The 1,153,433-nt window shown below is 41.0% G+C and overlaps 1 protein-coding gene across 1 annotated transcript; it reads left to right on the top strand.

Annotated features, from left to right (window-relative positions):
• The first annotated feature begins 386,298 nt into the window (after positions 1–386,298).
• ADGRL3 (adhesion G protein-coupled receptor L3) lies at positions 386,299–866,462 on the top strand. The gene is made up of 23 exons (XM_066317961.1): positions 386,299–386,531; positions 474,392–474,459; positions 561,105–561,354; positions 614,233–614,446; positions 667,290–667,399; positions 703,107–703,907; positions 733,689–733,769; positions 770,905–771,210; positions 772,878–772,981; positions 782,245–782,430; positions 785,152–785,190; positions 797,666–797,849; positions 798,669–798,791; positions 800,963–801,171; positions 801,852–802,028; positions 811,255–811,464; positions 811,973–812,193; positions 818,977–819,043; positions 820,462–820,553; positions 836,707–836,875; positions 839,610–839,735; positions 842,339–842,435; positions 863,559–866,462. Exons 3-23 carry the CDS (start codon positions 561,300–561,302, stop codon positions 864,362–864,364), a joined length of 4,377 nt encoding a protein of 1,458 aa, XP_066174058.1. The 5' UTR covers positions 386,299–386,531; positions 474,392–474,459; positions 561,105–561,299; the 3' UTR covers positions 864,365–866,462.
• Positions 866,463–1,153,433: the final 286,971 nt, after the last annotated feature.

The raw sequence follows: 1,153,433 nt of genomic DNA, 5'->3' as shown, positions 1-1,153,433 counted from the left end.
TTAGAATACTTTCAAATTAATTTACAACCTTTATATTGCATTTACCTTCAATATGTTCTTCTCAGCTAAGATGATTTGAATTTAACATTTTCTTGCATCATATGTACTTGTATCCACTTGCTCCAGTAATTATTAAAAGCGGCAGAAGGAAAAATCTGAAATTTTAATCTACTTGTTTGGTGTCATGAGGATAATTTCTAAAATCATGACACTGAGGAGGATGTGTTTCCAAAGGCCTGCTATGCTTGTTAAGGTTCAAGACAAAGGCAATTATTATTCTGAGGGCCATCTGATCTGAGCTGCTGGCTACAAACAAACCTCATCATTGCCATTGATTACAACATGGAAGGTGTTCCTCTACTGAGGAAAAGGCAGCAGGACAAATGCTAAAACCGACAGCAAAAACATGACACGTGTCTCTCCTTCCTTGAGTATTTTACATCCAACTCCCTCTGTTGTACAAAAGCTGGACTATTTTAAAAAGTGAACAACAAGAGCAGAGTGTTAACAGTGTGGTACTTCTGAAATGTCCATTTCACATGGACTAATTGATGGATCTGCAGGTAGTCAGTGTTGATCAATCCCAACCTGCTGTTATCAGTTAATAAAAGACCTCTCATGACTCTAATACAAATTAATAAATAAATCCTTGCCTAAAGAACTTACTTAAATTTCCTTGTTTTAATGCTATTGTGGCACCAGCAGCCTTGTCAGGATATAGAAATCTGGGAAGGAGCAAAACCTGTTATTAAAAGCTAGTAGAGCTTTTAATACTGATCATGGACATTCCAACTTGAATAAACAGTGTTTGGAGCAAGCATTGTATCTTATTCTGCATGAGGAAAAGTACTTTCAACACGTGGAATAATTTAGTGATATGCTTCGGGGTTTTTTTGAGGAACTATGTAAATTTTTCTCTTGAGTGATATTAGCATCAGAGGGAAAAAGGAGGCATGGAGTTACATTGTTGGTGTTGAACTGTGCTGCCCCTTGCATGCTTGACACTTGCAAACTTCTTCAAACCCCTCTATAAAAGCCCTGGTGAGAGGCACAAAGTTGCCTGCACAATGTTCAGATTTTAGTGAGTCTTTATCCAAGGATCTGCTCTATCATGATCTGACCACTCTTTGACTTCTGATTTAAGCAAAAAGAGTTGCAGACATTTTGGTAATTTATTTTATTTGCTGGGGAGAAATGCACAGCATATGAATTAACTGCACAGAAAAAGCACATATCAAGGGTTTGTTTCAATTATAGTGCTCATTTACCCCTTTTTTTCTGTCTTCTGAATGTAGATTAGCACTTGATCTCAAGTTGAGTTTCATCTATTTATATTTTTATTTATTTATTTTGGCAATTGTGCAGAACTGTGGCTTGGTGATACTGTACCAAAACATAAATACTGGCATAACTCTGTCACTTGATCCAGTGCCCAGTATTCTATGAATAAAATTAATTACTTTTGCTTTTTAATTTTTCTAATGTAAGCAGGATGCTAATACAAGAATTATTATTTTTAAGAGAGTGTTTTGAACGTAGAATGGTCATGCTCTCAAAAGTTGTGTTACTTTACAGATTCTCCAAGGGGCAGTGTGGGAATATTTTAAGTGAATTTAGAAGGTCTTTGTTGTTTCCAGCTACTTTTGCTTATTTGAGTCAGGATTAGATATCAGGTCAAGATTTCATAGTTCCCATTGGCCACAAGTTTGGTTTAAAGTCAACAATACACCCAGCTGCGTCAAAAAGTCCTACTTCCAGTGCTCTGACTCTACTCTGATTCTGGGCAGCCTATTATCTTGTCACTTCTTCTTTGAAGAAATTCTTACTAATATTAAAGGTCAGTAACACCAAAAAAATTGGAGAAAAATTCTAAACATAATAGAAAAGAACAAGCTAATATTTTTCCTGGATATGTGAGGGTGTAGAATATCACCAATAGAAAAACTCTGGTACTTCTGCCGGAGTTGTCTTCCACATCCTGGCTGAAAGTACCTGGGAATTACAGGAAAGAGAGATAAACTGAGATTTTTTTAAAAAAATCAAATATTAAAGCATTAAAACTTAGAAGAGGCTCAAATGAGGTCCAAAACTGAAGCAAGTCAGCACTATTCCTAATAGTAATGGAAGTGCTTAGTGCTACGTTACTGTTTCAGGAACATTATCTCCTTTCTGAGGACAAAACCCACATCTTTTTGGCCCTGAACGTCTCTGCTCGGGTTTTGTAATTGTACAAGGACTTTCAGGCCAAACAGTTCAGGCCTCTGTATGCAGCACACTAATAATTTCTTGAATTAAAAACCTTAAGCTCAAGAGCTTTTCTAGTACCAAATTTATTTTTCTTGTTCTTTGCTATTATTAGGCCCTTTATATAAGAGATGAATCATGCAAAAATTTGTTGCATATGAGAACATGCAAATCTGTTTGTCTTACTGCAGTATCTGAGGTGGAAATGTCCAGGTATGATGCAGTTGGGTTTATTTGATAGTCACATCAGTCACATCATGTGCACATCCAGCTTTGGAATAATCAGGAAGCAGCTCTGCTCAGTCACATTATGATAGGGACCTGCAGTACAGGGCTGTGTGGGAAGTATCACTGAAAAGCTGCTGCATTTATTACCTAGAAAAAAAAATCAATTATCTGTTCTGAGGTAACAACAGTCTCCTGGAAAGATGAGAGGGAAATAGCAGCAAAAGAGGATTAATGGAGCAGTTAGTGTGGTATTGATCAGGCCTCTGGCTTGTGGGGCTTGTTCTGGATTTGGCTAAAAGTCAGCTTTACCCAAATAATGACTGGAAAGATTTTTTGCTGTGATAAGAGGAGCAAATTCTGCATGCAAAAATAGTAGACAAGCAAGTGGGCTGGTCATAATGTTTTATGTAGCTGACAGTCTCCCAGAATATTAATTTCATGCAGAATAATAAGTCATGCAACTGCATAAAATTCTCATGCTATTTTCCTCACCTCTTTCCACGATTAACACAACACACACTGGAGATAAAACCCTTGTTTTTTACACAAATCCTAATAGTGGAAACTGCCAGAAAAAAATAATTCTGAATAAAAGGTATGTGACATTTTCACAGACAGAGAGAACACCTGACTATCTGGTATTCTGCTTTAAAAAAAGGCTTCAGATTTTTTGTGGTTTTGCAGAGCAGAAAGGAAATACCCATTCTAGAACTAGATTCTACATTTGTTTACAAACTCTACAAATATAGATGATTTCCAATGGAGTGGGTATTCATGAAGATAAAACTCAGCTGTGGCAGTGGACTTTTCTCAAAAGAGCAAGGCTTTTCTCTGTTTTGCACTGGGAATGTTGCCATGTTAATAATATTAATGATGTCTGATGTTAGTTAATATAGTAATTTAAGACTCGGAAACGGCATAAGAACACTAATGCAAAACTAAGGAAACTAGCTTAAAGTAATTAAAACAAGGAAGAATGTTATGAGGCTGAACATGCCACCTGAGATGACAGGCAAAAGTAAGAGTTAATAATTTTTTAAAATATATTTACTATATATTTGATGCCTAAAATATGGGGCTTGAAATTTTTTTTTCACTCTTCCTTTCCTTATCATTAGAAGAAAAATCATTAAAAGTGATATAACAGCAAAAACAGAGGTAGTGGCAAAATTCAAAAGTAGACACTTGATTTCTGTCCTATTCAAATAGTGACCATGGAGTGAAAAATCAAGAAGAAATCTGTACCAAGAGGAGAAAAACCGTAAAAGAGGGATATAATCATAAATCAGTAAGCTACAGTAGCATATTCTAGCTCTAGTGTAGAATAGACTGTTTGCATGAAAAATATGTAGATTTAAAATGCAATAAAAAAGATCAACAAAAAGGAATCAATAATGATACATTTTATTTCAAGCAGTCATAACAGCAGTGCCACATCCATCAGTCATATTTTCCTAGGCCCTGTATATAATAATCCCCCTGATCCCTATATAATTGCCAGCTTCACCTTTTGAATTATCAACAGCTCTCAGAGCTTATTGCTCCGTACTTTCTTAATAAGAGCCCGCAATCAATAATCTTCCTACTGAGTAAGCAGCAACCAGCCAGCCAAACACGGGGTGTAAATGTTTCAGAAGTGATCATTACAGGGATTTGAATGACAAGGTGACTGTGCTAATGCAATAGGCATGAAGTAAAGACATAATTTGGAAAATCTGCTTGCTGGAACGTGTAGGTGTCTTGCCATGGCAAAATGCTCGTTCTGCAGAGGAGAATACTTACCCTTGCAAATGAAACTTCAAATCCCCCTGGAGGGCATTTTTTTTCCCTGAGATGGCAGGCACCATTACCAGACTTTGATACCTCACCATCGAAACAAACCATCCAGCATGTCTGCAGCCAACTTCTTCTATTTGGAAATGCAACTGCTCACTGTTTCACACAAACCCTGCAATGATTGATAACAGGGATTTGCATGCAAATTTGAGAATAGTGTCACTTTGATTACAGTGGTTTAAATAATAATGTGTATAACAAGGGCCCTCACAATTTTTTTCTGCTACAACTCACTCTCTAAACACCAACACAGAAAACATCCACCTATCTTTGAGAATTATTTCTTAAATTTGAGAAACAGAACAAATAAACATTGATCCATAACTCACATAAATTAAATAGAACTTTGAACAGAGGCAGTTTTTCTAGAGCGCTCAGTAGTCACATTGAACACATTTCCAAGGGAGCCCAACTCCATACTACTAAAGTTGACTTATAGTCAACAAAACAAATTATAAAAGTTTTCACAATCTCCTGGTGAAAAAAGTGGTAATTTTCTTGCATTCTTCATGTGGCTATGGGCACTGGGCTCTTAAAACCCCATCTATTTAGGCACATGGATGAGTTCCATACAAAATACTCAGAACTTGTGAAAACATAACTGTTTATTTAAATGTCTAAATGATTATTTGTTTTGTTATCCAGCCTGAAGAATCCTTGGGATAGCGGCTTAATTGTGGTGACTTAGAGTGGTAAAATGTTTTCCTTTGGAAGTAATATCAAGAGTTCATTAAACTTAGTCATTCTTACCATATACTTACATCCGCTGCTCTTCAGAGATGATAATGCATAGGAAGATGAAAATCCTGGCAGATAATTAAAATTTGCAAGACACAACAAGAAAAAAATATATTCCTATTTCAATACTATTTTTGAATTCACAAAAGACTTGTGGTAAATCCAGAGTTTGATCAACAGCATAACAGAAACTGATATGGAAAATACTATCAAAATAGAAAGAGAGTTTTACCTTTATTATATTAACTGTGAGTTAGCATTTGTCTTTGTTGACAGGTGGTTTATTTAAACATTTTTTCTTGATCAATTTTTTTTAATGTGTTATTGATTTTTCAAACTGGCTTGTAAGATATTTGAAATAAAAACATAAGGCATATTCATTTTACAATGAAAGTTAAACTGAACTGTAGGCTAGAAGAAAATGAAAAAAATATTAAAATCCGCAGTGGCCTGTTCTTCAATAAACCATCAGTAGCAAGACTCCAAACAATTGCTTATTTCCTGACACTTCTGTTTGCAGATAGATCAGGGTTCAGTAACTGTTTACTTTATTTTGCTTCTTTTTATTTTATTTTATCTTTTTATCTGAGGTTTCATTCTGCAAAGGCCTCATAGTATTTACTGATATTTGTTTTTCTTTAAGCAGTGAACAACTACTGAGCTTTCCCTATGAAGGACATGCTGAAACAGAATTTCTAAAAGTCCTGCAAAGTACCCAGCCTCCTAAATTAGCAACAAAAATTCATTGCTGATATTCTGACATGCACATTCCCACAAAACCCAGTATAAAGACCTTTAGGCAAGACTGCTGGTGAGCCATCAGATGAGATGATGATGATAGGAAGCTGATCATTAGACAGCATACTCTTAAGGGACCATTTCTGCCACACTAATTATCCTTAGATATCCTTAGACTTGGAGCTTTACATATTGCCCAGAACAGCAGCACCATCTAAGTGCTGCAGTCTGTCAGTAAACCCAGCAAGGTCTGCAGTGCATTACCCAGCCTATCTATTTTTTAAGGGAGAAAAGTGCATTAGAGATATATAACACATTGTTTCCCACTGGTTTGCAGCTGTTGGTAGGACAATGATGTACAGGAGAGTTAGATGCTTATTAATTTCATGTACCTCAGTGAATTGGTTGGGGATTGAAGTATCACACACTATGTGAATGTTGACACGAGGGTATGGCCTGCAAATGGATTCTGTTAGTATTATAAAAGAATAGGATTATGCCTGTAGTCTCCACTGTTTTTCAGGCATATCTTCAGGTTCATCTCCCCTTTTTGACCTAAATTGCACTAAAAAGCCTTTGCTTTTGTGAAAAGAAAAAAAAAAAAAAGAAAAAAAAAGAGAAAAAAAAACCATGAACACCATCTGTTGACCTAAAGAACTATAAGCTTTCCAGTCCTCCCTCTTGCTTTTCACCATAAAGCAGCAATTAACAGAGAAACTTCTAAATTACTCTTGCTTTTTCATTCCCTCCTCCTAAGTGATGCTAACAAACCTCTTAATGTTCTTCACTCCCTCATTGGTTTCTCTGCTTCAGAAAGATGGGAACATCCTGCAATTTCCCAAGACTTCAAAACTGTGCTCCTGGAAGGGATTATCAAGGGTCCTGTCAAGAAAGGTAAAAGACATGGCTCAGTTCTGGAGATTCTCAGGCTCTGATCCAAAGCTCACAATTATTGCACAGGGTCTTTTAACATCCTTTGAGAAAGTTTAGATATGTCTCATGCTGTTCATGAGTGGGAAAGCTTCTGCTGGTGACAAGAGGCTCCAACAGAACCACCAGCCATGGACTCCCTGAATATTAATCTCAGTACATTTAAACCAAGAGCTCTGCCTTCCTGTCCTTATAAGCATAGCCTTGGACACCTGGATCCAAGACTGGATCCTCTAAGACTTGTGCTACAAACTGTAAGCAATTCTGCTGTATAATCCATCAGAAGTGGATGGATCAAGAGCACAAAAGTGCCTCATGTCAGCAGCAATATCCAGTGCGACAGGATGTCACTGCTCAGGTATGCTCATGTGGCCAGTTAACAGCTGGCCTTTTTCAGGTAGGCATGCAAACAGGCAACACAGGCATTCCAGAGCTTGCAATAAAGTTTAAATAAATTCAAACAGCAAGGTTGGAAATGAACAATAAAAAAGCTGTTTGGTTAGCAATCCATAGTCGCCAATTCATCAATTAATAAAAACAAAATTAATTGCTAACTTTGAAATTACCTCATCTATTTTCGAAAGAAGCTGACAGCTTGATGTATTAAAATAAGAATGATCACTTATTGTAAACAAATTTCAGTTTACCTCCCCCCACAGCTCTTTAATTTCAAGAAGGATGGTGCACCTTATTTTTGTGTCTGCTGGACAACCTTCAGCTCTGCATTAGCTAATTAATTCAAAGGAGGAAGAATGTCTTTTCCACAGAATCATCAGTATAGCTAATATTATTTATATCTAAGCATAAATAATACAGGGGAAAATATCTTTGAGTTGCTGGGGATGCTGCTCTCACTTTAACCCTGTATCAATCCTTAGGGGATTAAGAAAGCAATGATAATATGTGCTATCATTGGTAACAAGAGCACCTCTGTAGCGTGGAGATGAGGGTAATAAAGCCTGGTTTCAGAAACAGGAGCAGAGAAAGCACATGCATACAAAATAAGGGAAGGAAATGCTGTGCAAATCCGTAAGGACAGGGTGCATTGCTTTAATTTAAAATGAGTGAGATGGTGTGTTGTCAAGAAATAGAAAAAGTATTGAATGAAAGTTTGAAAAAAGAAAAGAGGAGGAAGGGATATAGATAAATAAATCCACTGAAAAGACAACACTTGTTGATAGATGAAACGACAGGCTTTCTTCAGTCTGTGGTGACAACTTCATGAAGAACTTTTCATAAACTTGAAAAGATGACTTCAACAGGTCTTTTCTGAAAGGATGCCACAGAGCTTCACAGGAAAGCACAGAAACCCAAGGCAGAAATGTTGAAGAGTGAGGAGAAAGCAGTCCAGAGCTGAAAGCTCCCCTCTGTTTGCACAGGGTTGTTAACTCTGAATTGTGAGAATATTTTAGGTAGCAGACAATGTGATCCCTGAGGAAGTCAGGATGCTGCACTGGAAAGCGCAGTGCACTGATTCATGAAAAAGCAGGATTGATGTTAAACTTAAGTTAATGTTTCTACCATTAAAAGGCTTTAAGTGCCTACCTTTAATCTTCTAAACGTGCACACCCACAGGTTACTGAACTATCTGTCTGGAATACTGTCATGTGAATCACACTATTTCCCAACAAATGGACATGACTGAGTTTTATTTGGATAAAATGGCAGTGTATACCAGGGCTGGTAACCATTTTCATAGCTGTAAATGCAGGTTTGTTTATTGGGACTTTTAAAAATTTGTTTGTTGTTTTAATTGTTTCTTTCATTCTCTTTCATTTCCTTCATTATTTTTTTATTTCCCTTAAGATTTTTTTCTGAAATTCTGAAATCATCTGTACTATTTGTGTATTTCATTTTAAGTACTGAATTTTATTTCTAATCCATTATTCCAGGAAATCCCCTATGCCTTCATATTTCAGGAAGTTTAATGTTTTCTGTGTATGTGATAACTGCTTATTTAAGTATTTGAATACTTATCTAAGGATTTGAATACTTAAATGCATTATGAGTAAATTGGAATATTCCATGATAAAGTCTTCATCTACTAATTCATGTGTGGACTTCTACCATAGAGTAAATAAAATGTTTTTCTGTATGAAAGTCATGCTTGAAAACAAACACATGAAAAATCTACCCGAAAAATCTTCTAACACTATAAAACCTCAAAATAAGTGTCATCAAGCTGCAGTACTGTTGATAGGTTCTCTTGTCCTTCAGCATGGCACTGCAGTAATTATGGTTTCAGTAAAAAAAAAAAAAAAAAAAAAAAGTGTATATATATATATATATATATATATATAAATCCCTGAACAAGAAAACAAGCAAGCAACCAAAAAAACTTTAAATGTAAGCTGTTCCAGTTCTGAGTCAGCTCACATATTCATGGATGTCATGGATGACTGAAAGCAGCATTTAAATCAACTTTTTAATATAAAATAGAATTTCTTTTTGGCCCATTCCTTTATTTATCTCATGTGTTATTCCAACCACACCAGCACCAGCCTATGCCACTGAAGTCAGCCCAAACAGACAGGAACAGTGTCCATGTCAGGTCACAATTAGAGCTCTTTCTCCCACTCTACTTTTTCCAATCCTGCTGAACAGTAGTGCTGTGGTTACTCCATTCCACACTGTTACAGTGTCAACTCCAATGTCTCACAATTGATTGAGCAGCAATTCTAGCAATTTCTGCTACTTTTCCCTCAAATCTTCAGCATCTGTAGTCCTGAAAAAGAAGTTGCAACAGGTTGTGGTATGGAGCTTTAGGACAGGAGCAACTCCAAGAAAGGCATGGACTCTTTGAACAGAATACGCAAAGATGATTAGATTATCTCTCCTGTGAGGAAAGGCTGAAATAGGACTGCTCTTTGTGGAGAAAGGAACTTTTGGGGGGATTATTGTTAATGATTGATCTAATTAATCTTATTAAATCTCATTAAATATTATTGACCTTATTAACTAATTAATCTGACTAAATCCAGATAGTACCTGAAGGCAAAGCGTAAGGATGACATAGCCAGGCTCTTTTCAGTGGTTTTCAGAGACAGGATCAGAAGTGATGGACACAAACAGAGCCGCAGGAGGTTACTCCCAAATATCAAGAAACACTTTTTCGCTCTGAAGGTGGTGACCAAGCAAACAGTGTATTACAGTGTATCACAACCTCTTTTCAGTGCTCTTTCTGTGGAAAGAGCAGCACTCTAAAATCCTGAGATACTTGAATCATAAATCAAGCTAGAGGTTACTCGGAAATTCCAACCCCCAACCCCGTCCCCAAATCTCAGTTCCCAAGTAAATAAGCATTCAACTATGGCTTGTGATATTTGACAGATTGATGTGAATCCTGACAGTTATATCAAAGATGGAAGAAAGGAAGGCAATTAGTTACCAAGCATTGGCAATTGACACAAATGTGGCATAAACTGGCAAAAGTTAGTCCTGAAGAGAAAGCGGCAGCATCCCTGGTTTTCTGATTCTCTCTTCACCAGATTTTATTGTTGGCCAAGAAAACAGGATGAAAGGAAGGACACAGACAGGCCATTGGAAGTTGGGAAATGAAGAGAGAAGAGATAAAGCTGAAGTGCAGAAATCACAAGCCTCACTGTCACCATCTCAAATTCAGACACTTTCCACTACAGCACAACAGTTCACAGATTTACCTTTTTCAGTGAACCCTTACATTGGCTTGTGTAACAAAAGTGATAACAGTGCAAAAGCCTTGTATTGTGATCCTAACTTGAACTGCAGTCAGCTTGTGGCAACCTCTTTACCTGTGACGAAAAATGCAAAGTTCTGACCCTTGTTCTTACTGTCATTCAGATTTAAAATGTACTGTGTCACTGGCATGCTCTAAGGATAAGCATAGATATGAAAGGTCATTAAATACTCAGATTCTACCATAACAAAGATAAAAATAGATTTGCGGGCATCATAATCTGTCTTCTGTTCTATTTTTTTTAGTAGGGATAGGGTTAATCTTTTTCAGACTAGCTTTTAAAGGGCCATGTGTCGGATTTTTTTCTTTGCTTGTGTGTACAACTTTTGCTTTACCTATTAAACTGCACCTCAAACCATTTTTTTCACTTTTATCATTCTGATCCTCTCCTCTATCTCCCTGTGGAGAGAGCTGAAACTAGTGTCTGTGTGAGGCCAAACTGCCTGCTGGGGTTAAATCACAACCAAAAGTGATTATGTAATATTTTTCAATTAGGTATTGATGTACTGCCAATAAATAAAAAACTGCTCTTGACCATGGACTGTAATTTTTTCTGATTTCATATGGCTTGCTTAATTAAATTAGCAACATAATTTGCATTTGTTGGATACAGTCGGTTCCAAAGTCCTGCCAGGAGGAAAAATAGAAGCAAGTTGTACCTCTCACAGTAGGGACAGCAAAGATTTCTTATTTTTATTTCACCTTGACCCAGTGTGAGCAGCATTCCCCAGCAAGCCTACCATTACAGCAAGGTTTAGAGGTGAGAAAACATTAACAGTTGCAAATTTTATCCAAAAGGCACTTAGCACTTTCTGCACCAATCTGGCTATGTTCTTCCTTCACTTGCATCCTGCAATAAAATTCCCTGAAATCAATGGAAAGATTTATTCCTGTATCCCGAAATGTATCCTTCCAGTTGGCTGAAATCTATTAATAGATGATATATTCCATTTTGTGAGCTTCCCTAAAAGTCCCAGCAACTCTGGAGACCTTTTTGTCCTAGAATTTTAAAATTGTCTGCTGCATCTTAAGAAAACCAAATCCATGAATGCTTCCATATCATGGCAGTATGTCAATATCCATTCATCATCCGGCTTTTTGTCCTGGAAAAAAAGACTTCAAGGAACCAACACTGTGTCCCCCAGCTAGGCCAACACAGCCAAGGACGGTCTACAACCCCACAAAGCACAAGATTCCTTTATGCCTTGTAGCCTTTTTGCAGTTTCAGGGCACTGATAGGGAATAGTGTGTGTTAGCAGGGTCCAGGGTCCAGTAATATCAGGAGCAGCCAAAACAAAGCCAATTCAGAAGCAGCACACCCAGATTTTGCACCAAGTTTGCCTTACTGTAAACTGTAGTCTCAATCTGAGTGTGGGGTGAGAAGTGAATTTCAAAGCCTCTGCCCAGCACGTTCCTGTCTCTGCTTCAGACTTGCCTATTTGTTGTGCAAATTGTTCTCTTTCCCAATATTTTTAGAGTTCTCTCAGCCAATGCATCTGAGCACTCTGTAACCTGTAATGTGTTTACCCTCACAGCACCCCTGAGGGCAGTAGAGTGCAATTATCCCCGTTTTACTGATGGAAAACTGCAGTATAAAACAGATTAAGCCATTCACACAAGGATCAAGAGCTCTTTGCTCTACTTATTGTGGGCAGGTCATCTTGCTGCTCGTTTTCCATTTGGCCTGAATCCCAGTCAGCAGCTGAGCACCATATCCAGCCGACAAAACTCTGCTCCAAGAAATCACCATGAAACACCAAACCCTAATAAAACAATGAAGGTATAAGTAAAAGCAATTTCCCTTGGGAATACTTTGAGCACATGGATACCACAGAAGGCAGTACCATTTGCAACTCAGTCTCTCAACCACAGTAAAGACACTGTGATGTGTCCTAGGACATGCAGCTGCTGTCCTCCCGTCCTTTCCCAGCTCACATTGCTGGCCCCCGGTTCCAAGAGGGCACAGTTCTGCTGCTGGTTATGGGATTGGCCTGCTCCAAGCAGACAACACTCATTACTGAGAGCAAACAGCAGGGACGTGGTCATCACACACAGACCTGGATGGAGTGGGAAACACCATAGAGCTGCTCTCTGGTCTGTCTGGCAGAGCTATGAATTTTATATATGGGGGATTTAAATTAAATCTTGTGTTGGAAGGATAAAGTCCATCACACATGAACAACCAGTGTGATATGGGTACACATTCTGCTCTAGTATTTCCCTCTAAAGCATCTGCTATGGGTGTTTGGAAAAGTTTGCTTTTCTAGAAGGTTTAGTGCTGAGCCATTTTAACAATTTCAGAATTTGTTCTGCTTGCTTTGAACATTTTGATTTGAACTCTCTGTAAGATCACCAAGAACCTCATGCATCAGGAAAAAAGGAAAAACAGATTTTCTTCTGAGGAGTGGCTAAACAGTAAATTGTCCAGAAGCAGGGTGTATTTATTAGCTCTATTTATCAGTACCATGTACAGAAGAACATTCATGTAAAAAAAAAATCATGTAAAGCAAAGACAATCCTATTCTTCATTGGGTTTTGATATTTTTTTATTTTCTCTTCTCTTTTAACTTAGTGCTGCTTAGCAAAAGAAATGAACCTATAAATGATTTTTGTTGCTGGTCTAAATCAGCAAAGAAAAGACAGCTTAGATGTGTTAGTAAAATCTTCATCTCAGTCTGCCTCAGTGCATAATTATAATAGGAGTTGTGACACTGTTTATATCATAGAGATTAAATTTTACTTTCACATCCCAGACATTTCACATTGTAAATCTTTGCACACTGTAAATCTCTTCACAGCTTGCTTCGTGTCCTGATCTCAGTCACTCAAGATCTGCCATTCTGGGTTAGACCATGGTATCACTGTGTGACAAACACTGGTAATGGGGCTTGTTGTTAGCACTCCCTCTACAGAAAAAAAAAGGGAGGCGTGGGGGGGGGCGGGGGGGGGGGGGGGGGGAGTGGGCTGGGATAGGCAAGTTTTTACCCTTCCAAACCATATATCACAATCTCGCATAAAGGACAAAAATTATTTTTATGAAAGAAATCATCTGTGGCCCACGACCTTATTCTCATTCCCCTTCTTCCCTCTGTTCACTTTTATCACTTCTCCTCTTTCTTGACCACAACTTCACATCTAGAAATAGTAAACTATGTTACAAAGCCTTGAACAATTATGAGGTATGTATGGTCTTGCTGGGGTAGGATTGCCTTAGTAGTCATAAAATATTTCCCACCCTTTCCCAAAAGGAGAATTTGTAATCAAGTGTAAAGACTAAGTTTGTGCTTAAGTGCTTTCCTTCATAAGGTAGATTTATGAAGTACCCAATTGCTTCCCTGGTTCAAGGTACTGAATGACAATAGCACCTCCATATCCACTCTAAAAAATACTCAGAAAAGAGTTTTCCTGTGAAATTCACCTCATTCTTTTGATTAGCATCAATCAAAGGGCTGATTCCTTTTCCTTTGGGAATTGCACAGATCAATCTTTGCTGTATGAGTTTCTTAGCATCAAGTTGGGAGCAAGTGTTCTACTTAACTGTACCTAAGCACAATTAGATTTCAGACACATTCTAATGCCATTCTTTCCTTCAGGTCAGTGATCAAATGTGGTAAAAGGCAGCACATCCAAGTCTTATTTTCTAACTCAAGATTGGCAACTATTCCGTTGCTCTGTTGTGAACTTATGTACAGCAATATTTTTTTGGTGGTCATTAACACAGTTACAATTGCTTCTTCAATAACCATAGGAATGACCTTTCCTTCATTCTCCTATTCAAATAATAAATTTTTTTTCTGCAAAGGTTCTCCTTCATATCTTCATGTGTGAGAGTGTCAACTCTTGATGATCTTTCTGTTCTACTCACCATGAGGAGTGATAATAATGCCTGTACTCCACTGCCAGCATGACAAACACCCTGATTTGCTTAATAAGAGGCATTTCTATGATTATTTAGGACCTTGCCCAAGGATTTTGTGTTTTGCATCACTGAGAAAAAGGGGAAAATATATGTGTGAGTTCATACATGTCTTCAAGTGGAGAGCTGTCCCCCTCTTTTTTAACTTTCAGTACCACAGAACTATTTAATATGAAACTAATTTCTGACCTTTGGTACATCTCTACTTAAACACATGAACACCTACTGCTGTTTTGTGACAACAGCTGCTCATCCCCTCTTAACTGTGTATGTACTGCAAAATTAGAACTGCATTTGTAATCATTAGACTTGATGCTAATTTAAATCTCAGTTTCTCTCACAGTCCAAGGAGAGGCAGAAGGAACAGATTAATGAGCAAAGTCACAAGAAAATGTGCAAAACCAGAAAATCTGAAATAAAACATGACACTGAAAATGAATGTACACACTGTCAGGGGTTAAGCCATAAACTGAACAAGGAAGTAGCACTGTAAACCACAGTGTTCTAAAAGTGACATTTTTCATACTCTTAGATATGCACTGCAATTCCTTCACATTTCAGACTTATAAAACAGAGCAGGTTTGTCCAGTGGGCTTTGAGCTGTGTTTCAGTAATTTATGAGCACAAAATTAAAAAAATTTGTTTTAACAGTTTTAGCAAAACTCATGTATTAGCAGTAGCTCATTCTTGAAAAGGGGTCTTGCACAAAGATAATCAATTTGATATTTTGAAAGAAATATTCAAGACAGACACTTAAGAGTGGAATATACATTTTAATCCCAGTAAATATACCAGCTGAAAAGTCACTTAAAAGGCCTTCTCACACTTTTGAAAGTCCAGTGAGTCCAGTCACTTCTGAGCTTAGATTGAATTCTAGAGCTTGTGCTTGAATTTTTTTGATTCTGCCTGAGATGCAAATAAAGAGGGCAAACAAACCCAAACAGACCAAACAAAACACTTTGCTTTAATTTTAATTTAATATTTTATTTATTGTATTTTATTTTTATAACATGCAATTTTTTATTTATTCAAATTTATTTAATTTTCTTTCAACTTTAACTTAATTCTATTTTTATTTTATTTTTATTTAGTTTTGTTTAGTTTCATTTGTTTTTCATTTTAAGTTAATTTATTTACCTCAAATTATTTTATTTTATTTAATTTTCATTTTACTTTTTTATAAAATATCATAAAACAAATATAATTTTAAATTAATGGAAATAAACTAGAAAGAAAAGAAAAGCAAAAAGAAAAGAGATAAAACTAAAAATTAAAATTAAAAGAAAAAGTAAATTAAATTAATATATCTTAATAGAAAAACTTAAACAATAGAAAATAAATAACAAATAAAATAAAGAAATGGCTCTGGGATGCAATTGCTATCATCTTCTCAGTCTGTTCCTTAGTTACAAAACACATCTCTCATTTCAAGTTTTCTAGTCTATTATTCTTCCCTCAATGAACATCAAATATTGCTTTCTCTCATCCATTTTCAGTCAGTCTTCTCTTTCAACACCCCACTCCTCAGAATTCAGATCTGTGTAAGAGCCATTTGCTCAGTTTCATGCCAGTATTAGCAGGTCTTTACAAGACATGGAAATCAAAAATACTTTGTTTCCTCTTTTCTCTTCATACTGCAATAAGTGGGACTGAAAGCTTGGGTTTTCTCAATCACTAATTCCCAAAATCCAAATCCCCCTGATCTGACAAAAGTCAAACCACTTTGCCACAGACTTATTAGCAATATTGCCATGATGAGTGAAAAGATGATGATTTATCTAGGAGGTCAGAACATGGCATGCCAGGACACTGGAATATAGTTTACATCTTGGCTGATAATAAAAAATGTAGATGAAATGGACATATCAAGCTTACAAATCACCTCAGCCTGACGAGATTTTAAAGGCTGATCTGCAAAAAACTACTCAATTAGCTCTAGTAACAAGTCCAGAGTGAGAAGATGCCTAAATGGCCTGATGGAGTTCAGAAGAAACTGAAATGTATTTAAAAATAAGTAGATCAGCACCGTTTCAGTGCAGGCTACAAAACTCATGGTAGAAGAGAAAAATCATTTCCCATTACGTGGGTTATCTGAAGACATTTCTGGAAGAGCGCAATAGTCAAAAGCTCAGTTGAAATAAAAAGGAACTTGGCTTAAACTGTGGCTCCTTTATTATACTCAAGCAATATTGAAATGCACTTAACTTAAAAGAAGACTTAAAAAATTTGAAGGCTTCACTGCACAGAGAGTGAGGGAGAATAGGAATGAAAGGAACTCCAGCAAAAAGTGGGTTTTGTTCCATCAGATTGGAAAGGCCAACACAGTGCTCCGCCTGTGGAACTCTGAGGTTCTCACAGACATGGATCCATGCTGACTGGGAACTGCGTGAACAAAACCAAGGACACAGGAGCTGTGGCAATCTCATGAAGTTAAGGACTGTTTTTTAGAAGAAACGGCATGTGAGGGAGAGGATATGGGGGGGGGTGGTGGTGTAGCACAGAGGAGACAGTTCAGTCTGCACTCTGACAGTTCAGACATTTGCACTCTGTCAGGTGTCATCACTTAAGCCAGATAAAAAATATTAAATTTGTGCTTTTTTTTGGTTGTGTTTTTGTTGGGTTGTTTTTTTTTTTTTTTCCTGAAAGACTACATCATATATGCCTGGCAGTGGCCTTGGTTTTGACACAACCTTTTTATCCCAGTACAACAAGATGAAAAATACATGTCCAGGGCCCTCCTGATGTTTCAGTGATGATGAAGACTGAAAAATTCATCACATCTCTCGTACACTGTGATTGTCAGCTTCTGTAAGTGAATAAATTAATTATTTCATTAAATTCATAATTTAGTCCAACCCTTTATGTCTTCTTTTGAATCCTTCCTGAGCTAGGATTTTGTTTTGCTGTAGTACACTTCAGTTGGTTTGAAGAGGACGCTGAAGCCACAAGCAACACTAAAAGCTCCAACTACAGTAGGGTTGTCCTTTTCTTGTAGGCTGCAACATGTTTTATATTTAAATGCCATTTGGGATTTACTGTCTCAAATCAAATGAAACTGCTTCAGAACCACTGACTGTTCTGCAAGGTAATATTATATTTTGCATGTAAATCCCTTTCTTTTTCTTTTCCCCAGGATTTTTCTATAAATCACAAAGAAAACATTTGACTTGCCTCAAAGTAGTTAAAACCTATAAAGGTTCCCTTTAAATTATTTATCTACCACACTGCCATCTTAAAAACTTCCTCTGTCTAAAGGGTTCTGTGAGGTCTTAAGGGATGATATATAAATTACCCAACAGCAAGAATTTCAAAAACTCTGATTTAAAAGCTGGGGAAAGTATGGTTTCTGTTCTATCCAGTTGCTATGTGGCAAAATAGAATAAAACACAAACCAGCTGGAAATCCTCCAAAGGGATTCTAGAGCTATAAGTGGTGGTTCTGGATTGGAATTCTAAAGCTGATTGCCATCAATAGAAGCATCCTCATCTGCAACCTTTGCATATCCACTGATTTTAATTGTCATAACAAGATCTTGTAAGAAGTAAATATCTGCAGATGAGAGCAGAGCCTTGGGAAGTTGATCACTATGGATCAAATTGCAGATTTATCTGCTAAAACAAATTCCAAGTGACGTGTGAAGGTTTTTTTGCCTGGACAATCAGGCTTTTTACTCCTATGCCTGTACAGCAACAAACACAGAGTGGCATCTACCCACATCAGAGGTTTCCCACTATCTGTGACATTGTTCATGATTAACAGCACGAGTTCCAGGAGCTGTTCAGACAAATCTCCCTTTCACATGAGCATACATTGTATATGCGCTCATGTAGCACAGAAAAAACTAAGTTCTAAGGTTTGAGAGGAGGAGAGGGATTATTCTCTACATTTCAGTGACATTTTCCCAGTGATGAGGGTCAAAACAAAAACCAGAGAAAATAATGAAGATTTTTAGAATAACAGTGGGTTTCGTGCACTTCAAAACTCTCATCATCTTTATGTTTGTTATTGCCAGCTCAAAGCAGTTTCAAAACCAAAGGAAACTGGTTTGGGCGAAATGGCAGCTAAAACACAGTTTCATGCTTCTTATCATATGCTGCTCCTTCTACCATAAGTCCCTGCCCCTGTGCTGACCCACAGTAAGCTATTCCTTCCCTCTACCTTGCCCTTTTGGTATGAGAAGGAATAGATAGCTGTGGATGGCAGGCACTTAAAAACTTCAGTCCAAGACTGAAGCCATACCACTGCGGCATGATAAATAAAGCGTGCCATAACAACAGGAAAGCAAAATCAGCACAATACCTTGCACCTAAATCCCAAGCTTAGGTACTCTGCAGCCAATCAAAATCTTTAATAATACTGTAGAATTAGAGCCCCACACGTTTACCTGTACAGCACTACATAATTGTATACATGAGATTGCCTTATAGAATCTGCTCATCTTCTTTGGTCGTGACACTGCATTATTTGTAGGGATAAGAAATGTTATGGAGATTTTCCTGAATGATTAAGTAGAACTGAAACTAAATGTAATCATACATTTATAGGAATAAATTTCCTGTTTTGTTCACACTGGGAGTTTTCATCTGAATATTCACACTTAGTTTTAAGTGTGCACTGCATATTATGTACTGCACAAGTCATAGATGAGGAAGACCTGGATAATATTGATTTCAACAGACATAAACTTTTAAATCCTTTCCAGGCACATAGAGAAAGCAAGCACCTAAGGTCATAGAAAACATAACAATAGCTTCCTTATTACATGGAGTTGCTCCTGTGTCACCTGCATCAGGTGACCCTGCCTTGACAAGGGGTTGGATGAGATGATTTCCAGAGGTCTCTTCCAACCCTAATGATTCTATGATTCTGTAAACAACAAACTTAAAATATCAGAAGATAGCTTTAAAAATAGTCTAATTTGGATAAATTAAAGCTGTATATATTAATAAATAATTATCTTCTACACCATACTTCACTTTGAGAAAATTTTGTTGCCTAGAAAACTGATCATAAAATATTGAAAATACTTCATATTATGCTATAGATTTAAATAGCATAGGCAAAACTCTAATGTAATTATCTTGTGTTAGGCCAGCTGATACAGCAACCAAAACCAGACAAAATTTTGCAATTAGTGTTCTGTCATAAATTCATAGAAAGGATAGGACAATCCAGCCTCACTGCAGGTTAATGATTATAGCTCTTAATGTGATCTAATTACATAAATCAATTGGGCCACAAGAGAGGGAGAGGTAGTTAACCTCTGTCAGTAGAGAGGAGGGGAAGCTGTTAGCATCTGTGCAAAAGAAGGGAGACAGCATAAAAATTTCTGTGAGCAATAAAACCAATATCTCTGTTTTGTTCACAGTTTAAGTATCTTTGCTACAGATTCATATTCTAAAATTGGCTTTTCAAAGTATCTTTTGCAGTTAAAAACTCTCCCCAGTTATAAACTCTCCTCAGTTTTCCTGGTTTATATCCTTAGACTATTGGGGAGTTAGAGAAATGATAGCACTGCTATTTTAAACTCACAATTCTGGAATAAGACACCCAACACTTAGCTTTAGCCCAGACAGACTATTGGAAGACAAAAATCCTCATGGACAAAAGAATGGATGCTACCAAATGCTACGGTTAAAACAAGAGAAAAAAATCCCAGGTCATTTGGTTACCCCAAAAGGGAGAAAAACCTAAACACTTACCAAGTAAGGGCCAGGAAAAACTGAACAGTAAAATCAGAGCCATGGTTCCCATCATAATTTGCTTGAACTTTTGCTTTTCTCTTCCTTGTCTAAAAGAATTTGTGTGTTCAAAAGCTTGTCTGTTTTCCCTGTGATAATATCTGACTCTTCCAACAGAGCTTCATCTTGCTTGTGTTCCCACATCACAAGTGCAACAACCTTACTATCCTGAATTTGATTTTTTCCTGAACCATCAAGATTATAAAATAAATTATAGATTATATATTATAAATATAAAATCTATGTCTATTATAAAGATAAAATTTATAAAATAAATTATAAAATGTAAATCAAAAATTATAAATAAAAAGTATTTTACAAACATGAAGTAACATAGCTGCAAATGACAGCGTGTGGGAAGAGTACCACTCCACTTCTGAAAATATTTTCTTTCCTCTGTCCTCTTGCAGGCCAGCTGTCGGCACTAAAACCCCGGCATGTTACACATGCTCCAGGCTCAGAAATTATGACACATTTGATACTTAAGGAAGTTTTCCAAGGAATCTGACTGTGAACTTGAGACCAGCTCCTAAAAATCACTTCCTATGCAAAGACTGTGAAAGAATGGTACCAAAAGTATAAAAAAAAGTCCAAACAACTTTGAGGTACCCAGGGTTTATACATCACAGAGCAGTGTATCATCATACCTTTGCTAGTCCTCACTAAACATTCTGTTGGTTTTCACAGCAGCAATAAAGAGGACTAAATAAAGATTTTGAACACCAGTAAAAAGTACGCAGAGCTTTCCTTATGTTAGCCAAGACCACTTTATCCCCCTGAGTAAGAATAACCATGCTTGTAGCACATTTATAACCTGGTTTTAGGCATTTGCAAACTGAATAAATATTGAAATATTAGATATGGCTATGTGACACTACTGGGGTCTGATTCAATTTCTCAAGGTATCCTTAAGGAGGTGTATACTTAATAAGAACAGTGACAGAAAAGCTGCCCAAAGGAACAGAGTACACCTATCACAGAAGTACAAATTGAGTAGACACAGTGCAAGCATATGAGCATTACATAAATTAGGGACCAAGAGAAACTTTATTCTGAAATGGCACTGTCAGCACCTTGTCACCACTTTTTAATTCTCTACTTCAAGGTAAATTTAAAAATCTTTAACATAAATAACCACTAGGAAATTTATTTCTTAATTGATATACTCTTAAACTAAGGCACTGATTATAAGAGGAGTTATAAGCTTGTCTACTAGAACGAGTTTTCACTTGAAACATCATTTAAGTAGGCTTGATGGAACATGCTAGTGTTAATAACAAATGCTTTGCAAGTCATCTATCCAGAGTGTCCAATATCCACAAGAGCACATCTGACTGTCAAAGTTCACTAATTGACATATCTTCAAGACTCTTCAGCTAAGTCAAAATGAATATAAAACAGAAATTCAGAAATTGCACTCTACGGATCTGCATCAGAGATAACAATTCTTGCACTTGATATGAATTCTCCATAGAAAAACATTATTTCATTTCAAAATAAAAACTGAATGCTTTTTACAGAATAGAATGTCAATTCTACATGTAAAACAGAATATTAACTAGCCAAATTTAGCTTGTTTTGGAAAGCAGATGAATTTTTCAGTTTCATTCTCTAATCTTTTCATAAGGTAGTTTTCAAAATCCAAAAACATGCAAAAGTAGATGAAATAGAACAGAAACAGGTTGTATTTTTTACAAAAATATTTCACCCATCCAAAAGCTACTTTTGTACCTAAGCATCCACCTGAGTATGAAAATAAAGGTAATACAGGAATTAACATTTCATGGTGTCATACTCAGGGCTATCTAGGTCTCCCAGGGTAGTGCAATACCCTATCTAGCAGCAGGGAATATTTCCTCCTTTACTTTGCCTTCCTCTTCTATGCCAGCCACATCCAGCCATAAAAATTTTCAGTTTAACCCAGACAAAAGTGAACTCACAACTTTTGTATCATGTTAGGTCAATTTATTCCAACAGACTTTTTCTGACCAGCTCCATTTTGGAAGTCGACCTATACCTGTGCTGAGGAAAACGTGTGCTCCTAAGTGTCATTTTTGGATATATTTTTCTCTTCACACATCAGTGTGAAGTACATAAATTGAAACAAACATCCTTCATTCCTCTGTCTTGTCAACTAAGATTCTAATTTCCTGAGTGCAGTGACTTATGTGCATTTCCAAGTCTCCCTGAAGAGAGCTTTGAATTCAGCTGGGGCTCCTGGATGCTGCTGGGGCTCCGTGGTAGGTGTCAGGCACATAAAAGCACAGCACAGGATCCAAAGCAGAAGTGATTCATACTGAATTAGAGCTCAAAGACCTCCTCATTAAAAAATTCCACAGTGGCTCTACTTACCATGCATGTCATTCCCTAAAGTACTTGTGTAGCATCTGCCACCCACAAATAATTAACTGCCTAAGAGTGAGGAAAGGTGCGTGCAGCAAGTCAGATCGGCTGTTCCCCCACGTTCTGCCGTGTAAAGAGATGTGAAAAGGCTAAAAACACCAAGGCAGAGCAGCAATTACTTCACCACACAAAAGCACAAGGCAGCAAAGAGTGTTTACACTTCAGCACTGACAGAGCAGATGAACACAACTACCATAGAGCAGCACCATAAGCTTGGAAAATATTTGCATTTAAGCGTGTATTAAACTCCCTCAGAGCTTTCCTGCCAGCACAAATTGTGCTGGCTTGACTACAGTGGAACCGTTGGAATTCTGCAGCCCAGTCCACATGTATGTGTGGCTACAGGAGCACGAAGATGCTCACACAAGCTGACACAAAGTCACAGAAGGATAAGGGATCATTACAGCAGTGTAAAAGCCTAGAAAAACCGTGCTGCTGTAACAGAAAGATCACCACGAGGAGCAGCATATCTTCACACAAGCAACCTGCCTTTCAGAGAACAGATTTGCCCAGACAATGCAATGTAAGAGTTCAAAGAAACAAGAAGCAAGGGGATTCTGAAATAGGAGCAGCAGCTCCCAGAAGATAGAAAAGGGGAGGCACTGAGTGCAGCCAGTATAACAAAGTCACTATATTATTGACCAATTACTGCAATAAAGCTACAGGGTATCACATAGACCATTTTCAGCTTGTTAGCTGCCAAAAATATAGAAGGAAAGGATAAAAATTATGCAGACCAGATCCTCACAGAGAGAAAGAATATGAAACATTCCCATTACAGTGGCAAATACCTTGTTTACATATTGGGAGAAACAAAACTGGAAAACTAGGATACAGTGTGGGGGAACAGTTCCTGTGTGTAATATATTGATAGCACCAGGACCTTGCACTTCAGTAAACACGATCAAAGCAGCACAGCTGGAATTTGTAGCCCACTGTGTTATCAGTTTATGAAAAGCTGCTTAATAGAGACAGTGCCATCTGGGCCAATTACAGACAGCACATCTTAGGCACGATGGAAAGTGATTCCAAGTCACTGTGTTAAAATTCAACATAGTCTTCTTTTGTCTTGCTTTCCCTTTGATTTTGCCTATAAAACAAGGACCAGTAGCAACGACATTGGTTTAGACTAAACATACTAAAATCCTACTGTAATTTCCTGTCTACTTAATTGAAGGGATTTGGTTGCAAAGATCTATAAGGGAAGAAATCAGCATAATTTTCTGAAAGATCAATATAAAAGAATAAATCTCAGTTTTGGACTTGTCTACTCTCTCACACATTATATACAAAGTACTCATCTGGGAATAAGCAGGTCAGTTGTCACTTCTTTACTATATTCAGATCACACGGAAGAGATAAAAAGAAAAGTCATGCCAACAGCTCACCATTCCAGTAAAGTCTATGCAATAAACCAGAATAAAATAGAACTATAAGGATATGAATATTATTACACTCCTGATGCCCAAGCTGCCAACACTTTGTGTCAGTGCAGCTGACACATATTTTATGCCTTTTGGTTTGCTTTTCTTCTAACAAATTCTGCTTAGGCAAAACTAAATCATACATGGGACCTGTCACTCCCAGCAGGACTGTAATATGCAGTTTGTCCAGCATAAAACCAATCTCTGTTTAAGAAAAGCATTAATGGATATAACTACCAGGTGACATTTAAAGGAATTTATTCTGGAAAAAATCCTATGTTTGAAGTGTCCCATTGGTTGTAAATAACTTGCTAAATATTCAGCAGTAAAAGTTTCACTGGGCTACATAAAGCTACTTAATATCCAAAGTGGGAATTATCCTCTCTGCAGAGAATAGTGAGATTTTGTTGATTCCTGTGAGGAACACTGCAAGAAGAACAATTAAGCCACACAAGTTGGCCCTTTAACCCTACCCTGTAGCTGTTCTTGAAGGCTGCTCCTTTTTTAACTTTAGCAGTAGATGCAGAAATATCATATGTGGTAGATATGTTCAGTACATGCGCAAACAGGTACCAAAAATCACAGTGGGTAGCTCTGAGCCTTCCTGTTATAAAATTGCTTCAGAAAAATGATGCATTCTGGTAGTTCAGTTGAAATTTGTAGGAACTCACCTGGCAAATGTAAAAACAGAACTGCTCAGTAGGGAGCTGTTCCATCTACCTTCAGTGATTGGCTTCATAAAATAATTGCTTCTTTCATTACTCTCCAGGAAAAGAAAAAAAAAGTCTAAAAAATTATGAACCCTCCTGTCTTGCAGTAACTTATATGACAACAAATAAAATCTATTTTTATTATACTGAGTAAGGTTTGTGTTGTTTAAATCTATAAGCAAACAGGCACCAGGAGAGTGTGGAAAAATGACGGGCGAAATTAGACTAAACTGGAAGTTATATTCACATTCCAACAGAAGTTTTAATAGTAAGGGAATTCTAGGGTGAAATTCAGAGGCTAAATGCAATGCCCTAAACCTCTGTGACACTCCCCATACAAAACATGCTAAGAGAGGTGAAACAAAGGGTGGAACAGAATGAAGGCACCGTGGCTAGGTTCTGTTTCAATCCTTGGAGGAATGGGAACTTGATGTTCCCAGGTAGGTGATAAACCCCATGGCAGCTGCTAACCAAGGGAGACAGGAGATGTCCTGCTGCTGAACCAGTAACTGTGGCAAAATCACTCTCTTCAGGTGAACTTTGTTCATTACATTGTCATTGTCATAACTAACTCACACCTGCATCCCAAAGTTACCCTCACTGGGCATGTGAGTCATATTTTATTGACTCTACATCTGAGAGCTGAGTGAGAGAATTTTGCACCTCTGGGCTGCTCTGTGCAGAGTCCCCATGATGGGACACTGACAAACTGGTCAGGCACAGAAGTATCAGCTTTCAAGGGGTGCTGATAAACCATCAGATACAGAGGGTTTGAGGAAATCCTCCCTTTCTCAGGACACAGGGCTCCTGTTAAAAAGCAAAATTTCATTCAAAATAACTTGGTGAAGAATTAGGATGCACTCGTCGTTGACTGGGTAACAGGACAACAGAGAACAAAAATCACACAACACACTGATGGAAGCATTTCTGGAAGTAGACATGTATACAGAAAGGCTCTGCTTTATGGTAGCAAGATATTTTTATAATCAGAACCATTAAATTTAATCTTTCATTCTGAGGTGGATATTCTAGATGGATGTTGGTATAAAGGTGAACCCAATGAAGCATGAAATTACAGGAAGGTATTCTTATACTATTTGCTGCTTAAGTGCATCTGCATTTTTTCACTGATAGTACTCAAATTACTTTATAAATACCAATATTCTATTTTACAGATGGAGAGACTGAGATTCTGAATGGTGATGTTTGCTGCATAGGAATAACAAGCAGTTTAGCAATAGAGGTTTCACACCTTGTGGGGTTTAATTCAAACAGTGTTACCTCATGAGCCATGCTCCCAAGGCATGACTTTGCAAATAACTTCTGTATGTTTTTGTTTCTCTGGCAAATCCTCTCTCCAGTCAAGAGACTTCTAGGTTGTCAGACAAAGAGTAGTAAATTCCCTTTGTCACAATAAGCAAGATAAATGTTTTTTTCAGAGTTCAAGCAAATCAAAAGGAAGGGATTTGGGGTGAGTTTTTTTTTTTTTTTTTTGCTTTTATGGCAAGGTCATCAAAGCAACTTAAGCACAGAAAGAAATGAAAAAAGATTTAAGAAATTATTTTATTGGAGACCAAATTGCAACAGTACCCCAAACCATGAATTTGGTATCTAGACACCCAGTTAGCTGGGGAAAATGGAGAGAGTCACATTCAGAGCCCTTGCTCAGGGACTCTTTTCACTGATCAATCATTTACTGTAAAACACAGAAATAGCCCTGGGAACACAGAGCAGAATAAAACATTGGTTCTAAGTTTCTGAATGTTTTTTGCTTTTAAGCTTTTTTAATGCTTTTTGAGATCTGTAAAGATAGATATGGATAACAGCAAAAGACAAAAACAAATTATCTTTTATATCCTAAGACAGAAAAAAACCCTACCAAGAATTTTCTCAGCCTAAATCAGTACTTTTCAGGGCTGTATCATTGCAATTTATTTTATTATAAAATTAAAAGTTGAAGTATCCAAGGGCATAGCATAAAAAAGAAGATACCTTCTTTGCTGGTTGTTAATTTGCAGAATAATTCATAATGGTGGAAGAAACTTTGTTTCCTAAGAAAATTTCATGTCAAAAACATGTTAAATAAGAAAAATGTCTGGAGACGTGGAACTGCAGTGCCTGCATACTGAGTGAGAAGACTTTGGGATTAATTAAAAAAATTACTAGCTACTTCTACCAGCATGCATACTCAGACCTTGCAAAAATTCACCAGATATTATAAAGTGGCAGTAGTAACCAAGAACAAACAAAGCAAGAAATGAAAAAAAGACTAAAACACAAACACACACACAAAAAACCCAACTCCCCAAAGCAAACATTTGCATCTAAAAGAAGTGTAAAAGCTCAAAGTACGAGAAAGAATAGATTTAAAAGAAATAGAATTTCTATGCAATGAAATCTACTGAATATCAAAAAAAATTTTGACCAAAAATAATGATCAGTTATGTTTGCAATTGTCATTTTAGTGGAAAAAGTTAATTTCAAAAAATGTGAGTTTAGGACAGTAATTTCTCTTTATTTGCAGTATTATTGGTGCTTCACACTGTGAAAAAATTTCTACTACTATTTTTTTTAACCTACATCTTCATCAACTAGAAAATGAATGAATCTCCAGTGCCATTGAAAAATCTTCAATCCATTCTATTTCAATCTGCAGGTATACTAATTCCAGCACATTTCCCTCAGTTCTTCATATGAAGTTCCTCCTTCAGCACTTTTACATATTATTTCTAGCTGATCCACCATCTTTAGTAGAGTAGCAGTAAAACATCACAACAGGCAAAGAAATCTACAAAACCTTCAATCCAGTACTTTAAAATTTGGGCCATCCAACTAAAGAGACACTCGGCAACTTCAAGAAGTGTTGGAGCCTGTGTGATCAAAAGACTGAAAAAATTCCCTCAGTAAATGCTTATATCTTCCTGAATTACTATAATCAGGATTTTTGGATCAAAAGGATGGCTGAAACTAAAATTTTTAAGATCCATGAGTCTTGTCCCTCCACCTCTGCACACTTTCAGCTACATTTCTGTGCATTGCCAGTTCCAAAATATCAAATTTATTAATGCTTCCTTGTGAATACAGTGTAAAATTCCAAAGGTAAGAGAAGCATTTACCGAGAAAATTGTTACTCTTTTTTTAACTTAGAAAGCAATAATTAACCTCTTATGAATCAGAATACTCACTTTTCAAAATACGATGATGCTTTAGAAAGTAGGTTCAATATGTTACTTTTTTTTTTTTTTTTTTTTTTTTTTTTTTTTTTTTTTTTTTCTTGTTTAAGTAGCAGGAGTAGGCAAATAAAGACATATAGATTTGTTTACACTCTTTAGCACGGATATACAGCAGAGGAGGGAGAACTGAGAGATGAGATAAAATGCCACATTTTATATACAAATAGCAACCAGTCAATAACATATATTTTGTTCTAAACAAAGTCAAAACAATGTAGGAACAATAGGAAATAGGAAAGTAATGTATCTGTGGAGCACAGGGTCAACTTATGAGCTCCTGTGACCAGGCTGAGAAGATAAAGGAGCTTCAAAGACAGTCTGGCACTGTTTTCTCAGCTAGTCCTTTCACAGAAGGTCTTTCAGTAGAAAGCAGCCCAGGAAAAACAATTTTTACCTGGGATACCACTCAAAGATTCTTACTGGTCAGTTCCAAATTGAGATATTCTATGATTTATAAAATTATTGCGTTTTCAGTATCGGTTTCAGCAAGCTACCCTGGAGATTCATGATGCCAGTATCTCTCAACATTTTACTTTCATTTAGACAATGGCAAACCCATAGCCATGCAAAGGAAGAAAATCGTAGATTTTATTTTCGGAGGAAGTTGTTAAAAGAAAACAACACTGAGCAGACTTCAAGGAGAAATAAATGAAATTACTTCTTTTAATTATTTTTTAAAGTTCTTTGATTAAGCAGGACAACTGTTTCATATGAAGTAATCATTCCTTGATGAGTACTGCTCAGCACCAGCATGTCTGTGTCCAGCCTGGAGCAGCAGAACACTGGAGCACTGGCAAGAACAAATTCATTGCTGTTGTCCCCCCACACATCCTGAGATGTCCCTTTGAGGGAAGATGCTGCAGCACAGGGCATTGCATTGTCCTTGCCTTACTGGTGCCTTTTAGAGGCTGGAGACACAGGCTGAAAAAAAAAAGGTTATTTTGCATATTTGTCTGATGGAGCAGGCAGGTTTTTGATCTCTAACCAGAATGTATTTGGTAAAAGGAACACACCACAGATGCCCCCTCGAGGCAGCCCAGAATTCCTATCTGCCAATGGCACATAAGGTTTAATCAGCATATGAGAAAGAAGGAGGGAAAGCATCTGCTGACCTGCTCTAGCCAAAACACAGACAATTTCATTCTTCTTAAGATGAAGTAACTCAGCAAGCAATCCGCTATTTTTATTATGGGGGAAATGCAAGGCAGCCAACCATCCCTATTAAATCAAACTACCCCGAGCTGCCCTCTGAAGCTGCAATCCTCAGGATTGGAGTCTAGGATCTGCCAAATTAAAACATTAAAACATTACTTAAGTAGTCACCATTTTACAAATAGGAGAACAATTTCTCCTGCAGCCAAATCTCCATATGTGAGACAATGAGCAAACGTTTCTACATTTTAAATATTAACTCTTCTATAGACACACCTCATTTAAGATAGCATCTTGTTAACCTGCCAAGTCTCAAGTAGCTGTACTATAAGAATACTGGGTTATATCCTCAGCTCTGTAAATAATTGACTTTACTTCAACAGAAATAATGCACATCAGCTACAGATTCTGCACATTTTTTATTACTGAACTTGCATAGAAAGGAGTGCTTTGAAATATATAATGTCTCTGTCATTAATTTCAGAAATTCATTTTCATGATGACCGGTCAAATCTGGCTTTTCTCTTGTATTTTCCCTGCTTTTCTGGCAGCTATTATGAGCAATTTTATTTCAAAATATTTGTCTTCATCTTTCTTATAGGCTCCCTTTGAGCATGGAAAGGTCACAACAAGGTGTCCCCAGAGACCTCTCCAAGTCTCTCGAGGTTAAACATGCAACAACCCAATGTACAGCTGGTAATCAAATATGACTATAAGTGAATCATCTTACTCCATAAATAAGGGAGAGCCTGGTGAACTCTCCAGCATAGAAGTGTGCTGCACACCAGGATCTCCCCTTGACTGGGGAAGCCTCTCAAAATTACTCCTTGAGGCAGAGCAATTCCTTGCAAAAGGTTTGCAGTTTGAATAACTGCATGTAAAACTTTGAAATCTTAGGTAAGTAATATAAAGGATGAATTGTAGACATATAATCCTTTAGACACAAACTTTTGACCTAGTCTCAGACTAACTCTGGTCCAGCTGCACCCAAATTCCCCTCAGAAGGAAGTTTCAAAAGCAAGGGACTCCTTTCTGAAACTCTTGACTCAGTGGGAGGGTGTCCCTTGCAGTTTTATCTGACCCTCTCCTCTATGCAGGAAATCAAGTTTACCTTGCCATTGGAGCTTGTTAACCCCCTGCCACATTAACTACCAATCTTTGTTAAATCACTGTTTTATATCAATAAATATATTGCTGCTTCTCTGTTACAAGAGAAGGCACAGCTTCATCCATGACATCTGGGTGTAAGATTTCAATCACAATGCCTATTTTCAGCAGATTACCACCTGAGCAATTAATTTGCCAAAGCTTTCTTGACCAGCCAGATGGATATCTTTAGAAAAATTTCTTTCAAGCTTCTGCAATGAAAACATGGTCATGAGAAAGTGTAAATCAGGAATAGGTGTAAAAAAATACCACAAAAAAAAAAAAAAAAAAAAAAAAGAAAGGAGAGGCATTGAATAGAACTTCCATCTAAAAGCTATGGATAGGCATACTTAAATTCTGGCATCTAACTTGGTTTCTTTTCTGAAGCTCTCATGGGGACCTTTCAGCTGGAGCAGATGTTCAGACCAATGGTTTCTGACAGTAATTGGTTGCAACAAATAAATATTGAACCTGAGTTTGGCTAATATAGAGATATCAGAAACTTTGCCTGAGAAAGAGGATCTGGGAAAGTTTATGAAGGTGTTTATGTATAAAAATAATATAAAAAAATGACATGGGAAGTTTTACATCAAAGACTAATATAAAAAATGAGCAGCCAGAGTACAACAGAAAGTTATTGTGTGGCTTCTTTGGTTTTCTTTGGGTTTTTTTAAAGTAAAATTAATCTAGGTACAGGGAACAAAATGAAGCATAAGTAATAAGTTCAACACAAAGGTGTTATTCTAAATAAAAGGGCAAGTCTCACAGTAAACAACCTTTTATTATTTAGACTGTGTAAAATTACAAATAGCACTGATTTCCATCCAAGAAGCTGCAAAAAAAAATAAACCAATGGACCTTTATAAGGCAAGCATTGTTACCTTATTCTGATGGAGGACAAAACACTGCACAGCATGATAAAGGGACTATTTATATGCATCCAGTATTTACATAATATCTGACAATGATGAGCTTTATCAGATTTCAATGTGTGCCCAATTTACATAGTCATAAAAATATCTGAGGATACAGCCCCAATTTATGGACTGTTCATGGGCACCCTATTTCCTTGTCACACACAAACAAGGCCTGACTGGAGTGCACACAACATGCACCAAAAGTGGATGGAGAAACAAACCACACTTGATACTCCAGGCTTTTCTGTATGCAAGTGATAATATCTTTTAAATCATAATCCAAAACATAGGAAAACACTCCCGGTGTGCAGACACAAAGCTGATTACAGAGTCAGGTTGTCAGTGAAGCAGCTTACTGGCAATTAGTTACCTGAATAAAAAGAACGTGGTCACAACAGAGCAGCGTCCTGTGAGTTACAATCACCTTTGTAATTGGACTAAATTTGCCAAAAGCAAAGAAATATTTCATAGTTTGTAAGAAGAACTTGCAAGAGTTCAGGGACTTTACATTTAAAGAGAGGAAAATTATGAATTCACCAAGTGTGGCCACTTAAAAGCTTAAAGGCAAAGAACACAGAAGGCAATAGAACCTCAGAAACTTTGTGGGGAAAAAAGTAATACAGAGATATAGATCATATAGATACGTTTTCTCAAATAATAGCCCCGAAGTTTAAGAAACAATTCACTGAAGCATGCCATTTGCTATTAGCTCTATAGAGTTTGTGAAAAAAAGAGCCAGTGGAGTAACATTGCACATTTTGTACTGACAGCAAAAAATTCTAAGAAATAGAACAGAATACGACTATTTTGATAGAGAAAACAGAAATATACAAGAAGAACAACCATTCAATTCCCCAAAAGATCATATATTCATTACTGGTGAAGTAAAAGTCCACTTACTTTCAGTTTCCTTAAGCTGCTTAATATAATTCATGGAGATACTAAATCTGAGCCATCACAGCCTGACTGCAGAACTGCCATGAGGTGATGGGAATGACAGATTCTGATTACATGATATCACATCTGAGAAGAAAAGGGAAAAAAAGAGTTTGAAACTTAGGCCAAAATGTTCCCACTTGTGTCCCTTAGGTTGTCACCAAGAGAAATCTGTACTTTGGCACCTAAGCCCAGGTGCCTTTATTTTATCACTCACAGCTACTGAATAAAGCCTTCGATGTGAGACCAATGGAAGATTCACCACCTCTATAAATCTCAACATTTTTATTTGCACACTTATTTTCAGTATAAAACCTTAATGAAAAAAGCACTCCTGAAAAAATGAAAGTGCAATTGTCCTCACTCACATCCAAATATATTATGCAGTTTTTAAATATATGATTTGATATGATATGATATTTAAAAATACAAAAAAAACCCATGCATGAGGGTATTTTGTAGTACTTATGAAATTAGTTCAGAGACGAATATGGCAGTCAAGTCAGGCCTCTAGGTGAAAAATCACAGTGAATTAATTAAATTTCAAATGTTAATATGTCAGCATGTAGCATATATAAGCTATTAAGTATTAAAATAGTCCAAATATTTTGAGACAAATCTTGCATGAGATATAAAATAATCTCTTAGTTATCTGTTGCACAGATGGAGTTTTCTTGCTGGAAGAGCTGAAAGTATGGTAAGAATCAATCAAAATATATAAATCTAGATAAAATCTATTTTCCAATAATAATAATAATAAAAAAGTGTAGTTAAATAGGGATTCATCTAGATGTACACTGATATTTTCTTAATATCAAATAAAATGCTAGATGACTCCATATGAGAGAGATTATACATTTCATTTCAGAGTGTTTTGTGTATGCACAGATCCGTGTTGATCATAGTAGGCAAGTTTCCAGCTTCCACCCATGCTTCCTTTCTGCCTTGGAGAAATCACAAACACAGTCAACTTTTGCAGGATTATTTCCCTATGCATTGTGTACCTTTAGAAGCAGAGGCAATGACATCTCTTCTCTCAGGGTACTTTTGGCTGCACAGGAAAGAGGAAAGAAGAGAAGACTTTTTTAATCTGGTTTTGCATTCCAAAGAGGTTTACACACCTGTCTATTCAAATAGGCAGGTGCTGAGCCAGCCTCACCCTAAGAAAGGCTGGTACATATCCCTGCAGTAATCAGAACGCAGAGTTTGGCACTCATTTGCAAGAATCATAATTAATACAGTAGAAATCTTTGTTTAAACGTTACCTTGGCTAAGCATGTTCAAAATTAATGTCACATTGAATTCTTGCACTTGATGCTTTCATTTACATTTGACACGTGTCCTGGTTTAGGGCAGATTTGGGAGGAAACCTCCGAATGGGGTTCCTCTGGGGAGCAAACCCAAACGGCCCCACCCTCAGCCGGCCCGGGGAAAAAGAATTTCCTCAGAGAAAAGTGGAAAAAACTATTTAGTTAACAAACAAAACGCCCACGAGCATGAGGAATGGAAAAAATTAAACAACACAACCTCTCGCTGCTCCGAGGAGGGATGGCGAATTGAGGAGGTTCTCGCCAGAAGTTAGTTTCAGTGTTTCTGGCGCTGGAAAATGCCGAGGCCCCTGGATTCCGGATCCCAGAGACTTCTCTGAGTTTTCACTCCAGAGCAGACCGAAACAGTCCCAAGAAAGAGAGAAAAACAGTCCAGGAAGCTTCTTTGCCTCAGCTAGCTAAACTAACTAAAAAGGGAAAAAAAACCTCTCCCGAGTATCCGATGAATAAACCTCCCGAGGACAAAAAAAAAAAAAAAAAAAAAAAAAAAAAAGGCATACGGAGGAGTGAACGCTTTTCAAAAACCGCGCGTCTCCTTTCCCTGCTCGCCCTCAGAACACGCTTAAAGGTACAGAGCACAATTTACAGCACACACAGAGCAGACGGCTGCAGAAACAGAGGCATCATTGTCACCCCAGGACAATATGGAACTCACATCCCTGTAAGAACTTTAGAAAACTCTGTATGCATCTTTATTTTTTAAGAAAGCTCTTAGTGTTCAAGGGGTGTTTTCCCCCGAGGGTGTTTTCCCCCAAGTTTCAAACCTGGCAAGTAGTTGCAGGCCTCTCAGTGATTTCCATTTCAACATTTGATTTATTAAAAAATACCCTGGAGATAGTTTAATTTACTTGCAAATATTTTTTACCTGTCCTTAAATGGAAAACTTGTGCACTTGAAAATTGTTTATTTCCACAGCAGCATCTGCAAATATCTATGTGAAGTCTGTTGAAATTCTGTTCTGTAATTTATTGCAGCAGTATTTCTTCAGGCACCGTAGTTGATATGCTTGTAACTTCTTTAGTAGCTGCTTTAAAGGAAAAAATTTTATTTGCCTCTCCCAGCTCTGGATAAAAAAAAAAGCCCCAATGTCACTAAGTTTTCCTAGACTGGTTTCATTGTGTATTTACTGATAAAGAAAGTGAGGAGAGAACTATTGTAAAAAAATGTTCTTTTTATGGTGTAGCAATATGCTACACATGTTGCTTGTGTCACGGAGGCAGGTATTATTACAAAACATTCCTTAATTTACAGTGTTTGAGATTCTCTGGTGTATTTAATCCAAAATCAAGAGAACCTTGAAATCAGTAACCAGTTAAGTCAGTCTAACAGGAGTTCAGTTTATGGATGATAAAGGTCTCACGAGATCAAAACCTTTCTAGTTTTGCTCATAATACTGGCTTCTCCTGTCTCAGAACAAAACCTGAACCCAAAACTCTGCGGCATGCTCAGATCCATGTAATTTAGTAGCTTCCTAAAAGGAAGGGTTTGTGAGTAACTTTGAAGAGTGATTCCTTCCTGCAATGCACAATCAAAATACTTCAGTAACTGCTGCAAATGTAACTTTCAGATTGTTTTCCCGTGGTCCCTTGGGTAATCAAAATTTAGAGTTAAATGCTCATTCTTCAAGCTGTGTCTTTTTAATGATAAGTGCTATAACTGGATGGAAAACATCTCAACCTGAGTCTTGTAAAGTTCACAATATTTGGTGTCTATTAGCCTCCAAATAAACTTATTTTCTGTCTGCATTTGTACATGCATGCAAATTAGGGATATGACAAAAAAGATGAATTCTATCTGATGAAAAGTAGTGTGGACTGAAAGTTATGCTGTGGGTATTTTCCATATGAAAATACTCATCAAGAAATCTTTCATTAAATTTACCTTAGATTAAATCCAAAATATAACATAAGAAATTGCTCTGATAACCTCAGCTGAGAAATACCTTCTTAATGATTCTTCCTATGTAACATCAGAAGGTATTATAAAATACATTTTATATATATGTTACTGATTTGCCACAGTTTTTATTAAATTGTAGATTAAAAAATTTAAAAATTCTAATTTACTAAGTTGCAGGTTAGTAGTACTTCGTGTTTAAAACACATTTTGAGGTGAATTAATTCTGATTAATAAATTTCTATCAAATAAATAATATCTTGATTATTTTAATTGGAATTTGCCAAATGTACATTATTTCTACTGCTAGAGGAGGCAATAAATTATATATGCACTTAATTTTATATGGCTCACAGGCTTGACAAATTGCTTATTCAGAATTACTAACTAATCTATCACTTTTTTTTGCAAAGAGTACAAAGTGAAAAAAGAATCCGAATAAATTTACTAAGCATCGTCTATGTACAGAACAAAATTAAACAAATTAAATTAAAATTTAATTTGTACACACAGTTAAGCAGGAGACTGTTCTGAGGTATTACAAGTTAACAACTAAATGCAATGAAAATAATAACTAATTGTTTCCACGTTCTAGAAATTTCTGCATTTTAAAGTCATTACCAACACAAGCTCATTTTGCTTTTCTGGGACACTTGTTCAATAAAAGCAGCACAATGGACCGAGGTTACTCCACCCTAAGCCTACAGTGCAGGACTGTTTTAGGGTTTCTGGAGAAAAATGAACTTATAATTCCCTGAAAATGAAGCACAAATGGTGTAAATTTAACCCATTCATACACAGTGGCTGCACTGGGGGGGCAGCAGCATCCTGCCAGAACCTGACCTTTGTGGCAGCCTTTAAGCCACTGAGCAAGCCAGGCTTAGTGGGCTCTGAACTCGCCCTACACCAGGTGCAGTTCCAAACACCAGCTCAGTGTCTGCCAGCAGTCACTGATACCACATCTTCTAAGAAACTTCCAGAGTTTTTCATCTCCGTATTTCCTTTTCCAGTGCACAGCCCAAATTTAGCTGAGCTCTTCTTTCCAGGGGTCTGACTGTGTAGCCATGAGAAAAGAAGGGTTTGGATATGTTCTATCTCATAACTAAACCTGGTTTTTTTACAGCTTGTGGCTCTCCTAATGGCTTTCTTAGCAACTTGGTGAGAAGTATTATACAGATAATTCACCTGTACAGCAGGGGAAGCAGATGACTTCTGCAGTATAAAATTCTCAGCCAGAAGCCTGGGTTCACATTTCCTGTAGGTCCATGCATGAATACCCACATACGTAAACTGATGCTGCATGGGAAACATAAAAAATATCCCTCCATCACAGTTGTTTTTTTTTTCTTTTGTGGCATCACTGTATGGGAATTATCCCTCCAAATATCCCATATTGTAACTATATGGTTACAAAAAGGGTTCTTAAACAAAGATCCTTGCTGGTGCAAGAATGTGTGCCCACAGAGCTGTGGTCAGGTAGGGGAAATGTTTTCAAATACTTCTCTTTTGCAGCTTACCCCAGCCTGGCTTTAAACAAGCCTATTTTATATTACAATGCCTTGGTTAGTTTCAAACAGTTCTAGAAGGCTGAAACAAGAAGGGAATGACTGCTCTTCTGTTCAAGGCGGCCCAGGCAATTCAGTGCTGGCAAAAATACACAATCAGTGGTTCTTGCAAAAAAACCCAAACAACGAGAAATCATTCAAACATTGATCATAACTTGGTGCCTGTTAATTGTTCTAGATTAAAATGTGTCAAGATTTTTATTCAGCTATCAACTTCCCAATGAAACTAAACCAATGTTGAGACCTTTTATTATACAGATTCTTTAAAATGAGAGGTGAGGGTGAGGACATCTCCACATTTCATCACCCATGTTGGCCTTTCCTTTGTTGTTCAGCCTCTACAGTTTAAGTCTCTGAGGAAGGCACAGTTCAATCCCTGCAAAGCATGTAAGCTGTGAGCCCCAGATTTCAGGCTAAAGAATAAAGAACCATGACACAGCTCTCATCACTGGAGTCTACAGGATTTTTAATCTTCTAAGAGTCTGCCTAATAACTGTTGTCTGCCTCATTGTCTCAGAGCTATGATTTGGCCAAGCATGAGTGCAATTTTGACATCCACCCCTTAAAATCCATTATCTATCTGCAACAGTGTACAAAACACTGAAACGTTCAAAGCAGGAGGAAAAATCAATAACAGCCCTTTAATGATGTTATTTCAAGCGTCTATATTAAGTCTGCATATACCCTTTTCCATCCTGAATTTGCTATCAGCTGTTATCAACAGCCTGCTGAATACCACAGGAAGTGGGAGAGTAAAGATGATAAATGCATACAGCTTTCTCTATAAGCAGGCAATATTGTGAGCATACTGATGGAATAACACTGAGATCAGCAGGCTTCTCTATTGCTGAAGATTTTCTTGCATGTTTACAACACAAGAACTGATGCCAGTGAGTGTTTTCCACACTTTGTAACAGCAGTCCAGCACAGTATGTATTTATGTAACTAGAAAAATGCTTGTATTTATGTAACTAGAAAAAAACCCGCTGAATGTGTTTATCAGTTTTGAAACTTGCTTGCAGCTTCGTGGGAAATAGGTTGATGAAATAGTTCAGGACTGAAATAAATGAGCTTTGTATGGAAAAAAAAATGAAAGTGTAATTGCAGAATTTTAAGGGATTGTCCAGACATCTGCCTTTTACAGAAACAATTTACTTTCCTTCTATTTGCATACCTCAACACAGTGTCAGATATTGAAGCCTCTCTATTTAGACGTCGTGGTCTTTTAGACCAAAGCTTTGCTCCTCACAACTAATGAGGGAGCCATTTCTTAAGCATTACCTGTGTACTCCTGCCAGTTTTCAACTTACAGCACGATCTCAGTACTCACCTCCCCACAGTGCCTTTCCCCAGTGTTTTCCTCTAAAGCTTGGTGATAGAAGGAACAGCTTTCTTTATAGCAGCTCAGTCATCAATAGCCAGAGTACAACTCACTTCTTTCTTCTTCTTTTCTTTCCTAGGTGCAAGCTTCTGCAGCACCTGGATGCCTCCTTACAGCTTAGGCTCCCCTGCTCATCATTAGTGTGGCTTCCATTTTCAGAGAGCTCTCTTTAATCTTTGCTGTGCCAAAGCACCGCAATTATCCTTTCCATTGCATTTCTCTTCTCAGCCTTTGGCTTCCCTCTGCCACTTCTTTTCTCTTTTTTTTATCTTACTTCCCTTGTCCATTGATGTTCAGCATTTCTTGACACATTTCTGATGCACAGAAAACACATATTCCCTCTTAGGATCCCTGTTTTGTGAATAAATTAATAGACATAGGGTTGGATGTCTTTGAAGGTAATAAAGAGATAATAAAGGCATTTAAACAAGGGGTAGAAGGGTAAAAAGAAACTGCTTGCTAGTGTCAATTTTTTGACTGCTGTCTCCACGGAAAGGAGGAAAGGTTCCAACACAGTGATTTTATCGTCCAAAATTATTTTATGCTTTACCATCCTTAGAAGACGGATTTAAGATCCATTCTGTTGCACATTGTAATGTGTTGTCAGTGTGTACCCCTTTTACTAGGGAGAGTGATATTCTATTACACTCTACTGGTGAATAGGCACTAAAATTTTCCTTTCACAGCATGTAAGTTTGTTAGGGCCATGATATTGAGACCTTAATTCTTTTGTTCATGCAGTTAAATAGCATTTATTCTGTCTGGAAATTCCTTCAGTCTTTGTTGTTCTGGTCATCTTTTCACTCACACCATTCATCCAATCTGTGCATGATTCCGTTATAAAGGAGGCAAGGTTTGGAAGGAGCTGTGGTACTATTTGTTAGTTAATTGATTTGTTAATTAATTATTTGTTAATTGATGCATCCACAAAACACAGATCATCTTTCAGGGAAAGTCTTTAAATTTTGTCTTAAACTTTCTTTTCCGCAATTTATCTCAAGTAGGATATCCTTTCAGATGTTGTCTTAGTTATATCTTTAGAACATCTTGTCTACCCTACTTGTACCACACCAAGCACAAACCTTCATGCCCAGAGGAACATGGACAGGATAAAAACCCCTACTGTTTAAATTGAAAGTGCATTTTATTCATGCTTGTGTTCAAAGAAGGAGAAAGCACCAGCTGGAAAACAAAATTCTCCTAAGCCGGCTTGAAACATTTATACTCTGTTCTTTGAAAGTGTGCTGTCTTGGGAACTCTGACTTAAGAGATACAGGAAGGGAAGGACAGAGCATTGGAAACTAGACAAGAGGGAAGATGTACACATCAGTAGTTTATAGATATGTGTTTAGTTTAGTCAGCTAGTTGGGATCCAAAATTTCTGCATGACAGTTATTCCATGGAGGGCCTATGATTCTATGATCTGAATGTGGAGAGGAGACAATTCACTGCTTCATAAAATTGCTATTTCCTGGGTATCCCTTGATATGGCATAAGAAGAGCAGGCAGGAGGGTTCAGTTTCTGGAGGCATAAACCAGTTCTGAGTCTGAGCAGGTTTGTGTCTGGTCCCCTACTGCCCTACTTTTGAATATTGGTATCCAGAGGTTATCAGTCAGCCATTCGACTGGTTTGACATTGATACTCTTGTGACATCTCCGTATCTCCCAGAGTTTCACATTCAGCCCTGTGATTCATATTCAGTGGAGTCACAGCTCCTGGCAGTGCAGGTAGATTCAAGTGACTTCTCAAAGTTCAAGCAGCTTTGTGGAAGAATAGGGAGAGTTACAACTGGAGCTTTCCAGAAGAGATAGGTACAAGCAGGAAACAGGGATCACTCTTTGTAGCATTTTGAGGGACTTCCATGTAGCCTATGGTAATTGCTTCAGGAATCCTGACACCACAGAACCCCATGAAGACTTGCTAATCAATTGGTATTAAATGGTCCCTCTTCAAAATTCAGCACCAGGTGCCAGTACATACTCTCTGAAACATAAAATGATTTGAAAATATTGGGATTTTTTTTCACAGATGAAACAGGATCTGCCTAATAAAAATCCTCAGGGTACAAGTGAGGGGAGACTAGACCATGAGATCCTTCCACAAAAGGCTCCTTATCCTTCTGAAAAACAAATTGAAATAATACCAGTTCTTCCAGAAATGCTTAGTATCAAGCCATGTTTGTCTTTGAGTCTATATGACAGGGAACTCATCATTGCAGAGAAGTTGCTGATCATCCAGGGAAACAGAACTCTGAAAATTTATTTAAATATTTGCTGTGTTGTTTGTTTGTTTTAATAAAAAAGTCCAGTATAATTATTGGTTTTTAATAACTTTGCAAATGATATAACTCACTTGAGATTCTTTTTTAATTTAACACATATATGATTCCCTTGCTCACTGTGCCCTTCCTCAAAAACTTCTTGTCCCGAGGGAAAAGCTGTGCTGCAGTGTTAAAAGAGGTGTGAAAAATAGACTATCTCTAATGAAACATTTGATTTTGAAGTATATTTAAAAATGCAAAATTAATTTTAAAAAATCCATTTCCTTCTTGAAATGGAATTATGACCCCTTTGAAGCTGTGCTGGATTGGGCAGATTCAGCTGAAAATTAAATTACCCACCCTAAGACCAACCTTTCTCCTGAATGCACTGCTTAAAGCAGCTCTGACAGAGCACAACAAAGAAATAAACACATCTCTTGCTTTAGAAGGAGGTGATTTAAATCGTGTTTCATTCCTTCAAAGCTCAGCTCCATGTAGAGTTGAATGGTTCTGTGATGTGTGGAGGGAGCATTCTTGACATCTACCGAGTCTTAAAAAGAGCGAGGGAGATCACTGGCATTTTAGAAATAAGCACACCCTTTCTAAGCAGAGACTTCAAAGAGGACAAGACAAAATGCTTTTCTTTCTTGAAATATTCACCTGTTGAAAAAACACTGCATTTCTTATCGATTTTCATCAACTCTACTCAGCTTACAGCTCAAACCTTGAACATAAGGGCTATTTTGGAAGCCATAATTAAAAATAATATTCCCCTAGAGTGTAAGAGTGAATTTTAATTTATTGCAGTTATTTCTTTTTTACTGTGTCTGATTTTCCTTTCTGTGAGGTCTTTCAAAATTTTATCAGCTCTTGCCTTCTGTAGATTTTGTGCTTTTTCCAAAGTTTGGATGAATGTTTGTTGGACTGTTTAAACGTTTGTTGAATGTTTGAATCTTTCCAAGTCCTGTTCCCTGCATTTAGTGGCACTTTCCGTTTCATCCAAACACTGAAAACAATGTTCTGTTGTGCATGTCTGTGACTGGTGGAAGAGGGTTCAGGAGAGATGGCCAAGGGACACTCAGAATGTGACTGCTCTGACATAGCCAGGCCACAAGCACTGCGTCATTTTGTGCTTCCACACAACACAACACAGAGTGTAAAATCACACTAAAAAATTTTGGAAGAGAGCAATGGCTTCAACTCACATATCCACAGCATCATAAAGATGGAGAAGGGGAATCACAATGATACTGTGATTAAACCCTACATTGTGATTACCATGTATTTTTCTAAGTGTAACTTACAATAATATTGTGTTATGCAATTTGTATTCTATCTTTAAATAAGGTAATTTGGTATTGAACTTTACACCCTCCGCATGTGAAATGCCTAAAAGAAACTGGTCAGTAGTTATTGAATTCTGAGGATGAATCTGAATAAACAGCTGAGGAAAACCCCAAAAGGTTTAAAAACTGTTCAAATGAGTTAAAGGCTAGAAGGAACAAATGTTCAAATCCTTTGTTTAAGATTTTATGGTAATTAAGTTAATAATTGACAAAATTAGTAAGTTAATAATAACGTAACTTTTTGAGGTATGAGTGATAGTCCTGAGGAAATAATCTTGTACCTGGTAGACGCTGACTTATGGACATGTCATTTCTCCACCACCATCAGAAGCAAGCAGAAGAACAGTACATATCACTTTTAAAATTGATTCTAAATTATAATATATTTTTGGAGGCAGTCATTACCCTCTTTATGCTCCCTAAATTTTGTATATTGTATTATTAATAATTATTACGTCTATGTTGTATTATTAATATATAATATGCTATTATATATTAATAAATTATATTTTTGTATTATCAGAGTATTATTGCTTAACTAACAAATGACACTGTAACTTCGGGTGTTAATATATTACCTAGCTATTTAAGCTGCTTCTTTTATTCCTTGGACAGCTAGATTCATCTGGACAGATCAAGGCAGAATGTTTGTGTGCAGGGTCTGAAGCAAGTCCTTAGGCAAATTCCACCGCATTTCAAAAAAGGTAATTTATGGGCAAAATGTCTCTGCATGGCCTAGAGTTATTGTTTATTCATTTGATTTCTTGCCAAGTAATGGGGCATAATTAAAGTAAGTTCTAGCTTGTTGTATGGAAAGGGGAGGGTTTGTGAACTTTGGACTTGATTTATTTATCACAAGCCTGACAATTAATTCAATATCTAATGTAGGTCTTCTTAAAATATTCTTAAAAAATAGTTTAAAAGAAAGCTCAAAGTCTTTTAGACTGTTGAACAAGGTCCTCAGCATTATTCCATTGAAGTCAATGCAGAAGAGCATCAAAATGGATTTGCTATCTGTGACTTGGTTTTAATGTAAATTCCCGCCTCTGTAACTAGCAGCATACACTGCTCAGGGCTTTTTGATCATTTGATTACTTATAAAAATTAAATAGAATGGAACTAGGGTACTTTTACATTGTTTTGAGAGTGGAACATGGCTTCATTCTGTCGAGACCTTTGACTTAGCGTTGGTTCAAATTAATTTCATGGTGTGACTAAAATTGATTTCTAGAAAAGAACATGAAAGAGGTGAAGAAAAGTGACTCCAACTCCTCAAAATTCTAGGTTTTGAGACCACATCCCAGACATTTGGACAGTGTTCATTGGCTATTCCTGTACTACAGCTACTGCTGTCAACTTCTTACAAATATATTCTGACGCAGAGAGACTGTGATAAGGGAGAACAATGCACACATCTCTTGTCAATATGGTAGCCCCAGGGAGTTAGGCTGCCTAAACATTTGTGGAAGCAGGACTTTATGTTGCTGACCATTTGTGAATGGTCATGCCTTAGAAGAAAATGAAAGGAAACCAAAGGTTGTCATTATAAGCTACTTTGTGCCTTGTCTATTTATCTATAACATGAAACAAACAACATTAAACCTGAGAACTTGTCTAGTTTCATTTAAGGAAAACAAATACTCAGCACTGCTTTTAGTAAGTAGGTCAGAAAAGTCTCCAGGGCATCCAACACACATTTTGTGTAAACATGAGTTGTTAGGCAAATGAACTTAAAATGGACCCAGAAAATTTTAGCATTTACATCATGATCTCTTCTTGGGATTATAAGGAAACAAAAGAAGCTGTAAGAGTCTTACACGATCTATATTCCTCTTCCATGATGTAAAAGGGTGTCACAGAAACATTTATTAAAGCTTTATTAATAATTAATTGTACATTTATTAAAGCTTTAACTCCGTCACACCTCACCCGGACCGACACAGACTTTGGATATTTGCAGACCATTTGAAAAGGGACTGAGCTCAGCTTTCACAAGGACAGTTTTTGTTCCTCCAGATACTCCTGGGATGTTAGTTCAGGAGACAGGGCATCAATCCTCAGGCTTTTATATCCCAAGTTAGGACTCATCAGTCAAACCTCTCAGCCTCTCACACAGTGTGGGGTTGCCACTGGTTGGTGGATGCAGAGAGTTGGATACCTTTTCCAACAGCTGGGTATTGTGTGGTTAAAATTATCTCCCTTCTTACTCCAGAAGAGGTTAATGGAAAATGTTTAGTGAGGTGAATTTCAAACTATGACCCTCCCATCAAAATGTTCCTCCTGATTTCCCTGGTCATTGAGGTGATCCAGCTCTCTTTGGATTTGGGTATTGTCAGAAGCTGTGAATTCTTGATGGACAGTCCATCCTGACCTAGCTGGACTGAGAATGATGACTTAATTATTGGAATGACTGAAGCAATTAATCATCACCAAAAATCCAACTTTTTTCTCTTAAGTGTATTGCCAACAGTCAAGCTGCAGTTCTCTTAGCTGTATTTGATATTGAGCAAGCAGTGAGCAGTTTTTATGGATAATTCTGGCTTTATTGTAGGTGATTCCCAAGCACTTCCTAGTGAATATTCAATAGTCAGAAGCAAAGATATTTTGTAGTGGGTGCTCAGAAAATATGTTTTTCTGAGCAGATGAGTTCAGTGCTCAAAGCTGATTTTCAGTGTGACTACTCCATTTCACTTTATTTTCTTGTGGATGCACAAGACTTAAATGTCATAGCATTTTCCAAGCAACATGACATCAATATTTAGTGATGTCAGCCATTTACTAGACTTGTTCTACCAGCATTCTTACTTTGTGGCCATCTAGAATGATGCATTTAAGCGCAATTTAAAGTTCTCTAGGATTTTCAGGCATCCATAGTTCCTTCCGCACCATTGCATAGGTCAGCAACAGAATAGGATGCCAATAATTACCCCACCATATTGCCAGTAGCAAACCATCTGTGTGATGGATTGGAAACTCATTACATGGTTCCTTAAAATTAAGTAAAGCTTCTTCTAATGGAACTTAATCCCATCAAACCTGCAGAGAACTATTGCCCTAATAAACCAGATCAATTGAAGTTCTGCTCTCTAGCATGGAACTCCCTCCTCAGTGTTATAATAGGTAGATTTGCACTGTCATTCATTAGCTCTATTGTCATTGACCTGCTAATTGAACCCTTTGCCAAGTGGGAATAATCTGGTAGCTAACCCATAAAATACTAAATGTTCAGAAAGACAATAGCATAAAATACATTTTGTCTCAGTAATGAAGCTGTAATTAGGCACATTACTGTTCCATATCTGTTCATAATAAGAGCATATAACTACAAGCAAGCTGGGAAATATACCAACTTTGGATTCCGGGCACGTGTTATCTGTCAGACATTTTTAAGGATATACACTGAAAACAGAAAGACATTTTGTAAGTATACAACTTGGGTCATTACTATGCCCTTCCACGTCTTTCATGTTTACTTCTAGAATTTGTTCTTTAGAGGAAGGAAAAGGTACCCTTTTCTGTTTTAGGGTAGACATTTAATCCTAGATACTCTGTAATATGCTTTTGAGACACCTGGAGGAAAGCCAGTTTATGAATGCCAGTTTATTTGTTTTCTTTGTTATTGTAATATTTTCCCATCACTTTAGAAAAACAGCCACCTTTCCCCTCAGAAACAAAAGCTTCCATATTAAATGTATCTATTCTACGCTTAAAAAGCATCTAACATTAGGGGAAGAAAAGAATAGAAATGTCACAGCACAAAATACAATCTCTTCTTTGTGGAAATTTCTGTCATATTTTATCTGCATCCTGCATCTACATATGAATGGACAAGTATTCATCGTGAAACCATTAGGCCTTCACAGGATGAAAAGAAATATAAATAGTTTGAAAAATGAATAGAAATACACATGCAATATGTGTGCTTTTTCCAGCATGATGTACGGTATTTTTCTGCTCTGCATTAGACCAAAATGTGAGCACATTAACGGCTTAAAGAATTGCAAGTGTTCAAAAATATTCTGATTGGAACCAGAACTAGATCAGAAATATGAGCAGCCTTTGAGCTACTGTACCTTAACTCCAGCCAAACTCAATGAGCCCTTTGTGAGATCATTCAAAGTGCACATGTAAATCCCTGCTTGCCCAAGGCAGTCCTAAGTAGCTGGAATTATAGATCCCCTATCTGCTTATCATCTCACCCAGACCAATTCTTTAACCCTCTCTAAAAGAAAAAAAAATATTTTTCTTATCCCAGATCTTCAGAGCATGATTAACAAGTCTCTTCTCCTTTAAGCTGTATTGTCATAGTCATACCATAGTTGCTATGCAGAAATAATTCTGTCAAAATATCAGCACCTCATCTTATCTAAAAATCATCATCCTTATCTTGTCCTGAACTCTAAATAAAATGTGCCAAACCTGCCAAAAAATTCAGGTCAGTTCTTCTGTTAGAAAGACCTTTTAAAATCATTTATGTTGGAGAATAGCTGTAGGGAATTCAGGTGGATAAGAATCCCACCCTTTAATTGCTGTTGTATTTGTGTCCATTGCTCTGGTCAAATGTTTGCAGTCCTACTGATCTGGAACGGATAAGCAACAGTTTATTTTACCTCAGTGATTTTATTCCCCATATTTGATTATGGAACACATAGGAAGCAATCTACCACCTAGTAGGAAAAAATAATTCTGAGACAGTCATCCACAACATCTGCAATATGTAAGAAATGTGAAGATTATCCTCTAAAATATACTGCCAGGTGTATGAAACTGAGATTCACTGTGGCTTTTTACAGCTCAAAGTTTGAACTACCTGCAGTAATGTGTCATCTGATCTTGCAAAGGAATACATGGCAATGATAATTACTGGTGCTTGTGTAAAGATTTTTTAATTATTACTTCATAGTATTAAAAAAATAGTTTCCTTAAGGTACATTTGAAATCTGGCCCAGGAACTAACATGATTTCCAGTGTAAATAAGCTGAATTTTCTGGCTGCAAAGGGCTTGTCTGCTCTTGACACACACTTTATTGTCCCCTCTGAGAGATTAGACATGTACATGCTCTTCCTACACTTACTTTTTTTTCTGGGAAGCAATACATCTATGAGATAATTATCAAGATATCAAAGCTCCTTGGATTTGGTTTCCTGAAGTCTGCAGAACTGAAAATCTTAGCTGAAACCCCTTGTTAGGGTGATGCTGGGTGTCCAGCATTAGAGATTTCCAAGATTCTTATTTTGCGGGCAATGTGAGGTCAGAACTTAAAACACCTGAAGCCTGGTCTGCAAAAACATAGACATCAGACAACTTATCACCTAATGAACTGCAGGTGTCAAATACAGCAAGCTCTTACTTCACCCAGATCATGAGACAAAGTTTGGCTCTTCACATCTTTATTTGTTAGCAGCAGAAAACAAGTTGTGTTTCAAATGTAGTATTATGCTTCTGTTTCCTTGTGGATGGAAGAAGTCAAGTCCTGGAAGATAATTCCTTTGTCCACAACCTTAAGCTTCTTATTAGGCATCATCATGAAATTTGTTCATGCCTTGTCTCGTTGCTGCTCCTTCTCCCAGAGGTATTTCTCAAAGACATGCAATTCCCTCCTCAGCATCTGGAGTTTGGGTAGAGCCTTCTCCCACTCTGAGCAACTGATTACATAGCTCAGAGATCCCGAATAGAGCAGCTTTATGTTATTCCTTGGTGGAAAAGACATCTTAGACTTCCCAGACCACAACTCTGCCTCATCCCTTGCACACAAAGAATAAAGAACAAGTGTCAAGGGTAACCAAGTGTTGGAGCTGGTCTTCCACAGAGGTTGTGGAGTCTCCTTTGAAGATATCCAAAACCTGCCTGTATGTGATCTAGTGCAACCTTCTCTAGGTGAACTGGCTTTAGCAGGGGGTTGTGCCAGACGATGTCCAGAGATGCCTTCCAGCTCCAACTGTTTTTTGGTGACTCTCATTCTGCAGATGTCTTAAAAAGATCTTTGCCTATTGCCCCTGAGATGAAGTTGTTCAGCCCAATAGAAGAAGTTCCTTTTACCTGCACCTCTAAACAAACAGGAATTCTTATGTGTGTTTATAACCAACTCAAGGAGAAAGTTCCTGTCTGCAGTTAAAGCTGAAATATTGATTTAAAACAGAGTTCATCATTGTCTGGCATAAAGACACTTGGTTTATCCTGGAACTTTGATGCTGTAAGCCAGGCAGCTCTGCAACCTACTTATTGGTAGTTTCATTCTTTTCGAGGATTTTGGAAGATATGTGGGGAGGGGGATGAGAGTGCTGCAGTTTTTTCTGCTTTTCTGAGAATATCAAAAGCAAATAAGGTCAGCCCTCCTTGCCATAGTAAATGGAGATAATGGATGGAAAGTGCATGTGTGTGAGAAAAGAAAATTTTTTAAAAACCTACACTAAGGTAGTTATGGGAAAAATTTCAGGAAAATTATCTCCTCTCATACTATGTGTATTCTGATAAAATATAAAGCATTCTATTATGTGGGGTTTTCTGCTTGTTAACAAGAATGCTCAGACTACCCTACACATTCAAGTTATAGATGAAATATCAACTGTAAGAAAGAAATGAAAATATTCCCTCCACAGAAAGTCACCAATCTCACATTCTGACTGTCTCAATTGAGAAACTAGTCTCAATTTTTTGTCAATTAATACTTCTTGGTGAAAGTATGCAGTGTCAGTTCTGCACTTTCAAATGAGGTAAGCAGTAACACTAGTATACTTCCATATTTCTCCAATATGCTTCCATAGCATACTTCTACCTAGCAGATTTATGTTCCTCTACCTTTTATATTTCCATATCAGCTTTGGGTTTTTTAGGCAAGTGTTAAGGTCCATTTTCCCCACTGTGATTGTTTTCTATATGTGATGCCCTTTTTTGCCTCAAAGGTTTTGGAGGTAGAGAGTCCTCAGTCTACTGGGGGAGGCCTGGAACCAGCTTCACAGCAGGCACAAAAACCGGGGGAGGGAGAGGGATGGTTCTGGATGGTGAAGTGCCTTGGGCTCCCATGCTGAATGCCCTTGGGTGCAATGTTGAATTTTGCCATTCTTTTGCTCTGTTTGTCTGCCTTCCACCCAGATGTCTCAAGGGTCACGAGGAATCACAAGGAATAGGCATTTTGTGCCCAACGGTGTTCAAGGGGATAAGAATCAAGCATGATCCTTGTTCATTTAGAAGCGTGGTCTTACCCCTTAGGGGAGTAATCTTGCTGAACTACTAAACCTAGGAGTGAGTGTCACTTTTGTCTTCTGAAGTTTGTTTCAGAGTATTATTTCTCTCTTTGCTTTCAGCTAGCTTGCTGTTCAAAAGCTAAAGCAGTACATCAGTGTGAGACCTCCAATTCCCAATAAACAGGAATTCTCTCCTCCCCTGAGACCAAATTTATCCAAAGGCACTGTAGCCTTCAAAGAGCCTGAATTCTGAATCCGTATTGAGATAATTCCATCCTGCCTGCCTCCTCTTCCTGGGATAAGTGTAGCCACATGGGAGGAATGATGGTAGCAAAGACATGCATCTTACTATGGCACATATGCTTGAAGAATATTCTTGGTTGCCTGTGGGGATGAATCTGAAATTAGACTGTTTAGACATATTTAATGCACTAGACTCTTTTCTGAAATGCTGGAAGAAACTTAGGCAAGTCATTTCACCTCTTTATGCCTCTAAGGCACCTCATGCTGTCAGACTTTTTTAGACAAATGGGATGCATTTCAGGCCAGGGCTAGACTTGACTTTCCTGTTACAGCTAACCTGCAAGAACCCCTTTCTTTCTGATGGATTACAGGAGCAGGAAAACATTAAACTATTCATAGATTAAAAAGAAGGCATTGGAAAATCACACAGAAGGTACTGTTGTCTGTTCTATCAGCTGGTTCACTGCTGAAATCATTCCTAGTGCTACCTGGTCACCTCTGCATCCTGAGCTGCTCCATAATGCTCCAATGTGTCTCTACCCAAAGCAGTGAGTTGATAGCATTTGAGGTCTCAAGACACTGACAACTTGTCTTTGGAAAGCTGTAAGTGTCTAAACTTATTCATCTTTCAGGTAATCTGATCTGGCTAGCGCAATTTTGTTCCCTTGGTCTTTTTGTCCATATGTCTCTGTATTCAGCCCCCTGGCTGGGTTTCCTGTCTCACTGTCATTTTGAATTAAATGGATCCCCTCCCATTAAATCAGTCATGTTTGTGCTGTCATTCTCCTGCATGTCTGATGATCCTAGTCTTCACTTAACTTGATTTGCCATCCACTCTGGCTTTTATAGATGAACTTTCCTGTCTTCATCTGCAATAATGCTCATACAGGTGAGAGCCCATGGAACTGCTTAATGGCACTTTTCCATTAATGTAAAGCCTGGAGGCTCATGTAAATCCACAAGATTCCCTGTTTTCACCACATTTCCATCAGCTTATGTCAAATGAAGGGCTAGTCGAGAGTTTTCTTCCCACCTCTTTCCTAAAAGCCTCTGGAAAATCTCTTGTGTGCAAGTCATGAAGAAACACCTCACATGGTTACTCTTGAAATTGCTGCTTAGCATAGACAGGTGACACAAAATGGGAATGTCTAATTCCCACTCCTAAAATGATGCAAGAGAAATACTGCTTCCATATGTGAGCTGACTCAGAAAGAAATTTAAAGGTAGAATTTCATTTAATCTTGAGCCAGAAACTCCAAAACCTAGAATCCAAGCCTTGCTGAAAGTCTGTAGGACTGTGGGTCTCAACACTGGAATTTGTGAGTATTAAGTAAGTGAGAAATAAGCCTGAATTCTGCTTTGTTTCCATATTGTCTGAGCTTCTCTTCTACAGAGATGATGTCTGTTACTGAAGTAGAAAATCCTCTTAAAAACAAACAAAATTATTCAACAAAATGTTTACTTTAGTCAGAATCCTAAAATTTGGATGCTGCAAATTAAATCACTTTCAAGCTCTAAGAGTATTATTTATGTGCCTCTGAAAATCCATGTGTCAGTACCCATTGAACAGATTTTTGTCTGACTTTAAAATCATGTTAAGTACAATCATGGAGTGTAGCTCTGTGTATTTACATCTCCATGTCCCAAGCCCACTTTCAAACCATAATGATTTAATCAAAATTGACAAAATAGATTATGTAAAAATGTTTTATTTGGATCCATGAAATTATGGGCTTAGGCGCTCGAGAAAGAGCCTCCTAAAACTTGCAGGATGGAAACACAGCCGTATCTTTTCTATTCTTTTCTGAGGTACTTAGAGAATATTCTAGAGAGTAGGGGAGACACGAGACTTCACTAGAAACTGGACTTTACTTTTCCTGCAGCCAGAAATCCTGTAGTAAAATTAGGCATTTAAAAATTCAGGCACAGACCTCTTGAAACATTTCATTTGCGTTATTCCTGAGCTCTGCTGAATACCTTGGGGAAAGAGTTGCTAGACCTTTCTGGAAAAAGAAAAGTGCTTCTGCAAGCACTTAAATATTTACCCACTGAAAAGTGATTAATTAACTTTCTGGGATGCTTTCTCTTTGGTGTAATTTACTGTAATGCATCCATCAGGACAGTTAATTTGGTGACACAAGCACAACATGAAGAAATGCCATGTCAGCCAAAGCTAATGTCTTTCCCTACCTTGTGCTGGAGATCACTACTGTTTACAAGACTAATACTATTTGCCAGATGATGTAGTGTCAGGACAAGGGGAAATGGCTTCGAACCAAAAGAGAATAAGTTCAGACTAGATATTAGGGAGATTTTTATTTTTTTTACTGTGAGCATGATGAGGTGGGGGAATGTGTTGCCCTTAAAAGTTCTGGCTGACCCATCCATGGGAGCATTCAAGGCCAAGTTGGATGAGGTTTGGGACAGCCTGGGAGGTGGGAGGTGTCCCTGCCTAGGGAAGGGAGTTTGGAACTAGATAATCTTTCAGGTCCCTTACAACCCAATTCCATCTAACCTAATTCCATAATCCATTCTATGACTACTATTTGTTGTGGCACCCAGAGGCATCATAGTTCATCAAGGGACCAGAGGTGCTCACCGACCAATGCTTGTGTGCTGCTTGACTCAGATCCCTTGGCTTAACTCTGCGTTGCATCTGTGCTTCCATTTGTGCATCTAGGCGTTATTTAGCACTCATACAGTTTTATTGTTCTCAGTAATTCAGTTTCTATTTTACTTTAGTTTCATCTTCTTTATAATAGCAAACTATGTTTCTTTCCTCCTTCAACACCCTATTAATATAATTTTTCCAGAAAAGAATTTTGCCTTCTGCAATTTTTTTTTCAGTTGCTGAGAGGAAATAAAATTTGTCTCCAAAGCCATCATCTTACCCTCCTCTTAATTAATGAAATTGTGGTTATGAACTGCCTTCTTGAACAGCGCATTTTAGTCTTCAGTTCTTATATTTTCAGAGGAATTTTGTAGAATGATGAATGTGAAATCAAAAATAGAACAAAAGTTGGACTGTTATCATATTGCTTTGCTTATTAATAAAAATTGGCAAGGCAGTAGCCACTAGACATTTTAAACCAATTTGCATTTTGGAAGTGTTTTATAGTTGGAAAATTCTCTTTCCCATTGTTTAGTTCAGGTGCAACATTTTCAGAGAGCTGAGTAGGGACTAAAATGCTCTGTGTAGCCACTCTGATGGGAGACAGCTAACACTGAAGCCCTTCAGAAGTTTTCCATTGCCTCTCTCTTCTGAGGAGTGATTCCAGTGTCTCAGTTCTCCAGGATTCTTGCCTTGTGCATGCCATGACAAGACCTCCTTCCTCTCCCAGCAACATCTTTTAAACAGACTGAAAATCACCCACAGCGACAGCTCCTTTATTGCTTCTAGAATGTATGAAAATACATACCCTTAAAAAACTGTTCTCCTGTGGTGGTTTGAATAATGTGCTTCTACTTTACAAATGGTTTCCAGATAATGTACCACAGGGGAAACCCTTTATGCCCTTGAAGGCATATCCCTAGCATGCTGTATATCAGCCCTGAGAAACATAAAATTTTTAACAGTATCCCTTGTGTTTAAACTTTCTTCCATTCACACAGCATTTCCTTATTATTTACTTTTATGGGCAGTGAATCTTTGATGTCCATTACATAGATCAGTGTTTACTATCCCTCTTAATGTGTTTCATTTCGACTACAGCTTTATAGTGCATCTCCTTTTTTCTCTCCACTGTCTTACTGTTAAATACTAGTGTTTGGCCTTCGGTCATGTATGCACCTCTTTTTTTTTTTTTTTTTTTTTTTTTTTGAGAAGCTTTCTTCCTGTTGTAATCCCCTGGGTTTTTTTAATACATGTTTTCCTACACCGTAAGACAGTTTTCATAAGAATTTACAGAAAGGATAGGTGAAAAAACAACAAAATGCAAGCTGTGATCAAATGGTGAAATATCAGACCCATTGTACTACGCAAGAAATAGTTTTCAGGACTTGAGAGCAAAATTACTTAAAATCCTAATGTAAAAAAGCTGAAAAAGTGAATTGCAGCAGAAAAATCTCCCTGTGTTTGGGATGATGTTCCCTCTCCACGTGTGAAATTTCTGTATTCCTAATCCACTAACCTGGTTGTCTGAGAGAGAGATATAAGTGTTAATATTTACCTAAAGAAAGAATGATTTGTTCATATTTTCATCATTTTCAGCAAAGAATGACACAAACCAGAGATAGTAGTATAGATGCATCTGGCCACCCAATCATCATGGGCTTGGAATTCCATGAAATAGCTGCCTGTGTGGAAACTTTGAGGTATGAATGCTTCTGTCTGGTTTGAAGCAATATGCCCAGAACAGGTAGATTCTTCCAGAAATGGGAACTCCCTCTTTTCACACAGCTGTGGTGTTTTTCTGTTCCATCATGCTGTCTTACCCTGGAGTAGAACATCTTGTTCTTCTGCTAAATCTCTCCTGAATGGCTCAAAACTAAGTCTGTTCTTTGACACAAGATACCTCAGGATATTGTTATATTTTGGCTGCAACTGTGAAAATTCAAAGTGAAAGCATTTTCTACAGAGAAACAACTTTTCTCCCAGTTGCTAGTGTGGACACTAAAAAAAATCATATTACAGATTAAAAAAAAACCAACCAAACAAAAAACCCCCACAAACAAACAAAAAAACCCCATAACCTGTAGACAGAATACTTATGCGAGAACTGGAAAACATAAAAACAGTCTAGACTAATGTATCTGGCAGAGTGAATTCATCTCTGAAAGTCATATCACCCATATTTCCTAGTAGCAAAGAACAGAGTGGGTTAAGAACTGCCAATTTTGCTATTTGTAAAAAAAAAAAAAAAAAAAAAAAATTATTTTAAGGAGCTATTTAATCTCTCACTTTGTCTGGAGGATGAGAAAGTGCAGGGTTAACATTCTAGTATAGGAGAATCCTGAGAAGATGACATCTGTTGCTCCATGTGAGTCTTACTCCAAGGTGTAAGAACTTAGGTGACTTAAGGAGAAAAGCCATCTTGTGTCAAATATTACGCTCACTAAAGGGCTGTGTGTCAGCCTGATCTATGTCCTATTATATAGTTGTTAGCAGAAAAAAAAAAAAATTCTGGTGCCCTTGCTGCTTCCAAAGCCTTTCCAGAGGCTGTAGTGGCAGCAATGGAATCCATCTAAACTTAATTTTTTATTGCTTTCCGTGACAGAACAAGGAGCAATATTAACACCTTTAAATACTTCCTTTAGGTTTTGGAGTATCCTCATCTTTTCATTGGAAAGTTTTCCATTGGAAAGTTTCATGACCAGCTCCACTGCCCATCAGCACTAATGCTTTTAGCACCATTATAAATGAGATTGAGTTTCTTCTAAATGGAAAGACATAAAAAACTTGTCAGTCTAAGCAGCCTTAATTTTGGGTTTACCAGATTCTCAGCAGCTCATCAGCTGGCAAACTTTTTCAAATAATCTCTGAGATCAAGATCAAAAGATCTGAAACTGTAATGTAGACTCTAATTAGGCTGTCAAAAGTTATGCAGCAGGGAAGATAATTTGGCAATTAATCAGCCCATATCTAATACTAAGAAAAATATATTTATTCAAACTCAGATCTTAGTACATTTCCATTGAAGTTTTCTTCACATTGTCACTTTCAGTAAAATGTTCAAAGCAAAATCAAGTAATTTTATAGTTAATAGTTCTCATTCCTTAACTGGGACTTAAAGTGTTCTTTAATGATGCAATTTTTCAGTTTTGTAGAACTGTATGTTTCAATTTTGTTTCAAAAGAGAAAATCAGGGTAAAAACTATGTATATGAAATGAAATTTTAAAGATGAGAACAGAGAATTTTATATAAAAAAAACTGATATCCCACTCTAAAACAACTCTTTTGGGATATCTATACAAAGCAGAGTTTGATGTTTCAGTTCTCTTTAAAAGACAATGAGTTGTCAGATTTCTACATAATTATTAATGTAAAAAGCCCCACTTTAACTGCCCAAAAATTGCAGCTAGTATTAGGGCTGAATTCATCCACTGGGTTATGCACCAAGTTGAGATACTGAAAGCAGAGGATCAGTCATTTGAGGCTGGTTCCATAAGTGCAAAGAGATGGACACACGCAGACAATTCACATATTCATTTTCCCTCTGTAGATGCCAGACTCTCAACTCAGTTTGTAGGGAGCTGAGGACAGGCATTCTTCATGAGCTGCCTAAGCCTATATCAGATACATCTAGCACTTGGTCTTGGACTAGATTTTTCAAGAGACCCTTCACATCAATACTCAATTCCTTTTTACTTTTACTTGCTTCTGTAATCAGCTTCTGGTTTTTGCTGGGGCAGAGTTTCAGTAAACAAGCTGGTGGGTGAATTAATGCCCTTTCTGTTTCGGGTGAGGTGAAGATGCTCCTGTCAACAGCTCCCAGGCAGAGTACAATCCATTTGCTAGGCTGGAGAGTGTTGAGAAAGGTTTAAAACAGACCACTCCTTATGTCAGCGTTGTCATTAAATTTGGCTTGCACATATTTGTTTTAAGACTGTCCAAGCAGCTTTAAAGCATAACTTAAGAGCGTGGAGAAAAGGGAAGAAGCTCTCCTGGCTGAGGAAGCAGGGTCACATCCCTTGGTGTGTAGATATGTTTTCATGCCCCCCTGCCTTTGGGAGAAAACAGTAAGGATAACAACAGCCTGACTACCAACTTCACTGCACATTTCTTTTCCTTGTTTAGTGGTATTAAGGTTCAGCTGGCACCTGCTGTGTGAGCAACCAAGGTTTCTAATGTCCATCTGCTGTTCAGTTATTTCATTTGATAACAGCTGACGCCAAACTCTGGGGCACCTCTCTGGTATACTCAACCTGTGAGCACAGAGAGTTTCCTACAAAGGGAAAAACTGAAACTGGGACTGGCTGATGAAAGCAGATAGAGTGAAGCAACAGCATCCTGAGCAACAGAACGACAGAGTGAGCAAAAGGCAAACCACAACTTGCTGCAGATTGCAGGCAAGCCAGAATCCAGTGATCTGTGCCAAATGATAACAACAGAGATTTGGAGCAATCTTGTAATTTTTTATTCCTTTTAAGATGTGCTGAATGCTTCATAGAGTCTGAAAAATATTCCATGAGAAGGCAATTCAGCTAACATACCACTTTGTAATTAATGGTTCTCACTTGCTCTTTTTTTCCCTCTTAAATGGACACATTTGCATGCAGACAGCATCTCTCTTTATGCAAACCCTTCTGTTCCTACCAATCACTCAGCTGAAGTCATAGCCCTTTTTTTGTGACACCAACATCGGTTTCTGTGTTGTTATGATGTTAAGGAGAGTACATTATGGCTCCAGGTGAGGAACGAACAGCAGGGGCAGACAAAATTGCAGCTCAAAAATATACTGCTTGCATGTACATACTGATATTGTCATATTACCCATCTCACAGTGTAAGATTTGCAGAATATGGAACATGCAAATAATTGTAAGCAGAGTGGCTCTCCAGGCTCTCCAAAGTTCTCTAGAAACCACTCCTTAAAAAAAAAAAAAAAAAAAAAAAAAGAAGGTGAATGTGCACAATTTCTTTGTGAGCATGAATTCTTAGGGCTTACTGGCTTGCTTTTCTCTTCTGTGAGGAAATATCTCTTCAGCTCAACTTTTTAAATTTCCCGTGTGTTCCCACTTTTACAGTTTCCAGTTCTTATCTCTGTGCCTCAGTCAGCAGGCATTTGGGTTTGAACACAGCCTGGCTGCTCAGAGTCTTTGCTACCAGTAAGAGTTCTTTCTCAGAAATCAAACTTCAGAAACTAAATCACACTTCAAACAGTACACCAGTGTGTTGGGCATTTGGGCTTTCTTGCACATGGAGAGTGCAGGAAAACTGTCAAAATTATTTCAAATGTGTGCTTTTTAAGATGTAAGACAGGGATTTTTTTTTGCAACTGTGATGCTCTGATTAACAAACATACACCATCTTGAAAATTAGGCAACACAAAAGGACCTCCAATGATCATTTTTGTAGCTGTCATACACTTTTGGTTGTTTTCAAGATATTTTCTTGCTATTAGTAGTAACAATTAGTAGAAATAATTATGACTAGAAAGAACAAGCCCTCACTTCATTAGATACAGAGAAAAGAATAAATTGTTACCTTAAATAATTTAGGAGTCTAAGGATACCAGAATAGCAAGAATTTACTACAAAATTATCCCCACTGAGGCTGAGGTTTCCATTAAGTCATTCCTACTGTCTCAAATTGGAAATATATTAAAAACCCTATTAAAAATCAGAAACTACTTTGTTCATCAAGGAAGAAGGTAAATAAAACTTCTTCAACACATGTACCATATCTGGATTTGTATTGCAGCAAGCTGATGACTGTATTTAGTACTTGTATTGATTTCTTGCTATTTTTCCCCCAGTGTTGACTAGGAGACATTTCTGATTTTCTTACAATAAAACAGTGCTCAAAGGGAAAAGAAAGATGAAAGGCTTCAGAATCATGTTTTTCAGCCCTGATTAGAGATGTGTGGAATTCAAATATGTTCTATTCCTCGATCTTGAATTAAGGCAAGTCTTAAATCTACATAGCTGGAAAATATAGCTAGTAAGAAAATCAAAATAAATAGGGTCTGTTTTCTGTCCACTAGTGAAACTGCAAAGAGTTTTCCCCCCTGGTATTATTCGGAAAGCTTAAAAAATTCTTGCAAACAAACTAAAAAAAAAAGCCAAACATGAAAAAGTCATTATTTTTTTCATGTATACGTGTTATCCCAGAAGTTGACTGGGGTAAAGTACTTCTACCTTCAACTTTCCCCCTACTTCAGGTAAACTGCAAGTGTTCTCTAGATTTATGCATTGTGAAGTGACTCTCTTTCTGCAGCAATACTCCTTACTGAGTTGAGAAGCTCAACATGAGCCAGGGCTGCATTCTTACAGTCCAGAAATCCAACTGTATCCTGGTGTTGTAGTTTAAGCCCAGAAGAAAATTAAGCAGCACACAAGCCCTTGGCCTCTAGACCCCAGTGGATAGGGGAGGAGAATCAAAGTAAAACTAGTAAGTTTAGGTAAGAACAATACAAGAGTTGAAAACAAGATAAAATAGAATAATAATGGTAAATAATCATAATGATAATAAAAAGGGTAAAACAAGTGATGCACAATGCAATTGGTCACCACCCACTGACCAGTTCCAGACCCCCCCTCCTAAACCCAGATCAGCCCCTCCTTCTGGGTAACTCCTCCAGTTTATATACTGGGCATGACATTCCATGATGTGGAATATCCCTTTGGTCAGTTTGGGTCACCTGTCCCAGCTGTGCTCAATCCCAGTTTCATTTGCAAACCTTCTCACTGACAGAGCATGAGACAAGGGGGAATAAATGTCCTTGATTTATGATCAACACCACTTAACAAAACCCCCAAATTTCAGTGTGTTATCAACTCCATTCTCAGTCCAAATCTGAAACAGCACTGCTACGGCTCCTGAGAAGAAATTAACTCTACTGTGGCTGAAACCAGGCACCTGGTCTGCATCAAAAGACATATGATCAAGAGGTTGAGGGAGGTGGTTAAATCCCTCTATTCTGCTCTCATAACACCCCACCTGGAGTTCAGTTCCGGGGCCCCCAACAGAAGGAGGTGATGGGCTTGGCGGAATGGGTTCAAAGGAAGGCTACAAAGATGATCAGAGGGATGGAGCATCTGCTAGGAAGAAAGGCTGAGAGAGTTGAGGTTGTTTTTCCTGGGGAAGGGAAACCTCTGGGAATACTTTCTAGCAGAATTTTAGTACCTAAACGGCACCTACAAGAAAGCTGGGATCTTTGTACCAGGGCATGTAACGATACAACACAGAGTAACGGCTTTAAACTTAAAGGGTGTAGGTTTAATTTAGATATTTTTCACATTAGGGTTGTGTAGCACTAAAACAGATCACCCAGAGAAGTTATGATGTCCTGTCCCTGGATGTACTTTTAGGTCATATTGGACAGGCTTGAGCAACCTGGTCTAGTAGAAGGTGTTCCTGTCCATATCCAGGGGGTTGGTTTAGATGGTCTTTAAGGTCCCTTCCAACCCAAACCATTCTGTAATCCAATGGCTCTTGGTTTGCTTAAACCAGAAATGTCCCCCTGATTCCTAGAGAAATCAGGAGAAAGACCAAGATTCAGTGGTGTGCTAGAATGTCTTTAGCCTCCTAGAGTCTATTTTCATAAATTTAGACCTTTTATCTAAGTCAAAAGTAGCTTCCTCTTTGGAAGAAAATGCATAATACCTTGGGTGCCTTTACCCATAAAGTCTCCAGTAACTGGACCTGTGATACAAAATATGCTATTGCTTCCTCCTGCTGGTAGGACATCTTTAATCTCTTTATCCTGATGTTAGACACCCACCATATATCCCAGCAAAGACCTGGGAAGTAGGACCTTATGGGAAATACAGTTCAGGCATCATCATGTGGTTGAACTATGGCAGGCAGGAGGTACCACAACAGCATTTCAGAGTCAGCTCAGGTATGGTTACACAGCAGAATATATATTTATATACAGATGTATTCATGAATATATAGAGAATATTCATTACCCAGGGTCAGTGGCTTCCTATAATCTAGCAAAAAACCCCCTATCACTAAAACCTGATTTGCAAATGACCTACCAGCAGGACTAGACATAGGGCAAAACTATTTGCATTTCAAATATATTCAGAGGTGGTTAGCTCATTCTTTCCTTAGCTATGTAGTATTTTCTTCTTGTACAAATATTTGCTAGCCGCAGATGATGGGGATTAATATGTGTGGATGTGTTGCACCATTGGACTAAATGTTACACAGACCTCTTCATGGGTGTGTTCAAACTAGTTTCAGAACTGAGCAGAATCTACATTTTTCATTTTATTTGGTGAGGGTGTTGGGGGGCCCAGTGTGGAGATGAGAAGGATGGTTATGGCAATGTTAGTTATCTTTCAGTAGGAAGGAAAGGAAAGCAAAGGAAGATCATTGTTGAGACTGAAAGGAAAACTTCTCCCAGCTTGACTGAGCTGTATAATGCTCAGATCACAAAGGAGACAGGACTTAATTAATGAATAGCAATATTCTTTCTTATTATTCCCCAGCATTTCTAGCCTTAAATAACTCCACTATTTCTGATGCCCCTTGAATTGTATAATAGAGAAAAGAAAGAAAAGAATGAGCAACTTTCAACTTAAACAAAGCAAAACTCCCATTCAGCTATACTTTGACTAAGTCACAGCAAAGGAGGTGAAAACCTTTTTAAAGACATCTTGTTCTCCAGTGGAGACAAAATATTTTTCATCTGAAAGAAGTGAAGATGAAATATTCATAAATGAAAAAGAGTGAAATAAGCTAAATCTAAATTTAAATGTTCCATAAAAGGCCTCCCTAGAAATAAAATAAAATAAAATAAAAAAAAAAAAAAAAGCTTGCCCCAAGATCTGCTGGAGGATTAATGTTTTGGGTTTTTGTTTTTTTCCAAATTGGACCAGTTATTTCAGTGTCTAAGCACAGACTGTTGAAACATAACTCTTGGTATATCCCTTGGCTTCCATTGGACAGAAAAGCAAGCCTAACCAAGCAGAGCTTTGGGATGGTTGGGCAGCTTTATCAACTTGCCTTGAAATTTCTGGATAAAACCTAATCAATGGGCCAATGCAGAACATTGAAAATCTTCTGGTATGCTTTAAAAAACTATGAAATTAATTTTCTTTTGTTGTTACTTGGTATTTTTTCCAAGACTTTATATTCTGATTTTAGTTGGAGTCAGTAAGTTCTATAAATCTGGACAACTAGGCAAAAATTGGAAGATGAGGCAATGTTGGCTAAACATTTCAAAACTAGATTTTGATCCACTGGGTTTACATCCTAACTTCCTGTCTACCAGCAGTCCTAGTTATCTGGAAGTTAGCAAATGTAATGCCCACCTACAAGAAGATTGGAAGAAGGAATTGAGGCCTGCCAGCCTGACCTTGGTGCCAGGGAAGGTTATAGAGCAGATCATCTTGTGTCTCATCATTTGGAAGGGATAACCAGGGAAACAGGGACAGCCATCATGGGTTAAGAAAAGGCAGATCCTGAATTTTTTTTCCCCCCTGTTTATGATTTTATTTGTTTATTTTATTTTCTGTAAAATGCTGACAGGCCTTTTGCCCCTGATTGCTGGGAAAGCTGACACAAAGCATCTCTGTTTGACTTTCCTCCTTTTCTGCCTCTTGCCTGAAAGACTCAATTTGTTTGCCTGTCTGAAGGTGCCTTTAGGACCTGGTGGTGCAATTCTCCTTAGTTTTCATAGAATCATAGGATCATTAAGGTTGGAACATACCTCTAAGGTCACTGAATTAAGCTAGCTCCACCTTGTTCACCACTGAATCATTTCCCAAGCCACGCTAGGTTTTTGAACATTTCCAGGGTTAGTGGTTCCACTGCTTCCATGGGCAGCTTGTTCTGAGATCTGACTACATTTTCAGTGAAGATATTCACTGAAAATATCTGATCTAAACCTGCCCTAGAGATCATTGCTGTACTGACTGGTTTTCGTCACCTGGGAGGAACATGTTCACCACATGGCTTGAAAAATCAAGTTGTCAGTGTACTCTGCCATATTTTTTATAGTTGTAAATCATCCTTTTTTCTTTTTCCTAGTGCTGATATATTTGGATAAGCAAAAGGTGGGAGAAATGGTTATAGTGGAAGCAAAGTACATGTTTTCTCGTAACTCAAGCCTGCTCTGTGATCATGACAGTTGGTTTTGCGGTCAATTAACAGCAAAAGAGTTTGGATCTGCTTAGAGGGAAAATTAATCTTTCAAAAGAGAGTAAGAAGAAATGCAAATTCAGGATCAACTTTTAAAAGACTTATAATAGATCAGTATAATTAAAATTACTGCTATGCCCTAGACTTCCTCAGTCCTGAAAAACAAAGAATTTCTCTAAAAAATAGCCACTGCTTATTCTTCCTTCACCTCACCTGTTTAGACTGATAATTTAGTTTCGAAATAAGACAATAAATACTTTACACTAGATCATTAATTTAATACTTACTAGATCTCAGTAACTAGCAAATTCCTACAGAAAACATGATATACTCAGTGCCCAGCAAATAAAAGGGAGTTGTGGAGCAGCCAATCTAATTACTTAAATCTCTTTACCCAGGGAAGAGCCTTCCCGTCCTTCATTAGGATTCTGAGCCACGTCTGTAGCCTGAGGAAAGCAAAGACATGAGATGAAGGGGCAGTGAAAGGAAAGTAAGGAAGCATAGACAGTTCCTTATTTTGGTGCAGGAAAAGAGGATAAATTACATAGCCAGGAGCCACAGAGGGTCAGGTGAAAGTTGTGTTCTGTCCTTTCTGTGCCGGTGCCACCATGTGCTGCTTGCTGTTCAGCACTTTGCTGTCCTTTACTAATGACACCTGCTCTGCAGCCTGGTTGTCACACTGGAATATTGCCTCTTGTGCAGTGAGAGCCTTTGGCCAAAGAGTCCTACATCTGCACAGGTAGTGGGACTGTGACAAGACTTGTGTTTTCCTCCCAACTTTTGTATCATCCTCTCACGACCCCTTTTTGCGTACCTACCCTGCTGTTCATCAGATCCTATTGACAAAGGGGAGGTGCATGCCCTCTGTTCAGCCAGAACCCACACACAGCCTCTTGCTGCACCTGATGGTCAGGTTTCTGGTAGCATAAAATTACTGTCCTTTTTTGAATGCACCTGTACAAAGGAAGACCTACAACTTGATAGCAAGGCCTTGAGTTGAGAGAGGACAGACATATGTCCACCATACTGATTTCACTCCTACTAATAAATGAGATACCGGGGGGCTGCTTAGATGTGGAAGAAAACAGGTGTCCAATCTTCCTTGCCAAGGAGGAGAATGGCTAAGTGAGATTTAGAAAACTGGAAATTTAAGAAGTTAAAACAAAGGGGGACATGACCCAAGATATGGAAAGCAGATGCCATCTGTCCTGGGACCCAGAACTGGCTGGATTACATGCACCTATTCCATATAGCGAGTGCATGGAAAGGACTTGAAATTCCTAAAATTGTCTTATTGGATAAGAAATAAAGGAAATTCAGATGTCTGGTGTGAGATAAAGAAACGAGTCAAAAGTTCCTTACAGAAACACAGTTCAAGCCAGCATAGCAGCTTCCTGAGCAGAGCAAACTCCATCAACTCCACTCAGGCAGATCTGAGGCAAATAGGCAAACATTTTAGTTTCAATCACAAATTTCTTTGGGACTATGAAATTTTTTCATAAGCCTATCTCTAAGCACAGGTTCTTGTCATTCAAGCAGTTTTCACTGGAATAAATAATTGTACAAATACAGAGGATAATCCTGAGGGTCATTTTCTGAATGGGGAATCTACCTTGACATGCAGGAGACTAAACCTATATCTCTTTAAATGTGTAATTTAGTGATTGATCTTGAATGATTGATCCACACTCACATATTTTTGGTGTGACTTGTTTGGCTTATGATGTTTCATGGGGATGGCTTTCCAGGAAACCTGGACACTGAGCCAGAATGATTGTACTTTACCATCAGCGCCGAAACAGAGAAAACTTGACCCCAAAGCGTAGCACAAGCACCAAGAGTACAGAATGTCAGATAAGAGGTTCTGGGGCATCCTCAAGTGTGAGAAATGGAAAGTAGAAAACTCAAGAAACATTGAGGTAGAATTTAGCTGTTTCTTCAAGAGGGTTATGATTTAGTGATTCCATTCAGATGGATTCTGAATGACTTTAGGGAGTCTGTGCCCCATGGACTGTAAGAATTCTCCCTCCTTGACACTGTCCATGAGTCTTCTCTGATATTTGAAAAAAGAGTAGTAGCTCTATGGCATGTGACTCTTGAAAGGATTTAAACAAGTAAATAACTTCCTGTAGATAAACCAGTGTTCTTCAATCTGTGAGAGCTAGAATTTTCTTTTCCTAGTCAAGTCTTTCACAAAGGGAACATGGAACTGCAGGAAATCTGGCTTCCCTCCAAGAGCAAGGCTGTATAAAGTTCAATGTATTTGCAACTTTGTTGCTATTCTTGAATGACAGCAGTTTTTCATATCTACTGTTTTCATTTAAATAAATAGCCTTTGCTTTACATCCTATTTAATTCTGTGTATAAAGGTCTGAATAATATATTATGCCAAATATTTATTAATATGAAAGTTAATTTTAATAACTAGATGAAAAGACTGCTTGGCTCGCTTTTTTAATGCTTTGCCAGTGGCAAGGTTTTTTAAAAATATTTTTGTTTATAGAAAGACTTAACATTGAATATAACTGCTTGAAATTTATTGCTCATAGGTTCTGAAATCTTTACAATTTTATTGGCAATTGTGTATCATGCAGAACACACCTGTGCTGAAGGGTTAACAAATCATTATGGATAAAATGACTGAAATAGCTACTTATCGTGATTGTAAGGATGCATGGGATTGCTCCATCATCCTTGAAGGATCCATTTCATGTATCTAGTGACTGCTGGGAGCTCAGAAAGTGCCAAACCTGCTCTGCCCCTCTGCCTGGAGTGCTTGGTAGCAGTGGATTCAGAGCACGGTTCCCATAACCTCACAGTAGGGAATTGTGTCATATCAGGTAGTTAACTGATGGCCTCTGAGACTTGTGCTGTTCAGGACTTGGAAAAATCCTACTGTAAAGCCACAAGGTGATTATCCACATGCACGTGCCTGCACTATTTTATAGGAATCATGGAAAAGATAATAAACATATTTTTAATATATTACTCGTCTCTAAATAGCATTCTTCATACCTAGTTCCTCATTTAAATTGTCTTTTTGACAGCAATGGTGAGCCAAATGATGAGCAATGATGCTGTCTTTGCTGTATTTAATGGGATCTGTTGCATTGAAGTACATTCAGATGATTAAAATCTCATACTAATACCATGGAAATATCTCAAGGATGTCACTTTCTCTGCTTGAAAGTCTAAAATATGTGTTCATTTCAGTTTGGTTACTCAGTCTGTTTGGTCTCTTCAGGGTTTGGCAGTGTGGTTGAATTGCTCCTTGCAGCCTGTAACCAAGGCTCGGAGAGCCACTCGCGAGATGCTTTTGTGGCAAAGGCTGAAAGAAACCTACCCAACCTCAAAGTCTTCCTGGTAAAGCATTGGATGGTGTCAGAACCCATCTTCTTAAGACTAATGGAAGCACCTGGTGATGTTGTCTGTCTGCTTCCTTTTGGCTTCCCATGTGGGAGTTGTGCCCTTTCCGGAATCTGGTCCCTGCTGTGCAGAAAGGCAGGTATAAGAATTGCAAGTCTGTGTTTTAATGTGAGCCAGGCCATACAGCTGGACAGGATAACAGTGTTTATGCTGGCAGCAATCAGTTCCACTTAAAACATTTTTTAATCTTGTAGCGGAGATACAAAAACACTGATGAGTTTCTGAAGAGATTGGTGGTTTGTACAGCTGCAACATCTTTTACTCATTTTGACTGTTGATTGGGCTGATTTTTTTCTCCAAATATTCCCATATTATTTCACTCATTTCCTTTTCTCCTTTTCCTTGACTAGTCATCTTAACAAATTCCTTGAATAATGTAACAAAGATTTTTATCTGGTCTGTTCCAGAGAGGATGTTTTTCTCTGCTGTATTTCTTAATACTGTTCTTGGGTGCTGTAATGTTTGAATTTATCCTCCTTCCAACAGTGGTTCATCTCACAAGAATGTAAAGAGCAAAACCTCGCCATAATTTTTAGACTCCTACATAGATAGATGGATTCTTGATGCTTCTTCACTATGCTACTTTAAATGTCACAATCTCATTGCCATCTCTCATTTCTAAAAATCAGAACCAAATCTGATAAGCTAGTGATCTCCTATCTCTTTTAGCTTTCTTCTTTCTGCTTTAGCTGCTTGTCTGTCTTGGGTTTAGCTTTGAAGACTTTACCTGTATGTGTTCTCCTCTCCCAAAAGACTCCTAAATTAAGTGAGAGATATTTTGTCCATTGAACCTCAGTTTATTGCTTTCACTCAAAAGTCATATTTCTCACACTTCTGATTCTGACATGTTTCTCCCTGTGTATCTTCTGCATGGACTGGAAAAATAAAAAAGGAAATTCAGCCACTTTTCAAGACATTTATACCAGCAGTGAGGCAGAACCTGTCTTGAATGGAACAGCAGCTTGGGGTCATGAATGTCTGACATTGATATTCTGTGGAATCTGTGTGTGTTTGTATTCTGAATTTCCCTTCCTCAGGTTAGGGGTTAGTGGTAGGGGTTAGGGCTAGGGTTAGTTAGTGTTAGGATAAATATTAGGATTAGGGATCAGGTTTAAAGTTAGGATTGAGTTAGTGTTAGGGAGTTAGGGTTAGGGATTAGGTTTAAGATTAGGGTTAGGTTAAAATTCAGGATCGGTGTTAGAGTCAGAATCTGGGTTAGAGTCTGGGTTTGAGTTATGGTTCTGGTCAGGTTTACTGTTGAGTTAGGATTTAGAGTTAAGATTTTAACTTCCTTTCATTTAGCACAGAAAATTGTCATTTCCTTTAAATTCAGGTTGCTAAATAATGGTCTTTATCTCTTCATAATTCATTTTTGGGGTCAGCTCCTGTAGGCAGTAGGCTGTAAAAGTGTTTTTCTTCTGGGTAGGAAGGGCTGTGGAATTACTGTGTGATAGCATATCCTGTGAGCAAGTCACCAGTACCATAAGTAAGTTTGCTTATAAATCCTTGTCCACCTCAGACCAAGAATGTTTGAGCATAGAAGTTGACTAAAAGGTGCCCATCAAGTAAGTGCAGACAGTATGGAGGTCATGGTTTACTAGTCAGTGCTCATTTGCACTTATTAATACAAGATATTAAGAAAGTTACAAGAAAAAAAAATCTACTTTTGTGAATATACTTCTTGAAAAAAAGAAGGGACACCCCAGTAGTTCTGTTTGGCATGTCTGCCTTCTTTGTTCATTCTTGCCCCTTGGATTTTATCACTCCATTTATGCTGATGCTGCAGAAAGTAGCGGTGTATATATATGTGATCAAAATATCACTGAGGGATAATCTAAATTCCTTAAAACAGGTGGCAAATTACCTGCACTTCATTTGGTATTGATTGCAAAAACATTAATTGTGTTGAATTCTTTTGCTATTATGCTTTTGGATGTAAGAGATACTTCCATCTTAAGCACTGGATAATTCTAAGGGTAAATAATCTAAATATCATCCTGATTGGGCCTCAGAGCTCTATATTCAAAACACAAGTGCACAGCAAATGAGGAAGAATGAACTTTCATTCATTGGTTTTTAGCAGAATTGCTGAAATTGTTTTTGCTGTCAGGCTAAGCTGTTCATCTGCTCTGCTGATACACAGGCTGAGCACTATTTTCCTTTCCTGGAGTCTGTTTTTCTTGTAATGGGATGCACTTTCATGTAGATGACAGGAGAGAGGTGTTAAGATGTTATACATGACCGCGCAGCAGGCTCGTATTTCCTCCTGTTAGCCAAGAACAACTAATTGGCAAAGCTATTTTGGCAGAAGTTTCTTACTCAGAAGAAATTTCAAACAAAAGGAATGGAGTAACACAGCCCACTTATGTCTCAGGGCCCTTCTAGTGAACCAAGAACATCCCTTTATGCTCAGAATAATCACCCCTCTCCTGAAAAGCTTGGGATTCTGAGGATGGTACACAAGCTGCAATGTGTATTCAATGAACATGCTTGCCCACTGGGGAGCAAATCCCTGAATGGCTCATTCCTAAACCTCATGCTGGTTTATGTCCTAGTGCAATGAGGTTTGGTCCTGCTGAACATACCAATCTCCAATTCTCAGTGGGCAAGTGCATGAAAGCACAGGCCTGTGCAGCAGTTTTCCAATGTCCTGTTGCTAGGTCTCTGAAACAGTTAAAAATGTTATTTTTTAAACATCAAGAAACAGAAGCAGTGCTGTTTTTAAGAGCAAAAATTCTTCAGAGCTGTAGAAATACAACCTTAAACCTGTGCTTTGACTGGCTAGCATACACCAGGTAGCACCCTGGGCCTGTGTGGACCGACAGGATATCAGATCTATGTCTTTTCCATCCTGTCACACCTCTGTTACTGCTGCCTCTCTCTGCAACACATTGTAGCAGCACAGATCATCAGGTGACAGCAGGTATAAGCCATGGCTTGACATTCTCAAAAAACTGATGTGGGGTATCCCAAGGGAAGGTATTTCTGTCAGCAGTTGAGGCACTTCCAGCAGCAAACCACTATTAGAAGTGCGTGGGCCAAGTGTAGCTTTAGCTTTATTGCTTCGTCCATAATCCCAAGGACAAAGTGCACTGAGCTCTCTCATGTGATTTCTGACTTGTCATTCTGTTTTTCTTCTCAAGTTTTAAATAAAGCAGTTCCCAGACTTATCACCAACACCGTTAAGCACATTTAATTTACAAATATTGTCCAGACAACCTGTTTATTAGCAGTCAGACTCCAGTAAACTCAGCAACTAATTAATTTAATGCTTAACTCCAACAATAGCAATTTAAGCTCTTGGTTTATGTGGGTGATACAGTTCAGGCAGGATGCAGGTCAATTAACTGGGACATGCCAATGGCCATAAATGCTCTGACATAGCTAATTTAGAGAATTTTGGCAGTTGCACTGCTTTAGGCATATCTAAGTAATTATTATATCTTCTTTTGGCTCATATACTTGCCAGTGTGAAGTGTCATTTAAACTAGCAATGCTGAAACAGACTTGGGTTATTGAGTTTTTTACATAAACTTTTTGACTCTTGACCCAAATTTGCTATGAATTTGCTACTGAGGCATATATGTACATAGTTCAAGCACTGGGAAGTGGTGTCATGAATCTCGTAGCTGTTTACTGCGTTAGCCTTTTCTTAGCCACTTAGCCGGAGAAAAAAGACAAACTTTGTATTTTGTGGCTACAATTGAAAAAAAATCCTTGATGAGCTGAAAAAAACCCAGAATTTTCCTATTCTTCTGATGTGTCTGGAGGTGCTTCCCCACTTCATAGCTCACTGGGGTTTCTGGTGGGTTGCTTGCTCTTTCCCAGATTCTGAGAGAGCAAGTGAGGCAAAGCACAGGTGTGCTGAGTCTGTGTGCTGTGAAGATGTTTCTCATTTTCTTTTAAGAGCATGTGTCCATGGATTTGGTTTGGGGTTTTTTTTTTGGGTAGTAACGGGAACTAGCAGGCATAAAAGTAGCTGTCTACAGAACTGCTCTCTGTCACCTCACAGGCTTCAGGTATTGTCACCTCATCTCCTGGGACTTGAGTACAAGGGAGGGATCTGACCTCTTCATCAAGCTTTTGTAGATTTGCCTTTCCAAATAACAAAAGAGAGATGTTAGCTCAGAGTCTCTCACTTAGGAAATTGAGATTAAAAGGCATGTTTGAACTCTGCATTCCCAGATATATTGATCCTGTGGGATGTTCAGGGTGAACTCTCTGACACGTGGTACTGAAAGAAACTGCAGGGAAGACCTTATACAGGGTTTCTTAGTGCACTGGAGGAAAATACGTGGCACAAAGAACTATTTAGAGAAATTAATTTAATTTACTATCAATCAATAACAAAGCAGTAGAACAGTGAGTAGTAAAGTCAAAACTAAACATGCAGTTCCACCACTCCCTCTTTTTGCCAGGCTCAGCTTCACTCCTGACCCAGCAGGCAGCACAGCAGGATGAGGAATGGATGTTGTGGTCTTCTCACAATATTTTGCCTTTGTTATTCCTTTCTCTCCATGCTGTTCCTCTGCTTCAGAGTGAGGTCCCTCACAGTCCCTCATGGCTGAAGACCATTGAGGGAACCTGAAGGTGCTAAAGTGCACAGATGTATCCTGAGATACATCTGTGAGTCCTGAGAGAGCTGGTCAAGGAAGTGGCTAAGCCACTATCCATCATATTTGAGAAGACATGTCAGTCTGATGAAGGTCCCATTGATTGGAAAAGGGGAAGTATCATGTTAGTGCTGTGAGGAGACACTGCAGAATGCACTCATTTTTTACAGATGCCATCAGGTTTAAGTCAGGCGGAGATGCAATGAATATTTAAAATACAGGAAAAGCTTACCAGAAAATTCAGTCATGAGATGCAGGGCCAAAAGAACCAGATTGAGATGATTCAGTTCTCATAGCAATATGTTTATTTTTGGAGATAAGTAAGCTGTCGCTTAAGTTTTGGTTAGAAACATTCACTTTATTTGATAAACAAGTTGTCATCCATAGCCAAAAAAGCTCAAAAATATCTCTCTATGAAAACTAGAGTTTTCCGTGGAAAACTGAGACACTTCATGAAAAGCAATTTATTGTTGGTAAGACATATATTTTGACTGAATTTTTATTTAAAAAAATAGGATTAAGTCTCTTGTTGCCTTTGAGTTTGAATGCAAAAGGTGAAAAACCTGAACATTAGGAAAGCCAGGAAAAGGGGGAAAGGATGCAGAGGATGATGAAAGAAACTGAATGGAGATAGGAAGGGCATGTCAGGTTGAGAAAGAAAGAACTTTCCTTTCTTCTCTATTTCACCTCATTCTGAGATATATTTCAGTTTTAGAATAGAAGATCTGAGCCTTATCTTCCTCATGATATGTATGATATGAAGTAAAAATTCAGCTCACTTCAGAAGAGATTAAGTCAAATTTGCAATGGGATTGTTTTTCCTGTTTAAGTCTCCTGTTCGTTACCTGCACTTATGGAAGAAACTTCAAGCACCTAAGTTGATTACACATTGTGACTGCAAGCAAATTGCAAACACCCTGTGCAATCCATGTGGAGAGTACATGGTAAAAAAAGTCTTTGGACATAGATAATGGATGCAAACTTGCTCTCCTGAGCAATTATCCTGCTGATCAATTTCCTCTAGACACAGAAGCCTCATTTGGGAATTGTATTCATGTCCTGGTTGTTTGGTTGTTTGGGTTGTTTGTTTTGTCAGAAAAAGTTTGTCTGTTTTAGGTAGTGTAAGGCAACAGATTTTTTCAGCCCACACTGCTTCCCTGGGTGAAGAGAGAAATCGTAATTTTTATGGTCGCTTGTGTCTTCCTATTTGATGTCTATGTTAGGTTGTTCAGGTTTCAAAGGCAAATTGTCTTTGCAGTATTTTCTGTTTTCCATGGGAGTTGCCACCTGCTAATGAATCTTGCCTAAGGACTCATAATCAGTCAGAACTTGGTCTAACCATGACACTTCAAGGTGTGCAGTTTCCAAAAGCACAGAAAAAGGTCTGTGGTCTGTCCCATACATATGTGTGTGTATACATATATATATACACATAATGTTTTTAATTTTTTTTTAATCTAGTAACCTCTGTTGAGTGAACTTGTGGTTAGAGAGGCTTGCTGAAATGAAAACTCACATACCAAACAAAGCATACATCCAGCAACTTGCTCATGCTGGATACTGGTCTTGTCTTGACTGAGCAGTGAAAACAGCTCAAGAAGCACATTGAACTCTTCACTTCCCTATTAGTTTTCCAAACTTGTAGAAGTTCTCTGAGATCACTACATTTTACGTGATTGCCAGTGTAGTGCACAAGCTAAACATACACTGCTGGGCTATTTGATATATTTAGTGCAAAGATGTGATCAGAAGAGTGGACCTTGGACCCAGGTCTGAACAGGGCTTTTAAATGAATTGAGAAATGAAGAATTGTAACTGGCATCTGTCATTTGGGTTATTTTTGTTTTTCCTAGGTTGCTAATGAGATGAAAGACAGACTGCAGAATGGCAACAGACATCTCTGAACTCAGTATCTTGGAGGTAATACTAGTTCTTTTCCCCAGAAGAAGACATTTCTATAATCTAGACCACCAAAAGATGACAGTTCTTTTGGAGACCTTCCTCCCCAGCAGAACTGCCAAGCAGTATTTAAAACTAAAAGCACAGATGTATCTGTTGGTAACAAATACTCTTTTCTCTCTCAGTCTGTAATGTTTTATTAATTATTGAGAAGTAGTTTTATTCATCCATTTTCACACAAGAAACACAATAAGTAGATGAATTCTTTGAGAACTATATAACATTGAAGATTAGATGAGGTTTTTATATACTTTCCAGGTTATGAGAAACAATCACATTTGAACTGAGGAGCCAACCTCAGACACACTAAAGGCTGGAGATATTAAAGAACTTCAAGTTGGTTTATTGTAGAAGAGGAAATCCCATCAAAGTGGGATTTGGTTTATTTTTTATTGATGAGTCAGCAAAAGAAACTCCAGCCAAGAACTACAGTGTGAAATGGAAAGGTATATGATTAATGAAGTTTCCTGACTTTGATGAAGGAGAGGGAACTGTCTCACAGCAGAGGCACTATCTCACTCTCCATTTCGGACACTACAGCAATATTGCTGTACTTCTTGAACTTCCCAGGGGCTGGGGGTTGATTTCAAAGCACATCACATTAACACTTAAAACCTGAAATTCAGAAGGCCAGAGTGCTGGGACTGGAATAAGCCACTTTCCTCTCCTGCTACTGCATTCTGGGAGGAGAAATGTCCCAAGCTGCCTATATACCTGTGACAGTGACCTTCCAATGACTCATGTACTGAAACATCTCTAAGGCTGATGCTTTCTTGTAGTGAGAGGGCAAGCAGCTAGAAAATACCTTCACATTTTCATGAAAAATCTTCTTCTGGCTTTCTTCAGTTGTCTCTTCTTGCCTTTAATTTACTGTTGAGGGTGAAGGACATAGCAGTGTAATTTATTTATTTATTTGTTTGTCTGATTGTTTATTTATTCATTTATGTATCATTCTGGCTAGCAGGCTGTGGTTATCTGGAATACATTTCCCCCTATGACAGCCACTTTTAATTTATCTGAGTGAGCGATCTCTCCTTTCTGACACTTTTGCTGTTTGAAAAATATGATGCTGTGTGATTGAGGAGGCAATGTAATTAGCCATGGTACAGCCAGGATTACCAGATTTTTTTAGCTTTACACAAATGCAACTCTTCCATTTTTGGACCCATGTATTTCTATACTCAAGTGTTAAGTCAAAGTTTTGCCTTGGTTTGTTGGTTTGTTTTTTTAAAGCTCAGGATTGCTGAATACTGGAATGTCACAAAAGTATTTTTTTCTATATATTTCTGTAGTACAACGGGCTACTTTGTGTTACAGGACAAAATCCTGATTTTCAATCATTCATTTTGAATCAGAAAGTTTGATTGATAAAGTTTGAAAGAAAAGAGATGTTATTTTATTCAGTGTTTTACAGTTGGAAGAGTAAATATACAGAATTCCAATAGCACAGACTTGTGCTGCCAACACAAGTTTGTAAGTAGATAGAAATAAGGGTGTAATCACCTTTACCCTCATAACCTCCTGACTGGATGTCTCACGCTTGAGGCCACAATACTGTTCTTGTCCTGAGAGAAAAGTACCTGCAGATACTGCTCAGAAACTTGCCTCTGCTGTGGGGATGGACAAGGGCACTTTGTGATGAACATATAATAAAAGCAAGAAACTTATTAGGACAAAAACATTTTAGGGTCTGATTAATCTAGGTAAGGATTGAAGTAAGGGAAGGATGTTGAAGGGGACTAATCCATTCCAGTGAATATGCAAGACAATATTGCTGAAGTTGATGAAGACGGTTTTATATTTAAAGAGATCAGCATTCAGAACACCTTTTGTGACTTAATAGGCAGAGAAAATTATTACTTCCCATTAAAAAATTACATTTCACACAAAATGGAAAACCTGACTAGTGCACCTCAGAGTGGCTAGCTTCTAAAATGATAAAATTAATGAATATATGAAATATTTAATTTCATACATAAATATCTGTTAATATAAATTAATTACTGCATGCAATAAAATTCATTTATTGCACATAGAGGACCAAATGTTAAATATGGAATGAAATAAAAATGTGAGCATTTTCATTGCTTATGTGTAAGTAATTTGGTTAACTGTTGAAGATTTTTGTTACTGTATAAACAACACTCATCAAACTGAGGGATAAGATCTCTCTATATTTTCAATGTCTCTCAAATGGTAATAAAAGAAGCCCTTGTTCATGGAGAGGATCACCTGTAGGTGCAATTGATCTCAGATATTTTTGGGAGTGCAAGAAGTTAATGACATAAAATATATTCTTGAGAGTTTACAGAACTGTAACCTGTGCTTCCATCATAATGAATTTTCAGACTATTGGACTATGAGAATAAGGACAACATCTTCAGCTTTTTGCAACTGTCCCAGATAAACAGCACTCTCATATGTTGATTTTTGAAGCACTGATCCTCTGATCTGGCAAACACATATTTGATATGCCATGATTTAAATTGAGATTATCTTTCAGCCAGCTCCTGTCACTTGCACTGGATTTATTGGCTTCATTATTGTGCATCACCTCATCTCCCAGTCTTACTGTGCTGTGTGAAAACTTTCTCTGTGTCCATGCTGGCAGGTCATTCACTGTCCTAACCTTGTTCAAGCTGCAGCTTCTCCTGACAGTTGTGTTCTCCTCCCAATTTGAGCTTCTGGTGCACCTGCTTGACAGCAGAGCATGGCAAACTAGAAACGCCCAAGACTCAGAATAAACGTTACTTAACAACAACACAAGCATCAGTGTGTTATCAGTATTCTTCTCATAGCAAAGACAAAACATGGTACTGTAGCAACTACTGGAGAAAATACTACTAAAACCAACTCCATCCTGGCTGAAAGGTGTCTGGGTGAAAGTGTGAAAGTTCCCATCTTGCAGCCTGAGGCTTCAGCAAGTCCAGCTAGTTGTGCTAATCAATTAAAGTAAAGCAAACGGCATACTAAATCACATGGTATTAAAACTCTGTGCAAAAAAAAAACCTCATTCTATTTAAAAAATACTTATTTCCGCTGAACAACTGATATCTGTCAACATAGACAGAAATGTTCTGGAATAAGGTAGTGTTCTTTTAAAAAGTTTCAACCAGGTAGTGCCAGTTAATGTGTCCTGTGAAATGCTGAGAGGCATCGGTAGGAAAGGCATGTCCAGCTGTATTTAATTAGCCATGTTATTTGGAATTCATCTGTGCAAGTGTCATTCTTTTATTGTGTTTAACAAAACTACTGAAGGTGAAACCAGATACAGTGGTCTAACAAAACCAGAATTGCTGCCTGAAGCTACTCGGCATGCAAGGAAATAGCTCATTTTTGGGAGAAATAGGATTACAAAATGTCTGACTGCTCAGGGAAAATGGACTTACTGAGGGGGTCCATCCACTTCTGAAGTAGACAATAAAGAAAGGCTTTGAATGCTGTTAGTCATTAATAACATAAGTGATAAGAAAGGGTGATTGGGATGGGTGGCAAAAATTGGTAATTTAACAGCTTATTTTAAGCTTAAGGGTAAAAATTACTTGAGTTGTAGAGAGCACTTTTCCAATGCTCAGCTACCCAAAGCCTTGGAGGTCCCCTTTATAGTGAAACCCAGAAAAAGAAACAGCTTCTGAGTGTCTTTTCTTAACAAAGCTAAAAACACACTGCAAATTTGGATGATATTTGTGTAATTTTGCAGGTTCATCATTAGCCTCTGCAATCTAGAATAGATAAATTATTTGTCTTATAGGCTGGTGGCAATCATATCCTGAAACTTACTTAATTAAAGTCTCTTTGAAAGTGTCATGACATACTTCCAGTCACTGTCTTCAGAGGACAGCTTTGACTGTACTTATGAGCTATCCTTCAAGCTGTTGCATGAACAATACTGTATAATTGAAAGCTAGCAGCAAAAACATCCTGCGAAGACCCAGAAAGTTATTTACAAGTTCTAGGCAAAAAGTAAATGAGACCAAATCATCATTTTTTCTGAGGTTTGGTTGTGTTCTGTGGTAATGCCATGTTCAAAGGCAACTTGAACAAGTCATTTAAGGAAATTTTTGATACGATCTAAATATAAAACCTCAGCTGTGAGGCTTTTTTTTTTTTCCTGCGAATCATTAGTTTTTGTCCTGATGTATAACGTAAGAGCGTTGCATCCCATAAAACAAGCTGTCATGGCAGACAGTTGTTCTGTGTCCATGGTCTGCTTTGTTGAGGCTAAAACACTGAGAATCCTTGGATGGTGGATTTTCCCTTAGGAAGTAGCTTGCAGTGATTCTCATACATGCTTAAAGCAATAAATGCTTGAAATGTATGGTCATAGTGAAAGTCCTATAAATATTGCTATCCAAACTTCTTGCCTTCTCTGACCACCTCTGAGCTTCAAACCACAGACAAGATTTGAGGGTAGTTTTCAAGGAAAAGTTTTCCCGCTGTCTCTGAGTACAGTTTATGAATTGCTAGTCTGAATCCTTAATGCAGATAACATATATTGATTATTGCCTCCTGGCAGGGATGGGGAGATTTGGGTATTCATCTGGGGATAGTAGCAAATTTGGATGCCAGGTAACAAGAAAATCTGGTGGGAGGTGCCCTTGTGGGACTGGAGACAGAGACAGCTGATATATTTTTCTTGAAGGTGATTAGGGACTGATTAACCCACAGATACTGTGTTCATTGAGGCTGGCAGCAAATGTCACATGTATTTAAAGATACTCCATTGTTTTTCTGGAATGGCCAGGTACTGTGTGGCAGAGAGTGTTAAACTGACTCCTTTGAAGCATTTAAACAATGTACGGTTTAATTGCAGGAAATGTCCATTCTAGACACCCTCTAAAGAAGTATCACTGTTTCCTGAAAGAAATGCTATCAAAATTTTCAATTGAATGTCACATTACTACAAATGGTGGAAAGGTATATTGAGGCAATCAAGAAATTTACACTGTATTACTGGGAAAAATAGCCTACATTATAATGCAAACTTCTTGTTAGTCTATGTAAATTTATTGTGAGCAGTAATTTTACAGCATATTATTTCAGGCTCTAAAGTAAATGTTACACTGAAACTTAAGGGGTTCATTATAAAGAATGTGAGGAAGAGGATTTGATTAACCCCAAAGTGAGATAAAAAAAGGCTCTCCTACCTGGAATAAGTGCCTGCAGGAGGGAACCAGCAACTGCCAAAACACTGTGAAAGATCTCTCCCTGGAGTGCCAGAAGCTCAAGGATCAGCATGGTTACCCTCTTGCCTTGTAGGAGACCGGATTTCAAACCAGGTTTTGACAGGCCTGTCAGGTGGAAAAAGGCTTATCAGAGGCAGCAGAATCCAGCTTTCAAACCTCAGTTTTCCCGTTTTTTGCTCTTCTTTTGTTTGTTTATTTGTTTTATTTTTTCAAGGGGTGAAACTCCAAGCAAATTTATCTCCTCTTATCCTCGTTTTGAATCCATTCAGAGTTCTGACCTGTTTAAGTGAACTAATAGCTTTAGGGAGGGGAGTTATTTTAAACTATATTTACTAAAGAACTCACATCAGTAACAAGTGTATAAACCTGCTTGGTAAAACATGATGTTGAGTGAATCAAGAACCCACTGACAGGGTCAATGGATTTGGCCATGCTGATCTTCCTGATGATATAATGCAACCATGACCACTATGCAGAGAGGATGATTGATGTCTGGCCTCAGATTAAAATCTGAGGGATTTTAATAACAAAGTTGATCTTAGAGGATTAAATAATTGAGAAAAGAATGATAGAGCTTCTGTTATCAAAGGACTTAACATAGATCTGCCTGTTTTACTGATTTAGGAAATGTGCAGACATAGAAAACTAGAAATCAGTTTGGTTTAATGTTGTTCAATTCAATGGATAATGGTTTGGGACTTCGAATTTGAATGTCAGAGACACAGAGAGGACTCAAAAGTGCTGGCAAAAGCAGCAAGGATCCCCAGTACAGTAAGTGGCACTGGGATGATGCAAGCTTTTGAAAAGAGCTTGTTTTATAAGACATACTCCTGCTGACACGTAAAAATAACTGCAAAAGGCACAGAAGAAGAAGAAACGAGATTCTGACTACTCATACTGACCATGGAAATGCAAACCCACTGACCTTCTGGATATAGATTTCAGCCCTTTCTTCGCCCTTAGGTTTGTCTACTTTCATCTGAGATGACTTTCAGAGCAGGACATCTAAAAGGACTGTCCCAGCTGTATTGGAAAGGTTTATTCTTGCTCAGTGGTTTGTATTACAGGGATAAAGCTATGCATACCATTAGGGTTTCATGTCAGCTAAAAGTCCTCTGATCTAATGCCATTCTTTTCTCTGAATCTGGAAATTATGATCTTTGTCATGTCTTGTTAGAGAGCATGAAATTGTATTTGCAGATACTTATGCACAGTATAATAGCACTCTGTTAGTAAAATGTAATGCAATACAGATTCCCTCTCACTCCCTCCCTTTACTGTGAAATGGACTCAGCAAAGGTTCAAGAGCAAAAAGAATCTCAGGCCATTTCACTTTCAGTTGTCTGCTTCTTAAACTTGGAAAACGACAGCCATGTATGATTTTATTAACTCCCCATAGATACCATCTATGAGAGGCATTTCCTATATTCATGCCTAATCAGATCCAACATGTAAAATAAAGCTCAGTGAGGGGTGATTAAAATCACCTCTTTCTTGCAACCAGCTGCCCTGCAGCTCCCAAATGTGAGAATGTCAACTAACACAAAAGAAAAGTACTGTGTAAATGGCATGAAGCTGAGTCAGGGGAGGTTTAGGTTGGATATCAGGAAAAAGGTTTTCCAACTAAAGAGCTAAAAGACAAGCATTATGTATTGATGGGTTTAGACCATACTTTTTTGTGTCTACAGTGAGAGTGAAGAGAAATCCAAATTTCATTTCACTGTTATTTTTTGGGCCTGTTTAAAGTTATTTACTAATTCTTCCTTTTTTAAAATTTCAAACCATAGCACGAGTGTGGTGGCATTCACTTACTTTCACTTCCTTGTTTCAAGACTTCCTTCACTGCAGGCTTTGGAGGCATGCTGGCAATGCAGGCTGTGTGTACTGACACAGTTGCACTGCAGATAAATAGCACCATGCATTTCTAGATGTACATAGTAGCCATAATGACCTCACGTCTGAGTTTGTCCTACAATTTGCATGTGAGATTCAACTAAAATTTAGAGATGGCTTTTGCTCTCTCCCTTCCTACTTCAAAGAGATGCGCCTCCACAAAGAATGAACAATTCTTTGAAGTAGCTTTTTGAATTCTCAAGTACGTTACACTTCTGAAGAAGAAGAAAGGACATTGAAAATGATTGCAGCAAAATAATACAATCTATCACAGAATCATCAACCTTATCAGAAACTTGCAAATCTTACTCTGGTAGTTAAACATTTACTCCAAAATTAGCAAATAATGCTTCGAGATTGAACCCTTCAACATTCAGTCCATGTCTGAATTGTTCTGCAATTCATTGTTCAATATTTAGGTCCCTCGCTTTGTAGTTCGTTGTTTTTCTTTTCTCCAAGAGGAAGATCTAAAGCATCTTTCTTTTTCAAAGGTAAGAATCTTCACACAATACACAGAAGGAATGGAAACTGAAGTCCTTTGCTCAATTGTTAAATGTGTAGAATTAATAAAAGATGAAGTGTTTGCTTGTCTTAGCCTCACATAATTACTGCCTATGTTCTTTCCCTTATGGCAGCTGCTTAGAGGATTAAAATTTGGTTTTATTAGACATTGTGGCGTTAATTATCAATTATGTCAGGTGTCAGGGGTTCAGGTTGGAGTTCATGCTTTGGGTGGAGTTGCAATGAGATTTTAATTCATTTTTCATGTCTGAGTTTCTGTTCGATGGTCACATAGCAGAAGTGTCATATTAAGCACTGGAAGCAATATGGGCATTAGAGCTTCTCCTGAGTCTGGGTTGCCATGCCCACCTCCAATCTCTTGCAGACCAAGGCACATTTTTTCTCTTACAGATGACATGTGATAATTTGCACAAGAAATAAGGACATTTGTTTTAGGACTGTGTCAACTCCACATTCCCAAAATAACCTTGAAAAACAACCCGTATCTTTCTCATTTATGTTGGTGTAAATCAAGGAATGTGATATTAAAACAGCTGAAATCAGAATCTGGCCCTTGGCATGAGGAAAAATGTTATGGCTTTCTCATGAGTTTTGCAACTTGTTACAGAGACTGTCCTTCAGAGCATAGCCTGACCTTTTTCCTTGAGAAATGTTTATGCAGCATATGACTTATATACAAAATTATAGCTACAGTGAAATTGTGCACAGAGCTATTAATTTGGTTGAATGTCTAGTAGAAAACAATAAATCTAGCTGACATTATGAGACCCTGATAATAGCCCTTGTTGATGGGTTGCAACAAAAAGGTTTACAGGCTTCTTCATTAGTAAAAAGTCAGTTAACAAATAAAGCTAAGTAAACCTGATGCTCAATTCTCTTCGACTTGGGTAGTTGTTTGTGCTGTGCACTTGCCCACTGTGTCTATTCATTAAAAAGGGAAAAAAACAGGGTTCAAAGCCCATTTTACAAGCCAGTGCTTACTGCTGTGGGAGTCTCCATGTATCTGTGAGCAAAACAACTTTCTCTGAAAGGGTTTGTTGACTCATTTCTTTCATCAGTGAGAACGGCAACTGTTCACTTCATTTGCACAAGAAGTTTCACATTTTAAGGCTCTTTGCTGAAAACACCTCATTATACTGCTCTGTAGAATGGCTCTGGATGTTGATTGTGTCTGTTGTCTTGAGGAATGAAGTCATTTTCCAGGATGGGGATAAACTTGGTGTACAGGTTTGCTCAGGACCTACACAATATGGAGGAGTATTTGTGTAATAATTTCCACAGCTGGAACCTTTTATATTTGCTTCACTTTTTTTTTGCAGTTCTCTGTTTTGTTCAGCCAATGCTGTGAAGTAGCTGAGGCATTAGAGATGTTACAGGAATTAATTTTTTTCATTTTTTCCTTTTTTAACTTTTCTCCAGTCCTCCCCCCTTCATCCCCCACTTTATATCAATGCTTGTGCAATGATTTCAGTTAGTGCATATCCTGCAGAGAGGCAACTGCTGCTTTCATCAAGTCAAACTCCTTAGTACTTTGGTTTGTGAAAGCATCTGAATGCCATCACTTGATATCAGAACTTAACTCTTTCTGTTACGGAGCTGTGAGGAAGCAAACCTTCTTGTGCCTAGGAGTGCAAAAAGAAGTAGAATTGCCACAGTAAATGGCTGTGGAGTCTGCATCCTTGGGTAGAGTCCAAAGCCACCTGGACACAGAGCTGAGGAAGTGGCTTTATATGGTCCTGCTTGAGCAGGGGAGTAGGACCAGAGGACCACCAGAGGTCTGTTCCAACCTTAATCACTAAGGTTTTGTGATAACCTACCTTTGGGTCAGAGTAGAGACATTTGGGGATCACTGCTAGAGCTACAGTTAGGAGAGAGAGCAAGAAAATATTGGACATATTTATAAAAATATATACATTCATATACACAGGCTCAGCTAAATCTATATCTATATCTGTAATCTTCTTTTTCTTCTTTTTTTATTCATAGCATCATAAAATCAACAATATCCCACACTGAGATAAATGAGTAAAATAGTTTAGCAAGACATCTTAGCATGTTCCTGGGTTTAAATATCTGTGGGGTTATTTTGTCAGTGATCACAGTGATATTAGATGACCAAGTGCAACTTTGGAAGTCTGACACCAGAAGAGTTTTGGATTTACTTTTGAAGGCATATGTTTTGAAATGTTGCTTCTTCAAATAAATGGCCTTCCTTCAACTGACAATAAATTTTTAACCTAGTAATTACTACAGAGACAGCTAAAAGCATTGCAGGAAAAAAATCCCCAATATTCTTTTCTGTTCTTTGTGGACTACTATGATAATAAGGGACCATACACTCATTCCAGAATCTCTTTTGTTGTTGGCAATGCTGTATACACCACTGGCTGGAAAATGAATTCTGCAGGAGTCAAAAATGGATGATGTCACTGCAAAATGTTTGGTGGTTTGAAGTTTGGTTTTATTCCTCCAGAAAGGAAATGGACAGGTGGTCACAAAAGTAGTTTGATCTGCTGTCTGAATTTGTGTGGAATAAAAGTTGTGTCAGCTTTTAGTTTTCAGTCATGTTTTACACATGTAAAAATAGTCACTGCTGTGGGGAAAGGAACATAGCTAGTTGGTCCTCATTGCAGTTTTTCACATTTCTGTGCAGCTAAGACCACTTAATCACAGTAAATCAGGGATTGCAATGTTACTTTGGTAGCTTTGAGTCTTCTTTGGGAGCAGTCACAGGGTCAAATGCCAAGCCTAGCCTTGACTGACACAATATGCTGACTGGCAATGTCATAGAGTCTCATTGCATTTGTTGGATTTACTCTGATGGAAGTGAAGATACCTGAGACTAAAAATAAAGACATGGCTCTGCCGTAGCCTCCAGCCTTCTCAGTTCACTTCAGTGAGGCACAGCATGTGAAGTTTTTAGTTGCAGAAGGTCAGACCAGGTCTCCCCCGTTACTCTTTCAGTTTGCATGATAACATGGAATGGCATGCTGCCACAACACAAAGTGAGATGTCTGCCTTTTTCTGTCACAAGCTTTATAAAAGCCTTATGAAGAGAATTTTCTCCATCTATAGCTCTCCATCTTTCATTCTTTGGAAACATTGCTTCCTTCAGCAAAGCAATGGCGTTTAGATGAAAACATCTGATAAGACTGTGGATGTATGATAATATACCTTATATACGTGTGTATGAATGTATGAGTACATACATGTGAATTCATGTACTGTCACTTAAAGTAGCTTAATGTTTCCTGGTCTGCATTTTTCTCTGGTTTATCAGTGCTACAGACTATGGTGTGGTAAAGGCTGTAGCGTGATGCATATGTAAAGGTGACCAAACTTCTCTTTTCTTCTTTTTACATCTTAGTGTGAATTACTTAGATGAGCTGTAAAATCAAAGCAGATGTCTTGTCAATGGATTATTCTGTACTTAGTTGAGATAGCTCCTTTAACAAGTTAGGGGAAGTGTTATGAAAATAAGCCAAGGAAAAGAAAGCTACACTAAAGTGGCTTGGTTGGTTGAGTTTTTAAAGAGATCTGGAGCTACTGGGAATTACTTAGGTAGTGCTAGTAATGGGTGTAAGGGCACAGCATCTGTTCCACCCTCACAGCCCCAGCATGCACACCTCCTCTGTGCCTTGTGCCTGCTGGGTTTTGTAATGCTCAAACCTGTCAAGGTGATCCGCTGCTTCTGCCCTCCGAGGAAGCTGAATATTTAACTCAACACTTCCACTGAACCTGACTACCAGCTCTGTGTCAGTGCAGGACACCTTTTTAATCAATCTGTTCTTCTCAGTGAGAAGCATTCCCTATTAAGTTTACAGGATGACAAGAAAAACAGATTTATTACCAAAGTTAATGTCGTAATTTCTTCGCAGTAGAAGCACTATGGCTAATGCTATGATGAGGTATCACTAATAGCATTACTAATTTTAACTGCTACAAATTTATAAATAGCAAAGAATATCATTAAGTATGTGAATCATGAAGAGTGTCTTGTCTTGTTATCAGACAAAGACAGCTCTTTGACTAATACTTAAAACTCTTTATCCATGAAAACCATCAGGATTTCATTATTTAATTCAAATATTTCAGTACTGATGCAGTATAGATGCTGTGGTTCCTTCCTCTCCTTCCTCTGTTCTACCAATGTGAGCCTCCTCTTTAAACATTAATATACAGATTAGCTTCTGTTTTACCCAGACTCTCTGAAATCTTTCATGCCTCAACTCCCAGCAGTATCCTTTGCCTAATTTTGTTTCATTCACATGAGAGGCTGGGAATGTGGCAAACACCCTTCAAATGTGTGTCTTGATCTCAGTAGGATTTCAAAAAGAGGCATAGATGCAAATGTGATACCAAGGTTGTAATTTGCCTGACTACTGTTAGAGGTTACTTTAAAATTTGCCCATGGGCTTTGGGATTTATTCAGTGTATACTCTGCATTGTACATAAGCTCCTCGGAGCCAGCAAGGAAGTAGATTGCATGATCATTTACACTGCAGCTACAGAAGGAAATTTTAGATCTTTTCTGTGTACAGCAGGAGGTATTTGGTGATAAGCAGGGTCCAGTAACGAGTTTAGTTTAAGGTTGTATGTTAAAAGCTGAATTTTTTATGATTTTTTCCCTTTTTCCTTCCTTTTTTTTTTTTTTTTTTTTTTAATTTTAAAATCTTTATTATGTTTAAACACACTTTCCAATGGCTTCTAGTCTTTCAATATCTACTCTGAGATTAGGATATATCCTTATTATGATTATTCTCCATTAAAGAACCCAAAAAGGTATGTGGAGGACAGGCTGGGGCTGCAGTTACACACTCTGAAGTTACCGTGCTTGCTCTTTCACAGTTACAGTGTATTTCTTGAAATGCACTTGAAATAACTCTGAAAGTTAATGTCACTGAGGCATTACCCCCCAGGATTGCAATTAAATCCAGTCACCATCCAAAATCTTGGTCAATACACTTTAGAATTATGAAACAAAAGCTGCTCTGCTGTCTTGGGGCTGCTGGCATGGAGGCTGAGCAGTCCTTTTCGATGGGACCCTTCTTTGAAACAACTTCTACCACCTAACCCTGAGCAACTCAGTGTGAAGATTCATGGTGATTTAAACAGGAGGCATGAAAGGTCTCTCCTACAAATCAGCTTTACAGCTACCTGTTTATGAACTTCCAACCATGTACTGCCCTTGTGGTAAACAGACTCCTAAAAGAATCTGATGTTGGCAAATAAATTACAGAAAGACAGTATCTGATGGAATTTTACAGTCTGTTCTTTGAGCCAGGAAACACCACACTTTAGGTAGCTTATTTGAAAACTTCAGAATGTTTTAAGGTTCTGCACCTTCTCTAGCCAAGTAATGATGCTTATGATTCTGAATCTTCATTGGTGGTGACACCTTCTGTGATGTCACTGTCAGGAATTGAAGATGGGAAAAAAGAAGAAAACTGGACAAGTTTCCTGTGCAGACATTGTATTACAGACACTGAGAGCTTTGAATAAAATGTCTCCTGTGGTCTGGGAAGAAAGGCTTCACACAACTAAATATTTTAGTGTATTTTCACTAATGCCTGTATTTTGATTTTTTTCATAAAGCATGAAGAAATGGAACCAAAAGTTTCAAAATGCTTGTGCTAAATGATCACTTAGCATCTTTTTTTAAAGACTTAGTTTTTAAATGCAACCATTGTTTCAAAGAAATGAGAATGATTATGTAATGCATAGATTAAATTCACAGTAACTTACTTGGTAAATATCTTTCATACACATTGTGCCTAGTAAGAAATGCTGACAGATTTTTTTGCTTTGCTTGCTACAATATAATTGTAATTTTGCATTTTTTTAATATTTAAATTTTGATTTTTTAAAGCAACCATAATCAGTATTTTTAAAATAATTTCTATGGAAAAAAGACAAAACATTTGGAGCAAGCCTGGCATTTGGTATCAGTATGCAATCTGGACAAAGATTTTGTCGGTAACTTGAAAATTTTGGTCTTCTTCTTAAAAAAGCTTTTAGAGCTGCTGACTTTAGTAGCACAACTTCCTCTCCCCCTTCTCTTCCCCCAAGCCTGATGGTTTTTCGTGCAACCACAGCAAAAGAAGCTCTGAGAAACTCCAAGCCCAATCAAAGCAATACACTTGAGCATGCCACACCCGCAGCCTCTCTGGAAGGAAAGGATTTCATGGGCTTGGCAGTCATATGAATGTCCAATCTTTGTGCCTTTTTTGAGAGACTATCTGTGCTTCCCAGACAGCTGTTTGGATTTTGCTACAGATGCTCTTTAAAAGTAAAAAATGGGTGAAGCAAATTTTAAAAAGCCCCAAGTATCCTATCAAAGCATTTACAAGAGTTTGAAACTTGAAGGTCTGAAAGTATTGCATGCATAGTAAAAAGAAATGTAACTGGCTAACTCTAAGCATTATTTTTTAGATATTGATATAGCAGAGTAAGCAGGTATGATGCTTAAGCACATAAAAAGTTAGGTTTTTAAGATGAAAACTTCGAGAATTAATTTGCACACTATAAGTCTTTAACTTTTCAATTTAAAAATTATTACATTCATACACACTGCTTGTAATCTGATCCAGAATATAGAATTTAAGCCTCAAAGACTGCTGTATCTTCAAAGAGCCTTAGAACCCCAAATTTGCACATCCTACCTCTAAGATCCAAGCTATTGTTATTCTCAAAATTGCCAAGTCTGAAACAACTCTATCCTTTCTTCTTCCTCATATGTATTCTCATTGATGGCACAGAAGAATTGAAAGACCTCTGAAAAAATTGCACCTGTGCGTTGCTGCACTCCTTTTCCAGGCTGATGAATTTCATTCTTAAGCTGTTCCTGCTGCTAAAGCCTTTGCTCATCTTGTCACCATCTTGTCCCTTCTTTGCGTTGCTTGTGTCTTTTCAGAAAAGATTAGAACTCTGTGCGGTGCTGCAGATGCAGATGCTGCAGACATTTAATGCCATAATCTGCTCTTTGCTCTCTTCCTAAGAATTCTGAACTTCTTTTTTGCTTACTGACTATAGCTGAACGTTGAACTTAAATTTTCATGCAGTTAACTGTTTTTACCTTATGACTCCTTCCTAAGTGGTACGAGCCAGTTCAGAAGCTGCCTTTACACACTTATATCAGGATTGTTTTTTCTTATTTCACTTCAAGCTGAATGCCATCTGCAATTTCAGTCCCCTGACACTCAGTGTCATTCCCCCACTTATTCATTCCTCAATATATAATTAGATTTGCAGGTTACTGGCTGTACTTATCAGAAATGGATGTTGATTGCAGCCTGCATTCCTTAAGTACAAGCTGTGTACCTCTAGATGGAGTCGGGAGCTTTCATCTGCTTCAGGCTTACAAGTGCAGCTGAGTTGTTTTGCTTCTCATAGTTTTGGAAATTATGCTCTCAAGGAGCACCTGGATACTGAGCAGATCTTTTCTTGCCTTTAATTTTTTCTACTCCTTTTTTGTGACCTTTCATAAGCATTGGGTTTGTGGAGAGAATGTGAGTTAAGTCTGGAAAAGGCAGGGTAGATGTCCCAACACATTTCTCTGGAACTCAGATTTGGATGTAACTCAAAGAGGATTAGAGCTCTGAATTAGAGCTGCCCTTAGGGGTTTGCCACAAAGTCATCCATTTCCAGCTATTTTGTGTTCTCATGTTTCTTTGATTCTTCTTATCTCACATTGCAAATGGCAGTAGATGGGCCAAAACTTCCATAGCGGGTGTGTCTGCAGTGCATTTTGTGTCACACTGATAACCTTCCTTACCAAACTGTTTTTACAACCAACTTTCAAATTACATTTTTACTTAAAACATATCTAGTTGGAGGCCTGTTAGTAGTGGCATTCCCCCACAGCTCAATACTGGGCACAGTGTTGTTTAATTATTAATCAAACAGTTGGATAAAGGGGAAGATTCCTTCTCAGCAAGTTTACTGATGACACAAAACTGGGAGAAGGGGATGATTCCCCAGAGAGATGTGTAGCCCTTCAGCAGGATCTCGACAGGATGGAGAGATGGGTGGGGAGAACTGTCTGAAATTCAGCAAAAGTAAGTGCAGGATCCTGTTCCTGGGGAAGAATAACCCCAGGCACCAGCACAAGCTGGAACTGACCTACTGGAAAGCAACTCTGTGGAGAAGGATTGGGGATCCTGGTGGACAACAAGCTATTGTCATTGTCTGCCTTTGGTTGGCTGAAAAATGATGGAAACTTTTGCATGAATTTTCATAATTTGTTAAATTTCCACAAGGAATATTCCCTCTGCTGATTCAAGCAACAATGTCTGGATATAATGATGATAACTTCCTCTGGGATTACAGGCATCCTCAGAAGATGTGGATTTAACACATTTATTTAAAGATGTCAATAAAATAATTCCTGTCAGTGGAAAATAGTTGACATCCATCTTTGTCTTCCTCATTTCTGTCAGTGTATTCCTTTCTCAGTCCTGCTTCTTTACAAAGAAAGTTTCGTTAGATGAACACACTTTCTTTTCATAACCAAGACCTGTAGCAACACGAAGACATCCACAACTAAATTAAAGATTCATATTTTAGGAAAAAGACCTAATGAATACTAATTTAGGGAATGAATCTAAAAGTACTAATGAAGCTGCCTATCTAAGGATCACTCTAATTGGAAGACTAGTGGCTTCTAACCTGTGTGCAATAAAGGTAGAGTAGCATCTTGGAAAACTTACATTGTCACATGAATATGTTTGCTGTTTTATACTGGGCCAAAGGCAGAAGCCAGATGCTCTGCTTGAGCAAGACATCTAATCAACACACCTTGGTGTGTTGGTTTGCAGACAGGAAATGGAACCCAGGAAGTCTTTCTTCTTCAGACAATTGCTTCTAAGAGGCTTTTTGTGTCTTGGTTTTACCACTATAAATTGTCCACACACTGTTTTTTAATGTTATTCATCTACAATTCATTAAAATCTTGGTCATTACATATGTAAGTGTGTATAAAGGCAGAAGGCAAAGAGAAGGTCTGGTGATATTTTTCTCTTTATTGCTCTGCTTTTGAGCCTGCTCACCAGCTTTTCAGTCCTCTGGATTCTTTCAGGAACTTTCACACCCTTCTTAAACTGTGGGGCCCAGAAATGCATTCAGGGTGAGGCTATCTCAACACTGAGTGTAGTGGGGTAATCACTCTTTTGATGTGATTGTGCTGTGTTTGATGCACCCCAGGATGGGGTTTGCCTTTTTGGCTGCAGGTGCACACACTGCTGGCTCACTCTGAGCTGCTGCCAACCAACATTCCCAAATCCCTTTCTGCAGGGCTGCTCTCCAGCCACTCCTCTCCCCATTTACACTTCTGCCTGGTCTTGTTTTGTCCTGGATGCAGAACCTGGCACCTGGACTTGCTCGATTTCATCCCAATAATCATGCCACTACAAGAAGGCTCAATTTCACTTTACTTTGGGTGGTCTGTAGCTCCAATGAGTCTTCAGATTTGAGGTTTTGGTATTGTGGGGGATTTTTGGAATTTTTAATATTTTTTTTTTTCTAAACAGTACATTGTTTCAGGTTCCTGTACCAGCCCATATATTTCCACAGATGTGTCAGGTAAAAAACTGGCAACTAGCATACAGGCAGCACACAGTACTCACCAGTTTTATACCAGCCACTGCAAACAGCTTGACATTGGTTATTTCAAGCCAGCCACACTACAGAGATGGCAAGAGAGAGGAGCAGAAAGCAGCCAGACATCTTTTGGCAACTGGACCTCAGCACTGGCCACACTGGAGACATGAGCAAGGCTGGTTTTTAGCATGTCCTTACTGCCTGTCTCCAGCCAAGGACAGATATCTGCCAAGCCACTGAGAACAAGAGCAGCCAGGAGCTCATCCCATTTCCCATTTCCCTGTGGGTATGACACAGGCAGGCTCTGTGATGGGGTGACTCTTGTAGCACTGCAGATATCAGAGATCCTGAGTATCTCACTGGGGTCCTACCTAAGTCCGGAAGTCTAAGTAGTCTGGAAGTCTACGACATGGAGAGCATCAGTATAAGTTCTTCTGTGACATTCTAGGAAAGGGCAGAATGGAATTTTCTAATCCAAAAACAATCCCTGGAAAACCAGACAAAGCATCCATCAGTAAACAAATGAGCACAATAACTATTTATAGGCTAATAAGCAAAGGCTTCCTGTATCATGTGTACATTACAAAAATAAATATAGGTTCCTTAAGTGTGTTTATAAAGAAAATAAAAAATAATTGTTGTATTAACAAAGAGACAAAAACAATACACCAAACTTACTGAAGTGTTATTAATGACCTAGAAGAAAAGCCTGGCAGAATTTAGTGAAGTTAACGAAGTTTGAGAATGATGCAGAATTACTTTACAACTTTCTTACTTCCATAGATACCAGAAGCCCAGGAGGCTGGCTGTTTGGTCTCTATGCTTATATCTCCACAGATCCCTAGGCTTTAGTTACTGAGCTGCTCAGCTACTGAATCAACACTTTTGATGCCTTGTGTGTGAGAGGAATAGTGAGGGAACCACAAGACCTTGTTCACACATCCTCACTTAGTGACAGTGAACTGGAAAAGATCAGTGCTCTATTTGCAGGAGCACAGTCTATGAAATTCATTAAGATCTGGTGTTGCTGTTGCTCCTGCAATGTTTTGGCATAAAGCAGTGTTTACACTCTAAAATAGTAGTAGTAATCTTGACTAGCCAGTTGTTTTTTTACTGGAATGGACTGGGGAGCTCTTGTCCTGCTGCATTGGATGCTTTGAGCCTTCAGCTGGTCAAGCTGTGAGGAGTGTTTAGCTCTGGGAAGCCCAAAAAGGCACCAAGCTGCAAGGTCTGTCTCATTTCTGAGCTGTTAAATTTAAGTTTTTGCAACCATTAGTCAGCTTGTATTTGGACTGTGTTATCAAAGTTATTGCTATAAAGAGAGAAGCATGTGGGAGGGTTTGTTATTACTGTTTTGTGAGTGTGTGTTGGATTTTGTTTTCCTTAAACAAAAGTTAAAATTTATAGTGCTCCTACACTATGGTCATTGTAGAAAGGCCTCTCTCCTCACTCATGCCTGCACCTTGCTCCATACATGTGATGTCTGAGATATATAATGGCCCTTACACACATTTCCCTTCTTTGATTTTAGCATTAATTCTTCTAACCTTTAATCACCTGTGTCAATCCTTATATTGACAATGGTGAAAATTGTATTTTTTCCTACTGATAGATGTATTTAGTCAGATTTTTCTTCCTGCAATGTACTTTTTTTAAAAAAAATTAAAATTTCATCAAAAGTAAAGGGTTTTCTTAAATTGTTTCCTGAAATGAAAATTGAAAAAACTGTTCAGATAGATAACAACATTCTATTTTGATCTTTGTGGAACAAAACTTCCTAATCTAATTTTGAAATAACTAATTTCTTTAAGTAAAACTTCTTCAAGTAGTTTCTTGATTTTGTATTTATAAAACAATACAAGGAAAAGCCTAAAAATGAAATCAAATCTATTGACTTTTCAACACTAAGTACTAGTTGATAGGCTTTTCAGTTAACAGAATATTTACATTGAAATCTTTTGTTCGACTACTGAAGAAAAGGCATTTCAAAATTAGGAAACTTAGTTGAAGACATGGACACAACATGGTTTTAATGGATAGACAAAAAACATGTTGTAGCATCAGGGGATTTCACCAAGTGCTTTATCATTCTAAAGCTAAAACCTGATGGCTATTTAATAATGAATTTACCAGTGCAAAATGGTTCATTTTGTGCCTCACAATTAGTTGTCCATCTTCTATAAGCATGTCAGTTTTAGGAACCAGAAAGTTTTAAGCACTTTGATTGCTTCTGTGAACTTATAGTCTATGCCCATGAAATCACAGTGGCTGACACAGAGCAATGAAATCAAAGTTCCTTCAGCTGTTAATGAAATAGGAAAAAATCCAAAATTTTTTACATATTTAGGTATTATTTTTCTTTTTTTGAAAATGTTCATCTTCCTCTAACTTTTGTGAAACAGTTGTTCCTCCTGTCTCATAAAATCTATGAAGAGAAATGCACATGGGAAAGCTTCTCTTGGATCTGTGAATAAGACACCACCTCTGCCAAAATCTGACACACAAGTTGACAGACTCGAAAAACTTACACAGCAGGGAGAATATCAGCTTGCTTCTCTAGCTAGAAACAATACTTAGAAAATTAAGCATCCTGTTTTTGAAAAGACATCACTGGCAAAAATCACAAAACCTCAGCATATGCATAATCCTGTGACACAAATGACATGCAATATTCTCTGTCTTCATCTTGAATGGAAATATATATTTGTGTGTAATTTCCATTTTTAGAACACTGTGCTATGAGGGTGGCAAACCTGAAGACCAAAGAGTTATGTCACAGCAACAACAACAAAACCAACAACAAATACTAGTATCTTGGTCTATTCAAAGGTGTCTTGTGTTTAGAGCTGTAGTAAACAAGTATTGAGTAAAAGCAACCTCCTTTACAGCATGAGAATTCAGAAATCACTGTCTTCAAAATTGGGTGTTTTTTTCAGAACTGGCATGAAAATCTGCTCATATTTCAAATCACAACATGAAGCTTTAAAAAGGAGAAAGAAAAATTATTAAATAAATGTAAGGAGAAATGAAGGGTCATGGTCTGCTGGGCTACAAAATGCAAGCAAAAACTGCCTATATTCAAGATATTGGTCTGTGCCATGCTTTCTATAGCCATGTCATTGGTCCTTCACAATGTGTTCACTACAATGGAATAGACATTTTATTTTTTAATCAAGTTGAAAACACAAAAAACCTAGCAAAAAAAAAAAAAATAGGAGCAGAAAGCTGTTTTACATTGTCATAGTAACAGAAATTTAACAGTAACCTTATTTGCCAGAAATTTGTGAAACATTGCTCCAGGCAAATTTACATTAAACAAATTTCTAATTTTTTGTATAATTATTAAATAATGCCATTCAAATATAATGAATAATTCAATTCTCATTTATATTCACCAAGGACTTTACTTTTAATAACTCTCATCAGTCTGGACAGTTTGCTTTTTGGGGCAGACAAGTAGGAATTTATCTGGGATTTTTTGAAGTGTTTTACCTTCTGGAATTCAGAGAAAGGGAAAATAATGAGTCTATGTTATCACGGAAGTGACTAGCAGAAGCTTAGACAATAGACTACATAATTCATAACCACAGTCTATTATTTAGGATGAAATGTTCCTCTCTAAAGCAAAGATAACAACAAATGCATTTAGCCATGAAAAAGTCAGACAGCTTGCATAAAGAGCCTTCTTGGTCCTATTTTTCCACTGCAAAGAGAATCAGAATAAAATTCTGCTCCAAACAAATCCAGTGACTGTTTTGCTAAATAGGATTAAGATTGGGATTAATGCCGTAACCTCAATTTCTGTCCGTAACAAAGAAAGGCAGTTCTGACCAAGTCGGGGATATCTAATCCTGCTGTTTGCTGTCATGCTATCAATCTCTCATCAGATCAGCTTTTCCACCTTTAAGGACCTCTTCCTGTAGTAAGAACGTTTCATTTCCTCCTGCTAGCTGAATTCTAATTTCCAGATAGCAATTTGTGTGGGACAGACAAAGATGTAAGATAGGATTCTGCCAAACAGAGGACATCAAGAGTTTTTGTGCACATTTTCTGGGTACATTGGATGGATATAAGAAAATTCAAACACTTTCTTCCTCACAGATAAGAGTGCTGAGCTTTTCTGGGTAAAAGAAAAGGAGAAAGGAAAGTAAATGAGCATTGGATTTAGCTAGTGCACGATCTGTCATCAAAGCATTTTGCAAAGAAATCTCTGGATCTACTTAAAGATTTTTAAAAATATTTTTCTTTCTTATCTTCAACTTATATTAATTTCCCTTGTCTACATTTCTTGTATAGAAAATCAATGGGCCTCAACACATTAGAAACATTGTAGCAGTTTCCCTTTAAGTTTGCAATATGTTTCTTAATCATCCTTTTTATTAATAATCCTTGTACACACACAGTTATTCAATATTTAAAACTAAAACTATAAATGCAATATAGTGCCTTACTTCAGCTTACAACTTGTACAAAACCAAATTTAAAAAAAATTTATCCAGTTCTTTCAGGATCCACTTAGAAGTGCAATTTATAGAAGGCAATCATTTTAAGCTTTATAATGGCTTAAATATTATCTTTCTTCACACTAAACTTTGGAAAAGCAAACCTGTAAAATAAAATTCCCTTTTGTTTTCTTCTTCTGTACTTTAGATTTTATAAGTTGAAGTGGGATACCCCCTTTATGGTAATAAAAAAAAACCCCAAAACTTAAGACATGAAAACAAAATTTTATCAGCATTTTTGTTAGCTAAACACATCTACTCCACATGTTTCAAGTGTATGATCTGGAGAAGGATGATTTCTCATCTTTAGGAACTAGAGAGAAGGAAAAGCTCGTTAGCTCTTCCCTAATTTTCAAGAGGTTATCTTTATATGACTGCTATCTGGGTTTTGCCCTAGAAACCAGATGCTTGAGAATCTGTACATCAAAACTCCCTCCAAAAGATTTCTGCTTTAGATATGGATAATTTTAGACTCTGACCTTTGAAGCTTTTGAAACCAATCATCACCTAGTGTCTAAGAGGGGCACTTTAAGAGAAGAGCTCTTTCTCCAGAAGGGTACATCTTTTTCTCTTTATCCTAGCAAGTCACTATATGTCCTCATCCCTGACATTTAATTGCAGCTAAAGCAGTTGGAGAAGGGGTGTGTGTGGGGAGGCAGGAGGTGTTTCCTTTGCAATAAATGGCTATGCTTCTTTTTCTACACTTAGTACTTTGAAAAACAAGGAAGCCTAATTGCCTTTGAAAGTGCTTAAAGTTATTTTTAAGCTAAATTTAAATATATTTGTTGAGATGTGTCACTCTGATGATCTGATTCCCTCTTTAGATTTCACACAGGTAGGGAATTTTTTTTCATGCTGTTACAATTTTAAAGGGAAAGAAAGCAGTTTTAAGCATTTTGCTCCTTCTGCCATATTTGAAGAATATATTTTTGTGGCAGGTAGATGCAACCTATGTCCCAGCCCCGACTGAACCTAGCTTTCCAAAATCCAGAACTGGCTATAATTACATTAGATCTTCTCACATGTGTGAATCACAGCCCAAATGGTTAAATTTAAATAGGCTGACTTCCCTTAGATATAGCATGTGTCACTGGCCTTGTGACATTTGTGACAATTAGTAGCCAGAAACTGACTTATTTTTCTGTCTTAGTCCTCATCTAATAGTATTGGATTGTTACTGCTTTAAGAGAAGGAATTGACAAATGGTGAAACATGAAGGGTGGCAAAAACTTAACCATATTATCACAGAATGTTCCAGGATGGAAAGAACATCTGGTCCGACATCTCTGCTCAGGTAGGGGCAGTTGGGCAGGATTGTGTCCAGACAGCTTGTGAATATCATGGAGGATAGAAATTTCACAGCCTCTCTGGTCAATCTGTGCCAGTTCTTGGTCACCCTCACAGTAAAAAGGTGTTTCCTGGCACTCAGGAGAAACCTCCTGTGTTTCACTTTGTGCCATTGCTTCTGGCCATCATTCCTGAAAAAAGCCCAGCTTCACAGTCTTTACACCCTCCTGTCATTTATTTTCACACGCTGATAAAATCTCCCCCAAACCATTCCCTTCTCCAAGCTGAGTTTTTCCAGGTCTCTCAGCTTTCCTCATGTAAGAGATGCTTCAGTCCCTTCATCATCTTTGCACAGCTTCACTGGACTCCAGAATATCCCTGTCTCTGTCATACTGGGCATCCCAGAACTGCACACAGTTCTTCTGGTGTGGCCTTAAGACTGGGGAAAGTAAAAATCATACTGTACAGGGGAAGGAAAACCTAATTTCTGAGCCTTTTAATGCCTAAATTGAATTAAAAGGAGGGGCTCTCTTCACTTTTCAAGTTTCTTTATAAAACAAAAGAACTATTTTTTAAAATTTATTTGCCTTTTAACAGTTGCAAGAGAGCTGTCGCTTTTTTTCTCAGTGAAAAGAATTCTTTTGATCACACTCCTTCCTAAAATCCATGCTGAAAGAAAAGAAATCTTGTTCCTTAAAAAGAGCTGTTTTGAGAAGCTGAAGCACACCTTTTTTCCAAGATATTAACTTGAGGTGCCAGCAACTTCTGCAAGCCAACCTCTACGCTCATGTAAATCTGTCTTGTGCTTTTGATGTTAGGAGAACAAAACCGGCCCATGCCAAATTTTTATTGCTGGCATCTGCATGACTGATGCCCAAATTCACTTGAAAAAAAAAAAAAAGAGACAAGGAGCACAGCAGAGAGTGAGGGTATTCACTCTGCTGGCTTCATGTGTCCATGCCCACAACCTCAGGTGCCAGAGGAGTGTAAACTGTGCTGACAGAGGGTAAATTGTGCTTCCAATGGATGTCTCAAACTCATTGGCATTTCTAACCTTTTCTAGTTAGACAGGCACAGTTGAAAGAAACAGTGCTTTTGGTACTGATAACTTCTCAAAACCAAATGGTTTAGCCACTGAATTTCTGAATGGTGAAGGGATTTGTGGCACCTTATGGCTTTATTAGTAGCAGTGCTACAAAATATATTATTTGCATATCGATATTCCCAGTCATCATCTTTCTTCTTTCTTTCCAGATATTTGATTCTGACCCCAAATTTCCACTTGTCAGTGGATCATGTAACACCTGAAAGTAAGTTTCATTCCTCGAAGAATACAACCAAGTAGGGAATAAATTGGAATTCCTGTTTTCCAGCTTAACCTGACCCATGGCAGCAAACTGCAGAAGCAAACATTTCTGAGAGGGTTACTTTTGTTCGGTTTACAGCTAAGCCACAGAGAAAGTAAAACATTTCCATAAGATATCACATGCTTGTGAGTATCAGTGTGTTGGAGTATTTTCCCTTGTCTACTCTTCTTCTGAGTTAATGTCACTTGTTGAAGATGGATATAAGATATAGCATGTTCCATGAGAAATAAGATGAAAATATTTTCCAGCAGAGAAACTTTACTTCAGGATAAGTTTCTCTGGGAGTTTTTATTAAGTCCCAGTGTTCACAGTGACATTAAGGCAGAACTAGCCTGACTTTACTAATCATCACTTCACAGTGGATTGCAGTGCTTCAGTTTTGTGATTGACCTGGCAGTTAAAAAGAACATCAGAATTATGTTATGGATAAACATTCCCAAGGGTAATTCCATATAATTCCCATCAATTTACGCCTCCTCTAATAAACATCCAGAACACAAAAAAGCTCTTATATTCTCCACCTCTTGACTTTCCAGCATCCATACACTCTACAAAATAAGATGTTTGCAAATCACCTATTTGCCTTCACATTAACAAAAACCCCCCAACCTTTTCTTTATATTTTCTTTCAGAATTTTTTGAATTCAGAGTGCATTTAGACTAAGCTTTAAAAGCTTTTTATTTTTTCCACAGCATAATTAAAATAATGCTTGATTTAAAAAAACCAAATAAAAAGAAATGCCATTTGCAAGAAACCACCTGATACCCAGGTTCAGGACTTTAAGGTGTTGTAGCAGAGAGAAATAACCTTTCTGCTTGAAACACGTCCAAATTGCCAAAACTTCTTAGATGCATCACTAGGTCAGGAAAGGGAGATATTTTCTCATTTGCAAGAGACTATCCACAAACACAGAAGTTTAAATGGCAAAGCACAATTTGCTTCTTTGGGTTTTTTTGGGTTTTTTTTTTTTTTTTGGGGGGGGGGGTGGTTTGGGGGGGGTTTTTGGTTTTTAATTTGACCACCTAACAAGAAAGAAAATGAAGAAGGGAAAAATCCACTGTTCACTGAGCTTATGTCTGCATTTTGAACTTCCAGCTTCCCTTCATGGCCCCAGTACATTTAGCACAGCATCCTGTCTCCTGCATGGGCTGTGGGTCAGCTGCAGTGTGTGAATGGTATATGTGTTTGTCTTTTTCCCCAAGGTCAAGAATAAGAGTAGTTTCAAAAGCAGGTTTACGATGCTGTTGTCCTTTGTGAAAAACAGAGCTATTTAATCTCCCTAATAGTGACTCTAATTAAGGATGCAAATATTCAATTAATTTGGAAAACACAATGGGCTTTACAATTGAGTGAAATAATATGAATGAAGTAATTGGCCTGGGACCACAATTTATCTTTATACTCTCTCTATTTCACAAAGGCATTACTTTGCTAAGAGTTATGTTTTATTCGCACACTTGAGTACCAACGCCCTGGGGATCTGGGATATTTAATTACATCACAGCAGCACACACAATGGTTACAACTCACAGGATACATTTTCTATATTCCCAACCCTGTTAGCACACAACCCCCTGCTTTGCTGTCCTGGGAAAGAGGTATGTGGAGGGAAATGGCTTGGAGAAATATGTATTTCTGAAGTGCTTAGAAGTTTGTATCTCAAAACAATCTTTTTGCCTGAGCATGTCTGGTAAATTATCATTATTCTAAAAATCCTGTGCAGTAAAGAAATTATATAATGTACCAGGATGAAGAGAAACAAACCAAGGAGGAATATTTTAATGGTGGGAAGATGCATAGCACCATGCAACAGGGCCAGACCTATTGACTGGGAGTGAGAGGATCTTAATTTGTGCTCTATTATGCTGTATGAGATTTTGGATGAATCTCCTATATATCTTGCAAATCTGCAATCCCTTGGTGATTGTTGGAACAATTCCCTTTCCCTCTCTAGCTCATTGATGCTTTCTACTCATCATCTGGATGTTGCTCAGGGGTCACAGTGGAGACAACTCGTTCTGGGTGTAACACAAAAAACCTCCTGGCAACAATAACAACTCCTTCAACTCACCCCTACTCTAGCCACTACCACAGAAAAAGGCCTTGCAAAATATTATTTTTCAAGGGAAAATATTTTTATATGGGACTAGTATTTTAGGAAGTTTTTTTTCCTAAAAATATATAGGCATCTTCAACTGGAATACCAGGATAAACTCTCAGAGTACCCCATCTCACTGCTTACTGATGCGAGTTAAATGGAATGTCTTGTCTCACAGCAGCTGCTCAGGTGAGCTGGTATCTCTTTCTAAACAAATAAAGGAAATATCTTGGGAGTTCTCAGTCAGAAATATGTTCGGTCTGTCTGGAGAATAAAGCCAAAAATCTGGTATAATGCCCAGGAACAGGCACATTCAGATGACTGGTAATTGCTAAATATCAGGTTCCAGGGCATCTATCACTACCTTAATGTCCTTTCACCTCCAGTGAACTGTGAAGTCTTTATAAATGATAATGTTGTGTGAACTCTGTCGAGTGATCCATCCCCTCATTTTCTCTTTACAAGGCACAGATTCAGTATTCCAGACTCAGCATCAGAAATCAGAGGCTGGACATGAGTCATCAATGTATGCTCACAGCTCAGACACCAAACTTGTCCTGAGCTGCGTCCAAAGCCCCATGGGCAGCAGGGGAGGGAGGGGATCCTGCCCCTCTGCTCTGGTCTGCCAAGAGCCCCCTTGCAGTGCTGCATCAGCTCTGGGAGCCCAGCACAGGAGAGACATGGAGCTGTCTTGCTGAATCCAGAGGAGGCCACCAAGGTGATCAGAGGGCTGGAGCACCTCTCCTGTGAGGAAAGGCTGAGAGAATTGGGGTTGTTCAGCCTGGAAAAGAGACCTGATCTGATTGCAGCCTTCCAGTATCTGAAGGGAGCTGACAAGAAAGACAGATTTTCTGTGCAGATATTTACTTTGTTAGTTTTTCGCAAAATAGTCTTGGCTGCAGAATTAAATTCAACTTTGATAAAACCCCTCATAGAATTAGAGTTCCGCTCTGTAACCTTGTCAGAGTAGCACCCTCTTATTTTATGTCTTAAGGCTCACCTAGGCATTGAAATACTTATGCTGTGTTTCCTCATATTTTTTCCAACATGTTTTTCATAACTTCCTTTGCCCCTGAAAATCCCTAGCCGAATTGTAGCCAGATGCTTGGCACTCGAAGAAGTACTGCAACAGCAAGAAAATGTGTGCTTAAAAGAAGCTGAGGCGAAATCGATTTCAATAATAAAACATATTTCATTTTCAAGTTCCTGAGATATTATTAAAAGAAAGAGCAGAACAAATAGGCAAGGAAACATGAAAGATATGTTGACAGAGTTCTAGCAAGCATTCAGCAGGAAATTTGAAGTTAAACTGATGCTCACATTATGCCTTTTGTAATGGCATCCATTAAGGATTCCCTGGGCAGGATTTCACTTCCTCCTGAAAGCTAAAGATTACTATAATCTTAATTTAATATGTGCTCTCTCTGGCTGTAATGTCTACTTAGAATGCAAAAAATCTTATATATTTAGAGTCCTTTTTATTTAGCATTGCATCAAATGTTTGAACAAATAACAAAAAAAAAATTGTTCTTAAACAACATTAGGCTTGCACTATCAGGCTGTTACAAGGCAAAAACATCAGAACTTATTTTACCCTCATTATGTACTGGAGGATAATGACAATGCCCTGGTTCATCTGACTGGTTCCCTCAGAAAGGCCCCCCAGTTCCTGCAGAGACAGAATCATCCCAGGAAATGGCAGGACTGAGGAAATTTTTTGTTTTGGATCAACTGGAATTGCATTTCAGGTAACACTTCTCTCTTCACTTACTGGAGAGGCAGCCTAAGACAACTGCCCAGCTACCTTAGCCGCTGAGGTAATTCCTTGACATAAGGCCACATGAATACTCTCCATATGTGAAGCAGTGGAATACAGCTGCAAAGGACATTTCTCTGACAAAAAATGTCAAAAGTTCTGTTTCTCTCTTTGCTCTGGCACTGAATTTGTACAATAAACCCCAACGTTCTGTTCGAGGCTCTGGTTAATCATTCCTCACTATCTTCCAGTTGTAGGACAAAAGAAGGTCAGTGGACACAAGTTTTTATTTCAAATATTCTAAACTGGGTTGGAAAGGCAACTCCAGTTATTTGATAATTTCTGTCTCTGAACATGTCTTTTCTCCTCTGTAATTTCTTGCTTATTTTTAGTATCAATAATTCTATAGCAACAAGCAGTCTGTACTCCATATACAAATCAGGAATACTTTAAAATGCAAACATCAGCACTTTAACAAGCTAAACAAGGGACAGCATGCTAATTCTGTATAGGATTTTCAAGTGAGCTATCCTCAAAGGACCATATAATCATTAAAACAAAGAGGTTTGAAAATTGAAATTAATATTGCACTTCAGCATGTCAGAGAAAATTCTATCATGGCTTAATATATTTTTCCTAGTTCAAATAATCTTGCTCACTTTCCTACAAGTTTAAAAACTTGGCTTTAACTTGTTATTTGTTGTGGCTATTAGGTACTTTGATAATCACTTGATTTTGCTTTTATGCTTTGGAGGAAAGCAGAGCTCCAGGTAAAGTATAAGGGTCAGAAAGCTCAAAGTAGAAAAAAGGAGACAAGAATAGCGACACTAGGAAATCTTTAAGTATAATCTCTGGTGCCAAAAGCAACACATTTTAACTAAGAGATTTTGTAGTGGATTTTATATTGGTGGATTTCATAGTAGATAGTGGATTTTGCAATTTCATTTATCGTAAATAACAGACATATTTGGGCGTGACAATGAAAAACACCTGGGGGAATCAGAAGCTGAAATCATATTTTAAAAAATCAGTTGGGTTTGTTTTTTTTTTGTTTGTTTGTTGTTTTGTTTTGTTTTGTTTTTAACCCTGTCTCTCAAGCTTAAAAAATGTTTTGATTTGGCTTTCCTCCTACTAGGTCCTGCAAAATATTTTGTATAGGACATCATAACTAAATCATACAAAGGAAAAAAAAATGAATAGAAGATCATTTATATCTTCTGGAAAGGCCTAAAGGGGGCAGTTCTCTATCTCCAGTTTGCAGTGAACTGCAGTCACCAAAATGCAGCTGGAATTTCTACCTTTTGTGTTCCAGAATTTCTGGATTTTCCTGCAGCTCCTTCAAGCTAGAAAGTCCCAAGTAGTTCAGCCTCCATATATTTAATGGTAACAGAGTATAGATGTTTCACTTGGAAAACAAAGGTGTTGTTAGTGTTATTTCAATAGATGTTGCCTGAGAAATAGATTTAAAAGCTTGATTTTCTCAAAATTACTGTGCCTGAGAAATTAGTTCATGCAGAGATAATTAATTTTTGGAAAGACACCCTCAAAAATTTATTTGCCTTCTTGTCTGGTTGGCAACATTTTCCAGACCTGTGTGGAGAAATTCCTGTGACCAGACATTCAGCAAAGGAGGATAGCTGTTGGACAGCTCCTTAGGTGGTATATTCAGTAATCTTCTGTGAACTTTTCATGTGCCATCACCATTCTGAAATCAAAGAAGATGTCTGGAGCTATTTGCAGAATACCAAGTGTTCAGCTCCAAATCTGACAGTTGCATTTGGAAAGAATCCAAGCGATGACTATGCAGGCAAAGAAGGTTGAGATCTGAGTACTTGAGTTCCTGAGCCATCACTTGAGAAAAGTCCACTGATATTTTAAAATTTTTAGCAAGAACAACATTCAGCACAACCATGGGCCATTTACCAAAGGGGAGAATATTAAAAATGTCATATTATGCATCATTCTTCCAGCAGAGTTTCATTTAAAAAAAAGATATCCTTTGAAAAGGGATTCTGAAAAGAGCAGTCATAGCTCCAAACTTTTAACTTAATACGACTGTTTACTACCAACCTCTTTGGCAATGGGGGACATGAGGTTATTTCTTATTAAATACTTCAAAATTTTCTGCCATGTCTCAGAGAAGCTACAGATCTTATAGACTTGCTGCATGTTTAAAAAGAACCCTCAAATCCCCTTGTCTTCCTTAATACATATATCTTTTGGGGCTACATGTAAAGGTAACAAACCTGAAAATTTTCTTTACACGTTCAAGTTTTGACCATCCCTGTCCAGTTACCATTTGCTTTGCCATCTAAATTTATTATTCTCTGGAACTTCAGTATTGGTCCTGCTTTACTATTTCCTACGCCTTGTATTCCATGCTTTGTATTCCTCTCTTTTTACCTCACATATTGTATCTATCTCCCTGCTGCATCCCTTTTCTGCTAGTTTTTCCTGAGTGTTCTTAATACAGCCTTAGAGGTCTCATTTTCAATGAGGGCAAGTTTTAAGCTGGTTAGAGCCAACAGGAGAGAGAAGCTATCTTTACCTAGGGACACACTGCAAACAACAGCAATCTGACCACGTGGTGTTGTGGGAACCATGAGCACAGTGACAGATTTGGGGTGAAGTGGAAGAAAACCAGTTCAGAAGAGAGAGGACAGAGGCTTGTCTGCCATTTATTTGCAGCCCTGTCTTCTGCTTGCACACCTCCAGATGAACTTGGAGTTTGCTTCCTCAGCTGAAAGCACATCTATTTCTATACACTTTTATTAGAGCTGGCAGCTTGTCATGCCACTACATCCTTCTGCTGCAGTGTATTACATGGCACAATACAGCAGTGTGATGGAATGAAGTGTCAGAGCCACATCAGATATATTTAGAGTTATATGTGCCTGTGCCCAGTGGGGAAAACCACTATTAGATCACAGTGCCATTTCACCAGGTGGCACATATGGTTAAGAGTCACTTTTTTGCCTAGCTCAGCTGCTCTTATCATAATGAGAAGCTCATCTTTGTTATTTACCTCTTCCATGTCACAAAACAGGAAACAATTAGACAATTTTAAATCTGTCCATCGTTTTGTCACCTGTAGCATGGAAGTTGCATGATGAATGCATGGATTGATCCAGGCAGCAAATAAGATGGAATCTCAGTGTTCACAGCATTTTTATTAGGGATGTGCAAGAAGCTGAAGTGACACTTTTATTAATAAATTGTGCCATTGACATCTTCTGGGTAGATTTCAATCACAGGAACACCAGAATGAGTGAGGGTTGGACAGTCTAGCATCTAAGTCTGGTCTCAAGGAACTTATTCTTTGTTTCTCATTCAGGTGGTGACCTGCCCTGAGCTCTAGAGGAGGCCACGCAATTTTCTGAGAGGGAGATTCAGTTGTAATTAAAATTTTATCAGTATTTTTAAAAGATATTTTTAGTCCATTTGAGAAAACAAGCCCATTTCTTGATGAGGATTTTTCTTATACATTTTCTAATCTTAACAAAGTGATATTTTCATGGGATTTCAACATACATAGCATATGTTATGCTATGTAACTCATAACTCTGTATTAGTTACATAGAATATTAATGGTTATAAAAGTGGAAAAACAAATTGCATCGCTTATCCACTGTAGAGCTTCATTTAAGACACACCTGTGTGGCCTGGTTTACAAAGTTTATACTTGCTTAGTTTTCATTTTCCAGGAGATAGCAGGAAAAGACATGTGCTCCATCCTCTCCTTAAACTGCGGGGTTTATTTCACCTCCTAGGTTATACATCATCTAAAGATACCAGACTGTGTAAGACGAAAAACATTAGTATTGTAACATAATTCACTAATACTAGCACATTCTTCAGAGCTGACATTACAGGGGGGCTCAAGTTACAGACAAACCCAAAGAAAAGGGAATGGAAATGGTCTCACTGGGCCCCAAAGATATTTTTGTACTTGCTCGTGCTATCCTGAGAAACATGGATGTTTCACCTCTAACAAACACTTTCTTTTCTTCAGAGGGAGTGCTTGAAAGGTCTTTTTTCTGCAGATATTCATCTTGACTTCGTAAAGTGAAATGATAGTTATTATAGAATAGCCAAAACCCATATAAAAAGGATTAGACAGAAGTGTGTCTAAAAGTAAGCATGTTCAGAAAAATGAAGCTACAGGATAGCAGAATTCCAGCACCTTAGAGTGCCTTAAATTCTAACATTTATTAGCTTTTCAACTTTGCAACCATTTTGGTGATAGATAAATAGATTGCTCCATTCTCCCCTTCTCTTCCAATTTTAGGTAAAAATAGCCAGATTGCTCCTTCTAACCTTAGGATAAGAAGATTTTGTATTTTAATCTCTTTTCCATAGAATGTCTCTGATCGTCACATAAATGCTCCAAGGCATCTTGTGCAAGTGTATTTATATATGGGCCTTATTCTGAACTGAATTGAGTGCTTTGAAGACAGAAGACTTGGGAAACTGACCTGGGACATAATTGCATAAATGTCTGTATAAAAAGTGTTATGAAACAAAACAACTTCATTTATAAAACAGAAAAAAAAAATGACTCACCTGATTCTCTTTCTTACACATGTACACTGCTTGCCTTTCCATTATTTTCTCTTCAAGAGAAAGCCTATGACAACATTCAATTTTCTGTCATTTCTGCAGTCCTTATAAATGAGAAGCATGCTAGGATGTAATTTAATAGGGGGTGCATTTGTTCTCAAATTCTTAATTATATCAATAATGAAAGGTTTCTTTTTGATCACATTCTGTAAATATGCAGATGTGAAATTTTACTGACTTAAATACAGTATCAGTATATATCAAATAACTGATGTTGCTATGCTTAAATGTTCACCAAAAAAAGGATTTTGGAAGAGTTTGTGGAATTTTCATTTATACCATGCTCATTACTCACATAAGCCACATAATTAAGGAATTTCATATGAAACCCCGTAACAGAAGTGATTAATCAACTGACTATTTGGAAGTGATTAAACACCTGAATGAATTAAAAAACTGGTTGAAAATCCAAACTCCAAAGATATTTAAACATTTTGACTATTATGATGATAATTAATAGATAGAGTAATAGAAAAAAAATTTGTCCAAAGCCATATTTATCAGTAACTTATGGTTTCCTCAGCTCACAGTATGTAAATGTAATTTATTACCTGCTCTGAAATCAGAGTAGAAAGGTAATAAATACATGTTTATTTGCCTTCATTAAACTCCCTTATTCTTTTCAGTAAAATGATTCCCTCTTAATACTTTCAAAGCAATGTAAGGAAGTTAGTTGCAATTCCATTAGGTCCTTTTAAGTCATAGCATATCAAATAAATAGATATTAAATTCTCAGGTCTTGGTAGATTATGTCAGTTCTGTTACTTCCCATTAAAAAGAAACAGAAATTGTTTTTAAAGGAGCATGTCACCCTGAGTGCCACTGCACAGCTCATAAATCCAGTCCTTGTTTTAATTTAGTGTGTCAGAAAATGACTCATTTGTTCATTACGCCATTAATTCATTCAGAACAGTACTTTGTCATGGAAGTGCAGCTACTATAAAACTAATCATCTCAGACTATCTACTCCCTGGAAAGACAACGATGCCTCCTTCTTAGGATGGGTGGAAGCATACCTGGGCTCAAAAAAGGCTTTAAATTGTATTTGGCTTAGTAAAAAATATTCTTAGAAACCCATCAACAAATATCAGTGACAAGTATTCTTAGAATTACCCCTATTCCTTAGGGTAGACTAGTTTAAAGCAGCCCTATCATAGTATTCACAGAATCACAGAATGTGCAAGGTTGGAGCATTCATATCACTTCCAAATATTTCTAAATATAGAGAATGAGGAAACAAATTTTGTGAATATTGTCACTTATTTGCCTTTGGTGAGGCAGAGGGTGCATCACTCACTGGGGCAGCTGGCTGCATTCTGCTAAAAAGCTCTGCTTCATGAGGACTGCAGCTCCAGTAAGTATCCCTGTGCAGTGCAGTCAGCTGTGGAAACCAGAGCGCAGGACATGGTAGTGCTGAAAATATTTAGTTCCCTTGGATCCTCCTGCTCACTAAACATTCAGTTTTAGGGATCCCTTACTCTTCATCCTATGTGATTGAATTGCCTGGTATGGGAACTTCACTGTTGAGGGAATCAGACCTGAATGGAAGTGAGTGACAGGAAAGTCCCAGCTGTCAGAGTGAAGGATGGACAAGGTGCAGAAATTAGTAATTTCCTAGGTTAGAGATTCAATTTTGGATTTGCAGCTGCCTTTGATATTGCTGACATTGGCTGTTTATTTATCTTAGAAGAGCATCAGCTGGGATTAGAGCTTGTTGGTGATACATGGAGGGCAGGAGATGTATTGTTGGAGTTGGTGATCAGCTGGCTCTGCTATACCAGATCCACATCATTATCTCCACAGCCACATTCTTCTGCTGCTACCTGGACCGAATGAGAAACATACCAATAACTTCTATTCTACCAGGACCCCTGAACAAAATTCAGCATTTTCTATGGAGAACTCTGTAAACGGCCTCCTGAGTGTCTGTCAGCCCTTCTAACTTTCAGGAGTAATTTTTTTCTGGTAGATGAGGAGAGGTCATCTTACTCTGCTCAAGGGTTGTGGGTTAGAAAGGCTTATTGTTATTCTTGTAATATGTTTGTATTTCCAATTTGCTTAATTTGCATGGAGAGTTGTGAAAGGCACTCTGCAAATCAGGCAAGGAAATCATGTGCTTAGATTTTTCTATGAATTAGTCAAAGATTGTGCCAAAGATTGTTTTCTTCTTCCTCTCCCATGTTGTTTCTCTCTGCTCACAGTACTACTCTTGTTCCAGACATATCTGAAAAACGAAAAGCTGCATGGCTTGAAACAAAGAATAGGAACCTGCAACAGTTGGGGCGATGAAAGAAATGGATTTTGTCACTAAACAGGATTAAGCCACTCTGAAGTAAAGGGATACATAGCTCAGACTCTGGCAGAGTTTCATTAGGTGTGTTCCTGTTAGAGATGAATGCTAGCTGAGCTTTTATAGTAACAATCCTGAGGCTACTTTTCTACCTCGTTATAAATGCAGTCATAATGCAGATTGTAGTTTATGGTGACAAAAGCTGAAATTAGGAGCAGTCACAGTAGTGTATCTTTCATTCTAGGGATTTTCAGGGTTTTCTTTCCAGAACAATAAGGTAACGTGCAGAGACAGAAAAGAGAGATGAAACTAAATTTTTTAAGCTAAGTGTTTCTAAGACTCTTCTGTATCCATTTAAAAAGTGATTTGGTTTTTATTATTATTCTTGATTGACTTTGATTGGCTTGTTTGTCAGTTCAGTTGATTTAGGGGAGATTATCTTTTCTGCATCATTAATTTCTGTCCTTGTACTCTTTGAAATGTATTATCCAAGACTGCTTGCTTTTACTGGAGGCCAGTTATTTTCCTACTATTTCAGAGCAATGGCTTTCTAACCAGAAACAGACCCTAAAAGCTAAATCACAGATCCAGCCACTTCCTCTCTACTGTGGATATTTAGTATCTGAATATACCTCTAGTAGATGAGCCTTCCATTTTTCAGTGTATACATCAATCCTGAAGGTTATTTTGAATGAAAAAACATATAAATATGCCATTAAATCGAAGTCTGTCCTTCGGAGAATTAACACCTAGACTCAAGTGTTAAATGACCTGATACAATTTGTAGGCATGATGTTTATTCTGCAGTAGTACCGATTGTAGTGAAATCACAGCAGAAGTGAATTTGCAAATAAGGGCTTTGTTTAATTCTCTGAGTTGATGGGATGCCAGATTTCAGTGGCATTAAATGGGCTGTAATGGAAAACATGTTTTCCTATTAGGAGAACTATATTCTGTAGCTGTAGGAGACAGCAAAAAGGTGGTCCCTCATTGCCCCTTGCTACAGATAAATCCATGGTGTGTATTCACTGGAGTTTATTCACATTGATTTTTCATTTTATAAATCACTTTACCATTGCAGCACCTTGACAAGCTTACATGTTAAAGCACAATACATTAATATTTACTTGCTGCCTAAAAGCCACACACAGGCTTTCCTTGCTTTCTAATTATATTCGAGTATGAATGAAAAGAGGCTTAGAAAAGCAATCTGTACAATGGGAATGCATCTGATTTATACCCTAAAATGGGAAATTATTATAGTTGTAATAATATACTTTCACATAAGCTGTCACAAGTGGAGTGAAACTTGGCCAATAAATACCCATTTTCTGAAATGGAAGAAGTCAAATGATCGTTTCTTCAATGTCCAGCCAAAAGGCAGTTAGCAAAACTTGGAAAAATTTCCTCAAGACATCAGTAAGGGGGAAAGGAAGCTGCTTAAAGAGCACAATGTTTCTTTTGCAGCCATGGGGAGGGAATAGGGAAGGATCTTATTCCCCAATATTTGCATTAGATATGAGCTGTGTCTAAAAATAACAGATGGGAGATTACCCTGGAGCTTGCACTTCTTGCACATCTGCAGATGGCACAGATGCAGTGGGTTTTGGGGCACTTAGGGAAGCCAGCCTCAAGGAATGAGGCTGGAAATGTTCTCCCATCGTCTTCTGGAGGACTGTCTGTCCCTCTCTTTTGTCAGGGGCTGCTGGACGTTGCTGTGGTTCATCTTGCTCCTTGGTAGGAAGGATTACACGTTCCTTTCACCAGGTGATTATGGCCTGGTGAAAGGGGGGTTGTGGTCTGTTCCTTCCTCCCAAGGAGAGAAAGTTTGGCTAAAAAGCTGCCTTTTGCATTGGGGCATAAGGTAAAGATGTCTGCTGGGCTCAGAGGTGGTAGGAAATCTGTAGAGATTTCCAAGAGTTTTCTTGAACATGTACCCAAACTATTCTTCAGCATCTTTGTGTTTTAAAATTTCTTGTGGATGTGAAGGGTTTATTTTGAAGTCTGTGTTAATATTTCTGTGAAGTGAGTGCTTTGCTCCAGAATAATGTGTATGCTCTGGGGACATTTACAAGTTTCTCTTTTTCATGTATGTAAGGGTTGCAAATTAAGCTTTAGGATTGAGACACTGCTTTTATTTGGTGACTTCAAGATATTTAAAAATTTGCCAAGATTTGTGCTTCTTTGTTGTTGAGGGCTTTTTTATCAGTACTTTTGTCTCTCGGCTTCCTGTGTATAAATGAATGAAAATGTAGTTTTAGTGAGATGGTGTGAAAGGTACTATGGTTGAGATGACTGCAAAAGGCTCTGGTTGGACTGATAACAGCGGGGTCAGGTCTTTGTAAGCCCATGGAGTACAGTTAAAAAGGGTATGAAGTGGCTGTCCAGAGTGTAAGCTAAATCAGAGACAGAGATGGGACTCTTTTACCCCCTTAGCTGAGATTAACCCTACGTGAAGTTTGGCTGCCTTAGGCTCCCTCTGCAGCTGACGAATTAGAACAAGTTCTGTCCAGGGTGCAATTCCTTACAACCATGCCAAGAAGTTTGCTTTCTAGTACATGAAGGAAGTCTAAAAGCAGAAGTTCAGGGACAGGAGGCTTATGCCACGGACTTGGAGAGCACTATCGTGAAGCAGGAGAGTGGGTGAATAATTTGCTTAAGAGCATGCTTTTCACTTTAAAGATCCTTTCTTATCTATAAAGATAAAAGCACTTTTAGAAATCTCTGCTCTGTAGGTTTGGTGTTTTTTGTTTTTTTTTTTTTTTTTTCTCTACATATGCAGAGAGCTGCGAAGCAATTTGTACAAAAGCTGTGTTACAGTGAATAAAATCTTTTTATTAAATTGACAATCAAGCTCTTATTACCAGTTCCATCACAAATTTTTGGCATCTTCTTTGATGGGGTGTTTGGGGCCACGCTCTCTGGAAAGTATACTTCCCACCAAAGCACTTGAATGAAGTGATTGCTGCTCATTCTCTACACCCAGCAAGGATTTCTTTAGAAATATTCTCATCTTATTCTGCTTCCTAAGAAGTAATAAAGTACTTGCTGACCTGCAGCTTTTCTGTCTCTTCTGTCTCACTGGGAAAAAAAAAAAATCTCCTCAATGCGGCAGAGAATTTTCAGGCTCTTATTCATCATTAATAGGTTGGGCCACAGGGCTCTTTTATGGAATAAATACTTTTTTATATATACTTTGTTTGTTTGTTTTTTAATTGCTGCGATTGCAAGACTTTTATTGTGGGTGCTGTCAACACTTTTCATCCTTCCTAGATGTTAAAAATGCTCAGGTTTTTTGTCACAAGTGTGATCCTGGTATTTTTCACCCTGATAAAGAGGTCTTGCACTCTGGAAACAAAGAAAAGTTCCTGCTGCCTGTATTATCTGTAGTTACCTCTTTGATCACTAGAGGTTGTTGTGTACATGCAGGCTTAAAAACTGCCTGCTCCTCAGAGATGGTGTGGAAGGGCTGAGGAATTCAGGGGATGAGGGAGGAGAGAAAAGGCATTTTGTTCATACAGACTGGCAATCCTGGCCTTGGGATCCATGGTCAGTAATAAACACTGAATTTTGTGTACTTATCCTGTAAGATTGAAAATTCAAGCTCTTCTCTTCTTTGTTAATGCATAACTCTACCAGAGCATAAACACACAAGTTACAAACTCCAGATTAGCATTCTTTGCTCTAAAAGCCCCTAGATTTATAATTACTTTAGGCATTTAAAGATTATTTTCCCTAGAATGGACCCTGAAGTGTGATGTTTCATTTCACAAGACTGAAAATATTCTTCATTAGTCACAATTTCTTGTTCTTGTACCGGCCTCTTGTGGACTCTCCTGGATCAAGGGGAGAGATTAGATGGAATCATGTCATTTCAGACAAAAAGGATAATTTTTTTCCTTAATGACCAATATATTGAACAATAAACTCCCACTAGAGCACAAAAAATAAAATAAAATCCCCCTCAAACCTGCATTCTCATCTCTCCACACACACCCCTAGACACATTCCTAGGCAGAATATAGACACATTATGTGCCAACATGTCATGTAAACCCAAAGGTCAAGCCTTGACAGGGGAGAGGCTTTCACCCTTAAATGGAGAAAAGACAGATTTTGTTGTCATGAACTGGCATAAGAGCAAGCCATTTGCAGTGATGTGACAGGTTAAATCTATCCAGCAGTCAGAGAGATCTACCTTCAATGTTGCTGGCCTTTAGCCTTGTCCATCCTTATCTGTTTTTTCCCACCGTATGTTGGTGTTCCTTACTTAGGAAGAGCTAAGGAACTCCTGAAGAAGCCTGAGTTAGAATGAGTGAAGTCTGAGCTCCTGGCCAGAGCTGGAAGGTGGATGCACCTGATAGTCCATGTGGTGGCAGAGTTATCACCCTGGCTCAGTAGGAAACTCCCATTATAGCTACCAAAATGGGTGACTCTTATCTAGTATTGAGAATGGTTTCACTGAGAGCTCAGCTGCAGCCCCTCTGAAAGATTTTTATTAGATAATGGTTCTGATTTATGGTTTAATTTAACTAAGCTGGATCAACATCTAACATTCCTCTGATTTTTCCCTGCAAGTACAGCTGGGAGAGTGTTTGTCCTCTCTCTTCTGAGGAGTCCACTTTACAGTGCCAGGAAGTGAGTGCAATGCCAGAAAACCCAAACCAAACAAAACAAACCAAACAAAACACAAAAACAAACAAGCAAACAAACTTAAAAAAAAATTTAAGTAACAAGTAGTTCTTGCTTCCAAAGTCAATGACACTTCAGGAAAAGAGCTATATTTCAGAAGAGCTGCACCTCATTTCTGAAGAAGCACTTCTGTCTTGCTCAGGAAATAGACTAAATTTTAACCACTTTTATGACTGTCTGGGTTTCTAATTTTTACAAATGTTTATTGAAAGACTAAAGTCTTACCAACAGTCTGCTACTTCAAAGTGCTGTCAAAATTGAAGGTCCTTCTTTTCCCTACTAAAAGTACAGGTGTTGGGTAACAGAAAGAAATGTGGAGTAAACCTGAAGTGAATGGTGACTGAAGAATGCCCACAAAAATAAAATAAATGTGGGAGTGAAACAGGGACATAACTCATGTGGTCCTCCCTCTGCTTGCCCTTGCTGAAGCCAAGAGGAAAAAAGAGGCCAGATTGGAGCATTTGTTCAGCAAGGGAACATGTGCTGTGATGTTACTTTGACCTTGCTCTGGCCAATTGAAAAGAAACACTGTCTGTATTTTAAAGCAGTTTGCACACTTTTGCATCACTTTGGCATTCCTTACAAAACCCTGCTCATAGAGAAGAGTATATAAACTGTGACGTAACTTACATGAAAGAGCATAATAGTATATGTGGAGAAGTGCTCTGTCTCTCAATCTGAATGGTAAATCATCCTTCTAAATCAACAGAACTTACAGTGGACCTAACTTGATGTAAAGGATTTTACATTCTGTTTTGTGTCCATTTTTATTAATGTTCTGCATAGTAAATGCCTCTTTTAAATCTTTATCCAGTTAGCTTATACCTGTTTAACATTTTAAACTTCACAGGGTTTTTTGTGAGTTTTGCTCCTTTAACTGTGAAGTAGTTAGGGGTTTATGTAATTATGAAGCTCTGTGTTTCCTGAGAAAACTAGGACACAAGTTTCCCAGGAGGAATTAGCAAATGATTAAAATACTGAGGAAAAGAAAACAACAGTGAAGCATCAGCCAACAGGGTTACTGATCTCTGATATTTGACAGCATTTTTATTTGTTTTGTCTTTAAGTATTTCAGCTAATGGATGTCCTGTGCTTGATTCTTGTGCTGCTGTGTTGGGGTGAAGGAAAGTAAATGCGAGAATTGGACTCACTGAGTTCTGCCCTGCATCTACCAAGGTTAATGTACATACCTCTGCTTCATAGTTTGTCATCTCTCTCCTATTCCATGTTGTTCTTTTGTCCTCTTTTTCCTTTGTCTCCTCCCTTTGTCCTCCCTTTTCCCTCACTTTAGACAATCAGTATTCCTACCATTGTTTGATACCTCCCATGCCTCTGCCAGAGGCAGAATGACAAATCCGTGCCCGCTTTGGCTTTCCTTGTGCTCTTCTGCGTCTGTAATTCCACAAAACAAAGTTTAAGGTGACCTTTCTTCCTCCAGAGTCTGAGGTCTGAGATCAGCCTCATGTCTCAGGGTACATATATCTCCCACAAAGTTGGGCTTCCTTTTTGGAATTACTCCCAAGGGAGAAGAGTGAGCAAAGACTGGAGTCATAAGACCTCTGAAATACAGTTTCCATATGCATAGAAACAAACTGATACCTTAAAGTTTCAAGTCTTGTAAAAAACTTGTTGCCATTGTATATTTGTGAAGATTTTTTTTATTTTTTTAACCAAAGCTCATTGATTTAATCTTTTTAGGCTTATCATATTATGCTTGGTAGTGCTTAATTTGTGTAGAAGCAGAGGCAGTGGAGATCAATATTACAACACTTAGACTTTGCTGAAGAGTACTTACTGACTGCCTTTTCACCTAATTACATGTGACCATCCAGTCTTTATCCTTTAAAAAAAGAAGAAGGGACTTCTTAATCCCATTTGGAGAGGGTGAGAAAATATCTTGCCATGCTTTGCAATGGGCTTCATGTTACCTGTTAAACCACAGCACATCTGTGATGAGAAGCCATTTGAAAGGCAATTAAAGCTAAGAGGTCTGTATATGTATTATGTATAAATCTCTGAAGTTGGCTTTTGTGCCAGGAGTACCTTTCTCCTCAAAGGAATTGTCATTTCCTTGATCACAGCCTAAGAAGCAATAAACTCTTGAAGAGCAAGCTCAATTAACGACCTTAATTTCTAAACTGAAGTGTCTGTTTAGAAGCATGAGTGAATTATGCTCAGATTTAATTCTGAACTCAATGTACTGTATTAACTTTTGGAAGCCAACCTGTCAAACACCAGCTGTGTGTTGTAGTGACAGGTTTTGATAGCAGCCAGCAGCCTTTTTATTTTAACAGATGAATTTATTGTTCACATCATGGAAAAAAGGGGAGTGTCCATAGCGGCAGCATTCATATGAAAATGCTGCTGGTCTTCTAATTTGGCTGTGAAAATTTGTACCTGAAGGTGTCTTATGTCTTTTGGTTGTCATTGTTTCTTGTACACTATTGAAAGTTCCTTGTTTCAATGGTTTTTATAATACCCCAAGTAACCATTGCTAGGAAGTTGAATTAAATTTTTTCCAATATCCTAATAATATTTGAAATTCCCTCCACACTAAAGAAAATCCAATTCATTTTTATTCCTCTCTGGATTATTAATCAAGCTGGTGAAAGACAAAATGGCTCCAGCTTTCATGGAAAGCTGTAGGGATTCTGACATGCTGTAAGCAGAGTAGAGAGAAATCTGCTTCAGGGGCCTGATGAAATGAATGCTGATTCACTGTTAGCTTTGATCTCTGGCTGGTAAGGTTGGCTTATTCCTTACAAATATTCTTTTTCATCTCCTTTACAACTTCCTTCCTGAAAGTATGACTGTGAGTTCTCAACTGAACATAATTGAGTTATGGTGACTTTAAAAGTGCTGTCTTTCACTAAACCTTGGTAACCAGCTGTGTAATTATTCCGACTTAGCTCCAATTCCAGGGAAAAATAGTGTTAGCCCTAATGACATCACTGTTTTCTGAGATAAATGCAGACTGAATGCAGACCATTACATCCTTCCTTTTGTGAGTATGGATACCTACATGTATCCTGAGGATGTGCTTTATGTGACGGTAATTGTGCAGCCCAGGATGGAAAGAAAGGTCTGCTGAATTGCAGTGAACTATAAGAACACCACTGAGGATGCTTATGGGATGATAAATCACACCCTGCATGAACATCCACTTGATTGCACAAAACTTAAAATATTCTTTCCTTGACACCTGCTTTTCCCACAGGTTTGAGCAGTGAGATATGTGCCACCCTGAGTTTGTTTTTGCATGTCCTCCCTAATCAAATGCCACAAACTACCATTCAGTTATGGGTGATCTCTGTATATGAACCTCCTCCTGGTATGCTAGCCAAGTCCTGTCAGAAGTGGTAAGAGGGTTTGGTCAATGTAGGGCTGACCTTTTCTTTTTGTGTTGTCTCCTCTGATCTACTACTATGAGTTTGTCCCATGCTTCATGAAAAATACATGGTCTTGGAATAACTCTAGAAGTTGTGTGCAATTAAGGGCTAGCAGAATACCTGAACAACTAAAAGAATACCACCAGCACCTAGGCCTCCAAAGCAAATATCAGAAAAGGCAAAATATCTAATGTTCTTGCAACAAAACATCCAATTCAGGTTATTTGCTCGTGGGGTTGGAGGCTTCTGGAGGAAGGGTTTTGTCAGAAAACTTGGAGCTATTGCCAGCAAATATGACAGCACCTGGTAGATGCTGATGGGATATTGCACAGCTGTGGCTCCAGTACACTTTTTGGAGTCATCTACACTGAAAGATTTCCACATAATTAGGAGAGTGAAAGCCATTCAATAGAGTGTGCTACTTGTGAGGTCCTGAGTAAGAACCTGAATGCCAGCAAGAGATGGAAAAAGCTTTCTTTATTAAATAGCTGGTGAGTAATGGGATAGGGTATTTCAGGGTAGTTATTGTTTCCAAAGGCAGCAGTAGGGCTTCTATTTGTCTGTCCTTGATGAAGATACTTTTTAGACAATAGAATTCAGTTTTTTGTTAGGGAATCTATTAGTAGAGACAACAAGGCCTCAAATGAGAAAGTCTTCCATCTGCAGGGAATGAACTTGTTTAGGTATTGTGCAGAGGAGAGTTATTTTTGAGGTCATTGCAATTCATAAGTTGGTAGTGAGACATGCCATGCACCTGGTCTGTGATACTCAAAAGAGATGGCAAATGAGAAAAAGTTGTAGCAATTTCTTTTTCTACTTCTTCATCAGAAGACAGCATGATAAACCTCATCTCGCCAATCCTCTCACTCTCCAGAAGTTAGGCTAGTGTTTCCTTGGCTTTGGTGCTGTCTGGTGTAAAAAGTAGACACTTTAAGAGAGTAGACCTGAGGAAAATACCCCTATAGTCTCAGCAGAGCTTTTGAAAAAAAAAATTGATTGAAAATAAAAAATCCAGGTTTTTTTTTAGAAACAGCTGATATTTGCTTTAATGCCCAGTGGGTTTTTTCCCTGTTCTTCCCTCATCCTGTGGCGAAGACCTCTCAGTGTGTCTAATACAATAGTACTTCAGGATGGAAGCAGAAAGGGCAAAAAAAAATATGAAGGACAAGTCATCAAATTGTATTAAACTTTCTTAAATGTGTTAGGAACGGGGTCAGGAGATTTTTATGTTACTTCAGAGGCATCTGGATGAACAGTTGCAGAAGAGGAGGGGGTGGTTGCTCTCAGCACCCATTGAACTGAAGATCCAGTGGCTTGCCTTGAAGACAGGAAAGTTTCAAGTTTTGCTGTATTGTTTTCAATTCTCTTTTTGAAGGAACTTTAATTTAACTGCTTTAATTTCAGTAATACGGATTAAGGGTCTAATTACCAACACTAATGACCTGTTTAAGAAAATGTGTGGTTAAGCTCCGGGCATTGGAAAATGTATCACAGTCTTTCTGTTGGAACCATGCTGAGTTTCAGAAAGGTGGCATTTTGGAAATTTTAGTTTCAAAGTCAGTCTTTCCATGTCATCTGAAAAAGAATTTCTGAGGGAATTCTTCAAGATGTCAGATCTGGACAGTTTTAGATCTATCTGCTCTGACTGGAACTTTTTTCTTCAGGAGACTGACTGGATGACCTCCTGAAGTCTCTTTCAAACGATGTGAACACAAACTGTATGTTCATGTGCAGTGTCTCCATTTATTTGTATTTTGGGAGGAGAGGTAAAGCCTCTGCTCATAGCACCAAGGGATGAGATAAGTGGGAGTAACAGCACAAATGAGATATGGTCTCCACAGACCTTGGCTGTTAGGAGCCAAGACTTCCAGGAAACCCTGCAAATCTCTGCTCCTGCCTTACTAATTCTGCAGGTAGGAAAGCTGAAATTCTCCTCTTGGGAGCCAGTTTTGACGGTGATTAGTGCACGGTTAACACTGTCTCTAACACTGCTCTCAAGTGCAATATGGTTTCAGATAATGTCTTTTTTTGGGGTCCAAGATTAAACAGTTTTGCACTACATCACATTGTTCTCTAAGAAAGTTTGTTTCTGAACTGAAGTACTCTTCACAAAGTGACAGACAACCAGGCAAGGGATGCTATTCCTACTATGAACACAAGTGTTTGTTGATTTTTGAGATTTATGGTCTTAAAAGGTCTTTAATTCTTGTGCTTAATCTTGATTGTACCCGTTGTTGTGGCAGGCCAGACACTTCATACTACCCTAAAAGAAAGGAATCCTCCTTTAGATCTCCCTTTATTTTTTTTCTGAAAGGAGATTAAACCACTCCAGAGCACTCAATGCCAATCCTGCAGATTTCTAGATCAAGTGTTAGAAACCAGTGTTTGATATGAAACCTTGAATTTGTCTTTTCCCTTCTTCCCTTAAGCACATAAATGACTAGATGGCGAAATCGCAAAGAAAACCAATTTCCTTATTTCTGTCACAGGACTAGGAAGGCAGGAGAAACTGGCTTCTCATGTTTCAAATCCTTTGTGCACCTGGGCTATTACTGGCCTTGCTGCCCAGTGGGTATCTTTCCAACAGATTAAAATTTACACTTGTTTAGAGTTTAAAATATACAATTTGGAGTTCATAAACCATCAAGTCATCTACAGTCAGCTGCCACATCCCTCACATTCTCAGACTGTCTTCTGCTCCTGTGACTTCCCCATTCTCCTCCCATCCTCCAGTTATGTTACATTTTGACCTTATGTGTTTTTTCTCAAAAATTAATATATACAGCTGTCTGCCCAACCTTGTACTAAACTCCTGCTTTACCTTGAGGCAGACACTAATATGCATGTGTAATGCATTCCAAGGCTGAAGCTCCTACATGGTTTATACTCACAGCCCAACAGTGTTATGGAGCTCTATTTTACAGGGTGCCGACAACTTTATGAGTTTGCTTTAGTTTGTATTCCAAAGCAGTTGCTTAAACTGTGAATTTGCCTTGTTTGCTTACAAATAAGCAATTTATTTTATAAATGAACTCTTTTTGGCACTTTACTGCTACTCCCCAGTATGGTGTGTTTAACGTCTGTCATGGTTTCATCTTGCTATCAGAAAATATCATAGGAGAGAGACCACTTCCTTAAAATAACAGATACCAAGATGGCCATTTGCAGCCCCAGGTTTTCAGCACGCTTCTACTTACATAAGTAATTTGATTTCAAGGGGGCTATGCATTAAAAAAAAAATAAAAATTATAGTGCCCATATGAATATTTACATGGCTCAGAATATGATTAGGTAACCCTGCAAGCAGTGTTATTTTTCCAGCTCCAGTTGCTAAAGCCATTAATTGCCCAATGCAATAGACAGTTGTAGAGCAGACTTCCATCAAATATGTCCTCCGTGAAAATATTCAAGTATTACATGTCTGAAAATCTATAATAAAGAGAAAAAAATAGATTTTTGGCCCTCTCCTGAAATGTAACCCACACTTTGAGGCATCCAGTCTTCCTGGCAATACAGAATAAAATCTTAAAATGCACGGATGTGTTTTCTTTCAATAACATCCTAAATGGGATTATCAGAATTGGAAACTTTTGGAAAAGTTTTTCTCCTGTGTTAGGAACACTGTGCTTGGCATAAGAGCTATGCTGATACAGTGATTGTTTTTCTCTCTATTTCTTTCCTTATCAGTACTAAAGATTGAGGTGGAGGCAGGGGAATAACCCTTAACAAAATCACTATTCTGGGTAAAACTGGGGTCATGCTGAATCTGAGTTAAGACTCCCAGAACTTTGACAAAAATGCCCATCACTGACCTTTGATAAACTTACTGCTCTGAAAATAGTAAAAGGTTAATTTGCTGTTGCTGTATTAAGTCAAATACAATATTGCCTTTCCACACAACCTTACTTATCCTGAATTGGATTCTGTCTTATCTTTCAGCTAGAATAAACTTTACATAAACTTTGGATTACTAGTTTGGCTGGCTAATGTCACCCTTGTGTTGTACATATCAGATCTAAATCAAATGCATATTGGAAAGGCACCTGTCAGAGGGTCACAATTACAAAGGGACAGCCTGGGAATGGAAAGGATAAAATTGTTCATTGGCAATATCAATCCTTTGTGAAAGCAAATAAGCAGGTGATGAAATGACTCAGAGATGTCTGACGATGGGTTTGTGCCAGGCCCTAGGGGAGTTACTAAATGCACAACTTAGAAGTCCTTGAATTAGTCCCATTCTGTCAAGGGACTGCCTCAGGCTGGGTGAAGTAGTTTTGTTTCATAACATTTCCGGAGTGCTGAGCTCCAGAACTTGCTGATCTGCAAGTTGGTGAAGGAAATTAGAATAAGCACACACAATTTCCTACATACTCCTGAATTACTGTGTGCTGCACTGAAGCCAGGAGATCTCCTTCTGCTCCTTCCCAGCCCCTTCACTGTTTAACACTTTATCCTGTGTTTTCTTGATTATACCAGCACAGCTGTTTGTGCACCTGTATGAAAAACTAGACTCAGGAAATTGATCTCAGTGAAGGGGTGTGAGGAAAGCATCTGAGTGGGTGTGGGGTGTGCTGTTTGTGGGGTTGGTTTGTTTGTTTATTTTTAATGGCCCTGCTTTGACTAAATTCAGCAGAGTCTACAAAATGCACAAATGACTGAGAGCAGTTTTGCCAGCTGAGAGAACTAAAACCTAGAAGTCTTAAATGTTGATTGCTCAACTGGAAGTTGAAGATGTAGTATTCTCTCAGCTATAAACAGTTTTAAAATGCATTTTCCCTCTAAAGCATTGAGGATTATTATTATTATTATTATTAGCTTGAAACCAGACAAGTGACCAGATATATTTCAATGCCAGTGAAGGTGATGTGCAAAAATGCAGCCATTTCCACTAAGTGTATAGAGGGTTATTTTAGCTTGCATCTGTCCCTCACTATCAGGAGGTAATGGCAGCTTCTAGAAATTGAAAGGAGCATTTAAAAGAAACCTAAGTAACCTGCAGCTGCCATGTATATTAAAAGAAAGCACTTTTTACTTTCTCATCACTTTTAAAAGCTCAGTCTTTACTGAGGTGATTTTTGAATTCTGGAAGCCTGTTTAGTTTGATTTATTTGTGGCTTGAGAGTTCAGATGCAAAGGCATATTTGTCATTTAATTCTTGCTGCAAGGCTTGCCAAATACCCTGTGACTCTAATGAACCTGGAGGGAGGCTTCTTTACTTATGAACATGCTTTAAATTAAAAGCACCAACTGGCAGCTGAATTTTGAAGGTTGAGTGCACAACAGGGGGAAAGAGCAAACGGTAGAGCACTCCTCATATCCACAATTGAGGACATTTTTTCCCCTGGAAAGGTGTGCCCTTATGGAGATTTTGAACAGAGTTTTCTCCACCATGCTGCTCCTTGCCCTTTTTCCTGAATGCCTGAGTTAAAACCCAGCTTTACTGTTTCTCCATTTTGCTGTATGCTGAGCACCTTAGGCAGTATATGTTTGGTTGCCAATGCAATGGGAAGCAGAAGGAGCTTTGGAAAAAGCTGAAAGATTAAAAAAAAAATGAGCTCTGGAAATCATCTTCCTTATATGATGGTGTATTGAAAACCTGAGCAAAAGAGTGTCTAATCCTAAAAAATCTAGAGGCAAGGTCCTCTTGGTGGGAAAATCTGGTAAGGCCAGATTTCCTTAGGCAATATTCTATAAGAATAGAAACTAATTCTCTGCTAAGGCTCACATAATAATATTTCCCCTCTGCAGAGGGAAGACTGAATTCTTCTTCCCTTCCCCTAACTGGAGCTCCACCTTGATGCTTTAAAGCATCTGCTTGGTGCCTCTTGCCTTGCTTTAGCCTTTGCCAGGGAATTGCCACAGCATCAGCAGCAGTCAGGAGAATTTGCAGGAAGTGAGCCCCATGCCCCAGGTGCTGCAGTGGGGCTTTCTCCCTTTTGGATTCTGGCTGGTCCTTCAGTTTGCTGTGAATCCCAGTGTATGTGCAAAGCTTTGTGAATGTACTTCAACCTCTTCTGCCTCCCAAGAAGGTGCATCAGGTTTCTCTCAGCACAGCATCTTGCACATCCTCCCCACTCTCACAGAGTTCAAATGGTCTTTGTGAGAAAGGAAATAGGAAAACATTGATTTTTCTGCTGTTGTAGCTCAACAGCATAGTTAATATAGTAAATCTCTGCTGAGGAGAAAAAAAAAAAAAAAAAAAAAAAGGATGGTGAAGAAAAAATATCAAAAAATTGTTTGGACAATTCATAAAGCAGGGCTATCTTGACATTTGTATCAATTTACCCCCATGGTTTCAAGGCGGGGTTTTGGGAGTGTTTCTGTGTCAGTGTGTGTTTGCTTATTTGTTTTATTCCTTTACTGTAATGACGTTTGTAGGCTTAAATCACAATTTAGGCTGAAGTTTCTTCTTTCACTTTAGTATAAGGAGCTATGAATGAAGATTAAGTGGCTGGTGAGCTGGTACACAAATGAGGTTAGAAATCTCAAATGCTCTGTGCTTCCCAGCTTCGACTGGAAGGAAGTGAAATGACATGGGAAGCTCTGATATAGTTTTCATGACTGGAGAAAATTCAGCACGACAAAAAGCTGAGCTCTTGGAACAGAGGAAAATGGGCTTAAGGTGCAGATGCTTTGCCAGACCTGCATGCTTGTAGTTTAAATCAGGCTTTCAGTCACAAAGCGATACAATTATGTATTTATTTATGCATTTTTCAGAAAAATATTTTGGCTTCAAATTGAACAAATCACATAAATTTGAAAGGGACAGTGGATTATGTAGAATATATTTTGATATAAACTGGCATAAAACAAATCCCAGGATCTCTAGATGTTATCATGTTGAGACAGATAAAAAATATTATTGAGTGCGATAGTGTCAATCCTTTATTAAACCTCTCAAAATTTTTAATTCGAGGCATGAGTGAACAAGTGAAGAGATTAGGCAGAAATCTTATTTTTCTGCTGGATGTTGTTTCTCAGTAACAGTTAGGGTAGGATTAACCCGTACTATGCTTGAAGTCAGGCATTCTAATGACCTTTTAATTTAGGGACATTCACCTTCATCCTGCTAACCAGATTCATATTGCACTTGGATTATGGGCTGAGCAAGCAGTGGGATGTGGCAAAGCAGTAAGGATGAAGAGATGAGTTTTGCTGCACTTGTGTGAAGCATTTCCCTCTCCGTGCAGGTTCCCACATACTCCCAAGCAGCCAAGACCTGGCCAACAGGTGATCTGCAGAGTGAAGGTGTCAGTTTTATAAGGCTAAAGAACAGTGGTGAGGATGTGCCCATTTTGCAGCTTTCAGATAAACATTTAGACAACAAACTGAATTGTTAGTAGCCCCTCGGCACTTTCTGTTGTACAAGAGGCTGTCCTGTAAAAACAGACTTGGTTGCTACCTTGTTTTCTCAAAGCTGGTTTTCTCAGAGCTCATTTTTGCCTTGATTTTTAATAGAACATCTAAAGGGTTGCATCAGTTCTCTCTCTGTGTGTTTTGTTGACTGCACACAGTTGACTAATCCCACTTTTAGGGACAACAGGATCATCTGCAGACATTACTTTTCTGCCAAATTTCATCTGTTTTATTTCACTGTAGTTTCATTCATCCTCATGAAAAACAGTAATTCTGGGTTTTTACCATCAAATATCCCAGCATCCAAGCATCCAGATCAGATTGAAAGGCATAACTGAAATCTCCAGTAAGCATTCTGTGGAAAAAAATACAGACCCATTTAAGTAGCTCTAGGAAAACTGCCTTGTGTATAAATCTTTACCAGATGCAAAACTTCCCATTAAAGATACTTAAGGCTACAGTAGTTGCAGCTTCAAAGACAGGGAAACATGAGGGCTGAATTATCCATTTCCACGTGCTTCATCTGCAGTCTGCTTCCCTTTAACATGCTATATTACCATCTGGGCCTGCTAATTGTGCTTCATGAATGCACATTGTAACTGACTTGCCAAAAGCCAAGGTATTAATCTCTCTAATCTTCCACCGAGGTTTATGTTCCCACAGTTGCACTGAATTGCAAATTGGCTGTTGTGTGGCCACAGTAAATGGTGGGGCAGAGACTGTCTGTGAACTTTCACAGAGATTAGTAAATATGGAAGCATATCTGTTGTCTGTGAAAACAACGACTAAATCAATTACTGCTTTACAACCTTTCTGAGCTTGGTCGTGCCTCGTACAGTGGATCTTGGCTCATCAATCTTACTTGTCTAGTTCCCTCTGCAGAGCCTTCCTACCCTCCATCAGACCAACACAGCAACCCAGCTTGGTGTCATCTGCAAAATCACTGAGGGTGCACTCAATTCCCTCATCCAGATTATTGATACAAATATAAAACAAAACTGGTCCCATTACTCAGCCCTTTCAATGGAAGGGAACTGGCCATTCTAAAATCTATTTATAGAATCACCACAATATATAATTTTGTACCACTGACAACTTTTCCTCAAGATGTGAATTAAGGAGTTTTGAAAACCAAGGTACTTCCTGTTATAAGCTGGACTCCATTTCTTTTTAATGGGGCTTTAAATATGGAGATCTGACTCTGCTTGTGTAGAGGATGAGCAGAGCTGCAGCATCCCCCACACTGTGGAGAAGCTCTTCCCCATCAAATTCCATGAGGCCTGTGGTTTCATGGCTGCCACTGATGCCCTCTTCATAAATTCTTTCTTGCCTTGCAATATATTGCTGGAGTTCAGCACAGAATTTTTTTGCTTGCCAGTTTTAATCTGGTGCTAACCTTGCTCTTTGACCCTACAGGATCCATTTATGAGAGGTCTCTCAATCAGATATGAACTTCCTCAGGACTGCCTTTTACCCTAATAATGTAGAAATCTGCATTACTTACAGGCAGGCAAAGAAGCTTATGCTGTTATGAGCTCATCTGGTCAGTAAGAATTTAATTTCACTGCTGAATCTCACTTTAATCTGCGCTGAATTATTTATACATGAGAGCTCATGATAAAGATCTCCAACAAATCACAGACAGTAAGTATTGAGGACTGTTATGCCTATTTGTCATGCACCTCCATTTTATCAATTTATTTCCTCTGAACAGTGATATTTTACATCTCTATTTAGTTCAGGTTGTCAGTTCTCTGCCTCCTTCATGCACTCTCTATTATATCCTATTTATTTTCTTCCCTACCCTAGAATCTGCTCTATATAAGTAAATACACAGCATCCACGTCTCTAGTTGTAAGTTTCTTCAGCATGAAAGAAGGATTAAGATATGTGGGAACTATTTAGTCTCTTCTTTTTTGTGCATGGATAACGCATCTTATATTTTTCCTTTCTGAACTTTATTCAGTTCTCATGGGCTCACTACTCAAGTTTGTCCAGGTCCCTCTGGATGGCATCCCATCCCTCTGTTGTGTCAACAGCACTGCTCAGTCTCGTGTCATCAGCAAACCTGCTGAGGGTGCAGTGCATCTCTCTATGCGGGTGACAAAGACATTAAAGAGCACTGGTGACACAACAGAGCCCCGAGGGACACCACTCATCACTGACCTCCAGCTGGACATTGAACCATTGAGCACATCCCTCCTTCCTTATTGTCCGAACTGCCCACCCTTCTGTTCCATGTCTCTCCAATCAGATAAGAATGTAGAGTGAGACCATGTTGAAGGCCTCACAGAAGTCTAAATGGGTGACAGGTGTTGCTCTTCCCTTGTCAGCAGTTACCATCACTCCATCATAGAAGGCCACCAGATTGGTCAGGCAGGATTTGCCCTTAGTGAAGGTGAGCTGGCTGTCTTGGAAAAATGGGAGAACTTCTGGGGAAAATGGCCTAGTTAGTGCTCCTGGTGGGGTAACTACAGTGAAGAATTGAGGAAGAGGTTTTGCTTGCCCTGGAAATGTTCCACTATGGTCCAACATCAGTCATGGCATTATACACATATTTCTGATTAATTTAGAACTGATTTTATCAGTTTATTTGATCACCAATCAGCAGGAACTGCTTCATATAAAGAGACACAAACATCTGTGTTGCTAATCCCCGTTCTCTGCTTTACACATTCTCAGCCAACGTGGGTCAGTTGTGCCAAGGGTTTGGTGCTAGTACTATCATAAAATCCCATGGGAGACAACGAATCACTTTGAAATATCTGCCAAAAGTAGAGTGAAAACAATCTATTTAATGTATCTGGCTGTTTTATTTCCTTCTAGTCACTTCAGAAATCCAAGATGAATAAAGGCATCCAGAAGGCTTCAAAACCTGTGTTTAGAAAAAGAGAATGAATAAGAACTAGCTGATTTTTGTAATCCAGGCTGGATTATCAGTTGGGTTTAAACCATCAAAGCAGACATAAGACATACCCTGTAACAGACTTCTGCACAGTGGAAGAGGGAAAAATGATTTTGAAAACACACTAAGGATTTAGACAAGAGAAGCTAATGTTAGAAATAGGATAATGGACAGCTAAAAGACTTTTTTGACAGTCAAAGGAATTAGTTCATTTTTTTGAAAGCCTGTATTTAGGCTGTATATGTTCAAGAAATCATCTATAGATGACATTAAAGCAAGTAATTTTTGCTGTGAATCTAAAGAATGGGAGGGAAATTGTGGAGGGGAGAAATGAATGGATAAAAGACGTGAGGAATACAGATTAAGATTCATTTACTTCTGAGGTTTTCCTGTGCTTCATACTTTCTCTTTACTGCTGCAAAATAAGTGGCTGAGGTAGGAGTCAGCTGGGGAGACACAGGCAAAGGCTGAAGGACATTCACATATTTCTATTTTTAATGTAAGTAATGGCTATTCCATATCAAGGTCTGGCTACATGTTTCATGCAGCCTCATGTGTTCTGATATGCACCCCACTTAAGGAAATAACCACAACAGTAATCTGTGTGAGTTTTGAATGGTGTGTGTTGCTTGATGCCTAACTCATCCTGCACCACTCTGGCTGAGTAACTGGCTGAGATCCTTGCCCAGAAAGAGTTGGATATAGCAGGGTTAGAAGGAACACTGGGTGTGCAGCAGCATGCTGTGCACTGTAGCCAGCTCCTTTCCTTGCAGCTGATGACAGCCAACTGAAAACAACTCTAGGAAAAGTGGTGTGCATGGGATCCAAAAACAGAGGGCAACAGGCAATAACCTGCATGGTGCTGTCACTGTGAAAATGCAGATGGAAACCACATCATCTCTGTATGTTTCACCTTTTTGGTGAGGGTGGGGAGCTAATAATTCCCTTATGTGCACAAGTCTGAGGATTATTAGAGGTCTTATTTGCCCTTTTTGGATGCAAGTAAATTGGATTACATTCGTTCATTAGCATAAGACCTGGAAGTGCAGAAATGAAGTGGATCTTTCTGTACATCTGACAAATTGTCATAGTTAAAAGCAGAGCAGTTTGGAAGAGATGTCAAGCCTGGAGTTTGAGTTTCTGTTTATTAGCTATTTATTAGGGACAGATGTATGTGGCACCTAAATCCTTTCACAGAATAACCTAAATCTCTCTCCAGGAGGAAACAATACACACAAAAAAAGGAAGGAGGGAAAAAAAAAAAAGCCTAGGCTAGGTATGTGCTTAAAGTTCAGTGACTCCAGCTCAGTGGATTAACCTGTCTGGGAGGAAATCCCTGACATTACTGAAAACTGAGGAATAGTGAATGTTTCTGTCCCTACTCACCTGGTTGTTGAAGTCCTTTCTTATGGAGATTGGTTTGTTTCTTAACTTCACCTGCATTGTGCTGTGTCTTTTGAAAGAGGAAAGTTCTTTGGGCACACAGATCAACATCAGTGGTGATTGCTGATTGCTGATTTCTAATAACAGACACCTTCTTATGATTACTTTTTCCAAATTCAACTAAAGTACTGATAAAAATGTGAAACTTCTGTGTTTTTGAGGAGGGTGATGCTACTTTTGATCTAAAACTGCACACCAGTTAAACACTTTTGAACTTCACAGCATGAAACAAGTCCCTTATGTAACTCGGTTTTTTGTTTTGTTTTGTTTTTCCTTGCAGAAAATAATATTACCAAGGAATTATTGAATAATCTTGTACTTGAATATCACTGTATGCATTATGAAAATACAGATAACCCTGTAATTCTAAAGCACTCATCTAATGTTTTCCTGCAATTTTTCATTAATTCGCAACTTGGAAAATTTATGTAATGAACTTCATGTAAATTCTTCAATAGTATCTATTGAGGAAGAATAGAAAGTTGATAAATGGTTTTCTCCTTGAAGTGTTGGAGTTTTTTAATAAAAAGTAGATAAATTAGTTTAGTCTTTCTGTACAAAGCCCCTCACAAACACCAGAATATACTAAGCTGTTTTATCCCTCAGTAATCTGGAGCACATTTAACATCGCTCTTAATTCAAATGCACACTTTAAGAATACTGTATTGTACATGTTCCTCAGCACATTTCTTCTCACTGAATGGGCCAGAATTCAGCTAACTTTCATACAGCTTTGCTAGTATGAATAATTTCTCCTTTCATAGTGGCAGATTTTTGTGCATGTCTTTCCCCATGGAAGGCACAGCTTTATGTCCTGGAGTGCACCTTGGGCACAGGTCAATGTGGACTTTGCTTGAAGGCTGTTTTACTGTGCTCTTCAGGTTTATACAGCCACTGCAGAATGGGTGAGAGATGCCAGTGTGAAGGACAGTCAGCTATCTCCTTTCCACTTGGTACTCTCTTCCATGCAATAATGTAGAATTTATGGTTTTAATTAACTCACAGCAAATTCATTTCTTGTCCATCCTGTAAAAGCACAGTAAAAGGGTGCAGATGCAGACAAGGCCTTGGGTTTTTACAGAAGGCAGAGGAGTGTACATTGCAAATTTTGTTAGAGCTGTGCATCTACCTGGCTGGCTTTCAGGAAAGTTTATTGCAATTTTAAGTCTTGCTTAGTGTTTTTTCCTATAAAACCTGAGGGTTCTATGATGTGCAAACGGCAAGATGTCAAGTCTATAGCCATGCCTGATGCCTTAGTGTGGACAGCAGCTCCTTATTCATGCATCAGATTTTTTAAAACTTCATACCTCTTTGCATGTCTGTCCATTATAAGTCATCTGATTAACTATTTTAATTAACTCTGATTTCTATGCAAAGCCAGTACAAGTGCATGGATTGTGGACTGGATGAGAGACCCACGAGGAATCAGCAGTTCTGGTGGGTGAGGATGAGGTGGCATGGGAATTGCCAGGGGTAATTTTTGTGTAGATTGTGCTATGAAACTCAGATTCATAGGTGAGGTAAGTCTTTTTTTGCAGCATATAACCTGGAAGACAGGAAATGTTGCATGTCTGTGTGCATGTGGATGTATATTTGTAGAAACATCTCCATAGATACGTACACACAGAAAATTAATGGAAGAATCCAGGCTACAGGCATTTATCTGTCCTGCAGTGTGTTAACACTTTGAAGATGTTATACAATAAATATAATATAATATAGCATAACATAATATAATGTAACATAACATAAAACATAACATATAGTATCTGTACAAAAAGAGTTCAAATGAAGATTTCAGAGTGTTCAATAGGAATATTTAGATGATTGTTACATCCAAGAAAATATGGATATGACAGATCATGAATGGCCTGTGAAAGGCCTGATAACATTGTGCATGTGTATATCCCTGGGAAACATTTGTCTCTTGGGCTATCAGAATCTATTCTGCCCCCTGTCCTCTCTTCAAACCAAAATAAGTAAGTGCATCAGGGATAGTATATATGACACTGTAATACAAAGAATAAAACTGAATCTGTGGCTTTGTGCTCCTTTGCTAAAGTATGGGCTTCAAAAAGAAATTAGAATTGATTTCTTTAAATGTCTTTGTCAAGAGACATGCAAATCTTGCATACATGGGTTTTGGATCTTTTTCTTGTGGCTCTTTCTATCATCACAAACCAACACTGAAGTTTCTCCCAAATAACTTCAATAACTATGTTAAAGGCAATTCAGTAGGATCTATATTGCTAAGGTATAATTTTTCCCAGCAGTATAATTTTAACATCATCTAAGGCACAGGACTGCTCCCTTGGGCCTGCTAAAAGCAAATATTGCTATAGTTTTCACTGTTAAAAGAAGAAAAAAAAAAAAAAAGAAGGAAAAGGAGAAGAAAAAAGAAAAAAATCACAGTAAGAAACTTTAACCCCTGCTTGTAGAGCTTTTGCCTAGGCAAATAGGGTGAATAAGTTTTATTGGGAGTAGCTGCAAAATGATTGTCAGAAGTTCATGGGAAGGTAGAAAGACAAATTGAGGGAATGTGTGAGGAAGATGGTAAAGTAATATTCTATTTCCTCATGTAAGTGTTGTTACTTCTGCATGGTGTTTGAGAGAGGAAGGAGAAGTCTTATGGAAGGGTGGGAGGCTGGGAAATGACTGCCTGGATTAAAATACTGAGGAGAGCAATTTTTGGGAGGCTTATGTGCAATGGCTGCATAGAGTAAAGAAGGAAGGATGCCCTGTGCTCCAGCCCTGCAGGAAAGGGCCACTAGTGAATGAAGCAATCACCTCTGCTACACTTGTGTTGATGTGCAGGTGAAGATTTCATTAAGCTTTACATTCTGATTTGGGTGATTTTTTTTTCCCCAGTGATAATGTCATTTCTATAGGGATTTTAACAATGCGCATGTTTGGATTTTATTATGGTGAGGGTAGGCATTTGTACTAACCATTGAAAAAGCTGAGACAGGTATAAAATGCCTTTGGAACACACATAGCAACATATCACTTATGTAAATGCTATGGGTTGTCCCAGTCATTAAAGGGTCCTACTCCTATCAATGAAATGAGAACTTCTTGCAGTCCGTGATTTAACCACGATCTGTCACATACAATGGCTAGCAAAGGTGCTTTAGCACATGTTACTATTTAGAGGTTAAAATATAAGCCAGCTGACAACTGGAGCAGCAAATATACTTCCATTATATGGTAGTAGCAGCAAAATTATCGTCTTGAAAGAGCCCCACAAGCAGGGATACTCATGCTAGAACTTGTAGAGTCATGCATTCCAGCACTGGTTCTTACTCCCTCGCCCTTTTCAGACAAACTCCAGAATAAATAAGACACTAACTTTTAAACCCATTCTGAGGTCAGGTCTGAAGGATATTTTCTTTAGGAGAGCAGCAAGATCCCTGTCTCCTTGAAGTCTCTCTCAGTCAGGCCTTGCTCTTGTGAGCCTGAGGGCTGTTAGCTTTAAATGCATCAGCAGCTGCTAATTGCTGCAGTACAGCAGGAGAGGAGTCAGTCTCCAGAGCACTGCTGTAAGATAAATACTAGTGCTGACTGTGGTGTGTGAAATAGCTAGATGCCAAAACAACACTAGGATTTACCTGCCTTGCGAGTGTTAAGAGGATGGAGCTTTAAAATAATTTGGTTTTGTTTTTTTTGTTTGGCTATGATTGTGCCATTAACTATGAAAGGAAAATGTTCACTGTGTTTAACCATCACTATGTCAGCATAAGTAGATTTATGTAGATTTACTTGGAAAGTGATACTTGCAAAAAACACTTATTCTGGAATTTAAGGTTTTATTTCCCCTAGGAAATGCCTGCACTTGTTGATTTTTGGGTCATGGTAAGAGCTCACCTCTACTGTTATTATTCATTCATTAAGCAAATAAGGATAAGTCATTCAAGTGACTGCAAGTCCTAAATGAGCCTGGACTGATTTTTGTGCAAAATTCTGCTATTCCCCAACAGCAGAAGGACGTGAACCTATTAGAATGAGTCCAGAGAAGGACCACGGAGATGATCAGAAGGCTGGAGCACTTCTCCTCTGAAGACAGGCTGAGAGATTTGGGGCTGTTGAGGCTGGAGATGAGAAGGCTCTGGGGACGCCCTATAGCAGTGTTCTGGTACCTAAAGGAGACCTACAAGAAAGCAGGACAGGGATTTTGTACAAGGGCATGCAGTGATAGGACAAAGGGTGATGGCTTTAAACTAAAAATAGAGATTTAATTTAAATATCAGCAAGAAATTATTTACTGTGTGTGATGAGACACTGCAACAGCTGGCCCAGATGCCCATTCCTGGAAGTGTTCAAGGCTAGGTTGGATGTGCTTTATTTTTGACAGAAAACTTTTGAAGTTACTCTACTGCATACAGATTTAAAAGCTTAAGTTCATTGTTGTGTTTTACAGTCTTGACTTATGTTGTTTCTGAACTGCCTGGAGACAACATGATAAATATTTTTCATTACTATATCCAAGTATAGTCCTGAAGGATTTCTTTTGTCATTGAGTTGTTTGTAGGAATATTGCTGACTGAATTGTATAATGTTAGGTTGATACCATGGCTTTCTGCAATCAAATACTGTCTTGCTGAATAACTTGGGGTTAAAGTTAACTTTGAGAGTAAAAACATCCAATAAGCTGTAGATTTGGTTGGGTTTCTGCTTTGTCCCTATATTGTGTTTGAATGAGTCCTGAAGCTTAGGCTGTGCTGTTTGGCAGATTGCTTCTGAAACAACTTGAATAAAATCCACCTGGGCTTCTTGAGTCAAAATGAGCCCTGGCCACTGGGGAAAGCTCTTCTCAGCAGCCTGGATAGAGTCATCTCACATTCTTCCTGAGAGGAATTAGGGAAGGAATTTAGATACCTTCCTATATCAAACAGTTTTCAAATGGGTATTAAAAATTGCTTTATTCCTTATTGTTATCTCTTTAGAAAATACTTCCTGATATTTGCAACTTTGTCACTGAATGCTCCAAATTTTTAAGGGCTGGATTCTCCGCTCTGCCTACCTGCACTGCTAAATGAGCCATATAGACAGTCTGGGAACACTCTTGTGTTTGGGGTTAAATCCCATGCTTGCTCCATTCATTGCTGCTCTAAGGGATCAATTAAAGGTTTTACTTTAATCTACAGCTGACTCCAGCCCTTAGGAATGCATGCATTTGGGTATTCTTGGGCACATACAGACTGCACCTAACCTAGCATACAGAGATCTGAGTATGAAGTAAAATGAATTTGCATTTCCAAATTTGTCGTCTTTGCTAATTAGCATAGCTGCAGGCAAACTCAGATAGGTCTTTAAGGAAACCTAGAGAAAAATCTCAGAAGGCATAACCATTAGAGAGGCTGTGTCATTCCAGCTAATCAGGGTTTAATTTCCCTCCCCTCCACTTCCTAACCTATTAACTGAACTGTGCTTGTAGATAATGGTTTTAGAAGTCTGCCTGTGGTCAACTTTATCTTGCCAAAAGAAATCCCACTCAGTGTACAAGAAATTCTGCTTGGGAGATCACATTTCTGGATATGCAGTCTTTGAAAGTGCAGTTATTTCATATTCAACAACCAGTTACTATTACCTGGCTGCAATGCCATAATACAATCACTCTGATTCTGTCTCTTTACATTGCCTGCCTACTTCAAAGTCTGTTGTTTTTAAGGCAGCATGGAACACCAATTGATGTGAGAGTGATTTGGAGTCTTTATTGTTCAACTGGCACACAGGAAATGACCTGTGTCATTCAAATGGGAAGTTTTTGCATATTCTTTTCCAGAAAACTAAGCAGTATGTAAGTGATTAATTAGCTTTGATGCACAATTTTTTAAATGGAACAGCTGTCCATCACCACTAGTGTTAGTCAAAGCAGTTTTCTAAAGATGAAGCAATAGCATTTGCAGGATTCTCTGATGCTAAGTGACCTGTAAACCAGCTGCACCTAACACATGGACCATTAAACAGGAATGGAGATGGTGCTTTTCTTTGGTAAGATGTGAGCTGCTTTGTGAGCTGTCAGCCTACAGAAGAGAGCCAAACAAAAGGTGCATAAAAACAGCTGCTGAACAATGCTACAGGGAAAAAAGTTATCTGCATGTGCAACAAAACGTGGGCACAAAACCTGTTTCCAGATCCCTCTTTCCTGTTCGTCACCATATGACATTTTCATGTTTAAGTGTCTCCATGACGTCAGCTGAGCCCCTGGGCTCAACTTCACAGCACCTGCTCCAAGGGTCCATCTCCCACAGCACCCATCTCCAAGGTCTGAGATATGGGGAATGGGCTGCATCCTCCTGCTCTTGGTGTAGAAGAGGCAGGGCACTGAGACAACCATGTCACCACCCTGATGTAGGTGTTTCCTGCACTCTTACTGCAGGAACAGCCAATGGACCCATGAGGGGAAGATTCCAAACACACTGATACTCGTGGCTGTGCCTCAGATGCAGAGCAGCTCTGCAGTACTAATGACCAGGTGTGTTTCTGTGTTGATTGTTTCAATTAACTCCTGCAAACTGCATCCAATGGCTCCAGCACTGAGGGAGGAGCCTGGGAAAGCAGTCTAACTTTCTAGGTTTGCCCCAAACTTCCTCTGTGGCCTCAGTGCTGTCTTTGAGATTCAGATATTCCAAAGTGTTTGAGAACTTAACGGGCTTGGGATAATATGAGCTCAGTCTTCATTCACTCTTCATCCAAATGGCCCAGGATCAAAATTAGCTATTGTTTCCTATTACCTTTCTTGGCACAGATGTTGTAATGCTTGCTATTTCCAGTGCAAACTGGAAACTTTTCACTGAGGAGGACTCACAGCATTTGCCATTCTCTTCTGTTTGCCAAGAGACTGTAACCAATGGTTCTGGAGACAGTGATTTTTCCTGTTCCCTTTGATATCTACCCTGCCTGCACTCCTGCAGTCTCCCCAAGGAGGACAAAACACAAATTTGGGTTTAACTCTGACTGTTATATGACAGGTTCAAGCAAATGTTCAGACTGCTTGAGTAGTTCCAGATGCAGGGACTGCATCCTGTTAAAACATATAATCTGCAAATGATCAGTGGGTTATGGAATTGACTGGGCCACAATTAGAAAATAAAACATTATCTGCAGAAAGAGAAAAAAAAAAAAAAAAGCACAGTTGTTTTGTGATTCTCTACTGTTGTTCTTGTTGTGATCTCCTCTTCCACACACTCCACTCATCTGTCCTGAGCTGACTGCACAAACTATGCCCTTCTGTTTCTCTAAGCAGATTTCAAGACAACTGCATGAAAAGGCAGTGTGGGAGGTGCATGGCATCCCTTTCTCAGTGTTGACTCCAAGAATTAAAAACACCCAGACCCTTTCCAATACATCTTCACCTGATGGAAATTGGAAGAAAAATGCCCCAGTTAGCTATGTCTGGCTATCTGGAATGGAATATGAACACTATTTCATTCCAGATACCCTGCTTATTCACTCCATGCTGAAAAGTAGAATGGGCTCTCTTCTTTCACTGGAATGACTGCATGGAATTCCAAGTTCTGGCAAACGCAGTGAACAGTTCTTTAAATGTCTGTAAGTGTGTTTGATGATGGTGAGAACAAACTCGTTCTCCACAATTTACTTGTCAGCCATGTTCCTGTTGGGAGCAAAGGACAGGAAAACTGTTTTGTGCTTCTCCCAAGCATATATTTTTGTGCTAAAGCAGTATCTGTGCACTGATGTCACTTTCACTGCTCTCTTTCTCTGTAATCATCAGACCAGGCTGTATCTGGCCTTTTAATGTTGTAATATCAAATGATATTGGTTCATAAGACTGCTTAAGCGACCTCACTTGTTTGCCTGAAAAAAGATGTTTGATTTCTATGGTCACCTTCTCCAAGCCATGACCTATAGCTCAGCACCTTCCTTATTACTCCCTACTACTTCCTTCCCTACTACTCAGAGACAGGGAATGTTTTGCTTACCATGTCAACAGCCCTGCTAAATAGTTTCCAGCACAGCTGGAGCAACCTTGGTGGTTGGTGCTCACTCCTGGCAGCTCTTGATAAGCAAGAAGATTTGCAATTTAGAAACCCTACATAAGGTAGATGTGCATAAGTGTTATGACTGTCTCAGTGCTCATGTAGAGTGGTTGGACAAAATGTATAAAACGTATAAAGGGTACAAACATAATTTTATTCTAACCTAATCCTTTCCCTAAAGATAGCTTTGGATCTTGTACTATAGGCACCAGCATAATATGCAAAGGTGTTTGGATTTAAAATAACTTAATTGTGACTGTATTTCCAAAAAATACCCCTCAGCTTTGTGGATTAAAAAACCACAACATACACATGCACAAAAATAAACCAAACCAAAAAACGCAACAATTTTTTCTTAATGACTCCTTCTAAATGACTTGAGGAGGAAGTTGTAGGCAGTCAGCTAGATTGTTAGCATTATGGGAATACACTTGTGTTCACATTGCTCTGCAAGTGACAGGACAGGCAAAGTCTTCCCAGTGGATTACTGTGAGGCCTGGTAATATGTTTTTATTAGATTTCCTAGATCTGAGCTGACATTTCATTCACCTTGGCTGAAGAGTGACACAGCAACACTAATTTAATATAAGATACATAGCTGTAAAATGTGAACAAAACCATGATGATTCAGAGCTCTTACTCTAGCTAATGAAAGTTGGTCATTAGAGTGAGCTTTTGGGGGTTTTGGTGTTTTGGAGGGTTTTTTTCTCAAATAAACACAAGAAATGAGGTCTTCCAGTTAGTCAAGGAACAAATAGAAAAGTTGCATCAGACTTTCCTGTGTAACTGGTCTGGAAAGAGTAAATGGTCATAGATTTTTACTCAGTAAATACAGATTGTATTAGTTTTATTAGGTTAGAAAAAGATGTCATTGAGGTGAAGCAACTCTGCTGTGTAAATGGTCTAAAATCAGTTTTGAATGTTATCTTGTGATTTTTGGTTTTGAAAAAATGAGTGTTTCCAAGCTTAATCCCAGTGTAACAGTAGTCAGACCCTTCAAAGGGAACTAACTGTCCATAATTTCTGTAGCATTGCAGGGGGCAGTCAGTGGCTGTTAGATCAATTAATCCATTTTGAAAATTTGCTCCTCTTGTGTGTCCCACAGGGAAGCATGGCCTAGAGTCAAATCCATACCCTGGCACATGTGGGAAGGGAGCAAGCAGCTCTGTGAGGCTTCTGGGGTGGCTGAACCATGACAAGCAGGTTTTAAGATATGGAATGCTTCAGCAAGGTCTCACCTGCCTTTTGTTTCTCCCGCTGTCAGGAGTTACTCCTTGTACCAGCACTGATGCTGATGTGAGTCAGAGCATCCACAGATCTGCACCCCACTCTTCAGGCTGGTCTGCCCCAGGGGTGAGACACCTTTTCAGCATTTGGGAGGTTTTTTGTGTAAATCTCTTTTCAGGAATGGATGCACTGTCCACCCTTGTCTTGTGTGGGATGAACTGTCTGCATAGAAGTGGACGAAGAGATTGGGGATGGGATCCTTCAGCTGTGCTGAGTTGTCTGTCTATACAATGCAGCTAGGTCAGCAGGGCCTGGTTCACTTTTTAAATCTTCCCATCACTAATAACCGTATCTGATTTTCAACATCCAAAAATGAAAGTCTTCATAGTGTATTACAGTTCACAGGTCTATCCAGTCCACACAACTGATTTTGCTTTAGTGTTCATACTTACAGCCAAAATATCTGACACTTGAGTCTTTTTCAGTGTAAATTTATTGTGTATTGAAAAAATGTGGTCCAACATAAAAATGCTGAAACTATGCTTGAATTGGGAGTCCTTTTGTAGTGCTGCAGGAAATTCTCCCTGGCTGTGCCGCCATTTGACTGGGGTTTTAAGTAGGTTCCCATAAGGCAATATCTGCTGGAGTCCTGTGAACTGGATTAGACTTTGTGTCTGAGATACGGTTCAGTAAGCTTCACACTGCATGGTACAGTTTAAACACTGTTCCATGTGCTACCATGTTGCCTTGCATATTCATAGGTTTTAACACCTTTTGGGAGAGGAAGGTTTTTTTATGGAATTGGTGGCATCAAAGCTGTCCCAGGACTTGAAGTACTTGCTGATTTGAGGTGGTTCTGCAGTATTACCAGTACTGGTAACAAATTAAAACACTTTCCTGTGTATGTAAGAGGACTTCATTTACTTTCTTTCAATGACTTCCAACTGTGTTTCTCTCAGCATGCATTATCCATGTGCAACCTTGTAAATAGCTTCTAGTTCTTACAGCACTGATATAAATCAGAGGGCCATTTTCTCTAGGGGACTTCAGCCTTAAGCTCTACAGCTTGTTTTGAAATGAAAACCGTGTTCAATTAAGGTGATTTGTTTGCTGCACAAAGATTTAAGTATCTCATACTGCCATTTATAGAGAGGCAGAGCTGGGAGGATATAAACACAGCATGAGTATTTCTTGTGTGTTCTGCTTTCCACTTCCACCTATCTCTTTTCCAGATATCTCCAGCTGAGACAGAGTTTGCTGGAAGTGGGGTGTGATGAGAGTGCCACCAACAGTGTAGGCTTTGAGATTATCTATTCATAGATGATTCTGTTCACAGAGGTGAAGAAAAGACTAGGGTGTATCTCACACACACTGGCTTGAAGTTAAATTCCTAAATAAATAACCTTCTTTTCAAGACAGCTTGATAGATACAAACCAATGGAAAAGTGGAACAGAAAAAAAAAATGCTTCTGAACCAATATTCTAGGCCTTGAGGGTTGCCAAAATATGTAAAATTGTTTTGAACCAAGATATTGTCTTGGGAGTCTTTGTGTGTCATTCACAGAAGGAGTTAAAAGGATATTTGGCAAAACAAAGTTCAGAGTGCTCTGTGCTTTTGTATTCTCCAGGTCCCATATGGGTCCACCCACAAGGTTTCTGTGGGGACTGTCAGTGCCTTAGCTCACTGCCCTGCTTTGTGCAGCTCAGCCCCCTGCCCTGGCCTTGCTCTATATCCACGTAAATGCTGGCCCTCATTCCTGTAAAACTGTGACTGTCACTACTTCACTTCCAGAAATGGCCCCAATAGCAAAGCTTATTTTGCTGAAAAAAGTAGAATTTCTCTTTCTGTGAAGAGGCCAAGAGGAAAGAAATGCCACTCTTGCCAGAGGGTATATCAGGCCTGTGACGTGCTGTGGGATGGGGAGACAGATCTGGCGTATCCCCGACATTTTTCTTTGCTACATGGGCGAATTTTCAGACAATACCATGAAGATTACCAGAATGGAATCCCACATAGTTTCACTCAGACCTTTTGACTTTCAGCAACCCTGAAAGTCAAAATCTTGGCTCTCTGTGTTCAAGCTTTTTGCTTCTCCTACTGCGGCTGAGCTTGCTTCTCTGTTGTCCTTGCCTCTGATCCATTTGTGCCATAGTGAATGACTGCTCTGGGGTAGGGAACAGTGAGTAGGACCACAGTATCTTCCTGCACTAACCTGTCACAAGTGTGATCTCAGGCCAGACCCTCAGGAACTGAAGCAACAAATCCTGAAGGCTTTCATATCCCCATTACACCTGTCCTGCTGGATTTAATTCCGGTTACATTTTGTTTGGTCCCAAACATGTTTTTTTGAGCTTTCTCAAGGAAAACCATCCCATGAGACTTGACTTGCTCTATCACAGGACACAGTTTGAGATGTTCTCTGAAGTGCCACTTGAAGATACCCTGAGGTGGATGAGGGTATCACTGGAGTGCACACATCCATATCCCTGCTGACAGTCCCCACACTGAATTTGGACAGCGTCTGTCTTGAAGGGGAAAGTGAAAGACTTAATCCCAAAATTGCATCAGTTCATCCAGAATAGGCAAGGGATGATAAGGAAAAAAGAGCTGAGAGGGCACAGAGAGAGCCTAGTAAAGTAAAAGGGAGAGAAAATCAGATCAGGACCCTGCCATGGAAAGGTGATGGGGCCTGAAGACCCAATTGCAAGGAGGGAATTATGCATGAGCAGGCTGTGAAATGTCTGCATAGCAAATGACTCTTTCAGCAACTGGTGTAGAGAGGTCATGGTGGAAGAGAAATGAAGGGTGAACAGATATGGGGTGAGGGGAAGAGGGAAAGGCAAGGAAATCTCTTGTCTGCAAATTTCTCAGAGTGGGTGGTGTACCTTGAGAAAGTATTCCTACAGACTTTTCTTGTTCTTAAGCTTTTCCAGTCATTTACTGTTGGGCCCTGCAAAGAGGTTTTCCCTTCTCTTGGGGATGTGGTTATAACATGGCATATACAGAGGTATATACATATACATTTAAATATACACTCATGAGACGAAAACAGGGATGACTGGATTACGTATCAGCAGAGAAATGAGGACTATTAAGATGTGAAGATGGTGTAGCTGGAGGTGGAAAGTACAGAAGTGGATGGTAGGATGCAAAAGAGAAGCATGCATGATGGCTAAATGTATGGACAAGTTCCTGCATGCTGGGAGCAGTGTAGCTGTAATATTCAGGTCACTGTTGCAGCCCTGTTTTCACTCCTCCCACTGTCTCCATTTGCTTTATGTCTTTGCATTTTTTCTTTTACAAAAGCAGCCAGCCTGCATCTAGGGGAAAAGGAAAATGCAACAAACTGACCTTTAGAGTCAGGGATGCTCTTGGGTGCTTCTTGTACTTTTATCCAATTGTGAAGCACTCTTTAGCTAACAACAAAACAGAATCATAACAAAATTAATCGCTGATAGAATGCAAGGGAACACATCACTTACACATGCAATTTAAACACTGAAGGTTTTGCAGAGGGAGGAGAAAAGCAGTGGTGTGCACAGCTCTGTGTCTGTAGAGCTGTTCCAATACTGTTGCAGCCTGAGTTGCTCCAAATCCTTTGGGTACATTTTCAGCTTTTTCACAGTCGTGTGCACACTTGATTACAGTGTTCGTGCAAATCTCCAGTTGAGAGAGAGTCAGTAATTCTGGCAAAGCAGGACAAAACTGGCAAACTGTGGAAGTCTTGACAAGGCCATTTGTTGTCATAGTCTCAGGAGGATGCTTGTGGTCTAAGACTAAAAGGGTTCAGGGGAGGGAGTTGGGTAGAGAGGGAAAATGTGAAGAGTTTACTGGGGAAATGCACAGATGGATAAGAAGTTGGCTTATAACTGATCTGTGGAAATACTATAGAATTGCTAGCTATGGTGTGTTAAAAGGAAGATAATTAGAATCCTGTAATTAAATCCGTGTTACACATATGGAACTGGTATTTTATCTTTCTGTAGATGTGATAGATATGAGTTTAATTAATATGTTTCTGTAAAATTTCGCTGTCTATATGAGTCATGATGTTTATGTATATATACATGTATATTATCTATGTCTGTGTTGATAATTTCTTTGCATTTACATGACCAAAACTTCCAAACTCCAGTCAGGGACCAGAGGAAAATCTGTAGGGTACTAGAGGGAGTTTTGTAGAGAGCTGAAGGGAGTTTCCATACAGTGTTAAACTGTACAGGGGAGGTACCTGGGCATTCCTACCTGAACCTGAGAATATATTAACCCATTGAACTCAGTGTTTCGTGGGCTTCCCTTATCCCTGAGGGATCAAGACTGTGACCATCATTTTAACCAATAGACATCAGAATTGCAACAATCAGGTCTTGGCAGGGGATACACAGGTGGTCACTTCATACCTTTCTACTCTTATCCTTTGTTTCTCTTTCTTTTTTTTTTTCATTATACTTTTTCTTAGGTGTTATTTTAGTGCTTTTATGCTGTTGCATTCCTAACCAAAATGGCTACATTTTCAAATTTGCCAAGTGCCTTATTCGACCTTAATGGTCTAAAGTGTGCAAGCAAAACTTTATCAAAGCTCCTGAGAATTTTGTTGGTTCTTCTGCACGCTGCCCAGAGTGAATCAAGCAGCCTTCCCCTAACCCAACAAGAGGACCTGGGCACAGCAATAGTAATACCTCTATATTGATGCATATTCTCCCTTAAAAAAGTTCTGATGCCTTCAGCTTTTGACAATTGCCTCTAAAACCTGAAATGTTTGAGAAGGAATTTCTAAGGGAAGGAAAATCCACTGTCCATCTTTAAGTTTGCTACACAGTTGTGCTTATTTTCAAGATTTGGAGAAAGGAAAATGACAGAAAAAAGATTTTCATTACATATTGGTGCCCAGAATCAAAATATGGTCTGTACTGTACTTCTCTTGCTGGTTTTACTGGAATGTCAGCTGTAACTGCACAGCAGAATTTGGTTTACCTCTCTGAAGAGTAACTGACTTAAAAACCAGAGGTCTGTAGCATGCCTTTGCATTAATACACAGGACATCTTCACATATATGTCTATGAATACACATACTCCTAGATCCACGCATTCTGCTTGGTTTTAATAATGTAGTTTTAGAATAATCTCACTCATTCACCAAGATAATTGCCACAACACCCAAGGGCTGGTTCAGCTTTTTCTGCAGCAATGCTTGCTTTGAGCAGCTTGACCTTTAGGTGCAGAGTATAACAGGGTAAATAAAAATAAATTATACAGAAGCACTGTTGGCTTTCAGCACAAACCATATAAGTTCTAACATTTCAAGCACATAACTGAAGCACCTCTGTCCAAAGAGAAAACAATTTGGTCATGTCTTGCATTTCATGTCACATTCATAACTTAGAAGGCAGCTGCTTCCTAACGCTGATGATAGCACAGCCAAGTTTTGTACAACCCTGTGCAGTAGCAGCTCTTGTCAGCTGCTCTGTAGCAGGTGTCAAAACATTTGGTGACATCTTTTGCAAAGGGTAAGTGGAGTCTGAACAAGAGTCCCTACTCTGAATCTGGCCAAAGCAAGCCAAGGAGTGGATGAGAAGTCCAGCCCAGGGCAGTGCAGGTAGCTGGCATCCCTGTGCTGACAGCCTGAAGTAGCTAATGAGAACAGCTTTGGAAGAATTTGGTGTGGTCCAAAGGAGGCATAAACATCCCTGCACAGGAATGTTTCTGGAATGTTTAATAACATTATTCTACACAATCCTTCTAAGACAAAACAAACCAGTCTAGGTGGGCTGCCAGAAAATTAACATAACATTTCTGATTCCTTTATACAACAGTGACCAAGGGAATACCAGAGGGGTCTATAAGGCTATGGTGCCATCTGATGTCAAGTCCCACAGTCAGGAGTTTTTGCTGTAGCTTATCACTCACTCTGATCCCAAGGCTGCCATAATTTGAGGGGGATCTCTACACCACAGATGGCTTAATGTCCCGTCAGCTATTTTGTCATTGATTCGTGGTTTGTTTTCTTTGTGAGAGATGATGGATGGCAGGATGGGGACTGGGTAACAAGGTGATTCCTACAATAAGCAAAGATCAGGTTTGTGACCACCTGAGAACCTGAATGTACATGAGTCAAGCCAGAGTGCTGAGGGAATTGGCTGATGTAGCTGCCGAGCCACTCTCCATGATATTTGAAAATCCACAACAGTCAGGTGAAGTCTCAAGTGACAGGAAAAAGGGAAACTTTGCACCCATTTTTAAAAAGAAGGACCCTGGGGACTACTGAGCAGTCAGCCTCACCTGTGTACCTGGGAAAGTCATGGAACAGATCCTCCTATGGCACATGGAGGAGAAGGAGTTGATACAAGTCCTGCCCGGCCAACCCAGTGGCCTTCTGGAATGAAGTGATTCCATCAGTGGAAAAAGAAGGGGCTACAGATGTATTTTATTTGGATTTCTGTAGAATCTTTGACAGGGTCTCCAACAACATTCTTTTATTTAAGTGTTGTTCTTCTACTCGTAGACTTCACTTTATACTGGAAGTTTATGCCAAAATTAAGAAAACCAAAAATCTTCCTTTTATTAAATTATAAAACAAACTGTACTGAACAAATGTTTCTTTTAAAATAAAAGGTACCATCTTCATTGCATTTTCTTAGTAAAACTGACTTCATTAGTTTTATTGCACCATTTTTGCTCATTAAAATTTAATAACATTTGTTGATGAAACAAAGGAAGCTAAGTACATTTTTAAAAAATTCAGTACTAACTTACTCCCACTAATATATAAAGATGCTACATAGCTTCCTGGAATATTTTGAGCTTAATTCCTAAAGGCATTTCAAGATTTTTAGTGGGTTCCCTTGAATTCATTTAAGTAGGAGCTTTTATCCTTAATTTAGTCCTCACTTTGTAGCTGGAAGGGTCTTCTGCGGGAAAGGAAAATGGAAAACCTTATTGTTCTCTTCCTGTCATCACCTAGACTACAAATGAGGTTGGGGATCTTTCCGTATTGGTTAAGTGGGGAAAAAGAGTCATATTCCATTTTTATGTACTCATTAAGGGGATGTTTATCTTTTTGTGGTCAACAAAAATATTTAATACTAAAATACTTACTGTAGAATTGTTAGAGGAGGATACCAGGATATCCTGAATAAAACAAAATGGTCTAATATCACCAAAATCCTCCTCCTTTCCTGCAGCACGTAGAAAGAAAATAAGGTTTTGGAAAAGAGCAACGTTCTTTTCCAGTCAGACTCTCTGAAACTACTTTTGGCCTCCTTGATTTTCAGAGTTAGTTCTTAAATAAGGTCTTTACTGACAGTCAGGATACCATGTAGGTTAGGAAACAGGTACATGTTCTTGTGTGTTAAGGGAAACTAGGATTTTACAGATATCTGGGCTTACAGATGTGTAGCAGGTGCTTCCATTTCAACTCAATTCACTTTGCAGAAGAAAAACAGAGTCTATACTAAAAATGTTGTTTCCTTGAACCAGTTTTCTCGACTGAACCAATGTTTTCACTAAGAAAACTTGTCATACATGCTTTTGCTTGTAACAAACTTATATTCATAGTTTCAAGAAGGTTAATAACATTGTGACTTCTGGAGAATAAATAATAACACAGTTCATTTTCTCTCCTAGCTGTCAGATGATGCAAATATAGCTTGGCATTGTGCACTGATCTTACAATAAATAGTTTCTCTGTATATCAGCTTTTTAGACAATTACAGGATCAGTCTAAATTTGCACTATCCTTCAGTGTAGTTGGCTATTTCAGGTGATGCCTGTATTTTACTATATAAAGTATTCTTTTAAATTAAACAAAGAGCTGCTTTAGAATTTGTATTTATCTTCTAATTCTTTAAAGGGTTTCATTAAAATATGTAGTTTCTCTAATAAACACCTTCAAACAAGAGACTGTGCACAAATATGCCATGTTGGTTTAAAAAAGGGCAATATAAAATGTTTTCAAAAAGACCTACTTATTAATTAACTCCCCTGTGCTATTAATCATCAGTTATGTTGCTTGTTTACAGAACCTGGGTTCCAGTATGTCAGGATTTGCAGAGTTAGCAGTGTACATTTTCACTTTATGTGTAGCAAATAGAGATGAAAATTGAGGTAAGAACACGAGGTTGTAATGTTAACTGGCAAAACTGAGTCTATTTGCTGGGCCTGAATTTAGCTCCTTGGAGTCTGAAAAACACTTCTGAATTAAAGAAAATGTCATGTAAATTATAAGAATTTAGAGGAACTCAAAGGCATTCTGCTTATATTGTTTAAAGCCAGTGGCAAATTAACAATTGTCCTTCTGGCATGTGGGACAAGTGCTGCATTAGTTCTAAGTGTTGTATTCTAGAATATAAATAATTTGGTAATTTTAACAAGTTACCTAATTTCCATGCAGGCAGTGTTAGGCATCCATCAGTGCTTTGAAACATACTCTTTGTTTTCTATTTGTTTAGACAAATCCAAAGCCTTGTGCACTAAAGATCTGGGTATCTTCTGAGTGTGTTGAAGTGACATTTCCACTTCTGTCAATGCAAGATGTGGCAAGGAGTCTATAGGTGGCAGCCATTTGCAGCCTAGAAGAGTCCTCCACAATAATTCTTCAATGAAATATAAAACATTAACAGAGTTGTGATGTTGACATGGCTGTGACACCATAAAAACTGAAAAATTAAGTCATAAAATCTATGGCTCTCACCTCAGGCTTTTCATTTTCATTATGAGGAGACCTCTTGAATTAAAATAGTTTGAAATGAACCTCTGCTGTGTCCAGAAGAGTAGATCATCTGGAACTAATGACTACTAGCCTACTGGATATTGCTACTGCCAAACCTTTCAGGCTGAGCTCTGGGTCTCTTCAGAATGTATTTTACAGATGACTGCTACTATAGTCACTGCTCTGTCAAGGGCCCAGATCCAGGGCTTTCCATGGAAATGTCCAAACACCCTCATAAAGGGCCTGCAAATGCATTCAAAGATGATTTTTCTGAACATAGCGGCAACTTTATTTATATTGTAGGAAGGTTTTGTTTGGCATTACTAAAGAAAACTGGCATTTAATCTGATTTTCCTCTGTTTTCCCTTTGGTTAAGAAAGAAAATTCTCATACTTTTGAATCAGGAATTAAAAATCTCATCTAGAAAGACCCGTACCTCTCCCAAGTGGCTGTAACCTGGCACAACTAAATCAAAGCCTAAAACTAATTTTTTTTCTTAGCATACCATGATAAATAACTGTAACACAATTTGAAGGAAAACCTTCCACAAAGTGATGTTGTCTTACTAATGCTAATCCAATATATAATTATACAGGCCCCTGCTTCAGAGAAAGTGATAAATTGCAGTTTATGTGTCTGAAAACTTTGACAATTAATCTAACATTTGATTAAAGCTGAATATTAATATTTTTAAGCCAGATGTTTAAGTGCATAGTGATAAAATAACTGGGTGCCTGGGCACAAAGCAGATAAAAAATAGGTTTCTTTTTCATGGATCTTAACAGGTATTGAGTGCTGTTGGAAATGTGGCTCCATTGGGGATAGTAAAAGGCATTTACCATCTGGCCCAAGAAGATATACAGAGTGCCCTGGGAGGCTGGGAAGATCAGGTTTTTCTTTCTGTGTTAGGCTTTGGGTAAGTACCTGCATTGCTTGCTAATGTCCTTCCCACCTGCAGAGGCAGGGCAGGGAGAGGGAAATGGCCATTCATCCTCCTGGTGGTGCTGGGGAGGGGACAATGGTCCTGATCTTCTGCTGTTGTGGTGCTAAGCACAAACTGACCTAGGATGAAAGGCTGCTTCTTTCATCTGAAGTAGGGGATGTGTGTTTTCTCTGGAGAGGTGATGTCCTGCAGGGACGGATTTAAACACGTTTGAGGTGTGCTGAATGATGACTTTACATGTTCTGTACACTCAACTCAAGTTTTACTGAGCCTACTGGTTGCACTAGAGATGGACAACAAAGCAGCTATGGCATTTAGACTCATCTGAGATGGGAATTTATAAAAAAGTCAAAAACAGTGGGACAAGGTAGCAGGTACAGCTCATCTGTTAGAAAGGAGCTCTGTTAAAAGATGAGTGTGTCTGTCAGTGCTCCAAATCATACAATAATGAAGAAGATATAAGTGGTGAACATTGGACATTGCTGTGCCATAACAAACTGTGTCCGTTTTGATCTGGAAAGGCATAAGCAGTGCTGCACAGGTTGATTTGAAAGGTAATTCAGTAAAGCAAGGCCGCTATTGGCAGACATGTCCTGCAGTGATTTACACCGCCATTGGAGACATCCTGTGATCTGAAAATGGTTGAAGACCACGGCTGCAGTAGACACAAGTCAGTTTAGGATGAGTCTCTGCTGGGGTTTGACAGGTGACTGACTTTGTGTCTTCACTTCAGGTTTCCTACCCGAGAGCTACACAGGATATAGCACCCACGTTTTGAAAACCTGGCTCTATGCTCCTTGCCACCTCACAATGTCTTCCTGTTCAGAGCATTCCTGGGATTAGTATTCCCACACTGTGCTGCTCAACAGCCCCTCCACAAGATTCACTTTGTTGTCAACTCGCTCACTGCCCGTCTGTGGTGAAAAGTTCCTTGGATGACAACAAGGAATGCCATCAAAAACACACTGAAAGCACTGCAAATGGCTCAAGATATAACAGTTTTCTCATGGATTATTTATGCCATTTTCCACAGCTCAGGCTGCAGTTAGATACCTTTACTTTTATTTTCTAGTATTCATTTAGACTTTTGTCAGGTGAACATTCCTATGACATCCAGCTGCCCTTTCATCACAGAACCCTTGGAAGATCCAATACACAGGAAGGGTAATGCAGCTTGGTGAGAAATATTTTATATGACATAAGACATATGAAAGAAGAGGACAAACAGCTGATACCAAATATGTGTCCTTTAGTTGGTCAAGGCACTGGGTCACATTTGTCTGAGAACTTTCCACATTTTGCAAAACAGCTTTCACTTGAAATACTGAATGGGCAGTGAGATTGGCGGGGGGCAGGGGGTGTTGTAAGCTATTGCAAAATTTTTTGCACTTTTACAAATTATTTCTGACATGAATTGTTATTTGGGGAGGTTTTGTGTATGTTTTACAATATGCTTACATTAGCTGTACAAGAAATAAGTATTTTACCCAAATGAAGTATGTTTCCTGGGAGCTATGGTTCTATGTTCTCCACCTTTTTTCCCTGATTCTGAGTTTTCAAGAGATCATTTTTCCTGTGCCTGTCTTCGATGCAAATGTCCTGTTGCCATGACTGGAATTCTGCCTGCAAAAGTCAACAGCAAATGACACTCAAGCCATCTTGGCTCATCAGATGCCATGCAGCAGCTTTCTGAAATGACTGCTTCAATTTTCAAACTAATTGGGGGTTCAAACTGTCACTGGAAAGAAGAGATTTCTGTTCTGTATATGGAGAAGCAATTATTATTTTTTCCAAATGGTTTTAGTGGCATGAAAGCTGTGCAAGTCATTTGGATTGTGACAGCTATAATTCTTATGGAACCCATTAGCTCTTATTTTGAGACACCCCTCCTCTTTTTTTTTTTGTTTTGTTTTGGTTTTTTCTCCTTTTAGAGGATGTCCATAACAGTTTGTGGCAGTCTGGCAGAACCAGACTTATCTCTAAGTGAGAGTGTTAGCAGGCATTTTTCAAAGGATTTTTTTTCCTGAGAATGTGACCTTTAACACAGGCTCCTCATTAACTGCAGTCATTTAACACGAAATGGCAGTAGCAGGATATTTTTTTTCTAGTTACCATAGCAATATCATAGGATATCAGATGGTGTCAATAAAAAAAACTCCACTAAAACATTATCATTTTTGAGCCACCTCTATTAAGACAGTTTAGTTTTTCTAGGATCAGGTGGTAATGAGTTCAGCTTGTATTTCTGTACCTTCATGTGACATTTGGTTGCTTTGTGCATGTGTAGCCCTTATATTGCTTGCCTACATATCCTCCTACTCCCCTCAAGGCCTGCTGTGCTAAAGTGGGTTTGTAAAAATTCATCACTCCCCCTGTCTTTTGGCCACCTGCAATCTCTGCAGTTCTCCTGCCTGATGGCAGGGAGTGCCGTGGGGAGAGGATAGATTTTATATGCCTCTTATTTCCCTCTGCCACTTAGCATTTTATAAGTTCTTTCAGCCTGATGAGGAAGGAGCTCTCAGTGCATTCCTCCAGCCCTCATATCTCACCAGGCCTCCAGGATTCTTTATCCTTATCATGACTATCGTGATTACTTCCCTGTGTTGGTGTTTATTTTGGTGCAAGACCACAGACCAGTTTTCCTTCTGCATACAGGAGAACATAGATAAAAAAAAATCTGTCTGGTTCTCCACATGGTTTTCCCCTTTCAGCCCCGGTGAACTACCATCTAGAAAAAGTGGATGGAAGAGAGTTATACATTTTTCTTGAAAGGGTTTAGGCCAAAGCATCTTCAGCATAGGCCATCTGACAGTGTCAGTTCCTATACTGGAAAAGCTGTGCAAACATTTACAGAAGTGACCTCGCTTGTTTCATGAATATTTTCCTTGCCCATTGACTGCATCTCACAATACTTAGGGTCTCACAGAAACAGAACTAATTAAAGCAACACTCACAAAACCCAGTGTAAATCTGACATTTCAATGCAAGCATGCAGTACGTGGATGCAAAACCACAAACAGAATTTAGACTACTACAAAGAAACAGGGGCATTTAATTTTAATTTGCTCATGTGCATGATGCTTGAGAAAAAAAAAAAGTCACTGAATAACTAAAACTGATACATAGGCTCTTTATAAACACTAGATGTTCTTTAGGGAAAACTGTTTTCCTCCCACTGTCATAAGGCAATACCATGCTCAGAAATCCTAATTAGTGATGGGCCATGAGGCAGTCTCTGTATAATTTTGTGTCCACCTACTCCCAGATAACAACTAGTTCACTTGCAGAATCGTGATGCTGAGATCATTTCTTAACAGTAGTCCAAAACATTAGAATTGTGTACAGCTGCACCTTATTACCCATGTTTCTACCATTTCTCTACCTGATCCACTTCATTTTCTGTATTCTAGATGCCACTTTTTCAGCTCATAGGAAAGGTATAACTGCTTTTTTCGTCTACCTTTTTATGTGCCTCTTGAATATATGGGACAGTAGCACCTCTGAGACAGGCTGTATTTACCAGCTTTTTTTTCCTTACAATCAAAAATTTCAGTTTAAGGTTTTTTGTCTATTGAAGTGCTACCTGAATGGGAAAGTTTTGTCCATTCACAAAAAAACAAACCTTGAGTTCTGTATTCTACTATAGAATTTTGTCTCATTTTGCACGAATATAAACAAGGAAGAACTTAAAGTGTGTTTGTTTAGAAGTGTGCAAGACTGTTATACAATGGGGCACATCACACAGGTATTTGAATTAAATCCTCACACCACAACTGGAAAGAAATCCTAAAAGTTATTGTTATTAGGACTGGGGGCTAGAAATAAAAAAAAAAAAAAAAAAAAAAAAAAAGGCCCATTTTCCAGGTTAGTCTCTACATCCCCCATATGTATTTCTTGCCTGCATATATATATATATATATATAAAACCAAGCATCAGTAACAAGCAAATTGCCATAAAGATAAGGTGTAGTCAAAACACTCTGTTACTGTATAATTCGATCCAGAGAAATATTTTGAATTCAATTCAAGTGGTCACAAGCAGTTTGTGTTTCTGCAGAGAAGCACAACATTAAGACTTGAGAAAGCCTCCCTACTGAAAGGCTTAATAAATTCATAGTCTCAACTCAAGCTGGATGAAATACTAAACAAATTGTTCTTTCTACAGACAGACTAGAATTTTTAGTATGCTCTACTGTAGGCAAATTTGCAAAAGGGAGCTCCTCTTCTTTTTTAATATCTGCTTAACTGAAGAAGAAATAAGTTGCACTGGAGATTTTAGATAGAGTCACAGAGTCACAGGGCAGGAAAGAAAACTGATCTTCAGCTGTAGTTGACTGAGTTAATTGAGACTGTCATTTATTGAATGAATAAATTTGGAGTCAGTGTCACATAAATGTTTGAACAACTTGCTACTACCAGCCGTACACAAATGTGAATTTTTTTATCATGATTATTTCTTCCAAGATCAGTTAGTGTGCGGTGAGAATGGCCTTTTCTTGGCACACAGAGAGACTTAAAGCAGCAATCATAAAACAATGCGTTCATGGTAATTTTGTGTGTTCATAGTATATAGTTTTGAAGAAATGCAAGAATTTCCTTTTTTTTTAAAAAAAAAAAAAAGTATCTGCTCCTTCATTACACTGTTACATTTCTAGTTCACTGAATATGTCCTCTAAATAAAGAGCTAAGAGAAGTACAATTCACTTTCTCTAAAACTTTCATGGGCAACCACCACTTTTTAATGCTTCAACCTCTCTTCTCTTGTTACTTTAGTTCTTTCATGTGAAAGAGTCCCCATATGGCCTTCTTTGGTGGTTCTCCAGCTGATTTAATCCCTCTTTTTCAGAACCTCTTCCATCTCTGTCTCTTCTTTCTTTTTTTTTTTTTTTTTTTTCCTCCCTGTAGATAACCAGAACTGAATGGGATTCCCTCTGAGAATACAATCTTCATGTTATCTCAATGCATTAAATAATTTCACTGTAATTTTCTGCATCTGGTCTCTTCTCCCTTCAACAGTCCTTTATTGAACTGTTCTGCCAGTTCATCCCACCTCCACCTAATTTTGCCAGCTGCCTCTAGAATTCAACAACTTTCTCTCATGACTAATCTGAATATACTGCTCCCATCTGTTTCTGTGATATGGCATGACAGTGACAAGCAATAATATTTCTATACAGTCTTTTGGTGTTAATTTTCCTTTCAGAAGAGGTGATCTAATGCTACTACATGACATGACAGCTGATGTGCAGCCACGAGGGCTGTGGCCAGCAGATTGAGGGAGATGATTCTCCCCCTTTTTACTCTGCCCTTGTGAGATCCCACCAGGAGTACTGTGTCCAGCTCTGGAGCCTCCAGCATGAGAAAGATGTGGCTCTTTTAGAGCAGGTCCAGAAGAGGCCATGGAGATGATCAGAAGGCTGCAGCACTTCTCCTACAAGACAGGTTCTGCAGGACCTCTTTGTAGTTTTACAGTACTACAAGGGAAATACATGAAAAAGAGGTTGGACTTAGATGGTATTAAAGGTCCCTTCCAATCAAAGCCATTCCAAGAGTCCATGATGGGGAGAGTTGTTCATTCTTTCAAAAAAAAAAGGAAAAGGCTAAAAGTCTTCTAAGAAATTGCTATATGCAGTAAGTTTAAGATGAAGGAAAATGGAATAGCTTTCCTTGCACAATACAGAGTTAACCTGGAAAACTCCTTAAAGAGTTAAGAATAAATTGGTTCAGAGACATGTAGGCCATATCCAGCATCCATGAGCATGATGACCTGAATCTTTGTCTCAGGATAACAATATAAGCTATTTTTGCGACATGAGATTGCACAGGTGAGGAAGGATCAGCTATGCTTATCTCAAAGACATAGCACTGGCTTGGACTAATCTTTGATTTCAACAATCAGAGCTACTCTTGTGTTTTCTTATACTGAACATGGACATCTCTATTATTTTTCTGTACTTTGGCCACTGCCTTTAAATGGAGGAATGATGTAATGAAAATTTTCTTAAGATCTTGCAGTCGAGATGTGAACACCAAGGTTGTGTAGACAGCTATCCACTCCCGTATAAAACAAAACAAAAAAAAGAGCCACGAGAATTAGATGTGTAAGCTGACAACTTATTTCCTGCCTTACACATAATGTTTTAGAGAATCCTCTGAGTCATAAATATGCCACTAAATCTGTAGCTTTACAGATTGCTTGGGATGTGCCGCCTGTCCTCAGATCTGCAAACATGGTTCTGACTACGGAGGAGCTTCGCATTAACATAAAGACAACAGAATACATCTTCACATGATACAGAACTTTTCTGCAATATAAGGATTGTACATTCAGATATGAACATTCACTGAAGGAGACAGGCTGTATAGAGTTTTCATATAAGAAGTGCTTTCATATATTCTGCTAGCCTATAGACCATATCCAACTGACTGTATCACTTCATGCCAAGGAAAGTTTTAGCACACGCATATCTCTTCCTATCTTCTTTCCCCAAAGAAATCAATTTAGATGGATGCTGAAATGAATCATTTCATTGGGGAAATGATTGTAACTGCTGGAAATTAATCTAGGTAGTCCTATAATTTAATTCTTAGAGTGACAGTGAATCTAGTTACATTATTAAATGTAAACTAACAGTTTATTGTAACCATAGGGATAGAATGGGATAACAATAACTATCATACAAGTAACTATTGCAGTCTGTGTGCCTAAATCAATGCAACCTATTCTTTGCTAAAGCTATAAAGCTGTACAACAATAATATACCAGAGATAGGAGGTAGACAGGAGGGAGGGATTTTCAGGTGCAAAATGTGGGAAGGAACACTAGGGGTGCCCTCCACCCAATAAACTCATTCAACAGAAAATTAAAGTCTTGTATTCCATTTTCTTTTGTAGACACCCTTTTGCTGGTGGAGGTAATAATGGAGGCATTCTGACATTCAAGTAAAGTGGAGTAAGGTATTTCTCATCAGCATATATCTAAACTATTCTTGAAACTTAACCATGGATGCCAAATAAATGAGGTGGGACCTCTGCTGCTGCTCATGATGTCGTATTTAGAATCTAATGACTGTTTTTTATTTTTCATGCTACATGGGCATGATCATCATACACACCTTGACTTGACCATACCTTTGCTCATGCTTCAGGATTCTGTATTTTATGATTCGATAAAATCCTTTTGCTGTGTTATCATGAAGACAAGGTTTTGTAGGCAGGTTCTTTCTCTCCTGATTTTTTGGCTAACATCTGTCCAAGGTGCTCCGCTGTGGTGTATGTGAAAGTATTCCAGTAGGTAAGCTAAAGGTGAATTTTAAGAGCTAGAAATGTGGCCACTGAGAGCTCTAGGCTCTGATAGACATCATCATGGCATGAACCAAGTAAACAACCTTTTGTCCCAGCAGAATCTGGCTCACTGTAAGAAGCTCTGAGTCCGAATGGAGGTGCCTGCCCTGCCTAAACCCACTAAACTCTGCCCCATGGTGCAGTTCATTAACAAACAAACAAAAGAATGCTCTGCTAGAAGTAGCTATAGGTGCTGTTAAATATCAATGATTGCTGCACCTAATAGGGCACTTTGCTCTGAATACTTCTGTGTCTGCTTGGGTTTTGAGTCCAGGCATCTCTAAATTGAGTTATTTTCTTAATATTTATGAAGCTGGACTTTGATAATTAATTGCTGTACACTTTGGAAGAAACAGGCTGAGCAATTTAGCTAAGATCAAAGTAGGGCAATGGTAGGGAGAAAGGGCAAAGATTCAAACCCACATCTCAAACATTAAGCCATAGCTGAAATCATACAGATTTTTCTTTTTCCTTATTAAGAGATATTACTTCCTCCCTCCATTTAGGACAGTCTGGTTTTTATGTTACATTTAAAATTAAGCTTGACCTTTCACATTACACTGGAAAAACATGCATTCTCCTCAATTCATAGCACTTATTTTCTCAAGGTGGAATGAACTTCTTTTAGAATTTACAAGTAAGCCATAAATTAGTTCAGGACTGGAAATTAATTTTAAGTTATGTCTCTTAAGAAATTTAGCATCTGTGCTACTGGGGTTTTTTTGTCCTGAAGGTTCTTAGTTCTCTTAGAGAGTAACCAAATTTCTTCAAGCTATTCATACCATTAAAAATAATTGAAAGCGTGTGTAGAAGTTATATTTAAGGAGGCAATTAGCTTGCAATTAAGTGAAATTATTGATGATAATTTCTTGACTGTGTAATGATGGGTTTTACGAAATACATAATGTCTCAGTAATGTTTTATTTTTTACCCTTAAGTTAGTGTCAGCCTTGAAACTATCTTAGCTTTATTTGTGTGGTAATTGGCACTCGGGGGAATTTGGAGTGCATCATCCAGTTAGATTTTCTCCAGGTCCTTCTCTCTCTCACAGAAATGATCACAGTACTTATTTTGGGGTTTGCAGTAAAAGTGGACTCAACTGCATAATACTCCCTCCTGCCCTTTCTTCCCCTAAGCAGCTCTGGGATGCAAAGCCTCAGGTTCTGGTAGAAGGAAACATGGGCTGGATTTATTTCAAGTACCTTAACAACAAAATGTTCTGCTCCTCTGCAAGTGTAATTTTGGATGGATTGCTTTATGACAGGGTCCACACTCAGTGTGCTGACAGTTCTCCCTTGTCCTGCCCTACAACCTTGGATTTGCTGCATAAAGGGCTCAGAATCCGACGCTGAGCTTGCACTCAAGGTTCTGTGCCTTAAAGTGACTGTCACACAGCCAAACCCTTCAGGAGGCTGAGTCCATTTGGCCTCCTGGCACACTGTGCAAGCCAGGACTTTTCAGCTGTCCTGCTGAAATGAGGGTGAGTTTTCACGGGTAATCATGGAGGACCTGCCCCAGACAAAACAGAGTATGTTTGCTGCTGTGTGCTTCACAAATCCTCCACTGGATTAGGACTAGGATGAGTCTGGTTGATCCCATTGAAAAGCTGGAATGAGTAAAGAACCTTTTACAATCTAGGAGGTACAGGCTGAGGGAAAGAGGGAGCTGCTGCTCTCTTGCTTCCTCCAACACCACAGGAATATTTTCTCAGAACATGGGGGCTATTAAGTGCACAGATTTTCTTTGAGATTAGGAGGTTCAGTTGGTTGGCATGGCTGAAGCACAGAAGTTTCTGCTAGCAATTCTGAGTACCGACAACTATTTCGAATATCACATCATTACCGTTCCCTTCTTACCCACAGTACCAGCTTCGACTGGGTCAAGAGAAGGTGGCCTCTAACAGAAATTTGAAATTTGGGGTTTTTTACATTTCACATACTTGAAATGCTCCAGTGGAATGGCTCACCTCCCTGTTAAAGGTGAATAAAAGCCAAGGCCCATTCTGTTCTCAGCACAGACATGTTTTACAAGACCCCATCACCTTGTAGCTACGCTGTGTGTCACAAAATGTCACATACAGCCTCTCTGACTGTTAGATGCATTATCCTTATTGAGTAGAGTACTTAAGAAGCCACTGTGCAAAGCATCTCCCAAGCTTTCATGGATCATTGTGTCCATGAGGATGGAGCACTGAAAATGGAGTTAATTTGTGTCTTTGCAAATGCTGTGCCAGTGAAAATGAAAACTTTGGGAGATTTATAGTAGAGCTGAACTTTTCTATGCAAGAACACAACTTTGCATCAGAAGGTTTTGAGCTAAGGGAAGACGTGTCCCAAGTCAGAAAGTACCCTTCTTTCCAATAAAATAAAACAATGGTAACAAGTGAAGTGGCTATTCTGCGAGGGTGGGACAAAGATTAAGGGTCATTTAATCATGACATGCAGATCAAGCAATTTTGCCTCAGTTCTCTCTAAAGACAGTGATGAAAGCCCATAATGAAAGGAAAAGGAAAGCACAAAGACCAGGGAAATAGAAATTAGTATGTTCAGAATGCATAGGAAGCACTAGAGTTTCAATGATTGTATGGGGTGCTCAGGTGTTCACCATCTCACAGCACACACTTCTCTTCCACTGCTCATACTTGCAGCTCTCAAGAGCTGAAGGTCCATGGAGGACCCTGAGGCAGATTGTGGCAACACCAGTGAAACACAACCCAATTCTGACTCTAATTCTGCTACTTCCTCATCACCCTTTGGAGCTGGCTGCCCCACAGGGTAAACACAGGCCGAGGAATCATGCATTCCCTTCCTTATTTTTTTATACATAGTTCTGAACACTTTGTGGCTAACACTGCAGGGGAAGCATCTAATTCATCCTTAAACTGAGGTGTGCTGTGACTTGTGGCTTTCAATGGGACAGCATAAAGCAATCTATCTCCAGACAAAAGGTGACAGATTCTGAATTTAGGGAGTTAATCTGTGGTCTGCTGACATGAGATATACAGAGAAATAACAGATTAGTGGAGAAACTCACTCGAGACTAAATGTAGGATGGATGGTTGCATCAAGTATATCATACAGTGTCTTATCTAGATTCCTGTCACACCAGTGAGCACAGTACTTAAAGAAGGCTGTAATTGATAGCTTAAAAACAACAAATATTCTGTCAGCTTGCAGCTTCCTTGTGCATACCCAGTGCTAAGGACAGAATTTTCTAGAGTTTCAATTTATTTCAAACCAGTAAAATAGTCTGGTTTTATATATATATATATATATATAAGTGCCCATAACAAATGGTGAATAAGCAAGCCAGTTGAAAGTGATATGTAAAATGAATTCCAAAATTAGGACTCTAGCTTTAGTGAAAGGTTGTCAAAATGCTCTGAAACTGATCTTGGTTGATGCAGTCCTATCTCCCCAAAATCTGAATTACTTTTCAGCGAGCAAAAACAATTTCCAATGAATCCAATGAAAATCTTCTACCTAGAGCCATATAATTTCATGCTATATCCTTGATCCAAAAACAGCAACACATTTAAACTTATGATATTGGATAAAAAGCATCACTTTAGTGAAAAATCTTTGGGCACTGTGTTGTATTTTTACATGTCTTCTGTGTTAACACTAAGGTTTCCTATTTATAAGAACGCTAAAAGTATACATTTGAAATAAATAAAGAAGCTTGACAAAGAGAGAAATCTGAAAAGCTGTCTGAGAGGCTTTTAGAGCATTCAGAAAAACTATAACTATTGCTAGGCCTGCAGCTGACTGCCATAGTTAATAACACTGGTTGAGCTTTTTCACTTTTGGTGGCATGATATTCAATGTCCTTAGCACCTATTCTCTCTGACACATGACATTTTTTTGCCACAAAAAGGCCATGTTGTGAAAGCTCACCATCTAAGCCTTGAATGTGAATCAATTCAGAGTTTAGAGGTAGTTACCATGACCTAAATCTACCTCATGTAAATGGTAAAAACAACATTGGTTTAGAAGAACAAAGCGAAAAGCAAAGGTGGTTGCTCACAAGGCTGTCAGTACAGCTGAACTCACATTTCACTTGCCCTCACAGTTTGGTACAAAGCTAAACAGATTTAGTTTTGGTTTTACACAGCTAAATTTGATGACAGCTTACAAAAGTCAGCAGGGCCTAAGCATTCTCCATTATCAATATTGCAAAAACAACATGAAAGCAAAATAAATTCTAGTATTAGATACAGACAGTTCATCTTTTCTGTCCTTTCTAACCCATATAGGATATTCCTAGCAAAAACTTGGGAGATATCTTAGTTGTGTGTAGGGGTTTTCACATGGATCAGGCTGTTTTCTCATCTGGAATAAATCAGTCTGGTTGCCCAAACTTCATTATTACATACAGAGGCAGGAAAGGGTCCTGTGTTCCTTTATAACAGGACATAAAACTTTCTGTTTATGCTGGAGCGTGAACATTTGATTGTATGGAAATAGGGAAGTATATGCTGCAAAACTAAATTTACTCTATGCAAACAAGGAATCATGGCCAGTGTCAGCAACAGCTGATGTTCAGTTTGGTGTCTTCAAGTAATCTAGAGATGTATGTATCTGCCTTAGGCATGCTTCTGGCTGAAAAACACCTCAGATCATGCTTTGGATAGGAGGGGCAGAAGATTGCCTTAAAATTTCTCAGAAAACTCAACAGAAAATAATAAGAAAAAAAACTAACCTGCAGAAAAGAAGTGGATGGTAACTTCCTTTTCCCGTTATTGCAGACCTGAGCCTTGCCAATGAAACAACATCTCTTTCTCCTGGCTGGATCTGTGGTTTTCTGGCAGAGCAGTCTGAATGTCACAATCTGCAGCTGGCAAAAGAAACATCAGTGAGGGATGTGAGAGAAAATTTTCGATATACTGATAGATATTTAACTCTCTGTCAGCTTTATGAATAAAGTTGATTCTGGAAGGGTGGTTCTACTGCACCAAGGGACTTCACAGTAATGCAAACTGCAATAACTTCATGCAAAAATATAATTCTAAGCCATTTGCGCTGCTGGTGGAAAGAATAAAATTAGATACCTAAAGTAAATATTTCTCCTTTCTGAGCTGTGAGATGCACGTTTTAGATTTAACTGATAAACAGCTCCAGTAGGAGTGTTACTATTTTTTGGAGATGTTAAATTTGGTTCAAAGCTTTAAGTGCAAGAGCTGGGCTAGTAATTGATGCATGTAGAAAATGTTCATCTTGTAAATCTTTCAGTGACAATAATGATGAACAGCAGTTTGTACTCATCATGAGGCCTCCCTAGGAATGTCTCAAGGATCCCCAACAATCAATAATTAAGTCTAGTAGCAGCCTCTGTGCTGTTTAAGAATTTTATTAGCTTTGAGAGAAGGAAACTGAGATAAAGACAACTTTTTTTCCCAAACTTCTCAGTATCCATCCCATCTCTCCTGGCATGTTGTAAGGACACTAGAGAAGGGCATAGGGTCAGAAGGTACTATGGATATTAATTTGAAGGAGTAGCACTCGCTGATAGGACAGAGAATTTGTCTCATTTGACCAGTTGGAGATTTGTGTGTATGAGCTGATTACCCAGACTGCACTGGAGAAAGGTGCTACTCATGCAATACCGGTTCTGGCTGGAATATAGTTCATTTTCTTCCTAGTAGACAATAAAATAGTGTGGTTTGGATTTAGTATGAGAATAATATTGATAACACACTGATGTTTTTCATTGTCGCTAAGCCTCCTCCTTGACCAGAGTCAAGGACTTCTCAGCTTCTCATGCCCAGCCAGTGAGGAGGCTGGAGGGCACAAGAAGTTGGGAGGAGACATAGCCAGGGCAGCTGACCCAGACTGGTCAGAGGGATATTCTGTTCCAGATGACATCCCTCTCAGTATACAAACATGGGGGAAACTAGCTGGACTGGGGAAACAGTGCTTGGGAACAGCTTGGGCACTGGTCAGTGAGCAGTGAGCAATTGCATAGTTGATCACTTCTTTTGCATATTTCACTTCTTTCATCACTGCCATTAGCAGTATTATAATTTTCTTCCTTTTCCATCCCATTAATCTGTCTTTATCACGTGACAGAGTGGCTGAGGGGCTTTGTTGCTGGCTAAGCCAGCAAGCCCATTGTATGAACTCAACAGAAATGAGACAATTGAAATAGGCCAGATGAATGAAAGGCTAAAAGTGAACGTTCCTCTTCACTGACAACTAATATATCTAGGTCAAAATCATAGATATCTAACTTTTACACATATCACATGAAGCAACACAACTTCCACATACTAAACTCCTTCTGTCTTGAAAGTCATTGGTCTTGTCTATAGGTTTAAGTGGACCTCAAAGTAACCCTATCTGAAAGGGAAGAACCCTATTATCAGGGGAGAAGAAGATGAAAAAAATCCTGTAACATGGACTAGAGGTTTTTTTAAAATGTTTTGCTGGGAACTTTTTTTTGGTCCCACTGACACCACAGGGAGTTCTGACACTAACCTTGCTGGGGTCATTACTTCTCAGTGTTCCTGGAGACAGAGTGGGTGCTCAGCCCAATTTAATCCAGATATACCTAATCTAGAACAGTCTAGCACAGCATATTGTTGTGAAAGCTCACAGTGCACAGTGAGCCAAAGGGAAGTTCCATTACACATAGAACAGAGATGCAAATTTTATTTATCACTTGAAATTTGTTAGACAGAAATATCTTCAAGGCTAGTTCAGGTCCCCTCCCAACTCTGATATTTCCAACACTCAGTTTACCTGCCCCTGCTGACCCGTAATTAAGTCAGAAGAAAAATTGTATTTAAAACTTTAAGTAATTTTAAAACAGCTTTTTTTTTTCAGGTCACATACAGCTTACAGAGGATTTGATAAACAAAAATCCACCAAGGCCAGCCAAACACTGCTTGACTCAAGAGTGTCAGTATGGTTTCATGGGTCATCTCCCAAGTCCAGCAAGTCTAGTATTTTGGCATGGCCAGTCGTTAATATTTCATTGTAGTCTCTAAAAGCTGGGAAAGGGCTTATCCTCTGATTCATGATGGCTTCAATGCCTTGCATGTTCAGGGTTTTTCTTCTAACACTTAACCTCACTTTCACCATTTTTTTCCTTTCTTGGTGGCATTCCACATAGCAGTTCAGGGAGTTGCTGTTGTCCTTGCTTTCCAAGTGGAGACTTTGAAAAGCAGTTAAGAGAGCAGCAGCACTGAGCATAGGCACAGACTCCTCAACAACTTCTGTTCCCAGTTAGTCCAATAACAAAATGCAGAGGGGACTTAAACTAAGTTTACAAAAATTGGGTGCCTCACAATAAAGAAGGTACCTAATTGACATGGGAGAATTTGCTCAACACTTTTTTTTAGGATCTAATAGCAGTTATAGGCTGTAAGATACTAATATCTCAGAACATCTGACATTTTTTTTTCATTCATTTGCCTCTCTGATGCTGATTTGAAGCAATAATACTAATTTTAAAACAAAAGCATCCTTAAGGATGAAAAAGCAGAGAAAATATCAACATTATTGTAAGAAATACCGTTATCTTCTAGATTTACTCTTGAGCAGGAAGAAAGGGAAAGGAGTCATTGCAGGTATCAGGACGGGAACTAAAGGGAATGCTCAGACCTCCCACCTGCAGTGTCAAAACCAAGAGGAGAATTAAGACAGCAAATGGCAAGTTACATATGGCTGTGCTTTCAATAAATGAGAAGGGGAGCAAGAAATAAGCTCTCTGTGAAGAATTAATTTCCCTATTGTTGAGTGGGTGGAGACATGACAGACCTCTCTTACCTGGGCAGGGGGGTCAGATTTTGCCACTCTACCCAATGGATTTTTAGCAGAAAGTGATGCTGTTTTTCCTGTTCTCTTGACTGGAATGACTGTGTTGCCATTTCAGAGAAATCTGTGTGGAAAGAATAGATTTGATTTCTTATAATTTAGCAAACCTGGGAGTTTTTAAAAGGACTCTGATCACCCAGGTAATCTGTTGAACATAAGCAGTAAGAGAAAGAAGAAAGAGATAGGAGAAAGAAAAAAGAAACAGAGGAAAGAATAAAGGTAAGAAGAATGAAAAGAGAACATCAGGATGGAGGCTGGCTATCTGACATTGCTTTTAGGAGCTTGGGAGACAGGGTTTTCTGGAGAAGAGCAGTGGAAGTTTCCCATTTTGATACCATTTTATTTTCAATGGTACTTTGAATGAAAACATGCTGGAAACATGCACGTAAACCAGCGGCAGCAAGAGAAAAATGGACTATGGCTGTCAAGGTATGGATTGCCAGTGTCATGAGAGATGGTTGCAAACCCTTCAGTGGGAAATTATCTACCAATTTTAAAAGCTTAGAAGCTGTGGTCAAGATCTGCAGTGCAGACTGCCCACCCAGTCCTAGTCCCAGTACACAAGAAGTTCTGAATGTGCCAGAGGGTTAAGAACCACAGCACAGTGGTACTGTGTGCTCTTCAGCTCCCTGGGACATCTCGGAGCTGAGGCTTACCAGCATCAGCAAGCAGGAGGGTTTTAATTCATTTGAAATAAACCTGAAAGCTTTCCCCTGAGATATTTAGGTATTCTACCCAAGGAAAAACAGCTTTTGCAAAAAGCTCATGTTTCTTCCCTATACTTCTGCAAAGAATGATCTCTTTCTTGGGGAAGAGGGAGAGAGAAATTTGAATGAAAACAGGTTTTATGGCCAAAACAAAAGCAATTTTTCTAAGCTTGTTGCTGTCTTTGGCCAGAAAGCCTTTTATGGATGTTTACCTTCTTGGCAGCTGGTAAATACACTGAAGAGCTTTATGAGAAATTAAATTCTAAATGTCTATAGATTTAATATTTCTGCTGCTGTTATCAAAGTATGATTTCAGGTCAGCTTAATGGAAACTTGATGTGATAAGAGATTTTTACTTCAAAAAGGGTATTGTTATATTGTTTGTGGAGGGTTCTTTTTAGACTCCTATTAGCCAGGAATATAATGTTGAGGAAATTTAAATTAAGAGGAAACTTGCACAGGGATTAAGATGATGTGTGGAGAATGTTGGTGAGAAATAAAGTTAATAACTGCATCTATATTAGTGTTTGTGATTGGAGTCTAAAGTTACACTTCCCAGCTCTACCAAAAAAAAAAAAAAAAAAAAAAAAAGGAAAAAAAAAAAAAAGGAAAAAAATAAGAAAGAAAGATTGGCAATGAGGCAATGACAGAGCAAGAAAGCAAGATAAACACAAGGAGGTACAAGTACAATTTCTTTAAAGTAGACTGCCTATTTTGATAATTTGCAGGCATCTGGGCATTGTGGCTATCAACACAAATATCTTAATTGCTTTCCCAGAGGTCTTACACCGTAGTGCTTCTTCTTTATCTATTTTTCTTGAAGGTATCTTGTTGAACCTTTTCTAGCCAATTTTCTTTCTACCAGTTTGGATTTTTTTTTGCACTTTTAAAAGTTACTAAGCTTTCTATAATCGCTTAATCCAGTAAGTATTTTGGTTTTCGTTCAGTTGTTACCGGCAGGGGAGAAGCTCACGTTTGTGTGGTCCATTCATTAGGCTGAGTAAATGAGAATTAATTTTCTACAGGTAATGTGTTTGCAATTATTATTTTCTCTGCTTGAAGTTGTGAAAACATCACAGAAAGAATCAGATCACGTTGATCATGGAACATTATTTCTTCTTCTGAATAAAGAGCTGAATAGAGAAAAATTTGTTAGTTGTAACAAACGCCCACAGAAGAAATAGAACACTCCAGTGGAGAAATGCACGCATGAAACGTGACTGACACCTATTCTGTTTCCTTAAGTGCTCCTTGGGTTTTGGACCTCCACTGCTGTGTGCTGTGTTTGTCTGAAAAATCCAACTACTCTACCGAGATGAATAAATATGGAAAGATTTCAAAGGGGTGTTTGAAATTTTGTTCTGTTTGTGCTTTCTCTTTGTATAACTGTGCAGAGCGATGCTAAAATTTCTGTGTTCAGTAATGCTGGCTCAAAAACATGTTAATTATTTGTTAGTTTTGTATACGTATATGTATAGTTTAGTATATGTATACGTATGTGAAGAATGTGTGGTTTATACTTGAAAAAAAAAGGCACCAGATGAAATCCCCTTTCTTACATTTGGTGCATTTTTTTGGTGGAAAAAAATAAAGTGAATAAAGGGCAATAAAATTTGCCCTCATCCCTGAGAAACAGAAGAAATTAATCAAAATTGTTAGTGGAAATATTCTTCAAAGTCTCTACACTAATAGAAACATTCAGTAAAATTAAGCCTCTCTGTATTAGCCCAACGTAACAGAAAAAAGATAATTAAACTGTTGAGAAATGCCAGAGCATTGCTGCCTGTGTGTATGCATAGGCAGGGAAATACAATGAGCTTGTAAAGGGTTCTTGCATATAAATTTTGAATCAGAAAAGACGTGTCCTTACAGAGAAACCACCAGAGAAGGCAGAGGCAGGGGCTGGCTGGGATAACAGGATTTCTGTCCTGTGAACAAGTGCCTCCGTGCTTGTTAAGAGACACGGATGGCAGATGTTAGAATACTGAAAATGGTGTTTTGGCAACGACAGAGTTAGGTTTCCTGCTGGTTGGTACTAACCTAGGAAGGACAGTTCTGCTTCAGCATTTCAAATGAGCTGCACTGCTACTACTGCCACCTTCTCCTGTTCTCTGAACCAGGCTTTCTGACTATTCTCTCTCACAGGAATACTCCCATGTCCAACCTTGTCTCATGAAGACCAAGTAAACAGAATTTGTGTCAAAATGTCAGTTTTGCTCAGTATTTTCTGCTTTCATATTTTCCTGTTACTCCCTCTTCATACTTCTTGTCGATTCGCATTTCTTGTCTTCCATATAAAAACGAAAAAAATAATCTGTTAACTGGAAAAAATAAAATAAAAAGGGGAGAATGATTTTTAAGTGAATATAATGGGGTTTTTTTTCAATGATTGAGAAAACCATAATAGAAAGCCTGATCTTCTTGCCAAAACCTTAACTGTGGCTACAAAACTGTGTTTGTAGTGGAGTGGTGTTGTGCAGTGCAGCGGAGTAGTTCTTATCCAAGGGGATGATATAACAGCAAAAGAGTGTTTCCATCAAATGATATGTTGTCATAAAACTCAGTGCTATCCACATGAGCAGCAGTTCACAATAAAAAGTAATGAGTGTATAAAGTATTTAAACCACGTTTTGATTTTGAAATGGGTCATGAACAAATATATGGGAAGGTATGTTCAGATTCACAACGATTCTATAACGTAAAATGGGATTAATTTAGTGGCACATAAAGCCACATCACCAGGGCAGGAAGTGAAGAAGATAATTTTCATGTGAAATTTAGGTTCCCCGCTGCGGTTCCTAGAGATTCCAAAGATAGATTGAGTAGTGATTTTGGTACAAGTCAGGTCTCTTAAACTTTGCAGCTTTATATTTAGCCAGGTGGATGCAAATCCTTTTTTAGTTGTCCCTAATCTGGTGGGTTTGAGTAGGATGCCACAGACCCCCCATTTCTTCCCAGGAAAACTGACCACTTTAGTCATGTGCAGTGCAAGCCCAGAGCATCAAGATCTGATCCAGGATTTTTCATCTGAAAATAGGCTTATAAGAGACCCAGAAATACCCAAACAGAGGGAGAAAATTGAAACCTCTGTTTTGGGAACAGGGTCCTAAAAAGTAATGTTTACTGTATGAACAAAGTATCAGAAAAATAACATAGCTGGCAATGCCAGTTGTTGTCTAAATTACTTAACAGCAAACTTCCAGACTTGCAATGCTTCACTCAGCTTGCTTTTAGACAGATTTTTTTGCTGCTTTAAAACAGCTCATAGTCATATAAAAAGGTTGTTTAATTTTTTCAAGCATTGTTACTAGTTTTAAAAAATTTTGAATCATTTTGTGGTAAAGTGGACTTATTTTTGTCCCAAACCGTGGCAGAGACCAGATGTGCTCCCTTGAGAATTTTTTTTTTTTTTTTGCCAAACTCTAAACAGACAAACCAATCCCTCAAAATCCAAGAGTTTCCAGTTGAATGACTGCCTTTTTCACTTGGTCTCACTAAAAGAATGCCTGCAGTTTCAGTGGAGGAGAGGAGGAGAAGGTGTCCCAGCATTTTTGGTTTACTCTGTACTTGGCACATCCAGTCCTGCAAAACATTTTCCTGCTTTCAGACCACTCAGAGGTGTAGCACACACCTCTGCGAATGCACTCCGCTAATGCACCATTAGCCACGGGCATAACTACTGAGCACTTGCTGAAGTGCTCTGAGGATACTATATCCTACAATATTTGCTTTGCCAAGGCTTTCGCAGATTCACTTTGTGCCTTTCAAGCCACTCAGCAAAGGGAAAGAAACCACCCCCTGTTACATGCAGAACTTTTTAAGTCTCGGAGAGCAGAAGTGACTCTGGCTCCCGAGGGACTCATTCTGTCAAACACACACACACCACCATTACCATTTTGATATCACTGCTATGGTGCTGATTAGAGATTTTAAGCAACTCTGGTGGTTTCAGCATCTGTGACAGGGAATTTAATTGGTGCAGCAGTGCTGTGTTAAGCAGCTGAAGTGTCCACAAGGGACTGCCTGGCTCCCAGCTCTCTGTGAAGACAGGAGGAGATCCTCAACAGCTTGTCCACAGTAGCTGATGATCTTATCCCTTATGTTCATGTTTTGCCAAGGCTTATTGCTGTGGGCAAACACGATGTTTCAGATTCAGCTGTGCCTTGTGAACGGGGTACTTCCTTGAGCTACTCATGTCTGAAGGAAAGCTTGCGAAAGGTTTAGCTAAGGACTAAAGCACTGGCCAGAAAATACAAAGCCAGAAATACAGCAGCCACACGACAAAAAATGCACTAATCCAGTTCAAATAGTTCAGCCCGGAAAGCACACAGCTCTAATGTCAGAGCAGCTCCCATCAGCTGAGGGGGAGCAGTGTGGTGCTCCTGCATGACCCAGCAAGATCCTGCCTTTATTCCAAGGACTTTGTGTCAGGAATAAAGCTGCGATTCCAAATCTGTTGCTGGCTGCATGGCTTAGCCATTATTGTAAATGTAAAATAAGTACTGAAATCACTTTAAAAAAAGAAAAGGAAAAAAATCAGGTCAGCTGTAGAATGTTTCTGCTCATATTTATTCCATTCTGATTCTTCCAAAGCCATTCAAAAGTGATTTTTCCCAGCCATAAAAAGGTTTTGCTTTAGATCAGCTGCTTTTTTCACATCTTTGGCTATACAAAATCATCAGGTCTTGAGGGCATTGCCCTGTGAGAACAGCTAAAGGGGGAAGGTGAGCCCATAAACACTGTAGAAAGCTCAAGACCAATTCCCAGGTAAATAACAGTTGCTGACAATTTGCCATTAATATGCTTTTTCACCACAGGGGTTCTATGTGAATTTTCTCTAACTGTGCAATCAAGTAAAACCTGCAGTCTTGAGCACTTGGTTAATGTTGTCTCTTTGGCATATCATATAGATAAATAAAATTTTTAAGTAAATTTTTTTGCAGTAAAGTTCATCTTCCAGCATTATCCTCTCACTTATGAAAGTGTTTGTAATGTGCCTCTTAAGCAATTGCTGTTCAGCTGATGAGCACGAGATAAATTACAGCTTTCTGTGTCTTATTTTTCTCTTTAAATTTTGTTTCCACAAAAAATAAGAGGGCTGGATAATCTTTCCAGAGTCTTAGCTCTGAGTCTTAGCTCAGTCATTGCTTTCTTTCTAACCGAGTATTTCAACAAATGCTATAATCAAGAAAACATAGGTGGTCTGCGCGGTGCAGCCCCTTAAATTATTGCATCTCCTTTATGGATAATAAATGCTGACAGGGCCTACAGGCTGTTAGACCCCCAGCTGTTTCTGTGCCCTGGCTTCTTAAGTGCTGTTGGAGCTCAGTGGATACCTTTTCCTGATGTGTGCTCTCTTCTCCAGCAAACTGAAGCACACAGAGGAAAGAGTGTCTCCTGATGTTGCTCTTCGTTGCATCTTTCCTTGCTGTTTTACTGCAGCAATATATACAGTGAATAAGTATCTCAAAGATGGCAAGGAATTCAAATGAGAGACTTCTTCAAATTGAACAATCATTGTTGCAATGAACAAATTTTCAGAATATTTTCTCACATCAAAGAGAAAATTTTTTGCTCTGCCTTTTTTTTTTTTCTTTTTTTTTCTTTTTTCTTTTTTTCTTTTTTTTCTTTTTTCTTTTTTTTCTTTTTTCTTTTTTTTTTCTTTCCCCAGAAACATGATGCTCACAGCCTTTCCTTCTTATGTTTGAACTTCTGGATAAAGAGGCAATTTGGAAAGCTATAATCTTTGAGTATGATTCTGAATAACTTGACAACCTGAACCTCTAAAACCATGAAATAAAGCAAGATCCTGAGGGGATTCTTTTGTCCTTTTATTTTTTTTTTTTCTAATTCAAGCTGGCCTAATTTATCAGCAACCTTAAGATTTGTGATAGCCTGGCTTTTGACCTCTCTCTCCTCCATCCAGTAATTTTCTTCTTTCTTTCACTTCACAATTATCCTTGTGTGGAACTACTACTTTAATATGTGATGAACACATAAACTTCAAGATCACCAAGACCTGAAATGTCTCACTACAAATCATTGCTGCTCTCTCTGCCACCAATGAAGCCACACAGTCCTTTTGTCTCTCTTGCTGAAGCAGAAATAGTGCACTTCACAAAATGGTGCTCAGCTCACCCTGGTTCAGGAGTAGAATAATATGACTTCAATCAAGAGACTAAATAATCCTGCAGCAGAAGACAAAGTTCTCATAGTTCCAGTTGTGTCTGAAGTCTAATCACTACACTCTTCGGCAGATCTTTGGCAGGTCTTTGGCAGGACTTTGGCAGATTGGCTTGCAGGCTTAATAAGATGTATTCCCTCTTCCCTCATGGCATGTCTTGTCCTTCTGCCTGGGACTGCTCCAGGGAGACCTTTTCATTCCCCACAACTTCCTGACAGGAGATTGTAGCCAGGTGGGGCTGGTCTCTTCTCCCATGACAACAGGACATAGCCTCAAGCTGCCTCAGTGGAGGGTCAAGTTAGACACCAGGAAGAATTTCTTCACCAAAAGTGGTATCAGGCATTGGAAAGGCTGCCCAGGGAAGTGGTAGAGTCACAGTCCCTGGAATTATTTAAGAAATTATTTGATGAGGCACTTGGTGCTGTGGTTTAGTTGATATGGTGACCAAAGGTTGGAGTGAGAAAATTTGCCTTGCACTGATTCTTCCCACCTTGTCTGAAGAATCCAATGTTGGCTTCTCTTAAAAAGGGATGAGCTAGATAAATGCAGCCTGACACATCCTGTGTTCACAGAATACATTGTTTGTTAATTAACAAAGCTGGATCTGCTGTTTGTTCACTTCTCACAATGATTTATCATTTGGGGATGCATTTTTCATGGAGAATAAAAAAAAATTGAAAACACCTGAGGCATTTAGACAGGCTCAAAGCTCCAAAGACACGTTTTTACTTAGATGTTCTGCTAGCTGAATTAAATAGAGTGATAGAGGTAATAGATATTAATTCATACCACAGGGTGTGCATGCCAGGTTGCCTCCAGGTATTTAGGAAAAAACACAAAACTCAGTTAAATCCAAACTCACTTGTGTAGAGGAAATCCATATACCAGAATTCTGCAGATAACAAATCAAAAGTAGAAGGGAAGAGCTGATGATAGTTAAAGAGAGCATCTTTTGCTGTGTACTTGCAGCGTGTTTGAGGGTGTCGTGATACGAGTGCCATATAACTTAAGAAAGAAAAATTATCCTTTTCTGACTTTTTGTGAGTCTTTAGCACTGTTTACACCCCTCTGAATCAGGTGCCTGCTGTAGGACCTGGTCCGTGCTGATGCCAGTGCTCCCTCTGGAAAGAGGGGGGTGATACCTCCTCTGAAGGATGAGCTAGTGCCCAGACAAGCTGGTCATGGGTTCTGGAGGAGGATGGCTGGTTTCATTGCAGGGACAGTGCATTAATCTTACTGGTATTCCTCTGCTCCAAAATCCCCTCTTCCATTTCACTGTGATCTGTCCTAAGCTGGCTTTGTCCTCACGTCAGGCACTCAGGAAAGGGTTTGCAGACCAGGTTGCACCCTGAATGTGATGAGCAGAATTTGGCAAAGTCATTATCACATCAAAAGTCATCCTGCAAACTGGATTTATCCTCAGCTTCTTTTGTATCCTGGAGACTCAGGTCAAAATCACTGAAGTTCCAAAGTGCTTTAAGAAATCCTGGGTTGGTTTGGAAACAGTGCAGGATCCACATCCTTGTGGAGCATCAATATGATGTTGGGTTAGAGGGTTTGCTTTGAGTTTTGCTGTTTCAAGAGAGTTTGGGAACCAGTGGCACATAATCATTCACTTGAAAATGAGAACCCAGCTGCTGGTTCCACTTAACTATGACTCTTCTTTGAAGATATTGGGAGATCTGGATACCATAAAAGGAGTCCAGGAGGGCTGTGAATGGAGCTCTGCATGGAGAGACAAACAGCTTAAGAAAAAGATGTCTGGTTGAAAAGCATTTCATTCAGCTTAAGCTCATCTGCAGAAGAATTTTGGCTCACTAGAGAGTTACAAGAAGTGTGAGGGAAAGGGACTGACTGATCCTGGGAGAAACTGAATCTATCCTTTTCAGGAAGGACTGTCTTTCTCCTTCTCTCTCTTACTAGCTAGGTGATAATTAAAACACATCTATGCAGAAGAAAACTTCTATCTCCCTGAATAAGAGAAGCCTTGAAGTCCTGGGAATACTTGAAAGTGTTAAACAACCTTATTATGAGACAAAGCAATTTTTAACTTGTCAGTGCCTATGGAAGGAATAAAGCTCAGGCACTTATTTCAGATTTCCTCAAAATCAGTATATCCTTGCAGTCATTCAGAGCTGTCAAAAGGATGAGAACCAAAGGTCAGGATGACCAAAAGTTCAGAGTCTCCTGAAGTGATGAATAGGGATACTACAAGTGTGTTTAGGGATGGTGGTTTCTTGGCAGTGAAAATAATGGTAGGGGATGTCTTAGCTGGCACATAGAAAGAACGTTCTGTGCTGTGACAAAAGCTTGTGGGGCCAGCCTCAACTGAGAGCCACATAACAGCTGTCACTCTGCATGTCTGGCTGACTGGCTTTCTCAAGACTGAATTAAACAGCTCTTGGCCTGTGCTTCCATTTCTAAGCAGCACAGATATTTATGTGGCAGCTTTCAGACTCATCTCCCGAAGCATCTCCTGTAGGCAGGGTCACTGTCATGGGGGAGTGCTGTTCATCCCAGCATAAGCTCCTGTACCAGAAGGAGAACAGCCCCCATGCTCAGGACACTGTGCTGAGGCAAGGAAAAATGCAAGACTTTCAATCTTGCCAGTTGTGGTAAGCTCTCAGCATGTTTGTGCCTATTAACCTGCCAGGGCATTCCAACAGCAGAGTTTCCTAAGCCAGATGTTAACTCAGGATTTCAGGTTGTTGACCTGCAGGTCACAACCCAGATGTTTGTGTTTGTCAGAAATATCTTCCCTACACTCCTCTTTGGTAGGCTGGCACACTCTCTTTCATTACTACAAATTGCTTTTATGGTGTTTTGTTTCAGCTGTTCTGTCATACCAGGAAGTTTTTCTCACCTGGCTCAGGAGAGATGGAGCTCTGTTTGAAACAGTGTGACAAACATACAAATCACCTTGTCCAGACTGGGAAGTGAATTTCCATTTCTCAAAAAGGCAATCTCCTTTCAAACTGGGGCTTTTGTTCTGTCCTTGAAAGAGACAGGAGCTAGTTGCAGAATGCAGATCCGTAGGAAAGTTTTCAACATCCTGCTGCGTGATGGCCTATACCTTGGATTTAATTTCAGGTCACTTTCTAGCACTGGGTATTTAATTTCTCATCTGTCCTATGAGTCCTACTTTACTTTACAATTGTTGATGCCTCTGAAAGCTCCTGCCAACAGTTTGCCATCTGTTTTAAACTAAAACCATTTAGTTTCTCTTGATGTGAGACAAAACCATCTGATACGAAAATATGAACAGTAGGTGGGCAGCTTATCACTTTTTAATGTACATGAAAACTCACAAACAGTATGCAGGAGCTTTGGTAATGTTCATCATCCCTAGATCCTTCCAGAGAGTCTCATTCAGGGCTAAGTGCAGCCATCTCCTAGATGTGCAGGATTATGACTCCTCTTCAGCTCAAGAGACTGTTCTTTCATCATCACCACTCTTCATTTAAAATATGTGTGAAACTGTGGGAAAACTTTGTTTTCTTCTTTGAAAGTATTCTAACTTTTCTTAATTTATGAGCCTTTAAAATGTTTGTGCTCTGTGCCCCTGGTGTGAGTGGAGAGGGAAATGACTGCTCATTATGTCTCTTATGAGAGAAATAAGGACTGTCAGGTGAAAATAGCAGGAGATGGATTAAAAAACAAGAGGTAGTTCTTGTGTGTGGCACTGCTGGCCAAAGCTTGGCTGCGAATAGTTCAGGGGATTCAAGTGGAGACAGGAAAATTTAATGAAGAGAGCTACACTGTGAGGCTTTCTTAGCTGTAAAAACAACATCCATCTCAGGAAGCTGGAGGCTGGGAAGCACGTGAGTGAAACATTGCTGTATGTTTGACTTCTGATATTCCTCCCTAGAGTATCTCTTCTGGCCACCCTCAGGACCCAGAGGTGTTTGGTCAGCGTTAGCACAGACCACAGACATGGGGTGGGATGTTGGAGACACTGACAGTGATATACCTTTGCTATCATCAGGGGGAGGAAAGTTTTCCTTCTGATAAACTGACAGCGACTGCCATGTGACAAAGAAATACTCTTCAACCCTGCTTAGACTGAAAGCAGCCTTGGCTTTCAGAAGTGCCTTTCATTACTTCAAGCCATTTTCTCAAATTACAGATCTAAAATGGAGGCACCAGTGAATTACTTTATAACAAAAAATACACATTTCAAGTGAGATGAATCAACATGAAGCAACAGAGAAATCAATAATGATGCATCACAAGAGCCAAAATCTGTAGCAACTCTGTTTTGTACTGGTGCTGGTTTTTAGCTGAAATAGTGGCCCACCATTTGAACCACTCCAGCACTGGGGGAAAAGACCTCAAAGCAGGTCTCAAATGACTTAATTTTGCTGTATCTCTTACATAGGACTACCTGCTGGTACAGCTGGAACAAGAAGCAGGACCAAAGGAGAACGTGAGGAGGGCACTAAGGCAGCTGTGGATGGATGAAGGAAAGTTAGGAAGCAGTGGCAGGACCTGGGATGGAAGATAAGAAAGCAAGAGGGAGCAACTGCCTAGAAATTTACAGAGAAATAGAAAGGTTTCCAGAAACTATGCTCATCCAGAAAAAGAATATGTGCTGGAAAAGTAGCTGTATAAAAGAAGAGGCAGATGAGTCTATAGCCTCTTGCATTGTGCTAAAATGGAAAGGCCACAGTTTGCAAGCCCTGGTCACTTAGGAACCAGATTAGACCTGTGCTTCAGCAAGATACTACAGCTATGTTTCTACTGTACTGTCTAAAGTGATCTAATGACTTAAGGGAATATTTTCAAGAGTTATCATGGGGGGGATTTAGGAGTACACAGCTCTGTTCCTCTCAAAGACTTCTATTCTCCCAAATTAAGCTCTCTTGAAATCTCCCTAGTAACCATTATTTATAACACAGCCCAATTCTAACAGTTGCATCTTACTTTCCACCTTTCATTTATGAAATATTAGTGATCATTTTAGCTGCTTGAAAGCTAAAGGACAATGGTATTGTCTTTCTGACTGTATTTCTTCCAACTTGCTTTTTTATAATTAGTTCCCAGCCAGTCTTTTTCATCATTCCCAAAATGTAACTGAACCAGTGATAGAGAGAAGAAGGAAACAAAGGAAAATCAAAGCTGTGTTTGATCAGCATTGGAGTATGTATCAATCCTAAACCAAAGGCTTCTGGCAGCTCCCAATAAAAGGAATACAAAGAAAGAAATTGTATAAGGGGAGAGTCATCCACAGATCACTGTTAACAATAATTAACAGTACAAAACAAGGGATTCTCATAGGAATATGCATTTTCCAAAGATAAGGTAATGGTGTTGTAGCTCTAAGTGATTACATGAATTGATGCCTTGATCACAGCCCTTCAGATAAAGCACTGACAAATCAGTGCTGCCACTGGCACTTAGGAGAAAGAGGAGCAATTGGTGCAGTTTCTGGGACTATTCTCAGTGTACAGATCCTGCACAGATGTGATGTCAATCAGAAGTTTTCTAATCCAACACAAAGTACACTGGGGGAAAATGAGGACAGGGGCCTTGCCTTGGTTTATTGGAGCTTTCACCCAGAAAAACTGAGAACCAAATAGGACCAGACTATACTGTGACTGTGTCCACAAGTTTTTAGTTTAAGAACAGTACAGAGACTCTAAAAGAAGAGACAAGCATTTCCCAAAGGAGCCTGGGTGTCATTAGAGGTCAGGATTGAAAATGTTTTAACTCAAAACCTTGAATACTACCCTACTAGGAAACAAAGGGAAGCTTTTCTGTACACTAAGGGAAACTTTCTTTTAAAGGGAAATTTCGTTTTAAACCAGAAACTTTTTACTGTATTTGGGGCTCCAAATTTCTTGTATTTTTCCAAGATGTAATATTTTAGTCAGCCTGGTGGTTGCACCTTACTTTGCTGGTTTTCCCATTTGGAAAGAGGACATATCCTTACACCTATGCACAACAGGTCAGATCTTCGGTTGTCTGAAACACATCACACATCCTTCAGTCGGGTCATCCCTGTTCATTCCAGATGAAGTTCAGGTTTAGTACAACCCTATGCAATCTCTATAGAGACTCACATATGAAATTGTGTGAGTGGAAACGCAGACTGATTCAATGTAAATATAGCCCATAAAATTTATATTGATAACCATTTTAATATGAGCTAAATTATTTTCCCTATATGTAAATTGAAAGAGCCAGTTCTGCAGTACCTTTTCATTCATTCTCCTATAGTAGATGAAAAAATATCTGACGACTGCAGTGTGAAAAATTCCTTTTCCAGTAGGCTCTACATGCAATGTCTCCAGATGGCCACTCTGTTAGCAAAGAGGAATAAAGTAGGAGCCCCCTCAGGATGTGAAGTTCAGCTGTTTGCCAGGTGGATTTTCAAAGCTCAGGCTGATCCCAAGATCACTCACCTTTGCCTGGACACATTTTGTGCTGCGCCTCTAAAGCTTGTCATCCACAGCTGCCATGCCTGATCTCGCTGTACGTTCAGTCTGGAAACAGCTTCCTAGAAAACACAAGGAGTGAAAAACCCACCCCAATTTTCTCATCATAAGCACATTTCAAATGAACAGTTTTGCTGAGGGAATTTGGTGAAAGCTTCACTCTTAAACTCCTGCAACTATTCCTCCCTTTCCAACACTGAGATTATATTGAAGACTATTTTAAATTTGCTTTAAACAGTAGGAAAAAGAAAAGCATGAAAACAAGAAGTATAAGGCCATAAGCCTTAGCTGCACTTTCTTGTTCATACACATTCATGACACAAGTTTTTCAGAGAGGCAGAGAGGCAGTGTGTGGTGCAGGATATTCCACTAAGCAAAATCAGGACACTGCTGAGAGATTTCCATTTGGTAGTTATGAACAGAACTGCAAGTAGTAATTAGCCAGAAAAAAAAAAAAAATCGAAATTCAGGCGGCTGCTTCTAGTCAGATAAAAGTTAAGCACATGCTTAGATTTAATGGGATACCTTGAAAAACCCACTTGTGTCAGCATGAATGCTTATATTATGCATATATTTACATTTAAGAATATATTTACTGTGGAACAGAAAACTTCAAGAAGTTCTTTTAAGTAATTTGTGATCCCATGGAGAAAGGAAAGTTCTCTGTGTGATAAAAGTGGTAAAACCCCCATGTGTTTAGATTTGCTTCTGAGGCAGAAAACTGTCTTTCTGCAGTGTCACCACTACATTGAATGTTAACAATACCATGTAATCACCTTAATTTTCAAAATGTCTGTGAAAACATCATAGCAAAGACACATGGGAGGAAAGATCTGGTCAGATGAGCACTCAGTTTTCACTTTACACAGAATTTGAAGCCAAACACTTTTTGGAGGTAATGCAGCACAAAGATAAGAAATAATGCTTTACAGACTGCAACATAGGCTAATAGTTAATGTACGTAACAAAAAAGGGTCCAGCCATGAACTCGAGCAAGCTGTGTAATCTCCATCCTTGGATAATTATGAAACTTATCTCTGCCAGAGAAGACAAGACTCTGCAAAATCTCATTTGATGGAGCTGTGCTTTGAAAAAATTTGAACCCAAGGCCTCCAGAGAGCCCCTTCCAACCTGAGTTATTCAGTGATTGAGATGTTAACATCGAGCAAGAGAGAAGCAAGTGAAGGAATGTAAGACAATGCAGTAGAGTGTGTAAAATCGAGGATGAGTTGCTGTGAAGGTGGTGGATTGATGGCCACAGACTTCATTACTGAGAAGAGATACCTGAAATTATCCCTTTTGTGAAGACTTTGGGCTCCTGGAACTGCACAGTATGTGCCAGGTGGGATTTTCTGAAGTGCTTAGATGTCTTTTGTTGATTTTCAAGCCAAGAGGCCCCTCTGCCTCTGGGTCTTTCAAATGTCTTAAATGTATTTGGAACTCATTATGCATGTGGGGACAGCTGGAATCTACCTTGTTCTTAGACTCAGGTGCTAGTAAAGCATACTTGGAAGTGTAGAAGTAAATTCAAGATTGCTGACTTTGGTTCTCCAACATGAGGTCACACACAACCAAAAATGGTCTAAAGGATGAATCCAGAGCAAACTTTCACCACATACAGAGATGTTTCCCAGGATCATTCTGAAATGCTTTTAGGAATGGCCCAAATCTGATTCAAGGGAAAAAAAATTACAGTAAACTGTAGGATGTTGAGTAATGGTAGGAAACAATTTTAAGAATCTCACTTGAAGCTTCTATTTTGGGATCAATTGCTACTGGTGAATGAATGTAGAAAAATATTGGGAGTATTTTCAAAAACTGAGAACAAAATTTTTCTCTGACCTTATTCCCATGCATTTTGATCTACTTAGTCATAGACCAAATCTCTACAGGTGTCCGAGAAAAGCAGGTTTTTAAATAAATTCATCAAGTAAACCATCCCAACATGAGCATAATAAATCAGTATTGCATCATCCAGTTGGGGAAACAGAAGCTGAACTAGGTTACCATGGTAACTGTTTTCTGTTTGACTACACACTTGGGAGTATCACATTTTGAAAAAGACTATTTGCATCATTTTTGGCCCAAACAATAATCTCTTTTCATTTTTTAAAAAGGAAAGTCCTTACATCTAATGCAAATAAGTCAAGAGAAAAGCTGATGCTACCCGTCTGAAGTGTCCTCAACAACACATTGGGTAGGCTTGGATATAATTAATTGCAAGTGGAATGTGAAGGAATGGCATGCCAAAAATCTTTAAGGTAATTTCTAATCATGCCTTATGCCGATCCCTCAGTCCTGCCAGTGTGAGCTAATGATCCTAGGGACGGGATTTGATGTACTCTGGCACCTGAAGGAAACTGTCAGTAGGTTTTGGAAATGAAAATGTGAGGATTCTTAATAAAATTTACCAACTCCAGCAGGAAGTTCGCTTGCTGAAGGCTGTTTGACAACAAAAATCAGTGTGTGCTCCAGGAGAGGATGGTAGCCTAATCCAGAGAGGAGACAAAACAACCACTTCCCAAACATATTCCTACCCTTGTTTAACTGGGAGCAAACTTTCCTCTTTTTATTCTTCTCTCTCTTACAGCAGTCCATCCTCTTGCTCACTTGACCAGCTTAATGGTCAGATTCCTACCAAAACTTTGTGCCTGGATGGAATAGCCATGGCCTGAACCACACAGACGGGTTATTGAATCTGAAAATCTGCTCATTCAAGTGGACATGCCAGGTAAGCAGAGAGCAGCAGAGCTGCTTTGAAGTCAGGATGAGAGCCTGGATCAGAACTAACTTCTCTGGAGATCTAATCCCTGTACTGCACAGTCCTGGGAGACAGGTCAGGATTCAAACACCCTGTCCAAAAATGGAGTTGATGTAACTGAAGGTGAAGCCATGTGTGTGTTCAAAACCACATTTAATCCATTTTTGCTTAATATTGGGATTCTGTGTTTAGTCCAGCAGTGATGACATATCCCAACATTTGAGCAGCTGGGAAGGCCTGGAAGGACCCAAGTATCACTGGCCAGAGGAACACCCTGAGCTTCAACTGACTCAAGACTGCCTACAAAGATATTATGGACACTATATGGATAATATGTACATTTGCCTGGGAAGCCATCAACTTCTTTTCAGTGTAGCTGTAGCCACTGTGTGCCCCAGAGAAAAAATTAGTCATTGTCATCAGCTGCATATGAGTTCTACAAGGTTCTCTTACTCTGGTTTCTCCCCTGGTCTCTGTCACAAGCAGACTGGCTCCATAGTTTGTACTCACTCCTATACTTTAGCTCCAACTCTAGTGGTGACAGCTCCTGAGGAAGTGAGAGCCACTGTCACAGTGGTAAGCCAGCATCCAGAAGGATAGGTACCCTCTGCACTGCCATGGCAACTCTGGGAGACTTCAATAAACTACATTTCCTCTAACCCTACCTCCCATCTTGTCTACAATGGACACTATTGGGGACAAATAGGGAAGTTTCCCCAGTTAAAAAAGCATAAACACTTAATGTCCCAGGGCTATCTGAATATACATGTTAGCATCTCATAAAACTGCAAAGGAAGAGGTAGTTGATGCACAGCTGATAAAAACAAGAACTGGAACAGAGCACTACAATGAGAAGAGCCATCTCTGGTTCAACTTCTAAAGCTTAAAGAATCCTGAATATATCAAACTGTGGGACATCACTTGGCTTATCCTCGGTAACACCAGCAAGATACCCAGAGAGTTCACCTTCTTGCCTAATTGGCCAGACTGGTGAAAATAGATGTCCATGTTTCTATAACTGAATATGTGTGGCTACATTTGCTCCTGGTGTGCAGCCAGCCTGAAACCTTTCCTCACTGGGCACCACACAGCCCCTGGAGCACAGGCTACCAGCTGTACCCTGAGGAACCACTGCTATGTGCTCCTTACTGCCCCAGTTACTTATACTCCTAATCCAATAGTCCCAATTAAACTCTGAAGACCCCAATGATCTATTTGGCAATTCAGAAAAATCTCCAAAAATTTTCTCAGGTTTGCTGAATTGTTCCTGTAAAAATAAAGTAGAAAAAACTTTTTTAGCCAATGTCTATTTTGTCATGTTTAGGTGTAAGGTACTTATTTTTCTGTTTAGAAGAAATTTTATCTGATGGAATAAGAGGAAAAAGTCTAATGGAATGTCTTGCATGGAGCATCAGAAGGCAACTGTCCCCAAACAAGGAAGAAGGCAAGCCTAGCTAACTCTGAGGCTGCCCCAAAATTATATTTTTGCAGCTTTTTTTTTTCCACAATGATATAAACGTACAAGAGCATGTCACTCTATCACCTGGTAGGATATTGGAAAGTCCTGAAAAATATCACAGATCAATTTTTTTCAAAGTAGTTTCTTCCAAGTGTATCTGACAAAAACTTTTTTACATCTGGTTGTTTTCTAAAGCAAATGCAAAAGTATTCTTTTGAAAATCTCGCCTTCAGCCCAAAAAGAAAGAAGTAACCACTCAGCCAGAGCTACTTGTACACAGCAAAAAACCCCTTAATCAATCATTTGCTATTTTGATATCAGGAGTAAGAGCCTTACCAAGATTTCTTAGGCTTGATAAAAATTTTGTTTTCAATTTAAATAGCATCTCTGCTCATTATCTCATTTCTCCTTATTGTCACTGTGCAACAGATATTTTGCCTGTCAACTCCTGGTGCTGCTCATCTTCACCCTCATTCACCATGCTCACGGTGACTCAGTACTGAGTTACCCTGAACGTAAACAAAGTGCTTTCCATCCTGTGTGTTGATGAATTTCTCTGAGATGCTGATGATGTGTTATCTTTCTAGTCACTGTGGCAAGCCACGTGATTTTATGTGCTGTGTCTATAGTACCAGCCTGTTCCCACAAGCATTGATGACAGGCAGGAACAGGGAACCTGTTTGCATTAAATCAGGGGTGTGTTGAAGCTGAAGTCTGTCACTTCAAGTGACTCTGACTCTTGGTGCTCTCTTATTCATTGAGTGTCTGTTTGAAAAATGATTGGTCTTGCCACCCATTGATATGGCAGCATCATTACACCACAATACCTCAATGAAGGGATTCCATATGGAAGTGGGGCCACAAAAAGATTTTGGAGGGAAGTTCCTTGCCTTCAAAGTAGCTGTTAACCACAATGGCCTGCATACCATTTTTATTTTTGAGAAAAGTATGTCCTGCATGGCTATAATTTTGATGAACAGATAAGGAACAATCAAGCAAGCAGGAACACCAGGTGAGGATGTTAACCTAGGAGGGATGAAGCCTAGATTCAGTCCTTGTTATGTGAAAAAAATTTTTGAAATTTAAATAAAAGACTTTGAATCATCTGCGGAACAGGAAGGGCCCTCTCTCTCTTTAATTTCAGGGTCTTCTTTGGTGTGGCTCCAGGTCTGGTTCAGATAATATTCCCTAGTGCAGCATCACCCTGTGGGAGGCCTAAATTCTGTACACAGACTGAACCCAAGAGGACTGAACATGAAATGTATGAGGGGACAACTACTGACAGCTACAGAGAAGTCTGGAATTTGTTTCTGGTCACATTTATTTCTGTATGTAGGAAGTAGGTAAGTATTAGAGGCAAACAAATCAGTAGTTATAGAAATGTTGCTCCTGTTTTTTGAAATCTTGACCTTATTATTATCTTCCAATTACTTTGATTTTCCTGGGCTGTGATTCTTGGGCATATTTGCTGTACTGTAGAAAGTGTCTCTGTGCTGTTTCAGGTAGTTAGACCATGTTGTGCCCTGGCTTCCTGAATGCTCTGAAGTTGTTAGTTGTCATGCTGAGCTTGAGGTTTGCAGACTCTGTATCAGATTGCCTTTATACACTCTAGATGTGGTACATGAATGAGCTAAAGAGAACAGGGAAAATGTTTTTTTACATTCTAACAGGCTGTGAAATCCAAATCTAGTAGGAGAGAAACCATGAAGACTGAAAGCTTGCAAAAACCACGGTTCCTTGAAACATCTCATGATTTCATCTTCAAAAAAATATTCTACGCCATTTCAGAAGAAATTGTCATCTATATGATATATGATAACAGATTAACTCTTGCTGACTTCAGTCACAGAGCACTGTGCTCCCCTGAGCTCAGTCTTGCTTTCTTGGCTTCCCTCAGAACTGTAGGAATTGGTTGAGACGAATGCATTTATCTGCCTTTCCCCGGTCAGACCATGAGAGTGTGTATTAACAGAGGGTGTCATGTTAATCCTCATGTAGTCTTTCCTCGGCTAGTGATAGCTCCAAATCAGATTATTGTACACAAATGTAGTGCTTTGAAATACTTCTCTACATGGCTTATGTTAATTCCATTATAATGGGCCACAATCACACAATTGTGATGGTAATATTTTTCACTGCTGTTGAAGATAGCCTGGCACAGACCCAGGAAAAATACTTCTCCAGACACAAACAGAAATCAGCTCTTACATTCTTGATAAGAATAAACATTCTACATCCTTCCACAAAAATGTTGCAGTGAAAGATTATTGAGACAAACATTAGAAAAGGCAGTAGGGTGGTGAGGAGTGGGAGGGGTTTTGTTGTGGTTTTTACATATGCAACACATCTTAATGATGCATTGAGTAAGGTTTGCTTTCAAAGGTATGTGAGGGGAAGAAGTCCAGATAGTGAGTAAAAATTCTTTTTATGCTGATAGAGAATGAGATGACCAAAATAACTCATATGGTATCTAGTTAGGCTGAAACAATGTCATCAATATCACATTAGCAAGGGACAGTATCCAGCTTATTGTGAGCTACACAGAACTTCGACAAGACAGTGAATTAATATTGTGTGCAGAAAATAACACAGTGTATCAAATTAAATGGAGATAAAATACACATCCTGCTTTTATATTAATGTATGATAACATGTCACTTCATACACCTAAATATTTTGTGACACCAGTGTCTTGTTTTCAAAGCCTTTTCAAAATGACGAAACTGAGGCAAAGCAAAAGGCAAGTTGACAAGTCTAGGGTTGTTTAGTTGATAATTTCAGGTCAAAGGTCACTGTGGGGACAATAAGCTTTCCTCAAAAAAAAATAGGGTATTGCTTTGAAGGACTGTCACAGTCTTTATTAAGCTCAGACATTGGAGGAAAGCATGCAGGTATTGAGGGCACAAGCTCAGGAAAGTCCATGGATGATGAGAGAGATGAGCAGAGGTTGTGGCTTGGGTCTTTCAGTTTTTTGCTCAAGCAAGGCATAAAAGAGTTGCATTACACCAAAGAGCTCAAGCAGAAGACAGCAGATGTATGAGAGATTTAGAATTAATTGAGTTGAGGCCTGTGATGGCTGAATTATTCTCAGTCTAAAGATTAAAGTATCTCCTAACCTTCTGGTTGTGACTGCTTACTATTGAGCTCACTAGCAAACTTGAAATATGTTAAAGAGAAAGCTGACGTCTTGTCATCGATTTAATCTGTCTAGCCTTACAGGTCCCCAACAATTTGCAAAGTAACAAAATTACAGTTGCAAAATAGCATAACTTCTTTGGTCTTTTGCACACTGTCTCATTTTTGGTTTATCTTTCAAGGATATTCCATGCCTGATTTGATTAAATAAGTGCAAGGATAATATAATAAGGAGATATTAACTATTATTTTTCTATAGGAAGGCTAGACAATCAACCTGATAAATCCAGGGGAACCTTTGGAATAACATAAGAGCAACTAAGGTTATCCATATAAAGTCCATAGCTCCATGCCTACTGTCTGGTGTGTGTGAAAGCCAGGAATGCTGTGCAGACCCTGCAGGTAGGGTTTGAGACCAGAGTGGACTATGACAGCCACAAATCAAGTTGCATGCATGTTCCATCAGCTCCTGCTGGAAGGAGTAAGAAACCTTGCTTCCCATAACTTTCCAGTCACACAACTTTACAGTGAAGATCCAGGAAATATGTGGTGGTGTATGGTTATTTTTTTCCTGGATATAGCACACTCAGCATGTCTATGCCACAGCTGAATTTTTGTGTTTCAGTCTGTGCAAAGGGGTAGCAGACTTCTAATTACTCCTTTCATGCTATGAAGTTTTTATCTCGCCTTCACTGCTGCACAGTCAAGGTTAGGGATGAGTAACATCACAGGAGTAGAGATGTTATCTCAACCTCTTTGTCCTTCAGTCCTTCTAAAAACGCAGGCCTGGAGGGGTAGGAGGAGAAAAGTGTGATTTGATCCAAAAGATGATGTAAGACATGCATATATTTCCCTTAGGTCAATAGATGACAGCTTTTTTAGACTATATACATTACAACTGAAACGGAGAGAGGTAACCACAAAAAGAAAGGAAAACATTTTCTTTCTTGTGCTGCAATTTCATAGTATTTTGCCTGAAACACTGGGATTTGTGTTACTGTGATCAGGTACTGTATAACTGTACAGCTATACAAAAGCTTCCATCAGTTGCCAGTGGCATCCATAGGAAGATAGTTAATAACATGTTTTCAGGGCTTTTTTTAATCTTTTTATTATTATATTCTTTAATCTGGTAATCGGAGAGGAAAGGCAGGCCATCTTCCTGCTTGGGCAGATTGGGAATGCCTTAAAACATCCTGCAGCTGAAAATTGCCGCTCATACACACATTGGTATTCATCCTGTCTGGAGTCTGTAAGTAACTGTGTGTTTCTGAACCTAGCAGTAACAGAGAATAGATGCAGTCTGCACCTGAAAACGCCACTGGGAGCCTGGGCCAGTGCAGAGGGAGGTGTCCAGACAATGGATCTGTTATACAGCAGTAGCTGGCAGGGCCGGGGGGGAAAGATCTTGGAGCTGTTTTCCCTATTATGTGAGTCCGAGCACGCTGGAGACTTTTCTCCCTGTGGCAGACCCGGCTGCTGGGAAAGGCAGAGCTCCTCTGATGGGCAGTCAGCGCTGGAAACAGCCTTTTCCTTGTTGCTTTCTCTCAAAACTATGCTTCCTCTCTCTCTGAGAACAACCTCAGTTCAGCGTTGAACTGAGAAATTTTGGGTTGACAAGATTAATTCGCCGAAGTGAGGCTGCATGGGAAGATTGAAGGCAGCTCAAAGCGGACAGACCGAGCCCTGGAACACGCTGCTCAAGGGACGAAACAGGGTTGCCTTTAGCTCTGGAGGGAGAAAAAAAACCCATCTGGGATACACCCTAGTGGTGGGATACTGAATAGTTCCCTCCAGACTGCCCGAGGACCTGCACACATTTACTTTTTGCTGACAGTCTGCATTTCAAGATTTGCCTATATAAAGACAAAGACCGTGTGCATACAGAACACCTTACTTGAAAAGGACTCTGGGAAATAAAGGAAAATCTTCATGGTCACTAATTTCTTTTGAAACTGTACTTAACACTGATTCCAGCAGCAAAACTGCGACTATATTTACTTGAGGAAACCAAGGCTGTAAGAAAAAGTAGACCTGTATCATTCAGTAATTAAATCCATTTTCAAAATCTTGAGAATGTGGCTCTCAGAAGGTCAAATACTTCTTCCAATGATTGTAAACACAGAGTGAAATTTTTGTGTTACTATTTTTTTGATTCTTAAATGGTCACTGCTTTTCAGGGTACAAAATAACAAAAAAAATTAAAAGCCACAAGGAATCAAATCTTCTTCTATCAAGTAGAATCATCATTATGCCTAAAATGAAATTTAGATATTTCAAATATTCTGACGAGTCAATTTGCAAATCCTTTGCAATTAAGTCTTCTCATAATTAGTCTCTAATTTTTATCCCAAATTGGAAAGAAAATGTCTTTTTTTTTCTTTTTGTGAAGAAAGCTGTCTGAAAAAATCTTGGTTAAGGAATTTGAAAAACTACCAAGTATCTTTTTTTTTCCTCTTTGAAAGATTGAAAAAATTCAGCAATACAAGATAGGTGAGGAGTGTGGGTTGTTTTCCCTTTGCTTTTTTAGCAAAGAAAAATCCCTTTACAAGAAGTTATACTTATGGCTCCGCTTGTAACACTGAACAAGTATTCATATATCAAAATCTTGGTGGCTTTTGAATGTAGCCACCTTTTGGTAAAAGTACAGTTTAGTGAGCATTGGTTCACAGCCTAACTCTGTTTTGAATAATCCCCTTCTCCTAAATTATAGTCCCTCTTTATTCTTTCATGGCCTCTCTCAGGCATAAAGGGTGAAGAGAGAAGATTAATCTCATAAGTTCAGGTGACAGTGAACTTTCAAGATGTATCTAAGAGAGAGATTGATCAGAAGCAGTTAAGCAGTTCAGGAAAAACCCAACCAAAGAAACAGAAAAACCTGCACTCAGATACTGGATTCCCCTTCCACTTCTGGTGAACTGGGGAATCCTTCTTACTGGTTGCTTTAATGTGTTTTGCAGACCTCTGCCTTCCTGTGTGGAGAGTATTTATTGTGCATTAGCGTTCTAGTGAGGTATTTTCCTTGAATTGCACTGATTCTCATTACTATAATTTTTCTATGAGCTTCTGAATTTTTTTTTGTAACATCTTATTTTTTAACCAGGGAAAGAATGCAGGGATTAATCCAGCTCAATCCAAACCTAAAAAAAATCTTTCACTTAACTTCTGATTTGCAAAGAATGTGAGATAGTGTGGATCAGGAAAAACAACACTCCCTCCCACCCGAACCAAACCCTTTGTGACAGATTTTACAATAATGTCTTTGAGTATTCTCGGTGGAATTGGGAGAAGGATTTACTGATTCAGAATTTGACCCCAAAAAGAGAAGTACAGAGCAGCTCAAGCAATTCTGACATTAAAGGATATCTCCTTGCATTTCCTGGAGGTTCTTTAGATGATACAGCAGATTAAATTGCAACATATGTTCCCATAGTAACCACATTTTTCATAGTCAGTTCTGTTCCTGCGTACATTTATAAACTTTTTGAGCTTAAATGCAATAATAATGAAATATGTCATACCATTCAAGCCTAACTGAGGGAGAAGATAAAAAAAATACTTAAAAATGTTATAAAAATAAAGGGAGAACAGGGAAAGCACAAAGGCAATTTTAGGGATGGGCAGCTTAGACAAAAAGAGTTAAACATACAAACATATGTCATAAAGCACTGTGGACCTCCCACCCACTAAGCATTTTTGATGTGCAAAAATGCCAAAGGACAGTGTGGGAGCAGGACAAATCGTTGGTTTAGGGAACAATGGGATTTCTTACTCTACATTTTGTATATAAACAACAGTTGATAGAAAGTAGCAAAGCATTCATAGCTGTGCTTTTGGACTTGGTAGGTCTAGTAAAAAGAGTAATTCATTTATAGTTCTGAGGAAAAACTAATGCAGGGCTTTTGCATCCTCCTTTCGGTATCTGTAGAGCTTGGTATCATTTTCAGAGTATTGTAGAGTCTAATAGCTGTAATATAAGAGAAAAAGACAAGTTCCTTCCACTCAGTAGCCCCTAAGTAACGTTGCAGGTCACTGCTATAAAGCTGTTTTTCAGTTATTTATCTTTCCTTAAACTGTGGGGTTTAATAGTGCTAGAAAAGTGTTTAAATAACTGTTAGAAATATTGTGCTTTTGTTTCGTTTTCTACTTTCCTTTTAAACTCTGAGTTTCCAAAAGCTTTTACATTTTCCTTCATGTCAAAATCAAAATGTAAAAATGAAATATGTGTTCTCTCAGAAATCAGCAAATCTGAAACCTTTGCTCTTTTTGCACTGAGTTTACTAACATTCTGTATTTCTCTAAGCGTTTGTCTGTTCAGTTGCAAGGGAACACAACAGAGAAGCTATGCCAGAATGCCTAACTAAAGTATGAAAAACAAGGCTGTGACTTACAGATATTGACAAAATAGTACCCCATGTGTCCAAGCTCATAAAAAACACCACTTTCTTTAAAATCTACATATAAATCAGAAAATAAATCTACATTTACCTGACGCAATCTCTAAAATTAATTAAGTGAAGAATGCTTCATGCAGATTAGTGTGCCCTTCACCCCAGAAGATGCAAAATTAAACATAAGAGATATTCAAATCCCATGTATTTGCTAGTGGAACATTGCTCTACGGTGCTTCACAAGAGTAAGGCACAAGCATCAGTGATTTACATTTCCCTAAATGGTATCTCCCATTTTCCTTGTTATTTTTTTTATTCTTGTTCATAACAACATCCTTGTTCATAACAACACATTCTAACATCATGTGAGTGAGCGGAGGACATGGCCTAGAACCACTCCATCTAAACCTCACCCTTCTGGTGATTTTTTTGTTAGATACAGGGTGCAGCAAGGCTGTCAACTTTCCACACAGTTGCCCAGGAATTAGCAAGTGGTGCTTGGGACTAGGAAGATTAGGAAATGGGTAGGGTCACTGGGAATTGTCCCCCCTTGTCCTGGCTGGCAGATTGGCAAAATGGGAAGTTCCAAGGTCTCAAGGACTGAGAAGTAGTTTTGAGCTGCTCTGGAACAGACCAAATTCCTGCTACCTGGTCTTCTGTGGTAAATTCAGTTACTTAAGTAAATATCTGTGGATGGCACTCTAAATCTTTGGGTTCTGTTATACTTGTGTGTCTTTACATACATGTGTGTGTATGTCTTTGTATCCATATACATGGTTGCTCAGCCCTTCTGTGTTTAGTAACGTCACAGAGGAAATTACTGCTGCAGAATGTTGTGGAAAAAATACGGAAACACTTATAAATATATAGATATACATTGGGAAAAAATAAGCTTGAAACATTCTCATTTGTATTTAAGGTTTAAGAATAAGACCTGAGAAGCTCACATCCTCCCCTAATGTTTCAAGGCACCCCATCTAGATTTAGTTGAATTTAGGCTTTTATTCCTATTGATTTTCGATCTCTATTAGTAAAACACAGGGAAGTGGTGTTGTCACATTGCTCACAGTACTAAAAAATGACTCATTTCATGTCAGTGGTTTTGTTCTAACCGAGCACCTGTTTCTAGAAAAGAAACAAATCAGCTTACCTACAAAATCTGATGCAATGAGTTCCCTAAATGAGACAGACATAAGTATGCATGGCCAGGCCTCCAGACTTTTGAAAAAGCTCACATCATCCACTCAGCTTCCTGTGAGTTGAAAGGCACTTTACGAAAGCACTTGCACCCCTTGGGACTGACACTGAATCAAAAGGCCAGAGAGTTGGCACACAGCTTGAAAGGTATTAGGCAGGATGCTCTGCAGAGCAGAGAAAAATTCTGCCTTCAGCTGAAGGGAAAACCTCCAGAAACTCATCCTCTCCTGTACTCTTCAGGGCACTCACTTTTTGCCAGGTAAATTGTGACACTAATCCAGAGCCCCTGAGACTGTAGCTTCACTCCTGTGGCTGGTGTTTTGTAACTGTGGCTGGGGGATCAGGCGCTTTATCATCACTTTTGTATAGCTGTAACATGACATGTAGGTAGAGGAATCTTCCTCCTGCTTAGCATATGCAAGCACTAAGGTACATCTTTGCAACACTTTTTTCTGATTTTTTTTTAATGTTTCAAATTGCATTCCCAGAAAAATGCAAAAAAACAGGGTGCTGCTTCCCTACCCATAGCAGATAATTGTTTCCAGACCAAAAGTGGTTATACTGTAATTACAATCTCTCTGTCAATGAAAGTTTCATATCCTCTAATGAGTAGGTAGACATGTACACAGTTGTGATCCCTGCATAAATATGAACATTCCTATCCTTCCACAAAACAGGCCAATTAGTTTTCTGTTGTTTTTTTTTCTCAGCATATATGTCTGTTTCAATTATGAAGCAGGAAATCCTTCATTTTCTTCATAATTTTATCTACCAAATACATCTTTGGTATTGTTTGGCTGTAAAATTCAAACCTTTATCCTGCTCTTGATGCAATTTTTTTTATTCTATATCTGATAGTGCCCACCATGGCAGTGCTATGGATCATGACCATGTAGCATGTGCTGCTTTAGCAAGAGAGCAGTGGGAAAGACAGGAAGCTTGTGGTCTGAGCGGGTGGAAGCAGTGCTGCAAAGTGTCATTCTAAGGCCCACAGGAACCATTTCTGTCCATTTTCATGGGGTACAGGTATCAAAACATTGCCCAAGGACAGAACTTTTTATTTCATTTGGTCAACAGTAAATAATAAACTGTAAATAGCACAACTTCAATGCTGTTTTCAGGTGGGCAGAGGTAGATTTAGAGCAGAGGAGAGGTTATTTTCAGGAAGCACTTTGACATTTATCTTTGTGGTGGCCAAAAATCCTAAAAGAGTATCCTGTCTAACCAGACAAGGCAGCTTGATATGATGCATGTGGCAAGGAACTTGGACCCTCCATTCATAAGCCCTAACTCAATGCTGGGAGAAGAAGGGGGTTTGTACAACCGGCCAATAATTTGGTAGGACATCTTTCATAGGGCTGACCTGAACTGATTTGCCCAAAGGCTTTCTAAAGGCATCCTCTAAAGAAATTGATCTAAGCAGAATCATAATCATTGCACAACCACCTCTGCAATAAAACACTAATACTATAAAAGATGAGAAATCAAACAGTACTTCAAAGAGTATTTTCCTCTTCCTCCACAAGAAGACTGTGACTAAAGCTGAGTAAATAATTTATAATTAATTTACAAATGTTGGCTGTTTTCCATTAGTGAAGTGTTCACAACATGAAGACAATATTCTCAAAGGTACTCAAAATTATTCACTGAATAATGTCTGCAAATAATCCTTCGTCTTTAACATGTTCATAAACACTTCCTTGCAAATCACAGATTTCAGAAAACAGAGCAATTTTGACTGGGTGCCTCTATCATATAGCATATTCCTCTGTGTGAATAAAAGTTGTGGAATACTGAAGATTTTTGAAGCAAACTATGAAATATCCAGTCTCCATTTTGATGAATATTTTACCTCATTTACCATTCTGAAACAGCAAATTTTGTTGCAGGTAAACTCATTTGTAAGTCAAAATAGTGTCCACTGGAAGTCCCACTTGTTTTGAGTGTAATTTCTGAGATGATTCCTAATTTCCAACTGATGATTGTGGAGCGAGCCAGATCTCCTATTGTGACAGGTAGTGAGGAGAGGGTCAGGAGAATCCACTGATATCCTCCTCCACCTTTGGATAATTCAGAGATTCCTTAGACTTCTAAGAAACCTTATGACCTCTAATAAGAAACTTTATTGATTTGCCATACAACAAAATGATCTGGCTAGCTATTAAAGGTGTAAGTAGTTCCTTAATTTCTTCAGTGAAAGACAAAGAAAACAATGAACTTTGAGGAAAAACAGCTGGACTTCAATGTGGCTGTATTTCTGAGAGAGAAGAGACCCATGCTTGAATAGTAACATCTAGTCAGGTAGAAGAGAAAATTATGTTTTCTCCTTGAACTCTGAGGGTCCAGGCTTTATAAGAAGGCAAAAGGACTTTGGCTCCTTTCCATAGCAGGGAACAGAAAATGATTCCAAGTAAAACCTTGCCTGTCCCTTTTATGCCAGCACAGAGCTCTGCAGACAAGATTCCCCTACTGACCTAATTATCTCTTTATCTGTGCAGCAAAAAGAAAAGCAGACAATAAAAATTGGTTGACCCCTCAGGAAAAGATTCAGGAGATCTTTTGGAAAGGCTAGACCAGCTCTGTAGTATCCTTTAATCTTCCAACTCACCTAGTCATGTCTGTCTCTGCTTTACAATGCTCTTGCTTCATGACTCTTTCCAAGCTGACATAGTAAAAGTTCCTTTCATTGCCAGTCTGAAAGTGTTTATTCGTTTTACTTTGCTTTTCTTTTCTAATCTATGTCCTTTGGAAGTGTTCAAGTGCTAGACTGGAAGTTTCACTAAATTAGCTGTTGGGAAGGATGCTCCTTTTCTGCACAGAGGATTGTGTCAAAGCTTGGCATAGCCAGTGAGAGCTTTGCTTTTGGCTGAGGTTCTTGAGTAGTGGAACTTAGTCTGTTCCAGTGAGGTGATGTGATTGCCAGGTTATCATGTAAACTGATCAACTGGGTCACACAAGAAACTAAGCTGATGGATAAAACTATGTCTATCCTATTCTGACACTTTGACAAGCCACTGACCCTTGAATGAAGTTGAAAAATATCTTAGAGGAGGTGGAAATTTGTGTGGTTTGGTTGTTTTTTTGGGAATTTTGATGAAAAAGAGGCCTGTGGCAATGATATTTCTTCCAATTACCTTTTTTGCAAAAGGACTAATGTTCCTTTGAATGCCATTGCTTCACCACAGCACTCAAAATTAAATAATTTCAACAATCATCTTTTGCCCTTTTTGAATGTTTTTGCTTAAAAAATAAATTGGAATAGCTTATTTTATCTCAGCTTTTCATTCCTTTTCTTGGAGAAAGAGAGCCTAACAAAGGAAAGGTATTAAAAAAAGGGAGTAGGTTTTGCCCATTAAAACAAAGTGAGCCATATTTAAAGAACTCTTTATAAATTAAAAGCTTCCAAAATTGCAAATCATCTTTGAACTATTCATTTTCTATATGAAGTTTAATTGCCCTTTTCAACTTTTTTTTTAGTCATTGAGCACATATCAATATCTTTCTCCTTTCTTATAAGTAAAATAAGGAAAAATCATATTTTCAGTATTTACCTGATCTAGAAATAGATTTTTCAGAAAGTCTGACTGCCCTACAATTTTTTTTATATGTACCTGTCACCAGATGAAATAGTTTGAAATCTGTATGAAGCTGCAGGACTGAAGTGATCAAATAGAAATTATTTCTTTTTAAATTTGTATCTATATCTATATATTTATCTATATCTATATCTATATTTTATAAACATGTATTCTGCAATTTTCTGGGCAGCCTTGTGGGTTCTTTTCTTTTTCCACCACAGAATCTCTAAATATTTGCAAGTAGCCCAAGTGGTATCTCCTAGGGATGTAAAAAAGGGAATCTTTGTTGACTGCCTGGAGAGGTAAATTGTGTCTCCCTCCTGTGCAGATCAGCAAAACTGCAGCCAGGTAAATTTCTCTGTAAAGCAGAAAACACCTTGGTGTTTTCTCTATTCTGTAAGAAGCAGTACTTTTTTGAGTACAATGCTAATTCCATTTGTTCCAGTCTGCAAACACTAAAAATTGTCCACTTTTAACATATCAGTGCCTCTGTAATGGCTCATTGAAATTAGCAATTCATCTTCCAGCAATTTCCTTTGCAAAGAAAGAGTTGATGAGGACTCTCAACAAAGTAGACAAGCTGTTCTTTTAAAAGACAACTATCTCCCTCTTCCAGTTTTCAGGCCAAATATTTCCCACTGATGAATTTTTACAAGGGTATCATGACTATTTATGAGTTATCATTAAATTTATGAGGGTCTCATGGAAGGGTCATTTACTCTTCATCTGTCATGCTCCTTGCTGAGAGTACAGGAAAGAAAAAAGGGGCTAGAAAGGGTCCCCCTTCCTACACAGATGTGGATTTCCCCTGCCAGGCATTTAAATGTTGGCATGAGTGTGGTGTAAAGAGAGGTTCAGGAAGATGTTGCCAGGTCTTTGTGGTGATGTGCATACACCTGGGTGACACTTATTGCAAGAAAGACATTGAGGAGTGGAGCATTTTCAAGGAAGAGCAACAAAACTGGTGAAGGGTCTGGAGCACAAGTATTATGAAAAGCAGATGAAAGAACTGGGGTGGGTTAGTCTAAAGGGAAGGAGTCTCAGGAGAGACCTTATTGCTCTCTACAGCTCTCCAAAAGGAGATTCTGAAGAGGTGGATGTCATTCTCCTTTCCTTTGAAACAAGGGATAGGATGGGAAGAAATGGCCCCAAGTTGCAGCAAGGGAGGTTTAGACTGGATACTATGAATAATTTCTTCACAAAAAAAGGGTTATCAAGCACTGAAATAGGCTGCTCAGGGAAATGGCTGAGTCACCATACCTGGAAGTATTTAAAAGACACATAAATAGGGCACTTGAAGACATGAGCAGTGTCTGCACTGCACAGCAACTCGCTCTTTCTGCCCCTACTCTTGAGGGATTGGGAGGAGAATCAAAGTAAAACTTGTAGGTTGAGATAAGAACAATTTAATAGAGTAAAATATGGTAATAATGGTAAATAATTATGATAATAAAAGGGAAAAAACAAGAGTTGCACAATGCAATTGCTCACCACCTACTGACCGATGCCAGACTGACTTTCCCCAGCTTTGATCAGCCACTCTTCTGGGTAACTCCTCCAGTTTATGTACGGGCATGGCATTCCATGGTGTGGAATATCCCTCTGGTCAGTTCGGGTCACCTGTCCCATCTATGCTCAATCCCAGTTTCTTTTGCAAACCTTCTCACTGGCAGAGCATGAGACAAGGGCAAATAAAAGTCTTTGACTTAAGATAAACATGCCTTAAACCCAAAACTTCAGTGTGTTATCAACACCATTCTCATTCCAAATCTGAAACAGCACTGCTACAGCTCCTGAGAAGAAATAAACTACCCTGACTGAAACAAGGACAGCATGCAGGGTTGGTTTAACAGTTGAGCTCAGTGGTCTTAGAGGTCTTTTTCAGCATTAGTGATTCTATGATTCTATGACTGTGGTCTCCATATTTGTGTGTTCTCATGAGTAGGAATTGAAATCAGTTAAAATAACGCTGCCAGAAAGCCACATGGCCCAAGTTGTGGCACCATGCTAGCTCAGCAAGGGATGCAAAACTAATCCACTATGTCTTGCTGTCTGGTTTCCTGGGATCATGCTATTTGTCAGTGCTAATTACCAAGATGGTAATGTTAAATTCATTGGGAGATAAGAAAGGCAGATGGCATATTCTTTTAATAAAAAAACCATTGACTCCTTTCACTTTCTGCAGCTCTTTGTGCCTTCATTAGGATTTACATTTTAAATTATACGTGATCTAATAAACCAGCATGGCACCTCATTATCAAGGATGTATCTTTAAGTCTCTACCTGAAGGGACAGTTGAGGATTTTTTCTGCTTCATATCCCTTGGTTTAAGAACCTGCTCACTTGCTTTCTCTCAGTTGACTTCGAAGTTTCCTGTTGTGTCAATGCAAACTTGGTGACCTGGCAAAATGCAAATTGAAAACTTTCAGCTAATTCCAAGCAGTATGCAGGGAGGAAGATGTGGATTTACAAAGCTCTGTCTTACTCAATGGACGTGTTTAATTAGCCATTAACCAAATACCTCCTTTTGATGCCTAGGACCAGAAAGGAGGGGAAGGCAAACAAAGCTTTGTAGGCTCACAGCTTATTCTGGAAATCAGTGGAAACACATTTAGTTCTTTTCTTAGACACATGCAATAACATTAGTTATGACTCAGATACGAGATGCTGAGAGCAACAGGGGAGGGTGGGACTATACATGTTCTCTGTGAAGATCAGGTGCAAGGCAATAATTAAGGCATAATCAGAGTATCTTCCTGCTGCTTTTCAATCACCATTCAGCTAATAATGACTTTATAGATTAAATACCAAGCTGCAGCTAAGTTAGGCAAGTGCAACATAAAAGCAATACTGATGTTTAAAGAAATTAGGTAAACAGTCAATGAAGCATAGCATCTCATTCATATTAATCTCCAGCAGAGACCTGGTTGTTCCAGTCACTGATTCAATCATTTGCTTGCCTAAGTATTTTACTTCCCTCTGTGCATCCTCCATTACATTCTTCCCTTCAGCATTCACCTCCTTCCTCTCAGGTGTTCCCAAGGTTGAACATCTAGCCCTCAACCCCTCTCCTTCATGGTAGTTTCTGTATGAAAAGGATTAAGGGGAAAATAAAAAGAAAACAGCAGCTAGAAATTTGCCAGAAAATATGTGTGTATACATATTCATACACACATTTATATTGAAAATGATCTGCAATTAGCCATTAACCTCCACTATCTCTCTGTGGCAGAGTTACAACCCTGGTAGAGGTTGGCAGCATAGTAAAATGCTTCTGTTTTTAAAGACTGCTTGATACTTATTCTTGCTGCAGAGCTCCACAGCAGATTGGGCTGTGCTGCCAGGAGAGCAGCTGGAAAATCAAGCATGGTCAAAGCTGGGCAGGCACAGGCCCCCACTGTCCAACCTGTCCTTGCACTGGCTATGTAGGATGATGGGGAGCAGCACAGAGTGCAGGGGAAGTCTGCATTTGCACATCTCATATGCACAAGCCCCTTGCTAAATGCTTCCCTAATCTGACAGCATGGAAACAGGCAACTATCAAAATTGGGTTGATGATTGATTGGGATGTTCCTCGCTTCTCTCATCATTATTTTTGCTTCTTCAGTAAATGCACTTGGCAAGTTTGGGCTGGATGTCTTCTCATCAGTCAGTAGGACTGGATGCAACAGCACAAGTCTTTTAAAAGTTCTTTGAGCAACTATCGGAGACCAAACTATGAGTGTGGAGTCTCAGTTCTGGTGCAGCTCCTGTTAAGGAGCACATCACTTTCACTCAGTCTGTGCTGACAATAAGGCTCTGTAATTACAACTCCACACTGACAGAGCAGTGGAAACAAAAAATATATTAACTGGTCTTAGATGTGAATGCCTTTCTTTTGCTGGTTTAGATACTTTGTTTGTGTCTTTGAACTTGTGAAGATTTTAACTACAGTCAGAGGATTAGGAAGATTTGTGACACTCAAAATAGATGTTATTGAAATGTGAGCAGTTTGAGAAGAACCACAAATTGTAAGAAAAGATTTTCTCTTTCTGCCATCCTCCTTTTCAGTATCAGTCTTCTTGTATGTGAATTGTACCAGTGAGGATATTTTTTTTATTTTTGCCAAGAGGAAAGAAATTACACATAAGCAGAAAAAAGAATGGCATTAAATTAGCAAAGATAAAATATTAATTATGTGAAAATGTGAAGCAAGGAAAGAAATCAATTGTGAGGAAACAGCATAAGAAAAGAATGTCTTAGCCTCGTCAGATGCTTTGTGGCACAAAGCCTTCAATCAGAAATGTGCTGATACTAAATTATCCCTGGATCTGATCTAGCTCTAATAATTGAAAACTCCCACTGCTGGAACAAAACCAGTTTCCTGAATGAACACTAATTTCTCAGACTGGATATTAAGTAGACAAAGCTGTTGCATGCATCTAATCAGATTTGTATTTTTATTCCATGACTACATCCTACACTGCTGTGATTTAAAATTATCACACCCTGCCCTGTGACATGTGTCAGTGAGAGTTACATTTTCCTTAGCACTTTCTGTCTTCACAGCTGTGATTACAAATTCTGAAAGCAGATTTTCAGAAAGATATATTAGAAAAGGTGTGCAGATTAAGTAATTTGTTTATTTAGTGCCTTATTAACACCGCTGGCCCCTAGATTTTGTAGTTGTGTTTGTGAGATAGCTCAGTATGATTTTGCAAATAAGGCTTGCATGTGAAGAGCACTCTTTCTCTCTTCATGTTGCTCATGTATGTGGTTTCCCATATCTCTCTGAAAAAAAGAGGTTGCACTCTACCAAGCCATCTGACCTGACTTTTTCTTTCATTGTTCCCAAAACGAGAAATACGCTCCATTTGAAAAACCAACTGCGAAATTTGCTTGTGAAATAATATGTGGGGAAAGGGAGTAGAAATAAAAACAACAGATCAAATAAAAACTTTGTTCAGTGTAAAATACATTTAGAATTCACTAAATGTTTTACCTACAGTGACTCTATTAAAACATTAAAATTTCAGTAGATAATTATTATTGATGGGGGACTTGGTGTTTATCCTTTTTCTCCCCAACAAGTTGTTTTAAACTTTCCTATAATCTTTTGGCTTATTCCCTTGGACTCACTTATTACTTATTCCTTTGGGTTGACCAATGGCTCTTGTTGCCCACTGTGGTCACTGACAATTGTCCATCATCACACTTAGAGCTGGATTTGTCCTTTGTGTCCTTATTCAGGGCAATACATTCGCACAGATATCAGTAAAGATCAGCTTTAAGGTGACAACTTTTAGCATGTGCATATCTGACACTGGGAAGCTGGTTGGATAACGATTTGAGGAATGCATTTCAATTACATTCTTTATTCAATGAAACATGAATCTATGCTGGAAGGCAGTCAGGAAAACAGGGAATCAAGAAATACTGCAGCCGAGAAAAACTTTGGTGCTGTAGCTCAATACTAAATTGTTAAGGCTCCTCCATCAGGAAAACTTCTTCAGTGTTATATTTCTGATTTCCTGGTTCTTTGATGGAGTTACACACTTGCTACTAATCCTCCTAATATGAGTGGTTGAAACTGGGAATTTATTTCACAGCATAGCAAGAAGCTTTAATTTGAACATCCTTTAGAAATAAAGTTGTTTGCTTTTAAGAAATTTTATGCAATTGCTTGATGGACAAGAAAGAAAAACCCTCTCTCTCCATGAACCAAAAATATCTGCTCTGCAATTGTACTGTTGGAAAATCCATTCAGGGTCTGCCCAGTGTTGCACAAAAGCAGAGTTCCCAGCATCTGAAAGGAGGTAAATTTTTCTTGCTATATACACTCATCTATCTATCTATCTATCTATCTATCTATCTATCTATCTATCTATCTATCTATCTATCTATCATTCCTCTATCTATTTTACTAAAACAGCTGTTTTATTATGCCAGCTGCTGTTGTACTTTTATTACTGAGGTCCAGGAAGAATAATTATCATCATCAAGCTATCACAGTGAGTGGTTTGGGTTAGAAGGCACCTTCAAAGACCACCTAGTTCATATACCCATGATCATGGACAGGGACATTAAGAGGGTTTCTCAAAGCCCCATCCAACAAGACCATGAACACTGCCAGGAATAGGTCTTCCACAACTTCTCTGCGGTGGAGGAGATGTGTTCCAGTGTCTCATTAGTTTCATAGTGAAGAATTTCTTCCTTATGTCTAGTCTAAACCCATGCCATTTTGGTTTAAAGCATTACCCCATTATCCTATTGATACAATCCCTAGGAAATCCTCCCCACCTTTCTTGTAGCCCCCCACTAGGTACAGAAAGGCTGATATAAGGCTTCACAGAGCCTTCTCTGATCCAGACCCAACCCTCAGAGTGTCCTCATGGGTGAGGTGCTGCAGGCCCCTGATGATGATCATGGCCTTCCTTGAGACCTGCTCTGACAGGTCCATGACTTTCCTGTGCTGTTCACAGGACTCCAGCGGGAGTCCCAGCAGAGCAGAGTCAAGGGAGGGAATCACCTCTGTAGACCTGATAACCACAGAAAATACTTGGCTTCCAGTGTTGTGAGTGCACAGTGCCAGCTCATCTTAATTTTTTTTTAGCCACCAATATCCATCCCCATGTCTTTCCCCACAGGGTTGCTGTCAATCCGCAATTGCCCAGCCTGTTTAGGATTGCACTCTTTGTCTCTCTCTCACCCTCACTCCCACCAGTACAGAACAGTCATCCTCAGGGAAGTTCTGCTGAGAGCATAACAAACACTCCTTCATGCTTTCTGGCACGCAGCAGAGCCAAAATAAAATTTAATTATAAAATATATTTTTAAAGCTAAATGTTACTTGCCACTAAACTTTTATTTCAAATTTGATTAACACATCTTTCCTTAAATGCTCAAAGGAATGATTTATGACTACAAAGACAGCTTTCATTTTTTTCACCTGCTTTGCAAAACAAAGTAGTTTAAAATAAATACAGGGCATAAAAGTTATACAGTCTTCTAGCTTTTCTGCTTAAAGAGAAAGACTCTGTGGATGGAAAACAGAAGAAGGTTGTCATCATCTTCTTGGCACGTGGCTGTTGTGAAGGAAACTCTGTCTATAGAGTGTCTACTCTGGTTTACAGGTTCCAAAAGCTGTGTCCTCTTGATATTATCCCAGTCTGTACATGGAGGCCTGTCTGGGCCTAACTAGTGCTAAACCAAGGTGTAAAATGCAAAATATATTTCCAATTCCACATGTTGGAAAGATGGGACAGGAAGGGCTTATGGATATGATTGTCTGGTAAGAAATACTGGAGATATAAAATCTGTGAATGAAATAGAAATGAAGGCCAGCTTTGAGATGTAGGCATAGCAGGCAGGAAGACGGTGATTAACTGGAGATAGGTTGAAGGACAGAAAACAAAAGGACCCAAGAATGCAGTCCGTCTCCACCCTGCCAAGGCATCAAGGAAAAAGTAGATAAGAAGAGTAGTCTTCAGAGTTTAGAATATAGGATGACATGGTAATTTAGTAGTTCTCATAGGCTGCATGCAAGGTTTGTAGGTTTTGTATCTTGTGCCGGTTGGTCACTGTAAATTAGAATATTCATCACAAAAGGAGATATAATGTGTTGTAACAAGGTCCTCTCTCTCTTACCTCTTACCTCTTCGCCTCTTCTCATGTCACCCCTTTTTCCTCTCTTGCCTCTTGCCCCTTCTCTTGCCCGCTCTCTCCCTCTGCTTCTTCTCCCTCCCTTTCTCCTACCGCCCTGACCCTGGCACTCTTCTTACCTCCCTTACCTCATGCCCTCTCTCTCTCCCTCTCTCTTTAAGGGCTTCCCTTCAGCTGAGGCTGGTGGCTGAAAGCAGCCCTCTTTACCCACAACCCTTGCAATAAAACCATGTGTTTCTAGACTATCTCCGGTCTGCAGAGTACCTTGTCCGGCCGTCCACGGATCTCCCTACACCACCTGCCATCTACACCTGGAGAACCACGGTTTGCACAGAGATTAAGCCTGGTCTTTACAACAGACTTAAAATTATCCCCAGGATGTGATGTAGCTGTGCCTGAATGTCAGTTGCTCATGCAACTGGAAACATTTCCTGCTGAAGAGTGATGCATGGAGAAGGCAGAGCACAAGAGGCAGAATATGCACACGGAGCAATCAGCAATGACAGTTATGAACCCATGCCTAAAATCTAGACTCTAATTATGCCTTTGCTGCAGTCTTGAGTGCAATGACAATCATGTTAATGAGGGTCAGCACTTGTGAAGTTACATAACAACCCTTATGCTGTGTCCTACATCAGCTGTAGGGTCTTAGAAAACCTCATACCCCTTATCTCCAGGCGGCTGAGTACCCCAGTAAGGGCTCCATTTGTAGCAAAAGCCACAGAGTTGTTTATATTGGAATACTGAGGCTGGAATTAAACTGAGATGGAGGAACAGCAGCAGGGTATCAAACAAAATTGAGCTGTTACATTTCATCATTTTCCCTTTCCTGCTCAATAGACCAAATCTGCTCCATTTGTATTTCTGCTAAAGCCTCATTGCTGGATGAAATGCAGATAATTACCTCTGCAATGAAAGTAACTTGGCCATTTCATTCCGTACCTTGGGGGACATGTTGAGGAAAGGGGTAGTACTGCATAATGAGCTTCTCCTGTGGTGCCAGGGGAGAAGGAGTATTCAGAGCTTGAGATGGTACTGGATGGCTCAGGCTGAGAACAGATGCATGCCTCCAGGGCTTGCCAAGCTGGAAACTGTCCTCCTCCTTTATCATGGTTCAATCTCTCACATATGTAACATGCCAAGGCTGCTTCAGTTTTAAGTCTGCCAGTTGGGAGAGGTGAGGCCACAATTCTCTTTCAGTCTGGGAAGCCTGATAAAAAGGTGCTTTACTGTGACTGACAGGATGATAATAGCAAAATCTCCCAGCACAACTGCCATTTTTATTTGGTCTGTCGAAAATACAGTTGTTCTTGTAATTCTGAGCAATCACTGCACTGTTTACTTCCCTGTTAAGTGCAGAGCTTCAAGTGACCAGACAGCGGGAATGTTGGATAACCCTAGCTATTGTAGAGCCAAAACAAGGGGCTGGTGAAATGGGTCCATCCAGGCTGGAAGTTTTGAGAGATGTTCAACAGCTACTTCTTCAGCTTTACCCTGACCTCCATCATGCTATTCTGCCTCCTTCATGAGGAAATACGAGAATAAGTGGCACATGGAAAATTGTGTAACAGTAGTTTGTGTGAAAATGACCCAAGGAGATCTTACTCTTGTCAATTCAGGCTGGACTTGGTGGGATTTGTTAGGTAAGGGATTATTCCACTGCACCATATGAAGGGTAGCCACGATACTGAGCAAAGTGGCAGCACCAGCTAATCTGCAGCAGCCAATGTAGCAGAGTTATTGTCACACTCCTGGGCCTCTCTGCTGTATGGGGGTGGCACCATCTGTGAGGCAGAGCTCACAGCTGGGAATGTTGGGTGACATTCCTCGTGAGCAAACAGCCAAGCAGGAGACAGGATGGCTTCCCCCCTAGGAAGCTCCACATGCTCCACAACCTGCAGCTCTGAGGCGGCCCTGCCTGGCCCTCTCATTCCAGAAATCTCCATGTTCTCAGAGTTTGGGGAGACAACCATGCGGCAAGATTTCCCTGTCAACAAACCTCTGCTCCTCATCACAAAATGTGGCAGCAGAGCCACAAGTGTTGATTGCTTCAGCTAAAAATAAGCCATTTTTAAAACACAATGCCACTGCGGGAAAAAATTGTCTTCATAAGCTGGAATTTGAGCTAGTTAAGCCTAATAGAATTTTGAAAATTAATTATTATACTCCTTCTCACTTCAACTCTTGTGAACACTAGGGTCTTCATATCTCACATCCAGCATTCATTGTCAGCATTCAATTCTCTCCTTAAACATTTGAAGCCTTACTGCCCATCTATTTCTAGACATTATTTCTCTAATGTGACCTTTGATGTCATGAAAGCAAGCTATGGGAAAATAAGGAAACAAATCTCTGCCCCACAGCCATAAAATCAAACCCAAATACCATTTTTTAAATATCAATTTTCATGTTTCCAACAAATTATATTGTTCATAGCTCAGGATCTGTTACGCCGAAAGATGACCATAGTATATTGCCCAATTTTCATAATATATTTCCAGGAAAAATGGTTCTTGCCAGGTTAACATTTGGAATGAAATACCAATATAGCTAACTGGATTGTAGCTAATTTTTATCAGTTCAGAAAATATAAGATTCAGAGAAACAAGTAAAGCTTAGTGTCCTATCTGATGAGGACTACACAGAATTGCTGAGGTTCTGACACCAACTAGCTTGTCTGAAGAGTGGAGGCCCCAGGAGGAAACCAGTCTTCTTAATGGTATCAGTCCAGTATTTACTACAACAGGATGCCATGTATTACTACAGTACAAATGCATGAATTAATTTATTACTAGTATAATTTTTATCATCATTTATATTGTACAAAGCTATCTCAAGTGTCAAAAATAATAAAATGGAAATGCTTCATAATTGCACTGTAAAAATCAGTGAAAGCTACAAAACGTTACTTCCTAATGACTTAGAATGTTTCAGATCACATTTGAAAAACAAAGCTGCATCACTGTCCCTGGGATAAATGCCCAGAGTTCCCAAATCCTTTTTACTATGGAGCTTTCTTCTACACTGTGATAATACCTTGGTCTTTAAGACTAATCTGGGAGCCCAAAGTTGAGGAAAGGACTGCTAGTCCTTCACAGTGCCATGGGATGGCTCTCTGATGAATTGAGAAAAATAATGTGTGGTGAACTGTAAGGTTTGTGTCTTGTCAGAGCACAGCCTCATATTTCTTTGTTCTTCCTGCAACAAATGATGAATAAACATGGTATTATTGTTTGCAAAATTGTCAAACGTGGTAACACTGATATCAAGCAGTTGACAGTCATGCTTTGGTTCCAAACCAAGGGTCCTCTTTTCATGATCCATTATTTCTATTCATGTCTCTGCCTTTGATAACAGATTGGAACTAGAGGATCTCTAAAGTCCCTTCCAACACTAACCATCCTGTGATTCAATAAGACTGCACAGCTCAGTGGATTCTTTCATGGTGGGGGAAGCACTGTCCTGCGGGTGTTTACCACTGCTAAGAATTAGCGCCACATCTTTAAACACTCCTACAGGTGACAGAGCTCCTCAACAGATCTGTGAAAACCAAACTGGCTGTGTACCAGGACGCTCTTTTGTTGCTTATCAGATATGCTCTAACATTTTTCCTTTGCGAGAAGAATTTCCCAGCTATGAGCTGAATACTGTAATCACTGCCATAATTCATGAAAGTCACTTGCTTTGAAAATAACAAAAATGTTATCATAATTGTCAAAATGATGGTTCTGTAATCTAGGAATGCTTGTTATCTTGCTGGCTGTAAATTGTGGACCTGGTCCAAAATGCAGGAATATAAATGAGAGGCTTTTCATTGGCCTCAGCAAGTCTTGGATCAGGCCTCCCATTAAGATTAAGGAAGGAAACAGCCATTGCTGTAGTGCTGAGACAGGGTGCATGAATAAACAACAAGTGCTAAGGTCAGTGAAGTGGTTCCTGGACACCACCTGTGGAGTATAATAGCATCCAAAATGGTCCATTAACACAAGGCAAAGTTATTATTCCAGATATTACTAACTGAGTTTCACAGGCATTTCTACCATTCATTTGATGTGCATTCTGCTTTCTGGCAGCATTTTAAAGTTCATTTAATAGAATATTAAACTAATCATGACGAATGATAAGGCAGATTTTATTATGTTCTGGTTAATTACAAAATCGTATCTACCTAGTCTTGTAGAAAGCAGATTAGTTGAAATGCAGTGTGTCTTCACTAAATAGCCAAGGAAGGCATGAACTAAAGAGGAAAGGCAGAAGGCAAATCATCTAAGTCAGTGCAAAAAAATATAGGTGCATCCTTTTTGCTCTGACCCACAATAAACTTCCCCTCCCCTCAAATATCAGGTGAATTTAGCTTTTAAAAGTCTGAAACAACCACTCTATTTTATACTGGGATTTGGTTTTATGACTGCATCTTAATTCAAGCATTTTTTGCACTGCTATTCTGCTGATTTATGACTGAACTGCTATTTACTGAGTGGAAAGGCATCCTAATAGGAACCCCCTACCCCGAAAGAATCAGCCAACAAAACACACCAAACCCTTTCTTAGCCATTACTCGGTAGCACTTATTAGTGAAATTAAAATTCATGAGAAAAGATTTTGATAACTGCTGAAGCAGCGGCTCACATTTCCAGATGGTCTGCACAAAAGTGACATCCTACACCCCTCGTGATAATACGATGTGTTGGCAAGTGATTGTGGACGTTTGCTTATTTAATTAATAGAGGGTTGCACATCATTCAGCAGTAAAGCCTTTGTGCTCAGCTCCACCAAAAGTCATATGTGCTTCGAGTAGGGATTATGGAGGATTTAGGCTCTAGTGTCAAAATCTGCATTCCTCAAAATCACATCAGCTGCCATCTACTACAGCGAAATCCACGGTTTTTAACTGAGGGAACAAGGGAACTCGGCTGGTGTCACAGATGGATAAAAATAGTGCTAAAAACTGCTACGTCCTAAAGCACAGGAGGGGATGGACCCCATTAAAAAAGACAACAAAACCCAAAACCACCATCTGGGTGCTAGAACATGCGTATTTCTGGGAAGAACCATCAGGTAGACAAGCTTCTCTGCTTTGCTGCAGTCCAGCCGCACAGCCACTCCCTTTCAGGAGTGCTGTTTCCTTACAAAAAAAGCATTTTGCCATGTTTCCACAAACGATCATTGGAGTTGTTTGCAGGCTACCTATAGACACACACTCTTAAGTGATCGGGGTAGATTTACAGGCAATAATGAAGAAAAACCTGAGTGTATGTGCAGTTTCCATCATAGTTGTATCAACAGCATGTATTTCCACTGTTCTCTGTGTTCTCTGGATGTTTTTTGGGGTTTTGGGGGGTGTTTTGATTTGGGTTTCCCTTGCTCCCCTACTTCACTCACATTTACTGCAGAGTTTGCTTTTAGCGAGTTTTATGTGCTGGGATTTTCAAAGTGGCTTGAGGCTATTGACTTTCAATAGGATTTGGGTAGCTAATTGCCTTTTCCTTTGTACTTTACAAATTCCAGACATAGCTCTTCTGTGAGTTCATTTTAGTCTTTTATGACTGAATTTCCTGAAATGTTATATCCCTTTTGAAAGGGGGGGGGGGGCGGGAAGGAGGATAAAATAGTTCCCCTGTCTCTTTTTAATGTAAACCAAAGGAAATACTTGTCCTTTTTCCTCTAAAGGTCCAAAGCTCTTGGTCTCTTATCTGTTTAAGTAAAAGAGTACAGATATCAAATGCATTAATTCAAGGCTCCCTGAGTTCTTGATTACAGCCTGGCAGCTGATCTGGGTGATAGAGATTTCCCCTGTTAAATAAGCCCTTCTCAGTGTGTGTGCCATGCAGTGATGGCTTAGAGCCCCTTAAGGGAGGTGAGAGTGATGAAAACGCAACAAATAGCCCTGGGGATGCCCATTCAGAAACATCAGTCTCCTGCACGCAGCCCGCATGAGCTATCGCTGTCTCTCAGAGCTGACACGCAGCTTTGACCCCTGGCTGTCCAGAGAACCTTGTCTTTTGTCTCACCGCTGTGCTCAGCTGTGTGTTAACAGCTGCTTACAGCCAGTCCCGGACACCAAAAGGCAAGAGATGTCCGAGCAAAACAGGAGCAAACCATTCGCCCAACACAGCAGATAGGCCCACAAACATTAAAGGAAAGACAAATGGATGTTTTGTAATGGGAGCAGAAGTCTGCCAAAGACGTTCAGTAAAACAGAACGAGTGCACGGAAAACTGCAGGTGAGATTTTTGTGAATGTTACCTCAGCAAGAGTGAACCAGGGACAACTGGTTCGTCGAGGGAGCTACATGTAGAAAACAAATTAGGAGAAACCAGAGCTCGTAGGCAATGGGTAAAATGCAGGGGGAGAGAGGCATTAGTCACTGGTTACAATTTGTCCCTTTTTCTATTTTTCTCTGTCTTTGCTGAGCGCATGGGCTGTGCTCTGGCTTCAGGCAACTCAATGTCTTTCTCAGCAAGGGATGGGAATAACTTCACAGAGCAGGTGTGCTGTAAGCTGTTTTAAAAGTAATTTACACACAAGGAGACTCCACTGGCAATGGAAAAGAAGTAGGAATAGAAGAGCAAATAGAATATACTGTAGCAACCTTTTATGTCCAACACAGTAATGCTGTGTGACTCTCAGAAGAAGCATTAGGACAAAGGCATCTCTGTTAGAGATTAAGAATTGTTTAAAATCCTTCAATAAAGGTGCTAAATTGATTTCGCAGTTTATTAAGGTCACATTATGTTTGGAGTAACATTTGTCTAATAAAAGAAGCTACCGAGCCTCCAAGATGATTTTGTGTCAGCACACCTTGTGTCAGTTGTCAGTTTCCTATGTTTTACCTTCCAAACCATCTCCAGAGACATGAATCAGCAGGAAAGCTACAGTACCTCAATCTGTGCCTAGAAAAGGACCTCTCCTGAAATCCAGCTACGGTGTCAATACCACTAAAGGATGAGTATGAGCTGTTTCTAGACAAGTAAATACTGATGTCAATACTGGCTCCATTTCACTTCCAGGATTCCCTGAGTAATATGTCTCAGGATTACTCCTCATAAAATTTGGAGTCATAGTTGCTGCTTCTCAGCCTCCCTAGGCACAAAATGTGACTCTTGCTGATTGAGCTATCAAAGGAACTGCTTTAGAGGCTCACGCTTTCAAACCACTGTGACACATATTCAGGAAATCATCTTTATCCAGCAAAGTGTGGTGGCCCTTTCTGACCATGTACTTCTTTATTGCAAAGGTTTCAAGGCATGTATCTCCAGCAGAACTCCGCAGTCTGAAATAAAGAGCCAGATTTTTGTCTGCTGGGTTATCAAGGTTTGGAGTTCCCACTACTTAAGCCAAGAAAATTAGTTAAATACATACTGCTTGGCATTTTACAGGTCTTTTACAGGACAATAGAAGCCTATCTAGGAAAAAAAAATTACAAAACCTCCAACAAGACCGATTAGAAGATAAAAGCCCAGGTGTTGCACTGTGCATTTGGACTTGTTGAATTTTGTTAGGTTCTCATTGGCCCAGTTGTCAAGTGTGTCCCTCAGATCCCATAGACTTGTGGCTATTCAGGTTCATCAGGTGGTCTCAGACCTGCTCTTTGCTATAGTGGGAGGGACTTCTGCCCCCCAAACCCCAGCTAGGAGCTCAGGGACTCAGAGATGTGGGAAGCCTGACTGCCAGTGAAGACTGAAGCAAAGAATCTCAGACTTCTACACAGCAGTTGTCACCAGTTCTCCCTTCTCATTTATCTCCTTAGCACAACACAGAACATGGATAACTGCTAGGCTAAACTTATTCCTGAATAAGAGCCTGTTTAATACCCAGGAAAGGACCTGTGGTTTCTGCTAAGTGAACTGCAGATTAATTGATTGCAAAAAAAATCAAAATCAGATACACGGTGTATGGCAGATTTCACCTTGATATCATTCATGTTGGGAAGAAATGGTCAGAGATAAGAGAAACAACAGGGAAAAAAGTTTTCTACAAGGAAATATCCCCAGGTTATAAAGCTCACCTTCATAGGTTTGGCACAATTTAATTACATTATTAAGGAATTTCTTGCAAATCATTGTATAATTAGGCAAATTTGAGCAGTTAAGTCAGTAATTACCAGCACAACTGCATTCGTAAGTTGCAACTTAATTGTTTTATTGAGTGTCATTGCTCTGTATTTGGGAAACTATCACATTTCAGGTAATTGTAACTTGCCAGCGTGACAGAAAACTAATAACACATATGAGCACATCTCTTGGGTTTTTTGCAATATTGTAATGAGCTACAAGACTAGAAAAAGCTGATAGCATTTCTTGGTTTGTGCTCATGTATTGCCATTTCATACAATGACAGTAAAAGTAATTCAGGCTGTTAAAGATAAGCCCAAGCAGCTCAGACAGAAGAAACTTCCCTCCTTCATCCCCATTTCATCTGTTTCAGTATCTTAGAGCATTTTTCTGGGGTTTCATGTCTGCTCATCCTCATGACAGCTTGTGGCAGGAAAAACACCTCCACTAGCACCCACACTGTGCCCAGTGGCTCCAGGCTGGTCCATGTTGGACTACATCACTGCAGAGCAAATTTTGTCAGGGCGGCTGTCAGGGAGGTTTTGAGTCACTCATTATCAGCTCTGGAGTCAGCCCAGCCTGCTTCCTTGGACAGCTGTGCCAGATGTGCTGAGATGTGCTGCGTGGAGAGGAGGCTTAGCAAACTCATCCTCTCTGCAAAACCACATTCTATTGCTTCCAGTCATTTAAATGTTACTGTCTGGTCTCACAGATGAAATGTTTTTGTAGGATCCCTAATATGAGGAAGAGAGCACTGTACTTTTCCTCATGAATAAACAACTGGATTTATCCCAGGATAAGTTCCTGAGGAGGGCACTGTAAAGACATCCTTGTACTCTTGTGGAATACGGAATTTTTTTTTCCAAGTCCACTGAGTTTCAGCACACTGGAGCAGCAGATGAACCCTTTTGTGCTTTGAAAGTGTCAAGGCTGGCAGGAGAGACACTTGAATATACAGACACCATAACAGAGGACCCGACAGTATTTCACGTATGAGGACACCAATCCTTAAGATGCATTTGAAGGTAAGAATTCCTACAGGGGGAAAAACTGAGCTTCAGATGCTGGACTTATCTAGGGCCAGTTAAAGGCTGAGGGTAGGGCCAAGCCCAAACCTTCAGTCACAAGTCCCAGTCCCACGATTTTCTTAAAAAACATTGTTTCATCAAAATAAAAGAAGTAGTTATTTCCCCTCAGTTCAAAGATATTTCATGGGAACAATTCTTTTCCCTTGCCAACAGAGCTATGCAGATGTGACCAAAATTCAAACCATCTCAATAATGTGAATTGCTTTCAGTGATTTGTTTCTATCTTTCTCTCTGCTTTACCTCTTGGTGGATGTCTGGCTGATCTCTTCCAAACTCTGATTTCCAATAGAAATTCTAGCAGTGCCCCATAGAGGCCAATTTGATTTGAAGATAGCAGGAGACAGAGAGGATAAAGTTAATAAAATTGTCAGACTGCAAATAGCCACTTGATGTTATTTAATGTTTCTTCTGTTCAAAAAGGTCACAAGGATCATCTTCCAGTTCTCTTATGAGGAAAATCAAGCATTAAGGGAAGGAGCATTTGTGCCAAGTTCACTTCACTGCTGAAGTGCAGAAAAAATGTAGAAAATTCCTATCACTGGCTAATGACTGCATCATACTTTGTTGAACTGTGGCTAAAAATAGATGGATTAATAAAATACTCCTAATAATAATCATAACATAAAGAAAGCTCTAACTCCTTTCCCTCTTCAGAAAGGTAAGGAATAAGAAGGTGTCATCTGGCAACTAATCACCACACATCTGCTACTTCATTTCCCACCACACATGATGGGGGATAGGATCAGAAGGGCAAAAGTGAGAAAACTCGTGGATTGAGATAAAGATACTTTAATAAGTAAAGCAAAAGCGGTGCATGCAACCAATATATAAAAAATTCCTTCAGTATTTCCCAAGTGCTTAGCCATCCCGAGGAGACCAGGGCTCAATTTTCAGCCCAAATCCCAAACATAGCCTCACACAAGCTACTATGAAGAAATTTAATTCTTTAATCTAAAGATTAAAGCATCTCTACTTACGAAAAATAAGAGAAAATAAGCTTGACTTCCACATCCACTTTTTTCATTTGGGGGCTCTAGTTTTTTAAGTGTCCTCCACCATATAATGATTTTGTACATGGTAACAAAGTGATTGCATTTTCAACCCAAGGGCAAATCAAAATCCAAAGGTGGTTCATCTTCAAGGTACTTAGCATGCAAATAATCTGATTGAAGTCTAAGTTAGGAAAAATTACATTACACATATATGCTTTGTGCATTTCTGATTCTATCCCAAATTTTTGATCTTCATATGCCTGCTACTTACCCAAAATAACACATTGTCTTTATGTCAAAAAGCATTTTCATTAAAAGTCTGGAATTTCTGTTACAGGTATGCCACCTTCGTGTCTGCAGGCTGAAATTAAAGTTATTTAAAGTGGCTGAAAAAAATGACTGGAGATTTTACAAGCAATCAGAGGCTGGTAGGAGGTGTAAATTAGAAAGATTATGACACAAATCACTGTGAATTCTTGTGCTAACCAATTATCAGGATACTAAGTACAATCTTTTTTTCTGTACTACTTTCTGCAGAACAGTATCAATGACCTGGCAAAAATTTATGCTCCAGGGAAAGGTGGATTGAAAAGATAATTGGAGAGAGAGAGAAATATTAATAGCCTACACAATCCTCTTCTGTCAGGAAATGGATACAAATTTGGTCCATGATCAGCTGCCATTGAAAGATATTGTCAGGTTAGTAGTGTTCATGGACATTGTAATCTCCAGTTTATTTCCTAGAAATCATTAATTAACAGATCTGAGATCTGAAGAAAAAAAGACTAAAAATGGAGCTCATCTCCCAGACTTTTTCCAAGGATAGAGCTCTGATTGTAACTTTCATCTAACTGGGTCACAATAGACAAAATGGCAGGTATCTGATGTTCTTTGTTCAGGAATTGGGAGTTTGTTCTGAAGTGAAAATTCTGGTAATTTTTGGAAACACTTAAATTATGATAATCCTCTTGACAATTGTTTACTGGACCAGGAAAGATAATTATGTCACCATATGTATCCACGGTTCTCATACCTTTTAAATAAAATTTGGAAATTGGACAAAGCCTAAGAAAGATAGCAAGGGATACTGAAATCCTGGAGCAGCTATCAAGCAAGGAAATGACCAGCTAGTAGACTAAATTTCTCCACCCAGGGCAAGAGACAACTGAAGATATGTTGGATACAAAACTGTGAATAACATACTGAGGACAGAGGAGGATTGATAATTCACCCTCTTCCAGTATAAGCATCAGAAGTATCAAACGAGGGCAGCAAAGCCACCAATTAAAGGAGGTGTTCAGGCAACAGGTTGTACAATTACCTGCTCAACATCCTTCCAAAGGACCTTGTTACTGAAAGAGGTTGTCAGGAATTACAGGACAGACAGAATGAAAGGCTTGGAAGAAAAAAACCTCAAAGACCTTTCCAACCAGAGAGACAGACTACACCAGGAAAAGCCCTGCTCTGCATGTGGTCAAGAGCAGGCAAGTGTCATATATGTTTTGCTGGAGACAGAAAACAGGATTGTACCTGTGAGCAGAACTAGTACAGCTGTGTTTGTCGATGTTTTCCATGTTCCATATCTCTGTATGTATTTCTATCCATATAGTTACACTCCATCATTTTGGAGAGCTCAAAAAGCACCTCCCTCAACAAAGCCACAGGCAATAATCTTTCCCAGCTTTCAATTTAAGCTGTTTTGCCACAGTGTTCTTGCTTACCCCTCTCAGAAAGAGTGCCACAGCACTCTTTAATATCCTTTATAGAATAAATACATTATACTTATTTAGGATGTTGGCTCTCTAAGCACTTTGCTCTTTGGAGATTGTTGCCTTCCACTGAAGTGAAATAATAAAGTGGGGAAAGAGCCCTGTCTGAGAAGATATAAGGCAATCAGTTTGGGTTTCTTTTTTCTCGCTAGAGGATGAGATGAATAAAAGTTATATAATATTAATCAGTTGTTACTATTATTATTATTATAAAGTGTGCTCAGATTTTACCTCAGGCACTTTTCATAAACTCAGTTCTGTCACATTTTGCCAGGCTAACAAAGCACAATTAGTAGAACTACAGTAATACAGTCTTTCCAGATCTAGAAGCTTGAGTCGGTGCAAGAACAAAATGGGAGAATCTTTTGTTTATGTAAAAGTGAGGGGAAATGGAGTAGATGGATGCCATTAGCTCCTAAACTTCAACGTTCTTGCACAACATGCCAAACATCCAGTTCCTGATGAGATATGCAATGTTTAACCTGAGCTCTAAACACGGTGTCAGGAGGACAACTAAATGTGTAAGAATAAATGTTGTCATGGAAGATTGTCCTGTCAGTCACAAATTTCTTCATATGCTCTTTAATCGTGGCCCTCTCGTAACATATCCAATTTTAATCAGCCGTAAAGGCTAATTAACCTCTACATGTTTTGAAGAATAAAGGGAGTTTAAAATAGCGCCTGTGCCAGTACTGTCAGACACAGGTTCCTTGCTCAAAACTGATTTACTCCTATTGAAGATGGAGATAGCAGGGGAAAAAAAAATGGACTGAAAGAGTTCTAAACTGTTTTGGACCAAAAATCCCCCTCTTCCAAAGTGTAGTGGTTATTAGGTGTAAAGGGGCTACAGAGGTTAATGGTAATGGGACCTCATCAATTTGTGTTCTCCTGTTCATCCTTTGATGAACAGAAAAGGAGCAGTGGAGCAGCTGAAAGGAGTAGCAGGATCTTGGTTTTTATGGGATGTGAGAGTGATCTATGAAATCACCTTGTGGAACACAGAAGTCACATGTGGAACACAAGATGAGGTTTTCATTGTGACAGATGTGCAGGACACAGACCTGCATTAACCATAAGTGTTAATGCTGTTAGGCTCTACTGAAAAATGTGTGGAATCTTTTAATGTGTTGCTTTATAGTTTTCTTTGTTATTTCTTAATTTTGCCACTCACAGCTTCAGAATTCATTCTGGGGGAAAATTAACAGCCATGATAAGTCCTCATTTTATCAAGGTATTCATCCTTGACTATTTACCCTGAGCTCCTGGATGCATGTGATTAGCTGAAGAATTTGTTGTTGTTGTTGTTATCAATAGAGTTTATTTTGTACTCTGGTGACAGGATTAAAAAAAAAAAAAAAAAAAAAAACCACACAAAAAAACCCAACAAATCTGCTGCCACCAAAAAAAAACCCACTACACTCTGAAAATTGGCACAGAGAGACAGTTGAATTCCTGGGCATTACTATCCAAAAACAGGAAGCATGAGAGTCATCTTCTGTAAAATGTCCCTCGTATTTTTACATATTGAAGTACTTAATCTATTATTACCTGAACGTATCACATGAATGAAGTTGCACTTAACATTTTTGCAGTAACAGTTACAGAGGGTTTTTTTGTTTTTTTCCTGAAACCTACACACAGTACTTGCAATGAAGATTCCTTTCCGTGAACAGAAATTTAGAATAAAACCAGTGTGCCACCGGTTGTCATGGTGCCAGGATTTGACAACTACAGCTGATACAGCATAGTATCACTTTCAAGCCAAAGTTTTTGTAGAGATGGGAGAGTCTTCAATCAGGAAACCTGATGAATTGATTCCATTGTGATACGTGGGCAGAGAGTGAAAGCAGCAATACCAGCCATTACTGAAATGAGATTGTGGAGTTAGAGGAGATGAGGTGGAAGGGAAGAGCAATAAAATCAGGGAAGTTGAAAAAAGGAGGGTATGAGTAGGAAAAGAGAAGGAAGGACAGGACAGAGAGTGTTTGTTCAAAAAGATACAAGAAAAGACCAGAGGGAAAATAGTAAAAACAAACAGATGAAGTAAAACAAGAGAATAAGGAGAAGGTAAACAAAAAAACAGAAGAGGAATTAACATCAGCACTATTTTTTAAATTTACAATTGATTAGAGTTGACTGAAATTATCAGCTATTTACAATGGGAAGTAGGATTTTTCTGATTTTGTTTGGAGGTTAGGGGACTTTTTTCTCTGAGGAGAGAGAAGCCATTTGAGTATTTTTTAAAGTAGGAGTATACACGTTATTTAATCATATCTATTTCATAATAAAAATAAGCTTCAAATAAACTTGGTCTTTCTCAGAGCAAAATGGTAAAGATATATTAATTATACTTAGTTATAAACATGCAAAACAAATCTAAGACAAATTCACATGTATGTGTTCAGTGGAGCTCTAAATTAGGGCTGCATCCATCCAGGTGCTTCCATCTTTTCAGCAGCACAACCCAGCTCTGGTGTTTAAAGCAGTAACGTGCCCAGAGAAATTAGATTACCCATTGATAAATGTGGATCCAGTTACTTATTTGATGGAGCAGGGTCAGAATTGTCAACTGGGATATAAAATGCGTGTTACTTTGTGTCCTCTCTCTAGCCAGTCAGCATTGGCTCATAAAGAAACCCTGGCAAGTGTGGCTGCTGCTTTTCATCTGTCTCAGGCCAGTGGGCACGGAAATGGGCTGAAATTCAGTGCAAGGGAGGATATGCTTCCCTTGGGAAATGTGTAGATTCAGGTGAAACCAGAGTCTATCCAGACAAAGTGGGATACGCTGAGGGAGAGTGGTCAAAAACAGCAGAGAGCCAAACGGATGTCCAGTGAGGCATCCGGAGTGAGGAAGGATTTGTGAAGCACATGGACCCTAAAGGAGCTTGAAAGGTAATAAGAAGAGTCATAAGGGGTTGAAAACTTTATTGCAGTCTAAGCTGAGACACTCTCCCTGCATAAATTAGAATAAAGGTCAGGCTTTCTTTACCAAACCCTTGAGACATGTACAAATTAGCTTGACAGCATTTATCTCTATTATAATTCATATTCTGATATTAAAAGTAAGGAAGCTAAACACATAAACCAACAAATAAACTAAAGCCTCCCAAACCCCCAAAAATGCAACACAAAAGAAGAAGGCTTCCTAAAAAAAAATCAGAGAAAGACTTTTCCAGGAGGTACCTCACCATGGAAAACTGATTTTATAAATGAACTAAACACACATGCTTTGTTTTAAAGCATATATTTATTCCATATTCATCAGAGAATTTAAATCTGCATTATGCAATGATTCAATAGAATCAAGGTGCACATACAAGATTAAACATGGGTTCAAACGCTTTGCTGAATCAGGGCGCAGCTTAGGTATCAAGGAACTGTAATTCTGCTCTCTCTGCACTTGCTAAATTTGATAGTGATGTGCAGGTTATACCCCTTCCATGCCTCTCAAATTATCATCTGTGGGAGTACCACAGTGTGACTCTGACATACAGAGAACTAATGAATAGTTCATGAGACTCTCAGTTATTATTTAATCACAGCTCCTTTATGAGCTGATGGAATTTGCGTTGATACGAAGGCAAAATAGAACAGCACTGAAATGCAATAGTGAAAACAAAGCTAAAAGTAAACTAAGTTACTATTAAAAGTAGGAGAAGCACAGAAGAGAAATACGAAGTAATGATTGAAAACACAGATATTTGAAAGATTTCACCAAAAAGACAAGTGTAAAAGAATAGACAAAGTGCTCAGTTCTATGGTATGACAGTACAATTCATTCTTATGTGAAGGATCAATTTTTTCCACAAATGTCTCATTAAATAATCTGAGAGTCAGGGCTAAACTAACCTACAAGTAGAATGCAAAAGAAAAATAAGCATTTAAAAACCTGGCCTAAACTGCCTAATTTTCTATATAAACTTTTTTTTTTCTCCAAGAATATGTACAGCAGAATGGAAACTATGGGTACTCAGAAATTAAATGTTTTCTTTGTCTGCTAAACTGCTACCACCAAAGTTAACAGCTCAATCAAGATTATTAACTCTAAAGTTAACAACTTTAATAATTTTGTTACTTAGATTAATTGTATCTGAGATTTGTTTTTCCAAAGCATTTTTATTATGACCAATTTTATGTAGAGTGAGTCAATATTCCAGATTTCATAACACCCATGTGCCAAGTCCCAATTCTCTGTGCTCATACTGCATTATTTATACTGTTGTAATAAGGCCTGATCTAAAGCCCTTTGAAGTAAATGAAAAGACTCCCACTGACTTCAAAGGACTTTCTATTAGGCCCAGAGTATTTTCTTTGCAGGGCTTTTGTACTTGATAATATCTGATATGGTAAAATTTGTGCCGCCTCTCTCCCCTTCACCCTCAATCTGGGTGTTATTTCCTATATTTATGGGTTACTTGTTATCTGGACCTTTTTTTGGTTTATACAAGGATAATTCTTAATAAAGAATAACATTTTAAAAGCAAAAGATTGAGAAGTTGCACTTCAGGAGTGTTAAATTCAAATATTTTGGAAATAAAAAATTCATTTTATGAAGACTGAAATATTTTAAATATTCGCTAAAATATTTACTCAATATTTTAGGCACTTTTTCCCGCAGGTTTCACTTGGATTTCTGAATAGTTTTATCCTCCTCAAACCATGTTTCTATTAATAAATATTCAATGGGTGCCAAATATAATGCTTCGCTATAAAAATTCAACTGCTGATAATTTTAGAGGAAAACAAACTTTTGCAATTCATAGAAATCATTGCGCTTATTGATCTTATTGCCTATAAAAAGATTTTGAAAAAGATTTCTTTGCGCCAGCTCAGACTCCTGTGAATCATGACTGAGTTTTATAAATTTTATATTTGAGTGTGTCCACCTTTCTTTAAGACCTTTGGGATGCATAACCTCCTGTATTTTCCTTCCCTTCTTCTAAATTAAAGTACAGGATTCACAGTCTTCCACATTATCTCTCTTTTGTCTTTTGTGTAGTAAGATGTGGGTGTTAGCAACATCTTACTTCCTCTTTTTATGCAGTAAAGCCCTCCAAAATAATTTGGAGGAGGTTGTTTACCATTCATTATGTTTTCATTATTTTTCATTCATTAGAAGATATCATTTTTCACTAGGATTTTTCAGGCCAGCAGCTTCTGGGGGATGTATTTTCTCTTTCACACAAAATCTTGAGCAAATGCAGATCAATTCTTTCGAGATCAGCAACAAATAACTATGCAATGTATTATGACACTATGTGTTTTCTTTTTCTTTTACTTGCACTAGATAAATACCTGAACGCCCTGGTGTTTAGATCAGTGTGCTACAGTTTAAAGGATGTGAAACAAAGTGTACTGAAATCAATAGAAATCTTTCAGTTGATCAAAATGGACTTTTGGTCTGAATTTACATATCCAACAAATTAATTTCACTTACTGTCAATCTGATATTATGGATTAATTTCTCTAATGGGGAAACTGTGAGCTAACAATTTGCATTTGTTGAAAGATTTATGTATCATTTATAATGAAACCAGAAGGAAAAGGCACTTATAACAGATGATGGAAGTCAAGAAAGAAATGTAAGTACTTCACAGACTCTCTTTAGAAGGTGGCTGTCTCTGGTACTGAGCAGTGTCATGCAGATCAAATGGCACAACCACCTCAGTTTACCTCCACTCCCATGCTAAAGGCAATGCCAGATAAAAGGCACCCTTCACAGTACTTGCAAAATAATGCTGAGCTCAGTAAACTCCGTAAACAGAGCAAAGCAGGGAAGTGGAAATATGACTATTCAAGGACTCAACAACCCCATATGCTGCAGTTCCATCCTGGAATTAACTAGAGCCTTCCTTTCTCATGGCCTTTATAACCTCACAAGTGTGCTGGCTTCCAACCAGCAAGGTGCTTCCTTAACCTGAAATGCAAACCATGAGTAAATGCTGTTTCTAAACTGTTCCTGTAGCACCAGCTGAAGCTGGAAACCGTCTCTGATGAGCAGACACACCATTCTGGTCACCTGGCTGGGCTGACACCAACAGATTCAACACCTTCAGATTTGAAGACGACAAAAGTTTCAGTCCTTTCATGCATTGATGTTATTCTCTGTCCTAGAGGCTGTCATCTGGAGAGGAATTATTACAAGCAGCCAGCCTGGAACTGCATTTGAGACTGTGGAAGCTGGTATTTGTTCCTGCTGAGCACCAGGACAGTGCACACTGATCCATGGAAGACAGAAATGTCATTATTCACAAAGCGTTTCCTCCAGCTGCATATGCCATTTATCACTTTCAATCAGTATTACTCACAAAGAAAGAGCAAGCTCAGGGCATGGCCATCATGTTCACCCTTTTAACAATTTAAAATTTACCAAATACAAGATATTTGTTCCTACTTTACAATGGCCTTGTGATGAAACAGGCAACTAAAAGCACTCATTTTATGTTCTGTATTTCAGGACCTCAAAGGACTCTATTATAGTCACAACATAGGACTATCAAAAGAAACTTGTGGGTACCAAGAGTTGGAAAATTCACCAAAAAAACCCCATATCCATCTACCATACCTGCATGGCCACACAAATCTAATAAAAACAGAAATATATATATATATAGGATGGGCAGAGATAATTAAGATGTTCCTAATGCCTGCATTTGCAAAAAAAGAGTTCTCCAAACCATTTGCAGAATCAAAGGATAACTGAGGTGGGAAGGGACCTCTGAGGTCAAGTAGTCAATCTCCCCTACACAAAGCAGGGTCAGCTAAAGAGGATTGCCTAAGACTCTGTTCATTATCTCTTTTAAGATCTCCAAGGATGGAGACCACACTATCTCTCTACATAGCTTATCCATGTTCAATCAAATTTAGGATTAATGACTTTTTTCTTTACACAGAATTTTCTGTATTTCAGTTTGCACCCTTTGCCTCTTGTCCTGTCACTGGGTACCTCTAAGAAGTCTCCTACTCCATCTTCCTTAGCCTTCTCCATTGGGTGTTTATACACCTGTCATCCTCTACCACATTCTGTCCCTTTTTTGAACAGCTAAGCCCAAAACTACAACAGCATTTAAGCTGGGACCTTGCTGCTACCAAGAAGAATGGAAGATATATTGAGAATACTTTCTATGTGAAAACCTTTTGTGGAAACACCAGACGTGTCCTGTTAATAGAAGAAAACTGGAGAGCCTTCAAAGAGTATGAGTAATCACCTGTTGCTCTGGCTCATGAAGGAGCTATGATATCAGCGTGCACCCATACTTTCACACGTCTACATGATGAGAAGGGTGTCACTTCTCTGAAAATGCATGGAATTTGAGTAGACATTGCTTCTAAAGCACCGTGAATAGTGATTCATCTTTTTAAGATGAGCAATCTTTCGTCCCTCAGAATGTTACAATGAGATGCATCTCAGTCAGTGCAGAAATACAGGTTAGCCATGACAGATGTCCTCATCCATCCTGAAGGAAGAAATATGTTAATTATAAGCCCAGTTCACCAATCCCTAAGTAGACTAGGCAGAGAGTGCCCAGCAACACAAACTATGTCACACATACTGCAAGACTCCAAGTACGTGGAAAAAATCATTGTGGGTATGAGTGGTTAAAGCAGATCAGAGGAGCTGGTGTGGGCACTGCCTTGTTTGATTGGTGGTTTTCTAATATTCCAATGATGAAACTTCAAGCCCTTCTGCCATGACACATGACGATGAGACCATATCCATAAGAGCTACCTCATCTGGGGGTACATACATATATACATGGAGAATATATAAATACCTTTTTTCCTTCTTTTTTTTTCATTCTCAGACCCATCAAGTTCGAGGGTGTTTTCTAGCCCAGTTTTGGATAAATGAAGGAACAATAGCTGTAACATAAGTGATCCTCTCGGTAGGCATGAAAGTGACTCCAAGAAGTCTGTGTCTGATTGAAAATAACTTCACCTTTCTCATCTTGACCCACAAATTTGCCTCTTCAGGTCCTTTTTAATGCCATCATGATTGTGTCTTTGTATCATCCTGCACTGCAGTTTTTACAGTACAACCTTGCAAGACACACAGAAAATCAGTCTCCCAGGAATAGGATAAAGAAGGGATGCTCTAATTTGCATGTAATGAGCAGAAAAGGACCTTGCACAGAGTGTCAAAAAGAACTGCTTGTCCAGGTAATATAATTTTTCTCTTTCATCCTGGCTGTGAAGAGGAAAGGTTGATCCCATTGTCTCCCATCATAGGAGAATATCAGTTTGAGACTGCCTGAGGAACCTGAAGTTCATAGGGTCCTGGGTGCCTGGGCCCTGAGGGAATTGTTGGTTGACAAAACACTCTCCTTCATATTTGAAAAGTCACAGCAATCAGGCAAAGTTCCTGGTGAATGGAAAAGCTAAAAACCTCACACTCATTTTTTAAAAAAAGTAAAAAAGAATTATCAGCCTGTCAGCCTCCCCCTGTGCTTAGTAAGACCATAGAACAGATCCTCCTGGAACGTGAGTTGAAACACTGAAGACAGGAAGGTGATCAGAAAAAGCCAACAGGGCTCACAAAGTGCAAATGGTGTCTGACAAAGGAATGACAGCATCAGCAAGCGGGGGAGGAGCTATGAATGCCATCTACCTGGACTTCTGTAAGGCCTTTGGCAAGGCAATCCACAACAATCTTACCTTTAAATAGGAGTGATGGTTTGATAGACCGTTAGATGGATAAGGACTTAGCTGGAAGGCTGCATCCAAAGTGTTAAAGTCAACTGCTCAATGGAAACCAGACACAGGCAGTGCTCCTCGAGGGTCCATACTGGGACCAGGGCAATTTGATATATTCATCTCCAACACACATAATGAGACTGAGGAGATCCTTGGCAAGTGTGCAGGTGACAAACAGGCTGTGTGGTGGAGCTGATTCCATACAGAGAAGGGGCATTGAGAGAGGGACTTTACAAGGCTTGAGGTGGGCCCATGTGAACCTCATGAAGTTCAACAAGGCCAAGTGCAAGGTCAGGTTGGATGGGACTATGACCAAGCTGGTGTAGTGGAAAGTGTTCTTGGCCATTGCAGGGGTTTAGATATAGATGATACTTCACAGTCCCTTCCATTCCAACCCATTTCATGATTCTATATACACAAGTTTGGTCTGGCCCACTTTTTGATTTATTTCCTTTGGGAAAACTCCTACCTTCTGTTTACCCACATGTATTCTAAAGAACAGGATTTTTAATGAGGAGAGTAAAATTGACATATCTGTGTTTGCACTAACCAATCCTCCTCCACAGTTGAGATGGGGACAGTATTTAAATGACATTTCTCCATCAATAATTTGGATTTCTGTAGCAGAAAATTAATTTGTCTCTTCTCCATTGAAAATAACTCAATGCACATTCCTGTATCCCATCTGGACTAGCAACAGAGGAGAAAGAAGCAACAGCACACCTAGTTGAAGAAATAGAATACAGAGCTCTTCCAAAAGGCAATTATATTTTCATCAGATCCTGATGTGTATTTCCCTGTTGTGTTAAACACAATACAAGCAAAACTTGGAAGACAAAGAAATGGAAATAGTAATGAGCAAAAATAATTATTATATTTATGCAACACTAGACAGTGCAGTGAAGAAGTAAACAACAGAAGTAGTGTAGCTTTTCATCTGACCCTTGAAAGAATATTCCCTTTCCTCTCACTTTTCATATTTCTATGTAAATATCTGCTGCTGATCAGCAGCACCCATGAAGAGAAGAATACTGGCCTAGGCAGGCCTTCTACTCTGAGCCACTCTCATATTTAGCAAGACCATGTTCATCCTCAGGTGCAGAGTCATGGCCATATGAATGCTCTCAGAGCCATTGCAAACAAGTTCAGTTCTCTTCGAATCATGAACAACCATAATAGACATATTCACAAAAATCTTCCTGCTCCCTTCCCTGTACCAGTCCTACAGTCCAGCTTCTGTTTCCAAAAATAAAAGAAAAAAGAAATCACACCTACTCTGGCAAAATTTGCACCCGAATCTTTTTACCTGAGTATTGAATTGCATTTTCAAGGCAGAACCTGTACTCGCAGATGTCTATCTTGTGATTACAGTCAGAACATAAACTTAAAGCCACACTGCTTGTCATTTCTTATTCAAAGCCTGGGTACAAAGCTACAGGTGCTGATGCCAGTGGCATATAATTTGCTCCTGCAGTGATATTGCCTGATTAGCCATCTGCTACTGCATCAAGAATTTTGTTACCTTCAGTTTAACCATGTCATGTTTTCAGCTGATCTGCACTTTGGTTTATGAAGGAACATTGCAGCAAAAGCACTAGTGGTTTATAAAGTTGATAAATACACTGATAAATACACTGATAAATACACTGATAAATACACTGATAATAAAGGGAACAAAAAATGCAAATGAAAACATTTCCCTGTTGTCTGCTCTCTGGAAAAAGACAATACATTTAAAGGTGAATACTTCCTATTATCTCTACTTACATAGACATCATTATTTGGAAAGGGGTACTTCAGGTTTCTGTAAAAATTAAGCAAGTTGAGGCATTGAGTAAGAAATTCACTTGCTTCTGATAATAATCAAAAACGAGGGCAGACTAGCACACAAGTATAGACCTCATGACAGGGAGGTATGGCACGGCCACAAGGAGCCTAAAGAGATAAACTGTCCTGTCCAAAGGAACAGGAATATTAACATCCACATCAGAATGAAGTCAACCATTTTCTTTGGTAGGTTTCAGCCACCCCTACAGCCCTTGCTTGCCTGTAAATTTACTTATATTGTTGAACATATTTGTTTCAAACCATCTGCTTAAGAGCAGGGGCTAATGGAAAATAGAAATGGCCTTGGAACAATTAATGGAAGGCAAGTGCCATTAGAGGAGCAAAGATTGAGGAGCCAGATGGCTGGTGTCGACGCTGACTTACAGCTACAGAAACTTGCCTGACTTTCCCTGCAGAGAGGAGTGATTAGCTCCAGTGAAACTGGATTGTCAAATGCTCTCTCATAGCCTGTGTGTGTCAGAGGGGAGGGAGAAGACCTGCACAGTTCACCCTGGATTTAAGGCTTGTTGTGTACTTTCAGAGCTCAGCAGAAAGTCACAGACTGATCTTCACAAGGTGGATGAGAAGCACACTGAGCAGACCATACAGCGCTCAGAAGAAAGCAAAGCATCATCACAATTTGCTCATATTTACCCCATACCCTTCTTAAGATACAGGTCATTGTAGAATGGTACAGAAGTTGGCTGCTCTCAATCTTTACTAGCTGAAAATTCAGATTTTTTATTGGAACAGATCCTTCTGAGGACACCAACCAAACCTTTTGGGAGAATTTGAGTTGTATTTGCTTGCAGGGAGAAAATCTTTTGACACGTTCAGTCCTTTTGGAAGAGCAAATCCGGAATAAAATCAAATGCCATCACACAAAATCACATACTTTTTCTGCAAGCTAAACTTCTTTCACTTTTTCCTTGTATTTTTTTATCAGATTCCCAAATGTCCTTCCTAGGGTCAAAACCAAAGAAAATAGATGCATAACAGAGATAGCTCAGATAAAAGAATTTGTCTCCCAGCATGGGTATTGAGGCACCAGAAATCCAAACTGTTGCTGCTACACACTCAAGGAGATCCTGTTTGCCCATATGTTTCAATATGAACATTTATTCTTCCACTTATAAGATTCTGCCTGAATCTTAAATACTATTATCATTCTGCAGGGTCCATGACTGAAAGGCAGAATATAGCCTACAGATCCAATAAATCTTCTGGGAAATAATTTTAACTGCATAAGAAATTTAATATAAATACAGAAGAATATTTTTTTTATATATGTAATGAAATTAAGAATTCAGTAAAAGAAATTCTGTTACCTGGCAAGTACAATCTAAGCTATTAATGTGTCATAGAATGTGTTAAGACAAAAATTGTGATTCCTATAAAAGGAGCTTGACTTTTACACATTTGTGTTCAGAGATTTTAAAGTGATACCAGAATCAGCTTGTTAGGCCATGACAGAGTTTCCAACTGGATTTCAAACACATCAATTTCTAGAATGAAAAATATGTTCTTGAAATATGCCATGGAAAGAAATAAAAGGGATTAAAAAAAAAAAAAAAAAAGGTGGGTTTTTTGGGGGGGTTTTTTTTTATTTATTTATTTCCAGAAGAGAAGACCAGGAAAACATGGAAAACATTGACTTGTTTTCTTCCAGTAACGCAAACATTAATATTACAGAAGTGACAAGAAGGTATTCATTTTTCCTGTGGGTAAGAAGGAAGCAGGAACAGAGGAAGGAGCTCAGATGAAACAAATTAATAAACATCTGTTCTGGGTTGAGCTGCCTCCTATCCCATATATCCATCCCATATCTTGGATATGTTGTTATGTCTCGCAGCTGAATCCCGCCCTCTTGGGCAGGAGCCTGCAGTTCCTGCCTCCTTTTGGCTTCTTGGCTGCTTTTCGGCTCTTGCTTCAGCTGGCTCAGCTGCTTTTGCCTTCTTCGCTTCGCTTTGCCTCGCTCTGCTCTCCGGCTGCCCCTGCCGCCGTTTTTCTTCCCCCCGCTGCTTATTTTTGTTTTTTTTCTCCCCCTTTCTTTCCCCCCCCCCCCCCCCCCCCCGCAAGGTTTGAACCGGCTCCGGACCTGACCTGACCTGACAAGTTGGAGAAGACCCGGGCCAGACAGAGACGCGTCAGCACCCTCCCCATCGACACAGTAACCCGTCCTTTCCCACTATTCGGTGTTGGGGAGTGTATTTTTGTCAATAAACCGGTTTTTCCACTTTCCTCCGAGGTATTTTCCTTCCCGAACCCAGGGCTGGGGGGCGGAAGGGGTGGTGGAGGTTTGGTTTAGGGGACTCCTTTTGGAGGTTCTTCCCTAATTTACTCCAAACCAGGACAACATCCTTAGCACATGGAAAAGAAGCTACTATAAATTACTAGGATATTTAAAGAAGTATGTCTTCACAGGGAAGGGAATCCAATTTTCTCCCATGCTTGACCATCTAATTGAAATATCAGCAGGTTAAACAGATAGAAACAGAGAGAAAGAAGGACTCTGCTAGATGCTGCTCTAAGTAAGTGCTGGCCCTTTAAAATTTGAGTAAATTACTCATGTACTCTTGCCATGACCAAAGGGCCACAGACACCAGCAGTGCATGCTCTGGGTGTCTTTCTGTTCCACAAATGAAACAATTTTCATTTGGCACATGATTTTTAGTCACCTGATTTTTTTTTCCCTAGCAGGGATCAGTCCTTGTGGGAAGCTGATCTTACACACTTGGCGTACCTGAATATTTTGGTCTCTATAGTGGTACTTAAGCCACAGTAGGTATCACAAGCAACAGCAGCAAGAGATATGATACTATGCTTAGTTCTTCCAAAGAACAACTTGAAGGTCTTTAGGGGATGTAAGGGAGACTCATCGTACAAAAGCATGTTACCTTCAATTATGTTGTTACCTTCAATTATGTGTAGTGTATACCTTCATCAACAGCAATATTAGAAACCACCCACTGCAGCTCCCAAGGAAAAATGCCATGGAGATCATGAAAGTGTTCCACCAAAATGCTCTATTTTTCCTGTAGAAGTTGAGTTATATTACTGGTTTTATTAACATGACTCCAAACAATCTCTGCTGCAAACTTATCAGTTTGAGTCCCCTCATTTCGACTGGGCCAAACCCAAGACTCTCAGCAGAAGTAATGTTTTATAATCACTGGTTGCTACAGGAGCAAAATTTGTATATCTTCTGCCATGCCTGCAAGACAAGGGAACATGGGATGAAGGCAAAGGCAGCTTGATGTAACCTCTAAAGTTGAGGAAGTGAATCTGCTGTAGCTCAGATCTGCTGTAGCTGTGCCTCAAACAACTCAGGAAATGTGACTGATTTGAAAAGAATCACAGCATCATGGAATTATTTAGGTTGGAAAAGACCTTCAAGATTAGAGTCCAATCTAACACTGCTAACTTCACCACTAAACTATGTCCCTATGTGCCACATCTACACATCTTCAGGAGTGGTAACTCAACCACCTTCCTGGAAGCACATTTTAATGCTTCCTAACTTTTTTGGTGAAGAAATTTTTCTTAATATCCAATTTAAGCCTCCTCTGGTACAACCTGAGGCCTTTTCCTCTTCTCCGATTTCTTGTTACCTGGGAGAAGAGACCAGTCCTGACCTCACTACAACCTCCTTTCAGGTAGTCATAGAGAGTGACAAGGTCTCCTTTCTGAGCCTCCTTTCTTCCAGGCTAAACAATCCCAGTTCCCTTTTCTGCTCCTCAATAGATTATTTTCTAGATCCTTCACCACATTTGTTAGCTGTCTTTGGATGCCTTTTTTCCCCTTTCTTTGTCTTCAACTTGATTTGAAGTGCTGACGCTCAGCCAAAGTAGTTCATTACAAGGGTGGACACATATGGAGGATGTACACGGGAAGAAAGAAAGCTGACTTTGGTGTTAGATGTTAAAAATTTCAGAATGGACAGGATCAAACAACACTATTTGATATGGTCAGTGCTATCTAAACCACTAGTACTTGAAAATTCACTTTGACACAAGGAACTCAATGTGCTGAAAGAGCTTTGTTCCAGGAAAGAAAAGAAAACCCATTAACTGTGTGTGCACAGAGGTTTGTGTGTATGCACATGCATTTGAGGCATGTTTGTCCCACACCTTCAAACACAAGTTATCTGGCCAGTCAGTTAGCACTCACTGCATATATTTAAATGCCTTTATTTAGAGATTTTCAATTGTGGTTGTTACAGGAGCTATCAGCAGAAAGTACTACAAAAACATTTCTTGATTCTTATTCATAGCATGCAGTCAAGTTTTGATTTTTCAGCAGACTTGCTACATTGCATTTTTGAGCTCAGACAAAACTTTCAGAAGAGCAGGACAACACTATCAGTGGATTTTTCTCCAAGCTCTGACTAGTTAATACTCAAGGCTGAGTTACTCCTGAGAAGCTACTGTTGGTGCAGAGTTAAAATTCCTGGAGGAAAAAGATTACCCTATGTGGTTTTGGACTCTTTTCCTTGCTTAAGTAGTAGTATATAGCCAAAGCAGAACAAAGCCCCTTCAGGCATTAAAACTTTTTAAAATCACAGCAGGTATTTTACAAACCTCTTCAGAATTGCTGGATTCCATACAATTGTGTGGAAGGGGTCTTTGCCACAGAGAGAGTAAGCCCACAGTAAACTGCAAAGGTGGTTCAGTTGCAGGATTATTCTTTTAGATTATCTTCAGCTTGCTAATGAACGGAATGTTAGCATTGAAAATGGAGACAGAAGGACTAGAAAGCTAAACAGGTACAAATAACTACAGTGAAATTACTGGATATAGTTTCATTCTCAGACAGACTTTTTCATCAGTCACAGATTTTATCAATGCAGCTAAGTTAAGGTTAAAACGATTTCTACCATAGATTTTCTGCTGTGGTCCCGTATGTGAGAAAATCACTACCGATTTTACACCGTGATGTTCAAATTCAGTATGAAGAAAAAAAGTCTAGTTTGTCAGGCACAGACAAAGCAGAGATATTTTTAAGTAGTATTAAATATACAAGTATCAATACATTGAAACAAAATTAATTTGAATCAGACTTGACCAGTAAGAAGAGCAGTATCTTTCAGCAGTGTATTAGCCTTAGAGCTTTTTCTTCTAACCCTTCATAGAGTCTTTTCTAGACTAAGTCAAGACAAGAGCAAAATTAAAGCAACTGCACACTGACCTTTATTCACCTTATCTCAGTGCAATAGGATAAAAAATTATTTAGTTTAGCAAATGATCCACTGTTTCTCCTCCTTTGTCAGCCCTTCACAGAACATTGTGGACATTTTCTCCTAGATTTGCTCTTGCAAAGGAAATAAAAGTTTCCACTCCCAAAGTGAATTCTCTTAGATCAGCAGAAAGTTTACCATGTGTTTTAGACTATGAAGGCATCTATCATGGGCAACTTCCCAAGTCTGAATTTCCTGGTAGATATTCCTTAAGGTTCTCTGAGGAGACTTCCAGAAAAGATTTTTGAGCTCTCTAGATTGGATAACAGTGTGCTCCTTCCTACTTTCCTTTCAGCTTACAGACTTTACAATGTAAATACAGCATACACATGGGGGTGTGCAGCCACCAGTGGAGCATCTGGTATGGCAGAGAGAAGCAGACCAGGAGAACACAAAGTGCTGAGTCTAAAAGATGAAATGTCTCCAGAAAACCTCATCTCTGTGAGTGAACTTAGTTGTGCCCACATCAGTAGCAGCCACGCTCAAGTGTCCACTTCAAAGAGCATCTCTGGGCTTCAAAGAGCATCATCTAAGCCGGTGAAAATATTCCTATGGGGATACTATAAGTAAAAGTTATTACTTCACTCCTAAAAGGTCTGTAAAACATTAACAACTTGAAAATCTTCCACTGGAAAAATACAGAAATTTTGCAAAGTTCTTTTCCCTTGCTGTGTCTAAAAATATATTTGAAGCTTGTGAAAGATAAAAAGGGATGGTTTTGAAGGGTTTTATTAGAAACAATTTATCAGTTTGCAGCCATGGAAATTAAAAATTTAGCAAATGCTTATTAACATGTGAGGAAAATTGGTGGAACATCCATTAACTGCAACTAAAATATTAATAAAATGCTCATAAACATCACAAAGAGTAGAGCATTACCAGTGTCCCTTGAGTCACACATAAGTATAGATAAAGTTGTCCTCTGCAGCAGGATTATTGGGGAACTGCTCGGATTCCAACTCCATAAGCATTTTACCAAACACTACTACTATTCCAAGGAACAGATCATCTTTGAGAACACACAAACTCAGACTCTTCCATAAAATATTCACACACATCAGCTTTTGTTTTTTGTTTCGGAGGATTTGGATCACGGTTCTTAGTGTTTATCTACTTTCTCCACTACTTTCTCCTAGACCAGAACTCATTTTTTGAGAAAACTTTCTTCTGTATAATTTGACCATCCAATTTAATTTGATACAACTTTTCATTTGAGATGTTTGTCTTTCAAGTTGTGTGCAAGCAGATAAAAATGAAGTTAAAAATCCCCTTTAAACTTGTAAGCTCAGACATTGTATGAGAAAGTTTATATTTTTATACATATTATACACTGGATTTTCAGTAACACTACATAATGTCGTATTCTCAGTCTTTTCATGAGCTTGAATATCTGTCTGGGAGGCAAGACTTCCAGATTTTATACCAAGGAACAAGCCAGTTACATTTGCCCAAAACTATGAAGAAAAATGAGTAGAGAAACAACTACCAAGGAATGTAGGAAATGTACACTGAGATCCCTGTAATGAATCAGGCAGAGGTAAAAGCTGACATTGTCCTTCACCTCAGAGGTATATACCAGGCATTCTAATCACTGTGCTCTCCTTGTCTAAATTATTATTAATTACTTATGAAATAGGGCACAGCTGCAACAGAGAGACAGAAAAAAATCATCCTACAGCAGTCAGCAGTCCAGCAGTTCAACATCTCCAGGGAGGTTTGTGCCCTCTGAGTTTTTGGGTGGGTCTGCCATTTCCTCCCTGGCTGTAATCCATAGCCCATCACATCCTCCTGAGGATCATGCTATGAAAAAATTCCCCATGGAAATTTTTGGTTTGGTGTTGTCCAGTGAGTCTCTCGGGTGTCTCTTCCCATTATCCAAATACTCAGCGTTTGGAGAGACAGACTCCAAAATGCAGAAACATCTTATTCCACCTGCCCAAGCTACTGTCCACTTTTTCTTACTAGACATTATTAATTCCTAGGCACTGAGCCTTGTCTCCACTACTCCACTGTTTGTCAGCACAGTGAAGGATGAAGATGGTCACTCTTGCCTCCCCACTGTCGTGACAAGGAGGAGAAGGCTGTATCTGACAACATGGTGAAGCAGAAAACCCTTTTCCTGAGCAATACACAGGTATCTGGGGGGAGAAGGGGCGGGTCAGACACCATTACTTGGTTCCTGCCATTCCTACCATGATATCCAACAAGTAACACCTTCCACAAATCATTTGTTGTGGTTCTATGAACACTGGCATTTTAGAAATATTACTGAAAGACCACGTTTTCAAACTCCCCCCTGAGTCTTCCCATGTGAAATTACAGGATCTGTTAAACAGGCAGGACATAGAGATTTCCTTAGTCTCACAACTTGCACTTGTGATACGTCCTTATGCAAAGCACTGATAAAGTACCACTAAGGAGCAATGGCATATATTTAAACATAAATAAATATTAGTCACAGGGAACCAGAAACAACCTCAGAACCAGAAACAACAGAATCCCAGCCTTATGTGGCCAGACTGGTGACTGCCACCAGAGAAAACATTGAGTGGCAGTTCTATGAAATTATCTGCGAGAGATCTTCAGTGCCATGGCATGAGATGCCAAGACAGACTGGTCACAACAGGCTCGAAAGGGATGGACAGGTCTGTTCTTGAAAAGGCTGTCTCTACCTAGCCTAGTCATTGGGCTCCAAGTCCTGGTGAAGAGAAATGTGGGCCTCAAGGCCTTAAGTATGTAAAGGCAAAATCTCAAAAGTCTGCTGAGTAAGTAAGTGGATCTTTCTGCTGCTGAGGTTTTCCCCAGATTCATCTAAATTATGCTGCCACTTTCCAGGTTTAGGGAAATATATTGACCACAAGCTAAACATTTCCAGCAGGAGTAAATTTCATGCCATTATTGTAGATGCATTTCTATTTTAAGAGGTGCTTTACTGAGTGCATAAGCTATAGCTGTATGGATTTGGGCAAGAAAATACTGCTGTGAAATGAAATTCCCATTTTAGTCCCTGTCTTCCTTTTAGTCTTCCCCCACAAAGAGTAAAGCTGAGCTCTTTGAGGGTTGCTGCTGTCCATCAGACATTACAGCTGGAAGCATGTTTTCTCTTTTTGATAAAACTGTTGTGAAGAGGTTAATGTAAACTTTGTGAGTTTAGTAGAAAATGGTAAGAACAGTGGGTCATAGGAAAAAATTTGGTAAAAAAACCCAAACTGCATCCTGGTTTTATTTTTCCTCCTTTGCCAATATTTCTTTCTCCTTTTTTTTTTTTTAGTTTTTATTTTGTTTGTTTTTCCCTCCACCTCATCCCTTCCAGTTATCTAATAAATCCTTTCAAAATTATCACTGAGGTCAGCATTTACTGAATAGAAACTTCCTGTTGCAGTGGAACAGAAAAATGAATGACCAAGGAGTTGCTTGTTTGAACATATAGAGAAGAACCTCCAACTTTTATGCATGTGGGACATTCCCACTAGTATTAATGGCTATATTGTGAGTGCATTAAAAAGTGACAAGATGTCTACAGTCACTCAACTGCTAATTCTTCCCAGCACAAAAATGAGCATAGTGCAGAAACCTCTTTCACACTGTGTCCTGAGCAAGTGGATTTCTAAAACACTCTACCCTTGATAAGTGCATGAGGCAGGTTGTAAAGCACTGATCCCATCTTCTGGGCGTTTTAAGATCTACTCTTTGTCATTCTTTGAAACGATAAAGGAAAATAAATAAGTAAGAAAAAAATAAGGAGATCCTCCACGTGTTCTTCTCTGTAGGGAAAATGGTCACTGGTTTTTTGAACTGTCTTTTCAGATGCCTTTTCCTCAAAAGCATCTTTATGAAAGAATTCAAGGAATTATCAAGGAAAGTTCTCTATTCACACTGGGAACTGGAACTTAAGTACTGCATTGTTCGTTATTTAAAGATACAATCTATCTAGGACACTAGACAAACTGCTTTATATGTTCCTGGAATTGATTGCTTAGAAACACTGGTTTCTCTGCTATTTTTCACACCTTTTTGCAACTCAAAGGTTTTTCCATTCCTGTTTGTTAAAATCTTCAGAGTACAAGCAGAAGTGAACAGAACATTGAATCATTTCCCCCTGAGCAACAAGCTCATGTGAAAATAACAGGACAGGCAGTCTAAGATGCAGAATCCAGAACCACTAAAGGTGTGCTGCTCCACAAAGTCTGCTGCCAAAATTATAGAGTAGTAAAGCATAGAAAATGCTGGGGGATCCTGGGTTTTGAGGCACTTAGCCCTCTAACATCCTACATACTGGGAACTTGCCTGGCTTATCCCTATCAACAGTAAAGCTATTCTCTGCATTTATCTTCAAGCCAGACTGTGCTGAAAATGAGAAAGCCTATTTGCCTTAAGGAATGCACAGTTTGCTAATTACTCACTCAAATAGAACAGAGGTGAACACCTGATCAACTAAAAGGATATTAGCAGTGTCAAGAAGACAAAGATGGTAAAATTTCTGTGGAGAGGAAGCTGATTTTCTTATTTTGGAGCACTCCAGTCAAAATTATTGCAATCTAGTAAATTCTGTGTCCTGGTACTGCACTGCTAAACTTATATTTATGATCAGGGGCCACCTTAAAGGGTAAACAATCACATTGACATAATGCTAGCCTCAAGTCATATTAGTAAAAAATAAATAAAAATATTCATTTACAAAATTACTGAAAAGAAATACAGTTGTAAGAGTTCATGAAGTTACAGTAGAGTTACTGATCAACTTAGTAAATTTTCTAATTCTTATTTCTTGAATTTCTTGAATTCTTAATTCAAGCAAATTCTTACTTTGGTGAAGGTAGGTGATGACTTGCAATGCCATGCACACATTCACTACAAGGAATTTCCAAACCAAAACACCGTGTTTCATCTAAATGGACTTTTTCCCTGTCTACAAGCATAAGATGGTATTTGTGCTTCATTATTGGATCTTGACAGAAACAAGTCGGGATCAATTAAAACACACGGGATCATGAATATCTTGGGGTGAATGATCTCAACCATGGTTCTAAAGAGCAGTAATCCAAAAAGTGACTCACCTGGGCAGACTCACATATCCAGAGAAGAAAGAATGATATAAAGAAATGAAACCACAGATCCCAGAGCTATTTCATTCTTTTAACATCTGCAATTGTTGTAACTCCATTTAACTTGATGAACACTCACTCACTTGTCTCTGAGAAAAGACAGTAAGCTGTCATCTGAGTCAAAATTTGAATCAGGTCCACTTAGTCCTTAGATTGTTGGTTTTCTTTTATAGTCAACAACCTTTCTGATGGAGGAGCTGGTCCAAGAGTTTTACTAAAGTAAAAACTCAATAATGGAGTGAATTTCTGTTCCTACATGCACAATTTTGTGAAAGTTCTGTGATTTTCATGATATCTGCAACTCTGTTGAGAGTTTGAAGCATAAGCATACCATCCCTGGCATTACGCAGCAGGAGAAAAGCCAGGAAGCACTCTGCCAAATAAGCAACCCCAAAAAATATAATTCATGCAACTTTTGAATAATCTCAGGCCAATCTACTGTAAACTTGGGATATTAATGTATAGATTATGCCTCCGAGTGCTTCTCAGATTTGCAATCAAACTGCAGTTTTAAGTGCACTGTCATTATAACCTAATCATAATGTCATAATGAAGAGATTTCTTAGAGCACCTTGGAAATAATTTCCACCTTGAGTCTTCAAGCTCCTTTGGAAACATTTCAAACAAGGAACTGTGAGGAACCATCTAACTTGAGTAACAGAGCAGTCCTCTGAGACAAGAGCAATACAGTGCAACCATACAACTTAAAGTCATGAAGATTCTTAATGTTAAAGACTGAGGAGATGCTGCAGCTTTATTTGAAATGCAGTAGAATAGGTGGGCAGCTGGCTTGATCAGTTATTACTATTTATACTTCAGAGAGAATAGGGGGGGAAGTGCATGTACAGTGTTTACATAATATGGTTCTGATGGTTAGACTCTTCACTGGAAATTTCATGTTCAGATGACTAAATGGAAATATCTTTTTATATATTTTTTATTTCTCAGATACATACAGAAAGGAAGAGGTTGTAAATATAATATCAAATAATTAGTTTTCATAGAAAATGAGAAGTTACTTGCACACACACTAACTAATGCTTGAAGCAGAAAGTTGGAGACCAGAGAAGAACAACCAAACCTCACAGCCACATTCATAATGTATGGCAATGTCAGACAAGGTGTTATAAGAAAACTCAAACACTGAAACTTTATCTAAAGTGTAAGGTAGAATATCAAGACACATGTTCTGTATTATTGATTAATGAGTCTAGTCCAAAGACTAAATGGTGTTAAGAAGGCACTTGGCCACATTCAAATTCTCTGACTGATGTTTCATCAAGACCGTTGTGAGGAAAGCTATCTTCCTAAATTACATCGTGAAAAGAACATTTTTCTGGATTTGCCTTCCATGCTTCTCTAATGGCCACATAAAAGTCATCATCACTGCAGAAGGCACAACAACCCTTGTTTCTGTCACAGCTTCATCTGGATTGTATTTGCCCAACATGATCATAGTACCTGGATAATGTTTACTAAAATTCATGAGTAGATGCTTTCTTAGGCATAAATGTATAGAACGTGCATGCTGTATGACTGCCATAACTTTTTGGGATACAAAATGCCAGCTTTGAAGACAAGAGGAAGGTGGCACCTCTAGAACTCATGAAAAGAAATCACACTTACCAGATCTAGACTACACAGGGAATAGAACAGGAGCTCTTACAGGAACTCTTTCCCACCTTGCAGGAATTCACTTGCAATCTGTAATCCCATTCCAGAACACCAGCTGGTGTTACTGAATGACATTATCAATTCTGCAAGCATGGATGAGGAGCTTGGCTTTGAGCAGCTCCCACCTTGCAAATGTTGCTGCAGATTCCAACACATAGCACACATGTGGCATGCAAGTCATTGAGCAAGGATGCTCCATCTGACAAGCTGTGGCTGGGTGCTTGCTGCCAAAAAGACTCTGAATCACCAGCAGACTGGCACCGCTGGCACCTACAGTCATTCCAAAGCTTAGCAGATGAAACTCCTGTGGAGGCAATGAATGTACATGTGTTGGGGAAGGTCTCCTGCACAGACTGTGAAAGTTACAAAAGATTGCTCACCAAAAAGTTGAGGTTAACTTTTTACCACAGTGTGCAAGGTCATTTCATTCTGTTTCAAGGGACAAATAAAAGAGATTTATTATGTAATTTAAAATAATCTGGATAGGCTGGGATTTACCTCCCTGAACCCTAATTTTAGACTTTCTTTACAGACAGAATAAGACATTAACCCTCCAGATGGTGATTCATCCAATCTCTGTTGAGAATCAACCTCTGTCTTTAGTGCTTTTTCTGTTGATTACAAGAAGGGCTGAGATGATTAGCTTGTATTTACCACTCTTTTGAACACAGGTTAATCCACTCATTCTGTGTTCCAGACACCACACTGTTCATCCAAAATTTTTTCACTATGGAAAAATACTCCTAATGCTATCTACTTAGTGCTGTACAGAACCCTTTAGGACAATAAATGTACACCTTAAGCAGCAAATAATGAGACTATAAAATAGGGAACCAAGCATTGTCTCTGCTCATCTATTGTCCTACAAAGTTCACTCTGGCCAACAGAAGTCAGAAAAGCCTTTGATGTCTTCTTTGATGCCTTCTTTGATGCCTTCAAAAAGCCTTTGAAGCCATCATGGTGACTTCATCTCAGGTGGCACAAATAGTTAAATATTTCTTGCCTGGGATCACTGACTGCAGAGTACATAAATTCAATAGTGTTTCACCCCCACAGAGAATTTGGGAATCTTGAAAGATGGTTCATTAGTAGCCATGGCCACTTGTCTTTCTCTTTTCTATCCCTTTCAAATTAAGAGTTCAAATAGGAATTCAGTTGTTTATATCCTGTAGAAGGCTGGCAAGCATGATCCCAGCAAGGCACCTGCATTGCTCACTGCAATTAGGAGGAAATGTGGGGCTTTGAAAAGAAGAAACTTCTTTACCTAAGCAGCAACCATTGGACAGTCCTTTTCCAATTTTTTTCTATTCTTCTGCTCTGAATAGTTCCTATCTCAATATTTTCCATATTTATTCAATCAAGTGTTATTTCATACAGATTTATGGTAGGTAAACTAGTTATACTGAGAAGAGCATGATTGTTTTCTCATGGTTTAAAGTATTGCTGATTTTTATCATACACTCTATATAAAAAATCATCTCTCTATTGTGAACATACTCAAGTACTTGCTTTTAGTTATTTCCATTTTTCTCCTGGAGTTTAGAATGAATCTCCTCAAAATGGATGACATTTATTTTCTCTTCTTTTCTTTTAACTTAGTTTTCCACTTCAGCTGCATCTACTGCAATGGAAATTTGAAACAGCACATTGAGAAAATGAAACACAATATATCGAGCTTTCTGCTACTTCACCTTTAGGTTCCCTCTCTAATTTCTTTACAAAAGGCAGGTCTTCTGCTCCATTATTTAGTGGTTTGTACAGAATAGATTCATCATCTCTGAAACTGGTTCTTTAAAATAGGCATTCATTTTTTTTAATAAAAGTCCTCCATTAAATTCTCTTATATATTTTTTATTCTGTGAGACTTCTTGACATGCAACTACTTAGAAAAAAAAAAAGCCTTGCCAGCAGTTCCAAAGCTAAAGTAACACTGGAAAAGCTGCATCTTCCAAAACTCACATGGCCTTTAAAAGGGTGGAATTAGGCCACATATAGACACAGCTGTAGTTAAGCAATACTGTGAGAGTTTGCATATTTATGAGGGAAGGAAAATACAGACAGTTGCTTCTCTTTCCTTCTGCCCTTACCTCTTTGGATTCTTCTCCTTGAACAATTTTGAACTTGCAATGAGATGGTGCCTCACATAAGTGAAATGTGGCTGAAGAATGTGGGAAGAACATTTAGGGAAGCAATATTCTCTTTAGTAGTTGGGGATTTTGTTTGGGGCACTTTCTCAGGGTGTTTGGGGGTTTTGTTTGGTTGGTTGGTTTTGTTTGTTTGGGTTTTTTGTTTTTTTCCATTTTTTTTTCCATTTTGTCTTGGGTTGGGATTTTTTCTTAAATTTCCCTGGTTGTTGAGGATAGATATTCCAGCCCCTCTTATGTTTCTGTTCATGTGGAGCTTGAAATTAAAAGTTCCCATCTAACAAGTCTAAAATCCTCTCACTGGAAAACTGCAGTTGTGCTGGGAAAAGATTCTTTTCCCAAGGATATTGGAAATTGACAGGTTGCTACCTGCAAGCTTGATTGTTTCTATTTTCTTATCTATAGACAGACTCCTGGAGAGTCTGTGCATCATATTCTATCTTTCTTCATTGTAGATTCCAGGAGAAGGTGGGAAAAGGCACACAAAGTCATGAGAGTCAGCATTCAGTCTCCTGGAATTTCCCCATGGATTTTTATTTTCTGTTGAAGAGTGAAAAGGCAGTAAGTTGTAAACAGAAATTGTTTGAAAACTTTCTTCCATTTAAATATGCATGCAAATTTGGGATGCATTTTGTGATGCAATTTTCCCCTGGAAGTAATTTTCGCTTTCTGAACACTTCAGATATTCAAAGTGGAAAGCAAATCTAATGCCCTTCTCCCTCTTAGTCAACTAAAGCTTTACCTGCCTCCATATACAACTTTTTCAATTAGCTGTATTTTGCCAAATGGGGAAAAATTCACCTTGATGTAATGCTTGTTACTACCTCAGAGATCCTGCAGTATTGCATTTGGCCCCTAGGAATTCATTATTTTTTTGGATAGATGGCTGCAGTCTATGAATGACATGTTTAATGTGGTCTGGAGTATGATCTATGTAGTTTGGTAGGCTAGCTCCCTTTAAACCCAAAAAACTAGACAGGTCCCTCCATGCAGTGAGTGTTTACAGAATCAGAAATTACATAAAGTTATGTTATTCACTATATTCATCCTAAACTCTACATATGTGCTTGATGATAAAGATCATAGTTACTTGAGGTAAAGCAATGATAATGATATTACCTGATGATTTTAGAATAGTTGCTCAAAACTGTACAAGTCCATGAGGATGTAAAGAAAAAAAAATATTCTCATTTTCTTACTTTTTCATTTGCTTTCTGACTCCATACTGTTTCATGCAAAATTTGAAGCTGTGACAGTGGGACCCTAAAGTAGATTGAGATGTGCTACTGCCATTGCTAGCTCAAAAAGACAGGAATCTATCTGGAGTCATCTTGTTCACATGAGATCAAGTAAATGACTTTTTGATTGGATGCTTTCCTCTGAATCAGAGAAATCAGATTTTGTTTTGAAATACCTCAAACTTCTGTTCTTGAATTGAGGCTCCACCCCTCATTCATGGTGGAGTTTACCCTTCAGTTATAAACCAATCTTAAATTTTTTAATTTAGTCATGAGAAGAAATATTTTGTTAGCATTTTTCTAATCCTGATACTCATGCATACTCTAAGCAATTTTTTTGGTACAGCTGCAACACAGGAAGTCCTAAGATAAATTTTGTACAAGGTAAAGTCTGTCCCAAACCAAATGCTTCCCTCTTAGGTAAATAATTCCTAAAAACTGGATAGCTACTAAAGCAGAATATGTGTATTTCTAAGAAAAAAAAAACCTGAAAGCAGATTCTAGATTCTGTAGCCTATTGCTGTTTTCTGGGGAAGTAATCATGTTGACACTACTAGGTGCTTCCATCTTTCTTGGTTTGTTTTTTTCCTTAGCAAGAACAGCTTCTCTCTGTTATGCTGCTTACCTTGTGGATAGAGCTAGAATAAGGTGTTTAATGAAAATTGTCTTTCTAGAGGAAAACAGTTTCTTAAAAATCTTCAATTCATTACAACATTCTGGTCTGGGGTTCTGATCACCATATAAGGTTCTCCATGCTGGCAGAGCTGTACCTTTTGTGGACACAGCAGGAATAGGCAAGAGAGAGCTACAAAAATGAAGCATCTCTCCTGATCATTGTGGGAGACAAGCTGTTAACCATCTTCTTTGGAAGGGCCCCATTCACAAAGATTATTTTCTTAAATGTTTCTGACTAGCCCTATTAAAACTATTAATAAAATCAAAGGGCAACATGAAGAGGATGAACAGGTAAAATTGGTGTCTTTTATTACTGGGATCAAAGACCCAGTTTCACAGAGCTAGTCTAACAGCTTGTTATCCCTTCTTTATTCACAGCATCCTGTCCTTGGCAGAGAATATACACACATTTTAAAGGTATCACTTTTGAAAATGGTTATATCCCCTCAGACACACTCTCTGGTACCTTTTCAGCTTCATACTAAATTAAAACACTATATTGTCATATGTGAACACATATATGTAAGTATTTATTGCACTGGTGAAGTATTAGTTCTTGTCTGTTCATCTTGCTTCCATATTAATACTACTTGTAATTTCACTAACATCTTATAAAAACCTCATAGAACTTCAGCATCAGAACAAGAACAATCCAAATTCATAACTGTTTCAAGAAAATGTTTTCACTGTGCAGTTTTAAGCCACTTCTAGTCCAATAATTCTACAAACCTCAAGGCGGTCTTGCCTTATCATCCCATTGAACAAGAGGAAGAGTTGTCTTTTGAATCAATGACAAATCTTTACATGTCAACTTACAGAGCTTCCTTTCTGCGCTCTGAGAAATCTCTCAAACAGCAAGGCCTCCTGAGGATCCATGTCCTCTTTATATGCGTTGTTTCAGGTGCCAAATTTGGCAACCAAAGAGTGGTTTGGGTTGGAAGGGACTGTACAATTTTAGCTGGCAGGTGCAACAGTACTGGATATGATAAGGATTTGCCTGTATTCCCATATTGTCCTTACAATTCAGTACTAAAAATGAAAGAGAAACAAAAAAATCCAAACAAACCTAACACAAAAACCCCAAACAAATTCACGAAAGCAATCAAAACCAAACAAAAACACAACAGGGAATTGATCGTGTCGACTATTTTGCTTTTTGCCGAAAGAGGTATAATTCTGAGAATTGATTCATTTCAGTGAATAAAGCAGTACTATAGAAATTCCTCACTGGAATTGGCTCCTGGCCATTATCTAAGAAAGATAAGCCCTTAAAGATATTTTCCACAATCTCTATGTTTTTAAGTAGGCCTAGTTTCACTACATACGTCTAAGAACTGTAGTCATCACAGTGGTTGCAAGAAATGGCCAATTATTGCTAAATTTGGGCAAGGAAGGAACTCTTACAAAGAGACAGTAACATTTTGCAAAATTTTTTCCTGTCATAAAATCTTATCCCTTCTGGACAATAACATATATCTAGCAATATACAGACAAGAGACTCTTAGAGATGGCCAGGGAAACAAAGGAGAATGCTCCAGCCATAAGTATCCATAGTTTTTCCTTTAACTGCAGACCCCAGAATGTTTCATCAAAGGCAAAACATCATCACTGCTACTTTCCAGGTGGTCAACCTAAGGCAGAACTCTGTTAGGTGACTTGTCAAGAATCAATAAGCAGCTGAGTAAGACACAGGTTTCTCTGCCTGATCCTTCTATTGCCAGGGAGGGAGATTAGAGGAGAGCTACAAGTCCTCTTCAAGAGTAGCTGTGCAAGAAATATGCCTGACATATGACTCAACCCTAATTCTAATTCTGTACCTCAGTGTTCTTTCACGGAATATTTCTTCTTCCTCCTGGAAAAAACAGGACACAGGGATGAGTGGACACTTGATCTCATCCAGCTTCTTTTGGGCTGCAGTCTTAGATATATCTTCTATAAAAAGTTTAAATTTGACAATGTTTGTCAACTTCAAATTTTAATAACCACAAATCTCAAAATCTTGACAGCTATCTATACTGATTTCTGGGAAAATGCTAGTAACATTTAAAGCCTGAGGGGGAAAAAATCAAAATAAATTCCTCGTTGCACTAAAAGCAAATATAAAACAGACTTTAAAAAATCAATTCCAACAAAGTGACATTTCTCCCTGGGTTTAGTTCTAATCTGCATAAGATAAAAGGTAATTTTTTTAATCATTTCAAAATAATAATAAAAAAGTTAGTTGTGCAGGCATTGGTTTACTCTGAAAAGTGCTGATTTGGTCTGTGGTGAAGACAGGACCCTGGAAATACATCTTATTGTTTCACATACATCTTATTATGTCACAGTTTTTGGGTGACAAAAAGGAGTCACTCAGTTTGCAGTAGGTATTACTGATATGCTAGAACAAGCCATGAACTCAGACATCTGAAAGCAATGCAGACCATTTCTAGCAGGTAATCTACAAGGATGGGAAACTCAGCTTATGTTCAGGAATTAGATACGATATTACGCTTACATTAGCTATACAGCGCTTCCTAAATAGTACCAGAAAAATGCTTTCTTTATCAGGAATCTGAGCCGATAATCTGCCCTCATGCTACTGTCTGGTTTCAGATAGGAGCAAACACAGTCCTCTCAGAAATTTATTTTCACTCATTTTAAGTGTGTATCTTAGTTTTCACTCAGTGTACCCACTGCTATTTTACCTGCAATGATGCCTTTTTGCCCTGTTCCTGCACTGCAGGGCAAGAGCAAAGGGCTGTAGCTTCTTTTATTTTGGCTCCAAAATTTTGAAGGCTATTCAGACAAAAGACAATGCTTCTTCAGTCGCTACCCTTCTGCCTTTTAAGGTCCCCCTCCAGCCTTGCTTCTGAGCGGCTGCAGGTACGCCTCCCACCCTAATGGTGGCAGAAAAACCCTACACTTCACTCCATTGACTGCAGATAAAGCAGACTGCAGCGGGGGAAAGATACGGGACACATCCTGCCACAGTGTAGAGAGAAGGAAAAAAAACAAAAAAGCCATCGACAAAGTGAGAGATGCTCAATAGATCATTGTGAGGGAAAAGACTGCAACTGTTTAATTTAGAGATGAACTCAGAAGTTACATAAAAGACTGAGACGAATCTATAAATTATAAAATCAAGAGGTCTTATTGCTCACATACCCCAGACTGGGGGTAGAAAATGCTAGAAGAAATGCTATAAAATTATTTCCTAACCCTTGGAATTCTCTGTCAGAAGACTTGGTATTTTTAGCATGAAATAATGGCAAAACAGATTTGGTACCTTTGTGAATGCCTCCTGAACAATTATAGTAGATATGGAATGAAAGGAGTGTGTTGGTGTAACTGTCTTAGAGGTAGAATGTGTTTGCTTAAGAGCCAAGCTAAAATTTGGGTAATGCTTTTGAAAATTCACTTTCTTCTAGTAGACAATTACAAAATTCCCTTGGCACAAATCAGCTTCTGAGTCAGCCAGAGCCAGTCATGCATCTCCTACACTTATCCTATGGTTACATTACACAATCTGACAAGTTAAACTAAACTGGAATCATATCAATCACCTGATCCTATCACAGAATATTACTTAAAAAAGAAAACCAAAGCAAAACAATGTTTCTGATTACAAGTAGAAGTCACAAACTTAAGGCCCTGCAATAATAAATCAAATACATCATCTTGTGCTTCATGGGGCTGAAAATCAACTTTTTTTTTTACGGCAAAAGACAGTCCAGCATAGGAAACTCAGGAATCTGCTTGTTTTAGATCCACCTATGGTGAAATGCAGTCATCACTAATTAATGTAAGTAACATTTTCATTCCTCCTACTTTCTAAGTGTGTACATCTGTCAGAACAATTGATCCCTTGCAGCAGTGACAGGAGGAGCAATGAATTTTCTCATTGTGATCAAAATATGCTGAGTGATTATAACTTATTACATCTGATACCAAGCCTTAGCTCCTCAAAACTTATCGATAGAATTTATTTTCAGAAATGCTGAAAATGGAGAACAGACATTCAACACTAAACTGGAGCTCTTTCACATCAGTGATATGATACTGCTCATGTAATTCTGGTAAGACTCACAGAATTCATGAGTAAGATTAATTTAAAAAAAAAATAGAATTGGGTGGAATGTAAAGACACTGCAAAAAAGAAATACTTATCCTCTTGTCTGGGTTCCATACTGCCATAAAGTCCATGCAACAACTATATGACATGACAAAACACAGCATCAACCAAAAAGTTCATTTGGAAGGGATTTCTGGAAGTTTTCCAACTTGACATGGGACATGTTTTACAGATTGAGTCACATTTTTTATTTCTCACGGTTCCTTTTCTTCCAGATAATGCTTTCAGAACAATCATCTTTACCCTATTTTGAACTCCATCTTAATTTTGACTGTTTCTGCCTCCTTTTCCATATCCCACTTGCTAAAGGCAAAAATTTCACAATTAAAAATCACGTTTGTGAAGTGGACGAAACGGTTACCAAAGCCAGAAAGAGTGTCAAGACAACAGCCAAAAAGCACCAAAGCGCCTGGAAAACAATCTGGTTAAAACATACCTGCTACTGTAGGTTGTCTCAGGATCAGTGGATAGGAAATAGGCATTTGTCTCCAATCATGGCCGTGGGCAGTGCGAGCCCCCGTGCATTACTGAGCAGGAGCCTGCAAAGCCGACATCAAACAATGCCTCACCCGTGTCTGAAAGGTGCAGACAGGGGTCAGCTCTGTGACTGCCAGCGGTGATTTAAAGCACATGTGTAATTGGAAACACAAATGGGAGCTTGTGTTGTTTGGCTGTAAAAGGGAGCTTTTGAGAATGGCATCATGTGACTGCACAAAGAGCAAAAAAACCAATCAGCCCTGCAAAGAAAGTTACAGAATGGGACTGGGGAGTTTTTCTCCGCCAGGTTGTAGAAACTTAAGAGCTTCCTGGAAGATCCAAAACATCCAGCACAAACTCCTGTTCCTCTAAGAGGGACTGTCACCTTACATGTAAGAAGCCACAAAGAAAGAGATACGATTTGAACTTTAATGAGGTTTATCCTCATCTGCCAGAAAGAAGATATCAAATGCCTCAAGGTCTGAGTGCTGTTTGGAAGAGGCCTGAAGTCTTTACAACCTGATGATGCTTTAGAAGTGCCACTGCAGCTCAGGTTCTTTGCTTTTTAATAAGGAGGCCACTCTTCTCCTGGTCCCTGAAAGCCTTCAAGCTTCTGATGGTTGTGAGAAGCATAATCTAATGTTATGCAGAAACATTCATTTCATCAGAGGGTTCAAGCTTACTTGCTCCTGTCTGGAGTTCCCAGTTGCTCCTCTGCACAGCAGTTGTAGGTTTCCTATTTATGATATCCTTATTTCTATTATTTTATTGTGTCACATTTGATTGGTTTGCTCATTAATTTTGTTCAATTAAAATCAGTGGCAGTTTCAGCATTATTTCGAACTGGAGCAGTCACACACTTTCTCTGTAAGTCTAAATTTATTAAACCACCCTTTCTACTAGCATTTTCCCATAACCCTATTTATTCTTGTTGAACCTCAATTAATTCTACATTATCCTTTTTATGACTAAGTACCTAGAAGTGAACATAGCTTTTAAAGTAAAGGAGGGCTACTAATATAAATAATGGCACTTATAAATGTTTCTATATTATTATTTATCCTCCTGCATCCTCCTATATTTTTGTGTTTTCTTACCAAAGCTGCAGATCAAGCAAAAGACTGTATGGATCTGCCAAAAATTCTTTGGTTAAATTGTTTCAAGATCTCATTTTTCTAACTTCACCTCATAGCCTAAGGCAGAATCTTTTTGACTCTGAATTCCTAAAGCCCCCTAGACAGCAGCCATATGTAATGTTGCTGCAACATTCGTGCAGAAGATGGACAATAGAATTGTACAAGCTAACCACAACATTTTGAAATACCATCCCTTGTTCCATATGACTAGAGTAGAGGCTGCCAAACAAGAACAGAGTGTAGGAGGAGGATCTTTAAAAGCTGTTAGCTCCAGACTGAAATCCATTATACCCAGTGGGAAGCTCTTATAAGTGAAAGGTTCTCCATGTTTACTGCATGCTTCCAAAGACTTGCTGAGCTAATATGCTGCTGGAAAGACAGAATTTCTCTTCTTGAGTTCTTTCCTCCTTCAGGAAATGGCTATGTTAAGGTCAGGTAATTTTCAAAATTTATGTCCAACTAGTGCTTCCTCAAGGGACAATACACAAGAGTGCTGTTTTCTGAAAAGGTAAGGAAGTCTTCTTCACCAAGAACTTGACAGATATTGCTGTGCAGTGGCTGCATTTCAACATCAAGGGCTTTCTCCCATCTCACATTTTTCCATGAATGTGAACTCTTGTCTCATGTCACTGGAGTACTTTGGAGAAGAACACCAGACAGAATATTCAATTTATTTGGCTTCTCCAGGCATGGATATTGTTCAAGTATAACTTCCAACATTGTTCTGCTTTCTGTTGGTTCATCTTTGATCTGAATAAATCAAAATTATATGGAGTTTTGTACCCCTGGCTAGCTTTAGAGGAGCCCAGTGCTTTGCTCAGCCCTGCTGGGATTTACTTTTGTATCCACACTTGATTTTCCTGGAAATTTGAATTTCTCTTTGTCTGATACGATTCCATGGCTGTGGCAAACCCACACAGTTCAGCATGAGGTTGGAAACTGTTGCTATCATAGTGCCAAGAGATAATTAGCTCAGCAATGTTAACACACATGCTTGGCATTCATTATCAGACAGGGTGGGAACAGAATGCAGCAAGATTTCCACCGCAGTTGTCCTCTGACCCTGCTGTCTGCTCTGTCCCAGCTGCCCACGCTTCCACTCTTCCTCTGCAGCCGTGGCACCAGTTGGTGCAGGTACCAGGTGCCAGGAGGCACTAAGCACATGCATCCATGCTTCTTCCTCTTGCAGGGCTCCTTTCCTTTCCTTCCCCTCTCTCCCCAACATCTCTGCACTGCCCAGCTCCCCTTCCATCTGTGTTGACCAGCAGAACTCCTCAGGCATGTTTCCTGCTTTCTAGGAAGAGCAAATGGAGCTCAGAAGAATGCACATGGAAATCTCCATCCTTAAAACGAAAGCTCGCTGACAAGGCCAGCAGAGTTGAGCTTTAAATGTCTGTGATTCAAAAGCTCTGTGTTGGAAATCCACAGTTTTCCATGTTTGGTGCATTCGACCAAGGAACACTGAAGGGAGTTGTCTAAATCAGAAAATAGCTTTGCCCATGGGGTGTCTAAATAACTGGCAAATGTTTCATTATTGATAACATAAAACAATGTCAAATGCTTTGTACCTCAGAAGGGGATGAAATCCACCTTCTTGGAAACAATACCTGTGGGGTTTATGGACTCCAGCCACAAATCTTTCCTTCTAAGCAGCTCCTTTTAGCCCCTGATCATAATGTTAAAAATCCCAAGAGAGGCCTGACAAAGTAATTGTTATTAATTATCACTCCTTCATCTCTTTATGACCTTTTTTTCTGAGAAAATGCCTGCCCATTACTCGGTGAACATTTCAGATGACAGTGCAATTTCCTAGAGAGCCTTGATGTTGTAACAGTTACCTGAAATAATAATGTATGTACAGTTCTGCCTATCTGGAGGACGTTTTACACACTGGAAATGAAGAAGATGATTCCCTAAAAAAAAAAAAAAAAAAAAAAAAAACACCACCAACCCACAACAGAGGAAGAACATCCTGACTATTAAAGGAAACCCAAACCAAAAACCCCTTGCCTGACATATATCCTTGAGATGAAGATATTTGACATTATTTCTATTGGGACTGTGGTAGGTTTGGGTAATCCTTGTGAGTATTTCATATTATGTAAACAGCTCTTATTATTACACAATACATTTTCTAATACATCCCAATTAAGCAGTTTCCCAAGAGAATAAAGAGAACTCTTTCTTACTTGGAAGTACAACAAGTAAGCCAGATTGAAAGTCATATTATGAATCTCAAAGCAACAATATTTTTTAAAAACAGCAAACAACAAACCTTCCCTGGCTCGGGAGCAGCAGCAAATATGTTAATATATAACAGCAAGTATGTTACTATGTATGGGAGGAAAAAAGAAAAAGGAGAATAAACCTAATGCTTCTGCAGAAGTTGTCTGGAAGACAAATTTTAAAAAACACACAGCAGTCCCAGAAATTCCAATGTTAATTTTCTGGGCTAATCTGAAATACCATTGAAACCCTTTGAAAACACAGGTCTAAACGTTTGTGTCTGAGATGCTGGACAGTAAATTCATTTGGAAAGTCAATGGCAAGTCCTTATTTTTGAGGTTGGTGTGCACCTACAGGTCTTACCCACTTTATCTTGGATAAAGAAATTATGCTTGCAATTTAACTGTTCCACATCTTTGGCTACAGAAGCAATGACTGCCAGTAAACTCTGAGCCTAATTTTTATCAATATTTTTGAACAAAATGTACAGAACTGGAAGAGATTCATAAAATCTCAAAGAAACCAACCCACTTATATGCATGTTTTTGACTACCTTAACCCTATAGAACTAATATTTACTTCTGATAGAAGCAAGAGAGAGAATTTCAAAGGGAAATAGGAAGAATTAAAATGCAGAAATGGAAATTACTCAGGCTCGTGTGATGAAAAACATTCTCACTGCATGTCAAGGAGGTCAGTCTAGTTAGCATCAGTATGTGAAAGATTTGGAACAGCTGCAAATCTTTGACCACTACCTGTAGGGCTGAGGCAAAACAGAAGAGAAAAAAATCTTCTAGTAGTAAATCCACGGCCATTTTATTTGCAGTGCACCTTCTTTAAATTCCAAGCAGATACAAACAAACTGCATGTTAGTTCTCTCTGTAGGAATATTTGTTTTGGAGTGGGATCAGCAGTATTCCCTAATCCCCATTTTTATTAGTAGTCCACAGAAAAATTTCAAAGTGACAGTTTTAAAGTACTGAACCCCACTACATCAGCAGAAAGCACATCAACACACCAAGCAGCAATTCTTCCCATAAAGTCACCCTGCTTTATGTAGGAGACATTTCCTATTCAGGCAGCCCCTTAGAGAACTGGACAGCATTTGGGATAATTCCCAAATATCAAAGAATACAAAGTAGGCAGAAGTTAAAGAAGACACTCAGCCAAAATATTTCTCTTTCTTTAACCCTGAGAAAGAATCCTTTGAAAAGTGCCAGGGCAGAATCTGTCCATCCTGATTATTTTGAATAATCCTTTGTTCCACCGAGTCTACCCATTGAAACGAAACTGGAAATACTAAGAATCTCCATTATCTCTGTTGGGCTGAGGGGAATGAATATGAGAAGAAAGAATGAAAATGATGTTACAAACTTTAAAAAACCCCAAAACAAACAAACAAGAAATGAATGGACTGAAGACAAATATGTTGCAGGGTAAAATAAAATCAAAATCATTCTTTTCATTTTTTTTTCTCCACTTCCTGTATTAACAGCAGAGGGCTGTTTTTCCACTCAGAAATGCCTCTTTACAATAAGCATGTCCAGACCTGATTAGAAAACTGTTTTTCCCAACATCATTTGGCTTTAGTTGAATTGCTATGGTTTCCCACCCTTCCTATGAATCAGCACTCCTTTTCCATCATCCATCACTTTCTACACAGTCTGCACTGTTCTGTCTACCCAGGGCATAAAAGAAATAATGCACTGGCTATACATCTGCCTTTTTCTGAGGTCCTTTACACCCACAAAAGAATGTACATCTGAAAAAGCAACAAGATGTACTTTTCTTACTTTGCAGAATTAGGACATTTTGAATATTAAACTATTTTCTCTGAGCTATGCAAAATATCCTAATGTTTAAATATTTACATATTGTAATAGAACTCACAGGTTCCAAACAAGTACTAGAGATCCTTGCTTGGGGCTCCACATAATGCATCCAAAACACAAAAGAGAACACTCTAGAATAACAAGCAATTAATGGATAGGGTAAGAAAAGTTAAAAAAAAAAAAAAAAAAAGAAAAAGAAAAAAGAAAGCTTATGGAAGAATATATGTAATATCAGTGAGTTTTAAACCCTGTACCTATTATTTTGCAGTATTCAGTCCTTACAAAAGTAGCACAGAGATAGAAACAAAGGTATGCAGCAGATTTGTGTCATCTCTGAATCTGCCCCACAAATTATAATTAAATGAGAGAAGCAACACAGAGGACAGGACAAACTGAAGCAGAAGCTTCAGAAACAAGGACAAAAGAGATTAAACCTTTTAATGGAAAGGAGAGGAAGTGGAAACAGCAGAACAGGTGATTTTTTTCTTGTAAAATTCATCACTGGTGCTGCCAGGGTGAAACTCTTTCACCCTTCACAGGCTCAGCCAACCATAACGAGGACACGGGCTCAGCCTGTGAAGAGACAGCAGAAATGTTTAGTATAGCATGGACTGATTCTCTAAAAGGCTGAAATAAAATCTAGAACAAACTTGGGTCTTGTTTTAGCTGACTGCTGCTCCCTGAGAAGCTCAGACAGGAGCCCCAGATTGCATCCTGCCAACTTCAGTGGGCAAGAAAATCAGGATCTTGTGAGAAACACAGCCAAATGTAGGATGGGTTAGACCAAAAGGAGAATAATAGGGGAGCGGTACCACAGGGGAAGGTTTCAAAGAAAAGAGCATCCATTGTGCCATCAGGCACCTGTACTACCGAGGGCAGAAAGAGAAAGAAACTTGTAAGTCGGCTTCTACAGAAGAAACAAATGGCCATAACTAGAATAGAAAGAAAATAGAAGGCATAAAGAGATAAATAAACTCTCTGAAAAAATTAAGTCAGGCCTGGCATTCAGATGTCATTGCTGAAGGCCATGCTTCTGATGACAGCCACTGATAGGTATTTTTTAAATTTATGTATTTCAAGTTGAAATCACTGTTAAAAAGCCAAAATACTGTGTTTTATTTTCATGAAGACCTAATCAACATCAATATGCACAAATATCTGAAGGAATGGTGCAAGTAAGATGGAGCCAGGCTCTTTTCAGTGGTACTCAGTGACAGGACCAGGGACAGTGGACACAAACTGAAACAGGGAAGGTTTTTTACCCTCTGAACATAAGAAAACTATTTTCACTGTGGTTGTGACGGTGGCACAGGTATCCCAGAGGAGCCCTCTGGAGTGTCCTCTTTAGAGATATTCCTGTCTAGAAAAGGCCCTGAGTAAGCTGCTCAGGCAGGGGTGACGAACCAAGACAATCTCCAGTGGTTCCTTTCAGCCCCAACCATTCTGTGATTCTCTTTTACAATAATGAATCAATTAATAACTTCAATTTTACAGAAAAAAACAGTAATGTTCTCAGAAAATACCCTCCTTTATCTTTAAGTAGGATATTACTTGACACAGGTTGCCTTTAGACTCCTTAGTACTGCAAACAGAGACAAAAGGACATGGTCAAAATGGATGGAAGAACTGACACTAAATACCCACCCCCATGGGTCACTGGAATTTTTAGTTCATATATATTTTCACATGGCAGCTGGGCTCTCTTTGCTTTCCTGCATGTTGCAAGGAAAATCACAAATGTTTCTGAAGGGTTAATAGCTGGGTAGCAGATATTTTAAGGTATGCTACCAACAAGAGCAGCATGCGTAATATGTGTTTATGAAAATGTCAGTGGGAAATGTTACACACAATTATAAGCAATCTATTGACTTCTAAGAACTTAAAACAAGGTATTAAACATACATGAGTAATTATTAACTTTAAAGAAAGTATTTCTGTACACTATCTTAATACTCTTCAATGCCTACCTTCTCACACCAATAGCTGAAAGAAACTTTTATTTCTTTTGACATCCTCTACTTATTTCATGCAAGAGATTTAAAAGTGGAATTTTTAACTGGACAGGTGAATTCCCAGAGTAAAAGGGTTTTCACTTCTTTTCTTTTCCAGACCTGGTAACATTATGCTTCCAGTGCATCCCCAAACCAAACACAATATACTTGAAAAGTGAAACAGGGAGTAGCAACTGTCTGTTACAATTAAGGACAAAATGAAAATACTGTGTTAGGTATTAGTCAAATGCCTTCTGCTTTTCCTTAAAAATATATGTTAATTTAGCCTGACAGCACTGAGGTCTGCTAGGATTTTAATGATGCTTCATTATATCTGAAGAGAATAATAAGATGGAAAAGTGTTTAACCTTTCTCTTTGGTGAACTTAGATCTTACTGTCAGCTTTGGAACCAACAAAACTATGATTTTTTTCAATGAGCTTGATTAGTAGTCACAGAATACAGGAATCTTTGGGGTTGGAATCATAGATATTGTGTGAAGTTTAACAGGAAATGATTTCTAAGTTAAACTATCCAAGGTGACAAATGTTTAACTAGTCATCAGCTAACTGATAGCCAGGTAGACAGGAGAGAGGGGGAATGTGGATGGATTTTATGCACAGAATCTAAATAGAATAAAGCTGATCCAAGCATTGTTTTGTATATTATCATTTCATTCTTTTCTGATAAGCAGGACAGCTGGGTCGATTCCTTCAAAACCTAGAAAAATAGGAATGCTTCTTTTCTTCAGATGTTCATTGCAGATAGAGGTACACGGGGAGAGATACAGATGCATAAATGTACTTACACATAGAAACTGACATAGAAAATATGTGATGAAGTGGTGTGATTGAAAATCTTGAATTCATATGCTACTCCCACGTGGCAGACACTGGCAAAGTGGCCATAACATTCCAAACACATGTACACAGATTCCTTATTCTACGTAACTCTCATTATGAGTTCTGCGTATGCCATCTATTTACAGTTCATCTATTTTAAAGACTTTCAAGTAATTATAGCCCTTATGTGTCCCTCTGCCTAATCATCAAGTGCCTTTGTTACTACCAGTTCAGATACTGCAGCCAGGCACAAATATGTGTCCAAAAGGTTTTAGACTTCTCTGACTTTTTGACATCTTGCTAATAGATAATGGTGTGAACATACCAAATGCAATACTTTTGATACTGACAGAGTCAAAATCATATGCAGTGTACCAGTGTGTGGTGTGCACTTCCACCACCTGTCAGAAATCCCTGCCTTTAGGATTTTTGGACTTTTGGTATATTCCTAGGCAAGAAGCAGATTTTGCCTGTCCTCGGCCTCAGTAAGCTTTGGAGGGAGAGAAAAGGGATTAGAAAGAAACTGCAGGGAGGGAAATAGTCTGGGTAGATTTTAATTAGAAATGTTAAATGCAATTATGCAATTCTTCCTCTAGCCTTGCTGCTCATCACTGCAGCCATTGAAAGAGAGGGATACAACCTATTCCTCTATTTCTGCATCTCCCAGTTGTCTCTCCCCACAATCAAATCAGGAAAGTATGGATTAAAGTCTCTCTGGTTTCCAAGTCAGTTGCCACAGAATTGTCTGGCAGCCCCGTGGAGGAGTAGCTATGAAACCTTTGTTCAACCCTGCTTGTCAAAGTGCCTCTTTTGGGCCACTTGGAGGGCAGATGCAGAATTCATATGGCCACCCCTCCTTTGGCTGTTCCTAGAGCACTGCCCCTGTGCGTGGTCAGAACAGGGAGAGTCCTCAGGGGATTGCATCACAGCACACAAGGAAACCTCTATTGAGTTCATTCCAAGGCAGATTTAAAGCCAGACACTTTAAACTCGGACACAAAATTTGCCTGAAACACATCTCTCTGAGACCAGCCAGCCATGCTGCAAGTTCTCTTCAGAGGCAAAAAGTGCAGTTTTTCTGGGAACAGCTAACACTTTCCAGAAAAAAAAAAAAAAAAAAAAAAAAAAAAAAAAAAAAAAAAAAAAAAAAAAAAAAAAAAAAAAAAAAAAGCGCAGCATTAATTCCTCCCTAATTTAATTAGTCATTTTAGCTGTGACTTAAATATAAGGCAAATGGAATAAAAACATCAGGTTGAGAGAAACTGTTGTTGAAAGTGTTGGCTGGAGGCATTAAAATGTGGCAAAGCTGCACACAGCTGAGCGTTGGCAGCTGTACTTGCTGTGTCTGTTTATGGCACCACTGCCATAGAGTGTTCTGTACATTATAGGCATTTTAAAGAACTGCTTCACCAGTGCCCACCACAATCTCAGTTTTTGGAGGCCTCACAGAGCAGCACTGCTTCTGCAAGTGCTGTGCAATGGCCATGTAGATACCTGAAGCCTTTCCAGTCTTGAAATCTCTTAACAACAGTTCCCATGGAGCAAATATGTTATTGAAAGTGGAAGGCTGTTTAAAAATTTCCAGAAAGTGACAATCCTCTTAATATCAGCCATGTAGCCACCTTGAAAACTTGTGGATTCCCACTGTAGTAGAGATCTGGCCCTTGAAAAGGCATTTTTAACAGCTGAAATTCCTGAAAGTGACAGGAAGGTTAAAAGTGTGTTGCAATAATTTAAGGAAGAGACCAACCAAACATCAGAGATTCACTGTAATTATTTCAACTTGGGCATTATAAATCTGGGAAAATAATAAGTAAGTTTTAATTTAAAATGAATAAACTGACTTGGGGAAATGCCCTCACCAACAGTAGAGAAACTGACTGCTTTTACTGAAACTATGCCATGGAAATGCAGTGATGATTAATGTATAATGGATACTGTGACTTCTGAGATCTGAATACAGTTACTGTAAATGATACATCAGATTAAAATAAAATTATCATTTTTGCCCCAATTTGACACTAGAGCTTTCAACGGAGGTGAATACAAAGAACATTTGAAGATGCATAACAATATTATTTTTTCCTGGCTGAAAAGGTGCTGGTGCTCAATGCTACATCTAGAATTCGACATCCAATTTTAAATTAGTTTCATCAGACAAACATGTTCATATATTTGTTTAGAATTTCATGTAAAATTCATTCTTTTCCCAGTCTTTGCTCTAATTCTAAAGAAACAAGCTATAGTCTTCCTCATCAGTGAAGAGACCAAATTACTGTTAACCATATAAACTCATCTCACCTTAAAGAAGATACAAAACTTTTGTAAAATTTGAAAAAGGGAATAAACCATCACATGAAAAAAAAGCTTCACTTTCCCTTGTCTATGTCAGACCTTAACAAAAACACATAAGAAACTAAAATCTGAGAACTGCAATGAGAAGGGAAATTCAATGTTGACAAAGTAACATACGCAGTAAGAATAATTTTCATTTTTACTAGGCTTTTAATCTGTTATTTAATCCTAAAAAATAAAAAGCTAGACTGACTGCTGACCGCAACTCAAGATGAGCACAGCTACAAAAATTTAAAGATAATTGAGAAAGCCTACACTAAAAATGCTACTTCAGAAGTGGTTCTTCACAAAGAACTATATGCCAAAGATAGAAATTGCCTCTGGGAATTAACTAAGTGTTAGGAAATGTCTCTTTCAGGAGAGTCAAACATTCATGTTATTAATTTTAGAAAATAAAAATGCAGAATCTGCTATGAAAAAGGTACCCACAGTGTCCAAATGTGCTGTAAAGGGAAGAAAATCTTCACAAACAAGACTTGAAATCTAAATATGGAAAATTGAAAGCTGATCATGAGAAAAGCTTTCCCATCCTACACATTCCCTTATGAAACTCCTTGCTACAAAGTGTTGTTAGAACCAGTAATTCAGAAGCGTTCAAAGTAAGACACGGATATGGCAAATGCTCAGGGTTTTATACCATATCAACAACAAAGGGGTTTAGAAGGGATATAGCTCTTAATATCTGTTCATTAGCCTTATCTCCCTGTGAAATATAAAGTAAGAGCTGCTGTTGAGGGGAAATGCAGGCCTGAATGGACCAATCATCAGATTCAAGTCTACAAGACAGTGCCCTCACTGCCACTGCTTCCCTGCCACCAGCGGCCTTTCTTAAAAACATTTTTCTAAAGCACAGTAACCTTTTCATCATTCACATATTCACATATACCTTACATAGGAGACTAATTTCTTGTATTGGTATCTTGGATTTTGGACATGTAGGCAGTTGATCTGTAATCATCTGTCATCTAAAGCACGAGTGTAATGGGGTGATGCCATGGTCTTCCTAAAGTGCATCACAATCACAGATCTGTTTCTTAAAGCAAGAGACCATTAGATGATGTAGTGTGACTTGATTTATTACACAGGTAGATAGGATCAGTAGGAGCCTGTTTTGCAGTCCAGTAGCCTTTTTTTGATTCAGACAACTGTTTCACATGTTCACAGAAGAGCTTAGTATATTTGGATACTAACTTATGTCAGTTACAAGCACGTTTGGACAGTTTCTCTTTCTTTGACACGTGTATGGCCCAAGGCTATCCTGAACATATTAATCTTGCTTGACAAAATATATTTCAAATTGAAAGAGAGGAAATACAGGTTAGATGTATGGGAGATACTTTAATGTGAGAGTGGTGAGACACTGGAACAGGTTGCTGAGAGAAGCTGTGGATGCCTCATCTCTGGCAATGTTCAAGGGGATGGAGCATCAAGCAACCTGGTATAGTGATGTGTGTCACTGCCCACATCAGGGGGATTGGAATTCAACAATTTTTCAGGATTTGGTGCCTTTCAACCAAAACCATTCTATGATTCTATGACCTCCACGTTTGGAGATTGCTTGTGATGAGAAATTTAATACAGTCTGCAATGTTATATGTGGAAGAAATTTAAGTTGTCATAAAAATAGACACTTGTCTGTAAAATTGGAAACTTAGGTTCAGTTTCCTGTTTTAAGTGATATTAGATTTCTGAACTTAAGCTCAGAGTTATGCCAATCTGTACATCTAATCCTCAAGGAGTTGGCCTCTAAGCATGGATTCCCTGAAATCTTTAGACTAACTCCAAGATAAATGACCATCCTCTCAATGATGGGCTTCTACCAGTACCTTTGATGCCAATACACGTGCAGAACTGTAAAAGTGGGACCCCTGGGAGAAGCAAATTCAGAGAGCACAACTACAATGTCGGGAAGAAGAGACATTGCATGTTGCCTGCCACAGCCTTGTTGCCACAGTACCTCCCTCTGAACGTGTGTTGGTGCACCCAGGGTGAGAATGAATCAGCACTGCGGCATCTACAACATACTACTTCCCCTATTAGGAACACCTGTTGATAATTTAACAGCCTCAAGAACAGCTGAAAAATGAGTCTCAGTGCTGGCAGCCAGCACATCTATTCAGCAGTAAATCTTTCCTCTTCAGCGGTTATTCAAGGCTCCTGCTCCTACACTCTTGTTTACAATGGCTTAGCTCTGTTGGTATTTGTGTGTGAAGAGAACACAAGAAAAGAAGAAAAGTAGGCTGTGTATTATCACCTAAGGCAAGAGAAGGCTGCCTGCCTCCGTGGCACATCAAAACTAGAATTAATCACACATATGTATAAAAAAAAAAACCAAAACTAAAAGCAAACCCAACAACTTCTGTAAAAACTGTTCTCATAAAATAATCAAAAAGACCCCAAATAGATGTGTTACATGGACGACAGAACTGAGAGGCAAAACCTTTCCACCAGAAGAAAAAAGAGAGAGTGGATGTAATCTTCTAGTCCCTGAGGAGGGAGAAGTGGACATGCCTCTTTTACTGAGGCCTAGGTGGAAAGCACTGACAGGTTTCACTTCAGTTCAAAGGTAGAATGAGAACCTGTATGAAATAATCTTCAGTTCCTTAATGCTGTGGACATGTTTACCAGTTTATCAGTTTTATATCTCACCACTGAGAGATGAGCAAGGGGCTGAAAGGCACCTGAAAACACAACCTAGGTGTAATCCTTCACCGAGATCCCTGCAGCTGTCCAAGAGTAACAAAAATGCAGTCCATAGGTGATGTCTATTTTGAGGTTGCTGTTGTGGCTCTAACCATGTTAAGTTAAATCTATACCAGATTTAATCTCTGACAATTCTAGACAAATATCCAGCTGTAGTATTTCACCAGAGCATATTTTTGTAAAGGAAGGAAATTCATTGTACAGAAAGCAAGTTAGCAATAGTTAGCAAGAATGGGTGTATATCATGGCAAAATTTGCTTGTGGTTTCCTATGGCAGGAGGGAATCATTGCTTCTCTTTTGGAAGCCATCCTATTTCAAAGGACATAGTCCCAAACTTCATCATGGCAATAACAGTCAGCATTAAGAAGGTCTGAACAGTCTCTGATGTGCAGCTGAGTTTAGAAAGAGAGCACTAAACTAATATCTTGCCTAAATGGCTTTTTGACAATGCCAGAAAATGTTGTCTATTTATGCAGTGAAATTAAAAATAAACAAAAATATTCATAAAAGAATACTTGAAATAATTTTCAAAGCTTTATAAAAGTCACAGTTCCAGCTCTCACATATAAATCTCAATGATTTGAAGAAAAATGCGAAGAAGATAATACTTCAGGGAAAGTTTTCCTTCAACTGTTGTGATACCTTCAGATACATCCCTGTTCTTTAATTTCTCTTCTTGATAGAAAGCTTTTCATCCTGTATTCAGAGTATGGGCTCTTGAGTATAGACTGGTGAATTTTACCATTCACACACACCTTTGGACTCTCTCTTTAACTATTTTAATGAAGAACACAGACAAATTTCACAGAATCATGAAATGATTTGTGTTGGAAGGGACCTTAAAGACCATCTAGTTCCAACAGCCCTGCCATGGGCAGGGACACATTTCAGCAGACCCGGTTGCTCAGAGCCTCATACAACCTGGCCTTGAACAGTTTCAGGCATGGGACATCCACAGTTTATCTGGACAATCTCTTTCTGTGCCTGGAAAATAATTTCTTCCCAACATCTAGGCTAAACCTACTCTCTTTCAGTTAAAAGCCACTTGTCCTGTCACTGCATGCCCTCGGAGTCACTCTGCATCTTTCATGTAGGCTCTCTTCAGGCTCTGGAAAGCCATAATTAGATCACCCAAACACCATCTCTTTTCCATCCTGAACAATCCCAGTTCTTCTTAGCCTTTCCTCACAGCAGAAGTGCTCCATCCCTCTGGTCATCTTGGTGGTCTCCTCTGGACTCCAACAGCTCCATGTCTTCCCTGTGCTGGGCCCCAGAGCTGATGCTGCCCTGCAGGTGAGGTCTCAGCAGAGCAGAGGGGCAGAATCCCCTCCCTGGCCCTGCTGCCCACAGGGCTTTGGATGCAGCCCAGGACACGTTTGCCTTTCTGGGCTCTGAGTGCCCATTGATAGCTCACGTCCAGCCTCCCATCCACCAGAATCCCCAAGTCCTTCTGGGCAGGGCTGCTCTCCATCTGTTCATCCCCCAGCCTGTGTTGAAACCAGCAGTTGCCCTGACCCATGTGCAGCACTTTGAGTTGGAAACCCCCAAAGCTGCCACAAAAACGTAGTCCTTATTGTCTGGCCAGCTTTTCTTGCAAAAGAAATTCAGCTTAAAATTAGGTCCAAGAAAGAAAAAATTTGTCTCAAAGGTATGACAGAACACACACTGCCTAAACACATTTAGAAATGCACTTACAAAGCCATGGTTTTCAAATAATATTTTGTAAAGTTTTTAATTTCTGATCTCTGAATATTTATTCTATGGTAGAAACAACACACAGCTCTCACTATAAGGGAGAAATGGAGGATTTAGGGAAAAAAAATAAAGTTAGTCAAGACACTCAGCTATGCAAGAACTATAGAAAAGGCAGTGTAAGGAAGGAGCAGCTTCTTCTTCAGCATCTAGGTAGAGGTTGCCAGAGGTCTGCCTGGATGGCAAAGCAGAGGCCATTATGACCAGTGGTGGGTTCAAAAACTTAAACCCATTACTTAATAAGATCACTGGAGATTTAAAAAAAAAAAAAAAAAAAAAAAAAAAGAGAGAGAGACAGAGAGGGATAGAGGGAGACAGTGAAAAATTTAAGTATTAAAACATAAAGACTCCCTGATTGACATCTATAATTACATTTTGAAACCCGTGCCAGAGCAGTATGTCTACTCATCTGTAGCAAGTTCTGAACATTCAGCTTGGTAACATTTAGGGATTTTATTTGGAATGTTTTACTGTGCCACTAATTGGGGGTTATTTAATAAACTTTTTCTCAAATGGCTAATTTTAGAGGAGGAAGTATAAATTTTTAAATCTTTTAACTTATTTTATGTTTTGTCACCTAATATTCTAATTGGATGTGTTTGACTGAATCATGCAGAAATGAATTAGGAGTGGTTTAGTCACCTTGAATATGCTGTGGTAGTCCAGGAAGAGGATAAAACAGAAAAAATTCAATTTTAACATACTTATTAATATTTTTGAAGAAAAATATTCTAAAACTACATTGAGAACCAGTGTCCATCCACAAGTTCGTTATTGCAGATAATGATAAATCTTATTCCTATTTATTCTCCCAACAGAAGTATATTTTTTTTTAGGAATGTACAAAATGAACTGTGACCCATTTCAATAAAATGGAGATGGGCCAGTTTTAATAAGTGGATTTTGTTCCCTTCTTTCATTTCCATGAAGACCATGAAAAATTGGACCAAAATAATTGGCTGCCTCTTTTAGCTGGATTTCTATGCATGGAAAGGATAAATAGCACTTATGCCTGGTACTAGCACAAGGCCTGAAGCTACAAAATGAGCTCTTATATGTTTCCATTGGAGGCCAAAACCAATTTAAACATCAATGACCTCAATGGATTTTTGGATCAGACTACTTGGAAAGAAAGCATAGAATTAGTTTGGACTATCTCTGTCCAAGTTAGAGTGAGCACATTTTTCACCACTCTTAAATAGCAGCAAAGGGAGAATTGGGAAGGCAAACAAGAGCTTTTTCAAAGATCCCACCAGTTTCAGAAAAATACCTCATATGTTTGAAGACACTCTTCTTATAAATCCAAAATTTTATAAAGCACTGATAAGTTTACTTCACAAAAATAAATAATACCATTCAAGAGTAAGAGTTTAAAAATACTTTAGAAGATTCTTAATGCAATTTTGTGTTCCTTTAGGACAGAGCTCATGTTGTCTAAGTTTTATCATCTGCAAACTGGTGTTTTATCTCAGCTGGACACTCTTTGGACACTTGAACAAGGAATTTTGAAAATGAGAGAGATAATTCAGCCTGCTGGGGCATGGTGGGTTGCTTTGTCCACCAATCATAAAATGAACAGGAGAAAGGAACAGTTTGGGTAAGATGTTTTTTAGAAAAAACATGTTAAGCAAAAAGAACGCAGTTCTCCATACAGATGGAGAGGCCTGCCTGAAGGTGCCAAACAGTTACAGTTGAACTCCTGTCTTACGGTTGTGCCATTATGGATGAAATGGAATGATTAAATAATAATACAGGAACTTATAAAAGTTCTTGGAAATCATTTTTCAGTCTGTTCTTGTTACAGGAAAATCTGTTATCTCAAGCCATTTCAAGGCTTTCAGTAATGTACAATTTATGGATTGCCTTGGGTCATGAGGATACACACCTTAAAAATAACTAGTGAGAGACAGAATTGAAGCTTACAAGCATAGAGGAAAGAGTTTCCTTCTAATCTCATTACATAATGGCCTGTCTCAATTTTGAGACTATTCTCATTTCTAGACACAGTGACAAAAGCCTTTCTTGGGAAAGTGGAAAAATTTGAACATGTGGAGAGTCTTGCCAAGAATAAACTTCTCTTTCCATCCATACCAGGATAAGAGGAAGGAAACTAACCTCCAACAATGGGTGTTTGTTTGCAAGAAATATGAATCTCTTCAACCCTCACAATCTGTTCTAGAAGAGAACAAGTGCCCACAGCACTATTCTAAATACAGGATGGAGGAATTCATGGGTAGCAGCAGAAAGTCATAGATTTGTGTTCAGTGGAACAGATCACATGATTGCGACCTCCTTAGATGTGACTTGTATGAGTAGCTGTTGATGGGAGAGAGAAATTATATCACTAAATTTAGCATAGTTGATATTACTCACCCCTATTTCACTTGTTATTATTTCTTCAAAATATTTTGTAGTGTTTCCAACAGATGACTTTCAGCCAAGATGATAGAGTATCAGTGATAGTGACAAAGATAACAAATTCTAATAATTCTCTCTCAAGTCAAAATTAATAATATCAAAGTTATGATTTCTTAAAACATTTCAATATATCTTCATGGATGATTTAACGATGATTGTATTCTAGCAAATTTTACCACGCATGATACCTCCATTTGAGTTTTGATATGGCTTATACCATATCCTCTACTAACTTCTGTCTGGGAAACTGGGATTAATTGTATGAATGCTGAAATATTAAGAGGTTTTTGTTGTAGGGTTTTTTTTTGTTTTTTTAGAGAGTAAATGAGCTTTAGACAAAAATAGAGACCAAAAATAGACTGAAACTAGGCAGTTCATGATAACCCCTAGTCCTAGGAAAAAGCAGAGTAAGGATGTACACCTAGTGAAAATATGATATGGTGAAATGGTCTAGTGAAAGGTGTCCCTGCCACAGCAGTGGGGTTGGAACTACATGATCTTTAAAGCTCCTTCCAACCTAAGCCATTCTATGAATCTATGGTGATTCTATGATGATTCCATGATGATTCTATGATGATTCTATGATGATTCTATGATGATTCTATGCTTCTATGTTATAATACGTCTTTCATGTTAACAGCTCTCTGGTAAATTATCATCATCTGACCTAGAAAAGATAGCAAATTATACTCTGAAAGAGAAAGAACAGATAAAAAAGGGAACATCCAGGCCAATACCACCATCAGCTTTTCTGGCAGTACAAACAGAAATTTCTCTAGTAAATTGAAATTAACCCCGTGACTTCACATTCACTAGGGTCCCTGGCAGAATAATTGCAAGCCAGAGGTTTTCCACGCTGTGTAACTTCGTGCCTTTAGTGGCAGTGGGACACTATAGCCGGTTTAGACTACATTTGCCACCCCACTCTATGTTTATCTAGGCAGCCACAGAAATGCTTTGAAACTAATGGGCCAGGACAGCTGTCTCAAAGGGTTCTGCAAAACCACCATCCAGGTATGACACTAGGATGGCTTGTTTGCACAGAAAACTTGGCAGTTACAGCTACTGCGAGTGAGGAGAAAACAAATCTGATTCTATTTTAGTTATGCTGGTATAATGTCCACATCAGAGAGTTCTATTTTAGAGAAAAAGTCACTCTGTTCAGCAGTAACAACACTTTACCTCACTGGAGTGAAAACAGGCCAACACCTGTTTTTCTCAAATTAGAGGGTGAAGGGCTCTTCTTGCCACTTTCGTTATTTTTCTCTTTTTGTAAAAAGAAACAAAACAAAAATGATCCTGCAAGTTTCACGAGGAGGAATAAAAGAAGGGGAGAAAAATGGATTTTGTCTGGGTTCTTGCCTTTGCACCCACATACTAAATAAAGGAATACTGAAGACAGACAGTTCTAAATCACAAAAGAAAAGCATCAAAGGAAAAATAAAATCATCTGACTGAATTGCAGTGTTGCCACTTCCCATGCCCTTTCTGGAACACTTTGGAGTGAAAATGTTTCTTTTACTTGTTCTGGGTTTTTTCTGTGTTGTTTTGTTTGGATTTGAGGTTTGGTTTTTTGGGGTTTTTTTGTGGTGGATAAAAATGACAGGAATCTGGATGGAACATTCTTCCCTTTGTGGCCCCAGGCCAGTGGGTGGATGAGGCAACCACAGGTAGAGAGGAGAAGAGAAGAAGTTGTGTCCCGAGTTTGATGTGGCACCACACGTTAATAGCACCCATGGTTATACACAGGCAGCACCCCTTGGATGTGCAGTCTGTGAGGAGGGAGAAGATAGAGAAATGCATGGAAGCCCATTTAAGTACATTGACTGGTCCATGCTGGCTAATCACCCAGCAGGCCACATTCCAATGGAACATGACCTGCGAAGAAGCTGTGTAGTGAATGCATTTGCTGTGGTATCGAAATTAGTGTCACTCATTTGATAAGAGGGTCTATTAAGGACTGTATGTCTCCCTGATGACAGTTCAGTTCTGTGGGAAGGGAAGCTAGAAAAGCACAAAACTGCTGCTAAGAGTAGCTCTGACAGGAATAGGTAAGTGTGGGCTGAAGCAATCATGATTCATGATTAACTTATGGGAGCTAATCAAAAATCCTGTGGGCAATCCCTGGACCCCTACTGTCTTCAAAGCCTCTCACAGCAGTCTCTCAGTATGAAGAAGGGTATTACATAAAGATGGAGAATGATTTTAAGAGACCTGAATGAGAATTTGATGGAATGGGCTTCTGTGCAATCCTGTGGTTGGCAATATCGTCGCCTTTCCCACGACATATGCCTGTGATATTGGCTTGCCTGGTGAGGCTGCTTGAGCAGGTTAGGATACACTTTCAGACACAAAACCAGATCTGAATAACAAATCACAATGATCAGGACTCATCAAAAAATCTTGCCTTGGCATGTCTAAGAGCAGAGAGATGCTGGGTGTCCTGTCCTTCTCCTCCCATTTCCCTCCTCCTCTGCTGCAGTCAGATGCATGTGAAGAATAGATATGGTCAGACAGAGAGGCTCCATATGGGTCACAGTGGGAGATGGTCTTGGACTGGGCAATATTAAGGTGATACAGCAGGAAACAGGAACAGCAGCTTTAATTTAATCATAATCCATATATTTTCCTTTGAAACATGAGAATCTGATAATACTCAGTGCTCGCTGAGCTTCCCAGTTTGGCCACAGAGCACACAAGTTTTATGTGAATCACTGTCAGAGGGCAAGTTTAAATTGTGATAAGTAGCTTATATGTAAAAGCAGTATTTCTGCTACAAGTAATAAGGCTATGTTTCCTGGGAAAGGAGTGGTTGAAATCCATCCCTTGTCACACAATATCACGAACAATAAATGTAATTTTAAATCCATTAAAATGCTGCCAAATACATTAAACAAAAATATACAGAGGGTTTATTCAGCAGAAGATTTACAGATTTCCTGAGTAGTACATCATTATCGGAACTGTCAATTTGAAAATAAAAATTGTCAAGCCATCACTGAAACACTGTAAAAGCTGTGACAGAAATAGACAATAACTACTAATTTTTTTAAAAAAATAAAACCCTCAGCAAACCCACTCTATACACAATTATCACCCCTGTGGACTACCAAGGAAACAATAAAGTATGAAGGGTACCAAAGAGAAGTCTGTTATCCAGCATAGTTAGCATCAGCACTCTCCAATTTTTAAGTGTAGTGTTGAAAAGCAGATTGTTGTGCATTTAATGATGAGATCCAGAGGAGCTAACATCCAAAACAGATAAAGTCCCAACTAAAAGATGATAATTTGTTGTCACCTTGGTGTGGTTTGGATTTGGACCCCTCATTGGGCCCCTGACTGGTTAGCCTCACACTTGTTATCTTCCTTGGTTAAGCTGAGACAAAGACAAGAAGTAGTTTCGTCACAGTCTGCAGGTAATTATTAAATAGGAGATTTCTGACATACAGTTTTCGGTAAGCCTTTCCTACTTACAGGCTTAGCAGGCTGATGTGTTCAATTCCAAGAAGCCAGTCCCATGCCTTGCTTTGATTTGATAACACCAGAGTGCCATCTTTCTCTTCCACATCCTTTATGACTATTCCACCTGATTATTTCCTGGTAGACTACAAGATTATATTGCAATATTGACCCACAAGTAAAGCCTAGGGCTATCACACCCTGATGGTCTAGTAATCGAAGCACACCTTTTTCACCTCCCATATCTTGCAGGTTCCCCATATCTATGAATTGACCCTCAAAGGACATCTGACAGTTAAAAACAGACACAGAACCCACAGAAGTGATTCTATACAATGGCTGATCTGAAATCCATCTATAACACCTATACTGTGTTGTCCTATTTCCCTAGTGCTGTTACATCATGCCTGTCCACTTTTTGAAGATAGGAGCCTAGGATCATTTGCTTTGGCATAGCTCCTTCTTTGCACCATGTGAGCTCTTTTTCCCAAGAAGCCCACTTCCTGTCTCGCTCGCTAGCTGAGTTAGATCTACCAGTAACAAAATCATGCCTCACTTTTCTTACCAGAAGATGGTCCCTTATCACACCTTTGCCATTGTTTTTTTTTTAAGGTGCTACCCCAAGCACTTCTTTTAAGGTGCTATCCCAAACAAGAAATTCTTGCCCTTGCAGGGAAGGTCTGTGCTGTTATCATCTCACTACTTCACAGGGCTTCTGCCTGGAGGAAGGTCATTTGCTCCATTATTCTTCATGTTAATTACATGCCCACTCTTGATAAGATTTCACTGACCGCAGATGTAAAAGATAACAGAGAAAGTAGCCAGTGTTCCATTCAAAATGAGTTTGCAGTTTCACACTTGGAAGCATAAAGAGATCTGAATAGGTGGCTTATTAACAGATCAGGAGGAGTTTTAATGAACTCCTATGGCTGAGAGATGAAGCAAGACTATCCCAGATTAAAAGGAGCACTTTACACAGGGAGAAAGCTTAACCCTTTAAGTGATTTAGCAGGGAACCATGATTCTGAAGTTTTTGAAATTTTTGTGATAAACTTGCAAGTCCTGAAATATCTCTGTTGGGTCCTCTTCTCAGGCTTGTACTCAAAAGTAGGAGGGACTGATTATCAAAATATTTCCTAGCTTAAGAACAGTACCTTTACTTTATGGAGGGGTATGATGCCAGTTTCACTGCAAAAAATATTTCTGAGGAATTTGGTGCTGGCACATCATGGTACATCTTGAAAATCAACTGTAAAATAGAGACACCCATAGAGAGCTTTTCTACGAAAAGACTGACTAGAGTGAAAGAGAGTGAAGGGACTGGTGTTGGGTCAGTATTCCTTCAAGATGGATTTGAATGTGAGGGTCTTCATTCTGGAATCTGACAAAGGCAACATTGAATTGAGTGTCTCCAATGAATCTCAGTGTTGGGGATCTGGAGTTCTGAAGTCAGTGACTAAACCCACATTGGCTTAAAACCTAGCAAAAAGTTGGAGGGGTTGTGACGCAAAATTGAATGGAATTACTGCAGTGTAGCAAATCCATTGTGGTTTAGATTAATGCATTAGTTGAACACACTTTAGATAGAATTTCCTGGTGGCAAAGGACGATGCTCCAGTCAGTTCCTGTAGCTCTGCTGATGTCATTAAGCCGCGGTAATTCATTTGTCTATCATCATGCTAAACTTTTCCTGGCTGCTGGTGTAGCCTGGATTACGATCAGGTTTGTGTTATTAGATGGCAAAAAAACTGACCTTCTGTTTGGTTGCACCTTTATTCAGCTTTATAAAATGCTATTTGGTCACTTAATACAATGCCCTGTTAATACTATCCTTAAACTGTAGTACTCTGTAGACTGGTTTGAGCTGATGCCCTGAATGTCCTTAGCTGGTCTGATTAATTATTCTTGCTGGATCTGTACCCCAGACATTTTCCTTTGTATTTCACACTGTTACACTTACAATATTATTATTTATTAACCATATTTTACAGACGGTGAAGAAGTGATATTGAAGAAGAAGCAATAGTGAGTGAGACTTTGAAGAATCCTGCAAACTCACTTCTGCTTTAAAAAGGAAAACTCCAGTAGGTGTGGTAACACAATCAGATTCTCTCAAGCACAAACACCACTTGTTTATGTTATTAATCCCTTTTGCAAAGGAAAATCCCAAAAGCTGGAGTAATTTTTGCAGTACAAACATAGTTTGGCCTGATTTGCACGTTGTTGTCCTTTTGAAATCCTGGCAACCAGAGATAGGTGTCCTGCTTTGGCTGTGGACATCTGGTCACCCTCAAATGGAGCCAGTAATGCTAATTAATTCTAGCAGTACACAATGCCTTGTTCTGTACTGTCATAATTCACTGAAGGCAGTGAAAGCTATACCCCTCTCTGTGAGGTTGCAAGCAGGCACGTGATTGGAATATTATTCCATCTGTATTTCACGTTCTTCATTAGCCCTCATTTACCGCAAAAGAAAGTTCAATTGCTCATGCTTGGGAAAAACAGCAGGTTAATTTAACTTGCTGAATAGACTTTTAACCATTGGAAAGCCTCATATTTTATGAAAACACCACCAGTTTTGTTTATTGCATATTAACTGCAAAATAGTTTAATAAACCACTACCTTATCTTCACTTATCTTCCAAAATCTCACAACCAAACAAAAATCCAAGCCAGTACCTTTGAGTTCCAGTAGCTGTTTAATAGCCTTAAATAGCCTTTGAAAGTACCCTGTTCAATGGAAGAAATGTTTTAATATGAGAGGTTGCAAATACTTCACATCGGCACAAAAAGATAGTAATTTAAGAGTCCCAATTGCTTTACTTTAAGAATCTGGGGGCTAAGTGACATTTTCTGTACAAGTACCAATTATCTTACCAAGTATTCAGCTTCTTCCATCACTGGATTTATCTCTATTCTATATTGTTGCATAGCATGCTTTTAAGAGAAAATTTCGGCCAGTGGAACCCAAAGCTGGATGGCAAGGCATGGCTTAGTGAAAATATTATTTCAGTGACAAGAGTGATATACTAGATTTGGTGGGGTGGGGGTGATGACAGAAGGAGGGACTCAATAAATGCATCTACAGATTTAATTCATATGCCCACCAGATCATATCTTTAAAGCAAATTTACTGGCTTTCTACATTTTCCTGTTGCATATCACAAGGTATTGTGATGGCAGCAGCAAGGGAAGGCTGAGTAATAACTCAACAGTAATTTCCCTAGTGCCTGTAAATAACAAACATTGTTAGCAAATGAGTGATGGAGGTCAATGGGCCATAGAGTCATTAGATGGTTTAATGATATGCTGCAGGTTATCTCAGGGCACGGTGCTCTAATGACATTCTCAGCCTTCCCTGCAGCAAATAACCTCCGTAACCCGAGATAAGCAGTTGCATTGCGCAATACAATACAATATCAAATGACCCCAGCAAGAAAATTTCTCTTCTGTTTGACATTTAATGTGCCAGTATCCGTCAAAATCTGTCCTGGGAAGAGAGTTGTCCTACTTGAATCTGGCTTTGCTAACTGAGAAGCTATTAAAGGGCAGAACCCAAAAGTCCTCAGACCTGTGGCTTATGGATAGGAGGGCAACAGCTGAAGAATGCCTAGCAGGAAGCCTCTTGCTTTGCTTTCCTGGCTGTTACTTTAAAATAAATCTTTCAGACGCTGCCAGAGCCATGCAAGACCTCCACAGAGCGGGACTCTGCCCCTGACTGCTGCTCATTTAACACCTCTGAGGAGTCAGGGGGGCCTGATCTACATCCAGTGTACACCACAGCAGAACAAAGTGCAAGGGGATGTTTCTTACTTTAAGAACCAGCGCACATCCCTAATTTTGTGGAACCATCTCAGTTTTAATGAAGTCCAAATCCTGGACCTCACCTAACTATCCAGTCTCAGGAATGAAAGACAAAGAAGAGCTTGACAAGAGATAGAGGCCAAAATTTTATCATTATCATGTTGGCTCGCTACAAAATTGAGGTTTATCTTAACTACAGACCTTCAGTTTATTCCACTATATTACCTTGAAGTACCTGTTTTTAGGTGCTAGCAGTTCCCTCTTTCCTCCCTCTCCCATTTCTCATTAACTAAGGATGAGGCACCAAGTTCAAGACTTTTTTCAGAAAGGCAGATTCACACTGTGTACTCTGGGGCTTGGCACTTTGCAGGACACAAAGCGAAATCCATTGAAACAACCACAGCTCAGTAAGAACAGACACAAGAGGGTTGTTTCTGGATGATGATAGCTGTCACTGTGAATGGAAAGAACAACCCAGCATGAATGACATATGTATGAGACAGCAAACAGTGTAGTGCCAACTGTAGATGTTCCTTCTAGTTTGGATGGGATTGGCCACAATAACTTACTGTCCTGCCCTGGAACGTACTCTTTTTTTTTTTTTTCTTTTTTTTTTTTTTTTTTTTTTTTTTTTTAACTTTCTTAGCTGCAGGGCTTAATTAACTGGGATTTTATTTGGGGCAGGGGGGAAGAGAGAGATGGAGGAGGAGTATGAGAAGCTGTCTTAAAAGGGAGTAATTCTCTTAAAAATCTGTCTTACTCTACAGCAATCACTCACATAATTATCTACGATACATTCTGGTGAAACTCAACCTTTGGTCTGCTCTACTCGGGGGAAATTAACCAGCAGAGCTGTTCTGTAATAACTTCCATTATTGCTATTTTGGTATAATTTAACTATTCTGGAATAATTCCCCAGTGGAGACATTCAGCTCCAGAATAAAAGAAATTTTATTCCAGAATAATGACTCTGCTTCCAGAAGGGAATAATCATTCTAGAATAAAGTCACTTATATTTCAGAGTCAAATATACAGGGAGTTACTTGGGCATAGCTCCCCAACCAAGTTATTGTGGTGCCAGTCAATTTTCTCATGTATGCAGAAATGTTAGTAGCCTTCAGCAATGATGTGTCTTGTTACATTTCTCTGTTTTTATATGCTGATGTCCATAAAATTAAGCACTAAGATCTAGTGGAGAATGTGTTAAGCTACATGAATTTTCTTTTTTACCTTTTCTCACACACAGACAGTTCAAGATTTTGTAATAAACACGTATCTCATCTGAAGAAAAGAAAGAATGTTTGAATACTTTCCTCTGCATAAATTGTATGACATGTTCAGTGCAATCTGAAGTTTATTTCCAACAGTTTGCAAAAATAGTCAAACAAAAAACAAGTATACATCCACACACAAAACTATTTTGAATTTCAGAATTGACTTGGTAAACATGTAAAATGACTACAAAGGCAGCTTTAAAGCAATTAAATGGAACAGATCCTCCTGGGAGCTGTGCTAAGGCACATGGAGGATGGGGAGGTGATTTGAGACACCCAGCATGGCTTCACCAAGGGCAAGTCCTGCCTGACCAACCCTGTGGCCTTCTGTGACGGAGTGACTCCATCACTGGACAAGGGAAGAACTATGGATGTCATCCCTCTGGACTCCCCTACGGCCTTTGATACTGTCCTGCATGAGATCCTCCTCTCTAAACCATAGATACATGGTTTTGATGGGTGGGCTCTGTAATGGATAAGGAATTGGATAGATGTTTGCATTTGGAGAGCAGTCAACACCTCAGTGTCCAGAGGGAGGCCAGTAACGGAGGCTGTCCTTCGGGGCTCTGCCATACTCTTTAATATCTTAATACCTGTTTCATAACTTAATATCTAATTCTAGTTCAGACTACAGAGGGTCAGCACAAGTTTGGAGACACTTCCCTACCTGGTTATCCAGTTCTTCTGAACCACTTTGATGTCAAAAGAAACATTCTGATTGCATCTCAGTCAAATCCTAACTCTGGGACAAGATGCAAATTAATAAGCATTTAATGAGAAATTTTCAGTTCCCCTAGTTTCAGTTATGGGAAATTGCACATAAAAAACAAACAAATAAGCAAGCAAACAACAATTTTACTTAACCTTTAACAATTTTTTATCTGTAAATTCAAAGATTAAATATAAAAAAAATTAGAAAAACTATAGGGCATCTCTTATGTATAATAAACAATGCTGTGTTGTTTCAATTCAGATCAGAAAGTGAATTTGGTAAACTGGTATTTATTTGAGGTTAGGAATGTTCTTTCACAGTTATTCTGCTGTCTGTGAAAATCATCTATTTTGAGTAGGATCCTGACAGTTTCTGAGCTTCTTCTGTCAGGCATTCAGCACCTGTCAGAAGCACACTCTTAGGTACTTCTTTTTAATACACAAATTTATATATACTCTATGTTAAGGGAGTTGACAGATAGACAGACTGGTATGTATTTTGAAGAAATAGCAAATTGTTCTTCTACGGTGTAGTTGTAGGCTGCTTTCATGGTCATTAAAGCCTATTTTAACTTTATCCAATAATTTTCTTCCATTTTTATAGGAAAATCTTGGACTGAAAATTGTACCAATCATGCTGAAAACTGAATAAGGACACTTCTGAAAAGTCTGAGAAAGGATATTTAGGATTATTCTGGATTTATGGTAATAAATCTTGCCTGGATTTTAACCATCTGTTACTTCACATTCAAACTTCAGTTACTTCACATTTTCAGAACCACCACCTTGGGATGAAGTGGCTCTGTTCAGAAGGCAGAGTTTATATTTAAATTAATTAAGGAGTTGAATTGGATTCATTTGGGGTCTTTTTAGGGAGTTGCTAATGATTTCAGGGACAAAATGTCCAGCTGTATGCATGATGCCCACCTTGTTTTTAAGTTTGTCAAGACACAGAATACACTACTGTCACGTGACAATCTAAGTTGATTTGACACATAATCAACTCCTGATCTCCATATCTAATCTAGGGCCCGTCCTCTGTACATCTGTCATTCTAGGATTAATTCAAAGACCATCTCAAAATGTCCCACCTGGAAAATATGAGTTACTAAGTTGATAAAAAAACCAACACTTTACAACACAAATAGATTTCTTCTGGATAATCAGCACAGTTACAGGACTATGGAAGAATGTATGCATGTGCATATTTAAAACTATTTACATTCTAATCTATTTCGTTCTGAGTTGTTTTCATTTGACAGATGGAGAGAATTTCGCAAATAGCGTTTGAACCAGCAGTATGAAGTAGCTCTTTCTGGCTATATGTTTCTGGGAGAGTAGACCTACAAAACAGTCTTTATGACACTACTGTGCTCTCTCAGAAATAGCTTTCTGAATTCTAAAAATGGAAAGCTAACTTTTTAAATTAAAAAAAAAAATAACCCCAAGTGAAAACAACTAATAAAGCAATATGATGGGCAACTCCTCTTTCAAATTATATTTTCTGTTTTTCACGATGAAGACTGACACTGGCACGCTTGTTCCGGTTTTAGTTCCATCATTCAAAAATAGTCCATTTCTTTTGACTTTTGGTTGTTTTCGTTTTGCCTGGGAATTTTGTATGCCCATTTCAAGTGAGAATACGGGGGTTTATTCCAGATTTAAAAGTCAGCTTGAAAAAATACCATTCTTGCTGCAATAGTTTTAATTTAAAGCTGAAGTAGCATTCATTACCTTTCATAAACCAAAAAAAAAAATAAATTTACAAAGCTTGATATTAGTTTGCTGTACCAGTGAGAAAAGGTAGCAAAGGTGCATATATTGAATACGTGCTCTTCACAAAGAGAAAATATCAGAGCCTGATAAGGCTCTTTTTAGGCTCTTTTTAGACATATAGTTGCTAACAGCCCACTCTGAACAGTGATCTTGCCATCTGCAAACACAGTCCTGCACTCAGACCTGCTAAAATGCACAACAATTTCATAATCCCTCTCTTTCAGTAACTTGCCTGGGGTATTCCTGTGCATTTCCAAAGATAACAGAATTGCTGTATTTACAATGCACGCTGATAGTGATCCTAGAGTTTAGTAGAGTTGTAGAGCAGACACACATATTCTTTCAGTGTTTTCTGGCTAGAAATATGTTCTTGTGTTTTTTTCCTTTCGAGTTCGGTGCTTTGTGAAATATCTGATTTTCTGTGCAAGAGCACTACCTTCACAGGAAATCCCAAAAGTCAGATTTATGGCTTATAATGCAGTTACCATTTGACTGGCATTTCTGCACAACCAGAGTCCGGCCAGAGCTCTGCCAATCTGGCAAGCTGATGGGATGCCAGCGATACTAGCCCATGTGCCTACATTTCTCCTTCCAAATGGCCTAAATTTTCAGCAGGAAATAAAACCTAGCAGTGTCCTTTAGAAATATCTGAATGTTCCATATCCAAAATTCATGAGTTTGTATTATTTAACAACTCTCCTTCTAAGTCACCATCATTCTTGTAAGCTTTGAGTCAAGTCATGAAAATATATATGGTAACGTGAGGAAAAAATAACTGGATGAAAAAAAAGGGGGAAAAATATACCAACTTATCCAGAGATCAGAAAGATAAATCCAACTCTATTCAGACTATGTAAGAGTGCTCCTTTTCATCTTTATCACATACAGATCTCAAGCTTAACCAACTCAGTAGTAGTCATATGTTCATAGTGCCTATAAATACACATGGTTATAGTGTGGAGCTCGAAGTACTTGGGCAGCAAATAACTGTCTGATTTCCTCTTAAGTTTCTCCTGAACTCGTATCCCCGAAGGGATATGAGGTATACTGCTGGGTGATATGGAAGAGCTTATTCAAATGCTCTCTCTAATAGAGGCAGCACCACCCTTGCTCCAGTCTGTACCTGCCTCTGAAAGCTCTTGGAAGCATAAGAGCACAAAAGGTGCTTAAAAGTGGTTGACAAGGGAATATTAAATTTAGGACAAATCATAATTTCTTCAGTCTCACCTCCACAGCCCAGCTGGATATGAAGAATGGAAGAGACTGGTCTGGTTTGGATTCTGCTCACTGTGGACTTTTTTCCCTTATACTTTGGAAAGGATTTACAGGAAGGAAATTTAGCAGCTGGCTGGAGCTGCATTATCACAGCAGTGGGAAATTTGATGGGTATCATCAGATTTCTGTGAACTAACATCAGGCTTCCTGAACTGCTGCTTTATTTGTGCCCTGTGGGAATGCAGCCAATATTGTCATGGTATCACTGAGGCAAATCACAGAACAAAACCCGCTGATGATTTCCTGTTTCATACTCCCTAAATGCCACCCTGTTGCCAGTGATTTCATGGAACAGATACCACCACCCATCCAGATGTACTGGACTCCTGATTTATACTTCATTACAGGGCACCCTCATTACCCCATCTACCTGCCTTGCCCTACTATACGTGAATGATTTTGACTGAAAAAAAAAAAAAAAAAAAAGAGATGCTCCACTTTCAAAGACACTCTACATGTCTGCATTTTCAGCAGTTTGCCTCTTAAAATTTTCCACTTATCTGCACTAAGCATACCTAAAAATTTGGGACCTTATTGGAGAGAATATTAATAATATTAATTTTAGATATTCTGGTCCTGGGTATAGTTAAAGCACAAATGTTCAAACTGTGAAAAAACCACCCCGAATTGTCCACTTCCCTATCAAGTAAAAGGACTTTACTTTTGCAGACTGCCACATATACAATGCATCTGCCTTAGCTTCACATCCTGACTGCCCTGGTGAAATTAAAATGCGTATTTCCTTTCATCTTGATACCTCTCCCCCTCTGACAATTTTTTGTACTAGTTGAAGAAGCAGCCTGTGCAACAGAGAGTGACATAGAATAACATGTCATGTCAAATATATTAAGCATTTTAAGGCATCACAGACCTGGAGGATTTCAGATAAAAAGAAACAATGTTTGAATCCTAAAAAAGTGTTATTAAAAACCGCAGGGAATTTGATATTCATACCTGAGCTTTAATAGTGCCTGTGATTTCTGTTTAAGGTGCAGGGATGTGCACAGTCATGGCTGTAATGTTAAGATTGTAATTTCCATAAGCTTTTTAATGGTACTGTTTTGAAATGCCAGACTTAGCATGTGTGCTTTGGGGTTTATTTCACCACTTTTTTTTTTTTTTTTCTATGGACATTGATAATGGCAGCTGGGTTGAGACAAAAGGTATCAGTAACTTCTAGTAGTCACCTCTACAAAGTGACAGAGAAGTAGGATTTTCTTTGCTTTAGCTTTGTGGGCTCCCTGGTTTTGTTGTGATGCTGTGTGGCTGCTGAACACACTCACTGCTGAGGGCTGCTGTACAATGGGGCTCTGGAAAGCTGAACCACCTAGAGGTTTTCAAACCAAATTCATGTAGAAGTATGAAGGTCCAAGGCCATGTGGTGTGCTAGTAAGTTACATGGATAGGCCAGAACCTCCTGCAATATCTTCCTTTTTGTTTTTGCCAGGAAATTTATTCCCAAAATCCAGTAACAACAGCATCAGCTTTAATTAGAGTAACTAAGAGACAGAGCCACATTCTTACCCTTTAAATTTCTTTTTGGTTGGTTTTTATATTAGTGAATCTGTTGCTCTGATGAGGACTCATTTTTATTGTGTGATGAAACCCTAAAGCTTGCCACAAAAATGCTGCCTAATCACAAGAAAGAGAAGCACTGGGGAGAAGGAGCTGAGGAGAAGCTCCAGTGCAGCTGTAGAAATCCAGTGGTTGGTTTAGTACAAAAATTAATTGATGTTTGAGAGAAAAGAAGATTTGTTAAATTTAGCGATATTAGGGCAGTTCCACTGGATTTGTTTAACAGCCTAGCTGAGGTAAGAAAGAACAATTCTGTTTATCAGATGTGGGTCCCAGAATTTCCTGCATGACCACAAAGAATTCCAGCTCTGAGGCCAACGTTTTGTACATGAAACCAAAGCCTTTACAAAAGTCCCGGGACTTTACATTTACACGAGATCTGTTGCTATAAAGAGGGAGAGTTTGCAGCACTCATAATTTAACATTAGTTTCCCAAGGATTTCTGAGGAGTCATACAGAAAATATTACTAAATGCCCTTGACTGAAGCTTAGAAGAAAAAAGAGTAAAGTAGTATCTCTCTGAGAAGATACAGGTCAGTCTCATCCTGTTGGAAACAAAACTCAGTACTCAGTGGCCTAGATTACCAGATCACAAATCACACAGTGAAAACAAAACTGAGAGGGCATGAGAAGCCTTAAAAATTCAGCCAATACTGGACTAAAGAGCACGAGATTTTTTTTTTTTCTTCCTCCATTGATCACAAAGAAAAGTAGCATCCAATCTTGAGACAGAGCTGAAAATACATACTGAAAAAAAGGAAAAAATTTTGCTTCTGTAGAATATGGAAGAGAGTGAAAACACACCTGAAATCAGGCTTCATAGAGATAAAATGTACTGTATAAAAAAAAATTATTTGTAAAAAAATTTATTTGTAAAAAAATCAGACAAAAGCTAAACTAATTGTAAATCTGAAATTAACAAAGATATGGCAATTTCCCAGTATATATGCAAATGCCACAGAGAGAAGTCCTAAAATAAATATTTTCAGCATGAATAAAGTTTTGGAACAGGAGAAAAGGGAGAATAAAGAACATAATAAGACTATGTACATATAACTGTGCTGAAAGGAATATAGGATCCATGACCCAATATTGTCAGATGTGTGTATATTGCATAAGGATCCTGCAATGTTCTCCCAGCATCTGGAGTGAAACCCAAGTGTGAATACAGGTGCTTCTCCTGGAAATTTGCCTTCTTTGTAGAAGCAGCACTCTGAAGAAAAGATAGACTTCAGGGAGAATGAGAAATGCCTTCAGCTTTTTCCAATAGAGTGCACAAGGGAGATGGAGAGCAAGGGTGTGTTTCCTCTAGCCTAGTCTCTGCTTGCCCAAAAACAAGTTGTCCAGGCTGAAATAAAATGGATTAATCCACAGTCAGTCCTAGGCAAATGTGTAAATTAATCTCTGAAGATAATCTCTGGAGAGAGACACCCAGCAAACTTCTTTGACAACAAAGGGAGCCTAGAGGACATCTTGGGTTATGTATATAACATGGAGATGAGTAAAACAAGCTGGGATCAATCCCATTAAGAGTTTTGAAGGTTCAAATCTCATGTAGGGAGCCAAAGTATCAAACAGCATTGGCAGAGGTTGCTGACCAGAGCAGTATGGGACTGAACCCAAGTTTCTTCAGACATACCCAAGAGTGATTATTGCATGAAAAATATTTCTGTACTAGCTTTCACTGCAGGGGTAAGTGTAAAATAATTCCCCAATTAAGGGCCTGAAAAATTTTGATTTGAGTCAGTAGCTGTTAGAGCTCCAACTTGTTTCATGTGCCCTGGAATAAGTGAAGCAACCCATGAGGCTCCTTAGTTGTTATGCACAATGAATAAGCCCAGCAAATTCAGCATTAAACGTGAGAAAGCTCAAACACACCAAGACTTGGCAGTGCATACTCTTGGCACAAATGAAATTTTAACTTGTCCCTTTGGAATATCATGCAATACCACTGTCATTTCAACAAGAGCACTTGAATACCTTTGGCCCAGATGAAACCAAATCACTTTGGTAAAGACACCATAGTTTATTTCCCTGTCTTCCACTGGCATCAGCAAAGAGAAATTATCTTGCATGGCTGCTCTAATTATGCATGCCCACACCATGAAACTTCCCTGTCTTTTAAGTAGTCTAGTTTAATTCATTGGAACATGTAAACTAATCATTTACTTGTAATGCCTTGAAAAATTCACCCTGTGCCCAGATAATAAGTCTTGTCAGCTTGCAGAGGTTTCACTGTGGTTTTATAACCCAGCTCTACATTAAGAACAAAACTCAACTGCACGAAGCCATGAGCAAGGGCCTCCAAAGTTTAGAGCAAGGTTTCTGCATTTATAGTCCACTGCAATGCCCCCTCCTCAAGCCTAATATGAAAGAGTTTATTTTCTATAAATCTTTCACAGCTTCTGACTGCCCATGCCATGTCTTCATTTAATAGCTATGGCTTCCACTAAGTGTATTTACTCACCCCTAAAGCTCTGAATGAAGGACCGCTTACATTTAATTACTTTATAATGCAGCTTGAATAGTAAATGTGTGTCTGCTAATTGATAGCTCCTTCTCAATGAGGCTTTTTATCCCTGCCTGCCCCCTCGGGTGCTCTGGGTAACTTCATTGTTAGGATTCCTGATTCAAAGAGAAAGGGTACAGGAAATTTAGATTCGATACTGTACAGCACAGCCCAGCAAATCTGATCCACATCTGACTTCCAGGGAGGTGTGTTCAAAGGGGAGTAAACAACTGTGCTGATGAAATAAGCACATGGAGTGCATGTCTGAGGTTGCAATTGCCTACCCATCCTTTACAAAATAACCTTTGTTAAAAATAGGTGTGGGTGAATTAATAAAGTAAACTGAAGACAGATAGTCAAAAGTTCATCACTCCAGAAGCGTTCTCAAGCATTCTGTCGGATAACTCTACAACAGAGGAAACATCAGTGTGAACTTTGCCACTAAGCTGAGAAAAAATGAGACGTTGTAAACAAAATTTTGGAATTCTGAAAAATTCTAAACCACAAATTGCTTTGTTCAATAAACACAACCATCATGGCTCTACCCAGGAAACAAATGCTGTTTTCTACTCCTGTCTGAGGTGGAGCCCTTTTCATACCTGTCTTCTACTCCCTAGAGGAGTGGCCGGTCTACACTTGATGCAGACTTTAGGCTGCTCAGGAGGAAACAATACTCTCACCAATAGTTTTGGAAGAGGGAAGATAAGTACTGCTTGGACAGAAGACGATTAATAATTTAGGGTTCATGCATATGGCCAGGTTTTTGCCCAAAGTGAAATGATCTTGCTGAAACCGAAATAACCGCTATGCATTGTTCAAATGGAAACTCAGTATCTGAAGATAAAGTCTTTGATGCCACAAGTCTGGGGAATTGTTCAGGTAGAAGCAGTGGCTGCTGAGTGATGTTTCAGGATATGACACAGCACCCAGAGACTTGGATGAAACTTTTCATATGAAGTGCTAAAGAGATGGGCTGTGCAGTAGCAGAGACAGACTATTTAGTATGCCTGTCACTGCTACAGGACTCAAAATGTTTTCCTTTGGGAGAAAAAAAAAAAAAGAAGAAGAAAAAAAAAAACCAAACCAAATGAATAAAAAAGTATAAGTTTCTGGACATGTCACACAGATAAGCAAGTGTACATGGGTTATTCTTGTACTCTGAAGTTTTGCACTGAATGCTGGATGGGAATACTTAAGGAACATCAGAAGCGCAAATATAAACCCTACAACAACTTCCAGATGACCGAAGTTATCGTTTCACTTAGAAAGCCTATTATGTATTCCTTGTGTTATTCCAATAGATGTAAAATCAACATTGTGCTAGGCACTACATTAGAAATTATTCAAAGGCAATTGTCCAAAGTTATTTGGGGGATTGGCATAAATTTCACTCTTAAAAAAAAAATGGGAAAAACTTGGTTTTTTGTGTTTTAATGTAAGAAGTAGCCTGGAAATTGCATCCTTATAATGTGATCACAAGTTCCAAACACATGGCAGTGTATCCTTGAAGTTTGGGAACCAACTTCCTTTACTCTGGAAGTACACAGAGATTTATGTAACATCCTTGATTGTACTGCATATAGCATGAAATATTTCTGTTTTGCTAGAGCAATTGATAAACAATACCAAGCTTCCATTTGTATATGAGGATTTTCAGTCTTCTATGCTCACATACAGAAAATTATTACTGCATAAGGATTTAACCAGACAACATTTTCAAGCAAAAGCAAGCATACATTCTTGCCAGAGATCAAGATTGGTCAGAACCACATCCACAGTTTATTTTACTATCCTTCCTAAACTTTCTGCAAGTCAGATGAATTGCCAGGCAGGTTTCTGTTGTTCTTTTTTAAAAAAGCTGTTCTTCAAAAGCCCTCTTTTTGCTTTGTAGTTCCAGCAAAGATAAAACAACTGTGCACATCTGTGCTTTTCCAGTTACTGTATTTATTTGTTTTGTTCTTGCATTTCTTCCTTATTCTTTGCATATCTGCCTGAATTGTGATAGAAATTGCTGTGCTCAAACAAACTCTTCCTGTCTCCTTGTCTTTCTCTGTTTATCCTTTTCATATGACCTTGGCATATTTTCCTCTCTGTTTCCATTCCTAAATACTGTTTTCTCTTTCAGGTTCAACTTTTTTGACTTCTTTTCTACCATCATCACTTTTATGATTCTTATTTTAAAGCCCATCATAAAAATCTTTGTTTTCTGTTTTATGTCTTTGCCTTCCCTTTCCTTCTTGTAAAAACACTGACTGTTTTCTCGGGAAGCTGTTAGGTGTCAGTTATTTTCTCTTTGTTTCCCCTACACTATTGCTTTAGATAACAGAGGATGTGTAACAAAATATACATGCTTTTGAAACAGCTACATACAGTTGAATCAAATTACAGCACAAAAATGAGGAAAAATAGATTCTAGTGAATTACAAGACAAAGGGCAGATGCTGTTAGCTTGTTTTGGTACTGGACCTTAGAAGATTTAACTTTATAGGTCTAGCCTTATAGATAGGAGACTTTGCAGCATTCAGCCCTTAGAATTTAGCATTTTAGAGGTCCTGCTGACAGCCTTTCCTCCATCTACTCTGTTTTCCACTCTCTGGTTTCTGAACTGTAGTTATCTCTCAGCCTTTCATTTTACACTGAGTATGATAATTTAAGGATTTCTGAAAACAACAAAACACAGTTAAAATAAATAACAGGTACTGTCCATTTGGTTAGAAGATATCAGAATTTCTGGAATTCATTTCTTCCAGTGGCAAATGCCTTATCATAATGCATGGTCATCCCCAGAACCTACCAGCAAAAAGTTCTAAGAGGACACCATTTCTTTTGTTACCAGTGATCATGACTAGATAAATGGAACAGAATATTTCAGGTGAGTATTCAGCATTTGCAAGGATATCTTTTGATTGTTTTCTACCATGATTTTTTTGGATATCAATCATCAGAAATGATAGTCAGATTCAATCATCAGATGGATAGTCAGATTGGAAGGAAAAGGCATGTTACATGTGGTGAGATTTGCTTTGGTTTTGGTTTTTTAAATTATTATTTCTGACAACTAGATGAACTTAAATTGGACCTAGAGCTCAAACTGTCACTTGCCCTCCATTAAGACCCTGTTCTCCAAGTGGATGCACTGGAGTGGATAAAAAATTACGAAATTGAATAACGCAATCCAAAGTCTAAAGCTCAGCATCACGTAAAACACTCAAAGTGTAACTGCTTGAAGAGTAAACATTAAGCAAGATTTTTAAAAGAGCATCAATTCATTAATATTTTCTGTTATCTGAATACTTTCTAGTAATCAACAGATTAAGCATTACACTTTACAAACTGCTCCACTTCCTGAATGAATCATTACATGAAACCATGCAAGCTAGTGCACTTCATAAGCTCTTAAACTTAATGTAAAAAAGAAAACATCCTTACTTAGAAAGCCTGCATCCATTCCCCAACTGCTGTAAATCACTCAGCGTTAGCTATCCAGGACAACTGCTCAAATCATTACAAGAGAAGGTCACATCTGTTTTCAGTTTCTTTTATCTGGTCAAAAGAGTCTTATAGGCTTTGCTGCATAAAGTGAGAAAAAAAGCAAAACAACCTCCCTCCCCAAAAAAAAAAGGAATGGAAAATGTCCTTTAATGTAGAGCAGCACCTTTCTGAAAAGCAGACAGCCTGATGGGTATGCAGCTCTGTTGGGCAATAAAAGTTTAATATTCATCTGCATCTTCTACACTCTGTGGGATCCTGTACACACTTCACAGGCATCCGATTCTCTCATATTTTCGGGGTCTACCCCCCCGTGTGAGTCTTTGGGGAAATCACACAGATGAGTACTGATTTCATGAGCAGGTTTAGTTGTGACAAGATAGGTGCCCTATTTGAACAAATCCATCTTCACTTCCCATGCGTTATTATCCTCTTCTGATTTAGTCCTCTCCAGAGTGCTGGGCCTCTTACTTTTTTTTTTTCCATGGTGATTGGTGTTTCCTGGCTCAGGAATTTCAAATGCTGTATTCTCCATTGCCTTGAAGGCCTTCGTTGAGAAGTAAAAGCTCACTCTGTAAACACTAAAAGACTCATTTACCTCAGCTGAGCTGTACTGCTTTGTGCCAGCTGACGACCTGACCTACCTTTCAGAAGCGTAAGTTGACAGGAAGTACTCTTTTAACAAAAAAATAATAAAATTGTTTGTTACCTATCTGTACACTGATAAGTTCTTTCATTTCTGCAACTGACACCTAAACATCTGAATTCAACACCCAGAGATAACATAGGCAGCGATACTATGAGACTTTATGTACTCCAAGTAGTCCCCTGGCATAAATCTTTGAAGGCTCAGAGCCCTAACAAATACAACTGATGTACATGTATTGGTTCATAAATTCTGTTTATTACATCTTTGGCTGCCCTCTATTTGTTTTCCATACTCTCCTCTGCATGCTGAAAAAGATGTTCCCCTACAGCTTGTGCCTACTCTGGTCCATTTTTTGCTTTAGTTTTTAACAAACTAAAATACCGGAACAGGTTTGATAGCAGAGAATTTTTGAGTTTTGTCTCTGCACTGACAACAAACACATCCTAATGAATAGTCAAGTAAGAAGACATAAATAATTAACAGATTTTCTTATTATTTTTGGAACATGCTAATTCTGGCTGGATCCTGGCATATAGAACAAGGGAATGCGTTGTAAAATCCCCTGTTGTATTACAGAAATGTTACCATTTTTTTCTTCTTGCTCAGCTTTCAGATTCTTATTCCCTCTTGAAGAGCAAGACAACAAAAGTCAACCTACCACAGTAGAATTTTAACCAATGGCTAATTAGCCATTCAGCTTCAATTTAAAACTAAATTGTTTTCCAAAATACTTCTGTATATTCCCTGAATTTCCTGGATTTTTTTTTCCTTTAAAAGAAAGGAAAGTTTTTTAATTGAACACCACAGGTTTTGCTTTCCAGGTTCTCGTAATTTTTTTGGATATGGTCTTACTTACAGTGGTGACTGGCAAGCAATCCTGTCTCAATAAATCAAAAAGTACACCTAGGTGCCAAAAGAAAACACTTACAATGAGTCTCTTCTATTGAAACCGCATGGTTTTACCTGATATTGACAAGCAATACATTATATCTTGGTTGAGAAAATTTAGTCAACTTTGAATCACACACGCACAAAAATGAAAAAACAAAAAAAACCCCAACTTTTAGACATCCCAATGCTCTGGAAGTGACAATTTTTCTACCTTCACACATCCTAACAATTACCCAAAAGGATGCATTTGAAGGTAGTGTGAGCAAGACACAGAACATTTAGTAATGCTGGACTCTAATTCTGACCGGCTGTCATGACTTTCTTTTCAAACCGCTGCGTATCCTTCATTCACGAGTGCTTTATACACTTTGGAAAGTAAGAGATGGCTGAATATATGACATCATCGCCGCTAACACCAGGCCACAAAAGAGGCCCATTTCCATGAGAAAGGTGGCTTTTGTGCAGCAGCGCAGGGAGGGAGGGTCATGGGTTCACTCCTCTGTTTGCAGGCTATGGATCGCGCTATGGGCTTACCGCGCCTTACACTGCGCGGCTCACAGTCAGCAGAAACAGCGCTGAGCCCACTGCTGACTACAAAAAGACCATTATCCCCTAATAACAGTTGTGCTGTCTGTGACTTTTGCGTGGCGCTAGGAGTTCGTTTCATGTTCAATGGCTCTCTGAGAGAAGAACAAACCAGTCTGCCTCTTCTTTGTACGGGTTAGTTCTGTGAGGGCAGCGGACCAAGAACAGGGGAAGTTGTTTTGCCACTGCTGCTGTCAGCAAGTCTCCCCCACGCAGTCACTGACTTAATTTCACCTCTTTATGGGAGCAAACGCCATGCACACGCTGTGCAGAAATTAAAAAAATGAGTCTTTGGGTCACAGGAGTTCCTCAAAATGCCACAAAGCCCCCAAATTAATTCCAATAAATTGTTTCCTGCAGCTCAAGAGGTCCATCGCATACATAAGCCCACACTAACAGGGGACATTTTGACAATTAAAACATACCAGAAATCTGGTTTTCTTTGAGTATACTTCTTCCAATACAGAATTTTTGGCTCATGCAACAGCTTTGGAGAAAAAACCTCCAGACACTAGGATTTTGCTTTCGGTTTGAGAAAAGAAGTAATGATCTGCGATTACAATGTTATGGATGTCTGGAAATATTTTTACATCACACAACATGCTCTTAGTTTCAGGGAGAAAGTGGGAAGTGTGGTCTTCCTCACCATGACTTGTGAGACTAGCAGGAAGAGGAGTGCTTTTGGAGATGCTTTGCAGACCCAGAGTTCCCAATGTTCCCTGATTGTGGAAATAAGCAAAAGATGCCACCCCACTCCCTTTCAGCAACATCAGTTTGATCGATTCAGTGCTGCACAAAGTATATTAGAAGGACTCAGAGAAACTGCAAAGAGGTACATCTAGGCTTTTTCTATAAATTGAAACAGCTAAGAGGAAGGACTATACGAGCTCATGAAATTATAGAAACATCCAGTGCTATTTTTTTAAACAGATATTGAATGGACAGGATTCTTTTAAAGTTCAAATAAGGTAGCTCTAAACCATCAAAATACTAATCTCTTGTTCCTGCTTACTCTCACGTGCTGGAAATATGTCTCTTATTTGCCAACAAAATGTCACAGGCCTTACCTAACATTTTTAATAGATAGCTGACCACAGAGCATCCCAGAAATTGCTGCATCAGTAAAGTACTCTGAAACGGACACTGTAATCTCAAACCAACAAAGGCTGTGTCTAAATTAAGGGGCACAGTAATATTCTACTCTAGTGTCTCAATGAAACAGCATCAGCAATTCCTCCCTATGCACAAAAATCCCAAATGTGCCACAAAATCTCCTTGCTTTACCACGGCACCTGAGGTGACTCTGCCACAACAAACCAGCACAAGATATCCTTGCTGGAATCACAAGCAGCAGACAGACTGTTTCACAGAGCAGGATATTTATAAACCCAATGTGTTCGACAGGCTGCTCAAAAGAGCAGATGAGCACAGCATCCAAAAAACACTGGGTGTGTTTGTGTGATAAGCCTGTGTATGTAGCCAACTCAAAACACTGTTCTCTTGAACTCAGACAGTTTCCAATATCAATTTATCTACTTATTTATTTATTTATTTTGGTGACTATTTGACATTCCTTCTTAAGCTTAGAAAATTAAGCCTCCTGCTTCATCATTCAACTCCCTCCCTGCCATATGGTTGCTCTGATTCATCCCAGCCATCAGCTGGTACAGTGCACAGTTCAGGGATGTTTTAAGTTTTACCATATTTAAGGGCAGGAGGATTTATATGTTGCTCATCTTTTTGATATTCTGGACTTGGATGTGCCAACTAACAACACTCATCACTGTCTGAATTAATGATATTCTTTTTTCTTTCAGACAACCAGTCAATGCAGGAGATGGGAAGGGGAAAAAGTACTTCAATTCCAATTCTCTTATGCCCAAGGCTGTGAAACCTGTAAATGTAATGCAGCGTGCTTTCTCTGTTGCAAATTTAGCCCAATTCCCCCACAGCAAGTGCAGATAGATTAAGAAAAAAATAGACCACATTGTGTACAAGTGATTTAAGCTGCAACTGCTGGGCTTTGGTGTTATATTTATTCCCTGAAAGGTTTATCCAAGTGTGTTTGAAATGTAGAAAATTGATGACATTAGACAGCATTATACACTGGCCTGCTTTTAAAGTACCAACAAATCATTCGAACAAATAGCTCTACAGAGGGAAACACAGGCAGGAAAAGCATTTTTATGAAGGCACAAGACAAGGCCTTCCCACTATGGAGCCTATTCCCACACTTTCTCTATTCCCCAGAGACAAGAAGACACTTGTCTGCCGAGCCTCAAATCTCAAACCCCGGAACCAGTGCTACCACCAAGGCCATCACCAATATCCTCAACTAAACAGTGACTAACAGATAGACCCACCTTTGTACCCACAGCTGCTTCAGATAAATGTTGAGCACATCTGCCAGCCACAAAATACACGAAAAAACCAAAATACAGTTTACCCAACCCATTACAACAACAGAAAGTCGACCATATTGGGCTTTTTCTCTGTCACGAAACAAACCACAGAGAAGAAAGAGTAAGATGGGTCAGAACCAAGCAAATAAGTGCAACTACTGGAAAAACAACGTATATTTTTACTCTATTTAAAAGCATACACTACAGGCAGCTTTATCGAATTTAATGAATTGTTTTCACCTTTAGAAATATTTGCAAAGGAAACGAGTCAAATTTCTGATTATTAAAATCTGTTTGAGTGGTGTGACAAATAAACACTGTGTAACTTTTACACAGTGCTTTTTATATACATTTGAGCATTTAAAAGATTGTGGTTTGGATTAGATGATCTTCAGAGGTCCCTTCTGAACCTGACTATTCTGTGATCCTGTGGCTTGCATGTATTAAATTGCATCTTATATAATTGACTCTCAAAGAGTATTCCTAAGCCAAGTGAGATTTGAACCAGAAGGAAGTTTGTTTTTTGGTGGGTTTTTTTAATTACTGGTATAGTCAAAACAGACAAGCTTTCAAGTATACAGGCTCTTCTTCAATCTTGAAAGAAAAGCAGAGGTCTTCAGAGTTTCATGGAGGCTGAGAACAACCACTTTGAATTTGTTAATCAGCTAGATCATTTGACAGAAAATGCAGCAGGTACCTCAGAAGCATCTGCAACAAAACAGATGATAAGGTATGTATCTCCTGTGAGAAAAGGAGAGGAGTGATTCATCATCAATTGAACTTGAGAGAATTAACAGTCATGGAAACAAGAAGTGCTATGAAATGTGCTATGAAAGTAGTATTTCTCTAATCAGTTCTTTATTTCCAATAGTATTATGAGTCTTAATTCCCAGGTCCTTATTTTGAGACATTTCTCAGGCTTCTCTTGAAGATAAGAACTGAATAGGAAAAAATTAAGCAAAGGGTTTGTAAGAAATATTCTTTCTCAGATCTTTGAGCATGTCTGTTTTCCATCAATTATTCACTCGTTCTGGTGTTTGTTGGTGTTTGATTGGTTGGTTTCATGCAATATCCTTGAGGATCTTCAAGGTGCTTGCTAAAGTATATTTCACATGAGATATGTAAACTCCAGATCCAGTGGAGGACAAGGCATTGAAAAAGTGGAGATGTGTAGTGCTTACACGCGATGTTCATGTGTTATTAATCTGTTTACATGTGTTTGTCCATCAGAGTGCTGCTGAAGTGTTTACTACAGATCCACACAGAGGGTTGGAGGGCTGTTGAAGAAGATAGGGACTCCTATTGCATTTCTGGGGGACTTCAGGTAAAGACTTCAGAGGATAAAGGTGTCATTTATATAATCTGAGGTACAGCATAAGTATAAGCAGGAGCATGATGGAAGAGACATTTAAAATATTTTTCTCAAGGTGGCTCACTGAAAGACTAACATACTGCCAAATCCTCTGCATGAGGCAGTTGTGCCCTCACTGTCAGATAGAGAAAGTGAAGTTACATGTGAAAATGAAGATAAGTTGACTGGTTTGGACTTCTGAGGACTACCCTCTGTGTTTTACACACTTCAGGTTAGCCTTGGAGGCTTCCATGATGTGAGGTGCTGGTATGTGAACAGGTAACATATGTCAAAACCAGGCTGGTCCTGGCGAACTTGGCTTAGGTTGTGTGGTTTATGAAGGAAGTCTTCTCTGTCCTGCAGACAGGAGATGCAGCATTTCCTTCAAGTTTCATCATCCTGTTCAGTGTAGTCTTTATGGATCAAGACATTATAGATCTTTGTCTGTTGGCTTAACCACAATGTAAGGACTGTGTTTTAAGCACTGCTAAGGGTGGTTTTCAGAAAGAAGCTGCGATACCACATTTTTGTGCTGAACACTTCAGTGGTCATTCTTATCCTAAAGTAGTTATTCTAGTACCCTTATGCAGGATTTTGGCTAAGCTCGTCAACCAGGCTCCTTCTCCAGACTATGGAGACATTTTCCTGCAGAAGCAGACCATGCCATATTGTGTAAGGCAGGTGGGAAGTATGATTTGAAGAAAACCATGGTACCACTCCCCTAGCTGCCTGTAGTTAATACAAGGACTCAGTTTTCTTATCAAACATTCCCTTTCCAGTCAGCTTCTTCACAAAATAAATGAACTGTTATTTCTTCACAAGGTGAGATTTACAGGTTTCTTTTTCCAACCTATTGGCATGAAAATGTTTAATGGTGGTGAAATTCCAAGAAATTTCACAAGAAAAGGCAATTCTTCAATAATTTCTGATTTTAAAAAAAGCTCTCACCTTTCAAAAGTCCACCAGAAGGAGGACTGAGGAAAAAATTCACACAAAAAAATGCAGGAGTAAATTACTTGAGCTCAGCAGTTCCTATAGTTCCAGAAGAGTGAATGTTTCCAAGATAGATCTTGGAAGAGTTGGGCAATTCATCCACAAATATTTACTAAAGATGTGTGAGCTGGCACTGGTGTTTGGGAGTCAGTCTCTATCCAGATGGTCTTGTTTTAATCACTGGACCAGGACTGTTGAATTTCTCTTAGTTTACACCAGCTAGAGTCAAAATAGGACAATAAAAGTTTCCCGTTCATTTTTCCATCCAGGCTCTCTATTCCCGTTCTTTGCAGCCTTGGCTCAACTATTCCTGTTTCAGCAGCTTCCCAGCCAAGAGCTTCCTCTTCTGATGGTCTCTTGGGACGGAGCAAAAGGAATGGGCAGCTAAGCACAAGCAGCTCAATCACCACACTGTTATCCATGACAGATTATGGCAGTCTTACCAAGTGCAGGCACCACACGCTGTCTAGCTCTGCCCTCTTGTCCCATCTGTACAATGTGGCTGACTGAAACATTGCCCAGCAGCCCCTTTTGGCCATTTCAGGTTTTCTCCAGGTTCAGACAGTAGCTAGTATGCCTAAATTAGATGTTTTAGATTTCCTGGATAAAATAAGACAAAAACCTGTCTGTTCTGCTTTCAGGGGAAGGTGAGTTGAAGAAATACATGTAACCTTAGGAACTGCAAGGCTTCTGAATGACCTACAGCTTATAACAATCCACCTCAGCAGATCATAATTTCTTTCTGATGACCATTTCTTAAAAAACCTGAGATGCTCTGAAGGTAACAATGTAAAAGTAACCTCAATCAACCTAATCTGCGTCAAATACTTACTAAATACTGCTAACCACAAGCAAATTTTGCCAGTTTGTCTCACTATCAGTGATCAAACTGCTAACATAGCAAGGCACTTTGGTTCATTAACAGTGAATACAATACTAACAAATACCTCAGGCACTGCATTGTATTAGGGTACTTGCTGCACTTTGGACAGCCTGGTGAATATCTATTTCATGCAGTCCATGCAGCAGTGCCAATTACCCCAGACTGAAAACTGGCTATATTTTTGGTGCTTGTCCCTTTTTTGGTTACAAAACCCTGTCAGGTCTGCGCAAAAATCTGCTGAACATAAGCAAAAAAGGTAGGTGGGTGCAAATAAGAATGGCTTGAAAGCCTGTTAATATCAAATCCAGAAGTTTCTTATTTAAGAATTTAGAAGTGTTCTCAAAACCAGCACCAGCTGCCAGTGCTGCTATGCCATAACTGTTTAGATGCTATGGTAACAGACAATGTGAAAAACACTGAGGTAGTTTTACAAGACTTTACTTCATTTGACCATTACATTTACTTTAAATTCATATGCACCTACCAGTGGATGTTTTAGATTAAAGCTCCAATAAATGTAAAATCTGAAAAAAAAAGCTTGGTTAGAACATCTATGTTTTACTCAGTTAATACAGAAATGAAGCACCACAGCCAGTTTGTGCATTATCCCTTACTCACTCTCATCTGCTTTTCCTCTAACCTAAACACAACTCTTTTATAGCTTCAAAAAAACTTCACTAGAAGTTTTGATAAGTGAGTATGAAAGAAGACATTATTCCAAGATTAGGTCAAACAGCTCATGGAGACCTAAGAACTGTCCTGTCACTGTTCTACTAGCAAAAAATAAATCAATTGGAAAAGTTAAAAAAAGCTCCCAAGCAAACAGTAAAACTTCGCACATTGTTCCCTAGGTACACTGATAGTAACACTTGTGTGACAAGTAAGAATTGCATGTCTCAGATGTTCTATACGAGGCAAATTACAGGCCAAATAATTATCTAACACCTCACCTTTTAGTATCTGAAATTAACCCCATCATCGCTTTAGCTTTCCCTCTAGTGACTAAAGAAAAGCTCTGTTAATTTAGTGTTAACAAAACAAGAGCAACTAGGATAGCTGCTATCTACACTCAGAGAGGACTGAATAAACCTATCAGCCATGTGGTTGGGTAGCAGCTACAATTTAAATTAGATAAATGTGAAGTGATACGTAGTGCGAGGAAAAAGCCTAATTATTTTTCACACACTGCTGGGATCTAAATTACCTAGAGATCTAAATTACCTAGAGTATTTCGGGAGCAGATCTAGCACTTATCGTTAGCAGGCTGGCATGCTGCTGAGATTTCAGAACAAGGAAGTGATTGGGCAAAATCACAAAAATTGTAAGCATTGCCGAAAGAAATACTGGAACAGACTAGGATTTTATGATTTGGTGATACTTTTTTCCCCCTTAATACTGTGCACAGGGTAGTCTGTCGCAAATCCAAAGTCCTTTGTGCCACAGATGGTAAAATTTTATGTGGACAGGGGATAAGAGAGTGGAAGAGAGATTGAGAATAATTAAAACAACCAAGGCTATTTAGTTCAGAAAGGAAGAGTATAAGAATGACCACCCAAAATAATGAATAGTTGAGGAGAAAGAGATCTGGTATTCCTCCACAGCCAGTCCCAGCCACGTAACACAATTACAAGAGACAGCTTGATTAAATTGACAGGCAGAAAATGTGAAATGAACAGAAGGAAAAGTACTTTAAAGTAGCACATTATCAGTCCATGGAATTCAATGTCACAGGAAATTGTTGAGGAAAAGAATTTAACAGGATTTTAAGAGGGTTGAGTTATTTATATTGACAAGTAAAACTTTTGTGCCTACATGAAGTTAAGTCAAGAGTTTAAGGGACTTTAACCCTTCAGACAGTAGGAAGGGTAGGGTAGGGGCTTGCAGAGGGGCATCAGGGTGCACAAAGCCAACGGACATTCTCCTTCCTTGGAACTTCAGAGATGGTAGAGTGCCTGTTAGGGCAACCTTCACATTTGTAGTTTTTGGCGAGAAAGGAAGAGGAGAGAAGAGGGCACTCTGGCGTTTGTTCAGATTTTGATTGTGGTCAGAATAGCATGTAAGATCCATGTGAGTTCTTGCTAAAACACCAAACCTCCAGCAATATTTAATAGACACGCACCAAAACGCACTGGACATGGGGTGCTTGCTTGCAAAAGCTGGACAGCTGCTCACTGCAGTGCTGTCCCTCCCTGCTCCTTCCTCAAGAAATGATCATGTGTGCTCAGCTAAAGCACAACTACAGTGCTCTACACACTATGAAGACTAGACACCTAGATTATCCTCTTTTCAAATGTTTTGCAGCTTTTTCAGATCACGAAACCATGAGAAAAGATAATGAAAGTATTGCACAATGTCTCATATTCCCTTAATCCAAATGAAGCTACATTGAACAGATGTGCAACATGTTATTACACAAATCATGTAATACTCATTTGAATGGGACACTTTTAATAAGGAAGCATTCATAAGGAAACAACATTATTGCTGCTAGAAGGTATGTGACTTATTGAATTGCAATGTTTGGGTATTTTTTTAAACCAGCTGAAACTAAGTCTATTACCAAGCCTAGAAATCCTGCCGGGCAGCGTGGATTGCACCATTAGCTGCCTAAATAGCTTAGAACTACGTTGTTTTGGCTGTCAAGAGTTATTTAAATGTCTAATTCCCAGTGACACTGTTAGGATCAAAGGTGCCAAGTTTCCTATAGAGCAAGGATAATATTGCCAAGCCCAATAGGCATCCTCACAGCATACACCCCCTTCCATATCTGCTGCATCTCAAAATGGTATTCTCATGTATTTCTCATATTGCTGTGAACTTGGTGGTGTGGATTTAACTGCTGGTGAAATCAGCAAGGCCTAAACTCAGACATCAGGTTAAACACATGTGAATGGATTCTAAATGAGATGAGAGTACTGAGTTATGATGTTAGGACATTACAGAGGGGTAACAACCTAGGCAGTATCAACCAGCAGCTTTGTGGGTTTTCATTTGTGTTTCCAAATTGTCTGATGCATTGTCAAAATGTCCCTTTTAAGAGCTCTAGAGAAGCATATTTCCCTGGTTTTTCAAGAGATTGCTTTCATCAGTTCCTGCAGAGTTTCTCTAACTAAATCAGTGCCTCATTTTAATACATTTGACACAATAATGCTCTGCAGCTGCACACAGAAGGCACAGATAAACAGAGCAATAAATTAACAGGCCTCTGAAAACTTCCCAGCTAAAATTCTTGTCAGATTTTCACAGTTACCAAAGAAAAAAGAAAAAAAAGAATCTCCAAATTCTAATAAAACATCTATCCATGTTTTACCATGCATTTAAAATTCAGATCCAAGCAGGTAATGTTTTTTTTTTTTTTGTATCCATTCTTACTTTCTGAAAGGCACTTCATTGATATTTAACTCTTTGATATACATTTAGAGGGAAAGTTAAGAAGACTTGGAACATTTCTGAATGATAGGAAACAGCCCTTGTACAGTGCTTGTCTTTGCACCTATTTGCTGACTGCTCAGAAAAAGGATTGTTGCATGTTAAAAAATTAGAAACCACCTTCAGGTAAAATTTCAGCCTGGGCCATGCCCGAGGTTCCAACTAAAGCAATATCCTTATATTTAAATATCTTCTTTTATATCACTTGAAAGAAGACCTGAACCCACTTAACATCCACTACTGCCTTTGGTATACTGTTAAATATTTCCCAGGCTACTTCCCAATAAGATCTGTCTTCTAAGTCTGAAGTCCATCACAGTGACAAGTGATGTAGCAAATCTGTATGATAGAAAGAGCTTAATTTTTCTTCAATTTGGTTAAGAAATTGTGCAAGAAAACTTTATCCTATTTAAAACAGCTTTTAAATTAAATGGAAACTTGCACTAATTATATCTTTAATCAAAGCACATCAGGTTTATGGTAAAAGATATATGTATCAGTTGCAAAAACAAAATAAATTGCTTTTGTTTGAGAGTTTTGCAAAGGAAAAACATTACTTCCTAGCTGTTCCTAATTTGCTCCTGATCTAATAAGGGAAGTACAAAAGAAATAAAAACCAAGAAAATATAAAGTTTAGGCACTGATTATGCACGTGTTTGCCTCACTGGAAGGAGGAATAACCTGGGAGATGCATGTCAAATTCCTTTATGCACAAATTTGCCAGGTATCACAAGGGGTGTAACGCATAAGCCTGTGTAAGAAACTCTCCCACTCTTGCAGAAAGCTGCAGCAATTTAATGCAACGTGCTAAATGAAATTTTATGCCCAGAAGATTCAGTTAACTTCTGAGCAATGTACTCTCAGCAATATTTAAAACTCACTCTGAAAGTCTGCAGCTGGCAGCTATTTTCCACTCACCAAATGTATTTCCCTTTTCCACATTTTAGGTAACTTTTTGCTTGCCTCTCTACTCTGGTGGGTCACAGCACATGAATCTCTCTCCTTTCTTTTCCTGATTTTTTTCTACTGCTCCTCTTCCAGTTTTAGACAAACACCTGCAGCTATCCACTGGCAACCTTCTCTCTCTTTCCTCTGGTGGATAACTCTTGCTTTGACAGCTTTTTTTCCCCAGTTACTGCTTGAGTTCAGGAGCCTATGCAATGCACTGCAAATCTGATATAGGACAATGTCTGTAACACATAATACAGAGGAATCACATGTTTTTACAGAGTCAGTGCTCCTGTAGTTCTTGCTCCTTTAGTGTGTGGTTTCGTTCCTGTCTACATTGGTCATTTGTCTTGTGCTATAGAATAAAAGTTTATGAGGGCATAATGATAGCAGGTCTCCATCCTTCCATGCATACAAAATCTCAATTTTCTTCCACTCTTCAGAGAGGAAAATGTGCACCCTATGAGGCTTGGGGATGAATGCTTACCAGTCCCTAAAATCCATAACTACCTGTCCTATCTATCCTGGCTGGGTCACTTTATTCTGCAAAAGTAGGTAAACAGTGATTTGAGATCTGCCAGATAAGAGTTCAAAAAGTGATGCTAGCTTCTTTGTGTGAATATTAAACTTCTCTTGAGATAATACCAAAGAATGGGGATTCATCTTAATGTTCTTGCTCAAAGGCTCAGCTGCAGACTCTGTCCAGTAACTCAGCAACTGATGCATGTCAGAGATGCCAACACATTTCTGCCAAGCAGAATGCCCTGATGCATTCACTTGTTAATCAGGATATCCAAGCACTCCATGTATAGCCTGAGCATATTTATACTCTTTAGGTTGAAAGATGTTAGGTGACTGTGCAAGATTTGTGATGACAGTAGCGTTATGCCTTTAAAATTCCTGTTTAGTTTTCAATTTTCCAAGGAAATGGATTCATGCAAATAAATGGGTTGCAAGGCTGGGATTTTCAGAAGCACTTAGCATTGGCCTGGATCAGCTATCTGAATTCCAAAGGGAGTCTGCTCCTGACATCAGTGCCAGCAGACTCATGACAGTGATGAGCACTTTGAAAGACCCTCCCCCGCCACATGCATATTTATTCAAATTTATTGTGCAAGGTTAAACTGAAGGTGCACGGAGCAGAAGCACTCAGCACCCACAATTAGGACCAGCTTATTTACAGAATATAGTTTGTTTTTTCAATTATCTTTAATAATAATTGTTAGTGCTACTGGAGTACATAGATCACTTTCTGACACAACACCCTACAGATTCTGCCTGGGCCATGATTAAAGATGAGACATAACTCCTGGCTTCAGTGGCTCAGAATTGGACCCAGAAAAACCACAGTGTGTGACTAAAAAACAGACAAAGCCTGGCTGGAAACAAATCTGTCAAACTCAACACCTGCTGGCTCCTGTTCACTGAGTCAAACTGGAACAGGGCTCTGGTGCAACTACCTGAGGAAATGAATAAAGATGTAAGCACATGGCACCGTATCTATATGAATCTTTGGTCACTGGTTTTTGTGTGCAGAGGTACAGAATTATTCCATATCTTTGTCACAGAAATATAAGGAAACAACTCTGCTCTCATCACAAGCCATTAAAAATAATAATCTGCATATTCAAAACATATCATTCACCCCTTGTTTTAGAATGCTTTTACTTCTTGATTATTTTTGATCTTAGCTAAGATAATTTTCTTCATTGGAGACTGTGTACAGACCATGCAATATTTAAACTTCTAAAAGAAACTAGTCTGGCCCATTAGAAACTCATTCACGAGAAACCTAAATAACAGTCTCAGAGCAAGGGAATACCTGCAAATTCTCCCCTATGTGAAGAGATGTTCTGTCTTTTCAAACTTCAGTATGAAAATTCTAATCTTTAACTTCTCCTTGTCCTCCTCCAATTTAAAAAAGAAAAATTCTGAATAAGAAAAATGCTGAAATGGAAGCCTGAGTATGTTATAAAAGAAAAAGAAAGAAATACAAAGCCTAACACTGGGGAATTTCTCAGCAGAAAGGTTGGTTATTTAAATCTAAGCTTAGAGAAGCCAGTTCCTGGCTATATCCCCCATCTGCTCGATAACACACTTGCACTTTCATGTTCCTCACTGGGCTCTGGTGGAACAGTTGGACCTTTGGCTCAACTCCAGAAATGTGTTTGAGCTCTCATTTTGTCAAAGCAAGTTTGGAAATATTTCCATTTTCACTTTCATCCAGTAGCAGGAGATTGTCAGCCAGCAAGGGAATCTCAGAGATGCCTATAAGAGTCCCCAGTCAACACCTACAGGTGTCCTGGTCTAGCTGAATCAGTGGTGCAGTTTTTATGTCCTACATCCTTAGTGCAGCTTCTGTGTCCCACATCCTCGCCTCTTGCCAGATGCCTGTGTGGCACATCCCACGCTCCTGATGGAGCACAGCCAAAACAAGGTAGCTGCAGCAGACACCGGTGCTGAGCTGCTATTTCCAGCCCCTACATTGTACCAGTCAAGCTCTGCTTTGAGAGAAGCAGTCCTTATTAATTTGGTGACATGTGCACATAAAAGTTCTGGATTCCTAAACAACTCCCCCAGTGCCTCCCCCACAAGCTGAATAATAACCATCTGGTGGAGCAATTTTTAAAAAGTACAGAGATGCCAGAATTTCTTTGGCAAGGTTTTAATCAAATTGAAGAAGGCAAACCCACAAACAACAGCCTCCTTCACTCTACAAGCCTGATCCATCCGCAGACATTATCCCTCCTGGGCTTTGGAAGATTCTAGGGTCCTTTGAGGAAAAAAACAGCACAGTGTATAATTGTTTTGTTAAAAATCATACTTACTGGGGAGCAGAATAAATTCCACAGATCCTTGTGTTTCTAGCATTTATCAGCTCCCTTTTTTTGATTCTGAAAACTTCTCGATCTTTTGCATGTTTTGTATCTGTGTGAAACTGTACCCTCCAAGTTTAATTTCTGTTTTGATTTTCTGTAGGGCACTTGCTTTGCAAAGTTTTATCCAGTGATTTTTTGGGTGAATATCAACTGTTCAGATTTGGAATTAGGATGTTTATTGGCAAACTCCTTCTTTGACAGAGTTTCTTTCACATGCCCATGAGGAAAACCATCATTTTGATGCAGCTGGGATGATGCTCTAGCAGTTGGAAAAGATGCAGTGACTCTACAAAATGTACGCTGACTCTTACACTTTAAAAATGCCTTTTGAACAGCTCACATGTGGACTACTCTTACACCTTTCCCAGGACAAAGTCTTTTATAGGGAATAATATATTGTCAGGATTGCAGAGATTTTCATATGCTACCAAAACAACTTTGAGAGAGAAAATTACAGTATGCTCTGGAGTTACTCAGCCCTCCAGAGCTGCTCCTACACTTACACAGGCAGATGTGTGGAGTTTCCTTCTGTTACTTGTTCTTGAGCTGGAATGGGAATGCTGTGTTCCTTTATCCAAACGAACAGCGCCTGTTTTCATCCTGTAACGTCAGTGCCGCAAGACTCCTGCCTGGAAACTGGCTCCACCCAAGAGCTGGAGATGAGCTGCATTCATGCAAAGGCAAAAGGCTTCCTCCACACCAGGAACTATTCTCCTCCAGCGTGGACTGCGGGCTGGAGCAGTCATCCACCTTCACTTCAGCTCCTCCCTCCCCAGCCAGTATTTACACTGCCTCTGCTGAATGATGGCAGGCAGGCAGCTGGATGCAACAACGGCTAGTCTTCAGTAATTGGCAGCATTTCAACAAATACAACTGCGAGAAAAGATGTTGTGCTTGGCTGAAAGGTCAAGCCCCTGCTATCTCTTTTTCTTGATTATCAAATTGCCAGAGTTTGCATTTCTGGGATTTTAATCTCTTCCTTACTCAAGGGAAACAATATTTCATTTAAGATAGAGGCCCTTCTTCAACACCTCTTCCACAGCAGGGTGTTGATTTCAATACCACATGTCAGAAATAATCAATCTGGTTTTATTTCAAGGTTAACTAGAGGAATTTTATTGCTTTTGAGTAGAGAATTAATGTTACAGAGCAGAAATAGCATATCCACTCAAAGCAAAAGTGCTTTGGCCTCTGGAGTTAATGGAGAGTCCTCAGCAATCTGTGACAGATATTGCTAATCTTTTGCCTAAAATTAAAAGAATGTAGAAATAATTTCACACCTAAATCAGCAAATGGGGTTGGCCTCTTTCTCCTTTTTTTTTTCCTCAGCTTTGAGAGGTGTTTGCTCTGAGCAACTGGATTCAAAGCTTCTCCTAATATGTTACTTATATTTTAAAAATTATGAGTAATTATAAAATGTTTTCAGCAAGTCCAATGAGTTGGTTCCTCATCTTAATTCCCTCATGCAGAAGCTTAATAAAGCTCTATTTGTACAGGCAGGAGCACAGCTCTGATTTTGTACTCCTGCAATACAGTCTGAATCGCCTCACAATCCCCTCCACCTTGTTCCTGCCTAGGTACAGTGGCTGCACTTCCTAGAGTGAAAGCAGAGAAACTTTTGTTTCAGTGCTTTATCTGAACCCCAGACAGAAAAACCACCTGCAATTTGTATTTCATAAATGCCACTACTTCCCATTTCTGCCTCCACAATCACATCAGCATGGTGTCAGAAGGGAAGATTCTTTCCAGTAATGGGCCATATGACAGACTTATCAGGAAACTCCAAGCACATCGTTAACATTTTCTACCAGAGAAGCCTTGACAGTGTCTGTGCTCATTCATCTTTTTCCTTCACCCCACACCCAATTCATCACACTGAATACTCATTCTACTGTGCTGCTGAGCTCCTGATGAAAAACAGGGACAGCCCAGGTTGCTTCAGGAAAATGTCTTAAATCCATTTGTTTCTTGGATGAAGAAAAGGATGCTTTGTTTGAGGAGCTAACAAGTGAGGGAACATTCCAAACACCCTGAAAGAAATTACCAGTCTTTGGTTATGCAAGCTGAGAGCATCCCAGTGAAATCAAAAAAGATCATCCTTGTCATCTGTTGTTGACATGCCTGACAAAGTGATACCTATATTTTCACAAACATCTAATGTGACAGAGATTTTCAGAGAGAGATTTACTGGGACTGATGGCAGAACAGGGTGGGAGACCTGTACTATTACAAATTTTCCTGCTCCTTTCCCATGATACAGCTGTATTTTCAATGTTAAGTGGAGCCAAGTGCTACTAAGGGAGCATCTGCCTTGCTAAGAAGTGGTTGATGGCCTTTTGTATTCTATTGTTCATGTCTGTGTTTGCCTACTCTAAGAGATAAGGGTAAAAACCTAGTAAATATTAAGCACATAAGATGAAGTGGGGGTGGGAGGGGGAAAGGTGCTTCATTAAAAGATTTTTTTGAATTAAATATCTTTAGAGGAAGTGCTGAAGAACTAGATCTCCATGTGACAAGACAGTTTGGGACTTGGTTCAAGTAATGTTTGACATTTATTTAAAAGATTCAGCCGAATTTTTTGTTTTGTTTTGTTTTTGTTTTACTAGTAGTAGTAGTAGTCACAGAACTAATAGTATTTCAGTCTTTTGGTTTGTTCTTGTTCTGCTTTGGTTTGAAGTCAGTTGTATCTCTTTCTTAGTCTAACACCAAATCAGACATTCTCTGTGTAAGTAGTGCAGTCAAAATGCTTGGAGGGAAACCAGCAAAACCCACTTTCCTTCCTGCAGTGATATCTTTCTCCTCTTCAGTCAGTCATAGACAGAGAAGAAATTGTGTCCCAGAAAAGATGAAAGAATTTTATGTGTGCCATAATATTAATCATCCTTCTAAGATTATAATAACATTTGGATAAATTCCCATAACACTGGATGACTTCTAAATGAATATGTTATTCTTCTTAACAAGAGCGCTCATAAACCATCCTTAAGCCATTATCAAAAACTGAATATCTGTGCATGCCATGAATTTGGTCTGCTTCAAAAATGTTGAGTTTTATTGACTGATGGACTATATGATTGAAAAATTTAATTCTTTGCATAAGACAACTTTAGGGTTCAGCGTTCCTATTTGGAGCTTGAGCTGTGGTGCTAATAAAAGAATTTTACAGAAGAATTTCCTCTTTGGCTTTATGGAATCAGCAGAAACCAAGAGCCAAGCCTGTTATGGTGTCTGGCATAATTTCCACGACAAAATAAAAGTTTCAATCACTCCCTCAGAAGTTGGTTGAACCCCTGAGCTTAATTAGCAAAGTAAATTGGTCACTGATTCAGATGGAGGAACTGTGGTATGGTAGAGATGCGGCATGGTACAGATGACGTTTAAATCAGGTTTCCTAAATATGCACGTTTAGTGTACTTAATTGACTGTAAAATAATTATTCTGTGCTGTATAATTATGTTGTGGCAGAGACCAAGGCTTCTAAATATCTCAAAGGCAAATGTTTACGGGCCCAGAATTAAGACATTATTCTCTCCTAAAATATACAGCAAAACTACAAAAGTGTTTTATCTCCACAATGAGGTCTTTGCATCAGACTTGAGGCTATATTTAAGATCCTCTCATTGTTTTCTTCCTCTAATTTTCTACCCTTCCTCATTCTATTTTAGTTTAGCAATACAGATGTAAATAGACTTCAAACCATGGGTAGCCATGAGGATTAAAATCCCTGTATGACGTGAGTGGCTTCAGCTAGAGCAGAATATCTAAATCTACTCAAGTGAGAATTTCAGGTGTCAGAGAAGTAGGCACCTCCTTCAGTGGGGTGTTGGAGGTGGATGATGGGATGATATCTCTTTGAATGCTGATCTGTGAACAGACCAGTGTTAAAGACAGAAATTTGTTTTCCTCCTATTTGAGAATTTTAGCTTAACCCTGGCTGGGGGAGCATGTTGCAATGTGGGGGCCTTCTGCCCTGAGGGAGAAAAGCCAGCTGGGAGCACCAAGCACAGTTATATTTTGAGAAAAAAAAACAAAAAAGTATCAACTAGAAATCTGACTTTCAAGCCCTCCCCCACATCTAACACTGCTGTTTATTTTCAAAAGTATCATCAAAACAAATGAGTGTTTCTTCACAAAGGTGTTGCCTCTAGAAAAGGTTCCTCAGGCTTTGTATCCTCTACCTGGATGCTTAGGGAAAAGCACATTGTGTGGAAAAGGCGTATTTTCAACTTGCTTTCCAGAAACAACAGGGACTAAGTCTTTCCAGTTGGAAATCTTTCACTGCCTCCAGTAGTGTTTCCCAGAAGTCACACTTATATGGACCACATCATTCTTACTGCTGAAAAAAGTTTTTTTGTGTGATTTGCAAGAAGGACTCACCTTGTAACTAATGAGCCTCATGCTCTGCCCATCAGGAGTTAGTGAATTTGTGGAATTAGGGCTGCCTCTGCTTATGATGAGTACAGAGGAATCCACACGCTATCATCATGTTAACAGCAGAATATTAGCAGATGGAGCAGTGGGAACTGCAGAGGAGGCTGTGTTCCAGGTTAGCATTATTATGTTATCAACATGGAGCATGGAGCCCTGAACCAGAGAAAGCATTTGCCCCTTTTCCAGGGAGCTAGAAGTCCTGAAACTCTCTAAAACCCCTCGGGAACAGAAACATCTGGAACTCCACTTACAATAAGATGAGAGAACTGCAACATTTGCAACCTTTTTAAATAGACAAAGATTGACATTGCAAAGGAAAAATTGATGTATTGCTTTGATTAATAATAAATCCTGTTGCCCTTTCAGGAGACATCTTTAATTCTTAATATTTATCACATACCTTAGATAGTAGAATACCCCAAATATAACCCATTTACTTTAAACACAGGAGGACATTAGCAGAACAGGCTTTTGTATGTGTAGAAAAAAAGGGAGACAGATTTGATAAATTATTGGTCATGGAGAATTTGAGCAGCCCATCTTCTCCTTTCTCAAATGCGATAAATTTTTTAAGATCAGAGTGTATGTCAAATGGAGTTCATAAAGTGGAAAATGACACTATTTACTTTCATCAAATAAAATGCTGTCAAAATTTATAGCTCTGCACCTCAGAATATCTATCTGAATGCTACTGTTATTTTGTGTAACACTTTAGTAACCCAAGCTAATAGGGCTATAAACTAAGTTATGCCAGCAGAAATCCCTAATAAAATAAATTTAAAAATCTTTAATTCATAAACTGAAGAAATACTCTTAAGTTTTTGACCGCTATGTCAGGGGAAATGTTGTAAGCTTATAATTACCAGAGATGGGAATGTCATCTAAAGTCAGCTGAGAAACCTGGCCTGTGTCTTGACCATCATATGACCATCATACACCTTGAAATGGGATGAAATGGCCTTAACCATCTTAACATGCAGATATCCTCATGTAAAGATAATAAAAATGGTCCTGATCCAGTTTTGCCGACATGGTATTTAATTACACAGTGCCAGCTGGATTTCTCTAATATCGATACAGAAATCACCAGAAGAGTAACATGTACTGCACCCCTGTTTCAACTACACTAAGGCAGATTGGGCCTGTGAGTCCCCAGCCTCGTATTTCCAACTGAAATGATCATTAATGCTCTGAATATTTAGACAGTCATCTTGACACAAAAACTATTTTTTCTACTTTTATCCACTCTCTCCAGTGTAAGGAGATCGCAGTTGCCTCTCAAACACTCTTAAGAACACGAACTCCCACTGTGGCAAAGTGTGTCAAGCAAAGGTCACCCCAAGTTATGGGACAGATGTGGCAGATATCTGAGACCACCAAAGCTGTTCCCCCTCCTTTCCTTTCCCAAATACGCCTCCATGGATTCCTGGAACTCTTACAGTAAGTTAGGCCATCTGATGGGAGCTGGAGATAGGAGATAAGATAAAGGTGGTACTATTACCTGAGTGTTATCTCAGACCTAGGAGGAAGTAAACAAAGTTGGGGGAACACTAATAATGGATACAAAGAATCCTCAAGGAAAGAACTCAGCAAGTGTGCTGAAATCAGCTAATTCCAGCAGGAGGAGAACACAACTCATGGACTCAACACAAGAAACCCACCGACTCAAAAGGAAAGAAAGACTAAGCACAGGATTAACTAACATTAGGATCAAGAGAATCATTTAAACAATTGAAACTGAGAATACTGTAGCCAATGAGGATGAATTCTTCTGTTTGCTACTATAAAAATTTTGAAGTCTCCAATGACCTTGGGACCCATAACCCCTCTGAGGTCTGGAAATGAATACATCTGCTGCAGGTATGTTTTGGAATGAGGCTTGGATGCTCTTGTAATAGCAGAAACTGTAAAATACCTCCCTTGTAATAGGGCCAATGTACAGTGGTCACACTTATATTCTGCATCTGTTCACAGGTCCCTTTGTTGCTTTGATTGGAAGAATCCATCTTGAATACAGGTTCACCTAGTTAAAAATCTGAGGTGTAGAATTGACACCTTTGTCAGTAACATTCTAATTTCCCTTGATAGAAGCAACAGCTTGGTAAAACATCAGCCAAAGTCTCAGTTAAAAATTTGTGCTGTATATCAGAAGGATAACTTTAAAATCTAGTCATTCATACTTTTGAGGAGTTCAACTATAAAGATAGTCAATGTTCTTTGATGTTCCTTCTACAAAGTAAAGCATTGAGCAGCTGGAAATCCTTAAAAGGCTAAATGGTGACTTGGCTGGGTTTTTTTCCTACCTGACTCTCTGACTGTATCTCCCATTTCTTTCCTCCAGTCTATAGTGAGAACATTTACTCATTAGGTGAGCAAAAAGTACGAGGCTGGGTTCTGTGACCTGACCTTCCCTCCAGTAATGTATACTGAACTGCCACAAGCCCACAAATGAAACACCACTTGGTCAAGAGGCAACAGAAGGGAGACAGTGCAACTTGCATGAATGCAACAACTTTAGTACAGAGCCCCCAGCATCAATAGCTTCCCTTGATGTTAAGCATGAACCAAAGCCAAGTTAGGAAACACGGGGTTTTTTTCCGTCCTCTTGAAACAGTTTGGACTGAGGCCCATTTTCTTTTTCCGTGCTCTAGCTAGGAATTCTCAGTTAGCATTCCTCCTAGAAGAAATATAATACCTGCACTTCCTACTTCTGAAGAGTCTGGGCAGAGATGAGCCACAAGCTCAACCCCCACATAAACACACAAATTCATCTTTAAACTCCCTCTCTAATTTGAGTGGTAATCAGCGTGGGTAGTTACCATCTGATAATTATCTGGCATCGAGATGTTGTTAGCCAGATTTCTCTCATTTCAAGACATTTTATAGAGTTGTGTGATGACAGGAGAAGGATGAGAGCCAATGGTGAGTGCACAGCATTCCCTTTGAAAGGATTCTGACATGTATCAGCAATGCAACAGGGTGCGGAATCCCAAGTGTGAGCAAGTGAGGCTGGGTCCAGAAAATATGGGCCTTTGGGATCAAACAGCTTAAATGTTACACCAAACAGACTGCTGCCATATATATTTATACACAGAAACTTGAGATCTGTGACTCAAGCAAGGACAGCAAGTTTATAATAAATCACTACACTGTTTATAGCTCTGCAAAAGAAAAGTAAATTAAATGTCTCCCTTCCACGCATGATCTTTGACAATAATTATACTTAAGAACGAACATCTTACAAGCCTTTGTAAACTAATGCCATGCAATAAGGACTTTTCTGTTTTATCTTGGGATTAAAATTCAGCTTTCTGTGGTGAACCTTCTCAGCAGCACTTGAGACTGAGACAGGGGAAGACTCAAAGCCTAATTAATCAGACCATAATCATGAGAAGAAATTTAAGATGCAGAGAGCTATTAGCTTGACCTGGCCGTACACAGTCATAATGTGCTTCATGCCCTTGCTTCAGTAACTGACAGGAGTGTTTAATATAACCTTTTATTTCTCCAAATCAAAGCCATCCATGCTGAAATTAGTATGGCTTTTTGCCCTGTGAAAGCCCTGGCACTGTACAGGAACAGAAGAATGCTGTCACAGGTATATATAACACCCCTTGCTCAGCTGATGCTTGTCCACACAGCTCACCAACAGACCTATGGAGAAAACATTTCCTTCTTTTTGTAAGTATGAAACTGTATCTTTTCATCTTATTAGTATATTGCAGGAAATTATTTTTGTGATTATCAGATGTTTCAGATTCACTCTGACATTTAATCAACTACAAACACAGCTTATTGCTTGATGTGTTCAAGTGCACTGAACATTATCCTTTAAATAGAACATGTTTTGTTTTATGGTTTAATTGGGTACTGCTAAAAGACATTATCTTATTGCATTCATGCTTGTCTAGATCTTCTACTTGCTGTAATTGGCAGATAAAATACAGGTATAGAGTATTCGCAGAAATAAAGTGTGTATAATTTCATGCATTCTAAAAATTTGCAAATTTGCAAATAAAGATGTTTTTGAGGGTAATGAAAGGGTATGAACAGGTTTAGAAGAAATTAGCAGGCTCTGATGTTATCTTAGGCCATGAAGGTGGAGGCAAAACAAAGAGCATTTTGGTGGTTTTTTTTGTAATCACAGCAAGGCAACTGTTCAGAAGTACAATGTGTTGGCACCCACTTCATTTTTCAAATTCCTATGAAGATGTGCAAAATGGAGATACTCTGCTCTTGTTCAGTGATGAAACACAGTAGATGGGATTCTGTGCAGTGTTTTTCTGGTTCTATCTAAATCTGCTCCAGCCAGCTTCAGGAGAGGGGTCAGGCTTCAACAGCCCTGTCCATCAAAGTGGCTGTGTGTTTGCTGCTACCTGAACAGTGTGTACAGCTTGCAATGGCATGGTCACACTCACAGGGCATGGTAAAGCTGGGAATGCAGACACTGATCTTCTCTCCTTATGCTAGAGGTGATGTCTCCATTCCAATTGTTCCTATATGTTGTGCTTAAATATCATTGCAACTTAGCCCAGCTGGTCAAAGTGGAGCACAGACTTGTTCTGTTTAGCTCAGTTGCCGTCTGTACTGCAGCCATAGGGGAATCCATGATCTCTTTGTCATCCTTGCAGAAGACAATTTAAAGTAAGCTGGTTTTCAGTAAACTAAATTCATGTAACAGTAACCCACATCTCCACTGGAAAATCTAGATCTAATGAAACTCAGAGATACAGGAAAATCAATTCTGGACAAGCCTCTTTGAGAATATGCTATCTCTAGAAACTGTTATAATCAGAAGTGCTTTCTGGAATACAACAGTCTGGTGGATGCCTGAAACTTGCTGCAACCACAGTGCATTAATAATGTTTAGGATATCAATTCAGAAAACATACATTGAGACTTGAAGGATGTAGATGTATTCTTCATCACCAAAGTCTGAAAATACAGCTGGGCAAATTCTTTTCAGAAGATAAAAAGCTCAAAAATGTGATTTCATGAATTTTTGGGCTGAAGTTGACAAAATGTTTTGAGGAAAAAATTGTAGGCTGCAACATCAAAGTACTTCAATGTTTTCTAAAGTAGAGTTTTCCACTTTTTACTTGGGAATGCTGTTCATAATTCAAAATGAGGAAAAAAATCAACAATCTGAAGCCCTAGGCGAACTCATTTACTTTAAAGATTGCCAACATGTTATGAATACACTCCACTCTTTCCTTTTGGATTTTTGGTTTAATAAAACTTTGTTTTCTCTCTGCCCAAACCAACACTCTGTTTTTTATTTCATCACCACCACCACACCATATTATTTCACTGTCTGTTCTCTTTTTTCGTTCATTTCCACTGTCTTCATGTTGCAGCCAGGACATAGTAGAGTTTCAAAGCTTATCAAGTCACATATGGAAGTCAAATATGCTAATGCTAACATTAATAATTTTAAGACATTTGCAGGCAGGATTAAAATGCAGCAATTTCTTTGACTGAGGGAAAAAAGGCTAATCAATCTCCACAGACAAGCTTAGACCACGAGCTTTTTTTAGGGGATATTACCCAGCATATTGTCTTGCACAGGCAGGCTGGAGACATTCCTTGCACTAATTTCCTCTCTGTCTCTTTTCTCCCCCAGCTTTCTCCCAGCTCATAGCACAGCTCATGTCCGGCTGCAGCGGCCACGTTCTTGTAAAGCTACATTTGTCACTCTCTGCCCACTCACTGGACTTGCTTCTGTAGTCACAACAGAGTTATTACTTATTAATTAGAGTCATCTGGGGAGGCACGACTCATCACTGCTCCCCTGTTCCGGGAATCCGCTGGAGAATAACATCCGTAACCAGACCTTCCAGGACATGCATGGTACTTGAACAGTTCTCCTTGCAAACATTTTTCTCTCCCACAGGCATGCTGTTGACCTTCAAAATCTACATTATTTATCTCATTTCAGACTAGTCCTGCATGCCGTTGATTTTGTTATGTAGGAGAATTCTCTTTGACCTATCATTGTAGCTCTGATGTAGGAAATACCTTTTTTCCCTCTTCCAAACAGGAAAAAATCAGATGGAGATGTTTGAGATCTTAATGAAATAATTAAAATAATCTTTAAATAAATACATTTTATGACTCTGGAAAAAGAAAAAGAGACTAAAAAGAAATGAAGAATACATTAATTGGAATATTCTAATTTGAAATGTATTACTCTTGCAGATGTTGACAAACCATACTGTAGACAAAATTAGCCAATTTATTATGCACATTATAATAATCAAGGATTACAAGGTTAAGGGTGTGAAATCCCTTACAATCTCTGTTGTGTTCCAGAGTATATTTAATTCTATTATTTAAACCTGAGGACTAAAATGTACTGAGCTTATTAAATCCTACTACATAGACTCCACCTGGATAAAGGGGAGAAGTGCTAGACAGTAAGAAACCCTAGTATCTCTCCCCAGGTCTTTCAGGCCTTTCATGCAACTCTCCTAATTTGTGGTTTAATGAGAAAATCTGTGCAGGATCAAGGTCATGCATAGGAAGCAATGCTGTGGAAAGTACTTATGTTCCTGATGCAAATGCATTTCCTTTTACATTCATCGGCATACCTTCTTTTCTTTTCTGTAATGAATTGATACTTATGTGATGTTACTTATGTAGTTGCACACATTAATTTCAATGGTTTCATTGTTTGACATGACTCAGATTTCCAGGAACGTCTATTGGACACCCAGAACATAGAAAGGGGTTTCAGCGAGGCACTTTACAGAAGATCCTCAGAAGTTCTACCACAATTGTAAGTGATTCTTGCAAGTCCTAAGCCCCAAATTGACCTCACCTTCTCTACTTCACCACACAAGAAGTCTCTTGAGTCTCAACAGCTATATGATCACAGGAGGCTTTCTCTTTTATGCATCTTGTTTGGAAAACAACTTTATAAGCAAAAACTTACTTGTACAGATGTTCAGAGATATCAGGTATCAGAAACTCTGAGTATCACTGCAGCCCATGGATACGGGGAGAAGCCCTTTCTGCTTTCTTGCTTTTCAATTTCTTTTGACACTATATAGAGTAAATTTCGTCAATACCCTCAGAAAGTCCCAATGACAAAGCCACAGGCTTCAAACCATAAAACATTTCCAGTCTAGTGTCATCTATGCAACTTCACCAAAGGCAGCTTCTGCTGATTAACTAGTTTATCACTTAAACCAGTCATTTAATAGTCCACAAAAGTCTGTAATAAAGTGCTCTGCTGGCAATTATTGTAATTAGCCATACCTGTCATTTTAAATCTGATTCTGCATGCATCTCCAGAGATTTAATAATTCAAGGTAGATCACCAAGTAGCTGGTTGAGTTAATTATTTGAATAATCTACAATTCAGACACCTAATATTATACCTACATATTCCCATGTGTGCCTGCATTTTCTGCTCATGTCTGCAGAAGTTTGGCAACGCTAAAGGGAAGCTTTGCTGTGGGTTGTAGCAGTACAAGGTAAGGGCATTGTTAATCCATTGCTGCTGTGGATTCTTCTGTCCCCAGATGAAATGGGTTGGCATGAAGACTCGCATGGATCTGGGCAGTCAGACCGAGGCACAAAATCAAAAGTGGAGACCCTTAAGCTATGTAAAGTTGAACAAACAAGTTTAATCTTGACTTGTCACTTTCAGAGCTGTGTGGTGGTTTGACCCTGATTGGATGCCAGGTGCCCACTAAAGCTGCTCTTTCACTCTCCCTCTTCAAATAGACGGGGCAAGAGAAATTTAAAAAAAAAGCTCGTGGGTCAGGAAAAGGAGATCTGTTGGATCTTGGGAGAAAGCTGCTGGCAGCTTCCCAGAGAACCTATCCCTGTAGCCCTGTCCCACCACTGCAAAAAATTTAATCAAACAAACCAAATAAACAGTGAAAATAAAAGGAGTCTTTGTCTTAGTTGCAAGTTCTAAGAACAAATCCAAGACACCTTCAGGTTTCAAGCCATAATTTTTCAGTCTAGTGGTAGAAACTGGAATCAAAATGTGCTCAGAAGCGTATGAGAGCAACCACCGAAAGCATTTAAAGGAGCTCAGTGAAACCATCACTGTAACGCTCTTATTTAATGGTCTCCACTTCAATACTTCCTTTTAGGGAGGACAATTGATGGCCTATACCTGTTAACCTAACAAACATATGCACCACTCAGTGGAAAGGAGGAAACAACCCAAATGCCCACAAAGTCTATTTTTTTTCTGAGAAAACATGGATGAGGGCATTTAAAGCACTTAAAGGTGAAGGGCATGAAGGACACAGATTTTTGGATGCTACAAATCAGGAATATGCTGTCCTGGCAGAATTGGCACAGACTCTGCTGTGACTCAACTACTGCTAGAGTTGAGCAATGTGAAAAACATTGAAAGAGCTATTGGTAATCTCACTTGAAAACTTCAGTGTCCTTCCTCTTCCTCACTCTTCTTCCTCCTCTTAACTGTAGGAGAATCAGACCTGCCCTTCCCTCCAGGGAGGGATCATTGAGATCAGGAACAGGCAAGGTAGCCCCTGAACTGTAACGAGAAGCTTTGTGCAGAAGGTCCAAGATAGCAGTGGGAGAATGAATCTCTTGAAATGAAGAGAAGAAATAAGAATGCAAATCTATTCAAGAAATGAAAACAATAGTCCTCACGATCTCTGTTGAGGTGGAAGAAGACAGCTGACCTGTGATCTGTAAATTCTAGAGGTTGCAGCTTATCCTTAATCTTCTCTTTCCTTAAGAATTTCCAAAATAAGATATGAAAGAAGACTGCAGCTTTCTCCCACATAATAAAGGTAGTAAAAGATGATATTCATAAAGGTCACTGTGCCTTAGCAGAGGAGGAGGGATGGATTTCTATTACTGGATTTCTCTCTTCTGTCTGCTTTTGTATGAATCACATGCTGACGTAATTTGAACTTTGAGGACACTGGATAAAAAGATAAAACATTTGTTTACCCCACTGTACTTGCAGACTACACTGACAGAGGCACTGCTATTTACAGAGAGATGGGTGATGCAATCCAGCTCTGCAGATTCCAGGAAGTGCTCAGGAACTTTGAAGGGGCTGGGAGCATCATGAGACTCTCTCCTCCTTTGCACCTCTTGGAGCTTGGGAGCAAAGAATATGCCTGCCACAGCCTGGTGTGCACCTTTCCTGGTCTGCACCAACAGGGAGGGCAAGGGCTAACCTGGGAAGCTGCAGAGGGTTCATTGCACCCTCAGATTGTTTACATGTATCCTTTGCAATGTGGCTAATCCTCGAAAAAGCAAGTGCCTGTAAGAACCCAGCCCTCCTTCACTACAGAGCAATAAGACCATCTTTAGAGTTGCCATATGTGAAGCTGTATTTTTTAGCAAGTGTCTAGCATACAATTTTTCCAAGTGGTGATGTGCAGCAGGCAGTTCATTAAGATGTATCTTCATCTAATTGAGTGTTTTCCACTTACAGTATCATTTGGCCAGAAGCCAAATGAGAACTTCCGAGGTAAGGTACGTGTCATGTTCAGCACATCCCAAATCCTGCAATACACCCACAGAGCTACAGACTGCAGGGGCTGATATGAACTCGGGAGATGGCCTCAAACTGAATTGTGATAATCTGCATTTTCATTGCCACCTGATGCACTCCTGAGGCTGCAGTCACATGGCTCCAATCAAAGGAAGTCTTTGCTAGTGTAAATTTATTTTGTGTCAATAGTAGCAGATAAGAATAATGCACGTAGCACATTCTATTGAAATCATATGTTAAATCAGGTTCATATTTTAATAAAAATGTACATCTCTAAGGAGAAATCTGAACAGTAAAGGTATTGTTTAGCACAAAAAAGGTTAGATAAATTATGGATGCCACTATATAAATGGTAATTCAGGGAAGTTCACTGAGCCTGAAATGTTGCAGCACTCTAAGTTTAACCCCTGACCTTTGGAAGGTGCATTCTTTACAGTTACTATATATCCATGAAAAATTGTGTTTTCTGTGGAAAGCACGACTGGCTTCTTGTTGCATATTTCTGTTTTCTTTCCCATAGAGAAAAGGAAATAGAGACTCCCAGACCAGGATTTTGAAAACAGCCAGCAAGGGTCAGGTCTGATCCTGCTGAGGAAAACAGAATCCTTACATCACATTTTTGGAAAGGATCAGAGCTGCCTCTGCACTAGAGGGTTTATAAAATACTGTTCTGCTGTTTGCAATAATGCTTTTACAAAATAATTACCTATATTTTTTGTTCTACATGTTGTTTCAGAGACTTTGTAAACTGATCAGGAATTTATCCTTAGAAAAGCCTGACTTGTATTTTCCAAAATGGGAAAGAAGCCTTCTAAAATACAATATGTCTAAATTAAATAATATTTCAAAATTCTATTTGTCTGGGTGTTCAATTGATAGTCAGGCCTACAAAGTCAAACAGTCATTTGTATGTATCTGCACAGCTAAATCCCATCAAGACAGCTTTTCAGGGTCCTTGCTCAAGGAGCTCAAGGCTTTTTCCTGATTCCAGAAAAGGTGACTCTCAAACAGGGCCCAATGCACTTATATTTTCCATAACTATTGTCTTCAAATTGACAGTCTAACATCTTTGAAAACAAAGATTCCATTGTTTTTTCACAGCACTTGCTAAGGTAATTCTAATCTCTGTATAGAAATATAATGTCCAATAACATTTATTACAGTATAAATTTTGAGGTACAGAAAAACTTGTGAGGCATAAAATCTATTCCTTTGCTTCTGATCAAGCACAAAATACCTATTATATACCACACTTTCTCTGTGTGCCAGGCTATTCTTTGCTTCCAGCTTTCCCTTCAAAATTATGCATGCAATTCCCAAGTAATGTGACAGAAAACTGTTGGCTCAATGGGAATCAATGAGCAAGGAAAAGACATCAGTCTCAATAGGAGCAAAAGGTCTGATGGGAAAAATGATGGCTCTGTTTCTCAAAAAGGCCAAAAGGGAAATCAATGGCAGAGTTAAAAGAGCACTCTGCACAGGAACTAGACCAGTCTTTGCCTTCTTGTTCCCCACCCCCCCCCCCCCCCACCCTCCAGAAGAAAACCCCATAATCTATTTTAAGTGTCCTTTGGACAACTAAATACTCCAGTCTTCCCAAATGAGGGATGTGATCATCTGAAGCAGTTCTGCTGCTAAGAAACTTGCTGACATTAAAGCCAGTACAATGTATTAATCAGCCTCCTGCGTTTGTTAAGGCAACCTCTCAGTGTCCTGCGTCTTCTGTGCTCTTGTGAATTGGCTGGAGATTGAAGTTAATAAACTGATTCCATGCTCTGAAGAGTTTGCAAACAGCAAAGTAAACATTTCACCTCATCACAAGCTCCCAAAAACAGGGCTGGCTGGGTCAGTGAAGAGAAGCTTTGGCTTCTTGTAATAAGGAGTTCACCCAAAGTGAACAGCATTGAAAAATACTCTTTAGTTATTTCAGGGATCTTACATGAACCAGTCCCGCTGCATTTCAGTGTTCTTTGCTCATCTGTAGCTGGACAGAGCTCCATGCAGTTCACTTTCAATCACCTATTTTTATAGAGAATGTAACTTTTTAAGCCACAGTATTGAATTCCAGAAATACTGAAAATGCATATCATGGACTGTATAAGAAGTTTACTGAAAGGTAATACGATTTCCCCATATAGTACTGATTATTGTGGCACAGGTTCAATGAGTTAAATGATGCATGCTCAAAGAAGTGGCAGCTGATTTTGCCAGAGAATAAGTATGATACTTGGCTTTTAAGACTGGAGAGTTCACTTGTGTAATTCCATATCTGGGGAAAAGCACTGGGGGTAGTAACCTGAGCACAGGACTGGTGAACAGGAGTGCTCGGTAAAGGTATATTTGCACAAATTTTACAATTTTTCTCTTAGATGGAGGTGGGAGATAATAAAGGCATTGTGAACAAAAAAAGCATTGAGAGAAATGCTTTTCAGTCCACATAGATTTTTTCCAAGAGAACAGTGATGTTCCCGAATTGGCTGAATTTTGGACCTATTTCCAATTATTTCCTGTTAGTAAGGTATTGTGTTTCTCTGAGACTGATACACACTGACCTCTACTCCTGCCTCAACATATGGTGTCCTTTTTCCATAGAAACTCAATAGCAGCAGAATACCTTGTGATTGATCTCCTTTGAATGTTAACAAGCAAAGAACATGCCATTAATAAAATCCAAAGTATGAAAATCTATCTGTCATCAGTATGATGAATCTAGCCCATAATTCCACAAATCAAATCCCTCTGTGAAAGCAATAGCTGTTCACAGATCAATTTGTGGATTCAGAGTAAATCAAAAATGAACTGCCCAGAAGCTAAACATTGAGTCCATCTAATTTAAAAAAGATTCTAGTTCCTAGGTCAGATTATTCACACAGAGTTAGTGTATGGCGTGCTTATACCTACAGCTGCAGATTGGAGTCACCATTTTAAACATTCTTTCCAGCTAAAAGTGGGAACTTGGTAAAGCTGTGGAGATGAGCCATCACATAAGGGGTGAGCTGGACATGGACATTTGCTGTATTCCCAAGTTGCAAGTCACTATGGCTGATTTTTTCTTGTTGTTTTTACAGATGAAGACATTGGAAATATTGCCTTACTTTCTGGGGAGGAAAAAAGGGACAATCTGCAATAAAGAGTCCTTTAACCTCTAAGCTGATCACAAGTATTCAATCATCTTTCACCCTTCTTGTGCAATGGCTTTCTTTATGTGTGAACACAAAGAATGAAATCCAGGAGATGCAAAGGTGGATCTTGTTCTCTAATGGCTTTCCCTATTCACCCCAGGAAGAATTTGGGTTCCCAGACAGCTGTACTTTGGCTGCCTAAATAGTACAGAAAGAAAGGTGTAAAACTGAAAGCAGAAGAAAACCTTTACAACTCTGCTGTTAAGAATTAGTTTTTGGAAACAGTGTCCTGGGTTTGTTTCAGAAACTCTTTCATATAAAACTTAGAATGATTTCCATGAGGACAGACAATACTTGCACCTTCTCTACCAGAGTGCTCTCCCTCCCTTTCTGCTTCCTCTCCTGCTACAGCCACTCCCTGGGACTTGAATTCCTTTCTGCTAGAAGGAAATTTTCAGCAGCTCAGCTGCTCCAGCTCAAACAGCCTCTTGCCAAGTGATTAGGGAAGTTTCCAAAGGGACAGCTCTCCTCCTCCTCTCTCTCTTTGTCAACAGCTCCAACCTCTACACTGTTACAGAAATGATGAACTAAATGTCCAGCTTTTGAAGGAAAAAGACTGAGGCCAATGTCTTATCCTAAGCGTGGGAGTTCTCCTTCTCTCTACCTTTGGAGATGCACCTACTACAAAAGGGGTTTCCTATCAATCCCCTCTCTACAGTGTTTGGTATTAGATGGTATAAGCATTCCTTATCCATGCTGCATAGTCCCAGCCAAGCCACGGCTTTCCTTAGTGCATGTGTGCAACAGCCAGGGCACCCTGCAGATCATCTCACATGGTTCAAGCTGAACTATATCAAGGCACACAGGGAAAAATCCTGTCCACTCACTGTGGTGATTAACCCCAGGATGATCGCCGGACTTTGCAATGCCTCTGGCACTTTTCACCATGAAGTACCATTAGCTGGGAGGAAGGAGCTGGCAGGAGGACAGGAAACAGCACTCTGCCTTCTCTATTTAATCGTCACCATATTTTGTTCACTTTTGTCTGCAGAAACCACCACTTAATTCAATATGGATACACAGCTAAGAGCAATAGGGAATCAGAATCATATTTTATGGATCAGGCACCAGTAGAACTGAACACTTACATAACTCCATGCGGTTTTCACATGTCAGCCTGTGCTTGTCAGAAACAGAGAACAGGATAATCTCCAAAATGGAAAGCCCTTGTCCAGTTCAACCATTAAAATCTGGCAGAAAAGCAGAAAAGTTTGTACTGGTAAAAAAAACAGCTGCTAGAGAAAAGAGGAATAAGGCAGAGGAAAAGAGAGCTGCACCCTCAAAAGCAGCTTTTCAAGTGTCCAGCACAGCAAAAAAACATTAAGGAAAAGCTTTTACTATCAGCAGTAAACAACAAACACAGGTGATGAGGGAAATGCAGGGAGAAAAGAAGTGGATATGAAGACAATAACCTTGTAGATGAAACACTAACCTCGTGTCAGTCAGGGAACACAAGGTACAGCCTTAGCAAACCACCAGTGAAAATGAAACCAGGCCTGCACAAGCTGTGAAGACAAATAAAAGCTTCTGCAGTCATATTAAGTAGTAATCTTGCTGAGGGACTACTGTAGACTTTGAAAGGCAGGGCAAGCATACAGAACCAGAAATCTCAATGACTTCCTTACATCTGTGCTCACCAGGGAGATGGGAGGAAGCAGGAATAATTTTGCTGTATGTAAACAGGGAAGGAGAAAAACAACTAGCAAGTCAGGAAGGTACTGGAAGAATCAGAAAGGAATTAGATCAGTCAAAAAAACTCCAGATAACTTCCGGATTCGACAAAATAGAACATTTTTAATATTTTCATTGATGGTAGCTAGGGACTAGAGAAAAAATAATCTGACCTCCCCTGTTTTAAGATATTAACACAGCAGTAACCATGTAAATATAACCCTTTACAAAAAGGTTCACAGATGTTTCCAAGTGAAATCATGAGATTTTGTGTCTAAATGAAGCTCAGGTATTTTCCTCAACTGTTTGGCTGCTGTTGTTTCAGAAACCTGGTCTTTAACAACCAACCCTCCTTTCAGCTGAAGACTGCAATGAAGTCACAAATCCACAATGAGGACATGAAATTCTTGCTACAAAAACAAAAGCCATGACACAGATTCAATACGAGCAGTTCTCCAAGATTCAGAAGAGGGCAAGAAAGTCTGTGGAAGTGCCAAATCTTACTTGAAATCATGTCCTTCATAAAAAAGTATATGAAACAGTAGAAGATAAAACTGTCACTGTTAATTGAAGACACTTGGATATTTTAATCTTGAGGCCCCACTAAAATGCATTAACTGCCATGAAACATGACACAGCCCTGGTTTGTCTTTTTGTGGGGGAACATGGATAACATCAAACTTGTGCCTGAGTGCTTCTAAAGAAATACGCTTTGCATATTGGATCTTAGGTAGATATTTTCTCTGACACAGTGATGACATTTTTTGCACTTACATTGCAGTATGTGAGATTTTACCTTAAAATTTAGTTCCTGCCAACATATAGCTTTATATTAATATCACATATTTCACTTAAAATGCATCCATGAGGACCAGTTTGAAAATACGGAAAATAGGGATAGACACAATCTTTAATTTTTTTTTCAAAATACCTCAGTTGCTTTTTAGTTAAATCACATTTTCACTAGGACTGACTTCTGTCTTTTTTGTTTGCTACTAGAAAAATTGCCTTATGAATTACTGCAAAATAGAATTGGAACATAACAAATAACATGGCTCTATGTTTTTTCAGTCACCGAAGATGGCAACTGACACTTTTCAAGAAAGTTGCTTTAATTGCTGTGTGAAATCCTGTGGCTTGGTTCTGCCCTCCTGTGTGGCTTCTCTAACCTTGGTGGGTTTATGTGATGTGTAAAACCAGATGTATAAATCCAAAAGAAGGGGAAAAGCATCTGGACATTTGGGCAGATATGTGGAGCAGTAAGCAGTACACAGTCTGCTCTGATGGACCACAGAATGGTCAGAAAAAGGGTGGTGTAGTGCTAGATCCCACCAAAACAGCACTTTTACCCAGGAATTAGGGCAGGATGAGGAACTTTCCCTGCAAACTTTAAGGAATATTGGAGCGAAACAAATCATTGTTTCATAGCAGATTTGTTGTGGAGCTAGAAAGACATTGTGAATGTTCACTTTTTCAATACTGAAGTTCCTACCACTCCCTGGATATCCTTCAACCTCTTCATAATGATGGAAGAGATTGTACAGATTTAGCTTCAGAAACACCATGTTGCCATAAGAAGGTCCCTGAGAAAAATAGTTTCTCAACTCTTCTGCTCCTGTTTAAATATTTAAAGACTCTTAGAAGTTTCAGTAAGATTGTGGGGGAGCAAGAAAAAAGTTGCCTGCTGTAACTACATCACATGCAGAGCCTCGTCCTTTCCCTCTTCTGCATTGTTTTCTAACCAGTATTGCAAGGATTTCAGCAGTAAAGCTCCCTGGGTTTCAATAGGCTGGACAGAGCATCCATTGCCAGGCTTTGATGGTTTTCATTTGTATGATAGCTGTTCTCCACACTGCAGTAGTATCTGCACTATTGGCCACTTGGGTTTGAACTTACCCTTATCAGCAAATGGTCTAATCAGCATGGCAAGTAGCTGTGTGCCCATAACAAAGCAACACGTTATTATCATCATTGTTGCTGTTATTATTATTATTATTACAATTATTATGGTGATTATCCTCCTCATCATCATGGTTATCATTAATATAACTATCAACATAACCTGAGAAGCTGTTAAAAATGTTAGTCTAATTAAGGTGAGGAAAATTTTATTTTCTGAAATTGATGGAATTCTTTACCCGTTGAAGTATGGGGTAAAACCCCCTCAGTCTGAAGGCACATTCCACAGTTGCTAATTTGGCCAACGAGGCCATTGGTGAATAGTTCAGGAATGTTTTTTAGCATCTTATTACAGGAAAAAAAGAAACCACCTCAGAATGAACACAGACTGGAAAACTTTATTCCATGTGCTATGCCCACTGCTCATCTTGCTTTTCTGGGAGTTTGTGGGAGTTTGGGGGGTTTTTTGTGTTTTTTTTTTTTTTTTTTTTTTTTTTTTTTTTTTTTTTTTTTTTTTACTAGTAGCCCTCAAATGACAGAATCACAGAATCATTAGGTATGGAAGGGATCTCTGGAGATCACCTGCTCCAACCCCCTTCCCAAGAGGGGAGTAACCTAAAGCAGGTGACACAGGAATGCATCCAGGTGGGTTTTAAATGTCTCCAGAGAGGAAGACTCCATTACCTCCCTGGGCAGCTGTTCCAGGGCTCTGCCACCCTCAATGTAAAGCAATTCTTCCTCACATTTAGGTGGAACTTGTTGTGTTTTATTTTATGGCCATTACTCCTTGTTCTTTCACTGAGCACCTCTGGAAAGAGTCTGGCATCATCCTCTTGGCACCTACCTTTGAGATATTTCAATATATTGATGAGAGAATCTATTAAGTGACAGTTTAGCTACTACCTTAGATTTGCTGAGGTCAAGTCTTAATTCACTAAACCAAATGGGTACTAGTTTTACAACATTCCTGGCTATATGCATAAAGTACATACGTTTTTCCTCCCCTCATGGCCACTTAAAGAGTAAGCAACTTGACAAGCTTTGGAAAAGAGGCAAATCTATCAGCAACCCCAGTCTGCCTAGTCAGAAGTGACAAAACAGCCAGGCTCTGAGTTCTGGAGAGCATTTCTCCATTACAGCTATGCTGACAGCATCCCAGAAGAGCAAGTGTCAGATGTACTGGAGATGCAAAATCAACCAATAGATGTATGGAGAAAATACAGCACATGGAAATGTGGTGAAACATTGTAACCATTACATAAAAGGCCTGTGCAATCTATTTTAACATTTAATCTACAGAAGTGTATTCAGCTGTACTAATTTCTCCCAAAGCTTTGCATTTAAGAGTATGTGTTTAACATTAAGTCAGACTTTCCAATGCCAAAAGCAAAAATTGACATGGTTTCCAGATGTAGATTTTAGTAGATCATGTCTCAGATAATTAACGGCTGTCAGATCTGAGTGGGTTAGTAATTGAAGCTGTATAGAACACAATTTATTGTCAAACAATACCAGACCTTCAGTGAAAAGCAGAAATCACATCTCTCTAATACAGGCTTTTCATTCTGGGAATAAGCTTGGAGGTATGGATTGAAAACATCAGATTTTCTTTCCAAATGGAAAAGTTAAACAAAAAGCAGTTCCCTGGAACATTCTTTATATGTGCTGTTATTTATCCCCCCACATTACCATGTTTGCTTCTTGTTTTCTTCTGGAAAACATGTACAAATTACGCAGTTTCCCTAACCTACTCTACTTAGAGGAGACAGACCTGAACATCAACTGTTTGTATTCAGCTCACTGCTGCTCAAAATAGTTTATAGTTGAGAATAAACTGAACCATCAGAAATAGGATCTCAATCCTTTGAAATGTCAGCAGATCAAGTTCACTGCACAAGCAGGAGCTGAATTTTCAATCCAGAAGGCTGCATCATTGTCAAAAGCTCAAGATTATTTAGGTGAGCTGATTTACTAACATGGCAACTAACGAGATTTGTGCTCCAAAGTTTGATTTATACTTTGGATTCATCCTGTCAGACCAGCTGTAAATAATATCTGCTAAGAGCAACATTTTACATGGTCCATTTTCAGTTTGCTCAGATTGTTGAGAAGCCCATAGTAAGTCATCTCTAGCATCAGACACAAACTCTGCTTTGTCCTGGGCCACCAAGTAGGAAAGCTAAAAGAATACTTGCAAATGGGATGTTGGGGGCTGGTACAAATCTGACCCAGCATCTACAAAGGCTAAGCTGGCCTCCTCGCTCAGGATAACCGTCTTTATCTCTTCACAACTTGGAGAGGCCCATGGAGGGAAAGCACCAGACCAGTGGCTAGGAACTGGTATATATCTAGGAACAAGATTATCTAACACTGACGCCATTAACTCACTAAAACCAAGGGCAAGAGGGTCCTTAACTACCATAAAGACTTTGCAGGTCTTTGGTTTTAGCCTAAGGGAGAGAATAAAATGCATACAGCCTTCTCTCAGTCTGCCCAAAAAAAAAAAAAAAAAAAAAAGGTGACTTGGGCAACTTTGACACATCAATGCTGAAGATAAATCAGAGAGCAGAGAAAGGTAAAAAAGGGCTCTTGCTTTACAAATCCTGTCAGGCATCTTCACAAAGTTGTTCTTTCGCAGCATTCACACCTTTAATCTTTTATTGTTGACTAAATCTGAATATCACAATGAAAAAAAAAAACCAAAGAAGTGTTGAAGAATCTTTTCATTTTTCCTTTTATATTCTAACTTTAAAAGTTGTTGGGAATATTAATGAATGAATAAAATAGAAACACATTTTAGAAAGAAGGCAGTGTGTTTTCAGCTTGTTTGGAAGCACAAGTTGCAGTTCAGATACATAACATGAACTTCAAGTAATGATGTGCAGACAGCTTCCCACAGGGAAATCGGTGCCACCTATAACAAAGCCAGTTTGCTACATACTTTTCTGTCTTCAACATGCTTGAAGTTCATCAGAGCACAAACAGAACGTGCAGCAAGGACAGACAAAATTCTGCAAACGGCAGCATTTTAAAAGGCTGCGTGTCTCAGAACTTGTCCCCTTTCCTTTTGGATCCAGTAGCCAGCTGAGTTAAGCACAGGGAGTGTACTGCATTTTCATACCTGCACTGGACTCAAATTCCCATAAAGAGACATCACCTGACATCTGATAGGTGGCTTCATTTCAGCAGTGGCAAGGACAGGTCCAGTATGCAGCTGCTGGAGCTGCCAAGCTGCAGCATCCCAAGGCAGGAGGAGCTGTGAAACCTCTAAAGTCTGTCCCCATGTAATTAAAAGCAGAGCTGGGGCTCAGCTTCCCAGCATCTGCTCTGCAGCAACCCCACACCCCAAAACAACTTCCCTAGCAGAGCTCAAATCCTTAGTACAAAGGAGTCATTGAAAAGCAAATAATTTTAATCTGTGGTATAGAAAGAGGTTCTGCAGCCAAGCTGACAATTCTTGCTCTTTAGTATTGATTGAATGGTCATTTGTTATAATGATGGCTAAAACAGTCAAGCAGATGCTACAAATATTGCTGTTTTGATTTATAAATGTAAAAAACTGTTTGTCTGCTTGCCACGGAGAAATGCAAAATTTCACGTTCTCTGTTCTCCTGTTGTCCTGGGGTATTTTTCCTTTTGCTTTTCATGTTTTAATAACAGAATATTTCACAGGCCAATGGCAAATTTGTGAAGGCTAATGATGTGGTGCTATTCACCTACCTCAGATATGCACCTCCGGTGCTAGGGAAGATAATAACCCAGGCTAACTCAGCAGGCTTGCTAACTTACCCTGTCAACAGGGAATGTTTATCCTGCACATGCAGGATCAGTTTTACCTCAAGAGGTTTGGCACAGAAGAGCTGATAAATTCACAGCATGTATGCAAAAGCTGCTTTCAGCAAAACATTTCCACTTTTATTCTGGCAATGCTCAGATGTGGCTGAAGAAATCTCCACAAAGTGAAAGAGGAGACGGGGCCAGGAAGCACAGATTAAAGAGAAATGATAGCTGAATTGTACTTGATTTTTCAGCTGCATCAGATACCTAGGGCTTGCTCATTGCATAGTGGAAGGAGGCAAATGAATATGGCTATAATATGGACAAGGTCTGGACAAAAGTAATGAGGATGACTATGGCTAATAAAAGCGACCAGTACAAATACAAGTGAGCAAATTAGCATATGGAAGGTAAAAGCACCATTTCATCATGCCACACAGACAAAATTACCCCAGAAAATTGAATGTAGAGCTCTAATTGATGCAATTGAGAGAGACAGGGAAGCTAATCTGAGTACTTAATGACTATGATGGGAGCATCACAATGTAATTGCAATGTACTTTTTTGCCACAATGTATCATCACACCACCTCTGTTCCTCTGGAACAAATACATTTATTTGAATAGAAGCACTTAGATCCCCAAATCCTTTTGTTTCATGACAAAACCTGCAAGCCATCTCCCCTGTCAAGGAGCTGCAGTTTTGGATACCTGTGGTTGTAGCACAGTGTTTATTTTGGGATCCATTTCATATCCCTGCCTCTGCCCAGCCAAACTCATGAATTTAGTTAGTTTATTAACTTAACTGGTCCAGAGAGAACTATGGGGGACATAGTTCAGAGAACTGCAAGGACATACATAATACTTCTTCCCCAAATGCATTACATGCCCCCTCATGTATTACAGAACTGCGTTGTTTCAGGTATTTGATGCCAAATTGTAGGGAAACTGATTTTCCCCTTTGCTTCATTTAAACACTTCATCTATCATTTTCATCATGTGTAAAATGAAAACAATACCAGTCTCCTTCCCAAAAGCATTATTAGACCCAGTTCGCTAGTTTTGTCTAAGAGACTCCCCAGATTATAGTAGAAAAAATTGTTGTTGCTGTTGTTGTTATTATTACCACCATTATTATTATTATTATTATTATTACTATTTCTTCACCACTATTAAGACATTGCATAAAGTCATAAGACAGATAGCAAAAAAAAGTAAGGAAGAAGCCATACACTTTTCTTTGGTACCTTTTTCTTTTCTTTGATATGTTCTATAACTGGTCCTGTCTCTGTGTAGCAACACGCCTGCTGCTACAGTCTTGTGACATGTTACATTACTAGTGAAGAGATGTGGTTGAAAATACCTTGTTTCTTGCCATATTTTTCCATGGGATTTCTTCCCTCTCTTTTATAGCAACTTGCTAAATATTGCTATTTTTCCCCTTGGAGGGAATAAGAAAGAAAAAGCAAATCCTTCCTTATTTCTTTTTTTTTTTTCTTCTTCTTTTTCAAGACAAATGGTTAGCTTTTTGAAATTATGCCAAAACATCCCTGAATTGTTTCAGACAATGTGCTTTTTTTCCTATTAACTTGCTATTTTTTTTCTTAAAAAGGACTTTCTCTGAAGAGGACTCTTAAAATACACAGATAAATTGAAGAAGCAGACAAAAATGTTTAACCTGCTTGGCTAATGTGCTACTACTAAAATCAGCAGCATCTGTTTTTAATGCTGTGTGTTATTTTTTACAAAACCCACACATGCATTGCAAATAATTTCTGTTGATGAGTGGTTGACCTTCTAAACTTTTTTGCATGTAAAATTAGGAGGAAAAGTAAAAAGTAAGGACAAGGACACCTCAAGATGTGTACTGCAGCCATTCCCGGCAAAAAAAAAAAAAAACCCGATGTTGAAACAAGGGTTTCCAGCAGAATACAGGCATTAATAAACAGAAACAACCTATTTCCATGGAAACAGCTCATCTAAAACCTGGGCAAAGGAAGCATGTGAGTGCTTACCTGGCTATGTGTCATCTTTAACATGAAGTGAGGTGAAGTGTCCTCTCCTGGCTGGCTCTCTGGAGCAGAAGAACTGTGAGGGCAAGCCCTGGCACATGGCCCAGGCTTGGGATGGTGCAGGGATGTCTGCATCGCAGTGTCCTAGGCCACTGTGGGGAAATACAGGCACGCAGCAGTAGCAGAATGGTTTTGTACTATCCTTGTGGTTCAGGACAGGGAAACACGCTTGAAAAACGTATTAATCACTGCAAATCGGCTGGATCACTCGCCTCAACAATTTTATCCGGTGGGTAGAGAAAGATGCAACTATATTTATCACAGTTTAAATGCTACTGGCACCTGGAGTGAAGACCACCAGCGCGTTTGAATGATATCTTTCATATTAGCACTTTTGTTATTTCTGCCTGAATTGGAACTTTTCTGCAGAGCAAGAGCAAACATGAAGCAAATGTAATTCATATTGGAAACGTGAAGACATGCTGTGTTAGAGGGGGAAGAATGCACTTCTCCTGGTGTTCAGACCAATCTTCCATTTGTCAGAGGTTTTATAGGAAGTTCGCAAGCAGAAGCAGCTCGGCAAGGGAGGCAGGCATCCCTGAGAACACCCTGTGGGGATCCCGGTGAAAATGAGCTCAGCTTTGGTCAGGTTAGGAGCCTTTGAGAACAGCATTTTGCATACACGTGGCAGTGTTTTGTTTTCCGGGGTTTTTAACCTAACAAAAGCATTCGGAGCGAATACAAACTGCTCTCTGGGCACGAGCAGATAACGGCCCGCAGGCCGAGCGTTCGCGCCTTCTGAGGCACAGAGCGGGCCACATTCCTCCTTTATTCACCGCTTAGTAAAATGCACACAAAGTTCTCCCCTCGGATTCCTGCAATGGGGAGGAAAAGTCTGGTTCAGCAGGTTTGGGGCAGCACTGCGATGATTTAGAGGCTGTCACAGGCCCAGAAGTCTCCGAAGAATGCCGTGCTGTTTTCCCTGCGGATCTGCCGAGCGCAGACCTGCAGCCGCCTCACGCTGAGGCAGCAGGAGGTGAGACTCCTCATCCTCTGTAACAGCAGAAAATATCAGGAATGCCCAGTGTGTGGCCTCAAGACCACGAACTTCAGGATTCAAGCATGTATTCTGACATTATTCAAGTGTACAGGACTTCAGCTTGCTGTAGTCTTTGTGCTTAAAGGACTTTCTTCCCACGTCTGTGCTGGATGTACTAGAGCATGACTTAATCTTTGTGAGATTCATTCTGGATCACTGTGCTCTTGGTTATGTAATTTGTCAAGATGTGCTACTTCAGGAAAAGCAGGTGCTCAGTACAGAGTCTCACATCAGAGTTTAGCAGCCAGCTATGCAACTATTTTTTATCAGCAGAAGGCATCAAAAAAAAAAAAAAAAAAAAAAAAAAAAAAAAAAAAAAAAAAAAAAAGAGACACCCATTTTTGGGCCCACTTTGAAGTGTCCAAGGGAGGTTTTTGCAGCTGATTGGTTTTCAATGTCCAAGCTGCAGATGACATCTGTGTGGGGAATTGGAAGGGAGAGATGCTTTCCCATGGGAGGTGCTCTGGGATGGAGGTTGCTGTAGGTGCTGAATGCTCTGTGTGTGACCACTTCAGGCTGTGGGGATTTTGTTGTTCCTCATGATGCTCTGGGCACCAACAACCCTGATTAGGTATATTTATGTTTTCAGCGCTGCATCCTTTTTTTTGTAAGAGTTAAAGTCAGAAAGACAAAGGAACTGATGCCCTCTGCTTTCCAGCATGTGACAACACCTGGCTCAGAAAGGGATGGAGAACCAGTATATTCAGAGGTTATTTTCATAACTTACCCCAGGCTTTCACACACTGCCTGATCAAGCAAGCTGCTGGTGGAAACAGACTTTCATACATTTCCAAGAACCCTCATAGATGTGCAAGCATTATCTCCATTTGGCTAAGAGTGCAATTCTGGGGCACTCGGAGACTAAATGTGCAGTCCAAAGCATCAGTGGCTGTTATTACTGTTTGTTTCCATATTGTATCACCTTCAATGAAAACCCATTCTTAGGTCAGTTCCGTAGTCACTGCACAGTTACAAAACTAAATGACAGTTCATGCACAAATGAGCTCAAGACCCAAGTAACAGCATGTTTTAACAATAAATGTATTCAGAACTTCTGTCTTTCCTGGTTAGCCAGGAAATGAGGCTTTTTTTGCCTCTGTCAAAGGCCTAGCAGGAGTCATCCTTCATTTGGATGCATCCATAACAAACAGCTCTCCCTGACACTGACCACAGACAGTACAGGGAAAAAAAAAAAAATTAACCTGGCTGCCACATTTAAAATTTCTTTGGCATTCAGGGAAGCATCAGCCTGCCATGCTCAGCACTGATGGGGATGTTTTTTCAAGCTCCAAACCTTGAGCTGCCTCAATCTCACCTCTGCTTTCACCTGTCCAGCCATGATGAGAATAGGGCAGGGAGAGGAAAAGGAAAGTACCCTAGTGTCTGCAAAAAGGGCTATATTGTCTTTCCAGAAAAAAAAAAACCAAAAAAACACAAACAAACAAACAAAAAAAAACAGTAAAATTCTTAATGTTCCTAGTTGATATTAGCACAGGCAGGATGATATCTAAACATTTGTGTCTATTGTGCCAAAAGAGAGACAAAAAAGAAATCCTAGGTGGCCTTGAAATTACAGAGTGTGTGCTGCAGGAGCTTTTAAATTCCTGTGTAAAATACTTCACATCCTCAACAAAACCATGTCTAAAAATAGGTTCATAAAAGATATCTGATGGCATTGCTCTGTGTGAATTCATGTGCATTGAACAAACACAAGAATCACCAAGCAAACTGTAGGTTTCATGCAAGATGGTCACAGTCATTTACTTTTTGTGACTGATCCAAGTTCCACTCTTACCCTGAATGAGAAAACATTGATAGATCCCAGAGCAAAGCAATTGTTTCAACATAGTAAATAGAATACAAACATGAAAATAAGATGGAAGACCTAATTTCCAGAGTTGTAGACACACCTAATTAGAGTTCTCAGCTGCAGACTCTAGAGATTCGGAATGAATGGGAATGACATATTACTAGAAGTAAAATAATATGAGCAGGAAGATATGGCATAATTTAGTTCTAACAGATTATGTGAAGCTATGTAAAAATTATACCAACAGTTTAGTGATCTGAAACTCCACCAGTGCAACCAGAAATGTTTAAACACACTGCTGTCCTCCCAGGCACTGTAAAATCGAAGTGTTGCTGAATAATAACATAACTTCCCATATGCAAACCAGCTGGTTTGCACAAATGTTTTAAAGTGCTCATGACCAATACTTCGCTGTGGTATGACAAACTTGCAGTATCTGACAGATGAGAGCTGTAGACTTGCAATGCTACCAACCAGTGCAATGAAATATTCTCAGATCTTGAATGGACTGTTTTTTTTTTTTTGTCTGATTTATTGAGAGAGCTGTAAGTTGTGAGGAGCTATCAACAGTAACACTATACTCACAGCTGTGCTATGAGCTCTCTTGCAGCTGGCTTTGGTACAGGACTGAGACCTGGTTCTTGTGAATGCAAACAGAGACTGTTCATGACTTAAAGTGTACATAAAACACTGGGCAAAGGAGACAAAGAAAGTATGAATAACCTTTTGATATTTTGATAATTTCAGGGGACTGCTATAGGGGAGATACCTACAACGGCTGACTTGTGAGACTTCTCCATCCTACCTCCCCTAATCTCCTAGATATGCAGCAAAGAAAACAACTGTCTACCAGGATTATCATGATAATGTTACAATGTGCAGGTAACAATACCAATAAGGGCTTAGCCTGAAGTCCACCTGAAATAAATGTCCAGCAAGAAAAATATGGGGCAGCCCCTGCCTTCTGAAAAACAACTAATGCTACACGTGGATGGAGTGCTGTCACAGAAAGAAATTAGGAGGAAAAATATTTGCAAAGAAGGAAGAGGAAAGTAAATATTGGTAGCTTTAATCCATTTTAGAGGGATGACCTAAATAGCAAGAAAAAAGGGAGGTAAATTAAACTGAAGCTAAAGTCCAAAGGAGAAATGATGAGCTGACCTATAATTAATAGACTAATACCTTTAAAAGACAAGAGAGACCAAATAATCATTTAACATAATATACTGTTCTAGTGCACTGAGAAGGACAAGATTCTGAGATTTTTCACATCCACCTTTTTTCAGTTAAGACCTAAAGTTGACTATTTGAAAATTCTCCAGGAGAGAAAATGCTGAAAAGGCTTGTCTGAGCTTAGGAAAATAAAATAAAATAAAAAAATTTAAAAAAAAAAAAAAAAAAAAAAAAAAAAAAAAAAAAAAAAAGATAACAAAATAGTGGAAATTATGTCTGTTTCACCAATATTATTAAAATATAAATAAAGAATTATAGAATGTAGCATGAAATGCTTTTCAAAATTAAAACTGGCATTTGGCTTTTACAACATTTAAATTACAAAATTTAAAATTTTGAGGAGTTTTTTCCCCTCTTAGAGACCATGTGTCAGGTGAGCTTAATTTCACAGCATTCAGGGGGTTTTTGATAGTAAATCTTCCCATGAAGAAAGGTGCTACTCATATTCTTCTAGGCTCACCATTATCCAATGTAGGTCAGACTGACCAATTCTGCCCAAAGCTCACATTTTCCAGCTGTGCAAAGGTAGACTTTAAAAAAGATATCTGGTCAGGGCAGAAGAGCATTGAGGGATAAAGAATTGATCATATTTTCACCATGACACTGAAAGATTATGAACCAAATGCTTAAGAAGCAGTCCAAGAGACCAAATGGATCAAAAAAAGACTGACCAAAACAGGGAAAAATTGTATATCCAGCTTCTGCAGGCTTTTCAAGAAGAAAGGTACTAATCAAAGGACAGTGAAGCACTGGACCAGGTTGCCCAGAGAGGAAAGGTTATGCCATGATGAATCAAGGAATACAGCCCTAGAATGGTGCAGAATTCCTGGTGAGTGAGAGTTTGTTTTGTTGATTTTTATGCCCTCTGTTAAAGATTGGCAGCAATAACCCACACACAAAGTTGTGGAGGTGACTTTTGGATATGACTGCTGTTGAGTGCCCACAGCAAGGTGATGCAGCAGGGGATGGGAGGCAGGGTCAAGAATTACGACCCCAAAAGTCACGTCATGTAAGGACCCACTTTGGAAAGGGAGCACCTCAGGAGGAGGTATTGCAGCAGCAAAGCTAAAAAAAGCTAACCTGTTTTACTTTGTACATAAACAAATGAGGAGCACCCACACTTACACTGCACCTACATGGGAGAATAAGAGAGGGCTTTTTAACTCCTAATCATCTTTAATGAGATTACTGCTACATACCCAACTGTGCACCTCACCTGCATGGGGTTTTCTGCAGATTTGGAAAGAATATATCACTTTTAAAAGCTTTTTTGCCTTCAATCATCCTTCCAAGTTGCTTAATGCAGTAAGAGAGAAACCAAACCAAGCCAAACCAACCAACCAAAAAAAAAGAAGTGAAATGTAAAAAATTACATTTGCATAGTGGAGAATTTAGAGGGCTGATGGTTCTCTGGAGTATCTGGTTTTGATCCAGGCCACCATTAATTACAGTATAAAATGTGTTCCAAAATAATTGCAATCAGGTTAGAAAATGACAGTTGCTCACCTGTGCATTCTAAAGAAGTGTCTGGGTTGTGCGTTTAAGGCTACATGAAAACAAACTCAGCTAGAAATTTTTGCAATTCAAAATATTTACCTGAATGACAAGAAAACTAATCCTTGGTTTATTATTAGACATGATAAAAGATTTCTGAACATCCTAGATGTTCATATTTTTCTTTTGCTTTTTTAATGCAGTGCTACACTGAAAAATGACTTTGTCAAAAAACATAGCTGAGTCTTTTGAAAGTGAGAAGTGGTTGTTGAAACAAAAAAACAAAACGCCTCAAAGAGATCTAATGTTTGGAGGTGTGTGCTCTGCTCTTTCTCTTTTCCACTCCCTTTGAGGATGGCATCAAGTCTCACGTCTGAAAATTGAGGTGCTCAGAATCATTAGCTTCCCCTGAAACACCAAGGAAAGTGAAGCTGGCTCAGGTTATGTCCTTGGTGCAAAATCATTCGAAGCCAGAGGCTTATTTCAGACCTTGACGTAAGTTCTGCTGCTCCCATTAGCTCCAGAGCATGAACAAAGCAGTGGGAGAGTGCAGTGGATGCTTCTGGTGTATATGTACAGATTGAGCACACTGCAAAGCAGCTGGAGCACTTCTGATTTTGACCACGGAGACTTCTGATCCTGTCCTGTCAACCAAGACACCAGGACATTTGTTAAATTCATGGCTGGTACCTCAGTGGAGACGCTGACAATGGCATTAATTTCCTGAAGGCCAGACTTTAACCATGGGACCAGCTGCTCCCATCCCTAGTGAGATGTGAATGGCAATAGACTCCCTTCCCAACTCTGGGAGTCAGGTCAAGGAAGTTAAAAGCAGGATTGTGGAGGAAAGCACAGGGTACTCCTGATCTTATGTGGAGGAAACCAGCATCCTAGTACATGCCAGTGATTGCATTCACGAGGCAATTAGAAGCAGTCTGTGAGACTGGTTGGAAATTCATTACTCATGTTGATGTGTGAAAAGGAACAAACAAATTATTCACCGGGACCAGACTGCTATCAAGAGAAGCAGCTGAGGGAAAGGAATCCTTTCACTTGTGAAGGGAGCACTTGTGACGCAGGATTACTAAAATACAGTAAACACAGTCCTCCAGAATGCTATTTTGACAGATCAAATTTTTGGAATGAAATCACATGCTAAGTGGCATGCTTAAGCAGATGCTGGATGAAATCAAATTAGGGCTGGATTTAAATGACACTTTGAAATTATTTTAGTGGTTCTTATTGATTAGGAAATGTAATTTTACAGGACAATATTGTGCATAATCAAAATGCAGTCATAAAGGAAAAGGTCAGGATATTACTGAGAAATGATCTTTTATTTTTGCACTAGTTAGTAAAGAAGAATGAAAACAGTAAAACTAAGCATCTTTTCCAAAGCATGGGTTACTGTGTTCCCTCAATTTGAACTTTGTTAAGTTAAGAGAATTTATTCAAACCACCAGGTTTGAATACTTGGTGTATTCCTGCATATCTCTTCCCATTCTGTGTACATTTCTGCTAATATAGCTGTGGAATTTCAGGCTACTATGTTAAATATTTTTCTGATTTTATTTTATTGGGGATGAGAGAAATTGTGTTTCATCACATTTTGTACTGAACAGTCAGCTGATGAATGTACTTCTCTTCACTTTATTATTTTTTAATCATTAATGCCCCCAAACTGCAAGTTTTCCCATGTTACAAATCCACTCAATAGGTACCACAGTCAGAGAAGCTCTGATTTGCAGGGACACAGCAGGAGGAGCAGCAACATATAGGATGGATCCTTGTTCAACCCCTTTTTCTGTATTTGTGCTCACGTACCCTAAATTTCAGCTGGCATCTCATAGATCATATTTACACACTGAGGAGGAGAAGGCACATCCTCTGCTGAGAGAGTCCATGGAATCAAATCCATGATGGGAAAAATCATGGTGGTGGTACATTCTATTGGGTTCAAACTGGCCTGAGAGTGACAGTCCACGCTCCACTGGCAGTAGTAGTGGCTTTCACAGGTTGCTAGTGAAGGAAAGGTCACAAACCAAAAATACTGGTAAAAATGAATTCTGAACTTTCAGAAATTATTTATCTAGATGGATTCTACTCTGTTCCCCCAAGTAGTACAGAAACATCTCACTCAGTAATAAAAAAATACTTGATTTTAATAATAGCTGAATTATATAATTCATTAGGAAAATTATATGCTGGATACATGCAATGAAGTAGGTGTGTAAATTCAATACTATCATGCATATTTTATTATGCCATGCAAGCTGAAACAAATAGAAATGAAAAAGTAGAATGCATTCACATTATTGAAATGAAACATTCATGCCTTTTCAAAACCAAAGAAGAAAATAGAAATGGTTCATTTAAACATTTTCCTGTCAAAAAAATCCAAAAACCACAATTCCTAAAATTGACATCCTCCCGTGAAATGTTTTGATTTTATAAACTGTTATTCTCTGCCGAGGAAAAAGTGTTCTGCAAAAAAAGTCTGCCTGCTCTCATTGCCAGATACAAGCAATGGAGCATTGATTACATTGTCTTTGAAAATGGAGATCAGTCCTGATGGTGATGACTTGTTCCCAGACTCTCCTCTCCAATTTGGAGATGAAGGCAGAGATGGTAGTGATGTCCTTGGGAGACGTGACTCTTAAAATGGCACATCTAGACTGACCAGGCTGTGCACCCAGCAGGCCCTTTGCAAATAGCACAAGAAGAGGTCTGAGCCTAATACAATGCTACATTAAAACGACTGCAGGTGATAACATTTTAACTGCTCTGAAACGACCTTGCACCAGTGAGCAGAATCCCATCCCCTCCAAAACACGTTGCCTTCAAGTTATAGAAAGGTCATTTTCTGTTTCCTGACTTGAAAGTACCTTGCACCCTAAGAAAAAGTGATAAAGACATGTATATTTTTATGTGATACTTGTTCAGCCTGTTACACACCTGAAAATAGTCTTCCCCAGCCATGTCCTATACCAGTCTGATTTTCCCTCCCCTTGGCTCCTTAACGAGTGATAACTACATCTAATCAAACATCCAGGCTGACTGTCTGAGGGAAAAGGTTACTTTGCTCCTCCTGAGAGAAAATTTCTCCCAAATTCATCCGGAGAAACAAATTCAACTGAATAAAAATAAGTAGGAGTGCATATGACAGCTATTTGTAAGAGCTCCATAAATTCACTTATTTCCCATCATTTAGTGCACTTCAGGAACGGCAAAGATGAATGTGCTTTCCTCCCCATCTGAGGGGGCTTGTAGCTGTAATTAAGAGGGTATTATTGCTGAAGTCTAATTACATTTTTTAAAGTGTGCTGATAAAAGCAGATGAGGAATTATTTTAAAGCTTGATTCCACCACTGGTTCTTTTATCCATGCTGAAACCAGTCACCAAACAAACAAAATCTGGTGGGAATAAGTTTCACATGATAGCATTTTTACCACCCTTCCCAGCAAGCAATGTAATGAGAGGGAGGACCAGAGAAGCTGGCAGGATTTTAAGTGCATTTTTTACACAATTGATGTTTACATTTTGGCGATTTTTTTCCTACTCAAAGAACTTTTTCATTTCAGTAACTGTGGTTTACATTAGGGGCTATCTGGATTCATTTCTTGCTAATTCTCATCTGGTTACTACTCCTGAAGTCTTCTTTGACCTCTCTTTTTATTTTCTACATTTCCTCACTGCCTTATAGCACGTAGGATATGAAAGCTCTACCCTCTGACTAAGGTTTCTGGACACAATCAGAGTGTGATAAGCCATTTCTACAGCATTTGCCATCCAGATGGATGGGATTCTGTGTGTTCGTTTGCTTGCACCCTTATGCTTTGCACTCACTGTTTTCAGACAAGCCCACGGAGGGCACTGCAGTTTACCTATATTTTTATCTTCTCTTTTTTTTTTTTTTTTCTTAATTAAATGTTTCTTTGACCTTTAAACACTAGTGAAGGCAGATGACAATGTGTACAAAATGCTTGTCTTAATTGTTTTGAGTGATGTGACTTCATTATGAAACTTCTTTCAGAAGCTTAATTACTCCCAGTGCTGCATTAACAGTGAGGGGAAGGTATCAAATGAGACAACGAAGGGAGTTCAGTGGTTTTGATCTTATTTTCTGAAATCGGATGATCTCCTGCTCTCACCATTTATTAATACAGATCATTTCCTCCCATTTCTCACAATTGAATTGAGTCACTGTTTGCATGCTGATGGGGCAAATAAGTGGGGAGCTGCGTTCATCACTGCCTGATAATGGATGAGAGCTGCTTGTTCAGAGACAGGCAGTTCCTCTGGAGGCCCCGCGATTTGCCAGAATATATTACATTTTTCCAAGATTATTGCAGAGCAGATGATTAATATTGCATGCTCAAATGGCCTTTTCAAGGACTGAGCAGGGAGCGCAGGGGGACTGAGGGAAAGCCTCAGAAGACTAATTTCCTATCTGCACATTGTGATAGAAATGCATAATTGCAAACAGTGCTTTGTAACTCGGCAGTATGAAAGGGGAAAGCCACTGAGCAATGTGTAGCCAGAGGAAATATGTCTTCAGCTAACAAAACCAGCAGAGCCCTGTTGAAATCAATGTTTGCATCAGTGAAGAATCTGGCCCAAAAAGATTACTAGGGAGGTGGAGCAGGGCATTACCATAGGTGAAACAGTGGTTTTAGCAAGATGAAGAAACATAGTCTTTAAATCAAGGACAGCTTCTGGTGTGGGCTCTACAGGACTATGCAGCTGGAAGAAGGATGCCTAGAAAAGTTAGGTGGTATTTGCTCTGCAGTAGTAATGGAGTGTGCTGCATCTCAGTCTCAGTGGGAGGATGAGGAAGAACTGCTAGCTCTTTGCTGTGGGAGCTTTGTATGGACTGGATGGAGTGCTTCTCTTGGTTTAGGGTGACTGTGAAATGTGTTAAACATGTGCCTAAGACTACACTGGCTTCTGTAGTCAGCAAAGAGCTCTGCAAAGCCCCTAGCATGGGGACCTAACTGGTGGAAATGCTTTAACAGAGTTGAGTGGTGTAGGTGAGAAAAAGTTGTATAAAGCCTTACTCAGCTCTTGCCTCTCTGGTGTAGCTTGCATTGTATTTTGGAAGTGTTGGAAAGCAAAGCCTTGTGTAAATGCCTCCACATGACTGAGCTGGGTTTGGATGGACATTGAGTGGGCTCTGTGATTTTTATGACTACAGCAGCACCAGTGTGGCTTCTACCTTTCAGGCACAAGAGCTTGAACCAAATTCAGCTGTGAGCTTAAATAATGTGAGAAAATGTCTAAAATTATTCACCTTCCCCTTCTTTAGCCTTTGCAGGAGCACTTTTGGCAAGCTGCATGTGTCATGAGTCAAAATCCTGGGAGCACATCCAGACTGGAAATGCTTCCCTCTCCTTCCACTCATGTGTCCTCCCAGTTGTGTTCACTGGAGGCAGGTTGTGATACTCCTGACACACACAAGTTTTTGATACCATCTTGTTTTGGCCACTGCTTTCTGTGTGTATTTGGCTTTTATTTCTTCCACTCCCTAACTGTTCCAACAGTTAGGTCCCTTCTAGGACGATACTGCCAATGTTTTCCTACCTGCCAGAGAGAGAGAAAAAGGGTGTTAGTTGGGGTGGTGCTGTGCCGGGGGACTCTTGGGTGTGTTACAGGCTCAAAGGCTGCATACCATGTTTGCTATCCTGAAGAGATCAGCCAAAACCACACTTCATATACAGAGCTGGATGAACGTAGATTGTGTCCTCATCAATTTCCTCCTAGCCAGATAGGGTCTGATAGCATCTAGTCAGTATCGTTTATGCTTCGCCTGAAGCTGCCAGCTCTGAGCTGAATGTAAGACAACAGAAAGCAGTTTAGCTCTCACACTTCTTGGTTCTGGATTCTCAGGGAAGGGTTGAGAAAAGGCTGAGTTCATCTACATGCAAGTATATTATTGTTGGAGCTTTAGTTTGTCCAGTTGTGCACCCATTGCAAACTAAGTGTATTTCTACACAGGTCTGCCTAAATATGATTCATGTCCCCTTCAGCTTCATCAAAGCATGTTGTCTAAAGCAAAGAAAATTGCTCAAAATATTTTGTCAACAAATTTGATGGCCTCACTATGTTTGTGAGCAGACTTTCAGAGAGGGTTGGTTTTGGTTTATATTTTTTTTCCTTAATTAAAAGATTCACTTTTTAGTCCTATGGGTCCAATTTTGCCATAGAACTATTGGTCTGGAAATCCAATGTTTTTATAATTGATGCTTAGATTACTCACGTGTTTATTGTCCCAGGAAGGATGCTGAAACTTAAACTACTACCAAAAAGACCAGAGAAGAAACCAATTTTAGCATATGATGAGTGAAGAAATCTGTGTAGCCTGGGCCCTTTTACCTCCCTACAGTGTTTTTTGTATAGCTGAGCTTGAAGAGAATTTTTTGTTCCCCTTTAAAAATCTGCACAGATAAACTGATCACTCTAAGGCTGTTGTGTTGCATCAGGGGTAGGATGGTAATCTGGGAGAAATGTTGGTTTCTTTCCTTGCCATCAATTATCTGGTAAATATTTGGGAACAGTGAGTATTTTCAATAGAAGTTAGGTGGGTGAATGATGGTAGAAAAGGTCATGGCCCAGGTGATTTATCTGCAGGAAATAATTCAGCTGCTCCATAAAACCACTTCTACATCTGGTCCTTTGATTGCCAAACTATTCATTCTTCCTAATGCATCAGATAAATGCTTATGTGAAGAAACAAAATAAAGAGCTGCTACAGTAGAGCAGAAGGCAGATAATTTAAACATGGAAAAGCTGCGATGTCATGGGAGATGTACATAAGCATCCCTTTGTTCCTTTGTCCTTCTCCTGGCTGTGGGAACAAGCCAAGCCTTAATAGTAAATGTGTTAATTCAGTTTCCAAGTTAGCTGTTTGGGAAGAGGTTTTGCACTGTTCTGTGGCTGACCCACAGGACAAAGTCAAAGAGATATTACAATAAAGGGGGAGGGGGGCCATAACACAATTTCCACGGTGCGTCTGTTCTATGCTGATCAATAAAGAGGCTTCATCAGTGTCAGCCCACTGGCAGTATGGCATCCAACTCATGCTACAAACTGCCTGTGAGCAGGGCACATTCCTTGATTCTGTATTTACATAGCTTAATGGAGTTTCAAAAGGTCAAAATCCAAGCAGTGTACACTTTGGAGCATTAGCTACATAACACAAATTGTGTTGCTACATTCTTAATTGTGTCTTCAGAGTAGTGGAGATTTTTCTTTTTCTTTTTCTTTTTCTTTTTCTTTTTTTTTAACTGTGGGGCTTTCTGAGATGAGAACTGCCCTTTCAAAATTTATGACTTGCAACAGGGAAAATAGACCCTACAACTGATTTGACAGGAATGCTTTTAAATCTCTGTCTTCCTTTGTTTGTAGTGGAGGTAGGTGTAAAGGCAGTAAATGTCCATCATTCCAGTATTAATGAAGTTAAATTGCATTTGTTTCAGAGCTCCAGGAAAAGAGGACAAGAAATGGTGCTGAGGGATGATTAAGGACTAAAGTCTGATTTTTGGCACCCTAAACCAACCTCTATTTTATGTTGGTTACATTGGTAGCTGGCTGAAACATTTTCTGTCTTGTTTTGGATCACATTTTGGGACCATAAGACCTTTACCAAGCCCTCAGGCTGTTTACCTCTGAAGGGAAAGTCTTGAGCTGGTCAGTCACCAGAGGACAGAGCCACACATATTGAGTTACAGTATAAAGGCATCAATTACTTCAAAGAGCAGGTGTGCAGCATCCTGTGTTTGCTCTGTCTGACCAGGGCATCCCAGAGCTGAGTACACATTGTATGTTAAACCCTAACTATGGGATGTCTTGACCTTTCCAAATGACCATGTCCAGCATGGAGGGCACTGCATACAGCAAAACCAAGCTCAGCTCTACCAAGATGTTTCTGTCAACCTTTTTCCCTCGGCCTAAAATATTTGGTGTATGAGTTAGTAATGAATCAGCAGCCCACACAGATAAGACGTTAGCTCATATTTTTTCTTGCCAATAATCATTAGCCCTGTATGATCTCCTTCAGCACAGTCTATGCATAGACTAAGCTGTCAGCTCAGAGAAGTCTGCCGTGAAGCCCCTACAGCAAGTCAGACAGACCCCTGAATTATCCCAGCAGGTCTGATAAGGAGATACAGTGATGGAGAGGACTTTCTGTGTCATTTATTGCTTTTCCACCCTCATGGCTTCCTGCCATGCTCAGAGCACAGGTTTCACATAGACAGTTGGTGTTGGTCTTTCTCTGCTGAGCTATTTTCCAAGTAGAAGTGAAAATGTGTGCATTTATTACCAGCTTCTCATCACTTGTTGCTTACTGTTAGAGAAACAATTATCTGAGGGATTTGAGTTGTTTATATCTGGTCTCTTAGGTCACTGACAAATGAGGGTTCATTTCAGCTCTAGGGTTTTGATTGTGTTGCTTGGGTAACTGTGAAAGCAAAGGGCCGCTTTGTCCCTCTTTGAGAAATAGAGGCTGGCTCCCCAATTCAGGCTTTTGACAAACTGTCCAGGATTTTTATAGAGCATCCCTTGCAACTTTGTAATGGCTCTGATGCATAAAATATGTTCTTTAAATGCTTTTTCCTCAGAGAGAAACTGGCTGGGAATAGTCAGGAGAATAAACTGGTTTTGCCATAAGCCTCTAGTGATTCCTTGGGCATAACCATTCTGCTTAATCTCACCATGCTCTTGCAGAGGTGCTTGGCTTCCCAGCAGAGCTCATTGTGTGTATGCTGTGTCGGGGCTCAGCCACACAACCCAGACAATGCAGCTTATGAAGATACCACCAGCCAGTTCATGATACGACTCCTGCTGTCATTCCTTCCTCCTCTTCTCCTTTTCATTTCCTGTTGACAAGGTGATACATTTTTGCTAAACATGGCCAAATGGTGCTCAGTGAAACAGGCAGGTCACACTACTGGTGAAAGGTCTATGCTGACTTTTCAACCAAGACTGGAAGGTACCTGCTTCTGCTGGGTGCAGCTCTATTGTAATTCTTCCTTCCTGGAATCAGGATAAAACTCCTCATCTCAGTAATACCACACAGGTGGTGCTAATGCCAAGAATTCTTCAATGCCTCTCCTCTGCAAGCCACACTAGGGAACAGGAATGTCACTTCAAAAACTTTTTTCTTTTTCCTGCTGTCAAGCTACTGGAGCTTCAAAGCAATTTCTTGCTGCCTGTGCTTTCATGCAGTTTGATGCCTGTGTTTTTAGGGTTTATACATTAATGTTTGTTTCAGGCAGTCTGCAATAGCTCATTCCACACAGGGCAAAACCCTCTAAGAAATACAGGACCTTTAGTTACTCTGGCTTAATTCTGTTCAAAACAATTCTAACTAGACAAGATAAGAGAGATCATTAGTTCTTTGGGTTCATGAGATGGCAGGAATTAAGAAAAGTTGCTCTGCTGCCCTGTGAACTAGTGTGCACAGAGCACTAGAGAGGGTCAGGGGTAAGAAATGGGCTTTTCTGAGCTGTTCTCAGGGAAGAATTATCTTCTATGCACAAAATGGAAAATATCTTTCTCTTGGTACTTCTGAAAATGACTAGTGGAATGAATTAATGCAATGTAATGAAGGGCAAGAGTGAAGTGAAACACATGTTCTCAAATCCCCTTTCAGAAGTTTCTTGGAGATCATAAAACGTTGAAACTTCTTAAGAACCTCTTAATGCCAACTTCAGCTTCAAAACTACCTTTATTTTGACACTTAAAATGTCAGGTTCCTGCTATCATCTTGCTGTGTTTGTGACCTGGCATCATGTCTGGAGGAAATGGCACACTTCTTTCTAAAGGCTGCATTTAATCTGCTTTCTAGAGGTATGTTTTTTAGCCATTAACCTCTATTCTCTGATCAGAACTCTTCAGAAAGATTCTTATTTTTTAATCAATGTTTTGCTCCAAGGACTGGAGGAGTTTAAATTGTGAATTTATGCTGTTAGTAGATGTCTCCATGCCCTCTTCCCTGAAACCAGAGTAGTGGGTCTGAGTCATCCTTGAAGTATTCCAGTTTTACGCTGAAATCAGTTGGACACCTTGGACACCCAGGATAAAAATGCGGTAATGCAACAGTGAATCATCTCAGAAAAACTTGGGGTTTGTAGCATCGACTTCTGCAATGCTCCATAGAGTACATGGCTAATTAAACTATGGGTGTCATTGCTGGCTCAAATTAGTTTCCAGAGCTGCATGAGGGATAACTTCCTCCTGGTTTTCTTGTGATAGCAAGGAAGGAGAAGTGTAAAGGTTCAATATTGCCCTTATTTATTTTTAATATTTTCCCTGTGATTCATTATCTGACACACTGAATGTTTCCCCGAGAGCTATGATTCCTTGATGGGTCTATTCAATATTGCCATTTATTTGTTTAGGCTGAGAGAACTCAGCTTACAATATCTAATGCTGCAGTGAAGTTCTTGCAGGCTTAGACTGTTTATAAAATGGAAATTCCTCCTCCTGTTAAAAGAATCCTGATTCTTTGGAAAAAATTACAGGAGCAACCTAATGCTGTTGGTTTTTTTCCTTTTTTTTTTTGTGTTTTTTTTGTTTTTTTTTTTAAATCAATGTCTATTGAAAACTGTGCAACAGTTTCATATTCTGAATATTGTTTTTTCTGGTCTGCAGAGGTTAAGGGAGTGATCAGGAGCTATCACATTACCAGAAGGTATTAAAAATATGGAAGGTGATGAGAAGGGCTCAATATAACTACTAGCAGCATATAAAAATGAATTATGTGCAGTTTAACAGTTTTGTTGGGTACTTCTACTTGCATTTTCTATGAAAGATACAGCAATCCTCTGCCTCACCAGTCATTCCTCTCATCCACCCTAACTCACTGCTCTTTGTCCTCTTGGCTTCAGCCTCCATCCCCAGCCTTTCCCACAACATCCTGACTTCCAGTAAAATGGGAGAAGGGAAAAAGGAGGGAAAAAATGCCAGAAACAGCCTAAAAAATCCCCAGAGTTTGGGGAAAATATTAGAGCTCCCTGTGCTCCCAACATGCAGAGCCAGGAGGTTGCTTAGGGTCTTATGTACAAGCTGTGCTCGTTCAAAGATGCTCACGCATCCAGTCCAGGAAGAACATTGATTTAAGTCTGTGCCTCTGAAGAACAAAGATGATGAAAAATTCAATGCAAAATGGCTGGCAAATGCAGCCAAATACCACTTGATGAATCACCAGCAAATCCACCAGTATCACAAGCCTCTAGCGAAAGTGACAGCAGATAGTTTATCTCTAACGGCACAAAAATCATGGATGTGGTATTCATAACATCTCTGAGTAAGTAGTCTTGAGACTGGTCAATATGGGAAAAATATGAGCAGCCCCTTGTTAAATCCCTGCACTAAATATTTATTTATTAGCTTGACAAAATGGATTACGCGGTGTGCATAGATGGCACAGAGCATACTGTCCTTGCTGTTCAGCTTGAGGGAGACACAGGAAGGTTACTTGGGTTAGAAACCAGGTCAAGCAATCAGCCAAGGAGCTGGGAACAACAACATTATGTGCTGTCAGACCAAATCTAACCTGCTAAAAATACAAGCAGGGCAGTCAGTGATCCTGCCCGCTAGTTCAGTGCCTCTGTTGCTGCTGAAACCCTATATCTCATTGAAAATACGTTTTTTTTCAAAAATATAAACAGAACCCAATCCTGTAGAGGAAAACAAGTTCTAAAAGAAATCCAGTTATTATAGTGGGAAATGTTAAGAAACCCTAGTTGAGATAGCACAGAGTGAAGATTTCTATACCAAGCTGCAGATACAGTGACAACAGTCAATGTATTACCTAAAGTTTTATACTGTATTTTAGCAAGCTTTTTTTTTTTCAGTAGAAAATATACAAACATGTTACTTCTGTCTGAGTAACAGAAACAAATTATTTTAAGGGTTAATATTTTTTTTTCTTTGAGGAGGCCTATTTGAATAATACTCATGATGGGGTTTTGTTTTAATACATATATTCGACTCTTTAGACCTGGGAATACCTCTGAAGTCTTCAGTTTCAATTTGGCCATCTTCATGCCTGTGTTGAGGGAGGAATATAATTGTGAAAACAGGCTTTGCAAAACCTCTCAATCTTGGTTTTTTGCCCAGTGATACACTGGAGGACTTGGCTATATGAATGTGTATGTTCTGGAACATCAGAGATGAAGAGAAATGGAAATCAGCACTGCATTTTTTCTTCCCTTCAAAACCACTGCCATAATATGATCTCCATTGGCTTTCATGCCGGTGTGTGTAGGATGTGTCTAGCCTACTTCAAGTCTGAAGAAGGCATCTTACACAGGAGTTATCAAGGCTCTGCTTCTCAGATTTGCAGGGAATTGAATTTGATGGATCAGTAATCTCAACTGCTTTTCCAATCCCTTTTGTTTTTGCCCCACTAGAAGCATCAATGAACTAAACTGTGGAGTCACCTCTGTAGGTGGCACAGATGGACTAGATAGCATAGATGAAGGCTGCTGGGACAGTCTTTTGGTATTTTCTTCCTGTCTCACTAAAGTGTTTGGAAAATACAAAAATTTCCTACAGAACCTATCCAACAGAAACGTGCTATTTTCATGTGGATTTATCCTTTAGATCCTGAGCCAATATTCACTTAAAATTCTCATTCTATGTGGATGGTAGGGAGGGAATACTGCTTTAAAGGACAATACAGAGTTTTAAGATTTTTTTCCAAGAGGAAAGAAATAATATCTTTTTTTGGTTATATTTTCTTTGAAAAACACTTCACACTTTTAAAACTCCAAATGTTCCTTTCTGTAATTTTTGAGCCTCCTTACACCTTCAGCTTACCAGTATATTGAAGGATGGAGACTTTCAAGTGTCTGAAAGCTGAGACTATTTTTCAGTGAAGTCATCAGGAGCTTCATGACTAATTTTAGTAGGGAGGGGGAAGGTGAGCAATTCTTGCCACCTGACAACAGACAAGAAGCTGAATACCTCCACAATTGCTCATCTGCTGACAATTCAAGAGTATATTGCTATCTTTAAATAAATAACATAAAAAGTCACCTGGACTTGCCTCTGAAAACAGGAGGAAAGAGGAAAGTTGCAAAAAGTTTCCGTGGCTGCTCTGTTTTTCCTTTTAGTTTTTTGCTTGGAAAAACTATCCACCACTTTCTTGTTTGTTCTCCATCCTGTGCCACTTCTATCCCCTTCCTTCACTCACATACCTGTGTATGACTAAAGGTCTCTGGTCGTTTGTGATCCAGCTCTTTAAACCACTGAAGTGCTGAGTGAAAGGGACCTCTCGAGGTTATCCAGTCTAACCTCTCACTCACTTTTTCCTCAAACAACATTTATCTTAGGAGCATCAATCTTCTTTACCAAGTGACAGCATCTTATGAAAAACCCAGGATATCTGCAGCTTTGTGACCCTTCCAATTTAAAGCCTGTTCCTCTTCCTCATCTCCTCTAGTTTCCTGTGGCTATGGTATGTTGCCAAGCCTTTCAGCAGGACACTTCCACATTTTGCTTTTTCCCTCTGTTCCTTCCTTTCCCCTGCCACAGAGTTGTCCAACTCCCTGTAAATTTGAAAGTCTTACTATTTCTTCTCTCCTTTACAAGTTAATATGGGCCTGTTGGGCACACTTGGAAGAAGCTGATAATCGAATACCACAGAAGATGGAAGTGCTTTGTTTGTCACAGTGCTGGATCACAAAAAAAAAAAATCACTATCCCCTGAGTAACACACCAAGCTAGCAAATGAAGTGCTTGGTGACTATGACCATAAAAAAAAAGGTGAGAAATATTGCTTGCTCTTTCTGTCCGTCTCAGATTATAGGACAGCCACACCATGAGTTTTCTTTGGCTTGAAATGCCTGCCTCTTCCCTCTGCTGAGGAAGACAGAGCCAGGGAGAACAGACTGCAGCATGTGGGAAGCAGAAGGCCACAGGAAAAAAATGCACTTGCTGCAGCTGCTGCTGCTGCTGAGTTATTGACGGTGGACAAGCAATGTTGAAACACACAGGACAGACATGGAAAAGGTGGAAAGGAGAAAAGTGTGCTGAGAAGGTAGGCCTGGGAAAAAGCCCAAAGCAAAAGGAACTGTGGGGGTCTCCTCTGCCAGGGAGCTGTGGTGTTACTGGACTCCCAGACAGAGTGTGATGGCTGAGACAGCAGCAAAAACATTCATTAAAATGACTATCTTAGCTTTTTGGACAATTAGTCTGATAATTATGCCACTTATTTATTATAATAGCCTGCAGTTAATGGATGCTCTACAAGGGAATTAATGTCTCTAAATTATTTTAGAAATACCCTAAATATGCCATCTTTTTAAACAATAATGCAGAACGTCTCTGTAGGATGTTTACATAAGTTGCAGATTGCTGTGTCAGGGCACCCTGACCGCTGTTCCAAAGCCACATTTGCTCTTCAGAAAGTCAAACACACATTAAGGAAACATCTCTTGCTATGGGGCTGGGAGCAGGACCCCGAAGCTGCCGTGTGCACTACCAGAACAGGGATGCTCTGCAGTTCTGTAGCAAGCCCTGTACACCCACCAAGGTCCTGCTCGTGCTTTGCTTCCGTCAACAGCAGGGCAATACCTTGCCTGCCTCAGCCTTGGCTTGGTTTGTGCCCTGCCTCTTTGTCAGACAGAGATGGTGCCTTTGCCTACAGGCTATTTATGATCTGCTCAGCACAGCCTGTCAGAGGCAGTTAAGATACCTTCACCTAAGCAAATGCTACTTGCTATTGCCTTATTATAAAACAAAGGTCATTTGAACTGAAAATACCTCTGTTCCTAAAGAGAGTGGGGGGGAGTTCTGTTTAGCTGGCTGCTGAAGCAGCACAGGAGCCATGGGAGTGGGGAAGGGAGCAGAAGCTGGAAGCTAACACAGCTATTGCCAGAGCACAGATGATGTTGACTGAGCTTGCATGGATAAAACAAGCAGTCTCTCCAACCCTCAGTCTAGGTTTCAGCTGGCTTATCCAAGGCTCCATGTGGAGCAGCGCAGCTGTGTGACCTTGCCTGATTTCACTAATTGCCATTAAGATACGATAAAGGCCATGAGCTAAATTATATGTAAGATGAGAGAAAGAGATAGCAGGTCCAAGGATTCAAAATGAGAAATACAGCCTTGAAAAAGGCATAAAACTCTAAGGAAAAAGCATGGAAGAAAATGGCAATTGGGCAATGTCAAGCATCATTGACATTCTCTCATGCAGCAACCTTCTCTCATGCAGCAACACAACCATTTCCCTACCCACTGTGCTGGAAGGGATGTAGCAGTTTCCCTGTTGGGGTGGTGAATGTGTCCATGGTTGTCCATGCTGAACAGCCAGAAGCATGGCTACATCAGGACTTGATTCATTCCCCTACCCCACTGCCCTGACTGCACTGGTTTCATTTTATAATCAAATTCCCATTTCCAGCTCCTTCTTCATGCTGAAACACCAGATTGAAAGGAGTGGTCCAGTAGTGGTTGCTTAGTGCCACACTGCTCCTTTCAGATACCCCTAGCCTCAGCATGGTGAATGTAAAACTCCTCTGCCCCAGCCAGGACTGGAGCCTGGATCTGTGAATCTTAACTCCAACAGCTACAGAAGTACTCAAGCCGTGCTTCCCAGACAACAACAAGTGATTTGCACTGATTTGCATGGAGTAAATCAGCTGTATACCTAAAGCTGCAATGTTTAATAGCTCCATTAACTGCCTTTATATCAAAGGGGCAGGAAGGAGTCTATCTTTATGCGTGCCTTGGTTTTGTGACATTGTGCTATATTTTTAAAGAAGGACAAGATGTTCTGTTCTACAAAGCAGTGCCTACTGAACAATATGAACTAGCCAGGCACTTAAAATTATAATGGTGGCTAACCTCTAATGGACTGAAAAACGTGTAAACCTGACAAATCCCATAAAATGAAGATAATTATGCCTTCTGTATCAGGTATTTTTTGAATATGAACAATGTGTGTTCAGGAAGAATAAAGATTTACTGAAGCTACAGGGGAAATAATGGCAGCTAGTATTCATGGGGCTGTAACAAAATATTGTTTACAGATCTCCACTGGTTGTGAAATTATCTCTACTGAAGAAACTGGATGTAGTCTAAAGCAAAGATTGAAGGAGCATAAAACATGTAATATTGTAGTTACAAGGCACATAAAATCTTATTGGATCTGTGATAAATATTTGTGCCTGAGCAATTTTATACTTTCCAAACTGCTTTCCCCGGAGGATGGTTAAAGAATACAAGGACACCCTATTTATCCATTTCAAAATAACAGGCTACCACCCTATGATGAGAGTACAATGTACCTGTTCTCAAAAGTGTCCAATTAATTGTTTCATTTTGTATTGAAAATACTCTCTTTTTTATTAAAACTGCTTTCTATAGATAGGAGTATCATCCTTTGGGCTGCATTAATAAAGGCAGAAGATGTCCCTAAAGTGATGATGCTTGGAATTGAAACCATATATTAAACTCTCCATGGGGGATGAGGAGTCCACAATGCAGAGTTAAATGGAAGCTCCACATTCAGCTGCTGTACGATATTTGGAATTTTTCTGTGGGACTTGAAAGAGGCTGTGCTGTATATTTTAAAAGAGTTTAGCAAAAAATGCAGGCAGGTTCTTTGTGAAATTTGTGGATGGGGAAGAAAGGCATTTGAAGATGAAGATAAGATTCCCTAAGTTGCAACAAAATGTTTTCTGCAATCTTGTATTTTAAAATCCATAAGGACCTCACATGGACAAGTTTGTTTTTTCCTTTTGACTTGGCCTTTTATACATTTACACTGATAATTCCTTAGGTATTTTTCTGTTGTTCTTCATTGATTGTTTCTGGGTGTAGCCTTTTTCCCCTTGGGAAGAGGTCTCCACCTTTTTCCATACATGACAGGAATTTAAAATACAAAAATCAAAATAAATCTTCTCTGTAGATTACTTTCTCTTCTCTCACATCACTTTCTGTTCAAATCTCAGGCTTGCTCCTAGCTCAACTCTCCAAAGGAAGAGCTCACCTTAACCTTTTCTTAATACCATCTTATTTGTCAACTAACTTTATTCACTAACCAGCACTGAGGTTTATCCCTTGCTCTTAAAACCAAGCATTTCCATCATTCCTCACAGAGGCGCTTCCTAATTACCAGGTCAAATAGTGTCAGATTGTGGTTTGGTGTTCTCATTGAGTCATCCATGTGTTTTCTGAAAAACCGATTTGGAGAAAGCATCAAAAGGTGCCAAGTCACCACAATTATACTGGGGAGAGCTAACACCTCTGAGCCTGGTGCAAACCTCTGTGCTGCTGACTGAGAGCATGTAAAAAAACCAGAGAGATGGTTTAAAATTGTGTCCACCATTGTGCAGATTTGGTGTAGGGCTTGTGTTGTGTGATACAAGGAAATATTAGCAGTGCTTATCTGAAAAAAGAAACTTTCTATCCATCTTTTAGGGAGGTAGAGGAGCTGCTATATCTGCATAGTTTCAGGCTGGGTGGGGACTGGAACAGCAATATTAGAAGGAAGATTTATCTGTTTCAGGAGCAAAGTCTCAAGGTAATGGTCAGCAGCTAAATATCTACCAAAATGGGGGCAGTGGAAAGAGGAAGAGGCAGGCTGCAATGGATCACTTGCAGAGCAGTTCCATATAATGTATTTGGATATGCATGTACATTTGCTTGCACCCCTGGAGCTATTTCGAGGGTTAGAGCAGAATATTTTTTATCATGAAGTAAGTGCCACTGCACATATATTCTGCCTCACATAATTCTGAAGCAATGTAGCAAGAGTATTTAAGTAACCCAGCCCTAACCAAAATGATCAAAAGCAGATGGCTTTGGCTAGGCTGCTTTTCAGAGTCATTGGTGGGCACAGGGCAGTTTTACCCATCTGCTGCAGTCGGGTGATTTGGACAGTGAACATGTTTGGAGAGCTAAATGCCAGGGTAGAAAGCTCAGTGCCACATAGCTGTAAATAACTTCACGGTATTCCATATGATTAAACATCCTTAACTGGTTGATCACTTCCCATTAGTTATCTGGCCAGGACTGAGATTAAATTAAAGTCTTGCAAGCTACTGAGACAGCTCTCACAACTACACAAGCTTACCAGCAATTTGGCTACCAGGCCACTCTAGGCAGCTCATGGAGGAAGAGAGTTAAAGTCAATTATCAGCCCCCTCACCCATTTGATTTCTGGAATGGTGACTTAAACAGACAAGCAAAGGTGTCTGCAGGTAAACCTGAAAGTCTGGATTGAATGATCAGACCTGCAGCACATCAAGTGGGTTTTATTTTTTGATGCATTTGTGTGATGCATCATAGTCCTGATATTTTTCATTTCTTTACCTGTATTGACACACCACCGGGGAAAGCCGTTGCCTCTAGCTGCTCCAGCTGCACATTTAAATTAACAATTTTTCTGCTATCTTCATAATCAGAAAAAGAAGTAGCCAGAAAGACAAACAGGAGATGTCTAATCACATCCAACAACAGTCATCACTCTATCTTTCCTGATCTCTAGTAGCCTGAGGAAATAGCAACTGCATTTTGCATCATATCCTGAAAGTCATCAGTCCATATCCACTACAAAGTGATGCAAAATGCTTGCAAGTCTATTCCCAGCAAGCAACTAGAGCACAGGCTGAAAGTCCCTGAAAACTGCAGCCTGTGTAAAGAAGTAGTTCCTTTCTTCATCCCAGTTATCAGGAGCAGGAAGCAGGCTGGTATCACCTCTGCAAGGTTTAACTTGTGCCTCTATTTGTGCTTTGTCACATGGCGATATTTCTTGCAGAGAAAAGCATCAAACTCTGAATTTCCCATATTGCCATGTTTATTAATTCCATTCATTTTTTGTAAGGCAGAAAATATTAAGGTGTAAGCTCAAAGGAAAATGTGATTTTTCAGTTTAAATGCATGCTTTGAGTCAAGATCAAAGACAGACTGCTAGACCCACCTTTCATCTGTACAAAATGGTTTTTTTGTCAGCCTCCTTAATGTATTTGATGCAGTGTTTTCTGCGCATTGGCTTCAGCAGGAGAAGGCTGTGTTTTTACAGGGTGCAAAACCAGTTTGCTCTTTTGATCCGTAGTGGGGAGACAGATGTGTATCAATCTGTTCTTCAGCTACTAAAGTCAATATTCTGAATCCGCTGATACAGTGATGGAAAAGCCAGGGCTAAATTCTGGGTCTGTACCTGAGCTCCAATGCAGACAGTAAAGCAATGCAGATTGCTGTTGAGCGGAACCTGATGCCTACTCCTTAAACTATGCAAAGCCTAAAGTTGAAATGTAGGAGGGAAGGGCTGGGTTTCTTGGAAGCATCCTTGCTCAATTCACATCTCTAAGGCATCACTGGGGACCAGTTCTGGCCCCTATTTGAATTCTTGGAGGGTGGGCTGCTTGCTATCCTCCCAGTACTCACCAGACTGGAAAGTAGGGAAAGCGTCTGCCAAAAATGGGGAAAAACAAGGGTGCCATCTGAAGCTGACCAGCTGCTGCAGCAATGCTCTTGCTCACTGTGTGTGCAGCTCCAGCAAGTATTGCCCTCCTGGGTGTTTGAGCACAGGACATCTGTAGTTCACATACACCCTTGCCACCCTGTAGGCAGCCAGGAGGCCACCCATGCAAGCATTCTTCCTGATGTCTGGACAAGCCAGAGTGAAGGTATGGGATCTAAGAAGGGCACATTTGTCCAATCCACCACGCTCTGGTGTTGTGGAGCTGGGAAAAGCTGCCATTCAGGGAGGCATTACTGAAAAGACAACATCACATTGCCTTCCCCCCAAGCTGTCAGGCAAAATGCCCCTCAGGTTTGCATCTCCATGCTGAGATTGTCACAGAGGCTCACCAGAATTACCCACCTAAACTAAAGCCTGGCTAAACTTTTATAGCTTCCTTCTACTCATGCTCTTTCCTAAAAGTTTTATTGAAGGGAAGGGAAAATATGAAGAACATTGATGTACAGTAAACTACTGAATTGTGACTGTTGCTATCATGATCCCACGTGTAGGTCATCATTCCATTTTGTTAGCGCTTTTCTGGGAAATTGCTTTGATGAGTTCAACTTTGTGGGCACTGTAATAAACAAGCTGATTGGACATCTTGTCCTGAGCATTTCTGCTTCCTGACAGGAGAAAAGAGTGATATGGCAACACAGCAAGAAAACATGTTGGAAGAAAGGGACTTAGATTTCTTCCCTGTAGGATATGATGTTTCCACCTGGTATCAGTAAGCAGAATATGAGTGTTTTCCTTAGTGTTTTACAAAATTAAAGAGGGACATTTTCATCCCTTTTACCAGAAAGAATAAAGGAAGAGATGATCAGAGCCACCAACTTTTGAGAACACCTACAACAAGCATGCTGGGAAGACAGAAAACCTGTCACAAAGTCTCACGTAAGGAAGACAAGCCATCCTTAATCAAAGCTGACACAAAATCAAGACTTTTCAAGGCATACCTGCAGTAAAAGATAAGTATTCAGACACTGTCAGTCTCTGCAAACATCTCCTGCTGCCACCAGGTAAAAAAAAAGATCCTCATCAGTAATATGTGATTTTCATTCCACTGTATATGTCATCAAACCAGCCTTTTTCAAAACTTGGCTGCAGAAATTTCTGAGGTAGTGAACTATCCAGAGCTCTGGTTGCACAACACCATCTCCAGGGAAAAGCCACATGAAGGTGGGCAGCCAGGGAGAAACAAGGCTAGGAAGTGGTGAGATACCAGAGTACAATTTAATAAGACAGACAAGGTCAAATTTTATCCTTTTTTTCCTGAAAGGAATTCAGAATTTCTTAATATTCACCCCAATAGATTTCTGCAGCACCACAAAAAAAAATAGCAAGAAAATAATGTGTCCACAATTTTGAATTATTTTGAGGAGAAATAATTGGCCTTGCTGTCTGGACAGTAAATAGAGAACTCATCTCAAGACTGAAGACAGTAGATATAAGCAGTACTAGGCTGTGGGGCAGAGATAAAATAACCACTAGAAACCTTTATTTACTAGAAACTTTTTGGTCAAGTTGCTTTTGAAGACACATCCTGAGTGCTTTGGTGCCGCCCATTGCTGGCTTAAAAACAACACATAGATAGACTGCCAGTTTTGGTTCAATAGAGTACATGTACTGTTCAAAAATCCTTATTTTCAAATACTCTTTTTAATGATTGTTTCACATGCTACATGCTGGGTAATAACAGGAGAGGGTTCAACTGTTTTTAAAAACAAATAAATGGACCAAAACAATGTAGCCTTTTGGCTACAAAAAGAGCAGTTTGTGAGACTGTTATAAATGCAAGTATGTTTTAGCTCTGTATTCCCAGACTCATCACTTTGTGTTTTCTCCAAACTGTTGTGTAGCCAGTGCTGCTTTAGCCAAGATGTTTGTTAGAAACCACGTCTTCCTTTCAATTACATGGTTGGGACAGTGTCTGTAGTGGTGATTTCATGTGTCTGTCGGCTTACCCAGCTTAAGTACATTCTCATTAGGAAATTCCTAAATTTTCCAAGGCTATGTGCAAAAGACAGACTTCTCAGCAATATAAAGTAAGAAAAAACTTTCTATTTCTTTCTATTTCCTCTGCTGCTTCATTACTGTCCTGTTTTCCAAAGAAACTGTCTGCTATCTTCTCCTGCCTTGGGTCTCACATATAGGATTGTCCTACTGACAACATATTTTGCCAACAGCTACCAAAGAAACAGCTCAAATCTGTTTTGTGTTTTGGGGAAAAAAAGAAAAGGAGTTATTTTCCAGCTTTTATGTGCACAGTTAATCCTGCAGAATTGGATGGTACAGTGAAGTTGTCGAAGGTGTCCAAGTCCAGCTGAATATTGGCTGCCTGTATCTGAGAGTGATGCCACCTCGGTCACTTGGCTCCTCAAACTCCTTCTGATTTTAATAACTCACTGACCAGGTTCTCAAGTGATCTTATTCTTTGAAAAAGAGGCTTGATAAGCTTTTAGCACATTAAAGTGCAAAAACACCTGATGCATTTTATACTCCTTCAGAGGCTTCACTTCCTTTCTTTCAAAGTATTTGTTTCTCAAAAGGAATTTAAAGAAACTATAATGTGTAATTTGTGCAATTCACAAATTCACATTTTGTAATTACTTCTACAAAAGCCTGAGATGCCGGAAATGTGGATGTGCTGAGCAGCATTCAGTTAATTTCTTTTCTAATGTTCAGATGTTAGGTCTCTTGTGTGCTGCTTGAAGAAAGAAGCATTTTGGTGGCCATCCTTTGAGGAAACAGATCTCTTTCCTGTTTATGAGCCGGAATAGGAAAGTTGGTCATTTCTTTGCACACACAGTCCTGGGATTCACCACGCAATTTCTGCCAATGGCTTAATTTTAGACCCAGCATCTAAGAAAGACCGAAAGTTTGTTTCTTTTTTTTTTAAACATTAATTACTGTGAATAGTTACACAACACTTAACCCTTGAATAACAATGACCAATGTATCTGGTACCTTTTACCTCCTTAGACATTTTACCATGCCTTTTTTAACTTCAAGAAGTTCTTTGTGCCATTTTACTCCCCCAGGGCAGATGTCTATCTGTCTTCATATTCTGAAGATATATGACCAAAGCAATTTCAGAAATAATGCAGAAATTTATTACATGCTTGCTTTTGAACAAGGATTTCTAAATGCAGTTTAGAAATAGAATCTAGAATAAAGATTTCTAAGCAGCAATGCCTCTGCTAATGTGGAGTATTGTTCCATGACTGCCTGCCCCAAGAGGAGATTTATAGACTCATAAACAAGTTCTAGTGTGGGCTAGATGTTCTTTCTGTCTTACCCACCTTTTTTGCAGAGAAAGTTGTGCTCACAGGATGGCACAACAATAAGTTCGGGAAATGTTATTTTCATTCCTCTGGTAAGAAACATCTTGTATCAGTAATTTTTGCCATACAGCAGTTGGAAGCCTTCACTGCTAGACTGTGTCCTTTGCTGGTCTTTAACTTGACCTAACACTGTCTGTACATGGCTTTCTAAGCTGTGATGTTGTTATTAAACAACTCCAAGTCCCACTCTTTGCTGTCTCCATTCATAAACCTGCACCTCTGCTCTATACTGTACAAAGAGGCATGAACATGAACTTGTCTGTAGACTTGCAGCAAAATTCTGTAGGGTGTTCCCTGGAGTCTCATAAGCTGCCTCTGTTTTGGCAGTGTACCTTTCAAATGAGAGTGTGGGGTCTGTGATCCACAGCCTTGCCCTCAGCTGGCTTCTAGACTCCCCCCCACCCCCAGCAGAGAGCTTATTGAAGCCACGGGCTGTCAGGCTCAATTATTTGCACAGCATCTTAATAGGACTTGCAGTTTTCCTAAAAAAACCCAACACGCCACCAACACAAAAAAAAATGCCACTAGGGTCAATTGTCCTTTCTTCAAAATTGGTTTTATGGAATTCATCTCTCCCTGGGAGATTTGAGGCACTCCTGGAACTACTGCATAATCAACTCATGTCTTCTCTGGGGACTACACTGCTATGAAATCAAATAATGTTGTAATCTCGATGTGAAAACCAACTTCAGTCAGCACCTTTGATCTCAAAGGTTTGAGAGTGTCACTGAAAGAATTACTTTGAGCCTGATAGTCTTCCAATCAAATTGCAGCAAGTATTGACTATGATCTCTCCCAAACCTGCAACCCAAGCAAGAAAGGGCCTGGGCAGGTCTTAATGAGAGGCTGCCAAAAAAAGACTCACATGGCATAAGAGAGGTATTTTAGGAGCTATTGCTTTCCTCAAGGGCTTTCCATAGTTGTAGCACTGCAGTGTGGTTTAGTAAGTGCAGAGCTAAAGGGATTACTGGTTGCATTGCTGAATGTAACTATGGTCCAGATCCTTTGTGCCCTACAGCTGTCCTGTGGCCTTATTTAGAGAAGCTAACTGGCAACTTTTCACTCAAAACAAGACTTTCTGTGTGAAATGGGCTTTCACTGGAAAGGCATCTTTCTTGTTTCCCTGCTTTTTGGAAACAGACCTTACAAAAAAACAAGATGGGGAAAATGCACTTTTTTATTGCTTTGGTCAGTCTTTTCTGTTTCCAGTTTCATTTTTCATTGGTAACAAAGAAGGCTGTTTTCACTGGCATTTTTTAAGATGAAAAACATTCCTATGAAAAATAATTGGTGTTTTTCAACTGCCTCCATATGAGAGCCCTATAAACTCTAATCCTGCAGCTGGGGCTATTAACCCATACTTCTGTAGCCTAGCAAAGCTGTATCGAAATCAATGGAGCAGAGCACAACTGGCAGCAAGAATTGTTATAAGATCAGTGGCCAATTAGGCAAAAAGACAGCTCAAGACTGTTATGATAGTGGGAGCTAAAGCATTGTCTTCTTAGGTAACAGAGATAAATCACCGAAAACAAATCCACATGGCTTTGTAAAAAGGCACCAAATAAGAGTTCTACAATATTGTAGTGGTCAGCTGGGGGGGAAAATTGTCTTTTTGACAATGTTTTGCAGCAGTTTCTTAAATTATTGTATCTAGAGAACAGAAACACACCGCAGCTTTTTGTACTCAAGTTAATATTGGGGTGAGGAAAATATTTGGTTTTCATCTCTACCAGTTTTACTGCATACTGTAATTGCATCTTGCACTGTACCAAGGGACGCATTCAGCCTGCCTTGCCAACTTGCTTCCACTGAAGTTATGGGAACTTTTATTTGATTATCATGCCAGATAGAGGAGAACATTTTCATGCAATGCCTGTGTTTCAGCCGCTTCCTTTTAAGTAGTCCTTTGCAAGTGGTTAATGATAATGATAATTTGATAATTTCTTTATGATTATACTTTCCTGTAGAAAGAAAGGCTAGGCGGTCATGCAGTTCATCTGTGTTCTCTTTCTCTCCAACATTTCTGGACCTTTTTGATTGCAAATTTGACTGGCAAAAGAATTTTAATTTTTTACAGGGCCTATGGAAGGAGGCAACTGTTTTCACAGGAAACATCTTAATAAGGGTGATTTGGGGATGAGCTGATACTTTGTCAGTCACCACAGCCACAGCACAGGAGGGAGCCACCAAAAACAACCTGAGTGTGTGAAAAGCCCCATTTACAACTTGTGTTTTCTTGAGTACCAAAGCCAGAGTGCTCTCAGATGCAGAAGCATTAGATAAGGTTTTGGCAACTTCACGCCCACAAACATTACAGCAGATGCTTACAGGATGCAGGAAACCATGTTGCAGTGAGTTTTGGGGCTATCTTGGGTTACAGTTGAAAGAGCAAATACATTCTATGCACAGAGGAAAAAAAAAAAAAAGAGAGAAAAAAAAAAAAGGTCAAGTTATGAAGCTTAGAAAGCGATCAGTAATTCATTAGTGGATCTCTAAGTATTATTAGCTCTGAAGAAGTCATGATCTACTCACAGATAGTCTGCAAGTACAAAGAGATGAAAGACATCAGATAATTTACATGTTGTATGGGAATCCCTTTGTTCTAGCCATTATTTTTGCCATATAATTTCTTTCTCTATAATTTACTTTCCCTTTCATATTGTTTCTTTATTTTTAAGATCACTTTGTATTTGTCTTTTATTTCTTCATTTAATTACATGCATAAAAAGAATAAAATACCGGAATGTTTAAACAACTCATTAAAACCTGCTTGTAATCCTCTGTCTGGGACAAAACCTGCTGCTGTGTTCACTAGCCCAGAATATTGTATCTTTATCAATCTTCTAAAAATCTTTTAAATCACTACCATGGGCTGTCTCCAATTTCTTGTAAATCAACTAAATCTCAAACTGGATCTCTCCAGTTAAGGAGATTGTCCAGGCACATTTAACTGTCTGCACAGCTTCTGTCTTCATCCACTCCTGTAGTACAAAGCCTTTACTCCATAATCACTACTACACACACAGCCTGGAGTTCCACTGAATTATTGGAAGATGAGAGTGAGGCTTTCAGAGACAAGATTTTCATGCTTATAAATTTTATTGGTGTCATCTTGTTCACAAGATATATGTAGGTCTCCTACAATATCTGTGACATCCATATCCTGCCTTATAATCACACTGTGCCACAACCATCACAATGATTAAAGAGATTACTTCTTTTTTCCCTTGTGTGGCAAGATTAGGGAAGTTCAGTTAAATGGGAGAAGAGCGATGAAGGAGAGCAGTTCTATATCATGATCAGTTCCAGGGAGAGGCCTTTAGAGGAAGCCTCCCTGTGCCCCTGAGGACACAAGTCACAATTTCAAGTCGTGAGGGAGAGTGGGCATCTGCCTCCCACCCCCCTTCTGTAGAGCTTAGGACTGCATCCTGCTTTTGAAGCAGATTTTGTCCTACAGAAAAGCCTGCAGCTGCAAAACCAGCCAGACTAGGCACAGCCACGAGGTGATGAGGGACAAATCTGATGGTGGCTCCGGGAGGGGCAGTGGCGACACCCTTAAACAGGATGGGGAATGTGCCCAGGTGGGAGGATCCAGGAGAACGCACCTCTCTCCATCTTTTTGCACCTATCAGCCAGCCACCTCAGCCCCTCCCACCTCAGTGATACTCTCATTTTGCTGTCGAGACTCACAGCTTCGTTTCTTTTTTTTTTCTTTTTTTTTTTCTTTTTTTTTTTTTTTTTTTTTTCTTTTCTGTTCTTATTTCTACCCACCCTCCTGCCCCTACACCAGTTCTCTTCAGTGTGTCCATTTCACTTCAGGCAGCGGGTTTGATCGCACCATTTGAGTCTCCATTGTGGCTGTAGTAGAGACACTAATATCTGCATATCTTTTGTCTATAATTATTAAAATAGGAGCTGAGACCAACTCTGAGTATATAAAGAGAGCAGGGTGGATGTGAAGGGGCACAGCTGCAGGGCCAGAACTGGGTCTTATGGAAGTCTCAGTGGCCTTTAGTGAGCCCATGATTCTTCTGTGTCCCTTCCTCTGAAAGTGAGTCTTGAATACCTTGATTACTGTGAGTCTTCTGGTCTGCTGTCCCACAGAAGTTATTTGTGGGGTAAGCTTATGACTCAAAAATCACTCAGTTTAAGTTTTGTACACACCACAGCTTACAGCACCAAAATTAAACACTCCAATATTTGTGGTTAAATTGGATTGGAAAATGAGGAAAGTATTTGTGATAGTCGTGGTCTAATTTCAAGATTATCAAGGGCACCAAAGACATCTTAAAGATCAGAGAGGAAATTCCGAATTGGAAATGTCAACTTGTCCTTAATGTGCCCTGGTTTTCCCAGGCTCAGTACATCTCCCATTAACGTGTAGTTGATGGAACAGATAGGCTGCAATGCTTGAGCAGGGACATGGGTTACAGGGAGGCTGTGAGACTCTGACTTCCGCTTAAAACTGTTGGCATTGTTTTAGTGCTACCTCTTAGCTGTCTTGTTTTAAAGGGCAGTGAGTCAGTAATAATGCCATGTCCTAAACCGCTGGACAAAGGGCACTCACTACCATGTGGTCTTAGCATTTTGGAAAACACTGTAGTAGTCCTCATAAATAGAGATACAATGAGCCATCACCTGATTTTTTTGAAAGGTGGTAGCAGATGAGGATGTTTGAAATCACAAATCTCAGCACCAACTTCTCAATATTCATGCCTCAGATTTCTCTTCTGTAGACCCTGACTGGTAATAGCTTCTCATCTAGCAGGGATGCGGAAAAAATTAATTATACACCAGATTATGAGGCAATTTAAAGCATTATTTTTATTCTAAAGAGCACAGTTTATATCATAACAACCTGGGAAGAGTTCAAGTGGCTCCCTACCTACCATCTTATGCTTGCATTCCCTTTTAAGGTAGATCACCTTTATCATCTTACCCTTGTCCCTAATGTTACCAGGTAGGTTATAGCTGAGCTTTTCAAAAGCAAATTTCTGAGTCCTGTTGTCAGCTACAGCTTGGGAAGGAATTTGACAGGGAAGAGAGGGACCCTTCTCCACTTCCCCGTCCATCCTTTTTTCCCCAAGTGTTCCAAGTAATTTTTCTGCCTAAATTCTGTTACATCCCATGCAAAGAAAGAGTAGGCTGTATTTTGCATACTCCTGCTAATGAGGATAGCAGAAATTCTTAAAGCTATCCCCAGAGCCGTGAGCAGCAGCTGTTCCTGATGTCCCTCCCTTTCCTGCTAGTTGAGAACTCGAGAACATTTTCCTTCACCCGTCTGTCTGCTGGTAGCGGGCAGCTTTCTCCCTCCTCACCACAAATGTTTCGGCGAGCTTCCCTGTGAATTAAAGGCAGGTGTTTTAACGCGCGCGTTTAGCCCTGGCAGCGAGGCCAAGTTCGGACTCTGCGATGATTTCCAGACGCTCGAAGGCTTTGCCCAGTAGAGGGAGCAAAGGGAGCACTGTGGACACCACGCTTGCCGAGGCTCGCAGAAAGGTTTCCCCAGCAAAGGCAACCCCCAGCGCTTCTCCCCAGTCCCAGCGCGGGTTAGTGTGCCACTGAGCCACGCACAAGCAATCCCCAGGTAAAAAACTGCCCTTGGATAGCCAGGTCCTGCCAATGAAGCCAGACAGACAGAAGCTGGCTGCTGGTTTCCAGGGTCGTAAAACATTTTCTCGATACTTGCTTCTTTAAATCCCATACAATGATTTATTTAAGTAATATAGAACAATTCACATCTATTATTTCGATTAATTATCAGGCAATTAGAGTGTAGCAATTAATAATATGTAATTATTAATATAACCATCAATATAAATAGGATTTCGTAATAATTACCCTTTGACAAATTTGGGGGTGATTCCCTGGAGGGCAACAGCAAGCAGCGTGCAAGGCTTTTTGAGCAGCTAGAACATGCTTTATTCTGCTGCTAAGGATCATTTCCACTCTGTTGTATTTAGTCCTGTGACTGGCCCAGGGATGTGCTGTATCAAGGCCCCAGTGTGGCTTGGATACTGGAAGCTTTTCTGCTTGGAGGTTGGGTTTCCTCACTCGGGGTGGGATTGGCGCTGATAACTGGCACTGCTCTGGCTAGACAAGCCCAAAGTGCAACAGAAGGAAAAATCTCAGTGCTGGAAGACAACACATCAATTATCTGGTTACAGTTAGTGCATACCTGCCTTTTACCAGCTTAGTTATGACTGCTTAATTCAAAGTCGTGCTTATTTTCTAATTAGTTTGTGAAAAGTTATAAAAGCCATTAGATGCATATTCAGAATATTACTTCATGCGTTCACTAAATAGGAACATTAAAGATAGGATCAGATTTTCCTGTAGAGCAATCTGGCCACATCAACACAAATCCTCTCCTGCTACAGAAATACCAAAAACATTGCTGCTTTTGTATTTAGGTAAATGTCTGACTACAACATGACTTCTTTTGCTTTTTTTTTTTTTTTTTTTTTTTTTTTTTTGAGACATTTGGTTAAATAAAGACCATACTTCTCCATAAAATGTGCATGTCACAGTGAACCAAAATACTATACCACATCTTATTCAAAGACATTTAATGACCAAATAGTTTTTGTCTCTGTATCATTGTCATGGCTTTAATTATTTTTTTTAATTACCATAAAAATATTCATGCCAAAAGTTTACACTTTCATTTATTTGAAGCAACAAGGAAGGATTATTTTTTAAAGTTTTTCAAATAGCCGCTTTTTCTCTGAGTGACAGAAAAAGAGGAAAGGTGCAATTAAAAATCACACCTATAACAAATATGGAACAAGAGTTTTAAAACTTACCATTAGGTTAAGGCATCTTTGGATCAGTTTCCAGGGAGCAGGCTCTGCTCTGATTTGCTCCTCTCTAATTTCAGAGTGACCTGTTTGTTACTAATTTATTTCAGCCTAAATATGTATACAGGGTGCAAAGCTGTGGACCAGAATAATTAATGAAAGAGCATATAGGGAAGCTAGGCTGTGTTTGTATTTGTGTCCAACAACAGTAATCCAGGAGCATTTCATACGAGAGGCATGCTTATAATGCAAGTTACAGACGCTGAATCAACTTTCAAAATCAATAGGAATAGACCATAGAAAAAAATCCATGCTATTTCAATTCCAGCAATTACCAGAGAGTTAACAAGCCTCTGAGAAAAATATTATCAGAATTGACACGTTTCCAAAGTTTATTCTGATTTTAGCTAAACCTTATCTTCTGACAGAGAAATGTTTTGTTGGATATGTTCCAGCTTGTTCTTCATGTTATTAGGTTTTTAATTCTTGCTTTCCTTAGTACAATATTATTTTTGTGTGTGTGCTGTGGTAATTGGAATGGAAGCAAGAGCGTACTATTCTTCTGGCAGTCATATTCCCTTCAGTGGCTTTCTTTTAAGTAACACGACATGGCAGCAGCGAGAATTAAAAGGCTACACACAGGCACCTCAGGTGGCTCTGATGATTGAGTGGTGGCTAACCACGGGCAGCTTATTGTGACGGCTCGGCCGCCACCACCGCGCCGAGGCTGAAAGCGAACACACGAGTGCATTCAGAATTCCCCAAAGATGTTTTCTGTTTGATCCGCAAGGGATCGCTTCGGCTCGTACAAAAGTATCTGGCAGGAAATACCTTTGTTGCTGTGAATGGGAGTGGGTCTGCTTTTCCATTTTCCTTCTCTCCCAGTGCTTTGATTGGCAGCCCTTTCAAACCTGAGTCGTTGCAAGTGTGATATCGGGTGAGACACTTATGTGAGCATCCTTGACTCCTTCACCTATGGTGTTTTGCATGTTTAAAACCTCCATGGAGCTACCATCTAGAAAATAAACAGTTATTAATAACACTCTGACATGGAAAAAAACGCCAATATCATGATAGTAATCAGAGCAGCAGACATTAGCTCAACCCAGGCTCTGAAGATGTGCGATGATCCTTCAGAAACTTCTCCTCATCCATGGCGCACAAGGTGTTATTCAGGGCACATCACGTTACATGCCAGTGGAGCCCTATCCTTACCATTCACAGGAGTTGGCCATTTCGCCTGTGCTGCACGTGTTTTGCTGCCATGGGGTTCCAGTTTTGTCTGGTACCATAGACGCAGCAGAGGAAAGCCAGTTTTGCAACAAGGGGTTTTGCTACACACAAAACACAAGCTAGAGGCCTAATTAAGCACTATCAGGCTCCCCACTTCCTTCAGGAGATGTTGGGCCTTTAGCAGAAATAAGCACTGTTGCATGGAGTGTAATGGCAGATATTTCCTACCTGCACAATTAGAAAAACCTCAGGATCCTGAAAACAGCTTTGTGAAAATGCAGTTTCAAGCCTTGTTTTTCTGCCATGTGACTGCTGGGTCCATCCTACCATACGTATTACAAATATGTGTGGTGTGCTGAAATGAACTGGAGGCCACAATTGAAAATAAAAGATGTGGAGTTACTGAGTGCTGTGACCTAGCTCTTGGAACCTATATACTAAGCACTGGGAACAGCTTGAATCCTTGAAATCTTAAAAAAACTCCAAACCAAAAACAACATCCAAAAAACTGCCACCCACACACACACACAGAGAACAAACAAAAAAAACAAACAAACAAGCAAGCAAAACCCCTAAAAACGTAAAAGAAGGCACTGGGGTAGGAAAAAAGCAAATCACGTAGTTTAGGTTTTGGCTGACTCCGAGGTGTTTGCACACAAATGCTTTGCAGAAAGACAGAAAAAAATAAGGAAATTACAGGTAGCGGGGGGAAAGCAATGCAGTCAAGAGGAAAAAATGTAAAATCTCAGTTTTTTTATGGATTCCTTCTGCAAGGAGGAAGAATCATGGAAGCAAGCTGTCTTAGTGTACATCCTTTGTAGTGACAGAGGTACAGGAGCGCCTGGGAAGTGAGCACTGCCATGGTCCCCCTGTGCACTCATCTCTCCCAGGAAAAACCTCTCAGTCCTGGTGCCCCACAAGGTAAACAGCCTCTGTGGCATTGCTGGGACCAAAGCTCAGGGCTCCTCTCTCTGTGAGTTGATACAATTCTTCCTTGTTAAGCACAAAAACAGTTCAAAGCCATGATTTCAAGCTTGACTGTGACCCCCCATGAAAACAGGTCAGCCAATTAACTCATCATGAAAAACATTCCTTTTTTTTTCCCCTCCCTCCCTTATCTCATTCTGAATCTATTTTAACTTTATGGGGGATTAGATACCAACACGCCTTGTGTTGATTCCTTGTGTCATGGACTGAATGAATCCTTCATTTTCCCCTTTTCCACTTCATCCAAGCTCCATAAAATGCCCAGGAAGCATTACTTTAACAGTGTGATGACAGTTTAATTAGATCAAGACTGCAGCAGAAGGGGGAGTATCAGGATTGAAGGCAGCTGTGGATAAGAGTCATGATGTTTTCAGCTCAGCCTTCTTCCAGCCCACCTAAGTAAGGGCAGCTCAGGGACAGCTGCTACTTGCATCTGGTTTTCCCTCAGGTACTGTGTCCCATCCGAGGGCCAGTGGCTGATCAATAAGATTGGGTTACAGTGTCTGTTGGGTTTTTAAATTTGATTTCCTTTTCTGAAGTTTACAATACCAAAGTTTGTACTCAGTGTTATGTGAATGGGCAGCAAAGAGTAACAATGCAGGTACATGAAAGCCACAATTCTGGCGCTGCTAAAATTCATAGCAAAACTTCCATTGACTCAAAGAAAGGCAAGCTTTCACCTTCAGGAAAAAAAAAATGCTTTAGACCAGGAGAGCTCTAGAAGAAAATTTATTCTGGTACGAACAAAGTGCCTTTCCCCACAAAGTCCATGGCTGTTTGACTTGGAATCTCAACCTTTCTTGTGAGAGAAATGCACTGTAGCTGTTTTACAGCTCTGTAGAATGTAATGGAGAGAAATGGACCTACCTGCTATAAGGAATATCAGGGAGGAAAGTTTAGGCACTTTGACTTCCACTTTTCCACACGTCTCGTATTTTAATGTGTTTTTCAGCACTGTTTTTTGTACAAAGGTACGCTGGTTTCAGTGTGCACACTCAGGATTCCCAGGTGGAAGACATTTTATTGACCTTTTGACAATATCTTATTAACAAAGGCTACTTTTCAGCTGGAAATCTACTTTAATAAAACATGCATATGGTTACCCTATGTTCTATCCTATTTGGTATCATTTGGTTAAATGCATTTGTTTTGCAGCATTCACCATTTTTTTGTATTTATTTTCTAACATTCTGATATATTCATAGATAAAGCTTTCTTTATAGTTTCATTCTGAAGAAAAATCACAGAGATAATAACACCTTTTTGTCTCATGTCACTATCTGCTGTGTCACCTCTGCAACACAAATCATCCTCATTGCTATGAACTATTTTCTGGAACAGATCTTGGATCAAATCTTGCTCTCTTGCATTAGTGAGGAAATATAGTACAGGGAAACTCTTTCTTACCTTTAGTATTTTCAGTCTTCTATATTTAGGTTTCCTTTTACCTTAGTGTCACGTGCCTGACATTTAATGCAACAATTCTCAGTGCACCATCATCAAGGAGAGAAGTGTTATGCATCCTGTATTCCAGATGGACAACTAAGGCTTGCTAAGGTCACACTGGACTGCTTGTGGAAGATTAAGGACTTAACTCCAAGTCCTTCACACACCAGAGAACTACCTCCAGCACCAGACACATCTGACGCTTCAATTTGCTGCTGTCCAGGCCCTGCCTGATACTTACACAGCCTGTGTCCAGGACATCTGGAAAATACATAACTCAATGCCTGGCTCCCCCTACCCTCCCCAGTTAATACACTAGTCATTTAGCCAGGTAGCATAAGAAATTCAGATCATTATTTCTGATGCAAGTTGGAGATTTTTTGGCAACTGGGACCTGCTGGATTTTCATGTATTTATTAGGTTTGCACAGCAAGATTTTGGTGGCAGAGTAGCTGCAGGGGTGGTGTCTGTGAGAAGATATCAGGAGCTGTCCCCATGTTGGAAAATTCCAGATACCTCCAAGAAGGCCCCAGTGCTGGCCAAAGCAGAGCTCATTAGTGAGCTTGAAGAAATTAATTTTGCCAGAATCTGTCATCCTCATGACAGTGATTGCCAAGTGGTCTCCCTGTCCTTCCCTTAACCCACAAGATTTTTGTCATCTTTTGCCCCCTCTGTCTAACTGAGGAAGCTGTGACAGAGCAGCTTGGTGGACACCTGGCAGCCACCCAGGGTCAACCCACCACAATATAATTATCATTGCAACCTGCCTTGATGAGACCACTGACATTAATCCACAGAGGTTCTATGGGTCTCTCGACCAACACCTGTTCTTTTCTTTGCAAAGATGAAGTTAATTGAATTAACTCTTGTATACCACATTAATGCTGCTAAAACTGAAAGGAGGATATGGCCTGTTGAGCTCGTGTGATTTGTGTCTTAATGTAGAGCTGGTTTGTGTGTTAATGCAAAGCACTTGTTTTTATGATATTTCCTAGCAAAAGAAGTAGTTTTACCTTTAACGGCATCTAGTTTTTAAAAATCCAATAAACAAGGCAGAAAGTAGAGAATTAAAGTGTGTTACCTATATGAGTGCTCTGAAGACACTGAACATCAAGGAGTTTGCCTTTGTCACCTCTCTGCCATTGCAAGTCACCCAAATAAGGTTTACTGTAACTGAGCTAATGGTAAATCTGCAACTCTGAAAGAACAGCTTTCTATCTTTAGGCTTCAGCTATGCTTTTCTTTTGTCTGTATAGCCTATTTATGGAATGCTGCTGTTGAACTTGAATGCAAACCAGAAGAGCGCTCCTGCCTAAATTGTCTATAAATACCTCCTGGAGGAGCTTAGGGGGTTTTACTGTACGTATTTTTTACGTACGAAGTCCTCAGTGTGCTGCTTTGCTCAAGTATTTGTTTATTCTTCATTCAACATTCATTGTCTATCTTCAAAAAGTGACCTCCTGAAATGTATACCCCATGTCTGTGTGAGGCTGCTATTTTTATATAACCCTGAGAACTCTGAGGTTGTATGGGCCTCCATGAGACAGGAATATACAGAAACCAGTGAGTGCAAATTGCCATCTTGGGTGCACCAAGATGCAGATAAACATACAGATTATTTAGGAAACTAACAAAGAAAAGGATTTTAGCAGAAATAATGTTGTAATCTACCATTTTACATTAGACTCTTTGCTTGTCCAGTATGCCCATGGGGCATCCAGAATAGGATGCAAATGATGACAATAGAAGAAAACGCAGAGCAAAAGTGTTAGAGGATAATTTGTACCTAGGAAAATTTTCCTCATTAATTAGGCACAGATTCATGCCCTCAGGCAGAAAGCTTTCAAGTATTTTTCAAATCCTGAGCTCTGGGTTTGTCTTGGTGGATTTTTTAAATTTTGTTTGTTTGTTTGTTTAGTTGTTTGGCTGGCTGGGTTTTTTTGTTTTTTGGGGTTTTTTGGTTTTTTGGGTTTTTTGTTTTTTGTTGTTTGCCATCCTCTGTAACAATCTCAGCCTCTTCTTGCTGTGGTATCACATGTCAACAGGTCGTGTAGGATGGCCACTCAGGAAATATGTGATTTCTTTTAAGATTTACCTGTTTTTCTGACTCTTTAGAGCTTGAGCTGGGGGTAGGATGGAGTGCACTCCTCTATAAAATTAAGCATTTTCACTTCCCATTTTGTCCTTCTCTATGGCTTGAAGAAGAAAGGGACAAGGATAGGGTAAGAAGACATCCTGCACAGTTCAATCCAAGCTGCACAGGGCATTATAATTGCTTTATCATTTTCTACTCTTTGTGATTAGGTTTTATGACATAAGTGAACAGTCCTGTATCCAGTGATGGGACTGTGGCCATTTTTTGGGTCACCGCCCTCTCCAGCCTCCAACAACTCTGAGGGTGTCACATCTTTTGCAGCTCTCCCTTGGACACCCAGGACTGGAAGGACTGTCCTCATCCAGCCAAATTACAGAAGAGTATTAGCCCAGTCCTGGGGCAAACACACAGATATTTGCTTTGGAAAATGCACATGAAAGTGCAAAATTATACTTAGACCCATGCAAATGTATGTGCTTTTCCAAGGGGCTTTGAAATACTGAAAAACAAACTTGCTTTTAAGTAAAAAAAAAAACCAAACCCAAAACAAAACAAAAAACAACATTTAAGAGAAGAAAACTGCAGCTTGCACTGGGCCTCCTTTGACACTGGAAATATGAAGATTTGCCACAATTTTGATAGCGGTAGTGTAGCATACTTACATTTGCTTCGGTAACCAAACAGAAAATTTCTAAACATCAGTAGCAAATTGCAAGTTAAATATATTACATTTAAATTTAAATTGTCGAGTAGCAGCCTTATTCACAGAATTCACTGTTTTAATCTATTGTAAGTTAGTCAGTTGAAAAGCATAGAGTTGCTACATGCCTTTTCTGCAGGAATTTATAGCATTTTGAATTTGGGGGAAGGGATTTCACCTAAAAATAAGAAATACTTTGCAAAACAAAATTTAGAGCTACTTGGGTGTATAAAAAATTGATATTTCATTTTGGTAACATGTGATATTTGTATCAATTATCACTTTTACATTTGCTTAATGTTCCTTAATGTAAAATACTTTTCCAGAAAGGCTCCATTCCAATGAAGGTGAAGCAAAATAGGAATTTGTCAAACCAGAACAGTACTTGGATTTATGCAGCTTAAAGTAAAGCCCGAATAATCAGAAATCAGACTCAAAAATCAAATGCTGGCTTTATAAAAAATGAATGGGCCATATGCAATCCAGAAAACAATTCATTCAGTTTTACAAGAACAAAAATGTTCACTTATAAAATTGTGCAAGAAGCTAAACAGGCTGACATCACCATCTCTTGGGTAATATTACACTACAGGTTTGTCTGGTTTGGTTTTTTGTTGCTTTTTGTTGGGTTGGTTGCTTTTTTTTCTTATTATCCTATACAGCTCAAGTCCTGCAAGTACTAAATGGTTTGTGAATACCCTTGTTGATGTGGCACTCAATTCTTTGGGGCTGTAAGTGTGTGGGGAAGGGTGAATGCGTGTGGTGTGCAATAGGCCCACTAGTAAATCCTTGGTACAAATTGAAAGCCTAGCAGACTTTTGCACATTATTTAATCAAAAGACTGAGTCTTCTGGTTGACAGTTGACTGAAGATTTATTAATCTTCCCACCAAAACCGCCAGTTTCTGGTAATGAAATAAGCTATTGTATTTCTTCTTGTTTATGTCTAGAACTCACCGTGTGTGAATTTTGGAGTAGGCTCCAGAACTGGAGGACAAAGACAGCAGCAATAATAAATAGACATGAAAGGGTGGAATAAAATTGGGCCACTCAAAATAGCATTACACCCTATGATGACAGGACCCTAACTCTTTAGCTCCTTTCTGTTGTGATTTAAATTATCAGCAGAAGTCAGTTTGTCCTTTAGATTGAAGGAGCATGGCCAGTGCCCTCAGGCCCTAGCAGAGGTCATGAACTAAAATGCTCAGACAGGCTCAGGTTGCCAGCTCAAGACCAAGGAAATAAAATTCCTGTCTCAAAACGCATCTCTCAGGCATTTTGTTGCTACAAACTTGTTTATTTGTTTGTCTAAACTGTTTTGTGTCTAAGCAGAAGGGAGGACAAGACCTTTCAGCAAAGATGTGGAGAAATCAATTAGGAATATTTCTTTGAGTTTTCTGAACAGATAGAACTCCAAAGTCAGATGCAAACTGTAGTCTCACACATCTGTGCATTCCTCTTCTCCACGTCTCTTCCCCTTGGTCCAGGCTCACTTTTCAAAGCATTAGGGCTGGTTCATTCAGCTGCTAAGGCTCCGCGCTGAAGTTGGCCAGAGCGTGCAGATATTAATTCAACTGCCTGGTTTCTGCAATTCAATATACAATTGAATGTGCATAATCTGAGCAGTACGATTGATTTAGCATCAGTGTGGGAACTTTAGCTTTCAGTTTTCATGAATTATGTGTTTGAATTTTGAACTTTAATGCTGTACTAATGTAGACATTTGCATTTAATGACATATCAGTGAAGCTGAATAGGCCTGCCACCTCCTAAACCCTTAAAAGTTTCAGCTCTGTGAAAACCTCTTGCTGAAAATATGAACAGCAGCTGGTAGATTGCCTGACTAAAATGTTCTAGTCTTGATCATGAAAAAAGAAGAAACACAGCATCAACAAGATCTCATTAGTCTTTTGACACAGTTTTATGACCATTGTCTTAATATATCATGCCCCTCGTATCTAGAGGCTAATAAAACTTAAATAAAGCCAAATTATTAATATTAATATTGAAACGTAACTATAGAAAGATGTATGACAGAATCACCAAAGAGATGAGACAAGCTTAATTTTTATTCCAGATTCTTTAAGTGTTTGTGATTTTTTTTAATGTGTCAACCAAATTATGTAGACAAATCTGAAGGAAGATGTCAGAAGTATCCAAAGTAGTCTTGCACTAGCAAGAGCACCAAGAAGCACATTTGCCAAGGTTCTTTGGTAACCAGCCCCCAGTGACATCAGCATCAACAACAAAGTTGGTTGAAGATGTGGGAGTAAATTCCTGGAACTGTCAGTATGGACATATATTCTGACCTCTATGGAGGCATCGAAACAATGGAATAATTTACTGTTCCATTCAGTGTATTTTAAATCTGGCAATTCTAAATTTCAAAAGGTTTAAAAATATTTAGCTGAAAGAACAGAATAGTTATTTTAATAATATACAATCATGATCTGTTACCTGATTGTAATTGTTTTTGAAAAAATTATTTCAGTATATTGTTAGGAATTCTGCTTCCCCTTAATGTTTTGGTCTAAACATTTCTGGCTTTATCTGAAACTGCTGTAGTCTTGTCTTTAGAAAGTAATTATCAACATTTTCTTTTTAGAAAAAAAAAAAAAGAATTAGTAGAATGCCCCATCTTTAAAACTTACTTTTAAAAAAAAAAATACTTTGTATTCAGCTAAAATTTAAAAACTCTTTTCCACATGAAAGTAGCTTTCAAAGTTCAAAAATACAGGGACTCTAGTTCTACGTTTTTGATGAGCTTTTATAATAAGTTATTTTATTGCATGCATAAATTAGTTGGTTTTTAGCCTCATAACCACCTGGAACATAGAAGCCTTTCACAACAGAGACAGAGATATAAATGTATAATATGGAAAAAGAAAAATACAACTCTCAAAGGAATATCAACCCTTTCAGCTTGAAGGTTAAATATGGGCATTAAAAGGAATCCAATTAAATTGAAAACAAGGGTGTACAAAATTGCCCAACTGTAATAAATTCATTATGTATGGATAAAGGAAAACATAACAATTTATAATAAATACATGTGCTTCTTAAGTACAATTGCTTCTAAAAGTAATTAGAGTAGATCATTCTTTGTTCCAGACCCATGTTCTCAGTAGTCTGATGGGTTTAGCAGTGCAGAGGCACCAGTACTGCTTGGGGAGATGGGAAATGTGCAGGCGCAGTAATGTGCAATGGGAAAACAATCTCACATAAAATTTAGGTCTTCTGTATAAAAACAGGAAATAAAAGTAGGAACTGAATGTTATTCATTGTTAAACTTCAAAGACTATACCTTGCATTTCTGTGATTTTATAGCTGGTTTAAATGCTATTTAATTGCTAGCTTTTAGCTCCCCTCTTTTACCAGCATGATGTAATAACTGGAGTTAGATTATCCGAAAAACACTTTCACCCTGTTTCAGCCTCTAGACAACCAAATTTCCAAAGCAGCTTATTCCTGACAGTTCCCCCTGACAGGAAGGAAAGGAAGAAGAAGCCCTTTTGTTCCAGATATCCTACAAAGTCTAGCTTACCTTTGTGTTTCAGCTGCATAGTCCCAACTCTAGTAAGAGCCATGGTCAATCATAAGATTCATAAGACTGATAAGCTCAGAGCTGCCTGTGGAATTGCTGCTCTGTTTTTCAAAGTACAAGACAAAAGACTGATTGAATGACCATTGCTATGTTTCCTCTCCTCGCTCCAGTTTCAAGAGCTGTTTTTCTCAATGTTCAGAGGAATATGGTTGCTGTTGGTTAAGAATGATATGGTGTCAGAAAGCCAAAAACCCAGGATCAACAGGAAAAATAAACCAAATAAAAAGCCAAGCCAAAATGGCAGTGAACTTGGTGACCAGGAGAGGTACTGACAATGACAGCAACTTGTAGACTATTCACCAAAAGGATTCAGTGTGCTGAGAATAATACGTGAAGGATTTGCATGCAGGCAGTGTCAGAGGGTAGACTTACACAGTGATTGGGATTGCATGAGGAAGCTGATTCATTAAGGTCCGATGCATTCTTAAGGAGAAAATCTAGAACGAGCACCATTATTTAAAAGTATATTTCTCACTCACTGAGTCAAGATTCCCAGGAGCTATGAAATGCAATCATGCGGCTCTCAAGTAATTGGAAATGTCATTATAATGTAAAATGCAGAAAACTTAATCCCCGTAACTTTTTCCACAGCTTTTTTCCTGCCTGGACAGATGTTCCTTGTCAGCCTCTTAAAAAATACATGGACCATAATACAGGCTCACCATGGTCACTGCAAAGTGGTGTTAGTCTAAGTATTAGTTGAAGGCAAGGACATGAACAGGACAGGAAAACTTTCACTCTAAATAAAATATGTGTCCTTTGGCCAGTTGAGCAAAGAGGTATTATAAAACCCAGGATTTTAGGCAAAACCCCCTATTCTTGTGTAGTAGATGGTGTAAATGTTAAAAAGCCATGTTATGATAGAATTTGAAAGAAAGGCTCAAGACAGGCTGTGGGACACATGGGGCTCTGAATCCCAGTGGCAAGGCCACAAAAATCATTTGATGTTCATTTCAAGGAAAAGCCTGAAGAGCAAGGAAGATCACATGCTTCAGATATGTTGCAAAACGTGTCGAATCATAGAATGATTTGGGTTGGAAGAGACCATAAAGAACATCTAGTTCCAATCTGGTTCCCCTGTATCCTTGCAATTTTAATCTGCTTGGTGCAATCACTTTCCAAAGGTTGCCTCAAGAGGGGAGCTGGGCATGATGAAATGCATTGTTTTAGCTGTAGAGCTGGTGCTATGAAATTGTGCTTGTGTGTATTGCTCTTCAGATTTTTGAAAAATACCCAGTGTTAGAATTTCTCAATTCCCATTTAATCCAGTTCAGTCTGCCGTCAGAAATAGAAACAGGCCAAAAGTTGATGTAACACGGCTGCCCCCTTATAATTCTTACAAATCCAAAGTTATAGTGATAACTTCTCATTAATTTTTCTATTTAGTATTCTTATAGTCTACTGCATGTCAGTAGATCACTCCTACCGCGTAAATGCTTCCTTCATTTTGAAGAGAGCAAACTAAACATGACTTGACTCTCAACTTGGCCATGTTTTTTTCTTGCCAGGCCCATTTTATGACTCCCACGTCTGGTTTCCCAGGCTAGTTCATCACAATGCAAAGGAATAGCTTTGTACAATCAGCACTATGAATTACCAAATGCAGTATGAATTTTCTCTCTGGTAACCAAATGTCATTACCATTGTTGGGCTAAGTCAAATAACTTGCAATCCCTTTAATTCTTAGAGTGCAGGTATTGACATTACAAAAAAACAACGCTACTTTAACCTCTTTCTTTTTGGAAAACTCAGGAACAGGTGGCATGGATAATTAATTTCCCTTACTGAGAAATTGTGGCTCCTTCTAAATGCTGTACCACTTTTGGGCAAGTTCAGAGGAGTGGGAAAATTTACAGGATTACCTGAGGATAAGAATCTATTTGCACCAAGGAAAAATGTTGTAATGCCTACAAGCAGAAGTTGTGGTGCATAAAACAAGCCAGAGAGTCTTCAAATCATTGAGGCTGAACCAGAATTTGTCAAAGTCTCTTCTACCACCTATGCAATGCCTTCCCAGACCAGGTGAAGTTCTGCTCTGTAATATCTGAGCAGTTCCAGTAGCCATCAGCAAAAATTAGAATCATCTACTTCTTGCTGGATTACACAAGTATGTAATAAATTTACATAGGATAGGATAGAATAAAAGTATATACAAATATATAATAAAAATATAAATGCTGCAAGATATAATTCCTATACTGACTAAGCTCTTCCACTTGCCATCATGACAAAGCGGATTTCTCCCATTCAGAATGAATCATCTCTATTGCATACCTGTGGCAACAAGAAGATCTCTCCAAAGGGAAAAAAAAAAAAAAAAAGGAAGAAGAAAGACAAAAGGAATCCCTCAAACAACAAGGCAAGTTGAAACCTGAATTCCCAACTTAGGATATAATCAGATAGTGATTTTTTGACTGCCATGGGAATGGAGCAAGAATTAGGACTGCATATACACCTCAACCTGAATCAGCCATATAGATAGGGAATGACACATTTTATGAAAAATGGTAAAACAAGCAGATATTGTCACATATCTTTTCACAAGGGAAACATACTTCTTTACATGAGCCTCCGACAGAAATGTATTCTCTCAAGTTTGCTAATATAGGTATGTTTATGGATGTTTTTACAGTGTTTTGTTCCTTTAGATGTGTGAGGGGGTTTGTTTTGTTTTGTTTTTCTGAAGTAATCTTTTGTTGCCAGGCTAACTCTTGACTTATTTTTCTTTTTATTCATTTTTTAAAAGTCATACTCCTCAATTTAGAACAGTCTGAAGGGGATTGCATTCCTCCTCTCCCTAAATAATTTATCCACAGAAAACTGAAGCTTCCATTAACACAAGGCTACTCATGAGTCTGGGTAAATTCCATAAATGGAGACAACTGAATGCAGAGGCAAAACTCAAGTGCAACCTAAAGAACAAGCAGAAGGTGGTTAAGTAGTAGCTCGGTTCTCAAGAGAATCCAGTTGTTTTGTCCATCCACCATACAAACAATGTGCCAACAGGCAACAGTGGAAGAGTCATATTGCAGAACTCCAGCATAGAACAACCAGAATACAAGAAAATGGTTAGTGGATCTGCTGATCACTCCAATATCCTCCCCAATGAAATACGGGTAGGGCAAGCACAGAGCGGTGTTTCATCAGAGGGCTCTCACAGATGCTGCAGGGTGCATTGCTACACCTGGTGTGGGAGGCTTGGCATTTGACAACCCTGAAAGCAGTTCTTGTCTTTGAATGTGCCCCATTGCGTTTTTCACATGTGCATGAGTCACCAGCAGCTCCACTGTTCCGTGCCCCTGAGTCCCCCATTCTAATGCCAAGTGCCATGAAAAAGGATTTCCTTTCTCTGTTTCAAAACTAGCCTTGCCTAGTTTCATTTGATGCCTTCCAGTCCTCAGATTGGAAGAGACAGGGAACATCAATCCCTGTTCCTGCTGTCCATGCCTTCTGGTGGCTTTATGGTCCAAAGGCACACCAGAAAAATAAAATTATGCCCCTTGCTAGGATGCTTTTTGTTACTTGCAGCTATACTGTAAGGTCTGTACATACAGAGCAGTTTATGGCAGCTGGAAACGATTTTCTTAGCTAAGGATGATCTGTGGTGATCCCAGCTGAACTGAAAGGCAGTGGGTCTTGCACAGAAGTAATTTATATGCCCTCTTTTCCTCCCAGAATCAAAATGCAAAAATTCACCCAAGCAGGATTTTAATTTCTCAGAATTATCTTCATGTGTGCATCTAATATAGCTAAATCCTTAGACTTTGCTGCTTTTCTAGCTGAGCAGGTGGTTCAAGGGTTTTGACACAGCCATTCTCAGCTTGGGATTTAATGACTTATAGCAAGGAGCTGAAGTAAAATGCCACACTGATTTCAACTCAGCTCTGACAGTTTGCGCAAGCCAAGGATCCATCCCCAAAGAAGGTGGTTGCTAAATTCATATTTTTTTAAGAGCAGTCACAAAGTATTTATAAGTTCTCTAAGAGCCTGAAAGCAAATATGAGGAAGCCTCTCTCTTCCTGGACCTCCATCCCATGTCAGAGAAAGCAGCTTTGCCTTAGCTTGCAAAAAGCTCAAAGAAAAAAAAAAAAAAAAAAACACTGATTTCAGTAAGTGGGCAGGTTGACTATCCCATGCTGTTGTGGGATGGATGGCAAGAGTTTGGCAGTTAAAAGACTGTCAAAGAAACAAAACCACCTCACTCTTTTTTTTTTTTTTTTTTTTTTTTTTTTTTTTTTTTTTTTTTTTTTTTTAACTTCATTATAGTTTAAATATACAGAAAGGTCATGATGCATGCATTTTAAACACAGTTTAAATTTTATTAAATAATTTAATGTGTTGGAGCAATAGCAAGATTAGTGCTTTAACAATTTGTTATCAATGGATATGGCAATGAGGTTAAAAACAAGCTGGCATGTGCCCCTTTCCACAAGCCTTCCTAAGGCTCCTGTGAGAGTGACTGGTTGGAACCCCTACAGAAGTAGGTGTTTATTTTTCTTTTTTCTATTACTGCAGCTGCTTTAGCTGGTTTTTCTAAGTGTCTGGTTTGAACTCCATGTTTAAGCAAGTAAGTTACCAATGGAAAATAGGACTGTCCTGGAAATTTCTTCCCTAGACATGAAAAAGTGGGTTCTCCCGGATTTTCTGTTCCTACATCCCATGTTTCTCAAAGCACAGCTGCCTTCCAGTTTCTTCAAGTGCATGATCAATACCAAGAATATGAGATTCACCGACCCAAATCAGAAGAGGATAATGAGAAGTAAAACAAATTCCTCACAGGGGAAGTGGAGGGGCAGGCAAGACCCAAAGGAATGACATGGCCAGGGAGGTTCAGGTTGGATATTAGGATAAAGTTCTTCAGCCAGAGTGTGATTAGACACTCGAATAGGCACCTTAGGGTGGTCACAGCATCAAGCCTGACAGAGCTCAAGAAATATTTGGATAACATTCTCAGGCACATGCTGTGACCCTTGGGGTGTGCTGTGCAGGGCCAGGTGCTGGACTCTGGTGATCCTCATAGGTCCTCTCCAACTTAGGTTATTCAATTATTCTGTAATTCTGTGAAATCTTAAAAACACCTTCCCTCTCAACTCCCTCCTGCAAGACAAAGAGGAAGTTTCTGGCAGCTTCTCAGAGAAGCCACCCCTGTACCCCCTCCGCTATGGGAACCGTGCCATGCAAACCCAGTACAGCCTCACACCCAGAAATCCTGTAAACATTTACCCTTCAACAACAGCCCGCAGGCTGCCACTGTGTATTTGCATTATTCTACAAATACTTTTTGTTGTGAATAATGTAAAAATCATTGCCTATTGTGCTTCAGCTTCTTTAGCGCCTTCTGAAAATAGAACACACACTGAAGTAGTGCAACACTGTGCTGCAAATCTGGCTTTTGTTTGGTTTTTAGGCTTGTTGTTGTTGGGATTTTTTTTTCTGATGTTTTGTTGGGGTTTTCTTTTCCTGCTATTTTTCATCCTGTTTGAACGATCTGGTGGCGAAGCATCTGTCACTTTATAGCAACCTTTTTTACCGACACTGCTGCTCTTAGGCACTTGAAATAAAATGTGCTTTTCTCAGCAGAAGGCCAGGTTGTGGTTACTGGCTGGTGTGTAGGAATTGTTCCATCCACCTGTGAGAGGCAGCTCTTTCTCCTCCACGACAGACTCACTGCCTAGGAGCTTGTGACTCCAAGGTGATAAAATAAAAATATTATATCAACCTGAAAGTGCAGGGCAAGTCCAAATGTGCTGAGCGCAATACAGTTCAAACTGAGATGTATTTTTCCCTGCATGTGTTGTATCAGTTTATATTACAGAGGTTTCGGCAAATTTTTTGCTTTTTATGGTAGGGCATGAATTTACTGAAAGGAACAGGAAGGAGAAAAAAACCACTTTAAGGAAGAGTCCTGGGAACTAAGAAATGCATGTATTAATATCAGAGTAACATACATACATATGCAAATCACTGGTTCTGGATGATCTCAAGGTATTACTGTGATTTGCCTCCCAGCTTCCCACCCAAGTAATACAAGAGGGAAAAGAGCACCTAACGTATTTTTTTCCTGAAGAATCCTTGAAAAATACATTTTGTTTGATAAACTAAAATCAGCTTTCTAACAAGGACAAAACATTTAATGACTGAATAGATAATTTCTTTACAAAAAAATAATAAAAAATCAATTTCCCAATGAGAAGTGTTTCAAGAAAAAATTCAGCCTGATTTTCTACTATAACAATTGCAACTGAAAACTGAAAAGCAACCACGGACTAATCAATATATTAGTGAGAGGTGAATATGGAATTCATTTTCAGAAGGAAAACAAAAGTAAGAGATGGGACTGCTTCACAGAGAAATAAATTCTTATAAAAAATGAAAGAGCCAATACCAACCGAGTTATCTCTGAACACATAAAGGTGAAAGAAATGTGGCATCTCTGGCACATCTCATAAGGAATAAATCTCCATGGACATTTTTAATATATATATATATACACACACAAACAGAATCACATCAGAGAAAGTATTAGTCTAGATAGTATTAATGAACTTCGCCAGCAATCCACACACTAAAACATGTTTGCATTCAGTGTTTCTTGAATTTTTTCAAATAAGAAACAAATCAGTAACAATCAGTCTGTTGATACGTATTTCATGGAGGAACATAAGACACAAATTCGTTAATAAATTATTCACAAGCTGTGCTCTCAAGTGTATTGAGAGCTGGCAAGATGTCCATGGCTCAGGGTAGTGCTAAATAACTGCACATAAAACAGAGAGGTACTGTCAGGTAGCATAACACAGAGATTACTGGCAGGTCTTGACTTAGTCAACATCCTCATTAATGATACTAAAGCATAAGTAAACAGAAACATAATGAAATCTGTTGGTAGCTGGAAGAAACTGCATGCCAGTGTCAAAGAAAGTGGAATACTACAGAAGAAATTAAATGCCTGGGTGTCAAATAAAAACCCACTACATCAAACGAATAAAAATATTCCATTCATACTTGAGAAAAACCACAGGCATGTCTCAGGTTAATTTCCCATTAATCACCAGGCACCGGTATCCAGACAATCAGAGTAGTTCCACAAAAGTCAGTGGAAACACCAGTGAAGACTGAAGGAAGCATGGAGCTGTTTTCCCCAGCTGATGAGTTGCTTCTTAAGGAAGAGGGCAGAGAGAGCAAAAGGTGATTTTCAGTGCTGCATGGCGAGGAGCATTGTTTGTGCTACAGAGAGGCAGCAGCTCCTCTGACATAACCTACAGCACCCCATTGATTATATTATCAGTATTTTTTAAAATCTGTAAAATTGTTACTCAAAATATTTAGAGGTGAGGGGGGTGAATAATACTGAAGGTAATTTCATAAATTCATAAACTTGAAAATATGTATCTTAAGGTGGTAAATTAGTAAATGATTCAAGGAACCTTAATTGCTCTGGCTACCTCACAACCTGTACTGAGAAAAATGTTGTTGCTGAGGCCTCAAAGTGCTCTTTTGCCTGCTGTTTCATTAGAAGCCATTCATGTTTTATTTAGATAGCTTCAATCAATGTGTATCTCTGTTTTATTTTTCAGTTAAACCCTGCCAGCGCAATCAACCTCGTCTGCAAATTGTTCTACGTTGTCTGTAAGTGAATGCCCTCCGGTACTGTAAACCTTGTGTAGTTAATTGTTCTTAGAGAATAGAGGAATATTTCTTGATAGCAGGGCAATCATTTATGTGACAATGTGTTGTGTTTATTTTGAATACCAAATTCATATCACACTGTTGGTTTTGGTATTTCTACCTCTTGGTACCTTACATGTCCTATCAGGGCTAACATAGAGGGAAAAACACCTGCTCGGATTCTTTAAAAGTAGATTGGGTACAAATGGGAATGATGGATCAATTTAGCTGGAAAAACTTGTTCCAGTAAGGAGAGGTGCCTGGATATGTTAGCAGTTGAAGACAGAATGCAAGCTGTAGAAGTTAATGGCTGTTCTTGATGTAGATGGAGCTCACTGACAGAGTCCCTAAAAACTGTGTGTGTTAGGACCTGCACTGTTCCCCATGGTTATAAACGGTCTGAAAAAGGACCAATTGTTAAAATTAAAAGATCCCAATCAAACAAAATAGTTTGTCAAGCTAGTCAAGCTGACCAAAGATTTACCAAGTTCTTTCTGAAGGTGAAGAGGCTAGGTAATAAAATGGTAGGTGAAATCTATTTGAAATGGATTTAAGGTGATGCACCTTGGAAAAAGCAATCCAAGACTCAAGTGAACAACATGAGCTCAAAGCCGGCTGTAACTTTCAGGAGCAAGACCATGAAAACAACCAGTTTAATCCTGGAAAATGCTGAGTAAAATCATCAGAGGTTTTACAGAGCAGACAGAGAACAGAAAATACTGTTAAACCCCAGTACAACCCCAAAGTTCATCCCCGTTTTGAACACTGCGTGTTACTCTGGCTCCTTCACCTGCAAACAAAACATGATGCAAAATTCAGAGGAGAATGACAGAGGTGATGAAAGCTATAGGGCAGCTTCCCCTTGATAAATGAGCAGATGGTTTAGGACTCTTGCTATGGTCAGACTTGACTAGAGAGGAGATGGTAGTTTCTGGGAGTCAGAGTCACAGTGCTAGATGGAGGCAGACACAGAAGAAACCCATGGGGTGGTGGGCTGCAGACTCACCTGGCTTTACCAGGACTGTTTTTATGGGTGTGCAACATCTAGATGGCCTCAAGGGAGAAGGAGCACCAGATTGAGCTGCAGAAATCAAGAAAGCATTACTAACTGTCAAAAAAAAAAAAAAAAAACCCTCCATGTGTAATTGAGAAAGTTCCTGAAATTAAGATGGGTGAAACAGTACTTGGGGAAAAACACCACAAGTGCTTGTGCTGTTGTTGCAGTGTGTGCTTAGGGGGACAGCTGGAGCACGTGTGGTTGCAGGGTGTGTGTGTAAGCTGTTTATATCCTGAACATGAACCATATGCTGCTTTTAAATCGTCCCCAACTAAGCAGCCGTGTCTCCCTGATCTGACCTTATCTTTAAAATGATGACCGACTTCTGGGACTTTCTTCTGTGCTTGCTTCTTGCTTCTGTGAACCTGAACGCGGCTTTTGGGAAGCACTGTGGATTGACAGCTTCCGCAGCTACAAAAAATAAGACATGATAATCACTGTCAGAGAAGGACTGCAAAGAGAAACTGAGAGCTTAATTACGTCTGCAAAGGAATGGGCTCTTTGTACAGGTGATGATAACATGAAGATAGAGGGACGAAAGTACAGAGCATAAGAATTGCAATCAGCTTTTGGAGACTATTAGCAGTTCAGTTTATGATCATAACAATACAGCTAGAGGTTTTTAAAAGGTGCAGTCTAAAAGGATGTCACATCGGGCACCAGGCATTCTGCAAGAGCCACAAAATACAAGTGGCTTCATCACCATAGGAGAGTAATAGGGGATTTTTTGCAATCTTGCATCAAGTAAAAAATGCTGATGCATAAAAATCTGCTTGAGACTCTTTTTTTGGCTGCCAATGGCCATAAGGCATGCTCTAGGAGATCCAGCATGGTGGCCCTAGAAAGGAAGGAGACTTCCTGAAGTATCATCGTGGACACTGCTTGTCCACTTCTTGAAAATATCAGACTGAGAATGCAGCCTAATACAAACACACATGACAATGACACAGAAAGCAAAATTGGAATTATTTAAAAGATCATTGGGAAAACCAATATAAATATAATAGAAATAAATAAGTAAACATAAACCAAATATAAACCAATATTTTGCACACCACAAACATAAATCATACCCCTTCCCAAAATTAAATGTAAAACCTGATAATAACATCCAAAACTCATTGATAGCTGGATTTGAATTGGATCCCCTGAAAACCTGGATGGTACGACAGAAAAACAGAGACAACAGCAGCAGCAGCAACAGTGCCCTCTAGATATTACTAACATGTCTATGGAAATATATACTCCTGATTAGCATTTATATACAGCAGGCAAAAACCTGGCTGGTTTTGATGAACATTGAGGTGTAGGTGTCTGCCACACAATGAGATCCAGCCTGATGAAGTGGGTGGTTTCTCCTTGCCCAATATTCTTTGTACAGGAAAACTGTGCATGATGGTCAACTAGGTACAGATATGGCCTGAAGAAGTGAAATGCAGGTTTCTGCATTTTGGCCATTCCATTCCCTTCAGCTTTTATGTGCAGGATCAGCTTTGCAGCCTGAATGGACTATTCTGCTTCAGCCTCTGTTTAGCCCAGGGGCTGGGATACACAGCCAAAGAGGCAAATGTGGATCCCCACTGGAAGGGCTATATCTTACTGCCCTTCCTGAACAAAACAACAGCTTTATTTCTTTACTGATGACCCTTCCCTTTCAATACATGTGTTAAAGTAAACATTCTTGTCTTCAAAGGTGTAAATGACACCCAGGAATTTGTAGGAGGGGGATGCTCAAGGTCAGCAAAAGAAAAGCCAGCAGTCTGCAGGTGTTTGGTCACAGAGCCAAGCAATAGAATCTCCACCTGTATGTCAGTCCTTGAAAGGACACCAAGGAGCATGCAACTCTCTGTCTTGAACCCTCCAAGCTGGAGGACAGCCACATTAAAGAAAAGAAATAACACCTCAACTAGCTTATCAATAAGGTCAGCAGCTCTAGCAGGAATCCTTAGTCTAAGACCTTAATTAGAGAAAAACATGAGTGTGGAGAGCTAGTATTTAACTAAGCCAACAAGGCAATGAGTAGAACTAATTAAAAGTAAATAAAATACATATAAATAAAAGAAAAAACAGGGCGAATCCAAACAAAACCTACAATATAACGAAACAAAACAATAAACCCCACAATATAAAATAATGAAAAGAACAAGCAAAAATCCACCGTCAACAAAAACCAGAACAACAAAAAATGCATAGTTCTGTCGTATTTTGACTTTGAAAGAGAGCAATGTGGGGCCAGTGATGTTACACTGGCCTTAGATGGATCACGAATTTCACAGGGAGAGATGATTCCCCCCTTCTCTGCCCACAAAAGTGTCCAATCTTCAATATGTAAATACACATAACAAGTACATGTAAGTACAAGAAGTTTTATGGGCCCTGTTAAAAAAGGCCACTCTATGTCAGTGCTCCAAAAAGCAGAAGGCAGGTAATTTATAACCTAGATTTAAATTTATGATGGGCATCCTGGATTGACCACCACAGAGCAGGAATTTCTCTGTTTGCGTGATATTTGATGATGTTCTGCACTACCACATCCAGGCTATGTAGTGCCCAGAAAACGTCGCAAAGGAGTGTGTGGCACCAGGTAAGCAACACTGCAAAAACAGCTGTACTGCAGTTCCCTCCTTGCACAGATCATTTGAACAAGCTGAAACTGAGTAGGATGTACATGAGGAAAAGGCTGCACTGGATTACACAGGTAACTGGAAGCTCTTACATTCTAATAATGTTAAGGGTATTTAGAGGTGTAGCTACATTCCCTGAAAGAGCCTGGTGATCCAGGACACATCAATTTGCCAGTCAATTTACAGGGGCCTGGCAATGGATACAAATACCCAAAATATATTGAGGGTCACATCTGAAAAGCAATTCCAATGCTTCAACCTTATTCCCTACCTACTGCTCTAAGCATCTCTTCAGCATAATGATATTCATATTTTCCAAACCACTGTGCTGCTCTCATCTTGGCTCACTGAGAAGCTGTTGTGTATACTAATTGGTGTGGTATGTCCTATACATTAGGGTGTCTAGCTTAATTTGGAAATCTTCTTAAAATTCATACTTGAATTATTGATTGTACAGCTTAGACGATGAAATGAGATGGGGTGGATTTTAGAGTTATGAATAATAAACTCCTGCTCAGCCAAAGCTACCAAGTGCTGAGTTCAAGCTTAAAGGGATGTCACCATTACACATTTTACATGTGCCAATATCAGGCTACCTCCAGGCTACCTCACCATATATTTGTTGTTTTCCTTTATAGCCATGCAAAAATAGGGATTAGTGTGTAAGGGATTTTAGAACACAATTCCCACTGGTCTCTGCTGAGATTATGCACCTGAAAACCTCTTTTGAAATCTGCTCCAGATATTGATTGCTGTCCGATTTCCATTTGGCTGAATAGGTAAGGTCCCTGACCCCCTTTTCTAGTGTGCTGGTTGATAACATTTTATAGTCCATCTTGTTATCCTTCATGAAAGACATTAGGTACATCTTGCTTGCTTCTCTTTCACTTTCAGAATTTGTCTCAGCAAGACCTTTCTTCTACAGCATTAATGAGCACAAAACTAATTGGGTACATCTGTAGCAATACTTAGGAACATTCAAGACCAGCTGGCACTGTCACCCTTTTTGCACCATTGTGGTATCAGTACCCTGGTAATGGACTACTCAGCATTTCACACAGCCCTCAGGTGTGAGTCCACTGGCCCTTTCTGCATTTCAGTCATCTCTTCCAGTTGGGCGCCTCTGCTGTACATTTTGGTGTTTTGTTTGCTTTCTCTTCAGCTGGCAGGCACTGTGCTAACTATCTGGAGATTAGATTGCCCATTTGTCTTGGATCATATTCCTGTGACTCAATCAGAGGAAGCATTAAAAGATTTATAAAATGAATGTGTGAAAAAAGGATGTGCCAATCAACTGTACAGTAGGGGGTAAAAAAAGCCATTATTTCAGTGACTGCTGCTATGTGATAAAAGAAAACAGAACTTAATAAAAAATCATTTTCATGATTTCTGAAACGGAGTCCAGGAGGACTCCAAAGGTCATGTAGAAGACCAAAAAGATCAATTGCATGTCTCTGCACAACCACCCATTTCTTAAAGCTCTGATTTTTGGTATAATCCCTTTGTCTATGTTTTGACCCAGACTTATCTGATTTATGTTTTTTATTCATTAAATTGTATGCATGAGGTATCTGTTCAAGACTTAATGTTATGCGTGTTCCACTGAAGGGATTTTCTATTGTATTTGATGCAAACCACTCTACCTAGTTTTGTTATTTGAAATCTTCAAAATCTGCCTTTGTGTTATTGATTTCTTTCTTTTTGAAACCTGATTTACCCCTAGCAATAGCATTTTGTCTTAAAAATAATTAGGATCACTTTACCACTGTAGCATAACCTCAAGTAAGAAAGTTAATTTCCTATTCAGTTTAGAATTTTTTCCATTAATACCATGAATACTAAATTTATACTATGGCAGTCAAAGTCCTCTGAGAGTACCTTTAAAACACCAATTTTGCAGCTGTGATCATTTCCTACTTTTGTTTCCCAAATGGCTTTAAATCCTCCCACAGTGTTGCAACAGGAGTGGTATTTTCCCTTGGTTTTTTTCTCTCTATTCCTGCTTGCCAGAAGATAGGTGTGATAAGTGTTTACAGATGATATCAGCATTACAGGATAGATGGCTAACAGTTCTGCAAAAGCACTGTGTCCAGCAGTCCCCAGGGCCAGTACAACATTTCTCCCAGTAGCTCAAATTTCTGTCCAGCCCAGCAAGCAACGTGAACTGGAACCGTATTTTGCAGACATTAGTATGATTCATCCTTCATGGTAACACTCTGCGGGAAGCTAGTGGTGGATTTGCCACTCTTCATCATGGGTGGGACACGCTGGTTTCTTGCAGTTGCCTAAAGGCTCCATGATCCTGGCTGGTGGACTTACACTAAGTTGCAGCATGCAATCCATGTCTTCAAGTGCCCTGTAGATAGATTAAGGTCGTTCCACTGGTTTCCTAAGGAGTATGGGCACCAAATACCTGATTGTTGTTAGGTTGTTTGTTTCAAACAGCATCTGATTTTCGTGAATACTACAAGAGTAAATCAACAAGCAGCCCAGAAGTTACCACCCACCTTTTTGGTCCTAAAAATCTTTCTGCTTCTTCTCCTTCTCAACCAAGCTATTGCTTTTGCTGTTTTTTGGGGTTTTTCCTGGTTTCCCTGAACTTTTCTGACTTTCACCAGCAGCTGCAACCAACAAACCTCTTTGCTTCCAAATTTGCTGTCAGTTCCAGGGAAACCTCTCTGATGGCACAGCTTATTTACTCTGCTATTTCTGCTTCCTGTTGTTTCAGCAATAACTGTGTGGAAGAGCATTTAATTGCTCTTCCCATTTAGCCTGGCTGAAGCATGCTCAGCACACCCATCTGCTTTAACATGACTTCCACATCAAAGTCCCACCCCCGCTCTATAACAGCCAGTTACATCTTACAGCCTAATTTATCCACACACAAAAAGAGCCTTTATTTGAAAATAGCATCAGAGCTAGCTCTGAGAATTCATGGGTTCAAATTAACAAGAAAAAAAAAGCAACTCAAATTCTTTAAAGTGAAATTCTAGTGACAATTTTTATTTTCTCCCACATTACATAAGTACTAGAACAACAGAGACAGGCCATGCTTTCCAAACAGTTGAAATAACTTGGAATCGTAGAGGAAGTCTGTATTGTTAGGTTTCAATTAAGCTAAATTATTAATGATTTTTGTGTCTAATTGCCTTATTACCTCAACTGTAGACAGATTCAAGTCAACAGTTCAGATAGCTTTTATGCATGGCCATTTTGCAATCCATGTCTAAGCCACCAGTCAACAAGTCTTCCACAGTGGATCTTCACAGCCTTCCCAGATGGACTAAATACTACTCTTTTCAGGGCAACACCCTATCTTGAGCATCTGTGCCAGGAAGTCTTTCCATGTCCCTACTGCCTCCGCTTCAGGAAGCACTGAAACAACGCTGACACCCACCAAAAGAGTAGGAATACCAAAAGAAAATCAGGCATATTTCTGTTTGTCATGGTTTACCTCAGCTATCAACAAAGCCCCATGCAAAAGCTCACTCACTCCCCCACCAGTACGATTGGTGAGAGAATTGGAAAGCAAAAGCTAGAAAACCCGTGGGTTGAGATAAAGACAGTTTAATAGGAAAAGCAAAAGCAGTGTGCTCAGGCAAAGCAAAACAAGGAATTCATTTAGTGCTTCCCATGGGCAGGAATGTGTTATACAATGTCCAAGTGAGCAGGGCCCCCCAGCACACCTAACTTGGGAAGAGAAACACCAAATGTCCCCCCTTCACCCTTCTTCTCCCCACTTTATATATTGAGCATGATGCCACATGGTCTGGAATACCCCTTTGGTCACTTTGGGTCACCTGTCCCGGCTGTGTCTCCTCCCAGCCTTCTGTGTACCCACAGCCTCCTTGCCAGCATGGCAGTGCAAACAACAGAAGAGGCCTTGGCTCTGTGAAAGCCCTGCTCAGCAGTAACAAAAACATCTTTAGATTATCATCGCTGTGTTCAGCACAAATCCAAAATACAGCCCAATAATAGCCTCTATGCACAAAATTAACTCTACCCCAGCTGAAACCAGCACACTGCTATTGAAAGACTGAGAATCCATCTTTTGCTGCACAAGGCACTGGACATGAACAGGCTGCAAGGAAATATGCCAGCTAAAAGTTAGGGACCAGATGTCCCATGGCACTTTCTCTCCTTTAGGCTTTCTTGTTGATGCCATGATACTGCAAGCCTACTATGGTTGGCCAGTGTGCTATGGCTTAAACTATCCCTTAAGTGGAAAGCATTTTTTTGATAGCCCATGTTTTCAAAATTAAATCATTATTAGTTGCATTTTCTATGTAATATGTAATTTGTTATTTTTTGAGGTTATTCTAGAATAACCACCTAGAAAAGTGGTCTCAAAATGAAGGTACATATTAGGAGGAAGAGACTAAAAAAGTCAGATTGTGATCCTCGCTGCTGATTTCTGCTTTTGAATTACTCCTTAGTTTGGAATTTTGCCTGAGCCCAGTGCAAGCAATGCCACCGAGGTTCATGCCCAAAAATGAGTGTGGGAAAATTCAGCATGCAAAAAGATGAGGTGCTTCCCTGGCAGGGAAGGATCTTATGGTGCTTACCTAAACCAGGACCACAGAGGAGATGATGATGGGGGTGAAGAAGGATGTGGAGTCTGTCGAGGTCTAATTCAGTGTTACTATCTATCTATCTATCTATCTATCTATCTATCTATCTATCTATCTATCTACCTATGTATCTATCTATTCAAATTGTTGGGATTTTATGATGGAAATGTGAGTTTGTCATAGATAAGCTGAGTTTTGCTGGATCTGCAGCAGGAATGTTTAGCAGTGATGCTTATTTGTATCATTCCATAGCATTTGTTTTTAAAAATTCATGTAGTTATGTCATGACAGTACTTCAGATTGGGGAAAAAAAAAAGTGAAATCCAACCATAATACTTGGTCGTGAAATAAAGAAAACATTGTATGTTTTGTGTGGGACAACTGGTAACAGTCCTGAAAACAGAAATGTGTATCCATGAATTGGTCCAGATGACATGCATCTTTGAGAATAAAGTAATTCATTACAGAATGTAATGGCTCAGTGAGAGTTGTTCATGGAAGTTAATGGAAATGTGAGAGAAAGAGAGAAAGCAAATAGGATATATTTTCAGAAAAAGAAGAAGGGAATAAAAGGAGAAAATAATCAGAATCACAGTCAATTACAATTCAGGAAACCCACTTTTAAACCATCGTAAAATAATGAAATTGTCATTAAAGCTCCACATGTACCTGAGGGATAATGAAATAATGAGCAACAAACAATGCAGACACCATGGTGCCAGGGTGACAATGTGTGACAAATCCTCCTGAAGTAAATTGATTGGTAACTCAAAATCCTGGGTGAACAGACTCAAATAAAACAACTTGAAACAGATTTTTTTTTTTTTTTTTGGGGGGGGGGGGGGGGAGGAGGGTGTGGGGGTGTGGGAAGAAAGTGTTCTGGAAACCACTCTAAGGTTGCAATTTGGTTCTGTTACAGGTTTCCCAATGTAAAACCCCACACTGAATTTCAAGGCCTAAAGGCTGTCTGCCTCTGCAAGTAAAAAATATCTGAATGCTGGGGTGATGGATATGGAAAAGAATAGGAGTAGATTATAGAGTCTTACCAAATGATAGAGCAGCACAACAAATCAATGCGCTTTGGGGTTGCTGGGAAAGGTAAGTTATATCCTCTGACTGCACAGAATAACTGCTCTTTATGTAATCACACCTGGGATATGTCATTAAATTGCAATACCTCATTACCCGTCCTCACAAAACACGGAAGAGTTTCAGGGAATTCAGATCCGAAAAAGAAAAATGATCAGACTCTTGGAAAGAGTGATACACAAGGAGAGATTAAGTAGCTTAAATATATAGCTTATCTAATCGATAATTAAGCAAGAGAAGGATAATGGCTTAAAAATATGTAAGAGAAGGAGAATTATTTTGCATGAAGCATAGTCTCAATTCAGCACGGTGCTAAAACACATGTGCTGATCCATCAGCCCTGCAAAACACCAACGTACATGATTTCAGTGGAGCTTGAGCACATACCTAAATTTAAGCACACATTGAAGTACTTTGATTAATTTGGGCCATAACCACAAGTAATAGTATGAAATTAAGAAATGCAAAAATGTAGGCTGAACACCATGAACATCTTCCAAACGGTGAGATATATGAGACTGGGGAGTAATCACTCAAGGGAATTGGTGGAAACCTTATCCCTGGATACATTTCAAGTTTTGCTGGACAAAGTACTGGGAAAATATCCTTTGGGGAGTAATCTTGCTGTTGCCTCTGGAGACAACTGCACAACCTACTGCAACTATTCTGTGTCTAAGTTTTTCTGGGCTGACTCACAGCATTACGCCTGAGACATGATTCTAAAAAGCACCAACAGCGCAACAGGCTGGTGGCATTTTGAAGCTTTTCCTTGCCTCCCCCCACAATTTATCGGGCTTTTTCCATCTTCATTATATGCAATGCTATGAGAGGGGGAAAAAAACCCACACCACCACACTTTTAGCTTTTCTTTACTCACCGACTAAACATTGATTTCATTTTCCACCTCTGCATTAAAACAGAGCTTAAAGATATAGAGGAAATCTAATTTAAACTTGTAGGGCTCTGTTTCATTCCCAGAGCATATGTGGTGAATGGTGAATATCATCGGAGAGGTAATTGCATCTTGAAGAATATCATGTCTCATATCTCTGAGCATCCCAGCAAAAGCAGTATTGAAGATTTGGTGGTTTTGCTGGTTTGGTTTGAGTTTTTTGGGGGGATGGAGTTGTTTGGTTGGTTGGTTTTGCAGAGGATTTTTTAGTTGTTGTTTTGATTGTTTGTTTTGGTTTGGTTTTTTTGTTTTTCCCTTCCATGCAGATCCTGGAAGAAAGGCTGTTACAAAAAGGACTTTCCCAGAGATGGAGCAGTAGATTCTCCAAGGGCTTTTTCCATCAGGGATAATAATTTTGGTGAACCAAATGCAAGGTTCAAAAAACAATTTTGAATTGCTTTGAAATCTACTTTTTCTTGAATCAAATGATTGTAGAAGACTGTGCATCATTCGCTTGAACATGCGGGGCTATTCTACAGCCAGGTAGGAAAAGGGCAGTTGTTCTCTAATATGACTTTGCAGAGATCTACTGGAAATGGAAATGGTTGAAACACGTCCGTTAAAAATTGTAGATTTCCCTTCCCTGACCACAGTCAATATTCTTCCTTTATTTTTGCAGTGTCAGTGAATGGGCCCTGATTTTATTATTGGGAAAACAGCACTTATATTTATTGGTACTAATCTTCCACTGCACATCAATGCATCCAGAACAGCAGTTCTTAACCTTAAATACACATTTCTGTGATTGTCTAACTAGCAATTCAGCTAGGAACATGTGTTAGCATCCTCCGGACTCATGGTCTGAGTTAATAAACAAGGTTACTTAATTCCCTTATCCCATTTAAAAGGATGGCCTTGCAAGGTCTCTATCATCACGGATACTTAAGAGCTTGTTAAGGAAAAGGCTGAGCAGGATAATGAACTGAGTGGATCTTCCATTGGGTTGGATCAGGAGGCCTCATTTGAGGCCTTCCAGTTCTCTTGGCTACAATTGAAACTGGGAATTTCTGACACTGCAGCAGCAACTCTCCAAGTAGGTCTGGTCACTGGGCTAAAGTGTGGTCTGTTGCATGTGTCAACACTGGGGCAATAACTAAACTATGATTTTTTGAAATCTACTTGTTTGTTTTGTTGTTAAAAGAGTTTTGTTTGTTGAGGTCCTTCCCTCAAACACCAAAAGCAAACAAACAATTTGGTCTGTGAGGAAAGCGTTCAGCATGTTCCTGCCAAGCACCATTATTTCCAGAGGTCCCATGTAAGCATTTAAGATTACAAACATTAATACAAAGGCAGGCTTCTTGTCCTCTGTCCTGGAGGTTCCTGACTCTCAGGAGACGAGGGGATTCATGTTTCCTACCTCCTGGGGGTGCCAGGGCAAGGACAGAGCGTGTCTTGCTGCCCCCAGCTGATGCCAGGCTGCCCTGAGCCCCATCCCTGCGCTGGGCAGCAGAGACCATCCTTGGCCAGGCGGTGGGGGTCTGTTGGGCTGCTTGGTTGTGGACAACAGGCGGAGAGGCCAATCGGGAGCTGGGGAATCTAGTGTGGAATGGGTCCGTGCTGGAAATACGGGCTGCAATCGCCTTTCTGGGAGGGCAAGCAGCGGCCAGAGCACCCAATGAGGGGTGACGGAACCACACAGGTGATGGATCGGTGCCGCAAAGGCAGGCTACGATTGGCCGCTTGGATGGGGACAAAATTCCAAGCGGCCAATCGGGATGCGGGAGATCCAGCGCGGAGTGGGTCCGTGTCCTGTATGGAGGCTGCGATTGGCTACCCGGCAGGGGAGCCGCGGGCAGTGTCCAACCGTGCGGAGCGGGATCCTCTCGGAGGGGGCTGCGGGACAGGTGGAGGCGGGCGGGGGGCGCCGCGGGTGCGGAGCGAGGGGCGGCTGCGGGGCAGCGCGGGCTCGGGGGCGGCGGCGCGGCGCGGCGCGGTGCCGGCCGGCTGCTAGGTGGAGCCCGCGTCCGCGCAACCCAGATCCGGGCCCTCGGCGCTCCCCCGCCCCTCGGCTCGCCGCCCGCCCGGCTCCGTGCGGCCGCCGCCGGGCAGGGCAGCAGCGCCGCGCCGCCCGCCGCCGCCTCCTCCCCGGGCCCCGTTCCCCGCTCCCGGCCCGGCCCTGCGGGGGGACGCGGGTGCCGCCGCCCCGGAGCGCGCTGCCCGCGTGCGGAGCGTGTGCGCTGTGCCGAGCCGAGCCGTGCCGAGCCGGAGGGGCGGCCATGCGGCCCCCCCGCGCCCGCTGAGCATCGCGCGGGGCGCGCCCGCCCAGCCGCCCCCTCCGCGCCCGCGGAGCCGCCCCCTCCGCCCGCCCGCCCGCGCTGAGCCGCGCCGCGCCGGGGCTGCCGGTCTCCGCAGCGGGAGGAGGAGGAGGAAGAGGAGGAAGGATCCAGGGTGTCTGCGGAGCGCGGGGGGCTGAGGACCACCCGCCTCCCTCTGCGCGGGCGCCTTTGTGTCCCCCAGCCCCTGCGGAGCGAGGGGCCGCGGGCAGGGGAGCGGATGCGAAGAGCGGCTGGTGCTGGAGGGGAGAGAGAGAAAGGGGGATGGTGGAAGATTTCTCTCCTTTTTTATTTTTTTTTTTTTTTGGTGGTCTCTTCGGCAGCGGCTGTTCTTCCCCAGCAGCAGCAGCAGCGGCGGCAGCAGCGGCAGCAGCAGCACAGGCAATGACTCTGCCGCATCCGAATCGCCTGGCCGGTGGTGCCGGCTCCGGAGACATCACCTTGCTCTGAAGTTGCCCACCTGGAGGAGGAGGTAAATCGGAGCGGGGCTTTCGTCCAGAGGGGTCGGCGACGGCGGGGAAGAGGAGGGAGCGATCGCCTCCCCCATCCCCACACACCCTCGTCCTCCGGGAGGAAGCTTGTGTAGCAGAAGAACACAGCAGAAGAGGAAAGACTTTTACTTCTTTCTATTTTTCCCCTCTTTTTTTTTTTAATTTTTAAAATTTTTTTTTTTTTTTAAATTTTTCCTTGCTTGAGGGACGTTCCTTGCTTCTCGTCCGCCCCCCTTTTTCTCCTGGCTGGGGGCTTTGGTACTGTGGCCAGGTTTGCTTCCTACTCCCACCACTGGTTTTAATGGCTGGATTGTGGCAGCAGCTCCCTGCTGCAGGTTGTTGAGGATCTGATGGGGACTCGCATCTCAGGAGCCGGAGGTGACTAAAGGTAAGTAACCAGCGGATGGATGCTCAGCAGCCCTTGCCTGGCCCTCAGTTGCTCCTTGCTCGCTCGCCTTGGGCTGGAGGGTGCCCCGGCCGCCCTGGGCGCACGCTTGGATTGAATTATGCTGTAATAAGGGTACTTCGGGGGGCTGGATCCTCCAGGTAACGGGGGAGCATCTCTCTGGGTCTGCGTGCTGGGCGACGCTGGAGACGAGGGGTGCGCATCTTGTTTGGAGATGCCTTGTAGGCTCCAGCCTGGTTTGGCTGTGGGCAGCCTAGGGTGGCAGAGGCAGTGGGGAGATGAAGGGGACCTGGTAGGTTTTGTTCTTGCTCTCTCTTGGGTTTTTTCTATGAAAGGCACCACGTTGTACCGCGGGGTTTGCTGGTGTTACACTGAGGAATTCGTGAGTTTCATTATGTTTCCTCAATCTCCCCCCTTCTCCCCCCCTTCCCCCGTCTTCATGCCCAGTCCTTAGTGGATCTGCGTTGCTGTTTAATCGCTGAAGGGTGCCTCGAGAAGCAACTGCTTTCTTGGATATCGGGGGGCATGAGTGGGGGGATGTTGCCGAATTGGGGGTGCGTGTTGGGGGCTGCCTGTGCGTGGATGTGAGGGCTGGGTAGAGGTGTGAATCCGGCAGCCCCGCGTTACAGGTAGACGCGAGGAGCTTCGCCTTCCCGTGCATCCAGAGAGCGAAGCGTACGGTGTAGGCAGGGATGTGCGGAGCTCCCCACCTCCTGCCTGGCTGGCTCTTATCAGTATAGGACTGGCGTTTGTTTTGAGCAAGGTCCGAGATGTATAGCTGAACGACGAAAATGGCATATTTTTAATGCCTCTTTCCTTTTTAACCCTTTGTTTATACGCTCCCTTAGTTATTTATTTGTGTTCCCCTTGCTTTTGACCGCGTAACTTGGAAGTACGGTTGTAAGGCTGATGGTTCCTCCCTGCCATCAGCCGGAGAGCAATCCCCTTTCCCAGTGCGAGGAGCCTACCTCTAGCCGGTGCCCGTTAGTGCTAATGAGGATGTAGCTACACTGCCCCAGAGATGTGCCCTGGGTATTCGGGGAATTGCCTTCAAGGACTGAGTTTGATCAGCAGCCTTGCATCCGGAGTTGTCCAGGGAAGCAAAGCTGACCTCCCGTACATTTAGTTGGGTATTTTTCCTCACCCTTTCCGCTGTAGACAAACAGATGTTTAGTTTTGCTTGGGGGGTGGCGATGTAGGAAAGGAGCTTCTCTTTCTCTCCCTTTCCTGATAGGCATGAGATTCTTCTCTGCGGTAGTTAAAACAACTCGTCTTTTGGCCAACATCAGTGTATTGTTTCTACTTGTCAACTGTAGAGTTCATTATCGTTTTAGCCAAAACAACCCATGTCTATTGTATTTACTTTCCTGTTTGGATCGCTCCTTAGGAGTTACTGCCATTTCCACTCTTACAGTTCTGGTTCCAGGCAGCCAGCTGCTTAGAGGGAGGCTGAGATGCAAGGGAAAGGGCAAAAATGCCATCTGTTTCTTGATATAAGGCAGAGAGGTAGTCTGCCGGCTGCAGTTTCTCTCTGTATTATAGCACTGATAATTCTAGAGTGTAGAATCAGAATTTTCGAAGCTGACCAAAAAGAAATCTTCCCTGGAGTTGAAAAGAAATAAATTCCATTTTCATTGTGGAATGCTGCCTCTTAAGAGTGCAGCCATTGCTGCCTGCTTGGTATTGAGTAGTAGCATGTGCGTTGTAGAGCTCATTTATCATCATTTCCAGGGGTTTGTAATACGAACAGGCTTCTACTGTGCATTCATTAGGAAAAATTCTTCTATGGAGTTTTTCATGGGAGTAAACCAGGTGTTACGGGTTAAAATGGGCTGCTGTCAGAAAGTCTGCAGTCGTCACTTTAGATCTGCGCCAATGTTGGGTGACAAAGTTCAGGTTAGGGCTCCATGGTAAAACTCTATTTTTTTCCTAAAGATTAAACTGCTCTGAGAGAACAGGAGTCAGTCCCTCTTCTTGTGATTGAGGCTGCTCCTGTTCCTGCTCTTTAAGAGTACTTTAAGAGTACTTTTTCCTTATTTAGGCTTGATTTACTGTGAAGTGACTGTTGTCTTGTTACCTGCCAGCAAAAAATAAAGTGGATACATATCTCTGGTGTGTTTATTTCCAAAAGGACTGATGTTAAAGCTAGTCTTGACCTGTGAGTTCCATGTAATTTCTGTTATTGAATTAATATATATTTTCCCTTTTCCTGTTTGGGTGGTTAGGAGAAGATATGTTTAATTTTGCACTGAATTCCAGAACAAGATAAATCACAGTGTAGATTGATGATAGTGAAAACATTGAATGCTGCTTTGTGGGGCAGTGAGATTTTAATGGTATTTATGAAGTTGAGGCTACCGAGTCCTCATGGAGATGTTTTTTTGTGACAAAAGCGGGAGCTGGTGTTTCAGTTTCTTGGTGCCCTCCGGAGATGAAGTAGTTTATGTCTCAGCCTAGGATATTTGAATTTGTCCCTGAGCCCTGCTGGCTCCATCCCTCCACCCCCTCCTTTGTTTGCTTGTCTGTGCATCCCACAGGTTGGGATGCCATGGGGGACCACGTCCTTCCTCCCAGTCGGGGGTGATGTGGCAGAGGTGCTCAGCTTGTCTATCCGAGCATTAATTGCAGAAAAGGCTTTTTTCCTCATGAAACAAAGCAAATTGCCCTGTGCCTGCTGGTGTAAACATGAAGCCGGTGCTCTTTACTGGCTGGGAGGGAAGTGCAGGCAGGTTTGTAGGTGAGAATGCAGGGAGGCACATCCAGCCAGCTGACTGATGAGCTGGGCATCTCAGCCCAGCGTTGCAGGGCTGTTAGAAAAAAACGAAAAAACATTTAGAGGCAGGTAGAGCGAATTACCAGCCAGGACTGAACAGGAATATGCATGACCTTTATCTTTGGGCAGCACTCAGCTGGAGGGCCTGATGCTGCCGTCAGGGTTTTCACATTCAGAGCATGAGTGGATGCATCATCAACACATTTGTTCATGCACACGGGGGAGGAAAGTCTTTGTAAATGGAGGAGTCCTAGGAATGGGTGATTTATTAATAATTTTAATACTAATAGTGTTGGGTCTGGTATAGATTGACTAGGAAGCAATTTAATGCATGACACAGTATAAAGGATGGGTTAAAGATTGATGAAAGAGATGGAATTCAGGGAGCAAGAATGGATCAGGGAAAAGCCAAAGTATGGAGGACAGGCACAAGGATTTCTATGCTTTAAATAAGTTCCTTTTATTTTTTTCCCCTGTTGTAATTATATTACTTAGTGGTTGTGAACACAGCTGAATACTGCGATTGGAGTGATTTTGATAAAAAATTTTATTCCCTAGAGACTTCTTGCACACCACAAAAGGTTTGTAAGAGCAACTCAAAATTAATTTTTTTTGGCGTGATGATCATCTGAGAGACAGACATCAAATATTGATGGAGGACAATACTGAAACATCATGACAGTCCTGCAGAATAAAGATTCTGTCTGCCCCTTCTGATGGGTTGCATATTGGGTAGGATGTCCTGGTGAGCATCAACATCCTGGAGAGATGTTTATGGACACCCATTTCTTCCCTGCTGGTCCCATTCTCATTCAATAGATGCCCTCCTGCTGGGATGGGAATATGAAAAATGCACGATGATGCCAAATTCTGAGTGTACATCCACACTTCAGTCTGCTGTGTCTTTAGGCAGTGCTTTTAGTTGCAGGATGGAGAGCTAGAAATTGTCACTTGCAGCAGTTCAGTACACATTGGTGTATTTGTAGGAATGTCCCTGTCCCAGTAAGGCGGTGTGACATGCTGGCCTCATGACTGCCTCATCTCCTGGGGTCATGCCAGCCTTGGATTATGCTAAATGTTTGTCACGATCCTCACTACCACTTAATGTCAGGCTCTTTAATCCCTACTTGGGATGCATGTGAATGAGCATGTCCTGTTTCTGTCGATGTTGAGGTGCTCCAGCACTCCCTGATCTCATCCTAGTGCCTGCTGGCGGTGGAAGCTCCCAGAGCAGGCTGATAGAGTAGAAGGAGAACTTTGCTTTTAAGCATCTACTTTTAATTCTTGCCTACTTTAATGGCAAGGAAACCACCTCCTACTCAAATCTGTGATGTGATTCTATCTAGGACGTTATCTCATTGCCTGTTTTTGGCCTCCAGGTTTGCAGTGTAATGCTTTACGTTCCTCACTAGATAATCTCTGCAGTCTGAAATTCCTGTCTACAAGCTATCTGTTCATTTTTAAGACAACTTCTCTAAGGACACCTTGACACTACAGCTTTTACTTCAGCAGTCTTTTCAGAGAGCCTTCTGATTTTGCCTGTAAGGCAGATGTTTTCACCAGTCATTGCACCAAGCATCTCTAACTATAGCAAGGTAGCTAATCTTTTCAAGCAGTGAAAACATCATTTTAGTAGTGTTCTGGACCACAGTTTTACTTACTAAGTGGTGCTCAGTACAGGATTTTTCCAGCCTGCCTAAAACCTGTTTTCCTCTGGATGAGTCTTTCTTTTTTTTCTCCCTTTTTGAACTTTTCATCTCTTCAGACCCACCCCTGTCCAAAGGAGGTACTGCTGCATCTGTGATGGGAGCTCCCACTGCAGTCAGTGGAGCACTTCTGTTGGCTTCCCTGTGAGGGGAAGATGCTCAAGAGCCTCACATGTAATATCTTCTGAAAGGAGGCTCCAGAATCTCAGATGTGGTATCTTTTCAAAAACACTCTCCTGCTTCAGCATTAAGTTTCTAGTAATTGTTTTGTAACGTCTTTGCCATAGGTGGCATTTCAGGCTGAACAAAGCAATGAACAGAGAGGAAGAGTAGAAATCTGTGTACACTTCTAAAATGTGTTTGTGAAAACAGTCCAAAGTTGAAATCAAGACACTTTTGTTTGAGGCTTGACAGCTTTCAGTTTCAAGGGTCATGAAATAGACACCGTTCTGAAGAAAGCATAGAGGAGTTTGGCAGCTGTCCCAGTTAGGCAATATGAAGTTGTAGATTTCGTTTAAATGCCTGAAAGTAATAAACCTTTACGGAGTATCTATTGGTGCTCACTCTGCCAGGAATTTTGAAAATTATTTTTTTAAAGCACGTTAGTCAACATGTGAGTAATTACATGGGAATTATTTCAGTGGCTACAAACCTAATGCTTCAGAGGCCTGTAGCACAACTCTAATTCATTACAGTGGGTACCTGTCAGGGAACAGCTTTGAAATATTGCACACAGTGTTTTGAGTAGTTTGGATTGTAGCTTTGCTACTATTAATTGTAAGAGCTTTACTGATTTGATTGCAGTTGCACTGATTTATATCAGGTAAAGTCATTGATTTTGGACTTTGGAATGGAGCTATGCGTTTCTAAAACTTAGGGTGAAGTGTCATAAATACAAAGGACCAACGTGAGTGTTTTCTTACAGCAACACAGAGTTAAAATGACGTGAAATAGGACTCTCTGTGCTTTTGTAGAAGTGGTGCTTAAAATTTAGCCATGAATTGCCCTACTGCAAAGTTCTGCTCAAAGGTGCCAGCGTTGCACAGCACTGTTCTGAAAGGAAGTCTAGGCTAAACCTGGCCTGTCTGGGTTAAGACTCTTAGTGGTTTTATACCAATGGCAGGTAATTCGTTTGTGAGAGTCACTGCTTACAATTTATACGAGTTTTTACAGTAAGTCCCTTTCCCACTCCACAGGAGCTAAGTATCTACTTACAGAGGTGAAGGCACTGCATCAATGAACACTGTTTAAAGTTCGGGGAATAGGAACATCCTGACTAAAGCAGTCTTAGAGCATCTGTTTATTATGTGCAGGCACGTATACAGACATATAAATACCATGATTTGGGGAACAGATACAGTTCTGATTTTTTTTTTGTCAAACTCAGTGAAGTGGAAAAGAATTTTAGCTTTAGGTGAAATCTGAGAATTGCACCTGTACCCAAAACATATGTACCCACATGTGTATGTTTGTGTGTGTGCATACATAGGTTTTGTTTGTGAAATGATGATGCTGATGCATATAGTTGTTTGGGCTTTTTTTAATTGTCTTGCTAGAAAGACTCTACCTATTTATTTTCTGGTTGTTTTTTTGGTAGGTACAGTAATGGATAATAACTTGTGCATGGGCCTGCAGTTTTAAAATTTTAAATGAGTTGCTTGGTTAGTAGTACAACACCAAAATAGAGCAACCACATTTTCAGATGTGTTGAGCAACCACATGTATTATCAGAGTCAGTGCTGGCCCTTACTTATTTTTTCCATTCTGAAGTTGCTGATCCCAAGCCTGCCTTAATGAGATTTTTTTTTCATTGTCCTCACAGTGAAGAAGAGAAGCCTCACTGTGTTGCAGAAGTGCTGTTTGCAGCGTGCTTGGGGTTGTCAACATTTTCCTTCAAGCAAGGAATAAGGGGCATGTTAGCTACAAGTATACTGCCTCATTTTGGGCAAGCCTAGGTTAGATGGGGAGTTTAGCTCAGAAGAGCCCACCACTGGGGGCTGCTGAGCTATAAACAGTTTTTTAGTGATAAAGCCGGTGTGTTGTGTTGGAGGATGCCAGGGGACAAGGGGAGCCCTAAGCAGAAGCAGCACCCCGGTTCTGTTTCATCGGTGGCTCTCTGTTTACGAGCCCTGCAGAGGCACTGCCCTGCCTTGCTCTTCACTGTTGCAAACCAAGCCTTGGCTTAAGCCCATGAGAATAGGGGAGGGACCCAAGCCCAGTTTTTGATGTTCTGCATGGGTAGGTACCTTGAATACTCAAATGCATTCCAGTGACAGCTGACCCTGTAAGGAGATTTTCAATAGCTTTCTGGATTTTTTCTCTTTTTTTACCTTCCTCCCCCCCACCCCAGTTTTATTTTATTTTTATTTTATTTTATGTTATTTTTATTTTTTCTGTTCCAAAGACTGCTGGAGGAAAGAAAAAACCCACCCTTTGTAGCTGTCTTTTTGAATACATTTCACCGATGGAGACAGTTGAGAATTTCAGGGATCATGTTAACTCTTTTTCTTTTGGTTGGCCTTTGCATGTGTGTGTTAGGGACTGAAACATTGTGATTTTGAAATGGTGCAAATTCCCCACTTCAAAGGGGTCAGGTTTTTGTTGTTTGAGTGTTTTTGTTTCAGCAGGATGTGTGTTGTAATTTTTTTACCCATATGTGCTGTGTAATGTGAATCCTTACTTACCACTTTGGTTGCTGCATTCTTTTGCATTTTTGGTTTGGGTTTGTTTGGTGGTTGTTTTTTTTTCTTCCTCTTTTTTTCCCCTGCATTTGCAAAAGGCTTTGGGATTCTATCCTGAATGAGTTTTTTTTATGTGAAATCTATCTGGAGGTACACAGTACTGGTTTGTGATCCTGCAGTAGATGGCTTACCCGGAGTATCCAGAGAACAGCCGTTCTTGTTTCCAGCACACCACAGATTTCTATATTGGACATTGTGTCTCAGCTAAAGCTCATTGGAACTGTGTGTAATCTAAAATGTCATTCCTTTGGATTTTGGATATTGCAATCACAGGCTGTAATAGTTTGAAAATTTGATGTATATATCCCACTTCCTTCCGAGGGAAATGATGATGTGACTACTGCACTTGCAATTCCCACAGCACAGACTTCTTCAAGAAAATGTCATTTTGGATTATCTTTAATGGATGCAGGTGTGTGGAATGCCTGTGTCTTTTTTTTTTTTTTTTTAGAGGACAGTAATGTTACAATCACTGCTTTATTTGGTACAGCTCCAAGATGACATATACCTCCTTGAGTAAAATTCTTCCTGATAGGTATTTGAAATATAGCAATTACGCTGCATACAGGGATAACTAGTGACCTTCTGACAAAGGATCCACAATTACAATTGTAATGCACTTTATAGATCTCCTTAAGTAGGTCACCAATTTGCAATGAGTCTTTCTAAATCTGTGAGAGGCCTTTCAGTTGCAGGAGTGGGGAGCCTTGTTCTGTACAATATCACTGATGTTCAAAAGGGAGGCTGAAATCACAGAATCACAGGATGGATAAGGTTGGAGGTGACCACACTGGGTCATCTGATCCAACCGTCCTACTGATGCAGGATCATCCTAGAGCACATTGCACAGCTTTGCATCCGGACTGTCCTTGAATACCTTCAGTCAGGGAGACTCACCATTTTTTTTGGGCAATCTGTTCCAGTGCTTGGTCACCCACACAGTAAAAAAAGTTCTTCCTCATGGTCAGGTGGAACTTCCTGTGCCTCACTTTCTGCTCATTGCCTCTTGTCCTTTTGCTTGGCACCACTGAGAAGAGCCTGGAAACTTCGTCTTGACACCTCCCTTCAAATGCTCTTAGACATTTGATGAGATCCCTTCTCAGTCATCTCTTCTCAAGGCTGAACAGACCCAGCTCTCTTAGCCTGTTACTTATATCTCAGCAAGAGAAACAGAGTCATGGAATCATACAATGGTTTGAGTTGGAAGGGACCTTAAAGATCATCTTGTTCCAAACCCTTGCCATGGGCTGAGGTATTTCCTAACTGGACCAGGTTGGCCAATGCCTCATCCAGGCTGGCCTTGAACACTCACTGTCTCGGCATCCACAGCCTCTCTGGCAACCTGTGCCTCACCACCCTCACAGTAAAGAATTTCTTGCATGAATGCTCCAGTCCCTTAATGATCTAGGCCCCTCATCATCTTACTTGGCTTCCCTGTGATTCACTCAGGAGCTCCATGTCTGTCTTGTCCTGAGGAGCCCAGAACTGGACACAGCACTCCAGGTGAGGCCTTACAAAGGCTGAGTAGAGAGACAGGATCATGCCCCTCAATCCTCTGTCAATACTCTTCCTAGTGCATCTGAGGGCACCATCAGCCTTCTTGGACACCAGGGCACAGCTGGCTCATGGTTGGCTTGTTCTCCACCAGGACCTCCAGGTCCTTCTCCACAGAGTTGCTCCGCAGCAGGTCAGCCCCCACCCTGTGCTGGTGCTTGGATTATTCTTCCACGGCTGCAGGACCCAGCATTTGCCTTTGCTGAATTTCACATGGTTTCTGCTGAAGGGCTGCACATTTCTCTGGGGAACTGTCTGCTCCTCTCAGCCTTGTGTCATCACTGAGGAGCATCTGCCCCTTTGTCACTGATTAACCAGTCCTGGTTTTGAACCAGGGGGACAGCACCAGGGACAGACTAGATTCAAATGAACCCTGTCCACTGATTACAACCCTCTGGGACTGCAGTGCAGCCATTTCGCAATCCATGCCACTGTCTCCTCATCCCTTCCACACTTCCTAAGCTTGCCTGTGAGGATGTTGTGAGAGATAGTGTCTAAAGCCTTGCTGAAGTCAAGGTAGATAATATCCACTGCAAGAAGGGAACGATACCTGTGTAAGTATCCTTGTTTTGGTGAGAAATACAGGCACACATCACTGAGTACATGAGGATATTCCCAACTGAGCAGCCCTGTGTTTGCAGTGGAACTGAGACCTTGGGTGAAACTCAAGATATTTGAAACATGTAGAAAGATGTTTGCCAATGGAGTCAAGCAGTTGTTTATGCCAGCCTAAGCTAAGCTGCAGTTTTCCTGTTCGAGGGAGAATCTGGACTTCCACAGTGTCTGCAGGGATGTTTTTGACAGAGAAAATGGGATATGGTGTGGAATATGTCTCAGAGCTGCCTCACTTTGTTTGTCTTAAGATTTGGCAGCAGCAGATGGGCGGGTTGTCTTCTCCAATGCCTTTCTGCTTGGTTGCTCCCTCATCCTGAGCAAGCAAAGGGCAGCCCAGCATAACCTATGAGCCTGGCTGCAAGAGTGAGGATGCCAGCTTTTGTTTGACCCTTTTCAAGCTGCAGGCTTGAGCACAGCAAGAGTCCACGGTTATCCCAAGTTCACGTCATTTGGGAGCAAACCCTGTTTCAGCAGCAGTCGGTCATTGTGGTAAAGCTGATTACTTAAGTGCATAAATATGTAATTATTAATAAACAGAGTAATGGATGGGTTAGTGAAGAATACCTTTTAAGTCTGGTCTGTAGTAATACAGATGTATTTTGCAGTCGTAACATAATTTTAAAGTTGGGTTTTTGAGCTGGTTCCTCTTAATAGTACGATAAAATACAGGGCAAAGTGTGTTTTGGCCAGGGGATGCCAAGTCAACTCCCAGTTTCTAACTCAAAATAGGTCTGTGCTGTACTGCAGTAGGAGCTATAGTTAAACATCAAGCAGATAATCACGTTTTGGTTGTTTTTTTCCTGTAAATCACTTTTCCTTTTATACCGTAGACATTTGTGTGGATGACTGCTTGTTGACCACAAAGATGTGGTTTTTGTTTCTTTCGTTTATGTCCTCTATTGAATTAGCAGAGTTATGCAGTTTTGTCTGTTGCACTTGGGTGGGATGCTGCCGTGATTTAATTTAAAATGAAAGAGAGATGTCTTCATTTTAGGGAAAACCATGGCTAAGTGGTGAGAGTAAGCAGGTCTAGCCATTACCAGAAGCCCTAATTAGAAGAAATCCCATGTACGGTTGACCTTGACTATTGAGACAACCCTCAAAGAAGAAAGAGCACTAAAAATTAGTATGCTGTCAGTGCTGCACTTTTATTATTTGATGTTATTAAGCAAACTTGGTGTGTATTTCTTTTTTGAAGCGTTTGATTAAATGTGTGATCTTATCTTGGTGAAATGGCCTGCTGGGCTGCAGACAGTGGTGTTCAGAAATGAAATTTGTTTAGAGCCTCTGAACAGACATTTATTCAATGAGACCTTTCTTGAATAATAGATGTGACAGCAAGACAGCTGTGCAACGTATTCTGGGGGTTGGGCTTATTATTTTTTTGGTGCAGGGTTTTGCAATGTGATTGGGGGGAGAAGATAACACAAGAGCACAGGTGTGAGAATAGGATGTAGGGAAATTATATGTTGTAGATTCAGGCCCTAGTTCTGCTGAGAATTATTTTCAGATCCAGATTTACACACTTCAGGACTTCCCTGTTGACATATGGTTTGGCATATCAAGTGGTGCACATATATATCTAGCTCTGTATCAATAATCTTATCCTTTAGCTAGAGCTTTTAGATGCTTAAATTTTGTAGAAGTAAAAAAAAAAAAAAAAAATCAAAACCCACAAACACAAATCTCCAAATAGGGATTTTACTCCTGTGGTCAGTGCTGATGTAGTTGATGGTAGTTGACTCCTGTCATCAGAGCTGATGCCCTTAAGCAGTCCTATGTTTAGTGATAGTTCCAAATTAGTGAGACGGAGGGAGACTTCACTACAGGGTGTTTAACCTCTTGTATTGTGTCCAACCAGAGAAAACCAGGTGAAATGTGGGTGAATATTGTTGTCTTGTTTTTGTCCTCAGTGTGCTGGTTTTGGCTGGGCTAGAGCTAATTTCTTCACCGTAGTTGTTATGGGGCTGTGTCTGGGATTCGTGCTGGAAACAGCGTCAATAATTCACAGGTATTTTGGTCACTGCTGAGCAGCTCTTGCACAGTGTCAAGGCCTCTTCTGCCTCTCACCCCATCCCACCAGTGAGGAGGCTGGGGGAGCACAAGGAGCTGGGAGGGGAACACAGCCAGGACAGCTGATCCCAGCTGACCCAAGGAATATTTCATCCCATATGGCATCACGCTCAGCATTTTGAGCTGGGGGAAGATGAAGGAAGTGGAAGACATTTTGATTGGTGGCTTTTTGTCTTCCCAAGTAAGCACTGTGTGTGATGGAGCCCTGCTTACCTGGGATATGGCTGAGCTCCTGGCTGCCCATAGGCAGTGGTGAATAAATTCCTTGTTTTGCTCTGCTTGCCTGCACAGCTTTTGCTTTACCTATCTCAACCCATGAGTATTCTCACTTTTAGTGTGATTCTCTCTCCCATTCTGTTATGGGGATTGAGCAAGCAGCTCTGTGGGGCTTGGTTGCCAGCTGGGGTTAAATCATGACAATTGAAAGCACAGTGCTTTTTTATAGGGCACAGCTACTCTGGAACCCTTCACCAGGAAAAAAATATTCCACAGGAGCTTCCAATTTTGAAACACTGGACATGCAGTGGTATGTATCTGGTTTTCCAACAAAACAGTTGACTTCATTATAGTTTCCCATACAACTCACAGGGATAAAAATTGATTGCATGTGTGAACTGCACAGGTTTTTCAGGTGCTGACACACAGCTACATGACTTGCTTATTGCCCAATATAAAGCTGAGAACATGAGTACCTGGAAGCACATGATTTTAAACCTTCTCTTTCAGTAGTGGGGTGTGGTGACCTTTGAGGGCTAGATGTGTGAGTTTTCTGAGTGACTTAGTCTTCCCCTGCAAAAGAAGGGGGAATTCCACTTTTAAAGGAAAGGAGCCCCAGAGTGCCTCTGCTGCAAAACTGTGTTTTGATCAACCCCCATCTGCCCCACTGCTTCCCCACATTGTGCAGCAGCTGCCTTCACATCAGGTAAATTAAGTAAACGATTAAGTGATTCCATGTTCTAGAGGTAAACCTTTCCTTACTGGAGTTGAGAGAAGATGTGAACTCCATGCCTTAATGATATCTTGAGGTGCCAACTTAGGAAGCCTCCAGTGTTTGATGCTCCAGCTGCTCACTTTCTCTGGTCTTTGGTTAACGGGATTGTTTTTCCTAGGAGCTGGACAGTTCTCAGGACTTTCTAATAACTTATAGTTACACATATATTTTTCCTCTCCTGGTGCACAGCTAATCCCACCAGATGCCAAATGCAGATTTGTGAGGCTGGGTGTGAAGTTCAGGCATTCATGTGTCAGTGAGCTCTGCATATTTTGCCAAGATGTTTGCCTGAGCTTCAGGGAAAATTTCTCCTTGCAAGGTGATTCGTGTATATGGTACACTGAGGAGGAATATGGCCTGTAAGGATGTAGCCGACCATCATATTTTAAGGAGCCCTTCCATACATCTGCAGCTGGATAAGAGTTGTTTTTTAGCAGAGACTGCAAATCCAGAGACATGGGTCAAAGACCAGCAAACATGATCCTTTTTGAGCATCCTACATGTTGTCCCCAGGGCTGTCTTGGTGCTGAGGGTGGTGACACTGCCTGCCGTGAAATCATCATCCTGGCATGGTGGCAGACAAAGAGTAAGGGTAAGGACAAAGAGAGCTGGATTTGTAACCATTTCCCTTGTTGCAGAAGGATGGCAGGTGTTCCTGGCTCTGGTGGAAACTCAGTGAGGTGCTCAGACAGGCCTTGTTTCATCTGGGTCCCTGCATAGAAGCTAGGTTATAATCCAGCCATGAAAAAACACCCAAATATTCAAAAATGTTCCTTTATGGAGATGAAATTTGCATATGAAAGCACAGCCTACTGCAAAAGTAATGGTCCCATTATGTTCTCCTTAAACTAGAAGTCAGACAGGAAAAGGAAGATGGAAAATTTCACTGGATGAAGTCTACTTGACATCTGCTCCACTATAGAACTAACTTGGTCCGTGTAACTCTATATGTATCTTTTTCTGAGCTGAGTCTGATAATTTGTTTCTGAATTGGGAATGACATCTTGTAATATTTTAAATTTTTGTTCTTTATCAAAATGCTGCAGATCTATAGCATTTCAGCTAATTCTGAACTTTCTTGAAAATTAGCCAGAAAAATCCACCACTGATGAATTTCTTGGGTGACTGTTTAAAAAAGGGTGGTGGCATTCTTTACTAGCGTTTTGTTGCTCCTAAAGCTAAGCTATTTTTTAAAATTAAAATAAAAGTTGCTTGGCACCTGTGCTGGGTGTGCTGTTTGGGTTGGTGCACACTGTGAGAGCACCAGTGATGCTTCCATCCTGAGAGAAGTGGTGGCGCTTGGCAAAGGTACATGGGAGCAGGAGGTATTTTATAGTCCTTTTTCCCTGTCTGGAAGTCACCTGGGCAGAACTTGAGGACTTTGTACAGTTGTGTGGGCTTTGAGGCTGAAGGTCTCAGTGCTGGCTGATGTGCCAGCACCCTCAGTGGCAAAACCCAGCACTAGGCAAATGGCACAAGGAAGGGCAAGTTCCTCCTTAGAGCTCAAGGGAACTCCCTTTGCCAGATGTTACAAAACCTATGAGAAGGGGATAGTGTCCACGTTGGAGGCAGCACAAGGTGTCCAGCTGCAGTGTATATTAATTATTGCACTTGGCAACGTTTCTTGCTTTCTACTCCTGTGGAATTTTTGCCTTTTTTTGCCTAACATGGCTCATTTGTGTTAGGGAGTAAGGGACTAATGACAGCAATGCAGTTAAACCTGTGTGTGTATGCAGTAATAAGGTTCAAAGGTCACTGTGTAATTATGTTAAGTTCCCAGCCTCCTTGCTAATTTTTGGTTGATTGAGGGAGAAAGGAGGATCCTTTTGTATCCTGACAGGTGTCTTCCCTTCCAGCAAAGCAGAGGCTGATTGCTGGCTACTCCAGCTTTTTCCTAGCTGGATGCCAACTCCATTTTCTTGAATTTCTCTACTTATATATCCAGACTCATTACGTCAGGCACCCAGGGTATGTAAAGATGATCAATGTGTATCTACTGGTGCTATTGTAACATGGAGCAAATATTTAAATCAATCAAGAGGACATTGTTCATGAACAGGATGGGATAAAATAATAGCAGGAGCAACGCTTTGTTTAATGCAGGTCTTTGGTCTCAGTGTTGGGATTTCAGCTGCTGGCAAGACACTTCATCACCTGGGAAGACCTGCTGGGAGCCACAAATAAATCATGTTGTGAAATCTTGATGTAGCCTTGCAATGTTTGCCCTTTGGTGTTCAGCTCTAGGTGCTGGTGTCACATCATGGCAAAAACGCTATGGGCATGGGGTGATGGGGGAGCAGGAGCAGACAGCATTGTGGTTGCCTCCATTTTCTGGGTGCAGTGATTATGAAGGGATGGATAGGGTCTTTTTTTTCTCCTTCCCTTTTCTTTTTTCTGTTTTTATTTCCCTTTTTGTTTTTCCCTTTTCCTTTCTCTTTTCTTTACTGTTTTCCTATCCCTTTTCTCCTTCCCTTGCGGATCAGTTCTCATCTGTTTTACATTTTACGATATCAGATCAATGAAAAATCTATTGCCTGTTTTTTCATATTGGTATGATTTTGTTGTGCTTTTCCCTATACTGTTCTTGTAAAGTAAGGTATGGCAAAGAAACAGTTTCTGTTTTTAAACTAAGAAGAAGCTGTCTTTCCCTTATTAATTTGGCTTTGGCCAATGCACTGAAATCTTCAGAGTGATATGGAAATGTCCCTTAGTTTGCATGCTTGGATGAAGGCCAGATGAGGTTTTCTTGTGTGGGCTTGCTTTGTTTGTTTTCCTCAAAAACTCTGTGTTGATTCAGGCCAGTAGCTGCTTATACAGTCTTTGGATATAGTGTTTGTAGCTAATTAAAAATAGCCTCTAATTGAGACCTGAATGTCGTGGACTTGAATTTTCCTGCACATTAGTCATGTAAAGGGTTGCCTGGAAAAGTAAAGGGTGAATCAGCTTGAAGAGGCTTGCAAATATCTGCTTCATTCAATGTGGAGACACGTTTGAAAAGCAATCTAGTGGTGGCTCATAATATTGCTGAAATATGGGGGAAATTAAAGTTTCTTTTAAAAGTACAGTGTCTCATCACTTTATTTTACTGATACCTGATAACTTAGAGGTTATTATGCACCTCTTATGTATTGTATGTATATTATGATATTACGATTAACAGGACTGTTGCCTGCAGGACCAGGCAGCAGAGTACTGAGTTCAGTTGTACAAGTGTGACAGGGTGTAATCCCCTTGTGCCCCATGATTTGTCTGCTGAACTTCCTTCAGTTGCTGTGCTGACCTTTATCATTTCATGCCTTTTCTCTTTGGGCAGCTCTAAGTATGTCACTGATTAAAAATGATATTTGAACACTCCAGTGGGAAGTTGCATGTATACAGCAACCTCATCAAAGTCATGATGTGACAAAGCCTGTGAATTTTGGAGATACTTTAGAAGTTTTGCTGTTCCAGAAATAATACCGGCTATACTTAGAATGTGAAAGGAGTAAAAATATTTTTTTTAAATTTAATTATTGCTTTATGCAGAAATAATGGTTGGTGCTTGGATCCTGCCTATGTATATTTTTATAATGACAAATGCTTAGCTTTTCCTTACAGCTAAACTTGGCTCCAAATTTCTTGAGCTTCTGCTGGCTGCTTTTTGGTGAGCATGGCACTCTTGCAACTTTGCCTTTTGTTGTCCTGAACAAAATTATTTGAGCTGGTCAAGTATCTAGAAAAACATCCCAGTGAGCAGCCTGCCTTCCTCTTGTGGTATCTGCCCAGACACTGAGTTGGGCTGAGCTGCAGCTGGGGAACATCCACTGGGACACCTTTGGTGGTGGGTCAGCTGGTCACTGCTGTAGGCAGTGAATAAGTCTGATGTGGTTAACTAGCTCATTAGTGAGCTTTTATTGCACTGCTGAAGTGTGGTGGACAGGAAGCGGGCATTGTTCTGGCTTGTTTGAATAGCGAATTGGTATTTTTATAATTTTATTCTTTTATTCTGCATCCCACTTTTGCTGTGGGATTAGTGTTTCTGGCTTTTGTGGTTTTCTGTTTTGATTTTGGGTTTTTTTTGGGGGGTGGGCTTTTGTGTGGGTTGGTTTGGGATTTTTCATTGGGGTTTTTTTGCGAATTTTTTTGTTGGTTTTGTTTTGTTTTTAAAAGGGGAAAGATGAGGTAGGTTTTGTTTGTCTGGTCCAACTTAGATGTCTGTATGCAAGCTAATGATTTAAATTGACCCTCTGTCTAATGGAAAGAGGCAGGCACTTTTGAGACATGATTCCTTTCCTTCTCATGTAGACCTTTAAAATATGTCAGATGAATCACATCCTAAAAAGATTATTTCGTTCACTGACTGCAAAGGGAGCCTAAGGTGCCAAACTCAGATAGAGACATTTACATTGCAGATACCGTAAGATGGAGGAGGTGAATCCCACCCCAGGAAATTACTCTCCTTGGCTTGCAGTGCATTTCCAATTCAAATGTGAATCTGCCTGATAAGCTGGTACCTGGCACAGCGAAGCTGATCCATCAGGAAGTGCATGGAGAGTAATTGAAATGGCCCCTGATCCTCACAGAGCTTGTGCCCAGGAGGAGCTCTCACTTCAGTTGGTGTGAGGCATGTACCTTAAATATCACAAAAAGAAATGCAAGTGTGGTGGCATACAAGTGATTCCTCCTGTTAGTTCCTGTGTAGTTCTGTGTGTTAGGAGTGGCACTCCCAGCATGGGCTTTTGTACCTCCATGACTTTTTTTTTTCCTCAAGAATATGGAGTAACATGCAAACCTGAGCAATTACACCCCTGCTCTCCCTTTTTCTTTCACTGACTACAAACATAAAGTCTGTGAAGATGGTGAAAAAGCAGGTGCTGGGAAATGTCTCTGCCTTGACTCGTGTGGGAAGGCATCCCTTGGGTAGGTACCCTGGGATGTTGAGCCAGTTGGGGGAAGAGGAGCTTCCCAGAGTGCAGCCCTAAGCTCCTGGTTCTAGGCAAATTAATGATTTATCTAACAATGCTATGTCCTATGAATAAGGTATGAATCTATGAATACATAGATCCTGCTAGTCTCTTCAAGACTCAGGGAAAAAAAAAAAAAAAAAAAGAAAAAAAAATTCTTTTTCTACCCTTCTTTCTTGATTCCCTGAGAACTACAGTTTGGACAGATGTTTCAGTGCAAGTTTTGACTGCTTCCCCTCCACCCCCAAATCAACCCTCTTCATTTCCCATCTGTTTCTGTGGCTGTATGGGCAACCAAGCTGGGAAATGAAGCTCTAATTTTAAAATCTCTGTTGAATTTGTCATCTTGCTAGGCTGTTTTCACCTGGGATCAGCTTCCTGGCTGGTTTACAGCTAATTTTCGTGTGACTCTGTAGTAGTAGCTGTGGGACAGTGCAGAGCTGCTCAAAATGTGTATGATGTTTCCTCTTCAGTGCTGGAGTCTCTCTCGACCTTCATGTTTCCAGTCTTAGGTGATCTGAAGGTCAGTCCCCAGTGTGTTGGTTTAAGTCTCCTGCCCTAGGGAACACTGAGCATTGTATAAATGTGTATTGCACATGAGTATGTGTGAGTAGGAATGTGTAAATATATACATGCATGTGTACTTAGTGCCTTCTTTGCCCCAGTCTTCAATATGAGGGCCAGTCGTCCTTAGGATACTCAGCTTTCAGAGCTGGAGGTTGGTGATGGGGAGATGAGTGAAGTCCCCATAATCCATGAGAAAACGATTAGTGGCCTGCTGTGCCGTTTAGGCACTCACAGGTCTGTGGGCACTGATGGGATCCACTGTCAGGTGTTCTGGAGGTGTCTGGATCTGGTGCTGGGTGATGATTTAGTGGTTTAGGGGTTGCAGTGGCAGTGCTGGGTGGATGATTGGGATGGCTGGTCTCTTCCAGCTTTGATGATTCTGTGATTCTCTAGGGGTGTGTGTGTTTATGTATGGTAACTTGCTTAGCAAGGCATGTTCTATTCTCTTTCTTCCTGCTGTTTCTAATATACTCCAGTGAAAACTACAAGAATTGAACCTTGTAATCATGCAAATTCATTTTAAAATTTGTACAGAACTTTGGAGAAAGAGAGGTGTGAGAGCAAACTGCATCTTGCATCTCCAAATCAGAGCTATATATGCATGGTGCATGCCTTAATCCATCAATATTGCAGATATATAGCACTAAATTCACTCATCCTGTTCCTAAGTACTTGCTGCCGGTTTCTTCTTCACACTGTTTGTTTTAATTTTTTAAGCAGGTGACTGAATCCTTGAACAGCCCTGACTTTTGAACTGGATGGAGATGGGATTTTAGGAGGGGACTGTAGCAGTCTCACACTGGTGGCTGAGTTTTTTGTATTTTTTTTAGCAGCTGGTAAATTTCTGTGGTGCCATAGGATGATTTTGCCCTTGTCAGAGGACTAAGGGGAGATTTCTTTGTTCTTTAGTCTTGGTGGAAAATGGCATATGTTGCTTTTTCTAAATAGAGGAGAGCTGATCGAAGTATTTAAATACAGAATAACAACTAGTGATGAAGCATTTAAAACTTCTGTTGTTCTGAATAAGTTTTAATGAACAGTGAAAACAAACCAGATGTTGCTGAGTGTTTACTTCAGTGTAGCTTAAAAATAATTTGTGCTTTATGGTAATAATTGTCAGATCTAATTAAAAAATTGGAGGAAAGCAATATGGAGTTAGATCCAATGAATGATTTTATATGACTTGTTACATAAAAAAAAAAAAAGATAATATTGCTCGAAAGTTTTAGTCACTTCAGATAGAAATGAACAATTCTGATTCAGGGGGTTGAGAATGTTCTGTTCAGGGTTACTTGATAGCCCTTGATCTTGGTCCTTTTGCCTCAAGTCACTGATTATGGAGTATATTCATGCCTTCCACAGTCTCCTGAAACTATGTGTGTGTTTCATGACAGTTTTAAAAAGTGTTTGTGTCTGTTTACAGCATAGTCCTGTTATTTTGCTCCAGTTGCTGGGGATTTATCAGTCCATCAAACATCCATACTTACTTTCAAATCAGCATGGTACCCTAACTTTAGTGGCCGAGCAAAGTGCTTTTGTACAGACCTCTTCCCGAAATTTTCTTGAGGTCACAAAGACATGTGTGTTCCATACTGAATTAAATTAATTAGCATTTGAAAAAAACTTGGAGCAGTTTGAAGGCTATGGATTTGTGAAGCTCCAAAGTGTGAGTTCAAAATTTGTTACTCTCCCAGGCAACACTTGCTGGCAGAGCCAGGGTTCAAGGGATTTAGACATGATACTTAATTATATCATAGTTGAATCTTACTTTCAGTGATTTTCCTAATATTCCTCAATTTGAGCTCTGAACAAATCCTAATACTGGAGGAGGCAGCATTTCTGGTTAGAGCTTGTCATACACTAGAGGCCCTGCTCAGTGCAACTTAGCATCTGTAAGCATTGATTGAGCCTGAATGGCATTGAGGTGTTGCATTATGGGCAGCCTTTCCTGCTGAAGGACACACTTGAATAGACAAGTCCAAGCACTGGCTCCTTTCTGAATACTTTTTTTGAATTTCTGCAAATCTGCTCGTCTCTTGTTATGAAGAACTCAAATATTATTTTAATGTTGCCTTGTGTTCCCACTGGTTTTACAGCAGCTGTTAGTATAAACTGTTCATGAAGCTGCTCAGGCTTCTGTAGTGTCATGTTAGGTGGGAGGGTTTTATTATTACGTGTTTAAAGATTGTCTTTTGTTTGTTTGTTTTTTAAAGCATGTAAATTTGGAGCTCTGTTAGTAAAAACGGGCCATGGGGATTGGTTGGCATAATGTATAGGAGAGACAGTGTAGCAAAAAAGCAGCTTGTTTACAGAACAATGAAAAGTTACAGGAAGCACTTCAGTAGCTGTATCTGCATTTCAATACGTGTATCTTGGCAAGATATCAGTTTTGATTTCTATATTGGTAAACTAGTATTTAGATATCTTTTTCTACAGGTGGCTTTTTAAAAGCTGAAATTCTGAGAATGTGCAGTGTCTAAGATTCATCCTGCTTGAATGCCTTGAATGTTTTAATATTTGGCTTTTATAGCCACAGCTACTGTTCTTGTGAATAGTGTTTAGCAGTGTTCAGGAGTGGCATGTATGCCTGCGCTTTTCTTGCAGTAGTTTATTTTTATATTTTCACTCCTTTGTTTAAAAACAAAATCTTAAAAGGGGTATGATAATTACCAGTTATTAACCTTCATTTGCCATTAGTTGTGTTGAAAGCTGGCATCAAAAATGCTGTGAGTGTTAAGAAATGTTTTAATTAGGTCATTAGATCCTATGTGGTTTAGTGATAGCCCAGGGAGGAATGATAACAGGAAGAGGTGTAAATGGGCAGAACCTTAATTCAACGAAGCCTTTATACAGATGCACTAATAGAGCTTAACTCCTCCCTTGTAGCTGAGCATTGGCTTTGCTGGGTTTGAGCCTAAAACCAGGTTTTCACCTCAGATGAAGAGGGCTCAGCATCTTGGCAGAAGTTGCTGGTGCTGTGCACCTGGTGAAGTTGCTCAGTTTCGGCTCCTTGGGTACCACTTCTGTGTTAGTTGGATGTGGTGCCACACATTGGGAACATCTGCCTCAGAACTTCTCCTCTGCTGTGATTTCTTCTTTGGGAGTGTTGTTAATCTGTTGTGAGAAAAAAAAAAGGCAAAAAAAAAAGAAAAAAAGAAAAAAAGGAAAAGCAAAATAAAAAAAGGAGTCAGTATTAAATTAGTAAGTTTACCTCAAAGTGGAAAATGACATCTTATTTCTTGTTTGCTGCCTTGAGCTTCAATGGATGCTTTTCACTGTAGCAGCATAAAAGTATGCATTTTTATCAATATGATTTTCTGTGCTTGGGGGTAAAAATATTTCCTAAAGGGCCCATTGCCTGCCTGGATTTTTACGTCTTTCCCATAAATGGCGTATAGCAGGAAACGCTGGGTTGATTTCAGAAGTCAAAAAATTTGACATTTAATTAGGGCAATGTTTTTTTGGCCTGCTTTACTAAAAAAGGGAAAAATCCAACATAGTAATTTTGAAGAGATGTTTAGTAGCCCAAGCTGTCATATCCTCTGCAATCGGATTCTAACCTTTTTTTCCTTAGAGCACAATCAATAAGATTAATATTTTATCATGTATTCCCTTCCTGCCTTTAAAAAGTGATTTGCCAGGAGAGAAAGCTTATTTAATGGTTGTATAGGTCAGTGTCCTCTATGCCATGCCCTGGTAACTTGTGAACCTGCTGCTGAATTTGATTACCAGAGGAGGAGAGGTCTCAAATTATTTTCTTTGAATTCTGTGCAGGCTGGTGCCTGGTTTTTCATAACCTCAGGTTTTGTTTGCTTTTTACAAGTGGAGTCTAGTGAGACCTGAACCTCAAATGATGTATTGAGACAGTGCTTATAGCACCTTCAGTGGGGCTGCAGTCTATTTATACCGTCTGCAGACTGGCTTTAATTGATGGGGGTTTGTACCTTTTTAGGTGAACATAAATTATATGAACACTTTACAGTCCAAAGTAATAAAAAATCTGAATTGTCACCGTTTCTTTCTAATTGTATCACAAGGCAGATTCCCAGGTAAAGTATGCACATAAACTTTTAGCCCATTGAAATATGCATATATAATTTAATTTGCATACATTAAATTCTTAGTTTCATTAATGATTTAAGATTCTTTTGCAGTTGGAAGTCTCTGGCACATTTTTTCTTGATTGAATTGCCTATTCTATTCAAATAAGACCTGGTAATATTGCTTGTGCGTTACAGAATGATATTGGTAACTTTGTTAGACCTTTTATCAATGTGATTAATTTATAACTGGCTGCGGTGTATTATTAGCTAAAGATATATTACAGTGTAAGACTTCACCAGAGTGGAAATTTTAAAGTGCAGATAAGATGGCAATTGCAGGGCATGTAGCTGAGAAGGTGAAAGAAGGGAGGAAACCTTGGCATCTTACATCAAAAGAGCATTTTCATATTAACATTGTTAAAAAGGCAGTAAACTTGATTCGTGGTTTCCTTATAAATACAAATATTAACTTGTATAAAAAATTCAGAGAGCTCTTTTTTTTTTTTCTATTGAACTCCAGCAAAATAAATGCAGCCTATTTTAAATAAATTTTGAGCAGCAGCAGGCTAAATGAGTGAAAAGCCTTATTTTGCTGCTTGCCTGGTGCTGCCTTGGAAGCTGCTGTTGCTAGCGGGCTTTTTTACTTTACAGGAGTTGTTTCTTTTGGAGGGTTGCAGGAATATTGCCCCACTAAGACAAGGTAATTCTTTGGTTTGTTTTGAAGTAACTTCCCATTCTTCTTTTCCAGTAGGCATCCTTCTGGCACTTAGGATTTTTAAGAGATTGCTCTGTAGGAGACTGCTGTTGTTGGGATGACATTGGGTTGCCTTCTCTTGCCATTGGGTAGCTTCTCTTCATCTCTTCAAAACATCCATTTTCTTCTCATTTCCTTGGTAATTGGAGTAGTTTGTCTTGTTCTAATGTTCCCATAATCCTAACTCTGACCAGAGGCACTTTGTGGAGCACCTGTACCATGGTTTCTAAGCACTGAAGGGTCTGGAGGGCAGCAGCTCAGTTCATGGAGAGAGTGAAGCTGCCATACAGGAGGGTTCTTCCAGGAGGAATGGATGAACATCCCTTAAAGGAAAAACAAGGACAAGATGTAAAGCAGCAGGGTTTGAGGTAGGAGTGGTTGAATTGAGGAGCCCTGTGTGTTAGGTCCACACATGTGTAGATTTTTTGGTGGGGTTTTGTGATCTTAATGCTTATTTTATGGGGTGGATGCATCCTGCTTTTTATCCTTTTCCCCTGCCTACTGTATGTGGTGAAATGGGAAGCAAATCTGGACTGTCTTGTCCAACCCATTGTTAATGAGTGTGTTAATGGGTTGTAGCTGTCCATGACAGCCCTGATCCTATAGGTCCATGTGTTAGCTGTAGAGGAGACTGGTCCCATGTAGCTTAAGTGAGACTTAGGTATAGATATTTGTGCTTGCCTTGGCTTGACTGTTGGATGTTGTTATGGGCTGGTCTTCGGTTTCTGAGGTGCTCTGGATGCAGAGAAGGGAGGATTAAAAAAGGTCTAAGAGAGAAAGTGGACAGTTACTGAGAAAAGAGAAATCACACAGTGCTGAAAGTTTTCCTTTTCACAGAACATTAGATATTCCCAAAGAATGTACTGACACTTGCTCTTGAGTACTCCCAGTTTGCACTTTGATATTAATTGAACCAAGGACTAAAATTCCTGCTTTGTTGATTGATTTTTTTTTTTAATTTTAAACTGATTAATGTTTTCATTTGAATAGCACTGCTGACTCTGCAGAAGATGTGATCTTTTAATTAGCAGATGTCAGGATTAGCATTAGTGTTGAGCTGTAATTAGCATTTGTACGCATAGCAAAAGACCCAGGCTCAGTTTGGCAGCAAGGAGAATGAAATTATAGGTAGTGGTGTAACTTGGCACTTGCCTGCATATCTGTAATGGGTTTTTTTGGAAAAGTGAAACCCACAAGTATCATGATCAAAGCATGAAGTCTAGCAGATTAATCACTGATAAAAAAAAAATTACATATAAATTACTGGTATTGTTCCGTTAGTTAAATCATAAATTTTGTTGGCCTAACAGAATTTAATATATCTAATTGTCACACACTGATGCTCTTAAATTGAAGGCTGCAAAGTGCTAATAGTTTCTTGGCTAGACTGCAGCAGCAGCAGTGTGCGTGGACATGGATGGTATTTGGAAATGGTATTTGGAGCAGAAGAGACCTAACTGAAGCAGGTGCCATTTGGAGCTCTTAGTGTCTCACTTCAGCTTGATTTAAAGAACAGAGGTGCATTGACTTAGTGCCCTTGTCTGCAGAAGTGAGGGTTTATGTGGAGGAGCTGTATGTGAATGAAGGAGGAAGGAAGACGCAGTGTGTTTATCACAGGTCAGAAGGACCCAGGTACGGGAAGTAATGAAAACTGGATGTCTTCTAGGAACGAGGCCTTTCACTTCCTGCTGATGGAAAACAAGCCTGACTCCAAGTTAGTGGAAGGAGAACATCACTGGCTAATATGGGACTTAAAAGCTGGCTGTTGATTATTGTGGGGAAGTCCATTCAGTAGCATTTTATCCATGCAAAGGGAAAAATAATCCTTTTTAATCCTGTTTAGGTAATTGAAGACAGTGATGATTTCTGTGACCATTAGTCAAACAAGTAGACAAAACTCAGTAGTAGTACGCTTTTTGGTACACCAAAGGAAAGTAAAAGCTACTTAATCATAGGTATTGCAGGAATGGAGGTTGAGAGCTCGCAGGTTAATGGTGCTTGGGGGAGAAAAGGAGCCTTCTGTACAGCACATCTGTGGTAATGGTCATGGTGCTATGATGTAGGATGAGTTTGCAGTGCTCCCATGGCCAGGTAGGAAGAGCAGGATTCTATTCCTGCCTTATGTGTGTGCGTCATTCTTTCTGGTTTTGGTTTCCTTATTGCATCTAAACCCCAGTAAAATGCAGTTAATGATTCTGACGACCTTTGTCAAGGTGCTCTGAAATTCACCTCTGACGAGTGCTTTTTTAGGATGATGAGTTATTTCTGCTTGCCACTTCCTTGTGGTTTTAAACTCTACTGGAGTTTAACAAGACAAAGGCAAATGTTACACAAGTTAAACTATGAAATGATACTTCAAAAATGAAAATCTTTTGAGAGAAAACATAGAAATGAACCTTGAATCTGTATTAGTACTTATTTTCTCTCTCCTACTTTACAATTGAATATTTACAGGTAACAAAAAAACTCAAATGCTTAAAGCGGATGACAGGCTGCTCCTCCCCTCTTGCCTTTCCACCAGGGAGAAGCAAGAAGTATTTAGCTGTCATCTTGCATATATAAATAATGCTTATAAGCATAACCACCCCCTGCAAACAAACCTTCTCTTGCTTCCAAGTCCCTGCCTGGATCTCTGGAAACAGCCATGAACGATCCTGGGCACTTAACATATGCTGATTTGTTAGGTTTGTATGGTTGCATTTGAACTTCCCTCCAGTGCTTTATTTCTGAAAAGAAAAAGAAATGCCATCAAAAATGAAGGTTTTTCAAAGTGTTGACCTTCTGAGGGAAGAGCCTGGTGCAGTGTGAACCTGCGGTGATCATCCCATAAAATAGCATTAAGAGCAGTGGTGTGTCTGATTTGTCAAATGAAGAAGTGGGGCATCTCACCTTCCTGCTGAATAAATACAGCTCATAGTGGAGGGTAATGCTGTCATCATAACATAATTGAAATGATATTATTCCAGTGTACAATTCAATAAAACTAACCACAGTAGTGGTGTTATCGATTTAAACTCAGTTAAAAGCAGTTCACATATTCAGTTCAAAATATTTCTGATGAATATCAGCCCTGGTAATATGATTGCCTTCATTCAGTAGCAGAAGTTTTTATCAGCCTGAAAGATCAGATAAAATGTTAAGAAACAATTTGATTTTTGCACCATTGGCCTAAACAAACGGACTCCTTAACAGCAAGAGCTCCTAATTTTTTTTCAGTCTCTGCATTTCTGATACATCCTCAGCTTTTAGTGTAATAAATAAAAAAAAAAAAAAAAAAAAAAGGATCATTAAATGGCACTTGTTCAGAGGAGGGGTCCTTCTGTGCTGGAAGCAGCCACCGCTAGTTGTAGGCGTGATCATTTGTCATGTAAACGTACGGCTCCGACCTCTTCTGCACCAGAGGAAAGAGTCTGCAGTAATTACTTGGGTTTTTCCTAGTGTAATTAGTGAGTAATCTGCTGTGACATCTAAGTACAACATATGTAGTCAGCCTGTGAGTAAATATGTTGTTTAGTGAATTGTAAAGCAATGTCACCCTTTTTTAAGTGGTATTGCAGGGAAGCCTTTTGCAGACACTGGCTCTCAAGGCGATTTGTTCATGGATCTTTCTGCTGTTTCCAAAGAGGAGCAATGGAGCTGGGCAAGGATGTGGAGCACAAGTCTTAACAGGAGTGTCTGAGGGAGCTGGGGTTGTTCAATCGACAGAAGGAGGCTCAGAGGAGACCTTATCACTGTACAGCTACCTGAAGGAGGGTGTAGCCAGGTGGGGTTCAGGTCTTTTCTCACGAGTAACAAATGTCAGGACAAGAGGGAAGGGCCTCAAGTTGCAGAAGTGGAGCTTTAGATTGGAAATTAGGGAAAAAATCTTCATCAAAAGGATGATCAAGTGCTGGAATATGCTGCCCTGAGAAGTAGTGGAGTCACCATCCCTGAAAGTATTTAAAAGATGAGCAGTTGTGCTTAGGAACATGGATCGGTACTGGACTTAGCGGTGCTGGGTTGAACTATATTTCAGAGATCTTTCCCAGTCTAAATGATCTGTGGTTCTAAGAGGTCACTGAAACATAAGGACGCAAGAGCATAGATTGTTTCACAGGAGGGGAGAGGAAAATACATAGGATTGGCATTTGCTTCTTGTTTTTGACAGGATCAGTGCTTCAGTCCTAAGGCAAACATCGCTCTTCTTTTTCCTTTCTGTTCTCGTCTTCTGTTCCTTCCTGTTTTAAATCCACTTTTAAGAGAGCCTCAAAATGAGAATACTTTGAGAATTTAGATCTTGCAGTAGTGTACTATTTTGCTAATTGTCTCTGGCTTTATCATCAGAATAGCTGTCAACTGTGTACTATCACTTCTTTTCCTATGGCAGCACGAGAGTCTTACAAAAAACCTGTAAGATTCTTTATCCCCCCTGACTTTCAAGAGCTGTGTTCAACTCTTTCCATTTTATATGGAACTTTGGCCAAAAAATACGACTTGTATACTCTCCTTTTGTGCCTCTTTGCTCAAACTGCAATACTTGATCTGTGCTTACACACTTCTCTCTGCTTCCTGGCAAGCGTTTTACAAAACCTCGTGTGGTAGGAGCAAGCCAGCTGTATGCAACCTGCTCAGCTGACCTCAGGTCCTTGCTTTGTCTGAGAGTGCTTTGTCACTCTGAACCTGAGATGTAAGACATATTCCTTGCTGCTTCTAAATGTAATGGCAAGGAAGTCACTGATAGCTGAAAGCATGGGACAAAAACTTCACATTTTAGTTAGAGTCTTGGCATTTCAACAAACTTTATTTTTCCTGTTCACAGAAATGCAAACCAGTTTCCTCTATCATCAGCACATTTAATTGATTTCAGAGTGAGAAAAAAGGTAAAGCTGGAGTTCACAGTGAGCATTATTCCTGTTTACAATGTCCTGAATACTTCAATTTGTTACACCACTCCAATTCAAATGAAGGTTGTGTGTGTAAACAAAGAAATGGACATTGTCTATATGTGCTAGTGTTCAGTAGGCTACACATAACTTTCTTTTACTTGTCATTGTTTGGGTTGGTGGTTCCCCACTTGTACCCACACAGCTGCTGCCCCGCCTCCTTTGCTCTGCATAGGTCAGGTAGCACTGGAAGTGGTTTGAGGAAGAACTCTTCCAACAGTGAGATAAAGGGTTGTTCTGGAAATGGATCTTGGCTGGTGATCTGAAGAGGTTCAAGCCCAGATTGAATATTCATAACTCAGGTGGCCACAAATACAGGTAAATTGCACTCAGGACTGTAAGCTTGAGTTTGTTGTATAATAGTATTTTTGTTATGGTCATGATTTCCAATTTGATACATGGTATGACAGGTTGTTAATTTTTTTTTTCACTTGAGAACTGTTAAAAAAATTAGTAGGAAAGTTTTGTAATGCCTGTTGAGGCAAATTAAGCACACATTTGTGTTTAAGTATGTGTGCAAAGAACTACTGAAATACCTGGTTCCACAGGGAATCTTCCAAGATGCATCACAAGCAAATGCCAAAACTGGCTCCAGCACCAATCCCAAGAGTATTTGCATAGGTCACCACCAGCCCAGCTCTGCTGCTCAGAGGTCTCCCTGAGCTCAGCCCCAGAGGCTTCAGTTCCAGGATGGCCACAGAACAGTGCTGAGACTCTCTCTTACCACCCAGGGAAACCTCTCTCCCTTGGGCTCCTAAGAAGTCCTCCTGACCCTGGCGTTCCTGCTTCCAGAGAGTTTAACCCCTTCTTGTAGTTGGACTTCTTGCCCTCTGTGCCAGTCACAAATCACCACGGCTGAATTGTCACAATTAGAATTTTTCACTGTGTGTCACCCATCCAACCAAAGCATCCTACCAAAATCTGTTGAAAAGATTTAGGTGAATTGAATGTACCCTCATGGCTGTGCTCAAATGTTGCACAGTTGCTGAATTTCATGAAGCACAGTTCAGTTGTTGTCACATTGTCTTGAGTTTTTAGGAAGATTTTTTTGGTTTGAGTTTGGGGTTTTAAAAAGTCGAGCTGATCTGCTTGTGAATCTTTTTTTGCAGGGTTGTGCCATGATCTTGCTTGGTAAAGGCATCAACAGCTGGGACTCAGTGACAGCAGATATCAAAACTGAGCATTTAAGGTTTCATTGAGGGGAAATGCTGCTCCTGGAATAACAGCACTCATGGAAACTTTTGAGTTATTTCACTGTCCCATCAATTTAGTCTTGTTTATTAATGTGGGTGTATAGAAGTCAATTTTACTTGAGTAAATGAGGGTGATGAAGCTGTTGGTTTTGAGGTGCAGTGTATCAGAAGCAGAGATCTGGAGGAGTGGTATCATGCAATGTCTTCTGTCCTCCTGCAAACTCAGGCGTGGAACAGAAGCAGAAATGAGCCCTGCAAAAGGAACCCTGTGTAATGATGTGAGAGTGGTTTACTTCAGAGGTGATCAGCATACAGAGGGATTAGTGTATCTGACCAGATGAGCTAAGATTTAGCCCTCTGAGTGGAAAAAAAAAAGGCTGCACTTACATAAACTGCATGTGTTTAAGCTGTGCTGATTTGGCTGCTTTCACCTTCTGGGGCTCAGTTATTTGGGCAGGTGGCGAGGAGAAGCTTTGCATGTGGTGTGGATGCGTGTGGAAATTCATTAGCTTGAGAAAATATCCCCACCCTAGCGGTGCTGGCTGGGTTATTTGAGGAGGAACGCTGACCTTTGCCGTGTTGCCATGTGCTGGGCCCTTGCAGGAGCAGTCAGCTGGAGGGGTGCTGCGGCTGTGCCCTGCCAGGCAAGGCTGGAGGGCTCTTATCTCCTTCCTTCCGCCTCGATAACAGCACTTGTCATCCCGCCGCACATGTGGATTTTACACAGCTCAGCGTGCTTTCCAGCAGACACCAAAATATTAATTATAATGCTGTAAAAATTAATTGAAACACAGCATAATCTCCGTTAAGTAAGGTCACTGAAATTGTCTTAAAATAGACTGCTCAAGAAATAAGATGAAATCTCTCCACAGAGGAGCTTAGCAGATTTCCTGTGCCAGTCCTCTTGAGATGCTTCTTATTGCCATTAAAGTGCATTCAGTATTTCTGTATTTTCCCTGAGAGTTCCTGCCAGCTTTCCTATCCTGCTCATGTCTGTTAACCTGTTAATAGTGTTCTGGCCTCCTTTGCCCAGGTGGTGGTGATGGGGGCCAAGGCACTGGCTGGTGGTGTCTTTGTCTGAGCATTGACTTTTTGGGAGAAGACGTGGGTCTATGGAAGATGTGGATGGAGATGCAGTCTGGTGATTCTTTGATTCCTATTTCAGTTCTAATACCTGTGCTGATCCTGAAAGAGCAGAGCTGGCACAAAATAGCTGGTTGTTAGTGTGTACCAGTGCCTTCAAATTTGCTTCAGCAAAGTAGGTAGAAGGATGAAATCCTACTAGCTTCCCAGTCCAACTGGTTTCTGGCATTTAGGAATGGCAATTGTGTCTTTTTCATCCCATTTGAAGCCACCTAGTACTAAATGTGGTTAGATTTGGAAATAAAATGCATGTTTACTCTAGAGATTGTTCTTAGTTCATTGAATTGGCCATTGAAAATAGATGGCCCATAACTTCAGTGTGACAGTGGGATGCAAGCTGGCATTTTTAAGTTAGGGATACTGCCAGTGATGTCATTGCATCAAGGAATTTAGGCAGCCATGTGGTGCTATAAGCCTTTACTTTCAGAGGCTGCGTGTACAGGAACTCTGACAGTTTGCAATCTCTGGTGACATCTGCTACATTTTATTTTATTTTAAGGTAAACTGCTGTCTGGAAAGGTAAAATTACCACCTGCAGTCAGAGAAGGATCTAACTGGACCAAACAAGCTTCCCGACACGTAATAGTGTGACCTTTTTCCAGCTCTGGTTTTCTCTTTTGGTGTTGCAGAGTCCTTTTCTCTGACTGCACATCAATGGCCTGCAGAAATAGTAACCTTCAAGTGGAGAGGGGAAAAAAAACAGAAAGAAAAGAAATAAGAGCTTCAGGTGAGCAAGATGAGAGCACATGTGGAGGGGCTGCTGTGTTGTCTGAATGCTGTGATGTGCTGTGCGTTTCAGCCCTGTGCTCCAAAGGCAAGTCCTTCTACAACTGCTTTTTTTTTTTTTTTTTTTTTTTTTTTAATTATTTTCTGTTGACAAAATCTTGGGGAGGAAATAGATATGTGTGAATCCAGCTGTCTGAAAGCTGATAGAAAGGGGTTGCTTGGACATCAACAGGCAGGTGAGAAGAGAAGCTATGGGGCTTTGGTGGGGAGAGGAGGGAGCTCAGAGCAGAGGCAGCCTGTGCTGTCTTTTTTGAATTTGTTTTTGTTTTCAATAAAAATCACATGTTTTTGGAAGGCAACTCCCAAGGGAGAGAAGATAGCATTGTGCATGAGTTTTTAATTTGCTTGTATGATAGAGCTTTAAGGAAAAAAAAACTGGATGGCACTTAATGATTTTCTGTGGTTTTGAGCGATATAAAGATAACTTTATGTAGTGTGAACTCGAGGCTGTCATGGTCTGTGAACTCATGCGGCAGTGGAGACGGGAATATGTTGCAAACTGCAGTGATTAATCCTAGCAGTTTGTTAGGCTTCGTGGAGGCATGCCTTGCCATGTAGAGGTTGAAATAATTCACTGCAGTGGAAATCTGAAAATCAGACAGCAGCCTTCTCTTAGATTTGACTTCACAAGTAGCATCTGAGCTGCGTTATATCTGTATTTTTAAAATTTGTGGTTAAACTTTGAAAGCAAAGAGCAATCAAGACTTCATGTTGTGATGACGAAGGGTGTATCCAGTGTCAGAGTGATTAGAGGCTCAGGCTATCCCCAGCAATTCCCATGCTGTAAATATTCAGTCCTCCTTACCCTGAAGCCAGCAGCCTATAACCCTTTTAGAGAAGAAATGCAATGAGGTTTTGAGCCAGCAGACCCATTTAGAAATGTATTCTTCCTGGGCTGTTGGGTGTTACAGCACTAAAAATAAATTAAAAGGCACCATCATAGGATATTACTACTAGCTTATGATGCAACTTAACTGCTGATAGACAGTCTATTATACCAATTCCTTTTGGCTGCTGACAGCTCACCAGGTGCTTGGAAATGTCAGTCCCTGCCCCAGGATATATGGAGAGGTTATGGTTTAATTTTCAGGTCGTCCATGCTTTCTGTGGGTGGAGAGTAGCAGGAGTTGGCCCCAGGAGCCTTGCATCTAGCTTGTGTTTTTTAGTGTTGTTTAGCCTGTTACCTGAGCAGTGCTCTTGCAGATCTCTTTGTTCTGTCAGACTTGTGGGTTTTGGTGTGTTATCACCTCACATGCTGCTAGTCACTTTTGGTTTTTTTGCTTGATAGAAACCATCTCAATTAGTTTGTATTTCTGCCACTTTGGGTTTTTTTTTTTCCCCTGCTTAAGGAGGGACCCACTCAGCCTTTCTGGTATGTTTGGTAACTGTATAATTAGAAAGCTAAAAATAATAGATGGAAAGCAGCAGTTTCACAGGAGGTGTCCCAGTTTGGCGACACTGTGCTCTGAGTCACACTTGCTTCACTGAGAGCCGAGCTGGGTGAAGACAGCAGTGAGTATTGGGCACTGCCTTTCTGAGCAGCCAGGGTTTGCCAATGTGTGGTGCAACACAGCTGAGGTCTGGCCATGCAGCCCAAGTGCTCATGGTGCCAGAGTGCCGTGGGTGGAGATTTATTGCACTCTGTTTTTTTAGAATGTGTTAGGATGCTGACCAAAACCCTGCCCAGAGCTCTGAGTGTCTTGGTGCAAGGAGCAGTGATACAGCCAGCAGATCTCAGCTCTATCAGGAATGCTTTTGTTCTTAAAGATACTACTGCAAGCAGTATTGAAATTTCTTGTAATTACTATTTTTTGCTCCCTTCCATGCAGTGACAAAGCCATAAATTTCTCCTTCTGTCATGCTGGCTTTTGTCATTTATTGGTAGCTGTTAATTCCCAAAATCTGAACCCCAGTTGGGACCCTACTAATGTTGACTCTTTACAGACCTACTGTAAGAAAGGGGGTCTCTGGAATACCGAAGAAGCCTGTTTTACACTCTCTCTTTATACTTTCATTATGTGCTGTTCTGCAGTAAAGTTTGAATGAAGGAAATTGCAGATTTCATGCTGTGCTGTTGCACCAGGTGAAAACCTTCTTGTTTCCAATTTATCATAATTTTTGTCATATATCTTCCTGTGTACACTCTTTTTCTTCAGCCCTATCACTTAGATTTGTGTGGTCCTTGGGGAATCTCAGCATACTGGCTGCTTCACCTTGTAGCTGCCTGGGAAACTTCTAATTATGAATCTTAAAAATGATAGCACCCAAACAGAAGTGGAAAGACTCACAAACTTCTTGTCTTCAGCCATTTACTACTTTGTGAATCGCTCACCTGGTCCTTCTGGGGGTTGCTTTGTGACTTTCAAGCAGTGAACACCTGAAATGCCATAGGGGTGGCAGGAAGTCAGGACTGACTGCACAGAAAGCTCATAAGGATTAACTTAGTTATTTATCCCCTTCGTTCTCACTTTAATCTTCTTTTAGTAACCAAATTCAGTGAGCTGCAGAGCTGTTTAAAGGTCTGCCTTGTTCTGAGCAGTTTCTTTCAAACTTTATTTTGTCTCTTAGGTGAAATAGGGATTAAATTTACAGCATGGTTTGTGAGCCATGCTTAGTTCAAATTACAATAAATCATTAAATGTGCTGCCATTTGCTTTAGAAGGGAAGCAAATACAGCCCAGAACTGGGACCATTAAACTTCCAGGAAATGGTGAATACCAAAAAGAAATAAAAATGCACGAGAAACAGATTTTGGCTGAAAAATTCTAACTTCATTTACAAGTGCTTTTTAGAACCTCTGAGACTGGTTTGCTGTCTTGAGAAGGAACATGACTTTGTTCTTGTCTTGGCTAAGCTTTGGGGAAGAAAAGGCGGGCTGCTGTGCTGGGTGCAGGTGCCCCAGTGGGCAGGGCTGGGCACTCTGGATCATGGCACACAGCCAAAACCTGGCATTTCTCACCTGTGATGGTTTACCTTCAGTAAGTTGTAGGAGTTTGGATTTATTCTTATTGAGTCAGTGAAAGAAAGTATAATAACTGTCTTGGGGAGGGAGGAAAAGATGTGTATGTAGATTTGTTTATCTGGGTTGCTGTGGATCATTTATTCATTGCTGGAGCACAGTGTGGCTCTTGCACATATTTATTTACTTGCTAATGAAAAAGCTACAGAATTTTGGAGGAAGGGCTGGGAACACTGATTTGGTATCTGAATGCCTTCCATATTCATGCTGTGTGCAGGCAGATATTTCTTTATATCCCATTTTAAAATTCTAATCTGTGATGCTGTAGATGAGCTGTGGGATGGTGGCTGACATTTCAGCTCATTTCTTATCATTTTAGTTTTAATCAGAAGCTAGTGCTCAACTTTATATAAACACCAGTAAATCAACTTCACTGGTCTCATTGAGTGGTAATGAGGATTGTGATTTTATTCTTTGCAACATGAAATTTTTAACATTAAATTTTGACACAGTAAACTAATTTCTTAAGAATTCCTATCAAGAGTTATACAGAGAAACATTCACGTGTATCCAGGGTCATGGCTGCAATTGACAGGAATCAGACAGTTTTGCTACCCAGGTTATAGGTGAGTGACTGACCTCACAGAATTCAGTGGAATTTTTATGAGTGATTTTGCAGTCTCTGGCCTCCAATGTCACCAAGCTCCTTAGAAAAGAGAAGGACTTCAAAAGGAGGACTGTGCTGTACCAGAGCTCTCATTAAATTACTGAACCTTGTCCTTCTTACCCTGTTTGCCAGATTGATTTGTAACTAATCTTTTAACAGCACACAAAATCTGCAGGCCACCTGCGAGAAGGGGGGATATTACCATTTAATAATATTTTCTCAACAGAGATACAAAAGAAATGCCCTGCAGAGTTAATCACAAATATCCATTGAGAATAAACATGCAAAATGTTACATCAACAGTGTTCCTACGTATGCAGCGCTCCAAGCTCTGCTGCTATTAATAATATGTTGAGAAGGCATGGGTGTGTAAAGGAATGAAGATGTTATATGCATATATATATTTATATGTACCCACCAGCTGTATAACCTACATGCTAGACTTTACATAGCACTGTATCAGTTTCATCCTACTGCTGCCTGCAGGAGTTCCCTGGACTTAATTACATGCTGGAAGATCCTCGCAGCATCAAACTGTAGATACATTATTAAAAAGAAGAGCTTGGCAATGGCACGAGCTGCATTCAGGAGTGCTAACTGTAAAATGCTGGATGTTGACTTGTTTTTGTCGAGAGCTTGTTTGCCACACGTGCACCCCGAACCGTCCTAGCTGCAGGTGGAAATATAGTTAGGTCAGCAGAGGGAGGATGTGTAGCCACCTGAAATTTATTTAGATAATAAACAGTTCCAGTACAGAAAATAATCCTTAAAAGCTGAGTCCTGGGGATTTCTTCAGAAGAGAACTTGCTTTTGCCCCTAGGAGCAAACCAATTTGCTTGAGATAGCTGGTGAGCAAGCTGCCTGCTGCTAGCTGCGAAAGGAGCAGTGCTGTGAATCACTGCAAAGAGTAGAACCCTGAAAAAAATTACAGTTTTACAAGTCAGAGCTGGGTTACTTGTGTTACCTGGGTTACCTGTATTACTTGGGTTGCTTTTGGCACTACTGAGCCTTGTCCTCTCCCTCCCTTTTATTTTCTATCAGGCAAGACTCCTGCCTGTGGAGGAGAGAAGATTCACGGTAATGATAGCACGCCTCTTGGTTCACACCTGGTCTGCTGGGCTTTTTTTTGCCCTTCACAGTTTCATAAACAACCATGCAGGAGCTCAACTTTAGGTGTGTCCTATATAGAGCTTTAGGTGTATCCTCTTAGAGAGCTCTGGATGTGTCAGCTTTACAGACAGGTGCAGCTCTGGCAGTCTCATGGGGCTGCAGCCAGTCCTGGTTTATATTTGGGTGCTTTTACTGGTGAGACGAATTACCTGTCTTCATCTCCTCTGATGGAGGGGAAAGTTTTGTGATTAGCAGCTTTTAATGTGTTGCTGCACTGGAGAGGCAGCTCAGATCCCAGTGTGGGGCATGGGGCTGGTGTTTGGCCTCAAGGCAGGAGATGAGGGGGCTATTGAAATCCTCCTTCTGCCCTGTGCTCCTGCCTGGCCGCGTTTTTCCCCCTGTTGTTCTGCATTCATCAAAACACCGTGCTTGGAGAAGGGATTTGCTGAGCTCTGCAGGAGCCTCTTGCAGTGCTCAGTACAGTGGGGAAGAGCAGCAGTGTCCCACTCAGGCTCAGCATAGGAGCATGCCTGGGCTAGATCTGTCTGGGTGTGAGGATGGACCTTTGCATGGCACCTTAGTGCCTATACACAATGCAGATAAAAAAACACGAGTATTGTGTACTCAGGTGTGTACTCCTATACTCATATGTACGCATACACACATATACTCAAGAGTATATATACCTTCCTCAGCTTCTCGTGATAAAATTACTCTTTACCTACCTGGGTATGTGCACTGCTTACACGTTTGCAAAAGCAAGAGCAGAACACAGTTCTCTTTTCCAGGGACATAGTCCTTCCTGTAGGAACCCTAAGTTTACCTATTTGCTTGCAGGTCCCAGGCTGCTAACTTAAGATGGTATCACTTTCTGGGCAATTTGAAATGCAAATATTGGTCAGAAATTTGGCAGGAGACAGGATGCCAAAACCAACATTTATCCATCAAAATCCATCTTAATTACGACAGAGCTAAGTATTCTGATCTGACCACAAGATTAGCTTTATTATTTATTTTTTTGCCAGTTCATGTCTTTCTAGGGAGCCACATTCATAATTTTTGTTTTAAAAAAACCTGATTTCTGAATTTTTTTGAGGGGGGGATTTTATTTAGCTCAGAGTGAAAATGAAGAATCGGTATTTTTTGTCTTTCCTTCTTTACTTCTTTCCCAATTTGCTTTCAGCTTCCTGCTGCAGTCCTATCCTCCCCCTTTCTTTTGTCCAGAAATAATAGCTTTTTCAGAGCCCTCTGCCAGCTTGAAGGGCGGTATCTACCAGCTTGACCAGATTCCTCATGTAATCAGCACAGATGTCATACACCACCTTTCTCCTCCCTGGGTCTGAGGCTATTCTGGTTTTAATGGGTTTAAAGACAACTTCAGCATTAATAACAGCAACATTCATTTATTCCTATTGCTTCTGACAGGTTATGCAGATGTTGCAGTTATTGTAACGTCGCGCGCTTCGGATATCAGATGTACTTTGGTAATTTTACAAGATGTGTTTTGCCTAATTATTTCATCCCTGTTTAATTCCGCTTGTCCGTGACGTCAGGGCAGCGCCAGGCACATGTGACATGTATTCCCAGGAAGGGATTTAAATTCCTGGGCTTGTTGGGGCTTGCAGAGGTAGCTCCTTCTTGCCTAAGACATCACCCAGCAGCATCTCTGCTGTCTGTGCCTCAGCCATGTCAGGAGTCCTTGTCTTCTGCTCCACCTTAGCTCTTCCTGGCCTTGGTTGGGTGGTGGCCCTGGCTTTCCCTGAAAGCCACAGGTGACCCCAGGCAGTGCTGCTCCAGCCTCCTCCCTGTGCTCCTGAGGTGAATCTTCAGCCTGTGATGCTGGAGGATTTCCCCTGAAAGGGCTTGAGAAAGGGAAAACGCTGTGGACAGACCCCAAAAAATGGCCTTCCTAGAGATATAATACATTAACTGCAGTCAGCAGTTGGGCAGTCTTGCTTTTATTGCCTTAGTTGGGTGTTTCTTATTCTAGCAAGCACAGTGGGGTTAAAATTATTTCAATTCCCCAATTTCTCTTTCCTTAAATTTGTTGTAGTTTTTATTTATTTATTTAGTATTTATTATTTCTATTTTAAATTAGAGCAATGGATTTGTTTAGAATGGCTGCACAAAAGGCAAAGAGTAGAATATGAAATTAAAATGTGATGGCAGAAATTAAGAAATTAATCAATTTAAATGAAGGAAAAAAGCGGACTTACATATATATTTTAAATTATAATTATTTTAAGGGCATCACCTTTGAAGTATTGCAAATGGAAATAGGCAAAAAGTATTAAAAAAAACCCCAACTCTCTCCTTTTTACCATTGCTGCTGGATGCACCCAGCTGTGCTCACAGCTAGTTTTTCTGCTGGAGTAAATTCAGCATGGAAAGTCTCAACACGGGGCAGCACTGTTTTTGTGGTTCCTCAGCACACCTCCTGCATACAAACAAGACATGGAGGTCTGTGGTAATTTCAGGGCTGGGCAACAAAGTAATTGCAGCCAGGAAATTATTTTCTAATAATACTTTACTGAACTCGTAGGGGAGAGATTATAACTAAGGTAGTTCCTCCTACGAGGTTTCTGTAAATCCCTGCTTGTGTGTTTGGCCACCTTTTGGGGTAGCATTGGTGCCACGGGGAGGAGGAGCTTTTCCAAAGCTCCTTCCTGGCGTTACTGCCAAGGTTCTTTGACAAAAGAGCGTAGAAAATCACTTACGCTGCTCACTGATGGTGAGCTGGTGGTTGCTTGTGGTGCTGATGTTGCCCTGAAAAAGAGGCTGGTGCACACCCTTGATGACAAGCAGGCAAGTAATTACGTGTGAGGGATTAAAAATTTTGAAATGCAGGTGTTTTGCTCATTCTGGATAGAAACTATTAATAAAGAGGTGAAGGAGACCCTACGTTAGTACACAGTGAATCTTAACAAGGTTTTGGGGTAATTGGTGGCTCGATTGCAAATGAAGTCTGTGCTCTGTTATCTGGTTGGTAGGCTGTGCTCCTTAAGTTGCTCTTGAACTGAAGGATATGGAGGTGGTTATGTGCAGAAACATCATTTTACAAGGAAGGAAAATTGTCCCAATCATACTTATTGAGTTTGTTGCTTTTTTGGTCAACCTGAAGCACCATGTATCTTTTTTAAAAGGCTGAAATTACTCAGAATAACTGGATTTGTAGTTTTGAAAGTCAGTTGTAAAGTAATTTTGTGATCATTTTGCTGACTGAGACAGCAGCCTGTTATATTTCTGCTCCTTTTGTCCCTTAAGACCTTCATAAAATGAGATCTTCTACCTCATGAACCCGTCAAAATGACTGCATTCTAAAGTAAATATGAAGGCATCAGTGAACATAATTTTCTTTGAGTTCAGTCCTGGTCTAATGGCTTTGACAGAACATCCAGTTAATTTTGCTCTAGGCTTCTGCTGCAATCTATCCTAAGGAGGTTACTGAGGATGATCAGATTTCTTTGTTTGTGAGAGGTGAATGCTGCTGAGTTGCTGCTTGCTGGTGTGGCCACGAGCTGGGGTTGCCTTTCCAGAGAGCACGCACAGGAGCAGGGATGTGCAGGTGGAGAGTTCCTCCATAGGGAGGAATACCTGGTGTCCTCCACCCAGGCTGGCACTGCAGGTGGCTTTAGTGGGACATTGGCACTCTGAGTGTGCTTTCACTGGCCTGCAGTAGGGGCAATGCCTCGGAGACTTCCTCCAGTAGCTGTGAGGCTAATCCCTCCTTGCCCTGCCAAAACTGTACTCATCCTTCCTGTTCCCAGCTGACAACACAGTGCTTTCCCTGCATTTAAATGCCCTTGGGTGGAAGTCAGACATTAAACAATTAAGCCACTTGGGCAAACCAATGTCATTAGCTGGCCTAGAGGCTCACCAGTGCATGGTGGAAAGTCATCGTGTTCTGTTCACCAGCAGTGCTTTGCATGGGCCAGCAGAGAAGCTGATGTGGAGCTCTTGGCCCAAAAGTTTTGTACACCTCACAGTTAGGTGGTCTGCATATGAGTGTTGGCAAATGGATGGCTGGGTAATCTTTATTATTATTATTATTTATTATTATTATTATTAATCTTGTAATTAATCCACAGGGTTTTGCCCTGAGTTGAATTTGTGTGTTCCTGGTTGGTGGTCCAGCTGTTTGAGGTTTACTGTTTCCTTCAGAAAAATGTATTAAAGCAGAGAAGAAATAGGGAGAAAGCCACTTTTCTTTATAAAGAAAAAATATATACCAAGAGTGTGTGCACACAAGAAGCAAGGAAAGTTGAGTGTCACAGAATGGTTTGGTTTAGAAGGGACAATAAAGGTCATCTAGTTCCACTCCCCCTACCATGGGCAGGGACACCTTCCAGTAGACCAGCTTGGTCAGAGCCCATCCAATCTGCCCTTGAACACTCCCAGGGATGGGCATCTACCACTTCTCTGGGCAATCTGTGCCAGTGCCTCACTAGCCTCCCAATAAAGATTTTTTTCCCTAATATCTAATCTAAATCTACCTTCTTTCAGCTTGAAGCCGTCCCCCCATAGCCTATCAGTACATACCTTCTTAAAAATCAGCTTCATATAGTGGACGGGGAACAAGAAATAAAGCAATATCCCTTGCTAACTGGGAGCAACAAATTTGTGACAAATCCTGACTGAGGCAGATTCTCCTCCTCCTTTCTCTTCTAACACAGCACAACACGCAGCCTTTTCTCTCTTCCCAAATTGGTCCTCCTGCATGAGTCCTGATCTTGCGGAACACAGAGAATAAATACATAAAAATATTCTGTGTTGGTAGTTTTGAAAACTGTGTGTTTAGAATCAAAAAGAATATTCTGAACAAATTGGTACAGGGACTGTGATCTGAAACTCCTGTGCTCTTGCATTCTAAAAGCAGTAATTTTGGACTTCGAGTCTCAATTTACTCTTGAAAAGGTTGTTTAACCTTAAAAGGAGTAAAATGGAGCACGAGTTTACTACCTTGCTTTTAATATCGTTGCAGAAGACATATGTTTTGCAGTAATGTCAGTGTTTTTAAGTTTTGTTTCATCATAAAATAGGCTTTTTAAGTAAATTGTTTAATCAGAGATGTTGGCAGTAAAAACAGTTTTCATTTTCTCCAAATAGCTTCGGTTGTTGTTCTTTTACACAGAATATTTATGGAAAATCTTCCTATTTTATGTTTTCTGTGGAGAGAAGTTTATAACTAGTTCAGTAAACTGTTTCATGCTTTCGTTACTGATATCACTGCATTTTTAAATGTTGGACCCGAAATATCCCTAGTCATTCCTTGGAGGAGGCCGTTTTTTCCATCTTCCCCATAGCACCAAGCCTAAGGAGGACGGGCACAAATCCGGCTGTGCCATTCCCAAGTTTACTCCAGGGTGATGCTCCCGGGTGCTGGTCTGAGCCAGCGGAGCTTTTCTGGGCTGTTGACTTTATTCATCTCCCTGCATATCCACAGGGCAAGCATTTAGCCAGGAATGCGTCCCGTTTTAGAGAGGGACAAAGCCCTCCGCCTACCCCTTCCCCACGGTATTTACTGCCGCAGCCGGCGATGGTTTGCATCACAATCACCCGACCAGTTCTCCAGGGGCTGAGAGACTTTATCTCAGGAGTTATTGAGAAATCCATTTGTTGCTGCAGCCGGTTGTTAGGCAGGGTTTGCTGACAGTCCTTGAGGTTGGGAAACAGCTCCGTAGATGCCACATGCTGATTTCCAGCCCTCCCTGTAGGGAGAACTGCACCATTTAGGTTGTGCTGCCCAGCCAGGTATTTAAATCCTCTTACTCAAAGGCAATAACTCCCATTTAAACACTACCTGCCATGGCGAATTCTTGCATAGGTATCTTTTATCTCCAGAAGAACCCCCAACCTCTTCTGAAATCAGTGTTTCCTTACTTTCTGTGAAAGAAGATGTTTCAGTTGGAGTACTTGAGCTGCTGGTCTCTTTGTTGATGAGACCGAGTGAGGAAACCCCGAAATATGCTAGTGAAAAAGCAGAAATTATAAATTTAGATACTTTGCTCAGTGTCTTAGTGAGCTTTTTAAACCTTTCCACTGATTTAGTTTGACTTTCTACTTCCAAGTTTTGTGCTTCCAGTATGTTTCTGAAAATCAGTAATGCAAAGAAGCATTGCTAGAAAAAGAGAAAATGTGGAGTTTTCCTGTTTTTCTTTTCTGGTACTATTTTTTCAATTTCTCTCTTTTTTTTTCTTTTTTTCCCCATGTGTTACAGGGTAGGAACTAAAATGACCAGTAATTCATGAAGTTTAAAAAAATCTCCTTTAAATAACATGAAGGTTTAATTGTTCATTGCCCTTAGGGAGTATTTTTGAAGGTCTGTGGCTAATTCTTGTTGATTTCGGGATGAAATAGGAGCCTAAACACCTTTTAAAATTCTTTCTAGTAGCACTTAGGGCACTTAGGAAGTCAGTGGGATTTGTGTGCTTATGTCAATGAAGGACTTAGGAAAATAATATTTAGCAGTTTTACAGGCAGACCTACCAGTGGAAGATGTGGGATTTTTTATTTCTGAGTTGCTTAGGCACTGCTGATAATCTGAAATGATTGCAGGTTTCCTATATACAACTTAAAGTCCACTTCTTTGGCCCGGGATCATTTTTCACTGCCTTTTCTGTTTCACAGTAGAAACCATGGAGGCCCTTCATGTTTCTGGAAGTAAGGCAACACACAAGAAGCTGTGCTTCCCTAAAGTGGTATTTGAAATCTTAATTTCAAAGACTGAGGAGAAGAAAAGCATTCTGCAGTTAATACAGCATGTATTATCACTCCGTAGGCAAGCAGGCAGATCAATTTTTATCTGACTTCCAAAATAAATTCACACTCAGAGGGATCCAAGGCTATTCTGTGGGGCTGGTTGCATCCTGCTTGCTGGGAAGGGCTAAACCCTCCTACAGCTTGGCTACTGCTGACTGTGTCGAGGTACATGTCTGTGAAGCCTTGCGTGCAGAAAAATCTTTGATTGCAATTTTCGGTGAAGCTGTCATCTTGACACGTATTTTTTTTCCAGGCCTTTTAAAAAATAATTCTGGTTTTTGTTGTGTGGTTTTGGTTTTTTGGTCAGTTGGATGGGTTGTGGGTGGGGTTTTTTTTGGTGGGTGGTGGGGTTTTTTTGTTTGTTTTGTTTTGTTTGTTTGGGTTTTTAATTTTTTTTTTGTTTGCACAAACTTATACATTTGGTGCAGGAGCAGCAGTAAATCTCATAGCAATGGGTTTTAGAAGGGTTTCCTTGGAGAAATGCTGGATGAACTTTCAAAAGGCAGGACGGTGCCTCATAGCAGGAATGTTGTCTGCTGAAGAGTTACATTGCGTGAAAATAACTCTTCCCTAAAACAATCCTCATCTATCCTTTGCTGTCTGCTTTCTGCCAGCTTCCATTGCTGCTGATGGGGTCCAGCCAGAAAAACCATTAAAGATAGTCTGGGTGGGTGATGGGTCTTTTGAAAATCTGCCTCTAATGTTAGAGCAGTCAAAAAAACTACAGCTGAGTACTTGCTGTGAGTAAGCAGCGGTACAGAGCGCGACTACCATTTTCCATTTCCATTAATCTTCCACTGGAGTTCATTGGGCCAGCTTAAGCCAGGGTTAAAGCTAGGTGTGTTCCTACCCTGGATTCTTACCTGGAATCACAGCCTCAGTGTGGCAACAATTTTAAACTTACTAGAAGGTTCTGACTGCCTGTAAAAATATTTCTGAAGCATTGCCTTCCTGGGATAGAGGTGTATAGATGAGATACTGCCCTTGGCTTCGTGTGGTGTATCCAGAGGGGGTCTGAAATTTCCTGGTGGTTTGCGATTGAAAGTAATCTATAATAATAAATGCTGGAACAAGCTGAAATAAAAAGTGGAAAAAAAAAATCAACCTAGGGAGCCTGTTTTGGTTCTAGGAGTATTTAAACAATTGTTAGACCTTAAATATTGGAATTAAGGGTTTGTTTTCTGAATACTGCTGCCAGCTAGCATGCTTTGGGATGCTGTTGAAAAAGCTGAGGGATTCACCTGCTAAATTTAGCTCTTCTCCACTCAAAAATCTTTTTTTTGCTTCTATCTGAAAGCATTTCTGAGCAGATTTTCCTGCCTTAAAATACAGGGTGGTATAGAATATGTAACATAACCCTCCTAAACAAACATACACACTTATCCCCCCTCTCACCAGCTTTATTTACAGAGATCCTCCAGACCTCTCCAAGCCCCTGCATGAGGTTTCTTCAAAGGGGAAAACTTTCAGAGACTTAAATACTTACTTTGAAACGGTTGTAAAGATTTCAGCTTCTGGAGCAAAGCCTAGCTTTTGCAGGGGTCTGTTGGCCAGGTGTGAGAATCCGTGGGCTCCTGGCCAGTATCAACTCCATACATCAGGTCTGCGGGCCAGTGTAAACCCAGTAAAGCATCTTTGAGGTCTTGCAGCTTTGAAGTTTGGGGAAGGAGTCTTGCCAGCCCAAAGAAGGGGGCTCTGAAGTTGGAAACAGCCATGATTGGTTTAGGAAGGATTTGCTGGCTTGATGTTTAGCTGTGGGATGCTGCAAACATCTCTGCTAAGAGGCTGTTTGCTGCTGCACTGAGATTCCTGATTTCTCTCCTGACTATTCCTCAGTCTCAGCTAATTGTTCGATGGGCAATTTTTATAGCACTTCCAGTTTATATTCCAGACCAGATTGTCTGGTGGTGTCAATCCTGATTTTCGACAAAATATCAATTGATAGTATAAACGTGTTTTTAAGTTGCAAAATGCAACTGAGTTGAGTTTAATATGAAAATAAAGCTGTATTGGCAGAGGCTAAATTACATGCTGGATTTAGAAAACAAAGCAGATGCCTGTTCCAGTGTGAATTGATCCCAAGCTGGTGTGAATTCCTGAGGGTGGTTATAGTGCTTATTGCTAAGGTGAGTGATGAGTTCACATCATCTCCTTTGCCCTGGGAGCCAAGGATAATATGTCCCTCAGCAGCTGGTGTCAGTTCTTACTTTCTTACTATAAAGCTCTCCATCTGAGCATGGACCCAGGATCTTTCCTGAGTTGGATAGATGTGGGTTTAGCTGAGTTCAGTATCTTGTCTCAGGAAGTATCGGCCAACTTTCTACAACAGGGAGAATTTTGAATCAGTCTCTTAGTTTTGATGTATTGGTACCTTGCCTATAGTGGCAAGAGCTTTACGCTGAGTGAGGTTGCTGTTGACCTTCCCAAAAGTTCTTCTGGTTGTCATTAGTCTGTCTGGGTGAATGGAGGAGTTGGCGGCCTTGGCAGATCCCCAGCTGTGCTTCCTGCTCCATTTGGAGACAGAGATGCGTGCACCAAAGTGGCTTTTCATTTTTGCTGTTCAACTTTCATGGCACTCTATTCCCCAAGTGCTGATTCAGTAAATCTTTGCTTAGGTCTGTAGTTTTCTAAACTTACGTGTGATGCATCATCAGGATGGTGCTAAAGCAATCTGTAAAAAGATGCTTGCTGTGCAGGTAAGCATCTCTTACTTGTCTCCACTATCAAATGAAGTGCAATATTTATATATATTTTGCATTTATCCAGCTATCTTAGTGCATAAGAGATGCAATTCAACTTGTAGTTTACCTTACTAAGAAGTAAGGTAAACCCCTTACCTTACCTGACTAAGAAGTAATACAGCCCTTCATTTTAAATACAGTCCTCTTTTGTGAGTAATTTGAGGATTAGTTGGTCCTGTTCTTATTACTGTCTAGTTCACTCTGAGGAGAGCTGGGCATCTGAATTTTGGCGTGTATCAAGTTTGAAGCTGCTGCACTTTCACGTAGTAGATGATGATGGTTCTGTCAGACAAACCCTGTTATAACTTGTTCATTGCTCAAAATGGAAACATGAACAGCTGCTCGTTGCTTGTCTGTGTCTTGGCTAATTTTTAGGGATGGGTTTGTTCTCATTTAGTAGCAGTGTATGATAGTTGTCAAAATGTCTGATTATTTATAATAATAATAATAATTATTTATTAATTTTTATTCAGTGTCTAATTCATGTTTCTAAATGGCCTGACATTGCTCATGAAGTGTCAACAGAATAACCTGCAACTGCTGAGGAAGTACTATTACTCTGAAATAGAAATTCGAGCGTTCCTGGGTATAGGGGGGAGCCTCTATTGTCTGCTTGTATATTTTGACCCTCTTTGCTGTCACAGCCGATCACCTCACACATTTCTGACATGGGATTCTTCCTGCTCTGTTGTCTTACAGGTGTGGAGCTGGAGCAAGGTGATACATCAAGTCATGTAGGTGCCTTAGCTCCCTTCCCATTTGACTGTGCAACCCCTGAGCCATGGGTCTTGTGTCTGTGGTTGTAACATTAGTGTAGGTGGTGCTGGTGGTGGAAAGTGTGCTTGCTAAGTGATACAAGAGCTCTCCACAATTTATAGGATAATTACTGGAGCTGGGTGAGCAGAAATTGAGGGTTTGTTCCCCTCTCAAGGCTTGGGGGTACCATGAGAAAAAACATGAAAGTAAAAGAGTCTCTTGGTCTGCCCTTCCTCAAGGGCTAGTGAAACACTTAAAAATGCTGCCACCTTCTTGTTAATGGCTTGGTCCCCTTGGCTTTCTAGGAAGCTTTTTGCTGGTGCCAGAAAGTGATGCTCATATCCCTGAGCCTCTCCTGTTCAATGCACCTAGTCATAGTTGTCTGTGTGTGAAAAAGTTCTTGGAGAATTTTGTCTCCCAGTTAAATGTTCTACCTGGTGGATCTGATTATTTTTAATTTGTTTTAAAAAAATTCATTCATTTACTAATACTAAAAGAAACTGTAAGATGGAGGTTTCCTAGTAGCATGATGTTTTTTTGTTTGCATTGCTCATGGAAGTAAGTGAAAAGCCACTTAAACAGGACTCGAGTTTCCTTGTAGAATAGAGGTCCTATTTGGATCTCTTCATGCAGCTTTGCAGTAAAATATGTTTTCCTTTAGATATTTTTGTTCCTACATGTGGGCAAGATGAATAAGTCATTAAGATGTCAGCAGCACTCCCAGTCCCTGATATGGAGATATTGGAGGGAAACACTATGATCTGAATCACGCTGAACTGCTGAGCAGAACCTCCCAGACAAGCTTGTTGATAGCCTCCTCCCTTTGCTGGGAAAGCAGCTTTGCTGATATTTAGGGTATGCACAAAACTCTATCCCATGATCCAGGAGCTTAGGGAGGAGGTGAGGGGCAGAGAAAGCTTGTTCCCTGGGCCAGTCAGCTTTATTGCTGGTTCATGGGGCTGTGTGGGTGAGCAGTCTTGGAAAAGGAGGATCAAAGGAACAAGTTTTTAAGGTCATTGCTGCTGTACCAGCTCCAAGCAACAGCTTTGGCACTGAGCTGGGACTTCTTTTCGGGGCCACCTGGGAAATAGCGTTGTATTGTTTTCCCATCCTGGTGGTGGCAGAGCTAGTGTGTACTGGTAGTGGCTTAAGTAAACCCTTTCCTGCCTTGGAGATCAGAAGGGTTGTGGCATTTCTCATTTAAACTCGATTGCTCTAGCGTTTGCTTGTAGGTTTGAAGGGAGTTTTTGTCTGTAGAACGTAATTAGAATTCCCTAAATTTTAAGCTCAGATAACTAAGGTGGAGTTATAGAAGTCTGCTTTTTAATAGCTTAAGTAGGAATGATTTGTATCCAGAGAGAAAGTAGTCTAGAAATGGAGGTATTTAGGTGAGATACAAGTGAAATAATGGTTGTGCTGTGCTGGGCGATTTATCTAAATGCTTTTTACCTTGGAGCTGTGCGTGGACTGACACCCCTGTGGGCTCCAGGCTGACCTCTTTGGTGGGTGCTTGAGATGACGTGCAGAGAAGGAATGTTCACTTGATCATTTTGAAGTTTTAGAGTCCTGAATGTGCATAGCTGAGGCATCATCATGATAAGAATCTTGAAAATTTAAGAAGCACTAAGCAATGTATTTGTACGAGATGAGAGACTTTAAACATTCACTTTTTAAGGTAAAATTATTTCCAGAATTTATCTTCTTGACCTGCTGTGTAACTATAACACATAGTTCTAAATATAACATTTTTATAAATGACCATTCCTGGTGCCAGTAATAGGTCTTATGCAGTGCATTGCCATGACACCTGACTTGCTAGAAGTACAAGTTTTTATTAATGGGCAGATAAAGTTGCTGTTGCATTGCATCTTGTGGTCGTTGCCTCCTGGAGTATAAATACACATAATAATGTTGTTTAACGTGACACATACTGTTTCACCATATTGACATTTCCATTCTAATGCACTATACCTGTCTGGTGAGGCTACCTTTAATGTGCACCACAAGCATAAAAATCATCAGCAGAAAAGAGAAACAACCCACTTGAAGAAATGATAGCTCGTTTAGTATTGTATTACTTCTGGGAAAGTTTTATGTGTGAACAAATGTTGCAGTTTTTCAGAGTGTGCTCCAAACCTCAAAATGCACTGTGCAACCAGTGTAATAAAATGGTGATTGGGCCATGGGAAAGGTGCTGTGTCTCCCAGAGGGAAAATTGCCCCTTCTTACTCATTTAGCCTATGGCTGTTTTACAGAAGAAGCAGTCACAGAGTAGTGAAGCTGAATTATTCACAGCCCCCACTTAGATGACTCTCCATCTTTATTAAATTGATTGGAATATCTTCTACATGAAATATGGAGGGAGGAGAGGGAAAGTGTCTAGAGATGCCAGGGGAATAGAGCTAGAAAGACCAGGAGGCTTGGGGAATAGGACTTCCAACACAAAGAAGTGCAGTAGAGTCTACTGTTTTCATCAGGGAGCAGAGCTCATTTTGTTTTATTTTTATTTTGCTGTAAAATTTGAGAAGAACGAGTGGAAAACCGGTGAGATTTTCCTTTTTTAGTACCCCTGAAGACTACTGGGTGAGTTCAAATTTACAGCACAAAATTTAATGGACTCCTATTGCATAAGGTAAAAATACCATCCTCAGATATCTTGGAGAAATAAAATCACATGCCAGGGTATTCCTTCATGTTGAGCATCTGTTTACCCCTTTGCCCTGTGGGTACTGCTTGTGCACTGCAGTACCAAAATGAGCTGGAGCTTCATTTTGCCCAAATCTTTCACACTTTCACATCTTCCTGTGGAGCTCCAACAAAGTAAATTCATAAGTTCCTTGGTGGTTTTTTCCCTTCCTTTTTTTTTTTTTTTTTTTTGTCCCCGGACAAGTGGTGCTTGTGCTTTGGCAAGAGTAAATAAGAAGTGACATGGTCGGCAGGATCGGCTCTGAATTGGCCCTTGTCTCCCATTGTGTCCTTTGCCAATTAAAGGTCATTCACAGGGCACAGCAGCGGGGACATAGGGGCTAAGCCTATTGTCCGCACATTAATGTTCACTGAGATCAGAAGCAGCTGAAAAATTTGGGGGCTAAACCCAGTTTTTGTATGTTGGCACAGTGATGCTGGGAAAAGAGGCACATGAGCATTCTTGCCCAAGGATGCACTGCTACCACTAGCATCCAACTCTGCTTGATTTTTCCCCAAGCTGCTGCTGGCTCTGTTACCTTCCTCTGTGTTTTGTTGGTGGGATGCCCTTTGGGCCAGGCACTCCAGCTTCTTGTTGGTGTCACTCTGCAGATGGGATGCTGAAGGTAAGAGCAGACCCACTTCCCTAGAGCATGTGGCCCTACTGCTTTCTTCCTATGCAATGTTTCTTTGCAGGGTGTCAGGGCTTTGAAGGCAGTTGTGGTTTGAAGGTTGTGATACTCTTGTTGGATGCCCTATTAGCGTCTCTGTTTTTGATGTGACCAAGTGGAGAGATGTTTTTGTTTCAGTACATTGAAATCTCTGCTGAATTTTGGTAGATGGCAAGAGCTTAAAAGGGTGGTGTGGAGCAAGTGATACCCAGTGCAAAAAATCAGTAATGAATGGAGAATTTTGAGCTGGGAGGACCAGCTCTATTTGGGGACATCTTCTCCCGTGTTTTATTGTTTACTTTCTGTCAGGTTCTTGTATTTTCAGTATTTCTGGTGTGCTTATTTACCATTCTGGCAATTCTAGAAAGCAAATAGTGAAAACTTTGTTTCTCCACTGTTTTGTTTTTGTTTTTGTTTTTGAGGCTTAATATATTAAGAGAATGGAAATGAGCAGATAAAATGCAGTCACTGCCACACCATATATCTTTGCCCATGAATTACCACTGGTGAAGGCAAAAGGCTGAAGTGGGGTTGACAGAGAGGGATGATAGCTCTGGGACTGGAATTAGGAGTTTTCTTAAGCAGAATGGAATTAGATAGCAGGCTTCCCTTTGAGCCTGCAGGATGGGTTAACTCTGACTCTGCGGCTTCCATGGGTTAATGTCAGGCTCAGGTGATCCTTTGAATTTGTAGCCGGGACGGAAGAGGTAATGGTGTAAATGTGCCAAGGCAGCAGGATTAATAACAGATGTTAAACCATATTTCAGGAGGTGTCACTACTCAGAAAACATACATCTCCAGCCTCTTCAGCCCTGCATTGTTTTGTAGGGACTTTATTTCATGTTGGGCATGACAATTTGATAGTGGATTTTCTTCACCTTATGTTCTCTAGGCAACTTCTCAATGTGGCTGTCATATCTTGGTATCTTTTTTACCATGAATCACATGGTTTAATTTTTTTTTTAATTCTAGTGAAGCTGTTGGAATTGAAATATTTAGTACTGATTTCACCATTCATTAAAAAAAAAAAATTATTTTCAGCAATAATACTTAGCACCAAGTGTCAGCAAAGGTGCACTGAAGTCTTTAGAAAGATATGCTGATGAATCAGTCCCTCTTGTTCTCTGAGTACTGCCCAGAGGACTGGAGGCCAGGAACTGAAGATGCTCTTTAGCCAGGGGTTTCTGCTGCATTTTTATTGTTGTCTAATCAGTGTTTCCGTGGAGAGGCAGGATGAGCTGATGAGGCACCTGTAAAAATTAATGTCAGGGCGACTTTGTCTTCCAGGTCTGAGTAGCATCCCAAGGTGAAAGCCTGGTTTCTTTGAAAAGATTGCCAAATTCTCATCGACTGGAGGCAGTCAGGGTAGCACAAGCAGGTTTTATTGAGCTGCTTGCAGCTACAGCATTATAGCCATTGGCAAAAGAGACACCACAGGTACTATTGACTTTGGCTGCTGCAGTAGGAAGTGCATGGTTTAATAAAATAAATGCCTAAATGCAAGGAAAGTTAACAAGTGTAATCACCGTGAGCAGGAGTCCTTGATGTTATCCCTTGTGTGTGCCGTGGCCAGGGTTTTGGCAGAGCTCATCCAGTGGGCAGTGGAGCCTGCAGGAGGTTAAACACTTGCGACCCCTCAGCTGATGGTCCCAAACGTGAGCAGGAGGAAGCAGAGCTGGATCTGGCTCTCAGTGGGTGTTAGTACCTCGTCCTCTTGCCCAGGAGTGCCGTCCTTCTGATTTATGGTGCCCGCCTTTGGTTTCAGCATCAGCTCTGCTCCTGTCTGCTGTCTTAATTTCTCATGCCTGACAACCTTCACGGGTGAGCTGGCTTTCCACTCCTTGATCCAGAACACTTCTCAGTTTATTGCTCACACAACAGAGTCTTTTAATTGAATTTATATTTGTTTGGATAGCACTTGTCAGTGTGGCATGAATCTTCATCAGGTTCAATTGTCTTTCACCGAGCTCATACATAATCCCTACAGTAAGTGCTCCAAAACTGGAATGCTTGTTCCCCCTTGAGGGGAAAGGAAACTGCTTTGGAGCAAGGCTTTTTCCAATGCCATTCCAGCATCAAGCTCTTGTCCCGTACTGGAGGCCATTAATAAGGTTTGATGCTTGACTGTTGTTTTTCTTTTTTAAAATTCAATTTGAATATTTATTTAGGATAATTGTGCTTATTTTTAATACTGGTGAAGAAGTACTGTATTTTTAATGCTGGTGAAGAGATATGCCAAGGCATCATGATGGAGGAATGGGCTGTACGGTCAGATGCTTCCCCTTTGCACATTGGAGGACCAAAATCTCCTGTGGAATAAGCAGCTCCCCTTTTCCAGAGTCTGGGTTGAAACGCCCCAAGACCTTAAGAATTACTGACACGGGAAACACGGTAACAGTACTGGAAAAGGGATAAAAGAAACAGTACTGTAGTAATTCAGTTAACAATATGTTCGACAGGGCGCATTCATAACTCTTCCTTCTTGGGGACACAATTTGCTTGCTGTATTATGCCAGTAGAGATAACCCCTAATTCCTTTCGTATCCTGTTTTTGAATCATTTTGTTAAACAAAGGCCTTTGAGTCCTCCTTTGTTGCTGAGAACAAATGGTGAGATTTTGGGGACTGTAGCTACTTTTGTTATTCACAAATTCCAGTGCCTTTCAAAATTCTTCATCATTCACATTCTGGGCTTCACCACACAATCATTCATTATGTCAGCAGCTGCCCGGGGAGTCTCACTTCAGCTCATTCAGCCCAATAATAGGCACTGGGACAACTGCTTCTGCATTAAAATAATAATAAAATAATAAATTGATGCTCTTGTGTGTGTGGAACAATGTGGCTATCTTCTGCTTTTTGACACGTCCCCGTGTCTAAGGCAGTGATTGGTTTTGCTCAGTGTCTGTTTTGGAATGAACCTGGCCGTTGGGGAAATTACGTTTTTGATATGACCAAACCCTTCAGTTCTGCCCTCTTTTTGGTGCTTTTAAAATACGTTTTATTTCTCAGATACCTCTTTTGTATTCCATTCATTTGACAGGAGGATTTGGGATGCTCACCTGCCATGCCTCTGCAGGTGTATTAGCATATGTGTGTATAGCTGTGGAGATCACACAGCCCAGCAAGCACAAAGTGGTTATTCGTGGTTTGCACATGAATGACCAGCACAGTGAATGTGTATCTTTAGTGCAACTGTTCTGTTTTTTCAAGCGAGTGCATCCAAGAACCTAATAATAATATTAGTGTGAGGCTTCATTCTTTCTCTTTAGTTAGGATGAGGAATGTAATTTTCAGAGTGAGGCCGGATTATTCCTTCCATCTTCTGTGCAAACAGGGCGTGAGCTGGCTTCAGTATGCAAATATCAGCGTCCCATTGTGCAAGGTATCCGTGCTGCAATCTGCCTGTAGCAGGCTAATCCAGGATGGCTTTATGATGTCATTCTCTCCCAAAACCTGAAGTGATACACCCTGCCTGTGCCGTTGCCTCATTCATCTGAGTGAGATTTGCATGCTGATTCAGCTGAGCAAAGGGAAGCTGCCTTATGGCTTTTCAGGGATGTATAGCTTTCCATACATCAGACAGCCTGTGCATGACGTTGCCACCTTTTGCTGAACTCTTCCCTCCTACACAGATAGTGCCACATGCAACTGAAACCCACTGTTGCTTGTGTGAAGCAGTTATGGCTGTTTGAGAAGTAAATTGGATGTTTATGGGAGTTGGGTAGAAAAAAATAAACTAGTTCATTTTTATGACTTTTTTTTTTTTTTCTTTTTTTAAGTGAGCATGAGGAGTATATGGAAGTGAACAAATGTTCCCAAGGACTGGTGTTAGCCAAATGTAAGACAAGGTCTGGAAAGGTTTGATGAAGATTTTCTCTGTGAGCATGAATGCACTATCTGGACACAGGTTTCTTGTCCCATCGAGCTGGCCTCACTCCTTTTCCTGCATACACTGGGCAACAGAAAATAGAAAGGGAGAAGAAAAGCATAAAATTGTATTTGTAGCTGTTGTTCTTGGTGAAGCATACAGAACTTGTAATTTTAAATGACATAATTTGTTTTCAAATATTAGTACCACAACAGGAGCTCCCTGTACCGTGCCATCTCCTTTTGCCTTGGAGATGGGCGCATTGCTTTTCCAACTTGAAGCTGAGTTTTGATCTGCAGAGTCTCCACTGTTGCTCACCTCAGCTGGGCTGTGGCCACTCCGTGTTTATGGGCAAGCACTTCTTTGTCTATTTTTTCCTTTTATTTTTCCTGTTTCTTTGGTGGTTTTTCTTTTTTGAGTAATGGGAAATGTCCTCAACTGTTGCAGCTTTGGTGAAGAGATTGTGTTTTCCTTTCTCCTTGAAGAGCTGCTAGCTCGAGTGAAACCCCCTCTTAGCTGGGCATTCTGTGGCAGCACAACTGGCAGTTATTTACATATTGCATGTTTTGTTGGCCTTTTTTTGGAGACGGTGTTGATCTGAGCTTCCTAACCTCTTGTGCAACTCTAAGCCCAAACAACAGGCCTTGTGATCCACATTCCTAACTTGACATGTAGCAAAGTGCCTTATCCTCTCTCCTTCCACACCCCCTACGCCCCAGTTTGGCTCCCAGCCTTGTTCCTTCTGTTTCTACACCTCCCTGTGTCACCCTCTGCAGAGGATGCTCAGCCTACGCCTTGGCATAGCTGAAGCATCTCGAAAGGGCACGATTTTGATGACTTTCAGGTGGCCTGGGCCCCAGCCTGCGTGTCCAGCAACTTCAGCCTGACTATTTCTGAAGTAGTTCTTAGTCACTTCCTGGCTGCTCCACCTCTTACTCATTTCTCTGCCCATTCTTAACGTTCAGAGTGTTTTTCTGCTCTCTTTGTGTTCATACAGTGAGGTTGGAAAAGGCCCGTTTTCCCCATGATGCTTGCCTGGAGGAGAGCTGGAAAGATGGTGGGAGTGATGACACTTTTTGGGTGTAGTCAGTGCTGGGCTTTGGCAGTGGAAGAGAGGCAAAGGGCTCCCCTAGCAGATCTTTCAGGGAGCATTTGTGAATCCACATAAAAAATGCCCTCTTACCTTCCCCAGAATACCCAAGGCACATTGTAAAGTGAGATGGGCTGCAGTCTTCATGGCCAAATCTAAATGTGTCTTGCACTAGAGCGAGATATGCTCAATAAAGAAAGACATTAAAAAATAAAAGGCAGTAGATTCTTATGGGGAAGGTTCCTTTGCAGAATTTGAGTGCCTGGAAAGCTGCCTGGGAGAAAAGAACCTGGGATGCTGGGACACAGCGTAGTGTCAGCCAGCATGTGCCCAGGTGGTCAGGAAGCCCAGTGGCATCCTGGCTTGGATCAGCAATGGTGTGGCCAGCAGGAGCAGGGCAGGGATTGTCCCCCTGTGCTCGACACTGGTGTGTGCTGTGGCCAGTTCTGGGCCCTTTCCTACAGGAAAGACACTGAGGTGCTGGAGCCTGTCCAGGGAAGGGCAGCAGAGCTGGGAAAGGGTCTGGAGCTTGAGTCTAATGAGGAGCAGCTGAGGGAGCTGGGAGTGTTTAGTCTGGAGGAGACCAAGGGGGATCTTGTTGCTCTCTGAAATTACCTGAAAGGAGGTTGTGTAAAGGTAGGGGTCTGTCTTTTCTCCCAGGTAACATGTGACAGGACAAGAGGATATGGCCAGAGGAGGTTTAGATTGCACATTAGAAAAAATTGTTTGCTGTGAGGGTGGTCAGTCACTGGAATGGGCTTCCCAGGGAAGCAGTGGGAATCTACAGCACCATAAAAGAGTTTAAAAACTGTGTCTATGTAGTGCTTAGGGACATGATTTAGTGGTGACTTTGGTTGTTCTGGGTTAATGGTTGGACTCTATGCATTTTAGAGAGCTTTTCCATCCTTAAGGAGTCTATGATTTCCCACTCCTTTTTTTTTCCTAGGTTACTATGAGCTTCCTAAAAAACTGAAGTGATGTCTGTCTGTGCCATAGCTTCCTAGACCTTACCCAGCACTCTGGTGCAGTTTCAGAGCTCTGTCAGCAGGGCAGAGCCTTGTGTGTATGCTGTCTGCAGAGTCTGCATGCTGAGGTGTGTTCCATCTCCCTTTTTAAAGTCGGGAATGCAGCCTGGACTGAAGGGTGAGGACTGATCCCCTTCCTCTGTTTGACGCAGTTTAGCTGCTGGGGCCCTCTCTGCAAAATTAAACAGAAGTCTGAGAAGAAACATAATTACATCTTTATGCAATAGCTACACAAGTTATGCAGAGGCTGTGAGGACAAGCATCATTTCTGCTGGCCTGCCCTCTTGGCAAGCACTTTGCTTTTTGTGCGTGCTTTTGGACACTTCTGTCTGGGTCAAGATGAATCACTCCCTGAATTCCCCTAACTATATTTACTCAGTCTCTGCTGACTATAAAAGGAACCTGGTGAGTATTTAGGCTGCTTGTGGCTCCATTTTTGCCACCAGCCTTTGTGCAGCTTAGTCTTTTGTTTAAGACTCATTAGCTTGGAAACTGCTGGGAAATGATGGTCTGAATGCCAGGAACCCCTGCAGCTGTGCCACCCGAGGAGAGGGAGAGGCAGGTAGGCATGGGGGCTGCAGCCTCTCCCATCCCTCCAGCATCTAACTCTGCCCAACGGGAAGCTCCTCCTGAAGCCTGTACCCCAAAATTTGGTTTCCCTTTCCTGTCCATCAGGGCTGTGCCTGCAGGTCACACCAAACAGGATTCTCCACTCACCCTGTAAGGGTCACTGTCGTGGTGCTCTGAGCAGCTATTGGTCCTTGAGGAGTTCTGGGGCTACAAAGATGTATTGTGTAAGACTGGCAGTGTATCAAGTTGCAGCAACTTTCCCATGAATTAAACTTACTATGAGTGTGGGAGCAAATAGCTTATCTTCCAGTCTCATTGCTAGAATGGATATGCCATAAGCATTCCAGAAATACACTCTTTAAAGATATATAAAGAAGACTGTGAAAAAATCCGTATCTGTTCTGTTGCAGTGTGATCCAAGCTGAGAGCTGCTGGAGAAATGGTTGAACATGGGGCAGGGTGGCAAGGAGCTGTTGGTAGCACACATTCTCTGGGTTTCCTGCACTCAGCATCCCTTTTCCCTGACAAAGGCAGCAGCTGTTGCTGCTGTACACAGATGTGGCAAAGTCCTCCAGGAAGGCAAGAGCTGCCACTCTGTCTTAGGAGCAGCTGCTCTTAAATGGTTATTTTCCTCTATGATTTCCCCCAGCTCTGAGTCTCACTGATATCTCCTCATATGGTGCCTGTCTCTTCCAGCTCTCAGAGTACTTCTTGCGTGTCAGGGAGGCATTTCTACTTCCTTCTCTTTTGAAGAGGTGAGAGCCGAAGGCCTTGCTCTTACTTTTGGAAGCCTCTCTGCAGTGTATCCAGATTAATTTGTAATGTGCTGGGTGACCCATGAAACCAGGTATCCTCCTCTCTTCCCCTGAACAGCCCCTGCAAATGCAAACTCTGACATCTCCAGATCTCCAGTATCTGATGCATTTTGATTATTTCAGGCTGTGAGTTTTCATGTGATTCAGGGAAAATTCCTTTCAATCTTGTCTTTTGCACTTTGCTTGCCCAAATCAATACTTGTTTTCCCTGTTACCTGCCTTGCATCTAGATACCAGCAGAGTTAAAAAGTTCTGGTTTGACTTTTTGACTTTTGCAATTTGTTCATATGAACTTTGATCCTCCTTTGCTTTCCTACATTTGCTTTTACGCTGGATTTATATGTGCCTCAGCCACGTCTGAGAAACTTCACCGTAGTGTAGTTGTGGGTTGAGCTTTCCCATATTTCTACTTCTTTGCCCTTAGGAAATCGTTTTTCTTAGCACAGCTGGTGGTCTTTGCTAATTTGTTTCATTCAGCAAGGAAAGGCACACCTCTATTAGTGTCTTTGCTGCACACCTCTGTTAGTGTCTTTGCTAATCAGGCATCTTGAATATAATTTTCTTTTTACTGAGCACTATTTTGAGATACCACCTCCTGTACCATGATCTAGAAACTGCCTGGCAGGAGTTGTGCTTTCAGGTGGCAGCCCCCTACTTTTGTGGGGCCTGCACCTTTGTTATGTTCACATTGAAGTACTTGAGCTCACTCCTTTTATCAGTGTTTTTGCAGGTACTGTAGAACTCCAGTACTCCTCACTCCAGTATCCTTCACACATCCTTCTGCTGACCATAAGGTTATCTTTTCAGGTGATTTTTTTTTTCAGAGAGGAAGTAATGCTGGAGAAAAAGTCCTTATTTTTTAAATAAGAAGTTTGGGAGAAGGATAAGTGTTTCACATTCTCTAAAATGTCATCATAGTCTTTTATTGTTGCAGATTCACAAAATACTTTAATGTGCATAATCATCTTTCAGTAGTCAAGGAGAAAATGAGTCACTATTTGGGTTAATGTATTTTAAACACAAAAAAACAAAGTTTGCCTTTTTTGCATCCTGTAGCTCTGTTAGACTCCTGTGCAGGTTTGAAAGCCTGAAGAGATCAACCTTCTTTCACTGTCAACTATTTGCATTCAAGCACTTGTTTATTCTTTTAGGCAAAGGCCAAAACTGAGCTAAAACCTTGACCAGACTTTTCTTGGACCAGAGTGTATAAGCTTTGGCCATAAATCACCAGGAAGGCATTTTAGTTCAAGTTTCTGTCTCAGTTTTCCTCAACAGAACAGAATAATGGAGATTTTAGTTTTGTCAGCACTCCTGATTTGACCACATTGCTGCTGATATGTCAATGGTCACCAGTGAGCTCAGAATGTCCTCAGAGTCAGTGCTGGATGACCCTTTGCTGAGAGTGGCTCCTTAGACTGTTCTTAACCTGTTGGTCGAGTTGCTTCCAAAGCTGTGTTGATCTCTGTGAATTGCAGGTGTTATGAAAAGATGCTGTGTGTCTGTTCTCAAGGCCAAAAACCATTTCTGAAAATGGTCTATGTGCATTTGGCCAAATGAGAAAATAGCACTGCAGTGGTGGTCTCAAATCAGGCTAATGAGAGAGGAAGTAAAATTTAAACATATACATTTCAAAGGATTAAACCCACCCCACTTGCGTAGTCCGGGGCACTCAGCATCTTTCCATTTAACCTGCAGACTTGTGTGGCCATATTTATTTAATCTCCTGACATCCAGGGACAGATAGGCTGACAGGGACTCCCTGGTCTTAGTCTTTGCCTTCAGTCCTGTCTCCTGCCCTGAAGAGACACTGGAGGCACATCCCCTCTCCTGGTGCCTGCTTGGCTTGTGGGGCTTTCTGGCATCTCTCACGCCGAGGAGAAGCTGCCACGTTTTGCCATATCTGTGCCATGCCCTGCCTCTTGCCACGTTACATGATGGGCAATTAGGTGTGATTTTTTCTCCCCCAATCTCAGTGAAGTCAGTTTAATGCTAGTGGAAGGCTCAGTCAGAGCTTAGCAGCCCCTGGTTTATCATCCATAATACGTGGAATGATATACAGCAATAGGCAGGAGGGGCAAGGATGAGAGCGCTGGAAGAGCTGCTCAATCCGAGTGTCAGCTGGGTCAGGGTGTGACCCCACTGTGCACAGCGGTATGTGGGACACACACCCTGGCTGTCAATACCCAAACTGGTTTTGTGTCCTGACTTTAATAACACATCTCTCTCAGGGCTGGTTGCTCCAAATGCTCCTGTTGGCCTGCATTCCTAGTGAAGGCTATGTCTGGAATCATCCCCTACCCTTTCAAGCTACTGATGGTCCTTTTACTTCTGATTGCAGCATTAAGCTAGAGTGAAATAATTGTGCAAATCCTGTGCATCGCCACTAACATGTCTTTAGTATTAGCAGGCAAGGTGTATTTTTAGTTGTGATAAGCTTTCTAAATGCAAACAAAGCAAGCAGCAAATTCCTCCTTTCAGCTATAACAGTATTTTTATTTGTGTGACTTTGTGTATGTCAGGAAAAATACTTTCCTTTTCTTCTACTTACGCCACTTAGTGTAGGAAAGATGGGAATACATAAGGTAGTTTAATGCAGATGTCAAAAACTGCTTTAGAGGAAGAGTAAAGTGGTCACAAAAGAACAATATACGAGGTCTTTGGAAAAGAAGGAGAGCCCAAGCAGCAGTCTGTTTGAAAGGAAACCTGCACAGGATAAATTCCTCAGTATAAATCCTTTCTAAGTTACTATTCTTGCAGTTTGTGGCTTTGTTTATTATAAGATTGCCTTCATCTTGTGGGCTCCTGCAACTGGAGTTTATCAGGGTTGAGTGACATGAAAGTGTTTGCATATTCAAAAATTAGTATTTTTTAAGACTTCCCAGTGGGACTTTTAGCTGTGTTAGTCTGCTTATCCATTCAAATCCACCGCTACAGTGTTTTGAAATCATAACTGCATCTGAATTTCACCATGAAATAAAATATTATAAGTGAGGACACATGTTAGCAATCAACACGAGGTCTTTCAAATGAGCCCTTGTGCTGCAGGATGGGAGGCTGCTTCCAGGGAACTATTGACAGGCTCTTGATCAGTTGAAGCCTGGGGCACTGAAATCCATCAGTAGGCACAGAGGTTAACGCAGAACAGGTTTTGGAGGTGCTCAATACTTCTCAGCGATGGACCAAATTGTTTCTGTATCTCAGCCATAGCTGGCTGAGCTTCATCAGGCTAGCTGTAAATCATGTCATGGGGAAGGTGCAGAGGCAACAGCAAGAAGAGGAATCTGCTTAAATATGTGTGTGTAGCAATCACAGCTTTTTGCAATCTCCATGTGCCCCCGAGTGCTGACATTATGACTGGCGGTAAATTTTTCATGTAGAAACAGGAGTTGTGTTGGATTGTTTGTCTTATCTCAGTCCTTTTTGTTTTCATGCAAGATTTGGCCAGTCTGTGGGATTGCTAATTGAATTTGTTCAATTAACAGAGACTTTCATGTTACAGTAACGAAAATTCTAATTTTTGAAATTTATCGCCGGATAGCTAAAATAACCAACTGTGGATGAACTTTTCAGAAGGAAGGAAACAATTAAAGTTGAATGTCATGGCTGTGATTTTCCAGCAGACCGGAGATCTTGCGGGTCACATTTGTTAGATGCCCAATTTTATTTATTTATTTATTTTAAATATAAGAATTTCTTTTTAAAAAGCAAGTGTGCAGCATTTAAAATTTTTCTCATGGCAAATTGATGTGTGCACTGAAAGTAGTTGTTTTTGAAACAAGCACATAGATGACTAGAGATGCTTGTTATAGTAAAGAGAAGTAGAAAAATCCAAATATTTGGTCCATTACAGTCCAAAGGGGAAGCCCTGGGGAAACAGCTACACCATAACACAAAACACTGCAGAATGGAGGAGCTGAAAGTAAAGGCACAGGAATATCATCAGAAAAAGCTGGTGTAGTTGGCTGAGGTTAGAAAAGTACAAACACATCCTCTGTTATTTGTGAGGGCAGAGGGCAAATTGGAAAAATAACAGGTAAATTTCTCATTTAATATTTTAATGAATTCTATGATTTTTTAAAGCCCTAGGCCATGTTTATATATATTTATATACATGTATATATTTAATGAATGGAAATGATTTTTTCTTCTAAGCCACTGTGAAATTCCTTAATTCGTTTGGCATGCCTTGGCCACTAAAATGGCAGAATGATAGGAGAGACCTCAGATCCTAGTGTGTGCACATTATACTCTACTGTATTGCATGTATTGCAGCCTGCATTTCCTAGCAGTACTCTTCGCTTCTTCTCCTTTAAAGCAATACAATTTAACTTTGCAGGCCCTGTCATCCAGTAGTAATTTTCTGTCACTGCAGGATACCAATCCTCTGTTTGCAGCTTAGATGCATTTTAGCACTTCACCCTGCTAGAACACATGATTGTTTGAGAGCTTATGTAGATGAGGGATCTGTAAGCTGAGTCTCTTAAAACTGAACTCACCGTCTTGTTTCAAACATTTCAGCACTATTTTTTACCATAGTTACTTAATTTTGGTCCTTGTCTTATATTTGATTTTTGACAGATTGAGGATTAGGCAAAAGGAAAAAAAAAAAAACCCAAACCCATCCTCTGACATTCCCTATTTTTAATTCCTGTTGGTTGTTCTTGTCTTGTAGCTAGGTTTGCATGGAATAATTTAATACAGTTTTCCCTAGACCACTATTATATTTCTTTACCCATTCATGACCAAATTTGGTTTGATTTTATGTTTAACTTATTAAGACTAAGGGGAATAAGGCTGTAGAAAACACAAAAAGGACTCCAGAACTGTTCAAGGTGGAAAAAAAAAAAAAAAAGTGTTTTGCAAATAGGAGGACTTAACTGGCTTAAAGAAAATAAGAAGAAAACATGAAATGAGAGAGTAAAGGGAAAACCAGCAGGATCTTATGCAGGACATTGAAATGCTCCATGTATATAAACTCCTGCTTCTTGTGTTGTATGGATGTGGAAAGAGAACTCAGTAGAGCTGTTGACTTGTGAAGGACTGGAATTTAACCTGCTCTAGCTGTGAGTTTCTCTTGGTTTTTTATTTTCTGTGTTAGGCTTGAGTATAGAACTGGTGGAGAAGTTTGGAAATTTGTCCTTCCTGGCTACACCACAGCTGGTTCCAACACAGTGGTATTCAATGACTTTGTAAGCAGTTTCGTGGTTGCTAAATTCACTTTTCCTGTGATTCGATGTGACTTTCAGATTACTCATTTTCAAATTTCTCTTCCTTTTTGGAAGACACACTGTATTACTGTTCTTTGAGCCCTGTGGAAATTGTAAAATAGGTCCCATAAATAATAGACGAGTAAAAAAAAAATCTTAGTTAAAAAAGTCAAGAATTCCTGATCTCTACAAGATTAAGCTCTCTGCCCTTGCACACTTGAAAAAAAAACCAACCAACCAAACAAAAAAACCCCAAAAAAACCAAAACAAAAAAACCAAAAAAACCACACAACAAAACACCCTAAGCTACCGTAACTTTTCAGTGGAAACAGACCAAGTCCCACACTTGTTCCTGATTCTTAGTTTCTCCCCTTGCAAGTAAAGCACATTTTGTCCTGCTCAAAGCCCCCTGCTTCCAAACTGGCTTGTCAAGTTCTGCATTTGCACAGACATTGCAAATTCTCCCATCCAGAAGGTGCCTGTGGAGATTTGGGAGCACCTGTGCAAGGCTCTGTGTCTATTTTTGCTGCACTCCCCCTCTCCCTTCCCAGTGTCAGTGATGCTGAATCCCAGCATCCTCCTGTGAGGAATGCAGCTAGTGCTGGGGGCTGGAGAAGCAAGGGAGAAAACTACTTTTGGTGCAGGCTTTCTTTAGGTGTTTTCCTGGGGGCTGGTACTTGACAGAGAGGCCTATGCAATTGTGTGTCCTAAAATGGGCCCTGACCTTTTCTTTGCCACAGAACTGGATCACGCCCTCGTTCCTCTTTGAATGTTCTACAGAACTGGTGACAATGTAATATACATGACAGTGAGCATAACTGGCAAAGGAATCCCTTCTCAAGCACCTTTTTCTTTCTTCGACTGTTTTTAGGATATGTTGTATTTCCTTTCCTCCTCGTTTTTGGTTTTTTTTTTTTTTTCTTTTCCCTTAAAGGTGTGAAGGGCCAGGAGCATCCAGCAGTGCTTGGCAGTGTGGAGTTTTCAGGGGAACATAGCATCACTAGCTGTTCCCTGTTTACAAAGATGGTGGTGGTGTGGGGTCAGAGCTGAAAGTTGTGGTTCCTGGCATGGCTGGAGATGGAAAACATTGTACTGCTGGAGGCTGAGGCACCTGCAGCAGGAAGGGCTGTTACCTGGCTCAGAGAAATTTGATTAAGAAAAGGAGGGATCAAAGGAAGAGCTGTTTGAGCAAGTTGTCTTTTGTTTTTTTAATGTGAAATCACATTGACTGAAATAAATTCAGGGTGGAGAAACCAAATAGTAATTTTAATGATGCAGCAAAGTGTTAATGATGAAATATAGCTCCTCGGGCTCCTTTTCATCATAGCCTGTACCTTTAAAACCATGGGCTTCAGGGGGCAGAGATTGTAGCATCTATCTGTTCAGGCTTTTATTTGACATGGTTGGGTAGGCTATTGAATTCTTACTCCCCGCCTTTAGCTTAGCTGTATACTGTATGTTCTCCACAATACCTCAAGCTGAAAATTGATCTCTGGTCAATACTGTGTGATGATTCGAACCACTCCTGTAATCAGCACCGCTCGTTGAATGAAGTTCGTCGTGGGAGGCCTGATTATTGTCTCCACCAAGACTAACCCTACTGAAAGGGCTATCAGACTGTCTGAATTTGGACACTTTGGACAACTGCCATCAGGAGTTATCTGTGCTTCCAGAAAGGGCTAAATTGAGCAGAGATGAAGTGCTGGTGTTTATTGATTTCCCTTTTTTTTTTTTAATACTTTTTTTCTTTCACTCTTCCAGACTAGGTAGAGCAGAGGCAGCTTTAGCTATAGGTTCTAGGTGTTGAGATAGCATTGCTACAGTGATGATGCATCTTTTTTGACCCCATGTCAGATTGTCTACAGCATACACTGGAAGATTTCAGGGATGCTTTTTAAAGGAAGGACTTTTTGTTAAAAATGCCATGTCGTGTAAAACAGCCTCATGGTTCTCTTGGCTGTATGCTGTGGACAAAGTAGTATGAAAAATTGCCACAGATGAGGGTGAGCGCTTTGCAGTTTGTGTATCAGCCTCAGTACAGAAGTTCTTGATCTACTGGAGCAGGAAAGAAGAACTTCAGCCTTCAAGTAAGTGCCTGGTTAAAGGGATTCACCGTGCAAAGTGGTTTCCATTAGGTCATTTCTTGGTATACCCTTGTCTTACATTATAAAGCTTTCTGGTGCAGTGTAAGCAAAAGGGGCATACTATACCAGCACAGTGAAGAGCTTAGTAGAAGCTAATAATATTTAAACATTTGATACTTGCTTAGATAACACCATGTATTTCTCCTGTGCTGAGTTCAGGGGTACAGAAGGTGCAGAAGGTGGGTTGGATTTTTTCTCCCCTGACTAGTGTAGAAAATTTCAGTAGTGCTGGTGTGACCCTTATTGGGAGACCCCATTTCATTCTACAGGAGCACATTCCACTGACCTTTCTTAAAAATGTTTTCCAAATAGCAGTAATGAACTAAGGGCAAATACCATGACTGCATTTACTTCACAGAATTTCTTTAAAGCTAGTGTGGATTAGGGTGTGCCAAGATTTAATCAGGGAAACCAAAGGGTGAAACGACAGCACTGCGCACTGTTTCCTGCCTACTCAAAAAGCTTTATGCAGTAACAGTGCATGGTCCAGGCTTGCTAATAGCACAGTTTGTCTTCCCAGTGACAACTCCTCTGCCTCTGACTCGAGGACCTGGACTGAAATCTTAATCTCACTGCAAAGCTCTTATTGACGTGTATGGACTTTGCTTCAGCTCCATTTGATGGAGCGCAGTGGAAGCTTTAAAAGCATTCAGGCCGAAGTCTCTTCACCAGGGGTGTTGTGCCTGTTTGTCACCAGATAACCCTGTGTCTTTTAATAGAGTTAAAGCTTTGTGGGCAGGCTCTGCCCTTGTTTAATGCCATGGCATTGTTCCCATTGGCTTCAAAAGGAGGAGGCACTTAGACTGGGACTCTCAAAGGCCCTTAGGACCTTAAGTCCCATTCATTTCCTGATTTCAGTGGGACTTAGAGTTCTAAATCCCTTTGTGAATCCAAGCCATAATGCTCTACTGTCTAGGCACAAGTATTAACAAGAGTTCTCTTTTTATCCTCTTAGCATGGTAAGCCTGGAAAGTGGAGCTCTGTGTTATCTTCCCTGTGTTCCTGAAATAGGCTGAGAATATGTGTAGCTGTTTAAATATGGAAGTTATCTTCTTATTTGAGTCTGGATTATCATCTCCTCCAGAGCTATAAAAACAAACAAGTCTGGATGACCAAAAACTCCTTTTTGAGCTGAAACTTTACAGAATGGGTGTTGGGGTAGCGAATGGGTGAAGAGGGAAGAGTTCATCAGTGCTTTAACCCCTTTCTGTCCTTCTCTCAACCAGCTTGGTTCCTTGGGGTATACATGAAAATCATCTATGTGACAAATCCTTTCCATGCTGGTAACCATGCAGAAGAGCCCTGTGCCATAGTATTCAAAAGCAATTGATACACAGAATCTGTGGTGAATCTAGGTACTCGCTAGAGGGGCCACAAAAAGTAAACCTTCAGTAAGAAACCTTCCTAAGAGCCTCTTACAGCCATGCTTTCAATCCCAAATGACTTTTTGCATCTGCTTGCTTATTTCTAAATCTATTGACAATGGACCCAGTGTTCATCTGATGCAGATTAGCTTAGTGCCACCAAAATCAGGTCACTGCCTATGTTGATTTAAGTTGTCTGAGGAGCTGATACAGACTCTCTGGTTCTTTTGGTGTTAAACAGCTTTCCCTCTGTAGCCATCTTCTTCCATTCAGTGTGAGTCTAGAAATGCTTTTGAGGAAAAGAAAAAGCTGTACAATGTGTTATGTCAAAAGTAAATAATGTATAGGCTTATGGAGGATCTAATGATTAGTTGTTGGCATATATTCTTGATAGATTAGGAATCCTTATCCCATTAATGGGTCAACTCTTAGCCTCTGTGATAAATAGCTGGGATTGACGGAGGAGGAAAATGATGAGGTATATTCTCTTTGCTATGATGATCCTAGGAAACAAGCAAAAATCCTTTCACCAAAGTGTAGAAAACACCCAGTTGATCTACAGTTAGTGCAGGGAACTGCTACAGAAGTGCAACTCAAATCCTACTGTTTACAGTAAAGAGTGTTTGCAGCAGGTAAGGCTTTAGCTTAACTGATTTTGGGTGGATTTTCAAATCCCTGAAATATGAGGACTCACCATCCTCCACTGTTCCAGAGAGGAATGAGATGTTAATAGGTGTGCAAGTTAATGGGAACAGGGAACATAGCATGCTCTTGCATTTAGGGGCCAGGGGTAGCAATGATGCTGGGCTTGATTCTGCTCCTCCCCTAGTGGACCATCCTGCTGAGCCAGGATGCACTTTTCCAGGGAGCACTGCAATGTTGAGCTTCTTTTTCCTACTGTTGTGGATCACTGTGGTTTTAGTGGCTTGCACCACAGTTTTCTCTGTAAACGGGGTCCTTCCTGCTTGTAGGTAATTTTGCTACAAATGAGTGAGCCAAGTACGGCACAGAGTTTTGTAACTGGAGAGATCTTGATTAGTGAGGTTGTCAGAAGATTTTGCATCCCTCAAGGAGCGTATATTTCTCCACACTTGGTATCTGTGTTTCACTTTGTCTCGTATCAGTTGCGTCTGATGATCCGGAGGGAGGCTCAGAGCACAGCACTGAAACAGTTGGCTTTTCACAGGGTGGTCAGAGGGATTTCCCTGCTGAATCCCCAACTCATGGTAGCAGAGATTGGCATTCCAGGAGGATGCACGAAGTACCTTAGCACAGCATTTAGCAGTGCTGGCCCAGACATCAGAGTGGGGAGGGCTGGCCTTGCAGTGGACTCCAGACTGCAATTCAGGTGACCTGTGCTTGCACGCCATTGATTTTTCATCTGACCTTGCACAAGGGGCATAACCTCCTCCTGCCCTGGTTGGCCATCGGCACCGCAGGGACAGTGCCGCTGCCTCTTTCATGGTCTTTGTCCTCAGACTTATTGAATATATATTGTTCAGGGCAGAAGGGGTTTTACTTTACGTGTGTGCAGTACTTAGCCGGCTGGAGCTTAGGACTCCACTGGGATTTTTGGGTACTCTGGTGGTAGTAAAATAATGAATGATAGCTTGCGTGCTGCTTTCCTCCCACTTCATCACTATTGCCATCCTGACCCTTTCCTGCCTATAAAGCTCCCATATTGGCTGGGAAATGATCTCCCGTGACTGTCAGTCTCTGCAATGATTGATGGGTGATCTGCAACTTACTCCACCGATGGGCATTTTGCATTTTTACTTCATTACTGGCTGCAGGTGCCTTGATCTGGGAACAGTCCCAGTCTGTAAACTCATTATTTGCTGAAGCTGTGTTAAAAGTTTAATGGAGTAGCTAAGAACCTAACCTGGCATGCCCTTGACAAGTTCGAGGTGTTATTCCACCAAGAGCCATTGTTAAAACTTCCACCAACTTTGTTGCATCCTGGCTTGAACAGATTTACTGAAACAAAATGTCAAAATGTTTGGTTGAAAGTCTGCAATTAGACTTGCTGAGGAATGGTTATAGAACATATTAGACTGAGTGGCTCTTAAATAATCTTCTTAAAAGCAAATTAATCTGGTTCTCCGAAGTGCTTTCTCTGAAATTGCCAGTTGCCATGACCAACAGGGCTCCAGTGACTCTCAGGAATGTATAATTTATAAAAGTGATTGGAGATTAATTAAACAGAGTTTCATCATCTGGTGGAATAGCTAAAATACACACTTGCTTTGTGGGAAGTTGGCAGTAAAAGGGTGGAACATGTTTCTGGTGGCCAGAGGTGCTGTTGCTCATTGTGGAGGCAGCATGTTACCCTTTCTTGCCACTTGAGCAACTTGCTCATCTCTTCTCTTCATGACTTTGGTGGTGAAGCAAGAGCAGGGCATGGCTGAGTATTGCCTGGGGCATCAGGGACCTTCCACTCAGGACAGGAGGAGGGGTTGTGGTCCCTTTCAACAGAAAACCAAAAACTGTATGCTTATCTTTTGTGGTTTCCCTGGGTGGCAGCTTATCTGATAAGGAAGGAGTCAGAGATACCTATTTAATCCCAGGATCTAGAGGATGAAGCTCTTCTTTTCTGAATTAGCATAAAAGAAAAAAAGAAAAGAAAAAAATGCCTTCTGCATGTCATGTTTGACTTGCACTCGCAGCTTCTGCTTCTCCAACTGTTGGTTGCTAAAACGTGTGTTTGTTGTGGGTGGAAAGCAGGGTAGTAAACACGATCCTCTCCAAACATCAAGAAAATTTGGTGTCTCCCCCTACTCCCTATTTTGAATCACAAATTTTTCGTTAACCCCTTGTAAATAATTTGGAAATCTGTGTTTTATGCCTGTGAAGGATAAGTGTGACCCAAAGATCCTGACCCAAAGAGCTTAAGCTTAAAATCTTTGTGTTTCCTACTCTGAATGGTACTTTACCACATACCTTCCTTAATTTTATTTTTAAAGTAGATATTCATATTCTGCCTTCTCCTGGAATTAACAGTGTCTTTGTCATTAATGATCAAGGTAATTCCAATAACAAGAAAATCACATGAGTTTTTAAAATGGTTCCAATTCATGCTTTCTTTTTTTTTCTTTTCACACTGCCCCCTGGAAGCTATTATAAATGTATGAGAAAATGTATGGTTATGCAGGTCAAGTTATCCTTCAGCAGTGATTTTAGTGTTTTGAATCTTACTCATGAGAATAATACCCATGTGTCAGGATTTTGGAGGCTCAGATTTACTAATGTCAGTTCCTTTTCTGGCTACAACCAGAAACAACCGTAGCCTTCAGAGGATGGGAGCAGAGAGGGTTCTGTAAGCGCAGGACAAATCAGCCAGGATGCTGTGTGAGTGTTCAGGGTGCAGAGCGTGTGCTGTGACAGGCAAAGGCCCTGGGTGTAGCTCCACACCAAACCCCAGGATTCTTGGTGCATCCTTGCTGATTCTCCTCGCTTTGGCTGTGCTGTTATTCCTGGGGCAGGAAGATCCCATGTGTGGCCGTGTGCTGTGTTCCGTGCTGTGCCACCCGCAGCAGCTCTGCTGCTCCCTCGCATTCCCGACTGCTGGCTGAGGCACTTCCTTGTGGCAGTGCATCCCACCACTGCATCGAGGAGGCTTCTAGCAAGGTGCTGATCATCTAATGGCGTCCCTTCTTGGGCAAGGACATGAGTAGCCAGACCCCTTCCAGAGGTGTTAGAAATCCTCTAGGAAAAACGGTGGAATTTTCACCCTTGGTGGAAAATTGTCCGGGATTATCTGCTGTAGCAGATGAACATCATTGTCCTGATCTCAATTTTTACTGTAACTTGTTTTTGTTAAGAGCTGAATACAAAAACCAACTTAGATGGTTATAAGATGTTACTGTGCAGTTTATTTCTCCTAACCTACTAGAGTGTATCCTTGCCCAAGGCAATACGACATGCTGTCGGATTGTTGGAGTGGAGCTGTACAAAACATGAGAAAGAAAGAAAAAAAACCCCTCTTCATTTTGTTCTGGCCTTAAATGCAGCAAGATGGCAAAGAAATTCAGTGTAAACCTTTAGGCAGTCTATGCCTTTATTGCAGCCCTTGAAAATAATCCAGTAAACAAGCAAACAAGCTATGTTTCTCTTTAGTCAGCTCTCTGCAGCCTTCAAAGATAGGTTAAGTGTCTGGCAAAAGGAAGATTTGTGTGTAGTCAAAGGGCCATGCTTTATCCTAAAAATGACCTGATTGCCTAATTATTATGTTTTCCCCAACTAGCTATAGTTGTAAATACCACCTAAATATGGACTGGAAGGATTGGTATCTCTTTTTACATTGCCAGCTTTGTCTTTCCCCTCTGTGCTTCAAAGATTTGCTGTTTGTGGCTTTGTGTTTTCCTCCTGCAAGCAAAGAAAAACCCCCAAACCAAGTAATTTTCTCAGGGGCTTAAAAATCTCAGCATCAGATTGCAGACTTGGCAGTAGAATATTTGAAATATTTTCTGATTAAATTTTGTAGAATGGTACCTGTCAAGTCAACAGTGCATCCTTTTAAGAAAGCATTATGTTTCCTGTTTCTGAGATCATGGCATGTCAGTTGTTCTGTATCTACATGAGTACACACATATTATATATGTATGTATATATTATATATGTATATGTGTGTGTGTGTATATATATATATAGATCTACATTCACTAGGAAATTTAAGTAAATTGGGGAGGTAATCATGTCTCCTCTTCCCTGGAACCATTCTCTCTCAGCAAGGTTAACCTGCATTGTAGCAGAGGGTAAATACTTTCTGAAACGCTTCCTTAAAGCCAAGTGCTCAAGTGCTTGAAGAAGGGCTGAAATCAGTGGGCTGTGAGCACTACAGCCCTGTCCCCTAGTAATTCCACATTGCTGTGTAACTTCACATCCTGAACCTTGTCCCACTGGTGTAGGAAGGGGCAATGGATATAGTGAGCCCCTTCACTGTATTTTGTATTCTCTTGGCTGTTGGCCTCATGTTTAATACCTGCAAATTATTGAAATGCTGAAGACAGAATTGTTAACATAATTTTGACTCCTTTGTGCTGTTTGTTTCAGATGTATTGCTGTGCTCCAGAAGCAGTGATGAGTTTATTTTCTCCTGACCAGGCAAAATATCTGTCTGACTCTCTATCTGTGCATTTACTTGGATGACTGCAGATGGGGAAGTCAAGGTTGGAGAGCTCTACCTCTTGGCTTCAGGTTTGGGGTCAGAGTTCCCCTCATTGAGACTGTGTGTTGTGCTCTGTTTATCTGAAGCACGAGCTCCCCTGACTTCAGTCATGGATTTATGTGCACTAAAGTTTTGCAGTAGAAATCCTCAGTCCTCTCTTCAACTTGTCTTTATCTTTCTGGAAGTTCCAACTCTTACTTCAGCTTCTTGGATTTACTCCTGTTGGATAAGAGTGCCCAAAAGAGAAAAGGATGCTGCTGGTGACTGGGAAGGCATGAATGCTTTGAGCACCTTCTGTCTCAGGACAACTCAGGTCTTCACAGAAAGATCTTGGAAATGTGTGGATTGAGTAGAAAGCAGCAATACAGTGAGCCATTCAGGAGGAAGGAGACAAGGCATCTGGCAGCATGAGAAATAGCCAGCATCATTCATACGGGAGCATCAAGTTAAAGAAAGCCAGAGTTCATGGATCAGTTCTCTTTGCCAGGGGCTGCAGCAGAGAAATTGGTAGGTTTCCACTTAAGCAGTCCTTTGCAGGGCCAGGAGCTGGACTTTGATGATCCTTGTGGGTCCCTTCCTACTCAGGATATTCCATGATGCTGTGATTCTTTGAAGTGCTGCTGAGTGCCCGGTGCCTCCCAGCACTTGCCTGTTCTCATCTTGCTGGGTGCTGCCAGCTCTGCCTGCTGGGCTCTGAGTGCCTCCCAGCCCTGCCATATTCTGCTGAATGTGCTTTTTCCTTGCACAGCTGTGTTCATTTTCCTGCAGTGGAGTCCCTTGTGAGGCTCCCTGCCTCAGGAATTCATTCATCAGCCTGCAGGATTCAAAAATAGCATCCAACCTTCTGCAGGGACTCCCTGGCTGGAGTAAACAGAGCAGCCCTGTGCTATGACTCCACACATTTCAGTGGCCAAGCATCTCCTCTGGGCACTTCGCTCATATTTACCTGTGAAAAAAAAGTAACTGGCACTTGGGGTTCTTGATTTCTCCAAAGTCTTAAGCTGCCTTTGGCTGACTTCCATCCACAGCAGAGGAAGGAGGGGAAGCCTGGCTGAGCAGTGCCCGCTGACCTTGCCATGGTGACTCTCTTGGGGAAGGAAGGCATCTTTGGTTCCAGATGCAAACTGGCTCCACACAGCTTGCTGGGGCTCTGTCACTGCCTCCCAGTTGAGTAGAGAAGTTATGTGAATCCAATTTCCCTGCAGAGGAGTGCAAGTGCTGCTGCCTCCCTCTGCCAGTTCTCCCTCCCTGCGAAATGAAATGGCTAGAAGTTATAAAAAGTTTGTGTGGACTCTGGAAGCAAGCCTGTGTTTTGGGGTCCCATTGCTTTCTTTTTTATGCCTTACTGGTATTTATGGAGATTTTTTTCATTGTGAATGGATTGGAAAGTCTGCTCAGTCCTCCCTCTTGCATATGTGTTCCCAGTGTTGTCTCATTTCCAGGCTAAGGCATAATGTAGCTATCAAAGCCTCCCCCTTGGGCTCACCATGCAGTGTAGCATATTTTTGGCCTTAAGCAAGGGAAACAGATGATCAGCTGAAGCTAGTTATCCTTGTGTTGAAAGTGCCAGAGTGGGGCCAGCAATCCCTGCTGCTCTGGGTATGAACCTGCTGCAGGCACCTCACCTTCAATTATTGCCTGCCCTGTGCCAGCTGTTGCTTTTGAAGGCACTGCAATGTCCTAGGAAGTTACTCTGCAGGGGAAATGATCAGTGAAGAGTCCTGCCTCCTCATGTCCTTGTGAAGCAAAGTGTTAAGTCCATTTCTTGTAGTGGTGAGACATGGCATTTCTCTCCTCACTGCTTGTGAGTACACAGTTTCTGGGTTTTCTTTAGTTTTGATAGCAGGAAAAGTGCTGACTGATAGATACAGGTCCCCATCCTATACTTGGCTTTCATGTGAGGACCTCTGCTCTTGACTTAGAGGGTCCTGAGCAACATAGCTAGGTGAGAATGCATAGGTATGGTGCAGGTCAGGAGAGGAAATAGGAAAAAAAAGGAGCATTGCTGTGTAATATCTGCAAATCAGTTCTGTTTTTCCTTTTGAGGGTTCGGTCAAATTGCCTGCCCCCAGCTTCTGCTCCAGACAGAATCTAAAGATGAAACCACTATGTCAGCCAGAAGGAGCATAGCTGTGAGGAGCACCAGGTGCACCCAGCAGCATTGTCCCTTGTGCCTCACAATTGCCTATTGATACTTGGAGTTCCTGGAAAAGCTGTGTGTGCTGCTACTCTTTGCTGAGGGTTGATACTTCCAGGAGACATGTGAAATCCTGCTGTGACAACTTTAATGGACACAAGGCATTACTCAGGAGGTTTCTTGCCTGCTGTCAAAAATACCAGACCTCTTGGTTGCCCTCAAAGGCCTGGAAGCACTGAAGCACTTTCAGATTTTTCTGCTGTTGAACTATGCTGTGTAACAAATATCCCGAAGAGGACTTCAGAGCAGTATGGCTCTGACTGCAGTACAAGAATGTCAAATGGTTTCTCTAACCCTTTGATTACTTTTGCCCTTTTTCATGAAACGAGGGCCTGTGCCTTGCCTGCCCTCCATCCAGTCACTAGTTCAAGTCCTATGGGAAACACCAGCAGCATTAGTGCTTTCAGAAAAGTGGGAATGTCCTTTGGCTTCTCAGAGTTTAAAGGAATACAGTTGTCTTTTCTACAGTAACAAGGTTCATTTTGTGATCCAGCCTCCTGTCTTAACTTCCTGGATTGGGAACCCACTTGTACATAGAATTATATGATACATGTATAGGAAAGGCAAATATTTGGCAGGTGTCACAGACTGTGTTTTGCATGGTGCAGTGATACTAAATTCTCTACCTTTCCTTTTAATGTAGCCTCTGTTTTACTCATTCCTGCTGATGTGAGAGGTACCTTTCTGGGCCATATCCCTTGCTGTATTCCTCTTCGTGTAGTCAGCAATGTGCAAGACAATTACAATTATTTACTCTCCAAAGTGCTATGGTTAAAAGAGAAAGCTGACTTGGAGAATAAGTCCTCTGTTATCTGGGGAAAAAAAGAGGAGCTGCTCAAATGCTCCAAAAGATCTTCTCTATAAAATGTTTTATTTATTTGCCTTTATCCTGCCTTTTGTTTGCTATTTAGATGGATAGAATAGTATTTTATGAGCTATGATAACTAAATCTTAGCCGTGTGTGGCTCCAGAGTAGGAACTACTATGAAACAGAGATGAACCACACCAAGATTTTATTGCACAGTGTCCAGAGCTGCTGCTGATCTGAAAAACTTGCAGCTTGCAAGTGGTGGTAGGTGGCTGTTGGCTCTCCAGGGTGCAGGACAAGTCAGGTTGAAGGATGTAGATACTCAGGAATTAGAGGGCTGCAGACCCGCTGAGCAGGACCACAAATCATGCATTAATTTGCATTTGCACAGTGCTCTGAAGATGATAAATGCTGCTTAAATGTTCACTTGGGCTTCAGCATGAATTAAATCCAATAGAAACATGATTTGGATATTATTTTCAAAACATTGCAACTGGACAAAGAGTTTTCGTAGTGGTTTTCTGGTTTCATTTATTTAAGTGTTTATGAAAAGTATAGGGAAAAGATTTCATTAAGGAAGAAATCTTGCAGTATTCAACTGAGATGTCTTCATATGTAGTTCTGTGGTACAACTGCAGCACCAAATCCTCCAAATTCCTTTGTTTTTGTGGCTACAGTAAAATGTGTATGATGACACTGAGAAGGGCAATCAGAGTTAGATGTAGCTCTCCCCCAACCCTTCAAATTTTGCAACAGGAGTTACCATTAATTTCTCTCTTTGTGGAGCAGGGCACAGACTGACCAGCAATGGAGCAGTGAGCTGAAATCCTTTGGCTGGTGTAACACAGAGCAGCTGAGCCATAAGTCCCTTCCAGCCTGGAAATGAGAGGAGCTGGGCCAGGATTCCGGGGAATGCTGCCCAAAGCTAGGCTTTAAAACACAGCCTTGCGAATCTCAGACATGCTAAAACCCCACTAGCTCCTGTTCATGTTGAAAGCTGTTTTGGGAGTCTCAGCTGCTTTATCCAGGTGACTGACGGCTTTAGGACCAATTTGAGGAACCTCAGTCTGTATTTCTGGGATGATGAAGGCCTGACATGCATGACCTATAAGGTCTTAGCAAATGATAAAAATGTATAAGGAAGTTTGCTGGGTTTTTCTTCCCCCACTCCCAGTAAGCCTTGCTGGGTAAGGCAGGCCCTCTCAGTTTAATGTCTTTGTGCTCTTCATCCTCCTACTGAGCTGTGCAGAATCTCAGCCTTTAACATTTTTCACCTTGTTGGATTCCCTGTGTCTATTCGTACAGCAGATGAGTCATCCAGCATATTTAAGTGCAAACCTTAGGAGAAGATAGCTCTAAAATTGCCTTTTCTCCTGGAAGCTGATAAGCTCATTACATATGCAAAAAAGGATACGTATATCAGGCAAAGCCAATATATGACTTGGTAGCAAAGACCAGTCGGAAATACAAAATATATGTAACGATGAATTTAAACACCGTACTAAATCACAGCTATACTGTTTTATTAGACAGTCCTTCCTCAACTATGAAAGCTTTAGCTATCATATAAATCTGTCTCTTAATAGTTAGCAGTTACAGTTCTTTATAATTTATTTATCGGATACTGCTCAGCAAAAATGCACCTTCCTGTCAGCTTCCTTTATATACTACATTTTGTTCAATGCTGCAAGCGCAAATTTTTTGCTATGCTCTCTCTGCTGGTGCCATGATTGAAGTACAGTCCAGAAGTTGTGAAGATGGGTCATACAAGGAAGTCCTTGGTGTTGCTGGCGCTGAGCAAGGGCTTGGGATGGGCTTCTGCAAGCAGCTTCTTACATTTGTCCTGGGGGACCATCCGCTGTTTAGGGTTTGCTTAGCACTCTGGGCACTGGGACCTCTTAGAGCAGTTCAGAATGATTGTGAAAAGTGTACATCAGCCATTAGGGCTTGCTGGTATCCCGGTTCAGACCAGTTGCTATCATTTTTATTGCCCTAATGTGATGTGCTTTAGTGGAGTCACTTGTTCCAGATGTAGGAATAGGTGTGAATGTCTCTGATAAGTGTTCAAGGAGATCCCAGCTAGCTAATAAATTGCAATTTGAGGATGTTGAACATGAGTTGTGATGCTGGTCAGGTGTGTGCACAGACTGCCTTTCAGGGTGGTCCTCACCTCAGCTGTCATGGTCCCCCACAGCCATCTGGTGTGAAGCAGCCATTGACATCTGGGAGCTGCCATGGATATGTCCATCCTTCCTTCCTTTTAGGTCATTAGTGTCTCACCAGCACTTCCAGTCAATTACCAGAGTGGTATTCAATCCTAACTACCAAATGTTTTTAGTTTTTCTGTCCATGGTTTTTGCTGATAAATCTAATACTGGGTGAAAGCATACTGCCTCTCAATATTCTGATAACTGACTAGCACTTTTTTTTGTTCTTCATACTGTTTAAACAATTCTAGTCTCCTGTTGTCATTCACTTGATGTTTTTTCAACCATTATTTTTGCTCTGGTGAAATGTTTTGGATACTGTGTCTCTGTTTATACTTGTCCATATCAGTGAAGAAGCACCAGCAGGAATGGGGTTTCTCTGTGAGCTTCAGAAGAGCAGATTCAGAAGACACATTTCTCTGTGGCATTCAGCTCCTGAGGCTTTTTGGCCAAATGACCACTGTAATGGTTTATGCAGAAAGAAAGGAAATCTAAAGCACTTCTTTATTCTAATTATTAGAGGTGTGCCTTCTTCATTTCAGGTCAAACCATTAGTAAGTTTTCTCTTCCATGTTAAGGAAATCCTGAGTAGTGCTCATCATATTAAGAGTTGATCATTTCTTTCATATTTCTAAACACAAGCCAACTGTGAATAAAAATGTGGTATCCTTTGAGACCTCCATTTGCAGAACTCCCTTAAAGGATCACCCAAGAAAAGTGCACTTTTGCATAATACCTTTATTTTTTTTAATTTCAGAGAGGATTAATAATTTATATAGTTTGGGGAAAACATATCAGGAAAAACTGACGTGCCTAGAAAGTAGTCAGGTTTTTACAATTGGCTTCAACCGGGTGCAGTTTTCTAGAAGTAGAAAGTGTCTATAATGTGGGCTTGGAGTGGGTAAAAAACCCCTCCCTGTTAATTGGTGCTTTTGTTATAAAGTATCATCATGCAGAAGTTTTGATTTACTCAAAACCAGTATCTCTGCCAGTTCCTGCGGTAGGTTTTTTTCACAGCCATCCCATTCAGTATGTCTCTGTAATTTAAATAAGTAATTTCACTCCTTAAAAAAGCATGTGATTACCTGGAATACTTTCCTGCATTTTTAATTTGCTTTTACTCATGTCAGACTACTGATGACATTGCAAAATGAAATGAATATTTGATTGCAGAGTTTATAGCAAATGCAGGTCTAATTGCTTAAGCCAGTCATGTTTATATATCTGATGCCATCAAACTTCTTTTGGAAAAATACAGCAAGACCCAGGTCTGGCAAGGGCCCTTAACTACATCCTTAATTTTCATCCACACTAGTTTTATGGAAGCTGCTAGGGCTTCTCAGTTGTTTGAAGCTGAGAGGGGGTCTGACTTGTTTTTCTCATGCAGGAGTAATGCTGAGGGTTTACACCCCGTATTAGGGATGGTGTGGCAGCATGAGCTGGTGGTCCTGGTATCTCAGAGCATATGTAGAGTTAAACTCATACTTAAACTGTGCAGTTGGCTGCTTTGTTTAGTAAAACGCACCCATCAGCTGAATGAGAAGCACTGTCTGAGCATCCATCTTGTCTGAGATTCAAGGAGAGGCCAGGAAAGTGGAGGTTTTGCTGTTGGGTCAGGTGTGGCAAACACAAGGGGCAGCTTGGCAGCAGTAGGGCTCTTCTGTCACAGGTATTTATGCTAGGTATTAAAAAACTTACTCTTGTTCTTTTTGTGAAAAATTGTGATGAGTAGTTGAGAGCTGATTAAACAAATGTGCTGGCTAACTGCAAACAAAACTTTTTTGTTTACCTTAAAAAAAATATTAGGGTGGGACCAAGCAAGGAAATTTAGAAAGTTAAAAAAAAAATTAGGCTGTTGAAAAGCAGTGGACTTCTCAAACGTACAAAGAAAATGTGTGTTAGTGAGAGCTGGTTCTGTGCTACCTCTGGAAAACTAACAACAATTAAAATATGTTCATCTGTTCCAAAGGGAAACCCAAAATTGGTTTGATTATTAGTTACCCCTTATGTATCACAGCACATAACTGGAGGTGTTTGTTCTGAATTCCGGTTGTTTTTGTGGAAATGGAGTATTACCCAAATTTCTTGCCTGGAGCTGAGCAGGTAGCAGCACAGCTCCTGGTTTGATTGAGAGCCCTGTGTGGTAGGGTGATGCTTCACCCTCATGACGTGGGGTGACATATGTGAAAGCCAGGCTTGAGTGTCTAAACCTTCATTAAAACTGTTGCAGGCTGATGCAGGAAGATAACTGCTGAGGATTTAAATGGGATTGCAGGTGTGTGGCAGATACTGTTGGAGGAACACCATTAAGGGTATGACCACCCCGTGCCAAATAGGTTTCCTGTACACCTAGAGCAGCTCTTCTTCCCCTTTGGCTTGGGATGTATCTGACACTCGATCCCAGAGCTGCCAGGAGCCAGGTCCGTCTGCTTGTAATCTGTTCCACTTTCTGGTGCAAAGAAGAAAATACTTCTAATGTGAAATCCATTTTAAAACACACATTTAAAAAAAAGAAAAAAGCCCCTAGAGCTGTTTGAAAGCTGTTTGGAAGTATGGCATATTAGAAATAGTCCCAGCTGAAATGGATTAGCAGGCAGAGTTCAAGTGAGGAGGTCAAATTTGTAAACTGAATGCAATTTATCTTGTGGCACTGCAGTTTATCACATGTTTGCAGGAATAAAGAAGTGCCACACACATGCACATATTCACACCTAATAATTTAAGAAAACTGGAGAAGGTCTTAAAAGACATTAAAAGGCTTCTGATGACATCATGCTATCTGAGGTAATAAAACAAAGATGGTTGAAATCAGTTCCAAAGCAACTGTAGCCAGAGATGTCTTTATATGCCAGTCTTTATATAGCTTTCATGTCTCAGGAAAAAGGTGATTGAATCCTAATATTGCATAATAACTGTGTGAGGAGACACTGGTTAAGATTTTTTCCTCTCATGGATTTCTTCATGCAACATTTCATTTATTTATTTTACGTTTACAGAGGTTCTTTGATTTCTGGATTAGCTGCATTTTAAAAGTCTTTAAAACTTTTGGGATGATCTGCACTGTAGAAAGTCAAAAGAAAACTTTTCAGGGTGTGACTGTGTAGTTTTCTTGGAGTCCCTCTTTTTGGGAAATTTTTATTTTCTGCTTTAGAAGGAGCAGGAGCCTTTCTTTCCTTCCTTTTTAAAATCTTCGTGAGCTGGAAGGTTTCTCATTGAATTTGCGTAGGAGATTGTTGGATAGTTGATTTAATGACAGCATAGAGACACTGATTTTCTGGTGGCTTCAGGTCCTGGTGGTGCAGAATTTTCAAGGCCCATGCTTTGCCAGTGCTATAAAGTTGGTGACTTAGCTGTTTTGTTCACATGTGATATTTTCCCTGACAGGATGCAAAGTTCATCGAATGAGCTTGTAGAAGGCGCTCTTGAAAATCTGGTCATCCTGGGACTTTCAGACTGGACTATGTTGCCTTGAGACAATGCAGCCTGTTAATAATCTTTAGTCTTAGTTATGAGTGTCATCTAAGCTTGTACTTGTGTGTTCGTCATGCTCTGACATGGGAAGGTATTCTTTTGTCCTTCAAAAGAGGTTCACTAATGTCAGCAAAACAGAAGAGGTGATGGGCCTCCTTTTGGAGGAGGACTGTGACTGCCAAGCCACTTGGAATTAAAAAAGGTCAGAATAATTCTGCATTTCAGTCACGTTTGGTGCTAAGTTTAGTGATGAGGACATTTTTTTCACAGACACTTTAGGTGGTGTAAACTCCAGGGAAAGATGTTACTGTCACATTAATAATAATTATTTAGAAGTGTGACAAATTCATCTTGAGCAGCCTCTATTAGACATAATTTTGGAATGAAATTTAAAGTAGAAGGTAATTTCTAGATGCAATTAAAAACTTGTCAGAGTGGAGAAGCAGCCACTTTCTGTCTCATTTTGATGGTAAGCACTGTAATGAAGTGTCTCAGCCTGGCATTTTCCTGCCTGCAGCTTGATCATGGACAATCCTAGTGCAGTATCTGATGCAGCTGCATTTTTAATGCATTAAGCTCTAAATGTTCTCAGAGGCAAAATACCCCAGACTTGTTTTCTATGATAATTTTTAAAGGACTTTTTTTTAGTCCCTGAAGCATCAGTAACCCTTATTCCAATTACAGTCATTTCAATATGTGATCCCTGCAGAATACTATGGAGTTGGTATGTTTGCAGCTTTTCCTTATCCTCACATGCCAGTTGCTAGAGGGATAGTAATTGGAGCATGCAGCCCTCCTTCCAGTGTGCCTTTCCAGGCTGCATATTTCTGAACTCCTCTTTTGCTTTTGCCTGCTTATCTTTTTTATTATTAAGGAATTTGTTGTGTGCAAAAAAAAAAAGCTTGAACCACAGCCTTGGGCTTCTTTGGTTTTAGACTAAACCCATCATGTTTTGCTGTTTGTGCAGCCTCATTCACCACTTCCAGTTACTCCTATCTACTTCTAGCCCAGACAGCCTCTGTGATTCAGCCATTGAGGGATTTTTTAATTTTGACCATCTAGCCTTGAAGATGAATTGTTTTGTTCCCCAGTCTGGTTTTGTCACCTGCATATCTTAGAGCCTCATTTCTAGGTAACAAATTTGGTGAATGGCAGTAATGGAAGACTATGATTGGCCTAAAAATATTCATTGTATGCTAGTGTCCATGTTTTTCTTGATACTTCTCATAAGCAGGACATTTAATAGCCAATCTATGAGTGTTTTGTCTTGATTTCTTTCCAGGCTGGCTTTTTCAAAGGAGCTGGTGGTGACTAAGCAGAGAGAGCTCATGTAAAATCAGAATTATTAAACTTGATGCCCCTCAAGCTCTCAGCACCACTGACCTATGCTTAGATCATGTCTTAGTTCACTTACAGCGTGTGACCTGCAGTGAGATCCCTATAGGACCATCCCTTTCCTGATGCATTTCCATGGCTTAGGATACCCTTGGGCTTCAAATTGTGGCAGACCGTCATGAGTGCCTTCCCAGTGTCAGCTGGGGCTGACAGCAATACAAAAATCAATTTAGCATGGAAAAAAAGGAAACCAATATGTCCTAAGTTTGGATGCTGCCGTCTGGTGAGGTTTTAGATTTGTGTATGTTGTTTTGGTAAAGATTGGGCGAATTCTAAGTTTGTGCAGTGCTAGGCATTTTATGGTATATTTAAATGTCTATAACATAATTCACTTTACCATCAGAAGGCATAAATGTCAGCCTATTGACACGTTATAAAGACACAAATGGAATGTAGCCTGGCAGACTGGTGCTGGTTTTGAGGTTTAATAGTACATCTGTATCATTTATCCCAGCGGGAAATAACACAGGATGTTGCCTTGTAATTTTTTACTACTGTATAATAAAATGTAACCACAATAAATGGTGTCTAAGCAAGTAATGCAGCAGATTCTGGATTTTGTCCAGTGTGCCTTTACCACTTAGGTTAGTGTTGCCTCTCTACAAGTCTAGGCAAGATGCGATTTTGGCTGGGTACAAACAGAATGTGGATCCCTTTAATGTGTTACCATACATATCTATAGAGACCTTTCTATGCATTCCACCTCTTAATTGGCTGGTATTAACAGTGTGGCCGTTCATTCCTCTTTAAATCACTCCTGTCATAAGTTGAACAGGGTCAACTGAAAGGGTCTGTTCTGCTTTTCTGCACTTCAAGAATGTCTTTGCAGGTTGCTTGCTTTCCCAAATGTCCTCTCTGTGATACGGCGTCATGTGCAGGCCTTGGATAAAAACTCGAGTAATGACATTTCACAGAAGTGTTATTGGACTCATGCAGATGGAGAGCAGGGACTTTGTGTGTTTTGTGTGGGTCGGATTTAACTTACGGTACATTTCCTGTGACTATGGTACATTTCCTACATTTCAGTGCTAATGGGGCATCTTGCACACCTTTCAGCAGCATCCTGGAAGGTGCTGTGTCCTGCCGGGTGCCACTCCTTTCCTACCTTCCATGTCTGTGCTGCTGCATTGCTTCAGGCTGGGATTTTTTATTTTTTAATTAAACCCATGAGAAGTCTGAGAAAGGAGTCAGCACCCAGCTAGGCACTTCTGCAGGGGACTGATAATGCAGAAGGGCTCTCTGGTTGCTTTGTAACATCTGTCCTGCAATGTTCCAAGTGAAGAAAAATATGAAAACATTATTCTGTGCGTATGAGAGTGCTGCACATTTGTAAAAAGACAATTAACATAGAAATGAGGGAAGCTTTTGATTCATCAAGTAGATTCAACAGACTGTGTCATTTCCTTGATTTTCATTTTAATTAGGATTAATCAGTTTTATCTCCTAAGGTCTTTGCAGAGAATTTACACGAAACAGAAGATTTTGGTCAGCAGTGTGCCAGTGTAATAGCCTCTACTTGAAGAAATCCAGCTGTGGCACGTATAACCAGGATAAAATTTGGCAGGGTTCCAGGCTCCCCTCTCCTCTCCCATTAAATGCCTTGCTGTTGCAGGGAGCTCTCTGGATCTTCCAATACCAGATCCTCGGTTTCACATAGCTGCCTGGTTGCTTGCTTCAAAAACCACTTGGAACCAGTATATTGCTTGGGAAAAAAATATCTGTGGGACGCCAGCTTGAAATAATGGCTGCTCTCTGCCTCAAAGACAGGCTCAAAAAGTCTCGCTTAACCCAAGCACCCATTGGTCCTGACAGCTGGAGCTAGAGCCAGCTGAGACAAAATGAAGCTGACCTTTTTCTCCTCAAACTCAATATATTTAACAGAGGCATTTAGGTTTGGATGGAGCTTCAGATGCGTTAGAAGTGGAGACTGAGGGAAAGGAGCCAGGTAGTTGTATAGGAAGGAGAGCAGCAAGTCAGTGGCCTCGTAGGGGAGGTTTGAGTGTGTGTTCTGCATCCTGCGCAGAAGAAGCAGGACTCCAGCATACCCTAAGTGAGTGTTGCTGTCTTGGTGTTGGGTTATATTCTCTTTCTTCTTCTTTCTTATTTTTTTTCATATTTTTAGAAATCTCTCATCCCACCAAGAAAAAAAAAGAATCTTTGAAAACAGTTACAGAACCAAATGAAATCTTTCTGGTTTAGTTATTAGGCATATTTCTGAGTGGATAAATTGCATCATGGAAATTAAAATAATTTGGAAACACGAGGAACATTTTATTATGATTTTTTTTTCAGTACCTGAAATAGATATCTTGCTATGAAGACTTCCATATTATGTGCAAGTGAAAATTTAGCTTCCGGTTTGTTTCTTTAGTGGAGAACACATAATTGTTCCAAAATACGTGAAATGTAAATATTTTCCTTTTAATTGTAGGAGAACAATATTTCATCCATGCGGGTCCTACAACAGTAAATACCAAGTGTAGCTTTTAAGCATCTTGTATACTCAGTAGATTTGAAAGCCATTAGCTGTATGAACAGGAAGAAAATGGAGACAGAAGGCAAAAAACGCTGAAGGGAAAATCCTACTGAAAGCTCACAAAGCATTTTCAAGCTTACAGAAATGACCTGCTCCGTTCCTGTAACACAGAAGTGTTAAAATGAGAGCAGGCGACCCCTTTCCCCCAAATCATTCATCTGTTATGTCTGCGATGTATTTAGACTGAATCCTTTCCCAGATGCTGCGGATCTGTCGGTTCCAAGGGAAATTAATGGGATTTTACCATTTGCTTTGAGGAAAAGAGGACTGGACTTTCTCCTGCTGTCTTTGGCAGGAAGGAGCAAGGAGCTTTCCTGTCTGCTCTCTTTAAATATTGCATCTTTTTAAGCTTTTTTTTGCCAGATAGCCTAATTTGTGTTACACCCAATATACCATGTTGGAAAATTACAGAGGTTAATGTACAGCACTATGATACACAACCATAATGGTGGACTCTAATGTTTTTTAAATGGTAAACCAAAGGCATTTGTAATACAAGTTGTAGTGAATTGCCTGCACTTCTTGCCAGAGATTAGTTTAGCATTGCTTTTAATATTTTATGCACTGAAGTTGTTTGCAAAGACTAAAAGCTTCACTCAGTTTGCACACTTGTGCTTTGCTCTTTGTCCCGGTACAAAGCACAACAGGACCACTCTCTTGCTGATGAATTGTATGTCAAGAAGTTCTATTAAATTACAGTTATACTGCACTGGAAAGATTTTTCTAGTAATCAGTGAAGATACATCAGATTTATGGTGTCATAACTGAGCCAGGTAGTTAGAAATCTAACCTTTCGTAATATCACAGGTTGCATATTAATGTTCTAAATATCTAAACCACACATGAATGACGTAGGACATTTTTACTTTAAATGTTACTGTAGAGATTTGACGGTACATAATCCCATTAAAACAGAAGAGTGCAAGATGAAACGATCCATTTGCAATTATAATTATGCATATTGAGATTGACCATTCTTTAAAAAATTGGAAGTGCAAGGTTGAGAAGGGTGCTTGAGCAATCACTGTTTGTTGAGAGCATTGATGGAAGAATAAAAAATTTTAGGGGGATTGATTTGTCGGTAATCTGCGTGAAAAAGTATGGGAAGCATTTCTTTGGAACGTGAAGGGGAGGTAACCCTTTCACTGTCATGGTTAGCTTTGCTCATAGAGCCACCACAAAAAGACGTGATCAAAACCAGAACAGCAAGTAACACTGAACTACTTCACCTGCTCTCGACATTTGATAAATAAAGAGCATTAGTTGATCAGCTGAGTATTGGAGACTCAGTGTGGCCTCATGAGTCCTCCAGAGGAGGTAGGTTTTGTTCTAACTCTGTCAGGGGCCTGCTTTTTGATCTTGAGCAAAAATTTTTTGTCTCCTTGCCTTTCTTTCTGCTGTTCGTTGATTGCCTTGTCTTTGTGGAGGATGAGCTCTTCAAGAGACAGATTTCTTTGCATTGTGTTCTGTGAACAATGAAGTCTGAGCCTTGCGAAGCCTCTAGGGGCATCTCTAAAAGAAATTATAATTGTTAGCTTTAATCACTTTCATCAAAAGAGCTTGGTAATGGAGGGTGTCAGTGTGGAGGATTTGGAGAAGTCTGCAGGGTGCCTGTTAATTAAGTCACCGTGGGTGAAATTTGCAGATTGGGTTTCCTTGGGCTGATACAGAGATGCTGATACCTGGGAGCCAAGGCAGTGCTGCTCCATATGGGTTTTCATCCCCAAAAGCACGACCCTGACGCTGGGTGCTCACTCCTCTGCTTCTGCAGAGCCAGAAGCAAGGTGCTTGGTATGTTTTAACAAGCAAGGCTTTTTCAGAAGCCTCCTACTGGTTGCCTAAAACTTCATGTTCTTTTTTGTGGGTCCCTCTGTTGTGAGCAATTGCGACAGAAATCGGGCTGCTTGGCTTTTTGCAGTGAAGACAGATCCTTGAGGGTGAGCCATCCCATCTTGATGGATTCTCCTCCTAGCCTTTGCTGTTGCCAGAATTAAGTGTTTATTGTTGCTCTCCTTATTAGCGGCTTCTGGTGTGGGATGGTGTAACAGCATGACAGTTTGCAGATTAATTGCCCTTCTTGTAGCATGTTGTGATGCAGAGCAATGTGCCCTTGTCCTCTCTGGGAGGATGCATTACTCACCACAGCAGAGGATTTAGAAATATTTAGCCACATAAACACTGGCAGCCATGTTAGTGTATGTTGAAAGATCTCCATTATTTGTTTAGCAGTTAACTTGGCAGGTAGAGCTCCAGGGTAATATGGGGTGAAGCACGGGAGAGAGGTGATCTCCCCTCTCCTTTGTGTCCTGAGTGAGAGCACTTTCCAAATTGTCCAGGCAGAGTATGACCAGGGGAGAACTGGGGAAGAAGCAGGAAATGCTTTCTGAGAAACACTGTAGGTTTAAGGGCAAGCAGGTTAGTCAAGTGATGTGGAGACAGTAAAAGAGGATGAAAACAAGGTTCTCTTGCATAAAGGGCAGGAGCTCCACTGCTCTGAGTATCAGTAGGAGTCAGAGGTAGAGCAATGCCCCTTTCTTTAGTGTGTTTATTCTCTGTTTTAGGGCTAATGCCAAATCTCTGTAGTTCCTGCAGCGCACCGCTGCTGGTGTGCGTCGACTCTCTAACAAGTATTTTGCAAGATCTTTGCTCTTGCAGGAATCCTTCTATGGTTCCCTTCCTATTTTAATAAGAACAAGAATTCCCCAATCTGCATTTGAAATCTGCCTAGAAATAGCATATGGCAGAGGCCAACTCAAGGTTACACATTTGGCATTTGGGAAGGGAAGGCAAGAAAAATTTACCAGTCAGTACACTCACATTATGATAAAATAAAGGTGAGCTGGGAGAAGAGCATGTGCTGAATCTTAAAACGACACAGAAGAGCCATAAACCACAGTATGTTGTGCTATCTCTAGTCCTTTATGCTTCAAGCAGAAGTAAAATGTGGGGTATAATAAATGAAACAAAGATCTTGTTTTAATCTTATTTTAAAAGCCATTGCAAGGCAATGGGGTAACAAACATTAACTTCTTCAAACCAGGCAAACTACAGTTTCTCTGCTCTGTACTGCTCCCATCAAGCTTCTTGGAAGCAGGTAAAGGTTTTGCTATAAAACACAAGTAGAGTAGTCTAAACAAATGGCATTTTTCCTAGAAATAAAGTATATGGATGCCCTTATGAGGTGTTGCTTGGTCTGCTCTACACTTGTAAAAGTGGTTTTTCCTACTGAAACTGTATATATTTGGTCAAAATCCAAGGCTGAAAGTGGGTATAGTCTGTGCATCTAGAGACTTTTTCCTTTGTACAGTGAGGAATAATAACTGGCCTTACCCTGAGTTTGCCTGTAAATTTCTTAGATGATCCAAAGGCTGTTTATTGCTTAGAGAGGCAATTTTGCTGACAGGCAGGCTGGAAGGAGTCTTGTTTGCTTCCAGAGCGTCCATACTTGCCTATTATAGAGAAATCACTCAAAAAGCAGCATGCATGCTGGACTCTCAAGCCTTGTTTTAAGTTTTAATTTACTTGTCTGATTTCCAAGGTTACTGAATGCAAGCAATTGCTTCTTCAGTACATAAATAAGATGAATTATGTGTTAGGGACCGATGCCTCGGCCTTGTTCTTCTCATGCTCTCAGGGGAGGATCTGCTGAGGAGCGCTTATAGCTGGGGTGCAACTTTCTTTTTTTTGCCATTGAAAATTAAAATGAGGCTGTTCTGGATTGGCTCAGATTTGAAACTGGAGCCCCAGGACCATTTTTTTGGGTCTGAAATTTTTGAAAGTGTAGGGTGGTCCAGAGTGGGATCCTTGGCAGCAGAGTGAAAACTGTGCTGGTTGGGGACTCACTGCTGTAACTGGACCAATTGGCCCCAGCTTAACACTGGATCCTTTTTTAATCAGCTTTTAAAGTTTTTTTCATTTCAATACACTTATTTCAAATAACATGACCTGCGTTCTCCCCTGCAGGTTGCAGAAAATGAGCTGGGTTTGTGGTTGATGTTGAAAGCAAAATTCAGGCAGGAGGACTCATTGCTGTTTCCCTTGCATGAGTTTTTAATTACATTTTCTCACTGTTTCACTGGGATGGGATGAGGTCCTGGGGTCCTGTGCTGTCCAGCTTGACTCTGACATGACTGATTCTCACTGAAGTTTCATCTGTAGCAATCCCAACTGCGAGGAGCAATTTTTCATGTGTAATTAGTCCTAATAAAACCAACACTTCCAGGAGGCTGACCTGGATCCATCCATTTCATTGTTTTGTCAATTAATGTTATATTTAGCATCTAACATTGTAATTGGAAGAAAATACTGAAGATGTAAAGGGACAGAGAAATTTTAAGTTGTAGCTGCTGAGGAATAGGAATTACCATCCTTGCAATCATAATTTATTTTACCTTTTTTTCAAACTAGATGTTTTTTATTCTGGTGCAGCCACCTCTAAAATCCTCTGATAAATTGTCTGGTTTAACAGTAGTTTCTCCAGATCACATTGGAGCCTGTTGTGGGAAAAGATACTCATGTACTTGGATGTGTGTTTGAAATCTACTTGAATCTCTAAGGTTTTTTTTTTAATTATTGACAGATCTTGTCCACTGTTTTTCTCTGACCACTGTTTTATATGTGGTACTGCTGTCTTCCCATGAAGTGATCTACTTCATAGACATCAAAAATTCTTACTTTCCAAAAATCACTTCTGTTAATGAAAATCTGTTTTTCATGGCTCTGTCCTCTGGTAAATGCATAGCAGAAAGTTCATGAGTGCTTGATAAGTTCTCAGAGGGAAGTATAAGCATTTTTTAATTGTTTTCTTTTTCTCTTTGTTTCCAGAAATGTTGAATACAGTACTCTGCAAAAAATAGTTGTGTGGATTTCTTGCACCTGACGAACAAGAAAAGGTAATTATTGGACCGTGCAGTAGAGCCTCATTTGTTTGCTGTGCTGAAATATTTAGACCTGATCACGTTGCATAAGCCCCCAGCACTGTGTCTGCATATGGGTTTTGTGTATTTTCAGTTATGCAGGCGCAGTTGTTTCTTGAGAATATTCCTTTACGTAAAGGGAACAGGGGAACAAAAGCAGCAGGGCATGAAAATGCTGAAGCAAATGGTAGGGAAGAGCATACCGTGAATATTTTCACTGCATGTAGAAGTGAAAAGGGTAAAAGAGGGGGGAAAAAAAATATCAAGGCTTATATATGCCAATGGAGAAAGGGCTGCAGACTTGGCTGTGTCTGCAAGACTGGCTGGTGGAGCCTTGCAGCCTGCTGGGCAAGTGTCAGAGGAGGCTCAGTGATCATCAGCGCTGCAGCAGCCTCCTCGTGTTTCAGTGACCCAGTAGCTCGTGGGGTGGTGCACCCTGCTCCAGAGGTTGTGAGCTCCTCTGCTGCCTGCAAGCCTGCCTCTTGCACTCGAGTTTCTTGATCCTCCTGGGTCGTGACATTTTGTTGGGGCAACGCAGCTCGGCAGGGCTGTGGCTCAGTTGCTGGTGTTAAACAAAATGCTGTTCATCAAACTTTCATGAGACACTTTGCCAGGGGCTGCTTCTTGAAAGAGTAGGCTCCAAAAAGCAGTGAGCAGAGCTGTGCTGCTCTGTGCTGCTGCCATCTCCTGTATTTTCCTTCTGCCTTCTTTCCAAGGCTGAGAGATGAGCACCCCTACAGGGCCTCGAGTGATTTTGTACTCTTTCCTCCCTGGAGGAAAAATGGGACAAGGTAGGCATGACCATGTTGAAGGTTGGTGGTTCTGATTCAGCTGATGCATCCCTTCAGCTGTATGGTGATCCAGAAGAGGGACCAGGAACTCCTCTCTGCCCTAAAGTCTGTGTCAGGCATGATTATTACTGGGAATCTACATGAGCTGAGCCTTTCAGTAAGTTTTTGTAAAAATTAATATAATTACTTAAAAGTAAGAAAATGTGTTGGTAGATACCAGTGTGAGGAACAAAATGAACATATAATGTGAAGGTCTGCAAATCTGAGTGTAGCAAAGCAAACCTAGTAAAACTTAAAAACATGGATATGAAGAGAGACACACAGCAGATGTTGCTGGGGTCAGGAAACTTTCTCTATGGACACGTGATATGTTTTTACAAGACACTTCATTTCATTGCTTGGGTTTGAAAAATGCATGTGAGTGACATCTTGTGTTCACTACATCTGCAGTGCCATACTGCTGATAATTGGCACATGCATTTTAGAGGCAGTATGAAACCAAGATGACAAAAGCAGACAAATCATAGGGTGGAACAATTCTGCTTTCTCCATGCATCAGCATTATCATTTTCTGGAGGTCCATCTTTCTACCCTACAAATGGAAGTGTAATCTCAAGAAGCATGTTGAAAAACACTTCAAGGGCCTAAACTTGCAACTTGTGTGGAACCTTGTGTGTTTGTGGTCTCTGCATGCATCAATTTAGTGCAAAATTGTGACAGGAGAGGAAAAAGATGAGACAGAAGAAGCAGCTCTTGGAGCAAATAAAGACTTGATCAAAGTGCATTAAACTTCTGGAGAACCATATTCTCCAGTATTTGGAGTCACACTGTTTTGAACTACCTTCCATGTGCTAACAAATGGGATTCATTTTGTTGGATACTTCCATTTGGATTTTTGGTGTCATTTAAAGCTATGTAATGCTTTCTGTCACCGTCATCAGCTCGTTTCTCTGCTGTGGGACTGTCCTGTTTGGGCAGTTGACATGTATGGGAGATGTAGTATAGCTTTACTGGGAGTCAGGCAGTTCAGTGCTCTGTGTATCCATGTCAAAAAGAAAGGTTGAAAAATTGGATTTCTTTAAAATAATGACTTTTCCAAGGGGAATAATGGAAAGGTGGTGCAGATTACAGTATGACACAATGTGTTGGCAAAGAGGGAGACTGTGCCATACTGTTGAGTCTTACTGGTGTTCCACTGCTCTTTTATAAAAAGGTGAAATATTAGTCTAAGTTACCTGTGCAATGTAAAATTACCTGTACAAGTTCAGTCATTTATGTTTATTTGTGCTTTTTGGACAATTTTAGAGAGATTTTTGAAAAAAAAACCCAGTATTTCTTTTTGCAAGTAAGAGATTAAAAACATGCCCACATCCATCATGACTATGTGCTTTCTGAGGCCTTGAAACTCAACTACCCGTGCTATTGCAGTGTGGCTCAAACATGGGAATTATTCCCATTGGGTTTCTTGAAAACCATAGATGCTGTTTTAAAGTTTCACATAAGCAATACTGTAAGTAGGTAAGGGTATATATGCAGCAAAAAAAAATGGCCACTCATGTTAAATTTGATCCCTTCGTTGAGGTCAGGTAATCACATGCAATTTTTTTCATCCCATGAACTGTGTCCCAGAGTCATTTGGCTCTGTCAGCTGTGTGAGCAGAACAACCATGAGCTCTTCTATTCCTCCAGACTGCAGCGGTGTCTTTTTATTTGGTGTAGCATGGCACTTGGTTGCAGTGGCTGGGCCAGGGACGTATCAGATGTATGTCATTGCAGAAGACACAGTGGCTGCTCTGCACATGAGCCAGCCCCTAGGAGAGGCTTTGCCCCATCTTACTGAGGCAGTGACCTTGATGGGGATGTTCACCCCTGTGCAATGGGGGCTTTTGCAGATGGAGTGGATTTCATGCTGTGCTGCTGTTAGTACCAGTGAGCGGGGTCCGAAGCTGCAGAAATTGAGACTGTGCTTTTACTTCCTGCACGGCCAGACCAAAGGAAGAAATCCCGAGGCTCAAGGGCATGAGAAGCGCTCTCTTCTTTTGTTCTTGGTCTCTTTTTTTTTTTTTTTTTTTTTTCTTTTACTGGCTGGCCATGACATTAAGATTTCTAATTAATTTAGAAACCACAGGCAGTTGAAGAGAGTGAGCAATGTAATAACTGGGCCATGGGGCAGAGTAAAAGCACATCAATTATTCAGGCAGTCGCTGCTGCTTATTCCCTTCCCAAAGCTGGGCTGGCTGTCAGCGTGTCAGTGATGCTGCTAATGCCCTTCAGAATTTACATGCATAAATAGTGGCCTTTTAAAATCTGCATGAGGCTAACTTTAGTATTTTCAACAATAGCTTCCAGCAGCATGTTCTGTCTAGCAGACACCAGGGGCTCCAACCACTATTTTGGGTGCCTTGTTCAAAACTGGGATCTTGGCAGGTGCAACCCCCAGAAGCCTCTGCTGTGGAGAAGTTGCACCTCCAGAAGGTTGAGGGGCAGCCTGAGCCATGCAAAGAAAGAAACAGTCCTGCTTTAAAATGCAGGTGGAGCCTGAGAGTGTTCTCTCTGGGCAAGTGAGTCCAGCATCTCTTACAATGCATCATCGCCTGCTTCTGTTACTGTGATGCCTCCAAAGAACACTCCATGAAGATGTCTCGGATGCCACTGGGGCTGGACCCAGTGCAGTTTCTCTACAGGGAGAGGAGCAGGAAATGTCCTTCTCCTCCTCACTGCTCTGGCTATTGCAGGTCCTGCACTTTGACTGAGCAGTTGGAAAGTTTGAAATAGAGGAAGCTTTTTTCCCTGCCAAGAACTACATTCACAGGACTGGTCGTGATTGTCTTAAAGGGGTGCACCTCAAAGTCTCATGCAGGATGCCACAGGGAGCAACACAACCAGTAAGGGGAGTGAAAACCTGTTGGATTTTTCTGCCATGAACTACCAGTGGATGACAAAGCCTTTTTTTTTCTGTCTGGTCGGCATGGTTATCCTGTTGCTGGAGGCAGCCACCTTGCTTTTTAAAAAGTGAACTAATTTGTGAAGGCAATGAAATAAAATGAGCCTTGCTAATTATGTGTTGTGCCGGCGAAATGACCAGCTTGGATTTGGAAAACGCTGGCTGTAATTAATGGTGAAAGGCTTTTTCTCTCATCTGTGTAGCCATTATGAATCACTTCTCCCCATGGAAACTTTTAAATCTGTCTCACTGGGGAGCCTGAGGAGGAACAGGTAAAATGGATTTGCCCTAATAGCTGCAGTTGTAACTTAAACACTTGAAATGATATTAAGCATCTCTCTCCATTAGCATTTCATGTTGATCCTGATGATACACCAGCAGAGGCTAAGACAGGATCAACGTTCATTAGATGGAGGAAACTAAACTCTGTAGACAAATGCTTTGGCTAAATGGGGCCTTCATTGCACTGAGAACAAGAATGCAATTAGCTGAAATGTTTGTTTACAAAATCTAATTCCTGGGGAGTATCTTCTCAGATTGCTGCTTACATCTCTAGGACTGGTTTTGTTGCCAAGGCTTGCAGGTTGATGGATTCTGCAAAGCTTGGTTGTACTATGTCTATAACAGATGTTTCAAACTTTGCATGGTAAAGCTGAACCCAAGTGAAGAGCAGGGGCTAAGCTGCAGGTGTGCCAGAGCTTATTTGTGCATTCCTTACATTTATTTTACAGTTTGCAGTTAAGTGCAATTAATAATAATTATTAGATGTTCCAGATATTAAACAGTGTAGGCTGAAGAGAAGCTGGAAACTGTGCAGTGCTGAAGTGCTGTTACTGCTGTCCTCCTGTCCCCCACCTGGAGCCTAGCCCAGGGGAATCACCGATGGGTTCCAGCTGGGTGAGGATGCATCTCTGCCAGGATAACTGCACGAAGACCCTTGTCCTGGCGTGCTGACAAACATGAACACCCTCAGTGGGTGATTTTCCCCATCCACTATGCAATTTGTGCTCCAGAAATACTGCTTTTTTTTTGGGTTGCAGAAATGCCCAATGGGAAACGTAACGGCTGCCATCCAGATATTAGAGCAGATTTTGTCACTGTGTAGGGTTTGTGGAGTGGGAAGGATCAGGCATTTTGAGCCTTTTCTGTTACCAAGAAAACAGCTTCATACTAATTGTAAGCATGCAATAGAACATTGCACTGCATGCTTGGATATGGTTTGGCAGTATTTGTTAGCTTTTTGTTTTAGTCTGTGTGTGGCTTTGCTTCTCTTGCAGTTTTTTCTAGTGGCTTCCTTTCAACTGAAGAGTGTCTGCACTTACCCATGGGTGATACTGGACAAGTAGGCATTTTCTGGATGCATTTCCATCATGTCCCTGTTGGCAAACATGAAACAGTTGCCAGAATAATACCTTTTCTTCTCCATGTGCTGAATACAGGATATTAATAAAATTGTCGGTGTAATCTGTTTGGCGATGGCTTACAGTCACGTTAAATGATGGGGAACAGACTAATGAAGGCCATCCTGTTGATGGATAAGGGCTACAATTTACCAAGCCTGCAGTAATTGAAGTAAAGCAAAGTTGCAAATGTGCAGAGTGGTTGGTGATGCACAGGTACGTCAGTGTATGTTGTACTGAGCACAGCAGGAGAGTTGGTGTCTGTGGGAGTTCAGGGTGGGATAGGTCTGCTGCAGAGGTTGCAAGAGATAGAGTCTCAAAGTCCTTCAGATGTAACTTCTTAACCCACTCATGGCAGTGCTGTGGTCTTGCTGCCTTCTCCTGTGCAAAGAATGCTCCCTGGCAGCGCTTCTCCTTCAGGCAGCGAAAAGGGAATTACAGGAGTCAATGCTGGGGTTTGCTCCTTGAAAGGCACTGCTCAGGAGGTCCCTTGGGAGTCTGTGCTAATACAGAATTTAAAACACTGCTTTTTCAGTGTCAGCACTGGAAATGACAAATGCTTCCCTTAATTTGAGAGAAGTGTGCCTGATATTACATGCTTATATATGCCTGAGAGTCTATTCTCAAGACAGTAGTACATGGGCCTATCTCCTATGAAAGCTAATTGCACTATTAGGAAAAGATATTCTGCTAACTTAATAAGATACATTTATTTGTGTCTTAGAGGATTTTTTTTTTTTCTGAGGTGGAAGAAATCCTGAATGGTGCCAAATTTCATTTCAAGCATATTGTTCTTCACTATCCTTTCCTCTCTCCTCATGTCAAAACTGTTCTGCAAGCTGAAAATATTTTGTAAGTTCAAGGCACACCAATGTAATTGAAGGCAGGCAGCACTTAGGAGAGCTGAAGGGGAATTCATTGTGCAGATGACTTGAGGCTGATTTTCTTTCCTATGGAAGGCAAAAAGTCAGTAGAAGGCAGCATTGCCAACAGGGCTATATACATTAAAGGTGTAGAAAACTCAGGTGAACAGAAAGAACTGTGGGCAAGGTGTCTCCCTTTGCCTGTCAGGAATCTGGGGCAGATCGAGAGTTTTATTCCTGGGCCTTGGGGGTGGAGGACATGACTTTGGGCCTGGGTGCCTGCATCTGTCCCCTCCCCAGAAACCCTCTCCTCTTGGCATCCCACAGTGCAGATCATCCTTGTCCTCTCTGCTCTTCCAGAAACAGTTAAAGCGTTAGGAGCTGGGCATTGACATATTGTACCAGCAGGATTTGAACTTGAGTCTCATTTTGACAAAAGTTTAAAGAGATCTCTCCCCTCCCTCTCATGCAAAGCACACTGGAGAGTCTAAATGCGCTGTATGTGGCTTGGAGACATTTCCCTGTGGTTTATTGCTTTGCTTTTATTGAGGGGCTGTGTTTGCTTTCACACAAACTGATTCATTTGGACACAGTGATTTGTTTCGCAGAAGTTGTTTGCTTAGGGATGAAGGCTGAATTAAGGGGGTTTTATGGGGTAGAAACTTTATTTCCAAAGACTTTTTCAGATCTCAGTTCCACTCCCTGCGAAGTTTGTACAGACTCAGATAAAGTGACCCTTGGCCAAACTGAAAAGATGCCCTGTGTCAAGTAGCAGTAGGGAGAGCAGGAGGATATGTTAAATTACAGAGAGCTTTTGAAAATTTTAGAATGTCCTGCAGGAGCAAAACGATGGACCTTGTGGAAAAATGTAAGATGATCCGATTCTCCTTTTTAATTTCCAAAAATAAGAACAAAATTGGAACAATCAATCCAATTTTATTAAAAGATGAAGATATGCTAAGTACAGCATTAGATATGTATTTTTTCACTATAAATACACCCCCAAGGAATCATTCCATTTTTAAGATGAACTTGGTATTATGGTAATGTAAAAGAAGTCTATAATTTATAATTCCAATTGGAGGTGAAGAAATTTAACATGTCAGTTTCCCTATTCATTACTCCAGCAGTCAAGACCAACAGACTGTTCCTTCACCTTTGCTGTCAATCATTTAGATAGGCCAATTATGGATTTGGTTAAAAATACCTATATATCAAAAGAGAAAATGCAGCAGAAGGTGGCTCAACATAATTTACAAAAACCCCAAAAAACAAACCAAACTTACCTATAAGAGTACATTTAGTCCTACACTGTATGACCTTCATGGCCAAAACTCCTCAGCTGTTACTCTGGTCTTTCTGAAGGTGCCATATGGACTAAGTTGAGAAGTGGCTCTCCAGTGGTTATGTGTTGGAAAAAAGCTGATGGCAGCTGACAGTCACTTTTTTATACCATTGAGAAACACTCACTGCTTGGCAATTCTTGGGGGGAAAAAAAAAAGGAGGAAGTGGAAGGTAGTCCTATATTGATATTTAAGTCTTCACTGTGCAGAACCACTCATATATGCTGGAAAAAAAGTGCATTCTGGCTGGCATGAGATCTTTATTAATTTTAAGCATTAGTTTTGTAATTTTGAGCCTTAAGGTCTCCAGTGCAGTGCTTCTTTAGCACTCAATTTATAGGGGACGTAATTGCATTGACCTATGTTCTGCCAGTACTAAATATTCAACGTGCTCCAAAATAATTCCACAGACATGAAACTGGAAAATCAGATTCCTTATTGAGATGCATAAATATAGTTGCAGGTCTTGTAATCTTGTACTAAAGCAGCAGCATTTCCTTGGGGTAAGTTTATTATGACAAAATATACATGGCCAAACTTAGATATAGTTAACCTAATATGATCAGACTGATTTGGAGCAGAGGTAGGTCAACACTAAGTGCTTTTGAAAATCTCATCCCAGCTCTCTAGAGATTAGGGCTATGAGTGTAGAGCCTCAGCCTAAGTCATGCTGAAGAGGCAGAAGGAATGTTTCTCCATGGAGAGAGACTTCATTTGGACAGCAGAGGCATGAAGCAGACTCGGGTAAGAAAGATCTGCAACCAGATGGAATAATATTCAGCTTTGCCCAAGGCACAAGGCTTGGAAGTTAACCCACGTGAATGCATCTGTGAGTCTTTGCTACTGCCAAAGTGTGTATATGGGTAGTCTCCCTGTTTGCAGGTGGGTAGAGACATGCTCTCCTCTCGTGTTTTGATCAGTACTGCTGCAGCAAGGAAGTAGAGATGAAAAACTTGAGGCAGGTGTCCTCAGTTTTCTCTTTGGTTTTACCTTTTTTTTTTTAAAAAACCTACATTCTTACAAGGGTAGTGTCCTTGGGGTTTGTAGCATTTGCTGGAATCTCGCAGCATGGAGGCTTATTTTGGGTGTTATATTTTAATTTAAATACCTAAAAGTTAAGTGCTCCTTTAGGCACTGGAGTGAGTAGAGTCTCACTGTTGCCTGTGGGAAAAAGCTTGAGGGCTCTCCTTTTGTATCACTGTGAATGACGCATGTGACTGATTAATGAACAAGTCAAAAATACAAGGTCTGCTGAGGCCACAGAAGGAGTATCTTCACCCTCTGCATGCATGATTTCCCCCTGAAATAAGTGGAGCTGTGTTTTTTGAAGTGAGCCTGAGTTGGGCCCTTAGATCATGTGGGTATGATGAGAGATTTGACCAGATCCAAGTCACGCAGTATCGGTCCCTTTGTGATTGATGAGATGACTCACTCTGTACCTCATCCTCAGATATTACTCACTGCTAGTGCTTCATCCTGCACATGTCCAGCTCTTGGAGGTGCGTCTCCCATCAGCCATGGTGTCCCAACATCAGATGAATGCAGTCTGCAGGTACCTCCCTTCCTCTCTTTCTCCTTTTTTTTCTTGGACCACATTAGCAATTTCTGCTATTAAAAAAAAATGAATATAGCATAAGCAGGAAGTTAAGCCTTAGAACTGCAGCAGCACAGTGCCTTCTGTAAAAGCACACAGTTGCTTTATGTATAACATGCACATGACTTAAACGTCATGGGTTGCTTTCCATGATCTACCATTTTATACAGGAGCACATTGGGTAAGTGGATCTAAACCTATTGAGGCTAACCCCTTGAGACTGACTTTTGCATGTCCTTGTTACATGGAGCCTGCAAATGACTGGAAAGACATTTTGTCAGTGTCACCATATCCCTGGGCTAGGCCTGACACCGAATAAAAGAAAGAAAAACCTGCAGATGCTCGAGGCAGAGGATAGAAAAGAAGCAGCAGGTTGAGTAAACAGATGGGGTGGGCCAACATTAAGAGCAGGCTGGTTATGGTAAGTGTAATGTGCAGAAGTCACAGTACATCAGCTGGCTAATCAGTGCTGAATGATTTGTAGGCATCTCAGCAGAGGTGAGTTTTAAGGAGGTTTGAAGGAGAACAGTGTTGTGGCTCTGCAGATTTGTACTCTTCTCCTGCAGAAAGAGGGACTCTGTGAAAGACATGAAGGTTATTACTTTGAGGCTGCTTTTCTGCAGAATATATTCTTCTTTTTCTATATTCTTTTTCTTTTTTTAAAATTGTTTTTTTCTCCACATTTGTTACAGAGTCAGTCATTTGTTAATGAGCCAGCGTGGTTGTTGGCCCAGATGCTGCACTGCAAATGCTGTTTTTTTAAACCAGCTGAGAATCTGGCCTGATATTTAGCAGTCACTTAGTACTTTCATCTTCAAAGTACTGTGCAAACATTAATTAATTCTGCTGGGGAGTGTACAAGAAGGTGCTGCTGGAATAGTTATGCAAACTGCAGAGCCACAAGAGATGGCAAGGACAGTGTTGCCAGGCTTGGGAGGTCTATGCTTACATACATAATTCAGCAGAGCACAGCACAACAGGTGCCTTCATGGCAGAAAAATTGCTTTTAGGTACCTGTTTTTTCTCTTGAGTGGGTGCTTGGTGTTTTCAGTGGAAGAATGTTGCTGGTGCCCTACTTGGGTAGATGGGCAGCCTGGGATTTCTGTTTCCACAACTACCCCTGCAGATGGGCTGAGGCTTGCAGAGACAATAACTGAGCAGCCAGGCAGATGCTCTGTGGATGCTCAGTGCTGAGGCATGGAGGCTGTGCAGAAGTCAGGGCTGCAACTGCTTTTTTTTAACTTGGAAAATGAATAAACCACTTGTAGCACACGCAGGATTGGAGGTGCACAGTGCTCTGCTCTACACTGGAGGCTTTTTCCATGCAAAGAACCATTTTACCCATGGGGATATTGTCTTGGGCAGGAGTGAAGAAGCTCAGCAGAGCTGCAGAAGTGACTGTGGGAATGCCTTCCATCTTGTCTTAAGGGCAGCATCAGCAGCCTTTGGTGTGGGCTGCAGTAACCTGCCCTGGAGAGGACGAGGAATGCTCACCCATCCCCTGCTGCCGGCTCTGCGCAGGGAGGGCAGCAGCAGCAGCGTTTAAAGCTGGCACATTCACCAGCATCTCCCAGCTGCACACCTAACACGCTCTGGCACGAGGCAATCAACACTGTCTGTGCTTTGAGACTTGCCTGGAGCACTGCTTCTGAGTGAAAACACCACTCCAGGCACCAAATCCACTCAACCAGGCATTATGTTAAAAAGGAGTTTTTAAAAGTTTGTGCCTACTGACGCCGATTTAATAGCAGAGAACCACATGGGCCTTACATGACTTGATTCATGCTGTATCAATCCAACAGGTTGATACAATGAACCAATCTAGGTGTGAGAAGGTGTGTAATTTTTTGGTATGATGGGAGTAAGTCAGAATGGGAGCACTGATGGAACGAGGAAGGCAGAGGGATGCTTGCTGCCAGAAAAAACCATGTTGGGAAAGAGATTTTGCTCATTGGATATCAGGAATTAGATGTGAACCTGGGCTTTGGTCTGAAAGCTGAAGGTAAGAGGTGTCTTTATATTGAGTGGAAACAGGTCTTTGAGCAAAAGATAAATTCAGGTTGATAGGTGGGGAGGTGGGTTTTGGCTTGGCTTTGCTGACCTTCCTCAGATGAGCAGGTGGTGGTGAAGCTTTAAACTTCTCACATGACCCATTTAATAGCACTTGATACCATGGCAATTTTTGGAAGCTGTGCAAATATGTTTAGAAAAAGTGTATTTCTTTTGAGGTTTGCTAAAATAGGTGGATAAAATGTTCCTGATAGCAGGTTTGTATTCTCTGAGATCCTACTGATATTTTTCTGAATTTATTGTTCATGTTGGTGAGTTAAGGAGCCGAGGAAAGAGAGATCACCACGACTGAGACAGTTGCTTTTCTAGTGTGCATGGTCTATGAATTTAAATAGTAAAATTATATCTAGAACTGCACAATTTTAATTTCCCGCTCTTCCTAAGATTTCAACAGATTAGCATGCTCAGAAATATTTCTTTTTAATCTCAAGATATTACCATGAAAGTTTGCATGAAAGGCAAGGCTTGATGTCTTGAGGCTTGAAAGCTATAATCAAAGATGTTTATATGAAATTTTAGTGTTCCATCATATCTTACCGTCTTGGGAGTGAAAAAATAAACTTAATGAACCTAGATCAGACAGATTTGTGATGAAGTCCCAAAGAAGAGAGAGGGCTTGCAAGTAGCTGTGATTTTGCTGTGTGATTTTAATTTTATGGGCCCCTGTTGTTCAACGTTTTCTTCAGAGTAACTAAGAGTTGCATTAAATATTAAACAAACGGTGTGATGATTCATAAAGAGGGTCATGAGCTCCATATGTGAGTTAGAAATTTAATCTCCAGCTGGTTTTACTATAATCCATGTCATATGTCCAGGATCAGAGAACTCCAGTGTCTTCGAATAATTAGTTAGTGATCAAAACAGGAGAAAAAAAAAAAAGCATTGAAACAATTTCCTCTTAGAAAAAGCTGCTTCTTCAAAACAAAATTGCTTGTTAATGCTCATTAATTTTAATGGGATTTTCTTTTGAGCAGAAGTAAGACAAAAATAATTTGGAAGATGTCAGAATGTGTTCTTGATAGTTGCAGAATTGAAAATTTTTTTTTTGTTCAATATCTTGCACTTGGAGTTGTAACTCTTACTCTGTTTTAGTAGGAAAAGAGGAAAGTGAGACTTTTCCTTTTATCAAATGTAACTTAATTTAATTAACCTAAAATAACTTTCTGTCTAGAATGCTGTTTCACCAGAAAGGAAAACTTGATTAGCTTTTTTCTGATATGTGTATATAATTGTAATACTAGTTCAGGTATGGAACAAAGAATTAAAATCTCCCAGTCTTTTATTTGGATTAGGAAATTAATTTTTTCCCTGCATCCCCCTAGAGCCCTGGAAAAATACCTGTCAGCCTTTCATTGCAGAGACAAATATGCTGAGGTTTTCCCCAGGCCTTGCTGAGGTTGCATCCTCCTTTGCATGACAATTATGAAGGCGTGCTAGGGGATAGCAAATGAGTGAGGATACCAAACTTGCTCCTCCTCTGTAGGAGCCATGTGCACACACAGACACACAAGACCAGTGCTCATCCACAGTTTCCCAAGGGGTTTTTCTATGCTCCAGCTTTCAGCCTGCACATGGGCTTTATGTATTGTCTCAGTTGCATCTTCCCTTTGAGCTGCAAAAGGTGTCTTGTGGGGGGGATTGGGAGTTTGGATATTGAATCTGCAGTGGGGAAATTCTGTGGAGGCAGAGAGAGTGGCCCTGTTCCTGTGGGGTGGGTTACTTCACACGTGGTACAGCACACGTGGCCCTAACAGGAGTGTTGCTGTTGCATTTAGTTGCTCAGCTCATGAAGTCAGTCACAGCACATGCTTGAATTTAGAAGCAGGCATATGGGTGCACACAGAATTCGAGTTTTAATGCCTATAGTGTCTGTAGAGCTCTGGAAGCACAACTAAGCCTAGTCTCCTAGGGAGGAGAGTTGTGTTTCTTGGTGTGTGGCCCGAGTTTCACCTCTTTGTTCAGAAAGAAGGTAGGATATGCTGTTTGCTTCCCTGGGCCAGGAGGGCAGGATCTGGAAGTTATAGGACAGCTCATGGTATGGGATCTCTGGAGTTACTGGTCCAGTCTCCCATTCAGGGCGGGACAATTGTCTGCATGAGACCAGCTTGACTTTGTACAGCTGTCATCTTAAAAACCTCCAAGGCTGGAGGTAGTGCTGTCTCTCTTATGACCTGCCAGTCCCCAGGGCACTGAATCTTATTTTTCAATCCTTCTCCTCTTTTACTGGGAGAAATGGGTAGACATGACCAAATATAAGGTAAGAAAAAATAAGCTAAATTTAAAAAATAAAAAAATGACATCTACTTAACTGTGTTAGTAAAACGTGATGGGGAAGCATGCAAATGGTTACGCAAGCAGGAGTTTGGTATCTAATTGTAAATTAGATAGACAGCTGCAGGCTATCAATAGACATATGGCAGGAATGTAAATAGTTTGCTCGCACTTTAGTGACATCCTGGAAAGCTGTGTGTAAACTTTCCAGAGTGAAGAGAGAAAAGATGATTTCCTGGAAAAGAGGGTTTTTGAGAGAAGTAATTGCTAATAAATAATCTATGTCCCTCTGGAAGCCGAAAGTTTTATTTTGGCACTCGCTGAAAAAGCAGCCTCTAATCAGACTGCGTTTTCCCGCTTGGCTGACGGGCACCAAGCGAGCCGAGGAAGGTGCCAGTTCCATTGTGTGGTTGGAGCCATCACAGAGCAGAGCAGCTCCTCCGTGGTACCTGCCTGCTGATTTCAGCATGACCTCCTGGCAGATGCCTTGTGTCTGCCGGGATTTAGGTAAGGTGACGAAGAGGAGGGTAAACAGCTGAGTGATTCAAGAGGGGGTGTCAGAGTCCAGAATGTAAATTTGTATGTCAGTGGCCAGCACTCCTAGATCTTCCACCAAACAGAATACAAGACTTGCCTGTGTCCCGGCTGTAGGGGTTGCTGCTGCTTATGGCCACCTTTAAAGTAATATCCTGGAGTGGAATGCTGTGAGGCACTAATTTTGGCTTATTTTACAAGCCAGCAAAGCTGTCTAAATATTTAACTCTCTTTCGTTAATAGCTGGCCATCACATGTTTTGCTTTATATTAGTGATACTGTTGAGGCCGTAAAAATTCCCAATCTAATGATAGCTAAGGTTGGTTCTTGTATTATCTAAAAGATACAGCAAGAACAAACCTTGAATAGCTTTCTTGATTTCTGGATGGGTGTCTAGTGATTTACGTCTTAAATAATTCTTATAAAGTTTGCAGTGGGCCAAACTCTGGTGCTTTTGAGGTCAACAGTAGCTATTCCAGTTTACTTTTTTGGGTTCTTGCATCTGCCTTGGGGACGGATTTCAGTCCCATAGGTTGTTAATTGTAATTTTAGTCAAAGGGCCAGACATATTTAGGAACTTAATTTAATTTTTTTTAAATAAGACAATTTTTGAAGGATGCAAAGAAGCTTTTATGGAGTAGAACCAGTGAAAGGAGAGCAAGAAAAATCAAAGAAATCCAGACATCAGTAATGTTTCAAAAGTACATTTCACAAGGGAGTTTTCCTTAACTATCCTTCAAAGATGACATGACAGAAAATTTGGTTATTAATCAATGGTGCTATCTCTCCGTTGGGTTCAAGAACGCTTTTTAGAAGTAAAGATTAACATCTGGTTTAGTCTACAAAGAATTTTTAGAATTGTAAAACTCTAAGTAACCATAAATTACTTAAAGTGTGTGGAGGATTAATGTGAAAAAAAAAAAACCAACTTCCAAGCATTGTTCTTTAAGAGGTGAGCTTAGCCTGCGTAGTCATAAGAGTTATGTCACTGGTATATCCTTACCAAATAATTGCAAACATATAGCACAAATCAGTCCCTGGAATCAGTGGACACACAAATGCACTATAGGGAGTTTTATTACTGCAGAGCTTGAGAATTGCAAAACCAATTTTCCACAGAAAAATTGCTTTCATATGATCTGAGTGCCATGATTTGGTTTATTTGAAACACTGTAAGTCAAGCTGTTTGCTGGTGTTCCTAGCAGGCCTCTGTAATTCTATATTTATTTACAAAAGTCTAATTTAGAATAGAAATTATTCCCACTGTTTGTAAAAAAGAAACTGGAATATTTCTTAGGTGTGTATGTGTGTGTGTGTGTGTTTAAGTGGATAATTTTCCACTCATGATGTAGGAAGGCGTGGCTCATAGCAACAGCCATTGCTTTCCAAAAGTCACTCTGAAACATGAGATGTGAGCTCCATTCTTCTCATTTATTGCAGCACATTTCTGACTTGGTTTGCAGCAAGCAGAGGACCTCACAGTCTGCCCATGGCCATAATGCTGTGGATATTTTCTTCCCATTACTGGACTTTGGTATTTAAGTAGCCTCCAACTGCTTTCTCAAAGCACTTCTGTATTCATTTAAAAATAACTGTAAGTTATGCCCCTGTTAGCTATGGTGGCATTTCGGCATTTTAATGGCAGATCATTGGCATTTTAATGACTCTGCAAGCTCATTTCTGCTCCAGATCAGTCTAGAGAACAACGTGATGAAGATCTTTTCACATCCATGTTGGAAATAATTTGCTATGAAGAGATGACTAGTAGCATTAGGAGTTTTCTGACTGCCAAATCCCTTGGTGTATTTTAGTGCTGAACACTGGGAGCTGAGTAGGCCAGGATTGTAAGTGGATATAAGGTCTTTTCTTCTTCTGGAAAGACTGGTCAGTATTTTTGTTGGTGAGTTTCTCTAGGAAGGGTAGCTTGAACTTCCTATAGGTAAAAGAAGCCTGATGCTTTCTTTCAGTCTTACGAAGCTGTAAGTAGCTTCTTTTCTAGTGTGGTTTTATTTTCTAGTGTGGTTTTGCATTTACATAGCTAAATTCAGTGCAGTGGATGCTGAACCAGGCCCTCAAAGAATGCTTAGGAGTGAATTCCTTAAATACTTAAACCTATTTTTCATCAGCTATAGATGGACAGAGCCATTAATTCTTTGTGTCCTCTGTGGGCTTCCCAGTAGTGAGACCTTGCCTGTATTCCCAGTCTCTTGTTTTCCATCAGCAGGGATATTTGGGTCACTATCTCCTCTATTCTTAGCTTCCTTCTCTTCAAATCTGTCTTCTCCTTGGTCCCAGGTGAAAGTGATGGCAGCTCTGTGAAAGAATTAAGGTTCAGTTTGAGTAAAAGTGTTGCTGATTTTTGCTTGCCTCTTTTAAAGCCATCTTAGGTGTTTCTCAGTGCTTCAACAAATAAGTCATTGCAATCTTCTTCTGGTTTTCCCTTTCTCTGTCTTTTTAGTCTGAGTCCATTTCAGCCATGCCTGAGGGCACAGTGTAAGGCCCCATGTTCCAAGGGGAGGGTTCCCTGGCCCCAGGAAGGGAGATGCTCACTGGTGATGGGCTGAGATATCTCCGATGGGGAATGCCCATTTCTGCCACAGCCCCAGCCCTGTCCTGTTGGGCTGCTGTAAGGCATGTGAGCTGAACTGGTTTTCCAGTAGTGGAAAGGGAAGAGGATTTGGCTGCTGCAGAAAATGTCAGCTTTTTTTTAGGGGAGAAATGGGAAAAATCAATAAAAGGAAGGCCAGTTCTTATGCCGATCATGCAGAAGAATCAAACGCTGTTAAAACCTGCAAGTTTTGCTCACTCATCCTGAGCTGGTCCTTACCGAGTGCTGCATGACTTCCACAGCTGGCTGAGCTCCCTGCCTGACTGCTTCCTCTGGGTTCTTTCCAGCTGTGTGACTTCCACTGGTAGATGAGCACAGGGGGTTTTTATCAAGGGAAAATGGACTAGAGGAGAAAATGGAACATTTCAATCCTTTCACAAGGACTGTAGTGGACAACTGATGGAAAACTGTTTCCAAGATAGCTTCAGCTTGTTTTCACTGTCTTTGAAATAATGTAGGTTTCTGGGGGGAATTTAGTTTTTGCATGATGCTTTATCTTCTTCGCATCTTGATGAAATACCAAAATGTGTGGATCTTTTCCAGCTAGTTTACTTTTGCCCTTCTGGAAAAAAAACAAGGTAGAGAAAAAAGCGAAGTCAGAAGCTTCATCTTGATTTGTTGAAGATGGGAAGCATCTAGTGAGATTTAAGGGTGTAAAACCTTTTCATAAGAATTGAGCACTCAGAAACTCTTGTTATTCTTGCTGTCTTGGGTAACACGCTAACCTGCTGAGAGGGGAAAAAAATTAGAAAATATCTTCATCAACACCCCGATATATAACTCTCTGTAGTGCCAGCTCCTGCTGGCTGGTTATCTTGATTAACATTTTCTGGATTGGTATGACTGAAGTTTGCATTTAAATTGCATGCTTACTAATGTACATTTTTATTTTCCATTGTCTTGGCTTGACAGAGGCTTCACCCTCTGGGCTTGCTGTGTTTCACTCTCTGACATATTGAGGGAAGCTCAAAAGTCTTTCCCGTACTTGTTCTCCATTTTGAAATGAAAATATTACACCCTGAAGTTGAGCATCTCAGTCTTCTTTAATGCAATATGCAGTTTGCACTCAGATCACTTGCTCCTGATATAATTTATACATGAATCATGAATTATGTTTGGATTCTCATGAAGCAAAAATAAATTGGGTTGAGCCACATCCAATTATGTAATGAATTCCTCACGGTAAAATTTGCAGCAGGGATGTTGCAAAGTGGAACACTGATAAAAAAAATTCCAAAAGATTTGCTGCAGTATCTCCTGATAAAAACAAAGCACTGTCCATTTTAGGCATAGTAGAGCCATTTTGATTCAAACAGTGAAATATTTAAAAGTGCATGGGATTGTTTTTCATTGTAGCTTAAGTGCTAGTGCACAGAACAAGCAGGAAAAGAAGTACTTGGTGTTGTCTCACCAAATAAAAGTTCTTTCCCAACATATTGTAAAGAACCTGCTTCATAACTCTTTTTTATGTCTCTAAAAGCCACTTTCTGTGCTGCATCTAAGAGATTATATTTTGAGGAGCTATTTCCTGCCCCTTGACTTGACTTTTTTTTAACTCACTGCTGAACCCTGCCTTCCCGGGCAAAATACGGCTCATGACCTTTTGTAAGGTGAGCAAACAACCAGTGTCACTGGGAGAAGCATTGGTAATTTTACCTCTGTGGCACTGATTTCTTTTAAAGGCTTTTTGTTTGTATTTCCTTCCATTGTGCCATGACCTTTGGAGTTGCTTTTGATTCATTTTTCGCTCAATACTTAAATAGCCCAGGCTTGGATCATGTTGTGCAAGTGTTTTCCTGAGCAGAACTTCTTCACTCCTTCCAGTGAGATACTCTTCTTCCAAACCCATGACATGGTTCCTAAGAAGCTACATACCCATCTCAGCTGAAGGATGAACAGGTGGATACATCCATGGTGTTTGTATTAAACAAATCTCCTGGTGCTGCAGCTCGAATTAGAAAATTTCCATGACAGTGACCAAATACGTCTACCGTGTAGACATCAAGAGCTATTAAGGGTAACATTTTCCTTTCTTTGCTTTGAGTTTCCTGTCACAGCAAGTATTTGTGCTACTTTGCACCAAAAAGCTCACCTGTCTGTCTGGTGGGGAGCTGGCTTTTGTGTGGAAATCAGGACAGTCACAATCCAAGAGCTTTGCAAGTAGAACATCTTAGCAACCCCCAAGGCTTAATACCATTTAATTGATAAATGTATCTATTGGGTTGACTACGTGAAGTGTTGAAGCACACCTATACAAGAGCTTCTCATTCATGCAGGTTTTCAGAGTTCCCTGTGGTGGCTTTAATTTTCTGAAATTTTTAAGGGTCTGTCTTTAAGTGTCTTGGCCCAATCTCAAGCTGATGACGGGAGGTTCACTATCATCTTAAACAGGCTGAGGATTTCCCTGAAGAGAATTAAAGGAATGTGTGCCCTGATAGAGTTCAAGGTCAGAGAGAGAAAGAAAATGCCCTTTTTCTTACACAAAAGCAGCCTTAAGCTCTCATTTTTGCTGCCCACATGGCTGTATAGAAAGGTGCAGGAGACATGGCTGGGGCAGCCACAGAGAGGGTTTCTAACCAGGGCGCGTGGTATAAGCAGTCATTTGGGTGACCACAGTCTGTGGTTTGCATCAAGGGCTGTGTAGTGGGAACATTGCCAAACCAAAAGGCATGCCTTCTGATGGGCTCTTCCAAAACCCAGACTGAATTATTCCATTCCCTTGGTGAAGAGATAAGTCTGGTGATTTCCCTTCTGATCAGAGGCGTGTTTGGCAGTGCTGTGCTTCAATATATACCCAGTGCTGAGTTTTGTACCAGTGTATTCCAGTTGTGCAGGTCAGAGTAGAGCTGGCAGGAGTTGGATGCTCGTGCTCTCAGCTCTGCTCCATATAAGCTTGGGGAAGATGCCCCGAGTGAATGCTTTTTTGGACATCAAAAGCCATAAGAAAGACAACTATAAAGTTCCTGAGAGTTTACAGCTTCCCCTATAGTCTTAGCTAAGCAAAACTTTTTTTCTTCCAAGTGCAAATTCGAGCTGAGACAATAATTAGCATCCTGTTTGTTTGTTTGTCACCTTGAAAGAAGAAAGGTCAAATATAGTCGGCCTGAGAACTACTTTGCCTTTCCCCCTTGAAGCATTTAATTAGATTTCTCATGTAATGTAAAAAAGAGATAGTAGAGAGCTTGCTGAAATGAATTATCCATTTAAGACTTCTTTTTCCCTCTCTTTTTATTTCTTGCTGGCTTCAGAGACCAATTTGTAATTTTTCTGATGAAGTGACAGGTTTAAACACTTCACCCTTCTTGCAGAGAATAGGCAAGGTTGGTTTTTTTTTATTTTTAGAAGGGAGGACTGTAAATCAACACAATGTACAAATAAAACTACTTCTGTATAAGGCCATAAGAGGCACTTTAGGAAATGCCCAGAATGAATGTCCTACAACTTGTGCTTCTTTTCTTCCCCTCCCGGAATACATACCGAAATGCTATATGCATAACTATTTGGAAACTGACAAATATTTCTTGGTTTTTTTTTCCCAGTATCTTTTCACCTGTCTCTCCTGGTTTTGTTTGGATTTCTCTCTGTCAGGATTGCTAGATAACTGGAACTGTCCATGTTAGGTTGTGAACTTGGTTCAGTGATTTTCATGATGCAATACGATTGCAGGGAGGGGAGAGGCCGTATGGATTGCTAGGTTACACATCAGGATTGCTGCGTGTCACAGCAGCTGAAAAACCCTAAACTTTTTTTTCCCCTTCAGTCATGTCCTGACTCATTGGAGTTACAGCTGGAAGGATGCCTCCCTTATTCTCTCTCCTGCAGTGCGGTGTTCCCTCTTGCCTTCAACAGGGACAGCCACTGATTTTTTCTAAAATCCCAATATAACTCCTTTTTTGTGCCCACCCACAGGACTGAGCTACCCTGTGCGTATTTTTTACCTATGCAGATACTTATTCACTGTTTAAGGTGTGCATTAAAGTGCAGATATAACCCCCCGAAAAAAAACCTAAGTCAAAACAGCAGAGTGGATTTGCAGTATTACCTGTGTCACAGTATTAAAACTGGAATTTTTCTGAAACTTCTTTCCCCTGTGTGCTGTCCCATCCATTTTATCTCCCAGAAAGCTGAAGTTTGTAACCACTTCTAATCCAGGTCTTTTTTCTGTCATAACTTTTACTAGTAATGCAAAGCCCCAGAGGGGATTAGCCAACCTGAACATTTCAAATTTTAAACTTCAGTAAGTCTTGAGTTATAAGTAGGGAGAAAAAGCCTTTCTCAAGTCATTTTCAAATCAACTTACTATCTGCCTCACCATACCTTCCTCTCCTGCTCCTGCAGTAAAACTGTATTTTTTTTTTTTGGTGAATGTAGAATGAAAACCCTTTAAGGAAAAAATCGTGCTCATCTTTCCTCAACACGGAGAGGTGGCAGAGCCTGGAAAATTCCAGAGCACAAGGATGAGTTTTCAGTCTCTCCTATGTGGAGAAACGCTCCTGTGAACTCCACCCCTAACCAGCATCCTGCAGGCACTAATTGCACCTCGCTTTTAGATTGAACAGCTAAACCTGCTGACTATAAAGAGGGAAGATTTGAAGGTCTCAGATTTTAAATCATAAAAAGTTACCTTTTGCAGAGGTATTAGGAGCCAGCAGATCTTTCCATTTGTACCAAGAGCTACTTGGTGGCGAGTCAGTAAAACAAACAAAAAAATTTTCTGATGTTTTCTTTTTGATCTGAGTACCTGTGTCACATCTGTAAGGATGCAGAAACATGTAGAACTGCTTGACTCTTTCCCAAAACCTTCCTCAAAAATGCAGCAATACTTGTTGTCAGAAATTAAGACACATACTTCAGCGAATGACCATAGGCTGGAGTCTGTAAAAGGGAAGTGAGAAAGACTGATTTACTGTCACACCTGAAAAGTAAAAAGAAGTCTGAGAAAGTGGAGAAGACATTTACAGGATTACTGCAGTCAAAATAGCCCTGTGGAGTGGGTTTTTTTGTTGAGTTCTTCGGGTTTTTTTCAGTGGTGGAAATATGTCTATTTCTGCTCAGCACATTTGTATTCATGCTGCTTAGACACGCCACTAAAATAGCAATTCAAAAGTCAATATTATATTTAAATGTCAGACAGTTGAGATTTCAGTTATTTCTTAGCAAAAGAGCTCCAACTGAGAACATGCCAGCCCATAGTCTTCTAGGTGGAAATAGCCTGTAATGGACAATTATGAACCAAATAGGCAGAGCAATGTGGTGGTTGTTTTATTTGGGGTTTTTTAGAATTATTCTACATTTGAAAAGCAACAAGAAGAAAACCCATTAATAGGGTAACTGATTGCCGTAAGCACTTTGTATTTGGTACATTAATTTGTTGGGATTTTGTAAAAGGTGACTGTTTGGCTGGTCGTGCTTTAATTTTCAGTGAACTTCAGTAACTCATCAGGTTGATGATGAGGAAAAGTCTGTCTGGTCAAGAAAAAATAGGTAGAGGAGGATCTGGGTGATGAAGTCTCATCAACTTGGTTATGGAAAAAAGCACATGGGTTTGTTACAGCCTCCCCTCACCTGGCTTTGATCCAGGTTTGCTTTTATTGCATCTTCTTCCAAGTGAGGGAATTAAGGAGTCCCACTTGAGCCGAAGCAAATTATTCTAGTTAACGGGTCTCTATTTCTTTAGAAGAAATTTTGCATATTCAAGAGGAATTTTATTTATTCTGGAGAAAAACAGAGTGTTGAGCAGTTTCTCGACTATATGTAAAAAGGGGGGGGCAAGGAGGGAGGGTGAGAAACAACAGTCTTACGCCATCCTTGATTATCAGTTCAAGTTAAAGTGTGGAAATTACCAGTGCAAACTAAGAGCCAGATTCAAATGTGGCATATTGTTAGAGGCACAGCCATAATTCGCTTAGGATATATTAAAAAACAGAAACACCTCAAGCTGAATTAGGTAGTGTTGATTGCCAGTTCCCTCCTGCATAAATGCCATTAGATGCCTAAAGTTACAAATTGCTTTAATAACTTTCACAACTGATTGGTAATCACCCTGCAGTTAATGAAATAGGGAAAACACCTCTCGCTAAATTCATTGTCTTCATTTCCTCTCGTATAATTTCCAAGGTGTAGAGATAATTTTCGACAGATCCCCCGCTAGAAAGGTCATCTGTTAAGTTTTACTTAAAATCACATTTGTATCTTCCTTTTTCAGTGCCCATAACTGTATAGCCAAGGCAGCTTTTCCATGCCCTGTTGTCCAGTGCAGTTTTGTGCCGTGCACTTCAGCATTTGGCTGCTTGTTATTCCCAAGGAGATCTTTGCCTCTCAGTGGAAGTGGTGCTGAAGGCAAGTTTGCCAGAGTTGTTCTGGCTGTGTGTCTGACCAGGCAGTTGGAGAATCACCCTGTAAACCCCCACAGCAGCGCACTTAAAGCCTTATAAAACCATGTGAGCTGAAGAATTGCAGTTCCGGATAGACTGGTTTGATGCAGTTGAGGGTTTTTTGTGTCCTCCCAAAGTAGTAAGAGTTACAATAATTGGTCTCTGGAAAAGTCCCATAAAATTGTGTTGTCGTTTAAGGATAAAATTAGTGGCTGCCAGTTAATGATGCAGGAATTATATACATGGCACTGAGCTGAGTGCAACATTTTACCTCTTGGTAGATTTCAGAGACATTAATGTCCCTTAACAAACATCTGAAGGTAATTTCAAAAGGTGGGGGTGATTACAGAAAAGAGCACAGCAGTGTTTTATAGTTGAGATTGCCTATGTATTAGACAGCTCTGACAGAGCGTGTAATTAATTTTTTAAGTGTTTATATTAAAGAATAAATAACTAGTAATACATACGGCACATTATAAGTGTTTCAAGTGTGCTGTAGTTGGGCTAGATGTTAAGTTATGGCTTTGTTGTGGCTTTTAGCAGAATCAGCATAGGTAAAATTGGCCATTTAGGGTCAGGTTTTCTCAAGTGCATTTAGCACACACTTAAGACCACAAGTACAGTGGCCTTGTTTTGGAAAAGTCTTCACATCCAGGCTGTGTATCAGCAAAATTCAAGAGTGTGGTGGTGGCTTCTGCCTTCCTTGCTGTCCTCAAAAAAAGTCAGCTGATTTCTCCAGCAGTCTCTGCTAACAGTGAGTATCTAAATGTGTGCTGAGCGCTTTTGAAACTCTGGTCCTTAGCTTTTTATATGATCTATAATTTTATATGCAGTGCATCTAAAGAAGAATATGTATGATTCATACACACATACAGGAACAACACAGAGGGATCATTTTAATATAAATCCCAGTGCTGTTTGTTATGTTCTGAGATACTGCATAGAATAATTCAAATATTTATAGATGGTAGTTCAGCTTGTGCTTTGCTTACAGCATTTGCCTTTTTTCATGTCTCAGTTGAACTGTTCTTCCTTCCTTCCTTTGCAATATAAACATTGCCAATGCCCAGCACGGTCCTTCTGCTTCTTCCTCTGGAAACTGAAACATGAAAAATTCTAGGTTGGATTCTGGGTCCCATTTTCTGCCCTGGTCACTTGAGCTGTACCAAGGATCAGGGCGGCATTTCTTTGCCACATGCTCCATAAGGAATGGAGGACTTGGCTCTGTTTTCTGTGGAGCGGGTCCTTTTGGGGCTCCTAAGGTAGAGTTTGTGTAACAGCTCCATGTATGTAGAGTAAGTTATGACTGTGCAAGATGTGATGATTAGAGGGGTATTAACATCTGCATTTTCGTGCTGACCACACACAGTGTCTTGGCATGGCAATCCCATCTGGGGTGCTCCTTCTAAGCAGCTTCTTTGCACTGTTAAACAAAAAGGGTTTTTCTTCCTTACCAGGAAAACCCCAAAGTGCCCCAAGAGCCCCTTAGGTTTGAGATGTTCCTGGAAAGAAGGTTTGATACAATTACCAATACAGATTTGCGTCTGTCATCAGCACTTGAGGGTAATTAATCTGAATATATGAAGTTGCCTGTTTGGGAAGTTGCACATTTTGCATGTTTCTCCTTTTGCTCATGCTTTAATTCTTCACTGCCTGGCTGGGAGACAGAGAAGCAGTAAAGTGTCAACATTGAGAAGTGTGGTATAATATTAAAATGCTCTAGTTTCCATTGAACAGATGATGGTAAGAAGTTATTTTAATGCATTTGTTGAGACTTGTGCTTTCAAAGACTCTTTTAAATTATTGCAGACTGTGCTGCTGGGATATGTATGGGAAACAGCCATTTTAATTAGGAAGATACATTTGGAAATGAAAAGTCATTTTTTAAATGTAATTTCCTTTGTGAGTGTTTTACTGACCACTTGAATTTATTTACCACACAGACCTAGCGATAAAATAGGTATTTATGGGTTGGTTTTTAATTAGAAATAATGGCTGGTAGAATTGAAGTGATTAATCATCTTATCCATCTAGGCTGTGGTAGTCCTAGTGAAAGACACTTGTATTGACAGTTCTGAGAGTGGTCTAAGGGTGTGTTTCGTCCTTAAACAACACCACCACCCATGCAGTCCCCTTTTGGCATGAAAGGAGAGAACCGGCTATCCTACTTCAGTAAACTCCACATGGGGATCCCTGAAGAAATGCTTGACAGACTTGGGGTTTTCGCCTTCTGGGTGTCACTGACATCCAAATAAGAGTAATTAAAAGAGTAATCCAGTGATGTGGCTGTATTTCTCCACGTAAACGGCGCTTGAAGGGAGTGGATCAGGGATGACAAATTTATGGAGAGAGTGCTCAGGACAGGAGGCTTACTGCTGAAACACAGGAAGGACCAGAGATTTTCTATCAGCCCTTTCTTTCTTGGTTGAGAAGCATGGGGACAGAAATGACAAGAAACCCAACTTAACAGCTTTAGTGGCCTCAGCAGAAAGAGGGCAAGAGTTTGAGGAGCATAGCACAAGGAGAGTTTTGCATGTAATGCTGGTTGGCTTTATTGAGTCATACATTTCCTTTACCCTCTCTGCCCGAGGAGGTTTCTACTCCATATTTCAAAATGCAGTGTGTAAGAAACAAGAGCCAGCGTGGGGTGCGGTGTATATTTTAGCATGGAAGAAAAGACAGCCAGTGCATATAATTTTCTGGGAAGTAATGAAGTGTCATGGAAAGTGCATGAAATGGATGTGTTTTTATGTACTCATTTTAGAAATCAAGTTAGGGATAATATTTGCCTTTTTATTAAAGGGTCTTTGCAGAAGTCTGCACCAGTATGTGAGCTGTGTGACTGCTGCTACCTGTTTTTCACTCTGAAGTTATGCTAATTATCTTTGCCAGAATCAAGGCACTTTCTCCCTTTTCAGTATCCATAGGAACCCATTGGGGATGAAAAAGCCTGACGTTTTTATTCCCAGCTTTTGTTTCCCTAGTCAAAAATAAAGGTATAATGGACAAGAAGAAGCAATTTCATTTAGTCATCTCATCACAGCAGGTTTTATTATTCATTTGAATCTTGCTGCACTTTATTAAATTATACTTCTGTTTGAGTTTGCAGCATCACTTTTCAAGGAGAGCCCACTGCAGCCCATTTCGTTATAATATGTGCTTTCTTACAAGCTTAGTGTTCACTAAGTGAGCTTGAAATTTCTCCCTGGTCTGCCTAATTTCTGAGCTTGGTGCAGAAACCAAATCACTGCCTGCCTGCTTGTTTTCCCTTGCCCCATCCTGCAGATTGGAGCCTGTCCTTGCTAATGTAGGCAAAACAGAGGCAGGGCTACATCCCATTGCTGGCTGATTTTCTTAACAAAACAGGCTTTGCAAAAGCTGCTTAAATTCAATTTGCATTTGTAAAATAAAAACACAGCACAGTGTGGTCCGCTGGGAGATTTTTCATGCTATGCAGGTATATTTTCAGAAGTGGTAATCAAATATTCTGGTGCTGTACACACACGGTTTCTGGTTTAGCTGTGGTCCTTTTGTTTTGTTTGGGATGAAAGTGAATGACTGTTGTTGCTTTCCCATTGAAGAAATCCATTCGCAGGACAACAGAAATGTAAGCAGCTCTGAAAGTGTTGTTTATAGACTTGAAAACTGGTTGAAAGGGAGTTTTGTCATCCTCTAAACCTTCACATGGTGGTTCATGTGTATGGCCAAAGCCCCTTCATCTCTGTGGTAGCTGCTGCTGAGCCCAGGCAAGTGTGAGAGAGCTGCACCATCACTGGTGAGATGAAAAGACAGTTGCTCTCGTATTTGTCATTTTGCTGCCTGCTCGTCAAAACAGACCTGCTTCGTGAATAGTTCCAGGCATCAGGGGGAGCATGCAGAAACTGGTGGGATAATTCAGTAGACTTGAAAAAAAAGTTGCTTGGTCCATATTGGATGGACCACAACTTGATGCCTGTGATGTTGGTAAGGTATTATATATTAATGTATGAGTCATATTCATGCATTTATGTTTGTTCTACCTGATGTTGTCTGTGTCTGCCTGTAATGTTTTTTTCTGCTGATTGTGGGCTGAGAACTTTAATTTACCCTCATAGAATCCTTCTCAGGAAGAACTTGCTGGCACTTCTTTCTGCAAAGGGGCTTCTTTTAAACAAGAGATCTTGCATAGTCATTTGGACTAAGGGACCCCTCATTTCCAACTGTGCAGGGTTTCTCCTCCCTTTCCCCAGAGCACTCTGAACCCTGTGTGTAGGTGACCACTGATCTGTGTGGGGGTGAAGGGCAGATCGTGGGGTGTCCTAGCATAGGACTGAGTGGCCTCACAAGCCATTTTCTTTTCAAAAGTCTTAAATCTGCGAGCGAGGCTTTGTTTATGCATTAGACAGAGACACTGGTGGTTTACAGCCATACAGTGTGTATGAAGCAAGTATGGCTTTCCTTAAAGAGGAGACGTATTTTAGCTCAGCTGAGAAATGGGGAAACGTGGGCCATAAAGACAATATCGTAATAGAGTCTCCCTTTTTAATACCAAACTGTGTGCTGCACTTCAGAAAAGCCTGGAGTTCTGATCAGAGCTCAGCATGCTTTTTTTTCCCCTTGCCTTATAACCCTTGTTAACTTTTCAACTTGTCAAGTACATGGTGGTTTATGAAATTTTAAAGCTAACAGTATGCTGCGTGGGGATGTCAGCGATACGCTAGACTTTTGAGTGCATCCTGAGATGAATAAATCATGAAGTCACAGAAAGTTGCAATTAAAGAGCCCAAACCTGGATGCTTGAAATATTAGACCTGGATTTGTGTGACTTTAAACAACAATCGTGGCTGGAAGAAGTCTACACTTGAACTGTAGAGCAGCAATAGGAAAAAGAAAAAAAGTATCTGTGAAATATGTGTCTCTTCCAGAGCATCAGACTGATATTTACTGACCTTAAGTGGAATTATTACTGAAGGAGTTGATTCCCTTCAGCTCAAACAGGTAGATATGATCCCACCTCAGTGGAGATGGAAATTGCCTGGCCTGATTTCCTCCTGGTCTCGCTTCTTTATAAATTAAGATAATCCTTCGTTTGATGTTTACTTAGTCGATGACCTTCCTGTATTTTGCAAAGTCTCTCTGAAGATGCTGCAGGTTATATTCATTTTTGCTAGAATCCACTATGGCTTTAGCTGCTATACTGCGACTGTGGGTCAGGCAAGGGTTGCATTAACATTTCATCCCATCCCCAGCTCCCCAGTCGCCTTTGAGATATTTCTGATTTTCCACAGACTTGAGATGAGCAGCCGATGTGTCTCATGCTTGCATTGCTTCTTATTTTAACTTTTCCCTTTAAAAAGTGTGGGAAAAAAATTGTCATTATGACTGCGTGTTTCAAGAGGGTCTCTGTGGGAATTGTGTGTTGTCCGTCAGCAGGGACACCCGGTGAGTCAGGTCTTTGGCTCCACATCCACGAGTAATCCCCCTGACTTCAACAGGATTACCCAGGTGTTTAAAATAAAACTGTGTTGTAGAGGTCTGTGGGATTATAGGGCCAGAAAGATTGGTTGTGTGGCTAGTCACCGAGATTTTCTTTTATTTTCTCATTTTATGAGTTTGAAAAGTCAATAAAAAATAATGCAAAACACATGCATGATTAAGGCAGGGGCTTAGCTGCTGCAGTGCCGGGAAGTTCACAGTTAGGGTTCCTGGAGGAACTCTCTCATGGTTTTTCTTCCTTAACGTGTTTTCACTATAAAAAAATGTGCATTATGTGTCCCCATATATGGGCTGATAGCACCCCAGTTAAGGTAATTTTTAACTAAAACAAATCTGTCTGATCAGTCTGACTGGTTCAGGTGGATGCACTGCTTGGCCTCGGTTTCGTGTGGTTTTGTTTCTCTCTCCTCAGTCGTTTCTTGGTCTCACCCTTATTGCTGTGGATTCCAAATAGCTTCCAGCGGTGCACATCTGTACATGCTCTTTGATGTGCCCCCCAGGGAAGGAGGGATGTGGAGTGCAGTGTTCTGGCCGTGACAGTTTACATAACCATGCACACTTATGCGGGTAATGTATATGTATGTGCCGGGCTAGGAAAGGGAGGCGGTGCACAATTACCCTTACACCCCAAAGGTTTGTCCAGCTCTGAGCAGGTCGTTTGCCAACCAACCCCTGCCCCCTCTGTGAGCAAACCTGACCCAATTGTAAATTTATACACCCCCACCACTCTGACCTGGGTGATCTTTATGGCCATAAGGGCATTGAGGGCTTTTCAGTAACAGCCAAGTATATAGAGAGCTTGACTGGAATATTTTTTTTAAATTCTTTGCAGGCTGAAAAAGGTTAAAATTCATCATATGACCTATGTGTATATAGAGTCCCAAACGTATTCATCCTGAAGGCCTCCCTCCTTCCAGGTTGTCCTCTGTTTCTGACTGCCTTGTGCTGCTATGAGTGTCCTACCACCATCCCTCCCCTGCAGAGGCTAACAGGGTCCATCTGTGAGAGTTTGTATGGGAAACATTAATGTGGAGAAAAGGTAGTTGGAAACAAAACCTCTAAGTACCTGGATTTCATCTTAATTTCTGAAAATTGATTTTATATTTTATTTCCCCTCCTGTGAAACATTTTTAAAATTATAGGAATATTAACCTGCTAGCAGAACTTACTTATTTCAGTGCAAATGGTAGTTTTCTCATGGCTGAAAGCCTATGCAACTGCAAGATAATGTAGAACTCACACACGTCGAATTTTTGATTTAAAACAGAGGAGCTGTGGAAACGTATTGTTAAGATTTGAGGATGCTGGTGACATGAGATGTATGTATGTCTTAAATGGACGTCAGCTGGAAACAAAGAAGAAACATTTGGTTTTTATTTGTTCCTATTAACAGTGCAGTGGCAAATATAAAATCCATGGCAGGGATGTAGGAATAGTTCTCTCTCACACACAGCACATACAGGAGAAGGAGTGGAGGGCCTAGATTCACATCTCTTCTTCCGTGATCTTTTACTTCCATTAATAGTGTGCCTGAGCTGGTTTCACTGAGATCCTTAAAGTGAAATAATTTGAGCATGCAGTCATTCTGCCCCTCTCTGCCCCTCCCCTCCCTGGCTCTTCAGTAATTGCATCCTGGTTCACATTAATTTGGCATGCTAATTGTTAGAGTTAAGAAATAAGAGGTCTGCCAAGATGCAGAAGAATTAAAGTGATTGCCCTTTTGTCTGCAGAAACAGTGGAAGCTAATAATTATTACTCTTATATTTTTGTTGTGAAAACTTCTCTCTCCTGTTCTCAGTTTCCCAGACCTGTGTTTTTCCTTTGACAAAAAGCGATCTGATTTGATGTACATAGGCAGTACTTCAGAATCCATCACTCACACACAGCCTTCCCAGCCTACTGTATATTAATAAGCAGATGTGTCATCCTGCAGACTGCTCAATAATAGATCTTTTTAAGAACTGCTTTTCCTCTGTGTAGTTCAGGTACTCCAGAACTAGAATTTAAGCACTGCTTTCATTTTATATAGAGATATCAGGAGATACTCAGCTTAATGTAGAGTTGTATATTTGCATTTGCAGAACATTTTGTCTTCCTTTATTCTCTTTGCAGACACAAGGCTTGCAATGCCAAATAGCTCATCAAGATATACAGTGTGCAGAGAGAAAATAATGTCTAACTGTCTGTGGGGTTTTTTTTGCCTCTTTTTTTTTGTTGTTGTTCCTAAAATTATTTCCTTACATTGTTTTCAAAGGAGCCCGAGGAACTGAGAAATACATAAAACCAGTTTTCTTCTGCCTGGGATGCTTGCTCCCTGAGGATGCAGGGATGCTGCCCTTGCTGAAGCAGCACTTCAGTCTCCTGGGCTCACTCCTGCAAACATCCCTGTGATTTTGCTTTGCTGTCCTGCAAACACGTTGTCAAGCGGTTTCTTCTGTCCATGCTGGTCAGAACTCTGGATTTTGATGAAAGCCAGAAATCTCCCTGTTTTCTCTTTATTGGGACTCCTCCTGCCTTCTGCAGAAAATAAACAGGGCAGGAGCTGAGCCAGCTGGGAGAGAGCAAGGATATAAAACTGTGTTGGAGGAGAGCTGCTAGGAATGCCAACCAGCTCTCTTCAAGTTTTTTCCCCTGGATTCTCAATGATTTTAAGGGAAAACAGGCTTTCTAGGAGACTCTTGCAAGACTGCCATGTAGATATAGCAAGGAGCAAATTGAAGTAACACGTAAAGGCATGCTGACAACCACAAAGGTGCCTTAAAACAAACAGCAGGGCATGTTATTGTTATTATTCAAATATTATCCGGTTCCTGTAACATCTGGGAAGCCCAGACATGGATCGCAACCAGATGTGCTCTGTGCTTTATGGCTGCAGAGAAGAGAGGGACACCTGCCCCAGAGCCCCCTCACTGTAAGGCATCCTGGATGGGGTGTAGGGAGGCTGTGGGCCAGGGGTCTCCATCAGTGATCTACATGTCAGCCTCAGCATGCCAGAAAGCAGTCTGTTTAAAAATCCACCGAATAAATGCAAGTGGAGATGCACGTGTTGATTTTAGTGACGCTCGCAAGGCCAGGAGTGGTTTTTTTGGCCTTCTGAAAACAGATGTGGGGTCTATCTTTGGCATTGCAGCAAGGAGAGGGGTTTAGGGAAGTTTTCCAGCAATTAATGTGTCCCTTCTCTGCATGCCAGTGTTTGTTTGGTTTTCAGATATACAAGTACAGGGGAAAAGGTGCTGTGGCAGAGTAGAAGTACATCTTGGTAGCAGTAGAGGTGATGTTCAAGTTGGAGCTAAGCCATGAAAAAGACCTGGAGCTAAAGGCACAGTGTTTATTCTGGATGTGTGTAACAGAGGTAACCACATAAGAAAAACATGCAAGTGGGATGTGGTCAAAGGAACAAGGTGCAGAAAGGATCTTAATGGCAGCGTTTGGAAAGAAAACAAATGTGTCAGGCTGATTTTCTGCAAGGCTGGAAGAGAGGATGTTGCAGTAACCAAAATGTGAGTCCTTGGAAAGGAAGGGATAAAACATTCTGTGGGGCTAGGAGCTCCATAACAAACCCCTTCTTGGGTACAGCAAGGAAAACACGTGTATGCAGAGCACAGCCTTAGGAATCCAGGTGCACCCTGGCTTTTGGTGAGCTTAAATACCCTGCTGGGACCACACTTAAGGCAGAATCACAGCAGGGTGTAGGCAGGACCACAGGGAGGAGGCCAGCAGTGTCCCTGGGGAGTAGAAGGGGGAAGGATAAAATGGGAGCAGGAAGAAGCAGGGAGGGGAAGAAAATGTCATCTCAGCTGCTTCTTGCATACTGATAAATGTTTTTGTAATAAAACCTTCCTGGAAGGAGGGAGGGCTGCATGGCCAGGTTTCCAGCACAGAACAGCATCACTTGGAGCTGCATGGAGGCTGGCTTTCTGAGTTGGGTTATGGCACTCAAGCTGATTTGAACATGAGACTTTGTGTGCAGTGTGTCATAATTCCTGTTCTGTTTAATCCTGTTGTTTTTGTTTCTGGTAAACATTAGCTTTTAATTCTTTTTTAGTTGCTTCTACTAATTAGTCACCCATCCACTTTCAAGTTGTGTCCAACAGCTGAATTTTACATGGCTTCCTTCCTCTAGGCAGCAGTTTGATTGGCACCTCTTCTTCTGTCCAGCTGCCAGTGTCCACAAATCATAAAAAAAACCCCAATTTATCTTTCTGCCCTTCTTTCAAATATGATTGAAAAGAGCCCCTGGATTCAGAGGCACAGAAGAGGGAGTTGAAAGCAATTAAAAGAGACCCAGAAAAGAGTCGTTGCATTGTTCTCTCTTCCATAGAAAACATGCAAAAAAAGCCTCCAGATTTTAGAATGTTTCTAAAAAACATTCTGAAATCTGGAGGAGTGAGAGAAAAAGTGTTTTTCATTTTAAACAAACTTTGCTGTTGCTGTGGGTTGAGCTGGCTTTTGTGGGTTTTCTTTTGGGACAATTGGGTTTTTTTCCTCCCCAAACCTGATTTAAATCTAGTGAAACTTCTGCTGAACCTTCAAGGCAATGAACTTGCTTATGTAGTCATTATATTTGCAATCTGATGGATTTTAAAGCCAAAGGAGTGCTGCCTGCCTTCTGCAAGTCAAAGGAAACTTGCTTGCAGTTGCAAGGGAGGGGTACAAAACACCTGCCTTGGTGCAGAGCTTTGGCGGTGGAAAGACTCCTTAAAAATTCCTAATTGATTCTAAAAATTAAGCCATTATGTAAATGTTTGTAATTCTGGGCTGCTCTGAGAAGCTTCATTAGTAGGAATACAAGAGCAGGAATTAATTTTACTTAAGTGTAATGAAGAGCGGATGGGTCCTGAGGAAAGGCTACAAAGAGAAGGAAGGAAAGGGATGCTTGTTCCCCCTTTAGCAGCTCTGTTCATGAGCTGCCATTTCACAGGGATTAGCTTCCTGTTTGTTTTTATTTTACAGAGGGGAGGGATGTCTGTGAATATATGGCATGAGATTCCACTTTTATTGTCTGCCATGAATCCCTTGTCAGGGTAGGACAGTGACAGTGTGGAAATACGAATATGCAGCCAATGTTGCATTACAAGGATGCATTAGGGGTCTCTGTCTTCACCAGTAATGACCAATTAATGACCACTGAGATAAGCAAATGAGAAGTCAGGGCTACTTAGAGCTTTAACTCATTATTTCCTGACCACCCATGGACAAAGAGGCCAATATTAGTGTAGTTTTATTTAATGAATATTTTAGATGAGTATGGGGCTCACTTCATGGTCTGGCCTGGACATTTTGCTTCCAGCCTGTATGATACCTTTATGAAATCACATAACTGCAAGAAAATCCCAGATCTGTGTGGTGGCTGGAAGAAGTTTGTTAAGTTGCTGCTCAGCTGGGGTAGGCTGGTAGCATTTCCAGGAGGACTTGGCACAAGCTTTGATGTTGATGCACTTTGGGTCAATGGAAGTGAAATTTCAGGTACACTTACTTCTTCTTGTGCCAAATTTGCTGTGCAAAACGAACCACAAAACATCATTTATGCACTCTCACAGAGTGGAGTTCACCATTGTAAACCTCCAGGGTTTTTGCTGGGCCAACTCAGCGAGAAAAATGAAGAAACAGATAAGGTGTTGACAAAAGAGGGGCACCCTCATGTCTCTTGGACATCAGATTTTCAAACCCATAGTGAAATAAGAAATACTCATTTATTTCAATAATTAAGCTGAGAAGTAAGGACTTAGGGTAAAATCTTGGCTCCAGTTGAAGGTGGGGTACTTCATCATTTATGTGTCTCTAAGATCTACATTGTACTCCCTACACTGAGTTTTATTAGTTTCACTGGGCACCTGGTCTTGTCTCAGAGCTGGATATTTAATGGCTGGTACTAATAAAAGTTATTGACCAATCAGGATGGCAGAGAAGGCTTGAAATAAGCAAAGCAGTCAGAGAAGTCTCAAAAGAGTGATGACTACTGGATGGGATTAGACAGGCAGTGCCATTAGCAGTGAGGGCAGAAGGATGGAGAACTCTGCCACTAAAACCAGTTGCCTTGTCCTTTAATGAGAAATGCCCCAACCAGCACTTGTGGGTAAGACCTTCAGCAGCAAAAACACAAGTGAGGGGGAATATGCAGCACCTGAGAATGCTCTTCTGGCTGCTGGGACTGGACTGTTGACACCTGGGACACAGAAGTTGTAATACCAGGCATATTTCCCGACCTGCTGCTGTTATATTTCTGTTGACAACAATGGTTGCTGCCACTGGGAGCCTTCAGCATCCTCAAGCAGAATGCGTCCTTTGTTTTGGGGGTAAAAAAAATATAAAATCCTACTTTTATTGCTTCATCCTGCACAGCCTCACACAATGTGACAGTGTGATCCCTCCGGGTTTTATAATATGAGCTCCCTTTGCCAGGGCTTAGAGGGAGAGGGATGTTATTAATGAGCTCTTCTGTGTGGCTGCTGGACAGAGGGGCAAGAAAGTGGGAATGTCCTTTTGTATTGCCCAGGCATCAAATGCAAGTGCTTTGTAGTAACAGAAAGGAACAGACAGGGGAGCCCTTGTAAATACATTTAGAAGAGGCTGTGGAGGTGATAGAGATGCAGGTTTATATCTGTGGCTTTGGGAGGGAAGGACAATTAGGTGTTTCCATGCACGCCCCTCACTGCTGCTTTCATTCCTGCATCCCGGGAGCCTTGCTGGGTGTCTGAGCCCCCCTCGAACCCACACAGCATGTAAGGCTTCAAAAACAAAAAAAGAAAGAAAATGACAGTGATCAAGAAGTTGTTTTGCTTTAGTGCTACACGTTCAGGGAAACAGCGGGGAGGTTTTCACTGCTCATCAATGCTGAATTTGGGCTCCCAGCTGCACCCTGTTATTCGGGAATGAGGCATTATGTGCCCGGGGAGAAGGTATTTAGCTCCTCTCCTTCCAGGTGTCCCCTATTTTGGGTGCTGGAGGGGATTGTGTTGTGCAGGTTTGTTGGAGTGCTCCTGCTTTGGCGAGAGGAGGCTGCTGGAGGTGTGGGTGAGTGATTGGGGTTCGATGATTGATAATTCTTATCAGCAGAAAGAGGAATGGGCTTTTTCGGGGCTGGTTTTGTGAGGTCTTTGAGGCTTCCTCAATCAACAGAAATGAGATTTAGGTCAAACTAGACTGATGTGTTTACAATAAGGCTCTGAGTCCATTTCCACTGGCTTGAGTGGTGTCCAGTGGTTCTCTCTGATCCTTTCCACTCCTGGATGCTGTTTCTGCTCCTCCTTCTGCCTAAAACACACATCTAAGGTAATGCTTTACACAGTGTTACAATGGTGTAATGTTTGTCTCAGGTATTCAACCCAACATGAGGCTATGCTCAAACTTAAAGTGTTTTAAAATGTGAATTAATAGCTCTTGAAAGGAGTGTTTCTGGTGGTGGCAACATTTCTCGCCAGAAGCGAAAAGCAGAATTGAAAGATGAAGGCTGCTGTGTTATTTGAAGCCTCATATTATTGCACTTTGAAAGGGTTTATGGTGTTCTGGTTGCTCAGGGAAAAGCAGAGGCAGGACACAAATAGGCTGTGGGGAGCTCCGTGTGTCTCTGAAACCCTGCCTTCATTATTATGCAGTGCAAGTGGCTGTTGGCACAAGAACAAATTCCACTGTAAATTATGTGTGATTTACATGAGAAGCTCATTAATTCTCTAACACCGGATTTAGATGGTTTCATTTGTAAAGGGTGTCATTTTAAACACTGCTCAAACATATTTCCTCCTATCTGCTGACTCAGAGTGTGTGCTGGGAGATGATAAACAATAAAGTGTGTATGTGTTCATAAATACATGCACACAGTCACACATTAGAAAATGGAATCAATTAGAAGGTATGCTTTGTGTTTAGCAGTGCTGCCTGTGATATACAGATTGCTGCCTGTTTTATAATTTAGTCTGCCTCAGTGCTTGTGTGCTATGGACCTTGCAGGGTTTTTTGTTTCACATTTACTGGTGCAGAGGTAAGCCCTTTTAATTTCGATTTTTAGTATTAAACTTGTATCCTGACGCTTATTCTGTGCTGCTTCAACCCTCATTTTAAGGGCTTCCCCTTCCAGCACAAGCCTCTGCCCGGGCTTTGGGAGCAGCAAGACATGAATGAGCAGTACAGTTCTGTGGGATAAACAGTAAGCAGTGTCTTTTATTTTTTTTTTCTTTTTTGTTGTATGTTTCTGTTTTTCTCAGCTCTACCATAATTCAGAAGTTTGGCAAAAATAATAGTCAGGAGGCAAAAAAAAAAACCCACCAAAACAACCCTCAGTGGAAATACTTTTTTTTGAGAGGCTCTGCCTCTTGCTCCAGGACAGACACAGCTGATAGGCACACCAGAAGTGTCTGTGGCTGCAGCTCATATGTTGAGGCAGTGTAGTCAATAGTTTCATTTAGTGCTTTTGCATTAAGCAGCATGACCCTTCTGCATTAGCTGAAAGAATTATATGCTCATTTTCAGCTTGCACTTATTGTTTTAATCCAGCATCTGGAGCTATGTGTTCTCTGATATAGGGCTGATGTCGAAATTTGGACGATGGTGTAAGTGTTTTATCATACGTTCATGTGCTGTTCGGGTTTAAGTTGCAGCTTATAATTATTTTAAATGGGCAGTTGCTCTTTAGAAAATCTTAAGCTTGACACAAACAATAAATGCAGGACAAGCTGCCAGACTCACCTTTGAAGTCTCTCTGGCCTAAGGAAACTGTTCCTTGACATCTCATTACTTTCCTTCTCTTATTAGAAACAAATGTGGATTTCCTACACGTAGATTAAATATGGCCTGAATTAAGAAAGCTGAGTTGGGCAGCAGCAAAAGAGGAGAAATTATGCCATGCTCCGCTGTGGTTTTGTTTATCAGGACATAAGTCTGAATTTATTATTTTTATGACTTGTAAGTTAGTGCAAGGAAAGAAAAAGGAGCAGTCATTTTTTTCCTACGACAATCAATCTACTGTTTCATATGCATTTAAACAATTTTGCCACAGGGAAAAGAAAAACATGCTTGTCTTAAGTAACCTAAACATCCATGGTGGTTGTTCCTCTGCACGTAGCAGGGCTTTCCTTGCTCGGTGAGATTTTTTTTTTCTGTTATGTGTTGAAAGTGATTTTGACTCACAAGGTATGGGAAAATGTAGCCAGGGTTTCAGTGGAGAAGGAGGAAAATCCTGTAACTCTTGTGCTTCTGAGGAGCATATATCAGACCTTCCCTGACTTTTTTTTTTTGGGCCCTAAGCTGAAGTTTTATGTCATGACCTGTTTGCACCACTTATTAGGAGTAGATAAACATGTTTTTGAAAATAGGAATACTGACAATATTTTTTTTCTCCAACAAAACTGCTTGCATTCAAGCTCCTGATCTAATTTATTAGAGACAAAATTTGAGGGGAGGGGGGAACCAAACCAAGAAACATTGTGCTGTTTTCATTTGTCTTCAACAACTTCTCATAGAATAGCACAGGAACATTTTGTTTAATATTACAAGAGTTGCAAAGGTGGTGACTGTGCTTTGCCTCTCTCCTCACACTTTCTCTGTCTTGAGCTGGAGATGTGTTGGGAAGGAGGTTGGATGAGATATACATGGTTATGGGCTGCAAGCAGACAGAAATCCTATACCCAAAGCCAGCACTTGGCAGAATAGGTCACTCTTCAGGTGCTGCCACCCTGTGTACTCTAGATATATAAAGCCACTGAATGTTAACCTTGTGTTTACCTGATGGCTTTTTTTCTGTATTGCATTTTTTCTGAAAATCCAGTGCTTCTGCAAGCATAGGATGGGGTCTTCCTAGCTTGGTGTTGTGTAGCTTGGCTAAACTTTAGGTCTGGAAAAGCATTTTGAAAGTATTTCATGGGGTCTTTTCAGAGGGAACGTGTTTAGGTCAGTTCTGTTTGAACTGTCCTAAAATACTTGACCCTCAGAGGGCTTTTGTGATTTCAGGCAGCTGTTCCCTTATAGGCTGAGAAGGAGGCCTGTGCCTGGTGCAAATCTGTGCAAGTATCATTGGGGGGGAAAAAAACATTACAGGAACAGTGCCAGATGACACCAGCTGTTAATGGCGCTCATTGAGCATCATGTTCTAACACATTGTTATTTTCCAGCGTAGATGAGACCTGAATGAACTCTCCTTTTCCTTTCCCCAAACCCATCATGCAATATACTGCCTTTAATGGAATATTTTAATTCTTTGTAAATTTTCATGAAGAAGTTTTTTGGTTTTTTGTAATGTAAACAGAGCACTTAGTGCTTATTTATGTATGAGGTTGAAAGTGACAGCCTCTTGGTAATAAACAGTTTCCATCTTGAAAAATACACAGCTGTATGTAGGCAAGATGGACAAAAGGCGGGAGAAAAGAGTTCCCCTTATTTGACAGGTCTGCTTAGACAGACAAGGAAAGCAAAGATCCCTGGTTTTGTGGACTTAAAAGTCTACAGTGTAATCCCATTTGGAGAAACACAGTGGAATACAGGAGTGAAACTTACCTTATTTCTCTAAGGGAGAGCTCCAGGAACATTCTTTAGCTTATGTTCATGGTACATAAGAGGGCAGGCCAAGTATTTCCAAAGAGAAAGTGAAACATTCTGCCAGCAAACTACGCTCTGTGTGTGTATGTATTCATACACACACACACATATGTATATATGAAAAATCTTACTACATCACTTCTATATGAGGAAGTTTGGGTTGGTTTCTGCATGGCACTGTTCATACCAAACCTGTATGTAGGTCGTTTTGTTTCCAACCAAAGCACTAAGAAAAATCAGTAGTTAATGCTATGCAAAGTGGAATGAGGCCACCATGTCACCTGTAATATGACAAGGTATTAACTTCTTAAGTCAGAGAAATTTAGCTGGACAGGCTGGAGTTTTAATCTGACTCCTGACTGCTGTGTCAAATAAATTTCTGCTAAGTGAGGCAAATGTTTATAATTAATTTCAGAGCAGCTTAATTTTTGCACATTAAGCAAATTGATATCTTGTCTTAGGCTCTGAAGCAGGGAGGCAACTCAGCATGAGTCTGTGTGTGATTTATTTAACAAGAGACCAGCTTAGGGACTCTGAAGTCATGCGTGGAGTTGAGCTGGTGCCCAGCATTCCTGCACTGTGGCATTATGTCTCTCAAATGCCAGCTTCATGGTGAGGCAAACTCAGAAGTTCTAAAACTGAGAAATTCACAGATGAAACTCAAAGTTTATGAGCCTGTCTCTTTTCTTTTTTCTGGTGGTTTGGTGCTGGCATAACACTAATGACATCAGGCACTTAAGGAGTGACACTGCTGTAATGAAGACCTCGAGACTAATGGTGTTTGCAATACCGTTTCTCATCCAGTCTTTGTCTGCTGCTAAAAGCTCCATGTTTGATTCTGCTCACCCTTTTTCACAGCTGAACACACATCAGTTGACCAAAACCAGTTCCTGCCTTTGGTGCTCAGGATCCCAATTTATTTTTCCACCCAAGCAGGAGCCAAACTGAGGTCGGCTCAGTTTCTGAGATCAGACAAAATCTGGTTTATGGCCGTGGGCAGGAGCTCTAACAGTGGTAATGTTAATTCATGAAATGAACAATCAGGGGAAGCTTAATGCAGCACAGGACAGACACTGTTATCCTTTCAGTGGTGCTGTGTACAGTTCTGTATCGGTTATCCTGGTTCTTATCTTCATTTGTCTTCACTGAACTGTGGCTGCTGGAAGTGCCACGTTTTTGCTGGACCCTCTCCTGCAGTTTGTGTCTGGTCTACCCACACAGAACAGGTTAATGTTTTATTTCTGAGTTAACGTGTATCTTTAATATTGTTTCTCTTAGGGGCTTTCCCAGTGAGTTATAAGGAACCTGTTTGTCTTTAAAGCTTGGTCCCCCTGAAGCTGAGAGAATGATTATGGAGGAAGCACACTAGTTCTTAAAATGCTACAAGTAGTGTTTCATCTCCTCTCTCCTCTCCTCCCATGCTTTAAAATCTTTAAGGATCCCTAAATAGGTACTTTTTAAATCAAAGCATTAAGAAGCAAAAGTGTGGTGCAGAATTATGAGCCAGATGTTGATCCTGGTAACTCAGGTATGCCATTCCCTCACACCCACTCAGCTTTCCTTATGGCATGTCCCCAGAGAGGATCCTGGGGCTGGATGCAAGCTGAGATCAATCCCCAGCCTGTGGCATCTGTTTGCTGAGGGTTGGAGCTGCTTATCAAGTTGAAGTTGTGTGAACTGAGAAGCGGAGACAACGCGATGTTGGGAGTGAGCCTGGATCTTAGGAACGCATTGCTTAAGTGACCAGAAACTAAGCTGCTGTCCGTGTGCCAAACCAAAGTTAAAAGCCATGTGGGTTTCAGAACTTTCTTTTTTTGAGAAAACACTTGTTAAAGAATAAGCTGCGTTCGGTGATTGATTGCTTGTTGCTCTTGCCCAGCTATTTGTACTCTCAGCTTTGAATTATGCTATACACCTGAGGCCTTGCATTATAGGGAACACAGTATGCACAGCAGAGAGCTGAAAATTTGGCCAAAATATTGATGTCTTGAAGTGCTGAATTGAGGGATATTTCTGGAGGAAGTACTGCTGCTCTGCTTTGTTGGATCAGACTGAAAAAGAGGAGGGATTTTTCTCATTGCAGTTCTTCCCCCTGGCTTTTTCAAAGTTTTGGCTGGGACTCTGTCTGGGGTAGCTTTGAATGTTGCACGAAGCATTTTAGTTCTCAACTGCAGGTAGGTGCAGTTCCACGTCTGTAGCTTGTACAGAGCAAAATTAGGAAATGAAGAAAAATTTGTTTTGAATTTTTTTTTTTTTAACCTGATAGGTGGTAGAGGGCAGAAGGGAAAGGCTTTCCATGTGGAGCAGAGGAAGAAGATGCTGGGTGTGGAAGAAGGCTGTGCTTTTATTTTTATATTTCTAAGACCCCAACTTACTTTCTATGCTAAGAAAGAGGGAGGATGGTGGGGGCAGGCATAATTCTGGGACATCTGGCCCCGGTGAAGCGCTTGATGGTGATTAGGTCCATCTTGAGATCAGCCTTTCTAGCTAACAAGTAATTGCTGGGGTTTTGTTTCTACTTTGAATGGTTAACATATGATATGTCTATACATTGTTTCTCTTGCAGCTCATTTTTTTTCTTTCTGGTGTGATTTGCAGGATTTGCACACTTGGTTTTTGTTGATGGTGCCTCTCCTGACAGTTCTTTGTATAGAAAGGTTAAAGCAGCTGGTGAAGACAGGAGTATTATGCTTGAGCCCGCCATTAGTCATGCTTAGCTGCTTGCATACTAATTTGGCATTAAATCATGACTTCTTTTTATAACTAGATGCCACCATTTTAGGCAACTCTACTTGTGCAACTTGCAGTCAGGCTGATGAACCAGTCAAAAATGATGGCACTGCGCAGCTTCTCCCTTTCACATATGCCCATTCTCCAAATGTGGTAGGAGGACTGGAGAATACAGCCAAGTGAACAGAAAATGCAAATTGGCTTCATATTGTTACTGGAGCAAGTAGCTTTCTATAGGAGAAAATCTGAAAAATTTAGAATATGCTACTAAAGTTCGCACGAGAACTTCTGCATCTCCTTACAAGAGGTGAAGTAGTGCTCTCCTGGCAAAGGTGATTGTGAGGAGTTATGTTGCAGTTGGATTTCTCTCGATACTGAAACTGGATTAAAAAGGTAATAAATGTTACCACACTTGCTTTCTCCTTTTGTCTTTGGAAGATGATCTGGAAGTGCAGAGGACAGCATCAGAACTAAAGGAGGTTTTAGCTGTCTCTTGGGCTCAAGTCTTCTTCAGGGGGAAGGTTGTTCATCTTTGAACATGGAGGTGGGATTATTAGCTTTCTCATTTGCAGCTCTCTAGGTACTGTCTCATACTTCAGGAGGATTTGCTGGATTGTTTTTTCTTGTAACTGTGTTACTTTGTCATGAGTGTGGTTCTTAGTCTGAATTTTGTGGAGCTGAAATCCACTGACAGGGGAAAAACAGTGAGCAAACATTCAGGGCAACTCCTGGCCGGCAGTTTGATGAAAGAAGTGAGCAGTATTTATGAGCCATTACCCCTTAGCTATTTTCATGAGCATAATAAAGGTTTCTTTGATTTTTTATTTTTGCCTTTGCTGCTTGTTAGGCTGAGGAGCCCTATCAAGTACAAGAAAAAAAAAATCACTTGCCAAAATCTTTGACCATGGCTCAGAAATTAAACTATGATGGACCTCAGTTGTTGATTTGCTGAGTGGTTTTCTTCAGTATTTCTCTATTTTACCCTTTCCATAGCTCAACCTTATATGCATTTGACTGTGCTATCCAGAAGAATAGCGTGTTATTTATGAGGTTTTTTTTTTTGGTTTTTTTTAAATAAGAATAATTAAAGATATAAGTGTAGCAAATAATACAGTCTGATTTATGAGCATCTTGGGATATCTCCTCCTCAGCTTTTCTGCAGTGACAGATGGAAGAAAATATCTTTCCAATTTTAAGAGTTAGTTACAACTGTGCACAAGGACAGGCACCACTGTGGACCTCAGTGGGAAGTAGTTTTGATTTCTTGAACATGGTTCATGTTCCAGCCAGCTTCAGAAGCGAGACCCCCCTGATTGATATTTCTAATGAGTTAGGAGAGAGTGTTAAAACTGCCTGCCTATCTACCTACAGTCCCTCAGGGTAGAGAGCTAAATCACTGTGAAGCATTAGAAGTAGAAGAGGTTATCTAACTAGGCGTTTTCTCTGGTGTAAATGGTATTCCTGCATGTGCACATCACTTTTTTCTTTTTTAATTTCTCTGTTTTCTTATAAAGCAGCATGAATGACTGTGCTCCCATCAGCAGCCTTGATTAACTCCTGTCTAGCTGACAGCCTGAAAACAATATAGCAGGCACAATTTCCTTGTGGGTTTGAGCCACTGAAACAAATTCAGTCTCCTTTATATATATATTTTTTTTTCTATTCTAAAGATATTGAAGGGGGAGCATATGTGGAAGAATAAGTGTTTGTATGCATGGGGATATGTTTGTATGTGTATTTGTTGTATGGGCCAGTAAATGCCCAGATTGACCTGGAACCTGAAGGAATACCTGTGAATAGGGTGCTTTATAATGAAAATAAATAGAAAGCCTTTGCTAGCAGAGCTTAAAGGAATTAAGGAAAATATTGGATTCTGGGTGCTGTTTCAAAGTCGTTTTCATCAGAATGGAAGTGGCATAATCAATATGTAGCTCTTTGGCTGTTAACTCTTCAGATTTAGCTGAAATCACATTAAATGGAATGGATTTTATTTGTGGCTCAGGCAGTAGGGTTATATTTAACTGAACTCTCTGGAAGTCAGCTATTTGGGAGCTGCCAGCTCTTCACAAAGATGCTGTCTTATAGCTGTACCCAAACAAATCATGATATCATTCTTTTATCATTACTGATGTGGGTCCTGCTTTACAAACACCAGCTAAACACAGAAGATTCTGCTGGTGTGTGTCCTGTTTGCTCTTCCTAATTTGCCCATTGATTTCTTTCCCCATCTGGACTCAGGTGAGCTTTGTTATGCCTTTCCCATTCCAAGGCATCTTTGCCAGAAACAATCTCCCTGCCATTGATTTGAAGACCTCTGCTGCAAGCAAAATTACAGGCCAGAGTTTTGGGAAGGTGAGGGTCTGGGCTGAGTTTGCAGCTGTGTGGAGCATCTGTAGCCATGAGAGGTGTCAGTAGGAACAGTTGTATTTACCACTGCTGAAAATGGCGTGTTGGTTTTCGGTTCAGTATTCACACAGTCAGTCTGTGAAAGAATCTACAGGTAGAAAGACAACGATAATTATTTTTATTAACTACCAAAAAAGCTAGTAATAGATTCATTTGAAGGGCCTTAGAAGCCAGTATTTCCAATTGCAAAGCATTCTGTAAAAAATTATTTTTGTGTCTTACAAAGAAACCACCATACCACACAAACAGAATCCAAATGAAAAACTGTCTTGTATTCTGGGGATGCTGTCATGAGAAAGGCCTCCTATGTAGCATCTGTTCACACTTCCCACATATTGTGTAAATATATCCACTTCAAGTATTTAATCTTCCCAGAAGTTATGCTTGCCTTTCTTCTCCAAACAAGAAAGCTGGAATCCTCTCCCTCCTTACAGAACCCACCTGTAGCTTGGCAAACTACCAGATTAAGGTTGTTTGGGTTGGGTTAGGATTTTTTTTTTTTCTTTTTTTGATAATGCTCCAACTCTAAATTTTGCATAAAAGCTGTAAACGTTTCTGAGTTATGACTGATCTCATTTCCCCCTTTCCCCCATTCCCTAGGAACATTCCTAGTAAGTTACTCAGTCTCTCTCTCTTCTGAACAGGGAGAATTTCAGCCATAAATAAGGCAACACTTGCAATCGTAAATAATGTTTGGACAGCTTGTGCTGAGGGCTTCCCAAAGGGAAGGAATTATTTTGTTGTGGCAGTGTATCGTGGGGCTGTCCAGTGTCGTGCTTGGAAGCTGATGGTGCTGCTTTGGAGCAGGCTCTTGTGCAGAACGCCTCCAAGTATCTGAAGCTGGGTTGTGACTCTTGAGAACTTGGCTTGTGGGATAGCAGAATAAATGACACTGATGAGAAGAGGGAAAGGGGGAAAAGGAAGGGGAAGAGCTGAAGCCACCAAAAACTAACTGGTGCTGAGAAATTCCATGGTGAGGCTGAAACTGCAGCTTTGTCTCATGACTTGGTGGGGGGAAAAAAAAAACCAGGAACATATGTCAATGACAGATTGCCAACCTTAGCGTTTAATTCCGGGCATTTTGTGGGTTTATGGGATTTGCTGACAAAAAGATGAGGGGGAAGGGTTGGATGAGATGTAATTTCCTGAGTGTTCTTCTTGTAGGGGGAAAAAAAAAATCTCAACCCATTTTCTTTTATTTGAATATATTGGAAACAGACTGAACAATCGTAGTTTTTCATTAGAGTAAATACCTTTGAGTTATGACACTTTTTCTCCTTTAAAAGCAGTTTCCAAAGCATTGGAGAAGTATGCATAATTAAATACTTTCCTTATTTGAACTTCGTTGGGAGACAGTCTATTTCTTTCTTCGTTTGACACCTCTGTGCTGTGCAGACTCGTGGTCTGTTGAAATGTGCGTGTTCACAAAGATGTGAAGAACCCCAGTCTGCCTGTTTCACAAAGATGTATAATGAGCAATGTTTTGAACATTTCTGAGAAGAAAGACAGCGAGGGTATTAAAAACTATGCCCTGTATTGCACCCAAGTGTTTATTTAATAGACACCGAGTAGCCACAGTATGTAAAAGTTCTGTGTGCTCTCTTGCTTTGGCTTTTTGTGTCTAAAATTCTATCTGCCCATGAAACATCCGTGATCTACAAGTCTCCAACCTGCTTTTGGCATGGGCCCTTGACAGGAGGCCATGCATCTAAGTGATGCAATTAGAAGTCCTGCTGAACTTTTGGAAATTTCATTTGGGTACTCTGAATAAGATATACTGAGTGGACAAGCTGGAGGAAGTTATTAAAACTTTGCAGGAAAACCATAAAGCAATTGGAATATAAATGATTTCTTTTTATTTCTTTGCATTTTTTTTCCTCTCCAGACCAATTCCTAGAAGAAGGAGGTGGGGATTAGAGGACTTTTTTTCATTTGAAGGTATGACTTGTTCCTCTCTTGACCAACAAACAGCTTGGGAAAAGGAGAATGCTGTGCTGATGAAGGGCGTGAAGCATTTTCAGAAAAGGCTCTTGGTTAAAAGTCGTTTAATATTCACAAAGGTCCTGTTTAAGTGTACATCAGTCTACTGCTGTTTTTCTCATTGAGCAGAGAAATATGCTCTGCTCAGTGAGGAGCTCCAGGAGTACATGGAGACTTCTTTCAGGGTTGAGTGCCAGTTTGCAAAGTGCTGGGTTGCATTTTTTTTCCCTTTTTGCATCAGCATCTAAGGAGAAGTCAAAGGCCTTATCTTTTGGCTCTGGATTCTCTCAGTACATACTTGAGTGAATCTGAGATTCCCTGGCATTACAGAAGGAATGGATGCGACAAGTTTTCCTTTTTTTTTTTCCTGTTGCTGATGTAAGCTTTTGCAGATTGGAACCTCTCTTCTGATTATGATGGGGTCTTCCTAACCAGAGCAGATTTGATACTACAAGATGTGTGTGGATCTGGGTTGGTTGATGAACCTTGGAAACCCCGTGGGTGGCACCTCCAGTGGAAATTAAAACATACCTTGAGCCCTTTGTGTCCTGAGTTTTCTGAGCTGACAAACTGCTCTAAGAAAATTATGTTTTTTGTTCTCCATGAGTTATTTGTTCATTTCAGGGTTCATGAAATATAACTGGTAGACAGGCCAGTCTGCAGTTACTTGCAAAGCCCATGAGCTTGTCTTTGCTGGTTGAGAGATTTGAAAATCCCCAGCGAAGTGTGGCTGTAATAATCTTCACTGATCTGCCATGAAAGGCTTTGGGGGAAGCTGGCAGAATTCTCTGGTAAACCAGAAGATCATATAACCACCCACAGCGTGCCATTTCTTGCAGTGTCCTCCTAGGATTTTAACAGGCTGAAATCCATCCCTCTCAGGCTCATGAGGGTTACAGAGCCTGTGGGGATGGCAAGTGGTGTTTTTAATCCTGCTTTGAGGCTCTTTGGATTTATGTCCTTCTCTGCTTCATTTAATTTGATTTTGCCAGCAAAAAGTTTTTTATTCTCAGTAGTCTTTTGTACTGCAGATTGAGTGACTTAAGCTTGGGCTTTGACGAAATGCATCTCTCTGAGCAGGTAGAAACCCTGAATTAATGAGATGGAGTGTGTCTCTTATCTGTGTAACGAGTTTCAGCATCATGCTGCTGGCTCATCCAGCTTCATGGCACACATGTGAGCAGAGAAGAGAGAAATGTGTGGCTTAGTTATTGTCTGTCGGACTTGAAGAAAGGCAATAAAGAAATGGTTGTTTACTTAGTCCTAAGGCAAACCCATGATGACAAGTCGAGAGTGCTGTCCTATTTGGCACGTGTAGGCAGGGCAGTTTGTAGGGTGATTACATACCCCAGTGGTGTAAATAGTCCTGAAGTGCTAGAGACCAGGCTTAAAATCCCTCTTCCCCTGCCTGGGGCAATGACAAGAGGTAGCCTTTTGACACGGAAGGGCTTCAGTCTACAGGTTAGTGCTATTTGGGCTGCCGGGACAGGGAGATTAAAGCATCTCCAAAGTTGATTCTTGTTTGGAATGTAATGGTTCCTGTGTTCTTTTTGGAGAAACGTCTGCCTGATTGTAATCTTTTGCCTGAGACTGTAATTAGCCAATGCCCCATTTTGACCATCAGGGGCTGAGTCCAGCCCCTTGCAGTGGGATTCTTTCCCTAAGAGAAGCTTACTGAGTTGTCTGGCTTATGTATGTGCGTGCACACACACATATGTATGTGCATACCTTCTACACAGTAATTTGCTGTAAATTGCTGCCAGCTTTTGAACTTAATGGGGAGGATGGAGAGGCCAAGAAAACCAGAACAGCAGAGAGAAAAGCCCACCCCACCTTTCAAGCATCTAAGGTTCTCTTAACAAAACCTGTGTGCTTGCAGGGCCCATTTGGCATTAATGCAGCCTTGACTAATATTTTTGCAGCTGGATTGGTGCTAACAAAGACAGTTAGTTTTGGAAAGACCTCCATGAAGAACTCTATGTTGCTTAATTTCAAGTCCCTGGATTGCTTGAGTGTGGGAAAGCATGTGGAAAGCTATGGCTGAATGGTTGTCCCATCCTGGTGCTCTGGGCTAGGCATCCACTGTAGGTGGTGTTTGAAGACAGTGGCATGTCAAGCCTAGGTTAGCTATGGGAATCAAGAGATGATGGATGCCTAAAATTAGCTTGTGTTTTCCCCTTGATGCTCTTGGGGCTGAAATGTGCTGTGTTCCCAGTTAAACAAAAAGGTGAGAACATGCCCACCTGTGTGAGGGAGGTTCCAGGAGAGCAAATAATTTTTATTTTGCGTCATTTCAAACTGATGGATAAAACCTAACCAACCTGTTGTAGTTACAGGGTGTTTCAGAGCAGCAGAATTGGTGTGTTTGATGCCCTGGGAAGCAGGACTGCAATGGTCCATGCTGTGGGTTAGGGCTCTTGAAGCCCAGTGCACCCAGATGTGTATGGTAGGGCTGGAGCTGCAGGAGGAAGGTGAAGGGTGTACTAATGATGCCTTATGAACTCTGTTCATCTGCTTAGTGTCAGCTGATATTTCAAGTGTTCATGTAACCCATAAAATTAATTTCTTGGTGAAATAAGCAAGCTGGGTACCTTTTTTTTTTTTCCCCCCCTTCTTTTTCTTCTTTTCCCTGCTGTGTCTCTGCAGTAAACCAGCTCACACCGGGTGGTGGTAGGGTGTTTATTTCTAGGAATAAATAACCAGGTTGGGAAAGAAGAGCTGTTTGGCTTGGTCTCCATCTCTTGCATATTCTGACTTCGGGTTTGTTTGTTTGTTGGGTTTGTTTGTTGTTACATAGACAATTGTGACTTCAAGTTTGCCCCTGAGCCCTGGAAGTGTTGTATATCCCACCTGAACTATCTACCTTAAAGGTATTTCTTCTTAAGGATGTTGTCTGCCTTTATTTTAGGTTCTGTTTCTTTCCTTTAAACTCTTAAGAGGATTGCACAGATAATGTTTCATGGAATAATTCTTTTTTTCATTTGAGGGAATAATGTAAATGTATGCAGGCAGGATGTTATTGTGCAAGAGCTGTGATGTGTTTATATAAGGTGAGAGGGCTTGATTTATAACACTGAATATTTAATGGGAATAAGTCTGGGTGTCTGAGATCTCTGCTGCTTTGTGTGAGTTGGCAGATAGAAGGGTGGCAGGTCAGGTTTTTCTGTATGCACCTTGTGGATTTCCATATGCTGGTGTTTTACATCATTATGTCAATTTAGTGAGGCAAAAGGAAACATTTTTAATTTGGGTTTTGAAAGCATGGGTAATGGGGGAATTTACTGCCCTATTTATCCCTACATTCTTCCCATTAGTTCCTGAAAACAGCCCCAGCCCCTCTGCCTGCAGAACAGTGTGTTCCACTGGAGTTCCAGCTCCAGGATATTGCTTAGTGGCAGCAGCAATATACAGACAGGGTGGGGAGGTAGCTGGAATAGCCAGTAGGATAAAGTACAAGTGAATTTTTTTTTTTTTCTTAAAGGACAGCTTATTATGCAGGTGTCTGTAGGCTGCTTTTTGCTGTAGGGGTCTGCAGTGAGATCCATTGAAAAATGTAGAAGGTAGCTGTAAACTATGCATGGGAAGACTGATATTTATTTATTCGCTTTAAACCTGAAGCTGTGTCTGCAAAATCAACATGCCTCTGATCTACAAAAAAATCCCCAGTGTTCCCAAAGGCAAGCAGGAAATGTGAGGGAACACTCAGGTGCCCAGCAGAGGGACTGCTCAGGCAATGCCAGACTGGCTTTTTTCATGCCCCATTCCTGATGTTGGCATCTAAGGGATGAAAGGCAAATGCATCTTTGAAGTGTCATTTTGGGGACAGGAAAATAATGCCACAAAGGAAAACTTGGAAATTTCTGGTTTATGAGAAATTGAATTAATGGTTTGTGGTTCTACCCCCCCATAAATTGAATTCAAGACCAGGTAAATAAGTAAAACATTGATAATGGGTAAGTTATTGCTTCTGAATGTAGAAAAGAATCATTATAGTATTATAGTAGTGATGAAAGACCACATGGTGATTGGTAAGCCTTTGGAACATTAGTGTCATTTGCTCTATCTAAATAGATAGATGCTTTGCCTGTGCTAATTTTTCCAAGGATGAATTGATGACATACAGTCAGGACATGTCAGAAAAGAAAGCAGCCAGCCTTGAATGGCAAAACTCAATTGTTTTAGACACAATTGATAGTGGCCAGTATTGGACTCACACTAATGGTTGCTGAAACTGTTAGATTGGCTTTTTTTTGTCAGATGTCAGATCTGGCTTGACAACAGCAAGCGTTTTCGATCAAAGTGTTGGTTTCTTTGCCCCCCTTCCCTGTTCTTTTTTAGTCATTTGACAATAATTTACTACTTTGCTTAGCTTTTTAGTCAGTTGTCTCCCACTCCGGAAAGCCAGGTTTCTTAAGTGCTTCTATGATGCCAAGTTAATTGCCCGAAAATAAGTGCTTGAAGATGTATCAAGTATTGTCTCATCAGCATTCAGCGCCCCTGCCAGAGCACGGGAGGGGGAAGGAAGGCAACGCCAGGAAGGTTTGAGGAAAAGAGATGGGGAACAAAGGACAGCACGACTGTCCCGCCAATGGCCTGAGCATGGCCAGGCAGCAGAGCTCTCCCTGGATGTGTCTGAATCCCTGCTGTACTTGCAGGGGGTGGAGTGAAATGTCATCAGTGTGGACACAGGTGGGATTGATCTCCACAGCCCCCAAATGACAGGGGGGACTGTGCTTTTGGGTGGCCCCAGGCTTCGCTCTTCCTAGGGCCAAGTTGAGGCATGTCCCTGCCTAATCAGTGTTACCACTGCTGATTTTCTCTGCCTTTCTATAGAGCAAGGGAGGAAAAATGGCATTCCTGGCTTGTCATTATGGTGAGGATGATTTCTAGATAAATGAGCAGTCTCTGAGGTATGCCTAAAATGCAAAGATACACAGGAGTGTTGGTGCAAGTTGGAAGTGTGGAGAGCAGAGGAGAAATCACAGCTGGTGCCTGTGAGTCACCTCGCTGCTGGTATGTGATACTGTCGGCACAAGCCTGGATAAAGCACAGCACCTTTTTCTTTTTTCATGGATAGCACAGGGAGGAAAAAAAAAAGGGAAAAAAATATAGCTACTGCAATGAAACATGTTCATTTGAGGCAGGACAGGGAGGGTTTTATTGGATGAAATAGCTAGCAACCCCATTTAAGTTTGCAAGGGACTATGAAGGAGCTGTGGGGATGAAGAGGGAAGACAAATGCCTGACCAACCTGAGAAACAGAGGCTATGCAGGGACTGATGTGAGTTGGGTCTTGCTGAAATCCCCAGTGCCTCAGCTGTGGGTAGGCCTGTGGCTCCTTAAAAGAGCACAAAGCTGTGGGGGTACCTGACTGTTCAGCCCTGCTTGTCACTTTGAGTTGTGTTCCCCAGATGTGGGGAGAGGAAGGGGACTATGACCCTCTCCAGACCTGCCAACGCTTCCAGGGCTTTGCTTTATCCTCCTTTGCCAAATACAGCCAGGGCTGCTCTCTGGGATTTAACAGATCCTCTACTGTTATTTCAGGGCTTGAGGGTATTGGCCGTGCTCTTGATCCCTCCTGCCCCATTCTTCTTCTGACTGCTTATGCTTGAGCGCGTTGGACTCTGCACTGCGATAGATTTCTTGCAGTCAGTCATCTTTCTGGGGCACGCTGGGCAGATTGGCTCTAATGGTACCCACATTTGTGCCTGCCCCCTTACCTGACCTCAGTGAGTTTCAATACCTTTCTGCTCTCCTTTAATCTGGGAGAGCCGCCCTGCTCTGGAGAGGGAACAGGCTTTTATTCCGGCTCGTGCGTCGTCAGCGGATTTGTTAACTAGGCTTTATATGTAAAACGTTTAGTAAGTGTGATGTCAGCGCTTTAGAGAACCTGCCTGACTTTCACATCCCACTGGCAGGGCCTGCAGGCAGAAATACTTGTTCTTGCACTAGAAGAGTGGATAGAGGTGTGTGAATATGTGTGTAGTACATATTGGTGACTTTGGAGAGCACACACATTATTTGGAAGCCTTTTCTACCTTTCGGCCCTCATCTTGAGATTAGAAATGGTGCAGTCCTTTACTTGATTAGGCAGGACTGAAAGTAAATGATTGCATTTGAAAAGCACTCTGAAAATTACTTAATATTGCTTTAATAAGGGCTCTCCATCTACATTTGTGCCTTTTGTCAGATGCGAAACCCTCAATTAACGCCTTGGTCTTTTTTTACCGGTCACCTGTGAATGTTACCCCATTTATCCCGGTGTTTCTGAAGGACTTTTCCCTGCTGTGTCTTCACAGCTCTTCCATATCTCATTCACCAAACAGGTTGAGGCTGGCAATAACCAGGAAAGGAGTGTAATGAGCCAGAGAGAGCCCAGCATGCCTGGTGCATAGATTCAGCTGCATCCTGGGTGATAAATTCTTATGCACACCTTGGTCGGTGCTCACACAGTAATGTCGGCTCAATAACAGCCCTTCAGGATGCCAAGGTGGATTTTATATTTTTAATGAATGAGAATTTTATTGTTGTTTCTAGCAGCAAAGAAGTTTAGTGATCGTCCAGTTCTCAGCCTCGTGAGAAGCAGAAATGATGAAAGAAACATTGCCGCATTCCTCAGCACACATTTGATCCATCAATCACCTAGACAAAGCTTGCACTCCTAAACCATTAAAGTGTGACATCTTCTTCTCAGACTTTTGAATTTACTGACTTTAAAGCAGCAAGTCAATTAGGAAGCCAAACCTAGGCTGGGAGGAGAAGAAAAAACACTATTAAAATACTAACTTGACATGCTTTGGTTTGTTTGATAGGCTAACAGACTGCTAATATTTAATTTAAAAAACCTGGATGCTGTCCAAAGCAAACTTATGAATAGTATAAGTCATATTAAAGCAAACTTTCATTAAGCACCAGCTTTCTCATAATTAGTTTCAGCAGAATGATACAGTTTCAGAGAAACTATGGCATTTCTTTATTTAGGTAACAGAGCTTTCTGCTAAAGGTTATTTCCAGAGGGTTACTCATCCTGTGGTATGATGAATTAAATGGGGGATGGAAAAATCCAGAAGAAAACCTGGGCCAGGAGTCCTGCTCCTGTTTGCTTCCTGACAGTCCCTTGAACATGAACATTGCGGTAAAATTCACCCTCTGTGAGTAGTCACTGGGGGATACTTCTGGGGGGAAGTGTGTTACTCACAGCTTTCTGTTGGAAATGCCACTGTTAGTTTACTCACTCAAGGACTGGGCAGGAAGAAAAGTACAAAGAAATGCAGCATTGAGTGGTTCTGAAATGAGATTGCCTGTTTAAGTGGCAGGCCAAGTGAGTGTACTGGACATAAAGATTTGACTGATGTGTGAGATGCTTGCACCCTGTCCTGTTTTGTTGCTGTGATTGGAGTGGATCATTTGTCCCTGGCACTGAATGTCATAAAGTTTTGTTTCCAGAGATTTTGGACTGATGCAGGATTTATGCTTTTGCCTTTCCTTTCATTAACTGTATTAAGTTAATTGCTTATGAGGGGAGGAGCCTGCACAGAAATATCCAAAGGGAGCTAAGAGCCCAAATTCTCTTGCTCAAGCTGTCCTTGATTCCTTAAATAGAAATACACATGTGCAAAAATACAAAATACATCCAAATATAATTAGACATTATGATGTGTAATTAGTGAGCCTTCTCATTATTATTATTATTATTATTATTATTTTAAAGCTTTTGTACTTGTATAGTAGTTCTAGCTTTGACCTAGTAAAACCTCTGCAGTGATCAGGAGCAAGGGAGGATTTTTTGCTCTTTAGCATGTGTTTATTTTCAATGGCCATGCCTTAGAAGCCATAATATGGATGTGTGACAAGTGTTTGTATTTCCTGTGTGAGGGGGATGAGTTGTGGGAGATAAAGGCATCGGTGGGTGGCATCAATAAGAAGTGCTGAAGGTGGTTCTCCACACGAGTCCTGCAGCTGCTCCTCAGAGGCATGGGAGTTCATGTTCTTGACAGCTTCCCCTCCAAGGTCTTCAGATTGGCTTTTAATTGGCAAGCTCATTAGCAGGCTTGCTAACAGGAGGGAGAGTGAGCCAAATTTGTATTCTGTCAGCACTTGCTGTGAGGAGTCAGTAATCAAACAGCTTTTTTTACAGTGTCCTTTTTGGTGTCTGCTTCTAATGGCTTAGGTTTGTAGGTCTGCTATAAACCCCAATAAATATAACAGCCATTAATAACTGATTGACCAAAGGGATTTATGTAATCATGGGATTACAGCTGCTAATTCCTTCCTGCAGTCATGTTTCTGCATTTCATTGATCGGGGAACTGGCTGTAACACTGATTTAAACTAATGTCATGACAACACAAGGGTGGCTTTAATGCCACTTGGATGCCAAAAGGTTGCTTGGGTGGGGAGTGATGCTTAGGCGGATTTCACAGAACTGGAAGAGGGAGATGGGAAGTGATTGTGTGTTGTGGAGGGCAGTTCTTCCAGGAAATACAGCCAATTCACTTAGTGGTCACCTCAGAAGAGGTGGCCACATGAGGATGAAGTTGGCTACCTTCTGCTCCCAAGCTGCTCCCATGCCTATCATGAATTATGTCCCCACTGTGTGTCACCAGCTGGCCACCTCATTAGGCCGTGTCTGTGTCCTTCCCCGAACTGATGTGCAGTGGTGGGACTGACTAACACCAGCTATCAGCTCTTCCATATATTTGAATCTCGTGTTCTTAAAACTCCTTCAGGTCTCTTCCAGAAATTACTAAGGAGTGTTTCCTCTCAGGATACTGCCTGAGTGTCTTTCCTAACTGTCTAGGTCTCTTGTCTGAAATTGGACCCAAATTTTTCTCTTGGAAACAAAATTCATTTTTTCCCCACATGTAACTAAAAGGAATGCAGGTGGCAGGAAGGTTTGGCTTGCTGAGCACAGGATGCTCCTGAACTAGTAAGGCAGAAATACTCCAGGTTGCAGAGGTGATAGGGGTGGGGTGATGGGGAGAGGCATTGTAAGGTGGCTCTTACTGGGCTGGCTTGTTGCTGTCTGCTAAAAAGCTACAACTGGAGGTAGAGTGATGAAATCTGAACCTATGAAAATGTGTGTCAGCTCATCAGTGCTTTTAAGTAGGCTGTGGGAAGTGCCTCTAATGAACCATCTCTTTTCCATCTTAAAGTAAATGAAATTAAGCTGAAAAAAAAGCTGAATAGAAAGCATCAGATGGCAGTGGTAGACAGTCAGTGTTTGTAATGTGAAATGTGCTCTCGATTCCCAAGGCATAGAATGCAGGTGGTGCCACGTGTGCGATGCCTTTGAACGCCAAATGCGCCAGCTACATCTGAAAGGTATCAAACCCAAAATCTGAGCAGTGGTGAGTGGTTATCAGCTCTGTCAGGCAAAATCCTCTGTGAAAAGTGGCTGCTGGTAGAAAAACAGACAATATGCAGAGATGAAATGCTTTTCATCTGTGTTTCTGAACTGGATGTTTTCCCCCAAGCTTAAATTATTTTTGTCTTTTTTTTCTCTCTCTCAGAAAAGCAGTACTGACAGCCTCATAGTTACTGTGAATATGAAGAAAACAAAAAAGTACAAGTGAGTTTGCTGGGTTGCTGCCCTTGCTCTCTTGTGTAGTGGTGCACACAGCAGAGCTTTTTGTAAAGGCTGTAGATTATCTTCTGCTGCGTCCTTCCATCCAACGGCGGAAACAATTCCCAAGGGTAGCAGGAGTCTTTGCCATCCAACTCTGGGAACAATAGCCCTGTTGTGCTGTTTTGTAGGCTTCAAGAAATGAAGCCTTTCTAAGAACAGGGGTTTCTGGATAAGCTGTTGCTGTTTCTGCTTCCACCCTGTTCCTGGACAATTGTGTCTTCTCTGCTCGGGCTTTGTGCACAGGTGGGCACAGCCAAGGGAAAGCTGTTCTTCTCCAAGCAGAATCTCACTTTTTCTTAACAGCTCCACGTGTTTCTGCCCTTCTAGGGCTTAGTTGGTATAAAAAGGAATACCACAACTTTGTGTGCCTATTAATTTCTATCTTCTTCTTCTTTTTTTTTTTTTTTTTTTTTAATTTACCAGCAGCTCAGACCTGAGTGTTATGACTTAAATGTTGTATCTGGGCTCTCTTTCAGGGGACAGCATGAATGAGCAGCAGATGCTGGATTAATGTCTTGTCCTAATCTCCTTTTATTTGCAAATATCCAGTTTCTTGCAGATGGCTCTGAACAACAAAAAGCATACACAGCCTGCCTCTGGGGAAAATTAGGTTGTTTGTGGCCACTGCTGTCTGCGCTATAATCCCTGCTGGCAATTTCTTCTTTTGTCACCAGAGTGAGGGTTCAGTGGCACTTTGAAGGCAGGCACAACGAGGTGGTATTGGAAGCAGCATCCCTTTAGGCTCTGGGGCAGGGAGGTGGAAAGAGAAGAGGACTTTCTCTTTGTAGAGAGCAGGTGGTTGCTTTTATTTCTTCTCATCACCCTTTCACCAGTGCTGTGAGAAGGGACTCAGGACAACCAGCTAATGTGAGCTTCTCTCCTTGTAGCATGAGATGTCTTTCTGTGGCCATGGGCTGACTCGAGCTAATTTCAAGACTGGCTGTCAGTTCTCCATCTCTGCTGTCCCTAAGCTTAGCTGATGTGCAGCAAGGCAGTGCTCATTTCTGATTTTACTCTCAACTTGTCAGAGTTTGACAAGAAAGATCAGATTTGATGTGATGAATTAAGGGCAGGGCAATAATAGCTCTCATGAAACGTGGAGGAAAAAAAGCTGCTTATCAGGAGGTAATTAATCATGAAAATCAAATGATCAGATTAATCTTTGTGACCTGGCTGTGTATCAAAAACTGACAACAAAAAAAATGCAAGAGTCTTCCTTTAAAAAAATAGGTGGTGCAGCAGAAGAAATGAGCCTGAGGTACTGTGTGAGAGCAGGGGTACAAGGTGGTACTGTAAGATTTGTCACCACTAACTGTACAGCAAGGAGATGGACATCTACAGTACAATGCCACATTTTTAGCCCAAAGTGGAATGTGTTTTGATGCTAAGAAGGCAGGAAATTGCAGAAGATAATTAGCTCCCAGTGATGTATCACTGAGGTACCTGAAGTACCTTACTGGATGCTCCCTAGGTAATCTAGGAAACCAGCCTGACGGTTTTTATTTCTCCTCTTTTTTTAACATGATTTTTTGTGGGTTTTATGGGTTAAAAAGAAGATAACACATAAAATAATAATAATCCTGTCTCTTTATCTCTTTGGTGGCAGTGGCTGGGGTTGCCAGCTCTGCCAGCAAGCCAGTTCCAGGGGCATTGTGTAGCTCTTGGACCAACATATGAAGGTGAGCTTTGAGCAGAAAATGGCAGTGGCTGCAGGCACTTCAGGAGAGAATCTGATGTCTTTGCCTTCAGAGCAGACAAAGCCCATCACCTTCAGTTTGTGGCTGCATGCCTGTCAGGACTGGTAGCTCCCCTAAAAGTAGTTGAAAATGAGGTTTCTCCATCACTTACACACCTTTAAAGGTGGGACGAGTTAGGAAGATTGATTCTGTATCAGCTGAAAGCATATTGAAAGTCTGTGAAGTACAAACATACTAGTACTGTGAATTGTAATTATAATTGTGGTGTGAGACGTACTTTTCATCAAGCCTATCATGGCAGCAAGAGCAGTGAAGCTGTGGTGGGACCAGAGTCCCTTGTCACAATTTCTGGCACTTGAGTCAGGTTGATTTAAGCATCCTGCAGGTATGCAGACATGTGTTAGTTGCACCTCTGACAGAAATATGTCTGTGCCTTGAGGCTCCTGCATTTTTGTAAGTATGGGGTTTATCTTATTTAAAGCCTAGAAATTGAAACAAGTTATGTGCATTTTTTTTTTTCCACTTTAAAAGCTGACAAAATCACTCCCAATATATAGGCCCTATTCTAAATCCTCTGCTATCATTGAATGCTCCACCAGATATGAGCAGTGAACAGGACAGGTCTGACTTGAGACGACAAGCCTCTCTTCTAATACGATGATTTTAATGTAACCTTTGTTCCATTTTCCCCCTTCTTCTCTTTGTTGGAAATGGGTTTTTTCTTTGTAATTTCATTGGAACTTGCAAGAATTTTTTGGCTGCAATCCGTAAGAAAGAAGCTCAGCCAGATAAGCTCTCATACACAGGTACTTGTTTAGCTTGAGGATGTGAGCCATCTGAGTGCCCAGTGCATGTCTTTGTCTAGGCTGGGTCCTTTAGCTTTTAGGGCAGGAAGGCTGTATGGTTAATTTAAAAAAAAAAAAAAAAAGAAAAAAAAAAACCCCAAACCGAAAAAGCTGTTTCCAGATGGCGATTAAGACATGTCCAGGGTTTGTGCCGTGACATTTTGTTCTGTCATAACTGCTTCCTAATGCTGGTGCTTTCTGATCCCCTCATCTTTTCATGGCACACTGCTGCAGGTGGCTTGGCCCAGGTGTAGCATCTCAGACAGATGACTTGAGGATCCTCTTAAAAGAAATGTTTTTTGCACTGTTGAACAGGCTGTACTTCTTAAAAGTGGGTTAAGTGAATTTGAAATATTGCCAACACTTACTCTGTGTCTCTGAATTCAGGATGTTGAAGGAGGCTTTGCAGGTGAATGTCTTCCTCGTGGAAGGAGGTTTATTGTTTTTTTGGTTTGGTTATGGGGCATTTTGTAGATTTGGACCATGGTAGTGAATCCCCAGGAGAAAAAGAGCTACAGTATAGTTTTGAATGGGCATCAGTACTTTGCTATTAGCTCCTGCTGGTTTGGAGTGCTGAGACGCATCCCTAGGGAGGAAAAATATCACAAGCCGTGTTGTGACATGTTGTCTGAGCCAAAGAAAATAATCGAGCTTTGGAAATCTGTGCATGCTTGTGCTCCAGTGCCTCACAGATGTCCAACTGATGCCCTTCATGTGAATTTTGGGTGATTTGGGGAGCAGAGGAGGCTTACCTGTCCCCAAGCCAACTGGGATGATGGCAGAAGGGGGTTTGTCCCTAGATGAGCAGTAGCAGTTTGCTGCAGGAGCAGTCATGGGCTGCTGCCATATGACCACTTTTCCTTGGGCGTCATTTCTGTTCCTTGCTGTCTGTGGAAGTGTGTCTGGAAGGAATCACTGCACACCAACCCTTCCACTGTGGTGTAATCCCAGCTCTGCTCATCCCAGGGCTTTTCTGGCATTCCTGCTGGGAGGTGCATGCTCATCCTGACCAATGCTTAGTACAAGTGCCTTGGCACTGGTTTGTTGTAGGGGTTTGGGCTTTGGTGGGGTTTTTTCCTCCCCTTGGAGCAAACTGCCACTGTCTAATAATACCAAGGCTGATACAGCTGTAGTTTGGTACAACAGATCAAGGCCGTGCTGCCAGCTCTAAGAATAATGCTGTCTCCAAAGCACATGGAGGAGGATTAAATGGAATTCCAGCAACCTGCTGCCATCTGTGCAAACCATTTCCTAAAACACGCTGGTAAAAGCCTGTGGGAAGAGCTGCAAGTCTGGCTGTGTTTGCAAACCAGCAGATTAGTCACGCGTCCTGTCAGCAAGGTTAGACAGACGTCAGCAGCCTGGGTGGAGAGAGGCAGGTACAGGGCCAGGTGTGTGGAGTAATGCAGATTCCTTGGAGGTGATGGGGAAGGAGAGGTGGCAGCACCAGAGAACTGTGAAGTTTTGAGTCCTTGCTCAGTAGAGGTGTCTTCCAGAGCATTGGTGTCATTAAGCAGATTGGCCATTTTGAGCAGGACAGTGATGGTGATGTGTGTTATCATCAGATGATTTCTGTAGAGGTGAGAGGCTGCTATTTCTGGAGATTGACTTTGAGCCAGATTCTGCAACCGTTGCTTGCATTCAGCAGCTTGATTTTCTGAATCCTGTGGGTTTTGGGGAGAGCAATTGAGTGCTAAACCCTGATCAGTTTGAATATTGGTGGAATAATCTGGTTTTATTACCCCAAGTGATATATTGAAACTCTGTAATTAAAAGGGGGAGAAGGATCTTCAAAGCATCCTGCTTTCATGTTGCTATCTTGCCTAAGAAATATATCTTTCTGGGAGAAGCTTTCCACTGAAGTGTGCATTTCTGCAGGAGGAAAAACAAATACAGACTCTGACATAAGCTCTGTTCTTCCTTGAGGCCTGTGAGATAGCAGCATAAAATGTGACATTTAACATCAGCCTTTTCTAAAGGCTCCTAGATAATTGTAAAGGATTCTTTTGTTCAGACCAGTCACTTTTCACAGATCCTCTGAAAAAACTCTGGAGGCGAATATCAAAAGCAGAAACTTTCCACTCTGATCTGGAAAGCGCGGCATTAAGAGGTCTGTTTTTAGCATTTGTCTTGCTGGTAAGGCTTTAGACATCTTGCTCTTGCTGGAAGCTGGTGAGTTCCTGATCATGAATTCAAAGCTGCTATACTGATGCTTGTCATTCTTGAAATGAGTCAGGGCTGTGAAGAGCCCAGTCATGAAAATGATCCATTATTCTGATGACCTGTGCTCATGTGAAGGCTGGATTAGTCACTGGAGTTTATTTGGTGTCCTGCCATCAGCTGTTTTATATAGAAATTGTGAGCTCTTTGAGGTTGAAGATTCTGGCTATTTGATGTTATACCACCTAGGGCAGTGGGGCACAGAGCCGGGATTGAAATCTTCATTCAGCTAAAATTATTCCAGGGAAAACATTTTGATTTGCAACTGGAAAGCTCAAAAATAGGAGTAAGTTCTTTCAGTCATGGTCAACAACGTCACTTGTGATGGTCCCAAGTACTTTCCTGAAGGATCAAGAAGTCAATTTGAGGCTTATAAGTAAATTAGAGCATACTCTTCTTCGGAAAAGTGACATTAGACAAAACATAAGCTTTAGCAGAAGTATGTCAGGGAGGCTGGACAAGGACATATCACAGATGAGTTGTAGAGGCATAAGGAGACAAGGGGCTTCCAAATCCCAGCTCCTTGCCTTGCCCTTCCCTTTCCATGCAACTTCTCATCACCAAGCAGGGTAGGAAGGAAGTTCTGCTTTTGGTGGGATACATGTCAAGCACTTCAATTGGATGTGGAACTTAAATTGGAGAAAGAGAGCTTGAATGTGCTTATGGATTTGGGATTTTGTGCCCTCTCTCTTCCCTTGGAGAACTCTGATTTGCAGCTCTGAATGCTTTCTGTGAACGTCAGGACATGAGTTAAGACTGTACAAAGTCATCCATTTACATCTGGCTTCAAGCTGAAGTTATAAATACTCTGCTGGCACCGTGAGAGTAAAACAAGCAGAGTATCCCAAGTCACAACCATTGTCGGGGTGGTGCTGACACTTCCCTGAACTTTTCTTGGGGGCTTGAGCTGAATTTCAGATTTGTGGTGAAACCTAAATGCAGGTGAGCACAGTGCTGCCTCAGACATGGTAACAAAACCCCTTGCTTGGTGCTATTTTTAATCTTTTAATTTGTATTCTGGCCTGCCGAGCTCTCTGGGGACTGAAATAATGGTGACTGTAACTCAGCTCCCAACAATGGCCCATTTCCAGCAGGATTGCTCTCTTCTCTAGCTATTGAGTCCACATTAAACAATCCTGTTGACCTGTGTTTCCCTCTCTCAGAGGGGCCTTATAACGTGGTACAGACACAGTGCTTTTAACAACCTGACCAGCACAACCAGGAAGAAATTTGGTATAGTTGTGCTTCCACCTGGAAGGTTCCCAAAGCTGAGGCTCTGGCAGCACTGACCTTCTCCTCTTGCTCTACATACCATTTTGTTGAAATCGATAGGCTCTTGGCAGTGTGTGTGCTGTGGGGGGCTTGAAAATGGAGCAGAAATATTGGAAAGTAATCTGAACAAGGAATAAACTCAAAGCAAGATGTCTGTGGAGTAAGAGGAGCTGTAATCTAGTGGATTAGTTAAAAGCCAGAGATTCCCCCTGTTGTCTGCCACCAGCCCCTTAACTTTTTCTGTGTTTCCACATTCAAAACCATTGTGTGCCTTGTTACAGAACATGTAATTAATGAAGAATTATTTGCCTGGCACTTTGGATTTGGCTATTACTAGTTTTTACAGCTGGAAGAGTCGAGTTTTTGGTTTTGCCTCCAGCATGTGACAATTCTTTTATTTTTCCAAGCTGCTTCTCTCTGGGTTCCTGTTAGCCTGAGTTTTAGGCAGCCCATAAGCATTGCTGTTATTCCTACCCCTCCTTGTACTCAAGAATATGTTGTTATAACTCTTACATATATTTGGACAGAACTCTGCAAAGGAATCCTTTCTTTCTTCCCCCATTTTCATTAGGCTTAGAACAGTCCCTGTGCCAGGAGCATGTCTGAGGATGGGCAATGCTGGGGTCTTGCTTCTCTGGCTCTTATCCCTGTACTTCCTACAGATAATATTTTTTATTTTCTGGAGGTTTGTTGGTTGGCTACTGGTTTGTTTGGCTTTTTTCCTGCTCTCATCTCTGGTGTTGAAACTGCTGTAATGAAGGTGCTTTGTCCACTGGTTTCCCAGGGCTGCTTTTGGTCCTGTGGTTACTTGAAGCAAAATGCAAACCTTTTGGATGCACAGAGTGTAGGGCAGCAGTTTGTGCCAGCTTTGAATGCTCATCATCTCTCCCAGATGACTTTGAAACGTGATGTTATACTACTCGTTTTAAGTTTTTTGGTTTTATTGTTTTCGTTTTGGTTTTTTAATTTTTTTTTTAATAAAGAATAAAGTTGTATGCTTATTATTTAGATCTGTGGGGCTTTTTATGCTTGTGAAATGATAATATTTCTACAAAGCACTTTTGTTAGTAGCAATGTACAGAGACTGAAACTGACTGATGGCCAGATAAACAAGAACTATCTCCTTTTCTTTTAGGTAACTAAAATAAACTAGGGAAGGAAACAGGGTTGCAGGCAAGGGGACCGGTTTAGGATTTCGCACCACCCTTGCTGATTGCAGTTATTGATTCAGAAATTTCAAGTGTGCTTTCTCACGAAGACTGTACCTTTGCAGCTAGATAGAGCCTGGTTCACGGGCAGGTTACTCTGAGAACCTGTGCTGACACGCTGTGGCTTGGGGCACACGTTTGCTGTTGTCCTGCAGCAGCAGGTTGAGATGGATCTCACAGGGGAACAAATGAGGTTCTGCTGACCATGGAATTAGGTGTGTGTACAAATTCACCAAGCAATGTGATGTCTTGTTTCAGAACAGGGTATTTGGGACAAGTGACGTTCTAGTGCTGGGTTTATGACCAAGTTGCTGCCACAGGCAGCGTTGCTCTTCTGCTCGCAGGCCATTTCTGCTTTGGCCTGATTTCCAGTTTTCCTTCTATTACAGTAGAAGCAATTTGGTCTCCGCAAATTGGGCTTTTTATGTTGAAATTTATTATTCTAATTAAGGAAATCTATGATGTCCGTGATAATGTTTTGTGTTTGCAGCTCAGTTCCTCATTTATTGATATCCATGAGTACTTCTCTGTTGTGGCTGAGTGCAGTTTGGATAAGACCATAACACACCACTTGAAGATGATGAAAGAATGCCTGCTAAGGCTAAATCCTTGTCTGTCTAAGGCAGTTTTGTGGTATTTGGGTGTACTGACTGTTTTGGCCTTAAGCGTAGTTTAATGAGGGGGAAAAAAAAAAAAAAATCGGTGTTCTGTTAAGAGGAGGCATCTCCCCTTCTCCACACTTGAAAAACCTAAAGGATAAAAAAATAATCCAGTCAGTCCTTAAGAGGTGTGTGTATGTGTTATTTTTTCTCCCTTAAAAAAATATAAATCCCAGTTTTTCAGGCAAAGAACAGTAATATTAGAGAGCAATGGCCTGCAAAACAAGCAATTCAAGTGCATTAGGGGATGACAGCACTGACAGAGAATCAAGGTAACATAGGCAGCATTTGCCCTACTTTTATTTTTTTTATTTTGGTTCAATGTCAAGCATGTAGGTTCCAGCTCTTGCAGCCTGCCTTCTGGTACTGCAAGTTTTTTTTGTGTTCCTGTCCCATGTTCATGCTTCTCTGTGCATATATTATAAGCAGGTGAGTGGAGGCATTGCAACAAGCAAGAAAGTCTTGAAGATTGGCCTCGCACTTGTTACTTTGGTGTTTCTGCATTAAAGGCAGTCTATATTGGCTTCCTTTAAACCTGTGTTAAAGTAAGAGGAACTTAAAAAAAAAGAAAAAAATATGCAGGCGTACATGCGTGCTGTTTACTGTCGGTCAGCAAACCCCCGGGAGAGGTGTTTCATCATCTACTGGCTGAGAATTTAAAACCAGCAAATCCCTCTCCTGCGGAGATAAAGCCCTTGTGAACAGTTAGTTCATTATCGTAGTGTCTGTTTTGCTCCCGAGTTCTTTCCTTCAGAGAATCACCTATTTAACGAACCTCTTGTGTGAAGGGCCTTGGGAAGATCCAGGGCTGTTTTGGGCTGTGTGGGCTGGCAGTGGGGAGCGGAGAGCAGGGTGTGTGTGCCATCCTTCCCACCTGTTAGGGGGAGCTCCTGTGGGAGGTGGTGACCTGTTGTTCCCCACCTCTGTGTCAGGAGCAGCACTGGTGGCACATGGGGTGACACCTTTTGGTTGCCTGCTCTCTCTGCCACCTCGCAGTGGTTGGGATTTGTGTTCTAGGGGGGAATAAGCATGGCCTTTTACGCAGGCAAAAGCCAAGAAGGAAAGTGTTTGTGTGCCTGACCTGCGTTGCAGGGGTGTCTGGCAGCTTGCTTTTTCAGCTGGTGCTTTGATGTGTGTATTCAGAATGGCTGTGGGACTGTGAATAAGGGACAGTGACTGACTTGAACTTGGGAAAAAAAAGCCCAAACAAAACAGGCAGGCAGGTGAGATTTCATCAAGTGCCAGAAGAAATAGATGATAGACTGGCGAATGATGTTTTTTTATCTTTTAAACTGTACAGTTCTCATTTCCCTGAACGTGGTTTAAAGTTGTTTTCCCCTTCCACTGTAAATGATAAATTCTTCCAAGGAGGGGAGCAATCATTTCTACATTGTACTAAGTGCCAGGACACATTGCTACTTACATAAAGAATGACTGTTTCATCTGTTTTTTCTTTTTGTGTGCGTATATGTCTTCCTACCTGTCTGACGGATCTTTTTTTGGCATCCTCCTACCTGTCTGACTTAATGAAGGCTGTTTCTACAGAGGCAGCCTTTTTGCTTTTTGTTGCACTGTCTTCCACAGCCATGGACTGGGTAGAAGTTGATAACTCTTTAACAGCAGCTGGGGAAAAGTAGTGGGTAGATGTCCTGTGCTGAAGAGAAGCCTCTTTGCACAGAGTCATGGAATCAGGATGAAGAATACGTAAGATGGAGTTCAGCCATAAGCCTGGCAATTCCAAGTCCCCCACTAAACCATATCCTGAAGAGCCACGTCTTTACATCTTTTTAAACACCTCAAAGAATGGTGGCTCCTTCACTTCCTTGGGCAGTTTGTTCTAATGCTTGACAACCATTTCAGTGAAAAAATTTTTCCAAATACCTGGTCTAAAACTCCCCTGATGCAACTTGAGGCCATTTCCTATTACCCTGTCATTTCTTACCTGGGAGGTGAGACCAACACCCACCTGGCTACTGCCTTCTTTCAGGGGATTGCAGAGTAGTGGTGTCTCTCCTCAGCCTCTTTTTCCCTAGGCTAAACCACCCCAGCTCTCTCAGCTAGCTGCTCCTTATAGGACTTACCCTCTAGACCCTTCATCAGCTTTGTTGCCCTTCTCTGGACACCCTCCAGCACCTCATTATGTTTCCTGTAGCGAGGGGCCCAGAATTAAACACAGGATTTGAAGTGTGGCCTCACCAGTGCCCAATAGAGATGGACAATCCCTGCCCTGCTCCTGCTGGCCACAGTATTGCTGATCCAGGCCAGGATGCCACTGGCCTTCTTGGCCACTTGGGCACAGCTGGCTCATGTTCAGCTGCTGTGGACCAGTCCCCTGTGGGTCCTTTCCCACTGGGCAGCCTTCCATCCTCTCTCCCCCAGGCTGGAGCACTGCAGTGGGTTGTTGTGACTCAAGCACAGTACCTGGCACTTGCTCTTGTTGAGCACCATACAGCTGGCCTCGTCCCATCAATTCAGCTTGTTTAAACTGTGGGTATGTTGGTAGCCAATCTGAGGGAAATGCTACCAGCTCCCTCCCCTTTTGCCAACCTACTCTGTCATCTATTTTCTGAGATTTCTCTGTTAAGGGCTGTTGCAGAGTTCTGTCTGGAGCCTGCCTTCCAGGGAAAAGGAATAGTTGATTTCTCTCTCCTCCCATAGACCAAAAGTCTATGATTTCACTATTGCAGTCCATCCAATGCTCAGGTGATATGATACTGAGGTAGCTTCCCCTCAGCTCCATGTTGGGGCAAAGGTGACTTCATTTTTTCCTCTCTTGTGTGCCTTCAAACAGTGTGATAAGTTTTGGGCTTTGTGCCCATCTGTGAGCTGAATTCTTACCTGAATTCTCATTCTCCTCCGTCTTCAGCTTGTGAGACTGCAGATTTGTACTGCCAATGGCTGCTCCTTCACAGGGAGTGTGGCTTACAGGATGCAAACTCCAGAAGCAGATTTAATGTTGGAAAGGGTTTTCTAAATTATTTTGTTCTCTTACTTCCAAGAACCACATGGGCACTTAATGCTCTTCCTAGTCCTCTGGAAATGAACTCCAGGTTGACTCAAAGGACATCTCATGGGAGCTCAGTCTCTGTGAAACAGTGATGAAAAGTAAATAGATTCTCTGGTGAGTTTTTTGTTTTATTATAGAATGCACATCCAAATCCCTGTTTTAAAAAGAGGGACTGTTTTTGTGGTGTCTGTTGAAGGGCTCTATGATTTCCCTTTGTTGGAATGCAGAAAAAAGAAGCTTCTCTGGGTGTAGCAGCACTTTTTTTGCTCATATCACTCTGCACCACTGTAACATCCAGCTTGGTCCAGTGCTCTAGCTGAGTGTGTAAACATACACAGAGCCTGCATGGCTGCTGAGAGGGCCTTCAATTCATCTCCTTTTCTGCTGCTGTAACCTCTCAGTTCTTCTGCTTTTGGAGATTCTGCCTGATGTTTGGTGTTCTGGGTCAAAAACCATGCCTTTTAATCAAGGCTGTAAATCACCTGGTGCTTTTTGAGAACTGTGTAATAGTGATTTGCTGTCAACCTCTCAAAGCTGCAAAGAAAGTTAAATTCTTACCAGAACAAAGGGTGATCACCTTCTGATGAATAAACTCACAGGCAGTTAACATAATGACTATAATGTCTCCAGACATCTGTCCTCTCCCTTTTGCCAGCTCTCCATATGGCACAGAGTTTGAAGGCAGAGAGTAAAAAGGCAGTCCCCCATGAAATGTGTTGCTGTGTTCCATGGGACCATTCCCTACTCAGCCACTGCCGTGATCCAGCCCTGAAACTGGTCCCTGGTCATGCAGAACATGGTGCTTCATGAACAGATCTCTGAAGGGCGTCAGAGTCTAGGAGGTACCTGCTGTCGCACCAACCCTTGAACACTCTGTGAGAGAGAGAACTGGTTCTGAGGGAGATTTCACCACTCATGGAGGACAATTAGGGTCTTTTGGATATGGGTGCTGCTTTTGACTGGGGTGGAGTTAGTTTCCTTCACAGTGGCTGGTATGGATTTGTGCTGGAGACAGTGTGGATAGTTCAGGGCTATTTTGGTCACTGCTGGGCAGCACTTTCACAGCACCTCTTCTGCCTCTCACCCCACCCTGCCAATGAGAAGGCTGAGGGTGCGTGAAGAGCTGAGAGGGGGCACAGCCAGCACAGCTGACCCCGAGTCACCCAAGGGATATTTCATCCCATATGGCACCTTGCCCAGCATAGAGAGCTGTGGGGAAGAGGAGGAGGAGACACTTTTTAGAGTGAGTGTTTGTCTTCCTGGGTAACCATTGTGTGTGATGGTGTCCTGCTTACCTGGGTATGGCTGAACAGTTGTCTGCCCATGGGAAGCAGGGAATGAATTCTTTGTTTTGCTTTGCTTATGTGCACAGCTTTTGTTTTGCCTATTAAAATGTCTTTTTCTCAACCCACAAGTTTTCTCACTTTTACCCTTCCAATTTTCTCCCGCTTCCCATTAGGGGGAAAGTGAATGAGCGGTTGTGTGGGGCTTGGTTATTGTCTGGGATTAAACCATGACACTAGAAAACACCTGCTCTCATGCAGAGGGGTCGCTGGGGATGTTTGTTAAGCAATTTTCCTTGAAGCTGTTGAGTTTAGCCAGGTGTTCCAGAGGCTGATAGGAGATGTTCTATGCCTTGAGCCCACTGCATCTTGATGAAGAAAAAAGGTTTTGAAAGTTGCTTTTGCTTTAGATAGCAGGAAGGATGTTTTTAAAAAAATCTAGAACTAATTAAGAAGGAATGTTGGTAGGTGATGGGATGGAAATTGAGGGAGAAGAGATAAATAAAAGCTTGTTTGTTAACATGGAAGTCCTCTCTGATTGCTCTTGCTTGGATGACTTCTGTCGTAAGTTGCTCAGGTGTTGGAACCTTAGAGGCTGAAAATTTCGGGCTTTCTGTGCTAAAAGACACTGACCCTCAAGCACTACATTTGATCTGAGGCCTTGGAACGGGCTTCTGAAGCGGAGTGATTGCGCTGGGGTTGTGAGTGTGTAGTTTGAATAGTACTGTGTGATCTCACAGGGGGAAAAAATGTAAGGGTTTAGTAAATAGTAATACATATGGGGCAATATGGAGAATTTAAGGCATTGTCCTAAGTCCTCTTTCACCTTCTTCTTCTTGGTTTTGGATGTTTTTTCTGATTGGGTGAAAAAGGTCCACATTGTGGACCTTGGGTGGTCAGTTATTGGGCTAAAGGTATAAATAATATAGGTGTCATCTCGTTATTGGGTAATTAGCACTTAAAAGACCTTGGAAAGAGTTAGAAGTATTCCATTTTCCGCCTTGTTAGTTGGAGCTCATGACTCATGAGACTGTACTTTAGATAAGGATTAATAAACACTGAGTCCAAACACGAAAACTGTGTCTCCTGCTTATTAATCCTGGCTCTAACACAAAGAAAAGAGAAGAAACCCCACATTCAGGAGATGATGGCAAAAGTAGTTGGAATCCATTTGCTTCCATGTTGCCGACTTGCTGTTGCAATGAATGTGGGAGTTCTCATGTGTGTGACTTTCTTCTCTCACTTCCTTAGATCCTGAGCAGCAGAGATTGCTAGATTGTCTGATAAATAGTTCCAGGAGAACCTGGTCAGAGGGATTTTGTGAGCTCCTGAGGATTAGGGACCGGGATATAAACATCTGCTGCTTTTGTGAATTGGCTTCATCACCCTCTTGTGGCAGCAAGTTCGCTGGTTTAGGTAGGAGAGGGGAAATTTCTTCAAGATGTTTTAATTTACTGCATTTTAACACTGCTGGGCGACCCGTGACCCCATCTGGAGGAGCCCAGGCTACCCAAATCACTTTGACACTGTGACTGATCCCCTTGCTTTAGGAGAGTTATCCAAGTGATATGTTTCTGTCACGTGCAGGGTGTAGGGATGCGGGATACCTCTAGTTGATCTGATTTTGGTGAGCCAAGTTTTGTAGAAGCAAGGAGGCTGCTTGCCACCATGGAACATGTGTCTCCTTTTGAGGTTGTAAAACTGCTTGTTAAATTAATCCCAACTACTGACTCAAGGGGTGCTGAGGAAGACTTAGTGGGCAGCTCTCCTTTTGTGGCCCTAAGCAGTGTGTTGGTCTTACACTGACTTTTACAACATGAAAAGAAAGGATTGAAATGCTGATAAGGAAATTAAAGCTCTGGGGGGATGGGGTGGAGGAAAAGCAAGGAAGCACAGAATTTGAATTAGGGGCAAGAAAAGGGACACAGTTGACTGCTGGCTGCACTGTAACTGTATTTTGACCCAAACTTTCTGAAGGTCCAAGTGTCTGAAGTCCTCCCATATGTCTTTGAATAGGTCAGCAGTATCATAGGTCGAAATCCAAAGGATTGCTTTATTCAGCTGGAAGGGGGAAGTATTTGAATCATGAGACTGAGCACAGGTCATTAGTGCAGAGAGGGGATAAAATAAATCGTGGAAGCCATTAACACAACAGTGATTAAAATATATCATAGTGGTGCCATAATTGGTACCTCGGCTGAGTGAGAAGTGAAGTACTCCAAGCTAGTTGTATTAAGTGTTCATTTCTGAGAGGCTGACAAAGATTTATGGCTTCTTTTCTGTAAGTCCCATTTAGTCTCTGTAGCACTACATCTTTTACTGATGCACATAAGAAACAGTTACTGTTAATGGCTGGACCATTTCTCTGAAGGGTATGTTTAAAATCTGATTATTCTGGAGGAGAGGGGGAAGCACTGTAGACCTTGGGCCAGTTTTTGCTAAGGCTGTGTGGTTTTTAGAGTACCTCTGTAGGTGCTGCTTGGCTATTTAAATGCAGTCTGTCCTCTTCGCTTGCTGAAGGACAGCAGCCATGCTCTCCCCACACTTTTTGGTGTGCTGGGGCACTTTGAGGCTCTGTGATGGCTTCAAGGATTCAGTCTCAGATAAAGAATCTTCTGCAAACCATTATTCTTGTCTGCCTGGCCTAAAATCTGTGTTAGCAATTTAATGGCCTCTTGGTCAAGGTAATAGGCCCTGGAGTGGGGTCTGAAAGCAGCATTAGGGACTTGTGTCCTCTGCTGGGTCTGTGAGAGCCTCAGCACTGGGGTCACCATGGGGGCTGAGCAGCAAGGTGTGGAGGAGGAGAAAAGCTCCTTGAGGGTCATCAGAGGAAAGCCTTGGGGCCAGGAGTGCCCACAGGGGCAAGGGACACTGTGGGGACCCACAGGATCTGGGTGGGGATGGTGTGCAGCCCCAAAAAGCAGGTCCCGGTGTCCAGAAGTGCTGCTCTCCACCAGGAGGTGAGGGAGCAAGGCCAGGCAATGGCCACAGTGACCACACAAGGCTTCCCCTGAGATGCTGCTGGGGTTTCTTGTGCAGCCCCTTGCTACCCTCACTGCTTCTGCCAAAAACCCCTGAATCTCTGACTTGCTAAGCAAATAAATCCCTTTGGTGGCCTCTGATACCAGGTCTCCTCGTCAGCACTCTGTGGGGATGCACTCTGCGACAGGAAAGCAGTAGTAAGGTGCTTTTATGTCCCAGGACTTTTAAAAGAAAGAGAGGGAAAAAAAGACTTGAATTTTAAAGTTTTATATGAAAACCTGTATCTACGTGCACATGTATGTGTGCAACTTGCATATACTTTTCAGAAGGAGTGGTGCATTTTATCTGTCAGTACTTGCTGCCGCCGTGGTCTTTGAACTTGTAATCTTCCTAAACATCTCCTGACCCTCCAAGCTGTCTAGCTGGTATTTATTGTTTTACCGATGTGTTTATTCCCCAGTTCTTTTCTAATCCTGCCCTGGTTTTCACCCTGAGACCAGGGGAGCAGTGGTGGGAGGGAGAGGATGGAAGTGTGTCCCCAGAAGCCTTTCACCTGGCTGGGAAGGAAGACGGGGACATGTGACTCTCCAGTGGCTGACAAGCTTATCCGTCTCTGGATGCACAATAAAATAAGCCAGGCAATAATTTTGTCTGATTTTGTTCCCACTTAGTGATTTGCTTTGTCTGCACTCCTGTGTGCTCAGCAGGAGCTGCTTCCAGTCAGGCAGTGCAGGTCACAAACCCATCCTGGTGGCCTTACTGAGCTTACTGAGTTGCCTGAGGTTGTCCTTGCTAAGTGTTCAGCCTGATAATTTTTTTAAAAAATGCAGAATAATTTTAAAAATAATTTTTGTTCTTAAATGTGTTTTGCCAAACATTTAATGCTACCAAAGGTCCTTGTCATTGTCTGATTTTGGCTTCAGGTTTTTGGGAAGTGTTTATTAGGAGTTACAGTCTCTGGTTTTACATTATGCAAAGTGATGGAAATGTTTCAGAAGGTGAAGTAAGAAGCGTGGAAGTGTAGCTGTACAGAATCAATAAGTTCACATTGCTGCTCGTTTGGTTTGTGGCTTCTCAATATTGCCCCTGAACAATATTGATTTAATATTCTCACTGTGGATTCAGCATAGCTTTGCTTTACACCACAGAGACACGAGTGTCATGTTTTCATTTCATAGTGATTTTCATGCAGGCTTGCCTTTAAAATTGCTGGCCTTACGGACATAATTATTGGCTTTGTGAAGATGAGCTCTGGCTTTGCTGCTTATCCCTGCAATTGTTTCTGTCCTGCCTCTGATAACCATGTGGTGGTGTTCCTGAGCATTCCTCTTTGTCCCTTTCTTAATATGGGAAAACCTTTCAGACACTCGATGGTTAAGAAGATAAAGGAATGTATTTTAAGAGTTGAGGCTTGCTGCATTTTACAAGAACTTTGCTGATTTAAATTGCAGTGAGAAAACGTAGAGACACTGAAGGGCTGTGAGGACTGCTAAGTCCTGGTTTAGTCTTAAGTGTGGTCTGCAGGTATTCTCTGAAATTGTGTATGTGACAGTGATTTCATTAGGTAGGGTGAACCAGCCTGACTGACATTTTCACTTAAACTGGATAAAACCCTGCTGCTGACTGGAAGATTAGTATTCAGAAATGAATCAAAAGTGCTGGCTGTTTTTGCAAGGAAAGGTAGCATAATGCTGTGGGGAGAGCGAGGCACAAGGAATCAAAAGTACTATGCTAACCATTTCAGGATTCACTCTATTTGAAGACAGCCCTGAGCTTTACTCCCAATTATTCCTGACATGAGCTTTTTAGCTCTAGTGTTTGCTTGGCCAGTGGTGCCATGTGTGGTGCGGAAGACTCTGACACTGCCTCTATAGTGCCAGTCATTTGTGGATGAGAATAGCAAGGCCCAGATTAGGTCAGAGAAAGATCAGTGAAAGAACACTCCAGTCTGGTACCTCAATTGTATGAAAGCTAAATTTCAGTGCATTTCAGTGTGTTTCAAGGCGGGTGGGAAACTGAAGTATGTAGAGGGAGCTGAAACACAAGAGAGTCTTGCAGAGAAGTGCTGGAGCTAGTTGTGTGGCACTGGGGCTGGCAATGCTGGAACATGCTCCACTCCCTTGATTCTCTTCCCTGGAGCCTGCATAAGCACAGGGAATGCTGAAGTTGGTGGGGAAGACCAAAGAGGATGTTGCGTTCATCCTTACTGTTGGTACCTGTGAGTTTGCTACCAGGGAGCAGCCCCACTGTCTGACTAGCTGTTCTGGTTTAATTGTGGCTAACTTCTAATTAATTATAAAGAGAATTCTAGGGAGGTCTGTGTCCTCAGCTATTCTCCACCTATTGGTTTCTCTCAGTCTTTCCTTATAGTAATAAAGGCTTGAACTCATGGTAGTGCTCCTGAGGGAAAAGTCAGTGGGTTTGGGGCTGAGCCCTGTGGGGTGGAGGTTCTAGGTACTTAAAAGGTGGGGCTGAGGTACACTCGGAAGCAGGAAAAAGTTGACCTGAAAATGTGTGTGGATTTTGCACTGGAGGAGAATGGGGGAGAAGGGACTGGGCCTTTTTGCTGAGGAAGCACAGCAGAAGTGGTGGGGGCATCAGGGACGTGCAGAGCTTGCCAGCAGCAGCCTTCATTTTCACCAGCATAGTGCTTCCTCCTGGTTTTCTCTCAGTCATAGAAGGCTGCCCGGTGGTCTGACCATTTTATGCAACAGTGATCTGAATCATCACATTGTACATATCTTCTCCTCTGAGTAGAGGGAAAATTGCTTAAAGTTATTGGCAATTTTGAGGAGGGGAAAAAAATCCAGGGATACTATTTTCTCCAGCAAATTGACTTTCTTAATCAAAATGATGTATCAGCCAGAATGTTTCAACACAACTGAAATCTTCTGTTAAGAGCACCTTAGTTTCTTAAAATGAAGTGCCATAGATTGAAATATTATCAGAAAAAGTAATTTCTTACTGGGTTATAGGAAAGCCTAATTTTTAAAAAAATACTGAAATTGATAATAATTTTCAGGAAAATGTAAAATTCAGAACAAGTCATTTGAATCAGAAATGCTCAGGTAAGAGCAAATTTCTATCTTTTGTGTTCTGAAGGGAGCGCTTACATAATTTTAATTCTCAAAGAAGAGATAAAGGTAACTTTGCCAGGATTTCCCTGATATGTCCAGGTTGGTTGAGTAGTTCTGACATACCCAGTCATGTGAACCAGGCACCTCTGATGCCCCAGAGTGAAATTCAGTTCTGCTACTGTGTAACCCAGCATGATTTCCTTGTCTCTGAATTGATGGACTCCTTCCTCTTCAGGTGATGGGACTTGTAAAGACCTCAGGCTTGTAAAGCCACCTGGTTTTCTTGCGTTGGGAGTGCAGTGTGTTAGTCTCAGTATTGGAGTTGTTTAAAAACAAGGGCTGTTGTGCAAGGGGGGAAAACTCCTAGAAGTTTCCCAACCTGATTAGCGTGAAAAGGCGTTTTTGTTTCCTGCTGTCAATATGTGAGTGTGGCACACAACAGGACTCTTATGGGTGAAGAGTCAACCTCTGACATGAGTGGAGCTCTGCCAAACATTGCTTTCTCCCTCTAGCTGTGACTGGAGCTGTGACAAGGTGCTTGTTTGGGTCATGTGTGCCCCCTTTCACTCAGCCAATCTGAGCCCCACATCAGTGGGTTTAATTCCTGTAGGAGAAGAAATAATGCACGAACTGTGACAAATTTCTGATGGCAAACTGTCCTGTTTGGACTCGCCTGCTCTCCCACCCTAAGGCTATCTACAGCCTGAAATCTGCTGGCATGCAGTGCTTTGGCTTTTTACATGCAGATTCTAAACCATTTGATGCTAAATTGTTCCTGGTGATCGCATCCCATTTAGGAATGCTATTTCTGTTTTCTTCCATAATGAGACAGCCCTGGCTGGGACCTCGGTCTGTGGGCTTGTGTGTGATGCACTGCTGAACTGTACTGGCTGTGTTTGCGCTGCAAGTGAGCTTTGGGCAAAGGCAGTGTTGGATTGTGTGGTCAGAAGGGACACCGATGCCAGGGAGCAACCTACTCCTTCTTGCTCTCAGAAAACAAATATTTAAGTTTCTCCCCATGTTTCTGTAAATAGTATAGACAAAGCTCAAACAGAAAAATGTTACTTTGGGGAAAATTAATTTCAGCTATTGAGCTTTTTCCTTGATGGTAAGTTTGGATCTTGGTAAGAAGGTCTTGATCTTGCTCTTAGCTGAAATACAGTTCTCTTTCAATTCAGACACTGCCTCTTTGGGGTCCCTTGCTTTGGAAATGAAACGGATGTAAATGTAAGGTAAGCAATGAATGAATGGATCTTAATGTTAGAATTTTAGCCATTAGCTGGCTCTCTTACATTTGATAGATTTTCCCATCACAGGCAATCTGTGTTCTTGCTTGCTCAGATCCACGCTGATGCCAAGTGCTAAACAATGACACTATCTATCTTTCTGCACAATTTGCCAATTTTGGTTACTTTTGAAGCCCAGTGTTTCTGCTTTAGCCTTGTGAATCTCCCTTATAGGGAGAACAGAAGAGTGATTTCTTTAGCAAAATATTTAGGGTTGATGTCTTGCTGTCATTTATCCCCTTGTTTTATAAACTACAGTGTTTAGTCCACTTACAGTAAAATAATTTGAAGTAAAGATGTAGTGAAGAGTTGCTGTTTGTTGTTTACAGTGAATTGCCTTTGAGATAATCAAATGAAGTACTTTATTGCAGTTTTACTTCCAGCTATGGCCTTAAATAGCAAAGGTTTTACTTGCTGCTTACTGGGCTCAGGGTGATGTTTGCTAAAGCTCTCTCTTGATTGTACATCTTCCTTCAACAATCAGCAGGATTTTGCCAGTGACCTCAGATGAGCTAACATGAGAGCAGCAGTGCTTTTGAAACCTTCTGCAGAGAAATGAGAAAAGGGGTCTTTCTTTCACAGGGAGCATTTCAGACGTTACCAAAATTCTCCCTCTTCCCCCCCAAATTCATGTTGCCTATCAAACATAGCTACATTTTGGTATTTACAGAGTCCCCTGCAAAATATCACAAGAGACAGGCCCATACATCAGATTAATTATCTTGCCTTCTAGTTGCCAGAGATGCTTAATTTCTTCTTTGGAATTGAATGTGACTCCTGCAATTAAATGTTACTCCTCAACTAGTGAGGCATCTCGCTTTTTATCTAGGTGGAAGCAAGGCATTAAGAGCAAAATCAGAAGTGGACTTGCAAACCACAAATAAAGGTGTTACTGCAAATTTTACAGCTCTTATACTCAGGTATATGGAAATGAGGTTATTTGCTGGTTCCTTATAAATATGGAAGCTGAATAATTAAGTTTCGTGCAGTTTCTAGTGGTATAGCCAGTTTAACTATATTAGATGCTATTTGATTTTGCCAGATAGCTGTGACTGAGTTAAATATTTACAATCCTTTCTTGATTATTCTAAATTCAATGCATACTTTAAAATATAAAATGTTATAGAAGTTTGGTGCTTCAGTTGAACAAACTACAAATGAGAGCATTGTATTGAATGCACTCACTCTCATCCTGCAGTAGTTTAGCTAAAAGATAAGTTGCAATCCCATGATTTCAGAGAGAGTCAAGTGGGACTTCCAAGTTTCCCTCCTGAGTTTAACTGCGGAGAAAAAGGCACTGAAGAATGCTCTGGATTTAATTTGGGGTTCCCCCCCTTCTCATTCTTTACGTGACACTGCATAATTTTCTGGGACTTAAGATAACCTTATGTGGGAAAGCCTGATTTCAGTTTTCTGCTGGACCTGTCAGTGGTTGTTACTGTGTAATAGGTCATTAAGAAATGTGTTTGAGGCTTACAGAGGCAGGCACATGTAATGCTGGCAACTTTCACAACAGGTGTCTTTTCTCTTTAGGTGGTTGCTGCTGCTCCTCAGCTATGAGGCATGAAAAGACCACACGTGTCTTGTAGTCCTTACTCAGCGCCCAAGATAATTCTCTTAAAAAGCACGTTTGTCCTGATTGTCCTTACAATTAATTTCTGATAGAAAGCACTCAAGGAATTAATTAATTTTAGCCTTTCACTCACCCAAGTATTTTATTGTTTGAAAACTTGATAGTGCCCATTAAAAAGCACACATGCTTACTGGAGTAAGATTTTCTTCTGCACAACTTGCTTTTCTTTTTGCAAGAAGCAACTATTTGGCTTTTACAAATACTTTTTGCAAGAATCGAGGTGCTAGTCACTTTGGAGAAGAGCTGGTTACCATATATATTGGGATGATGCCAAGTTGGGGTGTGAGAGCGGAGGCTTCGACTGGAAGCTCCTGGTGGAATTCCATCCAGGTTTAAATGTTCTGTTTAGTCAAGATCCCTCTTGTAGTTTCAGCTGGAAATATCTGGCCTTTGTTTCACTTCAGAAGGGAAGAGAGTGTGTGTTATCTGTATTATATAAATATTTTATCCATGCAGAGCTTCTCGTACGAAATGTTTTCTTTGTAGTACCAAGAGAAGTGTTGACTCTCAGCTGTAACACAGTGGCCCTTTCAGGTTTGAAGTTGCTGTTGTGTGTAGTGATGCGGTGCTCCTCATTAGGAAGGAGATCAAAAAAAAGTTGCAGTCTTTCAGCTTGCGTTTGAGGGGTATTTTCCTTAGGGATTGGACTGGGTGCGGGTCTGAAGGGCTGCTTGTGCAGGGGTTAAGGAGATGTTGAGCATTTATGATTGCTTATCAAGGTTGGCTGGAAAAAGTTCACTTACTGGCTGAAGCTTGATTTTAGGGTTGAAGGGCACACATAGAAATTCCCAGCCCTTCTCTCTCTACAGCTCTGTTCTCTGCAAAGGAGTATTTTCGTGCCATTTTTTGTTGATTGGATAACATGAGGGAGGAAGAAAGCTGTGTTTTCCTGTGAGAATGCCCAAGACCTTTCATAACTAGGCTTTGGGTGAGATGATGACCTCTGTTAGTAGAATATAAGTAATAAGAAAAGTATCTGTGCAGAAAATGAGTGCAATAATTAAATCTCTTTCTTTTTATTTTCCCCTCCAAAGATCAAAGAGGTTCGAGTCTTGATTAATGCGCAACAGAATTCATTAACATGGTAAAATGTGGAAAAACAGGCTATTGGTTATTACTACACAGACATTTGCTTTAGGGAACTGTAAATACTTTTTGTTCAGTAATTTGGCCTATTGCTTTTGCTATTGTTTCTGTGCGTGCAACTCACTCGAGAATACCACACCTAGAAGTTTAGATGCAACCTTTATTCTTCTGTATGCATATTTCTCTTCTTTTTTAAATGATGCAGAATGCTGCTTCTATGTTCCTGTCTTGCTTTCCCAGGCAGTGTATGCAGGGCTTTGCTTCGCTTGCCCGCTCTTTTTATACAACATCAAGTGCTGTTTATTTTTCTCCTAGCAACCTACTGGGCTGCTCTTTGTCTCTAGGTCTAAAAAGAAGATTTTTTTTCTTTCTTTTTTTTTCCTTGTAGGTATGAATGTTTAAGGTTGACTGCTTGTGTTGAAAAATGTGACAAAATTTATCTCCTGCAAATGCTCATTTTTGAGGTAGTCCCAAAAGAACGAATTCTAGCTGAGATTTTTTTCCAACAAAGCAAGGTCAGGAGTTTTTCATAGATTTTTACTTCAATCCAGAGTTTTTTAATTTGCATAATTTGCCTGAATAATGTAGCCCTCCTAATATTTTCCAAGCCACTTACACTTAACTAATCACTTACACTTATCTTCAGCATAAACCTCATTGATTTTTATTTCTCGTTGAAAACATCAGTAGTAGCAAATACAATCCTATTGGCTCACAGTCTATTAGAAATAAAATTATATTAAATGTCTTGTGGGGTGTGAAGAGGTTAAATCAAGGAGAGTCATCTGAGAAAGTCATCCTTGTGTGCAAAATATAAATCTGGTTTATATTTAAACTATGTGTCACCCACCAGCTAAAAATAGCAATGATCATTAAAAGCCAATTTGCTGCTAAACATTAATAGACATTTATTACATCATAACAGATCTGAAAGACAATTAAACTTATCTTTTTCCTAGATAACTCTCCTTTAAAAATGTGTTATTCACCTGGCTCTTGCCATTAATCTCATTTACTAGCAATTTTTGTTCCACTTGATATTGTGCATGTATGCATAGGCTTGTGTGTAAGGTGGTTTCTTGTTACTCAAAGTCTTTCAAGAGCAGTACATTTTCAATGGGAAAAGCTATTATCCTTTCCTTATACTCCCTGTTAACTTCCTAATCAGCTCAAAAAGTGGAGGAAATTTACGCTTTCGTAGAGCAATACAAGTAATGTCTGCTACCATCCATTTGAGAAGGGAATACTAAACAAGAGAAGGATAAAAAATGTACTAGATGCATGTTTTACACGTAGGAAATAGATTACAGCATTCTTGCTGTTTTCATTGCAATTCCTCCATCAAGTGGTACCGTTGCCACTGATGGAAATGTTTTATTACTGCATGTAGTTGTATTTGCAAGTAGTGGCTGGAGCTGGAGCCAGTCCAAGGCTGAGGAAACCCAGCAGTGTCAAAAGTACTGCTTCCTACGAGAAATGCAGTCATGATCCTGGTGTTTTTGGTTCTTGTGTTGCTGTCTGCCAGGTCCCATGAAACAAGCCATCAAAGTAGGGGCAGGCTGTGTGCTTCAGCTCAGCAGCGCTCAATTCTCTGTAGCTGTTAATGTCTTTAACTGTGCTCTTCAACCTTCGGAGCCAAAGAACTGTGGGGCCAACTGGGCTGTGAAGGAGAGTGCCCCAGGGTGGACACAAGTCAGCCTGTTCCTCCTTTACTGAATTGCAGGGCTCACAAAAGGTGGTCCACTGTCATCTTTGTAAGTAAGAAACTTCTCTGACATAATGCTGCTTTTGGGGGGAGCAAACAGCTCTTCCTGGCTGATGCACAGAGGGAAAGGAGGCTACTAATATGAGCTCTGGGCTGCCTCCTGATGGATTCAGGCAGAAGAGAAGTGGCTCCTTCCTGCAGTCTCCTGCTCACCTCAGCAAAAAAAATCTCATCCTTGTAGTGAAAGTAAATGTCACTAAGCTCTTTCTTTATATATAATCTGCAGCTGCTGGTCAGTCTGGAGCAATGCAAGTTAAAGAAGTCCTTTCCTGCCAGGGAGATAGAAGGAAAAAAATTAAAGGTGGTATGAAGGAGACAGAGCAGGAAGGGAATGATAGGGAGGATAAAGGAGTATTGAAAAGTGTTTTAAAGGCTACATCCAGAGGCCTTTAGGAGTAGTCCTCCTCTGGTCCCAATATCAGACTTTGCTTCCCCTGTTTGAACTGTCATGGAATTTTCTGTCACTTCCTCTGGCTAATTTTCTCCTTGGAGGCTGTCACTTCCTCACGTTAAAGCAAGACCCGGTGCAGGATCTGTGCTGTCACAATTACAGCCACGGTAAGGCTCTTGACGAAATGGGGCCAGGATGTGTGGGAGAGGTGATGCCTCAAAATACAAGCTGAGTTTATGGTAGCAAAGGGAAATTAAAATTATGCTGACCCCGGTGATAAGCTTGTCTGCATTTTCAGTGCACACACCACACATGTTTTATTTGTCACAGAAGAATTGCCCAAGGCTCTGTGGAATGCAAATAAGCGCTGCAAGAATATTGTCAAACCCAGACTTTCAACATCCTGAATCATTCACAGGAGAGGAAAAAAAAAAAAAAGATTTGATTAAAAGTCATGTGAATTTCAAACCAAATATGTTGAATTATGTTTATTTACCATCAGTTTACCCGAGCCTCTGAGCTCTATTTGGGCCCTATTTTTAAGCTTCTCTCTGCAAGGAGAAATTTACTTGAGAAGAAAGCTGAAATTTTTATTATTGCAAGGAGCTGCCACATATTGAGTTTTGCAATGCAATCATAACTGTTGGCAATACTGTGAAGAGAGCTTGCCTATGCATTATTTTCCCTCTGTAAAGATGTGCTATCTCAGGAAGATGGGTGTATTATGTAGGTATAATAAATTTTTGAGAAAGATCTTAACACCTCCCAAAAATTTTCCCAAAATTTTGCTGCCATGATTGCTGTATACAGTGATGACATAGGACTGTTCCAGGTGATCAGAAGTTTATGGTGCTGTGCAGCTTGTGTCAGGAGCTGCATAGCTTTTCCCAATACTTAGAGGGGGATTTTTTTTTTTTTTTGTCCTGATGGGTTTGGAGGGGCTGACATGTTTCTTGCCAGCTGTGATCTGCTTAAGCAGGTGGTGCTTAACCAGTGAGAGTACCAAGTTTTTTGTAATCAGTTGTCAGAAAGCCCGTTGATCTGGGGTGGTAATGCAATACAAACATTTGCATATTTTACCACATCCTCACATGATACTCTGCACCTTTTGAAATTTTGCATGTGTTATCATATATTTGCACACACGCAGGGACCTTGTGAATGGTGTACTTTCATCTTAAATCTGTGATGAAGTATATTGCCAAAGATAACCAGCAGGCACTTAAAGAAAGTCTGGAACATTCAGTAGCTGTGATGTTCAGATGTACAATTCAGTGCGTTCTTTCTAAGCTTCTAGACCCTATTTTCAAGACTCTTAACTTTTCGCTCTCTGTTGCCATGTGTAGTCACAAGATATGTGAATGGCTTCACTATTAGTATAATTATAATTTTCTGCTGAAATTGCTTTGATTCTGGCTTGAATGGGAAAACCAAAAAGCAGCTGATAGCTCAGGTTCCCCTTTTGACCTCTGGAGCAGCACAAAAGCCTCTATTTCACCTACACAGGGGAAAAAAAAAAACCCAACCCAAAACCTACTATATTCAGCTGGTCTGTATTTGGGTGTGCTTTCATCAAAGGCTTGATTAATCTGAAATGAATTAACTCAGTTAACACTTGAGAGTTATTTTGCAGCAAATCCCGCAGAACATCTAAAGAGCTCTTTGTCACTTTGAATTATAGCCTAAACAGGTGGTTGATGAGCCTGGTTTGAGCTGAGAGTGGCTCCTTGCTGCCCTGGCTGCTCCCCTCAGGGGAAGCATAAGTAGCTCTGCAGTGATACCCAAAAACCCAGGATAAACACAAACTTACTAGACCTTGTTATCATTGCTGTGTGTTTTTAAAGGTGGGTTTTTGTTGGTTTTTTTTTTTTTTTTAATTACTTACCAGATTGCTACATCAGGGAGGAAATAACAAGCAGAATGGTCTTGGGTTTTCATAGTACGGGTGAAATAAATATTACTGTACAGGAATGGCAGTTAAGTGCGATAGGGGTCATTTTAAATCTTCCTCAGAAGAACTGACGTAGAAATACTGTGTCCTTTTGCACATACTGAGTGAGAGGGTTGAGGCCGCGTTTCCTTCAGAGTTCACAGCCTCAGCAGAGGTGTGAGAGCAGGAGCAGGGGCTGCAGTACAGAAAGAGGATGTAGATGTGAGCAGTCTGAGCCATGAGCTGGTGAGTCCTGTCACCCTGAGAAGGCTCACTGCCTCTCTCACAGTGCTTCCTCACATCTGGCCAACTTAAAACTTGAAATAAAGAGCTAAAAGCCGTGGACAACTCTTCTTATTTTGGAAAACAAAAATGCTTTTTTTCCAAACTCAGTGTGAACTCTGACTTCATAAGTATTTGTGGTGTAGGATGAACATTATCCTGGGCTGAACGCAGCCAGAAAGAAGAGTTTATAGACAATTCTGTTTGTCTCAGAAACGTGTTCCTGATGACTTAAAAATGCACATAGAAAATGCTATCCATCAATGAACCATGTAGCAGTAACTTCAGTGAGTGGCTATGAGTGAAAGTGCCTGTGGAAATGCCAGGAGTGCACCTTGCTGCTGCCCTGCTCCCTCTGTGTTATACACTGCTAATGCCTGCATGACCTCCTACATGGGAGCTTGTGTTGCTGCCACCACAAAGTGACCAGGGAGCCACATCCAGGGAAAATGACTTGAAATAGGATAAAGGTGCAAAGAGACTAGAAGAGTAAAACCTTTCCTCTTTAATAATGTTGCAAAAAATAAACAAAAATAAAGTGTTTTGCAAATAACCTATGGTCAAATGTATTGCAGAAATTCTTTTGTTTAGCCATAATGGGAGTGGAAATACAGCTCATTCTCTTACTTAAAGAAATTTTCTAACATTAAATTGCAGATAATTTAATTTTGCAGAGATTGCAGGTTTTATTTTTTTCTTTCTGGGTTATTTCTCTTCCATCTCTTAGCAAAATTCTTACTGTGTTGCCTGAAATAAATTCTCTCAAGTAGCAGATGCTGGGAATGGGGAATTACACCCATGGTTCTAGCTTAGATTGTCAGCTTCAAGGAGTTTTAATTACTTCCAAACTTTTACCCTCATAAATAGTGAGTTTAATCAATGTTTGTTTGAAACACCACACTTAGTAGGTGACTTTTGCCAAAGGAGGAGAATAAGTGTTGGAATCTTTTCCATTAAGAAATATAAAACAATCCTTGTATCCTTGATTTGTTTAAGCTGATTTTGCTATACACATTTTCAGGGGTGGGGAGGAAATCACTGCAAGTAAAACCAGATAAGAAAACCCCAGCATTTCTATCTGGCTCTTGCTAATGGGCCTCTTTGTGAGACAATGTCTCCCCTCTCCTGGCTGCCTGGAAAATACTGGATACCTGCAGCAGCTTTTGCAGTGTGAGAAAGGGTAGTGTACAGCTTCGTGCAGGTGCAAATGCTTGTGTTTGGAGGAAGGCAGTAATTAAATGGAGTTCTGACAGGTTTGGCTTGTGCTGCTCTGAATTCTGCTTTGAATTCAGCCTATCTGTTCACTCACCACATGAACCGGTTTCCTTTTCTTTCTCGCCCTCCCTGTAGACTGTCGACAGATGAGCTCAGAAAATGCTCCATGTGCTGCTTGACATCAACTGCTGAAGAACAGACTTGGGTAGATGTTGAGCTTGTCAGTGTATCTATAATGCTCTTTTATGAACAACGCCTTGATGAATACTTCACTGCTCAGCTCTTCACTATGAGGCCTTAGTTTCCTTTATTTATCTTTCTCTTATTCTGTCAGTCGCACTTTGAGCTGGATTTTTGGGAAGTGCCAGCATGCAGTTCTGGTTTGGGTGATGCAGCAGATCAGACTGTGAAGATGTCAGGGGCAGGCCTTTGGGCATAAAGGTCAGTGAGCAGAAGAACTTTCTCTTAAATCAATGCAGGCTGCATCGTCTTTGTGGTTAAAGTCTAAACCCCTTAAGCCAAGCCCTTAAATTTTTCACTGTGATAGTGTATCCCTTTCCTGCATCAATAAATATAACACTCTGCACCCAGCAGTTCGCAGACAGTGAACTGTTTTCTCTAGTTTCTCTCTTTGGACTACCTGGAGGTAGTCCAACGATGGAATGAATTTTGTTTTGCAGGCCTCTTTCTGTGTTTTACAATGCTGCTTGTGGGGGTTGAGTGGCCATTAAGAAACGGGGTTGTTCTGCTCATTTCCTATGTAGCTGTTTCCCTGTAGATATCCAGTTCTCAAACACACTGTGATTATTTGATTTCACGAAATACAAACCCACCCAGAATTTTGTGGCATTCTGGTGTATTTGGTTGATCTAGTGGTGCATTGTGTTGTTAAACACAGCTGGCACGTCTCCAGACACATTGTGTATTTGGAAATATTTGTGTGTGAGCTTAAGCTGAAGGAGTTGAAGGCTTTGCAGAAGCCAGTTTTAAGGGCAAGGTTGTGCCAGCCAGGTTGTGTGCAAACACCACCTGACAGGCCACAGGTCTGGCGTGTTGTCCTCTGGCAGAAAGGATGGTAGGGCAGAGAATATTTGGTCAGATTTACAACTGGAGTAAATGGTCCATAATCATGAGCTAGTCCTGTTGTCTCTTTTGCACAGGAGCTTTGTGACTCAATAATGTACTTTCCAGGAGGATGAAATGTTTATTCCTGGCTCTCGTGGTTCCAAGACATTAGTTCTCAAAAATTAGTTTTTGGACTTTGCAGAGGGTATGTGAATGCTTTGCTCATTCAGCCTCAGCCCATGAGATGACAGGAAAAAAAATCCTAGAATTCTATCCTGCAGGAATGTATAGACAGATAAAAAAAATTTAAAGGGTTCTGAGCAAGTATTTTGCTGACAATTATCCCTTCTCTGGGACAGAAAGCCTAATTAATTTGTGGCTTCTTCAGTTATACCCAAAACCCTTTTACTGCACCATAATGTTATCTCTTTGTAACAGGCTTAGATTATTCAGAACTGATTCAGCTTAAACAAATAAAAATTGAAAACAAACCTTCGCTCCTTCACTGTCTGACTGAGCTTTTGCTTCAGGGAAGCGTACCTGTGCTTGGATAGCTTTCACCCATCTCTGTATGCCTTTTCAAATTTTCTAGCACAAAAAACTTTTCACTTTTGCTGAGGATTCTATAGAAAAAGCATGCATAAATAATAGCAGTGCTGTAGTTTGATGTGTATTGGTAGCCTGCTAAAATATAGATGGAAAACTTGATCACAGTTTAGAATGTACAATTTAAAATATTCATGAGGCTCTTCCCTATTTGAAAAACAGACTTTTAATATTATCAGTGACTATTTTGATTAGTTCCAGCTCAAGCAAAGTTTTAATTTCAAGGATGTCCATAAAGAAGCCACTTGACTGCAGATTGACCTTGGATTTTTCAGTAACCTCACATTCAGAGATGAGGCAAAAAAACTATGGAGACTAAATGCTACATTTGAGTGAACAAATTTCAGGGACAGACTGGGGAGGAGAGTCAAGTGAGAGAATAAAATCTTGGCAGTGAAAGATATATTTATTAAAAAAAATGCAGCTTCTTTATAGACTTCAGTTCTGAACAATATGGGGTTTTATTTAGTTGATCAGTAAAGATAGGAAGCAAAACAAGGGCCACTTTGTCATGGCAGACTTTCAGAAATATACCCACATCACAATGGCATGCAGCACAGTTTTTTCATACAGCTTTTTGGCTCAGACTTGGTTTTGGGTAGGAACAAAAGTTGGCAAAAACAGCTTCTGTGCTCAGAGAAGAATAACTTCTGTTGATCAGAGATTTTTGGAGAGATTTTTAATTAGACCAGTACTGCGAAGACTGCAGAGTCTAAGTAGCTCAAAACAGATATGTAAAGTACTTTTCAATTCCTCATATTTCCTCATCATTTTAAAGTCAGCGGGGAGCTAAGTTTCAAACTGCTGCCGCAGTTTAACTCTGTATAGTTGTTTTTTTCCTGCCAAGTTTGAGTCACCGTGGCCATCTAGCCCCTTCTGGAGAGATTAAAATGATGGAAAGCTGGAATACGTTCTCCGGTTAAATGAGCGAATGTTTCTGTTCAAGCATGGATTCAGATTTCCCCGCGCTTTCCTGTAAGCGCGTGGGATGGACAAGACCATTATTTTTAATTCCACAATAAATAACTGCAGAGCTCGGCCAGCAGTGAGTAGCTGGCAGTGACTAGAAAGTGGCTGGTTATAGGATAAGGCTGACTTTGGGCTCTACTTGGGTTCAAAGCCTGGTCCAGATTCGGTGATTAAAAGCCATACAGGTTGCCTCAAACAAAGAGAGGCTGTTTGGCATATCATCAGTGGAAATACTCCCAAGCTATGTTACTAATCCCACTGCCTGGCCTGGTGTCTTGCCGTTAGCATCCACAGCAGAGGCATGACAGAAATGCAAAAGGGAGCGAAAGGACTTAGCTTTTTTGTTCAAAACTGCTGTCTGGGGCCCTCTTTTGAGAGAGGAAGCAGAGCAGTGGTTATCCACCAACTGGTAACTGGTTCTCTGCACAGGCATGAGTTTTAATTCTATTTTGTGTAGGAATGTGCATGCATCTGAAGGGCCAGGGAGTGGGGAAGACACATTTGCCTTTACAGCTGCTGGCAGCAAAGAAACGCAACAAGACTTGATTGAAAACACCTATCTTTCTGTTTTACTAACTGCAGTTTTTTTTCCTTTCTCATTTGTAGGTCTCAGACTCTGGATACTGGCTGTGGGATTTTTTTTTTATTATTATTATTTTTTATTGGGTTTTCCCTCCCCCTTTTTGGATGTGAACTGAAGGCCAACAAGAGTTGAAGTGTTGGAAGCAAGTGCTGGAGGACGTTCACCTTTTTATTTGAACCCTTGTTTGCTGGGATACTTTCAAGCTCCCCTTCACAGTCATGTGGTCATCACAGCTGCTGTTCTTCACAATGCTCTTAACACCGTTTGCCCATGGTGAGTGAGAGATGGTGTAAATGTGCCTGTGGGAAGGGAACAGAAAATAGAAAGGGTTTTGTCTGTGTCTTTTCTGAATGCTGTGGATTTTTTACAGGATGTTGATTTCTCTCCCGGCTTGCACCTCAAGTCTTTGAAATTCCCAGGTTACATTATGACTTAACTACTGAAACAAAGAACTTTGGTGACACATAAAGGTTTCTTTTTCTGAATTTAGCTGCTGCATTAGACAGAGCTTTTCTTCCTTTTTCTTGGAGAAAAATGGATTTATTACCAAGCAAATCAGTAGGGTAATGAGAAATAAAGGCAAATTGTAAAAACGATTTCCCCCCCACTTCCCATCTTCCTGAAATCCTTAACTTACTCCCAGTTGTCTCTACCTCGTCCCCTGAAGCAGTACAGGGGCATAGGGAATGGGAGTTGTGTTCAGTTCATCACATCTTGTTTCTACTGCTCCTTCCTCCTCAGAGGGAGGAGCCCTCACGTTTTTCCCCTGCTCCAGTGTGGGTTCCTCCCATGTCCTGCCAGCAAACCTGCCCCAGTGCGGGCTTCTCTCTCCCCGGCAAGGCTGCAGGGGCACAGCAGCTTCACCTCCAGGGGCTGCAGGGCAATCTCAGCTCTGGCAGGTGGAGCACCTCCTGCCCCTCATCCTTCACTGCCCTTGTCTCCAGAGCTGTTCCCCTCACAAGGCAGCAGCTTTGTCCCCTTTCTTGGATATGTTATCCCAGAGGTGCTACCGCAGTCCCTGATGGCTCAGCCTTGGCCAGTGGTGGGTCTGTCCTGGTGCCAGCTGGCATTGGCACTGTCACGCACAGGGAAAGCTTTAAGCACCTGCTCACAGAAGCCACCCCCTGCCCCAAAACTTGGCCATGCAAACACAGTACAGAGCTGTAGAAGAAAAAAATTGATCTCTTTTATTAGCTAAGAAACTCTTAAGTGAAATGTGACACATGTAATTCTTTGAAGTGAGATTTTGAGGCCCGTTGAGTTCTTTTGATGTGAGAAGCCCAAGTGTATGCTCTAGAAGTAAGCTGCCAGGTTTCACAAGTGCTGAAGGGTTAAGGAGCGCCTATTAGCAGTGATGGTTACTGAATGCTCAGGGCAGAGCTTTGGAAAATCTGGCTGCCTGATTTTTCTGATGCTTAAATGGAAGGTGAACTCTACCAGGGATCTCATTTTAATTAAAGGCCAGTAGAAGCATGTCTGTAAATGACATGACTCCCTGTATGTAAGCTGCAAGCCCCTGCTTTTAATATATTCATCAGGCTTTTTGAGCTTTACGAACTGATCCTTTGTGTTTCTGCTAAGACACTGGAGCAAAATTTTACAGAAAATAAGGTGATTAAAAAAAAATTAATTGGCTGGACATATCTATAGAACACAACCTGTCTTCTTATATAACACCTTTGGGGACAAAGGCTATCTGTACTATTGTTCCTCAAGCAAGACTCCTCCTCACTGACATGAAAATTACAGTGAGTGTTTAAACTGAGTTGACCAATTAGAGTGGAATCAAAGAGCTATTCAGAAAGGTGCTCTCCAATCCTCTTCAGAAAAGTTAAATGCTAAATGTTTTGTAAATCTTTCAAATTAAGTAGTATTAGCAGTGAAAGCAATTATTAGTTTAAATATGCCTCTGGCAGTTTTGTTTAAGATTCTCAGTGCCACTGTAGCTAGAAAGTCCTACCTGATAGTCCCAGTAAATGAAAATGTCACAAGTATCCTAGGAGTCTTATTATACTACAGATGAGCAAATGCCAGAGGTGCAGGAGCTATGTCTGGAAATATTTCTACCCTTTATGGTGCTCTCCAGACTGAATGAACAGGATGTTTGCTGTGGTGGTTGTGGCAGTCAGTGGTGGTAAATTTGACCATCACACGTCTACCCAACACCCACGTTAGCTGATCAGTTGCTAGTGGAGGTGCTATAGCTATCTTAGAACAAGGGTGAGAGAACACCCTTGGTCTGAGCCAAAGAACTTTGTTTGCTTTTCCCTGTTTTCATCTCTGAGTGGCCTGGATGCAGCTTCCATTTCAGATCTGTGGCATGCTGTTTAAACACATGCCACAACCTCACCTTCCTTATAAAAATAGCCTAGTTAAGCCTTTTTTTTTTTTTTTTTTTTTTAATTATTTTTCCCCCTTTTAATAATCCCTTTTAACTGCTTGCAGAAAGCATTCAGAATTTAAGCTTAACAGGAATCAAGCATTTGAGTCCCTCTTTCATGATCTGGAATGACTCCTGTCCTGTTGTGATTGCTGGAGATGATTTGAAGTACTTTTTCAGACTGACTTTGCTACATCTCATTCCCTTTTTGAGTTCCCTGACACAGCCTCTTCATCCGTAGTGGTAGCTGCATTACAGACAGATTTCTTAGACCAGTGACCTCATAAATTGGAGAGGTGGTGGTGGTATTTTGATGTTTTGGGGTTTTTTTTGAGGGGGCTTGGGTTTTTTTGTTGTTTTTGTTCTAGCTATTTCATTTCTTGGAGTAGATTGTGTGTCTTGGGCTGTGAGGACAGGCATGGAGTCAAAGGGCGTATACTTCAGTGATCTGCAAGATGAAAAGTAATCTTCCAGAATACTGCCATGGTACAATGTCGTCTTGTTGATAAGCTGTAGAAATCATAAAAGGGGAAAAGGTCATGAGTCCTTGCATTTCCTCCATGATGATGTTAACCTGCTGTATCCAAAATGCACAGGCACAGCACTGTCTAGTTTTGCTCAGACTGCTTTGAATCACAGCTCACAAAAAAAATTAAGCCATGTGAAATACTTGGGATAAAAATAGATTTGTGTAGTGGCTGCTTTCTTTACTGTTACCCTTGACTTGAATGGAAGATAGCTTACAACTTACGGTACATCCTGGAGCAATGTAGAAGCCCCCCAAAAGCTATCCCCTCTCCTAAGCTACAGCAAAGCCTATAAATCCATTTGTTGCCTAAAACTAAACCTGTTATACAAAATCACAGAATTACACGAGATAGACTGAAATAATACCAAGGAATAAAATAAAACCATCAGCAGTAACAATAAAAGCAAAGCCTTTTTCATCCTTTGCAAGGGCTGTGCACCCCTGCCTGCTTTTTGTCCCTCTTTGGAAGCTTTTCCCAAAGCATCTAAAGGTCTAAACCCTGGGAAAGTGCTCCTTGGTTTGTGTTTCCCCCCCCATGTACACCTGAGCAAACTGATCCTCCTTCCCTGTAGCAGGTGGATTTCCAAGAGGCGTTTTCTGGAATGAGCAGCTGTTCTCTTCCTCAGCCTTCCTCCCCTTGACCCCAAACAAAGCAGATTTCTCTTCACCCACAAATGAAGGCTGTCAAAAGTTCACTTGAAATGAGATAGACATGACAGGCAGCAGCTCAGTTTGCAGGCCTGGAGAGATGTACACCTGCTCTGTCACATTGCTGTCGTGCTCATGTGTGGCTCAGAGCTGAGATTTAAAACTTCCAGACTGCTGGACAAAAATAATAATAGAAATGAGGGATTCAGAGCTGCATGCAGTTAGGAGCAGGATCGGAAGGATACCGCAGTGATCACTGTGGGGTGAAATTTTGCATGCCTTTAAACAAGTAACTTATTTTAGGCTCTGGATGAGAGCTGAAGGCCTGTTGTATGCAGAGATCTTTATCATCTCATCAGATTAGTTCATTACTATTCATTTGGGAATTATTTTTTAAGGATTGTACTGCATGTCCGATTATATGATGCTAAACAAAGAAAGTTGTTACTCTGCTTTTTTTAATAATCCAAAAAGGGACAACCATTTATTTTTCCAATTAAGTAATAATCCAAATTGCACAGTTTCTGTTGGAGATTGTTGCAAATGCAATGAAATCAACAGGTGTGGCTATCTACCTGTTTCTTTTGCTGCTAAGCTCTTGCCTTTCACTTGGGTCCTGCTTGGGCAAAGTTCTGGGGTTTGGTTCCTCCTGGTCTTGCAGCTGCTTGGGGTTGTTTTGTATGTATTTTAACGCTGTATTTATTAATGGATGGCACACTGTTCTCTCCTGACAATCCATGGGGTTGGTAAGTCATTGCTGTGATTGCGTAAACTCCTTAATATTTTCCTTGAATATACAATGTGATTTTTGGGTTAGAACCCCACACTTGGTCAAAACTAAGCAAAACTGAAGTCAGAACAGATTAAACAATAATGTAACCAAAACCTGGCTGAAATTACAGGGTAAACAATACTTACCTGTGTCATGGTTTAAGCCCAGCTAGCAACTTTTTAAGTTTTTTAAGTTTAAACTTTTTTAAGTTTAAGCACCACACAGATACTTGGCTACTTCCCTCGTATATAAATGTGATTCTGTATTTTCATACTGAGTCCAAAACACAGCACTGTACCAACTACTAAGAAAAAATGACCTCTATGCCAGCCAAAACCAGGACAATCTGACATGGCAGCTAGGACAGACTAGGTAGAAGTTATCTGATCCCAGGGAAAGTTGCAAATGCAGCAGAGTTGCTCAAATAACTTTGGAGATTGGAGCTAAGTTTAAGCTAAAATAGGTTGCAGTTCAGACAAAGCCTGTCAAGTCCTGGAGTCTGGTATTGTTACAAAGCTTAAGGCCCAATACTGATACTTGACAGCACCAAACTGGCAGGACTTGAGATGCTGCTGGCTCAGTTCTGAACTTTAAAAAAAACCTGGTTGCCTCCAAGAACTCATTTATGCAGTCTTGTGGCATAGCTGTAAAGTGACCTTCCTGCATTTGGGGACAGATGCCATTTTCTCTCCATATGAGAATTAGTTTGAGATGGGGCTGAACTAATTTATCATTCGTGGAGTAGGAAGTGAAATTTGAAGTCCTTTCAAGTCATTGCAGCTGCAAGGAAGAGAGCCTTGTCTGCTGTCCTGCTCCTGCCCTCTGAGCTTCTGCTCCATCTCTGCAATGCTTCTGGGAGACAGCCGTGGCAAGGGCTGCATCCTTGTGAAAAGATGGCACTCCAAGGTCAGGCTGGTCTCTCCAGGCATTAGCAGGTCCAGATGCCGAGCCAGTTTCTGTGGGAACAGTGGAAATATTTATTACTGAACAGCGCTGGTAGTTGCCTGGTGACAATGATTCTGTTAAAGCAAGCAGCATTATCTATCTTGGGGGAATATATGATGCTAGCAGGCTGGTCTTCGGTGACAGAGTGCTGTTTAATGTGAGCTGAACATTTGCCTCACTACTATTTTAATACGGTGAAAATACTGTCACTGCTTAAAATACATACTATGTTTCTTTTATACTTGTACAAGTGTTATGTTAGCTAGTGAATGGTGGATAATTGCCTTTTACTACAATACTCTTTATACAGTCGCAATGAAATACAAGATACATGTTTTATTAGTTGTGAAATAGCCAAGTTGACTTCCAGGCTTCTGCCTAACTTCAGTGTTTTAAAGATTAATCATCCTTGAAATATTTATAATGTTTGCTATTCTTGGCAATTTGTATTACCTGCAGCCGTGCCACCTTTTCCATAGTGGAACAAGTGATCGAGGAAGGCTTTTCCTGATAAAAGGAGGTGGCTGTTCTCTGTGTAAACTAGAGTGCTTTCATTAGCAGCATTACACTAAAATTGAGAGTATTAAGTTTCCCATCCGATGACAGATCAATCTATAAACTGATAGAGGGTGAAATTCAACCTTTTGAAGACTATCCACTATTTAATTCTTGTTTAAGCCAATCCGCAGTGCAGAGTTCTGCGTGCAGACTCACTTCTTTCATGTCTAAATTTCACACTAAATAAGGAGGGCTATAATAAGCAGGTTTTCTCGTAATGTGGGGTATTTTTCCTTCAGTTTTTGGCAAGTGTGTCTGCTCATAGAGTCTTCCTGCTATAGGGAGGAGACACGACGTTTTACCCCAGGAGTCAATATCAGGACTAGGGCTATTTAATGTCTTCGTCGGTGGCACTGACAAAGGGATCAAGTGCATCCTCAGCAAGTTCTTTGGGGACACCAAGCTGTGTGATGCATTGACATGCCCAAAGGGATGGAATTCCATCAAAAGGGCTCTGAACAAACCCAAGAGAAGGGGCCAGGAGAAGGTTGTGATGTTCCACAGATGTTTCCAAAGAAAGTCTTCGCTGTGGGGGTGGTGAGGCACTGGAACAGGTTGCCCAGTGAAGCTGTACGTCCCATCCTTGGGAAGTGTTCAAGACCAGGTTGGGTAGGACTCTGAGCAACCTGGTCTAGTGGGAGGTGTCCCCACCCATGGCATGGGGATTGGCACTGGGTGACCTTTAGTCCCTTCCCATCCTAAACATTTGATGGTTTTTAGCATGTGTGGTGTATGGCAGCAGGGCATGTGGGTTTCTTTCTGAACTGCGGCCACACAAAACGGGCTTGCTCTCACAGCAGCAGGAGTGGGTAAGCTGTGTTACCTTTCAGGCCTGCAGTGTCTGATGCTTCTGTCATTTGTAACAATTTCCTGACAAGACTGATTTCTGTTCTCTAGTGACCGACTCTGAGCTCTGATTTTTTCAAGTGTTAGCCAAGCCATAAGATGTGACAGAATGTGAATTACAGTGTAGTAATTCCCACCCAGCACATTCAGACACAAAGATGAAGGCCAAATGGCCTCTGTGCAGTCAAGTGTGAATTATTGTGCCATAATTTAATTCCTATTATATTTTACTGTGATTGTAAAAATGTTTTTATTAGTGAACTTCTTTAAGAAAAGTCACTTTTTAAAAAACAGAAGTGAAAAGTGCAACGCTGAGCTTCTCACAAAGAGGTGTAAATAGCTTTATGCAATAAGGTGTTTTGTTAAATCCTGAAAAATTGTATTTGTGTAGTTAATAACCCTAGGTAATGAATAGGTGTCATGGTGCACACGTCTGCTGTCGAAAAAGCTGACCTAACTCTAAGTATTCATTTTGTACCAGCTGCCTGCAGTTGCTAAGTAGGATGATTAGGTTTCTTTGTTTCTGACCTAGTCTTGATTTGATCTGGAAGCCTTAGCTTGCAGCCAGTCTCTTGAGCCTTCCAATCTTCTCCCAGTTCAGGCTATACAAATGTAATGTCTGCTGCATTTGGGTTTGGTCCAAGAGAAAAGGTGGTTTGGTGGAGCATCAGAAAGGGACCAGGCTGATGTGTTGGGGAAAAAATAAGCCAAACTGAAAACAGCTTGGGTGGTATTGCAGAGGAAAACAAAAAAAAAGGGCCATGAATGCCTTAAAAGTCTTCCTTAATTTTCCTTTTTCTTTGTCTTTTTACAAACCTTAAGCTTTTTTTTTTTTTTTTTTTTTTTTTTTTTTTTTTTTTTTTTTTTAATGTCAAAGCTCATGCAGTTAAGGGGGCTTAAAGGTTACCAGGCTAAAACCTTCTTCCCAATGCATTGTTTTTAGAGAATTAAGAGCAGCCATGTGCTTGAAATGGCAGGATCTCTGGGGTATTGCCTGGCTTTCTCTTGGGATTCAGAAGCTTGTTGAAATTATCCAACCATACTGATCCAGGTCTGTCTCTTTTGTAGTAGTTTTTGGCTAGCAAGTAGTGCTAGATAGCCCTATTCCTCACAAGTGCTTGTAGTCCTCATAGCTAAGCACAGAATTAATATGGGGTTGCTATTAAAAGTGGGTACTTTGAAGGCAGTTACTCTCAAAATGAATTTTACTCCTGTTCTCAGCAAGTAATAGCTCATCAAGGTATTGATGGGGCCAAAGCTGTTTCACTTCTGATGGATATATGGGTATTAAGAATAGCATCCTGATGAAAAACCACAGTACTTTTCCATGTAAGTGATGCAATTACTGTGGTTTGGCATTAGATGCTAATGCTTGAAAAAAACAAACCAAACCAAAAAAAACAAGCAAAAATGCTTGCCTGACTTTTCCAATTAAACTTGAGAATAATCTCTCTGTACATCCTTTTGGAGCTGATACTCCTAAGCAACCAGGACTGATAAATGTATTGTGTCAAAGCTGACTAATATGGGTACAGGCATCTCTTAGCCAATACGCAGAGGTACCATGGAGGGCCAGGAGTATTTTTACATCTGCAGCTTTCTACACATGAGACACCTTGTCCTGGGTCTTCCTGGACATGCAAGGTACTCCAGAAGTACTGGGTTTTGGGACAAGGTGAGGTTGACTGAGGCTGGTGCAGTAAAGAAAGAGCAGCAGAAGTGAGCAGCCTCCCTTTCCTTATCCTCATGAATAGGGGAGATAATTGCCCACGCATTTCCTATTTGTTTTCACCTGTTGCATCGAGATCTTAATTTGGCTAATTGCTGATTCCTGTCTGCTTTGTTAATGCTAAGCTTCCAGATGAAGCTCTTTTTTGTGAAAACGACAGGAAGCTGCCAGGGGTTGAAGAGATCCTGATGTTCTGGGCTGTCCAAAAGGTTTTGGTGGCTGAGGCTGTGGATCCCAACGAGTGGAGAAGTGCAGGACCAAATGAAATCTTTACAGACGAAGCAGCTGCATAATGCTAGGGCAGAGACATCCTTTCCAGCAGTGCAGGTGGAAGCCATGGCTGGGTTTTGTAAATGCAAAAGCTTGCTGTGCCCATCCTTTCAAGGAGCTGGAACACCTCCTTTCTGGATGTGAAAATTTGTAGGATTGTCCATAAATGGGTTGTTATTTCTCGTTTTCTAATAACTTCAGCCACCTGAACCCATTGGAGTTGGATAGAAAAAAATTGCTTCTGAGAGTTTTCTGGCCCTAGTTTTCTCATACATTTAAACTGGGCATGTTGAAGTACTCTAAGCTAAAATGAGAAAACAATGACAGTGAGGGAATGAATTATGGCCACCTGCATTCTTGCACCTTCTCCGCAGTTGCTGTTAGCCTGCACCCACAAGATCTGGGCAGATCTGCAGTTCTCCTGTTAGGGAGAGCACCCTTTGCTCAGCAAAAAGCAGCAAGAAGCAGCTCTTTATTGCAAATGAAACTGCTGATTCCCCAGAAGCTCTCTCTAACATCCATTTTATCAACTCCACTCACGTTAAATGAATCTTAGAGCCATCTGATGTTTATTACCCCATGGCATCTTCACTGTTGTTCAGTTGTTTCCTTTATTGATCATGATTTTTTTTGAGTTGGATATGTTTGGTGATGTGGTTTTATTTGAATTTGGAAGACATTTCCTACTGCTCAATGAGCAGCTCATCTGGGAAAGATGCTGCGGTATGGGAAAAAATTAAAAGTGTGTCAGAGACTTCAATAGACTTTCTTCACTTGGAATTTCCCCGATTTCATCAAACAGTTTTGTGCTGGGCGGCCTCCCTGGAATATCCCTCCCAGTGCCTGGCAGGATGATCCCTGTTCTGTCACGGTTCTGCTCCAAGCTGTGGGATGTGCAATGGGTTTTTAGCCAACACCACACAGATGCTGCGATCTGCCCATTGTAGCAAGCGTGGGCCTGGGCTGGTGGGTTTTTAGTTAAAGTGCAGTACTGAATGCATCCCATAAACTCAAGGAATTATAATCACAGCAGCATATACTTCTATATATTCCCTTGTGCTTTGCTGTGGTGGGCTGCTTTCTGCAGTGCTCGATAGTGGTGGGTGCCCTGTTACACATCCCGAGGTGTAAGCTTTGTTTCCTGTAAGACTCACAGGTGCTAAAATCCTCAAGACAGTCTCTGTGTTAGAATGGGCAGAAGAAGAGGTGAGGACTAGAAATATGTAGTTTTGTTACTGTCACTCCCTTCTGTATCATAATCCATGGAGACTGAGATGCCTGCTGGATTTTAGAAGCCCTGTTAAATTGTCACCTGTTCTTAGTTCTCCAGAATGTGAAGCCATATATAAATATAGCATTTTAATACTGAGTTCATTTAATCACAGAATCAATAGCTTGGAAGAGACCTTCAAGACCACTGAGCCCAGCCTGTGCCCTAAATGTTCTTGGGGTCTGATCCAAATCACATGGCAGGTTGGTGATTCCGTGTAAATGCACTCTGAATCTGGTTTGCTCAGCCCAGAGGGGTTACTCTGGTAAAGCCAGAGTGTAACATGGACTAGAAGGTACCCTGAGCTAATCTCTCAAATCTTAGTGCTTGCCATGAGTTCACTAGATTGTGGGCTGCTCCCCTGCCCTGAGCACTGAGCTCTTGGTAGATTGATCCCTTTCAAGGTCTTCTAGGAACAATTAGAAATCCATCAGCGCTGCTGATTTAAATGAGAACTTGTTTTAGTTTTATCCCCCTCTGCAGCTCTTGTTGCTGAAGATCTGTCTCCAACTTTTAATTCACAGTGTCTTGTTTCTATTACTGAAATGCTGGAGGCTGCAGTAGGGGCTGATTCAGTATCAGGGGAGCAGATGACAAAAAGGAAGCTGGCTTTGGTGTGTCAGTCTCATGCAGCACTTCCCTCTGCAGTGGGCTGGAGGGGGAGATGTGCCTGTTGGCTCATGAGCAAGGCAGAGTGTGGCTGGCTGTGCTGCTTGGGTCAGGCTGGAGGGCAGCTGGAGCTCAGTGCCCTTCCAGCCAAGGGTGTGATGAGCAAACCCATGTGGCTGTGTCTCTGCAGGCAGGGAAAAACCATGGTGGTGCTCCACAATGTCTGTACCATGGTGGTACCAGCCTGGGGCTGGTACTAAACCCTGCCAACTGCTGGTTGCTGTGCATTTCTCCAGAGGCATCCTCTTCCTCCCTCTAGTGTGTCTGCTCCTCTGCTGGAGCAGGGCAGTTGGCACCGGGGCTGCCAGGTGTTCCTGGGAACAGGTCTCCCTTTTATTCCTTCACTCTGAAAGTGGCCAGGTCCTATTTATCACCTCAAGCTGGATTTTGCCAGCATGGCTGCTCAAGTTTGTGTACATGTAATTGGTAGTATGTTTTCAAGGAAGAATGCCTGCTTGTAAGAGTTGTAGGAAAATCCAGATCACTTGATTTTATTTTTCTGTGTGTGTTTATATACATATGAGGTTATATATGTGCTTTAAATGTATTTTTTGTACTGTGTATATAAATGAACCCATTGAGAGCTGGTCTCTCTAAACTTGGAATAATACAAGGAGCATTTGACATGCCTTTATGTCTTTGTCATGACTTGAAATCCAACCTGTCATCACAATTTGTAATCCTATAGGCATGTGCAATTAAAAATCTTACTATTAGATATTGCTCTGGGGGAATTCTGATGACTAAAAAAAAATCTAATAATGTTTAGTTGTTTTCCTTAATTTGATTTTGGAAAAAAAAATGGCCTCTTGGCCAAATGCCAAATACATAATGAATTCCTATCACCAGCAGACACCTTAGAGTTTGTGAGCCCTGGTCACCAAAGTGCCTGGAAATCATGTGTTACAGTATCAGACAGCCATAAAAAAAATAATTAAAGACACCCTCCAACTTGCTTACCTTTATAACAGAACAAGTCTGGGCCTAAATTTTGAGAGCTGTTATGGGTTAGGAGCTGTTTTGGTGTGTCTTTAGCAGAGGCACCTCTCCAGACACTGAGCTGTTGTCGTGAGGCACTGCAAGCACATCCTTGCATCCTGACAGCTACAGCCCTCGTTTCAGATTGCATACCTGAATTCACAGGAGCCTAAGATTAAAGAGCTGGAAGACAATAAGATGGAGGAGATGAGGCACAAAATGGATGAACCTATAGGCTCTGTGCAGTGTCCTTGGGGATCTTAATTAAAAACAGGATCGGGAATGCTGTTTAGTAGAAACCCAAATGGCTTAGACTATTTGCTCTCTGCTGTGATTTGTGGTGCTGGTGCCAAATTCTTCCTAGCGGGCCCCAGAAAGTGGGACTGCTTTGTTCTGATGTCTGGCTTGGTGTGGGTTCCCACCTGGTGCTGTGTACTCTGCCCTGGTAATGCTGGCTGTCCCCCATTCACCTATATAATATATGAGCTCTTCCTGCCTTTCTCTCACTAGGATGTTGAATTGTGGTCTTTCTCCTCTAAACAGCCAGCAGTTCTTGCAAAGCATAGTAACTTAATTATTTAGGGCCTGCACTGATTAGCCTCACATCTTGAGGCTATGCAGACTCTCAGCTGTGGAACATCTGGTGACAGCCCTGTTTCTAAGAGCCCTAGCCCTTGCACAGATACAGTGCCTTTCTTTTTTGGATAGTAAATATATGACAGATGTGAAATTCTCCAGCTCTTGGGGGAGTGCTTACATGTTGAATTTCATTATCCCTTGTTGGCCAGTTGGCAAAATGCAATCAAGAATAACTTTGGAGGAGGGGTAGTGTATCCAGTATCCCTCTGGAACGCTGTTATGGTAGAAACTTAGGACACAGAGAAGTTGATAGAAGGAGATGAGATCAGTCTCTAGCTCTCACGAAAATGCAGTGAGTTAAAAAGGATAAACTCAGAAGTCAAAGGGAGCTGTGGGGTATGAACCTCTCTGAGAATTAGACTCACAACCAGTTTAGGGGCCAAGTCCATTTTAATGTGTTTCACTGCAGCGTGTGATTTTTATTTTTGTTTTATTTCTTTATAATTTTTCTTCACCATATCACAGTGCAAACTACCACAATCTGAGTATCTTGTGGACATGGTGGCTGCAGAGCTGTCAAATGTTGCTTACTTTTATAGATACCTTCATTGGTGGTTATGTAGTAATATTGCTTACACCTCTAGAGCATTATGTGTGAAGCCAAATACACATATGAAAAGGTTAGTAATCAGATATACTACCTAGGAAGCAATAGAAATAGCAGCTAAAGCTGTGGGAGAGCGCTAAGTAGAACTGAAAAATAATAGTAATGAAAAGTATTTTTCCTGGGGAAGCCTGGGTGAATGCTTGTTCATAAAGCAGAATACCTGGCTTTGACAATATTAAAAGAAAAATAATCTATTTTGACAGAGTTTGCTGTGATGCCTCTGGTGAGTTCTCATGGTGTGTGTGGTGCTTTCTCCTGGTTGGACTTCTTGTCTGGAGAGTGGAGGGGCCAGGCTCGGCAAAATGAAGACCGTAAATGCAGGGTTCTCAGTTCTTGAGCAGAGAGCTTGATTGAGCTCTGCTTTTACTGGATTGCAGGGCTGAAAGCAAAGTCTAAGAGAAAATCATGCCAAGAAACTGAGAAAGCTATTTACTTCCTGACAGTAAAATGATGCTGTTGTATAGTCGAGGGAGGGATGGGCGTTTCTTATTATAAAGATCCTGGAATAAGCTCCTAACATTATTTTTCCTTCCCTCACCTTCATTTCCCTTCCTGCTTCCCAAATGAGTGGAGAACTCGCCACCCCATCCCCCCACCTAAAATAGCAACCCAACAGATCATCTTGTCTGGGGAGAATTGTCACTGTTCCTCAGAGACTGTCTCCAGGGTAACTTTGTTTGCAGCATCCTCGAGGGGATGCTGCCCTTCAGATGTTGTCCTGGGAAACAAAGCCTTTGCCTTATGTCCTCAAATACATTGCATTATAATCCTTTGAATGTATCCGAGCACTCACTTGAACCCTGCAGAACGCACAGGACTGTCACGCCAAAGTAGGGCAGAGCTGAATAGGTGTCAACAGGATGTCTTGCTAGCAAATGTAGCCGCTTATGTATCGAAATAGATGTTCAGTGAAGCAAGATACTGGCTTGAACACAGAGGTATCCGGTTTAAAAGCAGCCTTTGTTTCGAGAGCTGTGCTGTTCAGACCAGTTCCTCTCTTCGTATTGTTCCTTGCTGAGTATTAATTGATGGCCCGTTAACTAATTAACTCCCTTTCAAATAGGGGAATGTAGTAAATAATTTGTTGCTTGACTTGGAGGTTATGTGATGGTTGGGATTGTTGGTGTGGCGCTTTGAATCTATGCCTTTAGCAGGAAGAAGGGGACATAGGAAAGAATCTTAACTCTTTTCCTGAAAATTCAGTGCACGTCACACACGGACATGAGGATGTCTGGCATACTTGTGGCCGATGCAGCAAGACCTGATAAGTCAAAAAATTTATCAGTCCTTGTGCATGCAGAAAATAGTAGAGATTTCTGTAGTGGCCTTTGAGTAAGTTACTAGTTAAATAAACTTTATCATTCCAAAAAGACAGCTTATTTCATGGGCAAAAGAAGTAAGGGAGGCAGATTTGTATTTTGAATTGTTTTTTGTTGTAGAATGTAGTGTGGGGTGTCTCCTCCACTGGCAGGCTCCTCACTTGGATGAAATTTGCAGAAATTGAATTATTTATGCTCTGTCCTTTTTCGCCAGATGGGATTCCAAATGGAACAACAGGCCTAAAAGTGGTTAGCAGGATACTGTAGGGCAGACATGATCTACGAGATTGATCTACGTGATCTCATATTAGCTCCGATACCCTTGGAGAACAAACCAAACAAAAATCATCCCTTCTGCTGGGCGGTTGGTTTGTCACCGCTTGCTGCTTCCTCGTGTGGATGGCATCTGCTGGCCCAACTTCCTCTGCATTAGCAAGGTTGTAGGAGGAGAGCTGTAGGGGCCACAGCACTCTCTGGCCTTGAATGTCAGAAGTGAGCAGTGAGGGAAATGTGGGCTGTCCATGCAACCAGGCAGCTTCTGTCTGGAGAGCTCATGCAGCTTCAGGTGACCACTACAGGAGCTGTGTATTGGCTGCTGATTGCATGGAATCTGTCACCAGCATTTGAGGCTGAGAGGAACGGGGATGCTGTGGGAGTCTCTGAGGCAAACGCTGTGGCACCATTTCAATTATATAATAATGCTGTTGAAATAAAACCCTATAGGGTGCTATTACAGATGGGGCTTGATTTTCACAAAGTTTCTGGGCTCGGCACCGCTTTCCTTAATTTGACACCTTTTTTTACAAACAGAATATCCAAATGGTCCTTAAATTACACTGTGAGTGAAGAGCTTTATAGTAACCACGCAGAATAATGTGTTTAAATGAAAGCACAGTGTTGTTTCAGTCTGGGGTTTCAGATTTACCTTTCAAATGCTTTTAATCTCTATACTGCAAATTTGACAGATGCCTTTTATTGGTAGAAGACTTTTCATCTACCTGACCTAAAGGACACAGCGTTTATTTGCATTTAGGCAGGAGTTTGCGGCACAGTGAATTAGCAGTAAGCCGATACTTTAGTTCTTGTGTTTTCTTTGAGACTGCCTTTGTATTCTTTTGGCTCATAACTTGAGTGCCTGAAATTTCACATATGTAGAATGTATCAATGCTGATTTGCAATGCAGACATGTGGTCTGGTGTGTACCTTATGAATATGATAGGTACTATTAGCGTTTATATCCTGTGCTATTTTTATTTTCTTCCACCTTTAATTCCGCTGCTAGTACAAGGTTAAATCTGCAAAGGCTATAGTGGAAAAAAATGGGAAATACTAAAATCCTGCTGTCCTTGGCATGGTGAATCTGACTAGATATCCCACAGTGCTGAGGTGCTCTAACTTTATCACAGCTGTACTCTGAAGTCTCAAGAGCCGGAGACAGCTTGTTGGATAATTGTGGAATATCTAGCACATCTTGGCAGGCTGGGTAGTTTCTAGTATGTTTCATTTTTCATTTAATTTAATTTTCCTATTGCCAGTATCTATTCTTATCAGTCAGGTGTTGCTATTCCATTTGCTCTGTGGTGGTGGTACGATCAACTTTCAGAATTGTGGTTACAGCTACGGTATCTCCCAAAGGTTACTTAGCTGCAGGAGGGAAACAAAGAATTGTCACAGCACTGCTGTAAATCCACCCCTGGGGATGCTGCACATCCTTGTCCACCAGATGGGGATTGATTTCTTAACATCAGGGTGTGCTTCATGTGGGACCCTTCTTGGCACCAGGTGCTTTCTCCTGGGTCAGTCTCCAGGTGATGGAGAATCAAAGAATGGCAACTCTAAAACTCTCATGCCCTGGCAATTTCTCTCTCTTTTCACCTGGCCTCAGAGGATTTATTTTTTTGTTGATTAATCCATTTACTTTCAAAATGAACTGCCTACTTGTTCTGGCTGGTCTTGGATGATGATAAATTGAATAGGCAGTAATTTTCAAAATAACATTCTACTGGCGTCATTCCTTGCTCTAGGTGATACTTTTTTGCCTGGTGAATAGAGTGGTGCCTAAATAGGAGCAACAGCTGGTCTCTGTGTGCATCACTAGAGATGGGAGAGGCATATGGTACAGGAGATAGACTTTCCCAAGGAACTGAGATAAAATCTGCTAAACCTGACCTTGTTCACAGCATCATAGCGTTTGCTAAGGTCTAAGCTATTCCTTGCTCTTTTTCCACCTCTGTGGAGAGAGTTCTTTGGTTTATCCAAGAAAACAATCCAGGAAAAATATTTAAGTAAATCCTTCTCTTAATGGCTTTTATAAAGGATTTCCCTAGTTTTAGATCAGCTAATGTAATAGTAGGCAGGGTTGCTGTCAGCAACAATGTATGCTCACAAATCCCTGTGAAGATGCAAATGGTTGCTGCAACTCTTCATGTTAGAGACACTATGAAAACCCTAGAACCTTCCACACAAGGAATAATTCACTTTAGCCATGATTTTAATACAAAGAAAAGTAATTAAAACCTCCCTCTGTTTTGACGTTTGACATTTTTCCTACTGTAGTGTGATTTTTTTCCCGTCAGAGCCAGCTGTTGTCTGAGTTTTGTGGAGACATTCAATATGTGCTTGTTAAGAAAACTTTGTCATTGTGAGGGCTCCTGGAAAACTCTTACCTTTCATTTACCCTCAGTGGATGGAAAAAACCAAATGAACATGAAAAAAAGGAGTTTTAATGTTTGATGGCCAGGCCAGATTTTTGAGTAATATAAGAAAAAAATGAGATTTATTTTCAGTCATTTTGGGATGGGAGATCAGTTTTCTAACTAATGGGACACATCTAACCAGAAGAAAACTTTTGAGTAAAACCAGCTTGGATTAAATTGTATTTCATTGTGAGTCCAAATGAAATTAATGAAATGTTTTACTTTTGCTTTTTAATTTTGTTTGGTTTTGTTTGTTTGTATTTACTTGTTTTTTTAAATAATGTTTTAGCCTAATTTTGTTCTGGATTGTTTCAAAATAAGCTTCCAGAAGGTACTCAATTACTTCAGGACTGCTTTTAGATGACTAGAATATTTAAATGGAAAAAACCCAATTAAATTACTGTATTAGGCAGAAAAAAAACATCTCCTGCATCACTGAATTTGCATCATTGAGTTATATCTTGAGATCTTTTGAGGTATGCCTAGTGATATGTAGTGTTTTTCCTAAAAGACCCACTTTTAAGAAATAGAAATAAGTGATTACCTTAGACTGTCAGCTTGTGTTTAAAAATAAAAAAAAAATCTGTATTGCCCTCAAAATTAGTGCAGAGAGCCTTTTGATGATGTGATTTAAAGTTCCTGCTTTCTAAGACAAATAAGAATTTGACTTTAATGACTAAAAACATGCGTGTTCGATGAAGTTCTCTCACAGTTGTTTTGGTTTCCTCTTTGCTTCTTGTGAGATTCATGCCACTCATTAACTGGATAACAATGAGGGTTACATGGGAAGGGTTGTGTTCCCTGGAGAGAGACTTCCTTGGAGGCATTGCTTGCATCTTTTTTAACCTGAGTTATACAGAGTAATGAATTATGCTGTAAAGGACAAGTGAGGTTGACAGTGAATGCAGTTAAGTAGTAGGAAAAATCTTCCTTACAGAGCTGGTTTGACTGGGCTGTTATGTGCAAATTCTTAAGCCTTCAGTGACTTTTCATCCTCTTTTTTTTTTCTTTATCGCTGTCTTCTTACTCTTTTTCAGTGAGCCTCTTTCCCTCTTGCTGGCTTGTCACTCTTGCTGCTCCTTGAAGGGCTGCTGGCAGAAATGTGAGCAGGGTCAAGGGGCTGAAAAAACCAGGAAAAGTGACGGGCTTTGAAGGAGATGACAAGATTTTGAAAGAAATTAAAATGACATGAAATTGCCTCTTTTAGGAGGGTTGAGGCAAATGCTTTCCAATTTGGGCCTGCGCTGTTGTGGGCAGCACTCGAGGAATACATTCAGTTGGTTTGACATCAGGGGGTAGTTTAGTAAATGAACACTCCACCTACTAGTGTTTGAGGCCATTTGTTGTTGTCAGGGTACAGCAGGTTTTGGGGAGCTAGAGCAAAGGCGAGCAGAACGTATGAATGTAGTGATTGTACTCTTTCATCAGGTCTAGCTACGCACTAGAACACAATAAATAGATTATAACTGGGCAAGATATAGAATTAAATTTACCTGAGGAGCAGATAAGAGTGTTTGGTTTTCTTGGGTTTTTTCTTTTTTACTTACTAGGCAGATTATTTTTCAGTCTTGACTGCTTAGGCTGGTGTGTGCAGGAGGACAGGTTTTACAAGCACAAGAACAGGTTGTATCTTCTTGCAAAGAGGCAGCAAACAAGCATGCAGACCCTTCATCTTTGTGGGCTTCACATTTTATGAGGTGATTTGCCCTTCACTTCTAAATGTTCTTCTGGAGCATTCAGAGTGCCTATTGTAAGACAGACTTGGCCAGAGTGACTTAGCCAGAAGGATGGATGAGTGCAGGAGAAGCCCTGAAGACTTTGATGGTCTGCACTGTATGATCAATGCTCTCCACTGTCCCTGGGCACCAAATGCATCCTTCCACATGACACAGTAGATGTAGCTTTGGGTGACTTGGGCTGTTGTGTCAAGTGAAGCCCCTGGCATGTAAGCAGCACATCTAAGATGTAGATGAAAGAGACAGAAAAAAAAAATCCAAATCTGAATAATAATATTCTTTTAATGTATTATTTCCCCCAGATTCTGTTGTACAGCTGGCTGAAAAGTTCATTTGTTTAAGCGTGCATCTGAACGTAGAATTGTGTTGGTTACTAACTTCCTCTGTCTTTAACTATAAGTATTTATGTAGTTCACAAACAGTGGCACAGTGGGACGCTATCAGAAGACTCACGGAAAAATGCAGAATTTTAATGCTAACCAGCTTGTAGATAAAAAAGCTGTGGAAGCACCTTGTACATCAGCATCAAAGGAAAGATATCAGTAAAGGAGTGCAGCCTGTGTGTATTGTCAGCATGGATGTCTCTAGAAGTCTATTATTAATTAGCAAAGTGTTCGACTACAAATTATGAAAATTAGCAGGAGACTGATTTCAGTTACTCTTGTTTGTTCTTATTAACACTTTAACATGATGTGCACTTCAGCCAAATAAAGAATGGAACCTTTTTGGTGTGTTTTGAGAGTGCCTCAGAAAGGACCTTGATTTATACTTTACTTTTTAGCCTAATTAAAACTGATGATTAAAACATGCAAGTCCCTTAAGATGACTGTGCTAAACTGTTTCTTTTAATAAGCTGAATAATGTTTAATGTTCAGGGTAAAACAGTCTGAAAACAAAATTACAGCATCTCATTATGTTTTGTATTGAAACTTAAGTAATTAACATCAACACCACCACTGATTGTGGTTATTATTGTGGAAGGTCATACACAGTTACTAAAATCACATATGAATCACTGTTCAGAAGCACACATGGCTTGCATCTCCCAACACCAAGCAACAGGGTAGCAGCCCTTGTCTCACAGTTTCTGTTTTCCCAGGACCTGATCAGATGTGACTGTGTGCCTGCAGTTTTGGGGAGATCCAGTCACTGTGTCTGTAGAAGGGCCCAACTGAGCTTTATCTCTTTTGGGTTGACTAGTGGTGGGAGCAAAGGAATTGTGACAGCAGACATCTGATGTGACATCTTGTGGTTTTGGTGACTGGACATTGTGCTCTTCCAGGGTAATTGCCAGACTGAAGCTGCCCTTACACACTGATTTGGGTCTCGATGGATTTTTCATGAGAATTACTTTCCACCTCTCATTTTGGAAATCGCAAAGATGCGGCCTTGCTTATGTCTGTCTGCATTTATTGGTTTTGCTGCTCCCACTTTAGGTACAGAGGGATTTACCCTGTGTGAGCAGGGTTTACCCCCTCTTCTGCACGCTCACAAGGGCTTTGCTGTGTAACCAGACTACTCAGAGGAGCAAAGGACAGTTTGGAGAAGCTAAAATCTTGGGATGCAGGGATCTCACTGTGCGCTAGTCTTTGATCTCCTTGATGGCATTTTTTCCAGCACATCTTGGGGCTGCACAGGAGGCTTACCATGTGTGTGGCACTCATGGAGAGATGTGCTTAGGGTGGCGGGAAGCAAGCAGGCCATCATACACGCTTTCCTCCTTGTTGGTATCATGGCATGCTGCAGAAATCTGCAGAAATGAGCCCTCAGTGATGTGTTCCCAGCCTCTGGTTTCTGTACAGGGTGAAAATGTATTTTTAAATGCTGCACTAGCATTCCTGCTTTTTATGCACTGCTGTTGTATTATGTGAGATGAAGGGCTCTGTTTGGCTGTTACACTTACAGTGCATGATTTGGTCTGATTTGATTTTGTTTACTGGTTTAGACAAGACAGATGACATGACTTAGGGATAAAGAAACCTTGTACACCTCAGTCCTTTGAGGTGCTATAAAGCATCCTTTGCCAGAAGCAGAGTAGTCTCATTGCCAGATTACTTTTATGGGAGCTCTGGGCAGCTCGAGTCTCACATCCTCCTCAAACTCTGAGGATTACAGCCATTAGTCCAGATTTTCGAGGTATTGCTCTGGGTTGCATTATCTACATGTGATGAGGGAAGTGGGTATAGTTTGTGCTTGGGGAAGCAGAGACAAATATTAGCTCTGTTGCCATTTTATAAAAGCTGTTGCAAACCATCACTTAAATGAAACATGAGCACACAGAGACACAATGTCAAAATGTGTGGTGGACCGTAGGAGAGCCTGAGGTCCACAGCACCTCCAGTGATGTGACAGGGTCTGTATTTAACCTGATGAACAAGAACAGTGCTTTACCCTTGTCAAATTACGTTGAGAATTCACCAGGGGAATGAAACCTTAACCTTTCTTGCTGCATTGCATGGGGGTGCGTGAAGGATTTTAAATAATGAGTCCTGCTGAAAATAGTTCCCCTGTATAAAAAGAATATAAATGCTCTGAGTGCATGGCTGGTCTAGTCTTAAAGCTGCTTTTTAAGCTTGTCCGCCTGCTCTGAGAACTGTCTTCAGCTTCTAATATCCTTTACTTGTAAAAACTGCTTACTTTTTCATTCTTGGACAGGAGTGATCAGATCACCCCTATTTTGAGAACAGCAAAATTCTGTGTGCTTGAGGGTCTTACATTGCCTTCACCGTGGCAGTGTCCCAACACTTGGCCATGTGTCGGGGTCTGCAGTGGGAGGGAGATGCACACTTTTCTCACTGCGATGACAGGAGCCCTTACTCCTCTTTGATTGTGCTAGTGCTTGCTTTAGCTCTCGGATGGTGTGGCCAGGCTGTCCCCAGGAGGGTAACCCTCCCAAACAGGCTGCCCTGTTACCTTACAGGATAGCATCCTCGGTTTGTCCCAAGCCCTGTGCCTTGCCCAGCTGTTGGCAGGCAGCTCTTGCCGAAACCCGTGCGAGGCTATCAGTTTGTGTGGCGCTAGTCTCTGTGGCAGTGTCGTGGCACTGTTCAGGTCAGTAGCAGAACGGTGATTTCAGGGCTGGAGAGACGTGGGTTTGGCTCCAAGCCCGTGCATGGCCAGCGGTATCCGGAGCAGCCCCGCCTTGCCGTGCTCTGCCTGGGTGAGCTGTGCCCTGCAGCTGCGGATTGACAGCTGTTCTGAGACCTCGCTGTGACAATTGACACTACATCGAGTGCCACTGAACCAAAAGCCCCAAAGGACATCAGGAAAGATGATCTGGAGAGCAACTGGTCGCCTGGGTCGTGTCTCTTGGGCTCGGCTGGCAGCCCTCCAGCCGAGGGACTGTCTGTGACCGGGGGGGGGACCTGTCACCCTTTGGGTTTGCCGGCAGAATCCTCTCTCTCTCCCTGGGGCACAGCTCCTGCTTGTCTTCTGTGTTGGCACACCTGCTAATGGGCTCTTACAAGGTCTCGGGTCGTTGTTTGAATTGCTGGTGCTGTTCTGTGAGGAGGACGGTGTAGGTGATACCACAAAACGAATGAAGGCACTAATGTGAGAGGGTTTTTTTAAGAGATGTAACCCGAATGTTTTCACACTTCACTTCCTTGAAAAATAGAAGGTTTTAGCCTTCTGTGCTTAATAGGTTGCAGTGAAATGTAGACGTGGGTATCAAATGAAACAGAATTTCTAAATTTGCTTATTTGAATTATCGTCCTTGAAACAAATTGTTTTCACTCTGTTTTATATTTATAAGAGAAACATAATCCCTTGTACATTTATCTGAAAGTGTAATAGCCTTTTGTTTCTGCTACTCAAGTCTTCCTTGAGGGGGAAAATAGGTGTTTATTCTGCCTGGGCTTTTGCAGTTGCTTACAGTTTAGTGCTCCTTTGTACAGCAAGTGTTGGATTAGCTCAAAGCGCTGGGCTTCATTGTTTGGCACTTTGGGACATGGAGGCACTCTGAATAGGTGTAAATAGCAGTTTATATGCATGAATGTTGGGAAGCCTGGATTACTGGGCAGCAGCTTCAGAAACTTGCAGTTTATTTTAGCTTCTCAGTGCATCCACCTTGGCTGCTCCTCTCTGGACTGTCACAAGGAATGAAGGGAGATAATGGAAGGAGAGTTAAAATGCAGCTCATTGGTACCCTCTGGCTTAGCTTCCTTAACATGCTGTGTGGATCTTTTGACTTTAATACCTGTGCCAGATCCCTAGAGGCAACTCACTGGTAGGTAGGCTCTCACCTCATCCCTAGGACTAGGGATCCTAGAGATTTGATGCTCTCCAAGAGTTGGAGAGATGTTAATTGCTGGGAGGTCTTGGGCAGTGCAAGAAGACCTGCGAGACAGGGAAGTTCTATTCCGAAAGTGCAGAAAATGCCTCCTATTCTCCTAAAAACTTACTGTGTACTGTGGACTATGATTAGTGTGATGTTCATAACTGAAGAAGCAGATATTACATGAGAGATTTTTCTTTTCCTGTTTTGGAGAAAGCTAATGATTTAATTTTCTTTTTACTTTTCCTATACATGACAGATAAATAATTTAGTTGTTTTGCTTCCTTATTGGAGGAAGTATCTGCTTTAGAAAAAATTAGATGTGCTTTTACATTTAATTTTCCTAGTAAAAGGAATGTGAAAGGAATTTCACTGAGTCAATGAAAAATAGCTCTATTACAATAGCTACTAAAGGTGAATCTTAAAATTTATTTTTTAATGGAGTCATGAAAAGCATTGGCAATATTAACAGCGTGCTCAGGTCTCTTTCCCTCTTTTTTTTAATTAAAAATAAATCTTCCGGTTCCATTTATGTTAATGCACTTAGTAAATAATTCGGTAAAGAAAGAGCTGCAGGAATGAGGCTTGGAGTTAACAACCAGAAGGGGAATGCAGTGGAGTTGGGCTGTATTGTTTCTAAAAGACTTTTCTAAATGTTACAAACTCACGGTCCTTTAAGCAGATCTCCCCACTCAAGGTCACCACAAACCCTCTGTGCCAGGAGTTAAATGTGCCGTGGATGCGCTGAGATTGTCTTGACATTTTGAGCAAGACGCATGAGGATGCTCTCCACGTCCACAACAGTTGCTTCTTCTCATCAGTCTCTTCGCTGGCTTTCTCGTTCTGCCTTCATTTTGGTAGAGATTCTTAATTCCTCCTGCTTTATATGTCACTGGAACATTTTTTTTTCTTCTTCGTTATTACCTACTCCCTTCCTCTTTCCAGCTGCCTTTTGTGCAAAAAAACCCTGCGTAACTTCTTTTTTTCTCTCTACCTTTTCTGTCAGTTTCTTTCCTTGTCTCCAGGCTGACCCCTTGCCCTCAAATGCCTGAACTGTGGCTCTTTGTCTCAAGATATGTCAGGAATTAGGTTCTCTGGGACATTAATCTGTGTCACCTTTATTTGCTTGGGAAGGTGCCGTGGATGTTTATGGCGATGCAGCTGGAGTGATAGTAATGTGAAAAGAGCAGCTCTGCCTTTGCTGAAAGTTTGTCTTTTTTATAGTTTTGATGAAACAGCCGGGATTGAGGGAAATACTGAAGGTCATTAAAAAAATTCATGGAACGGTGTTCCTTGTATCCCTGCCTAACAAGATGTGATCCTGTTGGCATTATATCATTGGCAGGATGCTGGAGTGCCATACTAATGTCAAAAGCGTTGAAATAAGTGACAGCTCCATTAATTGGGCAGGCATTTGGGCTCAACTTGGGAATGTAACATTTTATAGGTGTGCTTGGGGCAACAGAAGGGGGGTAGCGTGTTGAAAAGTTACTGGGCTGGGATATTTACTGCTGGGTGTGTTAATGTGAGCGCCAGCATTGCTCTGTCTGTGGAGCTTGCACTGCTGGAGAGGGCGTTTAGGGATGCTGGGCACATCGCCTGGAAGGAGGCAGGCTCTGCATATATCAGGTTTTTTCAGCTGCAGTCCCTCAGCACAAGGGGAGCTGTACACAGGCACTACGCACTGCCTACTGATCAGGCACACGGCGTTTTTAGGGAGCTACATCCAGAAAAGTAATTAGGCACTTCAGCTGACACTGGAATCTGTGGGAAGATAAGAAGTTAAGATGTTAGGACTTCGGTAGTTTTGTGGATATCAGTGTTTGTTGTTCAACAGAGCATAAACTTTAAAAAATACTACCTCTAAACTGTGCGTGGCTTTGGGTTTTGTTTTCCAGTGTTGTTGTAGCAGAGGTACATGCAGATATTTTCTTCAAGCTCAGTAGTCAATCAGTGACAGAGGTGGTGTAGCCACCAGTGTAGCAAGGAAGAAAATGCATCCTTTGTCCAGCTTTAAAGAGACTGCAGAATTTGGTTGCTCAGGAATCTGTGGAACACAAATGCTCTTTTTGATGGTTTACCTGCTGTAATATTACCTTCCTGGTGACAAAAAATATTGCTATATTTATACCTCAAAAATTCCTGTTACTAAATGAGAACTAAGAAAGGTGCTTATTTATCTTCTGTATTGGAGAAAACACGGCTTAGTAAATTCTTTTGTATGTGGATAATTAGTTACACTTGTGCAGCTCAAGTAAATGCCATCAAATTGCACAGCAACAACTGTGCTTTATTTGCCTAAAGAACTATTACTTACAATAACATGCAAAAAAAAAAAAAGTAGTATTCTGGGCTGATTTTCACATTACAAGCTCATTTTTTGGGGGGGCTGGCAGCGAGGCATTGCTTTCTGTTTTCATTTTGGGAAAGAACCCTGGAAACCTGCTGTCTTTGTGAATATATGCCATGCACATTTAATAAGGAAATTACAGAGACAATAAAATTGGAGCCCTGACATGCCTTTTCTTTTTCTTTACTTCATTTTTTTTAAACAAACAAACAAACCCAAGCTGCTTGTCAGAGTTGAATCACACTTGCAGGCTTCTGCTGCAGCCATTACATGAAATCGGTTAAAGAATTGAAATTGCAGCTGGCTCTGGAGACATGCAGGTTTTGGAGATAATTACATTAAGGGCACCTTTATGGCTTATCTACCTTTCCACAAGTGGCAGGCAGGATATACTCATTTTAACTAACATTTGTGCTTCAGGTAATTTTACATGCCAAGCAGGTCTTGAATAAAGTTTAAAATCCCTTTGCTTTTTTTTTTTATTTCATGGTGTTGACTAGTTAACAGGTTGCCTTTAATAAAAACAGGAGTTTTCAGTTGTTCTGCCCTGTGCTCAGCTGACAGTCTGGACTTAGCCCCAGGCCAAGTGCAAAGCAGTGAGGGCATTGCAAAAGTATGAGGCAAAGCTGGCAGTAGTGGGTGATCTCATTTCCCAGACGAGATTGAAACTTTCTCCCTGCGGAAGGTGGGAGACTCTGCAGGAGAGTCAGCTCAAGCTGAATGCTTTAGCACAGCTGGCATTGGAGATTCACAGCAGTCTCAGAGCTGGAGGGGATGTGGCTGAGCCAAAAAGGAGGTAACCAGCAGGAACATCAAGCCATGCATTTATTAAAAACATCTTCAACATGATGCTCATCACATGAGTAGCACTGACTGAATCTTCAAAACCATCATAAAAGCAATAATGGCTGTGGGGGGAGTTTTATCAGCTGTAACAATAATAACTCAGGACTCAGGTTTTCAAGGCACAGTTGGGTGCTCAGCAGCTGTGACTTGCTGGAGCTGCCCACTGCTGTCACTCTCAGGGGCCAACTCCCATGTCACAGCCCACTGTGACCCCCAAAGGCCACCAGCAGAAACTGATCTTCAGGTGCTCCCTGTCAGCTCTGCTTTTGCCACGTCTCACCTTCTTATGTCAAAAATGACAGTATGTCATTACTGTGGCTGTCATAAATCCAGTCATTGCCAGGCTTTGAAGGGTGTGATCATCACCATGGTTCTGATACCTCGTGCTCCCCAAACTGGCAGCCTTTTGAATGGTGGTTTCAACCAGGTGAGGCCCCAAAATAATACTAAACTACTTGATGTGGAAAAAAAAAATATTCAGGTAAGGGAATAAAGTTCTGCAATACCTCCTGGTAATGCTGTCTTTTTTCCATATGGCTCTGATGGAGAAGGACCAGGTAGATGCTTGCACTTGAGATTTTCCCTGTTGAGTTAGTGTTTGACAGGAGCTGGAAAGGAAGTCAGGTTTTTTTTTCAGATGTCTTGAACGTCAGGAGCATGGGGTAAAAATGGCAGTGGTAATTTTAGCTCAGAGGAAAAAGGTTTTGTAGCTGTAATGGCTTCACCTGAGACCAGATTTTTGTTTTGTTGCAGTTGTTGTCAGAGGTTACACTCTCCAGAAACAGAAATTGGATTCTGTCTTCCTATGCCTCAGCTGAGTTCTAAAATGTATGATTTGTGGCAAGATTTTGCTGTAGGCAGTGGGGTTTTTTTTTCCTGATGTTCTCTAAGAAATTGAAATTTATGACAAACATGGCTGTTTTTCTTACACCATCTCCTATTTCTCATCTTTAACATTCATTAGAGATGGTTTGTTCCATAAAATCCTAATCCTAAAGGAACTCAGTAGAGTGTCGCTGTGTGCATCACTGTGACAGTGCAGATTCCCTATTTGCTAAGAAAAGCCAGAGGCTTTTTTGATCATGCCAAAATAATTTTGAGGGAAAAACAGAGGAAAATTTTCCTATCCTGACTGAAATGTTAGTGTCTCCAAGATAATCAGTGTATAATTTGGGAGTGGGGAAAAGGGCATTAGAACTGCTCAGTGAAAATACTGGATTTCTAGTATTAGAAGCATTGTATTTTAATTTAAACTTTTTTTTTTTCAAAGTTGATAAAAAAAAGCACTTGAAAATGAAAAAGTATTCAGGATTAGTTTAATATCTTCATTTAAAAGATGTTTAAATTGGGCATTCTGACAATTGGAAGTTTTTGTTTCGCATGCAGTTTTCCAAAAAGACTTCTCAGAATTTCCCTTCTTCTCATGAACAGATTTAGTTTTGACAGATCACCATTTTCTGATGAAAGAACAAGTTTTTTTCAGAACATTCTCAGCCAGTGCTTCTGGGGGCTGTACATAGTGAACAACATCAACCTGACAAGCATAATTTCTTAATCCACGTGTGTGTCAAGTAAAGCATAAGAACAGGTGCATGTTATGCTAGAATAAAATTCTAGATTCTGTGGGGGTTTTGTAGTGCTTTGGTATTACTAAAAGTAGCAGTGTGATTTAAACCACGGAGCTTTGGGTTTAAACTAAATGTAAAAAACAGGTAGGTTTTTTTTTTAATGCTGTTTTTGGAGTGAGACAAATTATGAAATCTGGTTAAATAGTAGCACACCCTTTTTTTTTTTTTTTTTTGTTAGTGTATTGTGTTGTCTGGCATAGAAGGCACATGCTATATTCATAATTGACAAATTATTTTGTGGGGGGCAGCATTTGTGCACATGGCAGGCCTTGGAGGATGCGCACTCATGCTTCTTTCAGACAGCTGCTTTTTTTTTCCTGCCTCTTTTTCCCCCCTCATCCAGAAAGAGGTATAACACATTACAAAGAAGACACCCCTTGTTAGGTGGGTCTAGAGCTGTTGCAGGTGAGGATAGCAGAAATGCATCCAGTTGTAGTAACCCATAGTTGGGTTTCTCTGGTACTCTGGCTGCTGGAACCAGGGTTGGGCTTATCTGTGGTCTCTCATTTGCAGGTAAAAAACATAATGGAAAGCTTATTTCTTCCAGCCCTTGGTCACTGGGTCTTGTTCTTGGTGGGGACTTCAAAGCCAGGCAGCAGTGGCTGTCCTAAAAAAAGTGGTGCCCCTGCAGCTGATGGTGGTTTCAGCTCATGCTGGGCTCTCCAGCTGTGCAAAGTGGTCTCCAGCAGCCGCCTGTGACTTCTTGTCAGCCTTGGGCTACTACCCCTGTGTGCCACCAGGCACACACACAGATGTTCTCCTCTCACTTCAGTAGGAATGTGACAGGCTTTTATCATCATTTCTACATCTTTTAAATCTCTCTGTAAAATGGTGAGCATACAGTAGAAGGAAGAAGCCTCTGGTTTTTTTCGAACGCTTGTTACTTCTCTTTGCCTCGGCACACAATAACCCTGTTCTCTGAATTTGCACAGTTTTGTTCCGCAAGGTCCTGTGCCCCCTCCAAACCTCGCTGGTCTCAGCAGTGGATCAGCAGTTCACTGGCCTGAAACATCTGTGGGATAGCTGCTAAAGCTTTGGTTGGCTTCTTCTTGAACAAAATTTTAGCCTGAGTCACTTCATCATCACCCTCACACAGCTTCTGCATGCTCATCCTGCAGACAGGGAGTGAGGTGTTGTTCATCTAAACTTCACTGCCTGGATGGAGATACTGGCAGAAGTGGTCTAATAATTTGGGGGATGCCTGGACTAGGAAATGTTGTCCTGGACCAGGCTGGAAGGTAGCAGTTCTCTTGCTTTTTACTGTTTGTGATTTTTCCATACCTGTATTTCCACTCCCTGCACTAAATTTCAGGGATAATATTTGTTATTTTTTAGAAAGCACTTTTTTTTCAGTGCCCTAAAATACAATTATACAGATACTTCAAGCAGCCTGAAGCCTGCAATTTCCATTTTCATTATGAGACGATATAAGAAGAAAGAGTAATGAAGTAACCGGTTATTTAGGCCTAGATATTATTTTCAGCTGGATGCTGATGTACATCACTTGATTTCAGCAACTTCTACTAAGCAAAGTGACTCTTCTGAGATTTCTTTGGCTTACTTGTTAATTGTGAGTGAAAATAATGGTTTCGGTGATTTTCTTCCTCTGATGGTTCTGAATTGACTTTGTTATTTGAGGACTTTTTTAGCAACTTTCTGAAATTGTTTGTTATTGTGACTATCTAGGCTGCCCTTGTGCTTCATTACAGGTCTTTATTTTCAACGTGCATATATATTTTTATAAATATTTGAAACACTTAAAAAATGACATTATACATCTGTGCCACTTTGTAAACTTCTTTCCCCTCTTCTAGTAGACAGATCTTGAATGCTTATGTAAAGTAATATCTTGTTAGTTTTCTGCAACCTACAGATTTGATTAAAATGTGGTGGAAAAGTACCTGTGGTACATATGAGGAAGTGAAGGTGAACCTTTCCTGAATCATTGTGTGGCTCTCACGTGAGGATTGCTGGGAGAAGCTGTAAAGGCTAAGTGATGTGTATTAATAGAACCGTGCTAAAGATCATGGGAAAGTGTTTTATTATATTCCAGAAATATTGTGTCTTTTTTTTTTTTTTTTTTAATGGTAATTTGGGATGGCAAGAAGAAAATGAAGTCTGGAAATTAATTTGACTGTTACAGTGTAACTTTGCTGAGAGCTTACGGTGGGGCTCTGTAGCATAATTAATTTTTATGCAGTGACAGAGCTGCTTGACAGCTGCACCATCTGGCTGGGTGTGGGATAGACGGGATTTTATCAATATTTATTTTATAATTAACCCCTACACAGTGCTGGTCCGCATACAGGAGGAAGGGGTTTGCAAGTTGCTGGTTACTGCAGGGTTGGAAGCAGGGTATGGACTGGGAAGGATATTTTAGTGACTAGGAAGCAGAGCAAGAGCCCACTTTTATGGGAAATGGCTCTTCTGTTGTGGTGGGATGTCTTGAGATCTGAAGACAGACTTTGGATTAACTGGGCATTGCTCTTCCCATATGCACCCACCTGTTGGAGCTGGAAGATGGTAGCTCAATAAAGTGTAATATACTGAATATGCTGGAGTCCTGTGTTGTCCAGCCTGGGCTGAGCTGAAAATGAAGCTTCTTCTGTACTGATAGGGTTTTTCTCTTTTGCCCTGTTATTATTCTTACCAAACAGTTAGAAAGTTAATCATTAGTGAAGTCTCTTTTCCTTGACTTGAGAGGCAGTGACTTGGTGGGATGCAGAGCTACAGACCTGTACATAACAACATTACACAAGTCACGTTCCTGTATGTAGCAAGACTAACTATGCCACAGCAGAGTCTTAAGAATATCCTGGAGCTGAGGTCTTCAGCCTGTTCCCACTGATTTTGGGTGGATGACAAGCCACAAGCTCTTCCCCTGTGATTCTACTTGGCTCTGGCATGTTGGTATTGAAGAGCTTTGCTCTGGGTGAATCATTAGGCATTAGTTGTAGAGGCAGGTAATGCATGTAGGAGTCCTGTTGAATATTTCCCTTAGTGATTTTTAGCTTTAGTTGGAGGATTGGCATGTGAGATGTGTTCTCCTCTGTTGTCATTACTACCTCCCTTCAGGGCTATCATTGAACTCAACAGGAGCTCTAACACAGAGTTCAGGGAAAGTGTGGCTGGCCAGTGGACTCCTTGCAAATCTATTTTTTAGGAAATACCTTTTTTCACTGATGAAATGATATCTTACTCAGTAGAGCAGTAGGATGCAGGGGAGACAACAACAGCTCATGTACTTCTCCATTTTTTTTTCCTGCACAATAGATGGGCAAAAGCCAGCTTAGGTTAATTAGCTCTAATTTCCCCTTCTTTCTCACATCAGTCATTTTTGTTCAGGAGGTGATAGGAGACACCTTACTCTTTCTTCTGTTCCAAGCAGTGAGAACATCCCTAGGGAAATCATTACTGGGGCAGGCTGAAGACTTGCTGACCCACTGTCTTGTCTCCAGCAGTAATTAGCAACAGATGGGGTGAAGGGAAAAGTAGTATGAGAACAATGGCACATCTGCAATCTTCTGATGTAAAGAATTTCTGATCTGGAGATAAAATCTGGACTGTCAGGTTAAAGCTCCTCATGGACTCAGTGCTCTGGGAATTTGTTGAGTTCTTTTTGAATGTCTCTGGCTTCTATGCCACCCTGCCACAGCAAGGTACCAAAGACACTATAAGCTGTGTGCAAAAATACATCCCTACGCTTGTTTTTGAACCTTGTCTCTGAAGCTGTTTTATTGACTTCCCTCACTTGTGGTAGTAGGAGGAGTACCGAGCAATTATTTCCTGTTTCCTTCCTCACACCATTACCAATGCTAGGCATGGCAAACTTTCTCTGTTCTCTCTCTGTTGTATCCTTTCCAAGTTGAAGCTGCTGTTTCATAATGGGGCTTTGTGCCTGTGGGCTCCTTTACCTGCATGCCTTGCAGCAGGGTGCTTCCTCTGTGCACTCTCACCAGTCCTGGGGGCTCTCGTGGAGGCAAGGGGAGAGGCAGAACAGTCACTCTTCTTTCCCCCAATGTTTCCAGCTCTCTCAGTTAGCAAAAAGAGCTAAGATGGGGATCCTGTTTTTGCACTGACTTGCTTCAAGACCATTAATGAGATGCTTGGGCTCATTTCCACGTGTCAAAAAGCCCCCTGAGATGGCAGATGAGTGGGAACAAGGTGCTTGCATGCTGTTGTAGCAGCAGTGAAGCAACCAGAGGTGCTGACAGCATTGCCAAACTGAGGCTTGTTGGGAAGATGCAGCACTAGAGTGAGCATTGGGTTTTGGCTGAAGTCCCATGTCAGTCCTTGAATCAAAGGTCATGCTGATTCTTTTGACTGCTCCGTGTGGACCTGGCCCATAATCCCTTCAGACCATGGTTTTATGGAGTGAGGACAGGAGCACTGATGTGTCTTTCATTGCATGGCAGGCAGAACAACCTGAGATGTGCCCTAACACCGTGGGAACTGAGCCTGCATAAATGTATAAAACAGCCTTGACTGGAGACTGCATTTATCTTCAGGCTCTAGTTAAGAGCCCTATCAGCATAGGTGATGGAAGTCAAGACAACAAGGTCAACATCCAGAGAAATTGAAAACACCAAACAATAACCAGGCTCTGGGATTTCTTTTGAGGAAACTAAAGCAAGGCATAATCTGGAAAAACTGAAGCAATCAGTATAGTTACAAATATATATTTTCTAATCTCTTTCAGACCTTGCTTCTCTTCATCCTGTTATGGTGTTGGTGATAAATGACAGCAGGATGACTGAACAGCTCTGAGTACTGCTATGAATGGAGCTGATGTGATTTGCCACTGTATCCTCTGAATTTTTTTTCTTTATTATTTCTTCTCTTTGCTTGACTTGTCTGCTTCCCTCTATCTTGCCTACCCATCTCTTGGTTTGAGAGCCACATGGGCATCTTGGAGAGTGTTGAAAGCCTGTACTGATCACTTAAGGAATTCTCAACAACTCTAAGAGGGAGGAAAAAGGTCTTAGGGCCCTTTCTGACTGGTTGTTGTAACTGCTTTGTTTTGTGACATACATTAGTGTAACTCTGCTTCAGCATCCTGTGTTGCTGGGGTGCCATTCACAGGGGCTGCCACCACTGCAAACTCCCTGTGCCATGTGATGGGGGATGTTGTTTGAGGGTCTGGTCTCTTTCATCAGTGGCTTTCCAGGTAAAGTTTTGGGGCAAATGGATTTATTAACACAAAAGTTATTTTTTTTCCTCTTCCATGCCCTTCTCGATGCTTTGTGATTCTTGTGTTCCTTTTTCTCTTTGTTTCTCAAGAAATCTCCATAGCAACCTTCCTGCCAGGAGGAGGAAAGAAGCCAGGCTAAGAGAAGCAAGAGAGAGGCAGCCTGTGAAAATGGCCTGGGTGTGTGATGGAGTTGTAGCTTTACCTTTGCTAATTCTGTTCCTGAAGTAACTGTTCAGCTGGGGCTGTTTTTGAGAAAAAGAAGCATAATGTGTGGTGGTGCTAGGGAGATCCACAAGGGGCAAGCATTACATCTGTGCTGGTTTGAAGAGATCTCTGGAATCTGTAGTCCAGCTTCCTGCTCAAAGCAGAACTGTTGTACATCAAGCGAGAGTGTGATAAAAAGGAGAAGAAAAAGAACACCACTCTCACCATCAAAACTAAATTCAAGAGCTGTATGCAAGATCTCAAAAGCACAAAAGCCCTTTAATTTTGAACAAAATTCCTTTGCAGGAGCAGGGTGATAGAGAAAGGATGATGTGAGTTTGTGCACAGATCAAGCTGGAGGATAAAGATAAGAAAACAACCATAAAATCTACTTCCCAGCTTTTTGGAGAACAGTGGCACTGAAGGTAGGACTGGGAAGCTGCTGCTGGAAGCAGTGCCCAAGGCTGCCCGGGGTTTGGGAGTGTCCTTGCCCAGAGCAGGGCAGTATTCTCCTGCTGCCCAGAGCCAAAGTTTGTGAGAAAGCTGCGTTGACTCCTTTAGAGAGGTGACAATTCTGACTCCAGCACACAATTTCTCTCAACATGAAAGGCTCCCTAGCACTGAATCCACATGATGCGTGCAGGTTATCAGGAGGGAGGCTGGAGAGAAAGCTGGCTGAAACACCCAGTGAAGGGCTGAAAACCTCACACAGAAGCAGACCTGGGCTGCAGGAGGCAGGGACCTACTTTCCCTGGATATGCAGTGCTAGAGGAGGTTGCCAAACGTTTCACTGCCGTGTTTTACAGCTATGCTGTGACTCAACAGCCTGTTCAGTTTGCTCTGGATTGCCAGGCCAGCTGCTGTATAATCCCAGCCACGCTGATAAGTGGAACGTACAAGCCTAGGGAAATATGACCGAGCCTTGGTGAGATACAGTGCAATCATTCTGTGCCTTGCAGGCAAATGCAATCGTGTTGTGATACCAAGCCCATGCAAGTGGAGAGGTTTTTGCCTGGGGGTTCATGCAGCTGACACACAGCAATACCACTTGTGGCAAGGCATGGGTGTAATCCTAGGACAGCCCTGGAGTAGGGGGGCAGAGCAGATATCTGGGCCCTGTCCAGTATTTGAATGTAATGTGAGAATGCAGCTGAAGGATATGAGTGTCTACTGGGCAATGTAGGGATAAAAATAAAAAGAAACCTCTTGTCTCCTGCTCCCTCCATACATGCAATGCCTGTATGGCTTCTGAAGGATAAAGTGCTGCTGATAGTGGTGGAGAAATCATCACATCCCTTGAACAGCCCCATCCTTGGTGTGTGGCTGACAGCATGAAGAGAGCCTCTTAGCAAACTGAGTCGATCCAGTACAAGGCCATTAAGGATGATGCAGAAAAGGAGCTGTTATTGTTGCCAAGGAGAAAATACAGCTGGCTTACCTTGTGACAAAAACAGCCGTGGCTCTGGGTTATGTCAAGCTGACCTGGATGAGTCCCTACGCTTCCTGACTTGAGGAAGTATTGTGGTGTACCTCAGTGTCATCTCGTACGGTGGAAGGGCTTTCAGATGACAGCATTTGTACAGCACGAGCACAAAGATGCTGCTGAAAACGATCACTGGGAAGGGCAATACCAGGATCTGTGCATTCCTAGAGGTGGGTCGATGCAGAGTATGGGCAGGGTTACCCAACAGAGCCGAGCTCTGCACCACTGACAGCCTCCAGCCTCCTCATTTCCTGCCTGCTGTCCCTCTGCTCTGGTAACCCCTCCTGAAACAATTAAGGGGAGGGGAAGGAAACAAAACCTAAAAGCCCCCCCAAACCACTGTGTGGGATTCAACTAAGCTTTTTTCGTTGGGCTGGAATGAAAGGTTTCCTGTAGGTTCTCTTTGTTTATTTATTTTGCATATCTGTTTTAAATTGCATTTAAAAGAATATAAAGAAAAAAAAAAGATCTTAGAAAGGAATTTGTTTTGTTTGGAAGATATTTCAATGGGATAGTGTTGGCTGTGTGTTTAAAAATGAGAAGGGGAGAATATTGTTTGAATGTTGCTTTCCAGTTCTGGTGTGCCTTACATATTGCTTTGTTCAGTGTGAATCTGGATAAATAATACATTTGATTGAAACAACTGCCACAAACTCCTGCCTGTGGCTTTGAAGTTGAGTAAAATTGCGGCACCTCTTTGTTTAATTCTGCTAATAAATTCGGTTTAATTTTAGGAACACAGTGTTTTGCCATGTCCTTGCCTGGCGCAAGATACATAGAAATAAAAGAAACTCTGAGTATTTACCAGCTTCACCATGCTTTGTGTGCATGTGTTGAACAGGGATGGTGATGCAGTAAACATGCACAAAAATGGGAATTGCTCTATAACCTAGGGGTCCTGGACACAAGCCATGCTTGAGGAAGGTGAAGCAAGGATAATTTCCAGGACTGTCTCCATGTGTGACAGATTCATCAACAGGCATCAGTCAGAATAATTCTATATTTGGTTGTGTTTTCTTGTTGCCACTGGTGAATAAGGATGGAAGCAGAAAAAGCTGCTCATAAAATGGCTCATGTCTGTCAGCTGGGCCTTTGGAAGCTTTTTCCTGCACTGCTCTAAAGGTGGGGCTTTTTTTGTAAACCATCCCGTCTCTCAAGAGTCCTACCCTGGTCTGGAAGAGCCTCTGCTGGGTGTGTTCTGAATCTGTCAGGCTTTGTGTCTGCTAGGACGGACTCTTGCATAGTTCTGTGGCTTGGTGATAACTCTTCAAAGTTATCGCTGCAGAGTGAGATACGGCTGGGTGGTGACAAGGCAGGGAAGACTGATGTGATGTTTTCCTCTCACGGATGTGTTGTGTTCAGGGACCTCTCAACACACTGCTGAAGCTTTCCTGTCCCCTTTGGTCTTGGAGCAAGGACCAAGACTTAGCTGGTTTCTAAATTTGGCTCGTGTTGGGTGTCCCCTGCAAGGCATGTGCCAGAATCCCTCTGTGAGAAAGAAATGAGAGAGGAGGGGGTGAGCACCTTGCCTTTAGGTAGGGAATAGGACAGTGGGTGAAAAAACAGTTTAAAGTTGGTGTGACAGGGTGCGTTACAGGCAGGTTTTTAGGAGCTGATCTTCCACTTTTTAGACGGCGTTTTTGTTTAATTCTGCTCAGCTCAGTGAATTAAACTTTTTCGCTTCACCTCACTTAACTTCTGTGTGCAGAGAGGCCGAAGCAATTGATATGACTTTTGCTTTTTGCGGCTGTTATTTTCTCAGGCGTGTTTTTGATTACTGTTGTCTCTGTTGCAGTTGTTTGTTCTTCTGCAAAAAGGGTGCAAAGCACTCATATTCTGTATGAGTATGTATGTATTTTATTCCTTGTCCTCACATGCATCAGTTTGACAACAAAACCAAAAAAAGACAAAGAGGAAATGGAGAGAAGCAGGGTTCCCTCCTTGTAGATGGTTGTCCTCAAGGGATGGATTCTCATCCATCTCTTAAAAGATACTAAAACCAGAGAAGCAATATGTTACCTTGGATTTTCCTGGAAGTAACTTATTTAACGATTACAGGCAAGTTGTGTCATTGAGCCCCTGAAAAACCAGTGATGCTTGTGATACTGCATCTCTGCCATTTCTGTGCTTGGCTTTTGACAGAAAGCCTGACTTGCCCAAGGTGTGACAATGTTCTGGCAAGACACACGTGTGTCCTTGCACCTGCGTTACGTAGATCCGCAAGCCAACAACACGGTGTTCTTTCATCAAAGTAACCCAAACTCCTTTCTTCCTCCTCATTTCTGCCTGTAGCAGTAAACAAACGCTTTGACTTTGATTTGTGTAACAATATTATGATGTGCCCATCTTACTGCAGGCTTCTTCTGAAGCCTCACGGAGTAGCAGTTGACGTGTTCCCTGCAGCCTGTGTACAGAGGTACTGGGGGGGCTGATTGGCACGCTGTCTTCTCCCTGTCTGCTGGAATTAGTATTCATATCAAAGAAAGCTGTTTGGTTCCCTTTCTCCTGGGCAACTGCGGGAGTCAATCACTGCTCCCTGATGTGAATGGCAACAAAGAGAAACTGTTCATTGATTCAGAGCAAAAGAGCCCAAGTGGGTGCTTTGATTTCAGAGAAACTCTGCCCTGCAAGGGATCTGCAAGGTTAGACTGCCAGTGTTTCTGCAAATTTTGTCCAAATTGTCACTACCAAAGTGTTTTGGCAGCAGAGTGAAAGACAAGCAGGCAGGCTTTATGGATAATTTTGCATTAATAACTGTGACTTATATGTCCCAGTGTAAGACCTATGATTCCACTGTGAGAGTCAGACCATAATTAAATATCTAACTCTGTAGTGGGGCTATGCTGGTGGTAAATGGGGTATTGACTTTTGGCTCATATTTTGACTAAAACTACAAACACAGTGTAAGGACTTCAGCAAATCCCAATGCCTAAGGTGGTAATGTATTCGGTAAATCAATAATATATTAGTAATAAAAATGACCAAAGCATGCATCCATTAGGAATTCATAATAGAAATTTGTTTAGGTTATACAGTCTATGTATTGATTGCTGCTATTTAAAGATGAAGTATGTCTTTGAAGCAGAGTGCTTATATATGTAGCTGCCTACATTTTGAATTCATTTATTTTTAATATGGAGATGGACTTGATAACATGGGGAAATACGTATGAATAGAACTCGGTATTTCAAATTCAAAATGTTATGGGAATACAAATGTGCTGAGAAGCCACAAGTAGATGGCTGATGTTTCTGAAACCTAAATCTTGGACTTCAGCAAAATAATAAGCAATATATGTGGCAGCCACTGTTTGCAGCTCCAGGCTTCCAGGTAGCTTAAGTTTTTCTTGGCTTTGTGCCTTAATACTGAATTGCTTACCTGTCCGTTTTGTGGCAGAGTGTATAATGTAACCTGATGTCATGTAGGGAGACTGCGTGTAGGCCCTGCTTTGCCTGGCTGGCAGGGGCAGTCTAGGGTAGAGAGCTGCCAGCAGAACACAGACCTTGCTTCTCTGCAGCGCTACTGGCTCCCTGCAGCTCCCACAGCTGGCACAAGGAGAAGGGGCTGCACAGCCAGAGACGGCTCGTGGGACAATGCCAGGGTTGGGAGCACCTGCAGCACCATGACTGGCAAGTAGGATTTAGGGAATAATGCCCCTGACCCATCCCAGGAACATCACACCGGGCCCAAACGTGTCTCTGATGTTGATTTAATATTGTAGGGCGTGTACTAGCTAAGAACCCTGAGAGGCCGGTTAATATCCTTTACAGAATTACACTAATTTACTAGATAGCCATAGTGGAAGGCTGAATTAAAGAAAACAAAACAAACCCAAAAATACCCAAGGCAGACAAACCTACTAAACGCATAGTGCCATACCTACACTTTCATCCATCCTTCCAGACTTACTCTGGCTGATTAATCCAGGTCCAGTGCATCTGCAGTGTTACCTTCTGTAAGGACGAAGGGTGGAGAAAACAATTCACATGCCATAGCTGCAGTCTTTGTCTCACTGCAGCAAATAAAAACTGTTTTAGATTACACAGATTATGGTTCATTATGAAAACAAAGCAGGCCTCTGACTGAAAATCCCATCTGTTGGTTTGCATTAAGCGATTCCCCTTCCTCCTCCTTGCCATTTTTTATTCCTGGGTATTCAAAGAAGCTGTCCTAAACCATTTTTTTTTTTCTATTTACAATCACTAAAGGCAGTATACAAACCTTTGTGGATAAGCTCAGCAGCTCTGCATAAAAGCTTATTGGAGGTTTTGTGTTGTTTGGGTTTTTTGTTTTGGGGTTTGTTGTTGAATTTTTTAGCCTGGGGTCTTCTTGGGGTTTTCTTTCCTTTTTTTTATTCAAAGTTAATAAATTCAGTGGGTTCCATACAGGTAAATGTCCCTTTCCTCTTCCTGTTCTCTTTCTCCCAAATCTACATAGATCCTTAAAATACAAAGAAACCCCTATGATCAACAAGCCAGACTATTTGCACAGTAGAGATCTCACCCAGTGATTTGTGAATCGGGCATTGGTGTGTTCCAGAAAAATACTCAGTCATTGTTTAGGGACTTGAGCTGATAAGGAACAAATGATATATTTATATAAGTAAACTGTTCCATGGTCAATTGCTCACATGGTTAAAAATATTTACCTTATTTCTATCTCCATGTATCAGACTTCAGCTTCCAGATACTGAATCTTGCTTGCCTTTTTCTACTAGATTAAAGAGAAATATCTTCCCTTGGTAGTTACCTGCAGACTATAATAGTCTTTTAGACTAGTTGAACAGACTTATGCAATTTTGGTGGCTCACTTGTTAAACTGGCTTTCCAGGCTCTGCTTGATTTTTTTTTTTTTTTCCTCTTTATTTTTAAGTTCTTTTGCAAACCCTTTCAAAGTTTCTGACAAACTCTCTGAAGGGTAGGCACCACAACGTGTGCACATTCCAGGAACGGTCTCATTAACACCATATGCAGGGCAATTCCATCTTCCCACTTCTACTTATTATTCACCTCCTCATACTTGCAGAGATCGTGTTTGCCCTTTGGAGCTGCTGCGTGTCGTTCAAATTGTTATCAGTTATGGAAACAGTCTTGTTCCAGAGTGACTGCTTGCAAGGCTGTGGTCTCACATAATGAGCACTCCTTGTATTCTTACACGGACTTGCATTTGTCTGTGCTCAAGCGTGGTCTGCTCAGACAGTGTGTAGATCAATCTGCAACACCGACAAGGTCCGTGTCATTGCTTAACATTTCATCAGTTTTTGCGCTGACTGCAAATTTGGCAAGCTCTGAGTTTATTTTCTCCCAGATCATTGAGAAGTGTGTTGAATGATTTTTGGACTGATGAGGTTCTTGCTGAACTTCCAGAAATGCTTCCGTTGAGATGACAGTTCCACGTTTACATTAGTTTTTGAGAAGCAACAGCTAATGCGTTTTTCCTGTGTGCAAGTGGACTTATGTTCTGTTTCTTATGTTCTGTTTTCATGCCTTTTTTTTTTTTTTTTTTTTTTTTTAAAAAAAAAAAGCTTGTTACTAGCAATGTGTCAGTGCCTGAAACCAAGCTAAAAAACAGCAAGGGGGTTCCCAAGAGGGTTGTGGGTTTCTTACAAACTCCCGTTTTCAGATTGAAAAATACTGGGTGTTTTGCTATTAATATCTTTCCAAGTATCTGCTAGAACAGAAAGCATCTCTTTATCACTGTGAATGATGAATATTTTTTTGTCACTTTCTAAATACAGATTGGAGAGAGTTACGGAATATTTGTAGGGAGTTCAGTTTGTGCTTGATAGCTGGTTGTCTTTGACCCACAAGCCTTACTAGTTTAAAAATACTGATGCTTCTTTAAAAATTTTGCAAGCATATTTTTTTCTTAGTTTGGTCTACAGTTATTTCATTTGTATTTTGAGCTTTTAGCACTGCATGTTTGTGTTTCCAAACTGTAATTTGTACTTGTTAACTGCACTGCTACTTTTTTTTAAAGTAAGAGTAGACTATTTAACAAAAGGAACCATTTCTCATGATTGCAGAGTTGGGGATTATGTCGTCTGGAAATAAACTTCTCAGTTTACTGTCTGCATTTTTAATCTTAAATCTTCATTTCTGTTTAATTTTGTGTTCGATATTTTAACCTATGAGGAGCTAACCTGGCTAAAACCCTCAAATATTTGTGTTACCAGCCAAGATTGTGATCTTTTTTTACTTACCAAGTAAAATTGGCTTGTGGTTATTTGCTCATAGATATCTGTGGTTTTCTTGGTGGTGGTTGTTTTGGTTTTGTTGTTTTTTTTTTTTTTTTTTTGTTTGGTTTTTTGTTTTTTTTTTTTTTTTTTTGGAGGGGGGGAGTTGATTTTTGTTTGTTTGTGGTTTTGCTTTGGGTTTTTGTTTGGGTTGTTTTTTTCTCTGTGATCAACACAATAATAAGGGCAAATACTACAGTGCATCCAAAAGACTGGCTTAACAATAAACTTACTCACTGACCTTTTGTGTTTTGCCCACGTTGTTACTCCTTGAAAAACTGATTTGTTTTTTTTACCCTACACAGTTTGAGAAACTTTAATTCAGAATAATGGGGAACATTAGAAGAACTTCAAACAGAAAAAAATCTGAGGGTTTTTTAGGAAGGTTTTTCCTTGTGCTCCAAAAACTCCCTTGGAGGGACAGTGGCAGCAGAATTCTTTGCTCGATTATGAAAAGGGAGTGCAAGATGATGGAAATATGTAACTATTTTATTCTTAGAAAAAGCAGAAAATTCTAAATGTGAAGTATAAATAACTCTAGAAGAACAATGCTTGAAAAAGGTACAAAAAGAAATGGATATTATAGATAGAATAAAAAGTGCTTGAAATGGATCCTTTGTTAGATAAAAGTCAGTTTCTATTTAGAAAGTGCACTTAAATGTACTGCAACATAATTACATTAGAAATTTAATTAATAATCTCCCAGAAAGTTTTCTGGAACTGGAAGCCTTTCCCTAGTGTGCCTTTTTTTTTTTTTTTTTTTTTTTTTTTTTTTTTTTTTTTTTTTTTTTTTAGTTGAAAGAATCCTTCAAAACCTGTCAGGGGCAAACAGCACGGGGTATTTACCAAGTGCCAAGCAAGTTCTTGGTTTTCTAAGAGCCCTTTCTGTGCCCTTCTGCCTGAGCATCCTCTGGTGTCACAGCAGTGCTGAGGCTTGAAAAAGTCCTGCTCTCTCTGACACCTTATTTATAGGGGAAGGAGGAATGGACTCTTTCATCAGGTTATTTTGTCGAAAATATGTCTTTGCCTTTGGGCCCACTATCTGTTTCTGATTAGGCTGGGCAAATATATCCTGTTTTTTTCTGCCAGACAGATCAGCAAAAGATTTACTTCTTTCATCTACCTCTTGAAGGAGGACAATTTGAAACAAGTCTAGTGATTGTGTTCAAAAAAAAAAAAAAAAAGAATTAAAAAAGAATCTTCCATCCATCACGGTTGTTTGCAGTGGTTTTCTCCTGAAGCAACTTAGATAATTTTTTTCAGCCATATTTTCATTGAACTGGTGAGCACTGTGCCCTCAAGTGTAGCATCTGCACCTGTTTGTTACTCATGCTGCATGACTATCCTTTTGTGTGCCACTGTAGCTCCTGTTCCTAACCTGCACACGTTTCCTCTTCTCTCTAAAGTGTCCTTTGGGACACAGACCCTCATTTTGTGCAGTCGTGCACATGGGTGTCTGCAAAGGAGCACGACAGTTTCCCATAGCACAAGTAATGAATTATGATATCCAGTGCTGCAGGGACTTTCATAAAGTAGGGCTGCCTGTTAACCAGTACAAGGTTATTTGGTGGTTTTTGTTTGGTTTTTTTGGTGGTGGTTTGTTGTTGTTCTTGTTGTTGTTGGGGTTTTTTGTGTGTGGTTTTTTTTTTTTTTTTTTTTTTTTTTTTAACTCAGCACAATGTCTTTGTGACTACTCTTGTTATTGCTGCTTTTTAAAACGCTTTTTAGGCTATTGTTAACCACTTCGAGGGCTGGAGTGGAAAATGAATAGAACCTTGTATCCTGGGACACCTCCACAGCTGGTGGGGTGTGGGAAGGCAGGATTCAGAGTGTTTTATTGCAGATAAAAATGTAGTAAGGCGAGTTTGGCCACACTGTTGTGCTCCAGATTTGCAGTGGCAGTCCTGATGGTACCACAGGGTAGCGTCCCCTCCCTACTACAATGCCCAGGAGTTCTCAGCTGCTCACATAACTTTTCTGGGAGCAATTGATATGCCCAGGGCATTTCTTGGAGCCTAGAGCTGAGCCTGATTTTGGATTTTTTGTAATTGTTTTTTTGTAACTCACCTTGAGATGGGGACAGTATTGTGTTTTGTATCGACACACACCCAGATCTAGCTGTGTAGGGTTTCTGGAGCAATATTTGCACAGGTTATATTAGTTGGGAAAATAATGGACCACAGTGCTTGCTGTGAGCAGTTGGGCACAATAGGAAACTTCATCACTCAAGATTATAGTTGCGTTTCCTAGAAGGTGAACCATTTTCTGGAGGTAATTAATTAGTTTTAATGTTTTGCTATTTTCTGCTGAGGAGAAAGGGGTACTACGGGCAAAAAAATACATTAATTCCTTGAAAATCTGCTTTTACTTCAGGTATATTTCCACCCGGAGCAAGTGTGCATGTTTCAGTTTATTCCCTAAATTTAATTCTCCTACTGTTCTTTGTTTCTAAGATTGAGAGGAAGTAAATAAAATTGGCCACTGTTCAGATTAATGTAAATGCTTCTGAAAAGCTCTTTGAAGCTGCTAGTAACTTCAAGGTGAAATCCTTGATGTTTTGAGGTCAAAGGGGGAGGAGGAGTAAACATCATAGAGTTTGGGAGTCATGATTTAGAGAACTGGAAAGAATGGCTTGGCACAGCCGACTTGTAATTCTCGGCAGAGCATCAGCAAAAAAGGCTCTTGGATCTCATGCTGGTCTCATTCTGGGATGGAGCTTATATATGGTATGCTATGGAAAACCTCATCCAGCAGCTGGGGACTGGGTTGTCTTTGTAGATTACTCACAGGTAATCTACAGTAAGAAGCACTCACTGGTTTCTAAAAATCAGTGACCTTTAAGGTGTGTTCAGTAGGGGACCCCAAATGTCATTTTGCTGTGTAGAAAACTGTGCTTGCCATTTTGCCTGTTTCATATGCATCATGCCTTTCTAGAAGTTTAAGAAAGTGCATATATAAAAAAATATATAATGGAATGTAATTCTGCGAAGTTAAGATCTTAAGGTAGTCTCAGACTTCTTCATAAAACTTTCACAGTTACAGCTAGTGGAAAGAGCAAATTCCCTGTTGCTATTTATGGCAGAGACTCAAAGGAGCTGTGATGGCTAAAACACAAAGAAAAATCGGTTATTAATGATCTTTGATTTAGACATATTACTTCCTTGAGATGGCTAGTCTTTGAGGTCTGAGTAACTTCTTGTAAAATGAACACTAAAGGTGTCATTTTTGGCCTTCGATGCAAAGCAGTTGGTTTAAATGGTAAATATTTGGGGGCCCAGACTTTTCTACAGATATTTGAGTGACAGCATACTTTGATAGAAATTCTTTTTTGCCGGTCTTTCTTTTTCTGTGGACAGTTCTCCAGATTTCACATAGTTCTCCTTTCCCGGCAGTACAAATTTCAAAGTAGATTTACTGCTCTGATAAACAAGTCTGTAAACAGCACAAAGTAATCTTCACTCTGCTGTTCATCATTTCTGTAATAATGCAGATATTTCTACAAGAGCTTTAATGTTCCCCTTCAGAGGCTTTTCAGGGAACTGTAAATCAAAATTAAACTTTAACTTTGCAAAGGTATTACTTGGTAGGAATCTATTATTTGCAGCTCTTCAGCAAAGCTCCAAATACATCCAACCTGTCTAATTTTTGATAGCCTTAAAAGAATTTCTGGACCTGCTGAGTTCACTGGGTCTCTTCCAGACTTTTTTGGTTTTTTGGGGTCGGTTAGTTACTTTGGTAAGTTTAATGTTTCAGGTTCCCCCTTTCTCTCTCCCCCACGTTTTTTCCTCCTTTGGTGAGATAAAAGTCAAAATTGGGCTCTGTTTCAACTTAAATGGCAGGCTATCTCCAACTTTTGAGAATGCATTTGTGTCTTGGCCTTGTCCAGTTATCCTCATCCTGTTTCCTGTAGCCCAGGGCTGCCACCTCCCAGTTCACAGTGGTACATGATGCAGAAGAGCACTTGGGAAATATCCATCTAGGCCACCACTAAATCCTGCTGAAGCCCATTCTAATGGCAAACCTAAAATAGCTCTGCTGGTAACAGGAAAGCTATTCTAGCTTTGCGTTATTTTACAAAGGGTAGGAATTTAAGCTAGTGTTTTAAATGGGAACAAAAACAAACTACAATTTTAAGTGAACTTACAATATGAAATCTGAAAATTGTGAGCAGATTCTTTTTACTTAATGTTCTTAGGCTAAACCCTTGATGCTCATTTATCTAACTGCCTCTGTGATTATACCATTATGGTATAATATTGTATTATAAAAGTTTTTGTATGAGATTAAAAAATTAACCTTACTAATGGCTATAATTAAAACCTACACTGGAGTAATTTTAAATGGGGCAAATTCTGTTGTTACTCAAATCCTGCTCACTACACCACATTAATTTGTGCTGTATTAAATTTAAGATATCAAGGTTTTTTGGCAATGTCAAAGTCAGACCTTCTGTGATTTTGCAGTTTTTGGGGACATTTTTTGGAGACAGTTGAGTGCCTAGTGTAACAACAGTAATTTTGAATTGGGTAAGAAATGAGTGGCATGCTTTTCCTCACTAAGGACCCCAGTGAAATTTGTGGTGTTTGGATATGTAAAAAGAACTGGTCCCTGTGGCTCAGAACCTAATGCTTCCTTTATTGAGAATACAAATGTCTCAGTGTTATGGACCAGGATATAAAAGCTAGATATTTTAATAATGTCACTGTTAGGCTGGAGGGCAAGTACATCATAAGGATTGGTTATAGAAATTAGGCACCACGGGTGCAAGGCTTTAAACTCAGACACTTTCCCTGTCTGTGCACAGCTTTCCTGCACTTGACGGGTAATTCGCATGAAAGAAGCCTGTACATTTAAAGAACATTTGTATCTAAGAATCTAATGTGCGCCTTTCAGTACAAATTAGATGAGCCACTGCAAAGGAAAAGAGACTTGGAAATAGCCTTTTTTCCTGTGATGGGGCCTAAATATTAATGCACTTGCATTCAACATCCCCTTGGAGGCCACGTTTTGTTTGTCTGTTGTTCTCAACTTGTTGCATCTGCTTTAATTAAATTCATTGAAGTGACATTTAGCTCAGGCTGGGACCGTGCTTCTGACCTCTGATTTGAAGGTAGGTTGTCAGGTATTTTTGAAAAGCGCTCTAAATTCAGCCTCCTTTCCTTCTAAAAATCTTCTGCTTTCTTCGTGTGACCTGAGGTAACCTTTTCTGAGCTGATTATCAGCCCAGCAGAAATCCCCCCTTCCCTTCTCCCCCCACTGGCTGAGTTTCTTGGTGAATTATTGAGTTGACCTGCCTCATGAAGGGGTGCAGCAGGACAGAGCTGGACGCACATCCAGCAGCAAAGCCATGGCTGGAGATAGGAGGAATTGTCTTGGGGAGGAAGCAGGACCCCTTTCCCTTTGGACAGCCCACTCCTGGCAGGTGGATATACCCCAGACCCCTGCCTCTTTAGCAGCCTGGAGGGTGGTTCCCTTGGCGATGCCTTGCTCCAGCGTAGAAAGCTTTGGAGGTATTCACCTCTCTGTAATGGGGAGATGGATGAGGGTGAGGCCGTGTTGGAAGGCAGGTTTGTTGCAGTTTTCAGGGTTTCCCATCACTCGGGAGTGAGGCAGCAGCCCGTCAGTCCCGGAAGGTGGGACTGGAGAATCAGAAGGGAAGCGCAGTATTGCTGTTGTGCTGCTCCCTTCCACTGGGCCTGAGCTGGGTCTCAGTCTCTCTTCACACAGTGCCTCCCTCAGTCACCTCCTCCTGGAAAACTACCATCTTAGTTCTGTGGTTTTGTTCTTTTACCGCTTCATTTTCTTCTCTCCCAGGGCCTTGCAATGACCGATTTCCCTTGTGGACACTTGTCCCTGGGTGCAAATGCATCCATTTTACTGTTGTCTTTTCCTGGTAATCTTCCACTGTACACTTTACCCACTGTCTGTGAGTTTCTTTTCTGTTCTTTCAGAGGATACTGAGAGATTATAAGATAATCTAATGCTTTTTACTCATAAGGAAAGCATCTCTGTACTTTGAATGAGGGTTTGGGAGTGTAAGAGGAGAGAATAAGGATATTTATCAGATGAGCGTGGCAAAGAGAGATGAGGAGTATTGGTGGTATGAGGAGTGAGCAGTAGAATTACCCCAGGATGTAGCTGTCTGGTGGTTAGTCCTCTGGCTGCTGTCCCTGGGCTTTTTGGGCATCCAGAGGGGGGTGGAAAGGGCCAGTTGTTTGTCCATCACTGCTTTGAGATCTTGGGTGTCTAGAAATGCGGAAGGAGATCTGCCATGGAAATAAAAGGTGTTTTCCATGAGGCTTATGCATGGAGACAGAGGCTTGCTTCAGAGATTCAGGGTTTAGGACCTGGCTAGGTGTTGGAGTTTTTTTGTGCTGCTGTTTGTATACTTAGTTGTGTCACCTTGTGAAATTCACTGATTGTGTGTGAATTTTGGCAGTCCCTACAGAAAATCCTCTCTGTGTTAGCTACAACCTTCTATGTATCCTTTTAATTGCGGGGGAGGGCATCAGATATAAACTTGCAGATGAACCTCTATTCTATTTTCACTCCTAGAAGCTGGGAGCAAATCCCTAGCAGGTGGCCCTTGCATGTTATAATGGAGATAGAGAAAGCAATTTATGGAACCACAAAGATACTTGACCTCAACTTTCACATAAACAGCACAGGGAAGTGTATGGGGATTTTCTGCTTTCTGGCTTTTCTTTGGTTGCTTTGGCTGGGGTGTTGCTCAGCCGCCTGTTTCTCTTCTGTCTTTTTTTGTATGCTCCATCCCACCATGTAAAAAGATGCTCTTCCAGTTTGTGAAGTCAGTTCATAGCTGGCTGTTTGCTGGGTAAGGGGGTCAAGGTGAAGGTGACCAAAGGAAAGCTGCAAATTGCTTTTGATATCATCTATAAAATAAGAAACCCCGAGATGATCTAGGAGGATGTGGGTATTGGATTCATGTGGGGAAACCAAAGCTGAGGCCACATGTTTCACTTTCTGAGGATAGGTCTAATTCCCTTCTTCCTTTCTGCGGCAGATTTTAGAGTGCTTAATGGGGGAAAGAAGATAATGTTCCCATTTTGATAGATGAGACAGCAATCAGCTGAGGCACACAGGGGAGAGCTGGGAGTAGGGACCAGGACTGTCCAGCCTTGTACTGCTGATGGCTTCAGCCCTTGGGCCACACTGGCTGCCTTCAGTCTATGTTTCTTCCCCGGGGGAGCTGGATATGGATGTTGCAAGCATTTGCTGCAATGTCTTGGCACCAGCCTTTGTCTGCAGGATGCACCTTTATTTAACCCCACTGCAGGCTAAGAGTAGAAGAAAGGCTTCTCTACCCTGTCCCCCTAGAAAATGAAGTCGTTTTATTTATTTATTTATTTATGGTTGTTGTTGTCAGCATCTGTAGAGAATGTGAGGGAGAAAGAATGATACTTCCATATTTGTATATTAATCATAAGATTTCAGGGAACTTTGGACCAATCAAAGCTGCTTTAAGCTTGTCAGAACTTTGTTGCTATTTGTGAAAATACTGGGAAATGGGAGTATTGGATGCTTGAGAAATGCTTGTTGTCACCATCTTTAACTCAAGCTTTTGCTTGCTAATTGTTTTGAGATCAGAGGCCAGGCATAATTTGGATTAAGGAAAAGAGAGAGAAGAAATTCTGGGCAATGCCTGCATGCTGCAAACATGCACTAAGGAGACTTTATATCCTAATAGGGAAAAGTAGGGCCCTGGTTTAGAAAAGCACTTCAGAATGAGGAGTGAGCCCTACAGAGCCCATTGACTCACTGACTGCAAGGGATTTCCGCTCCTGCCCACTCCTGAGTAGGCTTGAGGATAAGGGGAGGGGAACTTTTTTTATTATCACTTTATGATTTTTTTTCCCCCCACAGAGCCAAGGTGAACTGTGGGAGTATTAAATACTGCAAAATTACAAACACAGAAGCATTTTTCCAAATTACTAGGAAACCTCTTCCCCCAACATGCTCTGTTTGCACTTGGGAACAGTAAGTCAGATACTTAGCTGGGCAGACCAAATCATATACAGAGCTTGTGAAAATAATTATCTCTACAATTCAAGCTTTTGTTTCACGGCCCTTAAATATGCACTGAAATTTCACTCTGAAAATTCTGAGCCAGAACATGATTTTGCTGGGAAAATTGCATATAAAACCTAATTAAAAGCATCAACCCACACTTTTCTTTTAAAAGTACATCCACTACCATCATGCCTCTAAATGTAACAGAGCTCAACAAGTCTCTAGCAGCCAAGGAGACACATAATTTAAAGGCTATTTCGGCATTTGATTAAGCACACAGTGATAACTACAAGCCCATGCCCTGCAGGCATGACAAGAGGCAATTATGTTCTGAGGTCAAAAGCGAGGGGGAGAAAAAGCACAAGATTTTGATGACTTACTTAATTTTCCAGCTCCTGAAATTAGCAGAGACAAAGGAGTTCTAAATCGCCCAGATAAAATCCCATCATTATCTGTTGCCTTTTCACCCTCTGCTCTCACTTTGCCCCGCAGAAGCTCAAGAGGATTATTTTCCACCAAATGGCTGCACTTAAAAAACTCAAGTTGGCAGACATTTAAACGTTGAAGAATTTGAAAACCACTCTTCTTACGTTCTGTATTTAGATGGTTGTCTGCACATAGGATCCTGGAAAAAGACACCTGCTTTTCAAAGTAGTGAGCAGACATCAGCTCCTCTTGACTTCAAGCCAACAATTAGGTCACTTATTTAGGAGATTAAATAAGGAGCTCAATGAGAGACTGCAAAGATAGGGAGCTGCTCAAAGAAGAGAGAAGTGTATTAATGAATTAATACAATCGTGCTGTGTATTTCACAGATGGGCTTTGATGTATCTTGTTTCACAGGAAAAAGCAAAACATCTTTGCTCCTTACAGGAAAACCAGTAAAAATGATTAAGGAAGATTATCATATAGGGACACAACAACAAAAAATGTGTTTACGAGGAGATAAACAGCCAGGCTCTAATCTCCCTTCAGAGTATTTATTGCAGATACTGGAGTAGGAAAAAAACAAACCATGCAGAGCAAGTGATTTGGTGGACAATGGCAGGACGGAAAACATGTGCCTATTGCTTTAGGAGAAAGCACAATCGGCGATCATGCTGTATTACAGTATTCAGCTGCTTCTGGTTTTTCCAGGGTGTTAAATTTTTTATGCTTTTTATCCAGAAAATAAATGTAAATGTTGACTCCATGATACCACAGGGAGGTGTCTGTAAGTGGAAGCTGTCCTTACAGCAAGCAGTCAAGTGATTATGTGAAAGGCAAAAAGGTGAATTCCAGGAAGTTTAAAAGCCTAGTCTAGAAATGTTTGCATCTGTCCAGAGATTCTTTACTGGAGAGTAGAACATGAGCTGTTATTTTGGGGAAGGGATGTTCAGCTTGGGTTTGGGGTGTTTTGGGGGCGTCCTTGGCACTGATATGCGTGCATTTTTAGTAGACCAATGCTGTAAAGTGTCACATACAGGAGGAGACTCACCCAGGATACTAGAAATGTGTTCTTCTTTCAGGTGGAGAAATATCTTTAATGGTTTTGTAACTTGTTGTTAGTAATTCTTAATGTCTTATTTCCAGCATAATACAAGAGTTAAGATTAGGGGCATTTGTACAGTATTGCTGTTTGACAAATGTATCGGGCTTGTACCAGTGAATTCTCAGGCATTTAATTTTTTGGATTTTAAGCAGGGCTTTCCTCAGCCCTCATGTGTTTAATGTCTTTATTTGATATAGAATAGTTACTGGAAAGAAACCCATAACATAGGAATTCAGAGCAAAAAAATATACTTTCTGAAGTTTGTGGCTCAGAAGTTTGGTATTCTGTAGTGGGAATGTAAAAAGTAAAGTAGTACTAGCAACTCTCTTTGCCTTTTGTATAGGCCTGCATTAACCTCCCAGAGAAAAAGATCCAAATTGCCTAAGGACTGGGCCAAACCATAGCTCCAAGCAGCTAATATTGCCTGTAAACCTCATTTTGTCATTTTTTTGGCAGTTAACAGGAGTCATCTAAGCACATGGCAGGAGGAGGGAGGGCCCTTGGCCTCAGCATTCTGCCAAAAGCTGCTAGAAACCTTCTGCCTCCCATGTCACCAATCTGCTCAGGTTTAGCACAGAACAGGCTTGAGAGGAGAGCTCACCACAGCTCTTTTCCAAAATTGGAATCCTGGCACGAGAAGTTTTTTGGTCAGCACTGGCCTTCTGCCATAGAGTCCAGTGTTTGACAGAAGCCTGCTGCAGGCTTCCGTGGACAGATCCCTGTAAGCAAACTTAATACCTCTTGAAGCTGTTTGTAGGGCAGGCTAAAATTGCTGGGCTTTGCTGACTCTGCCTTTCTGCCTGGCTTACCTCTTCTGTCAAATGTTGTCTCTAACATTGTCCCATCCTTCCTCCACTCACCTTGTTGACTAGTGGTATCAAGTAAGAATGAGGTGATGCACCTTAGAGGTTCATGCTTGTCCTCCTCATTTTCCTCCTCTTGTAACAGAAGTTGGTGGCAGTGAGCATTTATCACATTACAGAAATGTATGGTGCAATATGAGCCCAGGGCAAAACCCTTTCTCTAATCAGGAAGGAGGATATCTCAAGTGTTCCAAACCCTAAAGCTGTGCTAATTGTGCAAGCTATTATTCAAGAATAAGCACGTGCCTGTCTTGGGAGTTTGGCAATTAGTCCACAACTCTGGCACATCAGGGAGGGTCTGATACCCAAGTAATCCCTGCAGATTTACAGAAATGGGAATCTGAGAACCTGTCCAGTGATACATAAATGAGACAACTGACCGTAATAGAAGGATTCATGGAAGTCAATGTGTTGGATTGCTGCCTGACAGACAGACAGGGCAGCCTTGATATGGCCAAAATGGTATTCTGAGAAGCATCAATATACTCTTACTTTCCATAAGCAGACTTGGTGTGCATGTACCATGGGGAAGTTTTATGGAACAAACCAGCAGAGCATTGGATGGAATTTTTGGTTTGGGGGGAGTATTTTGGTGTTTTTATAATGGGGTCAGGAGGAAGGGGAGTTGTTGAAAGATGCCTAGTATCAGATGGGCCATGGATCAAATGAAGGCTTAAAACTCTGTCACTGTCACATAGAGACAGACTTGGGTTGTATGTTGAATTTTGTGATTGGAGGTGTACAAATGTAGCTGGGAGGGCACATCATCCCTATGTCTGGAAATCTTTTTGGTGTGGGTGACTTTTCATTCTTCTGGAGTAAAGGAGGAAAGGAGTTGGCTTTTCTTTCAGCTTGCGACTGGTGTGCTAGGCTGGGAAACAAGTATTTGGTTCCTAGCATCACCATGGATTTCACATGAGATCTTCTGGAAGCTGCAAAACCCTTCTGTGTCTGAGTTGAGAAAGACAATGTGTAGCTACTTCGTGTGGATATTTGGGGATTAATATATTCACGTTCGTCAAGCTGTTTAAGATCTTTGGATCAAAGAGGCTGTAAAGATGGGAAATACAATTGCTTGTTGTCAAGTGATATTGTTTACTAATACTTTAGGGCTTTGTTTTCAAGGCATCTCAAAGTGTGTTTCTTTTTTTTCTTTTGCAAACTGTAGCCTGGATTTCTTTTAAAACAGGTAAGATTTCTGAGAGCTCTTTAATTTCACAAGTATTTGCCAGCTATTTGACCATCTAGGCAAATCCAACGCGAAGCTAAGACTGAACTTAAATCATCTGGTGTCCCATAAATTGGTCTTTCCATGGAAAGTATCACTGCAGGGCCCAAACTTTGGGATGGTTGCCAGAACCTGCAGCCATCCCCTGGCATGCTGCAGGCTACAGCAAAAGCCATTAGGATCGCTTTTTCTAAGGGCTAAGAAAAGGACCAGGAGCAATACAGATGTTACTACATCTGCTGTAGGACAGGTGCAATGTTGCTGAGCAGGTGGGATCCCGGTGCTTGGATTGCTTGTTGTCATAAAATTTTCTCTGCTTGTTCAAGTACAGTGCAAGACTGTAATTTTATATATCAAAGCCAACTAGTTTTTTACCTGGTAAGTAGAAATAATAACAATGCCATAGTTGCTATTTACCTGTTTCAATAAGGGATTTCTAAAACCCTATATAAAAGGGATCTACAGCTTATTTTTAAAATGAGAAAATCAAAGTCACTGAGTGGAGAAGTGATTTCTCTGGGCAGCCAGCAAGCCAGCGACCGGACCCTGTTTCTGCAGATCTTATCTGAATGGTACCGAAACTATCTCGGCACAGCATACGGATAAAACCTGCTGCTGAACGTGATTCCACTTTAAATTGTAGCCTCGGTGTGAAAAGTCAGTGTTGACTGTGTTTCTGTGTTAATCCTTGCAGCTTTCAGCCGTGCCCCAGTGCCCATGGCTGTGGTCCGAAGGGAGCTGTCCTGCGAGAGTTACCCCATCGAGCTGCGCTGCCCGGGAACAGATGTTATCATGATCGAAAGTGCCAACTACGGCAGGACTGACGATAAAATCTGTGACTCTGATCCTGCTCAGATGGAGAATATCCGCTGTTATCTGCCAGATGCCTATAAGATTATGACTCAAAGGTATGGTGTTTAATATTCTTTGTTTGCTGACTGTTGGTTTTTTTTAATCCGGAGTGTACACACCAGTTTGTGTGCGTGTTTGCATGAGAAAATGCGGATACTTAGTCTAGATGTATGTGCACAGAATTACAGCTATCATTGCTAAACTGTGCGTTTAACCAAGTTGGTTTAGCATTATGCAATATAAATAACATTTCGTGTGAGTACATCAGTCATCTTGATTTTCACTGTGTCCCAATTTTCCCTCTGAAATACCTAAATATCAAGGCTCTTAATGAACGTAGAAAGCATTTCTCAAAATGCATATTCACTAGTTTTTGTGCTGTGTTCAAACAGAAGGCCAGTAATCTCCTTGAAACAATCAATATTTTGTGTTCAGAATAACATTTACAGTTTTCAAAACACAAAGTGGCGTCTGCATCCTTCCTTGTGTTGCCAGGCTCAGTTTTAGGGAAGATCTGAATTTCCAGTCAAGCATTGGTATTCTCACTGATGAATTGCTAAATTTCTTTAGAGTAACTGTAGCTGTTAAGTGCGGCTGCTGCATTTGGAAATGGTAACTGAGATACAGTCAGACGTGTAGACAGACTCCTGTCTGGCTTGCAGAGCCAGGGCCTAACAGTTTATTCCAACCTAGAGGTGTGTTCTTGGTTATGAAAAGCCTTTTAAATGTTGCTGAATTTTTAAGGATATTTTCTGGCACAAGTGGTGTTGTGGGAAGGATTCATAAGTCACAGCTCTCGACGTGTAATTGAATTCAGTAATACATTCCTAATACATGAATAATTATTTAGTGCATTTGACTGTTAATTAGTAATAGAGATTAGTATTTCAAGGTATTAATAACAGCATTGGCATAGGCAAAGTGTTGCTAATTGATGTCATGACAACAGTGTTTGGGTCCTAACAGTGACCTCATGGCTTAAAGCAGTGCAGGGTTTTAATGGAGCATCTTGCTGTTGTGTTTGCTGTGAAATGGCTTTGCACTAAAATGGGCTGGTGTGAGCAACGTGAGTTTCAGCTGTGTTTCACATGCTAACTGCTGTTTTTGACTTCCCTTTAGAAACTGTTGAGTATTTAGGTCTCAATATGTTGAGAACTCTCGTGAGAAATGTCTCCACTGCTGCATGTGGCTCCTCTAAGACCATTCTTTAAGTTGGACCTCCTTGCATAGCTGGTTGAAGTCATCTTTATAGGGTTGGGCCAGCTACATTTTCAAGAGATGTGGGAAGGGTAACAACGAGCCATCAGCCAGTTCCTTGGATTCAGTGTGGTTTTAGTGGAATTACTGTAATTCTTCTGTTCGGGTTGTTAGTGGCTTCGAGCAGAAACCCTTAATCCTGCGCATATTGGCAGAATAAAGCCATGTCATCCCCTTTGTGGCTGTTACAGAGAACAAAGTATTCATATTTTTATATTTATATGTATTAGCGTCCTCCAGGCAGCAGCTCCCAAGCCAAATGCAGAGCTCTGCAACCTTCTGGTCAGTCCCTACATGTAGCAAGCCTGCAATAAACACTGCCCCTTGGGTCAGGGAGGGCACATAATTGTCTTCTGTGCCCGTGGCACTGCAATGAAAACTTGTGGTGATTACTCAGCCCCAGGTATCATCAGTGCAGGCTTAAATGGCTTAGCAGAGAGTTAGGGAAGCTCATCTCTGGGGCAGAGTATCCCTGTTCTTGCATTTGGGCAGAAAGTGGTACTGAAGGGGGCAAAAGGTGTGCAGTTCTGTTACTGGGTACTATGGAGTTTCTTGAAAGTAAATATAGCCTGATGTTAAAAGACAGGTAAAAAGGGGGAAAATATTCTACTTGGCATTTTTGTCAGTCTCATTTCTTTTTTTAAGTCTCCATTAATTCAAAGAGTTGAAACAATTTAAAAATAAAGCCATTAAAATGAAATATGTTCTTAAGATGCAAACCAGTCTGTCAGCTCACAGCTCCGAGTACACTTTGCAGCTGAGCCTCTGAAAAAAGTCGTTTAAAAGGAAAATTGTGACAGCCTCGTAGTTGTGGCACTAACTACGGCATTTTCTTCTGAAAATCTCTACCTGCAGAATTAATCAATTTAGCAGTATTTGGGTGGGTTTGCAGATTAATGCAGACTCTTAACACAGCACGCTTGTCTTTGCTAATGCTTCAGGGTGGGGGAGCAGCTACTGGGAACTGAACATTGTCGTGACAGTGAAACCTGCATGGTAATTGAAGCTGTCTGTGTATGGAAAGAAAAGTGGTATGTGCAGTGTGTGCTCATTATGCATTGATTAATTATTGCATTCATAAATACACAGTCCCCTTGTAGGCTGTATGGTGAGTTGTCTCACCACTGGCAGATTTTAATCAGCCATGCATTCCGGTGTGGCTGTGGGGAGGGAGAGAGGGAAGGATGGGAAGGAAAGTGCGTGTGAGACAGAGGTGGTGGTAGTGAGTGAGCTGAGGCTGTGAGTGAGCAGATTTATGGCAGGTATTAGTGATTGCTCCCCCAGCCCACCCCCACCAAGAGAAACCTGAAAAAAAACCCCAAAACCCCAACAGCCTGAGCTAACATGTTCCTTTCTTCTGTAAGCTTATATAAATTAATTTTTGCAGACGACTACGTGAGGTTATTTTGAAAGGGAAAGGCATAAATCTTACGGTGTGTTTGTGGAGCCCCCTAAGCAGAGGGAACACAAGGAGTTCTTGCTGCAAGTATTGCCCTGAAACTCTCTACAATCTTGGGAGTATTTCTTAAGTAAAAGACATTTAAACGGCTTGTAGGGAGCTATTTTATAGGACATTAAATCTCTGAGGCCTATTTTAGGGTTTTTGGTGTGTGGTGTTGGTTTCTTTTTTTTTATTATTATTTTGCCAGCTCCTCCTTCTAACATCCGAGCAGCTGTTGTCCGTAACAGCTCAGAAAGTGTGCTTTATGAACCAAAGTTTTTCTGATGTGATTAGAAAATAATGTATTTCGTTGTGTATTTGCTTTGGAGAAGCATCTTTGCAAGGCCTGTAACAAATAATTAAATTCTAACCATGCCCATTGTAAATTGTGTGCACTGTACCACGGGAGACTTTGCCATGTCCTCCCTTGAGTGACTGTGGCACAAAATTAACATATCATCCATTCCAACAGCCAAGGTTCCCTGCAAACAGTAGGGAAAAGCAGCCTCCTATTCCCGTAAGAGTTGCCTTTGTTTTTGAAATGTTAATACAGTTTAGTATGTTAAAAACACCCTAAAGAAAAAAGGAAAAAAAAAAGTTTTTGGTGTGCTCTCTTGAGTTTCCTGTTGATGCTTCACACCAAGGAAGCATCCTGGTTTGAAAGCAGGGGAAGGAAGAAGAGGGGATCAGGTTTTGTGCATGTGTGTTCACAGAACTTTATGCTGTCAGTGTCATCTTTGCATTTAACTTTGAAGTTTGGAACATTCTTTTCCATAGACTTTAACCTCAAATGTTAAAAAGGGTGGGGAGAAGAGGGAAGTCCAAGTAGGAGCAGTAGGAAGTACCTCATATGTAGGTACAGATATACAGAGCACTTTTTTTTTTTTCCCCCTAAAGGCAAGAGTGAGGTTTTCCTTTCGCTTTTCAGATCCTTGCCTACCCCAACCATCATCTGTTCCTCTTAATCTGGAGGAAGGAAAGGAGGGATAGAATAATGAGGCAAAATGACAAAATCAGCAGGTGGAGCAGAAGAGACGGGAGAAATGTTCACAGGTCTCAGCAGTTGTTCTCAAGATCAAAGCAAAATTCTTTCTGCCCTAGAAGATGTGGTAGGCTCTTGCTGGGGAAGTCTCATCTCTCTCAACAATGCAGAGAGCTCAGTTTGCAAAGGAGGCAGTGCTTGCCTTTTGCAACAGCAGGACCATGCAGAGCTCTTGTATGCTGCTCTTACCACTTCTGGCTTGGGGATGAGGGCTGCTGAAAGCTGCTCAGCTATCTGCTCTCTTCTCCCCTGAAGGGAGGCACAGCTGGGAGGTACTAGATGTCCTGCTGGGCCTGCAGTAGCTTAACTGAGCTAATTTCCTTTAGGCTTGAGTCTGATCTGCATGGCATGTCCCTGTGGTTTCAGTGTTGACATCATTGATGAAGATTGCAGGTCAAGACTTAAAAGGGAAGAAAAAAAAAAAAAAAAGTACAAGACTGCAGGAATGTAAGACTGTGGTCAGTTGCTCTCAGATTTCCCTTTCATTTCATCAGAGGGCCTAATCTTTTTATGTGAGAAGGGGCACTCACAATTCTCTTGGTAGTTGGAGGGAGGGTAGCAGGCACTTTGCACAGCATAGGGGAGAATAAATAAATTGAATGAAGCCGCTTGCATTACACTGCAAAGATTTTTCATCTCCTGAAGGGCTGTTTTGCTAATGTTTTTGGTTGATGACCTGAAAAATGCAGGAGTCTGAAATGAGTGCCATTATTATTGTAATAATATTGCATCTCATGGCGTGCTGTTATTGATGTTATCATCTCCTGCAATTTTCAAGACACTTCTCAAATGTCAGTGATCTGCACTTGCATTGGGAAATAAAGAGGCAGGATTACCTGTGTTTTACAGATAGGATGGTTGACATTGGTCATTCATGAAATGGCCACTGGATTTGAACGGACTAGTTTTGGGATGTTCTTGTAGAGTCTTTTATATTAAGTAGCTGGTTGCAGTGCATGTGTGAAGGTGCAGAGGACAAGTAGAGCTGCAGACCTGGAGGCCCTGTACTGACAAGGCCATCAGCAGGACTGAAGGGAATGGCTTCAGCTGAACTGCAGCACGGTTGTGTCAGGCTCCACTAAATTAATGGCATATTTCTTAGAAAACAGCCCCCTGCTTAGATGCTGTCATCACCTCTGACTCAGATACTGAATGCCCTATTTGGTAGGAACCCCCCACCACCCTCCTCTGCATCCTGAGCACATTTTGCTAAGACTGCCAAGATACTACTCATTTTTCTAAATTTGTTACCACACAGATGGCATGAGAAGTACATTTCTGAAGGACTGAGATGCTGCAATGGAAAGCTAGGCTTTCTGGGAAGCCTAAGTCTGGCGCTTTGAGATCTCCACGTGAAAAGCATCAATATGGAAAAATACTAATGTTTCAGTTAAACAGTTTTTGTAACCAATAGAAATCAAGGGGGAATACTGAAACTCAATGTTCCCTGGATTCTGATTTTAAAGGTTAGAAAACAAGCCTCACCACTTGGTCAAACCATCTATTTTTTCATCTATTTTAAAATGAAGGGAATTCTGTTAATCTCACCTGAACCTTGACCCTGGGACAAGGGCACATATGCTATATTACTAAGACAGGGAAAAAATCAAAAAAAACCAAACAGTAAGTCCTAGTGGAGTTTTGTGCTGTTGAGTCACTCTAAAATAGGTTGCTACTTCCCATCCCACACGGTCTTAATTTATCCTACCTCTTCCTTTCCTGAAAATGATGTTGGAGTAAATTCTTAAAGTGACAGCCCCTTGGAATTGCCCAGGTACCATAGGAAATCAGGGTTTGCCAGCTCAAACATCTCAGTTGATTGCAGCTGCCATGGTAACAGATGAGGAGGAGGCAGTAGCTTCTGAAGGTAATTAGGTTCCAAACCGTGGAAGGCTCTGTAGATCAAAAAAAGTGCTTTAGGCCTCCCTGGGTACCAATTGGTAGCTGTGGCCAGCTATAAAACACCACACTTAAAATAAATAAAAAAATGGATGGCTGTATTGTGCTGTGGCTGTTGGGTTTTGGTTGCTGGTAGCATGTGACTCCAGCATATTGCCATTTGGGAAAATCCAGACTTGAGCTAAGAAAGCAACGTGCAACCAGCAGCCCCTGTGGCCAGAGGGAAAGTTTTTCTTGATGTGGGCATGCTGGGGGAATTAATCTTTGCTGTTCTCTAAGTTTCAGTTTTTCCAGGTATTTTGTTTCTTTCCAGCTCCCCCTAACCCCAGCCTTAACTGGCAAAGAGAAGACACAGGGTAATCTCTTGGGTAAATAATATCTTGAAGTGGCCTCAGAATCTCTGAACACATGATGGGCTGAAAACCATGCAGGAAACATCCAGGTTTATTACTGCATCCATTACTTTACTAGTGTGGAATTGGCCTCCTCCAGCCTGTCAGAGGCAAGGAACTGGCCAGCCCTTGGCAGCCTTTCACATGTAGCTTTTGACAGTGGGAGAAGACCTGTATGAAACATATTCCTGTCATCTGCTTTTCTTCCGAGTGTTGGAGGCTTGTTGAGAGCAGCAGCTCAGTTGTTAAGGTGGGAGGAAGGGTTAGGCAAGGATGGATGTGTTGCTGGCAGCAGAGTTCTGGAACCACAAGAAGAGTGCTCAGGGAAGATGCAGCTTAAGGCTCTTAGGTGGTGTTCTCTGCTTTTGCTGAAGCAGATTTTGTACCATGCGGGCATTCTCCAAAATGCCCAAAAAGCAAAGTTTAAAGCCAGGCATCTGCATGCTTCCCATGGCACCTCCTGTTCATTACCTAAATAGCTGAGGTGATAAAAATCAAAGATGGTTTTTCTCAGTCTTCCTGCATCTTCCATTCACCTGAGTGTGGCAGTCATTTGAAGCTGTCACAGGAATTGGCCTTCAAATGCTTGGTCTTCTTGTCATGAAGCTTAAATGTATGCAAATCATTACAAGATAGTCTATAAGGTTTGTTGAGGCCAAGTGGACTTAAACTATCTGAAGATTAAAAAAAACTATCTTAAGAAAAACAAACAAAAAAGGCAAAAAATTCTTTTGATTAGAAGGCTGTGTGCACACTTTGCTGGTTGGTTTTCTGGTTAGGAATAATGTCTGAAGGGCTGTGAGGTAAGATGGCTTTGAAGTAATGCATCTGTATCACTTTCTTTTGCTTCTTTCTTTATGTACAAAAGAGCTCAGTTAGTCTGTGCCTGAGGTCGAAATTGGGTTTATACACAGGGGATTGTCTATTCTCTAGGACATTTCAAAGTTTTCATTCAGCACATTTTTGACTACATCATTTGTGGGATCTTTGGAGCTTGAACTCCATTTTCCATTCCAAGATGTGTAAAACCAGCGCTGGCTTATACCACACCCTCTGCGTGTGTGTGCCTGGGATTTCTGTGCCTCTCTGCAGGGCTGGAAGCGCTCCCTGCAGACCTTCCTCACCTTTGTACACTTGCAATTTGGCATCCACAGCGTGCCTCTGCATTTTGTGTGATGACTGCTGATACCAAATACAAACAGGCAAAAGATACCCATTAGATACAAAACATTTGCTTGCCAGCACAGGAAATATGGACTGATGCAGGCAACGTTCCTGGATGATCAGTTCAATGTGGTCCTAAATTTAAGTGTGCATTTTGTTAGAGGGATAAACTGAAGTTTATTTCAACCTCTTTGGGAAAAAGAGGGAAGGGAATGACAGTTACTGGAAGCGGTGACCCAAGAACAGGTTTTGCTGTCCATTGTAATTCAGGAGAAGGATTTTATGTATCAGTAAGTGGAGTGCATAAGAAATGCCAGGCCACATTTGTGATGTAAAGAAAGGGCAGGATATGGAATTTGATTAGAGCCATCTTCTATGTATTATGTATAAGATAATACATTGGTGTCAGTTATATTGAGTAGAAGCCTTAATTCAGCTTGAGTCCTGCTGACATCGTAAACTGGGAGACAGGGAGTGGTTTATGGGCAGTAGTGGAGTCTCCAGACTGAATTATGGCCTCAGCATTCAGTCTGTTACCGAGAGCTGCAGTTGGTAGCAGGCAGTATATTACATGCTTTTACCCAGAGCAGGGCTGGTGACAGGGAAGGGAAAAACTTTATCACAGAGACACTGTGAGAAATGCAAGACTGAGTTATGGGCAAGACAACAATAGAGAACTATAAAACTAATGCAGGAGAAGAAGGCAGGATTTTGAACCGGCCAGAAGGAAAGATGCCAGAATGGGAATAGAGTTTCCCCACGCAGTGTGGTTTGCCCCTGTGCCCAGTCCTGCCTCCCTCAGGGCAGGATGTGGCATCCCGTAGTGGACAGGGGCTATCTCTCCCACTCCCATGCCTTTTTTTGTTTTTATCCCTTATAATTAGAGATGGCCTTTCACCCCAAAGCCCAGGATTTTTAATATCCTTTCTAGATTTTCAGCCATAATTGTATATTTCTGCTGTCTGTTTAAATGGTCAAATCCTTTCTGAATCTCATTAAGTCCCTGGTCATGGTGACTTCTATGAGCTCTAAGTCCAGCAGGCAACAATTAATGTTAGGTCTTAATTTCATTGCCATCCTTCCTCATTGTGGAGACAGAGGCATCCAAGCTACCTTTGCCATTTCTGTTCCTTAGCTTGTATTCATTTATTATATGGCTTCTAACCTTTCTCTTCTCCAAAGAAGAACGTGATGATCTTTCAAATATTTCTTCTTATGGGAGTTGGTATGGATTTTTGTTACAAGTGTGTGAAGGCTCTTGTTGTTCTCCCTGAATACCCTTCATTTTTAAGCAAACCCGAAAGGACAGAAGAGGGAGAAAAAAAATGTGATAAATTTGAGAGTTTGAGGTCATTTCTCTCTGTAAAGCCTCCTTCCGCTCTTCCTTTTCCCAAGTGGCTTTGAATCACACAGAATGTCCCTTTTGACTCAAGGGTATTACACCCCCACAAATACAATTGCATCCCTCCCCAAAAGGCCTGCTCTGCTCCTGATAAATGATTAGTTCTCTTGGTTGCTTGGAACAGATTGTTCCACTTAAATGATTACAGTGGTGCCAGCTAGTACCGATGGAAAGGAGAGTCTGGTCCTTGATACTAGCAAATGTATGGTGTAAAATATCAATATCCATTAGGCTGGGGGGAGCAAGGGTAGTTCTGGGGAAAGTACAGTACTTGTTACAGGTGTCCAGGGTCTTAGTCACACATAGTGGAGCGCTGTAACCTTGTGACAGAGGCTGGTGGACTGGACGTGTGCTCAAGTTGGTGTCTCAAGTGATTTTCCTATGGGTCATGGAAAATTTCACATACAGATGCAGAGGAGTCATTGTCATTGATATTTCAGGGAGCAAAGAAGACATCTTTAAAAAACCCAAGTCTGCCAGTGTCAGAAGTGCACCTCCACACCCTTTTTAATTATTGGCAAGGTTGCTGACAGGTGAAGACAGGCATCTTAACATCCATGACACTTTGAAAATCCCCCAAATGCCTTAATGATACATGCACACAAAGAATATAGGTCACCTTCAATGCAGTGGATTAGCTGGAGCTCTGGAAAATCAATTTTGTTTGATTAGCTGCACTTGTAGGTAGATGGAAAGAGTTAAAGGCAGGCACCAAACAATGCAGAGTAATGCCTGTTGTGGTGGGCTGCAGTCCAGAGAACACTTTGGTGCCTGTGACAAGAGCTGTCTGAAGTCAGCATGAAGGTAGAAGCCTTCCAGGAAATCTCCACAGAGAGAAAGAGGTCTCTCCTCATTTGTGGGGCCTGGATGGCATCCAGGTGGTAAAAGCACTCAGTGGTTCACCTCACCAAATCACTGGAAGTCAAGGGGACCTAGGGGGTGGCTCACCCAGCACCAATTTTGCTGCAAACCACATAGGTTGGTGAGCCAAGCATTGTAATCACTACTTCCCTCGTGTCTGTTGATTGTGGGGGGGGGGAAATGTCTTCTGTGCTCAGAGGTGGCTGAAGGGAAACTGAAGTTGTAAACACTTGACAATTATTTAAAAATCAAAAGTACTCTGTAAAATAAAAGGAGAGAAAGAAGATGGAGGTTTTGTTGTATAGTGCTTAAAAGGCACTTTGTTGCATCAGCTAACAGATTCAATGCCAGCTGACACAGTGTGCTCCAAAGATTTTTTTATCAGGAAACTTTGGTTTGGAGTAGGAATCTTCTATACGTAAAGTATCCTTCAGAATGACCCATGTATTTGTGCTAGTACTGACAATAGATGAAATAAATTCCTATATTCCGTTCTCCATAGCTTAAATTGAAAAGGTCTAAAAACACTTAAAAGCACCCACTGCAGCCAGGAGCCTGACTCCCACTGAACTGGCACGAGTCTTGAGGTCTCAATGTCCAGAAATTTCTTTTCAAAATGGAAGTTCACTTTTAAATGGCTCTAGTGCCTTTTAATATTTTCCTCATGATCTAATTTGGATCTTAAGTATACCAATTTGGAAACAGCCTGGCTGACATCAAGCTATGAGTTTTTAAACTCATATGGTTCAATAAGATTAACTTGCTGCAGTTCTGATACAGTCTTCAGTGAAAGCTTATTCAAATTAAGAATCAGTCAGAGGGGGGAAGTAGCCTCAAGCATAAAGTAGGAGTGAGGTGGTGCCAAGAATCAGGGCTCCGAGAGGCTTTGTTGTCTCAGCCTTTGCTGAGAGCAGAAACCTTTACTGTCAAATTAATGCACTAAGAGGGGAGGGGGAAAAAAGCATAATTAAGAGATTAAAACCCAATAGTCCCTTTTTGAGTTGTCATCCTTGGAGGTGTACACAAATATGCACCCAGAGAAATGGATGCATAGTTCAATTTTTTTATTATTTTTGAGATTCCAGAATACATAGTAAAATATGTGGGAACTCTGTGACATGTCTGCTTGAATTATGGAGAATAATTCACAAAGTACAGCAGGGCCACTAAAATGAATGAATAAATAAGTGAGTTTGAAGAGTATACCTGCCAAATCTGTGTTTTGGGGCTCTTCTGCATAAAATAATTAATTCATGTATTTTAAGCATGTTTGTTAAGTTTGTTCCAGTGTTTCTTTGCATTTCAGCAGTGGAGTCTCTCCTCCATGAATTTAATTTCCTCAGTGTTGGTACAGGAAATCCTGATTGTGAAACCTCTTTTAACCCAAGGTTACATATTAATAATCCCCTTCCTCCCCGAGGGACACCCTCAAGTTTGGCAAATACTGTGTGATTTCCAAATGTGCACCATATTGATGACATGTATATGGAATTGGGGCCCTTCCGGTTCTGATTTGGATTCTAAGCATGCTAAGCATTTTTTTCTTCCTCCATGAAGAGGAGAACTCTCAACAGAGTTTCCATGCATAATTTCATTCCACTGTTTCAGCAGGAATAATGCAGCTGTGAAAGAGGAATGTGAAATCAAGAGCATATCACTTTTTGAATATCACAGATTTTATTAGGAGCCTTACAGGAAGGAGGAAATCTATAGGACAGATTGGTCACAGTCCAGTGTTGCTCGGCATGAAGAGAAACAAAGCTGCAGTGCCTGTGGTGCTAATTTAAAGTTGAGTTTAGCATTGGCTACAGGAATGGCTGAAGGGCTTTGCTGTGAGCATGAGGCTCTGAAGCAAACACTGGGTAGTTTTGAAATCCCTGTGCTGCGAGAGGAGCCATCATCAGCTGTTGGTGGTCCACAGGAGGGCTTAACCAGAACAAAATCATACAAAAATATGTTGACCACACAGGAGAATAATAAAAAAAATGTAGACACTGAGATTTGCAGGTGTTTGTCTTTTTTGTAAGGGTGATGAAAATGCGCCTGTCCTGTTTTCTGTGGCATTTAAAAATACGCTGAAAATAAAGGTGGTGGCCTGCTGGTGTTGGCATAGCTTGGTTGTCTTTATCTGGGTAAACCTATTGCAGTAATGGGTAACTTGCAAAAGGAAAAAGTTGCTGGAACATTTTCTTTCTGGAGAAGTGTACAAAATGTAGTTTGGTTACATGAAGTATTTCTCTATGCTTCCTTCCCTCTTCCAGATGGCTATTGGCAAAATAGACAGGATACAGTATGATGTTTTAAGTATATGAATTTCTTTAATGTGCAACACTTGGCATGTTTGTATATACATCTAGAGTGACTGCATATATGTAGAGGGTGATGCACATATGAGAAAGTACAGCAACATGTGCACAGAAAAATAGCAAATGACAGCCTTTTTTGAAGAGAAAACAGCACAGCTCTTGCACAAAGAACAGAACTGATTTAATATCAAGAAGGAAGCAGAAGCAACACGCAGTCCCTTCAGAGCTGATACCAGTAGCAACATCCTCAAGACCCCAAAGGTATTGCAGAAGACTAGCAAATTTAAATTGTACTATGATGTAGATGTTGGTCGTTTGGGTTTCCTCAAAGCTGCAAAGAAAGCTAGAAAGTTGCTCTGCCCTGGATATGTGTTAAGCCCACACTTCTATACCACATATAATCCTGAAAGATTGTGGTCTTAATAGCCCACACAGGTGTCATGACTTTCAGCTTGGCACCTCCAAACTTTTATGACTGCTAATCAATGAACTCAGGCTGTGACTGTATATCCCACTTTTGCCCACTGTGTGTAAGACCATGGTAGGCAAATGAGGTCCAAAGGAGCTGGCTTAATAACATGCTCAAGAATTGAGCTTTTGACTTCTAGCTGCTTAAACCTTTCCTTTTTACCCAAGCTTGTTATTTGATCACCATCTTATTATCATCGTCTTCTCGTTATCAGGCATCGAAGATAGCTGCAACTCTTGCTTTAATACTTTACATTTTCTTCTTTACTTTCTGCTGGACTTTTTCTTTCTTCCTAGGCTCTTCTCAGCATCCTTTTGCTCCTAGGTGATCACTCTTTTCTCTGTGAAAACTGTGCTATTGTTGCTTATTTCTAAGTAATCCTTGTGTCCTTTTTTTTAAAATGTGGTTACAGGGAATCCTCTTGGGCTGTGTGGAGCTGTAGGTCCTGTAGAGTGAAGTTTTTAGTGCCCTGATTTGGAGGTGCTCAGGATCTGCTGGCTCCAAACAGCCTTTGTGGGGCTGCACCAGCAAGTGCCTCCCACAGGGATAGCTCCCCAGGGAGGGGAGTTCCTCTTTGCAGGGTCTTCTAGTGCCAGCATTACGTGGGGAAGCAGGTGGGTAGGTAACCAGCACTTTGCTTGTCCTCTTTTGGAACTGAAGAGGCAGTCTGTAATTTGCTGGGGAGCGTCATACAGCCGGGATTTCTTTGATGTTGCACAGTCAGCTGGTATGGAAGTTAATATTTTACAGTGCTTTTGTTCTGTGACTGTGTCCAGCCCCTTCAATCTTCCCAGCTCCTAATGAGCTGAGTCCCCTGACTTTTGCCGGTCTGTGCATGTGGCTCTGCCAGCGCTAGCAGATCAATCCATGTTTGTATTCCTGGCCTTGAGCTGTGCTCTGACATGGCAACAACCCTGAGTGTGGAGACTTTTGCTGCCATTTCAGCTCAGCTTTGAGTAAGTGATCATGCCTTGCTGAGGCTCTGAGTAACCTGAGATGGTGTGCAAGGCAATATGAGCAGCAGAGCAGGGTGAAAAGTACAGGACTACATGTGCAGGAAGCAACCCCAGATTTGTTTGGAGCCTGGGTGTGATCAGTGATGTTCCTAACAGTGTTTTGGAGCACGAAGAACCTGATTCTGGAGGGTCTGGGGCATTACAAAGCACTATTGAGATTTAGTAGCTCAGTTCAACTGAGAACATTTCCTGAATCACGGTGGTCATCTTTGCAAGCAAATGATCCAGGCTATCACTTTTGCAAGTCTCCTGCTGTAGCTTTTAGGAGGCCACAGCAAGGGCAGGGAAAGAAGAGGAGGAATGTGCTGGGATATAGGGAGAATGAGGAGCGTTTTATAGTGAAACCCTAATTCGAGGAATTGGCTTACTCTGCCATGTAGTAAATTCATTAGTCATGTAGAGTGAGGAAGTTGATTTATGGCTATTAACTATATTGAATTGACAAAAGTAGCTTCTTGAAATTTAGTAGCCAAAATTAAGCCCTCTCAGGCATTAACAGATTAAACTGCTTAAAACAATTTAATTATTTATCCTGTGCAAATGGGATAGGATACTTCTAGAGTGATGCCTGTACTGCTTTAGACATATTTAGTGTGCTTGTGATTAAAGGTCTCTTTGTAAATCCTGTTAATTGACTATTGGCACAGAGTGGTGGAGGAAAGGAAGGACCTTGGCTGAGACTTAATAATTTTTAATTTTGGGATTTAATGGAGAAAAAAAAAAAAAAAGAAAAAAAATACCAGTCTGGTTTGAGCTAATGCTCTCTTCTTTTGTTTTCTTCTGCTTTCCATGAACTCTGTCAGCATCTGTTTCTACAGGAGTTTAAGGAGCAAAAAAGGAGATTATTAATAGCACGGTATGTCTGTGTTAAACGCAGTATTATGCACATATACTGCTATTTTCATTGCTGTAGTATGTGGATCAGGTGAGGTCCATCATGATAACATCCGCATATACATAATTCCGCACCTGGAGACCTTAAAATATCAGTGTACTTGTTTTTTTTTTGGTGAGTGATAGTGGCATGCAGTTGTATCATCTCCAGAGGAAATGACTGTGCTGTAAGTGGCTCGTCCTTAAGTGCTATCCTACCCAGAAAGAGAAGGAAATAATTGAGATGACATGAATTATGTAGAACAGACTTGAATAAAGAGTGACAGAAGGGCTGGCTTTGACAGCTGGATGTTAAATGAAATTTGTTTCTGTTGTTATAGATGCATAGCCTGTTTTTAAATGTATAATTTATTTAGATTTATTTAAGGAGTAGAGTAAAGAAACAAGAAATCCCTGATGCGGAGAATTGAAATAATGAGTTGTTATACAAACATAAATAGTCATTACAAAATATTTTATTGGTCTATTTTTGCTGTATTTATAAGGAGATTTTAAGACTCCTTGAGTCTGCATTTTACATGCATGCAAATACATGCTACATTTTACCCAGCAATCGTTACTGCGTGCTTAATTGAGTTGATAGCAAAAAGACATGACTGCTCCTGACTGCTTCAGCTTGGCTCTGGGGAGAGAATGAATTTTTCATCTTTTCTGAAAGAGAATTTATCCTGAATGGCTGTTTCTCAGATTGTGTTTTATTACTCATACCTCTAAGAAGGCTGAAGCTGTAGGTGTGGGAAGACTTTCTGTCCAACTCTCCTGCACCGGCAGACTCGACTCTAAGCTGCAGCAACTTCATCTGTGAAGTTGGAACGTCTACAAAGAAGTATTTAATTGTGTTATAATTGGGAGTGTGTGTGTGTGTGTATAAGGGTAGGGGGAAAGGGCTATTGCCCCCCCAGAAAAGCTTTCAGATGGTAGGCTGGGGTAGAACTGATCCTCTGGTTAGGATGGTATAATGCTTTATTGATGTGTCCAGCAACACCGCTGACCACGGATTTATAGAGGGACGGGAGGCATTATTTCTTCTGGATTTCCTAGGCCAGGTCACATAGGAACTCATTTGCTTTTTGCTTGTGACTTTTCCACTTACGCTATATGCAAGTACATGCAATTACTATAAATTTTAATTTTTATCAAGACCTTTTTTTTTTTTTTCAAAAATCAGTGTTCAGCAGGCTATGTTTATTTTATGGAGATTAAGCTGAAGGAGTGCTTAGGACTCAGTAGTCCTGAAGCAGGAAATTGCAGAAAAACTTGCCTTCGGAGGAAATCCTCTCCTCTGATTATTGCTGTCCTCAGCCCTGCCAGCTCTGTGCATTTGTTTTTCTCAGTGTGAACACCACCTGGGATTTTTAAGGTTTATGTATCTGCTAAGTGTAGGAAGAGATCTTTCTGCCTGTCCATGGCATTTGCTTTTCCTGTAGGTTGTTTGGAATCAATTGATGTCACTGATCTTTCTGCTTCTGCTGCTCCTGTTTGTTGCAGATGTATTTGATGCCTTTGATTGCTGCTGACAGCAGGATTCTCTGATAATTTGTATCTCTGGATGACTGCTTAATTGCCTCTATGACACCCCCAGTAATATGGTCAGGAATTTTTTTGGTCACACTGGTCTTGAAAATCATACAGTGTGTGATTTGCTCACAGGTGTTTTGTGACACAGAGAACTCAAAACTGTGCCTCTTCCTTTTCTACTTTTTCTGCAGACTCCCAAAATTGCCTCTGAAGTTGCTCTTGCATGGTGAAATGGAGGTAGTTTGAAGTTTGGGAGGCGCACAGGCAGCAGTTCTGAGGGATGGTGGCAGAGCCAAAAGCTCTGATTCGCTCTCCCATGCAAACATGCCATTTGGAGATTCAACAGAGGAGGCAGGGCAGCTTCCCACACCCTCTGCTCCTCTTCCCAGTTCCACCCAGAAACATGCAATGTGTGGGTCACTGAATAATTCTCATTCTTTGTTGCCCTAAAATGAAAACTAGAGACCTATTCAGGTAAAGAATTAAGTTGCAGGAAGGGTAATTCATTCTTACGTACTTGTGTACCTCAGTTGCCTGCACTGGGTGACAGAACAAATGAGAATTTCAGCAGGGCATCAGGAGCAGAGTTGTATGGTCAAGGCCTCTGGCATTTCTTATGTTCCTACAATTTTTTCTTGTGTGCTTTCTCAGAAACAACCTGAAGAAAACAGATTTTCTCTCAGTTGAGGTGTGCAGTAGATTTTGTTTTCTGAAACAAGAAGCAATGCCATTCAAAAAGTCGTTCCTATGATTAAAAAGTTGATTACCTCTTTGTATGTCTGGATCTATACCATGCTTTGGAGGATTGATTGATGTGTGAATACAGAGTGAGAATTCTTTAATCATTGTTTTCCTGATTATGTTATTCTTTGATGAAAACTGTTCTTTCAGCTTGTCAGGAGATAAATGTCACCTTGAGATCCCTTGAGCCTTGTGGGCACTTCCCACAGGGCTCAAGGGAAGACTGGGTTTCTAGTCATGAAATGCAGAGACTGTTGGCAGAGATTTTGTCCCCCAATGCCCTTTTTCCACAAGTCAGTGAGTTCTTTGGGGAGAATCATAGATCCTTCCCACACCAGAAGTGATGACTTTGTATGAAGTGGTCACAGAGTGGGGTATCAGTGGCATTGACAGCAGCTGTTCATGAGTAGCACAGTGCAAGGAGAGCCTCTCCCTTGCATTGAAGACCCTTGGCTGGGCCCAATGGCTTCATCAAAGCAGCAGGAGAATTGGGCATCCTCATGGAAGGAGGCTTAATGAGACAAAGCTGGACAGGCATGCTGGGTGTGACAGGAACCTGCTGCACTGTGTATGAAATTGTAACGCGTCCCTTTTCTCTATCATTTCAAAGCACAACTTTTTTGTCCTTATAGGGATGGCAAGTATTGAGTAAAGTAAGGACAGAGCAATCCCTCCTCTGCAAGCCATGTTAATGTGTGCTTTGGATCAATAGAAAGAATGAAATGCTTGTCAATGCAGAAATTCTGGGAAGGCTATGTTGGGAGGACTAACGCCATAGTTACTAGAGAAATAAATTTGCCTCTTGGCTCTCCAGAAGCCAAAAAACACTGTAACTCAACGAACATAATAGTAAAAATAAAATGTACTTGCAAGTTCCATTCAGATTACCGAAGATGCCTTTTGTGTGCTGAATCAGTGTTTAGATAAGTGTTGTGAGCAGGGAGAAGTCCCCTGGATAGCTGTTTGAAACTATTACTGCCAATAACTTCTTTTTCTGCTTTATTTTCTCCTTAGATGTTGCTTGATGTGGAAACGGGTGCTATAGATTTATTTTAGCATTAATTTATATGGGAGAGGTTACTTATGAACAGTAAATAAAATTCTATTTCCAAAGAATTACTAGAAAATTGGATGTTTGTGACATTCTTCTGTATTAAAATGCATGGTTACATCAATAGATGCCAAAGAAACATATTGGATAATCTGTAAAGTTCACATGGTATCCTTTTTACTACTGTTTAGAAGGTAATGGGGAAGAATGACAGTGTCTATATTAACAGAGACTTAATTTTAATTAATTGTTGTGATTTTACTGCACATAAAGGCTTGCATCTGTATTACATAGCCCTTTGGTCTGAGAAGTGCTTTTGCCTGGTAGAGAAATTTAGATTCAAAGAAGATACTGTAACCACCTTTGAGAGAGAAGAAATGTGTGTGAAAGCCTGATGAACAGCTGGATCGTCTTGTACAATGATGCATAATTTGGTTTTGTTGTTTTGCAGGGTTTCTTTGGAGGTGAGGGAATTGCTGCAGGTGCTACCTGCTGTGTTGTGTATTAGCAAACTGAATTTAGACGATGATGAGAGATCCAAGGCATGCAGCAGGCATAGCTTGGAAGTGGAAAGGTTTGGCCACTATAAATTGGGGGACAGCAAGGATGGAAGGCCACAGCATAGCTGAGAAAGATTTCTAGGGAAGTATTTTAGAAAAGAGCTTGGAGAGGTGATCTGAGGAAGAAGAGGAGGAAATCTTGTGGGTGAAGGCAGAAGCGCTCACTGGTAAAGGATGCAAACCTTGATGTGGATCATCAGGCATCTAACTCACTGATACCCTGTGTCCTCTGGGGAATGGAAGAAAATGGAGGCTGTCCCTTACTTCCATCACATCCCAAATTAGATTGTGCCCATGAGGGAGATGTAATTTAATTAACTCTGAGAACCTCAGCATCGCCGAGACACTGGAGTGGCTTCACAAGCATCCCTATGACTTCACTGTGCATTCATTATCCCAGCCTGCTCTCCTGTCACGCCTCCCGCTTTCCAGTTGATAAGAGCCTCTGCCTTTCCATTTGGTCGATTAAATGCTGTAAATTCTGCAACGAGGGGCAAAGCTTTAAATTTCTCAAGCGTGTCTGTGCGTCTTATCGTGGAGCCGATTCCATGTTGCTAACAGTATTTGATTCATACTGAAGGAAAATTGATGACCTGAATCCTCCTCACATAAGAGCTTCATTGTTAACGTCTCTTGTTCTCAGCCACCTCCCCATTTTTTTTTTATGCCTTCCCATTCAATTTATCAAGCATGCTTTGAGCAATCAAAGGCTAGAAAATCGCTTTCATTCTCGAGCAACATATTCTGTGTCATTTTATCAAGATGCGGAGCTCCTAATTCTCTGAAGAAAAGCTAAAGAAGTGGGAGCTGTAGCTTATCACCGTCTCCCATGTCATGTTAATGGAGGATTGCAGCCAAGGTGACAACAGAGCATTCCCAGTAAAAGAAAACTCCCTCACAGGCTCAAGGAGCCGTGGGTAAAATAACCTTTCTCATTGCATCAGTGTTCACTGCCGAAGCGCACAACCTCAGCTCTGGCGCGTGGTAAACTGCTCGAGGAGGAGACTTTGAAATACCTGACCTGGGAGATGTAGAAGGACTGTGTGTGGATTTAAAAGAATAGGGAATATCAAGGGAGTTGATAGATGAAAGAAAATAGGCAATTAAAACTGGTCAGGCAGCATCAACACAAGTTCAAATAACCTCCTGCTTTGGAGAGGGCAGAATCTCAGGTGGATTTTGTAGCCTGAGTTGTCTGGCTCTTTGTGGTTGGGCTGCTCTCACCATTACTACTTACTATATTTTGTTCATGTTTTTAAGATTAATTCTAACTCTTTTCTATTGCATAACACACCTGGTATTAGTCCCCTGTTTATGGCGGCTCAGGAATGGGTTAAGCAGATTTAGGAAAATACGGGGGTAGTTAAGGATGCAGTTAGCTGTGGAATGGACCCACACATAATGATGTTGTGTTTCAACATAAAATGTGTGTTCAAGAAGTGCCTCTAAGGCTTTTTTGATGTTGTTGCTTCTTAAATGAGGCTGAAAGATGAATAACCCAACTAAACCAAACCTTTTTTTTGCTGTGTGCTTATAGTGACAAAGCATGTGACTCTAGTGTTTTGAGGGATTTGGCAATTACAGTTTGTACAACCTCCACTCTCGATGAAGAATGGTAGCATGGGTTTGAGTTCTGTTTTGACGACTGAAGAGAAGGTGACATGTCATTTTTAAAAGTAGCTTTTTTGGGGAATAGCAGTGAGACTTGATTATTTTGCCAGACCCTTTAAAGATGGCCTGGTTCACCGAACAGCTCTGAACAGGAGCTGAGCTCTTTGGAAAACTTGGCCTAGGAAACACAACAGTCAATATTTATAACCTGGTGCTGGATATTTCAGATTTACACAAGCAATATGCATGCAACTGCTGTTTATTGGGAAGACGACTGGGGAAAAAAAGCATATAAACTTAATTGAAAGCATCTGCTGGTCACCCTTTCTGTTCCAGTGCAACTGGCAGGTCTGCCTGCATTATGGCCACTGTAGTGCACAGTGGGAAAGGGTGAGATGGTAACTGATGTCAACAGTTATGGTAGTAAAAGAGGGGGAAAGTAAGAAGGATGAAAGGAAAAATGAGTTTTTCACTGTCTAATTTAAATACCTTTGGTTAGCCCTTGACTGTAACCTGACAGCTTTCACTCTGTGGAAGCTGTCGTCTTTGTAATCCCAGTAACAGTCAAGATCTGCCTCTCAAGTTGTTTCTCTCATCCTCTGCAGTGCTCCCAGAAAAGCAGGAGAAACTCCTTGTAATAATTATCCATCACCCTATATGATTGACTCTATTTTTGTCCTACTTTTGTTTTCTTCTCTGTTAAATGCACTGGGTAGTTCAGCCTCTAAAGAGGAATTCCTCTGAGACTAATCTCTTCCCATCCATCCAGACATTTCATCTGATAGGCAGTAGAGTTGAATAGCTTGAAGATGTATGGCATAGAAATTATTAGGAAATGGTCAGAAGTTGCATTTGGTAGTTTGCTTGCTGGGATTTTTTGCTTCAGTCTATTTGAATTTGTCATGGTGATTTTGGAGCATTGGATTTCCTTCTTATTAGTGAGTTTTGGTTTAATCAAAAGTATTTCTGAAATTGTTTTGAGATACTAATTGCATTCAAGCTTGTGGCAGGGAAGCCTAGATATCTTGAATAGTCTTCCAGATGACTTACTATGACAGCAATCTTAAACTAGCAGCCTTTTAATTTCTGTAATGTTTTAAATTAAAACAGACACTGATGCTTTTTCAGTTAGTGCTTTAACCCTGCTTTGTTTTCTGATGGTCATAACAGGCAGCATGTACGTTAAAGTTTGTGTCAGAATTTTTAGGTATTTCTTGCTAATTGTTGTTTAAGTTGCAGTGGTGCTCTCTTCAGAATATCCTGGCATCCAGACTCTGATCCAGCCCACGATGCTGGTTTTAAATTCCTTCACACAGCTAATTTCTCTCTCACTGTTTTCAGGATATCAGAGCTAATTACCCAGAGGCATGGACATAATTATGTTAGAATGCTGGAGAAGAGGGTTGGTTTTGGTGTGCACTGGAGAGCACTTAAGATGGAATTGAAATAAATTCTCTCACAGGTCTCTTACTTTGAAGTATTTTTGCAAACTTCAAGTCAGGACCCCAGTATGGCCCATTTTCTGTGTGTTTCCACGTGTTGTATATACATGTGTCCTTTCCTCTGACGTAGGTCATCAGGCTGAGCTGTCAGGTATGTCTTGTTATGAGAGAGTCACTTATTGGAGCAATGAATTGTCTTCACTGAATTAATTTTCACTCCAACAGGGTTTTCAATGAAAGTTTACAGACACTATAGTTTAGGCAGGCAGCCAACGCAGAAGGGATTTCTGTTTGTATTTCTTTATTTCAGTGCCAAAGGAGGATTAGCTTGTGCTGAAAGGGTTAGAGAGGTGAGCCAGAAATGCTTGACCTAGTCTTTACTAGACATTTGCTCATTATTTTCTTTTGAGTATTCTGAAAGGCCTTCTTCACACATGTGGGCAAGAACAGGTTAAAAACCATGTAGACCTGCCAAAGCTTTACAAATCTCTTTACTAGCTTTATTAAACCAAGCTAAAAGAAAACCTCTGTATCTTTTTTTCCCTTTTATTCCCTTAACACCGCCCTCCATCCCCCAGCCCTCCTCCTCCTTGCCCCATAGGATTTTTGGTTTTTCTTTTCAGCCTACACATCTGTAAGTGCCTGCTAGGTACAGGAGACACCTTTTCATGGTTCGTTAGCTTGGCTTTCCAGCCCTGGCTTGTCAGTGCCCCCGACTCTGCAAAGTGTTCAGAGCTTGGTTGGGTTGCTTGTGCGGGTGTTTGGATGAGTGCTGCGAATTTTCTGTAATATATCTGGTAATTTACTTGAATGTAGCACGAGCTGGAAGATGGGAATGAGCTTTTGATCTCTGACATTGTGATATCAGCAGGGGAGAAAATAAAAAACACCTCAGAGTCAAGATGTATTAAATTAGTTGGAAAGTAAATTGACAGAGAGTTGGCAACAAATACATGATCACTAACCCTCTGAGTAAAGTGTGGGTATGTTCCAGCAGTGGAAAGTAGTTTGCCCTGAAGCTTTTGTCTAAGAAAACTGACTAGTATTTGTTAGAGCAGAGGCTTAGCACTTCCATGTCCAAGAACTTCTTGGTGGACATCACAGCACTGTCTTAAGAAAATGGAAGTTGTTAATACGTTAAGGAAGTCGTCACATCTGATTCGGAATTTTTAACTATTAATGTAAGGCTCCATCCTCAACTGATACCCTATCAGGTTGCCATTGGCACAGAAAACTCTCCGAGTCCCTCTTTTTGTAAGTCAGTTTGTTTTCCTATTTCCCTGAGCTCTGTAGTAAATGTAATGTAGTTCATTTAATGACCACAACATTGTAGACTGCCAACACCATCAAATGGGCTAGCACAGGAAGCCTTTGAAATCAAAAAATATTTTGATGATAACATCCTAAGTATAATCATCACTGATCCTAAAAATTCCACCAGCCCTCAAATCCAAGTGAGAATGCCACATGTTTCCATTATCACCTGTCACTGTGCTGGGAATACCCCTGCTTCCCCCTTTGGAGGAATGTGTGCACTCCTAAGATGGTAAATGCATCCTGTAGCATAAGTTACTAACCTAATTTCTGTATCCAGTGGCTTTCGTTGACGTTTCTGCAGTAGCTATTCAACAAGCATGTATGGAAATCCTTCTGAATCACTTCCTAGAAGTTGTTCCTAGAAGCCCTTCCCAAAAGGCTTCTCTCAGGGCAGATTGGAGATGTGGTCTAAATAACTTGTGTGCAGATTTCTTATGCACAAAATCCGACGGCATCTTTTTGGGAGCAGTAGCGGGATGGTAAATCCTGAATGCATTGCGACAAGGAAATGTGGAACAAAAGAGAATAACTTGAATTTAGGCCAGGAAGCCAGAACACGTCAAGGAGCAGCTCTGCATTAAGGCAGATGTGCTGGGCACAGAGGGGAGCAAACAGGGATGGGAGGCAGAAGGCAGATCAGCAGTTAAACCACTTAGTCTAGTTGTTCTTCCACAGAGGAGTACATAGGATGTGTCCACTCTTTGTACGCAGTTCGTGTGCTTGGTTCCCCCTCAAATCTGCATGTGTTTATGTTTTCTTCCCAAGGATTCCTCTCTATTTAATAAGATCAAACCCAATTATTGAACTATGGACTTCCTTCCTTAAAACTCCACGTGTCCAGATTTCCCAGTAGTCTGCCTGGAACACAAATACCTGAATAATTTAAACAGGTGGCCATTTGCAGCGTAATTACTGCAGTTGTTACTGATAAATAACAGCCTCAGCTTCCAATCCCCAAGAATATCTAATTTGTTTGCCTGCCTGCAATGGATTGTCTTCTGTGCAGAATATAGATGATCCTGCGGTCATGAGCCAGAAAAAAAGTAAGTTATTTCAATTCATCCACTGGAGTCCTGGAAGCACTTGCAAGCTATTTGCAGGATCAGGGCCATAATTTTTTTCTGTGAGGGCACCTGGTCTGTACTACCTTTAATGATATCCTAGTTTTGCAGAGAGGAGAGGAACACTGAAGCAGTTTTCTAAAATTTCCAGTTTGTTTCCAGATGATTTTGTTTCCATTTTCATCAAATGACCACTTTCTTCTTCATAATCTCTAGCTGATGAAGGCATGTACTATTTTAGCATACTGATTTTTTACAATAATATTTTTTACACTGGCTATTTGAAAAGCTTTGATTTTAATGCAGAGTTTGTTCTGGTTTTTTTTTTTTTTTTTTTTTTTTTTTTCTTCTGTAAAACTCTCCTTTAAGGTATGATTTGAGGAAAAATGACTCCTAATTTTCACTGGTAATTAATTTGAGTTTCTTTATGATCATAGTACTAATCTTAGTAGGTGTATCTTCTTATGTATAAGGCACATCCAGGGATGGGGTATCCACAGCTTCTTTGAGAAAACTGTGTCAGTGCCTCAGCGCTTTCACTCTAAAGAATTTTTTCCTAATATCAAATCTGAATCTAATGATCTTCATCTTAAAGCAATTCCCCCTTTTCCTATCCCTACATGCCATTGTAAAAAGTCTCTCAACCTGTTGAAAAGTTAAATCAAACAATTGCTCAGGAAATGTAGTAAAAGACTTTGCCTGAATTTGTATACATCCTTTACACCATTAAATTTTATTATATCATTGCTACTACAAACTTGCATTGGCATTACCAAATTTCTGGATGACAAGTTGGCAGGGGGAGAGAGGAATTTGGCTACAACTGCACTTTTTAAGTATGGCAGCCAAAAAACAAGAGCGATAATTCAGTTGAACATTAATATTTTGGGGTTGTGGGATAGGAAGTTTCTTTTCTTTGATCTTTGAGAAGCTGTCTCCCAACAGAGTTTCTCAGATCTCTTCTGGGGAGCTTGGAGTTGTAAAGCTTTTGTCTGCCTAGAGACATCTTTAAAAAATCATAAAGCAAATAACCAGCAAAAATGCAACATAGTTTTTGCATGCAAAAGCTGAACATTCATGTTAGACATGTATATATATCACAGGAAATGAGTCATGGAGGAAGCTAAATCTAAAAATTTTTAACAGTCAAATTGCAAGCATTTTTTGATACAACTGATGTATTGCCCATACCAGTGTTAGTGACTACAGTCTTTATTTTGAAGCCTTCCAACAATTTGGTGGTGATATTAATTAATATTTATTAGAAAACTGCTTTATCTGGTTAGTTTGAACTGCTGAAGACTAAGAGCTTGTCAGTAGAATTGGTAACCAGACTTTGAGTGATTCCAATTGTCAATACATTGTGCAGGACAGCAGTGTGCCGATGCCTTTGTGGAGAGCTATACTTTGTTAAATATTTCAGGTATATTTTGTGTTTCTTGACTAAACTCCCATTGGGCGAGAACTGCATATTGAAATTCACCTTGTGGTTTGAGCCTGATCTCATTCTATTTCTTGTTGCTCTGCTCACAGCTTCCAGTTTTCTCTTCACTATCAGTCTGAGTCAAGCATACTAATGATCTGGCACTCATTGGAGCTGGAAAGCTTTGTAGATAGTTATACTGTTATTAAATCCAGCTCCTCGGGGTTTTTTTCCATCTGAAGAACATGATATTCTCCACTTCCTTTTGTGACAGTGATGCCACTGTCACATACATCTCCACTGTTTACCAGTTTCTGTTTCAGTGTCTTTTACATATTACTGGCCACACACTCATTTTTAATGTTTTACAGAGTAGATCCATGTTCTGTATCTTTTGGATGAAGCCACTTTTGGTCATATGCAAGCAAGCTGCCATGATAAGCTGCCAGAACTTGGACTCCTTTTTTGTTGGACGTGTTTTGTAATGGCATAAGAATTTTGGCATGCCGCGTTGTAGAGGCTGATGTCAGTCACTGCTGTCTAAACACACTAGATTTCCTATCAATTACACCACTAAATCTTTGACAGATTCTGCCAATCTTTGGGTAAATGCTTCCCAGTTCTTCATTTTGACAGCCAAAAGAGGAGAGGGAATTGAGAGCTACTTTGCAAAGAACATTAAGTATGAGGAGTGTGTCGAAGGTTTTTTTTAGCTGACTTTTTCTACAGTTCAGAAATCTATGGTAGGTTTTGGTTGGGGTGCACTTTATTCAGATGCCTAGCATCAGAAATGTCTAGTATTGTGTTTGATTCTAATTTAACTTGGTATAGCTGTTGTTTCTTTAAAAAAAAACCTAAAAAAAAAAATAGTGGATGGTGTGTTGAATTTTGTTGTCACTTTTTAACCAAAGAGCTGTTTCTGTGGTTGAATAAAAAACGACAAATGTCAGTCTCTGTAGCACTGACAATTTCCTTGCCTTGAATACTAAGGTACCTCTGTCCAGGACACCTTTGAAGCAGCGTTTCAGTGAGAGTATAGGGAGCTTCCAGCTTTATGTCCATGACTGTGCGCTCATTTCTTTCCTGCTCAGAAGATCAGCTGGATGCTCTGTCAAAGGGAGTTGCCTCATTGCCTGCACCTTAAACCCAACATTTGTGTAAATTACTGGATCCTTTGTTGCCTGTACTATGCAGTTTCACCTGTCTATTTCTGTATTATCTATATTTATGTGTCTGTATTTTTAAGTGTTTTTTTTTTTTCAAAAAGATGTCTGCATTTATAGATATATGCCCATACAATAGGTAAAGTTATTCTTGAAACTAGGAATTTGTGTTCACATATTCCTCTATGTATTGCTCAGTAAAATTAAATTCTGTTATTAGGAATGTGATTTTATACAGGCACGATCAACATTTGAACAATAGTGGTTGAAAACATTAAAATCATTAGCTGTCTATCTGAAGGTACTCAGGAATGCTATTTTAATAAGCACAGGTAAGCCATCTGAGGATAGGCAAAAAATAATTAGGGAATATAAACCTGATTTATTTTATCAAAGCTATTCTTTATTAGTCCTTAAAATAAATGCATTTTGATTGGCTCACCGCAGCGTTGGGTGAGTACTAAAGAGAGGAGTCAAAAGTCATTTAATATGGCACTTTATTGTGGCTTTCAGTGCTGCTGTTACTGCTTTTACATGCACACAACAGTTAAACATAGGCGAATTAATAGAACTGGAGTTGTTTTGGAATGGTTATGCGGAGTGGAAAGGGATGGCTTCTTTCCTGGACTTGTCTGAACAGAAGGTTTTTTGTCTTTTTGCTTGAAAACTAATGAAGTTTGCTAATGAAGTGCACCTTAATGTGGGCTTGTGGTTTCAGGATGTTCCTTTCCATTTTGCAGCCCCCTGAGATGTACTGACCCGACGGCAAAGGTACTTATAAAGTGTCAGCTTGTGCAAAATGAAAGGTTAAGACAGCCTTCATGCCTCTCTCCTAGCTGTTTGCACCAGCCTTTGAGAGCCCTCTCTTACTGTCATTTGGCTTAATATTCCCCTTTAGGGGTGTTGGAGAGCCCAAAATAGGAATCCCGAGCAAGCCCTTGCATTGATGTGGGGTCATCTCTCCAGGCTATGCCATTAGACTCCCGAGACCCTTGGAAAAATAGGCTAAAGTTTAAATGCGTGTTCTCTCCTGTAAATTAATCAACTGTTATTACTTTGTTTTCAGCAGCTGAATGGCTTTAACATTCCTTTTTGACAGAGATTTTCAGTGTCTCCCCCTCCCATCCATCTTTTCTTTTTAAAGAAATGTTTTCTTTGGGTTTACTTAAGATTGAGGAATTTGTATTGTGTGTTGGCTGTCCCTTGCAGTGAGGGAATTCTGTTTTAATCCCTTAACCATCACTGAACAGGGAAGGAGTTTGTTCTTTCAAGCTGATGCAGGAAAGCATTAGTGGTGATAAAAGGATATATTGTTTAAAACAGCTGAGAAAAACTGCTGTCTTTTTTGCTCTTTCCACCTTCCTTATCCATGACGGGCTTAGGAGGAGCCTTCAGTCTCTCTTTAACCATGGAGGTCTTGATTGTGGCTGCCTTGTGTGGGGCAAGGGAAGAGAGAGCAAAAAGAGGGAAGAGAGCTGCTATAACCATTTTGTAGCCTGGTTAATGGCTCAGTTGAAGTCTGGGAATCCTGTGATGTACAAAGAGATTAATTAATGATCTGCACGCATAGAGCTGAAGCACTAAAATGTGATTTTCTGCTGTTGATTGTCTGGTTTTGGCTGTGATGGGTTGTGGGTTTTTTGGGTTTGTTTTCTTTTGTTTGGAGTGTTTTTTTGTTTTGTTTTTTTTTTGTGGGTTTTTTGTTGTTGTTGTTGGTTTTTTTTTTTTTTTTTTAATTATTACAAGGATGGCACTTCTCACTCACCCCCTGCAAGTTTTGATCATGATATTAATACAGTTTTTTAAAATAGGTGAGAAAGCAGCCGCAGTCAGTGATTTAGCCATGCATGGCTACACTGAGCATCACCAAAAGCATTATTGGTGTTGGTAAATACAACACAGTACAAGACACAGTGCTTCATCCAATCTAAGCTTTCAGCTTTTGAATCTGACTTAATGTGAGCAAATTCTTCACCTCTTTGGATAAGTTTTGTGAAGAGAAGTTTTAACAAATGGGGCTGAAGGCTGAGGCGGGATTCACTGTTAATGTGTGGACACTAAAGGAAGCTGACTTTGAATGTGGTCTCAGAATGGAGTAAAACCACTTAAAGGGCTGTTACAGCTACCCCTGGTGATACAGCACCAAGGCAGGGATGTCTGGAAATGAGTTCTCATGCCCCGTGGGTTGCTGGTCTGCAGAGCAATAAAAGATTAAATGGAAATTACAATCCATCTGGAAAGGATTTGTTATCACCCAGGATGGACTGAAGTCAACAAGGGATTTTATTAATTCAATTAATAAAGTCTTTTTCTCTTCCTGCTAAAAAAGAAATATATTAAAAAAATAGATAAAAGCCGCTGAAAAATAAGGTGTCGGTGATGGGATTAGAGAGGTTCCTGCAATTTTGCAGTCATTTGCTTTGAATTAAACATAATTTGAGTGTTCCTTGGGGCACTAATGCTTCCCCTTCCCTCTTTAGTTTCAGGCTATATTTGTAGGCTTTTTTTTTCTTTCCATTTTCTCCCCCCCCCCTACTCTGCCCGCCTTCTTTCTCTAATCAGGCCTGGCCTGTGGCCCTAATTGTGACTATGCAGAGGCTACTACTTGTTGTAGGTTTTATTTCTGCTAGTGTGTTGGGGTGTTCGCCTCCATGTGCCCGTACCAGCTGCCTCCCTAGAATCAGAGCCTCGCTCCTCCCGGGCTGTGATCCTGGTCTCCCGCCTCCTGAGCGCCGATGGACGGGGCTGGCTGCAGTCACAGGAGTCTCCCCAGCAGGGTGACACCCACAAACTGCTGCTTGTAGGCACTCGGAGATTTCTGCCTTATTTTATTTTATTTTATTTTAAACTAGCTCCTTATCAGCAGGGCACACGCCGAGCTATCTGGGAGATGCATTAAGAAGTAGATTTTAGGTGAAAGCTTTATTTGTTCCATCTGTAATTAAGTGATTTGTTCCAAACTCATAAATCTCTCCTGGCTCCTTCTTTTGCCACTAACTAACTCATCCTTCCAGCTCATGTCAGGCACTCCACTCCCTGCTCCCTTTCTAGATCAGGTCTCCTTCATCGCCTGCTTTCTTCTTGCGCCTTGTGATGAATTGGATTTTTTTTTTCCCCCCTAAAAAAAAAAAAATGCTCCTTTTGTTCTTCCTAGCAACCTCCATTTCCACGGACTTTTTGTGAAGAAACTGGGTTGTCTTTTCTCTTGGCCGAGCATCTTCCTGTCAAGTCAAAGCTCCTGATTTTTGCCTGGCTCCTGACGCTATCACGATTTTGGCGGTGTGAGCTGCTCGTGGCTAAATCAGCCGGTTCCTTTCCTTTGCGCATCCCGCACGTCCCCGATCAATCACCGTGCGCCATGCCGGGGCCTGGCAGGAGCAGCGGGCACCTCCCGCTGCACGGGGGTCCCGCTGGCGGCCCACTGTCCCTGCGGGCAGGGCTCTGTGTCTGTGTGCTCTGTGCTCCGCAGGGCCGGCCCCTGTCCCCTCACACACCTTGTGCTGTTTGCCGTGCCCGGCGGCCGCGGTGTTGTGCCGTGAGCGCTGCCCGGGCTCCGCTCGGCGCTCCTCAGCTGCGCTGCTGGGCACTGCCCCTCGCTTTTTGCTGCCTCACTCCTCGTGTTCCTGCTCGAGGCCTCCACCGAATCGCCGCTGTGCCCTCACTTCTTATCAGTCTTCTTCTGATTCTGATATGATTAGAAAAATACGTTTGAACTCGAGGAGGACAGCCCTGAATTTGGGCTCCCCAAAAGAGAAAAGATCCATTACAAGGAGAAACATTTGGAGGGGAGAGGGTGGCAGTGCTGGTGGGAGCAGTGAGGTTAAAGTTGTTGCTGGTTCTCTGGGATCAGACCTAGATCAGTGACACTCCCGAAGATCCCTGTTGCCCTTTTGATCATCGGAAATGTTTAACTCTCGTACTGCCAGTCCAGGGTTGTGGAAGAGCTCCATCCATTGAAGAGTCCTGGCATTGCCACTGCCATTCCCGGTACATCTGCCTTCAATCCTTAGCCAAGCGTGGGCTCTGCTTAGTGATATTAGCCAAGCAGGGCTGAGGCTTAGGTGTGCTCTCATGACTCTGTGTGCTGCTTTTGAGCATTGATTGGAGATGAGTGAAGGAAAGATGTGTAGGCTGATACAGGCAATAGGACATAAATGTTTTAATTAGGAAGCACTTTGGATCCTTGGTGATAAGCTGCACGTCCACCATGTCATAAGCCAGTGTTCATGTGCTCTTTTTGCCCCCTCATCCATGAATCACTGGCATAAGTAGTGTCCAGGTTTGTTTGCTTTTTACTCAGTCAGGGTCCACACCCTGTGTGCTGCCAGTAGAGTCAGCCTTGACTCTGAAGCAGCTTGCCAGCACTATCAGTAGCTAATTAGAAATCTGCTCTTGTGGTCAGACTTACTTTCAGCATGTTAATTAATTTTCCAAACCTCTGTTATTTGGAGAAATGGGACCACCGTGGCAAGATAAGGAAGACCTGGCTTCCTTTCCAGCTCTGTTACACTTCTGGATTCCCATCCTCCTTCATGCCAATCAGGCCAGTGATAGCTGGAGTGGGGACGTGAGCTAGCCCTAGGAGAACGTGCTCCTGCCTTTCTCCTCTCCATTTGATATTCTGTATGTGTCCCCCACCTTTATTTTGCATTCTCTTGCAATAGCTAATTGATTCTTTATGAGACCTCTGTGCTCCATTTCTTCTCTGTGTAAAAATGTCAGTGCTGTTCATTGTTGCTCTGTGGCAGGAGTCCTTGGGGTCAGGAGGCAGGTTCTGGGTTCGTGTCCTCTCTCTCTCAGTGCCTAAACTCCCCCAGGGCAGTCTGTGACCCCTTTTTCTCACGCAACTGGGCTGCTCTGTGGGGTTTTGGGGTGTGCACTTAGAGCCGTGAGCTGGAGGAGGGAATGACTGTAGCTTCTAAATTCTGCAGCATGTCATGTTGTTTCTCGCCTTCCACCTGCAAAACAGAGATAACTACTCTTAACCCATCTGTACCAGAGCCGTGTTGATTTAATTAGCTGCTGTCCACAGGGTTTTGAAAGGTGTAAGATATATCTGGAGTATTATTAAAGGTCTTGCTAAGATTAGCGTTGCCGAGTTCTGCTCCTTCCCGTACAGTTACCAGGCAGATGTACACAGTGCGTGTGCAGATATGAAATATTCAAGAGTTTTTGCATGTCTTTAGAAAAGTCATCCCATTAAAACAAAACAACACATCAAAGTGAATCAAATCCTTTTGAAATGATCTTTCTTACTGTATGTGGTTTAGGACCAGCTGAACCATCTGAAAAGCCAAAGCAGGGAGCGAGAGAGGGAGAGGGGGAGAGAGAAAGACACTTATTTATGTGAGGTCTGTACCTCTGTTCGACTTTGTGCAGCCAGAAACTGAAAGAAAGGCTTCCCTAGTGTGTCCAAGTTTCTGGTGAATGGCTCCTTTGGGTGCGGAAGTGAGTGCTGCGGATCCTTTCAGCCGAAAGGAACAGTTAATGAGTGTTCCTCTGTTCTGCCCTGCTGGAATGAGACACATCCCTCTTTCTAGGTCACTAAGTTAATCAAGTCAAGGATTTCTGTCCATTGTCCTTCTTATCAGTCACAGCTGCATTTGCATTAGGAAGCTTTCTGTTTCTTTAAGCCTCATTCATGTACTGATTAAATTCCTTCCCAAGTCTGCTAAAGCAAATGTCTAATGTATTATATAGCCATCTCCTGACCCAAGTAAAAACAACCTACAGTAGAATATGCTTAAAAGCAGAAGAAAGGAAAAAAAAAATCACTGCTTTGATTTATCTGATCTGCAGTGATAAAACACAAGGGTAAAACAGGTGGAAGCTTATGTTTCTAATGTGTGATTTTTAACTTGATGCCTGCTAGCATCAATATCAGTGTGTACCTGAACAAACAATCTGAGGTGGGAAGTGAAATTGCTCTTATTGAATGTTTGAATAAACACTGCTGTAGCATCTCCTAATGAACAGCAGTAGCTGTTGCAACGTGTTAGATAATAAATTGGTGCTGGCAGCACATTACCATTTCACAAGAATGACTGAAGGATAAACTTCAAACAAAAAAATACGTAAAATTACTACCTTTGTAACCAAACAGTTGTAACCCTTATTCTTAAAATGTCTGCGAGTCTGTCTATACTTATGCTTTGGTTTCACCACCAATTCATAGTCCTGATGTTTGGAGGCATAAACAGAAATGTCTGTCCTATTGATTATGAGTGCAGTTTTGGGCAAATTAATAAAGATTTCCTTTACTTCTTGTGCCTGCCGCAGCCCTCCCAACATCCGTAAGAAGGCGCCTCACTGATTTGGTTTTTTGGTCCCTCTGGATCTCCTGAGTTACTGGGAGATGTAGACTTTAATCTTCTGCCAGTGCAATTCTTGCTTTTAACACTGTAGGAAAAATGGCCTTGATAATTTTCTCACCTTTCCAGTGGCCACTTCTCCATTTTCCAAACCTTCTTTGATGGTCTTGGGAAAATACCTCTTGGGTAACAACACTTAGACTTTAATTTTTTTTGTATTAACATCATCTCACATTTCATGCTCACCAACTCTGTTTTACCCTTCCTCATAATTTTTCCTGCAAGTTGCTTCACAAGGGGCTTCTCTTACACCGTAAACAATGCCCTGAAACTTGAATCTCTCTATCCTCCCTCATCCTGGTAAGCATGTACGAGTTCAAGTTCTTTGCTGAGTGGGAAGGACCTCCTTTGGCTCACTTTTTTTTTCTTCCTCCTCTGCTGTCAGACAAATATTTAATTCCCCTCAGCCCTGTGGAATTCAAGTGCTGTGCCCTAATCATGGGGCTTCCCTCAAAAAGCAGCCAGATGGAGGTCAGCAACGCCGACAGGCAGCAGCAGGAGCTGGGTACGCCTCAGAAGCAGTGTGCAAACTGCTAATCTTAGAAGGCATTAGAATGCAGTTGGACCAACCTGAAATCATCTTCTTTTCTCATGAGCCTGCTGCCTGCAAAAGGCTTGGATTGTCTCTGGCTTTTTCCCCCCCTAGGCTGCAGTTCAATCAGTGTCTCGTGTGCATTTGTTTTTGCATTTTAATGCCCACAAATCTACTCAACCAGTGTCCTGAAATTCTGTAAGTGTCCAGCACTGGCGACTAAGAAAGGGCTCTGACTTGCCAGTGAGTTGTTTGGCTTTGTAGTAACTCTCAAAAACATGCAGACCCATATTCTGAAGAACCATATAGTGATCTCACATCAATTTGAGATAGCCTGGAACATGGTGAGAGGGCTGGATTACTTGGCTTTTGCTGAGAACACTCTCAACTGCTACAGGAATTCCTGCCATTGCAGTGACAGGGTAAAACAATTCTGAATCAACACAAGATCAAACATTTGTAAATTGTCCAGAAGACTGACTTTCCGCTGAAAGAAATGTTTGTTGAATCAGAATATTTTGCTTTTCAAAGCTGTGTAATTAATTTTAATAAGAGCACATAAAACACATTTTAAACTGGAAAGTTTTCTCCTGAATGGAAACGTGAATCAACATATTCCCACACAGCATTTTGGTTCGACAGTTCATCATTTTCCAAGGGAGGGCAGTGCCTCAAAAATATTTGGCTGTGGCAACTCTTTGTATTTAACTGCGTTGATAAGAAACAATACAGTGGTTGTTCTTGTGGATGCATGTGTGTTTGAAGAGACATGGAGACTGGAACAGCTCAGCCTTTGGAGGTAATAGCTGTGCATTCATCAGGGATCAGCAATAGTTCCATAGGATCTTCATTTGCTGAGTCCTGCTAAGGATCTGGCTCACTAAATATGCAAGATAAAAATATCTGAAACCTCCAGCATACGTAGGAGCTGATGACAGATGAGCTACAGATTATTTGAGTGCTTTAATTATTCTTACCATTTGTCCACATTAACCTGTGGTTTCTGGAACTGCAGTTTGATTAAAATTCTTTGATTAAACAGACAAGTTGACAAGACAAATGCTCCTTGCAGCCCTCTGAATCATGGTATGAAATTAGGAACCTTTTCCTTGTTCAGTTTTTGTTCATGATTTCCATCCACAGCCAGGTGGATTTAGGATCACTCACTAGGGACCCAAACATATATTGGAGCAGAACCACTTATGCAAGGAAGTGTAGCGGTAATACCTGTAAAAGGGAGAGAATGGAGTTCCTTTAGTATCTTGTGCACTGTAATTTTTTTTTTTTAATTGGTAAAATAGTTACAAACTTCCTAGTTCCTTGTTTAACGTAGAAAAAAATTAAAAAGCAAGCAGAGGCATTGGTGAATACAAATGCTCAGTCTGTTCAGGCTGCATCTGAACAAAGTTGTCCAATTCCCTTTGTGTTGCTGTAATCAGGATTTGCCTGAAATGGAGGAAAATATGGGAAGAGGCAGGCAGTGTGAGAGAGGATTTGGAGTGGGTGGTGAGGGATACTCCAGCTTTGTGCCTTTGTAATTATGCTGTGAAGTAATGCAGAGGGATAGTCTTAGGAGCAGATGTTTGAGGATATATTGGCACCACAGGAACTTAAGTCTGAATAGGATTTTCCTGACATGAGGCAGAATCCTTTGAAAACACCAGTGGACACGGATCTGCAGGCTGGTCTGCACTGGATATTTTGCCAGTGCAGTTGGTTAACAGCACAGGAACAAGTTGTGCCACCCCACTAAGACTCCTGATTTCAGCACAGACCTGTAGGTAAATTATTAGTTGTGTCTGGATAACTGGCTTTATGGAGAGGATGAGGAAAGCGCCGCCAGCAACAAGCCCTCTCTTACCAGCCTCGTTTATGATGTTGTTACATGGTTTTGTTACATAGGTTTAGTTTGAATATGGCTATGCCAAAAAGAGGTTTTGATGATGCAAGGATTTGTTTAACTAAACCCAAGTACTAAACCAGATTGGTCATCATTTGTGGTACTTCTGACAGAGGCAGTTGAAGTGATTTGCTGCCTTTGCTCCCTGTGCAGACCTTGGACAGGGGCTGACTCATTCAGACAAGATCCTCACTCTCAGATGGCGGAAAGGTCCTGGATGCTTCCCTGGTTTCAGAGCATAATTTTGAGCATCAAGGCTATTGCAGAGTCTGCAAGCTAGACAGCGAACTCATCGGGTCAGGGATGGTGTTTTAAAACCAAGGGGGAAGATTGGTCCACCAGTGGGATCACTGGACTGATTTAGTAAAAATAATTGTCCTTGTTGGAACCGGTTATGTAATGAGAAATCTGATCAGATTTGATCAGTGTACAGCTATAGCTACATCTAAGTGACACAGTGTCAGACCACCAGTGCTGCTGAGCAAGTGTGCCATGTGGCTCATTTTTTACTTTTTCCTCCTAAAATTTATAGATAAAGGTTCCCCAACAGGAACAAAGAGCTTTCCTTTTGCTCTGTCTGCTAATTCACTTGATGTAACAAGTTCCAGGTGAGCAGGCAAAATTACTTCGACTCCAATGTTTTCCTTAGGTGCAACCATGTTTTAGCACTTACATCATCACTAGAAAGTGCTGACCATTTTTACATCCAAAAGAAGTGGGAATAAAAATCTAAAGCAGCCTATGACCCAGTTTGTTAGCACTAGGCATCCCAATACCCCTTAGCACAAAGGTGATCACAGGGGCAAAACCACAGAGGGTTTGATTCACTTCAGTGTTCCTGCACTGGGGGACTGCAATAACTGCTGCAATCGATATTGCTATTCCACTGTACAAACAGAGCCTTACCAGGATGAAATTCTGTCCTTGGAAACAAAGTGGGTGTGGATTTACTCACCTAGTCTGTAGTCCTCTTAATTTTACTCATGTGAGTAACTGTTCTTGGCAGGGGTGTAATAGAACCTGCACTTGTGGCCTGGAGAAATTATTGTGCTTTTCCTGTAGAGCTATCTGCCTTCCCCCGCCCTCAGTTTCCACTGGAAAGTGCCTTGTTTGTCACAGGTCATCCCACATCACTGTGGCTCACCAGGGAAATGACAGTAATTCAAGTGCTTGGGTCTGGATGTGGAGCTTTTCTCTCCCTGTTTTTTCATGGCATGACTGATGCTACTTTGCCTTGCTTGAAGGCAGTGGTTAAGAGGGCAGGATGAGCAAAGCTGTGATTGCATGAGATGTAAATATACTTTGGGTAGTTCATTGTTTATACCATTCCACGGATGGTGTAAGAGTGCTTCAAAGTGGAACAAAGGGAAAGTGGGGATGAACGAGGAGCAGGGAAGGCAGAAGAGAGCAAGGTCAAAGCACCAGTAGCTGCCCCTGGCGGTGTTTGACAGCTTCATCAAAAGCAAAGGACTAAACTGATCCTGAAAATACTATCCCTAGATGGTAGAAGATGCTGAGAATTGCTGCAGCAACAGCAGGATGTTTGCGTCCTTGTTGTCATTTCCATTTTATTTTTGCTGATGAAGAGAAGACATCTATTGTCTCCTCTACAAATAGGAGTTACTCATATGCTGTACTGCAGCCTTGGGAGTCTCTGAACTGTCTTGCCCCAAAGCCTTTACTGGCACTAAATTATCTTTACAAATACATACAGTCAAGAAGAGAAGAGGATGAGGCTGGATGTGGTTTGTTAGAGACACCAAGGAAAAAGGCTCAAGATGCGATCCCCTCTGCGTTACGGAGTTGAGGGCAGGTATCACTGAAGTTAATGCAGGTTAGTAGTGTGGTGTTCAAAGAGGAGAGAGGCCCAAGGGTTTGCTTTGGTAGGCACAGCAGGTCCTCTAAAGGACAGTGCTGTGGTGGTGTGTCCATGCTCCAGCTGAGTTGCAAATGGCCTGTGTAAGCCCCAAGCACCACTCCTCCAAGCTCCCCAGGCACCAGCTGGGACAAATGCAGCTTGAGGGGAAGGAGAGGGGAGGAAAATTGTAACATCCTCTGGTGAAAACCATCCTGTGGTTGCCCTGGAGTGATTTAGTCCACTTCCTTTTTTGTTTTTTCCTTTTTCTCTTCCATCCCTAGCGTCACTTGGAATTAACTAAAGTTGTGGGTTTAAATTTGTCTAATTTACTCTTGCTTGGAGACACTCGTTGGTGTTTTAATGTACCTTACTCACTTTGATCATAAGTCAATTAGGAGCAGGTAGAAACTAAACTGATTCTGTTGCTCTTAACCAGCATTTGTATCAGCTTAACTAAATTAGTTTAATTAAATCAAACACTACTGCATTCCTCAGTGTTCAAAAACAGTGTCTGTGCTTGTGCGTGTGTAACACCAAAGGTGCACGTGTGCTGAATATGTATGACATCACGTGCAAGCGAATTTCTGAATAACAACCTGCATATCTGTCTGGGAATTTATAGGTTGTCAATTACTCTGATGTTGTGTCTAATGGGGAGATGAAAATCCCCCTATAAATTCAGCTCACTGCTTTGGCGGCTTTGCTGACAGACTAGTAAACAATTTCTATGCAGAGTGTGATTTTCTAGTTTAGGAATGGAGCCACTTAGATTAGAACTCAGTGTTTTAGTGAGAAATGTCTAAAACGTTTACATAACCTATTTACATATGAATACAAACATTACAGGCTTTATATTAACAGCCCTTGTTGTTGCTCATTACTATGCATAGAAAAAGACATCAGCATTTCTAGTAGCATCTACAAAATTATAAATATGTGATAGAGTAATTACTGATTTGGAAATCCAAATTATATTAAAATGATTGTAGCATCTGTGTCTCCAAAAACCTCTCCATTTGTCAATTCTAATCTTCTATTGCTTAGGCAATAAACATGAGTCTGATGCCTATTTACACAGTTTTGTATGAATCCCACCCGTCCCATGAAATTTAAAAAGAAAGTGGACAAAGGAATTTGATATCAAGGTATCTGAAATTGGTCTGTAGCTGTTTCTCTCACCTTTTCTTTATCCTACACCCACAAAAAGATGAGATTTGGTGATAGATGTTGCAGATTTAGCTGAAGCAACCAGGAGCTGCCAGAAAGATCATTCTGGAGCTGATTAGATTCTGCTCGCACAGTAAAAACTGCCAAGAAAGTTCCTGCCAGAAAACAAAGGAATCAGTTCAGGGCTGTTCCTTTACTCTCTTTACTGCAGCCCTGCTTGTGTCAAATGGTTATGAAGGCCCTCTGTAAGCCAGGGAGGCATTTGGTGTGCTCCATGGCACGAGTGAACGCAAGTCAAGCCTTACTGTGGGGACGGGGATGCAGAGTAGAAACCAGGCAGAGGTTCTGATGCCCTTCATTGTAACAGAACTTTACTTCCAGAAGAGACCCTGTAGATCTCAGCAGGATTGGGCAGTAGATTTCCCAGGCCAGTAAAGAGTTATAAAAGTAGTATGTTTACATATACAAGTTTTTCTTCTGTGGCTCTTAAAAGACTTCGCAGGGCGGTCAGTGTCATGCTTCCAGTGGTGCGGAAGAGCAGAGATGTGCCCTGTAAGGTCGCTGTGCCTCCCAACAGAAATCTCAGTAGGAGCTCCTTGTCCACCTCCTGTCTGGGCTTTTGCCACTAGAAGACACCACCCAAGGGAATTTATTCACTGCTGAAGCTGGTTATTTGTAGGAGTGTCTCCTTCCAGGTTTCTCGATCCTGGACCAGAATTCGGGCAGGGGGAGTCAATGGGAGATGATTTGCTTGGAAACAATGTCCTCCCTAGCAAGAGCAGTTGCTGATGTCATGGGTGCTCAGGTAAGCTGGTCATGGAATGACATTGTCACGGTGACCTTTGAAAAGGTCTTTGGGAACTGATCCATGTTTTTCCTCTTGCCTGATGATGGAGAATGAATGCTTCATCTGAAGTGGTATGTTTTCCCTGGCACACATGTCCCAGTTTTAGCTGAGCCATCCATGATTCCCCCGTGGCTTTAATTATGGCACTGCCTCTAGTTGTCATCTGTCTTTACACCTTCAACTTACCCCACACAGGGACTTAAAGGCTTGTATATGCATAGTAACAGTTCCACGAGATGAAATGCTGCTGTATACATAAAGCATTCATCACACCTGCAAGGGAGGTTTGAATAAAATCCCACGTAGTTTTACTGCATGAGCAATGAAAGACCAGAAATGACAAATGGGTTGACAAATGGTGTGCAGTGCATGAATAGCATTATTTATTTGCTCAGTTGTGTCGGAGTGAGTGAGATGAGGTGTTTTGTGAGAGTTGTCAGAGCATTTGTAAAGGCAAAAGCTGCAGAATCAAGCCCCAGGCCCTGGCAGTAACAGGTGGGTAGCCATTAGGTGGAAAACCAAAGCGTCTTTTTTCCCAGGCTGCATGTTGCAGGAGTGCCACGCAGGATGAGACTGGTTGGGGCAGAGGAAATTTCCTGGCTGGTCAATATTTTCGGGTTTGTCTGTCAGTCTGTTCACACTGAACTTTCTCAGCCCTGTCCATATGTCTGTCCTGGCTAACTCAGTACAGTGCGGGGCATTGGCTTTTTATGCATGACAGTTCAAAAAGCCTGGAGTGAGATAAAGTCTGCCAAAAGCAGATACGAGGAAAAGCCTCACCTTCTCAACATCTGGAAGAGAATTAACTTCTGATAGATGGACTGAGAAAAAGAAGGAAGAATTTGGATGCCACCTGTGTCTTAACAAGCCATTCTTGTTTACACTAACAAAGAGAATAAAATGCAGTCACTCACCTATTATTTTACTGCAGTCAGGGTTAGCAGTAGTGAATATATGGAGAGTTCTGTTGACCCCAAAGGTGAGTTGAGATGTCCTCACCCCTGACTGCATGCTCTCCAGCACCTGAGATCTATAACCCACTGCCCCTTGTTACAGCCAGGCTGCAATTTGGACTATGTAAGTCCTGCATGATTTTAAGTCACCATTCAGAAAAAGCAGAGCCCCTTGCAAGTAGAAAAGGTTTGGGCTTCACCAACATCAGGGTGCTCTGCTACAGGCTGGGTTAGCTAAGTCTTTACAGCCATCTGTGGAAATACATCAAGCTCTTTCAGATCCACAGAACGGAATCTGTGGCAGTGAATTACTTCAGAGAGCAGAGACAGAGTAGCTGCAATCATCATCAGACCAGTGTGCTTGGCACTAACAGTCCTGACGTGTGCAGATCCAGCGCTTCTTGTGATTTTAGAGTCGGGGAAGTGTCATGGCATTAACAGCTACTTGCTGTGAGTTGCTGAGCTGATGCAGGGGCCCCAGTGTCATGTGGCTGGGGGAATTGCTTCTTGGTGCCTGGCTGTCACCTCTGTAGCCGTGCCTTTGTCTCCTGGAAAGAAAAGGGAGCATTATAAATATAAATGTCAATAGGGCAAATGTGGAGTTGGATGTGTCAGAACATCCAGTAGCAACTTGAGAGTCACAAGCACCCAGAACAGAGTTCAGTAGGGCCAAAAGCCAGTTGGCAAGTTACCCTCGGCTGGGAAACACAGCATGAGTCGGTGTGTTCAGAAGTCAATTTCTGGTCATGGTGCCAGTGCTGAAAAGCTGCTCGAGCCATGGCCTCTGCTCAGCAAGGGACACTTTTTGGGTTTTCTCCCTCACTGGGGAGAAATTTTCCCATTACCTCACCAAAGTTTGTCTGAGCATCCACAGTCAGTTCAGTGAAAGTCCAGAGAGTCTGGGCAGCTGGTAAGTGTTTTTGTCTGGCTCTTTGCAGTTCAAGTGCTTGCTTTCAGTAGTTGTACAAAGCTGGGGACAGATTTTTCTCCTCAAAACTGGATCTTCTGGTAAGTCAGAGGAGCTGTTTGTGAGAGGGCAGGAAGAGCGCAAGACAGGAATTTTAGGGAGAGGGTGGTTAGGATGTAGCATGTGGCTGATAATCTTGTAGAGAAGTGGGCAGAGTTACAGCCAATGAGTGTGGGTCACATGTATCGTGTGGTCCTTTTTACACATCTTTGGCAATCTTTTAAAACCGTAATATTCTAGGCAGACTTTGGGTGGATGGTTTGGAGGAGTCTTGCTGGTGGCATGAGCTGCTGAAATTCTTCATGTATTTTCTTAGTCCAGGAGTACCCTTGATTGTGCGCTCCTGCTACCCAGCTCAGACCTCGTTAATGGGATGTGGTGCCTGTAAAGGACTGTTCACCCTCTGAATTTCCTAGGATGTGGATCATGCCTGTGGGCAACTATGTAAGGCCAGCAGCATGTTTGGGTTTGTTTGGTTTTTTCTAGGAACAAGTTGCTTTTTTGCTTGTTGCAGTCAAGTGAATAGTTGATGTCTTCCTCCTGGCAATGCTGGAGCACTTATGACCTAGGCCATGATGTGGTTGGGAGTAGACAATGTTGCTCAGGTGTCCAGTAGGTCTCCTGAGATAACAGGGAGGTGTCAGAAGCTGTGGTCCTCTCCACCCTGGTGACAGCTGGCAGAGAGAGCTAGAGCACCCCAAGGAGCATCAATACACGAAAATATCTTCCATCTTCTTATCCTTCAAATGCAGGCAAGAGGAATGTGATAATGGGAGCTGTGCTCTCTTGGGAAACCCCATTGACAAATCTGAGGGCTTTGCATGGAAGAAACAGTGCAGCTCCCTGTCATAAAATGGAGACTTTTATTTGCTTTTATTAAGTAACAGAAACTTAATTAAGTTTCTCCTGAATGTAATAAAACAATACAGCTGAATGTAGATCAGTCCCAAGTAATTGTTTCACTGCTTTAGCAGCTGTTTAACTAATGCTTCAATGTTAAATAGGAATGCTGATATTTTATTTCTTTATTTTTTCTTCTTCTGTTTTAGAAGGGGCTAAGTGGTCTCTTTCTCAGGGGACTGTGAAGTTAGCCGTGGCCCTTTGAACCTAATTAATCAGTGGTGAGCCTCTTCCAGGGCTGGCTGTGGAATGCTCTTTAATTGCTCACTTGTGCAGTCATTTGTTTTGTTTAACCTGCGACGGATTAAACTCAGTTATAAAGGTCCTTGCTTCTGTTGTAGAACAACTCCAGCCATGCCACAGCAGGCTCTGTGCTTGATTCCTGACCCCCCCCAGGGATGGAGCAGGGAGACTTGGAGGGACATCACTGCCTGGACGCACTGGAATTTTTGTGGGTCTCCCCATCACAGCCAGTGAGTTTCCCAGGGTGTGCTCTTGGCAAAGGGAGGATCATTAGCTGTTAATATAACCCAGGAATTCTCCAGATATCTCCCTCGCTTTCTTTCATTAAATGGGGAACTTTAGAGACAGAAACTTTAATGATTTTCTGTGTGTGTGTGTAATCCTGTATGCTCTGCTGGGATCCCTCTGGCATCCCATGTCTCTGAACAGCTGTCAGGCAGCTCAGATTCTTTTCCAAATTGCCAGTCTCCAAAAATATTTCCTTCTCTTCTCAAGTATGGAATTTCGCCCTTGAGTCAGAGAGTCTGTGCAAAGCAATAGCAGGTTTCAGTGACAAAACTGCCCAAAACATTAGGGCCAGAAATAAAATCTTTTAAACCAGTTGGGGTGGTGACCAGGACTGTGAATTTCCAGGCTACAGTGAGACTCTGCTTTCTCTTCCAGCCCAAGTGAATTGTTTTGAGACATTGTGTTTCTTGTAATGCCTGCCATTAACATTCAAAAGAAAGCTAGATCATTTTAACATGTTTCAAAAGGGGATGTTAAAATTTATCTTCCTTTTTATTAGATCCACTGCAGCAAGGCACCCAGTGGCTTTAGAAATGTAAGTAATGAAAAGCAGAGAACAAATGTTAACTATAGAAATGATTTATGGAGACATCTGATGAATTTATCCTGCATCTTTACCCTTTCATCCATCTCCCTGGACTTCAGCTAGTGTGTCTGAGCAGCATCAGTCACATATTTTAAAACTGACTTGCCAGAAACACGCTCCATGCTCTGGAATGTGGATTTCCCAGTTCTTGCCCCACCTAAGGCTCCCATACAATCCTGCACAGGCTTAATTTTTTTTTTTTTTCTCCTATGGAACTCTCTGGATTGGATTACCAAAGCAGGCACTCTATGGCACAGCCTGCTGCCTTGAAAAATGCTTAATAACTGTCAGCTTCATCTGCTCCCTATGAGAATTGAGGAGTCCCAGGCCATGCTTGAACAGCTGTGCCTTTTTGTAGCTCCTCGAGGAAGAACCAAGCTCTTTGGAAGAATCCAGCCCTGGTGGGAGGCAGAGGCTTTCTGGAAAACTTGGCCTTTGAGTTTAACTTCCCCAAAGGAAGCTGTCTTACGTACAGCGAGTTTAATTCTTTAATTCTCAGGCGAGCTCTATATTATGAAATAGTGAATCCTCTACTGACAAAGTATTTTCCACATCGTCACAAAGAAGACTTGAGGTTTTGCAGAAGCCCTATTCCTCTGTTCCTACCAGCTGTTGTCCTGCAGATGTTCAGAGGCCCTTTTCTTATCAGGAATATAGGCGTATCTCAAAGGAGTATTTTTAGCCAAATCTCTGGTTTTTAAACGTGTATTTTAAAGTCATATAAGGTATGTAACGAACAAGTAGGGTCCCTTTCAGGATGGTGACTAGAGGATGAGGAAGGAGAAGAGCTGGTGGGTGTATGTAGCTGATGATGGATAGATGGATGGATAGATGTGCTGAAAACTGCCCTGGGAAGGACAAGTCTGGAAGGAATGGGGGACTGAGAGGGTCGAGGTGTGTGATCAGGCTTTGCCCAGCCTAGTGCTGAGCACAGTGTAAAGAACCCTCTCCACAGCTACAGGACATATGTTTTCAAAAATGCGTCCTTCTGTCCCTTCCTGTGTTGCCTCACGCAGCCACAGAATGTTCAGTGCTATGTTTAGACATTTTGAGCAACTTCACAACGGCAGTTTCAATGCATTTGATGTTTGGCTTTTTTTCTTTCCCCTTACTGTTTGCTTCTGAATATGCTTTGGTTGGGCAATGCGGAGCTGGGAAGCCTATGAAGGTTTTGTGACACTGTGATTTCTCTGGAGCTTAGAATCAAAGTGCAGGCTGCTTTTATTCAAGCTTTGGGCTGAAGATCAAAGAGGCAGCACTGGTTGTGTTGGAATAAAATAAAAAAAGAAATCGCTTTTGAATATTGAATAGCATACTTAGTTCATTTGAGGATTATTTTTTGAGAAAATTTGTTTTGTTTCTGATGGTTATTTGTCTTACTTTAATGCCTGAGGCACAAAGAGGGCCAAGTCTCCTTTGCACGAGGTGCTGTACAAAATCAGGGACCATGAACAGATTCTGTATTAGTGGCACACGATGTGGCAGGCTATTACTCACTAATATTATCTTTTTGTCTGAACTGCTTTAGCTGTGGTGCTAAAGTCACAACCTTTGACACGTTGATCCTGTGTTTCATTTGGTCAGGAAGCTTACTGTACCCTGCTGCCTCCCTCCCCCTGCCCCCACCAAAAGGCTGAGGGCCAATTGCCTCCTTAACTAAAATCTGTGGACCTTTCCTTAAAAATCACCTCAGTATCATGCTATTGGCAATAGCTATGTAGAGAGATGTTGCTCTGGGTTATAGAAGCAGAGCTGCCTCGTGTGCCTTTGGTTCACTCTTCAGTTCATCAGGGAGTTGCCCAGCCTTGACCTTCTCTGCTGTTTGGATGTGTTCATTTTTGTTTCATTCAGTTATTATGTCAAATTTGAGATGGAGTGCAGTACAAATTATTTTGGCCCCAAACCTTTCTTTAACCCTATTTGCAGAGGTGAAAGGCTAATATGTTAAACCTACCAGCCCATGCATACAGATTACTTCAGCCCCTTTAGAGACAGTGTTCTCTGATTTCAGTTTTATCTTTTGCAGGAGCTGTTGAGTGGCTGGGATGAGGGCACTGTGTGGTGACAATTAGCAAAGAGGGGTGTGGTGAAAGTGATACTGAATATTCCTTGAAAACAGGATGAAATATTTATTTACTATCTTTTGTTGCTATATTTAAAACGTTTCTAAATGTACATGTTCAAATTTGCTTTCTGCTCAGCCAGTGCTGGGCAACAGGTTTGTACCTCACAGTGCTACAGGGCTGCAGCGCCGTGGTCTCAGGCAGAGAATTGCTCCCTGTGCTGCAGGCTCAGTAGACAGGCAGGATCTGAATACATTTCAGAGCTGTTGTAGAGAAAATAACTCATTTCAACTTGCTCTGGCTATCCCAGCTCTGGCTAGCTGCACTAAAGAAGAAAAAATGGGCTTTACCTCACATTGACTTGTGTTAAAATGGCAATGAAGACAAAGTAATGTGGAGTGCCAGCTGAAATTCAGCCCAGATCTCCTTTAGCCTTTAATTTGACCTCCTAGCCCAAATTAAAAACCAGATTGTTTTCTGTTCACAGTTATTTTAACTAGTGTTAAGTCTGGCTAAACTGATGAGCCTTTTATTGGTTGGTTTATTTTAGGTGTTTGCTCTCCTCTCCAGATACCCCAACAGTGTTTTGTAAAGTGGTTTTTTATTAGGCTGCTACAGAAGTTTATGGAGTTGGAAAAACTAGAGTACCTGTAAAAGGGCAGATGTAGTTCTTTAAAAGATGAGCTTTACAGGCTTAAGGCCTGGCTGGTGGGGTGTTTAGCCTTGAGGACCATCCATTAATGCTAGCCTGCATTGCAAACCTGGCCTTGCTTGTGTCCTCATCTCCCTGCAGCTGGAGCAACGCTGTGACTGCTTGAGATGTGCTCAGTGCAGATCTGTTTTCCATGCTGACCCAACCTTTTTGTCCAAATGCACCCAGTGTCTTGGGCAGATTCTTTTCTCATTCTTCCTTTAAGGATGAGAGTCTCTTTCGCCAGGTTTGTGTTCAGGTTTCCTGTAGCTGCAGAGTGTGCTGCACCCTGGCACATCAGCTCAGGACACGCGGCAGGCTTGCCTGTTGCCCTACGTGCTCATTGCCTTTGGGGATTCCACCTCCTCTCCTCGCTGTGCTAATTGCAAGGAGATGGGGCAAAAGAGATCCAAGGAAACTGTAAAATGTAAGAGACATTACATGATGAAGCACAGAGCAAAAAGATTTGTTGCTTGGGGGAGCTGTCTTTTGGAGATCCATGATGAATCATGTCATCCCCACTGGAAGGTCCTGCCCTAGACCTCAGATCACTGGCCTGAGGAGACCCTGGCAGCTGAGAAGATACATCATGTTCAGGGCTGGACCAAATTTTTATTAAAAAATCCTAAATCTTGTGAATTTGCAATTAAATGCCTCTTATTAAATTTTAAGAGCCTTATCAATTACTTGAAACAGTTCAATTAACTTTTTTGTTATTTAGTGTGTAAAATTGGTATTTAATTTATTTCCAGGACCAGTTTTCCTTCTTGCTCCCAGGCTCTCCAGTACATATCAAGGTAGTCCTTTTTGTCATGGTTGCACCCCATATTTGGTTTGGCTCTGCAAAGTTTTTCTCGTGTTTTGCAGGCTGGGGTTTTTGGGGTGGTTTTGGAAGCTTGTTTTCCTTCAATTTTCCTTTTTTGAGTATACAATAATAACAAGGGGAATAAAATAGGTTGGCGCTGTAGAAAGAGGACTCCTTTTCCCATCAACCTTTGTAAGATTTTGCAATAATCATAGCAGTTTAAATATATCTTGTTGGCATACCTGCACAGAGGCACTTGGCGAGGCTGCAATTAGATCATCCTGTCTGCCTCATCCTGTATTAGTTTGATCACATCAGAAGCAGCCTATCTGACAGCTCTAGCACCTGGATAATTAAAACCCGTCAATAAAACAACAAAATGCACTGTGTAGTGGGACTCGTCTGTGCTAGCATTAAACACCGCAGATAATTATATCGCAGCAGAGGTTGGAAAGCCAGCCACTCAGTGCTCTGAAAGATCAATAAAAAGGCCCATTCATAATGAAAAAACTGCTAGAGAAACTGGATTTTCATCTCCCTGTCATTAGATGCTTTGCTTTTAAGGTTTTGCAGAGGCAGAAAAAGATTCTGTTGAGGAATTCTTTGTTTCTGGAAGCTAAACAGGTGGAGGATTTAGCTTTGCTTTTGTGCAGCACATTACTGAAAGCAAATGTGCTGAACCCAAGTATTTTCTCGAGGCTTACAGTTCTGTTCTCCACTCTCCACTGCCTCCCTTCTCTGCTTGCCTTTTTTTTTTTTTTTTTTTTTCTCCCCTTATTTCCAATCTATCATGTGAGCTCTACTTTTTAGTGATACTTCTCTTTCCTTCCTATTTTCTTTCTCCAGGGCATTATTTATTTCTTTGTTTTTTTCCTCTTGGATCTTCCTAAAGGGCTGATTTGGAAATACCAAATATTGACAGAGGAGAACGCACTCTTGGCTGACTTATTCACTGTGACAGTCTCTTTCTTAAAGCACTCATCCAGAGAGGAGATTTTTGTGTTCCAGGGAAGGAAAACGATGTCTTGTAGCATTGCCATGAAGGATAATGAATTAAGTCTGTCTGTTACTGTAAAACCATTAGAAAAGCATAATAGACCTTGAGAAAGAGGCTTAGATATTGATGTCTTGGCTATATTAACGTGCTTGGGCACATGATGGCTGCCTTGTCTTTGCAGAAATAAATAAAAAAAAGAAGTCTGTGTAAAGTAGGTGTTTCAGCTGAGGGCAGAGAGAAGGAACGCCTTGTTTTTTTGGCAGCCAGCGCTCATGAAACACAGGCGAGTGGTTTGGTTGGCACACGTGGGCATTAAGGATCCCTTGTTGGAAGGTGCTGTAGGTGGAGGGTAGCACCAGCTATGAGCAGGATGTGTTAGCAGAGTATGGGCTGGATATGGCAGCTCAGTACGTGCTGTACAAATCTTAAGTTCATGGATGTGAAGTTTTCCCATCTTCAGAGTGTTTAACGCCCTAGTTTGGATTCTGACAATCTGTGGATTCAGAGGAGGCAGGTGGTTTCCCCATTTGTAGTAGCTTCCACTGTGCCATGTTCACAGGAGCTTCTGGTGTTGCAGAAATTGTTGCTTCCTCTCTGAAGGGCTTGTCCCTGGAGGGTAAGGTGAAGGAGGGTTTGTTGAAATCGATGTTTGAGCCTCGAGGCTTGTTGTGGAGCTGTGCATGGATTCTGGTTGCTCTTCTCCTGATGTCCCTAGCACAACAGGTGCCTGCCTCCGTGGTTTAGGCACCTGTTTTTATTGTCTGGTCCCCTCCTAGATGGGGGTTGGAGGACTTGCTGGTATTACACCTGCAATGATGAATGCTGAAAGGCTTTTGTTTTGGGATTGATCTTTTATTTTATGCTGCCTTTGCATTTTTGTTCTGGCAAACATATTGCCTCAGACATGTCTAGCCTGATGTTGTTGACATGTCTATGCTTTAAAAGTTTCTGGAAAGCCCAAAAATAAACTGCCAAACTATTATTTTTTCCCTTTTTTTTTTGTCTCTTGCTAAATATATTAACAATGTCAGCATTGAAAAAAAATAAAGATATCACAGCAGGAATAGCAGCTGTTTATGTCTAAAGTGTTTCTGCTTTGCTATCACAAGATGACCTTGTCACTTAAAAATCATAAAAATATTTTGAGGGAGAAGAAATGGAAGTTTGCTGAAGGGGAATGAAGTTTTGGTGCTGTTTTTAGTTAAAGTCTGAACAGAGAGTTGTAAGCAGAGTTAAGCCCTGCAGCTGGTCCTGAACTCAAATGTTTCCTTCAGTCCAAATGCTATAAATGCAAAACAAATGACATATGAAATACTATTCCCGTTTCACATTAAAACTCCTGAAAGTCGATTTCCACTGGAACTGGGAGAAGTTCTTCAAAAATTATCCATGTTTTCTGTTTCTATTAGTGTATTTGTTGCATTGGGTTAACATCTTGCTTCTAGGTTAAATACGTTTCTACATATCCAGGTGGAAAGACAAAATGGGAGTCTTAACAAGCAGGAGTAAATGCAGTTGGAAAGAATGCATAGGGAACCCTCCTTTTTTTTCTTTCTTTCTTTCTGGTTGTTGTTGGTGTTTTGTTCCGTTTTGTTTTGTTTTTGTGGGGTTTTTGTTTATTTGTTTGTTTTGGCTTTTTTTTTTTTTAACTGCAACAATTTACACTTTTCCCAGTAGGGTGATTTTTTCTTTCCAAAACATAGATGTGAATAACATGAAAGTGTGTTTATGAGATGATGGATGCTTAAAGGCTGCTAGGTACCTTGGACTGACTTTTAGGAGGGCTTGGAGTATTCTCTTTTCCTGAACATAGAGGAACAGACAGGAATTGGTGTCTCAAGTCAGGCTCAAAATGCTGATCTTGGGTTTTGCTTTGGTTTCTGGTCTCTTGGTTGGTCTTGCTGAGCTGTATGGACACTCTTGGTTCAGGGAAAGTGTCCACAAATCCCAGGAGCGATTGTGGAGGTGGCTCAAGACATGGAGAGGGTGTTTGAGAAGCAGTGTCTTTACTCAAGTGCCCACCTTGCATTTCAGGACATAACAGGGACAGGTGGATGATGGCAGGTAGAAATAAGGACTGCAAAATAAATATAACCAACACACACACAAAAAGTTGGCTGTAAATTCTTGTCTGATTTCAGAATAAAAACAACAGGGTGAACTAAAACCACTTGAGGGGCTACTTTAATTCTCCTCTGTCTCCAGAACATTTGCCTTTAAAATGCTGGATAAACTAATAAAATGGAAGCTGTTTTTTTAACAGCATAAAATTGTCTGTCTGGTCCCCTAAATTCCCAGAGTCCTCTCACAGTTCTCTTGTTTGCTTGGCATCAGAACAGACGGAGAATGAGGAAATACCCCAAGGGGCCAGGGATTGCTTGGAAAAGTTGTAGCATGAGGGCAATGATGGGGAAAGAAAAGTGGTTTTCTTTGAAGGAGCTGATGAATCAGTGCTAGAAATAAGAGGTGCTTGTGTAAAGGCAGTAATTAAAGACATGGATGAGTGTGAAAAAGGTGACTACAGTTTTCTGGGGTACAGTTGTGCTGAAGCCAGCAATGGAAGCAGTTCCTGCACTATTGGAGAAGAATCCAGCGTGATGCAGCGCTGCTGTTCCTACTGTAGAGCTAAAGGAGCTGGGTGGTGTTTCTGTGATTGCCCAGTAGAGGAGACAGGTTCGTATTTACCAGCTTCATACCAGCTGCTGCAGTGATGGTTCTCACTGCAAACTGTACCTCCAGTAGCTGGCAAAGGACATGACAAAAAAAAACCACCCAAGAATGAAAAAGAAAATCCTTGCTCTATTTACTGGAAAGGTCAATACCCAGCACTGAGCCTCACAGCTTGCAGGAGTTTGGAACAAGTATTGCCAAGACCCAGGTGCCAAGAAATCCCAAGATTCCATGTAAAATCCTGTGATTTACAAGGAAGAACTCATGGCCTGGTTTGCTGGAAATGGAGTATGGCATGAATACATTATGGTTTTTCTCCCTGTCATTTTCAAGGCTACAGATTCATCATCTTTTACACATCTCCTTTCCTGTGTCACTTTTTGCATGTCACTTAGTGTCACCTGGGCCTTTAATCTTTCTGGAAAGAAATATGACAAAGCTGAAGGGACCAAGAAGCCGTTGTAAAAAGGATAAAATGCATGAGCAAAAGCAGAGCAACCAGAGCTTTAATGATGAGTGTTTTTTACCTCTTTCTCCCCTTAAAATTTCCATAGCCCGATGTCTGACAGTAATAGTTCATTGAACCGGCATTAGGTTTTTTCCTATGGTTTTTAGTGTAAATTGCCATCATCCCTTAAGTGTGCTGGAATGAGAAATCTGCCTGTTTCACCCTGGGATGATAAAAGGAAGCTCAAAATGCCAAGTGCCAGATGCAGTTTTGCTGCCCATAGGAAAGGAGTGTGGAAAGGAGAGGAGGTTGAGGTATTCTGGTTTTCAGTTGGGTTTTTTTATTTTATGGGTTGTGTTTTTTATTATTATTTATTTTTTACTCTGAGCCCCTTTGTAGTTAATTTTGTGAGGTACTGACACCACATAGTATTAGAGATTTTGTCTGAGAGCTTTTCATTTGGTTTTCTGTTTTTCCTCCCCAAGGTGGCAGTGATAATTTGATCTCACCTTCTTTGAAAGTTCCTGTGCTTGGCAGGCTTTGCCATCCCCCATTCCAGGAATGTGTAGGGGGGCTTCAGGATGTCCTAGAGTTGGGGGGGAAACTTTTGCATTTCTGTGTGTCCTGCGTGCCCCATTCAACCCCTTCTATCATGAAGCTTTTAGTCTGTTTGGTGATACTGAAGAAGCTAGCACGCATTCGAGAAGCTTAAAACCCTGGTGTTCACAGAGAGCTTTCTAGGTTGTGTGTTTTCACTTCTGTTTTATGTGTCCAAGTTCTTGCATTAAAAAAAAAAAAAAAAAAAAGGGCCACAAGGAAATGCTTGACCATTCAAAGCAAATGCTTCCTTGCAAACAGAAAGAAAACACAACACAGATGAACCCTAAATGTGTTTGTTCCTCCTCCCACCTCCAATTCCTCCTAATTCTGGATCTTTACTTGTGATTTTGAAAGGTATCTTTGATCCATTGCTGTTATTCTGTGTAATGTGGCCAGTGCTGTCCCTTCAGCCAGGAGTACTATTGATTAGACCAGTGAAATTGCTTTTTGAAAGGCACATTGAACCCAGTAAAGGATTTTTGTTGAAAGTGAAATTTTGGATGATGTTCAAAGCCTCTCCTGGAAAACTGCCCACTTGCATGGTCCGAGCTACCTGTGATATCCCAGCATGATTGAGGACAGTTATCTTTTTTGTTAAGAAAATTGTTTTTCTGTCTATATAATGAAACTAGTGACTTGCTGTGGTAACTGCTGTCTTTCAACTAGAAAACACAGGAATGTCCCAGCCTTTTGGATTATCTGGTATCCAGCAAAACAGCCTGATGAGCAAGCGTATCAGCTCTTATTATTCTTTCCATAAAATTAAAGAAATTATGGAGCTTAAGGCAGTCACTAATGAATCAATTTTAATTTATAGGCTCAAATAAAATCCGCATTAAGGCTGACAAACTGTAGCCTCAGGTAAACACTAAGCATTTCCACTGAGGACCTAAATGAATTCTGTGCTGCATGTCACAGCTTCTGCCAGAAGAGCAGGAGGGTCAGGGGTCCCATTTCACATCAGAGGAGGCATCTTTAGAATCCTAAAGAAAATAAATGCAGTGGTCTATCCTTAGGAGGTCTCTTTCTGGCGTGCAAAAGCAGAAAAATCTAATGATATTTCTCCTATTTTTTTTTCTTTAAACAAAGAAGCAGAAGATTTTTCTCTATAGAATCACTGTTGGCTAAATATTTTTGCATCACCAGTAGTACATTAGAGGTGCTTGTCCCGTGAGATCAGAGGCAAACGTGGGTTTCTACGCATGCTTAAGTCAGTCCCCCATGGACCTGTATATGCCTCAGGAAGAGCATCTTGCAGAACACAACCTCTGTGTGCATGCTCTTAAGCTGAAAGATGTTCACTGCAGCAGGCAGGGTCACTTCCTTCTGCGTGTCTTCTTCGTAGACAACAAGCTTTTTGGGAAAAGTACCTCATTTCAGGAGATGCATCCATGCTGGGAAGAATGATGGAATAAAACTTAGCCATTTGTGCCTAATGCAAGGGTGTTGTCTTGTGAATGATCAGACTGGGAAGTGTCCCTACAAGGCCTTGTATGAAAAACATTATTTTGGTTTTTAGACTGCTTATTTGGTGATTTTTTTCTTCTCCCACTCAAGTGTTGCTGTTTCTAGTCTTTGCTTTGGCTTTAGCTGAAGATAAATACACGATAACTGGTTTTGTGGGACACTTCATAAAAACGTCGCAAAATGTACTGTTTTGTCATCTATAAAACATGCAGTGCTTATGTTTTTTTGCCACCATTGTTGGTTTATTCCTTGCATTTTGTTTGGTGAGGATGCTGGTATTAAAGAAATATCTCCTGGAGGGGAAGGGTTGTGCCACCATGGCTCTTCTCTTTTGGTGATAAGCAGATGAAGATGTTGGTGTTTGCCATCAGCCTGTGCGTGCTCACTGCTGAGCTTTTCCAGCTCATGCTGAAGGCCTGGCTCCTGCATCTTTTTGACACTGGAGGGGCCACTCAGCTTCTTGCCCTGTCCTTCTGTCGGGTCTGTTTCCTGACTCTCCTCTTTGTTGCTTTCCAGGTGCAGTAATCGGACTCAGTGTGCGGTTGTTGCCGGCCCTGACGTGTTTCCAGACCCGTGCCCCGGGACCTACAAGTACCTGGAAGTGCAGTACGAGTGTGTCCCTTACAGTATGTATCTTGATATGTTTGCACTTGTTTGCTCAGTAATTTATTGTGGAGATTGGGACAGCCTTGAGCTTGTCTGTTCTTGCTCAAGGGCAAGGAAAGCAGACCACAAGCATCATATGAGACTGAGCTGATAAGATATGAAAAATGGTTCTCTGTGTCAGGTTTGTGCTTAGGTTAAAAATATCCTAATAATGTTCCGTGTTGTACAGCACAACAGTGACATATCATCTTTTGGAAAACACTTGGGAAAATCCATTAGAGAAAACAGACCAGAGGAGTGAAGCACTATTGCTAGCTTACAGCTTCTCTTTACAGAGGTTTATGCTTGTAATCATACAGCAGTGTGCTTCGACTGACCAATGTTCATGTAATTTGTGGCATTTGGTAAGTGCCTTAAATACAGTATTGTTATCACCAAGGAGATAGTAAGCTATTGTTTTGGAAAATTTGGTGTTTGGTGGTAGAAAAATCCTACTTTATAAGTTTCCAAAGTTACAAAGACAAATTACAGGCAAGCCATTTAGACTGAATTTTTGAGGGTAGAAAACCATCACCTGAGATGACAGCAATGTGTGCCTAGAAGGAAATTCAGAGCTACAGGAAGTTGTGTACCTCAGAATTTGCTTTCCATAGAACCCGAATTTGTTACATGCAGTTAAGGCCCTATTTCCAAAAAGGGGGTATCTGAGGAAGGAAATAGCAATGATGATACAAGAAGTGCACTTTTTATTAGCAGTTGTAGAGAGCTGAAAGGTGAATAACAGCACCACTTCCAGGTTTTCTGTTTGAGCAGGCCAAAGGTTATTATAGCACACTTCTCAAAATAACAAAGCAGGTATGGGAATGTATGCTTTCAACCCACGGTGTTGTACTGAGAGAACAGCAGGAGGCATCAATTTGCTGAAACCCAGAGTTTGGCTGGAGGACTAAGACCATCTTTGTTGCCTCAGGCAGGGGCTGCAGGAGAGCAGGCGTGGCTGAGCAGTGACAGGCGCCCTGTCCAGTCCCTGGGGTGGTCCCCAACCCTCAGGCAGGAGGTGGCCACCTGCCTGCTGCCACAGCCTGGAAAGACTGTGTGGGGTTTGGCTTTTGTGAAATTCCAAGACCACCTCTCTGAGTAAAGGGGACCTCTCTCAGAGGACTTGGATAAAAGGGACTTGGATACTCTGCTGGCAGGGGGCTCAGTGTGTCCACATTTGATTTATCTAAACAAAACTGTGAAGCTTCTAAATGCAGCGATGGAATACTTTTTATGGGGTGAGCTGTTAAAAACCCACGGAAAGATTGATATTAAGGCTCAGAGTCTGCCCTATGAAGCAGAATATACTCTAAATTATAGTTTGGAGTTATTCCACTCTAAATGAGGCTTTTCATTTCAGAAGCAACACTGTGCATGGAAAGGGTTAGGAAAGATTGGTTTCAACTTATCACAGCAGGTTGTATTTCCTTGTGATTGATGATTTGCATGAGGGTGTGCTTTTCCCTCCAGAGACTGGGCTGGTAAAGCAATAGTCATTACCTGGTACCCCTCCACAGCCTTTGTTGCACATAAAACAAAGAGGAATAGTGGTGCCTTGTGAGAAAGGCAATATGTCAGTATTACACCCCGAGGTGTTAATTGGCCCTGTGTACAAGATGTAGAATAACTCTTGTGAGAGGTTGCTCAGTAGCAAATGTACAGTAGGGATTGAGTATTTTTAATGATCTGAATGTAGGGAGGAAAAGGATGACAACTGACACGCTGCCTTTGCAATTAAGGTAGGAGCTTTGATGGCTGTTTCCTCCATTTCTTTATGAATCAAATATAGTGCCTCTGCAAGTAGAGCTAGGGGGGAAGGACAAAGGGTGAGCATAAGATGAAATAGGATCCAGTTTTCTGAGGTGGTTGTTGTATGTTACCTAGGAAATTTTGGGTCAAACCTTCATATGTTATATCTTAGTGTAGCACCAGGGAAATGGGTTGTGTTTAGGCAAACTGTGTCCCTTCACGTGCCAGCATGGAGTGGGAAACCTAGAGCTCCATTTTATTCTTCTCCTGCCTCAGTCTCTGCCTCTATTTTTACTGCCTCTATTTGTTCCCTCAGAATGGGCAGATTAATTTTGTAGGTGTTCCCAGCCTGCGTACCACAAGTGTCCCATAAGTGAAAGCCATCCAAGTGACAAGGAAGGTGTCAGCTCTGGGCAAGTAGGTCAGCAAAGTCATGGCTGGACCAAAGCCAGGCCTGGTGGATGAAATCTGTTCCTCCTTTTATGCTCAGTTATTGTCAGAGGTCAGTTCTTGTCACTGAACCCACATGCCTCAGCCCCTGTGCAGCCAGCCTTTGGTGAGTGGTGGGGTCTGCCATATGGCCATCTCCTAAAGGAACACCTCCGTTGCATAATAAAGGAATTAATATTTCAGCAGGCAGTTGTACTTGTGTGCAATTCCAGCTTGCCTTTGTCTGGTTGGATGGGTTACTCCTCACATTTTCAAATCATTTTTTATGGACAGAGAGTGGGTTTACCCAAGTGTTGGGTGAGCAGCAGAAGGGAGGGTCTGTGCATCTCAAGAGGAGAGGGCTTGGGGGTCATCTTTAACAGATGTTGTTAGGACTGAGCTTAGGCACTTGTGCTCAGTGTAGTGCTAGTGTATATGCTCCCCCAAAGAAAAAATATGGAAGATTTAAAACTCCACTAGCTCATACCGCTTTCTAGAGGAAAGCATCTCCCCTTCCTGTCAAATGAGGTGAACCCAAGTGTCCTCCAACTTCAGTAGCTCATATATTGTAAAATGTCCTTTACATTACCCCACACACTGCATTCCTGTGTGTTCACTAGAGATACCCCTGACGAGGGGAGTTTTATGAGGCTGCAGTTACTCTCCACGTGTGGAGAAGATGAGAGATGTTTATGCAGGTCGCCCAGTCCTGATCCTGTACTTGCTTTATCTGGTAGCAGCAGCCTTCTACTAGAATGGACAGTCATTCCAGGACATCTGGACTTTTTAGATTACCCTCTGACAATGAAAAGCAAGTAAAAAGTAGGTGATGTCAGCAGGTAAAAAGATAGCAGACTTAATTTGTCAGGCTTCAGTGGCATCAGTTGTCCTATTTTTCTGGTATCAGAAAAAAAAATCATCAAAGTAATCTTGTCTTTCTCAAAGCAGGCCTTAGCATGTGGCATGTATTTCTCTAATCCCTGCTTTTTGTACTGCCCCTGTCCTTCTGAAATACTTAAATTACTACTCCAGTTTTCTTAAATTGAATTTTATTTCAATACTTACTGACCAAGAGAGTTTTTCCATGGTTTTCAATTGAATATGTACCACTGCAAACCTGCAGTCTGCCACTGCCAGAGCTGTGGACATGTTTCATTGTGGAGAGGTGACTGAAACTGCATTTGAGCGGTTTTGTGCTGTGTATTAGTGTCAGAAACCTGACACGGTGAGGGTCCCCTTGATCCAGTACTCTGTTGTTTCCTACTGCATTCCAGCCCTCTCCCTTCTCCCTTTACAGAGCAGAGTTAAATGGGTAATGGGAACAGTGGTGGTGGAGGTGGTTGTGTAAAGCTAGGTCAACACTCTCATTGCAGAAACACTTCACTATCATCTTCTGGTGCTTGTACAATCCTGTTGTCATGGTGCCAGAACATCTAGGAGTGTAATTTTTCTTATTTCACCTTTGTAATGTGCTAAGGGCCATCCAATTTTACTCATGAGCCAGTGCAGAAAGCAGATGAGTGATTTATCCAAAGATGTACATGAGACCAGTGGCCAGCAAGAGAGCCCAGTTTTGCAGGTGCAGTGGTGTTGGGAGAGCTGCTGAGGTAGTTGTCATTGTAATCAGGCAGATTTTATAACAATAACATGGTAAACCCAAACCCACCCTCCCTTTGGTTGTGCTAATACTGCCCCTGTATGTACCTGACACTTCACAGCTCAAACCATCCATGTTTTAGTAATTCTGCAGGTATTTCCACCCAGCCCTTTTCTCTCTCGAGCACGTGTGCTCCATGGGACATGGCAGTCGCACTGCCCTTCATGGGTGGCACTCCAGATCAGAGGAGGGGGAAATTCCAGCATGAGAGCAGCTATTGCCCGCTGGCTTAAACTGAAATTTAGGGATCGTCTGTATGTAGTTTTTATTTGGGTTTTGAAAATGGTTTGAGTTAAAAGCGCCAGAGGTATTTTGGAATACTTTCTTCTGTTCATTTCCCTGTAGAGACAGCCTTACAGGCTCTCAAGGATCCAGCACAGTGTTGAAAAAGTGATTTTGCTATCTGAGTCAGATTTACATTCAGTTTTTCCTGAGCTCACAGTTCCCTTAGGTTCTGGGCTTTGGAGGTCACAGAATAACTTGTGCACGGTTGTCCTTCAGAAACAGCGTGTTTTTGGAAAATTTAAGCTGTGGGATAGGGCAAGGTGGCAAAAGGGTGGTGAGTCAATGAGGACAAGCCCATTGCTGCATTGATGGAAAGGATGGCAGCAGCAGGAGGGTGCCTCAGGCATGGCATATCCCACTGTGCTGATAATCTGCCTCACACCCAGGCCACAAGTCCTCCATCAGCTTTTAATATTGGGAGGATCTGTTCAAGGGGATGTTTCTAGCCAGGGAAAAATGCTCATGGCTTCCAGGGAAGGATGAATTGCTTGCTCTTTCTGTTCTGGGTAAACAGACTAATGTGAAGGCACCACACATCTCTGGTGCTTACAGAGAATTTCCTTCTTCTTTGACTAACAAGAGGAAGGGAAAAGGAACCCAACACGTGAGCATATTTCACCTTTCTTTTCTTAGGACTTTTTTTTTCTTTTTAAACATGGAACCTGAAATCACACTTCCCAATTGCTATAGTGATGGAAGAAAAGGTCATAGCCTTGCTAGAAATATTCCTTTTATTGCTGATAGAAGAGTAGATGGGCTCACATATCAATAAAAGTGAGGGATGGTAAGTGTGATGTGGGAACAGAATTCAATAAAGTTTTATTGTATCACAAGTGGACTGAAGTGCATTTAAAAACATTAAGTGAAGGCGCACAATATCTGCTCTGCTGGACCTTAGGGCCAGTGAATAGACAGATAATTGAATAATGACATTTTTAAGAGAATACAAGCACTAGAAAGCAAACTGATATTTTCATTGCTCTGAGATTGCTGGTAGAAAGGGAAAGAGAAGGGAGAAGATGGGACAAAATTGCAGTCTGAAAACAGTTTAATGAGACCACTTTTCCCAAGAATACAGTTCTTAATTATTTCTGGAGTGCTGTAAGGCCATTATGTGGCCTCCAGGCTTTCCCCTCTGCGTTTTCTCGCCGCCTTCTCCATCGGTTGAGAAGTGGTGTTTGCCCACTGAGAGCACTGTTGTGTTTTGTTAAACAAATGGGCTTGTGGCTTCTCTGCTTCTCTTTTGCCCTGGGTTTTTATGTTTGCTTTGTTTTTGTTTTCTCCCAAGAGAATTTGGTCCCTCAAGGCCCAGCAGGGAAAATGGCAAATGTTCCCAAGGGATTAAATAAACCTGACTGTTGGGATTTTGGCCAGTAATGAGCAAATTCCCTCTTGAAGCCAGGCCTCTTTTGTTTTATTTGTTAAATATATTATTTTTGTGCACGGGCTGGGAAGAATAAGTAAAACCAAAGAAAAAATAAACAAAAAAAAAAACCCAAACCAAAACCCCAACAGCAGACCTAACTATTCATTATGATTATTTCTGAGCAAAGAATCTTTGTCTCCTGCTGACAAATTGCCTTTCTTCCAATGCATACATTTTCCTGGCATTATAGTCCAAAAAGCCTCCTTTTTGTATTTACTGAAATTCCCAGCTTTGCTTGCTAGTTAATTTTTTTTTTTTTAATCTGCAGAGGCAGAAATAAAGAATGTATTGCTTCCCTTATCAGTCTTCTTTTACTGTGTGTTTGTGGGGAGGGTGCACCTACACAACAGCCCATTGGAAAGCACTCTTAGTTAAAATAACCTGATAATATGGGCCTTTGCAAACCTGCAGGCTGACCTATCTGCATAGTTATGTGCATAATGTTTGAGAAGGGGAGGGAAGCTAAGAGCTAGGGAAATAAAGGTATTTGAAAACTTGAAGTAGCCTGATATGAAAAGAAATGAACATTTTTTATGGCACAGTGAAATACATGGCAACATGGTTAATTTTTGAATGTGAGAAGAGTTTGGCATAAGATAAAGAAGTTAGGTGGTTTCCAGTGTGCCTCTAATGCCTACTGGTTTGAAGGTCTGCTGTCAGCAGGAACAGCATCGATTTTCTGGTGGGGAGAAGTTAGATACATGTTAGGCAATCTCCATTGTAGGAATGCCATCCCGACCTGCTGCATCTCTAATATCCAACATGATTTTGTGAAAAGCCAGCTCCTGCTGGCTCCTGTCATCTCTGTCTTTTCCTCTAGGTTGTTGGACACTTCTTCCTGTCTTCCGTCCATGCCAGTGTGAGCCTTGATGTGAAAAGTAATTTTTTCTCTTGTTCTCAATGTTTAGGAGATGACCCTCTGAACCAGCTCAGTACTCCCTAGTCCCAGGCTTAAAGTGTTGAAATGCCTCCGTGCACTGATGCATTCTGTCTTTAAAACACGCATTGGTTCTGGAAATCTCCATCAACAACAGGTTTTGCTCCCATATGTCTTGGAGTTGCACAAGCTGTCTTTATCAGAAAAGTCACCACACTGCTGTGCTCAACTCTATTAGGTCTGAGATGCTGCAGTGGAGGAGAGTTGGGAGTGTGTTACAGCCTGGGCAACCTGTGAACTTCTCAGATGATCATGGGATGCTTGATTGCACATTTGTTGATATTTTTATTATATTTTTAAGCTTGTGCAGCAGGGAGAAATTGTTTAGGTTTCTTTTTAAGAATATAAAAAGGTTTCTGTGGTAGAGCACAAGAGGCAAAATTCACATCTCTCCCCACCATCACCTCAGTCTCAGAAAATTTGCAGCGTGGAGACCCAGACTTTAAATAAGTCAAAGAATTTAGTGTAGGTCTGTTATGTGTTTCTCACATAGGCTGTTTTTCTTGATATAGAGCCCTGTCAGTTCTCCTGAGGGCCTCTATAATTGGTTTATTATGGAAGTTGAAGGTGGAAAACTGTGATGCGTAGTGTAAGTTATTTTATGAAGATTATTAATATAAGGGGGTAACTTAATTCCCTGTGTGACTTCTATGCACTATTTATTCCTTTCCATTCCTGACCCGTAGCAGCTGAAGTTTTAGTGAGAAAGTATATGGGTTTGGTTTGAGTCTACTCATTTAAACTAAAAGGTGCTTAAAACCTTTCAATCTGTTGCCCAGCTGCCTTTGGCCTTTGAGTCTAAATGAAAGGTCATTAAATTGTAGGGAAACTTTCTTTCAATGTCAGCAAACTTTGGGTCAGGTTCCTGGTAAGCTGAGGCTGTCTGAATTCATTAGCTTTTTTCATCTTTGTCACACTCATTTCTAGCATAGTAAATAACTGATATTGTCTCAGCCAAAAAGAGAATTGTAGCCAATGCTGCATAGAAAGAAAAATGAAAATATGGGATATTCTTCCATAAAGTAATGGGTTGCAGTCCTCCCACCTTGACAGCTGATGGTTCTGCATCTAAATAGTGAGACCTCTTTGTAGTATCTGAAATAGATTTGTACTACCTTAATAAAGGTGCTGACAAAATGTAGCAGCCTGACGGCTGCAAATGCTTTTCTGGAGCGCCAGTGGGAAGCACCCCACTGCCTGTAGGTCCTCTGTACCAAGCTGTGTTTTTCAGCTCTTTCTGACATGCCACTTCTAGCTATTTGCCACCATTTTGCTCTCTAAACATGACCCCACACTTCCCAATTGTCTCTGAACAATTCTGCCATTGTTAAGGGAAATAGATATTTCTTCCCATCTTTAATAACCTATTGCCTAAATTATGCTATTATGCCAAATACCCTCTGGAGACACCGATATGGATTTCATATGTTTTATAACAGATCTTCATGAAAATAGTATTTATGTTTCCAGGTTTTATTCCTATTTTCCTTTAATTTCTCTTACAAGAAATATTGCAAAGGTTTCTTTCATTGGTGCAAGCAGTGTAAGGAGATTAAGACCATCCTTGCCAGGTGCTATTATAAATCCACAAAAGAAATGAAATACATTTATTGGGTTTTATTCTGGCCAATAGGGAGAACAGAATATGTGTATCCAGTGGCCAAGTTGAGGATTGAAGTTCATTTCTTCTAGCACATGAAGGGAGGAGGAGGGAGGGGGGAAATTTGAGTATATTAAGGCAAATCCCTTTAGTGTGTGAAATACGAAAACGCATCTTTCCAGATCTAGAAATACAACTTTGTTGAATTTCTTTATATTAAAAGGGCTCCCAGGAAGAGAGCCAAGTACATCTGAATGTATTACTTCTTTCCCTCATTTCCTCCACTTTTCTTCCTAACAACATTTCCAGTCAACTTTTAACAATATAGGCCTGAATAAAACCACAGTAGTTGTATGCAGCTCAAGGTCTGGCAAAGGAGACAAACATAGACTGCATAGTATTTGATTTTTGTTAGCTTCTGTTTCCAAGAGGACTAAAACGGGAAGAATTGTGGAGGACTAAGGCAAAGGGGCCTTCCCCAGGGTATCCTTTTGAAAAACAAACAAAACACCAAACAAAATCCTGCAATTATTTCTAGAGGTTTCTTATCTAAAAAATGGCCATGGCATGTCATTTACCTGGGCTGATTGCCAGACTACACAGAAATGTTCTTGAGGGTTTTTTGAGGTGTTTCTGCTTTTTTTTTTTTTTTTTTTTTTTTTTTTTTTTTTTTTGGGAGGGGGGTGGGGGGCAGGAGGAGGGGAAGTGGAATGACGACCAATTCAGATTAGAAAAGATTTATTCCAATTGATTTCACAGATGAATGTATTGCTGAGGGTCTAAACTAATCTCCTCCTCCAAAGTCCTTTTTCCCTCCATGGGTAACTTAAAAATGTCTAATGTAGTTTTAAAAAATGCCTTAATCTCATTTATCTTTAATTTCTCTGTTCCGCTCTACAGGCCCACATAAAAAGATTTACAGTGGGTATTTATCCCTTCCAATATCAAAAGCAAATTCCCTTCCAGATCTCAATTTTCACTGATAATCCTCAGAGATGTATAATTTTAATTTACCTTGCAGATGACGTCTACCTGGTTTCTCTCTCTGCTTTTATGAAGATATTATTCAGCTGCACCTCATTATCTCTGGTTTGTTTTTTTGGGTTTGTTGGTTGTTTTTTTTTTTTTTCCCCTTCTCTCTTGTGTGTGTTGAACGGTGTCTGTGAGTGGAACTATTGTCTTTTCCTTTGCTGGAGTGCACATGCTGGGGCAGCAGGGGCTGGGACTGGCATGTCACCATATAATCCAGCTGAGTCCTTCCTTTTTATCCCAGGAGAGGCAGCGTCGGGGGCTTGTCCTTTTTTTTTTTTGTTTCCTTTAAAAATTAATAATCTCCCATTTTTCCATTTCATCCCTTACAATGGCTTACAGGACCACACAGATGCACATGACCACACTCATGCACCTGAAAGCTTCCAAAACTTCAGATGTTCAGATCTGCAAAATAATGGTTCTACTAAACAGAACAGGATCTATTGTGCTCTTGGGATTTGGAAAATGAGTCTATTATATTTAGGTACCCTAATGAAAGCTGAGCTTCCCTGGAAATCTACCTTTCATGTCTGTATAGGAAACACTCTGGCGTCATTCCACCTATGTTACTATTTAAAGCAGCAAATTGTGCATTTAAGTGCTGTTCTGAATGCAGCCCTAAAAGATGGTTCCACATTTCTGCAGCAAAACTGAAGCATTGGCAGGAATGTAAAGTCCGTGGAGTAAAATGCAGACTTGAGTTTGAATATTTGACTTTAAGGAGAAGAAGAATCAGGAAACAATATATAGATGGTGTTGGAGATATTTTTGTTATTAGCAAGACATGCCTCAAAACATTGAAATCGTAAGATAAATGAGTTTCATAGTCCAGCCTCCTGTGGGAGAGCAGAATGGAGTGGCTAGTGACTCTCTTTGGTATGAAATTACACTGTATCTCTACTGGTGGTCTTTTCCTTATCACAGGCTGAAATTAGTCCTGCTTGGATGTAATCGCATTTGTATCCTGCTGCTGCTTTGGGTATTTACCCTCAGGTTTGGCAGTGCCTGGAACAGGAGAGACTGTTTCAGTCAGTAACCAGCGCAGAGCTGCAGGTATGGAGGCACCAGCTACTAAAATGTAGTAAGGGAAAAAATGGTCCTATCCCACAGGCACACGTGAGCCAGCTCTGATGCAGACCAGGGCACGAGATGCAGAGGCACAAGCTGTAAAGCAGGGATAAATTTACCACGTGGATGTGGGTACAAGGCACAGTTGTACTCCTGGTTTCACTTGGACCTTTCCCATTGGCACCACTGGGACACTCCCAGCCGGGCATGTGCTTAAAGGTTTGATGGATGTCAGCTTGCATGTTTGCATCTTACATATGGGGTATGCAGCTAACAAAAGCCTAATTTGGGGGATCCTTTCTGTTCTCAGGCTGAGCTTTCAGAGAAGAAACAAATAGGCCTTTGTCCATTTCAAGACTTACTCAGAAGAGTGAGCATGTGCCATGTACATTTCCAGTGAAATCAATAATTAAATATGTTCCAGATGACTCTGGTGGGGAGGATATTAGTAATTACCATAAAGTGACAAATCTGCATTCTGCAGCTGGTACTTTGAAAACAAAAAGTCAGTGTTTCTAATAGAATCCATTAAAAATATGACCTGATTCAATTGTCATGTTGAAGTTAAAATAATGTCTTAAGTTTTGGACTTTTTTTCTGATTTTTTTTAACAGTCTTAATAGAGGTATAGTAGTTGTCTTTCAGCACATGCCTTTGAGGAGAGCTCACTGAAACACTTGGGGGTTTTCCTGTTGAGTTGGAGGGAATTTGGATGCAGAGAGTGAAATTGGACAGTATTTAAATCAGTGCAGCCTTGCTTATTAAACAGCATGAGTCTGAGCCTTCACATTTGGGAGAAATTTGTGATGCAGTGATGGTAATATGGAGAGATTTCCAGTGAAAAGGAAAAGCATTTCTTTCTCAAAGAGGCCTGATCTGTTCTGCCATCTCGTCTCAGAAACAAAATTAAGTGGCTAATGAAGTCTCAAACCAGTTCTAGAGTACAAAAAACAATTGTTCACATTTTGCCTTGATAAAAGGAAGGTCACAGAGCTGGGGTTGGGGTATGGAGGGAGAAGACAGGAAAGGCCAAATCTCAATCAGAGCTGAAACTGGCCAGTGTTGTGCCAGGTAACACAAAGCTTTGTAAAAAGTACTTTAATAGCAAGAGGAAGTCTAAAAAAAAAATTGGGAGTGATACTTGTTGAAGGTGATCACCCATCTAATGGAGATAAAGAAAAAGTGGAGGCATTCGGTGTTATTTGTTTTTTGTTTCATAAGTCTTTATTAATCCTGGTAGGCCTTGGGCTGCGTGGTCCTTTCAGTTGGAGGTCCATAAATGCATGGGAGCAGTGACTTTCCTTTTGTGAAATTGTAAGGGTCCAGCTGCATCAGCTGAATGTTGACAAGTCCACAGTCCCTGCTGGAATTCATCCCAGAGTACTGATGGAACTAGCAGATTTTATGGCAAGACCTCTCTTGATCATCTACCAAACATCTTGGGAGTCTGGGAGGTCCCTGCTGACTTGAAGGTAGCCAGTGTTATTCCAATTTTTAAGAAGGACTGTTAGTCTAACCTTAGTTCCTGGAAAATTATGAAGAAGATTATAGTGGAGTACTACTGACAGACATTTAAAGAATAGTCCAGTTGTCAGGCACACTCAGCCTGGGTTCACATAGGCAGATCCCTGTTTAAATAATTTGGTATTCTTCTGTGACAAGGTTACTTGCCTAGTGGATCAAAGATCTTGATACAGGATGTGAATGCACTATTTGCAACTTTGCAAACCATAGTCCCAGACTAGGAGTTGCCTTTAACTCTCTTGAGGGATGAGAGGCTTTGCAGAGGGAGTACAGATAGATTGGAGCATCAGGCAATGACTAATGCAACAAAATTTAACAAGAACAATTGCTGGATTCTTCACCTGGTGTGGGGGAGTGGCAGCCCTGCAGAAGAGGATCTAGGGATGATGGTTGCCAACAGCTCAGTGTAAGCCAGCAGACAGTGCCCTGGCAGCCCAGAGGACAGTCCCGTCCTGGTGCATCAAACACAGTGTAACCAGCCAAACAAAAAAGGTGATTATCCCTAGGCATCGATGCAGCTGCCACACTGAATCCTGTATGCATTCTGGACCCCACAATACAAAAAGGATGTTAACGTGCTCTCATGCATCCAAAGGAAGGCAACAAAGCCAGTGGAAGGGATGGAAAACACGTCCTGTGAGGATCAGCGGAGAACTTTGGATTTGTCAAGTTCGGAGAAAACGAGTTCAAGGGACAGCCTCATTGCTCTCCACAGATTCCTGAGGAAAGGATGTGTTAGAGGGAGGTGCTGAGCTCTGCTCCCTGGGATCCAGTGATAGGACACACTGCAGTGGTTCAACCTGTGCCTGAGGAAGCTTAGTCTTGACATTAGGGAGCATTTCTTTACCGAGAAGATCTAGCACTAGAGGAGGCTTCCTGGAGGGGTGTTTGATACCCCAAGCCTGTCAATCTTTAAGAAGCATTTGGGCAATGCCCTTAATATTATACTTTGGGTTTTGGTCAGCCCTGAAGTGGTTGAACAGTTGGACTCTAGGTGGTCATTCCAACTGAAAATAAATAATTTTTGCCATGGAAAGATGCTGATGCTTCCCAGTGAAATGATAAATGGGGTTTCCATAGCCCTGTGTGAGTGCCCAGAGACAGTTGGACTTGTTGGTGTAATGTGTGGTAAGAAAGCTCAAACAAATTGCTTCACAACACTTCTTCATCTGAACATCTACACTCATGTTGAAATGGGTTTTTGCAGTCAAACCCAGCCCAAATCTTATCAATTATGAATGGCTGCAACAGATGGTATATATTATTGTTTTTAAGAACAAGTGATACGTTTCAAACAAGAAACACATGCTGTTCAGCAGCTTTAGCTGCCACTTCTGAGATGGGAACCAAATCCCTGACCTTGTCTTCCCCTCCACTTGTTGGATAACATCCTATTTTAATAACCCAAAAATGAAGACCATGAAATATTGCACGATGGAAAACTGTGTGCAAACATCAATTCCGGTGTAAGAGGATCCTGCTCTTTCTCTGCTTGCTGGGAGCTGCACCTGTCTGGGCAAGGGTGAAATTTGTGTTTGCAGCAGAACTATCGATCAGCCTTTCCCAAGAGTCCTTGGGACAGGGAATTTCTGCAAAACTCCTTACCTGAACTTTCAAGAAGTTTGTGCAGTGTTGCTGCAAGGAGCTGGCTATGACCTGAGTTCAAGGTATATCATGATGACATTGGTGAGTGCTTTGTCAGATACCTGGCTTTGCAGAAAATACTGTGTATTCCTTCAGCATTTCTTCAATCCCCATTTGTTGCATTGCTTTCTTTTAAAAACTGAAATAATTGCCATAAATACAGCAGATGAAAGATTTTTGGGACTTAAAGCCTAGCTCTTGGAGAGCAATCCAGATGAACTGTACAAGTCCTCAGAAACTGGACCAAAAGTCTTGTATTCCCTTAAGCTTGTTCTTATTTTTGCTATAGATATAAAATCCTATGTATGCGCCTTATCTGGAAACAGATAAACTGTCTAAGCATCTGCAAGATTGGTGCCTAATTTGGTGGAGAAAAGTCCATTTAAAAATCTTCATTGCTCTTACAAAATCTGCAACAAAAACGTTTGCTGTTTATGATGCAGAATACATCTAGATGCATTGCCAGAACAAATGAGCCAAAGGTATTTTGTGATAGTAGCCATTCAAAAATAGAATCACAATAATTTGTTTATTTTCTGATTTATAAAATTGCTACAGCATCTTGGCTGAAACTGCGGTTAGAATGAGTGTATTTTCTTCCTCTGGTGTTTTAAAATTCTCGCTTAACATTCCTAACACAGCAAAACACTCATTTCTGTGTCTTTAAAACCAATCATATTAGTTATTCCCTTGCTGAATTTAGTGCTTATTCAAATGCGCTCTCTGCTCTCCTTGAAAAGGAATTTTGGCTCAATTTCTTTAGTGCAAAGCCCTTCCTTAGTGCCTTGATAACACAGTGTTATCTTATTCTGTAATACTTCACCATACAAAGCAATCTCAAACTCAAGGAAGCATGCCAAGAGACACTGGGCAAAAAGCCCTTATGTAAAGTTTGAACTTTTTTCCCTTAACAGTGCAGCATTTGCACAACCTTCTCTTCAGGCAAAGAAAATAAATAAATCAAAACAAAGCTCTAAAGTTAACCAAGAAGTTCTTTTAAGCAGTACTCTTGATATTTATTTTAATGGGAAGAAATCAACTTTGTCACTTTTATCAGACAAAACTAGAGGAATTCTTCAGTGCTCTTTGCTGATAGTGGGACAAACTCCTTATATTGTGCCCAGATCTGTATGCAGAAAGTTTCCCATGTGAATTTGATGCCTTATGGGTCCTGTGTGGGAGTGTGGTGACAGTTAGGCAGGGCCTAAGGGTTTTTTTTTGTTTTTTGCTCTGGAACTCCGGACTTATGCAGACTTAGGTACTGATGGCCACCTTGGCAAGAGTTGCACCTCCTGCTACCCAAATTGTGCTGCTTGAAGATGCACAAGAGATGCAACCTTCTTCACTTCAACTTGTGATCCTCCTTCCTGTGATCCTTTTGGCCCAGCACTGAGTTACTGAATTTAATGTGGCATTGGCTCTCTTTGCCATGCAGTTTGTGGGCTGCATAAATCTGAGCAGGATGACAGTCTCATTGGAGCTCAGGATGTGTGGGAAGGAGCCCCAGGTACTCAAGGTTTGCAGTCTTTCTCATGATATTACAGTCCATGGAAATTAGGTGTATGGGATACCATTAAGTAGTGTCAAGATGAGTGCTATCTCCAGAGAGATTATTTATCACTTTCCTTTCCCTCTGCCTCAATTCAGGGAGGTTTTATTGAAAATTCACCTCTCATCTCCCCTTTTATTCTTTCCACTTCATTTCTCGCATTCTTGCTTACTCTGTCATAAATATACCTGAACAGCTGTGGCTGTAGCTTTACAAGCTTCAGCCTCTGAAGCCCAAATGCTGTTCTTTTCAGGTGACCTTACTTTTCAGGAGCAGAGGCTGTCCTGGAACATGCAGGAGGATATTGGCTTGTAGAGCATTGGATTTACTATTACTCAGTCAACTTGAACTTCTTTTTTTAATTTTTTTTAGATTTTGTACCTTTTTCTCATCACACCAGTAGAGGCCCAAAATGTGACCCTTCCCAGGAATGCAGAATTACCCTTAGTTCTCAAATGGCTTTTGTGATACCAATGGTGTGTTTGTCTTTGGTCAATCAATAGGGTCAAGAGGTGAGAGTTTGTCTGGTTTATGTCAATGTTTGCCTGAAGTCAAATAGGTAGCCAATTAAATTTTCCAATACTGAATGGGAAGAGAGTGGTAGTGTCAGCTCTTCTACAAATGCATATTAAATTACATGATGCAAAAGTGGCTTAAGATGATTCACAGCAATAATTTGACCCAGTTATGTGTTTATTGCATTTAAAAGACAACTGGGGGCTTGATTTCATTGCCAGCTGTGTGGTAGTTAATGATCAGTAAGAAAGCATCAAACTGAGAACAACTTCTGTTTCTAAATACAGCCTGCCGTGCTGAATTTCAGACATTCCCAGAATGAGTTGTGTGTGTGTAACAGATCTAAAAATAAGGAGAAATATGCTTTTATTGGAGACTAACAGTTTATGTTCACTGCAAAACTGTTCTTAACTAACAAAGAAAAATTATATGCAGAAATGATGGACTTGCTTCTAAATGCACATAATTGGTCTGACCTACAGCTGTATGACTCCTGATTAACGCTGGCCATAAATGAATGTACTAACACAATTTTGAAACCTATGTAATTAGCAGCAGAAGACAAAATTGTTACTTCCTCTTCAGACTGACATTTTTACTGCAACCATTAGTTTAAAAAACATGAGGCAAGCCTGAGTGGTCTGTCCAGTATCATTGTTTAAAAATTCATTTGTGGAAACAATTGCGCATATGATAAACATCAGCTTGAAAATTCAATTTACTGCGTAAAGAATTTGGGGACATAGTTTTTCATAAAACAAAATAAGTGAATTAGAGCCTTCTTTTCACAGCCTGCAGGTTTTCTTTCAAGCAAAATAGCAGTGATTTGGTTTGGTCTATAAAAGTGTAGGCACTAAAGCTCCAAAGACAATGTGCTACAATAATGTTGAATTGAAGGTGCCTAAGAGAAAATGAATGTTGCAGGGGGTTTTTCTTTTCTTTTGATTTTAGGTTTTATTATGTGTGTGCCTTGTTAGTTCCATTTAAATAAATGAAAAAGGTAAATAGCTCTTGCTCTAAAACATACTTTATTTGAAAAAAACCAAATCATTTCATGAATTAATTGAAATGCAGCAGCAGCCTGATGTCTCTCTTCACCCAGTGCTGCAGTGGAGATGGTTCTGTGGTGATGTGTGGCAGCCCTAAAAAAGCATGGCAGGCTGGGTGATGCTCTGGGCATCATGCAGAAAAACCTCTGGCTTTGCTCACTTGTCTTTCTAGTTGAGAAAGAATCCATTGTGTGGGGCTGAATTTTGGACCAGTGGATGCTCCTCCCATTGGGCCATTTGGGCAGGTTTCTGAAGTGGGATTTGAGCAGAAAGCAGAATTTCAGCACTGCTTGTAGCCATACTTTCAGCTTAAATCCAAACAAAACGTGGTTTAGTTTCTCAGAGAGTTTCCCTATCAGATTGTTCAGGGATGAAGTTTTCTTAGCAGCCCAGTACCTAATGGCAGAGCTCTTCCAACATCGTGGCCTGCCAGACCCCAAACCTGACTGAGCTGGACTTAAAAATGGATACCAAGGCATTGCTGGAAATGCACACACTCTGTTGTGCGTCCCTGCAGCATGCAGTTGATCTAAAAGCTGGGAATGTTTGGGGCTAGGCATATAGGAGTTCTGTGTTTTTGAAAACCTGGTCATGTCTCTGTAAGGCTTAGTCTGCAGGAGTTGATTAATGCAGCCTTGTTTGATGCTTATCCTGCTCGAGGTGCTTTGCAGTGGACGTTGCCTACTGCCTGCACTGCTCCTGGCTGCTCAGGCAACTGCGTAATTGCAAAAAGATGAGTGAGAAAAATAGCAAGCTTGGCATGTAAGCCTTGCAAGAGAACTAATAGACTAAAAAAAAAAAAAAAAAAAAAAAGGAATATCTTCAGTTTAGGGTTCAGTTATAATTATATAGACTTTTTGAACACACTTTTTTTCCATAAGAGCTAATCCTTGGTCCTAATCCTCCCTGAAAAAAGTGGAACGCGTTGATGCTGATGAGGAATATTTGAAGGAATGTTGTTACTTGCCATGTATCATTCTAAGGAAAGGCAAGCTCTCCATGATTCTGTGGGTCATATGGACCAGCTACGTGCAGATGTCTCATTCTTAGTCTGGGAGTCTTGCAATATAAGGTATAGGGAGGGGAGGGCAAGACCTCAGGGTTGTTCATCAGTCCTCTTTTCCTCTGCTGGTGACCTGACTCCCTTGTGTTGAATTTTGGAAGGAAACGTTGTCTTGGCTTTACATGTGATATTTGTGCTTCAGACTGCATTTCTATTCCCTGGGTATGAGATCTCACTCTACATTCCTCTATCTGCTGGTTATTACATTTAGAAAAGCTAATAAATAGGCTCCACATTATTCCTGTTTAGATTAGTTTGGTCATAATGTATCTCTTTCCTTCTGTCTTCCCCTGCTGTCTTTAAAACGTTCAGTAGAGGACTTTGCCTGACATGAACTAATTTTTGTTTTGCATCCTTCCCATCTCCAGTTCCAGTCTAGGACCAGTTGAAACCTTTCTGTTCCTTCTTTGTTTGCCTTAAAACTGCAGTGCAAATGCCCTATGATGGTGCTGAAGATGATTTTAATTTTGGCTTACAGATCCTGAGTATGTGTGGTGCTAGGACATACTTTTTACTCTTAAAAAAGCTTTATTTGTACACGTGTTTGCTTAAATGGACTTGTAAAAAAAGCGCCTTGTTTTTAAAGAGTTTCTAAGCACTTCAAAATTTTTTTATATATATAAATATGATTTTTCTCTTTCTGTTTTCCTTTGAAATGTGCAGTGAAAACTGCTGAATGGTGATCCTTGTATTTTCTGTATGGATACCATTCTGTACAAGAGACCTCATGTGTAACAGTGTTGAAAATCTAATCAGGAATGCTTCATGGAGCTGCAAAATCATTGTGGGATAAAACATTTTAACAGGGAAGCAAAGCTGTAATTTCCAGAGAAGGTCATGATTGCAAACTCTGTTGACTGGGTGTGACCTGGATGAATCCTGATGGTCCAGGAGGAAGCCCAGTTATGCCCTAACCTGATGGCCTCTCTTTTGTCTCAGTTTTCCTATTGTGGAGCATAGCTGTTTTGTGGCTAAAGGTTGGAAAACAAAGCAGAAATTGTGATTACAGTCAACAAGCTCAGCATTCTCCACGCTCAGGTCCCAGGCGTGATGATATTGTGTGCAGCAGTGCCATTTCCCACTATCGACTTTGTGAGCAGGACCTTTTCTCTGAGCTGCTCTATAAAGCCCATGTTGCACACACAGCCCAAAGTCCCCTTTAGATTTATTAACAAAGAAAGCAACAAAAACTGGCGTGCTGAGCCACTCCTGGGGCTCCTCCCTGAGGACTGCACTGCTGAGAGCTGGAGTCCTCTCTGCACACCAAGTACAGACAGGGGAGGCAAGATGTGCTTTGCAGAGCTGCTTAACCCTTTCCAGGGAGGAACTGCATCTCACTGTCTCTTGGGAGAAGGGAGGGCCAGCGAGGAGGATGGGGAGGCAGGTTTTTAAATTTTTTTATCTCAATCCCCACAGCATGCTTACACTACATGACTTTTTTTATAATCTAATGGATAGATTCCTGCTGTTATAAGTAGGAAAATTCGGAGTGGAGAGTCTTGTGACTCTGAAGCCATTGTGTGCATGTCACACGCCTCACCACATTAGGCTACCCTTGCAGTCGTGGTCAGGGAAAGCTGAGAACATAACAAAGGCCCTAACTGGCTGTGCCCCACTGGTGCCTGTCCATCTTGGCATTTATTTTCCTTAAGCAGCTAAACATCTCATTTTGCTCTTCCCTGCAGTGAATGCCATCCCAGTGGGATCTCTCAGTGATCCTGAACTGCAGCTCTTGCTGTTGTGTTTTCCACTTTCTTGCGGTTCTGGTCTATGTGTTTTTAAAGGTGGCATCTTTGAGATCCTTGGCCTCTGCTGGCATTGCTTGGAAAGGAAACAATAATCTCTTTATTCAGAGTCCCTGCAAGCTGGTGCAGCTCTGGTGGTGGATATGAGGCATGTGTCCTCTCTTAGTATAGTATCCTCCAGTCTGGTGTAGCTCTACAGCAAGTGTGTGCATGCAAATCTGCTTCTGGTTTTGTTTTACCTTGCAATTTAAGAGCCTTCTGCTGTGCAGACATCAGAAATGGGGGAGAAGGATCATCAGGAAGAACACCAAATGCCCTGGTGCTGTGTTGTTAGAGACGTAAAGGATGGTGACAGCCGTGGACCATTTGTAGGGGGTGTGGCTCCAAGCCCCTGCTGTTTCCCTGTGTTTGGTGCCCATGGAGCAGCATCCCTGTTCCCATGCCCAGCTGCCTCAGACCTTACTGACAATGGTCAGTGGTAGCAATGCTGCTGGAGATGAAGCTGTCAGCTCCTTGGCTATCCCTGCTCGTGGGCTGGGCACCACCAGCAGGTTCATGCAAAGACAGCTGCCCTGACCACAGGGTGCTGGGGTGAGCCGCTTCTGAGCTTTTTCCAGCATCATGGGGGCTTGAAGTGTGACCAGAAGGCAGTGGGCCCTTAGGCCATGGTCTTGTGCTGTAGACGTTCCTTTTGGGACCTGACTTGTGTAAAAAGAGGAGCAGCTGTGTTGTGCACCAGCTTTAAAAAGATGGCTTTCCAAAGTGCAGCCTGTTCTGGGAGTTTAACCTTGGAAAGACTGAGGCCATGCACAGCTCTCAAAGGAAGAGAAACAGCTTTTGATGTTGCTTCCTCTGAGGGACACAGAGGAGCATTTCTTACACGCTTTTCTCCCTCCTGCTGCTTGATGAATTCAGGCGCAGAGTCAGATCCATGGGGAAGCTGTCACCAGGAAGGGCTTGGCCAGTTTGTAAGCTAACACCTGAAAACAGTGCTGTAAAGTAACAAGCCTTCTCAGTTCTTTAGAGCAGATCTCCCTGTGACCAGACGTTCTCCAGCAGACTCTGCTGATGGCAGACAGACACGCAGACAGGTAGCATGGCTGAGAAGGCAACTCCGAGTTCATTGACGAGACATCAGTGTCCAAAGCCTGCATCCTCTCTCCTGAGCAAATGTGATCCACAGGACTTCACAACATGGAACCTGTGGGACTAGAGGAAAAGAAAAATTCTCTCTTTATACCTGTTTACTGTCTGTCTAAAGGGAGGCCACCATTCTGTATTCCGCCAACCATCCTTAAAAAGACCTGGGCAAGGTGACCTTGCCAGGCTGCACACAGCACACTGGAAGGATGCTGACAGCTGCATTTGCAGTGATCATCCCTTGAGGAAAGCATCTGTGCTTGTTCCTTATGCTTGCAGGTTTTCACACTTGATTTTGGACTATGGTTAAAGCAAAGGGAGCCAGTTTTGGCACCATTTCCCAGCTTTGCCACAGCTTCCTTGGACAAAGTAGGCAATATTTTCCTGTCACTGTTCCCAAATGGAAATATTAATCAATCTTTAATTAACCTTGACTATGTTGTTTGTTTAGCTTGTAAGCTATTGAGAGAACAGTCTTTTCTCACTTAGTTGTGGACTTCTGCCTATTTCTGCTCTGAGCCTGGGATATTGCTTCAGGATAAGTACCATCAAAAATAACAGGACATTGCCTCATCTGGTACCTTGCCCATCGTGACAGTGTTACCCACAGTGGAAATATTATCACTGGCTTGTTGATCCACAATTTTGACTAAATTATGAATCCCAGCACGCAAAACAGGAGTGTTCAGATAAGCAATTTGGCAACATCTGTGTTACTTATGTTTAAAACAGAATTAAGAGGAACATAACACAAGGTATATCCATGAAAAAGCCAGCTTTCTTCCCCAGTGTTTTAGCATTTTTTTGCATTACGTTTAGTCTTTAAATTAGTTTTATAACTTTAGGCAAGTAGGAAAAAAAATGCTTTTTATTTCTCGAGGCCTTTGCTTAAGGGAATCAGCATGACAAGTTGAGAATATGTATGGAGTTTTTAAATTAGCTGGTTTTTTCCTGTGAATGTCAGTAATGAAGTGATTGTTTCATGCCTTTCTTTAGGAAGATGAGGCCTGTTCCTTTTGGCTGTTATTTTCCCTCTATATTTGGTTGTGATGCAGTCAGAGATGACCAGAATTGTAAGCAGTGAGACAAGTTTTCTGAGACAGAATTACAGTTCTGATCCAAAGGGGGATGTGGCTTTGGATGGAAATAATGGATGATTCTAAAACACCTATTTAGGTAGTGTTTTATGGTGTTTTAATTGGTGGGGTTTTTTTATTTTGTTTTTGTTTGTTTGGGTTTTTTTTTTATTTTTTTTTTTTTTTTGGTGCGTGGTGGTTTTTTTGGGTTTTTTGTTTTTTTTTTTTTTTTTTTTTGTGTGTGTGTGTGTGTGTGTGTGTGGTTTTTTTTTTTTGGGGGGGGGGTTGGTTTGTTTTTTTTTTTTTTAAACTTACACTCAGCTTTCTTACCACCATCCCTGCCCTCCCTACAAAACATGAAGAGAATAGAAATTTTAATGTGCTCTTGCTGTTCATACTGGGGCTGTTTTCTTCTGGCTCGACTTGTTTGCAGGAAGAAATGAGACATGTTTAGCAAATGGAGGTTTATTGTGGGACATGCAGATCTCTGAAGAGCTCTGATGTACCAGACTTGTCATCTTAGTTTTTCATTGAACATATTTCTCCTGTCCTTGTGTTCACGCACAGCTGTGCATATGTCAAACACAGTTTCGTTTTGCTTAATTCACTACAAGTTGTGCCGCAAGCACCTGGTGCAAGTTTTACTCTGGCTTTGTGGCATGACTTGGACAAAACCACAAAAATCCCCGGTTTTCCCTCTTTTCTCATCCTGAAAACTGGAGCAATAATATTCCTAGAGAGTTTGTGAGCTAAGAATTCCTGTAAGCTAATGGACAGTGAATTAAACTCCTGGCCAGCTGTCACAGGCCACTGCTCCTTGCTCTGTCAGAGTTTCAAGGTATTGGCATTTGTGTTGGCTTCCTTATCTGTAAAATGGAAATACTACTTGTGTGGTTTGAAGGGAGGAGCTGCATAACACCTACTCTTTGCATTGAGCAGGGAGTCCAGAAGCCACCAGTCAAAGGTGTGTTTTTCAAACTGGCAGGTCCACTAAAAGATCCAGGGGCCAGCAAAGCTGGCTACTTCCCGCTTGCATTTCTTGCCTACTGGCCATGAGAAGACCAATGCTGTAGCCTTGCCCAGAAGGTTCCCCATGGCTTCAAAACACATGCAGCACCAGAGCTGTCCTATCCATCTCTTTTCCTTTCTCTGTTTGAGTGTGTCACCAGAAGAGACAGCCCCAGCTGCCAAGAGCCCCCAGCAACTCCCTCTTCAGCTTCCAGAGAAGGGCAGTCTCTCAGAGAAAGTAACATGTACACTTCTGTCCTGTCTCTGTGTCTCGGGTCGCACACACAATCTGCTATTATCACAAACATCGGTGTTGAACCAAGATATGGGCCATGATTCTTGTGAAACTGCTGTTTGAGAACCTGCTTCTGTAAAACAGAGCTCTTTTTAAAAAGTGCGTTGGTCATCTTCTAATTTAGACTAATGTCTGTGGAACTAAAGATGAGGTCTTCTACCTCAGTCAACCCAGGTAGAGCTGTCATGGTGACTTTCTTCTCATTTCTTCTATTTTGTGCATTAGCTCAAAGAGAACACAGTAATGCACTGAAAGTTGTTTAAATTTTTATGGAAGTATGCATTTGTGAAAGATTCCACACGAACTTGTATCAATGGGGTAGGCCCTGCTCTTGCCCTCAGGTTGTGAGGGAGATGCACACCATCCCAGCCTTTCACAAGCCTGCTGAGGCCAAACAGTTGGTTAAGCCTTTGCTGGGCTGTGCCTGAGTATGACCTGAATTTGTGAGTGCTGTCACTGCTGGGGACATGGCTTGTTATCTTGCTGGTGTCCTCCATCTGGGAGGTGAACATGGAAAAAGCAGACCAGGTTAGCAAAGTGGTGGCTGATGGCTGAGATGGGTGTTGACAGGTGCTCTCTAGGTTGTGTTTCCATACTGGTCTTAATGGTGATGCTCCTTAAGCTATTTTGCTTCAAATTTTAGCCCCTTTTCACCAGCCTTTCTTATTGTACATCTGCATAGTTCAACTCTTCTCAAAAGCCCTTCCCTCTCACCCCCAGGGTTATTTCGGAATTTGCTGGGAAGCTGAATCTCCTCTCCCAGGAGATGCTGTAAGCTGTGCTTGTACTGGTCGTGGGTTCAGGCCATGACACAATCCCATCAGATCTATTAGATGAGTCCTCCTGAATGCAGAAGAGAACAGGATGCAGTGATAGGAAAGGGCCAAGTCCTCTGTTCATCATATCAGCATGACCCCATTGATGCCCCTCTGGGAATTTCTGGCAATGTGGTAATTTGATTTTTGAGGTTTTGCGTCATCGAAATTATCCAAAAGAGATTTCAAGAGAGAAAGGGCATTTTTATGTGCAGCAGGCATAGCCTTGGCATCTGGCTCTGTCCCCTAGATTTCTTAAGGGTCCCTTTTAACACTGTTTCCTATTTTGAGATTACTAAAAGCTGGACTGAAAACTGAACCTCACCCTTAATTCTTTTTCCATTTTGAATCTAGCAAGATAAGTAAGTGCTGTTTTACATAAAAACTAAGCCATAGCAAAGTAGACAGATTTATTGAATTATCTCATACCAACGTGAGTGTGTTTCATTGTCACTTCTTTTTTTTTAATTTAGCAAGATTTTTTAACTTTTTTTATCTACTGATTCTGTGGGGAAATAGCTGCATTGGCTATGAAATAGAGGGGGCACCACACATTGACTGCTCCAATAATCTGCACAGTAAATAATGTGCAAGAGCCTCAAGGATCCTAATTTTTGAATATATAATACATTAGAAGTTAAGCTGTTGCAAAAGCACACAAAAGACTTCCCTCAACCTTCATAAATTCTTATGCTTTAAATTAGAAATAAAGTAGTCTCGTTTTTTGTGAAATGATAGGTCTTAGCAGTGCCTAATATTCAGTTCATTGCAAATAGTACAAAATTTCTACATAGTCACTGCATATATTTTATTGCTGTAATTTGTGGTTCTCTCAAGCAGAATAATATTTTTACTTCACTGAATATACCTGTGCGAGTTAAAGGTCTCAGATGTATTCCTTTAAAGTGACAGTTCATTCCTGCTTTATATCAGTACTTTATTCATTAAAAATAAGCATAAAATACAATGTCATCCTTCTTAGCTCTAGATTCAAGCAGTGGGGAGCCAAGTCCTGAGAGCCATAAAGGGTTCTCTATTCACACTTGGGCTCAGAGCACGCATTAGCTGCGAGGTACTCCCTTGATGGGTTTACCTGCGTGCTTCGCTGTGTAAACACCCCTGTCCGCCTGTGCGGCAGCCCCGGCTGGTGGCGGCTGCATTGTCACAGCTGTCCCCAGAGCACTGCAGGGACTCCCGGCGTGGCTGGTGCTCCTCGGCCAGCTCCCCAAATACGTGAGGACAGGGATTAATGAGTGCTTGGGGCGGCAGGGAGGAGGATGGTTGTGCACAGCGCACAGGGGTGTTGGGGGACACCCTGACAGTCAGTGTCACCTCCTGCCCTGCACCAACGCTATACACTGCAGAGGCATGCACAGTCCCTCCCTGCCCCCAGCACATCTGGAGCATGAGCTGGAGGAAAGGCGTGGGAGCCTTTTCACAATTCATCAGTGCATGATCTCCTCTGAAACATCTGCCTCTCAGCTGAGGTTGCGTTGACTCTCAGTACCGAGGGCTGAAGCAAAAGAGAGGATGAAGTGAAGGCTCCCAAGCAGTTTTCTGCAATACTTGCTTTAGCAATCTGTAGATGGGATGTGTCAGAATAATTTCTTCTGGAGTGTTTTAGGAATGTTCCTCAGAATGTGAGCTGTGCCAGCATCTTTGCATTGCACATGTGAGCGTATGTGCGTGTGACACACGCTTGGGTTAATTATTTAAATCCTGAAATGTTGGAAGCCACTGTGCTGCATATGTGCACATATGTGCACACACACACATACAGAGCACTTGTGTTAATTACTTTAGCCTAAAAATGCTACAAGGCACGCCTAGGTTCCTTTTTGCATCTTCTCTTTTTAAATAGCAGATGTTGTTAAAATTTACACCAGATTGTAAAATCTGTTCCAAAGGACCGGTCTGAAGTCTTAACATCTCCTTCCCTGTTCTTCACTTGCTCTCCGAAGTGGTTGCAGTAAAATCCCACCTCTCCAGTTACTTTGTAGGTGTTTTGCCAATTCGTAGAGGGGAAAACAAACGTGTCGCTTTGTTTGTCTTTGTGGAAATCCTATTCTGATTTTGATGGGCATTTTACTACTGCATCCAGTTGGAGGCACTTAAGAATAAGTACTATTGACAGAGGCAATTGATACGAAATCCTTCCTGACCGTTCTCTCAATAGCTAAAAAGAAGCGGTGTTTTACCTACCAAAGCGTTATTAAAGGAAACTCAGCCATAGCAGCTGCTGTCAGCAATATGCCTTGCAATCAAATGAGAAATATGGTAGATACTCCAAGACATGAGAGAACTGCCAAGGCTTATTGCAGAGCAAAGAGCTTTTCAATAAATGTTTTCTCTGAAGAGCATCAGATTTCACTCACTTCTCACAGCTCAGACATGCCTTGGCAATCATGATTAGCCTCATTTGGGCCTGTGGAATCTATTATTTTATAGCTAGTCTCATGGCTGGCAGGATGACAAACAGTTTATTCCTCTTTGGAGAGAGATTGGACTGAAAGACACGGAGCTTTAATTCAGTGCTCCCCCACCTAAGATATTTTTCCTTTCCCACCTATTGCTTAAGGCAAGATATCTAATGTTTACCTCGATGGCTCTGTCAGGCTTTTGACATCCCAGATTTAGCTCTTTCCTGGATGAGGACAAATCTTTAAGAGACTTCAGGATTTCTTTCATTTTAAAGTCATGTAAGGAGAGAAGAAATATATTAAGAAGCCCCCATACAAATAGTAATTATTCCTAGTTAGCTTCATTTGCCAAGATATGCCATGTGATATTCCTATGCATTTGAAATCTCAACAGGAGGAACAAGTGTGGTGGTTATCCAGGTCTTTTTGCCTGACCAGTTACAATGGCTGAATGGGCAAAGGGCGTAAGTCCTAGACTCAAACTTAATTACAAGAGCTTTCTGGGGTTAGATTTTACCAGACAAGGTTTTTTGTTTCCCAAGCAGCTGTTTTGTTGTGGGTCTTTAACCGTTCTGCCAGTTTGTCTCTCCATACGCTGTCTCTGAGCACTCCTGGGCTGAGCTGGCAGCACTGGGAATTAATTGTATGCTCCTCCTGTTTAGCAGCCCTGGAGCATCAAACCCTGCTGCTAGCACCTCTTGGTCCACCTTTTTGTGCATAGAAGCCTTTCTTGATGGAGGGGAGCAGCATCTTGGTATTCAGTTTGCCCTCAGACCCTTTTCAGAAGGGCACTGTTAAATAAATGTGCTGAGGAAAAGCTCAACTGTCTTTTTTCCTTTTTCTTTTTATTGTTCTTTTTTTCTTTTACTTGTTTAGGCTTGAAGCTGTAAGTAATGCACAGATGCACAGTAATGCCTCTCTCCCGTTTTATAAAGAAGCTTACAACCTGGATGAGGTTTAATTCATGTCTCTGTTGGGGAGACTGGATCTCCACATCTCATTTGTCCTTCGCTGCAGGTCTGTGTTGCAAAGGGCTGATGGGTGCTCAGCATCAGGCTCTTCATTGGCAGCAGGAGCCAGCCACAGAACAAGTGCTGCAGAGGGTCAGCCCTGCAGTGCTCACCTCCCTTTCTGGAGCTATGCTTTCACTTCTTTTTCAGTTTTTTTTCTTTTTTTCTTTTTAATGGGAGAATGATGTCCAGGTGGCTGATTCTGCTGTAATTTAATGGCAGCTCACTCATCTGCTGTTGTTCTGGAAACAATACGAGGCCAACTGCCAGGGAAAGTTTGGCTGAATGACCTGTAGCCTTAATTAAATTTTGCACAGTTCTTGTACACTCCTTTTTTTTTTTTTTTTTTTTTTTTCTTCCCTTCTCATGCTAACTCATCTTGCTACTTTTCTTTTAATTGGCAAATTTAAAAGGAAAATTCTGGTGCACAACAAGTTGAGAGCAACTTTTCTGTTTGTGAGGGTGGTGAGTGGTGGCCAGTGCTCTGACAGTTTAACTAACATAAACAACTTTTTTGTTTCCCATATTCAGGAATGAATTCATTTTTCAGGTCACTTTATCTTTGAAATGGTGCTCTAAACATAAAATCTCATTTACAAAACAGATTTACACACATTAAAAAATCAGATATTCCTTCTGAAGATGAACTTTGAATATAACAATTTCTGCTGCTTCTTTTCTTTCCAGTGCAGTATATTTCAGGACTCATTATATCTTAAGTGAATTATCTTTACTTGAGAAAAAAATATTTATCTCTTGGAATAATACATTTAGAAGTGCAGCACAATCACATTCAGTATCTGCTGAAGCTGATTAAGTGTCTGCTTCTTCAGAGAAGCCAGTCACTGTGACTGCCACCTGGAATAATAATGAGAGGAGAGAGGCAAAGAAAGAATAGAAATTATTCACAGAATATCTGGAAATCCAAATGTTTGCAAAATCGTTGAGAACCAGCTCGTTGTTTGCTCCTCTTGCAGGGCCAGGCACGCAGCAGGGATCTGTTTAATCCCAAAACTCAGAATCCCTGAGTTTCATTTGCTTTCTGCAGGAGAGATTTTTACATTTTTGTTTTACAAAATATGTAAAGGCATAATTTTTTTGTGTGCTTTGGTACCTAAAATTAGGAAATGAGGTAATAACATTTAAGCTCATAGAAAATTTGCCTCAAGGGGGACAGTGCCTTGGAAAAGCATTTGTTATTACTTGGGTTTTGTGGGAGAGTCCGTGCGAGAGCTTGGGCCTCTGATGCCTGTCATCCATTATATGAATGCCTTAACAAAATGATGGCTTTCTCCCAAAATAGCCTGAAGTTTGATCTATAATACACAAGGCAATTTTGTAGGAAGCCATAACTTTTTTCATCTCCCAGAAACCTCTAGTGGACAAGACTTAATGTATATTAGTGGTTTCCTGGGTCCTGATGACTTTTAAGTTATACTGACAGGTGTTTTAACATTAGTAATCCTTAGTTTTATTTTAGTGAGCATCTATTAAATTTAGTTATTATTATTAAAAAGCAGACTGAAAGCACTGACATTTTAAGGAAGCTCAAATTAATGGTTTGAAAGGTTTCACAAATTTATCAGATGAATGGAAATCTAAGGAGGGAAAAAAGTCCACTTATGAGAAACGACAGCTTTGATTTCTGCAGATCTATAGATACCATATTTAAGGATCTAATTTAGGTTGTGGTTCATGAAAGCATAGATTATTGACATTTCCAGTCTCTGTAGTCTACAGCAGAATTAATTAGAAGGTGATAATTTTGGGAATGTGTTACATGAAGCCATTGTAGCGCAAAGTACTTTTAGAGCACCTTTGTTTATTGGCACTTGGATATTATATGAAAAGTGTAGCATGGAATTTAAGCAAGGGAGATAATTCCTCCCTTTTATTAAATAAAGGATTAACTCTTCATTTGCTGTAAAGGGCAGGCATGGGTCCTGTGCAATAAATCCAGACAATTTTTTTCCAGCATTATAGGAGAGAGTCTAATGTGCACACATAGTTAGATTACAGCCAAGAAGCAGGAAGCACTCTGTTTACTGAAACCTTAAAATAATGTTATAAACTAACTCCCACCACTGTAATAGTTTAAACCTAAATAAACTTTAAAGCTTAGCTTGCAGGATGATTTTTGTCTGGTGGAGAACTCCATTGGAGAGGCTCGAGGTTGAATGTTCTTTCATAAGAGAAATTGTCAGCCACAGGAAAGATAATTCATGGTGATATACTTGATAAGAATAATTTCTTCATTCCTCTGGCTGGAGAATGGAAGTCTGAGTGCTTTACATTCAAGTGTCAGGTTGCTCTTGGACTGCAATTCCGGTAATGTTAATGGGGTCTGTTCTCCATTTAAATATGTTCTAGGAAACCCGTCATGTTGAGAAAAAAAAGAAAAATCAAAGTAAAGGAAGACTTGGCGGCAAAAAAATGGAAAAATAGCAATAGCAGTATGTACTTGTAAAATAGTCTTAGAAAACCTTATTCTTCCATTCATTGTGTTTGCTCCTGAGCCAAGACTCAAGAGGTTTTCTTCTGTTGCAAGTTCAAACTTTTCACATTAAAAGCTCAGGAAATGAGTGTTTCACTGGGACTGACAGGACTGGAGTTCAGGTGTGACTTGGGGACCGCTTGATGTGGAGGTTGGGGATGAAGGCTGATCACTGTGTCTTCTGTAGAGAGGATAGTTGCAGTGGAGGGAGTGAACCCAAAGACCATTGTGTTGCTGTTCGGTTTCCTTTGCCTAGAGGCAAAATATCATCTGGCCTTCTGCTGGCTACAGCTTGCCACAGTGGATGTGGGTGTGTTCCCATTACCAAGGCATTTGGGGTCTCCTGACTGCCCACCTGTACTGCAGTGGGGCCCCAGGCTTTCCTAGAAGGAGTGGGTGGATGAGAGAAATGGTGCCATGTACTTTGTTTTGTGTCTGTGCTGCACAGAGTGAGCACTGAACTTGGCTGTGTGGTCTCTTTTGTCACTTTAATTATGTGTGGGGAGAAGAAAAAGAAGCAGAGATGGGTACTTCTGCAGCATGTTGAACTTCAGGTTGCCAGAACATGTCATGTAAATGCCGAGCTAGCTCTCTTAGCTTTTCTTCTGGTGAACCATATATGGGGGTTGAGTGGGTTTTATATGCAAATTAATTTTTTTAAAAGTATTTTCATATTTTAATGAGGCTTTGAGAAACCTGGCATAGTGGAATGTGTCCCTGCCCGTTGCTGGGTGGTTAGAACTGGATTGTCTTCCAACCAAAACCATTTGGTGATTCTATGATTTTCATTCCCTGGGTTTAGGTATTTTTATTTCAGATCTGCTGCTGTCCTGAATTTTGAACGTGTCTCTTTTTTTTTTTTTTTTTTTTCCTGTTATTCCAGGGGTCAACTATGCCTTCAAAAAAGAAGAGCACCTTCACCTGTGAGCAGGCTCTACATGGGCATGCTTTGGGGTGCCTTGGTAGATTTGCAGCTTCTCAAACATGTCCCTGTTCAACCTAGGACCCACAGATGGGGCTGTGTGTTAGGGAGAAACACATAAATTGCTTTTCAGCCTCACCTGGCTACACTTGTGGTCAAGTTGGTTGTGGGTAAAAGATGAAGAAGCCATATCTGGCATGAAAAACCCTCTCAGCCTGGCTGAGGAGCTGCAGCTTGTGCTACCAATATCTGGGGTTTTTAGTCCTTCTGTTTTGTCATTAACTATGTGTTTATTGCTGAGTATATTATTAGTCTCTTAAATCAATCAGATGTGTGAAGGACAGGAGCAGGGAGTGGATGTCACTTATTCCGCAATTAAACATCTGCCCTGGAAAAAAAAAAGTGAAACAAACAACTAGCAAAGTACAGGGCACAAGTCTTTGCACTGCTTCTGCTATTGCCTTTTAACATTCCCCTAGTCACTTTTCCCCCCCGTTCAGGAGTTTTATGCTGCTGTTGTGTGGGTTTGAAGCAGTGCCAGGGAGACAGCTCTCTATATGGCTCTGCCACTGTGTGCTTGTGCCTTAAATAGTTGAGTGCAATTCAATGTGGCAGTAAGAAAATGAGCAGTTAATGTTGTTCAAGTGTTAATTGTGCCAGAGTGTGTTTTCAGAGCCTCGACACAGCAATAGTAAGAACATTTAATTAATGTTTTTGTAAAATTTCTCTGAAGGGGTTGCAGGAGTCTGCTTGGGGACAGGCTGTAGTGGCTCATGATTGCACGCTGTCCTCAGTTTTTCTTCCATCTGAAGAATCATGAGAAAGTCAGTTTATGTGGAAAGTCTTGTTAGTAACTCCCCTCAGACACAGCAGGTGGTCCTTGATTTCTTTATGGCCTCAGGTGCTGTTGAAGTCAGTGGCACTGGCAACCACTGTAGGGAATCAAGGTGAAATACCCTTGTTCTCATCCTATGGAGGAATGGAAGACCTCAGTATAACCGTAAAAGCTGTGTATGCCTGGGGTTTTTTTCTCTAGATCTTTGTAGGAAAGAAAGGTCCAAAGTGTGCTGTCATCAGTACTTAAATTCTGTAGACTGGCACAGGCATTACAGAGATGTAATATTGTCTGTAACTGAGGAAAATTTTAAAAATTCTACCTGTAGTTTGTGAAGACAGTCGTGCAGTGGTATGTTATGTAACTGAAGGGGTAATCAGACTCTAATTAGATCCTTCCTTTTAATATTGTTCAATGAGCTAAATCCTCCAAGCTTCTCATGGAACCTGTCTGAAGAATATGGTGCCCCAATATAAGCTGAATGGTTATTGAGATTCAAAAGCAGTAAGTCTTAAATTAGCAGAGGGAAAATATGTATTTGTGATACATACAATGGGAGCACCGTTCAGAAGGTCGCCAAAACACATCTGTGTTCGGAATTCTAAAAGAGCTGGATGTGGCACTAAGTGTTAATAACACATATGAGCTATTCAGGGTAAGGGTAATCAACGCTTCAGGTCACTCAGATCAGCTGGTCACAAATATATTATCTCCTCTAGAAGCTTCTCTCTCCCTGCTTTACAATATCACACTGTTGTTTGAATGCATTACAAAAGCTTTTGCGCATTTGGAAATGTAAATTACTACCTTCTATGCTGCCAGAGGTACTGTATACCATCAGTGAGGGGAATCAGTGTGAAGCCATACATTTGGAGATCTGTCATGTTGCCTTCTTGCTTTTGCCAGGGACATTTAGTGCTTTTCTGAATACCTTACTTCACTGTGACCAGCCACAGCCACAGTCAGGATGGGGAGAACAAGTGGTGTGTGGGTTTCTCCGATTGCTGAGTCTGGAGCTTTTTAATCTTGCTGGCTCCTTCCCTTGCAAAACCAGATTGCACTCGAATGCATTGTCTCTGGTTCCTAGAGCCCTGACAGCCACATGTTGAAAACATTTGCCTTTAACCTTAACCTGTTACGAGGTAGAAAGGCGCCTGAATCAAAGCCCAGGTAAAAAATGCTGCTGACGTTTGGAAACACTCATTGTGGGAGCTGCAGTTGGCTCCAGCTGTATGTCTCTCTGGACAGGGACGTGTAGATCCACATGTCTAGCCAGAGCATTTGCAGCCCTGCCCTGAAATTGTTCTTCCTCCAAGCCTGCAATTTCCCTACAAATGAACGAGACTTTTGAACACAAGGAGTTTTGCAATGCCAGCACCAGAGGACACTTGGAAGGTGTCTCGGTCTGGAAGGGGCTGGAGTGAACTCTGGGCAACAAAACCAATGCACGCGCGCACACCTTTGCATTCCTGTCTCGCTTCTCCAGACAGAGATCTCTCAGCTGTCAAAGCTGTCCTGGTTTGCTGGCGTGTTCGTGCTTCTCCCTCTGATATTTCATGGGGCCTGTCTTCTCGTGCACCTTCGGGGAAGAGGCCCCATGGAACCAGCAAACCGCAGGGCTGGGGGCGCAGAGGCTGTCACGTCCCCACCGTGCTGGAAGAAGTCAGGGCCTGTGCCACAACTGCGGGAGGCTTCTAGACGAGAACCCCCAAACTTTCTTGCAGGAAGGTTGTTAGATATAGAAACTAGTACTGAGTATTTAGGAATTAATAAGTGCACTTCTTTTAAATATATTCCACCTGAAAGGGGCTTTGTCCAAAGGGGCACAGTCTCTTCAGCAGCATTATGATGCACTGTGAATAATTCACATTAAAATATCCAGCAAGTTCTGGGGTTGGGCTTTTATAATAGTGCTTTACATATTTTTGTCTCCTTAATGCTGTGAATCTTTGGGATCTTATAAATAAGTGCTACAATGTTTTCAGTACTTTCTTCCTACTCTTACTAAAGTGTGTTTCTTCAAGACAAGGGAAAGGACTCCACGAACATCCATGGACATGCTTCATTTGACTCTCCTAAGTTTTCTTTTCACATCATAAGTTAATATTTTCCTGTTTTAGGTAGGGATCTCTGTTTTACAGGATTTTGGCAAATAAATGAAGATGTATATTATAAAAAAGGATTCTTCCTGGAATTTTTATTCTATACATGAAGCTATATCAGTCATATTTCACTTTATGGGTATTTCATTTTGCTCTGTGAAACTAGTCCAAGGTTGCTGCTTACAAGGTAGAGTCCAGGGGGCTCATTACATCCCAAGTGTTGGGCTTTTTTTTTTCCTTCTGCCAGATTTTCCTAAGGTTAAAATTTATCTGTATTTTGTTCAGCTTGTCTGCATATTATCCAGTGTATATATCAGAGGAAAGGTTTATATATATATATATATAAATGTTCACATACCAAAGTAAATTAATAAATCTTCCTTTTTTTATGAAAGAGGTAAAGAAAAGTACCTGGCCAATACAGTACCATTAATCTATTCTCTTTTCTCCTTTCTCTCTTTACCTCTCTCTCTACAATAGAAGTGGAACAAAAAGGTAATTAAATACCTTTCAAATTATATATATATTACTTATGTATAGGCTAAGTTATTTAACAGTTTAACGTTTTAGTTGAAATACTTTGTCATTAATTCTCACTACTTTTTTGTTAAAGTTTATTTAGTATCTCTGCTGCTCAACTTCACCAGATTACTCATATTTGCTGAAAAGTTTTTACCTGTGCCACCTTTTTTTTTTTTTTTTTTTTCATTAAATTTCTATTTGAAGGCTTAGATAACTCATTTTCCTGCCCCAAAGAATTTGGAAGGTGTACATACTTATGTATGTGCATAAGTATGTCTTATTATGGCATAAAAGCCTCTTGGAAAAGGCACCCCTTTTTCAGCAACTCTGCGTGGTTACTTAGACTCCAATGGACCTATATAATTTTATACCAGTTATTAAATCTGATTTTCCTCCTGTCTTGCTCTCCAGACAACATTACCAATTTCTGCATTTACAAAAAATAACCGATTATGCTCCGAGCAGGAAGTGTGAATGTGGGATCCCATCCTGCCAGCCCCGTGCTGCCAGAAGCGCGCGGTGGGATACTTCTTCATGCCTCCCTGCCACCCACCCCATCGTCACGGTCACCGTGCCTCTCGCGGATCGTGGAGATCAGCCTTCCAAATAACCAGCCAATATTCTGCCCCCCATAGCGTGTGCAGCACCTCTGGGCCAGGAGGGTGCTGATGGGGAGGGCGAGGGCCAGATTGGCTCTGCAGCATCCCTCCTCTTGCCTCCCCATCCATCCATCCATCCATTCCTCCATCCATCCAGCTGGCCCCTCAGTGGTGGTGTTCCCGTGGGGCCGAGGTCAGCCAGGCAGAGGCTGAGCCTCTTCCCAGGTTTTGGATGTGCTCTGGCCCGTCAGCCCTCCCCGAAGTCTGAGCAGCAAAGCATCCCAGTTAGTCAAACTGCTCCTCTGTGCTCCTCTCATGTAACAATAGAAGGTATATGTTTTTAAGTTTGAATTACTACTATATTTAACAGGACATTTTTTTAACTGATTAAAATCTAGACATTGGGTTCCTCTCCAGCAAACTTTATTCTTTTCCTTCCTTCTTTCCTTTCTTCCTTTCTTCCTTGTCTTTTCCTTTCAGCATCCATATGTCATTCGTTTTTAATTGTGTGGACTGCATGTTTCATGTGTCCTGTAGCAGCTTGGAAAGTCTCATTTCTAGTTATACTCCAGATGGGTGTTCCCCCCCCACCTCCCTTTGCTTTAAACGCTCTTCTGAGTTGCTAAGGGATTCGCCTCTGCATTGCTATTGGTATCCTTTAAATATTTAATATCACTTGGGCTGTAAGGATGGGAATTTCTTTCTCTTATTTCCATTTCTAGGCCACTCTTCTGTGGGCTGTTCAAATAAATATGTGGATCAATTCCCTCGGAGTTTAGCCCTTCACCTAGTAGGTACAGATTCACTGCAGAATATAATTTGGAAATACAAACCCAGAAATCCTTTGGGGGCACATATTCATTTCAGAGTTTACAAAACCGAGTGGTCCAAGTAAGTATACCTGTAAAAGTAGATTTGAAGAGCAATAAGAAAACAAGCCAGAGCTGATAGAAAAAGCGGGGCGGGGGGAGAAACCCAGTTTGGTGGAGCAGATCTCGTTCCAGAGATATGGTGGGCTGGAAGGATAGTCTCCAGCTACAAGGCATTGCTCTTGGGTTTCCTCTCATCTCAAGTGTCCTCTGCTCCAGGACTAGAAGCTGTTGAGATGCTTGGGCCGGCCACCCCTGAACTGCCATTAACTTTGGTTTTCCTTTTAAATTCTTTTCCCCTGTGACAGTTTTTCTTTGCCCTGGACTGCTGAAAGGAGTTTACCAGAGCGAACACTTATTCGAGTCTGACCACCAGTCGGGCGCCTGGTGCAAGGACCCTCTGCAGGCCTCTGACAAGATCTACTACATGCCCTGGACGCCGTACCGGACGGACACGCTGACGGAATACTCCTCCAAGGACGACTTCATCGCCGGGAGGCCGACCACCACCTACAAACTCCCGCACCGGGTGGACGGCACGGGGTTCGTGGTGTACGACGGGGCTTTGTTCTTCAACAAGGAGCGGACCAGGAACATCGTCAAGTTCGACCTGCGGACGAGGATAAAGAGCGGGGAGGCGATCATCGCGAACGCCAACTACCACGACACCTCTCCCTACCGCTGGGGGGGAAAGTCCGACATAGACCTGGCCGTGGATGAAAACGGGCTCTGGGTAATCTATGCAACAGAACAAAACAATGGCAAAATAGTCATTAGCCAGTTGAACCCTTACACGCTAAGGATTGAAGGGACCTGGGATACTGCCTATGACAAGAGGTCAGCCTCTAATGCCTTCATGATCTGTGGGATTCTATACGTGGTGAAGTCTGTGTACGAAGATGATGACAATGAAGCCACAGGGAATAAAATAGACTACATATATAACACTGACCAAAGCAAGGATAGCATGGTGGATGTGCCCTTTCCAAACTCCTACCAGTACATTGCTGCTGTGGATTATAATCCCCGGGACAACCTCCTGTATGTATGGAACAACTATCACGTTGTAAAATACTCCTTGGATTTTGGCCCGCTGGACAGCAGAGCAGGTAAGGGGTTTAACACCAAACCAAAAATCTTTCTATTTTTTTTTTTTAAATATGTATTTTTTTGTGTAAAATTGTAGTATATGCCTGTCTTACTGATCCGGCTGAGATTCTGCAAATAAAGCCCCATCACAGAGCTATAATGGTTAATAAGACATTAATATGTGCAGAATTTTTTTTTGGTTTTGGTCTTAGTTGAAATGAAGCGAACAAAGGAGTATCTACACATAAGTAGCCTGAAACAGTTTCAAAATGCCCATGCTTTTATTCACAGGGGTAGCAGTCTTTTCTCCTGAATTGAATTTCTTTGGTACATCATCAGATCCTTTTCCCTTCTGCAGGAATTTTGACAAAACAAAGCATGGAGGATGGTGTTGTTGCAAACAGCTGGAGGAAAACTGCCTGCCAGTTTAAATTACTTTGTTTCATTAAGCTGGAGGAGTTTTGTCTTTTTAGAGAAGCTGAGACTAATTGAATATGTGATCGTGCACCCACAAGTGTGTGTCTGGAGTCAGGAGGAGAATCAAGAAAATCCTCTGAATTCTTGCTTTATTTTCTGTAAAGTTTCTTTCTTTTTTGAAGCATTTCTTGACTACTATACTTTATCTTAGAGGATCATCTGGCCCCCAGAGGTTTCCCAGCTTTTCCGCTTTGTTTCCAGTTAGTTACGTAGGTATATTCCCTTACTTTTATCAACTCCATCATCATTTTTGCAATTATAAAGTTGCCACTTTACCAGTAACAAGACTTGACCCACACTGTGGTCAAGCTTGTAGAAGTTGCAAGTGTTTCCAAGCAAGATTTGCTCAGTCATTTTAAATGGTTGTGACTGTACTGATGTAGTCATAGTATCAGGTGGTTCTTATGGTGGACCGTGTACTTTGGAAGGCTGAAAAAGTAAGAAAAAAGGCAGAGTTAATATAATTTCGACAGTAAAGTATTCAGCTCATGACATGGCTTTTTCTGAAACATTTCTTTTTGTAAGTAAGAAACTTGAAAGCGTGTGAGTGGATTCAGAGCTTTAGATTGCAGAAGAGAAGTGAAAAGGTTTCTGTTGCTGAGATTTTCTTTTCCTGTGTGCAGCCTATTACCCATGTATAATGAAAATGGATCAAGAGATGCTGAAAGAAATGGTGGGTATGAAAATCTGGGGAGTGCTGGTATAAAAGGAGTAAACTAGCAGTGAAATTGTGATTTTTTTACAAAAATGTAAGGAAGGGCAGAAGAAAATCTAGAAGAAGCAGATGAACAAGAACTGAGTGGCTGCTAAGGAGTAGAGATATTTTCAATGATGTTGACCTCTGCATGATCTCAGATGAGTGAAAAATGAAGTAATACTTCACATTCTCCTAACTTAATGACAAGCATGTACTTTCTGGGTGGTGGAGTGAAGCAGAGCAATTTGTGAGCTATTGGCTATCCCCAAGGAGTGGAAATCAGTTGCATCCCTTCTATTTCACAGAGTTCCTCTCCTTTTTAGTGAATTGTTTTATAATGGACTCTTTGCTGGCGCTTTGCATCTAGTGACCATTGTCAGCAATAGCATCTTTAATAAAATATTAAAAAAAAAAAGGTTTAGTCAGTGTAAAACCTAAAAAATGGAAAAAATCCTACTGAAAAAGGAAATTGTTCTTTCTTCCTTTTTTTTGCAGTGTAAGATGGAGAAATGGGAGAATAGGTGAAAACCTTGAAGGAGGCTGAAAGTCTTTAAGGTCCAAGGATTTGAATTATCTTTATGTCTCTCTGGTTTGAAGCCCCTTTAGTTTCACTCTGGTTTGGATGAGAATTTAAAATCCTCCAGTGCATCAAAAAGAAAGCTGAAGCAGTTTTTGGCTTTGAATGGTGGGCATGAGAGAGTTAATCTGGTGTCAGGGAATCTGGTGAGCTTTTTCTGACATTCTCTGTGTGCAAATTTTGTACAAAGCTTTGTAATATGGACAAAAGGCTTGAATTTTACCTGTGGTTTTCTTCTCTGAAAATTGTTGAGATTTCCTTTCTGGCAAGGCTGCATAGGGATCCCATTACCTCACTATTTTACAAGTTGAGAGGACTTCTGAGAAGTCTGCTCTGACAGCAACTGAAGTTTTTTATAAGCAAATTGAATAGGCCAAGACATTTCAAAAAGAAGGAAAAAAACTTCACTAATGGAGTTTGCTGCTCCATTACCCACATAGCCTGATTAGTGGGAACGATTTTTGATGAATCAGTGAAACAGAAGCACTGATTTTGAGTTGAACAGGTGGGCAAATAGTTGCATGACATCAGGTTTTTTTGCATAGAAGAGCCAGGAGACCGGGTCTGCATGGTGCTTTCTCTTCCAAGTTCAGTGCAACCCATTTTCTGGTTAGCACCACATTTCATGCTGCATTGCTTTACATGTAACACTAAATAACTGATTGGCTTAAACCCAGCTTCTCTACCAAAAAGCAGGAACAGAAGCTGATACAAGCCTGGGAAAGCAGTGTAGAATTTTAGGGGGTTTTTTTGGTTATTTTTAGATTTTTTTTAGATTTTTTAAAATATGGATATATGTTTCTCTTCTCCTCAAAAATCACCAGTATTTCTCTGTATTAGAGCTATGTTCAATGCAGGCATTTTCCACAGTGCTACAATTTGAGTAGCGAAATTTGTAAACAATATCAGCTTAATTAGAACAGAAAAGAAGGATTGTAAAATTGATGGGTTGAACATATGGGTTGTTAAAAAACAATTAAGGGTGAAGTTTCAGAAGAGTCTTAAAACTAAAAATTGATCATAACAAGAAAAGTGAAATACTTAACTACTTAAATAGCCAGTAACATGTTTGAAATCACTTGAACCATACATTTCAGGGATATCTAAAATAAAATACAGGTTCTGGGGACTGCAATTCACCTAGAATCAAACATTTTCAGTCTTTTCCCAAACTGTCCAGAAATACTGGGTGTTGGCAAGAGTTGCTTAATTTATAGGAAAGGCAATGCTCACATCCTCTTGCCATTCACAATGTCTAAGCATTTTATCTGATTTTTAATTAAAGATGTGTGCATGAAGGTTTGGAACATATTTGAGATCTTTGCTCTTGCAGAAGCATCTCTCACCTGCTATTTAAAAAAATGGGCTTTTACTCCTTGGAGAGAGTGAGTGTCAAATCCTGGAGTTCACCTTCTGCAGCAGTTGAAGTTACCAGGGAAAACAAAATATTTTCAAGTTCTAAAAGCTGAGTTTAGCTGATCTAGGAGCAATTCAAGGCTCTTGATGGAATTAAACCCAACTGTTCGTTTTTCTCAGAAATGAGAAAAGCTGCATTTTAAGGTTTTACCCAGCTCTTTTTTTTTTTTTTTTTTCCCTTTTGTCTGGAGTTGTTTTTCATTTATCCCAAAAGTGATTTTGAAAGCAAACACTCCTCAGTGCCTGCAAGTCCCAAGAAACCTATCATTAATGTCTGCCCTCAAGAAGTGAACTTGAAGATACCAAAATCCTTTGAAGTGTATTTTCTTTGAGCTGTTTGGCCTTAAAATGAGCTTTTTGGAGGATGCTTCTTCATAAATGCTCCTGAGTTTTTTTGGTTATTTCTTTGTAGCTTCTATTGAGTTTTTGAATTTGAAGCGTTAGTAAGGATAGCTGTGCATCTCTTCCATTCTCCAAAAAGTTAAACCCAGAACAGTATTCACTTTTTTTTAAATGTGTCCTACTGGACATATGCAGAGAGGTGAGCAGAATGCTGTAGTGACAGGATGACAATTTCCTGCAGCCTAATCAGTTGATATGCACCAGAGTTACCTGTTTTAATCATCACTCACTTATGATACGTTCTGTGCAAATAAACACAAGAAAATATCAACAAGGCTTCCTCTCCAAAAGGTGAAGTGCTCCCGTCCTGCTTCCCGGCGCTGTGCTGCATACCAACACACATCTCCTGGTTCTGTGCCTCAGCACCTCCCTGGGCAGGAACAGCTCCTGCCTGGACACCAGCCAGGGGTTCCTGGGCATCACAGACACCGCAGGTTCTATCTTTTAATGTATGAGGTGCCCCAGTGCTGGCAGCTCTTGCCAGGGCTCGGGATAATGCTGACGGAGCATTTGGATGCTTAGGTGGAGGCTGGAGCCTGTCCCATAGCAGAGAGGTTCAGGGAAGAACTTGAACCAAGTTAAGGATGCATTTTGTGCATACTTTGGCCTTGGATGTCCCAGCAGCCCTTCCCAGTTACACGGGAAACACAAACCTCCTGTTTTTCAGAAGGTGTTTTAAATTATGTCCAGGAGACCCAAGCATTACCATATGGGCCGTTCCATGGGTGTGTGAAGTTAATAAGTAAATACACCCAGTACATAGGGAAGATGCTGATATGGTATATAAGACTTCTAATACAGCCTAAATGTGCTGAAGTGGCTTCCACACATTTCATGTCAACACTGTGGTCAGCCATTCCGGCAATCAAATGTGATACAGAAATTACATATTTAATGTATGATAAATGTGATATTCTGTGATATTTTAAGAACCTCAGAGGGTGCCTGTCAAACTTTTATCTTCCACATTTTGTCAAGTGTTGTGGGATGCTCTCTTGACGTTTATTCAGTCAGAATGTTTGGGTTGTTTTGTGGTTTTTCTTCCTGGAGCAGTTTCACAATGCAGATAAGGTGAACCGTCTGTCCTTATAATATGCTAATTAAGTGCCGTTTGTGTCTTGGGTAAAAGATGTGGCAGTATGGTGATGAATAAGGACTTTAAACACATATGACACCTCGTTAAAATGTAATTTTCACATCATAAATCTGAGGCCTTTCCTTTGACAGCTGAGTAATGTGGGTAGTGGGCAGAGGAACTAGAACATTTTGGAGCTGTGCTCCTGTGTAGCCGGGAGCTGCTCCTGCTCACCCGACTTCCTTGCCCAGGAGCACACCAGAAGGGCTGTGGAATCCTAAATCCCACTTGTGCACAGGATATGAGTTCCTATGGCTTCAGGAACCCGTTGTGATAAGCCACGTTCGCTATCTGTGAAGTTGAACCCAGGCTGCATTTTAAAAGGCCAGCTGAACAGCTTCTGATGAGCAGCTTCTCCTGGTGGACCAAGGCCATTTTTTTAGGGAGCTGCTGAGTGTTTAATTGCTGCTTCTCCTGTAGTTTTGTTTTCCAGTTGCTTTCCTCCCACCTAGAAGCATCCCTGACTCTTTCACTCGTGATCCTCCTCACTGCTTACAGTGACAGCTGCTGGTTGCACAATGTTGCTGGAGGCTTTCAGAGAGATAGACTCTTACTTTCAGGAGCTTCTGCTGAATGTGTGGTGTGACTGAGCCCTGGCTTTTATCCACCAATATTTGCCCACATATTCACGTTCCATTCAGTCAATGAATGTTTCAGTCCCTTTTTGCTATCTAAAACAAAAAGGTGTGTCTTAAGTTTGGAGGTGAAAAAAGAACATCTTTTACAACAGAGCAGGCCTTTCAGCCTACATTTGTTGGGCAGGCAGTATCTTAAGCTCAAAGGGACAGGAGGACAGTATTCCATTAGTGCTCCATTTTTTAGACCTAGTCTGTTTCTTAATTTTTATCGTGTTTTAAATTTGGCCCCTTTGTAAAGCAGCGTTTGAGTAAAAAACGATCAAAAAGCATCATGCCACGCTAGACTTCTGAAATTAGGGGTTTCTGCTTTCTGTCTGGAAAGCTGGAGTTGGAGCTCTTTTGTCTACCTTCTCACAAAAGCCCCTTAAAAACTGCAATATTCCTCAGCTTCAAAATTATCCCTTTGCAGAGCATATCATAAATATTAATACTGCTTGGTTAGCACAGTGGGAGGAACTTCAATATCTCTCCAGTACGAATAAACACATGGTAGCTCCTTTTTCCTAAATAAAGCTACCATGGAACAGCAGGTGACTACAGAGTTGGTGCAGCCTTCTTCTTCCTCAGTCCACTGCTCCTGCTCTGAGGCACCTATTTAAACCACCCTGAGAAAATGGTACAGCAGAGCTAACCCATCCATGAGCTAAATTGGGATACTGCTGTATCCTTGCAGCAGATCAGTTGTTGCCATTGCCTATATCCATGGGCTGGGGTCTGTTCCCATGGGAGTGCTTGGGGTCTGGGCTGGTGGGCAGCCAGGATGGGTGAAGTAGGAGAAGGGCAGGAAGAGACAAAATGATTAAGCTAAAACTTCACTTTCAAGCTTCAAAACAAAAGGAGGCCTGAGGCTTCGGCACTTCATAATCCTGTCAAACACGGTGAGGGGGAAAGGACCTTGCCAAGAACGTGTCTGAAAAGCTGAGACAGCTGTTTCTGGCAGCGAGCATGGGATGCAGATAGGGAGCTGATTGTATAGGGAAAAAAAGCATTAACTGCCAGTGAAGGATAGTGGCTTTTCCTCTTGTGCAGTGAGCTCCTCAACGTGAGGCATCAGCCTGAGTAGTGATTAATGGTTATTTTATTGAGTGGGAGACCACCGAGTCATGCTGACATCAACCATGGCTTATCAGTCTGGTGCAAGTACTTTGCACCAAACCCAGCTGTGAATGTGCCAGCACTTTGGATTGGAGCTGTTTGCCAGCAGCAGGGAGCAAGAGGTGACACATAGCAAATGTCCAAGACTGCTTTTTTGCAGGAGGAAGGGACTGCATTGTGCACTAGAGACAGTCTTTGAGTGTTGGGTTTTTAAACATGATTCTAGTGATTATCCATCATTTATCTCTTGGCCAGCAGATTGAGCTGGCTTGTGATGGGGGTCTGCATGGGATCAGGGGTTTAGCCCAAGAAGAGACTCATGAATGCTCCATTTTTGACCTGTTGCCTCTGCCTGCACCTTTTCTCTCAGCCCAAACCAAGATTATAATCTGCCAGGCTTTTTCTCAAGACATTACCCTCTCAAGGTAGGTTATATTTGTGCACCTCAAGGCCGTGCATGGTGCAGATATCTTCTGCTCCTTGAGGTTCTGCTGTGGCCTCCCTGCAGAACCACTAGTCTGGCTTGGGACAAGGTTATCCCGGATTTGTGTCTTTGCTACTGCATTTTTGAATTGAGCAGCCCTTATTCCTGTTCCCTACTGAAAATACCTCCACCACGGTAGCTCACGGGTCTGGATTGCTCTCCCCTCCTCGTCTGCCACTGATTGTGTTTGTTCTGGAAATGACTAGTGTAATATTTTTAGCAACACTTATTAAGACTCTTCTCCTAAAGTCTAGTTCAGTATTGCTAATTAACTTCTTCAATGCCACCAGCATTCTGCAGTGCTGCTGTGCCAGGTTTGCCTTTTTTTTTGTTTTGTTTTCCTTATTTTCTCTCTCTCTCTTTAACTGAGACAGCAGATATGGATGCCCTGCCATATTCTGCTTTAGAGTCCACTCGAGGGGAGGTGGTGGATGCCTTTCTTTCTGTCTTAATACTCAGGTTCAAGAAGAGCAAGGAGCTCTTTAGGAGTCAGCTACAAAATTACTGAACCTTTAAAGGAAGGCTTTAAAGAGCCTTCCCTTGACTTCAGGCAGTTGTGATGTCCTCAGCAGGTCCCCATCCATCAGATGTGGTAGCAAGTCAACTTTCCAGAGGTATATCAGCACTGATAAAAAGTACCCCAAGGCATGTATGAGGAATGGAAGGATCAGCATTATCCTCATAAATCCAGCTGAACTCTCGTGGTAGGGTTGGATTGGATCGATTACTGATAGGAGAGGAATTTAGGTTCAAGGGGCAAAAAAAATATTAGTAGCTAGTTTGAAGATCTCCATGCTCAGAGAGAAATGGGACCAGCCAGGAAGGGCTGTGAAATGCCTCTGAAAGGGGAACACAGATTCCAGGAAGAAAGAAGTATTAAGTACTTCAAAGCACTCCTTCTCATAGGGCATTTTCTTATTAGTAACTGCACAAATAATTCAAGTAAATCATGAGAGTTGAGTTGTGGAAAAATCAAGAATAAAAGTGGTGATTTCTGTCAGGTGAGTCTACCAGGTGTGCAAAAGTAAGGGTTGGTAAAATGAAAAACTTTCTGGGACAAAAAGCCAGAAGAGTTTCAGCTTAGGTTTTATTCAGCTAAATCCTCTGAAGCTGGTGGGAGTCTGGGCTAGAGGCTTCAGGAGTCTATCTGCAGTGGATTGCTGTTTGCCCTGGAAGGAATTCCATTGTGCCAGTGAGAATCTTTTTGACCTCCTGATTTGTGTCTGAAGCATCCAAAGAGAATATATAATTTGTAAGTTGGAACAAATGGTGAATATCCATGTGAATTTGAGTTGCAATATCTGCCTTACATTTTTATGTTGAAAAGGTTTTTTACGGGTGTGCTCATGTCTGCAGGGCAAAGCAGACAATAAAGGCTTAGGTGAACAAGACGTGTCCAAGAAAACAATGTCATGATTGTTCACTGTAACGGGATTTCTTGACTGTAAATAGGATTTTTGCTTGATTAAAATGTGCTGAGAGGAAACAGGACTTAAGGCGAGTTTCGCTGAAATACGGGATTCAGTTTGAAAAGGCTGGCACTGAAGAGGCAAACCGGCTGTTTCATGTTACGTAGCTCCTCGGGTCTGTTTTCACAAAGTACCACCTGCTTGAGACTCAAAAGGGAGGGGGGAAAAAAAGCACAGAAACATCAGAGCTGAAAAGTATAGAAGTTATACACTGGTCATGACAGAAGATGGGAAAATCAGCTGCCTTTATACCAGTTTGAGTTGGCTTACTGGTGTGCCATTCATGCTTCCCTCAAATAGCTGGAATAAATTAACACAACCACTGGAGAGATGAGGCATTAGGCAGCTCTGCAGTTCTTTTTCATCTGTTGATGTTTGGGACAGAGACAGGGGAAGGTCTGTCTAAGCTGCAGGCAGAGAGAAAAAGTAAAGGCAACATCAAGTATAGACATGCCAGCAGAGATGAAGTCCCTACCTCACTCCTGAGATCTTACCAACCTACCATGTGAAGAAAAGCTTTTGTGAGCCCCCATGTACTGGCCTTCAGTTGTTCAGTTGTTCCTCTGTATTAAATTATTCCCTCTGTCCAAGGTGTGCTTGGAGGATGCTGTGGCTCACTGAGGTTGATCAGCCTGGATTCATGTGATGCTTTGCACTCTTGTACTGCCAAATTAAGCAAACGACTGGTGATGTTAATGTGAGCACTGAGCCTCCAGGAGGAGGGAAATACTGAGGGAAAACTGCACGAAGAAGAAAAAAAAAATAAAAAGGGAAATTTTTTTTTGTTTTTTTTTTTTTTTTTAAGGAGGGATAATAAAAGATATTTGCTTGATAGGAACATATTGAGTACCTTGGTGGCATTGACAGCAGTGAACATTTCTGGCCTTCTCCTCCTAAGTGCTTGCTTTTCTCACTGGCCAGTAACTGCCAAGTATTTTCTTGGTGCAATATTGAGTGTGTTACAAGTTATTCACGAGAAATATCCTTGGAATGACTGGAACAGATTTTACTGATGAAAGCGTTGTGCTCTTCTCCGTGGCAAGCATCTGGCTGAGTGAAGGATGCCATCACCCAAAAAACTAAGCCAAGGTGGAGAGTACTCTGGCAAGTTTCTGGCTGATTTGTGCAGTTTAAGGTGAACATTCATCCACCATTCTCTTGGGAGAGGTGCCTGTGGCTGGTGCCTTGCTTGTAAATGTAAGCTCTCTTTGTGAGTAAATCAAGCCTCCTCCTGAGCCCAGTGGGGAGTAAATGAAGCTTTTGGGTAGCCTAAAACTGCATGGTCAGAACACAGTGTTGTGCAAGGCTGCTGTAACGTGTTTTTTTCATATAAATGAGTTCAAATTGACTCTGGTATGAGGAGTAGAACAGAGAATTAAATTAGATTAATAGATTTTTTAAGACCAGAAGGGACCATTAGCTCATTTAGTCTGACCTCTGTAATGCATTCGATTGGATTTCATCCGCTTCCCCTTCTGCTGAGCCTAATGACTTGACTTTAACTGAAGTGTACCTTCCAGAAAGGCACCCAGACAATCAGTGCCTCACTTCACTGAGTGCTTTTCTTGGTTGGATATTCTCTCCCTCAGTTAAGATGTAAAATAACATTCGCATTATAAATGTTTTGATTGTACCTATTTGAATCATACATAAAAAGGTAAAAATGTGTTTCTTGAGTTGTGCTCCTTGGACCTTGCTCAGACAGTGCTCTGGAAGTTGACTTCTGTGGGAGTTAATGGTAGGTCTGATTTTTTTATTTAATTTTTTAAAAAATCTTGGAAACTTGTTACTGCAGTAGGAAATTCCTGAATAGATCAAGAAAGCAAATAATTCACTAGCAATGAGAAAATTGCTTTCTGGGCACTAAAATCATGAAAGCTTTTACTTTCAGATGTGTACTTTATGATAAGTGCCACTAAATGTATGTGTAAACTCTGTTTTCTAAGTAAAAGAAATTACCAGTTTGCAGAGCTTGCAGACTGTTTTCTTAATGCCACTTCCTTTTTTATTTGAACCAGAATGCTAGGGAGTGACATTTAAACCTTGGAGTTTGTCATCAAGTTCTAATTTTCTTCTTGATGAGAACATCTGTCCATGGAAAAGGGCAAAAAGTTATTCCAGCAGTTTTTGCATAAGGTATTGAATGATTTAATTCCAAATGGGTGTTCTGATTGTTGGCTTGTCTGTTTTTCCCCCTTCTGTTTCCCATACTCTTTTCAAAGGAGCATACTGGGTAAAAAAAAAGATGATGTTGATGATGCAAGGAAGTTAACTGTAGAGGATATAAGAAGTAATTGAGTAATTAATTAATTGTGTTAAGAGTCTTCTTAACACTATTTTTTTTCATGGAAAAATATGCTGGCAAATTCTGGTGGAAAGAGGTTGTGATTTTCTTAATATTCCAGCATGAATTTCCTGCACTTAAAGGTCCCTTAATTCCAATTGGAATACTTGTTTTCCTGCAAACACCATGTTTTGTGATACTTTGGATGAACTTCACCTTCAGGCATTTCTTTGTGGTTAGTAAACACCTGAGAGAGGCTTTGTCAAGGCTGTGGCTTCATTAGATCGAGCAGTGTGAGGGTAGGGATGTATCCCCCTCTTTTCATTGGAGAGAGGAACCCTTAAAATGGGCGCGTATCAAGGAAGGCTAAGGAAGTCCTCCCTTTCCCTCCACAGCAGAATGTGTGACCAAAGTGGTCCTGTGCACGTTTGGAAGTCATTGCCACAATGTTCTTGGCAGAACAAACATCAGCTGTAACCAAAGAAAAATGATTGGAATAAGTCAAAATTGCTCCAAAATCTCTTTGGGAGATTTTTAGCTGGTATAAGGCAGTGCCAGAGGGAGCTTTGGGCTGTGGGCCCAAAACCTGATTTGTACATTGAACATGGCAAGCATCACCTTGCTGAACCATGGCCCCTACGTGTTTCATTAAATCTCCTCCTTGTGATGCCTTCTAGGGTAGGGGAAAGTGAAAAGGTTCCTTCTACAGTTGGTTAACACTTAGCAGTGAGGAATGTCTTGTCTTTAGTGAGAAAAGCCAGAGCTGTAAAAGCAGGTCCTCTCCAGGTGAAGCTCTTGTCACAGTGACCTGGCTGTCTTCTTCCTACTCCAATTTGAAAGCTGATTTTAATATGCCAAAAGAATAATCATAAAAAATATGACATGCATCAGTGCATTTCTCTAATTCATCTTCCCTGGAGACCTTTGGACTCTTTTCTGATCAGTAATATGTAAGGAAAGATGACTTTGAGGGAAGGAGGAGGGCTAAGGCAGCCTTTCTTTCCACTTGGAATCCACAGAAAACAAACTATTATTTTTGCCTGAAATTAGAAGAAAGGAGAGGTTATCAAGTTTTAGGAAATCTTTGAACTTGTGAGGCAGAGACTCTGGCCAGTCACTAAAGGTGATACTTCCCATTGCTGGCATGACTGATCAAAGTCACATCTTTGAGGCATTTAGTAAAAGTTTTTGCTTGTTTAGAAACCTGTACCTAAGTCCTTGAGTCATTTCCTGACATGGTGTCGATGCTGTCTCGTCCCTTCTCTATCTCTGTAAACTTCAGTTGTTGATTATAGAAATCTGCTTTACCTGTGCTGGGCTTGTCACTCTCTTACTGCAAGAGATTGATTATTGATTTTTTTTTTTTTTAAATTATTTTTTCTTATTATTGCATATTTAACAATAAATCTAAGTAATTTTCTATTCCCAGCTGAGTCTCCAAGGAATGCAACTGTTTCTCATTATAAAGGGGGGGAAGTAATTAAATTTTGATTATTTTTCCCTTTTGCCCAAATATCTTCACACAGTGCAAATTAAATAAAATTATTTAACCATGACAAGCACTTCTGCCAATTAATCCCTGAGAAGTGAAGCTGGAAAATGTATGCCACACGCAAGCAGGCAGTCACACACGGATGCCTGGAAAAAAGAAACCCAGAGGAGTCTAGGACAAGCATGAGTTAATCAGCCCAACAGAGCCATGAATGGGAGTTTAAGCAATGGTGACATCCCTACCAAAGCTGATATGAGCTCTTTGCAGCTTTTTTTTTTTTTTTTTTCCCCCTCTTCCTGATGCTCTGAAGAATCTTTCTCCCTTCTAGCTTAATTGCTAGAGATTAATTGAAGTTCAAGAGCTCAGTATTTCTAGTAGCCTTTATACTGGAATTTAAGATGGGTAATTTAACTTTGAATTGATTTTTTTTTCCTCTTCAATTTGAGCTTTTAGTATGTGCATATTTTTATCTTGGCTACACTTGGGTTTCCTGAATTACAGGCAAGCTTACCAAGAGATATTCATTAGACAAATGTGTTTATTAACAACATAAAAATTGTTGCACTGAATGCCTGAAAAATGGATCCCATTATTAAAAAAAGAAAATATTTGAGGCAATTCCAGAGCATGAAAGAAAAATAAATTGTCTTGTCTAACTGGATTTTTATATACCTAGTTTCATTACTTACTGAAAAATACCGGTGCTATTTGCATGGGCTTCAAGGTCAAGATTAGCCTGTTTCTGAATTTTAGCAGATCAAAAGCCCCACTTGAAGTCAGTGGCCATGTCCTCAGGAAGCATCTCTTCCCTAGAAAAACCTTGCCTCACTTTTATGGGGAGGTTCTGGGGCATCTGGAGGGCCTGACTGACTGAGGTGAGCTGCTGACTTGGTAAAAGCCATGCCTGTGCTTCTGAGGTGTTTATTTAGGCCTACTGGCTGTTCATCTTCTTGTATCTGAAATCAAACAGTGCGTGCAGACTTGTCTGGAGCTACTGCTGCAGGGAGCACTATTGACAGTAGCGCTGTGCACACCTCCGATGGATAGATAGATACTTGTGTGTTGATGAGGGGTATTTGAAAAAGTAGGGTTTTCATGCTAAGTACACATTTGTTCTCACTGAAGACAGGGATGCAGGAGGGTGTTTTCTCCTTGGATGAAGCTGTCCCAATCAATTCACGTGTTCTGATAGATCCAAACATTTGATAGGCTTCCCTGACTCAAGACATCAAGATACTATGCAGGCCTAATTAATTTGATTTTGCACATCACTCCAAATGCAGTACAGGGAATTGATATATTTCTATCCATTTATCTATTTTCTGTCTGATTGGATCCTCTTTTCTAGGCAAGACTACTTGGGCTTTGGCAGAGCAGTGAAGGTCCTTGGCTCTGTCAGACAGCATCAGCTGGCCAATACCAAGCTTAGCAGGAGAGGAAAAAGGCCTAGACTAGACCAAAGTGGGGCAGCAAGATTGTGAGGGAATGGAGAGGCTCCAGAATTAGGCAAGATTCCTATAGCTTCTAGTGAAGCAAAGTCTCGGACACAGTTACACTGTCTGGATTTGTTAGGCAGTAGTTTGCAGCCTCTGCTGTTTCCAAGTACAGACATGACTTTGAAGAGAAAAGAGCATCAGCCTGATGGAAATTGAGAGACAGATTTTCGTGGGCTGGAGAGGAGTCACCCAGGTGGCAAATAGGGTAGCAAATAGTTGAGGCGTTGCTGCTCTCATTCTCCTCCTTCTCTATTAAGGTTGAAGGTTTTTTATACCAGCCTGGAGATTAGATGTAGAAAACTGTACATTTCAACATAGCACATTTTAGTATTTTCCAGGGGAAAAAAAAACCTCCCAAAAACAGTTCTATGGAAATGAAAGATTTGATGGGCTTTGAGTCAATATTGTTTGAAAGTTACAATTCTTTATAAATTTCAGTCTTTTATTCCAGGTCATAATAAAAAATAGATCCTTGCACATCATAATTTCCTTTGGTGAACAGGCTTTTCTGACTTTTTTTTTCCTGGTGTGGACTGACAATATGGCCCCTCAGCCTTTCCAAGAATGTTGATTTGAGCTGTTTTTTGAATGTTTGTTTGAGCTGTTGACTTGATCCTTGTATCCTCGACTCATTGTATTTTTAGATAGAGCAGGAAAACCGTGGATTATCTACCTAGAGGGGATGTAACAAGGAATATTCTCTGCTTTCCTAGCTATCCCTGTAAGCTACAATCATGTCTGTTTCATACTCTGCCCTTTCCCATAGCTCATAACTTTCATCTGCTAGTGGGAAATTTTGGAAAAACCTGGGCAGTGCTTGCTGAACAGAACGAGTGTTTGCTGACCACTGGGTAATAAGATGAATCACACATCCTGCATTTTGCCTTGGGAGAAACAGGAGCAAGCGTGCCAAGCAAATTACTGGGTGATTTACTTATTTGCAATTCTGGGAGGGAGCCTTTATCTTCATAAATCTCACGTTAGGATACGTTTTGTAACTGTGCCCAGTGGTGATATATTTGTCTATATAAAACTCAGCGCCTTAGCTGTGCACAGGGAGCAGACCTCTGCGCTTCACCCTGGCTGCGTTTGATATCCAGAGTTAACTAGGATTGCCCAGTGTTTATTTATATGCCGAGATGAAGCTCTGTGTTTCATCTGTGTTGCTAGATGCACGGGCTGAGATTCAGCTCCTGGCTGGAATGGAGGGATTGGCATTTAGCAGGGAGTGCATCATGTGCCAGATTTTCTGATGGTTGGGTGCATCGTGCTAAGAACGAACCAGCGAAGGGAGCTGAAACACACGGGAAAATATCACATGCCAGGAGTAGGGAGATGACAGAGAGGTGACCAGTGGAGTTAACTGTCTGTTCAGCCTTTTTTGTGAGAGCTAAGCACAGAGGACTTTGGTTGAAAATCACCCTTGGAGCTTTCCAGGGTGTCTGTCTGAATAAGAGACAGGAATGGATCCAGGCCCTGCATCTTCCTGAGCTCAGCTGAATTTCTTTCTGAATTTTCTGCCATTCTTACTTGCTTCTAAGAGCTTGCTTTTCCACTTCGTATTGTGGGGTCCTCCTCCTCCAACGTCATTCTCATCTGAGTGCTTGGATGCTCGCTGTTATCCAGTCATCTAAGTCGTCTTCAGACAGTCAGAATATTTTCTCATTTCATTGCACCCCACAGTAAGGTTATCACCTGCTGTTCTCTGTGCATGTTAGTGCTGCATTCATACTATTTTAAATTAAATTCTGGATCTTTGGTCAGAACTAGATGTGGACCAGAGCACAAAGGTTTTGCTGTTATCAAAGTTTGTCTACACAATCACTGTCAGCAGCCTATCCTTTGGTTAAACATACTGATCAGTTCTGATGTTTCCAATGCATTAATTTCTCTCCGACAGTTTCCCTAGCTAAAATTTGACCAGCAGGACTGCTGACTTAAAATGACCCAAAGTTCTTCATCTTGGAGACCCCCTATTCAATGAAATTTTGGTAGATGATCATTGACTTGGGGAGATTATAACAGAATTATTAAGTTTTCCTTTGTCCTGTGCCCTTTGAAAATGTAAGATGCATCAGTTCACTGAAAAATTTTATATTAGTTCAGAAAGGCTTCTGATCACAAATGGGCTAAACTTAATAAACAGGCTTGAAGACCTTTGCTGGTTTCTAGTGGGCAGAGGGTAGCACCAGGTGTCTGCTTGGCTACCTTTCTGCCCAGCTGCCCCTAGTAAAAGAGTCCACCAACAGCTTGAGAGAGGAAGCAAACATAGAAGATGGGTGCTGCTAGTGGCCCATCGCTGTGTTGCAAATCTCTGTGAAGCGTCAGGTTTTGCCTCCCTGCACCATGGCTTCTTCCCAGCTGAATGCAGTTCACTACTATTTATATCACAGTCCTGTCTGAGGCTGGAGAGGGCTGGCTCCACAGCTCACATGGACAAGTGCAGACCTGCTGAAGGCAGCAAAGTTGCAGCCACTTGCACCACCAAAGGAATTGGTCTTTTGTCTTGTCATCTCTGCAGCCGCAGGGCGTGCTGCTCCTTGCTTGCTTAATTGCCAGTTCAATCAAAACCTGACTCGCTGTTTCAAATATGATTTCTCCCACTGAACACCTCAAGCTGTCTCAGCAGCTCTGTGTGTGTGTCCTGTGCGTGCCATGAGCTGCTAAAATGTGTGCCTCAGGTTCATGGTGCCGTGAATCCGAGCACACTGCAGCTGCCCGGGTGCTGTGGCTGTGCAGTGATGTTCCCATGCCCAGCTCATCACTAACCTCCTTGAGAGGTCATCCCAGCAGCTTATCCCACAGGAGCACTCATCTGCTCCAGTGCCAAGTCCAGCAGCCTTGACTTGCTTACCAGAGCACTGGCAGTTTGGGTTCTGAGACTGTGTTCTGCTTTCATTACCTAAATGCCCTCCTGGATACACAAATTTTCCCAAAGACAGCTCTACTGTATAACTTCAGGGCTAGTGACTGCATTGCTGAACTCAGGGATGGATTATCCAGAGTCTCTGTGTTTGCAGGATTTTCAGTTCCATTGAAAACTATAAACGTCATCATGCATTTTTGAGTGGAAAGAGAAGTATTAAAGTATAGGTCCTGAAGACTTTGAGGCACAGCAAAGAAAAGCCTAAATCTGTAATATTTATTATTTCTTGTGGGTTTTATTTTCCTTTGGTTTAAAAGTCCTAGGATGTAATTTCAGAATTTAGGGGTGCTGCTCCTGACTTGTACATGCTTGAGATTGAATGTGAAATGTCTTACCAGCACTGACTTCTGAGAAGTATCATTCCAAACACCTGAAAAATGAGGCTTTTTCACATGTTTTTTTTCCTAAGCTGTCCTGGGTGCTCTAAGCTTGTTCCAGTCATTTGTAACCTTTGTAATCAGTTTGGGTGGGGTACCTGGGGACAACCTGCAGCCCTGCTCATCCATCTTATGAAGCAGAAAGTGAAGGTATTTGCTCTCAATCCACAGCACAGATACTTTGCTGTCCTCCACTTTTTCTTTCTTCTTTTGTTCCCATGCCTTAATGAAAATCTTTTGGTGTTTTCTAAACCTCTGCTTATCCTGAGCAGAAAGCCACCTTTGTGTCAAATAACAGGCAGTTTCCAATCTGGCTTCTCATCTTTATAAAACTAATTGGAGATATTTTGTGTGGTGTCTTGCAAAGGGAAAGCTTTCAGAGGACTTGCTCACTGACCATAGGGATACAGGATTGGATGCCAAGGTCTCCAACCTGCTGTGAAGGTGTTCTTGTCCTTTTTGTGGATGCATCAGGGTATGGCTCCCTTTTTTCCCCTGCTCAGGGACCTTTTTCCTGCCTCTGTTCCTCCCCTCTGTCCATCTTTGCTCCTGTTTGATTTGCCTGGAAATAACAGCAGCGTGACTCCTCAAATCCAGTAACTTGAGAAGGAAGCCCCTAATCTCTAATTAGGACATCCCTGGAGGGAAAGCACAATGAAAGCTTGAACTCCTGCACAAAGAAGTCACCTGTGCCAAGGAGGTTTAACACACTTTGAAATGTTAGACTGGCACAGGGAGCAGCACACCTTCCTCAGTGGCATTCCCCTCCATTCACAGGGGCTGTGGAAGGGAAGCGAAATTTTGGCTGAGGCTTGCCCAGTATTCAGCTGGCTTGCTTGAGGACTTACAGCTAGATTTAAAAAGCTGAATTCATATTGGTCTGAAGGTGTCACTGTCATGGGGGGGTCACAAGTTTTTCTGTCTTTATTTCTTTTCTTTAACCAGATTATGCTGCATAAGAATCCCTGTGCAGTGAGTGGGCTTGTTTGTAATGCAAGTTATTGAAAGGAAAATATTCTTTTATCAGATACTTGTGTACACACAGTCCTTGCTGTAGTGGTCACCAAGCCATCTGACCAATGTTACTTGAAACTATCATGTGAATCACAGCTGGAATGGCTGATATTACTGAGACTGCATTCAATCCCAGGGTGCCAACCCAGAAATCATAGCTCACTCTGAGTGTCCCCAAAGCCACTGAATGCTATTAGATACACCCTGCAAAAGAAGGATTAAACAGAGTTGCTCTACCCTTTCTCTGATCCAAGATAAAAAAAAACAAAAACAAAAACAAAAACAAAAACAAAAAAAAAAAAAAAAAAAAAAAAAAAACAAACAACCCACCAAAAAAAAAACCACCATGTGTCCATCCTGGGCTCCTAAACAATGAGGTGGTCATTACTGGGGCTCGTTGTGAAGCTAATTCTGTACAAGCTAGAATCCCACATAGGTCAGATACCTAATCAGAAATGTAAGTGTTCTCCCTTTCTTGCTTAGATCATAAGAGGATGAAGCAAGAGCTTCATGTCCCTGATAGAGGCCAGGTTGTCCAGATAATTGAAGCTTGAATTTGTCAGCTCTTCAGTCAAGAGGTTATTTCAGAAACCTAAATGCAAAGTTAAGGGTTAGCCTGTTAGAGGAAGTTTAGCTTGAAGCGATGATCAGGGCTAGTGTATATGAATATGTAAATCTGTACGTTCATTAGAGCAACTAAAGGGTTGTATAAAGGGAAGAAAAATATTTCTCTTGCCTTGACATATTGAGTGATTGTGTTGCAGAGGTGATGGAATGTATGACTAAGGACAATCTGAATATTGTCTGTTGTAAAGGAAAATACTCTAAACTAAAGCTGTCTATTAAGTTTATAGCAGCGTATTTTACTGCAGAGAACAGGAGCCTGAAGCAGAACAAGCTGAAAGAGTTTTCAGCTGGGCTGAAACACACAACCTTTTGGGTGTACTTTTCAGACTCTGTGGTCTCATTTTCAGTCATGCTGTATGCTCCCTGTAGTCTTCTGGGGGGTCTGACAGGCACATCAGAGGCGAAGTAGTGAAACAGCCTCTTCCCCTGCACGTGTGCAGCTAGATCCTTGGGATCAGGAAATTTGGCAGTGCCTCAGGAGCCTTGCCCCAGTGCTGGCAGGCAGAGCAGTGCCCCAGCAGCCCTGTCTGCTGCCCTTGCGGAGGGCAGACATCCAGCATGATTCATACACGGCGAAGGCGGCTCGGGAGAGGACTAATTTGTATTATTCAAGGAGTACCAATCAGGATCTTATTGTTCTAGGCAGTGTGCAAACTTATAATCCAAACTGTCATCCAGAGGCCTACGGAAACATCATGGGAACTAAGATAACAATGATCCTGAGATATGCTTGAACGACCTTCTGGAATATAGGTCCCAAATACAGAGTATCTGATGCTAAAAAATTATATTGGACTTTGTAGGAAACATCTGGTCTGTAGCTGTTTGCTGTATGAACCTGTATTCTCTGCAGTTATTCAGAAGTCTGTGAGCTAGTGCAGTTTCTGACTTATGGCAAACTTCTCACTCCCTGGCCATGAGCAAATAAATAAGTATAGAATGACAACATGAAGGGAACAGATAGGAAAATCTTCTGTGTCATTCCTGATTTTTTTGAGCAATGAAAAGGGACACAATAAAGTTTATAAAATCCATAATTGACTTCCCCAGAAGTAAAACTCATAAGCTATAGACTTCAAATCTCTTTGAATCTATAAACCAGCAATTCTGCTTCACAAGTCTTAAAAAAAATGGCCACATTGAGCATAGGTTTCCTCAGGTGGGTAAACAGGAAAAATAAACATCACAATGTTTTGATACTTAGCTCGAAAAACTGGAGAAAGACCCTATAAGCACAACAGCAGTCACCAAATTTTATATGTAACTGTGTTATATGCAAAGGTGAAAAGAGTGCAAAAACAACAAAGCACCAAATTGTCTTTGCAAAGCACTTTTGGGCTGCTTGGCATTGCTTCACTTTAGAGGACTGGAGAGTTCCATCAGCCAAGGTGATGGAAAGAGCTGCTGTCTTACTGACTGTGACAGGAGCATGCTTAATCTTTGCTATAAAGTGGCAAGGGTGCTCCCAGGATTTGGCCATCAGAAATTGTATTCAGAATTTTCACTGATGCAGAAAGGTTGCAGATATATTCACGGCTAGGGACAAAGTTTAAAAATGCTTTGCTTTTTATTTTCTTTGGACTAAAGAAGGGGAGGACGATTCCTAATGATTCTTTAAAAAAAACAAACAGTCCAGTAAAGCTTTCTTGGATGGTTGATCCAGCAGTTTGCCTGCTACTGGCATTGGAGATAAACTCAGGCCTATAAGCTCAGCTTCCTATACTGTCTGTGTCTGCACCCAAGCTGTATTGACTCTGTCCTCAGTGGCAGTCAGAAGTCCATATGCAGGTACTATATGTGGAGTAGGGAAACTGTTGTGTTCAGATCCTAGATCTGTGTGCAGTGGGGAGATGAAAGAGACTTCTGAGACCTTCCTCTTCCTCTCACAGGTTTCTCCGTCCAGCTAGGTTAATGACGAACAGTGCAGCAAAAGTAGACAATCTCCCCTCTTCTCCCCTCTTTCCCTGACATTGAACTGAAAACATGGATTCTTAGGAGGCTTTTGATTGAGAGAGAAAACATGAAAACAGAGAGGAAGTCTGTCAGAGTTGGATCAATTTGCCCAAACAGCTCAGTTTTTCAGCTGACAGCATTTTAGCACTCAGAGGGGAGTTGTCAAAATCTCTCTACAGGCAGTCATGTCCTTCATGCTGAGAAATACCTTATATTATCTCAAAAGAGAAGAAAGAAGAAAAGGAAAAAAAAAAAAAAAGACAAGATGGCTTAGATTCCTGTTCTTTTAGTTCACAGAGAAAATACGCACTTTTGTTCCATTTCTTCATCAAGTCATGTCGTGTTAATCTTGTTTGCTGCTTGATCACTCACTTTGAGATGGAGTCTGTCCCCTCCTGCAGTGTCCCCTGCACCGCAGCTGAGGCTGGCCAGCCGGCAGGAATGCAGAGCCAGGCAGGCAGCGCTGTCTCAGGGCTCCTGATGCAGATCAGAAGAAGTGATTAAAGCAGTTAGGGTGCACTGACCCACTCAGAAAACAGATTACTCATCTCTTTGCACTTCCCTAATGAAAGCAGTTGATAAAAATACCTGTAATGAAGAAGATGCTTTAATGCTTTATTGTCTGACAGCTCTTTCTGAGCTGCAGTCACAGCCAGGAAGAGTCACAGAAACGCATGGGAGATAAGATTCAAGGTTTACATGGTGTGTTGGCCAGATAGCAATGGAAGATGGAGCTGATTAAGCTGGACAGGAGGAGGCAGGTTGGGAATCAGGGAATTAGGCCTATGATGAAATGGGGGCTCACAGCAGAAGTACAGGCAGTACTGGGGCACTATGGTGTGGGAATGGAGATCAGGCTACACATGCAGAGATATAAAGGTTGGAAAATAAAGACAAAATTGGAGGGGACATCTGCTGTAGGCTATCACAAATGAAGGCAGGCAAGAGTGACAAATTCTTGGACCACATCACGCAGTATCTGCAACCACGAGACACTTCAATTACCGTCTCCAGGCTGGTGACTCACAGATCTACCTGTCTGCTCTGGACGTGTTTCCTACCTCATAATCCAGCATCTCAGCTGATTTCTCTGACAACCCCCCTGGATGCTTTGCCACTGAAATTTAAGCTCAGCATAGCAAGAGCTAGTGCCTGATTTCTTGTTCTCCCCCACCCCTCCCCTTTCTGCATGAACAAGAGTGGCATAAGTAAGAGAATGACAGGGCTGTGTCCTGAGCTCTGCCTGTGAGGAGCTGTGTGCTGTAACGCATTTGGCTTTCATTAAACCCCTTGACCTGGAGCTGCTCTCTAAATTATGCTGGCAGGTGAATTTAAAGCTGTCTGAAACGCAGAGAAGAAAGGTTGCAATTGGTGGGAGTCTCCCTGGGGCAAGGAGAGAGTCTGGTGTGGGGGTGGAGGGGTCGTCCAGATACAATGCCACCACTGTTCCCAGGTGTGGCTTTATGTTACGGTTAAACTGATAGCTGTCCCCATCCCACCCTTGGCTCTTCTGTTCTTGCCCTTTCCTTTGCTTCAGATCTGGCACTGCTGCCACAGCAGCCTGAATTGGTTCTGCTCGTTGAGCCAGTGCAAAACTAGTAATTACTGTTTTCAGTGGGGCATTTTCCATCAGATCAGCTCTACCTCGCTCTGTGCTTGCATTAATTGCCAGATCTGCTCCAAGAGAGGGGATGGGAATGCCTGGCTATGTCACAGGGGAGAGGAGACTGCTGTGAAATGGTTCAGCTCTAACAGCCTTGGTTAAGAACTGCACTCAGCTAAAAGAGATGGGGAGAAAAGAAATAGTCAGCAGTATTCTTTCCCTCCATAGAAAGGGAAAACTAAACCAAAATCTTCTGATGATGATATTTGCTGCTCAGCATCTGATAGTGTGAGGTGGACAGCTCCTAGGAGATACCTTTCAGAGCAGTATAAGGAATGATTTTGCCGGAGATAGACTGAATGGCTTTTGCTGGGTTTTCCCTAAACTTCTCCATCCCAAGGGTTTTCAGACATACCTGTGGCAGAACAGGGTGGGCTTGACCCACTAAAGAGGTTGGAAACATCCTGTTTGACTTTTGGGAAAAAAGTAAGGACAGCAGGAGCTGGCAGAGAGCTCTTCATATCAGATTCAGTCTCTGAGTGGTGGCCAAAAATACCTCACTGGGTTTTGCTGTATTTGCCATTGCTAAGCCCGCTCTGGGTGGTTTGTGACCAATACTTGTCATCTGCTCCAGGGCTCTGAGGACTGCATTGCTCCAAATCCCTCTGTTTGCTCTGCACCAAAATCCTTCTCCTCCTCTCTCACGTTTTCCAGTACAGGTGACTGATAAATCGGATTTCATAGTGTAGTGAGCACAACTGGGAGGGGAGGAAAAATTCAACGTGTCGTGTTTCTTTAGCCTGCTGGGCAAGCCTTTGGGGAGACTAGCTCAAAAAATGTGCAGCCCTGGAGGTCAGGTCTCTGCTTTGGGCACTGGGGAAAGCTGCCTGGATGCAGCCTTCCTGCATGTGCTGCCATATGGCAGGGGGCAGGGAAGACAGGAGATCTTTATCAGTTTAATTATCGTGGCACGTGTGAAATATTTCTCAGGTTTTTTAGTTCTTCTTCTTTCCCAGCCTTGTACCACAGCGTAGATTTTGGGATGTGCACTGCATGATCACTGGAGCCAAGGTGCTGCTTAATCAAATGCTTCAAGTCCTTAACAGAAGGATGAGGTTCATCTAAAGACACAAACTATGATGATGAAAATGAGGAATCTTGGTGTGGCTGGAAGCTCATTCACTTCTGACTTCAGCTGGAACATGAGTTTCTGAGTCCTAAATACTCCCTGGAAAATACACATCTGCCACTAATGAAAAGCTTCCAGTTGTTTTACCTGCTCAGTTTTGAATCCATTCCCTTGGCATTATTATTGTGTTTATTTTCTTCTGTATCTCAAACCTACCCATAGCCCTGTCAGGTAGTGGCTGACACATGAAGGACAGCTTGGTAATCAAAATGGGTCATTTTGGTTTTCTTCCTCTCATGGTTTGGGCTGTTTGTTATAACAAATTAAAAACAGGGATAGTACTACCTCAGAAAAGTCTAGACCAACCTCTGCTCAGGCAGGTGCGCTGCCAGATGCTGCTTTTGGACTTGAATATACTCTAAAACACGAGATGCGTGTGCGACAGGGACTTACCCAAACATCCTCCCCGTTTACCCCTTTCCCTGCATTCTTAACTGAACTTTCTTCCTCGCATCCAAAGTCTTTGCATTTGGCAGCTGCCTTGACTGAGCCTGCAGTTTGCTTTAGTGCTGGGAAACTGCCGTAGCCCATTGAGGCTGCTGGTGTTGGTGCCCTCTGTCTCCAGCACTGTTTCCAGCAGGCAGACATGACCGGGAGCCAGCTGTCCCTCATGGAAGCCACACTGCAGGTACCCTACTTTTTCCTGCTGCAGCGGTTTTAAGCTTGAGATATGAAATATCCCGGTATGAAATGCAAGATGCAAAATGGCAAGAGAGCAGGGATAATGTAGTCAGAGGGTTCCTCTTGGAAAAGAGGGTTTTCTGGTATTCAGAAGCATCCACAGCTTTGAAGGAAGGACAGGGAAATGACTGTGGGAGCGAGGGAAGAAGAGGGAGTGCGTGAGTTGCTGCTACCCTAAGGAGTTAAAAGAACACTGAGAGATGAAAGAGAGATGTACAGATGAAAGAGAGAGATTCCATAAAAGGCCATGAATAAATGAGGCAGTGGACAGAATCCGTGCTAACTCTGACGTGTCTGAGGAAGAGAATGGCTTTATAAAAGCTTTATTTAAAAAGAAAGCTTTTAATGCAAAATGGAAAAGGGTGGGCAGTGAGGGAATGGTGTTTTATAAAGATAGTCATTGATGAAAGGCAGAAAAAAAGACTGCCAGGAGAAGTCTGAATATATGCAGAGTAATAGGTCTGAATTAAATTTGTTTAATGGAATGTCAAAAGAGTTTGTTAACAAGCCCACCAGCTTTTTAATTTCTCTTTTCATATGTTTTTATATATGCCTACATATTATGGGATTTAAAAAGACTCATGAGGGGAGAAAAAAAGGACAAGGAAAAAAATTAACTAGTTTTGAAAATTAAAGAGGATGAGAGTAATGATCCTAGAAGCTGCCCTCCAACAAAGTGAATGTAGGCTTTTGCTAGATAATAAACTGGATTTTTTTAAAAAATCCTGTTAACGTTTACGGAATTACATAAATGTGCCCAGAAAGTAATGTTGTATTTTATAGATCAGATCATCACAGACAAACTGGACTGCTCTTAAAAATTGCTTTTTTTTCTATTACATGGGGAAAAAAAAGCCAGAGCATGTAAAGAATATTTTATCTGTAGAGATACTAGTACAATTGTCATCATGTTTTTGAAGACTTTTTCTCAGAATATGTATTTTGCATACCCAGAATGTGTCCATCCAATTGTTATTGGAAAAAAAGAAAAAAAAAAGGAAAAATATGTGAAGAACTGAAATCAAAGGCTCAGGAATGCATGTGTGGTTTCATGGGTATTAACTAATTAATGATGTAAGCAAATGGACTAACAGGTGAGGGATTAAATCCATGGAGGTGCCTGCATTCAGAGGTGCAGGCAAGAAGGGGTGTAGGAGAGGCAGTACCTGGGAACATGGGTCATCGGAGATACCAGCACAAAATTAAATTAAATCCTCTGCATGAAATGCTGACTAGGTTGTCTAAAAAGGATCTTGGGAACCGGTGAACCTGTGGAAGACAAAAGAATGCTAAAAGAGGCTGGGAAATGGGTGGAAATCTGAGTAATCTGACATGACAGAAAAAAAATGTGTTGCAGTGATCACCTCTGGGTAAGGACAGCAAAGAAAGGGGACTCTCATCCCTTTAGAACAAAGAATTTGAAGCATGTTTGTTTAAAAATACATATCTCCAGATGGCTTCTCGTTGCTGCTGCTGGATCTGAGTCAGGTGTGGGGCAGAACTGCAGTTCAGGTGCACAACTGTCCGTACCCACCATGGGCACTGAGCAAAGGGGCAGCAGGGAAAAGGGAGAGCAATCCATTCAGTGACTTCATGGGTCTCCAGGGCTTTAGGAGACAGGTCATCAAATGTTTTAAAAAGCCTCATTTAGACTGGTAAATGTTGATGGTGTTTTTCCTTTGCTGTTGGAGGTTTGAATCTTTTGGTCTTATGTGTTCTATGCAGGTTTACTCTTTGACAGTGCACTGGAATATCTCAGATGGAAAATGAGCAGGGGCCAGGCAGAAAAGTTTCCCACCTGCACATATGAAAATAGACATTGTACTTTAGAAAAATCAAATGTCACCAGCACTGGAAATTTGGCCCAGGATCAGGAGGAAGGCCTGCCCTCTCAGGTGCTGCAAACAGTAGGCATGCTTCCAAAAAGGATCAGGAGGAAGTGGTTTTAGGAGATTCACAGATGAGACTTCTTTGTTGCTGCTTTTCTTGGTTATTCCATGCATTTGCAGATTTTTTTCTGTAGTTTTATATCATTGTATCTGTAGATCACTAAATCACTTAGGGGCAGATTTTGAAGATGTGTGGATGTTTATTTTCTGTCTGTGAGCATCCAGATCCCTTTTTTAAAAAAAAAACAGTAAAAAAAAATCCCTTAGGCCAAGCTATTATGTTTCCTTCAGTCTTCACAAAACATTATCTTTGTTCTTCTAAGTTATTGGCTTTTTAAAATGCATTGTATCTCTCATGTGGCAGACCTGAAAATAATGGCCAGTCAAGCACTTTTTCTAATTCACAAACATCTTTCTCATTTCCTCTACCTAAGGACGGCATCTCAGCAGATAGACTTTCAAGGTCATATCCATACTGTGGCTCCCAAAATTGTTTCTACCAAACATGAGGAGGTTTTTTTTTCACAATACCACAGCCTATGCAGGTGGCTATGAAGACTGCTGGTTTGTGGCTACCTGTGCCACACCTGCTGTTTGTCTCACCTGAGATGGTTTTGATATTTAGGCAGCGTTGGCCAGATCTGCATCCCTGTGTTCTGATGTGAAAAAAGCAGGTGAGGGATGATCCACAGCTTCTTCCAGCCCTCACAGGGAGCCATGAGCACAGGCCTCTCCAGGCAAGAGGGATAAACACAACCTGAGCTGGTAGGTACAAAACTGGCAACTTCATCAAACATTACTTTGATGATTACATTTGATTGCTGTTTACTTTTTTACCTGGGAGCCGGCTGCTGAAGGAGCAGATGGTTAGAGGCAGGGTGGGATGGGAGAAGGACATCCAAGCTGTGCCAACACCAGGCACTCTCAACTCCCCATCAGCAGCAGAGACATCTTGACCTTTGGTATTTTGTCAGAAGTCTTCTTCCTTTTTTCCTGCACCGCTGTCAGCTCAGACTCCATGTGCAGAGAAAACAGCTGAAGGATTGGAGAGACAGTGTTGGAGTGTTGGAGTGTTTCTGCCTTTTATTTTTTTTTAAAGGGTCTCACATCCATCTCTTAAAAGTGATTTTTCTACAGCAGCTGGAACTGAAGAGAGGGAGATAGGAGTCCCTCATTTCTAGGGCTGGGGCTTGCAAGTAAGCATCTGAAACTGCAAAACTCATTCCACAGGCACTGGGAGTTGGCCTCACTTGGGAAAGCTCGTTCTGTCAGTCTTTGAGATCAACTTGAGCTGTACCAGTGCTATTAGTCTCAAAAGCTTTCATAGGTCCATGGGGTAAAATTTGGGTTTTTAACTGAGTGGGTGGCAGCATTTTTAATGCCATTGAAGTCAAGAAGGCCATGTGCTTGTGTACCAGTCCCATTGCCAGGCCTTGGTTCAGTCACCTCCGCTTGCCTCAACTGTCTCAAAGGTCACCTCTGACAATAATAGCAAAACCAAAGCAAAAATGTGATTCTATTGATGGAGAAAGTAACAGTGGAGACCTTTTGTTTCTCCAGTGTGAACACTCTGATGAGTCTGAAGAACAAGTGAGCTGGCATTCATACCCTGAAAATGAATCACAACAACTGTTTGCATTGCTTGTTTTGGAGAAGGAATATTAAAACTCAACGTTTGATTTATTAGCATTGTGAGAAGTGTGCAGTCTAACAGAAGTCTGGTTTTTTAGTAGTAGTATGTTGTAGTAGTAACAGAAGTTTGATTTTTTTTTTTAAGTACTGTGTTTTGCATCAGCAACAAATAGATAAAAGCTTTCTGCAACTTGTTTCATTTATCACTAGAGAGCATTTGATGCCACTGCTTCCTCAATATAAAGTAAAAGCCTTAATAAAGCATTAATAAGCTTCCATAGTTATTACTGAATTGTAGTGAATGTCTTAAACTCACAGATTTTTTTTTAGTCTTTTGTATAGTGTGAGTGTATCTTCTTTACTCCAGCCTAGCCCTATAAGTCTCCAGAATCAGTCTTTTTTTGTTTGTTTGTTTGCTCCCAGGAAGACCAGGTGATTAAAAAAAACCAACCAAACAAAATAAACCAAACCCCATGTGTCAGCAGTGTGCCCAAAGCAAGTCCAGCAAAGGACCATAATGATGATAAAGGGATTGGAGCTGTGAGTATCCAGTCTGGACTAGATCATCCAGGGAATCTTACTGATGGTATAAGTACATGATGACAGGGAATAAAGAAGATGGAGCCAGGCTCTTCTTACAGGCAGATAGTGGAAAAGCTTTTCCATTTTTTTTTCCCTGTGAGGGTGGCAAAGCACTGGTACAGAATGCCCAGAGAGATTGTGGAGTCTCCATCCTTAGAGATATTGGAAATCAGATTGGACACTTGCTATGGGCTCTTGCTGCCCTTGAGCTGGGCTAGGTGATTTCCAGAGTTTCCTGCCAGGCTCAGCTATTTTACATTTCAGTGATGTCTTTGATGCAGCAAATGGGGAGACTGTTCTGTGGTTCTAAGGGCACTGATCATCCTGCACACTGAGCAGCTCGGAGTGAGAGCAGACCGTCTGCTTGTTTCCACTGCAGAGCCGAGCAGCTATTAAATGATGACTTTTGCTCACTAATGACATCAAATGGGTTTTTAACATGTACAGGAGAAGAGGAAAGCAGAGGAACTTGTTATTTGCTATGGGTTTGCCTCAAGCAGGTTTCCCATGTTAAAGCACATAAAAGTAAATACAGAATTTATGATGTGTTGGTAGATTTTAAACTTGAATTATGTCCAGTTGTTGTAATGGCTAATAATGCAAATTATCTGAGTCATCCTCAGCGTAACGCAGTAAATATAACCTGCACATTCAGACACGCTTCTTTTTTTTTTTTTTTTCCCTTTCCATTAATATTTTATCTCCCTGAAGAGATGTTTTCAACATATTATGTGCACCAGCATACTGTGCTTGTGGTATTCCTGGATGTCATTACAAAGAAGCCTGAAGACTGTACTGCTGCTCCTCTGCCTGTGACGCTAGGTTGGAAATTGCTTGAAGCAACAACAGCAAGTGTCAACAGGGAGCTGTATTAATTATTTGGAATGTGTCTCTTAAGAGGAATCAACTGCTTTTATTGCAGAACGAATATTACTTGAAATGGGAAGGTTACTCTAACTGTTATCATAATCTATGTGTCATTAACTTTCCATGTTTAGAAGAAGAGATTAACAACCCTGTAAATTGGTACAGTAAATAGATGAATTATAAAAAAAGGCTTTTATTATAAATAGAAGTTTCTTGATATAGTTACCTCCAAATTGCTGGGGAAGGATTGAGTCTTTAGCAACTGAGAAAATGCATGATGGTGTTGGGAATCAAAAGATCTTCTACTCATGTGAAAACAATTCTGAGCTCTGAAAAATGATGTGTGTCTCCTGCAGGTGGGACAAACAGGTGGGATTGTGCTTCCTACCATGCTTCCTTCAAAAATGACTGTGACATAGGAGTGCTTGTTTCCCTCTTAAAGTGACATTAACAGATTGAATGAGCTTGTGTGAAATTGGGTTTTCTTGCATAGCATATATATATATATATAGAGAGAGAGAGAGAGAAAGCAAGAGAACATGGTGTAAAGCAGACGGAGTAGTGGTAAAGCAGGTGTAACTAAAGTTCACTAGAGTACCCATGTCTGCAAGGAAGAAGTGAGAGATGGAAGTGGTTTCAGCTTGTCACAAGGTGCCTCCACAAAATGGAAATTCTTTGTGAAAAACACCGAGAACAAATACTTGCGAACCTGTTTTTAATCCAAATGCTGTGTATTTGACTATAGCCCTGATAGATCTCTGTGGGAAACAGCAGAACTAAACCACTTATTTGTCCACAGGGCAGGCTCACCACGGGCAGGTTTCCTACATTGCCCCACCGATCCACCTGGATTCGGATCTGGAGAGACCGTCATCCAAGGGTGAGTCAGTGGGACAGTCTCCATTCACTCGCATTCCAAACCAGCCACAGGCATGGGTGGACATCCCTCACTGGCTCACTGAGCCTCCATGGCCAAGCTGTCACCCTCCATCCGAGGACACTCTGGGGAGGAACTTAATTCCTGTAGGAGAGACATATGTGAGATGACAGTGTCCCATGTGTTCCATTACATTGCTTTGAACATCCCATCACTTCACATGGTGGTTTGCTCTTCAGTACATTTCCTAAACCTACAGGGACAGGTACACCTTAGGTCCTGCCCTGTGTCTTGCACTTTCTCTTCCTAATGGCAGTGCAAAGGCACGGAGAGCTGACGGCAAAATGCAAAAGGGCAGATTTCAGCTGCCCCTCAGGTGAGTAAAAGGTACAGAGCAGGTTGTGCAGTGGTTCAAGCCTGGATTCAGTCTGCATTGCTGTTGCTTGGAGGGTTTTTTTCTAAACTTGATGAGGAGTTGTTCATTATAGAGGATGACTCAAATTTTAGGTGGGATGATTGCTCTGGGGAGTGATGCTAGTAACTGGTATGTACAGAGTAAGTCCAGGATAGCCCTGCTAAGACAAGTGCCTGTCTTGAATGCTGCAAATAAAGCAGTATGAATGCAAGCCCTTGATTTCTCTGCCCCATTTGGAGGATCGTTCTCTAGTGCTGAGCCCCCAGTGTTTGTCCCTGAGGCCTGGGGAAATGAGTTTGTTCTCAAAGCAAGCATATGTGGTGGTGCAGACTTCTCCCTTTGCTCCTTTCGGTTAAGCTGGTCAACATTCAGGTATGATATTGAAGTAAATAGCTTGTTCTTCTTGGAATAGATAATTACAAAGCGAAAATCATGCAGGAGTATGAAGGGATTTCTTGGTCAACTCTGCAAGTCTATATGAACATCAAACCCAGGGAATTTTGTGGGAGAAGGGGAGGAAGAGGACAGCAAAAGTGTAATAGCATGGTGATATTCTGTACCTTAGGTTTGGGTTTTGTCCCTTTTTCCCCACTCTTCAAAGGGTGCTACAGTGGCAGAAAGAATTCCAAATTGACCTGTGTGGTGATTGTCACCATTCTGCCAAGGCACTGTGAGGCTGTTGATGTGTGTTTGTGTCTGCACATGTTTCTATAACTGCTCTCAGCTGAAAAATGCAAGGTGGAGCCATGTGCTGGGTGGTGTGAGGATGCCAGATTCACAGTGCTCTCTCCACATCTGGTCTAGCAATGTGTACAGTCTCCTGGCAGTCCACAGCCTCCATTCAGCTTTAAGTGAACTATGCTGGGATTTGACACGTGCATTTGAGATCGTCAGCTTCTTCTAAGTAATTTGAAAACCTCCAGTACCGTGGTAAAATTTACTACCTTGCTTTTATAGCAGAGCACTCTAGTGAGGCAGAGACAGTTATGACTTGCAGGACCTTCTTGCTCTAGTCTGTCATTGAGGTGATGAATCAGAGCTTACTTAGAATAGGTCAATGTAAATCCTTCCCTTGGCATCTGAACAGACTACAGAAGATTGAAGGATGCTGAATAGCAGCAGAGAACCTGTGTCTTGCTTTCTCCAAGCTGAAAGAGCTAAGGACTTACAAAACTCTTCAGTGATCTGCCATTCATGAGGGCAGAGCTACCTCAGCAAGATAAATGGCAGTGCCACCAGGAGCAGGGCAAAGTGGGTCAGGCAGAACAGTTGCAGTGCTTGCAGAGAGGGTAAAATAGAGTTTATCCAACATGAACTGCTACACTGACAGCTTTCACCAGGGCCTCCACCCCCCTAGCTGAGAGACCTTCAAGGAGGAGCTGCTCATGGTGGAAGGACTAGCATTACTGCTGCTGTCTGCTGGTAAAAGGACTTGAATCCTCTTGTGTAACTTAATAGGAGGGGGCGAGAGAGAAAGCTAGCTCTGGAGGCATCAATCTATTAGCTGGAGACTAGGGGCTGTTAAAGACGTAGAAATTGGTACTGTCTCCAGGGTGAAGAGCAAGGCTTTCCTCTGGCCCTGGGATGTGGTTTGTGTAGCTCTTCTGCCTCATTTCTAGCCTCAGCATCCAAAATCCATTGGAGTATTGTAATAATGTTTTTCCCTAAGTATATTAGGCTTTTGATTCCTTTTTGTTTGTCTGCTTTTTCTGACACCTTAGGATATGCTTGGATCGTGTTCCAAGCTTTATCCTGTAAGCACAAGAGCTGTTTTAAACCAAGGAGTCAAAAACACTTGTCCTTAAGCTTGTGTTCCTCCACATTTCTTACAGCTGGATCTCTAAAACCAGAGCAGCATTATGACAGTCAGCATAAACCACGAATGCTTCTGGCTACTCTTTTGATGCTCTTCATTTCCCTTCCATGCTTCCCCTTGCACTAAGCTGAACACCAGGTGCAGGCCAATCTTGCACTTAGAGTGGCAAAAAGAAGCAGCCACCATACAGTTTTAATTGTAATAAATGGAAGTAGAACCTGGGTAGGAGGCTTTAAGAGAAGCATCTTTCCTTCCTGTATTATCGAAAAAAGATACAGCTTTAGTGCTCCTGTGGGTCTATGCAGTTGGCAATTCTCAGCTGACAGATTTATTTGTAACTGCCTCTTCCTTCTCCTTTTTAAAGATTTTATCACTGGTGACATTTACACACATTGTTTATGCATGCAGGGGATTTTTACCTGCCTTTCAGAGTCCTGACGCTGGTGGTGAATAGAGTATAAACTGCAGTAGTTTACTAGTACATTAGTGTCACTGTGCATTACAGGGTAATTACTCTGAGCCACTGCTCTGTGCAGCCACCCAGTAATGACACTGTACATCACTGAATAGAAATGAAGCCTTGAATCAGCATTTTTCATCAAGACACTTCCTAGTCCCCACCCACTTTTTGATTTGAGGCTATTGTAAAATTAGTTCCATATATGAAGCACTGTTAGCTACTATTTTTACACCTCCTTTCAATCCAACTACATGATTTTTATGCATGTGTTTACACCTTCTTTGTACAGAATAATTCCAGGCATAGCTGAGACTTCAGGCTGTGATATCATAGACTGAAGATTAAACCTGTGTTTAAAAATGGATCACTGGTTACTGACAATAGCAAGGAGTTTCATAGATGAGAATGACACTGATACTCTGGCTTAGAAAGGGATTTTATAGAATTATCCTATATAGCAATAAATTAAATCAAACGTTTATATTCAAATTCTGCCAGGTACTAAAACACTGTAAAGAGGTGAATTAAACGCACCAAATGTGTGCACTAAAACTATTTATAAAGCTGTGTAGAAGCAGATTTTAACATATATGTGGAATCATCTAAAACTTGAAATGTATGCCTGGCATTTAAAGCTAGGCAGCCTGAGAAACTCTCCTGCCCTGTTGAGCTGATGTTTTGCAAAGGTTTCCTCCTAAGTTGAAGTCCAAATAGTAGTTATTTTGGAGATTGTTATGTTTAAAGTCAGTATATTTCCTAAACATTACCTGATAAGCAAAACTCTGAACTGGTCCCCAGTTCCAGAAATAAATAGCAAATAAGGGATGCACAGGAAGCTCTTACCCTTCTGTGCAGATTTCTCTAGCCAGGAAGGTTGTTGTGGCACTTGAGAGGTTTTACCATAAACCTTCCTTATCAGTTTCATACTCCATAAACACAGAATCTGGCTCTAGTCCTTAGACAGCATGTCAGGGAGCCAGAGGTTTTCCTGGGTTTGCACCTTTCTTTTCCATCTTAGTGCTTAGAAAAGCACCCTTTGTGCTTTCTTTCTTCAAAACCTGGATCCATTCTGCCATTTTTTCTCCCCTTTGCATTTGCAGTCTCTGAGAGAGAACCTTTCCTGAACAGCAGAAGCACATTGAAATCTTATAACCAGAAACAGAGTAGGCTTTTTGTAAGTATGCATTCTGGGTCTTCTTTGTTTTTTCCCTCCCGAAGGTCCCGAGAGGGTCGATGGCGTTGTGGATGATGTAGGAGGATCTGACAGCTGGGCTCACTGCACAGCCCCAGCGCTCCTTCCCAGGTCCAGAGGAAGGGGAGAGCTGGGCAGCCAGGCCCAGTGGCACTCCTTGCCTTAATTCAAGCTGACACATGGGGTCATGTATCCATGCTCACCAGGCCTTGAGACACCAGCTTGCCTGCCTCTCCCTCCCCAGGTCCAGCACCATGAGAGAGGTGCTGTTCAGGACTCCCAGCTGTGAGCCAGCACTGGCCAGGCACCTTTGGTTTCCAGGCTTTTTCATTTTCTGCTGGAGTGCCACTGGAGAAGGCGTTCTCTCAGCTCAGGAGTCCTTCACAGCATCCCTCTACTGCTCTCAGAAATCCTGCTTTTACTCATCCTGCTCCTTCTGAGTTAGCTATATGTTTCCAGCTTCTTAAGGCAATATTATTTTGCTCACATCATTCAGGTGGAGGAGCCAGGGGAGAGGCTAATTTGATGCCTTTAAGCCAAGAAAGGACCATGCAGTGAATGCTGTTTGGGGCCTCCTATATTCAGGACCTTCATTCCCTTTTCTCTGTGCAATTCTGGAGTGCCGTATTGTGTCCTGCTCTTCCTTGGTCGTGTACCTTGGTTTTGCTCGGCCTTTTTTTCAAGGATGACATCTCTCAGGGCTTCCCTTTTGTGGCTGCCCTGAGCCCAGTAGGGCATCCCCCTCACTCCAGCATGGGCTGTGAGTGCTCATTGCAGCAAGCCAGCACCATTCAGTTATCTCATGTGGCTCTTAGGAAAGCAGTGTGTAAGAGGCATGCAGGGAACTGGTGTTGTACCAGCTGGGTGGAAGGGAGGTGACTGTCACCACACCTGCACCATTAGTGGAAATGTTTTGCAATGACTACAAGCCTCATGTGTACTGTGAATTTGCAGCTGCCGTGTTTCAAAGTCTATTCTTGAATCTGTCTACAGAGATTTGTTTGTTGTGTTCCTTTGCTGTTTGTTTGCTTTTCATTTGAGTTCTGTTTTGTTGGGTTTTTCTTTTTCTTGTGTGTGATTGGCAGCGTCATTGGAGGCTGGATATCCACCTCCAAACAGGTCGGCGTTGCAATGGGGTAGGTTTTGGGCAGGGTGGTAGATTTCGATGCAGGAATCTACTGCCAGATACGGAGCTTGTTTGAGTCCTGAAAATGGTGAAGGGATGAGTGAGCTGATACAATACTTTTCTCAGTTTTATGCAGAGCTCTCAGAAAATCTCCCATTGTGGCTCAGGTCCGTAGTGAAACGTCCACCTTTCTGAACTACACTGGTGTTCCTGGTGCAGGCAGCTGGTTTGAACATGGGTCATGCTCCATATTTATTAATTTCTCATTAGGTATCATGGGTGGGGCTAATGGGCATCACGACCAGAGCAGCTAGAGCTCCTGGAAATCTTGCAGCCAGCCTGTAGTTCCGTTTGCTTGTTGCCATCAGTGAGGTCCTGCCTTGCATCCTGTAGCTCTCCAAGTCAGAAAGAGTTAATTGCAGCCCCCTCACCGTTTTGGTTTTCACTGTGGTGCTGAACTGTTGCTCTGATTTCTCTGGAATGTGTGTTTTCACTGCAGAGGAGCACCTTGGGGCATTGCTGTTTATTTATAAGATAACAGCATTTGCTCTAGCAGAAAGCTGGAGCTAACAAAGTCTCTCAAGGAGGAGTGCTAACTCCTGTGTGCTGGTGGAAACTGTTCAAAGTATTTACACTTGAAAATATTTAAGGATTTTGGGGAAGGGAGGAGGAAAAGTCTGAGTGATATTTAACACCTTTTCCATTATTCTTAGCCATCTGAAAAAAAAAGATTTAAAAGGGCACTTTTAAAGGAGGTTTGTTTTTTTACCAGCTAGCTGTTGCCTTGTAAAGGAGTTTTGCAATGGAGATCAGCCTGAACTGTGATTTAAAGATGCCTTGCAATCTTACTCTTTGTAGGCTGTTTGAAGCCACTGTATGACCTGAGAAGCTCAAAATGGACATGGACATGCACCCAGGAGATTCTTTTGACAGTGGATTTAGTTTTCCGCTGCACTGAGTTTTGCCACTCGCCATCAGTGGTGGAAGTTTTCCCCCATCTGACAATGGCAACAGCTGGAAAGTAGAGTCAGCTATGGTGCTGCACCCTCAAGCATCACTAATCTAAAGTGAATGTCCTATTACCAGCTTGAAAAAAAGCTGTTGAACCAGAGCAATGTGAAAAAAAGAATGTAGTGCTGCATACAGCACCAGACCCTTTCTCAAACTTTTTTTTTCCCTTTTCTGCCAGACTAATTTTTGGCTACACTTCTCTTCCTGAAATATTTATAGGGCAAATAGCTGTTTTAAATGAGCAGATGGGGGAGACATAAGACAAGCTGTTAAATTAATAAACATGTGTGGTGCTTTATCAGTAAGGGAGCCCATTTTGGCATTTCTTCTGGATGATTTGTATGGCCTATCACCATTGCACCTGGTGCAGGGACAAGAAATGGGCACTTAATAACCAAACAATGTGCAAACTCCTTCCATTATAACTTCATTATGTCAGATATAATCGTCTATAACTAGATGTCAAATACATAATTTATGTCCAGTTCCCCTGTGGAATAGTGGGCATATGAATGAATGGCCCCATTAATGGGAAGGAGCTTTTACTGTAACTTTTCCCCTCCTGGTACATGGTCCATTTTGTCATCTGGTATTAATTCTGAATCATTTCAGGGCTGCAGAAAAATGCCTGTTATATTTATATTTGTGTAATGGGAGAAGATGGCAAATAAATCATATGAGAGATCAAATTTCAGGTTCACTGATTTCCTAAGCCACGTGCCTGTGTGAAAGAGACTAGGATTGGTCTGCAGTGCTTTGATTGAGAGGCATAACTGGCCTTCGTTTTACACATCCAGAGATGTTAAAAAGGTGCATGATGTGAGGCAGCACTTCCTGTGGGAGCCCTCTGCCACAAGGAGCTTAGCCCCTGGAGAGCCAGGATTTGCCACTGCAGCCATGCTGCTGGCATCCTTTGCCGTGTGTTGTGTCATCTCTTGCACTGTGTCATGTGTAGCCTACCTAGAGAAGGCTCCATGACACAGCTGAAGGGTGTCATCGTCACCTGGAAGGATGGAGGATATGAAACCCCTGTTATCTAAAGGGTTTCTCTGGAAACATGTGGCTGTGTTGGAGTGAGACATCCCATTTGTTCAGTGGAGGGTTTGTATATATTCACAAGTAAGTACAAATTCAGAAGATCGGGTTGGCGAGATTGCCTTTTATACATATTTATTATTAATGCTGTGATATGCAATACTGTTATCGTGTATAATGATCAGGGGTCTGAAGCAGCTTTGCCATGAAAGCAGGCTGAGAGTTGGCCTTGCTCAGCATGGAGAAGAGAAGGCTCCCAGGAGACCTTCCAGCACTTTCAGGGAGCCTACAGGAAAGATGGTAACAAACATTTTAGCAGGGCTTGTTGCAACAGGACAGGGACTAATGGCTCTAAACTGAAAGAGACATTAGAAACAAATTCTTTACTTGTGAGTGTGGTGAGGCACTGGCAGAGGTTGCCCCGAGCAGCTGTGATGTCCCATCCCTGGAAGTGTTCAAGGCCAGGCTGGATGGGGCTCTGAGCTGCCTGGTCTAGTGCATTGGTGTCCCTGCCCATGACAGGAGGGTTGGAACCAGATAATCCTTAGGGTCCCTTCCAACCCTCTTCCAAACTATTCTGTGAGTCTGTGAGTTTCTGTTGCTGTTATCTTTCACTGTGTGTATGATGTATTCACAGAAAGCAAATCACCCTTACAAAAAAGGAAACATTAAAAATGTGGAAAATGTTCTAGTTAACGGCAAGTTAGGAACAGCAACTTCTAAAGACCCGAGCTATCCAATGGTGTGGTCTGTCTGCTTTTCAGTAAAATGTAGAAATATAGTTTACCATGTTCTTGTAGAAGTTTATCAGCAGTGCTGTAGAAAGGCAGGCAGATGATTTCCCAATCAGAAGCAAATCACGTTAGGCTCAGACATACTACTCTTGACAGCACTGAGTCAAAGAGTTTTGTGCTTATTTGATGGCTCTTCAACTGTGCAGTGGGATTTTCTGTAGGTAAGCAGGTTTTTTTAAAGCAGTTGGCTCTTGGAATGATCCTTGGCTGAATAAGATATTGTTGGAAATAAGAGATTTCCACCAGAGACATTGATCTGATGCTTTACAGAATGTCTGGATTTCAAGCCTGTTCTGGCCCCTGGATTTCCTCAAAGTGGAGTGTTGAATTTTTATTCTTTTCTTTGTGTCTTGTTTGTTGCAGGGAATCCTAGTAATCTGATATAATCCATTCAGAGGGAAACTTATACCTGTGAATTGTGTACCTCACTCTTAGAAAGTGCTTTTGAAAATCCCAGCCTTAATAAATGCACACTTAATGCTGATTTACTGATTATGGAACACCATGCTAAGATTGTAACTTGGCTCCCTCATAAGAGTCCTCATATTTTATGACTTTCAGCCAAGTAAATTTGGCTTGAAAACCTTAGTATTTGCTCAGAAGAGAAAGACTGCTATCCTCTAGCTCCTAATGGTTTGTTGCTGCCTTCAAATTGGCTTGTTGTAGTTTGTTCTCCTTGAAAACTCACAAGAAGCAGTATTTGGAAGATCTTAGTGCCTGTAAAAGCAGATTCTAAGGTTGATTAGCTGCAGTTACAAGGGTTAGAGGGCCAGCGTGCAGGATAAGGTGCAGCAGCCATGGGGCTGTTGGCCAAGGAGCTTTCAGGGATGGAGAGAAACAGCTGGACCTGGGGCAAGAGGAAGACTTTGCCCGTACCCAGGCAGGGATGCTGGGTTTTTGCAGATAGGTAAAGGCTTATAGATTAATCATGTTAATTAGTAGTAATTCACAGCAGCTGGGTGTGTTTTTTTTTTTTTTTTTCCCCAGAAAATTGCTTGGGCTTTCTTCACTAGAAAATGACCACAGCTATGGCTGCTCTCATGGCAGTCTCCCCTTTGGATTTTCTCAGAGCCCTGGTTTCATGTTTATCTCATTATGAGCACTGCTTTCCACAGATGAGTGTGTGTGTGTGACTGTATTATGCCCACAAATTTAGTAGTAGACATGCAGCAAAATAACACTGTTACTGAGTAAACAATTACATTTCATTTTCAGGAATAAAAGGGAATGTGTGCCCATAAATCTCCTTCTAAATAATCTGTGTTGGAGAGTAAAAAGAAGATGAGGTTTCTAAATTCATGAAGGCCCTTCACAGTGGAATCCTGTTTGCCACTGAAGTGTAACAAGCTTATTTATATTTTATTGTGTTTCTAGATCAAGCTGTATTATTATGGGCTGCATTCCCCTGACACTATAGCTGTTGCTAAGGAAGAGGTACATTATGTTAATATTTTGTGACCATAACTATGCAGGCTGGGTTATGTACATTGAAGAAATTGGGGTGGGGGGAGAAGTTAATGCACCATTTTGATTAGAGCCTCCTCAGATTGTTGCTCACATTTAGAAGCAAAAACTAAGCTTGAATTTGAGAATAATTCACACAGAAAATGGGAGAAAACCAAACAATTGAAACAATTTGTTCACTGAACTTTAAAATTGCTCAGCAGTTGGATTCTGGAACTAGTACTGCTAAGAGGGAATCTGGCAGAAGCAAGCTGAATGCTTTTACCAAGCACGTACAGTGAAGAATTTCACAGCTTCCTCACGCCTTAATGTGTTTGAATCATGTAAACAGAGCATTCATCCTTAATTCCTATTTCCTGACCATTTCCAGTGCTGGTGTCTATTATGTGATTTTGGTACTTTCTCATTCATTTAGCTTGATTTGCTAAGAGCCTGCAATGTGGCCAGCACCAAACACAAAGTAAAATGGCAAATGATGCATTAGCTCCAGTGTATGGAGTTCGAGAAAAGGCCAGAGTCCTGAGCAAGACACTGATGTCCATGCTGGTTATTTTAACAAATACACTCTACAGACTGTATTGATAAGCATTATGAAAATATTTACACAACAAGTAAAGTAAAAAAGGAAGGATTTTGGCATTTCTCCTGAAGAAATGTTCTGAACTGAGTTTCCCCTTTCAAAAATGTTTTCTCATTAATACCGCTGCCAAGGCATGAAGCATCCACAGAGGAGGGCTGTTGTAGGAACTCTCCTCAATTCTGCTGTCCCTTGCACCTCACTGATTCAGCCAGGACAATACCCTCAGGAGTATTCTCAGGGTTATCATGGTCATGGCACCTGACAATAGATAATAATATTTGCCTGGTACCGTTGTCTCTCAGTTTCAAACATTCAATGAAACAGAGCCGGGTTTGCACCTGGATCAGGCAGGTGAGGCTTATCCCCTGCTAATCTCACCTCCTAAATCGAGGGGTGCTGTGCAAGCAGCTCCACCCAGCTGAGATCAGTCCAGTTTGCCAGAGCTACAGCAAGCAGCAGTCCTCAAGTAGGGCTGGGAAACCCATCTGAGGTTTGCCAGCACCTGAACTTTGTTAGTCCTTTTTAACATCGGCTTCAGCCTGTGACCCTGCCATGATGAGCACAGCAACCTTTTCTCCCTTATCCTCTGCCTTCCCTCCTCACTGTTCTTTTTGCTCAAACCTTGTGCAGTGGGTTCTTGTGACCCTTAACAAGGCTTTAGGAAAGTTCATGTTGCCTTTTCCTAGCTAAGTCCGTAATAATTTATGTTAGACCTTGTTGCATACACCTGATCATAAAATCCTTCTGGAAGCTAAGGTCTGGGAAGTGTCTCTTCCTTGGGCGAATCAAACATAATCTGAGACAAGAGCAGGAGGATGGAGTGGGGAGAGGGAAAGGAGTACTCAGTCCTGAGAGTCAGTGTGTGCTTCGTGCTGGAGGTGTGTGGTGTAAAGGAGAAAATGGGAGGAATAAAGAGTAGCAGAGGGTAGAAACAGGCAGCAGGCTCTGTGCAGAGAGGATGGGTACAGAGCTTCTTGGGCAAGCTGCATGGCTTAGAGTAGAAGAAGGCAAGATCAAGATGGGATGGAAAAAATAGGGGTGGGGGTGCAGATTTTAAGAAGATTGTTATGTAATGTGTAGAGAAATTTAAAATCCTTTAGCTTTAGACAATTGAGACTTTCACTGCCTCCAGCAGCTATGCACAGACTAATCACATAACATTTATATTCCTGCTTTCCTACTCCAGGCACCTATTTCTATCTGCTTGCTTCTTTCCAGCTTTTGCTCTGAGCTGCTGCAATTTAATAGCGAAAAAGTCCGGATATTTCCTTCATCATCATTAACTACTCCTACCCTGTCCTCCTAGCAGTAATATAGAGCTCAGCCTAAATGTCAAGAGCAGCTCAGTGTTCTCATCCATTTTTGGAATGTGTTGAAGTCTCCTCATCCTAGTCACCCAGATCTTCAGCTCCTGTCCTTTTCAGATTGGTGTGGCTGTGCCTGCTGGCTCCTGAGGCCATGGGCTGGGACAGTCTGAGTCCATTGTCTCCCAATAATCCACCCATGGTTTTAAAAAGTGTCCCCTTACAGCCTAAGGTTTGTGCTTATCTTCAAAGGACTTTGCTCCTCACATTGTGTTTGGTTAAATAACCACAGCTTGGTGTAGATATTTTGCATATAAGCTGACAGGGTTGACATTGTGAGTATTTTGCAATCATTTGTTTAATTAGCTGAAGCTCTCTGGGGAGAAGTATATGAAATGGCATACTCCCAAAGTCTAATTTAAATCTGTTTTGCTTTATTTTATTATTTTTTTTGATGGAGGGCTTGTAATGCAAAGCATTAAAAAAGGTACAAGTGAATGGAAAGCAAGAAAACCCCTTCTGTTAATGGGTAGTGCCTCAGCAACAGAATCGTGCAAATACAGAAAGGAAATTACATTGAGTAAAATGACCTACAAGAGGAAAAAATGGAATTAAGTCTGCGCAGCTGTCTTTTTTTTTTTTTTTTAACCTGTACTTCCCCTCTGTTTTCTTTCAGTGCAATGCTTAATTAAGCTTCTCCTTTGTTTGGAGGTTAATTCCTTTTCTAATCTACAGCTATTTGTACAAAGGTGTTCATTACTGGAGCGAACAAAGGCTGGAGACAGGAGAGTGGCAGGTGTTGAGCCTTGTTTAGGGGGAAGAGATTTTATTCTTTGCTCACAGCGAAATCTTGAGGCCCTGCTTTCAGATGCAGGGCTTCTGTGTCAGTTCTCCTCTGCTTGCTGCTTGCAGTGAAATGGTTCCTGGGGGAAGCTGCAGGTTCTGCAGCAGCATCAGGGCTGTGCTCTCCTGTCCACTCACTTAATGCACTTAATTAGAGATCTTTGTGCTGAGGCCAACCTTCAAACTCTTACCTGACCATTGGTTTCTTTTTGATGCTCACCTGCCCATTGAAATCACTAGAAAATTAGGATCCTAAACATTTAATGAGATCTGATGCCATCTTCTTGAGGCCCCATGGAGCAGTGAGTTCTGCATGCACAGCCACAGTGTGTCCTTGTTGCTCAGGATAGGCTCTCCTGCTTGCTGCCATCACAATGGTCGGAGTACCTGAAGTCTCTGGTTTTGCTGTTGTGTTTGTAGAACATGCAGAGTGCACGTAAATCACATAAAAGTGTTTGTGTTTCTAGAAACTGGAAGTGGGATGCTAAATTTTGCTGCTGAGCTGAAGTGCTGCGGAGTGATGCAGTAGGGGCCAGCCCACCACAGAGCTGTCAGTCTGTCTCTCTTGCTTGTTGTCCTTGCCCAGTGAACACAAGAGCAAGAGCTAAAACAGCTTTTAGAGAAGTAGAAGTCTGTGATTCCTAGAGGAAAGACAGAATGCTCCAATAGTTAAAGCAGGATGTCTCTCACTTGCCTAGTCCTGTCAGGAGCAATGTGGCCAGCCCAATCTCCAGGCATTGCTGTGCCCACATAGTGCTTCACCTTCCTGTGGCATGGTTTTAATAAAGAGCTGCTCCTTCCAAACAGTGGGGAAAGCTGGGCATGGCCTAGGAGCCACTGCTTGCTGTCAGGAGACCAGATTTTATTTTTACGTTTTCTTGTGCTGGTTGTGTGATTAATCATTTCATGCACTCACACATATATCTAGTTTCTGTAGAAAGTGATTTTTTAAACTGTGGCACCCTCTAACCTTGTGACTGTTTATTTCATGTGCTATTCTGAGTAATGGGAAATGGTCTCTTTGGTTCTGTAGAACCCTTAGGTTTGAAGGAAAAGAGAAAAGCCAGTTGTAGATCTGGTCAATTATTGCTGGCGCAGTGTAACTAATGTACAAACATTTCCAAAATCAGCAGCTAATGACTGAAATACAGGTCCTATCCTTTTCATGCAGAAAAGAAAATGGGTTTATCCTTTAATATGCTTTTTGTTTGTTGTGCTCTGTAGGCATCATTGTTGATAATCTGCATAATGAGTAAAATATTTTGCACTTTTTGACATTTTATTTTTTTTCTGGAAGAATTGTCAAGATGAGAAATGGCACAAATGGCTCAAGGAATATTGACTTTTGCAATCAGTATCTAGTGAAATTAACATCTTCCTTCTGTTTTCTGTGCAGACAATTACAAATTAGATCCAGAAAACAAATTCCCAGAGCCGTGGGTTTGGATTTTAAGAGAACACTGGCACAGGAAGGAGGGAAAACATCTTAGCACAGAGCACTTTACCCCCAGTTGTAGGCGGCTCAAAGCTACAAGCCTTAAAAAAAACCCCAACCAACCCAAATTAATAGAATAGGAAAAGAATAAGGATGTGAGTGGAAAAGCAACACAGGACGAAACAAGGGGCTGTGTGAAGAGCTTAATTAGTACAGGTTGCATTCAGTTGTGCAAGAGGTGCTGGGAAAATACAGAGCACGGTATGTGAGCAGTGGGGATAGAGGAACAGAGGTGCATGCTGAGCAAGGCAGATCCTTCCATCCCCCAGAACTGTGCCTTTGAGAATTTCCAAACACAGAGGTAGTAAAAGCAGAGCAGAAGGGGCTGCTAGTGAAGAACCCAAGCTGCACTTAGAGTCCTGGGGTTTTTCTACAGCCAGATCCCATTGGCGATGTGGTGGTATTTCTAGGCTGTTTTCTTGACCCACGTTTCCAGCCAAATCTCCAATATATTGTCCATGTACAGCCTCTTCCCAGAGGCACTGACTGTCCCAGGAGTGCTGCAGCACAGGGAGAGAGTGCTCTGTGAGCACCTCAGAGTTGTTAGATGGATCTTTAGCAAACCCAGTTTCTGCCCCAAAATCCTCAAAGTCGCACAAAGCCCCACATGCCCCAGAGGGCCTCAGTACATAAACCTGCATCTCTTGGACTCAGATGCCAAAGAAATGTAAGTAACTAACAACTTTTATTGACCGTAATTGCACTTGAATTAACTAGATGCCTGTGTAGTTGATGGCTCCTGCAGCCTGACATCCCTCCTGGAGCACTGGAAACCTCATTGCTTTGCCTCACAACACTTCCTAATGCCAGAAAGCTTCAGAGGGCACAGCTCTCTTGGCATAACTCTAAAATAACTTGGCAAGTAAGCTCCGGAGGCTTAAACTCTTGTCCCAGCTGGGATACATAATGATCTACCTACCTGTTTCTTTGATCTTCTCTTTGTTCTCTGATTTTCACAGAGCTATCATTTGTTCACGCACATCCTGCCCCCCCCTCCAAAAAAGAAAAAGAAAAAAAAAAATAGAGGGAGGCAGAAATAGGAGGGAAAAGCAAGAAGGAAAAAAAAAAAAAGAATAGGATTGGACACACTCCCTGCAATCTGCAGGCAGGGCTGAGATGCAGCCTTGGCTCTGCTCTTTGTGTCCTCAGGGTGGTAGTGCAGCTACTGCTTCCCCATGCACTGCCTAGCCCGGCTGGCAGGGAGGAGGAAGCACATCCTAACATTTAATTTGTTGTTAAGAGGTTTGTTGTACCTACAAACCTGTATTTAAATGACACGGATGCATCTGTTTGTGAGCTTTGTTTCTTTAAGCTCTGTCAGGGCTGCCGGGATGAGTAGCAAAGGGGGAGGATTTGATAACGTGCTAGATGAGAGGGTTTGGAGTTGGGGACTGCAAGTCACTGTCAGCTCAGCAAGGATTTAGCAAAAATTTCTTCTGCCTCTCTATTGCAGCCTCAGGGGATGGGGTGTGTCTTCTGTAGGGCGAAGAATAAAGAAACAAATACGTAGGCAATTTTTATTAGGTCCAAAGATGCTAAGATTATTTTTTTTCTCTGTGTCCTATTAAAAACCAATGCAGTTTATCAGAAATCTTTAAAGAAGCTGCTATTACTGGCTGGATAACTGAGAGATTTTTATGCAGCATTTTTCAAAAGGCAAAGGTACTTCACACAGTTACAGCAGCAGCCGCAAGCAAGAATGAACCACAGCGTGGTTATTGAGGCTGCATCCCTCAATGCTGCTTTTGTCCTTAAATTTCTTTTGTTGGGGTTTATTCACAATACTGGTGTGCAGCTATTCTGAAAAGTGTGGTATTACAGGAAAAGATAATCGCATGGTGGGATTTAAGCTGTTGCAGAAGGGAGTGTAGAGTACATGATCCACTTAAAATGAAGAGTGTAGCTAAAAAGTCCCAGAATTTTACAGTGCACAGACCATAATATACTGCAGGACATCCATCTTTAGCAGGAGGGATTCAAATCAGTGGAGCTTTTCGGCCTTCATCTATGAAATCACTTTAGTGTTTGGGTTTTTCATTTGGCTTTCTACTCTATTTGATTGTGGCCATGCTTAAATAATGTCAGAGCGGAAATTGGTTTTATTGGACTTAATTTTGTCCACAGCAAGATGTACATTGCCTTGAAATATGATGTAATTCCCAAGCAGAATGACATGGGCTTCTCTTCAAATCAGACCTCAGCTCTGGGTGTCTTGGTTTTTAATACACCAGGCTGCAAAGTAGCAGGAAATGGTGGAAATTGCAAGGTGGAAGTGGGTTTAAATGGCAGTAATCTCTACTCTTGCTTCAGGCAGAGAGCTGTAAATTGCTACTTTCTCTTGGCTCTTGCCCTAGTGCAAATTGTTGTTTGGCTTTTGTTTGATGGTATTTCACCTTTAAGTGGACAAAGGTAAAAAAAAATATTGGGGAAAAAAGTTATATAGCACTAGAGGGGAAAAAAAAAAAAAAAAAAAAAAGGCAGTCCAAACACCTCACAGTGCTGGATGTGACTATTTCTCAGACAGAAAAAACTTCCAAAGGTGAGTTACACAGATGGATATACTGGCTGTGAGTGAGGAATAGCTGCAGTCTTTGATTAAATGCAGTTGAGTGAAAAAACCCAACTAAACATGGTGCAAAATCTCCCAAAGCCCTGAAATTATTAATGGCTCAGCCAGCAGCCACGTTCCAGGTTGGAGCCTCCAAGGCACCACACTGTTATCTTAAAAAACAACACCGGAATTTCAGCAGTGTGAAGAACTATTAAAAAAAAAAAAAAAAAAAAAAAAGGAATAAAAAATTGCTCACATTTTCAGGTTGCCATGGTTTTTGGAGACAGTGGTATTCACTGCATTCTAGATCTCAAATATAGACATAGCTAATTTCACCTGGAAGAGTGGTGGGATTTTCTCTTTTTTTTTTAAGGAAGATTTTGCCTGTCTGTTCTTGACCTGCAGTTTCTATGGGGCTGCTTGTTTTTCTGTGGATTTTGTGTGCGTGCGTGCAGAAATGTCACCAGATGAGATCGATAGTGAGTCTGTTGGGCTCTGCTTAATAGTGCTGAGGTTTAGCTGGCATAGGTGTGCAGTAACTCAGTGCACTGAGTGCCCCTATTGAAGACAAAGGGTGGCAAACCCATTTTTGGCTGAGAGTCACTGCTTTCTCAGCAGGCAGATTCAGCACTTGGACCGATCTGACAGTGATGCAAGCCCCAGAGCCTGAGTTTTTGGCACGGGCTGAAACACTACCAGCTGGTTCCCACAGAGGTCAGAGCAGACGATTCCTGATGCCTTCTTGCTTTAAAAATCTGCAAACCAGTGCAAGGAGTTTCTGTGTATATTTTTTGAAGAGGGATAGTTTATTCAACTGTGCATACTGTAATGGCTTTCTGCTGGGCTGCATTATCCTCACTGGCTTGGTGGGAAATGACATTTCCCCTTTCCTCTTCCAAACAGTACTTGGGATTTGGTGTATGTATTCAGCTTCAAAGGGATTTTGCATTTGCACATGGGAATATTTGTCTTGTCGTAATAAGCGTGGCCTCAGAATATGCCGTTAACTGAAAAAAGAGAATTGTCTCATAGCTGCACACACACTTTATGAAGATGTTTCTCTTACCCTACACAGTGTTTTTTTGGTTAAAATATTTATAACTGGAATCCAGGAGAGGCTGTGCGAGTCAGAACGTGGTTTGTTCGCTCTGTGCTCAATCCCCCCTTGAGCCCGGTGCCGTTTGTCACTAATCCAGCTGGATTTGAGCTGCAGGCTGTAATGTAGGAAGAGGAATGCACAGCAGGGAGCATGTCCTACCAGGTGAGAAATGTGAAAGAGGCTGTTCCAGCACAGGATTGCAGCTGGGGCTGATACTGCTCCTGCCTTTCTCTACATAGGTCCTGTTGGTCGCACACCACTTTAAATGTGAAAAATTTCAGGCAGAGGTGGAGAGGTAAATACAATTTCCTGTAGGCAAAGCTGTGCATATCCCCACACGTTACCTGGAAACAGCAGTGGGGATAGCAAATTCATTTCATTTTTTTGGTCTACTGAGTATTCCTTTTCTCTCCTAAAAGGCATATTTTCTTTTGCCTTTGACACCTGTAGCCATTTGCCGTACCAGTGGAAATGGAGAGTAAAAATATCCCTATGATAATTTGGTAGTACTTTACACCAACTGTGCCATCACTTTGCACAGGCATAAAAATGACTAGATGAGGTACAGAAAATCAGTCTGTAAATCCATAAAATTGTGGAGTTTCTGCATCTCCTGATTTTCCATTGTCTGTATTCATTAACAGAAAGCAAAATGGATGAATTAGTGCTCAGTTCCAGGCAGCTGTTCATCTAACTTCCCCCAGGCTGCACATGCTGAGGATGTTTAGGATATTTTCACTTACAAAGAAATAAAAAAAAATCACCAGCTTCTGTTATCTCTTCTGCTTTCTATGGAGCGTTCTGAGGCCAGGGAGTCCACTGCTGTGTTTTGTGCTTCCCTGACGCTTGGCTCTGATGGTGTGGCCACATTCTGACAAAGAATTCATACCAAAGTGTGGCTTTTGCAGGGATCCTTCTACTTTCTCTGAATGCTTCCCAGACCTCAGCCACCAACCCCTGTTTTGGGGCTTACGTTTTCCCTTAAGAACAGCCTGGGAGGTGCTGAACTCTGCTTGCTATGTTGGTCCTGCTGGAGTGCATAAAGAAATAGCTCTGGGTTGGCAACAGGAGATTTCTGAACTTGGAAGAGCGGTGGGAAAGCTTTGAGCCTGCTGTGGCAGCACTGTGAAAGGACTGTATCTTGCATGTGTCACTTACCGAGCGGTAGAAAGGCTTGATTTATTTTATGAGAAACCATCGTGCTGTCCTGCATGTTTACAGGGATAGGGAAGGCTGTGAATTAGGCACACTTTGGCAGGAGATCTGTAAATTCACAGCCCACGGGGAGAGGGGATTTGGAGCAGTATTGGGGGTGTCCCACTGCTCCAGGCACAGCTGGAGGGAGAGACCAAGAAACCAGGCAAAAGCCAGCTCACAGTCAAGGACCTGGTGTGTGCTGGAGGGAGAGCAAAAAAAACCTGTCTGGGATTTCAAAGGGGAATATTAGCCCTGCTCCTTTGGCCTGACACACACTGAAGAGCAGAGAGACAAAAGCCCTGCTAACAGGGCTGGGCATGAGAGCCTGTCTTGGGCAGGAGGCTGAGGAGAGGCAGCCAGGAGAGAGGCAGATGCTTGGACCTTCCTGGAAAACACAACTGAATAATTTGGGATACAGATGGCATGTCAGAGAGAAAGGCTGCGTAGGTTATTAATATGGTGAGTGGCTTTCTTGGGGAGGGCACTTCTTAAGCTGTTATTTTTCTCCCTTTCTGTGGCTCTGTGCTGCTGATCACAAGAGGAGAAGAGTATTATTATAGATATTAGCTATTTAGACACCAGAGGTAACTCACAATGCTGAAAACTGAGCTTACCTCTGATTAAAATTTAATTGCTCCCAAGCTTCCACTAGTTACTTGCATTAAGTTTCACACCATTGGAAAGTGCTCATCAACCAGTGTTGGATTTAACAGGAATTTGGCAGATGTTAGTGAAGTGCTGGAGGAAGTCCAAACCACAAGATCTGTGGCATATCATATGTTTGAAAATTTGTTGGCAGCTGAAAGAAAAATCACAAAGTGGAAATAGCAAGAACTGGACACGGATCTCATCTCATCAAACAGCCAAAAAGTTGGATCATCACCTCCAGCACCTGGAATGCAAGCGTAGGTCATGAAGTGCTGTCTGCCAGGTGTCTCAGTGAGGTGTAAAAGCAGCAGATACTATATTATTGGCTTTTGGAGTGCTTTATGTGAGGAACCATGGAAATCTTCATGAAAAAAATACCAGTCTGTTCTGAGGCAATTTAGCAAATTAGCTGTGTTTTATAAAACCTGTGTTTTCATTGCAGATTTTCCTTCCTCTTGAGGACATTTATTCAGAAACAGGGTCTTTGTTCATTAAGAGACTAATTTATTTCTGTTACGTATTTGCTTCCCTATTGCTCTTTGTCTGTAGCCTTGTACGTTCAGCTCTGCTTAGCTTTTTGTCACCAGGATGTGCTCCTGATGCAAGGAGGGGACAAACACTAACAAGGTTTGAGAAAGCTTGATCTATTTTTTTTTTATAAGTATATAAAAATATCAACTTGTCTGTGTGTAGTATTAGGAAAACCTCAGTGACTACAGCATAGTGAGATGGCAGAGGAACGAGAGGCCTGCTTTAGACAAACAGGAGCCGAATTAAAATTTAGAATGATGCAAGTCTTCTTCAAAGAAACTAGTTAGTTGCATTTGAAAAGAAATATAACACACTTCATAATTTAGTATCTGTCGTGTTTTAGTGCATGCAAGAGTCTTGACAGTGGTTGTGGCAGGAACTTGTGTGGAACAAGGTAAATCTCACCCTAAGCCTTTTTCAATTGAAACAATGTTTGGTGGTGTTTGTGTGAAAGATTAAGTCAGATTCAGCCCTTGTTGGGGCTGAGCTGATGGTGCACAGAGATAGACTGGGATCAGTCTTGTGCTATTGCAGCATTTGATCCCTAATATACTATTTCATTTGTTCTCTAGTGTATAGAGAAATGCATTTCACATGCTCTCGTCTTCTCTAATGTGGCCTGAGGTTGTCAGATCTCTGTTGTTAGGTAATCACTGCTTGGGAGAGATGCTGCATCCCTCTGTTAGTCCTGCCGCATTTTTTGGTGTTCATGTGGCACTTTTTTTTGTCTCCTGGGGAGCTGAGCAAATGAGGATTTTAAAGTTTGTATCTCTGGTTGTGAAATGAGTTAAATCCATGCTAGGCTCTTAAGTGTAAGTCTAGAAATAGAAGCTGTACTGAGCTGCGGACTGTGGTCATGCTCAGCACAACCAGGTTAACAAGTTTTGTATGTGGTAGCCCATGTCCCTAAGTTGTGTATTGTATTTCTGCTAATAATTAATACAGTCTTTTGTTGTAAAAAGGCAAAGAAAAATGCTCCAGAGTGTCAGTCTCAGTTCAGATGCAAAACCCATCAATGCTCCATTTCACATAATATTTCTTTAAAGATTTATAGAGTACATCCTCTATATTCAGAAATATATGGATAGAAATTCTTTTTCCAGCAGTGAAACTTGTTCAAAAGCCGATAAGAAAGGAGACGATTTCTTTTTTTTCCCCGAGCACCACAGACAGTCAATTTGGAACTCGCACAGTGACGTGGGAGGCAGAAGGTACACGTAGGCTGGTGCAGGGCTCTCTGCCAGAGAATGGGGAGAAATAGGGCAGCACAGGCTCTCTTTGGGTGTTTCAAAGCAAATCTGGAGCAGATGTTCCTTAGCCCTGAGACACTGTTCTAACCATGAGCACTAATCTAACCTGACCGTAATAAAGGCTATCCCTGCTTCTAATTCTGTCCAGCCAATGCAAGGAGACATATACAGAGGTAGCAAGCCATGGGAGGGATTTAAGCCATCTTGATCTATTTAAAATTTGATGGGCTAAACCATCCACTACGCTCCCTCTGCCACCAAGGAAGAGGAGCACCTTCAGATGGAGATTAGGAAAAGCACCTTGCAAAATTGAGCATTCCTGTAGGTGTATGAAGAGGATGTTTGTGGTTTACTGGAAATTGTAGGTATTTGAGCTATGAGGTAAATACATCAGTCACTGCTTGCTGATGTGCACTCAGGATTTCCTAGCTGGCTTGAGTGAATTGGGAGCCTTGTTTTTTTAGGGTTCATCTCAGATCTGATCTCCCACGTGCAGCTTCATTAGATTGGACTCCTGACTTGGTACTGAGCCTGTGATATGAGAAGATGAAACTTGATTTGAAAGTAAGGCTGAGCCCCCTAAATAACCTGATACTCAAAAGGCCAGTGTTTGTTCAAGGCAGTGGGAGATATTGCTTTCTTAGTGTTTTTAAAAATCAGGTCACTTGTTCAGAGACTAACATTGGGATCCTGTTTATGAAAGTCTTGACCTAAATGTCTTACCCACTGTGTTTGCATTGTTTTTTTCCTAGGGGAAAAAATAATGAAGTGCAAAAATTAAGAGAAAGGGAGGTCTGCAAAGTTCTGCTTGACCCACTCATAATGGCACAGGCTGCACAGGACTCGATCTGTACTGAGCACAGCCCATTCCTCCTGCCTCCCCCCTGCTGTTTTGCTCTCAGTGGGACAGTGGTTTCCTAAATATTCAGTGCCCAAGCAATTTTCTTTATTTGGTTAGGGCTGTAACTTCAAAGGGAGTAATTGCAAACAACAAAAGCAGCTAAACTTGTGTCTACTCCACAAGCTCCTTCACTGACCCATGGAGCAGGAGCTCCACAGGGAGCACACACTTGACTTTCTTTCCCTTGGCACATCTATGTCTCAACTTATTGATGTTCTCAGGACAGCATTTGGGTAGCTGTCTCACTTTTCAAAGGTCAGATATTTTCTCAGCTCTCCATAGCTTTTTTCATCCTTGGCCTACAAGCCTGGTGATAAAATGAGCCTTTCTTTACCTGGGAGCTCTTGGAGGATGCTGTGATATTGCCAGGTGTGTGGTGATGTTTCCTTCCCCAACACGTCATGCTATCTCCAACACTTTAGGCCTGGAATAAATATCCAGCTGCTCCTGCTGCATCCTAAAGCTTCTGTGCCTGGATGCAATAAGACTAATCATAATCTGTGTCTCTGACTGGCTGCCCAAGTGATGGGTCATGTTGGCTAAATCATTACCCGTCATCATTCATGCCATTTCCACGTGCCAGCTGCACGCCTGCTGCAGATGGCCTAACCTCAGCCACCAAGGACAGTGGGGACTGAGCACATATTTCACTGAGAAAACTGAGGATGCCCTGCAACAAGGAAGGTTTAATCAGGGCTTTGTTGTGCTCCCATCTTGCTGCATGGCAGAGTGGCAAGGAGAGACAGGCAGTGTGGAGACTTTTGCTGACACAGCTCTTATATTGTCAGCAATTAATTAGAAAGTTTTGTTCAATAAAATGTATTCTAGCCTAGGAAGGATGCCCTTGACTTCAAGTTGGGTTATTAAAGAACTGAGTGTCTCAGAATATTTTTTTTTCTGGTATGCTTGCTTATCATTGGAAAAAAACAGATCTTTGCCTGCAGTTCTGATTGAGCACATATAACTTGTAGAAGGTCAAATCACAAATGCTTTTATGGGTATCAATTTTGGTTCAATTTGTTTATTAAAAAAAAAAAAAAAAAAAAAAAAACAACACAAAAAACCTGTAAAAGAATGCCAGTTATGAGATAGGTGTTTTGAGTGCAAATCTACTACCACCTCCTTTTTCATGTGCTGTTTGATCAGATGCAGCTAACTCTAACTGTAGTTTGTTTTGTGGTGAAGGAAGAGTATATACAAACACATCCACACAAACACAAGTAGGGCATCTGGCAGTTCTGGGGAAATGAATGAAGTTCCCACTCTGCAATCAGACTTTGATACTTCCCTGCTGGTTAGTGTTCCCCAAACGTGGAGAAAGTGGTAATTCAGCAAATATTACCACAGGGGTGTAGCACATCAGCCAGAAAGATGCCACCCCACACTGGACTTTGAGGAAGGTCGGTGGGGTAGTGTCAGATGTCAAGTAAAGGGGATATCTAAAATTGTTTACCTTGAGAGAATCCTTCATTTTGGAGTCAAGGGAACAGAGAGCTGAGAAGTGGGTGTGAGGCTGAGGAAAGCTCCATGTGAGGATGTGTTCTCTTTCCTTTTCTGGGAAAGGAAAGCAAATGGAAGACAATGGAGAAATAAAACTGGAAGGAGCAGCTCATTTCCCAAGGGGCAGATGTAGAAGTGGTTTGTAGGCAGTGACAAGTGAGACAGGCAGAGGTTAGTTTTGGAACTGACCCTGGGTGAGGAAAAGAACTAAAAATAGAGATTTAAGATCCCTTTTAGTGGAGGTGAGCCAGCACTGTAACCAGAGAGCTGTAATGCAGGTTCCACATGAATGAGATTTTATTCTATGTGCAGGGAGAGAAATCTGGATAAGAGGGAGATTGGGGGTTTTCTGAATGTTAGCCTGAATTTCCAGCAGGGATCCTATCACCTGCAAGAGCTTGGCCTCACCGGTGCAATGTTTCTGTTGGCTGATAAAGGAAATGTAACACTGCATTCACCACTTGGAGGATCCCTGCAAAGAAATTGTCTCCAAAGGAAAAATGTTCAGTAACACTGACTTAACTCATACTGCTTTCATCCAGCCAGGCTGGTTTTATGATTTAGATACTATCAAAAAGGAAAAAGAAAAGAAATCCCCAACAGTTAATTGTAGGGGGAAGGAATTTCTAAGTCTGCTTGGTCCCTGCATTTGGCTTCTTTCTCATTTCACACCCTTTGCATCTGCTGTCCCTTTTTCTTCATCCCTGTCCCATCTCATCCAGCATACTCTCAGCCTGGCCTGGGTCAGTTCTGTCATGGTTTTGTTTTTTATTTAGGCAGACACCACAATGTGAACTTGCCTCAGCTTGACAGAAATGGACAGATAATATTCTGTTGTGTTGCTAGTGGAGTCCTGCACGCCTCAGCTGCCAAACAGATTTTTAAACATCCTTGAACAATGTTTGCTTTGCGTGCAAGAGAGAAAAGAAATCTAATATCTGCTCTTAGATTCAGTCCTTTCCTTATGTGTTTTATTTGATTTTCTCTGTACACACTTAAAATTTCCTTTCTATTAGAACATGCTCACCCTGTGTTGCTTAGTGAGATTTGAAATCCAGTGACTGCTCTTGTTTAAAAGCTGGCTGGATCTAGAGTTGACTGTTCTTTTTTATTTCTATCCATTTCCCTCAAAGGTGGTCAGTGGCAGTGGATAGTACCTCCTCTTGGAGCTAAACATCCCTGTCCTCACATAAATCAGCCAGTGGATGAAAGCCATCTGTGGCAAATGAGTGTCAGGTCAGGATGCCCTGGTAGGTAGCAGAGTCTATTGGCCACTCTTGGAGATGCTGTTTGCTATTACAGAAGACAAAAGCTCAGCCAGGAAGCATGATTCACATTGCTGTCCCTGGACCTGAAATGATTCATGCTGCTAAAATAAAGTTGCATCTCTCTTAGTTACAACTCACTGGAGTCTGTTTGACCAGGCATCTCGGTCTCTATGAGATTTCTGTGCGCTCGGCTCTGAACAAGAGCTGCAGACAGCAAGGGTTTAACTGAATCAGTGATGCTGTTTTAGCTCAAATATGATGTTTAATAAGGGAAAATAACAGCTTAATTTGGAAAGGCATCTTGTAGGCCAGGGGGACTGACCTTGCAGGAGTGACTGCTGCCAAGAGGATTAGGGAGTTGCATGTTGTGCTCAGAAATGTACCGTGGACATGCTGAGCTTGGCGCAGAAGATGTGAAGAGTGGTCCCTCAAGCCCAGTACCTTGTCTGAGCTTCAGGCTTTGCAGAAAGAGATTCCTCATGGAATAACCTGGATCGAAAGAAGGGCTCGTTCTTTTGCGTTAGCAAATGATATTCTCATACAATAACACGGGAGGATCAAAGCCTTCCCTGTCCACCTCTTGTTTTACTGTAATCCTTGGCACGTCTCAGCACTTCCCAGGAGTGTGTTGTGGACTGTGATGGATGATGTCCTCTGCAGGAGGAGAAGGAAATAAGGACATCAGGTTGGCTGCTTGAGGTGGAGTTTTCCCCTGCCTCTCCACGCTACTCTGTTCTTAGCATCTGTGCCGTAGTTCCGGATTTTCTGGTTATCCATGGAAAGGCTTAAGCCTTCCCCAGCACCAACTTAACACCTCAAGGACAGGCGAGCAAATAGTTGAGATGCTCGCAGTTCCTTTTGTAGCCCGGAGATTTGCTGCAGCAGACACTGAGCTTTTCAGGGCACAGAGTCAGAAGTTGCTTGCTGATGGATGGCACAGTTTTCAGCCAAGGCTTGGGCGTGGAGGTGTTGATAAAGTGAAGGCAATGGCATTGCACTGACCTGTAAGCTCCTGCACCTCCAAAGAGCATCTGGGGTCTTGGACAAATTGAATGGCTTTTGATGCTACCTTTTATTGTCTATAAACTGGCTGACTCAGATTCCTAAATCAAATCTTTCCCTTTTTCTTCAAGCAAAACCACAATTCTCTCTGCCTTGGAACAATCTCTGTGGCAGCTTAACTTAGTGGATGTGCTGCTTGCCACTGCAGTGGAATTCCACTGCCTACATTTGGAATTTGTATTTTGCTGAGCCATCTCCAGGTTGAATGCCAGGCCAGTGAATGCCATGTCTCTGATCTGTGGTCAGCTAGCCTCTTTCTAAAGAAGAAAAAGCAACAAAATGTGTCTAATATCTATTTGACGGTTTAAGCATTTCTTGACTTGCGTAGTGCTGACCGTGAAGGTCTATCACAGGTGACCTTCTTCCTCCCTTTTCCTCTTGAGCCTGACCACCACACTAGAAAGTCTGTTTTTTCCTTCAATTCCAAATGAGTTCAGGGTTATGCTCTATTTTTTTTAGTATTGCAGGCATGACAGATCTCCTCTCATTATAAATTATTCTGTCTGCCTCAGCTGCATGCTTTTTCTCATTTATATTTAAGATAATGGAAGAAGAGTTGCTTTTGATGAAATAAGTGAGCTAGATTTTTGGTTGGTATTATTATGAAATGAGAGTTCTGGCTGGATAATGTAAAATATTAGGGCTTTTGAGTTTTTTAGTACCTGTGAGGCCCTGCAATGACTAGAAAAACTAATATACTTCTTCCCTGCAAATTGATGAAACTTCTCGATGCATTCATGGAATGTGAAAGGCTCAGGGCTAATAACATTACAGGTCTCAACACATGTACTAAGTGGTGTGCTGTAAAAAATTCATAAAACAAAAACATTTGAACATATTTGACACCGAAGAGAAGGAAAACTAATAATCACGGTAGACTGGTGCATTTATTTTATGTTACCTGTGAGAGCTGTAAAATGAGGTTTAAGCTGTGTGCTAGAAGCATATAGCAGCTTTTTAGCCATGCACTGTGGCAGCAGTTTTATCCCAGATTGAAAGTAAGAAAACATCTGTAAGTATATATGCATCTCTGCTGTATTTCAGAATTGGAGTATACCGCTTGACTATTTCTTTTTCCCTCCTGTGTTTCCGTTATGCTTTTGAGTTGTGCTGTCCTATGGAGATGCGTTTACATTTAGTTAAGTCTGTATGTTTGTGTTTGTCTGGAAAACAAATGTAGCTATTTAGCAGTTACGTTTTTAAGACACGTGCATCAGACCAGGTCAGACTATCTTTGTATCAACTCTCTCTTCTCTTTTTTAAATGTTGAATATGTGTATTTTTTTTTCTTTTTCTCCTTATGAGAGACGATTCTTTTGTTCGAAGTATCAAATTTATGCTTTGCAGTCACATCAGGAACTTCATTTTATGGATGTATATATTATAAAAAGCAAGGAGATTACACAGCTTAAAAAGCTCTAAAGGATACCTTTTTTTTCATTTCTGTGTCATCCTATTTGATTTTTTTCCATTAGTTCCCAACTTCTTGAGATTCTGCTGTTGCTTGTGAGGATCTGCAATGCTTTTGTTGGTAGTCCAAGTGGATCAGGTGCAGTTTAGGCTTCCAGACCAAGAGTACATTATGGAAAATCCCTAGTCTGGCACAGCAGCACCTGGACATTCTTCTGTCCGTCTGGTGCCTCTGGTTTGGAGCAGTAATTCCCCTGGGCATGTAAACTTTAGCCCCTGACGGCATGTAAAACCACATGCCAAACCTGGGGAACCAGGTATACAACTTTGACCTAAAATACTTGCTTTTCAGTACTCCTCTTCACTTGCTTGTAAGTTTTTAATGTCTTTTCTCTTTTGTGGGCCCAGTTCTGAGTGTTTAAAGGTCAATGGGTATATTGTTTAGCTTCGCACAAGGAAACATGCTCACCTTGCAATGTGCTGGTCTGAGCTATCCATTAACAAGAATAATGTGAAAGCTGACAGATGTAAAGCTACAGATAAATGTTGAAAGTTTTTGCACCCTGGGATTATGTACTGTCATCTTGTCATCAACCCTCGGGTAAGAGTCTGAAACTACATCTTGGCCAAAGCTGACTTCATGAGAGCTGGTAGCCCTTAATGGTTCAGAGAAAAAAAAAAAAATAGGTAAAACCTCCTTTTCTGATATTTTGGAGGCTGTTCCTTCCTGCCTCTTGGGTGTCTGCTGTGACTTTTCAACTGAGATGACTGGCCATGGCAGTGCCTCCAGCGCTGGAGCCTTCAGGGTGGAGATCTGAAATGCTGAGCATATGAATGAATATTCACCATTGCTGCCAGCACCCCAGTGGCCTCCCTCATATGAAAAATTAGCCTCTGGGACATGAGTGAGAGCTGCTTGCGTGCCAGGCTTTTTAGGATATCAGCATGGACTTGATAGTGCACTAAGCTGCCTGTGTCCAGTACTCTGTTAGGAAAACTGGCAATCCCTGAAAGTGCTACCGAGTTCATTTAACCTTAAAACACCCTGTGTATTGCACAGTTTGTTTATTTGCTATAAATCTGCTTTGCTGAAGTAGATGTGTTTTTCATAATATTAATGGTGTTCTCATTGTTGGAGCCCTCTGCAGAAGTCAGATATCTATAAAACAAATTTAGACGCCAGTGCTGTAGTTAAGTGTTGTTTAGGCAGATCCCTGAGCCAACATGAATGCAGTTGTTAGAATTGAGCTTTGCGATATATTGATGTTTCTACGTAAGTAATAAAGAGTTTAGAAAGGGAGCTGAGCAGCATTTTATGTATTTTTCAGGGAAACTGCTTTATTTCTGAAAGTAGCTGAATATTGATATTCTAACAAGGGAGTTTTGTCAGCTTCCTAAAATTGGTTTATGTGAAACATTTTTTCTTTTGGCACAAGCTCCTTTCCGTCCGTGTCTCCAGGGGTAGAAAGCAAACCACTGGTAAGTTTGGGGAGAGGATTGAACTAACCTGAGCTCCAAACCAAGATATGGCCAAAAGGCTGAAGCCGTGCCTGTGCTCTGATTTTCAGGAGGGGTCTTGATAGCACATCCATACCAAAGTGTACCAGATATGCTCAAAGGATGAGAAAAGGCAGCCTTAATCACCATCTCTGTTTCTGGTGGTTTCAGTGGCCTTTTCTCTTCACAGTTCAGGCTGGTTTCTTCATAGGAACAAGAGTAAATCAAACAAATAAGTAAAATAGAACCCAGTGCAGTCAGAGACTGAGTGGAGCAAATGCCCTGTAGAGAGGAAGCACCTTTGGTGGCTTTGGAGAAGGATTTTGGATTTTGAAACAGGTTTGAAATAGCTAGTGGGTAGCTAGAGGGGAATAGAGATGGATTTGGTGAAAGATAAAAGGTGAGGTATTGCTGGAGGTTTATAATTCCTGTTGCTCTAGGCTATGGATGTAACATGTACTGTACAGACAGCAGAGCTGCTGTCAGGGCTCCAGTTCATGTCTGGCAATGCAGTGTGGTCTGCATGCTAATGAAGTCAGTCCTAACACGGGTTAGAGGAAGAAGGGTGTGAGCAAGGGTGACTCTGCCTTTGATACTTTATGGTCCTTTTCCTCTCTTTGATTTCAGCTGACCAGCCCACCCTCAGAGTGTGTTTACGCTTCAAACACTGGGCATCCGGGCTGATTGGGAAGTATCCAGGATTTGGAAGCCCAGTATATGAATGCTGGAGGCACCTCAAATCCCAAGCCTCAGAGAAGCTGGGATCAAGGGATAGTGGTGCAAAGGGAGGTGAATTGTAATGCAAAAAGAAGGCTTTGTGATTTTAATCTGCCAAGCTGGACAGGAGGAAGTAGGACCAGGCCAATTTTCATTCATCTCTCCCTGACGCCTCTTGTACACGTGTGTGCTATGGGGCCAGGGAGCTGATTTCTTCTAGTTCCAGTGGATTGTCTCCTTGGGCTTGATTGTACTGTGCCCTCTTCCTCAAGATAACAGCACAACACAATCAGGTTTTAAATATTAATACAGAGATCATAGGAGTGTAGCTTGGAAGCACAGAATACTGAGAATTGAAAAGTCTAATCTGTCCTTTTTGAAAGCTGTCCAATTTCTTTTTTATTTACAGCATTTGAACCATTTCACAAATTGGAAAGCAACTAACCAGCCATTTCACAGGCAGATTATGATATGTTTAAGAAAGTCCAAGGCATTTATCTGAATGCAATTGGCCATCTTGCTGACTAACATCTAGATTGGAGATATTACACACACAGTTGAACAGAGACTATTTGAAGATGATGGTTTTCTCTTATTAAGTTGTGTTTGTAGCTTGCAACTGCAGAAATGTTTCAGATAGTGGTATAAGCTGACTGCCTGTGGCTCTGCAAAGGGCTCGTCACATTGATTGGGTAGATGAGAAAATGCTGGGGCGTGAACAGTCACTTTATGATTCCTGCACTCGATTCCATTCTTTGAAATGCAGAGGTGGAGAACTGCTGGAGAGAGACTGGCTCCATCTGGCACTGCCTCTGCACAGTGCATGCAAGTTGTTCGATTAAAGATGCATAAGTGCAGGCAAAAAGTGGGAAATACATATTAGATTGAAGCTACATCCTTTGCCATACAGATGGAAAAAATTGGGTTTCCTTTTTACCAGCTACACGTGTGCTTGTTCTGCCTAGAAGCTGTAAGGTATGTTTCAGCTTGCGTGGATAGAGCATACGTGGTTTAATTAATTAAAAGATTAAAAAAAAAAAAAAACAAAAAGCTGGCAATTCCAGGCTCCAGTAAATCTCTTAAAGCTGTAAGTGTGTAGCGCTCACATGTCTGCACTCTAATGTGGTCTGAATGAAAAACTGACAGCACCTGTTACTGAAATCAAAAGTGATTTCTCTAACAATGGGATACTGGGGAATTCCTCCCAGGCTTCTCTTTAATAGAGTTTGAAGGATTCAGGTTGGAAGACAGTGCATAAGATCTGCACCACTGGCTCTGATGGATGTGAATCATGCCAAGGGACAGTGATTGTTTAGGAGGTTAGAAGTTCACTCCATACATTCAGTAATAATACGCAGCTGGTATGTCCTTAAAAAAAATTGCATGCTTCTTTTTTCCTCTTGTGTAAAACCACATGTGGATTGGGGGGGGAAAAAATCAGATTTTATACATTCAAATCCAGAAATTCAAAGTGACTGCAACCACATCTGACAGTATTTTTGAGAACTAGAGTGAATTGAAGCTAGAGTGCCTAAAAATAGCCCTTGAACTGAACTCTAAACATTCTTAGATTTGTCCATTTATAATAAATACTGATCTACTGTCTATTAGATCATCTCTTCTGTAACCTTTTCCTATGGGCATAGTTCATCTGCATTTCTAAAAGCATTACAGCATGATGTTGAAAGAAATGCTCGATTTTTTTTTAATTTTTTTTTTTTGTGTGTGTGTGTGTGTGTATGATAGTCCAGTTAAATTTCTGCATTCTGCATTCTGCATTCAGAATCAGTTGCAAAGTCTGGAACAAGCAGCAGGGCATTAATACCCTCAGTGGATGGTTGCCAAAGGGTGCAAAAGGTTCACAAAGGTGGATTTGGCAGAGGTCCTGGGCAAGAAACCAGAGATAAGACTGAAGGAACTGTCTTCTGACAGAAGAAGACCATGGTGAAGACAACAGGTGATGCTCCTGTGCTGTACCCGTTCATCTCCTGGTGTTGCAAGATATGTGCTGTAAAATAACAGTAAAAATTTTGTCTGATGTCTCTGAATTTACGTATTTTAAGCAGGATCCAGTAGTTTCTTGGAGAGGAATGGGTCAGAGAGGAAAAAAAAAAAAAGAAATAAAGAAGTATCTTCTTTTATTCAAATGACAACTAAATTGGGGACCTGACATTAAGAGCTGTTTGGAGACAGAAAAAGTATTAAGTGCTGACACATGTACACCCCCGCAAAAGTCCCACAGAAGCATTAAAGCTGATATTTCACGAAAATGCAGTCAAGCTGCTGTTTGGGTTCTCATTTTTTCAGGCAAAACCTAGAAATTTGCAATAATAGTGAGAATGTTTTTGACAGAATAACTTTTCTGTAGCAATCCAGCATGTGGAGTGAACTGTTGATCATTGTCAGAAATGCAGATTTTTGAGTCAAAAGGGCTCTTGTAGGCATACTTTTTTTTGCCTGTTGAAAATCGGTGCATTCAGTGGCTCTTTGAATGTATTAACTGTCTTGCTGGGAGTGGTGCTGCAGTGAAAAGGACAAGCTGGGGCAGTTTGAGTGAACTTGAGCCTGTTGTGATGATTTTGCCCACTTTGGCTCTCATTCTTTGTTGTTTAATATTAAATGCTGAGACTGAGACTCAGAGGAAAGTCCCAGTGTGTTAAGTGATTCCAGCTTGAAGTGCCTCAGAAGAGCTGAGTTTGCACCATGTCTTGGACTGCTGCTGTAGGTTTCCTCTTAGTACAGGAGCTCAGCATATGGCCCATATCCATTGCAGCATCTGCCCAAGCCCAGCAGAGCAGTCACATGTGGGCAGAGTAGCCTTGGGCACAAAAACTGATCCCCTTGCTAAAAGAGGTAGGAAAAAAAGAAAATCCAGAAAGTGTTTTTCCATTTGTCAGCTGTCCACAAGGGAATGGTCCTTCCTTCTCCTCTGCTTTTCCTCTTTACCTTGTGTTAGTTAAGAGGGAGGAAGAGCTGTGTGTCATGCTTCATGTGCCTTTTTCCGGGTGCAGGGCTGTGTGCAGTTGTGTTGTTGAGGACAGTGTGCCACACGGAGCACTGTGGGGCCACTGCATATGTAATCTTCCATCAGTGGGTTTTGCGAGCCTTTTGTCAGTATCAGTAAATAAAGCTCCACAATCCCAACTGCCCCAAAAGCAGCGTGTGAACTTGTGCTCACACACAGGATTCTAGCTCAGCTTCCCAAAATAATGGCATGTGTGAGCAGAGGGGAGAGCTGTTCAGATGTTTGATGTGAGGCCGACTTGGCCTTTGCCTGCAGTAAAAATAAATCATAGTTGCTCTCAAACACGTGGAAGGAGCTGTACATAATTTAGGGGCTAATCTCACCTTGTTGATTCCCTGGCCCGCAGCTCTTGAGTAGCACCAGCATGTGGCTTTTGGTCTTCCAGCAGACATTTACCATGGGAAGGTTTTGCAGGGTGATGTCTTTAACGTAGACTCAGTGTAACTTTGCAGTCCAGCAGTATGTAAATGAGTTGGTGCTGTCTGTGTAGGTGATTCATTTCATCATCCTTTTCTGTCACCTCACATGGAGTTCTTAAAAAAAAACAACGAACCCACCACATGAGAACAAGAAAAAAAGGCAAAAGAAAGTGGGAATATATTTACTTTCAAATATTACTGTTTTTCTCAGGAGTTTCAGAAGATGTTCTGAAATGCATTTGAAAATGCCTGTAGAAAATTAATTCCCATGAGATGCATTTATGTGACAGGGAAGAGAAAAACAACTGTGATATAATCCTCCAATTGTATTAGGTTTGTGGGGTTTTGTGCTGCTTCTTTCAAGGCATGCCTAGACCTTCTTATTTGCTATGTAAATACAACTTGCACCATCTTTCAGTAGAAAAAGAAATGATAAAAGGGACGCTGTAAGCAGTGGATGTGGTTGCCAATATGAAAAGGGCAAAACTGCAGGGAGGGAGGAAAGGGAGGGACCTCCAGGTTTTGTGCTTCTCACAGTCTTTCCGCCTCCTGCAGTGCTCCGTTTGCCTTTGTGCAGCAGGAACGTGTGTAAATAATTGTGCATGGAGTCTGGCCGTGCTCAGGAGACCAGTGGGATTGCTGCTGTTGAGCTGCTGGATTAGTTGTACCTCACTTGGTCCAGCCCTGCTTTAGGTGCAGCACAGGGAGAGGCAGAGCCTCCTGGCTGCTGGCTCCCCATCCCATCTCCTTGAGCGTCAGGCTCAGGAATGCAGAACTCGCCAGAGAGTGAAGTCATCGTGGTTTGCTTGGACCTTGAGCGTGGAACTTGGAGTGCAGCCTCTCCTTGCAATTACGTGAGCAAGTGCTGGCTCGTAGCACACAGCCAGCAGGCTGAACCTTTGGACTGTGACCCTGGGGGGACAGCTTGATGGATGTGTCCTGTCATCCCTTACCTCGCCAAAGCCAGTGAGCCTCACCCAGGAAACCCTCTCTGCAATTTCTGCTCGAGGGGCACCTAGTTATCTTCATTCATGGGACAGAAAGTGCACAGTGTCTCTTATAAAGTATTGTTGAGTACACCGGGTCATTGGCTGGAGGCTTAGGTGCCAACATTTTTAAAAAATGAGAGAAAAGGTAGCAAATAGCCTTTCTTGCAATCAAAGCTGCTTTTGTGGTAGGAAAACAATAGTCAGATTAATTTGGGAAAGCAGTGTCCTGTGTCTGGGAGCACCGGGAAGAGGTGAGCAGAGCATCTAACCACATCATGGTTGTATGACATGTGGTGAATTTTCCTCATGGCAAATACAAAGTGCTTGTCACTTGTCATGTCACTGCTTCTGGAAAGGGGAACAGAGAGAAATCGGGGAGAAGACAGTCCATTATTTGTATGAGATTTTTTTTCCCTATAAGGAAATCCCTACCATGATTTTCCTTCCACAAGCAAAAATCTGCCTCCACAAGCCTGAGCTCTATGTGGAGGTTGGGAAATAAAAGAGAGAAGGGAAAAACCTAAACATTTCTATTTTCTTGCTAGTCAAATGTGCCCTGAGTAGCGAGAGGCTCCTCTGGGAATTGCAATTGCTCCCTTGTGGACGCTGGAAATGTTTTGGGGTTTGTTTTTTTATAACTGTAGCTCTAATCTGAATGATGGCAAAACTTAGTCTTCTGCTATTACTGCCAGCTCTCTATATAGAGCAGGAAAGAAAGAGCTGAAATATCACTTTGGGGTGTTTCTGGGGAAGAAATGTTTCCATAGCCATAAATTGCTTTCTTGGGAGCACTGAAAATTCCTATCCCAGTGCTGTGCTTCATGGAATCCAAGTCAGCAAAGTCTTGGATTTGTAAGGAGTAAAAACTGAGTCTTAGCCAAAAACTTTAAGGTCTTGATATGGCAATACATGGTAAAAACAAACAGTAAACATCAAATAATTAAGTTTATACATTTCTAGCTGTAGTAGTGTTGGCGTTTTTTAAAGGTGCTTGTCTTGGAGCAAAGATTGTCTTGTGAAACAAGAAGGTCTGAAGAATCCCTCCGTTGTGCTGCTTTCCCCCAAGTTAAAAATTCACAGTTTATTGGCAGCCTGAGTTAATCTGGAGGTTTGATCTCTGTTCTGTGCTATAGGATTTAGGTGCTTTTGCACAGGTTGCAGTCTCTTAGTGGTTTTGCTTGGATTTGAGAATCATTTATATGTAAATGATCCTGATCCCCTGTTCTTTTCCTCCTTACCAATTAACCTGCTTTTTGAAGCACGCAGTTGTGTGAGTAAAATTGGCAAGTGGTGCTTCCTGGGTGAAAAACTGGGTGGTGTTAGCATGGTGACCATGATTGCTAGAGCTCATTACCAGATTGGCTCTTTGAATAATCAAACCTTTGAACTCAGTTCAGTGGTATCCCATCCGTCTCACTCCGTTAGGCAACTTCGAGGCAGCTCTTTCATGTTGTCTTACAGCTTGTCCTATGTAAATGGCGGATGTGTTTATTTTCAAAAGCAGCAAGAAAGCCCTGTGGAACAAGAAAAAAGTTGGAAGAACAAGCCCTCAAAGAGATTTTGACACTGGTGCCAGGGGGTTTATGAAAGATAAAACAGCTCATTTTTTTATGGCTAAAGGAAAATGCCATTAAATCCCTTGTGCCTAACTGCTACAGTAAACTTGCCAGAGCTATTCCAAAAACAGCATGCCGTGGGATATTCAGTGATTTTCAATGAAAACTAGGCTTAAAAATGCATATCTCCTGTGTGTGGATCAAGGGGAGCTCCAGGGTGCTCAGTATGTTTCTGTACGCTCACACATGACTGTAAGAATTATTTTAAACAGGGAGAGCTTGCTAGCTTTGACTTTGAAACTGCATCCACTGAATCTACTCAGTTCCTTTGCGCGTGGCATAGGTAATTTTACAGAGGCAAAATAACTTGTTAGTGCAAGAGTAAATGGAAAAATTTTACAGGTTGTTATCTACCAGGCTAATCTATATTATGAAGAAATAAAACATACTTGTGGCAAGTCCTGCTGCAGTAAAAATGTCATATTTGCTGAGGTTCTTTATAAATTTTAGTCCTTCCTGTAACATCAGGGGGAAATCATTGCTTCGTGACCTAGTGCAGCTTTGAACAGGAACTGGAAGAAATCTGTCAGGGTCTGCGTGTTTTTGCATTGTATTTTTCAGAGTTCATTTAGACTCAGGGTTCATGGTGAAAGAAAGGTGGCAGGAGAAGGCTGGAAAATCTGTTCACTGAGTGTTGAGGACCTGTTTTCAGATTAGTGTCCTGGTGCTCAGGTGAGTTAGTGTAGAAACTCCATTTCCTGTTGCTGGACATGGAGCACCAGTGACTGAAGGCTTTTTGGTGGTGGAAGAGGTGGGTTCATAGTGAGGTGATACAGCATGGAAATTGAAGTAAGAATGGATCAGGCAAGCCTTTTCATATTGCTTCCTTACCTGCATTTCACAGTAAGCCCCAACATTTTCTCAGGCAGGGATTGAGGGGGCAGTTGTGGATATCTGGCATTTAACTGGAGTAAAAGTCTTTTGCTGAGAGAAGCTGGAGGATGCTTATCTTTGAGTGAGGTAAGGGAGAAGGGAGAAGCAAGCTTTTCCATAGGCTGTGTGTGACATGGCATAACAGGGGTGATGGGGCATCAGCTGGGGGAATCCTGCTTCAGTTTCCCCACCTGATATTTCAGGTCAAGCCATAGACAAATCCTTGGGAAGCTCCAGTCTGTGCAAGCACCTTGGTCTAAGAAGGAGGTTAAATAAAGTAATTGTAAGGTGGGCATCCCTCAGTGTTCCCCACACAGTCAGTACTTGGCGCAGCTATTGCAGGATATCCAGTGGGTTAATGCACTTCTGAAGCATGTTCTCCACCTCTTGCTGCTTGACTGCTCGTTGCAGGTTTTCAATGGGGTAGTCCACTGAGCATTATGGTCTGGAGGATCTGGCTGGGCTGATGAGCACTTTTGCTTGTGTAACGTGGGCTGCAGGTCAAGGGGCCGGGCACTGCTCTTGGGATGGGGCAGCAAAACACAAACCTCAGAGAAAATTGGTGGCTTGCTCTAGAGTGCAGCCTTGTGTTCATCCCTCTGTGCACTTTTGATTTTGGGACTATATTTGCAGTTTGGTTTTGGGTTTTGTTGTTTTGGGGTTTTTTTATTACACCATGGAAAACGTTTTTCTGTCCAAACCATCTGGGTCTTCAGCAACACTTAAAAATTAAAAGCGCTTCTGTGCTAGGTGTTCCCTAAAAGATGAAAAATAAGATTTTTACATTAAAATGCCAGGAAGAAAAATGGTGAGGGCATAAAGTGCTGCTTTATTTTCATCAGATGCTAGTGCTTTTGGAAAATCAGTTGTGCTCCAGTGGTCATTACCCCCCTGTGTGCTTTGCTCCAGCTTCTCTCTGAAAGGCAGCTGTGCAGAAAGCCTTGCCTTAGCTCCAGTTACGCCCTGCAGGTCATCACAGGGGACATCCTCAGGACCTAGCCTGGAGTCCCGTTCCCTTCCTCTTTCTAACCAGCTCTGCCTTTGTTCCAGGAGCATCCACGTCGGGGGCCCTGGGCCCGGGGAGCACCGCCGCCAGCACCACGCCGCGGGCGGCCACCAGCACCACCGGCCGCAGCACCACCACGTCAGCCTCGGGCAGGAGGAACAGGAGCACCAGCACCCCGTCCCCCATGGCCGACGTCCCCGAGGACATGACCACGCACCTGCCGCCAGCCTCCTCCCAGCTGCCGCCCGCCGGCGCCGAGAGCTGCGAGCCCGTGGAGGCCCGCGACATCATGTGGTCCCGCACCCGGCAGGGACAGGTGGCCAAGCAGCCGTGTCCCTTGGGCTCCATAGGTGAGTGGAGGGCTGGGAGGACACAGGGGATGTCTTCGCTTCCCGTGACACCTCGCTGCTACTGAAAACGTTATGGGGTTGTGCTGGCTCCTCTGCCTCCAGAATTTTTGTGCGATGCGCCTTACCTGGTTTTGCCTGTATTTGTAGCCCCTGGGCTCACTGACTGATGTGTTGGTGGCTCATTCTTTGCTTCGAGGGGACAGGGGAGGAAATCAACGAAACTTGTACTTTGAAGCTCCTGAACCAGTGCGAGGGGTTTTTTTAAACTGCAGCCAGCATTCAGTGTGATCAGCTGGGCAAGTGGGGAGGAAACAAAGCCAAATCTTTCAAAATGGTTTATTGCTTATTGGATTTTGCTCCTTTTCTTCTGCTCTTCCCGCAATTGTTTTCTTGAAAAATGTTGCTTTTGGAAATTTTCTTTTCAATTTGAGACATAATCGCGTTGAGAATGGCTTTTGGCATATGGTTCAGTTTGCTGTGTTTTAACAAATGCAGTTTTCCAAAAATAGTTATTTTTCATGCTAGTCTTGGTGTCCAGCCCCAAAAGCTCACTTTCAAAGAAGAAATGTTAAAAGTGGAGGAAATTGCCTGAAAATGAGAGTTGAAGGGATCTGACTAGCAGAGGAGAGACTCTTAGTTCTCCACTCCTCGAGAGCCATTCACAGCTATGTATATGAGTACTGACTCATTCTGGAATTTGGTGAGCACAGATTGATAAAATATATGTTAAAGTATGAGGAGCGTGGAAAGGCATCGGGGTGAGAACAGGTGAAGAATATTTAGGCTGTCTTTTCCAGCCCTTCTTGGTAAAATTAATGCAAAAAGTATGATGTGATTTCCAGAAATGGGAAAGGATATTCTGAACCAAGGCTATAAAAAAAGAAAAGAAGATGAAAAAGGAAAATAAAGGCTGGATGCAGGGAGTCCTTTCCTAAGCACAAGAGCTAAGGACTGGATGAAAATAACTAAGGAAAAGATAATAGCCAAACTTATGGATAGGGGATGGCCATAACGCTTTCCCATCTCTAATTTCAGTGATTCAGGCAGCTTGTTAAAAGCTGTGATGTATTAGCAGTGATGCATTTGTCTTTGTCTCAAAAGGTCTGAGGCATTTTGCTGTCCTTTCCAGCAGGGATTGGGCAGCTCTTCCCAAACAAAACTCTCCTCTAAAGTTCCTCTTGACAGTTGGGGGCTGACAGTAAACCCCAGCATTATATCTTGGCATTTGTAGCATTCAAACTTTTGTGTGTTTCCACCCAAATGTTGTAATGATGATTCAGAGCCATAGAATCTTCATAAAGCAGCAAGGAAGATGAGGTAAAGGGTCTGATCCCAAATCACCAGTGGTGGGGCAGAACACTCAAGGTGCTGGCTCAGTGTTTGAGATCTACTTCTGATTTCTTACTATCTGGCAGCTTTCCTGCAAGTTCTCTGTCTGTATTTGCTGTCCGGCGAATTTGAAGTAATATTCCTGCACAACATCATGGGTCTTTTATGTCTTAGGGCCCTTAAAGGACCAAGATGATGGGATACTAGGCCACTGAGGTGACTCAGAAGTGTCCTGCTCAAGACCTGAGCACTAATAAGCTTCCAGAAGCCTTAGACATGGGTTGCTAGGGGAAAAATGCAATCAAGTCACACTGAACACAGCAACTTTCCTCCTACAGGTGTTGCAACTTTCCGATGTCTTGCGCCTGATGGTATCTGGGAACCCCAAGGACCTGATCTTAGCAACTGCTCTTCACCCTGGATCAACCACATCACCCAAAAGGTAAAACCCTTGCCATGTGTTGACCACTCTGAGTCTGCACAGTGACCTTGCTCAGCACCCTGGTTTTCTCACACAAGGAACCCAAAAGGATCAACAGTCACACATAAAGTTCGAGCCGTGCATAGTAGCCAGGAATTGCAAGGAGAAAGCGAGTGTGTCATAGGAATTAAGGCAAAGAGGGTAAGAGAAGGCAGAGGAGAGGGAGTGGAGAGTGGAATTAAAGTGAATGACATTTCTTGTTTGTGGCAAGAAAAGGAAGAAGAGGGAGGAGGAGGTGGGTGGACATATGGAAAGTACTGAATTGTTGAAAAAGGAAACACCCTTTCATGCATCCTCAAGGATTTTTTCATGTCACGCAAGCACAGAATAAACTCCATAGTTAAGAAATCTTTACCAAAGAAAGGCAGGCTCAATGTGAAATGTTTGGTTTGTGCCTCTGACTTTCTGTTTTTAACTCCTGCCCAAATTATAAAAGAACTGGTGGAATAGAAAACAATGCTGCAGTAATGCTTATCTTTTGACTCTTAAGCCCCTTGATGAATGTTTTCTAGCACTTCATCATTTATCAGTGTTAAAAGTGCATTAACATGTGACAATAGAAGTTCAAGACAAGCAGAGCTTATTTGGTAGCAATATGTTGAGCATTTTTGTTATTAATGCACAATGGTGCTTTCAGCTGATTTCATTACAAACAGAGACCAGATGTGTGTTTACGCCACGGAGTCTGTGGGCTGAATCTTTATTATAGCAATTTGTGGGGATTTATTCGCTCCTTTAGCCAGAGTGAGCGAGTCCTGGCGTTGCAAGTGAGCTGTGCTGCTGCACAGTAGTGACACACAACTCCCGAAGAGCCGCTGCTCACTGGTCAGTGTGATGGGGTCACCCCACAGACAAGACTCTTGGGCATTCTCCTCTCTGCCCCCCGTCTAAAGTGAGACCTAATAATCTCTGAATTGCTAGCACTGATCGTTCCTATCTTGCTTCATCTGTGCTCATACCCATCTCTCCACAAGGGAAAACATCACTTGATATGGGGCTGCTCTGAAAGGGCACAGCCGCTGCAAAGCTTGTGGTCGTTCTGTCCCTCTCCTGCCGTACACTCTGATGAATACAGGCTGCCTTTGCTGGCATTAGCAGCTGTGTGCAGCTCTTGTTTTATGACCCACGTACTTACCCTGGAGGGGTTAATATTACTTACTCCAGCCATAATTCACCCAGGCAGCTGGGAGACCTCTTGCTGCTTGGTGAAGATGACTAGGCTGTTAGCCATTAGCAGAGGGAAATAATAGCCTGCACTGATGAAATCTCCATCAAGGTTAGGCTTATTTTATTTGAAACCCTAGCTATCATTTGCGTAACAAATGAGCCCCATTTAATTTGTTACGTGCTTTCAAAGCAGGCTAAAACTGAACAGGCAAGTTTTCAGAAATGCCCAGCAGGTTACAGCTGGGACTAGATTTTTTCTTTTATATTTCCTGGAGGAATTTAGTTATGTTCAGCATTGAATACGTTTTACCAGTCAGTAGAAGGACTTGGGGAATCTATGAGATGACCCTGAATCTAAGCTATTTGCCTGAGAGGGAATTCACTGGGATCTTGAGATATGTGACCCAACCTCAATGACAGCTGTTACGGAACATCAAGACTTTTCAGGAGTGACTTTTGAGGGGAAAGGCTCGCCTAGGGGTTTGTGTTGGGGGTTGCAATCATTGAAACATTTGAAAAAGACCTCAGAGATCATTGGGTCCAATTACTCACCCAGCACTGCCACGTCCACCACTAATCCATGTCCCTAAGTGCCATGTCTACATGTCTTTTAAATCCCTCCAGGAACAGAGACTCAGCTACTTCCCTGGCAAGTCTGTTCCAATGCTTGACCACTCTCTGTGAGGAAACTTTTCCTAATATACAATATAAACCTTCCCTGGTGCAACCTCAGGTGGTTTCTTCTTGTCCTGTCATTTATTACTAAGAGAAGAGACTGACACCCATCTTGCTACAACCTCCTTTCAAATAGTTGTAAAGAGGGATAAGGTTCCCCCAACCTCCTTTACTCCAGCCTGAACACCCTCAGCTGCCTGAGCAGCTACTCTTAAACCTTGTGCTCCAGACCTTTCCCCAGCTCTGTTGCCCTTCTCTGAACTTGCTCTAGCACCTCAATGTCCTTCTCGTAGTGAGAGGCCCAGAACTGAGCAGAGGACTCAAGGTGTGGCCTCACCAGTGCTCGGGACAATCCCTGCCCTGCTCCTGCTGGCCACACTATTGCTGATCCAAGCCAGGATGCCACTGGCCTTCTTGGTCACTTGGGCACAGCTGGCTCACCTTTTATGCTGGCAATTTTCCAGTTACCCTTCCCCAGCCTGTAGTGCTACATGGAGTTGTTGTGACCCAAGGGCAGGATCTGCACCTAGCCTTATTGAACCTCATACCATTGGCATTGGCCCATTGATCCAGCCTGTCCAGATCCTGCACATGCCACGTGAGGGCACTCAACATGATCTGCTCCATGATACTGCATCGCATTTCCAGCTTCCAGTCCACTAGGACACCCCCAGTTAGCCAGAACTGCTGATAAATGATGGAAAGTTGCTCAGTAAGTCTTCTGACGGTTCCCTCAGTACCTTTGGGTGGATCTCGTTCAGCCCCGTAGACCTGTGGATGTGTAAATGGTCTACCAGGTCACTGACCATTTTTTTTCCTGGATTGTGGGGGTTTTCTTCTGTTCCCCATTGCTGTCTTCCAGCTCAGGGTGCTGAGGACAGCTGGTCTTGCTGTTAAAGACTGAGCCAAAGAAGGCATTAACTACCACCGCAACTGTTTCCTCATTCTTCATCACTGTGTTTCTCCCATATCCAATAGAGATTCTCCGCGGCTCTCCTCTTGTCTTAAGTGTGTTTAGAGGAACATTTTTTTGTTGTCTTTTATGACAGCAGACAGGTAAAGTTCTAGTTGAGCTTTAGCCCTGCTGGTTTTCTCCCTGTATAACCTCACAACATGCTTGTAATCCTCCCTAGTTACTTGCCCTTTTTCCAGAGGCCATAAGCTCTCCTTCTTTTTTTTTGTTCTCTTATACCAGCCAAAGCTCTCTGTTCAGCCAGGTCAGTCTTGTTCCCCACCAGCTCATCTTTTGGCACATGGGTATGTCCTGCCCTCAAGATTCATTAGGATCCTTTCAGTAAATACAGTTCTAAATTACGAAATAACCAATCGCCATTTGGTTTCCCTGCCCAAGCAAGAGGCTTGAAAATCATCACTGCACTTAAAGATGGAGACTGAATCATCCATAAATCAAGCACTGGTTTTCAGCATCCATGCTGTGGATGGGATGCTTCCCAAAGTTTGCAGATTTGCTCCAGCAGCTCTCTGAAGATGAAAAAGGAGCCTTCCTCTTCTAAGTCAAGCCAGCTTCTCTTCTTGCTGCTGTGGGGACAGCTAGAGGGAGCAGTAAGCCAGCTGTGCTGTGAGGACAGGGCTGGTTACACCTGCAGCTCCACTCTCCTGCATCCCCACCTCTCCTGGTCACTCAGACAGCTGCAGCTGCAGCACAGCTGACAAAATGGGTAAAAATACTTCTTTGTTAGCCGGGGTTCATACCTGCTCAGCATGTCTTCTTTCCTAATCTGCTTTATCTCCCAAAAATCTGTCAACTGCTGGATCCAACCTGCTCAGGAAGAACAGTGATGGGTCCTATGGAGGGATTTCAGCCGAGCCAGAAAGGATGGTAGGGAAACGCTGTGCTGGCTTTCCATATCTGTGTAGTGAAGTAAAAATGATTACTTACTTCTTCTCTTTCTCCTGCTGTGCTCAGACTGTAGATTTGGTGTTTGCCTGCTTGCATCACGGTATTAGGTTTTACAGCCGTTTCCTAGCTTCCATTAGAGTTATTGTGCTTGATGGAAGATCAGAACAAATGTTCTCCTCAGCAATTCGTTGGCCTCCTGACATTTACTTTAACTTTATTGTTGGTGCCTACCATGCCCTCGTAACGGAGCGGGAGAATAAACTTGCCAGTGCGATTGAATTATGCACTGCTCCCTGGGTTATTTCTAGAGTCAAGCAGTAACAGGAAGCAAAAAGGTCAGCTTTGGATACATTGCATCATCCTCGTAGTGAGGTCACACCTTCAGTTTCAGCCTGTTTGTTTTGCCTCTTGCTTTCATCAGTGCCGTCCTTAGCGCAGCGGGTGACTTGCCTGAAGACATCTCTTCCTTGCTGCAGCTTTCAGCCGTGGGTGCTGCCAGGGAGGACAGGCACTGCTGTGCTCAGCTTCAAGCCTCTCAAAGAGAGGAGGCCTCTTTTGTAGCAGAACAGAAAAATTTGTGCCCTTTAGGAATGTGCAAAAAGCTTCAATGTGTAAATCTAAAGCACGTGCCACCCTTGCCCTTCTGAGTGGCCTGGGTCATGTGCTCCCAAAGAGCAGGTGAACCTTAGGATTCATAGCACCTTCCTGACGTCTTGTAGATCTCCTTGGGTGTGTGTTGCAGGGAGAGTGAGGTTTTGTGGAGGACACCCCCACATCGTCTCGTCCAGGTCTGAGGGTGCAGCTGCAGTCCTGATGACAGCACGATGAAATCCAAGTTGCTTTTGGCAGTCTGTTTTCAGAGCACCATCATGAATTGGATGGAGCAGGTGCCACGGAGGGTGGCTTATTAAAGCATCATTAAATGCTGTTTAAGCTGGTTGAATATCATAGTTTCAAAGCCACTTTTTCAGTGGCTCTCTGAGTCTGCTGCACTTCATGGAGAGCATTGTCTCTTCTCCCAGGCAGCTGGCAAAAGGACAAGAGGACACAAGCTGTGCCAGGGGATGTTTAGGTTTTTGCATAAGGAGGCATTTCTTCGTAGAAGGGGTTATTGGGCGCTGGTTTGAACTGCCCAGGGAGGTGGTGAAGTCACTGTGCCAGGAGGTGTTTAAGGAAAGGCAGGATGTGGTACTCAATGCCATGGTCTAGCTTACATTCTAGTATTGGTCATAGGTTGGACTTAGTAATCTTAGAGGTTTTTTCCAACCTAAATGATTCTGTGATTCAGAAAAAAAAAAAAAGGAAATGATGGTAGATGTGCTCTGACTGTTTTCTGTGGATGCACACACATATATTGAAATTCCTGCCACGGAAGGAAAAATGCCATGAAGGCTTTGCAGTGTCAGAACTTAGCCTATAGCCCCTCTTACAGCCTTGCTACCTGACTGCTGGCAGCTAATGGTGCCTGGTGAAACCTGTCAGATGTTTGTTCCTCCAGAAAACAGCATCAACTTCATGGTTTTTCCAGTTGACCAGTCCATCTGTACATTCCTGTTTTTAAAAATCCTAGTTCAGTCTTTCATGCCATCTTTTTTTTTTTTTTTTTAATATCAGTTTGCCTCTTCAGAAGGCTGCAGGAAAATACTTCTGCGTTTATGACTACAGTGTTTTAGTTCGTTTGCTCTCTTCTCAGCATATTTCTTATTTCTTCTGAATTTTCCTCCCTAAGTACTTTTTTTTTTCTTTTTTTCAATTTCTCTCAGTTTTATTCTACTGTCCTCTTCTTCTGCAGCTGGGTTTACGCTGAGAAAGGTAGGGCTGAAACAGCAAGCACTTCTGCAGTCTTTTTTCATCTTTCCAGACAAAACTCTCTGCTTCTGTGCATTGGCATGTATTGGACAGACAGGAGGATATGACCCCTCCAAAAACTATTACTTCACAATCCCTTCACTCATAAGAAAATGCAAGATAGTGGCACAAACTTGGAAAATGTTAGCAGAGTGTTACACAGAGGGATTTCAGGTGTGCCAATGATCATTTGTAAATCTGGCCTGAATCCTGTCTTCCCAAATGGAAGAGGGGAGGAATTTTTTTGGCAGACCTATGAAACTACGGTTTGTGTGTTTGCATTGCTGGCAAGAAACGTATTTTCATTTCCTCAAATTAGCATTCCAACACTGGTTTTATTCTGTTTGTAAAAGGTAAAACAAAAATAGGCCAAAAACCCACAGAAACCAAAAATTTGGTTTCAAATTTGGTTTAAACAGAATGTTTTCTTTTATCCCAGAATCCTGTTTAGTTTTTAAATTTAACTTTTTCATAATTGAGGTAGAAAATGTTAAAAAAGTAGTCTCATATTAGGGAGAGATATATTACTTTTAATTCCCTTTATTGTTCTCAAACCTCCCAGTAGAAAAGTCAGTTACTTACACATTTTTTCCCTGCTTCTTTCTTGTCTCTCAGTATCAGCTTGAGCCATGGAGAACCTCCAGGGGCTGTTACTGTATTCCTATGTAGCTATGTCAGTGTTTGGGTTAAACAGTATTACATGTTTTGGAAGAAATAACATAAAGAGCTCATCTTTCATGCAGCAATAATGAAGAGAAAGATGTGGAGAAGTAATTTTTAGAAGGGAAGTCAGTTAGCAATGCATCCTCTTGGGTAGCAGCAAGCTTTGCTGAGCATTACGTAGAATTAACAAAAAAAACAAAACAAAACAAAAACCAAACCAAACAAACAAAAACCCAAACCAAACCAACCCAACCAACCAACCAACCAACCAAACAAACAAACAAAAAAAAGGTTTCAGTCCTGCTGTTATAAAAGACCAGATAATTATCTTAGCCCTGGAATATTCAGCCAGCATTTGGGACTCATATGAGAAGTTGGGTTTGACAGCACTGCATAGGAGACACTTCAATTTTAGTGGACAAAGCTCAAATGAATTGGAGAATTCAGCATTAATGTGTCACACAGCCGTCATTCTGGACACCTCTGTCATGCACACAGCCAGAGTGGAAAGACTGTCTCATCACTTTTGTAGTGACTTGTAGCTGCACATTTTGTGTGACCGTGTGTAGGTGTGGAATTGTCAGTGCTAGGATGTAGTTCCATTACCTGCCAGCCAAAAACATTTTCCCAGAAGAATGGCACATCTATCTTTTCAGGAAACCTGGGTGTGTGAGATAACTTTGGGTAAAGACTTCTATGTCCCAGGAGTTCAGAGAGTCTGAGCTTTAGTCTGCCTTTTTCTCAGGCATTTCTTCCATCGCTGACTATTTTTTGTGTTGCTTATTTGGCCACGGTATAATTCCTCAGGTTTGCAGGTTTTAGAATCAGTCCAAGAGAGAAGGAAAAGGGTTAATTAGTGTCTAACCTGCACCACTTTTGCAGACAGATAGGAACAGCAGCAGACTGCAGGGACAGAAAACTCTTGTGTTTGCCTTTGTAGCAGCTGAGCAATTTTCTCTGAGTGTGCCAGTTTGCATACCACATACCACAGGTGTGTGGTCCAAGGGAAAATGTGAGCATCAAATATGGGGTAGCAGGGATTGTGGGTTTTTTTCTGATGTATCTGTAAAAAATATCTTGAATTTGCGCAGGTTTCTGCAGAGCTTACACAAACACAATGTGTCATGATACATGCTAAGCTCCAGCAATGAACTGCAGGAAAATGTTGAAATTGATTTCTTTATGTAAAGGGATTTGATGCAGTCATTCTTTCAAGTTCTGAGAGCCAACAGCAGAGGTCAAAATTCAGCCTCTGTGCTTATGCGTGGCTTCCTTCAGCTGCTTAGGAGAGCAGGCAGCTGTAAGAAAAGGATCTGGTTTCTATGGCATTAGTCTTCTGTGTAACAAGAAAGAAATAATTCAGTTTTTGAATATCTCTTATCATTGCTCTAATGGGAAGAACAACATATTATCTCCTTTATTTATCTTCTCTGTATCATCATATGCGTTAATTCTCTGGAGACGAGCATATGAACATCTTGAGTTAGATTTCATTAAATCAGATTGGCTTTTGCTGTCAAATTGATGGAAGTAAGTTATTCATTTATAACTTGGCTAATTGATTTACAGAGAGGTAGAAGCTCAGCCTATAATCTTCCCCTAGAATCTTGCTTTTATAATGAGCACCAGAAAGTGAGGGAACAAGAGAAATATCTGATTTCTAGCTGTTGGTAGATAAAACAATTGAAAATTCATATGAAGAACTCAGCAGAGTTTGTCATTGAGCCTGACAGAGAAGTGGGAACTTCATTTATGTGTCAGCCTGTATAATTTCTCCTTGTCCCAGGCATATTCCACATGGATTTGCATTCCAGATCACAGACTTGTAGATAACAAATGAATAAAAGACCAGCAACCTGCAGTGGTATTTCTGTAGTGGGCTACTCATGAAATGGAGATGGGGCCAGCTGCTCTGTCCCAAATCCCCGTGGCACAGAAGAGGAAAGGAGTACCAGAAAGGGAGAGGAAAACAGAGCAAGAAAGGGGGAAAAAGCCACAGGGGAAAAAGTGAGAATTTCCCGAATTGTGAATTTCCCTGCAGGTTATTTGTGAGTTTTGTGACTCAGATAGATGATACAAGTCTTTTAGTAGAAGATTTAGCCAACTGGCGTGCTGGGTTTTTGCTTCTAGTGGGCCTCTGCTTCAGCCTTCTGCTCTAGAATTAGCTTTTACATGTGCTGAGAGTCACTGGCCTCATTATCAGTGGCTAGTGTGGGAAGTGATGCTAAGAGGTAAATTAGTACCAGATTATTGAATCAATAAGACGAAAATTGTGAATTTTTGCTCTGGTTTTTCTGGGTTGTGTCATCTTTTTTTGCTCCTTTTACAAGGAACTCTTCTGTTCAGAAGTTTTAACAAAAATCATCTCTTTGCTATCACGTGAACTTCTGGAATCAGAAAACTGCTTTTTCTGGACAGAAGAGGCTACTTACATGGTTTATTTTTTTCAAGTGGCACAGTAAGCCAATGGGACAAACTAATTAAAGCCCCCCCTCCCCTTAGCATGGAAATCCCATGGAAAACAGTGCCCAGTGAGAAGAAATTTGTTTAAGCCACTGTGGTTGACTGCAAAAGCAATACGCAAAAACTACTAATGATCAAACCACAAAGACTCTTGTAGTTGACCTCTTGGGAAACGCTTCTATTCCTCCTCTTTTCTCCTCTTCATCATCTCTTTTCTTCTTCTTCGTGAGGGGAGTTGAGCTTGTTAATGCTAAGTCTCTTGCTGTAGTTGACCTCTTGGGAAATGCTTCTATTCCTCCTTCCTTCTCTTCTTCATCTCTTTTCTTCTTCTTCGTGAGGGGAGTTGAGCTTGTTAATGCTAAGGCTCTTGCTGTAGTTGACCTCTTGGGAAATGCTTCTATTCCTCTTTCCTTCTCGTCTTCTTCATCTCTTTTCTTCATGTCTTTGAGGGGCGTTGGCGCTGTTTGCGCTGTGGGGTTGGGAGGCGCTGGGGTGCCATCTGGCCGGCAGCTGGGGACACCCTTTCCCTGTGCTCTGTCCCACGCAGATGCGGTCGGGGGAGATGGCGGCCAACATCGCGCGGGAGCTGGCGGAGCACACCAGGAACCACCTGTACGCCGGAGACATCGCCTACTCCGTGTCCGCCATGGTGCAGCTCGTCAACCTGCTGGACGTGCAGCTCCGCAACCTGACTCCCGGCGGGAAGGACAGCGCCGCGCGCAGCTTGAACAAGGTGAGGGCAGCGCCGCCTTTCTAGTGACACAGCCTGTCACTCAGCCTAGGAGCACCTTGACTGCATTGCAGCACTGTGGTTCCGCTGTCCGCAGTTTAAGAAGAGTTGTTAGTCCTTCTGTCGTTTCTAGAAGTAGGAGGAATTGCTACATAGCACTAAAGGTGCTAGGAGTTGCCAGTTGTGGGAGAAAATATGAGCTGTGGACTCTGTAAGAATGCATTTAAAGCTGAAAGTTTCCTTAGTGAAAGGCCCTCTTCATCGCTGAATCTCATGTGAACACATGGGATCAGACCTACCTAGGATTCTGACAGTGAATTATGTGAGCCTGGTTGTCAGGACAAAGAGCGGCTGGACCCTGGTACAAGGAGCACATGGTTATATTGGCCACCCAGTTAAAACAAGACACAGAAGTTTGTTCTCAGCTGCATATCAGGCTCTGACAGTTCTGGCATTTGTGTAAGCACAAACAGAACTTGGTCGAAGATTATATGGGGAATAAGTGATCCCTACTAAATCTGAAACTTCTTCAATGTTTCATGAAGGGAAATGCTTTTCAGAGAAGTAACATGGTCTTTTTTCTTTTAAGTTATTATTGTAGACTGATGCTGTTTTAAATGCAAAGGGCTTCGTAATTGTTTGAGGTTTCAGTCGCATGGGAGCTGAACTCCTGCGTCTCATGTGCTTTGCATGTGCTGTGAATTGGGTTATCGTGATGCTTTTAATTAGTGCTGCTTCCAGCCTTTTTATAACAATGTAGGTAATAATTGTATTAACTGTTACATTAGCATAACATTATTTGTAATAATCATACCATGGTTCTCTGTTGAAATGACGGCAACGTCTGACAATATTCGGTAAAGCCAGCAATTAATGTCACCTACTAACGGGTATCATGGTTGTAGTCTGCTTGCTCTTCTGGATGCATCCCAGCCACTCCCAACATTTTGTCGATTCAGCTTTGCAAGCACATGTTTTTCATCTTTGTTTTTATCTCACCTTATGATGTTTGTCTCAATTACATGAAAAGGGGTTGTATCATGGGGGCAGGAACAAGTTACTGAGGGGAGGGGAAGACTGGACAAGGCAGAGCTTCTCAGCTCAGCTGTCACTCCTGGGGTCCCCACTGCAGGTTCCTTTCCCCTGCCATCGGCTTTGCACAGGCAACTCATACAAATCAATTGCATTCCACATTAAAATTCTGGACCACGTGAAGTCCTGCAAAACAGCGATGCGAATCAGTGATCCAAATGACAGGCTCAGTAATTTACTTGCTCTCATTCCCCACTTAATTCTTTAGAAGAGCAACTGCTCTGTGTTCATTTAAGAATGCATGAATTCAACTTGGAAGTAGTATTGGGCAAACAAAAGGCAGCAGAGTTACTGCTCCATTTTCCCCTTCACTGATCAAGAGTATTTAAAAAAAAAAAGAAAAAAGGAAAAAAGTAATTTGCAAAGAGTTTTGTTTAGTGCTGTTTAGTCAGAAAGAAGAAATAAAGTAAGCACTAGCCATTAAATATTCGTTTAATCATTAAAGGAAATGTGCTGAGGATCTGAAAGTAATCACCTGTGCTGTTTTGTACTGGTGGGGTTTTTTACAAGCTGATGTACAATGAATTGAAATAAACTGGCATAATCAGAATTTTTAAAAGCCATCATCTTTCAGGAACCACTTTTCTGTCACTAAAAGCTTTATGCTTTCCACTGGATCAGGCTTAATTAAGGTGATAATTGTTCCATTCAGACTGGGAAGACCCCCGAGTGGATAGCTCTGTAATTTTCAGCAAGGCTTTCTTTGATCTCCATTTGTTTCTGTAAAGTCTTAGTACTGGCCAGATCTATCCAGAAGAAGATTTTTACTGTTACAAATTGATGAATTAGAATTTCAAATTAGGCATTGTATGATACCTGGGTGTATTTTGTTTATTTCAGAGCCTCAAAACTCTTGAGGACAAATTTGGCTCTCAGCTGTACTAATGGGATTTCACTGCTGTGTGTTGAGAGCACAAGTTGCCCTGAATCTCTGTTGATGTGCAATTTCCAACCAGGCACATCAGCAAAAACAAACCCAGCCAAGCCAGTGGCACTGAGCAGCCTGAATTTGTGGGCTTTTGTTGCAGTGATACAGAGCTCACCAATTCCAGCTCACTGCTGCAGATTGCCTGCCAAGCCCCAGGTCTGTGAGGACGGGTCCATACAGGTCCTGGCTGTATCAGAATGCAGTCCTGCACATGTCTTGGTCCCTGGGATTGATCCTGCTCATCTGAAGCTTGGTTATATTTCCCTGTGGCATCAGCACTGTCTGACTGCAGAGCCCACGCTCCTCTTATGCAAATAACCAGCAGCCTCATCTTTTTCAGCCTTGTTTGACGTGGAAATGTCATGTGTGATCTCCAAGCTGCAAGGAAAACATCATCTCTAGAGTATCTCTACTAGACTTCAGTGTCTTCTACCATCTAACAGCTGCTCTTACAAAGTTGCCAGTCTGTGCTTCACTTCACTGAAAAAGGACTAACCCACATTTCTGGAGCCAGTCCTTCCAGTTTTCCATTGCTGCCTAACTCACGCTCACTCCTTTACCTTGGTTGGTTTTTCAAAAGCTGTTTAAGAAAGAAATGAGGGTTTTTTCACAGGCATTTTCTTCTTTTTTTTTTTTTTTCCCTTGTTCTGTCACTAACTTGTTTTTTCTATTCTGTCTTTAATCTGCTCTCTTTATGGACTCAGCTTCAGAAAAGGGAGCGCTCTTGCAGGGCCTATGTCCAGGTATTTCTTGTGTTTTTAATACACGTGTCCAGTTGTTTGACTGAATGACTGTGAAGTGGGTCTTGTCTCTGTGAATAATCTGGTTATTACCAGCTTTGTGGCAGCAAGTTCTAAGGTTAAGGTTACAGGATAATAATGTCATTTCTTACCTCACCGACCTGCCCCATTTCTCTCAGACTTGACAAAAATTTGGGACAAAATCTCTGAACCAGAAAGTAGGAAAAAACACAAGAGAGGTCTGACACTATTCATCTGGCCATCTGAATGAGCAGGACGGTATGGAGAGGTGCAAGTAAAGAATGCAAAACTGCTGCCCACAGAGGTGTCTCCAGACCAACTGGATTTTGCTTACAGCATGTCACTCAAGTTACTGCCACCTGCATTTCCTTAGTTTTCCTTCTTCCCCTTCTGCACTTTTAAATTTAGAAACAATTCAAAACTGCAATGCTCAGCATGAGGGAGGAGGTAGGATTGTAATGAAATGCAGTGTCTCACAGAGAGATGTTGGAAGGAAGAGAGTGCTGCAAACAATGCGTAGAGTAATGAACATAACATCCCGTGAAGTTCACCCGGGTCTGGACTGACTTTCATTGGCTTACATTGTATTTGATGTGAACAAAGTCAAGCCCCAGCATTCTGGAAAGAGCACACTTGTGTGCTTTTCAGGACTGGGACCCCAAGTTATCTTATTAATCCTGTCACCTTGCCTTATAGCATTTGCTCTAGTGTTTTTTTATATAAACCTGTTTGTATACTGTAGGGGAGTTAATGCTGCTTTAAGAAGTGTGAATGTTTTACCTTCTAATCTCTGTCTTGTGCTTGTGAATGGATATTGTTCTTATGGGTGGTTGGTCATTATTTATATGTATATGTGTAACACTCAAATGAACCCTATGTTTCTGGAGGGAGCTGTCTGTACCTGCATTTTCCTGCAAAATTCTGTTTCCTACAGTCAGTACTGACCTTGTGAACACATATTTCCTTTAGCAAATGGGATTAGATGATCTGGTTTTCTAGGGCTTTAGAAATAAAACAGTACCCATCTGTGCTGGTAGGCTGTCTTCCCTTTGGAAAATGTCACGAGAGAAAGTCACCTTTTCCCTTCTGTATACATTAGTGGATAAAGATGAGTTGCAGAGTCGCACATGCATTATCTGGGATCCCAGAGAAAGCCACTAGCAGGCATTTAAAGGAATTTAGGAGAGTTTGCAGTGCAGTGCTCACTCCCAAGCTAGCTACCTTGTGTACTGCTACCACTGGGGACAGGGTGAGAGTGCTTTCACTCTGGGCTGCACATTCTTGTTGGGGACATTGGGTGATACCTGATCCATAGTTGTCCCTTCCCCAGCTGCACAGGCTTTCTACACAGAGTCGATGCACACTCCTGCTCTTCTTTTTTCCAACAGTACCTATTGGTGAGCTTAATATACCCTACAGAAAGATAGGCTTGATAGAATAAAGCCTGAATACTCTGCAAAAACTTCAGCATACCCTTAATTTCAAGGACTCCTTTCCTTTCACTTGGAAAGGTTGTTGCGTGTTTAAACATTAATCATGCACCTACTTCTCCAGTAGATGAAAACTGATGAAAGCTCATTGCTTGAGCTGTTAAGTTTGGATATGGACAAATCTGTTATATATATTGAAGAGGACAGTCCTGTAAAAGAGGGCTTGAAGAATGAATTAGATGACCTAATTGAACCTTTCCAGCTCTGCTTTGTACTATATGGAGGTAAAGTAATGTATCTCGACATATTTTCATACAGTATACTTCTATTTGGAAAATTGTGTGGCTAAAGTCATCAAAAAATCTAGTGAAGGAGAGGTTGTCTGTAATAGCAATTAGACGTGACTGCAGATAGTCCTGTTACAGGCTACTCATCCTTTACCAAGAAGTGAAATGTCTGGGCTGGCTGAGGGAATTTAGCAGAGATTTTTCAACAAATCTTAAGTGGTGACACCCTGTGCTTTGTAAAGTCAATGGAACATGGGAGGTCACTGGGACATATGGCGTTGATGGCAGCGAAAGAGAGTGTTCAGCTTTGCTGGCATGATCTCCTCATGCTGATCCCATTATTGTGAAGAGCATCCCTGGCTGAATTTGGCTCAGAGGGCTGGAGGTGTACCTTCAATTCTGTGTTTCCTAGAGAAAGGAAGGTGCAGTATGAAGTTCATGCGAGAAATGTCTGGGAATTGTGAATATCAAAAGTGCTATTTAGGAAAGGTGGTTTTTTTTGGAAGGAGGAGGGTGACCTGAGAAGAAGATAATTGCTAAAATCAGTCTGTTTTCTTTGGGCTAACCAATTTAAGAAGCTGTGACTGACAGAATCCGTGTAGCGATTGGTGTATAAAGTCCTCTTAAGCCCAGAATAAATGATTATAAATAAATATACAAAGTGGATGGAGAAATTCTGGAAGTTATTCAAACATAAAACTGAGAATGCATTATCACCTCATTTCTTGGGATACCTTTAAAACAAACATGGATTTAATTTGTTCGCTTTCACAGTATTTGTTGAGTTAAAAGCTCAGGGATTTTATTTACTGGAGATAGAGGTTAAAAATGCTGCTTCTTTAGTTTCAAATGTGGTAAATTATCTTTTTTTGTCTCAAAAATCCAGCAAGAACCAATCTGGCAGGTGGCATGATAAATACATATTAATATAATGATTGGACAGTTGCTGGAGGATTTTTCAGTCATGATGATAATTAAGAAACTGCTAAGGGGGTTTTAATTTGTGATACTAATTAATAGTCAGCTGACATTGAGCTGGCCAAGGTGTATATAAATGTGGCAAGAGTGGCCTCAGCAAGGTGCTCTGTTAGTAAGAAGGGTGGCCTTTTAGAGAGTGGAGGTCTACATCTCATGTGCCCACCTCTCTGAAGTTCTTGCACTCTGTTTTGGGAAAGGGATGGAAAAGTCTCATGTGGGAGAATGAGTCACAATGGGTGACACATTTGATTAGCATAGCTTGGTTTGGTGCTTGGTCTGTGATGTAAGCTGGTATGAATTTTCTTTAACTTTTTCAGAATTTATGTTTGTTCGTTTTCCAAAAGTTGTTGTCCTTGAACTGAAGCACTGGAGTCATAGAAAACATGAATCACTTACCTTTTGGGGACTGTGAGACTGGGTTTGGTGATTTCTTCCATGCCCCTCAACGTGATGTGCTCAATATTTCCCAGCTCCACAATTTAAAATGCCATGGATGAAATTCACTCGTCCTCTAGGAACAGAGGTGGGGTGGTAAAGAAAAAAAAAAAAAAAAGGCTAAGTACTCATGTAATGTAGTAAGTGAGGCTGTATTAAAACAGAACACTTAAACATGGGGAAAAAGATAGAGAATTTAGTAGCTGGAAACACAGTTTTTATTAAAGATTCATACCACACCCATGCTTGCAGTCTTTTTATCATGTGCATGCATCTGATTGCAAAGCCTGAGCTCACCTTCTTGCCTCATTTGGATTTGTGGGCTGCAGCTCTGGGCATGAGCAGGCCAATGAATTTCCCTGCAGTGCCAAACCAGAGGCCTCTTCCCATTTGCATGGTGTGTTTGGGATGAGGATGTTAGCAGACAAAAAATTCACAGGGTTCCTATTCTTTTGTTTTCTTTTATAAAGTCAATATGAGTGGTTTTAAAGCTGGAGGCTGGTGAATAAAACAGATAGTGTGAATATCTGAAATACAGATAGTGTGAATGGCAGCTTTGTGGAAAGGATGGACAGAGGCAGCAGAGGGTTGCTTTTGCAGCATCTTCCTCATCTAATGGAATTTGCTGCTCTTGGTTCCTGCCATCCTCTGAGCTGCCCTGTAAATCAGCTTGCCCTGTTTTGTAATTATGCACTGGACTGGATAGCAAAGATTATCGAGGTGCTGCTCCTTGATAATTTCAAGAGCTTCTGAGTGCAGGTGTCATCAGAGCCATTCATGAAGCCAGTGATGAGATGATGTCAGGCTCCTGATAGCAGACAATGACAGGTGGTTACAGAGTTGTCCTTCTGGTTTTCATGGAAGTTTTCTGAACACTCCTTGTTTAAAACATGGGCTCTTTAAATTGCTGCGCTAAGCAAAAAATTAAAGGCTTTCCTCAGAGGATTCAAGGCATTAAGTTTAGACCTGAGCAGAAGAGACTTTTTTTTCCTCTTTGCTAACCTAGTAGTTCTCATCAGATAAAAGGTGCATCTGGGACTTAGCTAGTACTATTTAAAGTGGATTAATTCTGTTTGTCCTACTTCTCTCTTGCTTGCATGATTGGTCCCAACTTCCATGAAGACTGAATGAAAGAAACTTGCAGCTCTGAGAGGGAGCACAAATTGAATTGTGCCATTTTGCTTGTGTTTGCTTGTGTTCTTCTTGCCTCCGTGACAAGAAAGACTCTAACCTCCATTTATATAAAAAAAGAGGCAAATTAATGAAGGTTTTCAAGTTCCTTGTTTGGTCAGTTAATTGGCTGTATGACAAAGAACTCTGCAGTGTGTGTCAAACAACTCTGAGAGTTCTCTGATGATTTGTGCATTGCTTGACTCCTGATGCTATTCTGCACAGCCTGTCAGGCGAGGTATCGTTGTTAAAGTGGCTGGAATAAATTGGCTAGCAGTGAGCATACAATGTTGTATATTAACTATAGCTACAGGGAGTACTTTCAGCTGCTTTTTCAAGAGATCGAGATGTTTGCCCATCAGCATCAAAGTGCCTAAAACTTCCATTTAATATAATTAAAAGGACATCTGAAAGAAGTGTGACTCGCAGTGAGGTTCTGTGGTTTGGTAGTCCTTTGTTAAAACTCTGTGAACTTAATATACTTCACAGCTTGAGAAACCTGCACTTGATTTGTGTCAGCAAGAGATAAACTAGAAATCCTCACCCTGCATATTTCTGCTGTGGTGAACCCGTTGTTAGGGGAGAGGAGGATCAAAGCAGCAGCCTTGGGTTTGTGAACAGACTCCAAAATTCATTGCATAAATGTTAGAAAGGAAGGTGACCTCACGTTCATACACCTACAACTCAGCTACGCCTATGGTTAGGTTCTCACATGGCAAAACTGAGAAAAACAAATCTGTTTTCTGTGTTGCTCTGTGCTTACTCTCTGCTTGAATCTGAGTCAGTCCTGGTGTCTGGTGACAGTGGTAAAAAGTCTGAATATAAATTGCCCTAGGAGGCAGTAGGAGATGTCCCTTTGATTTGAACCACTGGAGAAAAGGATGAGTCTCACAGACTCCCCGGGAGTTTCCTTGAGGGCTGTGGATATTCTGTCAAAGAGGCATTTCTGATATGTGGCCCATTTTCCTTTCTTGCTACAGCCTCGCTCGCTTCCCCACTGTAATTACTCTAACAGTTGCTTGTATGGTTCCAAATCCCAAACAGTAGGGCAGCAAATACAGATGATTCATAAATGCAGTTCTCAGCTTATTCTGCAGGGAAGATCTCATTAGATGAAATAGATCATATGTTATTTCCTTCTTCCCAATCAATTCGTTTTATTTCAGTCCTACGGATGCCTTCTGACCTTAAAATATTCTTCCTCGTATAGTAAGTAAAGCAAAACCATAACCTGTAATTTGTAACCTTGCTCTGTTTCTCGTATCGCCTATTATTTTTTGCATGCTCCCATTAGGAGATTATTGGTAGTTCAAGGCCAAGATTGCAAACCTTGCATACCTGGTAAAAGGCTATTAATTCCATAGTTAAGCATTTTGTAGATGGCCTAATTTTAATAAAGGTCAGTGCCTTTCTTCTCACTACAGTGGGTTCTCAGCGCTGCTGGAATTGAGGCCCTTTCTGAGTCAGTACAGTTCCTGTAGCCACAGCATAAACATTTGCTGTATAGTCGAAGAGAGAGGGTTGCATGCTCTCTCTTGGGAGCCTTTGTGCTCAATCTGTGGAGCAATTTTAGAAATTCCTCTGCATGGTCATGGGAAGTTCTCTTCTTGCCTTTGCCATGAGTAGTAAGCTTTGTCTTGGTTCACCAAAACTGATACCATCTGTCGCCAATCACCACTCTGGTACCAGGTGTAGGCTAGTGCTTCTGGTTTAGTTTAGAAGGCAGAAACAAATATTAGCAGTAGATAGTCTAATGGTTTATTTATTTTCAGGCACTCACTGTGGCTGAGCTCCTTTTAGTCTAAATATGTTTTGTCCATTCCATTGAATGTTACAACAGTTTTGTGATGACCCTGTTGCTTTTAAAAAAACATTAGACAGTGGCTGAGCTTCACTGTAAGAAATTGTCTCCATTGTGCTTACTGAGGCTTTGACCAGAGACAAATTTTGATTTTGAATTAAAAGAATAAATGGCAAGGAAAAAAAGGCATCCAAGAGTGAAAAGTGTTGTCAGACAGATTTGAAGGCACTTTTCAGCTAAGAAGTAGGATTTAATGCCATCATGTAGCCAAATGACATTTTCCTTGTTTAGGAAGCTGAAGAAATGACATGTGCATCTCTTTTTGTCCTGAAGTCCCATATAGCAGATGAGTGTAATCATTTGACTGATGACCCCTGTTGTAGTGGGATTGAGGTGCTGTTCATTTGCCATTCTAAGAAGACTTGTCATTTCCTGAGCTGGCCCCTTTCAATGCAGTAACCTTTCCAGAAGCATTTATGTGCCCACATCCATACTTTCATGCTGGCCCTCTCCTCCAAAGGACCCATTCTGACTGTACCAGGTACATTCAGAGTTAATGGGAGTTTCTCTTGTACTGGTGCTTTTTCTGGCCAGGGGCAAGAATCAAACAACTTCCAGCAGAAGTTGCCAGCAGAACTTGTCGTCAATGGCATTGATTGTGCCTTTAACTCAATTAGTTTGGAGGCTTGCAAATATTGATAGCTTGAGCAAAGGGTTTGTTTTAGCACTGGATGTTTAATATGAATACAGAGCAAAACCAGCTATTCTTGAGCAAGGAGACAAGTAAGCTTTTTTCAAGTACCGCTGCTTTCCATTTGGAAAAAAAGGAAAAAAGAGCATAACGCTGCGATCATTGTAGCATATCAACATTTCAGTGCATCTGCTCTCTGATAGGTTTTTCATTTGCACTGTGAAGTGTGGACCTGGAAGGGGTTTTGTGCTTTTTTTTCTCTGCTGATTTGCCATAAAACCACAAGCTGTTATAAAAAGTGGGCAAGTTATGCGTTCCTATTTTTCACATAAAGATCAGGCATTTGTTTTGGAGCAGTGTGGGGAGACCTCAGGAAGAACCAGAAGCTCAGGCCATAAGCAGGGCCTGAGGCTGTGCCTGTGTAACTGCACTCTGCAGGCTGTCCTCAGAAAGGGTGAGCAAACCCCTCTGGATGAGTGTGCTGGCAAACACCTTTGTCACAGGGGTACCAAAGCGCTGCTTGCTTCATGCACCAGCCATGACTTTAGCCTGTGTAAAGCCTCATGGCTGTAGCTCCTCATATCCTAATTTTTGAAAGTGCACTGCATGAGATATTCCTGTGAGATCAAGGAAGTGTTAGCAGTACGAGACAGGGCTTTAGAAGTTATAAAATTCAGATGTTTTAATTAGAGATGCCATTGCGAAAGTGGTCCTTTATTGCCCTGTGCCACTGTCCTCATTCTCCCAAAGCTGCTCTTGGAGGTAAGTCCTTGATGCAAGTTTCATGTTAAGTAAAGTGTGCAGTGTGTTCAGTCTCTTCCTAAGATGCTGCTTTGTAAGGAAGGACAAACTGCATATTTGAAAATTACTCAACAGAAGGATTAAACCAAAATTCCCTGTAGGGCCTGCTGATACTCACTAGCCATACAGCTGTATTTTATCCAACTGTAGGTCTGTTGAGGTTTTTGGTCTTCCATCAGCTGCTCGGCTGAGGAAGAGGCCAAAATGAGCAATAAAGGTTTAAAGAGATCCTAACTCTAGGAGAGCTGCTGGTTTTCTAAGGTTAGGGTTCTGTGATTAAACACGGTAGCACATTGCAGTCTAGTGCCAAATTTGGCAATGAGCTGGGTACCTCTAACGTCTCCTAGTGATTTTCAGTGTTGAGTCCCAGTTAAAGAGAGATTTTACATTGCAAAATCTGTTTTTATCAAGGAGTAGCATCTTGGATGTTGGTACAATGAGACAAAATTAAATAGATACAGTATCATTGGATATATACAGAGTTCAAACCTCCTAGGTGTAAACTGTGTGCCACATAGCCAGGTACTCTTACCAGACGTTTCTAGAGGGGGAGAATAGGAAAATAAATGAACAAGCAAAATTCAGTTTAATAGAATGTAGCAGCTGTCACAAAGGAAATCAATGGGATATGTACAACTGGCCCTTTAGTAATGCATAATTACTGTAAGGCTTCTAATTAGTTTCCTTTTTACAATGCATCTTTTAATACCAATTTGTAAGTGTCTAAGAAGGAAGGCTTACATTTTGTTTCTTTTTTGTAACCTCAGGATAGAACCAGGAAACCATAAGCACAGGCCTTATTTGGGAAAAACCTCTCTCTGCAATTTATTAACATTTATTTGCATTGAACATACAATCTGTGGTTCTATATAACCATGTAATGAAAGGCATCACCATCATGGGCTTTGTCTTTTGTGCTCGGCAGGGTCTTGCTCTTCTCTCAATGTCCAATTGTAGTCACTGCTGGGGACATGAAAGGTCCACTGTGTCTAATATTCTGTGACCCAGGGTGGTTGCTCTTTACAGGCTGGTAATTAGAGGGTTTGGCTTTGCATAGATACCCTGACATCACAGAGAGCATAAAGCTGTGATACGTATCTCAGCACAGAAAAATGGAAAGTCTGCCTTCTTGGCTCTCTTCTGCCATGCCCTTTGTCCCTCATTTGATCTTAGCCTACAAACAAGCAAGCTGTGCTTTATGAAAACTTTCTGTTGATCTACTTTGAGTTCCTCTTGTCCTTCTCCTGATGCATCTGTGTGCTTGTGCTGTCTAATCATTAAGTCCAAGCAACCACAGCATTGGTTTGGTGCCATGCTGCGCATGGTGTTGAGAGATGTTTGGGCTCCAAGCCTCACATTTTTATTTTGCAAGAAGCTCAGCTGAGCTGCATTTGGAAGAAGGAACAGGCAGAGGAAGAAAAGAAAACCACAGGAGAGGTAGTTCTTTAGCTTGAGGAGTAAGGGCATGGTCTTCAAGCGAGGCCATGCGGCATTCTTTAATAGATGTTTGGTTGTTTATGGATAGGTATAATCTCTTTGGACAAAGTGGAGATAATCCTTGGGGTAGTTTCTTCTACTTTCTGTGGGGAGAGAAGCTAGAGAATGTCTGGGCTCCCTACCTGGCGTCATGTTGAATGCTGGAAGTGGAGTGAGATGAAACTATGTCAGAACTTTCCTATCTGCCTCTGAAGGTCCCCACTTTTTTCAGGATCCCCAGGCATCTCAGATAAAAGCTATCAAGCCATCAGTTCACAAGCACACCTATCCCATGCCTTCTGCATTTTGAAGGTTCTCTCTCATGGCTAATCCTCCTCCAGCTGGTCACCAAGAGGCTTTCCTGGAAGTTTGGCACAGCTGTTTCTTCAATGCTGGAGCTTCATCAGAACACAAAGTCATTGGACCAGGTGCCAAACCCACATAAATCACAAAGGCTCAGCTTAAATGTAAAGACACAGGCCTATCCTTGTCACGTGTGCCTGCTTTCCCACAGCTCCCACTCCGCTGCCCAACTTTTCCCAGTTGGCATCTCTGTCTCACAAGGCACTGTTGCTATAACAGCTGTTTTGTTTCATTTAAACACCTACCTCAGCTCCTGTCCAAAACGCAAACATTTCATTAGCACCTCATCTCCTTGGCTTCAGCCCACAGCACTCGGCCATAATGAAGTGCTGCACTCAGAAATATAATGTGGGGAACACTTGATTAATGCACTTAGACAGGTGAGGGGAATGACCCTCTGGGAAAAGCTAGGGACTAAATTAATCTCGGATGTAATGCCAGCAAAGACAGTCTACCAGCTCTTTGTTCAGATATGCGATAAGGACGTGACCCAAAGTCCTTGGAAATCTTCCTGGAGCTTTTGTGTTTGACCCCAGACCCAAAATGATGTGAAGTGACTGGTTTCAGGTAGTCACTTCAAGAGGATGGATCCACAGCGTTGGGTGGAGAGTGCACATGGTGCAGGAAGCGGTACATTAGGCTTAATTGGTGTTCTCTCTCAAAGTTGCATGAACACATATGTGCACATTTAAAACAAAAAGGAAGAATGCATTAGATAATTTTCTTTTCTGGGGAACAGTCTTTGCAGCAGATGTTTCACTGTAATACAAATATTTCAGCATCTGTTTCATATTCTGAAGAATAGACATTACCTTTCTGTCCAGAGCCAGGAGCTGGATCTGCTGCAAAGAAATTTTCTACCATCCAGATACTGATAGAAGTGTGCAGGATGTTGTTTTAGCTGAGAATATAAGACATCAGTAGGAGCTGAGCTAAATGGAGGTAAGGCAAATTGTGTGATAACATTGAAAGGGGAGAAAAATCCTCATTTTTCTGCTTTCCAGGTATAAAAGGTCTTTACAGGGGGACACAATGTTGTGTAGAAGCTACACCACAAAAAAATGAAGCTTTTTGGTCTCTAGAAAAGAATACCACCTATTTTTTTTGCCTGTGAGGAGATAAGCTACCAGAGTATACTACAAAATTTTTTTAAGAGCTGCAGAGATGAGGCTTCCAAAATCTAAACCACAGAAAAAATATTGGATTTATATGCTATGGATTTTTCAGTTTCTACTTGACTACTAATTTCAACCAGCTTGTTGTGTGTACATAGCAAATGTGTTAAGATAATTTTTAGACTATTCAGGAAAATCAGTTTAATAATCAGTTTAAAAAAATGATTTATGGTTATCAAATTCCACTTTAAATCAAATGAGTGAGGCATTCTGTTTAGGGTATAGGACAGGTTTGGCATAAGAACAAATGAGTTAATTGACCATGAATAAATGTAACTGTGAAAGTAGGAGCTTTGTGCTGCCAGAGTGGCTCAACTATGGCATAGTCTCCCAACAGGAAATATGGTGGTGTGAGAAACCTTTCAAACTCAAGGAAGGTATCTTTGCTGGGATTAAAAGCACCAGCAGTGGCAGTTTTAGCTGTCTTTTTACTTCTCCTTGAACCTTGCTGCAGTTGAAATATTTGTTTAACGCGTGGATGTAGCAATGAAATCTAGTTCAACAAATGTAGTTTGATGTGGTCGCATCCTCCCGTTGCTGATTTTCACCTGACCATGACTGGTGAGTGAGTCAGGACGCTCTGTGCTCTCTGTGCCACGGGTTGCCATTGTAACGCTCCTCCTGAAGGCTCTGCTGGAGGGTGGGCTATGCCGCAGCTTCTTTCCACCCATGGGTTTAGCAACAGTATCAGGAGTAAATACTGAAGTATTCCCGTGACAGTGAGCCCATAGGGCACACTTTAGGCTTGGAAAATGTTGAAGTCCCATGGGACTGTCATCAGCTTGCGCAGCAGAGAGGTGTGGGTTTGATGCCTATGTGCTCAGCATATAGAAAACTATTATGAACAGCAGTTTCATCTTGGAAGTGAGGTTGGTTTCTGCAGTCAGCATTAGCAGGCAGTGGAGGTGTTTCTCTGTGGGGTAGGCCTGCCTGGTGACTAGACCATAACCAGCTGAAGAAAGCATGATCAAAGTAGCTTATTTTTTATCCTTTTCCTCTGCACAATTAGTTCCATCAACTGGTACAGCTGGTCTCATTAAAAAATGTTAGCTTAAAAGTGGTTGAGTCAGCTCTGGTTAGTAAAAAAAGCAGAGAGTTTAGGTTGAGAAAAGCCTTCAGTTTGGGTAAATTCTACTGCAGTATTTTTGCAGTCGTGAGACCAGTACAGTTTCGTGTGATCCTGTGTGTGCATCCAGATTAACCTGTGGGAAGTTATCCATGGGAGAGCTCTTTGTGCGTGGCAGCCCAGGGCAGAAGGTGCACTGTAGGAGGGACTGAAGCAGTTTCCGCAGGACTGACTCCTTCCTGAATGCAGTGATTTGAAATGTAGTGTCTTATCTAAATCTCTATGGGAACCTGCTGCTGCTCTGGATGAAGTGGTGTGCTTATGTGTCTTCATGGTTTCCTGGGTTATGTGGCGGGAAATGTTTTAGGGAGCCTAGTCTTTGCAGATACTGAATACCTTCAGTGAGTGCCCCAGCCCTGCTCTTGAGTTCTGGTGTTGCAGATGGGTTTTCCTGCATGTTTCCTTAACCGTCGTCTTCCTCCTACCCCTCCTTCCCCATCTGCCCTAATTCCTTCTTTTTCTGAGCCCAGCTGATGATTATGGAAGCAGAAAAGCACCATTCCCAGCCTGCATTTATAATAAAATCAGTATTTCCTCCCTGTCCCATCTGATATATAAAAATTGTCCTGCTCTATTGCAGGCTGCCCTAATGGGTGGGGGAAGGAGATGCTGTCTTCTCCCTATAAACTGATGTGTGTGGAGGATGGGACAAAGCATATGTCAGAGATCTCTGGTCCTTTAGGTTTGCTGGAGCCTTTTCTCACTGCATCCCTCTGCCTTGCAGGCCATGGTGGAGACAGTGAACAACCTCCTGCAGCCTCAGGCTCTGAATGCGTGGAGGGACCTGAACGCCAGTGAGCAGCAGCGCGCGGCCACCAAGCTGCTGGACACGGTGGAGGACAGTGCCTTTGTTCTGGCTGACAACCTGCTGAAGACAGACATTGTCCGGGAGAACACTGACAACATCCGTAAGGGGCACATCCCATAAGTACCGAGAGCAGCCAGTGGAAGAGTAAAGGCTGGGAAGCCCGGCTTTGGTCTTGGTCCCTAGATTAATTGGAGAGCCATTTGTTAGATACGTCTTGGGCCTTTGTCTGAAGGACTTCAAAGTCTTTCCAAAAGAGCTTAAAGGAATAAGGCAGCTCTCTACCCTTGAAATCCCATGGAATATGAGCACCTGACCTGCCTTTATTACTCTTGGCTTTGAGGGTATAATCTGAGCTAGAGCAATGAGAGCACTGCTTCACGGGGGGATTGTTCATCGTAAGGCAATTGTGTTTCATTTCATACAAATTTGTGTCTTTATTCAGCTGATTGTTGATTTTAATTAAAAAACAAGCATGATGGAAAGCACCAGCACTCCCACTGTGCATATGTTAAATGAGAACAACTCTTCTTTCTATTTCCATGAATACAGATCCTGAGCACTGATAACATTTACAGAAAGTACCAATCGCCAGTGGCAAAGAACTAGTATTCTCAGATTTTCATTTTAACCATTGTCCTTAATATCCTGAGGTTCTTGTTTACAAGAACTGGTTGTCTTTTGTCTTCCACAGAGAGTAGAATTTATTTGCACTTTTTTTCTTTTTAATTAAATTTAGAACTTCTTCAGGGCAAAGATTTAAAAAGAAATAGGAGCCCAGATGCATTCTAGCACGCAGCACTGTAAGTTGATTCCTCTCCTCTCAGCTGGTCTGGAACACCATTTTGTAGCTTTGAAATACCGTGTTGAAGATCATTTCAGCAGAGATTTTTTTCTTACTGTCTGTCTCTCTTGCACACAGAGCTGGAAGTTGCGAGACTAAGCACAGATGGGAATCTGGAAGATCTGAAGTTTCCCCAGAACATGGGCCATGGCAGCGCCATTCAGCTGTCAGCAAATACCTTGAAGCAAAATGGTCGAAATGGTAGGTCTGGCACTTCAGGCCACGCCAGCCTCATGAGGCAGTCATGCCTTAGGCATTGTTTTGTGTTTAACCATTTTAAGAAAAGTATTAATTGCTATGTTAGTATTTAAATTAACGGGTCGCATCATTTGCTCATGCCCTTGACCGCAAGCTATGTTGGCTGACTGGGAATGTATTATATTGCTAAGTGATTCACAGCCTTCAAAAGTATTTTGTGATGGTAAAAATGCATCAGATCCTTAAATTATGGGGCTTCTGGGGCACAGTGCTGAATCCAGAGGAGTGCTTTTAACTGCTGATGTCTGCAGTAGGAGGCTTCAGATGGGATAAGAGGCTCATTTGAGTAAACTGCTTCACAGCAGGGCACCGTACAAATATCTGAAAAAGTCAAGGGAGAAAACAATAGTAGCAAATATTAATAATGAGCCAACATGGCAGAAAAGGTTGATTAACTGTTATGAGTCTAAATCTTTAGTGTCTTTCTGTATCTTATGAATCTCCAGATGCAGCATAAATTTTAGATGATGCTATGTGTGAATGGTCTTCATCCTGCCAAGTCATTTATTTCCAGATCAGGAGTTTGAGCAGGCACATTTTTTGTTCTCTACAGCCTCATTGTAGAGCAACTTTAAACTCATAGGCTTCTGCTGGCGGGCCAGACATGCCTCTATTTCTGAGTTCCTTTGAAATTTAATCTGTGTTCAGGGGACAACACTCATATATGGGCTTTGGTCACTGCAGCAAAACACAGAATCATAGAATGGCTTGGGTTGGAAAAGACCTTTAAGATCATCTGGTTCCAACCCCTTGCCGTGAGCGGGGACACTTTGCACTAGATTAAGTTGCTCAAGCCCCATCCAACCTGGCCTTGAAGACCTTCAGGGATGGGGCATCCCCAGCTTCTCTGGGCAATCTGTGCTAGTGCTTCACCCTCCTCTGCATAATGAATAAAAAACATGGAGTGATAGGGCAGCATTACAACCAGACCAGATGTGTTAAAATTTCCAAAAATTTTAGACAAAGTTTGGTCTGGTGGTTCAGAAAGAAAGTTTTGCTATTGGCTCACTTGCACATAGGATTTGAGGAAGTATTTCTTTTAGAGACAGTTTAAAACTCAAGCTGTGTAGCAAAACTCCAGCAGGGCAGGACTTTTACTCTGCTATCTGTTGGCAGCAATGAAAGGGAAGTTTCATTTTTCTAAACACAGTATCACTGGAGAGTTCTGTTCAAAGCAGAACCCCATCAATTTGCACCAGCTTGACACATGCCCAGAGGTCACCAAAGAGCTACAAATAAAATTATTATAAAAGGATTTAGATTGGGAGGAATCTTTGGAGTCACCAGTGTCTCACCTTCCTCAGATGCTGTGGTGATTCATACAGAAACAAAAACATACCTCTCCACAACTAATACATATAAAGGCAAACTAATCACATTCCTTTCTTATTTATAGGCTGTGAAATAATGTGCAAAACAGAAGGCAAACTGTATGGTTTCAGTTAAAAACAGTTGGCTGGTAGACTTGGTTTTCTGCAGGCTCTCTAATGGTGGTGATGTCATTATCTGATGGGCAAATTGAGAGAACAAATGTATTTTTAAATGAAATGTCTGGAATTCTGTTTTACCTGTCATGTGATATTGGAATTGCGTTGGAAATGTTTTGATTTCTTCTCTCAGAGTTGTCCCTACACTTTTCTGAGATAGTCTTAATTTATTACCAGATAGTCTTAATTTATTACTTAAATTATGGTTCTATACTGCATCTGTGCAACCTGTCAGCTTGAAACATGTTTCCCAGGTATATCCAGGAGAATAAAGTGATGTCAGGTGGGAAATGGGCCACCTGGCCGGTTTTTTTCTGAAGCCAGATACACCTACTGATGCCAAAAATAAGCCCACCTTCCCTGTCTGTCTTCTGCTCATCTGTTTGGTTATAAAAGTTTCTTTGGGAAGAAGCAGCTCTGCCCTTCTTATCCAAGGACTGCTTGTTGTGCTTCTTGGTGCTCACTGGAATTGGCAAGAAGTGGGTTTTCATATGCCACATCCTGGTCCTTTCACATTTTCTCCAAGCAGTTTTGAAGTTGGTTAAGAGAAGAGATTTGCAATCTAAAAAACGAAAAATCCACCCCAGTGATTCAACCTGGCTGTCTAACCTCTTACCTCTCTTCTAGGTGAGATCAGGGTGGCTTTTGTGCTGTACAACAACCTGGGCACCTATCTCTCCACGGAGAACGCCAGCATGAAGTTGGGGACAGAAGCGATGTCGACCAATCACTCCGTCATTGTCAACTCCCCTGTCATCACGGCAGCAATAAATAAAGAGTTCAGCAATAAGGTTTACCTGGCTGATCCTGTGGTGTTTACTGTCAAGCACATCAAGGTGTGTGAGTTCAAAAAGCGCTTCTCTTTGTTTTTTTCAGGTTCTGAAATGAAATGATGCAGAAGTTGGCTGCTGTGAGGCCCCCAGCAGTCCTTGATTAGATTTTGAATTATGCTTTTGTTCCTTTGCACTTTGTGTTATTTATGGAGAAGGTCTCTTTTACATTGCATTAATACAAGTAAAGAAAGTGTCTCCTTTGAGCTGATGCCCATTGCTCGGTTGCTGACACGCATCATTCTGTAATTAAAAATTACCAATAAATTAGAATAGACCATAATATTATTTTATCATAGTGGCAGGGGACGTTAGAGGAAAGTGGAATTACAGCAAAAGAGGACAGCGAGTCCTCCCGTTAGCCACGCTCAGTCGTTGCAAAAGTTGATTGCTTAAAGCAATTAATTTCTCTGCTCTGCAATGCAAATGAAGCAGTCTAGTTTTGAAGAGCTGGATTTAGTCAATGTCTGAAATTAATCAAGAACAAAGAACTGAGTTTGCATTAGCAAAGAGTGCAGCAACAATCTAACTTTCTCTAGTATTGGCAAGTAATACTTGACGTATAAACCACTCCTGATTATTTATCTAAAATTAAAGGGTGAGAGTTACAAAGAGCCTCAGTAGTGCGTTTAGAAATCTCTGAGAGCCTATCATTGTTACTGCATTTATTAATTTCTTTCCTGCAGCAGTCAGAGGAAAATTTTAACCCAAACTGTTCGTTCTGGAGCTACACGAAGCGTACGATGACAGGGTATTGGTCCACCCAGGGCTGTCGCCTGCTGACAACCAACAAGACACACACCACGTGCTCCTGCAACCACCTCACCAACTTTGCAGTCCTGATGGCACACGTGGAAGTTAAGGTAGGCATTGCGGATTCCCAGGCTGCCAATGCAGTGGGCAGGAAAGGTGGTCAATGTGTGGCACCATTTTGTTACCGCTGATGGAGCTGAGCAGGGAAGTTGCTGTGTGACAGTAACTCTGAAAGTAGAAACCATCTGATGTAAGTCTTCCCTCTGCTCTGTGGTGAAACAGGAAATAGTCACAGCAATGCAAAGCCTGTCTTAGGCTCTTAGCATGGCCGGTTTTGAGCTGGGGATGGTGAGTGAGCAGGTTTAGGTGTTTTCATATCCTATCCTTTGCTAACTGGAGCAGAATGTCTCCTGGCTCAGTTTCTTCTCATAGGGTCCTCCCTGTGCTGCCAGGGTGTAGCGAGGTGGGGGACAGAAGTGTGCAATCTGCCTCATGGGGTGCAGGTTGGATGTCCTGCTGGGGGCAGCTGCAGATACACTGCCACGGGTGTCTATGTGAGGTGCATGTGTGCAGCCAACAGTGTTTTCATCCTCCCAGCTAGGGGAAAAATACATTGTCTGCATCTCACTGTGTGACAGAGAGGTACAGAGTGTGACACATGAGAGGGGAGCTTCTGGTACCATCCTGTATAGACTGGGCATCTGCTTGAGGCTAGTACCTGACCAGCTGCCTGCATTTATGTCCGTAGTGTAAATCTGGCTTTCCACATGACTAACCCTACTGGAGCTAGAGAAGTTAATCCTGAAGGTAGATGTTCCTCATGGTAGCAGTTGTTTTGGCAGTGAAGCGCACATTTGGGATTTTACTCAAGAACAGGAGAATGGTTGAGATGGTCTTCCATCTCCTGAGCTGCCTTGACTGTCTTTGGTTGAGGGCAGTCTGAGCTACTGGAGAGAGAAGGAAGGCCCTGATGCCCAAAAGATTTTGGCCTAGTCATTTTCTTCATTGTGGAGTCTCCATTTTATATGCCTGGCACAGCAGCAAAATCCACAGCTCTGAGCTAGATATGGAACTGGCATCTTCCATGCAGGCAGAACTTTTCAGAATCCCTTCCATGACCAGCATAACCACAAAAGCTATTATGGTTTTAAAACTACTTTTTCTCAAGTAGTCTTCCAGTGTCACGGCTTTGTGTATTTTTTTCCACTTAATAATCTGAAGAGGAATGTAAAGGGCCGCAATAAAATATATATTAAATAAGCATCATGCATGACAAAAGCTCTGCAAGAAAAGAAATGGGAGCCCAGGAGCACATTTTGCACAGCAGCTGGGTCCAGCTGAAATGGGCAGGATATATCTGTTGCTCCTGCAGGTTATGGTAACCACTTTATTCTGCAGGAGCCAGTCCTAGTCCAGGAAACATGCCATTAATATTTGTGGCATTGTCCTGGGAGATGCCTGAAGAAAAGGCCCATTCAGAGCACATATGTACAGTTTAATGGCATTCTGCAGTCCAGGCCTGGTTTTGCCAGTTCCCTACAACTGCTTGAATTTTCATAAGAAATGTGTGTTTGTCTCATTATCGCACACCTGGAATCAACAGATTCGCCTGAGTCACTGAAGTCAGAGGTTGCAGCTGGGAAATGCAGATAGTGATCCACTCCACTGGTGTGAATGGGGGCATTCCCTACTGCGTGGTGCAGATACAGCCTGGTGCTCAACAAGCCTTGTCTCAAACTGCAAATAGGTCAGCCCTGTCTGCACTTTCCATCCAAATCTCATGAGATGAGTAGAGCTGCTGCTATCTCGTCTTGCAGGAAAAGAATGTAAGACCCTTCCTTGCCCATGTTCATCCAGCGGGTTGGAAAGAGCTGCAGCTGGAAGCTTCCTGAGTGCCAAGCCAGTGTGCTATTAGCTAGTGGCTGTTTCTGGGTGTTAACAAGTGCTCTCAAGACTTTCAGGTCATGTTTTATCATTTGGCTGCAGCCAAAGTACCACTGCTGTGAGAGCCAAATTGGCTCCAGTTTGTTGACTGTGATACAACAGGACAGCTTCCTGGCATGTCCACTTCAGTGATCATCCTGGCCTGAGGGCAGAGGCAGGGCAGGGTTTCCTCCCACATATAACAGATGCATATTTCGGATACATATATGCAAACATTTCCAACTTGCCTCGCCAGCTGCTTGTCACCTTGTTCTTCCTGGTGGCACTGTCTCGTTCCATGGCGGAGCTGACCATGTGGCTCTTGGCATAGAAAGTGGCTTATGTGACCTTCCTTATGCTGTTGTAATGAGTTGATTTTAAAGTCCTGGCAGGACAATACCTGCTAGTTTGAAAAAGTGGAGGTTTAAAAACAAATGGGGGTTGTTGTCATTCATTGACTCATGCTCACTGCTCATAGATACGCTTTTAAGCCTTTTTTAAATCTTGTGGCTGATTCAAAAAGGCATTCCTTAGTCATTCTGTGCCCTGTTAGTGTTCTTGGAGGTGCAATGATCCCTGGGGAAATGATTTTGTGTGTTTCTGCAAGACCTCTAAGACCAGTGTTCTGGTAATGACCAGGATCTCTAAAAAGGACTGTTTTATACTTAGTAATTAATAATACGCTGTGAGTTTTGCAACAGAAACAGTTTTCTCCCGTGATTGAGATTTGTAGTTTCCTGACTTTGGTTGTTGGAATTTTTGGCTCCATAAGGAACATCCTTTGGTGTAAGGAGTATCCACAGCACCCTGCCTAATGAGACTGAAAACTGGGCATCATGGGGAGCAGACATCGTAGTCCTGCTCCTTAATCACAAACCAGCAGCAGTTTGACAAGTGTCACATCTGCTCATGGATGATCTCTGTGCCTGGTAACAAGGCACAGGAGCGTGTTCTCCAGAGGGGATCTCGGTGGCCGCTCTGTGAGTCCTGGGCTGTGGTTTAATTATCAGCAGAGTGTGTGTGGCAAGGTGGAGCTGGAAGGTAGCGCTGCTGAGGAGAGGTGATTGATGGCCATCTGGCTCTCCAGCGTGAAAATGCAATATGTCTTTGTCCAAAGGGACAGAAAATGCCACCCGCTGACCATGGCAGCAGGGATTTATTTCTGTGCTCAAAGAGTAAGAGTTGCTGGGATCAATTCTGGTCTGACTAGGACAGTACCTGTTTAAGAGGAGTATTTGAAGATGCTTTCTGCCTGTTAAAATACGTTTGGCTCAGAGTTTCTTATTCACCCACTGGGGTAAAATAACTGCGTCCAAGACCAAGAGTTGGCTGTGCACACAAGCTGGGTGCATAACTGCTGGGAAGAGCAGCGGACCCTCACCTGCAGGTCCTTCTCTAGCCACTGTCTATAGAAATGTATGGCTCCCGTGCTGTGGAACAAAGCCCATTGTTAAATAAGCCATCCTACCTATGTAATTGCTGTAGAATTATTCAAAATTTACAAGTTGTTTTTCATAAGCTTGTGCTTTGCATCATACTAATTATAGCAGATGCATCTTAAATGTATCATGGGAAAATTATGCAGCCAGAAAACAAGTTCAGAGCTGGTGGGAAAATGCAATTAAAAAAACCACCCAAACCAGAATAAGCAAAGGTACCCCCAGGGTAGATAAATGTTGCTTATCAGTATGTAGTGAGTGCCAGATCTTACTCTTCTTTTTAAGCAGAGATAGAATGAGGGGAAAAAGAAAGGTGTTTTGACTGTTGTAATTAATAGGAAGGTTTCAGGTGGTTTTTTTACCACAAACATGTTACACTGTGCTGATTATTTGGGGAGTGGAAGCATAAGGCAAGCTAAGGAGAGAAGGGAATAAAAATATATGAGGTCTAAGTAGAATGTAGTGGTCCAGTGATGAAAGCAGTAGAGGAGCAAGCTGGAGTTACTGCGGACTGATCCTGTGTTCTAACCTTCATGTGCAAGTCATACAGCTTACAGTGGCAAGAAACTTCTTCCAGAAACTGACATTCTCACAGCTTGGATGGATAGATGGTTACACTGAATTTGGCACAACTGCTGTTGCTCATTTCTTGGGTTGGAGATGCGATGTGAGTAATCAGAGCTGCCAAAATCCAGCCATCATGGGAGAGCAGGATGATGGATGCAACTGTTACTCCTAAGCCTCACCTTGTCCCCACGACTGATCCTCACCTCAGCTGCCTCTCAGTTGTGGTGGGATTGGTGACTACAGTGGAAATAGTGGGCTCTGGGCACATGCTGTATGGGCAGTAGTGCCTGTGACACATGGTGAGGTCTGTACCCATTTCTCTGTGTTCACTGCCCCCATGCAGCTTTCTTCTGGACATGGGGGTTTCTAAGACTGCTGCTTCTGGCACTCTCTGGAAGGCTGTTGCATTTTGGGGAGAGGTTTATGGGAGTGAGTTCTGCTGGGAGGCCTCCATCTTTCTGAGGAAGGCAGAAGAGGAAGAAGATGGTTTGTGTTCCCATGCAGAATATGAAGGCAGCTTCGTGGACTAAGGCAAAGAGAGAAAAGGTGACTAACCCCCCTTGTAGGAATGGTAAGAGATCCCAGCCTTATTGTGAGCAGCCAAAGTCAGAAGGCAGTAATGTTGCACAGGGACTTCAGGTGGGAGTTTTGCTCTCTTTATTCCTGGGTCAGGACCTGATGGTGCCAATGAGGGCATCACCTTTGCAGAGCCCAGAAGGAATGTGTACCAGGTCCATGGGTGCTGTATTCACTGTGGAGCACACCTGTCTCCCTCCCTTGGTGCATCCTTAGGGAAGATGGATGCTAAAGCAAAGGGGTCCCCCAGCTCGTATTCCTCTTGGCCACAGAAGGGGAAACACTCACTTAAAGCCTCTCATGCCTTCATAGCCACAGCAGGTCAGGCCTTTAGCCAGCTCAGATGCACTTCAGGAATCCTTGGGGTTTCCTCCCAGTTCATGTACCCCAGCTGGTGCTTTTAACACATCTACAAAGCCATCTGCCTCTTCAGTAGCCCTTTGCACATAGCCACAAAGCATTACAGCCAGGTCATAGCAGTTAAACCTCTCTCACCACCCGAGATGGGGAAAAAGGGCAGAGAGACCCCACGTGGCCCCAAAGAGCTACAGATCCAAGAAGCAGCATCAGCAATGCACAGAAGTTCAAACCTGTCCCAGTTGGGTCTCTGCCCAGCCCAGCACTCTGCCAGCTCCCACCAGGCACCAAGCGGTCATATTTGAGCTAGTTGATGACATTGTGTTTTTATTTACTGCTTGCTTATTCTTCCACCTCCAAAGATATTACTTATTCCATTCCTGGAGGGACAGATTAGGCAAAGGAATGTGTCCTTTGCTGCTGGCAGCTTGGTTTGGCTGCTGTTTTCTTCTGCTGATGTTTTTAATAAGGGAGGAAATGGCTGTTCATCTCAGGGAGAGCCATTCTGTCATAAGCTGACATTCCCTGGGATTTGTTTTTATTAGCTCAGCTCTGGTGTACAGGCACTGCCAGAGCTGCTCATTGATTTTTCTCAGCCTGGATAATATCGGGGCTGCCTGTTCACCCTGCTGTGGTTGCTACCAGTGCTCCTGTAACTCCTCCTGTGCAAATCCCCATCAGCAACTCTCCTCCTACTGCTCTTGGTGCCACTGGAACAAGATCAGGTCTTTATTCCAAAGCCAGAGACATCTCCTTTCACTGGGCTTTGGGTTGGGTTCATACCTAAATCATAAATGTAAAACATACTTTCTATAGAAACCCTGTCACTGAAGTGTATTGGGTTTTGTTTGTTGTTTTCAATTACTCAGTAAGTTGTTCCTGTGTAATCTGTGTGTCAGCTTATTCTGCAAAGCAAGTGTGGCTTAGTGGTAACAAACCTCAGTGTCTTGTGGCACCAGTCTGGAGAGCCATGGTGCATTTGGGCTAGGAGCTGTTCAGTTGATGCTCTTGAGAAATTGTCTCTTGGGCTGACATCTGGTATTTCTCATGGGCTCTTCTAGTTGCCCAAGTATTTGGGAATATCATTGAGAAGCAGGTGACTGTTGTCTATACACTGGTGGTGTCAGATGTATGTTGCATGCTTTAGAGACCCTAGGGCTTTCACTGTGCTGGAAAGATATCCCAGAGGGTCATGGTCAGTGGCACAGAGTCCAGCTGGACCTGAGCAGGGAGGTCAGAGCAGACGACCCCACTGGTCGTCCCTTCCCACCTTCACCATGCTGTGATTCAGTGGTTCATGCACATCAAAGCTGTTTTATCCTCAGTCAAGGAGTTTCGAACAGTGTTGGACGGGGTAAAGAGAAGATTTGCTCTACTTGGATTTTTCTGTGCTTAAGAGACCAGGCTTGAAGGCTGAGACCTACATACAAAATCTTGGTGTGCCTTGTACCATATTAAACTGTGGAACTCCATATATCAACTGTGTAAGCCAGGTTATGCTGCCACTTGTTTATCACACAGTGATCAGGTGATGGCAAGGAAAAGCTCATGGCATTGGGAGAGGTTACCACTATTCTTCCTTTTCCCATATTATTCTGATTGCTGTAACAGTGCAGTAGTTTACAAGTTTCAGTCTCCAGCAAAAGGCAAGTTGCCTTTTGCTGTACGTGCTGGTGTGCAAGCTCTGGATGTGCCTGCCCTGAGGGAGCAGTTGGCACTGCCATGGGAAGGATGCCAGTGCTTATCAAGTCTTCCCTGATCCATTGGCTCTGCAGTAGCACCTGAAATTGGGCATCCCAAACAGGCTGGAGTGTACCCAGCCTTTAAAACTCAGCTCACTTCTTCTCTTGGACTTTACTAGAAAAGCTACAAATTCATTTTTTTTCCCCCTGAGGTTTTTTTTTAAATTGCTCTTGTTCCCAGTTTATTGTTATTATTCCTTTCTGTTTGTTCTTCTGTGAGTTTGTTGAGTTTGGGGAGGGAGATTGTAATTATGGAGAAGTTGTTTTTATGGTTGTTTCCCAGCACTCCAGGGATGAGTGTTATGTACATAAAATCAGTATTATCTTTACGATTAATATTAAAAAGAAAAGCAGTAAGAGTGATAATAATAATAATAACAATAATACAGCAATGAAGCGTGTTTATTGCTAAGCATGGGTGAGCTTCTTGGGCAAGCAGCCGTTCCCTGAAGAGTACAAAAAAACATGGATGGTAGGATCCCTCTCCAAGAGCATAAACACCTGTAATTCTTACATCATATCTTAAAATCACCTGAGTTGTGGTATTGTGATAAGAGGTGCAGGAGTTGGGACCTGTGAGGTTTAACTCACCCAGGGGAAGAAGCCCTTGGAGAATTTTCCCTGCACCATGCTAAATTTGTCTTGGGATGGATGAATCTGGCCACATCTGGGTGGGGTGCGTGCATCTGGCCAAAGTCTGCCTGGTTCCTTTCTCCCTGCATCCACCTGCATTAGCTGCCTTGTCCTGTTGCCCAGCCCAAGACCTCTTGGTCCATTCAGCCTGTCAGGCCAATCTAGTCAGATGAGGGCTTGTTCAGGGAGATGTTCCCCTGCCATTCCCCTGCAGCCTCAGAGAAAAGAAAGAATGATTTGCAAGGTGCAAGGTTTGCATTAACATTTTTCCGCAGAGTTAAGAGGGATGGATGAGCTGGAATGGCACTGAGATAAAGCAATGCGCAGCTGCCAGGGAAATGATGTGCTTCATCTTGTCAGGTTTCTGGGCGCTGCTGGATGAGCTGGCTGGAATAGGCATTTCTGTCATGAGCCACAGAAAGCACACAATGATTTCTTGTCTCGCTGTTGGACTTGTGACCTCTAGTTCCTTAGGTATTGGAAACAGTCGGAAAGAGATGCAAGGGCGTTTGGACAAAGGAGCCCTCCATCTCTCCACCTCCAAGTCTTCCTGGAGACAGAACTTGAGCGTAGGAGGGATGGAGCAGAGAATTACTCCCCATGTTTCATTATCATTTGATGCCTATCACTCATGCTGGTAAAGCCAAGGAGCTGAAAGGTTTGAGATGTTTCTTGCAGGTGCCAACATAGCAGAGTGTGTATCAGGAAAGGCCATCTGACATTTGATGCAGCTTTATCATAGGCAAGCAGACAAAGAAAGTGGATAAATTAATCACCTTTTTCCTCCATCTGTCATAAGCTTTTATCCCATAGAGAGAAAAACGTTTCCACTTTGCCCTGGCTTTTTGAAGTGTGACACTATTGTGTTTGCCAGTCTGTGTAATGCCCAAGTCACTGAAATGCCAGAAATGGTGGAGGATATGATCACTATTTATAACACAGCCTGGTGGACCACAAAGCTGGGCTTCGAGCTGCTCTGGTCTTTGTGAAATGTCCCCAGAGATTTCCAGCCAGTCTTTTCCCCAGCTCATTGACTCTAACCACTCACACCCACACAGTCATCTCGTGGCTCACTGTATATTTCTCATGTTTTATTTACATTTTGCTTAAGTAATGATATCTGTAATTTCACTGCATCTGGTGGAGGCTTGGGGAGTTACAGGCAAGTTTTACAACCCGAATAAGGAAGAAGTTGGTGGGATAGTTTCACCAGGAGGGTCTCATCATGTGCCTCCTCTTTCCATGAGAGACATGCCGTGTAAGCTCAGGAGCAATGCAGCAGTGTTTCATCAGCAGAGCCGAGGCTCACCTATCCTGGCTCTCATAAAATTTTGTTGCCTAGCTTTGCATTGGCTTTGTTTGCATAGCTTTGAAGTACATCCATGTTAAAAGTTCATCACAGGGAATCAGTCACTTTCCAGGCTGTCTTAAAATCACTGTTCTGTTACAGTTTAAAAGCAAATTTGTGTCTTTTTCTGGGTAATGTTTTTAGGATCAATCTGACTTCCCAGGAGCTCTAAAATATAACTCCAGGGCTTGAAAAAGAAAAATCAAACTTCTTTTCTCCTTCCCCTGTGGAAGAAGAAAAAAAAATATGTAAGCAATCTCTTTCTTTCTAAAGCCTCCAAGCTCATACATCTCTGAACATTTAAAGAGAGTCTTTTTTCACTGTTGGCAAATGGTTGTAATGGACTTGCAGTTGTTGGACATGATGTTGTTAGCATGAAATGCTTTTTTACACTCGAATCGCTCTGTTCAATGGTTCTTTGTACTGTGTGTCCATGCACTCCTTTGCCACGCTTGTGCAAGATTGAGCCGCACGCAAGACTAGCCCTGATATCTCAGTATTTTCATCAACAGCATTACTGTTGTTCCTGCAAGGTTTTGGGATCTGAGTCCATTCAGGGCACCTGCAGGTTGCAAGACACTTTGGGAGTCTGTGTTTTAGGTTGCAGCTTTCTTGCTGCAGAGTTCAAGTTTAGGTCCATTTAATCTTTTTGGTACTGGTGCCTTGTGCCACAGACAACCTTACTCTGTGCCTGGGATGCCTGAGAAGTCACACATCATGCCACTGATGAGTTTTTTTGTTTTACCTTCAGCACAGTGACGCAGTCCACGACCTGCTCCTAGACTTCATCACATGGGTTGGCATCCTGCTTTCACTAGTCTGCCTCCTGATCTGCATCTTCACCTTCTGCTTCTTCCGTGGGCTGCAGAGCGACCGCAACACGATTCACAAGAACTTGTGCATCAGCCTCTTCGTGGCAGAGCTCCTCTTCCTCATTGGCATCAACCGGACTGACCAGCCGGTAAGAGGCAAAGCACTTTCTGCTTCTGTCACAGGCTCTTGTCTCAGTGCATCTGCAATGTTTGACCAGTGAGAAACATTCTGGCACTGTCTTCATTCATGCACAAGCCCTCACAGGGATTGGCCCCTGGCTGATAACTGGGATTCACATGCTGATGCCTGCTGTGCTTTCAGGGGCTGTATGTGTGTTGCTTGTCAATAATGTGAGTATTTGTTTAATAAGCAGGTTGTAAAAATTAGCTTATACTATGTACATCTTCAGCTCTTTATTTGCCTGATTGTGTATGTGCCTACTTTTGTATCTGTTAATATCATTAAAATATGCAAATATGTGTCTATTTTAAAACAATTCACGCATATTTTCCAAGTGAGAAAAGGTTCTTCCTTCGGAGACAGAAGATAAGAACATGCTCATTTTTATTAAGCCTCCAAGTAAGACTACTCCTGACTGTTGCATTAATTAATCATGGTACAAACTCCTTCCCTTGCTCTTTTCAATCCTCATGCAGATTGCCTGTGCCGTCTTTGCTGCCCTCCTGCACTTCTTCTTCCTGGCAGCTTTCACCTGGATGTTCCTGGAGGGTGTGCAGCTCTACATCATGCTGGTGGAGGTTTTTGAGAGCGAGCACTCCCGGAGGAAGTATTTCTATTTGGTGGGGTACGGCATGCCGGCGCTGATTGTGGCCGTGTCGGCAGCAGTGGACTACCGGAGCTACGGCACGGACAAAGTGTGAGTGGCCCTGGCAGTGCTTGGATCTGCTCAGGAGAGATGGGAAGGGGGGCAACAAATGGATGTGAGGAGCCCAGAGGGTTTCTTCAGGCAGAGCTCAACCAGGAGGCGTGCCTTGCCTTATCTCTGTGTTTCTTGCAGGACAAAATCCGCACTATGAAATTATTTGCAAAGGTATTTTCTAGGGAAGCCAGTTGAGGAAAATTTTGTCACATCATTGCGTAACATCAGCAGAGGGGACTGTCCAGAGTCTCAGTTTGGTACTGTATCAGCAATATCCTCCTCCTCTAACCAAAGATATTTCTTACTTGGATGAAGACACTGCTTTCTTCCTCTTTTGTTTTTAAGCCGTTCTATCAAATTAACAGAGCCTGCAGGCAAAATAGGTGGTGACTGTAGAGTGCATCAGGTTCTTTGCAAATCAGAACAGCTATGTAATTTATCACTGAGAATATTCTTAAGTGTTTTCAACATTGCTGAAGCTGGTATGAAAGCACAAGTTAGATTATCATGCAACACCGTCTAATGGAAAACAACACCATCTAATGGAGCCTTTGATTCTCTTTGCCGTCCTTGCTACAATAGGATTAACAATGTGTTTTTATTGACCTTTTTTGTTTTCTCTTCCCTTGTCAGTCTGCATTTCCAGTCTCACTTTAACTGAGTTAAGGGCTCGATATGAAGGCATATATAGCAGTGAGCCAGTAGTGGTTCTGAAGCTCTTTTTTAGCGTAGATTAGGTCAGGCCATGGCAGCATTTAATCTTCTGTTAGGTTTAACTGCAAATTTTTTGCCTGAAACCTTATTAGGATCTATGAACCTTTATTTCTTGAAAAAGCAGATCTGTAGAGCAGTGGAGCTGCTCATGATCCATTACCATGCCAGCAGGCAGGCTTGGATCCCAGATGGATATTTGTGTTGTGTTCCTCCCATGAGTAGGAGAGCAGCGACCTGAATTTGTATGAATGTCACGCGTTGTGGAAAGGAAAGGAAATGGCCCACACAGATAAGGGTAGGAGGGTGTAAGTTTTTAAGGATCTCTACCAATTTATCCAAAGTAGTTTGACTGGTTTTTACAGGCCTAGAGGGCAAAGAATAAGTAACACAACAGCTGATTGCCATTTTTGAAGATTTTCCATCAGTTGCCACCTGTTTCCTGGCCCAACAAGCTCTTCTATTCACTCCCCCTCTTGAGCATTATATAAACACCTATTGAATCAGGTATGGAAACAGTTTGCCTTGTACTTTTAAACAAATTTATTCTTAACTGGGGTGTTTCTGTAGAGGACATAGCTCTTCACAGTGGCCTACATCAGGCACGTTGAGCCTCAAACATATTCCAGCCATCTGCAAAGTCAGTTCCTGCATTTCTGCCCTTGCTGAAGCACTGTCCTAACCCATCCAGTTTGCAGTGTAGTATTTTGTGGCTGCTTTCCACACTGTTCACCCTTTGGCTTTTGCAAATAGACCTTGGGTGCCCAAATGTTTCCATGGCACGGAAGGTACAGGCAGAAAGTTTGGCTGAAATTCACCGAAGGCAAATACTTCACTATCTTGGCATTGAAGAGGCAGCAGTCCTCTGTGTGTGCCAATAAAATATGTCTCCCTCCCCACAGCCCAAAGTGGTATTTTTTAATGATTAAACATGTATATATAATATTTTGCAAATAAATATTTACAGAGATTTGCAAATCTAAAATATTTATTTATAATTTTTAATTCCAGAATGCACAATTTTATCACGTTCTCATAGAGGAAAATAAAAACCATACAATATGTTTTGTATAACTATCATGCTCCATCTGGTTGATGGATGATGATGTATTTTTCAGTATAATGTTATTAGAAGGGTAGAACTGATTAGAATTTGTAGTGAACTATATGCCAGGCATACATAATTTGATTGCAAGAAGTTGCTTGGTTTTGCCAGGTTTTGTAAAACATCCTCTGGAATATATTACTTGCCTCCCTCCATTATTTACTGCATTTGTTTAAGCAGGACTTATGGAGCTGTTAGTGTTATTTGTTTTTCGCCTGGCATTTGGTGCCACCATTCATATATCTCAGAATGATTTGCTTAAACACGCAGTGTAGGGTTTTCTTGATTTCATTTTCCTTTCTAAATTCAGCCCTCCTGTAACACATGCCTAGATTACATAGCCAGGAACAGGCACTTGTTCCTCCCTCTGTTGCTTTATCATCACTGGGTGCTTGTGATTTTCTAAAGTGTCCTGTGTCCTAGTATTCATATTGGCATTTTGGAGTAGCTGCTCCATGAAGATACTCTTATATACATGATTATTTCAAGGATAGGGATTGATCCTTTTCGTATTTGTTTGTTTGTTTTAGAGCAGTTCAAACCCCTTATATTAGGAGATTAATTTGTTTTTATGACAAAGCTGCAGCATAGTGATTCCTTTAAAAGATCACTCCATTGAGGCTAGCTCAGCTGTGTTTGGTCCTTTTCCTCAGATAAATCAGAAATGTTGCATCTCCCCTTATTGTGATTGTAACCTCTAAAGTAAAGATGAAAAGCAGGAAGCCCCACTGTGTGGTTCCCCCACATTGCCAAAGAGATTCTGGCAATGCTGTCGTGAATGTCCAAGTGGCCATTTCCTACAGGCCATATCTTCAGCTGCTGGGTCTTAGATGGCCACTGCTCAAGTTTTGCTGCAAAAAAGAGGATACTGGGATTGTACTAAAAAAAAAAATTAAAGAGATGCATCATTTGCCTTATCCTGTGTTTTAACCAAATCCATCCATTTCCTCGATGGATATGATGTCAAGGGTCATAATGGGCAATGCTAGAAAATGCAAAGAAAATAGTATAGAAAATAGTATTTGCATTTGTAGTTAGAGTTTGAAAATAACTTGCATCTAAAATTCAGTGAATTTAGCCATTAATTATGGCTTTAGCAGCCTTTGAGAGGACTCATCTAGAAGCAGGCCATCCCAAATCAGCTGCAAGAAGCCATTCCATATTTCCATACTTTCCTGGGTTTCATATCAAAGCCTCTTACAAATTGCAGAAGAAAGCAGCTACGCTTTTAGTGGTTCAATATATTTTAGAAAACGCACTTGTAGGTATATTCATCCACTGCTGATCAAATCCATCATGGCAGGGATCTCTCTTTTGTTTCTGCCCCCCTTCTTCCCCCCTTTTGGAATGCTATAAAGCAGGATATACACGGTAAGCAATCCAGCTGTCAGAAAGCAAAATGAAAGCTCTGCGTATGTACACAGCCTCCGAGTCCATCAGCAAGGCGCCGACACTTCATGCATGTAAATGCTGCTCAGAAAATAGCTTCTAACAATGTGGTCTGTCTTGGGTGGCTCCACTGAACTTGTTTTATTTGCAGCGCTGCTGCCAGTATTTGGAGGAGGAAGTGTGAGCTATGTGGATGCTGAACTCCATTAAGCAGAACCTATATTGCACCCTTGAAAGGCATGTCTGGTGCACACATATCCCATTACTGCACCCTGACAAGGAGGCTGTACAGCCACATGAAACAAACCGCTGAGCTCCCATGAACAACATGATATGTTTAGGGCTCTTCAAATTTTATGGTCCAATGGCAGCTAATGATTGTTTATTGGTTATATTTAATGCACACCAGGGATAGTTTAGTATTTGATTTCTCTCCGTGCAGAAAATAAAGTCTTTGTAGTCTTTATTATTTGGGCAAAGATTTAGGTGAAAATTGCAAGTTGCCACTGTGGAAACGGAGAAAATTAAGAAGGAAAGGAGAGCAGCACCACAGAGCTTGTCTCAAGAACTGAATGCATTGGGGTGACTCCTAAAAGAAGCAGTGGGGTTTTGAGCAGTATTCTCTACATACACACATTTCCTGATAATCCTTTGCCTTGCACTGAGCCCTGAAGGAGCTCGTTTGCTTAATGGCAGTGCAGCCTAAACTCACAGTGTGGCAATTCTGTGCTCACAGCGCAGCTGCGCGTGGAGGGTCACAAGTAACTCAGCAGCCCAAGATTAGCAACTCTGGGAAGTGAGTTGCCTGATTGCTTCCTTGTTTTGAGGAGCTCATTTATGCAGCTCATTGTGCATGTGGGTTTTTGTCTTCTAAGGCAAGAAAAGCTCAGTGTGGTACTTGTCTGATTAGCAATTTACAGCTCCCCAACGCAATTGGCGGGATGCCTGTGTTTTGATGTTTTGGTCTTAATTTGCATTTTTAATGTGGTATGACTTAAACAGGTTCAAAGTTTCATCTCTTCCTGATGACCACCAAAAACCTCAGCTTTTTTTTTTCAAGTCACCCAAGACTGAGTATAGTACACGGTTTCATAGAAAGGCAAATTTTCTATTCAAACAAATAAAAAATGACATTGCATTCTTTGAAGTGTGCAGAGAGGCCTAAAAAAGCCTTCTCTGTTTTTCACAAGCTGTGCTCCAGCTTAGGTGAAGCCGGCTCTCCCAGGGCTCCTTTTGCTCCATGCCTGGCCCCCACTTAGATGGTAGGACCTGGTTCTTCTGCTGTTGCTCATCCACAGGCATCCATCTCTTGTCACTCAGTTGTTGTCTACAACTGAAGGGACAGATATTTTAGGGGAGTGGAAAATTTCGTTCTTTCTGCTGTCTGGAAAAGGAACCAGTTACTTTGCTCTTTTTTGCTGAGCCTGGCACAGCTTTTTGCTCGTTCTGTATTTCAGCTTTCCCTGGTTTTCCCCATGTCCCAATCTATATGCATTCAAAACCAGCTGCGCCAGGTGTGACTGTGGACTGGTCACCATGCTTCAAGAAGTAAAGAGAGAGTTTGTGTGTTTCCTTTTCCCCAGACTTTCCAAGAGCCAGGTCACTCTTTATGCTGAAGGAAAACCAAGTTGATGGCGACTAAAATATAGTGTTCCCAACTCCTGGGCAGCAGGGGCTGGCGGTGGAATGTTAAATTGTCAAAAAAAAAAAAAAAGTTCAAAATATTTTCATTTAAAAAAATAAAACCCCCACAACCCTCTGAGTCTTCTCCCACACACCAGCTCTCATTATCAGTAGAAAAAAGTGATGGGGCTGTGCATTCTGTGATTTATATGCAGCAGCTGAGGCATAAGCACTAGTTACTCATTTTTCCTGAGGGGGATGGGGTAGGTATAAAGCCTGAAATGCCGTGTAAATATGTGAGCTGCTGCTATGCGGACATCCTTGTTTAGGAATGGGGGGCACTTCTTACAGGGACTTCATTATCCTTGAAACCTCTATTCCTTTGTCAAATCTAGTTGCAATTGGGCGACATTTCAGACGTTATTATGGGTTATACACAGATGTCATGATCGCATAAACCTTTTCCTATAGGGAATCAGTCTCAAGTAGTTTCGAGTCACTCATGTTGTTCCATTACCAGCTGCATCTAAATCACCTTGAACTTCAGCAGCCACGGAGGAAACGTGATTTCCCAGCAATCGCTCTGAAACCCTCTGTTTGCTTCCTGCATTGAGATTTTGATGCTATCACATAAAGATTCTGGATGAGCAGCTGCAGAGGCAGTTCAGGAATGGCAGTCACGGAAGTGACAGTATTTTAATTTGTGACAAATGGCGTTATGAGTGTGTGGATATGTATCAATACATCTCCAACACTGATGAGACCTGAAATTTATATGGTCAGGGAGGGAAGTGAGAAGTTTTTTCTGCATATTTGAATTTATTCATATTTTGACTTCTCCCAGTCACAAAGGTTCAGGGCATGTTTTATTCTCTCATCAGGCATCTCCTACTGATCATCTCCCATGGGGCTGGTGGCACAGACCTTTCTGCCTGTTGCAAAGTCCGTTGAAAGGGAGAAAACATTAGGCACATACACTAGGGCTGTCATTTGTGAGAACTGCTATCTCCAGCACCATGATAAATTCACATATACAGTTCCTGTCACTTGCCTAATCATGAAATTGCATCGGATGTTTAGTGTAAGAGTGGTTTTATGCTTTCTCAGTCCTTTGTGTATAAACGGAACTGTGATTTGCAGCATTGCAAGGACGACAAGATATTATTATTTTAAACGTCGTGTGAAACTTTCTTAGAATTTACATTCGTCTGTCTTGTACCGAGTCACTTCCATTTTATCTTCCTGTCGCCTGGAATGAACTAGGAATGGAAATGTAATTTCCCAGAGGCCTTAAAAAATGTGGGGAGTATTAAATGCGGTCGAAATTAAGCGATTAATAATTTAGTTTTAGGCCATGAATCAACTTCTTGTGATAGCGCAGACCATATGCAACCCTGGAAACAGTAGTGGAAACAAAACACTCAGGAGGTTCAGGGAAATAAAACACTTGAAAGGAGAAGTTGCTGAACCTAATTAAACCTCAGCCTTCTGTTATCCAATTCATGCTTCCTATTTGCACCAAAGTTTCTCTGATGTACTTTCTGGAGAAATGTCATCTCGCTTGACAGCTGACAGACAGCTTGCATTGCATCAGAGCTGGAGAGCAAAGAGGAGCACAAAGCAAAGAAGCAGCTCTGTGGATGTTCATCAGGCCCCTTCCTTTAAAAAAGTCACAGTCTAAGGAGTTTTTCCGACAGATGCAGAAAGCCTTAGCAAATAGGCCTTGTGCCATTTTCTCCCTGCTTCCTCTAGAGGTAATTATCTTACTCCATCAATAGCGCTGTCAGAAATTGGGCACATAATTCAGCATTTAAATGAACAAGCAATGTAATATTTCCTGTCTCCCACCGGCGTGTTTTGCAGCTCACATTCTTCTCTGTCACTCGCTCACTCTTGATGTATGTCCTGGGTGCAGTCCTTGAATGCCTCCTTTCCCCTGTGTTTCATTACAGATGTTGGCTCCGGCTTGACACCTACTTCATTTGGAGCTTTATAGGACCGGCGACCTTGATAATTATGGTAAGAACTCCTAATTAACTACTCCATCTCTCAGGTCAAGAAATAAAACTTTTGCTGTCCCTTTTCTCTTTATCTTTAATTTACACAGATTAATTTGAGGAAGGCATGTTCTTCTTTGACCCCACCTGGCATAGCAATTAGACCCTCATTATGAGAGGCTCTTGGCATTGCAAAATACTTGATCAAAATGGACCAGGGAGCTTCAGAACGGGTACTTGCAGAGTTTGGTTTCTATCACTGGACATTTAGAAGTGCCAAATTGTTTTGATGCAACTCACTGCTTACACCCTTTTTGAATTCCAGAGTGAAGTTTTGCATTGATAATGGAAAAAAAAAAATAGAAAAGGGAAATCTGGGAGTGTGGGAGGAGAGATGAAAGAAAGTCCAAACTGGAAAAGAAATTTGATGAGGGTTTTTCCTAACCAGCAGAAGTTGAAACTTGTGTGACGTCATGTTTAGCACATTGCCAGTATATCGGCTAACACAGCAACAAGGTAGAGAACCCAACTTTAGAGACAGCTGGAGTTTTCTTATACTTTAATCGCTACAATATGGCTTAAATAAACCATCCTTTGTTTTGACTAGACTACAGTTTGGCTAGCACAGAAAACCAGGCACTCTCACTTCAATGCAGACATTGTCTCTGCTGCTTCTGCTTCTCCTGCAACTTGGGAGCCATTTCAGCAGTCTTCCACATCAGGAAGGGGGCCACGCCATGAACTGCAACTCTTGGGTTTTTTTTTTTCCCTTAAGCAATTCATTCATAAAAGGATATCTTCCCTTTTTGATTATGTCTCAAATCCTAGATTGGGCTTTTGGGGAACTCCTTCCCAGGAGTGGGCTGCCTTGTGAACACTGAGGCATGGAGACACTATCCCATCCTTTACAGAATAAATCAAACTCTTTTTTATTTTTGTTTTTCAACTTTGCATTGCGCTAAGCATCAGTTGTGATTTCCCTGCCCATCTGCCCCGTTACAATGTGTTTAAAAGGTATATTCACAGAAAAAGATGCTTTTATGCTTCATTTCAATGGGCTGGGCTAAGTAAGGTGCTTGGAGTGACTTTTCACAACTGTCCACCTCTCAGATACAGGAAAGCCCTTAACACAAGTATTTTTTATTTTCCTTAATGCTGTTTGAAGCACTACAGTTGTAGTTAGAACCAGCCTTGTGTCAGCAGTGCCACAGATCTGGTAAGGATGTGGCATCACCAGTCCTGTAATCTACAGGCCAGGTCACCTTATAAACTGCTTTTGAAATTTTCTGTGATTCAGTCACTATAAAGCTGTACTGTGAGCTAATTTCCTACAGCAACCCATTTGTTACAGAGAAGGAGGTGACTTTCTCCCCATCATGTTGTGCTGTGTCACATAATCCTTTTTTTTTTTTTTTTTTCTCTCTTCCCCCTCCATTGCAGCTTAATGTCATCTTCCTTGGGATTGCTCTCTATAAAATGTTTCATCATACTGCCATACTGAAACCCGAATCTGGATGTCTTGACAATATCAAGTAAGTAGTTTTTATCTGCCTGTTTCTGTCTTTTGCTGTTTATTCCCTCATTCCTCTGAGGAGCAGAACAGGGGAGCCAGCTCTGCCAGCAGCAGTGCTAACCAGGGATAATACCTTGGGCTATGGCACTGCAGAGTGGTCTCTAAAAGATTCCAAGTGGCTGATGATGAAGCAGTGTACTCGTGGCTGCCATTGCTGGCGTTTTCCATTCAATGTTGCATGAAGGAGGCAAAGCTACATTTTCTGTCCTTGAGGCAAGTAACCTTCTAGTCTGTGTAAAGGAAATTGTACCCAATAATTACCAGCTAATTATTGCAGTCTCTACAGGGAAGGTGTTGAAACTGTTGATTATTACTACTTCTGTGTGCTCTGAGGGCGGCTGCCTTACTCGTTTGCTGTTTGTTTTGGCCCCTGACAGATTCCGTGACCCAAATGCTCCCCCAGAGTCTGATTGCTTTCAGCAAAGTTCTCGAGGATTTACCTGGGGGTGCCCACATCAGCAGGTGGATGTGCTTGCCAGCAAAAGCATGTTTTGTTTGCCCTTGTACTGGGCTAACATCTGAGCCTGGGCATCTTACTGTCTAGCAAGCGGCTTCATTATATTGCTAGAGTATTAGTCTCTGTCACTGCCTGTTTATTCAGCTACCTCTGGCTTTAATTACTCTCTCCAAAAACACAAGCGAGATTTCAGGTGCAGTGCATGATAAGATTAGGAGCCTGCTAATTAATAAAACCATCTAATGAGCTTCAGGAGGAGGAAATTGTTGGGAGCCAGCGCTTTTCTGCTCACCCAGGAAAGGAGAGCATGGTGCAACGCAGCTTGAAGTGGGTTCTCCTCTCGTGGTAGGAGAAGGAGAAGAGGTGTAAGGGGAGCTCGTTAGAAGATGTCTGAATTGCTCAGTTGCAAGGCAGCTCCCAGCAAGGCTGTTGTTCTTACTGTTGGGCTGCTCTGGCAGATACAGCTTTAATTTAATCCAGGTCAGGGCTACCCCGAAAACTTTATCAGCAGGCACAGCTTGCAGTGTCAACAGTGTGCCATGACCTGGCATGGGCCTTTGGGTGAAATTTTAGTTGCTTAGGTGCAGCTTCTCCCTCAAGGGTTGGGAGGAAAGGGAACTGGAGTCTGCACAAATGCAGGGGACCCCCAGTGAGCTCAGAAACCCTCAGAACCCTCGTTCGCCCGGGCTGTGGGGAGTCAGCTCTGCAGTGACCCTCAATTTCTCCTGCCATCACTCTGCTATAAAATGAAATTAGAGGAGTAATCCCTCCTGGATGTCCAGGATTGATCCTAGAAAGATAGTCTGTAATTTGGTCCTGGATGAGGCATTAAAAGCATGGTACATTGAATAACATTTATTAATATGGCTACTTGTCATGCATTAGCGCAGTGGAATTGCTCACTGAGAACAGTCTCTTTAAGGTTACCCACACAAAATCATCTTACAGTATGACATTTAAATTAAAAACTGGGAAGAAAAAAAACAACAAAACCCTTATAATTAAAGCAGAAATAATAAATGCCTACTGAATAATCTTCTTGAGCTAATCTCTAGTATCTTTGTTTAAAATGCCAGGAATTTATACAACCAGTTGCATCAATTATAATGTCATTGTAAAATATTTTATAGGTTCTTTGGCAGATAAGTATCTATTCCTGATTTGACTTCATTAAAATGTTTTGAAAATGCAAGCAATTAAAATACTTTTAAGTATGTTGCTGATAGTCTTCCAAATGTGTTGCTTCATTACAAATTACTTTTTATGCTTGAGAAAATAAGAGCAACATAACATAAACTCAGGAAGACGCCAGGCTCACCCTAGGAAGTTTATCAAACCAAGCATTTCAGAACAGACTTGATTGTAATCTGAATACCTAAGCAGGACATCATTAAGTTTCTAAATTCAAGACATGTGTTGTCTCAGTGTTGGATGTGCTTGAGGTAGGAGGCAGTGAAGATTTGTAACAGAGAGGGGAATTCACCTTGGAGGGAGGTTTCCTAGGGAAGCAAGGGGCTTGCAATCTCTAGAAAATTTTTGAATTAGATCATAGTTGTCTTCTAGATACAATCATAGTCTAGTTGCAGGTAGGATTGTGCTCTTCCTGCACAGTCACTGGCTCTAAGTTAGATGCAAAACGTTTTTATCCAGAGCAGCTCTGGGATAAAAAGCCGTAGAACATGTTATTTCACAGGGGACCACAAAGATCCTTTCAGAATTTCTTTCTGTGGGTCTGCAGGGTTAGTAAAAAGGCACCCAGGTCCCAGAACCTTGCATCTTGTTGTATCACTTTATATTTAATAAAACAAACTGAACCAAGGGCCTGCACTGGAGGGCCCCTTGCTGCCATCTGCATGTGACAGCTTTATAGCACGTGGAGAGCTGAATGAGAGTTTGTTCTCCCAGCTCATTTCCTACCATTGCTCTGTGTTAGGCTGTGGTGAAGCTCTCGCAACATAAATCCTGAGCTTGTTTAACAACAGCAAAATACTTGATTCCCTATGGCAACGTAAAAATAAAGGCCATAAAATATTTTAATAGGCTGTTAATAAGCGCCCCTGCAATCTGGTCCTTGCCTATGTCACTTTAAAGGTTAGAAATACATTATGAAGTATAGAAAATAGAGAGCCAAATAACTCCACTTAAATTAATGAACTTGATAAAGGATCAGGTGTCACCTGGGATACCTTTAATTACTGCACCAACAGAAAAGCCATTCAAAGGGCAGTGCCTGAACCAGATGTTGTGTGGCTGATAGATTTGTAGGCACTATGCAAAGTTGTAAAAATAAACTTCCCTAACCTTCAGGAACAGTCCCTAGATTATTGTGCCAGCATGGGAGATTCTGACATTCCTGCGGTGAGGCACTGGTTACCCAGGGGCTACCCAGCAAGAGATTTGATGAGTACAGAGCTGGTATATTTTTGTCCTTGTAAGCTTTCCTGCCTTACCCCAGCAGTTTTAGGAGGGAAGTAGGGTAACCACATATCTGGGTCCTTTCCCCTGTGCCATTGGCCTCCTTCCTGTGACAGGTTGGTACTGAGATGATTCAGTGGGTTGTGCCCAGTGAGACAGCAAGAAGATTCGTGCTCTAGTCCTGTTTTTGAGGCATGTAGCCAGGAAGAGATGCAAGCCTCTGTGTGTGGGATATGTTGTTCAGAGCTGCAAGAGTTTCTGTGCCTGCCACTGATGCCAGGAAGACACTGGCTTCCATTTCATAAGAGGTACCATCCCGAAATGTAGCGTGCTTTTACCTAGGGCCTTAAGAAAAAGTTCTGTTTGATGTCTTCCTTCAGTATATTTACACAGAAATTTTAAGCATTCATCCAGAGCGGGGGTTTCTTCTGCCCTTTAAAGATCTCTTTAATGTGAAGTGGCACAGACAAGAATACCCAAACAGCTGCCTCTTGGGGGGTGTACGTAGCTTCTCACCATCCCTCCCTAAACACAGGCTGGGAGGAGATTTTTCCTTCCCAGCCTTTCACAATGGCTTTTTTTTGGGTGCTTGAAGTCCACTGTGGCCATTGCTCTTTCATCTGTGTGGCTTGTTGGCAAACGCAGGTGAGCAGAGATGGGCATAGAGGAGCATTGTTTAGTCCTTAGCTCTGCTCTCACTCCTGGCCCATCTGAGGCTAAAAGTGGAATGCAAAGGGTGCACAGATAGGCTCTTGAGCACAAACTAATTTACTGTCAACAAATGTACCCAGAAATGCGTTTTGGAAGATGGATTCCCCCAACCCTTATGAGCTTGCAGGGAAGGCACATCTTTAAAGCCGGGGACTACATAAGCTTTTTGGGCGGCGAAAGCCTGCTGTGCTGCTTGCACCTGTAGCCTGTGAGGTGCAGACTGTAGGCATATCAGCGCAGTATTGATGCACTCCTGCTAGCAGATGGCTCCTCATGAGGGTGTGTTAGCAGCTGGAATTCTTTAGAGCAGCTGTGAGGCTGTTTTACTGGAGGTTGCTGCTGTGTGATTTCTGGAGCCGAGCAGCTCAGAGTCTCTCCTTCGTGCTTTTCCATTGTTAGATGTGCAAAATGTCTCAGACTGTCGCAGACAAGACTACACTGAATCTTTTCATATTCACATTCCTGTAGGAAGCCTTATATGCCAACAGAAAATACATTATATGTGATTAGTCCAGCACAGTTCTTCCCGTTTCCATCCATCAACTCCTTTCCAGGTGCTCAGGGTGTGTACTGTGGCAGCTTGCACACCAGGTTTCCATCCAACCCCTGCCAGATGCTGCAGCACAACAAACCATCCACGCTTCCAGATGCTTATCCACAATCCTCTGTGCAAAACAGGGTTTCAGACAAAGCCCCTCCTCAAGTTCCTTTGCACTGTGTGGCAGTGCAGTGCTTGTTCTGCAGCCATTTAAATAATGCTCATTCAAATCATCGTGGTTATAGTGAAGGGGAAAAGAGAGGAGCTACACTGATGGTAATCCAGATGTGCTCGTGAGGATATCCAGTGAAATCTGAGCTCTTGTCTTTGCTGTGAGCTCTCATTGTGCACTGTGTGGGGCTCATTAGTTAAGGACATAGAAAACTGCTGGAAAATTGGGAGGGGAAAGCAGTCATTTAGCTAATGAAATGAAGTCCTACAAGCAGGTTTAAGAGGGTTCATCAATGGGGGCTGAGCAGCTGCTACACCTGACGTTACAGTGGACTTTTCCAAATGGCTGGAGGGGAGAGGATGTCTCTCAGCAGAGACCATCGTTTTCCTTACAGACATAACCTTTCCTTTGAAGTTTCCACAGGCATCCATCTCTTCTCTCCCTGGTGCTACTTGGCTGTGGTTGAGTCTGTTAGTGTTTTCCCCAGGCCAGACCAGACTTCCTGACATTCTTCTGTGCCGTAGTATGTGGCAATGTGATTTTATTTTGTTTGCTTTGGAAGAGCAACACGTCAGCTGTGGCTGCCAAGAGCAGTTACAGACCCACAAGAAAGAAGGCAAGAGGCAAAGGGCTTTGCCAGTTTGTTTCCCTTTTTGTCCCATTTTATTGTGGTACTGGTATAGCTTGGGTTGTGCCATAGGCCACTTGGATGCTCTTTAGAAAACACAACATGTGAGGACCCCTTCAAAGAGGAGCATGTGAGTCTGTAGTGCTGGGTTTGTTGGAAAAACTCATTTACTGCAGTAGAAACTCACCTGAAAGTCGTCCTGGAAATTTAATTTTCTTTCCTTCAGACAGGGAGGCCCAGGGTCTTAGCTGGGAGCATCTTTTGTTGCTAAAGTGGCACTATTAATTAGGGACCTTGAGATAGTTTAATCCTAGTATTAATCACTGTAGTTCTGCTGCAGTTTTCTTCCTCTTGTGGAAACCTGCTCTCATCTCATCTACCACAATGAAAGAATAAGCACTATATCAAAAATATGAAATTCCCTAGAAAAACATGTATTTATTCGGAGCACACCAGAGATAATGTTTTTAGGCATTGTGACTGGATTCACAAGAACACATGCTGAAATCCCATTAACAGGGATGAAGCAGAAATGTCCTGTATTGCAGCCTTCAGAAATCAATCCTCAAATGACCAAAAGGAGCCTCTCTCAGCTTAGTGGCTGCCATGGAAGTTTCAAATAGTCCAAGGCTAAAGGCATACAGCCCTGATGTAATGGCTAAACAAAAATTTGTATGTTCTCTCAAGTTTCTGAGTAGAAACAAAACTCACACCATACTCCTCTATTTTGTATTTTTTTTTCCATAGAAGTCTTCTCTCATGCTCAAAGACTTGCAAGAAATAAATGTAAGAATGCACAACTTAACAGCCAAAAGTAGGAGCCAAATGTAAAGATTTAACCTTGGTTATTATTATATAAAACCTTGTAAAGCCCAGTCTGGGCTCTTTCAGGGAGTCTGGCCCAGGTTGTGGAAGGTGAAGGATGGGGAGCACCAGGCATAAAACTGAGAAGCCCCTTTTGAAGATAGACATCTTTTAAAACTGTTGCCATAGCCCGCTCTCCACATATGTTGTAGGGGTGTAAGTGATTATCTGCTCATTTTCGTGCTTCAACATATGTGTTTTATTTAAAGAGACATGACTAATCCCAGCCCCCAGATTAGCTTGTTGTTTCAGTCCTGTGGGTTTGACTAAGTCATGAAAAAAATCCTCAGTTAGGTAGAAAATTGAAAACAAAGGTTAAATAGAACTTCCAAAAATCATCTGCAGAAATGTTTAAATTAAATCCTTGATTCAACACAGCGGTATTATGCTGGCAGGAGCAGAGGTTTACCAGTCTAGCTTTATTTACTCAGCTGATTGAAATGCAGAAAAAAGTAAACATCCTGGATTTGGTGCAGTGGGGAATGAGTTAGACTTTTGAAAATGCAGGATTTTTTTATCTCCTTTGAAATGGAGAGCTTACATTACCACTGAAGAGCAGTAATTTGTAGCAGGTATGCTTTTACTAATGGAAAGATTAATTCGTGCTTTGTTCCAGCCATTTTAGATCCAAAACAAAGTAGGAGACAATAAGGATTATTCCAGCTTTTTCTGTGGAGATTTAAGATCCTCTGTTGGTTTCCAGATCTTCCTTGTTTAATCATAAAATGCTACAACCTGGAAATAGTTTGTGATGACAAAGGGTCTGGAACTAGATATTGAATTGGTCCCAACCCAGGGGCCTGAACTTGCGGAACAGCAGCATTTTAATCCTTCATTACCTCTGGGTTTGTGGTTGCTTGGGAGTGCAGAGGGAGGACACGATGCCTTGAGGGGGTCCAGCGCTTGGGAGCTTGCCCAGCACAGCATCTAGGTGCCGAAGGTCCATTCCTTTATCTTCAGGGTTCTCAGATGTGTGGAGTCAGGGCTGAGAGTCTGGCAGTATGAACACTTCCTGTTAGGAGCAGCAGGCATGGAGAGGTTTTCCTGCACCTGTGTCCTGACTGGACATTACCTGTAACTTAAATAAAACAAGAGTGCCTGTACAGAGTGAGCTCTCTTCAAAGATTCTCATACAGCCCTACTAGCAAAATAGAAAGATTAACTGAGTGGGCTGATCAGGAAGTGGGCATTGAAAAATCTCCCCACCCAGCTGTGCTCTATGCAGCATGTTTGGACTCCTGACTTTTGGAGACGGCAGGCTCAAAGCACAGCAGCTCCAGGGATGGCTTCTGGAAAGGAATCATCCATGGATTCCTGTTCCAGGAGAGGATAATCTGACCCTAGTCAACCAAAAGGGCTCCCGAGCCAGTGTTTGGGTCTGGATAAACTTGGATGAGAAGTAAGTGTCTTTAAACAGTGCTTGGGACGTGCAGACAACACATTCTCTGTCACCAAAAATCTTTAAAGGAGTGTTTTGCAAGTACAACCAAATTATCTGGGCACTTTGGAAAATGAGGAATAGCATTTTCCTCCTTTGGAAAATCTCCCCCTCTGCAAAGCTTAGATATTAGCCGTGGAGTACTGAGCTGGGCATTAGAAACTTTGCTCATTTTCATTGTTCCAGAGCTCTGGCCATGATCCATGGGTTTCATATGGCCTTTAGAGAGAGTACCATGTCTTCACAGCCTGATGATCATAGAGTCATAGATTTATAGAATATCTGGAAGATCAGTGGAGTCCAACTCCTGGTTCTACACAGAACACCCAAAAGGCATTTTCCAAAGGCTTCTTGAGCTCTGTCGGGGTTGGTGCAGTGACCACTTCCCTTGGGGAGCCTGTTCCAGTGCCCAAACACCCTCTGGATAAAGAACCTTTTTCTGATATCCAATCTAAATCTTCCCTGACACCATTTCTGGCCATTCCCTTGGGTCCTGCCACTGGTCAGCATAGAGAAGAGATCAGTGTCTGCCTGTCCTCTTCCCCTCATGAGGAAGCTGTAACTGCAGTGAGGTCTCCCCTCAGCCTGCTGTTTATCAGGCTGAACAAGCCAAGAGTTGTCTCAGATCTCCCTGGATCCTGTGTAAGAAAGCACCATGCTTTTTAGTCCCCTGGTTAACTCAGTGCTACTGCTATATAGCCTTCATCTGCATCTCTGCATGAACAAACTTGAACAGGCAGCCTAAAATAAACCCAGGAAAACCACTCAGAGTTGGCACAAAATGAATAATTTACAGGCTTCCTACCAAGAAAAGGTATGGCACATTTATATTTTGCCCAAGGGCCAAGTTTGTGAGCACCTCAGAGGCAGAAGCCCTGCCAGGGCTGGAAAAACATCCAAGACTGTGCTTTTATCTGCGTGCCTTTTCCCCCCAGAGATGTTGATGGCAGCATCTGATTTCATTTGTTGCAATCTGCTGCTATTCGAGTTTTTCACAGGAGGGTTTGGTTGATATCTGATTGTTTTGGTTTGGGGTTTTGGTTGTTTACCTATGTTTTTGTGACTGCTGTGTTAATGTTGAATAGTGATCGTAAAGCACTAATCTTCCCACTGACAGGCCTCGTCCTTTCTGAATCTAAAAAAAAAAAAAAAATCAATCAGTGGTTATTGATTTGAGAGAGTGTCCTGGAAGATATTAAATACCTACAATCTTTCTGTGAACCCATAAATCATGATTATTGTTTTAAAAGGCCATACATTTTAAGTACTTTGTCAGCAAGCCCTGCTGGTGCTATTTGGATAATACAAATGTGTCTAAAGGCTTTGCTGAATCCATATAGTGTGGAAACAATTAGATACGTGGTTACACATCAGTGTGGCTTGAATAATTGTGCCATGCCTTTGCAAAGTTGGGAGGAAGGAAATAAACAGGGTAAGCAATTCTGAGGGTAATTAATTACTTACGGAAAATGAGATGAATTTAACAGAATTGCTCTTTCCAATTGCCATAATTAAGGACAAGTCTGAGAAAGCAGGACATGACTTTCCTGGGTGAGCTGAGCAGAAAGGGATGATGTTTTGCCTTTGGCAGAGCAGTCCAGCCACTCGTTGCCCCAAATCATAGGCTTAGGCATCACATAGGGCCAAGGAAGGTTTGGCCTCATTCGTCTGAATGATATTTGCAGATCTACTGGTGGAAATCAAAAGTGGCTGTGCCTTTTAATATATATAAAATTACCCTTATGCCGGGTGGTAGAGCCCCAACCTTTACAGATCTCCAAGGCATGTAAAGGCAGGAGTTTCTCCTGCAAATGGGGCTGTGGCAGGCTCACTGACCCCCAAGGTTGTTACAGATGTGTTGAGGGGACCAGCCACCTACTGTCAAAGACAGCACAGGAGCCAGAAGATGAGACTGGTAAAAGATGACTTGGAAGGCTGTGTGATGAACACCAGCAGCCTAAGGTAGGAGATTAGGAAGCCATTTGGCTTCATGCCATCAAGGTGGTAACTTTGTCACAAAATGCAAAGGCAAAATCCTTTAAGCACTCTTTTATTGCTTGCTATTGATTTTTCTTGCCATGAAGATGCTCCTTCACTAATTAACGATGAACCCGTTTGCTTTATGAGGGGAGTGCTGGACTTTCCAACTCCTTCAATAAATCAATTCTTTCTAATCCTTGAAATTAAAAAAAAAAAACAAAAACACTACGAAAGCAAAACATCCCTACTGCTTCATATCGGCAGGCAGTGGGGAGACACAATAGCACATTTTATTTTGTAGTTTCCCTCCTGCTTGCCTGCAGGAAACATCTGCCTCTCTGCTTTATTTGCACCATGTTAAAATTAATTCCATGAATTTTTCTGAATGCTTTTGAGGGACCACATCATCCATCTGTTTTTATTTGGGTTTCATCACCCCTAACAGCTACTAAAGGTCCTGTATACTCACTTCCATGTTTTTCCTCGCCTTTCAAACAGTTATTTTGGGGCCCAAGGCATCAGTCCATGTGCTTACTGAGCCTTTTCCTGCTATCACAGAAATGGGGAAATACTTGGAATTGTCAAAAGAGTGATAAATTCAAGTTAAGTAAAGTTAAACCATATAGAGTTGTATAAAATTATAATATGTAAAGTCAGTTAGTTATGTAGTGTTTTATTAAAGGCCTAGGTTTACTCTAAATGTGGCTCAGAACTACATTTTGTTAAGTTAAAAAAAAAAAAAAGAGCTCTTTTCAAAGAATAAGAAGACCAGCCATTATTCCTTTTAAATGAGAGCTGAATAGCTGCTTTCTTACAACAGACTTTCTTTCTTCAGCAGCATTTTAGAACCAATCTTCATGTGAAGGTAAATTCTTGAGTTACTTTTCCTGCTGCAAAAAAAGTGAAAGCTTTAACATTTCATGATATTGCTAATCTGGGTACATGAAAGTCATTTGCTTCATGTAATAGAAGTTGCAGATTGTCTGCAACTGTTTTGGGTTGTCCATGTGTATCCCAGCAATTCTGTCTCCTCATGACAAAAACGTATTTCTTGGCATTTTAAGAAGATACGCAGTGCAAAAGGGGTTCCTGAGTTTAAGATGAATTTGTTTTGAAATTCCTTAAGCATCTAAAAAAGACTATAATTAGCTCATTTTAGCAATGGGTTTTAAAAAGTATTGGTCTGGAAATACCACAGGAATATAGAAGGTAATGTGACCAATCCTTTCTCATCACGGAAGGAGAAGGTACTCTGGGAAATTGGAAGACATCTAACTTAAATAAGGTTTTGAAAGAGTTTTACATGATGTGTAATTAACCTTAAGAAGTCTTTGCCCCAAGGTAAAGTCAGGGCTTTTTTAAGATTAGAAAATGAATTAGGTATTTATACAGATTGGTAGACCATCCGCTATCCATCATCTGGGCTGCAAAGAAACACAAGGGAGGTGAGGTAAGATTTCACAGGTTCAATGAATAATGCAGCCACTAAAGATCAGCTTTTTACCTTCAGGTATTTGGAAGTGAAGCCTCCACCTAAGCCATCATTCAGGTTTCCTCTGCAGTCCACAGAGAAATGCATTTCTTCAGGGAATGATGAAGCCCTGCCTACCTTAAATACCCGTTCTTTTAAGGGGTAAATTCCTCCTTGGGAGTACCAGTCTGATATTAACTGTGGGATAATGCAATGGGCTGTATCTCTTACTGCCAGGTATTGGATGCATTTGACCAAATGTGCAGATAGCACTTAAGATCTCAGGCTGTGGTAGGCTAGATTTTCCAACAGTTTCTGCTTCAGCTATTACTGAAGCTATTTTACTACTAGTGAATATAATCTCAGTTTTCCAGTCAGCATCTCCATTTTTCTGGGAACTGAGGCTCTTCCAATGCTTTTTTCTTGTCTAAATGATGGGTTTTATGTATTGCAGGTAATGACACATTATCTGCAGCACAGATAGGTTTCACAGACTTCACCAGGGGTAAAAAAAAAACCCAAAACATGCTGAAGTAATTTTTGTCAGAAATTGTTGCAAACACAAGAGTTAAGCTTCTTACAACACTTGAGTTGGTAAAATGAAAAGGATTGTATTTCATGAGAGATATAAGAGACCAAATTCTACGGCCCCAGTGTGTAGAGAATTAAATGGGGAGTTAGGCGTCTTTGAAAAATCTCACTTCTTTAGGCACCTGTTTGCTTTGGGCAGTAGGTCCAGGACACATCCATGTTGGAAATAGGGTAAAAACTGCTGAGGTCTTTTTGGTGGTTTTCTCCTGAGCTGCTTTGTGGTGTTAGCTTAAAGCTCAAATAGAATCCAAGTTTACCAGTTCTGCATTTTGTCTGTACAAAGACGAAATAGAACCTTCAGCTGCCTTGAAGGAATGCTATTATGAGTTGCTGAAAAACTTTCTGAGGGTCTGGATAGTAACAGCAACATAAAAAAAAATTCTAATTGTCTACTTTTATAAGCTGGTGGTGGTTGCTTTTCAGTATAAAGTCTTTACCATAAAACCTGCATGCTTGTGAACACAGTGATAGAAATCCAGGCCTTGCTCCTGCCCACATTGCTGGGCTGACAGCTCCAGATAGTCTCATATCTTCATTTCATTTAATTGCATTGTAGGGGAGCTGCAGGTTGCCAGTATTGACCAAAGGAGGTCTCAGCAGGATGGACTGGCCCTGGTAGGCAGGGGTAATGACACGAACATATTGAGCCATCCTCCATCTCTGGCACCCAGAGGGTTTCTGTGAGGGATGGCAGGTTCAGAAGCTCCAAGGCCTGGGAGCTGTTGCACGTTGCCTGCCACACAGGCAGGGTTAGGCACACAGATGTCCCAGAAGGTCGGGGAGACTCCCCTAGGAAAATGGCTGGACTAATCTCATGTCCCCACAGTGACAGGAGCTGAGTGACTTGGTTTCTTCATCACTGCAGTGAGCTGCTTTTCACCCTTGCCTGGCAGAGGCCTTCCCATGAAATGGTAGTGATGAGGTCCATGCCTTGTCACCCAGGGCTTTAGAAGATGCTGATGCCGTTACTTCAAGAATTCTGCAGTCTGGCTCATAATGTGACAACTTGGGAGTTCCGCTTTGGAAAAGTAAATGGCAATAAAGATACTCCTGTAACAGGCTGCAGCCCTGCACGCAGAGAGTGCAGGAGGCGTGGTGAAGCTTTGCCACTTGAACACGTGAAAACCACCTGTGGTGGCTGTGCTGGGGTTTCAGAACTTGTCTTCTCCAGGGACAGCCATGATATTTGAAAGATATTTCAAAGTCCGCTGACAGCTGTGGGGTGGTAGCCAGAATGGGTAGCTGCAGCACGTAGCAATGCCTGTTTCTGTGCATTAAGCCAGCATTCCCAGTCATGTTTCGATCCCCTGGGGCAGCAAGCCAGGCTGGCTGGTGTGTTCCAGGCACACCTGGTGCCAGTCCACCTTCGGTTTTAGTGGTGGCTGGTGGGAGAAGGGAGGGGAGCTAGCAGTAAACTCTATTCTCTATGTCATTATATTTCTAATGTTGGTGTTCTTGTCTTTATGTCTACGCATTCTTTAGCTATGAGGATAACAGACCCTTCATCAAGTAAGAATGACCTGAATGGCTGATAAATTTCATTTATCAGTGTGGTCTCATGAACCAGCTGTCAGATCAATATTGAAAAATCATTAAAGCTTCTGTCATTCGCTTTTGAGGCAGAAGAGCAAACTGTGCAGGAAAATGGTCAGGCATACAGCTAAGGTGCAGAGTAAATGTGCTGCATGTGTATTGCCAACCAATTGTCACCTTATTTGCTTTATATTCTTTAATTGGATGTTACTTGAATTCAAGGTGAAAGTTCCCAAGTTGATCCTGTGTATTACAGACTTGTTCTACCAGTAGCAGCCTCTGGTCCACTGTGCTCTGTCACTGGGATTGCTTTATGGCAGTATAAACACAGAAGCAAATTTTCGGAAAGGTGCACGGCTGCTATTCCCTATCGTTCCCTTTCTAGTTAATGGGAGTAGTGCAAGTAAATCTGTGTGCCTTGGTACGTTGGAGGCTCCTGACTCATTGGAGTACCTCCTGATTGTCCCTAATTGTAAACCACTGATTTTCAAATGCATCAAAACGAGATATTTTTGTTTCTTTGTTGCAATAAAATCCCACTACAGGAAAGAAAAGCCATGAAAAAGCAGCAGCAAGTCTGTACAACGAACAAGAGAAAAACCTCAAGCTGCACAAAAAACCCCAAAACAAAACCCAAACCTGTGAAGAAAGCCAAAAATGCCTAGAAATTACATACCTTAGGGCATCCATGCTCTATCTCCTGCAACCAAAAAAGTAATGTGCAGTAGCACAAAATAGAAGCAAATGAACTTTGCAGTAGACTTTCAGTTTGTTCTTCTGGTGAAGAGTCCTTTGTGTTCGTTCTTTCAGCACCATTCCCATGTTCTCTTTCATTGCTTGGTTCTGGCTTTTTCTGCGGGTGCGGGATGGAGCAATTCATCGTAATCTCCACATCTTCTTTATTGCCGGGTCTTGTTTTCTGAGGCACAGCGCTGTTAATGCCTGCAGTTTGCACTGCTGGGGGTCTTCTAACCCACAGATTCCTTTCCATCACTGAAGGTGGCTTATCTTCACTAAACAACTGTTTCATTCCTGCACACCTCTGCAGCCAAAGGCTCTTTAATCAGATTCAAGAATGGGCTGTGCTTCAGAGAAGAATACTTTTCTGATACCCAGGGAATAATTTTTAAAAGACTCTGGAAGTGCAGGAAGCTTTTTTCTGGGGATAAGAAAAGAGGAAAGAGAAAAAATTAAAAGGGGGTTTTCCACTTAATTTTTTTTTTCTGTAAAAAAGAAAATTATTTGTATTACATTAATTGCTATGCAACTAGGACAATAGCATGCTCTCACTGATGGTGGAATCTTGGGGAGAAAAATATCCCAAGTGACTAAAGCTGTAAACTTTATCTAGTGGCTACCTTTCTGAAGGATTGTGAGAGTGTATTCTCAATTTGCATCACACTAAATATTTATTAGTGGGATTGACTGGAAATGCTTCAAAGGAGCTGTTCTGGTCTGCTAGGTACATAATAGTGATTTTTAAAGAACTGTCTTAATAAGTGCTTACCTTAGGGAGCTCTTCTGGTCATGTGGTTAAATAATGCATATTTTATAAACTTCAGTGGAAGACTTAATGCTGCATTTTCATTCTAATACCTAAAGAAAAAAAAATAAAACAAACAACAAAAGACTTGAATATAACATTGGTATGCTTTTATTTGTGACAAGCCCTGCTAAAAGGAAAAGGACTCAAGGCTGTAGCTGCCATGGCATCTCTGTAGCAGAGATTGTCTGTCTGACCTCTGCAGGACTGCTTTGTCCCCCCACGTTGCTGCTGCTTCATCTTTCTGCCTCTTGCCCCATGCTCTGTTTAGCAGATGGAAGCCCAAACATTCCCAAACCCAGGTCACGTTCCCACAAGGCTGAAGGAGCTGGGAAACAGGCAGGTCTTTGTCCCTGTGAGCCCTTCTGCAGCACTCAGGGGACCTTGAGGCAGACCACAAAGTAGAAGTGCTGGCTCATTACAGTCTCATCTAATTTGGGGTATAGAAGGGCTAAACAGTGAGCAAGGGGTGCAAAGACTGGATATGAGTACGTTCATTTTTACAGTGTTACACCTAGTAGCAGAGGACGGCAGAAGACAAACAAAGCCTTCAGGTAGAGGGCAAACAGGTATTCAAGGTGCTGCCTGCTTCCCAGCTAGAACTTGACTCCTTCCCCTGTGCAGCAGCAATTTCTTTGAAGTTGTAGGTAATACATCATGTGAAAAGTAGGCTAGGGAGCAGGACAGAGTTCCTATACTGCTTCTCACAGTTCATCTCTTGTCCTGGTATTTGAAGGTCAGTCTTTGAGAAGGTAATTTAGGAGATGACTAAATGTTATTTAGCAGGGTAACACTGAATACTATCTCAGGAAAGCTGGAAGCACTACCATCCCAGCAGAACTTCCAGCTTTCCCGAAAACACCCAAAAAAACCTAACATGCAGCAGTGATCCCATGTCCCCAGCTCTTGTCCAGGCAGAAGAAAGTCAGTGGGAAAAAGAAAACATCCTGTTTGTTAGAACATTTGGGGCCAAGCAGTGGCTACACCTCTACTCCCACTGCCCTTCAGAGGCGGAGCAAGTGATAATCTTAGTTTTGCAGCCCATGTGAAGACGGATTGCCCCTCCTTTTCTCGGGGCAGAAGTGTGGCAGCAGCTACTGCGTTAGCAAATGTGTGTGAGTGCCTGTACGAGTATACACACTTTCCCTGATCGCAGGGAGGAAGGAGTGTGAAGCAGCATTGCAAGGAACATCCTTGTGTGGAGTGGATCTGGCAGGCACGGAAGGCTTGCCCACCTGCCTGTAGCTGTTGATCTGGCTTACAGGCATATGGGAGACTAGCTAAAATGCAGCAATACATGTGTCTTGGTGTTAAGAGTAAATAAAGAAGCTAATCCAGCTGGCAGTCCTGTGAAACCAGTGGACACTAAAAAAAGTGACAATCGGAGTTGTCATTTCATTTGGTTTATTTTCTTTTCCTCCATTTGCAGAAATAACATCTACATGTCATTTACATGCACACTGCTTTTACATATTTAAAAAAGAAAAGAGACATTGTGGTTACAAATGTGTTTTGCTTATGATAAATTTCTATGCTCATAACACTTCCATTTCCTTGTATTTCCTCGAGCTTGAAGATTTGTAAACTGTATTCAGCTTGAAGACAAAAGCTCCCTATGATTTATTTTGATATGCTATTTTCTTTTCACTAAAACCAGGGGCAAAATCTTCCTGCCTGTAGACACACGGCTTCTTTTGTGTGGATGAAAAACCAATCCCATTCTTTTTTTCTTTTTTCTTTTTTTTTGTTTTTGTTTTGTTTCTCCTAACAGGTCCTGGGTTATAGGTGCAATAGCCCTACTCTGCCTATTAGGATTGACCTGGGCATTCGGACTCATGTATATTAATGAAAGCACAGTCATCATGGCGTATCTCTTCACCATATTCAATTCTCTGCAGGGAATGTTTATATTCATTTTCCATTGTGTCCTCCAGAAAAAGGTAAGACTGACGGTTCCCAGCAGCAAGAGAGGTGGTAACGAGGTGTTTTGTTGCCTAACAACCACAGCATAGCATCCTCTGTGTGCCCTGAATTCGGATCACACAGATTTATCTCTGTGCACCTAATAAGGGTGGTATTTAGGCTGGAAAGCAGCAAGATGTTGGAGAATGAGGTTCTAACAAGGACATGTGGCAGTGGCATTTCAGCAGCCTGGCAGATGTGTCAGAGGCAAGGAAAAAAGCAGCTGTCAGTTTGCAGGGCCCTGTACCAGGGCTTTGCCTGCTGTCAGCCAGATTCTCCTTCCTCGTATGCCAGTGTGAGAGGGGAGAGAATCCTTGAGCATCCAGAAAGTGCTCACGTGGCTGAATGCTCGCAGCAAAGTGGAGCTTTACATCCTCATTTGCAGTCCCTGCAGGAAATTTCCCCTTTCTGTGGCAGCATATGTGGGTTGATGGGATGTAATAGGGGCTGCTTCCCCTACTTTTTTAGTAACTGAAGGGCCTGTGCTCTGCAGCAGTTCATTAGCCTTTGTATTGCTTGGGTTTGATACAGTGTTTTGGAAATCTTCCTCAAAGCAAGCACAGCAAGTGTTTCTTGGTGGAAATTGAAGTATGCCCCAATTAACATTTGCAAGTTAACAGTGGAGTAACTTAGATAAACTCTGGAGGGAAAAAAGAAAAACTCACCAGAATAAAAATCCTGTGTTTATGTAGATCAAATTTGCAGCCTCTGACAATCAGTAATAAGTATTTTCAAGAACCTTTTGGTTTTCTGCTTAGATTCAGTAGTACAGAGCTCACCAATTCTGTGCATCTTAGTTTCAAAGGGCATTTTACGGAACTCATAAACACAGGGAAGAGTTTATGTTTACCCCAGTTTCTCGGGGTAACCAGTATCTATCTTTTGGTGAAATGGCTTATTGAGTAAAGTCAGGTCCGTGTTGAGATCTGTCCTCCATCTGATAGCCACAGGCTTGCTCCTCTGTTGCTCACATTTTCTTATGTAGTCGAGGGAGATCTGACCCATGAAAACATAATCAAAATTCATCATAAAAAGTGAGCTCTGCAAGTGATGCCTCTGGAAGGATCTGCAGAGCTGTGTGTAAATGTCATTCTTGAAACCAAAGGAAGACTTTTGAGGTTAAAGGTTTTGTCCTTGTTGCATCTCAAATTTGTCCATCTTAAGAAGCTTAGAAGATTTATCTAGATGTAGGTTCCTGCTGATGATCCCAAACTTTTCAGAAAGAGAGTTTCCAGGCAAGATGATAGTAAAAGTGTAGGAAGCATCACCCTTGTTTACTAAATCTGCAGGTGCCTCGCTGTGGGGAGTTTGAATTTCTGCACCATTCTGACTGGTACATCCTCTCACCTCCAATGCACCCCGCAAAGGGTCAGTCCCTAACCCAGCATCCCTGTACTGCTGCACAGCCTCCTTGGCTCGTGGGGCTCTCAGTTAGCATGACAGAACCATTCTTTTCTGTCTTAAGCCAATTTACACCCTCAAACCACCACTGATGACTGTGGAATTGTTCCTGATTTACGGCTGCATGGAGGGAAGGAGAATGCAGTGCCTTGCTGTGGGGTGGATGCATCTCTCTGACCTAAGAGCCGAGGGAGGTATTCTTTAAGAGGAGAGGAAAAAACAGTCTTTCCTTTCCTATCTATCATGGCCTAGAAAATCGGCAAAACACTGCAGAGAGGCAAGCAGTGGGTGGCTAATTAAAGCAATTGAATTATTTTCTCTCAGCAAAGGATTGATTAGGCACTCGAGCATGTTGGGCACTTGTGGTATGTGTTTGTCTCAAGCGCTTAAGGAAGAGCCTAATGAAAAAGCAGTAATTTGCTATTTAAACAGTTGTTTCACAGAGTTGTGAAATGCTCATGGAGAGTTTGGCAAAATTTTACAGCTAACCATGTGCTTCAAGGAGTTTCAACTGGTGTTTTGGACATGGATGATGGTTTGGGGGCTTTTTTGTGTCAGTGGGTAACATGACCCGCTTTTGGCTCTTCAGTACAGTCTGCTCACCTTCAGCCGTGTCCCCTTTGGTTTCTGGGTATTGCTGCCCATAAAAAGTCACACCTGAAGCTTGGTGGAAGGTTAGATCCTGTCCTGGCACTAGTCAGTGTAGTTCCTCTGACGCAAAGGAGGAGGCACGGGTTTGACTGCAAAGCCCCTTTAAAACATGACTGGCTTGCACAGTGCTGGGGAAAAGCAGGTTCCAGCCATCCCTGAGCACTGGGAATGTAATCTCTAATGCTGCTGGTTCTACAGTTTCCTCAAATTTCAATTTGACTGCAAGAAACATTTTTGTATAAAAAAATCAGTACCTTTCATATGTTTCTCTTGGAATTCTTTTTTCTTAGTCCCCTGCCAGAAGCAATAACTTTTAGTACCTTGACGAGCCAATATGCTAGTTTATATCAAATCTACAACGACATTAATTTTCAGTCATGAATAGTGTACCTGCCCTTTCTCCCATGCTCCTTTGATGTGCCTCAGAGGATGCTGTAACTGGCTGGTGCCAACGAGCAGTGCTGCTGCATGGGAGCAGTCTCTTGTGACATCCTAAGCCATGAGCTCAGCTGCAAGGGGTACTAGACTGCTTTCCCACACACTGCAGCAGGTTTTGTTTTGATGAAACACTGAGGAAAAACCAGGGGCTGTTGAAAATCAGAAGGCAGTGGGCTGGAGGAGGAGCTGCCTGCTAACCAGCACCACTCTTTCCTTGGCTAGGTACGTAAAGAGTACGGAAAATGCCTGCGCACACATTGCTGTAGTGGGAAAAGTACAGAGAGTTCTATCGGCTCAGGAAAAACCTCGGGGTCAAGGACACCTGGAAGATACTCCACAGGCTCACAGGTAACCCACGCTTTCTGTTTGTGTCCCAATGCCATGCCCTTTTCAGCTCTTCTGGGAGAAGAACCCCTCTCAGCACCATAGGAGCTGCCTTAGGCCTCTCCCCAGTGCATCTGCAGAGATTTCTCTCACTTCCAGACCTGAACTCAACACAGTGGCTTCACCTGAGATGTGATGGCAATTAAATGCCCCTCCAAAAGCCCTCTAAATAGTTCTGTTGGGAATAAAAGGTCCAAACTTGCCTTCCAGAGGCAAGTGGGTGGTTATCACCTGAGGCGTCCTGATTGTTCTCCGTGGGAAGCAGGAGGTGGGAGCATTTTGTCAGCTGTGCTATGTTCCAGTACATCCTTTAATCATGAGATGAAGGTTGTCACTATTAACTATTAACGTACACAAGAATGACGCCGTGTTTTTCTTGTAAAAAAAATTAAAAGCTACTAGTGTCTTGTAGCAGACTTCCTAGTGAAAGAGGTGGCTTTCTGACATTCACTGCTTTTGTCTGTTCAGCCTCACACAATTTGTCTTAGCTTATAGAGCTCTTAGGCCAAGCCATTGGGGTCAGACTACCTCACTAAGCTACTAGATCTGTTGCCTTTGGTCACCTGAAAATTCAGGTTTGTGCAGTTTACACACTTAGCAGTTTTGGAGCTAACTTGTGTGTAGAGATGCAGATTTATGGACAGAAGAGTTCATATAAAATGAAGAAGCTTATTTCTTAATCAATAGAAACCAAACATAAATATATTCAGTATTAGTAATGGAAGTAATTATACATGACAGTTCCACTATTAAATTATAAAAGACATGCAGCGCGTAACAGCTTATAACTTTCCAGGAAAACCTAATTTGCAATTTATGTCTTGGAGCGAATCATTATTTATTTGCAGTGGTTTCCAAGATGTCATCCAAAAGCTCCACTTTGGTGCTCTCATAGGTTTGGTAGCTACAAATAAAAGCAGTAAGTAGAGAACCTCTCTCTAGTAGACCATCAAATCCCAGCAATATCCAAAACTCACAATATCCAGCAGCATTAGGTGGCTAGTTTGAAACCCTCTGGTGTTACGTAACTTAGCTGCTGTGCTGGAGCCCTCCTCTCCAGGAAGAGTTGATTTAATGGTCCCCCCCTCTCAGCAGGCCCAGCACAAGAGAAAAAAGCCCTTTTGAGGGTGAACTGAGTCTTCCAGCAGCAGTCCACTTGTGTCAGGTGAGGCTTAAGGCACCAGGGAAGATTATTTTGCCTGCAGCAGTGTGCTCCTGGAAGGAAGGAAGTTCCTTAAGGCCCATTGTAGCCAGGAGAAACCTCTTACAGGTGATGGAGAGTAGATGGAGATCAGTCTAAGTTGTTGAAAACATCTGGCTCCCAGTTTTAATAGAGAAGGCCATGAGGAGGAAAGCTTCTAAGATCCCTTTGTTCTGTGAGAAGCACATAGAAAATGGAATAATTAATCTACAGTGGATCATGTCAGAGAAATACAATAAATTAAATGTCCAGGTGAAAAATAATTACTTTAAAAGGACATAGGCCTCATGTCACATGGTACTTCCATTTATAGAGTGCTAATGCATGATTAGGAGATGCTGTTATTCCATGGTTAATGAGTAATCTAGGACTTTTCAGCCTGGGACCACATAATTAAGCCATGGTGGATCTCTCATGGCTGAAATCTCACCATGGATAGATACCACTGGATTTTTGGCACTTTAGAAAAACATGGTTTGTCCCAGTGGGAAAAAAGGCTTCCCAGTCCCCCAGATCACTTAGCATCACTTTGACACAGCCAGGGAAATAGTCTATCAGAGTCACAGATGTGACATGAGGGAGAGTTTCCCTGGGACACCTGAGTTCTCCAGTCATCTTCATGCAGGGATTGGGATTGAACTGCTCACAAGATGCATTTGGCTGATTTTTTGATATTTTGCAAGGTCTAGTTGGGGAGGAGTGAGACAGTGATGTAAATGCCACAGAGGCAGATACTTCACAGCATATTTGAGGAACAAAACAGAAGGCCAACATATTCAGGACACTTTTGCCAGTAGCAGAAGCTATACCACAGATGGCAAAACCATCACAGATTTTTCAGTATGGGAACAGAAGTCATTCATTTGTGGGGAATTTTTTTGCCCCCCTAAAATCCCCAAGATGGAAAATAGCTATAGAAAACTTCTGTTCATTCAGGGACACCAAGATACAAGTCAAGTCTTCTGTCACACTTCACAAAAAATAAGAAACAAGTCGTCTGAGTATAAGAAGCACATGCGCTTCTGTGTGTAGGTTATTTTTCCATTTTTTGGTGCTATACTGGTAAACCTGTAGCTGGCATGGAGAATGGGTTTCTCTCATGCATGATTTTTTTTTTTATTTTTTAAATTAAGATGTAGGCAATTCAATTATACAGTTTTTCTTTGAGCTAGGCATTTGAGTTACAAAGTAAGTCTGGCGTGCATGAGGCAGGTTACAACAAAACAGCAACTGCTTGCTTACAGCTGGCTAGAAGCAAGTCTCACCCTGAGCTAGACATGCCAGCAGCCATCTTTAGTGAGGCAGAGAGAAACCTCTCTACAGCTGCTAAAAATTCATTGCCTGCTGTGCTTCAATCCCTCTTCAGAGCCGGATTCGCAGGATGTGGAATGACACAGTTCGAAAGCAGTCCGAGTCTTCCTTTATTACCGGAGATATAAACAGCTCAGCTTCACTCAACAGAGGTAATTATAAACTACTTTTCATGTCTCTAACTCTTCTGATGGCTTTAAGGAGTCTGAAATGCGTTGCCTCTTTGCCCCTTGCCTTTTCCTCCTCACTCCAAACGTCACTGGACCCTGTTCTACCATCCAAGAAATGTTACAGTGATAAACGGGAGGAGGTTTTATTGTGGTCGTTGCCTTCTTTTTCTTTTCTTCCTTTATTTCTACATGTGCATTTTCAAGAATTGTCATTTCTGGAAGGAAGTTAGGAAAAGTGAAAGAGAGGAATGAAATTAAGTTGAAATCTCCCCTTTCCCCCAGAAAGCTGCTAGTGCCAGAAGCTGCTGACGTGTCAGGCCTCGTTGCTGACAGTGAAAATGGGCCATTGCAGAACTGTACAGCCTGTGTTAAGCATCACAGGAGTCCTGATTGTCCTGCATATGTAGCAATACTGTCATCTTTACAGAAGCAAAAGTGAACAGCAGAACATAGATGTAAGGAAAAAACTGTGCTTGGAACAAAATTGTCTGTGTTGGTGTTGATATACCTAGTTTGAAGAACTGACTGATGTGAACTTTATAGACATCTGCGGAGGAAAGGCTATCAGAAATGTATATGCCAAACAAAATGTGGTGTCTGGCACAAGAGGAAATATGAACAGCTTTTTTAAACCAAGTGTTTTTCAGGGAGTTGTAGGAAAGTGGCGGTAACAGAATACCAGAAAAAGAGCCTCAGAAATTGTTTCCTTTATCTTCCAGTACAGTTACTTTATGAATTAACCTTGAGCAACCAGATGCCAAACTCTGTTTTGTATTATCTGTCTAGTTGGTACTAAAAATCAAACGTATTTCCAATCCTGATTGTTGGTCTGTACAGCTCGACTGAGAGCTGAGTTGGGACTTTGGTTCCTATTCAGTTTTTATTCTCACAGAATTCCCACTGTTTTTAGGGTGAGTTTTGCCAGAAGCTAGGCTTGAAGGATTTTGACTGTGCTGAGGAATACTGACTGCTGGGGGAACTAGGGGTACATGATTCTACATAGGGGTTCATGATTATACACAGCGCCCAAATCAGTGCAGAAGGGGAAGACAGCGTAACACAGAGCTGTACTGTTCTTTAAGTCACGGGGTTTTTATGTCAGGATATTTTCCCTTTGCACTGAAGATTCATTAATAAAGTTAACTATAAGATTCCATTACTGCAAATTCCTGATTTATCCACATACTCTGCCCTCACATCTCTCTCTGTCTCTGCATTAAAGGCTGCAGAGCAGCAGCTAGGCTTCTCTGGGTCTAATGTAGGGGGGAATTGGTTGTCACACAAAGGTTCCAGCAAGAGCCACTGTTTCCCTCTGCCATCCCACTGCTCCATCTCAATGGCAAACCAAAATGTGTTACGCATTAAGTGTTTGCTCCTTTAGTTAGCACAGAAGTTGAACTTGCTCTCTGATGCAGCTGAGGTTACCAAGAGATGTGTTTTAGCAAACAGGATCTTTTGGGCTTGCTAGCAAAAAAAAGTTTTTTTGGTTGTGCGTTTTTTTCCGTGCAAAGAGGGAAGTATGACTGTCAACTGGGACAAGAGGAGAGGTTTCAAGTGGCCAGTCTTCATCCCAGTGTGGTGAGAGCCTGTTACTAGATGTGCCTGTTATTTAAAGGTCAGCTGGGAAATGAACTGCCAGGGGAAGCATCTTCAAAGCAGGTTTCATCCAGCTATTCTCCTCGTGTAACACTGGATGAGTTGATGAAGGGCCTGAATCTCTCTACTGACTACAGAAGCAGCCAGATAAGTGTCTTAAAGGCAAGCCTTTTAGGCAGAACACCGAAGTGACTTGAGTAAGTGTTACAATTCTGCAGTCAGGCAGGTAAAATATTTGTTGTTGTGTTTTGTTGGTTTGTTTGTTTGTTTTTTCTGGTAAACAGAAGTATTTGCTAAGCAGAGGTTAAATAAAAACATTTCTATGGGAGCTATCATCTCCAAAGCAGCAGGTGGTCAGTTCCATGTGGAAATACACTGACATCAACAGTAATCTCAGCTGCACGGGACTCCAGGTATTTCTCCCTTTACCCTGTTTATTTCAGCCAAAAAGCAACATTGGTCTTAGAGCTTTCCACAGAGAAAACTCTCCACAGAGAACTACAGCCTGGACAGAGCAGAGGGGCAATGTGTTTTTCACAGTTCTTATCTTACTCTAAATATTTACTTAAATATTCATCTTTAAAGGAGCTGCTTCATTAATGTTTTATTTACAAGCATGCTAGTGAGGCTTGGAGGATTCAAATGTGAGCCTTGATCTGTATGGTCAGTAGCTTTCCCTGTCTGGGGTTGACACAACTGGGTCCTGTTCCTGTTCAAAACTCCCACTCCAGCACCTCCAGCCTAGACACTTGGGCACAAAATTATCTGTATCATCCCAAGTTAAACAGTCTATGTGTGCTGGCATTTTCCCCAGAGCCTTCAGAGAGCAGTCTGTGTTCTAAAACAGGAAAAAAATGATCCTTTGTCCCCAGAACTGTCCTTGCATCCAGGTCCTGGAGCTTAATTCCACTTCTCCATGTCCTGGGCCAGCACTGAGTTTTCATGTTTCTGCTGGGGGGGCAGTGAGACATCCTCTAACTGGAGTACTGTCTCACTGAAACCTGTTTTTTTTTCTCTGATACCATTGATCATATTCATAGGCCCCTGCCACATGATAACACCCCAGACAAGACTCCCCTAGCTGTCCTGTGTATTTCTGTATGACATCTCATCCCTTCTTCCTTCATGAACCTTCTGGGCATCAGTCTGGAATATGGTGTCTGTGTTAGTGCATCCCTCCTTTAGACATACAGCTCTGTCTTTTTCTGATTTAGCAGCTAACACACTGCTTATGGCTCTTTCCAGCTTCATATTCTCTTTTATCTACTATTCCTCCCTCTCCCTGCCAAAGTAATTGACCATAATGTTACTTTTCGTATTCTCATTTATCACACCAGGAATTTCAGGCATAACCCCAAACTTGCCTGATGTAATGTGTTCTGTAATGAAAACTTTACTCTGTCCTAAGGCGTACAAGACTATTTCAGATACTTCCTGAAGGTAGCGTCTAATTACTGATTAATAAAAAGTATGTCTGGCTTTGTTTCCCCTTGCTGCTCATTATGGCTTAGTAGTGTTGTGGATTTGGGGTGGTTATACCACTGAAATCAGGAAGAGAAACTGGCTGTGGATTTCGTTTTTCACTGTCAAATGAAGAGCATGCCTTTCCATCCCATGAACTTGGTCTCAGTTTCAGGATCCAGGGGGATTCCTGCTCCTTGCACTCCCACTCTGCAACTCTGTCCAATTTTTCACACCCTGGGTCTGGCTGCATACTTCTGGCATGTATTTCACATCCAGCCTGTGCTCTACATTTCTTTTCCTAGTGCTGAAAACTTCAGAGGTGTAAAAGCTGAACCAAGCTGATTACCTCATAAGTAGGAAAAAGAAGTTTCCCTTTGCCTGCAGGGTGTTTGGTGTGTGATGGTAATGCAGGCACTTGAATGCAGTGCTGAAAAAGTAGTACAAAAGGACTGAATGTAGGATGGACTGTTTGCTGGAGTTTAGTACTTTTAAGGCTGAAAAGTGAATGAAGTGTATGAAATGTCTGAAGGAAAAGCAACAGAGCTTGCCTGAGTTTTGGGTGCATCCAATTGGCCACCTCAGAATCGTGAGGGATGGGTCTGTTTGTACCTTTGGATGTTAATGTCAGAAAGCTCTGGGATAGCTCAGCCAGCCTTGCAAGCAGTCATAGCATGAAGCAGCAATGTGACACCAGCCTATTTTTATCCATGTCTTAGGTGAGAGGCTATACAGTAATTACTGTCTCTCTTTGGAATATGAGACAGTATGGATATGGGAGAGAAGAAAAATCGTCATGAACTGTGTGGTACTTTGTTACCTTTCAGGTTTTCAGGCAGGTGGTGGTATGATGTATGTAATATTTTTTTTTTTTCCCAGAGGAAAAGTGGAAGTTATCTGTTAAAGAAAGGACCATTCCTTGTTTTGGTGAGGCTCAAGAGCAGCAGAGACAAAGGACTTTGTCACTGGTACAAGGCAGTGCTTTGTTAAAGGAAAGTGCTCAGATGGAGTTGTGTATATCAATTTAAGTTAGCACATAGTAAATAGGAAATAGTAGGGTTTGGGGTAAAGCCACCAGTTTTCATGGAGAGCAGAAGCTGTTCCAGAAGTGTGTTGTGTTGGGTCAAGTGCTGTTCTCCTGTTGTAATGCTCTGACTCTTAGCTTATAAACTAGACAGCAAATTTAGTAATTTATCCCAATAGCAGTCCTGCTCTAGAAACAGGAGTATGTACACCTCTTACCATATAGATATAGATATAGATATAGGTATAGATATAGATAGATATGCTTTATGTCCATCCAACCCCAAAGTCCTGCTCACCATCCCTACCACCCTCATCCATGGAGGACTTCCTGGTGGTCTGCATTGCTGCTCCACTTGTCTGAAAGAAAAGAAGCAGCAGGGAGCTGTAAGAGCAGAGCTGTTTCATGAGGGAGAACACCTGGGAGCTGAGGAGCAGTCCAGCACAATCCAAACCCTCAGTGGTGGTTCACTCTGCCAGGAGATTAGGCCAGGAGGCAGTCCTGGACAAGGTGAGGAGATGTACCTGGTCCAGGGTCCAGCCCAGACCACCAGGAGTTACTGGCAGAGGCAAGGCTGGAAACTGAGCTACAACCCATGTCCAGGACCCAGCCAGGAGACAGACACAAGGCAAGGACTGGGTGCCCAGAGCCAAGGAGGGCTGTGGCTTCCTGGTGGGTCTCACCAAGATCACCGAGGCTTATGGGGGTCGTAAGGACCTCAAAAGCTCTTGCAGATTGGAGCCCAGGACCCCTGGCAGCTCTTGCTGAAGGATGGTAAGTCTTAAATACAGATTCATCCATGTGGCCCTAAAGATCCCTTCATGAGGGAGCAGGCCCTTGCCAGCAAACCCCATCAGAGTCATCACAAAGCCTCAGAGCCCCAGTATTGGAACAAGAGAGATGATCCCTGACTGGGAAGGCCGTGATCATTCCCTGTTTGCTCTCGTGCAAATGGGCCGAAATGGGAAATGGAAATGAGGGTATTGTTCAACCCTCCCCTTCGCTTTTTCTTCCCAAATACATAAGTGCCATTGCATGTTTCCTCTTTTGGGTAGCATTCCAGAATAAATACTTGATTTCCCTTTGCTTTATTATTTCTCCTCTGTGTTTTTATATCAACCACAAAGACTTAATCTGAAACACACACAGGAAAAAGGGAAATTATTGCTACTGTTTTCAGAGGTAATCAGTTTAATGTCAAATTCATGTGGATTTCTTCATAATGAACAGAACAAATTGAGCTCAAATTCAAACAGTGGGAATCTGAGTCAGAGAGGAAAATTAAAATGAAGAACATTAATATCCTGATTTCTAACCCAACCGAGACCTGATTGTTTCCTAAATGAAATCTCCCATCAAATTCCTTCCACCCACCCAAAAATATAATTAAGCTGTGATTTCCAGGCTGAAATTGTATCTGCACTGTGAATTCAGTGGGGAAAACTGTGTGTGTTGCAGAATTATTTTCAGGTGGATACATTCTCCATTTTTCAGAAGCTGTTATTTAGAAAACACCAGTAGAAGGTGAAATTCTTCCTTTGGTAGGAGACTGTCATTCTGAAGACAGGAGGTATAGGTTAGCACTGAGACGGTACAATGAGTCAGGTTTTGGTCACCAAGTCTGCCCTTTCTGCTGAGAGATGAGGGCTGGATGTGTCTCAGTGTTGCAAGATCAAGAAGTTTCAGTTCAGTTGTCTGCAGAGGTGGTGGGTGCCATGGTGTGGACATCCTTGACCAATACAGCAGTGAAAACGGGGCAATTTGGCGTGGTAAAAAGCACAGGCAAGGAGGGGACAAGGGAAAAGGAAAAAAAAAAAAAAAAAAGGGGGGGGCAGAACGATTCCCCAGGGATCCCAAACCCCATCCCTGGTACACTTCAAACTGCAATTGCTGGTCATTATGACCCATTTGCCAATGCTGACTCCTTGCTGCCTAGATAAAGCAGAGAAAAGGTGGAAATTTGGACAGTGAAAGTGCTACTGTTGTCATGCATCAGCCTTTCTCAAGATGCTTGTTTGCTCCTTGATGGATTAATGTGACCGGCATGATAGAGACATTTCTGCTGAATTTATGTTGCATATAAAACAAATAGCAAGCAGCCAAGTTCTAGGAGAGATGGAAGTGCCTCTGCTCATCTTGATAGGATATTCAGAGGACACCACCTAATGATCTATCATAGTCTGTCTACGCACTTCTTACCAACTCTGAGTGACACCTACAGCCTTTCTTGTGGCTTGAAGATATTAAAGAATGAACGCTTCCTCTGTTTTCTTTCCATTTGTTGTATTTTTACAGTTGGCAGCAAACAGTGCCCCAGTTCATCCTGTTAAGTCAGTCAGCTTTCATGTCATGTCTTTCAGAGAGGTCATTTTAGGGTGTGAGGACTTATTTTAAATTAGTGAGTTGTGGCTATATGAATATGCATGTTGGCAGCAGTGTTGATGGTCACTTTTTTTCCATTATTTCTTAAACCTGTCGTGGTTCTGGGATAAGCAGGTTCAGTGCAGAGGACTCACAGGGTGTCCAAGGTGCCTACAGTTTTCTCCTTGTTCATAAATGCATCTGTAGGTGCCTAAAGGGAACTCAACAAAATATTCATGGATATAAAAATACACATTATTCTTGGTTTCTGAGCACTTAACAGCTCAAAGACAACTGGACTAAAGGAAAGTGTCTGTCTTCTGCTGATAATTTGGTCTTGTGACTACCATCACTGCACAGCTGAGTATGTGGTGCAGAGCAAGAGCCGAGTCTGTTTAACACTGAACACCCCCTGGAGATGCTTTAAAAGCTTTGAGCTCTGTTTGCAGTCATGCTCAGGGTTTGATGGATGTAAATGTAGAGGAGTTATCAAAGCTGAACCTGTGATGGCCCTTGGCAGAGACAGCAGCCTCAGTGACCATTGAGAGACCATCATCTGTCAACGTGCAAAACTCACTTCTTCATTGTCATTGCTTCAAATCTAAAACATGGCACTCTCCCCGCAAATCTGTCTCTTTGTGCAGAATGCTGAGAGGTGCCTAATGTTGTCTGTGCTGACCATTGCTGAGCTGGGAGGGGCAAGGTGCTGCAGGAACCTGAGGGATGCAGCAGTCCTTGCTCTTGAGCATCATCCTTCACATTGCAAAACTCTTAGTCCTGGGAAATTTATTCTGTGTTTCAAGGGATCCTGGAGTCTGTCAAGTCCTGGAGCCTGGAGGCCTCTGGTTTAGCAACAGTGTCAGCAGTGCCAGTCTCCTCCCCCTCTGGAATATGATTAGATGTCAAGTTTCTGGTTTTTAAAGTCAAGGCTGCTACTTGAGAAGGCGGTTTTTTGAGGTGTGTAAGTGTCCCCTGGTTTGGTGGAAATCAAGGGGCGAGAAGCAGGGTAGAATCCCTGACAGCACTTGGCTGATAATCCAGAGGCAGCCTGTAGCCTGTTTTGTAGCCTCTCATCCAGCTCTTCACTGGGCAGACTGGTGTTCAAGGGTGCTCACTGTCCCAGCACCCTGGCTGCTTGTATGAGTGCTCATGACTCCGGAGACAGCCTGCAAAAGAAATAACATAATTGATATCAGGACTTCAAAACTTCCATTTTATCCACTGCAGGAAGCTGTTCCTTTACCTCCCCATCTCACCACTGCTGTCGTTTTCCTAATTAAGCGGTTTGGTTTCATCCTCCCTGCCCTTCTGCTTCTTCTGTTCCCTCTTGTAACTCTTACAGACACACTTACCCTCCCCTGACCCCATGGATACCCCTTCCTGGGGCCCATTGCCCAGATGGAGTGTGTATTTGGAGGGAGTAATCCACATGCCATTGCACCAGTTGAGTCATGAGGGATTGCTGTTTGTAAGCCAAAAAAATCTCTGCAACCCTGTTAAGCAACTGTTGGTTTGGCTAAATGTCAGCAACTGGCCTCAAAATGACCCATCTTGATAATCACATATGAAGTAAAGAGAAGTTCCAGGTAGGTAACAGCAGAGGAATATTTTCTCTTTGTAAGGGAAAGTCATCAGCCTTTTGGACTAGCAAATTGCTTCTGGTGGTTTTTATCTTTTTTTCCCCCCTCTGTTTTCAATCAGCTGTTCATTTTATGCTAGAAAAATTATGATTTTCTGCATCAAGGATCAAAACTTAGGGTGTTTAACTCTTATTTCTGCCTGTGTGCAAAATTAATCCCATTGTTGGTATTCTCCTGGTTTATTTTGCCTCTCTGCAGCCTGGGACTGAGTTAGCTGAGATTTGTTGCAGTGATTTCAGTGAGTGACATGACATTCTTCCTTTGGGAGATATTATGAACTGGCTTTGATTTTAGGATTGACAGCCATATAATTGGAAGTTCAGTCATTAGGTGGATCGGCTTTAAAGAGGAAAAGTAAGGGCAAGGCAATTTCTGAAATCAGAGCAGGCTTTGGGGAGTATTAGATCTGGCAGAGTATTGCTGCAGAGCAATCTTAATATGATGACTGTGAAGGAGGAAGGAAGGAAGGAAGCATAGCTGCTTTTATAGATTCCTGTAAGCATGGTCCAATTTTCACCACAGGCAGGGCTCTCTGCACATCTTGGCTAAGGCCTCAGGTTTAGTGAGAAATAATCATAATCAGGAACAATTAAGGATAATGCATGTTCATATACAGTGTGGTATAAAGCCTTGTGAGGGGTAGTGGTGGTATGAAGAAATGTCCCATCCTGGGACAGTGTTTCTGCTTCAGGCGGTGAAAAAGTAATTAGCGAGTGAGCAAATACTAATAAATTGATGTGGACTAGCATAGCTGTGTGTTTTGAACATGGCCTGCAGATTGTAATCCAGCAGAGGTTTGTCATCTGAAATCATTGCCAAAGAAAGGAAGGGGAAAGAAAAGGAGAAAGAAATACTTTTACTCCTCTGTCTGTGCATAAAGCACGGGATGTTTCATGTGGCAGAAGATGGCCCAGAGCTTAACAACCTCATTTGCTGAAACTCCATTTCTCTGCAGTCAGTATTAATAGCTTCACAATGAATAGATTAGATGCTGCAAGTGACAACAAACCTATTTGAGAGAAATTTAATAGGGAAGTTTATTGAAGTTTATTAACTGAATCCTGTTGGCTATTATAAGAACAGAGCTCGATAAATCTAAATGTCAGAGCATTTGTTGGAAGGAACTTGGAAAAATGCTGAAAATACCTGCTGTCCTCCAGCAAATATGTGTGATTTTGCTTTTCATAATTGCATTTATTGTTAGAACAAATTGTGAACACATGGAAGACCAGAATTCATTAAATACTTGAAAGCTCTACCTGTAGAAAAGGACACTGTGGAATGCTGGTAAGGAAAGTCTCAAAGAAAACTAGAGCTTTGACTCCTACAAACCTACTTTTGTTTCTCTGGGAGAAAAACAGAAAAAGCTAATCCTGGGCGAGGTATAAAACCAACCAGAATTTACAAACTGAAATCAGTGCAGAGGGGCTGTTCCAGTGACATCCCAGTCTGAGCTATTTACTACATTTAGGGTAAGGCAGCGTGTGTTATGGGGTTGTTTTAATGGGCACTTAGAGGAGGACTGTGCTCATACCACATCATTTGTGTCCAAGCTAAACCATTTCCCCTGATAGCTGAGGAACTGTGCCACCTTCAGGTCCATGTTCTTCCTGGCTGTCACTTGTCCCTGCAGGGTAGTCTGAAGTCAAGGACATGACATGCAGGAAACTGAGGGACCTGGTTCATGGTGGAGTGAACCACAAGATAAGCTGGGTGCTTCAGGAATCAGAGCAGGCAGAAGTACAGCACTGTGCCCTTACCTTGCAGAAAAGGAGCTGCATTGCTGGCAAAATAGGGTGGAAACAGGATTGAGATTGATTGAAAACACAACAGTTTCTTCTGAAACAAACAAAAAAGCCCAAGAAAATCTACATTTACGAATTGCTGGGTCAGAGACAATGAAATATTTTGTTATGACTCCAGTGTGCTTTTTCTAAACTATTTCTGTTTCTACTCTAATAAAAAGTTGAAATAATACGAAAAAGTCAAAGTCAGCTTTCACATCGGCCACTCTTCTGGGACAAAAAGCGAAAACATTTAATTTGGACAATACGGATTTTGTACAGACATTTTTTAAGCACTCAATAGTTCATAATTAAATTTGTAAGCTGGTCCGTTCTCCTTTCTCAGCAAAACTGTTCTTCTGTCACATCTGCTGGGCAGTGGGGGAATCTCTCCAATCCCCTGCTAAAATGCACATACCAAAACTATTTTGGTAGGTATGCAATTGAAAAGACCAGAAGTCAGAGAAGATACATAGTGGTGGTATTCTTCAGAATACCATCTTCAGACAGATGATCCCAGTCAAAGCCGTGCTGCTCCAATCCTTCCAGCCAGGCAGAGCATGGTGAGTGACAGTATTATTCAGAAAATCTGAAGAGGCTGTTGAACCCATTTCCCTTCCAGCTGGGTAGACCACGCAGATGATTCAAGGTAACCTGTGTGTCTGTGTCAGCCAGCTGCCCACAGGAAATTTTTTGGAATTTTATTCCTGAGTGATGCAGTCTAGAGTCTGGCAACATGTGCCTGTGATCATAATTTTCATCCTTTGCTTTCAGTGAGTGAATAAAACCATACTTGTGTTTAACAAGGTGCAGTTTTCCCATACAGTCATTACACAAATCTCTTCCAGAAAATTATCGCTACATTCACTGTTGTCCTGCATCAAGGACATAATTTCTGCCTTAGAAAGGAAATAAAATGTTCCATTTGGTTGCATACTGTCATTAAAATAATACCTACTTTCATAGCCACAGAAATCAGCTAAGTGTAGCTATCTGAATCCTTTGTGTCTGGTTACAGTGATGTTAAAAATGGTGTGATTTTCGTCTTCTTTGTCCTGGTTGGTTTTCCTAACAGTTTTCCTCAGTTTGCAAATCAAAAGTGCAACCTTCCAGATCTCCCCCTGCACCCTGAGCACAGGCCGTGGCTTCTCCTGACCTTTTAAATCCAGGATGGCTGGATCTGTGGTGCTTCAATCAGGAGGATCACTGTTGCTGTGAGGGGGCAGGAGCATCTGTGTATTACCCAATGAATGCTTGCCTTCTGAAAGACCATAATCTCTTTCTCCTTGTGATCACAGCCTGCAAATCCTTCCCTTGAGGAGTTCTACTGCCAGGAAGCCTCGAACTGAGCACTGGCCTTTCCAGAAACCCGAATTTGAGTGTAATTTTGGATGTTAGAGCTGACCTGGTAGCTCTGTTTTGCTTTGAGCTTTGGTTGAATTACCAGTAGAAGAACAAGGAGACTTGGGACTGTAGTTGTACCAGTGTAGCAGGGAATATTTTTGTAGAGATGTGAGTTCTGCTGTTAAATGTTTGCTGGTTGTGATGATACCATCATGCTGTAGAAGGTGAACCTGTGGGTTTGAACCCATCTTTTTCCCAGCCCCAAATCCATGCTCCCACATGTACACAGCATGATAGGGGTTTGGAAACAGAATCCATTTGCTTTCAGCAGGGTGCCTTTGGCTAACAGAGCTGAAGGTGATTCAGCACAGCTGGATAGAAGGCAGTCCCCCCAACTAAATAAAGAATTAGGCTGTGTGCTGGGCTTAGGTGGTTCAGCAGATGGCAAAGAAGAGATTTGTATAGGGGCTGGAATGTAGGGAAGCAAGGAGGACACAGAGCTGTGGGGCTTGCTGGGAGAGATCTGTGTTGCACTGCAGATGCTGAGAGCCGAGGATCCAGCAGTAAGTGAATAAATAAAAGTAAGTGATGATAACTGCTGCCTGCTGAGGATATTAGGCACATTGCCAGTGCTGGGCCAGACAGCTGCCAAGGGTCCCATCCCAGGAGTGCTCTGACATGGAGGAGATTCCAGGCGGTCGACAGGCACTTGCAGCCCTGATCTTTCTGTTCCGTGGGCCCCTGGACATGCTCTGACCTTTATGTTTGCAGCCCCAGTGATGCACACCCCCACACAGGACTGCAGAGTGTTGCTCTTTGCTGTCCCCCATGGTGTTTTGGGAGAGCATGCTGCAATCATCTATGCTTACTTTATTGGGGTTTTGTTGGCTTTCTATTACCAAGGCCATTTTCATGCAAATGAGGTCACAGTTCCGTAGTCTACCTGCTCCTTCTGCTCCTGCCTCATCTGCAGACCTAATCCGCTCTCCCTAATAGTTCCATTGGTTGCTATAGCAATGATAAAGTGGTATAAAAAAGTCAGGATGATACTTAAATGTATGGTTGATATTACATTTTTCTTTCTCTCTCCTGGGAAAGAGAAACCAAATTATGAGGGGTTTGTTGTTTCTTTTTGTGTGTGTGGGGGGGGGAAGGGCTTATTTTATTTTGATTGGGGGGTGGTGGGTTGTACTACTATTTTATCAAATGGTTTAACTGTGGGCTTTTTGGACGCTGGATGCAGTCCTCTCTCAGCACCCTTCTAGGCTGGGAATTTTGCAACTCAAGAGCAGTTAGTAAGAAACAAGAGCCTGAATTTATGACTACAGGGTACATATAATTTTGTATTTAAGATGCCAAAGTTACATTTATTGTGTAATGCAGAGAGTATGAAGCTTGAGAGTTCACCATGATGGGAACCTGCTGCAGAGTGCTTAGGGCCCAGCTGGGTCTCAGAAAGTACTGAAAGATATCTGAACATGTTAGCAGAGTGTTTATTTTGGGTTTGCACCAGAAGACTTATTCAGCACTGCCATTGAAAATGGCATTTGAACAGTAAATTAAAAGACCTTAACGAAATCAAGGGAGAGGAAAGCAGAAGATGGCGTATTTTTGCTCAGTTGCTGCATACAGGAATGGGTGGCTGTCGTACCGAGCCCTGTCTTTTACACACCTGAGAGCAAAAATGACTGACTTATTCTGTATTTTCAACTTTTTTTGCCGAGTCTGTAGTCAGAATCATGGACCTGTATTAAAAGTTGGCTGGAGGGGCCATATTTGTGTGAATTCAGCTCATTCCAGAGCCAAACACGCTCTCAAGTGTAGGCAAGCAAAACCTACATTTAAGTGCTTACACAGGTTGATCCCTTCTTTCTTGTCACAATCTGAGAGCATTCCTCATGCAAAACAGCTTTTCCTGCCCAGCCATGATGGGATCAGCTTGTTCCTGCCTGCTGGGGCTCACTAGACAAGATCAGGCTGTGGATATATTGAATGAGATGCTCTTTCTGGCAGCTGGCATTTAAAGGCACCTCAAGCTAAAGCGCTCAAAGGCCCACCATGGATATATTTTTCATATCAATTCTCATGGGGACTGAGTTGGAGATTGAGTTAAATCTCAGATGGGAGGATTATATCACTTCTGAGTTTATGGCTGGCATTAACTCTGGACATTCTCATTACTTGTATAAAAGTGAGCCCCTTTTTGAATCTTTTATGGCCTGGCTTGATTAAAAGTGGGATGAAAGCAGAAACAATTTTAATGGCCTTAGTGCTCACTGGTATAAAACTGGCTCAAAAGAAGAAATGGTTTTTTCAGTCTCTCATCCCAGAAGTATGTGAGATTGAGAAAAAACACATTACCAGAAAGAAAGAATTGACTCATTTACCTATTAGTTACATTCAAGGTTACTTAGTTAAGCGTTCATATAATGTTTTCTTACAGGAGACAGCTTTGTTTCCTTATTTTCAAACACAGCAGCTCATCTTGCTTTCCATCAGCATAGACAAAAATATCAGGTGAGAGAAAACAAGTCTTTTTTTTCCAGCTGCATGTGTTGAGGAGCCTCCCTGGCATGCAGCCCCCATACAACGCTGCCTTCTACTTTGTCCTGTGCTCAAAAGACCGATTAAGTGATCCGCTAATGCCATACGCCTGGGGCTGGGAAGTGCTGGGGGATGATGGGGGAGAGGCAAGAAACAGTCTGCTCTCTCCTCTACCTGCAAAGACACGGAAACGCCATCCCAGGCCTGCATACAAACACGGCAGGAGGCAGCCTCCACCTAGCCTGAGGTTTGGCCAGATTTTGCCTTTCTGTGGGTGTGAGCTTTCAGAGAACTCCCTGCTAAAGGGATTTGTATCAGCCAGAGGCCCTCAGGGCTTACATATCCTCATCAACTCCATCCAAAGAGATTGTACCCAGTGCCCTACACACCTTGCAAAGGCAGCCTTCACCTCGGCACGGGGCCACCTCCACACCTAAAAGAGGTAAATGGGGTCTCCATGCCTCAGAAAAGCATTCCTGAAAAATGGTAAAAGCATTCCTGAAAGGGTTACTGGTTTTGAGGATTGGCTCTTCAGTTTCTTATTTGGGTTGAGGCTATGGGATGTTGGTGACAGTCAAGTCACCTGAGCCCTCTGACAGTCCTGTCCTAACTAGCTCTAGTTGTTCCACCAATGACTTAGTTTCTGGGTGGAAAGGTTTTGTCTTTACAGTTTAGTCCTGGTGGTTAAAAACCGTGGTCATCCTGCCTGCTCTAGAACTCAGTGGGAACGGCCCTGAAGGGCAAGTTTTTTTATTCCGTCATGTCTCTGGAGATTAGAAGAGGTTCAGAACAAGGGCTAAAGGGTTTTTCATCCTGTAGGTCAGGCATAAGGTAGGGGGAGACTTTGCTTTCTGGGTTGATGCCTGCAATAGGAATTGAGCAGTCACCTGCCAAGCCGTGATGATCCCGAAAAGCACAGGTTCAGAGGCTGCGTCTCCAAGGGACAAACCAAAGAGCAAAGGACAACTGCTGGGCTGAGTGCTTGGAAACAGCAGCAAAGAGGTGCAGGAGTGGGGAAACAAAGTGTTTGTGGGGCACACAGAGAGCCTTGAGACATGCACTTCATGGCCACTCATTCCTGATAAAAAAGCCAGACGGAGCTGTAGTGCTCTCACCTTCCAGCATGGATTCAGGTGGTTGTGGATGTTCATGATGGTGAAGAAACAGCTGAAATGAAACTTGCCCTCTTAGACATGAGAAACAGCTGCTGTCTGAGAAATGCTGAAAGCCTTTGGAGAGGCTGCATTTTCCATCCTTTCTCTATAATTCTGCCTTTTTGATTTAGATGTGTTGTGAAGGAGTGGTAAAAGAGATCCTAGCACATAGTGGGAGTTGAATGTGCTGTTGTCTGTTAGTCATTATATATATTTTTTTATTATTCATTTGGCACTTTCCGGAGAGTTTTTCCCCCCACATTGTGTAGGCTGCCATCTTCCTTTCTTTCTTTGTAGCAAGCATGTGGGCGCAGCCTTGCTTACACTCCGAGCAACTGGGGAACCACCATAAATGTAGCTTATCCGCTTTCTGATACATTTTCTTTTGCGTTGGTTTGGATTTGTGCATCGTCAGTAACATCTGTTCTGCTTTAGTGGCATACAGTTTTCCGAGTCTAATTAGCTGGCTGCTTGTAATCAGGACTATTTCAACTGTTGTCATTCTGAATGTTCTTTTTCCCTTTTTTTTAATACCACATTTGCCTGATTGACCTTTTTTGTTGTTTTTTTTCTCTGTCTTTCTATCGGGCTGCTCCAGGAGCCATGGCTAATCATCTTATAACCAATGCTCTGCTTCGTCCTCATGGCACTAACAACCCTTATAATACATTGCTCGGGGAATCGGCGGTCTATAACAACCCTTCTGTCAGCATGTACAACGCACAAGGTGTGCTGGAGTTTCTCTCTAATTTTTCTAGTGAGAATTCCATTTTCTGTGGCTTATTTTGGCCCATTTCTTTCTTTTTTTTTTCTTCCTTTTTCTTTTTCTCTCCCCACGCACACACACTTTTTTTTTTGGAACTGGGCACAAAAAAAAAGATCCCCTCCCCTTCCTTCCATTTCAATGCATCTTTCCATCTTCCAGATGCTATTTTTTCCATGAGCAATCCAGTTCACTTTGAAAGACTTTTGTCAGTTTTACTCAGTTTTATTCATAGTATTTTGATTTTGATTTTTTTCTTATTCAGTCTGCTTGCTTTCGCATTGTTTTGGACCTGTGTGTGTGTGTGTGTGTTTTGTCAGACACATCCATTCCTCTCTTTGTTGTCGGTGCATTTCCTTGTTAAACCATTCATTTCAGAAACAGGAACACCGCTGAAGGTAAGTGAAGCTAAACTGGCATTTGCCGCCAAAGCTGCTCTCATTTGAAATGGCCTAGAGAAATGTGGTCAGCAGTGCACTGGCTTGCACAGGGAGTAGAATGCAAAGTAAAACAAAACTGCCCTTGATCTCTAAGAAAAATGACAGTTGAAGCAAGAGGTGTAGGCCAGCTCCAAAGAGCAGAGCTGAGATAAGAAATGTTTTGCCGTTTGCATTCATACATTTTATCTGTGCAACTAGGGGAAGAAAGAGTAATAGAAAAAAGGTGTAGTGAATCTAGATAATCTTTGATATCCCCCTTTTGGCAACAGAAAAGAGACAGTTAGAGTCAGTTGTACCTAATGGAGGTTTCTGCTATGGAGGTCACTCTCTTGTCACCTACATGTTTGTCTCTGCTCTGGCTTCTGTGGGAAGGGACATTGTTTGTAAGCTGATGTCCTGGTGCTTCTGTGAGGGAGAGGCAGATGTGTTTAAGTAGGGCCTGAGGAGGAGGTGGGGAGTGTGGAGCTCTGACAGCTCCTGTCTCTTGTTGACTCCATCCTGCTCTGCCCCTTCTGTGGGTTTTTTGGGGGGTTTTTTTGGTCTTGTAAGGTGTCTGGATCACTGCAGAGTTGCACTGCTTTCCAGTGCAAGTGTGCCAGCACTCTGTCAGCTCTCCACTCTCAATGAAGGCATCACTTCCCAGTAAAGGATATCCAAGAAAGGGAAAATAATGATGGTTATAATGCAAGCAGGAAAGCCCCCTTGGTACTCTATGGCAGCATGTTGTTTATGACAGAAATAGATGTTGAACTGTATCAGTAGGTTATTTGCATTCAAAGCACAAGGAAAGCATACATTTGACCTTTTTGCTGTTTATTAACTTCCTAAACTATGCTAACTTTGTGCAATAAACTTGCTTCCAAGAATGCTTTTTTTAAAAGGGGCTACTGTTAAACATGAAATGCTCTGAATGTTAAGAATTTCAGTGTACTGCAAATGTTGAAATGAGCTTTGATGTTCTGACTAGTTTTTTGCATGATAACCTTGAGGTGTGGGAGTCTTTTAAATCAAATGGCAACAGGTAATGCTGGGTCAGCTTTTGCCTTAAGAGGAGTCCTAATGTTCAGGTCTGGGTACTTCAACTGAGCCCAGGCGATTTGGGCAGAAATGTACGTTAAATGTATTTTAATAATTTTATGTTCTTCAAAATTTAATACTAGAATCTGATACCATTACCTGAGCTAACAGAATGTTATTCCACAAAAAATAGTGTAATTTTTTTGCAAGTGCTATTCTGTTCAACACAGTTAGATAAGTAGCAGTGAAACCTATCCAGGCTTCATCCGTGGGAGGTGAAGAAAGAGAATGGGACCAGCACTGGTCCCATTTAAGCTCCTGGAGCTTTGCCATTGACTTCAGAGGGAGAAGAACCCAACCCATTCTTTTCAAGAGGCTGCAAGTTAATTAATGACCGCAGAACTGCTATTAGCTATTAGATTTCAATCTGGTTAGGTCCCTGGACAATTACAAACTGTGAATATTAGCAGATCCCGTGGCAGAAATGAAGGGTAGCAAAACCAAGCAGGCCAAGTGGTCTTGGTGGCCCTTTGGGGTTTACAGATGCTGCACCAGCAGGAATGCTAAAGCAAGGAGAGTGCATTGTAAAAGTAGATGCTGTCATCATCTCTGGGTGTGCCTTGGCTGTGGTTGGTGTGCAGTGAGGCATTGTTAGCTAACACCATCCAGCTAACTCATTCCACATCACTAAGGCTGTGATTTTTCTTTTGTACCTTCATGTACCACTTCCGGTGCTGGCCGTGGGTGGGGCAGGACACCCTAAGGAGCAAGGGACTGGTCTGGTCCACCTATGTCTTTCCCCTTCCCCAGTTACGTCCTTTAAAATACTGTCTCTGCTTAGGCCAAAGCTGCCACATCTGTGGAAGACAATCACCAGGGGCAGGAAGTCCTAAAAATTACCCTTGGAAAGAGGAGGGGATCACAGCCTAAAAGACCAAAATGCCATGTTTCAGTGGCGTAAGTCAGTCCTTGATAGGACACAGAGTGTAGAGGAAAGAGGCGATAGTAGGTGGGGGGCTGAGTGCTCACTGTCATTGGAAGCTGAGGGACATACACTGGCTCAGTCTCTCCAAAGCAGGAAAACATCCCAATACCTTTTGTCAGAACTAATTTTGAGAGGTGTTCACAAGCATTAATTACCATTAACAAGCTCTACTTAAAATCCAGCATGCCACAGACCACTGAAGAGTGGGAAGCTGAGCGTTATCACTGCTTCTTCATCTTATTCTCTGACTTTCCTTGTTTTAAGCCTTTCTTAATAGTTTCATTTAGCAATGCCATTATTCAAACTACTGTTCCTCTCTTTTTTTCATTTCTTTTTTTGCCAAGTCCATGTAGTTTGCCATATGTTTGGTTAAAGTAAGAATCAGACTTATCAAAGTTTGTAAAATGCCAGCAGCCCCATGATGAGCAAAGTCATACTCTTACAAAGCACTGTTGCAAAAGATGGACGGCAAAACATTTTTAGCAAGGAAACAGATTTCAGTTTCAACTGCCAGGGGTTATTATACCTAACAGTAAGTAAAGCCATTCATTTTAAGACTTTGGAAGTAACAATGACAGTGCCTGTCTTTTCAAGCATGACCGTTACCAGCTTTAAACTTTTCTTAAATTTCCTGGCATTATTTCTTCATTTGTGTTGCACGCTGAACATTTTATAATGGCATTGGAAAACAATTTAAATGTGATAATTTTTTTAAATAAAAATGTAGACTATTGAATATTGTGCATAAAATATTTTTTTTTCTGTCTAAAATGTCAATATTTTTAACCTGAAATAAACCTTGTAACAAATTCATGTATTCTGGGCAGTGGAAATTATTTCTGTTAACTCTCTTCTGCATATCATCAATTTGCTTTTTACTCATGTTTCTCCTACTGTCGCTGTAAGCTTACTTGTTGTTTTTTCTTTCCTTTTCTTCATGCTGTCGTTTAGAGCCCTACAGAGAGACAAGTATGGGAGTAAAGCTAAACATTGCATATCAAATGTAATTTTTTTTAGTTCACTTTTATTGCATCACATATAGATGATGTAGTTAATAAAGGAAATTAATCTCACAGTTTTGAAATCAAAAGACTATGAATAGACATATGTATATATATGTGTATGCGTGTGTGTGTATGTATGTATATATATATGTATGTGTGCATATATATATAGATGAGATTAGATGATGCTTTCTCTGTTTATTTCTCATTTCTGTGGCATTGTTTACCCAGCATAGTTTCTCATTTAGTTGTGTATGCTCTTTTCTTTTTTTTTTTTTTTCCAACTTCATGTTTTGATTTGCGAGGTCATGGCATTTTTATACGGCGCGTTTCATTGCAGCCCCCACTCTGTTCTCACCTGCGATGCCTCCCATTTTATTTCTGCACCAAACCCCAGATCTATGCATTGGCAACAGGAGCACAGTGCTCAGTGCCTCAATGCATGCGTTACTCAACGTAACCATCAAACAGATGCTGTTGTTCCTGTCACCCATTACATACAGCCCTCCCCCAAAAATGCTCACTTTTCATTTCTCCCCAAGCGTCGTGACTTGGTTGGAGAGCTTTCACCGTGAAAATCAACGGCTTTGCTCTATGTCTGTGATGGCTAGTTGATTTTTTGGCATAGCTCCCTCATTTGCTGGGGAACCCAGGATACAGCAGCACCCTCTAAGCTTCAGAAACCTAAGAGGTGACCGACACATTTGGGGCATTTCACTCAAAAGCAAGAAGAAGCCTTCAGTAGTGCTTTCCAGCCCTTGACATACCGCAACTACTCCATCGCAGATATAGACTGAATCCTGTATTTTCAGAAGGTACACATGCCATGTACTAAGCATGGTATGAGCAACTGTTCATCTGGAATTGTCAGTTTAATGGCTTCTCTGATCCACTGTGCCTTGCTGGGAGTGGCTTGCCAGTTTTTGGCAATGCCTGAAGCCCTTAGTTGAGAGGTCAATAAGTTGCTTCATGCATCCCCACACCTGCTCTCCTTCCAAGGAGACGAGTGATCCCAAAAAAGAAAGTGTGGTGGCTTAACTGCTGGGCCTGATTTTCTTCTCCCTTGCCCCATCATGCTGGCATTCCTCTCAAAGCCCTTCCTCGCCATCTCCCGCAGTGCTTTGGGAAAGAGCTGAGCTCCAGCCTTGCACTGTCAGCATTGAGACACCTATGGAGATACAATAGGCAGTTAGAGCAGGGCCATCCCGAGACCCTGCTACTCCTCTCAGGTTCCCGTGAGCCCGCCATACCATGGCAGTGATGGTACTTGCTGTACCCTCTGCTGAACCCACTGCTTTAACTTTGCAGGTGGAATAGGAGCTATTTTTAGAGGCTTCACAAGACCCCCAGAATAGCTGCTTCCAACATCAATTGTATTAGAAAATCCCCACCTGGCCAGTGTGGAGTAAATAATTTTGGTTATGCCCTTAAGCCAGAAGAGGTAGGACATTTTTAACCTTGTTTCAGAAAATCCTGGCCCAGGAAGCACTTTGTGCTTCCCCCTTGCTACTCCCTGAATCCTGCCATTCAGTCCTTATGTCTTTATTTATCCTGACAGCCTGCCAAGCAAAAGGGAGAGCAGACTCTTTTTTTCCCCTTTGGGAAGGATACGCTCCCAAAGTTTTGGTAGTGATAAGCCTGGGCTGCAAATACTTTCCCCTCAGCAGCGAGGAATCGCCCCCTTCATCCAAAGCTCCTAGATCCAGGGCAGTTGGGACCAGCCCAGGGTTATGAATTTTTCAGCTCCCTCAGGAATACATAGGGCGCAAGAGCTGCAGGAGCATACTGGCCAGGAGAGGTTATCCTTCCGGCTGGATACTGCCACATCAAGTTACACACTTGACAGTGCTTTCCATTTTTTTTGGTGGGAAGCCCTTCACCACCAGCTGGTTAGGTGGAGCTGCCCCTAGGAAGGGGGTTTGAGTGTGCACATCCTGCATGAGTGTCCTGTTTGTACGAGTCACCCTCTCTTGTGTAATGTTTTTCAGAGGGGCTTCTGAACAATGCCAGGGATACAAGTGTCACGGATACTCTACCACTGAATGGTAATCACGGCAACAGCTACAGCATCGCCAGCGGAGAGTACCTCAGCAACTGCGTGCAAATCCTTGACCGCGGGTACAACCACACGGAGAACGCCCTCGAGAAGAAGATCCTGAAGGAACTCACCTCCAACTACATCCCTTCCTACCTGAACAACCATGAGCGCTCCAGCGAGCAGAGCCGCAACTTGATGAACAAACTCGTCAACAGCGTGGGCGGCGGGAGCGAGGACGATGCCATCGTGCTGGATGACGCCACCTCCTTCACCCATGAGGACGGCCTGGGCCTGGAGCTCATCCACGAGGAGTCGGACGCCCCCCTGCTGCCTCCCCGGGTATACTCGGCCGACAACCACCAGCCCCACCTCTACAGTCGGCGTCGCATCCCGCAAGACAACAGCGAGAGCTTTTTCCCTTTGCTGACCAACGAGCACACGGATGACCTGCAGTCACCCAACAGGGATTCTCTCTACACCAGTATGCCCGCGCTGGCTGGCATGCCCATGACAGAGAGCGTCACCGCCAGCACCCAGACCGATCCTCCACCAGCGAAAAGCGGCGGTGGCGATGCCGACGATGTTTACTACAAAAGCATGCCCAATCTTGGCTCCAGGAACCACGTCCATCAGCTACACACTTACTACCAGCTAGGTCGAGGCAGCAGCGACGGTTTTATAGTCCCGCCAAACAAAGAGGGAACCTCCCCGGACGGCAATGCAAAAGGACCCGCTCACTTGGTCACTAGTCTATAGAAGATTCAGCAAAAATTAAACAAAGAGACGACTAAAAGCCTCTCCGTAATGCTCGGTTTACTATTCTGAGTTAATCCAAACAGTGGTAATATTGTGTGTACTCCTAAATCTTCATGCTGTTCAAAAGGAAATTCTCAGACTTTTTTTACTGGAATTTTTAGGCCGGCCCGGAGAGGACAGTAACTGCTGTGCCCCCCTTATCTTCCCATCCTTCTTCCCTCCAGACAGACTTCATTATGTTAATGAAAGAGATAGATAACGGCACACTTCGTGGCCTTCTCAAGTTATGCCGTGTTTGTTTAAACAATCCTTGATGCTGTGTTGCTCTTAATACCGAGGACCTGATTTAAGAGGGGAAAAAAAAAAAAAAAGGCCAAAAAATGTGCATTTGAAACTAGTAGCGATGACGCATCTAGGTGGGAGCGCTGCGTAAAACAAGCTAGCAAAACTCTTTCTTACCAATCCAGATCACATCATGGGTTATGGTCACTCACAACTTGGTTTCACTGCAGCGCCCTTTGCTGTGGGAGCAAACAAAACGTAAACAAATTTAATGAGACGGAAGGGAATCCTAGAATCCTGTGCTAAAGGCATATTTTACATTTTGCTGTATTAACGGATGATAAAAACTAATGGCAGAAAAAGAGAAGCGAACAATTTCTATGTAATGTACAGATACTAGCATTGCACATATAGTCTGCTTTCTGTTCCTCCAGAACTTGCGTCCCTGTTAATGTAGTGGAAAAAAAAAATAAGAACTTTTTTCTGTTGTGCTGGTCTTGTAAGTTTGTCTACCAGTAGGAGCAAGGTTTTTCATAACTCTTCTTTTTTTTTAATTTTGTTTTGCCTCTTCCACTGCTCCCTCCCTCTGTCCCCTTCCCATCCCAGTAAAAAAAAAATCTCACTGGGCAAAAAAAAAAAAAACCAACAACAACCCAAACATCACTTTCTAAGGACCATTTTTAATAACACCATCACCATTTCTTTTCAGCCAAGGCAGTCTTTTAATTTCCTCGCTGTATAACCTTTTTCAGCCGGCATGTTGCCAGCAGCCCTTTTGGCAGACTAGAGCAGGGCAAACTTCCTCATTGTCAGTGCACAACCGATCGTGAAGATAATCCTGTGAAGCATCTCTGGCGAGCAGCCCCTCAGCCAGGCCCTCGGGTCACATCCAGGGGCTGAGAGGGGGTTTTGTAGTCCTAGTGGGGGTTCTACAGGAGACGGCCATTTCCCTGGAGGAGCAAAGGGCCTTCTCGGCTCAGTCTGGTCCCTGGTTTAGGCACTTGTACTGCAGTGGTTAAGAAGAAAATAGATTGACGCGTAGTGAGCTAAAAAGTACTTTGCAGTGATTTTTAATTAAAAAAAAAAAAAAAAAAGAAGTCCTCTGTTCATTGTTTTTCCTAACAGGAAATTTATTTATTTGACCAGATTTTTAAGTAACATAGGCTTTCTGGAGGTAAATTAGCAGCACGGAGTATGAATTTTTCTTCTTTTTCTCTCTTTTTTTTTTCTTTTTTTTTTTTTTTTTTTTTTTAATTTATGATCCATTTTGTATGGTCTCAACAGTTGAATGACCTCATTACTAATATTTGTTGTAAAAGTGAAGCTTGTTTGCCAACCAATAAACAACTGATCACGATTTAGAAGATACTGTATGTATGTACTGTACAATTAATCTCTCTTTTTTTGTCGTTGTTGTTCCTCTCTCCATTAACATCTTCAGTATGAGTCTCCACTCCTTTACAGCATGGGTGAGCAATGCTGAAGAAAGGAGGCCTAAGTTGAGAAATTTAAGCACAAAGGTTATGCAGCTGCGGCTGACTAGAAATATCAGGCTGGTGGTACTTGTTTAGGGGCAGAAACATCACTGGTTGACATTTGTTGCAGGTCTGTTTTGTGCCTACTGTATAAAGTAGCCAATGACACGTGGATGATTTGAGTATAGTGTTTCACGTGTCGTATCTTTTAATCATTGTAATATTTTTCTTTCCTTAATTTGTTTCTTTCTTTTTTCTTTTTTTTTTTAATTTGGGTTTTCTGAGATTAAAAACTGCTGGTAGCATGTCAAAGAGTAAAACAAGTCCCCGTTAGGCCTTCTCAGTCGTTGTTTGCTGTCTCTTTATTTTCTTGCTCCGGGCACATGCCAAGCGCCTTCACCATCCTTGGCCACATTGTCCTTCCCGCCCCACCTCTGCCAATGGCCCACTGGTACTTGGCTGCTCTCCTCCAGCCTCCCCCTTCAGATCCCTTGAGTGCAATCAGGAATACAGAAAACCACAAAATAGGCTGGAGAGGTTGACATGGAAAATAAACCACCTCTGATGTGATAGGTAAATTAATTTTCAGTGAATTTTGCAAAGCCTTCCCATGGCCTGGGCTTAGGGGTTTGGTGTTGCCTCCATGTAAACGGTGCGTGTCCAAGTCCCATCATGCTGGGTAAAAGCCAGAAGACTTGGAGCAGGTGGGTGAGGCACGTGTTAAACAAGATGTTCCCAGTCCTGGAGGATAAACGCAGGAGCAGCAAATCAGTTGGAACAGTTCTGCTCCATCCCGGGGTTGTCCTTGCATTGGGGCAGTGCTGCTCGGTGCTTCTCTGCACAGTCTTGTTGGGCAAGACAACCAGGGGTGGTGGTACTTGGTGGTATTCAGGCCCTACAGAAGAGCCTGGTTTAAGTCACCTGAGTCCTTCCTGCAGCCAGTATGGCCAAAACATCTGGGGGAAGAAACTCCATGTGGGACCAAGCACTGATCACAGCAGTGCCTCTTGGCGGGGCTAGGTTTCGGGAAGGGAGCATTTCCTGATGGAATATTGGGGAATCACCTGACTTCATAGCAGAGCAGCCACTGGCCAGCCAGGTTGTGCTCTTGCTCTTGAGGCTGCCTCCCTGTTTCATTTTATTTTCCATACCAGCAGCGATGCAAGTGGATAGTGCATGGCAGATCCACTCTCACAGGTACAGCAGGTGGTTCACACCTGTGTGGTCACATCAATCCACGGAGCAGCCCAGGAGAGGCTGCTGAGCTTTAAATAACTGAGGTACCTCTTACTTTGGGGAAAGTACAAACCCCTTTACTGTATTAGACTCCAAAAATAGTTTTTCAGGGGTATGGTGGAATTGAGTTCCTGCAGGGGGTGAGAGACACCCTAGCAAATGCCATCACGATGAAGGGGAATGCAGGTGATGAACACGGCATTTACTGGTGTTTCTGAAACTCGGCAAGAACAAACCAGTGGTAGATTTGCCATGGGATTGTTTCGTCCTACCGAAAAATCTTTAATTTCTACTACAAATGGTTGTTCTTCCCCAGCCCTTTCATGTATTTCAGGTTTATCAGTATGCAGGCTGTTTTCCCCCTCTTCTCTATCCTTTCTCTTTGCCAGCCTACCCATGCCTATTAGCACTTTGATTGCAAAAAAATGCTGTTTATTTTCAAGCTGATTATTTCTGTCCCCAGGCTGTTCTTGACATCACAGGATTCACTGTTGGTGCTTCTTATGGCTTAGGAAACAGCTGAATCACAAAATAGAGGGGAAATATACATTATTAATTTTATTAAGCCAAAAATTGTTTCAGACTGTAGTATAGTGGGGGTGTCTTATGAAGGGGAGCTGGACACAGATTATTTATGGCATTTTTTCCGCTTGAGAACAGATGTTGTTGTGTCAGTTGATTATGGGCATGGTGAAGGTTGGTGCTTGTTGTAAGTAGCTCACTGTGTACAATTCTTATGTGACTGGCAACAGTGTCTTCTGTGCAGACTGCAGCTAGTGAAAATCAACTCACTGGTTAGTCCTTGGCGCCTGCAATGCTCCTGGGGTGTCAGGGAGAGCTGCAAAACTTCTAAGGCATTTCTTAATGCTGAGCCAAGGCAAGAACGTGAGAAAAAAAGCTTGATGAAAATGTAGTAGTGATTATGGTGTTAAATCCATACTCATGCTTGGGGCACATAACTGTGTAGGCTGGGTTGGAGGGGATAATCAGCCCTGTACCTGAGAGATCTTTTCTAGAGCTCCATTTGACAAAACAAAGCAAAGCAAAGCAAACCAGATTTGCCTTATAGAGAGAAGATTAAAGCTTCATCATTCAACTGCAGCATGCATCCCACTTCCAGCTGAAAACAGACAAAATAGAGGCAAGCAGGTAGTGCTTGATCTGATGAGAATATCAACTGATAGACCGTTTTCTGAAACACAGGGCCACCTTTGGGAAGCATGAGCTGCCAGGCGTGTTTGGAGTGAGGGTTGTTGATATTAATCCATTGACTGAGTTGTCCCTTCAGAAGGCCTTTCTTGCAGGTGGGAAGAGGGGGATGGGGAAGTTACAAGGCTTCATGCTTTGCATTTTCCTGAAAAATCATCTTAGGATGCTTTACAAGTTATGAATCCCTTTTTAAACTCACTCCTAATTTGGGCAGGACTGGGTTATTTTTCCTGTGTAATCCCATTGCAGACCACCCCATAAAGAGCTGACACATCAGTTTACTGCTTGAGGACACTGACTACAGCAGGCAATTCCCACCCATTTTCTGCGAGAGCCAGAAGAGACTGTAAGATCTCCCTGAAATCTGTAGGAAAAATACAAGGCAAAAGACAAGCCAAGAAAGACCATGTAGGCTGGAGGGTTGCTCAGAATGGGGGTATTCATCACAGCTTTGGAGGCACTGTGTAGGTGATAATTGCTTACCATGGTCCTGTTCATTTCTGCCTGTTGATTGCTTTTAATTCCTTCACATCTAGTTTATTTAATTCCTTCACATCTAGTAGTTGTTTATCAGTCTTTTTCCTTCCTCCCTTGCCCCAGGTGATGGGCAGTGAGATACCTCAGAGGGTCAGAGGAAACAGTGGTGATGGGGGGAGGGACTGAGCTCCTGATGGTCCTTTTGTGTCTCTGCGTGTGTCCCTATTGCCTGTGTCCCCGTTCCCTGACCAGCTGGCCTCTCTGTCACATGCCCATGTGCCCTTGATTTCTCTAGGATATGAAGAATGTAATACCCTGCAGAATTGCCTAGTCAACAGGGATAGAAAGACAGCTCATCTTAAAAACCTGTCTCAGGAAAGCCTAAGAGCACAGGCTTGGTCATCTGTCACACCCCGATCTCCTCCTTACCTTTAGAAAGAAAAGTGTTTTTTAGCTATCTGCTGCATTCAGCTGCACTCTATGCAAATTTTATTTAATGAATATTTTACCTTTTAAATAGTCTGGGCTCATGAACATTGTATAAATGTCATGTTGTTGCAGGCTCTCTGGTAAGGGCGTGGAGGACGTCCGGCAGTGTAAAGCTGAAGCCAGATAAAATCTGTAGTGCTCCCAGGGAAGGCAGCCATGGGCTGTTCAGTGACTGTGCTCAGCGGGGGCATTAGCAGTGCACTCAGGGGAGGGCACTGCAGTGCCCCTGGCAGGCAGCAGCACTCTCCTTTCTGGACTGAGGGACATTTCGTTCAGGGCAGGTAGCTGGCTTAGGGCCAGCTCTGCTCTTCCAAAGGCTTTGGCAAGCCCTGGGGATCCACAGATCATACACCAGATCATTTATCATCCCAGTTCAGAAGAGGCGGTCTGTTTAAAGCTGAAATATTGAGACTAGCCAGGATAGCTTGGAAATCTTCCTCTTTCGCATCAAAATAGCTTTTTACAGGTGCTTACTGTTTATTGTATTCGGTACACCAGACAGATGGTGATAGTCTTCTTCAGGGAAGTGCCAGAAACAAACAAAAAAAATCATCCTAAGTATTTTCTGTCTTTTCACTTCTTTACCCTCCACATAGTTTCTTTTCTTCTATTTCTACTCCTTAAATACACTGTACACATGTAAAAACCCAAGCTAGAGCCTCAATAAATAAAAAATACTGGTATACAGAGCAATTATTATGTGTTGGAAGCAAATGCTTGGTACCTCTGCAGTTTTGCTTAAAACCCCAGCAACTCTGATGACACAAACATAGCTGCTGCACAACCTCCTCAGCTGGTGTGAGGGCAATATTTGCACAGATGACCTAATAGCTTAGACTGCTGCCTAGAATGGACTGCATCTTATGTTACAGCTATGGAGAGGTTATTTCAGCAGAAGGGTGCCTGATGGGTAAATCACAGCAATAATAAAATGCTTTTCAGCCTGTCTTCTCCTACTTCTCTTGGAGGCATCTCAGGCAGAGTTAAATTTGGGTCCCTGTGGCAGAAAGCCTCACTCCAGACATGAGCCCAGCAGCCTTTGCATCCCACCAGAAGCACAGGCTTCACCTCTCAGTGGGCACAATGTGGTAATAGCCACTGAGAAATTAATTTGGAGGGTGAATGTTGAAAACCGAGTGGTCAACAAACTGGGTGGAGGATGTCTGGGTATTCCCCTTGGGAAGCAGAAGTACACTGCCCCAAGCATCTCTGAGGACTTGGTTGCACAAAAGCTGCAAAGGTGTGGTGTGGGAAAATGGACTTTGGGTCAGGGGGAATTAAAAGAAAAAGCCTCTAATTTCTAGCAAGGCTTTGTCCTCTGGCTGAAATATGCAAAAAAAAAAAAAAAAAAAAAAAGGTTTCTCAGGTGCTTTCTGTAGGCAGCTGGAGAGAAGTGCAGGGTCATGAGGAATTAGAACTGTGTGTGGTGGGGGGTATACTGAGGCAAGCTAAAGTTTTGCTGTGGCTATCAAGTGCCTGCTCTGGCCAGCCCCTGGTTCCCACACCTAAAAAAAAAGATACATTTTAATGGTTTGCCACAAAGCAGCCTTTTGGTTTGGGGTTGGGGTTTTTTTGAGATACCCTTCCTGATAAGTAGAAGAGGAATTTTTTTCAGTGCAAGCACCTCAGCTCTACCCTTTGGTCACCTTTCTCTCACCCACTTCCTTGCTCACTTATTCAAACTTAGAGATAAAAGACCTCATTGCTTAAGCTGCTGTTGATATCAACCAGGAAGAGTGCCACATATTAAATAGGTGGGATTTTTTGTTTTTTTTATTCTTTACACACTCTGCACCTAGGCATTTTCCACTGCTGGCAGTTTGTACTGCAATGCAAAGCAGCCCACTGAGCTAACAGCAGTGGAAATGAAAGGAGAAAATGCATTCCACTACTTAGGGAAAAAAGAAAAAGAGATGAACAACAAGGAAAGGTTGAAAGTTCCTCCTCCTCAGAAAAACCCCAAAAAATCAGCCAAAATTGCCAAGCTGGGAGATGTCTGAAAAGTTGCTGGTTCTGCCCCCACCACTTTCTCTTTGACGCCATAGAGGCAACATATATTTGGGGGGGGAGAGAAACAGAGTGAAATTATTTATGCTTAGAAAATGGCTCCAGAATAACTCTTGATTCTTCTTGAATGTGATTAGTCCTATCTTAAGGTCTCCCTGAAATACTGTTTATAAAAAGCCTGGACGTGGTCACCCCAAAATGCGTGTGGCTGTGTCCTCCCAGCGTGAGCTTGTGGAAGGAGGTGCTTTCCTCCCTGGGGCTGCAGTGATGATAAAGGCAGCTGTAAAGCAGAGCGCTCAGGATGTAAAGCGCCCTCCAGATAATTTCTGATATCAAAACAAATCTGTTTACTCTGCAGTCATGTATCCTGAATATTTATTATTAAGGGGCGGGGGGACGCAGCAGGCTGCGCAGTTTGCTCAAGCCCTGTTGCGTTGATACAAACTGGTGGCTGCAGCTCAGTGCTGTGCTAAACACAGAGGAGCAAAGAGGCAGTGTCACTCTTCTTCTGAAGAGCAGTGGAGAGCAGTGGCCAACAAACTACTGGCTCATGTGGGGTCAAAGCCAGGCAAAACTGTAGCACCAAATTCAGCAAAAAGGGGTGGGAGGAGATTCCCAGTGGGATGTTCACCCATAAATACATTCACCTTCCCTGAGCAAGCCTTCATTTTCAAGGCAAGACCAGGCATCTCCTCTTTGTTTGGGGATGGAAGTGGTCTTAAAAATAGCTGTTGGTGGTTGCAGGGTCCTGCTGTGGGGATTTACCTGCTCTCCTCTTGTTTTTCACAGAAGGCGGAAGGACGCCCAAGCAGGAGCCGGTCTTCAGGCGAGTCACCATGGAGGACAGTGTCATCTAGCGCCCGGGGACCCCATGAGCCTGCCCCAGGGACCCCCTGAGCCTGCCCCGGCCCGCCTGTGCCAGTGCACCACCTCAGCTCCTCTGTGCCTCAGCTCACCCGTCCCTCCCTTGGGATCGCACAACAGGAGGGGCCGGAGGAGCCGACCCAACCCTCAGCAAACCCTTGCATCCCCAAGGAGGGAGCAGCCCGGCTGAGACTCCCGCTGCCCCGTGCATGGCAGCACCCTGGCAAGCACCCTCGCCGTCTGGTGCCTCATCTCTTTTTTGAAGATGAGCAGAAGGGGTGAAAATGGTCTTTTTTAATAAGAAATTAGTTTCACCTGCTCCAAACATTGACTTTGCAACGTGGTAACACTTAAAAGATGGCTGAGTGTGCTTAATCCACCACCCCGAGCCTCTCGCCACGCTCTCAAGCTGGGCTGTGTAGAGGGGAACCTGCCGGATCCAGGTTGCTGCTGTAAATACAGACCTGTCAGTGCGAAGAGCCAACAAGGGAAGGACCAGAGGGACAGAGAAGTAGTCCTCGCACCAGAAGAAGCTGAACGTGCCAGCAGGGTACTGTCAAGCGAAGCTGTTGCTTGTAAATAGGGACCGGCACATGTATCCAGCAGCAGCTCCACTTGGCCAAAGCTTCTCGGGGAAAAGCTGCTCAGATTTTATTGTCTTGTGTAAATAGAAATATTTTTTTGAGGAAAGAAAAAAAAAAATGAGCCTTAGTATCTTGAAGATAGCGTTTGTCAATCAGCTCAGCTGGGGATGGATATATGGGAACCCACGGGCTCTGCCTGCTGGAGGCTGGCATGGGCTCTCACAGCCAAGCTGTGCCATCACCGCAGGTACAGGAGGCACCTGAAGGAGGATGGACCTGTCCAGCAGAGGACTCAGCAGACGTTCCTCCCTAGTCCCTGTAAACAGGGTGAAGTCACCGGTCCCATGGTCTCCACTGGTGTAAATACTCAGCTACAGCCCACAGAGGACTTGGACTGCTTGGTGCAGTTGTGGGAGGGGGGAGGGTGGGATGGGCAGAAATCATCAGAGGGATGCAAACCCCATCAGCGTGGTGATCCCCAGGCTTTAGTTTAAAACAAAAAACAAAAACAACAAAAAAAAAAAAAAAAAAAAAGGAAAAAGGAAAAAACCAAACCCTGAAGGCTTATTAATGGTGTTGGGCCAGCTGTTGGGCTGGGTAAATGGAGGCATGCCTAGACATGTTGTGTGTTCATGCCAGCCAGTGCCTGTCTGTTCTCTGTCTGTGCAAGCGCATGTGCAAGGCTGTGTGTGGTTCAGGGGGCTGCCAGCCAGAGCAGGTCCCTGTGTCCGTGTGGCTGTGTCCATGAGAAAGGAGAGAAAATGGATGTGTGTGTTGTACTGTCCCGTATATGCCCAAACACATCCGAGGAGTCATATGTAACACTGCTAGGTCCAGCTTTAGTAGCGCGAATGCGGAGTAGTGTCCACACCTCTCCAGGGAATGAGGCTTGGCAGGCAGGGGGATGGTGTAGGCTGAGTGAGAGCTGATAAATCTCTGCTCTGCATTGAGCTGTCATCCACTGTCTCCTGCCGTGGCACAACAGTGCTCCTCCACAAACACCGCCAGCAGAACAGGGCTGCATTCGAGCACCAGGAGCTGGCAGAATGGTACCTCCTGGAAGTTGGACAGGAGCTTTGGGGTTTCCCTTTCATCATTCACCACCCAAAGCTTACTTATGCCTTATTTACTCTTGAGTTCTACTGTTCGGACTCATGCAGTGCAGGGAAATTAGGAAAAGAGAATGAAATTAGAAAATGAAATCAGAAAAAAGCTGATATATTAGAAGAAAACAGGTATTTTTGAAAATTACCTCCAGTAGCTTTCCCTGGACATAGAACACTCTCTTCAGCATTTTGCAGGAAGGCAGTGCCAAGGTGAAGTGTCTTCCCCATGAAGAAGCCAGATGGCATGAAACAACTGTTGCACTATTTAACACGGCACTGGGGCCAAAGCCCCTTTACCTTTGCAAGGAATAGGCAGTGGGTAATCAACAGAAATTGGAAGCTGCCTCAAATTCCTGAGGGGTGTGGGCATCTAGAGTGGTAATTTGCTTGCAGTGGTCCAAGGTGAGCTGCAGGGATAGTCCTTTCCACTTGAATACTTGAATACCTCCTGTCATCCAGCTGTGTATGTTACCATTAACACCTAACAACTGCCAGTGCCAAGTGATTTATATATTTATCCGGCCATTTATTTATGTATCAAAGCAGTGCACGGGGGGGCACTGTGCTTTCATCTGCCACATATGGGCACCTCTTCCTCTGCCCACTTCTCCAGCCTTGTACAGTGTCCTCAGGCAAGGTGACCATCATCCTGGGGAGGTTGTGGTTTCCTCCCCAGTGAAGGCTGTTAGCTTTTTTTTCCAGGGAGAAAAGCAGTGAAAGATACGAGCAACACAACCTGACTTTGTGCTGGAAATGTGCTGAAAGTCAGCCAGTGCATTAAGCAAAATAAATAACTCCAAAATGTTTGAAAGTTCACGATCTTTCACAGACATTAGGGGACCATTCTTACGGTTTCTAGGGCTCCAAAGGGCAGTGCTAACTCCTGAACCCAAGGCTTCCTGACCCTGGGGAGGTTTGAGCTGCAGCATAGGAAAAATGTAGGGGCAGCAATTACAGCAAAGAAGATATTCCCTGGTTTTCCTAGATTGTAGGAAAGCAAAACTCCCCTGGGTTGGATTGAGTGGAGGATTTTTTTCCTTGGAGCACTCACTATTAGCTCCACTCTCCAGACAATCTCATCATCCTATAACTTAAATCCTTTCCTTTATGTCTAGAAGAGTTGTTTTTGGAGGCGTTTACAACAACCTTCAATGTTTCTCTCCAATCCTAAAGAGGCTGATACCCCACAACTGACAGTTGTAAAGATGAGCCAGACCAACCGCAAGTCCTAATAAAAATGATGAATCCCATCCACTGCATCCATATCGATGGCACACAGGTCACAAATGGAGATGAGCAGTGAGGAGGGGGAGGCAGATAATCACTGAAAATTGTGTGTGGGAGGTGCTGTTACCAAACCCACCCAGCAGAGTTTTGATTTAATCCAGCCCTGAGTCAATACTGATTGACATTTCACTTGCTTTCCATATCGTAACTGGACTTCCTTACTCCTCAGGCATGGAATGAATCTTAATACATTGTAATTACTGTACTCCTGGTGGTGAACCGGTATGAAAAGCTATCACAGAAAGCATTAATAAAATGTACATTATGAAAAAGAACTCGGCATTGTCTGAAATTAATAATGCACCAGATTTTTTCTCTTCCATGCCTGCTCATTACAGGCCTGCCCTTGAGTTTTCTATTAAAATGACTTATTCAAAGTACTTGTATAGCTGTGTTCAGCGTGAAGTTATCTGCTGTAGGTTTGCATCCCAGTTAGATGTACCGCATGAGGACTTATTAATCTGTTTATATCTTTCAGGCATTGATTTTGGTGACATTTATATAACGCTGGTATGACTAAAATGAACTGATTGATTCATGCGTATGGATTAGTTTGCCTAAGACTTTGAGGCTAGGTAGCTTTATCATGCACTGTAACGCCAGAATTCATCACTGTATTATTTACGAGAGACTGAACTGGCTGCATCTCAACAACTGAAGAGATCTTCACTGTTTTATTTATGTATAAATGTTTACTTAATCAGCCGCCAATTTTGTTTAGCAGAATTTGTTCACAAACGGAAATTGTAAATGATAACGTGGTTTCTATTTTAAAATTTATAGGCTTTCATCTATAGCAAAATCCAAGATTTCCAAAGTGTCTTTGTCTACTGGCAATCAACAAGCTCTCTTGTATATGCTTTCTGGTAATTGCAATTAGCTGCTGCAATATTTCACATAAAAAACAATGCAACCCTAATACGGGAGATCTGAGTGGTAGTGTGTCAAAGTCAACATAAATATCCCAGTGCTTGCAAACATTTCTGGAGGTTTAACAAAGCAGCAAGGAGCCACCAGCCAGCGCAAAGGCAGGAGCTCATGGACACGTGTGGTGATTTCTGCTGCCTTATCTTACAAGAGAATCCCAGCTCTGGGTAAATTGTGTCTCAATCACATGGGCCATATCCCCTACAACAGCCTCGAGGAAAGCCTGGTCAGAGGGGGCAAGGAAAACATCTGCTCACTGTGCATTGCAGCTGGGAAAGTGGCTGGGCTACAATGACTGTTTAAGGGTATAACATTCCAAGGAGGCTTAATCCCAGGTTCCCAGTCAATGGCACGTGTTTTCTTTGGACCACGCTGCTTCTCCCGGGGACCAAGGAATAAGGAGACATAAAGGATTTATTAAATGAAAGCAGAGGCTTTCCTGTTAGGAGCCATTTAGAAATATTTTTAGTGCAAAGGCACAGAAGAAATGACATGTTAGAGACCTATAAAATAATAAGTAGTGTCCAGAGAAGGTGAATTGAGTGCTGCAGTTCACCACAGGTAATACACCAAGTGGCACTATGTGGGGCAATGAAGAGGTGAAGTCTTAAATGTAGTTATAAGTAATGTTTCATTACCCATCACAGGATTAACCCACAACTCTCTGACCCAATACACCAGTAAGGTGACGTACTATGAGCCTTAGTAAGATATTATGCTGTTTTACAGTTTAAAGAAAGAATGGGGGCAGGGGGAGAGAAGTAAAACCAGGAAAAAGCCTGTCACCTAGTCTCTTGTTTAAGGGTCAGAAGGAATTGCTGGCTCCCTGAGGAACTGCAGAAACACCCCTGCTGAGTCTTCAGCCACACTTCACACTTGTGGGTTTGGGGTTTTTTTTTTTTCCAACCATATTTTTTTAACATGAAAAATTACAGTAGTATTAAGTAGGCCTGGAAAATAACTTCCTAGGTGGCAGTGCAAAAAGGAGAGTAAACTTTGCATGTCAGCACCCCGGGCTGTAATTTCAAGACCATGGGATCACAAGAGATTGATGGAGAGGGCTAACTGTGCCTCACAACCATTGAGCCCATTGCTGCAGAACTGGTGTCAGCGAGCAGCCCCTCTCCATGCTTCCTTTTTGGCTCCCTCAGGTACAAGAAGGCTGCAATTACATCACTCCTAAGCTTTCCTTTTGGCAGGCCAAACCAACCAATTTCTCTCAGTCTACAGATTTGTTCACTATTCTTTTAAGGCAATTAGATAGGAGAAGCACCTGACAAAGGCTAGGGGAAAAAAGGGTAAACACAGTGTAAATATGGTGTATGAAGGCTAAGAGCTGCTTTAATCAGCTCTGTGCCCACCTGGATGTAGCCCTGGTTCCTAATTGGAGAAGTAAGAGCAGCAGCTGTGGATATTGCTTAGAGGCCCCTTACCGAGCTCAAGGGTGTGTGCTGAGGAGGATTTCCTCCATGCAGGCCAAAGTGATGAAGCTGCTACTATTTGCAGCAATTTTGTAAGTCTTGACTGAACTGGAGATTAAATTTTGGGAAGATATTTCAAGAGTGAGTGGAGTTCTGAAGAATGATGACTCTGTTGGACCCCTTGGTAAGACACCCCACATGCTAAGTGTTTCTGTTGATGTGCAAGTACGGCAGTTTGACTCGTGTCTCAGCAATTAAATTTTATTTCCTGTCTTACGCCCTGTTTATCCATGCTAATAGCTCTCCTAGATCTTCTTGGATAACACCTGCTGTGTAGGAAGGTATAAAATTGTAGGAAAGGCTGAATATTTGTCACCGTAATGTCATCAAAATGGTCTCGACTAAAAGGTGTTGCTGCAGGAGTCTGGGTTTTTTTCTCAAGCTTCCCTCCATGTATATGAGCTTTTAGTCATGTTTCAAAATAAAATGAAGACATGCCTTTTTCTTTCTTTTTTTTTTTTTTCATCTGTAAAGCTAAAAATGAAGCTGTTATGTGCATGCTTCCTTCTGCTTGGATGCACTTGCCAGCATCTGCTGCTGTGGGAAGCTGAAGTCACTGATGGCGAGGCTAAATTAAACCTCTCCAGTGTGTGTGTGTTGAGGGGGCATAAAACAACATCTGCAAGGTGGCTTTGGGGTAAGGGTAGCTAAGCCTCGAGCTGATGTGCCCTGCTTAGCGCTTTGCTGTCCTGGGGACACAGCAGCTGCACAAAAATGAGACTTGGAGATCCCAGTTTTCTTTGCAGTATCCTTTATTTACCCTTACATATGTATTTTTGTGTGGTGAGCTCCCCCTAAGCCCCACCCGTGAGGACCAGTGGCTGCCTGCTGCTCTGCACCACTGCTGAATATTAAGCAGCTTCCTAAAAGCAATGAGGCTGTTATGGCTGAAGAGCTTCACCATGTGCAGGCTGCACACATATCCAGCAAAGAAATCAGAGGCATGATGTCACCAGTATTTCTTATCTAAAATTAAATATCTGTCTTAAGTCCCCAGACACACTGAGACTTTGTATTAGAAACATATACTGAGAGTTCAAACTCTGAGTCATCTCATATATATTTCACTCAAGCCAAGGGAATAGCAGTGAGAATAGACCTGCAAAAGAGCAATTCTCTATTCTAGCAAGACGAGGGAGAAAAAAATATTCAGGGAAAGTATTAATGGGTTCACAAGCGAAAAAATCTTGCCAATGAAATTATGTCTCTAATATTCTGCACTTTTGCAGTAAAGTCATGATTTGCTGTGGAAAATGCAGCAGAGAATAAGTGGGTCAACTTGTGCTCATTAACGTCAAAGACAGAGTAAGTGGCATTTAAAACAAGTCCACTCAGAGGAAAAGTGAAAATTATTTCTTCTGAAGGCATCAAATGTTTGTTGTCACAATAGGATTTCAAGAGCAAGTCGCATGCTTTGGGGTGCTGTTGTCCAGGCAGGGTTAAGGCAAGCTCTGATGTGCTGAGCATTTCTGCTGCTGCTCTCCGCTGCGTTGCAGGACGTGCCGAGTGGCCACTGCTGTGCCCTTTCTGGCACATGCCACAAGTGTTCCAGCCCAGTCATCAGGTGCTGAGGTGGGAGACATGACGCCTGAAATTACTTGGCACCGTCTGTGCTAAAGGGTAAATTGTGCCAGGCTCTGTGTCAGCGCACTCACACATCAGCCACACTTGGGTGCAGTGAATTTCTGTGGCTCAGGAGCACTTTTAATACCCTTTTGCCTTTTGTCTCCCTATTATCCCAGTAATGGGCCCTGTGTAGTCTCCAGTCCCATGGTGGTTCATCTTCCCTCATTTATCTCAGGCTGTGCTGCTGATTTTCTTCCCACCTGGGTAGGATCATGTGTTGTGGGTGCACCTTAGATCCCAAATAGTTTTCTCCAAGGTAGATAAAGATGTTCCCTGCTGTACAAAAAGGGGTTGTCTTCTCCTGTGAGCTGTGTCATGAAAGAGCTGTGCACTGGGTTCTCTTGGATTCTGGTGATGCTGCCCATACAGGAGGTCGTGGGGCAGGAGGAAGCACAGAGGCATTTCTGGAGTTACAGTGGAAAAAACCCTGCACTAGGCTGTTCTCCAGCTTTTACTGGATTATAGCCCAGACCTGAGACCCAACAGATGCACTGTCAGGTATGAAGTATTGGCCCAAGATTCGTGCTGGCTCTGTAATGGGAACCAATTCCCCTCTCTAATGCACAGTTGTTGCATTGCATAAAAATCATTATTACACATTGTGAAATCTAATTACGTTATTGCACACTGTGTATACACTCTAATAAAGGCAGTGGAAGCAATAACACTGCTAGTAATACACCAGTCCACTGAAATTGCTATTGGTGTCAATTTTACGTTCGTTTTTTCTTGATTTACCCTGGAGAGCAAGGCTTTCAGCCTGCTTGCTTTGCCAGGTGGATGAAGTGTCAAGCCCTTACAAGGGCTGCAGAGTCCCACAGTTCCTACTGCGATATGGAGTGTGTGAGGGGACTACCATGTTCCAGCTCTGATACCCAGTGGTGAGACGAGCCCCTCCTGGGGGTTACAATGCTGCACTGAGATGGGTCCAAAGCCAGTGGGACCAATTTCCCTTGGAAGTGCCCCTTCTCCTCACTGATTGTAGATCCTTGGACACCTGTGCTCTTAGATCTGGTCTGAAACCAGACTGGCTCAAATGCCTCCACCCCTCTGTTGTTCTGGTGTGCATGAGGAAGGGGAGGATAGATGGTCCTTTGTCATAGTTCTGACATATGTATTTGCCAGCATTGAGCTGAGAGGGATTTAGCTTTCCAGGAGTGTTTTCAGTTCTCTGCTTCCCCACTGTTAAACTTCTCATTGTAAACCTTGTATGGTGAATATGAACTGCTAGTGCCAACCTGCTGGTTTTTTGCACTCTGCTCTCCTTGCAAGCTGTCACACAAGCTCTTTTTAGTAGTGGGAAAGATGAAGAGGGGCTCCTTAAGCACCTCAACGTCTTCAAGGAGGTAGGTGCAGAGTTACCAGCCATTGTGATACTGTTTGCAATGTGCCCTGAAACCATCAGCTGAAGAAATCACATTAGGAGCGGGGGAGAGAGTTGTAGCGGTTGTGGTGATCTTCTGAAGATCCCTTCTTTTAAAGTGTAGCAAATGAGCCCAGGGTTCAGCTTCTGAAGAAAAGAAAGGAAAAGGAAAGATGTCAAACCACAGACTGGGGAAAAGTATGACTCTGTGTTTCCTTTCCTAGACAGTTTTAGACACTGAAAGCTGCTGTTCCCATCACAACCTCTTCAGAAGAAGAGCGCTTGAGCCTACAGTTTCAGTGTGTCTTTACTTCTAAATGAAATGGGATACCTGAAGCTGGTCCCCAAACAACAGCAAAGCATTTACAGGAGGAAAAACCTGGTACTGCTTGAGTCTCCTGTAATGCCTTTTTTCCAGGCCAAAGGCTGTCCAGGGTCCTATGTTGGAAGCCAAGCACAGCTGGGTCATCTCTTTTCCCAGTATGCCAAGGTTGGTCCCTGGCATAAGGCAGGCACAGTTTTGGCTTTTTCACAGTTTTACTTTGGGCAGTACAGCACTCCAGGAACTCATAGGATCCTCTCTTTCCTACTCTGATGTGCAAAGTATCAAAGGCACTGTGTCAAGACCCAACCTCTCTGCTGGGCCTCCCCCATCCAAGGAGGTGTGTCCATCCATGTTTACCATTGAACCAGCTTGAAAAACAAGTGATTCATTTAGTCTGCCTCCAGACTGTCTGAAAGTGGCTCATGTCTTTTCCCAAGAAAATCTGTATGGAGATACATAAGTCTGTGGAGCACCTGTGGACCAAAATGTGTAATTTCCATCACAGCGTTGTGACTGTAGAGGCCCTCCCTCTCTATAATACTGCAAACTGTGCCTTACAGGTGTGTTGGAGAAATATTCTTTGCAGTAGCCAGCAGGGTATGAAATGCATTCTGGCTATAGATATTACTTTTCTAGTTTTTCTGTGCTGCCAGAGTCTCCGCATGGTAAAAGCTTTAAGGGAGCAGAAGCAAGGAGGGAGAAGGTGCTGAGAGGAAGGAAATTATGGGGAACTATCAAGGCAGTGGAAAACACTTTACTCTAGGTATGCCACCAGTTATCAAGTAAAAGGTGTGTGTGAGTAAGCTTTAGTTTAGTTTCAGCTGCTGAATAGAGTTTTTTTTTTGTTTGTTTGGCTTTTTGTTTGGCTTTTTGTTTGGCTTTTTGTTTGGCTTTTTGTTTGGTTTGGGGGGGGGTTGTTTTGTTTTGTTTTTTGTGGGTGTTTTTTGGTTTTGTTTGTTTGTTTGTTTTAAATCACCATGAGATTGTAATAATTCAAAATCTCAGTAAAGTATTCAGAAGGTATGCCTGAACTTAGCTCTGTCCTCTTGGCCCCCTGAAATCCTGTTCTGCACGCACATTTCACATTAAGGATACCACCACTCTTTTTCTGTCCCGTGCCAGTCTCAGAAATCCCAGATCTCTGTCTCTGGCAAGCTGTCTGGCAATCCTTCCTTTGGGAGGTGTATTTTTCTTCCTTCTCCTGGACAAAAGTCTAGAGAACAGAGAAGTGCCAAAAGCTATATATGTAAAATCTAAGAGAACTTGGGAGGCAGTGAGGAGGGCAGTGACAGATGAGGAATAGCAGGAAAACACCATAAGCACCATGTCTTCCTCTCCTGTGGGGTAAGAAGGTCAAGCTTCCTGGGCACACTGCTGAGTGCTAGTTATAACTGTCAAGTGTGTATCGAACCTACTACCTGATTTTTCCCTGTTGTAAATTACTGTGGAAGTCAACAGTATTTCTGCCTTTATTGCAGACTCGTGGCTATCAGATACAGAGGAGACAAAAGGGCTGCCTTGATAAAGGCCTCTCCCTTGATGCAGTGATTTATGAGCAGTCCTGGCTTCCCGGGCCCTGCTGTAGCAGATATTGCCAGAAGGAGTCTGCTCTCAGTCTCCCCTGGCCTGAAACAGAGGTGTGAATATTGTTGTGGCCAAACAGGGGCTTCCTGAGCCAGTTTAACTTCATAAATCATCTGTGCTATGTTGCAGTAGCCAACGCTGGGCTGTCCAAGCTGACCAAATCCAAGCACAGGGGATGTTAAACTCCTGGAGACTGGGAATGGTCAGGAGGCCTAGGGTGACAGCTTTGGCACATGACTGGTGTACAGCAGAAATACTTTACAGACAGATGCCTTTCTTTTTCTTTCTTTTTTAATCACTTGTTGATTAATCTCGCTCCACACTAATGGGTAGTAATACACCACGAGTGGAGGTGAACTGCCTTGCTAATGAACTAGGCTGAAGGATTTGTACAGACCATAACCTTGTCACATGCCTTGTGCCCTCTCCCTTCTTCACCACCACATCCTTTTGTGATTGTAACCTTTTCTATATTGGTTTCTAGCCTTTTTTTTTTTTTAATGGATAATTCCAATTAGTCTCTCATCCTGCAGGTGCAATTTAACACTCACAAAAAATTCGATATCCTTCCAGCCCCAAAATTCAATGACATCCTTCACTAGGGTTCTGATGCTGGGGAGCAGTGACACAGTAAAACTTTGCAAAATGTTCTAGCTGCCAAGGAATTCTGCAATGTGGCGTGAGTGGCAATCCCCCTCTGTTTATATCTGTCACAATGTTTGGAGCAAAACAAGAAAAATCTGGGCCCCAGGTAGAAACCTGAGCCTGTTGGGGAATTAATGAAATCACATTGTTCGGAGACTTGCAGATGCTGTTCTGTTGGGAGCATGCTGAGGCTGCCATTAAATCCCTTTGGAAAAGACTCAGTAAACATCTGGTAGCTTTTTTTTTTTTTTTTTTAAATAAAAACTGTAATTGTTCTAGGCCTTGTTGTCTGCCCACACTGGTAGTGTGCCTGCGAGGTCTAATTAGCTGACAAGTGACAAAAGAGGCCACTGTAGCGAAGGGGAGGCCGGGTGCCAGGATTGTTAGATAGGCTGGGCAAGAGCCATGAGAGCCAGCACGGGATGGATGCAGGAAAGGTGTATTATCCCCTGCTCTGTTACAGAGGCAGGCACATGAGGAAACGAGGCAAATGGGTAAGACAAAGGCTCAGCGTTTTGCTATTCATTTTATGTAAAATTGGATCTGCAGAAGTCTGTGAGTTAGGTGGTTAGGTCCTGTAATAGCTGGTCAGAGCTAAAAGAGCCCTGACCTCCTGACTACCTTTCAATGCTTGTGGAAATAAGATGGAGAGGACCTGCACTTGAGTCCAGCAGGAGCAAGATTACTAAAAACTGATGTACAGTGATGTAGCTATATTGCTGTTTCTTATCAATGATAAAACCCCCATTCACTGTCAGCAAAAGCTGAATTCATTCAAGGCAGAGGAGAGTCCTGTCTGCTCTTATAAGTGAGTCTGTGGGACAGGACCATGGGTTGGGCACTGTGAAATCTGTCTACCTTCTTTGCTTGTGTCTCCACCTTGAATTGTTGCTAATTCCTAAATTGACACATTTATCATATTTTTGTGGATAAAATATATTGAAGATGTTGCCTTTCCAGGTCTGGGGTGGACTGTTTCAGCTGGTATCTCGCTCCTTATCAGTGTGAGGGCTACCCTCTGGCTGCACCACAGCTGGGCTGGGCAGTGCAGGGATGCCCTGCGTGTGTGGAGCTGTGGGCTCAGGTGCCATAAGCAATTACTTTTGAGTCTGCCAGTCCCAAAGTTTGGGCTTTTTCAGTACTGCACCTATGGCCTGGCTAAACTCTGCTTGTTCTTTAGCTGGGCACGTATGGATCTGGAAAAGGATTTCTAAGTGCTTAAGCGCTGCTTAGCACATTACTCTGGTTTTGTTTTTAGGAATTAGATCCTCTTCATTTGTCTTGGCTCCTCTCGAGCAGTTCCCATCAAAGGGGTAACAAGATGAGTCATGAGGACAGAGTAGTGGTGGGTTATGAGAATATCTCTTGCTCTGTGTTTGCCAGCACTCATGCTGAGATCACAACACTTTTTCCAGGAGTTCTGCTAGATTTGGGGGTCTCACAGCTGTTAGTGTCATACCTGCACCAACATCTGGCCCAACACTGCTAAACTCTCCAGACTGTGCTGCTGGAAGTGATTTGATTTGTGCTGAAGTCACCTTGAATCACAATTACCAATGGGATGGAGTGGATGCATGTGAACAGTCACGGATAAAATTCTGTAAAGGAGATCACCAGAAATAAAAATGACATCACCAAAACATCTGCCAGCAAATTCAAAGTCGTTAGCTACGTTTGTTTCCCCATATAGTAAATTGTTCCCTTCCATTTCCCTACTGCTCCATAGAGAAGATGTGCCATGAACAGTAAGGAAACCCCCACCAGGGACACCCACCCTGGACATTCTGCTACCTCCCTCTCCTTCTGTAAATCAGGAATAACCCCACTAAAATAAAAAAGAATTTTCCAAGGGTAGAATTTTGTAAATAAAAAAGGAAAGGTTTCACACTCATTTTCTTCTGTCCAGGGCACCATGAAATTAAAATTTTTGGGTTTAGATTGCTGCTAACCTTAAAACTGTGTTCACTATTAAAAGATAAAGTAAAATTTATATTATATGTTACAAATATTGTAATATAATATAATATGTATAGATAAATAATATCTATTATAATATAGATATAATATGTAAAGATAAATTACAAATACATATAACAATATGTATAGATAAATTACATATAATATGTAAAGATAAATTACAAATATTGTAATATATTACATATGATATGTAAATATACCTATAATAAATATTTACATATACATATATATATGAAGACTTGCAAGTTCATGTTTTGGCACTTGGTTTGGTTTTAGTCTGACAAACTGGTGCAAAAGAAGTGATTGAATCTCCACACCTGGAAGCCCCATGTGTTGCTCCAGATCTTGGCTGAGTTTATCCACTCTGAAATGACATTTAGTGAAGCTCCCTCTGCGTAAGGTACTGCTGTGAAATTTTAGGGCAGGCAGAGGAACAAGAGAGTGGGAGATGGATGGAAGCAGGTAAAACACATTAAAATCTCTTAACAGAAAGGCTTTGTTCTTTGAGAACAACAACAGTAATGCATGCTACCCAGCTGCCTTTAATGCTTCAGTCCCTTTATTCCTTTGGAAGCAGGGGAAATCCAAATCCGAAACAAGGCAACAACACTCTTTTTCTTCTTCCAACACGACACAATTCAAGGGCAGAACACTTCAGTTTTTATTTTAAGATCACAGGTAAACCAGTTGCCATCATCTTTACATTCCTGGCATGATCTGCTGCTCAGATGAAAATTTGGGATAATGATTGTTATTTATAAACAACAAGGATGACAAAGGCAAAGTAGGAAATGCTCTGTAAATGCAGATAAAATTATCCTGGCACCACCTGCACATCTGTACATGTATATGTGTACATAAAAATAGGAAAGCCTACTGAGTTACTGAATAGAAATGAGACTGGCTAGGTGTTTTTCCCCAAGCCATTGCATATTCCACAATTCTGTCACGAAAATGTCTTTCCTCCCACCTCTGACATTCTATTGTTGCTTTTCAACCAAAACAAAGTGAAAGGAGATGAAAAGATTGAAGAGGAAATGGTAAGTTATTTTCAGAGGTAATTTCTGTTGAGTTTTTTTAATCATGCTGGCATGGTGACAAAAGTTACCAGTGTGTGCTCAGAATGATGTTTGGTGATTTGTTTTGCCTCTTTTTTTTTAGTTAAATAACAGCAATGTTTGTAAGACAAGAATGCCTCTTTCCCAATTTCCGGAGCTCACAGACTGAAAAACAAAAAAAAAATAGAAGAAAGAATAAAATGTCCCCTTTGGATGTCCTAGCTGGTATAAAAATGTCCCACCTCCCTGAGCAGCCCTTCGATTCCTCAGAAATGAGTATGAGCATCAAAGGGATGGATAACATTGGTGTAGGCACGAGATGAGCAACCCCAAAACTGGTGTTCAGCCTAATGGTGCTGGTGAGTGCATGTGGGATGCCCAGTTAACCCCTGGTCAGTGCAGGATTAATCCCTGCAACAATGCTTTCTGTTTATCTTCCTGTGATTTCTGCAAGCAGCACCTAGCAAAGCGAGCTGCTGGCACACACATCATTAGCAAGCACACTGCTTTAATTTCCTTTTGTTGCAGTGCATATTTTATAAGATTATTTTATTTTGGAAAAGTTTGCCCTGAGTGGTGCTTTTTATGTTTTCACACATGTTGCAGCTGAAAATGCAGGCAGGGTTGTGCCGCAGAAGAAATGTCTTGCTCAATATTCTTTTTAATTTTTATATATGAGGAAGTACTTTCTCCCAGTTTTTTAATCTTTTACCCCACCTCAGCAAATGCTAAGCAAACGCTTGCTTACCAAAAACTAGTACAGCCTGATACTTACACAGACAATTGGGACACAGAGAAGTACATTTATCCTTTCTTCTCCTTTTGTGTATGGTTTTGCAAAGGAGGCATATGCTCCTCCTTGGACTTGAGGCTCTTAGGTTCAAATGGAGGTGTTAGCTGCCTGCCCCAAAGCCCAAAATCCCCTGGAAAGGAGAAGAATGGAAGAGCATCCTTGAAGTGAGATGTGCTAGAGCAATCACCTTAATGGCAGTTGCAGATTCCAAGCTTCCTCAGCTGTAAAGGTCTGTCAGTTCAACCCTGGGCCTTCACAGGTTTGGCCATTGTGGTTTGAAATCTCCCCCTGGAAAGCCATTATCTGCTGTACTGAGGCAGAAGGTGCAGGAGACAAAGGTGGTGGCCTGGGATGTCGATGCTACCCCACCAGAAGCCTTTTAGCATTTGCTCCTGACAGGGGAGCTGCACTCACAAGGAGTGAGCCCTCTGCCGTGATGGTCTTTGTAACTCCACCACCGGCTCCAAATCTGCCTCTTGCCCTTCAGAGACTTGCTGGCAGCAAGCACATCCCCAAAATGACCCACACTGATGGAAATGGATCTTGCAGGTGTGGAGCTGAGCTGTGGGAAAGGCTTGCTCTAAAAACCAGGTGATGGTGAATCACTTAAATCTAAAATCAAATGGAGGTCTCTTGTGAGGGTGGGAATGAGCCCACCTTTATAATGGGAAGCCACCTTGTTTTCTGTGGGAATAGATAATGGGAAACCTTCTTTCTCTCAGCTTTTCTCAAAGAGATACAGCACATTCAATTAACAGCTTCTGTCCATCTGACTTTTACACATGTTCATGCCTTAAAGAAAGTATAACAGCATTCTATAACAATACCTAAAAGAGATTAGGCCTAGAAAAGAACTCAGTATAATCCTGTTATGTAAGAGCAAGAATATTTTGCAGGCTATAAATCAAATGCTTTTCACAATAGAAAGCTCCTTCATTACCTTTTAAGCCAGATAAACACTCCAAAAAAGCTTAACTGTAAGGTATGTGTTGTGATAAATAATACAAAAATCAAAATTTAATTGCTGGTAGGCTTCACATTTGCTTGCAGTCAGGCAACATTTTTCTTTCACAACAGAGCATGTGCAAAGCCCTTAGAAACTCCACACATTAAAATTGCAATTATGGAAAAAATTTATAATCAATACATGCTTATTAGGGTAACCTGTAGCATGTATGGGATATTTTATAGCAATTATAATCCTGACAGTCCTTTCTGAGAGCAAAATTTGAGTCTTGGTTTTTCCCTTTCAGGTTTCAGTCCCCGCAGTGCCATCTACTGCTGAGATAAGTTTGAGTGCTGAATTTGGTATTTCTTTGGGGGAGAATTTCCAGGGACTGTTATCTGCAGGTGAAACAAGGTCATAAGGAAAAAAATAAATGGTTGTAAAAGCCCGGCAACCTACGACTAAAATATCCCTACCCACATATGGTGGAGACCAAAAGTGAAAAAAAAAAAAAATTCCAGACTAGGATCCATCATTTGTAATCTTACGTTACTGAAACCAAATGTTTCTTTGGCCACTCCTCATTGACTCATGACAATTCATTACTCAGCCACTGGGAATTGTCTCAGCTCCAGTGAAAACCATGGAGTTGTACCAACTGCTATCAGCTGAACTTCTGGCTCAGAGCTGTTAAGGAAAAGGTATGCAGATTTGCTTATTTGTTTTGGAAACAAGGATAAACTATTTCTGCCAACCAAACCTACAGCCTTGCTTATTTCTGAGTGATCAGAAGTCACTTCACTCCTATAAGAATAATTAAGTAATATGGCTAGTGAAGGACAGCTGAGGTAGGTTCTTGGCATCTCTAGTTTAAGTTCAAAGGATGTTGAAGTTCTGACATGACTTTATCAAACCACTCTTAAAAAGGGAAGAGGTGTCTAAGGTAGGCTTTAAGATTGCCAAAAATAAGGAAAAAATACCAAAATAGTGTGTTTTTTTTAAAAAAAATCAGATAATATTTTCAGGTAAAAATACATCTTCCTCAGATGATACCTTGGAGGTGTTCTTGTCTTATTCTTCTCTAGTTACTCTTCTCTTTCCCATAAAAATAGCCTGTGGACTGGACTACCTTCCCCAGGAAACCTGTTTTCAAGCCGAAAAGGACATCAGGCTCTGCTCTCTCTGCCAAGGATCTTCAGCTGTGGGGAGAAAGGGTACAAGACTCTGCACTGTACCCAAGACTGAGGGCTCTTGCCAGCAGGGCACCTATTACAGGGTAAGGAGTGAGAAGGAGCAACCATTGCTTGGCTCAGAGTGTTAGTTTTGCAAACTATTTCACTGTTAAAATAAACTTTGAAAAAGCACCACTCTGGAATTTATTTATATATTCATTGAGGTGAAGAGAGATGTTTCTCCAGAGCTCCCACAGTATGCTGCAGGTGAGGTGAAGTCCCATCCAACCTGGCAAACGCTCCTTGTTTAGGTGAGGTGCATTGAGCAATAAGATGGCTGTAAGAACAGGACCATGGCACAAAGCAGGGTCACCTGAAAGGCTGGAGAAACTGAGGTTTGGGTGAGGATGTTCAGCTGGGAGCTGACAGCGAATGCTGAGGAGTGGTCAGTATTTGGAAGGGCTGAAGAGAGAACAGAGAAGAGAGCAAACATAACTTTGGAAGCAGCGAGTAGAGAACAGACTGCAAGATGAAGGCTGGAGAGAGGATGCTGTGGGGCAAAGTGACAGGGCAAAAAATAAAGTAGGGACAGGATACCATCTGTCCTATAGGATCAACTTTTGGTAACATATATATTGGGCTTTATGCAAATCTCTGTGAATAATTCAGCATAACCATATATTTCTTTCCACCCACCTTAGCAAGCTTCCTCCATCACAAGTCAGAAACAATTTTATGAAGAGTAGCTAATGGCCATTTGTCTTATTGAATTACTTTGGGGTCAAGATGGCTTATTTTATTTATTTATTTTGTAGCTGAGCAGAGAAGGATGAAGCAGAACAGGAGACATGGAGGGCTCTCACCATCACTGGAAGCACCCAGCTTAGGAGCCTGGGACAACACTGAGTGCATTGACCAACTTCAGAGGTGTTCAGCTCCCAGCGAGGACCGCAAAGCCTGGAAAGGTGAGTCTGCTGTTCTACGCAACTCAGAGCAACTTCCCATCTGCTGGGAAGTTCATTGATGCTGCAGAATGATGCCCCCTCACAGAAACTGGTGATGTGCACCCCGAAGGTGCTTTTTCTTGACATTCTGAGCATCATCTAGACTGCTCATCTTTCAGCCAAACTAGTCCTTTTCCTTGCGTTTCTCAAATGAAACCCCAATGAAAGGAGAAAAAGAAAGGATTGATTAGGGAATTCTTTTCTGGGCTTCTAACAAGAGTGAATCACCAAGTGAAAAAAAGTAAACTTTAAAGCAGAATTTGCCACTGTCCTGTCAAATCTGTTCATCTGGCCCTGGCTGAATATTTCAACCCAGAATAGCTCCAGCTGCTCGCTTGCCTGTGAGAGAACTTGAATTTCAAAATACCCCCTTGATACACCCTGTGCCTCTGCTGGGAGCCCAGCTCGAGTCTGAGGGATTAAATCTGGATGTTATTAAATTCTGCTGATCAGTGACAGAAATGTCTTCAGAAAGCAGCGCTGAGCAGTGCTTAATATTGTTTTCATGGTGGTAGAGAGGCAAATGTCTCTTGCACTGGCTAGAAAAAGCAGTTTGTCTCATTTCTAGAAGCATATATTGTAGAAATACAGCTCAGAGTCACACTTTACAGGCTGCCTGCCAAAACTTCAGCAGAAACAGAAGAGCCTCAAATGATTAGCTAGAAAGTGCCTAGCAGGTGTCACTTTGCAACTCTTTGGGGTGATAATCCTCAAGGATTGTAGAGAGGTGATTTGACCAGAGAATACCGGTCCACAGCTTACATATTCCTTCATGAGCAACCACTCTCCTGCTCTTGCACCAGTTCTGATAGGAGGCAGCTTGACAAAAACATCTGCAATTTGATCTAAAAAGAAAGAAGGGATAAATTGCTCTTTTAAGTTGGCAGAAGAAAAAAATAATCCCCCCTACCCCCAAACAAATCAATACAATGTCTTGAATTGGGAAAGGATGCTGTGTAATTGGAATACAGATCCTGCATGAAACCCTGATTCTAATCTGAGGTATTTAATGCTTTCTGCCACAATAAAAGAAGAGAATTAATGGACTCAGTGGGAAATCTAGATGGTATTTAGCTCTGAATCAGACTATTATTTTACACTTGGCATTGATAGGAGTCAAAATGAGGCCACAAGCCCAAGATATTCTCAGCAACTTGTGAGTGCCAATTCCCTTTATATTCCCATGATCCCTGCTTGGAGGCTTCCCTTTCTCCAGCTCTCAATCTCAGCAGCAGCAAACTGAAGTAATAAATAATGAAGCCACTTCAGGCTAAATGTGGGTAAAAAAATGCATGCATTTTCTCTCTTTGTAAATGTGTGACTATTGCACATACATGTAAGATGTATCTGACAGATTATAAAATATATGGTTAAAAGACAGACATTTGTTACAGAAAATTTGTTCTATGAATGCATGCTTCCTCTATAAAAAAGGCTTTTTTTTTTTCCTCATGTTCTGATCTTTACAATATGTGTGTATATTTGGGATGAATTAAATAGGGAGAGGATCTCAACAAATTTTTGCACTTTCTAGTGACAAAAAAAAAAAAAAAAGAAAAAAAAAAGAGGGATTTTTGCAATCTTTTTTTCCCTCCAATATTAAAAGAGCATGTAAGAAATGGGGCAGAGGAGGGAACGTCATGAATAAAAGAAAACCATGGGAATCTCTCCTAATCCATCCTGGAGTCTCCTTCCAAGGACAGGGTTTATTTGGAAGGCATCTTTGCAGTGGTCCTCAGGATTCCTTGGATGTATCAGAAGGGCTGTCTTGCCCTTTCCAAGCTCACTGTTGTGCTGACTGCAAACCACAGGATACTGTGTGTAGAAGCCATTATTTATAAGCATAGATGTCTGATGAGTCTTCGTGATACCTTCAGGAGTGGATGTGTAAGGTTATGAATATCTTGCTCCAAGCCAAATGGCAAGCAGGGAGCAGAAATGAGGCAGGGATTCGAGAGCTCCCAGTTCCCATGCTTTTCTTACAAATCCTGTCACACAAAGATGAGGTGTGAGAGCAACAGCGCAAGAAAAATGCTGATGATCACCAGGTGCTGTGTACTCATTCTGGATGCTTCCCTCTTGTCTGAAATACCTAAGGGCTGGCCTCAGGTGTTTGGAAACCAAGGGGCACAGCAAATCATCAGCAATGCACTTGCCAGATTTCATAGAGCAAGGATGCGTGGCTCAGCAGGGAAGAGGAGGGGCAGCGAGGCACCCACCAACAAAACCAGATGATGGACAGTAGGAAAACAAGGAGAAACCCTACTCCTGCAGCTCTTGTCAAAGAAAGGGCTGTGGGACTGCACTGGCGAACAGAGAACCATATGAGCAGCTTGTTGGCTTTGGGCTCAGTGGCCAGTTTCATTGCAAACGTATTTTTTTCCCCTTTACTTAGAAACAGATGTCTAGAAAGACAGATGAGAAAATCTGTTTGAGAAGGACTTAAGAAGGGTTTCTCTCTCCTTCCCCAGAGCAAATGCTCGTAACAGGAGATTGCATTGTGATATTGCTGGAGCGCAGAAACATTTTCAGGCTAGGGAAACCCATCTGAGTGCTGAGAGGAAGGGCTCAGCTGCAGGGCTCAGGTAACTCACGGCTGACTGGCTCCTTTCAGATCTGCAGTGTTTTATTTCACAAGCCAGTCATGCTCTGCAGAGGCTTGAGTGTAGCTTGACAGAAGAACAGTGGTTTTGTCCTCCCTATCTTTTCTTCAAAATGACCTTTGCCTTTGTAATCTGATGGCTCAAATGTTTGATAATCTCAGATTTGTGGGTAGTGGATATCATGTGTTGGCAATCCCCAAATTGTGCAGCCACATTTTAAAAATAATTGTGCTGAGGTGAAGATAAGCTATTGTCTCCAACTGCAGGCTTGAATAAAGCCTGTGTATCAGAGGATGATGATCCAAGCCAGTTTAACCTAATTGACCCGCCTAAGCCTTCTTTCTTATCTAAAAGCTCATTCTTTGTCAGCCAGGCTCACGATGCCTGTGGTTTGAAAAGTGTAATTTTTAATGACCCATTATCTACAGCAGTCCTGATAAATAAATGCAGGTATCCACCTCTAGATGGATGATTGATTTAGTTACAGTGGTCAAGTTCAGTCATTTAGGGAGAAGCAGTCTGCTAAAGCCAGCAAAATGAGGATGAGATGGAGGGGGGCTGAGCATAGGGTTTACCTTGACAGAGGAAGTAATTTCAACTAAGGGAAATCCAGTGTTGCCTATTTAATACTCCATGGAGTATGAAAAGGCCTTTCAGAAATAATTATTCTCTCTATATAGTGTTACAACAAGGAAAAATTTAGTTGCTGCATAATGAATTCAAAATTTTCCTGTAAGTTTTGATGGCTCATTTGTCATTAGCTTTTGGAAGTGGAGAAGAAAGGAGCATGCCATGCTGATTAGCTAAGGGCTGGGTGGCCTGGGAGCATGCTGCCAGCAAATCTTGCTGCTGCATCAGGAAAAAGATCTCCAGCACCAGCTCAGCTCTTTGCTTTGTCTTGTGTCCTGCAGTCCAGTGAGTGCTCAGACCAGAAAGGAAGTGGGAACAACTCCTCTGGCATGATGAGGAATACCACATAGCTCAGGCAGAGGGGGAATTGGAGAGCGATGCTGGGAGCAGGTAGATTAATCCATCTAAAGGGCACAGAGTTGTTTGGCTGGGTACCTGATGTGAATGCAGAAGAACAGATCTGCTTTTTGCTTCTGAGTGGGAATACAAATGAGGAAATCCACTCCGACCACTTCCACCTCTTAAAGACAGAAGCAGGACACAGCGTGCTGCTCCCACCAAAAGCAGGGCAGAACCAGCACAGCAACAAGGTTTGCTGGGAGCCTTGTGAAATCTACTCATTGAATATTTTTGCTAGTTTTTTGTTGTGGAGGTTTGCTCTGCTCACTCCCGTGGACTCTGCTGGCAGTGGGCAGCTGTTTTGAATCACTGACCCCAGCTGGCTGGAGCAAACATCTGCCTTTCATCCAGACACAGCTGCTTCTGGGGTCAGGACTGCATCACAAGGAGGAGGCTTGCCCTCAGTTAAACCTTATGTTGTTGTGTTTAGGGGGAGGAGTGGAAAAGGAGCCTTAGCCTGTATTTAGTCCATATATTCTCTGGTTCTGTTGGAAGCCTCCCTGTGGAGAGGTCTCCATTTTGCTGTTGGCTGGAGAGGGCACCTGAGGAAATGGACAGGGATCTGTCCCCTGTGTCCCTCCCTAGGCACTTGCAGAGTGAACAGCTCTGTTCCTTGGCACTGATGGCTCAAAAGCTTGGTGTTTTTCACACTGCTCACAGTAACACAAGAGAATCATGTGCCCACACACATATGTGCCTATACTCACCTACATAGGTGCACATGTACCTACAGAAGAACATGCAGGCTTCCTTCTGCCAGTTTTTGGGTAGCATCCTGAAGGGCTGTGTCAGGTGGCACTTTCTCTTCCTGTTGTTGGCTTGGGAACCATAACCTTTAGTGTTCCTGCCTGGTTTCAGCACCTGCATTTCCAAATGAGCCCTGTGTCAGACAAGCTATTCACATTGGGGTCAGTCAGGGAGACAATTTGGGACCATTGCTTGCAGTATTTAGCAGGGCTCAGCTGCAACTTGCAATAAAAGACATCTCCTTCTCTGATCTTATTCCCCTCAAAATGGGCTATTTCTGCAAAACATGTGGAAGAATGTGACTCCACAGGGAGCAAAGAAGAAGGGGCTGGCAGGACTCACACCTTTGTAGCATCAAAAATGTTCTTGGCATTTTTTTTCTTTTTACTATTCATGTTCCATGCATGACTAATTTCTCTAGTTGCTGTTGCTCATCCTTACATGCTCTCTGTGTCTAGTGCAAATGGGCAAAAACTCTCTGGCCATCAGCAAAAATACAGAAGTAATCATTTTATTACATAGAAAAAGTATGGTTTTGCCAGGAGGAGCCACTCATATTGGCCTAGGTGCCAGTCTGTAGCAAGAATTTGCTTTGGGAAAATGGCAGGACCCACCCACCACCACAGCAAAGATGGTCTCCTGGACACCAGCCACTATTTTTCTGCTCCAGCTGTAAGCTTTAGCAAGAGATGATGCAGAAGCCATATTTAGGCTTCAGAATAAAATGTCCAAGCTGTACCAAGCTTGTGCACCATGTGTAGCAAATTATCAGGGCACCACGGCGTTGATAAACCCTACTTGCCTATTCCAGCTTCAGCTGGGTCTCCTCCACCTGTGGTGCCCACCCATATCACCCACTGAAGCCTTGGCCCTAGCCATGGTGAGGGTGCTGGGAGGCAGCATGTGCTGGGGAATAACTTAGGAAGCTGATGAGTCTGTGGGAGTATGTACTTGTCTCCTTCAGGAATTGTGCAGGTTGAGTGAGCCTTTAATCACAGTGAGGGAGTTCAAGAGCAGCTGCATTTCCTCTTGCTTCTGGTGGTGTGGGAGAGTGCAAGTCCATGCTGAGAGTCCAGTGGCTGAGTCTTTGGCCTGCTGCCTGCAAAACAAGCAGAGATTAAGGTAGGAACTTCTTTGTCCTGGGTTTGCAGGGAGCAGTTGTTCTGTTTATGAGCACAATGAGGGGTATTGTGGTGTTTGTGAGCCAAGTGATTCCTCCTTTTCTGGGATGCCTGTTGGGGAGAAATCTGAGCCTTTTGGGGAAGCTGAAGTCTGCAATGCAATCTCAAGGGAGGACAAGATGTTTTTTTACCAGGAAGAGTCAGAGATGGAAGGAATTACCTGTGTTGGACAGTGATATGAGATTAGGTGCTGGGATGAGAGACTAGGTTAGGATGTAGAGCAAGGTGTTGCTGCCTAAATTATGGCATTTGGCTTTTTGTCCCTGTAATGAATAGTCCAGCTGAATCAGATTCCAGCTGTGCCCATCCCATGCTTGTCTCACTGACTGTCACAACTTCAAGATGCTTCAAAGGAGCATGCAGTCAGCAGCTGGTGTTAGTAGTCCTACCCTATTGGAAAGGAAGCAGGGGGAAAGATTTTTTGACGGTGAGTGAAACAGAGCAATTTCAGTAGGGGATTGTCCCAGACCAGATTCAGCAGAGAGGGAAATGTGGGGAGGCAGTCCAGAAATCAAACTGCATGGAGGAGAATAAATGCCACTGTGTGTGTCGGGAGACTCATGATGTTTCAAGAATGTGTAATGAACTAATGTAGATTTCTCCTGTGCATATATGTATTTATTTACCTACAAAAATAGAAAAGGTGACATTCTCTTTTTTTCACAGAGCAGCCCACCTACAGAATTCAATATTGTAATATTAGAAAAAAGCCATTAGTACGGTCTTTAATAAAATGCTTGGACCTGACAGGTGGGTTATTGACTATTATAAAGCTGTTAGATTTAATATGAATCTTCTTGGCAAGCCCTGGTATTCATCACATTTTCATGAGTAGGGAGAGTTTGTAGATATTGCCAGATGTGGTCTCAGAGTGGAGAGCAACTCAGATAAAAATTGCAAAAGCAGCTAAATGATGCATGGGCTGAAATCCCACTTCCAATCAGACCCAGAGCATGCTGTGAAAAGATTTAGTGAGTTACCTCCCAGCAGTTTGAAAATCTTCTGAGCACTATACTCAGTTGCCTTGGGAGAGAGTGGGGTGGGCAGAAACTGGTTAATCTGACCTTTATATTAATTTTATCATAGAGATTACTTTAAATCCTGAAGCAGAAGGTTATATAACCCTGTTAGTATTTGTTGTTGTAGCTTTGAAGTGCAGCACAAGTGTCTGATCCCTGATTTTGTTTTGACTTTTTTAACATCTTACTGTAGGCAACATCCTAACTCTTTTCATTGTATGACATGCTGCTCTTTTTAGCACTGCCTTCAAGTTTACAGCTTCTAAATAATATCTTGTGCAATTTTGAAAAAACTTATCTCCCTTCTACCTTCCCTGGCACACAATTTGGTCAATCCTAATTGATCTCCCAGAGGGGCAAGTGAAGGGCTGCTGTGGACTTCCCTGTTTTCTCTCCTGTAACTCCACAGCCTCTCTGTTCAGTGCTTAAATATATTTTGAAGTCATGCCCAGAGATGTTCCCAGTGAAAATCAGTGTTGTTCCTCTGGGTACTGTACAAACACAAATAGTAACCCCCATCCTGTCTTTGGGAACAGGAGCTGTGGGGTTCCTAAACAGAAGGGGCAGGTTTTCAGAGAGGGGCTTTGCTAAAACAGATCCAGCTGCTGCCTATGAGAGATGTGTACTCTTGCAATCACAAAGCAAACATGCATCCTCTGATTTCCCTGTGCCGGGATCCTCTTCCTTTGTATGGTTTGGGGTTTTTTAAGATAAGATGCTATTGCACAGCCTCCCTGCTGAGCATTCCTGTTGTCCAGGCTTGTGCTATCGAGTTTTGCCTTTGCCCATTGGCTCCTGCACCCGCTGTTTCCAAGTCTGGTGTCAGCTGTGAATGCTGTTGTGGCCTCTTCACGGGCTTCTGAATCAAGTTATTTGAGCAGTGAGGGAGTGAACACATTTGCCACAAGAGATAACAAATAATTGGTGACTAAAACAGACAAGAAAATTTTTCGATAAATTGAAGGCATTGGCTGAAAAACTTTGGTAACGAAGTTTTTGGAGACTAAGCTACTGTCTGACAAATATCGTTGTCCTAAAGAAAACACCTAAATATGCTCTGTGGACAATATTAGGACAAGTGGAAAGAGTTAACATCTAATCAGAGATTTGGTTTCCTTGATTGACAGACAATTTTCAAAAAGAGTGTGGTTTGTCAAGAAGTCATTCCCTTCTTCTTCCAGAAATCTCTCTTTGAAACCAGGGCAGGCAATTTCCTGCCTGTGATGGCATTCAAGACATGAGATACCCTTGTGTTTGACAGCAAAGGACACTGGTTTCATTTGAGCTTTTTCCTTTATCACTGACAACAATAAAATTGTCAAGTGTGTGATTTGAAACATCAAATTCAGTATGAACTTTTGTGTAAGCAAGGGACATTGGACATAATAACTTTTTTCTCCCATCTGTACTGATATATGGGACATCCAAATTGACAAATGGTAAAGATTGGCTGATGTATGTGTATGGTAGCTTATGTACGAACTATCAACAGACCAGCAAGGTTATAATGAAGCCATCTTTTGAATTTAATAACAAATTTCCCTTTCTTGGCATTGGTCCAAGGTAATGAAGTGGTGCTTCTTAGCAGTGAAGACAAAGAAAGACTTTGTAGCTGAGGAAGTGCCCATTTTGATTGCAGGCATGGAAATAGTGTCTGTCAAATCACGGTAGTACTATTTTATTTTTATAGAGAAGCTGGATGCATTTGTACCTGACCCAAAACCCCAAAGCTATCTCTTTTCATTTGGAACATATCAATCACGTTAAACAACTGATGATTCTGAGTATTTTAGTTCTTGGGTGCCTAAACAGGAAGATTTGAAAGTCACCTGAAATTTAGATTTGCTAACTTCAAGTCTGTGTGTTATGTAGAGACAAATGAGAGCTTTATATATCCTTTCAGATAATGGCCTTGAGCTTCATTTTGTTGAAGTGTAAGTGCTGCAAAATGCGGCTGAGCTGGTTCATAGAGAAGAGAGCAGACCTTGCCTTGTGAGCCATGACTTCAGTGTGAAATGTCAAACCACTAATCTTTGTGAGATGTGCATCACTGTATTGTAGCTCTGGCCAGGTGAACTGTAAATATTAGTTTTTAACCCTGCGGTTGGGTCCTTAGAAGGGTTCAGCTTGTCGTGGGTAGGACATACTTTTCAAAGTTTTAAGGGCTTTTTTTGTCTTTTAAAAATAAATCGGCATTACCATGAAACTGCCCTTCAATACCTTTCAAAGTGAGTCTTTATAGCGGGAATTATCTCAAACTACAAGTATTGGTCTCTAGACTGAGAGCAGCCAAAACCTTAAGCCAAAGTTGCTTGTCAGGAGCAGGGACAGAGCAAAAGGTTAACAGGCAACAGAGCTGACATCAGCTATGTAAGAGTCCAGAGGAAAACTAAAACTAAAACATGTTTAAAAGTGGTAGATCATGCACTGCCCTGAGTTTATGATAGAAGTCTCTCTCCACACTCGTGCTTTGTCCCCTCCCCAGGCACAATACCCTGCATTTTTGCTTTATCTTTGGGGTAAAGTGCAGCTGTGGGCATGGCTGGTTACAGGGTCAGATCTGGCTGATGGTAACACGGTGTGCTGCCATAACACAGTTGCATTCGACATTGTGCCTACACCCAACATTTGACCAAAAAGTAAAATTGGTGGCGCTGTGCTGAGCTGATCAAAAACCTGTGGGGTCTCACTGAGGTGATCCAGAGGCACCACTGATTTTTCTGTTAGTAGACAATGGCCCCCAGGCCAGAACAGTGTATTGGTTTTAACTCCCAGACCTCTTTCCACTCTTAAATTACTGCTACCTTCAGGCCCTAAAGAGCAAAAATACATGATGCCACAACTTCTTTGTAAGAGCAATTTAGCTTTTGGTGCTGAGTGGCACTGTTACCAGCTGAGTTATGGGGAAAAGCCTGAGTCTAACAGGGTATTTATTTTACTTAGCAAAAATTATCCAACAGTAAAAGCATAGTTGCTGCCATTAGAAATATGACTGTTTGAATAAAAGTTATGGCAATAGTAAGATTCGGCTGTGGTATGTTAATTTGAAAGTGCAGTAAATCTGTCGGGATTGCAAGTCAGTTTAAGAGCTAAAATATAATTGTTGTAAAACACTGAACTGCAATTTATATGTATTTTTCCCCAACTGCTTGTGGGCTAGCAATATTTCAGTTCTATAATCACAATTTGGACCTTTTAAAAGGGGATTTTTTTATACAAGTCAGCAGAAGTGGTATTTTATTACTTTTCTTTTTGTGGAGTTCTTTGAATGCAACACACTTTTGGGAAGGAAAATGGTCTGGGGATAAAAATCAGCAGAGACTACTTTACACTTGCTTCTCTTTTCTGAAAGATAGACGTGTCTGAGTGTGCAATGAATAATTTGTCAATCAATTTGCAGCTCGGTGAAAACAACTGTCAAAGTGGGCTTTTGTTACTTAAATTCCAAATGCCATTTGACCCTGCAGATATGCTTTCTGCAATGCTGTTCTGTGATATCAGGTAGATATGTTTTTTAAAATAAAAACCCGTTAGTAACCTAATATCCTTTTTTAAAAATTACCTTGCTCGCATAATTGAATAGGAAAAAAATCCTATTAGCGGCTTTCATTTTGATTAAAAAGTTAAATTAATGCTCTGTCAGCTTTGAGTCTCAGGCATCTTCAGGGATGGTGTTTGATGGCTGTTGCCTTGCCTGTTGGGTGCTCAGGACCTGCTGCCCATCTCCTCAGATGAGCTGTGTTGGTCTCTGAGGAAGCAGAGGGGACATGAGCCAGGGTTCTTGCGTGTCACTTTGAACATCTGGTTAATATTAGTTATGTGATGGTCCTCGTACCCTCATCTGAGAGCAAGTTACACATCTGAAGAATGGTGTAATCATCACCCCCCAGCAGAAACTCCAAGGGATGGTGGAGGCTTTAGAGCCAGCCCACTCTTCAGCAGGCAAAGGGCTTAGTGCCTTCAGGGGTGAATTTTCCCATTACACTCACTTTCACCTCGATTTTCAAGAGAGATGTGTTTTTATATTGCCTGATGCCCTCAAAAGAAAAAAAAATCCCAAATGAGTTAGATAGTATCTTTTAAGTCCTGAATGTTGGGGCATATACTTTTATTAATTAAGGAGGTTCTTTGAGCTTTTAGAACAAAACCATTAACTTTGGACAAAGAGATAAAAAAAAAATTATCACAGGCAAGAGTTTTGGGAGAGAAGTCCCCAGGAGCCAAATGCCCTGTTTACAGGAGATAAATTCACGAAGCAAGGTTTGGGGGGAATGATGGCTTTGGGTCCTTACAGGTTTGTGGTGAGATCTGAAGCCTGGGGATCTCCTGTGGTCTCTGCTCACACTTGGGCCGTGTCAGGCTCCTGAGAACGGTCATTGCAGAGGGTGTGGTGCTGGTTTGAGTTCAGATCCACAGAGGCTCCTCTGGAGATATCCTGGGAGCCGCCTGAGGAGAAAGAGAAGGCAGTCTGTTCATTTATCCTTATTAGGAATTACTTCTCAAAAGCTTGTAAAGCTTCACTGCTCCAGAGGAAAGTTATGTCTGCTGATTGAGGAGAGGAAGGGAGACAACAGAACAAGTTAGGCTAATGTAGCCTTTTGAGTTTTGCAGTCAGATGAGCTTGAGAGATTAAAAGGAAAGAGAAAAGGATGGTGCATATGCTTAAGAAAAGGATAAATCCTCCTTTGTTCTCATTACTTTGCTGTGGTTTTGCATTTTATTTCCTTCATTTTGGAGGTTTTTAAAGCATTAAGGGAAGGGAGACTTGACAAATCTTTGGCAGCTATGAGATGAGCCTGAATCAGTGCAGTGAGACCCATCTGCACAGCCTGGGCTGCTGTGACTTTCAAAGCTAGCACACTCTACATTAGTATGGTGTGATGGTCAGAGTGGACAAAAAGTGAGAACCAAGCATGATTCTTTAAATTTTCTTATTACTTACATTGAAGCATGGCATTTCCTGCTTCCTGCCAGGAAGGGGCCAGGTGCTGCTTGCACTGAGGTGCACATCTTGCATTTAAATGGTTCTCTACCAGCATCTCTGGGCAAAAGATGCAGGGAATACTTGGCCCCAGAGCATTCACAGTCCACTTCAGAGACAGGAGGAAAAGGGAAGAAGAGGCAGCATATGGAGATCAGAGTCCCAGTAGAGGTCACTACTGGCCCCATATCCTGGCCCCGTATCCAAATGAGAGAGTTCTGTGACTCACAAGCAGGGATAATTGTCACTATGCCTTTAATATCCCACTGGTCCTTCTCTGGGCATGAAATTCCCCTTGTTGCAAGTCTAGCACCCTTAAACCAGTAACTCACCCTCTGCAGACACATGCAAGGCCCTGGCAGGGCACCAAGGGCATGCCAAGGCCATGCCCTGCATGTTCCCTCCACCAGCAGGAAGGGCAGGTGAATTCAGCACCTGAACTGGTGCTTGCTGACAATTGCCTCTCTGATTGCATGTGTTTTCCAAAGTCAAGAGATTGCTGCATTTAATGGGAGAAAAAGGCCTTTCAGATGCTGTTTGTGGTCTTTGGGTTTCAAAATCAAAACATCATCCATCTGTCAGCAAACACAGCGCACAAAACTTGCAGGAGAATCCTCTCCAGTTGCTATTTCCCTGAAACAAGACAAAACAAGAAAGAAGAAAAGGCATTTTATTGTGAAGTCTCTGAGGCTTGCAAATGCACTCTGCCATCTCTCTGCTTTCTTTTGTGTAAATTGTGCTTGGCTTGGCAGGACCTGCTCTGTTATCCTTCCCCATCCCTCCTGCTCCAAAGCAAAGCTGCAAACCCCGTTAAGAGTGAAGTGCAAGGGGTGCAGAGCTTTGGACAGGGGAAGGAAAACAAGCTGAGAGAGGGTGCAGGCATAAGTGCTCAGACTGCAATAGGTTAAGAGGGAGATGGAGAGTGACAGGGCCCAAGAACAGGATTTAAGGGAAAGGAAAAACCCTCCCAGGACAGAGGGGGGTGTGTAGTGACACCATGAGACTGTCCCAGCAGGTAGCTACCATTGAGAGGGGTTTTGAATGTGTGGAGCTGCAAAGAGCAGGTGGGATGGTCTGCCTGTAAGACACTGAGGGCTGCAACAGGAGGCTGAACCTCTTCCCCAGAGCTCTCTGGAAAAGCACACAACTACCACTGCTCTGTCTTGCTATTTTCCCCCCATTTTTTCTTACTTTTACATCAGGTAGCACGCTGTTTTCCATCTCGTGACTGCTCAGGCACTGGCAGGGCTGGAGGTCAGGGAAGTGGAGCATGCCCAGGGGTAGGGCCAGCTCTGCTGTCCCTGTCTCATTGTGTAAGAGCAAGGCATCAAAAACCCCTGCTCCTGCCTGTTTGGCTGGACAGGGCTGAAGTAATTTCTCTCTAAATATAACTCTGCACACATGGTGGAGCCGAGCTCTGCTGGCATAGCGAAGCACAAGGAAAGGGAAGGCCAGATGGCTAATTCATGCTGAAAGGCAGCATGAGGCAGAAGAGAAGACAGGCAATAACTTGGCACAGTTACTGGTTTCTTGGATGCTTTTGGACAGGGCATTTTACCTTTCTGTGCCACTTAACCTTGGCTTTTCAAATGCGGTTTTTTTTCAAATGGTGATACTTATTTGTCAGGGGCTGTACCTCCCAAAAAGGAATAATCATGGCACACAGACTTTAGACATGTAATACAGGAGATATTTAATCAAAAGAGGGAAGCAGGTGCATCCTCCTGGAAATTCAAATGATCCATTTCTGTGAGTACAGCAAGCCTTGGCAGGTAAATATGATGGTGACTTCACTCATTTGTACCAAACCTGTGTTCTGTAGGATCTCTTTGCCATACAGGAGGTTAGAGTTCCCTTAAATCAGCTGGTGAGCATGATATCACCTTTATGTTCATTTTAGGAGGACAGACAGCACCGGATCCAGCAAATAGTCCCTTGGGTTGGAGCTAAATCCTCTGTGGGTTTGTAGGTTTTGGGGGGAAGGTTGTTTTGATTCTGTGAGCACGGACCAGTAAGTAGGCAGTTAATGACTTTGGGCTTAGTGCCACTTTTGACTGAGTCGTAAATAAAGGTTTTCCTTCTCGTGGAGCTACAGGTCTGACACACAGGTATTTCCCAGAACAGAAACTGGTACAGATTTCCTGCTCCTAAACAGACTAAGTGGGTGAACAGGATCTCTGTTTGCTTAAGACTCACAAACTGTATATTTTATGTGACTTTACTCTGACCTTACTCAAGTCCTCTCCTTTTGGACTCACTCTGCCCGGAGACAAGTTTCCAGAGCCCCTTCAGTCTGCCTGCCAGAATGACTTTCTGTCCCGTGGTCCTCAAGCCAGGGACTCTCTCTGTGTCCAGACATGGAGCTTGTCCATCCTGCCTATGGAAGCAGCTTCATTTCTAGAGCTGAAACTCTGAGGGCTTGCAGCCTCCTGCTGTAGCTCTAATTGCTCAGTCCTTGCACAGGAAGCTTGAGTGCTGATCTGTCCATGACTGGCCTGGATGTGTAGGAATGGGGCACAAGGGAGGTGGAAGGATGCAGTGACTCCTTACTGGATGATCATATATTGGAAAGAGGAGAAGGTGGCAGTGAAAGTTTCTGTCTCAACGCTCGATATTTGCCTGGGCTGTTGTGTTGTCTGGGGCAGAGTTCTTATCTGCTTTGGCACATGTTGGCTTTGCAGCTGCTGCAAGAAAAGGGCAAGGACCACCTCTCTCCTGCTCAGAATGCACTTGGGTAAGTACAGTCTGCCACTAAATGAAATGCTCAGAGGTGTTTCTTCCAGTGTATGTGTGGTTTGTATTTGCCAAGAGTGGAGAAACTGATCCCATGCTGTGCCACAGGCTTCAGGTGACACAAACAATTACAGGTGATGAATTAAGTGCAAACATTGCAAATTATCACCTTCTTTGTATATAGCACAGAAGATACAAGCCAGTTGACCAAAGTGGCACTGTGATGATAAAAGCCTGAAACCAAAGCGAGACAAAAGGTATGCTTAAAATCTTATGCTAATCATCCCTGACAAGCTGAAGCCAGGATTTCTCCTAGGCTGGGGAAAATGAATGCAGTTAGTTATTGGCTACTTGCTGAACACCCACGGACACCATAAGTGGGATGTCAAAGTAACTCCAGCTTCAGGGCTGCAAGATTGCTATTAAGCCACAGCAGAGGAGATGAAACCCCCAAAATTTGGGATAGATTAAAAGATACAGAACTTCAAGGCCTTCTAAGCATCTAAACAGAAGCTGGCATAATGGTCTGGAAACTTGATTTAGTAGCAGCAGGAAAGGTGTAGAGAAAAGTGTCACAAACCTGAAGCTTCCAGCAGTCAGCTCAGTGTTACAGGGATTTAATCTGTAACAAGATCGTGCCAAGGTGTTTGAGCCATGCCTGGTTAAATTCTTGTGGCTCCTTGGATCCTTCTCCATGCATTTGGCATGGTAAGAGGGATGGTCCTGCAAAGGCCCACATCTGGCTTACAAAAATGTGGTGTTGGAAGAAGAGAGCATAGCAATGAGTGTGTGTTTGCTTCTTAGCTATGCACTGAGGAAGACATGAGGGCAGAAACAGGGAGATTCTGCAGCGAAGCCTTAGAAAAATCCAAAGTCAAACAGGGACAGAACTGGCACAGAGGAAGCTGTGTAGATCTGCTCCATGCTGTGAGTGAAGGCAGAAAACCTGTCTTCAAGTTCTCTGGAGTAGGGAGGAATGTTGCTGTCTTACCAGGTGATTGTATGAAGCACTGCCTTTCTGCAGGAAAATGAGGCTTTTGAGTAGTTCATGTCTAGCTGCTGTGGCATTTAAAGTATATTCAAGGAGGGTCCAGAAGTACAGATTGCTGGCTTGTCTAGCTGTTGAAACCAGCTTTCTTGATGGTCTCTGGGCATCTTGGATCTGTCCCTCCATGCCCTTCTCACAGCAGTGAAAAGTCGATTATATCATAAAGTATCTCTGCCATTCTCCTTGGAGTCTAACAAGGATATAAAAGATGCCAAAATCTCCTCTGAAGCTTGCATTACCCTGCCACTGGGCACACAAACATTAGTGGGATTTTAGACCCCTAGATTCCAGAAAGATTGAAACCTTGCTTCCCAGTGCAAAAGACTGACTTGGTTGTTTGAAGAGTATTAGGCTGCCAACCTTTTGCAATTTCTGCAGAAGGAAATAGGTTCAGTACTGCTTGCTTTATTCATCTGCCATGCTGAGTTAGGAATGGCTGAGCACAGGGCTTGCAAAACAGGATCCAGGCTGTGCTCACACATCCTGCTCCAGCTGCACTTTATGGATGAAGCCATTCACTCCCCCATCCTGGGCTCCCTCCCCTCTCTTCACCTCTTGCTGCCAGGCATTCATTCTTTTCATGCAGCCAAGGCAACCACCAACCACGGTGTAATTGCACCCAGTCGGGCTTAGCAAAACATACAGATCAAGATAAACCTGTTTACCTGGTCAGTCTCTGATGGCCCAGCCCTGAAATGATTTGGGGGATGATGATTTGAGACTTCTGGAAAAAGCAAAGGAGCTGGAGGCCAAACTGCCTGTGGGGTTACCCAGTGTCAGCCAGGTTTGGACAGGAGCAGAGCCTCCCTTCAGTCTGAGCTGCCAAAGTGGAGTTTCAAACGGGGAGCTACTGTGGAGTCACATGCTCCAGCAATTCACCTCGGGGTAGGCACAGGAGGGCCATGACCCGTGGGATATGCCCGCTGTGGGTTAGAATGCCAGCACCTCGCTGAGCAGAGCACAGGAAGCTGCACATCTGGAAGGTGTGGGAGCTGTGGAGGCTGTAATTACAGGTGTATGGCACACTGGGTCACTCTGCTGGCTGCTGAGCTGCTGGAGCTGTTTGAGCCTGGGCTAACTGGTGTGATTCATGGTGTTAATTATGCACTTTCTTTGCAGTGAAGGAAGAAGCCTTTTGTCCTTCTTTGTTTCAGGATGGTTTTGCTTTACATCTGTCAAATATTATTATTTTGTTTCCAGTTTGTATTAATTTTTGCAAATTGGTCCCCACAGTGAGAGTCTGTACAAAGGTTTTGTGCTGCATCTTCTAAGCCTGCCTTAATGTCAGTGTTTATCTTTTGAAGCTAATAATTAAAAGGGAAAAAACACTGTCTGTGGATTTCTGTCGTGATGCCAGTTGAGTCCATTTTCTCTTGTTGGTAGCTATCAGATCTGACTTGCACCCACAACAGACTGTGTTTGGGGGGGAAAAGTGTCACTGCTTTTATTTCATGTCTGGCCTGACAAGAATAGTAATGAGAGCAGCAAAGCACTTGCATCCCCAGTTAGCCAGCTACAAAACAGGCAGGCTGAGTCCTCGATGTACTGTCAGTCCTGTGTGTTGTGTAGGCAATTAACATTGATGCTGAATTAATTAATGATGAGAACACATCAAAGGGTTGGGGTGCTTCAGTTCAGATGAGCACCAGAGGCTCAGACTGTTATCAGGTTGTCTAGGAGGGGTTATCCGAAGGGATCTTATAACCAGTGTTTCGCTGCAGGCCAGAGAAAGGCTGGGGCTTCCACCCTGTATGTCATGTGTTCAGACCTCTAAAATGTTCTAGGAGACATTCTCATGGAGACTGAGCATTTCTCTTGTAACTATTATGACCTGTTTTGTAAAGATCTCATCAAAAGTCTTACATTTGTTCTGCTTTAGAGATACACTTCGTGGGTCGTCTTACAATAGGGTATTAATCTCAAATTGTGCATTTTTAAGACAACGAATGAATTCTTACAAGCATGGCCTCTGGAACAGACATAAAAGGGAGGAGGTTGGCAGTCAGGCTACAGGTAGAATTTGCAATCTAAGGCAGCATTTCAATTCCCCTGTTTCTGGAGATAGAATTAGTCTGTGCATTTTCTGGAATTACAGTTACTGAGCTTATCTTGCTGGATGGACCAGAGAAACCCAGTGGATTAAGTTTGTATGACAAGGTTTTGGTAGCAAAGGGGCTACAGGGCTGGCCTCTCTGAAAAGCTGCTGGTAGTTTCCCCTGTGTTGAAACTAGATTATCTTTGAGGTCGCTTTCAACTCAAACCATTCTGCCAATTTTTGATATGTACAGGAGTGTTTTTGGTCCCATCCTAAATGTCCACTCTTCCTAGAGTGGCAGTGCAAGTCACGGTGTTAAATGACTGAACTGTCAGCTGTAGGAAGGCATGAAAAACCACCAGGCAGCACGAGAGTCACTGAAAAGAAATCCCACCACAGTGTGTGGAGTGTGGCATTGAAGTGCTGCTGGCGGGCCACGATGGATAATTTTTTCCTGCATTTCTGTCCTCACAATATAATTAGGTGTGCGTTCCTACATGTCCGCCTGAAAAAGTTTCCTACTGACAAGAATAGCAAAGTTTTAAAATTAAAAAAATATGAACCGAAGGGAATGAAAGTAGTCAATGTTTTATTATCCAAAGAGAACTTTGATGTAGAAAAGTTGCACACAACCCAAACCATCAATTAAATTCACCTCATCTGTGGCCTGCTTGATTTCAGAGGTCTTTGACAAGACTTGTACAAAGAAAGTTTTAAAAGTTCTTGCATTGTAGTTAGTATTTAAAAAAACATGACTTTTTTTTCTTTTTATGACTACACATACCCCATGCCTCTTCCTAAGGTAGCAAACCAAACATCTGCTTTTTAGGCTCAACGATGCTTGGATCACAATCAAAGGGAAAGGTTGCCAATTAACCCCCATGCTTTCCCCACCATGTGTGTTTGATGCCATATTTTTTCCATCTGATTTATTTCATCTGAGCTTGATATTAAATCCCTTACCAAATTCAGATTAGCCATGGCTTTCCCATTGCCCTGACAACACATCAAAGCTTCAGAGGACCCAGAAGATTGAATTAGCCACTGTCTGAGTCTTCACTGAGCTGCTCTTGGAGACATGTATCTGCATAAGGAACAAAGGGAATAAGTGATATCTCTGCTCTGAAACTTCCAAAAAAGTTAAATGGGTATAAGGTAAGACTAAGCTAAATTTAAACAAGTAATGTGCACGGTGAGCTATATACAATAAAGTGGGCTTGTATTCCTTATAGAAAAATTACTAGAAAATAAGCACAACAAAGATCTTAAATAAATTGGAATAATTTTAGTACGTATTTCATAAAAATGGGATGCATTGTGTTACCAAAGGAAATATGTTTGCTATTTGTATTAAAATAACTTTAGAAATGGAGGGAGGAGAAACAAGGCACTGTAAAAACCACACTGTACTCCCACTGCTTATTGCAATCATTAGTTACCTTCTCAGGGTTAAGGGACAAACACTTTAAGTCTGTCTTGGGGAGTAGGATACTGCGAGGAGCATGCAGCAGTGAGGAAGGTGATGCTTGGGAGAAAGAGGGTAACAGTTTGTTTAGAAAGAAAGAAAGAAAGAAAAAAAAATTTAAAAAATCCAACAAAACAAAACCAAATTGTGAATTTAGCCTTTAGGGCTCAAAGTTAAAAGACATTGTGTACAAGACTGGCTTGACCTTGTTGTCCAGACAGGAGAGCTGTACCTTATCCCCAAGGATAAGAGTTATTTATTTCAGGAGTCTGCATGTGTTCCTCATACCTCAGTGAGCAGTCCAAATCAGGGATAAATGAGCTGGATTTGGTCCCATGTCATTGGCATTACAACAGTGACAAAGGCCAGCAGGCTGGGCAGGGCTTTGCTGTCACTTTCTGGGGCAACTCCCTGCACGTCCTCTGTGAAGGCACAGGTAGTGTCAGATGCCATGATGTCTGTATAATTTCATCTAGTCTATTTTGTGGGGGAAGGTGCAAAATCTTGGGCCTAGCAGTTGAAATTAGGATTCTGTCCCAAGGGTTGCTCAGAAGTCAAGGAAGACCACAAATTGTTGGACCTGTGCCATGCATTTTTTTGGTTTCTCCTTCAAACACATCTGCTACTTCCTAATGAGCCAATTCAAAATTTTTTCATTTGGGAGACTGTGGGGAGTCATTTCAGAGATGAAGCTCAGGCTCAAAATAAGAAGAAAAGAATATAGAGGGACCTGTGGTTTGCTGAAAGGGCTAGTCAAGATGTGGAGGTGAGGAAATCCTTTGGGACCTTGAGTTGGAGCTATGCAGGATGGGAAGAAGTATCTGTAGCAGCAGTGAGGGTTTTATTGACTGTTCCTTACAGAGGCGATTGTGTAAAATAATAAAGTATGATACACTGGCGCTGGCAGGGCATTACTTAAAAGAAAAAAAACCTTCTTGTTTGAAAAGAAAGGAGAAGGTCAGAAGAGAATAATATAAAATACAAAGTCAAATGTGGTCCCTCTCACAGAATGGTCTGATGGAGGAAGAAGACTCTCCACTGTAAGAAGCAGTGCTTGTGTTAGGTAATAGTTATGCTGCTTAAGGAGGTGACTGAGGTCACGGTTTGGACCCATGTTTTGTTCTCAAGTCTTGTCTTTAGGATGTGCTGTGTGGCCGGGTATGAAGGCTGCTGTGAAGAGGCAGGAGATGAGCTGCTCTCTATGGTGAATGGGACAAGGAGAGACAGTTTTATATAGCAACAAGAGGAAATATTTCTGGCAGCTGGTTAGTACTGCCCTGAACTTCAGCCATCTGCAGGAGCCTTGGAATATGAAACCTGAGGTTTTGCTCCACTCAGGTATGTTTAAGTGCACGTGTAAAGCTAAGTGTGTATATCAAGCCATTTGTTTTCCATGTGTAATGAATCTAAGAATGTTTATTATCTACAGCCTTTGAAGTCTTGGCATGCACTGACATAGTTGTGGGTGTGTGGGTAGAAGGGCAAACGCTGAAACAGGAGAATATTGTTTTTCAGCAGCTGATTGGCATTACGGGCCAGCAATGGCCAATATTATGCCAGTACTTAGTTAAAAAATTCCAAAACACTCACAACTACACAACTTCAAAAACAGGCTTATGATACCCATCAGCATCCAAAATATGAGTTTGATGTAGGAATGTTCAGCAAAGATGCACAGGAATTTATGTACTCACATCTCTAGCACTTGGAGTTTAGTTTTTCCCAAATGTGCCTATTCAATGCCAGAAAAACTGTTTTGGTTCCTTTCCTTGAAAAAGATATTGAAACAAAAAAGCTTTTTCTCTGTACTGAGATCACATTCAGCTGTACAGATGGGTTTGATTTTTTGTAGCACACTCTTACCTGTATCACTATCTTCCCTTCTAAAATCTTCCTTCCTTTCTCCTGCTTTATTTATATTAGCTCTTGGGTAACATGAATCTCAAAATTTTCTCTTAATAACAAGTGTCTCCAGACACTTAATCTTTGGACAAACCAACATTCATAGGCAGATCATAAAGTTTTCTTCCAGAGAAGTGTTGGGAATCTTGTGCTACTTAATGGTGAAATGGGCTTTGTTTCTTTTAAAATATTTTTTTGGGCCAGAACAATTTTTTCTTTACAGTGGAGAGCTAAAATGAGCCAAAATAGAACCAGTATCATCTGCTGACCCCACTTCAAAACACAGGGCAGGAAACACTCTGCTATTCCTGTCAATGAACCTGGCAAAGCTTCTTTACCTAAAACATAATTTCCATGAAGATCAATAGTCTTGATTGTATGAATTAACAAGGAGAAAAGTCACAGTGTTTTCTGGCATGTCTGCTGCTTACCGGTTCTTTCTATTAGAAACCTTGTACTTCACTCTTACTTGACCTCCTCCAGCTTTGATTTTAACCATGAGTGTTCTTAATGCTTTGTCTTGGAAATGAGAAAAAAGAATTTGATTGCTCAAATGACATTTGCAGTCTTTGAACAAAAAGAGGCTATTCAGAGCAGCTGAAAAGCAACACTGAAATGGTAACTGAGGTATGAACCCCAGTTCTACCTGCTTTCCCCAAGTTTCCACATCGGCTGGGAAGGACAGGAATCAATGGGAAACGTTTCAGAAGCAGAAGTGGTGAGAGTTTTAAGTTGCTTTTTGGTTATTCCCTTTGCCATTTTCAACCCTGGATCTGAGCAGGCAGAAAGGGGAAGGTGCCTGAGGAAAATGGGATGGGAAAGGCACAAAAATGAGGCTGAGCACTCAAAAAGTGTTGGAATTGGCCTTCATAGCCAGACTATTTTCCCAGAGGTGCATGTCTGAAGTTGATACTAGAGTTGGTTACAGAAATACAGATACTTAGAGCTCAGTTTTCAAAATCAGGCTTTTAATTCAGCAATTAAACACCTGCACACTGATTATTCAGAAAACCTGTCAGCACTTACCTCTTATAGTGGGTGTCAAGTGCCAATTTTAGGTCTAAGTGCAGATGTAGGTGCATGAACAGAGGGTTTCAAGATTGGAAACCAGGCTCTTAACAACAACAGGTTCATCTGCCTGTGACTTCTCTGCACTGAGCAGCAAAATCAGCTGAGCTTAAAGGGGGAGAAGGCTGAGAGTAAGGAGCACAATCCAGCCAATAGCTGCTGTTATGAAGCTGTCGGAAGAGGACTTGCTGCCTGACAAGGAAAGTACTGTTCTGCAGAACAGGGCAGGAGCCTCTTCAGCTCCACGTTTATGTTTCCTTGCTTTGCTTCCTTTCAGTTTCTGAGCTGTTTTTTCAGTGCCTTTCCCTGCAGACCGAGCACATAATTTGTTTAATATATTTAATGGAGTGTAGCACCTTCTGAACCCAGAGAGACTGGCTGCTGTTTGACATCCTTCTCCCGTGGGGTAGAGGTAGTGTGCTGAGGGGCAACCAGTGTACCACAGGAGAGAACAAAGACGCCTGAGTGCTGAGGTCTGAAGGAACAGAGGAAAAGAATGTAATGAAAGACAGGGTGCAAAATGAGACATTGAAGGCAGCAGGGCAAACACAGCTCCTGTCATCAGGTTTCTCCCTGATCTAAAGACAGATGGCCTATCATTCCTAGCTTCAAGATCCCCTGGGAGCTGTGATCAAGTATTTTCTTTAAATCCAGGCTAAAACACTGATAAGCGTGAGCCACGTATATCACAGATTTGAGGTATGGATTTCTGCTTTGTTCAAAGTAAACCCAGAAAGAAAGGCAGCCTTGTCAGCCTTGTGCTAATATCTGCTGGGATATTTCTTATGTGAAGGAAAGGAATCAGCTTCAGGTTGTGAAAGAGGGAGCTCCATTTCTGCACATACCCAGCCAGAAGGAGACTGAGAAAAAGCAGCAATATTTCCAGTGTGTAAGGCTCAGGGCAGGGACAAAATGCCATGAATATATTTGTGCAGGACTTTCTAGAGGAGACAAAAGAAAACTCACTAAATGAAAGGGCTCAAGCTGGTATAAAGAGCTTTGCAAATGCTGGCAAATGGTGATAGAGCCTTGCCTTTAAAAGTTTAGCACTTTGAAAATAAAAAAAAACCTTTTCAAGCAGAACAGGACTCCTCATTGAGATGAACAAAAGGCCGAGGTGTGCACCCGAATAGGCAAATTTGCTGTGGTGTTGAAGGGGTAGAGGAAGTGCTCTGTCAGTGCATTCTCAAAAGCAAAATTGATGAGACCCCAACCTCTTGCTCCCTGTGGGTGGGAGAAGGACAGCAAGAGCTAATGTTCTTCCCACTTTCAAAGGAAGCCATGCTGCCTCCCAGCTAAGTGTAGCAGGCTGAAGTGGCATTTTAGAAAGCTGCCTGAGCTAGCCCTGGCCTCGGGAGAGCTAGTTCAGTGGAGTGTTAGGAAGACAGAACATAGTGAAGAAAATGGTGCTTGGGTGCCATGGGCAGCTGCGGCTCCTGCAGCATGGAGGCTGCCACCTCTCCTAAGGATGGCAAGGATGGGGTGTCCTAGTAGCAACTGGGAACAAAGCAAAACACAGACCCCCTTATGCATCCAAAGGAGATGGGTTAATTGTAAAAATCACATCCTTTTTATACCTTTAATCTCTACCCGCCATAACTGAAACACAACCCAGACCTAACAGAGCTTAACGGAAGGAAGGCACTGATTGGCTGGCCCAGCTGCGGTCCATGAGTTCTGTCATCCAATCACCTTTCTGCTTATACGCTGGCCACGTGTCCCTCCAGCCAATCACCATTCTGTTTATACACTGTCCACCCATCCCTCCAGCCAATCACCTTTCTGCCCATATGCTATCCACCATGCCTCCAGCCAATCAGAATCTCACCCCTCACTCCCCTCAGCGCACTCCAATGGCCCGGCCTGCGGCTGAGCCTTTGCCACGGGGCCTTCTGGTGAGCCTGAGCCTCAAACACTTCTGCAGTTATAAACCAAACCCTACAGGTCCCGTAGGGTTTAAGATTTAGAGCATTAATAGCTGATATTCATCAGTATGCCATCAACATTTATCAAAGTAATATCTAACTAGTCTAGACCAGAGCCAGCAGAGCCCTTTATTTTTGTTTGCTTCTTTTCTCTTGCAGTGTAGGGTAAATTAAACAGGAGGATCTCTTCTCCTTTGCTGTTCTTTTTTTACTCTTTCCTCCCCCTTGTCTATTTCTTGCCTCTGTTTTGAGTCTTGGCACTACCTGCTCGGAAGAAGAGTGTATGAAATGGACAGCTGCTCCTCAGAGCTGCTGAGGCCTCAAATCCTTTTCTCAGCAAATAAATAGGGGGCAGCCACACCCAGCTAGATTGGTGGAAAGAAAGGATACTGATTATTATCAGTATCTTAGAAATGTCAAATGGTGTTGTCAACAGTGAAGCCCCAATATGCCTGATGTTCCCGTGTATGTGTTGCAGAAACACTGCCTCTATTGAGAAAAAACAGGAAAGAGACAGAGAGGGGATGAATTATCTTACAGTGGATCACTGCAGGATTGGAACATTTGTTTCTATTTACGCTTGGGTCTCCTTTCTCCAACCTGCATAACTTACTCTACCAAAAGCACCATCTCCCTGTCTTGTGTCATGCTGGTATTGCTGAACCTTGAGTAGATGCCCTCTCATTTGAGGTTGCTGGTGCAAGAAAGATTTACAGATTTAGTTGCTGCGAATTAAAAAAGAAAAGAAAAGCCCCCAGTTATTAGACTGCTTGTTAAATCCCACCATAGCTAAATAACATCTGGCTTTCTATAAATACAGCAAGCCAATCATTAACAGTGGGACTATTCACTGTTTACAGAGCTGCACTTGAAAAGAACCAAAATTCAAAGTATTTGCTGGAAACTGCACAGCATCTGTCTGCAATAGACTTTTGATAAACCCTGTCTTGCATTCCAGTCATCTTCATATTCCAGTATTTGGATATTTTGTGTATGACTTGCTGTCTTTTTGTCCAGAGCCACAGACATGTTGCTGCTACAAGCAACATGAGTGTTTCCAAAGGGCACAGAAACTTCTTGTGTTCAGAACAACCTTGGACCTCTGCTTCTATTTAGGTATGTGCAGACAGTTCATCAGAACCAATCAGCATTTTATCCAAGTAAAGCCCTTTGCTAGATCAGGCAAAATAAACACAAGTTGTGCATTACATTAGGGATTTCTTAGAAACATCTTAGCTGTGATCACACTGCAAACTCCTGCCTCACAGCTGTGTGTTGAGAAAGCCAGAGGAGGCATGCAGAAGTAAGGATCTCCATCCACTGAGGCTGAACATCTTTGTAACCCACAGGATCTCTGATGCTCAGTTAATCCACTGGCATTAGACTTCTTTGCACATGCTGAAAGTTATGAAGCCTGGTTCCCACTGCCTTTTTCCTGTGCCGATATGCTGATGCTTAATAAAACTCATTAGACATTTCCCCAGGGGCTCAGGAGAGAGGAATTTTTCCCTACCTACAAGCCAACTCTGTCACACACATGTGGGGGCTAAGTGTGTGAGAGAGATCTGTCCATCTGTTGTGTGTAGATAAAAATTGCCAGAGAGGTTAAAAAGCAACCCTTGGGTGGACAGGCAAGGGTATGCACAGGGAGATCCCATAATGATTCCTTTCAGGGAAAAATTAGACTGGGAGGGGATGTTTGATGTCAGTGACAGAAGTGCCTGGCACCAAGACACTGGCCCTGTGTGGTGAATCTGCATTGGTTTTTCTCTCAGTGGGGCTGCTGTGTTAATGATATTTCCCATCAGGATGCTTCAAGGAGGCGACACGGGAGGGCTGAAGCAATCATTTTTTGCTGTGAGAAAGGGCTGATAGCTGGCAAGGCTCTCAGCTGCTTTTGCAAAGGTGCATTCACCCATGTCAGGACGCGCAGGTTCCAGCACGTGTTGTAATTATGTTCAGCAAAATCTGTTTCCTTTTCATTGTGAATAGACACAGGCATGGATTCTTGCACCTTTTCCTGCCCATTTCATGCTGCTCCTACCTGTCTGACCTCCTCTGCTGTAGTACTGGTGGCAGGAGTCTCCTGGGGAGGAAGCCTTTCTGAAGGAGAATGAGTTGTTTTGCAATACATAAGAAAATGGAGGGGTTTGAGCTCTGCTGCACCCATTTTGAGTTTGAATTTTAATTTAAATTTTTTGGTATTATGCTGCCATCCATGGCTTCTGAGTGTCTTCCATGTTATGGCAATTAGCAATTCTAATTAGTAATTGTATGGAGTCTGTTAGATAAATATCCTTCAGGACTGTGCTCTAGGGCTGTAGTTTTCAGTATCACAATGGTAGTGCAAGGCACAAAATGCCTCTTTTGTGGAAGCTGCTGGTGATGCATTTTCTGATGTTATGGACTAGAAATTTGGGGGAACTGGAAAGAATAAAATCGTGAAGTGTTTCCTGGATGGTACTGTGGCAGCATTCCCAGTCTATCCACATATGCACACCATATAGCCTGAACAATTTTCAGGCTTTTAAGAACAGGATGCTTAGAAAAATCTCTTCAACAGAAATAAAAATAAGCAGAAATTCTAAAGAAAAAAATAGCATAGGTTACAGCCATTCACAAAACCTGCACAACAGAACTCCTGAGGTCAGAACATTCGTGGGGTGAGAGCTATAGGAAGATCCCATGCATTGCTTTCTTGCCTGGGACACCTAGTGCAGTGATGTAAAGAGCGTGTCTTTGTGTCAGCCCGACAAAAAAATAAGTGGAACCACTCTGAGTGACCCTGGTCAGAGATTGAATTATTTTTTAACCTGTGCTTTACTCTTGGCTGTATGATGGATCATTAACCTGCTGAGAGCTGTGGTGGAAAGTGTGAACGCAACCCACGATCCCATACGCTGTGGACTCCTCTAGAACTGTGTTCATGAAGGCAGATCTGGGGGGCTGAACACTTTGAAACTCAGCACTTTGTAACAGCAAGTGCCATAGAATATGCACTATTTAAATATTGTCAGTAAACCAAGGAAAGCTGTCAGAAATCGATGTAACTTTTGATGTTCAAAATAGTAATGGTAGAGGTTATTGCAATTTTATGCAATATAGAAGGAAGAGATATTTTAAATTAAACAGGAAATTGGCATATAGTGATAACAAACAGTAAGTAAAGATGTTTATGATGAGATACCTTCAGTCTGTGGGACTGTGTACATGCAACATGTGAACAAAATTTCTTGTTGAAACATTCATGTCATGTGCCTAGCCCAGAGAGAAAGAGACCAGTCACCAAATTAGAAAAGAGGCAAGGAAGAACAATCTGGACTCGAGATATACTCTGCCATTATCTGTAAGTCAGGGAACAATATAAGCACAAGAGCAGTATCTGGGGCTCTAAAAGACCCTCACACCCCATCCATAGTCTGATCTTCAACCTAACAGAGCTTGTGGACACCTTGGTGTTGAGTATATCTTATGGTTTTTAGAAATCATTGAAGGATTTACGTAGCTCGGGTCCCACCTGAAGAGAATGATAGCCTGAGGCTGAGATGTAAAAGCGCTCAGAGAGCCAAAGGCACAGCCCCAGGGCTGTCACCTCCACCAGTAAAAGCACAGTGTTAAAATCAAAGCAGTGGTGCAAGGCGCTCCCCTCCATGGGCCGACACTCAATGCCAGACAGAGTGAGTTCCCCAAAGCACCCGCCTGCTAAATCCCCTGAAGCCACAGCTGTGTTATTGCTTTCACAGAGATTGGTGGGACCTTCTCAGCCCCAGCTCATTTAAATCTTTGGCTGAGGAATTAACACAGAGCAGGAGAGGAATAAAATAAAGTGTGCAGGGGACAGAAATGCACACTGGATCTCCTGCTGGCTCCCAAGGTGAAATCCCAGTGTTGACCAGTTTACTGTGCCCAGTTGGGGTATAAAAGTTGCATATACTTGCAGGGCAAGACAAAGACTTCCCTCTTCTTTCCTGGGAGTTTTCTCCCCTCCATAAGGCTTGCTACTGCTGTGTCACTCTGCAAAGAGACATAATTATCTACATATAACTAATCTGGGATAAAACTGACTCAAAGCTGGACATTTTCCAGCTTAATAAATTTCTTTAAAGCAGGGAAGCCCTTAAACATAACCAGTATTAGTAATATATAGCAGGAAATGCTTTTCAGTTTTAATTTAAAATATTTTACTGCTGGCATAAGCTTTAGAATGGGTTTTAAGTGTATTTTATCTGCTCCTTCTATGATATAAACTTTAAATTAGTCATAATCAATGGAAACTGGGAAAAGTGTGCACCACCATGTAAAATGAGAGTTGCATCCCTGACCTATGCCAGCCTCAGGAGCTGATGATAGTGGATGGTAAGTGCAGGTCCTGTAATATGAAATAGCAAGTTAACTGATTAGTAATTACTGTTGCTAATAAAATGCACCCTGAAATTGGTGCTTTACTGTGTTAATAAATTTTTGAGTAGCTTTTCTCTGTACATATTATACCCTTACCATGTTGAGATGTTTTCCAGCCATACACAAGGAGGCCTAGAAGGAGGAGGGCTGTGTTCCCCACAATAAGTTCCCCTATTAAAGCCCATCTCCTTGAGATGTGCTTTACTCCTCACATAAACACTTGCTGCAATGCCAAGTTGGTACTAAACTGGTAGGACTGTGCCACATTAATGGTGTGTGAACCCAAACTGCCAGAGAAAATACTTCACTTAAATTCAGGAGCCCTTGGACTCGGCCAAAACAGTGGGAGCCATCTAACTTAATATCAGCCATCTAATAGTACTCTACCCCGTGGGCAGCTGGGCTCCCTGCGTGACTGATGCACAGTTCAAGGCACCTCTAAGAGCAATTGGTGTACAGCCAAAGGTATGGCATGTAGCCACAGGGGCACAGTTTGGGCTTGGACATAGACGGCTTTGTTTGGGTGGTAACACCACCAAACTATGGTGTTACCCACAGTGTTCCTGTGACTGGCCCATTCAAGTCCCTCTTTCTTTGTTTGCTGACATGTTCTTTATCTGCGACAGTATTCAGAGGTTGTCTATCCATAGCTGCTTTCATACAGTGCACAGACTCATTTTGGGCCAAGTACTGAGAGAAAACACTTAAAGCAGCATTAGAAGGTATTTATATATTTTTTTTCTTACAGATCTGTGCCTCATGGAAGCCCCCTGATCCTCTTTCAGAAAACCAGGATCTTGGTAAGATGTACTCTAGCTTAACCCACAAGCCTCTAGAGTGTGTGAATATGTATTTTAAACAGATTTTTGAAGGAAAATGAGCTGTTATTCCATTTTCAATTTTTGTTGCCTTTGCAAAGAAAAAATGTGGAACCTTTGTTATGCACTGCACAAACAAGGGATGGAGGGCAAAGACTGAAATTGGGTGTGAAGGCACCTGTCCAACACCATGGAACAAGACACAGCAGAGGCACAGGGAAAATTCCACAGTGGGGGTGGAAGGGAGGAAAATAGACTTAAAGGAAACTCAGTGAAAAATATACCCTCTCCCATTTTCTTTTTCTTTTCTTCTTAAACCTAAATCTACCTGGCACAGTGTTAAGCACTATTCCAAATGAGTGTTGTTATAAATAGTGCTCTGCAATGCAGCCTTCACATATGACTGTGTCAGCCTGCTGACAGCAAAGTGTGTCTCCATTTATAACCTCACTTTCTTACCTTGGTTTGTCACCTTAATTTGCCACTGTTACCTGGGAGCTGACAGCTTCCAATTACAGTCACATTTGCAATTCCGACAGGAAGCATCAGGGTCTGAGTTTTAAAGGTTTGGTCTATTCTTTCCTGAACAAGTGTTCTCCCTGAAGTCCACTCAACAGCTTGTTTCTGAGATTGTCATCTTTTTCACAGAGGTGTTTTGAATTGTAGTGAAGTGTAACCTGTGTGGATCCAATGTGGTTCTCACTAGATATGTTATACACTGTTACTCAAGGTTCCAGGTGCTACTTTGAAAGTTTTCTGCATTTATACAAATAAAATGACCTTTAAATTTGGATTAAAGTTTTCTTTAGAGGTTTCTGCAGGTATAAGGTGCTGAATTGCTCATTTAGAGTGGCTCAGTGAGTAGCACCTCTGATGTGAAGACAGATTTGGAAAGAAGTCATGGAGAAATCAAGGCTGTTGGTGAGTGAGGTAAATTGGAGGACAGTGCATGGGAGAGCTGCTGCTGCTCAGGAGGCAAGCACAAAGCTTGACCTGCCCTTCTACCAATTGTCATTTCCTTTGATACCCACACACTGCAGGACCTGAGACCAAGAAGCCTGATCTTCCAGCTCCCTGTTCCCAAATTAAGTATTTCAGCCCTTTTAACCAGCTTCTGGATAGGAGTGAGTAAGCGAAGAGAAATGTCTTTGACAGAGAGTGATTCCCCAAAGGGGCTGAGCACTGCAGGCTCTAGGGAAGCTGGTGAAGTATCTTGAAAGTGCTCTGGAGAAAAAAGATGCCTCTGGGGAGAACATTTGTGGGACATCAAAGGTGATTTGTATGGCTGAAGATGGATCTCAGACCTGATCTTAAGCTTGGCTGTTGTCTGATCACTGTGTCACCCTTTATGGGCCCAGGACATCAACCAGGTAGGGTAGGTCTGAAGTAGGAGCTGCTGCATCTGAATGATTGGGTTTTTTCTTTTTCAAAGAGCTAAGTAGAAGATGAAGCTAAAGGAGAGACCAAGGGACTCCTAGATGCTGGCAAGGGACATGTCAAACAAGCAGTCTGAAATTTATAGCCAGCTCAACAGAAATCCTGCTGGTAGTGGAGATGAGAGAAACAGACCCAATTTTCCTTTCAAATATGTGACAGTGGGTGGAAATGAAGTCTCTTCCATGTTACTTCTCCCCTCAGCTTCTGCTGATGCCCGCTGACAACAGATGCCACAGTTAGAAGGACACAGTCCAGGAAGGGAAGCTGGTGCATCTGCCACCTCCTGGTTTGTGTCTTTTGTTCAAGCTGCAGCCATCCCTCCTCTTTGTATTTAGTAGCCTCTCACAGAACACTGCCTCTTTACTCTGTGCAGGCAGGAGACAAACTCAGCTCTGAAATAAATGCCTTCTCCTCAGAGAAAGGCTACTTGGGAGTGCTGTTCTCATTCTGAAGTGAATGGAGAATCCTTGGACTGGGAGAAGTTGCACTGGCCATGTCAGAGACAGCCTGGAGTTGCTGCTGAATTTAAATGGTTGCTTTTGTACCTTCATTTCCCCTCTTAGCACCAGGTTTGAAAAGTGACATCACCTTACAATCTAGTGTCAGAGGCCTTGACCCTTTATTTAGTACTTCTTTATAAGATTAAATAGAATCTCTTTGGGTACTTAAACAGGGATAAAGCACAGGAAACCGTATAGTTTTCTATCCTGCTGAGATCTGAAAGTAAATAAGATCTGCTTTTTAATCACAAGATCATCTTTAAAACACAGTATAAAGGGCAATTCCCTCCTCTTTCCAAATGAATTAATTTTTTGGTGTAAGAAATTGAGAAGGAAGTAGGAAGGGACTGGTGAGACTGTGTGAGCCCCATGTCATATGCTCCAAGCAGCTCCCTAGTGTAGCAAATACAGTTTGATTAAAATTGGTTTGGTTTTTTTTTTTTTTTATAGTAGTTATCATAGAGGATTGCTCCCAGCTCTGAGAACCCATCCTTCTGGGTGCAGGAGGAACTCCAGAAGTATTTCTCCAGTCCTATGAGCAGAGTGATCAGTTATTCCCAAGCGAGGTGGGCCAAGGCAGCAGTCACAGCATAACTGCAGGATGGATTTCTGCATGGGCAGGATGCTGTAAGCATGCCACAGGCCCATTGCCCTGGTGCAATCCCTGAAATGCCGTGGGCACATGTAAGGAAGGACCCAAGACACTGTTTTTCATTGTGCAGGAAAGATTACTCTGTTCTGATTTATCTCCCAAGTGAAATGCAAGGAGAGAAGTGAAGGTGCTTTCCTTGGGGACTTGGATCCCTAAGAGAGAAGAAGAGGCTCTGCAGAGGGTGGGACCAACCCATCTCTGTGTGTTATTCCTCAGAAGAGCATTTTCCTCCATGGTGATTCTGGGGCTGTTGCAGGCTGCATCACACACACACATCTGCTGTTTCCCATCTAAATATCATGCAGCATGGGTGAATAACAAGCAGAGACACCTGTGCCTGCACTTCAGTTGATCACTTTCCTAATTATATGATATTTTTTCATGGGTCAAAACATACTAAAACAACCACTTAGTGGAAAGCTGGTTAGAGGTGTGTGACTGACTCATTAATAAAATTGCTGTGTACTTAGTACCTGCCAGAAGAACCCAAAGCACCTACTGGAATTTGGGCCTGATTTTCTTTTCCCTTACCCCAATGCAAATCAGGAATGACCCCTATCAGTCATTGCCCATGCATACACACACACACACACACATAAAGGCTAAGAGGAGGAGGAGGAAAGTCCTTAAAGTTGGATGGGGAGATTAATTGTATGTGAAAAGCCCTAGACAACTTGGGTCACCCTAATTTGCAGTTGCACAGAACGACAGGCTGCAAAAAACCCCATGGAATATTGACTTTACATCCTGGGACTTCCTAGAAAATTGTCCAGTACTTCCAGAAAATTGTCCAGTCTCATATGACTGCACATATGAGCTGGAAAAGAATGTACCAGTTTGGTGATAGGCTGAGGGACACAACACAAGGAAAAAGCAAAGCAGTTTGGAAGCAAAATACCTTAAATAAAGTTTCTATGTTATTTAAAGGGATGAGGTACTGAACCTTTCTCTCTGCAGTTCTTGGAAGCTGCAAAATGCAACCAAATGTGCAGGACTAGGAGAGAGAGAACACCACAAGCATGTGTGACAGAACAGTTTCCTGAGGCACCTTTGGTCTTGCCCACACACAGTGAATTGCTGTCCTTTCCAAGAAAGGCAGTAGGGGAGACAGTGCAAACGGGGAGGGAGGAACACAGATCTTGTAGAAGGGATTTATTATCCGCTTTAGAGGTGGGGACATGCACAATTTTGGGAAGTTTTCATTGTGTGCTTTTGTCATGATTTCTGCACATGCTTCCAACCATGTTGCCGAGCATCCCATTGTGCCAAGGTGTTTGTGTTGTCTTAAAGCCCTTTGTGAATCACATCTGTGCTATGCAGGTTTCATGTTTTGAAGAGCCAAGAGATCTAATGAGAACTTTTCCTGTCTCTGGTATAGTGCAATTATTTATTGGAAGAGAAGCAGTCAGGTATGAAATGAATGAATTTCATAAGCAACTTCTTTTTAACATGTTCTTTCAGTTCTTTTTTCCCTTGAGACTTCCCACCATCCTGTGCCTGCTTTCCCCACTTGATCCGTTGTGAGAGGATTGATTTCCAAAGAAAAAAAATGCCATTTTGAAAGACTTTTCTGAAATCATAACTGACTGGCAGGGAGACAATTTAATAGGGGGAGATGAAACTGGGACACTGGAGATAAGAAGTTAATAGGGGATTTAGTCATATACACAAAACAGCACTAGACAGGTGGATGTAAAACAGCTCTTTGATTTCCTGCAGAGCTTGCTGTAGTGAACAACACGTTCTCTGAACGTCAGCAAGGATACCTCTGTGACCATCTCAAATGTGAGTAGCCACTGTCCTGCGGGTTATAAGATCTAGATGGCTGGAGCTGGAGAGAAATGATGCTTGTATATTCATGCCACACAATTGTAGAGAGCCCCACTATGTTGAAGCCCACAAGATCAATGTCAGAGGAAGATAAAAGATACAAAACATGTAATTATTTCACAGCAGAATTTTAGAATTATTACCCTGCTATCTTCTTTTTAAAGTACTGCTGGAAATAAACTTTTAGGTCATGTTTTTTGAGGGCACCATCAGTTTTACTGCAAGAGTCTGTAAGCACAAGTATGCATGCTTAAAGCACAGTGTTGCATGTTTTAAACCGATAGCACTGAGGGAGCAAAATGTCCTCAGAATTAAAAAGTGGAATGGAGCACCTCTAAATCCCTAATGTTTGCACAGAGAAAAAGCCTAGCATTTCCCTAGTCTGCAGTGATTTATTCTGGTTCCTTCTCCTGGATGGCTTGGAAGTGGCAGGAGCTATTCCAGGGTGTACCAGAACTCCCATAGTTCCAGACAGTTGCTCCAGGAGTTCAACATCATTAAAACACAGCAGTGCACTCTTTGTGGGCTCATTGCTGCAAGCAGCAGAGAGAAGTGGGGGTGTTGGCTGTGGGCTGAAGGACCCATAATATGGCTCTTACAACACAAGGCACAAACCAAATCCAGGACTGCAGGATTAAAAACAAAACAAACAAACAAAAAAGGTAGAGCAAGTGAAAAGGTAGGCCTTCTAATTTGTAAATTAATAGGAATTACTGCCTGACAGTAGATGACTCTTTAATGTCCAAATTTATCCAGTTATTTAGGTGTCTAACTCCCATCAATTTAAAAATACTTAATGGCCTACTCTTTTATCTCTTTTTGGGGGGTTGGTCTTTTTTTTCATTAATTTCTCACCTGCACCAGGAAGGAGTAATAGCTTTCCTTTATGGGGTGATGGGAGGATAAATATTAAAAGCTGTCTGGCTTGGTTAGGGCACTGGAAAGGACAGAGCAAGCTCACTGCACATCAACAACTATGTGAGCTATCAAGCTGGCTTTAGGGCAGAACTGTAAGGATCTAATCTGTGCAGGATGAAGAAAATAATTTGGATCAAGTTACTGTTCACAGCTCAACCCAAAAATTAAAGTATGCACTCAAATGTGAGGTAGATGCTGTTGATTTTATTTTTTTTTACCTTAGAGGTCAATACTTCTATGGTTTCTCTTCACAGAACTGACCCTACTGGCTCTGTGCCATAACATGCCAGTTTAGATGTACCATCAAAATGTAAAACTCGTGAAAATGTGCATTGCAGCTGGTTCTTACCTCTGACAGCCAAACCAAGCACAAAATCAGTGCAGACTTGCCCCATGTGTGTCACTGAAGTCATTCTACAGGTGTTATCACCAACCTAATTAGGAAAACCTTCCAGTCTTCATTTGCCTCCCTCATGGCCATATAAAGAAGAGGCACCAATAGAAGCCTTCCGCTGTTACAGGTACTGCTTTGGCAGCTCCAGTTGTTTTCAATACCCGTTGTTTAGAGCTTTTCTTCACACTGCACCCAGGTCTGGGCTCTGCAACAGCCCTCAGAGAACCTGGCTGAGTCGGTACTCAGCACAGGGAACGTGGAGGAGACTATGAGGGAAGTTTCCTACATTGCAATATACGTTTGCAGGTATGTTGTTTCTCTTTTTCTCAGGAATTAGAGGTTGGTAGGGTTTTTTTGAGTACTTTCACAGGTTCTGGGTGTTTCTGGTTTTTTCCAAAGCATGAGACACTGGCTTCTGTTAAGGCTGTTTTATTGGCATCACTGGACCTTTGAATCAGGTATGACAAATTCCCCATGATTCAAAACCGAGTTGCACTGGGATAGGGAATAAGATTATATTTGCTACTCTAGGCTTTCTGTGTCTTTCTCCACTAGTTTTATTTCATTGACCTCTGCACAGCTGCTCTCGATGCCTTCCCCTGTAGAAAGAGAATTACTCTCTCCCTCGAGCTTTGCAATGCCTAAGAGATTCAGAAGCTAACTGGAAATTTTCAATATCAATTACACCTTTACTGCTGAAATACAGCTGCCTGTGGATAGTCATGGGTTTTTTACTGCTAATAGGAAAAGAATCTCTCGCAGTTGTTAATTAACACTGCTCCAGATTTATCATTATGTCAACAGAATAGCCTCGGGATGGATTTAACCCCTTGCTTTTCTAGAAGCAAATTAAATGACTTAGTCTTATTCAGGAGCATAGGATGAATTGTTGGCTGGGATGTTTCAAAGGATGGGACTGTTGGTGGAGGCTACTGCCCTTATGCCACTGAAATCCAGTAGGATTTTGGTGTGGCTTGTCCCAAGATTTTGTTGGTATGGCTCATCCCTGAGGTCAGACTCTGATTATTGCAGTAACAGGCAGCAATTACCAGGCTCACAGTAAGCTGTAGAGGTCTATCATCAGAGTCCTGATTGCCCAGAGCAAGAATGAATTGCACTTCTTGACCCATTAGTGATCTCTAATTTTATGTGAAGTATTGCTATTTAATTCACTTATTGAGGTTAATATTGAAAAGCTTTGCTTATTTTGAATGCTCCTCCTCTTATCATTTGCAATTAACAATGGTGCAGTAGGGCGAAATGAAAGATCAATGAAGCTTCTCTTATCTTTTAGTATCCACCTTGTGTGGTGAATTTCTATTCTCTTAGAAGGCCACAGTGTTGGGTTCATTCTGAAGATGGATGTTTTTGAGACTGCTTGGCAACTTTCCACCACTTGTATGTCAGACTTGATCACTAATTCCTGCCTCTGTCAAAGGTTAATAGAGGACTGTTACGTGTGTAATCCTGCCTCGCTGAGGAAAGGGGTCAAATAGGTTTATAGGGATGAATCTCTATTGATTGCCAGGAGTATTTAAAATAATTGGCCTCAAGCAATCAGATTAGCCAATTATGATTATGAGATGGGGCTGTATGGGATAATGTACATGCTTGATATAGATTGCAACTGATCCAGCTTCATTTGTCTTAACATGCTGAATTTTCACTCATTTCCTTGTTAAAGCTGAGACTAATTAGAATAAGTTTTAGGTATCAGTACATAAAATTGACTAGAAATTAATATAATAATATTTATCTCTAGAGAATACACAGGGAAGTGGGCCTTCACTTACAAATGAGGGAATAAACTGGGTGTTACAAGCATTAATTAGGTCAGCCTATGGCAAAAAGAATGCGGGTGTCTCTCAGAGATACCCACAGAACATGTGTCATTCTGTCCTTGTGACTATTTTCCAGAGGGTGAAAGAAAATCCAAAAAAGACAAACAAAACAAACCACGGGATTTATGAACCTAAGTCAGAGGAGCACAGTGCAAAAATAGCTTTTATCACTTGCAGGGTGGAGACCTGCAGTCACATCCACCAGAGACACCCTTTAAAAATCTGCCTCCCCTTCAAGGATTCCCATATGTTTCTGCAGTCTTTTTGGAATGCTACAAGTGGAGACAGAAGGTAGGAAGACCCAAAGCTTAGGAGTCCTGCTAGCCAGGGGGCTGCTTTTACACTGTAGGAAGGAAACTCAAATACATGATTCCAAAATGTTGGTGCCAAAGATTGATAATTCAGACAATCCAAAACATGTTATTTTTGAAACCTTGCCCTGTTTTCCTGATTCTAGAAGTTCTCCAGGTTAAATAGCCATAATTTGATGGTAGCCATTGTTATATAAAAAAAGCTGAGTTGTTGTTACGGGTATATCAAGGAGCTGCGTCCATTACTGAGTGAAGTCTACTAAAAAAAAAAAAAAAAAAAAAGGAAAAGCTCACAAACCTGGCTGAGAGCCAGACCCCAAGTTCATTGCTATCAAAATAAAGACACTGTGAAGCAAAGTGGACTTTTGAGTCAGGAAAGGGGAAGAACAAGCTTGCTGTTGTATTTTTAAATTGGCATTACCATAATCAGTCCCACTAGTATAATTTGGAAGTGAAGAGTTCACTTTTTCCTGCCATCCCAGCACTTTTTTCATAGTCTAGACCCACGGAGTTAATTGTAGCATGCCATCCTTTCAAATGCATGGCTCATCAAAGGCAACAGTGGCAACCACAAGCTGCCAGCACCGGGTGGGATATTCTGCATCAGGTAGTGAAAAGACTAAGGCTGTTGACACTTTAACATTATTAATTAGGTTCTAAAAACCTTGTAGGTCATTATGCTGGAAAGCATAGGTGGAAAGTTTCTATATCTATTATCATGGTTATTTCAGGATTCAGAAAGTTATTTTCACTGGCAGAAACACTTTCTTTAAGTGAAAGTTTTCATGCTACAATAACTGGGATATCTGTGAAAAGATGTCCAACATCAACAAAGTGCAGAATTTCTACAAGCACAGCCCCAATTATCATCAGCCCTATGCTTGTCCATAGAAAAAAACTGTAAAAACTACAATGAAATAGAGAAAATCACATTTTTAAAATTTTGATTCTCTCTCCTTTCTGTGGCTTGCAAAATGTTTCAGCAACATTGCATACTACCCTCTTCTCATAGTGAAGTTTTTAGTGCTGTTTTTACAGGTGGGAGAATAAATTAGAGAGGTATGGAGGGATCTTCTCATCCTCCAGCAGATCTTTATTTCTTTTCAACTGTGCTGGCCATGTGGTGCTGGGAAGAGCTGAGAATCTTCATGGTAATTTTTCAGTGAAAGCAGTTTTCTAGCACAAGATCTCAAGATTTCTTCTGGGAAACAACTGAGGTCACACCTGCAGGGGCAATTAGAAATTGATTTTCAAATCATCCACAAGCAGGGGCTTCCCAGCCCTCGTTAATGTGGCTTTTTTGCAGCTCTGGGTTTCAGGGTGGCTGGTTTAACTCCATCCTCCGTCACTGTCCTTGTGTTGTCTTTGGAACTAATGAGGGAGAGAGGCTGGAGACTTACAGGGCTCAGGTTCCCCGAGCCACAGGCACCTTGCAGTGCCCTTTTCAGCCTGCAGTGCCTGTGCATAAAGGCAGCCCAGAGGGAGGAGATTAGCTGTGCACAGGCTGGTTCTTGGACCACACTCACTAAAGAACCTGGGATGTCACCTGGAGCTGTGCTGACGGGGACACCTGGCTGTGAGGCCAGGTGAGCTGAAGCTTTGCTGTAATGCTGTCGTTCTCTCTGTGCGTGCAGAGATGCCTCTGGCAAGCACCCGTGGCTTGGGCTGGCAAGGCAGCAAGTGGTTTTTTGATTAGGCAAGACCCCTCTACTCCTTTCAGAGTGGCTCTTTAGGGAGCATAGGGCTAAATGGTCATTGGACTGAGTAAGACCATGACACATTTTCCTGTGATTTGTGTTAAGAGAGTCGTGATTTAAAATTATGCCATGGCCACTTGTTTTATTACTACAGGGCTGGTCAAAGGTATATTCTCCAGAAGCCAATTTTCCTAGGAGAAGCTACTTTTGCCTAAGGACAATCTCAGCTGAAGTTACTATGTCACACATTTAAAGGAATTTTAAGCTAAAGAGTGTGGAAAGCAGGGTTAGAGGCAGAACTTCATGAATTTTTAAGAAAAAAAAAATCTTTCTTCTTTTTCTCTCTGAAAAAAAAAGAAGGCTTAAAAAAGGGAAAAATAAATTTAATCTGAAAGCTATCCTATCAAAAGGCCTCAGTTCCTCTGCAATACCCATAGTGCTTTAGTATGGGTGTGTGTTACCCCTCATCCCTTGTGCTGATGCTTGTAGCACCCATTGTAGAGCAGGACCTCTGCCTGCCCAGTGCTGCTCAAAAGCAGAATAAAAGGATAGTCTCTGCTGCAAGAAGTTTAAATCCCACATTCTTATTAATAATCTTTCCTGGTATTTTGAGTCCTGTGACAGATTTTGTGACACGGGTGCTGTCAGCTTGCTGCTGTTGAGAGGTCTCTGCAGCAGGCAGGCTTTCCTTCACAATGCTGTATTAATTGCTATTATGTTTTGCTTTCTGGTTGTGGCATGTCAGTAATCTGCTACTTACAAATGTCTGCTCCCTAGGGAGAAAATAAATCACATGTATTTTTTGGAACCAATCCTGCTTCAATACTTAGGAAATGCGTTTGGTAATAATATTGGCTGTAATCCTCCAGAGAGAAATTAATTATAAACATGTAGCAAGGTAATCAGGAAGCTGCTCTTGCTGTGACATTGAGCAAAGAACACCAAAGCAAGCGGAAAGGTTGGATTGAATTAAAACTGAAGCATGTCGTGTTCCCATGGGTCAGATGGGACACAACTCTGTGCTTAGGAGCCCCTGGTGCAGGGAAAGGGGAGCTGGTTGTTATAGCAGCTGGTGTGCCAGTCCAAAGGCTTCTGGTGGATGCTGGTTTAGAGCTGAGATGTATAAGTGTGCCTGAGTGCCTGTGCCTGCTCATGAGGGAAAATTCTTGAGTGTAATGAGTAAGAGCAAAACACCTCGAGGGTTAAAATTGCATCACAATCAATAACATGTTGTTGCACTGCCTCTTGTGCACGGCTGCCTCCTTGCCTTCGTCTTCTCATTCATCCCTGGAACCTCACAGATCTCCATCCATTCCTACCATCTTCTCTTTGCCTCTCTCCTTGAGCTTTCCCCCCCAGGTAGTTGAAGGGCTGAGTTTTGTTTTGCCTCCTCTTTGGCCTTCTTCACTCAGTATTTCCCAGCACTGTAATACCAGTTTATTCACCAATAAAACACAAATAAATGTGGTTTTCTTGAAGCAATTTCACATGAGGGAGAAAAAAAATCTGCTTTTGTCCCTGTTTCTTTATTTTGTTTGGGTTTTTTATTAGCAGTAGGACCTGTTCAGGTGCCTGGAATATATGAAGTCTGTCCATACATATTGGATAAATGGGCTAAGCATGAGGTAAGTGGCTAAAAGTACAGCAGAAATGCAGCTTATCCCATGACACATATTCACCCTACCCCCAGACACCCCAGCACAAGGTATAGATCTCAGTGTTAAACAGCACCACTGTTTAACTTATCACAGGGAGACTTTATAGCCTGAGAAGGTGAGAGATACATTTGAAGGTATAAGGGGGAAATCAAAGCAGCAGCTCTGTGGTAGAGTGGTTTGTTCACCCTGGAAAGCCCCTGCTGCCCAGTGTGGCAAGGCTGGGGGGATGGCAGCTCCAGAAGGCTTTGGCTCTACCCCTATGTAGCTGTAAATATTTTCTGAGCTCACAAAACCTCTGTGAAATGGCTGTAATATTCGCCTTCAGGTAGTTACTGCAATTGACCTAAGTTGCTTTCTGCAATATATAAGCCCTCAAAAAACTTCCCATTCTGTTTTTATCAGTGACCAGGTCGTTTTTATAGAGGCTGTCCAGCCATTCTTGCCTTCAGTCTTAATACAGGTCTTCTTTATTTCCTTTCTATCTCACCTCTAGGCAATTACATCTGTTTTTTTAAAATAACTGTTTTGAGATCTCAAGTGTGTAGGAGAGAAAAAAAGAACAGTTCAAAGAGAAGCAAAGAATACCAAAATCAAGATACTGCCACTGTCTTTCAAGAAATGACATTGCCTTTTTTTTCTTTACTTCTGAGAGATTAAAACTGAGAACACTGATGATGCAAAGACTTGCCTGCATTTAGCTTTCTTAAGTAGTCACATCAAGATTATTCGGCTTGTTTCCACTCAGTGTATTTGTGTTGCTTTTAAATAGATCATTGTCCTTTAGAAAAATCATCCCATCTTGCACAGTTCATTCCTCCAGCTATCTGTTTAGGGCATCCCATTTTTCCTTTGAAATCTATTGTGAAATGAAAATTCAAGGCTGAAATCCTTCAAGAAATGTAATTTGCTATGGTTGAATGGCCAGCTTCTAATAAGATGACTCCTTTCATGTCTGAGGTCACTAATTTGGTAACATATGCCATCCCTGATCTCCAGAAAGTGCCTAATGACCACGCTCCTCAGAGGCCAGAACAAAACCCCAAGGTCTGTGTTGAAGGCACAGGAGGATAAAATTTGACACTGCTGTTGTAAGGTGCTAGTCTTCACCTTTTAAACTAGTAAAGTCCATGGCTTGCCAAGTCTCCCTGAAGGTCTAACATTGTCTGCTCTTTTCTATTTAGAAGGCCTGGGTTTCAAAGAAATCCTCTACATGGCAGCACCCTCTTTTGCTTTAGCTCCAAGTAATAGCAAAGGGCTGAAGGCCACCATGCAGGCATCTGGCACACAAACAGGGAGGCAACGCTGCCAGAAGGGAGAACCAGAACATGCCAGGATGCTGGTGGGTTCATTATTATTAGTTTTGTATCCCCATGAGCCTGCTTCCCATGAATACTTGATGAAGCCTGAGAAGGTCACTACAGCTTGTTTATTCTCCATATGGCACTTCTGCATGTCCCTGCTCTGTGTGTGTGCATGGGATTTTCTATCCTTTAGCCCATGGCACTCATCCAGATCCCCGTTTTTCCTTACCTGATTAATTCATGGACAGGAGAATGAAAGGACAACTCTTTATTATTCATCACAGGTGAAAAGCTGCATGTTCTCTGAGCAAACCTGAGGGGAAGCTTTGTGTTTTGTGTTTGTGTGTGTGTGCATCATTATGGAAGCCAATTACCCAGGAATGGGTCTCTGAACACCCTGGATGGACTGTTTACACTTCAGTGGGTTTTGCCAGTTTAGGCACATGAGTTGAGTTAGGCTGGCAACCCCCTCAAGGAGAAGTAAGCTTATTCAGCAGGGAGTCACTAGCCAGTACAGATTAAAGATGTTGCCTGGATGGAGTGTGTTAAGCTTGCAAAGGGAGTTTTGCAGGGATAATTGCCTCTGTGTTTGCTTTTGGCTGGAAAAACCTGGCTGTGCTCAAGTTTCCTATTTCTCTGTGCCATGCAAACCAAGCCGAGATAGCTTTATTAAAGTCTGCATGAGGCAAAACAGCTCTGGGCTGTGGTCTAGGGAGGACAAAGGCTGGGGACTTGCGATGTGGCAGCTCACAGAGGTTACTGGTCTTGGTGCAAAGTGGGCAGAAAGAGCCATGCCCCTGCTCCAGCCAAGGGTGTGGTGAAGCAGTTATTGTCCCTGTGAGATGGATTTGTGTTCCCAGTGTTGGCATAGCACAGCTCCTCCTCTCACAGCACTTGAGAGTTTGACAGGCTTAAGAGAAGGGGCCCCAGGCTTGGATCCTGCAGTCTTGCTCAGTCTTTGGCCATGGCTTGACAGCCCTTTATACACATTAAGTAATTCCCATTACTGATAAGAAGAAAATGTTTTGGTATTCCCAATATAAGTGTGGAAACTGAGAGAGTGTTGATGATTCACACCAGAAAAATGAGTCACTCTTCTGTCATTAAAAGTTCCCTGTCTTTTGATGCAGCTGCAGCACAAACTTAATGGAAACCATTTCAATATTTCCTTGTCCTATCAGAGATGAGCATCTTGAAGACCTCTGGGATACAAAGTCCTGCCATGTCTCAAATGTTCCCTGGTTTCTCATGATGCCAGCCTTGTCCTTTGCTTCCCTTTGGTTACCTTGCACAGAGTAATGAAGGCAAAAAGTCTTTTTTGCTGTCTTGGGTGATGCGATCCAAAGTTGATCAAGTGGCTGATGCCTACCTATGCTAGCTGGTAAATCTGTGTTAAAAATTAGGAACAGACTTTTGTATTTTAGCTTAGAGGAGAGCAGGTGAGAGCTTTCCTCTTTAAACCAGATGTAACCATATCTACCTCTCTTCTAAAAGTTTTGGCACGTGGTTTCTGGAGAAACATGGTGCACTGCACACTGCAGTGAGCATACAAGAAATGTCACTGCAACCAATACCCACTACTGCCATGAAGAACACTGGGAGGTACAGAGATGAGAGAAACCATTTTGTGATTACAGCTGTTTTTCTCTCCCCTTCATCAGGTGTGTAAGGCAGAAGACACTGGGTACGGACTCTTAATAAACTGTGATAGTTTTAATGAATTTAAACATGCTCAGTAGGTTTCCCATAAGGGAATTACTCACAAGGAATAAAGATGATTAATGGGAGATTTTAGCTGGACAAAACAGATGGTGCAGCAAAGTGTTTCATGTGTTTCAAAACTGCTCTTATTTGGTGCTAATGAAGAGACTGCAGTCTCCTTGTGTTAACTCTCCACTGATTCTGCAGCAACCTTTTGATCCCTGTTCCCTCCCTTACTCCTTCTCACCACAAAAAGTGCTGTCTGCAGTCCATGCTAGCTACTGTATGATACCCAGCCAAATAAAACAAGGTAGTCTGTAGTTTTTAATGATCACAGTGATCCACAGGTGTGCAGAAATTGTGACTCGCCTTGTCTTTGGTAGCCTGGTTTTAGCACTGGGCCAGAATCCTTATCAAGCTGCCTTTCTCCTAAGAAAAAGGAGAGGTATGTGCTCTCTCTATGTTGGTAGAGGCATGTGCTGTCAGGGTTTTTTCCAGTTAATAGAGTGTCACACATGTGCCTGCCCTTCAGTCCCCCTTGCCTGGCAGGACATCACTGATGCAGGAGCAGGGCTGGGGACCAGCGTCTCTGTGACAGATCTGTGTAAAACGGTTGTAAGGGGAGAATGGGGACAGCAGCTGCTCTAGAAAATCAAGCTTCCCTGGATGCCTGAGATGATCTTTGTCCTTTATTGCCTGTATTAAGCCCTCTGTTCCGGGTGTCAATGCAATTGACTCCCAGTTTGGCCCCAGTAGCTCTGCCCAGCCCTGGCATGAAGGTTGGTGTTGCCCTATGCACTGTGATGGGCCAAAGTAATCCCACCACTCCCTTCTCCTGCCATGGGCAATCCTGGTTATCCTCTCCCAAAACCTGTCTAAACTGGAGCAAAGCTGAAAGGAAAAGGCAGCACCAACAGGAACTCTCCTGCTTCCCAAAACAACAGTACCATGAGAAGAGCTATGCTGTGTGGCTCAAGAGGCAACTTGAAGGGAGGAGTCCCCCCCAGGATTTGGCTGGTCAAAATGACCTTTGAGTCTCCACATCATTGACCTGACACAGTCTGGATGATAGAAACAAGCTTTTATTGATTTTTGTGTATGTGGGGTGCTCAGATGTGCTTGGCATGCCCTGGTGTCTGGGCAGGGAGTAAAGAATTTTTCCAGTGGTTTCAATGGGAATCAAGAGAGCAGCAAGAAGTGAGTGCCTTTGAAAAATCATACCTTCAGTTTACTTTTTAGTGCTAACAGAGAAAAGATGTACTTCCCGTGTCAGCTAGAGTTTTGTAAGAGATGAGAGATGATACCAAGATCAGATCTTGGACTTTAAAAAGATTTGGAGTTGTTTTCTTTCTTTCCACACAATCACTCATTACCAGTTGTCCACACTGGAGAGCATTGAATTAATTTTTTCCTCAAAGTTCATTCTTTAATACTGAACTAAATAAAAAACCAATTAAGTACCAGATGACTATGACAAGGCTAGGGTTTTTTTTTTTTCTGACCAATATTTGAACACTAAAAAAATTATTGGAGAAAAGAGTTATCCAATTCCAAAGTGTCTTCGTTTCTAGTATTTAATTAAGTGATGTTCTAAATGATAGCACATCTTTACAGCAAAATAGAGCAAGGGAAAAAGCTTTCTTGCACTCACTGCTATGAATATCTCTGCTAATTAGAGGAAAAGTATTTTTATGCAGTAAGTGTTCTCTTGTTTTGTAGAAACTTCCTTTTCTTCTATCTGGTGAGGGGAGAAAGAAATGTTTGCATAAACAGGCAGTAACACACTCTGAATTTATTTTGATTCATGTGGTTTTGGTCCACCCTCAGCTCAACCCAGGTACTTCTTATCTGAATATTTCTTCATAGCTCTGGGGTTTCCTAATGTGGTGATGTCCGAACAATATTGCTGTGTGGGAGGTTTTTGGGGGTTCTTTTTAGTTTGTTTGCTTACATTTTTAGAGATTTATTGGATGGCAGTAACACCAGGGAGAGATGTGGAAAGGGAAGTGAGTCATTCATGATGGGTTGCTGGTGAGAGGATCACCTCTTAGACCTAAAATTGAACCTAGAGGCAGTTGCTGGAAAACCTGACAGAGGCTCATCTACCTGCTGTTAGGTTTAATCACTTGTGCAGAACTCCCCAACGTTGTCATGGAATTCTGTGTGACTTGATTACTTTAATGAATAACTCTTGCTTGCAGCTGTTAGTCAGCAAGAGGACACTCAGCCTCACATCACCCCCCTATGTGCTCTTGATCTCTTTTCCACAGATACTGCATGTTTCCTTTAATCAGCAAGACAATTTCCTCTGAATGTCACTTGGTCAAATGACATTACTCATGGTGAAGAAACAGGGTTGCCTGTGTAGGCAGGGAGGCAAAGGGGCGTGGGGGTGCTTTCCCCCGCTCCCCTCCTATAGGGAGGGAAGAGTGCACAGGACTCTTGAGAGCCTTCAGCAGCTGCTGGAAAAAGAAGAAAGGAGAGTTTTGGCCAGTTTTAGGGGGCTGGTGAAGGTGACAGCGATGCCGCATTTCTTGTGACACACCACACAAACGTGCCTATCTGAGCTTCCTGCAGGGGTTTTGCAGCCAGGTTCATCTTGTCTTGGAATTTCTGGCTAGCAGGGAAAACATAAACTTCTGCAGGCTATCCCCATCTCAAGACTGGATTTAAAATGACTGGCAGAGGGAGGGACAGACAATAGTCTTGTTTCCTTGATTTTCAGGGAGGGCTGATTCTCTCAGATGTTCTCTTAGGCTGTGATTCCTACCTTTTTCTCCCAAAAAATATTTGTCAAGGTCATCTAGATTATTGTCAAACTGAAGTCTAAATGAATAGTAATAATAAAAGGGATTATGCAGACAATAATAATTTTTCACTCACAGTTTACAAAAACTTTCTGGTCCATGGTATAAGATTATTTTTGATTTATCTTTTTAAGTGCTAAGCAGATGCTCCACTGTAATGAGAGGAAACAGAAGTGGAAAACACAGAGGCTCATACTTAAACAAATGAACAGATGCAAGGAGTGGAAAACAACAAGGTAAACAAATGAGTACTTTGAGTCAACAACCTAAAACAAATAGGGAAAAACCCACAAACAATCAGCTGCACCAGTCTGGAGCTGGTATTAATCACCTCCCCAAAGTTTTCACAGTTTTGTTTTTTTTTTTTAATGGAAGTTGAAAATGAACTTTTCTAGCAGTATTTTGCAGTATACCTTTGTGTGGAAATCCCTGCCACTGCCCCCGTGCTGGTGCTCATCTCAGAGTCCAGACAAGATTGCTGTAATGCTCACTGCTGCCTTCTCACCCCTCTGAAGCAAACTCAGAGCTGGGGAAGGTAGGAGACATTCTCAAATAACCCAGAATCTGTAGGAGAGTCAGAACAGGGACTCAGCATCTTTTGAGTGCTCTGGTGGCTCCTCCAAAATTGCAGCTTTGCTGCTGAGCTCCTGGACATGGAAACCCTCTGTAAACTCTCTCACCTTTCATCCTAGGACACACACACAATATACTTATTGTAGACCATAGTAAATAGCTCCCATACCTGTATAGTCTTCCTGGTGTCCATCAGCTATAGGGACTCACAGTATACTCTGCACAGGTGCTGACATTGACATCAGTGCTTCTACTGGACAGGAAAGTCTAGATGAAAGCTGTCTTTTGCTAGATGTCAAAAGCTCTTCTCAGTTCAAAACACCGAGCCTGGGACTTTCCTGTTTCCAGGGATTTACACTGGAAATATGGATGTGACAGCCTTTCTCTCTACTCCCTACATCAGCTGATGAAAATTACTTTTCCTCTCTCTCCAGCCTCTGCTTGGTCTTTCCTTTTGTCTCTGCTTCTGTGCATCTGCACAGAAAAGAGCTAGACCCAAGGCTCTTTTGGATCTGCTTTTCTGCAGAGCCACTCTCCTGGCTAACAGACTCTGCTCTGTTCTCCTCTCTTAAAGGGCTTTGCATAGCACACAGACAGCATTTAGGGAAAACAAGCCCCAAACACAGCTGCTAGTGCATCTGAACAGGGGGATCAGTGTTGAGCATCATGCTACCAACTCCACTGTGTTCTTCCTCAGTGCTGAGGGAAGTTGCTGCTGCCTGGAATCTTTCTGTGCAAAACTGGGGGCCAGCCCAGTCTGGACAGACTGAGCCTGGCAGTAGTGTGACCTTGTCCTCTGCCTTGGTGGTAGCTGCAGTAATGGCAACCAGAGACAAAGGAAATGGTGAGCTCCAGTCCATGCTCAGGCAGGAGTGACAGGAGACCAGCTGTTGCTTAACTCAGGGATGCACAGCTTCTTCTGCTAGAAAATCATTCCATAGAGCACATGCTGTAAGTAGCTGATGAATTTCACTCCCTGACACTTCTGCGATAAGGAAAAGATGGGCAGCACCTAATTTCTGAAAAACATTTAGACATTTTTGCAAGTGCTTACATAATTTTAACCCAGTGTCTCATTACCTGCTTTTGAACAAGGTTATTATTCATTCTTTATAAGATCTCCTCCTCTCTCCCTGTCATCATTTATCCTTCTTAATTAACAAATGGCATCAATTAAAATGTCAAATAGACTCTGCACAGAACATGCCAAAGCCACACTCCGTTGTATGTTGAAATGAGAACATCCCCCTGTGGCTCGGCAGAGACAAGGATAGAAAATCTTGTCTGAAATGCAATTGCTTGCAAGCCCTGCCTTTAAGGAAGGATGACACTTGTCTTGCACAGAGGAGCAGACCCGACAGCCACAAACCTCTCTTCTGAAAATCTACTCCTTAATTTAGATGGTTGGCTACTTGGGGTGGGCAAAAGCTTATTGCTTGGCACTTATCTTAAATTATTTCAGCCAACTGGCCCCAGGGCTGGTCAGTGTTGAGTAGTGGGCTCCCAGGAGAGTCATCAGGAGCTGAGGAGGAGAGAAGAGCATTACCAGAGCGTGATGCAAATCCCTGGTTTACATACCTATTTTAGGATAGGATGAATCACCCCTCTCCTGTGGTGAGGCAGGTAGCTCTGAGAGAAATGAAGCCTGCCTGAGCCCTGAATCTCTCCTGAGCACAGCGTACCCCAGTGACTGCTGTGTCTAGGTAGTTAATTTTTTGACAGCTGAAATTAGCTGAGCTGTTCCACAGTGTTTAGTGTGGCATGAGGGCAGGCTGACTCTTCATCAGGGAATTCATCAGAATGCTTAATCAAAATGTATTACAGTAAAGGGCATTTAGAGGGCATGGCCATCATTTTCTAGGAACAAATACTACTTATCCACTAGGGCGTAATGGTAAAAGCCCTTCACTGTGAGCACTCTGCTTGCTTCAGGTCCATTGTATGAGGCAAACGCTAATTTCTGCTCATGCAGATGGAGCAGAAATGCAATTTCTACAGCCCAGAGCAGGCAGGTAATGTTCTTCCCTCGAGCATTAGTTCATTATGTGGCTCTAAGTGAGCCCCCTACTCCCACTTACCTGTGCCCCTGCTCTCCCAGGCAGTCTGCAGAAAAGCATTACCAGCTTGGCAGGGACCTGTTGGCTGCCCATTAGGGCTTTGAATCACGGTTTTTACCTAAAAGCTGCAGTCAAGGGCTCAAACCCTGTTGTACTAGAGACTATAAAAATGCAGAGTAAAAAGGAAGTTTGGAGAGGATTTTGGAAACAACAAATAACTGCAAAACTGGTAAAACAATTGATGCTTGTTCAAGTATACACACGTGTAACCCAATGCAAGCTTCCAGCTGCCAGTCACAGCAACACCTTCCCATTTGGTAAGACTTTTGTGTTTTCTGTTCCTGCTGCCATTATACCATGGTGCCAGCACTCAAAAATCCTGCAGAAGGCTCTCTGTCCCTGCTCCAAGCTACAGTAGATCCCAAAGCAGAGAGCAGTTTTCCATGTCCTGGGCAGTAAAATAAGGAGTTACTTCCCTGGTAAAACACAAACTGACAGATTAAATGGCTCTTGCTTCTCCCAGCCAAAGGGCAGGCAGAACTGCAGGCTTTATTACTGACTTATCAGAGGAAATCTTAAGCTCAATAATTACATTTTTTAAAAACCCTAAGTACGATCCATGGGATGTGCATGCACCTCAGGGGACTCCTGTGGCAGTAAGCCAAGGTCAGAGAGGCATTCTCAAGAGAAATGATGAAGTTTTATGTTGATTCACATTTGGTAATGGCAATGTGTGTGCCTGCTGGGCTGCTGCTGCTGCCTTTCTCTTCCAGACCTCCCCTTGGTCTGCACCTCTTGCTCAGTGAAGCTTGACTCAGGTGAGGCACAAATAATACAATTCAATTCACACATAGGACAAATAAGGCAGTGTTTGTGTTTGCTGACAGAAAATAACTCTGATGGACAACTCCCACATCTGTTTATTTCTTAAGCTAACCACACACTCAATCCATTTCCAGTAGGTGAAAGCTTAGGATTTAGGAAATCATCTTGGTTTGTTTGGTTAATTCATTTGATAAAAGCTTTGTTCAAGAAGGCATCTCCACTCAGCAAAATGCCGAAGTTTATACTTAAATTCAAGCAAATGCAGAAATCTTGCTGAGTAGAAAAGGATTTGTTAGGTGTGTAATGGTAGCTTTGTGCTTAAATATTTAGCTAACTAGAGTGGTATTAAGCAGATGTTTGCGTGACTTTCTTGAATGGAAATCTGAGAGGATACCGCAACAGGAAAATATCCCAAATCTGGGTTGATAAGCTGTCTGGAGCACTGGGTGAGTGCAGCTGTCTGTCTGTATTCAGGAGGGACTGATATGCTGCACATGACAATTTGCCAGTTGGGGTGACTCATGGCCTTTTTTTCTGCAGGATGGGAAAAACACATTGGAAACAAGAGCATGGGGTAAAAATAACCTTCAAAACTTTACACATGTAGTTGTGGGCTCCATAGTGACTGCTGCCAGTAAGAAAAGAGGTTTTAGAGCTTCAACATCTGCTCAGTCCTCATTAGTAGTTATGCTAAAAATTATTAGGAAAAGTGAATAGAAAATCCCCCCAGGCTGCTGTTTAAATACATGGTGTTTTTACATCTTGAGTGCTGCATGAAATTTGTTTGTCTAGCTCAAAAATTATGTAGCAGATCTGGGCAACCTCCAAAGCAAGGCAAGGAGGATTATCAGTAGTATGGAACAGCTTTCTCTAAGGGGTGATTAAATGGTCCAAGGCTGCTTGGTGCGGGGAGAAAAAAAAAAAAAAAAAAAAAAAAAAAAAAAAAAAAAAAGGAGGAGGTGTCTAGGGTAAGATACATGGGGAAAATTATAGAAATAGGAATTTGGTGGAGAAGGGGATGTTGGTTGATCTTAAAACTCAGAAGCGCAGAACGTAAATGAGTTTACAGAGTGTCAGACATGGTACAAACAAAAGATTTTTGGATTTTTCTGCCAGGGGTAAATTATGTAGCCAAAGTAATGGACAAAATGGAATCAGATTGTGAATTGTCTTTTTCAAACTGGGGAGCAGGAACTAAAGATTTCTGAGAGGTGGATCCTCTAATATTAAAGGGGACAAAAATGTCCTGAATCACCTAGGAAATATCTTTTTCAGTTAGCAAATTAAGCCCTTGCTGTCACAGAAAGGGACCCTTGTGATCTTACCCAAGGATTTAGGAATCCTCCTATTAAAACTAGTTTGTATTTTCCTAACTTACTCTTTTGGTTGGAAGTCTGCCATTGAAAAACATGAACCATCTTCCGAATTGACAGTCTTAATTTATTCATTACTTAAGTGAATGTATTTGCTCTTATACCAGCCTCAACCCTCAGCATGAGAGGCTTTTCTTTTTCCCCTGCTGTTTATTGCCCTCATATATTTTATAAAATTGCAGAAAAACAGCGTTGCGGGAAAATATTCATGGTTAAGTAGTCCTTACCCTCACTTCAAAGCCAATCCAGACATCCTGATAAAATTCCTGATTGATATTTGTGTAACCCATTTATGAAGACATTGAGCAGAGAAAACATCCACACTGTACTTGGCAGGTGCATGCTGGTGCTTTGGCTTCTCCACCTTAGCATTCAGGAACAGAAAATGTGCTGCTTCATTTTTAACTTCAAAGGGAAGAATTAAAAGAGAATGTGGAAGAATGAAAAAGCTTACTCTCTAGCCATCTAGGCAAGCCAGACAGGAATAAATACATAAAAGGAACAGTCAAAAGGGTCAAATTCTTGGATTATAGCATAAATGCTTTAAGTAGAAGCTCAGAGTAACTGTTTGGTTACCCATGAGGAAAAAAAATATTAAAGGGATTACAGTCAAACGGTGCAGTAAAAAAAGCCACTAAGGAAAGCTAGAAATTATGTTTCAACACTCATGTACACACACAAAAAGACATGCCCAAATTCTAAATGGAAAGTTAAATTCTAAACCCTAAGAAGAGGAGCCATGGAGGGGAAAAAGAAGGGGAGAGGGGGTGGGTGTGGAGCTGAGCCTGCTAAATGCACTTTCCACCTCCTACATACATCAGAAAAAGAGATGTTGCTGTCAGTACTGTAGGGATAATAAATGATTGAGGCACAGTCAGGGGCACCCAGAGAGGATCAGACTATGTAATAAAAAGGCATTAAAAAAATTCATTTTGAGTCAAGTGAGGGAGCTTTCTCATATTGCAATGTCTCTTTCTGGAGTGCTTTTCTGACAATCTAACTCTAATTAAATTACTGATAGAAAAGGTTTCCAAGTAAATTAGCAGGAAGAATAGTAACCAATTGCGAAAGGTAACTAATATTCACATGAGAGGTGTCAAGGAATGCAAGTATGAAAGCGTTGACCTACCAGCTCTGTTCTTTTCATGTATTCTTCAAATAGCTCTTGGTACCACAGGGATGGAAAGGGGTAAATATAACGAATTTTTTTTAAGAGAAGTCTTGGAGCATCTGGTGTAAACTGTAATTAAGAATGGAATGAGTAGGCATTTGGATAAATTGATCCAGTAAGGAAAAAAAAAAACCCAAAAAAAGACTATTATGCAGTTTTTGTAAAAAGAAACAATTACCATACAAATCTATTGAAGCTGTCTGCAATGTGTGTATGAATTACAAGAATCCAATCAATACAATAGACCAGATTTTTAAAATCTTTTGGCAGAGATTCTCTAACCAATCTCTTAAAGATATCAGGGGATGAGAGAAAAGGTTAGTTAATTTGTATATTTTGTTCCTATGTATTAAATGTTGGTAATTAATTTTATTCCAAATATGGGGGTTTTTTCTCTCTTAAAAGATAAGTAATGAAGAGGTAATGGCAGTCTATGCAATGCTCCTAGGTATGTTCTGTGTAGTCACAGGAGATTGCAAAAGGAGTGATTAGGAAGCAATAAAATTTCCTGGTGTTTTCATGCTAGTCCAGAAACACAAATCTAAACCTGACATTGAAATGTTGAAGGCATTAAGTGACTGGCTGATAAAACAGCAGACAGAATTCAGTGTCAATAAATGCAAAGTAATACAATGGAGAATGGTGCTAAGTATGTGTACATAATAAGCGGCTTAGGTGAAATATTTTCCAGGAAAGGAGGTTGAAATTATGGTAAGTTCAGTGGAAACAACAGCCAAAACTTTTTTTTCACCTCCCCTCTCCCATTGAAAGAAATGTTATAATATTTTTCTAAGAAGGCTGTAGATCCCACTTGGTCTCAGTCTTCTTCCTCCAGTATCCTCCCTGTTATAAGAGTGCAGAACCATGGTACTTGTAGTGCCTTTATGTCTAGGACAACTTTGCATTTTCCTAATTCAAAATGCTGAGCTCTTCAATTTAATTGTCTACCACATCTTTTTTCCCTAGTTTATCAGAATTTACCATTCCAGATTTGGAAACAGAAAACTGTAGATGTCAAAGTGAAACACTCCATCTGGGCAGTGGAAGTAATTAACTGCAGGGAGAGATTGCCCAAAGGTGACAGCAAACCATCCTTCACATCAACTTACTTGATCGAGATCGAACTCTTATGCTCTGAGGTCAGTGTTGGTTCAGAAGCAGGACTTTGTGCTTGACACTGGCTGAACTCCTGGACTCCACACTCCCCACATGAGCTCTCCTGATGCCTCTTTCCTCACCATCATTTTTACTGTACATGCACTTCTCCCCAAGAAAACGCTGCTCAAATCGTATTGCATTTACTAATTAGGACAGCAGCTACTAATTAAGTTTAAATTCCAATGTACCAATCAAATTTTATTTCCTAATTGTGCTACATTATCACTAATTAGAATAGCAGTTTTTACTTAATGGATTATATTTAAATTAAGATGTCTCCATCCAATGTTTTTTCCTACTTACATTTTAACTAATTGGTACTGCAATTATTTAGTTACGTTGAAATTGAAAATATATCAGGCTGGTAGGGAATCATATGATGGTTTGCTTATGTCTGTATGATACTAGCAAGAATGATTAAGATATAGTCCAGTTAATTAGTTCTGGAATCAAAATAATTTCCTAAGTGTTTGAATAAGAAGTGAGTGTATGCTAGTCCCTTGCCACAGCATTAAGGAGGAGCTTATTATGGGCTCAGTAAAAGTCTAACATGGTTATGGGTACTAATCAGCTCAGATTCTATCTTGCAAATGTTTGGGCTTAGCTTCAGGAGTGTACTTAAACATATACCTGTATTTAGGCATGTCCTTACTGGTCATGCTTCATTTCTGAATAAAAGTTTTTTGATTTCCTCCTTGTCAACACTTTACTGATTCTGAGATCCTGTGATTTAAGGTTGGAAGGGGCCACTGGAGGTCATCTGGTCCAACCTCCCTGCTCAGGCAGGTTTCCCTAGAGCACTGTGCTCTGGATTGTGTTCAGATTGTTCTTGAATGTCTCCAGTGAGGGAGACTCCAGAACCTCTCTGGGCAGCCTGCTGCCATACTCTGTACCCCACTCTTGTTCAGGTGAAACTTCCTGCGCATCAGTTTCTGCTCATTGCCTCTTGTCTTATTGCTTGGCACCACTAAGCAGTGTCTGGTTCCATCCTTTTGATATGGTCCCTTCAGTTAATCCAGGTCCCTTCGGTTGTCCACCATACATTGATAAGGTCCATCTTAATCTTTTCTGATCCAAGCTAAACTGGCTCAGCTGCAGCAGTCTTTTCTCCTAAGAGAGGTTTTCCAGTCCCATCATCATCCTTGTCACCTTCCACTGGACTCACTCCAGGAGCTCCATGTCTCCTTGCCCTGAGGAGCCCAGCACTGGACACAGCACTCCAGATGCACCTCACCAAGGCTGAGTGGAGGAGCAGGATCTCCCCCCTCAACCCGCTGTCAATGCTCTTCCTAATTTACCCCAGGTTACCATTGGCCTTCTTGGCCACCAGAGTGCTGCTGGCTCATGGATGACTTGTTGTCCACCAGGACCCCTAGGTCCTTTTATACAGAGCTGCTTTGCAGCAGCTCAGCCCTAGCCTGTGCTGGTGCCTGGGTTTTTTTAACAAGGAGGAGGACCCTGTACTTGGCTGAATTTCAGACAGTTCCTCCCTGCATGTGTCTCCTGTCGAGATCCTGCTAAAGGGCTGCACATCTCTCGGGGGAATCAGCCACTCCTCCCAGCTTTGTGTCATCAGTGAATTTGCTGAGGAGGCCTCTGCACCTTCATCCAAGGCATGGGTGAACAAGTCAGACAAAACTTGGACCAGTATTGATCCCTGTGGTCCACAGGCCACTGATCACCACCCTGAAATATGCCATTCAGGCGGTTCTCAATCTACTCCTGCTTTTGTGATGTCTAAGGGGAAAAGGGCTTTGAAGTGTTACTGACCATGCTGTACCCTATTCTGTTACACCATCCAAATAGGCGTTGCTAATGCTGCACAAACAGAAGACCTATGCCAAGTGCTGACGATTAACAAAGAAGTGAACAGCAGCCTTAAATCACAATCTAGGACAGAGGCTTATTACCAAGCTAGCTAGAGCACAGAGAGGGAATCATCACTGGCTAAAGGAGTTGTGATCCTACTGACTGTGACCTTAAAGCAGCATGTGGAGGACTGCATTTCAGATTGCAGCAAATGCCATGACCTAGGGGTTTTAGTGCCACAGCCCTTCAGAGGAGCACAGTGTGCAAGCTGCAAGCCATGCTTGTCCTTCCCAAGTGCCAGCTGACCCTCACTGCTAACACCACCTCAGCCCAACAAGAGTAAGGGACTCTGTTCTTGTGAGCAGTGCACATGAGGATGAAGGGCTACAGCCTTGGAAAACCTCTGTGTGTTTTCCTTTTAGTGCCGTTGTGAACCTAAAGAGGAATGGGGTGGAATTCCTATGGAACTCTGTCTTTTGTGATCCAACATATAAATCTTGACTCTTGAAATCTTGACTCTTGAAAGCACTCATGATGCAGTTTTGTAACGGCATCATGACAGAAGAAAATATCTGAGAAAAAAGTCTAGAATTACTTACTACCAATTTCAGAGTTGCAATATTATTAAGGGAAGGTGGGAGTGGGTATAATGACTCAGCTGATCTATAACAGGTTAACAACCTTCCTCATAATAGGTGATGTTAAAGAGAAACCAGCTACATTAAATGAATAAATAAATATGTAAGGGTCAAATGAGGGTTAAATTAGAAGGAGAGTTTAAGGTTGCTTCCCAGACAGAAAGTCCCATTAAAAAAATGTCATTAAATGGAAAGTTTTGTATCCCTGAGATTTTAAAAACATATCAGGAGTATACACTCACCTCACTTCCCCACCCCAAGAGAGGGTAAATTTCAAAAGAGGCTTGTATTCAGCAATACCTTCCTGTTCCTCCCAACCTATGTTTTCTGGGCTTTACAGAAGCAGACTGGAACTCCAGAGATATCCATGAAGAGAAATCCAGTCCTTTCAAAAAACCTGCACCATGTAAAGATAAATGCAGAAGAAAAGATATCAGAAAGTCAGATTGTCCTCATATTAAAAAAGATAGAGTTTTGAAAGTCCTGTAACAGCCAATGTCCTCAAAAACTCCTGGTGTATTCAAAAAGAACAGAAAATGTCAATGGAAAACTACTTAATAGAGGCAGAAGGATCAGTTTGAGAGGTAGATGATAAGCCAAGCTAGCAATGTATGTTTGAGAGACTGATTGTGTCCTTCATTGTAATGCAGCTATAGACATGAAGGCAGATGCTGTATGATTATTCTTTAACAGTGAACTATGAGGGGATTTTATCCATTTTCTTTCTAATTTACTCTGACTTTGTAAAACTGTGGTACTCTTAGCTCTGCTCCAGCATGCTAAGGACTCCTGTCTGTACAATGTGAACAAATGATGAAAGACCTGGGCTGTATTTTTCCATTTGTGTAACTTTTTTTAAGGCAGAATGTGGACTCTTTCTCCCAACAAACTTGGACAGCTTTAGAGTACAGCTGCTTTTGACTGAAATGGGGAACCCAGCTGAAAGTCATGGCCAGGCAAATTTCTCAGAGTTGGGTCAGCTCCAAATGGAAACTACAAATCTGCCACTGGGTGAATACCCAAGGGGTGCAAGCAAGCATTTGTGGGCTACTCATACTTAATGTAATATACACCTGCAATTCACCCTCTGGCTTAATAAATGGCAGAAAAAAGAGGACACCTTGAGTTAGGTACACAACTGGTAAAATCGCATGGAGATATCCTGATTTACTGCAGTGGCACCTGTGCTGTATCAAAGAAATGATTTCATGTCCTGCAATTCAATAACCACCTTTGATGCTTACAGAAGGTGCCCTCAGCCAAACCATGTAAGGACCAGTAGGAACATTTTTGATTGAGTTAGTTGCTGTGAGAATATGATGTCATGCCATATAATAACTTTTTTGAGCTATGTATTGCTTTTAGTGATGTTTCCACATATTTCTGTTTTCTTAAACTCATGGGGTTTAACAAACCAGCTTTGGATGAAAAAAAGAAGCAGGTTCCGACCCTTGCCCTCTAAGTTGCAGTCATCGAAAGAGAAAAATTGCCCTGGTTCTGACTAAAGAATAAAAAGAAGACTTAGATGAATACTGTAGCTATAAAGCTGCATGCCAGAAAAGCCTGAATTTTGTTTAGTATGAAGGTGAAGGTGCTCAAAACGATGGAATTCCATTTTTACAAAAATTACCCAGTGGGGTCTGGTCATGTTCCACACTACGGCTCAAGACCTTCAGACCTGCCATGAAACATGTACAAGCTTCCTTGTCTGGTCAGGTTTATATTCAAAGCATTATCTAAATCTAGTGTACAATAGTGCTCATGCCTTCTTACATAAAAGCATGGAAGGTACGACTGAGCATAAATGGTATGAAATCAGTAGGGAAACATTACTGTTAGAGGCTCTGATTGCAAAATCTGAACTTCAATGTACTATTTTTGTTCTCAGTAATTTAAAAGGTTTAAAAAATTTACAAAGCGTGTGTGTGTGTATGTGTGTAACTGTGATAACTATGACAAACTAGTTAGCCATACTGAGGACTTGGTGTTTTAAGTTAGGCAGACTGAGTTTGCACCAAATTTTATTTAACTGTAATTCTGATGGAGTAATATCTTCTGATCCTTCTATGAAATCTCCCAGCACAGCCCTCACCCCACACAGATGGGAATTCATTTGCTAAAAGGACAGTTGGCAGCAAAGACCATCCTGAGCTCTGTGGGCTATGTTTCTTCAAGAGACATTATTATGGCAAACACTCCCTCTGTGCTAAGACATTTAAGCAGTCTTCCCGGCAATGTTAAAAATGTATGGTGTGCATGATTATGAAATATAACTATACAATGACTTCCATATTTAAAAAGCAACAGAATGTTTTCCAGCTGTGGCCAGTAAAGTGTCAGAGTATGATATTACTCTCAGCATTCATTTCTGAAGGCAAAACTATTCCTGCTTCCCTCACTCCGTCTCTGAAGTGTTCCCCTCCACACCTGGTGATCTCTGTTGTTTGACGCAGTCTTCATTATCCATTAACTTCTGAAACTGACTGAGAAATCCAGACACAGAAAGCAATGAAGCACTAGTGAAAATTCTCCCATTTCTTTCACAGGGACAACATGTTCATAGGTCTAATCCAGATAAAAATCTCCGGCAATCCAGATAAAAATCTCCAGGCCAGTTTTGCTGAAGATAAGAGAAATATTCCTCATAGGAATGCAGCAAATACCTGCCAACTTTCTGACTGAGCAGAAGGTCATAAAGCAAGTATAACTCAGAAAAGCAGAGGCATATATAAGCATCAGAATGAGAGGTGAGAATTAAAAGCAGCTTTTGTATGTATGGGAGTGGAAAACAGCTGAATAAAACAAACTCAGCATTAATGCTAGCATGGTTTTCTGCCTAAGAAAATGCAAAGCCATATGTTTGGAGCAAAAGAAAATGGCTGCACTGATTTCCAGAGCTGGAAGAAAAGCCAGAAGGAAAAGGAAAGGAAGGTGAGTTGGGAGCAACAACTATGGGAAGGCGCCAGCATCTCTCAGACTATAAAGAGTATAAGAAGATGTGAGACAAGAACAAGAGTGCATTGTGATGTGTTTGCCTTCAGTGATCACTCAGAGTAACAGCAACACACTTCTGTGGATTGAAATTCAACCCATGACACAGCCTAGTCACAGACAGGTCAATACTTTTGCTGTCATAGTTAACAGATGTTCTGTCCAAATGGGCCAGGAGCCATCTGCTGATGTCCTGATCTACAAAGCTCCACAACTTGAGAGAACAAAGAACCTGGGAGCCTAAAATGTTGCCTCTCTTGTCCATTAAAAGTCTGGCAAAACTTCCCCTGGCAAGAGTAATTTCTCTGGGCTGCTCAATCCACTACTTGGTTGTAGCTGCATTTCTGTAGATCTGTCTTCATTCTTGCTTTCTGCTGCTGAATGCTTGTTCTTCCTCATATCTGGTTTATCTGTGTTCTTTTGGGCTCAGTTATATTGTGCTCTTCATAGTTTCCCTTTACCAAGAGTTTGAGTTTGCCTTGCTCCTTGCTTGATGATTTTTGAAGATCCCTGACCATTCCTGACCACTGGACAACCTCAGGCCATCCTTATTGCTCAGACTTCTGGCCTTAGCTGCACCTAGTTTAAGGTATTGAATTATCTTCTGGGATAGAAGGTCCTCACTCAGCTGCAATCTCTCTATCTACTGTAGTGATCCTTGTTACAAAATTCCAGAAGCCATATCAACTTAAATGGGTCAAAAGAAGAGAGTGGAGAAATGAGAGGCACCTGCGGTAGTTTGCGATTAGATGAAAGGCCCACAAGATCCAGGAAGATTCATCCCGTCTTCTTTCTAGCTGTCAGTTCTGGCAAGGAGTTTGTGTAACTAACAGCCAAAAAAAAAAGAGGGTTTTTTTGGTGTGTGTCATCCAGTGCTTGTTAATGTAATACATGTGCTTTGAGTGTAATGATTATTTATTATTAAACTAAGGGAAACATTGCATGAGTCTGTCAGACTCAGGAATAGCTTGCACTCTTGCACATGCCTTTTCCTTATGTACAGTTTGGCACCTTTGAGAGCATTGTTTTGTCTGTGCTTATTTTAAGCTGAGAAGCGTAAAGAAATGCAGTATCAGTCACAGGGGAAAAGGGAAACCAGTTATTTATAGCATCGAGCAGTTAAGTTTTCAGGATGGTTATGAGCATGTTTAGTGGCAAGCAGTGCCCTAATTCTGTAAGTGCTTAAGGATGTCCTGCACTTGACACACTGGGCAAGGGCTGCTCTTGGCCCAGTCTCCCCCATGCCACCAGGGTTGTCTTTGAAAGGACATTTGTGCTCAGAACAGATGTGTGAGCTAGGAGTCTGGACTCAGGCGTCGCTGGATCTACCTTGAGATGATCCAAGACCCGTCTATCTGGGTGCTTCAGCACAACTGGCAACATCATGTGATGTCAGGATGGTGAGCCCGTGGGGAGGAGAGCACCTTCTCCTCCATCTGGACAGACAAGATGGTCTGTAGAGTGCAGGAGGGCTTGCCTGAAGGTGTCTGTTGTGGGGATGGCTGGAGATACGAGACTTTTCTGAGAGGGTACATCATGCTAGGTAACTTCTGAGCTTTAAAAAGAGGATATTTGTCATGTGGAAGAATCTATGGAGATATAGCAAGTGTTCATTAATTCTGTCAGGTTAGTTAGGTTCTAGCCATCAGAACCATTTCCTATTTTTTCTGTCTGATTTCCCCTTCAAACACAAATTTTATTTTCTGTATATTTTTTTCATGAGAAATGTTTTTCTAGGATGCTCCACACATGTGCACTGAAGCTAAGTGTTCGACTGATCCTATTAGCACTATGAAGAAATGCTGATCCTGACAGACACTTTGATGTGCTAAACTAAATCCCAGTGGGCACAGGTACCAAGAGAAGCCCTGCAAAAACATGACAAAAGGTCATTATAATTGGCCATATTTTTTTTTATTGTAATACATCAATATTTGATTAGCAATAAGCATTTCCTCTGATCTCACTCACTTCATAAGACTGAAAACAGAGGTAGGTTGGGATCTGTTTACTAGGCTAGTCTCAATCTCTTTTTGAATTTAAGGATATAAAGCCCTGTAGCATCAGTGGGAGGTAAGTTATGCCAACAGTAAAGACTTTTTTACAGTCTATAGCTTATAGGTACCAGAACAACGTAGGACTTGGAGCTGTGTTTTACCAGAGGATATCAGTTGTGGCCTAATTTCACAGTGCCATGAAGGTTTGATTAATAAAATATTTGAAAAAAATGTAAAATCAGCATGTGAAAGAACTTTTAACATCATGGTAGAGTGAAAGTTGGTTTTGCCTTTTAACACTTATTAACTCTATGTCACAGGTTATAGTCCACATTAAGATGTACAGATGTTCATCTTTACATGGGGTATCCATAGCAAAGTTTCATAGTTGCCATGTGAACATAATCATGGGCTTGTGAATGATTCCACCACGGTCTCCTCTCAGATAGGTCCTCCCGAGCCATTGGTTTAAAGGAATGGATCCCAGGCACATCCTGGGACTTTTCTTTTCAGCTTTTAGCCTTTGTTAGATGTGGATCTACAGCTGTTGCACTTTAAAAGGGAAAATTCAATCAACAAAATGTATTAAAACATTTCTGCCTCGTATAGGATGTTGTTGCAGAGGGTTTTCTTTCTGACCAGCAGCTTTTTGTTGCCTCCTCATTGCAAAAAGAACTGTAAAGTTCTTTTCTGTGTCTTCAAACATTTTTTTTTTCTTTCAGTTACTTTAATGTCTTCTGGACTCTCCCTGCCACAGAGTGTCAATACACCCTTGCCATGTGGTAGCAACCCCTCACTGATCCTGCACAGCCCTTTTCAGAGGAAAGGAGAGGCTCAGAGAATAGCAATTGCACCTCAGTAAGAACACATGTCCTTCTCTGCTTCCCCACATAATACTTTGGAAGATTGAAGGTAATGAAAATAATTTTAACTCATGTTATCCACTGCAGACCTACTCATGGTGAGCAACAGGTTTAATCGCCTAAGCTACTGTTTGTTTGTTCATCAGTTATCTAGGAGTGATTATGTCTGCTCAAGAATAATAGTTGTCATATATATGTGACAGTATTTCAGTCTAACTTCTGCCTTATAACTAATGGTTCAAATATCAATCCACAGCCAGTTGTTCTGTGGCTTGTTATAAGCTCTATGCTGCCTGTTTTGTTCCCTCCTGACAGATGCAATTTTTGAGTTAAGGAAGTAAATAAATCCCACGTAATCACACAATGATTCAGCCACCAATATGTGTGGTTTCAGAAATGTTCACAGCATTTTTATTTCTTCTTGTATGCTGCTGAACGACTTACTTTTGCACTAATAAACACTGGACACATGGGTTTTGGAAAGACATGTACTCCAAATGAGATTTACTCCAGAAAATATTAGCCTATTCTCACTTTTTTTGTTGTTGTTTTCTTTTCTCCCTGTCAAATCCTAACCACAGTTCCTCAAGATGAAGTAGACTATTTAAAAATAATTAAAAGTTTCTGCCTTAGCATGGCTTCCATTGACACCACATCTGCTTGAGCGTGGTAGGAAGCAGTTTCAAGCCAATTAAAAGGAGATGGGTGCATTGTACAGCTCCCTTCTCTCTTAGTGAACTTTTGACTAAGAGGGCACTATATTGATGAATTTCATTTCTTCCTAATCTGCTTGTAGTCTGCTTGATAGCTTGGGGCTTTGCTCTCTTCTGTTTCAGTACAGTGACCCTGCTCTTCACAAAGCTGTGGGTTTGAGGCAAAGATTTCAAGTTATTACAAGATGTTGAGCACACAGATCTCTCCTTGGTTGTCTGCAAGATGTTTCCTGAAAGCTGACAAAGGCGCTCACCTCAGACAAGAAGTAGTAAGGCATTATTTTACTGCCTTAAGAGCCGTAACCTAAGAGTTTCACTCAGCACTACATAGATAAATAGACTAAGTCCTTCAGGGTGAATATGTGAAAGGGACAAACTTAAATGCAACTGGGGGCTGTGTTAGTGAAAGTTAAACGAGTTATATGAGGCTCTTCATACAGGTGTTCTTCATACAGGTGCTCATGTGCTGGTCAGGCAAGTCAAAGGTCCCCTGATGAGTAACTCTACACATATGACAACTAAAGGACATTTCTATACAAACCTGTTTCTGGTATAATGTCATAGGTATTTTTGCAGACATCTCAAGCTGCAGTTTTGCCAGCCTCTCTGCCTGTTCTGTAATGGTCTGTCTTGAGCAAAGTCTAGTGAGCAGGGCCAAGGATGCAGTGTTGCAGGATCCGTGCTTCAGCCTGCTCACTATTATGCTAGCCAAACAAAATGGGTTTGCTTTTTGGCCTTCAGCACTGGTCAACAAAGAGTGTTGGGCTCAAATAGCTGTTCCTTGAATAACCAGGAGAGGTTTTCTACTAATTTTTGCTAACACTTAGGTGTTAGATGTTAATTGAGATAGGCAACAGCAGAACAGGGCCACCGATCGCTTCTTGTGAGCAGAGGATGATGCTGAAAGGAAAGCAGTTTACATATCCTTCAGGAGAAAAGCAGAGCAAGAAAAAAAAATCTTCTTAAACATAGCTACAAGGAAATACCTGACACCTACATCTTAATATTGGAAAAGTCCTTTGCTGTTCAGAGACCGTACGTTCAGGATCTAAGTGACAGGTGGAAGTAACATTCTGAAACTAGTACACCATGAATTTCTATTTCCTTAGGAATTTAATATTTATAAAGTGGCTTAGCTTTGAATTGCTGTGACAGTATCACAGCATTAAAAGACTTGCCTGTCCTGATAATATAAATGTAACTGCTTTCCCCAAGAGCATTTTTGACTAGTCCCTGTTCCAGACTATTTTATTTTTTCTTCAGTTATGACACTTTCCACACATACAAAATGTGTCTTTGTGGCATGGAAAGAAAGTAAGCATGACCTTTATCAAATAAAAAATATTCATTGCATCTGCAACAAAGACAAAATGTAGATGAAGTAGAGAGACTTGTATTTACTCAATATCTGGAAGGCAAATACTGACCAAATCTTTTTATCACCAGTACACCACTCCGAGTTAATTGGAAAGACAGAATGACATCACAAAATCTCATCAAAGGGATTTAAGAGATGTCAGTCTGAATTCTTAAACTTACAGTGAATTTGGCACCTAATTTTTTTTACCTAGTCTTTTGGACTTTCAGGATAATAGAAAAAAAATAATGCAATTGATAGGATAATTTAGGAAGAGATTGTGTTTGAAACCACATTACCAAGTAAATCACCCTCTGTGGGAGAAAACAATAGAGTGGGACCTTGACTTTACCGGTTGGATAAAGATAAGTATTCAGACAGAGACAACTAAAGCTTAGGAGGATAATAGCTTGTCCATCGGGGCAATGTTGCCAATTAATGTAAATAGCAGCTTATAGATCTCCTCAGTATTGCCATTGGGCATGCTGGGAATATTATTAACACCTTTGTGGCCATCTGTTATTACGGAATTGGAGGGGCAAAAGGGCATAAGAAGAGGGGATCAGCTTCTCATTGGAGATGCAAGGGTTTCCTCTTACTTAATTAAGCAGAATTTTTTCAGGCATCAAACAGGGCAAGAGTGTCTGAATTTATTTATTCTGGGACTCCTTCACAAACATGCCACATTTTGAAACCCAAGATCTGAAGAGATATTTTTCCAAGAGGAAAGCATAATTTATGCTCCTTACAACACATGGCCTGAATAGTTTGTTAGTGTTACTACTTCTTCCTTCTAAGTCCATTAGTGTTTCAGATGAGGACAACTGCCTACTCCTCACCTGGACAACCCCATAGAATACAAAAAAGGATAATGTCCTGGAGGCTGTGTTTTGTGGAAAATTTGCCATTATCTTGGCTCAGCTCAGCTTATCTGTTTGAAACTAGAGGGAAAAGGACTTCCATAATATTGTTCATTATAGGTAAAAGAAGATTGTGCCCAGAGCTAGTTATTAGAATTGATTATACAAGTATTGTGGGGGGTTTTTTTTCAGCAAGATTATTTTTTTTTCCACTGTGGAAAACAGTATATTAGAATGTTCTAGTGGGAAACAGAAATATTGTGGCTGAAATCCACAAAGAAAGTAATTTATTAATACTTCTCTTTTACCTTGTGGAAACTGCAATTCTGTGCAAAATAGGAAAAAATCAGATACATAAATTACTTGGCTTGCTCTATGTAGCCACTCTTGACTCCTGAGCAGGGAGAGAGGTCAGCGGCATCAGGAGGATCCTGACCATGGTGCATCATAAAAACGAGCTTAGAGCTTCTCCTGCAGAAAAGAATGACAACCCACAGCATTTGAACCATGGGGTGTCAAAAATCAAACAAAAACCATTGCCAAATGCACACCTGTTCTAGTTTTATTAAAACACCTAGTTTTCACTGACTGGTTTCTCCATGGGAAAAAAAATAAATGGGAACTAGGTGCTGTTTGTGATCAATAATACCTGGTTTAGCTCCTCAAGTGATATACTCAGGTGCTTTTGCATTTACTGTTATCTAATCGAAGTAGAAATGCCAGGAGAAGACTAGCAGAACATGCCTTGTATCAATACAGTAGCAGCTGCAACAGCATTGCAAAAGCAGTGGAGAATTTTAGAGTGCTGCCAATAAAGTCTTTTCATCTCAAGTCTGAGCTTACAGAATGTTCTGACTTGTACAACAATCTTTTCAAAAGGCATCTCTGAAATAACACTCACGATTAATGTATTCTGGAAGAATCTATGTGACTCCTGGTTTCAGTCCACTCCCAAAATCAAGGTTAGCAACTGAAAAGGGTTCCAGCTGAGAAATTTTAAGCCGTTTTAATAGTCTTATGGAAACAAATAACAACAAAAAAGAGCAGAGATATAACAGGTAAATTCCAGGTAACAAAGGTAAGTGCATTGGCCTGACTGACACACTGATGGTGGGAAATGCTTCCGCCCTGCTTGTGTCCATGAGCAGCTGTGGGCTCTGACTGCAGGTGAGGATTTTGCAGAGGTGGTTGTGAATGTGTGTTTGTAAGGTTCCATGACCTCAGCTTTCCACTACATGACCTAATGATAGGCAGATTTGCCCAGCTGCCAGCAAAAGGCAGGGTCTGCCAAAACAGCACTAGAGAGTCCTTATTGATATATGTCCTTTTTACCAAGACAAAGGAAAGAATTTTGGCAGGGTGCTGGCCACAAGCCTGAGAAGATGGGGGTTTTCCCCTCACACCACTAATGAGAGCACACCAATTAGCACCATGGCTGATTGGCTCCTCAGCCCACTACTTCACCTTCCTGGCAGGTAAGGCTCTCCTCCATCTTTTTGCTATTATCCTGTTCTGAATTTCATTTCTGGCCTCTGGTTTGTGAACAAGGATTGCATCATTGCATCATAACAGCAGTTGATTAAGAATGAAAATTCACCCAAATCGATTACAACAAATCAAATTACTCTTAGGACAAAAATGCAGCAATGACTATTGCAATGAAATATATGAAAAAGCTGTCTGGATGGTTCAGTATTTATAGTGGCCAGCATCCACAGTAAATTCCCTAGTATAACAGGAAACAAACAGCATGTGTGAAATGATCTCATCTCGTCAGGGTGCTGATTTTATGAGCACTTCTGTTGGTGCTTATCTTCAGACATGTAGATAGATCTACATGTGATCTGAGCATAACAGGTTTTGGAGACAGCAGGAGGAGAAGAGCCCTGAATAAATGCAGATGGAAAAAAGGGGAAGGAAAAAAATAAAGGAAAGGAAACTGTTGGGGAAAAAAAAAATAAAAAAGAAAAATAGTTAAATGGCAAAAAGATCCTTTTGTTTGGTGGGTTTTGTTAAGATTTTTTGTTTCACTTTTCTTTCCCCTTGTGAGTGAGATGAACCATCCCCTAGTAGCATTGTTTTTGCAAGCAAACTGTGTTCTCACACATCTGGTCTGGCAGTGAGAGAGATCCCAGCATTGCTTGTGATGTGAGAGGAAGGAGCAGGCTCAGGTTTGAGACAGAAATTAATGTTTTGGAGAACCAAGATTTTTATGGAGGCAGCATGTAGAGGTGATAGAGAAGGCAGGAATGCAGCACTACTTTAAGCCATAGCCACAAGCACAAATAATAAGACATAGGATATAGTATAAGGCTTTAGAGTTGGTCTCTGCTCTAAGCAATGCCTGGTATGAAGTGTAGCTGGTAGAGATGCCCACTGTTCAGGTCCCTTGTAGGCTTTCATTCACATAGAAGTACAACCACCAGCAGGTAAATGAAAAGAAAAGATTAAACATAGTTTACAGATCTTCGAGGGTGAAAAAGTCCAGTAATGAACTGTTTTCAAGTTCACCTGATGGTTGACTTCGCAAGAAAGAAGAGGCAAAGAAAGACAGGGGAGAGATGAGCAGGGCTCCCTTCAAGAGACAGTTGAGTTTGGGCAAAGACTACAGAGAAGAAGAGTGAAGGAAAGAAAACAGACTCTTGCAAAGGGATTGTGGAGGTACTGGGATGGCAGGGGTGGCTGTGGGGTGCTGGTGCAGACACTGGGATTTGTACCTGCAGATAGTATACCTGGATGAGAAATAAGAAATGGTTGTATTACCACAGGGAATTTCTGAAGCATTTTGCCAGGAGTGTGTTCTTAGCAGCACTGAAAATACCTCTGGATGGAGCAGATGACAGCCAACATAAATCAACAGAGGGCAGCTAATTAACAACAGTGAGGGACACAGCCCAGTATTTCAGCTGATGTAAGGTGCTGTGCTTTTTCTAGCAAGGGGGTTAAGATGCAGTGATGAATTGACACTGTTTAAAAAGTTTCCTTGTTTTTCTTCGTCTGTCGGTTGGGTTGGGCTGAGCTGGTCTCTCTGACTGATTCTATGAAAAGTAAATGGGTTTGGGGAGTTCTGCCTATATTGGGGGAAAATAATCTTTCCCTAATAAGAAAGACCCTGAAAAACTTTTTTTGTTGTTGTTTTTTGTTTGTTTGTTTGGGGTTTTTTTTGTTTGTTTTTTGGGGGTTTTTTTGGTTTTTTGGGTTTCTTTTGTGTTGAGGATATGAGGCTGTTACAACATTTCTTTCTATATCTGACTCCCTCCTGTCCTTCCCCAAGAACATATTTCCAAATTGGTCAGACTCACACACATGTAAGTGAGGTGGCAAATGTGTTATGATATCGGTTTCATGGGACCTGGGGTGCAAGCAGGGGCAGGAAACCAGTGCTGAGCTTTCTTTGGAGCGTGGTCTTTGCTAGACACCAAAGAATCAAGTCATAAGGTGCTGTTGTCTCTGCTTCCCAGAGCAGAACAAGAGCAAAAATGTTCCACATTTCTTAGGGAAAAAATTAAGATTATAATGAGGACGATGGAAAAGGTGTGGGCAGTCTTCTCCAGAGTTTCTTCCCATGGCTGATGGAGGGTGAGAAAGGATGCATGACTTTCCTTGAACAGTAATGCCTAGGAGCCTCAGATAAAGCTCTCATTTAATTTTCTGTTTATACATCAGATGGCTGCAGGCTTCATAAGACTTTGATCATCCTTTAAGGAAAAGTGTTTATTGAGGGCAGGTTGTTTTATAAGGCTGGTGGTTTGTTTGGATTTTTTGTGAGATAGGGAGGAGCAGTGTCCAGAGGATCAGATGTGCTGGGGATTTTAAAGAACAATGCAGTTCTCACAAGTGCAGCTCCTAAATGCACGTAAATGTTTGTGGAAGAGCTTCAGACTAATAAACACAAAGTGCTTGTTTGTTTCTTTTCTTATAAACAAAGAATACTAAAGGAAAATTACCATGATTGGAGAAAATAAGGAGATGAACTCGAACAGCTTGCTGCAGTAAATGGATTTTGTCAGCTTTAACATATGTGCCAGTGACACTTCAGGTATAAATGAGGACTTGAGAAGCTCTTAAATCTGAAGATGGAAGCTGATGAAACGTGATATTCTTCCTGTATTTAAATTAGGCTTAGCAACTACTAGATGATCACTTAAACCCTATCTGATTCATGATTTCCATGTCTTAATAGTCCTTAATTTCTCCAGCTATTTTGAAGGAATTTATTGCTATTGTCCTGCTAAGCACCTTCACTGAATTAATTTTTGGGTTAGCATTGTTAACTTTGGATAAAGGTAAAAATCAAGATCTCTGTGTGAAGATAAAAGATGAGGGCATTTTGCAAGCAACAAATAAAGAGAGAAAAACCTCAAATGCAGTGTAAACATTTCAAAGTAATTTGATAATAACTCTTTCTGCTAAAACAAACAAACAGTTTTTTTCATCAAGTATTGTGTTATACAATATCTTTATGGAGAACTGAAGATTTTCCAGGCCTGCTAAGTTTATTTCAGCTTGATTGTGAGACCTTTTATTTTTGACAGATATTTTCTTTGTGTTCTTAACACTATTCATGTCTCTGAGGAGAGGCAGGAAGGGGGTAAATATCTGCTACAACCTAGATGACAGCACAGGTTTGTTGGTACAGAATAAAAGCCTGAAGTTTTTCAGCATGCAGTGAATAGATCAATGTGTACTTAGAAGCAGAAAGAGCCTCTCTGGTTATCCAAGCTCATCCCTGCAGGCTGTAAGTTGTGAGTGATTCAGCTGCCTGTCCTTCTGGTAGAACTTATTTTCCCCCTCCTGCAATTAAGTCAGGACGGGGGACTGTTTGAAAGCACGATGCTTTTTCATTGCTTAGGGAAACACATGCCTGTTGGCTGACTGAGAGTGTGTTTGGGTCAGCCCCTAGGGCTGCAGGTGCCAGTCTGTCCTGTTTAATGTCTCTCCCACCTGGACATCACTGCTTCAGCCAAGGGCAGTATGGTCAGCAAAGGGTGGCTATTCACATTGTGCTTAGCTGCAGTACTGCCCCAGTGAGGAGAAGGAGGGTAGGTGAAGGGTTCTAACCTCTCCAGACAGCAGAACTGCTGCCAAGAACTGATGTGCTAATCGGTCCAGGTGCCGTGGCCATGCTCACCTTTCTTTTGAGGCAAACAGTGCATGCCCAACACAAAGGAGTTTTTCATATATGCATATGTAAATCTGCAAGCCAAGAGGATGAAGAGAAGCTTTCTCCCTGAGATGCTTACCTAGGAGTAGGATCTGTCTCAGGCATTGGCATACTCCACCAGAGAAGCATGCCTCTTGCTTAGGTAAATAAAACACAGGAATAATTCCTAGTGAAATGCTTGGCCATTGTTCAGATCTGAAGCACTTTTTATTAGGCCCTTCAATCTGGATTTAAAAACTACAAACTCCTTGGCTTTACAAGTCCATGTCTTAGAGGGAATTGCTTCCCCCCACCCTCTGATCTCTCTGATCCCTGAATATCACTGTGTTCCAGGAGAACTGGTTATATTTCAAGTTGCTGAAAATAAAGGATGGGATAGTTCTGCTGCTTGGCACAGGCTGTGAGTTGCCCAATTTATGCTTCATGCTCCCTAGGGAAGTGGCAGTAGGTATCCTTTGCCTGTGAGACAGAGCTGGGAAAGATGAGATGCTCTTAGTCCTGAAGAATCCAAACAGGGAGCCAAAGGTAACTGCGGATTTTCACCTTGCACTCTGTACACACTCTCCCAATGCTGTAGAGAGAGCTTAGAGTAGGGCTAGATGAACTGGGCTTGTGGAGAGTCAAGCTTTAATTCTGAGCCCAGCACAGAGTGCATGAACCACGTTCTTTGCTCTGTAACTCTTTCTAATTATTAGACCAATTCACTCCTCTTAATCTACTTATTAGAATTACTGGCTTAGAGCTCCTCTGCTACAGAATGGTCCTAGTAGAAGTCTTTTATTTGCAGTTGCTTAACATTAACAAACAAATTACCTGTCCCTGCTCTTTGCAATGATAACCTAACAGCAAGGACAGCATTTGCCATAAACTAGTTCCGTGCCGGCTGCTTTCAGTAAGAGTGTTGTCAGATAAAAGGATTGAAATGACGTTCTGCTCTGTCAGCAGGAGGAGTTAAAAGAAACTGGCTTGTAAACAATGGACAGTTATGCTGGGAATTAACTTCCAAGGAGAAGAAAAACTCCTTCAGAATATAACCAGGTGAAAATTAATGTCAGGTAGATGGATAAGGTTTCTCACAACCATGTCCAAGTCAACCAGAACGCTTAATTTCCCTTGTCCGTTTTGCAGCTGAAGTTTGTACTTCTCTTCCAGCAAAATTCCAACATGTCAAGTCCCTTGCTCAGTATAAGCACATGGATTTTATGGCCTTCACCGTATTGCCATTTTTTGCTTTTTTTTTTTATTTTTTTTTTTTTTTTTTTTTTTTTTTTCTTTTTTCCTGTTTTAAGAGAAGAGGAAAAAGGAAAATTGTGAAGAAGGAGGCTAATTAGTGAAAATGGGCTTAATTTGGAAGCCACAGGTACCTCTTTTATAAGCTTTTGTTGAGCTTGTGCCCACAGTAAATTTAAACAAGCTTTAGAGAGATGGTAAATCTCTGTTTGCTATGGCCTGCTTTAAATGGGGAGCTTTCAGCACTACTTTGCTCATAGCTAAGGGCACAGATGAGGTAATAAAACCAACAAGTCCTGGGAAATACCCACTCTGCTGTGAGAAACATTTCCTTGAGTCCCTTGTTTTTTTGGATCCATATAAAACAGCTTTTATTGTTTCAATAAGATGCATGGTAGCTACATCACTGTGGGTTTTACACAGGCTGTTGTGAGGTTTGATTCCTCAGCTCTCTGCTGCCTTCTGTCTTGCCAGTCAGGCATTTCAGGCCTCTTTCGAAAAGAATGTCATTTGTTATCACAATTTCATCTTGCAGATCCTGGCCAGCCTAACTGGGGAAGGTTTCATTGCAAGAATTGAATGCTGATAGAACTGAACCGCCCCAGCTGAATGAAGCGTGACCTGTGTACACCTCTCCATTGAACAGGAGTCACTCAGGTGAATTACTATTAAAACAGGAAAAATCAAAGCAGTGCAATCACATTTACTAACTGTGTTTGATGGAGTGTAGCAATGGGGAACAAAGTGACACAAACCCCCTTATGCATCCAAAGGAGACGGGTTTATTGTAGAAATTGCACCCTTTTTATGCCTTTAATCTCTACCCGCCATGACTGAAACCGAACTGAGACTAACAGACCTTAATGGAAGGAAGGCACTGATTGGCTGGCCCAGCGGCAGTGCTGCTGTCCAAGCGTTCTACCATCCAATCACCTTTCTGCTTATATACTGTTTGCATGTCCCTCCAGCCAATCACCTTTCTGACCTATGCTGTCCCCGCGTCTCTCCAGCCAATCACAGTGTCTCCTCCAGCTGTCACTCAGCTGACTCTCCCGTCACTCCCCTCAACCGACTCCAAGCCTGAGCCTGAAATACTTCTGCAGTTATAAACCAAACCCTACAGGTCCCTCCTCTTTTTTAATTAAGCAACAAAAACCTACTAGGAAGAACCCAAACAATTCCTGAGGCTTATAGCAATTTTTCTAAAACTGTCATATAGGCATATAGCATTGTAACTGTGTCACACACAATCAGGATGGTGGGACAAAAGGCCACACGCACCGTGAGGGAATCCACTTCACTTGGTGGCCTGTAGAGACACAGGCATAACCTCTACCCCACGTCAACAAGTCCAGTGAGCCTTTCCATTTTCCAGTCAGTAAGTTCTTTATCATTACAAGAGGTTTGGGATGAGCCTTTTTGTAGAAGGAATACTGCCTTTCACATGTTGTTTGTCCTGTCTCATCAGGATTTAAAAAAACAGGACATGTAAGGCTTGGCTAGTCTATTGTGAGGGCACTCCAACTTCCCCTCTTTTTGTTTTTAAATACAAAGGCAGTGTCTGTCATCCCTTCTGCGGGGCTATGTGTGGAAAGGAAGACAAATACAGCACAATGTATAGAATAATTATTATGATGACACAAATCACTTAACTTGACAATAGCTTGCCTTGTGGGAGAGTGGGGAATGCTGGTATTGTACTCCATTGCTGCAAGAACTTACAAACTTTGATGGTGTCTGGAAGACTTAGAGTGTCAAAACAGGTAAGCCAATGCCAGATAGCATCACGGGCTTTTTCTTTGGTGTGAGCAGTTGCCAATATGTTGGAAAAACATTTGCATAAAAAGAAGCCCTCAACTTTTTAAATGAAACAGCTTTTGTCAGAAAGCAGCTAAAGCTTAACTTGGACTGTGAAAAAGTATTTGGTAGGTAATTACAGAATTGTATGTTCAGCAATTTATAGAAGTATTTAAGGAACTATGTGTCCCAACTTCTTGAAATAGGAAAACAAACAATCATTTAAAGCATTAAGTAACTTGAACTCTTTTTGCATAGTTGTTATATTTTTGTGATGGGTCTAAGTAAATCTGTGTGGAAGTCTTAACTCTGTAAACAAAAAATGGTTATAACATAAGACAGATGACTAAACAAACCCTTTAGTTACTAAAGCTTTGAGAGGAACCGTTTTAACTCATGTATTGAAACAGAACAACAAAAGATTGGCATTTGTTGAACAAGGGGAGATTGCCCCTCTCTGTCCCTTTGTTGAGCAAATTCCCTTTAAAAATGATCGATGCAATCTCAGTTAGAACAACTTTCTGTCCTTGTGACTGAAGCCCAGAAGTGAGCAGCCAAAGCTGCTGCTAGCACGATGAGCAGATGTTGCTGGTTTCACCCGAGCTCTGTCCCATCTCCCCAGAAGTATTGCGAGGGTTGCAAGATCTTGGACTCTTCACTGGAAAAGACTGTGGGCTGCAACCACAGTGCAGTTCCCCACAATCTGGGCGCTGGTTCGGCGTGTCACCCTCCTTCTTGGGGACTTCTTGCATCTTATTGCACCGCCACCATTGTGGGCAGAAAGCACGGCATCCGCTTGCTCCTGGTGTGGGAGCTCCATGCCAAGGGGGTTGACCACACAAGGATTTTTGTCAGGGCAAGGGAGGTCCGTGGAGCTTGGGGTAATCTCAGGGTCAGGCAGCTTCACGGAGTATGGGTGGATCTCGGGGCCATATAAAGGGTTCTGTGGCACTGAGGGTTCAGAGGAGTCAGCTTCCAAAGCCACGTAGCAGCCAACATTTGCGAGGCTTCCTTTAATGGCTGCCATAATTGTCCCCCATGTAGAGAGGGGGTCACTAGCTTCGGCATCACCATCCCCGCTGATATTAAAAAGGCTCTGCCCCAGCACTTGCCAAGCTTCTAATTGTAGGGGCCCACCAAGAGGGAAATCTTTGATATGATGAGACACCTGGTCCAACAGGGTGTTCAGCTTCACATCAGCCATACTAATAGATTGCTGATGCAGGAGCCACCGTACCTGGCCCAGACTCCTGCTTCGCTCTTTTACAATTAAAAACCAAACCCTACAATGGAGGTATCTGATCAGACAACCACATTGTTGTGCTGTATCTTGCACAGTGCTGAGGCTGAGCAGGAGCAAACTCCAACAGGCCCCCTTTTCAACAGGGCCAATTCACATTGAATGTGGTGGAGGTGTGGGTTCTGCTGTGGCACAAGCTGACCAGAGAGGACTGCCAGGAGCAAGTCAAATTGTGATGTCCCACTACTGCTTGCTAGCAGCAGCATCTGTGCTTTTACTTCAGTTAAGGACAGGAATAATATCATGGCTACACAAAGGCTACACCTTTGTCACTCCCCTGTCCAAACTGCACAGAAAGCACTTGATCTAGAGAGGTGAGAAATACCTGTCACTTGCAGGAGCTTCAGCTGGATGGTGAATGGCCCAGCATATTTCTGCCTGGACCTCATTGCTTAGGAAAAAGACCTGCTAACAGTCTTAGCTAACAGTCACAGAATAGCAGCTCTGGAATTAACATTTTGAGAGCCTCAGTTAGGTCTCTGGTGTCACCCTAATGACTAACACATTAGCAGCTCTGAAAATCCATGTGCAAAGGAATTACCTGCCTAAAGAGCACTGTGAAAATCTAGTGACATGTGTCTTGTGTTAGTATCCAAGAGCTGAGACACAATTACTGAATGGTTAGTGTGTTGTCATCTCTGTACCACCACTGTAAAAGTGGAGTAAATTACACCTGCAGGATAAGAATGCATGGATTGATTGAAAAGGGTGAGAGGTCTCTGTGTGGTTTGTATTAAATGTGCTATGCCTCTTAGCAAGCGTGCTAGAGTTGTATGGGAAACAATCTTGGCATAGGATGGGTATGACCAATGGCACTTCATGGTCTTGTGCCACTGAAGAGCTGGAAAGTCGTTTCTGTCTGTAGAAGAAAAAGCCATGAACCCCAAATTAAAATTCATATCCCTGCTAAATACTAAAATTTCCCCTTATTCATAGGATTGCAGTAGTACCAGCTTGCAGGTAAATCTGAATGCTGAAGAAAATCTCTGCCACTGAACTTCTGCCCTCCACTGGTATGAAGGACCGAATTTCCTTTATAAACAACCAGAATGGCTGTGCTTCCCTGAGCCAGGGAGGTCGTAGTCTTCCCCCCTCCAAAAAAAACCAGACATTTTAGCATGGCACGAATTTTATTAAAATATTTGGCTCTTTAAAAAAAGTTTACTGGTCAGGCTTGAGCCTAAAAAGCAGATGTGTTAGATATAAATGAAATAGTAAAGAGCTCAACAGTGACAGATGGGCTGAGCCCAGACGCTGGAGGCAACTCAAAAAAAATAATCAGATTGAAAAGTTGAAAGAATTAGGACTTCTTAGATATGCAGACAAAATTGGAGTCAATCAATATATTTATTTCTTTTTTAAAATAAAAATCTGGTTGATATTTTCATACGTTCAAATAAAAAATAGAAGCCGCTCTGGCAGGTTTTTTGGTTGTTTGTTTGTTTGTTTTTCCTTGTTCATTTTTTTGTTGTTGTCTTTTAAAATAAAACCTCCTCCTCTGAGCACAGCATTAGAAACTACTGTAATTCTGAAAAAAACATTTGAGGAAATGTTTGTAAGGTCTCAACAGACTCAAAGCAAGATTGATCTGGGGAAATGACAAATGGCCATTAATCCAGGAAACTCTGGCCCTTTAATGAAATGGCTTAAAGAGCAGCACAGGAAAAGATGATCAAAGGCAGATCCTTTCTTAGTAACTACAAATGTGGAGCAGAGATAAGAAGAGTGAACAAGTGTCTGATTGCCTTTTACAATGAGATTATTACTCTCTGTGATCATTAGATATGAATGAGGTCTTTTAATCACTGTAGCTAGGTCTGGTCCTTGCCCATCGGCTGAATTCTAACAGAGGTGTGGTGTAATTTATTTAATATTAATAAAGATATTCCCTCCCTCACCAAATAACTCACTATCTGTTTTGACTTGCAGACCTTGTAGAGCAATGGGATGGTGCTGTCTGCCAGCTTTTGGCCATTGCTTTTGGCTAGTGAGTGAATAATGACACCTTTACCACTTTGCAATTTCCTCATTGAGCTACCTCTGTGCAAATCTCATCCTTTATCCCTCACTCCCTTGAACTGTGCATTTGCTGTAACCCTCAGTGGAATCTTGAATTTTACCATCATAAGCTTGTGTCCACAGCTGGGCTCTGTCACTACTGGTGTATCGGGGACTACTGGATTTCTGGGTGCTATGGGGTCCTGGCCCATTTTCAGCTTTCCAGTTTCCAACTGCCCAGATTTTCCTTACAACTGGATACTCCACCATCTCTTTGCAGCATCCTGAGTCAGTGTGTATTTCTGTATCTGGACATTTCTGATGCATATGACAACGTGTCTTGTGCACCCCTTTCTTGGGCCTCTGATGGATGACAGACATCCTGATTACTAATCTTTTATCCAAGTGCTATTCAATTAATTCTCAAATTCCTCATTACATCATTTACATAGCCACACTAATCAAACACGATACTTCTCATGGTTTCCAAGCATCAGTTTGGCATGTTCCACTTCACTGCAAAACCCCTCTCTCATCATGCCATTCTCACTGCTCCATCCCTGCACTACCTTCAGTATTTCCTGCCTTTCCCAGTCCTGACTGAGCACCAAACTTGTTGAATCTACCTCTGTCCTGTAATGGAAGTGAGATAATGGACATTGTCTCTGCATTACTGGCATTTGACATTTTGTGATAACAGCTCCCTCTATCATCTACCAGAAGGCACTGAATAATAATGCTGGGAAAAGAGCCATCCCCTCTTAAAAACCTGCAAAATTATCCTAATAAAATCAGTAATGAGATCTAGTTTTAAAATAACACACGTCCATCTCCTGCATACAGATAAAATGCAGACCTCCATTGACATCCAGTGGATGCCAAATTCATTCCACACTGTGGCTTGAAGATTAACCTTAAAGCATTATCTGTTGCTTTTCTTAGGATAGTGCTCTTCATGTTTAAATTCTTTTGGAGCACCTGACCAGAAAGTTAATATGTTGTGAAAGAAATGCAATATGTAAGGGTTCAGTTGATTTAAGATACACAATGTAGAAAGTATTGTATTCTGGACACTATTAATTAAAAGGATTACTGACAGCAGTAGTTTCCAAAGAGGAATTTCCAATTTGAATTGAAAAATCAAATATATTGGTGGAGAGAAGTGCTTTTTTATCACAAAAGTTAATAGCAACTCCCTGGGTTTAGCTGACAGTTTGCCTTTACCTCAGAAGATAATTGTGTTATTTGTATGGCTGTACAGAGATAGTTACACTGCTGAGCACAAAGTTGCCATATAGGTTTGCTAAGTGCTCACAATATAAAATAGCATATATGCTAGAGCCCTCTTTATCTTGTGCCATAGGTCAATTACTTTTCCCTCCAGATGAGAGTGGAAGTTAATTATTTTGGGAAAGGCCAACTTGACCTCACAGATTGTAGTCACATTACAGCATTTGGAGACAGATTTTCTATTATGTTTGTATTTTTCTCCCTGAAGTCAAAATCATTCAGTCTTAAAGGATAAGTAATGGTTATTTGTCCCGTCCACCCCCCCCCTCCGATGATGCTTTAACACATCATCTCTGAGCCATGTACACTTAAGTAGAACTGGCAAATGCATGTAAATTGAAATTTTTGGTGTTAAAATCTACAATCTACCCAAAATGTTTGCCTTCGCAAAACATAGGCTGCCTTTGAACTGGACTTCAGTCTCTGGATGGCTGTTATTGAAACCATCCAGGAAAGCTGGAGATCTAAATCCTTCAGAGAGTTTTGGAAGCCCCAAAGAATTTCAAAAGTGTGAGGCTGACTTCAGACCTAGCACGCAGCTTTATGCTGTTCATCCACCCATGGAGCAACTCAAGTTTAGACGCAGAGATGGCTCTGTTGTATATTGACATCAGAAACTGAGACAGGGAGGGCTTAACCTGGGAGTTTCTGTGCATTAACCCACAGGGTGTCACGCTGATTGATTCAACAATGCCGTATGCCAAGACACAGAAAACACTTCAGTGCAGACTCTGTAACAAGAGGGCAGGGGAAAACATTTATGTTGTACTCTATGCATACTGCAGTGTTCAAAGTGACAAAGGCAATGGTACATATGTTTCTAATCCTGAGTTTTTGTTGTAGTCATTGTCATGTGGATTATTGGGACGGCTTGAAGGAAAAAAGAGGGTGGTGTACTGTATATGACTGTTATCTGCTACTAGGATATAATTTTTTATCCTCCCTTTCATCCCATGGTCATTCTCACTTTTCTTTCTTCCACGTGGATTTACCTGCTCTTTTTGCATTCTGCGATTTAGGCCTAGTTCAGGTATCAAGAAGAATTTCAGTTCTAGTTCTTGATCCAGAATTTTAGTCCGATTTTTGTGGCTCTCAGCAGCTGATATTTTTTCTAGTAGCATTTATTGTTAAAACTAGACTTTATTATATTTCCTAATAAACTCGAAATAAAAGTTTCTTCTGTTTCCTTGTAAAACCCCTAAGAGGTGTACTTTGAGTCTCTGCAAAATACATGAAATGAGAAAATAATGAATCTCTGGATGCAGCAGCCAGCATAATGTGAAATTCAACTCTGCGATGGCAACAATATAATTCCATAATGCTGCCACTCTATACAGATAAGCTTTTAGCTAGAGTTCTCGTTATACCAAAATCATGTTTTAATTTTTCTTGATGGAATGGCCAATTTTTCAATTGAACAATGGAGGTTTTTCGTTTGTAAAAAACCTGCTGCTTGGTTTTGAGCACTAGAGTCTGTAGATCACAGATCAAATTTCCTTTTCCTGAGGAAACACTAATAATGCATAACTTTTTGGAAGAAATTGACCCAGTGAGGAGTAGTAGGAATGAAACGACTAAACAACATGAAACAAATTAGTCAAATGATCTTAATCTGTTAAAAGTGTAAGGTGAGAGTGAACCACCTCTTATCTGAGTTTTTGAGCATGTCTGAAACTTCCCTATGGAGCTCTGAGCAAAAGTGGGTGGAGATGGACATGGAAGGTGGGAACGTTGCTTTCACAGGTGTGCACAGTTCCCAAAGGCTACAGCTCATCTTGTCCTTGTGCCTCGAAGATATTCCCAAACCAGCAGTATTTCCTCCTTGAATACAGAATTAAGTTTTTCAATAATGTAAAAAGGAAATTAATTTCAGGTCATTTCAACTCAAAAACAGACAAGGGGAACCCTTAAGGATTTGGTTCCTTCTAGCAGAGCTCTTTTGCCTAGTTATCCAGGTAACAAGGTTCATCAGATCTTCCAGTGAAATTCTTATTTCTGGATGTATAACTTATGAGAAGCAGAACTGATGAAATCTTATTTCCTATTATTTTTATTTAACCTCATCTCAGGCTGCCCTGCATTATAAATAAGTTAAAATAGGTTCCTCCCAATCATTAGGATTCAGCAAGGGCATTTGCTCCTGCAGATTGCTTTCACCTGAACTTGATTGTGTTCAGCTGGTGATTCCAACGGCAGAAGAAAACCCTGAAGAGCTCTCACTCAAGTGCAGGACTGAGTGTAGGTCAGTACTGATGCTGAGAACAAAGATGTCATAAAGTAAAAGTTCCTCAGTCTCTAGAACATGTAACTCTGCTTCCTAACCAGTTTTGTGTTTCCTGTGGACTTCCAGAGGACTGGAATAATCTTTGCTCTTTGTCTGACGCCACCAGGTAAGGCAAAATGCAGGGATAAATTTCTATTTCATGCAAAGGAGGGTATGTCTGGATTGACTAGATAATTCTGAATCTAGCATATGAATCAAGCTTGCTCTAAAAGCCAGTTAGATATCAGTGCTCTTAGCTGTTGGTTTTGATTGCTCATAGTAATACTTTGGATTTTAATGTAGCTTTTGCATCATGCAGTGTGATTGTTTTTAGGTCTCTTGAATGATTTCTTTGGTCTCCCTTACACTCATCTCTTTGACCTACACAAATGATTTGAAATTAATGTGTATGTGCCATAGTGAAATTGGAGCTGCATGCTCTTGCGAAGAGCTCTCGAAAGTTTGCTTTAACTTGGAGTTCCTGAGTATTAACTGCTCTGCTGTTCGCTATTAGAGTGACTGTTTCCGCCTTTAAGGCAGAGGCTGCTTCTTGCTGTGGCTGGAAATTGGAAAAGATAAGAGAAAGGTTCTGTGATTGTTTTCCTTTGTCGCTAAACCTCTGTCTTCTCCGAAGTTATTCTTCATGTCTTTGCTAATTTTTCACTGTATTTTGACCTCCCTATCAGCTTCTTTGAAATCTGCAGGTATTGTGTGTCTCTTTTTCCAAAATTTCTCCCTGACCTCATTAAAGGAGATTTTCTCCCTGCAGGGGACCATCACCAGTAGGGGGTGGGGAGAGGAGTGAATCTGTGGTTCAGCCCAACACACAGTAAATAAACTAGACAACCAGAAAAATAATTCTGAGGTGTGCAATGGGTTTGAGATGGCTTCAACCCTCCTTCTCCTTCCTGGTGATCAGGGATGCCTGTTGTCATGCCAGCTGGCCTATTACAGAGGTCAGTGAGAATCATGTTGAAATTGTGTCTGGACTGTGTATTGCAATTACTATAATTTACTAAGTGTAATGTACAATGTATTATACTTTCAGTACATTTTCTATTACTCCACTAAATCAGAAATCCCGTGTGACACCAACTATATTCACACAAGTCCATTTGAAATGAAATCTTTCATCTGCCATGTGTGGACTCTCTAAAAAAGAACCTTATCTGACAGAAAAAAGCGGGGGGAAAGAAGGCAAGATTAAGATTTAACCTTAGCAGTGAACTGACACTGACCTTGTTCTGGAATGGTCTTGATCTCCAATGGTAATGGATCAAGGCAAAAATTGAGTCTCTAATTCCATGATTTCATATGGTAATGGATCAAAGCAAAAATTTAGTCTCTAAATCCACATAACATGAGGTACAGTATGCTTTTCTTTCTTGGCATTGGGGACAAGCTAAAAGAATCCCATATCACATGTGAAAATGCCTAGTTAATTTAATGGGGGAAGCTAAGCAGGGCTGCACTTAGGGTGAGAACAAGAGGTATGCACAGACAAGACTGGGAATGCATATACCTCGAGGTTAAAGATGGAGCACTCCTTTAAGGGCAGACATACAATGTTAATTTAAGTACTCAAAGTGATTTTGCATAAGCGGGAGGGCAAAGGGACACCAAGTTCTCTTACTTTGTCATTGGGTGATACAATATAGTAGCTGGAAACCTACTAGAAACTTATAATTAAAGGTCTCTGCAGAATATATGAAAGTTCTGCTGAGCTTCCTGCATAATTCTCAGTGAAAGGAGAGGAAAAATTCCTTTGAAAATACAGGAGGCAGTGAATCTGTCCTCTCTGTGTGAGAGAGCTCCAGCAGAGCTGCTGAGGCCTGATGTCACTGAAGGGTTGTAATACTTGAAGTACAGCATGATCAAATAAAATATGCAGAAAGCAAGCACGGCCTTAGGCTCATATCCTTTTAAGCAAACAAATAAAAAACTGTAAGGATAAGGAGGGGAAAACAACACAGGGAAGAAAGCAAGCCTTTAATTCAGGAATTTGAGGCACCCAGAAGTCATTTCTGTGGCCACAACAGGACACAGATATTATTTGACCCAAGTTATGGACCACGCTCTGTGGTAGCCTCTGTGTTTCTGAGGGTGCAGAACATGATATCCAGAGCTGTCTGCTCAGGCCCTGCTCTTTCAAACTGATTGGTATGGGTGGACCTGGTTTCCCTTAAAGAATCTCTGTTTCATCTCTTAGGGCTATGTGCAGATGTGGTTTTAGCATGCCCATGTCCATCCGTTCTGGGGAAGGAAGTATAAATAAAGCTTCACAGAAGGATAAAAAAAGCTCATTTGCCAGAACATCCGTCTAATTGTCACTGTGAACTGATCTCCCACCACTGGTGCCAAACCACTGGATTCAGTCTCTCAGGCATTTTTGAGCTCAGATGTGCCTCTGGGGGAGCCCTTGGGGAGACCTCTTCTCATCTTCCTGTGCCTCCCCTTCCCGTGTGCTTGCCATCCAGACTGTAAATGCAGATGGTACAGTTGGGTGGCTTGTGAGCAGCTTCACCAGATGCAAATTGGTCTCATGTTTTGATCTGCTCCCCCACCACACTCCTCAAGTTTATGGTTTAAAAGAATTGTTTCTGTCTTACAGTTGCTGCGCTCTGTTAAGTCTTCTTGTCCACTAGTCTTTCTGGACCAGCATTTTGTCTTTGATCTTCGACAGAAACTGGTTAGATGAATTAACATATCAAAACAAATAGACTTCTTTTATTACCTTTCCCCCAAGTCAGATAACCTGGAGCTTTTCCAGGAGCAGAAGCTCCTCTATTTATTGCATCTTTTTATACTGATCAAGGTTTGCCATCTTTGTGTAATAGAAAACAGAGCTGGAAGTAGAAGACTGTTCGTATCAATTTCTGTTTGATCTTCTCTTCACCACGCTGCCATGGAGAGGCTTTCCCCACCTCTGCAGTTGGCTACAGTGTATAAAATTGCTTGCTGCTAACAGTGCTCTGCTGCTCTTTCTCAATTTTTCTGCAAGGTTTTTTGTTTTGTTTTGTTTTTTTTCCTCAGCAATGGATAGACTTAGTTTAGCCCAAGAAGTTGTTGGGCTAGAAAAGTAGAGGAAAGACTTTATCCCATAAAGACACAGAAGTTAAGGACATTTGTTTCCAGTATTTTCATTTAGTGTGTCTGTACCAAAGATAAGGTAAAGGACAAAATATATTGTCACAATGTTCTCACATAGATGGGGTTTTTTTGTTCCTGGAGCATAGCAATAGGAATTAGCTTAGAGAAGACTGAGAAAAAGAAGAAGAAGAGAAAAAGAAGTTGCTGTGAACTGTCACAGTCCCCTGTTATGTTTGCTGACTTTCTGGATTTTATGATGTCTTAGTGGTTGAAGGTCACCTCAGTATTCCATCTTCTTAAGGCAGGTGTTTCAGTGAGGCTTTGAGCATTGATGTTTAAAACAAGGCAGCCCTCCTGAATCCACATTTCCCAACCTGCTGGCTGTGTAAGAAGTGGTAAGACATGTTTTCCTGGTACTAAGGACTTCAAAACTGCTGGGCATTTTTAAATCGCATGCTGCTTATCCTCTTTTTCCAAGAGAAATAGTAGCACTTCCCACTTTGTAGACAATGGGAGTCTTATCGCTGCTGTGTTCAAAGCAAAGTAATTCCAAAGCTGAGCTGAGCTGTTTTGAAAATCCCTCCTTGAGTTACCCAGCTTTAATCTCCTGGTCCTGCAAGTAAAGCCTGTACATTCCTTCAGCCCCTCTCTGGCTTAAAAGAAGTGCACCTTCTTAGTAAGCTTGTGTCTCAGATGTGAAGTGATATGGGGATGAGTGAGAAGGGTTTACATGGACTTGGAAGTCACCCTTTAGTTTTTTCATTCAAGTCTCATAGGAACAACAACCTTTGCTTTGTGAAGTAAAAATTTTATCAGTATATGCTAGCTAAATTTTACAGAGGAGGATGTGGCATGGTTTATCTGGAAGGAAGACAAGGCATGAAAAATAATTGTGGTGACTTGAAAACCCAAAAGTACAATTTTGTGCATGGTGCCATTTCTGATTTGCATTTCATTCTGTACCAATGGCAGGAAAAAAGACACAATTAGTGCCATAAAGCATGGACTTCAAATCCCCTTGAGAAACACAGCAACCCCTTCTAGAGTTTTTGTTGACATGGTGATATTTAAAAACATCAATATAGGACCTTGGAAGCCATGGTAACCTTACTGTACAGAGACACTAAAATGTAAAGCACCCTGTGGTGAGATAATGCAAAAGGTGTGTGTGGCATTGGAGCTGACCCACTGGGAAGCACTTACGATGTGAAAGTCGTCAGGGGCAGATGGTGTTTGGTACCTGACTTCATGTCTCTGTGCTCACGAGAATTACCTGTATTGCCCAGTGCTGCCCTTCTGCAAAGCTGCTATTACAGGGGTCACTCTACTGACCCACCATGTGGGTGTTGTGAAGGAAGGTGGTCTGTCAGGCAGTGCATCAGGGTGCAAAATCTGGAGTCCTGAGCTCTGTGTCAAGCTCCTCTAGGGGCTTACAGTATTGTGTGGCTTTCTGCTCTCTGCTTGGGTCAGAGCTGTATCTTGGCTCCACTGAAATGTGCCAGGCTTCTGGCCAGAGAGGCTTGCAGCAGGGATTCTGCCTGAGAATACTGTGCAAAAAATTTACTGGGGCCCTGATCTTGCTCAGTGCTTCTAGATTGCTAAAGCAATATAAAGGTTAGCAAGAATAACTCATTACAGACAGCCTAGCAAAGCTATTCCCACAAAGAGTCCTAGAAGGGTGGTCTCCGAGGTGTATTTGACTGGCTCCACATACCTCTGCCTAATGCAGAGATGTACTTTCACACCGGTTTCTGGCAGGCTTGAGCAATCTGTAAATCACCTCAGGTCTTTAAAACCATGACTGCCAGATGTCCTCCTGTAGCCAGAGGGAAAACTCCACTCTCTGAGTTGTAGTGTTTTCCACCTTGGGAAAAGTGGCTTTTGTTTTTCCAACAGTATTCGAACAAAGCTAAATGCCATAAGTATATTTTTTTTAAACGTTTTCTGGCAGCAGGTGATGGTGAATGGATAAATGCAATTACTCCAGACCTTAAGACTTACACCAGTCTGAAGCTATAATGACAATACCAAAAATGTCAATATATTTTCAAGTTTAGAGAGAAGTGATACCTTAGTATTACTGTGTGGTGTTTTGGTTCTTTTTTTTCTGTTTGCTGGTTTCTTTTTGACATACCAAAAAAGGTTCAGCTGTTCCAAACAATACTGAATGAGCCTCTGAAAGTTTTTCAAACATACAGTGGTGGTTGACTTCATACTGATGATCCAGTGGTTGAAGAGACTCATGATGCAAACCTTGTAGAGGATTTTATGCCTTCATCAGTCTCTTAAGGTTCATGTTTTACTGTGCAGATAATTGTATTTGTGTGCTGTTGTCATGGTTGCATAGGTATGGACTTTCCCATTCTGGAAGACAGAGAGGAAATTTAACAGTGTGTCACTGAGCAGGCAAAATCACGCAGGGACACATGCCTGTTGAAGCAGCAGGATTCCGTTCTTCCTCTTATCTTTTCTCTTATCCAGCCCCTCTTCCTTCAGTTCTGCAATCTCATTTTAATCGGTGTGGCACATTCCCTGCAAGGAGCTCCTAAGCTCTTTACCACTAACCTAAGGGTTGATGTTGGTGAGAGCACTATCACAGAGACAAACAGAAGGGCCAGACCAGTGCACAGAGCTTCTGACAGTCTACCTTGCAACTCCTGGCTGCATTCCAGTATAAATCTGCATGGATTTCAAGTTTTTCTCCCTTCTTGTATAATTTCTTACCAATCTCCTTTTTCTCTACAGTGTTTACTGTCATGAATCTCTGGTCCTTAGACTGTCTTTCCTCTTCTGCTTCCCAGGGGTCTTTACAGATTTCTTTCTTTCATTGTGTTCATGTCTGCACTTACAGGAGAGGTTGTGTCAGGAAGCACAGGCTTTGTCAGAAGGCAGAGGATTAGAGGGACTGTTAATGTCCTAGGCCAAAGTTAGACCTCCAGAGCTGTAGATACCAATTCTGTCCTCCTAATCCTGGATAGGCTTGAGCAACAGCTGGACGTCAGCGAACCAGCAGACTTCTTTGTCACCATTTGTCATTGTGTAATGAGGTGCTTGTTGCATGACAGGGCTGCCAATGATTTCACTGTCTGAACCTTTTAGGCAATTTTGTTTTGGCTCTTTGTAACAAAATAAATGTGATCACAGCAAGCCCAAGCAAATGTGTAGTGTACTGCATTGACATAGGTAAGGCAGGCACTGAAGATGCACCAGCAAGATGCCCACAGCCAAGGTACAAATGCTTCCAGTGAGCTGGATATCTGCTTTGGTGACTAAGGAGGTTAGTCTGGTGAGACCAGCCAGTGAGGCACTTACTGGTGTCTGAGACAATACACGGGTTCTGCACTGGAAGTGGAGGAGAAAGAGGTAGAGATTTAAAGCAAATGCTGAAAGCCTTCCTGGTTTCCCTTAGAAATTCATACTTGGCTGATGTGCCAAAACCTACTTTGCTGCTGTTGTACCAGTTGGATCTTTCAAGGCAGCACAACGATGTTGGCATTTGCTGCCAAGGTGCCTCTGCTTTGTTTTGTAAACACATTCCTAATGTTGCTCACGATGAACAACATTAAGAGCTTGGTTTTCTTTGGGTTAGCAAAGCAAGTAATAGGAATAGCTGTATCCTGCTGCCACTTTGAGGGGAATGGAAAGAGACAGAAAGCAATTATTCAAGTTAGAATGCGTGCAGAGCATTTTTATTATTGTTATTTATTGTTTTATGGTCATGCGAGTAGTTCTGCGCTTTGGAGGACGCAAAGCGAGCCTTCAGCACAGCTTGTGTAAATCACCACGGCTCCATGACACCTTTGGATTTACACCAGCTTGCTTTCTCTACATCCTGGCCCCTGGTTTCAGCCTCCAAAAATTGCCTTGAGCATTTTAAATGTGAAAAATTGGGACAGCAGGCATGATGAACAAAAGAGAGGGGATGGGAAGAAAGCAACTGAGCTTGCTGGCTGATGTGAGATGCTGGGTGCATGGGCAGAGCATGACCTTCTCTCCTCTCTGATTTTTCATCTGAAAAGCTTTGATAAACCTTTTCATAGTATTTTGACTTATAGTTACATTGAAGAAGGAAATGGGAAGCAGAGGCATGTTATAAATCCTTGAGGTGAAAATAGATAAAAGCTAAATTCCTGTTTGCATCAAAATATGTTGGTTTGCTTCTCTGGCTGTTTAGCTAGCAGAAGTATTTTTATTTCTTTTAAACTTGTAGATAAGTATGCTCTTTTGCTGCTTTACACATTTGGAAGCTGCTGGAATGCCTGAAGACTCAATGTGAGTAATTCACCCACTGGTTTGGGTTCAGCCATGATTTAGAGCTTTTTTTGGTTGTTGTGGTTTTCTCCGTCCACATCTCAATGCTTAAGATTTCCCAGGGCAGGGAAGTACAGCTATGAAAAAATCATGGAGGTAGTTGTAGCGAGTTGGTCAGAAGTTGTGTAAAAAAGAATGCTCTTAGGGTGTGTGTGTGCAAGGATTTAATTATTTTTTTATTCTGTTTTGAGGGGGTAGCAATGAGGCTTTCTTACTCCTGTCACTTTGGGAAACTTCCCAGGGCCCCCATGGCTGCTCTGCTCTGTGCACCTTCCACCTTGGGGGCTGACCCTGGCTGAGTGGGGCACCAGCTGCCACTGTTCCTGCAGAGGCACAGATGGAGGGTGGCACCTCTCCTCAGAAGAGGGGCAGGCACCACATGGACTTGCCCTGTTTCCTCCAAGCAGATGCCTCTGGAGTGGCGGGAAAACCAAGGAAGAAGTGTGTTGTGTGGGCTGGCTGAAACTAGGGCACTGGCATGGTGGTGACTGGGTTCCTGATCCTTGCAAAGGCCAAAGCAGTCAGCATTATCAAGATGCGTAGGATAATAAGACAAGGTAGCTTACAAAATTTAATCCCTGTTAATTTCCACGGGTTTAAAATTAGGTTAACCTTTATAATTGGCAAAACAAGGCTTTCAATAATCATCCCCAGGGAAAAAGGAACTTCTAAAAAAAACCCAGCCCAACAACAAAAACAACCTTAATTTTGCTCCATCTATTCTATGGTGACTTCTTTACTGCTGTCTCTTCTGAGCAGCTCAGGTGCCCTGCTCTACCATCAGGCAGTGCTCTCTGCAAAATGTCCATGTGACCTCTGCAGCATTGCTGTAATTCACCTTGAGGGTGCTTATCAGTGTGTTCACTGCCAATACAACTCTGGCAAGCTTTATAACTAACCTTTTAAAGTCATCTTTTTAACAAGCTGTGATGTCTGTATTTTCCACTCTAGCTGTTAACATAACATTGTAAGTTTTTAATTTCAGCTTGATTATAGTAGCTCATGCATTTGGCTGTATCTGTATCCTTGCAGTCTCAATACTGACAGTGACCTAACTCCAGTTAAAGTGAAGCTAAGCCTGCTGAGGCTTCAGACCTAAAATTGCCCTGCTTGCATTTTTACAAAGCAGAAGTAATAACTTTTCCAAGGCTAATTTGCAGTTTAACTATGCAAAGTTGTGAAGAACTGTACAGAAAGAAACAGAAACTCACAGAACTGCGGATTTCTTTTCTCCTAAAGAAAAGCCTAAGCCATTTATTGATCTGATTGGAGGCATTTTTATTCTTGCATTTTTTGTAAAGCAAGAAGTACAGCCTTTGTGCCCCTCAAAACTTGCAAAAAGTATTAGGTGGAATATTGTTTCAGTCAGTTAAAGGAAAGGGAAAATTGTGCACTTTACCAAAACCAAAAAGAAAATACTTCTCAGAGGAGAGAGAACCATTGTGGAAAAAAATATCAAAATGCTTAGTTTTGAAAGTGGTTTGTTTGAACACTTTCATTTCTACTTTTACCTGGACATACCTGGTAGCTAAATTTAATTTGAATTTTCAGATATTCCTAGATAAATCAGAACAGTATTTTAGACTGCTTTTTCTTGGTGGTTAATTTTATATTCAAAACAGAGCTGAGGTATGACCTCCAGAAATAATCTCTGAAAGAGAAATTTGCTGTGCATTTGAGCCACCTGCATCACCAAAAGAAATAAAGTTCCTCCCTTGTCCTGGCTTTTCCCCCAGCCTCTTTATGGTGTTTCTGTACAGCATGACTTGTGTTTGGGGATGTGTGAGGGATTGGGTCTTGGTGCAATGGACAGACCCTTTCTTTTGGTGTTAGAGAATTACAAAAGTTTGGAAAGGACCTTGAAAGATCACCTGGCCCATCCCTTTGTGGGAAGGGGAGCCTCGATGAGACTCTCTAGCATGCTGTCCGATGGCATCTTGAAACTCCAGTGGTGGACACACTACCACATACATCCCTGGGGAGGTTGTTCCAGTGCTTGTTTCACTGTAAGAAATTTCTTGCTTCAAGATGGAACCTCCCTTGGTGCGACCTCTACCTGTTGCCCCTTGTTTTGTCCGCATGACCCTTGTGCTGAATAATTTCCCTGTTAGGTGCATCTTTGCAGAAACATACATATTTTATATCCACATGCTTCAGGCAGCGAGGTACTGGGAAGGGAGGACAACTCACATCTTTGCCAGGCAGAGAGAATATTGATAAACATTGCAAGCAGAATTTGTGGTGAGCCTCACAGAGTTTGGATGAAGCTCTAGGAAGCCTAGAAAATAAAAATAAAAAAACAAAAACAGAATAGCTGAGAGAGAAGCAGAGCTAATGAACCGTAATTTCCGATCTGTTTGTATTTTGAGGAGCAACTCCACATAGGTTTGCTGGGGCTTGGTCAGATGGAGCATTCATGGTACAGTCTTCTCCCATCCAGGGTCTTAAACAGTATTTTCACTTGCTCTCCTGCTAATTCTTCAAAAACCATGAATATTTCTGAGGGTGCTTCCTCCCTGCCAAAGGCAATGGAAATTGGCTAATGAGCTCAGTCAGCAGAGGGAGGCAAAAAGACACATAGAGCATTTAACTGGTTTGGAAGCCAAACCACAAATTTAATCCTTGGAGAACACAGTCATGTGACATGAAGAGTTGAATTGCCAGTGGGTGTGGGAGGGAGGTGAGGGGGTTATTACCATAGCATGCATGGGGATACCTCAGTGGGTGGCAAACTCCTAAACTTCAGCTTTGAAAGAGACTGCTATTCTAAAACTGCTTTGCTCGCTCTTGTGTCCCGTGGCATGACTAAGGGGCCTTGCCAGTCGAGAGGAAAACAGAGAGTTGCACTCAGATAGTGAAAGCTCCCTGATGCTGTCAGCGCTCCAGGGCCTTGATGCCAGCAGGGCTTCAAAACTGATTTAGAATGAAATAAAATAGTGGGGAAGGAGAGGAGGAGGCATAAATATTTTTCCCTTGGTAACTTATTTTCCCGTTTTGTGCATGAGCTAATGTGATGGAAAGCGATGCAGCTAAAATAAGCACATTTGTTGGGAACTGCTTGCTGTGCTCTGAGTTATGGCTGGAAATCTCTCACTGGCCAGTCCATTCCTTTCCTGCACTCTATCACCATGTGCCCTCAGCAGTGCCTGAGGCAGAAGGCCCCTGGGAAGTGTAATGAATGCGGTGAGGTGACAAATGCAAATCTGGTCAGTGCACAGAGCAAGGGCCAAGTTGTGCATGCAGCTGCTTTTGCCATCGTGACTGTGGTTCAACACCTGAGCCCATAGAAGTGAGGGGTGTCACCAGCCCTGAGGGAAGGAATAGCAAAAGGGCAGGCTTCCAGCAGGACAGGTCATGGGATGTGCCACTTCCTTCAGGAAGCTAGAGAGGTGCTCAGGGTATGTGTGCTTCTGAATAAGGTTTCACTTCTTACTTTTCCTTTTGCCATGGATTTGAGACACACTCTGTTGCATCTTTACCTGGTCTGCAGCATGTTATCACAAACAGTGTAATGCAGTTCTAGCTGTGAAGTGCCTCATGTTTTCCCATGGAGCACATCTCCTACAGAGACTTCTCCCTAGCCTGCATGCTCTAAATGAAACTCTCATTTTGATGCATCTTCCATCTGCTTAAGTGTTGGCCATAAATAACAACATATTACAAAATTGCCTTCTTGTCAACAGACAGATTGTTTATGTGTCATTTCCTCTATTCTTTGTATTGCTGCAACTTCCTAGGGAAGGAGGATTTATTGGTATAGCACCATTTGGGAATGGAACCAAATCCTATGGAGTAGGAAATAAATATAGTCAATTTTTGGTACTACATTTTTATTTATTTTTTATGAGACATCTTCTTTCCTTGACGGCTTTGCATCTCACCATGTGGCATCCACTAGCTTTGCCATATCATCTGTTGTTTAGGGTCTTATATTTCCAGAGTATGTTTGCAAGCTGAGTGTAGAACTGTGAACCACAGTCCCACGGTATTTTTGACTGAAAGCTAATCTGGAATTTCCACTTAGTGTAAGCTAATCTTGATTCACCACAGCCTCATTTCAGTGTCAAATTGAAAGAAGGGTTCTAATAAATTTAAAACGCAGCTGGGAGATTGGTCAAGGGTCATATTAGGAAAGAAACAGAGATTTCTGTTTTCTATGATCTCTGAATCAAATAGGCTATAAATGAGTACCCTTGACTTAAGTATTGCCTTTCCTGTGCCAGTAAATTGTTCAAGCCCTTCCATTCCAAAGGCAGTGGACTTGGGTGAGTGCTCCCTTCCCGAGCGGCTGACTGGGCCTGGCTCTTCAGAGACCAGCCATTGCTCCGAATGCAGAATTTTACAAGAGCTCACAGTTTTCACGTTGAGCACTGTTGGAATGTTGCTGTGTGGTTTGAAATGCTGAAATATGGTTACTAAAGCTGTTACTAAGCCTGTATTGTCTCAGTGACAAGTGGTCTTGTCCCAGTGAGATTTACCATAGATGCAGTAGATACAATGGGTGCCCGGACTTAGACCATTGGGGTGGTGAAAGTAGAGAGCTGAGTGTCTGTCCTTGTGGCCCTGGGCCAGCAGCAGCACAACTGTCCTTGATGTTGGATTGTGCTATTCCACAATTGTTTTGTAAAAGCAGGCTTCTTGGAGTCTTGCTTATTGAGGATTATTATATATGTGCATGTGTGTAGGTCATCCTCACAAGCAAATGTATTTGCAAACAGAGTTACTTCAAGATGAAAATACTTGTCTTTCTTTCTTGCTTTTGTACAATGATACTTTTGTTCCATCTCCCAAAGGAGTGGGGTCTGACTAAATAAGCTAATAATATGCTTTTGAGGGGAAAGACCTCATCTGAGCAATGAATACTCCTGGCTCTAGACCACTCAGTTGGACGTGGAGAGTTTTGATGATGATTCAAGAACAAAGGCTCTGCCTAACAAGGCCTGTTGCCATTTCTGTGTAGACCTAAGTCAAGTCTGAGACATGCTGCTAGCCTTTTTACAACATGTGACAAAATTCCCAGAATCTGCTGCTCTGACTTTTCTGGAGGGACAGAATTTGGACTGCTTGTTTGCCTTGAGGTTTATTAGATCCTTTGGAGAGCAGACAGCATGGATAGCTTTTCTTAAAAAATTGTTTCCTTTAATCTTTGCTGAGCTTTCTTGGCTTTACTGGTGCTATGTTTTACAATTAACACTGGTGGATTTTGTGATGTAGAGATCACTGGCTTAACTCCGTTTCTGTTCAGATCTGCAGTAAGCCTCCCAGAAAATCCCCCTCTTTGTTTTCCTTACCCAGAGCTGGCTTATACAAATGTATAGAGAAATTTTTCTTGCATGCATGAATTAGTCCCTTAAAAAGAGGTGACATATCTTCCTTGGGAGAAAGCTAGAAGGCTTCAAGCTGCTGAGAAGAGGGAAGGTCACCACAGGGTCTGCAGAGTGCGGGAAGGAAATACATAATTTGGCCTCCACTGTGACAGGTGGACACATTGTAGGTACCCCAAGGCTCAGGTAGAATTTGCAGAGAGCCTTGGAAGTTTGGTTGAAACCCCTGGAGATAGAAGCATGCAGTGAAAGCCAAGCAAGCAGGGGGATTATTTATCATCTGCTTCTCTTCAGGTTTTTTCATTACTGTTTTTTATTCCTTCAAATTAGAAAGCTGGCTAGTCCTGACTGTTTCCAATGAAAATTTGTCTTCTGAGATTTAAAGATCTCTTCAAATAGCTAAAGATGTTTAGTCTTTTTGGGACATTTGTTGCTAAAAGCAGAACAAAATTTCTGGCTGCATTACGTTTGTAACATGAAATGGCTCTGTTTTATTTTCAGTATAAATATATCTTTGTCTTATGGAAATAGATTTCATAACAGATCTTATGCTGACCAGAAAATAAGTGGTATTAATCATAAGAGGAAAAACCCTGATGTACAAATTTCTTTTTTAACAATAGGGAAAATATTGTAGTTTTAAATAGGGTGAACATTTCTCAGAATTATTTCATTGCCTGATTAATCTTACACTGGGATTCTAGGGAGATGTGTTACAATTTCTGGGTATATTTCTCCACTGTAAGGGTAGTGATGATTATCAGAATATCAAGATATCTGAAATAATCTTCCTTTTAAAGAAAGGAGGAAACTTATCCACTATACCCTGGGTTTGTAGGGAATTTGTTTACATTTCTGGAAGAAAGGATTAAGAAAAAAGCATTCCAACAAAAAAGGGCAGGGGATTAGACTTTGTGCTCAGGATCTGAGGTATCTGGGGCTGGTCTTAATTGCCAGTCAGGCAGAGACATTGATCAGGAATGACACGGGCAAAACTGAGCTTGCCTTGAGGTGGAAGTTTGCCCTGTAACTTCTGGAGGTCCCTTCCATCCCTGTGGGTGCATGATAGTTCCATGCACTATGGACTTATTTTCCTGACAGTTGTTGCTTCTCATTGGGTATGTGTGATTTTTGTCTCCCTGTACAGAGAATACGCTATATGCTTAACAAACTGAGGACCTATTTAAAAAAGAAAAAAAAAAAAGGGGGGGGGGAAGTGGACAGATTCCCAAATCAAATGCTAATTAATTATAAAACTCTCTGATTCTGCATGGGTTTATATTGGTCGTTTGTCCTTTTCTATGTCTATTTTCTCATGTGGCTTTAGCTGGATGATCTAGCTCTAGTATTTTGCCAGTAGAATCCCTATCTCGGCCTGAGCAGTGCTTGCAGAACTGGTAGCATCTAACTGTTGGTTGTTCTTCACGCTCAAAATCAGTCCCTGCACATTCTCTGCTTCACACTGTATCTTGCCCTAAAAGCAAGCCATCTTTATTTTGAAAAAGATATATCCAGTGTTGCTTCCTGCTGTAATACTGAATAATCAGTTCAGTGAATTTTCAGTGAGTGCAACTCACTGTAAACATCTTCACCCTGCACCTGAGATGGAGTCAGAGAGACAGACAAGCTAAAATCATTAAAAATCTAAATTTATAGTTTCAATTCAGTTTTTTGATTGTGCAAATTCTTACTTTCTGCTGTGGTGTCAAACAACAGCCTCTAGGCAATGCAGAAGTTTGAGTTACTTGCTGCTCTTTGACAAGGCAGTTCAACTTCAGCGTTCAGAAAATGAGGTTCACACTGTTCAAAATCATGCAAAACTTTATAGTTGCCAAACATTATAAATATAAAAATGTAGCGTCCCAAGTCACGGCCTTTGTGCTCTCTCTTTTTCATGGCACTAGGGTCCTACTGGACAAAAATGAAAGAGCCATTACATGGATGCGACTGTGGTTTATTTTCCTCACAGTCCTGAAAAGCAGCTCTGGGGAAAAGGGTGATACCACCATGTGTGCCATTTCTTGGGTGGATGCTCATTGTGAACACATTAAAGCAAAGTCACAGACTGAAGCAAAACATGGGGAATACAACTGTGCTACTATTTTTCAGTGCATCTAATGTCAGACTTGCTAAAAAAGTTCTGTCCAGATTTCACTGCATGAGCTTTTTTCATTGTTAGCTACCTTCTGTTTGATACCATAGGAAACTGTGGTGCTAGAACAGAGCCTTGTCCTCACGTGCAACTCATGAAAGAGTGCACTTTCTAATGTAAGACTGCAGGTTCTCTTACTGCTATGACTAGGGTCTGCTCAGCTGTCTCGTTGAGCAGAGCTTTTTCCCCTTGCTTCATTTCCTGTGTTCTGTTTTTTGAGATTTCCCTGTATTTTTGTGGGTGGTCAGGGTTTGGCTCTCCTACTCCTGCAGTTAGAGTTCCTGCATGATAATGAAAAACAACTTCATAGCATTTTTACTGCCTTGGGATGGAGGCAGAGATGCTGTTCTCCATTTTGAGCATGTTTTATATACAGTTATGAAACCTAGGCTGTTAAGAAGAGTGGAGCTATCCCTAGTGTAGCAGCCAACAATTTTGACTCAGTAATTTCTGTAAAACAGAGATTTATCAGACATTTTCACCTAGGTTTATTTTAGTATTTTAAAATTGTTTATATCTTGGAGAAATGTGTACAAATGGGCCATCTCTTTCAGACTTATGCACAGAGACAGCTCTTAACATGATAGAGATCACTCTGTTTCACCACGCAAAAATGTGTAGCATCCATAGGCCAGAATATTCAACAAAGCTGTTGCTTTATGGGAGTCTATTTAGACCTTTGCAGTCCATTGCTATCCTGCTTATGAGTTACTGTCTGAACCTCATGCTTGCCAGCAGGTCCTCTGGTGTGTTTTGTTGTCTCCCCACGAAGTGAAGTTATATTTCTGTGTGATACAAAAGGTGAGGATGCTTCCTGAATGGTGCTTTTCATCTGTGTGCGGTGGGCTGCCATACAAGAGAAGTCTCGAGTATTTAGTCCCCTCTGTTGTAGGGCGGCCTGAATTGTGGGGCTGTGAAATGCTTAGGTCTGTCCTGCTATGACAAAACTCAAGCTTTAATGAGCTGCTTGTCAGACAATGTGTCTTTGGAGTGATCTTTTAACAGTCTTGGTATTCAAAGCCCAAAAAAGTTCCCTGCTCTCCTTAATATCTGGCAGCTAAGGAAATTTATAGCTTTACTGCTGCTTTCTCCAATTATCCTGTACTGGACTGAAAGTTGCATCTTTTAGGAGTGCTGCATTGTCTTTGATCTCACAAATAAAGCTGAGGGTGGAGGACCTGGAGCCAAGACTGGGTACACTGAGAACAAAGTGAACAGGAGCAGAAGCAGGTTTCTCTGTTACATTCATTTCCAGACAGCCAAACAATTAGCTACAGGACTTCAGAAAACTATTGCTTTGTCTTCTAAGGCTTCAGAAGTGGCTCCACAAGAGCCATTACCATTCGGGCATTTGATGGAAGTGTGATCTTCACTTATGGGCTGCTGATGCGTACAATATGAAAGATGAATTTTCTGCTCAGACAATCCCCAGCTTATTGTAGTAGAAAATTGTGCTCGGTGCTACATTGTTTCTTTTGCTGTACATCCTGTGTTATATTTCTAATGCTTGAATCAGGGTTACAGATTTCTGGAGTTATGTGGTGACAGCATAACCTTGGAACAGTTTTAAGACAGCATGGCAGGTAGTAGAGACCCCAAATTTACATTTGGTAATAAAAAAATGGCTTCTATAAAATTTAATATGGACATAGAAATATTATTATGACTTTGCAAGGCACTGCAATGGAAAAGCTCCCCTGCAAGGTTTTCTTTCCAAAGGCAGGACTTGGCAGTGGTGGTTTCCTCGCTTAGGACAAGTGTGCCCATTGTAGTTTTCAGTCTTACAGGGTGATGGTAACAGAAGGAAGTGGTAGCAAAAATAAAGTTGTTTTTTATTGTTGCCTTAGTTTCAATGATCTAGGAAGTTATTAATAACTTCAGCTACTTGAATAATTTATAAGATGCATCTCTGTTTTTTTCCACATTAATTATTTGATCATTTCCTCTGATTATTGTTGTTTTGTAATTACAGTGGTGCCTAGATGATCAAATTAAGTTGAGGGTCTCTTGCTCTGTCTGCTAAGATGGAGTTTTTTTCCTAAGGAAGCTGCAATCTAAGTTGCTATGATAAAGAGAGAAGAAAGAAGATAAAACAGTTTGCTCAGAGTTATAGCAAAGTCTCTGGCAAAGCTGAGTTGTCATCTTGGAATCCTTAATGCCAAAATGACAGACTGAAGGTTTGTCTTTAATACCCAAGATGGTGGTATTTAATAGAGCTGAGAAGTCTAGAAGAATAAATAAAATCCATTTTGTGCCAGTGGGAATGAATCCATGAAGGCTTGGATGTGAGGGCTATTTTAACAGCTTTTCCTGAAGCACTTGACCCCAAGGCATGGACCAGAGGTCTTTGACTATCACATGAGGTGGTTCTTAGGCTGAACTCCAGAAAATTCAGAATAAATTTCAGATTCATCTGCATGCTTTCCATTGCCCTGACAAGAAAAACTGTTGAAACTGTCTAATTACATTTCTATGGTTTTATATTGCTTACTGTAATTTGTTATCTTGATTTAACTTATGTACAGTGCTTGCCATTGTAGCTGAAGTTTGAGAATTCAATAAATTATGAGATTGACTTATTTCCATTAAAAAAGTAATTTTGAAATAAGATTGCTCCTCTGTCATGCTATAATTGAAGACTGAAATATAATGAGAGCAAACGATTGTTCTGTGGATTTCAACAAGCTATTGAAAACAAGGGAAAAAACCTTCGAAAGCCTCAAACTCACTCTCTGTTTTAGTTTAAAAGCAATTTCAGAAATATAGCTGCTCACTGAAATCGAGACAAGTGGCTTTGTTCTGTTTAAGACCAAAGAAACAGAATTGAATTAAAATATTTTATGAATAAGATAATTTGCTTGAAGATATAGAGTATTGTTCTCTGCCTTTTAGGATTACAGACCTTTTCCAGTTTCCTGTTCACTTAGTCAGACCAACAGAGATCCTTTGTGCTTGCAGTTGGATTTTGGTGTAAGCCAGTGGACAGGAGAGATCAGCCCCAGAGGATGATTCAATCTCTGGTTTTAGTAGGCCATGAATCAACTGAACCTTGGTGTAACTTTTCTTTCTCTATTAGACCACCTTGGAGTAGAAAGTTAATCCTCAGGACATGAATGCTTAAGACTAAAATGTTTTATATTTGAGTTTTAGGAAAACAGGGAATAATTTCTGGGAAAATAAATATTGCACATCTAGGTTTTTAATTTTTGTTTTTCTGAAAATTGCATGGAAGCCCAGAAAAATTGTTCAGGGATGAGTCTCAATGGCCAGGCAGTCATTTCATCCTATCTGAGAGAGGAAATATTTGTGGGGTTTTTTTGGTGCACATTTGTTTGAAGACTTCTTAAAAGCCTGCCAGGAGCCAAGCTTCCAAATACCACAGAATAATCCGTTTCCCTGTTTCAGTGGTCTCTGGCCCCTTTAAGTTCCAGTTACAATTAGGAAGATGGTCTCAAAACTGAAAAGCTAACTCGTGCTTTTTTTCTTGGCATTTGTGCCAAGTTTTGTAATTTGTAGAAGAACCACCAGGCATCTATGCCGTAAGGGATTCCTGGAAGTGTTTTTCTGTTGTGAAGAGATTTACTGTATGTACCAAGACAGAAGATTGTCTCATTCTTCATATGTCTCGGTGTTTGGAGGATTAAAATTCAGGTGTGTGGTGTGTCGTTGTGTGTATGTGTGGTGTTTCATTTTGATTGTGTCTTAAATACATTGTTTCGACACTTTCACGTTCCTTGGCTCATGACCAAGGTTTCTTTGCTGCCTGTGGACAGATATTTGGATATGGAAGCATCAGTGCTTTTGAGGGGAATAATCACCTCAGTTTAGGCAGTAGTGGGGTCTCATGTGCCTGTATCCAGAATGGTATTATGGAGGTTGACCTATGATTAGTAGGAATGCAAGAGATGCCTTAAATCCTTTGAAATGCATAGTGTTATAGCTGTGCCAGAGTAAAAATTAGTTTCTTGCTGCAGGACCTGGAATCTGATCCTCAGCTCCTACAACAAAATCACTCCAATGAGCCTAAACCTTTGTGGCACCTGGGTTCTATCCCATTAGGTTTCATTGGTTTGTTGGTCACACATTTTCAGTCTGCTTAGCTGGACAGGTATTCACTCCATCACCCAGAGGGAAAGTGGCTGGCTGGGGATATGGTAATGAGTGACGTGATTACAGAGGTCACCAGGCAGCCTGGCTCTAGATCAGGACACGTGTGACTTCTTGATTATTCCCAGGTTACCAATGTTTTAGGTCTGTTTATTTTCAGCAAAACATTATTGGTGCATGAAATTGCTGCTAAGATCTCAAGAGGTTCCAGAGGAGAATGTTAATATTGTTAGGATCTCGCACTTAGGAAAGGAAGCTGGCAAAAGGCGCACAAAGGTAGGGAGGCAGGGTCTAATTATAAGCCCAATTAAAGTATCTGAAGGAATAAAAAGCATAGTCTAAGAGGTAACATAGACAAAACAGAAAACAAATCCATCTCTGCACTGTGATTTCTGTGACAGAAACCAGATTGTGCTCTGGTTTTACAAGAGCATTGAGATTCTTTAACAAGAATGCTCAGGAAAAAGGTACATAAAGTAAACCCATTATAGAAGTTATTTTGTGTAGTAATCAGAGGGGTGGTGGTGGAATTGTGTGCACACAGCAAAAGGAAAAAGGTTGGTTTCTAGGCCCCCAGGCTTCCCCCCAGCTCCTCTCCCAAGGTCAGCAGGGCTTTCCTGTGCTTACTCTTTCTTAGCAGAGATAATTATATATGTGTAGGACCCTGAACACTGGCTCAGCCACTGCAGCTGAGCGATGCAACTGAAGACCAGTTAACAGCATTGAAGGTGTCAGACATGTTTTAAATGGATTAAACAGAGTGGAAGCTGTCTGTTTATACATCTCAGCAGGTCAGGCTGAAGCTTAACAAAATGTTTAATGCATGTGCTTAAATCCATTCCTCTACCACAGAGCAATGGTAGTCCATCTGTAACACTGAGTGTGTTGAGGCTTCAGTGGAGGTGCTGTGCTGACTGACTTGCAGGCCCTAGGCTCACATGCTGGTTTTAGGCATACGTTTTCCTTTTGCCTTGTATAACTCCTTCCTATTTACCGTGCTGCTTTAGCTGAAGTGCTGGCATCAGCCAAAATATCAGGATGTTTCCTGAGACTGAAGTTCACTGCCTCTGACAGTTTGTAGATACAGATGGGTGTTTCACAGCTGAACCTGAGTGGTGACTGAGTCCCTTTCTGTTTGGAAAAGTTGTTCAGCTAAGAAGTGCCCTGCAGCTAGATCCAGGGATTTGTTCTACTTATTTCTGTGGATGTCACAGAGGATCACTTATTCACAAAGATCCTTGCATTTTCCTGACTTCTTAGGAGGGTTGCTTTTTAAACATTTATTTTGGTATTGATGTTAAAGGTGGCATTGCATTCACCTGTGTTCTCATTCATTCAAATGCATGGGATTATTTATTGCTATTATTATTATTCTTAGTTATTTCTTTAGCTATCTTTTCAGCTCTGTAGTGGACTAGAATGGAAGTTGTTTTCTACCTTGCTCTCAGTGAGATAATTTTTTTTCCAGAGCTTTTATTTGTTGTTCTTGTCCCTAGCCTTAGCTACTTAGTAGCATATTCCACAGTGGAAAATAAATTGTGAAACACCAATTGTCTGTACAAAATGTAAGATTACAGAGTGAATAGGTGAATTTCTTCAAGAGAGAGCAAAGGAAGAAAAGGACAAAGGAAAGCTGGAGTGTAGAAAAACATGAAGGAGAGTTTCCTTAAGAAATGAAGATGGTAAGTCAGGCTCCTGTACTCGGTCAGCAGTCCATAACCATCTCTTATCTTCTAGAATTACCAGCTGCATTTGGGAAGTGGCATGTTTCACTTAAGGCTGTCCTTGTCTTGGTGAATAGTCAATTATTCAGGAGCGTCCTGGTATTCTTTGGTCCTTGCCAGGCAGGAGAGGTGAACATTCAGTTGCTCAGAGATTCATGTGGAGAATTAGCACATTTAACACGTGTTTCATAAGCTCATTTCAAACACCCCTTTGCCGAGGTAGGGTCACCATGGCCAACACAGTCACATTTCAAGCTGTGTGACTCATGGCAAACTGGAATGGAAAGGCCAAGCACTGATGCTGTTTGTAGGATTCTGTGAGACATTTAATAGAGAAACCAAAGGAGAACCCTACTGCAGGGTAATGGGACACAGCATGATTTACCAAAGACTTTTGGCAGAATCTCTGATCTCGGACATTTTTAAATCCCTACTGGATGTTTTTTCCACAAGATGTCCTCATTCCAAGTTTGCTTTCATTTAGGAGAGTAGTTTTCAAAAGGTCAGGTACAGTAATTGTTGAGGTATTTCATGTCTTTGTTTACATTTCTATGGACACTTAAGTAAATGATTTTGGGGAATACCAAACACAAGAAAAACACAGAGACAAGAGGATTTGTGCTGAATGAAGACCAGACTGAAAGCCACTGAAGCACAGTTCTCCACAATAATAGTTGTGTGTACCTGACACCATAAAGTGTTTGTGTCAACCATATTGTCTCAGTTTTACAGCTGTGAAAGAAAGCATAGATTTTTCAAGAGTTTGCAAATCAATAGTCAAGAGACATTTCCATTCAGAAACGCCAATAAAATAGCCTAACATCTACATTGTGTGCAAACTGATGACCTTGGCATAAAGCCTGTAACATAATAAACTTTGAAATAAGTGGGAGGAAAGTGACTCAGGAATTATAAGCTATTTGGAAATTATATGAGAGTGCGCCTGTATATTTGGAGAAAAATCAAAAGCTTCATGATAACTATATGGCATTTGTAACAGCTCAATATAAAAACAGAACCAGAGGTAATTTCTTGGTTTAGCAGATCTTTTTTTTGTAAGCAGAACAAAAGCAAAAAAAAAAAAAAAAAAAATGTCGGTATCTGGTTTGTATTTTTAACTGTGTAGTGACCACAGGAGGACTAGGGCTAAGCTTGACAGCTTTCTCTTTCCAGTCCTTCATATGCTGAGCTCCTGCAGGAGGGTACCCACAACTGCAGGCTTTGACACAGGAAATGTGCATTCTCCAAATTTTTCTGGAAATGGAAATAACCATGCAGGTAGCAGTTAAAAAATAACATCTTTGGCTCCTGTTGAACAAGAACATCACACAATGCTTTCTGAAAAATAAACCTCTCTGTTTCTGACCTCTTGTTTTAATGCAGCCAACCTGATCTAGCCACTGGTGCTTTTCTCAGTGCATTTCTTTGATTTGGAACCAAAGTGAGGCATCCAACTGTGGTGTTTGCTTTGATGGAGCCACTGAATAGAGCAACAGGCAACCAGTTAATACTGCTGTCCCTGAAGCAGGTTCTTTCACCCAGTGTTCAAGAGCCAATCTACAAAAGGAGTTGAGATATTTGATTTAATTACCATTCTGCAGAATAGGGTGCCAGACATCTAATGCCGCCAGCACACCTTCTAGGAAGCAGGCAGTCTTTTATCCAAAAAGGGAATAAAGAATGAATAATACAGAAAGAGGTGTCTGATCACTCACAATTATATAACAAAATTCTTTATATGTGTGTGGTGGTCTTGGTCTGGTTCATTGTGTTACCATTTATGTATATAAATTTCCCTGGATGTGTTTTTTAGCATTACAATAATCTGGGGTAACTTGAGGTTATATTTTCATCCTATCAGCTAACACCAAGTTATTATTTAATCATATACTCAATTACAGTTTCTGCTTGAGTCTATTTGAACAATTAATTGTCAGTGAAATAAGGATTTATAATGCTCTGTTCCTGGGGACTCTTCACTCTTCCATTGCTCTGGTACACTGTTGTCATGGCTTCAAAACCAACCCAGAGTTACTGTGAACTTCTTTGTGGATTTTTAACCTCAACTGACATCAGATTCTTCCCTTTGAAACTTATGGACATATCCACAGAGCATTTCTTAGAAGTCACCACATCCTGTATTTGAAAAAAACACAGTTAATTTTGTAACCAGAAAGAGCAAAATAAACATACAGTTTTTGATTTTGTGACAGATTTTGGTGCATCAGTATAGCCTTTAAGGGCCCTACAGCTGTCTGTGTAACCACCAGAACAATGTAAGGTTCTTTTCACTTTTCTTTCCATGGCTCATCTCTCCAACTGTGGGTATAAAGTTTCCATCTTGAAAGTTGCGTACTGGCCAGGGGCAAAGCTGGTGGCTGACTGAAGCACCTGTGTAAAGATGATAAAATGGGCAAAATACACAGAGAATAACCTATCATTTCTTCCCATTTTACACGAGTTTGATTGCTTCAATCGCCCAATGTTTTAGCAGGATATAACTTCACCTACAATACTTCAAAAGGACTCACTCTGACTCAGTGAGTGAGTCTCATCAAGGCAGTCAGCAAGAAATCTACCATTGGCAATTCAATTTGATCTGAATTGCCAGGCAAAACTTTGAAAAATTTTGTTGGTTGCTTTTCAGTTGGACTCGTCACCTTTTAGGTAGACTGAGGCCTACAGAGGATGTGTAAATCTCATTAAACTGCAGAAACTTTGATACCTCTTGGACATCTGTTTCCACATTAATTTCTTTATGTAACTTTTTTATATGGATCTCATAATTTCAGCAGTTCTGAGAATTCGTTGATTTGAAGTTCTCAACCATTCTTCAGATATTTATTGTTGCTGTTGCTGTTTAACATTTTGGTATTTCTGACAACTTTTTTTTTCTTCATTTTTCAACATATGCCAACAAATTTACATTGTCATTGTAACCTTGCCATTATTCCAGTGGCAATGTTTTTGCTAATGTGTTGCTAATCAAAGTAGAGCTGTTTTCAGTTCCTGAAGGGGCACAGTACAGCACAGCTGCACCTTTCTTCCCATTATGGGATTCTCTGATTTGAAGGCAAAAGTTATTTTTCTTTGTTGTCTGATGGGATAAAAGAAAAAAAAAAAGGAAAAAAAAGTGTATTTTAGATCCAAAACCAGTAAAATAAGCATTTGTTTCTGGAACTGAGGTTATCAAGGTGTAAGGAGTGGTATGATGGGGTATGTGTGGATGTACATATATTCATAGTTACTTGGTTTATGGCTCTTAACTTCTATGCCAGTCCATATTGCTGAGAATGAGGCTTCTTTACTGGTAAAATAGGAGTATTTAATTCAGATTGATACTGCATGGCAGTATTTATCAAGGGCTCCAATCCTTTACACGCTTCCAGTCTAATAGGGTATTGATTTACCCTGACTGGTTGTGCTCCTGGCTTGAGCTTTCCTTGAAGAGGAGTTCACGTTCCCTGCTTTGCCTGGTTTCTCTGACACCCATCCCCCTGAGGGATTACCATGTTCAGTACTGGACCTGGGATGTCAATCTCAGGTTCATCCAAGGGCTGGTCCATTAGTAAAGAGATTTAAGCCTTCTGTGCTGTTTCCTGTGAGAGGTAAAACTTGTACAGACTTTTTTAAAAAAGGATTTTGAGCATTTGACTTGCATCTTGACAATGGAAAGGACATTCTGGCACACACACACATATATATATATATATGTATATATATTTATATACACACATATATATATATGCTCATGGGGCAGTTCAATACCTCCATTGTACATTTTGTAGGTTGCCAGAGTGGCTGCAAAGTTCTTTTGCCCGTTGCTCCAAACATCAGTACTATGACACTACTTACAGGTCTTGACTGCACATTATTATTGATTGTGAAGCTCTGCTGTCTATGAAAAGCTCTATTGCTTTGTTCCCCGGTTTTATTGGTTGTACAGGATCTGCTGGGTATGCACTGATACTTTCCCCCAGTCTCCTTCACTCATCAGAAACCTCCAGCATCGTAATGTTAATGTGCTGTAATTGACCCTTGTTGCCTACCAAATGATCACTGATTCAGGCTCAAGGTGGGGGAGGCCTTGAGGACCCCAGAACCTCTGCCTATCCTTTTGCATTCTTTGATATCAACCTTTTTCCTTCTGCAGTAAAAAGGTGTTCAATGCAGTCTGCATATCCCCCTCCATTAGGGTAATAAGTATGCATAATATTTTCTAGAAGTTGATACATTCCTTCTGGATATTCTAGATTCTCTGAGTGTAAACAGACCAAATCAACAAGTCTGAAGTACTGAATGGGACATTTACAAAGGGCTGGCAGACCATCTGCCCCCATTGATTGCCTTAGAAGTACCTTTGTCACTAGCTGAGTACACCCTCAGCCTGCAACAGGAAAAAAAAAAAATTCATTTCCCATAGCTGTCAGTTTCTTGCTTCACCCAGAGGGTGATCTTGGTTCTGAGGAGCAGAAGAGGGATTTCCAAGACAATAGAACTGGAAAGAAAGGCAAGTCTTTCTTTGGCCCTTGCCCTTGCTATCTTGCTATCAAATGCTAAGCATTTCAATACCAGGAGTGGGAATGAAAGGCTTGTTTTATTTTTTCATTCTCCTCTCATTTGTCATCAGTGCTTTGACACGGTATGTTTTTTGACATATATTCTTTGGGAGTGTATACTACTCAATCCATGCATCAGGCATGAGGTATTAGAATCTAGTAATATATCTTCAATAGCCATGTAAGGTTTTCAACGTAAAACTTTAATGTTTTGTTTATGCTGTGTGTATATTTGTTTTATTTGTTGGTTTGTTTTTTCTTGTTGGGTTTGGTTTCATGGGGGGTTTTTTTGTGTTGTTTTGTTGGTTGTTTTTGTTGTTGTTGTTGTCATCGTCCTTTTTTTTTTTTTTTTTTTTTTTTTTTTTTTTTTCTGAGCTAGGTGAAGGGCAGATTTTTTTCAGGTCCTGTCCAAACTCTGGTAAGGAGGCTTCATTTTTCTGTATTTATATATTTTCTATACGTAAATGTTCTTTGTATTTTGCATAGTAAATGTTCTGTATACTGACTTAGTGACGTCTTTCTTCTTCTGGCATAGAAATGAAGGGGATAATTTGTTATCAAGTGCTCTGTATGCCATGTAACTTAGGAGCAATCAGTGATCAGGAATGATGGGTTACAAATCACTCTGATTGAGGACTTGTTGATGTTTGAGATTGCATTCCCTCAGGTGGGATGTACCCATCCTCCCCCTGGGCCTCTCACCTACACATACCTCTGTTCCTTCTCTGAGAACTGAAAAATGCTGCTTCATTCTGTTATCACACTTCTGAAAGCTCAGAGCTTGAAGAATACATGCTAAACAAGGGCTAATATCCAAGTAGTTTGGATACAGATGCAATTTGCTGTATGCTACGCTCCTACCTTGGAGACTGCCACGTGTATTAACTAGCAATAATAAAATCCATTCTGTTAGAAGACTTATGGTGAAAATGATTGACATGCTGCATCTGTTCTGATGTAAATAATTCAAGCATGTTGTGATGAAGCAGTGTTGAAATGTCTTAATTCTTCCAGATTATCGTGTCCTGTCAATAGCAATGAACTGAGACTGGTGGTGCTGGATAGATGAAGGCATGCTTGCATTTTGGAGTCCTGTGTTAGCTGTAATTATCACTGTTGGTGATTATAACCTTATTACCCTGTGGTAATGCCTCAGGAAATCTTCTGTAGGATTTGTTGTGATGATAATTATCTTTTCCCTGGATAAGTTTCTCTTCTGCTTGGCAATGGTGTTGGACAGTGAATTTCTGTATTTGAAATAATTTCCATTCAGTCCGAATTTAGCTAAACCAAACCACAGCTGAAGCCATCTAAGAAATCATTCTTAGCTAGATGCTTTTCAGTGGTGTAAAGGTTGTGAAATTAACTGGACTCTTGTTCCAATGTCTGCTGATCTGAGATGGCATTGAAAACATCAGCTTGCCTCCTTCTAGATCCCACAGTGGAAATGATATCTGGCCCATGTGGAGACAGACCTGCAGTCCATCTGACAGTGGGATGTTCTGCAGGAGGCTCTGATGCTTAGGCACCACCTCACACAAAGTGTGAGCATATAAATGATTTAGAAACAGAGCCATGGGGACTCTTGTGCCTAGTCCTTCAGATCCAGTTCTTTCTCTGGCCTTTCGAGTGATGCTACTCATTACCAAGTTATGGACTGTGGAGCCCTTGATCATCATTTGCTCATCTCAAATGTCTAATCCACAAAGAAATGGTCTTCCATCTGATTGGGATAGTATGAGCAGGCTGAAGTCCACAGTAAACTTTCCTAAAGTATTGGATATTATGGCTGTGTTCCCTGTTCTGCTCCTCTGGACAGATCAGCTGGATCCTCCACCTGAGTGGCCCCTGCTGAGTTAATAATGGAGTCCTGCCTTTGTGGTGCTTGAAACAAATTAGCCTTTAAATGCTCTGCATTATAATAATGAGAAGTCAAAGTGCATTTTATTGTTTCTTGCCTGTCTTTTTTATTATATCTGTGGTTTTTAGGAGGCCAGATTAAAATTCTGATTTTAATGATAAGCTGCTTAAGTGTGGGTATTAACAATCTTCAGTTAAAAGGGGGAAATGTGTCCAAACCTGCTCTACATCTAACACCTCAAATTTAAGCCTCAGTTTACCTTTCCGTTTTGAGGAGTTTGCACAACACCTGCAGTCTGAGTTTTCTAGTGCCATCAGTATAGATCAAGCCTCGTAAATCAAGCTGTAACTACAAGGCCTTTATCTGTGAATTTTATTTGCAGTGAAAATAGGAGGCTTCAGGAGGTGAAATTGCTGTCATATGAGCTGTATTCACCTGCCTGGAGCAGCACACAGACTATCCTGCTCAAGAGAGAGCCTTGTTCTTGGAACTGATCTACAAATAGGCTTCCAAGCTAGGAAGCTTCCACATTCTGTTGGCATATACTTGAGCTGCACTGCAAGATGGCATGGTACTTTACGGCCTTTCCCTTGGGGTATTGCTTGCTTTGGCCCAGATTTCTTATGAATTGCAGGTGCTTCACTTGGACTTTGTGTGGGAAATTGCCACTGAGTGATGTGTGACTAGCCAAGGAGTGAACAACTGTGTTAATTATCTTGCAGAAAAGCTACAGCATGTAAGAACCTTTGCTTTTTATGTTCCCCATAGGCTTTTAAATTTATCAGTCATGCTATTAAGTTTCCATATCTTCTTGATCCTAACATGTGGACAAGTTACTTTTTTGTGTCATTTGCCCCACACTAAAAAGGGATAGCAGTTCTCAATTGTTTCACAGAAGTGTGACGAGGACAGAGCCTTGAAAAGGAGTTTAAATATTGTGACTTCTGTGTTACAAAAAATGAGTGGGCTTGGATGGGAGTGCTGCTCAGCCTCTCAGAATCCAGGGCCACAGTTTGCTGTATAGTTGACCTTCAGCTTTCTGTGGTGCTTCTGCTGTTGAGGTGGGAAGTTGGAAAAGTTATGACTGGGAAAAGGTTGTCTTCTAGTGTCTAACAGCTCCTGCTGCAAGAACATCCTGCCTTTTGAACTGCAGTAAAACTCAGAGCACTGTGGTCCTGCTCTGAGGCAGCTCCAGTTGCTAAATTGTGAGTGGAGTAATTCAAGTTTGGACTGTAATTGGGGTAGTGCTTTTTTCCAGGGTTGTTTTCCAGGGTTGTTTCACCTAGTTCTAAAGGGTGACAGGACGGAGCCTTTCATATTACTGAATCTAGTTTGTCATTGAAAACTGATAACATTTCATTCAAATACTTGGATTATATGTCTTGTGTCTAAATGAGGAATGTGTATATTTCTGATATTTTGAAAAATCTCATTGTTTTTAAAAACCTAGATCAAATGACTAATGCATTCTTCAAAGTAAGGAGAAACTCCTGTGGACAATTTTTCAACACTTGACACTTTCCCAGCCAATTTACTTGTTCTCAGCAGAATAAATGGAAGTAGCTGTTCTCTAGCATGACTGCTGGCTATTTCACACAGGTGCCTTGATGCTCTCTAAATGGAGCCCACAGAGAAATCATTGCAGCAATAGAAGAAAGGACTGAAGTTGCAGGGAGCTAATTCGTTTGCAAACATGGAGGTTGTGAGGCCTTACTTTGATCTCAGACAGATAAGTGAACTGGGTTTAGAGAACATATTTTTCCTGACATCTGCATGCATGCATTCTGTGGACGCATCGTAGATATAAGAAATGGCCAGGTGAACTTAACTGCTCTCACTGAATCTTGTCTGACAAGTATTAAGGAGTGGTCAGCTATGGGTTATTTTGAAGGAATTGTTACAGCATTCCTTGCTAAAAATTGCATTTAAGTGCAGCCACACCATCAATTTTTGCCATGCTTTTTCTACATCTCCTTGGATAAAAAAAACTCGTTTGGCTTTTTGCCTTCGCAAATTGATGAGTGGTACGAAACAATCACCTGAAGCCACAGACAGGGTCTGAACTTAAAGGCATTCAGACATTTGTTTTCTGTTCAGTCATGTGATTGATCCCTTGAAATGTCAAAACTGTTTGGGCTATAGAGTGAGGAGAGAGAACCATCTCTTTCTAGTATTTGCATACATACCAGAGGCAACAAGGTGATGCCACTGCAGGAAATGCAGTTGTTAATATTCTGGAATGTGTTAATAGGAGAGAATAATATCAGGTGTGAGAGGTAGTTGTAGTTACTCTGCTCTACTTGACAAAAACGTGAATATGATTGTGTTACTCAGTTAGGTCTTCCTGAGAGCATGGAGATTCATCTTAGGACTCCTATGGTGATTCCTTATCATTTTTACCAAGAATTATAAGCTGTAAATGTTACCTTTAGGAAGAGAAAACTGCTTGTTCAATCTAAGAAAAAAAGCACTTCCCATGCATAAAGAACTCACAAGAGAAGGGCAATGAACAATGAAAAATGAACCTCTCTTTGAGGTTAAGCCAAGGAGTAATTAATCTAATTGGAAGCAATAGAGACCTTAGCTTGATATTAGGAAAAAATCTTCACCTTAAGCACTGAAAGTATGTTTCCGACATGCTCTGGCAGAAGAGTTGAGTACACGGTACACAAAGAGGGACAGAGCCCACCCTATTTTATTGTGTCTCCAGATTGGACATATCCTATACTTCTCTGCTTATTTGATTGTCTTTTTTTAAGAAAGGGCATAAAAAGTGAAGAATTCTGGTCCTTATGGCTTTGTTTTTCTAGGACAGACCAGTGCACTGATATCCTTACAGGATTTACATGAAACTACTACTTGCCACAGTCAGACTTTCTCTCCTCTTCATTATTTGGTCTCGCATCATCCTTTCTGTAGAGCATTCTCAGTCACCCTTAGGGAAGGCAGATTCCCTTCTTTTCTAAAAAGGTAAATTAGAGGCAAGGGTGAGTTCTGAAAATAGGCAAAAGACTCTTTATTGTATTCACCTATGCAGTAAAATGTAAGCAAGGGTATTAATCTCCTGTACTGTTTGCCATGTAGGAGGTGGGAGCTGTGACTCGTTGAGCTCTCTTCAGGCTCCGTGACTCCCCTTAGGGATGAGATGTGAGTTGGGCAAGATGTGAGTTGGAGTGCTATACATCCTCTTTGGACACATAGGTGATCCCAATAGTCACTCGTACAGTGTTCATCAAAATGTTCCTATCTCAGAAAAAGCAGCACTTCACTGCAGCCTGTACTCTGGCTGATAGATGTGTGAAACTGCATACTCCCTAGTTCTGGATAAATGGAGTGCTTGCTTCAAAGACAAAGTGCAGGGCTCGTGAACCTGTGCCTGTACAGTGTAAATAGTATTCAGTTTCTAGTCTCTGTGAGACACCAGTTCAAAATTTTGCTGTGGTGTCAGTGGATAAATGAGGAGTACCTTAAGGGTTCCTGCATTCTAGAGTTAAAGTACTTGTATGGAGGAAAAAAGAGTATTTCACACATCTACTTTAATTTTGACAGATTAAGAAAAAAAAAAAAAGGCAGTCAGACCTTCTCAGACCTTCTTATGTGGTTTTCTCAGGCATGGGTTGAAGCAGCTAATGTTTATATCCTGTGCTGGGGGCCTAGGTTCCAGAGAAGTCGACTGCAGGTGACAATAGCTTTCTAATAAAGTGGTCACAAATTACATAACTTAGACAACTTAGATTACATCCATGCCCTGATTTATCTTCCTGGTTCAAATCCAAGCTAACTGTGCTTATCTGTTTCTTGAATTCAGTTCTACTATGCAAAGAAAAGGCACATTGGTACTGTTGATTCCATGTGTACACTGCCTTGTTTGTGCAGAGACTGCTCTGGAACAAGATTCAGCACGAAATTCCACGTGCAAGTGGTTTCAAGGGAGATTTTTCAAGATGGTTCTTTTTTTCTTTTTAAAAATGCAAATCTTGTTTTGCTTGCTTTCAGGAATTCATTCCCAGCCCTTTCCTCACTTTTAATGCAAAAGCCTTAACCCAAACACTTTTGTCCCAAAATGATAAGCCCAAGGTTCTTTATGCTAGTTATGTGTGGGAAGGCTTGATGGAGAGAAAGATCATCAATGATCACTAGGAATTGCACAGTGTATTCACAAATGAAGACTGTTTCTTTTCCACCAGTGTACTGTTTTGCTCTTCAATAAATAATTTAATTACAGAAGAACCCCAGGATAAAGGGGTGATGTGGGAAGTGTGTGCACCCACATGATTCTGGTGTCTTGACCAAGGCGGGTGGATTCCAGAACAAGGACAGGAAGGCTGGAAGGAAGGAACATCCTCATTTTACGGAACTAGAAAAAGTCGCTTTCTAACCAACAATATTATGATATGGAGACAAAAGTGATCTAAGTAGCAGGAGTTAAATGGTGGGGAAAGAAATTAACCACTCAAGTCCTGTGATAGCACCTGGTAGTGGGAGAAAAGCCCATAAATGCCTAAAGCTTTAGCTTAAACTGGAATCTGGTAGAAATTTTGATAGAGGGAGAGGAGTAAATTTCTAAAACAGCCTTACAGTGAGTATGTGTGGGAGACATATGTGAGTATGTAGAGGGGACAACAGGCTTGCTAAACCACTTCTAAATGGAGCTAAATCACTTAACGCCACTGTGTTTACAGTGGCAGAAGGCTGGATTTGATGACCCAGCTGAGAAAGTCGATGCAAACACTATTCTACCTCCACACTAACATATAAACATGAAACTGATTTAATTATTAGATTTCTTCATGAGGCAGGAACATCTTAAGTGCTTTTTGCAGCCCCATGCTGTGGTTCAGGGCCTAACACCACAGAGGCTTTGCTAAAATTAACATAAATCATACAGTGTGTGGATGTTACCCAACTGTCATGACTGCGAACTAATCTGTCCTGTGTTGAGACTATTTCCATTTAACAAGAATTGCCACCGTACAATTTATAAACCTGCCTGTTGAACTGGGAATTGGGATGGCTTCTTGGGCAGACTAACTTCCCAGAGACTAAACAGCAGCTACCAGCGTTATCCGTCTCTTCTCATGAGCACAAAATCCATCACAAAAAAAAAGCAAGCAATTTCTGATGCTTTTTTAATGAACTGTCTCAGGGAGAGAGTGAGAGAAAAAAGTGTTTGTTCCCAAGTTACATGGCAAAAAAAATGACTATAGAAAGCTCTGGATTTCTTTTGTGCTTGCTTCATAGTTTGCAATAGCACTAGGATTGCACTCTGAACCTTTCTAGCTAATACTGCAGCCTCTTAAACACAAACATTGAATCTGGAAGCAGGCTTACTGCAAGCACTCAGAGAGCAAAGAAGATAAACACAAGAAAATTGTTTCAGTATTTTGACAATCAAGTCTGAGAGCTTTTACACATTGACTCTTGACAGTTCAAGATGTCAGAATACTGGAAGTGAAGGATAGTGACAGAAGGAAGAAAACAAAGTAGGAACCTAACCCCCCCAAAATAATAATCAAAAGACAGATCATAGAGGAATGATGTGATTTTTCCAAGGTGCTGACACAAGAATGCAAGATTTTGTGTCGTCAGGGTGCTCGTGGGGCTTCATTAGGGCTTTTATGACTGCTGCTATTAACAAACCAATGGTGTGTCCACTAAAACTCTACATCAGCTGCTGAGTATCAGCATGGGAGCTATAAAAGCATAACACTAATTTCTCCACATCTGCCTTTTCTTCTTTACATATAGTCCCTAATTACAATCTCTGGTTTTGGGTGGTTTTTTTGAGTGGTGACCTTCAGTTAGATTAAGGTTGGTTTGTTCACAAGATTGACTAAGCGTGTTAAAGCTCGACAAGTTGCACTTCCTAAGAACTCCAATGGTAACGCTGCCAAACAAAGTATTGGAGTAATAATAATCCTCAGTAGCTTTTTCATCTTTCATGCCAGTTTATTTTTTTTCCCCCAGAGGATATTTCCATGGCTGTTCCTCTGCACCCTGTTTATATAAAAGAAAATCATATTTTCTTATTGAACAGTGCTGTGGTTACATTCCTCATAACAGCATGTGATGCCTAATTTTTTCGTATCTCTGTAGTCATCTCTTAAATGATATGTACGTGCAAAGTGCTGCTTTGTGTTTTTGTGTTGTTTTTTTTCTTCTCTGGTAGAAGACAAATGGGGTTTTCAGCTTGGGGCTGTTCCTCTGTGTTCTTGTATTCTATACCTTGCTGTCCATGGGATTGAATCCAGTCCATCAGAAAAGCTGTTGATGCATGGTGAGTTGACTTCCTCAGTATCTGCTTAGATCTGTGTGACCTCCTGCCACAGGGACGCAGTGGAACTGAGGTACTGAAAGGCTTAGTGGCTTACCTTGGTCCTCATGCATGCCCAGTTTCAGTCAGCAAGGCATCCTTGTATTCTCCTCTTTGGAAAATTCTTGGTAGATTAGTAGAAGCAAGAACTTATACCAAATGCACAACATTTAGATGCCTTTAAACAGGAGAGGACTTAAGATATCTTTTTGAGCTTTCTAACAGATTTTCACATGCATGACTTTCATATGCACTTTGCCCAAGGTTAACACTGAAGTTACAGCACAGAGGGTGAATCTGCACATCTCAACATCTGTGGTTCTCAAACATATGCATGCATGCACATGTGAACACAAATGTGCATGCTCTTGTTTGTCAGCTTCTCTGCTTTTAAGACTCTGCATGGCACAGGCTCACACTTGAATTCAGGAAGAATTCCTTCATGGAAAAGTTGCTAAGCACTGAAACAGACTGCCCAGGGAGGTAGTGGAGCTGTTCAAGAAATGGGTGGATGTAGCACTCAGTGCAATAGTCTGGTGACGAGGTGGTGATCGGTCAAAGGTTGGACTCTGTGATCTTGGAGATCTTTCCCACCCTAATGCTTCTGTAACTCTGTGTCTTGGCAGGCTTTAGATGTGGGCCTGACAGCAGGCAGTGTTGTTTACTCAGAGCTGCTGATGGCACTATGTGAAATTGTGGGTCAGTTGAGGAAAATTGCTGAATCTCAGATTACAGTAAAGGTTGCAGAATTGCTTCTGCCACCGCAGCTATTTTCCTTTTTGGGTTGTCAGGTGTTTACTCTTGCAGAGCAAAAAAGGGAACAATAAGCACCTCCAGAAAATACCTTAGCCTGGATGCTGGATCAGACCATGTGGATGCAAAAGGAAGGATTTCTAACCAAATGATTTGTCCTGCTGCCAAATCCAAATTGCTTCTTTAAAGCAGTCTCCTTCTAGGAACTTTGCATGAAGGAAGAAGTTAAATATCAATACAGTAGTATTCTTTCCTGTTAAATTTTACAGAATGGGGAGCTCTGTGTGGAAAAACATAGTTTTTTCTCTTGGTGATGTAGAACTGTTTTTTTAAAGTGAGCTCTGTGTCTTTACAAGAGCTCAGTACTGTTCATATGACAGTCCTCTTTGTAATAAATTTTCCTTTTTCACTTCCCACTGTGTGGGAAGAAGGCTGTGTGTGCCATACAGATCATTAAATAAAGATTGTGAACATACTACTCAGAATGTTGCTGCTATTATAAGCAGTGACAAAACTAGGCATCAAGTGTGACGTTGAGTTTCTATTAGTCATGCTGTTGAGTTACTTTCTGGAAGATGCTGTTTAATGGCCTCTGTGGAAGTGATCTTGGACTATTTCCTTATAGGTGGGTGACTCATGCTCAGTATGAAGTGCTGTTACACCGTGGGCTTGTATTTCAGGACTTGGAAATTGAGACAAATAAGGCAAGTTTAAATGACTGGTATTCCTGCCTGTACGTGCAAGGCCTTCAGCCCACAAATCGCCTTGGAAACCACAGTACCTCAGGCCTACCAGCCAGCAATGAGTGTAACAGCACAGCAAGTAGCCTTGGAGATTGTAGGGGAGGCTTCCAATGTCCCTGAGCTGGAGAAGCTTAGCTCTAGAGAACAGTCCTCTTATGGTGCCAGCATGGTAAGACCTTCCTGTTGTGCGCTGATAACACAGTACTGTGTTTTTTTAAGTCTTCTGAGTCTAGTCTGACTAAGTTCTGGCCTTTTTTAAGGTTTCCCAGGATAGGTCTGGAGTATCAGACCAACCTTCTTCTGTCTCCCTCTTATGGTCCTTTTGTCATGGTAACTAGTGGTAGATGATATTTATGTTACTTTACTCTATCTCTGGGCAACTAGACATGGAAGATGATTCCTAGGGTGTGGGAAGGGACATGGTGTTGCCATCATCCCCCAGTAAGTGAGAGAAATACCATGTTGCTAACGTGTACAAAAGTATCAGTAAAGCTCCTCTGTGTGTTTGAAGCTAAATTGTGTGTTAGGGCAAGCGCACTCTCTTGCAGAGGTTATGCTGAAGTTTCAGCTACTGCAGCTTCAGAGAACTGCAGTTTAAGGTAGCTCTATTTGGCTCATTGCCTTGGGTTATGTGTTGTGTTTTGTTACCAGATAGAAAAGCCCTTGGGAGGCAGGAGGGTGTAGCAACAGCAGCTGCTGCTCAGAGGGGAACAGAGCGATTCCTTGTTCAGCTTTTACTCCTGGCATGGCTGAGAAAGGGCAAAGAGTGGATTCTGCAGGGTTTAGGAGGTGGCTAAGAAGAGGAAGAAACCTTCACACTTAGTAGGTGCTGTTGGTGTTTTCCTAGTGGTGGGGAACTTCTCCCCATCCTCCTACTTGAGTAGTTACAGGGAAATATCTGTGGCTGATATTTCAGCCAGGGGGACCATGACACGTGTGCTTACCCTGGAGTTATTTGGAGGGAAATAGGCTGTGGTATGAGTCTCCACAGTTAACATGTGGTACCCTTATCTATAGAAGCCTGTTGGGTGGATACAAACAAAAGGTGTTTTCAGAAAGAAGGTAAAGGGACCTATAGTGCCTGCTGTAGGAAGGAAATCTGTGGATGGGTAAAGGCCTAATTGTGTAAATGATCATCTGAGAATCCTGAAGAAGAATCCCAAAGAGTTGGAGGGGGGCATTGTCATGGAATACTGCCTGCACATTTGTGTGTCCTGTCATTTGAATAGTGCAACAATTAGTTGGGGATCCCAAGATGCATAAGCTGAAATCATGCCAAGTGTTGCTTCGGTTCTACAACACCTGTCACTTCACAAAGGTTATAGTTTTTTAAAAAATTATTCATCCTTCTTTTGTTTGTTTCTATATAGACAGCTAAAATGAGATCCTGTTGGATAGTTACACTGAAGCAGTCTTCAGCTGGCTCCTACTCCGCCTCTTCTGGTTCATCCATTTATAGTAATAGTGGAGGAGTTCTGTGCTCTTTTTTTTTTTTTTTTTTTTTTCAGCAAAAATCAAGCAAGCTTGTTTTGAAATACAGCTTGGAAATACTACCTTAAATATGGGGCTAAGTCCTTAGAATAGATTAAGAGTCTGATGTTTCTAATAATAATAAATTACTGAGACTGCATTTTCTGCTTGGTAACTGACTGGAAGGCAATGAGATTACTTTCAGTGTTTAGCTTCAAATATTAGTTTTCTCTTCCTTAAATTGCATTAGTTATATCTAATTATAGGTACAGTTTGTGGTAATCAATTTGAAGCATAACGATGTGAGTTGCCTCTCTCTATAAAGAATATATTTTGACTTGGAACATTAGAGGTATTTTGAATGCTGTGTGATTTTCATTTATGATTTGATTACACAGGTAATTGAAATGTGACAGACTCTGATAACATTTTGTTGGAACAAATTGGTGAGTTCAACTTTTTTCTCAGATACATTTTTTTGCCTTCATAAAGGCAAAAGGAATGAGAGTTTTCAGCTGCTTGAGGTACCGATACTTACGAGGAATTTAATCTTGTTGCACTGGGTCTTAATTTTTCTTTTCACTGTGATGTTTATTGGAATTAAAAAGCCAAACAAATAAACCTCAATTTCTGCAGCTAATAAATCCAGCAACAGAGCTGTTGCTGCCCAATGACAGTAAACCAGAATTAAGTGTACTTTAGCAACTTAGATGTAGATTATAATGAACTTATGTCAGCTTGAAACTCTGCTATTGCAATTATGATATGTAGTATTCACAAAAAAGATATCTAGTAATTCTTGGCTATGATGAATTGTAAAGCTCTGCAGGCACCTAAAGACTCTGGAGTTGTACAATATTCAGTAAACAGCTGTAAATGGTGTTACAGCTTTTTCTGATGAAACAGAATGACCAAGCTTATGTGAAATGTCAGTCAAAATAAGTCTTTCTTACTTCCATCTTATAATATGTCTGGGGACTGACTGGGCCACTACACACAAGTCAGCACACAAAACCTTTATTCAGAAATAAAGTATTCCAAATAATGCAAATGCTTTATATGCATAAGAAATTACAAGCAGTTAGATAGTACCTAGCCAAATTTTTGCCTTGAGTAACCTAATTTTAGACTCTAGTCATGTAAATGTACACACTTAGATTTACTTATGAGTAAATTAACTGCAGCAGGTTGTTACTTAACAGTGAGCTACAGTGTGTGCATAAATACACTCATTGGGCCTTAAACGTGTTGTGATAAGTTGGTTTGTTGGAATGGATAAAAAAACAAAACCAGGCTAACCAGAGACTGTTGTTTCCTTTTGGTGGAGAATCTGAGGAAAGAGAGAGAGAGAGGGAGAAAAAGAAGAGCTGTTCTTTATCTGCTGATTGGAAAAAACTTGACTCAGGAACTTCCCACAGAATACAAATATCCAATGTATTCTTTCAGGGCTACCACCCATATTATTATGGATAGTATTAAAGTGTTTCACTGGGAAAACGTCTAAAATTGAATTTACATAATGTATGTATAGATTTGTCCATAGATATGTGTGAAAATACACTCTACAAGCATGAGTGCCATACCATATGTAATATTATAGGTCCTCTTCTAATATCATTATTTGCATTTTTTTATTCTTTCTTCTGTTATTTGTAGATTGCTAGCATTTTTCCATGGGAGATGGGGATCCCCACGTGTAGTAGATTTAAGCTCTCTAAAAAACAAGTCTGCTCTTCCTGGTGGTTTTTGGAATTATCACAGATTTGCGGAGAGTCACAAAGTTGGTAGAGGCTTTGAACTACACGTGCAGGTTTTGCTAGTGGCACTTTATTCTTTCAATTCATTACCAGCAGTGTTGAAAAAATAGGGAAAACAGTCCTGATAATATTTCTTTTTTGGCAGCGGGGGTGTGTGGGGTTGTGTGTATTGTTCTTTGCGAGTAGGCTTAGTGTGATGAGGCTGGAGAACGAGGTAGAAAGGCTGCCTTCAGCTACCTATTGAAAGAGATGAACTGTGAGCTGTTCCTGAGGTTCTGTGTGTGCTGGCTGATTCTCACCACCCTTTCTTGGAGCAGAAGTTTGCCGGGCTCCTTCCATAAAGTGTCCTTCCAGTGCCACCTCTTGGTAGGTTCACACGCTGACTTAGCTGCGGAGTTAATTCCACGAGTGAGGAGGTCAGCACACCTCGCTCACAGGAACAGCCTCTGTGCCCTGCGCTGCCTGCTGTGCAAGCACCAACCTCGTCTGCTACCAGGACTCCACATTTATTAGTTGAAAATTCTGTGGATCTCATAAAAAGGAGTGGTTGGCTGATGTACCGCTGCTGGGCTTAAGGTTTGCATGCATTTGGGTTTAGCCCAGTAAATAAAAAGCTGTAAAGTGACATTTTCCAGCAGGTTTTTGTCAATTCAGTGTGTCTCGTTGCCTGGATTATAGTGCTGAGTGGTCAGCAGTTTTTACAGCTGATGTGAAAGGAGTAGTGCTTTTGGTACACCAGGGGTTGCATAACCTTATGTACTCCGAGGAGTAAAATCAGGCAACATGTCCTTTTTGGACTTCCTTCTTCCTTCTTCTCCCAAAATATCCTTCAGTGCTTCATGTTTTATGATATATATTCAGGGAGGAATCTTTTCAGGTGGATATATTTATATTCAGGGAGGAATATTTTCAGGTGGATAATGGCAGCGCGCATTCCATTTCCTGAAACAGGATCCAAGAAGGAAAAAACAAAATGGTGTGGATACCTAGCACCAATACTCCAGATATTTTAGTTTATTCGTTCTGCCTCCATTTTATCCCCTCCTCCTTTCTTAGGCTGCTGTCTGGGATTTTCTGTAATTTCCATAGCAGCATAACTGGTAAATCTGCAGGTGAACACTGTGTGCCCTCGAGCCCTTGGGTGTGTGGGCAGCCTTTGGCATGGCAGAGCCCCCCCTGTCAATTTTGACCTTTGGTTACTTTGTTACCGTCTCTTCTTCATCTCTGCTGTCAGTGGTTAAAATAGTTATCAGCGGTTATAATCAACAGCTCCCTTACCTTTTACTTTGTTATAAATTGTACTTAAAAGGGCTGAGAAAAGCCAGAGATGAAGAAACAGCTTTGGAGAATGCTCCATAAATGCTCTCATCTAATCTAATAATATAGACTGAACAGAAGAAGAAAAATTGAAAAGTGCTATTCAAATATCAAATAGTGCCAAAGAAAGCATTCTGCAAAAGTGTTTTGCAAAGATAATTAGGAAAGAAAACCACTTGTAACTGTACATAATCAAATGCAAAAGGGAGTATTTACATCAGCACAGAAGGTGAAAAGATTAATTTTTCTTTCAAGTTTACTCCTAATGAAGTTGTGGATTCCTGACTGACAACTGAGCCCAAAAGTCCTGCTGTCAATCTCTTAGCCTTTTTAATAGCAGGTACTTAATGTTTAATTGCTTCAGTATTTCCAGTTGTTCTCCTTCCATATGTTTTGAAAGCTCTTCACGGTGATTTTTGCATTGTGACATACACAAACGACCACTTTCTCTTTGTTCCACTGGCAGGGAGAATCCACTGTCAAGCACAGGACTCTAGGTACATAAAAAATTATTTTTCTCCGTAGTTTCTCTTAAAGATGTTTCTTGTTCCTCTTGAAAGTCAAGATTATGCTGTTTGACATTCTCAGCTGCCTGTCCTATTAAAAAAAAAAAAATCACTAAGCTTTGGGTAAATGTTACTAGGCCAGAAAGAAAAGTTGAAACGTTTGAGACTTTGGGTTTATCAGTAGGACATTCACATGGGACACAAAAGACTGCACTACTTGGAATGGGTGTTTTTACAGAATTGAATTCTTCTTGGGATCAAAATGGATTTTTGAGGGTTTTTTTATGTGGGTCTGCAAGAAGATGTTTCTTGCAGATCTCTACATGATGGTTTTGTTTTAGCAGTTCAAAATTTGTAGTTTTGTTGTCTCACTTTATGGGTGAAGCAAGATATGTGTTTTTCACTGTAAAACAGTGGGCAGCAAGCCAATCCTCCTTACCTGTTGCTTAAGTATGCCTGCTTTGTATGGCTACACTATATAGTAGCTTTATAGTCATTCTGTATCTATTCCTACTAATTTTAGATATTCTGAGTAGAGTGCAGGGTTTCTGAAGTACCCAAACCTGAGTAGTAGGTGTTTGTAGCAAGGCTTGAATTCTGAGTGCAATCCCATCAATATTGGATGGAAATCTTGGTCCAGCTGAAGCTGACGCAATTACCTTATCTCTTTCTCCTTGAAACCAACTTTTCCAGCCCTTCTGCTATGTCCAGAGTGTCAGCATATGCCTCTGTATACAGTAGTTAATGCTCTACTGTTCGGAATTATCTGCATTAAAACAACCAAAGGAGGGACTAAAATCAGGCTTTGATTCTGCTGTTACATTCAAATTTTCTGGGAGAATTGACTTGATCTAGAAAAATTTCCATTAGGGTTTGAGGAAGATAATTTTGTCTCTCAGTTCCATCTGTTTTGCCTTGTGTATAAAGCCTGCATCGTTGACATGGCCAGCTGCCTGTGCCCATTGTAAAATCAACCTGACAAGTTTAGATCCTTGATACTCTTCTTTGTCAATTACATGTTCTCTGAAACACAGCACAGCTGATCTTGGTCAAATGTGGTCATTTGTCCCAGAGCATCTTTTACAGGCAAGTGGTTACAGTGCAAATACTGTGTTGCAACTTGAAATGGCAATAATGCTAAAAAATCATTAGCATGTAGTAATTACTCAAATATATGGAAACCTTCCCAAATAGCTACTATAATTTTGTGTCATGCGTGTGTTTGCCCTTTATACATTTTTTTCCTTATAGGCCACAGAAGTTTTAATAGGATATGGGAATCCCCCCAAGGCCTCATTCATCACAGGCATACTTATTGAAGTGTGTCTTTACTTTCCAGGAGATGGTCTGTAAAGGTTCTCTTCTCTTAGTTTGATTAGTGGACGGGAGGAGAAGGGTGCATGGAGTGGTTAGAAATGTGCACCTTTACTGCCTTGCAGAGATGCACCCCGGGCTTCTGGCACAAACTACTCCTGGAAAAACTACTGTGGAAGAGCTGAGTGTTCTGAAATGTGGCGTGGTTCAGTGTTAGATTGCAAGTAAGATTAAATCATTAGGTTTGATGATGACGTTCTGATGCATTGGAAATCTGGCATGGCACTGTAACAAGAGTGACTGAACTAAAGTGTAGTTCTTGATGTGAGATAATACTTCTACTGTGAAAGTACACGAAAAAAATCCCATTATTAATGCAAGTGGTACACTGATTGTTAGATGTTGTCAAAGCAGTAGGGAGTTTTAACAACTTTCAGGATAAGTGAAGCACTGTAGAGGTCATTTTCTCTCTGTCTACACTCCAGACTCACATTGAGGCATGTTGAAGAACAGCTGGGAAAGAGCTGTAATACAGGAAAAGACATACTCCTTTCTTCCTTGCCCTAGGAATTGACCCATTAATTTTCTGCTGATGGTGACAGCAGATGGTCCCAACTGATGCTGCAGGAACCAGGGAACACATTCAGTCACCAAGAGTCAAACTGATCTCTCCCAGTATTGGTCACATTATCTAAGCTAATAGCCAGGACTCTTTCTGTGGCTCATGGAGTTTTCTCTTAGTGCAAAACACATCCAAAGTGGATGAACTTGGCTGGCTTTTGGTGACACCTCCTTGGTTCCTAATGGGAAGCTTTTAAATGTCCCCAACAGGATAGTTCTATCTGACAGCAGTCAGGTGGTCCCCTGTCTGGAGGGGATGTGTACCAAAATTTACTGTTGGCTCCAGCAGTTGCTGGGAAGAGGTGAGGAAAATAGAGGGTGAATTAAAAAAACAGATAACTGAATCATGCATTTGCTTAGCTTTGTAAGAGCTTGATCACTCTCTCCTTTTGCATTTACATGTTATCTGAGAATTGAGCACTATTTACAGCTTTATTCCTTGCTGACTTATTTCATCTGCTCATTATTCCAAATAAGAACTTTCTGTAAGTCTCTATCACAGGTGAAGAAATCTAAATAAATTAAGCACATCTGCAAACAGAGCTGCTGCTGTACTTCTTATGAACAAATAGACAAATGTTAGGAAAAAATATTCTCAGCTCTCTGCTTGTGTCAATGTGTCAAATCTCATCAGGATTAACTTCAACCCCTGGGTATTGGCGTATCTTTCTTCACAAACATTTATGATTTCCTGGCACTGGTTACCCTGTCCTTACCAACAGAGAGACTTTTATGCGGAGATGAGTTACACAGATTGAGCAGAAACATTAGCACAGCAATTTGAAATGATTGATAAGTGCAGTGCCTTGTCTGCAAAGCTAGTTAGTTTGCTACTTTTGACAAGGCAATTTAACAATGGAAGATTGTTGATAGTGATCAAAACAGATTGCTATGTGGAGATGGTGGGTTTTTCAAATGGAATCTAAGCTTTGTAAGCCTCCTAGTTCTGCCAAAAGCTATTTACCTTAAGTTACCCAAGTTCTTAAATTACTTAAATGCCTTGGAAATTCTGCCTCTAAAAAGGGACTCCAGAGAATCACAAAACCTAGATTGCATTTAATTGTCCCAAGTTAAGATTCTAAAAATTGCCCAAGTAGCAATAGGATTTGTGCATTCATATATCTTTGAAGTCTGTCTCTAGAACTTCAAAGGCAGACTGTGGAAGTAAACTCCAAAGATACAGAGGTGTGCTTTGGTATTTCATCTCCAGATTTACTGTTTCAATTAATGGATTTGCTATACAAATAGAACATCGTGGTGTCTATACTGACAGTTTCCTTCTGAAGATCACTGTGTATTCCCTGTGTTTGTCCTGAGCTGCATGCAGCCTTTGGTTGGCTTGTGCCATTCTGATGTTTAACAGTGGAGTTCTTCACCTGAGATGCATTTCCTTCTGCCAGCCCTCAGTTGCTCCTTGTAGCTTTCTGTGCTCATCTATCACAGTGGTGCTCACACACTCCAGCTGTGCTTAGGCTGCTTGTGGAGCTTGATGCTGAATGAGAGGTCTAAAGGGATAAAAGGTAGGGATGCAGAGGCAGGAGCACTTGGAAGGTCCTGCCCCGGAATATGGTTTCGTTGCCTTTGTTCTTCCTTATTTTACTTTAACCAGGGACGTGAAGGTCATGTCCATTGGCCTGGGTGGTGCTTGTTTGGATTGGCTCCAGCTTCTGTCATCTGCTGTGGGAAATGTGTAATGGCAGTAAAACAGCATGAAAAGGAGATAGCAGCCCTGGTACTTGGCACTTCTACATTTTTCTCAGCTGTGTTGAGCTTCTGTCGACAAATGACTTCACTTTTATCATTGTTGTTCAGCTTCAGGTCACTCCCATGATCTCATCTTGTATTAAAAAGAAAAATCAAATTAGTTTCTCAAAAAATTTGAATTGATGAAACCCAGTTTATGACAGTAGTCTAGCTTCCTTAGAGCAGCAGCTCTCTTATCAGGATCGCAGCCTGAGGAGCTCCAGAGCCCCTTTGTTTTTATGGTAATCAGGTTCTTTCATCCCGGAATCCAAAATGCTGTTGGAAGATATTTAATATTCCAGCCATTCCATGTGTCAAACAAACATTCAGGCTCTATCTAAGGTGGAAAACAGAATTACATATTTTTTTCCTCTTCTCTTGTATGGACACCTGTCTTTACACACGTTCCTGAAAGGATTTCCCTGAGCCCAACTACTGTGGGGAAAGGTGAAGTTATATCTTGGCAGCCATAGGAAAACCTAAATTTGTTGGGCATGGCAGAGACACTGCAGAACAAGTAAGGAGAGCAGCAGATTCTGGAAGCTACTTTATGATTGATGAAGAGATGGGTGGTGCTGGAGAAATTTTCCAAAGCACCCGGAATTGACTGTGAGCCTCTTGCCATAAATTACCCTGGAAAATCCCATTTGCAAAGTGATTTTAAAAAACAGGCTGGATATAGAAGAGGAGCCCTGAATGTCAAGCATGATTTCTTGCCCAAAGCAAGATTGTCTCCTGCAATATGGTGCAATCTATGTTCCTGTCTTTTACAGACCTGATTATGAGGGTAACTGATATCTTCTTTCTTCCTGTTTTTTTTTTTTTTTTCAAAATTCATGTAAAAACTGTCTTTAAAATCATAACCTTCCTTACCCAGAAAGCAAGATAGGAGACAATGTGCAGACAATATGCCATAGATTATTTTGCTAGGTGAGAAGGAAAAGCAAGATGTTCAGAAGACATATTGTTTAATTTTTAAAAAAGGTAGTTAAATATATAAATCTTTCCTCATAAATTCTCCCTGAATGGTCCTATTTGGAAATTTATCACATAAAAGTACTTTAGTTTCACAATTCATTTTTTTCTACTTTACATCTGTAAGTTGAAGATTGATGCCTGATTAAAACATTTTTCCCATGCCAGAGAAATTTCCAATTTAAAAAAATCCTCAGCAAAAAGGAACATGTCAAGTGAGAAAAATCACAGCTACCTGCTCTGTGGGTTTTCTACCAGATACTGACACCTGAGCTCTTTGTAGACTACAAGAATAATTACAGTGCATTTGCATAGGCTGGTGCTGAGTTCCTGCAAAAGAAATAGAGGAAAAGATTAGCATGCTTATTCACATACCTTCTATATTATACAGTGGATTCTTGAACTAATTGTCTCCTTTCCACCCCCACCATGTCCCCCCACTTCCCAATTTTATCATTGAATCATGTTTCTAGCTTGAATATTTTAGATAGAAACCGACTGTATTGGAATTTGTGGAGGGAACCAACCAGAAACAAAAAACAGTTGCCTAAGCAAATATTGGCTCTGCTTGACTTTTCGTAAGTGCTTTGTGAGAGTGGGACCTGCTTATATCACAAGCTAAACAGTATTTCATCTGTCTGAGGCTGGTCACGATTCTCCAGCTAGGACGAAGCACCAACCTACAGTTTGGGGTTTTTTTGCTAAAACATCATCTAGAAACACTGGCTGAGTACTAGTACCTGAGCACTCAGTTCCATACACAAAGAAAGCACATTCATTACAGGACCTAGAGGAACAAGGCCCTTGTCCTACATACTGCACCTTCTGCCATTTCATTTCATAGGTTCTTCTGTTCACTGTGAAGAAGTAATACTCTGCCACTGGTGAAGGGAAAATCAAGGAGAGCTGTAACTGTTTGCAGGTTTATAAAAGCCTGCTGTGCTGACAGGACAAGCAGTGATAAGGCTGAACTTCAGAAAGGATGATTTAGATAAGATGTGTTAGGTGAAACACCGTAACAATGAGAGGTAAGAGCTTGTGTTGCCTGGATATGATGCAGAGTCTCAAGTAGCAGAGATACTCTAGGAAAAGCCTGGACATGCTTTTGCAGAGGATAAAGATGACTTTAGACATTCTTCTGAGGTGTTTTCCTGTCCTGCGTCTCTGCCCTTCTGTGCCTTCAAGGAGATGATGCCCTCTCAGAATTATTGATTTATTAGTGCACAGAGCACTAATGGGTGCATACAAGGGCCTGTGTTTTCTTTCCACTTTTATTGCTAGCCTGATGCATGACTTCTTGATGCTGCAGATCAGGGAGACTGCAACAATCTTCTTATGTGTCTTAGTTACAGGGACGGTATGCTGCTCAGTGCCTCAGATGTTAGAAATTCCCCTCTTTTCATGGTAATCACTTCTTTCAGTAAACTGCTACTCTTGAAGCAATTCTGCAAGCTTATACATTGTATTTCAGCAAAAAAAAAAAGGCTTTAAAATATTTTAGTTAGTTATTTCTATTTTATTCTAGTGTCTACTGTTTTGTTTTTATTTATTGCAGTTTATTTCTGGGTACTAAAACTGCCTTGTTGCTTTGCTTAAGAGGCAACACAAAATAAATAAATGAATAAATTATTTATTCAGCTTTGGTGTGAATTACACCCCTTTCACTGTAAAGTTATGCATTGCAGAAGTTATTTTTGATCCTGCAGATTGAAGGAGTTTTTGAGATTATGGACTAGTCTTTTGGAGGTCCCCATACCTGCTCTCGCTCAGAACAAGGGGGAAGAGCTCCCCCATCGAGAACAAAGGGAGATGTGAGGTGCTGAGCAGTTTTGAAACTTCATCCGTACAGCTTTAGACTGTGCATTTTGTTAAGGATTCTCTCTGAAGGTTATAGTAGAAAGGCTTGTTTCAGCAGGCAATAACACCAAGGGATTTGAATTGATGCTTATTTCTACTCAGTTGGGCAAACTAGGGCACGCTGGAAAGTATGACTCCAAGAATCCAGGAACTGAAGAGCAATTTTGTTTCGAGCCTGAAGAATTACCACTGCTGCTTAGGATAGGCTTGCTGCATTCACACCTATTTTTAAGCCCCAGCCTCCCACATATTTATATTTCTCCCTCAGTATATTTGCGCTGTGACATGACAAGGTCTTTGCCTGCTTTGCCAGTGAACCCTGCCTTCAGTTCTTGGTCTCTCCCATTTCTAGAGTCTTTCTTTACAGAAACTCTTGAGGTTGACTTTTCAGAAATACTGATCTCTTCACTCTGCTTTCCCACCAATAAAGTCTTGTGCTAAGGCAGTAAATGCTTTTCAACACTTACTTTCCTGTGAGAAAGTTGAATGGTCACAGTTTAAAAGCAGATATCCGCATTTCTTTGTTGCCTGTTAATGTCACAGTATCAAAGTGCTTCAGTACAGACTCCGAAATCTCTGAAAAGCAGAAAAGTATTTCTATATATCTAGTTTGCAGAAAAGATGTAGTACAGACATAGTATTGCATGACATTTTACTTAAGAAGCAGAAGTAAGTACTATCAATATGGTCTATATTAAACAACTTATAATGAAAGTGTAAATCTAAGATTGTTGGGTCGGGGCTTGGATGAGTTAGTCCTCGGCTCTGCCTGCGTGACATTTTCATCAAACAAAGCTAAAATCAATACTGATAATATCTACAGATGACATTAAGGCTAAAGGAGTAGCAAATAAAGAAGAAGTGGAAATCATGGCAGTCTGCATGCAGCTTATTCCAAACCTGCAAACATTCCAGACCTGCAAACATCTGCTGCATTGCAGCACAATCTTGTGAAAAAGTCCAGAATGCTCCCTCTATGTTCGTAGGTGGGGGCTCTGTCCTTGGACATCAGGTCTCCAGAAAGTAGCTAGGGACTCTGATGGGTGAAGAATGGGATACTGAATGTTAAATGCCCTGCAGTACTTATGAGCCAACATACTCATTTTCAATATGTGAATTCCAAATGTATGAAGATCAATTGTACCATAGGGGTACAAGGTTGATATTGTGCTTTGTTGCTGGTAGGACCTCTGCTGGAATGCGTCTTTGATTTTCATGCTGATAGCTAAAAATCAGTGAGAAAATTGAGGAGAACTGTGAGGAAGATAATTGAGGACCTGAAAACCAAGCTATTATTTAAAAGCATACTTGGTAATGAATTGTATTTCCTCAAAGAAACCCTGGATCAGTCTGATCACAGTCTAGCAATGTGTCTTTGAATGTTTGAGAAATACAGCAACAGGTGTCCACCCTTCAAGCAAAGGAAAAACATACAGAAATGAAAAGTTGAAAGCGCTGCTTCATTTTGAGTGATCAAGATAATTAATGACTGAAATATTCAAGCGTAATTACAGATTCACTCCACACTGAAGATTAAATAAGGAAGCTTTGCTAGTGTGTGTCATTTTAGAGTGGAAATTAGAAGGTAAAATTGGTTCTAGATGATTGTAACACCTGAGTCATGGGGACAGTACTTAACAAGTAGCCCCAGAGGCTGAGGCTGCTCAATTTTATTTTCCTTCCTTATTTTTGAGCCTCCTGGATGTAAATTGCAACGTGCTATTTCCAGCCCTACAAAACTGGACCTATCTCAGTGTCCTCAAGACTAGAAGCTGCAGTGCTCTGCCATATCCGCTTTTTGAAAAACTGAGATAACAGCTAGAAATATGGGTAACTCCAGCAGGAAACTGGGAAGCATCCCCTTTCTGCAGTGAAACCAAATTTACCTGTATACTAGATTTAGGTGATTGCTATGTGAGTAGCTTGGTACCATCATCTTTCTTATTCATTCACACCTGCTTGTCTCAAAATTCATTCAAACCTGAAGCGTAAAATATCATTTCTAATGCTTATTTCATTACATCTAGGACTGAAGCCACCAATTTCAATAAAATATATCCGGAAGGGCACTGTGTCATTTTCCTGAGCATTGCAGGAGACATATTAAAATGTATATGCTAATTGAATGTAGGGAAGCAGGATTTGAAGGTTATGAGCTCACTCTTGCTTTTCCTAGCTATTCACTATTTCCCTTATTTTCATGTCAGTTCCCTGCCAACTTCTTTTCTGTATGAAGTAATCATATTCAGCATTAGCTTGTAGGATAGCAATAATAATAATAAAATACTTTCTGAATATTTTAACAGCATGGCATATATCCATGCTCAAAAATTTCTTTGACTATGACCATGATCACATTTCCTTCCTGTTCTTTCACCATCACACATGCACTGAAGTGAGGGACAGTCTTTGCCAAGTTCTGAATTGCATGAGATCCAAGGGGTATTTTCACTTCTTTCATCAGCCAAGCTGAAGTGTTCATTGCAACCACAGTAAGGTCCAATAATGTGCACATTGATGAGAAAACTGCAGAGCAAACAGAAGTACGGCAGCCCTTTGTGTTTGAGATTCAGCAGGCACACAAAGCTGAAAGCGTCTCTTCTGCTTTGACGTTATCTACAGGTTCAATCTACAATATGCTGATTCTATCATAATACAGAAAATTGGTTAATTCCCTCTGGAAATTTACAATAAAAATAATTCTCCCCTTGAACTGCTCTTGCTTCTTCCTTTGATTGGATGATGCTATCGCCTTCATTCTTAAGTGGGGGACAAAGACAGCATTTATATAGCCAAGTATGTGCATTTATATAAAATCTGCACATTTTATGCACATACTTTACACTTTCTCCAAAAATATTGGCAAGTGAAGATAATTAATCAAACTTATTTCCAGTTCACTAGGACCTGTGCAAAAATTATATCACTTGCAGTTGTTATCAAATCTCTTTGTTAATTTTTTCTCCCCTCCCTACAACTTGGCTGCTTCTTTTCTTTTGAGCGTTGTCCTCATCCAGGATGTCCAGTTCAGCACTGGAATTACAGGTCACCATGTCAGCTAAGACAGAGATTTTATTATCCCAGTAGGAGCCATTTTGCAAGTTAAATGGACACATTTTATTCATTTACATATGGAAGACAAAAAACTTGGTAACAACAAAAAAACACTAACTTGAAGTTTACACGTTTCTGCAGAACACAAACTAGCCAGAAGCTAAAAATAAGGCAGACATTGTTTTGGCAGGGAATGTAAATAAGCACAGCACAACTTGACTGTAACATGGATGAAATCTCTAAACTTCCTAAAGTATCTGCTAAGGATCTGACAGGTGTAATGAGCTTGCCTGGCACCTTGGAGGTAGGGGCCATGGTTGGTGGCATGAAGATCAGATAAAGTAGATGGTGATCACCTTCTTCTGGCTTCCTAATCTTAGACACTGCATTTCCTCAATTTTTATGTGTTCATAAGTAATGTGCACTGGAAAGTCATGAGGCTCTCCTGTCAACGCATAGTGACACAAGCCACGCTAAACGGGATGCAACCCCAATTTTCCATGTGTGCCACTTGAAGCTTTAAGGCCTCTTTGTGCTCTCCTGAATTATATTACAGGTGAAATCCACATCTGATGTAAAGAGTTCTCAAAGCAATGTCAACTATTTGCCTTCTGACGCAAGTTAGCACACATTGAGTCTTTGGCTAGGAGTGAGCAAAGATGGGTAGGAAAAGGCCCTCTGGGAGGTGATCTGGTAGGGTTGCCTTGCCAAGTGTGTGTTTTCCCAAAAAGTATTCTCAAAAATGACAGGCTGGCTGTGTAGTGTATAGGAAATAAACATCTTGATAACAACCAGTTACAAGAATTGCAGAATAATAGTAGATTGGTGGTGATCTCATATTTTTTGTCTATTAATAGTTCTCTTCTATTAGTACTGGCTGTGGTAGAAAACACAGCTATAGAGAAACACAATTTTGTAATATACCTCTGCAGACTTTGAGGCATGTTGGCAAATACTGGAATGTCATACACATGCTGGTTCCTTAGCTTGGAAGGCTTTGTGAGAAACTCCTTGCAGTACAGAGTTTCTTACTAAGTGTGATTTCTGCTTCCTATTGAGATTTACTGACTTGCTTCATTTCCCATAAAACATAGAAAGAAGGAATCCACTGTGTAAAACATTTTTTTTTCCTTCTTCTCTTCTTAAAATTTATTTATTTATTTTAAGAAGTGATTTTATGAGCAATTAGGGTTTTTTATTTGCCCCAGAGTAATATTTTTGTTTCTGATTTGGCATATCTTTATTAGGCTAAATAAAAAAGTTCTGCTTAATTTCCAAAAGACTAAAGAAACATAACTTGTCTGCCAAAGACATATCATGTTCATTACCAGGCACTTAAGCTTGATATTGGTTCAAGTTCAGCAAGAGTGCAGGGAGGAAGGGCTGGCTCTGGCCAGAGGATTGCCACAACCTTTGCTCTGCCTTCCTTGCTTATTCTAGGTTTTGGGAAAATCATGCTGGCCCATGACAAAGCCCGGGTGGAGTGGAAGCAAACTGGGTCTCGCTTTGAGGAGGAGAAGAAAGCAGTTGTAGCATCTACTAATGATGTTTCTGATACCAGAAGCAGGAATAGCTGGCGTGGGCTTCCATTTTGTCTTACTCCCATAAGAACTGAGCAGCCTCCTCCTGTGGCTGGCACAGGCATGGCTTAAACCATTTCATGGTCTCCTGAGAAACTGTGAGATGTATCTGCAGGAAAATGAGATAAAATATGCAAATGCTCGGTCCCCTGGGAAAGGAAAATGAGACTGAGAATCTGGATGGGGTTTAGAGCTTTTCTCCTAGATCTTCTGCTCCTGAATGCAAGTCTAGTATTTCTACATCCCCAGAAGGGGTGGGATATGTTCTCAGCTAGATAGAAAGCTAAGCTGATAAAAATAAAATGAAGGAAAGAGTTTAGAAATATCTCAGTTGCTTGCATTAATCGGCATTCTTTAATTAATTTAAAAATTATCTCAATAGAACAGGTATTTTAGAAGCAGTTAAAGAATAATAACAAAAGCAAGATTTAGTTTAGCATTTGACTCCTTATATATACAAATCAAAAAGACAATTTTTTGAACTTTCATAAATATTAAAAACTAATTTTTTGAGAATTACTTTACTTTTTTTATTTTTTGGATTTTTTTAAATGAAGCAACTAAGCAACCTCTCATTCATAGAGAAAGCAATCTGTAAATGCTGTATAATGCTTTTGTCTGTAAAGTGGCTTACCGTCATTTGGTATAACATATTCCAGACAGCTTGCTGACAGCCAAATGAATTTATGATTCTTTGACTCATTACAGGTGAGTAAAAGAATCATTCTTGTTTTTTAACTGTTTCTGTAACTTCATAAAGGAATAGTGAGCTGGAACATTACCTGCTGTCAGAACACACTCCCTAAATAACCTCGTCCCTAATTCTACTTTATATAAGAATGATGCACTTTCAGTATTGTATTAGAATATTAACACGTCCTGATTTCAGGATTGATAGAGTTTTCTTTTTGGAGCAAGGGTTTACAAAAACAAGACTACTCTCTCAAACCTAACAGCTTTGCATATCTATTAGGTAGAAAGCTCCACCAACTTAAAATTAGACAAGATAGAATAGGATATGTGATGTTCTGTTCATGTATGCCTTTTGAAATGGATATATATTACATCACTCTATTAAAACAAAAAAGGCAGTATCATAATGGTCCTGTCACAAACACTTTGAAAGTTCCAGGGCATGGAAGAAATTCTTCGCTTATTTTGAGTTGCTACTTCCTGTTATAACAGAGGAAAGGGAATAAAGGTGATCTGTAGATTCCTGGTGAATTGTCCTCACTGCAGAGTGTCATAGTAACCTCTTGCTTGCTAAACAGCCCAAAATTTTGGTCTTGCTGAGACACTGCACATGTTGCTTTCAGCAGCTGTAATAACTTTCTGTTGTCCCTCCTGATACAACAGTCTTTTGATTCTTTAATCAACCCAGATGTGTCTAACAAGCAAGAAATCATAACTTTTGCCAGTCAGTCCAAAGTAACATATAGTGGAGAGTAGATTGTATTGTTTTGACTACTTTATGTGTTGAGTTTCTTACAGGAGAAAGCATTAAAAAGCAAAATATGAATAATAAAGAATTTTATTAATAATAGGGAATGAATTGTGAAAACAGTTCAGATACAATTTAAAAAGTTAAAGGAGAGAGGGATGGTTTTGCTGATGGTTGGCAGAGGCATCTCAGCAAAAAGGAGCCAAAATTTCTGTTGGCTCACAAAGCAAGGGAAAGTGAAAAATGTAAAAATAAAGAGATGAAAAAAATCCCATATGTCTGTGCGATCCTGATGAACCTTGAAGACACAGTTTTGGTAATCTGGTGCCAATGCTGCCAGCAATAATTCAATAGGAGCCTCTTAGTGATTAAATATCCTTTTTAACATCAGTAATAATTACTGTGTACACTTAAGCAATAAACTAATTCCTGACTCCAATCCCTTATAATTAAAGTTAATGAATTGAGTTGTCTTTAGTATCAGATAGATCTAAACATTTATAAAACTACAAGGAGAAGAGATAAAATGGGAAGCTTTTGCAGGGATAGTGTAAATATAATGTGACATGCTCTTTCTTTAAAACAGAAATATCTGAAATCAAACAAAAAATGTATTTATAAAATAAAAAATGTCATCCGAATGGTCTAGATGTATTTTAGCCTGTTGTCTCCCTCCATCCCCTGGTTATTGAGGTTTGTTGAAAATTTTCAGAATTCTAACAAATGTTTTGATTATCCATTCCTACTTTCTTTTTAACTCACTTTGCCATATTATTTCTGAAATTATTGTAATGGGAAGGTAATTGGATGATTCAAGTAGTTACAAATGAGCTGGATTTCCAAAGCTCTCAATAATGGCTTAATTCTGTTTGCCCTTCAACATGAGAAGAAGCAGTGTTAGGGCCAGCAGAAAACTTCAAAGTAAGGACTAGAAAACTATTCCTTCTCCTTCAGTTTTGTGGACTTGTTAAAAATGACAATAATTAAGAGATTAAAAAAATATTCTAGACAGAATCTCATAGCAAAAAAGTTACATTACTCCAAGTTTTTACTTCTCTTAACATTCCAAGAACTCAGCAGCATAATGAGGCATTTCGTTTGATCCCGACTGGTTCCTCCATGTGTATAGGACAAGTTGTAGCTGAAAGTGGTTGAAGGATGAAGAGGAATGCCTGATCCAGTAGACTCATCTTGTGCTGTTAGTACCTGCTGTAAGGGGGAGGAAATGCAATGAGACCATGGTTCTGCCTTAAGGCCTTTGCTAGCTGACCTCAGTGCTGAGTGACTTGGAATCTCATCTTTGTCTGGAATGCATGGTCTTAGGCTCTGTTGCTCATGCAAATGTGAAAATGCACAGGGGCCTGTATCAAAATCTTAGCTGGGATAAACTGATGTCAGTGGACTTTGATACAAATCGGCATAACCCCTGAGGATTGAAAATACCTGGATTCTCTGCAGGTTTCATGTGCCTACATGCACATTTTAATGGCTATTTAGTGTCATCAAAATGTCTGGTATTTGCTAGCATTGCCTTTTCTGAAAGTTCCTTTAGATGGCACTTGGGCTGCCTTTAAAAAAAATCTGACTCAAGTCCCTTAAGCACTCCCCGTTAAATGAAAATGTTCAGCCATTTCAGTCTCAATGGGAGATTTTTGTCTGAGAAAGAATTTAATGTGATGCTCATTCACATCTGTAGAAATATGTTTAAAAATTCAGAATGACCCAATGTAATAAAATGAAGCACATAAATCATATTATGGCATTAATCAGATTGCCATATGCAGTTGCCAGCCTCTGCTTAATTTGACTGGGATATATAAAAACATAATGCATCAAGTAAAAGGTATTTTTAAATGGGCTGAAAGTAGCATATACTCCCTTACCATTTCTATTTTTTTTTATTAATGATCAAATGGAAAAAGCTAATTTGTAGTGTTGAGGACTTGAAAACTTGGCAATCATGTTTTTGTGTTCTTGGTGAAATAAAAAATGTGCGAGAATATGTGTGCCTCAGAAATGGCACAGGTTCGTGTCCATACATAAGAGTGTGTTCATATTCACATAATTTACATAATCCCACGTAAGGGCTTTTCTACAAATGGGGCAGTGGAAAATGTCTTGAGTGACACTTCTCTGGGTATCCCCTGTAATTTCAGTGAATTATGTAAAGGTCCAGTGAATCAAGTGCTTTATAAGGAAAAGTGTCTCTGATTTTTCTATCCTTGGTGCATATGGGATTGAGCATTTAGTTTTAATGGCTCAAACAGAAAGCAACTGAATTGCAACTAGCTGTATGATTTTAAAGGTCTTTTAATAAGGCTTTCCCTTTTTCCTCTTCTGCATAGCACTTTCTCCCATCAGGATCTGGCTTTTTTTACCATTCTCATCAGAATTTCTGTCGTTTATTTTTAAAGAGTGTTTTCAAATGGAATCAACCCATTGTGGTTTTTAGTTCTGAGTCTGACATTCATAATGAAAATCTAAAAGCGTCAGTGTCACTACCACACTGGAAATTGATATAATGCATGCTAATGAAGACTTCAAAGGAGGAACTGTTTTTATTATTTTAATTTTAAAATGACAGAAATGTTTTCTTCATTAAAGCCCAGAATGCACATTTGAGGTAGATCAGTTCAGGGAAGAAGCGGAAAGACATAATAATTTGTGAAGTGAGCAAAGCTGTTTCTTACTATCTTTATTCCTGAAGTCTGGCAAATTTAGGTACCCTTTTAAAGAGCTTACATAGACTGATGGAAAGTTTCTGTATTGGTTGTACACTATATCTTTCTGTCTTCATATTTTATGGAAATAGGATTGAAAGTGCCAGCATTGTAAACAAATCACAAGCATTGAGTAATATGTAAAAATTAGCTACTAAGTTTAGGTGACAATTGTAATAAAATCTCTACATTTGGGAAAAAAGACAAAGTTAGTTACACTTTGGTCTCTGCCTCAGAGTTGTTGAGGTGATTTTTGAAGGGATGAAGTAAAATGGAGCTCTTTTTCTTTCCCTGAAATCCATGTTGTCACTGCCCTTGTTTAAGATAATATTTCTTTCTACTGCAGCTCATTAGCTCATTGCTGCCAATGTTTTTGATATAACTACTACAGAGGCCCATGTTCCTGATACTTCTACATCCCTACTTCAAGCCATTTGCTTGGGAGATCTGCAAATTTTCAGTGGCCTGATGAATGAGTGTTACTTTGGAATTGGAAAGAAAAGGCACGTAGGGACTCTGCTTCACCTCAGCCTTCAGCAGCATCTTTTCAAAAGGTTGCTTCTGAAACAAGATGGTTGACTGTGTGCAAGCCTGTAAATGGTTTTTCTGTTTTGTAGGGAAGTCAGCTCTCACTCTGGTTCAGCTGAAGCTGTACTTGCAGTAAGGCCAGATTTGGCCTAATTTCTGACCCTGCTGTCCTTGCCCATCTGATCTCTGCAGCGTTCGTCCTGTGCTGCATCTGCTAAGCACTGTCTTGCTCTGTCTTGTCTCTGACATATTTCTCAATTATGTCAATGGGCTCATGACTAAAACCTAAATCTTTTTATCTTTGAAATCCAGGTTTTTCAGCATAGAGTTAATTGGTGCATGCATTTTTGAGTGACAAAAGGTTGGGAGTTTATATTCTGTGTGTGCTTTTCCCTCTCGTAATTTGTAGCTTGCTCCATATTGCATTTGTCAGGCTGTGGGATTGCCACTGTTTTGCTGTATTTTTCTAATCCAAGGTGCTCCTTTAGGATGAGTTTTCTCCTCAGTATTTTTGCAGGCCTTTTGCAAGTGCTGTGCAGGGGAAGTGATAGACTCCAGTTCCAGCCACAGCCTGAGCATCTCCAACTTGAATTTCAGGACTGAAAACCAGCCTTGCATTTCTGATTTTATAGTTCTATTTCAGCAGCTGCAACTTAAAGAAAGTACTTTTTTTGGATTTTTTGCCTCACATATTTAAGAACCCTGTCATTCAGCCTCTAGAAACTAGAGGGGAAAATGTAGGAACCAAAAGTGTAGACCTTTGTGGTGACTTTCAGGGCTAAACAGCAGTTTAGTCTTGGAAATTGCTTTTCTTTTCTTCTGTGGAGTTGTGTACAGGACAGGCTGCATTTCCCTCCTTCACTGTACAGCATTCTCTGCTTGTCAGTGGTACGAGTAACTTTCAGCTTGTCATTTGCTTGATGTTGCTTGCTAGTGCTGCAATAAGCTTTCATATGTGTGCATTCTTGCCAGGTATATGTCCCCTCATCTGGCTCTATTCCTTGTAGTTTTTAAGAGTATGTGCCACATTAAAAACATCGGTAGAATTATCTGCTGGAGATGACACTGAGCTGAAAAAGTGAATGATAAGTAATGAGGGAAGTGGGAAGTAATGTATAAATGCAGAAGTTTTATGCTCTGAAAATTACTGTAGCATCGAAATCCCTAGATGAGTAAAAACAATGTGCCAACATTTCATCACAGACTCTCATCAAAACTTCAAATAGAATTTTTACATCCATAGACTATCATGAAGTATTTATAATTATTGTGCCAGGAAATCTAGCTGGTGATTCTCAGAAATCAAAGGATGAAAAATAAAAGATACATAAATGAATAAATAATTACTGACTCTCTCTGTGCATTCTCTAAACCTAGAGTGTCAAAGTTTTTCTGTAGTGGGGGATGACTGACATTTTCAATTGAGCTCCCTAGGAGAGAAATACAAAATGGGCCAGTGGAGGAGGGAAGGCTTCACTGTACAGAGCTCCTAGTGAAACCAGCAGGAATGCTAGCTGTACAGTTTAATATCTATGCCCTGACAGTTAGGGGTAGGTATCTTTTTACAGATATTTAGGCAATTGATATATAGGCAACAGTTTGGTATCTAAATAACTGTCAGGATGTGGCCCTTGTACAAGTGAATTGTGACACTTTTCTGCAGCACGTAAACATTGTGACATGTACAGAACACTGCTGCATCAGGATTTCCATAATTGAGGGCTTGCACTCTCTTCCTTAGGATCATAGAATCTTAAAAAGTTTTGGGCTGGAAGGGGCCTTAAAGATTGTCTAGTTCATAGTCAGGGACAACGCTCACTAGACCAGGTTTTTTGAGTTCTGTCCAACCTGATCTTGAACACTTCCAATGATGGGCAAACACAACTTCTCTGGGCAACCTGTTCCAGTGCCTCATCTAACTTAAACCCACTGTCTTTCACTTTGAAGGCAGTATGTCTCTTCCTGTCATACATGCTTTTGGGAAGCAGGGGAAAACAGAACTGTTTTTTTGGAAATCATTGAGGCACTGAACCCCTAATGCAATCAGGATGGGAAGATGGAAGAAGTTGGAGGGTTCTAGCTGAGTGGCTGGTCTGATGCTGCTGTCTTGAGATGTCACATGGGGAACAAGCCAAGGTGTAGGGAGACACGGATGGTGGAAGGCAACAAAATCTTCTTGACCATCAGGGCAGTGAGGGAGATTGAAACCACTCATTTTGCCTGCTGATGTGGCATGAGAAAGGCATAATTGATTTCTGCTCAAGTTTTACCTGGAGCTGGGTAGAACCTGTGTGATTGCAAATTCTGCGTGCTGAGCCCAAGGTAACGCGTCATGCTGGGATACCCTCTGTCCCTGCCTGGATACCAGCCAGGCTGCAGCAAGGTGCAGGATGAAACTGTATCCAAGTAATGCCCTTTCTGCACAGAGGGGGCTTCCTTTTTGTGAAGTGCCATGTAGGCATTGTCCTGGTGGAGGAGCATGGATCTGGTGCCATCTTTGCTCCCTCCAACTACACCGCTGAGATAGAGGTGCTAAAGGCACAACTGAGCTAAAGGAACTGGCATGACTTGTAGGAAGCGCCAAATAACACAGAACTGACTCGTTTGTTTTTTTTTAAATAATAATATTTTAACAGTTACCTGTGCCTTACTTGGCATGCTGCCAAAAGAAGCTCAGTTTGTGGAAAATAAAAGGTATCCCAAAATGGACAGACTGAGAGGGGAGAGAAAGAAAGAAAGCAGGAGCACGTCAAGGTCTTGGCAGTGATTCATCATCTAGATCTTAGTTTTAAGGGTAAAGATTCCGTATTCTTTTAAGGTCTAGCATGGCAGCCTTGTGTCTTAACTTACACATTTTTCAGCTCTTGCTTGTATTCAGTTGTTCTACTCGCACTGCAAAGCTGAATCAATCTTTTTGCCACAGTTAAATACTGGATGATTTAGTGTGCCATCAAAAACTGCATAAACTGCCTATTAGAAATGTATTAAACATTCAGTAGGAAATTGACTGTTCACATATCTCCTTGCAGTAACAATACCCAAATAATACAGCAGTCATTACCCAAATTATCTAAACTTGGTTAATTGTACAACAATGTGATCATGGTTTTGTGACTGATGATTTTGATTAATAGAGTGCAAGAATAAAGTATGACAACTACATTTGAAAAGATCAGGCTGTGTTTCCATGAGTAAATGACAGGGAAATATTTGCAGTGGTGTGTCTTAATCCCCACAAGGATCTAGACTTCAGACCTGTGACCTTTTCTGTAGTAGGTAGATCCCTGTTCTAGTAATCATAATTCCAGTGGTAACAGTAATGAAACAAATCCAGTGCACTTAATGTTAATGGCATGAATTTACTTTGCCAGGTTTATTCCAAGGAGAGACAATTTTTCAGATATGTTAAATTTTTGAACAAACCTGAAAGATCCTTTGAATCCCCAGATGATAATATGTCCTGACAGTGGTAAACTTTACTGATGGAGTAGGCTCATTGATTTATTATTATTCACCCACAGTAGCAGAAAAATCCCACATGGTAATCTGTATGTTATTCTCATTTGGTTATGAAATTCTGGATAGGAAGTCAGGTTTAAGAATTTGATACCGTTTATCAGGGTGCTTAAAAATGTCTGACACCATTTTGAAAGAGATACTGTTTTTCATATGGTTAAAATACTGAGAGAATATGCACTTATCATCTAGAATGAGGGGATCAGTCCAAAGAGATGATGGGGCAAAAAAAGACTGTTGATTGAAAGATACCATAAGGATATTCCTCACCATCACTCACACATTGGATGAAGCTGTGGCTATGACGGCCAGAATTAACTGTTCTCATCATATCTGGCATTTGTAGGAAATTATGTGGAGTGCTGCCATGACTCATAACTTCCATCTAAGCCTCATTACTTCCATCATTACTCCTCTAAAAGTCTGTCTGCATTTTCAGAATATTTCTGTGCTTTCATTCTGAAAGCACAGAACAACTGGAAAAGAAAAGGAGTTGTTTGGAACAGAAAGCATGCTTTGAGTTAAAAAAAAAAAAAAAACCAAAAAAAACACCAAAACGGAAAAAAAACCCACAAAAAACAAACAGAGAATATTTGGAAGAATTTCTAACATTGAAAGGGAATTAAATATTTGCCATGAATTGCCAATGTGTCTGTGGAGGGAGGGAATCATTAAAAGGAATGATAGTCCTCTCACTTTCACCCAGAGTGATTTATGGCTTCACAGTCTCTAAGCAGGGAACTAACTGACTTGTCTCCCATATGTTTCAAGGGGTACATTTTCTTGTCCCATCTTCCCCAGGATTTAATATTATGCCTTGCCCTCTTACTGTCTTAGAGATTTTCCTGAGATGGAAGGGTAAGTCCTTCTCATATGAGAGCTGCAGGTTCTGAAGGAAATAAACTTTGTCCATGGTTGCGCCCCCAGACCCAGAAGATATCAGAGCCTAGAGATTGATTCCCTGTCTCTTTTTGGGAGTCTATAAAATTGCGTCTCTTTGCCTGGACCCAAACTGTATTTTCAAGTCATAAGAATGAAAGGGGAAACCATGTGTGCCCATAAGGAAATGCATTGGAAAGGGGTGCAAATCAAGCCTCCTGCTGATGATGGACATCCCATTGGGATACAAGGATGTCTTCTTACAAGATTCCTGTCATAGTCCTACACTGTAGGTAAAAGACTTGAAATGCCTCCTTCTATTCCTGTCTCTGTACTGCTCAGGCTTTTGCACCATCAGAGGAATGAAAGTGTTTAACTTTTAAACATGTTGTTGAAATATTAAACAAAGTTTTTCCCGCTGATTGTTAATGCCATATCAAAGCAGGTTTGAAAGGGCTTCATAATCTCTTACATAATGCTGTCATGCTGTTCATGTCACTGATGCTATTTCATCCTGATAGCTGCCACCAGTAGGAGGCTCAGAAATGTGATTGTAACCATTCTCAAATGCATCTTAAATAAATTTCACAGATTGCTCTTGGGGAGAGGTGCTTTCTTATGCTACAGTTTTTTAGGTGGAAACCAAACAGAATGTTTCATTACCTCAGTCCCCTTGTCTGTGAATTGCAACACAGATAATCCTCTTCTTCCTCCCAAAAAGTGGATTACATTTAAAATAGTTGCCTTTTCCTGGAGTAGGGTTTAGGAGCTAGAACACAAACTTTGTTCCCATGCATTGACTTCTTTCATACAGATGATTCGAGGGTTGAATCCCATGTGGTATCTTCTATTGCACCTAACTCTGGTGCAAGATAATCCGCTTGTGCCCAGAGAGGAGTCTGTCAATGAAATCAAGAAGTGCCTCCTGTCTCCCTCCCTGCAATCTCTGATAGCTGATGAAGGGATTAATTCATGTGGGATTAGGAGATCCTGCTTCATATGAGTTAGATCAATAACTTGAGTAATGTCTTTCCACTTGACTAGCTGTATCAGTGTGCCTGGATAAAAGAAAGATGGGTTTCTTAGGGGGAAAGAAGAACTCTTCAGAAAAAACCCAGCTCAGCCTGCTATGGACTGCAATATATACTGAAATAGCAAATATCTTTTGCCAGTAAGGGAAATTAGCTAGATATGGGTATGAGAATTTTTTTCAGTATTATATGCTTCAAACCTCAGTGTAAGAAAGTTACTGAAGCATATAATGATGTCTTTTGGAGCAGCCACATTCTTGACTGCTTCCCTGAGACAGAATGCTTCCTTGGAGTTAGCCTTCAGGTAAATATATCTTTTGGTGTGTTAATTTCTACCTGGAGCCTTCTGGAGCAAACAGGTGTTGGCAGTCCTCATTTGAAGAATGGTAAGAATAGCGTGTGTTAGGTGAGGGAAGGGAAAGAAAAAGGAAAGAGCAACAGAATAGACACCCTCCCATCACACACATGCACACACACAACACTTCTTCCCATTTCCAATTTGATATTTTAAATACAAAATATAGATAATATATACTGTAGATAATATAAACTCTGAGATACTTGTGTTGTGGTTTAACCAAAAATTACCATTGCTGTGCCTCAAGACAAGGTCAACTTCTTTGAGAAAATGCTGTCATGTTTCTTGAAAATCAGGCATGTTGTTTCCATAATCAAAGTTTGTGCAGTCTGCTTTGAAGCAGCAGTGGTCATCTGGAAAGAGAAAGGTTCCACTTTGGAATGTCATGGGAAATTTTGATCTAAGAAAAAAATCAAAAATTCTGTGGTCCGAAGGTAGAACTGACTTTTGCATCTCTATTGATACTTACTAGTTTTGGCAGATTATTTTGATTTAGTGGCTCAAAGCAACAGGCATCTCATGGAGTATGGAGTAAGTAGATAACTAAGTGTTAAATCTAATCTGCTGTCCACTTAATTCAATAGGAGAACTTCCGTCTGAATTTGCAAGATAATGGGTGACAGCTTGTTGCTTGGGTGTTTATCCTTTCTAGAAAGCATTTTTTCCTCTTTTCCTCTGATACAGTGCTTTCCCTGCTTTGTTATAACTGCGTTGGTGAAAGCACACTCAGTCTTTTCAGTTCAAAACCCCTACCAACCAGCATTTCAGTCATCTGAGGAGTATTTTTACACTATAGGAATGTATTGAAAACAGGATTACTGCTGTTTCTGCTGCACAGAGAAGTACTGTTTGTAAGCTTACCATCATGCATGTGAATACAGCTTTATAGGATCAGGGCCTCAACAACTGAAAAGTGTTTGGGAAGATTTTTGGAATGTACTCATCACACCTAATTGTTAATGATAACAAAAGTTGTCCTTATCTAAACTAATGAAAGGAAGCTGTCAATCCACATATTTCTTAAAGAGAACAAAAAACCCAGGATCTTTACAAAGAGCAGTGAATTTTAAAATATTATAAATACCGCACAGATTACCTGTCACTATACTTCAGAGTGTGATATTTATTATGATTTTTCCATCATGATTTTTCTTTTTGCAGAGGAAATTGACAGTAGAGTATTGTTTATTCGGTGTTGAGGTGGGATTTCCAGCAGAATAGTGCCTCACTGTTAGGTCACTGCTGAGCGCCAAGGACCAATGCCAGCCTCACAGCTGGTGGCTTTCTGCACACACACACTGGAAAAGCACAAAAGGTTCTCAGGCTCACTGCTGCCTGAGATGCTTTTAAATCTGTCTGGAAAAGATTCTTCCCCTTCAGCAGTCTTGGTGATTAATTAGCTAGCACGAGCCTCTGCAATAGCTCAATCACACTGAACAAGTGGTGTCACATTCCCTTTCTAAATGTGACTATTGCAAATGTCCATGACATAGCAGCAGGTTTCTTCAGTGAGATCTTTTACGGCTGCAGAGATTACAGAACATTTGCTGCTTTCATTTATTACCAGAACATCTCAAACAATTTCAGCTGTAAAGTCAGAGAATACACATAGAATTTTTGGGTGTGTTGGAAAGTTATCTGCACTATTAAAAACTGAACACATACAGGATCAAACTGGAATTACAAGATACGTAATTTGGAGATTGTTTTATGATTGATACTTCATTTTGAAAATGTGATTCTATTGCTTGTTCTTGTCTGCTACTGCTTGCTTGCAGACACCAACTCTTCTTATGCAGGTAAATTGTTCATCTCCCATTGCACAGGGCAGATATTCCCTGTGGCTCCCCCACCTTTTGGCACAGCTGACCCTTGCTTCTCTTCTAAGTCTCCAGATGCTCATGTCCAGGGAAGATAGGCACCCTGTCCAAGAATCTCTGAAACTAGAAACTACTGGACTATACAATTATTTGATTAGTTCATAATACTCTCACTGATATTTGTGCCTGAATTCTGAACTGGCTGCCATGTCCTCCTTATTGTAATTTCAGCATGTCTCAGCAGAATCATCCTAACATCAGCATTTAAAAACAAAAACCAGTCTTAAACCCTTAAATCCTTTATCGTGGTGCTTATTGAAAAGTAAAGACCATAGAAGAGAAACAAGAGACCAGGGAAGTGTTTAACACCAAGGCGAGCATTGTGCAGGGACCAAAGCAGGGAGAAAACAGGTCCTGTGCATCCGAACTCAAAATTCTCCCTAGTAAACTGCATTGCAAAAAATGCAGTTCTGAGCTCAGCATTTAAGTACAAAGCAAGAACCAAGTGTTTACTTTCCTGCGTTATAGTTAAAATCTTCCTAGATGTAACTGTTTCTCACTAATACATTTCCTTATGGAAGATAGTGCATGTTTTTTTATGCTGTGGTGTGTGAAGATGTGAAGTTTTAGAATCTTCTCAGCCTTTTCTGACTTTTATTGTTTTATTTGTCGACTCCATAGAAAGTTTCAGATAAATTTTCTGATGCTATGCTGTAATGCTGTTTCTGTTCTGGAATCTACCTGCTCTAGTGTCACTTTCATTAAATCTATTTACATCCTGATCCACAAATGTCACATGCTGATAGTTATTAAAACCAGAGATAGGGTCTGAGCTGCCCAGCAAAGGAACCAGTAGGAGATTAGCCTCTGTGAGTGCAGCTCCAGACTGGAATGCATAATTCAAGTGGAGATAAGGGACAAAAAAATGAAAGGCAGATAAATCCAGTTTCAGTTCACAGGCAGTGCTCCTACTTCAGATGCCTCTAGGAGGGAATTTGTTGGTTAATCAAGAAAGGTGGATAGCAAGACTTCTCTCAGCAACTGCTGTGAGCTTAGTAATATGACATCTTGCCTAGACACAGTGAGGACAGGCATCTCTGGCATGTTCCTCTTTGGCAACCACAGACCTCCAAGATTTCATTGCTACTTCAGAGAGTGTGTTTACCTCACTAAATATTTAGGAAAAGTGAAGTGCTTGTATGTCATGTGGATATTACTATCAGAACAACAAGGTCCCTGAGCACTGCAGGGCAAGATACTGCTAGAGGAGGGGAATATGCAGTCCTTCCTGCTCTGCAGATGTTTGGTAAGTGTGGTGTTCTGGTGTAGAGATCATCACCTGAGAGTTACAGTCCCCTGATATATTGAGTTGCTCTTTAACCTCCAGGATGATGTCTTCCTTTCCTCCTTCTCTCTCAAAACTTGCATGTGCACACAGCTGGGATTTGTCCCTGTTGCTAGGTGTGGAGTAGATGTTTTTTTTTTAGCTGTTTGGTTTACACACCTAAGATGTCTTTAGAGTCAAGACTGAGAGACAAGAACTTGTGTGGAAGAAAGGAACTGATTTTTCAGACTGTACACAACTCCTTGTGTTGTCACACTAGAGAGCCTCACCAAAAGGAACCTCCACAAGATATCTAAACTCTGTGTGTCCAGGGCTGCCTGGCAAGGTGTCTTGCAAATAAGACACAGGAAAAGAAATGTTCCTAAAAGCAAACTTGTTTTAATGTTTTAATGGGCAAACCTGGTGTCAAGAGTCAGATGTGTTGTTAAAGGTAACAAAGATGTTAGTCGTGTACCTAGAAGTACTAGAGAGCTAAAGAAGTTACTTTTTAGAAGACTCCCTGTATCTTCAGTGATTTCAATCATCCTTACAGAAATTGGGTTATTAGGCTTTGTTTTCTAAAATCCTTTGGTTTAGAAGACATTTATTCTTGTAAGAGCCAACAAAAATTGAGGGGCATCATGGTATTTAAGTGCATCCTTCTTTTGTAAATGCTGCCAGTGAACCTTTGGCCTCAGCTTCCACAGCTGAAAAAAGACTATGATGTATTAATGCCTACCTTCTTCCTGTGAGTACTTGGCTCTGACGTGGCTAATTCTATGTTCAAAGCACAGTGGGTTGCAAAATTATGATTATTAAAGCCAGCTATTAGAGAGTGCTGTCTACTTTGAGAATATTGATTTAATCACATCTCTCTGTATTTTAAGTCTGAAGTGATATGATTTGGAAAGATAAATTTATTCTCTGTATCTAGTGAATAATTGTGAAGTCTTCTCTGTTCTTTCGGTAATGAATAAAAATAATTTGACTTAGAAAACACAAGCGAGTGTGCTTGACAAAGGAAGTCCACCAGGCCATGCTGCGTCTGTTTCTAACTTCATTTTCTTTTTCCAGATGTATTTTTTCTTCTTTTTTCCCCTCCCCCCATCTCTGTTCTAGTCAGAGATGCAAGGAGTAGATGCATTGCTTCTGCTGTGTTGGCCTTTTACCATGTCTCCAGAGGAGCAGGGCAACTGGGGGGACCATACCCTGACTTCTCTCCAAATGTAGGTTTGCTCATGGCCAGGTTATTGTCTTCCTCTCTGTCCTTGTGCTGTTTCTTGCTATGGAATGAAACAATATACCACTGTTTCCATAGCTACATATGGATTACATCTTTCATTTCACTGTTTTTGAGACTGTGTCCAAAAAGGGAAGAGATTAATAATAGAAGGGCATTTATCTATTTGAGTACTCCCTTGTCTCTGGTAGTAAAAGCTCCAGCTGCAGTGAAACCTAGTCCCCATGAGAGTCTGGCTTCTCCTCCTGGGACAAACATTACCAAATTCATACGTATGGCCTCATTAGTAGGGATGTAAAACCAGTATCACTAGAGCCTGACCTTTTTCTACAAAGCCACTTCAAAATTCTCTGAGATTGCAGACAAATGTTCTTGTTTGTTGTTACTGGCCATGCTGCCTTCTCTGTGTTTTATGGCTTAGGCTGAAAGTACATGTCGAAAAGAAATTACCCTGCTTCTCTTGAGCTATTTAGTTTGTTGGTTTTTTTCTTTGGGACTTTGGGGGTCCTTGGATGAAGGACAAGCAGCTTTGAGAGATAGAAGCAGACCTTTGTAGAATTGATACAGCAGAGGCACAAATTCTCAGCCTTACTTGTGTGTGTGCATGGAGCTAGAGCCCATGTGGACATATTTTTCTGTGAAGGAGAAGATTGTGTTCAACTCAGACTTAAACCCAGTTTTAAAAAGAAGTAGAAACCCACCAAGTATCTCTACTTTCCAACTCCAGCTCCTAACATTTCCTCAGCTGTCAACACTGTTTTGGCCAGCTTTCCTAACAGCAATTTTGATCTAGTCTTAAAGAGAAGATTTGAAGGATTGAAGTGTTCCTTTGGGGAATGAAAAATATTTTCAGGTCCAGTGAGAGCTGATTTGCTTTTATTAGATTCACTTCTCTGTTGTAATAAACTAGGGCATGATGTTGTGAAATGCATGTTACAGTATTACCACCAATAATGTCATCGCTATTAATATAATGTCTGTAATTCACTGCATCGTGCCTCATTATTTCATCTCTATAGATTCTTCTTGTTGTGAGTATAACCATTTTTTACATTGTATTAAATTAACTCTCTAAGAGGTCCAGCACTCTGTTAATATTCCCCCAAAATAGAAGGTACTAAGATATGCACTGCATCAAAGTGTTATATTTTTTGTAAAGTGATAGACTAACATGAGAAAACTCTACCCTTCAGAGTATTTCCTTGGGATCACAATGGCTCCTGCATCCACTGCTTTGTGCAGACCCTTTTGGGCAGGATACTGTAATTATGTCATTGTCAAAGTAGGAGATTCTTTTGTGTCTTACTGATTATCTGAAACCGTTTTAATCTCTGCAGTCCACTGGGTCTGTGTTAACAAACTTGCTTGCCTTATGTACATGCAAGGATGTGCCATGAAGGATAGTTTTGGCTCCACTTCTTGACACTGAAATGATTAGCTTTTTTCCACTTTATGTTCTATGAATATGTCCAACCCGTATTTAAAACTAATTCCTGACATTAGGCAGCTGAGGTGCATAGAGCATTGTGGGAATATGTTAAAGCTGCTGTAGGGATGCTATACTTCAGCCGAGGACACTGCAGACTGCATTAGGGGTGTAAAGCAGGTACTTGGGAAGCTTTGGAACTTGCTGGTCTGGATGTAGCATTAGCTACATCCAGAATTGTACTATTTTTTGTCATTCGTTTTATTTGAACTATATCTGTATATGTGTAGTGGTGTTTGTCTTTATCACTACCAAGGTGACGCAACTGGTGAGATATTTTGGTTTTATTACGTGTTGGGCCTATGGTTTTGAAAGTCCTCCAACATTCTGGTTAAAATTTTTCAAAAGAACATGCATTTTCAACCTTTCTCCCACACTCATTTGGACTACTCCCAACAGTTTTTCAGGAAAATTTCATGGACCAAATTATACAGAATGATATATACTGGAAGTAACAACATTGTGAAAATAGAAACATATTGTATGCCCCGTTGAAAAATGGGCATCTTGTAATACTGCATCTTAAACTGCACATAGTTTCAACAGGACACAGTTTCCTAAGAGCTGGAGATATCTTTGTCTTGTTTTTAGACTTAAAACATAAGGAAGTCTATTCCCTTGAATACATATGAGCACAAAACACATCAGCTTGGAAGATTTGAAGATTATGATAAAGTGAAATGGAAAATACACAATCCCTTAAAATATGTGGAAGATTACCCAAAAGCCTGTGCTTATAGTAGGTTTCTGTGCATTATATGTACTCCTCCTCAAGTGCACTTTTTCTTTTAAAGACATAAAAGTCACCGTGGAAACCTACTGCAACGGCTTTTGAACCATCAGCAATGTATAAAAGTCTGTTCTGAGAGGGGCTAGTGACAAATGAGGTGAATTAATTTCTGAGAACGGCACAGCAGAACTGGAAAATTGGAAAGAGTAACAATTAGTGTCTCTAATAAGAGCCTTTGGGTTCGAAGAGGTCAGTGGATCCTTTTCTCTTCTACAGAAACTAGTAGCTGAAGTTTCATTTACCAGCTTCATTTCATAATGAAACTTCCTGCAGTATCCTTAACAAGAACAAAAGTTGTGAGGTGGAGGAAAGAGATTTAGTATTCAACTGGCTAAAATTACTTTTTCAATGCAGCCAGGAAGAAATTTTTATTTACTGCTCATTATTGTATATGCATGCTACCCCTCTATATGTAAAAACAAGCAATCAATGTTTTTTAGCCTTTTTCATCACTGAATGTTTGCAAGAGGAAGAGAGTTTCATTTATTTCACTTAAACAAATAGAGTTACTATGGAACCATCCTGAATACTTGAAATTCATTTTTAAAAGCAAGCAGAACTGATCTTGAAAAATAAATAGCAAGGTAACGAGAACTGTTGTCAGTTAACTTCATCACCTCTTCCCATAGTTGATTTTTTTCCTGTTTCAGTTTGACTGCAACTGAGGCAAGAACCAGAAATGCTAATGACTGCCTGTGTATTGGGAATATGGCAAGTAGTCCTCATTTGCAGGCACCAATTACTCATAAAGGAAATGCCATGACACAAGGGATTTTTTCATTCTTTCATTTATGGTTTGATTCTGTCATCATTATTTGATAGTCATAGGCATAGCAGGATGCTGTGCAGGCTTTAAAAACAAAGGGAAGTCAGCCTGAAGCAAACCGCCTTGCACACTGGGGAAGTTCAGAACTGACTCCTCACTAGGCTTGCCTTCCCTTTTGGATGTGATTGGAGAACAAAGTTTCCTCACAGGAAAAACTAAATGTTTTGAGACTTCCTTTCAGCATATGTGAGGATGAAAGCAAATCCCTTGACTCTGCTTATTCCCTCTCCTTACCAGCCATGCTGTTTCCTACATCCCTTCACTGCTTCTCTGCGTCAGTCATTGTCTTTTCCCTTTGCTTTCAAACATGTTAATGTCTCTCTCAAGCTACCCTATGAAACATGCCCTATATGCCACCTGCTTCCATCACTGTTGTTTCTTCCCTTGTTCCTGCCTCCCTCTGTGTTTCATGTCCTTTGGCAAACTGTACCATGGTATACTTTCCTAGTTCTTCTCTTCCATGAGTGGATTGCCTCTATCCTCTACTTGCTGTGTGGGCCCCCTGCTCTACACTAAGCAAGTCCATGCTGCCTGCTCTTTGCATCCTGATCCTAAATTGCCTGAAGCTCTAGGATAAAAGACTGTGTTTCACAGCTTGCTTCCTTGGGAGCTTGTTCCTCAAAGATGGGGTCTCTGTTCATCAGAGATGAAATTTTCATGTCAGAGTGCGGATTCACTACATCCACCTCTCTCCCTTCTACAAAGATCCAGGGATTAAGAAATGTGTCTAAAAGTCTTCACTTTTTTACCCCCACTGTAGATCTTTTCTCCTTTCTGCAATTGTCTCAGAAATAAACAGGGAATGGAGGACCTTAATTGCATCTAATAAGAATTTTATGGATTCATTTTCCAGTTGCAAAGGAAAAGTGGCACAGGCTATAGGTGCCATGCTGTACCTCTCTTGTTCTGCTGTCAGGGGTGTGCCTTTTGGTGTTTTGTATTAAAGGTCTATACAAAGACTGCTGGGAAGGCTTTGGTTTGCTTTGGTGCTGTCACGTGTTCTGTGACACGTTTTATGGGGTTCCCAAGCACTTGCTGGATATGTGTTCCAGGGTGAAAATGACATGGATGAGTCAATGAAATTGTTCCCTCCTCAGTCCCCAGAATGGCAAGTAGTGATTTCTACTTGTACTGCTGGTGCTGTGTGGACATGACTCTTCAATACTGTGTGGGAAAATAATGCCACTAAGAAGAGCCAGCTGAGGAGCAGTATGGAGTCTTTTCCCCTGTTTGCTGTAGATGTTCCCTCAATATTTTTATTCACTCCCCTTCAGAGTTCAGGTCAGCATCCAAAACCTCCTGGTCTTTTTCTGTTCTCATTTTCCCCAGTGTCTGTCTTGCCTTCATCAGGAGGGTCTTCAGTTTTCTCTTTGACTTGTCCTTGAAGACTCTGCCATCTCGTGGTGGTCTTCTCTGGTAACTCTTCCTTTACTGGGAGCTGCCCTTCGGGTGCTATAGATCCAAACCGTGCTGCATGTGAATTCCCCGTGCAGATGGTGAGACCTAACAAGCTGGAATTCAGAGAAATTCTGTATTCTTCCCACATTTTGGTTCAGATTCTGAACTGTGGGAAGTGAAATAATGTTTCTGCAGGGTGAGAACTGATTGGGAAAGTGGCCACGACTGCCTCTTTCAGCTCTAAGCTTTAGTGCTTTTTTCTCTCCATCTCCCTCTTTTTTTTTTTTTTTTTTTTTTTAATAAAGAAGGAAATACTTTCTGCGGTGTTGCAACAATACATATCTAAAATGTAAAGAAAATCCAAACCCAGCTTTTTCTTGCCCAATATTCTTGGCATTATGACATCATAACCCCTGTGTGTCCTGTCACTAAAACAAATGTATGGAACAGTTCCACTTCTCCTCTTTAATTGGAACTAGCTTGTTTCAAGGAGCTGAAGAGGCAGGCTACTAACAAAGGTTAGTGTGGAGAAATATATCATTGTCTTGCAGGATGTTCTAAGTGGGTCTCTTGAGTATCAAGGTCAGAGTTTATTTAACAGCAAGTTCTACTGGTATGAATCATCAATAGTGTTTCTTACACAATTTATCAATGCCTGGCAATTATACTTTATTCTCTACGGAAATTCTACACTTTTTCTCAGGAAATGGTGCATATTTTTAACTCTTCATTGTCCTTTTCAAGTACAACTTTCAGTTTCTTTGACACAGAAGAATAGAGATGATATAGCACTATCTTCTTTTGAGCAGGTTTTAGCTCAAAAATCAATTCTGCATCAAACCCAGAATTTCTCAAAAAGGAAAATTGATTCAGACTGAATTAATTTTCAGTAAAATCCTGGGTTTTTTCTGATTTTCTGTGATTTAAAAAGATCACCTTGGGGCAATAAAATAATATATATAGATAGGTATATAACATGCATTTGAAAATATACATGTATATATAAAATTTCTAATGAGGAAAACCACCTTCTTTTCAACTGGGAAATGAATTTTTTCAGCAGCTTAATCCATGCTTCAGTGAAATTCATGAACTAGTTATTTCTGAAAATTCAGGATAGCTTTTATCAGTTTGGTGAATGAACTCGGAAGAATGAACTTCTTTTAACTGCTAGACTAAATATGGGTGGACTCTCAAGGCTCAAATGGCTCTGAAATTCCAGCTGCTGGCACCTGTTGTCTCTAGAAATGAGCTGAAGCACTTGAATTTGGGTTAGATCCTGTAAATGCCAAACATGGGTCATAAGTCATGAAGTCCAGTTCACTGCATTGCCAAGACATTTCTCCACAGTTAAAGGAATACTGAAGCAGAGAACATAGTAGTAATGTAGGCAGAATTTTGCAAAAGTGAAATTGGATCTTGAACTGCAATTCAACATCTCTCTAAAAAAAAAACGAAAACAAACAAGCCAAAAACCAAATCCAAACAAAAACGCCCAAAACTCCAAATCCAAACACCTAACCACCCCCTCCCAAAAAATCCCCAAACAAAATGGAAAAATCCACACTAAATAACTCAAATGAGCTCATGCCACACCGATGCCTTGATTACTGAGAAGGGGAGAGGCACATCTTTCAAAGAAGGCTGTTTGTCTTTGTACTAATAATACCCAGCCTCAGTGTCTTTGCCTTCTGGGAGCCCTGGCACCTAGCATTCATCTGTCACATGGTGCCTAAGTGACTGCTCCCTGAGTGTGCAGGACATGGCGAGGCTGCGTGTGGCCTTATGTTGCATTCCCGGAGGCATTCCTTGTTTCTAATATACGTACCTGTTTAGTCAGAGTTTCCCAATGTTAAACCAAACACATTATTTTTTTTTTTCTCCACTCTGACAGAATCCAAAGGAGATGACTGACATAAAATACTAACCCGTTGAAAACTCATCTCCCTTCAAACCATTTATTTATTTATCGTTTCTCTGACATTTCAAGCTTCATAAAGTGTCTTCAAGATTTCCCTGCAATTAGGCAGACTAACAGTTTCTTTTTTGGGAAAAGTTCAGATTCCTATGGGACTGAATACCAGGAGCTTGGTCTTCAGTGCAAATACTAAAGATCACAAGACTCCTCGTGTTTCTGCGGAGTGCCTTCCCCAAGCTGTTCCTTGAGCTGCAGTTTCCCCCAGCTGTTTGTGGAGATGATGAATGCTGCAGTTAGATTGTGTCTGTGTATGGCAGAGAGGCTCGCAGCCCCAGGGAGCAGGTGTAGTTGAGATTACCAGTGAAGCAAAAGCAGGTATGAACTGACATACTGGCTGTTGTAATGTGGGTGCACAGTCAGGGCAGAGCCAGCATTCAGCCCTTTCTTCCAGCATGTAGCTGAATGTAGAGTTGATGCAAGAGCAAAATATTCTGCAATTAAGGAGGTTCTTTGTGTTCAGTAGTAGCAAGAGGAGGCTATTCTGCCTTCTCACTTTTGCTCTATTATTTGGAATTCATGGCAGTGTTGATAAACTTTGGTATTAAGCGCATCAGCTTAGCCAGAGCTGCACTGTGAACTGGGTTACAGGGTGAAAAACTCACTTCCATATTTTTATTCTGCCGGGAGAGGTTTGGATTCAGTTTTATGAAACAAACAAACAAACAAACCCCAAAAACAAAACAAAAAAACCAACCAAACCAATCGCTGGAAGAGCGATTAGAGAATGTTTAGATTAAATTGCCCAGAGAACTGATGGAGTCACGGAGTCACTCTCCCTGGAAGTGTTCAGGAGCTGCCTGGATGTGGCACTCAGGGATGTGTTTCAGGGGTGAATGTGATGGTTCTAGAAGGCTGATGGCTTGATTAGATGATCTTGAGAGTCTTCCAACCCTGTTGATTCTGCATGAGCTGTGCAGATCATGCAGGGCTCTGCTGAGAAGTGCATAGGGTGGTAAAAGAAGATTAATGGGGTCTGTGACTGTACTTTTCTAGTTACCCAGTGGGGAAATTTGTTTCTGCTATAAGCCATCAGGAAATAATAGCCTCACTGGAGCAAAAGGGAAGGGGGGAGAGCTGAGATGCAGGAGTCATGGGATCTACATATCTCTTTAATGTAGTCATGTCTCAGAGGAGAGTGTCTGCCCATGAATTTTGGTCAGAACTGGCTCATTCCAGCTTGGAAGACATGCACTTGAGCTGATTTGTGAACTGCACTTCGACACACACTTTCTTTTTTGTACCCACTTGATTGAACAATGAAATATTTCATCAGAAGTAAAATCAAACCTGGTACGACAGAGTGTGTGTTGGCAGATGCAGGACACACCTTCTCTGTGCACAAGTTGCAAAGCAGAAATAAGGAGTTAGGTTTGACAGACCTATCACCAAGTCTTGAGGCAGTGCAACCATGTCAGCATAGCACTAAACCTGGAGGCAGAGTTTATGTTCTTTGGCTCCATGCCATGGTTTTAAAAGGCAGCACCGAGCCAGCTATTGAGTTAGCATCTCCTCAGGGATGACGTTGTGCAACCGAATGTGTGCAAGACAATCGTTCAGCGGTGTGGGGAGTTGTTATGTGGCTTTTTGGGTGGTTTAGCTGCTGCTGTTGGTTTGTGTTTGTTTGTTTTTAAAATGTATTTTGGTCAGCAGAGCAGGAGGCTTTATGGTGCTCTTGGCTTCAGAGCTTGCTATGGACCTCCTTCTCTTCATCACTGCAGGCCGTACTGTCCAGGCTATGAGACACGCTGAATTTTGTGGGAATGCTTTATAAGAAACCTGAAGTCGTGCTTTAAACTTTCATACAGGCTGTACTTACAATAAAAAGCTTTTAAGAGGAAGAGGAAAGAGCTGCAGTCTTTGAGGCAGTCACAAGGAGTCTAACATAGAAATAATAAACTTAGTTCTTCTAGAATGCTCCAGATACGCGTGTAATATCCCAGCCTCCAAGGCAGAGGATGCTGATATTTCATATACAGGATGTTCCATCCCAGATTATCCTGCAAGTCTTGGGTACACAGAGCACAGCAGGGTTTACTAGGATACCACACATTTCGACAAGCATTCATGAATTTAAAGAAGGCACACTCTGTTCTCAGGTTCCCTCCCCATGCCCTTTTTCTTTCTCCAGGAAAATTTATTATTAGAAGAGAAAAAGGTGAAAATTTGGTGGAAAGTGTCCTTTTTATTTTATTTGCTTATGAGTTATTGAGCCTGCTGGTTACCTTTCACAGAGTTTATTAAAGCTGATTCTGATTTCATCAGAACGCATAATATAGCAAAGGATTGTAGTCTTGGTTTTGGTTTACTTTTACAGGGCACTCCTAGAAAACATGTTGAAGTACTGCATGTTGCTTAACACTATATGGAACGAGTAGCAATAGCACTGCTGGGGAAGTAGCAATGTAAAATGGTGGTGGATCAAGTGAACAAGGAGCAGTAGAACAGAACAGAGGGAATCCTCCTAATATCTAATCTTATTGATCAAGTTTTCTCCCAGACTGTTTTCCCCACTGCTTGTGAACCTTCCTCTCGTGACCCAGCTGTGGCATCATAAAAATACAGCGAACCCTGAGTTATCATAATTCCCACAGTGTAAAGAAATTACCTGGGAATTGCAGTGAAAGGTCAACTTAAATGCAATTCATGGGCATCTGGAACACCTGGTCTCTACTTCTTTTGCACAAAATGTTACTTCTCCAAGATTCTCTGAGGATAAGCTGTTCCCATTACAGTTTTTATAGAGATGATGGCTCTGGTTGTGATATGCACCTTTCTCTTCTTGGTAAATCTCTGAGGCAGAAGTTCTGCCCTCTTCCACTGCTAAATCTCCGAGCTTGCTCACTTACCTTGTTCTTTTCTATTCTCATTTCCCTCTTTAACCAGGGAAATTTATAGACCTAGACATTACTTCTCTCCTTCAGTACAGTTTTGTGAAGTGCTGATAGCACAGAATCCTTAATCTGTCTGGGGACACTCTGGGACAGAATTTTATGTTCATAATGCCCTTGGTTTGGGGTAGAATTCAGCTTCAAAGGATGTGATCTGTCTTCTGTGTATCTTAAGTGGAAGCTGGAGGTTGCGTATTTGAGAGGTTCATGCAGATTGCTTAAATAATTCAAGCCTGCAAACCCAATAATCATAGAACCATAGTACTGATTAGGTTGAAAATGACCTCTAAGGTCATCAAGTCCAATCACTAACCTAACACTGCTCTGTCCCTCAAAATGTGATGTCCCTATGTCTACACAGCTTTAAAATACCTTAAGGGGTGGTGAACCAACCACTTCCCTGGGCAGACTGTTCAAGTGCAGATGTGTGTCTCTCTGAAACCTCTCTCAGGTGTTAATACAGGCTGAGAAGTTGTTTAGTGTAGTAGGGACAGACAGTGTGATTGTATACTTTTCTCTTCTTTATGATGTGGAGCAAGAAAATAATACATTATAATGAGACCAATCAACTTCTTTGGCTCATTGTCTATAAGCAGAACACAAAATCTTTGTAATGGTAACTTTACAAAAATATTTTTAACTAGTTATTTTATAAAACTGGAGAAGGAAAAAAGGCCAATTTTATTATTTGCCTGTTTCTTCTATGTGACATACAGGTGTTAGTGACTTTAATTTCCAACAGGTATGCATTTTACAACTTTTTAAAATTATACTGAAGCTCCAGGGTGCACATATGGGAGACCGTGACTTTGGCATTATGGGAACAAGAACTATAATGAGTGTTAGAACTCTTGAGTTTGTTGCCCAGAGGAAGCCTTCATGACTTCTCAAATAGATGGTCTAAAGATTATATGACTTAGCCATGAGTTTTCCTGATTATTTCAGACATCTTGTTGTTTTCAGGTACTGAATTCCACACTATAACTCTACAATGTCTGTTTGAGCAGATCAGTAATTTCAGCTTTACCATCTTCTGCAGTATACTGTGTTTTGGTTTAGTGGTGAGGCACTCTATTTGTAAAACAATTTTTCTGGGAAATTAAATTTGTGAGGTATTGGAGTTTTTTTGCTAGATTTTTTAAAATACAATAGTTTGACAAAAAATGTAAATGGCCTCTGATGATTTGGATTCAGTCATCTCTTGTCTCTGCTCTCACTTTTCTTGCTGTTATTTTCTTTTCTTACTGCAAATAATCAGAAGGGAAAAGTCTGGAAGAAATAGTCTTGTTTGTCTTCTGTTCCAACACCAGAAACCTCCTTCCCTGACTCTCTTCTTTCTGACTAAATTTCAAAGAGGTATTTCAGACATTTTTAACTGGTCTAGTAATGAAATCCTCCCTGTGTTTTTGTGATCTGAAAAGCAGAGTGCAGCAGGCTGTGTCTGTGCTGTGTGCCTGTCCTCTGGGTGCAGACACACAGGAGAGAAGCCCTTTACCATGAATTTACTGAGAAATATTTTATCTGCAGCTGTTGTATCTCCTTCTTGGCTGCTTTCTAGCAGGCCTGGGATGATGCTGTGAATCCAAAGAATTAGCCCTGTGCCATCACATTTACAAACATTTCAAGTGACTCTCTCCCACAGTGCATATGGACTGGTCCCACATCTTTGGTTCTGTGTGCTGTTCTAGAACAGCAATTCCACATCATTATAAATAGTTAAAGGACCTGACTACTGTTGAGAAGGGACCCTATCTCAGCAGCAAGCACAATTCAAATCAGTCCCTTTAGGGTCTCTTTAATTCCTCCTACTACCTTATCTATTCAATACCTGGAGTAAACATGGAGATTTTGAAGGGGATGCAAAGTTTTACTATTCTGTGGGATACCAGAAATATCTGAGCTTTAAATAGAAGCTTTTCTGGGTCGGTCAGTGAAGAGTGCTTTTCCTCTATGCAGTTTGCCTTGTCTGAAGTGAAAGGTCCTTTGGAAAGTCCTGTTGTCTTTCAAGACCATGGGAAGCCTTGGCTTTCTGTAATGATGCTTGGGAGAGGATTTCTTCTGTGCTAGTGTTTTACATGTCCTTTGCACCTGTATGCTGCGACCATGGCAAATCCAACTTCTCATGGAACTATACTATGAATAGCTGCTGTAACTTGGATATTTTCATTCTGAATTCCAGACAGCTGGCAATCGCGAAACATTAAACATCATGGTTTCTCTAAAGATATTGCTGAAGTACTCACATAATGCAAATAAATTGCTCTGCAGATACCAAAGATATAAGTTAATGCAGAGGGATACTATTGTCACGTGCTAAGCTAGTGATATTTTGCTATTTGCCATGTTAATTCCTCCAAGATTCTGCAGTAGTTTTGCTCATCTGTATCAATGGTTGGTATCAGAGTCTCCTATTATGCAAAATAAATCAGTAATATCTCTCCCTTCCAGGGAAAATGTGCAACAGTTTATTGCTTTTTAGAAGGAAAAATAAATTAACAATGCTGACTGTAACTGGAGTGAAACACGAGGGAAATCAGTTTGCCATGAAAACATCTGTAAAGGAATTATCTTGCTGAGAATCAGGTATCAGAGCTGCCGCTTTAGTACGGCCAGCTTAGATGAAAAGCTGAATTGCTGAGCAGCGTTTCTCATACTGTGAGGTAATATAACATATTTCTAATGCAAACACATGAGCTCAGGGCCAACTTTATGGTACCTAGAGTCCAGATTCTTGGATGCTTGCCTAAGCAGAGCTGAGCTAACCACATGCAGCAAAACTCCAGGCCCTGTGGTTATTAGGAAGAAGACTTACACTCTGTAACAGGACCAGAGTTAGAGGCAGGAGGGTTGTACTTGGGGATTGGAGGAGCTGCCTGCCTTTTAGGAGAAATGCAGAAGGGAATAGGTTACCATGTGACATGCAAAAAAGCCAAATGATTGGCCCGAGGAGCAAGCTCTTCTTTTAGGCTGAAGGGAATAAATCTGGAACTAGCATGTGGGACTTGTATTCTCAGTAGCTCTGGTGGGGCAGTGCCTCATACTGAGAATCTCAGGTGAGTGACCTCTGCTCCTGCTGAAAACCGCCTGCAGCTCATCTGGCTGTGAAAGAGAAGTGAGGCATTGGGGTAAGGGATAGAGGATGAGCTGTAGTGCTGGTCAGATTTTTCCATTGCTATGGAAACAGGTATAGTGCTTGCTAACCCAGTGCACCAAGAAGGTGTGGGTAGACCTCTGACCTCTCTTCATTTTAATTTTCAAGCTATTGGAGGAACAGGAGAGAACAAAATGTGTACAGGAGGAGATAGTCAATACAATATTTTGCTCAGGGCTCAGACCATAATGAAAGGGTGTGAGTTTACTTGCAGAAATTGACTTATTATTTTGAGCATGCTGCAGCCACGTATATGAACTATCATTAAAATGCAGGGGTTCCTCCACCCCACCTCCTTCCTGGGAAGATTTGCGTATTGGTATCATCTGGAAAAGAGGTGGCAGAAGACACCCTATTTATCTTATGCGTGCTCAAAAAGCCCCAGGGTGCTATAAGTTCAAATAGAAATTGGTTGCAAGATTTCTCTGCAATGTGAATCCTGATTAATTTCTATGATTATTTTAGTATTTCTATCTGAGAAAGTCTGTGATATTACAAGGATTTTAGTAATTCTTGATCCTTTTTAATTCTATGTCACATTCTACTTAAGATTTTTATATACTTAAAATTTTTATATAGCATGTTGGGAGAAATTTTCTGGCTTGTGACATTTGAATGGGAAGGAGAGGGAGTCTGGACTAATTTCTACACTGGGCCATGCTCAGCCTGGTAAGTCTTGTGGAGATGCCTGAGGAGAACCGGGCTTGATATCTGGCCTGATGATTTTTATGCCTCTGTGAAAGTAATTCTGTCTGCATATCATCTGTGCATAAACACATAAAATGCGTAATGCTATCTTTCCCTAGACTGCTTGCTTGTCTATTTTCTATGATGTGCTTTTGCAGAGTAACTCAACCCAAACTCTTGGACTTAATAGGTAGAGGTGGGACTGTGCATAAGGCTTTTGATGGGAAATTATCTTTTAAATTCTCTCTGAACTCATCAGTTGTTAAAATAATTTTAACTAGTCATTAAGTGCTTCATTAGAGTGTTTTCTTCTTAAGCTGCTTTAGTTAGATTAAAACTGAATTGTGCCTATTTCTTATTACTCATTTTTGCCTTCTTTTTTCCTAAATGGACTTTGGTTCATGTATTTTTGAGGTTTAATATCAGTTCAGCTGAATGCTCTTGAGTTTCTGAATTAATTCAGTCATTTTGTCTTAATGACCATGAAGAGTTTTGTTAAGCTGGAGTGCCATTAAACTCCAGTGCTGTAGTGTTCAGAGCTAGTGATTGCTGGGGGAAACCTTGCAGGTAGGAAATAAGATTGGAAGTTGGACAGAATGTGTGAGGGGTTCATTTGCTGTGAATTCAGCAATAAACACCTGGAGAAAATGTGGTCCAAAGGGATGCAAAATCAGTAGCTTGCTGAAGAAGAGTGTGCTAATTCTTTCAGGATAGATTTTGATCTGGAGCTCAGCTCTGGATTTTCTTCCTGAAGTCTGATTGATACTTTATCATATGTTGCAAATAAAAATATTATATGTTGAGAATATATTTTTTATAGATACTCCTTAACTGAAGAAAGCTCAGACTGCCTTGGCATACTTGACACGTTCTCTTCCTATTCATGCTGGGGGAAAAAAACTAGACAGTTTCTTTTGTTGTCATATCTACACCCATTATAAAGAAACTGAATTGAATAGAAGGGGGCTATTGTTTTCAGGACAAACTGCATTTTGTCTCGGGACAACCTAAAATTAAATTACCTTTTTTTATCTTTAAAAATGAAATGAAAAGAGGTTTGAAATAAAAAGTCATTGAAAATGGAAGTTATTTCTCTCAAAGTCTTCTGATTTCTTTTGCATCTTTAGTTCAAACACATTTCTAAACATTTTGACGTTACCCTATGGATGTTTTCACAATGAAAAAAACCACAGATTTAACATGCTAATCTAATTCTGGTTTAACTATTCGAGCTCATGTTGTGCTCTGTGGATTATATGAACTGATGAGAAAAAGTTCTCAGGTTATATTACATTTGAGACTGGTAGGAGCCACTCCTAGGAGACAAGAGCAATGTGAGAGTTGCTGGTTTATCCTAATGGCAATGAACAGTTTTGCATGTACGTGGGCATGGCAAGGTTTTCAGCAGCAGTCAGCTTTGTGCTCGCTTTGTGCTCACTGAAGTTGTTGGGATAGCAGCCCTGGCAGGCTGCTGATGAGCAGTGTGAGAAGCCCATCTACACCAGCTCTCAAAGTAGTATAGCTTCTTCCCATTGCTCTGTGTGTGGGGTAGGTGGGTGGTGCTGTGGAGAAGATAGGACGTTCTTAATTTAAGCTACTGAACTTCACTAAAAATCTTAGCAATGCCAGAGCAGTTTTTAATCTTCTCAAGAGTTAGCAGGGTGAGTTAAAATGAAGAGTTTACCTTCACTGAAACGTGAAAACTGTGGCATGCTTTACTCTCCTAAAAATAAATTGTTGTAGTAGAAAATTAACTGTTCCAGGCTGAGGGTGTTTAGAGGACCTGTTGGGTTTCTGTTGGTTTGCTGTATCGTTGGTTTTGTTTGCTTTTTTTCAGTGCGTGTATTAGTTTGCTTTTATAGTGGAAGTATGGCTTTTGCCCTTTATGCTAAAAACACATCAATGATTTTTAAGGGGTTATGTACTCTCCAAGAAGCCTCACTTTTTAGGTTTTCTATCTGATACCCCATTCCCCATCAGAGAGCTTTTGTGGCTAATGCATCTCAGCATAAGTTTTTTGTCCTTAGAATATCTGCTGTTGAATGGTCACCAAACACAGACGAATGTGCTTGGCTTCATGGAACTTTTAGTTCAGGCCAAGTTAAAATCTGAAGGAAATCTGTGTATATGTATGAAATGCAAAAGGTACAAGATCAGTCTAAATAGTGTTCATAGTGACATAAATGAAGAATAAGAAAAGAAACAATATGCCTACTTCACTTCAAGATCATCTTTGAAAGGTGCTTGTGGTAAGCCTCTGATTTTCCCTATATCCATTCAGAAAACATGGAGCTCATGCCAGGCTATGCAGGGCAGGAAGCTTGCTCTTACCTCATGTTCTGATTCTTTCTTCAGTAAAGATGCTTGGCTAAAGCAGGAAAATATGCTCAGAGGGGTTTGTTCAATTTCTCATCCTTTGCTCCAGATTATTGATTCTTTCTCAGCATACACTTTTGACTTCTCTCTCCCTTCTCTTTTAGTACATTTTCCTCTCCCTGGAAGGGTGACCTGGTTGCCCTGATGCACACGCAGCTGAGACATGACTGAACTCTCAAAAGGTGTTTGCCTGTTCTCTTCCACTTGTAAAGCCATGTGTATTATGTCTTTTCCTACCCTAAACTAAGAGATTCTCACAAAGTAATTAAACTTAACTTCATTTGGTATAATGTTTATGGTAGGTGAAGATCATTCATGGCTTCTGTTTCTGACCAAACCCTATGAAAGCTCTTAGGCTGGAGTGGAGATGATTTGAGGGAGGGAAAAACTAATTCAAAATTTGAGGCTACTGCTGTAGATCACTAATCAATCTGCACAAGGGGCCTGATCAATTTATAATAAATAATAAATTGATCATAGGCCAGGCTGGTAGGGAGGTGGAACTTTGTGAGCTATTGTTATTTAGCACATTCTCCTTGTGAGCATTAAAAAAGAAGTGTAGCGTCCCCCTTCTTCTTGACTGACATGTACATCTCCATAAAATGCAGGCAGAGAGCTACTTCAGCAAAGATTGCCCATGCTTAACAAGCTTCTCTGCACTTAACAGGTGTACTTCAGCTTTCTTTGAGAGCTTTGAAGTAGAACAAGGGTTGCTTTAAGTTGGACAGCTCTACATCACTGCAGCATATTAGTACAGCGTGAACACTCTATATCTTGTATTACAATAGATTCTAAACTTATCACATGTAACTCGAAGTAACTAGGTATCTCCATGTACTCTGAAAGTAAAACTAGGGCTCCAGCAAATGTTCCACTACCTGTAAAAGATATACAACCCTTTGTTTTTGGGCAGTCAAGTGACAGAACAGCATAGGAAGGAAAAGCTCTTCTTTGCTATAAAGGTCCCAGAGGCTGTGCACTTGATAGTCTGCCTAAAAACACGTGGGAATGGGGAAATATCTAGCAAGAAACTATGTAAAAGCTAGAGTGTCTTGAACTAGCCAGTAGCGTTTTGCAATTCCAGCAGATTCTGTGACATGCCTGACTGGAAATGCTGGCAGAAAACTGGTTGGTTTTGGTCTCACTTGGGTGGAATTGTCTTCAGCTTTTCCAAACACTGAGATATCCTGACAGGCCCTTCAGGCCACCGACACTTCTTGACAGGTCCTTTCCTTAGACTCCATGCAACTCTCCTCTTGCCTTGTTTTCTGTCAATATACATGGGAACAGCAATGCCAGAAAAGTTTACCATTTACCACAGACTGGCTAAGATTGTTTGGAATGCTCTGTCCCTTTTCTGTCGCTGTCTCTTGGATGTGTTTTAAGTGGATCTGAAGATATATTCTCTTGGATCTCAAACTGCAGGCCAGAAGGATTATTTGCCCTGGATCATATTTGAAAATATGCCAAGCTGTGGACAGATGCTATCAGATGTAGGTGAGGATGTTTTATAGTGAGTTTTGGGTGAAGGCGCTTTTTCTGTTCTTTTTAATGCCTGTTAGAAATAGTTGCTACCTTTAATTTAAAAGTGCAATAGGAAAAGCAAAGCAAAAAAAAAAAAATCATTGCAGTGCTTGAAATGTAAAGGGTCAAATGAGGCATAATCAGTCAATATTTCTTTTTTGCTTTATTTTTTTCTCAGGGCTGTTTGAGAGGAAGAATGCTTTTGAAGCCTTTGTTAAATTTAGAAATTGAGAAAGCACAGAATGGGTGAGATTGGCTAACACTGCAGGAATTCATGTATCGTTGAAAGGAACTAGAAATAAATGCCTCTTAAGGGACTAAGATAACAGCAGCAAAATAAATAAATTTGGCTTCTGCACCTGGTGTTGGCTGTAACAGGTAACTTCAGCACCAGAAAAATGGGCAGAACTTGTCCATCATCCAAACAAAGATCAGACTAGCTTCTGCTGGGATGTTTAAAGTTTTGCTCTTCACTGTGCTTTCAGCTATTGGTTTGTAGAAGTGTTGCAAAAAACTTCACCTGGTTTGGGGAGGCCATGCCCTTACTGTGGAACAAGGTGAACAATAAGAAATATATTCTTGTCTAGTCTTTTCACTCTCCTCCTTTGTTTCTTCTCTTTCTTTGCCTTGTAATGGGATCAGACTCTTGGTGTCACATCTGTAACAGAAAGAGAGGAAAAGCATGAGAGTTAAGGTCTAAGAGGATGAATGGTGCTCTTTCTCCTTTCCTCAACTTTATTTCCCCTTGCCATCCTGCTTGAATTTTCCTTCTTACCTTCAAATGAGGAATGCTGGAAAGAGGTGGTGGTAAAAAGGACATGTTTCTATGGTTGTAGATGCACCAGATAAGTGTAAGTCTGGCAATGCTTCTGTATCCTTTGAATTGAGAGTCTGTGCTCTTCTCATTCACTAGCTGTGCTCTGACATCATCTGAAAGTGGATGTAGGCAGATTTGTTTCAGCTAATTGAGCATTTTTAATTTTAGGAACTATTTTATGAAAATGGGGTGTCATGGGGTCTTACCCCTTGGACGTGTTAGAGTATAGGCATTTCCCTGATAACATCTGTACATTTCCTCTCATGCTATTACTACATAAATAGCAAATATTGCTAATAATAATATATCCAATATATTATTGGACAATATATCCAACTGCTGGCATAATGAGCATGTAAGCTAGTGAGTGTTTCAAAAATTAAAAAATCCTGCAGCCAGTTTGGATCATGATTTTGCCATGGGGGAACCTAGTAAGAGAGACAAAATTCCTCAGGATGTTGCAGCAGCTGGCAAGGTCTCCATGGTTACGTTGGCATGAGATCTGGGAAAACACCAAGAGTAGTTCATTGCTTGACAATAAAATACCAGAGAGGAGTACTCCTTGGTGTATCTGAAGATTATCTTAAAGTGAAGCTTTAATTAAACAAGAGAGAGAAAAAGAGACAAGTTTTGTTTAGGGGAAAAATGTTTAAAATTGAATGCAGCTAGTGACAAAGATGTGTCTGGGACACCTTTAATCACAGGTTGTTGCTGCAGTATTTATGTGAGCTGTTGTCTGTGTCTGCTTATTTCATGAATTCATGTGGCCTGACAAGATCAGGGAAATAATCTTGTCTGAATGCAAGCAAATTGTCACAGAAAAAGTAGCTATTCAGATAAGATTGTTCTGCAGCTCACTGTGGGGCATGAAATGTCCCCAGCTTCATGCTCATGGATGGGAAGGTTCTATGAGATTTCAAGACATAGCACTTCTCAAAAAAATTATATTCTGTCTTAAAAATGCCAGGTTTCAGAACAGTAGTTCCTTAATAAGAAGGGACAGCAAGCTACAGCTGGTTTTAGGTGGGATGTAGATCAAAATCTGCATATAAGATTTTCTTTGTAAGAATTCTGAGAACAGAAGGAAAACAGCCCCTTTTAAAGGCATTGTGATTTTTATCAGCATTGCGGCTAATACACAGTATAGTGCAGTGAATTACCTCTTTTATTTTCTAATACTTACAGAAAGTCATTTTGAGCATCACCTGGTTGCATCTGAATTTCAGGTAGAGCTTTGCACATATTCCTATGCATCCATACTAAATACCTGTGTTTTTCAGCCCTGCTGCAGAGTTTCAAGGTCCGAGTCACAATCCGGTGCCTCATGAGAAGAATACTAAAAGATATTTCTCCCAAGCAGATACAAGCAGCATTTGAAGACAGTCTCACAGTTTGAGCAGTCTGGGATATTTTTAGTGAAATAGAAAATATTGATTTGCCCAAAATATTACTTTATTTCATTAGTTTATCTACTTTGGTGAAGTTTTTGAGGGATAAATGTTTCTGAAATTTAAGGCTGTCAAAATTTAGCCAGACGTTGAATGTCAGACTCTAGGATGGACTGGCTTGAGGTTAGGGAAACCCAGTCTCTGAACCAGCCCTAACAGGAGACTGAGTGTGGGATGTACCTATCATGCAAGTGTTACTGCAGATTTGGGCAGCTGGTTATTTTAAACATGAACCTTTTGTCATCTCTTGTCAGAATTGATTAATCTTGGACAAAGGGAAATTGCTGGCTTATGGATCATGGCTCTGTATTTAGTGGGGTCCCCATTATGGAAACAGGCCTCTTAGCCACTTGACCCCATCTCTCCTACAGCTGCCACAGAGATGGCCTTGGACCAATGCTGGAAAAGCTCTTAGTTAAGCACCTGGAATACTTTTTGTTACCACTCTTGTGCCTATCTCACTCTGGGGAATTGAGGTGGTCGGGAAGGTGACAATGAGCTCCTCTATCAGCAGTGACTCTGCAGTGTTGCTCAGCCTGTTGCCTGCACAATACTTTCCAGATCACTAGATTTCTGCTTGAAGGTAGTAATACCTTTTTGCCAGAGATAAGCAGGTACAGGATTAATACCATGCTTATGCTGCACTTAGAGAAAAAGCAAATACCATTCTGGTAGTTAATTAAAAATAAATGATGTTTTGCTTTTGTCAGTGTTTCACCTTTAGAAAAACACTTAGCCTTTAACCAGGTCACTGTTTTTGACTTTTATAGCAAATGAGGCATTCCTACGTTGTCTGAGAGATTGAATACATGACCTGCTCATTTGTTTCTGTCAACTCACTCAAAAAACCCCCAAACCCTCCACTGATGCGTTGCATCTTTCAGATCAAATTCTGTGAGGCTGATCTTCTGGCTTGTGCAAAAGGCAGCTCTTAGTGCACTGAGCTTTCCATGAGTGCTACATGTGCAACACTCATTGTTTTCATGTCCCTGCATGAATAGCAGGGGACGGGAAGGCACTGAAATGGGAAGAGAGGGGTGTTATTATTTTCACCTCCTTCCTAGTCTGCCATATCCTCCAATCTCTGATCTTTTAGAGCCCGAAAATCATCCCAGGGATTCCTGGACTATTGGGAATATTGAGACTTTGGACTCAATGGCATTAGAAGAAAAATAATCTGAGTAATTATTTATGAAATGAATTAATTTTTGACTAAATCTACTTGTTCAACTTTAAAGTCCTGGGGTTTTAACTTATCAGTCAAAAACTGATCTTGGCATTGAGTGGTGCTCTCTGTTACCAGCTGAGGTTTTTCTCACAGAGGTAAAGGGACTTAAGGTGTTTCTATGAATTCTTCACACTTCATGTGTAGAATTCTTCCATGAATTCTACACATTCAACAGGGAGGACAGAAGCTAATTATTTGCCTGATTATGTACTGTCCCAGGATGCAGTGATAAACATTCATCCATCATTAAGCATTTCCTGATCTCATCAATAGTCACAAAAGGTGTATTTAAAACCACAGCATTAATATTATGTTTACAATCTGGACTTAAGCTGGTCTTAGTAGTTTTGCAGTTGCCTGGGCAGTGTAAAGAAAAATCTGGTTTAGCTATATCCTGATTTTATTGCTCTGAAGGCTCCTAAATACTATTGTTTTTCCCATTCTACTTGTCCAGGGCTCTTAATGAAACACTTTAAGGTGATGTAAGTACTCCCCATGGTGTGCTCAATCCACCAAATGTTGCTGACAAGTTTGTTCCCTTGGGTTTTGTTGCCTGTTCTTTGCCTACCTAACAGATTACACGTGGGGCAGGCCCTTTCCATCTCCAAGCAGACCACTTAGCTCACAGAACTCCTCACCCAGAACTGGGGATTAGAGGCAGTATCACAAAGCAGACTACAAGAGATAACTGAACACTAATTTTTGCTTTCTGACTTTCTCTTCAGAGCCTCGTTCTGAAAATCATTAAAGTGAAATGAAACCTCATATTTATTCTTTCCATGACTCTGAGGGAATAATAAAAATTCATACAGAAAATTATTAGTCCCATGCAATATTGGGAATGTCTCAGCTGAATGCCAGTCCAAACTTGCTTTCTTTCCTATGTATAGTGGTATTTGACTCTGCTTGCCAAGATTGCTCAAGCATTTTCATTTAACAACTCCCCTGCTAGTTCAGAGTTCTTAACATTGGTGGGTAGTTTTGACCTGTTTTGCTCTCTGCTGTATGCTGCAGTTTTTGAGGCCTAACTTGTATGTGTGGAAAGGTCACAATTTAGTTTCATGATGCTGGGGAGGACGGCCCTTGATGCTGGTGTGGGCCTCCTGGACTCAGTAAAGCATCTCATATTGGTGACAGGTTTATTAACATTCCTTTTTCCATTTCTGCTGTCCTGGGTAAATTCCAGGTCCAGAAACAGAAGTACTGGAACCCTCTGAATGAGGTGATGTGGCTATGACTCTTGCTGGTTCTTATAACAGCTCTTCCCTCAGGAAACCTTCAGGGCAGATCCATTTTTCTTTGCAGTAGAACTTTCCATACTGCCTGTGTGTGTCTGACCATGCTGATAATGAGATTTTCTCTGGAGCTGAAGCAGCCTTTGGATTCATTTTGGAGAGGGCTAATTTCTCTTTTTCATTTGGCACCAGTGTCAAGGGCAATTGCTGATCCCAAGAGGACTGTTCTGAAAGGACCAGCCACTTACTGATCCTGCTCCTCTTGCAGTCAAAGACCACCTTGGAGCTGTGTTCTGGCATGGGTTCAGTGACATTTGAGATACTTACATCTTGTGGAAGCCAAAGACCTCTTTTTTTTTTTTTTTTTTTTTTTTTTTTTTTTTTTTTTTTTTTTTTTTTCCTCACTCCTCAAGTTTGCAAACAAATGAGAACTGCGGTAGTTTCTTAGTAGAATTTCTGTTCAGGAAAAACCCAGTCCATTTCTGAAATAAAATGGGCACGGCTGTCCCATCTCTAGAGGGTCTTTTTCTGGACTGGTGGAAGTTAATGTGAGTGTTCTTTATGGAGTGGTCAATTCAAAGCTGATTCATTCTACCCATCAGTTTTGAGTAAACATGTGCCGGGTAAAAGAAACATTAAACACACAGAGCTCAGTCTCACCTTCCTTATGGACAAAAGCCTGAAGGGTTTATAAAGGGAGAAAGGGGATAAGCCTCCTTAAGTGGAATCTGGAAATGTGACAGACTATACTACAGATTGTCCTTCAGTCATATCTTCTGGATTTTAATAATTCAAGTGAGTTACCTATGTTTTGAACAACGCAGTAAATTCTCCGTTTGGAGTTAAGTCTGAAGTCATCAATCACCATCTGTCTGCTTTTGTTTTGTACTGAAAATCACTTATGTGGCAATTACACCTAAGCAGGACACACTAAACTAAGTTGGAAAGGCTTAACTGTCTAGATCCTAATTGGCAGTAGTGGCTCATGGAACACTGGCTCATTGAATGACATTTTGCAAATGTTTGTTTTGATATTCCCAATTAGAATTAGCATATTATTGGCAGTCAACCCTGTGTAACATTTGGAGCATGATTGCATAACTTCCCTTTGGTGTTTCATTGTGCATCAGGTATGGGAGATCTGTCAGGAGAAGCAGCAGCCTAAATTAGGATCCAACATCTAATGTCTGCTTTTCATTAGCTCAACCTGTTAATTTTTCTGAGTGTTGTTTATTTTTCTGATGTCACATAGACAAGTCCTTCTGCCACAGGTATAAAGCCAACCTGTAGTACTACCAGTAGTAGTACTGGGCTGCTGAGCTGATAGGCAAGGAGTTTGTTTCAGCAAGTAAATACAGTGCTGTTTTAATGGTTCTCATGGTTCTGATTTCAAAATGCTGTCCTGCTTTATAAAAGCAGATCTGAGATAAGATTTGACAAACTTACATATATCAGATATGCCACTGAACAGCTAATATTATCTCAGTTCTCTATTCATATCAGTATTCAGCCAAGCATTATGTATCATGGAACAATACAGCCAAGTTACCCTCGCCATAGGACTCCAAACTAATATTACTTTCTCTCTCATTTCTCACTAAAACACAGGTTAGACAAGTGTTTTGCTACTTGTCTACTTGTTGACTGATATATTTTCTTTTAACAATAAATTAATTTCATAGTTTGATATTCAGGAAATGGGTATTTTTGGAAATACTCAGATATTGGCTTTTGATGTTTAAAAAGTAGCCTAAGTAATAGGGAGAATGGTTAAAGGAACAGTAGCAGGGATAAAAATTTCTGAGGGACATGAAGGAGCTCTAAGCAGAGTAATATTAGAGTGTCCACTGTAGGGTCTGTATACATGTGTGGCTGGAACACGGAACTTCTCCCAACAGACTTCTCCACAGGCAGTCTTATCCTACAGAACAGGAGCACTGTTGTGCTGGGAGAAGATGGAGAGAGAAAATGAGGTGCCTGGCTTCCAGTTCTAGACTGTGTCCTCCAAATCCCCCTTTCTTCAACAGTCCAGTCTTTCAGCACTGGATTTTCTGGTCTCTGCATGAACTGTGAAAAGAAATTATGTCACAAGAAATGTAGTTTAAGAACATTCATCATTAATATCGCAGGCATGTGGATGTCTGCACAGTGAGCCTCACTGCTGACTCTTGAGTACTCCAGGGTGATGTACAAGGGTGTCTTATTAGCCTTTACGGCTGATTTATATATTTTATTGATGCTGGTATCAAAACGTGTTTCTGCAGAGCGAGAAAACCATGCCGTGTGCCATTCAGAATAAACTTTGTTGTCTTGCCTGCTTGTTGAATATGTTATTTGGAGTGTCAGTGGACTAAGCCCCAAGCCACAATGGAAATAGGCAGAGCAAGAAGAATTAAGAAAAGCAATGCTTTCCAGACCTGGCCTAAGTGAACCGCTCCAATTATAGCTCAGTAATGAGTTTATTAAAAAAGACGGATGAAAGCAGTAAGTGGTGAGATGGCAATTGTTTTTCATAACTGACCTTAGCTAAATGTAATTTGAATAGACATACATAATGGTAACTTGGAGGTTTTAATTTTGGTTAGGATAATCACGGTTTGAGCACTCTGTGCTCTCCTAATTCAAGATACTAATATATTCCGTATTTTCTTAAGGGCCTTGGACATAAAGTTTAGCTAACAGATGTGCAACAGATTGAGTTGGGAACAATACAAGGGTAGTCAAAAGAGCTGCTTTGATTGTAATTTATAATAGGAATACAGTTTCAAATTTAAAAACGTATAAGTCTGTGTGACTTCTAATGCTTGTGATTCACAGGCAGTTACCACCAGTTCCCATTAATGGAAAATGATGACGATTTACATAATGCTAATATCTATTCATTATTTAAATCCTTAATTATGTGTGCAGCCATGTGGTGCAGTAAAATAATAAAAGGATAAAAAATGCAGGAAGTAATGGTTCTTTCAAGCAACTGGGAAGTCAGGTGGCCATTACATTAAAAAGAAAGAAGATAAAAATCATATTTGTGCCACCCTTTGATGGTTTTTTAAAAAGGAAGGGCTTCTGTTAATATTATCTCAGCATTTGGGTCCTAGTTCTACCTCTGACTTTTGCAATATAGCTTCAGAGCTCAGTTTGGTTTCTCTTATTAAAAAGGAAAACTTTTTAAATCTCATATGAAAATTGGTTGTTTCTCAGAAAATCAAATCCTAACTTGTTCTTCCTCTGATAACACTGCCTACTTGGAGAGTTCAGAAGTTCACTTGTAGATTGTCCTTGCCTATGGTTCTTTTTTGCTGCTTCAGATTTCTGAATGAACGTCACAGGCTACAGCGTACTCATTGCTGGTGTGTTATAACCTTTTCCACAAGGTTTATATAAGGCTGATCCCATACAGACACACTCACAATTGATTGATTTGCTATTTTCCTGTTAACTGATTCTTCATTAATATAAATCCATGTGATATGAATTTTAATCTCTGTTCATATCAATGCTGAATTTTCATACCTGCTGGAGCTTGAAAATTGAATTGTCTTTATCCTAGGTGTATTTTTGATACACCAAAATACACAGAGTCCAACTGACCATTGTCAGTTTGTTGTGGTGGTTTGGGGTTTTCTTTTTTGAGTTGGTTGGTTGGTTGACTTTGGGTTTTTCTGGGGTTGAGAGTCTGGTGATAAGCAAGAATATTTCTGAGAATGAATGCTGAAATATTGATCTTGCACTAGATTAATACAGGGATGCTGTTCCAGAATAAGAGCTGGGAGATAGGACATTAGGATTGTAGGGTGAAGAAGAACTCCCTTAGGCAATGCAATAGATGGTTTAAGCGTTGCCCATCAATTTTCAACACTTCCATTTGACTCCAAAGCATAATAATGGACAAGTTTGTGCTTGTCAAACATTAATGATCAAAGTCCTGTCCTCAGACACCAAGCTACACTTGCAATTGAGTAGATTAATAACTTCCAGATTATAATGATACATGGAAGGGGTCTGCAATTGGTGCTGCTATTTAAATTCAAGGGTCTGATATGTCACTGATGTCAAGTGCATTGTTGGTATTCCTGAGATGGGATCATTACCTTCTTACCCTGCTGCAGAGCTGAGGAAGATTGGTTGGTGCCATTTTTTGTGTTGTTCAGGCAGCTATTCTCCTGGGCTTGTCCAGACCAGTAGATGCTGCTGGGTCTGTTTCCTTTCAGATTTGGGGAAAGAGGAGGGAGGCCTATGGCATCCTTTTTGTACCAGAGTCTTCTGTGCAGGCACTGCTTGCTCAAGGACTCTTCATTGGGCACTAAAATAGCACATGTAAAATGATCTAGCGAAGAGTTTCTCTGACAGCTCTCCCTGAGAATGTGCCTTTGTATGGTTTTTGCACTGTTAGGCACATCAGATGCATTCATGCTTTCCTGTAACCTCAGTGTGTCTGCAGTATATTTGAGGAGAGAGGGATGGGTCACTTGGGTTTGATATGTATGCACCCTTACGGTAGACTGCAACAAGCATCCTAAGGACACTCTTTCTTTGGCTCAGGGTGAGAAAGCAAGATGCAGTATTTGGGCCCATCTTTTGACTGCTTCTGGCCTCCTCCGTTGCAAAGAGACCCCTAGTCACAAGTGCTAATTCCTAGCAGCTGCAAAGTCACAGCAGTTGAAGTAGGATTCTCCACAGACCCTGCAGAGATGTCTCTAGAAATCCGTCTGACTCTAACAGCTTGATAGGTCTGTGCTTTTGGTGGGGCTACATGAATAACCCATGAACTGACCCTAAATCTGGGTAAAATACAGTATAAAAAACATATGCAATGGGTATGCACTGCCTCTGCACAACAGATGATGCAGATGCACTGTAATTGAGAAGCTGTTGAATGATGCAGCAGAGCTGCAAATATTTCAGTCATTGAGGTTTTTGTGCCAGGATTGCCATGTATTGCATATTTTTTGCAGCCTCCCAGAGCCTGTTGGAGAAATAGATGCTATAGGCAACTTCTGTTGGTTTGATCACATCTCGATAGGAAATTGAAAATTCCAGACAACTCTCAGCAGAAAATGGTCTCAGAGACTCCAAGCTTGCCTATTATAAATGGAGCTTTACAGTGACAGAGGGAACAAAGCCTATGCCACTGCAATAATGCTCTGAAACTGTCCTCAGTATGGTGAAAAAGAAACCTGAGGCATTATTAGAGAACGCATCTTACAAATGCCTTGGCTCCAGCAAATTTTCAGTGTACTTTGACATAACCCTCAGCTTTATTGTGGTTGCACTGGCCATGAGAAACCTTGACAGCAGATTTGATGACTGATATTTCTGTTTTATTCAGACATTTTATTTTATGCTTGCTCCAATCATCCGTTGAGGAATGGATTAAAATTCAAGCACCATAGGATTGCTTGGACAGAAATAGGAGTTCAATAAATGTCATCTTTCATGGCACAAAATTGACTGTTTATAGGACTAGGCCTTTGATTCAACCCTTTATTGAACCTTGGTTTATGCTGATTGAAACCTTTGCTGAGGACTCAGTATAGAGAACATATGTAATGGCCAAAGCTTTCTGATTGCCCAGGGCTATTTATAGAAGTCTCTGTCCTATTTTGAAAAGAGATCCCTGCACCAAGCACTCTGAAGTCCTGATGTCCTTCATGGAGCCTTGAGCTGCCTTGTGTCACAGAAACTGCCTCTCAATATGTTTAGGTGCTGAAGGCAAAACTTCACAGTAATTGAGGGATCAGAGCCCAGAAATGTCATTACAAAAAGCTGCCAGCTGAATGCAAGCACCAAAAATGTTTCCTCTTTAAGTATTGGCTTTCTTTTTCCCTAAGGACTTCAGGGAAGTATAGCTGTGACTCTCACGTCCAGGATTGACTCAGTTCAAAAAACTGTCATTGCTTCACACTTAGTCCTCTTAGATCTTTGCTAGATTCCCTCAGGGTTTCATGTGCACAAGACTTTCTAGGCTGCTGGGAGACATAGTCAGTCCTTTTCCAGTTTCAGGGGGATTTAAATCGCAGGGTTTGGCTCTCTGAAAAATGCTTTGAGGAACAAACAATTCTGGCTGAAATTTCTTCACTTTCTGTGAAGAAAGTTATATTCTCAACCCAAGTCCACTCAAAATATTTCCCTATTGTATTTTATATTGGGAGTATATATACATTATATATTTTGTAGTGGGGAGCCCATCTTAAACATCCTGACAGATCAGTTGATTTGTCCCAGCTTCACTGTGAATTTCTGCCTTCTTTCTTGCCCTCTATTCCCACTGCTACAGTGAACTTTTAGAGGTTGAGCCAGAGGATTCTCAGCTTTGCCTTGGGGCATCTTGTCTCTTTCCACTGCAGCATAAGATGATTTTAAAGGTCATTTCACCAAGATGCTGTGGCCTGCATTCTCCTCCAGGCATAAAGATAAGGCGTAAACAGTGAAGTCCATTTGCAATGCCTTTAGAGTATGTAGGGCTCTTTATCTTGTGAATGAGGGAAAAAGATGCTAACACTTCTGGCTGTGGATGTCAAAAAGAGGCTTCCTTTTCATAAGAAGATATGGCCTTCCACAGAGTTAAGCCCTGAAGAAGAACTTACCATTTGAGCTTAATTTTCTCACAGTCATTTACTGCAGCAGTGGAGAAAATGAGAAGGGATTGTTTAATGGAATCCTTCCCAGAGTCTCAGTTCCTGAGTTGTGGAATAGAAAAATACAGTGAACCTCCATCATATACTGAGGTTAGTCTAAGAATATAAGTCTTTGCATGAATAACTTGATCCTTTATTTTTCCCCTGAGCTCTGAGGCTGATGCTTTTGAGCTATACAGACCCTGCTGCTTAAGTCCTCTGTGCCTGTGTGGTAAATATGACGTCGATGCCTTGAGGTACCTGGGCTGCAGCAGTGCATTATCTCTCACCAAGGTGTCCCTGGAGGATTGGGCAGTGAGCTGAGGCTTATCTCATCCATTGCTGCATACTTAACTGGGAGTGCTTTAGCTAGCAATGGGAGCACTTCTGCATTGCTCTACTCATGCTTCCATTAACAGAGAGGAAATGTGAACTGCTTTTTGTGTCCTGTTTCTTTCTGGCCATTTCAGAGGGTGATTCGGCACACTGTTTTTGCTCTTCACCCATGCCAATTCTCATTGGAGTGGTTTTAACTAAGCACCTGAAGTTTTATGGAATGATTCCAGGTCCCACTTTTCAGGTGACCTCTACACAGGTTGCTTTCACTATGATGGCCCTCTGCACACCATCTTGCAGAGCCACATCCCTTCCCCAAGTCCTAGACATTCTTTCATTACTCAGGCTTATATTCCTAGCTGAATGCAGTTGCTACTGAGCAGTGCTCCTTTTACCTGTTGGCACAGGGATCATCCAAAATTGCCTAAAAAGTATTTGGCATCCTAATGATCAAAATCTTTAATGTCATTGCTGCTTCCTAAGACAAGCTGCTGTCAGATCAATTCCTGATATCACACACTATCCATCGAATAGCACAGACAGGGCAGCCAACAAGAATAACAGAACTGCATGTGAGAATATTCCACTCTATTGGCAAATCCGAAACTCCCACCAGGATTAAGAGCCTTGTATCAAATCACCAAGAAGGGAAATATGTTGCTTGTAGTACAAAAGGTGAAGTAGGAACCTAAAGCCCTGAAAAATTTCAGGCAGTATTTTTAGAAATCCTTATTTTTGCAAATATTTTTAGCAAGTGAAATGAGACTACCTCCACAAGTCCTTTTCGTGTTCTGACTGAAGTCTGGAGAGCAGAGGCAGTGGGATTCACTGTTGGGTACTTTCAGATGCTGCTATCTCCATTTACTGTAGAATATCATCAACATATTTATCTTTCACTCATTCTGTCTCATTCATTGTTTTCTCAAACAGAAGACTTTCTCAAAAAGAGAAGAGCTCAGTTCTTGAGACTACGCTACAGAATTGCATAGGTACCACATCCTATGTAATACAGTTCATTATTCAATTGTGTCTTGCCCCTTGATATCAGAAAGTGTTTTATGAAGGAGACAGTAACATGGCTCCTTGTTAAATCGCTCCCTTCTAAGAGAGGCTGAGACACCATAAAGCAATTTTGGATTTTTATGCCATTACATGTAACAACCAGAGGATCCAGGGAGCTTCCCTGCATGCTAAGTGTAGGAAAAGCATCTTTGTTCCTTCTCCTGACCTGGTGTCTCCAGGTCATTGAAAACTGTGTTTGCCTGTAGCAGTTCAGTGGGGGAAATGGCACTATTCATCAGGGCTTTTGTGGTTCCTTACATATTTCATTCTAATCCTCTTCATCCAGCTACTTGCAAACAGAATCCAGCAATTAGGAAAAGTGTGTTTTCTAGAAAGTTTGGTCCTGATTTGAGAACTAGGGCTATAGAAGAGGCAGGCACTGGTTTAAGAAACAGCAAAGTTTTTTCTACGTCACAGTTCCTGATAACAGAAACAGGACTCCCAGTACTTAGTCTGAACACAAATATGAATACATGCTGCATTTAAAAAAAATAGAACAGGACTTAAAAACCAAACACATTAAAATCTGAAGGAAGTAGATCCTCAAATGTAAACTATTCACATTATGCAAAGCTGTGTCTAAAAAGGTGTCAAGGGCTTCTGGGCTAGCTAATAAAACACAGTGAGTAAATGCTGGAAAACGTGGAGGGTTTCTCACTTGTAGGGTGAGAAATACACTGCAGTGCAGTACATGGGAAGGCTTAAGTCAAGACACACATAATGCAAGGTTCTTCACTAATTACAGTTACCTAAAGATAAACCTTTTTCAATTTCCCTAATAACAGATTGCTTTAAAGTTCTCATTTAAGTACTTAAAAATGTACCACAAAAATCAGCAAAAAATTGGAGAAGATGAAAGAAAACAACTCCCCCCAAAAAAAAAAAAAAAAAAAAAAGGGGCTGAATGCTAGGGAAAACTTCTAGTGGTATGAGTTGTAAAGAACTCCATTTCTCCAGCTTACAAAAATGAATTGGAGGTAACCTGAATTCTGTCTAAGGACCTTTATAGGAAGAAGAAACTGGGCACTAAGTGGACTCTTTAATCTTACATAATTGATTTCAGTAATGTCTACATCATGTCTTCCCGGCACTATAAGGTAGTAGAATTAAAACTGACTGGAAAATTTCTGATGAGATGGTCTTGAATTGACACCTGGAAGGTACTGGCTTTGAAAATTCTTTTGATGAGAAGTTTCTCAACGTCCAAAGAGTGTTTCAAACTCAAACTAATGAGTCTTCTGGAGTGCAAAAAGAAGTAACGTAATTGTATGGGGTATGGAAAGGAAAGTTACATACTGTCATAGCACATAATTCATAGGATTTTTCCTACTGCCTTATGAAAGGGAATGTGTCATCAGCTAAGCTACCTGCAGGTCTGGGAAATATCTCTTGACCCTTTTCTTTTACTCTTTTATTTTTTCCTCCTTTTTTTCTATATTGAACTTCCCCCCCATTAATGCCTTCTCACAAAAACAACTTTTCTTGAAACAAGAAAGACCTTTTCAAAAACATCCATGCTGTCCAGATACAGGACAGAAAATACTTAAATTCAAGAGGGTCCCAGGGTAGGGAGACTATTTCCTGCAGAGCTGTAGGAAAAATGCCAAGGCAGTTTTCATGCTGGTTGTTGGATGGTTTTAGTTGGAGCAGATGGATTTTCACTGCTTATGATACAGGCTGTGAGGCCCTAAGGCAGATGCAGTAATGTGAAGTCATGCTCATCCAGTGAATTTGGTTACAACACCAGTTGCACTCCTCACAGAACAGCATTCTATAGAGAAAAATTTCTTATTCAGGTGGCTTCCATAGCAGTTTATTTATGCACCAATGTTTCAGCAAACATGTTGCTTCTGCCACATTCTAAATAAGGCATTTTTCTTGTAAATAAAATATTGATTACTCTAACAAGAAAGGCTTTAGTATACATTGCATAGCAGCTCTAATAGAGAAAAGAATGTCTGTGAAAACAATAATAAACAAAAATTACATGGTATTTATATGAAAAGAAAGGTGTGACATTCTGTGAACAGTAAAGACCATCCTTGGGAGAAGACTGGCAGCAAAACTAGTTATTTAATGTATAAAATAGTGCATGCAAAATAGGACAGATTTGGATCTAAATATCAACTTAATGTCTTATTTCAGGAGGGTTTTGAGCAATAAGGTTGTCATATGTAAGCTAACAGCTATCATGGATGATATTTTTATGAAAATTTATGAATTATGAATTTTACCTTTTGACATCATGAGTTAGAACACAATAGTCCTGTTTCTTCCTACAGTAAACAAGGAATGTTTATTTCTCAGTTTAACTGATGTATTGTAACTTTCTTCTTCCCATGCAAAGGCTTTATAAAAGGAAATTTTATTTGCTTGTTAAGGCACTCCAAAACAAAAGAGTTTTGTGCTGTGCTTTAGAGTTTTGTCCTCAAAACCTTATGCATTAGAACACAGTGACTATCTAGGTGTTATTCACTCTACTCTGGTGAAGATAAAGTAACTGTGGAGGGTCCATTTGTGTTGCATCAGTCAAGTAGAGATGAGAGCTCGGGATCAGTCTGGGACAAGAACACACAAACTCACACTCACTTCCCAATAGGTTTTGCAGTTTGTTGAAGAACTTTCACTTCACACAGTTTTATTGCTAGCAGGGAGGAGGAACCTGTCACTTCCTGCAGGTCTGTTTTGCCCAGCTGCAATCAGTCATGGAGCTTATTTATTCTGAAGGAATAAAAAAGTAGGATAAGGTGTCCAGCAGAGCTGCAGCATTATGGTCATATGTGCAGATTGATCTGGTTCAGGCAATGACTGCTGGAATTTTTCAAGGAACCGAAGGGAATGAAATTCCTGAGGGCCATCAGAGAGCACTTAAAACATGATACCTGTGACAAAAAGTTTTCAAGATTTTTTTTGATTGTGATTTGTCTTTTCATCAAACATGACACACCTGCCTAACCTTCTCCTTGTTGATCATCCTGAGACTTTATTGTCTAGAGTGCTGAGTTTGGACTGCTCAGTCCAGGACAGATGTGCTGACACTTCAGATAAAAATAAGCAATGGTTTCATCTCCAAAACAGACTCTGTCATTATGGAAAGGAGCATCACAGGAGGCTTTGACAGCAGGGACCAGAGCTGCTTACAGTCAGTCTGCTTCTTACCAAAATATTCCGGGAAATATTTGGCCCCAGCTGCAGCTGGTTGGCTCAACAATTAAAAATTCAGGCTCCTCATTGGGCTGTGACACTTATACGCTTAGACCACAGCAAAGTGAAGCCTTTATCATCAAGGAGAATGAAGCTGTATTTTATCTTGCACTTCCTACAACCTATTGCCCTGGCACCGTTTCCCCAGTTCAGCTTGTGTGTGGAAATTTGGTGGATCAAAATGCTCAGCTTTCTATGTTTGCAGAAGGAGTGATATGGGAAAAATGTTTCTGTTTGATAGCATCTGCAAACTTTGGTGCTTTAAAGCTCTGCTTCCAAATGCTCTGGGTTCCTTGGTGTCCTGAAATGTTTGTTTCAGGAAAAGGGTTGGCCTAATTTTTAAATGTTTCCTTGTATCCTGGGTATGGTCTGGGAATCCTCAGCGCCTCTTTCAAAGAAGTGTTAATCAGGAATTCTACTGCCTTGTTCATGCTGGCTTTACCACAGAAATGTGCTTGTATTTTAGTGCCACTTTGAAACATTCAGTTGCAATTGCACTGGCTAAGGAGTGTATGAGGAACTGAATTTAAGACAGTGTAATTTGGTTCAGCTCCACTGCCTTGCAAAGTTTGTGGCTGCTTATCTTGAGAAAGAATTCAGTTCTTGGATTGTAGCAAAAGCATAGACTTTTTTTTTTTTTTCTTGTTTCTTAATTGTTTACACTGCTAAGCAGTATTGGAAAATAGTCTGAAATTAATACTTTTGAACCATTGTAAGCTCTGCATTTTAAATGTGCATTAAAACAAACTTCTGTGAGATCACAGGCCAGTTAAAAGAGAGCATTGCAAACTAACAAAACATTTGGAGACTTTTTTTAAAATTGAACTCCATTTTCACTTATCCATCTCAACGAGAAAGGAATGTATCACCAAGAGGATGAGTACCTGGGGTTCAGTCATGGTGGGATCACCCCTGGCATTTCTCCTTCCTTGATTAAGATTTTTTTTTTTTTTTGCTTTTTTGCATACATGTCAGAAGAATTTATAGCAAATTTCTCTTGGAATTGTTTCATTACTTCTTTGTTTTTTCTTGGATGCATATCTTAAAAACACGGCAGTAAATTTTCTTCGTACCATAGCAATGCCCTGTAGCCTGCAGCCTTTTCTTTTATTCCTGTCTTGCTGTGGAGAATGGCTGATTCGGTTTTCGTTGCTTGCAAGTATCCTTACTTCTGAATGTCCAAACTAATCTTCTATCAAAGCTGATGTCTTGTCTTTAAAGAAGTAGTCTTTAGAATTTCAGTGTTATTATGTGAGTTAAAAAGCAAGTAAAAAGTTCTAAAGAAACTATTACAAAGAATTTTGAAAAACAGTGCAGTGGGGATCTTTGTGCTTTTCTAGCAGTTTTCTTTAACCTTCTGTATCAACCTTATTTCCAGAGCTGATGATAATTGATTACGGTCTCCATTTCTTAAATAGCCTAAAGAAAATATACTGGCATATATACTGTGCCTCATTACAGGATTCACATCAAGGCCTAGGTGACCTTGTCAGTTTTATCTGTGTTACAGAGACACTCTGAACCATGAGGGAGATGAAAGCTGCACGATAATGAAGGGTGATTCCTGGAGGGAATGCTTCCATGAGATGCTTTAGGATCACTGAAGAGGAGTGGCATGTTGGAAGGTGTGGAGATGTGCTTGTGGCTAGTGCATCTATGTGATTTTGGCCAGGAGATTTAGGGCAAGGTGTGCCACTGGGTGTCTTGGTTGTAGATCCAATGACTGGGCTTATTTCTTTCCATGGGAGCTCAGGATGTCTCCTAAGTGTGTATTCTGTGAGCATCGCCCCATAAACCAGGAGATATTACACCATTTTATCAGCTTTTTACACTAAACAGATTTAAAAGCTAATCTGAAGTACTGCTGAAATGGTCAAGGTGTAGGACAGAGGGCTGCATTTCATTTGCATTTCCACTTCTTGGAAAGGAAGGTGGAAGGAGCCAGTACAAATCTAAAGCCATCATGCCCTGGTATGTGGGGTAAAACCTGCACCTCTGGAAATAAGGCCTAGAGATTTACACAAGCCTGGGAATAGCATCACTGAGGTATTTTGCAAAGCGCAGGAACTACTCATACTGTCAGCAAAGCAGGTAATCTCAAGTGGGGTGGTGCCACAATGAAATGCACAGTGTGGCAGTTACTCTAAAGGGTATTTAGAAGTCTCTGCTTCAAAATAATATTGGGACTATATCTGCTTGTGTGCTGTGGAGTGCTCGGCTTGTCTGACAAGGAGCATATGGCTAGAAAAGGCAAATAGTGCTGTAAAGCTCAGATCACAAAGGTCTTGCAGCATTAGAAATTGCTTTGCATCCCAAGAGATAATTTGTTACAGGGACATCAGATGTTTAACTCTCTTCTCAGTTATCTATATTTATATTCCTGACTAGAACAGGATAAATACTAAGAACAAAGTGACAATACCCATATTGCAATGAGGAATTACTGAAATATTTAATTATAGACTACACAGCATTTACAAGAGATTTTTTTTTCTTTTAAATATCACGTTTTCCTGCTTTCTGTTGTTGGAAATCTTTTTTGAACTCACCTTTTGGAACCCAAGCTTGTAATGCTCTGATTTCCCAGTCTGAAAAGCCCGAGGCACCTTCAGGCCCCAAACCCTCAAACAACAGCAAATTGTGGACAGCAATCCGGGGAAGTAGGACTTCATAACCTGAAGCTGTCATTGGACAGTTAAGGCCAATATGGAAATGGACTAAAACTTGTAAAAGCGTGAAAATGCCTGAATCCAGGTCCATCTTGGCTGGAGCCACGGCTGGGCTCTTGCACTGCCCAAGGTATGTCCTTTGAAGGCTGTTTGAAGGACTACCGATTTTATTCCTTTAAGGCTGCCTAGCCTCTGTCCTAGGCAGCCTCTCCAGGCAGCAGCACTGCACTGCGTGGAGGGCACGGGGCCTCGAGGTGCTTTGGGGCTGGCACGGGGACAAAGGCTGTGACGTGCCCCAAGTACAGGGGGTCACGCTGGCCATGGGCCAGCAGCAGGCAGAAAGCTGCTGGGGATGGGGAAAAGCCCTGCCCTGCTCACAGGGCGGCTGGGCCAGGAGCTGGGAGAGCTCCATTTCCCCACTCAGGGGCAGCCAAAGGAGCGCAACGGCAAAAGGCCAAGCACAGCCAAGACCCAGCCCTGCATGCAGGGAGGTCACCCAGCACAAAGCCAGCCATGGCACCCTGGAGGTGCCCTGGCCATGCCAGCAAGACCCTTTGCCCAGAGGGCAGGGGCCCAGCTTCAAACTCCCTCTTGTCTTGCCGTTACACTCTTGAGCTCGAAGCCGCTGCTGCTCTTGCCTCATTGTCCCATGGCTTCTGCCAAGGGACAACGACACACTCAGGCCTGAGAAGCTCCAGCTCCTGTGCCTGAAGGGAATCACCACCCAGCAGCCCCCACAGACTGAGCCTTCAGCCACCCAGTCCCAGATATTAACACTAGGTCTTGCAAGTTTTTCAGTCTTGGAATTGGGTTGTTAATGATCCCTCCCTGATTGTAGACACTCCTCAGTTCTCCCTCAAAGATAACCAGAAGAGATTTGCCTACACTTTTGGCATGGCTGTATTATATTAACTTTCATTGAATTGTTTGTTGTTTTTTTTTTTTTTTTTTTCCCTAGCTTTAATATAATCACTGTTGGTTGAAAACAATGCATTATACTACACTGATTTTTATAGCATCTATACTGTTCAGGAAATAATTTTGATTAAGGTACTTATGTGTAGTTGTAGTCATCATAAATCAAAGAAGTTTATATGAATATATGTGGTTTGGATTCTTTTATCCTAAGGTAAATGTTCAGTTACGTCTTTAAAATCTTTTACTCAATAAATGAATGACTTATTTTAGGGCTATGATATGATTACAGAGATTCTTCTCTAAGAAGCTTGGGGTTAGGTTCTGCACCTCGTGACTCATTGGGAGGGCTTTTCTAACAGATTTTGTCTGCAGCTCCCACTCTGCCCACGACAATACCATTCTAAAGTATCCCAGATTTCCAGCTTAAAATGTCACCTCTTTCTCTTTCAAGTTATGGCAGATTTTCTGTCAAAGATGTTACCTCTGAGTGTTGTGTTACAACAGACACTCCCTCAAATGTGCTCATTTTTCCTCTCTGAATTACCTCAAATTCGCTCCTCAAAGATGTGCTAATTTATTTCATAGAAGTTACCTCAGGTTTTCAAACAAGAAAGTGACTTCAGTGCTCCCAAAAGACTGCCTCTGATTTTCCCTCCAAAATGCCCCCTTAGCTGTGTCCTATATGTCACCTAAGATTTTATCACAAAAATGTTTGTTCTCTGCTCCACATGCTTCTTCAGATTTCCCCTCCAAAATCTCTTACACCTTAACTCAGATTTTGCTTCTAAAATGTTCTATACCTAACAGATTACTTTAAATTTTACTTTCATTCATTCCCTTCAAATTACCTGAGATTTCACCCTCAAAATGTTTCTTCTGGCCCTTAAAAATTACCTCAGGTTTTTTTCACAAAATTTTCTCCACCTCTCCTCTCCAAATTACCTCAGACTTTTTCTGTCTTCTTCTAAAACATTCTTCCCTAGAGATCCCCTCAGATTTTCCCATCAAAAATCTCTGCTATATATCTTCCACAGCTTATGGCAGCTTTTGTTCCCACAGTCCTGTGGAAATAAAACTCCTCAACTTTACCCCCAAAATGTTCACTCCATGCCTACAAGTGATGGCAGGGAATTCCATTCCTCCCCTCTGAAGTTCTTGCTGTCCCCTCTGAGTTACCTCAGCATTTCCCCTCACGAACTGAAACACCCCAAAGTCCTGTGATGTGGCAGGCCCATCCATTTTTTACCATAAATTCCCTGTTGTTGGCTTTCCAATTGTCCACAACCATTTATCCCCAGTGTAACATTTCTTACAGTTCCTTCATTCCCACCCCACAGGTTTCCAGTCCCTGTTTTACATATCCATTCCAGCTGCACATCACAGTTTTACTTCTCTTCCTACCATCTGTCTTCCTCATTATCCCATCCTATTTTCTCCCCTTAGCGTTCTAGTAACCTTCTTCCAGCTTGCTTTGTCATTTCCTATGGACATCCCTAATGACACCCAAAGCTTTTACATTCTTTTCCCATCATGGAAATAAAACTTTACCCTTCTGGGTGTTTTCTGGACAAACTCAGTTTGGGAACAGGTTGGTAGCAGGGGCACTTTCACCCTCAGTCTGAGTGACTGCCTGTGGCACTCACAGGTGACCCCAGAACCATATCCACAGTGTTCTGCCATTCCCAGGACTGGAGATCTCAGTCAACATCTTCAGGACATTTAATGACTAAATTACAAATCCATTACAAATGTGCAGTTCTTATGTTTTGTTTAAGTCTATAAATGTAAACACTTTTGTACAGTTTTGGTACATGGAGAGAAAGAGTGTGGATTTGAAACAAAGGCTACCACCTTCTTCCCCCTGATAATTTTTACCCTTCACTCCGGACTTCAGGAAAGTTAGAGACCGGTTTACTGTAGTGGTTGGAAGGCTTTTTTGTACCTCTAGAGCACTATTTAACAGCCTCACCTCTAGGATGGCTCTCTGCTAGAGAAACTGCCAGAGAGCCGAGCCCCCAGGGGACAAAGGCACACTGCAAAGCCTCACACAGCTTCAGAGCTGCCGGGACAGGAGAATCCCATCCATTGCGTAGTTCCCAAAATAGCCCCTGCTGGGAGGTGACTGACTGGCCGATATCTGCGGTGTTTCCCTGACCGATTGAGCTGAAGTCCAATGCCAGGAATCCCGGGGTGGTTTCCTTGACAACCAGAAGAAACGCACAACCGAGACGCATTCAGGTGCTGTTTTAAGTCCTCTGAAACAATGAGCTGCACCATCAGAAATCAGATAAATAAAGTCTAGGTGTACAATCAAATGGTGAACAGCATTTATGTTCAAGGGCAAACTTGAGCTGAGCCTGGAATCTGCCATGAAGCAAACCCTCAAGAGAGCAAGCAGGCTGGAAGTATTTCTCCTATTCAATAGGGCAGAGATCTTGCAAGATTATGTACTTTGTTATTTTATAGCCTTTAGATTAGAAATTTCAAGAGATATAAGGTGTTTGGATGAGATATATAGATAAATTTAACATTTAAATAATTTGAATGCCCTTGTTAAATCCAAAGGCTTCCAATTTCAAAGTTGATTCCAGACAATGCACTGTTCATCAGAAGCACTAGGGGCATTTATTGAAATCAGAATTTATTTTGAAATTGTTTTAAAAAGACAGTGTAAATTTTAAGCCAAAACATGCAACAATAGTAGGAGTAACAATACATTGTTACTCATTGTTTGTGTGTAGGCATGACCACAAATTTTCCATGGACAGTAAATTCCCTGAACATTTCATATTTTCATGAACTCCAGTTACACTGAGAAGCATTTGAAATCCTATTATGGCCAATATTTTTTCAAGGAAGAATTCCACTGTAAAATATCAAAATATGTAAGAATTTCAAAAGGAAACGTTCTTTTCGGTTGCGTAGTTTGACATTTTGCTTTACAAATTACCTACTCTTTAAGAGAAAATAAATAAAATAATTAATTAGAGAACCCCAAGAAGGATCATGTACAATAGATTGACAAGTAGTGTTAGGACTAAAAATATTTGGGGGATATTTTTGGCTTCTGTTTTTAGCCCTTTTTTGGTGAGGGACCAAAATATTATTATTTCAGTTGAACACAGAGTTTTATTTTTCAGTTTAGTAAATAGCCAAACGTTAATCCATTTCCCTGCTTTGTGCTTGGGAGGAATTGAAGGGAATGCCATGGATGAAATAAGCAAAGCAGAGAGAGTAAAGAAAGGACTTATCAAAAGTGACAAGCCAGATGACGAAAGTAAATGTTTTTGAACTCTCTGCTGACCTCAGGATACCTCATAATCATTTCCTTTCAGACCTTTCTGATAACTCTGCTCTCCTATTAATTCATTTTCTCTGAGAAAATAGGAAATTACTTTGTTTAATTATCTCTAAAGATCCAAGAAGGCTAAATATCCTAATAAGGAAATTTTATTTACAAATAATATTTCATTCACCAATATGATTGAATTGTTTTCTGCAGTAGGCCATGTCCCTAGCAATGAGGTATGCAACATCCTAATCCAGAGGCAATTTTGGCAAAATGAGCATGTCATTTCCCAGAGCTAAGTATCAGTCAGTGGAAAATCATCAGAGAGATGGTTTACTCTGAGAGAACATTTTAAAAATATTTTATTAATTTTATTTTATTATTAAATCTAATAAAGAACTGAAGAAAAAAAGAGAAGAACCCAAATCACTGACTTCCTCTGGAGTAAAATTCCCCATGCTCTTGGTTTTGCAGCAGTGGATATCCTCCTTTAATTGTAGATGCAGCTTCAGGAAAAGAAATTATTTTCCAGTTGTCTTCCTCCTTATCACAAGCTTCCCTTCTTCATGACAAGAGTATAATAGATGCAGACTCTGAACCAAAGTGTCAGTGATGTCTTCTGCTTAAAAGACAGAACTCTCTGATGCAGCATCAGAAAAATCTTGCAAATAACTGAATCAGCTCTTCTTTTACCTATATAACTTAGCTAATTAAACATACAATATAAAAGTGCCCTTTAATTTGCTGGCATTCAGGAGATGTTTTACAGCAAATCAAATTGTCTGCTTAGTCCAGTTTACAGCAGGTTATTGCAGGAGGCACTGACTCAAACCCTGACAAAATGCACTGCCACAAAACATCCTGAAACAAGCACTGAAAGATCCCACAAAACCCCTTCCAGTTCTATTTCTGTGGATGCCAGCAGTTTAGGGAGAAATCATGATGTGCTTTTCCCTCAGTGTTAGGGCCCTCTATTCATTTGCAGAATGAAAAGTTCTCTAAGCTTTTAATGTAGGCCAGATTCGGGTCTTCCTGGTGTATTCAACCAAGATGCAGCTATTGAGCTTCCATTTTAAAATATTCTCATTTCCCAAGGAAAGACCCCTGGCTCAGAGCTGTAATTATAAACAAGTTCCAAAATTAGCAAGTGGTGAAGGTGAAAGAGGATAGAAACACACCCATGATTCATTATATTTGTTGAGTGAGGTCCAGCACTGGATGGGAAAAGTAACAAGAACATTGTGCTTTGAGCTGACTCAACGAAACACATGGAAAGGGCAATTTTCATTAGATGCACAGTGAGCAGAGCTCCCACTCCGAAGGCAAAGATGCTCCTCTTGGATCAGTATGGAACTCTGGTGGCTTCAGCTGATAAGGAATTGTGGTGGTTTAGCATGAATATGAAAAGTTTTTTTTTAAAGAAGTTCTAGCATGGATTGTGATTGACAGCTTGGCTGACGAATGGGAATATTTCTAAGTCTTTGGAAACACAGTCTTAAATTACAAGTTCTAGGACTTGTTCTTTTTTTTCTTTCCATAGTTTTCTCTCTGTAGTGAGTGAAAAAGTGAACAGTTGGGAGGGGGAAGGGGAAGAAAGTGTTTGAATGTCTCAGAATGTTTCATTTTTTTTTCTTTTTTCTCTTTTACTTTAGTGTATATTAATAAAATCTATCTGGTTTTACTTTAAAGTTGTGCCTGTTTTACCTTTTTCTCCCAAAGTCCTATATCCAGTTAATAAATAAAATTTGGCAAACGTAAAACCACGACATAAATGGTGCGCCGCTCAGAAAACCAAATTGAAACCACAACAGGGACTTCTGCCAGATCTCTGCAGGGAGAGAAACTTGCAAGTGCAGGCATCAGGTGTTCAGACAACTCAAGAGTTTGGCAGAGACCAAAGCAACAATAAAACTTCTGTATGTTGGAAACTAAAATATTGTAGTATTTTTTCACTGAAGATAGCGGCTATTTTATAGCAGAAGAGTTCAGGCAAAATATAACAAAATATCCTGATAAAAGCTGGTGGATATGACGGAGGCCTTTTCCTAATCCAGAAGTGTGGTTTCCTAATCTGCAGACCGTTCTTCTTCCACAGTGAGCAGGCATGGTTAAAACAAGGGAAATGCCTTAATTTCATGTTTTCCTTTCTTGATGTGTAACTGCATTCCTTTGCATTTATCCTGAGGAGTAATTCCCCCTCACATACCCCCTGCCTCAGCCAGGGAGTTCCCACATTACTACGGGTTCAAGTGCTGTTTAGCATGGAAATAGCATCAGATTATCCATTTTAAAATAATATTTTGCTAGGTTCAATAATTGTAGTTAAAGGATGCTTTATTTGTATTTCAGGGAGTAAAGTACTAATTTTTCCTCTTTATACTTGAGGGGAATTTCAAAATCCTAAGTTCAGAAAAAGCTAGGCCTTTGTGTTCCTCAGAAGATCTGAAGTGTGGTTAAAACAAAAAGAAAACAAAACAACATCCCAACATTAAAAATCTTCAAGGGTCCAATTAATACCTGTCCTGTCAGAGCTGGGGCTCAGCACAGAGAGCAGGAGGCAGCCCATAAAGGAGCCACTGTGAGGGGAGCAGCACGACACCACCTGCCTTTATGGAGGATTGGTTTTCTCATCAAGCTTTGTTTCAGAGCACGGTCAAATATCCCAGCAGCACCTTTGCCTTTCAAGGGCATCCTACACTTGATTATCAACATAATCCATCCTTCTGTAAAAACGTTCCATGCTTTGTTTTACTAATGAGATCACCTCCTCTCCACTCACCACCCTCACGGACTTGACCAGGGCAACTTTTTCAAGCTACCAGACTCTTTTCTAGTGCCATCTATTATAAGACATTTTCTCTTTCTCAGCGTAAGAACAATGACTAAATAGATCTACGTTTTTAAAAAGTTTTACTTCCATGCCTTGCCAAATTATTTGTTTCTGGAGACATCTTGGAACTAATGAAAACAAAGAAAACAGAGGTGTAACTGCTTCTCTCTAAGCATTCTTTTTCATAAGCAAATTTAGGAGAAAAAAACGTGATGAGAAAAACCTGCCTTCCACAGGTGCGGAGTGACAAGGTGCTCATTACTACAACTTTTAAATTAGATTGCTTGAAACTGAATTTCAATCTCTCTGCAAATGTTCTGTGATTCATGGGTAAATTTTCTGTATACTGCTTGATCATGCTACCTACCTACTACCTGTCTGCTTTTGAAACCATCAATTTTCACAATGAACAAACAATCCCTGCTGAGTTAATGCAGTTCTGCTTATCTGTATTTAACTGTAGACAGAAAAAGCAAAATTTCAGTCATCATTTTTTTAGAGGGTCGTGTCATAGTTTGGAAATGATATTCTCTAACTTAATTCTCCCAGTAAAACCATTCCCTCCCTGGGATGGGATGGGATGGGATGGAGAGCAAACTGGGGGAACAAAAGGTAAAACCCTCAAGTTTTTGTCTTCAGCTTTGAGCTTAAATTATGTTGGACATTATGCTTTTAGTTTCAGCATCAAGAAACCTCAGTTAAAAGAACAATTTAAATTATATTGTGAAGCTATACAACTGCTATGTGTAGTTTCTTATCACTCATGGGTTTAATTGATATTTTTTACAAAGTCTGCAATGGAAGCATGAAATAATTCCGAAGAGTTCCTCTGCAGTGTGTTTGTCATGGACCAGCCTCCCTCTCTCATAAACAGGCTGTGCCTGGAAACTGATATTACTCACTTAACATAGCTTTGTTTAAAAGTCTTCTCTTGGCACCCGCATCCCCTTGAACCATCCAGCGCAGAAAATGAGCATGTTTTGGCCCCATTTCACTTAAGAATATGCCTAATTTCATCATGGTCAGCAAATACTTAGGCACATGCTGTGCTTTATTTATTATTTTCATTTTAAAGTGGCCTCTTAAACTTTGTTAGCCCTTAACTCCTTTTTCAAAACGTAGAGGGATTTACAAGTGGTTTTATATCCCTTAGAGTTCTGTTAAAACAGAAATGAGGTTTTTACTTGTGTGAATCAATCCTGAAAGTGAAAAAAGGCCCCAAACAACAAGCAGCATAAATACACTTTTTTTATTTTCTGAGGAGAAAGATTTGTAGGAGATAACAACTTTTCCTAGAGCAGCTGGCACAGCAGGAGAAAAAAAAAAAATGGACAAGCTTTCCAGCCTGCATACCCTTCTTCAATTCCATAACTGGAGTCCTGAAAAGCACAAGGAGTTTTTCAGTTGAGTTTTATTAAGTCAGGCATTGAGACAGATCTTGTAATACCTCAGGAGCCCCAGGGTGTTCCATGGACCTGGAGGTTTTGTGTGTGAAGTCCTTCTCTTCCATTACTGGAGCAGGTTCTACAGTTCTTTTTCTTTTCCTTTTTTTTTTTTTTTTCTCTTTTTTCCCCCCTTTTTCCCCTTTTACCAGAAATAGTTTTTATGCCTTCCCTTGAACATTTTATAATAATTTTACAAAGCTGTGCTTTGGGCCTCATTTCTCATTGCTCCCCTTGAAAAAATGAGTCATAAATGGGGCATACAAGCACCTGGCTTCCCTGAGAGAACACACATTTTAGGTAGCTGCTGCTAATTTCACATGTCCTAAAATGCAACCCTTATCAGATTCAGCTAAAGTAAAACAAGGTGCAAGCAGACAGTAGGAAATAGCCTTGTTTTGATAGGAACAGGAATAACCTAGAGTGTGTTTGTTCCTGAATAAAGCAAAGGGAGCTATTGATTGAATCCAGCTCACTGGGACAATTTAAATTAAGCACCAGATTTATGTCTTGACATTCAGATCTCAGTCACCGACTTACTCTGAGAGCTTGCATGCAAAGCTGCTTATATCACTTGCAAGTATGCACTCAGGGCAGCTTTTTTGCTTCTGAGAGACAGAAACAGCTCAAAAATAGCTTAAAGACACAAAATAAAAGCTGTCAAATTTACGTTTGAAACACACAAATAGAAGCTGTCAATTGTTTGTTTGTTGGATTGTTTGTTTCCAAGGGGGCAAACAGGGGCAATACAAGCCTGGGATAGCATCACAGCCCTGAAATGCACCGAGTGCTCTGTCCCCACTGTCCCAAGCTGACCTGCATATGTCCAGGGCTGTACATCCCTGCGTGGCGTAGTTCCTTAGGCTGGAGTATTCTTGGGGAATACACCTCGTTCAGGTAGCTCGCTGCTGGAGTGCAAGATGCAGGCTGTCCTGCATCGGGACAGTGGCTGGAGGCCGCCGCAAGGGGCAGTGACCAGTCACTGCCCCATTTACCAAAGAGTAAGGAAACCTGTCTGACTGTGTGTGTGTGAGGAGTGAGTCAAGCAGGGCACCCATCGGGTCACCGGAGCCTCCCCTGGTGAAGGGGCCTCGGTCCCAGCAGCGTCAGTCTCTGGTGATGGGAAGGTGAGCGACCAAACGGATCCTGAATGCTCACACAGGAAAGTTCCCTGAACAGGCAGGTCGTGGTTTAAGAGCTGTTGAAACAGACTGTTTGTTTTAGGTGGTAAGAAAATTACTCTGAAATGACCACAGCATAGATATGTCTCCTTGAGCTAGCACTGCTTTACTTTCAAAAACTTGTGTTCAGAATTCTACTGTCTTCAGAATGAAAAACAAATGCAGCTTGAGTTTCCAAAGGCTAACACCCACTTAATATGTTTATGACTTGGCATCCAGTCCCACTTTCTCTCCTTCTCTGTAACCATTTTCAAACACAAAAGCGAATTGACAAATTACATTCTGGTTTTGCACGGTGAGAGAAAAGAAAATCAACAGCTGGTCATTTAGGGTTAGTGGACGCTGCCTGCGTGTATCTTATTGTGCGAAGACACAATGATAGTGCTAAAGGCAATCTTGCCTCTGATAGATTGCAGCTGTGTTAATTAGCAAAGAGTGGGAACAGCCTTGCCCTCACAGGTGGGTGTGATAAAAGAGTGAGTGAGGCATTCGGGAGCTCTTTGGTGTCTGCTGGACATGCTGTGAGGAGGAAGGGACAGGACGTTGTGTGAGGGACGGGAAGGAGCGAGCTGGAGCTGCAGAAAGAAGGCAGAAGAAGGAGAGAGAGAGCCAGAGCTGTGTGGAGCTGCCCATGGGAGGCTACACAGAAAAAGGTATGAAAGGCTTGTAGATAACAAGGTGCTGATGCTTGAAGCCCTTTGAAGTTTCACCGAAGCACTCTGAGTGTTGGGCCGTCTCTGCTGAGTGTTGTGGCTGTATCCGTTCTGACACCTTATTTCTATGCTGGTAGACAATTAGCTTTGTTCCACAAGACTGCTCTCCAGGTGTGAGACACAATCCAAGCAGGGACAATGGAGTATGATTCTTTATGGTGTGTTAGCTGTTTGTTTCCTTTGCAGTAATGTGCTGTTTTCTATTAAGGATTCTGTATTCACACAGAGCTGATTTTAACATTGTGCCAAAGCTGCATGGTCTCAACGCTCCTTTCTTCATAAACAAAATTGATAACTATTTTGATTGTTGACAGTTACACATTGTATATCTGAAACATATCTAACCCTTCAGAATGGCAGCAGGGCTGAAGGACAGCTGAGGCACTCTGAACAGTGTTTTTGTGTGATCTGAAGGTTTTGGAATCCACTGTGAAGGTTTATGAATAAAGCATTTGAATATAATAAAAGTTTTAGTGTAGATTTACTTACGTTATAGCTTTCCTGATTTCCAGGTACTGATGATAGTTCAAGGCATAAAGCCACGCTGATAAAAGTACTTGCTTCACATTTCAGAGATTCAGTGAGACCTAGATGGAAGGGCCTAAGGATCAGTCAGCTTAGTGGCAGTAGGAGGGCTTGGACATGGATAACATGCATGACTGTGATCCACAAGAATCAGTGAATATTTTGAATGTGGTCTTTAATGTTGTATCAAAGTTTCCTTAACAGCATTCTGTCGCCAACTCTGAATATCCGAATGTTTGATCTACCTTGTGACTGTGCCATATCAGTAGCTCAGTATCAGTGTTTCTGTGTTTTTAATGAACATCCTGTCATATCAACTTATAGAAAAGTGAGATTTAAAAAAAAAAAAAGCGCCACTTGGTGTGGACAGATTTCACTTGGTTAACATTCAAAGTGGTCAGTCTTTTGTTATTTGTATGGGACTTTGAGTTGCTATAGATGTGATTTTGGTTTCTTTATTCATCAAAGTACGTTTTCTGTTGCTCTGTAAAGTGTTGTTTTGTGTCCTTATTTTATAGAACATGAAGGTAACAGATACCTAATGAAACAGGAGGTATGTATTAAGGGTAGAAGGTGAGGTGAATTGGATAAAAACTTGTTGATGAGGAGATAACAGTATTCTGAGAAAGGTAGAAGAAAAATTGGGAAATCAAAGCTTCTTTCACATTCTGTAGTAACTTGTAAGTATTATGGAATTCCTGTTTCGAAGGGTTGTTTTAGACTTTGCAACCAAAGGCTTATAAATATGGTACAGTTCCTTAGAGTAAGAGTTCTTTACTTAGAGCAGTTTAGACTTATCACAACATGAGCAGACAAGAAATGAGATTACTCTGAGCAAGGAAAATGTGCCTTCAATACTGGAATTCTAGAAAGTTTTGTTTATGTACTTCAAACATTACTGAGATATTTGAAGAATGGGAAGTATAACACATCTTTTCTCTGTTAGGAATGTACAGGAAGTGTGATGATTTATTTTGAGCTTGTTAATAGTTTTTTTAGCTGAAACATTGGATTTAAGCATCACTGTGCAGAATCAGTTTGGGGGCAGCAGAACCATTGCAGTGCCACATGCCTCCTTCATCAGAAGCTGTCCATGCCAGAACATTTTTACATAGGTCTTAGAATGAAATGTGACCATTTAACTCACAATTCCCAGATTGTGAGTTAAAGCTTGTTTGAAGCACCAGTGGTTTCCAAAGGATTTATTTTTAAACTTATGGTTGTTGATGGTGTTTTTCTCTAAATTTCAGGCGTTTGAGACAAAGCAATAACTCTTTAACTTTCAAAAATGTTTTCAATAGAGAAAAAAAAATCTAATTTTAGCTGCTAGGGAAAAAAAAATAAAAGTAGAAGCATAAAATGAAAAACCACTAGGCTGGGATCATGTTAATACTAAGTTTGATCAATTTTTCTCCTCCTGTACTTTAAGTACACAAGGTCCCTTTTCTAACTTAATACTCGTCTAGTGAAGCAGGGACTGTTCTGAAATAAAAAATATACAAAATCTTTACTGTGTAATATGCCTATCATGTAGCCATTGTTAGGTAAACAGTAGATAATTGTTAGGTTTATTTAAGAGCTGCATTTAAAGTGCCACTGTAATAGCTAGGGAAGAGGAGACCAGGCTGAGTTAGCATAACTTCATGGCAGGGGTGTTCTACTTCTGCAGAAAAATTAAGTGATATTAGTCCCACTCACGTATTGCTGGTAGATGAAGAATGTTATTAGGTCCTGTCATTCATTCAGAAGTGTTTCTGTAATGAGTTCTTTAGCAAAGGTTACAGAAGTGGTTAAAGGAAAATAATAGGACTGTTTGTTCCGCTTAGGAAATTTCAGGAAGTTATTTTTGTGATGCTAGTGAAAAAATAAATACTGTATTAGAAAAAAAAAAAAAAAAAAAGGATTTCAGACCAGAGGATTAATTTAAAAACAAACAAACCCAAATAAAAAGGCGATGAACTGCACGACTAGTAATTTTCTTCCACTTCTAAAGGGTCTCTCCATCTCGACACAAGATAAAGGCCTTGTGGTCGTTGGCCTTGTAGTGGTAGGTCGTATGCTCTCTGCCCATTCTTGTTTTTTGCACAAGAAGCCTGGAGACACTGCAGCAACAAGTTAGGCATCAAAAGATTATGGGATGGGTTAATCTCCCATTGGGGCTTGTGTGCAGCATGACTTTCTCTGACAGGTATCAGCCCTTCTCCCAAACGCCCTGAGCTGGCAAGGGCAAACAATGACAAGGGAGATGGCAGAAACTGAAAAGGTGTCTTGGAAGCATCTGTTTTAGCTGTAGACCCTCTGTATGCAGAATGACACTGACATTTCAATGTCTCCAGCCCATTTATTGTAACTGGGCATGTATTGTACACTGGTGATTTGAACTGTTTTGGGAACTCCTCAGCTGTCAGGGTGCTTGAGTGAAAGTTGTTATGCAGAGCGGCAGGGCACATCTACACATGTAGTGTACAGGTATTACACTTGTCTTGCTGTCCCTGGCTATTATGTCTGCCACCCTGAGGTTGCTGTGCTGCTACAGAGAAGCTGCAGGTTTTGTGAAATTACCTGAAAAGCTTAGATTTTACTATTACCACATGATGGTGGATTGGCACTGATTGTTTTACCATAACTGGCAACACAACAGAGGGAAGGCGTCCTGTTCAGAGGGACCTGACCTAAATAACTGGGCCCACAAGAACCTCAAGAAGTTCAATAATGCTGCACCTGGGCAAGAGCAATCCCAGGTGTGAGTACAGACTGGGAGAAGGAGTAAATGATATAGATGTGTGGTTGTATTGCCTCAGGATGAATTTCAGTGGAAGCAAAGTTAATTCATTAATGTGTGTTTTGAATGTGCTGTCTAAATATATCAGCTCAGTGACTGGACACCAAAGGTAAATACATCTAGAAATTTTGCATGCAAATATTCCTAACTATTGGAAAAACTTACTTTAGGAACATGGCTAGTTTGCTGTCACCCATATGATTTGCTCAGGAGGAGGGATGTTCTGAAAAGCATGGTTTTTTATTTAGCAACAAAAATAAAGGATTATTGAGTTAGCCCCAGTGTTTAAGAGACAAAATGAACTGGCCATAAATATATTCTCTATGCTTGCCTTGCTTTTCAGCCTTAAAAATGTGATTCTTTGGCTGGAGAATGAAGTGGAAGACATTAGGAGAAGTCTTTCCCAAGGACAAAATACCAGGAGGTTTACTTTACTCGTAAGGTCTGTGTACTTCCAAACATGAGATGTACCAAGCAGATGTGGTGCCCTTTCAGAAGCTGGCAGGCAAAATGGGCCGGGTGATCCTGCCAGGGCTGGGCTGCTCTGGTTGTGCTTGACCAGGATACCCTTCATCCAAGTGCTTTTCTCCTTGCAGGCTTTGTGAATGTACTGCTGCTCTCCCTGCAGGAAAGAGCTTACAGTGACACTGCTGTCACCTCTCCCGGCCCAGCACTTTCATTTGGGTTGGTCACAGCAAATTGAACCAGGGAAGGCTTTCAGAAAGCAATCACTTGGCAGACTGCACTGGAGAGAGGCTCCCAGTCGCCCCTGTGGTGAGAGAGGAGCTGCAGGACAAATGCAGATCTGTAACCCTTCCTGTTGGCTGGCTCAGAGACTGCTGACAGCCCCCTGTTCTCTTCCAGAGGGAGCTTTCCTGCAGGCTGCTCTGTCCCCTGTTGTGACCCTCCCTAAGCCCGGTTGGCAGGCACTGAGATGTGACTGTTGATGCAGTGCGTTGTAGGAACCTTGCTGGCAGTAGCTCAAAAGCAGCATTTCTCTGCAACAGAAAACCTCAGATATGCCTTTTTACATGAATTGTGGTTTTCCAAGGTTTTATGCTTTGAAGGAAGTGTTGAAAAAAACAGCCAACACTCAGTAAAATTACTGCTCTCTTTTCTGATGAGCCATTAATTAGAGACAATGCCTGTCCCACATTTCAGAGCACTCCCTGAGCCTACCCTGTGAGACAGGACTGTGCTTTTCTTCTGGCATTTGGGAGGGCAGGAGGAGTGTAAAGCAGCCCTTTCTAGTGTAGTGATTTGGCCCTATCAAGTAGACCCATATTTAGCAATCTGTTCTATGAAGTATAACAAGGCTGTCTGCAGCGCTTCAATGTTTCTAGATGATGTTTGGACTGTGCAATCAGAATGTGATTAGGTGGTTTACAGTTCAGAAGCACTCTGGCAGCTGCAATTTTGTGTCTGTAGTGGCAGCAGCAAAGGTAGTTCTCAGCAACACCCCTTCTGACAGTGTCATCTTGCAATTAGTATTTGAACTTTGGTTAAAGGCCTGACGGGAAGAATTTGTGTGGCTGTGTGCCTTGGTAGTCTGTCAGTGACTGTGGGTGTTTGTCAGACCTGTATCTCTATAGCGGCTCCTTAACTGCTGTGTCACTGGGCACCTGAGCCCTCTTGCCTTGCATACCCTCTTTATGAACCAACGTGGTTTCCTTGGTCTGAGAGCAGGATAAGAAAGGCCCTGTCACACCCCCTGTGCCAAAAACACCAGCAGATTCCTACTAAAACCCACATTAATTCTTGCATCCAAGAGTACGACTTGGTAACATGGTTCGCTTTTGTCCTGCTATCAGCAGCATTAAGAGTGGTGCAGTACTAGCCTGTCTGCTTTCTTCATCTTATTCTATAAAAGAATAGCCTCAAAATTTTAACCTTGTAACATCAAAAAGCAAGTATGTGATTTCCATTCAGGGACTTGGGAGACACCTGATTAACTGTTACTATTATCCTTTTCTCTTGATAATCATTTCCACTGTAGCTGGACAGTAGAAGCTGACTCTTGAGGCTGCAAAAATTTTCTTTTCCATTCGTATTTAAGTAGAGCCTTTGAAAAGGCTTTTTGAGAGACACATTTCTGGCCAAAGTTTTTGAATAAAGGTCCAGGTTTACCCTATGTATTTTGTATTCTTGCTTTGGGAAATTTTTTGTCAGGTGGTGGTCAGAGAGGCAGAGGGAACCAGCCTGGAACCCCTTAGGCTTTTTAGGGTGCTATTTGCCAAACATCCGGCTTTTCTGGAAGCTTGATTTAGCTTCAGATACACATTTAATTAAAAATGTTCTTTTCATTCTGATGATTGCCCCAAAATGAAATAAAAATGCATGGTTTAAAGCCAGTTCTTACTGCAACATGATAAAAAAAGAGTTCATAGAAGATCATTTGACAATTTTATGCAATGTATTTAGTCCCAGTTGTCTTCATGGAAGAAACCTCTTATACCATTTAGACTCTTTATACATGATGGCTCTAATTCACAGCAATAAATGGGTTGTTTTATTATACAGACTGTGGAAAAATGGAGTCAGTGTTCAGTTGTATTATTCCACTAATGCAGAAAGACTGAAGATGCAAAGCAAGCAAAGCATGGTTTAAAGAAAAGCCATTTGTTAACATTCTGCAAGTTTCTGTTAAGAAAAAGATAAGAACATCCCCTTACATTTGCCACGGTTTAAAAGTATCACAGTTCCATTTGATAATAAGAGCCCATTTATAAATATTTTATTGTTGTTCAATAATTGATAAAGTGATTTACAGCCACCTTGGTATTACATTAGTGCTTGCCAAGTACATTATGCCAACCATATTAGCTGAAAATATGTCTCGTAATTGTAGTGGTTTGTTGGTGCATCATCTGTTAAGCTTTTATTGCCAAAGCCTTTTAATTGTTTCTTTGGTTTGTTATTTGAAATTACTAGCTATTTATCTGAAGAGTGCCTGGCCTTTCTGCCTTTTTTCATTAGAGTGTGTGTGATAAGAGTGCTCCTAATAAATGCAAAGTAGCAGGTTGTTACAACCTTTCTGTGGTCCAGCATCACAGGCTTGGTGCTGCATGAACACTCCTTGCTTTCCCATCTTTGGGAATATCTACCTCAAAAATGCCCAGTAAATTCAGAAACTGCTCTAAGCCTTTTGCCTTCCAAGGTTAAAAGGCCCCCAAAATCAGCATCACAGACTGATTTCTTCTTGTCACAGGCTTGTCATTGTGCCAGGAAGATATATGTCGCCTAAGAGCTGACCATCTAAAAGGCCTCCAAGATCTCCCCAGAGAGGACTTACCTACTCCAGGAAAGACTTTTCTTCTCTGTTTTAAAGCTGTAGGCTTGAAATAGGCCAGCAGAATTTTTGACACAGGAAGCCATTGTACCAAATATGGCAGAACCCTGTATGAAGGCAGTAATTTTCTGTTATTTCATTTATGAAACTCATTTTGTCAAAAAGCTAATAGATGCCATTTTTAACATAATTCAAGACAAGCTGGGATTTTGTGGGGATAACTATGTTGTGTCCTGCTAAGAGAAAATAGCAACCAAACGAGGCTTTTGAAAGAGGGAAACAACTCCTACCACTGGTATTATCTGTCTCTTTGGAGTTGGGAGGATGCCATCCTATATCTCCAAATATTTCCTTGCATTTTGTTCTGAGATGCCTGGCTGTAGCGGCTGCCAGAGGTCGGGCATGGGACTCAGTGCTCATGGTTTAGCCCTCTCCTGATATTTTTATCAAACTTTGAGACAGTTTGCTACAATAATATTCTGCCTTGTGTTCCTTTGCCTCTGTGTGCAGAGCCACAAAGGCAATGACTGATGCATTTGAGCAACTCGTTGAGAAGGTGCATCTTTGTGGTCACCATCGATTTCAACTTTAAAATAACAGGTATACATACTCACAGGGTTGGCTGCTATAGAAAAGATATTTTCAGTAATATTAATTCTTTCAGTGCAATAGTAATTATCTAATTCATCATTATCATGATCAAACTGAACAGGTCTTTGCAAAGTCAATCTAAAATTATAGCAATTGTTTTCTCTCTGTCACACAATTTGATTCCACTTAATCAAATTTAGCCAACATCTTGATGGGAAAAAGAAACAGTGCCATTGAACAATTCACTGAGTGTTTTCTTTTCCTTTTTAGGGGTAAAACATTGTCTGGGAAAGTGAATTTTTTGTGGGCTGGATAGTTACGTTTGGGGCCAGCCTGCACTCTCAGTCCCTGCTGAGAGTAATTAAACAGTGGCTCAGCTTGGCCTTTGTGGTTTTTTAGAAGATTGACTGGGAGCTCTTGGGTGCTGAGCTTGTTTGAGGAGATGATCCTTTGCAAACTTTGATCTGGCCTAATTTTAGGTGTGCCAGTCAGGAAACTTTTTTCTTGTTTCCTTTATGAAATTATTGCATAACATTAGGTTTCAACTGTTATTAAACCTACATTTTCACTACTTTAGCATGGCCCATTATTTGTACTGAAAGCCTCAACATTACTCTTTAGCTATGTGATTTCATACCTTTGAAAGAGTGGTGTGGATCATCATCCCTCTCCTCCTTTTATATGTTTTGTGTCTCCTTTTTCTGGTGGAAGTGTTCAGTTCTACAGACATCTTACTTCATGAGTGACTTCCCAGGCTGGTAATTCGTTTTAGAGAGCCCCTTCAGCTTGTTTAATTTTGGGGAATGCTTTGGTTTTTATCCATGCTTGAGTGAACTTGCTTTTGATTCTTACTGAGGTAGCTTGTATCAAATCAAGGGAGATGAACATTCTGTGTACTAAGATGTCCTCAGGCTCCTTTTAATGTCCACCCCAGGCACACCTCTCAACCCACAGCATGAGGGAGTCTTGTCATGACTGTGTACAAACAGTTCTAGAAACTCCTCTTCTGTATATGAGGTACTTGGAATACAATGTGAAGCTTGAAATGGCAGATTTTGTAAGATCAGTAAGGTTGCTTCCTATGTTCTAAAGCTTTCATCAAAATGCCTGTCATTTCATATGTTCATTTGAGAAAAGTGTGTTGTGAACTGTTCCTCACGGCTCCCATAAAGGGGCCTTGGCTGTGGTCAGTAATCTTAGACTTGACAGGGACCTAAAAGTGTCTTGTGTCTACTCTGCCCAGCTGAGTAGGTAGTGCTGCCCAGTATTAACCTCTGAAGAGTTAACCAATGAGAGGGCTCTGAGTAGCTGAGGGCTTTCTTTGTCACAGAATATCTGAAGAAGCAGGGGAAATGAGCTTTTGGAGAAGACTTCTATGAAATGAAGGGTAAAAACCAAATGTAAAAATCCCCAACAAAGCCACTGAGAAGTGTCTTAATTAGTTTTTTAAATTATATCAAAATACCTTCTGAGGCAGTGTGAGACAACATCCTCAGCTTCCACAAAAGGTGTGTGAAACACTCAGCCTAGAAACCCACAGAAAGAACTAGTTTATCCTAAAATGCTCAGAAATGCTGGAGCACACCAGGACTCAGCCTGTAGAAAATCTGGAAATTGTAACACTCGTGTCTTCTGCCAAAAAAAAGTGCCCCTGGCATTGTACTGAAGTTTTAGCTTCTTGTAACTTGAAAAATTAATATGATTCAGCCTTATGACTATCCAAGATTAAATTAATATGATTCAGCCTTATGATTATCCAGAGAAGTGTTTGACATATGTAAGAGAGAGAGGTTGTTTTATCTGAATAGGTTTTGTTATCCAGAAAGGAGCAGGCCTCCAAGACCTGTTGTATTTATCAGCTGTGAGTAGATGTTTTTGGTAGCTAGGATGTGTTGTGATGATGATCATCTGCCTTATGGAACCTGGGTCACACCAACAATTAACACCAAAGACTGAAGCTTATCCTAGAGCTTTGTGTATAATATTTTTGGATTAAATTTATCAGCACATTTTAAAATGGGGAGGTGAAGGAAACCAGAAGCCTGCTAAGGGTATTAAAATGACATTATCATAGCACAGAAGTATTCCGTTTACAAACCTGGATCTCTGAAGGTGTAAATAAGTGCTTGTTGCTAATTTAAGTGATCTAAGGTTGGAGACATTTTGGGAAAGAGGGATTAGCAAGGCGCTGCAGTATTGCTATTGATGCCTGAAAGGGGTGATTTTACAAGTGTTCCTCCTTGTGTGCAGGGATTTTTGATGTCTATTAACTTTTAAATATGCCAGCTTACTTGCACACTATGCCTGCTCTCCTACTATTGGCATAGCTTTGGTATTTAAGATCAGCATTGGTAGAAGGACTATTGATTTTTGTGTCTTGTTTTGTTAGGTTTGGTTTTTTTTTCAAACTTGAGAAACTATAATGGCAATAATTACAAATTTCTGAAAGCTGAGTTCCCCTTTTCAGTAAATTGTATCAATTGCATCTATCCATCTAATGTATGTTCAAATATGGCAAAAAAGTTCCTTTATAAGACTCCTCTGTTTTGAGTCCATCTATCACTTTAGCTAATATCTCAGGTTTAATCATGCATATTTTTTATGCTCATTCTGCAGAACAGTTAGTTTTATGCTTTTAACAGATAAGGTAAAAAAAAATCATCAAACACCTCTCCAGTGAAAACTGACATTTGTCTATCATAAGAATCCCAGCCCACACTTCCTTCAAAAGTTTCTCTTTTAATTTAACCTTACTCATTATGTGATTTCTGATGTGATTTCTAATGTTACTGTTTTTGTGTGTTTGAAAACATTAGCAGAAACGAGCCAGACTTCAAAATTCTCTCTTCTTTGGAGAATTCTGACCCATTTACAAGGGGCTTGTATTACTTGTGCATGTTATGATTTATAGAAGAACTCCATTCATACCTGAGGTTCTGAATAGAGCAGTTAAACCAAAGATGCAAAGGAAAGAAGTTGAGTTCTTGGTATTATCAATGGTAAGACTAACTATCTTGAAGAAAAGAGTCTAAGGCACCACTGATTTCAAACCAAACGAATGTGTGGTGGGTGCTTCTAAAGCCTCATATTATTCAAGCAATATTTACGCACTTTTGAGATGACACAGGGGGCACTGATTTGATTACTCTCTTGCTGTGGAGACCACAAATTGTATGTATCTCAGAAATTTTCACTTCATTCCTGTTTTTAAGGCCATATGACAGAAAGGGCAGCTGCACCCTCACAAGAATAAAATCCTGTGAGAAGGGAGCAGAGCTGATATCATATGGAGAAACAACATCTTGTCCATTAGGAGATTAGAGGGAACACCTGACAAAGATACCTAATGAAAGATGAAGTGGATGAATTGAGCTTTTCCATCTAACCTAGTTGCAGTGAAGCTACTTTATGGAGAAATACTGATGAGTTTGGTTCATTCAGGACATTGGGTGACTGCTACAATCCTGAATGGAATCTGTCTTGTTGGTAGATGGGATTTACATTAAGTCAGTGCTCAGCAGCTCATGGCCTTAAGAGTTTTTCTGATTTAGCTGAGATAAATGAGAGAAATTCAGAGGATTTGAGAAACGTGTGAAGGAGATGTGAGGGCATCATGGAGCAGTCCAGCCCTCATGTGACATGGCTTTCAGGCCCTGTGTTGGTGGCAGTGAATAAACTCTCCAGAAAAGAAGGCAGCCAGGTGAGCAGTGGGAAAGACTGCCTGAGTAACCAGAGCTTGGAATGGTGGTTGACCATTACCATGTACTGTGGACACACACCCAGGGACATATCTCAGCTGTTGGAAGAAGACAAGTTATTAAATTGGGAATCTATGAGGGATGCATGTATTGGGGTGTTTAATGCCACTGTGAGCTGTGCAAGGACTAACTTGGTGTGTGTGAACAAGGCAGGCACAGATTTTAGGTCACATTGTAGTGGAGGTACGGGTTATGCTTCCTGTGTGTTCCCATCTTATGGAAGGAAATGATGATGAATTATTTCATGTAATACTCTGATTTGAGGTAGTAGATTGGAAACAGGAGTCTGAGACAGCATTCTCTGACACGCTGCCTGTGTTGTGTGCAGGGACAGATGGCACTGGGGAATCTCAGGTCACGGCTCAAAGGGAAATAGTATAGGAGAAGGATATCATATCCATTAGAAAACTAGGAAAAATTGGAATGGATGGAGGCCATATGGGGGCAGAGAACCAACGCAGAGCCAGCCAGACAGTGCTTGAAATGGAAATTAAAAAAAAAAAAAGCTTTTTAAAACCAAAGGCAAGGAAAAGCTAAGAAATGTAGACTTGTTGAGGGAGAAACATCTTTTCAAGGAGAAGTTAAGAAAGTATAATTCTGGACAAAACTAGGACACAAGTTGGTAAGAATAAGAGAATAACAAAAATTTGAAAAGGTGAAGTCTCAATTTATTGGGACATAGAGAGAACAACCAACATGACTTCAAATATTCGTGGCCTTCCTGAGAAGACTAGGAAGTACCTATTATAATTAAAGAAACCCATAGAACAGCTATTTTAGAAAGTTGGTGGAATATTTTAAAAAATGGGACACTGCTATCTTTAGGCATAAGGTCTATAGAAATGATAGAACGGATAATTCTTTGGAAGTCAAGTTGCATGTTAAGGAAGGCTTGAAGTGAAGGAAGCGAGCTATCCAGAAGTATCTTTTTGGAATAAATTTCTCCTGAGAATGGAAAGAAATCTCTGCAAAGCCATTGTACCAGCTAGTCAGAGTATCTGTGAGATAGATAGATTAAAGAGCCTGTGGGGGAAGAAATGCCACAGTAATGGAAACCTACATGGAATACACAGGGAATGATAGCAAGACAGCATTTTTTGTCTCAGCTAATAAGTATGGGAAACAACTACTCTGCTGAGTGTTAAGGGAGAAAATTCTTGATATAGCCCCAAGTAAAGCACTGATTCTACTCCAAATTATAAACTTCCAGTATTTGGAGGCAGAATTATTCAGTGACCATTTTTTCACAGGAACTCCCTGCAAACACCTGCGAACTAACACAGGAAAATAAATCGCCAGTATAGTGTTTAGCATTTAAATAGAAATAAGAAAGCTCATTAAAAAGGAATTTTCAGATAAAGTCTCAGAACAGGTGCTTTTTCTAAGTAGAAGACTGAGGAATAACACGAAATGTAAAGCTATGAGGCTTTTCTTGGTTTTTTGTACTGTAAAGGAGATGTGTGACAAGGAAGCCTGTTAGCAGGCACTATATCTAAATATACAACAAAAATAGCCTTCATTCTGAAATATTGATGGTTTGAGGGGAGAGTACTAGGGGAAGAATATTTTTAAATAAAACTTTTTGATGAGATTAACACAGACTTGGTAAAACTGGAGCTTGCACAAGGTTCAGTTAAGTAGATATATCACAGAAAATATATCATTTAGAAATAGAGTTGCTATCCATGGTGAAGGTTTTCAACTTTGCTTTCTGTATGAGTACCAGAAAACTTTGTTAAATTATGTATACATTATAAATTGTACCTGTATGAGAAAGTCATGTTGAGAAGTGGTTGTTATGCTGCACTTGCTGTCTCATGATACAGCTCGTAATGATCTATTTGGCGGGAAACAAACCTGATAAATTGTCTATTACAAGGAAAAGACAAAAGACTTGAGGAAAAGGAACCCATAAAAAGAAAGGGACAAACTCTCATTTTGCAGATGTTCATTTGTTCTGTGCTGGTTGGGATGAGACCGCTCTTCTGATTAGGTCTGTCCATTTGTGACTCCACACAGCTGCCTTTTAGCTAAATAACCCAAATGCATAGTTCTGAGCTGCAAGCTATGATGTTCATTATAGGAGATTGGAATTCTTCCATCTGACTGCTTTCTCAAGCAAAATGTGTTTGGTATGGTTAAATATCTTCTTTTTCAAAGGATTTGTGTGCATCCTCATTGCAGTCCTGAACAAGTAATTAATACATCCATTGAAATGGATGTTGCTGTGCAGGTGACTCACCCTCTGGTTTTCTTCTGCACATCCATCCCCCCACACACCCCCCAGAGTGCTTCCAGGTGAGAAAGGGTCATGGTTCCTCAAAAACCTGTGCTGTTGGTGAGGAGGATGGAGGCTTTATGGTCTGAACCTATAGTCAGGCGCAAACTGTGCTTTCAGCTGAAATGATTTGTATTTGGCTTTTAGGTTTCTCTGTGTGTGTGTGTATGTTTGCCAGAGGTCAACTTGCCTCTGAAAAAGTGTTTCTAAAATGAAATTAAAGAGTTTAATGTGGAGGAAAGGTCAAGAATTGCTTTTTGGGCTGTGCTGAGGCAGAGTAACTCATAGAAATAGGCTGAAAGAATTAAAGAAAATGTCATGTAAGATTTCCTAACAATGAGGTTCATTATTTTCTCCAGGGAATGATAGGAACCTGTGTTAAATGCTTCCAGCTAAAAATGAGAAAGATACTCAGTCAGTCATGATTTTATATCATTTGGCCCCTTTTGCTGGAGTTAATTTAGTTTGTAAAGAAAAAGCCTCCTGCCTACTCTTCACACCAACGACTTTTTGGGAGTTGAAATTGCGCAGCTGCAGATGAAAAGAAATAATGCTGCCCTATCTACATGGGGTGGCAATCTGCATTCTGTCCCTAGTCATCATTTGAAAGTATAATATGCTTTTCCCATGTGGAGGAGCAAAACTCCTTGGAGGCAGTAAAAGAGCTAATAAGAGTAAGATTATATGTAGGCAGTTAGCATTGAAGATTGCAAAAATGTTTACAGACTGTGCAAACACAGTTAACAAAGTAATCCTTAGTATTTTTTGGCATTTCCAGTCTACCTGGATACGACTTTCCACAGGTCTCTGAAGCAGCAGTGTTCACCCTTTTGGCCAAATCTTAAGTCTTGTGGTCAGTTGAGGAATGGATTATTGAGGGTGTGCAGCAAAAAAAAAAAAAAAAAAAAAAAAAAAATTAAAAAAATGAACAAATGCAAATAGTATGGCTGGCAGTGATTTTATTATTATTATTATTATTCAGTAATGTGTGGCTTGCATGTGAATTCTTCTCTTGAAATCCAAACAGCAACATTATGCATTGTGCTAATTTTTATGATTTTTTCCCCTTCTTATATCTCTAATAATCTTATGTTGTAAGGTGAGTTTTACACTAAACACATGAAGACATTTAAGGATTATAGTAAATCTGGTGAGAAAATAGCCATGGGCTCATCCAGAGTTCATTTGCCAGTATTTATATATGAAATGATCACGCAGAAGAACAATATTCCAGAGAGCCTCCAGCTAATAATGGGTAAACTCTGCTTGATCACTTATGGATCTTTCATGAAAAGTTGAAAAATAAGTAAGGGGGTGACTTCTTGGGATAAGGGAGTTTCCTGTTGTGTTTGCATAGAGGACATTTACATAGGTGAAAGGAGAACATCGTAGAATGGGTAAATGCAGGGAGCATTCAATATTCTTATTTGGCTCAGACATGGAGTGGATATAAAGTGCTACTACTCTCTTAAGTGAGTAAAAAAAAAAAATCTACTTATGTTTATGGAGAGTGTAATCCAAAATGTGCATCCAGATCCTATATGGGCTTTGTGAGAGGCAGGAAAGGCGAACTGGAGACCACTCTGTTTCTGTATGACTTTTCTAATTCTACACGCCCTACAACAGGATTTTGCCTTTGTTTTATGCTACTCTCTGGTGTATGGCATAGCCTGACTCCCTGATGATTGAAAGAAATACTACAAATTCTGTTCCAAAGTGCCAAATAGGGGGTTACAAATCCATAATAATTAAGCTTTCACCCCTCAACAAAATAAAGTAATTAACATCTTGTTATAAAAGAGCCTTAGCAGCTGAGGATTTTACCCAGCTGTAATTTTCTGAACGTGATGAAGTTGGAGTAGGCGATTAATACACTTCGCATGTAAAGGAATGATCCTTGAACAATAAATGTTACCAGAATTCTGAGAAATCTCTTAATAAAAGTAACACCCCTATACAATGATGCACAGGTTGAATTGCTTCTCCAGGCATGATTTTGTATGAGGAAAAGAAACAATTGAAAGTAAAGCCTTGTGTTTTTTAGTACATCTCTCAATTGGAAAAAAAAAATGTGTTAATGAAGTAAATATATTTGGCTCATAACTGTAGTTCTTAATTCAGTGAAAGACTTATTTTAAGAGCAAGCAAGAAAAAGAAATATTTTCTTTAAACATCATACTCGATGTTACATGAAGCTCCTGAGTTTTCATTATATTGCTTTTTCTCATCACCAAGTGAGAGACGGCGAGGAGGTTTGAAATCTGGCACTGTACTTGGGTGATGTGACCACACTGGCACTGCAAGTGAATCACAGAATCATAGAATGGTTTGATTGGAAGGGACCTTAAAGATTATCTAGTCCCAACTCCTGTGCTCTGGACAGGGACACCTTTCAGTAAGCCAGGTTTCTCATAGCCCCATCCAACCTAGCTTTGAATGCATCCAGGGACGGGGAATCCACAGCTTCCTGGGCTACCTGTTCCTTTGCTCCGTCATCCTCGCAGTAAAGAATTTAATATCATATCTAAGCCTGTACTTTCAATTTGAAGCCATTCCAATCCATCTTTCTTGTAGGTTCCCTTCAGGTACTGGAAGACTGGAAATGGGGCACTCTGAAGCCTTCTCTTTTCCAGGCTCAACAATCCCAATTGTCTCAGCTTTTCCTTGTAGGAGAGGTGCTCCATCCCTCTAATCATTTTGGTGGCCTCTGCTGGAGTGTCTCCAACAGGTCCATGTCCTTACTGTGCTGGGGAGCCCAAAGCTTGGATGCGTTTTTTTGTGTCCCCTCAGTAGGCTAAGGTTGCAAACTTTTAAATTATTTTTTTAATTTTTTTTTTCTTTTTAGGGAGGAGGTTCTATGCAATAGCAGTGTTCTGTATGTCTGTCCTGGGCATGATTCAGAGCATTGCTTGAATTACTCATTAGTCTTTCTGGATTTCTCAGTATACTGGGAAATATTGCATCCATTATATCAATGTGAATAGCACTACCATTGCTGAAAACTAGATTCTGAAATGCCCATGTGTCATCTAACTAAATGTGTTTATTAGTTTACTAATACTTATGCCCTATGTCCTTCAAAATGTTTTTTGTATGCCAGTATTACTCTTGTATTCCAATAGAATTCTGCACTCCTTGAAAAGGCCTGGGTGATCATTACATCATCTGGTGATTCTTCCTTAACTTTATGATAGCAAATTGTTTGAGGGCACATGCCTAAACATTTCAGCCACTGGGACATGCAAGACTTGTGTTTGTTACCATGGTGGAATGTTGTTCCCAGTGCAGTGCAGGAATGAAAAGAGAACTATGGTTAGTGTGCACATGCTGCTGGTTTTTAACTTGGATTTTATATACATAATGGTTTGACTATCTCAGGGCTTTGGTTGACAGAAGTCATGTCTAGATGTTTGAACTATATTCTCCAAAATCTGGTTTCTCTATGCGCATATTTCAGATGCACTATTTCCGTTCATGGCTGGATCTTGATAGACTAACTGTAACTGTGGGGTAGTTTTTCATCTGGAAAAGTCCAAACATCTGCTTCTGCATCCACGGGGGTTTTGTCCCCATTGCACTGGTTTCATATGTGTTTGATGGTGGATTCCTTTAGCCGTCTTTTACAGGCAGATCCTTTGGTTTGAATTTATCAAGTTGTAGTTGAGAACTGATGGTCACAAATCAGTCTCCCTCAACTGAGGGACTACAGATGGAAACTCATGCCTTTATTTTACTAACTAGCCTGATGGTGTTAACAAAAAGTGGAACAATTGCCAAAGTAATGATGGGAAACAGCAATATCAGACATATTAAATGGACAGTTTGCTACTTTATTTACAGTACAGAAGTTGTGGAAAATGACTGGTTAATAGTAGGATTTCGCTAGGAAGACCATAATGTAATGGATTAAAAAAATTAGCAGCACTGTTGAACAGTAGAACTGCAATAAAGTAAACAAGCAGGGAGGTCACAGGCCATGACTAATGATGAAGTGACCAGTACTGCAATGTTGCATATGACATTATGCACAGCACTTATAACTAGGCTATGCCAAATACGATGTTATCAAATTAGGTGGCTGTTCAAAGAAGGCATAGCAAACAGGTCTGTGCTTTCTCTGTGATATCTTCTCCCGAGCTGATTATGTGTGTTCCACCAGAACAATGCATTTTCACTCTGAACTTGAGGAACTTGAAAGGCTCCTGCAGTTAAAATGCTGTCAAAGGTTAAATATTTAACAGAGTAAATGGAGGCTGTGATCACAACTGGAAAACCCTTTGTAATAAAGAGGGGTGCTCAGTAGGACCATAAACCTCAATTGCATTAGTGTGTGGATAGCATTATATAAAAAAGGGGTTTAATATGCATTTATTGTTTGATTTTTGAGTGGATTTGCTTACACAATCCTATGAAACTTTGCTGTTGAAGCTGTGCTTTTTACATGCAGAAAATGTTATAGAAGAGGAGTCTGGCCCTGATTTTCTGGTTCCTTCTACACTGGGTCTTTGAGTCTCTCTCTTGTTCCCAGACCCTTAAACACTCCTTTTGCCATTGTGCACGTATGAATGTCTGAACCAGCCTTCTAAACTCCCCCAGCTGAAAGCCCTGGCTATTGAAGAGTTTTAATTTACTTTTTGATGCTGTATTTTCCCTAGGGCTTGATGTATCTCTGCAGTGGTTTCTTGACCTTTCTTCCATGACTGTGGTGAATAGGTCATTTCTTTTGCAGCAACCTTTTGTGCATCTAGCAACTTCTCAGCAGTGGCCTAGACATGAATATCCTTGCAGTCTTTCCTTACCTGTTTCATACCTAATTTTTATTGTCCTCCTCAGGCTGCCTTCTGCTGTGTCCATATTGTCCATGTCCTTTTTAAACTGCACTGAGTGTTTTTGCTGTGGCCTTGCTGCTGTTGAGGTCAGGAGCTTTGCATCTATTTGGGTACTTTCTCTTTTCCTCCCCTGGAGTAGCATTTGCCTTATCTGTTCCTGTGTTTTGACTTTTTTAGAGCTAGTTGGGAGTCATATTATTGATAATGATTTTCTTTTGAATTTTGCAGGATTTCAGAAGAGTACTTTTTTATTCTGTTGCCTAGGTTGTCAGTCATAGCATGAGAGAATGCAGAAATAGGAAAGACCTTCCTAGGAGTCTTGATAGTCTGACAGTTTGAGTGGAAAATGACACTGAAGGACTTAGAGCAGTTTTCTGCAGAGAAATCTGGATTCTGAACAGTTGTTTTTGAGCATTTCAGGGATGTCTAAACATTGATCTGAGGCTTGAAAATTTTCCTATGTTTTAACTCCTTGCATCCTTGAAAAACACCCCATCTTATTAGATGCTTGCTCACATTGTGCTTAAATTTACCTTGAAAAGTCATTTGAAGTCATATCTGAAAATGGAATTTACTTTGCTGAATAATTTGTGTGTCTTGTCAGGTTTTATAAAGGTAACTTTGCCGTTAGTGCCAGGGCTGATCCAATATGCAATACCTCAAAACAAAAAAGGAGATGAATATTGGATGCAAACTCATTTACTGAATTTTGTTGAAATTCCTATAATACACCTTATTGCAACCAATAGAGTCAACCATCAATCTGCTTAAATCTTCAGTGAAGAATGTGCTCATAAATAAGCAAGTGTAAGAATTAGTCATTATGTGTCAGCAAGTGCTCTTTCTTGTACTTGGTTTGGTCAGTTTATAAGGTAGTAGACAGAAAACTAGCAGGTTTTGGTGACATTAGATGCTAAAGAGTTAAAGCCCTTCCAGAGACAGAAGACCTCACAGAGAGCTGGATTCAGAATACAGTCTTTATAGCCTCCTTCAATATGCTTATATGAGTTTAAAGAATATATGTATTCTATAAACTGAAAAAGTACTGAAAGAAAATAGGTAACTGAAGGTCAAATGCTTTACTTGAAAAATGCTTTTTTTTCCTGGTGTGCTAAGACGCTGTTCACAATTTCATCTATAAAGCAGAAAAACAGAAATCATTATGCAAAGACTTATCCTGGCTGGGAAGAAGCTGAAATTTTCAATACCCTGTCTTTTTTATACAAGGGTATTCTGCTTCAGAAACACTGTGGAGAGCCCCGGTGCTTTAAGCCCATGAAGCTCTTGCAGAAAATTGCAGCTCTGTCCTAATTTGGAGAGTTCAGTATCCCTACCTGAGGCACATGGAAACCATATCTGCTGGGGCTGGGCCTATTGATTTGTTTCTCTGGAGCTCTGCAGTATTCTCCTTGTCACTCAGACAATCCACACCAATGAAACCTGCAAGTAACAAAAGGAATGTTTTACAGAGAATACTTATTTTTCACTGTGATGGGAAAGCCTTGCAATTTTTTCTTTGTGTAATTGTCTTTGTTCAGATAGCATTTAAGTGATCCTCTATTGTGTGCATTGCTGAGGTTTTGTTTTGGTTTTTTTTTTTTCAATGTCCATTTATTTCTGTAAGTTTGTTTAGGAGAGCTGACTATTCAGAAAAAGTCAAACTGAACTACCTCTACATAGTTCTTCCCAAATAATCCATGAGGGTGAATAGAGTCTTTTACCAAAGTACAAAGGAAAGAATGTTTGACTGTGAATTTAGTATTGATATCCTGGGAGAGATAAGAAACATCAGTTCTTTTAATGGGGTGCCCAATTCTACAAATTAGCTTTCATATTAGTCACTGACTTGAAATGAAGAAATATTAATTATATGAAACTTAAAATCATGGGTAGTTTCAAAGTAGAGGAGCCTCTGTGGAATGTTAAGTCTTGGAACTATTTTTTGTATGCAGCCATAAAAATGTTGAATATTGTTCATAAAGCAATTTAATAATGAATCCTCCATGTAAATTTTCCAAATGCCAGGGAGAGCAGTAATTTCCTTCCATAACAGAAAATTGGGGTATTTATATGGTTGAAATTGGTCAGGAAATTTCTGCTTTTTGGGTCTATTTTCACATGCACCAGTGTTAAGGAGGGAAACCTTAACATTGTTTCCACATTGTGGCAGAAATAGTCTTTCTCAGCTTTCCCCCCTTAATGTGAAGTTTTCTGGATATGAAAAGCTCAGAGATTTTTTTTTAATTGAACATTTTTATTAAAAAATGCCTCTATTCAACCGTAGTAGAAAAATGTGGTCATGTTTTAGGGTATGATTTTATGGTACTACCTGCTTTGGAAAAAAAAAAAGGAAAAGGTTTCAAAAGGTTTTGAAATGCTGAACTAATAGTGTAGAATTCCCTGCTATTGCCATCACAGCTGAGAAGGAAGGAAGTTTTATTCGTTTAATTGGGTTTCTGAAAGAGGGCAAGGGTCTGAATGTAGTTCCTGTCTCCATAATCTCCTTAAAGGGTTTAATTTAGGAGCCTGGCATACTTGAGACAGGATAATTTGGAAGTGTAGGAATAAGGAATAGTACAGGAAAGCCCCTCACATATTTTCATGGGAGACCAGAGTGTTCCTCTGTGTTAAACAAGGCAGGCCCAGCTGATCCTTCCTTTGCTGATGTCAGCTAGTGTCTAAATGAACATTGTATAAAGTATAGCCAAAAAAAGCATCACATGGGAAGGGACTTCAGAAGTACCTCAAGTCCCTGCCAGAGCTCCTGACCTTTCCAGGATCATGGACATCAATCCAGTTTCTTCCACTTCAGAATAAACTTCTGGGATTTGAGGTCTATCTCTGTCACCTACTACAAAATGAAAGGTGCTGTTTTTACTCCTTTGTAAGGGTGCTGCAATAATTGTTGAGTACATCTGACTCAGACTTTACTACTTCCACCAAATCTTTGTATTTCTTTTTACTTGGAATGGTGCCATTTCGCTTTTCACATCTGCTTTGCTTAATTGTGGTTATTTCATGGATTTAACAAAGTGGTAGCAAGCACAGGGCTTTGAAGCCTGGTGTTTAAACAGTCAGGGGAAAGCTGCAGATTTTCTTTTCATTAATCATGCTGGGCTTGACCTGTGCTTGGCTTATTGCATAGGAACTAGGGGCTTTTCAGGTACACTGAACATATTTTGGGCTGACTGAACAAGAGGCAGGTATCTGCCATCTGCCTTTGCAGCTAAGGAGTCACAACACTGACTACTGAGGGATGAGTATTAACCTCTTCCAGCATCCTTATTTCCCCAAAGTATAGCATGTGTTCAGTTTTAATAAGGACAGGTGTAGTTTTGTTGCTGTATTTGAAGGGCCAGATTTTTAAGTATTTTGAGATGTTGAGGCTCTGTCACTTCATCCCATTACAAGACCCTTTGTGAGAGTTTCTGGTCTCTGTTGCTTGGCTCCCAAATCTATCTTGGCTTGTGGTAATAAGGTAAGGAAGGAAAGTTCTGAACTGGTCTGAGTGTTGTTACTTTTTGGTTTTCTTCCTCTCTCTGAAGCAGATTTCTTCCAAAATTAAATGTTCACCATGTGCATTGACATGTATGAGAATTCACTGTCAAATAGGACACAACTCTCACTGAATTACTTCCATCCAAGTTTACTCATGTTGATTTGGTTGAGCTGGTTTGGTTCTTATTTAAACATGGTATTCTTGTGACTGTGATTGTTCCCAGGCTTTGCACCTTGTTAGTTTCTCTGTCACTTGGACAGGGAACTTACCTTCAATGCATCCTGGAACCTCATGGATTGCTTATGCCCTGCTGCATTGTTCCTTCGGCAGATATCCAGGTAGTTGAAATATCCTAGGAGGACCAGAGCAGGTGAACGTGAGGCTGCTCCTATCTGTAGAGGATTCCTATGCTCAGTCTTCTTGAGTGGGTGGCTCCTCACTACAATGTCACCTATCCCTGCTCTCCCTTTAGTCTTGACCCACAAAATCTTGGTCAGCTCCTAATCCATCCCCAAGTGGAGTTTGATGCACTTCTGTTCGTCATTGATACAGAGGATGACACACCCTCCTTGTTCCTCTGCCTGTCCTTCCTAAAGAGCCCATAGCGTTTTATTATAACACTCCAGCTGTAGGAGGCATCCCACCATGTCTCCATGATGTCAATGAGACCATATTCCTGCAGATGTGCGCACATCTCTAACCCTTCATGTTTATTCCCTGTGCTAAATGTGTTTGCATAGAGGCATTTAGGTTGGGACTTGGATGAGGCTGACTTACTGGCTGGAGCTGCTGAAATTCCTTTATGTGGGTCTTCAGGTGCACTCCTGCTGACCTGAGATCCATCTCCATTCTCTGGGCACTGTCACAGGCATCACACTTTTAGGAGTGGGATGGGTTGAAGCTCAGCTTCCTCAGCAACTGTAGTTTAAAGCCCTCCTCACCGTCTGGGCGGGTCTATGAACAAAGATGCTCTTTCTGTTCTCTGACATAGGGGACCTCATCAACCCCCAACAGGCCAGGTTTCTCCAAGTGAGCCCCATGGCTGAACCCCCAGCTGTGGCAAATGTCCCAGATCCATTTTCTACTTGCTAGGTTTGACTGGCCCTTTGAAATCTCTGCCCGCTGATTGGGAGGGTCAATAAAAAAGCCCCACCTGCAATCCAGAGTGCCTCACCACCGCTCTGTGACCCTCCAGTTTCTTGGTGGCCTCCCTGATATGAGCCCCAGGAAGCAGCACAAGCCCCCGGAGTGTATTGGGTCTGCAAATGGGTGCTGATGCACCTCTCAAACAATACTTGGGTACGTATACATTTCAATGATGTATAACATAAAAGACCTTTTCCAGTAGGTTATACAAGTAGGCAGTTTACAAACGATTGCTGTAGTACCCTTCTCTGGATATAATTTGATGGAAGCATTTGGGAACTAAAAGCCCCAGAGCCATTCTTCTGCCACTGGCTGGAGCTCTTACCTTTAGCAAAGCACTTCTTCCCTCTATCCCCAGGTTTGTTTGGCTGGTTGGCTTTCGGGAAGAGGGCTGTTCTCTCACTGAAGTAACTTCTGTGAGGCTTGTCTCTTTTTCCACACCTGTGCTTTTTTCTAGTATTGACTTTACAACCCTCTCAATCTGAGGATCTTTGGAGTTTTTCCAGTGCAGGTGTGGACTCCAGTTGAGTAAATTTCAGCCTTCTGATAATGGCCTTTCTTTTCCTCATTACCTCTGCTTTCATAATTAAGTGGTTTTGCTTTGTGGAAATGAAAATTCCTAAAATGTTTGCTTAGTTCACAGCACCAGCAATGCTGGATTCAGCCTGTTCCTTTATGTGCAGTGCTGAGAACTGTCTTAGGAGTGCATGAAAACAGAAAATGTGTTTCCACTTCCAGTGACAACATAATCTTCCCCTTTCAGACTGGAAAAATGCTTTCTCAGAGAGACTGATGAAGACAATTTTGGTTGTATGCTCATTTCCTCCTGTAAAGACTGCTGCAGAAGATGCATGCCATTAGGTGTAAAACATTTTGCGAACATTTCTAATCCTTTCAAAAGATTTTGCTAGTGATGTTAACAGAGCAGAGTACAGGAAGGGAATTCATTTGTGGCTGTGTTTGATTGCTGCTGCTTATTTCCACATCCACGTGTGCTCAGTCTGGGTAAAGTAGCTCTTGCTGCTGTGGCTGGATGTCCCAGCTGGATGGGAGCTGGAGAAAACATGGCAGCGCTTTGAACTTCTCCACATCTTAGAGCTGATTCAGCCCTGTAAGTGTTCCTTGAAGCTTCTGTCAGCCTGAGCTGATTAGAGGATCAACTGGGCATTTCTATGTCAGAAATCTACTGGTGTTGCCTGACCCCAGGAAATGGTTGTTATGTTCAGCTTCATCAGCTTCGCATAAAAAATATTTTATAGCTTTTGTGATCGGTTTTGTTGGGCATCTCAAGTTCATCTAGGGGGTTGGTGGGTGGTATAATTTGAATTTATGTAAAAAAGATGTTTTGAGGACTCTTCTGAGTGATGTGGCAATGTCAGTGTTTGCAGTAACTGAGGCACTCCATTTTGTCCTCTGCCTCTTTGACACAGCCAAGTCATCTGAGCCTTCCCTCTGTGCTCACTGGCCAGATCCAAGCTACATAGTGCAGGAATGCTTCTCTGCTCCTCTGCATGCTTTTACTTTTATGTTCAGCTCTTCAGTGTCTGGACAATCATAATTCTGTGCTGATTTGTACTGAGAATCAAAATATTTTCTTGCTGAGATAGTGCCTTTTAGGTTATAATTTTGTTGGAGGAAATATCAAAAGGAAAGTTTTTGTTTTGGGGAAGTTTGAAAACAGTGTATTTCTGGGCCTAAGCTGTTGTGGTGGCATTGAGCTGTAGTCCTTAAAGCCCCTGCTGTTTCTTAAAGCCTGGCTTATGGGTTAACTGAAGTCCTCACTGCTCGCCACAGAGGCAAACACTGCCTGTGGTGCTCTCAGAAGTCCCAGAGAACAGAAATTAGCTGTAATAGTACCTTGTACAGCCAAGGCACTGTCACAAAAGGCCTTATCAAGGTATCATTAAGAAGCTTGAAGTTGAACTATTCAGACTTTGAGTGCTTAACTTACAGGGGCGTTCATGTGCCATTTCCTTAGCTTTGTTTATTATAATTATTTTTAGCACTATAGAATGCAAAACTCTGCAGGGTGGTGGCGAATGCTGGACAAACAGCACAAGATGTTGTGAATTTCTGTAAGACCTGACCAAGTATGCTAATTTATTTACAGGATCTTTTATCCCAGTGACATCAATCAAAACTTCTTTTTTTCAGAACTATGACCACAAAATTGTGAGATCCAGTTCTGTAACCTTGCTGCTCAGTCAGAAAGTTTTCATTGGATTTTCTTATTGATTTTTCAAAAGAAACAAATGTAGGGTTTGTAATAAAATGTTTCCAATTTTGAGAAACAATGGAACAGGTTTTCTTTTCTTTGAGGCCCCATTCCCAAAAAAAACCAAAACAAAAATTCCCAGCCTGGGGTAGACACCAAGCAAAAGAAATTGCAGGCCAATCAGTTAATTTGGCAATGCTGTGAGTAACTGAAAACACAGTCTTACCATGAGACATGTCAGACCACTGTAAACATTGGTGTAACTGCCAGTTCCTTCTATATTATCCAGCATTCTGTTCATGCTGTTCTGACCTTTTTTTTTACTAATGAATCGAGATTTTTCCCTTTCCCACTGGCAATGGCTTTGATTTTGGTGTCAGAGAGTGGAAGGTACTTTGAAAAGCATTCACTTGCCCCTGACAAACATCCCCACCAAACAACCCCAAATGTAAGGCTAAATCATAAGGTAAACAGAACCAGTTGGTACCATGCTGCTTTGCTCTTGCTCAGATGTGATAAGCATATGGAAATCATTATATAATCAGAGACCATTGCCAAAATGTGTGGATAAAAGCCTCACTCTGATTTCACAAACAGAACAAATGCTTTCCCATGTCTTTGCAGGCGGACACTTAGGGCTAGGTGTGGAGCAAATGTTTTCAAAACCAGTTGTTCAGCTGTGCTTTTAATTTCTTTCAGAATGAGCAATAAGAAGCAATACTTTTTTTTTTCCCATGAATGCTGTTTTCTCCTAATGAAGCTGTTTACCAGATTAGTGCCCCATTACTATTTTAATACTGTTTTATCATCATTTCGTGTTCTTTCAAAGGGAATTGCATTTGTATGCATAATAATAATATTTTAACTTATGTTCTGAAGATGTTTTTCATATTCTTAAGGAGGGTTTGGGGATTTTACCTCTCCCTGCTTGTGCTGGAAGATAATGTGACATTTAGAGACTTGCTCTCCATAGGTGGAGAAAACAACTGGTTTGCAGTGGTTAAGGGGACCTAGCTCCTTTTCCTGCTTACAAACCTTTTCCCTTTTCTTAGAATTTGTTTTCCCTCATTCCCAGCATGGACTGGACTGAGTTTTCTTACCTGCTTTGAATACCGCTAAAAAGAGACAGTATGCGGGAGAGCTTGCTGCAACTTCCTTTGAAGTATTTTTCCCTTTTTACGTTATCAGATGTAAGTAGATTTGATTTAGTACAGAGCTTCATTTATGCCTTGAATAATGCTCTTCATTGTTGAAATTCATATTTGGAGATTACTTCAACACTTCCAGATCAAGATATAGTTTTCCTGAGCCAATACTGGCAGCTTGGGTTATTTAGCAGTCACTTAATCAGATAATGCAGATATAAGCCCAGAGACTGAGATAGGAAGCACATGAAGTAAAGGCACCCTTTTCAATTTATCTAATCTCTTGTACAAAGTACTGGCAGTGTTACTCAGAGAAGTGGGTGTACTTGGCAGACTCTTCTGCTGAGTGTTTGTTGAATGACACACTTGTTGGCTCAGTAAGCAGTGGTACCATCCTTCTGATTGTACTGTACAGGCACCGCCTCAGGGGTCACACGGTGCTACTTTACATCCAACATTTGGGGTGCACCTTCTCATGGCAAGTTGCTATGGCAGAGGTCCAGTGACCTGGTTTTGTGAGATGTTTGCTGTCAGAAGCCTGGGCAGAGGTTTAGAGAAGCTGTTTTCCTAGTCAGAGCAGAAGGATAGCTGGCACACAGACACAGGTGTCATCAAACAACTAAACACGGTCGTGTTTAGGAGTACAGAGGACTAGTCCTGATAAGCTTTTGTGGGTCACAATCAGAGAGGCTGGGAACTTGTTGGTCACCTAGCAGTGCAGCAGAGAGGAGAATATGGATAGATAATGTGGCTGTGGGATATCTGTGATGGGCTCAGATTGTATAAGGGTCACAGTATCCGCAATTAGGGAAGGGAGGCTGTCATTTTGGTACTGAAAAAGACTGAGGGTAAAAGAATTAAGCTTTGTTAGCTGACTGAAGGTGTAGAGAAGATCAGTGTTGCTATCATGTTTTAGCTAATATTTTGCATTTAAAAGAGTCCTGAGCACAGACTGAGGTTTTTATAGTGCCGGTAGGAAAGCCTGGCCTTTGTGCCTGCTCTAACTTCTGACTGGGTTTAAACAGATGGTCTTTGTATTCCCAAGATGTTCTGTACTCTGAGATACAGCTTCATGCTGAGCCTAAATACAGACTATGCTCTTCTTCCCAGGAATAATGTTTTGAGGTGCTGCTATTCCTCTGCTACTCTTGTTCAACCTTCTTTTGTGAGAGATGTTTCATAGCGTGAATATTCCCATCAACAGAGCGAACCCACTCGCTTGTAAAGGCTTCAATATATCTGTAGGAATGGGGAGGAATAAGCAGAAACAGTTACACTTGCAATTACCTACTGAGATCAGTATTAAGGGGATGAACATATTTTTCCCCAAGGGGTTTGAAATAATACCTCTTTTCAAAGGCAGCTGGTTTACTTGGCTCCACTAGTTGCTTTGGATCAGATTCCTGAGATATGCAAAGGACTCGATTGCTGTTTTGGGCTGGGGGCTTTTTATTCTTTTCCAAGAATGATTCTCGCAGTGTCTCCCATCCACCAAGGGCATCATTCAGTATGACTGTGTTTCTACCACTGCCCTTGACTCCTGGTCTCCTGTGTGTTGTCTGCATGAGTAAACCCTGTGGACAGGTGTGCTTTGGGGAGCCTGGGCCTAGCATCTATCTGGGCTGAGACTTCTGTGCCATGCAGGATTCCTCTTCCATGAGCCTTTCACCAGATTTCTCTGTCAAGCTGTGCTTCCTTCACTGGCATAGGTAGAGATTTTTAAACTCAAGACGTATTACAAGGTAACAACATTGCTGGGTAAGAACAGTGTGGGGTCACAACATGTTAGGCAGCATGGATTTGAGAAACAAATCCAACTCTATCCCAGACAGGGGATCCTTTTGAGCAACTACGAAGCTTTTTCACCTTTGGTATACATTTTAAATTCCAACAGCAAAAACTCTTTTGCCAAAGTGTAGAAAATTTTTGTTCTGTTTGCATTGTGTTGGCTGTAGATTCTATTCTTTCATGCTACCAAAGTAGAAATTATATGAATGAGCAGGGTTTAGGAAGCTATTTATTGCCTTCAGCTTATAAGCTCCTCTCAGCAATGTGGTGACAAGCAGTGGCAGCTAGAAATCCCCACTCATGAATCATCTGAAGATTTGCTCTCCACTGCAGGCAGCTTCTGCTCCTAAATTGATGAAATTTGAGGTGGAATACCTGGAAGAAGGGTGTCTTGGGACTCATCAGCAATATTCTTAACTTTTTCCTTGCTCGTCACTCTGTGTGATATGTGTGTCTTTGCCAGTAACCAGATTAATTAAAAAAAAAAAAAAAAAAAAAAAGACCAGAAGAGAATAAACTGCATAGACTGCAGGAACTGTTTGGCAGGAAGAGTTAAACATTCTATGCCTGAAATGAAAACAGATTTTTGTGATGGCAGCAGCATGTCCCTCAGGTGTGAGGGTAATTGAGAATTGCTGTGTGTGATGTGCACGGTGGTGTCACACAGTTCTTCCCTTCTCAAGCTCTGTGTCACAGGAGTAGTCTGTGCTCAGGTGAATAATCCCTTAGCTGCAGCAGAATTTATCCTGCCAGCAGGAGTGCCTGCCTGCCTGGCTCAGGCCCTTCGCTTGGTGTGTTTGCCCTTAGCTCTGCTCAGGAGCGCAAGTAGCTCACAGGATGGTGGCTTAGGGAACTCCACACTTGCCCTTGCTGCCCCAGACCGCTGTGGCCTGGACTTTGCAGGATAGCAGGACTCTGCAGCCTGTGCTGGGTTGGAGAAATACACATAAAAGCCTTCTTTCCTTTCCTAGAGAGCAAACCTGCAGGAGTAGAGAAAAACAAGAGATGCTGTCCTCTTCCTGCTGCCCTACAAAAAGAAGGGGGGACAAAGGAAAAGCACCTGCAGGAGCATGGTAGGTGACTAGGCTGCTGATGTGGCTCTCTAAGCTGCAATGGTCACTTCTTCCCCATTAGAAAACAGAGATGACCCTAGGGAAAAGGGGCTGATGAAAGGAAATCTGTTGCACAAACACTAACTGCAATCCTTCATGCCACTTACAAGAGGGGCTCAAAAGTATTTATATGTAGTGATGCTGAAGTACATTGATATTTAATTGAGAAGAAGGAAAGATTCTTTTTTCACTTTTGTGGGCTGTGAGCTATTCTTTCCTTGTCTGTTGAAGAGAGAAATTGTCTTTGCGTTGGACAAAGGACAGAACTGAAAGTAAAACTTGCAGAAGTGATCCTTTGTCAATGAGATTTTTTTTTTTTTTTGTGGAAAAGGTATTTCAAGTGTTATGCCTGAAAGATTGAAATCAGTTCTGCAGCTAACAGTTATTTTTGCAGATATTTTGTTCAGCATTCACTGAACTGAGCTTTTTGTATGCTAGACATCTCTTAATAGTGTTTTAGCCTCCAGTGGCATTTTTTTGGAAATTCTTTCTTTGAATAATAAAACAAAACAGATTCGTCATTGTTGCCTTCACACTGTGTGCAACAATGCCTTGGTTTCAGGCTTTTGATGTCATTTCAAACGGAATTGTTATGCATAAGACTGATTTCTGAGTGATAAATAGTATACACTACTAGTTGAAAATACAAATGACCACCTAATTAGCTGGCAAGGGATAATGAATGCTTGCCTTATTAGTATATTTTATTTCAGGCGATGTATTTATCAAAATACGTACAAATTCACATAATTCTGTAAAATCAGCTTGTAATTCTTCAAAAACCTACTATAAGCACCCACTAATATGCTTTAAATTAAGAGCAATGAAGTATATGCTGCATCATACAGTGCTTGAAAAATTAAATCATAATGTTTTTATGCAAAGGTCTTATACCTGAGAAAAGAAAACATCAGTAATAGGGGGAGGAAATGAGTGCTTAAATGAGATCTAAGGCCGAGAGCCACTTAAGAAGGGCCCCATTTTGTGTTGTCCTTATGGGGTATCATGTGTTCCTGCTGTGCAGGGGAAGGCAAAGGAATAATCATTTTCTGTTTCTGAAGAGCACTTGTTGGAGTGTGAACAGTTTTTCCATAATTCTGTGCTGGTAAGAGCGCTCCAGAGTAAGGCTGGCAGTAGGAAGGTTTCCTAGTGCTTTATATTTTAGGGTTTTATACCCTGTATCTTTGCTGAGTGGCAGTGAGTAGTTTTAATTCTGATAGTCAGCATAGGTTTGTGGCATCTCCCTGACACACAAACACAGCTGGCCTGGGTTTGTGAAGCAAGAACATGGCATCCCACATGTCCTGGCCTCCAAGTGCATGTGACAACAAAGTTTTTATGGCCTATTGGATCAGTGTTCTTTGAGGCAGCATGTGTGGATTTCTGCAAAATGAGGCAGTGAGTCCACCTATGTAATGCGTGTGAAAAATCATGTGTGGAATTAATAATAAATTTATTTTACAGTGTGGTCCTTTTCTGATGCCATTTCCTTTGAGAGATTGTTTCAGTCTCTATCTCATCTTGAAGAATGAAGGTTACAGATCAAAGCCTGCATGAGTTTAGTCAAAACCTAATGACGATGTGTTTTTCAAAAATAAAAAAGTTTCTTTGTTGAGTCATGGTCAATTGGAATAGAGAATATGGAGAATTAAATAAATAGCTGCAGGTTAGGCTTCAGGATCCCCTAGGAGGCAAGGGTCTCCACTGCCACATAAAAAGAATACAAGTTACCCAGATTCTGTATTACTTATGTCTGCAAGCCTGCCACTAAAACAAGAAGAGTTGTAGATGCTGTCTCTGAAATCAAGACTGCTCACTGGGACCATTAAGTCTAAGCAGCCAAATTTGAAACACTCTATAGCCGTGGTCAACAACATGACAGTAACTCTGAGCTGTAGCCTTTATTAATTGTATGACAGCTTTAGGATTATTGTAGCACAAATAGAAGAGAACTAGGCCCAGGAGGCCTAATTAATGAAGTGCTTTGTTGCTTGGCAAAAATAAATGAATTATATCAATGTTAAGATAAATATAGCAGTTTGCCATGTGATGATCCAGAAAAGTAGCCCCACTGTTAATTAAGAAGTATGAAATGTGAAGACTTGTTAGGCTACAACCCATGCAGTCTAAGTTAAAGGATTGTTGTAGTACTAAATGCTTTTATTAGAAATTTGCTAAGTTAGGTTATTGTAGTGTCAGTGTATGACAGTACAGCACTGCCACAGAAGTAACCACACTGTGGTTAGCTCTAGGAGGGATGATGTAACTTGGACTAAGTCATAAAAATGGCAAGGTAAAAGGAAAAACTGCTGGCACTTGTCTCCCAAGCACAGGCATTGACTTGGGGCACAGAAGATAAGGTGAAACCTGTAGTTGTGCTGAGTAGAATGTCAGTGGCGTGAAGGCAGGAGCAGAGCCCTTCTGGGGCTCACATCATTTCTGTAGAGTCCTGCAGCACCTTAAAACCCCTCTGTGCTGTGGGGGTTCCTTCTCTGGGCACATTGTGCCTTGCTTTCTTGCATTTTCTGTTTTCCTTTTCAGGTTATTTGCTTGTCTTTTTCTCCTTCTGCAGTTTCTCATGAATGCTTTTGGCCAGTGTAGTGTGTTTTTGTATCTTGTTTTGAATCACAGCAGGGCAGAGGTGGTTGATATCTTGTTTATACCAGTGCTGTTTTGTTACCCTCTTTTTTTTTTTTTTTTTTTTTTTTTTTGAGCCTCTTTTGCAACCAACCAAGTTTACTGCCTCCTTCTTGTTGCTATTTTCCTCTTTATTGAATTCCCTTCTCCACCCCATTCCTTCCCCTGTGACTCTTCATTTTCCATTGTCTTAGTTCTTTATTTCCCCCCTAAGATCCTGAAACAGCTCTTGGATGATGAAGCATTCAATCCTATTTTCCATCTCCAGCTAGCACTTTATTAATAACCCATATTTATTTAGCATCCAGAGTGTGCCAAACACACACATACATACACACAAAGCCAGTCACCAGTGTTTGCTGTCAGGATAACGTCTTCCTGGAGGCTTGCCTCCCTCTGCCAAGCCCAGCTAAATGCCTCTTTGTGGACAGGAAAGGAAAGGCTGTTCATGTTGAATGATGTTTATGCTCCAGCATCTTTCTGAAGATAAATGAACATTGGTCAGAAATGCTCGTGGGCCCTGCTATTGCTGCAGCAGTAGGCTGGTTGGGAGGATCTGTAAGATGAAGAGATGAGTTAGAGCTGGCTGCAGAGCTGCCATCTCAGCCTTCAGGGCTGTGGGCAGAGGCAGGAAAATGTTTGTGTGTTTCATGGACCTCCCAGTTGCCTTAGGAAATGCCTGAGACTTTGGCTCCACCAGGACTGGGAGGCTTCTGGATTGCAGCTACTTGTTACCATACAACAGTGAGGGCAGCACACCATATCCCCTGACTGCTGCCTGGATCTGCACAAAGATCCGGTGCATGAGGAAGCAGGGTAACTGCAGTCAGCTCAGATTGCAGCAGGCTATGGAGAAATGCCACAAACCCCACTTGTATGTCAGTGGTTTTGGATGGCTAGGTCCATCCCAGCAAGGCATTCAGCACTCTATTGGTGCAGAATTATGAACAGCAGCTGCAGCAGTGATGACTTCAGACCCCTTTCTTGGGCTTTTGCTCAGACCTAGAGTATAGGGGTCAAAATTTCCAACAGCTGACTGTGCCAATTCTCTGTCCCTGTGATTAAGTAAACTAGTCTGGGGTGTACTCCCTAGGCATAAAAGTAAAGCTGAGGAGTACAGCTCAGTTCACACACAGTGTGCTCGATCTTCCTATCTCACTGTATTGGATGGCCTCATCAAATCCACCAACAGGCCCTGATTATGCCCTACTTGTGTTCTGAAACTATCTGGCGCAATTCGAACTGGCCTGGCCAAGTCCATACCCAAACTATTCCAACTGCTGCACTGTTTAGATGGTTCTGTGCCTGTGCTAGGGCTCTCTTTGTTTGCTTTGGTGGCATAGATACTGTTGCTGAGTCCTGGCTTCCAGAGCTGGGACAGGCCTGAAGCAAAGCACTCCCCAATAGCCCTTAGGAGGCTGGAATTGAGCTTCACAGAGCAAAATCAACCTGACCTGGCATGCTGGCCATGCCTGTGAATAGCATGGTGAGCCATGTTGTTCTCAGGGTGCCTCCCTTCAGTGAGAAGATCCCCTTCAGATGGGAGTGTGAGCAGCGAAAGAGCTCTTTGAAAAATAGTGTAAAAAGGATGTCAGGCAGCTGGCTCAATCTGTTACTGTGAAATTATTCAGTTGGACAACTCCCTTTAAGTCCCTGAGTCCAACTATAAACCTATTGTCCACCACTAAATCATGCTGCCGAGTGTCACATCTGCATGTCTTTTAAATACCTCCAGCGATGGTGACTCTGGAGAAATTTTTTCCAATAGCTGAACTAAACTTTCCCTGGTGCAAATTGAGGCCATTTCCTCTCATCCTGCTACTTATTAATTGGGAAAGAGACCAACACCCCTTTATGAGGCATGCCTGTTGCACGGATCAGAGAAGTTGCTGCCTGAATGGAACTGCAAAATAAGAAAAGCTAATCTCATGTGAGATTTAAATGTCTTCCATTAATCCAGCTAGATCCCACTGGCTTCAACAGGCTTTAAATGGTAGGCTGCAAAGCTGGTTGGTTTGTGAAGTTGAATCAGGTTATGTTCAAAATGCCACTGACTACTTCTTCTTAGCTGTCAGTTACTGTTGAGAAATTGGGAAATTGCTGAGAAATTTCAGTCTCACCAAAGACTTGGGTTTCCCACTGCCTTTCTACCATCTGATTTTTTGAGTGAGACCAGAGTAATGGAGTTTACTTGTCTAATGTTTTGATTTTAAGTTACTTTCAGAGGGAGACAAAAAAATTAGAGAGGGAGGGAAATCAATGCTTGATTTGAAGTGAGAAGTGCAAGGGAGGCTTCTTCTAAACAACCCTGATGATCCAGAGATCAGGCTGGTCCCATTTTTAAATTAGACCTGCATTTCAGCAGGAATGAACATGAACAGTTTCACTCCATTTGTAACAAAAGTCACTAAACATCTGATTCAGGTAAGTTTAAATTCTTTGTCGGGGACTTGGAAACCCAGAGCTTCCGCTGCCTTTCTTGTGGAAACTTATTTTCTCTTGCAGGTACATTTGGTGCCTCCAGAGAGCAATAAGGGTCAAAACAGCAGAGAATAACAAATGAAGAAATAAGATACATGAACTGAATATATGTGTTGTGAGCAAGGCACACTTGTGCTGGAGCAGTAGAACTTCCAATTTTGCTCTGAATTGAAGAAAAATATGGCCCTTTCTTGAACTGTGCTCAAGTCAGTGATGAAACTGAATGGAAAAGCAAGAAGTTAGGTTGGACGAAACTAGTTCTTTTTTAAATCATGGCACACAGCAAAGGGTTCTTCAGAGCAATGATACATGTATTTTTCATATGTTTGTCTGATACATAGTATGTGAGATCCAAAAAACGATTCACCTTTCTCCTGATTCTTTGGGCTGTGGAAGGTTCATCATGACAGTCTGTTTGGACATCATTCTGTTTCAGAGGTGGGACTTGATTTTCCCAATAATAACTATCATTTGATAACCCCAGTGGAAGGAGAGATGCAGTATAGAACTATGGGGTAGCATTTGTGCTATTAAATGCCTAAAATGCTTTTAAACATCCACAATGAGCTTTCAAGTTCTGTTCTTATTACCGAAGTCCTAGAGCTGTTTACTAATAGATGAGCCCAACAGCCTTCGCCACTGTCTCCCTGAGTTAAGAGCAAAGACGGGCACTGATTTCAGGGGGTGCTTAAGGGGAGAGCAGTATGCATCCAGTGTGTGTGCAGAACAACCCTGTTGTGAGATTCAGAATTATCCAGAGCCCAAACTGTGGGTCTCTTCACTGAAACAAAAGTGCTGACTTACTGTGTGCATGTTTGGCAGCTCCAGACCTGCCACTCAGTAGCTGTGCTTAAGGCACATAACTTTCCCACTCCTCGCAAGTGTCCTTCAAGATTTCCATTTTTAAGGAATTGCTTTTTATTGAACTGTGCTATTTTGTATATGGTTTATGAGAAAGAAAAAGTTATCTTTCAGTGTCGATAAAACAAACTGCAAAATTTCCAGGTTAGAAAGTTCTGTACAAACCTTGCTGGAGTTACCAACTGCAGTTTTGCATGATAGTTTCATTACTATGACACTTGAATCCAAATTAGCTGTTTCTCTAATGAAGCTGGTATCACCTGCCAGTTTCTATTGTGTTGAGTCTCTCCTCTCAGACTGTGTTGTTTTCCTGTCTTCTGAGTTTCTGAAGCCTGTTGCTATGTTAAGTATCTCTAGTAGATTGAGATATTTAATTGAGATTACGCAAGGTGGGGTTTTTTGAGTTATTGTAGTTAGCTCTTTCTGTTTTTCTTGTCAGTCACTTGTATAATTTTACCAAGGTGACCTTGCTAAGATTTCCAGCTGTGGAACAGCAATTAAAAAAGTAATAATCACTTCCAGGGCTATTTAAATTCACAGTGTTGCTTTTTGGCTTGCAGAGAGTCTGCATAAGATTGGTGTTAGGAATGTAAACTGTTTTGTGAAACACAAAAAATATCTTAGGCTTTAGCCAGTGGGACATTTCTGATTTTCTGGGATTGAACCTAGAACTCATCAGAGATTTATAAGTGTTTCATTTCTTGACAAATCCTCATAAATTAGGCACAAAAGAATCCAAATGACTCCTAGGAAATGTATTTATGACATCAATAATTTTCCACATTAATAGAATGATGATATTACTAGTTTTGTTGTTGGTTGGTTGGTTTTTTGGTGTGTGGGGTTTTTGTTGTTGGTGGTGCTTTTTTCTTTTTCTTTTTTTTTCTTTTTGTTTTTTTGTGTGTTTTTGGGGAAGTAATTTATTTCTTCCTCACAAACACCATCTAAAGATGGAAACAAGGGATCCTAGATTTTACTGCAAACAACTAAGAAAGTGAATACCTTTAAAGAAAGCTTATGGAGATCTTATAACTCCTTCACCTTTTCAGTAACTGGGATAGGTGTATTTAGCATCAGAATCTGATCTCCATGATTCTTATATCCTGTTGTGTAAGTGATCCGATGGACACCTAGATCCCTGAACATGTCTCCTATAATACTTAAACCTCAGATCCCATAATAGGATTCATACAGCTATGATTGCCAGGCAGTTTTAGCCTGAAACTGTTTAGGTTGTTTGTTCTATTTCCCTGGTAGTATTTGGGTTTGGATTGCTCTTTTATTTTTTTCCAAGCAGGCATTTTATTAGATGTGTTTAATTTTGAAAACAATTCAAATAGTATAGTAGATAATAATGAAGGGAAATATGAGATAATACCAATTGACCATCCAAGGTTGAATTGAACACACAGCAATTGAATTTTTCCTCAACAAATTGTAATAAATCATATTACGAACAAATTTACAGTCTGGTAAAAAGAACATGTAAGCTGTTCTGATCTAATTAATGTTTGCTATTTCTTTATGCTGGGATTTGGTCTATTTTGCATCAATCCAGTTTCTGGTCTATTACCAGCTTTTTCTGAAAGCAGTGTCATGCTGAGCTGGCAGAGCTGTGATTGTGGCTAGTTGAAAGCTTTGCCAGCTGGAATTGTACTGTGGAGATGAAACAGAAAAATTCTTTCGAGGCACAGGTCTGCCACTCTCCAGGGTGAGACTAGAGGTTCATATTGGAGAAATCCTTGTTGATTAAAGGAGTAAGTTTGAGGAGTGAGGATGTTCAGCAACAGAAGGATTTATGGAAGGATAAGAAAAGATTCTTCATGGGAAAAAGATCTCAAATCAAGGTGTGGAGGTTTTGTTTTCTTTTTTTGTAATAGCATTTCTTGCTTCAGTGAGTGAAATTCTGTTACTCAGTGTGGCAAATCTTATGAGTTCCTGATCTCTATAGACTGAAAACACGAAGATGTGTTTGGTCTCTCCGCTTTCTAAGCGGACTGCTGCTACACTAATTTTCATAGGAGAGGTGTTAGCATTTCCTAATGCCCTTAGGGTGAGGGATGCCCAATCACTCTTTTAAAATCTTCTCCCTTGCCCGAAGAGAGAAAAATAGAGTTGTAACTCCAGTGCTTTACTCTTCTCTGTAGGAATTGGTAATAGAGACCATTCAACGCTTTTAAATTGCTTTAAAAAGCAATGAGGAAGTACTTGGGCAATTTTCTTCTTTGTCTTCCCATATTAAATACGTCTTAGAGGGAGTCTTGGAGCTATAGCTTGATGATTTATCCCAGAGCTTTCCCTAAATTATGAGAAATTAGAATTAGAGGCAAGGTTGGTATGGCCTGGTAGAGACTGGTCATTCAGAGAATGAGAGTGATTGAGATAATGAACCCATTGTGTATTATAAATTCAGCAAGAACAGCGTTTTGCCCCTTTTTATGGCATTTTTGCTGCTTTTGTTTTTCATCTCTGGCCAGAACTCAAACCAGAAAAAGGACCGTGAAGGTGAATAAAGCTGATGAAACCAATTTTTCCTGGTTTTGTGAAAATCATAATAAGCTCAGGTTGCATTTAATTGGCAATTTGGATCAGGTCTCTTTAGAACACATTTAGTTCTTCCTAATCAGAGTGTAGTCTTTGGTTGAATAGATTATCATTGAGGAAGAGCTGTACTTACTAATTTCCTTTGAGGTGGTGTGATGGTACAACTGATACTTTGTCACTTCACAAATAGCTTTTTTTGGAGGAAGAGGAAGAGTTTGATCTTCTAGCAAATATGTTGTGCTTGTTTCTTACGTGTTTAGATAAATAAAAACATGGCATATCAATGAGGCAGGCACAGGAAAGTCTCTTCTTCTATAAGATCATTTAGGAAGCAAGAGTAAAAAGTAGGAACAGTCTTGCAAATCAGCTGCACTAAGATTAGATCTGCAAATATAGATACCTCTTTCAACTGCAGATTTTTTCCTTCCAAACCTTTTGTGATGAATGTTTCTATGTGGAGTAGGACTGTTCACTCTTTGGACTCTAGAAGGTGTGATTTATAAAACAGGCTGCCTTACTTTTGGCAAAATTCTCCCTCCTTTTACATATTGTGAAAAGAAAGAAAAAAAAAAAAAACCACCCAAAACAAAACAGTAAACATGTGCTTACAGAAACCTTTCTTTTGTCAGACTGTCCTGGGCATCTCTGCAACCCCATCCTGTTCGGCCACCTGCGCAAGAAGTAGACTGCTAGACTATGATGGGTTTGTTTATTTGCCAGAAATTGTAAAAGCAGGTTTTTGTGTTTGATTAGTGGTGTGCACTTGAATGTGGGGCAGCAGAAAATTATAAATTTTCAAGTGCATGTTTGGAATTTGTTATAATTTACCTGGGAACTCCCTGTTAATACGTTCTGTAAGTAAAGTTTTGTTTGGGGGGCTCTTGTTCACTGATGAAAATGCAGAATCTCCTGAAAAAAAAAAATCTAACCTTTCAAGCTGAGAAAAGGTGTCTTTTTACAAGTTAGCTTTCAGACACTGAGCAATAGATTGAGTGATCATTGTATTTATTCATTGTAGGGAGAAATATTTGAGACACACAGTGATTGAAATCTACTGCAGAGATGGGATTTTGCATCTTCTATTTCAGTGGCAGTTTGCTTCCAGAGTCTTGAATCTATTGGTTATAAATAGCTGGGTTTAGTGTTGCTACAACCTCCTTAAGAGGCTGTGTGTCTTTACTTCTACTCCATGAACCAAGTATATAAATTGCCAAAATTTGGGGTTCTTCTGAAATGATGATTAGAATACGGCATTTCCTGGAAAAAGGAAATCATAAACCTTTCCCTCAAAGTCACAGATGGTTTGTTTTTGGTTTTGTTTGTCTTCTAGGTTTTTTACAGTTTGCTTTTCCTTTAACTAGCAATTCTTAATACTTACTTTCAGCTGTATGGCCAGCAAACAGAAAAGCTTTCCTGAGTAGCTTTTCTTTTCTGGTATGCTAATATTAGCTGACAAAAATTCAGCTGTGCTTTATTATACTTTTTAACTACTGTACAGTGAAAATTGTTTTTCTGATCTAGGAAGTGAGATTTCTTTCCTCTTGCTCATGCTTGAACTTTGATGACACTGTCTCAAAACGTTTTCTGCCTACTTACTAACCTTCTCTGTTTTCTCATGGTAAGCAAGAGAAGTGTTTGTTTCCATATTATGCATCTGGCAGATAGTCAGGGAAGTTCTTTGTTTTTGGTGTGGTTGTTTTTGTGGGTTTTTTTTCGTTTGTTTGGGGTTTTTTAAGTTTTTGTGGGTTTGGGGGTTTTTTGTTTGAATTTTGTTTTTAGTTGGTGTAGTGTCTAGTTTATAAACACCTGAAAAACTCACGCCGTGGAAAGCATGGCATACCTGACTCATAAATGCTTTCTTGCTTTGTCGTTAGTTTACTGTTTCTTTGCTCCTGTTGACAGAAGTCAAGAGGTTTTCATCCTCATGCTCCTTTTCATGACAGTGTGATCACGTTCCACTGTTCTTGTTTACAGTTCTGTACCTGACTTTCCACTATGGGTGAAAAGACACGATTTGACAATCAACCCAGTGTAATAGTACCTAAGAAAAAATTCTTTAATCGATCCTAAGTCTCCAACACGACCCTTGGCAAATCAGTTATGCCTTTTCTCCTTTTAGGGAGCATCTTACATAGAGATTTTTGGGTAAATTTGTGATCTCCACCTCGGTGTATTTATTTGGACTAAGTGATCTTAAAGGTCTTTCCCAACCTAAATGATTCTATGACTTAAAAATGTACCCTTGGCAGCATGCAAGGGTTGCACAAGTGTTAGAGAACCATAGAAGCAGAGCCAATTCAAATGCAAATAAGGCCTTTACTGCTTGCATTTCAGTTTCTTCAGGGCAAATTAAAACATTTTAAATTATTAACAAATTCATGCAGTTTTCCCTATATGTTTTCTCGCCTCTTCTGGATACAGGAAACTTGGGGTAGTTAAACTATTGGTGCGTTGCTACAAATGTTGTTTCTGCTTACAATGACAGATTTTGAGGGCAGAATTATTTGGTGGTTGTTATTATCAGCATTGGCATTTCTTTGTCTTCTGTGCATCTTCTGGTGTTTCTGCATTAGTACAGCTTAGAGTGTGCTGAAACAGGAATTCCCACTGCGTGGAAAATCTGCTGGTTTGATTTTAAGGACAGTTTTTTAGCAGAAGGAAAAATATCCTTTGAGAACAGAAGACCTGAAATGGTACCTAGAGAAAACTAAAGATGCTCATTGCCTTTTTTCCCAAGGATTTGTAGAGCTGTTCAGAGCAGCCTGCCAGGGAGCAGAGCAGCCTAGAGAGACTGATCCTTGTGGTCTCCCAAGAGCACACTGAGATGCACTGGGCATCCTCCTACTGAATCTTCTTCCAACAACAGGGAAAGCCTGATTTAGTTGTTTAAATATGGAACATCTTGCAACATCTGGCTCAGTCTTTTTGGAGGAGTCTGTCAAGCTGCAGTGCTAGCAGGGAGCAGACTGCTGATTTTGAAGACATTGCCACACTGAATATTTCCTGTAGTGTGTGACCATATGAGAGCATGTACCGTAAGTTGTGAGGGTTCTTAGATTTGGAAACCTGTCTCATGTGCAGTCAGAGAAAAGGAGGAGTGGTTCTTTCTTAGCCACAGAGATTACAATTGCCTTTACACTTTACTCACCAGTCCCTTGCAACTTCTGGTGCCAACCTGGGGGATTTCAGAGGCTGGTGTTTGGACTCTGACACTACCTTCATCAAGCTGTAATTGTAAAAATGCAGTAGGAGTATGAGGGATATCTTCTGTTCATCAAGCACACTCTTTGCAGTGTATCTCATAGAAGAGCGTTAGTGAGAGAGTGTCTTTTCAGTTATTTTTGTCTGCCTCCCCATTTTTGAAAGAGTTGGGCCTCTGGTTAAATAAATTTAATTCCTTCTGTAGAAGCAAAGATTGAAGACATGAAAACCTCCAGCCAAAATGGGTAGTGTGTGACAGTCTCATCTTTCTAGCCTTTTGCTTTGTGAGGTGACTCTCTTTAATAACAGTCCTTCAGAGACTCAGCCTGTTGTGTGATTTACTGTGATTATCCTGCATGGGACCTGTGCATGGTATTAATTAAGACCTGAAAAGACAGTGTCCTAAAGCTGGAAAGTTCTCTTTGACAAAATGTAGTGCAATGAAAACCAGCAGATCCCCACATGCAGTGATTAGAAAGTTATTCCAGAGTTGGTTTATGACATTTTTTTCCCTAGAGCTGGGAGGAGTACAGCAACTTCAAGGAAAACTTAGAGGTTCAATTGCCTGCTTGGGTGTACAACCATGTCTTTTTGTCCACTTGAATTAAATGTGCCTAAGGGACTGGGTTTATTTTCTGCATCCGTTCAAGCACACGATAGAAATAAACAGCATGGTCCCAAACATAGCCTGCTAGCTATTAATCTACTAAGTACCCTATTAGTACCTGTCACTTTGGATTAGCAGAGAGTTTTTTATGTTCATCATGTATTTAAGTATACTGACTTTTGGATGGATTAAATCTCTTATTCAACTAATTCCCCAAAAGCATCCATCTGGAGAACTTTATGCTTTAGAAGCCTTTTTTTCAGCTGTAAGTCCAATAAGATGGCTTTATCATCCCAGAGAGTCAGTCAGGATGAGGTAATGGGAATAATAATTGCTTTATCCAGTTTTAAGTTTTTCCTGCTAGAAACGGGCTCATACTAAATCAAAGACAGATATTTTGTTTCTGTCAAGCATTTAAATTGTTCAGTGATTGATTAAATGTCAGCCACACTAATAATTAGTGTATCTGAGAATCATTTAGAATGTAAACTCCCTGGGTGGGGATTTTTCTTATTCCTTCTTTCTGTATAATCACCATTTCAAGTCTCACAGTGCATGATTTGAACTCCTTAATTGCTGTCATAAAAGAAATAATAATGTCTGCACAACTCCCCAAACTAATACCATATTCTCCAGTGATAATCTAATCACTACATATCTGAGGCATGTCAATGTGCTATTTTGGAATGGAGCTTAGAAGGGACAACTTGCAGTTTTATGTCCTTTTTTTTTTTTTTTTTTTTTTTCCCTTTAGTCTGCTGTGGATATGAAGTACCTCTTGCCAAGGCTCTTTTAGAGGTCATTGACTAAGCCATGTTACCTTCACCAACATATTTTAGTTATCAAGGTCAGTCACTGTTTTAACTGAGAAGTGTGAAGTGTAGATAGCCAACATAAAATTAATACATGGCTGAAAACTGTAGACTGTATGGCACTGCCAAACAATTTCCTCCTCCCAGAGAAAACTGAACAACAGACCTGCAGGTTCACTCCCTGCTTTCGTACAAACAACAGAGGCAAAGTGGACTGTGCAAGCAAGGGCGAGAAAGCTGCTGTGCCATGCAGCAATCTGTGAAAGGAAGATGGGGAATCTCTTGGCCTGTTTATTTAGCTCTTGGTGTCTCTGCTGTGTCTGAAGCTGTTGGAATGGATTTTGGCAGTGTTTCTGTTAATGGTCTCAGTAAGAAATATCCACCAATCGATTTTCTTTGATCAGCATCAAAGTGCCATTTCATAACATTTTCTCACAAAAACCTCTGTAATTCTGGGGAGCCAGAATATCCACAGAAAAATGGAGTTTTACTGCCGTGTGGATTTCTTTAATTTGAAGTGTCTGGCAGTCACTGAAATGTTGGTGAATCAAAAACAATTCATTGAGGGTTTGGGGCCTTTGGCAAAGAATACCTTTCTGGACCATAATCAATACCAGGAAGAATTTGTGGACACCTTCCTCCGTGTCCAATATTATTTTTGTTGCTTAATAGAAATCTCAGTGTTTGTGTTGTCATTGGAAGTAGAGGGAACCGGAAAATCCATTTTGCTAATCAATTTCAAGTTCCTAGGGAGCTTCTAATTCACTCAAATTTTCTTGAGTTTTAGGCTTTGAGTCAATAAAATTGAAAGAGTATTTTGTGGAAAATAGAGTTTGTGGGGAATCAGCAACGATGACTTGTGACCAGTTTCAGTTATACTAGCGGATCCCGTGGTGGGCTGAGAGACTTGCCCTCGACATGGTGCTGGGTCTGTGCTCTACTCTGATGTGCTGAAGTCTGAAATACAGCCTCTGCTGGCACTCTGCACACCCTGTGTAATTCCAGCAAAGCAAGGTTCCTTCGCTGAGAGTCCTCTGGCCACCGATAAACCCCATGCTTCTGACAGATTAATATGATTGTATTCTCCAAATTAGTTGTAACACCTAATCTAATTTAATTAAGGGATTAAATTTTGCCGGTAACTTGAAGGCTTAGGAAACTAAGTAATAATGAGGAAAAAAAAAAAAAACCCTTGGCATTTTCAGATTTTCTTTACAATATCCCCACAGATTGCTTTGTTTCTATTTACATGTTTGCTATGTCTGTCAGTGGCGTGCTTTGGGTTGAAAGCTTGTGGGTGTTCAGGATTTCTGTGTATCAAACAGGCCTATTCTCTCCTACCTGATGTATACAATTTTCTATAATTTACCCATGCTATTCAAGAGACTGTATAAACATGCAAATGCTGCATTTTGAGGATAACTTAATACATGCGTTCTCTCAACCTCCAGCAAAATAAGTTTTCAGCCAATCTGAAAGCTAATTGCACCCTCTAAAACATGACAAGTGCAATATATTCCTCCATAGGCAGCCTAAATTTCTGCTGTGTAGCTGGCCTTGTGGCTTAGCACAAATGCTCAATTTGCTATTAAGTTTTTACAGGAGAAAATAATGTATTCCATCAGACCATCCTTTCTTGTGCCACACATTTTTCATGTTCTGTCACTGCTTCTATCCCATTGTTCTTTCTGTGTGCTGTTTTTACAGGTTACTTGGAAATTGTGAACTTGTGGTAGACACCAAGGCTGGGGTTTTCAAAGTTAGCTAAGGACAAAAACAGTCCAGTGAATGGTGAACTGGATCAGAGATCTGGGATGTGTCCTTCTCTAAAGGTTTCTTTCCTCTATAGTTTACCAGCTGCATGCATACAATTCTACTCTCTAATGTGTTTGTTAAATATCTAGTACCAAAGATATGTAGAAGACTTTGGAATGGAACAGTTTGTGAAGTTTATCATGTGGTTTCAGAACTTCCAGTCTAAATGTACAAATATCTAGGCGCGCATCTGGTATAAGCTTTAGCTTGTATTTCAAGATCAGTCCTGAATATGGATCAGGAGCAATGTCCAGCGAAGAGTGTAACTGCCTTAGAAGTCTGACTGGCATTGGAATGGATTTTGGAACTGTGAACAAAACTCATGAGTTGCCTGAAGAGAAGTAACTTGGTAGCGTGGCTTTTTTGTTATTTATATGATGTTCTAGTGCACGAGTGATTATCTTGGGATGGTAAACCTAATCCTATGCCTCCCTGCACTGTCCGGGACCACTCTGAGAATCTGCAACAGTGCAGCTTCACCTGCCAGGGAAAGGGTTTGGCAGAAGGGGTGGGCAGCAACCAACCTGAGGCATCTCCTGGACTAGGCCTCAGTCAAGTTAGTTTATTTAATTTTAAACTAAGTTACAGAATTAGATAATTGTGCTGAGTCCTTTTTCATGGTACCAAAGTTTCTTTGATGTAGTTCCAGGTGAGGTCTCAAATCTTCTGCTTCTCATAAATTATGATCAGCTCTAATCTGTAAAGGACTGCGCCCTCACTGTTCCTACTTTGATGGTCTGCTCCAGAACAAAATTTCATGAAGTTGGGTTATTGAATTTTCTTTACAGCACCCTCCTTATACTCAGACATGCAGATCCAATTCTGTAGAAACCTGCAGAAATATTTTTAAGAGCTGTCTATGTCTGGTTGCTCAAAAAAGGGCAGAAGGAATGTTCCCAGCACATGTGTCAGCACAATTCATTTCTCCCCAGCAATCAGCTGTATAATCTGGATATAACCCAATTAATCTTCCTTGATTAGGCACTTTCTATTCTGTTTTTCCATTAACTCTCTAAAAGTTTATTATCTATCTGATCCTTTGTTCAGTCCCAAAACAGCTTGAAAAAGAAATTTCATGTGTTTCTTGACTGAGTTGCCATGGATTTTGGTTGTTTCAGAGCTTACAGAGATTTCCACAGAGGAGAAATGGACTTAACTGGACTATTGGCATCAGTGAGATATTTGCTTGTTTGACGGATTCATTTACGAATGCTTTGGGGACTGTCCTGGAAGCTGTTCTAATCAAAATAAAATTGACAGGCATGAGGAACTTGTGGCAAATTTGAATGGGAACATGAGAGAGTCTCTTTGCATATCAGTTGTGGTTGATGCTTTTTGTCATAAAGCTTCAGGTATTTTGTCTTAATTCTGCCAGCATTGCATGCTTGAATTTCAGCAGGGCAAATGGATTATGATTTCTCCAAGTGTATGGAGAGGAATATCTGGACTTGAGAGTAAAGTGATTTGATTGTTGAGAGATGTCTCTACCCAAATTAAGGCGCAAATGAGAATATATGCCAAAGTCAATAGTACAGATTTTATTTAACAGAACCATGTGTGAGAGAAAAATAGAAATAGAAAACAGGAGGGGGAGAGAGAAACAGAGATAAAGCAGAAGATATTTTCTGCTCCTAGATCCAGTGGCATCCTGTTGGTCCTTCTTTGCCCTGGGCTTCTCAGTGGTGGAGGTCCTGAGGCTGCTGAGAACTTATCACCATTTATACCTTTTAGCAAACAAAAGCATTAATGATGCACAGTTCTCTTATTTTATTGGTTAAATTACTCTCTTGCTTCCAATACTAAATAGTCCCATGCTCAGTCTTTCTCTTCTTTGGAGTTTCTGGGTTTCTTTGAGTTGGTGGGTTGAGAGCAGCTGCTTTTGCTGCTGGAGCTGCCTTCCACCCTGTTGGAGCTGACCTCAGCACGTAGCTGAGGTGGCTTTCCTTGTGGGTTCTTTGCGGTGGTTGATTCTTCCCCTAGGCCTAAGAAAACACTGATATTCAGAGGGGGCAGGCGGGTGGCAGACGATGCCATCTGTCCCGTTCCTCGGGTGCCTTGTCTTGCTGGGGAGTGGGCATGGGCAGTGGGCCCTGCACACAGTTTGCCACAGTGGAGCCCTTCTCTGGATGTACTGCCCAGGATGTGCCAGCCAGGCCTCCAGCCCTGCCCTCCATTCTGTGCTTATCTCACAGCAAAACCCTTCCGTGGTCCTAGCAGTGTTTGAGGCAGGCAATTGTGCAGTCCTTACAGGGGCAGGGAGCTAGGGAAGGTGTGCATCCCATTGGATTTGGTCAGAGATCTCTGCCATTGGAAGAGGAAGGCAGAGTGTGACAAGAGTCAACACAGAACTCAAAGGCCCTAAGTTTTTGTTTTGTGGGGATGCTGGGTATTCGTGTGGGGTTTTTTTTTTCTTGGTTGCAAAGTGGTCACCCTGGGTTAGAACTGCAGTGGAAAGTATGAAAAGTTTAACAGGAAGAAGAGATGTATCTGCTTCCATTTCAAGTTCACTGGCTGCATGCATATTAACACAATGTGTGTAAGCAACACTGAGTCAGGCTGATGCTATTACAGTAAAATAAATTTCAGCTTGTGCTCCTTTCAGTCTGGTCACTGGAAAGCTCCAAGGCCATTTTTCTTCCTTGTTAATGAATATCACTAAATAAAAATCACACTGTACCAATATGTAGCAGCAGGAACAACAACAATCTCACTCCAGCAAGGCCTGATCTTTCCTTGCAGCAAAAGCAATGAATTTGCTATCAGAACTGCAAATATTTGATAGCTGTAATAGCTACACTGAAGGAATTCACTACAGTAATAATGTTTCATTTTTCTTGCTCAGTTTTTCTAAAGCAAAAGAAAACGAGAATACTAGGCACTACAGACACACACCCCACTCTCTCCAAACTCCAAAATGAAAAAAAAAAATAGAAAGGAAAGAAAAAAGGACAAGTCCAGGACAGACAGAGACAGAAAAGATTATTTGTTAGGAAACTCTGAAAAACACCAAAGGAGAATGGTGAAAGCCAATTGAAAGTTTCCCAGTATACTGTGCTAAGAAATACAGCGGAAAAGCAGGAAGGCAGCAAAACCTTTCCTGCATTGAGACTAACTTGTCTAGGGTCAGCCAGAGAGGGATTACACCAGGCACTTTGTGCCAGACTGGTGGAGCTTAATCTTGTACTACAGCCTGCCCAGGCAGCCATGTCCTCTGTCTGGAATAGCTGGAGGAGTTTTACGCAAGACACCTCTCAATCTAGCAGTAGATACATATTTGTGAAAATCCAGCCCAAATTGAATCAATGCCTTGGTTATAAGTTAAAAAATAAAATAAAATAAAAAAAAAAATTCAATGTCTGGAACATCCAGGTATTTGTTGGCTGCATCCAGCAGACATGGAAGGGAAAGTGATTTTCCTTTCATTCAAACACATTCGCTAATTAACTGTAAAACCAGACCATAAAAACAGAGTCAGACCATGGTAAGGAATAACTAAATCATTAGGTGTTTTCTCTGATGCTCCAGACCCTGGAGTGTCATCTTATTAACTCAGAACTGAAATGTCCTTTAGTTGTGAGATTTCATATGATTTTGAAGACATTTGTTGTGGTTTAACCCTAGCTGGTAACCAAACTCCATACATCTGCCTGCACACTGCCTCCTACCTCAGTGGGACAAGGGTGAGAATCAGAAGAGCAAAAACGAGAAAACCTGTGGGTTGAGATAATGGCAGTTTAACAGGTAAAGCAAAAGCTGCACTCACAAATTAAGGAATTAATTCACCTCTTCCCATGGGCAGGGAGGTGTTAAGCCATCTCTGGGAAAGTATGGTTCCATCACAAGTAGTAGTTTTGTGAGGAGGAAAACACTGCAGATGTTCTTTCCTCCTTGATCAGTTTATGTGCTGAGCAAGATGCCGCACAGTGTGAAACATCCTTTGGGTCAGTCAAGGTCCTGGCTGTGTTCCCCTCCCAGCTCCTTGTGCTCCCCCAGCCTCCTCACTGGTGGCATGGGGTGAGAGGCAGAAGAGGCCTTGACACTGTGCAAGAGCTGCTCAGCAGTGACCAAAATACCTGTGAATTATTGACGCTGTTTCCAGCACGAATCCCAGACACAGCCCCATAACAACTACTGTGAAGAAATTAGCTCTAGCCCAGCCAAAACCAGAACCCATTTCTATTATATTATTTAGAAAAAAACCCTAGCAAGTCCTTTATAATGTTAAGGAATAATTGCAGTACAGTATATCAGCTCAGGTACACAGGAAACAACAGCCGAGTCAAGAGATTTTTACTCCAGTTAGGTACTGAGTTAATTTACTTTTTCCCTTGGCCACACAAACCTAACAAACCTAAGAAACCTGTGGACATCATAGCACAGGAAAAAAAATGGCAGTAAATCACCATAAAATTTGTACATTAATTATGTACAATTCTGTGTATTAACACATTCTCCTGTATGGTCTGGTCCTAACTGGGAGTTCTGGGCTATGACTCAATCCTAATGTGTGATAATAGTAATACATGCCTTTCTGAGGCAGCAGTGACATTTGAATTTTCCAAATAGGTATCAAATAACAGTCTAAAGGAACAGATACATTTCATTTCTTAAATATATTTTCCAGCAGAAGATGGAGTTTTATTGTCATTGTGTGTAGTTAAAAACCGTAATGTTTAAGGTGGCTTTTTTCTGAGATTTTTAGGGAAGGCAATGAATCTTTGTTCCAAATGTTAATAAGTTATTCCTGTGAAGTACAAGACATTTCAGCTTCAGTAAACAAAGTCATAACAATGAATTTAAGCATTTTTTTGTTTACTCTAAAACAATGTTTGCAGATTAGATTGTTTTGAATGAACAGAAATATTACTCTCTAAATGTTTCACAAAAACCATTTTTTTCTGTAAACTTCTTGTTCTCCTATCCTTCTTTAAGTATATTAAAAGAAGCCTTTTCAATATTTAACTTGAACTGGAAATCTTTTGATTAATAGCAATTTCCATTGCAATAAACAGGAAAGAGCCCTGTCAGAATGCACCTCTGAATCAATACTAGACAGAAGCATGCCCGCCTTCAAAGCTGTGGACATCCAGAAAATCCATCCCAGAATCTAGAGTCTATCTCCTACCCTTTTTCAGGTAGGCACATAGCAAGGTCTTAATTGTTATTGTGAAATCAAATGCCCATAATTTTTTTCTGATTTTAGCTCATTTGTGTTTTGAATGGCAGCAAGTAGAATCTCAGTCTGTGGAGAATTAAAACCATATAGTCACTAATGTTGTTTTAAGCTGCCAAATAAAAAAATTTAGTTCTAGGAAGAGCCAATGGCAAAGCACACATATTAAGCATGAAGGACCATGTAGAAAATGAGCCTTTCCATTTAGATTTGTCATCATAAATGCTCCTATGAGCAGTAGAGATAGTCCTATCTAATCTTCCAAGAGGTATATTTGTCACATGCTTATTGCTGGTAAGACTTTGATAATTTTGTGCTCTGTATGCTTATTCACATTACTGGTCTCTCCAGTGCTCACATGCTTCTCATTTTAATATAGATTTCTGGGAATCTAAGTCATGGTTCAATTATCAAGACTGCATCTGGTAACCTCAAAATGCCAGGAATGAAGACTTCACAGAACTCATTAAATGTTTGCATGGCTAAAAGAGTATGAATCAAAAATGTTTTGCAAAGAGAATTGTTAGGTTTTTTCTCATTAAGGCTCTTATTAACAATTTACTCTCTTCCAAGAATCCTCCCTGATGAGGCTGGGGGGGGAAATGTAGTAGCTCAGAAGTGACTGTATTCTACTTCTTTGCAGTCTGACAATCTTGTATCCAAGATTTCTTCCCAGAGTACCATTTTCCCATTTTGCATTCACTCATGTCCCTTAAAAGTTGATTCTGAAATTCAGACTTCAAAAGGACTCGATGCACCAATGCTGGCCGTTTTTAAAATTTCCCCCTCACACCACTGGATGACATCAATTTAGCCACCTCAATGTGCCTCCCATTGCTGTGGGTCAAGATTGTATGTGTAGAGCGTGACCTGGCTCAAAATGGGCCAGGGGAAAGCCTAACAGCATCACAGACAGTAAAAAATCACTGTGGAGCTCCAAAACCAAGGACTCCAGTGTTGGTCTTTTGTAGCCAAATTGGGCTACTTGGCTCTCAAACATGACAAACATGCTCCCATTTCTTGTGACATCTTTCTTTCATCCTGTGATGTGAGCAGCAAGGGAATTCCTTACTGCCACCCAGGAATTCTTGGCCCTGAGACTGTGTCCTTTTCTTTGCTCCTCTGGACCAGAGAGAAAAGGGATAGGATCAGAGAATTCTGCTTTGTCCTGTCAATCTTTGGTACATAGATAGGTGTGTATAGGGAGCAGTCAGGCCTTGGTGTTTTTTTGTTTATTTGGCCTGTTCCTGTATGTGCAAAGTTACAGAAAACTTATACAGCCCTTAGAGTCTTCAGATCTGACTGGCATCAGAGAGGCTCAGTACTCAGGGCTTTTGGCCTCCTCTGATTTTAGTTCATGCTTGTTGGTCTTGACCACAGGGTAGAAAAACCCTAACAATTCATATTTGGTAAATTGCATTTTTCTTGTGATGTGGAGTATCTTGCAGTGCGAAGAAATACCTCCCTCATTGGTCTACTAGTCATTAAATAATTCTTCCAACTCAGTTTATGTCTTTCTGTTGCCAACTTCAAGACTTATACTGCTTTCTCAGTTAAATCACTGGCTCCTAATGATCCAGCTGAATTTTATGTCCAAGCTATCCCCCAGGAGACTTTTATATACACTGCAATGATACTGGTTTGCCTGGACCCTGGCAGTTAAGTGTTCTAGCACCTTCTTTTACAGCCTTTGATACATTTCTGAGAAAGCAAGCACTTAGACTATTTGTGAGAAATCAGAATGGCAGTTGTGCTGAGAGTGCAGACACAAAGCACATGCTGAGCTCTATGTAGATGCTCCAAGCTTTGCCTGAAATGAAAATTCGCCCCTGACTGAACATTTGTTTTGTCTTTGCTATTGCTGCCTTGGTTGATGCCATTACAGCACTCAACACGAGTGAAGGCACTGGGAGCTCAGAACTGGAGAGGTGTCTCCAGCGTGAGGGAGCCTGAAGGGTTTCTGGCCATGTACCTTCATCTCTGGGCTCTATTGGGGTGCCTCACACAACCTGCCTGCTGCACTTGATGTTGCATTAAGCTAACTAAAACTAAAAAAGAAGTGTTTTAGGCAGTTTACTTTTTTGAAAATCATGGCATTTCTGGTCTATTAGAAACAGAAATGCAAACATAAATGGAAAAAATCCCCATGTGATTTGAATATTTTTCAGAACAAAAGGTTGTGCCATTGGGTTTCAAAATATTTTGATTTTAGCTTAATGTTTCATTTGTTTGGTTTTGAACTTAAAAAGTAAACAAGGCAAGTTTGGGATAAAGCACAATATTTTCTTTTACATTAACTTTTTAACATTTTACAATTTTGACAATTGTTTTTTACATTAACTCTTGAAGAGAAATATTTTTAGTACAAGACTAATGGGATTTTTTAGGATCAGCATCTTTCTGCACATGCTTGCACATACCAACATTTTCAGAGGTTTCCAGTCCAGTTATTCAGCCAAAAAAAAAATCAATTACTAGTTGAGCCCTTGCTAGGAGGCAAGCTTGTGGAGGTGAGAGCAGCTTTCACAGCTTTGCTTGTTTCTTTATTTTCTTGCTCAGATTCTGGCTTCCAGCTCAGGGCCAGGTACCTGTGGTGGGAGGCATTGCTGGATAGCTCCTCTTTCTGGCATCCTTACGCATCCACTGAATTGCTTATCAGGCTTTCTTCTCCCTGTTGTTCCCTCAGACATACAGCTCTGGGGTTGTGCGTTGCTCTCTCCTGCCATGAAGCATTCAAGGAAAAGACACCTACATGCCCTGCTCACAGGGTGCTACTGCAGCTGTTTTGGGTCAGGGGACCCAAGTGGATCTTGCCTCTCTGCCTGTGGAGGGCTGGTAGCAAGAGCCTGAGAACAGAGATCTGGTCAGGCAGCTGAGCTCTCATGGGTTGGATGTCCCTATGCTGCTTACAGTGGAGTTGGGACAATGCCATTTCTCCCTGCTGTGACAGTCTCTGCCAGCCTGGGGCATAGCCTGGCTTTATCTCTTTTTGCTTTTCAGTTTTACACCAAGAGTCAATCCCCTGCGTTCAGCTGGAAACACTTTTCCTGCAGTCCAGGGTTATAAACCTGTATGCTGTAGTCTAAAACAGGGAGACAATGTTGTGCCTCTTTTTGATTTCAGATATATGTTTCATTTGGGGGGCATGGGGGGATATATTATGGTAAAAGATTTTTATTTTTTAAAATTTTTACTTAAAATTATTGACACGGCTCACTTCTTCTGAATATTTCTTCCTTCAGAGCATTGAGGTCATTGTAAGAGGCAAACCTCTCTTTTGGAGCCTGAATTCCTGTGCAGCCAGGCAATTCAGTGTACCCATAATTTTGAGCATACTGGGGAGTTACAGAGTCAGGCAGTAACTGAGGAAGATGCCAGAGTTTGAGGGAAATATGTTTTGTTTCAGGACAGGCATGTGTATGCTGTGTGCATGCAAACTAGTAGTAGTTGGTGTTCTCTGCAGGCAGCAGGATTGAGATTTCTGTGAATAATTTAAATTTCTTTTTAAAGCTCATTATTTTTTCCCTTTCCATGTGTTATAGTATGCTGTCTTCATTTAGTTGGTAGAGTTCCCTTGGTCTTGTGAGAAATGTTGTGTAAATAATAAGCTAACGATTCTTATTCATCAATTCTTATTCATGCTGTTTGAGACCATTAGGCAGACACTGAGCCTCCTCCTACCCGTGTCAAATTGCAGTGTGACTTCTAAATAATGATTTTGTGTCCTATAGCTTAGGTTAACAGAAACTCCTGGACTGAAAACATAATACTAATACTTCGTATTTGGTACTGTAAACATATGTAATAAAAGGCTGCCTTATGTAGTGCAGTTCTCTCATACCGGATCTGCAGATTTTAGATGTCTTGCAATCACTGTATTACAAGATCTAGAGAGAGATTCATACAGCATCAGTGTCATGCTAGTTCCCATTAAAATCAAAGGGAATTTTTTCTGCTGCAATTAAAGCAGCTAGACAGCACTGAACCACAGGGTTAGAGGTACATCTTTCCAATTACAGGTAGCTCAATCAAATCCCTTTGGACTCCTGTTTGTTTACTTATTGAATGAATACCACATGGGGCTATGTGGAATCCCCCCAACCAGGGGACAGAACAAAGCAAGTCAAGTTGATAATTTCTGTCACTCTGTGCTATGGTATAGCAGTTTGCTGTTTATTAGCATGTTTTGGGATTTGAAGTTATGCCATTCCAAAATGCTGTTTTAAACATATCACAGCAGTTCGTTGAGACCCTAAGTCACAATTTAATAATTCCAATCCAGAAACTGCCAGAGGAATCTGCTCTGAGACTTGCAGCTATATTTCTCCATCAGGTCTGAAGTAAGTCTTCAACCTGAATATGTGCAGTAGGTTTTATTCCTCTGATAATTCAGATACCTGCAGGTAAATTTTCAGGCTTAGTGAGGAGAGGAGAATTTGCTGCACAGGGAAAAACTTGAAAAATAGTTTTTTGGCTGTCTTTTGGAAATTTCAGGCCTTAAATTGTGGGCCCAGAAGGAGCATTTCTATGAAAAAGAGGCTGCTAAACTATGAATTCTTTAGTTTGAAAATGCCTTAAGACAACTTCTGCACATGCAGTTTTGTGCAAGAAGCTGTAGGTGACAAACAAGGGCTATTCGCTTCTGAAAATTGTGAGCTACACCATTTCCCACAAGCACTGTGGTAGCATTTCGTTATCACTGTCAGATCCAGCCCTTAGTAACTGGCCTGCTATACTGTCATCACAGGAGGTGGAGGGGACATGGTGGCACTGACTGGTTTCTCCAATTCAGATTAAAGGTTCTCTAACAAGACTAGATTGGTTGCAAAAAGAAACAAAAGTTTTTCGGAGCAAGCTATGATACCTTAGAAGCTGCTGACCACAGGGCTGTGTGTGTCCGTCTGTCTCTGTAGGGCTGTACCATACAAGATCATCCTTGCTAAAATGATCCATGCAGAGCCTGGTACCACAAGCAGATGTGGGCCTGCCTGCTCCCTGCCTTTCAGCAAACCTGGAGAGATCCTGGAAACACAGCAGGGCCACAGACTGCTGTGAAATCAGAGGGTGACAGGTCTGTTGAAGGGTGCTGGCAGGATAAGGGAAGGCAAGTCTCCCTGCTGACGGGCAGCAGGCCCCCGAGCCACTCCTACGAGCAGTTTCCCAAAGATATGAGGCTCATGTGGCTGGACAGGCTGCTTTACTCCCTGCTCCCTCAGCAGTGTTTGAATTTGCTTGCCACTTAGAGCCAAAGTTAGCTGAAGGGCAGGGATTGGAAAATGAAATGCTCCTGAAACATAACTGAGAGCTCGTGATGTGGTGCAGGAGAATGACATCCAAATTGATGTCTCCACAGTGGAAAAGAGGGCAGCAGGAGCCCAGCCACTTTAATTAGACACTGGAGGATCTGGATGGGAGCACGCTGCAGGAAAGCAGGCTGGGAAGTTCACAGACTACTTGTTATTAGGAAAGCAGCCTGCAGGGGCTCAGGGCTTGCTGCCCAAGTTTGTTTATAATGCAGCACATTCTTCCAGTCTGCTGTAAAGGAAGCCTGGATGGGGCTCAGCAATCAAATTTAACTCTTTGCTGAGTCCGGTTCAACCTCAAAACACACAGCAAAGCTGAGTCTCTCAGGTTTTTCAGGCAACCTTGCCTGCTTGCTCTTGCAGCTTTTCCCTGTCTCTGACCTGAGAACTGTTCCCCGTGAGTGTTGTGGGTCACACACACTCCTGTGAATGATTGGATTTGTCAAGCTGTCTTGTCAGAGCAAAAGAGATAATTATGGTCAGGAACTTTATGATCCCCAACCTGATGAGGAGAGATAGGACAGCAAAATCTCCCTATAGGTAAAAGATCCTGCTTCCATGAGGTTTTAGAGCTACTTATTTTATTTTTTATTTGAATATAAATATAAAAAGGATTTGAATGTGCAGAGGCTAATCAATCATGCAGGCTTCTATGATCCTTCTGGATGAAAAAAAAAAAAATTTAATCTCTCAATGTTTGTACGAGAGGGAGCAGTAGTATTTATTTGGCAGGCATGTGGGCACGCTCTCTCTGAAGCACGCAGTAAAACAAAGCATAACAAATCTGTATTTACAAATCTGAGGACGCCTGCACTGCAGTCAACATATTAAAGTTCTTTCAGCAGCTTGAGAGATGATTTGCATTGAGCGCCTTAGCCCAGGTTTACTGAGATAGAGGAAGGTGTTGACACAATATGTGTTTGAAACATTGCTTACATTTTCTCACATGAAACTTCAGCTGTTTCTTCGAAGTTTGCCACATGCTGAGATATGAAGCAAGAAATACTTAAAAAAAATCCTTGTCAGATGCTTTGCTAGATGAGAGAAAAGATAAGAAAACAAGTGTAAAAATGTAGAGAAATTATTTCCACTCATTAAAATCTTAAGTTTGCCATCCCTTACTCACAAATTCAGATAGAGGGAGAAGATCAATACCAGAATTCTGCTTGCAGCATTAGTTGTTGTATGCTTGGGAGAAATCAGGAGCTGGACATCAAAGTGCTCTTTATTCAGTGAAGGTTAAACTGCTTAAGGCTTGGAGAATGTTGCTTAGCAGAAAGAGGTAATTGGAAAGCACAAGTAAATGCCACTGCTCTAGCAGCATGGAAAAGTGTAAAACACCATTGCCATGTGCATCAGGCTGCAAAATGAGGAAACCCATCTGGGAAATAATGGTTCAGAAAATCACTGTGTTGAGAGATAATGGAAGGGCTGCTCCACCCTCTCATTGGTCCTGAGGAGGTCAATGGAAAGATAAGTGAAAGGAGGGAAGTTGCTTAAAGACCCTGTGTGTTCCCTTTGCAGGCAGGAGGAAACGGGAAGAAAGCATACGCTCCCCTTGGGGAGGGGACAGCTTTTCTTCATGTCCTTCTTAGCTGCTTCTTTTCCTCTGGAATCTTTTCATGTAATCTCCGAATAGAGGTTGGCTCTTTTTTGTGAGATGTGCATCAACTCCTGCAGAGCCAAGGGTTTGGTGAAGGCACAGAAAATCTCTGTTACTCACTGGGCCAGATGTGATGTGCACATTATTTTGAACTATCACAGTTTCAGGTAAAGAAGCCTAGGAAAAAAACTCCACAGATAAAGAAATTATGTAGATTGTGGCCCCTGCTCATTTTAACTGGCACTGTTGGCTTCCTGGGACTTGTAAATCCTGACACCTGTAATTTTCTTCCAGTGGAGGAATGCTCACCTAAATCATGTTTGAGTTGCTTGCAGGAAAGATGGAGTTGATGTACACCAGGACGAAAGGAAAACAGCAGTGGTTTTTGTCCCTTCCATGCCCTAACTAGCCAGTTTGAAGAGTTAAAATCAAGTCAGCTGCAGAGATGGTGGTGAGGGGATTCTCTACCCTGAGAAAGCAGGTGGGAGGGATATCAAGCAAGAGTTCTGCTTGTCTGGCTCGATTGGCTCCCTGTTGTGCTAATCTCCAAAAGAGCTAGCAGGCTGCAAAGCAGGCTGGATAAGGCTCCCTGCAGCTCCTGTTGTCCAACAAATCAGTCCTAATGGTGCACAAGGACAGAAAGTTGTCTTAGGAGTAGAGGCCTTCTCCTGGAGAGAAGAAGAAAATTTACAGACAGGTGCACAGCTTGAAAAGTTGTTGGCTTTTTGCCATCCTTCTATGCATTTGCTGATGAAGCCAGAACAAAGTGAATGAAATTAAATCTCATTAGGGTCCTGCTGCTTTTAACTAACCCAGTAGTTATGTAAGCTCTGGGGTTTTTTACGGTGGTTGGTTTATTTGGGGGTTGTGTTTGTTTTGTGTTTGGGTTGTGTTTTTTTGGTTGGTCAGCTTTTTTTTTGGCAGGCTGGGGTGTTTTTTTTTTTTTTTTGGGTGGGGGGGGGGTGCATGATGGGTTTGGGATCTTTTTGTGGTTGTTTTTTTTTCTCTGAATTGTACCAGCCCCACCAAAGGAGGCTCAGAAAGCCACCTGGCCTCTGGGGCTATGTTCAGATGCTGGTCCCTAAATGAGCTCTTTCTAGCAAGAGCCAGCTGCTGTATGGGGAGTTGTTGACAGAGGCCGTGAAATACAGTAGGAGGCTGGACAGAGCAATGTAGGTCAATCCAGTGTGGTTAGCCTAGCCTTCTCCATTTATTCTCTCTCAAATGGCAGATTATATTCTCTTCAGCATAGTTTACAATGACAGGTCATAGAAAGAATGCAAACAAACATTGTTTAGCTTATTCTCAAGGTGACTAAAACACTCACACTAAAAAACTACATCTATCAACACCTAGAAACCCACCATTCCATGTGATACCTTAACATAATTTCTAGCTGTGCCACATAGGCCCTATAGGCCTGCATTTGGGGCCCAGGCTGGGTAGCTCACCCTCAATCCAAATATGAATTGTGTCTTTGCTCTTTAAGAGATTCTGCAACAGGGAGTGACTCTTTTCTCCACACTCAGCACCAGAACATGTGGTAAGGGACAGCAGAGCTGATGGGAGCATGCTGTCCTTGCTGCTAATCAGAGGAGCCTTGCTCTTGACTTGTATCTCTCTTGTATTGATCACAGGAAATATGATACAGAAAAGGATTTGGGTGGCTGTTTTACATCTTTATGCTCATTTCCCACTATTCATAAGGCCTCTGAATTATAAAAAGAAAGTAAGTGCTTATATTTTTTCCCAGTGAAGAACAGGATTGTCCTGTTGTCACTGAGGTTTCCCAAGTCTAGCCAAATTTTTACAGGGAAGGAAAGACAGGCAAGTGTAGTGACTTTTGAGAGCTCTTCCATCTAGGCAGCCTTTTGAATAAGATCTTTGTATGTGTCAGAGTTCACAAGACCTATAATGCTCTTTTGATCCTTCAGCTTTTCAAGTGCCCTAGAAGAAAAGTGATGTGAAAGCTGTTGAGTACCACCTTGCACAGTTTAATTTGTTTTATTTTGGTCTAACTTTAAATCATTGCAAGTGTTGATGTCCCTTTAACTCTTGTGCCATCTTTTCCTGTGAATCCAATGCAAATGTTTCCTTGGTGGAAATATTTTCTGTTTAGTGCTACATGGGTGACAAAACAGATACAAAATGTGGTATTTACCATAAATCCGGCCCGGCTCAACCTCACTTGGGTTTGAGTGACTTAATAATGTTAAAAAAGGGATTATTAGCAGGTTCCTCTTGTTCCAACGACATTCACAGCTGTTGGGGTCTCTTTCAAGCACTGCATTTTTATCAAAGTCTGTTTTATTTCCTTTTGCATTGCACAGCATCCCACAGCTTTAAATTGCACTATCATGGGTGGTAGCTGGGCCTGACTCAGCTCTAGGGGGATGTAAATAAACCCCCACAGTTCTACAGTGTAAAAACTATGTTAATGTTTTTCACAAATAGTCAATATGAAAATAATGCTTGTTTGTCACAGTGCAAAGACACCTGCACAAATTCACTGATGTTCTTCTGCAGCCAGGGTGCCTCTGTCCACTTGCCCTAATTCAGTCTCCACATCCTCCTGTGCTGAAGCAGACTATGCAAGACATCTAAGAGCCATGCCAGCAAGCGTGGCATCTATTCTAAGCTAGATATTTTGGCTTCCATGCTTAGCAGAAATTACTCCACCTTACAGGCCCCATCCCTAGAGAGATGCTGGGCAGAAGGCTTGTAAGATGGGTCAGTTTACTTTCTGACAACATTAGTAGGTATGAAGGTCCATCTCCCTGAATATTTGGTTTACTAGCTGTCTAGGTGTGGGCAAATCAGTTCAGGTTCAGGAATAAACCCTTGTTTAAAAAAAAACAAAAACACACCACACAAAACAACCCCAAACAAACAAACAAAAAACCAAACCAAAACAAAACAAACAAAAAACCGAAATTCTTCTTTGCGGCAGAGGTTGAGGCTGTTTCAGGACCTGCCATTGTAGATTTGAATGTAAATATGCAGTTTGCCTGGGGACCTTGCAGGATTTGACTTTCAAAGAAAACTTTCTGTAGAATATATAGGCTTTAATGTTTGCTTTTTTGAGGGCTTTTCTCCTCATTTAGTCAGTCAGAGGTAAGTGCGTTGTCCTGATGCACCAGGAAACAACCTCTGAGAGGAACACAAGTCTTAAAATAGAGGTGCTCTCGCTGTACAGGAGGAATATAATCCCTAAAACCAGAGCCAACAGTGCTTGTGAGTCTGATTGCAGTCCAGGCTGAGGGGGGCAGTGCAAAGCACTGGTTTGTATTTGCAAGGATCTGCTAGAGTGGAAGCAGTGGGAATGAGAGAGAGTCAGGAACGCAAAATTGTGTGAGCTGGAACTTTGCTCAGCACAAAGGCTGGGTACAGAATTCCCTGTTTATCGTAGATCTCAGTAGAGCTTCCCAGTTCAGGAACTGAGTAAAGGGACATTCCATGAGTCCAAGTGGCAGAAACTGTCTGCTTTCTCCTCTACGCTGTTACTGTGGGGAGATCTTTGCTGGTAAATTTTAGTGTGATGCCCACCATGTCTGCTCTCTAGCTGCACACACAGCTCCTGTGCTTGCAGGTCCCACACCTCAAGGAGCTGCTCCATAAATTGTCCCTGGGCTGCCTCCTAGCACCGTAAGCCTTTCCCTGGTGTGGGGCCTAACAGCAGATGCCAGCTCTTTGGAGAGCAGTCAGTTACCTAGTAAATTCAGCCAAGAGCTGCAACAAAAATGTAGAACAGCATAATTATAATAAAGTTTTAAAATATTCCTGCATCACTTGGATGATTTTTTTCATTTTCCACTCTGAGAATAACCTCTGATCTCCTGTGGAAATGCATCTAGAATTTAAATGGAATCTAAATGTTTCTTTTGGACATTCAATTTTGGCTAGAGCTTTCAAAAGAAAAATAAAAATGAGACAAAAGACACTTATTCTGTGATAATGGTTCTGTTTCAGTGATGTCTTTTAATTATGCTAGCCAGCTGTGTAAACTTAATTGCATTAGAGGCTACTAATTATCTGATTAGGGCATGTTTGGCTGTAATAGCTTGTTTTAATGAATTGACGATGGATGCATGTGATTTTTAGTTGTTTAGCTGTTACCTCAAATTGTTAAACTCCATAAGCTGCATTCAGCCTTTTTTTTTTCACTTTTAATTTTAAATCCAGTATGCGAAACATGAACACATATTTTGCAATCTGCAATGGCTGCATGTGTTTTGCTGCTTGTGCCTTCCTGTAAGTGACCACATCTATGTTGTCATTCTTTTTCTATGGTGGGTTTTTTATGGCATTCTTTTTTTTTCTTCTGTTTTCTCTTCACCACATTTGTTTTTACTGAATGGGAGATTTTATTTAGAAGCTGAATTGTATTTAAGTTGTCGCAAAAAGAAGGTATCGGGGTATTCTGCTTTGAAGTATCTGAGATAACACAAGGGTTGTCAGAAATTGCAGGGTTAAAAAAAGATGGTGTAGAGATATCACCTTCTGGCTAATGAATTTCAGAGTATCTGGCCGTTCAGATGATCTGCAGGCCTGGATTGTTTGGCTGAATGTTGCCTGTCACGTCCATCCTAGGGGTCATGGCCAAGTGATACCACTGGAATGAGAAGCAGAGATGTGAGCCTGACTAATCTCATTTTACCAGCTGCTTATGCTCATTCTTGGGAATGCACTGAATTATAAATCTGTAAGTAGAGTTATGGTCAGGAAAATTTCTGAACAACTGTCCAAGCTAAAACAAGGCATTTGTTCACTTGGTTTCAATTGATTTTCAAGGAGTGATGTCTTAAAACATTCCTTGCCCTTTTGAGTACTTTCTGAATGTCAGGGGGATTTTGGAGTCATTGCAGAAATGATGATAAAGGAGATGAGATGAAATGGAAGAAATCTGAGGTGTTTCAAACTCCCCTATTCATTTAACCTTTCTGAAGTGGCATATGAGCTATCCATATGTTTCTGAAGCTATGGAAAATATAAAAATACTTTGGCATAGACTTTATTTAAGGTAACTTTCAATCTTGATTTTCCAGTTCTGGAAATGCTGAACAAAATACGGGCTCTCAAAGTGAAACACAATTGCTTCACATGCCAGATTTTTCTCCTCTGATTAGGAGCCAGAGTTGTTTTAAAATCTGGTTGTCCTGCTCAGATGCAGCAGCAAAGTAATGAGAGCAACTGGAAATTCGTCTTGCTGCTGAGAGAAATTTTGTGAGAGTGGCTGTTATTTATGTACATAACCCTAACCTGATGTCTTCGTACCTGAGGAGAGCTGACATCTGGATCTGTTTGCAGGAAAATTTTCATTGGATGTTCCCCGTTGTGGTTTAGACTTGTTCCCATGCCCAGCTCTTGCTTTGAGCCCTGCCTTCCTTTGCTGCCTGCTTCCTCTTGGATGCATCCAAAGCAGGTTTGGGAATATTCCCAAGGAACAGCAGGCAGTCCTGCTTGCTTAGACAGGTGAAGAAGGCACAGATGCTATTCAATGGCACCCATGCCATCCCTGCCCTCCTCCACCCCCATTTTCCCTTCTCAACAGAAGTGCCCACCACAGACTCAATTCCTCATTTTGGGTTTATTCCAAAATTAACCATTCCATTTACTTGTGCCCTAAAATATATATAATTCTCAGGAGTTTGCTGACAACTAAATGAAACCTCAGACCCCTTCAGTCTGCTTGAAGAGTTAAGTGGCAACATCTTGCTCCCCCTCACACCACTACAACTGCAGAGCACTTAGCCCATGTAGGCTCACAGCAGCAGTAGGAAGATTCTTCTGTGCCCAGTAGTGCTGGGAACCCGTGGTGGTGGGAGGCTGGAGAGGTGTTGTCTGGGACTGAGGGAAATGCTGTGACATCAGTTCGTGGGATCTCTGTTGAACCCTGCCTGGCTTCCTTTGGTTCTGACTTAGGGATTTTTTCTTCGTTTCTGCTCTTGGAGTCCAACAGTGTTAATGAGGGATTTAACAGCTTCTGGGCAATATTTAGAAGTGTCAGAGCTGCATATCCTGATGCTTGGGAAAAGGTGTGCAAGATGCGTCTCCTCTTACCTCCTCAGCTTAGGACAGAAACACGTGCTGTAGTGGGGAAGGATTTGGGCAGCTAGCAGAGCATTGCTGTGACAGATGTGTCAGGCTGGGTTTTGCCTTCAGCAGAAGGATCTGCAGACGCCTGCTGAGGTTCCCCCAGCACATGTGATGATCCCAGGCCTGGGGAGGGGCTGGTACAGCCTGGCAGTCTGTGGAACGGCATCAGTGCTTGTTTTAGCCTGGCTGTGGGAGATTTCCTGCATCAGCAGGGAAACCCACAGACAGCAAGATCCAGAGCGGGGAGAAGGAGGAGAAAGCCAAGAGGAGGACATACACAGCCAGAAAGAAGGGGTTAAAGTACCAGCTACTGTTCAGTCTTCTGTCACTCTCTGCAGGGCTTGTAGAGAGCAATTAGGAGCTGGAAAGCAAACCACTGTCCTGCTGCAGTCTCAGCTTTTGTTGCGAGGTGCTGCAAGTAAAGGCAGGCACTGCCATTTCATATTTAATTGCTGTTTGGTGAATAAGCCTTTGGCTTTTTTTCTTTTTCCTTATTGCCACCTCCAGAGTCTGCAGGTGGAAGAGCCAGAAGAGATAGCTTCAGGAACTCCTAAAATGACAGCCCTGCAGGGTCGGTGATAAGAATTAATCTCAGGCTTTATTTTTCTTTTCTGCTGCTGCCTGTGGAGAGAGGGGGGAAATAAGGGGAAAGGTGTGTGAAGACACTCTGAGACAGTCTTCTGCTGCCTTTTTTTTTTTTTTTTTTTTTTTTTTTTTTTTTTTTTTTTTTTTTTTTTTTTTTCCCTAAAGGACAGATGTGGCTATTAGCTGTCTGATGGGAGAAAAGAATATAAATGGAGAGGGAAGGAATTACAGTGCAGTTATTTCTTTTAGGGTAAAAAACATTATGGACTTTTGTGGTTTGCGCTTGAATATTTTTCAAGGGACTGGTGCAATCTATAGTGCTAGATTATGCAGAATTTAAAAGTGTTTTTCTAATCAAAACAAAGATTTCTTCAATGCTTTACTAAGATTGCACAACATAAGCACATAATGCCAACTAAATATAGGCACTTGCCATGCTGGAGGGAGACAGTAGTCTTTAATTTGCTGAATGCATTTGCATGGCTGTGTTGAATATTATTTCCATCCTCAGAGATGCAGTCATAACTATTCTCCTCCCTAGTATCTGATAACATTAATTCCAAGACTAAGATTCTCTTTTCTTGCCTAACAAAAAAGAGATTGATGTAATAAAAAGTAAATTAGTATAGGCTACTAAATGGGAATAGCCAGCTATAAATAACCAAAGCATTTCCTCTTAATTCCTCTTTGATACTTGCCTTGAAATTTTCTGATTTTCCTTCTAATAGATTAAAAATGTGACAGTGATGGGTTAGGAAAGAACCTTAGGAGAAGTTGCTGTTTCTTTTCATTAATACATGGTTTTTTCAGTGTAACATTTTCAGAGTTTAAAGATGCAGGAATTTCGATTCCATGGGGCCTGTGATATCTCACCTCCCACGCTGATGCGCCGTAGGTGTGAAACTTGTCTAAAAGGTGTTTGTGAAAGGGTAGCAATGGCCAGTGCAACGATGCTTAGTTTGGGAAGAAAAAAATTATCCGCAGATGTTAAAAATATGATTAATCATGTAGAAGTAGATTGGAAATTTGCACGCTATGAAAATCACAGATCTAATTTGTTCCCAGAGGATATATTTAAGTACAGCTCCATTGACTTTAATAGAGTTACTTGACACTTCAGAATAGTGTCAGTGAGAGGACAATCGAACCCAATTTCCTCAGAGTAAGCAAGTGCAGGGGAATTTCAATCAGCTTTTTTTTTTCCCAGGTTTTGGTTACAAAATTGAAGCTGCACATGCCCATCTCAAACATGACTTTGTAAACTTATCTGTGTTTCTTTTTGACTTTGTGATGAAGGGTAATAAAAAGGAAAGAGTTTTGTGTTGAAATTGGTAAAATACAAGGTTTGCATACATCTCTACTGGCTGTATGATACACAGCCCTTCAAGATGGGGTGAGGTTGGCACAACCAGAAGCACAATGTGGAAACGCAGATCCCAAATTTAGTCTTGTATTGGCAGCTGGTATGCACCTCAGGACAGAAGTTAAAGGGGAATTTGTCATCTTGCTCATGAGTATAGGGCGATTCCTGGCATCCACCTTCCATTAAATCACCCTGATCATTCTCTGGCGTCCCTCTCAGTGGTGCTGCTGGCTACAGCCACACTGCTCTGCGCTGGACTGCCCTCACTGTCACCCTGGCACGCTGCTTTAATTGCAGCTTTGTTTTCCTGCTGCTGCTTACAGTGTGGAGATTCCTCAGGGTTTCCTTCAAACAGGATATTAATTAGGTGTTTGTTATCATCCCGTAGAATCACAGAATGGTTAGGGATGGAAGAGACCTTCAAGATCACATAGTTCCAACCCTTATGCCCTGGGCAGGAGCACCTTCTGCTAGACCGGGTTTCCTAAAACCCCCTCCAACCCAAACCAATTTGAGTGCTGTTGGTGCTGAGGCTGAGAAACTTGTTTGAAATGGCTCCAGACACACGGGAGAGGAGGGGACTGTCACCTTCCAACTCTGCTCAGCTGTTTGGTGTCATGTAGAGATAAATGTTGTCATGTGAGCATGGAAGATAACGTGTTTTCTGTGTCAACTGAACACAGCAATTAGGTAGCTGGAGGAGGTGGAGCATAATGACTGTGAGTCCTGGATTGTGAGGAAAATCTCCCTAACCCTAGACATTTACACAGCTGGAGCTCTATCTGCTCTAGCTATGTTGGCAGGGATCCTGATGTGGGAGAAGAGGAGGACAGTCAGACTGATTATTGGTCTTTTGTGCCTTGGTCAATGTAAATTTTTGCCTTGCTGAAATTATTTGATAAATGGGAATCTTCTTTTAACTCCTCTTGAGATAAATGCTTCTATTGAGCCTGGCTTTTTTTTTTTTTTTTTCTTCACTGTGCAACATCCAGCTTGATGCTGCACTTTGAAATACCTTGAAGCACAGTGCAGTAAGCAAGGAACAGTTTTGTGCATATAAGACAAAAGATAAGTCTTTGTTGAAGTTGCAGACAGCCTCAGCCTTATTTTGTTTAATTTTGGGTATGGATCAAGGTGTCAGCTCATGGCTTTGTGGATGTGATTTATTTTTTAAGAAGCTCCTTGTAGGGGTTTAAGTACAAAAAAATTCTATTTGATGAGTTAGAAAATATTTTCTTAGGTCTGACTGATTTGTTTCAGAAAACAACCTAAAAGGTCTCAAACCAGCTGCACACCTAAGGTAAAATTCATAATTGATCTACCCCCCCACTTGAAGGTGGGGTGAAATAATGTCTGCAGTCCTTGCAAAAATATCTCAAGCCTGAAATCTTGTAAGAAAAGAGAGCACTTACGGCATGTGAGGGTTACATATGTGACCATTAATTTAGCAACACAAAGGGAACTTCTAAAAGGTGTACAACAAGGAAATAGCACTCTGTGGCCTTCTTTTCACAGTAGTAAAAAAATTTCCAGTGGAGTTCCAAAGGGTTTGTGTTGGGATCAGTGCTGATACTCGTTCATATTCATCTATTCTTTCTCAAATATATTCATAAATGAAATGGAAAAAGGGGAGAACTGTTATTAAGGCTATGATTTAGTGCTATCAATAAACATTATTCACAATAGTAAAGATGAAGGCTGACTGAAATTTATGGAAGGACCTCATGAGACTCAGTGGCTGGGCAATAGAGGGGCAGATGAAATTAAACATATATAAATGTTAAGTCATGCATGGAGGGGAAACAATCATAGTTTCACATATGATATGATGGGTTCTGGACTGGCCATTAAGTTCCTGGGAGGCAGATCTGAGCTTATGGCAGAGTTCCCCTGAACACATCAGCTCAGAAATCAAAAAGCCCTGCAGTATTGGCATTATTAAAGGTAGAATAGAAAGGAAAACAAAATCATGTTGCTGTACAAAGCTGTGGCTTGTATTTTGAAAGCTCTGTGTGGTTCTGGTCCCTTCAACTCAAAAAGGACATGATGCAGCTTGGAAAAATTTCAGAGCACAGTCAGGGCCTGATGGAGTATTGTTGGGGTATGATGGTGGGGAAAAACACTGAGTGGAATGGGAAAGATGACAGACCCTCTGGTCCAGGTTCTAAAGACACAAATACGATTTTTATGTGAGGTTTAATTATGGCTTAGAAGCCTTTGTAATAGGATGCTGCAAATACTAAAAATCTCACGGTTTCTCTGGAAGACTGAATGAATTCATGTAGGAGACAAGTGGTTCCCCGGGGTCCTGGGGCATTTTCTCAATGGGGGGGGAAGTACCAAATATGACTGATCCATTCTTACCCTTTTACCTTGACTTTTGGTAGTGGTCAGCATAAGGATACTGGCTAAGACAAACCCTTTCCCTGACCCACTTTGTGTTTATCTTCTGAACAGGTGGGCTTCATAGTGTCTCTGATACTTAAAAAACAAATTCTGATCAATTTTTGCTGCTCCAGAAACTGAGGGCAAGAAATAAAGCATTATCAACCTTCTCTCTAAATTGCAGATCTTTGATGTATATACCGTTCAGTGCATGTCATATCCTCAGTTGCATCAAAAGCAGCATGGCCAGCAGGGTGAGGAAGGGGATTCTGCCCCTCTACCCCATCTAAAGTACTGCATCTGACTCTGGGGTACTCAGCACAAGAAAGATGTGACATCTAGAAGCAGGGCCACAAAATTGGTCAGAGGAATGGAGCGCCTGTTCTCTGCAGACAGGCTGGGACTTGAGGTTGTTTGGCCTGGAGAAGAGCAGGCTCTGGGGACACCTCATAGCAGCATTCCAGTACCTACAGGGGGCTTGTAACAAAAACGGCGATGAACTTTTTAGTAGGGACTGTTCCAGTAAGGCATTGGGTAATACTGTAGACTAGAAGGAAGGTAGTTTTAGATGAGGTATAAGGAAATAATTTTTTATGATGTGTGTGATAAAACAAAGGAACAGGTTGCTCAGAGGTTGTAGATGCCTCATCCCTGGAAGCATTTGAGGTTGGGCTGGATAGGTCTCTGAGGAAACTGATCTGGTTTCTTCTGAAAAATGTCCCTGCGTGCTGGAGGTGGGTGTTTGTAGTAATTGGGAACAAAGCAAAACATGGATCACCTTATCCAAAGGAGATGGCTTTATTGTAGAAATCACACCTTTTTTATATCTTTAATCTCTATCCACCATAACTGAAACCCAACCCAGACCTAACAGACCTTAACAGAAGGAAGGCACTGATTGGCTGGCCCAGCGGCAGTGCTGCTGTCCAAGCGTTCTACCATCCAATCACCATTCTGTTTATATGCTGGCCACATGTCCCTCCAGCCAATCACCTTTCTGCTCCTACACTGTCCCTGCATCTCTCCAGCCAATCACAGTGTCTCCTCCAGCTGTCACTCAGCTCACTCCCCTCACTCCCCTCAGCGCACTCCAATGGCCCGGCCTGCGGCTGAGCCTTTGCCATGGGGCCTTCTGGTGAGCCTGAGCCTCAAACACTTCTGCAGCTATAAACCAAACCCTGCGTGGGTCGGACTAGATCATCTCTAAAGATCCTTTTCCAACCCAAACAGTTTTGTGATTTTATGGAAAAAAAAAAAAAAAATCTTCCTTCACAGTCCCTCTGTTGTCCTTCCCAAAAGATAATTGAATCGCTTAAAGGTTTCCAGAAAAATTTGAACTGTGCTATGCTGATATAACAGATAACCTGGCCAAGAGCTCTCACAGCCAACAGCACAAAGACTGGAGCCCCCAGAGCTCTTCTTGCTCATTTGGAGTACTCTGGGTCTTTCTCCAGGAATATCTTCCCTCTCCCATGATAGGCACGTGTTTGATCTCCTCCTTGGGCAGGGGCCTTTGGTAACATTGATGTCACACTGGGAGGCTGAAACCAAGTTAAAGCATAGGTAAAAATCCTGTGGGAAATCATTCTGCAGATGCACAGCTCTTATGCATCTTGATGCGCATGTAGCTGTTTTATCCCTGCACCTTCAGTCCCAAACACTCCTCATGTGGTGAGGCAAGATTATCAGGGGATGCAACATCCATAGCAACTGGCGTTCTTTGAAATCCATCTATGTTTTGCCCTTGTGTTTTTTGGGGAAAAAAAAAAAAAATCCCATCTACCTCTGACCTTTTGCTTTTGAAAATAATCAGTAAATCACCATGGTGCTTTAGCCTCTCCTTGAAGGTTGTGTTTAATTGTGTATATCATTTGTATGTGGCTGTGATCTTGCTATCCCCGAGTCTGCAGAAGTCCCTGAAAAGACCTGAATAGATATTTTACTTGTTGATGCAGAGGAAAAAATTGTCCAGGGACTCTTCTTATCTCCTCTGGTAGTGACCGTAGGAAACCAGAATCCAGGAGGTAGTAGGGAGGACAAAGAGTAACCTTAGATTTTTAATGAGATATAGCACAAATGATAGGGAATTGTTATATTTTAATTTATAGTATTTTAACTACAATCTTTAACATCAGAATAGGGATGTTCATTCAGAGAATCTTATGGGAAAATCTAAAATGAAATTCTGTCTTTGATTTCTTTTTGTTTACGACAAAGCATCTGAAACACCAGAGCCTGGGTAGAATATTTCCTCCTGCTGTAGAGGTTGGCTTTATCTGGGTAATAGGTCAAAGCAGAGGCCTTCAGGGGTAGCTTGAAAAGTATTTTAGATCTGGAATGCACAGCAAAAATCCTTCTTTAGCTGTGTTGTCTCTGCATACTTTGATGCCATTATGACAACCTTCCTATCTGATTTTGTCTATGATTACATCAAAATTTCCCTCTTGGTAAAGTGCACTATAAACTTTAATTGAATTCTGCTAAGTTTACCACGGTCTCACAGGCAGGAGGAGGCTGTAATGGATTTTTGTGTGCATTGTAATTATTTCTATTTTCTGAATTCATTTGAAAAGTTGGCAGATGTTAAGAAAAGGACAGAATGACAGAAGCTGCCCACATTGTGGACTCCTATTAGGACACTTGCATATAAATCTTATTCTCAAATATGGTGCCTTTAGACACGACATTTGAAAAAGTTCAAGTATCTTCTGGCCCTGCCAAACCCCACGTATCACTATAAAACAATAAGAAAAATGTGTGAGCACTGCCAGAAACCTCTATCCCTGCAGATCTTCCCTAGTTCAAATACACACACGTAATCCGGACAACAGAAAATGCCACAAGCTACAAAGGAGGAAAAGTCAAATAAAATATTTGCTGTTCTGAGCAGTCACACAGTTGGCAAAGTGTTTAACTTTGAGTGTGCAGGCAAGAATGCACGATGGAGGAAAACTAGCAGGTTCCTGTGAAACCAAGAGGGTGTGTTTGTCTGGCAGTGAAGCCAATGCCTGAGAATTGGTATTAGATATTCCAGATCTCCCTCCCTAGGAAATAGCAATGGCTTCGGTGGCTTCCAGCAAAAGCACTGTGAAGGAAAGAAGAGATCACACCCCAAAATGGCAGTGCATGGACCAAAGGCCATGGGCTGCTGGTGACCCACATGATCTCAGAGAATCCTGTGGGTCCCTTTTGTAGGAAATGCTGAGAACTGAAGGCTTTGTGTTTGGATATCTTCCTTCTGAGGAGTAATGAATGTCAGAAGATTTTTGGAAGGAGCACCCTGCAGGCATCAAGAAAATAGTGAAGAAAGATTCATCTGAGGAAAGAAGTCTCTGCAACTGCAGTACTGAATCACAGAGTGTGACTGCTGAACTTCCCCTTGCTCCCTTAAAAATTGAGGTGCAGTTTGGCTGCCACACTGAGATCTGGAGAAGTGCAATGTTTGAGGTTTAAGTGGTCACCAAAAATAAGGCAAATGTTGATTTCTTACTTCAACTGGCAAACTGAAACAAGTATCTGCCTATGGCAGGTCAACTTTTAACTCCTGATAAGGAGACAAGATTTTCTTTCCTATAGAGCAATAATTCTTCATTTTAAAATTCTTTGCAGGAGAGAATCTAATTTTTATTATATTTATGTTATTATACTTATATGTTTTTATGTATATTTATGTTTATATTTATATTAGGGCTTTTCAGGTATTTCTGATCTTTAGCAGCCCTTTGCTCTGGTCAGGGATCTCATCTGTTGAAACGCCCTTATTCAGCTCATCAGCAATACACAGGCAGTTCAGAGTGTTCCTGTTTTGCTTTGGTTTGTTTTTTAAATTTCCTGTGTCAGTCATTATCAATTTGTGCTGTTTGTTCATATTATTTTTTTAAGCAGAAAAAAAAGAAGGTAAACCAACTGCAGGAAGGATTTTCCTCTCCTTTGATTCTGAAATTCTCTTTTGATTTCTAAAACACAGCTTCTTAAGCTGCTGGGACTTTGTTCTGCTTATATTCAGTTGAGTAACAGTCCAGCTGATTCCAGAAACCTCTACAGTCTGCAGTTTCTCATTTAATAATGCAGAATAAACAGTTACTGATTTACATAATTTATGTTTCCCTTGTTTCTAGTGCAGTTTCCTGATTACATTAGCAAAATCATGCTTTTACTTTCTCACCTTTGAAGTTCTTACTTTGAAAGCTGCGGATATCTGCTTTATTAATTCAGCGTAGGTGACATTAGGGATGGGCCATGGCCCATAATGCAGTGATTACTGGCAGATAAAACAGATTCTCATTAATACGAATATATAATCAGTTTATTAAGGTAGGGTCTATAGTCTGCAAGAAAAAAGGGCACCCTCGTGCAAATTGCTTTGTTTATTTAGAAACAAACCAAACCTAGTCTCCGTGAAAAAAGCAGCTAATAACTAATCAACAGAAGAAGACAAGAAACAGAAAAGGAAATGGATGGGGAGAGATCACGTATCTGCCGTTAGTGAAGTTCTGATAATTGCTGAGACTTCCTCAGTGCAATGCACCTTTTCCAGACCAATCTTTCCTTTCATTTTCTTCTTTGTTTAATCCAAGGTCTGCCTGATCTTTCTATGGGATTTCAGTCCCCATATTGCAAAACTGTCTTCAGATTCAAACTAAGAGATGGTTTAAGGTGGTATTTTGACTTTTTCTTTTTTACCTCCTAAGCTTTATTTTCTCTCATTTTCTTGTTGAGAATAGAGTTTGCACTTTATTCTATGATCTTTTGCATGCTACGAAGTTGCTGATTGATGTGGCCAGAAACTTGATCATCTTATCTGCTCTGCATCTTCTGTAGTGCTCCTCAGAGTGACTGTGGTGTGACTTGCTGGATATTATTTCCTGTCTCTTTCCAGGAGTCCTACTGGGACTAAAGGTTTAAATTTAACCTTTCTCCTTTAAAAGTGGTGTATTTTTAGTTTATTTATGCACCTGTGAGAACAATGTCTCAACAAATGATGGACTGCCTTTTGAGTTTGGAGTAATTTCCCTTAAAATGAGGGAGATTAGAACGTGTCCCATTTGGGTACCACTGTATCCACGTTGAGGATTAAAGTATCAGCCTAAAGGCATTTCAAAGTGTGAGTTGACTAAATGTAACTGATACAGCAACTGAGTATGTGTCAAAGACAGTTGAATCTTGATTCTGGCAGGACATGAATGCAGTTGAGTGCAGTGATAACATGATTTGCCTTT

The sequence above is a fragment of the Sylvia atricapilla genome, chromosome 4 (assembly GCF_009819655.1).
Source record: "Sylvia atricapilla isolate bSylAtr1 chromosome 4, bSylAtr1.pri, whole genome shotgun sequence".
Lineage (NCBI taxonomy): Eukaryota > Metazoa > Chordata > Aves > Passeriformes > Sylviidae > Sylvia > Sylvia atricapilla.
Note: the sequence above shows the minus strand (reverse complement) of the source record. Positions and strands in the feature narration are given on the sequence as shown.

Coding starts and splice junctions, on each gene's coding strand:
- ADGRL3 (XM_066317961.1), top strand. CDS start 561,300: ATGTGGTCATCACAGCTGCTGTTCTTCACAATGCTCTTAACACCGTTT. Junction 782,431..785,151: donor CCGCGCGCAGCTTGAACAAG/GTGAGGGCAGCG, acceptor TTATGGACTCAG/CTTCAGAAAAGGGAGCGCTC. Junction 797,850..798,668: donor GGAGAACACTGACAACATCC/GTAAGGGGCACA, acceptor TCTTGCACACAG/AGCTGGAAGTTGCGAGACTA.